Source organism: Aedes aegypti, chromosome 1 (assembly GCF_002204515.2).
Source record: "Aedes aegypti strain LVP_AGWG chromosome 1, AaegL5.0 Primary Assembly, whole genome shotgun sequence".
NCBI lineage: Eukaryota > Metazoa > Arthropoda > Insecta > Diptera > Culicidae > Aedes > Aedes aegypti.
The window spans coordinates 4,350,741-5,410,359 of record NC_035107.1 but is presented as its reverse complement, the minus strand read 5'-3'; the positions used below and the strand labels follow the sequence as shown (position 1 = coordinate 5,410,359).

At 38.2% G+C, this 1,059,619-nt stretch overlaps 2 protein-coding genes across 6 annotated transcripts; one reads left to right on the top strand and one right to left on the bottom strand.

Annotated features, from left to right (window-relative positions):
* Positions 1-166,784: 166,784 nt before the first annotated feature.
* LOC5572036 (forkhead box protein P1-B) lies at positions 166,785-186,815 on the top strand. 5 transcript variants are annotated; one of them, XM_021838798.1, is made up of 6 exons: positions 166,797-166,827; positions 166,986-167,820; positions 167,880-167,956; positions 168,017-168,118; positions 168,614-168,948; positions 186,217-186,459. In XM_021838798.1, the coding sequence occupies exons 2-6, from the start codon at positions 167,385-167,387 to the stop codon at positions 186,311-186,313; spliced, it is 1,047 nt and encodes a 348-aa protein (XP_021694490.1). In that variant the 5' UTR covers positions 166,797-166,827; positions 166,986-167,384; the 3' UTR covers positions 186,314-186,459. The 5 variants fall into 5 exon arrangements, with proteins under 5 accessions (XP_021694492.1, XP_021694489.1, XP_021694493.1 ...); XM_021838799.1 differs by having other exon boundaries at positions 166,797-166,835; XM_021838800.1 differs by having other exon boundaries at positions 166,785-167,808.
* A 236,994-nt stretch (positions 186,816-423,809) lies between these two features.
* On the bottom strand, positions 423,810-940,113 carry LOC5572379. Its single transcript, XM_021838796.1, has 9 exons — positions 938,664-940,113; positions 556,043-556,152; positions 555,269-555,364; positions 539,875-540,010; positions 539,659-539,792; positions 538,800-539,052; positions 491,643-491,991; positions 457,867-458,084; positions 423,810-424,274 (listed from the first exon to the last, which is right to left on the bottom strand). The coding sequence occupies exons 1-9, from the start codon at positions 938,722-938,724 to the stop codon at positions 424,063-424,065; spliced, it is 1,569 nt and encodes a 522-aa protein (XP_021694488.1). The 5' UTR covers positions 938,725-940,113; the 3' UTR covers positions 423,810-424,062.
* Between the last annotated feature and the right edge of the window lie 119,506 nt (positions 940,114-1,059,619).

Genomic DNA, 1,059,619 nt, shown 5'->3' with positions numbered 1-1,059,619 from the left:
CAATTTCATCGTGGACACCCTTTAATAGTTGACAACCACTAAGCCTAGGACTCCTACACGCTAAGATCAGTCTACCCAAATATGGGTACAGTTTACCCATAATCGCCGAAAAGTACACACACTCATTTTATGGGTAAAGTGGGGCTTACCCATTAATAGGTAAACTGCCATTACTTATATATGGGTATTCGAGCGCAGAATATTTTTTTTTGAAAAAAACGTAAATATGAGTAATTTAATTTTATTTAATCTTTCATTATTATTTAGAATTGAATTTAAAATTGTGATTGACATTACAATTTAAATTGTATGAATAAATAAAATTTGATGAGATCGAGTAATAACATTTTAAAATGACCCCTGCCCCCACTCTGTACCATTTTCCCAATGGAATTGAGAGCTTCCAGAATTGCAATTTATCTGTTGAGACGTACGAACGATGACGTCTTCGGACAGCATCTTTTGATCAATGTTGAAACTGGGAACAAAAAAAGTTAAAATTGCTGCACCATGATTGGCAAAAATTCTCAATTTTTCATCCAAATATGGGTAACCGAAACTACCCATATTTGGGTAAATCAACTAAGCTAATAATATGAGTAAAGTTTACTAATTTTTATTGGTTTTATACGTTTTATATGTGAAACCCATAAATTAGTAAATTAATTACCAATTTATCGGTAATCTAATTTTAGCGTGTAGTCTCAGGTCGCACATCCAACGGGCTAGTAGGCATGGCAAACCATCGACGCCGCACTCTTCTAGTAATGTCAATGCAGAACATCATGTCCTTAGTGTAGCTTCCGTTTGTTTGATACAACTCTAAACTCCTCAATTGGCGATCCTGCCAGGTTTTGTTGCAATTAATTGGCGTGTTTCTGAACATCAATAATCATTGGTAAAGCAATAGGAAATTCCCACTAGATTTGGCTGGCCCTGCGTCTGAAGAGTTGAAACATTAAAAAAAGCCTGGCGAAAAAGAAGTGGTGTACGAGCAAAGAAGAAAAAAAAATGTAACGTAAATTTTTTGAAGACTGAATATTTGATACGATGTTCTCTTGAGATGTTTACCTAAGCATTAGGTTTTATTCTAACCAAAGTATGAATATGTTGTTTTATCAAAACAATACAGAAACTCAAGGAAACACTTCACAAGTTTAGTATCATAACGTCGTAAACGATACCAATTCACCGGCTTTCTCTTTCGCTAATCACTTCTCCAGATGAATGCTTTCGACAGTTATTCTTTTTAGGACGAAGTAGGCTGGCTTTGGAATTCATGTCCGGTTCGCGTTGTGCGGGTGAAAAAAATCGAAGTGCGTCAATCAGTGCTAGCAATGAGATCATGATCATGTCCGGTTCGCATAGTACCCGCACTATAGGTGCATGTTCTTCTTCTACTTCTTGGCATTAACGTCCTCACTGGGACAGAGCCTGCTTCTCAGCTTAGTGTTCTTATGAGCACTTCCACAGTTATCAACTGAGAGCTTTCTTTACCAAAGTTGACATTTTCGAATTCGTATATCGTGTGGCAGATACGATTATACTATATGCCCAGGGAAGTCCAGGAAATTTTCATTACGAAAAGATCCTGGACTGACCGGGAATCTAACCCAGACACCTTCAGCATGGCTTTGCTTTGTAGCCGCTCGACTAAGGAAGGCCCCTATAGGTGCATGTATTCATTTCAAATAATATTTTTATCGTTCATCAAAACAAATCCTTCCTATAATCAACTCTCAATGTTTTCTTATGAAAGTGCAAAGGACTCCTCGGCCTTCATAAAGCAAGTAACACGTCAACACTTTTTTTCCCATCCTCAAATTGACCTGCATTCGGTGCGCTATTGTTTGTTAAAATACCAGTATTTAAACACTGACGATCTACTGATTTTGAGTTGCGTTTGTTGTTTTCTTGTGTGAGCAAGAATGGAGTAGCCACTACGGTTAATCATGCTCATGCTCATTTAATGCTGCAAATACAACATGGCTACCAAAATGAATGACTGGCTACTGAGTCTTAAGTAGGACTTCACACCGTCCATTCTTCAAACAAAACGTTCAAAACAATCAACGATCAACTGATGGAACATACAATTCATAGTTGCTATTCCATGATGAATTAGGATAGTGATATTGCACAGATTCAGATGGAGCTTCAGTATTAGCGTTTAACAATCTTCAATGTGCAAAGAATTTCCGGTGTTCTATACAGTTATCTTGAAAATTGGAATGTTTTGTTAGATTGGATTGGAGGTACTCAACTGTTAAGATACCACTGCGGTAAGCGATTGGTTAGGTCAGTTTATTCTATTCTAGCGATAGATACAACTGATAATGATTGCTTCGCTATAGTGACTTTCAGCCGCAGGCTGGTTCGTTTCTTAAAAGTGATTATGTTTGATGTCATTATCAAGGATTACGTAGAAAGATAGAGAAAGAGAGTTATTAGGAAGAATCTTAAAAATATGAGAAAGGAACGCACAGTGCGTTGCTCCATAGACAAAAATAAAATGTCAACTTATTTTTTTCGGCGATAATAAGCATCCAGAAGTGTTGATAGATAGCATCTACTATATTAGCAAGTACTGGTGAACTACTACAACCAGCGTCAAAAGTGACAGTTGTCGAATAGCTAACATCTGAATTTGAATCTGAAACCAATCTATTCAACCAAAATCTAGAGGAGAACTGAAGGTTGGTAAAGTATTTTTGATGGGATAATTTTGACTTTGAATCTGGGGCATCAGTACGTTGAATTGGCTATGAAATCAATCTTATGAAATACTGACATGTAATTTTGGTGATCGGTTCCACGGAGAAGAAAAGAAGTTCCACCGAGTTCCACCTTAAATGATGCACAGATATGTACTCTAAGAAGCCTGAAAGATAAAGCTGCAACTTTCTGCAATTATTCGAGATTTTTGTGGATTTTCTACCTATTAGTATATCATATACTTATTCCTTAACCAGTACAAGTATGAAAATTGGTTGTTTGGTTTAAAAAAAAAACTTGTGATGCTATGTGGTCTCCGTCCAACCAGACATAACACCAAAGCAGTTTTATGTTTAATATAAATAAAATATTTTAAATGTAGTTCCCATGTTGATATACGAATTTCATATTAAAAAAAAATAATAAAATGGGATTTTTATGCATAAAGGTGTATAAGCCTTTTTTGCAGCAACGCGTGAAAAGACATATGAATTTCTGAACAACTGAAGTGCAACCTGCAAGGTTATTAGTGGAAAACAATGAATTTGAAGATTCCGACAGTTTTGCGATTATGCATATATCATATGTTATTTATGAGAATTGCAAATCTTTTAATAAAGAAAAACTTTCTCTTCCACACCCAGGTGCTCAAATGGCTCGATCAAGATTCCTTAGAGGGAGGTTCAGCAATCTAAGCAGTCAGTGGGTGCGTGGTGATGTCAGCTGAGGGGTACAGATTGAACTACCTTCCTTTTAGATACCTTGGACTTGATATTCCGGTTTTGAGTTTTTTCCGGCATCTCTTTACATTATATGGAACGACCCTTACTTACTCGAACCCCTAAAAGCCCAAATCCGGCTCTAGGTACACTGCAATAACTGCATATTTAACCCACCGTCGGTCGCCCTAGTGTACTAAGTACACGCACTTTGCGAAAAGTAAAAAAAACACGTTGAAAATCCCTTCAAATTGATCCGGGTGTTGGTCCTATTCCAAGATCTACTCTTCTTCTTGCTTGTAGAGAAGAAATTTTTCGAAAAAATCAACGCAAAGTATTCGAAAACATCGTGTTTTTAACCTAAGCAATTTTGATTGTATATCCAAAGCTAGGCAAGATAGAATATGGATGTGTTTGGCAAATTTCTTCAGTCCAATGGTACCAATTGGTCAGTTGACAAAAAACACTTTGGAAACATTCTCATCTTCCTGTGGCCATCGGATTGTGCCCCGGGGGATCCGATGTAGTGGACATTTCGCAATGCAACATCTCGAACACAAATATCTCAGGATCTGGAGATGGTATCTTCGGCAAAGTTGTTCAGTAGGTCAAGGGCCAACATGTGATAGGCTGCTTGTTTCGAAATTCTGCCACCAGATGGTGCTAGTGAGCATTTAATTTTTCAAACACCGATATCTCAAGATCCTGATTACCTAGGAAGATGATGTCTTCGACAAAGTTGTTTAGTAGGTCAAGGACTAACATCTGATAAGCTACGTAGCTACGTAAACTGCCACAAGATGGCGCTAGTGAGCATGCAATATTTTAATCACGAATATCTCAGGATCCAGATTTTTTAAAAAGATGGTGTTTTCGGCAAAGTTGTTCAGTAGTTCAAGGGCTACCATGTGATGATCTTCTTGATTCGAAATTCTTTCAATAGATGGCGCTAGTAAGCATGTTATTTTTCGAACACAGATATCTCAGGATCCTGGTTATCTATAAAGTTGACGTCTTCGACAAAAGTGTTGAATAGGTTAAGGTCTAGCATGTAATAAGCCACCCAACTTAAAATTCTACAAACAGATGGCGTATTTTGATCGCGAATATCTCAGGATAACGATATTTTAGCAAGATGGTGTTTTTGGCAAAGATGTGTAGTAGATTAAAAAGTAAACATGTAATGCGCCGTTTGATTCGGATTTCTTTCACAAAACGACGCTAAGGATGCTATTTTTCGAACGCAGATATTTTTGGATCCTGATCGCTTAGAAAAATGATCATGAGATATTTTCATTGCTAAGAAATATTACCCCTTCCGGCAAGGTTGTTAAGATGAAAGCCTAAATGCAAGGAACCTCAAGTTTTAAAATTCTTTCAACTGGTGGCGCTAGTGAGCATGCATATTTTGATTGCTAATATCTGAGAATCCCGATTACATCCAAATATAAACTTCTCGGCTCAAAAGTTCAGTAAGTCAAGTAAAAACTTGTGATGGGCCACACTTGTTTGGGAATTCTTACACTAGATGGTGCTACTGAGTATGCTATATTTTCAACACAAATATCTAGGATCGTGATTGCTTAATCATGAAAATGACGTCTTCAACTAAGTTGTTTATTCTGTCCAAGACTGAAGCATGTAATAAACATGTAATGAACCGTTTGATTCGAAAACGGTGCTCTTCAGCATGAAAATCTCATCAGAATGTACTTCAGATTTTCGAGTACAATCAAATTTCCAGTCGATATTCAAAAGATCATCGACTCATGGAACAGATTTCTTTAGACAGCTGATAAAAGGGAGCATTATAGTAATTATGTTTTTTGTTTTAAGTATGGTTTCATGAGTCGATATCGAACTATGGAACATCGGCTAGGTGTCCGGCCATTTGGCTGAACGCCGTTTGGCCGAATGCCGTTCGGTCGAATGGGTCGTTTGGCCAAATGCCGTTTGGCCAAATGCCGTTTGGCCGAATTACGAACAAAAAAATATCAAATTATTGTTAGGTGTTACCCAATAATTAATCAGCTAATTAATTGACTTTAATGATGTGATGGGACGTCATGTTTGTCACTATATTAGTGCTCCGATAGCATAATAAAATTGACCCGTTAATTTAGGACTAAGTTGTGAACTCCACTCATTGCATCAAGACTCAAAGCTCATGATTGTTTTATCTGGGACTACCAACGGTATGATAAGGTTCCAGTTTTAAATGATTTCATTATAAGTTTTTCCATTTTTTAAGCATAGGCTATTCTTTCGAGTTATACTGGTTTCGTTACTATTGGCAATAATTCAGCTTATATTTTAATTGGGAATTTAACCTTCTTTAAATCATCGGCAGTTCTTTGTTGATATACTAATATAAAAATTGTTTGCATCGCACTTGCTTAAATTTTCATTAGAGATTTTTCCTTCTTTTGATCATACAGTATGGCCCATAAAAAATGAGAAAATTGTTTGAACGGGAATATAGCATCCACAAGCGATATTTTCATTGTTTATGATAGTGAATGTAATTTCTGATTATTGTAGTATATTTTGACACAACTTCACTATCCAGGACAATTTTTGTCATATTTTTCTTACTGTCCTAAATAATGTAATAGAGCAAATAAATTCAAAGGTTTTGTCCGCCCAAAGCTAGAAACAGCGTCTGATTGTCTTATACTCTGGTGATAAACTTTCTACCTTCAAAAATCACACTTTATTGTTGAAAATTATAGTTTGTTTGGTATCAGAGGATTGAGGAGTTCTTAGAGAACGTGTTTTTCATGATCACAATAACATATTTTGCCAGCGTCTTAGTTTTGCAGGCATTTGCGTCATATAGGTTTGATTTGCCTTTATTTTTTGTTAAGGTTAAATAAAAAATAAATACTGAGGCCTATAAAAGATTTTTGACGATGAAATTTGTTCGTTCGGTTAGAGACAACTTATATCAAAACATAAAACTATACAAGTAATGAATAATATTTATGTTTCATTCACATTTTCTATGTAAAAACTACCATAACACATGATATGACGATTTTCGCATTTTTTTATGGGCCATACTGTAGGCTGTTCTTTCTGTTTCTCCTCCAATATTAGGATTGCAACGTGTGCACAGAGCTCTGCACCGTTGCTTGCGTATAGCAGTAAACCGATTGACTCGGTGAACAATTACGTGGAAAAAGCTCTCAGTTTCTCCGTTGTGAATAGAAGAAGCCAAAATTTGAGGTTATGTTACCGTTTGTAACAATAAGACTGTTAGTTTGTAAGTTTTTGTTTTTCCTTTTATTATTATTTGCTTGACATCCGTTTTCAAATTTAAATTAAACAGAATGCCTTACACATACCCCTAGATTTAGTACACTTTATTACCACAGTACACTACACGAAAACCTGCAGGAAGAAATAGGACTGTTAGAGTTCAGTGGAAGAGAGAGAAAAAACGGAGAGTTAGTAAGACATATTGAACGATAGAGGGAGCCGTAGGCGCTAAGGAAATTACTCGGTCTACTTTTGAAGAGGACCTCAGCCAAAGCAGTCGTTAAACAAGATTAAAGTTTATTAAAGGAAAAAAGTTTTAAGTGAAGCCTATATGAAGAAGTTTAAGGACAGTGGAGAAGTTCTTGAAAAAAGGAAGATATACGAATCAGGTATGCCAAGCCCGTGATCCAACAAATAGTAGGTTAGGTCTATAGATGAGTGTTTCTTGTGTTTTGGACCCGCGAAGTGCAGCCTGGAGTTCCGTTACGTATTCTTGGTCGTACGGACACCTTTTCAGCGTGGAAGCCAGTGACGAACCACGGAAGCGATCCAGACGTGCATGGGATCAAACCCATCCCCCCTCAGAACAGGTCCAGCAACCTAGAGTACCCTAGTACAACGAAGAGCCAACACGTTGTCCTTTGACTCCAGAACTGTTCGATATGCTTCAAGTTTTCCAGCAGAGACCGGCCGGTATACAAGAATAGCAGGTATAACACACCACACTCACCCACACAGCACTGTAAAGTTTAGGGAATAAAAGTTGAAATTGTACCTCATTAGTTTATTCAGTTACACCCCCTCCCATATCCGAGGTCTGATTAGCCAAGTAGGTCCACTCCAGCCGATCTTGAGACCGTAGAAGTGCTCCAGGTCGAGCTAGCCGTAAAAGAGGTCCTTGACGCACCCAACCTCAAAAGGCAGGCCGTTGCTTAGCCAAGCTTGCCGAGGTCTTTGTCCTGGCAACCCACGTGTTGCCCAACCTAGCAGTAACAGTTACTAGAATTATGAAATAATTTGCTTGATACGATTCGAGGGATCAAAGCAATCCAGTCCTGCCGTTATATGTTTAGGTTAAGTTAGGTTAAGTATAATCAAAGCGTTTTTTTTGTCTTATAAGCAGGTGAAATCAACTCATCTGTAAAAAATCTGAACTGCTACGGTAAATGAAATGTAATATGTTGTTAACAAAATGTTAATAAAATCTTAAATTTGTTTTACCAAATTAGGATGATAGTGTTGTCTTATAACACAGAACACCTAGATATAAGAAATGAATGTAATGTTTAGAATGATACTAATAAAGAATTAAAAAAAAATAAATCCAGTCCTGCAGCAGGACAAATAAGTCGTGAACAGTTTTAGTTACTGTCAAAAGCTGACTGCAAACTTGTGCTGGCAGCTATTACCGCTAGCAGAAAAGTGAATATTTGCTTACATTTAGGATGTTCTTTTTTCAGCACTGACTGTTTGTTGAACTAACATCAAAGAGCCAATTATGTGTATATCAATGATGATTAACCTTCTTTAAAAATAAGTTGAATGAGTTCTTTGAAATTCAGCTTCGAAACTCACTACAATAACATGCTAACTGTAATTCACTATTATTTCCTATTTCGGCCAAACGGCATTCGGCTAAATGGCATTCAGCCAAATGACCCGGAACCATCGACTAATGCAGGTTTGACTATATTTAAAAATATGGCGATCAAAATCATTGCCGCGAAAACGTGTAAGCCCAATGCTAAAATGACTTTGTTTGGCCGATGGGCCAACAGGTGGCGGTAGTGTGTAAACGTCAAACACGAATGAAAACGACGAGAGCGCTGCACCCTGCAGTTGGTCGCATATATACAAATCGGTCGTTAAAAAAATGATCGATGGACACCGATGAGAGTGTGACGGCTTTTTGTCTGTGCTGAAATCAAAGAACTGTCAATGGTGGTTGCAATAGGCCTTTTCACGAGACGTCTCAAATCAGCTGATTCGGAAGGTCTTTGACAATTCTTCTATGCAAATGCCGAACGTGTCGGTGGTTCTAAAAGGTAAACAATAATACAAAATAACGATCAAATAATGATGATGGTGTAATTGGTTTTCTAGAAAACATCTATTCTATGAATTCAACTTCATTTTCTGATAAAATTGTCAATAGCATACTGTAGTAGCATGTAGTATTTTTCTGCTTTCAAATAGTATATTTCAAGCACATTGATTGGCGAATAATAGCCTTAAAACTGGTGCTAGACTTAGTACACGCGGCTTTTCATTTTCACTTCCATTTGACATTCGCTCTTCACCCTTGGTAATCATCGGTCCTCCACCGATAGAAACGAATGCATCATAGACCCGTCCCATGAAAAAGCCTATCTAATATCTAATGAGCCTATGCATGCTATAAATCGTTTGACTTTTACTTTGCGCGCTGTTTTCAAGTTGCCCGTGAGAGCGAGAGGGAGCGAGACAGCACCAGTAAAAGTCAAAAGTACAAAAGAATTTACATACGTACAGAGGCTCATAGTGGTTTCTGCGCTCGTGTACATACACGTTACATGCCACCAACACTACTTAAAAACTGCTGGTGGAAAATATAAACAAAGATCAGCTGTTCCCAGCAAAATCAAATGGTAGTATTTTCAACCAGCAAATTTGCGCATGTGTTCGTGACACCGCTCGGCGAGAGCTCAATGGGCTGAAAGCTGTTACACAAAAACGAAGATGGATGTGTGTTAGTGCAAAGTGATATGAGAAACTCGGTCTCTCATAGCGACTCACGGGATGGCGCGCATACTACAACATTGTTCGAATCACCTCGAATGTGATAGTCATTGCCTGTGTTGTTTACAAATCAATTCAAAGTGCTTTTTGTGCTAGTATAACCGTATTATAATATTAGCACATAGAGCACTTTGAATTTATTTATAAACAACCAGGGAGTGAAATTATCGGTCACGGCGATAATCATAAGCCTATCGATCAAGCTGATTTTCCGGAGGAAAAAGACGTGCCATAATATCAAACCCGACCAGTACTGCGAGAGTGTGCTCTCACGATATGTGCAGCAACGAATTTAGATTATCACCAGCAACGAGAAGTTTGCGTCCTACTTTTCTACTAAATATATTTTCTAATTTTCTAATCTACTAGTTATATTTTTCAATTTGAATCTAGAATTTGAAGTAGAATGAACCCTATATGTTTAATTTTATTTTGTGCTTATCTATTAATTTACTGGTAGCGAAATAACAAAACGTGTACTGTTGAGCCAAAATGATCAGTATCATAAGATGCTCAGAAAATTGAATGCTCACTGGCGCAGGGTTACATAATTCAAAATATAATTGCCAATATAATGTGAGCACTTTCCTTACCTAATAAATTTAATGAAGACGTCAAGTTTTGAAATAATCGGGAACTTGAGATTCCGTATTTGAAAAAAAACCAGGAGCTTTTTCTCTAACCTGATGGAAGAATTTGCAGACCATTGCATTTTGAATTGAAAGTGGAAGAATTTTGAGTAGGTATATTTTACACTTAACACGTTGGTCCGTGATTTACAGAACAACTTCATCAAAGACACCATCTTTGTAATCTAATTTTATTTTCCTAACCAGGATCCTGAAATACTTGCATTCGAAAATTTCGTTTTGTGGAAGAAATCCGAATCAAACTGCATATCACATGTTTAGTCCTTAATCTACTAAGGTACCGCGGGGCAAGTGGGAACGAAAAAAACGATAGTTCAAACAAATTGTTCAATCAAATTTTCAAATGTCAATATTTTTCAAATCCAACAACACAATCACGTTTTGGCAACATATTTGCTGGTGTGTGCATGAAACTAATCGAATAATTTCGAAATTGTGAAAACCTTGGAAGAAAGTTTTAGAATGAGCCAATGGACGAAGTTACCTCGCTAAGCGGGGCAAGTGGGACACATCCAGTTTTATGCGTCAATCCACATCAGTAAGTCAACCATTACAATAATAGGATTGATAATTCATAGGTTTTAAATTTTCTTCTTCTTTCTGGCGTTACGTCCCCACTGGGACAGAGCCTGCTTCTCAGCTTAGTGTTCTTATGAGCACTTCCACAGTTATTAACTGAGAGCTTACTATGCCAATGACCATTTTTGCATGCGTATTTCGTGTGGCAGGTACGAAGATACTCTATGCCCTGGGAAGTCGAGAAAATTTCCAACCCGAAAAGATCCTCGACCGGTGGGATTCGAACCCACGACCCTCAGCTTGGTCTTGCTGAATAGCTGCGCGTTTACCGCTACGGCTATCTGGGCCCCCAAGGTTTTAAATTTTAAGTACATATTTGATGTACATAAGGGATCAACTATAAAATACGTTACGTTTTAGGAAGAAACCCTTTATTTAATAGTATGTCACCTCACATTTAATATTAACTGAAAATTCCTCAATAAAAGCGTAAAAGGTATTAAACATGTTCAAAATATATCATTTATAAGTTGTTAATTAAAATGTAGCACATAAACAAACAATAATTGACGAAATTATAAATATGTTTTGTTATTATTTATATGCATGGCAGAAAACCACCTTATGGGGTGGAATTGTTTTCTCTCTCTACTTAATTTGGTAGAAATAACAAATAAAGTTCAAATAAAACAGAAAAGTAATCGTTCTCATGATGCATTTCAAATTTCAGCTGTGTGTTTGTTCAATTATGAAGTCGTATTTCAAAAATAAAAAATAAATTTAAAAATAAAGAATAATAACTTTTTTCTTCTCCCTCCTATGCAATTACGTAATTTGAGGTTGATCTTTTTTGATAAAAATCATTTGTTTGAATGTTTTAGTGCTACTCTCTAGGAGAATGTATGAAACGTGTACGAAAAGTTTTGATTCTGGTTTTTGTTTTGATAGGTCCCACTTACCCCAGGTACTAATATATTCTGGGGTAAGATACACCATCGAAAATTTCATATGAAATGAAAACAAAATACTGGTTTATCGTTAGCAGCTTGTAATAATACTGAAAATTGTAGCATACTGATGGAAATTCGATTTAAAACACATTTATTTTTTGCGAGTCAATGCAAGACGTGGAACGTGTCACAATTTGTCATGCAAGTTGAAAATGGCGCTGAACTGACAACTGTTACATGAACCACATGGTAATAAAAATAACAATATGTTTAGTACTAAATACATTCCTCGTCATTGTATCTTCAACTTTCTAGAAGAATACCCCCATGAAAAACTTTTCCTAGTTGAGCTATGACGAAACGCCCCACTTACCCCGTATTCTCACTTGCCCCGCGGTACCTTACACATCTTTGCCGAAAACACCATCTTGCTAAAATATCGTTATCCTGAGATATTCGCGATCAAAATACGCCATCTGTTTGTAGAATTTTAAGTTGGGTGGCTTATTACATGCTAGACCTTAACCTATTCAACACTTTTGTCGAAGACGTCAACTTTATAGATAACCAGGATCCTGAGATATCTGTGTTCGAAAAATAACATGCTTACTAGCGCCATCTATTGAAAGAATTTCGAATCAAGAAGATCATCACATGGTAGCCCTTGAACTACTGAACAACTTTGCCGAAAACACCATCTTTTTAAAAAATCTGGATCCTGAGATATTCGTGATTAAAATATTGCATGCTCACTAGCGCCATCTTGTGGCAGTTTACGTAGCTACGTAGCTTATCAGATGTTAGTCCTTGACCTACTAAACAACTTTGTCGAAGACATCATCTTCCTAGGTAATCAGGATCTTGAGATATCGGTGTTTGAAAAATTAAATGCTCACTAGTACCATCTGGTGGCAGAATTTCGAAACAAGCAGCCTATCACATGTTGGCCCTTGACCTACTGAACAACTTTGCCGAAGATACCATCTTGCTAAAAAATCTAGATCCTGAGATATTTGTGTTCGAGATGTTGCATTGCGAAATGTCCACTACATCGGTTCCCCCGGGGCACAATCCGATGGCCACAGGAAGATGAGAATGTTTCCAAAGTGTTTTTTGTCAACTGACCAATTGGTACCATTGGACTGAAGAAATTTGCCGAACACATCCATATTCTATCTTGCCTAGCTTTGGATGTACAATTAAAATTGCTCCGCGTGTACTCAGTACACGATGCGACCGCTGGTGTAACTTTTTTTTGAGCGACTGACGGAAGGTTAACAAGCCAATTTAGTATGGTTCCATGAGTCGATACCGAGTAATGGAACATTGACTAATGGAGGGTTGGCTGTATTCAAAAGCTCTGACCACTCTATAGTAGACTAACAGGATCGTTTTCATATTTCAGAGCCATTGTACAATTTTTTACTATAAAAATATTTCTGAACATTTTCTAAGTTGTTCTGGTTGCAATTGAGAGGACTAGTAAAAAGGGATGTAAGTGATAAAATTGTACTTTTAGGAAAAACTGATGAACATCAACTTAAACTTTAGGAATGCAACTAGAAAAAAAAAAAACAAAATTTTCATAATTGTTTCAAATTTATTTAACATTTCCTAAACATTTGATAACAAAGAGCTGAATGTTCAACATTTTCGGATTAGTTTTCTAGATACTATAATGTTGATTCCTATCCTTCTTGCCATCTCTTTATTCACGATTCACTACGAAACAATACCATTTAATCAATCTAATCCCCAGGAAAATATTTTCTAACTTGTTGATAGAAACCGATCACTGTTGCCTCCAACTTCTTTCGACATTTCCGTGTTCCTAGAGTAGCTAATCCTCTCGACTTTTTCTGCTACTGCATGCACTTCCATCTAGCGCTACAGCAGAAGCAAACTCATTTTTTCCGAAATAGGGAAACCAATTTCACCTTTGCTGGTGGCTGCTATAGTGATATCAACGGGAAATTAATTTCAACCCACCGTCCAAATCCTCTTAAATGACACCGGACCTTTCAGCAGTCAGTCTACCCGAAAGAACTTACAATAATAATCCTATTTGATATTTTTTAATCTTCCCATCGAACGGTAACCCTCGGGGGAAATGAATGACGATAGGCGAGAGCGCGCGCGCCCTACTTTACCGCTCATGAAGTAGGGTCCTTTCCTGAACTTCGAACAATGCACCATTGAATGTCATCAAAATGGAACGCTCTCGACTCCGAATAAAAGTTTTTCACACGCTACGAGCATTACATTAGTGCAATTTAACTTCCAAACACCTTTTGGAACAATACAAGACGTGATTATCCCGGTACCGTAAAACGGGATAAGCTTGATAGTTTGTTTTTTGGAAGAAAATCTATCAATTTCCCAAGAACAACAATTTTGGGCCTTAAAAAAAGTTTCTCAGAGCTGTTTTATTTTGCTATTAGTTATTTTACAATTGTCTTGGTAAAGAGACTATTAACCCCCAGAGATTTAGATTCATTTCAATAACAACCATTTAATTAACTTATTATAACATATGTTTATCCAAAGATATTACTTCCACTGTTCAACAGAAATTACATTGTTTTGTATTTCGATATCGAGTAAGAGAACCACAATAAAAGTTGGTTTTCATGGCTACCTCGATTGCCCCTTGAATCGCATTTGCACTGTGTTCTATAACTCGATACCTCCGTAACTCGTTGGTCCCTTCAATATTGAGGTTATGAAGAGTTGACTGTTCTCTCAAGTTTTGTATTCGTTTTCTGAACTGATTAACCGAAATTTTGTTATTTCGTTTAGTAAGTTGTGAGTCCTGCACCATCAAAGTTACCTACATTTTCCAAACATACTCCGTTTTACGGTACCTTCGGACTCGGCGCCGAAAACGTCCCGAGCCGGAGTAATCTCCATCGTCGATAATCAATTTGTTGATGTGGCTTCTAATGAAGGACACACTCGGCGCGTGCTTCAGACGACAACAATGCAATAATAGAGTGGCGCACCGAATCGGACGAGAAACTGCACTAACGAGACACTTCCGGCCTTTCTCGGTGCTTCTTCTCGGCGGATTGCTTCCCGACCGGTGGCTGGCTGGCGGATGGATTGGAGAGGAAGCGATTTGTCGGGAAATCGGAAACAATGATGAAATAAGAACACACGCGTACGGGTTTTGTTGTGAAGTTTTCTATAATAGAGATTGCGCTTTGTTGATTGTTTTCCGATAGAATAGAAGATGGGTGAGCATTTTTTGTTTGTAACACATTTATTTGATGTTGGACTTTTCTGTTCTGATTTGATACAGAATAGTATTCTCTTTTTATTGTATCTTACACTGTTTGAACGAGTTTCATCTTCATTGTCCTGATAAATTAACAATCGTGGTCTGGTTGGTGTTGTTTGATGATTGTGTGATCGTTTTGTCATTTGAAGAAGACTTCAACATCTTTTTTCTTCAGCAGGCATCAAAATAGACGATCATGGTATTCCGCAAAATTGTAAAGAAACCTTGAAGACCGTCTTTAGCTGCCACAAATGGTACATATTTCTGTTGTTAGATGGCAACACTGTTCTATTAGCTTCAAAACAATCGACCACAACAAGATAGTAAACTTGATTGTTGATGGAGTAGATACCCAAGTAACCACAAGCATTATAACATTGCACGTATTCTACTGCATATCAACACCATTGATGCAACATTGCTTTTATTTAACAAATTTCAAGAGCTGTCAAGCAATAAAGCATTAATACATTACAAATGTATCAATGCACTAACATCACTTTATAAATTGTACTGCTGCATTAATATGACTTTATAAATTGCTTCATTGCTTTATCGTCCTTTTTGCATTAATTTAACTGTAAAAGTGCCCTTTTCCACTTTTAAACTACTTTAATGGTAGGCTTACGGCAATGCAGCTGCATTATATATGCAATTATATAATGCTCCATGGTTACTTGGGAGAAGCTACTAATCAAAGTCGTGTGAAGTACAAAAAAACTTATTTGCTAGCTGACAACACTGGTCAGTTTCGCATGGTCACTCATGGTCACGCATGGTTGGCTAAGGAAGGTTTGGTTTTAAATATGAATAAGTGAGCAAAACTTGACTGCTTTCAATTTATCTACTGTGGTTTACCAAGCCAATTTCAAACGCTTACTCACACCGAAATCATGACCGATTTGAGCTCGATAGACTTCATTTAAAAACATGGATCTTAGTCTTCGATTTGACGATAGGTATTTGATTCTAAACATGTTGGATGTATGTATGTAAGTAATAGCCACCATCCTAGCTTGAATCTTGCTTTGCATGCGGTTCAACTTAACAGTACAGTCTATTTTCCTCATCAATCTAATTCAACATACCATTGTATGAAGGGCCAAAACGGGATGCAGCGGACCCGTAAACAGAGGCACTTACGCGAAACCCGCGGGAAATAGAGAATCTCCTTCCAACAATATGATCCAACAGAAAACATAAAGAAATTATTAATAGCTACTACCGAAAAGCTAAACATTACAGATACTTTGCAATTGAATTAAATGGACAAATTGATGTGAAGTTTTGCGAAAAAGTTACACGTCTTCTCGGTGAGAATTGAACTCACGACTTCCTGATCACTAGTTAGGGCGCGTTTCCCCTACGCTACGAGAGGACTCATGGACGCAGAAGTTAACCTGAATTCGATTTCAGCTCAATAATCACGTGGTCCTTTTTCGCAAAGTGCACCTCTTTCGGAAGAATTAGATGCCCATCCGAACACAACGCTTTCTATATATATATATATATATATATATATATATATATATATATATGAGTTTTGTGATACAAATTTGATGTTTTGTTTTCGAAAAACAAGATTGTGTGACAAGCTTTTGAATAGGGCCTATAGAGAAATAATGATTTTTATTACATATAATGCGTATAGGCCAATTATGCGATTAACGTTGTTTAACGGCTCCATCCCATTACCCGGAATGCCATTACCCCGAACGCCACCACCCCGAACGCCACTACCCCGAATGGGTCACTACCCCGAATGCCATTACCTCGAATGAGCCATTACCCCGAAAAGTATGAGATACAATGCAGTATCTTGTTTGCGTGCAAAAATGGTGACTATACTGTTATAGAGGATTGACAATACTGGTAATCAATGCTAATTTTCCTTCTTTCATGTGTCAGCTATTCCTTCGAAATATATTGTTGGCAACCATATTCTTTTTTTTCTTTCTGGACAGTGCCTGTTTCTTAGCTCAGTGGGCACTTCCGCAGTTCAAGGGTTCATCACAAATTTCATAACCAAAAAAAAACATGCCATTTTTGACGTGTAACATTCCGATGACAACCACCACAACCCCCTTCAGTGTTATGGAATTTGTAATTGGGCTTTCAGTAAAACAAGCTTTCAATTGACTGAGAGCTTTCCTTGTCAATTAACCACTTTTGTAAATGTGCCTCTAAGCCCAAGTATGTCAAGGAACTTTTCAATGCAGGATCGGAGGAATTCGAACTCATACCCTTAATATGGTCTTGCTGAACAGCTGCGTGCTCGCCGGTATTTGGAATTCTTGGTGGTGTTAATATTTCAATTTTGTTTTCAACAAAGATTTTCCTTTCTTATGAATACAGATTGTGCGATAGCATCACGTTGTTGCAGAGATTATTCACGTCATAGCTGCAAGTATTTCACCATAAATTAGCCCTTCTTTCTTAAATAGGCTGTTCTTCTAAATTTTTGTTGGATAAGCTACGCACTAATGTTTTCATATGGAACCGCTATTTTTTAAGGCGGGTTATCCTCAAGGCATTCATTGAAGTCAATCCTGCTAATTCTAATCAGAAATTTCTTCCTTCTTTTATCTTCTTGCAAAAAAAAGCCACCAGGTCTCTTATGGAACTGCTCATCATCAACTGCTTTCTGCCATCATTATTTATTCATTGTATTGAATCAAACCCAACTATTTTTGTGGTTATCTTATTAACATTCAACTGAATTATCCCACAAACTAACGAAACTATTTGCTGTAACGGTGATTTTTCTAACAAGTGTAGGGGCTCCTGGGGTAATATGCACTGCCGGGGCAATACGCACCTTGCCAATTTCTCTGGAATAAACGAGTTTTGAGAGAAAAACACTATGCGGATTGATGAAACGTAGCAAATTGTAGATACCCTGAGAATTTGATGCATTTTGAAAAACTTAACAGGGAGATAGAACAATAAATTCGAAAAGCACGATTCTGATGTAACTTTCCCGATCATTTCACTTGTTGTTTTGAAAGCGTTGAATTGAGAAATATTACAATCTTTCATCATAAAACAGATGATTAGAGACTGGGTAAGTTGTTGATGACATTATTTGTCGAAATAACACAACGATTTTTATATTCCATAGCATTTTCTGTTAAGCACCCGGTTGGGGCAACATGCACTCCATTGGTCGGGGCAGAACGATCCATTCCTAAATTAACTACAATCATAAAAGTTAGGTCATTTGAAGTCTTTACTAACGTATTTATGCACAATTGTATCATCTTGTAGACGAAAATCTTCAAAAACTCGTGTTTTTACGATAAATTAAATTACGTTTAAAACATGATGGTGCATCTTGCCTCATTGTTATGGTGCATCATGCCCCTTTGTTTAGGTGCGTCTTGCCTCAATGTTGTGGTGCGTTCTGCCCCAAAAAGCGGTGCATCGTGCCCCGCATCAATCTTAATTCACGCAAAAGTAGTGTTTGAAAAAAGTTAAAATTTTCCAACAATCTAATGAAATTATAATAAAAATTCGCTCAACACCATGTAGGATGAACCCAGACTAACTAGATTCCTGTATTAAAACACTAATTACATGTTGTTTAGTGTTCATTTCGGCACATTCTCCTTAAGTGGTGCATATTACCCCAGGAACCCCTATTAGCGTTTTTTATGCCATCGCGGAACGATTGTCTTTTAGGTTGGTCTGGAAACGGGTCCCCAGACAACCAGAAATCGCATGAAAGTACACGTTACAACTCGTTTATCCATACTAATTACATCAAACTCGCTAAACACCGTGGATAAACTCGTCAGATTGATGAGTTTCCTCGCATAAAACACTTCTTTTCTGAGTTCATTTGTACATTTTGCTTCGTCCCGTACACACGTACAAAGTAAATCGGATCAATCCGTAGCAGCTGTCAAATCATCATTTGTTATCATAAGTTAAGTCGCATAATATTGCAGGTTAGTTCGGTAGAATATTTATACACTCGTATTGTATGTTATTATTCATCACATAATATATGCACGCATATCGCCTCCACTTTTGTACGTAGAAGGCCATTTCGCAACATCTTATAAGTGAAATTTTGCACATATAGAGCCTCCAGGTTATTTCGTTATACGTACATTTTGGTTGTCTGGGTCCATAGAACAACGCTTGCAGCGATCAAGGTAAGGATGATCTTCTATTGCCAGTGCTAGTAGTCGACATCTAAAAAAAAATTGAGTGAATGAAGTGGGTAGCAGCGTCCAAAACAAATCTTCACTACATCCATATTTTGTAGATATTAATGCTATCCTTTTCATAGTAAATTCACCCTTCTTTTTTAAATAGGCTGTTCTTCAGAGCATTGCAGTGTAGCTATGTTTATCTCATAAAAATTAGAGGACAAACTCAAACAAAACGTACTATGTAAGTACGTTAAAGTAGTTTTATAAAAATCTAGCTCCTTTTTGTCTCCTAATATTTGAAAAATTCATTGTTAAGCCAAACTTGTTTAACACTTATAAGGAATCGTACAATTTTATCCCCACCTTCTAATTAGAGTTAGTCTCAACATGTTATGCATTCGGGGTAATGGCGTTCGGGGTAATGGCGTTCGGGGTAGTGGCGTTCGGGGTAGTGTCATAGAGTCTGTTAAACGTTGCGAATAGCATTATAAACATTACAACATACATATCAATGATGATATAAATTATTTTGCGATATTCAATTATCCTCTGAGATAATCTAAAGTTGTTATTATAGCCTGAACCAACTTGGGACAAATAAGCATTGAATTTTTAAATTTTAGATAACAAATCGAATATTTTTCAGTTTGGTTCTCACATTTACCAGAAGTTAGGAACGCATTTTTATTTCATTTTATTTTTCTAAGATAGTTTTTTGAGTAAGTTGTCGATCAGTTCTTCACGGAAGTTAACGGAAGTTAACCGTCCCCTTCGGCACTCCATAGACTTTAGCGGCTTCTCTTAATGTACATTATTTTCGACATTACACCATTAATCGCGAGATTGAGGTTATACTCCGGATAAATCGGCAGCCGATGCGTAATTTCAATCATGATGTAAACAAACAAACGATGATGGCAATGATGCCATAGTGAAGATAGTGAAATTCGAAAAAATAATCAGAATACAGCAAGGGATGCAATTAATTATACTTTACTGAATCGCGTTTTTCACCATTGCAACAGACACCATTATAGGATTTTTTTATAATAATTATTGAACAGATATTTAAAGCAATAAACAATACTATATTGTGTAACGCAATATTCCCTTTCAATATAGGTGGTTGGTACGAAAATAAAAAATCTGGCAAAACTGTTGATAAAACCAAGCCTTCCATGTTATGCTAGAGTTTAACAAAGGGAAATTGTACGTGAAACGAAAGTGCAATTGAAAATGATTTTTGTAATTCCGTTGCAAATCAATCAACTTTTCATTGAGATCAACATAACGGCCTACTTTTCCTACCAAAAGAAACAGTGCTGAAAAGTGCTACTTTTCAGCACTCTTATCGGTGCTGAAAAGTAGCACTTTTCAGTACTGTTTTGGTAGGTGTCAACCGAATAACCCAGTCTCTTCATGCCATGCATATTCTGCGCGGCGTGTGAGTCGAGACGACTTGTTCTCACCTAGAGTGGCGTGAGGCGACTAATGTTAATCAAATGTAAGCGTGTTGACACCTCACCAACTCGTCTTGCACAGAATAAGCACAATTGCATCTGATTCTGTCGTATAGCGAGGTAGTAATTCTCGACTCGTGGGAAGTGACTTTCCATTTGGTTTACACGGCGAGTCACTTCACTAGAGTCTACATCCGTTGTGCGATCCGGTGACATTCATGGGTACTACTGCATCACAGCCTACGTGATTGAAAAATACCAAATTGAAACTACGCATGGCTGTATGCCATGTGGGTTCTCTTGAAATGTTTCTTTGTGCTTTTAGAGTTCATCCAGTTGAACCGGCATTTTTCGGAATAGCAAAAAATGTTGTATGCAACTCGTTGCAAAACTCGATTTTTTCAGCACTCGTTGTATTTATCCAACTCGGCGAGCCTCGTTGGATAAATGTACAACTCGTGCTGAAAAAATCATCATTTTGCAACTTGTTGCATTAATAACTATTATGTAATTTATAGGTACGAGTAAATTGTACGGATGTTTAGAAAATAACTAAAGTAGACTTCTACTGATATCGTGAATAGGTGCTTAACCCAATATACGTAGTATGTTTTACCACACAGCTTATTTTATAGCAGCCCCTGCTTAAGTTATTTTTTAAGATAATTAAAATTTTCGTTCCACCTATCGATAAAAATTTTCAAAAAATATTTTGTTTCAGAAATTAATGTGCTAATTAAATTTATTGTGTTCAATAGTACAGCTAACTTACAAAATAGTCTGTACAATTTATTGAAACTGTTTGAAAATGGTTCAATTTCCTGTTTTAACATGGTTTTTACAGATCGTTCAACATTTGGGTAGCGTTCAACAATTAGCGAACTGCCCTATATCTTGTTTTTCAATGTTTTTTTTTTTCTTAAAAGCTCTAACTTTGACATATTGTATCAATTAAACTAAAAAAGATCTTGCTCTGATATGTCAAGAATATCTTAATAGAAGTACAAGAAAAATCTATCAGAACATTTTTTTTTCTATTATAGGCCACCTGGTCGCCCTTAGTGCACTTCACAGGTATAACCAAAGTATTACTGATCTGATTTAGGATAGCAACATTAATGCTAAGAAAACATTCAGTAGACATTATTTAATTATCGGGCTTCCCAAATGTTGGTAGCGAACAACACTGTTGAATTTGATTCCAAAGTATCGTATCTACTGCAATGTTGAAAATAATCAAAATTAACAGAATCAACATATGTGTTTCATTCAACTTCGAGCTAAAATTATTTACGCAGTGTGTGTTACCTGTTAAAGAAAAGATGTCAAACTATAATGCAGAATAACTAAACGTAGAAAATACCACAAGGCGGATTAAAAAAAAACGAAAATATTAGAAGACAGTAAAGCTACGAGGCCGAAAATACTATAATGGAGAGAATCTAAAAGACAGAATCTAACCAGAAAGCGGAAAATATCCGAAAGCAGAAAACACCTAAAGGAGGAAAGTACCGAATAGCAGAGTTGGCCTCGAGACAAAAAACCGGAAGCCAGACAATCAATCGGTGGTATGCTGGAGATTTGAATTTTATTAGGATAAAATGGGTTATATAATGGAGCTACAAAAAAGTTAGTAATCCACCCAGCCCTACTTACGCCCCGACTGAAATGCTCTATGCCCCCTGAAAAGTATCGCCAACTACCCTGTAACACAATATTGTTCCTTTAACACTCCCCTGGTCACAGTTGCGTTTCTTCTGAACTTCATAAGCTATATTTATAAGATTATTACTGAATTTTTAATTTTGATTTGATAAACAGTTCAATTTTAGTCATAATTGGTCGGCTCTATTGTTTTTCAATGAGTATCATATTCATCCGAAAGAATTGTGCTTCGCCAAAGATTACCTCGTTACTGAGTTGATTTAGAATTCAGGTAGTTTGAAAAGTTTGAATTTTCTCCCAGTTTGTCGGGTCTTTTGTAAAGTACCAAAAATTCTTATTATTTTACGAAGGATTAGTATATTGTATTTATGTAATTTCAGTGTAGATATGCCCAATAGAGTTACGAAAATTTAAACTTCGAATGGCGTGTGCATAACTAAATTTCTTCCAAACCGCTTCAAATTTTGGTAGAATGATTTTCATCACAATTGACACCGTTTGAGTATTGGGGAGCAAAAACTTCAAAATTTGCATCAATCTAGCCCAAACAGCTTTTCACTTAATGTCTTCAATTGTTTATGTCATGAAAAATTGACATATTCTGATTAATTATCATTTAAGACTATCAATTTCAATCCAGCTCAATCCAGCTTTTTACGAATACTAATGGCTGCCGCAAGCAGACTCGTTTTTCGGTAGGGATTAAGGCTCAAGAATCCATCATTCAATCATCAGCAATCATCAAAAATTAAAAACCAGTTTTTTCGTTCAAATCTAAATAAATCTTCATAAAAATCTATCATTGCATTATAGATAGCCAGTGCAATGCAATGATAGATTTTCTTGAACATTGCTTCAAATTTGAGCGAAAAAACTGGGTTTGAAAATTTGCAAAACGATGATGGTTATTTTCCTCTTAAACGATATGACGTTTGGCTGGGGTCCGTCAAATATACACGGAGAAAACAGAATACCTATATTTGAGTATTTTTTACTTATTTCTGAGTTGTTTTTCTCACCCCATTTCATTTGCTCTTTCTATTGTCGAGCACTCGACACTGAAGAAGTCTGTAAGTCGCAGACGAAATAGGCCTATCTGTCAAGATAAGTAACACATATTAGAGTTTAAAGGTATTTGCTCACCTCAGTGATTTTAGTATTTTATTTTTTTTTTTGCAAAAAGTGAAGTGTTAAAGTTCATTTGTAGTTTGTAGTACTCTAATAATCCCTCCCAAAGTTTAATATAAAAAAGTGTAAAGAGCAAAGTGCAAAACAATTCCAAACCGAACCTTGCGTTAACTCAAATTTGAGTTAGTGGCATTGTACTGAAAGTTGAGTGATCTGATCTGGTAGGTATTTTTTTCATGCCTTCAAATTCAAATTTTCTAATGTTTTCCGTTGGTTTAAGCCCAAAAAACTTTTTTTTAGATTTTGTCACATCCTTTGGCTTAAACTCAAATTTTGGGTGTATTTTGTTTTCCGTGTCCCTTACGAAATGTCAGATAGGAACAACCCCAGTGGCCGAACTAAAACCCCTGTGGTGTTTTTGTCGACTAAGCGAACGTCAAACATGATCAAAAGTGTCAAGGTTCATTTATGGACCAAATTTTTAAATTAAAGTTTAAACATGATATAGCCATTATTTGAGCGGTTACAGTAACATGCTTTTTCGTGTTATTAAATAAAAACAAGATTTCATTAAAAATTTTAGGACCCAATTGAGTGTAATGAACTCACTTTTGAATACTTAATTTTCTCCGTGTACATCGACACAAGTCAAACGTCAAATCTGATCCCTACCAGAAAGCCATTAGTGCTTTTAAAAACTTGATCAAGAGAGAGTTGTTGATAAAATCAACTGACAATTAACACCATGAGCTTTCGTGACGTTCTCATGAACGTTCTAATAATCAGGCAACATATTCACCTAAACATGGTCTGGTTCACAGTATATATTTGTTTGTTCTCGAGTTCACGACAGCTGTTATTTGAGAACGGCACTTCTAGCCTGTGATTCTTTACGTGGGACTTTCCTTTTGTCCATGGAAAGTTTTCTAAATGAGGAAGTACTTTTGGTGGATATGAAAATGATTTCGATCTGTTTTGTATTGTAAAGCCAAGCATGCTGTTTCGCTCAAGAAAAGTAAAGAGATTCCTTGACTGAATGGGTCAAGAAATTTCCTACAGAGAGCCCCATTTGAAATGACATTACAATTTGATTACAACTCATTACTTCCTTAAGGCTGGTATGCTACTGACAAGAAAAAGAATCGCCTATCTCGATGCGTGGAACATTTCTTCCCAAAAATGGTCCAGAAAATCGCATTTTTCTGATCGCAGTACACAGTTGACTCCATGAATCGATTACTGAAGTTCCCATCGATTCATAGAGCAGAAATGCTTTGGAAAGTTGATTGAGAGGACCATCATAGTAAACATGAAATGGAATTTTTCTGAAGCTGCTTCGAATAATTCACTACATTCCCTCCGGGAGTTTGTCCAGAGTTCTTCAGAAAATTTCGCAAAAGTTTCTCCGGAGTTTCTTTCCAACTGTGGGAATTTTAATTTTCTCCAGGAATTTCTTCGGTGTTCGTCAAGCAATTACTCCGGTGTTTCTCTAGAAACGCTTCCGGACTTCCTCCAATAACACATCCGGAGTTTCTCCAGAAACGCCTCCTAAGTTTTTCCATGAATTGCTTCGTAGTTACTCCAGGATTTCCTTTGGAGATTTTCTAGGGTTTTGTCCAAAATTCCTACAGGAATTCCTTTAAAGTTCCTTCGGAGCTTCACCGGTGATTCCTCCTGAGTTGCTCCAGAAATTCCTTTAGAGTTCTTTCAGCAATTCTTTTGGATTTTATCCAGCATATGCTTCGAAGTTTCTTCAAAGCTTCAGGAAGAACTCCGGAGAAATTTCTGAAGGAACGCCAGAAGAATTGTGACCTACAGAGGAATTCATGGGGGAAACCCGGAAATTTCTTGAGGAATACCCGAAAGAACTACTCAACAATTCCAAAGGAGTTAAGAAGGAAATCCAAAGTATTTCCCGGTGCAACTTTGTAGGAACTTCGTAGGATATACTGGATTTCATCCAGCAATTGCTGAAAGAACTCCTAAAGAATTTCTGGAACAACTCAGGAGAAATGAACGGTGAAGAACCGAAGGAATACCAAGAGAACTTTTAAGAAATTCCTGTAGGAAGTCTGGAGAAAATCCAACAGAATCTCCAAAAGAAAATCCTAAAAAAACTATGGAGGAACTCCGGATGTGTTTCTGGAGGAATTCTGGAGGCGTTTCTAGAGAAACTCCGGGGTAATTGCTTGACGAACTCAAGAGATATTCCTGGAGAAACTAAGAAAGAAATTCGAAGGAATTCCTGGTGGAGCTCTAAAAGAATTCCCGGAGGAATTCTTGGAGAATATCTCCAAAGGAAATCCCCGCATTATTTCTTGGAGGGAATTCTCGGAAAAGTTCTTGGAAGAAATACTCGGGGGCATTCCTGAAGGAAATCTTCTAAGAAATTCCTGGAAAAAATCTTCGGAAAAAATCCTGTTGCAAATTTCTCAAGAACTACCTGGAGAAGATTTCGAGAAAAACTCTATGAAAAAAATCCCCGAAATAATTTCTGAAGAAAATCCCCGGAGAAATTTCTTTATGATTTTTTTGGGTGAAATACCCAGAGGAAATTCTGGACAAAATCCCCTGAGGGATTGCTATTGGAAATCCCCTTGGTAATTCTTAGAGCAAATCGCCAGAGAACTTTCTGGAGGAAATGCTCAGGGGAATTCCTGGACCAAACTCCGGAAGTGCTTATGGAGGAAATTTCCGAAGCAATTCCTGGAGGAAAGCACAAAATAATTTCTGGACAAAATCCCCGTAGGAATTGTTATTAGAAGTCCCTTGGGAAATTCCTGGAGAAAATTCTCAACAGAGATCTTGACGAATATCCCCGATGGAATTTCTATTTGATATTCTCGGAAAAGATCCTGGAGTAAATCCCCAGAGGGATTCTATAAAACAATCTCCGGAGGATTTTTTTTAAGAATTGGAGATGCTATTGGAGATCTCCTGAAGATTTTTTGAAGAAAATCCCCGGAGGAGTTCTTGGGGGACGAAATTCCCAGAAGAATTCCTGGAGGATATCCCAGGAGAAGTTTCGAGAAGAAAAAATTCTCTAAAAAATCCCAGGAACAATTTTTGAAGAAAATCCTCAGAGAAATTTCTCAATACATTTCTGAACGAAATCCCCAGAGAAAATCCTGGATGAAATCTGCGGAGGAATTGCTATTGGAAATTCCCTGAGGAATTCCTGGAGTAAATCCCATGAGGAATTACTATTGTAAATCCCCTGAGAAATTCCTGGCGAAAATTCTCAGAGGAGTTTTTGGGGATATTGCCAGAGTAATCCTTGAAATCCCCGGAGGAATTCCTGAAGAAAATCTTCGGAGAAATTCCTAGTTGAAATCCCAAGAGAAATTCCTTATTCAAATCCCAAGAGAAATTCCTAAAGGAAATCTCCGGAAAAATTCTCTGAAAAAAATCTGCGACAGATTTTTTGAAGAAAATCCTGGACGAAATCCCCGGAGGAATTGCTATAGAAATCCCCTGTTGAATTCCTGGAAAAAATCTCCAAGAAGGTCTAGAAATACCCCCAAAGAAACCTTGAAATTCTCGGAGAAATTCCTGGAGAAAACTCCCGGAGGAGGTTCTGGGGAAATTGCCGAAGGAATCCTCGAAACCCCTGGAGAAATTCTAGAAAAAAAATCCTGGAGAGAATTCTCGAATGAATTCCTGGTTTAAATCCTAAGAGAAATTCTCGGAGGAAATCTCCGGAAAAATTCTCTGAAACAAATCCCGAAAGTATTTCTGAAGAAAATCATCCTAGATAAAATCCTGAACAAAATCACCTTGAAAAATTCTTCGGAGGTATATCTGGAGAAAATCTTTCTGGACGAAACTACCGGAAAAAATTGTGTATCAAATCATCGAAGAAATTTCTTGAGAAAATCCCAAGAGGAATTTCTGGACGAAATCCACAGATAAATTTCTGAAGAAATTATATACCCGACGGGATACCTGGAGCGAGTCCCCGGAGAAATTCTTGCAGCAAATCCCCGGATGAATGCCTGAAAGACTGCACGTCACTTTGTTTTGCAGACTAGCAACGGTTGGATCGGTTGGATAGCGTTGTCAAATATACAAACGCATTTTTAACCGACAGGGTGGGTTGCTGTTCCCCATACGTGTTAAGCAACGACCGGTGCAATGTCGCGTTATGATGGTCGTTAGCAATTTGTGTTTATTCACGCTGCGGTGGGCATCGTCTCAGGCAACGTCGTATGATAAGCAAGCTTTGAGAAATGTGAATTTAGAAATCCAAAAGCAATACTGTCAGTTATTGGTCTAATCTTGAATCGAAACGACTGGTTGCATTGCTACCCACTAGGCCACTTTATAATGCTATGAAGATATGCTATGAGGCCACTTTATAATGACATGAAGACATTTCATTTGCCTTTTTTCCTTTTCCGTTGAACTACCTATTTATGTTTTGTTCACGAAGAAAGAATCATTCCAACCCGTTGAACCGTACTCAAGCCAACTCGTGACAATAAACACCATTTCATTTTTATTTGAATGGAAAATATACGAAAAGCTCTGAACGTACGCCAAATAAAAGCTTTCAATCCATATTATATATGAACAATAGAGCAGAAACCTTATTTCTGCAATGAAAATCACGTTGGGCAATATAGGCCACCGGAATCTAGGACAGGACGTGACAGCGCAACTAAAACTGCCCCGTTGATTTTCACTCAATAACCTTGACGATACGAAAGCCAGTATCCTTTCAAACAAACCTTGTGAACAATTGCAAATGTCAAGGCTCATAGTTTGGTTGTTTCTGGCATGTTCCATTCATCCAAAGCAAGAGAGGATACTAGTTTATTAAAAAAAAAAATAGGTTTATATCAAAACCAGCGATATTTTTCGGAAAAAAATGTCACTATTTCCATTATACTGCTTTAAATTATTTTTTTAAATTTTTCTTAGCATTGTAGGAGCACATGGGGTAAACTTAACATCGAATGTGAATAGATTTGAAACAAAAAGATTTTATGAAAATATTCCAAAATTTTGATAAAAACTCTACTTTATGAACTAGCAACACTGCCAGGCTAGCAACAAAGTGCCCAATTGCAATTCAACTCAACGATGTGAAAGTAGGCCTTTGCCAAAACGACCAATCAGAAGTGGTCTTTTTGACAGGCAATTGGTTCCGTTTTTGTACTTTGACCTGACACGTCTTTTCTTAGACCAGAATCAGTTTCAGCCACATTTTTAACTTTGGTTCTTTAATTGACTAATCACATAGAATTCTCATGGGAGTGGTCAAATAAGGAATACACTGGCCAAATTAGGTACCGTTTTGCCTCAAATTCCGAACACCCGGTTTTTGTATGGCGACTTGGTTGAAATGTTTCGCTGAAATATGTCACCAAATAACAAGGAAATGGCAGTCAATTGCAATTCAATTTGAACGTCTCCAATATAATTTATACCGCAGGAGTAGTGATGATTCTCTAGTTTGAGACCAATAGAACAAGCTCAGATTAATTTATTTGCCTAATTATTCATTTGAATACGATTTATTCGTGCTGTTCGGAATTTGAATCAGGGTGTTCGGAATATGAGACAGAACGAACACAATGTTCGGCATTTTAGTCAAAATGTTGTTCCATACTTTTACGTTAAAACAATACTATAACTAATAAAATCAACATAATTATTGGTACACCCAACAGGTAACAGGTAGACTTTGCGATGAAATTAAAATTTACACAAATATCAGCTAATTATGCCAATCAGGTGCATTTGAAGTCCCTGTTGGTCTTAAGTGTTCGGAACATGAGTCAAAACGGTATATGGAAGTTAAAATTTCAAGAGTTGTTTTTCTTTTATTTTTTGTACCATTTGTTACGAATAAATGAAAAGAGCTCTAACACGTGAAAATTGTTCTGCGCAGTGAATCAATTGTCAACCAACACGCAGAAACAAAGACATTGTCCTCTCCTACTCTTGTGGCAACAATTTAAATCACCTCTTGAACAGGATATGACAATGATCGCTCATTGTGTGCTCAGCGATTTTCTAGGCTTTGTATTGCAATTTTCTAGAACTATCTCCGTGTTGGTAAACTTTGCTACATTATCGAACAGCATCCATAAAACAAATTTGATTTTATGTGTAAAATAACTGATAAATCACGAATTGAAAAGGTTGCAACAAGCTTGCCACCTGTGATTGTCATAAAAAAATTTCGTGCGATTGTATCCCAATCCACAAAATTTGGGACAAACAGTTGTGAGCGCGCTTGCTTGGCTGTTTGTTTTTCGTCTGTTTTGATGAAAACTGAAAGGAGAAGAGATATTCATGAGTTTGTTTGTTTGTAGCTTCATTTGGGATCATAGCCCTGTAAATATCTACAAAATTCCCAAACAAAATCAGCAGAAAAGGGAATTATTTCTTCAGCAACATCCTTCATTAAGGTTTAAATAATGAGTTTTCACTATGGAATTATAAGTTTGTACTGAAAATTCAAGTACTAACGTGTTTGGAACATTTTCTCAAATTTCTCCATATAAATCTACATCGTCTTTGGGTCACCTTTAAATCACCACCTAGAAAGCAGAACATTTCACAGAACACTATTTTTATGGCAAGGATAGTAAGGAAGATATGGGAGCTTGGATTTTCAAACTTTTTTGAATTTTGAACCGCCCTAATCAGCCCTGCACTAACACTATATCATCGATTTATAGCGCTATGCCTTTCTACCATAGACAAAACTAAAAACAAATGCAAAGGGATGCAAGACCGCCTAAAATTTCACTTTTTCTACTTCTTGGCATTACGTCTTTACTGGGACATTGCCTGCTTCGCAGCTTCCACAGTTATTCATTGAGAGGTTTCTTTGCCAAAGGTGTCATTCGCATTCAATTTTGAATCGCCCTAAGGGCTCATAAGTCGATCAATAGTTCTAAACTAGCATTATATGCACATTTTGGTGAAATATATGACTGCGCGTGCTTATTGGATACATTGGTATAATACAACACTTCAAATTCCAGTCGTAGTATCTAATGAATGCATATATTACCAAATACGCGTTGCAAACAGTTTGAGAGCATTCCAATGCTTTGAAGTTAGGCGCCTGTGATTATATCAATCCACAAATTCAAACAACGCCAACCAATTCCACTTAGTTGTGCACATTGAGTGCTCTTTCTTATTTCATTCTTGATTAAACAATTGGAAAATTTTTAGTCACAGTTACAATTATACAGTCAACGATTCACTTCGACTTCATTACTAAGAACCGATCAAATATAGGATTCTTATACCTACGCTCTATGATAGTGTACGCCTATTACTTAGACAACTAGAAAACTGTCGCTGCTTCCGCGAAACCTCGCTCGTCTAGGTCGGCTTCGGTAGTATCTTAGGTCCCAGGCCGGCCACTGCTAGGCTTCCGAACGCGGCCAACGGATGCGGGTGATGACCTAGCGGTGGCAGTACGAGTGCTGGACCTTCCGGCATCGAAGTTGGCGTATGTAGATGCCTGCTTTTCTTCTCTGGGGGTTCTTGCAGGCTGGATGAAGAGTTGGCGTCGTCCGGTTTTAGGAGGGATTCTACGTCGAATTGTCGCTTCCGGGAGAAACTCTCCATGGCGCCTTTGATGATTGCATGCTGCTGTTCCATGGTGGTCGGGTAGTTGCAAGCTGCCGCTGCAGCCACAGCCGCTCGGCTTAGGGGTTCAGTCGCCGTTGGCATGTATGCGGCAGGGTTCATGATGGGTGAAGCAGGAATCGCCGGGAAGAACTGCCTTGGAGAGCTGTTATCGAAGATGTCGTCGTCCGAAGTGAGGCCCATGTGGCGACGGACCTTGCGTTGAGCTTTTCTCCGTCGGAAGTCCCCTTTCATGAAGTCATCCACGTTTGCCGGATGGACGGCCCAGTAGTGACCTTTGCCGTGAGCCGAACGTCCAGCTTTGATGAAACAATCGTTCAGAGATAGATTGTGTCGGATTGAGTTTCGCCATCCTGGACCGCGGCTGCGGAAGTAACTGTAGTTGTCCAGAATGTGCTGATAAATGTCGGATAGCACGAGTTTCTTCTCCGGCGAGGTGAGGATCGCTATCGCAATCAGTCCAATATAGCTGTATTGTGGCTTTGGCGCTGAAGAAAGTTTGCTGGCGTCGGCTAGCAGAGCACTGGGTCCAACATCTGCTGGGTTATTCACATACACTGAGGGTTTAAAGAACCTTGAGAGCGTTCTCGGATCCGTCACTATATTCCCATAGTTGAAAAACTGATTTGTTCGAAAACGCTCCACCATAGCATAGTTATACAGCTGTAAGCTGTATTGATCAAATTGCACTAAATCAGCACAGTTCAACATCGTTCTGAATCTTCTGTTTTCCTCCACTGTCACGGTTTACTTTGGTAATCTTCAAATTAAAAATCAAGCTTCTCCACAGTCACGCTGATAGTCGAGAACGCGCGGATCACAGCAGGCTTGAATACCGACGCGCGCGTGCTTCTACAGTTGAGTAATTAAAAAAACTCTTTTGGCTTCTTCGCACCGAACGATTCTGTGATTCAGCAGCAAACACACACAGCAAAAGCGAGTGATCGAGCATCGGCCAAGCGCGCACTTCTGGTCGGGAGAAATTCAAACAGCTACTGACTGCAGAAGACCGAGTTGTAAGCCCGTCTACTCGCAGTAAACATGCCAAACAACGGTCAGAAAACCCCCGCGTCTGCGGGGGGTAAAAGATTTATATAAATATTTGCGCAAACAAGCCGTGCACCAATCGGAGCTCGTCGACTGGCAGTAGGCCACTCCCCCTCGGACGAAAACACGATGCACCGATTGGACGAGGCAGCCAATCAACGCAACGGCGGAACGCCGAAGACCAAAGTAGAGAGAATGGAGTAAGAAGAGGACGATGGTGGAGAGGAATTTGGTGATTGGGACAAGGGAAGGCAGTCAAACAACGAGCATGATTTATGTTTTGCGATCTGTACTCTCTGCTTGTTTTGTGTTTATATACACAACAAGCAAGCTTCCAAGTCAAGCAAGCGAACAACTAGTAGGCGAGGGATGAAGCAGGCTGGCAGCAGACAAGCACAAACAACAACCGAAGTCGACTGCTATGATGCTGCGTGGTTCGAATTTGAGTTTTTTTTTTCTGCGTTTCCTTCGGATCGATTGTGGGGTTGGGAAGCACCGGGGAAAAGTGGCCTGCTGAAGTGGGTATAGCAGCATAAGCGACAGTGAATAGCATTCGAGAAGAGCGATGTGATGTGGGGTGCCAAAACGTGATAAATTATTTTAAAACACCTCAACCCCGGTGCGATGGTGGCGGCAGTGATGGCAGACTTGTTTCGTTGTGACGTTTTTGGTGAGCTGAAATGGCATATTAACACTGATATAAATTTAGTGATTGTTAGTACAGGGAGCGCTCCTTTAATCAATATGTACCTAAAGGTTCATCGAAGACATTCAATTTTCGAGAAATTGATAGGAAGAAATCGATCGCAATAGTCCGGAACAAACCGAGTGAGATGAATGAGATTGATTTCAAATTTCTAGTTTGATTTTTACCATCTTGAAACGAAAATTTTAACAGCCCCTCTTCTACTTTTTGGAATTACGTCCCAACTGAGAGGAAGTAAAGTTCTCAAGTAAAGTAAATCATTTAAAGATTCCTACCATGTTGTTTTATCAAGATTGCTCGTAAGATTCTAAACAGTTCTTCTTCTACTTTTTGGAATTACGTCCCAACTGAGAGAGAGAGTAAGCTTCTCAAGTAAAGTGTTCTTATGAGCACTTCCACAGTTTATTAACTTAGAGCTTTCTTTGACAATGACTATATTTTTTGCATGTGTATATCATGTGGTATGAACGAAAATACTCTATGTAGTGAGAAGTTGAGAGATTTTCCTTTACAACAAGATCCTCGAGCGATGAGATTCGAACCCACGACTCTCAGCTTGGTTTTGCTGAATAGCTGCGCGTTTACCGCTACAGCTATCTGGCATTACGTCTTCGTTAGGACAGAGCCTGCTTATCCACCTTGTATTCTTAGTGCATTTCCACAGTTAACTAAGTACTTTCTATGCTGAAGTTGTAATTTTTATTATTCAAGTGGCATGTACGATGATACTATATGCCCAGGAAAGTCAAGGAAATTTAAAATATGAAAATATTCCGACCGACCGATAATTTAGCCGTGGACTACGCTAAGAGAGGTCCAGTATTCCGGGGAATGTCCTAGGTGAATTTCTGGTGAGCTCAAAACTGGATTACTGAAAAATTCCTTGCCGAGTTATTATAGAATCTTTGACGAATGCGTTCTGAGAACATTCTGCATTTTTGGTCAAATCCGATCACAGTTTTCCAACAAAAATCCGTTTCGAGCAGACTCGAGTTGAAAACACAAGACTTGTAACGTTGAACGGTCCTAGCGTATTCGGAAACGTATATAAAAGTGATGCCTGGATGAAAGTCAACTGGGATCATATGGGAGATCAAGAAAATGGTACTGTCAGCACAGTTTGGAAAACCGCGAACTCGTTTGATACTCTTGAAGTGTACAAAATACAAAGAACACAGTTTTTGACGTATTTTTCAACTTTTTCCTTCATTTTCGGAAACTAATGATGCATTCTCAATTGATCCAAGGTCTTCGTAATACCCAGATGACAAAACTTCTCATAAACATTGCGTACAATGTGACTTTCCATTTCCGCAGAAACATAAAATAAGAACTTCTAATTCGGAGTTGTACGGTATACCAATCCATCGTCCAAGGAAAAATCCTCCACAACACCATGCTCAAGCTCTTCTCTTAAAAAGATAATTATTTTATCACGTCCTTGCGCCAACTGTAACTGAAAGTCGATATCATCTGGACAAATCCCGGAAACAATTGGATTTGCATCCATGTGATTCATTAATTTACCACTGCTGTGCTGAATGGTAAAATAGTTATTTTCAAGCTCCAAAGCCCACCTGGCGATCTTAGCATTAATGCTTTTCTTGTTCAATGCGATAGCAAGAGAATTACAATCAGTAATGTTTCCTTTATGAAACTGTGATAAAGGGATTCGGCAGCTGTTGTCCGTTTTGAAAAATAAACAATCGGGTGCAATTTCCATCATGTTGTGTTTGTATTGTCGCACCGCCACCAAACCGGATCGCGCCAGTGAGGCTCACGACGCGCCTCAACTCGCGCGATTTTGAAATCAGTTTTTTAGTGTGGCGCTGCATTCTTACGATTTTTATGAACACAGCGCACTATTCACATATTAGCTGCGACGCACGGGGCCCAAGAAATCAATAATTATAAATAAATGTTGGTCTTGATTTCTACCGGATACATAATATTAGAATTCCTCCAAAGCCTTCAGAACTAGCATCGTAATGAAGGGGTTCCTGGGGTAATATGCACTGCCGGGGCAATACGCACTTCGTCAATTTCTCTGAAATAAATTAGTTTTGAGTGAAAAAAATTATGCAGATTGATGAAACGTTGCAAATTGTTGACACCCTGAGAATTTGATTCATTTTGAATAACTTAACAGGGAAATAGAACAATTTATTCGAAAAGTACGATTCTGATGTAACTTTCCCGATCATTTCATTTGTAGTTTTGAAAGTGATGAAATTAGATTTTTACAACCTTCAACCATAAAACAGATGATTAGAGACTAGGTTGATTGTTGATGAGATGATTTGGCGAAATAATACAACTATTTCTATTTTCCATAACATTTTCTGTTAACCTCACAGCTGGGGCAACATGCACTTCATTGATCGGGGCAGAACGATCCACTCCAAAATAAACAAAAATCATTAATTTTAGGTTATTTGAAGCATTTACCAACGTATTTATGCACATTGTATCATCTTCTAGGCGAAAATCATCAAAAACTCCTAGTTTTTCGATAAATAAAATTTTGTTTAAAACACGAAGGTGCATCTTGCCTCATTGTTGTGGTGCATCATGCCCCTTTGTTTAGGTGCGTCTTGCCTCAATGTTGTGGTGCGTCATTCCCCAAAGAGCGGTGCATCATGTCCCGCATCAATAATAATTCACGCAAAAATAGTGTTTGGAAAAAGTTAAATTTTAAAGCAATCTAATGTAATTATGATGAAGATTCGCTCAACACCATGTAAGGTGAACCCAAACCAACTCGATTCGTGTATTAAAACACTACATTCATGATGTTTAGTGTTCATTTCGGCACATTTTCCTTAAGTGGTGCATATTACCCCAGGAACCCCTAGTCCAGTTTCACGCGATGGGTTGTAAAGTGCCAGGACAGGAGCCGATACTAGTTTTCCACGTAATGCAATGGACGAACTCAAACTTGGAACCTGTTTTTATCAAACTATGTAGTGGCAATGAAATAGAAGAACATGATGAAACGTAACTCCGGAAATATGAAAATTGATTACGACACTTACTCACTTCTTTAGCATCAGACGGAAACGGCACAGGATTGAATTAATGCATATTCGTCGCTTACTTGATTTTTTCTTCCTCGAAACAATCGGAAACGAATATCGAGAATCACTGGGTCGAATCACACCAGCAGCCAACAATTCGTCAACAATCTTATCCACTTCAATTCTGTCAGTATAGGAAAGACCTGAGAGAGACTCGCGAAGAGGAAAAATATCAACGTCATATGCAGCCCAGATTCCCCTCTCACGAAACGTCAAATGCAGCCCACCGTTTTTATGGCTGAAAAAGTGAGAAGTATTGTGTTCAAAGTAAACTGTTATTAAAAATCTCAGTCGGCGGAGCAGTTTTTTCCAAAGTTGCTGATAAATCTAAGCAGAAGATTAATTATTTCTAATGTCTGCTACATTAGCTGGCATGAAATTTTACTCAAACGGCTATTTATGATTCGATGTGATGCAAATTCAATCATTTTTTGCTGAGAGGTTCATGTGAAGATTTGAACAGCATGCGCATAATTGGTATAAACACAAAGTGGAATAAGAAAAAAACTCAGCAATCACAGAAAAAGAAGACCGTCTTCGCGAGTCTCGTCTCAGGGAAAGACCCACGATAAAAAGAAACAAGGTATTATATTCCGAAAAATGACATTTGGTACACAGAAAAAAATCCGTTCTCGTATCCGTAAACAGCAGACGTGAACTCGCCAACAAGCAAACATACACCGTGAACTAGATCATGTTTATGGGTAAACATGATGGTCAGGGCTTGAATCTTGAGAAAATTGAGAGAATCTCTCACGTATCGCTCTCTCAGGGCTGGTAGCAAGAATTGGTACCGAAAAAAGTTATTTTAGTGACCAAATTTAAGGAATAAGTGACTAAAAAGTGACTTTCTATTCTCGAAAAAGTGACTAAAAGTGACTTGGAAAGCAAGCCGTAATCAATTTTATTTCAATTCTAGTATACTATTTTACGATCAATATCAATTATGATAGAGATTATTCCATATGATCTTCATCAGGTAGTAGGTCTAGTTGAGTACCACATTTGGACATTTTTATTGTGCTTCCAAATTTACAAGATATCGCCTAGAATTTTTTCAAACAGGGTAGTTTTTATTTACGTAAATAATCCTTTTTAGTAAATTTTCAATATTTTCAAAATGTTGTGTCTTTTATATTACCAAAGTATTTTATATTGTAAATTTTAATAAGAATTTGGAACATTTGTAAAATTAATTTTTTTTTCATTTCACATTTCCATTTAAACTCCAGCTTTTCTACCTAATAAGGTCAATATTTTTATGCATTAATCGATATTTCAAGTAAAATATGATGACAGAAGATCCAATTTGATTGGACTACTGCTTAAACCGCGTCCTTTTAACGCCGACTAAGGAAGAAATTTTCCATCAGTAAGTTTAATGGAAGGTATTCACATTCTAAGACTTCCTCGTAAAATTACGACAAGTAACTTTTCGTTTTGCCGTAAATTCAGGAGTTTGTTTTGTGATTTTTACGAACTTTTTATGTAATTTTTCTAATAATCGTTTATATACCTTCATGTATTCAATCTGTTTATTTTTAAGAAAAACCACGAACGAAAAAAAACTTAAACTTAAAAAAAATTTCATATTTTTTTTGTGAAAATTTTTGAAAAATCCACGAGTAATTTCTAAAAATAATTCTAGTGTAATTTCTGATGAAACTTGTGTGAGTTATAATGATGAATACCTACGAGGATCACTGAAAAATCTCTCGAATTCTTGATGAATATATTTCTTGATAAATTGCTATGATAATTAAAGCATATTAATCCATCAATATTTGGTGCAATAACTGTAATAATTGCTGTAGTATTAACTAGTGTGGAACCTTGAATGAAATTTTACAGAATCTATGCAGGTCTGGAAACTGTATTTGAAAAAATAGCAGTGGAGTGTTTGAGCCGCAGTAATAATATTTTGAAGAAATGCTGGAGAAATTTCTAGAGGAATCTAATGAGGAATCCCAGATGCAATTCATCGAGCAATTCTTGGAAAAGATTTTGTCCAATAATACCTTAAGTAAGTTTTGAGAAATTCCGGAGAGTAATTATGGACGAATTTTTGAGAGAATCCTTATAAAAATGCCTGGATTAAATGAAAAAGGCGTAGGAATTATTGTAGGGTTTCTTGTAAAAATATCGATTTTTTTTCGAAAACTCTATAATAAACCTTTGGGGAAAAACTTCTGTAGGGCATGCGGGAAGAATCCTAGAAGTAGCGATTGAAGAAATCTGTGAAAGAATCAGTGATCTGGAGGAAATACTGAGATTTTGCTACAGAGTAATCTCTGTGAAAATTACTGGAGGTAGTAGCGTAGGAATGCTCTAAAATTTCTAGTATAAAATTGAGAAGAAATTCTTCTGAGCTTCTAATAAAAAATTGCTGGTGGCATTCCTGGTGGAGTTTTTGAGAGTATTCCAGAAGGAATCTCTGGATAAATAGTTACGTAAGAGTCTCTGAAGGTTTCTCTGGAGCCCCTAGAATATTGCACCAGAATTCATTGCAAGCAGATTAACCATCTGTTTCCGACGACTTTAATCGACAGTTTCTTTATGAAAAAGCGTTTGTATAAAAAGTAATTCAAAAAACAATATTTCAGAAGGTCTATTTTTTCAAAATCAGTTCAAAATTTGTTGATTGTTTTACAATAGTAAACTGATTGCTTACCAATAGTTTTACTATTCAAAAAGTTAGTTGACTTTTGGATTAATCTGATAAGTATAAAATCATAATCTACTGTTAACTCTCCCTTACTCGATATTGCGTATCTCGATATCGAGTTAGAGAACCACAGTTAAAGTTGGTTCTACTGCGAAGGTCCCTCGTATCGCATTTGCTCTGGTTTTGTGTTCCATAATTCGATACCTCCCTTATCCGATGGCCCCTTCAATATCGAATTATGGAGAGTTGACTGTAGAAACTAATACATAGTATTCCTCTGGTTCGGTTTGCCTCCAGTTCGTAAAAAATAATTGAGCTCTGGAACTACCATGGGAAAAAGAGGGTTATGGCATAAAAGTGACTTTAGATACCATATTTATTATTATGTCTTTAGAGACATTAACTAAAAATAAACACTTTTTAGAGATATGCATTGATATAGTATCCAAGCCTTTCAAAAAGATCTGCTTACCTGAAAATATACTATTTTTACTAGCTTTAATCTTTTCCTACAAATATTATTTATTTCATACGCTCATTAAAGATACCCAACTAGCACTGGGAATCGTATTTGCCTTTCCCATTTTAGCAATCCTAAGTCCTACTTCCTTATTTAAACAAGTTATTCGGAATATTGTAAATAACTTAAAGTAAATTGACTGAATACCTCAAGTTGTACATTTTTTTTGATTGAAGAAATGTTGTGTTACAAAAAGGACATATTCTGCCATAATAATTATTGTTTCGAGGTTTTTTTTCCTGCGTATAGCCGAAATCCTCTGATAATTTCAGTTTTTTTCAAGGTTGAATAAAATTCCCTGGTAATTCCAATTTTCAGGAATTTTCAGGTAGTAGACACTTAGCCTAAATTAAGAAGGCCGATTCAAAATTTTCTCCCGAAAAATTAGCTTAAAATAGTTGAAAAAAGTGACTTTTTGACGAAAAAAGTGACTTTAGTTGAAATGGCTTCAAAAAAGAGACTTTAAAGTGACTGGCCTCAAAAAAGTGACCAAGTAACTAAAAAGTGACTCGCTACCAGCCTTGCTCTCTGTAACTATCATAACATGCTGCACATTATGAGAGACTGTTTATCGTATACTGCTACAACTTTGATCAGATTGGGGGGATAGCAGTAAATGATAAAACCCCTCTAAACATGCTCCGAACCTGGGGGACACTATTGCTATTGGAAGTTCGTGGATTGTTTATCGTGCCAGTAAAGAAAAACACCTATCCCCAACGGTAAACAAGCGAGAAAAATGGATTTTATCATCGCTCTCTCTTTGGGGCTCTCGCTCGCTGCTTCCATTTATCAGACTTGTTACACCTTGCGATACAATGACGATCGTGGACCGCAACAGATGGGATGTTTTTCTTTGCTTGCTTTGATCGTGCTTCATACTCAAATGAGAGCGAATTCTGCAATGCCTGATGATGGTAGCGAATGGTGTATTTTTGACAGTTCACGTTTTCCAGAACTCTTTTTTGAGCGTGTAGTGACGTCATTCCTATCGCAATCTCGAACGAGTACAAGGGAAGTTGTTTACACGTGGGAATAGCCTGTAAGTTGTAAGTTGAATACGGTTTTGTGTGGAGTGCAGCGGATAATTGAATTGATTGTTTCCATAGAACGAAGTGTGATGGCAAAAATGAAGTCTCTGAGCCAGCGGGAGTACAGACAAGTATTTGAGATCGGTAAAAGTATGGCAAAATACGAATATCTATCATACCCGAAGCTTGATTTTATTGCATAACTAATGCATGATTTGATGCCTACTGCAGGCCTTTCTTTCGAACCAGCAAACCCATGGTGGTGCATTTTGCCATGGTATGTGGTGATTTCGTGGAGTGAGAACATGCCCATGGCGTGCAAAGCAGCGGGGTTGCCGGCATGGCGCCGGTGGTCTAAGTTCCCCAAAGCTGTCCGGACAGATCAGAGCCTGCAGACGGCGAGGGATACACGCCCACACTTCAACAGAACCCTAGGATAAGTGAGCTTTAGGCTAAGTCAACAATAAAAATGTAAGTACACAACTCATTTGATCATTCCATTTTTTTTGTGAGACCAGAACTTTTATCTTGGTTTGGGGTGGCTCGAATAAGTTAGCGTTGATTCCGCTTTATTGAACCTGGTGCTTTCTGCGGGTCAAGTACGTGGGTCGGGGGACCAGTGCTCGCAGAAGCCATTCTAAGTTATTACATTTTTGTCTCTAGTCTCATGCGCCCTCTGCGGAGTGGTGACAAATATTTATTCGACCATGTATTGAAAAGTATGATACCGAAGGCTTTTAAAAATTCACAACCTAACAAAACAGGATGAGTCATAAAGTAATCCGGAATAACATAAAACTTCAACAACTGAATTGATCAGACTTTCCGTATTAAAAAGGAAAGAAAATTATTTGCTTGATGCACTTTTCGGTCAGACAAAAAAGCAACACTTACTAAGTTCAACTCTAAGAGAGCTGCCTTCAGTTCCTTACTGGATTTGTTCCCTGACAAAAGTCATCTACAAGTGCCTGTCCTTGTTACGTGGCGCTGCCGTGGGGCATTTCTGTTGTGTTGTGTTCGTTGGAATCACACCGGAAGCTTGATCTTGTTTCAATTACACCAGCTCCTTGGCTGGATGGATAGAGTGCCGCAATATCAGCGGAGCGGTCACGAACGAACACTTCGACGCTAATTTGGACTGTTCGTGCTTCGTCAATGTCAGCACGTGAAGAAATCTCCTGCATCTTGAGGATATAACCCATCGTCATCATTCATGTCTTGCAGCTGGAGAATGTGATTTTCCTAAGCTGGTCAACAATATCTGCCACTGCGAATGTGTGGCCACAACTTCCTTAGAAACTCTCGCGGAATTCGGCGTACATATGTTGTCGATCGGTCCCCACGCAAAAACCTTTCAGCCTGCGTACCTGACTCCATCAATCTGCGGATACATTTTAGCCAAAACTCGGCATCTCCTCTCATTTAATCACAAGCACGTTCAATGTCTTTAGCCATCATTGTACGAATCAGTACCAGCAAACAATGGTACGAGGCACCTTACATCCTGGAAATTCGGTGGTCGTGTATACAGTAATCCGTTTCCAGCCAGCTCTCGCCGCAGATCAGCAATTTGCTTTTTCCGGATCTCCTCGTTCAATATTTCCTCTTCTGTCGAATAGAGGCCGCTTCTGGAACATCAACTTCGTGTTCCTGAAGCCACTTTAGGAGCTCTTCTTTGTTCATTCATCGTTCCGCCACTTTCAGATAAACTTCCTCCATCCAGCTTCTGAAGTTGTGGGGGTTGCGTCCAAATAAAAGTGGAAGTGACAGTTGGCGAGCTGGTTAGCTGGCGGGTTTGTGTACTCTGTTCTTCAATCTACCGTTTCCATGAAATTGTTTGGGGATTGTTTACTGTTAGTAACAGGCAGTGTTAAGACCTTTCCGTATGAATTCCTCGAATAGATACCACATTATTGAATTGAACATCCCAATCAATTATTTACGTTTGTGTGACCAACTATATAGCAGTTATTGATACACCATTTGCTTATTGTAACCAACACTAGATAGTGAACAAGACCAATTGCGTTCTACTAAAAGTAGATATGAATCTCTTTGTTGTATGAAATCCCATTGTACAAGAAGCACATATAAAGTCCAAGTGACAATAAGTAACAGTTAGTACAAAATACAGTCCAGTAGACAGTTAGTCCAGAAATCATCTATTATGTGAGTGATACTCAAACCAGTTGTGCTGTTGGTCAGCGTTCAAATGGTACCAATACCATCCTATTACTTCTGTTAATACCATAAAGTTCAAGTGTACAAGTCGAAATCCACCAATATACAATGAATTGCAACAAAACGTGTTCTAGAGACTTCTGGTAGAAGAAACCATCCGTTCAGTGTACCTAAGCCAGACCAATTCCCCCATGAATTGAGCTTTTGGCGTTAACAGGCAGTTTAGTAAAAATTTTCTGGCGCGACCATGGGCCTTCTTTTCGCGGCTTGAACTTCAACCAAAGCAAAGTCGCCAACTGTCACTTGTTGTTTTCAAATTGGCGGAATGAAAAAGCTGGCAGATTGGATTACCTCCCTTCTACATACCTTGATCTGACGTTTGAGCGGTGCTGTGTTGTTTACGTGACCATGGCAACGAGTGAATTCGGCACCGCTCAAACGTCAAATTAGTGAACTCTTGCTTCCGTCTATTTTGACTTTTGAGCGGTGCCATATTCACTAGTTACCATGGTCACGTAAATAACACGGCACCGCTCAAACGTCAACGAGTGAACTCCTCACGCCTGATATATAGAGAGCCATTTAGCATTATCTAATGCCTTAGCATTAGAAGGCATGAAAAAATGACAGCATTGTGGATATCTTAGAAAACTAGAACAATTTTGCCGAAATCATACTAACCAAAACTCGATTTATGTTTCAAACTCAACATGAACGTGCTGCTGGTGAATCCAGAGTACTATTCACATTGGCCGGCTTCAACGCTTCCATCAAACCCCGGAATGTGTACAAAACTGTCATTATCACCACCGTATAGTTTAATATTTTGAAGGAACCATTGCAATTAAAAAATGATAACACACTCTTAGATTTTTTTCACGAGCTCGGCTGTGCGAATCTCGATCTCCCGATTTTAACCGAAACACAGCAAACAAATTATCCGGTTGCTTAGCAACGAAGCACGATTTAATGATACTCGGCTTTTATTTCCTGAGATCCCAGGAAATTAGTTTGCTGACTACTCGGCTGTGCGGTTCTCGGTTAAAATTAGCCGAGATTCGGCATTCTAAATTAAGTGTGCACTAATTTTAGCAAAAAGAAAAGTGCTTTCGAATCTTTAGTAAACTTGGCAACAAATGTGTCAAGGTTTGCGAAAACACAGTAAGCAAATCCCAAGTAATTGGATTTAGTTGGAAAAGTCCCCGGATAACGAGTCTCATGTGCTATTATCTTGGATTTGTACATTGAAATCAACTGCATTAACAATATTTCAGTTGTTCAGCATTTACTTATACTGTGATGATAATGTGTTGAGTAATGCCTCCAGAATTTCCTGTTGCTATCAGCGGCGTTTCGATAACTTTTGCAATAAGATTCAGATGCGTTTACCTCTCAAATCAAGATACCGTCGTTGGGGGTGACAATGGGTCAAAAAGGCATATGTACGATTTGTTTATTGAATAAATATCGCAATTTAGCTCCAATAAACTTCAAATTTGATGTGTATGCACTTTGATGGTACATTAACAACAACAAATTATTAAATAATATTTATTCACAGCGGCACTACAAATGAATGAAAAATGACCCAATCTCACCCCATAGAGGGGGTGTCATTGGGTCACTATTATTGAAATAACTTATTTTTGAGAATATGATTGCAAAACCATTCACACCTGAAAAATATTGATGAAATACGATGCAAACAAGACGAAAAGATATCTAAGATGTTTCACAAGTATGATAAACCCACTTAAAAGAACGATTATACCAAAAATTTGAAGAGCTATGAGAAAATATATGAGACCCAACATTTATCGTCAAGTTTACATAAATTTAAACAAGAAAGTTCCCCTCAAATTATCTTCAAATTCTCATCCCCATCCCCATTATCCAATATATCTCAGGTAGATTTTGATTTCATAGTACCGGTATTTCAGCGATCCAACTCATTCGTACTTTCGTGACATGTTTCTGTAATATGAAAACACTAATAAAAAATTAAATTTATAAAAATAAAAGATAAATTTTACGATGTTGCTGCGCACGAATCACAGTTGCTGGTTTGAGAAGTTGTCAAAATTCGTTGCATTGTTATTCAATTCACGGGATCCTCAAGTAGACTTGTTTGATGTTTCAGAGATGCTGTATTTAGAAAGAATAAACACATCTTAATGAAGAATGAGAACACCCGGAACCGTAAAATGTCAAAAAAGTAGTCTTGCAATTTAATTTACTATCGTTCTTGCTTGACCCAATCTCACCCCCATTTTCAATGTTTCAATGTACCGAAAAAAATAAAATTTTTGTGGGAAAATCAATTAGATTCCGGAAAATACTCGTGAAGTGTAATGAAAAGTCTTTCAACCTTCTACTAACACAACGATAGAGGTTAAAGTACATGCGTTATACTTTTCACAGGAGAAATTTAATGCTGTAAATTTTATCTAGTTTCAACATACAAGTTTATTGATATAGTAAACAAAAATTACTAATTCTAAAAATGTATATTGTGATTATTTATGTTTATTAATATGTTCCCCAACATATGAATAATTATTTCTAGCGATATCAGCGTTATTAGCTGATATATTACATAAATCATAATCTGGTGGGGAATCGACTGTATGGTTGTAATCAATTATGTTTTTCGGCTACGCAGTCTTAATTTTTACACAATTCCCGTGTCGAAACGTCGGGCAAATAAATAAGCCGTTGTAAAAATTAAGACTGCGTAGCCGAAAAACATAATTGATAAATCATAATTTTCTCACCCCCTAGACCCATTGTCACCCCCATCGACGGTATCTCATTTTATTTTTTTTTTAAATTGGTCCAGAGAAGCAGAATTACCTTAGGAATCGAGCCCTGAGCTTAGATTTGATGGACAATTTTTTTCATAATAATGCTCTGTCGGAGCACCGTGATATTGCGAGTATGGGCAGTACACCTTCCCGCATGAACTGGCGTAGATGCAAGGGTATATCTGGGATACAGTGGGCCAGTTTTAATTGCAACATCAATTCCTGTCATTAGAGTTTTCAATCCCGGGAACATTTCCCGGGAAATGAGATTTCCCGGGATTCCCGTTTCCCGGGAAATAATTTCCTGCTTCCCGGGATTCCCGTTTTTCCTGGGATTTCTGTATTTCCCGGGTATTTCTATTAAAAAAGGATTGACCATTCAATTTCAAACCAAAACTATCGTTTAATTTACTTTTCATATCATACTAACCAATGACCTTACTAGATCACTAGTTATACTTCGATATTGATTTGTTGTTTTTTTCGTAATCAAATAGTTGTTGATAAAATGGATAGCTCTTTGACGATATCTTTTTTTTTCAAGAGGGATCATCCATGAATTGAGTACGCTCATAAAGTTTTCATGGATTTAACCGTTACTTTTTCCATCATTAGACTCTAGTTGGTTTTTATTCTAGTGCTTGAAAGGTTTGATTTAATGTTGGTGCAGGTCGAACTCGATTATCTGTTGTATCGATTTTTTTTTCTCTTCGGATAATTGAATCTTCCTAATAATCAAATTACTAAAAGAAAAATTAAAATCTGCAATAAAAGAACCTTAATATTATCTATAATAAAATCATTGTTCTATTTATATAATGCAGTGGCATAGTCAGAAATTATTTCTAGGAGCATTAGGAGTCTTGGGAAGACATTATTTTGACCGGCACACAAAAAACCTCTTTTTCAAACCCTTTCTTTTACCTACATCCAAAGCTGCAAAACCATTTTATTGTATATTGCAATACCAAATTATATCAAACTTATGCATAAAATCTCAAAAACAAGAATATCAAAGAACAAACTCCGGATAATCGAGTCAAAAATTACGGATAATCGAATCCGTCCTGTACATTTCATTTGAACTTCATACGGTTTGTCAAGAATAATCTCCACATGGACTCAATATCATAATTTGTGTGGTTCTGAAACCTAGCGTACACAACGAAATCAATAGATTTTTTTGAAAAACATAAATAAATTACTTACAAAAAGAGAATCTAGGTACCATACAAGTTTACTGGTACAAAAATATATAACAAAAATACGAATAATTAAAAAAAATCATCAAATTTGCTCTATTTCCACGTTTCTGAAAATTTCCCGGGATTTCCCGGGAAATGGCAAATTTCCCGTTTCCCGGGAAATCAAATCCCGGGAAATTTGAAAACTCTACCTGCCATTTCCACTTATTGGTCTGCATTCTGACGTGGCAGGCGCCATGAACTAATCTACGATGACGTCACGCTGCAACTTCCAGCGGGAAGAAAACCTTTTTCTGAGGGCCGTGTTTACAAAAAATGAACTCGTTGTGCATTCACCCACTTCGTGTTCATCCGGTGAACATTCATTGTCCGGATGTTGGTCCGGATGTCATTTAATGTAAACATTGCCCGCATTCAGTGCAGAAAAGAAAAAGAAAGTCGAGGATAAAAGAAGGTGGATAAGTTCATTGTTGCTTTGCCATTGTTCCTTGTGTAAGTACAGCAGATATGGTGATACTGGCCGCCAATCAAGATCCAGCTCAAATATGACGAGGTTTTATCGCTTAACATAGTTTCCCAAACTGTGGAACACGACCTCCAGGGGGTCGTGAGATGGTATCTATTTAATTTTGCTGAGATTGTCTGAATCTGAAACATCTGAATGATAATTTTCAGAAAATATTGTATTGAAAAATGGTCAACAATTGAACCAACAGCTGTAAACGTGTCGGTGTCTTTTTTTTTAAAGCCATTTGTTCGAAACTAATCGCATTTATCATATTCAAAATTCTTTGCGATATGATAAATTATTTTACGTCAACGCTGATGTATATGAAACTTAAATGTATAAAAAACATAAATTTATGTGTTATCATTTCAATGAATGTTATAAAAAAGTTGGATGTTAAGTCTGACTAACCCTGTTTTGTTATAATTTCAAATAAGTAAAATTTACCTAATTATTGACTGATGAGCCTATGTTTGTCAATTTCTTACAAATGCTGTGGTATTACATTGAGAGTTCATTATTTCTCAGTTTGGAAAGCTAGGCATTTTCACTCTTTTCGTAGCAAAATATTCTTTGCTCCAGGTTTGAATCGTGGTGATTTTTATGTAAAGTTGATTGGGTCACAAGGAATATGCCTGATCGCTAGGTGGGTCGTGTACCCGAAAAGTTTGGGAACCTATTAAGCTATCCAAGGGCGTCAAGATTGTTGGCTTCGCCGATGACGTTGTCCTCATTAGTAGTGTGTGAGAAGCTGGAAGATGTAGAAATGCTAGTGAAATAAGTTGGGACACTTCAACACAAGTACAAGATGGAGGAGTCACCAGGCTATCGACATGATGGAGACACCATCTTCTATGGTGACAGAGTGCTCGATTGGCTTGTCAGATAGATCGGGCCCGGGACATCCTGTCTACTGCAAATCGCTGCAGTTGATATAGGGCATGTCCATTGCCTGGGAGTTACAACCAATAATAGTCCACCTGATAGTCCTGAATGCCAAGGTTACCATTGGGGTCATGTCATAGAAACAGTTACTGAAACACCTGAACAAGATGGTAGACGGTTGACTAAATTTTAACGACCATGTCCATTATGCATTCGAGAGGGCGACGAAGGTAATGAATGCGATATCTTTTTCCAAACATTGAAGATCCGAGCAGCAATGAGATGCGTCTTCTGACTAGCGTATTAACATCGATACAAAGATACGGTGCCTCATCCTGCGTTGCGTTCTGGCTCATTTCGTTGTGGGTGGGTGGCAAACGTGTACCTACTGGGCCATTTCGTTGGAGACGGCATACGTTATCGCTGGAATGATCCCGATGTGCATTATACTGGCAGATGCTATCGAGTATCAGCAAAGAGGAAATTGGTGGAAATCGGTTCCCTAAAGAGATGCTAGACCCAAGCTCATTCCGAATATATCAGCCTGCGATGAAGGTGGAGCATGGTGAAACGAAGTTCCACCTGACATAGTTTCGAGTCTCAGTGAGCAACGCCTGGGATCGAGTCGTCAGGGGTTCAATGAATCCGAAGTCAATCTTCAACAAAAATCGTTCGATCGATCTCGGCACTAAATTTACCCTGAAATCCCTTCTTGACATTTGCTCGGATAATATTAATTCGGAAGATCTTCCATTGCTGTCGGAAACTATTCAGAGCAAAGACAGGTCTTTAAACGCTACCAGCTAATTTGAAAAAAATTGGGCATGGCGTACCCTTGGTACCTCGCGTACCTGAAGGAATAAAATAGACCTCTTTGAGTGGTCCTTAGCCTCCTATTCAGCAACTCCTATCCCCACCTCCTCGTGGTACTGGCCGGAGTGCGCGTAACCTTAGGGAAGATCGGGTAACCAACCCCGGTAAGAGCTTTGGTCGTATGCTGACGTATTGCCTCTGCAAACCTGGAGCGTCTGTATTCCATAATAGGAGCGGCTGTTGAATCTGTTTTCTATGTCAGGAGCAGCTGAACATCGTCCGGGTGCCAGAGAAGGACTCTAAGCCAAACTGTGCACTATGGTCCTCCGAACCTATAGGGGGGAATGGTCCAATGGAAACCTAGGAGGTTGGTGTTAAGCTATGCAAGCTAGCCGTAAAATAATCAAGCGACGAATAATCAACGAGAAAATACGAACCGGGACAGTTGTCGAAGACCACAGCGGCGAAAAGAGGCTAGCGGTTGGGAGTACGTGGAATTGCAAATTTCTCAACTTCATCGGGAGCACATGCATACTCGCCGATATGCTGAACCAAGGATTCAACATCGTAGCGTTGCAAAAGGTGTGTTGGAAGGCATCAACCAGAGCTGCGGAAATACGCACACACAAGCTGAGAACAGCTTTTATAGGGGTGGGCGATATGCAGAGGCGCGTGCTGGTGACCGACCAATGAGAGAAAGTGCAAGTTGTGGATCATGCCGGTTCTTCAACTTCAGCATAATAAATGAGCACAGCCCTCACTCGGAAAGCATTGATGATGATAAACACGCTTTTAACGCGCAGCCTGAACACAAGTATGATATTTGCATAAGCCACGACGTCTAGATCATCATAGAAGATCTGAACGCTCTGGTTGGGATGGGAAGGTGTTTATACAGCGTATTGGAAAGTTCAGCGCTCAAAGGCTGATGGATAAAAATAGCCTTCGACTGATTGATTTCACCGCCTCCAAGAATATGTTTATTTGTATCACAGCAAATGTACTATGTAAAGAATGCTCATAAGACCGGTAGTCCTCCAATGGCATGAAATGTAGTCCATGAAGATCGTGGGTCGCAGCCGAGAATTAAAAGAGGTGGTCATGAATCAAATGAAAAGGCGAAATATTGTTGGGAGGTTTATCAAAATAATTTATGTAACGATCTTATGAAAAATTTGATATATTTCGTTTGATTTAAAATTTTTGTTTGATGAATGTTGACAAGACATACAAATAACGTATTCTGCCAGCACTGCTGCCCTCCAGAACAAAGGAAGCCCAACCGCAAAGCTGGGCTCATGATGAAACATAGGACTGGCTGTCGATCCAGAATCGTGAGGAAATATACATATTTGCTGGCTGTTATAGAGCACCAAATCTTGGTGCATTGTGAGTACACACAGCCAGCATAAAAGCATCCATCCGTTTCATGGCTCACTACGTTTTCAGCGCTCTCCACCACCTCTCGAATGATTCCGGTGAAATGCTACCTCTGCACTCAAATTCCGATCGCTTCTGTTGTACGGTTTTTGTTGTTGTTGTTGTGATGTTGTGTCGATGTTGGCCGGGGCAGATGAGAGAAGTTATGATAGCGTTTAAAAGCAATCTCTTTCCTGCTACTGCTCGGTTGTTTCCTCTTTCGGGGCTTTGTCGTCGTTCCGTTGCGTCCCCTTTGTTCTTCCGTTCGTCCGCCTGTCCGTCCGTATGTTTCGCCTCAACACAAGAGGAACATAATATAACAACTTCCGAGCAGCAGTTCGCAGTTCCCCGATTTGGTTCGTGCGCTCGAAAGACTCCCTTGAGGAATTAATGGGAATAAAACGACATAATTAAATCATACAACCGAAGCGAAAAGCACACAATATTCAGAGGGATGTAAAAATCATAAACTGTCGAGGAGGGACGGCGACGATGATGACGACAGAGACGACAACCAGGGGACAAAAGGAATTTTTGATGTTACATTTTCCGGGACGTTGGAAAATTGTTGCAGGAAATCCGAGCTCTGTTGCTCGGTGAGGTTCAGCAAAAAATGAAACGGCACCGTGAAAGAAAATTTTCATGATTGAGTTAATAATACATTCAACGGACGACGGCGCTGTATATCGTTTAGGCAAATGCTTTTGTTCAACACCGAGTGGAGCCAACGTTTTTACTGATTGGGTTTGTGCCGGAAAAAATCGACGAGGAAGAGGTGAAAATGACTTTTGAAATTTGTAAAAAGCATCAAAGTAGGCTTGTTTATTTTTCTTTGAACTTTGCGCTTATTGGCGATGACTACTGCGATTAAGTTCCATGTCATTTGTAGTCTTTCAAGATCTACGGCAGTTTTCGTGGATTTCATCGATAAAATCTAAATCCACGGAAATCGATTTTTTGCTACGTAAATCTACGGATTTTCTTAGCATTAGCATTACGCAATTCGCATAAAATTCGTAGGTGGTACAGTCTTAGACCGTTGTATGAGGGTTGCCTCCTTCCCGTCCGTTACCAAAGTCAAAGATTTGGGACTAACCTTTGTTTCTTAGACAAGATTGACGCATCCTCCAAAAGTCGAGAGCTGTATTGGCCACGTCCTTGCGAATGCTAAGCAATGGGAAGGAATGATTAATTGAACACCTACTTAAGAAAGATGCAGAGAACTCTACGACCTTTCATAGGTGTTATAGTTAGGTGTTGTAGTTCATAGTTCAATTGACCATCCAAATAAAACATGTCTACACACGGGTTTGTGTAAACGATCCTGATGGCATGGATCCCATTCGCAAAACACATGACTTCCGCAAATCCTAAAAGTAGTATGTATGCTATACAAACAATAGGTTGTTATTTTGAAACAAACTTATAGAATCCAGGATTTACTCTTACCGTCGCGAATGGCCTTCCCTTGATCCGGTAATTAGGTTAAAGTGACGTTATTGACTGAAGCACTGAAGCAGGATTTACTGCAGGGATCACACCTGAATTGATTACTCACACCATCCAGAGAATTCTTAAACAAAACTTACAGAAAGCGCTCCAAAAGTTTATCAAGGCTCCAGGAATTACTTCAGGGATCACACCTAAATTTATCACACACATTATCTAGAAAATCTTACAGAGAATCTTCCACAGATATCTCCATGTCTTGCTAAAAATATTTATTAATGTATTATTCCTCTACATTTCAAAGTTGTGAATATATCAACTCTTACCTTTGAAATCACCATTGAACAGTTTTTTTTTTAATTCTGTATCAGCACCATTCCAATCAATGCATTCATTTCTCATATAAACTACTGAACAATGGTTTTCTCTGTTCTCATTGATTTTAAACCTATCATGTCTTCAGACAAGTTCTTCGTAATTGAATTTTTCTTAGAAAAAAAGTTTAATAGGGTGGTCTTAATTTAGATTTTAATTTTGAACTAAACATTTTTGTTTTAGGAAATTTGTGCTGTATTCTTCAGCAAACTTCTAGTAAATGTTATTATGAACAACTAGCCGAAGAAACTTCTAATCGAACTCTTCATTTGAGCTTCGCAAATTGATTCTAAAAGATTTAATTTAGGGTGAACTCAAAAAAAGCAGTTTTTTGGTTGCCTTTTTAATTTTGAGTTTCACTTAAATGTGGTCTCCAGAACAGATGTAGAGGAAGTTAAGTTTCATATATTTGCTAAACAGTTTAAGTTTGTAATTCTTGTAAACTATGGGAAACAGCACATCATCCTCTGTTTGGTTCAGGAAAGTTATTGATCGCGTATGATTGAACCCAGAATGTTAAAAACACTACTTGAAACCATATATGGTTAACCTTCTGCAATTAAGTTGTAGGTTTTAACTAGATCTACAGTTCTCCAATATTCCACTTTTAATCTAGCAGTAACATACAGGAATTTGGTCAATTTTTTCTATCAAGATGTTCTTGAATGTTTTTTTTTTTTCAGAAATAGGTTTTCATAAAGTGCTGCAAATCATGATGCGAGAAGTGAGAGATTCTTTAAATTTTCTCAGTAAAAAGTCCCTGTCTAGCTTATTCTTCCTAGCATTAGCATTAGCATTAAGCATTTCGCACAAATTCGTAGGTGGTACAGTCCTAGACCATTGTATGAATTTGCCTCCTTCCCGTCCGTTACCAAAGTGAGAAGTTTGGGACTAACCTCTAACTCTTAGACAAGATTGACGCATCCTCCAATAGTCGAGAGCTGTCCTGGTCTCGTCCTTGCGCAAGCTGGGGAATGGGAAAGGATGATTGATTGAACACCTACTTAAGAAAGATGCAGAGAACTCTACGACCTATCATAGGTGTTACGGGATGTTGTGGAATGTTGATGGAAAGGGTAGTGTTATATTATAATATTTATAATATTTACGCATTGTTATCATGCGCTGCTGATCAGAACAAACTTTCTAAATTCCTTTTTCGAAACTACTCTGCAATCCGTCGCTCCACTAGCAATGAACACTGACAAACTTTCTGACTTCTGCCATCACAAAATACTCGTTCTTCGCTTTTCACTTTTTCGAAAGATTCGAATTGTTCCACTAGCTATAACTTTGATTCCTTCGTCAAAATGACCCTTTTTTCACGGGGAACTGCCTGGTGTCATAATCAGCTTCTGTATTGACTACTTCACTAAATCATTTGTGCAAAATACGTAACACGATACAGCATGTTTCGGAGTACTTCTTAAAACTTTGTTTTTGGAATTTTTAGATGAAAAAACACTTTACACTTCCACACAGCATTTCATTGCACGAAGCCCTTGAAACCACACTAATCACAAACAAACAAAAAATCCGGGTGACGTAGTGCCGGGGAAACTACTGCAAATCACGTGAAAATCTAGCCAGAACAACACAAAATTAATATTTGCAAAACTAAAACAAGTGGCGTAGCGCCATCAGCCGATTCTATTTTTCGCCACGGAGCCGAAGCAAACGTGACAGAAAATGCAAAACGCAACCGCCCGCGCGCACGGCATGCTGTGATCTCCCTGTCTAGCTTATTCTTCCTAGCTTCCAAAAACATTTCTTGAATATCTCATTGCAATGAATGTTTTTCTTGGACTGATTAAGGCAATACAGGCATATGTAATATTGATTAGAATCTATAAAGAAATTCTTGTGAATAATTAGTTTGAATTATTGTACAAAACTGGTATCCATCACATCTTTTACAAAACTTCTTCAAATAAATTCTACAAGAAACTTCGGCGGAATTCCTGTTAATAAAATTCTAGAACAATTCCTTGAAAAAATGTTAAGTAATTTTTTGGACGTAAACCTGGAGAAGTTTATTGAGAAATCCTCAGAGTTATTACCAAAAGAAATCGAACAAGCATATAGAATACAATCCAGGATCAAATCCTAAATTGCTTTCTTAAGATATTCTGAGAAAATTTCCGGGAGGAATCCTTGAACAAATCTCTTAGTCTTTTATAGAACTCATTTGAAGATTTCTAGAAGAATACTTAGAGAAATTGCCTGGCAATTTCTCAAGTAATCCCGGAATAAATTCCTGGATAAGTCGTTACGTGGTAGTTGGGATCCTCAACATATTATTTTACGAAATCAACTCCAAGAAAAGTGTCTCAATTTCTCTAAAATATTCATCGAAACCCCGGAAAGCCAGTTTGCTCCGGTGGTGCATATTAACCCAGATATCCTTACTCATAGCTTTTAAAATAAATGTTTGTGCTGTAGAGATTATTACGGTTGTTAAGAAAATTTTCCGGTTTGCGGTAGCCGCAGAGTTCTACCGCAGCTGCCAAAGTTCTACCGCAGGCTTCGAAATCATTCTATCATTTAAGCAAACAATTCAATCATAGTATGCTTGAAAGAGAAAACGCTATGAAAAATAGCAACAAACAACGATCATCAAGACGGTATCCAAGGTATCACTGAAGCCTACTGATGATTCACCAGTGCAAATCAGTGATGTGACAGCTGCGGTAGCTTTTCGTTGCACCGTAAAACGGAAAGTTTTCCCTAAAATTGCAATACTTTGCGGCTAGTCCATAGGCTAACAGATTCCTCTTGGGAAAGCTTCAGGATTACTCCTCCAGAAATTATTATAAATATTCCTCAATGCGATTCTCCCATGAAATCGATTTGAAAATCTTCAAATGATTTCTCAAGCTATGCTACAATGAATTCCTCTAGAATTTGCTCCAGGAAATCGTTCACCAGCTCAACAATGGGATCACTCTGCAAGTTCTCCCGGAAATTCGAACAGGATTTCCTAGAAAGATTCTTTCAGGAATACTTCCGATGGTTTCTTCAGTTATTGCTATCTCTGAGTAATAACTGGTGAAATATTTCTACAGGGAGAAAGGTTTATTCTAGAGTATTCGTGGAAAAAAGTTTCCGAAAAATCATAGAACAATTCGTGGAAAAGCTCAGAAGTAATAACACTTTGTGTAATTTTTGAAGTTACTCCTTGTTTGGGAGCTGGTCCTTACCTTCCTTCCGAGTGGACTATATTTTTAAGCAATTCCTTGGGTGGCTCAAGTGGACGTCCAGCGATTATTGGGCGGCCAGCTGACCGATTCCTGATGGGGTTTCTCAGGGTTTTATCCACTCAACACATCAAATTAACACCTTCACAATTATTATTATTATTTGTCTTTATTAAAGAGGCTTTCAACCTGGCGGCCGGTTCACCTCAAGAAATATTAAAATCTAATTTTGTTCAGCTACATTTTCATATACAATCGTACAATCCAGATACTCTTAAGAATCTAAGTAGTTTTTCTTCTTCATCCCGGTCGTTGCATAAAATATCCCTTATTGTTGTAGGCAAGTTTGTACAAGTTCTCTCTTCTTCATATTGGACGCAGTTTAGAAGGATGTGCTCCACTGTAAGAGCCTGTCCACAAGGTACACATCTTGGTTGCTCAACCTTTGAAAGAAAATGTGCATGTGTTAAACGAGTGTGCCCTACTCTTAGGCGGGAGATAACCCGTTGTTCGCGCCAACTATATCGGTCTGTCCATTTATCTGGTTCACCCTTGATTTTTCATAAGAAAACATTACGCGTGTTTCTCCATCGAATTGTCCATGCTGCTTGCACTCCAGCTGCTATCGTATTCTTCACGTCCAGAGCTGGCACCTCTGTCATAAAAAACAACGCCGTTCTTCCATCTGCTGCCAAACGATCAGCTTCTTCGTTTCCGCGTATACCACAGTGGCCTGGGACCCAACACAAAGTGGTAGTATCAGGGACTGAACTCTCAATACGTTGCACCCATGGATGTGTCGATCTACCACTTTCCAATGCCGCTAAAACGCTAGCCGAGTCAGTGAAAATGACCGTGGGCCTGTTGGAAATCATGGATATGGCGCACAATATAGCTGCAGCTTCTGCTGAAAAAACGGAGCAAGAATCTGGTAATCTAGCCGCACGTGCTGTTGTACCGTAGACCCCAATACCGACTTGTCCATTTGCTCGAGATCCATCAGTGTAAATGCTAATGTGGTTTTTGTATTTATCACTAATTAAGGCATTAAAGCAGGACAACACTTTGCTTTTCGGGTCATGAGCCCTTACATGGTTTTTCATCGTCCAGTCTATTTTGGGTCCAGCATGGTCCCAACGCCTATCTCCCACCCGATGGATCTCAGCTACCGGAGGGAAATCCATGTTGGCATATTTTTGGAGGAGGTTCATAGCCTCCATTAGGAGGAAGACTTCCTCTCTCTCTCCATATGTCTTCTCAAGAAACTTATTAGCTCTGTTTGAGACAATTTTCGTGATAAGTAGGTCGAAAGGAAGCGCCCCGGCTTCCGCATATGTTGCAACAGTTGGTGAACTTGGGAGTAAGCCTGAGCAAAATCTAATACAACGATTGTAAACTGGTCCTAACTTATCAATTAAACTCATTGCTGACCTACATGTTATTTCTATTCCATAAACCAAACGACTAACAATGGTTGCGTTCATCACTCGTAAAATAGTGCCTCTGTTACAGTTTTGATGCCTTCCGCTTATTGCACGAATGATTCTCATCCATCCTTCTGACGCTTTCTTTACATTTTCAAAATGCAAAGCAAAGTTCACCTGCCTATCAATGTGTACCCCTAATACTCGAATGCTCTTCCTATACGGAACAGGGACGGAATCAACAGTTACTGGTGATTTCCATGGATGGTGCCTCTGATTGCAGCAGTGAGTAATCGCACATTTTTCCAAAGACATATTGAAGCCATTGTTGTTGGACCACTGTGCAACAGCACGAACCGCTGCTTGGATTTTCTTCCGCAATGTCTTAGGTTGTTTGCCCACAGTCACCAATAAAATATCATCTGCGTATACAAAAATGAAGATATTTTCTGGTAGTCGCTCAAAAACGCTGTTCATAGAAACAAGAAACAGGGTTACAGCCAAAACTGATCCCTGAGGAACGCCGGTTTCTTCATGTTTTGATTGAGATCGATGATTCCCAACAGATACTTGGAATGTTCGGTTTGAAAGAAATTCCTTGATGAATCTCACCATATTGCCGGTTATACCCCAATCGATTAATGTTTTCAGCACTCCTGGATTCCAAACCCTGTTATAAGCTTTCGCTAGATCCAATGTAGCTATGTCCACATGCAAGTTTCTGCTGAGCGCGTCATGCAGCACTTGACCTAAATTGGCCAAATATATTCCGGCTCCTTTACCTCGTTGAAAGGCATATTGACGTTCATCTAATAGATTCTTTTCCCGTAAAATTGTCGATAATCGCCTGTTTATCATTCTCTCCATCACTTTTCCAATACAGCTTGTTAAAGAAATGGGTCTATAATCATCAGGTTCCATTGACTTCGAGCCCTTTTTTGGAATAGCGGTGACGAGACTTCTTCGCCATCCATCTGGGTAGTTACCGGTAGTCCAGACAACGTTGTATGCATCCAACAGTGCGAGTTTGGCTCTGAATGGTAATCTTCTGATCATTGGATACCCCACTTCATCAGGACCAGACGATTTTCCAGTACCAGTATCCAATGCAGAAAACAATTCTTCCGTTGAAAACGGTTGGTTATAGTCGACAATTCCTTGGTCATCAGGAATGATAATGTCACTCAGCGCTTTTTTTGCCGTCCCGTTTAAATTTTTGAATTGGGAGCTATATAAATCTTCTGATGAGATTTTTTGAAAATAGTCAGCCAGAGAGTTGGAAACCGTATCAGGATCTGTACTAACTGTATCGCCATGACGGATGGACATACCCGCTATGCGCTTCTTACCACTCAGCGAATTTATTCTTCGCCACATATCCGCTGAACTTTGGGAGCTGCTGATGCCATCGATAAAACTCTCCCATGATTCCTTTTTTGCATTTTTTACGATGGATCTACATTCACTACGCCTCAGGTTCAACTCTTCCTTAGCGTTTTCTTTATCGGGATGATCAACAGCCAATCTTTTGAATGCTCTAAGAGCTTTTCTTCTTTTTTTGACCGCTATTCTGGTTTCCTCATTCCACCAGAACGTAGCTTTTTTCCCTGGAGCACTACTAGTTTGAGGAATGCTCGATGAAGCTGCCGAAAATATTATATCAGTAATTTCATCAATGGTGTACGATTTATCCGGACTAATGGCTGCCAGGATTCTCTGCTCGTACGTTTCCCAATCCGCAGCATCATATTTCCATCTCCGACGGCGTGAAATATTTGTTGGATTTTCCATCGTAGCTTACTAAGCGCAGAAATACTGACCATAGTAACATCAATTGCGGACGTTTGGTTACCTCTCATGAAAGTTGAAGTTCCATCATTCATTATAATCCAGTTTTTCTCCTCACAGATTTTTAAGATTATTTCGCCTCTTTTGTCAGTTTTGTGTGATCCCCATGCATAATGGTGACTATTCATATCACCCATAATAAGAACAGGTTCTTCTAGTTGTTCAAAAAGATCGTTCAACTGTTGTTCTAAATTGGTCACACCTGAAGGAATGTATATGGAAGCCACAGTTAAACGGAAAGGTACTTCAATTATGGCTGCAGACACAATCAACGCAGAGTTAATCTTCACGGATGTACTCGGTACAGATTGATGAATTGCTAACGCAACATTCGCATACGGTGTTGGTCCGTTTTTCGTGCACCAGCGATAACTCCCACGTAATATTTGATTGAGATTCCTTGCTTTACAGTTGTGAATTTCCTGCAGAGCAAGAACCGCAGGTGGATCCTTGTTGATTAGAGTTTCGAGATCAGGAAGATTGTTGTAAAGTCCGTTGATGTTCCATTGAATAGCAACCCTCTGGTATCGACGGGTGCCATTCGATAAAGACACGCGGCCGCTGGAACTCGACGACGACGATGAATCACGCTGATGGTTAGTTGCCACATTATTTGCGACAGTTGTCATATGGTTGACCTCTGGAATTAGTGATACGGAACAGGAACCACTCGAACCCTCAAAATTATTTTTACTTGCCTGAGGTGGTGGGCAAGCCACATCGACCACCTCGCGGAGATAATCAGGAAGACCTGAGACGTTCCGCACAGGGGTCGACATGGAATGCCTTGCTCCAGTTGAGCAATCGTTGAGCATGCGTCCGCTGAATAAAGGTGTCCCAGAAGGTAACGACACATTGATGTTGGTGCCGCTACATGCTGAAAGCGTGGAGAAGGGTCGACAGGGATTGTGTGGACAAATGTTTATGCTTGTTGAACTTGCCTGTAATGATAGGCAAGCCACATCAACCACCTCGCGGAGATAATCAGGAGAGCCTGAGACGTTCCGCACAGGGGTCGACATGGAATGCCTTGCTTCACCGAAGCTGTTGGTACGCTGAATGTTTCCGTTGAAATTGATGTAGTTTTCGTTTGATCTGACATTTTCAGAAGTTTGATCCTGCTGATTTTGTTGAAAATTTCCGATCTCAAAGTCCGTTGTGTTGCTGGGGTCAAAATCCATAATCTCGATGGAGTCTCGTTGAAGAAATAATGTGCTCAAGTCCGGGTTCATAGCAGGTTCTTAATAACTGGAAAATTGTTGTTTTTGGTCGGTAGATATCATTTGTTCGGTTTTTTGTCCTTTTGCCGTAGTTCGACACCATTCCTCCTATTACTTCTGCTACGATTCCGGTCAGGGCTGCTGCAATCGATCACTTTACTGATGTCTTTTTGCTTCTTATTTTCTTTCGATGTGTTTCCTAAATCTTTCCTCGATTGTCGCGTGTTATGTTGATGCTCATGGGTTTCGTTAAATGTGGTTGATTCAGTCGTCGTGGAGGCCTTCGTGTTTTGTACTGATGTGATCATCTTCTCATCAGACTTCTTTCGTTTGCTGCTGGTAGATGGCAGCATATGTTCGTCTGTTGCTTGCTTCTGAAGTTGTTTCTTCACACTTTCCAGTTCGGCTTTGACAGCATCAAGTTGTTCACGTAGGGCCTGAATGATTTGGTCTTTTTCAGAGCATTGTTCAATAAGACGTTGCTGCACGACACTAGCATATGTTCGCTGTTCCTTTTGAGCTTTGAATATTTTGCGAGCTTCACCGAGGCTGATATTCTGATCTACACGGTATCGCATTATCTTATCTTCCTCAACATAGATCGGGCTTGTTTTCGAAAATGCAGAATGACAACCCTGACAATTTTTGCAGTGAGCGTCGTTAGAACAGGGGATATCGTCAACCATCTCGTGAATTTGAGAACAATGCAGGCAAATCTTATCGTTTGAGCATGCTTTCTTCGTATGTCCAAAGCAACCACAATTGTAGCAAAGCATTGGTGTCGGATAATACTTCCTTGTTGGTACCTTTAGTAATCCGAAAAACACATCCTCTGGCAATTTGGTTCCATGGAAGGTCAGAACTAGCAAAGGAGTGTTCTGTCTCCCTCTACCAACCTGTTTGGTGATTCTTCTTACGCCTTTAACGCCCTGCGAGCTGAGAAATTCCAGAATTGTCTGCTCGTCCAAATCTATCGTGTCTGGCTCGAATACTATTCCCTGAATAGTATTCATGGTTGGATGTGGAAAGACTTCAACTTTGGTACCATCACACAACGTGTCCAGATGTTGAATTTTTTGGTACGTGGTGTGAGAATTTGTACGCAACAGGTAGCGGAGTCCACGAGCCTCTCGGATTGATTGCATTGCACGAGCTGCTTCTACTCCGATAACGGCTTCAATCGATTTGCCAACGATGAAAGCATGAGGTAAACGTGTTCCATTTCTGTTGATCTCGGTGATGGTAGTGGCAGAATCAACATCACTTTCATTCCGTTTTACTTGCATCACGAGTACCAAGGTTTGACCCATTTCGTCGTTTCTTAACATCCAGTTTGGCTGGTTTCCTCCAAGTAGTGCCAAATTTGGGGGCTCTTCCACCACCCCCCAAGGTGGGGGGTGTGCTGCCACCGCCATTAAGCTGACCCACTCAGATTGTCTTTGACCAAACACTCAGAGCAAATATTTCACGAACGTAGCACAGATTGAAAGGTACCTTTACGGTCACTCACTGCAGCTACGTTTGTTCGGGTAGATGTGGCGAACAAAAGCAATACAAATTTCACTGTGTATACGGCCCACTTCTCACGGGGCAAAAGTTGTGTTATTCCTTATATCACGCCGCGAAACGAGTAGATTTTATAATCTACGTTAACCGTAACGATCTGTTAACTAGCTGAATCAATTTACCGAATTAAATGTTCAATATAACGCTCAAAATCGGTCGAAATCGAACAGCGATGTAGGTTTCTGTATTTGTATGCAGGTAACCCGATCAAAACTGACCTTCACAATTTATTAAGTCCATTACACATTATTTCACATTAACACTACATTTATTGATGACACTACATTTATTAAACTAATTATTGAACATATATTGGAATTTGGTTTTGGATTATTTCTCGGCTCCGTCCGAGCCATATGCCGACGTATTTTGTACAATTTTATAGTTGGGTGACGAAGTCATTCGTTGTACATTCTCGTTGTCTTCGGGTGCAACATTTCATAAAATAGTCAACGATTGGATATGCTACACCAGAGGTTCTTCAACGGGAATCGCAATCGTTGTGATACTCGAACACTCCTTGAAAAATACTCCACAAATTACCACAGAAATTGCCCCATAAACTTTTCCAGCAATCACTCCATATAGTTAGTTTTGCAACAAGTTGCAAAATGATGATTTTTTCAGCACGAGTAATATATTTGATAGCTGAAAAAATCGAGTTTTGCTACGAGTTGCATACTAGTTATTTAAGCAACAAGTTGCAAAATGATGATTTTTTCAGCACGAGTCGTACATTTATCCAACGAGGCTTGCCGCAATATTATTCGTTGCTCTTCTATGGCGAAATACAATACTTTTATAAATCATTAGAAATCAACTTCTGAGCAAGAAAGTATTATGAACTTTGTAGATGAATATAGTTCAAAACATGAAATTTGAATTTTGTGGCAAAATAAGCAAGCAAGTTGCCATACAAGCTAATAAACTTGTATGCAAGTTGGCTGAAATCGTCAAATTCTGTATTTTCATCCGATAATGGGTCGTATGAATAAGTTGGTCAAAAGCTTTTCCTTTACTCAAATTCACCTATCAATTCATTTTCTTGAGCATTTACTCAAGTTTATATGATGAATATTTTCTCAAGTTAAAATGCCCAGAGACTTTACTTCACTCAAACCGGGTTTAGCATGAGCAATTGCTCGGTTTCAATCGTATGACCTAATATCTGAAAAACTAGACGTGCTATGATGTTTTCGAAAACGGTGCGTGCTTGAAGCAAAATTAAGTAGATAGCGGTATTTTGGTGCTTGAGACAGAAAGGTGTTCCTTATTGAATGATTACACTGAGGAATCGACGTAGGTTCTAAAAATAGAAGTGTTTTTTTTTAAGAACTTGTGAAACATTGGTGCAAAAATATTGAGAAACAAAAAAGTTGAAGCGATTTTAATATTTTTTTATGGTGAAAAATTGAAGCTGCTGGTAGAGGGATTAACATGACATTTGAGCGGTTCCACACCGTTTCGCAAACCCGATTATTTTTGTATTTTTTGAATCGCCTGAAAATTTGCATACAGATTCTTTATGACCAAAAATGCCATTATGCACTTTCAGACCGCCACACAGTGCGTTGCTCCATAGACAAAAATCAAATTTCAAGTTATTTTGTCCGGCGATAATAAGTATCCATTAGTGTTCATAGATACCATCTACTATTGAAACAAGCATTTCTATGCTATACAAAGCATTAAATCCACTACAACAAGCATCGAAAGTGACAGTTGTCGGCATAGCAGAAGAAATCAATTATGTCGCATGTTTTCAGCATTCCTTTCAATTAACCAGGAGAGTTTTGAAAACAATCTATTCAATCAAAATCTCAAAGAGAACATGGCTAAACGTTGGTAAAGTATATTTGATGTGATTTTAATTTTAACTTTGAATAAAAGAAATCGGCACGTTAAGTTGGCTATGAAATCAAACTTTTGAAATACTAACATGTAACTTTGATTATCGATTCAAAAAAAGTTCCGCCGAGTTCCACGCTAAATCACGCACAGACATGTTTCTCAGAGTGTCCTCTGAGAGGTCTGAAAAATTCAGCTGCAACTCCCTGCAACTCTTCGAGATTTTTGACTAATTTTAGGTATACTCCTTAATCAGCACAAGTATGAAAATGAGTTGTTTATGATAAAAATCCGAAAAATTTGTAACGCTATGTGGTTTCGGCTCAACCAGACATTACACCAGAGCAAGTTTATGCTTAAAATAATTTATTGGAAGTGTAATTCCCAAGATTTTAGTCAAATTTCATATTAAAAACTGAAAAATTAAAGAAAATGCGATTTTTTTTGCTTCAAGCCGTATAAGTCACTTTTGCAGCTACGAGTGAGAAGAGACATATTTGCAAATAACTTCTTACATCATTATGAGCAACAAAAGTACAAAATGCAAAGATTTTCTTGGAAAACAATGAAATTGGCGCTTGGGACAGGTTTGCGATTATGTGTATAGTATATGTCATTTATGCAAATTGTAGCTCATTTGACCAGAAACTGCTTTCCCTTCCATACCAAGGTGCTCAAATGTGTTGATCTTCCAGTTTTTATTTTTGTCCCACATCTCCATACATTCAACGCATTGTGCGCCATTTTGAACCTTGCCTTATTTTTGAGAGGGGCGTATCGGAAAATGCATAGCAAATCTTTAAAAAACTGTAACTCGAAAACGGTTTGTCCGACTGATTTGAGATCTTCTACAAAGTTGTAGGTATTGCTTAGGACTATATGGAGAAAAATATGCACGGTTAAAAAAAGTTAGAGATTATTTTTTATTTCTAAAACAAAATTTTAAAATCGATTTTCTCCAGAAACACAACTTATGTGATTTATTGCACAATGTTTCAAAATGGAAGAATTATGGACAAAAAAGATATGATTTTTTAAAAAATTACAGATTTTGAAAAAAATTGAAATAGAGGAAAACAATAATTTTTTATGTGATTATTTGAAAGAACAGAAAAATTGCAATCGAAAAGTACTTACGTAAATTTTTTCTAGGTTGCATCAATTTCGAGATGTACTCATATTTATATAAAATTTTCAAATAAAATAAGAAAAATAGGCCCTTTTCAAGCATATTTCGTGTTTCTCCATTCCAGAAAAAAAAAATAATTTGATTGAACGAATCGTAGCTAAATCGTTTATCGTTTGATCAAAACATTTATGCTTAAGTATTGAAAAAAGAGTGCGCGGTAAAAAATATAAACGATATTTTCAAATGAAAATTTCCAGTTAATAGTTCTTAAAAACCGCAACATTGATGTTTTTAATTTTTGGATATATTTTGCGGTTGTTGTAGGTTTTGTTTAGGACTATTTGGAAAAAATATGCACGGTCATAAAGAATCTGTATGCAAATTTTCAGGCGATTAAAAAAAATACAAAAATTAAATTAAAAAAAAAATCTTCATGTTCGGTGGAATTGCTCATTTGTGAACACATTTAATTTTTGTTATGCATTACTAATTCTAATTTCTCCCTGAATTGTGGCATTGTTGTACGCTTTGTAGTGGTATTTAAGTTCACTTAAAATACTTTTGTAAAAATTCTATATAAGTGCAGATTTTTTTTTAAAAGCACGGTGTATGGTAGCCTGATACTAAATCAATCAGTGTCTTAACTAAAAAATGAAAAAAATCAAAATATCATCGATAGAATATTTAAAAAAATATTTTCCGATCATGAAAATATTACGCAAATACTAAACTCTCACGAGCAAAAAATCCAATGTACATTGGATTTTATAATTTTTTGGTTCAGACATACCGTGTGCATTTTCTAAAAGTATCAATGTTTTGTGTTTCGATCAGTGAACTTTTGCCTATAGTTGGTTTAAGACAATCAATTTTTAAAACTGTTATAACTAAAAATGAGTAAAGTTTGACACAAGTTAGCTCAGGAAAACTTTAGTGAATATGTTGAAGTTTCACTGTGATATTTATTTTTTCTTAAACGGTTAGTTTTTCTGGAAATATTGATTATTCAAACTTTTGCATCACCTTACTCTTGTTTGTATTGCGGAATGCATCGAACGATGATCTCTGATGGCGCATTTCAGATAAGTTACACTTATAAGAAAACCACCCATGAACATTAACCTTGTTTTGGGGCATTTAATTATAACAAAAAAGGTACTGTTCCAATTTTACTGCCTTCGGAAGGTTTTTTTTTTGTGAAATGCATAGCAAATAATTATAACCTCACCTATTTTAGATCTACTTGAAGCTTGTCATCCATTTGTAATGGTTTGAAAGTGAAGCTTACAACTATTGATGTCTTATGTGTTTAGTCCTTAGTAATTGTTTGAAAGTGATCCATAATTGTGGTAAAACAGTATCTGGTTTATATTATAGATCCTTTATAGCAACTGTTACCTGCTAGCTAAGGGTTAAGGAATCTTAGGGTCGCTTATCGGCTTGCTCTCCCAACCGTACAAAGATGAGAGGCACTCACTGTGAGCAGCAACGGCTGAACACTTACCTACTGGTCTTGCACGTGTCGAATGAACAGAATAAAACAACAATGTTGTACACCTAGAGATACTCAAAATTGCGGAGAATAATTATTTGCTTGGGGAAATTCCAAAAGCGGAAACTGATTGGTTCCTTTTTGAACTTAAAAAGCGGAAATACGAAATGAGATGGTGGAAACAACAATCGCCAGGGCTTTGCATTTTGAAATTATGCAACTAAGGCAAATTCAATCTACATTACAATTTATTGTGACGTCAAGGGTACTTGCGTGTCTGGGCATATCGACTATAGATCGTTGCACGCCTGATCTAACCTCGAAACTCCATATAAAAAAAATGTCAATAATTCCAGCAGTAAATGTCAACTCCATATAAAAAAATATAAACAATTCCAGCAGTGAGTGTCAAAGAACAGGACAGTCAATTGAGCGTGATGAAAGAGGGACAGAGAAGGAGAATTTTTCGTGACGTCACCATGCACTCTTCTATTGGTGGCTTCTACGGTGGGTCCTCGGCGGTGGGGGTTGCTTCTGATGCGGGTCGGGGCGCTATTGGGGCACGCCAGTCTACACGGCCCAAGTTGATGGTAGGCCGACCGTTGACTTGAATTCGGTAATTGTTTGGTGGCGACGACAACCGGTAGATGGCGAAGATGGGCGTCCGGTATCGACAGCAGGGGTTCACAGGGCCAAAACTATCCGGCGACGTACCAGTTTTCCAAAATGGCGGTTCTTGACGAGGGACGGATCAGCGGGTAGGCAGTGAGGGGGCTTCGGGGCGGCGGTGGCGAGGGTAGTCGGTAATAACGGCTTCGACCTCTCGGGGGCCAACAGCGATGGCGATTCGGCTGTGACCGGCCTGGATACACTCCGGAACGAGGCCACTTCCACTCACTCGAACTCCTTTTGGCTTTCGAACGTCCACTTGCCTAATAAAAAGGTTGAAGAAACAGAAAAAGGCCCGCTTTGTGGACCTGCGCACCAAATTAATTCCCATTGACGTCAAACTATTGAACTTTGTCACATTAGACACTTTTGTATACACAATTACCTTTTTCTTGTAGATTTAAGCTTATTAACAATGCTTCGTTGTTCTTCAACTAACTTTTTTTGCTATCTATAATGGTTTTAAATTTGCATGACTATTAACAATTAAGCATATTATTTTTACATAATTTCACAACTAACCGTAATAATACAAAACAACACTCTTTATACTAACAGCTACTAATAATTGTCTTTTTAACACTCCATGCATTCATTATCTTTTAACAATAGCTTTTAACAATTTCTTTCACTGCATGCTTCTAACAACACTGACTTTATTGTTCTACAATGGCCGCCTATTAACAAAGAGACAAAACACACTGATTAAAACTGCTTCCACCATAAATAATTACTTTTTAACCTTCTAAATACTAATCACGACGCGCACTTGTTTCACTTTAGGAATTTTTCAGGCAACAGGAAAGAACAAGGCCTTTTATTTAATTCTGGCATCTCTGATGGAACCTAATACCATCAAAAATAATAAAAAACGATTTTTGACAGCTATGCTCGCTACATTGCTGCTTACCCCATTTTCGACACTTCTACTCCACCTATGGGCAAGTAACTCACTCAGGGCGGGATTAACCATTAACCCTGAGCGTGTCGTTTACACCGCTCAAAAGCACTCACTCGATCGAGGTACTAGTTGAGAGTGGTGTAGAGCTCTAACACACATCAAGCCACTGAGTGCAGCCCCTGTCCCATGTAATAGTATTAGTGGGAGATCTACTTTTGGAAAGGGCGTAATGTTAATCAAGGGAGAAGGGAATATCCACTTGTGGTGGAGCCAACAAGTAATAATTGTAACCACTGGTTACACAACCGCTAGTATACAGTATTTGATATCAAGTTGCCCATTACCGAAATAACACTCAATCTAAGTTAACGAACCGTTTTGTTCCCATAACAGTTGATTTTAACAATCTGTGGAAGCCTATGAATGCTGAAGACATCTCACGGAAATCGAAAACGACTTATTTTGATAGCTGTGATACACCAAATCAACTTTTGTCAAAAAGATATTTATTTTTCGGTTGAATGTTATGCTTAACAATACAAATGATGGGAGACAATTAGTACGATAAGGCAAACATATGTATGTGTTACCCGAGGCCTTCCTTAGCCGAGTGGTCAGAGTCCGCGGCTACAAAGCAAAGCCATACCGAAAGTGTCTGGGTTCGATACCCGGTCGGTCCAGGTTCTTTTCGTAATGGAAATTTCCTTGACTTCCCTAGGCATAGAGTATCATCGTACCTGCCACACGATATACGAATGCGCAAATGGCAACTTTGGCATAGAAAGCTCTCAGTTAATAACTGTGGAAGTGCTCATAAGAACACTAAGCTGAGAAGTAAGCTCTATCCCAGTAAGGACGTTAATGCCAAGAAGAAGAAGAAGATGTATGTGTTGATCAGAGTTACACAATATCAGACATAGAGTAAAGTTCGAGTGGGGCAAGAGTTTCTTTTTAAGATTTCTAGCTCAAAGAAAATCAAAACTTATAAATGTCATGGTGGTTCGAATGCTATTCAAGTAAGAGACTTTCACTCCAAATATCATAAAAATCGATTGAGATTTGGAAAAGTTATGGCTATTTGTTGTTTTACGACTTAAATATTATAATATTTGGTCAAACTTTCGTTGCATGGAACCAAATGAAGATAAAATATTTTTGAATATTTTATGTAAGGGCGTTTCTAGGCCTATCATAAGGATGCTTTGACGTGTATTAGTTTTTCCATAAATAGTTGGAATCATTTTTTAGCCCATAGCGGGGCAAAAGTTCGAATCTGCGGGGCAAAAGTTCGACCCATGTATAAACCCACGGAAAATTTTTCAAATTTCCTGAAATCTACATATTATCTTCAAATTTAGCGAAATTTGCCTGATCGTGTGAAAAATGTCACAAAAATTTTACATTTTCACTTATTTTTGCGAAAAACTGCTGTTTTTTGGGTGTATTACAATTAACCCTGTTTTGGGCATTTTTTTATATGAAAATTTAGTGTGTATTTTTCGGCAAACATAAGTTTACGGCTGGTATAAAATATGCCTGGCATAAAAGTATTGATATTTTGTATTTTAGCCAAAGAACTTTTGCCCCACACTAGATTCGAACTTTTGCCCCACCGGTGGGGCAAAAGTTCGTTTAAGACAATCAATTTTGAAACTGTTATAACTAAAAATAGGTAAATATTTTGACACAAGTTTGTTAAGCAAAGTTATAGCCAACATGTTGAAGGTTCGCTGTATGGTATTTGTTTTGTTTCATGTGCTTTTATTTTCCTGGAAACTTTGATTATACCATATATATATATATATATATATATATATATATATATATATATATATATATATATATATATATATATATATATATATATATATATATATATAAATATATATATCACTTTGATCTGACAACCAACAGCAGTGATACGACATCGCACTCTATATCATAATCACTGCAACATTAGTGATCACGTGGCCATTATCCACGCTATCAATATTTTTTGATGACCAATTCTCAGTTTCAATCCCTCTGCAGCACTATCAAGAATATCGTACTGATAAATTGCCATTTGATTTGCTTAATTTAAGGATAAACTTAACTCATCAGTGATATTCATAGTCTATCGCCGTCAATGCATTGGTGATGGAGTAGACAGCATGATGTTGATGTGATATAGAATGATCCAAATTGTATCGCAGTCGGCCTGTACAAAAAAACAAATTTCAAGCGTTGATAGTTACAGCAAGCGACTCTGCAACGTATAGGGAAAAGCACTAATTTTCGACCTACAAGAACTCTGTGCCAATTTTCGGATTTTCATACAAAGTAGGCCAAAATCGTATAAATGGGTCGAAAATTAGTGTTGGGTCGAAAATTGGTCCCCTTCCCCTAGCAAGATTTTCTATTATAAACGCCAAAGTGATCCATAGCCATCCATGAGCGGGAATAGTAATCCGAAGGATTCCGCTGTTTGGTTTGAAAGTTGACCGAAAAAGTTACCCTAATATGATAATTTGAATTGCTGATTCTTGGACCCTACCATTCTTTATAATAATTCTATAATCACGTACAATTACCACCAAATGTATGGAATCGCTTTATCGAGTATTGCAACACCGTCCGAGAAATTTCAAATAACTACAACAACAACTTTTGCTTATCATGATTTTAATCTTTTTGTGGGGTTGCAATACTAACAAAGAGTTTGACAATATTTGGTGAAGCGATTGCATACTTCAGGTGGATTGTATGAGCTAAACCTACTGAATCGATGCTGTGAAAATCTTGCATTGCTGATCACTTGTGAGCAGACAGTACAAATACTATGACCATCAATCAATTTTTTGAAATGTGTCACCTTTAGATGCAACGTAGACCTTTTCCAGTAGCCGTCCAGCAATGCATCCGTTACCGTCGTCGTCGTCGTCAGTTTCAAATATTTACAGTGTTTGTACACATCGCAACGTATATCGTCGTAATTGACAGACACTTGACTGAGTCTCTCAACATCCAGGAAACATACCCCTGGAAAGGGCTCCCTCCGAAGAACGGAACAAACAAATTATTACCACATAAATCAATAACCCGTTTTTTCTTCGATCTCAGTCAGTCAGTCTTCGTACTAGAGTCGATTTCAAGAGGGACATATTCCTCCCAACCTGTGTATGCCTACTTACATATGCATGCTGCCATCTGGACTCAACGGAACCTATCCTAAGGAGCAGATCACGCGTGACATGTTTATTTATTGACCAGTAAGTGGCTAAGTCCAAGTTGTTCCTTCAGCTGACCGCCACGGTGCTCTTACCGTCGTTTTAAAAAAAAAATCCATGGTTTACATTGCTTTTCCTCTGCATCGATTTTGAAAATAAGTTAGATGAAATTTTGATTTACGCCCTTTGAAAGCGTAATCGTTAAAATCATAGATTATTAGTACATAGACGTTGTACTTTAATACCCGATTTATGATACAGTCATCTCTCCCTTACTCGATATTGAAGGGACCATAGAGTTGGGGAGGTATCGAGTTACAGAACACAAAAGCAGTGCAACTGCGTTCCAAGGGACCATCGAGTTAGCCATGGAAACCAACTTTTACTATAATTCCCTAACTCGATATCGAGATACGGAATATCGAGTAAGGGAGAGTTAACTGTAGTTATTTTGTTGATAATGTCCGTAAATGAAGCACCCCGTGTCCCACTTACTACGTGCCCGCTCGAACCGATAGAGAGAGGGATCGGTTGGTCACTTGGATCGCATTGTGATCGAACTCGAACTTCAAATGCCCCACAGAGCCTACTACGACGACGACGGGATTCGAATCGAATCGATGCGTTGTTGTTTCTGTCAGAGAATCCATATTTGGGAGTTGATGTAAATATTTTCTAAACACTTGATCGATTCGAGCTGGATTCCGATCGGCCAGCAGAGGAGGCCTTGGTGGTGGTCCGCTGATCATTGAGCCTTCCAAATAGAGGCATGGGCTTGGGTATGGGTGGGTACTTGTGGTCGCATCCGCTGATCGAAGTCTCGATCGATGGGTGGTCGATCGTCGAACAAAAATCAACAAAACACCACAGCCTTCGCCGTATGAATGGGATGGAAAAAAATGTATGCTAAGTGTAGCTGGCAGAGGTAGGGCCCGTACACACAATATAAATCTACAATCCAATAGTCGATTGCCAGCGTGGTCTGGAGAGGGTCTTACCTTCGTATTCCTTTCGATCTTCGAGGGGAGAGGCCTCGAGAAGAGTGGGAACGAAGGTATTCTTACGAATCTGTGCCGATTGGAGTCCGTTCATTCACAATTGTGTTTCATTCATCGGGTAATCGACAGAAGTTACACTGCAAATTTGCCGCATGGTTTTTGATTATTTTTTATGAACGTCAATTCTACCTAACTCGATATTCCGATATTCCGTGTCTCGATATCAAGTTAGAGAACCATTATAAAAGTTGGTTTTCATGGCTAACTCGATGGTTCCTTGGATCGCAGTTGCACTGGTTTTGTGTTCTGTAACTCAATACCTCCTTAACTCGATGGTCCCTTCAATATCGAGTTATGGAGCATTGACTGTATATACTGTTTTCATAAACCTTCTCTAAAGTCTTGGACTTTATAACGGAATTTGATACAGTCGAAGCTCGTTATAACGACAACTTTTATAACGACAAAAGATCTCTATAGCGACATTTTTCAGTCCCATGAAAAATATTTCAATGTTATATCTATTCACTATAACGACTTTTCCCTATTGCGACGGTCCCTTGCAATATCGTTATAACACGCTTCGACTGTAATTTCAACTGAAAACTGTAGGTTTTTGTCTAAGGCATGCATTTCAGCTACATTTTGACTTCTGTTTGAAATCAAATATTTAGATTTAAGACTTTATCCTGCAGCTGATGATGAAATCTGTAGTTATTCTCTGAAAAATCCCTGAAGGAAATACAGAAGGAGTTTCGGGGGGACACCCCAGAAGATTTTTGTGGAGAAATTTTCAAAAAGCATTTTTGATAAAATTCTGAAGGATAACTTTTAGAAACTATTACAGAAAAACGTAAGTGAATCCCCAGAAGAATCCCTAGAATAAGTCGAGCAAAAGTTTTGTTAAAATCCATGCGTAATATTTTTTTTTTTCAATTCGTTAAACAAATTTTGGAGAGATTGTATGAGCAACTCTTTTTTAGAATCCTCCACAAAATTGTAAAAGGAATCGCTGGATGAAGTCTCGGATAAGTCCCTATAATAATTTCTGGAAGAATCTTTGGAAAAATACCTGACATAACCCGACCAGAACCACATAACATAATTATAACAAATTCCTATCAACAGCGGTTAAAAATAACAGAAGTTGATAAAATGTTGCTATCAAGATTGCTTTATTCTCAACTGGTAATATTTTTAGTTACACATTTATTGCAACATTTGTTATATTTTTGACATCGCATTTATAAGTTTGTTGCATAAAACATCCGATGTCATGAACAGTAACATAGTTTGCAATAATTTTGTTATTTTGTAACATCTATGCAACACGTTCTGTAATAATGTTGATACAATTGTAACAGGGTTTGTTTTATTTTAGTTTATTTTGGTGCAAATTTTGTTGGAATTTTTGTTATTTCAACTACGGTACATATTTTATAACAACTGGTGATAAAAAAAAATCATATCAGGGGAACACATTCTGTTATAATTTTGTTTATTCCGTCTGGTCGGGAATTTATGGAAATATTTATGGTACAACTTGTAGAAGAATAAACGAAGACACACCAATGATAACAAACTTGATGTTCTTTCAGATAGATTCCGGAAAGAACTTTTTAAGAGTATCCCTGTTGGGATCTCCTCGTAATGAATTTGATGGACTTAGCAAGTTAAATTTTCTGGACTTATGCATGGAGACACTCTGAAGAAAAATCCGGAAGAATTCCAGCAGTTGTTCTAGTACGAAAACCCTTATAGATTTCTTGGAAGAACTCGTGAAAGAATTTTATAAGCAATTCCTAAGGGATTGTATCAATGAGTTCCTGGAGAAATCTTTAAAAGAATCTTGAAGGAATAATTGGAATAACCTATGGAAGGATTCTAAAATAAATCCCTATGCTGGAGAAGTTCCTAGAAATAAATTTGGTCTGATTTTCTGCCGTAGTCAACTTCATCTCTAGATAGTTCCTCAAGAACTTCCTGAACGAATGGCGAAGTTCGAGAATTTACTTTTAGAAAATTTCTGATGGAAATCCTTCAGTATTCTCTAAAGAAGGAGGACCCTTTTGAGGTGTTTAAGGTTGCATTGCTGCGGTAAACTCTGAGAAATTTTCAGGTACAAGTTTTTCAAGGATTTTTTCGTAAAGATAAATCTTGTGAAAGTTTTTTTTTCTGAAAACCCTGCAGCACAAATGTAAAGAATTTTTTGAAGAACTCTTCCTTGCCCTTATTTCCGGGAATGTTTCTGAAGAAATCCCCGGGGATTCCGAGTATTTTTTGAATCCAATCTCTTGAGAAATAACGTGAAGGAATTTTCAAGGAAACTTTGAAAAAATCGCTGGATGCATTCCCGGAATAGCTCCTGAAGCGATCCCCTGAATAATCTCAAGAAGTTAATCCAGAATGATTTCAGGAGGAAAATGTGATGAAATCTCTGAAAGAGTTTCAGTAAGAGGATCTGGAGATTTGACATAGATAATAATAATAATAATAAAACAATAATACGGACATCTTTGCACTAAATATTTGAGAAAAACCTGGAGGAAAACATCAAGAAATTCTTGAACCAATCTTTTGAAGGATTTTTGGAAGAGACGCTCGAGGAATTCTCAGAAGAATTTCGGAAGAGTATCGTTGAGGTCCCTTTGGACCTATTACCGAAAAAGTCAATAGAAAATTTAATGCAGGATTATAACAGGAATAAATGAATGAATTATAATGTTTTCGTTAGAATTTTTGTAGTTACTCTTCTAGTAACTTCAGGAGAAAAAAAATCATGTGGCTTTGATAGAGGAATACTATGAAAAGCATGAGTAGTAATTACCTTGGAATTACTTGCCAACTCTTTACAATTTTGTGGAGAAGATCCAAGAGAAGCTCCTACTGCAGCCATTCCATGAAAAACCGATCTAGTGGGTCACCGAATTCCGTGAAAATTGTTTTTTGTTCCTTATCCGATATAAGGATACACGTGATTTGGGATTTTTTGATAAGGGTGACCATTTCCGAAATAGAGTGACCAGACAAATCGTGAATTCGCAAAATTTTTCATAACTTTCGAACCACTTGACCGATTTTTAATTTTCTTGGACGAGATGAAAGCAAAAGATTTCGACTTTTCAAGAAAAATATAAAATTCCACAAAAATTGGTTTTTACATGGTAACATCCAAAGATTCTGCTTTTTTGTGTTTTGAAGGCCTTGGGACCAAAGGGGCTATTGATTGATTGATTTGACTTTATTAACGAGATTTTTAGCCCTGGGCTAGTTCATCTCGGGACCAAAGGGGCTATTGCTGTTCTCATTTTTTTCGAAAGTTCAGAAAATTTTACGTTTTATTTAAAAAAAAAAAAACAAACTTTTGAACAGCTCAACCGTTTTCCAATCTATTTTTTCATGGAATGAAGGATTAAGATTTCAGATTTTTTTTAGAAAAATATATAAAACTCTGAAAACCATGAAAATATATAAAAAATTCTAGTTTTTTAGGAGATTTTTATTTTTTTTTTTTCATTTAAAAAGCAATTTTTTTCAGAGTTTTATATTTTTTTCTGAAAGGTCGAAATTTTAATCTTTCATTCCATAAAAAAATATTGAAAATCGATTGAGCTCTTCAAAAGTTATTATTTCTTTAAAAATAAAAAATCTTATGTCCTGCAGTGTGTGCCGATAAAAAATGACTGATGTTTTATTAAAAAAAAATCTCGAAAACTAAAAATATACATCGCTGAAAATGTGACAGTAAACGTACAACTTTCTGAACTTTCAAGAAAAAATGAGAACAGCAATAGCCCATTAGGTCCCGAGGCCTTCAAAACACGAAAAAACGGATTTTTTTTAAATTTTTTAGGTAAAAAAAAATTGTGAAATTTTATATTTTTTTTCTTGAGAATTCAAAATCTTTAGCTTTCATTTCGTCCAAGAAAATTGAAAATCGGTCAAGCAGTTCAGAAGTTTTAACTTCTTAAAAATAAAATTTTTGCAAATACGCGATTATTTTGGTCACCCTATTTCAAAAATGGTCACCCTAATCAAAAAATCCAAAAACACATGTATCCTGATTTCGAAATAGCGGTTTTTCAGGGAATTGCTGAGTGTAATTTGTTCATGATGGTTAGAGAAATTCCTTGTCGAACTGCTGCAGTAATCTTTTCAGAAATCTCCGAATGATTATGTGGAGCAATCTGTCAATTTTGCAACAAATCTGTGAGGTTATCGAATTTATGGACTCTGGAGAAATATTTTCAGCAATCATTGAAAAAAATGTTCTAGAAAACACGGGGATAGACCTATGTCTATAGAAATTTTTGTTCGAGGACTTCCTGGAGTAACTCCTGAAGAAACTCCTGTACTGATTTCTGTTGAAAATATTGATAAACTTCTTAGAAGCATTTCTAATAATGGGATCCTAATACCTTGAGAAATTTCTGAAGAATGTCCTACTGACTGTATGACGGAATATGTGGAGGAAACTTTGTATCGAAAATATCCAGAAGGAACTCTTAGAGGAAGTGCTGGAGAATACCTTAGGACGGACAGGACTGACGGATAGAACTGACGAATAGGACTGACGAACACGGTAGATAGGATAGAACTGACGGATAGGACAGGACTGACGGATATCTAGGACAAGACTGAGGGATATGAAGGACTGACTTATAGGACAGGACTAACGGATAGGACAGGACTGACGGATAGAACAGGACTGATGGATATGACAGGACTGACCCCAGAAAACCAGAAGTCGCATAACAGTTAACGAAAAAAGTCGTTTATTCATACAAATTGCATCACTCTCGCACTACATTGTGGATGCAATCGTTTGATCGGTGAATTTCATCGAATAAAACGCTCTTTTATGAGTTCAAATGTTTATTTCGTTTCGTCCCGTATACTCGTACGAGGAAAGTCGGATAAATCCGTAGCAGCTTATTTGTTATCATAAATTATGTTGCATAAATGCACAGATGAATACGCAATAAAATCTGCACATTCGAATTACATGCTATTTTTTATCATATTAAATATAAACATCTTGAACGTGAAACTTTGCACATATAAGTATAACGCAAAAGTTGAATTCGTTATACGTACATTCTGGTTGACTGATACAGACAAGACAGACGAACTGGACCGACGGATATGAGAGGACTGATGGAAAGGTATGACAGGACTGACGGTTAGGACAGGACTGACGTATTGGACAGGACTAACGCTTAGGACAGGACTGACAGACAAAACAGACGGACAGGACTGACAGACAAGACAGACGGGCAGGACTGACAGATATGACAGGACTGAGGAAAGGTAAGACAGGACTGAAGAATAGGATAGAACAGGACTGACGGATATGGAAGGACTAACGGGTAAGACAGGACTAACGGGTAAGACAGGACTGACGAATTGTACAGAACTGACGGATAGGGCAGGATTGACGGATAGGGCAGGATTGACGGATAGGGCAGGATTGACGGATAGGTAGAACAGGACTGACGGAAAGTTAGGGAAGGACTGAAGGATAGAACAGGACTGACAGATATCTAGAACAGGTCTGACGGATATGAAGGACTGACGGACAGGACTGACAGGACGGACAGGATGGACAGGACGGACAGGACGGACAGGACGGACAAGACGGACAGGACGGACAGGACGGACAGGACGGACAGGACGGACAGGACGGACAGGACGGACAGGACGGACAGGACGGACAGGACGGACAGGACGGACAGGACGGACAGGACGGACAGGACGGACAGGACGGACAGGACGGACAGGACGGACAGGACGGACAGGACGGACAGGACGGACAGGACGGACAGGACGGACAGGACGGACAGGACGGACAGGACGGACAGGACGGACAGGACGGACAGGACGGACAGGACGGACAGGACGGACAGGACGGATAGGACGGACAGGACGGACAGGACGGACAGGACGGACAGGACGGACAGGACGGACAGGACGGACAGGACGGACAGGACGGACAGGACGGACAGGACGGACAGGACGGACAGGACGGACAGGACGGACAGGACGGACAGGACGGACAGGACGGACAGGACGGGACAGGACGGACAGGACGGACAGGACGGACAGGACGGACAGGACGGACAGGACGGACAGGACGGACAGGACGGACAGGACGGACAGGACGGAACAGGACGGACAGGACGGACAGGACGGACAGGACGGACAGGACGGACAGGACGGACAGACGGACAGGACGGACAGGACGGACAGGACGGACAGGACGGACAGGACGGACAGACGGACAGGACGGACAGGACGGACAGGACGGACAGGACGGACAGGACGGACAGGACGGACAGGACGGACAGGACGGACAGGACGGACAGGACGGACAGGACGGACAGGACGGACAGGACGGACAGGACGGACAGGACGGACAGGACGGACAGGACGGACAGGATGGACAGGACGGACAGGACGGACAGGATGGACAGGTGGACGGATAGGACAGACAGGTGGACGGATAGGACAGACAGGAGGATGGATAGAATGGACAGGAGGACGGTTAGGACGAATAGGAGGATGGATATTGCGGACAGGAGGGCGGATAGAATGAACAGGTGGACGAATAGGATGAACAGGAGGACGGATATGACGTAAAGGATGACGGATACACTAGACAGGAGGATGGAAAAGACGGAAAGGGGGACGAATAGGACGGATAGGATGGACAGGAGAACAGGTAGGACGAACATGAGTGCGGATAGGACGGACAGGAGGACGGATAGGACGGACGGATAAGACAGACAGGATGGACAGTGTGTGGAGTGTGTAGGTTGATGAGCAACATGGCATTAGTGTGTTTAGAGTCTTGTCCCTCAACGTGGTAACGTACTGTAACAACACGCGTCAACCAATCAGGCAATACTTCTGTCACAGTTTCGACCAGTACATGGTTGGCCATGACTCTTTCTCTTTCTGATGCTGACCGTCGGAGGCATAGGTCGTGTTGCGAGCCGCTGGTGGATTCTCACCCACAAGTTGACATCGAACCTCGCACATACAGGAGGACGCACAGGAGAATGGATAGAACGGACAGGATAACTGATATGGAAGACAGAAGGATGGATAGGACGGACAGGAGGACGAATATAATGGAAAGGAGGACGGAATGATTAGGGGCCCAGATAGCCGTAGCGGTAAACGCGCAGCTATTCAGCAAGACCAAGCTGAGGGTCGTGGGTTCGAATCCCACCAATCGAGGATTTTTTCGGGTTGGAAATTTTCTCGACTTCCCAGGGCATAGAGTATCTTCGTACCTGCCACACGATATACACATGCAAAAATGGTCAATCGGCAAAGAAAACTCTCAGTTAATAACTGTGGAAGTGCTCTTAAGAACACTAAGCTGAGATGCAGGCTCTGTCCCAGTGGGGACGTTACGCCAGAAAGAAGAAGAAGAGGACGGAATGATGGAAATGAGGACAGATAGGACGGACAGCAGGATGAACAGGAAGATGGATATGACGGATCAGAGGAAGGATAGGACAGTATAGAAGACGAATAGGACGAACAGGAGGACGGATAGGACGGATAGGAGGCCGGATAGGATGGACAGGAGAACGGATAGGACGAACAGGAGGACTAATAGGAGAGACGGAAAGGAGGAAAGATAGGACGGAAAGAAAGCTATCCGTCTTCGGACACGACAGGAGGACGGAGAGATCGATAGGAACACGGATAGGACGGACAAGAGGACTAATCAGATGGGCAGGATGGACCGGTTCAGAATAGAGATTCGCAATTTAGAGATTCGAAATTCAGATTCAGATTTATTGATTCAGAATCTGAGAATCAGTTTCAGAAATTCAGAGACGCAGATTTAGACATTCAGATTCAGAGATTTAGTTTACGACATTCCGATTCAGAGACTGCGATTTATAGATGCAGATTAAATGATTCAGATTTAAAGATGCAGTTTCAGATATTCAGAGATTCAGATTTAGATTCAGAGATTCAGAGAATCAGATTCAAAGATTCAGAGATTCAGAGATTATGATTCAAGGATTCAGAGATTCAGATTCAGTAATTCAGATGCAGAAATTGAGATACAGAGATTTAAATTCAGAAATTCAGAATCAGAGATTCAGATTCAGAGATTCAGTTTCATAGATTATGATTCAAAGATTCAGAGATGCAGATTCAGAGATTCATATTCAGAGATTTAGCTTAAGACATTCCGATTTAGAGATTCAGATTCAGATTTAAAGATTCAAAGATTCAGATTCAGAGATTTAGATTCAAAGATACAGATTAAGAGATTCAGGTTCTGAAATTCAGGTTCTGAAATTCAGGTTCTGAAATTCAGATTCTGAGATTCAGATTCTGAGATTCAGATTCGGAGATTCAGATTCAGTTATTCAGTTTCAAAGATACTGTGGGCTTCGTAGCCGTGCGGTTAGTGTCATCGAGGCATTTAGCCGCATCGTGCTACGGAGTGTGGGTTCGATTCCCGCCTCATTCTGAAAAACTTTTCGAAAGAAATGTTTTCCGACTGTGCCACTGGGCGTTGCATGCTAGTCCGTTGTCTAGTGTGGTGCTTCCTTCAAAGGGCAAATAGCCCACTGGAAGCATTAACGTGTAGTGTCTTTAAAAAAAAAAAATTCACATTCAGAGATTTAGATTCTGAGTTTCAGATACAGAGATTCAGATTCAGAGACTCATATTCAGATTCAGAGACTCATATTCAGATTCAGAGATTTAGATTCAGAAATTCAAATTCAGGGATTCAAATTCAAAGATTCATATTCAGTGATTCAGATACTCAGACTCAGATTCAGAGACTCAGATTCAGAGACTCAGATTCAGAGACTCAGATGCAGAAATTCAGATTTAGTAATTCTGATTCAGAGATTCAGATTCAGATTCGGAGATTCAGATTCAGAGATTCAGATTCAGAGACTCAGATTTAGAGATTCATATCCAGCGGTTCAGAAGCAGAGGTTCAAATACAGAGATTCAGATGAGTGATTCAGATTCAGAGAATCAGATTAAGAGATTCAGGTTCCGAAATTCAGTTTCTAAGTTTCATATTCCGAGATTCTGATTCAACGATTCAGTTTCAAAGATTCACATTCAGAGATTCAGATTCTGAGTTTCAGATACAGAGATTCAGATTCAGACACTCATATTCAAATTTAGAGATTCAAATTCAAAGATTCATATTCAGTGATATAGATTCAAAGATTCTGATTTAGAGATTTAGGTTCTGGGTTTCAGATACAGAGATTAAGATTCAGAGACTCATACTCAGATTCAGAGATTCAAATTTAGAGACTCAGATTCATAGACTCAGATGCAGAAATTCAGATTTAGAAATTATGATTCAGAGATTCAGAATCTGAGATTCAGATTTAGAGATTTTGATTCAGGGATTAAAATTCATGATTCAAATTTAAAGATTCATATTTAGCGATTTAGAATCAGAGATACCAATTCAGATATTCAGAGATTGAGATTGAGATTGAGATTGAGATTGAGATTGAGATTGAGATTGAGATTGAGATTCAGAGATTCTGATTCAGAGATTTAGATTCAGAGATTTAAATCAGAGATTCAAATTCAGTGATTCAGATTCAGAGATTCAGATTTAGAGATTCAGATGCAGAAATTCTGATTCAGAGATTAAGATTCAGAGACTCAGATTCAGAGACTCAGATTCAGAGACTCAGATGCAGAAATTCAGATTTAGTAATTCTGATTCAGAGATTGAGATTCGGAGATTCAGATTCAGAGACTCAGATTTAGAGATTCATATCCAGCGGTTCAGAAGCAGAGGTTCAAATACAGAGATTCAGATGAGTGATTCAGATTCAGGGAATCAGATTAAGAGATTCAGGTTCTGAAATTCAGTTTCTGAGTTTCAGATTCCGAGATTCTGATTCAGCGATTCAGTTTCAAAGATTCACATTCAGAGATTTAGATTCTGAGTTTCAGATACAGAGATTCAGATTCAGACACTCATATTCAAATTCAGAGATTCAAATTAAAAGAATCATATTCAGTGATATAGATTCAAAGATTCAGATTTAGAGATTTAGGTTCTGGGTTTCAGAGACAGAGATTAAGATTCAGAGACTCAGATTCAGATTTAGAGGCACAGAATCAGAGAGAAATTATGATTCAGAGATTCAGATTTAGAGATTTTGATTCAGAGATTAAAATTCAATGATTCAAATTTAGAGATTCATATTCAGCGATTTAGAATCAGAGATTCCAATTCAGAGATTGAGATTGAGATTGAGATTGAGATTGAGATTGAGATTGAGATTGAGATTGAGATTGAGATTGAGATTGAGATTGAGATTGAGATTGAGATTGAGATTGAGATTGAGATTGAGATTGAGATTGAGATTGAGATTGAGATTGAGATTGAGATTGAGATTGAGATTGAGATTGAGATTGAGATTGAGATTGAGATTGAGATTGAGATTGAGATTGAGATTGAGATTGAGATTGAGATTGAGATTGAGATTGAGATTGAGATTGAGATTGAGATTGAGATTGAGATTGAGATTGAGATTGAGATTGAGATTGAGATTGAGATTGAGATTGAGATTGAGATTGAGATTGAGATTGAGATTGAGATTGAGATTGAGATTGAGATTGAGATTGAGATTGAGATTGAGATTGAGATTGAGATTGAGATTGAGATTGAGATTGAGATTGAGATTGAGATTGAGATTGAGATTGAGATTGAGATTGAGATTGAGATTGAGATTGAGATTGAGATTGAGATTGAGATTGAGATTGAGATTGAGATTGAGATTGAGATTGAGATTGAGATTGAGATTGAGATTGAGATTGAGATTGAGATTGAGATTGAGATTGAGATTGAGATTGAGATTGAGATTGAGATTGAGATTGAGATTGAGATTGAGATTGAGATTAAGATTGAGATGAATTGAGATTGAGTGAGATTGAGATTGAATTGAGATGTGATTGAGATTGAGATTGAGAAGCGTTAGCATTTGGTCGAAGTTTCTATGAACAGTTGTCCGATAAGCTTATTTGTCGCTACACATATTTAGTCAAAATCTTCTAGAGCGTTGTAGCGAGAAGACCTCTCTCAAATGTATCAGCTACCACAGACCCACCGAAGCCCTGGGTCGTCTCGTCAGCTTTCCGTAAATAGTGGGTATTGAAAAGATTGCCTCTGGTCGGGGCGTGTGGAGTGCATTTAATTGAAAGGAAGCGAGCGGAAAACAATCAGAAAACCGCTCGACCACTCGTTCATTTGCGTTCATTCGGTTTTAGGCCCCTCCAATAACTGGAAGTGGGTCCGACGGCGCGGGTAAAAATAAACATTATGCTAATAAACCTTTTTCAACGGATCCATCATCCGCCACCGCGAGCCGCATCGCAGTAGGCTAGACTCGGCACTTTTAATATGAATGAAGCGAAGAAGAATCATCGAAATAGTTCAGCTCGAAATAAAACGATCGCTGAACAAAAAAAAAGTAAAATAGTTGTATTGATTCCAATTTCTTATTTCTCATGCAAATGATGTTTGAAACTTGCTCAACGAAGGAGGCTCTTTGAGTTTGTGTGCGAGGGCGCGTGAGCGATTCGGTTTTGGCCACAATCAGGAAAATATTTACATTAATCTGTAAAACAATAAATAACTCTCGCGTAGAAGTGTGTTATGAATGGATATATTTACAAACATTTTTCAAGAGGAAAGAAGTAGGACGGTGTGTGGAGGCTGTTGGATTTCAGGTGGTAAAGTAGATCTAGTTGGAGGGAGAACGAGAATGTGAGCGGCCAGTAGTGGCGGGTTTGAAACACTTTAGCCATCGATTTCAAGAGGAAACGGCGGATAACTCCGCTGGGAAAGACGATGTGCCAGCAAAGTGAAGTCAAAGTAGAAATATAATTATCTTGATCTTTTATTCATATGCATGGAGGCAAAAGCGATGATCGAATTGAATGCATAAAGAAACCAAACATGCCGTTGAACAAATTCAGTAGCTTGATAGGGGGAGCAGGATGGCTGCTTTGATTTAATTTACTGGCACCCCATCGCAGCAAGCGAAACCGAAACCGGAGGCAATCGAAGTGTGAAGTGTTGCAGTGAGCGGGGTGCGTGTTAGTACTAGTAGGCTTGGAGCTATCCCCAACACTAAATTTAACGTCGAGGAGGATACTCAAGGTCATGGGTGTAGCCAGGAATTACATAAGAGAGGGGCGAACGACCTCAAAGACGATATTAATCAGTTTCACAGAAAATGACACTTTTGGACACCTTTGAAATTTGTGTGCGTGGTTTTCACTAAACTTTTGCATGTAAATTCTTTTTATTCTAAACAGTGGGCAAAGTGGAGTCCAAAATGTGACTCAATTCAATTTCTCGACAAAGAAACAGTTTCAAACTACAGTTATGGACGGAGTCTGAAGATTTACCTGTCGTTTTTTCGGTCACCCAAGGGGAAACCGCGCCACCCAACCTTTGCACCCCTCTGACTACGCTCATGTTCAAGGTGTGTCGTTCAAGTGCGTCATTTGTGCTGCTCGTTTGCGTGTATGCGTTTGTTATGCTGTGAGATCCAAGTAGGCAGGGCACATGCCATCAGCCAAGTCAGTCTGGTGCTGTAATGCAGCAAGCGGCCCCTGGTTGCGATGGTGATGACGATGACGCCGGACGATGATGGGGCAGAAAACGGCGGAGTCGATCCGACGCCGGAGATAAGCCGGAGTTGCCGTTGCCGTTTGCTCGTCGGTGGATTCGATTGATTGTGGCTAATGTAAATGGGATTGTTTCCCGGGGGAGATCCAATTTGTCAGGTGTTACGGGCTGGTTTAGAGATGTCTCGATGTCTGTGAGTCGACCTCACGCTCACCTGAGGGGATAGTAGGGTGGGACGGCGAAGGTTGCGACGTTGATGAGTGCTTTGCAAATTGACTTTTAACTGTGCGGTGACTTGAAAGCGAATGTCAATATTTGAAGTTTGTCTAGCTGATACTGTTTTGAAGCTGGTTTAAGCGATATTTCTAGTTCAAATAGGGTCTTTAATTCCTATTTTCGTACCTATTGCATGAGATTACTCTTGAAATACATGTTTACTCAATTTATAATTGTTTTTTATTGGTTGAGGTGCAAAAAACATACCCTGTTTTATAATTGTTGCCACACTCCTAGATTAGAACTCATTCTACTTCTTCTTCTTGGCATAACGTCATCACTGGGACAGAGCCTGGTTCTCAGCTTCTTATGAGCACTTCCACAGTTATTAACTCAAAGCTTTATTTACCAAAGTTACCATTTTCCCGTTCGTATATCGTTTGGCAGGTACGATAATACTCTATGTCCAGGGAAGTCAAGGAATTTTCCTTCACGAAAAGATCCTGGACCGACCGGGAATCGAACCAAGACACCTTTAGCATGGCTTTGCTTGGTAGCCGTGAACTCTATCCATTCGGCTAAGGAAGTGTCCAGTGAGCAGTATTGGCTAACGGAAGATTGGTGGGGAAATTTCGGGGAATTACAACTTAAAACAGTCAAATTAACTTCAAAGATAAAGAACACGCTTGGTTTTATTAGACTCAAGTTTGAAGACTGAATGCAGGGCTGCCAGTCATAGCAAAGGGATGGAACAAAGGTAAATGATTAGCAAGGTGAACTTATGATGACGTCAACACTCCTCCTTAATCTTTACCCGACGTTCCACGAAATTCATCTTCGGTCAATCCCATTTTCGTCGACAGCTTTCGGTTTATAATCGTTCCCAGCGGCTTCGTTAAAGCGTCGGCGATCATCTCCTCCGAACAAAGGTATTGCAATGTTATCTCTCCTTTCTCACAAAGATTGCGCACGAACATCTCCTTCGTCTCGATGTGCTTTGAGCGTTTACCGACCCGCTCAGATCGTACAAAGGCGATGCACGATTGATTGTCTTCGTGCAACACCTTTGGCTCCTTCTGCTCGAATCCTAGATCCGCAAGTAGTCTTCGTAGCCACAACACCTCCTGCGTTGCTTCGCTAAGCGCGACATACTCCGATTCCATTGACGAGAGTGCCACGATGCTCTGCTGCTTGCTTCTCCAAGCCACCGCAGTGCCACCCACGGTGAATACGAATCCAGATGTTGACTTCCTGGTTTTATGGTCCCCAGACCAATCTGCGTCGGAGTAACCCATCAGCGTTGGTGCAGATCCACTGAATTGCAATTTCCAGTTAAGGGTTCCACGCTGATATCTGACGACACGTTTCGCGGCCGTCCAGTCTGCCTCCGTCGGTTGGGAAACTTTCCGAGCAAGGATCGAAGTAGCAACAGCTATATCAGGTCGCGCATTCACGGAGATGTACAGTAAGGCGCCCACCAAACTTCTGTAGTTCACGTTGTCCGGGAGTAGCTGACTGTCCAAGTCGCCCCGAGCATAAGCTTCATCCATAGGTGTACGAGAAGTGTTGGCATCATCCAAGCCGAACTGTTCAGCAACGCGCTGAATGTACCCCGACAGACACACTCCGTAATTTCCGGCAACACGGTCGATCTCCAGGCCAAGGAAGTACTTCAACTTTCCTAATCCGGTCGTCTCAAAATGCTCGCTGATCTCTTCGTGAACTCGATCTATCTCCCCTTCATCGTCGCATCCGATGACAACATCATCGACGTAGAGCACGATGTAGACACTTTTACCTTCGACGTTACGAACATACAAGCATGGATCTGCCGAGCTAGCCGTGAACCCCATGTCATTCAAGACTTCGTTCATTCGCTGGTTCCAACAGCGTGCGGATTGTCGCAGCCCATATATGCTTTTGAGCAGACGACAAACCAATGCTTCTTTGCCCGGTTCAGCAAACCCCGGGGGCTGCCTCATGTAGACCTCTTCGCCGAGACTCCCGTTGAGGTAGGCAGTCTTTATATCTACATGCTTCAGAACCATCTTCTTGTAGCTCGCCACCGCCAGTAGCGTCCGGAAAGTGGCTTGAGTCACGACCGGTGCATTAACCTCCTCAAAGTCGACTCCTGGTTTTTGATTGCACCCCTGCGCGACTAATCGTGCTTTATACTTCATCGGCTCACCGCTGGCATTCCGTTTGATTTTATAAACCCAACGGCTGCCAACCACTTTCTTCCCTGTGGTGTACAGAGTCTGCGAGATTTGGATAAAACGTATTTTCTCGTACATTTCTGAAAAGGTAAAAATGATAGTCTTGTTTGTTTCAGTGTTTTCAAATGTTACACTGAGGCAAAAAAACTTAATAGTTTCTTAAGGAATAATTATGATTTGGCGCCACAACGATTATTGTTGAAATTTGTAAGTTTGACTTATGGTTTTGGTGAAGAATTTCAGTAATGAATTTCATAAGTCAAACAAAGAAATTCGGTAATAAACGCAATGATAATAATACAAATCGAACTATCAATCGATAATGTGGTTCGCCTTTTATTTCAGGCGTGCACAAAAATTTACATGTTTTGATAACAAGTGATCTGTTTTCGATTAACTTGTAGCCAACATCGAAAGCGGAGTAGTTCTTCTAGCGATTGCTATGATAAATATTTCAAGTAATTGTTGTTAAAGAATTCAAAGCTCTCACTTATGAAACTCATGATCCCATTTTCGAAATGTTTAAGCGTGCAATGAAACCATAATTTGGCTGTTTCATAAGTCTTGATTTATGGAAAACCTAAGTATTTTTGCCTCAGTGTAATAGCTCATGATGAGCTTTGCATCTGGCAAATGCTTTTCGATATGAATCGACGTAGCCTTCGTTTGTATTGGTAAAAATGAGAATGAGCTGCGCGTTCAGTCAAACGCTGTACCTGTATGCATAGCCGTGAATGATAAAGTGAGAGAAAATGAAAGATGTTCGAGAGATGAGTGAGAATGAAACAGCGCTGATGGTTGGTGCGGGATGAGTATGTATGGGTGTCTTTTTCGAAGCTGTTCTGAGGTTGAATAATGTTCGGCTGGATGTTCAGTTTGTTAACGGATTTTGCGACGAACGCACGCGAAAAAAAAATCTCCCGAAATTGAGCCGGCGAGTATCGGTTACCACATTCCCCTCCGGTAGCTTGACGATCTCCCAAGTCTTCAGTTCACGATGCGATGCTAATTCTTCTTCCATCGCCGTCCTCCATTGATCCTTCTGCGCACACGATACCGCATCCTTATAGGTCTTCGGTTCGTTCTCCTCCTGAATGCGCACTGCGTTAATTTCTTCGATCAGGCGAACTGGTGCTTTCCCCTTGGTGCTTCGCTGCAAACGTCGCTGGAACTCCTCGTCCCGAAAGCCTTCGAAGTCTGATTCCTCCGTTCCATCCGCCGTATCAAAGTTCCCTTCGGTGTCTGAAGAATCCGCTTCATCTTCCATAGTAGATACTGATTCATCATCAGGAACCTCGTCCTCCAATGTCGGAATCGGAGACCGATCTATCTCCACCAAATACTTCGCCGGAAATGCACCGGAGCCTTCTTTTGCCAAACTGGTTTTCGGATGTCGCGATACTGCAACCGAGACTGGAACAACTTCACGAATATCTTCCTCCTTCGAGAACTCCTCGACGAACTCCGCATCTCTGCTTATTGTCACAGCATCCATGTCCGGATCAAGGAACCGGTACGCCTTTCTTCCGTCCGCATAACCAACAAAAATCATCCGGATACTCTTCTGGTCAAGCTTCTTCCTCTTTTCTTTCGGTACGTGGACATAGGCAGCAGATCCGAAAATACGCAAATGTTTGTAATCCGGCAGCTTTCCGCTCCAAAGCTCGAACGGCGTTTTACCAGTAGCGGAACAAGGAAGCCGGTTGAGTAGGTAGTTGGCGGTGTTAATGGCCTCACCCCAATACCTCTTGTCCATGTCAGCGTCACGTAGTAGACAACGGGTCATTTCGATCAACGACCGGTTCATTCGCTCAGCTTTGCCGTTTTGCTGCGGGCTGTACGGCGCGGTCTGCTGCAGCAAAATGCCCTCCTTCCGCAAAAACGATTTGAACGATTCGCTTAAATACTCTCCGCCGCCATCGGTCCGAAGGATTTTGGGCGTCTTCCCGAACTGCGTTTGTGCCAACTGGACAAATTCTCGGATCTTCTCTTCGGCTTGCGATTTGCGCTCTAGAAGGTAAATTACGCAATATCTACTGAAGTCGTCAATCAACGTCAAAACATAGCGGTTTCCGCTCGGAGTGACGACTTCCATTTGACCACAAAAGTCGGAATGTATTAAATCAAGAACCGCTTTCGACTTCGTGTCTGATTTAGGGAAAGGTAAACGAGAAAGCGAACGGATTCCACAGTCGGTCATGTCCAGTCCAGTACCGAGTCCATCTCGAACAATCTTGGTTACAGCAGTTTGCTTTCATCTGCTGTCGCGAACGGTTGCAACAGAACTTGTCTCTACTGGTTACTGTTAAAAGTCCAAAAGTGTGCCTAGAAATAGTTGAAATTAAGAACACGGTGAGGTTTGCTTTCCCACCGGGATCTGCGCGGCCGTCGTATGAAGAAATTGCCAGATTTGTCAAAGCATTGGATGTTAGTATCATCGAAATGGATACGCTGTACAGACGAGCGGAAAACCATAGTGTTTACTTGAAATTCAAGAACCAGAAAGCGTTCAAGCAAGCGTTGGAGAACAATGTACATCCACTTCGCTTTGAATATGCGAATGGGATGACAGTGGTGGTGCAAGCATCAGATGCGGAAGGCAATTATCAATACGTGCGAGTGTGTGGACTACCACCGGAGCTGCCCGATAAGGAAATATCGCTGGTGCTGGGGAAGTTCGGAGAAGTTAAACGTGTGATTCGAGAGAAGTTTCCTGTGGGCCTTGGATTGGACGTATACAACGGTGTTCGTGGTGCATATATGGACGTCAAATCTGAAATACCACCAGCGCTTTACTTCCTTAATTGGAGAGGTAATATTTTTTATCACGGAAACAAGGAAAAGTGTTTCATTTGTGCCGAAATGGGACACCAGATGAGCGAATGTCCCAAGAAAAAGGCTCAACGTCGGAATGGTGTTTCGGAAATGAAAGAATCATGCACCTATGCTTGTGTAGTGAAGGAAAATTCAACTATTGAAGTTGAAAAAGTAACGGAACTTTTGGAGATAGAGGTTTTAGAGGAGGAAAACATAGAAGCGGAAAAAGTATTTTCGGAAATTTAGGAAAGAGAGGATGAATCGAAATCTAAGGTCAAACCAGTGCCAATAAGATTTTGGAGGTCCAATGGAAAGACATACACGCAGTATGCAGGGGTTGCGCAGATTACAGTGGAAGATGAAACGGAACCGCAAAAGAAACGGAACTTGGAAGCCAAGGCGTCAAGGAGCATTTTGCCATCGAAGGAGAAAAGACAGCGAAACTCACCCCGACTATCTTCTCTCGGTTCGAAATCCGATGTATCAGATTAGTTTATATAGTTTATATGAAATTGTAATTGTTTTTATAGTTTAAATGAAATTGTACAACAACAATACAATTTAAATGACCATTAGCTCCGTAAAGTGTCAAACACGATTGAGCTCAATAAATAAACAATTAGAAATCTTGGTTACATCCTCCGGGTGCCGATGCCCCAGCCGGCGATGCCAGATGTGCTGACATCCAGCCCGATGATTCGTCTCCGCCAACAACGATTGTTCATTTTCACGCTTCAAGTGATACAAATTTCCATCACGGACACCGACAACGATAACACTTCCGTTCTTCATGATACGGCACTCACTTTCGCTGAACGTTACATCGTATCCCTCGTCAGCGATTTTGCTCACCGAAAGCAAATTGTTCTTCAAATCCGGCACGAGCAGAACGTTTTTCAGTTTTAGATTCACGGGGTCACCACTACCATCACACGCGTCATCACGACAGTCACCGACGCCTTTTGATTGCACTTTGTTCCCATCAGCCAAACAAATTGTTTGCTTCCGCGAACCGTTCACTGACATCAGCTTCGAAACGTCACCAGTCATATGGGAGGTGCACCCCGAATCTAGGTACCAATGTTCATCTTCTTTCTTCGACCGAACACTGAAACACACTTCTTCATTTTCTTCTTGCACTTTGTTTACTTTCTGCTTCGAGCTGCCCGAACCACGGCCGGCACCATCGCGGCCGTCGCCTTTTCGCTGCTGATCCTGGATCCACTTGCGGCAATCTCGCTTGAAGTGCCCCTCCTTGCCGCAGTAATGGCACTTTTGTTTTGGTTTTGTGCCAGTCTGCAAGGCACGATGATGCTGTTCTGCACTGCTGCTGCTATGAGATTCACCCCCGCACCGTCTCCTCCACTCGTCCAAGAGTCGCCCTCGTACGAAATCCAACGAAAGTTCTTCTTCCGGACGAGACTCGAGCGACATGATGAGGGAGTTATACGATTCTGGAAGGCTCGAGAGAATGATCGACACCAGCCAGTGGTCTGTCTTCGTTTCTCCTATTCCAGCGAGACGATTGTGAAGTAGGGTTATCTCCGAAAGATGGTCGGTCATACTGCCTCGCTCCGGCATCCGAAGCGAAATCAACTTCCGCATCAAGAAAACTTTTCCACGCATAGACTTCCTTTCGTGGTGTGCCTGTAGGGCATCCCACATCTCTTTCGCGGTGGCTTTCCCCATGACGTGGAATAGTTGCGTATCTTCCACAGCTAGTCCGATGACGGACTGCGCAACTCCGTCTTTGGAAATCCAATCATTCGTCGGTTCGGCCGGTTTCTCGCCTTTCACAATATCGGACAGGCCCTTTTCGCCGAGAATCAGGTTGATCTTGAATTTCCACAGGGGCCAGTTATGATCCCCCAGCTTCTCGATCGCAACCTTCTCCGCCATTTTGTTTTCGCGACGACACACGCGAACTTCCGACCGATTTTCAGCGCCGGCAAACTTTCGACGAAAACGTTCCGATTTACTCGCGAACCGCACTAATTTCCCAAAACCTATTGGCTAACGGAAGATTGGTGGGGAAATTTCTGGGAATTACAACTTAAAACAGTCAAATTAACTTCAAAGATAAAGAACACGCTTGGTTTTATTAGACTCAAGTTGTTTGAAGACTGACTGCAGGGCTGCCAGCCATAGCAAAGGGATGGAACAAAGGTAAATGATTAGCAAGGTGAACTTATGATGACGTCAACAAGCAGACCTGAGCTGCAAATAACCAAACAGAAAGGCCCAATTTCGTAAATTTCCTGCTCGTTCCAAAGAAGTGATATATACTTCTGGTATAAAATGATAAAAAATCCAACGTCTTTTTGATGGCTACAATTGCTAAAAACGCTTCAGAGCGCTGAATTGAAAAAGTTAGTTGATTTACTGCAGAGAGAACTATTAACTGCTATCTGGTAAGGAGGTGTATTCACATATGTATTTTAATTGCCAAGCTGTCGTCTGGTTTATTTTCCTGATAATAGATACTCTATTTCTACCGATTAAAAAAAATGGCGGCATAAAGCCTACTTATTTAAAAACTCAATCTAGTTTATGTTACCGTTCAATATGTGCTTTGTAAAACCATTATTCCAATAATTATCTTTAAAATTGATCTATTTCCAAACTAGTTTCTCCCACGTACAAAAAATCACCTTCGGCGGCAAAACTTCAATCAAATCTCCACACATTAGTGGCAATTTAACAGCACAAATAGACCGCGTGAAATCTCGCAAAAAAATCGATTCCAAATAGGGAAAAAAATCGGAAAACGACTGCTCTGAAACCGTTCGAATTTCTTTTATTCATTATCATCAGAGAGAAACATTCGCTCAAAACAGAAAACTCACTTCTAATTGAGGGAATTATCGAATAAAACCATTCCGATTGTATAACATGCAAATCCCATACAATCGCCTCCCCCGCCTTCCCCAGTCGAATATCATTGGCCAGAACGCGATAGTCCAGCCGACAGAAATAAAAGCAGTGCGCTATTTTATATTTTTTTTTCTCCCTACACTTTGCCCGCGTCTATTTCAGTTGCGGGCGATTTTAATCGAACGGCCGATCATTTTGGTATCGATTTGCGGGCGGCTTTTTCTGTGTTGTTCGTATGTTTTTCCTGCGTGTGCGCCTGCTTTGGTACACATGAAGCGCCGCATCACCTCCGCGCAATAGTACAGTAGCAGGCCGCGCGAGCCGCTCTTTAATAAGGCGGCATCGTTTCCCTGGCTGCCTCGATCGTTCGTCATTCCGTCAGCATGCGGAGACTAGCACAGGTTAAATCCAGTCAAAGCCTACTATTTTCCACCGTTTTATTTTGTTTTAGATACACATACAGTGCATGCGCTAGTAAGTGAGCAATTTTCACAATTACAACTGAAGTACAACAAAACAGTTAAATTGATGGAATTAACTGTAATTCAACGGCCTCGCTCTGTGCATAAAAGCTAGATCTAGTCTTCGCGACCAAAAAATTTGGCAAATTTTACCCAAAGAAGAGCAAAACAGTGGCAATGGATAATTTTATGTGTTATTTCAGAATCAATTTCCATTTTGCTTCGATGCAAGATGAAACGGTTCGCTTTGGAAAACAAATAATAGAGCACAAATTCAACGAGAATGGGTTAGATTTAGAAGCTTGGAGAAATAGACTTTTGTGCCGACGTATTTTTAATCCACGTTGGCGTGAGATCATTTTTGCAACTGAGCGATTTTTTGTAGTAACCACTGCCTATATTCCTCGAGAAAAATACTGGAATATATTTATAGGAGGCGTTGAAAATGTTCCTGTGAAAAAACCGTGAATCACCTCATGAAAGAATCTCTAGACGAATTCTCCCAGGAATCCGGATAAATTTTAAAGGTATCGTAGGAGGAATTTCTTGAAGAACATTCAATTAAAATCCTGGAGTTAGAAGAATATTTGTAGGTATAAATCCCTGGAAGAATCTTTAAAGAATGTTTGATAGAATGCTTCGAAAATTTTATTTTACATCTTTCAAAAATACCACCTATTTTTTTAGCTGAGTTATTTATCGACGTGAAAATTCAAAATCAGCGGTGCGATTCTGATCGGTGTAACGAAAAATAAATCGGTGGCGGCAGGGAGGGAGGCACCGATACTACACACGAAATATGACACAACACTTTTCCAAATTGCAAGATAACTCCCGCTCACCAACGACAATCAAGGCAGGCTTGGGGAAAATCGCTAGTTTTCTTTTATTGTGTACCTTCGATCTTTCTGGACAAACATGGAAAAAGGCCATAGTTTTATGTGCATTCAATTTTAATGATGATTGGAAAACAGTAAAAAGATGCGTGTTTCATTACTTTACATTCGATCAAATTAAAAGGTACTATCGTGGCATTGCTTTTGGGTGTTGCAGGAATTGATTTTCAACCGACTGTTGTCAACTTTGTTGGAATGCAAAAAATTGTTTTGATCAATTACGCGCTTCTATCAAGTTTGTTCAATCTTCAAGATCTGGGCTCACAGTGACGGTTCGTGACAGCAGAATCTCGGCTCACTATGACGTACATAAATTTTGTATCGGTTTCTCCCTCCCAGGGTGGCGGTAGCGTAGTGTAACGGCGAACAGGTCTATGTAAAAAGTTACATTGTGCAATGTAAATCCGTGATATTTACATAGTAGGAAAGATAATTAAATAGAGCAATACAAACTAATAAAAGAATGACCCTGTTAATGCTCAAAGACGTTGAAATACAGTAAATTGATCCGGTTTCTGCTTCCACCAAACTGCCACTAACCTATCATTTCCCAGTTTATTAGGATGCATCCGAAAAAGAAGTTTACTCAACAAACTAAAAACCAACACTCAAATCGGCAAAATAAAAAAAAACTCATTCCAATTCAACTCTATCAACTGGTTTCGATCGATCGGCCTCACCTCTCAGATCCAGCGCACAACGTCGGCAATAATGAATAAGAAATAAAAACGGCTCCAAACTATTAATTATTGACTCCCGGCCGACAAAGTAGCACCACACGGCCATACCGCAAAGTGTCGGAAAACACCAAATAGAGAGAGATAATTGTTTTAAATATTCATTGAATTCGAGCCGTTTTCGGCTGCTCTCCTTTCGCCGTCGTCCATCCATCGATCCATCACCGGTCAACAGTGAAGAGGTGCATAGCTGTAAGTGTGCCCGCTCGTGGTTGTATGTGTGTATTACACCGCTTTCCGGAAAGGCAGGCTTCGCGTAGTTGCGCGCCCAGTAATCGCTGCACGTAACCGCGCGGCGTGGTACAAATCTACACAGCGTCCGGTTTTTGCATCGTAGCAATCCATCGGCTACGGAGGAAGACGAACCAAAATGCAAAGAGCGATCAAAGTAACCGACGGCCCCGGCAGCGCAAACCACTTTTGCCAGATCGGTAGCAGCAAACACAACATAACAAACAGGCGCTAAAAGCGATTCAGACTAATTGATCGATCTGTGATTCTTTTTCGGTTGTTCCGTTATTGTTTTTTGTTGCAGGCTTTTGAATGGCAAAACTTTGGCGATATTTTAAATGCAGACAAACAGACTTAAGCAAAGTATGCACTTTAACAGAAAAGTAATAGCCTATCTAGATGCGTAGGAAATTTCTTGCAAGAAATGCTCAAGAAAAGCATTTTTCTTTGATCGCAGTATGCAGTTGAAAGGAAATGTCAATTCAAATGGAGCTCACTATAGGAAATTTCTTGAGCATTTCTTGGGCAGAAATTTTTACTTTTCTTGGGCGGAACAGTATACTTAGCTTTAACACAGACGAATCAATTCAAGTCACCCACAGTTCAAATACTTTAAGTTGAAAACATCACAATCAAAACCCAAGTAACCAAATAGCACTTTAATTCACCCTGCGTGTCAATATAGTGCTATATTACAGCTGTTAGTCCCAATATCAGCCGTATGATAGCCCTAAAAGGTCAAAAAGGCGAATGAGCGGGCTAGTGGTTACTTGGGACTTACTTCCAGCACAGCCTTCCATACCGATACACCTGGAGATCGCCACAGCGGACAGAATCACAAATCGTCCACGTGTTGATTGATGGATGGCACATCTCCGACATTATCAACGTCATGACTAATCGTGGCGCTAACATCGACTCTGACCACTATCTGGTGATGGTGAAACTGCGCCCAAAAACTATCCGCCGTTAACAACGTACGGTACCGACGGCCCGGCTTATGCAACCGGATGTCGCAACTGCTTACGCGCAGCACCTCGAGGCTGCATTACCGGAAGAAGGTGAGCTGGAGAAAGCCCCTTTTGAGGACTGCTGGAGAACAGTGAAAGCAGCCATCAACAATGCAACTGAGAGCAACGTCGAGTACGAGGGCTGGAATCGACGGAACGATTGCTTCGACGAGGATTGCAGGCATATTCTGGAGGAGAATAAAGGGCTATTCTCATTGCGCCGTGCCGGGCCGGGGCCGAGACTTGTCCGGGGCCCGACCGGGTTATGTTTTGAATATCTTTAATGTGTTTTATATGTGAGCGTTCACACCAAAGCCACCGTGACGGGCCCGGGGTCAAACCGGGGTGTTACCGAGCTGTCAAAAAATATCGTCGGCAACGATATTTGGGACTCTCCGGTGGATGCACGGCTGGCAGCATATTATTTGCTATGTGTGTGTAGTTGTGAGTTCTCTGTGCATTACCAATATGAAGAGAGGTGACAGATTTGTTTTCATTTATGTTATTTATCAACGTTTGTGAAAAAGGATGAAACGCACCGGAGAAGGGTTTTGCATTTTTTTGCGATAACTTTGTTTCTTAACTTAACGACCCTACTGGGATAGAGCCTGCGGCGAGTATAGTATTCCGTAAGCACGAGTGCGCAAATTTGATTAAATTCAACCAAGTCGAAGTTTTTTCAGTTCCATTTGAGATCATAAACAACAGTGCAAAATTTGTGTGCAATCAGTTTTAGCTACGGTGTTGGTATTGTGGTTGAAATTTGGATTTGCAAACATTTTAGATCATTTTTAGAAATCAAGTTCCTTGCGGTATGCGACCATCGGATCATATTAGGATGCTACACATTACTCTAACAATTCCGTAGAGAATTGTCTCCAGAATTATTAGGAAACGACCTAAGATTCTCCAGGTGCTTCCAGAGGGGGATTCCAGAGGGATTCTTCCAGAAGTTACTTAATGGATTCCACCTGAGGTTCTTCGTGAATTTCATCCAGAAGTTTATCCAGGGATTTTTCAAGGAATTTTCCAGGGATTTGTAAAGGAACTCTTCCATGAATTCCTTCAGAGATTCCTTCAAGAGTTCCTTCAGGAATTCATCCAGGTGTTTCTTCAGGAATTCCTCAAAGAGTTTCTTCAGGAATTTCTCCAGAAGTTCTTTTAGGAATTCTTGCTGAGTACTTACATAAATTCCTCCAGGAGTTCCTTCAGGAAGTGCTACATGAGTTCCTTTAGGAATTCCTTCAGGAGTTCTTTCAGGAATTTTTCCAGAAGTTTCTTCGGGAATTCCTCCAGGAGTATCTTCAAGAACCCCTCAAATAGCTCCTTCAGAAATTTCTCAGGAAATCCTCCGGAGTTTCCTTCAAGAATTCTACCAGGATGTCCTTCAGGAATAACTCCAGGAAATCTTTCAGGAAATCTTGGGATTTAACTCAGGAATTTATACAGGGGTTTCTCCAGGGTTTCCTTCAGGAATTCCCCTAGAAATTTTTCCAACAGTTCCTTCAGAATTTCTCCAAGAGTTCCTCTAGGAAACCCTTAAGGAATTGCTCCAGTTTCTAAGGGATTCCTCCAGAAATTCTTTAGGATTTCCTCCAAAAGTTATTTCAGGAATTTCTCTAGGAGTTTCTTCAGGAATTCCTCCAGGAGTATCTAAAGGAGTTCCTTCAGAAAAATTCTCCGAGTTTCTTCAGGGATTCCTCTAACAGTTCCTTCAGAAATTACTTCCGAAGATCTTCCAGGATTTCCTCCAAGGTTTATTTCAATAATTCCTCAAGGGGTTCCTTCAAGAATAATACCAAGAGTTCGTTCAAGAATTACTCCAGCAGTATCTCCAGGAATTTCTCAAGGTGTTCTTTCAGTAATACCTCGAGTGATTTCTTCAGGAGTTCCTTTAGAATTTTCTACATGAATTCTTCCAGGAGTTCCTTCAATAATTCCTCACGGAGTATCTCTAGGAATTCATTCAGGAGTTCCGCCAAGCATTCCTGTAAAAGTTTCTCCTGAGATTAGTCCAAGAGTTTCTCCTGGTATTCATCCAAAAATTCCTCCAGGCGTATACTTCCAGGATATGCTCCAGGAAATCCTTCAGGAATTCCTTCAGGAATTTTTCCAAGAATTCCTTCAGAAATAGCCTCCAGAAGTTCCTTCAAGACTTTCACGAGGAGTATTCCCAGGTGTTCCTTCAGGAATTCCTCCATAAGATCTCTCAGGAAATTCTCCAGGGTTTTCTTCCTCCAGAAGATCCTTCAGGAATTCCTTCATGATTTCCTTCAAGAATTGTTTTAGGACTTCGTTCTGGAATTACTACAGAAAATTTTTCAAGAAATCTTCGAGGACAAACTTCAGGAATACCTCCAGATATTCCATCAGAAGTTCCTTCATGAGGGAATTCCTTCCAGGGCTTAGTTATTCTCAAGAGTTCCTTTAGGAAATCCATGTGTTTATTAAGAAATCCTCCAGGAATTCTACAGGATATTTTTCAGGAGTTCTTTCAATAATTCCCCCAGGAGTTTCTTCACGGATTCCTTTAGGAGTTTATTCAGGAAATCCCTCCAGGAGTATCTTCAGATATTCCTTTAAGAGTTCATTCAGAAATTTCTCCAGGAGATCTTTCAGGAATTTTGTTACGAGTTCCTTCAAAAATTCCTCCAGGAATATCTTCAGGAATTCCTTCAGGAGCTCCTTCAGTAATACCTCCACGAGTTCCTCGAGGGGTTCCTTCAGGAATTCTACCAAAAGATCCTTCAGAAATCTCTCCAGGAGAATTTCCAGGAAGTCACTCAAGATTTCCTCCAGTAATACCTCCAGGATTCCCTCCAGGAATTCCTCTAGGAGTTTCTCCTGGGCTTACTCCAGGAGGTCCTCCAGGAATTCCTCCAAATATTCCTTCAGGAGTTTCTTCAGAAATTTCTCCAGGAATTCTTCCAGGAATTCTTCCAGGGGTTCCTTCAGGAATTCTACCCTCCAGATGTTCTTTCAGGACTTCCATCAGGAGTTCCTCCTGGAATACCTCCACGACTTTCTCCAGGGACTTCTTCAGAAGTTCGTTCAGAAATTCCTCCAGGAATTCTTCTGGACTTCCTCCAGGAGTTCTTCAGGAATTACTCCAGAAGATGCTCCACGAGTTCCTTTAGCAATTCCTCCAGGAATTTCTCAGTAATACCTCAAAGAGTTCCAAAAATAGAATTTCCTTCAGGAATTCTTCCAAGAGTTCTCTCAGAAATTCCTCCAGGAGTATCTCCAGGAAATTCTGTAGGAGTTGCTTCAGTTATGGCTCAAGGAATTTCTTCAAAAGTTCCTACAGGATTTTTTCCGGGCGTTCCTTCAGAAATTCCTCCAGGAGTATCTCGAAAAATTTGTCCAGGAGTTCCTTCAGTAATACCTTCAGGAATTCTTTCAGGAATAGGAGTTAAGAGTTCCATCAAGAATTTTTCCAGGAATTTGTTCAGGAATTCCTCTAGGAGATTCTTTAGAAATTCATCCAGGAGTTCATGCAGGTATTCCTTCAACTATTACTCTAAATATTCCTCCAGGAGTTACTACAGGAATTCCTCCAGGTCCATTTTCAGGAATTCCTCCAGCAGTAGCTTCAGGAATTTCTCCAAAGGTTCCTTCAGGAATTTCTCCAGGAGTTTCTCTATGAATTGCTCCAGAAGTTCCTTCAAGGAGAATCTCCAATAATGTGTCCAGGAATTCTTTCAATGATACTTTCAGGATTTTTCCTGGAGTCTTTCTCTAAGAGGTCTTCCAGGAATTTTTCCAGGAGTTCGTTCAGGAATTCGTCTAGGAGTTTCTTCAGGAATATTCGCAGGTTTATTTTCAGAAATTCCTCCAGGAGTTCCTCCAAGAGCTCCTCCATGGATTCCTCCAGGAGTCGCTCCAGGAGTTCCGCCTTTAGTTTTTCCAGGATTTCCTGTAGTTCTGAAAGAATACCTGGAAGCAATAAACTTCTGGTAGAATCCCTGAAGAGAGAATTCTCGGAGGAATCCCCAGAGAAATTTTCAGATGTATCTCTGCAGAAATACCTCAAAAGAATCTCCGTTTTTTTTTTTAATTTTGAAAATTTAAAAAAAAAATCCCTGTTGAATTTTCTCGATGAATTTCTAGAGGGATGCTCAGAGAATTTCCTATACGGATTTCTGTAGGAATTACTTATGCATATATTATTGATTACCATTATTATTGATTACCATTATTAATTCCTGAAAGATTAATTCAAGAATTTTAATAATAATTTTTAACAAAACTTAAAATTAAGTCAGTGTTCCACATTTTTTGTCAAAATATTTCTTCCAAAATAATCTGAGATTTTGACAAGAAATTCTTCTGAGTTTCAGGGGATTCCACACGAACTTGTTCAAATATTCCGCCAAGTATTCTATTTGATTTGTGTCTTGTACCACCACAAGAAATAACTTCGCAAATTAATTTCACCTGATATTTTTCAATACATAACCTTTAAATTATTACAAAGATTCTTCCATAACTGCATTATTTTTTTTCAGAATTGATCCATCTAAAAATTACACCATACAAACATTCATAAATTATTTTAAATATCCCTCCACAAATTCATCCACTACAGCCTCTAAATCAAACATGACTACAAACTAATAATCTCTTGGCTTGTATCTAAAATTACTGCAAGGATTTAAAACAAAATCAGGAATGATTTTAAAGTTTTTCTCTAAATTTATCCAACAATTTTCTAAGGTTCCTTGTTAAACTCAGGCATCAAATATGCATATGGCATCTTCAGGAATGCTGTATGAAATATCATCATGAACCACTATTGTATGATGATAATAATCATACTATAATGCAAAAATTTATCCAGATATTTCTCTTCGCAATTTCCATAAGAATTGTTCCAGAGTAGTGTGTGGTCTTTCGATTCCATAGCATGCTCTTGCAGGGCGAGCGATGGAATCAAGACCAATTGTTTTCGGTCCGCGTGGCGCGAGTGCGAAAAGAGATTCGCGTTTGTAGTGTGTGGTCTTCCGATTCCATGGCATGGAGTTGTGTTTGATCTTCCGACCTTGACGCTTGCTCATGCGGGGGCCGGCGATGAGGGCAGGATCAAACATGTCGCGCGTCGATCGAGTAAAGTGAAAAAGTGCCGCTTTCGATTAGTTCTTTTTGATCTTCCGACGTTGACGCTTGCTCCTGGGCAGTGCGTCAAGAAAGCCCGAGCAGTCGTCAGTTGTTTTCCCTCACGGGTTGCACGCCTATTTTCTCTGAGTGCTTTTATATAGCCTATTAAACGAGTGAAGTTCAAAGAGGATTGTTGCTGCTCAAGGATGACGGATCAATTGGTGAGCTCGTTTTATGCTACTGTTTCTAATCTATAAAATTTGTATGATTGCACCCTTAATCGTTACAACGGTGAGACGTAAATATGATTTTTCAAAAAAATATGAATGGTTCGTCACTGTGAGTGTCGACATGAACTCTGATTCATAAATTATTTATGTCTAAATTTTTTTTTTATTCAAAACACTTTCTTCTTTTTACCTTTATTTTTGTAATTAAAAAAAAAACTTTGAATGGTTCGACACTTCAAGTGTAGACTTCCAAAAGGTTCACTTTATTCAACAAACTTTGAAATGTTCGTCACATCAAGTGTCGGCATATTTTTTCTCTACATAGATGTTGTTCATATCAAATGAAAATATTATATTTACATATAAGCATGTTTATATCTCACAAATAATTATTTATCATGGTCTAATCGCTTATCAAAGTGAATCCTGTGACCCAACGATCCTTCCCATTAACAAACATCCCTCCCAGTAACCTTTGTGGAGATGCAGAGGCAAACACGGTCTCCAAATAGCAAAGGTTACACACTAACATTCCTTCCCTCAATCCCACCTGACTGCAAGGACGTGGCCGGCGCCGTTATTGACCATGTATAAATAGAGGCACTGAATTATGCACACTGAAGAAGATTATGGCCAATCCCAGCCGAACTTCTAGTTGATTCTTTGTGCATTTTCACTGACTTCGGTCAATCACGGAATAGCAACCATTGATATGTGTAGTCAGTCTAAGCTAAGCTAAGCTAAGCAATTTCCATAAGAATTGTTCCAAAATTCCTTCAGGAGTTCATTCAAAATATTAGAAAGATTCCAATAAGTACTCCAGGAATACTACCAAATTTCTTCGAGTAAAAAAGTTTTTTTTTAAGATATGCCTCCCAATATTCCTACCAGCATTGAATATAATTTTCTAAAGATAATTACTTCAGAAATTACTAAAAATATTTCATTAGTAGTTTCTGAGTTTTTTTTTTCAATAATTACTCAATATTTTGAAGAATTATTAGAGGAATCTTAAGAACAATATATTGTATTTTTGTTTTATTATAAACATGGATTGAAGAAGAACTTATCGAAGTAATCTTTTATTTGCTTCAGTAGTATTTATTTATTAATTTTGAGAAGTATGATTTTATATGATTTTTTGATGGACCTCTAGAGAATTTTATGACTGTGTCATTTGTGGTATTGTAGAGTATCATAGAGGGCTAACTAGAGGGACATCAAATTGATCCAGAAACACCTACTAACCTCGGCATAAATCGCTACCAACTTGTGGTTTTGTTTTCGTACGAAATTTGTTATTAATTTTTAGGTCAACCTCCACAACCACACTGTGGTCGAATAATTACGTATTTTATGCCAAATTGCAGTACATTGCCAAAAATCTAACAAGAATATCAGAGAAAAGTCTTATTCAAATCCTGCAGTAATCCTAATCTCTGAATTTCTACAGTAACATTCATTTTAAAACTGAATCATCAATCTCAATCTGCAAAAACAGAACCATTTGACAGTTTCATCGTAGTGTGCGTGCAATCTCGCATCAAGAAAACCCGGTAAGCACGGTTGCAGTGTGAACTGAGCGAAAAAGCCCCGTCGCGAAATGCAAACTTCCCGGACCCGGCCCCGGCCCGGCACGGCGCAATGAGAATAGCCCTTAATGCAGCGCTTGCGCCCATGCTGCAGCAAGGGACCCGACAGAACGTGGAACGTTATAGACGGAAGCGGCAACAGCAGTCCCGCTTCTATCGGGAGAAAAAACGTCGCCTGGGCGAGACGAAGTGCGAGGAGATGGAACAGCTATGCTGATGATATATAAGAAACTCAACGAATCCCGCAACGGCTTTGTGCCGCGAGCCGATATGTGCAGGGATAACGATCAGGGCATTTTGACGGACGAGCGCGAGGTGATCGAAAGATGGAAGCAACACTTCGACGAACACCTGAATGGCGCTGAGAGCACATTCAATGAAGGATGGGACAACGGAAACCAACCAGCCCCCACTTTGAGGGAGGTTAAACACACCATTCACCAGCTCGAGAACAATTAAACTGCTGGTAAGGAGGTATCGGAGCTGAACTCATAAAAATGGGCCCGGAGCGGCTGGCCATTTGTCTGCATCGGCTGATAGGCACAATCTGGGAAACAGATCAGCTACTGGAGGAGTGGAAGGAAGGGATAATATGCCCCATCTAAAAGAAATGCGACAACTTAGATTGTGAGAACCACCGATCGATCGCCGTTTTTGATGCGGCCTACAAAGTATTATCGCAGATCATCTTCCGTCGTCTGTTACCTGTAGTAAACGAGTTCATGGGAAGTTATCAAGCCGGCTTCGTTGACGGCCGATCGACAGATCGACAACAGACCAGATCTTTATTGTACGGCAAATCCTCCAAAAATGTCGTGAATACTAGGTCCCAGCTTTTCATCTATTTCAAGGCGGCATACGATAGTATCGACCGCGTAGAGCTATGGAAAATCATGGACGAGAACAGCTTTTCCGGAAAGCTCACGAGACTGATAAGAGCGACGATGCAAAATTGTGTGAAGGTTTCAGGCGAACATTCCAGTTCGTTTGGATCCCGCCGGGGACTACGACAAGGTGATGGACTTTCGTGCCTGTTGTTCAATATTGCGCTAGAAAGTGTTATGCGGAGAGCCGGGCTCAACAGCGGAGGTACGATTTTCACGAGATCCATTCAATTTGTTTGCTTCGCGATATGGACATTGTCGGCCGAACATTTGAAAAGGTGGCAGACCTGTACACCCGCTTGAAACGCGAGGCAGCAAAAGTTGGACTGGTGGTGAATGCGGCCAAGACAAAGTACATGTTAGTTGGTGAGGCCGAGGGCGACAGGGCTCGCCTAGGTAGTAGGGTTACGATAGACGGGGATACGTTCGAGGTGGTCGACGAGTTCGTCTACCTTGGATCCTTGCTGACGGCTAACAATAACGTTAACCGTGAAATACGGAGGCGCATCATCAGTGGAAGTCGGGCCTACTATGGCCTCCAGAAGAAGCTGCGGTCAAAAAAGATTCACGCCCGCACCAAATGTACCATGTACAAAACGCTCATAAGGCCGGTAGTTCTCTACGGGCATGAAACGTGGACGATGCTCAAGGAGGACCTGCAAGCACTTGGAGTCTTCGAACGTCGGGTGCTTAGGACGATCTTCGGCGGTGTGCAGGAGAACGGTGTGTGGCGGCTAAGGATGAAACACGAGCTCGCCCAACTCTACGGCGAACCCAGTATCCAGAAGGTGGCCAAAGCTGGAAGAATACGATGTTGCAGGAATGAAGGACAGCAACCCTGCAAAGATGGTGTTCGCTTCGGATCCGGTTGGTACAAGAAGGCGTGGAGCGCAGCAGGCTAGGTGGGCGGATCAAGTGCGTATCGATTTGGCGCAGAACCGAGGATGGAGAGATGCGGCCACGAACCGAGTATTGTGGCGTGAAATTGTTGATTTAGTGTTATCTGTTGAAGCGATTCTCGGAGAATTCCTGGTTATTTATAGAGGGTTTTCAAGGATTTCCCATGTACCTAAAGGGGTTTTCAGAAGTTGTTTATTGCAAAGGTTCACTGACGAATGAGATATTTAGAGAATATTCTGACGGCTTTGAACTACTTGATGGTAAGGGATTAAGGATCTTTACTCTGATTGTCTATGTCTATCTGCCTCACCACCCGAAAAACTTCTCTAAAATCCCTTAAATTGTTTTTCTTCTTTTTGTTTTCTTTTCGAAACCAACGGTAACAATATCGTAGCTATGATGATAAGATTATGAGACGTGAGAGAATAACATGGGTAGGCCGTTTCGCATAATTGACGTTTGGTATAAAGAAAATTATATGCCTTTTTTAAAATGCTACCTGTTCTTTATATTTTACGCTAGCTATAAAACTGCGAGGGGTGAATTGACTTTGACATTTCTTGCCTACCGATTGTATGGCAATGTCTTAGTAGACCATGCTTTTTAATCGTTCAACAATTCAATAATGTCAAAAATTTTCACTGGATTGCAGAACAGCTGTGTTTTTTTATATTGCACTAATTATCTACTTTTACAAACTTCATTCTTCTCATTTTAGGAATAGACACGAGGAAAACTTTTTTGACCTAATTATTAGAGATAAATAATTTAAATACAGATGTACATATTGGTTCAAATGCTCTCAAATCGTATTAGTGATCAGCAAACATGGCCGTTATACATTTCAGAACCTTCCGTAAAATTTATGGTGAAAGGGTGTTTATTAAAACATATATGCAAGCAAGATTTATTGAAGAGAGGTCAGCAATCTAAGCAGTCAGTAGATGCGAAGTGAGTTCAGCTGCAGGGGAAGTGTACAGGGTGATTACTAATTCCTGTCAGTAAAGTAAATGATCGTAGATAAAAGATGTATGTATGAATTTTAGTTTCCAGTGTACATCCTGGTTTGTACATCTATAAAGATTTGTTTGCCAAAGTAAAGATTAAATCTTTTTTTATTTACCTTACTTTTTAGTCATATGTGTTGCTTTAAAGGCATTACACCTGGCACGCACGTTTTCCACAGATATGTACTTTTGACTAAACTCCGCTGAAAAATTTGCCTGATTGAAACAGCATGTTAATACCATCTTTAAGACTTGCTAGGGAATAGCATAAGACTGATAATGGACAATTTTAACGACAAAAATATGTCTCTTTTGGTTGAAATATATACATCTGAATAACGTGCGCGTTAACTGTAACGCTTCTGGAACAACGCATGTGGCTGGAAATTAAGGTAAAAAAAATAAATATGTTATCTATGTATAGTGAAGGCAAATGTTATAGATGTTCAGAACTGGATATGCACTTGTAATAAAAATTCATACAATCATCTTTTTTCTATGATTACTTATTTTACTGACAGGAAATAGTAATCACCCTTTAAGTGACAGCTGGCGACTTGTTTTCTATGGAATTATTAGGTTTTGCTTACTGCTAGTAACAGCAGTTGGAAGAAAACTTTCTCGCGCATCCATGGGCTTTTTTGTCGCGGCTTGAACTTCAACCAAAAAAAAAAAGTCGCCAGCTGTCACATGTTGTTTCGAAATGGTGGAATGAAGAATCTGGCAGGCCCTTCTAGATACCTTACATGCAAGTTTTCAAGCATTTGTGGTCTGAAATGTTGGAATATTGACCTTCGTCAAGTTCTGTGTCGTCATGCTGTTACATTGCGCTAACCTACCGTGTAATTAGTTTGCTTAAATTGTAAGTCTATCATTAATGGGGGACAATCTTTTCATTGGATCCCGATAAAATGACTCAGGAGGTGTGGTAAAAATTGTACCCAAATGTGGTTCTTCGTATCCAAAAATGATCTGAATGGTTATAATTCGGCTGTTTGTTAAGCGAGAATATCCCCTGAACTATGTAAATTAAATCAAGGGTTATCTAAGGTCAGTCTCAAACAAAATCATTAGTATTCAATCCTTGAAGCTATTTGTTTGGCTGGACTGGTACAGTTCCTGACTCTCATTCACATAGTTCAGTTTTTAAAATAGGTCATTATCGAAGTTTCAGGAAACAGTCCCTTTGGTGGCTGTTTACTATTTATCTAAAATGGCAAAAAACAGAAGGTTCTACTTAAATAAATTACTTAAATACAGAAAATCAGGAAATATTTTTTTTCTTCATATTTATATTACCTCAATCAAGGATCCTTTTATGATGTTCATTTGCATCACGACATAAAAAATTAACAAGGCAGGCTCTTCACTGATGTAAACATCAAGTTTGGTTGTAAACATGTGACGTCACTCCTATCGTACCATATACCATCCGGACCACTAGATCAATTTTTTCGAAAATTTGTTCGAGGTGGATAGGAATGACGTCCTCAAGTAGCTGTCAGTTTTCGGAATATATCACCTTCTTAATTTAGTACACCGTGATTTGCATCAACATGACAAATTTTCAACAGAGCTAAGTTTAGGTAAGAAACGTTAAAAAGGGGTGATTCAAAGTTTATAGCAAGCTAGCGTAAAAAGCAGGATATGAAACGTCCCTTATGCCTTTATGCGAAACGGCTTTATGCGATATGGGTCATCTCCAATGAGGCTATCAACTATGATTACTAGTGAAATGATTTTCAAATTTAAATGTTCAAAGCGTGATATGATACTGATTTGATATGGTGATATAGTGGCCATTGATTGGGGCAATAATATGCTGCAGATCTCTTGTTCCTTTGTTAGCATTTAAGCTCTTGATCTTCTTGGAGCCATTGGATTTTCATAATAATCCATTGGAAACTCCTGAAATCTTTTATGTACCCCTTAGAATTCCAAAACATCTTTGGGTACCGCTTGCCGGTGTGACTGTTACGAAAAGTGAGTAAAAGTGCGAAGTTTACGAAGCCATCGAAAAAACTGAAACGCCTGGTTAATTTCTCTAGTGAAAAAAGTGTAGCTGTCATATTTTCTGTGTTCGAATAGTTTATTTCTTCTGATATATTGAAGTTTTGGCCGAAATGCCTTATTTTTCTGACAATGATGAACTAGTGACTTGTGAAAGTGATGTCAATCGATTTTCCTTTTGAGTGACGATCTCCTGTTGTTGTAAATCAAAGAGCTGAAGGCAGCTGGAAGCAAGATTTGGAAGCAGTGAATCTCTATTTACGAGAGTTGAAACAAGTGTCCTCCTAAATTTGGTGAAATAGTTCTATATAAGTACTTTTTAAAGTTTTCCATTTGTCTTGATTCTAACACATTGTCGGCACATATTTAACGATACATTCAAAAGTTTCATGTTTTCAAAACTAACCGGGCCAAAATGGAACGATCTTTTTTATAGAGCATTATTACAAATATATTATATTAACAATATGAGTCACTCTCATATATTTCTGGCGATCCCCTTTTCTGTGATTTTAGCGCCACACAAGGCAAACGTGGCAACTAATACACTCTAAACATTCGAGCTCATCAAAGTGACACTTCATATCATATCCAGCGTAACATATGAAAAGTATAGAGCTTAAATCTGAATGAACTTTTGCAAATTTTCAAAATAATTTGTACATATACTATAGAAGACCATTCTGTATTATTAACAAAATTATTTGCTGGAATGGAGATTTTGAAAAGGGACAAATAAATAGTCAAATTAAGTACTACGTAATTTATAAACCGTGCTTCATGAGAGTTTATAAATGAAGGCGTAAGTATTATGATCGAATCCTTTGCATTGAATTCACTGCGGAAGGTTGCTGAATCATTTGCCGTTATCAAAAAGGTCGACAACATTATGAGTCGATTTTAGACAACTTTGTAAGTTTTCCAGCTTTTAGGCTGATTTATGTGGCTAATTTACTGCAGAAATCTGTTTTTAGGTGTTGAAGTATACGGAACAACTAAGATTTTTAAATTTCGTTATTAAACTTTTTTTTTTAATGATTTTGAAAAGTATTATATCTGGCAATATATGACAAACAGCGAATTTTGTATGGAGGCCAGTGTTGGTATACTCACACTCAATTTTGATGTACAACCACTTGCTCGTGCTCATGCCGTCAAAAATGAATTGGGAATCAATCATATCAAATTGATTTTATTACTAACGCTCTTTATGCGAAGTATGCTTTCATTGAAATGTGTGCGCATCGTTGATGATTGTTATTAATTCATCTCATGATGTTTAATTAATATCAGTATCATCATATTCATGCAAGTAAGCGCATATAGTGATACTTTTTCGAATCACTATCCGCTTTGTAGACTGATTTTCATTGCTTTGAAATTACGAGTTTGAAGTCCAACATGGCTATGGACCTATGGACGGTTTCAGTATTTGACGTTTTAGGGATGCCGTGTTATTTATGAGACCATGGAAACCAGTGAATTCAGCACCGCTTAAACGTCAAATTAGTGAACTCGTGCATCGGTCCATTGAAGAAGTCGGGCTACTTGGCTTTAAATCAAGTGAAGTATGCCACCGTTGAAATTTGCACGCGTCTAAATATATCGGAGTAATGATGCACTGTCATGTTAAAAATGTATCAATATACCGTAAATTCGGGTGAAATTGATCAATAGGGTGAAATTGATCACCGTGTCACACGATTTTATTTCCCTCTTAAAGAGCACAGAAATCATTACAACCTACAGTAAATGAACATTGTTTGTCTTAACTATTGTCGAATTGCATGTTGTGAAGTTTTTTGTGTTAAGGAATGTTTATTTCTATGAAAATAATAGAAAATTCCATAATCGTGTTCTGTGTGGTATTGGCAGACATCAATAAACTTATAGTTTTAAACAAAGATTTGGACATGCTGTCAACCTGAAAATTTGTAAGGATGCTTGAAATATATCCTCAAAACGAAATTTATCATCAAAATTCATACCAATTTGTTAATTTTGTTGTAATAATTGAATTTGTTATAGATATCAGAAGATTCCTTTGGAAATTGCCTACATTTAGGCGTTTTCTGCGGTAATGTTGAAAATTAATTGTTTATTATTTCCATAAATTTTGCATTGTTAAGAATTTGGCAAGCATATTTGTATTCAGGAAGCCCAAATCAAAAAAGTAAAGTTGATTTTAAAACTAACAATAATTGTTTTGACAGGTGATCAATTTCACCCCGAAATGGAATTCCTTGATTTTTTTATTTCAGAGACGATTTTCAGCACTAAAATAACAACTGTATGAAAATTTGAGTATATAAGCCAATGAGGCTTACCGTCGTACTTGTTTTTCTGCATTAAGTTGTTTGGAATTAGCAACATCATAGAAAATAGACATGGAAAACAGTGAAAAGTGATCAATTTCACCCGAAATTACGGTACATTTTTTACATTTACGGGACGAGCAAGAATAGCTAAGATTACGACAATTATCGGTAGTTATTCAACAGTTATGTCCTAATTGAAAAACATAAAGCACCTTACTCTTCACGTTATCATAAGTTGAATCAATCTTTTATTTCCGTTTATGATTTTGGTTGTGCACGGTGTTTTTACGGTAATTTTTCAAATATTAAGCTCGAACTCTGCAAATCTAAAATCAAAACAATGAGAAATGTCACCGAGGGACGTAAAACCAGTGTACACGATCAAAAGGAATTAACCAAAGCATGGTTTAGTCACCTTTTTCATCAACAGATGGTGCTGTTGGAAATACTAAACGGGTCGCCAAATTTGTGTATGGGATAAGTGGAAGTGAACCATATTGTTAATATAATATAATATACCATTAATCGTGAATTTGCGTTGCGTTGCGTGGTAACGGAGTATTTCGTAGATTGCATACTGAAAATATTATTAATCGTGAATTTAATAAAAAAGTCATCCTACGACATTAATTTTGAATAATTTTTAGAAATTGTATGTAATGAATGGCAACATTTACAAATTTTGGAAAACATTTCGATTTTGACACGGTGCCAAAACTGAATATTGCTCAAACCAAACGGGATGGTTTCAAAATCAAAAGGGCAGTGTTTCAATATAAATTTAACTGCTAAGGCTGAAGTTTGTTCTTGTCAGAGCATAATAATTGTGGTTCATTCTTCATGGCAAACTTCAATTTTGTGTTTTTTTGTCTATTTTTACCGCTGTAAATATCTTCGTCCGCTACCAACTATTGATCATGGCTCCAGAGAGTTCTCAAGGAGATAATTCTTAGATTTATTCCGGACAACATTCAGGGATTCTCAAGCAGCGATGTTAAATTTTCAACAGAAAACGTGTGTTGTGTCAACTTTTAAATCTTGCTCGATTTCGAAATAAAATATCCATGAATAAACTTGTAGAAGAATTGGCGGATGTTTGCAGCCCTGTCATCGTAAAATTTGAGCTTCTTAGTCGTCCCTTTTTGAGAGAGGCGTTGCTATAGCCCAGAGGGCGCTTCTATTCCCAGGCGTTAATGATGTCGGCTCATAAGATATATCACAAATATTTTAATATATAGGAATCAACCGTGATGGAGGTTATGTTGCTATGGGTTTTCGACTTTTAGTTTATATAGATCATAAACGGAAATCCAAAAACCCATGGCAACATTTTAATATATAAAAATTGCAAATATCACAAATACTTTAATATACATTCCTAACGAACGAAAACCAAAATGCATTTGCACGTATTTAGTTTGTGTTCCATTTCTATTGAAATATGGAACAAAGAGATCAAGTACATGGACTTAAAAATTATTTAGTTGAAAAGTTTGCTGATGTAAAAACTGAATGTTCTTTTGTCCTAGTATCAATTGAATCTACCTTAACAATACCTACTATATATGCTATGTGACTATTTCCTAGAGTCATACTATTACAATGTACCATTCAAATAGAAATCATAATTCATAAAATAAACTTAGTCTTGTGGAACCTATCACTAAGTGTAAAAGGAATCATCTAGTGCCAATCTAAAAGCCACATAGAACCGTTTTTGTGTCTCTCTCAAGTTTAAAATTTTTTAAGATTGTTTGTGTTTCAGGGAATATATGAGAAGAAGATACGAGAAGAAACACATAGAATTTATCAAAAACTGAGTAAACCTAAATGCTTCTCCTCTAGTTTTATAAAATTTAGGCAAAATACGACGCAAACTGTAGTTCTAATTATATATGCCGATGGTAACCGCGTTTCAGCGGTTATTACTCAACCATAACTCGGAACAATTTTAACGAAATATTATGCGTATTCTCAGTCATGCCAGACCAGAAAAAAATGTAGACTTGACTAGAATGCGAATAAAAGTTTTAAAGTTAACCATAAATAAATCAATACCTGAGATTCGATGTTTCGAATGTTTGATTATGTTTGTACGTAAAGTAATATATGAAGCATACTTAGAGAAATATATGATATTTTTTCTTTAAAAAAATAAATCAAATAATTAAGTTTACTAAGATTTTCTTTACCACGAAAGTTCAACTCAATGGACGCAGTGGTTCTACGCCCCAACAAACAAAAACAAGACTTTCTTGAGTTTTCCAAGAGCAGAACATCTAGAAAATTTGAACTATTTTTTTACATAAAGAAGAAGTGTTCGATATTCAGCTAAATATATGGCTTGAATTACAAATAAAATATCGCTGTTGTTGTGATAACAATATGGAAAAAAAGTCAACAATTTCTCTGGTTTTCAATATTTTTTTTTTCGACGTTTTCATATTTTGCAATGGTTTTACCTTTTGTACCGTTTTGCATCGAATTGCCGGACGCTTCGAAAGCCGGACACCTTGAACATTTTCTTATTTTTTGCCATGTTTAAGAAAGTGTAACTGTAATGTTAACACTCAGTTCGATTCTTTGATTTTAAATGTTTATTGTGAATGTCAGCGTATCGCAGTAGGCTTTAAAACCATAAAAACAAAAATAAAAATAAACTGCGCGTGAAATCGTCAGTTGATTTTCTGCCTGATAAACAATTTCTTAAGGTTGGCGCTCGGATATGTGCTCGAAGTTTTCATAGTCAACATACGTTTCTGTGTTGTTAAACGTGACTAACAGGAGGAAAAAAGTGTGTTTTTGTTGCCAGCTAGTGAAATTTACCGGTATTTATATGAACATTTCTTTATTAATGGTTAAATTGAAGTGTCCGGATTACGAAGCATGATTTCCAGCTGCTTCAAAAGCCGGACATCCGAGAATGTGAATTAAAATGTGCCTCTATTTAAATCATAATGATTAAAATGGACAATTTATGATTGTAAAAGTTATTTAGAGAATATTCGGTAAAAAAACTAAATTGTTACCTTCCGTTTCGGAAAAATAATTTGAAAAGAATGTGTCTCGTTAAGTTCCAGATGTCGCACGTCACTGAATCTCATGCGGCGATAGAAGAGATTTGTGTGATTTGTCTTTGTTTTTCACATCAGTGTTGACTGTTTAATAGTCAATACTGAAAGCTGATGATATAACCTTGAATAAAGTGCTAAAAATTCAATTCGAATGAAATACTTACAAAATCTTTGAGTTTTTAAATTAAATAAGAGTGATTTGATTAACGCACTACCGTGTCACGAATCGTTTCGACTTTTATCTTGATGATAATTGCAAATATTCTAGTTAAAATAACGAATATAATATGGAAATAATGTTTTTTATTACACATGTCTTGTTTTCAAATCCGGACATGTGAATCAAAAAACCGGACATTCTTGAATCAATTTCCGGACATCCGTGTTTAAGCCAGCTTAATTCAAATAAAATTAAGAAAATTCAATTTAAATGTGGCTATTCTATCATATTTTTTGTTTTTAAATACAGGGAAGCACATAATAATGTTTTTAAAAATGAATAATCAAGATTATTCTGTATTACTTATTATTATTCGGTTACTCATATCTTTTGGTTGTAGTCGCGAGCAAATAATCTGCAACAATCGTCATCATAAAGTCGACTTTTCCACTACAATTTAATTTCATACACGATCATCCACTTTTTCTTGCATTTATTGCAGTTTTCGGTGCATTTTTATTACAAAATAGATGTTCACTCAAGCAAACTACAAGTTAAACGTATAGCGTTCAGATATCAAATCCATGGTTCACAAATCCGGACACTCACTTATCGCACGAAAAAATGTCCATTTACACTTGTTTTCACAGTTTTAAAGTGTTCCAATCATTTATCTAACATATTTAAACACAAACTATGGTTTGCAACAATTCGCATACAATGTCATTGAAATAAATTATCGTTAACTTGATCGCTCTTTGTTTCGCTGAATGACTTGAACTACGAAAACTGCACTACGATATAATGGCGTCAAACTGATATTTGATTTTTATTTTTATTAATTATATGACAATGGCTACTAGATCAAATTGCAGTTAAATCATGTGCAATGTTATAAAGCTCAGATGTGAATCATTAAAACCACATAATTATTCAAATTCACATTGTATTCAGTAGAAGTTACCAGAGTGTCCGGATATTGGTACCGTTCGGATTTTGATTCACCACAGTAGTGAGATTTTCCTCAAACATTGTATTTTTCTTAGCACAGCAACAAAAATTGAACTATGTACTGTGTGGAAATATTTTATAGCTTCAAGATATACAAGAATTTGCTTATGAAATTCATGTTTGAAGTTGCACTGCCTCTCAGGTGTCCGGATTTTGAAGCAAAACGGTAGTTTTACGATAGATATATTAGTGAATCTAGGAATTTCCAAGTATCAATTACAGATGGTTTTCAAACCTATTTCATGAAATTTAAAAACACAAAAATGCTGCTCGTGGTGCATACTTGATTATGAAATTTATCACTATCACATAAAAATTATTGGTCCAGAAAAAAAAACAAGGGTATTAACTGACTGTCATAAGAACATATAAGTTGAAGATTCTTTCATTTTTAAACTATACCATATTTCATCAAACTTCGAGAGTGGTCTTGGGCTTCTTAATGATCACGTGCTTTTATCGAAGGATTTCTCGAGATAATTTAACCAACATTTTCTTTAACAATACCGAATACTAGGGATCAAACGCATACAGCCATAGTAATATCCATTGAATTAAGGGATCCCGTTTCACAACTCAGGGTAGTGATCGGACAGTCATCTGGTACGCACACTGAGAACTATTCTTGCACCTTCATGAACTGCATCACTTCTCGAAGAGACAAACCATTCGGAAAAATTCCATTCGAGGAAAAGGGTTATTCTGGAAACTGTAATTCGTGGAAAGGACATTCGAAGAAAAGTGGCACAATCGTTTGATAAATAGTAAAGACGAAGTATAGATATTATAAACAACATATAAAACGGAAAGAACCAAACACTACTCTTCACTTGATATACATTAGTTAAGGTCACAAAGCAAACAAAATTTAAATGGTTTCCTACAGGGCGTTAAGTTGCAGCTTATCTACGTGAAACAAGGTTTAATCACTTCAGGGCGTTGATACAGATTAAAAAAAAATGATTGATTTTTACGGGGCGTTACTATTCAATTCATTAATGTAGACTAAGGTTAAATTACTGCAGGATATTGATAGAGCTTGGAATTTTCATTTAATTTTATACAGGGCGTTGAGATGTACCTGATCATCATAGAATAAGTCAGTCACTCCAGTAAAATTACTGCAGGGCGTTGATACTGCTAAGAAATTTCAATTGATTTTCAATAGGGCGTAAATATGCTCCAGATCTCACAAAGATCAATATGGAATTCAGTCAAATCACTTCAGACCTTTGATATATCTTGATCGATTGATGTTATACAAAGCGTTAAGATGTTTCTGAACTACGTGAGAGAAGGCCTAATTACTCCAGGGCGTTGCTAAAGCTTGGAATTTATAATTTATGTCCTACAGGGTGTTGAGATATACCTGATCTACATAGAATGAGGTCAAAATACTCCAGGGCGTTGATACAGCTTGGAATTTTCAATGGAAACAGAGCATTAAGTTGCACCTGATCTACGTAAGACAACAAGGTCAAAATACAAGGAAAATAGATATCGAACAGAGCGTTAACATAAAGTTGATTTACAGGACACGAGTCCAAATTACTTCAGGACGATGATACAGCATGGCATTTTCAATTGATGTCCTACAGGACGTTAATATGCATCTTATCTAAGATCTACGTGAGACTCCAGGGCATCAATACAGATTGGAATGTTCAATCGATACAGGGTATTGAGGTGCACCTGATCTACGTAAGACAAGGTCAAATTAGAGGAGGGCGTTTATACATTTTGACAATTGTCCCACAGGGCGTTAAAATGCAACTTATTTACATGGAACAAGGTCAAATCACTCCAGGGCGATATTAAATCTTGGAATATTCGATTGATGTCCTACAGGGCTTGAAGATGCACTTAGTCTACGAAAAATGAGGTCAAATTTTCCCAGGGCACTGATAAAGCTTAAATTTTCAATTGTTGTCCTAGGGCATTGAGATGTATTTGATCGATATGTGATAATTTCAAATCACTCCAGGGTGTTGATAGAGCTTAGAGTTTCTATTGATATCATACAGGGCGTCAAGATGCACTTGATTTACATGGGATGAAGTCAAATTAATCCAGGGCGTTTATGCAGCTTGAAATTTTTAAATAATGTCCTACAGGATCGTAAAATGCAGCTGATCTATATGAGACACGTTTAAATTACTCTAGGGCGTCAATACATATTGGAGTTTTCAATCGATGCAGGGCATTGAGGTGCACCACATCTACGTAAGACAAGGTAAAATTAGTCAAGGGCATTTATACATCTTAACATTTGTCCCTTAGGGCGTTAAGATGCAACTGATTTACATGGCATGTGTCCAAATTACTCTAGGGCGTTGATAATGCTCGGACCATTCAAGTGATGTGGTGCGTAAAGATGCACTTGGTCTACATAAGGTGAGGTCAAGTTACTCCAAAGCGTTGAAAAAGCTTGAAATTTTAATTGATATCATACAGGGCGTTAGGATGTTACGGCTCTATCCAGCTTTTTACGCTCGCCATAAAAACAATATGCTATAATATATTTGACGGAAGTTGACTATCACCACTGAACTGAAACTTCGAATTATGTCCTCAGCATGCCTTGACGAACAGTCAATTTTTTATTGTTTTCTTTCTGTCAATCAAATGAAAATTTTGTTTTGATTTGCGGAAATAGTCATAATGGTTACATTTAAAAATGAAGAACTATTTTTTTTTTATTTTAGGCTTAAACAAGTTAGTCGACCATACATCACAACAACCTGAAGGAGAAATGTTTAAAAAACCCGGCTTAGCATTTTGAATTGCGCAAGACCAAGGCTTACAAATTTGCCAAAAACAGTCAAATTGATCAAATATATCCTTATTAAATCATACGATGAAGTCTCACAGAATCGTGTTATAAGTTTGTCAGATTTACATAATCCTGGAAACAATTTACGCAGCATGTTGTCGGGCCGTAATTCTTACAAAGCTCAAGGCATGGTTTTCACATATTTCTGGGTGATATTATGATAAAATCCTTAAAAACACCATTGATAGACCTATTCATTATTTCGAAAATGTCTAGAAACTCCCCAGTCAACCAATACTTTAATTTAACATGTCGAAATGAACTTCTGGTCAGAATTTCAGACAATTTGGAGTAAATTTAGGTGTGCTTCAAATCAATTTTGTGTTTTTGGGCTATTTTCAAGCTTTAAAAAATCATAACTACCGAAAGGAACACCAAACCTTTTTGGAAATACCTCTACACAGTAGTTTATCGAATTCTACGAACTTTTGTCGAACACGGTTTTAGGATTGGAGCAAGTTTTAACATAGTTTGGTTGAGGTTTGTGTCTCGAGGTTCTTGAAAATCTCTATTTTCGGGGAGTGTTTTCTCTGGAAAGCATACTTTTATGAAAACTTCAGATTTTAATTTTTTAGACATGATGACTATGCACATCTTAAAGTCAATACCGTTTAAAGTTACCATTTATCTTATGAAAATAAATTGTAAAAAAAAGATTATTATGAAGCACATTTGTAAATCCGCTGTTAGTGAGCCGAATGCACCACCGTCAGCTTCGAAGAACATAAAAATTGAACACGTTAGCACTGCCTTTTCTCAGTCAATGATGATGATTGTTTTCAAATCGTTCTAAATGGTCAGTGAAATGCGATCAAAACAATCATCAATTGAAAAGAAAAAGCATTGCTAACTTGTTCAATTCATTCATTCGTCGGTACATGTGTCACGCACGATTTAACTTTCATCAGGTTGCGATGCTGTGCTCGATCTTCGGGCATTTTTTGTAATTGATTGCTTCAAGCAACATGTATGGTCAATGAATTCATAGGTTTATTATGTTTGATTCCCGTTGACTAGGGCTTGAAGGAATAATGTCAATGTGTGTTTTCTAGACCATATATATTGCGAAAGCTGTGATTTCTGGGTACTGTGGCGAACAAATCTGGATCAAACAATGTTAAAACTCAATTTAATCTTATTAGCATCTTCGACAAACTCTAACAGAATAAAATTAGCTTTCAAATTGTGGTAATAGCAAGTGGTTTTAATATTCCACATGCCAGTTATGATTTTTCAAACCTTGAAATAAGCCCAAAAACACATTTTTAACTTGAAGCATACTGTAATCTTTATCAAATGAGCTGAAAATTTGACCAGACGATGTTCTTAGCATGAGAAATCAGAATACTACTTGACCGGAAGATTTACAGAGATTTTTTCAAATATGAACAGGTCTAACCATTAGGCATCATGACAGGATTATAGTTTGGAAATTTGGATAAGGTTCTGAGGAAACGCCTAGCATTTTTATTTCAGCAAACGATTCTCAGTTAACCAGTAAAGCTTCCTAATTGTTACTTAATTTTGAAAAAGATCCTTAACAGTATTTTTACAAAATTCGGAACTATATTTCAACAAGGTATTTGGCGAAATCCTTTTAATATGAGGTGAGATTCTCACGCAATATTTTATAGATTTCTTACAGAATACTGAAGAGGATAATTTCAAAATCCTGGACATCGTCCTCACAGATTTCATGACAAAAGTTTTTTTAGAGCTAGAGTCTGGCGTAATAGTGAGCACGATTTTAACTCTGGACAATATTATCACAAAATCCTGGGAGATGTTCTCACAAAATATTGTGTAAATTTTACAGTAGCAGAGATCTCCATTTTCAAGGTAAATTTCATTCCATTTTCCAGACATCAATTCTTTTAATGATTTTCATTCGATTTACGGAAGTGTTGTACAGCTATACATGGTTCCAATGATATGGCCAAGCTGCAGGTATTGCGTACTTGCTCTGAATAAAACCTAAAAAAAGAAAGGGAATGATTATTAAAGCATTATTTATGAAAATCGAAATTAAATTTTAGTTTGAGTGACAGAGAAGCAATGAAAATTATTTCAGTGAGTGATGGGTTACTAAGGATTTATTTTCGAGTTTCAGTTCAGTGGCGGTTGTAAGCTCCTGTCAAATTTTTTATACCATGGCGAGTGTAAAAAGCTGGATATGGGACAAGTTACTCCAGGGCGTTGATACTGCTTGGAGTTTTCGATTTTGATATATGTGGAATAAGGTCAAATTATCCTGAGGCGTTGATAATGCCTGGAATTTCCATTCGATGTGGTGAAATTACTCTAGGGCGTTGATACAGCTCGTAAATTTCGATTGATTTTCTACAGGGCGATGATATACTCATGATGTATATATAAAATTTTATGCAAATAGGTTTAAATTACTCCAGGGCGTTGGTAGGTACAGGTTGAAAATTTCGATTGATATCTTATAGGGCGTTAGATTGTTGTTGATTTCATACATTATATTTTATGGCTTCGGGCGAAAAATTCTAAAAAAAATCTGAGAAAAGCTTCTTAGTCGTCGACTAAGCGCGACTAAGCAGGACGACAGGGTTGGATGTTTGGAGGATATTTTAAACAATTTTGGAAGAATCATTTTAAGAACTACTAAATGATCTTTTGAAGAAATTTTCTCATGAAATTGGAGGAAAAAGCCCAACATATATTTTAATGAAAAGGTGTCCGGCCATTTGGCCGAATGCCATTGAAAACTGTCGAATGTATTCATAAAGATATGTTTATGAAATCATTTGAAAGATTTCAATGCAAATCCTGATAAAATAATGAAAACGAGATTGTTTTTCATATGAGTCCTGGGAGGAATTTCGGTAGAAACTTCTGTAAGAATGTTCACAGTTATTCTTAGAGAAGTTTTGATAAGAAGAAAATTCTACGGTAATCCATCTCAAGAATAGGCCGTCAGTGATATTTTGACGGATAGGGAAGACTGGGAAGACCTTTTTTTAATGCGTCTATAACACTGTACGTACAAAAACGTAGGAACACTTTAGGAACATAACTATGCAAGAATTTCCAAAATCCGATAGTCCCTTCTCCTACTATTTTGTGACATACAAACACCATTCCATTTTTATTTATATAGATAAATAAATTTGTTTAAGATTCAAAAAAAAAGTGGGATCATGTGTTCCCTCCGATAGTCAAGTCCACCCAGTCTCTTCTGCGAATGTAAAAAGCGTCAATTGGTAAATAATGCGGTAAGCTTTTTACGTATTGCATAATCTTCAACACTGTTCAATATCAGTTGAATAAGGGCAATCTTAACACGACAAAGTGAATAGGCATTCTTAAAATCATATAGGAGAAGGTTGCCTCTTATAATTAGTAGTGAATCACTTCTAATATTAGTCTTTAGATTTAAGTTAATTTTGAAACCATGGCAAAACCATAAATGTTACCTGTACAGGGTAATAATTGCCTATACAACAAGTTGCAGAATTATTTTTACAGCACAAGTTGTACATTTATTCATCGAGGCTTGCCAAATTGGATAACTATGACGAGTGCTGTCAAAAACAAGTTCTGCAATGAGTTGCGTACAATTTGTTCTGCAATTTCGTGAAAGGCCACCTCAGGGTGGAAATCTTATCTACATGCGTTCACCATTATTTTGCAAACATGTTGTGTAGTTTCTCATTACACAACTCAAAGCAGTAGCGTAATTAAAAGACAACGCAATGTTTTTGGTCTTTACGCAATTTAAGCGTTATAACTCTTACGATACTGCATAATTTAGTGCAAGAAAGCATACCGTTTCATGACAGACTGGCGTGATAAAAAACAACCTACAATGATGAAAAATTGCAAAAAAAAAAAGCATACTTTGATGTCTTCTAAAGTTCACCAACAACCAAGTACCACATTCTGAGCTTGACCTATTTCAATGGGTAAAACAACACTTTCAGAAAATTTCTTAGAGTAGTGCATATCAGTGCATACCTTTTTTTCACGGCAAGTCTAGTTGGATAAATTTACTCGTGCTGTAAAAATCATCATTCTTCACTTTGTTGCGTACCTTATAAAAGTAATTTAAGCTGTCCCATCATCACAAGATTTCTCACACAATTCTCATCAAGAAAGTAACAACAATTTACGATTTCAATCAACATCAGTGTCATTTATAAATTCCCACTAATATTCCTAGAAGCCATTCCCCGAAAAGCAACCACATCAATCTTTTTTAATTTTCCTCGAAAAAAACATCAACCTGGAAACCGGAGTACCCCACAAAAGCACACTTTCCTACAAAGGCACACAATAGCAAAAACATATTCCTTCGTTCCGGTTTCCTCACTTTACAGCGTAACGCGGATGCTTTTATTTTTGTTTTCTGGGTGCTCTATTTTGCCAGAGGAGGGAAACTACCAGCAATTTGCGCGTCATTTATATCTCGTTTTGTATCAAATTTCAACCGAAAAACGTTTTTTCCTTTCCTCCTCGCCTGCTGCTTTCGTTCCTACGAGCGCGCTATTACGGAACATGGCATGCTGAGTTTTTATTTTCCAGCATGCTACTGCTTTGCGACACGCCTCCTTTTTCTTTCCAACGGTGCATTATGTGCTGTGCTTTGAGCACTTATGGCTCCCCCTACTACCGTGTTGTTGCCATGTTGTGTGTGCGTGTGTGAGAGAGAGCATTTTTCTTTCTCGCGTTCGTTTTTGGGTAAAGTTCCACCATTCTTATCCCCAGCCGCCTGCGACTGCGATGCTATCTCGCACTCAAGAGAGTTGATGCAATCACTATAAAACAACATGGAAACCCAATGCATAAAGCGCTGCTATGGGATCGTTCAAATATTACGTAACGCAAGAGGGGGAGGGAGGGGGTCTCACATATTGTTACGGTCCATACAAAAATTTAAAATTTTCCATACAAAAGCTGTTACGTGGGGGAGGGAGGGGGTCGAAAATTGTCAAATTTTGCGTTACGTAATATTTGAATGAACCCTATACGGTAGCCTACCGGCACACGCAATGTTCAAAGGAGGTTATCATGCAACTTTTGTGCACCTTAGGTTTTCATTCATTTGAAGGTGCTCTTGGTCATAAGAAACAAGGTAGTAAAAATCGCTAAAAATTCTACAATGGACCAAATCAAGCTGTGAATCAATGGTTCTTGGACAAACAGCTCCTGATTTTCATAGCAAAAAAATATTAGATAGCAAAACAATCGTAAAAAATCCCCTAGTGTGATTATAGGGGACTGTCTACTAAGGAAACACCCACCCAACATGAAAATTGCAAAACAACCCCCCTTGAACATAGCGTGATGGCAGAGAAACGTGAAACGTATGCTTTCGGCTTCGCTCTGTTTGAGCAGCTGACAGTTTTTTTTTGTCCAGGGCAGAAGGAGGGTGGCATATTACCGAGAAAAAAAAGAAGTGTGTATTCCGACAAAGCAAATATTTGCCCAGCAGCGGTAGCAACAACTTCGAGGAGACCTCTCGGAGTGCTTTGCGTGACACGAGGAGAAAAACCGGAGTCCAGATTGGGAATCTCCTGCAGTTGTAGGTATGTGTTTTCGGTTGTATACAAGTTGTTGATGTTTCGGAATCGCTGTTTTCGCTGAAGTAGAGGGTGTCCCTTTCGCACTTGGTATGATGTTCACGGTTTGGAGACATGGAATACAAAAACATCATGTTTCTGAATTTGATCCCACTTTTGTGGTGGAGGGTTTTTAATTTTCAGTTTGAAAATGTTTTTCTTGTATAAATTATTTGCTGTCTAGTTAGCATATGCTTGGCTTGCTAAACGAATATTTTGTATGGTTTCAAATTTCCATTTTATCTATTCAGTTGTCAGTTTGAATGGCAAATTTGCTAGGTACAGAGGGGAAAATCAAAGATAGAAAGATTAGGCATTAGCTCACAAGCTCTCAGTAAATTTAAAGTTTATTCAAAAATCTCATAACGCCAAAATAGTAGTTTACGGAACAAGTTGCATAATTATGATTTTTACAGCACGAGTCGTAAATTTATCCTACAAGGCTTGTCGAGTGGGATAATTACGACGAGTGCTGTAAAAATCGAGTTCTGCAACGAGTTACGTACAACATTTTTTGCAGTTTCGTAGAAGACCACTTGAGGGTATCAGAAATGCATTCACCATTATTTTACAATTTCTGGAAAATAAAAAAACAGTTGCGTAATGAATTATTACAGCACTAATTTCAATTGCGTAATGACTATTCCGGCACTGGATACTTCAGTGCTGGAAAGTAGGCCGTATCTGTCATGATGAAAACAGCCTATTACAATGAGAAATTGCAAAAATGGCTATTTTCGATACCCACCCACCCCCTCGTAAAGTTTTGATATGAATATTGTACAAATTTTGCATTAGCCGTAGCATCACGAGAACAAACACCCACTCACCCCTTCAACGTTATGAAGTTAGTGAATATACCCTTAGCTTGATTATAGTTTAATTTCCTGAAGATCGTTTGGTCGTATAAACATTTTAAACACGGTTCTTTTGATAAGTGTAATAATCTTGTCTAACTGTGAGGTCTTCTGAAACTTGTAATAAGCATGATTTTTACTAATGCCAAGACATTCAACATGACGTTTTTAATTTCTTGACAATCTAAGAGGGTGTATATAAATTTATCCTCATCTCAATTATTTTCCCGATAAGGAAGAATGAAATGAATAAAGCGAAGCAGAACAAAAATGACATATTTTCTTGAGATTCTTATACTAGCTGTTAATTCGGCTTGTCTTATTAGAAAGGCTAAATTATTATAATGTTAAAGTCAATCTAAAAAAATTATAGGTGCTCTAGAATCCAATGTACAAAAATTTTTTATACGTTCAACAGGATGTTATTTATTTATTTAGTTATTTTAACAAGAATTTGGAAGAGGGAAAAACCCTTTTGAGTGATTTCTTTCTTGTAATGAAATGCTTCTCAAAAGGGCGCAAAACCTCTTCATCTTTTCGAAAAACGTTATAAAATAAGTAAAACTAATATAAAAGGCTCGACCGGAAACGATCCATAACAGAGCCAAAATGTTGAAGGGAAACATCGATGAACGAAAGCCGAGGGACAATATGTTTCTTGAACTCTGAAAAGAAAATTTGAAAGGCAGTATCAAACAGTAAATCGAATTTCATTTAAAAATCCAAAAATAATTTTCATCATAACAAGAGATTTACTACCAAGAATATCTCGAACCGATGTAGGTACAGAATGATTTAATTTTTGAAAATTATCAATAATTTTTTTTCCTGGGCAAAACATAATTCTGACAATGAAAAACAATGTGATCGATATCTTGATAAGATGCACCACAATCACATAAATTAGAATCTACAATATTAATACGATATAAATGACTGTTGGACATGAGTCTTGAAAAAAGATAAATAAAATTTCTACCAACAGATAGATGTTTAAACCAAGGTTTTCTATCTACTTTTGGACATATGGAATGACACCAACGACCTTTATCACTAGAATTCCAATCAATTTGCCAAAAGTTGATGGAATTTCTTTTTAATTTAGTAAAATATTCTGAATAAAATATGTCACGTTTGAAAATAATGCCACTAGATGCACCTAATTTAGCTAAGGAATCAGCTTGTTCATTACCAAATATTTGACAATGAGCTGGAACCCAGACAAATTTAATGATAAATCCTTGAGACTGCAAATCATATACTAATTTGCGTAACAATAAAATTAAATGATGTGATTTAGAATTGAAACTAACGGATTTAATAGCATTCAAACAGCTCAAGCTATCTGTACATATAACATAAATGTTTGGAGAACATTCCCTAATTAAATTACATGTAAAATATAAAGCACATAATTCAGCAACAAAAATAGAACAAGGTGATTGCAATTTAAAAAAATGTGTATTATTAACATGGTAAACACCAAACCCAGAATTATTATTAGTGAAAGATCCACCTGTATAAAATATACATTGAGGATCGAACCCATCAAATTTCCGCTCAAATAATAATTTAGCAAATCGCAAAGACTCATTAATTGGAATTTGTTTTAATTCTATTTGTAAAGATATATCAACTAACGGATGAAAAGAATGAACGTTTTTATCACAATTATAAAAACAATTGGAATGAAATGGAACAATATTTTTTGTAGAACAATAATCAAATGCGTTTATCATTTTACAAGTTGGATCAATTTCTTGTAAATCTTTTAATGTATTAATTATTTGATGTTTATTATTAAAGCATTAAACTTGGAATTTACAATTTAATTCATTAAAACGAATCTTGAGAGGAACAACACCCTCTAAAACTTCAACAGATTTAGTATGAGTAGAATTCATTAACTTTAAACAAATCCTCAAACAACGAAGGGGACGGACCTGGTGTAGTGGTTAGAACACTCGCCTCTCACGCCGAGGACCTGGGATCGAATCCCATCCCCCGACATAGTCACTTATGACGTAAAAAGTTATTGTGACGACTTCCTTCGGAAGGGAAGTAAAGCCATTGGTCCCGAGATGAACTAGCCCAGGGCTAAAAATCTCGTTAATAAAAGTCAAACCAAAACCATCAAACAACGAATTTGAATTTTTTCAAGTTTTGAAAAATTTGTTTGACTAGCGCAGCCAAAAGTAAAACATCCATACTCCAAAACTGAGCGTATTGTAGTCTTGTAAAGTGTTATCATATCAGAAGGATGGGCACCCCACCAAGTGCCCGTAATGATGCGAAGAAAATTGATTCTTTTTGAACAAACTTTCTGAACATATTTGATATGTGAATTCCAGTTTAACTTAGAATCAAACCAAATACCAAGATATTTATAATCATCTACTTGTTCAATTTCAAAACCATTAAGGTATAAATTTACACTTATGGTGGAATATTTGCGTGAAAATATAATAAACTTAGTTTTTGGAACTAAAAAAGTGAAACCATTATTGAAAGCCCATAATCCAATATTATCCAAACAAATTTGCATATAATGTCGAATGATTTCTCTATTTTTACCACTAACGGAAATGACCTTATCATCGGCAAATTGATAAAAATAACATCCATTTGGAATTATTGTTGATATGTCACAAGTGAATAAATTATATAAAAAAGGGCTTAAGCAAGAACCTTGAGGTAGACCAAAATAACTATAACGGACCATTTTAGAAGATCCATTGTGATAAAAATGCATTATTTTGAATGAAAATAAATTGTAGAGAAAATTGGATAAAATGTGAGGAATTTTATAATCATTCATTTTTTGAAAAAGTAAATCAATAAGTACGGAGTCATATGCCCCGGATACATCCAAAAAAGTGGAAATAACATCCTGTATCCTGTTGAAACATAATTGAACTTAGGATGCTAAAAGTGCTGTGCAATCACGGGTTCCACAACCTTTTCTGAAACCAAATTGAGAAGTGGAAAAAATTTCATTCTTTTCTGCCCATAATTCAAGGCGATTTAAAATCATTCTTTCCATAAGTTTTCGAAGACAAGACAATGAACTAATTGGTCTACGACTATCAGCCAGAGAGGGATCTTTACCAGGCTTTAATATACTAACTACTTTGATTGCACGCCATTCTAATGGAAATATATTTTGTGAAAGAAAACAATTATATATGGAAAGTAAATGAACTTTTCCTTCATATGGCAAACTTTTAAGAACAATAAATTTAACATTATCAATACCCGGAGCAGTATTGTTAGTAATAGATAAAGCTAAATTAAACTCATCTATTGAAAATGGAGAACAAAGCTCAGGAAAAAAAATTGATGGCCTGTTTGTTTTTAAAATTTATATTATGAGGAACAAAATCAGGACAAATTTTAGATGCAAATTGATTAATCCAACTATCTGAATATTCCAATATATTTGTAGTAGAATTATCATAATTTCTTAAATTTTTTGCAACAGTCCACAAGGTTGATAATGAAGTTTCTCTATCAAGATTTTCAATGAAATGTTTCCAATAATTCCTTTTCTTAAATTTAGTAATACGAGTAAACATAGCTTCTTCTCTACAGTATAACAAATAATTTTCTCTAGTGCAAGAGCGACGAAATTTTTTAAAAGCATTCGATTTGGTTTTCAAAGCAATAGAACAATCTTCATCCCACCAAAATGGAGGACGCCTATTTTTTTGAATTTTAGAAACTGACTGTTTTTTCTGTGACTTTTGTAAACACTTTACTAAAATTTTAATGAATTGATTATAATTTTCAATTGGTGAACAAAGGTCTTTTAAATGTATCAATGAAGTGGACATCAAATCAGAAAATTTCATCCAGTCAACATTTTTTGAATAATCATGAATATGGGAATTATCTACATTTGTACTACATGTTGAACTAGCAACTTTAATCAAGATAGGAAGATGATCGCTTCCATTTGGATCATTTATTGTTTTCCAAGATGATATGAAAGCTAAATTACTAGAACATAAAGATAAATCTATACATGAATTTTGTAAAGGAGGCACAGCAATTCTTGTAAATGAACCATCATTAAGAATATTCAAATTGCATTCATCAATAAGATCCATAATTAACAAACCACGACCATCAACTTTATCACTTCCCCAAGAATAATTGTGGGCATTAAAATCACCCAATATAAAAAATGGAAAAGGAACATTATCAATAATCATTTTCACTTCAGATATTGAGAAAGACGAATTTGGAGGAGCATATAAACAAATAATACAAAAATTAGAATCATTTTGTTTAACGGAAATTATAATATGTTCAAGTTGTATGTTTAATGATAAATTCAAATACTTAAACTCGATGCCACTTCTAATACCAATCAGAACCCCTCCAAATGGAATATCCCTATCTTTCCGAATAATGTTGAATGATGGAAAACATAAAACTTTCGATTCAGTCAACCATGTTTCATTTAAACAAAAAACATCAATGCTGTTATTTGCAATCAGAGCTTTTAATCTATCTACTTTAGGAATTATGCTTCTGCAATTCCATTGTAAAATATTCAGAGGACTTTTATTATTATTAGCCATTACGAAGAAAATAATGAAGCAATGATTGGTCCAAATGAATTCAATCTATCAAGTATTGTAACCAAAAATGGTAAAATCATCTTTATTATTTTCTTCCAAATATCACTAAAACCTAGCAGTTCTACTAATTCTTCCAAAATACCTAACATTGAATTGTTGTCTTGAACATTTTTGTTTTCATCAGAAGCATTGCTATTTGCATTAAAATCATTATTTGGTGGGTCAGACACGTTGAAATCCTGGGATAGTACTAGAAGTAGAAGGAATCAAACAAGGAAAATTTTTGTCAAATGATTTTACTTTAGAATTATTACTTTCTAGAGGTTGACTAGATGATTTGAGAATTCTTTTTCTTTTAGGAGGTGGCTTGTAAACAAAATTATCTGAATTCAATGAATTATCCGGTTCATCATCTGGTAAAGACTCATAAACATTAGGAGTTGAAATGTCTTTTGAATTCTTCAAAATCTCTGAATATGAAAATTGATTTCTATTTTTAAGTTTTTGATTATGTTTTGATTGATTACTAATATATACAGGACAATCCTTCAAGGCAATATGTTTCTGATTACAATAAACACAACATTCTGAATGTTTTTTACAATCAGATGATAAATGGGATTGTGCACATTTCGAACATTTAGGTTTATTTGAGCAAAATTGTACAGTGTGTCCGAAAAGAAGACATCGTTCACAGTGCATCAATTTAGGATAATAAAGCCTAACTCGAAAAATAACTCCTTCAACCTCTACAAAGTCTGGAATTACTGATCCAGCAAAAGTAATCTTAATGCAATTGGAGTGAACATATTGAGCTTCTTTGTCATTTAAAAAAAGTTTAGATAATCTGTGGCAATCTAAAACGTTAACAGCCGGAATAGCCTTATTTTTAAATATTCCAATGCCATGATTAATAATGTCATTACATTCTAAAGATTCATCGTATAAAACACCACTGATTTCACAAAAATCACATGGTGCGTATACACGATAAGATCCCGCAAAAAGCTGAGATTCCAAAAGGGAGTTGGCGTCATCACGAGAACCAAAAACAACTCGTAACTTGTCAAGAGAAACCTTTTTGATTTCTTTGACAGACGAGTATTTTTCATAAACCTTAGACGAAATTCATACAACATTAATAGGTTTATCTCTTTTGCGAAAAAATACTATAAAAGGGCCAGAAAATGATGGAGGGTAAATTTTAATGCGCAATGGCTTTGTAACAGAAGACGGTCCTGGTGGAGGATCATCTTCTTTTGAGCCAGAACCTTTATCATCCACATCCATAGCCGTGGTAGAAAAAATCCAATGAAGAAAATGAACTAAACTAAACTAATAAACTGTAACAAAAATGATACTTAGCGGAGTTTTGAAAAAATAAATTGATCCGGGAAAGCTTAAACTTCAAAATGCCAAACAAGTCCTTTGAAATTGTTTCTCCACTTGCACGCAAAAAGCTTGAAACTTCGAATGGGTCCGAAACCAAAAAATCCTTCTTGAAAAATATCTTCTCCCAGGAAGTCTTCTTCAATCGCTCCACAAAGGATATCTTCTTCTTCCGCGCCACACAGGATAACTTCTTCTACGCGCCACACAGGAAATCTTCACCAATCGCACCACACAGGAATCCCAGTAGAAGGAAACTTGAAAATTTTCCCACCTGAAAAGGGAAAAAATGTCAGCCGATGCAAAACAACCTCTTACCAGTTCAAGGCCTACTACACCAATGAACAGGATGTTATATTGTGTGGAGGTTTCAGGCGAACACTTTAGTTCGTTTGGATCCCGCCGGGGACTTCGACAAGGTGATGGACTCTCGTGCCTGTTGTTCAATATTACGCTATTGGTGTTATGGGGAGAGCCGGGCTTAACAGCCGGGGAACAATTTTTACGAGATCTAGTCAATTTGTTTGCTCCGCGGATGATATGGACATTGTCGGCCGAACATTTGAAATGGTTACAGACCTGTACACCCGCCTGGAATGCGAGGCAGCAAAAGTTGGACTGGTGGTGAATGCGACCAAGACAAAGTACATGCTAGCTGGTGGGGCCGAGCGCGACAGGCCTCGCCTAGGAAGCAGCATCATCAGTGGAAGTCGGGCCTACTATGGCCTCCAGAAGAAGCTGCGGTCAAAAAAGATTCACGCCCGCACCAAATGTACCATGCACAAAGAGCTCATACGGCCGGTAGTTTTCTACGGGCATGAAACGTGGACGATGCTCAAGGAGGACTTACAAGCACTTGAAGTCTTTGAACGTCGGGTGCTTAGGACGATCTTTGGCGGTGTGCAGGAGAACGGCGTGTGGCGGCGAAGGATGAATCACGAGCTCGCCCAACTCTACGGCGAACCCAGTATCCAGAAGGTGGCCAAAGCTGGAAGGATACGATGGGCAGGGCATGTTGCAAGAATGCCGGACAGCAACCCTGCAAAGATGGTATTCGCTTCGGATCAGGGTGGTACAAGAAGGCGTGGAGCGCAGCGAGCTAGGTGGGCGGATCAAGTGCATATCGATTTGGCGAGCGTGGGGCAGAACCGACGATGAAGAGACGCGGCCACGAACCGAGTATTTGGCGTAAATTTGTTGATTCATCGTTATCTGTTTAAATGTTAACTAAATAAATGAATGAAGGATGTTATATCATTGTTCATGCTTTGCATGAGAAAAATGACCTAGCTTACAATTGTGGCAACAAGATAACACCTTCAGTTGAAAAAAAAATCCAGAATTTCATAATGTGAATATGATACAGTAAACTCACTTACTGTTCAGTCACCAAATAAAAGAAACAGCAATAATTGGCTTGTTTAGGGGTATCCTGTTTTTTACATATTCTGATTCTACGTTAAATACTGAGCCAGAATCCAAAGTTTCATAATTTTCCGTGCCCTGGAACTATTTTTAAAACAAGTTTGAATTTAGTATGGAAATCGCGTTTGAATCACCCCTCGGAAAGTTTTACTTCGGGACGAGCTGTCATTATGTAAATTGAAATGTTATTGAGTCGACGGAATGAAATCTTTTTTAATCATTTACTATATCAAAATGCAGATATTAAAGCTGTCAATTTGTTCGATATAATAATGGCAAAAAGCGAAGCGGAAACTTTGAAGTTCGTCTTGTACTGTGTTGCACTTATTAAATTTCTAATGTAGAATACTGTGCGTTGTGTGTTAGGGTTTTTTTTATTCTTTATAAGTATTATTTCAAACATTTAATTCATTTCAAAAAATCTCCATCAAATCTGTGCTCACCAGTCGTTTTCTTTAGCTAAGCTGCATGACTGGGCAAAATTTAAAAAAAAATATCACAGGGCCCGTTTTGGAGTTACCGTAAAACGCGGTAGCTTTGATAGTTTTTTGGAAGAAAACTTGAATATTTATGCATGCTGTTTCAAATAATTATAATTTATATTTTTAAAACAAGTACTGGCATCCTTGCTATTGATTGCAGTTGACAGATTGCCATAAGATTTATTTTGAATGGATATATAATTTTTCACATAATCGAAAGTTGGTTTTCTGTTTTGGGGTAACTTTGATATTGGAGCATAATTCAAACAAAATTGAATGAATAACGAACATTTGTAGGGCATTGCATACCTCTAGGCGTTTAACGCTATATGGAAATTTCTGACTTAGATTTCAAAAATGGTCCCAATTTGTGAAAATGCTTTTCGCTAAGAGATTTGAGACCGTATTCAAGTTCTATGATAACCAGGCTGTCAAAGATAAATGGCCAACTATTCAAAACTACATCAAATAGTGATCGTAGAACAGATTGTTTGTAAGCGTTTCGAAAATGCTAAAATTGTGTCAATTTTCAATATTCGTATAAAAATCCTCAAATGTTCTTGATTCAAATGAAAACCGCTCTTACATGAAGTGTCATACTTATATTCTTTAGTTTTGCATTTGTTTTGCGCAATTGATTAACAGAAGTTATGATATTTCGTTTAGTATGTGGTGGGTTGCGCACTACCAAAGTTACCCGCATTATCAAAGATACCCCGTTTTACGGTAATTAAAATTGGAAGTTACGCAGAAGCCACTCTATTTTACCATATCTTATATATCTTTATTTTTTAACTATACCCCTTAACTCTGAATTCCATTTCCTAGAGTACCATAAGCCTGAAGACCATCACCTCGAGCTCCAGTTCCTAGAATGGCACTACTTCGAATTCCATTCCCGTGATAATGGTAACGTCATTCAAGGTAATCATATATTCGGGGCAATATCATTCAACCACATTCAGCGTAATAGTGCGTCAGGGTGATGAGACTCGAGTTAATGACATTCGGGGAAATAAAATTCATTTTTACGGGGTAGAATCTTCTCAGGAGAGTTTCAATTTGAATACTGATTTGTAAGAAAGAAATGTAAAATTAAGCTCCGATTTAAAAATTCAATGAATTCAAATAATAACGGAAAGATTTAGATTCTTAGATATATATTCAGGACTTTTACGTGTTTGCGTGATTGAAAAAAAAACGAGAAACCCACAAGTAAAATGATTAATTTATGAAAAATCTCAATGTAGTAATGTATGTGACAAATGATCACAAAAGTATTGATAGTGGTCTAGAGTAACATAGTTTAACCAATAGTTCATCACTCAGCAAATGAGATTTCAGTTCCGAGGCAGTACAAAATTAGCTAGTTGGACTTGATCTATAACAATATTTCATGAAAAATAATAATAATACAAAATTGTCTCCGTAATACCTTATAGCGCTTGAGCCTAAGGAAAAGCAGTTATTTACGAAAGACTTTGGCGGCATGTTAATAAAATTTGTCATTGAAAACATTTGAACATGCTTAACGGTATTAACATGCCAAATTAATATTTATAAAATTAATGTAAAAACCTTAAAAAGGGCGAAACTACTAGAGTGGTTCAAAAAATCGAGTGGTTCTCCACACCGCTCATTCGATTCTAGATCAAATTCTGAGTGTCCTCCCAAAATTTGAACTCATTTGGATGAAAACGGAGACTGCATAAGTCCTTTAAAGTTTATATGGGAATTACAATGGGAAAAGCAACCAATTCATTCAATCAGTCATAGTGTTTGCCGATGTGCTCTTGGAGATTAGAACTACGTTGATACTGTGAGATACAATAATCAGCTACAACTTTGCCGAAGACCGTTTTTACATCGGACGCCCCAGTAATTAGTTATTGATTTTTGAATGAGTTGTAAAACTTTGGCTATAATTATTGGGCTGCTCTGCAGGCATCACTGGATATATGCAGTAAAACATAGTAGCCATGATTTGTGCGTGCTATCTTTCGTGCCAGGTGCAGCAATGTTGCCTGTTCAGAAGTTAAATGAGCACTGCTGAAGAATTTGTGATTGGATATAAATCAATAATCAATTACTGAGGCGACCGATTTTACTAACTACAAATTTCGTCTATTTTCTCATTCAGAACTAAGCCAAGAGGTTACAATCAACTAAACAAATCAACTTTGAATCAAATTTTGATGGCATATTTTTTTCTGATGATCACGGCCAATAAAAACACATCCAAATATATCAGATTTCCTTGGAATTTGAGAAATAATACAATCAAAAAGGCGTTACCTCAAAACGGGCCCTACGGTTATTTTAAATTTTGCCCAGACATACAGTAATTCGGGGTGTAGTTGATCAGCGGGGAGAAGTTGATCATTCCCGTACCCACATGTATAGACTGTTATAAGAGCTATGCCACGATTTCAATTATTACAATATCTGAGTTGTGGCATTACCTGATAGCCACTCTTGATTCTCATAAATTCGGTTTGGCATTCAAGGTAATTATTTCATGGAAAAACAGATTTTTTAGGAAATGTTTCATGAACTGTTGAAGGGTTCTTCTCCAAACAATCGACTTTTTCCACGGCTATATAAAGCTACAGTTTTAATGAACTGTTTCATACATTCCAGATATGTTTTGTGTACCCAGTTTCGAATTTGTATTGAGGATACAAACTCTTATTTTATAGAAAAAAATGATCTTTTTGCTAGAGGGTTGCTAAATTCAAAGAAAATTGCCTACCTTTAGGCGTTTAATGTGATGTAATCTGTAATTCACAACTTTCAAGTAAAAAATTACTCGATTTATCAATAAGTTGTAAGATTTTTAAGTCTTGATTCAGATTCAGAGACCCCAAATTTAGTGAATAGCATACTTCTTTATATTAGGAAGCCTAATGTTGCCTAAGTGTTGTGTTATACTGTTTGGTGGCATGACGTTTGTGTAGACGACTGCGAATCACATAGCAAAAAGCATACTTTTTTTGGCACCTAAAATCACTAAAGACCGATGTATCGCTAGTTAAAAACGTCGCGAATGATTATCCAGTTGTTGTGCACCATTTACATTACAACTTGAACAAAAATCGCTGGATTAATTATTTTCATCCAAGTGGAACCACCGAAGATCGTACATACACCATTTTTCGAGCAGTCAACGTGCTGTGATATAGTTTGCCGCCCGTTATCTGTGAGGCGACCATGATGTCCGAGGAAGATTTGAGCACTATGAGACTTCGTAGCAACTCTGTGTCGCAACAACGGAACACCACGGCTTCTGATATGAGTGTTGCTGATTTAGCAAAGCTAGTCAAATCTCAGTTTGTATCGTATCAGCGAACTACGAAGGAAGACATACTGAAAATGGGAGATCAACTTTCGTCGCAGATCTCTCAACTACGCTCTGATCTCACTTCAGACATGCAAAAGTTACGGGAGGATACCAACAAAACTGTCGGTGAGCTTGTGTCGTCTGTTGAGCGTACGAAAGCTGAAGCCACTCACGCTGTAGATCGATCAATGAAGCGAAATGATCTCATCATTAGCGGAGTCCCGTACACGTCTGGAGAAAATCTACGCAGCTACATCGATACTTGGTGTCGTTCTCTGGGATACCTCGAAAACGGAATACCACTAGTAGATATAAGGCGGTTATCATAACCGGGAGCAAACGCTGGATCTGCACCCATTATTTTGCTCCAATTTGCATTCAACGCTCAGAGAAATGAATTTTTCTCTCGCTATCTGCGGACTAGGAATATCACTCTGTCGCAAATCGGATTTCCAGTCAACAAAAGAGTATACATTAATGAGAACCTTACTCCCGTCGCAAGAGAGATTCGCTCAAAGGCTCTTCAACTCAAGAAAACTGGAAAAATTCGTGCAGTCTATTCGAGGGATGGCAATGTATATGTTAAGCCAATTGACGGAGGACCTGAGAGAGTGATAACAACCATGAATGATATCGAGCTGTTACTGCAATGATGTACCCTTCCCCTAATGTTATTCTTCTCCCATCACTCTTTTCCTTGTAAGTCCGTGTCTCCTCCACCTGAAAGTCAATGTACTGTACACATACCTGTCCTCTTAAGCTTTTCTTTCTTCCTTCCAATCCGATCCTCAAGTCATTCCGTCTGTTCCTTCCTAAAAGTCAATTTACGAACAACTGTACCCGCTGGATGACACACTACAAGGAGACTGGGACATACATGGATACCAATGGAAATCTGTAGCGACGTTTGTGTTAATTATGCTATAAATCTACAGCAGTGATGCTAGTTTTTTAGTTTTGTGGTTTTTGATTTGATTCTGTATTTTGGTTTTGCTTTTTGGTATTGTGAAAAAAAAAAATGTGGATAATGTATGTTGCGAATATTATGATTGTGCTCAAAATCTTCTTTCTTCTTCAGTTTGCTATCCTTGTTCTTGATAATGGATAACCTAACCCCTAACGACACCTTCACGAATTTGTGTACCCCTGGAGTAGTAATGAAATCCGCGTTGTATCCCGGAAAGCTTTCAATTTGTTCTCTAAATAGTCAGAGTACATGTGCTCGTAGACTTTCAAAGCTTGATGAACTGCGAAGAATAGCTGCCATATCAAATGTTGATGTTATATGTGTTTGCGAATCGTGGCTCAATGAGAGAATTGATGATAAAGTAATCATGCTTGATGGCTATCAAGTAATCAGATGTGATAGAATTGGCCGCCTGGGAGGAGGCGTGATGATGTACGTTAAAAATGGATTAAGATACAATGTGATAGAGAAAACAAACTGTGATAATATTGCCAATACTGAATTTATTCTAGTGGAACTTATTCTAGTCAATTTTAAACTACTTCTAGGATCTTTTTACAACCCCCCAAATGTTGATTGTTCGCTAGTGTTAGATAATTTATTGTCAAAATATGGTACATTTTACAACCAAATTCATTTTTTAGGCGATTTTAATACAAATATGCTACAGAAAGCTATGAATTTACGAGAAGTGCTTGTTGCTCATCAGCTCCATATCGTTGGTAGCGAACCAACTTTTTCCATGGTAGAGGTTCATCGCAATTAGATCTACATCTTTCAAATAATTTATCAGATGTTTTAAGGTTTAATCAAATTGAAGCTCCAGTTTTCTCAAACCATGATATTATTTTTGCATCTTTGGACTTTAATACAATTCATGTAGACAATAATGTTATCAACTACCGTGATTATAGCAGAATAAATGCTGAGCAACTAGGACACGATATTGAATCTATCAATTGGGTTGATTTCTATCGTATTGACAGCTCTGAAATTTTAAATGAGACGCTCAATAACCATATGCAGCTCTTACTTGATAAACATGTCCCATTAAAAACTGTGCGGTTGCGTAAAAAATACAATCCTTGGTTCAACGACGTTATTAGTAGAGCAATAGTTGATCGTGACTTAGCATTTAAGCTTTGGAAGTCTACTAATAATGTTGAACATCATGTTATGTTTAAACGATTACGTAATAAGGTTAACTCACTTATTCACAAAGCTAAGAAACTTTATTATGGAGATCAGTTAAATTCAAATTTATCATCTACGGAGCTGTGGAAAAGGTTAAAATTGATGAATGTTTGTAAAACTGTGCCTGTTAGTGTCACCAACTATAGTGCTGACGAGATCAACGAATGCTTCTCAAAAAACTTTTCATCACCTAATGAAACTTTTCAATATACCAGTAGTTCATCTTGGGGTTCGTTCCATTTCAATGCAATTAGTAATGTTGATGTTATAAATGCACTGTATGAAGTTAAATCCAATGCTATTGGTCTCGACAATATTCCACTGAAATTTATAAAAAATTATATCTCCTATGATTGTAAACCAAATTGTCCACTTATTCAATGCTATAATTAAAACATGTTATTTTCCATCAGCATGGAAAGAAGCTAAAATTATTCCTGTGAAGAAGAAGTCCACATTAAATACTGTTGAAAATTTACGCCCTATAAGTATACTTTGTGCACTTTCTAAAGTTTTTGAAAAAAATATCAAAAATCAACTTTGCAGCTATATTAATGATAATAATCTACTTTCGTGCTTTCAATCTGGTTACCGAACTAAACATAGCACAAAAACAGCCATGCTTAAGGGGATTATTTTAGACAACGGCAAACCTGTTTTACTTATTCTGCTCGATTTTTCGAAGGCCTTCGACAGTGTTTCACACAATATTATGTGTAGAAAGCTTCAGTCAAATTATGGCTTTTCGCTTAATGCTGTTAATCTCATTAAATCATACCTACATAATAGATTCCAAACAGTGTTTAATAATGGCGAATTCTCTAGTTTGTTGCATGTGGCTTCAGGTGTACCTCAAGGGTCTATCTTAGGACCAATATTATTCTCTTTGTACATTAATGACCTTTCTTCAATCGTAAAGCATTGTTGTATACACATTTTTGCAGATGATGTACAAATATATATTGAACATTCTGAGGCAGCTGGTTGGAAAATCAATGAAGATCTCAACGCAATATTCAAATGGGCCACTAAGAATAAACTCATGTTGAATCCAAACAAATCCAACGCTATGTTTATCAACACTGGAAATTTCAATTCTGTGAAACCGGAAATCAAGCTCAACAATGTTGTTCTTAACTATGTTGAATGTGCTATGAGCCTTGGTTTCAACATTCAATCAAACTTTGAATGGGATACTTTTGTTATGTATCAGTGTGGTAAAATATATGCTAAATTACGAAATCTTCAGTTAACTGCAGCATTCCTGAATACGGATATTAAACTTAAGCTCTTCAAGAGTTTAGTTTTGCCTCACTTCGTTACATGTGATCTATGGCTTATGCAATCTTCGTCTCGTACTGTTCAAAAAATGCGTGTAGCTCTCAATTCATGCGTAAGATTTGTCTATGGATTGAATAGACTTTCACATGTATCTCATTTACAGGTTAACCTGCTTGGATGCTCTTTTGACAATTTTTCCAAATTAAGATGTTGTCATTTCATTTTTAATCTTGTCAACTATAAAACTCCAGGTTATTTATACGACAAATTGTCTGCTTTTCGAGGAAGTCGATCAAGAAAATTTGCAATTCAACGTCATCGCACTGCCAAGCATGGTGGAACTTTTTTCGTGAGAGGTGTTGCCTTCTGGAATTCACTCCCTAATGATCTCACTATTATTCAATCTAGAGGACTGGCAAGCTTTAGAAGGAAGATTTTTGAGCATTTTAATCGTAGTAGTAATTAGTTTTTAATTGTCTGTTTATACTTAAATATCCAATTCAATCCAGTTTCAAATCAAACTAAACGATAATTCCACCATGATAAATCATGTAACATAAAAGATGTGTGTCTTAAGTTACGAATTTCAATAAATAATAATAATAATAATAATAATATCGCAGTAATTGATCATCTACACCCCGGAATCAAAAACACTACTTTTTGATCTCCAAAAATTGTTTTTGTTATTACGATAACAATTCTTCAAAATTTCGTTTGTATAATTCGTTAAACATTCAACCAATACAGGTTTTAAAAATATTTGGACGATAATACATGCATCCCACTAGGAATTATAGCACAGAATCGCTCAAAAGTGATCAACTTCCCCCCAGTTTACGGTATAGAAAATGACTGATGAGCACAGATTTGATAAAGATTTTTTTCTGATGAACTCATCTCGACAATAGAAAATCGCAGCTTTTTTTGCATAAAGTTGATAATTTAATTCAACTTTTGTTCCAATGTTTAGATATTTTATGTAATTTTGTATCGCTATGGTTTATGCAACAAGTAGCCGAATGATAATTTTTATAGCACGAAGAGTACATTGATTACAACGAGTGCTGTCAAAATCGAGCTATCCAACGAGTTGCGTAAAAAAATATTTGCGATTTCGTAAGAGGTCATTTGAAGGTACCAGAAATCGTATCGATATGTGTTCACCATTACTTTACAATTTCTGAAAATTGTTGTGTAATGATTATTTTTGCAATTTTTATCGTAATAGGCTGTTTTCGTCATGCCTAAGGACTGTTCATTTTATAAAGTGGACACCTTGTGCATGCTGTATCTTTCTTATTAATCAATGAAATTTCAATCGGTTTTTTGCACATCGTTCGACTAGTATTGTACAATGTTGTGATAAAAAAAATTCTCCAAAATAATTAAATTTCACACGAATATGGAACAACGATTAGATCGGTCGATTTTTTGAGGTTATCAAAATCAATGATTGTAAGAAATTGGCTGGAAAATTCGATAATTTATATTTTCTATTTTCAAAAAAGGCTTGTTCTTCGAAAGCATCATCAATCAGAAGCCTGATGGAAAAAATCAAGTTTTTTTTTGGAGCAACAATTTTACAGATATAATAAAATCAATTTTCCCGTATATTTTTAAAGAAATTTTTTTAAAATTTGATGGGAATTGATATGAGTAGAATTTTTTGTGTAAAAGTACGTCCTGACGGAAGTCCTAATATAGTATTAATATGAAAAATAACTTACGCCTTCATAGAGTTACTTAGTAAGTCTCCACGTCACATTCAAAGCACAACAGAAACACAATTGTTTTATTCTTAGAAGACACATCATAGTACATTGACAATTATCAAAATTGGCAACACTGCTGTAATAAAATCGATTTTATTTTCCACATATTATATTCATAATATGTTATTCTGAGATTACCAATTGAAAAATTCGGAGAAAACTGTTTACAATTTGCTGTAGATCGATAAATATGCGTACATGATTTTAAAAGTATGAGACTTTTTATTAAAACTACCATAAACAGTAAAATTTATACTTAAGACTGTGGTTTAATCTCAAGATTTAGCTTTCGTTTATACTAATATAGTTTCTTTAGTAATCCAAACTAGTTTTGAACACGCTTTTTACTTTTCTCTTTTGCTGGGAGTGAAAGGATGGTGTATCAGCAAATTTGGCCATAAATGGGTAAATCACTAAAGTTACCTAATGTCATAGAATAGTGGAATATAATTGATATTTTTAAAGCTTTACCATTAGTAGAATAGTAAAGGATACAAACATACAATTTGTTCATAAAAATAAGGATTTTTGTTTTGCGAAAAATAATGTTAAACTTTGACGCACAGCTTTTTTTAAGAGTTTTTGGAAAAACTATTTAGCTCGTCAACCAAAAGCATTTTCAAAGATTTTATATTTTCATAGCATTTTAGAATAATAGGTCAACGATACACAGAAACCCGATTACGATTTTATCAATAAATAAAAAAGATAAAGCATAAACAAAGTGTCCACTTTATAAAATGAACAGTCCTTATAAGTCATGAAACGGCCTTTTCTGAACTGAATTAAATATTGTCGTAATAGTAATTACGGAACCGAAATAATTTGCGTTATGGCTATTGCATAACGTGTTTCGATTACGCAATTTTTTGAGATGCTACCTATCAAGTGGTCTTCTACAAAATTACAAAAAATATATTGTACGCAACTCGTTGCAGAACTCATTTTTTTACGGCACTCATCGTAACACATTTTTTGCTATTTCGTAGAAGACCACTTGAGGGTATCAGAAATAACACCGGAATGCATCAAGTAAAGCCATGCTGAAGGTGTCTGGGTTCGATTCCCAGTCAGTCCAGGATCTTTTTGTAATGGAATTTTCCTTGAATCCTTGAGCATAGAGTATCATCGTACCTGCCACACGATATACGAATGCAAAAATGGCAACTTTGGCAGAGAAAGCTCTCAGTTAATAACTGTGGAAGTGCTTATTTTCAACATTAAGCTGAAAAGCGGTGTTTGTCCCAGTAAGGAGGTAATGCGAAGAAGAAGAGGAAGGATAAAGCTTAGCAAAACTAATTGTGTATTGCTGCTTAACTGAAAATTTCAATTAATTTCTTTGTTATCTCAATTGAATCGATCAGCACCCAATTGACACAGTATCAAATTCAACCACTTGATGGAAACTGGATCATAATGTTACCTCCTCAAAGTAACCGAATTCCTATGCTAGCGATTATCAATTGCCATCACACAATGTGAACCCAATTTGGTTTCCTTTGAAAGGTGTCGGGTGGCAGGGCAATTCATCCAACCCAGAAGTGGGTGCTCGACCGCAAATCGATAAAAATCAACACTTTCACAAGGCGACACTCGAAATTCTTTGTGTTCTGTTCTGTTTGTGAAGCAAAACCCAGTAGTGGCCCAGAAGCGGTTCAGTCGGCTGGTACCACTCTCAGGCTCACAATCTCAGCAGGCTGCATCTGCAGAGTGGTTTCACCTAGAGTAAAAACTGGCGAGAGTAAAAGTTGGTTCTTATGGCGTATTCAATGGATCGCATTAGCACTGGTTTTATGTTCCACAACTCTGGTCCATTCAATATCGAGTTATGAAGAATGGACTGTATAGGAGAACTTACGTATTTTTGGCCGTTAACACACGCGTGTTCACTTCGTTATTTGTCACTAAGAATATTGATACCTAACCTATAAATTTTTAGTTTAAAAAAAACTATCCATGACGAAGAGAAAAAAACATCCGAAAATGCGTTCCGGCCGGCCGGCCGTTAGTGTTCTTATGACAGTTTCTACAGTTATTAACTGAGAGCTTTCTTTACCATGGGCATTTTTTACATATTCATATCGTGTGTTGAGCACGAAGATATTCTACGCCCTGAAAAGTCGAGAAATTTCAATTATGAAAAGATTCTTGAGCGGTGGGAACACACGACATAGACATAGGACATAGAAAATTAATATGTTACTCTTCACAATAACATTATGAAATATCATTAGGAAGGTATCGAGTTATAGAACACAAAACCAGTCCAAATGCGACCCAAGGAACCATCGAGGTAGCCGTGAAAATAATTTTTTTGTATGGTTCTCTGAGAGAACCATGCTAATCCTATGAAAAAATCCAATGAATTGGCTTCAATCTTTGGATTTGAAGCACAAAAGTGTTAAGGAAGCCGGGAGAATATTACCACTCGCATAAAACAACTCTGCTTTTTAATGCATTGGCCGCCTCTGAACCACTGTGCTGCGCCACCAATTTCTTCACATAAAACTTGTGTCCCATTGTTTGTTCTCTGTACGCCATTCGAACCAGTCCTCGAAATGGTGTTATGTTGCTCTTTGGTTTTCCATTCTCTTCACCACCATCCGAGCGCGAGTGAACACAAATTGACATCTAATTGGTGTGTCACACGGCTCGGCTTGGGCTCGGCATCCATGTGGGTCTCGGGTCGCCTCGCCATCATCGGGGTGCTACGTGATAAATGTGCATTGTGCGCGATGTTACCAAAGCGACGACGATGGCGACCTCGAGAGAGGGTGACTTGGATTGCAAAAATTATACCATCAGGTACATAATAGCCTAAACCTACACTCAATCTTTTATTTTCCGTTTCGCTTGCCTTGGTGGTGGAGGTGATGTTGATGATGATGAATTAGGTTGATGTTTCTCTATTATTGCATTGTATGACATAATGACAAGCGAAAATAAACACATTGCAAGTTTTTTTTGTATGGTGGTTGTTGAGAGGAAAACTTGAGTGGTTTTTAATAAGTAGCTTCCCATGCTGGGTTGCTAATGAATCGCCTGTTTGATGGAGTAATTTGAAGGTTCTTGAGGTTTAACGTATTTCTTGCAAAAAGTATGAATACTTAGCTTATGTTTTTTTTTATCTTGTCAAATGTCATCCAAATAAATAAATGTTATAAACATAAATTTTCATAATACAAAAAGATGAATCAACATAAATATGATTTGTGAAGTCTACATAACTCAATATTGAAGGGAACATCGAGTTACGGAGGTACCGAGTTACAGAACACAAAATCAGTGCGAATGCGTTTCAACGGATCATCGAGGTAGTCATGAAAACTTACTTTTACTTTGGTTCTTTCTCTTAACATACAGTCAACTCTCCCTTACTCAATATTTCTTATCTCGGAGAGTTGACTGTATGTTAAGAGAATCCTGTTTTACAAAATACCTACGATTTCGTTTTCTGATCGTAATTTCCATGATCATTTATGTAATCAACGATCACATAAGTTCGATTTAAAAACTTGTTTATGTCTAGATACAACTTGAAGAACTCAAAGATTAATCTCATAAACTTCTAGCGGTAATGATGTCATACATCTTCTAAATGGATTCTAAAAGATGTGCTTAAAAATAGAAAATTCCTGAATCATCATCTGGCTTTTTTAATAATAAAAGCAAATGAAGGGAGCAAATCGATTATTTGGAGGTGGAAGAATGTCAAAGCAAGGTCCTTGGCCATGAAAATATCCACGAGAAGTTATCAAATAACTCGTCCACCAGAATTATTAGAAAAATCAATGCCTTGCTCGATAAATGGTTTCACAAAACATAGTAATGGATTTGACTAACAAATCTCGCATTTAGTATCATAAAGACGTGACTGCAATGAATAATTTCTCTTCATCAATTTTCTTTTAACTAGTAACTTGGCAGAGCGACTGTTTTCGACTGCTATTTCTGATTCGGTATAAAGTACTCATCGTTTTGCATCATGTTGCATCGTACAATGTTACGCAAATCTTCTGAATTTCGTGTACTTCTTCAAAGATTAAATCGACGAAGAGAAATTAATCACTGCAGAGACGCCTGTATGATACCAAACGCAAGAAATATATGCTGTTTAACTTTCTCAATACTTTAAGAAAAAGTTACACAAGCATCAAGGGCCATAAACTGCCAATGATTACTAGCCTTATTGATGGTGCTCCAAGTACACTGATTCAGAAATATCAAAAAATTTTAGAAGAAATGATAATGCTTAGGCGCCACAATGATTACTGTAGAAACTTTTAGGTTTAACTTATGATTTTGGTGATCAATTTTGTTACTACTATCCCTAAGTCATTCAATGAATTTCATTCACCAACGTTATGAAAATTTCGTAACTTCATCAATCGACAATTTTAATATGTGTCTGTTTAACAACTACCGAAAAGCTAAACATTACAATTACATTATTAAAAAACAATGCGCTCTCGGGCTAGGCATTGGATATATATAGAAAGCGTTGTGTTTGGATGGGCATCTAATTCTTCCGAAAGAGGTGCACTTTGCGAAAAAGGACCACGTGATTATTGAGCTGAAATCGAATTCAGGTTACCTTCTGAGTTCATGAGTCCTCTCACGGCGTAGTGGTAACGAGCCCCAACTAGAGATCGGGGAGTCGTGAGTTTGATTCTCACTGAGAAGACGTGTAACTTTTTCGCAAATCTTCACATCAATTTGTCCATCTAATCCAATTGCAAATTATATGTAATGTTTAGCTTTTCGGTAGTTGTTAAACTTCCACTCGGCTGGTTAGCCTTAAAACCACGATTCATAATTAAAAACAAGTATGTGTCTGTTATTTCTCAAAAGTTATAAAACTGACATGTTCAAATAAACATGTGATCGAAAATAGATGAGCTTGTACCCAACATCGAAAATGGAGCAATTGTATTACTGATTGGTATAGAAATTATTTCTAGTAATAAAACTTAAGTAATTTATTGATCTCATTTATGAACCTTATGATCCCATAATTAACATGGTTAACTGTTATTTGAAACAATAATTTCACTGGTTTATAATTGATTTATGAAAAGTATTTTTGGCGCAGTGTACTACAATAAATACATCCCAAATTTTAATCCAGTAACTCCTCCTTTCATTCTGTATAGTTTCCTCACGTGATATAGTAGAAATTCATCCGAGGATCTGTGCTCACCAGTCGTTTTCTATAGCTATGCAGCATGTCTGGGCAAAATTTCAAAAAAAAAAACGTAGGGCCCGTTTTGAAGTTACGCCCTTTTGTTTGTGTAAGTCCAAACATTCAAAGGAAATCTGGGCTATTTATACGGATTTTCATTGACCGTGATCATCAAATGAAATATACAATCAATATTTTATTCAAAATCTGTTTATTTGGTTATTTGTAACTCAAGAGTGGAGTTTGGAAAGAAATTATCGGCGAAACTTTGAGTTACGCCCTTTTGGAAGTGTAACAATTAAAACACTAATTTTAAATAGAATAATTATGCATTCTAATACAGTTAAGCATGTTCAAATGTTTTCAATTACACATTGCACTTGCATACTGGTTGCGTTTTTCACAAATAACTGATTTTTCATTGGCTCAAGCGCTATAAGGCATTACGGAGCCAACTTCATCATGTATCCAAATTAGTTTTTGTAGCACAATATTCTGAATAGTATGGTGAGTCCATGTACTCACGATTCAAATGCAACATGCAACTCATTGGTACCAAAATGTAAGTATACGTCAAAGAATATTTTCAAGGTTGAGTTTGCTATTATATGGCTGGTACGCTGATCATAAGTACTGTGCAAAAGGATAAGACAAGAAACGGTCAAGGAATAATTTTGCTACCGTAATTGCTTGAGCTGTACGCTACTGAGAAGTAGGGCTGATTTCATTACATCGGTGACGCCTGCTGTACACATCAAATAGAGCTGTCACTTTTCCGTACGGAAAATATGCCGCTCATTTAGTCCTCAAGTAAAAGTGGCATTTTGCTCATACTGGATCAGCTGTCAGTTTTTTTTTTGGTAAAAAAGAGAAATTTTACTTGAGCGCTTTACGTTTCAGGTGCATACCACGCAATGATTGTACCCCGTTTGGCATAAAGTCGTTTGGCATAAGGTCGTTTGGCATAAAGCCGTTTGGCATAAAGTCATTTGGCATAATGGTCGTTTGGCATAATGGTCATTTGGCATAATGGCCGTTTGGCATAATAATTGACTTAGAATGAATATCGGCATTTTTGAATCTTTTACCAAGACCAACACCACCGAGCCCATAGCAAAATGTTTTGGAAGGCTCTCAACAAGCGTGGTGTTCATTCAGAGATTTTCCAAGCAATGAATGTCAAAAATTGTTGTGACACTAGAGAGCATAATTAAATAACATAGAGTATCCTTGAACTTGTTGCGATCTACATATTTGAAAATAGTAAACTGGCGAAAAAAAGTTCACAGTTATTAATAAATGGAACGCTCATAGAATATTTCGCTGCAGATCAAGCTCTGTTCCAGTTTAGACGTTACACTTGATAAAAGAAGTAAAGCATATTAGCCAAATATTAAAAGCTCAAATCTAAAGATCTATTATTGCAGCATAATGCAAAAATAGCCTATATACGAGAATAGACTATTTTTCGTTTAAATGCTTGAAGCTCTAATGCAAAAAAATCTTCTCCCAGCATAACTTATATGAACAACACATTTAAAAAATATATAAATTTGTGGCAAAACTTTTGAACGATTGAACGTAAATTTTAATTATGGAAGTGTACATCAAAACCACCGACTGTTATCGAAAAAAGGGAAAATTTGTGATTGAAATAATATTTTTCCAGCATATCCCTAAAGAATATTTTGAACATTGGCAGGTTCAAAAGTAATTATCATTCTAAGAGCATGTCTTGCAAGAATTGATAAAATAGTAAAATATAAAAATGGTTAACATTTAGCTTCACTAAATAATAAAATTTAAAACAGTATAAATATAAAGGACAGCCCATTTTTAAAAGAAGGCAAAATTTATGATTGATCCAATAGAAGATTGAACGCCAACAAATATTGTATAATAATAATACGAAAAGACATAAAAAATTGTGTTCAGAATCATCAAACTGATTGTGCTACTTTTTCCCGAATTTCGTTTCTCTGAATGTCGGTTCCCCGAATGCCAGTTCTTTGAATGACCATTTTCTTCGAATGCAAATTCCTCGAATGACCGGTTTCCCCGAAAAGTCGTGCAGTTTAAACAGGTGCTATAATACTCTTCAGTGGCTGTATAGTGAACGAGAAAGAACGAAAAGCAATCAAAAGAAGGATATATTCTGTCATTCTCGGCTATACATATATTGACAAAAAATCTGAGGACGGTAAAACTCAAAAGAACCGCCAACTAATTAAAGAGGGGTGCATATTAGAGGGCCAGTTCGTTAACAACCCTGAAATGTATGAAGTTACGACAATGATGAGTAACAAAAAGTTTTCGGGAAAGTGGGCTAATCAGGGAACGGTATATTCGGGGAACTGACATTTGGGGAAACAACATTCGGGGAAAAGTAACACAACCCATCGAAGTAACTGCAGTAATCGATTTCTCTTTTCGCTGATAACTTGAGCAGATCAATGTTATCGATTGCCGCCCTTTTGTCAGTTGGAAACAACACATATCTAAAGAATAAAGCTCCAAAGAACAGCCTATGTATGAAGAAAGGTGAAATTTATTTAAATTTTTAGTCAACACTTCTCATACCTGTAATTAAGGTAACATCATATTTAGAAAAATGTATAGAATGTTTGAAAGAAGGGTAAATTTGTGCTAATCAGAAATCAGAAAGATTGAATAGAAACGTAAAAACGATGTCATCCTAAAAAAAATCTGGGTTTCAGACTCAATATGCCAAACGACTATTATGCCAAACGACTTTATGCCAAATAATCATTATGCCAAACGACTTTATGCCAAACGGCTTTATGCCAAACGACTTTATGCCAAATGACCTACCACCCCACGCAATAGGTAGCAATCCTTCATATTGGTTAAGTTTTTCAGTGTAAGTGGTGTATGGAAAAAATAAATTAATTAACGACGTAGAAAGCAAAGATTCAAAACAAAACAAAATAATGCAAAGTGTAGACCATCCATAATAATTTTGTTTGAATGTTCAATTGAACAAAATTGCAGCACTCTTACAGCTCAATTGTAAAATGTTTTTCGTCAGCATGGAAAAATTTGTGTAGCTCTCAAAGTACGGTTTTTTCCGTCTGCCTTCATTAGTGGTTGTGGCAGCTGGCGAGCTTTAACTTCACAGGCAAAATTTGTGACCGAATAAAATTAAAGTTTACAGAGAAATCTTCAGTTTGCATAGGATTCAAATCAAGTTATGTTAGGCAGACCATCAGGCAACTAACAGGGCCACAAAAAAATAACGATTTTTCAATAAACAAAACTTGAAATTACACAAAATCTATGAACATCCCTGTATTGACCATAATTCAAATAATTTATTCGGTTCGTAGAATGACATTGCCCTGAATTCCATTATCACGAAACAATGTCATTCAAGGAGACTATATATTCGGTGCAACAACAACACGAAAAATATTGGTGCGTACAGAATTATGTAATTCAGACTAATGTTTGCGAGGAAATTAAATTTGAGGGTATAGGGTAGAATATTCTCAAGAGAGTTTTGATGAGAGTATTGACATTTAAGGAAGACATGTAAAACTAAGCTCTGTAAGTGTTATGACTCAATAAAACCGAATTTAAACGAATATTTCTTACTCCTCTTAAGCGTGTTCCATGAAGTTTAAGTTCTGGACAGTACAAAGTTTGCAGGAACATTCGAGAGAGCAGCTAGTTGGGCTGTAACTATATTGTTGAATAATAATAATAATAATAATAAAACAAAATTGGCTCTGTAAGGCCTTATTGCGCTTGAGCCTATGGAAAATCAGTTGATCGTGGAAAATTTTTGCGACTTGTAAGGGCAATATGTCATTGAAAACATTTGAATATTGTTAACTGTATTAGAATGCACAATTATTCTTTTTAAAATTAGTGTTTTAATGGTTACACTTCCAAACGGAAGTAACTCAAAATTTCGCCGATATTCTCATTCCAAACTCCACTCTTGAGTTACAAATAAACAGATTTTGAATAAACTATTGATTGTACATTTCATTTGATGGTCACGGCCAGTGAAAACACTTATAAATAGCTCAAATTTCCTTTGAATTTTTGGACTTATACAATCAAAAGGGCATAACTTCAAAACGGGCCCTACGATTTTTTTGAAATTTTGCCCAGACATGCACAATAGCTATAGAAAACGATTGGTGAGCACAGATTTTATGGAGATTTTTTTCTGATAATAACGGTCAGGGGAGCACCGTGGTATTTCATTCAGGGATTCTTCCACCTCAAGAAAATCATCCAGGAATTCGTAGAATGATTTCTTCAGTTATACTAACAGAGATTCTTTCAGGGACTACTCCTAAATTTCTTTCAGGGATGGCAGTAGGCGTTCTTCCAGAGATTCCGCCAGAAATTCTTTTATGGATTTTTAAATAGACTAAGTTTTTCATAGTTGCACGCGACAAGTGCAGTATAGAGATAAACTCTCCATGACTCGATATCGAAAACCGTATTTGAACTGATATTGTGTTCAATAACTCGATTCATTTCTCAGCACACATTTAATGTAACTGCGGCTTAAAGGACTTCTAGGGTAGCCGTGAGAACTAACTTCTACTATCGTTCGATAACTCCATATCGAAATACAGAATATTGAGTTATGAAGAGTTGATAATCTGCATTTGCACCGATATTTCAAGTTCTCCAGGGACTCCATAGAATAAAGAAGGCTTTAGAATCTACATGCGTAAGTTTAAATTATGACAGAGCTTTTTCGTTCTCAGCACTTCAGTAGTTGTATTTTGTACAACGCGGCTGCAAAATCTTCCCTTGCCAGACACAGCATCAGTGTGATGCTTCTGACGACGGTCAATCACGCGTGGAACGTTAGGTTAACATAGATAAAACGAGTATTGTGTTAATTTGTACGAAAGATAAAAATTCCCCAAGGACTTTATGGAATATAATATACAATATATTTATAGGATGTTGTGTACATTGATTGTTTTGAATTATGGCGTATGCTACATCAAAGTTTATTAAAAGTTTATTTTGTGTCGTTTGTATGAATATAACATATTGTGTGAATGTCTGTTAGGATTTCAGTACATGTTGTATACTGCCCATAAAAGTACATATTTTCGAATTGGATGATGAATGATGATGATGATGACTATGGATGATAATGAAAAGAACCTGCAAACGATATTTTGAATTAATGTATTTTTTAGAATATATTAGCAATATACGATTGCAGGAAGCCGTCATAAGCATTTAGTATAAATATTGTCATTTTTTTTCAGGCATGTTGGAACAATCTGTTTCGAGTTAATGTCTCTGCTTACGGGTCCGACACACCCCATTTTGGCTCTTCATACAATGGTATGTTGAATTCAGATTGATAATGAAAATTGACTGCACTGTTAAGTGGAACTGCATGCAGAGCAAGACTCAAGCTAGGGTGATGGCTACCTACATGCATACACGTTAAATGAACCCAGGCATTTGTCGGTTATAACAATACAAATTTTCAAACATTTTTAAAAAATACAAAAAAGTTTAAAGCCTAAATAAAATTTCCTTATATGCGTGTTATGAGCTAAGGTCTAAGCCAAAAAAAAAAAATCATTTTGATTTCTAAGCTACGAAAGAATATACAAAATTCCAAAGTGCAGCCCGTCTCAAGATGGGGTTGGGTATTAGAGGGTTAACTTTTTGTTAAAATCTAACATTTCAATAGTTATTTTCTCCTCGCATGGTTAAGTTTATCTCGATCGACCCACTTGAATTTTGACAGACGAATTGAATTTAAGAACAAAGTTAAAAGATGGATAGTTATTCTCAAATTTTCGGAGGGTCAATAAATATCGATTTGGATTTTAGTTTATTTTGCATTGTAAATACTTTATTTTGTATATGAATTTTGACCAATTGTTTTTGAAAATGTTGTGAAAAAATATAATGCTGCTGCAGTCACATATTGAAAAATAAATGCATACCAGTCCAAAAGGGAACTTTCAAACCCCCACAGCAAATTTGAAACGTGAATTATGTTCATTGGCAATTTAGCCTTAATGAATTGCCAACTGATAAAAATTATTGGGTGTCATCGGGCAAACTTCGATATGGCGGTCGTAATTTTCCATTTGATCAAAACATATTAGTCTTTCGACTTAAAACATAGTAACAGTGGTTTTCATGGTTAACTCGATAGTTCTTTGGATTGTAGTTGCACTGGCTATTCAGATTTTTACGCTAGCATGCCATCAATTTTGAATCACCCCTTCTGACATTTCTTACGTACACTATAATTTGTTTGTAGTTCGATCGAAGCAAGCTCCGTGGAAATGTAAATTTGTGTTGTTGACGTTGCAATGTCAGTTTTTTTTTTAATTTGTTTCCAGGACCTTGAAATATCGAATATGTTTCAAAGTTTTCTAGTGTTTTGCTATTTTTTTAGATAAATGAGGAGCAGTGGACGGTAGCAAATCGATGCCAATAGTAGCCACAAGCTGAAGTGACTTTATGCAGGAATGATTCCGATTTTCGTTTGAAAATGCGCTGTAACCGTCGAACAACAACGGGGGGTAATTTGACTTTGACATTACTTGCCTTCAGATTTTTGGTCTTAGTAGGCAATCATTTTATATTGTTGATTGAAATGTCAATAATTTTCACTGGATTTGTTTTGCAGCTGCGTGTTTTTTTTTGTATTACAATATCAACCCCATTATTCATAAAACTGTATTCTTTTCATTTTAGGCATCAGTCGATTACAATTAGAATAATGGAAAGCGTTAATGGGCCAAGCTTATGGAGATAAACTATCCAGCTTTTTACGCTAGCTATAAAACAACAGGGGGTGATTCAATTTTGACATGTCTTGTTCACAGGTTTTATAGTTAAGTCATAGTAGGCACTGAATTTCATTTGTTGATTGAACTGTCAATAATTTTTAGCACATTTGGTATTCATTTCGTAGTATTCGTATTATTTTACATTTACAAAATTTATTTCATAACCTTTTCATAATTTCATAATTTCATAACATAATTCTAGGTGTTCGAATTGAAGTAAATACGCATTAACAAATAATGGATTGAATAAGCATTTGTTTTGGAAATCCGTGGAATAAAAATAAACTGTTTATGTGTTACCTGAGACGAGACTCGCGAAGACGGTCTTCTTTTTCTGTGATTGCTGAGTTTTTTTTCTTATTCAACTTTGTGCATACCAATTATGCGCATGCGCATACCAATTATGCGCATGCTGTTCAAATTCTCACATGAACCTCTCAGCAAAAAATGATTAAGTTTGCATCACATAGAATCATAAATAGCCATATGAGTGAAATTTCATGCCAGCAAACGTAGCAGACATTAGAAATAATTAATCTTCTGCTTAGATTTATCAGCAACTTTGGAAAAAACTGCTCCGCCGACTGAGGTTTTTAATAACAGTTTACTTTGAACACAATACTTTTAACTTTTTCAGCCATAAAAACGGTGGGCTGCATTTGACGTTTCGTGAGAGGGGAATCTGGGCTGCATATGACGTTGATATTTTTCCTCTTCGCGAGTCTCTCTCAGTGTGTTACCGATGAGCATCGATTTATATTCAAACCTTTGTTTTCAAAATCGTTGCTTCAAACCAAGCTAACGGAGGAGATTCCCTGAAAATTGTTGACAAGGAAGCGTTAAAAGAATATTTGCTGGCTGATCTTACTTTTAGTCAATGTGTGTGTGTGTGTGTGTGTTTGTACAATCCACCTCCCACTGACCGGCAGTGCTTTTATGGAAGAAATTTGTTTGCAGCTATTTATTGACACACATTTATGTCTTTATAGATGCAGACAATTTTAGCCCTGGAGATGAAAGGTGATAGCTCTACTGCAATTCCAACGACCCATTTCAAGAATGGCTGTTCATACACACACATTCTGAGGTCATTTTCATCACAGCAAGCCCCGCATGAAAACACCCAGATATCAAATGGATATCTAAAATGAGTTCACACTTCCCGAATCGAAAATTAGATTTTCGACCCTGGCACGTATCTAGTGGTTTCAAAAGTTGTATAGTTCAGAACGATCTCACCAGTTTTTATTGTAGTTAATTCCATCGCCATTTTATGTTCACCTCACTATGAACACGATTAACAGCTGACTTTTTTGCTCGTCCTGTAGGAGCGAGGAACACACTTCCTGACAGTCGATCGTGACACGCTGACAAACGTAATATATTCTAAGGCTTATATGTTTTGACTATATCCACTATCATCATTTCACAAAGCTATTTCTCTTTTCACATTTTTCGATAGGTGGCATAGCACCCCCATCCGTTTCCATATTTCACCAGCCGAATCTTAAATCGCGAAAACGAAACAAAACGTGACAGCGAATTCAAAACGCAGCCGCCCGCGCGCACAGCTTGCTGCGATCTCTGATCTTACTTTTAGTCAATGTGCACCAAATTATGGATGTATTTATTGAACAAATGGCTGATTTAACATTATCCACCGGATGGAAAACAGCTAGTTGACGCTCTATTTGACACTCATCATTCGCCTGAAGGGTAAGTGTAGCTTACTCTGCAGTCTTATACAATTCCAAAGCCAATCAAACGTTTGAAAAAAAAAAAAAAAAAAAAACAATTATCAACCCCTGTGGAGCTCTTACAGGTCGGACTCGATTATCCGGGGACTCGATTATCCGGGATTCGATTATCCGGAATTTGTTTGTTGATAATCTTGTTTTTCAATTTTTATGCTTTAGTCTGAGATAATTTGGTATTGCAATAAACAAAATGAATGGTTTTGCAGATTTTAACGTATTCACGAAAAGGGGTTTTTGAAAAAGTGGATTTTTGTGTATGCTGGTCAAAACAATTTTTTTCTTGTAAGGGCCCCTACTGTTCCTAGAAAAAAATTCTGGCTACGCCACCGCATTATATAAATAAAACAACGAAAAAAGATAATATTTAGGTTTTTTTATTGAAGATTTCAATTTTCTTTCTTAGTGATTCGATTATCCGGAGGATTCGATTATTCGGAGTGAAAAAAAAAAATCGACACTCCGGATAATCGAGTCCAACCTGTACTTAGGTTTTGCACCAATTGGAAGTGATCATCAAAATATTGCCGAAAAAATGCCAGGAGAACTTAGAGGTCGCAATGATGATCTCCATAGATTATTTTCACGAACATAGATCTAAATAAAATTACCCAAAGCTTTTACGGACAGAATGGTGTTGTACTAGACCGATAGCAACCGTTCACATTTTTAGTAGGATTATGAATTTGAAAATCACAATTTGATATAATTATTTTCTGCAACAAGCATGATTGCTAAGCGGTGTTTGACGTGCTACCTCCAAGTGGTAGTTTTATGTTCATTAAAAAAAAAACATCGCAGATTTTTGCTACTGTTATTATCCATGAGCTACTGTTTGAAGCAAATTTGTTCACTTCAAAAGATAGAATGAGTATTAAAAAGGTGAGAAACCATATTGTAATTTTGATTTCCTGTGAACCTAAAGTGAAAAGTTTTGACACAACTTTGTCAACATTATTTATTTTTTCAGCACACAGCTTCCTTTGATTGAACTATAAAAAATTATAGTGTGAGCAAGGAATGTCAAAGGGGGTGATTCAAAATTTATGGCAAGCTAGCGTAAAAAGTTGGATAGTTCAATCGTTCAATTTTTCATCATTGCCTTCAATATATTGAGAACCACAGACAACAAACATAACGAAACCCTGGCGGGCTCGGCCGTAAGATTTTTGAAACCTTCCTTAAAACTTTACGGAGACAGGAAACAAATTTAAAACATGAATTGAATGCACATCATGAAACAATTGATCTTCTTCAAAGACTATGTCGTTAATCAACAACAAAATATATGGTATTGAATTACTTCTATCATTACCGACTATGGGGCTGACCGGAGAATTAGCTTTTTCAATCCTAGTTTAGCATTTGTGAAGGAAGTTCATATGTTGGAACCGTTTCAGTTGCAGTTTGAGATGTTTTATCAAGTGAAATTATGGCTTGAACTCTACAAATGTACAAATTTGTTCAAATGAAACCATTTGGTTTTCATGACTTGAACAATCGTCGTATGTTACACTCTTTCATGTAGTTTAGTTAGTAATATATCATTCACAGAGCTGAAAATGTTCTCCAAGTCCATGCGTCGGAACTACGTCGAGCAGGTACGCTATGTAGCACACCAGATCCGCTCTCCAGCGGATCAGGCGCCAATCTCTTTGATGAAGAAAGTCCTCTGATGACTGCTTGCGACAAACCTAAAATGACAAATCATTAGTATTAAACATAAAATTAGAAAACAGTGAAAAGATTTCCATATCCTGCAACAAAGACAATTCTCTCAAGACAAGTCAAAAGGGGGTGATTCAAAGTTTATAGCGAGCTAGCGTATACAGCTGGATTCCTCAAAATGTGCAGTGTTTAATCGCCCCTATTCGTATTTTTAGAACTGCATTGAATAGTTTTGTGAAGGCGAATTTACTACAGTTGGGGTGGATTTACGCTCGTTGGGGGTCCGCTACATGGAATGACTCGACTTTGATGTCTAAGTACCGTCGCATTGAAGTCTCCATATAAAAAACAAATGTTTATGTTTATGTGCGTTTCGTGACGATTTGCACTCCAGATACGTTAGTATGGAGCATTTTCATCAGCTGTCAGTCGTTCCAACTAACGGGTCGGATTCGCTAGATGGAAGGCAGTCCAGTTCCAACCAGCGAACCCCCGCTGTATTAATATTTGGAAAGCATTTGACATAGGGGTTCGCTGCATAACCCTTAGAAAAAAAAACATCCTAAGAACTAATTAATGTAATGTTTTTTCCAACTTTTTTGTAAACTGTTGTAATCATAGACAAATTAAAATTACAATTTCAACATTCTAGAGAAAAATTATCAACAACTTGATTTCATTTCTATATAAACAAGCGTCCATCCAGAATATTCAACCCTAATCAAATAGTCCACAAAACAGTCGCTTGTGGTGAAGCGGAGAATAGCAGGTGTCACGGGGAATGTGTCTATTGATTTTTTGTTAGAAATTCACTGTCCAATGTTTTGTAACGTATGTCAGCCTATCAATAAAAAACGATTGCAAATTTGCTACATTGACATTTATGCAATGTGCCGGGAAAAATGACGAGATAGGTATTCATTCATCTAGGGATTTTCCATGCAGCATCAAAAATTTCTCATACTCCGACTGGCATCAGTTAATTAAAACAATGATTCCTACAATACGATACCTAAAATAACATAAGAAAATATATAATGAAATGCAGTTATTTGGATAACAAAAATAAAAGAGAATTTGGATACTAAGAAATTCTTTATAAACGTGAAATGTTTTGACAAATGAATCAACAAACGAAACCCATTACCTACTGAGATCAAACCATGAAAACTGAAGGCAATAAATGTCAAATTCAATTCACCCCTCGTTGTTTTATAGCTAGCGTAAAAAGCTGGATATGCTCGATGTTTTCTTGACTTGATTGTCCTTTCGATATCGAGTTATGGAGAAGTGACTGTACAAGTCTATGGAGCTCTGCATAGAAACCAGTCGCACTCTTTCATGGAATTAGTAAACAACAAGGCCAGCAAACGTCAAAATCCCATACAAAATCAAAACATTGCAGAGACCCTTAACACATCTTTAATGAGTACCTTAAAAAATAATGCCCTGTCTTGATGCATGAGGAATATTTGTATCCAGCTTTTTACGCTCGCCATAAAATATGCTATAAAATATAGCATATTGTCAATATGCTATAAAATATTTGACGGAAGCTGACTATCACCACTGAACTGAAACTTCGAATTATGTCCTCAGCATGCCTTGACGAATTTTTTATTGTTTTCTTTCTGTCAATCAAATGAAAATTTTGTTTGGATTCACGGAAATAGTCATAATGGTTACATTTAATAATGAAGAACAATTTATTTTATTTTAGGCTTAAACAAGTTAGTCGACCATACCTCACAACAACCTGAAGGAGAAATGTTCAAAGGACTCGGCTTAGCATTTTGAATTGCGAAAGACCAAGGCTTACAAATTTGCCAAAAACAGTCATATAGATCAAACATATCCTTACTAAATCATACAATGAAGTCTCACAGAATCGTGTTTGAAGTTTGTCAGATTTACATAATCCTGGAAACAATTTACGCAGCATGTCGTCGGGCCGTAGTTCTTACAAAGTTCAAGGCATGGTTTTCACATATTTCTGGGTGGGATTATGATAAAATCCTAAAAAACATCATTAGGCATCAGACAGGATTATAGTTTGGAAATTTGGATAAGGTTCTGAGGAAACGCCTAGCAAGTTTATTACAGCAAATGATTCTCAGTTAACCAGTAAAGCTTCCTAATTGTTACTTAATTTTGAAAAAGATCCTTATCAGTATTTTTACAAAGTTCGGAACTATATTTTAACAAGATATTAGGCGAAATCCTTATAATATGAGGTGAGATTCTCACGCAATGTTTTGTAGATTTCTTACAGAATACTGAAAAGGATAATTTCAAAATCCTGGACATCATACTCACAGATTTCATGACAAAAGTTTTTTTTAGAGCAAGAGTATGGCGTAATAGTGAGCACGATTTTAACTATGGGTAATATTATCACAAAATCCTGGGAGATGTTCTCACAAAACATTGTGTCGATTGCACAGTAGCAGAGATCCCCATTTTTAAGGTAAATTGCATTCCATTTTCCAGACATCAATTCTTTGAATGATTTTCATTCGATTTACGGAAGTGTTGTACAGCACAATATTGTTTCAATGATATGGCCAAGCTGCAGGTATTGCGGACTTGCTTGAAATAAAACCTAAAACAAGAAAGGGAATGATTATTACAGCAGTATTTATGAAAATCGAAATTAAATTTTAGTTTGAGTGACAGAGAAGCTATGAAAATTATTTCAGTGAGTGATGGGTTACTAAGGATTTATTTTCGAGTTTCAGTTCAGTGGCGGTTGTAAGCTCCTGTCAAATTTTTTATAGCATGGCGAGCGTAAAATGCTGGATATGAGTCGAGAAAATCCTTTTTTCTTTATTCACAGTAGGCTTTTAACAAGATATTTCATTTCTTATGACGCCTGCAGTCAAAACTTGCGTGTATTTTTATATGGCAGAGAGGCATAAGGATAGGTTTGCTATAATGACGAAAGAATGCAAGCGTAGGGAAACGGTTTATTTCTGTCCGTCTCGGGTTCTAGCAAATGCTATGAAATGTGATAGATCAACTGTGATTTATTAAAAGTGGTAGATAGAAGCAAATGAAAGATACAACTACAAAGTACGAGGAAAGGGACGGGCCTTGGATTGAACTCACGACCTTCTGCTTATGAAGCAGAAACGGAAGCCATTAGACCACCAACCCCGTCAAAATTTGTTATAAATCGGTGGTAAAATAAATATAACATACAATTTAAGTAGTGGCCCCAATTGAAGCTGTTATTTGAAATATTTTTACACAATAAACATAATTGTTTCAAAAGTATTAAAAACTGATACTTGATGGAAGTTCAAAATCGTGGTCTGAAAAATGATAATACGACGCATTTTGTTTTACAAAATTGTAGCAACACATTTTTAATTAAAGTACTTTTTTATAAAGACATCTATGCAAGGTGACTTGCAATACTTGATTTCCAAGCAATTTTGAGTTTGATAAAAGTGGAAAACTTTAGTGTTAAGTCTATTTTACAGTCAAAAGAGTAATAATTGACTCGTTGAAACTATTGTTCAGTCAAAATATTGAACCTTTTTGATATAACGCCTCAGTTTCCCGTACAATAATTTCTCAATTATTTCCTTACAAATAAGTAATCGAAATGCTCCTGTGCTGGTATGAATGCTTTAAATACACAATTAACAATATTTAACAAGTGCGAGTAATAAAAAATAGCAACATTTTGTTGGCAAAAACTAAATTAGCATTGAGTGTTGCAAGTCACTCCGCACAAGGACTTTTGAAAAATTTCTTCTTTTTTATGATTTTTGATATGATAAAATAATTCGATTCAAACTTCTGTCATCTCATTATGTAGGCGGGTCGGCCATTGATAGTTCAAAAAGGAATTTAGATTTTTAGATGACGTTTAGATCATGGTTTCGTCTGGTTGAACTTAAAAAGTGTTGCAAGTCACCCCGTTTGACGGTATCTAACTTAATACTAGAATTGTTTTTCACTTACGGGAAGATGGGACATTTTAAAAGGAAAAAACTTTGCCGAAGACATTAGAACCCTGATTGCACGCGTTTTGAAGTTGTTCAATATTTACTGCGGGTAAGAATGCGATTTTTTGGGGAATATCATGCAAATGTGAGCCATCTTTTACATGAGAACGTTTCGCATAATACATTTGACCTAATGGACGTTTAACATGATGTATAACAGATGACTGTGTTATTATTCCAACAGTCAGTTCTTGTACAAAAATATAAAGCTAAAACCTGTCCATCAAATTATAAACTTAGCCTTACTTAACAATAATGATAATTGAAATACAATGCGCCATTATAATTTCTCCGAATTATGGGAACATATAATGTATATTGGACCACTTTTGTATTCATGCAAAAAAAACACCTAGAAAGTCACATTTTTGTCCTCAGTAAATCTAGAATAACTCTAAAACGCGAAAAATAAAGGGTATGATTTCTTCGGCAAAGTTTTTCCTTATAAAATTTTTCATCTTTTCGTAAGGGAAAAAGTTCGAATGGGGCAAGAGTATATTTTAAAGATTTCTAGCTCAATTCAAAACAAATGTTATAATTGTCATGGTCGTTCAAATTCTCTTTAAGTAAGAGACTTTCACTCTAAATACCATAGAAATCGCTTGAGATTCGGAAAAGTTATAGCTTTTGTTATAGGGTAAATGATGGCTTCGTCACCCTGAGGGTATTTTCAGCAGCACTAACTTATCGTCCTTGTTTAATTTTATCTACGGAACAAGAGTTACCATCAATGTACTCAATATATTCCTTGAACTATAATCTTCCATGTTAACCTCATCTTTCATAAAAATATGATGTAACATGGGTTTTATCCATGGGGCAGGACACTAGGTCCAGTATTAAAATATTAATATTAATTATTGATATTGAGAAAATTATCAAGTATGCATGGAGTTATGCTGTTTGCCTGTTGCCGGAGTTGCCAAGGCAAATTGATTATTTATGTGAAAAAACAAGTTGTGTTTATCGTCAGATCGTATGATCAAAATATATAAGAAATCCGTCCGGTGCAACATAAACCACACTGTTTGATGCCAACATCCATCTGGTAGTCTGGCTAGAAGGAGACTGGCACCTTGTACGATGCATCACATTCAGTGAAGCTCCATTGTCATCAATGCCCCACACCTTTCCGTAACTCGATTCCGATGCAATTTGTCTCCTATGGTATGTCATATCGGCAAGACATACAATCCTCGATCCCTAGCCTCTTGTTTATAAACCCCCACCATTGACTTAAATTCAATATACTTCTGTCAGATGTATTTAGGAAAATCGTAGGTAACTCGATGATATCATAAAAATAATATATATTAATCCGTATTAACGGATATTAATATCAATATTAATGAGTGTCTTACCCCATGGTTTTATCATTGAATGAAATAAATGCTTACGAAATTATCGTCATTCGTGAGCTGCCGAATAAAACAACACAAGAACAGCTTAACCCGTATAGACCTGAGTGAAAGCAAAAATTCTGAAACCCTCACCGCTCAGCGAATTTTTAATGGATTCAAATGATTTTCTATCAGTATACTGGCATACATATCTAGTTTCTAGAAGTGGACAGAGGAATGTGGCCGGAGTTATTCTGGTGGATCACAGGGTCAGGTCGGGTGAGAAGGGTACTGTGCGTTTGTGCCCCTGAAAGTAGGCAAATTCCAAGTCATAAATAATTTCCGGAATCGGCTATAATATGGCCACTACATGACGGAATTTTAAGAAAATTGCATCAGTGTAAACCTTTTGAGAAACGATTAAATTGGATAACAATGAGTTTTGCATTAGATTAATCCTACACAAGATTCGGGTCCCGGGACGCCTCAAACTTATGATAAAGTGGCCAATTTGTATCTGAACATCTGTGTCAAGCTTATGGGAACGCATTTTTGTGCATAGTTATGTTTGATTTCTACTTTTCAAGAGTTGAAACGGTTAAGAATCCAACAAATTTACAGCCGGTTCTTCCGGGCATTACGTCTGAATGGCCAAATCAGGTATATATTTAACGGTGCAAAACTCTTCATTTATAATGTTGAATATCAAATCTTAATGATTTATGCAAATTAAAATGATTCTCATTGCCAATAAATAAAGGTTACTTGGCATGTCCCAAAAAAAAAAGCCCTTTTTTACCCGACTTGACCCAGTGACCCACCGGAATAACTCCGGCCACAGGAATATTTCCAAGTTCCTCTGGCCACTTCCAGAAAATAGATATGTGGGCCAGTGAACTGACAAAAAATCATTTGAATCCGTTAAGAATTCGCTGAGCGGTGAGGGTTTCAGTATTTTGGCTTTAACTTTATTTAACTCACCACTTTGAAAGGTCCAATTCTTCGCTCCAATACCAATTTGTCACAAAAGCTACGCACCGATCACTCATGCACTATTAAACTTTTGACTTGTCTTGAAGCACTCAAAAATACTGAATTTTTATGCTTTAAATCACAAAATAAAATTAATGCACTTTGCTTTCCTCGGCAATCACTTTTTATTACGGGAATAGGTTGCCAGAAAACCATATCTAATTGCGGTGTACTTTTTATTCACAACTAGTGGTCCCGGCAAACTTCGTCTTGCCATCAAGTAGGCTGTTGGAATACGCTATGAATCGTCCCATACAAAATGACAGTTCCATTCACGCTCGTTTTTCCGACTTTCCCGGTGAAAATCCTGTGATTTTTATACACACAAACACGTCGGAACCCTTGATAAACGAAATGAAGTTATAATCATTCAAATCCGTTGACCCGTTCTCAAGCCATTTCGTGACATACAAACACCATTCCATTTATATTTATATAGATTTAAATTCATTGAAAAAATCGAACACAATTAATTAATGCATTGGAATAAGGCAACAAAGCATGCATTGGTAATAATTGGGCCTTTCAATACTCTCCTTATCTGAAGATTGTAGCGCATAAACTTTAATATACTGACAAACATTTGAAACATACGTCTTTCAATAGGTAAACAATTTTGGCAACACTCCTGTTGTTCTACAGGCAATCAGAGGATGATGCTGTTGTGTCAAGTCATATGTGCATTGATTTGCAAAGGGCCTATTTTGATTTTTTCATACACTGAGAATAATATGAACGTAAAAAAAATGTTCAAATAGGGTAAGTGTTCCCTTAGTTGTGGGTGTTCCTATAGTTGCGGTAATGTCGTTTTCACTTATTTTATTACATTAGTCACAGAACCGAAACTGCCAATCGACGTATTGGCTTGTTGATACACGGAATAGTTAAAAAGAGCGTCCAAATTGCTTTAAAACTGATGAAATATCACTAAAATTGCTAAAACTTTTCTTGCTTGTACCAATAGTTGCGGTAAAGTGTTCCTATAGTGGAGGATCCCATATGAAAACCACGGATACCGCAACTATAGGAACACAAATTAAAAATATACCGCAACTAAAGGAACAGTGTACCAATAGTGGAGCTATTATTTTTCACTGACATGCCGTGGATTACTACGATGAAATCATTTTTTTTCATTAAGTCAATGGTCGTTACTTCCCGTTACAACATTAACATGTGCATTAAATGCGCTACTTGAATTAAGGCGATTATATGAAGTTCAATCGTGCTTAGTACCTCCACTATTGGTGCATCTACCCTAGCCTGTAGAATTTTCAATTTCGCGTTACCGTTTTTTTTTTTTTGACGCATATACACTAGGGTGCGGCTTATTTTCCAAAAGTTCTCAAAACCAAAAATTCGTGTGCTCTTGTGAATTTAAATCATATTAGAAGAGAAACCGCAAAGTTTGAGCCAAAAATATTAAGATTTAGGGTCAATGTACCAATAGCCGCATAGCTAACAACAAAAAATCGTATAAAATCGAAAAATAACGCTAGCGTCATTATTTTTACATCATCTGAAAGCTTTTTATCTTGGTTTTGCGGGATAAATATGAAAACTACGAAAACTCAAATGTATGTATTTATTATTGCGTGTGCCACTATAGGAATACATGTGCCTATAGTAGCACTATTTCTAATTCCTGTTCCTATAGTAGCACTAGCATCACGGCGTTGGCAAAATACTTATCAAAATCGTATTTTTACAAAACTTTTATATTTTTCCTACACAGTGTGGATTAAAAGCTTTCGTTTGATGTAAAAAAGTTGTTATTTCATCAAGTATTTTGTATAATAAAAAATAGTTTCTCTCAGTAGTGCTACTATAGGAACAATAGGTTTACTATAGGCGCAAGGGAGCTCAAATTTTAAGCAAAACTAAATATTTCGATCATTTTTTGAACAAAATCAAGCTGTGTATCAATGGTACTTCATGTCAAAAAATATTTTGAAAAGATTTATAGCTAAACGGCCGTAAAAAGCCACTAGTGCGACTATAGGGGACTGTCCACTAAGGGAACACCGACCCTATATATTTATTTATTTACCGTCTTTGAGCACAGGTCACACAGACTGAAAACTTAATATTATGTACTTTACTTAAATTCTATCTCTTATCCTATTAACAATTTAGGGGTGGCGCATGCGTCTTGAAGGTGAATTTTCAAGTTATAAGAACTGGCCTTCAGTGAAGTCACCATAACTTCGATTATTTCTCACCAATTTTAACACTTTTAGCATAATTATTTTCAAAATTAAATTAATGAAAACTTTGTTGAACATCAAATTTGTCTTATATCGGAACAAATCTTTGTTAAAAGTAGTTTTCTCGGAATTTTTCTTCATTTTACTGGAAAAATTCATATTTGTTTTACCATAACTTCATGAATACTAAACCTGTTTAAAATATTTGTATGTACATGTTTTTGAGCAAAACATAGTTGTTTTCATACTCTTCATACAACATATGTTTCGAAAAAATGGGTTTGGCTTAGTTTTGTAACAAACAAATCGAATTTCATTAGATTATTTATGTTGTTTTCGCCAAAAATTACATTTTTCTATAAAACTTGTGTTTATAAAGCAATTTGTTTTATCTACCAGTTGAATAGTGCATATATTTTTTTAACATGAGCAAAAATACAATTGTTTTAAAATTATTTTAAAATTGTTGACAAGTTCTTTTCAAAGGTTTATCAAATGAGGAAAACCAGTTTCAGCTTTAAAAATATTGTTTAACTGACAAAAAACTGACGTTTTTCGTTAAGAAATCGAATGTGGAATGAAAAGTATGAAATTAATTAGGTATACAAAAAGATTTGGAACCGGTTGAGTATTCATGAAGTTATGGTCAAACAAAAATATTTTATTAGTAAAATGAGGAAACATTTGGAGTAAACTACTTTTTATTGAAACTAGTTTTGATTTTGCACAAATTAGATATTCTACAAAGTTTTCATAAATCTAGTTTTTAAAATAATGGTGCTGAAAGTTTCAAAATTGGTTAAAAATTAGACTTCACTGAAGGCCATTTTTTGATAATTTGAAAATTTACCTTCAAGACGCTTGCCCCCCCTCTAAATCTTAATATTTTTGGCTCAAACTTTGAGGTTTCTCTTCTAATATGATTCGAATTCATAAGAGTACAAGAATTTTTGGTTTTGAGAGGTTTTGAAAAATAAGCCGCACCCTAATAGACAGTAGTGTGAGTAGCGAATAGGGGCATGCATGTAACCCATTCAAACACAACTCTGAAATTCAAGTAATCCGATAATCGTGTTCCGTGGATTTTTCTTGCAGAGCAGAATATTATGAATCAATTGACCATGACGTCACGCTGCAACTTCTAGGCTGGATTCGCACTTGCTGCAAGACCATGACATGGTAATTTTTACAGCCGAAATGCTGCCTTAGTGAGATTGAATACAAAAAATATTCGATAAAATAAATGAAAACGAAATTAGGCAGCGTCCATTTATGACATAACGTTAAAATGTACAATTTTTGACCATTCCCCCCTCCGCAACGGTCTTTGCATGAAAAAAATAAATTTTGTGTTTGAGTGTAGTCCCCCTTCCCCTAGAGCGTTACGTAATTTGTGGACGGTGCCTTAGTCTGCATAAATTTAGTGGCGTTGTGTATTCAATTTGACTCTTTGCTATTCTATTTATAACTGCCATTCTGTTCTCAGTGTAGTCTGTATATTTTCTGCGTTGGCCCTTTCAACAAGTAGAACATAATGAGTGACGTTCAATTTCAGGATTTGTCAACAAATACGAAATGTTACCAATACATAAACTAGTTTTTCGCAGTTTTGGATTGCCGAAGTGAACATTTTTGTTGCCGACAATAGTAATTGCATTGCCGATAAAAGAACAAGTGACTTTGGTGAGGAAAAATAGAAGATTAAGAGAATAAAATAGTGTTTTGTGTATAATAATTATCAAATCAAGAGTGCTCAAGTGTAGTTAAGGTGTCTGCTGCTAATTTTTGTGCTCTATTGTTGCATAATATTACCCTCTTAAAAGTTCAGCTGGTTAGGTTGCTGACAAAACGAAAGTTCCACTAGCTGTTTGTTGTGTTTTTGGCATTCAAATTGTTATTTTCGGACGAACTTTTGTTGGTTGGAACAAAATAAAAATAAAATCTTTTTCGATATTCAATGTAAGGCCCGTTCTAGTCCTATCATAAGGATTATATTGACCCATAGTAGAGCAAAAGTTCGACCCAAATATTATCTTACGAAAATAATTGCAAATTGCATATTATCTACATATAACCTTTAGTTTTCGTGAAATATGCCTAATTGTGCGAAAAAATCACCGAAATGTAATGTTTTTACTAAGTTTCACGAAAAAAATATTTTTTTTGGTGTGTTACAAAAAATCCTAGCTTGGGCAATTTTCAGATGCCAATTTAGTATGTATTTTCCTTCAAACATAAGTTTAAGGCTGGTATATAGTATGCCTGTCATAAAAGTATCAAAATTTTGTGATTCAGCCAGCGAGCTTTTGCCCCACACTGGATATGAGCTCGAGCCAGTGGGGAAAAACTTCGTTTAAGACAAGCAGTTTTGGAACTGTTATTACTAAATATGGTAAATTTTTCGACAAAAGTTTGTTCACCAAAATTGAAGCCAATTTGTTCATGTGAAGGTTCACTATGTGGTATTTATTTCTTTACATCGGCTATTTGTTTTTCTAAAAATGTTGGTTATTCCACTAAGGTCAAACTTTTACTCCACTTTATTTTACAAAAAAAAAATCTGTTGAGCAATGCACTACTTGAGCATCTACATAGGGGAACTTACGTATTCTCGGCAGTCTAAGCCGATACCGCGCTTCTTTTGTAATATTCTCGGACATCAGCAGACAAATTCCATGTTTGTCTGTTTACATTTATGCGTTGCTCAATCCTCTATCGGTTCACACAGACTTGTCAAAATGCTTTTGGAAACGTTTTTACAACGCTGCGAACATCTCTTGTCAATGTGACTATTGTCGGCAGGCTCATTCTGTTCGGCAACTTTCCCATAAGAACTGCTGGTGAATCACTTCGGCAGCTCCAAAACAGTCGCATTTTGAGGCGTGTTCATTTGAATCGATGACATCTCTGGCGGTATTGTTTGTTCATTCTCGGAAATCTCGTCAGTGGGAAGCGGACAGAACAAAGAATAATCTGAATGGTTTCAATTACGTGGTTTGGTAGAATAATACTGTGAATTTGGCGTTTGAAATTTGGTTGCCGATAATAGTCGAATGGTGCCAAAGCCGTAAGTCTCCCTAGTTCTTTTTGTTATGGAGATTTTCCTCAATGATATTTTCAGATATACTTTTTCCAAGTTCAGAAGCTTGGATAATCCATGCCGAAGTTAATCGATAATGTCTCTATAAGCATTGCTTCGCTGTTTATTAGGTATCAGATGGATTACATTGGATACCTTGAAAGGCATTTGATTATATTATTTTCAACTCAAAGCAATAAAGGTTCAGTATCAATAATATAATCCTAAATTCCTCCAATACAATACCGGTGGCGCCATCTCTCCAGTTTCTCGCATCGAAAGCTTCGCCCAGCAACTCAGCAAAGCTCACACAACGACGGTCCATGGCAACCATTAGTCAGCAAACTGCACCCCTTAATGCAAGAGCGCTTGCTGCGATGCGATTCCTGTTTAATAGCAGCCAGACGCGTGACTTGCGCAGAATGCACGTGGCCGCTGAAATGACGAGATTTCTTCACTATCATCATTCTTTTCAGAAGCTGCAAGGATTTCGTGTCGATTGGATGCATTTTTGTGTTTGTCTGTGATTATCAAATTGTGAAATTGGCTTTCAAAAGTGATTTTCTGTGCTAATTGGTGCTAGAAAAGTGATATTTTGTTGGCGTTTGTGAAAAGATCGTAGTTTTGTAATGGTTTTGCGAGGAATATTAAGAATTTGTGTCTTTATTTTCAGACGGGACCATCCCAGACACGCCATGATGCACTTCCGATTTGATTCAACATGGATGCACCCATTTTTCTCTGTCGAGTTTTTGCTTTCTTCTCGTTTCAGTCAATTTAAAAACGCAGTTTTGGAGAACTACTTTTATAAAATGGTTCAGATGCAAGCCTTTATAAAAATAATTGATTATTAGGCACATTTTGAGGAAAATTTCTTTGTACTAACATATCATTTTTTATAATTAATACAGAAGACACCACCCCAAAATCGGTGGTCCATCCACTGTTCGGAGGAGGCGCGTGCCGTTGGCCAGGTTGCGAGAGGATATTCGACGATTTCGACGAATTCTACAACCACCTTCAGTCGGATCACATCAATGGAGATTACTCGGCTGCGCAGGCCCGCATTCAGATGGAGGTGGTGTGTCAGTTGCACCTGCAGCTGCAGAAGGAGCGCGATCGTCTGCAGGCGATGATTCTGCATCTGAACAAGAAGAACGAGATGGCAGCGCGAATTCCGATGGCCGGTGCCAGTCCTTTTGTTCCGCAGATTCCACCCCCGCCGCCTCCGTACGATCTGATCGCAGGGCTGCGCTTTCCTCCGGCCGGCCCTGTCACGGATGGGTCCATGGTTGAAGCGGCTCTTCAGCTGACTAACAAACAACAGCAGGCGTTGCACCATCATCATCAGCAACAGCAACAGCAACAACAACATCAGCAGCAACAGCAAGCTGGGCGTTCTGCGAAGGGGTCGATTCGGGCAAAGTACTTCGGTTCTCCGCAGGATACGGATGCTGGAGGTTACAAGGAGGTTCACTTTCCCGATGTGCAGGACGGTGAGTGTGTTGGTGTGTTGATGTCTGATGGAATGTGTTTTGCTTACTTAAAGCTCCGTTTGCGATTACAGATGTTCAGAAGAATCGCGAGTTCTATCGCAGTCACGATGTTCGTCCACCGTTTACCTACGCATCTTTGATAAGACAGGTACTTCTTCACAATTTATCAGAATATTCGAGAGTATTAATATAATTTAACGTGTTTCAGTCGATAATCGAGTCACCAGAGAAACAGCTGACACTGAACGAAATTTACAACTGGTTTCAGAATACATTCTGCTACTTCCGACGAAATGCAGCGACATGGAAGGTAATTGGTAACTCATCGAAAGTTCTCACAGTTTTGCTTTCGAAGGAGAACCTAATTTTATATTGCGGCTTAGACTATTTCACATCTCGCATAACCCGCTGAATTCGGGTCCCCTCAATTTTCTGGTTCGGTGTCCCGCTAGACCTTTTAATGAAAAAATAATCATCGAAAGTAGAAGTACATGTCTCGATTACTGAGGTTATTCTGTACCTCTGGATCATCTCGAGAAATCTAAATTATTAAAATGTCTTGTTCAAAAACATTAAATCATTATTTCTTGGGATTCCTCCCAAGACCCAAAGGTGCAGAATAATCTCAGGAATCTTGCCATGTGCTTAGTTTTCAGGAGCTATTTGTTTTATAACAACGATCTAGTGGGGTACCGTACCTGGGAGAGGGAGAGGGACTCGGGTACAGCTCCCATTTCCGACCAAGCAATCAAAGTAACCGTTCCGATCGCCTTTCCTTCCGGATCAACTGAACCGAACCCCGAAGAACGCCGTCCGCCACAATCTGTCGCTGCACAAGTGCTTCATGCGGGTCGAGAACATCAAGGGCGCCGTTTGGACCGTAAACGAGGCAGAGTTTTGCAAGCGCCGCCCGCAGAAGCTCGGAATAATGCAGTTTAAATTTCAGAACTCGTCTGGAATGCCACAGCAGATGCAGCCGGGCGGCGGTGGCGGAAAGAAGAAACAGCTGACCCTGGGCGGGGTTGTCGGCCCCCCGCAGGCTGCCCCTCCCCTGGCGTCGGCTGTGGTGGCGTCGGCTGCCGCCGCTTCGGCATTGGCACTGAAGCATCCTCCGCCGCCGGTCGGGTTCTATTACAAACGGTTCGTAGTAGGCGGTGCCACGTGTTGCCAATGCGGCAATGTGTGGTTTGATTTCTTTCTTAGATTTTTCTCTACTTTTGAACTCGTTTGCCTCTCACTTTGTGTAGCGTGTTTTGACTACTCCACTCGACTAAAAGTTCGTCACTTTTGGTATATTTTTAAAGTATTTGATTACTTTTGACAATCTTCTGGATGGAATAACCACTGACTGCTAATAGATTTTGATTTTGAAGATAATAGTAATATCGAACGTTGAACACAATTTTAACAAATCAAAAGTTGACTTTTGAAAGCAACCTTTCTTCAAAACTGAAACTATCTAATCAGTGCAGTGGTTATCCTTTCACTTTTTCTCTTTTCAGACAAGCATAAAAGCTAAACCTCGAGCAAAACTTCACGCAAACCACCCCTTCCAAGTGGAGTATGATGCTTCCCGCATCGTGTATATTTGTTCGAAACTCGTCCACAACGTGTCGGTGGATGGTTCGCGTCTTTGCTGGTGGTGTTAGCTTTCATGTTGTAGTAGCACAGCTTTGTATCACCCTGCAAAATGGTGTAATGAAGGGGAAAAAGCAAAAGAATGCAAAGCTTGCTACGATTTTCACCCCATGCAACACAGCATCGGCCTTGATTACTGTATGTTGTGTGACGAAAGGCCACTACTTGCATATCTGACGAAGGATATGCAGCAAGCCTTGATCTATCGGTGCGTGTGTTGCATGGTTATCTTTTACTTCTAGAAAACCACTAATTGAGCTTTTAAACTTCACTTCACTTTTGCAAGAGTGAAGTGAAGTGTTGAAGTTCGATTAGTCTCGGTGAATAAGAGTTGAACAAACCACTCTAACGATTATTTCAGCTGAATTAACTTGGAGTGGTTTTCTTGAATATTCTTTAATAATCCCTCCATAAATTTAATATGTGTGGTATCTTTTACTTGACAATTTACATTCATATTTTCTTCACACAGCTTATTCGATTCATAGTAAAATTCTGAGAGTTTTTCCAAAGTTTAAACTTTTCGAGCTTAACACCGAGACTATACAAGCCTCAGAAGCTTCAATAGAAAAAAATATTATTCATGGGGTGCTTTGCAAATGGGTCTCTGAAGATTAGAATTGTCTTGGTTATTTTTAATAAGTTTATCAACTACTTTTTATCCTGTATATTTATGCATCCTTATTGATTTTTAATTACCATGCCCACACAGTTACGGATCACCCACAGTGACGGATCACTTTGGCGTTCAACATTGGATAACTCGCTCAAAACATAAGCGTTGCCGTAAAACATATTTTTTATATGTTATACTATTTGTCTTCTACCATTTGTAATGTTAACCACAACATTCAACCGCTAAATAACGGTGTTTTTGACAAATGTTTAGTTGGTATCACACATCTACCATTATATGGTCGTTTTCTGTAAGAAGTGCCGTCAGCATTCATAAGCTCCCACAGATGGTAAAATTCAAATGTTATAGCATAAAACTTGCTCGTTCGCTTCGATTTAGTATGAATTCATCTATGGAAAACATTTTCTTTGATTGTTGATTCTAAATACCGAAAATTAGCACTTCTAACTAGTGATCCATAATATGAACCAGGAAATGATTTTTTACCACGGTTATGGATCACTTCCAAAGAATGTAGATTTCTGCCATTTTAAGCATTGGATTCAGCATTTTCAGACAATAGCACTAAGGATAAAACTAATGGAACATCAATGTTTGTAAATTTCATTTTTTTGCAGACAAAAATGGGTGGAAACTTGGTGTGGAGCGAAAACGGTAAATGTATCAGTTACAACAATGCAGTATCACAAAAAAATGGCATTTTACCCTTGTTTCCAGCTCTACCACTGCTGTTTTTTGCAGTAATATGTGACACATTGTTAACTTTCGCCAAACCATGCAATTCAGATGCATTGAGTTGAAAATCTCTTGATTTTGCCCACTGATCCGTAATATGTCACAATTTGATCCATAATATGAAAATTGATCCATAATATGCTTTTCAGAAACCGATACAATTTTTATTTTTTATGCAATCCTATGTGAATATTACACTCAAAACAGTTTACTAACCGAAGTTCCAATTTGAAACGATTCAATCCGTACTTTTTAATTACAATTTTACGTTTTCCATGTCGTTTTATTGAATTTTATAGGTTGGACTCCACACTATTTGATCCATAACTGTGGGGTCATGGTATATTTACAATTTTCGAAAGAGCCTAGCATCATAATATGAAACACTTGTGCAATAGTCGTTAAAGCTTAGAAAAAAAAATGTAACTGGGGTAATCAATATCATTTGGACCCCCAGGGCCACTTTCCTACAAACTTCCTAATTTGAATCGATAGACCAACTGAATTTTAACTTATAAGGTAGGACTGTTTAACTCTAGTATTAACAGTTTGTACAAAGTAAACGTCTTTATTTTGACTGAAATTAAATTTATTAATACGGTTCATCCATGCAACCGTCACAAAATGATACACACAAAAATGCGAACAAAAACTTTTTTAAATTCCTAGACTAATAGACTAATAGACGTATTTTTTCCATTGTTAATCGATTGTTTAGATTATGCGCAAGCATATTAACAAAAACTGTCTCAGATTTGGTCTCCAATCAAATATAAATGTCGGAGGTCCAAAATATATTTTTCGAAGGTCCAAAATGTATTGGTGTGTCCAAAATAATAAAAAATAGTGCTTCAAAATTACATTATTTTTGTCGTATTCAAACATGACCAAATGAGTATTTGTTTTTTGAAGATTTTCTCTACATAAGTCGAAGAATATGGTTTAGTTACGCTGTGTAATTAATTATTTGGGACAAAAAAATATTTACACAGGATAATCAAGTCAATGAACATGCAAAAATGTAGAGAACAGCTCTCACTGTGAAAGAAAAATATATGTATGTCATATGTAGTCCAAAATATTTCGAAAATAGTTCAGTATGAAGCCCCCTTTTTTTTATCCTCAATACATTTTGGACCCTCAAAGTATATATTTTGGATCTCCGGAATTTTCATTTGAAGTCTCTGTTGGTTTAATATGCTCGCGCATAGTCTTATCTATCGATTAATAATGGAAAACAGAAAAAGAAAGAATTTTCTCTTTGAAGTCCAAAAATTTGAAAATAGTATTTGGTTATACAGGTCGGACTCGATTATCCGGAGACTCGATTATCCGGGGACTCGATTATCCGGGATTCGATTATCCGGAATTTTAGACTCGATTATCCGGAATTTGATTTTTGATGTTCTTGTTTTTCAATTGTTATGCATAAATCTGAGATAATTTGGTATTGCAATATACAATATGAATGGTTTTTCAGTTTTGAACGTATTTAACAAAAGGGGGTTTGAAAAAGTGTTTTTTTTTTGTGGGTATGCTGGCCAAAATTTTTTTTTTCTTGTAATGACCCCTACTGTTCCTAGAAATAATTTCTGGCTACACCACCGCATCATATGAATAAAACAACAATAAAAGATAATATTTAAGTTCTTTTATCGAAGATTTCAATTTTTTTCTTAGTGATTCGATTATCCGGAGGATTCGATTATCCGGAGTGAAAAAAAAAATCGATACTCCGGATAATCGAGTCCGACCTGTATTTGTGAAATTTCTGAAGGCTTCAAATTCTGCGTAAATCGAATTGTTACAGTTTTACGGATGAACCGATTGAATTAAATTAATCTTAGGCATAAAAAAGTAATTTTCTATGTTTAAACGTTAAATGAAACTGTGAAACAGTCCTATCTTTCCAAACGACTTGCGAATTGAGTTGATCTTTGGATTTTAACGGGGAAATTTGTTGGAAAATAGCCTAGTGGGTCCAAAGTATATTGGTTATCCTACGACCGTTACCTTATGTTTGGTATCTGATAAATATAACAAAAAGTATGAGCATGAAACTAGCCCTCTCTGGAATATGGACAACAAGAATAGTCGATTGCACGAATTATTTGATGTATTGACTGTTTTTCCTAAACAAACTTTGTAGGGCTTGTGCAGTTTCAGATTACATTCAAATGAGCTTAAATTTTTAGATAATACGATGATTCTGAACAAGAAATGAATAACCGGGACGGAATTAAAGCTACATCTCAAACTTTCAAGATCACAAATTCGGAAAATTGTATCGGTCATATTTTTAATACAGAGAACTTTTTGATTATCTAGATTTGTTCTTTTGAAAATTGAGATATGGTTGCGGTTCTATTCTATTCTGTACAAGTTGAAATTCATTATCATGTGTTCATTTTACCGTCACCATTTAGAAAATTTATTATAATCAGGCCTTGGAAAATTTAACGATCATTGACCCACGAGCCATAATTTTATCCCATTTCTTCGCCTGCATTTATGCAACACGCATGGCATTTATCGTACGTGGAAGATAACGAGCCATGAACGAAAACAAGACAGATACACACCACCCACTGTTTGGCGCCGATCACTGTGTGTCAAACAGTGCTGTTAAATGTCAAAATTTTTGAAAATTGTGAAATATAGCATCAGAAAATATTGCCAACCGATAGTAGTTCGGAAAAAGTCACCGGGAAAAACATTTTCCGATGACTTTTTCCACGGGGAAGGATGATATTAGCAATATTCAATTGTCAAAGTCACGTGATATTCGTGACATTTAACAACTCTGGTGTCAACACTTGTGACATTCGCTGACCCACTCTCATTCTGATCAAGAAACAGAGGCGAATATTTTTTATTTTCTGTGCTTTGTTTGCAATCAAAGGGGTGTTCAATGGTCCAATAGATTATAATTAGGTTGTTAATGGGTGCATTACCAGAAAATTTGAAAGTTATTACCAATTTTATACAAAACATAATCACCCGAATGGCTCAATACTGTTGCAATCTGTGAGAGTTGCTGCTCTTGAACGCTCTCGTGCCACATACCAAACGAGAGAGTAAATGTTTACATTAATAGGGCTCTCCGAAGGCGATGTGCCACGAACTGTTATGGTTCACGAACTGTTACACTCTCCGAATGTGGTTCGATCGGCTTTTTCTTCTTCTTCTTGGCATAACGTCCTCACTGAGACAGAGCCTGCTTCTCAGCTTAGTGTTAATATGAGCACTCCCACAGTTATTAACTGAGAGCTTTCTTTGCCAAACTTGCCATTTTCGCATTCCTATATCGTGTGGCAGGTACGATGATACTCTATGCCCAGGGAAGTCAAGGAAATTTACATTACGAAAAGATCTTGGACCGACCGGGAATCGAACCCAGACACCTTCAGCATGGCTTTGCTTTGTAGCCGCGGACTCTAACCGCTCGGCTAAGGAAGGTCCCTATTCGATCGCCTTATTCGGATCAAAATCCAAACACCGATTATAATAGTTCTTGTGACAAGTTTATGATCATTTTTACACTTTATGTTGAAAAGATAATTACTATACAGTAGATTATTCATTGTAAGGCAAACATTTGGCAAACTTTGAATGTACACGAGGTCCTGACAATTAAAAATAAACAGAAATTACCGCAAATGTTGGTACTGGGATACAAATATTGACCCCTAAGCAGGCATCATCAATGTTTTACCACACAAAAACATTTAAACTGCCATACCTTGTTGTTTTAAGATATTTTCGCTCCTTTTCTCTGAATTTCTCATAAAAAACTTCTATTTTAAGGACCCCTGCCAGTTTTGAACATTGGTCATCTTGTTCAGAAGATATTCTAAAAGTCCTTGGCGACCGACACGTAGCCATAACCCAAGTAAATATCTTTGTTTACAGACTTTTTCTTATGTTTGGGCACTCGCTTTTCAAGTCATTAGTTTGATGAGAGTCTGTTGTCAAAATCTGAATCAAATTGGTGAAACAGCTTTCGAATAATAGGCATTTATGTATTTGTGTTTTATCTAGCTGTATCTGAAAGATCTTCAGAAACATCGTGTAATTTTGTTTTTTTTTTTAGAAAACTCAAACTCCTTAAAACCTGACATTGTTTTGCCCATATTTTTTTTTAAATTTATTAGAAACAAAATGGAGATTTATATATAAATGTCGGTCCCCGAGGAATTTCGGAGTATCTTAAAACCTAGTAGTAAATGATAAATATCGACACAGATTTCAAAAATTAAAGAGTTTTTTTTTTGTTATCTTCAACTTTGTTAGGTGGTTAATCCACACCGCAGTTGTCGCATCGACTAATGGGCGTATATGCCCCCGTGATTATAATTTTGATCACAATTTGCTCTAAATGGTACGCCTGATTTTCTGTGATTGATTTGTTTTATTGCTGAGCAGAAAAAGGCTCAAGAAAGGTGTTATTGAGAAGAGCGCATTAATTTAAAATAAAGTGACCAGGCATCCTGGATTGTGCGGAATTCATACCTGATCGGAAAAAAAAACATGATTCTAGTCTCACTTCTCTCAGATTCATGTAGGATTATTTTACGAATTATTAATCAGAACTCTCACAGAAATCTATTTAGCATCAACACTGAAAATTTTTAAAGATTTTTGATTGAATATTTTATTGAATTGTTTCCCGCATTAGAAGAAAACTCAGCGCCACTCATTTGATGCTATAAGAAAATGGTCTTTCCATGTTCATTACGACAAATAATTTTAAAATAGATATATGACCACTGAAGTGTTAAAGAATAAAAATAATTGGGAAAACTTAGAAACTTTTGAAAATTATAAAAACAATGGACGTAAACAAACATTTTCAGTGACAATTCACTCGTTCTTCCCCAGCGACCTCTATGACGGTGGCGCATTATATTTGCCTATTCTCGTAAAGGAGTAAACGGTGCTTAACGAGTTTGAAATTACTGTTGAAAAATGTAGAATTGATTAGAGACAGTCTATGAAACCAGGTCAATTCTGTATACATTAATTGAAGGTATTTTTTTTTTGATTTAATTTTTCTTCATATTAGTTTTGGTCATGGTCATACTAATACTCAGTAAAGCCTTTTTCATCCAATCAATCCATTTTTTTTCAATCAAGCTATCTGACCAGTTGGAATTGGAAAGGAACATGAAATGAACATCTAATTTTGTTAGCTTCTGAGACCTCCAGATCCTCTCGTAGGTATCACAGCGAGTTGGAAGTTGTTAATTGGCATTAGTATATGTACTATTTTTGGTAAGAGGGATTGGCATTTAGACGGCTATAGACCTTTTTTCATATTAGCATCAAATGTATGAAGACTCAACATTGTATAGATTTTCAGCTTAGACCGTCTTATGGGTGATTTGAAACTGATTTTTGACACGATATAAGTTCGGTATTTCGCAAAATTCCGTTTGAAATCGAAAAATTTCGACGATTTTCGACCCATCACTGCGAATGACCAATTACCCCAAGTCTCCACAACCATGTGTTTGGAAACCATTATTTGATTTTACCAACTCACGAGAGGACATAATTCTTTTCACAGCTTAATTTCATAACAGTACTTAATCATTTATCTTCTGAAAAGGGCAATCAGCATGGGCGTAGCTAAAGGGGAGCAGGGGAGCGCCGTTGCTCCCCCTCGCTAAGTGAAAAAAAAAAATATCAAAATTTACAGGTTCTATACAAGGGATCCAATTTTGTTTTAAGTTTTCAAAGATTGTAGCTCCATGGTATAACTCTTTAAGAATTTAAGGAATTCGCAATAAAAAAAGCCCTTCCCTTCGAAAATTTAGCTTGAAATCATTCAAGTGATTTCGTTGAGAAGCCACAAAGAAATCTCCATTACTATCAAGCATTCTGCCAATATTCTTTTCAGTAGAGCTATAAGTACCGTGAAACGGGGTATCTTTGATACTGCGGGTTACTTTGATAGTGCGTTACCCACCACATACTAAACGAAATATCATAATTTCTGTTAATCGGTTAAGCAAAACGAATGCAAAACTTAAGAATGTTAGTATGACACTTCATGTAAGAGCTGTTTTCATTTAAATCGTGAACATTTGGGTCTTTATATACGACTCTTAAAACTTGATACGATTTTAGAATTTTCGAAACGCTTACGTACAATCTGTTCGACGATCAATATTTGATTTAGTTTTGAATAGCTGGTAACTTATCTTTGACAGTCTATTTATCATAGAACTTTAATATGGTCTCAAATCTTTTAACGAAAAGCATTTTCACAAACTGGGACCATTTTTGTGATCTAAGTCAGAAATTTTCATATAACGTTAAACGTTACAGAGTTCAATCAATTTTGTTCGATTTATACACCATTATCAAAGTAATTCCAAAATAGAAAACCGACATTAGATTGTATGAACAATTATATATCCATTCAAAATAAAGCTTTTGGCAATATTTCAACTGCAATCAATAGCTAGGTGAGACGGGGTTGGTGGTCTGATGGCTACCGCTTCTGCTTCATATGCAGAAGGTCATGGGTTCAATCCCAGGCCCGTCCCTTTCCTCGTACTTTGTAGTTGTATATCTCTCACTTGCTTCTATCTTCCATTCTAAATATATCACACTCAAACTATTCGTTCATAGCAAACGCTAGAACCAGAGACGGACAAGAAATCGTTTCCCTAACGCTTCCTACTTCCACGCGCTCGCCTTTCCTACGCCTGATACATAGGCAGTCTGCTAACCACAAAAGCAAACCTCTCTGCCATGCCTTTCCCCCAATCCAAAACACTCCCGCATGAACTGACGTGGATGCAGTGGAATATACGGTCTACGTGGGAGTCAGTTCAATGCATCATCAATTCCTCCCCCTTCCCCTCATTGGTCTGCATTCTGACGTGGCAGGTGCCATTGTTGCCTAAAAATAGAAGATCACCAGCATTTATACACTGAGGATGTCTGTTAGTCCCAAGCAGTCATTCGGTTGGTTCCTTGTGTAAGTGCAGCTGATCAGGCGATACTGGAGTGCATCCACGGGCGGCCAATCAAGCTCAAGCTCAGCTCAACTGCAATCAATAGCTAGGATACTTGTTTTAAAAATATAAATTATAATTCTTTGAAATAGCATGTATAAATATTCAAGTTTTCTTCGAAAAAACATTCAAAGTTACTCCGTTTTACGGTATCACAAAACTAGGTATCGTTGATAATGCGGGTAACTTTGATAGTAGCGGACTCAAAACATACTAAACGAAACGTAATTTATGTTAATCAGTTAAGCAAAACAGCTTGACACCCCAGTTATAGTAGAACATAAATCCGGTGTCAAATCTCTTAGCAGAAATCATTTTTACAAATTGAAGTTAGAAATTTCCATTTAATGTAAAACTCCTAGAGGTATGCAAAGCCCTATTAACTCTTAGTAATTTATTCGGTTTTGTTCAAAATATACTTTTTATAATTCCTTAAACGTTCGATATATGTTGAATTTAATGTCGAAAAGTGAATATCAATCGAAATATTTTCAGAAATATGATTTTATACAAATTCATACAGACTCATAATGGTGTTTACCATGCAAATTTGAACAAGATATTTTACCAATTCAATTTTTTGAGCTTAAGCCTTGAACAACTCCGTAAATTGGAATCCCTTCAATGACTTCTGTCTTGGAAAATTTCTGCAGAAAACTGTAATGAAATGAAAACTGTGGCTCGCCAGAGATAACCTTGAAAAATATATTAATTTTTCCCCTGGGTTTTTCAAGTTTTCTGAGCAATTTCAGCAGAAATTCTTTCTGACTCGCTGTTGAGTTTATTAAGGGTTTTCTTATTTTAAAAGTTGTTCCTATTCGGATGCAGTCAAGAGAACCATCTAAAAAGTTCTACAGCTGCTAATGAAGGAATTTCTCTAAAGGTTTTTCACGATTACACCAAAAGTTGTACCAAGAGTTTCATCTCACATTTTTTCTTGAAAGTCTACTGCAGAACCCTAAAAAGTATCCTTAAGAAATTTTTTAATGGGGCTTTAGAAATTTATTTTGTTTTGATTTATTGAAGTTTTGATTAAAAGTTTTTCTCTTTTTTATAACTGATCCAGTAATTTTTGGAGAAGCTTCTTTTCTGGTATTATTCGAAGAGTTTTGTGTTGAGTTTTGTGGCGTTTGGATGTCTTCTAGCATGAATTTCCGTAAAACTTTTCTGATAAAATCCTCAGGAATCGACTCCAATGAAACATTAATGCAGTGAAATAGCCTGAGATATCCTTATATAAATTAGGATACATATTCTTGAAAAATGTTACATTGATTCCTAAAAAAGCACCTCGGCAGGGATACTGTCAATCAATTCCTTGATATATTCCGGGCACGATTCCTCAAGAAACTCTTAAGTGGAATTCTGTGTGAAATCTTTAGAAAATTCCAGTCTTTGCTTATTTTCTTGAAAAAGCTCAAATATATTCCATCAATACCTCTGATGGAATACTTACATGATTTTTTACCTAGAACTTACTGAAATTCCTTGAATGAATTTTTATGAGATGCCTCCAGTAATTTTTCAACATTTACTGGATGATACGTTGAAAGTATCTCTCTTGAAGTTTTTTAAAGTTGATTTCGGGGTTCTTCAGCCGTCAACCAAATGTTTTGACTTGTTTGAATTAACAACAAATCCGTTACCTTGTCAAGAAATTTAGTTAACTCGCCTGTTAAGCTACACTTCACCTACTGTAATAGAAAGTTGAGGATATTATTTGCATTCAAAAGTTTAATGTAATCAAAAAATGCACAAGGAGTCAAAATCTGACGAAAAACGCTCAAAGCCGTAGCTTGTATCATCCTGATGGAAATCCTAACACAACGCTTTCTATTATATCCAATGCCTAGCCCGAGAGCGCATTATTTTTTAGGTATTGAAATAGCACACTACACTAGCTAACAACTGTGCTGGCTGAGGTTTCTATATGGGCATCTAATTCTTCCGAAAGAGGTGCACTTTGCGAAAAAGCACCACGTGATTATTGAGCTGAAATCGAATTCAGGTTAACTTCTGCGTTCATTCTGCGTCCTCTCATGGCGTAGGGGTAACGCGCCCTAACTAGAGATCAGGGAGTCGTGAGTTCGATTCTCACTGAGATGACGTGTAACTTTTTCGCAAATCTTCTCATCAATTTGTCCATCTAATCCAATTGCAAATTATATGTAATGTTTAGCTTTTCGGTAGTTGTTAAACTTCCACTCGGCCGGTTAGCCGTAAACCACGATTCATAATTAAAAACAAGTAATCATAATATATTTTCAACTCAGACAACCAATATGTACGCATAACGAAATCACCTGGAGGCTCCCTTTCCCTTCAATGATTTCTGTCTTGAATTTTTTTTTCAGAAAACTGTGATGAAATTGAAACTGTGAATCGCCAGAGATAACCTTGAGAAATCTTCAAAGAAATCATCTGGATTTTTTTCCAGGAATTCTAGTTATTTTTCTCCTAGATTTTCCAAGAGTTTTCTGTACAATTTTACTTAACATTTTTTCAAGAATTCTTTATAGAACTAGGGACATAGAACAACAATTTAATAAGCTAATGATAATTTTGAAGTGTAGCATATCAGGATGACTCATCAATTCTCATGTTCAGTACCATAAGCTGGGTGTGGAAAAATCTTGAAATTCACTCTACAGTAGCCAGTGAAACTCACGCCCATCGCTGCTGTAGGCAAAAAGCCTTGAAAATAGCAAAACACCCGTTGCTAAGGGTAACCCAGAATTACTGTAGAAAAATGTTCCGCATTTAGAGCCTTCAATGACACTCATGATTTTGACAATTCGTGCACCCAACATAGGCTACTTGATGAGATTCACGTTTTTGAACTACTGTACTGGGAGAGCCACGTGATTTTCGCGAAAATTCAAGCCTACTACTATTACCATTCCCAGCACTGATCATAAGAGCGTAACTGCAGTGATCGATTTCTCTTCATCGATTTTCTCTTTGTCTGATTACTGGGCCGGATGACTATTTTAAACTGCTTTTTTCGATTCAGTAGAAAGCACTCATCATCCTTCTTCATGTGGCATCGCAAAATGTGACGAAAACGGGTTGATTTTTATGTACTAACCTTAAGAGAAAATCGACGAAGAGAAATCGATCAATGCAGATACGCCTGTAGCGCGAGAATTGCTTCATGCAAAAAATCTTAGAGAAATTCCAGAATTCTTTCAGCAATTTTTCCGAAAATCTTTGAAGAATTTCACCGAGGATGTCTTTAACTTTTAAGTAATAATTTATCAAAAATACTATCAGGATTTTTGAACGATTCTTCTTGAATTACTTAAGTTATTCTTTCAGGAATGACTCTAAAGGTATAAACTTCTCCAAAAATTCTATCGGGCTCAATGTTGAGCTTCTTAAGGATTTTCTCTTTGTTGGCGACGCCGCCCCTCATTTGGCAACCTTGCCGTCTAAAAACGGCAGCCTATTAGACAGAATGTATAGAGAAGGATAGAGAAATATACGATGCATTCAGGAGTACCATCTTATAAGTTCTACAGCTGCTAATGTAGGATTTTTTTTTCCAAGAGTTTCATCAAACAATTTTTCTTTGAATTCTACTCCAGAATCCTGAAAATTTTTTTAGATGGTCCCTTCTATATAGAGCTATGGAAAGTTGACTGCATAATTCAAATTTTCAAAAGAAGGTTATATTCTTACGAATGATAATGACTATAGTAAAAAAGTTATATGAAGGCAAATGATAAAGGGATTGCCGATGCTAGCGCCTAACCTGAGAAGCTGAAACCCATTCTTACCGAGAACATTCTCTGAATCATGGTCATTCGGGGTTGTGGAGTTTCGATTATTGATAGAAATGGAATCACCCTCCACGCGATGCACGCACAACTTACCCAGGCAAGTGCCAGTTCACAAGTGCAGAATGTATGCAAGTGTGCAAGTGACAGTTGCTCTTCACACAGGAAACCGACTGCTGTGATCAATTCTATTGCCATACTTCAACGCAATGGATTCTATATCACACATTCTCCCTCTGCTCCAAAGAAATTGCATTTAAATTTCGAAAAAAAGAAATAGTGAATTTTCACACTTTGTGAAGAAAAATTCAGTTATTTTGTTCATCAAATCTTTAAACTTTGTTTAAATTCTAGTTCTTTTTTAACCCACCAATCATCTCATCAATCCATATACCAATTATACCATATCTCGGCTAGTCTTACATACCATTTAGAGGATTGGCGCAAGATCATTGTTATCAAATTTTCTTTTCTTATAGACAAATTAACGCTAGTACATGAGTGATTTTTTTTTCAGGATTTCAATTCATACCTCGAATGCCAAATAAAAGTCTCGATTAATACATATTGTCTGGACGTTGCTTCTTTGCAAACACCAAGCTTAACTATTCAATTTGGCGTTTGAGCGGAGCAAAATAAAGGAATATGAAAATCATATTTCATCAGCAGATGTAACTAAGTTTTCCAGGAACGAAGCAAAACATTCTTGAATTTTTGCTGAATCGCCAGCAGACATTCTCGGGTTTATTCTAGCGACTACAATATGCTCCAAACTTCTTATTTCAAATTTGTCCGAAGAAACGTTACAAAGTTATCAAAACCAACTTTGACAGCGGACAGTGCCGTCTCTATAGAGCTTAGTGACACTTCGAACACAGCGTGCACATTGCCGGGGATCATCTTTCCCAAAGCTAATCAACACGCTGGAACATTCCGGCAGCGGACATTGCCGGGGATCACCTTTCCCCATGGCAAACAACACGCAGGAACCCTCCGGCAGCGGACATTGCCAGGGACCATTTTTCCCCACAAGAAAACAACACGCTGTAAACTTTCCGGCAGCGGACATTGCCGGGGATCATCTCCCCTAATGGCAAACAACACGCTGGAACATTCCGGCAGCGGACATTGCCGGGGATCACCTTTCCCAAAAGCAAGCAACACGCTGGAACCTTCCAGCAGCGGACATTGCCAGGGACCATGTTTCCCCATGACAAACAACACGCTGTAAACTTCCCGGCAGCGGACATTGCCGGGAACCATCTTTCCCACGGCAAACAACACGCTGGAACATTTCGGCAGCGAACATTGCCGAGGATCATTTTCCCCATGGTAAACAACGCGGTGTAAGCTTTTCGGCAGCGGACATAGCTGGGACTTTCCTTTCTCCACGGTAAACAACACGCTGTAAGTTTTTCGATCTGACATATGCTCAAGGCAAAACAACAAGATTGATCTTAATTTTATCCATTTTATCCACTTCGCACACTACCGTAAACTTTCGGTCACTTCAGGAACTTTTTATTGCGCATTTATGTCACACTTTTTTTCGCACAAGCAGAAAACAAATCTCATAAGGAGAACCGGAAATTACATTCTGTTCTTCTATTTTTCTTCTATTTTCACTATCTTCACTCTTGCAACGCTGAAGGGTGATTCCTCCTATTAGAAACATATAGAAATACCAGGTATCTTTCTGTAAATTAGCAGAAAACTGGTAGGATCGCCAATGTGGAGTTTCGATTATTGATAGAAAAGGAATCACCCTCCACGCGATGCACGCACAACCTACCCATGCAAGTGCCAGTTCACAAGTGCAGAATTAATGCAAGTGTGCAAGTGACAGTTGCTCTTCACACAGGAAACCGACTGCTGAGTGTGATCAATTCTATTGCCATACTTCAACGCAATGGATTCTATATCTCACAGGGGTTAATGGGTTGTTGTTGGTAAAGGAATTCGGGGAAATTGAATTCGAGGTTTTGTTTAAGAGCCTCATGAAACTATCGCAAGTCAATAAATATTGCAGTTTTGCATGTTTCTTCAACAAAACGGGAATTTAATGACATTTTTTGCTTATTTTTTTCTATTGACTCGAATAATCCTGGTATTATGGGAGCTTAGGACTAGAAATGCCCAATAAATGTAATGGCTTAAATGAATTTGCTATTGAAGAACTAAGCTCATGGCCTGTACAGCTTATCACCCATATTTTTGTTTACGTATCCAAATTTCGATCGAATTCCATTCGTTCGAATCCATTACCCACTCGATTTTGCTGGCGTGAACGAGAATGTATAACTTTGCATAATGTGATTGAAGGTTTGAAAAATCCTTCAATACTAATTCTGAGAAAAAAGCAATATAACAATTTATGTTTCCCTTTATATTTCTGGAAAAGGCTTATTTTGAAAAAAATATATTGAAGCATGTAAGAAAAAGCAAGAAATGTTAAACATTTGGCAAAACCAGAAACTCTATTGACATAAAGCTTAAATTTTGCACTATAGAACTCAAAGGAATGTGCAATCAAAATTTCAGCAAAATACGGGGTGGTCGATCACACGTTCTCATTTGTCTAGGTCATATCGTGTAGACTTGCACATATTTGAGACGTTATGAAAGCCTATTTTGATTTACATTTTTTATTCTTCGTCATATTCTAAAAATCTTTCAAAGGTTTTGTACCATTAAGATAAAATGAGAATGTTCAAGCACTTAAAAGTTTGTATCAGCAATAGAATTCAACCGGTCATCGCTCTTTTATCATGTATCGTTTAAAACTTCCACATACTGTTACCAGCAACAACTTTGTCGGAAACAGCTCGCATCGGACGTTCGGTGCTTAGTTATTGCAAAAAATAATCTTCAGCTATGCTTAATTATCTTCTGAATGTAAACTAATGCATATGCATATGGATAAATATAGCATACACAAATCTTGGCTGATATGTGTCACTGCACATATTCAGTGATTTGCAGCTAAATTACCATAGCAGAATATTACTAAGACAAGCAATAACTTATAACCCAAACATTCGATTTGAAAACGGTCTCCGTCCAAGTTTTTGCTGATAAATCTATTGAACTAAGAATGCATGGTAAAAAAAAAACTATGACCGATTGAATAAATTACTTGGTTTCTCCATAGTAATTCGAATACAAATTTTCAAGAGGTTATCCAGACTCAGTTTTCATCCAAATGAGCTTAAATTTCAAAATCTTGGATGCTACCCTAAATCGAATTTATAATTTGAAGTTTAAACGATTTTTCTCCGAATTTAGTACTATACCGTTTAATTCCACTAGAGTTTGGATACAAACTCTAGTGGAATTAAATGTTATAGTACTAAATTCGGTTTTTTCATCTACTCATAGGTATTCTACTAAACAGCTCGAAGATTTATTATCGATTTTTCTCGCTTAACTAATGATAACGCTCTGAAAGCCATTGGTAACGCGTGTGTAGTACGTTGTTCCTGAGCAAATGAAAACATCCAATCCGTTGATAGAGAATGTTATTCGTTTCACCATAGCGTTGGTTAATAAAGTTTAAATCTATTTGTATATTTGGAAACGAAGTGTCACACACGTAATTACCCATGGGTTTGAGGGCGTCATCCTAAATTATGCGTGAAAGGTTTCATTCGAGAAGTATTATCTTATTATCTTATATTAACTTATTTGCAAACTAATTGCTGATTGCTATTTCGTGTCAAACACTTCAGACTTGCACTGAAATTACGTAATATGAGCTATCTTGATATCAACCGTCATAACTCTTATATCTAGCGAAACTAGATGCATGGTTTCTGGTATCAAGACAGTTTATATTACGTGACATCAGCTTCAGGCTGAACGTATACTACGTTCAAATCAAAGCTTATTTAGCGTAAAATAGGCTCTCTGGATATCAAAACCATACATCTAGTTTTCACTGGAAATCACAAGTATGACACTTTACTTCAAGTTAGCCTTTTTCATGTTATTATTATTATTATTGTTATTATTTATTATAGAGGATTTAACTAGTGTTATTCGCCTCTGCCTTTATTATATTACTAGTGGTCCCGGCAAACTTCGTCTTGCCATCAAGTAGGCTGTTGAAAAACGCTTTTGATCGTCCCATATAAAATGGCTGTTTCATTCGCGCTCGTTTTTTGAACTTTCCCGGTGAATATCCTGGGATTTTTATGCACACAAACACGTCGGAACCCTTGACGAACAAAACTGAGAAAGAATAATTCAAATCCGTTGACCCGTTCGTAAGCCATTTCGTGACATACAAACACCATTCCACTTTTATTTATATAGATATCAGCTCTGGACACATTTGATAAAAACTATCATACTTGTTATTTCTAATGAAAACTAAATTCATGAAATCTGATATCAAGAGGGGCAAGTCTAAACTTTTACTTTGTTTCTGAATTCCGATTTTGAATCAACTCATTTGGACACTATCAATTTTCCGACGATTTTGCATTGAGCTTCAGTGCATATAATGTATATCATTGCTATTAAATTCTGGCTCCAATCTAGCAAATCAGAGTCTCCCCCTCTAGCAACCCCCGTAATGCCCCTCTTTCAGAACGCTATCCGGACGAATTTGTCGCTGCACAAATGCTTCGTCCGGTACGAGGACGACTTCGGCTCGTTCTGGATGGTGGACGACAACGAGTTCCTGAAGCGACGGCACCTGTCGCGGGGCAGGCCTCGCAAGTACGACATCACGATGGCCCTGGATTCGGCCACGGGGAATCCCGGCGCAGCGGACGGCGGTAATCCTGAGGGGCCACAGATGCCGGCAAGATCGGGAAGTACGCCGCCTCCTTTGATGGGCCCAGGTGCGCTTTGCTATGACGACGTTGTCGGTTCGAGTGGCGGCGCTGGCAGCCTGTTGCGATCGCCGAAGAAAGAGTTCGTCGGCAGACGGTAATTGATTGCTTTGACTGATGGTTTTTTATTTGGGCTGACTAGAATGGGTTATGAAGAAATTTTTTAGAAGGGGACGTTGGTTACAATGGTTATATTTCAAAATGAGCGTCATGGTGCATATTGTTATTCGATTTCTCGCATTTAACAGGTTTCACATTCAAATTGTTCTTTCACAGGTTAGTGGTCAACGTAAACAACATTTTTCCTTTCAGGTTCAAAAAATTGCTTGAAATAAACAGTCATAACTCGATATGTCACCCATCTTTTAAATAGTCGAGTAGAGAACATCCTCTTTGATTCAATAAAACCGCACCCTTTAAAGCGAAGAAAACCGCTAAAACCAAACCCATTTACTCGAACACCTTGAAAATGATCGTTCCCTGAGAAGGAAACGTGCCAGAAATTTAATCCTCGTTCAAATAGCTCGCAATTCCGAACCGTCCCGCACTCATCAATATTCAAATTGACCACTGAGCGAGCGCCACGACGACTGGTGCTGATGCTAGATGCTACTACCACTACTACTGATCAATGGAAGAAGATGCTTCTTCCCGAAGCTGTGCAAGGAAACCAGTCCCGAAAATGCAAAATCATTCCATTTTCCTTTCGTTGCGTTGCCAGAGGAAATCCAATTTTCCTCATCCTTGCCACGGTTCTATTCATCGTTCATTCACTGGACGTCCCTATGCTTTTAACAGGCTTAAGTGTAAATTTATCAACAGGAGGATGTGATGCGATGTGTATCGTTCATAATGTCCGGAAATCTATACTTAAATACAAATTTTAAGAGCAGTTCAAGTGGATATCAAATAGAGTTTAGTATTTTTTATCTTTTTAGTAGTATCATTTAAACATTACATTCATATAGATATATAACTTAGCATTCTGTGTTTGAAAAATTTCAATCGCTGTAGCAGTTCAGAATTTTTACAGGTGAAATGAATTTACCTGCTTATTAGATAAAAAATCTTTATCTAAATGTATCATAGTAATAGAAAATTTTCACCGATTTTTCATAAAATTATGAATAATTTTATTTGACATTTCTTCATCTAGGTGTTTTGCTCACTATCGTTCTAATTTGGCAAAACTTTATTAGGCTTTTATTACCATTTTGTTAACAAAATATCATTTTTCATTTGCCGTATCAGTTTAGAATTTTTACAGGTGAGTTATAAGAGAGAAAAAATGTTTCCAATTAACATAACCTAACTTATCCTAAATATGTAACGCGCAACGGTTCCTTTTCTGCGACTCATCCCTACATTAAACGGAGACACCGACCCGCAAATCGATTTTCGCCATCCAAATACCCTCCAGTCAAGCTGAACCGAAGCTAATCGATGCCCTTTCACGCCCTTTTACCCCTTCCCTACTCTTTATTATTTTTCGGGACCAAATCGCACTCCCTTAACGTGCAGAATCACTTTATCTGATTGCTCTCTGCTGCCTCCTGTCCTGGTGCCAAAAGTCCATCGCAGTTGGCTGGCTGGTGGGAAACACTATTTGAGTGGAAAAAAGTTTTTAACTCCTAGCGACGACCACAGTTCACTTGTTGACTGAGCTTCACCTTCATCCTTCTCCACCTAGAGGACGATCCCTCGCCATGTGTTTTAGCGTTGGGCATTGGCATGGGCGTTGCCAGAGAGGGCTACTGAATTTTTTGACAAACATTCAATATTAAAGATAAGGCATCAAATTTCTTAAGAGTATTAGTTGTATCAAAAATTGATTTTGTTTTGGCTTCGCTGCCAATTTCAAATCTTGCGCCATAATTTATTTTTCAATCAATTGAGGCTCAAGAATCCACCATAAAGTCAACATTCATTTATTTAGATAACATCTAAACAGAGCCCGTAGAGGACTACCCTCCTCCCGTCCGTAACGCTTTTCGAATGAAAAATTACAAATTTTTGTATGAACCGTAACGCTTTAGTTTACCCCCAACCCCCTAGAACGTTACGTCATTTGCGGACGGCGTCTTATGAGCGTTTTGTACTTGGTACAATTGGTGAGGGCGTGAATCTTTTTTGACCGCAGCTTCTTGTGGAGGCCATAGTAGGCCCGACTTCCACTGATGATGCACCTCCGTATTTCACGGCTAACGTTATTATCAGCCTTCAGCAAGGATCCAAGGTAGACGAGCTCGTCGACTGCCTCGAAAGTATTCCCGTCTATCGTAACACTGCTATCTAGCTATCTAGGCTAGCCCTGTTGCGCTCGGCCCTACCAGCTAGCATGTACTTTGTCTTGGACGCATTCACCACCAGTCCAACTTCTGCTGCCTCGCGTTTCAGGCGGGTGTACAGGTCTGCCACCTTTTCAAATGTTCGGCCGACAATGTCCATATCATCCGCGAAGCAAACAAATTGACTGGATCTCGTAAAAATCGTACCCCGGCTGTTGAGCCTGGCTGTCCGCATAACACCTTCTAGCGCAATATTGAACAACAGGCACGAAAGTCCATCACCTTGTCATAGTCCCCGGCGGGAACCGAACGAACTGGAATGTTCGCCAGAAACCTTCACACAATTTATACACCCTTCATCGTCGCTCTTATCAGTCTCGTGAGCTTCCGAGTTCTGTTTGATCTTCCGACCTTGACGCTTGCTTCTGCGGGAGCGGGTGACGAGGGCAGGATCAAACATGTCGCGCGTCGGTCGAGTGAAGTGAAAAAGTTCCGCGATCGGTTAGTTCTGTTTGATCTTCGACCTTGACGATTGCTCCTTGGCAGTGCGTCAAGAAAGCCCGAGCAGTCGTCAGTTGTTTTCCCTCTCGGGTCGTGCGCCTATTTTCTCTGAGTGCTTTTATATAGCCGAGCAAACGAGAGCTGAATGTGGATTGTTGCTGCTCAGTCAAGGATGACGGATCAATTGGTGAGCTCGTTCCATGCTACTATTTCTTATCTATAAAATATGTATGACTGCACATTTAATCGATACAACGGTAGGACGTAAATATGATTTTTCAACAAATTATGAATGTTTCGTCACTGTGAGTGTCGACATAAACTCTAATTCATGAATTACACAGCGTAACAAAAATGACATTTTTGCGTGTCTCAAGGATCAAATTATGTGTCTCTAGTAGATTTGGGGTTGCTGAATCTGGTGCTATTCTCAGAAATGTTCCAGCACGTCACAATTTTTAGCTACAGGTCACCAAAGTTGTATAAAACACTGGTTTTATTAATGTTTACATGAAATTTAAAGTACAATTTATCATACTTTTTTGTAATATAATCCACCAAATATGCAAAATAGAATTTGAACTTTCATTTCAGACATAAATTGATTGAAATTGCGCGATTAAATTTCGATTAAACCGATTTTTTCAACATGCTTGCAGTCTCCATACAAAATTCTTCGTTTCTTCTATATGGCAAAATACAACAATTATCTAAACCATCAAAAAATAACTTTTCCGTATCGAAAGTAATACAAGCTTTGATGATAAGTATTGTTATACATATAAAGTTTGAATTCTGTGGCAAATTAAGCCAATATTTTACCTTACAAGCTGGCAAACTTGCATGCAAGTTGACTGAAATAGTCATTTTTTGCATTTTCAACAGTCAATATCTCAAAAACTAGACGTGCTATGATATTTCTGAAAACGGCAATGGATTCAGCAACCCTTAATTAAGTGAATAGCGGTATTTTGGTGCTGGAGACAAAAACGTGTTCCGCAGTGTTATTTATGTTTAACATTTTTTTGTTTTCAAAACACCCCTTTCTTTTTATCTTTATTTTTGTAATTATAAAAAAACTTTGAATGGTTCGACACTACAAGTGTAGACTTGCGAAGGGTCACTTTATTCAACAAACTTTGGATGGTTCGCCACTGTAAGTGTCGGCATAAGAATAAGAGTGTTCTATGATGTTCCAGCCAATCGAGTTTTTGTTTCTTTTCAAATAAGTAAAATATAATAACACATGCTTTCGTTCTGACAGCTGTAGGAATGTTATATTTAGACATTTGTTCAACAAACTTTGAATGGTTCGTCACCTCAAGTGTCGTCATAATTTTCCTTTACATAGAAATTGTTCATATCAAATGAAAATATTATATTTTCATAAAAGCATATTTATATTTTACAAAAAACTATTTATCATGGTCTAATCACTTATCAAAGTGAATCCTTTGACCCAACGATCCTCCCCATTAACAAACATCCTTCCCAGTAACCTTTGTGGAGATGCAGAGGCAAACACGGTCTCCAAATAGCAAAGGTTACATACTAACATTCCTTCCCCCAATCCCACCTGACTGCAAGGACGTGGCCGGCGCCGTTATTGACCCTGTATAAATAGAGGCACTGAATTATGCACACTGAAGAAGATTATGGCCAATCCCAGCCGAACTTCTAGTTGATTCTTTGTGCATTTTCACTGACTTCGGTCAATCACGGAATAGCAACCATTGATATGTGTAGTCAGTCTAAGCTAAGCTAAGCTAAGCTAGCTCTTATCAGTCTCGTGAGCTTCCCCGGAAAGCTGCTCTTGTCTATGATTTTTCAAAGCTCTACGCAGTCGATACTATCGTATGCCGCCTTGAAATTGATGAAAAGGTGATGCGTTGGGACCTTGTATTCACGACATTTTTGGAGGATTTGCCGTTCAGTAAAGATCTGGTCCGTTGTCGATCGGCCGTAAACGAAGCCGGCTTGATAACTTCCCACGAACTCGTTTGCTACAGGTGATAGACGACAGAAAATGATCTGGGATAATTCTTTGTAGACCGCATTTTGAATAGTGATCGCTCTAAATTCTCACAATCTAACTTGTCGCCTTTCTTGTAGATGGGGCATGTTACCCCTTCCTTCCATTCCTTCGGTAGCTGTTCTGTTTCCCAGATTGAACCTATCAGCCGGTGCAGACAAGTGGCCAGCCTCTCTGGGCCCATCTTTATGAGTACAGCTCCGATACCATCCCTGCACATCTCGGCTCGCGGCACGAAGCCGTTGCGGGATGCGTTGAGCTTCTGATAGAACTTGCGTGTTTCTTGAGACTGGCACAGCTGTTCCATCTCCTCGCACTCTGTCTTCTCCAGGCGGCGTTTTTTCTTCAAAAAGAGGTGGGATAACGCTCCACGTTCTGCCGGGTCCCTTGCTGCAGCATGACCGCCCGCGCTGCATTCTTCTCCTCCAGATTCTGCCTATATTCATCATCGAACGAATAGTTTCGCCGACTCAATCCCACGTACCCGACGTTGCTCTCAGTTGCATTGTTGATGGCTGCCTTCACTTCTCTCCAGCAGTCCTCAAGAGGGGCTTCATCCAGCACACCCTCTTCCGGTAATGCCGCCTCGAGGTGCTGCGCGTATGCCGCTACGACATCTGGTTGCTTGAGCCGCTCTTGGTCATACCGGGGCGGTCGTCGGTACCGTACGTTGTTAACGACGGAGAGTTTTGGGCGCAGTTTGATCATCACCAGATAGTGGTCAGAGTCGATGTTAGCGCCACGATAGGTCCTGACGTCGATAATGTTGGAGAACTGCTGTCCATCAATCAGAACGTGGTCGATTTGTGATTCTGTCTACTGTGGTAATCTCCAGGTGTATCGGTATGGAAGACTGTGCTGGAAGTAGCACATTCACTCATTGATCAGCCACCACCCGATCACTGGCAAAGCTACTCGAGCGGATCGTCAACCGACGATTAATCACCGAACTAGAGACAAGTGGACGGCTTGACAAGCGCCAGCATGCTTTTCGTGCAGGGCGTGGCACCGATACATACTTTGCGGAGTTGAAGCGAACGCTTCCGAATATCGACGAGCATTGTCTTGTTGCATCTCTAGATCTGTCGAAAGCATATGACACGACTTGGAGGCACGGGATACTGAGAACACTGAAGGCTTGGCGAATACGGGGTCGCATGTTTAATATGCTGAGGAGCTTCCTCTCGGAACGCACGTTTCAGGTGGCTGTTGGCGGGCACCTATCCCGCAAACATCAGCTGGAAAATGGTGTACCTCAGGGCTCCGTTCTATCTGTGACACTGTTTCTTGTCGCAATGCAGCCGATTTTCCGGCTGATACCGAGAGGAGTAGAAATACTCTTATACGCCGGCGATATCCTTCTTGTAGTTCGAGGAGCAAAGAACGAAACACTGCTCCGGAAACTGCAGGCCGCTGTGAAGGTTGTCGATAAATGGGCAAAGAGCGTGGGTTTTTCAATATCAGCAACAAAGTCGCATATATTCTATTGCAGCCCAAATGCGCGCCGGGAGCCGTCAAACGATGTTACCATAGATCGGATACCCATCCCAAAGACTAACCGTCTGAGGATCTTGGGTATTACGCTAGATCGAACGCTCACTTTCAAGCCACACTGCCAGGCTGTAAAAAAATCGTGCGAATCTAGGCTGCGAATCCTGCAGATGATAGGAGCCAAACTTCCACGTGGTAATCGAACAACGCTACTGCAAGTCGGTTCGGCCCTAGTCACCGCTAAGCTTACCTACGGTATTGGACTAGTGAGCCGAGAAGGACCGCCAACGCTGCAGATCCTCGCGCCGGCCTATAATAAAATGATACGTTACGCTTCTGGAGCGTTTGTGACCAGTCCGATGATTTCGGTCATGGCCGAAGCGGGTACTTTACCCTTCGAGTTTCTGGCAGTCCAATCGACAGCACGAACGGCCATTCGAATACATGGGAAACATAAAGACAATACCAGTCTCCCGCTGATTCTGCGAACTTCGAACCGTCTTGCCGAATTAACTGGCATGGCACTCCCGGCTATCGGCCAACTCGTGAGAATGAGTGATCGTGCATGGCACGCACGAAAGCCAACAATCATTTGGGATGTCAAGAGAAGTGTGCGAGCTGGTGACCCACCGGAAAGAGTCCGCCCAGTAGTACAGCAGCTATTATCTGCCCGTTTCCAACAATCCACCGTGGTATACACCGATGGGTCCAAATGTGAGGATACTGTAGGAGCCGCTTTCTATGCATCAGGTTTTGCAGGCACATACGGCCTACCAGAAGAATGTAGTATCTTTTCTGCAGAGGCATTTGCCATCAAAATGGCGATTTCGATACCGAACGTGAAACGAGAAATCGTAATACTTACGGATTCTGCGAGCTGTCTGCAAGCGTTAGAAAAAGGAACATCGAAGCACCCGTGGATCCAAGAAGTGGAAAGTATAGCGAGGTCCAAGCCGGTCCGATTCTGTTGGATCCCTGGGCATGCAGGGATCAACGGAAATACTGAAGCCGATAGACTAGCCAACGAGGCCAGAAGACAACCGGCCATGGATATCCCCCTTCCAGGAGAAGATGCTCTGAGATCGGTAAAAAAAGCCGTACGTCACTGTTGGCAAAACCAATGGTATGGAAAAAGGGATGCGAAGCTTCGTGAAATCAAACACGACACCTTCAGATGGAGAGACAGAGACAACGCGGCAGAGCAGCGTGCTTTAACGCGGTTGAGAATAGGGCACACGAGACTAACGCACTCCTTCCTGCTGAAAAGAGAATTGCCGCCCACGTGCGAATGCTGTGGAACGGCTGTAGACATGATTCTGGAATGCCGAAAATATGAAACTGAGCGTAGAACGCACGGAATCAATACAATGAGTCTACGAGATGCACTGGCAAACGAGAACAATAGCGAAACAAAATTATTAAAATTTCTAAACGATACTCAATTACTAAAAATGATCTAGAATATAACAATAGGAAAAATTTTAGAATGGTAGAAAGCGGAGAAGAGGAATGAAACAGAAATTGTTACTAAATTAGGTTATACAATAATTTAATTCGACACGAATGCACCGAATGTGTAAAGTGTCGGTAATAAACAAACAAATAACCACCCGATCACGCGCCTCTGCATATCACCCATCACTATAAAAGTTGTTCCCAGCTCGTGTGTGTTGCCGCAGCTCTGGTAGATGGTATGGTCACCACCTTGGCCTTAACCCCGGCCATAAGATTCTGCACAACCTGTGAATCAACCGTTTTTTGCATGTTAACCCATACTTTCTTCAGTTCCTCGACTGTCTTCACTACCTTAGGTCGTTTAAGAAGGTGCTGCTTCATAATCGCCCAGTACTTCTCGATGGGGCGGAGCTCCGGAGTGTTGGGAGGGTTGAACATTTTCGGCACGAAATTGACCTTATTGTCCGCATACCACTTCAGCACGTCCTTGGAGTAGTGGCATGAGGCCAAATCCGGCCAGAAGATTGTTGGGACGTTGTGGGCCTTCAGGAGAGGAAGCAACCGCTTCTGGAGGCACTCTTTCATGTACACCTGTCCGTTCATCGTGTCCTGGGTCACTAAAGGTGCACTCCGCTTCCCGCACGTGCGGATGGCTTGCCAAACCAGGAATTTCTTCGCAAATTTGGACATCTTCTGAGTGCGGACATGCTCCGGAACGCTGAACTTATCCTTGGCCGTGAAAAACAGGTTGCCGGGGATCTGTTTGAAGTCGGCCTTCACATATGGTTCGTCTTCCATGATGCAGCATTCAACTTTCGTCAGCATGTTGAGCTACAACTTCCTGGCACGGGTTTTGGCAGACTTGTTCTGCTTCTCGTCGCGCTTAGGGGCCTTTTATACCTTGAACATTTGAAGCCCAGCCTTAGTGTTGGCCTTCTGGACAAAACTTCGGCTTAGGTGCAGGTTCTTAGCCACATCCCGAACGGAGGCGTTCGGGTTTCGGTTGAAGGCCCCAACTACGCGGTTGCGATTTTTGGTGTTGTACGGAATACTTTTTCCTTCACTTCTGGACTTCCGATCGGTGTTCAAGTGTTCCTCGAACCGCTTAATCACTCGCGACACCGTGGAATTCGCGATTCCCAACGTTTTAGCGATGGAACGATGCGATAGATCCTTGTTCTCGTGATAAAGCGCAAGATTTTATCACGCACGAGCTGTTCTTTCGACTCCATTTCCGCGAGTTTTGATCACAGGACTTTAAAATTTGCAGGATGTAAATAATGCACTATGAACTAAATCCACCCCAATTTTCATTAAATTCTACCCAACGGTTAAAACGTTAGAGTAATTTCATGGTATGGCAATTTCACTGTGGACACCCTTTAGTCGGGTTTGAACCTACGACATCCTGCTAGGAAAGCAGACGCGATAGCCATTAGACTACCTGCCTCGTGCTTAATTAAACCGTAAAGGCCTGAGTGAAAGGTCTCGGGAATGTTTCTGTGGCCGAAGTTATTCCGGTGGGTCACTGGGTCAGGTCGGGTGAAAAGGGTGCGGTGCTTGTGTGCCCCTGGAGGTAGGCAAATGCTTTGTCACAGATAATTACTGGAATCGATTATCATGTTGCCACTGTATCTAAGAATTTTAAGAAAAACGCATCAGTGTGAACCTTTCGAGTAACGATAAAGTGGGATAAAAATAATTGGAATCCGTTGAGTATAATGTGAGTGGTGAAGGTTTTAATATTTTTTCTTTCGCTCAGGCCTACACGGGTTTAAAACTAAATTTAGAAGAATACATAGTAAAAAATATGCTTACTCTTTCAACAACTAAAAAGATTTCGAAATTGCGGATCGCAGCAAGCCGTGTGTGCGAGCGGTTGCGTTTTGAATTTTGTGCTTCGTTTACATCATTCCGTTTTTTTTCAAATCGGGTGGTGAAAAATTGGATTCAGCGGATGGTGTTGTTCTGTGGAAACATAATTATTAATATAAATATTATCATTATCAAAGAGACTTACAACTCACATAGTGGCTGGTTCGTCTTTGAACCTGAGGAAATATTCCGTTAGCACACAACGCAATCAAAAAGATTTCAAAATTTCATCAAAAGATTCCAGGATGCGTATTATTGAAAAAAGGCTGGTTATTCACACTCAAAACTCAAAGAGAGATTTGCGAAAAGAATTACTCTAGTGATTTCTTAGGAAATCATTTTATATTTTTTCCAAGATTCAAGATGAAACTTCTGAAACATTCATAGGAAGGTATACGTGTAGAATTCTCTAATGGAGTTTCCTTTATGCATCTGAGGAAACTACTCCTAATACTTTGGACTGGTTCGTCATGCTAATTTTAGAGGAATCATTGAAAAAAGTATTTTTGCACGGGAGGAAGTGTCTTAATTACTAGATTTGTTACCAATGTTGATTCTCAAAACTGAAACCAGAAATTTTGAAGGTTTCAAAATGTATCTTTTGATTAACGATTGGATAAATCCGTGAACGATTTTAATTTAAAACCGCCCGAAAGTTTACTTAGCAAAGGGATCTGATAAGGAATTTTTGAAGCTATTCAAGACAAAACTCCAGAAGAATAATCAGAAATAATGTAGAAGGAAGTATCATGGAGCTCAAGACAAATGTTATCGGAGGATATTTTCTAGTTTCTGGAGGGATGTCTTGAAGAATCTATGTATAAATCTTTACAGGAATCTCGTCTTAAAATTTTGAGAAATTTTTGCTATGAGTTCTTCGATGAACTCTTTGCAGGATGCCTGAAGAATTGCTGGAGTTATTAATGGATGAACCGCATGAATGTTGAATTTGAGTTCCTTTAACCACTCATAAAAAGTTAAGACTTTTGCCAATCCATTGAAAACCTTTAACTGAACCCGATGCTAAATCGAAAAAAAAAAAATATTTAAATTACATTTTGTAATAGAATGAGCAAAACATTAGAAAATCCAAAGCAAGTCCCGAGATGAAGCCTAGAGTTAAAAACATCGTTAATAAAGATAAAAAAATAAATTTATAATAATAGTAATAAACAACATTACAAGAATTGAAAAAGTTTCGAAAATTGTATTTTTAGCGAAATTGGAAGGTAGTGTCTAAAGTTTTGTCTGTCGAATCTTCTGAAACCAAGCAGTAACATGCACTCGTATGCTAGAAGTGTTGATGCGTATTATGAGCCCAATAGGTTTCGGGAAACCACCCATAACCAAGAGAACAATTCTGCTGAAAACACATCAAGTCACCCTACCCGAGTAAAGTCGGATCACATGAGGATAACACATTTATTACATGTTTCATTATCGCTGTTATCATTTTGATGTATTATTAGCAATGACAACAGAGTGATAACAATTTGTGTTATGAACGTATCTACAACAGGCATTGTGATAACAGGTTGATAACAAAAAATGATATCACGTAGCTTGCTTTTTGATGAAGTTGGTTTTAATCTAAGGGGTGCGAACTTGAACATTTTGGTCTTTCAATTTGAACACAACTTTTTCCATCAGTGCTAACCGTTGCTTGTTTGCTTGCTTTCGTAGGAAACCGTTTTCAATGTGCATGCACCCTTAACATACTTCAAACAAAACTACTGCAGATTGATGCTGGTAATAAGTTCAATAAATCGACTGAATCAGATAGTTTCTGACCGTACTTTAGTAACAAATATACTTTTCCAGACTTTTGATAAACTTATGCATAAAAAAGACCAAGTATAACGTCTTTTCAAAAGAAAAAAGCTCTTGTGTCACATAAAATGTATAACACTTTTTAGCGTGACTAAGTAGTGACCGCACACTCCTAGGCATACTCGGATCATTTTCATGATAGCTATTTCAAGAACCAAAGACGGATAAGAAACCGTTTTCTTACGCTTCCATTCTTTTATCATTATAGCGCGCCTTTACTTACACCTGACGCCTGATACATAGGCCGCCTGCTAACCGAAAGCAGGCCTATATGCCATAAAATTGCTTCTCGGCATGAACTGACGTAGATGCAGGGGTATATCCGATCTACTGTGGGCCTGTTTTACATGCACCATTAACCCCTCCCACTTCCCCTTATTGATCAGCATGTTGATGTGGCTGGCGCGGTTGTGCTACTTTTCCCCGAATGTCGGTTCACCGAATGTCGTTTCCCCGAACGCCAGTTCCCCGAATGCCATTTCCCCGAACATCCCGTTCCCCCGAATAACCCACTTCCCCGAAAAGTTTTTGGAACTCATAATTGTCATATATTTATACATTTCAGGGTGGTGAACGTACTGGTCATCTAATATGCAGCCTTCTTTATTTGGTTGGCGGTTCTTACGAGTTTTACCGTCCTCAGCATTTTTGGCAACATGTGTATAACCCCGAAAATGATCAAATACCTCCTTCTTTTGATTGCTTATCGTTCTTTCTATACACCACCTAGCCACTGAAAACTATTCCATCACCTATTTGAACTGCTCCACTTTTCGGGGAAATGGGTCATTCGGGGAAATGGCATTCGGGGAAACGGGTCATTCGGGGAACTGGCATTCGGAGAACCGACATTCGGGGAAAAGTAACACAATCGGCTGGCGCCATTGTTGCCTAAAAATATAAGATCACCAGCACTTATACACTATGGGTGTCTGTTAGTCCCAAGTTGGCAACCATCCTTGTTTATGGGTCAATTTCTTCACCTTCGCTTAAGCCGTAAACCACATTTACCCATACCATTAAACCAGGTTTAAGGCCTAAGCGGTGATGAAGAAACTGCTTATGAGTGCAGCTGATCTAAGCGATTCTGGAGTAGCAAACACGGGCGGCAAATCAAGCTTAAGCATGCTCAAGACATACTTCACGTTTCTCAAAATTGTTTTGTGATTTTGTGACCAAATTGCTTTAAGGTGAAGATGAATCGAAGCCAATCAGGTAAAAATTTGAAGTCCGTACGTGGACGCAGTGGTCCCCCAAGGACCCTAAAAGTATTAGGTGTAGTTGACCCCCGTGATCCAAATCGAGCTCGCTGCTCTAGTGCACGCAACATGAGCACGAAAAGCCACTAGTAACAAATTGATAATCGGCATAGAATTTTTAGTAAAATAATACTAAAATAATAATAATAATTTTTACTCTGGATATCTCCATAACACTGCACGCTGACATAAAAGTCATCATTGCAAAGGGATCGTTCAAATATTACGTAACGCAACAGGAAGAGAGAGAGAGAGAGGGTCTTCCGTAGTGTTTCGGTCCATACAAAATTTTAAAATTTTTCGTACAAAGGTTGTTATGTGGGGGAGGGAGGAGGTCTAAAATTGGAACAGTTTGCGTTACGTAATTTTTGAATAATCTCAAAGAAAACAAACTTCTATGCTAATTGTCAACGCACGCAGGAAAATTTGTTACTGGTGTGGGTGTCTTTTCATACTCATGCTGCGTGCACTAGAGCAGCGAGCTCGATTTTGCGCACGGGGTCATCTACACCTAATATCTTTAGGGCCGTTGGGGGACCACTTAGCGTCCACGTTACTTACTTTACTTTTGCTGGCTCTACGTCCTTCAAGACATGACCTGCGCCACAATGTTACGCCAACTAACTCGGTCCATGGCTGCTATCCTCCAATTTCTCGATCGCCCCACACTTCCAAGATCCTGCTCAACTTGGTCAAACCACCTAGCTCGTTGCGCTCCCCTTCGTCTTGTACCGGCCGGATTTGAGGTGAACACCATTTTTGCGGGATTGTTGTCCGGCATTCTCACAACGTGTCCCGCCCATCATACCCTTCCAGCTTTGGCGACTTTCTGGATACTGGGTTCACCATAGAGTTGCGCAAGCTCGTGGTTCATTCTTCTCCTCCATACGCCGTTCTCACATACTCCGCCGAAGATCGTCCTAAGCACACGTCGTTCAAAAACTCCTAGCGCTTGCAGGTCCTCTTCGAGCATTGTCCACGTCTCATGCCCGTAGAGGACTACCGGTCTTATCAGCGTCGTGTACATGGTACACTTCGTACGGAAGTGAAGTTTACCAGACCGCAAGGTCTTGTGGAGTCCATAGTAAGCACGACTTCCGGCAATGATACGTCTTCGAATTTCTCTGCTGCAGTTGTTATCCGACGTTATCAATGATCCGAGGTAGACAAATTCGTCCACCACCTCGAACTCATCCCCGTCGATCATCACACGTCTTCCAATGCGAGCTCTATCGCGCTCGGTTCCTCCAGCCAGCAGATATTTCGTCTTTGACGTATTTACCTTCAATCCAACCCGATCTTCTTCACGTTTCAGTCTGGTATACTGTTCAGAAACCACCTGGAACGTTCTTCCGACAATGTCCACGTCGTCAGCAAAGCAGATGAACTGGCTGGATTTATTGAAGATCGTGCCCCGCATGTTGAAGCCCGCCCGTTTCATAACACCTTCTAGCGCAATATTGAACAGGAGGCAGGAAAGACCATCGCCTTGTCGAAGTCTTTTGCGTGTTTCAAACGGGACCGATAATGCACCCGATTTCTTCACACAGGACTGTACACTATCCATCGTTGCTTTGATCAGTCTAGTCAGTTTCCCGGGAGAACCATTCTCGGCCATAATCTTCGATAGCTCTTCGCGGTCGATGGTATCATAGTCCGCTTTGAAATCGATGAATAGGTGGTGCGTAGGGACTTGATATTCGCGACATTTTTGGAGGATCTGCCGCAGCATAAAGATTTGGTCTGTCGTCGATCGCTCATCCGCCGTACTGATGAAGCCATTCCTCCTGTCTTGATCTTCCTCCTCTGCGCCGTTTAGGTGTTCATCGCAGTGCTGCTTCCACCTTTCAATCTCCTCACGTTCGTCCGTCAAGATACCTCCATCCTTATCCCGGCACATTTCGGCTCGCGGCACAAAGCCTTTGCGGGATGCAATTAGTTTTTTGTAGACTTTCGTGTTTCTTGAGAACGATACAGCTGCTCCATCTCTTCGCACTCCAACTCTTCCAGGCGGCGCTTTTTATCCCGGAATAGATGGGTTTGCTGTCTTCGCTTCTGTTTGTATCGTTCCACGTTTTGACGGGTGCCTTGCTGCAGCATCATCACCCGCGCTGCATTCTTCTCGTCCAAAACCGTCTGGCACTCCTCGTCGAACCAACCGTTCCGTCGATTTGCTTCCACGAACCCAATGGCACTCCAGCAGTCCTCTAGAGGGGCTTCGGTGAGCTCTCCCTCTTCCGGCAACGCTGCTTCAAGGCTTTGCGCGTAATCAGTTGCGACTTCGGGTAGCTTGAGTCGTTCCAGGTTGTACCGTGGCGGGCGTCGGTACCGAATGTTGTTCACAACGGAGAGTCGTTGGCGCACTCTAACCGTCACTAGGTAGTGGTCCGAATCGATGTTTGCGCCGCGATAGGTTCTGACATCGATAATGTCCGAGAAGTGTCTTCCATCAATCAAAACGTGGTCGATTTGCGATACGGGAGGCTGTGCTGGAAGTAGGTACTACGTATGGCCATGTTTTTGGAGGCGGCGAAATCAATCAGTCTAAGGCCGTTTTCGTTCGTAAGCTGGTGAGCGCTGAACTTCTCTATAATCGGTCTAAATTCCACCTCCTGGCCAACCTGAGCGATGAGATCTCTGATAACGATTTTGACATCATGGCTTGGGCAGCCGTCGTATTCACGTTCCAGCTGCGCGTAGAAAGCGTCCTTATCGTCATCGTCATTTGCTAGGTGAGGGCTGTGCACGTTGATTATGCTGATATTGAAGAGAGGGCCTTTGATCCTCAACTTTCACATTCTGTTGTCGATTGGCCACCACCCAATCACGCGCCTCTGCATTTCGCCCAGCACGATAAAAGCTGTGCCCAGCTCATGTCTGTTGCCGCAGCTCTGGTAGATGGTATAACCATCCCTATACGTATGTACCGTCGACCATTTCCAGCAAACCCCCTGCAGTGCTACGATGTCGAACTTGCGGACCCTCAATAATTCGGAAAGAATGCGGGTACTTACCAAGAAATTGAGAGACTTACAGTTCCATGATCAGAGTTTCCAATCGTTAGTCCGTTTTTGATGCCTGGGTCTATGCCGATTGTTCCGGTACGAATTTACGTTGTATGCTTCCTATACTGATGATTTTTACGGCTGGCTTGTAAGGCCTACACCAACCCCCTGTCTCGCCGGAGGATCATCGTGCACAGCACTGTTTAGAGTCCCACGCCGGCACTAGGACGCTGATCAGCCGCTCCTAACATGGAGAACAGACGCTCTGATAAGCTACACCCTCAGAAGAGAGGAGCCCCCCTTCCCTGTCAGCATACGACCAAGGTCCCACCAGGGTTGGTTACCCGATCTTCCCTACGGTTACTCGTACCCCAGGCGGTACCACGGGGAGGTAGGGGTAGGAGTTACTGGACAAGAGGCTAGGGACCACAAATGGGGTCTATTTTATACCTGCACGTACGCGAAGTACCAAAGGTACGCATTGTCCAGTCATATACAACCTTTAGCGTCCACGTACGGACTTCAAATTTTTACCTATTTTTTCTTACCAAAACGAGCATTACAATGATGAACTTATAACATTTCACATTTTCGAAAAATAAGGGACGGCCTAATGTTCGTTTCTCCAGATTTATGCTCTCGAAAATTTGAGGTTTGGCTTCGATTGCAGCTTGATGCTTGAACTCAGTTGTGACGATTGTTAATACAATTTTGTTATTCCACTAACAAATTTGTGTATATATACATTTTTTTTTGCTACTCGTTCAGCCAAGATGATAACAAATTCAGTTATCATATTTGATTTGAGCAAGTGACAAGATTTCTTCTCATTTTGTTATCAATTTATGCTGGGATATTTAGATATAAATTGGAGAATAATGCCATGAATTGTTTGACAAGCACCCCCTCTGTTGAATATCCTGACTGCGTCCATGTGTTTAAGTAGATTTCACCGTTTACGAACGGACGAAAAAATGGAGGAATTAGTGTGGTGCAGCACTGAAACGGTTAGGCTGGGGGGTGGAAATTTGCTGGAAACCGCCCGTGTCAGCTCGGTTGACCTGTTGCTGATTTGTATCTGCATAATTAATGGAGCTTGAAGTTCTCTATGTCTCCCACTCGCCTTTCTCTGTGTGTATCTCTCCAACTTGGGTTCTTCGGTGTGGATGTGTCCGACATTCTTTTGTGCGGAGAGGATTTGTTGTGTGCATAAATGAAAAATGGCCAGCAGCAGGCAGCGGTGGGGAGAATTGAAGACAAACAGATTTTGACACGGGGAAAAAAAGTTGGGCCGTCTGGCTGGAGCTTCGTCAAATCAAAATTTCCAAAGACATATTCAAAGTTCGCTGAATCCGACTGACTAACTGTATGGTGAATGGTTGAAGAGATTTTCGGTCTTCCGGTGAAAGAGAGCTTTCGGAATGATTAATGTTCTTCCATTTAGGTTGCGGCTAGCCGTGATTCTTTCGTGCTTTTTGTGATTCAAGTAACGAGTGAGACGAACGAGGCGATTTAAAATTTAGGTATTTTGTTTTGATGAGGGATCTCTACAGTCATAAAATACAGTTTTGGGATTCTTTAACAACCAATGCTCCTTTGCTAGGTTAGATCTGTTGCCCATCTATTGTGAGCATTTTACTTGGTAGGCTGTGATTAAAGCTGTAGAGACGAATCTCTTACAATAGAAATTAAAGGCTATCAACTTTGAACGATTGCGTTACGAGAGGAGAGAACTGATCAATTGTTGCATCACGTGATTTGTTTATCACGCCTTAGTACTTAAGGTTTCGAGATCTTCAAAAGGTGCTCTCATTTTTCTAGGATAAGCTTCCGAACCTCTAACTAACAACTTATTAAGAACTACTGGTCCCGCAAACTTCGTCTTGCCATCAAGTAGGCTGTTGTAAAACGTAATGTAATCCCCCATACAAAATGACACATTAGTCTTCTCTCATTTTCCCAATTATTCCGGAGACTTTCCCAAACTTTTTCCTTGCACTATCACGTCGCGTCTCTAGTCAAGTGCAAGTGAGAAAACTTACGTCAATCCGTTCATTTGTTTTCATGCCATTTCGTAACATACAAACACCACCCAACTTTTATCTTCATAGATTTCTGGTTAAGATGCTTCTGTTCTTCATGATAATAAGCTTTCTATCTAAGAAAGGAACAGATGAATATGAATAAGAAGCTATTGATCATTATTTGTTTGATTTGATTTGTAGCTTTGAATAATATGATTTTTTTTGCGATTGCGATGGTAAATTTTCTGACCCTTCTAAGCAAGAATTTATGGAGATGCTTTCAAAATTCTCAGGCATAAGCTTTCGTGCTCAAGAATCTCAGGGTGATGCATTCAAACTTCTCAGGGTAAAGATTTCGAACTTCTGAGGGTGAAGCTTTTTAAGTTTTTTTAAGAAAAGCTTTCGAGTGTCTCAGGGCAAAACTTCTGAACTTTTCAAGGTGAAGCTTCCAATCTTTTCTGGATTAACCCGTTAACGCCCAAAGTATCTCACAATTGGAATTCAGCTCCGTTTTTGTTATTCATAGTCGTATTCCCATAAATTAAACCTTAATTCACCAAAAAATTTCAAGTCTGTGGTGGGGATCCAAAAAAATTCTTGAAAGTGTGTCGTCCATATCTAGCTGTTCTATAAGTTTATTTTCGAGATTAATCAAATATATTTTCATGCAGTTCGACCCATTACAATGTAAACAAGTTGGAAAAAAACTGCTGGTGAGGGGTAATTCGTAAATTACGTCACGTACAGAAGAGGAAGGAGGGGGTTACAATGAAACGTGACTACCCGTATAAAAATTGGAATCCATACAAAAAGTGTGAAACAGAGGAAAATTGAGGAGGATGAATATGGCAAAACTTTGCGTGGCGTAATTTATGGACGTACCTTGATAAAGAAATTGCACCATAAAGAATAAAAATTTCAGAGGCGAAAGGTTCATGCCAGAACTAAATCATTTAGTGACTTTAATTCAATTTCTGCTCTACCACGTAAGAAAGATACAGACATACATACATTTCCATACATGTACATGTACAATTATGCACACTTAAACCATTTATACCAAACACAAAATAAAATCTTACATCAAATATTTTGATTTAGAAAAAAACCTACATATGTTTCAGATTTATATAAATTATATAAATCTTGCCAGCTGATAATGGAAACATAACTATCAAAATATTTTTTCTGGGTCAAGTTATTAGTATACAATGTGACTTGGATCTGACAGTGATTGAAATATATATTTGGCAATATCAGAGTTTCGTTAGTGCTGATCAAAAGTTAGTTCTGTAGTCCAATGACAGTCAAATATTGGACTCCAACTATTACATGCTTTACAGATGTGAATAGTTGAAGCTAACATTATTCGGCTATAACGTTGAAGTTACTGCATCACTGATGCATATATTCACATATTTACCGATAGAACCGAATCAACGCGGTCCAAGATTTTTGACATTAGAGCTGGCCAGAATACCTGGGTAGCATACTGAAGCGTGCCCGCTCAAATGTCACAATTCTTGGTCTTAGTGAGTTCAGCAAGGAAGGCTCTTTACTGCTACCTCAACGCGTCGCTGGTTCTAAAAAGTAAACAACCATACAAAACTACGATCAAACAATGGTGAAGGCGTAATCAATTTTCTCGAAAACATTCATTTTGGGAATAAGGTAGTATTTTCTGATTAAATTGGCAACAACGCACTGCAGTACTGCCCATAACTGCATACTTGTAACATTCGACAAAAGTAGGCATTGAGTAAATGGGATACCAAGTTTGCATTTTACTGCAGTATGGGAGGAAACTTAACTTTCAAAAAATAATTAAGAATTCAAAAGAGCTTATTTGAGGCTAAAATTTTGTACAACTCATATCGCATATTGAGTGAATAGTCAGAAAATAATTCTGATAGAAATTTCGTTGCTACTACATTATGAGGCTCATGTATAATCTCAATGTGACTGTTATGCGGTTACAATTGCCAATGTGACAAAACAACTTGGTATTTTTTTTCGAATTTTTTAGAACAAACTAACAGATTTTAATAAGCTGATCGAAAGTATTTATCATTTGATGACTCTCCATGGTATTAACTCCATTTTGTCAAAAATGTCGAATGTGACTGTTATGCAGTTATGGGCAGAGTAGCGCGTAGTAAATAACTGCTTGTAAACAATATCTTTCAAGCGCATTTATTACCTTTAATTTTGCGAAAAATAATTTTTACTTTTCCACGTTTAAGTCATACTCTCATTTGACAGCCGCCCTTCACCCTTGGAGTTCAGTTCATGGATGGATAAGTCAATTTATCGTTTTTTTTCGTTCATTACTCCCTTCAAAAGATCAAAAGATCTAAATGGAGTCAAGGTTCATCTAAAAACGTAAGGAGCATTGCATCCAAAATAAGCGATTGTTGCTCGGATCGATAGTAAGTATCCATTGTTTTGATCTAGGCTGACCAATTTCTTATTGGTTGTTTCCTTGATGTTTCGCACATAATAACAATACCCAGCTAATATGTTTTTTAGCGAAAATATCTCCTTTTATGTCGAAGATACCAATTTCGAGAGTTCGATTTTTTTCAGTCTCATCGCTGGACTGATATAAAAAAATAAAATATTTGACCACTAGCGCCACCTTGTGAGTGTTTTCCGAACTAATATGGTTTTAGGCGAATAGGATTCATTTAATTGTTCAACACTGTCCATGACATAAACTTTGTATCTAATCACTTGACTGAGATATTAGCAAATAAAATCTTTGCCCACTAGCGCCATCTTGTGAGTGTTATAAGGTTTTATGTGACTAAGTATCATTTAGTTGTTCAATATTGTCGAAGACAACAATTTTGTATCTCATAACAAAACTTAGATGCAAGCAAATACAATATTTGCCCACTAGCGCAATCCAGTGAATGTTTTCCGAACTAATAAGTTTTCAGGCGAATAGATTTCATTCAGTTGAACACATTTGTCGAAGACACCAATGTTGTATCTCATCACTGAACTGAGATATAAACAATCAAAATGTTCGACCATTAGCGCCATCTTTTGAGTGTTTTTCGAACAAATAAGGTTTTAGACGAATAGTTCTCATTTAGTTGATCAACTTTATCGAAGACACCATTTTTGTATCTCATAACTGAACTAAGATATAAGCAAATAAAGTTTTGGCTCACTAGCGCCATCTTGGGAGTGTTTTCCGAATTTATAAGGTTCTATGCGAATAGGTATTATTTAGTTGTTCAACATTGTCAAAGACAACAATTTTGTATCTCATAACTGGACTAAGATATAAACAAATAAAATTTTGGCTCACTAGCGCCATCTTGGGAGTGTTTTCCGAATTTATAAGGTTCTATGCGAATAGGTATTATTTAGTTGTTCAACATTGTCGAAGACACCAATTTTGTATCTCATCGCTGGACTGAGATATAAACGAAGCAAATATTTGTACGCTGAAAAAGTTGTTTCATATGTTGCTTATAAATGCGACATTTGTTGGCGTCTGTGCGCCACCTGGTGAGTTAATTCTGAATTAAAATAGTTACCAAGTGGAATTCAGCAGTTCTGTGATCAACTTTGCAGAAGACAGTTTTCTCCTAAACCTCTTTATTCTAAAGATATTTGCACTACAAGTACTGTCCTATTTATAGGACGCTGGGCGTTCGGGGCTTCTGTCCTATTTTTAGGACGCTGGGCGGATATGGGTTAAGCTTAAGAGCTTTTCAGGGCAATGCTTTCAAGCTTCTCATGGCAAAGCTTTCGAGCTTTTCCATGATAAACATTGAAGTATTTCAGGGAGAAGCTTTGGAGCTTCGCAGAGTTCCCAGGGTGAAGTTTCTGAGTTTCACATGGCGAAACTTTCGAACATCAGCTTTTACGCTTCTCATTGCTGTAGAGCTACTCAGTGCGAAGCTTTAAGCTTCTATGGGTGAAGCATTCGAGCTGTTCAGGGCGATGCTTCGCAGTGCGAAACTTTCGAGTTTATTAAGGAAAAACATTATAGCTTTTCAGGGAAAAGTATTCGTTGTTCATGGAGAAGCATTTAAGCTTCTACGGGAAAAGCTTTCGTGTTTCTTAGGGCAAGACTTTCGAACATTCAAAAGCGAAGATTTCTAGTTTTTGTGGTCGGTGTTTTCGAGTTTCTCAGGGTGAATATATCGAGCTTCTCAGAGTGAAGCTTTCGGACATCTCAGTCGCGCTACTCAGAGCTTCTCAGGGAGAAACTTTCAAGCAAAGTATTAAGCCTCTCAATGTGAAGCTTTTCAAGATTCTCAGGGTGAAGCTTTTAAACTTATTAGGGTGAAGCTCTCGATCTTATCAGGACAAAATTATTCAAGCTTCTCAGGGTAAAATTTTGTAAAGACAATTTACACCGTCTTCAACCATAGGCTTCACAGACTGAACATAACTAACATTAGACAACGGACAAACGGAACGACCAGTGGACCAATGAAGAATTTTTCGTTTGACGAAAACTTTTCTCCGACTGGGGCGGGAATCGAACCCACACTCCGTAGCACAATACGTCAAAACGACTGACGCCGCTAACCGCACGACTACTGAGAAACTTTCGGGTTTCTCAGGTAGAAGCTTTAGAGCTCCTCATGACATAACTGTCGAGCTACTCAGCTCAGATTTTCATGTTGAAGCTGTCGACCTTCTAAGGGCTTTCAAGCTACTTAAAACTTTTTAAAGTGAAGTTTTTGAGCTTATCAGGGCGAAGCTTTCGAGCTTCTCAGGACGAAACTTTTGAACTTCTTTTTAAGCTTCTCAAGGAGAAGCTTTAGAACTGCTCAGGGAGAAGCTTATGTGCTTCTAAAGGCTTTCAGATTCACAGGGTGAAGCTGGGGCCTCTCTTAGCCGAGTGGTTAGAGTCCACGTCTACAAACAAAGCCATGCTGAAGGTGTCTGGGTTCGATTCCCGATCGGTCCAGGATCTTTCCGTAATGGAAAATTCCTTGACTTCCCTGGGCATAGAGTATCATCGTATCTGCCACACGATATACGAATGCGAAAATGACAATTTAGGCAAAGAAAGCTCTCAGTTAATAACTGTGGAAGTGCTCATAAGAACACTAAGCTGTGTAGCCGGCTCTGTCCCAGTGGGACGTTAATGCCAAGAAGAAGAAGGGTGAAGCTGTCGAGCTGTCAGGGCAAAGTTTTCAGGCTCCTCAGACTTTCTCAGGGCAAAGCTTTCGAGCTTTTCATGGAGAAGCTTTCGTGCATCTCAGGAAGAAGTTTTGGAGCTTCTCAGGACAATTTACCAAGCTTCTAAAGCGGACCTTTTGAGCTTCTCAGGATAAAGTTTGTCAAGCTTCTTACGAAGAAGCTTTGGAGCTTCTCAGGATGAAGCTTTTAAACTTCTTAAAAGGAAGCTTCCGAGCTTCTCAGGGAGAAGCTTTAGAACGTTCATGCTTCTCAAGGTAAAGCTTTCGTGCTCCTCAGGGATCCAATCTTCTCAAGGAGAAGTTTTCGAGCTTTTTAGGGAGCATTCAAAGGATAAGCTTCTGAACTTCATTGGAAGAAGGTATCGAGCTTTTCAGGGAGAATATTTTAAACTTCTCAGGAAGAAGGTTTAGAGCTTTTCGGAGAAAAGCTTTCGTACTTTTCACGGAGAAGCATTCGAGCTTTTAAGGAAGAAGCTTTTTAATAATTCACGGCAAAGCTTTTGAGCTTCTCAGTATTAATCTTCTCAAGCTTCTCGGGAAAAAGCTTTCGAACTTTTCAGGAAGATGCTTTCATGCTTCTCAAGGAAAAATTGACGAGCTCCTCAGGGTGAAGCTTTAAAGATTCTCAGAGCTTTTCAAAAAGTAGCTTCTGGGCTTCTCAGTGTAAAGCTGTTTAGCTTCTCAGGAAGATGCCTTGTAGCTTATCATGGAGAGGCTTTCAAGCTTCTTTGGGAGAAATTTTAATGCTTCTCAAGGTAGAGCTTTCAAGATTCTCAGCTAGAAGCTGTCAAGCTTCTCAGGGAGAAGCTTTTGAGCTTTTAAGGGAGCATTCAAGCCTTTTAGGAAGCAGTATTTGTGCTCCTCTTGGCTTGAGCTTCAGATGGCGAAGCTTACGAGTTTGTTTGGGCGGAGCTTTCGAGCTTCACAGGGCGAAGCTTTTTAGATTCTCGGGGCGATGCTTTCGAGCCACTCAGGGCGAAGTTTCAAGTTTCTTAAAGCGAAGCTTCCGAGCTTCATGTGAAGCTTTTAAGCTCTCAGGACAAAGCTTTCCAGCTTTTCAGGGCAAAGCTTTCAAGTTTCTCAGGGCGAAGCTTTCGAGCTTCTCAGGACAATTTACCAAGATTCATACAAAGAAGCTTTTGAACTTAGCAGAATGAAGCTTTAGAACTTCTTAAAAAGAAGCTTCCGAGCTTCTCAGGGAGAAGCTTTAGGGCGATCATGCTTCTCAGAGGAAAGTTTTCATTCTTCTCAAGGCACGTTATGCTTTCGAGCTACTCAGCGATAAGCTATCGAGCATCTCAGGGCGACGCCTCCAATCTTCTCTAGAAGAAGTATTCGAGCTTTTCAGGGAGCATTCAAAGGAGAATCTTTCGAACTTCATTGGGAGAAGGTATCGAGCTGCTCAGGGAGAATATTTTAAACTTTTCAGGAAGAAGGTTTTTAGCTTCCGTACTTCTTACGGAGAAGCATTCGTGCTTTTTAAGAAGATGCTTTCGAGCTTTTCAGAGAAATGCTTTCGAGCTTCTCAGTAGTAAGCTTTTCAAGCTTCTCAGGGGAGAAGCTTTCGTACTTTTCAGGGAGAAGCTTTCGTGCTACTCAAGGAAAAACTGTCGAGCTTCTCAAGGCGAAGCTTTTAAGATTCTCAGAGCTTTTCAAAAAGAAGCTTTTGGGCTTCTCAGTGTAGAGCATTTTAGCTTCTCAAGGAGATGCTTTGGAGCTTCTCATAAAGAGGCTTTCAAGCTTCTCGATGAGAAATTTACGTGCTTTTAGAGGCGAAATTGACGAGCTTCTCGAAGTAGAGCTTTCAAGATTCTCAGCTTGAAGCTGCCGAGCTTTCTAGCTTTTTAGGATGCATTCAAGCTTTTAAGGAGGAAGCATGGCAAAACATTCGAGCTTCACATGGTGAAGTTTTCGAGTTTCCTTGGTTGAAGCTTTCGAGCTTCTCAGGGCGAAGCTTTTCAGATTCTCAGGACAAAGCTTTCGAGCTTTTCTGGGCGAAACCTTCAAGCCACCCAGAGCAAAGTTTCAAGCTTCTTAGAGCGAAGCTTCTGAGCTTTCCAAGCCGATGCTTTTCATCTCTCAGGGCGAAGCTTTTGAGTTTCTCAGGGTAAAGCTTTTCAAGCTTTTCATAGAGAAAATTGGGAGCTTCTCAGTGAGAAGCTTCCGTACTTCTCAAGACAAAGCTGTCAAGCTACTCAGGGTGAAATTTTTAAGATTCTCAGTGCGAAGCGGTCGAGCTTCTCAGGGCGAAGTTTTTAGACTTCTCAGAGCATTTCGCGGATAAGTTTTCGAGCATCTCAGGGCCAAGTTTTCGAGCTTCTGAGGGCGAAACTTCCGAGCTTCTCTTAGCGATGCTTTCGAGTTTCTCAGGGCGAAACTTTTGAGTTTCTCAGAGCAAAGCATTCGAGCTTCTCAGAGCAAACTATCAGCAAACTATCAGCAACTCAGGATAAAGCTATCCGAGCTTCTAACGGAGAAGCTTTGAAGCTTCTTAGGGTGAAGCTTTCGAGCTTCTCGGAGAGAAGTTTTCATGCTTCTCAGAGCAAAGCGTGCATGCTTCTCAAGGCGAAGCTGTATAACTACTCAGGGATAAGTTATCGAGCATTGCATAGCGGAGCTTCCAAGCTTCTCGGGGTGAGGCTTTCGAGCTTCACAGAGGAACTTTTCAGCGAGAAGCTTTCAACTTCTTAGGGAGAAGCTTTCGAAATTCATTTGGAGAAGGTTTGAAGCTTCTCGGGGATACAATATCATGCTTCTCAGGAAAAAGTTTTCGAGCTTCTGGGGAAAAGCTTCTAACGGAGAATCTTTCGAGTTTCTAAGGAAGAATTTTTCGAGCTTTTAAGCAAAAATGTTTCGAGTTTTTTACGAAGAACCTTCGAGCTTTTCAGGAAGAATGTCTCGAGCTTTCTATGAAGGAGCTGTCGAACTTTTTAGGAAGTAGCTTCCAAGCTTTTCAGAGATAAGTTTCCGAGCTTCTCGAGCAGAAGCTTTCGAATTTTAGAGCAATTTACATTTTTTACTACTGGAAAAAGCTTTTTAAGTTCCAAGGAAGAAGCTGATATCAAAAGTTTTCAGGCTTCTATGAACTTCTGAGATTCTGAGGTACGAACATTCTAGTTTCTCAGAAAGTAGCATTTAGGATTATTAGGGAAAAGTTTTTGAACTTCTGAGTGAAAAACATTAAAAATTCTAAGCTAGAAGTACTTGAGCTTCTCTAAAAGCTTTCGAGCAACTTGGGAAGCCTTCGAACTACAAGAAAAACTTTCTTATGGGGAGAAGCTTTTTATGAACTGGAGTCTTCCCTTTTTCAGTTATTTCCATGCCACGTTATTTCCAGTTATTTCCATGCCACGTAATCCACGTAATTTCTTCAAAAAGACGTAACTCAAATTTCTAAAGTTTCTATTTAATGGTAATGGAGTAACATCGTATTTGAAAAGAACGTTTCGAGTTTCTAATTTATAAGGGAAGTTTTCTGAAGTTTCTAGGAGCGGAACTTCTGAAAGAAACTTTTGCTTAACTTATAACTTAACTTAACTTTGCATCCAAATGGAAATCTTTCAAGCGTTTGATAGAGAACTTCTGACCGATTAACTCTCTAGCTTCCGAGTGAGTAAACTTTGGTGGAGAAAATATTCTTTACCTGACCATGAAGTTTGCTTGCTTTTAAGGGAGAAGCTTCCGTGTTATTTAAATTTTTGTTGCACCAGAGGCTTTCAAATTTCTGAAAGAATTGTTTAAACTTTTTATGAAAGAGCCTCTACGCTTTCTAGGATTTATGCATTTCCAGCTGGCTTTTACATTGGAAAACGTTTAAAATATTCACGAATTTTATCATTGAAATTTAGGATTATTGTCAAGTTCTTGCAGGAACTACGGATTTTACTGATGGGATTTTGAGGACTCATTTTGAATGCACAGAAAAAAAAATATTTCAATTGAACAAATCAACAAAAATTCAAATGAAGTTTAAATTAGAATAAAATATGAATAACTACCTTTATGAGGATCTTTCGTAATTTAGGAAATGTCTACGCTATAAATCAACAAAAACAAACATCTTTCGCATATTTAAAACATATAGATTATTATGTTCTCATCATCTCGGTTACCTTTGAGAAACATGTAAGCTTTAGTTTCCGTTTACTGTTGCATTTCAATTCACTATCAAATACTCATGGCCATCCTCGACGGGGACAGCTGAAAATCTAGTCAGAGCTAGTCACACCGTTTACCACTTTAAATCCTCATCGAAAATCCACTTCAGCTGATGACAGTAGTAGCACTCTCGACCCTCTGCGCCGCACACAACTACTGTTCTGAACGATAATACATTCTTCATGAGACATTCCATGCATGCCATTTTCAACCGACGACGACAACGTCCACGGCCGCCCACATAGTCCCCGAACTGTCGCAGTAAACCGGTGACGGTGCATAGGAAAGACGTCTTCGTGCTCGTTTCTCCGCATAGAACTATGTAGTGCTGGATCACTTTTTCGAGAACCTTCTCCATAGGGACCCGAGCCAAAGGACAAAAAGATGTAGAACGATATTTTAAATTAACTTAAAATGCAATACCAACTCAAATCTCACTTATCCGGAGAATGGGACTGGGAGGTCGCATGTGTTCTTCGAAAGCGACGACAACGATCAGAAGCAAGTTTCGGGAAAGGAGGAAAAAAGCCCAAATGGAGATAGCTAAGCAACAATTTGTGTCGACCAACCCGTTTTCGCTCCTGCACCATCCGCTAAGACTCACATACACACACTTTGGGACCGGAGCTTTGCGAGGAGCAACATGTCGATAGACAAATGAGTTTAGACCCTTTTGTTTGCTCGTCTTCGTGTTCGTAGCTCATCTTCAACCACCCTCCCTCCACCATCTAAGCAGGCCACCCAGGATAGTTCTCCGCACAAGTGTGCCATGTCAACGCAGAACGCAACGAAGTGGAGCGAAAGTCAAGGCATGCCTCGACGAGAGTGCGGGAGATTGTTTTGCATAGGTCCTCAGTTTTTTCTGCTCCTCCTCAAACTGGCCTCAGCATCACCGGCTCATCCAGCTGCTGCTGCTCTTTGCTCATACGGAATGCGAAGTTTGTTTCTCTTCCATTTGTCAGCACTTTTTCGGAGGAGAGGTTAAAATGTAGGTATAATGAAATGTAAATTTTTCTTCCGTCAGTTGGGGAAATATATGGGCAGCCTTCAGTCAAGGGATCAAGATGGGAAGGGAGTAAAAGTTTCCTGTTGCCCTCGGGGAGGGTTCCGATGCTCAGTAAGTGGCAGCAAAGGACGATCCGGAGGAACTTGATTGCTCGGTTTTCGTTTGTTTGGTATTTTATGTATGTTTTGCTTGGGACGGTGGATGAATCTCGTCAACTTTTTCACCAGAGCAACAATAAAATTACGTTCGGTGCAAATGCTTGGAGGGAAAAATGACTGGATTTCACAATGCAAAGATAGAGGTGATGAAAGAGACAGGTATGTTTTATTTGAGAACCACTTCACACACATTGTGAAATTTATTGGCATTATTAGAATTCTCAGACATGGGACAACGATTACTGCTTTATAGTTAAGACATTTTGAAAGCGTTTATTGCTAGTCGTTTCTAGGATATTTGGTCTATCCACCCATTTTGGAAAGCTTCTCGCCGAAACTTTGGAAGCTTTTCTCAGAAGATTTACGAGCTACTCACAAAAGCTTTGGGATCTTCTCTCAAAAGCCTTGTCAGCTACTCTCAGAAACTTTGTGAGCTTCTTTCATATGCTCTGGAAGCTTCTTTCAGAAGCTCAGGATGTTTCTCTCAGAAGCTTTGAAGACTTCTCTCAGATGCTCTGGAAGCTTTTTTCAGAAGCTCTGTAGACTTCTTTCAGACGCTTCGAAAACTTTTCTCAAAAGCTTTGGTAGCTTCTCTCAGAAGCTTGCGAAGCTTATCTCAAAAGCTAATGAAGGTTCTCTCAGAAGCTTTGGGAGCTTATAGCAGATGTTTTGGGAGGTTCTCTCAGAAGCTTTGGGAGTTTCTCTCAGAAGCTTTGGAGACTTCTCTCCGATGCTCTGGAAGCTATTTTCAGAAGCTCTGTTGGCTTCTATCAACAGTTTTGGAAACTTTTCATAAAAGCTTTGGTAGCTTCTCTCGAAAGCTTGGGAAGCTTAACTCAAAAGCTAATGAAGGTTCTCTCAGAAGCTTTGGGAGTTTATCTCAGAAGCTTCTAGAGCTAATCTCAGAAGCTTTGGAGACTTCTCTCAGATACTCTGGAAGCTATTTTCAGAAACTCTGTATGATTCTTTCAGAAGTTTTGGAAACTTTTCTCAAAAGCTTCGGTAGCTTCTCAGAAGCTAAAAAAGGTTCTCTCAGAAGCTTTGGAAGCTTATAGCAGATGTTTTGGGAGGTTCTCTTAGAAGCTTTGGAAGTTTCTCTCAGAAGCTTCTAGAGATAATCTCAGAAGCTTTGGGAGATTTTCTCAGAAGCTTATAGAGCTAATCTCAGAAGCTTTTTAAGCTCATCTAAGATGACTAGAAAGCTTTGCTCGGAGGCTTGGGAAGCTTCTCTCAGAAGCTTGGCAAGCATCCCTCAGAAGCTTGAGAAGCTTCTCTCAGAAGCTTTGAAGACTTCTCTCAGATGCTCTGGAAGCTTTTTTCAGAAGCTCTGTAGACTTCTTTCAGACGCTTCGAAAACTTTTCTCAAAAGCTTTGGTAGCTTCTCTCAGAAGCTTGCGAAGCTTATCTCAAAAGCTAATGAAGGTTCTCTCAGATGCTTTGGGAGCTTATAGCAGATGTTTTGGGAGGTTCTCTCAGAAGCTTTGGGAGTTTCTCTCAGAAGCTTTGGAGACTTCTCTCCGATGCTCTGGAAGCTATTTTCAGAAGCTCTGTTGGCTTCTTTTAACAGTTTTGGAAACTTTTCACAAAAGCTTTGGTAGCTTCTCTCAGAAGCTAAAAAAGGTTCTCTCAGAAGCTTTGGAAACCTATAGCAGATGTTTTGGGAGGTTCTCTTAGAAGCTTTGGAAGTTTCTCTCAGAAGCTTTTAGAGATAATCTCAGAAGCTTTGGGAGATTTTCTCAGAAGCTTATAGAGCTAATCTCAGAAGCTTTTTAAGCTCATCTAAGATGCTTGGAAAGCTTTACTCGGTAGCTTGGGAAGCTTCTCTCAGAAGCTTGGGAAGCTTCTCTCAGAAGCTTGGGAAGCTTCTCTCAGAAGCTTGGGAAGCTTCTCTCAGAAGCTTGGGAAGCTTCTCTCAGAAGCTTGGGAAGCTTCTCTCAGAAGCTTGGTAAGCATCTCTCAGAAGCTTGAGAAGCTTCTCTCAGAAGCTTTGAAGATGCTCTGGAAGCTTTTTTCAGAAGCTCTGTAGACTTCTTTCAGACGATTCGAAAACTTTTCTCAAAAGCTTTGGTAGCTTCTCTCAGAAGCTTGCGAAGCTTATCTCAAAAGCTAATGAAGGTTCTCTCAGATGCTTTGGGAGCTTATAGCAGATGTTTTGGGAGGTTCTCTCAGAAGCTTTGGGAGTTTCTCTCAGAAGCTTTGGAGACTTCTCTCCGATGCTCTGGAAGCTATTTTCAGAAGCTCTGTTGGCTTCTTTTAACAGTTTTGGAAACTTTTCACAAAAGCTTTGGTAGCTTCTCTCAGAAGCTAAAAAAGGTTCTCTCAGAAGCTTTGTAAACCTATAGCAGATGTTTTGGGAGGTTCTCTTAGAAGCTTTGGAAGTTTCTCTCAGAAGCTTTTAGAGATAATCTCAGAAGCTTTGGGAGATTTTCTCAGAAGCTTATAGAGCTAATCTCAGAAGCTTTTTAAGCTCATCTAAGATGCTTGGAAAGCTTTACTCGGTAGCTTGGGAAGCTTCTCTCAGAAGCTTGGGAAGCTTCTCTCAGAAGCTTGGGAAGCTTCTCTCAGAAGCTTGGGAAGCTTCTCTCAGAAGCTTGGTAAGCATCTCTCAGAAGCTTGAGAAGCTTCTCTCAGAAGCTTTGAAGACTTCTCTCAGATGCTCTGGAAGCTTTTTTCAGAAGCTCTGTAGACTTCTTTCAGACGCTTCGAAAACTTTTCTCAAAAGCTTTGGTAGCTTCTCTCAGAAGCTTGCGAAGCTTATCTCAAAAGCTAATGAAGGTTCTCTCAGATGCTTTGGGAGCTTATAGCAGATGTTTTGGGAGGTTCTCTCAGAAGCTTTGGGAGTTTCTCTCAGAAGCTTTGGAGACTTCTCTCCGATGCTCTGGAAGCTATTTTCAGAAGCTCTGTTGGCTTCTTTTAACAGTTTTGGAAACTTTTCACAAAAGCTTTGGTAGCTTCTCTCAGAAGCTAAAAAAGGTTCTCTCAGAAGCTTTGGAAACCTATAGCAGATGTTTTGGGAGGTTCTCTTAGAAGCTTTGGAAGTTTCTCTCAGAAGCTTTTAGAGATAATCTCAGAAGCTTTGGGAGATTTTCTCAGAAGCTTATAGAGCTAATCTCAGAAGCTTTTTAAGCTCATCTAAGATGCTTGGAAAGCTTTACTCGGTAGCTTGGGAAGCTTCTCTCAGAAGCTTGAGAAGCTTCTCTCAGAAGCTTTGAAGACTTCTCTCAGATGCTCTGGAAGCTTTTTTCAGAAGCTCTGTAGACTTCTTTCAGACGCTTCGAAAACTTTTCTCAAAAGCTTTGGTAGCTTCTCTCAGAAGCTTGCGAAGCTTATCTCAAAAGCTAATGAAGGTTCTCTCAGATGCTTTGGGAGCTTATAGCAGATGTTTTGGGAGGTTCTCTCAGAAGCTTTGGGAGTTTCTCTCAGAAGCTTTGGAGATTTTCTCTCCGATGCTCTGGAAGCTATTTTCAGAAGCTCTGTTGGCTTCTTTAAACAGTTTTGGAAACTTTTCACAAAAGCTTTGGTAGCTTCTCTCAGAAGCTAAAAAAGGTTCTCTCAGAAGCTTTGGAAACCTATAGCAGATGTTTTGGGAGGTTCTCTTAGAAGCTTTGGAAGTTTCTATCAGAAGCTTTTAGAGATAATCTCAGAAGCTTTGGGAGATTTTCTCAGAAGCTTATAGAGCTAATCTCAGAAGCTTTTTAAGCTCATCTAAGATGCTTGGAAAGCTTTACTCGGTAGCTTGGGAAGCTTCTCTCAGAAGCTTGAGAAGCTTCTCTCAGAAGCTTTGAAGACTTCTCTCAGATGCTCTGGAAGCTTTTTTCAGAAGCTCTGTAGACTTCTTTCAGACGCTTCGAAAACTTTTCTCAAAAGCTTTGGTAGCTTCTCTCAGAAGCTTGCGAAGCTTATCTCAAAAGCTAATGAAGGTTCTCTCAGATGCTTTGGGAGCTTATAGCAGATGTTTTGGGAGGTTCTCTCAGAAGCTTTGGGAGTTTCTCTCAGAAGCTTTGGAGATTTTCTCTCCGATGCTCTGGAAGCTATTTTCAGAAGCTCTGTTGGCTTCTTTAAACAGTTTTGGAAACTTTTCACAAAAGCTTTGGTAGCTTCTCTCAGAAGCTAAAAAAGGTTCTCTCAGAAGCTTTGGAAACCTATAGCAGATGTTTTGGGAGGTTCTCTTAGAAGCTTTGGAAGTTTCTATCAGAAGCTTTTAGAGATAATCTCAGAAGCTTTGGGAGATTTTCTCAGAAGCTTATAGAGCTAATCTCAGAAGCTTTTTAAGCTCATCTAAGATGCTTGGAAAGCTTTACTCGGTAGCTTGGGAAGCTTCTCTCGGAAGCTTGGAAAACTTCTCTCAGAAGCTTGGAAAACTTCTCTCAGAAGCTTGGGAAGCTTCTCTCAGAAGCTTGGGAAGCTTCTTTCAGAAGCTTGGGAAGCTTCTTTCAGAAGCTTGGGAAGCTTCTCTCAGAAGCTTGGCAAGCATCTCTCAGAAGCTTGAGAAGCTTCTCTCAGAAGCTTTGAAGACTTCTCTCAGATGCTCTGGAAGCTTTTTTCAGAAGCTCTGAAGTATCTAAGAGAAGTTCTGTATGCTTCATTCAGAAGCTTCGGAAACTTTTCTCAAAACTTTGGTAGCTTCTCTCAAAAGCTAGGGAGCGTGTCTAAGAAGCTAATGAAGGTTCTCTCAGAAACTTTGGGAGCTTCTCCTAGAAGCTTTGGGAGATTCTCTCAGAAGGGTTCTGTCTTGTTAGGCCGAATGGGTCGTTAGGTCGAAAGGGTCATTAGGCCGAAAATAGCCAATAGTTATAGTTATAAATAACTTCCATCAGAAGCTTGGAAAGCTTTACTCGGAAGCTTGGGAAGCTTCACTCAGAAGCTTGGAAAGCTTCTCTCAGAAGCTTGAGAAGTTTCTATTAGAAGCTTGAGAAGCTTCTCTCAGAAACTTGGGAAGCATCTCTCAGAGGCTTTGGTAGCTTCTCTCAGAAGCTTTGAAGACTTCTCTCAGATGCTCTTGAACCTTCTAAGAGAAGCTCTGTATGCTTCACTCAGAAGCTTTGGATACTTTTCTCAAAAGCTTTGGTAACATCTCTCAGAAGCTTTGGTAATATCTCTCAGAAGCTTGGTAAGCTTCTCTCAGAAGCTAAAGAAGGTTCTCTCAGAAGCTTTGGGAGTTTATAGCAGATGTTTTGGGAGCTTTCCTCAGAAGCTTTCGATGTTTCTCCAAGAAGCTTTTAGAGCTAATCTTTGGGAGCTTTTCTCAGATGCTCTTTAGGCTTCTCTAAGAAGCTTTTTAAGCTCCTCGCAGAAGCTCGGGAAGCATCACTTGGAAGCTTGTTAGCTTCTCTCAGAAGCTTGGGAAGCTTCTGTCGGAGGCTTTGGAAGCTTCTCTCAGAAGCTAAAAGTGGTTTTCTTAGAAGCATTAGAAACAACTCACAGTAGCGTGGGGAGCATCTTTCAGAAGTTTGGGAAATTTGTCGCAGAAGCGTGGTAAGCTTTTCACACTCACAGAAGCTGTGAGATCTTCTATAATAAGCTCTTGGAGGTTCTCTCAGAAGCTCTGGAAGCTTCTCTCAAAAACTCAGGAAGTTTCTCTTAGAAGCTTCGGTATCTTCTTTCAAAAGCGAGAGAAGCTTCTCTCAGAAGCATGGGAAGCTTCTCTTAAAAGTTTGGGAAACTTTTCTCAGCAGATCTACCCACAGAAACATTGGAAGTTTTTTTTTATCAGAATCGTTAGAAACTGATCACATATGCTCAGGAAGCTTCTCTCAGAAGCTTGGGGAGTTTCTTTCAGAAGCTTGGGAAGCTTCTCTCAGAAGCTTTGGAAGCTACTCTTAACAGTTTGGGAAACTTTTCTCAGAAGCATTGGAAGCTTCTTTAAAGACCTTTAAAGGTTCTTCTAAAAGTTTCGGAATCTTTTCTCAGCAGCTTTCAAGCTTCTCAGAACTAAGCTTTTGAGCTTCTCAGGACAAAGCTTTCATGTTTCTGAGGGCGAACCTTTCGAGCTTCTCATGGCGAATCTTCCGAGCAACTCATGACGAAATATTCGAGTTTCTTAGGGCAAAGCTTTCGAGCTTTCGAGATTTTTTCAGGGCAAAGCTTTCAGGCTTCTTAGAGCGAAACTTTTAACTTCGCATGTTTATCATTTTGAGATTTTCAAAGAGAATCTTTCGAGCTACTCAGGAAAAAGATTTTGAGCTTCTTAGGGAGCAGTTTTGGTTTATACAAGGTGAAGCATTCTAGCTTCTTAGAACGAAGTTTTCGCGCTTCTCAGGACAAAGTTTCATGCTTCTCAGGACGAAGACTCAGAGCTTCTCAGGGCAGAGCTTTTGAGCTTCACATGGCTTCTGAGCTTTTTGGCTTCTCAGAGCGATGCTTTCGAGTTTCCCAGAAAGATGCTTTCGAGTTTCTCAGAGCGATGCTTTCGAGCTTCTCAGGGCGAAGCTTTCAAGCTTCTCAGGTAAAGCTTTTAAAGCTGCTCAGGCCAAAGCCTTGCAAGCTTCTCAAGGAGAAGCTTTTCAAGCTTCTTACGAAGAACCTTTAAAGCTTTTTAGGCAGAAGCTTTCGAACTTCTCAGGGGAAGCTTTCCTGCTTCTCAAGGCGAATCTGTCGAGCTACTCAGGGCAAAATTTTCAAGCTTCTCAGAGCTTTTCAAGGAGAAGCTTTCGAGCAACTCAGTACGAAGATTTTGAGCTTCTCAAGGAGTAGCTTTGGTCTACTTAAGGTAAATCTTTCGAGCTTCTCGGGATGAAGCTATCGAGCTTCTCAGGAAAAAGCTTTCAAGTTTCTCAAGGGGGAGCTTTTGAGCTTTCTAGAAAAAAAAGCTTTCTAGTTTTTCAGGAAGATGCATTTAAAATTTTCAGGAAAAAGGTTGGAGCCTTGTAAGCTCCTTATGGTGAAGATTTTGAGCTCCTCATGGTAAAGCTTTCGAGCTTTTCAGGGCGAAACTTTCGAGCTACTAGGGCGAAGCTTTCGAGCTTCTCAAGATGAAGCTTTCGTGCTTCTCATGGCAAAGGTTTAGAGCTTCGCAGAGTGAAACTTTTCAAGCTTTTGAGGTCGATGCTTTTCAAGTGAAGCTATTTAAGCTTCTCAGGGTCAAGCTTTTCAAGCTTCTCAGGGCGAAGCAATTCAAGGTTTTTAGAGTGAAGTTTAACAATCTTCTCAGGCCGAAGGTTTTCAAGCTTCTCAGGCAGAAGCTTGTCTAGTTTATGTAACTTCTCATGAAGAAGCTTTAGAGTTTTGTAAGGAAAAGCTTTCGAACATCCCAGGGAAAGCTCAGGCGAATCTGTCGAGCTACTCTGGGCAAAATATTCAAGCTTCTCAGAGCTTTTCAAGGAGAAGCTTTCGAGCTACTCAGTACGAAGTAGCTTCTCTAGGAGTAGCTTTGGTCTACTCAAGGTGAATCTTTCGAGGTTTTTCAAGCTTCTCATGATGAAGTTTTTTAAGCTTCTCAGGGTGAAGCTTTTAAGCTTCTCAGGGTAAAGCTTTCGAACTTCTCAGGAAGAAGCTTTCGTGCTTTTAAAGGCGATGCTGTCGAGCTTCTCAGAGTGAAGCTTCCAATCTTCTCAAGGTGAAACAACCAAACAGCTAACTAAACACGACGAAATTGGTCGGGATTGCTAATATTTGATAGTTCATTATCGAGGTACTATAAACATGTTCGAAAATATGAGACAGTAACTATTTTCTCTCAAGCATTTACTTCAAGTTCTCAAAAATAGGAGCTGATTAACCAAGTGAGAGTTCGATTGACGTATAAATTAGACGATCAAGTAGAAATAGGAAAGATTTCGGATCATTGACTGCCACTGATCATCTTGTTTTCCTCATTTTATTTTTCTTTCTTTTGTATCCAATATAGTACATTAAGTAAGCTGAAAATTTATTTTTTTTGTTGTCTCCGGATGTTCACAATTTCCGGTTGTTCAGTTTAATGTCTTTAGTTTTTTTTTTCTTGTTTTTCTTTATTACAGTACAACACATCTGACGATTTGCGAACGCCCCTTCTTCCGCGTTGTTGATTTACTTTAGTTAGTTTATCATTGTTTCTCAATTGTCACTGGATTACACACAGTTCTTTGCATTAGCCGCGTAACGTTAAGTGTTTTTATTCTTATTTTGTTTCGCAAGTTTCCCAATCTTTCGCTCGCTTTCGGCGCCTGAATTCGTACACTTTATAAATATATATAATTTGATATAAATAATTCTGGTAGTTTTATCCAAATAGTCACCTCTTTTCCAACCGTGGTGGCACCGAACCACACTGTGCCATCAACTGGGTGCTTTTGCGCTCTTTAATATTAAAATTTTGCTCTCATCTTGAATTTCTCTCTCTTTCTTTAAACTGTATATAGTTTCATTTTTTTTTGTTATTTTCTACCGTTTTGCTTCTTATTTCTCGTACGCGTTTTTTCTCTCTTTTGTTTTTTTATTTTGTTTCAATGTATATTTTTATATAATAAGTTTCTTCTGTCTTTATCAATAATCCATAATACATTGTTACTTATTTACGTTTCTTTTAATAATTATAATAGACAGCATAGCATAGGAAGACGTTAATACCTGCATTAGACATGATGTACAAAATTATATTTTCTCACAAAGAGAGATTCCGATTGTATTCTGCAAAAACGTGTTTTGTCATATCATTAGTGTGTAGGTTTGCGTGTTTGTGTGTGTTTGACGTTCCCTTTAATCAGCCTGCTTCGGTTCCGAAGGTGAAGTTCCTGAAAACCACAACTTATCAACGCTTGCTAGATTGTTTCGTCTTTCTGTTTGTTGTCAGGTGAAAGGGTGAGTGGGGGTGAGAGTGGGTGCTTTCGAGTATGAATTAGTGTAATCAAATTGTGATTCTCGTACGGCTTGATGGGATCTGATGGGGTTCTGCTCGTTTTGCGTTCCGTTGCAGCAAACCTGCTCTTGATGTTGAGGTGAGCTGCTGCTGAATGATGGTTGTCTACGTACGTGACCAGGAGCGATGCGGCGATGGGTTGTGTGGGAGTTAGAAGCTTGTTTGAATTTATGATTATTCATTCCGGGGACGTTCTGTTGTCTACGTCTACGAAAAAGGGATACCAAAAGCCTTATCCCGGGAGAGGTTACCCAGTGGGAAAGGCTGCATTTGCACAACAGAGCGGACTACAGTGGTCGACATTCGTTTAGCTATGCTCATTTTTCTTTCTAAAATTTTTCTGAAAATTCCAAGAGAATAATTATAGTGAAATTTTTTTTGAAGAAACTAAAAAAAACTCTACTGATTTCAGATTTACGATCGAAATGGTTAGGGAACCATTGAGTTATCCAGGTGTTGAGTGGTGTTGAGTTGTCATGAAATCCAACTTTTACTCTGGTTCTCTAGCTCGATATCGAGATACCGAATATCAAGTAAGGAAGAGTTGACTGTAGTATTATTCACGAATACAAATTGCCACAGTAAAACTAATATCTTGGTTATTCTCACACTTTATAGAAACTCGGCCAAACGAATGTCGACCACTGTAGCGGTCTTCGGCTACACAAATGTCGGCCATGGGTGATGGTTGAAACCGAAGAAAATATGATGATTATGATAAGGAGCAACATGACTAGCAACGAAAGTAGTTGCCAGCTATATGGCTTCGAGAGCGACGCTGAATGTGAGCGTAATTTTAAAGTCTATAAAATTCAGTACATCAGATTGCACATTCCTGGGCGGAATAATAATAAGGATGGAGAGACTCAGCCCCAACCATGGAGCCATGGGTTGTGCGCTTCGCTTTTACTAGCACTTTGGAGCCCATATAAATCATTGTACAGTGCCGCCAGGGGCTAAGCCGGGGCTTCCAATTCCGGCAAATTTTCACCAAAGTTTACATTATCTTCCACTCTTTAAATAGTTCAAGGCAGAATACCCGGAACGTTCCACACTTTGGCAAGGACGCAACCCGTGGGCTGTAACCATGGAAATGCCAACCACGCGCCGCTTGTAAACGGAGCACGCCTTTGCCTACTTTGGTGCTGCTGCTTGCTGCTGTCAGTTAGTTACTCCTTTTACCAGTGAACATGACGATGATGATGCACCCAAAGCATGCTTCGATTCGAACAGCCAGCCGGAGTGTCGGTCCTTGCTTGGCGTTTTACGAGTCAGGGAAATTATTATGACAGCGTACTTCACTCCACCAGAGCAACTACTGGGTACTGTACTGTCGGGATATCTAGAGGACGGGAGCGAATATGGAATTGCAATCCACTTCTACGGTTCGCAAAACGGTGGCATTGGTTTGCATAGTAATGGTACACCACCGATGATGATGATGATGATGATGATGACGATCATTTATAACGATGTTTGGTTAGTAAATATTGACGGAGATGTTTTCAATTTGATTACAATTTTAATTGAATTGAAACAAAATGGCGACAGCTTTTGGTGTTCGAGAGCTCGAGATAATTGGTGTAATGATAATCATTTAGAAATATGAAAAGTTCATCAAACCGAATGGTACTCGGATGAAGCTTCCGTTTTCTGACATCGAAAGCAACAAATTAAGAACTTAAGCATAAGCATAAGCATTGATGACCTACAGTTCGTAGTTGCTACTCCGTGATAGCCCGAAATAATCATAATTATACGGGTAACTAACAGATGCAGCTAGGAATTAGCATTCCATCTTCAATGTACAGTTTCTGGAACTCCAAACTTAGTAATGTCAATAAGGGCGCCGGCCACGTCCGGATAGTCTTCGAGGAAGGGAAGGAATGTTAGTGTGTTCAATTTCAAACGTGATCAAAAAACAAACATGTTGGTGATGCTTGGAAAAGCAAAATTCAAGCTGAATCCCTTGAGGAGTTTCCGTAGAAATTAACGTAACCACCGGAGGAATGCGCATTAAATATATCGCGAAATTTTCAAAGGAGTTCCTGGCAAAGTTCATTCATCCTGAAATTTCAGGCAGACTTAGGAATTATTGACGTTTTGTATATTGGAACTCCTGGTGGAACTTATCGTTTCCGGTAAGGGTATGCGATATAAGTATTTTCAATGGCGATACGAAACGAAACGATATGCGGAATTTTCAAAAATGTTCGTAGCGAAACGAAACGAATAGTTGAAATATTCCGTAAGATCCGATACGAAATTCAAATCACCACGGAATATTTCGAAACGAAACGAAATTTTTCTGAATATTTCGCGAATTTTTTTTGTGTAGTAGTAATTTTGGTATACAAACACGTAGCGTTATCATGAAAGGAGGGTCTTTTTATAGCCCATCGGGATTTACATAATTTTAATTATATTACGTGCTATATTACAACTAAGGAGTAGTTTCAAACATTTTAAACAATCACAAAAATGTTGAGTTAAGCCCACAAGCGATTTATTTTTTAGATATACCTTACAATGTAATTAAAAACCATATAGTGGTGATGTTATGTCACTAACTTCTACGAAACATGAAATAATGCACCGAAAAACTAAACTTTACATAGATTTTGCAATTGGATTAAATGGACAAATTAATGTAAAATTAGCGAAAAATTATACGTCTTCTCAGTGAGAATCGAACTCACGACTCCCTGTTCATTAGATAGGGTGCATTACTCCTACATCACGAGAGGACTCATGGACGCATAATTTAACCTGAATTCGATTTCAGCTTAATAATCACGTGGTCCTCTTTCGCAAAGCACACCTCTTTCGGAAGAATTAGAAGCCCATCCAAGAGTCCTCTCATGATGTAGAGATAACGCGCCCTATCCAGAGAACAGTCATGGGTTCGATTCTCACCGAGAAGACGTGAAACTTTTTCTCAAGTTTCACATCAATTTGTTCTTTTAATCCAGTTGCCAAATATGTGTTATATTTAGTGTTTTGGTAGTTGTTAAACTTCCACTTGGCTGGTTAGCCAATAAACCACGAATAATATTAATTAATTAAATACAAGTGTGAAATAATGGTTTTCGTTTTTAAGCATATTGAACACATGTACTTATGCTTTGTGCATTGAGCAGGGCCGGAATAACAAATGAGGGGGCCCGGGGACCACAGTCTTTGGGGGAGCTTTTTCTCAGACTCCTTTTTAGATAGGTACTATGTGACTTAAAAATAATATGCCTTATTATTTATTATGGATAAGAGTCAGTTTCGAACTACTTTAAAACCCTGATAAATATAACTTGATTTTAGAAAACTTTTAGCGACGAGATACCATTGAATAATACAATTTTGAATTAAGTAGCAAACCGTGTAATAAATTTGAAAAAAAAAAAATTATTTTATAAATTTGTGTGCAGAATTCATATGTTCTCCGCGTTTAGTTCAATTTTTGTACATATTGTGTGTACGTCGAACGAAACATACTAACAGTTTTTAATTTTGTCAAGAGTGAAAAGCCAATCCATTATCAACAAGAAACTACAGTTGACCAACCAGCGATATTTCTTTCACTAAGTACTGGACAGTGAAGTGCGGCTTCATAAGTGCGAAAATGCGAATAAATGTGCGGGATTGCATCGAATCATATTAATATCTTCAGAGCACTTATTCTTTAAACGCACTTTCATTAGCGTTTCCGCACTTGTAAAAACTTCTGCGATAGTCCAGTGGTAAAACAAATGCGCAATACTATCACCAACAACATTGATTCATTGACTATCTTCTAAGCTGATTCCGTAGTTCAACCCCACTACCGACAGTCAATTTTTTTGTGCTAGAAAGATGAAGAAAAAATTGCTGTAGTATTTGCTGAAGTATTAAATTAAATTAGAATTTGAGGAATCCATGAATTATAATTGAAAGAACTGCAAGAGTAATAAATTTCAAAAGATATTGCTGGCGGAACTTAACCCGTATAGGCCTGAGTGAAAGCAAAAATACTAAAACCCTAACCGCTCAGCGAATACTAAACGGATTCAAATAATATTTTTTCAGTATACTGGCTCACATATTTAGTTTCTAAAAGTAGCCAGAGGAGCTCGGGAATATTCCTGTGGCCAGAGTTATTCTAGTAGGTCACTGGGTCAAGTCGGGTTAAAAAGGGCGATTTTTTGGGACATGCCAAGTTAGCTTTATTTATTTGTAATGGCACTCATTTTAATTTGCATAAATCATTAAGATCTGATAATCAACATCTCAACTGAAGAGTTTTTCAACGTTTAGATGGTACCAGGTGTGGCTACTCGGACTCAATGCCCGGAAGAACCGGCTATAGATTTGTTGGATATCAAACCGTTTCAATTATCTTGAAGTAGAGATCAAACATAGTAGTTCACTGAAATACGTTCCCATAATCTTGAAACGATTGTGCGATATTTGCCAGAAAACCATTCGCCAGAAAACTATTCGCCAGAATGACATTCGCCAGAACGTACCATATTCCAGAAAACCATTTGCCAGAAAATACTCAAAAAGTACAGGGTCTCTTGGACACAACCTACCGTTGACTTAGTGAGCCAGCTTCCAATATCCATATTCTAATTGTTGGACTAGGTACATATAATAAAAATATCGATTTCTCGAGCATTCAACGATCAATAGCAATATTTCAAGTTTTATGAATATGAATTGAAAAAGCAACACTTAATACTGGGGGACCGTGGAACTAGAAAGAAAAAAAATATACAGTAGAATAACGATTGCATTCATTAAAAGCTGCTTCACTATGTATGAAAAATACTGCTTACTGATGTAAAGAATGGATATTTAACATGACGGATTGTAAAGTAAGTTTTTTTTAAATATATGTTGTCCCTGTAAAATGGTATTATGGTTTAAAAGGCTTCACAAGCGGTTCGCCCTTCTTTTCAGCATAAGCTGTTCTTCAAAGTTTTGTTGCTTCTTTTCAATATACGTTGCAACTATCATTCTACAGATGTTATAGCATGAGATTATGCTATTTTATAATTATTAAATTCCATCTTTCTGTTTTTTTTTCAGTTTCAATTAAATGTTTTTTTTTAAGATTATCAAGTTTCACAGGGAATTATGGTTTGGAATATTTCACAAGTGGTGCTCCCTTCTTTTCATCATAAGCTGTTCTTAAAAGTTTTGTTGCTTCTTAAGAGCTAGTTTATTGGATATTTACAAGATTTCGATATACGTTGCAACTATTTGTGCCGTCCGTTCGATGAAGTAATGAATGCCTCCATTCGCGAACCAAAGTTACAATTACTATAACAACTTTCAGGAGCTTTTAGACAAGTAAGACAGTTGTAAAATCAAGAAGAACGTCCTTTATATGGGGAATGAAGAATTCTTATTTGCCAAAAAAAACATGTCAGGTAGCGGTAAGCAAATACTCTTTTTTGAATACTTTTTCATGTACTGATATTTAGGTGACCATTATTAATAAAAACCTTTTGGTCTATTTTTACCCGAATGTTGTTCCCACGAATATCATTTCCCCGAGCGCCAGATACCCGAATGACAATTTTTCCTGCAATCCATTCTCCCGAACATGGGAAGAAATCTGAATCCAAAAACAAGATTATGACTCATGTTGTCATGATTCCAGTGTGTTTTTATCTTATGAAAATACACCATGATTTGGACTCATGATATCATGAGTCAGATTGCCGTAACGCAACACACGCGTTATGCTTTTTGTTGCTGATTGCACGAAATCATGATTCAAATGCCAAAAATGCTGAGTCGCACATCCGTTTATGATCGACGAAATAAAAAAAAATAAAAATAAAAAAATTGCATGCACTGAGATTTGAGCCAAGAACCTTTCGATTGAAAGGCACGTACTCTACCACTGAACCACTTTGTTATCTTGAATTATGGGTGATCGATACGAATGAGTTGAAGCAAAGCAAACCGGTTTGTGTTTTCACCCTGGATGTTACACTAATGAAGAATCATGATTATGATTCCAGGAACCATGATTTGTGATCCTGATATTATGACCTAACCAATTAAAGAATTTCATGATTTGTAAATCATGATTTGGGGATCAGATTTTTATATGTGAATGACCCAAAATTTGTATGGATCGTGGTATTATGATAGAACCACCCACTTTTACTCCCTCTTGAACGACCACGTGGTTCATGGACGGCCCCAAAATAGATGCAGTTCAAAATGGATAAGAAACAATCTTCAGAGACAGAGTGGTGAACTAGAAAGAATGATAAAGAAAACAAGAAAAAATGCTGAGGTCGGAGAAACTTTAAAGAACCGCTGATCAAAAAAGAAGGGTGCATTTAATATGAACCGTTCATCAGCCTGAAATAATCAATAAGTTCTGATAACTATGAGTGCCAAAAAATTTTCGAGGAACCTATTTCCTTGAGAAAACGGGGTATTCAGGGAAGTGGTTTTCAGGGAGACGACATTCGGGGTTATCGATATTCGGGACAAAGTAGCACAACCCCAATAAACTGTCCATTGAAAAGCAAAAACTATCTGGTAGTTGTACGAGAAATTCTGTACAATACAATATTCTGATAAAGAACAGCTCGCGGTGACAGGAAATGAAATTTTCTTAAAACTATGTAAAACAGCTTAGAATATTGTATCAAAACCTCATAGCCAAAAAATCTCGCAAGAGATGTAGAATAACAGTGTTATATTGTCTTCGCTCTGTGCACTAGCAGAAATTTTAAAATGAGAAGAACGAGATAGTTACCGTACTATTTGTTCAATTTAGTGCTTTTGAACATGTGAAAAGTGACACAAGTCGAATATTGTGACGGCAATCCTTGGATTCCGAGATATTTCATGATCAAAATCGACAAGAAAAATAATTCTGGGGAATGGTACATTCTGGCAAATGGTTTTCTGGTAAATGGTACATTCTGGCGAATGGTTTTCTGGCAGATGTCATTCTGGCGAATAGTTTTCTGGCGAATGGTTTTCTGGCAAATATCGCACAATCCTTGAAACAGATGATTAGATACAAATTGGCCACTTTATCATAAATTTGAGGCGCCCGGGGACCTGAAAATGATTATTTGAAGGATAAGCAAATGCAGGACATATGGTTATCAAATTCAGTAGTTTCTCAAAAGTTTAACGCGGATGCCTTTCACTTAAAACTGCTCGATATAGTGGCAACTTTATGAACGATTCCGGAAATTATCTGTGACTTGAAATTTGCCTACCTACAGGGGCACAAAACCACGGCACCCTTTTCACCCGACCTGACCCAGTGACCCACCGGAATAACTCCGGCCACAGGAACATTTCCGAAATCCTCTGGCCACTTTTAGAAACTAAATATGTGAGCCAGTATACTGACAAAATATTATTTGAATCCGTTTAGTATTCGCTGAGCGATGAGGGTTTTAGTATTGTATCTTTCAATCAGAAAAATTTTTTTTAGATTAATTCATCTGGAAATAACTAAAGGTAATTTTCGTGAGAAAATATTGGATAAATGAGCGTATTTTAAAATCTGTGAAGCAATTGCCTTGAGTTGGACGATTTCTGCGAGAATTGAGTTTTTGGTGAGTTTTGAGATTATGTAATTTCAAGATTCTTAGTTTAAAACTGACTTTAAAAAAAGATTAGCAATAAAATTTTAACCTTAAAAGTATTTTGAAAAGTATGAAAAAAGTTCTGAACCTGGAAAACAAAGCATTAGAGTGAAAAGTTCATCCATGTTCGTTCAGACAATCCGTCTTTCAATGAGCGAAATTTTATGTTTACCTTATTTAATGATTTCTCGCAAAAAACATAGCGTTGTACTTTTCCATTTCGAAATACCCTAGATACCTCAACAAATTTTGATCTTAATTCAAAATCATCATTAAATGCAAAATAATAAATGCGTGATTTTTTTTATTATAAATTGTGATTTTTCCTTAAAACAATCATGAAAATCAACTGAAACTATAGAACTTTGAAACTTTGATGTCGGTACCCAATTTTGTAAAGATTAACTAAATGCCTTGCGGAATTTAGCTTCCGATACTAATATTAAACAATCCGTTAAAATGCTTTTTGTATTTGGCCTAAATTAAATAGAGGAGGAGGCATGAATAAACCTAGCTTGATTTTTTAATACAAAATAATGTAAGCATCTTCCTCGTTTAAAATGAAAATGAATCGAAGGCATACCTCAAAAAATCAAGAGCACATATCTAAAGAAACAGGCAGTGGTTTGTCGTACAATGCTGTTATCGATTTATACCACGGATTTGGTTAGGCGTGAATATATCATGGATCGCATTACAAATCAAAGGTGACTCCCAGATCCTTATCCCAATATCCTTTCCAAGACAACTGTGAAGATGCAGAAGATTTTTCGGTCTGAAGTAACAACGGTTGTCTAACTAACAATACTTCCCTTCCCCGATGGCCGTAAGGACGTGGCCGGCGTCGTTATTGACTTTAAAATTTGAGCTCTCGATTTGTGCACTTTGAGAATGGCTAACTAATCCCAAGCCCCATTCATTCAATCTCTGTGCAACTTCCATTGTTCTGATCAATCACGGAGTAGCAACTATGAATTGTACGGTCATCTGTACTCATGCTCATGCTCAACATTGAGGACTCTTGACCCGCGATAATAATGCTAAAAGGTTTTTTTTTTCAATTTCTGTGGGCAATATACTATATTTAATTAGAAGCGTGTGCTATGCCATTTTTGTTCGAAACAAAACTTGAAATTCCGCGAAATTCCGTTTCATTCCGTTTGTTTTCAATTTTCCGCGAAAATATTTTGACATTTTGGCGAAACGAAACGAAATCGTAAAATAAAAATTTCGCCTGTATGAGTTCCGTGGAATTCCGCGGAATTTCGTTTCGAAGCCTGTTTGACGGAATCATTCGGTATTTCGCATACCCTTAGTTTCCGGATGAACTTTGACCTAGGAATTCTTGATGGAACCCCCGAAAACATTTTTTAAGGAACTTCTGGGAACGAAAGCCTCAAAAAATTTTAGAGTATCTCCTAGAGAAATTTATGGAAGAACTCCCGGGGAGATTCTGGAAAATTCCTAGAAGTATTCCTGTAGAAACACCTAGCGGAATACCAGCATGAACTTCGGTAGAATTCTTGGTGGAGCTGCCTGTGGGATTATTGGAACAACTCACAGAGAAATTCCTGATGGAAGTATGGTGGAATTCCTGGAGGAACTCCAGTTTTATTTTGGAAGGAACTTCTTAGGAATTTCCGGTGGAGCTCCTAAGGAATTTCGAAGGAGTAGCTGAATGAACTCCAAAGAAATTCCCGGAAGAATTTCGAGGCATTCGCAGCGGAGCTCCAAAAAAATTCCAGGCGGAGTTCTGAACGAAATCCCAGGAGGTATTGCTATTGGAATTCCCCTGAGGAATTCATGGATCAAATACCCGGAGGAGCTCTTGGGTGATATTTTCGAATAAATCTTTGAAATTCCCGGAGGAAATCAGCGGAGGAATTTCTAGAGGGAATCCTGGAGAAAGTCACCGGAGTAGTTCTTGAGGATATCTCTGGAGAAATCTCCGGTAGGATTCCTGGACTTGATCCCCGGAGGAATTGCTATTGGAATTCCCCTGAGGATTCGTTGAAATATCCGGAGGAATCCTTGGAGGAAATCTCCGGAGAAATTCCTAGTGTACATCCCCAGTGAAATTCCTGGAGAAAAACTCCGGATGAATTCTCTGAAAACATCCCTGAAGGAATTTCTGAAGAATATCCCCGGAGGAATTTGTCAGTGAAATTCCCGAAGGAAACCCCCGGAAGAATTTCTGGATGATATCTGGACGTTTCTTGGAGAGAATCGCCGAAAGTTTTCTGGGGGAAATCCCTGGAGGAATTATTGGGAAAAATCCTCAAAGGTATTCCTGGAGGAAACCCTCGAAGAAGTTCTTGGGGCAAAAACCCGGAGATTTTCAAGGAAAAAATCGTAGAAAATGCTATTGAAAATCCACTGATGAGCTATGGGGCTATAAACCCGAAGGAATCCCTAGATGCTATCTCTTGAGGAAGTCCCTGGAGAATATCCCCGGATGCAAATCCCCAGAAAAAAAAAAATGGAGGAAATCTCGGGATAAATCCTCTGCAAGAATCTCAGAAGCAATTTTTAGAATTGATTTCCGGAGAAATTTATTAATGAAATGCTGAACAAAATCCCCGAAGGAATTTATATTGGAAATCCCCTGAAGAATTCCTGGAAAACATCCCCGGAGCAGATCTTGGTGGAAATCCCCGGAGGGAATCTTGGTAGGAATTTCTGGAAAAAAATCTCCGGAGAAATTCCTGGAGAAAATGCCCGCATAAATTCTCCTAAAAATTCCCTAAGGAATTCCTAGAAAAATTTCATAATGAAATCCACAGAGAAGAACTTTAAACAAAATCCTGGAGAAACTCCGGAGGAATTACCGTCTAGAGTAATCCACAAAAAAACTCTTGAAATTTTTTTTGAGGAACTCTGAAGGATTTCCCGGAAGAAATGTAGAGAATTTTCTGAAGTAACTTCAGGATAGTTCGTAGTGAAACTCCGGAGGATTTTCAAAGAACTACTAGAGGTACTCGGAATAATTCCTGTAGAATTCCGAAAAAATATCTAGGAGAAAATCCGAAGAAATTCCCGATGGAGCTCCAAAAAAATTCCCGGATGAAATTTGAAGCAACTCCCGCAGGAACTTCAGAGAAATTCAATGAAGAACTCCGAAAAAATTCCATGAGGAACTCTGAAGAAATTTATGGAGGGTCTCCAAAGGAGGAGGAACTGAGGAATAATTTTAAGAGAAACTCCGAAGAAATTCCTAAAGGAACTATGGAGGAAATCCCGGAGGAACTCTGGAGAATACCCTGGAGGATCTCCAAAGGAAAACCTGAAGGAGCTCCAAGAAATGTAAGGAGGAAATCCGATAAATTTCTGAAGGAACACTGAATGAATTCTATGAGAATCCATGTGAAAACCCGTAGGAGTTCTCGGTAAAGCTCCAAAGGAATTCCCGTAGTATATTGAATTCTCGGACAAACTTTGAAGAAATTCCAGATGAACCTCCGAAGGAATTTCCGGCAAATATTCTAAAAAAAATCTTGAGGACTCTGAAGGAATTCCTAGAGAAACTGCGAAGTAAATTCTGAAGGAACTACGAAGAAATTCTGAAAACATTTCCGGTGGTGCAAATCCCCAGGATACCCTGGGGATAATTCTCGGCGGAATTCCTGGACGTGATCTCAGCAGGAAAATCTGGAGGAAATATCCGGGGGAATCCTTGGAGGAAATCGCCGGAAGAATTACTGGACGAAATCCCCGGAAAAAATCTCCGGAGGAATTTCTTTTTCTAGAGGAGTTCTTGGGAGAAGTCTCCCGTGGCATTCCAGGAGGAAATCTCCTTATTAATTCCTGGAGGAAATTATCGGATTAATGCCTGGAGGAAATTTCCTAGAAATGCCTGGTGAAAATACTTAGAGAATCCGTAGATAAATTTGTGGAGAAAATCCCCGAAGGAATTTCTTTTCAAAATCTTCAGAGGAAATCCTGGACGAAACCCCCGGAAGAATTTCTATACAAAATACCCAGAGGAATTCTTGGACGAAATCCACGGAGCAATTACTATTTGAATTCTCCTGAGGAGTTTCTGGAAAAAATCGCCAGAGGAGTCTTTAGGGATCCCCGGAGGAATCCCTGGAGGAAATCCCCGAAGAAATTCCTGAAAGAAATCTTCCGACACATTGTCAGAAAAAATTCCTAAAAGAGATTCTGGATAAAACCCCCGGAGGAAAACAAGGGAATTTCCTAATTAAATCCCCGGAGGAATTCCTGGAGTTAATCTATGAAAGAATTCCTGAAAGGAATTCTCGGAGGAATTCCTGGAGGAAATCCCTAGGGGGTTAATTTCTGGAGGAATTCTTGGAAGAAATCTCCGGAGAAACGCTTTGAAGAAAATATTCTTGACGAAATCCTCGGAGGAAGTCCTAAACAAAATCCCAGGATGTATAAATTGCTGGAGGAAATCTTTGAAAAAAGATCTAAACTAAATCCCCGGAGGAATTTTTGAAGAAAATCTACAAAGGTTTTCTGGGGGTGAAATACCTGGACGAATGCTGGGAAAAAATCTCCGGATGAATCTCTGGAGAAAATCCCCGAAAAAATTCCTGGAGGAAATTCCCAGAGGAGTTCATGAGGGAAAACCCCGTAGAAATTCATGGAATAAATCTTCAGAGACAGAGGTAATCTTGGACGAAGTTCTAGGAGAAAATGCTATTGAAAATCCACTGAGGGGTTCTAGCTGGATATCTCCGAAGGAATTCCTGGAGGAGATTCCCTGAGGAAGTCTCTGGAGGAAATTCTCTTAAGAATTCCTGTAAGAATTCCCCGGAGGAATTCCTGGAGGAAATCTCCGGAGAAATATTTCTCATTGTTTTTTTCTCAAGATTTCAAGGATTAGGTAGCCGGATCCTATTCTTGGAATTTTTGATTCACATCGGCAGTGGGGTTTTTTGAAAGCTTCTAAGCTCATATACGGCCACAATTGTCTTAAACGCGATGCATAGCATTGAAGTGCTTCTTATGGGAAAGTTTCAGACAATTCGGCCGAGAAAAACCCCCATGCCAAAGTGAATTATGGAAGTGCCCAAGTAGCTCTGTACCCTACTGGGATAATTTTTGCATGAAATGCATGAAATTCATTAAAAAAAAAAAAATCAAGCTAGCTCTTTTTATATTTGGAATTACATGAATGACTTAACTATATTTCATTTTAAAATCTCAGGGATGGAATTAGAGCAGGAATTTCATTGAAAGAAATCTGTGCCAATTTCGGACTTTCATACAAAGCCAAAATTGTATGAATGGGTCGAAAATTGGTGCTCTTCCCCTAATTGTTATAATCCGGGTAGAATTTCATAGAAAACTCCATAATTTGCTGGAAAAATTTGTTGGAAATTAGAAGAATTCCAGACAAACAAATCTTAAGAAACTTCTATAAGAATTCATGGAGATATCGCCAGTGGTATCTCTGGACGGATTTGTGAACTTGCCTTTATTTCACTGGAAATTCTCGGTGCAGTGCTAGTCAAATTTTAATACGGTATACCTTTTTTATTCTGAAAAATCTTTGGAAGTAATCCTTAACATTCCATAGTGGAATTATGGATAGTATTCCAGGACGGAATGCCCAAAGAATTGTTTTAAGAATCTCTAGTGAAATGTTCAAAGTAATGACTAGTGGAACTCTAGAATGAATAATTGAAGATTATATTTCAACTTTTAGAAAAACTCATGTTTCTGAAAAAAAAATCTTGTTTAGATTCTGAAATAGTTATTTTTTAGAGAAATCTTTGGAATATGAATTATTATTTTGGTGAACTACAAGAAATCTCCAAGAACTGTTCCATAGTCAAATTATTCTGTTAAAATGCATGTTGAAGAGATTGTTAAAAAAAAATAAGACACTTCTAATTAGCACTCTTGTTTATTGTTGCATTGCCCAAGATGTGTGTATTTTAATCAGCAATAAACTTCATGGAACAAAATTTCAATTTCAAAGCACTTTTTATTGCACCTTTACTTCTGGTTGTTCAGGATTTCTCCAGGACTTCCCATGTGCATATCAGCTATGTACTCTAGGATTCGTTCCCAAGCATCTCGTTCCCAAATTCTCTGTATTCCATTGAGCTATTTATCCGAGTATTTTGGTAAGAATTTCTAGCAAGATGATACTTCCATGATATTTTATAAAATCGATAAAGAAATGATGTACAAATTCTTAAAAAAAAAGAAACTTTTAAGAATTTCTCCAGACAGTTTTTAGTGCTTGCAAAAAGATTGCTGCGGGTTTTTCACTAGGATTGTTTCAATTAGTTCCAGTCCAAAGTATCTAGAATACTCCACAGACTCCTTTGAAACATTCCTAAGAGTATTCCTAAACAAATCTGAAATAATGTCATTGAAATTTATTAAGGATATTTTTACAGATATTGTTTGAAATATTATCAAACAATTGTTGAAGGAATTCTGAAGAAGTTTCCGGAGAAATCAGTAGAAAAAATCTTGACAGAGATTCCGAAAGTCTCTGGGATAATTTCAGAAGCAAAGATTGTAGCAATCTCAGGAAAAATCATATAAAAATCTGTATATTTTTTATTAATTCGTAAAATAAATACACGAGAATCACTGAAACAGATTTATGAAAAAAAAAACATTGTAGGAATCCCTGAATACCTTTGATGAATCTCTGGAGTAATATTTAAATGCATTACTAGAATGTTTTGCCAAATCTCTGTAAGAGTTTATAGAAGAAACTCTGGAAGAGTCCTTGACAGAATTCTCAGATCAATACTTAAATACTTAAATAATCAATGGAATATTTTCAATGGAATTCGGAGAGGGATAGCTGAAGATGGAGTAAGGCGTGCAAAAATCTTATAGAGGCGTTTCTGTATTTTCCAACTCACATGTTTTTTTTTTAAATCTAGGAATTGTAAAAATGCCAATAATTTAAAATTGTCCTCCAAATGTCTTCACAAATTCTGAAAAGTCTTCCAAAAATCTTCTGTCTTTCAAACGATTCAGGAGAAATCTTGCTTCAAAATTTATTTTCAGGGAATTTGGATCATACTTGATAAAATGTCTATTTCAACTTTAGTTGACTTTCGGTTTGATATCGGTACACTTGTTTTCCGAAATTCTTGGATGTACCTTCTTCTTCAAATATGGGAGAATTCCCTTCGAGCATTTGGTGATTTTTAAAGCATGTCCTATAGTTTGGAAGTTTCCTCCCTATGAAGAATTTGTGAAAATGGTATAAAAAACAGAAGAATTTGCAATTATGAATTCAAAAGGCCTCTTTTCTATGCTTTATACCTTTGGACCGAATGCCGTTAGGCCGAAAAGTTTGTTAATCTGAAAATAGCCGATAGTTCCAATGCATCGTAATGCGCATTATTTTTTTGATCGAATGCATTTTCTAGAAGCTGTCGAAATAATTTTAAGGTCAATGGGGTTCCTTTTTGTTAGATCAGCATAGTTTGCATTACCTACAGGTCCACAATATCCGCTGTGAAATATAACTAAAAAGAACAGGCTTTGTTTAAAAGAAGGGAAATCACTGTAGAATGTGATAAATTGTCACTTGTAATTTCGGCCTAAAAACCCTTTCGGCCTAACGGCATTCGGTCTAAAGGTTTTTGTCCTAACGACATTCAGCCTAACGGTATACGGGTTAATGACCTGCTCCCATATTTCACATCAGATAGTGTGGGCTTCAAATTTCTTCAGTGTTACGTCTGTTTGTCTGTGGTTGTCCTTTGTATATATATTCAACAATAGATATTGTGGGATTCAAGGTATACATAACTTTTACCAAACGCTTAATAACCCATTCGGCCATACTACCCATCTGAACTACTTTCGGCCAAACATCCTTCTTGGCCTTACGATATTCGGCCTAATGGCTTTTGGTTTGACGACATTCGACCTAACGGGATAAAACCCATCCTGTGAAGAAATTTGAGTGATTTTCTTGAAAAATCGCTTTAAAATACCGAGTGTTCGGAATATGAGTCGGAGTTTAAAACGAAACGGAACATGTATTCGATGTATTGGATGAAATTATCGATATCATTGCTATGTTGGATATGAAATTTTAATGTGAAATATCGATTTTGCGATGCTTTGGATATAAATCCTTACATAGATCATACGTTTCGAGAGTCTTAAGATGCATACATTGGGATTTTTTTTTATTTCCGTACGGGTTTGGGCCGAAAGGTCTCAGATTTTCATGAAACTTTTTCCACAGGCAGGGCTCATCAATATATGAAAAAAAAAAAATGAGAAACATTCAGGATCGCCTATTTTCCTGGAAAACTCAGTTGGAATTTTTTTGTTTTCCACTGACACTACTTACTTTGAAAAATCATTACTCATGAACGAAGCATCATAGAAACAATTTTTTTTATGAAAATGAAAGCAAATTGTCAAAAATATTGACTGGAAAAAGTTTTCCACAAAATTTTCCACCGTTGAGAAAATTCGTAAAGAAAAGCCGGAAAAACTATGCTTCAACTCGTGGAAAATTTTCAAAAAAATATTTTTGAGAAGATAATTTTATAAGCTTTAAACGCTGAAATTTTTGAAATGTACTTTTTGTTCGTTTTTGAGTTATGGAAAATTTTGGTAAAAATGTGCAAATGTGCCATTTTGAGCCTTTTCTTTGAAAAATCATAACTCAAGAAAGAAGCATCGTAGAAACAAAGTTTTTTTTTTATGAAAATGAAAGTAAATTTTCTTAGGAATAAAAAAAAATATTATCTGGAAACAGTTTTCCACAAAATTTTCCACCGTTGAGAAAATTCGTAAAGAAAAGCCGGAAAAACTATGTTCCAATTAGTGGAAAACTTTCAAAAATATATTTTTGAGAAGGTAATTTCATAAGCTTTTATCGCTGAAATTTTTGAAATGTACTTTTTTTTGGCCAATTTTGTAGAAAATGACCATATAAGCCTTTTCTTTGAAAACCCATATTTCAATCGAAGCATCGGAAAAACAAAGATTTCTTATCAATGCAATTTCAAATTTTCTAAAACATCTGAAAAAAAGATATGGGATTGGTTTTAATGTTATACTTCGTAATGGATGATATTTTTCATGAAAAATTACACCGCTAAGAAAAACTGAAAAAAAAACTGTTTCTGCCTCAATTTTTCATTACACTGAAAAGGGATTCTTTTTTTTTATGGAACAAATAAGATTATTATTCTTTTTTTTATTTTTGCTAAGGGGCGCGCCTTTACTGAGATGTAAGTCTCTATGAAGGGTGTACCTATCAATGCCACAATGGACCGAATCGACAATTTAGCCGGAAAAAAGTGTTTTCTCTGTTCTCGTCGAATTTAAGAAAAAAGTTAAATAGGGTGGCCTTTATTTAAGTTAAAATTTTGACTCAAACTTTTTTTTTTGATGAAATTTGTGGCTGCATTTTTCTGCAAACTTCTAGAAAATGTTATTTTGAACATCTTTGTCGAAGACACTTTTCATCTAACTCTTCATTCGAGCTAAGTAAATTGATTTTGAAAGTTTTAGCATAGAGTGGACCCAAAAAATCAGTTATTTTGGTCTAACTTTTTTATTTTCAGTGTTACGTGAATGTGGTCTTGAGTAGAGTCGCAGAGGAAGTAAAGATACACATTTTTGCTGAACATCGCAAGTTTGTAGTACTTGTGATTTTGAAGTTATAAGCAAATTTAAGTGAAAAACTATGAAATCTTTAGATGCCCATTACTCATAGAGTTGGTTCAATAACATTTTTCTTTTAGTGGCATTCGAAAGGCCATACAAAAGGCAACTTTTGCTGCAAAAACTGTGAGAACGTAATTTTTGTAAATTGAGAAAATTCACTTCAAAAATACACTTAAAAACTCGAAATTTACTTATAACTCACAAGATTTTTAAGTTAACGGCGTGCTGTCTTCAACAAAGTTGTAGAATTTAACTAGATCTACAACTTTTCCATAAACTACAAATGAGTATAACGTTAGAGATGCGGCCAAATCAAAACATAATAAATGACAGGTGTTTAACTCAATTGATGAATGCATGATTTAAATGCAATTCTGCACGAAATTCTTACATATAATGTATCATTGTATAGGCAACGTGTTCAGAAAATGCAAGATCATCATATAATATTTGTATTGAAAATTTGTATTTTCTGTGAGAAAAACATGTATGTATTAAGAGATGTATTTGTTTCAGTGGGTGTTGATTATGGATGTAAACCTGTAAACATAAATTTTAGGTTTGTTTCGACAGCACTGCTGATGAAGACTTTCTGCTGCTAAAAATAGCTTACTGTTTTAACTGTGTAGGACATCGCTTGGTCATTTCGATCATAGCAATCGCCTGCTAGTCTCGCAGTATCACCCAAAAAAAAACATGAGAACATTGATAACATGACCAATGAAATGAAAACATAAACATTTATAGTGCTCCCTAATGAACGACACCAGTAGGTATGATGACAGCGTTTGGCCCAAGTGGATTTTCCGCCCTTCGCTTCAAATCGTTAATTTCACGTTTCATCGACCTTCACCGGACAGGGATTCATCGAAAACAGAACGCTCCCGGAGCCGTGTAATTACGTACGTACCTTCCTATCGCTTTATCCTCACCTGCACGAAAATCCCATGATGGAACCAGGTATTAGTTTTGTTGGTCGTCTCACGCTTAAGATGCCATTTGAATGGTTGGTACAAGTAGGGGTGGGCGTTTTTGTTAATGTAAACGTGTTACTTGGATGATGATTATGCAGTGTTGTCACACGGTTACTTTGTTTGTATCGAATTGTCTCCGTTGATTGATTACTCATTTGGTTTGGTATGACAGTTACGAAGTGATGTATTTTTTTTTGTAGAAAAATATAAATTTATATTCATGTCATATTCATGTTTGTTTTTCTTTATCATAGTGTTTCAACAGGCGAGCGTGACTGTTTCCAGCGTGTATTTTTCTCTCAATTTCACGTTCACTCTCCCACACATACACGTTTTATTCTACTGAATTCAGTCCTTGTGATGAAGCCTAACACAATTTGCAAGAGCAGCCGCAGCCATGCTTACTAAAGGACATTTTCGCACAAGACTCCATTGTTCGTTCCGGAGGAGGAGGACTACATGGTAGCAGCTTTTCGTTGACAATCAGCAGATTGGGCTTGTTTTCTCGGATTTCACCTCAATCTAAATTCTAATGGACTCTGGCCCGATTTCGGAGAAACAAAAAAAAAATCAACCAGCCACCCGAGCAGGAAATGATAACTAAATGAAAACTAATTTTGATGTTGTAATATCATAGTATATGATAACTTGGTATGATAATATTCTGATCAAGTTAACAACAATTAAAACAAAATATGAGATTGAAATTTTTTACCAAAATCATAAAAACAAGTTATTTATTAGTTACTAGTGGTCCCGGCAAACTTCGTCTTGCCATCAAGTAGGCTGTTGAAAAACGCTATGGATGGTCTCATACAAAATGACAGTTCCGTTCAACCTCGTTTTTTCGACTTTCCCGGTGATTATCCTGGGGTTTTCATACACACAAACACGTCGGAACACTTGACGAACAAAACGGAACAATAATCATTCAAATCGGTTGACCCGTTCAGAAGTCATTTCGTGACATACAAACACCACTCCATTTTTATTTATATAGATTTGTTATATTGTAACACATTTAAAAATGAAACAATACAAAGTAATCATTGTAATGTTTAAATAAAAAAAAAAACAAAACAAATTCACAATGGTGATATTTGTTATGAACTCTATATGATTGAATCTATTCCAAGATATATCAAGATTTAGTTTTACAATATTCAATTTCGCCATCCCTTGGTGCTAAAAAAGATATACAAGTTTGACAGATTGCTTTAAGATTCACTTTAAGTGTCTTGAAAATTTTTGGCAGCTACAAAGAACATGAAAGTCATGGTTTCAAATAAGATTTTGAAATCAGCCTCTCCTCGGGTAACCGAACATATTCGGAGCACACGCGTCGGTGTCGCTCCGAACCATGTCCGGTCTAATTCGTCCCGATGAATTATTCATTTCCGGGGAAGTCGAATCGGCCATGCGGGCCAATCGCTAAGCCATCCGTGTCGTCGATTCGCCATCAATTCGGAAATCACGTTCTGGCATCCATCGCTTCGGATCGCCGGTCGCATCGCATCGCAGTAGGTCATGCCTTATTCAACAGTGTGTAAGCGGCAAACGAGCGTGTGCGTGCGTCAATCGAAGTAGTGCAGGCTTTTTCAAATTCTAGAAGTTGTACGGCGACGGCATCGCAACCGAACGTGAACGGCTATATTTGTGAATCATTAACACTAAATACACCGGAGAGAGAGGACGACGACGACGACGACCGGCGCGCGGACAATTATCTTGATGGAGAGGTAAGGTGGTAGACACTGTAGGTGTCACCCGTAATTGCAACTATCACTTTGGAGCAAGAACTGCTGCAGAGAAGGGCTTATTCAGACACAAAAAGCGAGTTTCACAGCGAGGTTAGGAGACGTGATGGTGTCTGTATGTGTGAATTCCTAGTTCCCAGCGGGAGGTGAATAATTAATGGCCGAGCTGCGACACGACCGAAGAGTGAGTGTTGCATAGTGTACTTAGACGTACTCGTGGGACCTCACGGCTTGGAAACGGAAAGGGTGGTCAGTAAATGGGCTTTTTACCCGACGTTAATAGGTTTCGAAACAGTTGTTTCATAGAATCGATTTTATTTGGAATGTGAATCGTTTTACGATGCATTAGCATAGCGGAAAAACTTGTCAAGATGGAACAATTGCATTACAAATGGTTGATAGGCTTGTAGATTGCCGGTAATGAATTTGTCATGTTATTCCTCCATCATCGTAACGTCATTTTGTATATTGCAGTAAACACTCCCTTACTCGATATTTCTTTCAGGGACACTGGGATTACAATGCACAATGGTCCAGATAGCAAGTTTAGGCGGACATGGACTTTTCGACGTCATTTTGTGGTTTTAGAGTATATGTTGCTTCCCAGAAGTGTCTCGAAATTAGTTGTACTACAATTCGTACGAAAGGGATTTTTTCTCTGCACTAATCGCTATAGTGTCCTACACGCCAACTTTTTTATGTTAATAGATAGCAAGTTGGTATGTTCAGCAAAGTTGTAGCATATTTTAATACAAAAAACTTTGTAGAACAAAATTTTTCTCTATCTCTTATACTTTCTGAGATAATTGACTTTATATATGAAAAAAATGAAGAAAATCATTTTTTCACTCATAAGCCATTTATTTACAAATTTTAGCAGCCTACTATGTTCTACAAAGTTTTTGGTACTGCTATATTCCACAATTTTGGTGAATATACCACAGTTGTGTTTCGTACTTTTCAGCGCTTTTTTCAAGAACTCCTTACTAGTTTTCATTGACTTCGTCCTGGGATTCCCCAAGAGAAATATTCTCAGACTTTTTGATCTCATCAGAAAATTTCTCGAAGAATCTCTATCGAACCGCTCAAAAAATCGGATTCCTAATAATATTCCACAAAAATTTTATGAGCACTTTAAAAAAAAATTATTGGAAAATGTTATTCAAGATTGCTCAGAGAAGCTTTCCGCAATAAATCTGTATTTTTTTTACAGATAGTTATGATTTATCTAAAATCAAGGTGCAGTATCTCGCATTCCTTTAAAAGTCTCATGAAAATTTTTATTTGTTATTTATTTTTTCAAAAATTCCTAACTAAGCAATACTTCCAAAAACTTTTCCGTGAAAATAATCAAAAATCCACGAGTAATTTGTTCAGAGATTTCTTAGAGAATTAATCTCGTAGATTTATCTGAAAAAAAAAATACCAAAGATTCATCTAAGCATTTTCTTTTTGACGTTAACTACGTCTTACGGCAATATACTGGGTGTCAATTGAAAATCTAAAATTTTGACCGTCACGAAATTATGTAAGATTTTGAACGCTAATAACTCAATCATTTATCGATAGATTTTCAATATTTTCCCACCAATCGGTCGGAAATGTATACAAAAATTTCCTCGAATGGAGAAAACTATTGGTTATCGACAATAAACTATTGAAAATTGGAAAAATGTCAACCCCTTTCTTACGCAACCAATCAGGTGCAAGCAGTTTTCCACGCTTCTTTTGCGTTCCGCTTCGCACTATAAATGCAGACCGATTCCTGCTTCTTCGCTCATTCTTCTTTTTGCCGTCAGACTTTGAACATGGCTGGCGAGCAAGTCTCGAGTACCTTTCGCATTCTCAGCTCAGTTTCCAATGGGACGCGAATGGAACAACAACACGCCGCCGCGACTGAAGCCGGTTGTTGAAGCGCCCATCGTCATCGCCACCGCAAACCGAGGATCGGGCGAGGAGGATTTCTACTAATGCGCCGTCAGCTCCTCGCTACCAGAGGCACAAAACAAATGCAAATCCAGCGTCTGGATTGTGAAATCGCTTAAGATTTCTTCATGGACTCGCGTTACGTAATATTTGAACGCATGTTTTCCAATTTCCATTGTGATGCACCATCATTGCCAAAGCCAAGATAAAAATTTGCCTAATATCACAAGATGCAAATTCTTCTTCTTCACAGCAGCAAAAATAATCTTGTTTCATAATGTCTATGGTAAATTCTAGAAGGGGAGGAGCCTAAGTATATATTCTGGGGGTATAAAAGATACAGACATCATCTGTTTGCCATCATTTTCATTTGAAGCGCGCGAGATGACGAAACCAGAAGGTGTCGCTACGAAGAAACGCGTGACCTTCGATCGTAGAAATCTTTCAATGATCAAGAAGAAGGCACGCCAACGCAGAAGGAGGAAATACTTGCAAACGAAGTTTGTAGGTATCAACAGGACGGTATTCCAACGCGGTAGTAACATCCTCGTTACAATCACGTACGGAAGAGTCTAACAAGACGTGATAATAAAACGGCCCTTTTCAGGGCCAATATTACGATTAAAGAGTTGTTTCTCTAAAATTCTGGACATTACTTCGTCTGAATATAAACAGCTTCGTTTGAAAATGATACCTAATTGTAATCAGCGACCTTCATCAAGCCACAACAAGAAAATCGGCCCTTTTCAGGGCCACCAAGTGTTTACTATAGAGTTGTTTTGAGTAATATTTCTTGTTAAATATATAACAATTACCACTTTTAACGATTTTTGGTAAAATCAAAAATCGGTCCCAGTACTCAAGCTAAAGTATGAGCAGAAACGTTAATATGCGTATGTTTCGTACGCTCATGCTTTCCAGATGTTGGGTGAACTCAGGGCACAATTCTTGCTTTTGGATTAATTCCAGGTAGTAATGCATTCCCAAACACAGACATCAAAACAACATACCAAGCAGTCGAAAGATTCCGAACTTATCTCTCATACCGTGTGTATATTGAGTAGTAATTATTGTGGAAGACGAACCGAGCACGCAAGAGGTCATCGACTTGTTGGAGATAGTTAGAGCCATCGAGCACAGTAAATCCGCTTGCTGCTTGATGAGCTTAAACGTTCGAAGCCTCTTGGTGCATGCATCCGATATAGCAGCTGATCCCATCATGAAGATGGCTGATATCATGGCCTTGTCCGAAACTGGCAGCCCCTCAGAGGTAAAAGGATTTACCTGCGCCGCCAAGGCCAAGCGTTATTACGCTAGAGCTGCCAACTCTCAAAACAACTCTGCGTCTACCTTGGCCTTACCGCACACGATCCGGCAAGTTTGTACCAGTCATGATGTGGAGCTGGGTCGTTCAGACCATTATGGGATATCTGCGCTGTAGAGATAACTATAATGGGCCAGCGAACGATTCTGTTTTGCGTGTTTATTGCGCCAAATACCACAACGAAGCAAAAGAAGTTCTTCATGACGCGGAATTTATTCGAGTATCAGAAGGAGAACAGACCAATGATCCTGACAGGAGATTTAAACATCGATCTAACCAACCAGGAAAATATCGAGTTTGTGGATTTCATGGAGAAGTACCTGAAACTCAGACAAGCTTCGGATCCCTCTAAGCCAACCAGCGCCAACTCAGCGATTCTTATGTCGACATGACTTTCACGCGCAACATTCGGGGGGAAAACAAGAGTTATTATTCTTGTTTCTTCTTTCATCGAACGGTTATTTCGGTTCTACAGTGTTAATCAAACAAACGACCCTTTTCAGGGCCACCGAATTTTTCAAAAAGAGTTATTATTATTTATTGATAAATTGCATTAAACAAAGAAACAAAACAACAAACATATATATTCTCTACATTCACAAACCATTACATTCTGAATTATAACTTAAGGAAGGTTGCAAATATGACATTTGACTATAATACAAATGCAGCAAATTACATGGCGTAGTTAACGTAATGCGGTCGTGTCTTGTACACAACCCCCACTGATTTTTTTCTTAAAACCGCACTAACGATTCTTTTGGGATTTCATTAGAAGAAATTTTTCATCAAATTCACTAAGTAATTGCAATTCATTCATAAACTTCTAAAAAAATCTCCAGAAGTTCCATCAAGTATTCTTTCAGGTTCTCGAAATAATTCATTTTTTTGCGAATATAAATCTCAGGACTCTTCCATAAAAAAAACATATAAAAATTTAAACACTCTCCATTTTTTGGTTCAAAAACTACTCCTGGAATAACTAAATATTTTTAAGGGATTGCTTTATGAATTCCTCTATGAAGCACTCCACATCAGATTTCTAAAGAAACGAAAGGTTTGAAATAACTTTGTTGGTAAGTTTTGAAATAATTGCAGCTGAAATATAATTCGGAAAAAATCATTCAATTCCTGCCGTAAAATTTAAGAATTTCTGAAACATGTTAACAATGTACCTCACAGAAAAGTTTAAGTGGTTCTTATAGGAATTTACTACATAAACTCGTGTTCTTTTTCGACGTCTTTAATAATAGAAAATGATCCGTGTTAAAACGTATGGAATTTTTACTGAAAGTATTTGTAACTAGAATTTTATATTATATTTAGTATGAACTCTAAAGATTCATGATACTATGGTGAACATATTGATGTAGAAACAATTTTTTTCTTCCTCTATAATTTCCAAAAAAACTATTTTGAAGGTTTTATTATCTATTTTTTAGTACTGTAGAAGTTCAATGCGAAAATGTGAGATTCTTATTTAAATCTTAGTGGAAACTTTTGCATTACTTTTAAAATTTGTTGAGGAATTCCTAATGGATTTTCAGGGATCAGAAACCATACGCATAAAAGTTCTGTAATTTTTCAAAACCTGTTTAATTTACCTTTTTTAGATTCTTTAAAACGTTGTTTTATGGAGTATGAACAGTCGAACAATAGGTGGGCAATGGTACAATGAAAGATAGTTTGTAATATTTTTTCTTCAGGTAAATTACAGGATAGTAAAAAGTTCTATAATGAATTAACAAATAAAACAAAATTCTAAAGGTCCATCAAAATCTTCTTTAGAAATTATCCTTAAAAGCTATCCTTCCTTGATTTCTGGTTTTCTAGAATTCTGCCAGAAAGCCTTTAGAAATTCAGCTTTCTTATCGCATAAAAAATCAAACCAAGAACCAATTTCTAAAGAAGTGGTTTAAGGAAAATCAATAAAAATTTGTTTATGAATATCTTCATTAACTTTCCACTTCCCAGTTATTTTGCTACAGACTCTTCTACTGCTATGCTAATTTCGGAAGCAAAATTTTCCTGGGGATTTTCAACAAATTTCCTCAAAATGTTCGAGGGCAAGACAATTTTTTTCCAATTCTTGAATTATCCGGGGATTTGAACCAACATTTCTGAAAAAGAGAACAAAGAAGACATTTTGACGCAATATGTGCAATATTTTGGAAATATTTCTTAAGAACTTTTGATGAAATTTGCGGAAGAATTTGTAATAAAAATTTTGGGAAAACTATTTCAAGCAATTCAAAGAAGAATTTGTAATAGAACTTTCAGTGAAATATCTATGAATTAGATTTGACAGAATTAATGATTTGTTAAGGAAATTGCGAGCGAAACTGAATTTTTGAAAGATTAAGTATTATTTTTAAGGTAAATCCGGGAACATTTTCCGAAATCAATTTGATAATAAAAAGTAGACATAGGAGTGGATGTATACCAGGATGAATGCTTTGAAAGTATGAACAAATCCCACAATATTGACTAATTTCGAAAAGATTTGCAAAAGTTCTGAAGCCACCCTTAAATATTCCTTGAGGTGTTTGATTATACTTAAATTTTATAAGGTACACCGGGGCAAGTTGAAATGGCTGGTGTAAGATCAAATGGAAAGGTATCATAGTGAAATGGTAGTATGATAAGAAACATTAACATAAAAACATTAAGTTAATAAATGGTCGAAACGCTTAGGGTAGAAAAATCTGCCGATATTTATTGGCATCATATTCAAAACTTGGCATTTCATATTACCTCACCCGTTTCAACTTGCCTCGGTGTACCTTAATGCATATCGAAAAGCTTTTTGAAAAATTGTGCTACAAATGTATTGAATATTAATCAAATAATTTTTGAAATAATAATCTTTCTTGAAAAAATATAATTCAAGCAATAAATTTATTCATGCAAAACTACTTAAAAATTTGAATCAAAATTAAAAAAAGCTATGGTCGATTTTGTTACTTTTTTTTTCACGTCATGTTTAATTTCTACCATTCATTTCAAGAAAACTTGGCCATGCCGAAATTCCTTGAAAGTAAAGCCTTATTTTTCGACAAGAATTCCCGCTCTGTATAGCCTGAGAAATTCCTATAGTAACTTTGTCTATTTTTTTCAATTATTTTTATCGGACATTATACGAGTTGAAGTTAATGTATGGATTTATTTAGTGGATTCTCATAAGGGTAATCATCATCACCACACACCTCGAGCAGGGTATCCTCCAAAAACATGAGAAATCAGAATGCGGTGCTGCTCTATGCTGAAACAGAATTATTTGGATTATTCAAAAAAAAAAAAAAAAACGAGTTTTTGGAATCAAACTTCCATTTTTTTATACCACGGTATTTTTTACAATGGATATGTCGAAAAATTGCGCTTACCACATACAACAAGAAGCTAGTTCTAACAGTAACCAATCGATCGACAGCCGGACAGATGAGCTCGCGTTTATCGCGAGATTCACCATAGTCAGAACCACCACGCTGATGCTGTATATGACAAGCGAGGTTTTCTCGCTATAGTGTTCTACAGCATAAAATAATGTAACTACTGACGAAATTTGTTTGTCTATAACAAGAGTCTTGTAGATTGGATTCCGAAGATTTTGCTGCATGTTAAATTGTTTGTTTGTTTTTTTATTTTTTAAATTATATTATCATCAAAAATTCTGGTGGGGGGGAGTGGCTGGATGGTTCTGGAGGGCCCACCTGGAGAAGGGATCTATCATCATGCCGAGCCTGATGAAGATGAGCTCTTCAACATCATTGCTGAATGGAAGCGATACCGCCCAATGAAGAACGACGTGCCGCAGTGCGTCAACTGCCTCGCGTTTGGTCACGGAACGAGGAAGCGCCACATGAATCCCCGATGTGGCAAATGTGCCGGTGCGCACGCAACGACGACATGCCAGCCGAAGGAGGAGGATATCGAACCGAAGTGCGCCAACTGCGGTTCCAACCACGAGGGCAGCAGCCGTAATTGCCCCAAACGAGTGGAGTTCCTGGCGATACGCCAGCAAGTAGGAGGGGGGGAAGAAGGGGGCTTTGAAGGAGGGGAAGTCGCAATCGCTTTGCGCCACACTATCAACTGTCGCCTGCTGCCGAGCCTGCAGCTCAAACTCATCGAAGCCGTAGGAGTAGAAATGCAAACTACTAATGGCCCGATCACCATCATCGCTGCATACTACCCAACGCAAGCAAACCACAACGATGGGTCGGCAACGGCTCTACGCAAGATAACACCAAGCTAACTCGACGGCGTGGGCGGTACATCATCGCTGGCGACCTCTACGCGAAGTCGTCATCCTGCTGCAAGAATTAGAGAAAGGTGATTTTAACATCTTGGACCCGGATGCTCCCGCCCATTTGAACATATCCGGGGCCCATGCCATCATCGACCTGTTCATCACCAACGTGGTACACATCTCTCAGGTCTATCAGGAACTCAGTTCGGACCTTGGCGGTAACCTGTCAGGTGTGCAACAATGTACCAATCGTATTTAAGCTTACTAAAGATTTGATCCAACTTCGTACCAGCGAACTGGGCTGAATCATCGTTCTGGCAATCAGCTAAAGTCCCCATCAAGAAACCTGGCAAAGATCCTTCCTTGTCCAAAAACTCTCAGCGTTATCAAAGCTTTTCGAAAAGGCAGTTTATCGCCGACCTTTTGCTTCTGTTGAGCAAAACAACATCCTGCTCGAGGAACAGTTTGGATTCCGACGCGGTCGATCAACCGTGCACAAACTGTCCCGAGTCATCACCATCCTCAGACGGATCAAGTCCTTGTTCAAAATCTTTGCCATGGCTCTGCTTACTTACTTGGCTTTACATCAATTCTCTTGATAAAGCCTCGCCAACAATATTACGCCAATTCACTCGGTTCATGGTCGCTTCTCTCCATCCTCGACTGTGACCCACACTCTCTAGGTCCTGGTGCACCTGGTCAATCCACCTAGCTCGCTGCGCCCCACGCCTTCTTGTTCCGATCGGATACGTAGCGAACACCATCTTTACGGGGTTGTTGTCCGGCATTCTTGCAACATGCCCTGCCCAGCGCATCCTTCCAGCTTTAGCTACCTTCACGATACTGGGTTCGCAGTAGAGTTGAGTGAGCTCGCGGTTCATCCTTCGCCGCCACACGCCGTTCTCCTGCACGCCGCCGAAGATCGTCCTTAGCACTCGGCGTTCGAAAACCCCAAGAGCTTGCAAGTCCTCCTCGAGCATAGTCCACGCCTCATGCCCATAGAGGACTAGCGGTTTTATGAGCGTTTTGTACATCGTGCATTTGGTGCGGGGGTGAATCTTTCTTGACCGCAGTTTCTCCTGGAGCCCATAGTAGGCACGACTTCCGCTGATGATGCGCCTTCGTATTTCCCGACTATCATTGTCGTTAGCCGTCAACAAGGATCCGAGTTAGACGAACTCGTCCGCCACCTCGAAGGTATCCCCGTCTATCGTAAAACTGCTTCCTAGGCGGGCCCTGTTGCGCTCAGTTCCGCCAACCAGCATGTACTTTTTTTTCGACGCATTCACCATTAGCCCAACTCTTGTTGCTTCACGTTTCAGGCGGGTGAACAAATCTGAAACCGTTTCAAATTTTCTCCCAATAACACCCATGTCGTCCGCGAAGCAAACAAATTGTCCGGATCTCGTGAAAATCGTGCCTCGACTGTTAAGTCCGGCTCTCCGCATGACACCTTCAAGCGCAATATCGAACATCAGGTATGAAAGTCCGTCACCCTGTCGTAGTCCCTGCCGAGACTCGAACGAACTGGAGTGTTCGCCCGAGATCTTCACGCAGTTTTGCACACCGTCCATCGTTGCTCTGATCAATCTTGTGAGCTTCCCGGGAAAGCTGTTCTTGTCCAAGATTTTCCATAGCTCTACGCGGTCGATACTATCGTATGCCGCCTTGAAATCGATGAACAAATGGTGCGTAGGGACCTGTTATTCACGGCATTTCTGGAGGATTTGCCGCACGGAAAAGATTTGGTCCGTTGTCGAGCGGCCGTCGATGAAACCTGATAGACGACGGAAGAGAATCTGAAATAGCACTTTGTAGGCGGCGTTTAGGATGGTGATTGCACGATAATTTTCACACTCCAGTTTGTCGCCCTTTTTGTAGATAGGGCATATAACGCCTTGCTACCACTCCCTCGGTAGCTGTTCCGTTTCCCAGATTCTGACTATCAGCCGATGCAGACAAGCGGCCAACCTGTCCGGGCCCATCTTGATGAGTTTGACTCCGATACCATGCTTGCCAGCGGCCTTGTTGTTCTTGAGGTGTTGAGTGGCATCCTTAACTTCCCCCATCGTGGGAGCTGGTTGGTTTCCGCTATCCGCTGTGCTGACGTAGCCATCGCCTTCGTTGTCCTGACCTTCTGTGCCTGTGTTCTCTGCGCCATTCAGATGTTCATCGTAGTGCTGCTTCCACCTTTCAATCACCTCGCGTCCTTCCATCAAGATGCTCCCATCCTTATTCCGGCACATCTCAGCTCGCGGCACGAAGCCTTTGCGGGATGTGTTGAGCTTCTGATAGAACTTCCGCGTTTCTTGAGAACGGTACAGCAACTCCATCTCTTGGCATTCCACCTCTTCCAGGCGGCGCTTTTTGTCCCGGAATAGGCGGGTTTGCTGTTTCCGCTTTAGTCTGTATCGTTCCACGTTTTGCCGCGTACCATGCTGCAGCATTGCAGCCCGCGCTGCATTATTCTCCTCTAAAACCTCCTGGTACTGCTCATAGAACCAATCGTTTCTTGAGCTCCGTTCCACATATCCGACAATGCTTTCGGCAGCATCGTTAATGGCTGCTTTGACTGTCCTCCAGCAGTCCTCAAGAGGGCCCCTATCGAGCTCGCCCTCATCCGGCAACGCTGCCTCAAGATGCTGCGCGTACGCATTGGCGACATCCGGTTGTTTCAGCCGCTCGAGATTGTACCGGGGCGGGCATCGGTACCGTACATCATTGATGACGGATAGTTTTGGGCGCAGTTTCACCATCACCAGGTAGTGGTCGGAGTCAATGTTAGCGCCACGATAGGTTCTGACGTCGGTTATGTCGGAGAAGTGTCGTCCATCGATCAAATAGTATACGCATAATCGCAAAACTGTCCCAAGCGCCAATTCCATTATTTTCCAAGAAAAACCTTGTAATTTGTACTATTATTGCTAATAATTATGTAAGCAATTATTTGTAAACATGTATCTTCTTACTCGTAGCTGTAAAAGTGATTTATACGCCTTTATGCAAAAATAAAATCGCATTCTTCTAAATTTTTCAGTTTTAAAATTAATTTGTAATAAAACCTTGGAAACTTCATTTAAAATATATTATTTTAAGCATAAACTTGCTATGGTGTGATGTCTGGTTCAGCTGTGACCACATAGCGTTGCAAGATCTTCGGATTTTTTTTTTATCAGAAACAACTCATTTTCATACTTCTGCTAGTTAAGGAGTATACCTAAAAATAGCCAAAAATCTCGAAGAGTTGCCGGGAGTTGCAGCTGTATCTTCCAGACCTCTTAGTGAATTCTCTAGGAAACATGGCTGTACGTGATTTAGGGTGGAGCTTGGCGGAACTCTTTTTGAATCGATAATCAAAGTTATATGTCAGTATTTCATAAGCTGACATTTATTCATAACAAAAATAAATGCAATTTTTTTTTTAATTCGGCGAAATTATTGATTGAAGAGAAGTTTGATGAAGAGAAATCGGTAATATTAGTAAGAAGCAACAATATCGAATTTGGCAAAATTAAAAATTTAAGAAAAGTAGGTATACTATGATCTGTCAAACCTGAGTACCGAGAGACCAAACTCGGACTTATAAATGGTACTTATTTCTAACACTACTACGCCTTTGATTCGACGGCCTCACTTGCCTTTGATCAGTTAAAGGTGGTAGCGGCAAATTGATATGCGACTACGGCTACGCTCAAAATCATGTATGTCAACGAAAAGCTGATTTTACTTACGCACACATATTAGTCCTATTGTGAAACATCAAACATCTAACAGCCAGGTGAGAGACATCCCTGCTTCGATCGAACTCACACACACACATTCAGATATCCGCTCGATCATAATCGCACGCACACAGACAAACGATATCGATCGATCCACGTGAATCGTTGACGAATCGATTTCATCGAACAATTTCGCCAACAATTCCCCCTTCTGATAACCGCCTAACACATAGACCCATGTATTGCTTACTAAATGATATGTATGTGCATCGTGGTGCAGTAATTATCGCGTTTTTTTTTTCATATATTTGTGCTTTACACTAAATTTAACATTCTTTTTTAAACAGTGTACATTCGTTTGCTTTGGAAGATTCGGTTTACGTTCAGTGCTGAGTGCATTTTGTTGTGCTTGAGTTGGTTTGTGTTTTTTTTTGTTGTTGATTGGTTCGCAATGATAACGAAGGGTGAAACCAAAGTTTTTGTTTTACACTTACTGGCATTCTCGCATTTACAACCGTTCGAAAAACTGGCAACGCTGGAAACTGTCACCGACGCTCGCCGCTCGTGAGTTAGTGTGTTTTTTGTTTGACTTTTATTTTTAATATAACCTAACTTTCTCGTTCATTCGTTTATCTAATATCTAGAGTTGTGTTCTCATCAGTAGTTTTGGTTGATTTTTTTTTGTAGTTTTTACACGTTTCAAATAGGTCATTCACGTTTAAATATGAAACATTGAGATTCGCACGATCTAGAGCGTTTCGGTGCACCGTACTTCTCTTTTTGTTTTCGCATTCTGTGGTACGGTGCACTTTCGTGTAAGTGAGAGAAGATTTTTTTTTCCTGTGTTTTGCTCTATTTACAGAAGAACAGAGTACTTGTCTAAAAACAGCCATGGCTTGCTGGGATTCTTTTTGCGCATTTGATGGTTTCATGTCAAATTTACTTCCGGCTATTTGTTGCTGTTGTTCGTCGCGGTAGAATGGTTTTAATTTGTTGCGCTGCTTGCAGTATTGTTAGTTTATGATTTGTTGAACGACATTTAAAGCTTTTTTTATTTTATCATATCAAGTTTTCTAGGTTTCTGATTTGTTTATTTTTTCTTCTGTGCTTGTTTGTTACTTTTTCCCACTATTTTTCCAACGTCATAAGACTTACTTAACTGTCTAAGATTTGTTTAAATGCTTGCACATCTCTGATTTTGAAACACTGAAAACTTTCCTGTTTTTTGTTTGCTTTATTTTACTTGTCGGCGGTTCTAGAATAATATCTGTTTGTTCCGTAAAGTTGCGATTGATTTATGTTCTGTTTCGGTAGCGATTAGGAGTGACTGTAATTGACTAGCTTAGAAAAGAAATCTTTCCCTCTAGCACGATGTCATTCGAAAAGCTTCTCTCAGCGGTAGTTAAGTTGCTCTTTCACAAATTACTGCGAAACATTTGGAGAGTCTAGTCACATCCGAAGCCGCTTTCCACGACTTCTCGGGAAGCACGCTTAGCCCATTAAATTCTATTTGGCCTAACAATCTATCTTACATGGACGTTCCCACACGTTCCTCAGACCCAAACGTAAAAAAGCAAACAGATAAAAGCTTCTTCTGGTTCATCACGTTCGCTGAAATTAAATTCCACTCCATGCCGTCATCGCTTGGTTCAAGGTAAATTTAAGCTAACATAAAACGGCATTTTTTCTGCAAAGTGCCTTCTTTCTCAGAAATTTTCCTGCCCCAAATGGATGAACACAGACGTGTGAAATATCACATTCCACTCGTCTGCAGTTCAACATTGACAAAGTAGGCGCTGCTTGGAAACGCCAATTAGGCAATGACGGACGAAAAATTTGTATCTTAAATGTTCAATGTCTACTTTGATTTTCTAAAAAGCAACGTCAAACAAACAACAGAAGTCAAATTTCCAGTGAGTTTCATCCAACAAACTTAATCTAACGAGTCAACTTTTCCTTAATCCAACAAACAGTACCCTTCAGTACATCCTTTCCAATCCATCGTAAGCGTAACATTTTTCTATTTAACCACTGTACACGTTTTTGACAAGCTTTTAGAGAAGCAACGAACTAGTCCATGTTTTCCAACATTTCATCAAACATCTCGATCAATTTGTAGTAAATATCTGACCATTTTTATCGCTTCAACCTCGAGTTCAACAACTAAAATATTCACTTTACCATCCAGTCTAGTATCTTAATCGACATCAAATCATAACCCCCACTAATCTAACAAGTGTGACGCGACGCAATCACGTTCGTTCAAAGTCCGTTTCCGGTTTGGCTTTGACATTGACACACTCACACACGCACACACAAAGTTTCTGTTCTATTTGTTTCCACATTGATCTAAGCCATGTTTGTTTCCGCAGCCTACTACTACCGAGAATGACGGTAACGCGAGTTTACTGCTTCGGTTTTGTTTGAGTTATTTGCTATGATGACAGTTGTATTGTTTCGTTTATAGATTTACTGGTAGTACCGTTTCACAATCTTTCGTTTTGACTTGGTTGATTGTAGTTTTAAATCGTTTTCTTGTAGTTGTATGAGTGATAGCGTGCCACAGTGTTCGGTGTCAATGGTTCACATAATACAATGATGACATAAAGATTCGTTTTGTTTCCTTGTCGAGGAAGAGGAAAATAAGTCCATGAGGTAAAACATAGTCGCCATATTGAGTTTTAGCTTGAACAGTGGTCTGCCGATTTCGCTTTTTTAAGTAAAAGCCGAGTCCAAGACATTTGGTTTCTTTTCTGTTCACAATCCAGATAGTGTACCCTAAATTTGTGTCACTTAAAATTACTTACATTCTCTCACACGTAACGATTTTGGCTCTGTACAAATGGGTAGATGCGAAGGTGTGCTCTCTGGTGGCGAAGCTCCGAGAAGATGCTGCCGGTTGATCTGGAACGAAAAACAAAGAAAGATTATTATAATTTCCATATTGCATATTTAAGTGCATTTAAGGTGAAAATGCATAGACTCCAAACCTAGAATTTTCGACAGCACAAATCTAGAGAGCCAAACGACCGTTTGTGCTGTAAATTTGATCGATTAGTCACTCCCTGGATATGACCAACCGATCATATCTTAATCAGAAATGGTTAAAAGCTCATCTAACCATCTTTGATTAACTTTATTCAATTTTGTCGTTCTTTATTACGCCACCAAGAATAAAAATATATAGGTCATATTGAAAGATCATTCACAATGAAGACGAAGACATCTGTCAAAATGTACAAATTATTGTTAACCCTCTCATACCCAAATTGTTATTTTCGATCTAAATATCATTTTTCGTTATCTAAAATCGCAAATCTATGAATTTTGGTTTTTGATTTTTATAATTTTTATTTTTGAACATCCCTATTCTTTATCATTTTTTCTTGAAGCCTCTTCTAGTTACTAATTTTTGGCAATAATAAAAATTAATGTTTTTACGGTATTTTTAAAATAATAAATTTTAAATATTTTTATGGAAATATTTTTTTCCGTGTAATTAACGGAAAAACAGGTTTGGAATTATTTTAATACCAGCAAGCTCTTCTTCTGCTATAGGTTGATAGTAGAAAAATATAAAAGGTCCGATTTTTTATATTATACGTTAAATAAACCCCAGACATTTGAAGGTTATATAAGAATACAATTTTTCAAACAATTTTCAAAAATACAAAAAAGTTTCAAATGTCATAAAAACTTTTCTTATATGCGTGTTATGAAACAAGGTTTAAGCCAAAAATAAAATCATTTTGATTTCCGAGCTACGAAAAAATACACAAAATTCCAAAGTGTACCCCGTCTAAAGGCGGGGTTGGGTATTAGAGGGTTAAATCTTAAAATTAAACGTAAATTTATAAGACTTTACATGTAAAAATACATGTTGAGTATAATGACACCAATATAGTTGTTCGGTAATCCAATCTGCGTGGATTTTGGGGCTCAAGAATCCATCAGCAATCATTGAAAATGAAAAACAAAAACAGTTTTTTCGTTCAAATTTAAAGAAATCCTCATAAAATTCTATCATTGCCATCTACATATCAAGTGCAATGCAATGATAAATTTTCTCAAGCATTGCTTAAATTTTGATAAAAGAAAACTGGTTTTGAAAATTTGTATAACGATGATGTCTTAAATCAAATACCTCATTGCACCTGGCAATGATGGAAAAAGTATGAATGAAATCACGAAAAAATCCACGTGCTCAGGTGGGGTTTGAATGCATGAGATGAATGGATATGACTTATGAAGAAGATCTGCGCGAGCTGTTGGGATTTTCGTAACCGTTTGAGTTATTGGGTGGTTCAGTGGCTCAGTAGCTTAGTTGTTAAAGCACTTGTCTAGCATAACAGAGTCGTTGGTTCAATTCCCATCTCAGAAAGTGGATTTGTTCATAATATCACTCATAATTTGTCCATCTTTACCCCACATCTTTCGTGTAAAAGTCAGTCCAATTAGACTGAATGTATTTGTACTTCGTTTGGAATTAGGATTAGTAAATTCTATTCAAGAGTTTGGAAAATATTAAAAGAAAAACTATTTGAAAAAAAGGGAAAAAAAATTTTAAATGTGAATATTTGGAAGCAGGCATGCTTCTGCAAATTTTAGGTGAAATGCAAACTTTGTAGAATACTTATCGTAAATGTTTTGTTTTCAAAATATCTTAGTATCAAAATTTGGACTTTTTTATCAGAACTTTGACGCTTTTGCATAGAATTTAATGATTTATTCATAGATCTATTTCGAAGTTTTTTCTAAAACGCAGTTAAAATTTCAGAACAATTGGTTTGCTAAAAGCAGAGGTCTCCAAATTTTAACATTTTGTATGAAAATCAGCCTTTGCGAACTTTATTCTTGCCAGTAATGTAATACAAGTGTTCGGAACAAGTTTCAGAATGATGATTTTTACAGCACGAGTCGTAAATTAAGATATTCAGTTATTTTTCACTCCACACAAATAATATGAAAGTCAAAAAACGAGCCACTCTTCTACGAATTCTAATATATTTCCCATTGGACGGTAAAAAATCACCTAAAAATACTATTGGAAAGCTTGAAAATAGTTGAGTTTTTCAATGTATATAGCTCACAACCCACTCTGGTTTTTGGAATCCCAAAACGTGCTGAATTTTGTATAAAAGGGCCCCCTCTATGAGATCTGACTCGGGCCCCCCGAAGACCAAATCCGGCACTGGGTGGCAGTAATAATTAAAACCGACAGGTTTGCATGAATAATGAACAGAGACTGAGGAGAAAATGTATGGACCGATGCACGAGTTCACTGTCTGACGTTTGAGCGGTGCCGTGTTATTTACGTAATCATGGCAACGAGTGAATTCGGCACCGCTCAAACGTCAAATTAGTGAACTCGTGCATTGATCCCATGGACCAATGCCCGAGTTCATTAGTTTGACGTTTAAGCGGTGCCAAATTCACTCGTTGCCATGGTCACGCAAATAACACGTCATCGCTCAAACGTCAAAGAGTGAACACGTGCATAGATCCGTTTCTGATATTATGACATGATTTGTTTGACTAATGTAAATATATGCCAGGTTACTTCGTTGCACGTGATTGGAACCAACGCAAAACACTCCTCCTCAACGAAGTCAACGGATAACGATCGGCATCCCGATGTCGTTTCAACGGCTTCGTCATCAGATCGGCTTCTATCCGGTCGCTCAAGAGATAACGTAGGCCGATGATTCCTTGCTCCTAAAGATCACGGGTCAAGGCGCGTTTAGTATCGATATGCTTGGACCTTTTCTGCAAACGATCGGATTCGACCATCAGGATTGGTTGACCTCCCACACAACGATTGGAGAACTCAGCTTCTGTAGAAGAAAGCGCATCGCAGGTTTGATTGCGAGTGCCCCAACTTATAAGATTACTACCAAACTTGATAAAGAACCCGGAATTGGATTTCCGGTCTCCTTTGTCTCCGTGCATGTATGAAAGCATCCATGAAACATTCAAAATCTTCATTTTTGGAACCCAGATTGAGACATAACTGCTTCGTCGGTTGGAGGTACCTCAGTACCCGCTTCGCCCCGGTCAAGTCACGGTTGATTGGCTTCTATACCTTTCTGACGAGTATGGAAATGCAAAAGCAGATGACCATTTTCTTCTCTCCTCTACAGACAGGGTTTGGATGACGAAGAATTGAATCCCATTTTCTTAAAGGTGTCGTCTATCTTCCGGTTCAAGACACGTACTGACTGCTTCAGCACGTAGATGCTGCGTTTCAACTGGCAAACTTTTTCATCCGTCTTCACACCTGGAGGCAGTTGCATTTAGACTTCTTCCTTCAGATCGGCGCATAGGGAAATGTCTTGATGTCTAAGTGTTGCATTTCCATGTCTTCTCAACTGGCGATGGTCAGAAGCGTACGAAGGTTGGTTTGCCGAGCTATAGGCGCAAACACCTCGTAGTAGACCGTACCATATGGTTGAGTAAACCTTGTGTGACCAACCTGGCCTTGTATTCGCTTTCGTCCAGCTTCTCCATGTACGTCCTGTTGCATCCAACGGTCTCCTTTCCAGGTGGCAGGAATACCAACTCCCATATTTGGTGTCCTTCATCGCTTTCTGTCATTCTTCCTTTTCCGGACACTGGATTAATTCGGTGTAGCTCGTGGAATCACTGATCAAACCAGTTACTTGCCAGTTTTTAGTGATTCAATTTTCACACTGGCCTCGTCATCGCTATCGATGAACTCTTCATTTGACTCACCAGCAGCCATATCATACCCTTCGCCGTCGTCGTATTTATTTTGATCGTGAACGATAATACCGTCCGACGGTGCTCACTACGGTGGGCTTGAGTGTCGATTGGTACTCGACGGTATTCTCCTCCTGAGTGCTTTCGGTGGGCTGTGCTGGTTCGCCTCCGACAAACCCTAGGACATAGGGTTACCATTCGTCCTGATTTAGCAGGACATGTCCTGATTTTAAGATTCTTTTGAGGCTTCCTGATTTATTTCTCATAAGTTTTGTTCTACTTTTTCATATTTGGCGAATAGGTACCAAAACAGTAATTATGATCATATTACATCTAGGGTCGATGTACCAATAGCCGCATAGTTAAGAACAAATATTCGTATAAAATCGAAAAATAACGCTAGTGTCATCATTTTTACATCATCTGAAAGCTTTTCATCTTGATTTTGTGGGAAAAATATGAAAACTACGAAAACTCATATATTTCTATTTATTATTACTTGTGCCACTTTTACAAAACTTTCATATTTTTCCTGCAAAGTGTGGATCAAAAGCTTTCGTTTGGTATAAAAAGTTATTAATTCATCAATTATTTTGTATAATAAAAAATATTTTCTCTTAGTAGTGCTACTATAGGAAAAATAGGTTTACTATGGACCGATGCACGAGTTCATTATGTGACGTTTGAGCGGTGCCGTGTTATTTACGTGACCATGGCAACGAGTGAATTCGGCACCGCTCAAACGTCAAATTAGTGAACTCGTGCATTGGTCCATAGGCGCAAGGGAGCTCAAATTTTAAGCAAAACTAATTATTTCATTTTATTTTTAACAGACACCAAGTAGATTTCATCGATAAATTGCTGGCGAGATTGTCCAGATCCTGGACTAAATTGGTACAAAAATTATTTAGAGATCCTCTGTAGATTCTAAAAGGATTTCTGTTCGTAGCTTCCTGATGAAATGCTTGATGTTAATTTGAGCGACAGTTTTGTAAATAGGATCCCTACTGTGGTTTTTTGGCAGACTTTAAACAATTACCTTGAAAAAATACTTGTTAGGTACCTAGCAATATCAAAAGTCAAAACACACGAGTCTCTTTGAAATAGTAATAGATTATTGTATTAGCAAAAGACTAGTTATATATAAAAAAGATCGTAGAATACAAGTTCTCAACATTAAAAATTGAAAAAAAAAAATATAATAGTAATCGCTGCTGTCCGGAATATGAGTCATTTTCAAAAGTTGAGACGAAATTAAATTTTCACATGAAAATCTCAAAATAACCTGATTTTGAATCAACTGGAGATGGTAACCCTGCTAGGACAGGACGTGACAGCTCAACTAAGACTGCCCCGTTGTTTTTCAGTCGATAACATTGACGATACAGAAGCCAATACTGCCAGTATTTTTTGGGAGCAGATCTTGTAAACAAATTCAAATATCAAGGCTCATAATTTGGTTGTTTCTCGCACGCTTCATTCATTTAGTGCAATAGAGGATGCTATCTTTTCAAAGCTTAGGTATATATTCAAAACCGACTATATTTTTAGAGAAAATTGAAATAATTTCAATTGTTTTGCTCTTAATTACGTATTTTTCATATATTCTAGTTATTGTATGAGCACATGCGATACACTAACATCGAATCTAAATAGATTTGAAGCAAAAAGATTTGATGGAAAACTTCCAAACTTTTGATGAAAACTCTAATTCATGAACTAGCAACACGGCCAGGCTAGCAACAAAGTGCTCTGTTGTAATGCTCGATGTGAAAATAGGCCTTTGCTAAAACGACCAATGAGAAGTGGTCTTTTTTGACAGGCAATTGGTTTTGTTTTTGTACTTTAACCTGGCACGTCTTGTCTCAGGACTAACCTCGCATTTCGATTGATGTACAGTATGCAAAAAAAGTTTATCCACCCCCAATCGGATACTAAGATTTAAGTGTGTATTACAGAGTTTTAGTGTGTATTCTGCAACTTTCTCGAATGTAAACATTGTGTCTAGCATCCATTTTGTGCTCTTGAAGTTTTCGTGCTCAAAATTTCAGTTTCGTGTTAAAATTGGAGGTTTTTTGTTGCGAAATGCCCAAAAAAGCACAAATTTTGATCAGCATCCGAAATTTGATTATTGAACATCACAAAACTGGCAAAAACTACCGTGATATTGCCGGAATTGTGCAGCTCCACAAAGATACGGTTGCTAGGATTATGCAGATGTACAAAAAGCGTGGTTCTATCTTACCAGCTAAGTCAATCAGCTCCGAAAATTGCGAAAATTGAAAGCGAGTTTTCTATTCAGCTGACATCACAATCCGTACGAAATCGTCTTCATAAGAAAGGTCTTAAGGGCAGAGTAGCACTTAAGAAGCCATGGTTGTCCGCAAAAAATATCAAAAAAAAGATTGAATTGGGACCACATTTCATGGACCAGTGATGACTGGAATGAGGTGATTTGGTCAGATCAGACGATAGTAATGCTATTTGGATCTGATGGTATCACAAGAAAATGGCGAAGAACCGGTGAAAGTTTGAAAAAGGAGTGTTTGCGGCCTACAGTCAAGCATGGCGGTGGTGAGTTACTTTACCAACATTGATTTTTCAACCAGCTGAGAATGACTTTGATTTTTTTCTGCAGGTAGAGTCATGGTGTGGGGACCTATGGCTACATCCAGCGTTGGAGAACTTGAGTTTATCGATGAAATTATGACCAAGGAGGTTTACTTGGACATTTTGAAGCGAAAACTACCAGCGTCTGCCCAAAAGCTTAAGTTAAGGCACAGATATACGTTCCAGCAAGACGGAGATCCGAAACATACCTCAAAGCTGGTTTCGCAGTGGTTCGAGGAAAAGCGTATTAAGATTATGGAGTGGCCAGCACAATCTCCTGACCTTAATCCGATAGAACATCTCTGGTCAATCTTGAAAAATAAGGTCCAGGAGCAAAAACCAACAAGCATTCAGCAATTGCGGCAGGTAATCTCAAGTGAATGGGACAAAATCACCCCGGAAACAACTGCTAACCTTGTTGAGTCAATGCCCCGGCGATGCCGAGCAGTTATTGAAGCCAAAGGTGGTCACACAAAGTACTAAAACTATGTGTGTCAGAGGGGTGGATAAACTTTTTTTGCGTCATTTTTTAACTTATTTTTAACATCAGCTCTCAAATGCAAGAGAACTTGTTTTTTTTTACATCGAACTCGCATGAATTGAACTTGTTTTTACCTAAATAATAAGAAACTGAACAACAAATAGCCATGTTCTAATTTCTTAGTGGGATTTTTGGAAAAAATCTAATTTTCCACTGGGGGTGGATAAACTTTTTTTGCATACTGTAGATCTTCCGCGTTGCTTTATGCAAGAACCTGTATTCGCTTGGGGAAAAGCGAACAGGTGCTTTTACTCTTACAGCAGCATTTGCAGATTTATTTTGCTCCACATTTGCGAATATGTAATATCATATATCCGTAGTTATGTTTTGTTTACTTGTCTCTCTTCCTCTCGCGTACCAACATACTCACTGACAGCTATGCTGCGCCTAGGGGGTACGCAGCCAGCTACGCCGTCGTCGCAGGGTTGTGAGCGGCGGTGCGAACATACCCCTTCCCGTAACTCTGGTCCTTGGGCCGCACTGGATTTACTGCTGCATCGCCAGCTTTGTCACCGGCCTTACCCTTCGCTGTCTTGATCATGGCTTGCCAGATTAAACCATCCGCTCCCGGGTAGACCTCGGTCACGATGCCACGGATCCAGCTCTTGCGCACGGCTTCGTCAGCGATATACATCAGATCACCACATGCTAATGGCGGCGACTCCGGGTGCCATTTGGTCCTTTAGTTGATCGTCGGCAGATATTCGGCTACCCAGCGCGTCCAGAGTTGATCCGCAAGAAATTGGGACCGCTTGTAGCGATCCCGAAGTGCCTCGCCTTCGCTGGTTTGTGAAACGCCTTGTTTCACCTCGATTGTACCGACACCATGAACAATGTGGTTCGGCGTCAACGCAACTTCCGCTCCTGAAATTAATCAGGTCTTCGGCCTACGCGATTGTCGTCAGCAACATTTCGTCGGTTATCGTCCGATCAGGGCTGGCACCAACTCGCACAATGCGCGCAAAGAGCAGAAATTAACCACTGCACAAAGAGGAGACAGACGCGCGCAAAGTGTAACAACACGAACACAATGAGGGCACGCAGTCGGAAAGAGAGTGTAAGCGATTACGCAAAGAGTGATGCTGACGGAGTGTGTTGGCAAAACATGCTCAAAGTGTACACAATTTGGCTCTTTTTGCTTTATCCTAACAGGGTATTTTTAAAACGAGACCAACGAATAGATGACGGATATCGATGACCGAAGTTGTTTTGGAATCCAAGATGTCGACTTCCGGTTTCCGAAAATTCCTTCAAACCCATGCAATATGGGTATTTTTTGGAACGGGGCCGTCGGGTAGATGACGGAAATCGATGTCCAATTCTATTTTGGAATTCAAGATGGCGACTTCCGGTTTGTGAAAAGCCCTTCAAACCGGATTTCGCCATCATTGATTTCAAAATGCTGTCAGACATCAATTTCCGTCATCTACTCGTCGGTCCCGTTCCAAAAATACCCATATTGTAAAGGTTTGAAGTGATTTTCGCTAACCGGAAGTCGCCATCTTGGAATCCAAAATGACATCAGACATCGATTTCCGTTACCTACTCGTCGACCCCGTTCCAAAAATACCCATATTGCATGGGTTTGAAGTGATTTTTACAAACCGGAAGTCGCCATCTTGGATTCCAAAACTACATCGGACATCGATTTCCGTCATCTACTCGTCGGTCCCGTTCCAACAATTCTCCCATATATTCCAATAGAAGCTCCAATAGAAGCATTCAGTAGGTACTCAATGAGCCACACAAAGAGTTTGTGTTCACCATTTTCCATCCACACTTTGTGTCGAAGGATGCATTGCAGCGAGAGCAGAAACACAAAGAGGCCTCAAAGAGGTAAGAACCAGTGAGAAAGTGTAGCTGTCGCACTGCACTCAAATTCATGATCAACACAAAGTGCACGCGTCTCGCTCACGGCGTGAATCTGCTGCACGATCACCTTGCTTGCAGCGTGGAAGTTCGTGCCGTTGTCGGAGAGAACTCTAGCGGTTTTCCTTTACGTTACGTGAATCGCCGTATTACCCTCAGACACGCTTGAGTCGTCAGGCTGTGAGCGAACTCAAAGTGAACAGCCCTTGTCGTCATGCACGTGATGTGGCAGATGTAGCGTTTCTCCGTTGGACGGCCTGTCATCGGTCCACATTAGTCCACGCCGGTATGGCTGAACTTTGTTAGGTTTGACGTGACACGCGACTCTGGAAGTGGAGCTATCCTGGGGTTCCTCGGGCGACACTTCTGCACCTTACATCAGAGACGCAGATCTTCCCAATTTTCTTAATCGCCGTTCTCAAGTTCGCGATGCTGAACCGCTGCTAGATCTCGTTTACGGAAGTTTCCACGTTCTCGTGGGCTAAGCGCTAGTGGTAGTACTTAGTCACAGGAGCTGCTTCAGTAGAATTATCGGGAAGCGTAGCTCAAATGGTTGCGACGATCCTCGCGCTGCTCTGCCTTCCATCCACAACACTCCATCGCAGTCCAGAAATGAACTCAACCTGTACAGGCTGCAGGACTTCTCCAGCTGGTGACGATGCTGCGTTGGGAGCTGTTGCTTTTTTTTGCGTTCTAATCTCGTCTTCGAAATGGACGGATTGAGCCGAACTCTAGAGGAACGCCTCCGCTTATCGGTACTCCTCGCGCTTCAGTGGTTCTACTGTCGAGCAAACTTTTCTCTTCACCACCTCCTTCACGAGAACACACGCCTCTCACGCCGAGGACCTGGGATCGAATCCCATCCCCGAGATAGTCACTAAAAATTTCAGTAGTGACGACTTCCTTCGGAAGGGAAGTAAAGCCGTTGGTCCCGAGATGAACTAGCCCAGGGCTAAAAATCTCGTTAATAAAGATAGAAAAAAAACCTCCTTCACTCTCGCCGTGCTTGTAACGGCCTCGATCTCCACAACCTCTCGCTTCCTCCTGCAGTTCGATACAAACCAGTAGGCGCATGCTATCATCCGTACTAGGATCATCTACTTCGAGTTCCTCAGCGGATCCACTGTCGGTTCGGTCACGGAAATATCGTGGAACTGCAGACTCGCGCGAACTTTTTCGGGGACATTCGCTGTTATGTTCTCTTGCTCCGGCCAATTGTGCCTATCACTCATCGACAACATCACCAAGTCATTTCAATTCAATCGCGGCATCTGTAGAGGTCCACAATGTGTGGTACTAAATGAACATTGTCATAGATCTTGTTTCCCAACCCTGTTATGATGGCTGACAATCAAAAGCCTGTTGAAAGAACTCCGAGAATGTAGCATCGGATCGGACATCAAACGATCTAGTAGGCATGGCACAACTTCGACGCCTCACTCCTATAGTAACGTCAGAATGGAATGCAAGGTTCTTCGTTGGGCTCCCGCTTGCCAACAACGATTCAGTGCTCCACAAACAATAACGATATACTAAATATCGTCATAGGTTGTATCATCAGCCGTACCACATAATGTGAAAACAGTGTCTAGTGGTCAGATTGAAGTTTGCCAAGTCGAGTTTGCTAAGTGTAAATATGTCCAAAACGTTCAAGATTGGGCATTCGGTGCGTGGAAAGCAGCGCACCATTAAAATTCTTTTTTGCTATATAACCATACATTTTCTATTAAGAGGGATTCCACGGAGGCATGCAAGTCGATTCTGATCGACCATTTCAAAAATATCTGAAACTTTGCACAGTTTTTCAGTTCCATCTAAATCGTCATTTTCCGATATCAAATCTTCAAGTTGAGTCACGACTAACTTTTCAAAAGGGTGTATGTGAAAATGGTTCAAAAATATTCAAAAAGCTGCACAGCAAAAACGGTTCGTTCGATTGTTAGACAACTAAAGAAACAAAGTTAGACAACTAAATAAAGATTCCAAAAAAAATACACACAGTAAAAAAATGTTTTTTTTGCATTAAAAAACATCATTTTTATCACAAAAACACAAATATCTCAAAACCCTATCGGAATACCAACGTAATTTTTTGAGGGAAAACGGTCCATTATATTAGCTATCTACCATAAAAATTTGGTGATGGTAAGCCAATAAACAAAAAAGTTATGACATTTCAAATATTTCACAAATTTGACACTTAGTGAAATTTTTTTTTTTTCATTGTAAATTTTTTTTAGGACCGCAGTTTGTTGCTGAATTTTTTGTTAATGGTACCACATGAGGTTAACAAGTTGTTTTCATGATATTTTATTTAATTATTAATAACTATTATAGCATCTATTAGAAAGTTAGACGCGATCCAGTGTTGTGATCTAAAGTCTTGATAGTGTCATATTTTTTATTGTACGTAACTGAAGAAAAATTCTCTCAATAGTGTTGAAAGCTTGTGATAAAAGAAACCTATAAGAAATCTAAAATTGAAGACAAAAGCTACAAAAAAAGTTTTCTATACAGGTATACGACTAGTTTACCTGCAAAAAGTTTACCTCGTAGAGAACAAGGCGGGTCTATACCTAGGTGATCTAGTATACGTAAAGCAGGTCGGTTTTCTCGGCGCTGGGTTTCTCCACAAAGTTAAAATCTGATTACACCTGGGTATAGACCCGCCTTGGTAGAGAATAGACTTTGTTAATCATATTTGGGAGAAAGCGAGTAACTTCAACAACATCAAAAACATGATAGGTACATACCATGAACATACTCACGAAAAAGCTAAAAATATACTACCACTATGGTTATAAAAGATTTAATTGTAAAATTTTTCTTCAGTCAAGCAAACGACACCAAACTAGTCAGTAAAAACTTAAAAGTGATTTTGTTTATTAAAATCTAACGAGCAACATGAGTAGTCGCTTTCTCAACTGTTGCAGGCCGTTTGCAGAAAAAAAAGTGTTCGAAAGAGCTACGAAATCTCACCGAAAGCACCATAGATAAACTGAAAGCGGCTGGTTATGCTCCAATGTCTACATTGAATACAAATTTACGCAAACGGGCAATCTGTACATCATCGGTGGATCAGGTTGCAGGAAGTTCTAAAACAACAACAACTGAGGAATTACTAGATGCACCGACAACAACTGAGGAGTTACCAGAAGTACCAAGTGCAGATAGTCTTGCCACGGTACCATCAGCGACATCTGTTTCAACAAATCTATCAGAAGATGAGTGTATCCAGAAGGTCAACATCGAACGCTTCAACGAAGGGATAGCTGGAATAAAAGTGACTCCTATTAAATGGACGAAGATGGGTTACGTCAATTATCCCGAGAAAAAATACCGTGAAATCAACGAAGCTGTACGAAGAAACCTCTTCAAATTAGGACCTGAGGATGTGGAAAATACAGACTACGATGAGGTAATTATGAATATGAAGGAAAGGTTCTCGAATCTAGCCACGACAAGGAAAGAAAAATTATTGATTTTGTCGATGCTGCCAAGCTCGTGGTCTATTCAAGACGCCATTGATGAGTTCAAAACCAATAGAAATACAGCAAAAGAGGCAAAACAATTCAAAAATAACTGTCTTGCAACCAAAAATGCTAAGTCGAGTACTTCATTAACAGATGAGACATAAGAAAAAATAATTCAATATTTTGAAGACGATGAAGTAAGTAGAGCTATGCCTGGCCAAAAAGATTATGTATCTGTAAAAAAAGATGGAAAGTGTCAAGCAATCCAAAAACGATTAATGATGACTACTTTGAAAGAAGCGTATACACGCTTCAAGGAAATTAACGAAAATATTAAGGTAGGTTTTTCCTCATTTGCAAGCCTTCGTCCAAGGCAATGCAAGCTTCTATCCAATTCAGGAACACATAATGTTTGTGTGTGCACAACACACGAAAATATTAACCTAATCTTACATAGTTTGAAAAGAATCAATTTATCAAAGGATATTAAAATGTTAACTGGTAGTCCTTTGTGTGAAAATACAACATCGAATTGCTATCTACGATCTTGTTCGGATTGTCCAGATTCTTCATCATTGGAAAATACTTTATTCGCTGAGTTTGAAGAAAATTATATTGATCAGTTATCATTTGAGCAATGGGTGACCACGGATAGGTGTGACCTAGAAACTATTGTAAAACCTGTAGATGAGTTTGTGTCATTTTTTTGCTTGAAATTAGAAAGTTTAATTCCTCACGACATTATTAAAACAGAGCAATCCCGCTTTTTAAAAAATACAAAAAATACATTACAAGATGGTGAATTTTTAGTCATTTGTGATTTTTCTGAAAACTATAGCTTTGTATTGCAAGATGAAGTGCAGTCCCATCACTGGAACGTACAACAAGCTACAATTCATCCATTCGTTATTTATTTCAATGGAAGTACGCAAATTGAACATTTTAGTTTTATTGTAATTTCCGAAGATTTAAGACACGACTCAGTATCTGTAAATTTGTTCATTGCCAAAATGATTAACTTTTTACGCGTTGATAAGGATAAAGAAATCAGAAAGATATATTTCATGTCTGATGGAGCAGCATCGCAGTACAAAAACCGTAAGAATTTTTCGAGCCTATGTCAATTTAAATCAAAGTACGGAATTGATGCAGAATGGCATTTCTTTGCTACGTCACATGGCAAAGGTCCTTGTGATGCTATTGGAGGAACCATAAAGCGCATGGCCACAAGAGCAAGTTTAGCCAAAGAACGTGAGCATCCAATTAAAACTGCAAAAGAACTATTTGATTGGGCGAATCGCAGAAAAGAAGAAGATTTAACAAAATTATCATTTTGTTTTACTACTACTGAAGAGTACGAATTAACGGCATCAGAGCTCAGCGAGCAATATAATAACGCGAAAACGATCCAAGGAACCCAAAAATTTTACTGTTTCATTCCATTGTCAGAAAATAAAATTAAAGCAAAACTATACTCGAACTGTACTGATAATGATGCAAAAGTGTTCGATATTGTAAAAAAATTGAATAACAATAAATAAATAAATAAATAAGTATTAATAAAATGTTTTCATGATCTCATAACGCATACCCAAACCAAAACTTTTAAAGTTTATATATAACATTTAGAAACTCATCGATCATACTCTAAAAAAAATATCCTGGTAAAAAAAAAATTATTTTCGTGTAATGTGTTAATTCATTTTAATTTATACATATATACATATACATATAATATTTATACATATACATAATATTTATACATATAATATACATAATACTAATGAATACATGAAAACGACTTGTTTAATTCACGCAAGGCCCTTAACAATAAAATCAGCAACAAACTGCGGTTCCCGTAATAATTTACACCGAAAAAAAAATTTTTTTTCTAATAAATGTGAAAATTGTGACATGTTTGAAATGTCATAACTTTTTTGTTTATTGGCTTACCATCACCAAATTTTTATGGTAGATAGCTAATATAATGGACCGTTCTCTCTCAAAAAATTGGTATTCCGATAGGGTTTTGAGATATTTGAGTTTTGTGTCAAAAATTATGTTTTTTAATGCAAAAAAAAAATTTTTTTACTGTGTGTATTTTTTTTGGAATCTTTATTTAGTTGTCTAACTTTGTTTCTTTAGTTGTCTAACAATCGAACGAACCGTTTTGCTGTGCAGCTTTTTGAATATTTTTGAACCATTTTCACATACACCCTTTTGAAAAGTTAGTCGTGACTCAACTTGAAGATTTGATATCGGAAAATGACGATTTAGATGGAACTGGAAAACTGTGCAAAGTTTCAGCTCAATAGAAAAAAATGAATTAAAAAATTTTCCAAATTTTGGTGCTGTTGCTTGGAATTACTCTTAAGCGCAATAAAAATCAATTGTGAAGTCGTATTTTTATAATATTAGAGCAAGATGTTTTGTAGTTTTACTGATACAGTATTTCAAAGTTTGATTTAGTAGTATTATTTACTTCACACAGATCGAAAACTTATTAAAAAACTTTTTTGGAAAAGTAAAATAAACTAAAAACTTGTACATTAGTTCGGGTAAATGTTGAGACTACACTGAAAAAGAGATATTCGATTTTTCATTAAAACTTTGCATATCCCATTTTGTTAATCCCACGTTTCTCCAGGATAAAATGCTATGAAATATAAACTAAAGGATATAACATGCTAACGGCCTTGTTGTTGAGCTATAATATGCTTTTTGACTTGTTGGTTCACTTTCATTTGTTGACAGTGTGGTAGCTAGAGTTGGTAGATTAAGATTCGGATTTGTTTTAAATATAAACTATGTTATTTGTCATGATTTACGTATGCATCGATAAGTGGTGCTTGTAAATTTTTGAGAGTGTCTGTGTTATGCCAGTGATAACCTTATATTTACTATATTCAGTTCAGAGTGTTTGACTGACAGCCGAATGGGTCGAACGGAATGATGCCTGTAACGGGATAGCAAAGAATCAGTTTTGTGAAGATTTTTGTAGCGAACTGATGTGCCGGTTTGATTCCGGTGTTTTGTTTTTAAACTGTTTGGCCGATGTTGGAATCGGCCGAAAGCAAATTAATATAATGATCGGATACTAGAAATACCTAACGGGTAAAGAATTACAGCCATTTAATAGTGGTGCAATTTGATTCCATGCTTTATGTTCAAAAATCTCCTCTACTTGTGAACGTATGAAGTAAAACATCGAAAACATTACGGAATTATTGACTTCCCGATGTTTTTGCGGGAGAATCCCCAGTAGGCTCCCTGCTGGAACGGTAGTGGAGTAGGCTGAAGGATTGATTTGATGATGATGATGATGATGATGATGATGATGATCCATCCTACTCCGACAGAGAGTTCCCCGACGTAGGAAGATCCCCCGAAACCGACCGGGAGCCATTTAGCTCTCCGACATTTGTGCGCGGCTCGGGCAGTATACGACCGGGCTACGAAACCCGACCTGAGTTGTCGCCGCGCGCATTTGCTTGTTCCTCCCTCCACTTCCGCTGAAGCAATGACATTATTTTCGTCACCGCCATGTTCACCGCGTTCCACATCACCTCATCGCTACACACTCTATCCACTACGTTGTCTACGGTTACGTCAGCACCACAGACCGCTGTCATTTCGCTACGTTCCGCAGCAAAACGTGGACACTCGAAAATGACGTGTTCCAGCGACTCCTCTACGACTGGGCACTCAGCGCAGAGCGGCGACTCTGCGTGGCCAAACCTGTGCAGATATTTCTTGAAGCAGCCGTGACCTGACAAGAACTGCGTCAAGTGGAAGTTGACTTCCCCATGAGATCTGCTCAACCATTTCGCCAGATTTGGATTAAGGCGATAATTCCACCTTCCCTTCTCAGTGGTATTTCACTCGCGTTGCCATTTCACCATCGTGTCGGCTCGGGCAATCTTCCGGGCTCCTCTAGTACTAGTAGCTTCGTAGCACTCCTTATCCTCTTCCAAAACGTAGCCGGCAATCACGCATACTGCCTCCGAAGATATGGTTCGGTAGGCACTCGCTACCCGCATGGCCATCAGGCCATACGTGCTGCTAAGCTTGACTCGGTTCCTCTTCGTCTTCATTGCGGTTCCCCACGCTGGGCTAGCGTACCTCAGGATCGACGAAGCCACGCTAGACAATAGCCTCCGCTTACTGCTGCAAATGAGTTATTCGGCATGATCCTGGACAGCGCCGTGACTGCCCTTGCTGCTTTCTCGCACGCGTAATCGACATGGCAGTTGAAGTTCAGCCGATCGTCGATCATTACGCCGAGGTGTTTTAGCTCCCGCTTTGAGGCTATGGTGTGTTCTCCCACTGTAATCTCAGCCTTCTGCACCACTTTTCGGTTACTAATAAGCAACAGCTCCGTTTTTTGGTGGGCTATCACCAGTTTCTTCTCGTACATCCAGTTTTCGACTGCGTCCACTGCTTCTGTAGCGAGAACCTCCACCCTTTCCAGTGAGTCACCAATGACCACAAGCGTGATGTCGTCTGCAAATCCAACGATTTTGACGCCTGTTGGCAGCCTAAGCGTCAGCACTCCGTCGTACATAGCATTCCACAACGTTGGACCCAGGATAGAGCCCTGTGGAACTCCCGCATTTACTGACCTCGTTATCTGTCTTTCGCTAGTGCTGTAGCTCAAGACCCGGTTTTCGAAGTAGCTTCCTAGTATCTTGCACAGATAATCCGGAACCTTCATTTTATGTAACGCCACAGCAATGGCTTCCCAGCTTGCACTGTTAAAGGCGTTTCTCACTTCTATCGTCACGACAGCACAGTAACGGTAACCTCTTCGTTTTTTTGTCCTTGCTTTGTCGGCTGTGGCAATCACTGTTTTGATGGCATCTACCGTTGGCCTTCCTTTCCGGAATCCAAACTGCCACTCCGATAGTCCACGCTCTCCCTCAGTGAACGCCATCAGTCTATTGAGGATGATCCTCTCCAACAGCTTTCCGAGTGTGTCGAGCAAACATATCGGCCGAAACGAGCCTGGTTCACCGGGGGGGCTTACCCGGTTTCGGTAGCAAAACCAGTTTTTGCCTTTTCCACTGTGCTGGGAAATGTCCCTCATCTAAGCAGATCTGGAGTGATGTCCGGAACATATCTGGGTTGGTCGTGATAGCTGCTTTCAACGCTACGTTGGGGATACCTAGCAGCTACACACGTACACATCGTTACACCTTTGCAATAACGAAGCCTTCGTCCGCCTGGAACACTATTTCCTGGATAGGATACCTCCCCATCGTCCAGATTGCCGCTGTCTTCGCCTTATCAGCGATCCAGTTACCGTTTCCAGCTGGTACTCGATACGGCTCGGCAAGGATAGCTACGTCGCACTTCGATTCCGATACGGTCTTCCACAGCAGCTGTTGCGCTGTGTCACAGTGGTTGCGGTTTAGCTGAGTTACCTCCACTGCAGTTTAGAATTTCTCGCTCGCTTGAAGGCCGGACACTTAGGGCCTCCCGTCGCGTGTCTGTTGCGACTTTTGTCCTTGCAGATCAGGCACCTTTGCTTATTGTTGCAATCCTGCGCCTCGTGACTTTCGTCGCCACACCATCTACAGATCTTACTTCTGTCTGGTCCTTCGCAGTTCCGTGCCAGGTGGCCGTATTCCAGGCACCTGTAGCATCCGTTCGGTCTCTGGGAGATCTTCAGTGGACATACTGAACAACCGACCCGAATTTTCCCGACTTCCAGCGCTTTGTTGGGAGCTTTATCGACGCCGCATGTGTTCCAAGCGGTGCTCTTCTTAGCCGTACTGTCATCTGTACCGTTTCCAGATCGCACTGCTCCTTTATGGCGATCCTCACTTCCTCTTCCGTGGTGATCCAATCCAGATCCCGCAATTGGAGTGTCACTTCAGGGCACATGGCTTTCACCTGCACCTTTTCGCCCATGACTCTCTCGGTTAGCTCTTTGTATGTCGAGCTTTTGTTCACCGAGTCTTTTTTTAGCTCGATGAGCATGTCTCCCGTCTGGGTGCGTCTGATCTTCTGAACGTCGGCACCAAACTCCTTAAGTTGAGGGTCCGTCCTCATGGCCCGCAAGACTTCAGCATAAGTGTCCTCGCTAGTTTTGACGACAACAGCTTCGCATTTTGCCTTCTTCTTGATTGGCCTTTGCTTTCTGGCACTCTCCTGTTTGCCTCTCTTCTGATGATGATGATGATGATGGTTATGATGATGATGATGATGATGATGATGATGATGATGATGATGATGATGATGATGATGATGATGATGATCATCGGTTGGGAAGCCATACAGCAGATACTTCTCTAGCTAAATTTATGGAGATAATAATAATTTAAAATTTGAAACAGAACCTACAAAATCCTGCTCTTATTTCTATTAATTTGATTGCCTTCAAAGAATCCCTGCTTCAATGTCGTTGACCTTGGTCCAAGAATTCAATCATCACGGCCCATGAACTCCAATCGACATTCTGCTAGCGGAAGTGTGCCATTTGGCATCCATGTTTGCCGCGTCTGGCAAATGAATGGGTAACATTAATTAAAGCCGCTGCCGCCATGGACTGTGGTGGTGATTGTGGAGACACAATCTTTTCCAACCAAAACGTGCTCATCCGCAACCCCCTAGGTCTTTGCGTCATCTTTTGTGCACTGGTGTCAGATTCAGTGGCACATTTTGTACCAGAACCAAGTAGGCCATGTGCGTCAGGAAGCCTCGAACGCACGCTTGATGCTGAATCTGACGTTCATTTGCCTCCTCCGTGTTTGTCCATAGGCATAGCCAAGGATGGGTAGAGGGGGCTATCCCCCTGACCGATGAGAAAAAAACAAATAGGGGACGGACCTGGTGTAGTGGTTAGAAGCACGCCTCTCGCGCCGAGAACCTGGGATCGAATCCCATCCCCGACATAGTCACTTATTACTTAAAAGTTATAGTGACGACTTCCTTCAGAAGAGAAGTAAGGCCGTTGGTCCGCGATGAACTAGCCCAGGGCTAAAAATCTCGTTTATAGAGATATATATAAAAAAACAAAGAAAAATCAACTGAGTTGCTACAAAGATAAATATATTGTTTGAATTTTTCAAAAATAGTATTCAGTATTCAGCATATTCATTTAGCATTGCGTCATAAACTTTATATGACTAAAAAGTTAGAAACAATTTTAAAGAATTCTTCAGAAAAACCTCAAACTGATTCGCAATAGTCCTGGCTACGTTTATATATTTGTCTGTCATTTTTTACGATGTTGGCGTTCGGTGGAGCGTGGGAGCAGTTTGTTAGGGCGGTGAATTTAATTATACCGATGATGATGATGATGATGAAAGCCAGTCAACCCGGAGTCTGGCTCAGCAACCAAACAAGGAACTGCTGGCCTAATTTTCGCCTGGGATCTATGTGCGTATGTCTGTGTGTGGATTAGGCTTCTGATGAAATGTGTTCGCATGAGAGAGGCGGATGCTGATGTCATTTGCAAGGACTAATGAAAAAGGAAGGTTAAATTTGTTTTAATTTCTATTTAATTTCCTGGGTTGTTGTGCGTTCTTCTCCTGGTATTCATCGTTGGGGGTTTTCTAAAACTTTAAATTTACCCTTGAGACAGACTTTTAAAATGGACACAACAAATCAACAAACCCTCTGAGAACCCCTTTGACAAAGATTGGCGACCAATAGCAATTTCGGTTTGGCCGTCTGATTCGAAAAAAGGAACAAATTTACTGCTTTTGAATTTATGGTGTGCCCAAACACAAACAAAGTACACTCCCATCGAAAAGCAATCGAAGCAAGCTTGAACTTTGCTGTGACACGTGTCCATTTTTCAAATCAAAATCGAAGCACCCAACCGGTAAATCTTGATTTCGTTTATATCGCATAGCAACCCGACTCGCGCCGCACTCTGTCCGGACTGTCAATTTTGCTAATGGGCTTGAGGACTGGCGACTCAACGTGCACTACGGTTTAGCATGCTACGGAAAGTCCCATCATGACAAATTTGATTCCAGGGTTTTGATTATCCCGAGTCGAAAGTCGAAATCGATTTGGAGCCACGGTCAATGCCAATCATTTTTCATTTTCTTCCAATCGACAGTTGCTTTAACGATATGAAAAATAAACAAAATTCAGGCGACAGAGTGTCTTGTACCGAAAATTGACAGTGCAGTGGTTCCCAAGTGGAAAGGGTGTGACGTCCATATCAACGATTAACGTAAAGTGACAATGTTCGAAATGCCAACGTAAGCATCAGTTTGACTTCACTTTTCATTGCTGTACTCAAAAGGCTGCTTTATGATAATGTATGATACAAAACTGCATTAAAATCTGATAAATTTTGTGAAATATCTCTGAATCGCTCGAAAACCCCTGCCATACACTGAACATACACTTCCAGACAGCCAATTCTAAGAGAAATGTTTTTCCCTCTCCATCCCGTTGTCACCATCACTCTTTTTCCGCTCAGGTGGCCTTCTTCGATCCTTGGCATTGGGGTATTTTTTAACATGTTTGTCACGAAATCATCCTTTCTCCAGCTAGATACGGCTCCCGAAGGAGATGACTTTTACATTCCCTTGTCGTCTTTCGACTAAAAGCTACCATGTTTCCAGCATGTCTGGAATCAACCATGCCATCGCGCCGGTGTGCGTGCGTATCATTTTCTCCGGGAAAACGGATTATCTGGGTAATGTTAGGAGGACCGACCCTCTCTCTCTCTCTTGACTCGTTCCTGCTTCTTTCTTGGAATCATCGACCCGGCTTGTCTGAAGATACGTGACTATAACGGAACATTATCCGAGTAGGCGAGTCAAGGTGTGACTGTGACCGAAGAAGAAGTGGACAACGGTCACAAAAGAAGTGACCGATCCGACGAGCGAGGAGAATAAAAGAATCATGTTACCGTTGAGTCCAGGATGCACATTCCAGCGACCCGGGAAAATGGACACCCGGGCGAGGGTCCAGGCAGTGGCCAGAGGCAGCGAAGACCAGATGATTGATTGTGGTATCGCTCGACGGTCGACGGTCGTTGAATCAGCCCAAGGATGGCAAATAAAAACAAGTATATGTATCCTTTTATCTTTCACTTGTTGATGGTATACGTTATTTCGTTTTTTTTTGTGAGGGGTTGCCACAGTGTACTGTTTTGAGAAAAAAAACGAACGCAATTCCCTTTCTAGTAAAAGATCGGTAAGTGTGCATTTTTCCCAATTTCCTCTATTTTTGCGGAGAACTAGAAAATTTTGAATTATAGGGGGAGACGGGGTAAGAGTAAGCTATTTAATTCATTTGTCTTAATCAAGAATCATGGAATTGCACTTCGATCCAAATGAATAAGGGATGGAATTGTTGCTTCAACAGACCGATAATACCTCTGCATCTCCACAACCACCACGGAAAGGATATTGATTAGTGAGGGAGGAACAAGATATGGGAGCCACCTTTGGTTGGTATTGCGATCCATGTATTGGGAGGAAAAATACGACTCTAACTTTAAACTAGTTTAGCTTTTTTTGTCTCGTGGTATAAGATTAAACAAACTACCTCGACATTTATGATGGTTATTTATGAAAATGGCAAAAAAAAGAAAGGTATGTGAATATTGAAATTAGGACCCTTTCACAAATTTTCTAACGCTAGGAGGTGGGTGGTGCTACTGTCCATTATTCAAAAAGCGCTTGTCCATTTTTTGAGTTATAGAATTTGGTAATGAACCGTTATATGAAACAGGAATTAGGGTTTATGTTGTAATTTGTAGTGTCAAACCATCCATGGTTAGCCCTCTCAGAACCATCCAGGAATAAATTAATAAATCATTTGTTTAATTTTGCTTAAATTTTTTAAAGTAAAATCGCATGAATGAACTTATTGCTTAAACTGCATGTTTCCGAGAAAACTTATAATGTTTAAAATCTTAAGAAATTTCACATATATTTGGCTTATTTCAAATATATTTGTAGTAACATGTTTGAAGCCACTCTTCGATATTCATTAAAGAATTATAGTATTGTGTCGCCAGCAGTAAATTGAAGTTCGGAAGTCCAGACTTCCGACTTCCCAACTTACTTCCGAAGTTTTTTGACATTTGAATTTGGCAGCTACCTTATGATGAGAATGAACTTGTTTTGGCTAGCAGATGAAAAATCGTTGCGTTGGGTCTTACTCACCACTTACTTTATTGACCACCAGATCGGGAAAGAGGGTTTACATAGATCTTCAACGACTTATATACTATGTGTACCGGAAACGATCTTCTCTACATAATCGACAAGATAATTTATCACTATCAAGTTGCTCTAGATAAGAACGAGGGGTTTGTTCTACACTATTTATCATCTCCCTTCTTTAATTAAATAATTTCATTATTTCTACGATACTTCAATCACAATTCAATATCTAAAAAAATCTGGTTTACGTTTTGTTCTAACACTTCGTCTAAGTTTGAACGGTCTCTCAAAACTAATTAATGACGTACTAAATTTTCTTCTACGTTTTGATCCACTTCTTGTGGTTTTCGGAAATATGTAATTATCTTTGACAATTCTCTTTTTAAGTTGATTTTGGCTAGCTAGTTTAACTGCACCACTAATATCTATGTAATAAGTACTAGGACTATTGATTCCAACAATTTTAGCTTCCATCCAATTCCTATCCGTTTTGAACTGATTTTTATACCAGACAAGGTCATCAATTTTAAATTTTTCCCTAACAGTTTCTGTACTACTGACATTTTTAGACGCTTTCTTGTGAAAATCCTTATTTTTCTTTACAATGCGTTTCTCTACAACTTCATCAGAAAAACTTACTTTATCATCGAATGTTACTTTCTTTTGTTTAACGATCTTTAATTTCGTGTCAAGTTCAGTTTTTGGTACAAATTTAAAAATCATATCATTGGGACTACAACCTAAGACTTGACTGTAGCTATTTCTATTACTCACGAGAAAAATTCTAATCAACTCGTTTAAGTTTTTGTGCATATAGTTTTGATCATTCAGGAGCTTTCTAAGTGATGTCCTAGCAGTCTGAGCCGCTCGTTCAGCCTGTCCGTTTGATTCCGGACTATAACTAGGACTTTTGATCAACTTTATTCCTAACCATTTTGCCCAACTCTTCAACATCCCGCTTCCAAAAGGTGGTCCATTATCTGAGACAATTGTATCACAATACCCAAAAATCGAAAAAAATGAATCCAAAACATTAATCACCGACTGAGCATCTGTGTTCTTCATGACCTTAACATCCATCCACTTTGAGTACGAGTCTACTATCACCAACAATGGTTTTCCGGCTATATGACAGAAATCCACATGAAGTCTTTCAAACGGTCTGTTCACTGAAGGCCACTGCGTTAATTCTTTGGTAACAGCTCTACCAGTCACACTACACGCTCTACAACCCTTTACGAATCTTTCGATGTCTGTGTCCATACCTCGCCAGTAAACGTACCTGCGTGCCATTTGCTTCATCCGGACTATGCCCAAATGACAGCCATGCAACAGCTCGAGAATACGCTCTCGGCAAGACAAGGGAACCATCACTCTCTCACAGAACATCAGACATTCACCTTCCGTAGACAGGGAACTCACTCTCTCGTTGTAATATTTCAAATCGTCCGTTACCGCGTGGTCTTCCCAACCGTGACTCACACATTTGTACAACTTCCGAAAGAACTGATCCTTCTGCGTTTCTTTCCCAATCAAGTCCAAATTTATCGGGATTTCTTCTCTCACGTTATTCACTAGGACATCCGAATCTACCCCTGTTTCTCCTTCAATCGGCAATCTTGACAAAGCATCGGCCTCAGGAATTTTCTTTCCCTTTCTATATACAATATCAAAGTCAAAAATCGAGATCGCATACGCATACTTCTGAAGTCTGGCCGTAGCCAGCGGCGGTATACCTTTCTTTTGATTGAAAATCGTCACCAACGGCTTATTGTCCGTCACCACCGTAATTTTCTTCCCAAAGATGTACTTCGCAATCTTAGTCAACGCAGACACTATAGCCAAAGCTTCTCGGTGTAAATTAGGATAGTTCTTCTCCGCGTTAGACAAAGTACTCGAAACGTAAAATACCGGTCTTTCTACCTCACCGATCTTGTGGCATAGTACCGCCCCTACACCAACGGCACTTGAATCACATATCACCACGATCGGAAGCTTAGGATCGTATAGCTGTAACACTCTGTTATCTAACAACATTTTCTTGGACTCCTGGAAAACTTTATCGCACTGTTCCGACCACCGAAATTTAACGTTTTTCTTTATCAGCTCATAGAGAGGTGCTAATCGTATCGACAGATTAGGCACGAACTTCGAATAATAATTCACCATTCCCAGGTATGATTTGAGCTGAGCGGCGTCCTTCGGTGTAGGCACTTTAGCTATCGCTTTCACTTTTTCCTCACAAGGGCTTAATCCGTTCTCCGAGATTTCATGTCCTAAATAGGCTACTTTCTCCACCAAAAACTCACATTTTAACACAGATTAACCTTCACTTTATACCGTTGCAATCGATCAAACACCTCAAGCACTTTTTGCTTCAGACCCTCAATTGTATCACTTCCTACTAGAATGTCGTCAAGATAGCACTGAATCCCTTCCAAGTCCTTCAACATTTCGTACATAACTCTTTGGAAAATGCTTGCTGCACTCGTTATACCGAACGGTAGACGCAAATATTCGAATAGTCCCTTATGAGTGTTAATCGTCAAGTATTTACGCGATTCTTCAGACACCCTCACTTGCATGTATGCGCCAGACAAATCTATTTTCGCATAATAGCGATAACCACTGAGATTGGCGAAAATATCACTTATGTTGGGGAGCGGATAATGTTCTGTATTAATGACCTTATTGATCGTAACCTTGCAATCAACGCATAGCCTAATGTTACCATCACTTTTCGGGACTATCACTATCGGAGAAGCCCAATCGCTCCTCTTCACCGGCTTGATAATATTCTCTCGCACTAGCCGATCTAACTCGTCACTCACCTTCTCTTTTAAAGCGTATGGTACCTCATCGGCCCTATAGAAAATCGGACGCGCATCGTCCCTCAAGTGTATCTCAGCCATGAAACCCTCGATTGGTTCATCCAGATTCTTCGTAATAATTCCACTGTATCTAGATCTAATCTGCGATAGCAATATTGCGCGTTCTCTATCTAATCCCCGGTTCTCATAACCCCTAAGCGAGTTCACAAACCGATCTCTCCAGCCGGGATACAAAACGTCCAGCCAATTTCGTCCTAACAATGGCACAAAACTTTTGTTGCTTTGCCTTTTCACTATCACCGCACTCAACAAGTGAATACTCTCATCATTAGGCTTTTGTACTTCAACTTGAAGCTCTCCCATTATCACCAATTTATCCCCAGTCATTACTACCAATTGGACCTCAGATTTTCTTAGCGGATGTTGGGCAAAATGTTTCCTATAATCTCTGTCTGACATAATCGTATAAGTTGCTCCTGAATCTACCTCAAAACTAATGCACTTACCATATACCCAGACAACCAAAATGTACGCATAATGAATCCACCTGGAGGCTTTGTATGTGCAAAATTTCACTTATAAGATGTCGCGAAAAGGCCTTCTACGTACAAAAGTGGAGGCGATATGCGTGCATATATTATGTGATGATTAATAACATGCAATGCGAGTGTATACATTTTCACCCGAACTAACCTGTTATCTTATGCGACTAAACTTATGATAACAAATGTTGATTTGACAGCTGCTACGGATTGATTCGACTTACTTTGTACGAGTGTACGGGACGAAACAAAATGTACAAAAGAACTCGGAAAAAAGTGTTTTATGCGAGGAAACTCATCAATTTGACGAGTTAATCCACTGTGTTTTGCGGGTTTGATGTAATTAGTATGATTAAACGAGTTATAACGTAAACTTTCATGCGATTTCTGGTTGTCTGGGTAGTCAAAGATCGTGATAAAGCGCTTCCGATGCCACGTGGTTGATGGCGCGTGGCCTGCTACCATCCGAACATGTGCTCGAACCGTCGTCGTCCGTAGCACTCGCCGCAGAATTCACTCTTTCCGTTGGGAATCGACAAAACCTCGCTATGTGTCCCAACTTGGAACAGTTGTTACACCTCACATCAGATCTCTTCTTCCGTGGTCCCACGTTTGACCACGAATTTCGGCGACCGTAACTAGTTGAACTCCGACGGCCTCTGGAACCATTCCGCTCAAGACTTCTTCCTCGGTCTCTTCTAGCATAGTTTCCAGCATTGATATTCACCCGATTCACAGCACCATTCATCACTTTCATTTTCGTCATGTCTTCTTCAATTTGTTCTAGCACTTTTGCCTTAGCCACTGCATGCTCAAAAGTCGAATTATCGTCACTGTTCATCAATTCACCCTGAATCTTGGTATTTGAGATACCGGCGATGAATTTGTCACGCAACGCTTTGTCCAAAAAGTTCCCGAACTCACAATGCTTAGACAACGCTTGAAGTTCCACTGCGAAATCTGCCACCTTCTCAAATTCTTGCTGGTTCCGCTTAAAAAAATTTACCGACTGAGCAATTCGATTACGTTTCGGGCTAAAATACGTTTTTAACTTTGTCACTACCACTTCGTACGTTACATCCTTGTGCGTTTTCGGGTACAATAACTGGTTCAACTTTCTCAGCGCGGGGAGGCCAATATAGTGGACGATCAGTTTTCTTTTGAAGGCATCATCCGTAATACCGTTGAGCTCGAAAAAATTCTAGGCCCGCTCCATGTAGTCGTCAAAATCCGCGCTTGGCACAAAATTATCCAAAGATCCAATCAATTTCGCACCAACACTCACGTTTTCTTCACTCATCTTCTTCTTACTACTTTCATCTAGCATATTTGCACGTTTTCTAACCTCACGACACCACGTGATTTACACTCGTCGCCACTGAAAAATCGTTGCGTTGGGTCTTACTCACCACTTACTTTATTGACCACCAGATCGGGAAAGAGGGTTTACATAGATCTTCAACGACTTATATACTATGTGTACCGGAAACGATCTTCTCTACATAATCGACAAGATAATTTATCACTATCAAGTTGCTCTAGATAAGAACGAGGGGTTTGTTCTACACTATTTATCAGCAGAAAAGGGTAGTAAAGTCCGATATAGTGCGCCGACAACATGCTTACGAATAAAATGGAATCCGTAAGAAAAAACAGCGAAATCAGGTGTTTGAGAAACTCAGTGGTGGAAGGCCATTCCCTCGGCTGGTGGACATTAACCGCCGTGAACCAGTCCTATTCCATGAAGTGGCAAGGCAAAAGTTCCACAGGATATTTTTCACACTCATTAGTGTGTCATCCTGCACAATATTTTTGTTTTGATTTGCTAGGTGCAGTGTTGCGAGATGATATGATTTGAACAGAAAGTATTTATCGGAAGTAAGCAAAGTTGCCAGTTTGCCAGCGACCTCCCGACAATTTTTGTCTAAATGCACAATATTATCAATTTCCTCAAGGTATTGCAATTTTGGGGAAAACTTTCCATTTTACGGTTCAACGAAAAGCTACCGCAGCTGTCATATCACTGGTTTGCACCTGGGAGGGAGAAACCAATACAAAATTTCTGTACGTCATAGTGAGCCGACATTCCGCTGTCACGAACTGTCACTGTGAGCCCAGATCTCAAACATTGGACTAACATGAAAAAAACGCGTAACTGATTAAAACACATTTTCGCAATTCTTCAAAAGTGATAAAAATCGAATGCAAATCAATTCATGCACATAACGCAAGTAATGTCACGTGAGCACCATTTAATCTGATTGAACATAAAGCATTGAAAAACGCATCGTTCTACTTTTTCCAATGAAAATTAATATTTAGTGCATAGAAAACTGTGGCCCTTTTTTCATGTTTGTCAGGAAAGATCGAAGGTACACAACAAAAGGAAACTACCGATTTTCTCGAAGTCTGCCTTGATTGTTGTTGGCAAGCTGGAGTTATCTTGCAGTTCAAAATAACGTTGTCTTATATTTTGTGTGTAGTATCGGTGCCTCCCTCCCAGAATTGCACTGGTAAATCATCAGTAGGCTTCAATGATACCTTGGATACCGTCTTGATGAGTGTTGTTTGTTGCAACTTTTCATAGCGTTTTCTCTTTCAAGCATATTGTCTGTTTCATTCGCAACAAAACGCGCCGTCAACTTTCGAACAGACTGATAAAATCGCCGCCAGAAAACTAATCAAAGGAGGTGGTTTGCTTTTGTGTTGGCAAACCTGGCGAAACGTCAAATACCAGAAAATAAATCAAAGGAGGTGATTTGCCATTGTGTTGGTAAGACTGGTGAAACGTCAACTTCACAGCGGTTGCTTGGCTGGCGACGATTTTGGCGACGGTTTCATCAGCGACGATTACAGATCTCATTTTCATCCATCTGGTGTCAACTACAGACATGGTAAAATCAAGCGCATTTCTGATCCGTTGAACATTGTCACTCAAGGTGAACATGAATCAAAGCCAAACCTCAAATTTTCAGGAGCACAAATCTGGATAACCAAACATCCGTTTAAACTGAAAACTTAATCGATCGCTCACTAGCTGGTGGTGATCTATCGATTAAGTTTTCAGTCTAAACGAATGTTTGGTTATCCAGATTTGTGCTCTTGAAAATTAAATGTTTGTCTTCGATTCATTTTTAACTTTAAGTTACTCCATGAAATGGTAGTTTTAATCGCACAATTTGTTTGCGTGTAATGTGTGTAAAAATACACAGCCAGTAATAGAAACAAATAAAGCAACATGCCGCGATTTTTAAATTTTAACGAGTTTAATATTGCGTTGTTAGTGATAATGCAGTTCACTAACACAATTTATCGTTTTAGAGATTCTGCAAGACGTTCCTGTGGGATCCTGAGAATGTGTGATTGGTTATTGAGAATGCTGTGCGAAATCTGGTGATTCTTAATAAACTCTTACAGTTTCTAGGGTATCCTGTCAATTCCTATCGGGATTTTGTAGATTTCTGGCAAAATTTTTGGCATTTTTAAAGGCTTTCAAGTGAAATTTGGATAGTATTAGTGGTAGCCTGGGAATAATATACTTTTGGAAATTTTCATAGAAGACTTAAAATTTTTTAAATTTTTAAGATGTCCAATCCTATCGGAATAATAAGCGTGCTCCTGAAAATGATAGGTGGGATCCAGTGAATTCCTAGCAATATGCTTCAGAATCCTTATATTTCCGTAGGTTTTTAACACATATTGAGCACAACTTCTGAAACACAACTAGGCTCATTTTAAATACAAATGATCATAAGCTTATTTGCGTATTCTACGAAATAACGAGCATTCATGGATCATATTGTAGTTGTTTTTGCTGGCCCTTTTGACTGCAGTCAAGTATTCGTTAAGATATTTTACTTTGTCAGATAGCTAAATTATAGAAGCCATTCTTAACCCACCGTTTTTTTTTTTCAAATTTTACGCTTGGGGCTTAAATTGAAACTTATTTTTACATCAAAAAACATTGTAACAGTTTTGTAACATCCAGAGCATGTTTTTTTTACAAATTCGTGAAGAATACAGTAATATATTACATTATTTTTTTGCATCCTTATACAGTTTCAAGGAAGTATCCAGTTGTTGAATAAAGGCCACTTGATGTGGCTACCACATCAGCAAGTATGATTGAACTGAAGTGGAAGCATCCCCAGTAGGCTCCCTGACGAAAGAGCAGTGGAGTAGGCTGGAGGATTGTTTTTTGAACGACTCTCCGATGATTTTACGGAAGAGAAAGCATCCCCAGTAGGCTTCCTGGCAGAATAACAGCGGAGTAGGCTGGCGGATTGGTTTTGGATCAACTTCCCGATGATTTTACGGGAAATATAGCGTCCCCAGTAGGCTCCCTAACAGAAGTACAGAGAAGTAGGCTGGAGGATACTGTTTGAGGAGTTGAAAAATGAAACTTCCGATTTTGGCAAGGTACCGTTTTTGGCAACTGAAAATTTCGACTTTGTTGCCAAAAAGGGTGGCTTCAGAACGTTTGCTACAAATCTATTTAAAATTAATCAAATAATTTTGTGAGACTTGTTCAAATTTTCAATGTGAGTTCCTCGTGAAAGACAACAATTTCTTCAAAGTGTATATATATTTTTGTTTTCGACAAATGGATTCTGGAAAATGCTCCTAGATTCAACTAAAAAATTCTTAACCTTTCAAAGGTTCAAAGATTTCTCTCGCATCTCCACCAGAGAATCTTTGTTTCTGTTATATCTTATACTGAGATATTTCGCTGCAAGTTCTACTAGAAATTCCTTCAAATAGTTTTCTGGAAATATTTATTACGATTTTTTTTTGTGAAATTTATCCAAAAACTTTAAGAATTATCAGAAATATATCACAAATTGCGTCAGGAATTCTCTTTTTTTTCTCTCTAAAAACTCTGCTTCAAATCCAAGGTGTTTTTGCAGTAGTTTTGAAATGTCTCTTGCCTTAGAATTTTCAGGGGTAAATTGTTGAAAAATCCCAGGTATACTTTTGCTTTCGAAATAACATTGCAGTAAAGGAAATTGTAGAAAAACATTTAGAAAAATCACAGGGATGGGGAAGGGATTTTCAGTCCTGGGCTAGTTAGTCTCGGGACCAACGGCCTAACTTCCCTTCCGAAGGGGTTTTTAGAAGTTCTTCATTGAATTTTTGAGTTTTTTCGACAGGAATTGAATCATGTATTACTGAATTCAATTTAAGATAATTTATCGAACATATTTACTAAAAAATTGTTCTAAAATTAAAAATTACAGAATAATTGATGCATTTTTTGAAGAAGTTTTTTGAGAAGTTCTAGAATGAATTCAAAAATTCTCTAGTGAGTTCACTAAAAATAAACAAAAGAATAGCTTCAGCTGTTCCAAGAAAAAAAAATCTGTGGGAAAATATTTCGATGAATCTCTGGTGAATTTTTCGGGAGAATCCTCTGTTGACACCCTAGGGGAAACAAAAATATTCTCTGAAGAAATCCCGAAACAAAGTGCTTGGTAAATTTTTGAGTATTTTCGTGGAAGAGATTTTAAGAGAACATTTTTCCAATTGAATCCTATTAAACTGCTTATGGAAACTTTGTGGAATATTGAGAGGAATCCTTAGAGCAACGGTCTTCAGATCGTGCTCCTCGGAGTACTTCGGGGAGTATAGCATTGCCAAGTGCTTCATGGAACTTCTAAATTTCTACCAGTGCTCTGCAATATATCAATATCTGCTTTAAAATAGACTTTAAATGATTAAAAATACATAGTTGACCATCACTTTGAATTTTCAAGGGAAAAAAAACAACTTCAGGAAAAACCCCAATGGCAAAGTTCAAAAGGATCATTGCTTGGTGGTCTTGAAAACAATTTTAGAGAGACTGCTGAGACAAATTGTTAGGAAAATAATTGGAAAATTGGAATCAATATATAATAACTACGTGGAAAAAAGTTTAAAAGAATTTCTAAAGCATTCTCGCGCGGAATTCTTCAAAAGATTTTTTAAGCAATTTGATTGAGATTCTTCGAAAATTGAATAATTCTGGGAATGATTTTCCGTGGGAATTGCAAAAGGAATTGATTGAAAACTTGTAAACAAGTTCTTTGAAAAAGTACGGAAATAATTCATGAAGAAAACCCGTAATTCTCAGAGGAATCCCTTAAAAGTACATGATTGAATACCTGAAATGTTCATGGAAGAATCACAACGATATTCCTCGTGAGTTCTTTGGAAAAAAAGGTTAAAGCTTATGAAATTACCTTCTCAAAAATATATTTTTGAAAGTTTTCCACTAATTGGAACATAGTTTTTTCGGCTTTTTTTTACGAATTTTCTCAACGGTGGAAAATTTTGTGGAAAACTGTTTCCAGTTAATATTTTTTTTTATTTCTGAGAAAATTTACTTTCATTTTCATAAAAAAAAATTTTTGTTTCTACGATGCTTCGTTCTTGAGTTATGATTTTTCAAAGAAAATAGTGTCAGAGGGCAAAAAAAAATCCAACTGTGTTTTCCGGGAAAATAGGCGACCCTGAATTTTTCTCAATTTTTTTTATTCATATATTGATGAGCCCTGCCTGTGGAAAAAGTTTCATGAAAATCTGAGACCTTTCGGCCCAAACCCGTACGGAAATAAAAAAAATCCCCTGGTGTAATTTGCAGTATTCAGGTAATTTTGATGTTTAGAGGATAGTGGGAAATACTAGACACTTTATAGCAAAAACACTAATTGATTATTTGGTCTTATTTTGAAGACAAGTCGTTTTTATAACTTTTTTTTGTTTTGCCGAAAATAGAATCCCGAATGTATGATTTTATCACCAATAAAGGGAAAATTGTGCAAAATGTGTAATGAGTAACGACAAAGGGGGGTGGCACCACTCGATTCCGCGTATTTTTTGCTTAAGGCAAAGTAGGCCATCATTTAAATTTATCCGCGTAGTTTCCAATTGATAAAAATCAGTTGATTTTTAACTGACATCTAACAAAGCATCAACATACTTTTTGCTTGGTGAATACTTTTTTAACTACGAGGACTAATGTTTATTACATTAAAATTGCGAGCTAAAATCCCAACATTGGCTGCAAAACCGAATGACGGGCTACTTAGCTTTAAGGTTGCATATGTTTCATAAGCTGTTCGATCAATGTTGAATTGCGTTCGTTTTTTCTCCCAAAAAAGTACACTGTGTCCGGGGTCTATGGTTTATGAGGCACTCGACCCGGGGATGGATCTCGTATCGTCCACTTGACTTCGGTTCGCTCCGAGGGTTTGTTTTTCTCTCCGTTCGTGATGCCCTTGAGAGTGAGGGGGGGATCATGTGGAACAAGAGATTGCCAATAAATAGCCGCATCTGTCGGCACTTGAGAGAGTACAGTAGGGCTGCGGAATCGTAAAAATTGATATTTGGCCCCCCTCTTGTTGGTAGTAAAACATTTCGGCAGTTGGATTTGTGGCGGGGCGATGGCTACTGCGATTGCTGGTTTCTAGGCATTTATAATGCAAACCGTTGGGAGCGCTGCTGCATTCAAATCCAAGTAGGCTCGCCAGGCAGCTGAGAAATAGTTTTGCGGTGAATGCAGAATGCCAGGAACAATGAATAGAATAGTATTTAAATTCACGTGAATGATTATATAATGGGAGCGCACAAAGCATAGAATTACATTGTACATTATTAGCATGCTTGGGCGATTGCTTCAATTTGAAGGAACAACTGCTCGTCGAAAATTGTGCAAATTATGTATGCAACATTCACCCGTGGGGATTCCGGAATGTTAACAGCATATTATTGGTGGAAGCATAGCTTTATACATGAATACAAATTGTATGCGAGTCAAAAAACCAATCTAATTTTCTACAAATACTGTTATTTCATCTATTGGACGGAAAAATCATCATTGATAAAATCCACGTAAATAAAGATTTCAGTGTTGTACAAATACATTCTATATTTTTGAGTTTCTATTGTATGTGTAACGCATTTAATCTCAATTCCAAGGAGTTCTTTAGTGTTCTTAAACATAAGTATTGAAACTTTAAGGTGAAACATCTCAGAATCCAAAGATGGCCGGCACAATGGCCGACTTGTGCCCCTACTCACGTTTTTAAAGGCACTTAACTGGAGAAATAGTTGGCAAACGTTTCTGGTCTTCTTATTTTAAGCTTTCTGCCTGTACACAAAGCCAAAATAAAAAGTGCAATGTTGTTGGATGCTTCCTTCGCAAGATTTGTGCCTTTTAAGTTTGAGTGCAATCTTAGAAGTTGATCCCAAACTGTTTCACCTTAACAAAACCTTGGACTTGCTGCGCAAATCCTCATGTATCATTTTAACACAGAGACAGAGGGATAAAAAACCCTTCATCTCAGTCCACAATCCCAATCGAATCGATATGCAGTATTTTTCCCGGAACAATTATGATTGTGTCGAATCGAAATTGTTTCACCGGAACCACCGATGAATCAAAACTCATCGAAACTGCCCCCGGCCCGGCCCGGCCCGGCACAAACAAATCCGCATTTTTACGTGGGCTCTCGAAATGCAAAAATTCTCAACACCACAGTAATGCCACCATTGTATGTCAAACCATGAGGGGGTCACATATGGCGCAATTTCCCAGCTGTTGCTGCGGCTACCGCCTGCTTGGATCTGGTCGGGATGGAATTGGATTTTTTTTCCGGGGCTACTGCGATCCGATTCTACTGGACTGCAAGATAAACTATCAGCGTAGGGCGAATCAAAATTTCATGAGAAGCTTTCATGTAATAGTTGTTGTTGTTTGTTGTTGTGGGTTCGGATTGATCGAGTTGAAATGGATTTTTTTTTGCGTTTCCAGTTAGCCGTTGTAGAAAAATAGAGATTGCCGAAGGCCCCCCACAACATGCAATTTCGAACGAGGGAGCAGTTCAGGGATGAATGATGATTGGTCAATTTTATTTCGGCGCTTTTCGTCGTTATTGTGATTGTTGTTCGAATGGTGTTGTTGGTTGTTTGAGTTATCTTAATTCACAATGCTGTTTCTACTACCTTTGCTGTACTAGCATAGTTTTTTTTTTTGCATACTACGTTTGTCTTCAAAGTGCTCTTATTAAGGCAAATTCCAAAACGCGGATTTGCCAAAGGATACTATTAATACCACGAAAGTGAGGCTCTATACGATATGGTGCAACAGAAATCAAGGAAGCGCATTTGCTTCCATTTTTGCGTCATTAAAAGTTAAATCGTAGCATTTACAGTCAATCAAAAGTTTGCTTCCGAAATCTCTTCGAACTTTGGTGCAGCAAGCCATGAAAATAACTGTCGCATTTAATCGGTTTCAAAACGGTTTCTCCTTCGACTTCACCCAGGGAGACAGAGCCTACTGCGAACGGCGCATATCTACCGGGAAATGAAGAAACCGATGGGAGAATTTCGCTGTTAGAGTGGAGTTTTTTTTTCTCTCTGCTGGTCCCGGAATAGCCGTAGCGGTAAACGCGCAGCTATTCAGCAAGACCAAGCTGAGGGTCGTGGGTTCGAATCCCATCGGTCGAGGATCTTTTCGGGTTGGAAATTTTCTCGACTCCCCAGGGCATAGAGTATCATCGTACCTGCCACACGATATACGCATGCAAAAATGGTCATTGGCATAGTAAGCTCTCAGTTAATAACTGTGGAAGTGCTCATAAGAACACTAAGCTGAGAAGCAGGCTCTGTCCCAGTGGGGACGTAACGCCAGAAAGAAGAAGAAGAAGAAGATGGTCCCGGAAAAGCGACCGTTCGAGGAGTGGTCGATGAATAAATGATTGCCCCTCGATAAAAGCGGATTATGCTTGTACGACAAGCTGCGATATAATTGCAGACCCCGCTTTGGTGCACTCTTTATCCGGATTATCGGAACGGGCGATGAACAGAGTCCGGGCGTAATTGGTTGTGACAATGTACATTGTTCGTAAGGAGCCATAATTGATTAACGTGTTTTCCGAGTTTGCTCGCTAATTACTCAATGCGAAGGCCTCCATTCCACTTTCCCCTGGGGAGATGTAAAATTGCAAAAATGTTTTCGACTTACGGCCAACCTAGATTGCGGTGGGATTCTTGAGGAACAGCCATTTATAAATCTGTATAAACGAAAATTGCGATAACGAATTGGGTCGACAGGATTTCCATAGAACTCCAAATTCATAGCAAATTCTCTGATTGAGAGTGATTGGCAACGCCAGATGATTAAATTGAATATTAATTTGTGCTTCGCAGCCAGGAAAGTCATTAACCTGTTCCAGCTTTCAACGAAAGCCGCCATTCGGAGGAAAATCAGAAACCAAAGCCAAGCTCATTTTCTTCTCAGAGGAAGTGTTTCCTTTCGGAACCCCCGTCGAAGCAAATCAAATGCACAGTGGGAGAGAATGGACCCGAAACGGCACCTTATCCATATTCCATGGAACACTATCGAAGAATCGAATTCGTCTGTTTCATTCAGCGGAATCGTGTGATAATGTCCATTTCGCCCTATTTTGCACTAAAAATACTATTTGCAAGGATAAAGAACAAATGAAACTGTATATATTCTTCCTGGTGAAGAATATTCTGAGTAATACGATGTAGCATACTATAAGCAGGTCCATCCCACTCGGGCTCAGATTGGGTACCACTTCTAGTACTGCATTTGGTCCCTCGGTACTGGAAAAGGTACCCAAGTTTGACAGATCGCAGTACACTTTTCACTACATAATTCCGTACCGTTTTACAATAAAATGAACCGTGTTTTACTCGTCCCGGCAAACTTTGTCTTGCCATCAAGTAGGCTGTTGAAAGATGCCATGAAATGTCCCGTACAAAATGGCAGTTCCGTTCACCTCCTGTTTTCTCGACTTTCCCGTGAAATATCCTGTACTTTTCGTATACACAAACACGTCGGAATCCTCTGGGAACATAAATATGCAAGAAGTTCCAAAATCCGATAGCCCGTTCTCAAGGCATTTCATGACATACAAACACCATTCCATTCTTATTTATATAGATATGCAATGTTCATTTTGTCAATGCCTACTTTCAACACTTCAGTAGTCGCGCTGTTGTATTTTGTACAACAGTGATGAAAAAACCTCGCTTATCGTTCACAGCTTCAGTGTGGTGACTTAAAGGTTAATAGCTGGGAACGGACTTGTGATTCATGGTAAAGAGAACTAAATAAATTATCGGTTTGACATTGATTGTTGAAAATATCTACTTGTTCATCATGTAAATGGTGGCTATTTGAAAGATTTCTCTCCAACGTTATAAAAGTATATTCATGGAAAAATATCAAAAAGTGCATGTAAATAGTCGAACTTTCATGAGCCGATTTTGAAAATTCCATCGACTGATCATAGTGACCATTTTTTTGTTGTTTCAGAATGGTTCTGTGAGCCAATATCATGTCTAGGAAAATCGGCTCATGGAGGGTTCTAGCCCGATAGACCGATTGTCATTTGGCCGAAGACCATTAGGCTGAATTCCGTTTAACCTAAAGGGTAACTAAAGCAGAATGAATTTAAGATCTAATGGGTGGTTAGCTGTTAGGTCAGCATATGTTGCATTACCTAGAAGCTCACAATATCCGCTGTGAAATGAAGCTAAAAAGATCAGCTTTTGAGAAGGAAAAACATTGATAATTGTATTAGTCATTTGTAGTAAATATTTATCATCTCAAATTGGCAAATGATATATTGGCCTGTACGCAAAAAGCCTGTAAAATAGCAAAATACTCGTTGCTAAGGGAAACCCATGCGCGAGTTTTCTATGTTACCTTGTTTACATTTTACATCCGCGTTGATTCGCATTTTTACCTGTGTTAAAACGGTCTAATCGTCTGGTGTCACCAATCTGTTCGCTGTTTACTGGCTTATGTACATCAACGTATTGGATTATTGATTGTGAATAGTGATAAAACTGAGAAATCACCAATATCCAACATCACATCTGTAGTGCACTGTTTTCAACTCCGTTTGCTGACTGTCTCCTTGGATCACTTTTCTGGCTACCGTAGTTTTGTGCTACATGGGAAACAACACCGCGCTCAATTTCAATTTGAATCGTTTGAGTTTTTCTTGCGAAATGGCAAATGATATGGCTATTGCTCGTAATCAGGCTTGCGAACACTGCGGCATGCCGGTAATATCGGAAAGCGATCACATTGCTTGCATGGGATTTTGTGACCAGGTCACCCATATAAAATGTGCCAAGCTGAACGATCAATTTTTTAAGTATATCCAAGAACGAAGCAATGTGTTTTGGACGTGCAAGCAGTGCGCGCATTTGATGAATCTAGCGCGTTTTAAGACAGTCATGTCTCCAATTGGCAGTGCCCTTTCCACTATCACGGAGAGTCATGGCGAGAAGATAACTGAAATAAAACGGGCCATTTTGGACAATGGGAAGAAGATGGAATTGCTCTCTAGGAAAGTTACAGCATCCATACCTCTAAGCTCAAGGAGTGCTGAAGGTCAGCCCGCACAGAAACGACGTCGGGAAGAAAATGTCAAGGAATCCAAACCTCTTGTCGGTGGTACTAAGACTTCAATAGCAAATGATGTTCTGACGGTTCCCCCGCCAAAGGAGTTGTTTTGGCTTTATCTCTCTAGAATCCATCCGAGCGTCAAACCTGAAGCAGTGATGAAACTTGCTAAAGACAACCTGCAGTGCGATGACCCGATTCATGTGGTCTCGCTGATTAAGAAGAATGCCGATCTCTCTTCATTGAACTTTATCTCATTCAAAATCGGATTGGATGTGAAATATCGTGACGTCGCTCTCGATCCAGCCACTTGGCCGCACGGAATTCTGTTCAGAGAGTTTGAGGGTGGCAATACAAAAAACTATTGGGCGCCGCCAGACATTCGCACATCCAGCTCAACCCCGTACATCCAAGTTACACCAGTGCTTCCAGTATCCAGTCAATCGTCAAACTTTCTGTCGCCAACGTCGGATATGGGGACGATACCAATCGCTTCCTCGTAGAATCGCCGTCAACAACTCATAAAAACTTAAACATCAACCGCCGCACCAATTTCACCTCTACGCAATCGCCATCACCAGGACGCACGAAACAAGGTACCTTGGAAGCCCCTAACCCGTCTAACACAGTCGAGCCCCGATGCCAGCATCATCACAGCCGTCCTGGTCCTGTTGTTGAGACTGAGGAAGGGGGCTTCCATCGTGCCTTAAAAGGCAAGTATTCCAATGTAGCTAGATTTTCGCACTCTGAGCCGTCTTCCGATTCTAGAATAGTTCCTGCAAAGCATGACTGCTTCATTTCGTCACAACACGCAACTGAACAAAGCCAAATCAGTGCCCACTTCTCGGCATACGTATCTACTCTGTCATCACACTCATCAGGACGCAAGAACCAATGCTCTATGGAAGCCCCTAACCCGCTTAACACAGTCGAGCCCCACCGCCAGCGTCATCACAGCCGTCCTGATCCTGTTGTTAAGACTGGGGAAGGGGTCTTCCACTGGGCCTTTGTAGGCAAGTACTCGAATGTTGTGAACACTGCATGCTCTGATTCAACATCCGCTTCTAGTATCGACGTCCGGCCGTTCGTTTGCGGCCATTACACAGCCGATCCAAACTACATCGCTGCATATCCTCTGGAATGCGTTTCACCAGGACGCACAAACCGACGCTCAATGGAAGCCCCTAACCCGTCCAACTCAGTCGAGCCCCGCCGCCAGCATCAACTCAGCCGTCCTGGTCCTGTTGTTGAGACTGAGGAAAGGGGCTTCCACCGCGCTCCTTTTGGCAAGTATCGTAGTGTTAGCTTCACATCACAAACTGAAACCACTTCTGCTCTCAGCAACGATCCCTCGCATTCGAATAACATCGAAACGCAGAGTCATCCCGGCCCTGTGTTTGGGGATATGGAGGGGATATACCAGTCTATAACCTCAGGCTACTCCAGTGACGAAAATTATGCCCGAAATTCTACATCACAACCGTGGCGCATCGTGGAAAGCATTTTGGAAGCCCCCGGCTCTTCTGCCTCAGTCGTGCCTACTCCAGCCCTCGCTCATCACAGTCGCCTCGGTCCTGATGGCAATTGTAGTCCGGGGGTCTTCCAACCTGCTTTGGCAGGCAAGTACATTCACGATTTGGCCCATACCTCGCCTGATTCCGCTTCAAATTTCAGCAGCATGGCCGGATCCACCAACACTTCGCCTCTTACATCCCGGGTGAGCAGCCAACAAGACATTATCGTATACTATCAGAACGCCGGTGGTATTAAGAGCGATGTGGACGAGTTTTGCGTTGCTGTTTCGGATAACGTTTACGACATCATTGTAATCACGGAGACGTGGTTGGACTCCCGCACTCTATCTCGTCAGGTATTTGGTAATGATTATGAGGTATTTCGCTGCGATCGCAATACCAATAACAGCCGTAAAGCAAAAGGTGGAGGCGTGTTAGTTGCGGTAAGATCTACATTCCAAGCTAGAGAGCTCGAGAATGAAGCTTGGAGGAGCTTAGAGCAGGTGTGGACGTCGATAAAGCTAGGTGATCGTACGTTATTTCTGTGCGCCTTGTACATTCCGCCTGATCGTGTACGCGAGCCCTTGTCGAAACTCATTGTCAGTCAGTTCTTTCTGTTATTGAAATGGCTAATGCAACCGATGAACTCATCGTGATCGGTGACTTCAACCTACCTGGCATATCATGGAAAACGTCACATAGCGGCTTTCTTTTTCCGGATGTGGATCACTCGGTTATACATGCCAACGCCTCGTTTCTCCTGGATAATTACAGTTCAGCTACTCTCTCTCAAATCAACCACGTCACCAATCAAAATCAACGCAGTTTAGACCTCTGCTTTGTGAGTGCTCAGGATACAGCCCCGTTTTTATGTGAAGCTCCTTCTCCTCTAGTAAAAACAGCTCTTCATCATCCTCCTCTGCAGCTTTCCATCAAAACTACGCTGTTACATGACTTTAATATATCGCCCGCTGCAGTGTCATACGATTTTCGCAAAGCTGACCACCGTAACATCGCCAACTTGCTCTCCAGTTTCAATTGGGACGACATTCTCGGCAATTCTGATACCGATACAGCTGCACAGACTTTTTCTAACGTTTTGAATTACGTCATTGACCGACACGTCCCTAAAAAGTCTCATCATCCTCCATCTCGTTCCCCTTGGCAAACGAATGAACTGCGTCGTCTGAAATCGAGAAAAAGAGCAGCCCTTAGGAAGTACACGAAGCATCTTACAACATCTCTTCGTCGTAGCTATGTCCAAATCAATCACGAATATAAACGAGTGGCGAAGCGATGTTTTCTGCAGTATCAGCAAGGAATACAGAGAAAACTTAAAGCATGTCCTAAGCAATTTTGGAAATTCGTGAACGAACAACGTCGTGAAGCTGGCCTGCCGTCCTCCATGATGCTCAATGGCAACGTAGCTTCTACCCCGAATGACATTTGTCAACATTTTGCACGAAAATTTGCTAGCGTCTTTACCGAAGATAGTTTGACAGAGGACGATATTCAGCTCGCCGCCAATAGTGTTCCTCTTTTCAGTGAAAACATGGACGCTATCGATATTGACAGAAACGCGATTGCTAGAGCATGCTCAAAGCTAAAAAAATCCTTCAATCCTGGGCCCGATGGTATTCCTTCTGCGTCCCTTAAAGAGCATTTAGACAGTTTGCTGACTCCATTGCTCCTTGTTTTTCAGCGGTCAGTGACCGTCGGTATCTTCCCGTCATGTTGGAAGCTAGCGTATATGTTTCCTGTTCACAAAAAAGGGAATAAGCGGGACTGCAACAATTATCGCGGGATTACCTCATTAAGTGCTATCGCCAAACTGTTCGAGCTGATAATCATGGAGCCCCTGTTTTCGCACTGTAAGCCGTACATTAGTACCGATCAGCATGGTTTCTTGACTGGCCGATCCACGGCTACTAACTTCTTATGCCTAACATCGTATATCACGAACAGCATGGCTGAACGTGCGCAAACAGACGTTATTTATACGGATTTGACAGCTGCTTTCGACAAATTAAATCACCGCATAGCCATTGCAAAGCTAGATAGGCTGGGAATCAACGGCAGCCTCTTACAATGGCTTCAATCGTACCTGACCGGTCGTCATCTGTTCGTCGATTTGGGAGACTGCCAGTCACCTACTTTTGCTGTCTCATCTGGAATCCCTCAGGGAAGTCACCTGGGGCCTCTGTTATTCCTGATTTACTTCAACGATGTTAACCTGGTGATCAAAGGACCACGGCTTTCTTACGCAGATGACTTGAAGCTCTTTCTTCGAATCCGCTCAACTGATGACTGCAGATTTCTTCAACTTCAGCTGAACGCTTTTTTTGACTGGTGCCATTTAAACCAGATGGATGTTAACCCTTTAAAATGCTCGGTGATATCGTTCTCACGCAAAAAAGAGACAATTGTCCATAAGTATGCCTTATTTGGTCAAGACATAGAGCGCGTTAACCAAATAAAGGACCTGGGGATATCCAACTCTCCTTTAAGCAGCACATCTCGTTCGTCGTTGACAAAGCTTCCAACATTCTAGGACTTATCTTTAGAATTTCTAAACATTTCTCGGATATCTACTGTCTTAAATCGCTCTATTGCTCCCTGTCTCGTTCCGTCTTAGAGTACTGCTCGGTAGTTTGGACGCCTCACTACAACAATGGAGTTGAGAGAGTTGAATCCGTTCAAAGGATATTTTTGAGATTTGCACTACGAAGACTTCCGTGGTCGGATCCCTATCGGCTGCCGAGCTATGAAAGCCGTTGCCAACTTATTCGTCTGCAACCCCTGTCCGTCCGCAGAGATACAGCTAGAGCTTTGTTTATTGCCGATATTATGCAAGGACACATAGATTGCCCTGCCCTGTTGGAGCAAGTCAACATAAATGTGCAGCCCCGAGCCCTTCGGAATAACGTGACGCTGAGATTACCTGTTCAACGAACTAATTATAGCATGTTTGGCGCTATTTACGGTCTGCAGAGGCTTTTTAATAGAGTTGCGGCTCTCTTTGATTTCAACTTGTCTCGCCAACTACATCGACGAAGATTCAGTTTATTTTTTGATAGATCGTAAGAATGACAATTTTTAATATGTTTAGTTTAAAGATGACATCATTGGGGCTTTGAAGCCTGTTGGTGGTACACGTGGTACGGCTGGTGACTTCTGGCCTAACGATATTCGACCTTACAGTGTTCGGCCTAACGGAATTCAGCCTAACGACCTGCTCCCGACCATCATAGTCACCAAGAAATTTTGTTTTACTATTGTTCCATGAGTCGATATTATGTCTTCGGAAATCGGCTCATGGAAATTTCACTGTATCTGAAATTGAAATCATCATGTATTTACTGTGAATTTTGATGAACAAATAAAATTTCAATTTTGATATGGGAGTATCAATATATAACAAGTTTTGAAGTCAGATTTTGATTTAGATAATAATTATCAAAAACTGTTGTCGGAAAGTTATCAAAAATAAAATTTTATATAATTTTGAGTGGATTTTGAAATCACATTCTGCTTGGATAGAGGGAACTACATCTTTAAATATTTCATAAGGAGTGATATCAAAAATACTTGCTTGGTTTGAATTTTATTCCTGGAGTACATCAAACCTATGGTCGTGTACAAATGATCGAAGAGAATCACAAATTGATAGGAATTCACTCAAAATTCATTATCAATATTACAGTTAGGGATTTGGCCATCAAAACCTCAAGATAGCACAAAATAAACATATTCAGGAACTTCCAAGAATAATCCCAGGAAAAAAATAGAAATTACTTCAAAAAGTTTTTTTTCGTAGCTCTACTATATATGCTCTGAAGAGTTCCCCTTAAATTATTTTGAGGGTTTCTAATATATTTTTACAAAAAAATATGGCAAGAAAATTTTCGAAAGATATACGAAACACTCTTCTTAATTATTCCAAAGTTTTTTCCAACAATTTCTCCAAATTCGAAATTTTCAGTAATCACAACTTTCCTCTTGAGAATGATTCAAGAATAATGCAAAGGATTTTACAGTAACCATTTCAATAAACTATCCAAGAACTCGTCCCAAACCTAGAGTCAAACTTGCATAAGTCGATGTTCCATGAATCGATATGGACTCATGGAACCATACTAATATAAAAAATTCATGGTTACTATGATGGTTCCCGTATATAGATTTCTATGTCAATTCTATTCCATAACTCGATATTTCCATGCGTCGATGGTCTCTTCATAGGAGAAGGGACGGTAAAATGAACTCCTTAAGGATATCATTTTGTTTCTGATAGAAAAACGAGGAATTTGAATAGCTCTATCACACAACATCAATATTTAGGATGTTATCTATAGCCAGGGCCGGATTTACAAAAGTGGGGGCCAGAGTCTTGTGGGGGCCCTTTTCCAAAAAAACTTGTTTGATAAAATTAAATGAATGAAAATTGCTTGTATGTTTTATTTTTTTTTTGAAATGTTATTTGAATGTTAGTTTCCAGAAGTTAGAATCTAACTGCTTTGAATTCTTCATAAATATAACTTGAGATCAGAATACTTAAGGTGAAGATGAATCGAAGCCAAACCTCAAATTTTCAAGAGCACAAATCTGGAGAACCGATTACTCATTGGAGCTGAAAACTTAATCGATTGGTCGCCAACTAGCTGGTCAATCGATCAAGTTTTCAGCTTAAACGGATGTTCGGTTCTTCATCCAGGTTTGTGCTCTTGAAAATTTGAGGTTTGGCTTCGATTCATCTTCACCTTAGGAGTTATGAGTTGCTATCGTCCATTTTACGAAACGACAACACTGATGATATTGCTGTTACTTTCATACGTTACGACACCGCCTTCTGTCAAAATTTCTTTCATAAAATAAGTGATCAGCTGTTCAAAAACTTCTCGTAAAATGGACTATTGAAGAAAAAATTATAAAACTCAAAAAAAAATTAATTCGATACTATGTTTTAATTTTGTTGGATCTCTTAACTATTCGATGGATTTGATTTTTGCAATTCGGGAAATAGGTTCACTGAATATCGTAGTGATCTAATATAAATATGAGAGTTCAATAAGATTTCGAGATGTATGCATATTTCTCTAAGATTCAAAATAATGGGACAGGTATATTCCAAGAGGATGAGACACCTTTTTTTTGACCCACATCGTTTTTGAGTTATTAATATTGTGTTTTATTATTTCGGTTTGAGTTTGTTTTGTGTGAATCCCGACTGTTATTTTAAAATCATATTAAATATATTTGAATCTTTGATTCAGAAAAAGTTTGTACGGTTATGTCCTTTGTCAGCCTCATGCTGCATTTAGGGTTGATAAAATCAGGAAAAAAATTGGATAGGTTTGAAGTTTAATTTTAACTTAAGGACTTAGTTTTATGATTTTGTTAATATAAACATTGTTCTTTTACTTCCATTTTCTTTGTACCGCAATCCAAGGTAACATTGATCAGTTCCTTGAATAATTATTAAAAATTCAAAATTTCAAAACTTCGGTTTCTAGGTGATTGTATAGACGTGGCCTGGGAGGGAGAAACCAATACAAAATTTCTGTGCGTCATAGTGAGCCGAGATTCCGCTGTCACGAACTGTCACTGTGAGCCCAGATCTCAAACATTGGAATAACATGGAAAAAGCGCGTAACTGTTTAAAACACATTTTCACATTTCATCAAAAGTGATAGAAATTGGAATGAAAATAAATTCATGCACATAATTCAAGTAATGTCACGTGAGCACCTTTCAACGTTTCAACTGATTGAATATAAAGCATTGAAAACGCATCGTTATACTTTTTCCAATGAAAATTAATATTTAGTGCATAGAAAACTGTGGCCCTTGTTCCATGTTTATCAGGAAAGATCGAAAGTACACAACAAAAGAAAACTAGTGGTTTTCCCCAAGCCTGCCTTGATTGTTGTTGGCAAGCTGGAGTTATCTTGCAGTTCAAACAAACGTTGTTCTATATTTCGTGTGTAGTATCGGTGCCTCCCTCCCAGGACGTGGCCAAGGTCATAATTCACTTTATGTACTAAATATTGCCAGTATAGACGTGTTTACTCGGATAAAAATAAATATAAATTTTAGGCAGACAAAATCGGGTCAAAAAGGGTGCCAAAAATCGGGGGTAGATAAAAATGTGGGTAGACAAAATCGGGAACTGACAAAATCGGGTCATTACTGTACATCTAAATAGATTTGTAATTCAGACGACTCTCCATATCTGGATATCGGAGATACTATTGAGATAGGGAAAGATCGAAACATGGAACATATTTTTAAAGAATACTAGATTTAAAAAACGCCTTATAGTCAGGAAAATAGACAAATTAATAAACAGGCAGATGTCGTGCTCCCAAACTATTTTGAATCAAGAAAATTTGATCTAGTAACCTTTGATAAGGGGCATGTTGACACACGGAGTGAAAACTGGGAACGAAAAACCAACAAGAGCACATAATTTTTTTATGGGACGTTTCATGGCGTTTTAGGATAGCCTACTTGATGACAAAACGAAGTTTGCCGGGACCACTAGTGCAATAATAAATATTTAGTCGTAATTTGTGGGGGCCCCTAAAATGTGGGGGCCCGGGGGCCATGGCCCCCTTGGACCCCCCGTTAATGCGGCGCTGTCTATAGCTGCGACACGAATTCAGACTAAAAAAGTTAAATTTTCACATATTTTTATCCCTAGCAAAAATCAATGCAAATGATCATTTTACCTGCACTATGTGGGTAAAATGAACATCATGCAAAAAACGTGAGCTTATAAAATATTTTTGAAAATTTTCATTGCATATCCGAAAACATATCCATTAAGGATTGTAACCCATTCAAAAAGAAATCTAAAATTATTAAATTCGACTTCATATCATAACGATATTCACCTTACTGAAAAACCTCAATACCTCCGAGCTAAAAGTTACGGCAGTTCTAATTTTCAATCGTGGTTTTCTAAAATCTTAGTTTTCATTTATATTTTTACTCCAATTGACGTTTGTATTAAACCGAACACTACGATGCATGCTCTTAATCGTCTGTGCGTCATAAAAATTCATTGAAATTTATTTTTTCTCGGTAAAAGACAAGATGTTCATTTTACCACTCCTGTTATTTTTTCTACCGCTTCCCCTATGTCAACTCATGAAGGTTTGACTGTAATGCCATGTTTGCTTATCTCAGATAACCTTCAGTAATTTTGCAATATATTTGTAATGAAAATACATCCTGGAAAATCTTCTTCCATGAGCTCAACCAATAGTTTTTTGATGAAATTTCTGCTGAATTTTCCATTTCATGCTTCAGCAACCAGTTCCTGGAATTTTGAAGTAACTGTGATAACTATTAGCTAACTTACTGTGATAATAATAAGGTTGATTTCAAATGGAATTCCTCGTTTATGTTCAATTTTTTATGTATATTTAATTTTAGACTTGAGTAAGATTTTTACACTCTTTTGCCTACATTTCAGCATGAGCTGCACTTTATCACCTCAATCAAGATACAATTCTATTTGTTCTGATCATGGATAGCATCTATATGAGAACAATAATATTGTTCGTTTAGTTGAGGAATATATTATTGTGCACATCTTCAACGAGGAAAAATAAATACTCACACATCAGTTTATATGGCACTTTCATAGAAGCACGCACCTTGCATTCAAAGTACAATCCAACATAATGCGTTATATGTGCGTTACTTGTTGGTTTTGTTAGCTACGACGCCATCCAATATATGGCAAACATGGTGGGAGAATATTTTGGTGGGACAAAATTATTTAGGTGTGAGTCTATTGGAGGGCAAAATCCTCAATAATATCGCATACAATGATGCAAAATGATCAGTGTTGCCAGCAACACTAGCATTTCTTATATACTATTTTTTTATGGATTCATCATGATTTTGCACAGACATGTCATCTTGAACTATAAGCATAAGCATTGATGACCGTACAATTCGTAATTGCCATACCGTGATTGATCAGAATAATAATCGAAGTTGTACAAGGAACCAAGAGATGAAGCTTGGCTGTAGCTTTCCATTTTCAATGTACACTTTCAAGAACTCTAAACATCAAAATATTAAAGGCGCCGGTCACGTCCTTACGGTCATTGGAGAAGGGAAGGAATGGTAGTGTGACATCCATTGTTAATAAAGACCGGGATCACCTCTGCATCTCCATGGTTGTCACGGGAAGGAGTTTGAACCTTAGTAAATAGTGCGATTCATGCAACATTGTTTCTAAAAATTTCCTATCAGTACCCAAAGGTAACGTGACATTACGGTAAGTCGACTCTTTTAGCGTCGAACCTTTCAATTTTTATTTAAATAAGGTATAATGAAAGATATTTGGTTCAATGCCAATATACAGGAGTCTATGTCGACACTACAGCGACGAACTATTCATATTTTGTTAAATCAATTCGTTTTAGTAACATGCCCACCGTTGTCATGATAAAAATACGTTTCATAATATGTTGTACATTCAAAATAAAAGCATAAAACGAGCTCACCAAATTGATAATCTGACTGATTTGTAAGCTACTTTAGCCAGCATGCTCTTTTCACAAAAGCAAAATATCACTCCGGCGACATGAAATCCTAGTAAAAGTAAACTTCGACAACGGCACAAAAAAAACTATTTTTCTGATGAGCGTCAATCTAGACAGACATGTATCTAGAATAGACAGTTCTAGGATGTGGTTCAAGCTCAAAACTTGATCGATTAGTCACCACCAGCGAGTGAAAAGCCCTGTACAATAGCCCTCAATCACTCAGCTTTTCGCCGTCTGGCTCTCCAGACCTGCGCTCCTAAAAATTCGAGGTTACAGTAGAATCCCGTAGAACAAGAACTGTAGGGGAATGTATGTACAGGTATTTCAATGAACAGAAATCAATTTTATTAGGTCAAAGCCATCTCCAGTTGCCATACACTGTTTCCAAAAGTTGTAAAGTACTAATAGTACGTTGAACTGTTGGTATTTATTTTGATTTTCGTTTTTCCAAATTTTCGTTAGATTTTTTTAGAAAATAGCCAAAAAACACAAATTCGACTTGAGGCACCTCCTAATCTTCTCCAAATTGGATGAAAATTTGGCTGGTAGTTTGTTTTAGTATTGCAATTAGGACTAGGGGGTGACTGGGTGAATCCCAGAAATTTCGATTTTTATGATATGGTCCAATAGGCATTATGGTAGGTCATTTGGCATAAAGTCGTTTGGCATAAAGCCGTTTGGCATGAAGTCGTTTTTCATAATGAGTCTGAAACCAAGAATTTCTCAATTTTTCGTTTTTACATTTCTTTTGAATCTTTCTGATGACATCAGGCTTGTTTTGGAGTCAATTGATACAAAATGACATTTTATATAACAATCATTCGCTCTTGAATAAATTTAAGCATATTGGGAAAGTTATTGCCAATAGTATTTTATTTTTTATCCAGAAATTATCCCTTTTTCAAATATTTTTTTTTAGTTTTGCTATTGGAACACATTTTTGCACTGAAAGTTTTTATATATTTAGCACAAATTTACCCTTCTTTAAGTTGTTTTTTGTTCTAAATATGATGTAACCATAATTATAGGTGTGAAAACTGTTGATTCAAATTTCAATAAATTTTTCCTTCTTTTATGCATAGGCTGTTCTTTGGAGCTATATTTTTAAAGTATTTTTTTTGTTTCAAATTGACAAAAGGGCGGCAATCGATAACATTGATTTGCTACTTTTCCCCGAATGTCGTTTCCCCGAACACCAGTTCCCCGAACGACAGTTCCCCGAATATCCCGTTTCCCCGACTAGCCCACTTCCCCGAAAAGTTTTTAGCACTCATAATTGTATTTATACTTTATACATTTCAGGGTGGTGAATTAATTGACCATCTAATATTCACCCTTCTTTATTTAATTGGCGGTTCTTTCCAGTTTTACCGTCCTCAGCATTTTTGCCAACATGCGTACAGCCGAGAATGACAGGATACTTCCTTCTTTTGACTGTTCATAGTTCTTTCTCGTCACTTTTCGGGGAAACCAGTCATTTGGCGAATGGCTTTCGGGGAAAAGTAGCACAATCATTTCGATGATTCTGAACGCTCTTTTTTATGTCTTTTCGTTTTATTATGATGCAATAATTTTTAGCGTCCATTCTTCTATTGGTTTAATTATAAATTTTGCCTTCTTTTTAAAATAGGCTGTTCTTCATATTTATACTGTTTAAAATTTTATTATTCAGTAAAGCTAAATGTTACCCATTTTTATATGTTGCTGTTTTATCAATTATTGCCAGATGAGCGGTTCCATTTGAATTCGAATGTCGGTTTACTTTTGTATTTTTTGATTTGGATGAAATTTTGCACATGCTTTCTTTATGCCCAAAAATGCCTCTTTGCATCATCGGCTCGCCATTTTGACTCTAGCCTTACTTTTGAGAAGGGCCTAAGAATAAAATCCTTAATAATTTTCAAAAAATTATAACTTAGAAACGGTTTGTCCGATCAGTTTGGTGCCTTCCGCAAAGTTTAAGGTTATTGTTGGGACTATCTGGAAAAAAATATACACTGTAAAAAAAAATGTTGTAAATTTTTATATAGCGAAAGTAAAGCTTAAAAATCAATTTTCTCAAATATCGTATTTATAATTTTTTTTTATATGTTAAAGTAGACTAAAAATGAAGTTTTTTGCACAGTGGGTCAAGATGGAGAAATCATGGACAAAAAAGTTATGATATAAAAAAAAGGTGAATTTGTTGAAAATGGTCATAATAAACTTTTCAAATGTCTCGGTAGCAATCAGCAAAATTTTCTCATATACCTTTTTTGTTGAAAATTTTGCGTACTTTCATAAAATCGGGTCGAAAAGCATTCAAAAAGTTTATTTAGACCATATTGAAAAATCATTTTTTTTTTTAAATCATAACTTTTTTGTCCATGATATCTCCATCTTGACCCACTGTGCAAAAGACTTCATTTTTGTCTTCTTTAATATATAAAAAAATAAAAAAAAAATCAGGAATACGATTTTTGAGAAAATTGATTTTTAAGCTTTATTTTCGATAAAAAAATTACAACATTATTTTTTGCAGTGTATATTTTTTCCAGATAGCCCCAACAATAACCTAAAACTTTGCGGAAGACTCCAAACTGATCGGACAAACCGTTTCTAAGTTATATTATAATGACCGAAAATTGAAAATTATATCATAATTTTGTATTAAAATCGCTGTATCTTTAAAACGGTAAAAGTTAGCCTGATTTTTCCGTGTACCTTTTTTGTTGTAAATTTTGCATACTTTCATAAAATCGAGTTGAAAAATATTTAAAAAGTTTGTTATGACCATTTCCAAAAATTCACCTATTTTCAAAAAATCATAACTTTTTTGTCCATGATTTCTCCATCTTGACCCACTGTGCAAAAGACTTCATTTTTTGTCTACTTTAACATATAAAAAAATAAAAAAAATCAAAAATACAATTTTTGAGAAAATTGATTTTCAAGCTTTATTTTCGATATATAAAAAATTACAACATTTTTTTTACAGTGTATATTTTTTTCAGATAGCCCCAACAATAACCTAAAACTTTGTGCAAGGCACCAAACTGATCGGACAAACCGTTTCTAAGTTATAATTTTTTGAAAATTATTAGGGATTTTTTTTCTTAGGCCCTTCTCAAAAGTAAGGCTAGAGTCAAAATGGCGAGCCGATGATGCAAAAAGACATTTTTGGGCTTAAAGAAAGCATGTGCAAAATTTCATCCAAATCAAAAAATATAAAAATGAAATTTGGGGAAAAAAGTCGTCATTTTCTGTGGAACCGCTCAGATGTGTTGTTAGAATGATAATTACTTTAGAACCTGCCAATATTCAACATATACTTTTTGGGGCAAACGCGTGACTTCCTTCCGAGATATGCTGGAAAAATATTATTTCAGTCACAAATTTTCCCTTCTCTAGATAAAAGACGATATTTTTGATGTATACTTCCAAAATTAGGATTTATATTGAACCGTTGAAAAGTTTTGCCACAAATATTTTCTTTTAGAGATGTGTTGTTTATTTGAGCTATGCTGTGAAAGATTTTGCAAAAAAAATCCAATCTTTTATCAAGTAATTTTCATCGAGTGTTACGTCCAAACTGAGGCAGAGCTTGAACTGCAGCAAAATATTCTATGAGCGTTCCCTTGATGAATAACTGCGAACTTTCTTTGTCAATTTACTGTTTTCAAATATGTATATCGCAACAAGCTCAAAGATACTCTATGTTCTGAGATGTAGGGATTCGTCACGAGTTTTATTTAGTAATGCTCTCTAATGTCACAACAATTTTTGAAATTTTTAGCTTGGAAAATCTCTGAACGAACACCACGCTTGTTTAGAACCTACCAATTTTTTTTTTGCTATGGGCTCGGTGGTGTTGATCTCGGTAAAAGCTAAAAAATGCCGATATTTATTTTAAGTCAATCATTATGCCAAACGGCCATTATGCCAAACGACCATTATGCCAAACGACCTTATGCCAAACGGCTTTATGGCAAACGACCTTATGCCAAACGACTTTATGCCAAACGGGGTACAATCGTTGTTCTTTGAGGCCCATCGTCAGCAGATACCAAGTTTGGGTGGCAATTTTTGCTAAGTTATTGCGATTTCATATGATGCTTTCTGGATTGATTTATGATCTGTCAGTTTATACAACTTAACGCGATTCTGTGTTGCAATATTTACGACATGTTTTGCTGTCAACACAAATTGTCCTATGTGAATCGTATCGGGGATTTATATACAACTCTTGTCATTGATGACGCTTAATCTGGCATGTTGTACGATTCTGATTTTGGACGTACGAATAAGGTGTAATTATACACATACGTGTAGTTCAATTGACGCGATGTAAAATTTCATTTTTTGCTGTTTATGTCGTTTCGAAGAACCTTAAACAAAAAAACACATTTTTAAGAAAAACTGGACATTCTAAATTATTGAAACATTATATGAGGTGAGTTCTATCCTATTATCCGAATTATTTTACACCATGAAATATAAGCACGGCAAAGAATGCGCTTCGGAAGCCCAAGCAAACGGTTCCTTTGTTTTCACCGCCTGAATGTTTTTTTTTTCGGTTTTCGCGTTCTGCTGGGTAACGATGGAATATTAATTAGTGAGCTCGTTTCATGCTTCTATTTCAAATGAGTTGTACATATAAATAAACTCAGTTGAGCTCGGCTAATTTCCATTCCTTTACCGAGATCCGCACAGCCGAACGGTCAGCAACTGAATTTTAACCGATATGTCAAATCAAATTTGTTTATAGTTGTAAATTTGGGTGCCGCTGACATCATACGTAACTTTTGCTTAGATGTCTTTAAATCAACTTCAACCGAGATTTGCACAGCTGAAATCGGCATTCTGATTTAAGTGTGCAGATCTTTTTGCGACGACGGTTTTGATGTTACGGTTCTACAATTTTCCAAATAACATTGATTAATTCATCACAACAAGTGTCAACATATTCTAGTTCATATTTTACATAAAAAATTAAAACAAACTTCCCTATTTTTTTGTTTTTGTTATTTAAAAAAAAAAATTAAATATTTGATAAAAGAGTTTTATTACGGTAATAATTTGATGTTTTCTTTATTTGAAAAGTCAAAATCAACGGAATTCTAAATCCCTAATTTAGTACTGATGAAGAACTATTTATTAAAACTATATGATGTAACTTATGAATCATTCCTCCTAATAGAAGCCTCTTTTTGCGATAGTCATGTAGATGTAGAGGTATACTCGGTATCTGGTTAAAACGAACGTGGGCTACGTGCGGTTAGCGGCGTTAGTCGTATAGGCGTCATTTGCTACGAAGCGTGGGTTCGATTCCCGCTCCAGTCAATGGAAAATTTTTCGTCAAACGAAAAATTCATCACTGGCCTACTGGGTGTTCCGTGTTGTCCGTTGCCTAATGTTCGTGATTGTTCAGTCTGTGTAACCTTTGGCTGAAGATGGTGCAAACTGTCATTTTTGTCTTTTAATCGCATCACTTACCAAAATGAATCTAGATTTTGTAGCTTCTGAATCTTTCCCACTAACAAAAACGTCTTACCGTGAAAACAATGATGATGCATAGGTATACTCGGTCTCTAGTAACAATGGATGCATCACTAACATTCCTTCCCTTCCACGATGACCGTGAGGACGTAACCTGAGCCGTTATTGACTCTGTAATGTTAAGAATTTTCGAAATTGTACACTTAAGATAGTAAGTTACTCCCATGCTCCGTCTCTGGGTTCCGGTCAATCACGGAGTAACAACTACCAATTGTACCCCCATCTATGCTCACTAGGAAATGTATACATAGCAAAGATTAACAGCAGCCGACGTATTTTTTGGCTATGTACCAATAATCGGACCTAAATGACTTCGGTTACATCCATTTCACAAAAACATTCCAAACATAATCGTCATATCATCGACGAAAATGCCAAAAAAAGTAATTAAAAGTTACAGCCTTCCACTCGATTTCGATGAATGAAACTGTTATCATTCGATTCCTTTACTTATTTTTCCATGGAATGTGGAGTTTCAGAGAATTGCTTTCGGCCGCATGAATTAGGCACAGTTTTAGGCCCACTTTTCCCACTGTGCAACGCTTGACGACGGACGAAGTGATGACGGGTGACTTATGCCCAGCGATCGCAGTAGGCGCCAGCCACCCGTCCGAGTGAGTGGGCGCCCAAGTGGGGTAATTGATGCCGATTATCGTCACTTTCCATCCGGAAATGGCTGCGTGATGATGAGGGCGACCTGAACCAAATCAAATCCAAACCATCGAACCGGAATGTGTCACGCACGCATGCAGCAAATGGGGAAAAACAAACCGTTTTTTTATTTTGTATCGCTGAGGCTACCGCCAGGTGGATCTATAATTAGTGCGTGTTTAATTGAAATTAAATTTGCATGCAAACACATGTGCAACGGTATAATACGTGTTGGGTAAGATGGGGTAAAAGTGCGAGCTTCGTGGAATAATCAATACTGTCAACTATCTCTTACTCGATACTCCGTATCTCGATATCGAGTTGGAGAAGTATAGTAAAAGTTGGTACCTACCTTCCTAAACTCGATGGCCCCTTCAATATCGAGATATGAAGAGTTGGCTGTATAATAACGAGATAAAATATAGCTTGAACTATTACTCCTCTGTGGTAATTTTTAGAACATTTATCCAAAAACTGGTATACCTCAAGATCACCTTATGATAGGCCTACAACCACCGTTACATAGAAAGTTGAATAAGATTTCATGCAAAAGCCAAAACTTTTCCAAACCTCAATGGATTTCTATAATATTTGAAATGAACGTTTCTTACTTTAAAATCATTCGAACCACAATGGCACTTATAACATTTGTTTTGAAGTGAGCTATAAATCCTAAAAAGAAACTTTTTCCCCTCTTTACTCTATGGCTCTGACTAAGGGGTCGTTTGTTTATCGCTTCCCCCTCCCCACGACGGTTATCCATCCAGCGGGAAAAGCCCGATGATGGCAGATTATTATCAGCTTGTTATGCTAATGTTTGTGTGAGGGAGTGTCGTCGACTAGTGTTCCAGAAGTAGGCTGTGATTTTTGCTCCTCTTGCTCGTAGAGAGCCGGAAGAAGGATGGGCGGAAACCGAAGCGGAGCAGCCGTTGGATGTTTCAATCAAATATGCTAATTGATGGTCTGTCTAATGTTTCATAATTAAATAAGCGTTTTTTGAACGGATGGACGAGATAAACGAGCGCGATGGATTTTAGGTAATGGCAACTATCGGCGTGTGAAAGTGTGATAGAGGGGAGGACCGTTTACAAGATGAATTTGGGATCGATTGCAGTGGTTTGACGATGGCATTCCTGGAGCTAGTTAGCATTGCAAAATGTGTTTCTATGGGGTAATTGATATACCTGGTTTCGATGCCGACATTGTTTTTGTAATTTTTTTTTACTGATGCTTACGGTGTACATTTATTGCGACAAGCATTTTGGATCGCAATACACCGAATCCACATTTTATGGACCCTTCCTCTATAGTCTATACGATGCCACTATGTTCGATATTTTATAGACAATGCTTTGTTCGAATGGAAAATCAAATGATCAAAAGAATTTTTTTCTGAAAAAATTCTGATGAATATTTCATGTCGAAATTTTGAGATTTTTGTCGTTTTTATATGGAAAATTTGCAGTGCAAAAACAATATAAAAATAGGAAATTAGTTAAGGCTAAATGTTTGGACCAATGTGTTAAGTTTTTTTGCGAGAACCCCTACGAATTTCCAAGAAACATGCTGAATCATTAACTAGTGGACTTACATTACTTTAAAAGTAGTGCTGTGAGTTTACTCTTGACTCGGTCACTTCAGGATTTTTTTCAAAAATGTCTCAACAAGATATTTTGCTCTACTATGACACAAAAAATTCGGTCAGTACTCACCGATAATATCAAAAGTTTTGTTAGAAATTAAATCTAGTTTGTTTTTCTTAATTCACGAATTCAAAATAATAACGATAAAAACGCCAAAAAAATCATACTTTAGATACTAAAAGATCCTATTTGACATTTCGAAAGGAACACGGAAAAAATTTATCAACCAAAAGTTGAGTTTAAACTGCGAAAGGTACGTGCTCCGGTGGGGTTGAAACCCACGAATCCCTATTCGCTAGATGGGCGCCATCTTTTTAAGTGGTCAGGATCCTGAGCTATCCGGAAAACAAAAATTCTATGCTCACTTGCGCTGCCTGTTGGCAAAATTTCGAATCTCATGACTTTTATAATGATAGCCCTTGAGCTACAGAATAACTTTGCCGAAGACGCCATCTTTCTAAGTGGCCAGGATCCTGAGCTATCTGGCAAACAAATAATCTATGCTCGCTAGCACCGCCTGGTGGCCAAGTCTCGAATCTCTTGGCTAGAATAATGATAGTCCTTGAGCTACCGAACAACTTTGCCGAAGACGCCATCTTAGAAGGCCAGGATCCTGAGATATCCGCAAAACAATAGTTGCATGCACACTTGTACTGCCTGGTGGCGCAATTTCACTTAAGCAATGTTGCCAGCTACGAAAAAAAAATTGAATCCTTCATGAAAAACTGGATTACAGTTGAAGAGTATTGCTATGTTGCTAAGCATTATATTTTTCTGTTCCGCTCAAGTTTGATGGTTTTGGTCTTTACTTTATTCTTCTTAAACAGTGTTGCCAGCCACATGAAAATTTGTGATTCGGCCGACTGTATGGCACGCAACACTTCCTTCAACTTTGGTGATCACTCGGTATCGTTATCTTTGAATTTTTTTTTGTATTTGCATATCACACCCCCATAAAATTGGCTCTTTTGATATCAATCGAGCAGTGTTGCCATCTATTACCAAAATATGAAAACTTGAACGGCTATTTTGGAAAGTTCTCAACCCATGCTTCAAAATTGCCGAAAATGTCGAATCAGTATTTCCGCATCTAGACGTTGCATTTTTCAAAAACATAATTATAACCCTGATTTTTTTACGTATAACTAAAATTTGAGTTTGAACCAAGGCTCCAGAGATTACTACGCGACTCGATAGGCTCATAGGTTTTGACCTTCAGGAATTCTTCCAGGAGATGCATTCAGAGCTTTCTTCAAAAGTACCGTGTTGTCTCCAATTCCGAACAGACTCATGTTCCGAACACTCGGCTTTTGTACGACGGTTTGGTTGAAATATTTTACTGAAATATGTAATATTTTCCCTGAAAATGGCAGCCACTTGCAACTCGGTTTCAAAGTCTTATAAGGTTTTTAATACCTTGGGAGTTGTTATGATTCTTTCATTCGAGGAAAGTGAAATCAGCTCAGATACATATAAAGATATTCGAAAATTGAATAAAGATGTTCAGAATGGTGTCCGGCCATTTGGCCGAACGCCGTTTGGCCGAATGCCGTTTGGCCGAACGCCATTTGGCCGAATTCCATTTAGCCAAACGGGTCGTTTGGCCGAATAACAAAAAAAAAACAAATTGCTACAACGCTGATGTGTAGGATTCATAAATGTGGCCCAATAACTAATTTAATTGTTGATTCGTATGATGTGGCGGTACGATAATGATAAAATTGAACCATCTATTCGGAACGAAGTTGTGGACTACACACATCGTGCAAGACTCTAAGCTGATGGTTGATTCGTGTCTGGGTGTGCTAAGGTTTCAAGTGTCTAATGATTTCATCATATTTTTATCCTTCTGCCAAACATAGGCTTTTCTTTCGAGTGATACTGGTTTCATTCATATCGGCAATAATTTTGCTTATATATTCATTAAGAAATTTACTTTCTTCAAGTCATCGGCAGTTCTTAGTAGTTAGACTGATAAAACGAATGTTTGCATTACACGTGCTTACATTTTCATAAGAGATTTTTCCTTCTTTTGATCACACAGCGCAACAAAAATGACATTTTCGCGTATCTCAAGAATCAAATTATATGTCTCTAGTAGATTTGGGGTTGCTGAATCTGATGCCGTTTTGAGAAATTTTCCAGCACGTCTCAATTTTTAGCTACAGGTCGCCAAAGTTGTATAAAACTTTGGTTTTATTGATGTTTACCTAAAATTTGAAGTATATTTTATCAAACTTGTTTGTGATCTTATTCACCAAGCATGTAAAAAAGGACTTAAACTTTCGTTTTAGATATATATTGGTTGAAATTTCACGATTAAATTTAGATTAAACCGATTTTTTCAACATGCTTGCAGTCTCCATACAAAATTCTTCGTTACTCTTATATGGCAAAATACAATACTTCTCTAAACCATCAAAATATAACTTTTCCGCATGAAAAGTATTATGAACATTGATGATAAGTATTGTTATACACATAAATATTGAATTCTGTGGCAAATTAAGCAAATAAATTTCCTTACAAGCTGGCAAACTTGCATGCAAGTTGGCTGAAATAGTCAATTTTGCATTTTCAACACCTAATATCTCAAAAACTAGACGTGCTATGATAATTCTGTAAACGGAAATGAATTCAGCAACTCTTAATTAAGAAAATAGAGGTTTTTTGATGCTGGAGACAAAAACGTGTTCCGCAGTGTCATTGGCTATTCTTTTAGAAGTGAAGTATTTTTCATAGTCATTGGAATTTAGACTTGTTCATAAAGAGTCTTTTACAAAATATATTTTTTAGCACAACGATTAACTTATCTCCCCACTTTCTCCTCCTAGATTCAGATTGCAACGTGTGAACTGAACTCTGCACCGTTGCTTGTGTAAAGCAGTAAACCGAGCGACTCATTAAACACTTTACGTCGAAGAAGCTCACTGGTTCTCCGTTGTTAAAAAAGAAACAAAGACATGTGGTTGCTACAACTATGAAATATTTTACTTAGTACGATCCGAGAGATCAAAGCAACCCGCTCCAGCAGAATCGCGATTGAGTTGTAAACCGTTTTAGTTACTGTCAGAGGCCAGCAAGACTACAAACGCGATGCGAAAACCTCCGCTGGCAGCTCTTACCCCTACGAGAGAAGTGAATAATTGCTTACATTTAGGACGTTCTACTTTCAGCATTGACTGTTTCTTGAATTAACACTAAAGAGCTAATTATTTGTACATCAACGATGATTTATCTTTCTCTAAGAATAAGCAGAATAATTTCTTTGAAATTCATTACAAATGCATACCAACTATAGTTCACTATTGTTTTCAATTTCGGCCAAACGGCATTCGGCTAAATGGCTTTCGCCCAAATGACTCTTTCGGCCAAATGGCGTTCGGCCAAACAGCATTCGGCCAAATGACCCTTTCGGAAAATTGGCTTTTGGCCAAACGGCATTCGGCCAAATGACCCGGAACCGTTCAGAATACGAGAAAAAAAGCACACAGTGTTCAGCATTTGAATCATAATGTTGTTCCATACTTTTAAGTGAAAACGATACTAAATAAATTTGAATATTCATTTTTATCAGCACATCCAACAGCTAGCAGTTAAGTTTTTTACAGAAATTAAAATGTTCACGAATATTAGCTGATTCACGGCTATCCAATGCAACTGAAGCCACTGTTGGTCCTAAGTGTTCGGAATATGAGTCAAAACGGTACGTACAAAGGGTTCCGGGTCATTTGGCCGAATACCATTTGGCCGAATGCCGTTTTGCCGAACGCCATTTGGCCGAAAGGGTCATTTGGCCGAACGCCATTTGGCCGAATGCCGTTTGGCCGAAATTGAAAATAAAAGTGAACTACAGTTAGCATGGATTTATTATGAATTTCAAAGAACTTATTCAGCTTATTCATAAAAATAGGAAATATAATTATTGATATACATAAGCTTTTTAGTGTTAGTTGAAGAAACAGTCAGAGCTGAAAGACGAACATCCTAAATGTAAGCAGCTGTTCAATGCTATGCTAGTGGTAATAGCCACCAGCAGATGTTTTGGCATCGCGTTTGTAGTTAACTTTTGACAGTAACTGAAACAGTTTAAAACTATTCGTCTTCTGCTGGATCGACTTGCTTCGATCCCTCGAATCGTACTAAGCAATATATGTCATAGTTCTGACATCAACAAGTCTTGGCTTCTTCTTTTCACAACGGAGAAACAGTGTACTTCTTTGACGTAAGTGTTTACCGAGTCGTTTATTGCTATATTCAAGAAACGGTGCAGTGTTCAGTTCCCAAGTTGTAATTTCAATCTTGGAGTAAAATGACATCTCATCTACACTCTTAAAAATAATGAAAATCACTCCGGACGTAATTCACATTATGACTAAATGGCACATTATGTAAGTGATGAAATGACGTAAAAATGGGTTCTGAAAGATGTATTGAAAGAAAAATGTAATTTTGAAAACGATGCCGCTATGATTGACATTTCCCTAATCAGACACCATCGTATTTAACCTTCCAGTCGTCGCGCGGTTTGCCACCGTCAAAACCACCACGTTGCTGTTGTGAACGAAAAGCGAGGTTTTTTCAACAGTGTTGTACAAAGTACAACAGCGCGACGACTGAAGCGTTAAAATGAGACACAAATTCACGTTATTTGGCTCGCTTCTTTTATGTGCATCCAAAAAACGTGAAATCGCATTTTTTTCGGAGTGTGTTAGTTAAAACCCTTGAGCTAAAAAAATATGTTTTGAAAAGAACGTATTTTAAACTTAATTAAATTAATTATGAAAAATATTTCCTTGAATTATTTCTTGAAAGAACAGCCTATGAACAAAAGAAGGATAAATCTCTTATGAAAATTAAAATAAGTGCAATGCATATAATAATTTATTTCAGCAGTACATTAACAAAGAATTGCCGATGATTTAAAGAAGGAAAAATTCCCAATTAAAAAATAAGGACAATCATTGCCGATAGTAATGGAACCAGTATAACTAGAAAGAATAGCTCATGTTTAAAAGAAGGAAATATTTTTGATGAAATCATTAAAAACACTTGAAACCTTATTACACCATTGGTAATCCATTGGCGAATCAATCATCACCTCAGAGTCTTAACGTGAAGTGTGGAGTTCACAACTTCGTTCTGAATAAAAGGGTCGATATTATCATTCTCTTAGTGACAAACATGACGTCCCGTCACATCATAAACAAATTAATTAGCTTATCAGTTATTGGGTCTTACTTATGAATCCTACACATCAGCGTTGTAGCAATTTGATTTTTTGTTCATGATTCGGCCAAACGGCATTCGGCCAAATGACCCTTTCGGCCAAATTACATTCGGCCAAATGGCGTTCGGCCAAACGGCATTCGGCCAAACGGCGTTCGACCAAATGGCCGGACACCCGTACAAAGACTTCTCCAGATTGCTCTAGCAATTTTCCCAGGAATTACTCCTGAAATTCCATAAACGATTTCTTACGATATGCTACGAGGAATAATACGAGATTTCGTCGATGGCAATTTTTCAGAAATACTTCCAGGGATTTTTCCTCAAAATTTCCAATGATTTTTTCCAAGAATTTCACAATAAATTCTCCCGAGGATTCCTCATATACTGCTCCTAAAATAATGATTCCTGTCAAAGATTCCTGAAACAAAACTACGAAGTAAATTCTACTGGCATAGTTCAAGTTAAAAATGTTTGTAGAGTTTAAGATCACAAAACGCTACAGTGATTATTCCTGTAGCTCCTCGATGAGATCTTCTCGATGTTTTCCAGGGGTTTCCTCTGGCAAAGTTTGGTTAGGTAATTTTCCAATTATCTCTTTTTTAAAGGTATTCCCTCCAACTAAATCTGAAAACTTTCCTCAGTATCTTCTTGGACAAATTTCTAGAGAAGTTGTGTACCAATTCTGCGTGAGTTGGTTGGGAAAATTTTCTGAGGGAATCACCGGAAAAAATCTGTGGGTATCATTAGAAAAATATCAGGTTGAGCTTTCCAAGGTACCTCGAATAAAAATTTTGGAGGAATTCTTTGGGAAGCGTATGAAGGAATCGTGCTATGTACTCCTGAAGAAAACTTTGAATTGACAATTGAAGCAAACTTTAAGCAAACATCTGAATTACATTCGGAATGAAATTTCTGAAGAAAATAATTAAATCCCACTGAAAAGTATGAAAAAAAAGCTTTGAGAGTTGTCTGATCGAACTACTTGAGGAATTCTTCTCGAAATGTGGTTCCTGTTCAGTTTCATTTTGGTTTCATTTTTCCATCATAAGGTTTCGGTTCTTATTTTCAAACACTTAGCCGCTATCAGCCCTGATGTGGTTGCTTCGGTATTTTGCTCTGCGTTAATAGACATTTTGATTACCAAATACAAATTAATAACGACTTCAATATAAAAACACAAGGTCCAGTTTTATTCAAATCCAAATATTAAATTAATAAAATAATAAAAAAAAAATATTAAATATATTTTGAATTGCCCTCGAATTTGACTCCCCACCGGGCTCCAAAACCCCTAGCTACGCCACTGGTGCCCAGTGGCAACAATGGAAATAGAGCCCTATAATTTAAAAAAATATTGATTTTATTAACCCGTATAGGCCTGAGTGAAAGAAAAATTACTAAAATTCTCACTGCTCAGCGAGTACTTAACGGATTTCAATTATTTTTTGTCAGTATACTGTTACACATATCTAGTTTATAAAAGTGGTCATAGGATCTCGGGAATGTTCCTGTGGCCGGAGTTATTGCATCGGATCACTGGGTCAGGTCGGGTGACAAGGGTTCTGTGCTTCTGTGCCCCTGGAAGTAGGCAAATTTCAAGTCACAGATAATTTCCAGAATCGGCTATAATGTGGCCACTATATCAATAAGTTTTGAGAAAAACACATCAACGTAAACCTTCTGATAATCGATTAAATTGAATAATTTTGTCAACTGCATTTTATTGATCCTACAAATGGTCATTTCCGGGTGCCCAGGATACTTCAAATTTAGGATAAAATGCACAATTTGTATCTCAACATCTGTGACAAGCAAATGGGAACGCATTTTAGTAAACTAATATGTTCGATCAATACTTTTAGAGATTTGAAACAGTTTAGTACCTAACAAATCTAGAGCCGGTTCTTCAGGGCATTAAGTACGAATGGCCACATCCAGAACATTCTAAACGATGCAATGCTCTTCATTTATAATGTAGAATATGAGATCTTAATGATTTATGCAAATTAAAATTATTGCCATTGGAAATAAATTAAGATAACTTAGCATGTCACAAAAAAAGCCTTTTTCTACCCGACTTGACCCAGTGACCCACCACAATAACTCCGGCTACAGGAGTTTTCCCGAGTTCCTCCGACCACTTCTAGAAACTACATATGTGGGCCAGTAAACTGACAAAAAAATATTTGAATCCGTTAAGTATTTGCTAAGTGGTAAGAGTTTTAGTATTTTTGATTTCACTCAGGCCTATACGGGTTAAAGAACACGATACAGCGTGTTTGCTACTACTTTGGCAAATTTTCCAGCTCAAATGAAAAGTATATCATATTTAATGTTTAATTAAAAAATGGATCCAAATTTGAACGTCTTCATTTAAGTCATATGTTTGACGTTCACGTGGTTGACAAAAACACCACAGAGGTTCAATTTTTCAACACTGGGGTGGGTTGTTCCTATCTGGCATTTCTGAAGCGACACGGAAAATAAAATATAACCAAAATTTGAATTTAAGCCAACGTGTGTGACAAAATCTCAAAAATCGAAAAAAAATATTGGGCGAACGAAAAACATTTAAAAAATGAGTAAACATGTGCTTTTGGCCCAAAAATAAGCGTTTGATACTAAAATTGGAACATGATCATGCTTATGAAAATGTTGACAGAGGAATGCCGTTGATGCCGTTTCAGTTTTAAGTCATTTGCAGATTTCACGTAAGGCATGAATTTTTATTTTGAAAAATTATAACTTTTGAAGATCGCTGTTTACGACGGCCAAAACCTCTAGTACTATGGATATGTATCCTAGAGGTTTGGTGTCTTCGACAAAGTATTTTGAAATAATTTGTACCACATTTTGACATATTCAGGTTTGATCTAGATAAGTGAAAACTGATCTAGATCAGTTTAATTTCTTGATAGGAGCGTCCTAGCAAAAATCGACGGGGTTGGTGGTCTGATGGCTACCGCTTCTGCTTCATATGCAGAAGGTCATGGGTTCAATCCCAGGCCCGTTCCTTTCCTCGTACTTTGTAGTTGTATATCTCTCACTTGCTTCTATCTTCCATTCTAAATATATCACACTCAAACTATTCGTTCATAGCAAACGCTAGAACCAGAGACGGACAAGAAACCGTTCCCCTAACGCTTCCTACTTCCACGCGCACGCCTTTCTTACGCCTGATACATAGGCAGTCTGCTAACCACAAAAGCAAACCTCTCTGCCATGCCTTTCCCCCAATCCATAAACTCCCGCATGAACTGACGTGGATGCAGTGGAATATACGGTCTACGTGGGAGTCAGTTCAATGCATCATCAATTCCTCCCCCTTCCCCTCATTGGTCTGCATTCGGACGTGGCAGGTGCCATTGTTGCCTAAAAATAGAAGATCACCAGCACTTATACACTGAGGATGCCTGTTAGTCCCAAGCAGTCATTCGGTTGGTTCCTTGTGTAAGTGCAGCTGATCTGGCGATACTGGAGTGCATCCACGGGCGGCCAATCAAGCTCAAGCTCAAGCAAGGAGCGTCCTAGCAAAAATCTTTTTTCTGCAAAGTTGTTCATTGAGGCATTTTTGACATTTCTTCCGAATACACTTACACTCTATTACTGACGTGGGTGGCGCTGTATGACACTTTGGTAAACATAGTAAAAAAAACGATTTTGATCATTTTTTCATATAACAAGAAATAGAAAATAATCTTTTGTCATCAAGTCTTAGAAGCTTAAATATAACAAAGTAAATTCACATCATTTACTAGCAGTCTTCAAAAAATCTCACTCCAGGAGCTGCTGAGATTCAAAATCACCAGAGCAGGATTTACTCCACGCGCATTTTTTGATCAAATCCAGGCATGCAATGAATCAGGCCACGTGTTTACGAGGATTGAATCCCAGGATTCAATCCTTGATTGATTTTTTGTTGGCGAAAATATCTAGTCGGCATTGATATTACCGTCAGTTTCAATTGAAAATTTCTGCCCGACAAAACACTTGGAATGTGAAAGACGTTAACATAAACAGTTGGTTCTAGTGAACTATATCTGGAATATGACCTGCAGACTACCGTTAATATAGGTTTGCCTTCTGATCTGCACCAATGCAACGCAACTCTCATGTAGACAGAACTCCTTGCTTCCAAACAGAGAGTATACATAAGATTGTATTAGTCTGTTAGGTTGGTAAAGTATGTCAAGCAGTAGTAAAGTTGTGACGGACAAATCCTGGACTTAACAATTTTTACCGATTTTGGTGTTGACCGCCACTAGGGCCAATTTTCAGATATGTGATTCTATTTAAACGTTTCTAATGACCGATGTAATTTCATTGCCTTCCTTCTACACCTATGAAATATCTAACTTTCACATTCAAGTCGAGGAGGACTTTATAATCATTCGATTGATTGCCCATGAGCTCAATGACAGAGATTCAATCCTGGGATTGAATTCGTGCACAAATCGCGCATGCTGAGATTTGAAAAATCAGGATTCAAAACGATTCCGCTCATTGAGATGAATTCAAAGCATGCTTGTTTGAATTTTGGAGCAGAAGGATGCTCTTAGAAGACTGTTTACTAACAAAACTTTCAGATTTCATAATATTTTTATTAAAAACAGTCTAAAATAGTGTTTTACAAAATCCAGGATAACTCATGAACCGGCAGACGACGGCAGCTAATTTTTTGTATACGATTAGTCAAGAACATATTTTTTTTCCTTTTTTTATTGAGGGACTTTCTACCGTAGGCAGGTTCATCCCCAGTCTGATAAGCAGGACGAGTCAGAACGACTCACCAACATAAGTTTTATTGTCGTGAAGAAAACAAAGTGGGGCCGAGTGAGGCTTTTTTACTGGAATAATATTGGGATAAAAAAAAAACAGTTGTATCAGAATGTGATTTATAATGGGATATATTTCATTTAATATCTAGAGAATAATCTGATATAAAAAAAGAACTATATGAACTTCTGGAAATTCAGACGTATTTCATTTATTTGCTCGTATAAAATGGCTTTAATTAAACACAATACTATTGCTTTGAAAAATATAAATTTATGAAAAGTTTACCAAATATAAACATTTTTTAACATATTTTCATCAAATTTTCAAACCGCCACAACAAAAAAGCCCCACTCAGCCCCACTTTTCTTTCTTCGCGACAATAGCACTTATGTTCTTGACTAGTTGTACACAAAAAATTAGCTGCCGCCATCTGCTGGTTCATGAGTTCCTGGATTTTGTTAAACACTATTTTTAGACTGTTTTGACTAAAAATATAATTATATCTAAAATAAAGCTGGTAATTACATCATTTACTTTGTTATATTTAAGCTTCTAAGACTTGATAACACATTTTTTTTTAATATTTTATACGAAAAAGTGGTTGAAATCGATTTTTTGACTGTTTTTACTAAATTATCATACATCGCCACCCACGTCAGTGAAAGAGTGTAGGTGTCTTCGGAAGAAATGTCAAAAATGCCTCATTGAACAACTTTGCAAAAGGAAGTTTTTTGCTAGGACGCTCCTATCAGTTTTCACTCATCTAGATCAAACCTGAATGTGTCAAAATGTAGTACAAATTATTCCAAAATACTTTGTCGGAGACATCAAACCTCTAGGACAGTGTTGATAGACTCACACTCAAAATCTCAATCAATACGCTCTCCCGTGAGAGCAAACTCATTAGAGATCTGCTTCGCAAATCTCACGCTTGAAATTTCGATACAAAATCAACTCAATCAACTCAAACCGTAAAAAATGATTCAGTCGCAAAACCCGGCAAAAACTCGTGAAATTCGAATGTCGTAAGAAATTATTGCCGTGTGTGAGTAAACTGTGGAAATACGAGACAATGAATTAAGAAGGTGAGCCAACTCATCAATGATTTTTTGACTGCTGAGTTGCATGATTGACAACTCACACATGAAAAATCTCAAGCGTGAGTTGTGAGAAATTGAGTTTTTCACAACACTGCTCTAGGATACATATCCAGAGTACATGGCGTAGGGGTAACGCGCCTTAACTAGAGATCAGGGAGTCGTGAGTTCGATTATTACTGAGAAGACGTGTATCTTTTTCGCAAAACTTCATAACAATTTGTCCATTTAATTCAATTGCAAACTTCACGCAGCGAACTGGACTATCAATTTTCATACATTTTGCCTTTCGGTGGAACGATTATTGCAATGCGAGCGCTTTATGTATCGTTCTAGCATCACTCCACATCAAGGCGTCGATAGGCGCGTGGCATACGCACGGGCCTGTCGATCGCAAGCTTCTTGGTGTGATTCCAGGTTGCCGCATAAACATTTTTTGTTTTCAAATTTTGGTTTCCTAAGGCAAATTTATGAATTTCAACCCGATTCCTTGTGGCGAATTTTCATAAGGGGTTCTTATGTATTTCAAGAGTCCATTTGCCTGAGTGTATATGTAATGTTTAGCTTTTCGGTAGTTGTCAGAATTTTACGTTTACTGTCAAATTTTCAGCGATGTATGTTTTTTAGTTTTTGAGATAAAATTTTGGAAATAAAAAATCAGTCATTTTTCATCGGCACACACTGTAGGTCCCAGTGCATAAGAGTTTTTATTTAAAAAAAATCATAACTTTTGAACAGCTCAACCGATTTCCATTCTTTCATTTGAAATGAAAGCTTAAGATTTTAACTTTCAAAAAAAAAAAAAAAAAAACAAATATAAAACTTGAGCTTGAGCTTGAGCTTGATTGGCCGCCCGTGGATGCACTCCAGTATTGCCAGATCAGCTGCACTTACACAAGGAACCAACCGAATGACTGCTTGGGACTAACAGGCATCCTCAGTGTATAAGTGCTGGTGATCTTCTAGTTTTAGGCAACAATGGCACCTGCCACGTCAGAATGCAGACCAATGAGGGGAAGGGGGAGGAATTGATGATGCATTGAACTGGCTCCCACGTAGACCGTATATTCCACTGCATCCACGCCAGTTCATGCGGGAGTGTATGGATTGGGGGAAAGGCATGGCAGAGAGGTTTGCTTTTGTGGTTAGCAGACTGCCTATGTATCAGGCGTAAGAAAGGCGAGCGCGTGGAAGTAGGAAGCGTTAGGGAAACGGTTTCTTGTCCGTCTCTGGTTCTAGCGTTTGCTATGAACGAATAGTTTGAGTGTGATATAATTAGAATGGAAGATAGAAGCAAGTGAGAGATATACAACTACAAAGTACGAGGAAAGGGACGGGCCTGGGATTGAACCCATGACCTTCTGCATATGAAGCAGAAGCGGTTGCCATCAGACCACCAACCCCGTCATCAAAAAAAAAAAAAAAAGAACAAATATAAAACTCTGAAAAAATTGTTTTACATTGAAAAACATAAAAAAAAAAGTTTTTTAAGAAATTTTTACATTACATATCTCATGTAAAAAAAAATTGCCGATGAAAAATGACTGATTTTTTATTTTCAAAAACATAAATCTCCAAAACTTAGAAACATGGGTCGCTGAAAATTTGTCGGTTAACGTAAAACTCTGTACTTCCAAGAAAAAATGAGAACAGCAATAGTCCCTTTTGTGCCGAGGCCTTCAAAACACGAAAAAAAGGATTATTTTTATTTATTTTTCGTATAAAAAAACATTTTTTTGGAGTTTCATATTTTTCTTAAAAGTCAAAATCTTTAGTTCCATTAAAGAAAATTGAAAATCGGTCAAGCGTTTCAAAAGTTATTTTTCTTTTTTTTAAATAATAATTTTACAAAATCGAGATTTTTTGTTGGTCACTTTATTTTGGAAATGGTCACTTCAATCAAAAAATCCAAAAGCACGTGTATCTTTATTTCGGATAAGGAACAAAATAGCAAATTTTCACGGAATTCGGTGACCCACTAGATCGGTTTTTCATGGAATGGCTGCAAACAGAACTCAATTTTCGCAGGTACCTGTGACCAGTCGATTTACTCCGTTCACTGCTTGTTTGACATTGGGTCCATAAAGGGTAAATTATACGGAAAAACTTTAAGAGGTAAAACCACAAAAATATAACATAGCTAGTAGGGAAATATAAGACTTTAAGATATGAAATACTATGCAAACTTATTCTACAATTAAATAAATAAAAACCAAGATGAAACTAGAACTTATCAAAAGCTAGATAGACGGATGGCATAACGTTTAAATTGAATAAACACCTAGGCATTATATACAGTAGGTAACACTATACATAATGTCAGCACTGGTTGACAGTGTGAACGATGCTGAACAGTGTTGGCCAAATTTATCCGTTTGGGAGGTTCCGGGTGGATTACACCTATACAGTCTCAAAGGAACGCCTTAGAATGGGCGGTCGAAGGTTTCAGAGCCAGAAATTGTAAACCATTCGTTCACTTAGTTCGAGAACGCGAAGCCAATCAGAAGTGTCCGAAAAGGATTATAGAAAACCCAATATCAGTGAAAAGTGACCAAGAATCTCAACCGTAGAACCGGTTGTAGAGGTGTTGTAATCCCGGTGTTCTGTCACCATTCCGGATTACCACTTCAAGGCCGGACACCTTGAGTACCGGGAGGTGCCACACGACACCACGAAGACGGTTGTGTAAGCCGAAGCGAGAAGCCTGCTGTATCGAACACGGACTAGTTCAACCCAAGGCCGACGACGTGTGCAAGCCCTTTTGGAAGAGGGTTCCGAGCCGGAAGCCTGAGAATGACCCCTGGTTCCGAGATATCCCTGAAGCGATCCGGAATCCGAAGGCACGTACCATCCAAGGCCGCATGAGGGAGGACAGAAGTCCGGACTGACCGACGATCCGTCAACCGGAGTGCAGCGTACGGGCCTCAACGAGACTACACCCACACACACACCCACACCACGTGAGTACTCTGTACCTGGTAGGTTATAGCTAGGGAATTAGGTGGTTAGGGCCGATAGGGCAATTATCCCAATAAACATGCCATCACATTAATTCCTGTGGTATTCCCTCTTATCCGCGTCTCCTCAACGGCAAGGAATTGAGCCGACCCTGAGTGTTCCTGAAGGTGCATGCGAGCTAGCGGGCCGTGTAAAAAGGCTGTTACATAACTTTTTCTGTGAGTCTAAGAAAGAGAGGCACCATTCATGTACTGAAAATGTTTCAACGAAAAGTTTTGATTCGAACTTTTTTACAAAAGGGGACACACGGAAACGTGGATCTAGTTAAACCTGATTTGGTTCAACGCATAACCCCAGGTGAGGTCGCCATAAGATACTGTCGAATGCTCAGTAGTTGTGACACGAATTTTTAACGGCTTTTTCAGCTTCCCACACAGGTAAGTTCTTTAGGTAAGTTCTTCTCACACAATTAAGAAATGTCCGTTTAGGTTAACTAATTCACTAATTTATTGTTATCTACTCGCACTACTCTAATTCAACTTTATTACTTAATTCTACTATTTACAGTTCATAATTGGGTAATTCACACTAATTCAAATGATAATTCAATAACTTGAGCACTAGATGTCCAAATTTAGGAGTTACAATCCACTCGTCGAAACTGATTTACACTCCACCTGTCGGTTCGATCGATGACACAGAAAAAGAGAATTACATACGCTATGGAGGTCCCTTTTATACTTGTCAGTTGACGGAAGAAGGAACAAGCGGAAATCCGAAAACGTCAAAAAACGCAAGCTGTCTCTCTGTCGTCGAATCGGTAATCGTGGGAACGAGGGAATGACCGCTGGATATCGATGATCTGCGCTGACTCATAGGTGTCGCTTCTCGCATATGCGAACATCCTGGCCCCTTCGAGGATCAGATTCTGACAGTTGCGTCGATGTTCAACGTGATGATGTTATTCTCTGCTCGATGGTTGATTATCTCGATGTTATGGGCGATGGGTGAAAACGTCAATTGATATTGCTCGACGAATGAATTGCGAAAACTGGAATCAAAACATAAGACCCGGTAGCGGGTTCAAGGGCGGCATAACTAATAGGACAGGTTCTTACCTTGTCCTTTTGGTTAAAAGGACCTTGTATTTCTTTATTTTTAGGTGTTCTATGCTGGAAACATTGAAGAGATGCCAAGGCGGATGATATTCTGTGGACCGGTTTACTGGTTGTTTTCATCGGATGCTGGAACTGGAAGAATGCGGTCGCTTGTATTCTCCTGTTGATGTTTTTATTGTGACGACACGAGTGATGCCATCGGTTCCTGGATGCAAATCCACTACCCGTGCTGTAGGCCAATGCAGCGGTGGTGCGTTCTCCTCCTTCAATACGACGAGCTGGCCCCGTTGGATATTTACGGGATGGTTGATCCATTTGGTCCGAGACTGAAGCGTACATAAGTACTCGGTGTGCCACCTCTGCCAAATATGTTGAAGTAGCTTCTGGATTTGCTGATAATTGCTCAGTCGATTCATTGGACTAGTGGTGACATTTACGTCAGGAACAGCCTTCAAGGACGAACCTGTCAAGAAGTGTCCTGGACTGAGAGGCTCGAAGTCGGAAGGGTCGTCACTTAGCGGAACGATCGGCCTGGAGTTCAGGTAACATTCGATCTGGGTGAGAAGTGTTTGCATATCTTCTATGCACAATGTTTGAGTCCCCAGAGCTCGAACAAAGTGTTTTTGGGCAGATTGGATTGCGGCTTCCCATAGTCCTCCAAAATGAGAGGCCTTAGGAGGATTAAAGCGCCAACGTATGCCATTTGACGCACATTCTTCGATGATTGCTTGCTGATGCTGATTACTTTGGATTATTTGTCGAAGTTCGTTTGCAGCACCAATGAAGTTTCTGCCATTGTCGCTGAAAATTTCCGCGCACAACCCTCGGCGAGCGACGAAACGTCGTAGAGCCTGAATGAATTTGGCAGTGCTCAGGTCTCTAACCAACTCGAGATGTACAGCTTTCGTTGTGAAGCAAACGAAAACTGCTACATAAGCCTTACCGGGTGCTGCTCGACGATGCATTGGTTTGAGGGAAATGGGACCCCAATAATCGATCCCAGTTATTGTGAATGGACGAGTCGCTGTTACTCTTTCGACTGGGAGTTCGGCCATAAACTGCTGGACGAGTTTGGGTCGGGCTCTTACGCAGACTACACAGTGTTGGGTGATCTTTCTAGCCAAACTTCTGGCTCCGGTAATCCAATACTTCAGACGAAGAATGTTGAGCAGCAATTGAGGTGCGGCATGTAAATGGGTTTCATGTAGAGAGCGAATGAGGAGTGTGGAGATTGAGTGGGTGGATGGCAGAAGAATTTGGTGCTTAGTGTCGAAGGGTTGTTGTGTTTGCTTTAGCCTTCCACCAATGCGAATCAGTTGATCGGTTGAAAGGAAAGGATGAAACCAACGAATGCGTGATTTAGACGAGACAGGCATAGATTGCTGCAGCTGTTTCCATTCAGCGGCGAATGTTTGTTGTTGAACTAGGCGGATTAGTGTCGTTTCTGCTCCTGTCATTTCTTCGCTGGTAATGATTGTTGTGCTTGGCCTTGAATTGCGCTGACAGTGTAGGATGAAACGGCGACAGTAGGCAGTAATTCGCAACATTTTGTTGTAGCTGGAGTATTTGCTGACGAACAAATCAATGAATGATGGTTCTGCGGTAGCCGTTATTGCTGTTGTGGGTGGTTTTCGTGCTTCTGGGATGCTGTTGTACTCGGAGTCGTTCATAGGTTGCTGGAGAGGCCAAAATTCCTTGTCAAGTGACAACCATGGTGGACCCTTCCACCAGAGATCGTTGTTGAGGAGATTTTCTGCAGGCAGTCCTCGAGAAATATGGTCAGCTGGGTTTTGGTATCCCGAAACATGGTTCCAAAGGCAATTTTGGGTAGATAATTGTATTTTGGAAACGCGGTTTGCCACGAAGGTGGTCCATGCTGATGGTGTAGAGCTGAGCCAGCAAATGACTATGGTTGAGTCCACCCAGAAATAAGTTTCAGTAGTGATTTTCAGGGAAGCTGCTACCTTTTCGTACAGTTCAGCTGCGAGTAGAGCTCCACAGAGCTCGAGTCGTGGGATGCTTTGTTGCTTCAGGGGGGCGATTTTTGACTTTGCAGTCAGCAGAGCAGTTTTAGTTTCCCCAACGCTATTGCATGACCTTATATAGCAACAGGCTCCATATGCATTTTCCGATGCATCGGAGAAAAAGTGGAGTTGGATTGAAATAGGATTAGAACAGAGGATGCAACGTTCGATACGTAAATCGTTCAAAAGTGGTAGCTCAGAGGTGTAGGTTACCCAACGTTCCTTGTAGGATGGAGGAAGCTCTTGATCCCAACCCCATATGTGCCCTTCGTTGGATTTTAGTGTCCACAAGGCTTGCATAAATAGCTTGGCCGATGTAATGACGGGTCCTACTAGACCAAGGGGGTCAAATAGGCGAGCAATTCGGGAGAGAGCAATGCGTTTTGTTAGTGGGGTGTCGTTGATCGGAGGTAGGCCAATTTTGTAGCGAAGATTATCGGTTGCTGGTTCCCAGTGAAGACCAAGACTTTTGATGCATTGATCTCGATCTAAGTCCACTGAAGTTTTGAGAGCTTTATTGTCCAAGGGTACGTCTTCTAAGACAGCATCGACGTTAGAAGCCCACTTTCGTAGTTCGAAACCCCCAGCAGAGAGTAAGGAATCCAGTTGCCTTCGGAGTGCGATGGTTTCCTCTACGGTGTTTCCTCCAGAGAACAAATCGTCCACGTAGAAGTCCATGCGTAGTACTTCAGCGGCTTCCGGGAATCGGTCTTGCTCGTCTTCGGAGAGTGGGTGTAGTACCCTTGTAGCCAGAAAAGGTGCACTTGCTGTTCCATAGGTGACGGTCTTTAATTCGTAGGTACTCATTGGCGCGTCCGACGATGGTCGCCAAACGATTCGCTGCAGTGGTGCATCTTTTTCGTCAACTCGGATCTGACGGAACATTTGCTTGATATCGGCGATCAGCATTATGGGGTGAGTTCTGGATCGCATGATTATGGACCGAAGGTCTTCTTGAACAATAGGTCCGACCATTAGGGCGTCGTTTAGGGACGATCCTTCGGGAGTACGACAGGATGCGTCGAAGACCACACGCACCTTGGTGGTCGTGCTGTCTTCACGGATGACTGCGTGATGCGGCAAATGATAGCAACGAGACGGGGGATTTTCGTAGTCGTGTACTTGCTGCATGTGCCCCAATTCTTCATATTCTCGCATGAATTCTCGATATTGGGTACCTAGCTCTGGGTTGCGTGATAGGCGATTTTCCACGAGGTGGAAACGGCGAAGAGCAGAACGGCGATTGTCACCGAGGTTCATTAGAGCATCTTGTTTCAAGGGAAGTCGTACAATGTAGCGGCCTTCTGGCGAGCGAGAAACCGTGCGACGGAAGTGAGCTTCACAAGCAGCTTCTTCGACGGAGTAGTGATTTTTATCGTTGTCTTCTTCGATGGACCAGAACTTCTCCATTAGACGATGGAGATCAGCGGTTGTGGCTACGTTAGCAGTGACAGATGTTCTCGGTTCACAATTCGACGTGCCCCCAGATACGACCCAACCTAGAACGGAATTGACTAGGTTTGGCAGAGACTCTCCGAGTTGAATTCGACCAGAAACCTTGAAGAGGTCGAAAAAGATTTCTGCTCCCAATACAAGTTGGAAAGGTCTTGTATCGTAAAATGACGGATCAGCAAGCTGGATTCCGTCGGGAATTTCCCAGGATGAGACGTCTATCGATGTTGATGGTAGGTTAACAGTGACCTTTGGAAGTACCAAGAATTCAACGGCCGTAGAATATCCGCTGACTCGAGAGCGGATGGTGGATTGAAGCTTGTGACGAGCGTATGTTGAGGACTGTCCGATACCAGTGATCGGAACCTGAATCTTGGTGCGTTTAGCCTTTATTTGTTGAGCTAGCGATTCAACCATGAAGCAGCATTCGCTGCCGGAGTCTAGGAGCGCCCTAGCAAAGTGTTCGGTTCCATTGTCATCGATCAGTGTGACCACGGCTGTGGCCAGTAGAACACTTTTCCGTTTCTGGCCGGAAGAAGCGCAGCTTACGGGTTCTAAGACGGCAGAAGCGGAGTTTCTTGGTGGATCTTCTACGATTGGGGCAGAAGTAGGTTTCGGTGGGGCAGATTCCACAGTTCTGGAGTTCGCAGAAGCTGGATGGGTTTCCCCGGGACAGAGTTGAGTATGGTGGTGACTTCTGCACGACAGGTGCTTGACGAGGGGCATTCACGAGCTTGATGACCTTTCCGGAGACAGTTGCGGCATAATTGGTGACGTCGAAAATCCTTCTCTTTGTCTTCAAGGGTCATTTTTGAAAAGACAACGCACTGGTACAAGGGATGATGGTCGGAGCAGACGAGTCACTTGCGATAGTTGGGCTGACTGGCCCCATGGCTGGCGACTGAACGAGAAACTGACTTCTTTGGGGCACCTTGGGACAAAACTTCGGTTGACTTGTTGATTGTTTGTAGAACGTTGACTCTGCGCTGGATGAACGTTGTTAGGTCGTTGAAGCTCACGTTGTCCTTCGATGTTGCATACTCCTCCCAATCACGTCTGGTTGTCGGGTCAAGCCTGCTGCTCAGCATTTTGATCAGGAGTATGCCCCAGAACTCGGTCTTCTCTCCTAGCTGTTTAAGGACTCGGACATTCGCTTCGAATTTTTCAACTAGAGAGTGTAACTCCGACGCAGATTCCCTTTTAAGTGAAGGGAACTCGAAAAGCGAGTCTACGTAAGACTGCTTCAAAATAGCAGGGTTTTGGTAGTGATCTACCAGTAAGTTCCACGCCACCTGGTAATTGTTGGCACTGATAGCAATGGTTTGGATCAGCTTGAGGGCATCTCCGGAAAGGGAAGACCGCAAATAATAGAATTTTTGGATGCTCGAAAGTTCATGTGACGAGTGGACGAGCGAGACGAATAAATCATGGAAGTTTAGCCATCCATCAAGATGGCCGGAGAATACGGGCAGCTTTACGTCGGGTAGACGTACTGACGATGTTGGAGGGACTTGTGCGGTAGTTCGAGAAGCAGACGGTGAGTCTGGGACAGCAGATTTATTAATGGAAAGTAGGAAACCCTTTACGTGGAAAAAGCTGGACTCAAAGTCTGAGCGGACCTTCAGATATTGGTCCAGGCTCTCTTCGTCCAGCGTTTCGAGTTCGACTTGAGTGGTGTTCACGTCCTTCCAGAGGGCTACTAGGTGCTCCAGACGAACCGAGACTTGGTGAGCATCCCGGTCTTCCTGGTATTCTTCCACGAATGACTTGATGAGGTTGAATGAAGTCAACAAGCTCTTTAGGCGCGTCTTAAGGCCTTTGATGCGTCACTTCGTTGACATCGTGGGAAGATGACGAAGATGACCAGGAAATGAAAGGATCTGGAAGGCGGAAGACCGCGCAGCTCAAACGAGAAGGGATAGAAGGTGTTGGAAAGATAATTACCTTTTCAAGGCAATTCGAATGCCTTGTATTGAAGATTGTTCCAGACGGCTAACCTCTTCGGCACGTGGCGGCGAATACCTGGCGGGTTCGGCGTAGATTCCGGGCTGGCGGACTAGCGGAGTTCACGCTATCCGGTTCGAAGGACCAATGTCGAATGCTCAGTAGTTGTGACACGAATTTTTAACGGCTTTTTCAGCTTCCCACACAGGTTAGTTCTTTAGGTAAGTTCTTCTCACACAATTAAGAAATGTCCGTTTAGGTTAACTAATTCACTAATTTATTGTTATCTACTCGCACTACTCTAATTCAACTTTATTACTTAATTCTACTATTTACAGTTCATAATTGGGTAATTCACACTAATTCAAATGATAATTCAATAACTTGAGCACTAGATGTCCAAATTTAGGAGTTACAATCCACTCGTCGAAACTGATTTACACTCCACCTGTCGGTTCGATCGATGACACAGAAAAAGAGAATTACATACGCTATGGAGGTCCCTTTTATACTTGTCAGTTGACGGAAGAAGGAACAAGCGGAAATCCGAAAACGTCAAAAAACGCAAGCTGTCTCTCTGTCGTCGAATCGGTAATCGTTGAACGAGGGAATGACCGCTGGATATCGATGATCTGCGCTGACTCATAGGTGTCGCTTCTCGCATATGCGAACAGATACTTTTCTTTTGAATTTACTTGAATTTGGTTTGATTCAACGCAAAATGGTGTTCATTCAACACAAGCTTGAAAATAATGCATTTATCCAAATTAGGCTTATTGGGCCAAACTACTCCATTGGGTGCTCTATCTATTTTTGACAACATTGGTGTGGAAGAAAGAGAATACCGAGATACTAAGGGTTGAGATAGGGTAGATGTATTAATCTTCGCCCCCTCCCTAGTTTTCGCCCCCCTGGTAGAACATTAGCTTGTTCTAGATTGTAATAAAATAAAAATGTTTTACTTTTTAACTTATATAAAAGATTGGAATAAAATATACTTAGTTTCCAAATGTTACTAATTAAAGTAATCTTCTAAACCGCCAAATAATCACATATAAAAATGTGGAAAAAATGATACGCTATTTTTTGCGTTCATTGAGAAAAGCGTCTATTTTAAAAGGCAAGGAAAACATATTAAGATAACTATTTCATCTTTAAAAAATGAATAGTTCTGATAAGACATGCATCAGCAAGAGACACGAATAGATTTTTTCAACTATTTCAGCAATTATAACCAGTTTTAAACTATTTTTTCAGGGTGGCGAAAACTAAAGCACGTTTTCGTACGATTCTAATCTTCGCCCCTGGCGAAACTACCTGTAACGTTCTTTCAGTGGTGCGTGCATTAATTTTCGCCCCTCCTCGAAATTGTTCGAAAAACAAAACAAACTCATTGATTTATTAACTGTTTACAGGAGGTCACAGGAAGTTTAAAGGATTTTCTAAATGTACCGAATAGTTCCTTCTTCTTGGTATTACGTTTCACTGGGACAGAGCCTGTTCTTAGCTATATATTCTCAGCAGTATTCCTATGAGCACTTGCACAGTTATTAGCTGAGAGGTTTCTTTGCATAAGCTGCCATTTTCGTATTCTTTTATTCTGTGGTAAGCACAAAAACACTTTATGCCTAACGAAGTCAATATTATTCCCGTTAATAATAGATCTTCGACCGACCAGGAATTGAACTCAGACACCTTCAGCATGGCTTTACTTTGTAGACGCGGACGTTACCACTAGAATTAGGTGGGATTAAGAACTTCATCAACGTTTTTCAACCGACTACTAAAATCTGTTTAGTTTACCATAATCTGGTAAAAATCCTGTGCAGTAAATGTGACCATTTCCATAGTAGCATTAACTACAAAGCATTTAAATCCGTGACACCTACCGTACAGCACAGTGTGGTTCAAATCAAGTTTATTTCTAGTCATAAATATTGCAATTCTGGTTAAATAAATAAATTTTCTTGTGTATTGATGTTGACTACACTTCAAAAAAGTTAACAGATTTATGTAGTCTTGAAAATTGTTGGTGTAGTTCTTAGTTTTACCATGCATTCAGTAGTTTCTACAATAAAATTCATTTCAGTGTATGATATTTGTTGCTCATCATTATACTGATAGTCTGTGACGAAGAACAAATTGAACTTATTATTGTCAATCAAATAACCCACCATATTCAGCAAGAATGGAATAGAAACGAAATATGATCAACCGATTTTTAATATTAAATATTATTTTTACCACTACATGAGTTAATGGGTTTACCGCAGTACTTTTTTTTCCGCATTCAGTTTTTGGCACTGCTAACATTATTGAAAACGCTGAATATGATAAATTTCTCCCGAAATAACGGTACTTGATATAATTATTTAAAAAATATTGGAGAACTTTAATGTATGACATATCGGGGTTGATTCCGATATTCTGACATTGGATTATTTCATGTTGGGAAATTTCTCGACTTCCTGGGAATAATAACATATATCCAGGCTTCCGAATTCTCACTCACTCTCACGATAATGGATTTATCCCTCACAGCAATTTTCTGCGATTAGCTGCCTTGCGATTTTATCCGTCCACAAAACAAAGCGAAAATAGATAATTGCACATTTCCGCAGCTGTGAGAAGTTTGTTTTCTCTTTCTCCGATCCATGGAGAACTTTTCCTGTATCCATCGCCACAAGCAGCAGTTGCTTTTATGCACCAAATTAACCACTCCTTTCGTCAAGTTGGGGTGGTAGCATGGTTAGCGTGCACGCATCGCGGTTGTTTTAGCAATGTACTAGGTTCGAATCCCGTCGCCGGCACTAGTTTTTATTTATCCACATAGTGATAATTCTCGGGAGCAGTTGGTGAGCGAAAATATGATGGAGTGAAAAATAAATTATCCCCGGAGTGGAGTGGTTTTCGGTTATCCACCATCGTAGCTCCAGGGAAAATTAGTGTGAGCGATAAAAGATGTTCACGTGAGGAAGCGAAAAAAGCATTCTCCTTACGTGAGAAAAATCGTAGATTTCGCATCATTGATACGAAAATTCAGAACCCTGCATATATCACATAAATGCTACAAGAGCATAAATAATTACTTTGCAATAAATAAAAACAATACATAGTGGAAATCAGGACCTTCCATAGCCTTCGTTAGTAGGCGGCTACAAAGCAAATCCATGCTGAAGGTGTCTGAGTTCGATTACCTATCGGTTCAGGATATTTTTGTAATGGAATTTTTATTTGAGTTCCTTGTCCATGAGGTGTCATCGTGCCTGCCACACGGTACGACTGTAGAAATGGCAACTTATGTAAAGAAACCATTTAGTTATGAACTAAGTACTCTTTGAAAATTAAGCTGAGAATCAGGCTCTGTCCTAGTGTGGACGTAATGCCAAAAAGAAAAAGACATAGTGGAAATAGGCAGGATAAGTACCAGTGAAGATGAAAAGTGAGAAGATAATAAGTACCTGTACTTCAATTAATGGGGGCGAAGATTAGAGCATGGGTGGGGCGAAGATTGAATTTAGGGGGACGAAAATTGAAGCACACCATCAATCCAAAAATTATACTTTTTTCAATAGTAAAACTTTGTTTTGGATTACTTTGCAGTTTGATCATCCTAAAATAATAGATGAATAGTTGAATAAACCCAATAACATTATTTGATATTGATTAATAGAGTCAGAAATTTATTATTCCTGCGATTACATGGTTTAGGGGGGCGAAATCTAGTGCTTCTACCCTAATAATCGATATTCTTAATTTTAGGTATAGTTAGCTCAAAAATTAGGTGAAATGTTTTTTTCCGTGCATATTAAAATATGATTGTTGCGATGAAAAAAGGTGTTGTTTCAAACCAATCCATATCGGACAGTTAAGGATTTATGGGCAGTGTTGGCTCTGGGTAATTTTGATTGCACAGTTGTTATCATAGGCTACAATTTATTTTCCTCTGACCTGCTGTGATCTCGACGTTCGAGTGTGCTTACATTTCCACTACGGTTGGTTTATTAACATTGCTATGGAAACCGTTTAGCGTATCCTCTCGACATCCAAGTTGCGCTCGGACCGGAGCAAATTGATCCGATGAAGAGTGCTCGGGCGGAGAGCAACAGATTGTTTCCGAAATAGTTGAGTTTGTTTTGAGGTTCATTGTTTCGAAATATTTCCACCCGAAAAATACTTGAGCGATGAACGGCACGGGTATTTAGCTAAGGATTCCGGCGGAGATGGAAGGATGCTGCGGAAGCGAACAGTTTTAATGTGTTATATTTGTCTTCTCCGTATGGGATTGGGTGTGTCGTTTTTTTACTTGGGAAGTTACGCCCTATAATATCGACCGGAGAAGAAGACGGGTAGGTGACATCGTAGGTGGCGTTCAAGTTGATAAAGTGCCTCAACGATGTGCACAGCAAATAGAGTACTGTCAACTTTCTACGGGAGGCGAACGGTTTCCGAGACATAGTACGGCAAAAGTTTATCTGTTTGCTGATGCAAGGCAAGTTTGTTTGTGTCAGAAGCATTTTAGGTGGCAACACACTCACATGCAGTCATAAATCTAATGGAATTCATATGCTGAATTCTGTGGCGGAAGGAGAGCAAGACAAACAAGAAACGCCAATTTGAATATTCGTACTGTGGATAACTTCTATTCTGCATTCATTCATGATGAAAATAGTAATCTAATCACAGAATGCAATTCTCATAGAATTAATTCAACGAATCAACGTTTACATTCAGCACTGATTATGTATAAATGGTTCACTTAATAGACCAGATTGCTTTACAACCATAGTTGGCCACAATTAAATTGAATGTCTTGCCATCGAAGCAGGCGCCGAAATCTTAGTATCCAAACTGAAACAGCCCACTCAGTTTGCCGCTCACGTAAACTGAAAAACCATTAGCAAAACTATGGCCTGCTCCCTATCGAGTACAAACGGTAGCCAGAACTGTTTGTAAAAACCAAACCACCCTCCATTTGAGAGCCTCGTGCAAACAATGCACCATAGATTCGTAATTAAAAACTACCGATTTCCTCTGCACAGTTCTCCTCGAACCATTTCCCAACTCCCGCCCCATAGGAGTAAGTACATTAAATGCAATGACACACATAAACCTTTTTGGTGGGAGAAAGCGCCCTCGCTCGGTGGGTTGGCGGAAACGCTAAAAGCAACAAGCAGCAACCACCCATGGGAAAATTGCCGTCATTTACAATCCGGTTTTGTGACAACAGGTTGCGGTAGCGGTAGAGCAGTGTGGTCGCCCAGCAAACTGTTGGAAAATGACTCAAAAATTAAAGGAAAAAAAAGAGCTCCAATATGGGAAATACGACAGTAAGTGGTTGCATGTCGAGGCGTTGAAAAAGCACTATGTTGGTGCCTCCTATAAACATACAACTTATCACAATCATAAAAATCGGAAGCAGATCGGAGAAGAAGAAGAAGAAGGTTGAGGAAAGTGGTCCATTTGCAGCGAGCACGTCAACACGAGCGAAGTGGGAAAAATTTAAAATGTCACCCTGGTTCCTTCAGGACCATCCACTATTCAAAAACCGCCACGCAAAAATGTGAGCGAAATTGAACTGCGCGATCAATCCTGTAACGGTTTGGTAGGGGCAGTAGGCGCTGCGCGTGACGTGTCAAAAGAGAGTCGAATGAAAAATGTAACGTTTCGTGGCATGCTGCGACCGCGACCGCCACCACGAGACCTGCTATGTTCCGGGTGAAAAGTCGGAGTGAAAATAATATGGGGCGCCCTTTTTTTTCCACTTGATTGATTGATGTTGAAAGGTGCCGTTTTGTAGTTATTTTGCACGGAGCCAACAGGTCCCACAATTTACCACGCTCCTCTACGTTTAAAAAAAAAAACAAGGGACGAGAGGTCGAGGTGATGTTTAATAATGTGATTTTGTGGACCTACGTGAAACTGTTCGCTCAAAAAGTGAAACCTAATTGGCACTGAGTGATTTGAGGTTGACGTCACTCAACGGAGGCACTTCCAATGTGCGTTTATTGATTTATGGTTCAATTATCGATGGGATTGTTTCCAATTAAATAATTCGACGCCAGTCGACGTTTACTCTTAGGTTGTGGTTCACACTGTTGACATAAATATGGTTTAAATTATTTATGATTCTGAATCAAATGCTATTTCGACAGAATATGCAGTTTGTGAGCAGCTGCTACCATTAAAATATGTCGTTTCGTGCACTTTTTGGATGACATCCAATTCGTTAATTTTAGCATTATGATTCGTTTGATGAAGTTTTTTAAAGCGTAGTATTTTTTATTATTTTTCGTAATTAGTGTCATTATGAAATTCACTTCTCATATTAAAGTATTATGTGCTCATCATAATTTGGTAAAACAAGACAGAAAACGCTTTAAAAGATATTCAATATTTGAAATCATGTCATATACCAATAATAATTTAATTTGATATTTGTTACAATATTTCGTTTTCGAAGTTCTATGTACACCTCCGCTAATTTGAACGGTACCTCATGCAAACCATCGGGGTTCATTTTTAATTTGAACATCTAGTCACCATAGAATCGTGTTTCTGGTAACCTCTTTCGCTGTTTTGTTTTGATTTTGTGTTCCGTTTCACAGCGTTCCATTTCAATTTACTCCGTTCCATGAGCTAAATGACGTTTGAACCATTTTTAATCTGAACGACGTGCAAATTAGCGGGGTACAAATTAAAAAGTGTTCAGATTAAATATGGTCAAACCAACGGGGGTACCCGGTAATTGTACTATACCAGTGTTTCCCAACCGGTGCACAGTGGATTTTTTTTTGCAAAAAATGTCTTTAAATTCAATATTTCTGGATGCCGCTGGAATGAAATCGATCTTTTTAACGCAAAAGAAAGATTTTTTCAAGGGCAAAACTATAGGGAGGTGAGTATTCACTGCATGTTATTTTTTCGTGTGGCCATTTTACCCTATTTTCAATGGAAATGATATATTCATAAATCAACATTTCTGGTTTCTGCTGGAATAAAATCGAACTTTTTACCGCAAAAGAAAGATTTGTTCAGGAACAAAACGATAATGGGGTATGCTTTTACAGTACAGTATTTTTTTCGTACGGTTTTGATCTATTAAAGGTCATTTTACCCTATTTTAATGGAAACGATTTAAACATAAATCAATATCTCTGGTACCCAGTGGGATAGAATCGATCTTATTACCGCAAAAAGAACTATTATTTCATAAGCAATACGGTAGTGAGGTGAGTATTCACGGTACGTAATTTGTTTGTTCGGTTCAGACCAATGGAAAGTTGTTTTACCCTATTATTTATTGGAAATAGATGTTAATTCTCTTGACTTCACTGAGATTATTTCATAATCAAATTAATGGTGGGTTGAATATTCACGGCACACGATTTGCATGAGTTTGTTCGACTGATGGTCATATTACTCTGTTTTAATGGTTTCTATGGTTCAATCGCCGCGAACTTGATTCTCCATTGGTTCATCGATTGGTTTTCGGCGAGAAATAAACACAAATTTTATTTGCCAGACTGTTCGGACGTTTCGGTCGATTTACTGGCTTTCGACCATCTTCTGCGGACTCTAAAATATATTTTTAAATTAAAATATATTTTAGAGTCCGCAGAAGATGGTCGAAAGCCAGTAAATCGACCGAAACGTTCGGACAGTCTGGCAAATAAAATTTGTGATTATTTCTCGCCGAAAACCAATCGATGAACCAATGGAGAATTACTCTGTTTTGTTAGAACTGATTTTGATTTTTCATATAAATGAGATTTTTATAAATATTATATTTGGTTCCGCTGAGATACAAACGAATTTTTTACCTCAAAATTAATCAAGCTTCACGAGTAAATTGGGTGAGTAATTAGGGCGCGCGATTTTTCTTACCGATTTAATTATTTGATGGTCATTATACCCATTCTCGACAATATTTTAAAGTTGCAATTACTAGATTCTTCAAGTTTATAATCGATTTTCCACTTATGAGTAGGTCTAGGTCGAATTTTAAGGTGCTAGATTATTTTTATTCTGGCCGAGTTGAACACTTGCGAAACGATAACGATAATAATCAGAAAAGTTGATATGATTGTTGTATCTTTTAATTCCATTCTGATTACAGATTTACCAGTTGTCTTCTTCAGCGTTAGTTACTCGCATTCAATAAAAAATCATTACACCTTTCTACTTTAAGTATTAACAACGACCAAGTACCGATTAGATAAGACTTTCTAGAATGTTTGACCATAACAAAAAATCAGACCATAAGCCATAAACAACTAATTATATTTATATTTGGGTATTTCTTTTCTAACAAATACATGGTAAAATTATCTTTAATAGGACAAACCTATGCAGAAAAAAAAACAACGTACCGCAAGTACTCGCTCCATCATCAATTAACTCATGATTTTTTTTGTTTCTTTCGAGGTACAAAGATCGTTTGTATCTCAGCGGAATCAAAAAAAAAGTTTGATAAATATATCGTTTCTATACAAATAGAATAAAAAAAAATACAATCTTTAATTGGCAAAAATCGTACGCAAAAATCACGTTTCGCACCTTCTCATCTCAATATTGTTTTGTTATTGAGAACAAATTTCGTTTGAGGCAAAAATATCGGTTCTATCTCTGAGCGGTTCCATTTGAATTCGAATGTCGGTTTACTTTTGTATTTTTTGATTTGGCTGAAATTTGGCATATGCTTTCTTTATACCCAAAAATGCCTATTTGCATCATCGGTTCGCCATTTTTACCCTAGCGTTACTTTGGAGAAGGGCCTAAGAAAAAAAGCCTTAACAATTTTCAAAAAATTAAAACTCAGAAACTATTTGTCTGATCGGTTTGGTGTCTTCCGCAAAGTTTTAGGTTATTGTTGGAACTATCTGAAAAAAAATATACACAGTAAAAAAAATTGTAATTTTTTTTATTTCGAAAATAAAGCTTAAAAATCCATTTTCACAAAAATCGTTTTCTTGATTTTTTTTTATTTTTTATATTTTTAAGTAGACAAAAAATAGAGTCTTTTGCACAGTGGGTCAAGATGGATAAATCATGGACTAAAAAGTTATGATTTTTTGAAAAAAGGTGAATTTTTGAAAATAATCATAATAAACTTTTTAAATATTTTTCAACTCGATTTTATGAAAGTACGCAAAATTTACAACAAAAAAGGTATACGGAAAAATCAGGCTAACTTTTACCGTTTTAGAGATACAGCGATTTTAATACAAAATTATGATATAATTTTCAATTTTCGGTCATTATAATATAACTTAGAAACGGTTTGTCCGATCAGTTTGGTGTCTTCCGCAAAGTTTTAGGTTATTGTTGGGACTATCTGAAAAAAAAATACATTATAAAAAAAAGTTTGTAATTTTTTATATATCGAAAATAAAGCTTAAAATCAATTTTCTCATAAATCGTATTTTTGATTTTTTTATTTTTTTATATGTTGAAGTAGACAAAAAATGAAGTCTTTTGCACAGTGGGTCAAGATTGAGAAATCATGGACAAAAAAGTTATGATTTTTTTGAAAATTGATTTGTAAGCTTTATTTTCGATATATAAAAAAAAACAACATATTTTTTTACAGTGTATTTTTTTCCAGATAGTCCCAACAATAACCTCAAACTTTGCGGAAGACTCCAAACTGATCGGACAAATAGTTTCTGAGTTTTATTATAATGACCGAAAATGGAAAATTAAATCATAATTTTGTATTAAAATCGCTGTATCTTTAAAACGGTTAAAGTTAGCCTGATTTTTCCGTATACCTTTTTTGTTGTAAATTTTGCGTTCTTTCATAAAATCGAGTTTAAAAATATTTAAAAAGTTTATTATGACCATTTTCAAAAATTCACCTTATTTAAAAAAATCATAAATTTTTTGTCCATGATTTCTCCATCTTGACCCACTGTGCAAAAGACTTCATTTTTTATCTACTTAAACATTTAAAAAAATAAAAAAAATCAAAAATACGATTTTTGAGAAAATTGATTTTTAAACTTTATTTTCGATATATAAAAAATTACAACATTATTTTACAGTGTATATTTTTTCCAGATAGTCCCAACAATAACCTAAAACTTTGCGGAAGGCACCAAACTGATCGGATAAACCATTTCTAAGTTATATTTTTTTTGAAAATTATTAAGGAATTTTTTCTTAGGCCCTTCTTAAAAGTAAGGCTAGAGTCAAAATGGCGAGCCGATGATGCAAAAAGGCATTTTTGGGCATAAAGAAATCATGTGCAAAATTTCATCCAAATCAAAAAATATAAAAATGAAATTTGGGAAAAAAGTCGTCATTATCTGTGGAACCGCTCCTCTGCAAAATTCAATATTGATCAAGAAGTATATAATTTCTAACAAAAATCATAGTAATATGATAATCGGTCGGACATAAGGGTATGCGATATGGATTTTTTCCATGCCGATACGAAACGAAACGATACGCGGAATATCTTGCGCTGATAATGACGAAACGAAACGAAATTTAAAAATGTTTCGTGAAACTCGATACGAAATCAAATATCTCACGGAATTTTTCGAAACGAAACGAAATTTTTGAATTTGTTTCGCGGAATACACGTTTAATTTTTTTTTTCTTGTCAAAAGCTGGAAATTTGACAATAGGCATAAAAAACGTCTTTTTAAATCCTCTACCGTATGGAAACCTTAGTGTTGCTCAGCGGAATCCTTACATGTTTTGGTAAGACTCTTTTCTGTTTGTTTGAAATCTTCTTAATAAGTTTATAAGGTTTCATTTCAACATATCTGACATTCTCACAAGGCAATGAGAGGGTTTAATTTAAATGTTACAACTAAGAAGTGAGTCGAAAAGCAGTAACAAACATTTAAAACAATCTCAAAAATATTGAGAGGAGCCCAAAATTAATTTGATTTTTAGAAATGCCTTACAATTTTTTTAATCATGTGGATGTGATGTCATGCTAATAAACATCATAAAACATGGAATAATGATATTCATATATTTTGCTGTACTTTAAGATTTGTGGCTTACATGAATGTGATTGGGGACACAAGTCGATAAGTGATCATGAAAACACTAAACTGAGAAGCAGCCTCTGTCCCAGTTGGAACATAACGCCAGAAAGAAGAATAAAAATAAGTAGAACAGAGGAATCACTGGAATATTTGGTTTAATGTTAACTGAAGTATTGAATTAAATTAAATTTTAAAGAATCCATCAACACATACCCAAGAAATCAATCAAGATAAATTTAAAAGAACTGCAAAACTAATTAACTCCAAGAGATATTGCGGCAGCAACTTAACCAGGATTGCCTGTTGGGGTTAATTTAGAATTTCCTAATCATTTTTTTGGAAAAGCCTTGCATAAACTGTGAATTAATTCTTGGAGGGATAAAATCTGGATGAATGCAAACTTTTAGAGTAAACCTTGCAGAAAATACTGAAGGTATTATTTTGTAGAGCAAACACTGGAGAAATGATCCTATTCCAAAATCTGTGAAGGAATTTCTGGACGATTCTGAAGGAATTAAGGATTGTTGATATTATCTCATTTTCAGATTCTTTGTTTATAACTGACTACAAAATCACATTTTCACTAAATTTTGAGCCTAGAGAGTATTTTTAAAAATATTTGAAAATTTTGAAAAAAAAGTTTTGAACCTGGACTGGACTACATAGCATAGCGGAACCGCAAATAAGACTGACAAGTTCACCCATGTTCGTTCAGACAAAATCCGTCTTTCAATGAGCTAAATTTAATGTTTGGCTCATTTTTTTTTCTCGAGATTTCGATGTGCGAAAATCGAAAAAAAAATGTAGCGCTTTTCCATTGTGAAATACCCTAGGTACCCCACCAAACTTGAATCTATATCCGGAACCAATTTTGATGGTACATGCTTTGCATGAATCAAATTTATAACTGATTTGTGATTTTTTCTAAAATAAATCATCAAAATCGATCAAAAGATGGCGAAAATAGAGAATTTTGAAACTTGATGTCGGCGTTGAAAAGGTTAAGACCTTTGCCTTGCAGCATTTGGCTTCTAATACTTGTTATGATATATTATCAATATTCACATTTTTTTAATTGGGGGTCGTGAGGAAATTATGTTACATTCTAAGAGGAGAGAGGAGTTGGTGGTGTGGTACAGCGTGAATAAACCTAGATTCATTTTTCGATATAAAATAATGTATGCATCTTCCTTGTTTAAGGTGAATATAAATCGAAGGCATACCTCAGAATTTCAAGAGCACAAATCTAACGAACCCGACAGCGGTTCAAGTTGATCACTCGATCGATTGGCCATCGAGTAACCAATCGATAGAGTTTTCAGCTTGAATGGACGTCTGGTTCTTTAGATTTGTGCTCTTGAAGATTTGAGGTGTGGCGCGAATTTTTACGGTGACAGCGACAAACAATCGCTGCGATTTCGCTGCTACATGTCATTTACTCATTTACTCATTGATGCGTGCTATTAGTTTTCTCTATTCTCTAGTATTTCTCTATTCTCCTGCTGTTCTTATGCACAGTGTTGTTCAGACTCATTTCCCCGAAAATAACATTTTCCGAACTGCGAAGCCACGAACTACTACAGCCATGCTCTATCCTCCTAAGATAGAAAAGCAGATAGTTAAGCTTGAGTACTGCACACAAAATCGATCAATTTTGATCCCGGAGAGCCACAATTCAAGTTTCGGTGAAATGAAATGAGTGAGTGAGTGAGTGCGAATCATTTCACCGAAACTTGAATTGCGGCCCACCGAGATCGAAATTGTCGGATCCCATGTGCAACACTCAAGCCCTACCACCTCCCCCTCCATCTCAGGAATACAACGCACAGTTATAACAGTTCATGGCTTCACAATTCGAATTTCGGGGAAATGAGTCTGGTCAACACTGCTTATGCAAAGTTAAAAGTGACGTCATAGCGGGAAAGCAAGAGAGAGAACAAATGCACGTATCAATAATCTGCACCACCTGAGCAAATATAGAACATCAGGGACTCACGCTCCGCAGCTTTTTTGACATTTGTGTACAAACAGTTTTTGCGATATATTAACGGATTTGCTCAAAAGGACACGCGATGTTCCCCGAAGGAAACCGTGGTTTTGCTCTCTTCATTCTTATGGAAGATAACATTGTGGTAGTTCATCAAACGCAGTTGTTCCTTTCCTGGGCTATTCGCAGCTTTGATTCATATCTGTCATCTGTGGAGCATTGTAACCCATACCGTAAATTCGGGTGAAATTGATCAGTAGGGTGAAATTGATCACTGTGTCACACGATTTTATTTCCCTCTAATAGAGCACAGAAATCAATGCAGCCTATGTAAATGAACGTTGTTTGTCTTAACTATGGTCGAATTACATGTTGTGAAGCTTTTTGTGTTAAGGAATATTTATTTCTATGAAAATAATTGAAAATTACATATTCGTGTTCTGTGTGGTATTAGCAGACATCAATAAACTTATAGTTTTAAACAAGGACTTGGACATGGTGTCAACCTGAAAATTTGTAAGGATGCTTGAAATATATCCCCAAAACGAATTTTATCATCAAAATTCGTACCAATTTATTCATTTTCTTGTAATAATTGATTTTTTTTATTGATATCAGAAGATTCCTTCAGAAATTGCCTACATTTAGGCGTTTTCTGCGGTATTGTTGAAAATTAATTGTTAATTATTTCCATAAATTATGCATTGTTAAGAATTTGGCAAGCATATTTGGATTCAGGAGGCTCAAATTAAATAATTAAAGTTGTTTTCAAAACTAACAATAATGGTTTTGACAGGTAATCAATTTCACCCCGAAATGGAATTCCTTGATTTTTTATTTTAGAGACGATTTTCAGCACTAAAATCACAACTGTATGAAAATTTGAGTTTATAAATCAATGAGGCTCACTGTCGTACTTGTTTTCCTGCATTAAGTTGTTTGGAATTGGGAACATCATAGAAAACAGACATGGAAAACAGTGAAAAGTGATCAATTTCTCCCGAAATTACGGTACCGTAAAACGGGGTAACTTTGATAGTTTTTTCGAAGAAAACTTGAATATTTATGCATGCTGTTTCAAAGAATTATAATTTATATTTTTAAAACAAGTACTGGCATCCTACCTATCGATTGCTGTTGAAAGATTACCAAAAGATTTATTTTGAATGGATATATAATTTTTCATATAATCGAAAGTCGGTTTTCTGTTTTGGGGTAACTTTGATAATGGAGAATGCATCGAACAAAATTGAATGAATTACGAACATTTGTAGGGCATTGCATACCTATAGGCGTTTAACGTTATATGGAAATTTCTGACTTAGATTACAAAAATGGTCCCAGTTTGTGAAAATGCTTTTCGCTAAGAGATTTGAGACCGTATTCAAGTTCTATGATAACTAGGCTGCCAAATATAAGTGGCCAACTATTCAAAAGTACGTCAAACAGTGATCGTAGAACAGATTGTTTGTAAGCGTTTCAAAAATGCTAAAATTGTGTCAATTTTTAATATTCGTGTAAAAAGCCTCAAATGGTCTCGAATCAAATGAAAACAGCTTTTATATGGAGTGTCATACAAATATTCTTCAGTTTTGCATTCGTTTTGCTTAACCGATTAACAGAATTTATGATATTTCGTTTAGCTTGTGGTGGGTTACGCACTATCAAAGTTACCCGCATTATCAAAGATACCCCGTTTAACGGTACCGTAAACCGGGGTATCATTGATCAGCGGGGTAACATTGATCGGGATGACTCATCTCGTAAAAAGTTCGTATCATCATTGATTGATGGAATATTTCCAAATCACGAATGGTGCTTCCCTTTCTTATATTCATGAGCTAATGTAAGTGAGGATTTTTGCGAAAATTGCGTTTACATTATGCGTGAATTTGCCATCTTTTCGAAACAATGATTTCAATGGGTAAGGATGACACTATCGAAGATTCATGTCTCATATAAGTTCTGCAAACGATATGAGCAAGGAAAATGCGGTTCTTACTAAAAATGGCATCACCGAAAACGATTCCGTTGTCAAAACTTTCATAAGTGTGCTCAAGTTGGCAACATTAACGAATTACTGTAAAGAACATAGAAATCCCTTAGGAAATTGCCTACCTTTAGGCGTATTCCGTGGTTCGAGTTGTTTTTAATTTTAAAATAACTCAAAAAATAAATGACTTGTAAGCGTTTGACCTTCATATTCGGCTTCAGGGGACATGATTTAAGTATGTAACGATATTTTCAATATTACCGAACGTTGTTTCCATAGGTGATCAATGTTACCCCATATCAGCCATATCAAAAAATCATTTAAAACATTTTTTTAAACATGCTTAAATCTTTCAAAAAACAAAATGCAGTGTATAGTCACGAGCTATGGGTGGTAGTACTTGTTTTAAACATATAAGATTTGCAACATTTGCATTTTCAAACGAAATATTTAAGAAATATTCAAAAAAATGATCAATGTTACCCCGGATTACGGTACCGTAATCCGGGGTAACATTGATCATTTTTTTGAATATTTCTTAAACATTTGATTTGAGAATGCATGTGTTGCGAATTTTATATTTTTAGAACAAGTACTGCCACCCATTGTTCGTGTTTATGTACTGTATTTTGTTTTCTGAAAGTTTAAAGCATGTTTAAAAAAATGTTTTAAGTGAGTTTTTGATTTAGCTGATATGGGGTAACATTGATCACACCATAAAAACATCGTTCGGTAATATTGAAAATATCATTACTTACTAAAATCATGGTCCCTGAAGCCGAATATGAAGGTCAAACTCTTATAAGTCATTTACTTTTTGAGTTATTTTAAAGTTAAAAACACCTTGAATTGTGGAATACGCCTAAATGTATGCAATTTCCTAAGGAAATTCTTCACGCTTTATAATAATTTGTGAATTATGTTTTATTGGACATATTTATGAAAATTTTGACAACGGAGTCGTTTTCGGCGATGTCATTTTTAGTAACAACCGCATATCTCTTGCTCATATCGTTTACAGAACTCATGTGAGACATGGTTCTTTTATGGTGTCATCCATAATCATGAAAATCATTGTTTACAAAAGTTGAATAATTTACGCATGAACACAACTTTATTTTCGCAAAAACCTTATTGTTTATGAGCTCATGATTAGAAGAAAGAGAATCGCCATTCATGCATTGAAAATATTTCATCAACAAATGTTGATTCGAGCTTTTTACGAAGAGGGTCATTGCGATCAATTTTACCCCGCTGATCAATGTTACCCCGGATTACGGTACCACAGTTATGAATCTAAGATAAGACGATTCCTGAAGAAACGCCAAAACGTATGCTTTCACTAGCACACCATTCGTTTGCTTCGCAGATAATTTGTTGTTATAGTGTTCTGATCCATGATATGAGTCGATTTGATCCATAATACGGACCCATTTTTGACTGTAGCTAGGAGACTCTTTGCCTTTTTTTGTTCGAAATTAAACTCAAATTTCGCGAAATTCCGTTTTATTCCGTTTGTTTTCAATTTTCCGTGGAAATATTTTAACAATTTGGCGAAACGAAACGAAATCGCAAAATACAAATTTCGCCTGTGCGAATTCCGTGGAATTCCGCGGAATTTCGTTTCGTACCGTATTTGACGGTATCATTCGGTATTTCGCATACCCTTAGTCGGACAAACTCGTGCAAAAAACTCATTTGCTGTGAATACTTATCCAACCATCAAATTTAATATGAAATAAACTTTCTTCAAAGGCGAACAGATCGTTTCTATTTGAGTGGAGTCTATGGATATAAATTTATAGACATCTAATTCCCATCAAATATAGGGTAAAATGACCTTTAATAGGTCAAAACCGTACGAAAAAATAACGTGCAGTGGAGAATTACCTCACTATATCACTGCCCATGAAAAAATCTTTCTTTTACGGTAAAAATAGCGATTTTATTCTAGCGGGATCCAGAGATATTGATTTAAGAATATATCATTTCCATAAAAAATTGGGTTAGTGGACTTTTAATTGGTCAAAACGATTTTTAATTGGTCAAAATCGTACGAAAAAATAACGTGCAGTGAACACTTACCTCACTATCGATTTGCCCATGAAAAAATCTTTCTTTTACGGTAAAAAGGTCGATTTTGTTCTAGCGGCATCGAAAGATATTGAATTGGACATTTTTTTTTGGCAAAAAAGTCCACTGTGCGGTGGTCCACGGTCGTTAAAAACTTATCAGGGGGGCTGCGAAGCCGTTCCAAATAGGTGATTTTTTACAGTTTAGTTTAGCCTATGATCTATCCCATTCAAAAGATACAGATGATTTAAAATTGTGCTTATTGAAAACTTTAACATTAGTGTTTTCTCGAAGCATACATATAAAATTCTTGACATACTTATGATTTTCCTTAATAGATTTCTAGCGAGATTTTTGGAAACATCCTTAGGAGTTCTTGATGCACAGTCAATGGAATTTGTGAATTTCATAATACTTCAAGTATTTTGCTCCCTAAAATTAACTGGATTTCTGGTTGATTACTTGTGAGAATTTTAACATAAGGCTGTAGTAGACACTCTTCTAAGGGTTTTGAGAAGATTATTGACAGTTATCTGACAAGCTTCTCTGACAGTTCTAGGAGTTTTTTTTCATGAATCATAGTTGACTATGAAGTCAATTAGCAAGTGTCTATAAATATTCGCAGAAGGCGTTAAAATTGGCACTTACTTCTACACCCCAACCTCTTTTTACGACCGTTATCGGGGGATCGTAAAAATAATCGGTCGTAAAAAAAATCAGGGTTATAATCATTTTTCTGAAAAATGAAACGTCTATATGTGGAAATACTGATTCGAGATATTCAGCAAAATTGAAGCATGGGTTGAGAGCATCCCAAAATGGTCGTTCAAGTTTTCATATTTTGGTAATAGATGGCAACACTGTTCGATTGTTATCAAAGGAGCCATTTTTATGGGGGTGTGATCTGCAAATACCAAAACATTTTAAAGATAACGATACCGAATGTTCTCCAAAGTTGAAGGAAGCGTTGCGTGAGTCGACCGAATCACAAATGTTCATGTGGCTGGCAACACTGTTCAAGAAGAATAAAGAAAAGATCAAAACCATGAAACTTGAGCGGAATAGAATAATAGAGAGCTTAGCAACAGAGCAACACTTCTTCTTTTCCATGAAGGGTTCAAAATTTTGTCGTAGCTGGCAACACTGCTTGAGTGAAATTGCGCCACCAGGCAGTACAAGTGTCATGCACCTTTTGTTTTGCGAATATCTCTAGATCCTGACCACTTAGAAAGATGGCGTCTTCGGCAAAGTTGTTCAGTAGCTCAAGCGCTATCATTATTCTAGTCAAGAGATACAAGGTTTTTCCACCAGGCATCGCTAAAGAGCACGATGTTTTTTGTTTTCCGGATAGCTCAGGATCCTGACCACATAGACATGAGCAAATTTGAGCTTTGTTGAGTTTACCGAAGACGCCATCTTTCTAAGTGGTCAGGGTCCTGAGATAACCGCAAAACAAAAGTTTCATGCTCACTAGCACCGCCTGGTGGCAATATTTTGAATCTCATGGCTTTTATAATGATAGCGCTTGAGCTAATGAACAATTTTGCCCAAGGCGCAATCTTTCTAAGTGGTCAGGATCCTGAGATATCCGCAAAACAAAATTTCGATGCTCACTAGCGCCACCTAGTGGCAGAATTCCACAATTCAATGACCACCATATGTTAGCCCTTGAACTACTGAACAATTTTGCATGATGTTCAGCTCTCTATTTTGAATACTTTCTAAGATATTGATCATTTATAAAAACGGTCGTTGCCATTTTCGCATTCGTGTGTCAGGTGCGATGATACTCTATGTCCAGGGAAGTCAAGGAAATTACCATAACAAAAAGATCCTGGACCGTCCGGAAATCGAACTCAGATATTTTTTAATCCCTTCTGTTGATACATATTTGTGAAAGATGGTTCGGTAAATCTTTACGTAAAATTATGATCATTTTCCGGTGAATGTCCAGTTATACAACGTCAATCTACTATCGATGAATCTGGTTCTATATTTCATCTTGCAAGAACATAACTTCTTCTCAATATCAATGGAATGGACACAGTTCTATTGATGTATCGTTCCCGTGAAAACGAACGCTTTGAAGTCGAGTCGCTTGTAGCTACGTCAAAGAACGAAGATCAATCAATTGGCAAATATAGCTTCTGACATTTCTTCTGGTCGATTCAATTGGCAATTTTGTTACAGTTTCTGCCTTCAATAACGATACCAACTGAAGGCGATGCCCACCAATCATCCACAGTTTTGCTATCGCTATTGTTACCCAGCACTGGAATTGCTCTTCTAGGTTAATACAGGGAAAAATAATTGCTCATTAAATGCTGTTGTAAAAATATCGCAGCATGCTTGGACGGAAATAGCCCCGAGGCACCGCAATGAAGCTAGTTTTCCAATCGACGCATGGACTGCTAGATGTAACACAAAGTTGCTTTGTCATTCATCCGTGACACGCCTCAAGCCATGATTCGTGATACAACTTTATGAAATCCCGTTTTATCGCCAATAAAACCCGTCGATTGCAAAACATACATATGCCAATATAATGATGTGGTCATATTCCCCAGCGAAGGGCGAAGGATCCCATTAAACCCCAAGATGGCGAAAACGACCACAAAACGACGGCTTTATTGCGCCACAAAAGTATCGTTATTGCGCGGATCTTAATTGAAAATTTTTCAGCAATCTGAACACACGCACCCTCTCGGAGGAATCCACCCCTCCCAAAAAAACTCCTATCTGGTTTAATCCTCCGCCATCGTACTCTCTTCGGGACAAAAAGTTTGCACAAAAGACGACCTAATTACCGCCACCCTTTTCGCCATTGTTGCCGAAAGCCAACCGAGCGAAGCAATGCCAACTTGGATGTTCCCGGTCCGAGCCTAGGAGCCTCTAGAAGCAATGGCGCTGGGGCCTAATTCAATTTTGTGGGATTTGATGAACGTCGAGAAATGGAATGTTTCTAGAATGAGTGGGAAAGAGTTGTGGCTTACTTTTCTGATGAAGTAAAAACTCAGGAATTTTGCTGTTTTATGCTTGTTGGAAACTCTTATTGGCAGCACAAAGCGGTGAGTCTTCATTGAAGTAAAAGTGACTTTGAAATTTCCTGAACAAAACACAACCGAATCTTTTCACGGAGTAAGAATAATTGTGCATCCATACATATTTTCAATTCGAATTTCTGTTAATTATATTTATAACTCATTCAACCACATCTATGTTTGGTTCATCTATTTTTTATAGTGGATTCTACTTTACACAATATTTGAATATGTCATAGATGTGATTGACCAAATATTAGAACGCAATCAAAACAACGGTATTGGTTGTGAAACTTTTTCCCGAGTGTCGGCTCCCCGAACGTTAGTTGATATCTCATGAATGGTTAGTATACGCGAAACATCGAAACTTGTGCTAAGCCACGCGAGCATCTTGGTTGCATAGATCAAACAACTAAGGACTGTTCATTTTATAAAGTGGACACTTTGTTTATGCTATATCTTTATTTATTGATAAAATCGTAATCGGTTTTCTGTGTATCGTTGACCTATTATTCTAAAATGCTATGAAAATATAAAATCTTTGAAAATGCTTTTGGTTGAAGAGCTAAATAGTTTTTCCAAAAACTCTTAAAAAAAGCTGTCCGTCAAAGTTTAACATTATTTTTCGCAAAACAAAAATCCTTATTTTTATGAACAAATTGTATGTTTGTATCCTTTGCTATTCTACTAAAGGTAAAGCTTTAAAAATATCAATTATATTCCACCATTCTATGACATTAGGTAACTTTAGTGATTTACCCATTTATGGCCAAATTTGCTGATACACCATCCTTTCACTCCCAGCAAAAGAGAAAAGTAAAAAGCGTGTTCAAAACTAGTTTGGATTACTAAAGAAACTATATTAGTATAAACGAAAGCTAAATCGTGAGATTAAACTACAGTCTTAAGTATAAATTTTACTGTTTATGGTAGTTTTACTAAAAAGTCTCACTTTTAAAATCATGTACGCATATTTATCGATCTACAGCAAATTGTAAACAGTTTTCTCCGAATTTTTCAAGTGCTAATCTCAGAATAACATATTATGAAAATAATATGTGGAAAATAAAATCGATTTTATTACAGCAGTGTTGCCAATTTTGATGATTGTCAATGTACTTTGATAGGTCTTCTAAGAATAATGTGGTTCTGTTGTGCTTTGAATGTGACGTGGGGACTTACTAAGTAACTCTATGAAGGCGTAAGTTATTTTTCATATTAATACTATATTAGGACATCCGTCAGGACGTACTTTTACACAAACAATTCTACTCATATCATTTCCCATCAAATTTAAAAAAAAAATTCTTTAAAAGTATACGGGAAAATTGATTTTATTATATCTGTAAAATTGTTGCTCCAAAAATAACTTGATTTTTTCCATCAGGCTTCTGATTGATGATGCTTTCGAAGAACAAGCCTTTTTTTTTAAATAGAAAATATAAATTACCGAATTTTCCAGCCAGTTTCTTACAATCATTGATTTTGATGACCTCAAAAAATCGACCGATCTAATCGTTGTTCCATATTCTTGTGAAATTTAATTATTTTGGAGAATTTTTATTGTCACAACATTGTACCGTTTTGCATCGAATTCCCGGATGCTTCGAAAGCCGGACACTCAGTACAATTTCAGCTATTTTAACATGCATATGCATTTTAATTTTAAATAATTATATACGAATCGATGCCTAACTTTAAGTTCTACATGGTGTTATAATTCTCATCATAGTAACCTGATAAAATGATTGTTAAACTCTTAAAAAACAAACTCGTGTCATATTGAGCGTAAGTTTTCCCGCTGGTTAGGTCGAAGCCTTAGATTTGCACCTAAAACAAATCTTATCATTTCAGAGTATTGAAGTTAACTAAAGTAATATTGAGCAAAACCGAACATTATTCATGTTTATAGTGATACAAACATCACTATAAACAAGAATAATGTTTGGTTTTGCTCAATATTACTTCCTGAACAGTGAAAAGTGATAACAACTGCACAAGCTTCCAGTATTTGTCAAAAATACCTGGTGTCCGGGTTTTGAAGCATGAAAATCTACCGTTTCAAAAACCGGACACCCCATGATTCAAACATTCCATTCATAGTGATTGTTGAAGGAAGATGAAAAAATCATTATAAGAGTGTTAATGAGTGATTTAAAGAGGCTGAAAGTTTCAAAAATCTAGGAAAAGTGATGGACTGTGAGTGAGCAAGTGTTTAATTCAACACAAATGGATGTTTTAGTCCTGCACTACATTTAGTGATGGTGTTGGAAATATTTTATTCATTTTTTTTTTCAAATAGGAAGTAGTTGGTTGGAATGATTTTATTAACGAGATTTTTAGCCCTAGGCTAGTTCATCTCGGGACCAACGGCTTTACTTCCCTTCCGAAGGAAGTCGTCACTATAACTTTTTACGTCATAAGTGACTATGTCGGGGATGGGATTCGATCCCAGTTCCTCGGCGTGAGAGGCGAGTGTTCTAACCACTACACCAGGTCCGTCCCCTAAATAGGAAGTAAACAAATCCATGCTGAGCAGAAACAGGTAAGGAATTAATAGTTTTAAAAAGTGATATTCAGCAGTATATCCTCGTCCAGTGGGGGGAACAGAATATTGCTTCAACTTCTGGAATTCGATTCGCGTCTCAGTTCTACTAATTTTATTGAAAACAGGAGATGCAAACCTTTTCATAAATTTGAATGCTTACTGCATATAAGTAGTATTTATTTTACTATAATTTACTATAATAAAGTTGAGCTTCAATCGCATTTCATTCATTTTTGAGCATTAACTAATTAGATAAAATTTACTTTATCATATGCTCTAAGTAGGTTCACATCTAAGAGTGGACTGTTCCTTGTTGTCTGAAGTTGATAAATTGGATTTTACAGCAGTTATTTTATATTTTTTATAGTTTTTTTATATTTGCATCATAGCTTTATGTTGTTTGTAGAACGTGTTAAAATTTTTTTTACGCAAATATTTATTACCTAAATTCTCCTAATTTATTGACAATTTCATAGTGTCCGGATTTCGAAGCAAAAGTGTCCAGGATTGGAAGCATGCATTATTCAGTGTCCGGATTTCAAAGCAAGACATCCCACACGTTTAGTGTACTTTAAGTGGTTTATATCATATTACTCGTTATTTTTAATTGAATATTGCTTTCAAAAGACAGCTGTTTACATACTTCAACCAAAAAATTCATCCCATAATATGAAATTCCTTGAAAAATATTGAGTTGAAGCTGTCTAGGTGCTTAGGTGTCCAGATTTCGAATCAAAACGGTACAATACTAGTCGAACGATGTGCAAAAAACCAATTGAAATTTTATTGATTAATAAGAAAGATACAGCATACACAAGATGTCCACTTTATAAAATGAACAGTCCTTATGATCTATTGTGTTTTCAGTTCAACGCCTCCTTTACATTTGACTTTTCTAACGTTGACGAATAAGATTTAAAACCAAAGAGGCTCCACCTAATGTGTGCTATCAAAATTTAAAATCAACGGTTGTTAACATTTATCCAATAACGCCTTTGAGTTCAGGCCTCCATATCTACATGCGTTCGTTCGAACGTTTATAAACAAGATTCATACTCAGACTCAAACAAATATATTATATCAAGTCTGGAGTCTAACGGCTTTCTCTGTTTAGCCTAGGTCTAACATACATTACAAGGTAAATCATAAATGAACAAGAATTGCACTCATACATTTATGGTAAACCAAGTTTAACGTTTTCCAGTAATCAATAAGCTCCTTTGAGTGAAGGCCTTCAGATCTACAAGCGTAACTTGTAACGTTTCTGATATTTATACATTAGGTTGACAGGCTCGCTAAAATATGTCTCACAGATTTGAAATCAAACGTTGTTTACGGTTAACCAAAATCTTCTGTGAGTGAAGGCCTTCGTATATACAGACGTAACCAGAGATCTTTCTAAAGTTTATGAATAAGGTTCAAACTCAAAGAGACCCTAACAAACATATTCTATGAAGTTTGGAGTGCAACAGATTTATAAGATCATCCAAGACCTCCGTTAAGCTTAAGTCTTAAGGCATGAGTTCATTAATTTGACGTTTGAGCGGTGCCGAATTTATTCGTTACCATAGTCGTGTAAATAACACGGCGCCGCTCAAACGTCAAATAGTGAACTCGTGCATCGGTCCATACACGGTAAAAAGAAGCAAGGTATTATACTCCGAAAAATGACATTTGGCAGTGACGTCATTCCTATCGCAAACTCGAACGAGTGCAAAAGAGAGCAAGGCTTGCTCTCTTTTACTATCCTGTGAGCCTCATGCTTGACGATAGGAATGACGACACATGTTTTGATTGGGCAAGAAAACACTCTCACAGCTAGCGAGTTTTGATGGAAATCGTGTTTCCAAGTATGTGTGAGCAGAGGCTGTTCTTCGCCATGCGAAGCCTAGAGCAATGATATAAGCATTAGACTGATGCAAATTTTGAAGTTTTTGCTCCCCTATGCTTAAACGATGTCAATTATGATGAAAACGATCCTCCCAAAATTTGAAGAGATTCGGAAGAAATTTGGCTGTGCACACGCTATTTGAAGTTTGTATGGAAATTACTATGGAAAATGCAAACCTTTTGTGTTCAGTTTTCTAACTGCTCGTCATAATAATCTATGGATAAGTGAACACACTCATCTCATGTGAAACCTTCCCAGCTACAACTTTGCCGAAGACCACATTTCGATTGGACTTAAGGATAATTTGTTATTATTGATAACAAAGTCTGAATCATGCTGAGATGATCATTCACTTACTTTCAGAGCAACACTGCTTTTGCTGTAGAACATAGTAGCCTGGATTACTTTGATCTATTCTTCCCGCCAGGAGCACCACTGTTGCCTGCTGAACAGTTGGTGAAGCATGCTACATGCAAACCAACTTTATAATGATGAATAACAATTTATCCTGACGTGCAATCAAAAAGTGGTCTTCGGCAAAGTTGTAGCTGGGAGCAGTCTTGGGAACTGTGACCACAATTCATCACAGTTCATCGATTCTGCCATTCCACCAAAACACAAAGCAGCAGCAGCATCAATACCATCAGGCGTTGCGCTGCCAACGGTTCACATACTGCTTGACTGTTTTTGTCTCTCCACTATGACCATTTTCGGGCAGCCATTCCAAGCTGAATGATTGAAAAAAGTGTTAAATCATTCAATCGCTAATATTTCGCTTGTGTTTTCAACTAATTGAAATCTATTAGCTCTAACAGAAAGACAATAATCATTCCGTTACGATACATATAAACAAGTTCAATTTCATACTGCCTTTATCGAGCAAAAATGCAAAACCCCGAAAACCGCAAAAATCGTGTCACCACTGTGCTCGAGTCATTTCGCATTCGGGGTTGAAAAACGTTAGGAAGAAGAAGATTACATTTTTGAAGAGCCGTGACATTTTTTTGTTTTGAACCGTCATGGTTTCCTTTGGATGTTGATGGTCGTGTAGAAAGATGTAAATGTAGAGGCGGTAAATGTTTGCTCCAGTACTTTTCTCATCCCTGGCTGGGAGGATTTCACATTAGAAGAATTCGTTCACTTTTCCATAAAATTTTATGACGAAGAGATAGAGGGCTGAACACTAAAGATTGGCGTTTTCCATAGTAATATCCATATAAACTTCAAATAGCGTGTGCACAGTCAAATTACTTCCGAATCACTTCAAAATTTGGGAGGATGATATTTTCCATAAATAAAAACGTTTAAGCATAGGGGAGCTAAAATCTCAAAATTTGCATCACTCTAATAAGCATACTCGAGCTACTGGAAAACTGTGTACAGCAGTTCTCGCCAAGCAAGTGGGACGCACAGCGGTGTGAGTGAATTATCGCCAGCGGCTGAAAATTGAGAAGGTTGTCTCGCCATGCAAGCTGTGAGTGTGAACGGAGATGTCGCATCCAGTGTTGATATCTCAAATCTCAATCAATACGCTCTCCCGTGAGAGCAAACTCATTAGAGATCTGTTTCGCAAATCTCACGCTTGAGATTTTGATGCAATATCACTCAATCAACTCAAACTGTAAAAAATGATTCAGTCACAAAACCCGTCAAAAACTCGTGAAACCCGAATGTTGTTGTTTACGTTAGAAAGGATTACTATAATTTTGCCAGACTAACAAGAAATTATTGCCGTGTGTGAGTAAACTGTGGAAACACGAGACAATTGGTGATATGAATAAAAAACATTGCACTTTACTACATGTAGCATCCACTCAAAAACAAAATCCACAAAGTTTACTACACTTTTGGTATGAATAAAAAACTTTTCGAACATGTAGTACTTACTACTTTCGAACATGAGCGGTGACTGAAGCTGCACGTTAAGAAATTTCCATTCAGAATGCAGAGTGATTCTGCACGTAAAGAACAATCTATTCAGAGTGTTAAGTGTTAATACAATCACGCATATGAAGGAAATGCATGGAATCTAATCGATTAAGCGATAATTTGCACACAATCATGAAGGTGCTGTAATTTGACAATATTTGTAGTGTAATTTTGCGATTAGTCTGGTATTCTCTTTATGTCTACGATTTTATGATGATGGTACATCAAAGAATTTTCTGGGTGGTTTTCGGTCTTCGCCAACGCCAATTTTTAATTTTTTTTTTGATATTAGCTTAACATCTATGAGGAGAACTTGAGATTACAGCTATCAAATTAGGAACCACATATTTTCTAGCAACAGTACTGAGATTCTGGTGAGATTGCGGTAGAATTTTGATGCTCCCCGTTTGTGTTCTTAACAGCATGTTGAATTTCGGAAGTTCTAAGTGTTTCTGTGATATTCTCGTTATTTTGGTGGGGTTTCTGATAGTATCCTTGGAATTTCTAGAACTTAGAATGTAGAGATTTTAATGGGAATTGTAGTGATTCCATTGGTAGTCGTTAGAATTCAATGAGGATCTCCCCTAAAACACCTGGGTTACCTTTGAAATAATTAAAATTCTTATCGATTTCACAAAAAATCCCATTGAAATCTTGAAAATATTTACCGACATTCAAAAGGTTCATATTAAAGCTTTGCTTTGAAATTCCAACGGAACAGGAAAACAGACATCCCTATCGGAATCCCAAAGTTCCTACAGGAATTCCGGAATTCCAAAGGAAATCTGAGAATCTGAGATGTCAGTCACGTAAAATTCAGAATTACATTATAAGTATATGAATTCCTACCAACATCCTAAAATTCCTAGAAAATAACATAATTATCGTAATGTCAGAATTCACACGGATATTACAAATTGCTACTGCCGGTAATCATACCGGAATCTCAGCATTGGCGAAGCGAATGTTTTCGTAACCTCAAAATTCCTAAGCAAAACTCAAAATACCTTCCCGTTACTGTTATACCTTCGTATGTTACCGTTTTCCCATCATTTTTACTCAAAAGTAAATCATTCCATTCAATTCCGCAATCTCAAAGCATGTGTAGCAACCTCTGAAGCTAACTACCAGTAGCTTTGTAGTAAATGCTACCTTTATTCATAGCAATGCATTGTTTGTAGTATGTTCGAAAGGTGTAGAAAAGAAAATGACACAAACATGTTCCACTCGTGTTCCACATATAGCGTTTACTACCGAGAATTTAGTAAACTCAACTTTACTACATTTTATTCATACGGCCCAATGAGTCAATAAGGTGAGCCAACTCATCCATAATATTTTTGCCTACTGATCAACAACTCACGCATGAAAAATCCCAAGGGTGAGTTATGAGAAATTGAGTTTTTCACAACACTGGTCGCATCGAGTGATTTGCACAACGATGTGCCTGCCCCAGCGACAAAATTGAATTGTGGTCACTCCACACACTCCACAAGAAAACACAACTGAGAAAGTGAGAAGCTGATCTCATCGTGTGAGCAGCAATCGAATATAAAAACAACTGAATGTCGGAGTCCGAGACGCCGAGTTGTGGTTCCAAAAGAGTGCTTTGCCGGTTGACATCGATGAGAATCAGGTTCCTACGATTCCCAGCAAAAAATCATGAAGCAAGCAGCAGAAGAAAGAAAAGTTAAGGCTCCCCCAAATCGCCGCGATCGAACTGTGCATGCAGCAAAACATCAGCGAAATCACCGCTATTTTTTGTCATTTTCGCCGTAAAGAAATTGCTTTCATTTAGGGGAGCCTTTATGGAGCAGAAAGTGGAATTATCGATCGATCGGCGTAGTGCGCTGATCGCAAATCAACGAAAATGTGCAGCAGGAAGATATTAACATTCATCTTCTCCGGTTGCATTTGAATACGTAGCGTAGGTGTTCAGATGAAAATGAGAAAATATTTTCCGAAATGTCCGTGATCATTCCAAAGGAGAATCGTGAAGATCAACATCTGAAATAAGTGAAGTTTGAAAGAATGCACGACCAGTTGTACGTGGTGTTGCAAACGAAGGTAGCAGGGCTTGGTGAGTCAGATTCAAAACCGTCTAGAACTGTGGCGCAAGTTGTTGTGGTTCAATGGGAATCCTTCTGCAATCAAAATTTTACATCTGAGGAAGTCACTGGATGGTGATGCAAAAGATAAAATTGATTAGGAGGTCATCAATAGTAACGACTACAGCCCAGACATACGGAAGCTCCAAGCGGCCATGGATACAAGATCGAGGGATTGATCGAGCTAACTATCCTTAAAGTTTTGTATAAAAGGTGGGATAGGGCAGTGGGCTTAGGATCAGGAGACTTACCAGTGTTAAGTGACTTCATGGATTTCCTTAAAGAACGCGGACTAGTCACTCTCAGCACCAAGGGCCTCAACAGGCAGCAGGCCAGTCCAAGCAACGGCCAACCTTCAGTTAGCGCTGACGATTATTTTGCGCTTATGTACATACGAGGTGGTTCTTTCGGTGATCGACCCTAAGATGTACTGTCAGGTCTGAATGTGCCCGGAAGACTGTCGCTTCAAAAGGATTTTGTAGTGGAACTCCGATGGAGAAAAACGATCGATTTCTCTTCGTCGATTTATCTTTGGATTAGTACACGAAGTTCTATCGATTTTTGTAACATTTCACGATGTAGCATGACATAGGACGATGAGTTCTTTCTACTGATTCGAAAATAGCAGTAAAAAGCAGTCGCCCGATCAATAATTATCTAAAAAGAAAATCGATGGAGAGAAATCGATCATTGCAGGTACGCCCTTATGATACTGAACGCGAGATATGGTGTTGCAGTGCGCATCGTACCTTCGTGCTGTGCGTACACGAATTCTCTCTGCTCTTGGAAGTTTTCTTAAAAACTACCTAAAGCAACAAAACAGTACTTTTCAGTGCTACAAAAACAGTACTTTTCAGTGCTAAAATTAAAAACGGTACTTTTCAGTGCTACTAAAACAGTACTTTTCAGTACTATTTTTTCTACTATTGATCCCTTTACGATCCTTGTTTGGACCCGTGCCTTCGATTTTTCGTTGGACCCGTTGGCGAAAGCTAGCGGTGGTAATCCTTCTTGGACACCGTCTTGGGAAAAAACCTTTCGAAGGTCACGTCTTCTTTCGTTTATTAATTAAACATGGTATCAACAACAAACAAAAGGAAGGGTGAATCTCTGAATTCACTACTTCCTTCCAAAAAAGTGGGTTTTAAAACTGTCACTACACGTGGCAAGAATGGAAGAAAGGACGTTTCTCCGGAATGCGAACTTTCTTCCAAGGGTGAAATGAATAATTGTATCGAAATGAGCAATCAGTTCGATGCTCTTGACAAATTTTCCGAACACCAAATCGAAGCAGCCTCTAGCCCAGGCTCTTTGATTCAAGTGAGGAAGCAAAGAGTGCCGCCTATCGTGGTCAGTTGTTCCGAATTTGCGGGATTTAGGCAGGAAATCTTGAACTCCATTAGGGGAATCAAGGTTTCCTTCCAAATCGCAAAGAAAGGAGACTGTCGCGTTTTGCCGGAAACTATTAAAGATCGTGAACTTCTTCTCAGACATCTTGAAGAGAAGAAGCACAAATTTTTTACTTATGACGACAAAACTGAACGTTTGTTCAAAGTTGTCTTGAAAGGTCTCTCAAGTGACTATAAATCACCTGAAGAGATCAAAAATGGAATAAATGATTTACTTGGATTTTCCCCAGTCCAAGTAATCATTATGAAAAAGAGAACCCAATCTGGCATTGTTCGGAAAGGGCTTTCTCAAGAATTTTATTTAGTTCACTTTAACAAAAAAGAACTAAATAATATTAAAGCTTTAGAAAAAGCAAAACTTTTGTTTGATGTCAGTGTGACATGGGAACATTTCCAGAAACCTGGATGAAATTACCAGAACCCCACTCAGTGCCGTCGGTGCCAAAAGTGGGGTCATGGTACAAAAAATTGTCGCATGGATGCTAAATGCATGATTTGCGGAGGTTCTTCTCACGCCAAAGACGTCTGTCCAGTGAAGGAAGATACCACCAAATTCATATGTTGTAATTGCGGGGCTAACCATAAGTCCAATTTTTGGAATTGTCCTTCACGCAAAAGGGTCATTGAGGCTCGTGCCAGGCAGATGAAAGATAATATCCGTTACTATAACGGTCGTTTCCGGAATTTGCCTGGTAGAGTATCGAACAATGCTCATTTTTCAGTTAACGATCGCTTGATCATGAATCATACCCATCAGGAAGATCATAATCATGCTCATTCACAAACTAATTTTAATCCGTCGGGTAGCCGTTCGAATCTTTTAATTTTGAATGCATCTACCCACGGTAAATCCTTTGCCGATATCGTAGCAGGAAATTTGAACTCCTCCCCTGTTCGATCCATGGGTACCCATTCTACTTGTTTCAAATCAAATGGAAAAAACCCTACCGCCACAGGTAACTCCGCTTCTTCGTCTACCGGAAATTCCAATGGGAAATCACATGACATGTCTGCCTCTGATTTTAATTTTCTAACTGAACAATTGAATCTAATGATTGATGCAATGTTCAAAGCCACCACTATGACTGAAGCAGTCCAAGTAGGTGTAAAATTTACAAATCAAATTGTCATTGGATTACGTTTTTCTAATGGATCCAAATAATAATTTAAATATTTTAAATTGGAATGCTCGTTCTCTGAATGGTAAAGAGGACGAGCTGTTTAATTTTCTTACGGTTAATAACGTGCATATAGCAGTTATTACCGAAACGTATTTAAAACCTGGATCTACGTTCAAAAGAGATCCTAACTTTTTTGTTTATCGTAATGATCGACTTGATGGGGCATGTGAGGGAGTTGCAATCATCATTCATAGGCGTATAAAACATCAACTGTTTTCATCATTTGAAACTAAAGTTTTTGAAACTTTGGGTGTTTCTGTTGAAACACAGTTTGGTAAATATACTTTCATAGCTGCCTATTTGCCTTTTCAATGCTCTGGGCAGCAAGTTAATTTGCTCCAAACTGACTTGCGAAAATTGACTCGCAATAAGTCAAAATTTTTTGTCATTGGTGACTTTAATGCCAAACATCGGTCATGGAATAATTCTCAAAGTAATTCCAACGGTAGAATTTTATTTGATGAGTGCTCTTCAGGATATTTCTCAATTCAATACCCTGATAGCCCCACATGTTTTTCCTCTTCTAGAAATTCATCTACGATTGATTTGGTCTTAACCGACTCTAGTCATCTTTGTAACCAACTGATTACTCATGCTGAATTTGATTCTGATCATGTCCCTGTTACATTTCAAATATCCCAAGAAGTGATTCTCAATCCTATCAGCTCCACTTTCAATTATTTACGGGCCGACTGGAATACATATGAAACGTATGTTAACTCTAATCTTGATGTTAACATTTCTTTAGAAACTAAAATTGATATTGACAATGCTCTTGAAACTTGAACAAATTCCATTGTTGAAGCCCGGAGCATTGCAATTCCAAAATGTGAAGTAAAATTTGAATCCGTGATTATAGACGATAATCTTAAACTTTTGATCCGTCTTAAAAACGTGAGGAGAAGGCAATTTCAACGCACTCGTGATCCTGCTGTGAAAATTATATGGCAGGATTTGCAGAAAGAAATAAAGAAACGTTTTGCACAATTGAGAAACAAACATTTTGGAAATAAGATTTCTCAATTGGACCCTGGCTCTAAGCCCTTTTGGAAATTATCTAAAATCTTGAAAAGACCTCAGAAGCCAAAACCGGCATTGAAAGAGGAAAACAAATTATTACTGACTAATTGCGAAAAAGCTCAAAAACTTGCTATGCAGTTTGAAAGTGCGCACAATTTTAATTTAGGACTTACTAGTCCAATTGAAAATGAAGTTACTCAGGACTTCGAAAATATTCTCAATCAAGAGAACGTTTTCGAAAATGCCTGGGAGACTGATTTGGAAGAAGTGAGAACTATTATTAAAAAATTCAAAAATATGAAAGCTGCTGGCAATGATGGAATTTTCTACATCCTCATCAAGAAACTTCCAAAAAGTAGCTTATCATTCTTAGTTGATATATTTAACAAATGTTTTCAATTAGCATATTTTCCTGACAAATGGAAAAATGCTAAGGTTGTCCCAATTTTAAAACCAGACAAAAATCCTGCAGAAGCTTCTAGCTATCGTCCAATCAGTTTGCTTTCCTCCATCAGTAAACTTTTTGAAAAGGTTATTTTGAACAGAATGATGGCCCACATCAACGAAAATTCAATTTTTGCCAATGAACAGTTCGGATTCCGCCATGGACATTCGACCACTCATCAACTTTTACGTGTAACAAATTTGATCCGTTCCAACAAATCTGAAGGCTATTCTACTGGTCTTGCTCTTCTAGACATAGAAAAAGCATTCGACAGTGTTTGGCATGAAGGTTTGATTGTAAAATTAAAAAACTTTAATTTTCCAACATACATTGTTAGAATAATTCAAAGTTATCTGTCAAATCGTACACTTCAGGTTAATTATCAGAACTCCAGATCTGAAAGACTTCCTGTAAGAGCTGGTGTTCCCCAAGGCAGCATTTTGGGACCAATATTATACAATATTTTCACATCTGACTTACCTGAGTTACCTCAGGGATGTCAAAAATCTTTGTTTGCGGATGACACAGGCCTCTCCGCCAAAGGACGAAGCCTGCGTGTCATCTGTAGTCAATTGCAAAAAAGTTTGGATATTTTTTCTTCATACTTGCAAAAATGGAAGATTTCTCCTAATGCTTCCAAAACTCAACTTATAATATTCCCACATTAACCAAAAGCTTTTTATTTGAAACCTTCAAGTAGACATGTTGTCACGATGAAAGGGGTTCCAATAAATTGGTCAGATGAAGTTAAGTATCTAGGGCTCATGCTAGATAAGAATTTAACTTTCAAAAATCACATTCAGGGCATTCAAGCCAAATGTAACAAATATGTAAAATGTCTCTATCCCCTTATTAATAGAAAATCAAACCTTTGTCTTAAGGACAAGCTTTTGATTTTCAAACAAATTTTCAGACCAGCCATGTTGTATGCTGTACCAATATGGACTAGCTGTTGCAATACCAGGAAGAAACCTCTGCAGAGAATTTAAAATAAAATTTTGAAAATGATTCTTAGGCTTCCTCCCTGGTTTAGTACCAATGAGTTACATAGAATATCCAATGTTGAAACATTGGAACAAATGTCAAATAAAATAATTAATAATTTCAGGCAAAAATCGGTACAATCTTCTATTGCCACGATTAATGCGTTATATATTTAGGTTAAGTTAGGTGAAGTATATTCAGAACGTTTTTTTTCTCTTATAATGGGGCGATCCATTAATTACGTAAGACAATTTTCAGGGTTTTTCAACACCCCCTCCCCCCTTCTTTCTGGCGTTACGTCCCCACTGGGACAGAGCCTGCTTCTCAGCTTAGTGTTCTAATGAGCACTTCCACAGTTATTAACTGAGAGCTTACTATGCCAATGACCATTTTTGCATGTGTATTTCGTGTGGCAGGTACGAAGATACTCTATGCCCTGGGAAGTCGAGAAAATTTCCAACCCGGAAAGATCCTCGACTGGTGGGATTCGAACCCACGACCCTCAGCTTGGTCGTGCTAAATAACTGCGCGTTTACCGCTACGGTTATCTACCCCCTCCCCCCATTGTAAGATTTTTTTGTATGAAAATGAAAAATAAAATGTATGGCGCGTAAGAAATCCCAACACACCGCCCCCCCTCCCCCCATAAACCCTTACATAATTAATGGACAGCCCCTAAGCAGGTGAAATCAACTCACCTGTAAAAAATCTGAACTGCTTCGGCATATGAAATATAATTTGTTGTTAACAAAATGTTAATATTGCTGTTCGCATTTGAGATGCAAATCTTGGCTAAACGTCCTCCAAACGCAGTAACACAAAACAATCAAAGGACACCTAGCAACGGTTATATAAATCACCGCCGACCTAGCAAGAAAAATCTATCCTTGACATCGCATTTCTTGTGAAAAATCTTACCGCGTTTGGTGTTTCCGCATTTGATATTTGCATTTCAAACGCACACAGCAATAAATATTAGATTTGTGTTACCAAATTAGGATAATAGTGTCTAATAACACAGAACACCTAGATATAAGAAATAATGAATGTAATTTTTGGAATGATACTAATAAAGAAATTAAAAAAAAAGATATTATCATCGCTTTCTTTGGGGCTCTTATTCGCTGCTCTTATTTATCAAACTTGCGATACATTACTGATCATGGACTGCTATGAGCCAATGCACGCGTTCACTCGTTGACGTTTGAGCGGTGCCGTGTTATTTACGTAACCCAGGGAAACCGCTCAAACGATAAATTAGTGAGCTCGTGCATCGGACCATGAACCAATGCTCGAGTTTGTTAATTTGATGTTTGAGCGGTGCTGAATTCACTCGTTGCAATGGTCACGTAAATAACACGGCACCGCTCAAACGTCAAATAGTGAACGCGTGCATCGGTCCATACCTACGTCGACCAAAATTTTCAATCAAAGTGTCATTAGAATCGTAAACTTATATTCTTTGAAGAAACGCTACGAAATTTTGGCGGAAAAATCTGAAAAGTATTCAAAATCAATGAAACAGTCAGTCAAGTCATCGTGCAAAAGTTTGGGTTCACCCATCAGAATGGTGTATCGTGCAAAAGTTTGGGTTCACCTAAACTGACTTAAATCTGTGAAACCTCAAACCAATCATGTACACGCCATTATTTGCGCTAAATAAAGCTTTAAACTATTAAAATCGGTTGAAAAATGGCAGAGATATTGACAAAAATGATGTGCGTGCGGCTCAGGTGAACCCAAATTTTTGCACGATTTGCATCATACTGAGGGGTGAACTCAAACTGTTGCACGATGACTTGACTGACTGTTTCATTGATTTTGAATACTTTCCAGATTTTTCCGCCAAATTTCGTGGGGTCTCTTCAAAGAACATAAGATTACGATTCTAATGACACTTTGATTTAAAATTTTGGTCGACCCAATGCTGAGGAAATTCAATATGATTTTTAAGTGTGTTTTTTGAAAAATGTCACAACTTTAAGTAAAAAAATAGTATACAAAATTCAAAAAATGTTTTTTGAAAAATACATACGAAGTAAGAATAGCTATTTGCCTTTCGAATGCGGCTTAAAGAGTTTCAATTGGACGTGTAATCACAGAGATATGGACAGAACACTTTTGTATGTTTTTGAGGGGGTGAACCCAAACTTTTGCACGGGAGTGTAGATGGGAAGTTTTTCTTCGATTGCTTTGATCGTGCTTCTAAATTAAATGGGAACGAATTCTGTAATGCCTGGACACAGAAACGATTATGAATGGATACCGGTTCACTAAGCCAATCGTTTGTCCATAGGTAGTGAGCGCATAAGTTGTGATGAATTAGTAGAAAGTAGTGCCATTTGACGTGTCAGAATGCAGGTCAATTAGGGGATAAATTATGATACATACGCTACAGAGTGTAAATGCAACTACGTGTGCTAGAGTTAATGAAGATTACATAGGTGTCTGTTGAAGAGGCCGTTGACGACATGCCTCTAATTACTGGGTTACCTTTGAATTAAGCCTACCCGTAGACTAGCAATTATGCTTTCTATTCATACATCTAGAATCATTTGCAATGAGTGTACATTGAGCAGATGATTTAAAATCTCAACTACAAAGTTGGGAGTAGTGAATTGGCGAATGGTTGAAATTAAGACCTTCTGCGGATAAATCAGAAACGGCATCACATTACAGCGTTAATGAGCTTGATATGGAAAATAGTGTCCACCATAAAAAGATAGTTTCAAATAATTTGTGTAGGGGAACATGGTCCAAGACGCACTGATGGGGTAAAATGGCTCACCTCATTAAATCATTCCCAGAACGTTTCAATTTGAACTCTTTGCCAAACGATGATAAAATATGTTTACCCAAGAGTTGCTGCCACAACCCTTGGACGTAAACTCATAGATTTTTCCTTAAAATTCAACATTTTTCCCTTTTTCGCCTAAATATTAAGGTTTTCCGATGATTTCATTAGGGAATAACAGCACAGAGCAAACTCATGGAGAAACATGGTTGCTAACTACTAGTTCTCCATACTAAATGGCATTCTACCCAATCCATTTGGTCATTTTGAACCACCCCCATTTTTCAACCAACATTTCTACACGATTTAAACCCGTTTAACAACTCAAATTTGGGAAATGTTTTCATGATGATGGCTAGCAAATATTGTGAAGTTACTATTACGACTTCGAATGGCGTTAAAATGTGGATCTTATTAGGATAAAACGACGCGAATCCTTAAAGTGGCATTTTGGACCATATGACCCTTCACTTTAAATTGTAAAAATTTCTTACTAACTAGCTTATCTTTCAGTTCAACGAAACAAATCAAAACTCCCTACGCCGTAATCTTGTTCCACGAAAAATAATCTTCAAAATTCGCCTACTTTCCAAATCCTATCCATATCAGGGTTTGGGACTACTCTTGAATTGTGATTGAAAGTTTTTGTCCGTACCGAGAAGAGCTCAGATCCGAAGTTCATTGGAAAACTAATTATTTTCTTGCTCGGCGTGGCAAATTTCAACCGCCTACTCGGATGCTCCGATGCCAACACGTGTTCTGATTTTCATGAACCCGAAAAACACGCACTCCTCATGACAGCTTAAACGAAGTGAAGTGAAGCGCCACCGCTATGGATGAAAAGGTGGGATGGATGTCGGTAGGTGCCTCTATCGCTGATGTAGAACTGATTGTGATGATTTTGTGATAAAACGCTCCGGCAGTCTGTGTCACCGCCATCGGTTCTAAGCGAAATGGAAAAATATCATCCCCGCACCTTTCGGTTCGGTTTTCCGTGGGAACGTCATCGACATACATACGGGATAAGGTACGAATGATTGAGTGCGTGTGTACCTTTTCGTGACAGATTTTTGACAATGTGTTTTCGGTGGGGAAATGCTCGTTTCCACGTCAACGCTCAGCAGCAACCCAAGCCAACCAAACAGCGCTCGCATGCTTCGATTGGGAAATCAAGAGGTGACACAGGTGCTCCGAAGGGACTTGAAATGTACAGAGAGAGAGAGACAGAGAGTGCTCTTGACGCTTCACTGGTGGGTAAACATTGATTAATCTTGCCAACCGAGAGTTTCTCCTCCTATCGAGTGGATGGATGAATGCTGTGGGTGTCGATTTGATTCGATGTCAGATCAGATAATAACTTGTCTGATTCTCGTCCTGGCGATGTCGGTGGCGATGGTAACCGAGATCTGATAATCGAAAGCGACCTTTTTCGGTTTTCCAGCAGCAATCTAATTAGCATTTTCAGGTGGATAGCAGACAATGCAATGGCTTGGAGAGCGCAGATAATCGCTTTCTGATCGTCTACCGAGGGGTGGTAGAAAGCTATTTAGTCTCTTGTAATCGAATTTGAAAAGTGTGACTCTGTGAGTGAATTGGTTCCCATGACGGTTGAGAGACGAGTCCGCAAACATGTCAGTTCGCAATGGACCGCAATTCGATCCATCGTGTCCATCGATTCGAATGAGCTTATCGTACCATCGGGAGCTGGAATACTCCTAAAGCCCTCAGTACACTCTTTGCCAAGTGTGCAAATTTTTCCACACGCATAAACTAACACTTCAATATCCACTTGACACTTCAGATGTTTTGTCATTGTTGAGACCGATGTTTGCATGTTGGTTTATGCGTACGGAAAAATTTGCACACTTGACAAACAGTGTACTGAGGGCTTAAGGGTGTATAGCCATGGGATAAACCAATGGCGTAGCCAGAATATTGATCATGAGGAATGTTACGAACGACCTCAAAGGCATTTTTTATCGATTTCACACAAAATGTCATAAATAAATTGTTGAATTGAAGTAAGCAACGAATTAATGATACCCCAATAAATCATTCCCTGTTCTAATCTGTTCACAATCAGACGTGTCTTTATTAACACACCGAGGACGAAGCCTCAAAATCAGTTGGAACGCTAAATTCAACCCACTATATCTCGGCTGTCCTAAGCCCGATTTACAAAATTTTGGCACCTACAGAAATGTATGGGCTTCTAGATTCATGTCAGATTTTTGAAATATTTTTGGGAACTACTGTTTGATTTGTATTACTTAAAACACCGGAGCAAGTCCTAAAAAAATTTCTAACCGGCGGTAATTTGTAGATAACTTAGAATTTATTGCGATAACTTATAGATTTTTTTATGGTATGATAATCGTTTTAGTGAAATCTAACAATTGGCATTGAATTTTTGATTGTTAGGCGTTCAAAGAACTACAATATATTCACAAAACTGCGTAGAATACAGAAAAAAATACATTTTCAATTATAACTTGAAATTTATCGCGATGACCCAAACATTTTATGATCTTAATATATACTCATATTTAAGGCCATCAAATTTGCAGAACACTGATAATAAATTTCTGTTGGAAAAACTACAATATTTTCACAAAATAGTAAAAAAATACAGGAAAATACAGGTTTTCTACAGTAATTTCATGTTTATCGCAATGAATCATCAGTTTTATAATTTTAAACTCTTTGTGTGTGCATGAAAAACAAATTTCCTGAGCATCGTTGATTGCTGTTTGTTCAAAGAACTACAATATATTCACAAATCTGCGTAAAATACAGAAAAAAAAATACATTTTCAACTATAACTTGAAATTTATCGCGATGACCCAAACATTTTATGATCTTAGAATATACTCATATTTAAGGCCATCAAATTTGCAGAACACCGATAATAAAGTTCTGTTGAAAAAACTACAATATTTTCACAAAATAGTGAAAAATACAGGAAAATACAGGTTTTCTACAGTAATTTCATATTTATCGCAATGACTCATCAGTTTTTTTAATTTTAAACTCTTTGTGTGTTCATGAAAAACAAATTTCCTGAGCATCGTTGATTGCTGTTTGTTCAAAGAACTACAATATATTCACAAATCTGCGTAAAATACAGAAAAAAAAATACATTTTCAACTATAACTTGAAATTTATCGCGATGACCCAAACATTTTATGTTCTTGAAATATACTCATATTTAAGGCCATCAGATTTGCAGAACACTGATAATAAATTTCTGTTGGAAAAAGTACAATATTTTCACAAAATAGTAAAAAAATACAGGAAAATACAGGTTTTCTACAGTAATTTCATGTTTATCGCAATGAGTCATCAGTTTTATAATTTTAAACTCTTTGTTAGTTCATGAGAATCAAATTTTCTGAACATCATTGATCGCTGTTTGTTCAAAGAACTACAATATATTCACAAAATCTTGTATAATACAGACATATCTTAAATTTCTGCTGCAATGTATTGATTGCCTCTAGATCAATTAGAAGATTTGAAGTATTTTAGTTATGAAAATAAATATATTTACAGAACATTTTTGATGTTTTTCAAAGAACTACAACAATTTCACAAAACTTTGAATAATACAGGGAAATAACGATCCTAACAACAGTTTGAAATTCATTGCAATGATACATGTATTTTGTGATTTTAAAATATTGTCATATATAGGGTTAGAAAGTTTTCACAATATAATCGATGAAATTTTATTAAAAGAACTACAATATTTTCACAAATTACCATGTAATACAAAAATATTCTGTTGCTACCGAAGTTTGAAAATTTTATCAACTATATAATTTTCTAAATCGTTGTGTATTTTCAATAAAAATAAATGTGCTCAAAATTATTAGAAGCTGTTTGTTTGTTTGTTCCTTTGGAATATTGTAAAACTTTCTAATTATGAAAACATAGCCCAATTACTGAACTGTAGCGGAAATAAATCCGAGGTACATTCAGTTTGCATAATCTGCTGATTTAGAAATAGCGTGATATATTCTAGCAATATTAACAACTTTCAAATGAAGTCGTCTGACTTTATTTTTATGTGATAAAATTATTCTTTATATTAAAAACACAAGACGCCTTGAGCGGCTATTGGATCAGTAGGTATTTTTTTATGTTTCAATAATCGATCATTCAAAAATTATTATGTATACTAATTCTTTTTGCTGAAGTAGGTATAATTTGACCATAAAAAATAGCAGGCTAAATAACGAAATTCTAATTATGTAATGCTTTTTATCCAGTATGTTCGTCACGAAATCTGTTTACCGTGAGCGGAACAGGAACACTTAGATGCAGTAACAGTTTAAATTAAATATGTTTTATGAATGTTTTTAAATAATTTCTGTATTAACGCTTATCATCTTCACGGATAAAAATCTGATCCATACACCATGATTTACAAATCATGAAATTCATAAATTAGTTAGGTCATAATATCAGGATCACAAATCATGGTTCCTGGAGTCATAATCATGATTCCTCATAAGCGTAACATCCAGTGTGAAAACACTAAGCTGCGCACTTTGCTTCATCTCATTCGTATCGATCACTCTAAATTCAAGATGACGAAGTGGTTAAGTGGTAGAGTACGTGGCTCACGATCGGAAGGTTCTTGGCTCGAATCTCAAAGTATGCTATTTTTAACTTTTTTTTATTTTGTCGATCATAAACGGATGCACGACTCAGCATTTTTGGCATTTGAATCATGATTCCGAGCAATCAGCTACAAAAACCTAACGCGTGTGTTGCGTTACGGCAATCTGACTCATGATATCATGAGTCCAAATCATGGTGTATTTTCATAAGACGAAAACACGCTGGAATCATGATATCATGAGTCATAATCTTGTTTTTGGATTCTGATTTCTACCCGTGTATACTCGGAGCTACATTGTAACATGAAAAAAGTATTGATCGACTCAATAGTTATTTTAAAATGAACCTTAGAACACCTTACTTCCCTTAAATAAGGGGAATATGGTGCACAGATGGTACTCTATTTCTTTTCCCTGCGAAATAGGAAAACTACGGTGATAGTGAACAGTACGATGTGGTTAAACATTAAAATATCTGTAAGTTTTCCATAGCAATAGGTAAACGAAAGTTTTTTATTGCATTCAACATTCTATTGTGATTGTAGTTCTTTTAAGAATAAAATGATAGTATTTTGAAGCAGATTTTTTAAGATGTGTCATGTTCAAATATTATTAAAGCAAAGCTGGTTGAATCGATTCTTACTGTTTAACTTACTACATGGTAGTTTAAAATATATGCTATTAGTACAAAATAAAAATGGATCTGAAAAAGTGACATGAAAATGGGTTTTCAATTAAGCCCTAGCTGGGACAGTGATTAGGGTAACTGCATATTTGAAATATTTACCTTTATATTTTTATTCTTAATTCTTATTATAGGTTATTAGATAGATGGCATCAAACATGTTCTTGTTTTTTTATGAGAAAGTTTTGAACCATAAAATATAGGTCATTGCGTGAAATTATTAAATTACAAAAAAGTTCTTAGTTTTGAATAAATTATTTAATGAAAATATGTTAGTTCTTTGAACTTACACGTACCAGTTTTCATTTATATTCTTTTCTCGTGAACATGAAAATGGTTTGAATTAATAAAATCAATGCGTCATCGCAATGAATATCAAACTACACTAGATATGAGAAAATTTATAAATTGTAAAATTCATGGGTAATAGCGATTATTTTAAACTATTGCTGAAACTTTTTTTTCTGCCATATGCTACGCAGTTCAATTTATATGTTGTAATTCGTTAAATATACAAATTACAATGAAAAATGTTTGGTAATATAAATTCGAACTTCATTGTTAGTCTTTTTTTAACACCGTCATTCATGTAAGTAAAATATCATTAATTGCGTTATTATAAGTAAATTAAAAAATGATGTCATTGCGACAATAATGGATTAGCTACAATTTGTAGTTGTAAGTCTCAAATATGAGAATAGTTTAAAACCACAAAATCTATGGGTCGTTGCGGTGAATATGAAGTAAGATTGTTGAAGGTATTTTTCTGTATTATTTACAGTTTTTTGAGAATGGTTTAATGCTTTGGAGAAACTATAAAATTTGCTCAGTTAATTTATGGTTTATAATATGAAAAAATATAATAAAATCATTAAAATGATAACTCCTTGCCTCAATTATTATATTGCAACGGAAATCTGATATACTTCTGTTCTTCTTCTTCTTCTTTTTGGCGTTACGTCCCAACTGGGACAAAGCCTGCTTCTCAGCTTAGTGTTCTTATGAGCACTTCCACAGTTATTAACTGAGAGCTTTCTATGCCAATTGACCATTTTTGCATGTGTATATCGTGTGGCAGGTACGAAGATACTCTATGCCCTGGGATGTCGAAAAAATTTCCAACCCAAAAAGATCCTCGACCGGTGGGATTCGAACCCACGACCCTCAGCTTGGTCTTGCTGAATAGCTGCGCGTTTACCGCTACGGCTATCTGGGCCATTTCTGTTATAATACATAATAATACATAGATATGATTTGTGCAAATATTATAAATAAATAGAAATTGTTATATAGGAGAAGGTTTCGACCGTGATTGTTTTAAATTATTTTTTTTTTTGAGTCGCATGACCAATACAGCCATAAAACAAAAATAATTTGAAATTGTTATATTACCAATTTTGTAAACTGTTTGTCGTGCTTTGAATAAAGAAATAATAACTGCTCTATTTTTTAAATTTATTACGTTGAGAATATTTCAAATCGTAAACACAACTATTATGAAAACGCAACCATAGTCAGAAACTGTTCTGTATTATTCGTGATTTTGTGAAAATATTGTTAGTTCTTAGAGCAAATAGCCATTATAATTGTTGAGAAAGTTTGTTTTGTTTTCAAAACTTAATAACGGTTTCGAATAATAAAATCAATTAGTCATCTTGAATAATATGAAACAAGAAAAGAAATAGTATATTCTTGTATTACATGGTATTTTGTGAAAATATTGAAGTTTTCTAACGAAATTTCATCGGTTAATTTATACAAGCTCACCAACTCTAAATGAAAACATTTTATTTAACATTTTCAAATCATAAACTCCATGGAACATTGTGGTCAATTTCAGGTTTTTATTACGATCTAACTTTTCTGGTATTTTCCACAGTTTTGTGTAAATGTTTTAGTTCTTCAGAAATCACTTAAAATGTTCTGTAGACATATTTACTTTTATATATAATTATGCTCCAAACCCTTAAAATTATATGATCTGGAGGCAATCAGTTATTTGCATTTGGCTGACAAAACGTCGAAAGGTGGGAATTGGAAGAGAACGAAATGATCTTGGAAGAATTATTCTCTTCCGAAAGAATAAATAATTCGATATTTTTTTCTTTTCGATGTGTTATTCCTTTCGACGTTTTGACATTCAATGTTTCAACAATGTGTTCTATCAATTTATATATGAATCTGAAAAATTCTAAACCGTGGAGATTATAAGAAAATGCAGCAATTTTGACATTTCAGGAGAAATTTTAAATGTTTCTGTATTGTACATGATTTTCGAGCAAACTTATTTTTATTGAAAATTTACAACAATTTAGAAAATTATACAGATGATAAAATGTTCAAACTTCGGTAGCAACAGAATATTTTTGTATTATACGGTAATTTGTGAAAATATTGTAGTTCTTTCAATAAAATTTAATCGATTATGTTGTGCAAACTTGACAACCCTAAATATGAGAATGTTTTAAAATCAAAAAACGCATGGATCATTGCAAAAAAAAATCAAACTGCTGTTAAGATCGTATTTTTCCTGTATTATTCACAGTTTTGCGAAAATGTTGTCGTTCTTTGAAAAACATAAAAAATGTTTTAAAATATGTTTATTTTTATATTTCATAATTGAAGTATTGTCTTTAAATTGATAAGATCTAGAGACAACCAATAAATTGTAGAAGAAATTTCAGAATTTAATACAGAAAATTACAATACAAGATTTTGTGAAAACATTGTAGTTCTTTGAACAAACAGCGATCAACGATGTTCAGAAAATTTGTTTCTCAGTGTTCTGCAAATTTGATGGCCTTAAATATGATTATATTTTAAGATCATAAAACGTTTGGGTCATAGCGATATATCTCAAGTTATAGTTGAAAACGTATTTTTTCCTGTATTCTACTCAGTTTTGTGAATATATTGTAGTTCTTTGAACAAACAGCGATCAACGATGTTCAGGAAACTTGTTTCTCATGAACAAACAAAGAGTTTAAAATTATAAAACTGACGACTCATTGCGATAAATATGAAATTACTGTACTTTTCACTATTTTGTGAAGCTTACCCAACAGAAATTCATTATCAGTGTTCTGCAAATTTGATGGCCTTAAATATGAGTATATTTTAAGATCATAAAACGTTTGGGTCATCGCGATAAATTTCAAGTTATAATTGAAAATGTATTTTTTTCTGTATTCTACGCAGTTTTGTGAATATATTGTAGTTCTTTGAACAAACAGCGATCAACGATTTTCAGGAAATTTGTTTCTCATGAACACACAAAGAGTTTAAAATTATAAAACTTATAAGTCATTGCGATAAACATGAAATTACTGTAGAAAACCTGTATTTTCCTGTATTTTTCACTATTTTGTGAAAATATTGTAGTTTTTCCAACAGAAATATATTATCAGTGTTCTGCAAATTTGATGACCTTAAATATGAGTATATTTTAAGATCATAAAATGTTTGGGTTGTCGCGATAAATTTCAAGTTATAATTGAAAATGTATTTTTTCTGTATTCTACGCAGTTTTGTGAATATATTGTAGTTCTTTGAACGGCTAACAATCAAAAATTCAATGCCAATTGTTAGATTACAATAATACGATCATCATCCAATAAACAAATCTATAGGTTATCGCGATAAATTCTAAGTTATCTACAAATTACCGCCGGTTAGAAATTTTTTTAGGACTTGCTCCGGTGTTTTAAGTACTACAAATCAAACAGTAGTTCCCAAAAATATTTCAAAAATCTGACATGAATCTAGAAGCCCATACATTTCTGTAGGTGCCAAAATTTTGTAAATCGGGCTTAGGACAGCCGAGATATAGTGGGTTGAATTTAGCGTTCCAACTGATTTTGAGGCTTCGTCGTCCGTGTAAGTGACGAATATCTTAGGCGGACAAGTGTTAACAGGTTATGGGTCACATGTTGCTAGTTATGGACAAAAACGTAATTGTCGCTATGCTAAATCCCAGGGAAGGTAGTTCTAGTATTTACCGGATGGATCTCATGGTGACAGACACAGAACAGTCCAATGATTCAAACGCAGCTTTTTCTTGCCCATTATGGAGAGATTTTATAAAAATTTAATATTCTTACGCTGGATTAGTTCCTTTATGAATAAACTGTATTAAAATGGTTGGTATAAAATGAAGACCTAGTATAAATACCTGAGAAGAAACTTTTTAACCAACTACTGAATTGTTTTCCGGTGAAACTTGTTAAAAAATGAGAAAAAAAATTCATGGATAATAGTTAGACGAAAATCTTAGTACAATCATCGGTGGTCTTGTTAAAAATCCCTTTAGGACGTTCCAACAGGAATTGTTATAAAAATTGATTGACGTAATGCCTCAAAAAATGCGAATAGATACGCATGGAGAAGTATTCAAGAGATATCCCTTCAGAAAACCTCATCAACTTTCTGCAGAGAAGTGAAAAATAATTAAAAAAAAAAAAAATAGGACGGCTTCCATAGCATATTTCTGAAAGAAACTCTGTTGCAATTCGTGGTTTACTATAAGAAAAAATACTTGATAAAATTTTTTGGGAAAGTGTTTGGTCTAGTTCATAGTTTCCAGGCAAAATGCTTGAAATCATCAAAAATCTTAGTGAAGTGTAGAACGTTTGGCCGCCGGCAGAAAATTCCAGCCGCAGAAGAGGAAAAAGTGAGAATCGCGAGGCTCGAGAGTGAGAATTATTTGGCAATCATCGTTGAGCGGAACAGAAAATGGCTACGGTAATTATACCTTATGTTAATTTGAGGTGGAGAAAAATATTTGACAGTTTTATTGAGTGAATTGTTTCAAGTTTTGACCTGAGCCAAAGGGAAGATATTCCAGTCTGGCCAGGAAAAATCTCAGACATAGAGAAAGAATGTCTGTCTGAGTAAAGACTAGAAACAAAGAGAATTCGGAAAATTCTAGTCTGTTCTGGAAAAATCCTGACACATATGGATTAAAGGCAATCCAGTCTATCCAGGTAGACAAAGGGAAATCAATTTCCAGCCTGTCTCCGAATTGAAAAGATTGCAGGGAACAATGGTTCCTGTCCAATAAATTAGTGAAGACGTAGTGAATTGTATCAAGACCGTCTGAAAAAAAAAAATCAACGCTGTTGTTGATGTCGCTTTGGACCATTGCTATGCAACGGTTGAGTCTAATGAATGCAAATGAAAAGTTGATCCAATTCACGAAGAAAATAAATAACTGTCAAATAGAAGATTATTTTGAATAATTTTATAAATTATAATTGGAATCATATTATTCCACAGTTCAATTTTACAATTACCCCGTTTGTTGAGAATGATGTTGGTCCTACAAGCTCACGCTAGGATCTATGGAAAGATCAGTTCTGCGCATATCTTGCGTTGAAAAACGTAACGGATCATGAGGAAATGTACAAGGCTCTTATGTGTTTTGGAGGTCCGGATGTACGGAAAATTGCTCAAAATGTGCCATCTGTGGTCAGCAATGTTATGGACAATCCTTCCCGCATCGTGATGGAGGTTTTAGACAATTATTATGCGCCTCGTATGTCTTTACGGTATGAGCGATTCAAATTCAGACAGATGATGTTCAATCCAGATGAGAAGATAGATCAATTCGTCATTCGGTTGAGGTCACAGGCCGCCTTTGCAATTTTGATGGCCAGCTCGATCAAATGTTGATGGACCAGACAATTGTAGCTACACAAAATGACGATAAACTGAGAGCAAAATATCTCGAAGCTGATGTTTGCCTTGATGATATGCTGAAAGTTGGTCGAACACATGAGTCAGTAAGAGCACAGGTAATGTTAAACTACTTGAAAATTAGTTTAATGTGTCCCATGTAATATATATATATATATATATATATATATATATATATATATATATATATATATATATATATATATATATATATATATATATATATATATATATATATATATATATATATATATATATATATATATATATATATATATATATATATATATGTAATTTCACCAATTAGAAAATAAAATAAAATAGTTTCGTGGCAAGTCAATCGAGATTGATGATTTTAACACCATGTAGAGCATTGACAAAAATGCAGATAAACCTAGTCGGATTTGCTTTAGGTGTCTTGGTAATCATTTCTCTTGAGATCCAGGATGTCCAGCCCGTTCATCACGTTGCAACAATTGTAAATCTAAAGGACACTTTGCCCGGTGTTGTGATCGTTTCCGTAAATTCGAAAGTCAACAATCAAGATTCAAGAGATCGATGAAGCAAGAAACTGGGAGGACGAACGGAAAGTCTCGATTCGATAGAAAACCTAAATTCATTCGCGAAGTTGATGATGTGACCAAGACTGTGGAGATCCGAGAAATTTTTCATCTGGAAGGCAAACGGTCAGTTCAAGCAACAGTAGGAGGTGTCAATATCAGGTTCATCATAGATACAGGTGCTGATGAAGATGTACTAAGCGAAATGGATTGGAGACGTTTGAAGCAAGTTGGGTTTGAAGCTTTCGGTATTCGCAAAGGAAGTGATAAGATTTCATGCGTATGGTTCAAACAAAGCCCTAGTTGTACTAGGTGAAGTTGTTGTGAAAATCGCAATCGAAGATCAGTCCTGCTTCACTACGCTTTACGTTATCCAAGATGGTAAATGTTCCTTACTATCGGGAAACACTGCTGAAAAGCTTGGTGTGGTAAAATTCCTCAGATCGTTGTCTGATGATACTCTGCCTGCAATTAAAGGTGAGTAAAAATTGTGTTTCAAATTTATATTACCAATGGAAAATTATTGAAATAAATATTAAAAAACATAGATATGTGCGCATCGATCAAAATCGATAAAAGTATTCCTCCTGTTCAACAATCTTATCGTCGGATCCCTATTCCTTTAGAAGAATTAATACTTTTGAAGCTTAAAGAACTAGAAAAACAGAGCGTGTTCGAGATGCGTCAGAATGGGTATCTCCAATGATTGTAAAACGGAAAAGTTCGACTGAAGTGAGAATCATAATAGATCTTCGAGAAGCTAGTAAAGCTATAATAAGAGAGATTCATCCTCTTCCAACATTGGAGCAAATGGCTTGCCAACTGCGAGGAAGCAAGGTATTTTCAAAATTCGACATTAAGCAAGCATTCCACCAACTCATGTTGCGTGAAGATTGCCGTTACATCACCACATTCATCTCTCCTTTGGGTCTTATGAGATATAAGCGATTGGTTTTTGGTTTATCAGCGGCACCTGAACTTTTTCAAAAGTGTATGGAGACAATATTTGGAGAATTCCCATGGGTAATTGTGTTTATTGATGATATTTTGATCCATGCTCCCGATATAGCAACATTGAAGGTATTTAAACATAAGAATATTATGTTTAAATGTTAGATTTTGATAATTTGATTTTACAGATTCGAACTGATATTGTAAAACGTCGACTAATCGAAAGGAATATAATGTTAAATGATTCCAAAACAGTAGAATGTGTCGCTCAAACTGATTTTCTTGGAATTAACTTAACATCGAATGGTGTTCGAATTTCACAAGAGAAATTACACGCTATCAGAGAATTTCGGGAACCGCAGTCTAGGTTTATTAACATTCGTAAGCCGTCACATTCCAAATTTGTCAACTATTGCCAATCCGCTAGTAACTCTTACGAAGAAAACACACAATATTCAATTGGACGGCAGCACACCAGAAAGCGTTTGAACTACTAAAAACTAGTTTACTAAAAGAAGAGATCTTGGCTTATTTCGATCCTGAGTAAGAAACATTCGTAGTTGCTGATGCCAGCCCAGTCGGCTTAGGTGCAGTTCTGTTTCAGAAAACAAGATCGGGAGAATACAACATAGTTAGTTACGCTTCAAAAACACTTTCAGATGTAGAAAAACAATACGCCCAAACGGAACGTGAAGCTTTAGCTTTAGTATGGGCACCAGAGAAGTTCCATTTTTACCTATATGGGAAGTTTTTCTGGCTCATAACAGACCACAAACCACTTGTAACGATATTTGGAGACCGATCGAAACCTTGTGCTAGGATTGACAGATGGAAGTTAAGATTGATGTCTTATGACTACAAAGTCATTTATAGACCTGGAAAATCCAACATTGCAGATCCATTATCTAGAATGTGTCAAAATCAGACCTTATGCCCAAATAGCTACGATGAGGAAAGTGAGAGAGTTGTAAGGTTGATTTCGTCTGATGTTTCTCCTGTAGCAATTCCAGTTATTGAAATAATCGAAGCCACTAAAAAAGATTTAGACTTACTGGAATTGATTAAATGGTTGCCTTACCCACACAAACGCTGTCCGAAGAGATTAGCTGGATACAGATTAGTTGCAAATGATCTATCAACAGACGGGCAGATAATATTGAAGAATCAGAAAATTGTCATACCCAGAAGCCTTCAGAAGAAAATTCTACAATTGGCCCATGAACCACATCTTGGTATTGATGCAATGAAGCGGCGATTGAGAGAGAAAGTTTGGTGGGTGCGTATCGATACGATGGTGGATAGTTTTGTTAAGGAATGTCATGGATGTTTGCTTGTTTCGCAACCATCGGTGGAACCTATGACTCGTATTGAAATGCCATCCAAACCATGGAGGAAAATTGCCATAAATTTTATGGAAGTATTGAATGGCATTCATCTTTTGGTTGCAGTAGACTACCATTCAAGGTTTCCGGAGATTGAAATCATGACTTCTACAAATCTGACGATATTCAGATTACGCACCATCTTTTCAAGATACGGATTCCCAGAAGAAATTGTGTGCGATAATGGTTCACCATTTCAGTCAGAAGAGTTTAAGGATTATTGCACATCAAATGATATTCGTATTAACCATTCAATTCCTTATGCACCATTTTAGACTGGTCTAGTAGAACGACAGAACAGGATCTTATTGAAAACTATACGGATTAGTGTAGCTATGGGAAGAGATTGGAAAAATGATCTATCCAGCTTTTTACGCTAGCTATAAAACTGCGGAGGGTGATTCGATTTTGACATTTCTTGTCTTCAGATTTTATTAATAGGTCTTAGTTGGCAGTGACTTTAGATTGTTGATCGAACTGTCAAAAATTTTCATTGTTTTTATTATCGGCCAACATGTTTGTGTTCTGAAAATTCCATCTGCATATAATTATCAGTAATTTAATTTTATTTTTCTATTTTAGGCACCGTAGGACCACAAACATATGTATGGGAAGAGTTAATAAACCTAACCAATAGAAATTTCTGCTGTTATGCATTTTCGATAACGACCAGAATTTATAATCCATGCAAATTTGCTGTCAAAACGAGGGGGTACACGATGTTAATTTAATTTACATCGACAAGTTCTACGCCATTAATGACCAACGTCATGCTTAGATATTGGTTCAACCAAATGTGCGGTTGAAAAAAAAACTAGTCATCAGTTTCATTCTCTCGACGTTCTTATGCGATATCAGACATGATGTCAAGACAGTGATTGCATTAGAACGCAAGCGAACGAAAGAAAGGACTAGTTTCCTTCAACCTCACCTCTGGACTCGACCACATCGTGTTTAACCATTCTCATCTGCGGCTTGTTGGGACATGGGCTTGTTGAAATACAACGTCCAACACGTTTTGGGGGTAGGTTAAAGATTTTATTATGTTCTGTCGATACGACTTAGTGAGGGTACCCGAATAAAGAAAAAAAACATAAAACTAATAATGTCTGGAACTGCCAAAGTGGTTTCTCGGGCCGTTTTTTCTAAAAGGTCTTCTAAATTTTCAGTTCATTTAAAAACTGATTTACGTAGTTCTTCCGCTAAATGGAGAATATTTGATCGGCGAAAAAATCTTTATAATACGTTTTTTAACTCCAATGATACTGATGGTAACGACACTTTTTCTCCAACATCAATTCGAACCATTAGCTTGGATGCTTATGTTTGCCAACGTGAAAAATTTTGAGCATTAGAATAAAATAAAATAATTCAATGTTTATCGAAATCTATTTCCTAAAATCAAGACTGCAATCAAGGTATCTAGAAGGGAGGTAGTCCAATGTGTCAGATTTCCCATTCCGCCATTTTGAAATGCCAAGTGAAAGCTGGCGAGTTTGTTTTGGTTGTTTGGATATCAGATGCATGGCGTGACATAATATGTATAGAATGTTTCTTTTACACCCATATCTGTGTGGTATACGCGGCAAAGTATCTGAATTTACTTCACTGTGTAATGCACTGATAGTAGAATGACTTAACTTACGAGATAAAGTTACAATAATACAACCGTCATCGTCAGACGGTGACACCGTGGCGCATCCTCTCTTTCATCGTAGACCATCGGCGGTGGCTCTCACCCGCTGCACTATTCGAGATTTCCACATTTACATGCATTACATGCAATTGTAAACCAATTTTTCTAGTAATCTGCTTTTCTTCGACACAAAACACCGGAATACTACATTAAAGACGAAAATTTTATTCGCGACAAAATGCTGGGGAAAATTTTCACTTCACTGTGTTTATGTTTGTTGGAGTAAACATTGCCTAACAACCCCATAGAAACGGTTGAGTACACAAACTCGCCAGCTAGCCAACTTGCCAGCTGTCACTTCCGCCTTCCCTGCAGCTCACCACACCGCGCACCCACTGACTGCTAAGATCGGTAAACCTGTCATTATAATAATCTTGACTGCAACTTTTCTTTGACAACATGAAAAAAGTCAACTTCCAGAAGCCTACTTAGATTCAACCATGAACAATTATAGTGTACGCAAGACATGTCAGAAAGGGGTGGTTCAAAGTTTATAGCAAGCCAGCGTAAAAAGCTGGATACAGTTTTCTTTTGGCTTACCGAAACACTCCCCACTCCACTACTGGAAAATCACCAGCGGTCCTAATGTTTGGTAGAACGTTGAAGGACAAATTACCTGAAGCGCTGAATACAAAAGAAGGTGAGAAAGGTGTGGTAACCAGTTTTGACCAAATCAAAAAGGATTAAGGAAAACAATATGGCGATTTAAAAAGGAAAGCTAAATACTCGGAAATTGGCTTACGGTTAAGGATCTCAAAACCGGAGCAGAAAGGGACAGACATGTTAACCATGCTAAACGAATTACATCAAGCAGCCCTTTTCAGAACTCTGAAACAGCTTCTACTGAAGATCTATTCGATCCGAATCAAAACAAAGCTTCTAGTAATCCTTAGCATCGTGAAGAAGATGGCCGTAATGATACCAGCAGAATCAGAGGCGCGTCCACGTTCAAAATCATGGGTAGGACATACGTTAGCAAATATTTTGTGCACTGTGAAACAAAAAAAAAATAACTCAGAACTGGAAGTTGAAAATTACTATATTATATTTTGAGGGGCTCAAACGCAAAGGGTATAAGTGACATTATGAACGGTTTTGGGTTGAGTTAAGAAAATTCTACTGTTTGCAAGCGTTCTAACGATATTTTCAGATGAGTTTTTCGCTAAACAGAAGAAACAATATAATTCTTAGGAGACTGACTTGATTTTGAAAGCTTTTCGTTTTTGCAAGGCTGGTAGTGACTGAGTGCGTTAAAAATAGGAAGTTGAAGACCTCTTGACGGAAAATAAGAGATCATAAAAGAACCAAAAAGAGGCCGAGAAGGAACCAAACAGTAACCGAAAAAAAAAAAACAAAACAAAAACTAATAGAAGCCAGTAGATAAGAGTTTAATTCTTCAAAGCATCAGAGCAGGCATTTGTTTAAGATCTAATACTTTTTTTTTTGAGAATTCTTCGTGACATTACAACAAGTATTACTGTAGAAATTCATCAAAATTTGTTTCAGATGTTTTCCCAAATATTCAGATTTTACTCTGGAAACTAATAAAGTAGTTCATTTAGTGATTATTTTCCAAGGAATATCTCCTCGAATTGTTGTAGGAAATTTATCCAAGAATTTTATTTAGGATAACTCAATAATATAACATGGATTTTTTCAAGGAGAACCATAGAAATGTAAATTCTTCAAGGATTATTTCAGGAACCATCTGAATTCCTCCAAATTTTTTGAAGAAGGACCTAACTCCTCCAAGATTTTATAGATTTCCCTGGGACATCCTCCAACATTCAAGAAACACACAAGACATTTCTAGGGATTTCCGTTAATTTTTTTTTTCAGGGTTTATACAAATCTTCAAATAAGCATTTCAACAAGAGATTCCAGCTAAAATTTCTACAGAAATTCCTCCAGTAATTTTCCAGATTTTCTCAAGGAATGTATCCAGGGAAATGCATAGGATTTTTTTTCTGGAAAATAAATCCGATGAAACTTGGGTAAGCTGCAAAGTTTCCTTTAATGGACTAGGTTTTCTGAAATAACTCCTGGGCTCTTGAGTTTTAGAAAGTTTTCCTAGATAATTTGAGAAGATAATCGAAAAAAATCAATCGAATCTCGGGATAGCATTTCTCAGGATCTTTCAAAGAAATTTCTAGAAAAACATTGGACATGGGATTTTTTGAGAAAATTTTTGATACATGCTTGGCAAAACTTGCTGTTCGAATAAATTTCCGATTTCTGAGAGAAAACGTAGATGAATTCTTGAAAGAATCCACAAAATGATTTCTTGCACGGTTTCTGTGTAAAAAGCCCTTGATATTTTATTTTCAAATACTCTGGACTAAACCTTTATGAATTTTCTTGATAGAAATTCTGTAGATATCTTGGGGACGATCTTCTAGAGTGACAATTGGATAATTCGGTTGAAGGATTAGTGAACAATATCTGGAGGAAATTCTAGGATAGTTTCGCAAAAAAAAAAAAATAATACCTTAGAAAGTTACTGGAGGTAAGAGCTTTGAAGTTCTCATGGATTTTCTGGATCCAATTCTAGAGATATTTTTCTAAGCATCCTTTGAAAAATCACTGGGAGAATCAGTAGCAAAATTTCAAAAAGTATTTCTTGATAGATCCCTGTAAGAGACCCTGATAGTATATGTACCTGATAAAATCACTATGACAATTCCTGATGCTTTTCTTCGGGGAATCTGAGACGAAATTCCTGTTGAAATTGATTATAATCTCCGAATGTTTTTGGAGCCTGTACAATTTAACATCAGGATTCAATGCATGCAGAATAAGGAAACAGAGACTTTACAGACCATTTTGGTTAAAATAGATACTTTAGAAACCTTCCATTGAAAAATAGAGACTTTTTCGTGCCTTGCATTAAAATAGATACCAACTGTCTACAATAAAACCTAACTTTCGTTATCATCCATTAAAAAAACATTTTTTCATATTGTTTATATTTATATCCTTTTTAATACAACTTTATTAAACAAATGCCACAAAACTAGATCAAAAGCTTGCCTTTACAACCACTGAGGTTGTTCTAATGTCTTCATCTATTTCTAGATAACAAATGGATAAACAGCAAAAATTCTATGAGTTAGTGTAGTTTCTTTTTTCTATGCACTGAAAACACCCTGGGTAATCGCAAAAGTTTTCTGGACAAACTTAATATGCTTGTAAAATTAGATGATAAATGATTTAATTTATTTTTCAAGCATTCCACTGATCTAGTTTTTTTTTGTAAATCTTGGGTAGGACAATCCTTCGACTGTCCTTCCCAGGTATTTTCGTGCGTAGTTCATGTCCTTCCTGTCCTACCCACTTCCCGCGCCACTGAGCAGAATAACTAAGAAACCAAGACGAGAACGACGAATGCCTGAGTATTTGAAAGAATATAATATTAATGAAATTGACTATTAAGCACTTTTATATTGAATGTTATTGAAATAAATAAAAATTATATTAAGTTAAGGAGGGGTGTAGTAGGCCGAGAAACATGTATCAATCATAGGAGGCACGTAAGATATATGTTATAATAAATGTCACTTTAGATCCAGAGCTCTAAGAAGTAACAAGTGTTTTATTGACTTCTACATCGTTGTCTGTCATTGTGACGTTGCAAAGTCTGCTCGTTTTCGGACTGTCAACTGATGTCAGTGTTGCCGTGTAGTCAGTTTCTTCAACATTCCCCACCCCGTATTGCTGGCAGACTTCTGCATCTGTACCGCTCTTCATCACCTCGATCACGACTAATCTAGTAACCGACCTCTGCAGCAGTAATCCATTGGCAGCCTGAATATCGCCCGGTTACCAGCTGTTCTGTAACCCTGAGTCTACTACCATCATCAGATCTCCAGGCTGCAGAGGTTTCGTATCCATCAACCACTTGGACCGGCAGTTGACAGATACTCCTACTCGAGCTTCTGGAAGTGGTGACATCTTGGGGATTCTTGGGCCTGCCTCATAGACAGTACACCTAGAACACTGCTTAGCAATATGTCGAACAATGATTCGAAAACTGGTGGTGTGAAATTTTTGGCGTATTTCATCGATCACGGTCGGGACATTTCCATGTGCGATCCGTCGATGGTACGAAGAGACGAGCAACCCTGCGAAGACCTCCAGGAGAGAGTCCTTTGCGAAGGCCTAAGCTGTCCGATTCATTTTTCGCGCGCTCGGAGTGTTTTATTTTTTTCAGTTTGCACTTCATTTGCGCGCCATCCGAGTTATTTCATATTCTTGCTTACACGTGTTGACGGTGTGCAATCGCAGTCGAGGATGGATAACCAATTGGTGAGCTCGTTTCATTCTTGTAATAACACATTTGTATCATAAATGTAATTTTTTATTGATTTGTTGAACATACCATGAATGGTTCGTGACTTTAAGTGTTGACATAAGCGCTTATTCATGTTTTATAAAATTTCGAGATTTAAACCTTTGAATAGTTTGATGTTTAAGATATCGACGCATTGATAGATAACTTTTTAAACAACGGTTACATGAATCACATCACTTACCAAGGTGAATCCTGATCATGTAGCTTTGAAACCCTCCCACTAATAAAACTCCTTCCCGTGGCAACCATGAAGATGCAGAGGTATACTCGGTCCTTAGTAACAATGGATGTCACACTAACATTCCTTCCCCCGTGGCCTGCGCCGTTATTGACATAATTATTTCAGAGTGCTCGAAAATGTACATTGAAGATGGTATGCTACTCCCAAGCTACATCTGTTGGTTCCCTGTACAATTTCGATGATTCTTGTCAATCACGGAGTAGCAACTACGAATTGTATGAATGCTCATGCTCATGCTCATGCTCATATTTAATTTGGACCTCCAGGAGAATTATTAGAAACAAATATTGAGAACCTACTTTTAAGATTATTTCAAGATTTCACAGGATATGTCTGAACCAGCAGATTATTCAAATCGAATGATCGACATCGGATTTTTTGTAGTTAGAGATCAGTTTTTGGACTTTGTTTGCATAATGAAAAAAAAAGTATTAAAATGTGTATCGATGTTTTTTTTTCATTCGAGTAAAGCTTTTTTTATGAAATACATCGAAAAAACAGAATATTCTTTGTATTTATCTGCCTTGATCGCTCATTACTTTAGTACGGACCATCCGAATTTTACCGGATCCTTTGATATGGTTAGTTTTAACGCAACAAATGTTTATGAACACATGGTAATGGTGTAATAGTGATATTTTTGAAGTTATTGGTTTTTAAATTACAAAATTACTGGCAATTCTTAAAAAAATGTTGCGAAAACACTGAATAAGCTGTTGATGACACTCTTAACAAATTCGATATTAAAAATTTATGGAGTAGTTCTTGGAGAAACTCCTGGAAAAATCTCAAGAGAAATATTTGGAGAAATAAGTCCTCTTCTGGCTACGTCCACACGATGGGCCCTGATTGGTATACAACGAAGCAGATTAAACTGTTGCATGCTTTCAATCTATCAGATTCGAAAACTGCAACGATTGGTGCTTTCAATTGCTAAGAGCAAAACGATATTCTACATTCGGAGCCAACCCCGAATCGCCATGAATACAGAGTCTGATGTCATGGCTAACTGAGTTGCAAAGAAGTTCCGCCGCACACGATTCTGAGTAAAAGAAGTTCATTTACTTGTCAGAGCACGGTTCAGCTGGAATCAAGCTCAATGCTTCATTTTCCATCCATTTCACGCTCCATTAGGCGAAAAGACCAGCAGCCAGCCATCTGCCAAACAAATAGTCGCAACCATGGGACTGTCCACACAAACAGAACTTTAATCAATTCTCTAACTTTTCCTCTGCAGAGCAAAAACAGCCCTCGACAGGAGCAGGCAAAAAGCACATTCAAAGATATGAAACAAATATTATTCCTCGCAATTCATCCTTTTTCCGAGGAACGGCAAGAGTGGGATAACTAGTTTCTCGTGTGCTTCGACGCCTCCGTCCTGGGCCGGATCTGGACTCCCAATCGGACGGAGTACGGAGAAGGATATTAGGCTGCCATCTTCGCCTTCTCGAACGTACAAACAAAATCCATTACGCAGTGTAAATGGAGTTCAGTTCCCGGGAGAAATAAGAATGAAAACCTTCTTCTAATGAACTTTTCATCTTTTTGCTCAACCCCTTTCGGGACCCCTGCATCTGATGTGTCTTTCCAGGGCCAAAGAGACTGGTGGTGCGAATGAGGCCTTTAGCCCGAGTTGACTTCTGGTGCACCATCATCTTTCGTCGCAGCAGCAGCAGGCGATGACTAGGGATAGGTCAACCGCAGTGATGGCAGCTGTTGCCACGTGGGACGTGACGTTGTTCAACAATGACACGTTGCCATTAAGGGTATGTGATATTTCGGATGATTCCTAACTCAATGTATCTAGATATAAGAAATGAGTGTAATGTTTGAAATTATACAAATAAAGGAATAAAAAAGACGAATGATGTTGGAAAATATACTTCCGGAACAAAATCAAAATCGTTTCGTTCCGAAAAGCTTCACGTCATATTGGATTTTGTACCAAGCTTTGGAAAACTGCATAACGCATACGCTTAGTTCAGCCATGTTGAAGTGGAAGATAGAAAAGTTTACAAAAAAAAGCTCAACACATAATTCGATCAGGGGCTGAGGGCATGTTTTAGTCGCCGAATGCTAATTGAAATAAGCTTATCAAACCATCTCTCCATCGAATTCCATCAAGTTGCACATTTCATGTTCGCTGTCTATCGGACGCTGATAAGATCATTTCCACAGATTGAAGCTGAAAATGGAACATTCCCCCGCCTACTACCACCTACCCACTTCAGCAGGTGGCAAGCACTTGTCCTTCGTCATTCTTGCAGGAACAATGGAAATCCCCGCCTTTCGCTCACAATTCCAAACCGGGAGCTTAGGTTCGGAAAAGGGAAAAAAGAACCACCGCTGTATGGAATGACAATGACGACAACGACGACGACGAGTGCAAATATTGAATCTGGTTCGCCTTTTTCCCACCGTTCCGTCAACATCGTCGTTGTCATTCGGTTTTCCTATGGATGGAGTATCGTCCTAAGAGCGCGATGTTGAGCGATGTTGGCCTTACCGCTGCCGCTTGACGTTATCTCCTACGCGAACGTCATTTGATTGTCAATGGTGACACGGTGTTCCGCGCGGAGTGAGTTTTTCTTCGTCGTTGTTTCGCTCGGTTTTTGTCAAGCTTCGCCTAATGACATTGGAGGAGGTAAGGGGTTTGGTTTAGAAGAAGCAGGCGTTGCGAAATTGAACTAAAGGTTTTACACGTGCATGACAATCACAGAGATTGTAGAATTTATTATCATTTGTAGGTGTGGATCAATCCAAGGAAGCGATGGAGAAAATCTCCAAACTTCTTGTTCTCATTGGTTTACCATTAGAAATCAAGTTTCTTTTAAAAATTCATTGACACACTTTGAACAGCATGTATGTATTTGCTATTTGTGTCTTATTCAAATTTTAAAGTTTGTTTGGAATGCCTTTTTGAAGAAGAGATAGCTTTCCATCAGATTATTGCTATGTCAATGGATGATATAGAAAGCTTTCCATAAACCCCTTGAGAATTTTTAAAATCTTATTTCTTTCGCTACACTGTGGCCGACCATAATTTTCAACGACCCTACTCTAAAAATGCAGTACGGTGTGGCTTATTTGCCAAAGTGTTTCTCAGTCGAAGTTATCTCTGTTGCATGATGTTTCAACATTATTTCATGTTCATTGTTCCTTGCTATATTTCCCATTCTATAATAGGAGTCCTTCCAACCCATTCAAATGGTCATTTGGGATTTTAGTAGTCAGTCAACGTAATCTTTCCAAGGGCGAAAAATCATAATTTTTAAAGAGATTTCGTCAAATATCGTCTGAAATAGTAAATATATCGCAATTTGAAGATTTTATTTCGTACCTATATGGATTATGAAATCATCAAAGAATCTGAAAAGCATATTCAAATTATTTAGAATTCAATGAATTCGGTTTTACTGCACTTACGCTCTTTGCGTGGTTCCGGGTCATTTTGTCGAAAGGGTCATTTGGCCGAATGCCATTTGGCCGAATGCCGTTTGGCCGAAATTTAAAATTTCAAAGCTGAATTTCATTTTCACAGTTTATTCTTTAAGAAGGATAAATCATCATTGATATACAGCTCTTTAGTGTTTGTTCAAGGAACAGTCAATGCTGAAAGAAGAACACCCTAAATGTAAGCAATTATTCACTTCTCTGCTAGCGGTAATAGCTGGTAGCGTAGATTTTCGCATTGCGTTTGAAGTCTGAATTTGACAGTTAATAAAACGGTTTACGACTTATTCGTCTTTCTGTAGCATCGATTTCAATTATTCTGATAGTACTTAGGAAATTGATTAGTTTGTAGCAACGAGTTTTGTTTCATCTTTATACAATGGAGAAACAGTGAGCTTCTTTATCGTAAGTGTGCATCGAGCCGTTCTGTTTAATTTATAATAAAACTATTAATGAACGCATTATAAGCCATAATTCCGATAACTATGAAAAATATTCATATATGAAAGAACACCCTATGATCAAAAAGAGGAAAAAAATCCTTATAAAAATTTAGTTCAGTGTAATGCAAATAATTATGATATCAGTATTACTATAAAGAACTGCCGATGATTTAAAGAAGGTAAAACTCCTAATTAAAATATAAGCTAAATTGTTGCCAATTGTAATTAAACCAGTACAAGTTGAAAGAATAGTCTATGTTCAAAAGAAGGAAAAATTTGTTATGAAATTATCAAAAACATTTCAAACCCTAGCACAACGTTGGTAGCAAAGCGACGAACCAACCATGAGCACAGAGTCTTGATGCGAGTTCACAACTTTGTCCTGAATAAGCGAATAGTTTTAAATCAGGGCTGCCCAACGTACGGCCCGCGGGCCGCATCCGGCCCGCGACCTCCTTTTGTGCGGCCCGCGGAGGGTTCGAAGATTCTTTTCATATTTGGCCCGATGACTATTTTATCAACCCGAAGTTAGAAGATACCAAGACTTATTAATTTTCAATTTGGTTTCATCCTAATTTTTTCACTTGGTTGTAATTTAAATTTATTTTTTAATCATCTTAAGATTCAATTTTATGTATGATTAAATTCTAAATCTCAAATTCTGAATGTTTCAACAATGTTCTACCATGCCTTCCATCGAAATTAAAAAAATGCATTTTTTTTTTTTCATTATATCTACAAAGTTCTTGACATTGATTAAGACTATTTACAAATACTTACAGTAAATACATGTATTGTTTGAATTGACAATCGAACAGTTTTTTGTTATTCCAGCGTTTAACACTTATTTGCTGTTTTAAATCTGCTATACAACCAGTTGAATGTTTTTTGATACAATACGTTAATGTTTCTATGACTAACCACAGAGCTGCTTTGAATTTACAATTTTTAGGTTTTATACCAAACTGCACTAAATCTATCGCGTCTTCTACATTTATTTTAAATTTTGATTTCATTACACCATTTAACCAGCTCCATACTTTTTCAGATCCCGAACAATTTTTGATCCTATGCTCAACAGAGTCGATTCTTCCGCAAGAATCGCAAGTTGGAGAATCAATCCCTCTCACTCTGTGCCTATATAGTTTAGATTTGCATGGAATTATGTCCCGAAACACGAAAAATAAAATCGACTTGGACTCACTGCATACAAAGTTTTGGTTAACATTTTCATACAAGGTTTCCCATTGCAAATGGGGCTGTTTATCGTGCTGTTTAATTTTTATATTTTTTTCTGTAATTAAGTCATCGTAAATTTGTTTGCTTGTTTTTAAATTCCGCTCTTCAAATTTAACTGCAAGTTTAATCCACTCTCTCGTGTTTCGATTCAATTTGTTATTCATTATTTGCTCCATCATAAATTTATCAGTAGTGGCTTGTTTTCCGGATAATAGTAAGTTCTTAATAAAAAGTGCTTTGGCTTTCGATTCCACACATGTAAGCGAGAGACCGCCCTTAAGAGCAGGAGCATATAATTCATTCCGCTCCACTTTATAAAAATATCCTTTCCACAAAAAATCCCCACATTTTTTCCTCAACACCGCAATATGCTTATTTTCCGGTGGTATGATTTGTGCAACGTACCACAATTTTGACAGAATATAGGTATTTAAAATCCATATTTTTTGAACAACATTCAGTCTTCTTTTATACTGCAGTGATAAGCAGTAATTGATATTCCTAATTAATTCATTGTAGTTTGAATCGATCATTTTTTTATAATCTTCATCAAATGTCAGTCCAAGTATCCTAATGTCTCTCGCTTCACTTATAAGCTGAGGACCAAGAGAACAATTGTTCAGTCTCAAATAGTGTGATTTACTGAAATTTATTTTAATTTTTGAATATATACTAAAGTAATTTATCAGTTCCAATGCAATGCTGAATTCTTCGTCATTTCTAATGAAAATATTCAGATCATCTGCATAAGGAATGACTCTTACGAAAACATCATCAATAAGTACACCTTTAATATGTTTGTCAATCATCCTCAACAAAGGCTCAATATACAGCGAAAATAGTGCCATGCTTAATGGACATCCTTGTCTTACAGAACATTATTTGGAAACGAATTTGTCAAAAATCCATTGAACAGAACTATGGAGCTTGCGTTCTTATATAACTTTTGCAGACACTCAATAAATCTATTCGGGATCTCAAAAGTTTTCAGAATATCCCAAAGATATTGATGATCAACTCGATCGAAGGCCTTTTCCAGATCTACGGACAATATAATACCCTTGAATTTCCTAGATTTGTTTGCTTTAATAATAATGTTTCTCAATAACGACAAGTTATTTATACAAGAACTATTTTCAATACTTGCTGTCTGCCCTGGGCCTAGTAGTTTCTCCATTATTGGTTTTAAACGGTTGCATAATAATTTTTTAAAAATTTTATAGTCACTATTGAGCATACTGATTAGCCTTTTATTGCCTAGATCGAAGTTATCTCCTTTTTTGGAATCAAAGCGATAATTCCGGAGGAAAATAGTCCAGGAGGATATTCTCCATCAACAAAGTAAGAATTGTATAATGTCTGCATATCATCTTTAAGTAGATCAAAAAACGTTGAATAAAATTCATAATTGATACCATCCGGACCAGGTGAACTGTTCTTGGATGCTTCTTTGATTGCATGTTCAATTTCAATCATTTCAATCGGTTTAATCAAACGCTGTTTATCGTTTTCGTCTACCCGCCTGTCAAGATATTCTAGGGTATTTCCACAGCCATTTCGCACATTATCATCGATCTTAAATTTTTCATAAAAATAATTAAAAATTTCTTCTTTTAGCCGCGATGGATTCGAGGTGACTCCATCATCCAATTTCAATTTCAACAATTTTGAGTCTGAAGATTTGTTTATGAATGATGTAACATGGAAAAAAGACAACTTTTCGTCCGAGTGCAAAGAATTCGCTTTACTTCTGAACCTGTTCAAACGACTCTGTTCCAGGTTCATCAGTTTAGACTTTGCCAATTTCAATTCTTCTGAAACATCTATGTTTAAAGCTTGATATTTTACTGCATCATTGAAGCATTTGTAGTAAAAACTTTTTTCACGAGATAGTTGCTGGTTCATCTTAAACGATTCACCCTTGAAAAAATTGTTAATCCCTCTTTTCAAATCATTATTCCACCAAAAGCTGATGTTTTGAAACGAATTTCTGGTTTTCAACTGGGCATAATAAGATTTATTTTTTTCTTTTATAACTTCATCCGCAAATAGGCTAGAATTTATCTTCCAGTACCCTCTACCATAAAAATTCATTTGTTCACTGTTGATTATTTCCACCGTCACAACTACACTGTGGTGGTCGGAAAATGGAACTGTAAGTATTTCAACTTTTCTTACGCGTTCTACGAAATTTTTCGTACCGTACAATCTGTCAAGCCTGGATTTCGAATCACCTCTCAGAAAGGTAAAAACGCGATGCGAATTTTTTGAAAGTTCAACATCTAAAAGATCGAGTTCACCAACCAACTTTTTCAGTCCGTTACAAATGTTTTTCACTGCGCCCGTAGAGTCCTTTTTATCAATTATACAATTGAAATCCGAGAACGACGTTCTCTTTGAATTCGCCCAAGTGCACTAAAATTTCATCAGTGAACAAATTATCTCTTTCTAGCTTGTACTTCGAACCGGAATGCGCGTAGACGTTGATGAAATTTACACCGTCAATTACAAGTGATGTGATTCGACCGTTAGTGTTCATTACAAGATTTGTGTAACTGATGTTGTTGCGTAACAAAATCCCAGTACCCTTACCATCTTCACTGATGTTTACCACAGCTGTGTGTGTTGGTACAAATGAAAAGTTTTCAAATGCCACCTCCTGCATGAATACTACATCAAGATCATTATTCCACACAAACTCCTTCAGTAGGTGTTGTTTCACTCGACAGCTAATACCGTTCAAGTTAATTGTAGCTATTTTTCGAATGTATGGCATGTTCACTCTACACTACGATACTCAGTAATAGAACGACTACAGTCTAAATAGAACTCCACCGAAAGCATCGAAACCAGGGCTATAAACAATTCACCCAAAAACGTCCAATATTTTCACACATACCGTCACTATTTTAGTCGTGTTATATTCCATCAGAAGCTTCCACGAGAGTTACCACGTGAGCGGCTTCTGCTGGTATTCGATGAATTCCCGGTGTGCTGCTTCTTTTTACGTCCACGTCCTTTACCTTTCCTTTCTCCACATCTGAACTATCGTTTTCGCTGGTGGTCGCCGATGGTCTTTTCACACCGTTCTCCTCCGTGTGTGCGCGTGATGTATCATCCGTCTCCATCGAACCAGCATTGTCTCCGTCGTTAGTGTGCGAATCTTGCACATCTATTTGAGCCGGCTTACCTGCACTTGGGTGCCTCGGAACTTGGAGCACCGTCATCGACGAAGATGGCCTGCTCTCATTTTCACTAGAACTAGTTGCTATTCGTAGATTTGCTGCCACCTGACTGTACATCCTGCTGTTGGCTGGACCAGAGACTCCTTTTTCCTTGATTTCCGCTAGCTTAGGACAGTTGGCCTTATTGTGTCCCTCCGCCTTGCAGAAGAAACATTTATTCTTCAATCCCTCGTAATAGCATCTTGCACGAAAGTGACCGATGTACAAATTCGCCGGAATTTCCTTTTCGATCTCAATGTGGACTCCTCTTACGCCACTGAACACCTGGTAGCCATAGTCTGCAGGATATCACTCACGCACGTGTTGCCGAATCCTTCCGAACTGTCCCAGGACTGCTGCGATATCTTTGTCCTCTGTTTCAGGGGGCAAATTGAAAATTCGGACATACTTAAACTGTCTGCTTGCCATTTCGAGTTGCACTCGGATCTTTTCCCCATCTGCATATTCGAACCAGTACTGTTCCTCCATTGTACTGCTGAACCGGTTAAAGCTGTTCTCGTCGATGAATTTTACGTAGAAACGCTGGCACAATTCTTGTAAAATTCTAGACATTCTGACCAAGATTTTTGTAAAATCTTGATCAGATAATTTTGAAACGGATTCTCACAATATCCAGCAGGATACTTAGTAGTAATTATCGGTTTTTTTTTATTTCTACAATTGACATTTACTTCATTCACTGATTTTGGCAGTTTATAAGAACTCTGTTTACTGATTTTTGTCAAACTTCATGCGAATATTTGTGCGTTCAAAAATGTGGCCTGCGACACAAATTTTTTTCTACGATTTGGCCCGCGGTTCAAAAAGGTTGAGCGGGCCTGTTTTAAATTATTCTCAAGTGACAAACATGACGTCCCGCCATAAACATCCCCAAATTAACTTGCAGGCCACACATCAGCGTTGGCCGGACACCCTTTGCGTACATCTAAACCTTCACCAAATGTCAGTTTGGTCTTAGTCTTTCGCAGGATGATATTTTGGGACCGATTGCACGGCGGAACAATTTTTTAGTCTCAAGTGCTAAATAGCGGTAGCTATTTACTTAATCTAAGGTTGCTGGATCCACTACCGTTTCCAAAAAAAAAACATTTATTATATCAAAATTAAGATATTGAGGCGCAAAAAAAATCGTATTCTACTAAGTAAAATGTGCTCAAACCACAAAAAACGTGAATTTTTCATCATTTAACAACCCAGTTTACTCCAACTTGTATGCAAGTTTACCAGTTTGAATGCTTAATTTGCCACATAATTCAAATTTTATGCATTAAACAATACTTATCAACAAAGTCCGTTGTACTTTTAATATTATAAAATTGTTTTCGAGAATTTTATAAAATATTGTAATGTGCCATATCAATGAAACAAAGAATTTTTTATGTGGACTGCAAACATGTTGAAAAATTCCATTTAATTTAAATTTCATCGTGCAATTCAAACAAATTTATATCGTAGTTAAAAATTGAAGTCTGTTATAGGTAATCACCATCTAGCCTATTATGAAATAGTTCAATACCATTGCATTTATCTCTCTTATTACCTATCTGTCTGATAGTGTAAGCGAAAGCATACCAATAGAGTCAATTTTCGTATTCCAATCGGGTCCTGAACGTATTATATAACCTGTACTGCCCATAAAAGCATAAATGTCCCATATTGATTTTCGAACCAACACCTTTTTTCATCGCAACATGTATAGTTTAATATATACTTTACTATGCATATCAAAATTTACATACTTTGTTTGGAAATGTTGCGGAAAAATATGAACTTGGTGCAGTCCCATATTGGAAAATAAAGGCATAACAGTCTCTATATGAACTTTCAATCCAAATAGCAACTGCAAAACGAGAATTGTGTTTAAGTTTTTATTTTTTACTGATCAATAAAAACAGTTAAGCGAAGTATGCACTTCAACAGAAAAGTAATCGCCTATCTCGATGCGAGGGAAATTTCTTGCAAGAAATGCTCAAGAAAAGCATTTTTCTTTGATCGCAGTACGCAGTTGAAAAGAAATGTCAATTCAAATGGAGCTCCATGTAGGAAATTTCTTGACCATTTCTTGGGCAGAAATTTTTACTTTTCTTGAGCGGAACAGCATACTTAGCTTTAGGCATAACTGTCCCATATTGAAAAAGTAGGCATTGAGAAAATAGCACTCAAAGTTTGAAGTTTGTTTTCTCATACAAATTTTCATAATTTTTTAGTACATTTCTGCACGCTATATTCATTTAACACCACCGCACAGATTTTTCATTTTGCCTTACAGTTATGCAAAATAAATAATCTGTGCGGTGGTGCTAAATGAATATAGCGTGCAGAAATGTACTTGAAAATTATGAAAATTTGTATGAGAAAACAAACTTCAAACTTTGAGCGCTATTTTCTCAATGCCTTTTTTTTCAATATGGGACAGTTATGCCTTTATGGGTAATGTATAGAATAGCCAGTCCAGTCGGTCAAAAAAAAATCGCCAAACGAAGAACACTGTTTCTTATCGCTAAATCAGATACCGAACCAATCTAGCTTTTATTTCGAATAAAGTCTTTTTGTGCATGCTTGATGGATCATATCACTAAATAGTTAGATAAATGTTATTTTTGTTACGCTGTGTTATCATATTCCACGTTTGATGTATTTCTGAAGACACTTTTGTTCTATCACAAAAGTGGCAGTGTAAAGAACTTTATACAAAAAAAAAATCTCCAAAAATATGTTACAATATTTTGTCATAAAGTTTTTAAGACTAAACTTGCACAAAGTAATTGGGAGCTATCCCAAGAGTCAATCCATTGATTAACATAGAGTATTTAAAGGTATGTCTCTAGCACTTCTTTAAGGATTTCTCAAGGGTGTTTAAAAAAAAACAGAAAATTTGAATTTCTTATGTTTTTTTCCTCATATTTTCTCGCAAGTGAGATGCTTCATCCACAACATTTTTTTTAGTTTGGCATATTATTTCTAACAGTTCCTGATCGGACTATTACAACAATGTTCGGTAGTCTCCTAACAAGGTTCACAGTGAACTGCGTAGACTCCTGATGATTATAATAGTATTTCTGTATTATCTGTGATGGATTTCAAACATTGGCAGAGGATATCTTATATTTTGAATTGATCCATTAATAGATATTTTAATGATTTCCATTTCAAGAAATTCATTTTTTGATAGGCCGTGAAATGTTCGTAAAACCATCAGAACCCCAGCTTCAAAAATGTTGGGATCACTGATTCAGTGATTTATCTGTAACTCATTCGGAGTATCCTACACGAATTTTGCAACAATTTTGTCGAAAATTTCTCCAGGTGTTCTGAACAGAACTCTGGTAATGCAACCAGGATTTCTCTACAAAATCTTTTAACCCCTCCTCTTGCAGCATCATTTTTTTAACAACAAGAAAATATTTAATTAGTGATAACTTTTATGTTTTTCACTATTCTTGCATCATGTTCCCAAAAATTTCTTCTGGTTTTAGAATCTGCAGATTTTGATCATTGCTAATCATGATCCGGAGATATTCTAAAATTCCTTGAGAAATCGATGCGTAACCAAAACCCACTTAAATATCTCAGGCTACAGATTTTTTCTCACGTTCAATTATTCGCTTGCAATACTTTGATAAAGAGTCTATTATAAAAAATGAAGCGATTTAGTGCAACCGTTTACGAAGAAGGCGCACTTATGTTTGTGATACCACTCTGGTCGTATTAGGTTGTTGAAAACTTCGCAAAACATCATATTGTAATTACGAGATTTATCGGAGACAATTCAACCGATTTGTATGATTTTTCGGAGAAGAAGCCTATTACCTGACATTTTATAGCCCATGTTATAGTTTTGTTTTTTTTTGATCAATTGACCAAAATTGAAATGGCGTCCAAAGCAATTTTGTATGGAGAATATAGGAAAATCGGAATTTCTTCAAAACAAGATAACCAATGATCAAGGCTGACGCAGACTCTGAAAATATCAGAGTTTTTTGTGAACTGGTGAACAAATTGTGCAAAAACATCGAGAAACGATATTTTTGTGAACTACCGAAACACCAAACATTACATATACATTGCAATTGGAATAAATGGACAAATTGATGTGAAATTTGCGAAAAAGTTACACGTCTTCTCGGTGAGAATCGACTCACGACTCCTTGTTCACTAGATAGGGCGCGTAACCCCTCATGAACGCAGAAGTTAACCTGACTTCGATTTCAACTCAATAATCACGTGGATCCCCATCCAAACACAACGCTTTCTATTCTCTCGTGGTGTAGGGGTAACGCGCCCTATCTAGTGAACACGAAGTCGTGAGTTCGATTCTCAACGAAAAGACGTGTAAATTCTTCGCAAATTGCACATCAATTTGTCCATTGAATCCAATTGCAAAGTATATGTAATGTTTATTTTTTCGGTGGTTGTTAAATTTCCACTCGGCTGGTAAGCCGTAAACCACGAATCATAATTAATTAAAACAAGCATTTTTTGTCGTAAAAAGTGAAGCTTCTGGTAGAGGATATGTCCAGGCAATTTTAAAGGGATTTCTAGGATTTTCCTTATCTATTTTTTGTTTATCTGCATTTATGGTTTCTTAAATCTTATAAGTTACGCGCAATACAGCATTTTTTCTTTATCTGATAGCTCTTCTTAAGTCGTGTCTCTCCCCTTAAGAAAGTAGGACAATGCAAGAATTTAAATCATACAAGAAGCACAGCAGAATTCGCTCGAAATTTTCTACTAGCAAATCTCCAACTTTGTGGGTCTTACAGCAAATCTACAAGGGACTGGCGGTTCGTTTTCGGGTCGCTGGAGAAGTTTTTTTAGTTGTTGCGTGTTTTGCTGTGCAGAGTGTTCTGCGAGGGTTCAAGCAATCCAGATCGTTTAGCGCCTGTATTCGAAGTAATTTAATATGTTCATCAGCATGCGTGTTTTGCGTTGACAAAATAAAATTGGTTCGTGGCTGTTCGGTCGAGGATAAATTGATAACTGGTGAGCTCGTTCAATGCTTTTTTTTATGAGTTAAATATGATAACACATATGGTTTTGTCTTTGTGTTTAAGTAGTACACTGTTAAAAATAATGAAGATTACACGTCATGCAAATTTAATTTATGCGATATAAACATGTAAATTTAGGTCTTAAATCATGTAAAAATGTGTTATATATCATGTAATCACAGAGTATCCTGATGGCATATTATTTAAATATCCATGATATTTCACACTTCAATTATGTGCATTATATATCTCAGAAATTTACACGTTTCGTTCGAACTGTGTAGTTCAACAAACTTTGAATGGTTCGCCACTCCAAATGTCAGCATTCATTTTTTATCGTTTGATTATTTTTCCATATTTACTAAAAACATTATGTTTACTAGCGTTCTAGACATAAACATTCTCGTAAATGATTATTTATCATGGTCAAATACTGTGACCCAACGAACACAGTTAACAAACATCCGTTCCAGTAGATATTGTAAAGATGCAGAGGTAAACACGGTGTTCAAATAACAAAGGTTATACACTAATATTCCTTCCCCAATACAAAGAGGCACACTGAAGAAGTGTTGCCACATATTTTTCCGTTCTCATTTGTGTTTTTGGCTCAAAAAAATCTTTTTCATCTTAGGTCAACTTGCAAAAATCTTGGCAAAAATCTGTGTTATACATGAGTTACGAAATTTAAACTTTTTAGATCAATAAGAACCTTTGCAAACATATTATGACTGTCAGCAATTTTTGATGCAAGCTTGTTCTACTGAATGTAAGTTAATGATGAATAGGGTGACGGTCGTATTTTGAACCACCTAAGGAAGTGATTTTTGTTTTTTTGTCCCAATTAATCAATTGCCCAGCGTAACCAAGTCGAAGAACATACCAAAATGTAGAGAAAAACTTCCTGTACGAGAGAAAAATGCCCATACGTTCATGTAGGATCCAAAAAACGTCGAAAACAATTGAATTGTGAAGCACTGATTTTCATTACTTTGGACACACCAATACATTTTGGACCCCGGTATTTTTTATCGTTTGGCGACAAAGTCCGCGACACTGGTTGTATAATATGCTTGCCCATAGTCTAATCAATCGATTGACAATGGAAAACCAAAGAAAGGTTACACTTTTAGTTCAGAAATTTGAAAAAAGTTTTTGTTTACGTTTGAATAATTTCGGACGGCTTCAATTTCTGTGTGTAACGGTTGTTGTATCGGTTGCATGGATGAACCGATTAAATTAAATTAATTTCAGATAAAATAAACACATTTTGGTCTTTCGATTTAAACTGGGAAATTTGCAGGAAAATGGCCCAGAGGGTCCAAAATTTATTGGTTACCCTAGTTGTTTTTTGAAAATAAAAATAATTAGGAATTTGTGAAAACATTGCAGATAAATGACATTTATTTCTTAATATCATTTAAAACAGTGCCCTAACGTCAAGTTATATCATATATCTTAAAAAAAATTTTCATCTAAAAAATCGGGGATCCCAGCCGAGCTTCAAGTTGATTTTTTGCGCATCTTCACTGATTTCAGGCAATCACGGAATAGCAACTAGATATATCTACACTGTTACTTCAAAAGGGCCCAACTGACATGAGCGACTTCTCTTCATCGATCCTCTCTATCGTTAATTATTTCGCTATATTAGATAAATCTGTAATGATTCTTCATCCTACAGCACGAAAATATGTTACGAAAAGGGAATCAGTTTTCTGCAATAACGCAAATAGAGCAACGATGAAGAGAAGTCGATGAATGCTGATAAGCCCTTATGAAAAACACGGTTGATAAGTGTAGTCAGTCTAAGCGAAGCTTACAGCGATTCTCTGAAGAACTACTCTTGGAATTTCTCTAAAACTTTCTCCATGACTATTTTCAGTAAGTTGTCCAGTAAAGCATTTTGTTTTAAATCCAGAAGTGCCTTCTAAAAATCCTTCGCGGGTACGACATCAGATTCTCCTGACATTGACTTTTGTGAATTCACAAAGGTTGTTACGTATGATTTCTTCAAAGATAATTACAACCTAAGTATCATTTGTTGGATTATTCCAAAAATTACTCTTAGGATTGTTTTGGTATATTTTGCGATTTCTGCAGATAGGGTTTTGTTCTTCTTCCTCGTATGCGCTACTGTTCGTTGCATCAAACTTTAAATGTTCCACTACGGCGGATATTCAAACTTACTTGCAACATAGATTCATTATCCAAGTCAAGCATAATTCTTCATTCCGACTTAACTGCAAAAATAAACAAATCGAGATTTGCTTTGCATGGGCTTGACAAACGCATAATCTACATATTGAGTCCAAAAAAGTAATCCTAAAACATTTTTTTGATTTTTTGAAATAAATTTCAATTCTGCCCTATGTGCACTTTACTCAGTGTTTTTAATTTGGCTACATACACCCTACCATTGCAAAGCGACTCAACTGTCAACATTTTTCATGCTAGCACATACACCGTACATATGCTCATAGCAAAGCGACCTATATGCAGAATCAAAACATAAAATTTTAATCAGCAGATACGTCATACTGTTTTCGAATTACTAAACATGTTGGAAATCGAGAGATTCGGATTTTCACAGCTGCAGTAAGCTGACGGGTCGGCAAACTGATGTGGAACATCATCAGTATTCGGTTTTAGACAAATTTCTCACCAAATTTTTCACAAGAACTGTTCTCCATTTACTTTTGTAACTCACAGCTCCGTCCGGTGCTCCTGTTAGTCGAGTTGAAATTGGAAACATTCAATATTCGTTGTAGTTGAACGTAGAAACTGACGAATAGAACAAACTTTATTATGTTTTATGAGAATTTGCAAACCGGTGTATGTGCAACTTCAAAACAATACTGGTGTATATGACGTGACGCATGTGATAAATGAACTGTCAAACCGACGCATCAAGCAAGGTGTATGTATCAAGCAAGGTATGATATCGACGAATCATCATGGTGTATGTGAGCAGCACAAAGCAAAAGGGTTTATTCGATAATTTCACCAGTTTTTCAATCTAATTCAAAACAAATCGGAATTGTTTAATAGTGGTTAGAAACGGTGTTCTTTTTTTCAACTTATAGAAGACACAGCAATAGAAAAAATGCAAAACATTTTAAACAGGATTTAAAATGCTTTACAATATATTGCATCGCATTTTTCTCGAATCCTTCCAAATGTTAGATACGCCGATTTGAAAAATTAGGCTTGAAGTGTAATTTTGTGAAAGCTGTTATGGTTTGTACACTTGTACACCAAAAATGCAATAAAACTACTGTATTTCGGTAAATAACTTCAGTTCAATTATCCACTTTGCACTTGTTCACCGAAATCGCATGGACGAACACGATTTGAGAAAAATGCTTAGCGATTGACTGAACCACACCACTTTCCAACACAAACTTCTTCCCGCCCCCGTGGGTGACTTACTTCGCCGGGCACTTATTTTCACTATGGAAAACCTTCGTACTTCTTCACTGAAGGATTACATTCCAATCACACGCCGTAAAACTTAAATAAATCACTAAATTTTACGAAATTTCCTCAACCGCCGCGTATAATTGAGAATGTAAACAAAGTTCAATCCGTCGTACTGAGAAAAAAAAAGCTCGTGCGCATCAATGTGTGGGCGACGCTCGATGTAAAAATACGGTTCCTTTGATTGTGTTGTTTTCGCTGTACTGTGAGCAAATGCCATAATTGTACGGTCAAAAGGAATTGTGTTCATATGTTTGGGCTGAATTTTGATGACGAGCAATGAATTTCAAAGGAAATTAGTATATTCCATCATGCTGAAGGAATGGAGGGAGATGCCCGTAGATCAATATATTCTAGTAAAACATTTTATTATAGCGTTGATATGTTGTGTTTTAACCACTGTGTGTATTGACACACAGTGAGCCGTAAGTTGTGAGACGAATCTGGAAACTGATTGCGACGGAGTTGAAAACGATACGACGGACTGAGAATACGGTAAGATGCATTTTCTTTGCATTATTTCCAAAAAGAGATCAAGATTTATCAAAATGTTATTGTACCATGCTAAAGCCGTTTTAAGAAAGAATTGTTTGGCATCGGTTTGTATCAGCATCATTCACTGCAATACTGGGAAAATTGCAGTTCTCACTGATCAATGCTTAATACGATGGATACTAGCACATCACCCTATTGCTATTTTTTTAGTTCTATTGAAACAATATAAATTACATTACATTTTACAGTTGCATTTTTATATTCTACTTTTTTACAATTTAACAAATATTCAGGAAAGAACTAAAATGTTTATTTAACATACATCTGTTTGACCACCTGATCTCTCTAATACTTTTCTGGAAAACATACAGATTATCACTATTTACAGGGTTTACTAGCCAACTTATACAATGTACTGCCAGCCAGAGTGCAGCATTTTGTCGTGGTTCGTTACTAATATTCCAAACTAGAATATCATCTATTCTTCTCTAATCGATTTTCATTCTTCATCTTAGTATGTGGGACACCCACTCTTTTATAGATTTTCCTCTGGCACATTCTACAATTTTATGTAAGTTGTTTTCTGGAACTCCACATATGTTACAGTTTGTATCTGTTAATCTTCCAATACCATACGCCAGAAGTTTTTCCTTATTAGGAAGCACATCGTTCAGAAGAAGATACACATTCGTGTTATCCTCGCTGCACAAGAAGTTTCTTGACAAATTATTCCAAATTATCATCCAATCAACTTCAGAGAACTGTATCTCACAGTTCACTTGTATATTCTATTGGCTTATAAAGAAATTATGGAGCAATTTTGTGGAATCATTCCATCTTTTTCCTTCACCCCGAATCGCAATTTCCAACCATTCTTTAACATTTCTCGTAAGTTGACCTTTGTTCGCATAGTTTAACAAGTATACTTCATCTTCGCCGCTTTCGTCATTTTCTTCAATCACATTTCTGATGAACAAGGATTTACATTTTGAACTAAGGTCCACTAAGTTTATGCCACCTCTATAGAATGGTAAATAAAGCTGATCTCTTGCTATACGGAAAATAGAGTTTTTCCACAAAAATCTAACAACTATGCTTTTAATTTCAGCCAAGTGGCTATTACGCGGAGTAAAGACTTGTGCCACATACCAGAGTTTAGATAGTATAAAAGTATTGAGTATCCATGATCTCTGTATTAAATTAATATTCCTCGAATTATTGATCATTACGCGCTACTGAAGTTTTCGAATTAGCCGTGAGTAGTTTTGATCAATAATCGTTGACCAAGATCTACAGATTATTACCCCAAGAATTGTTACCTCGTCAACTTCTTTTATTAGTTGCGGGCCGAATTTCGCATTATTAAGCCTAAAACACATGATTTTGCTACGTTTATATTGATTTTTGCATACTTGGAGAAGGAAGAGGCGATTCCCATCAAATCGTCAAACTCCTTCTGGCTTCGGACAAAAACAGTAATGGCGTCTGCGTATGCTATCACCTTTAAGAGTTTCCTATAGACAAGAACACCGTTTGTACTAGCATGTATGCTCCTTATCAACGGCTCTGCATAGAGCACAAAAAGGACCATACTGAGTGGACATCCCTGCCTCACTGATGAACGTATTGGTATTTCTGGAGTGAAGAAACCATTGTGCACAACTTTAGATGATGCTGAACTATACAATTTTTTCAAGCAGTTGATTAATTAAGCCGGAAAATTGAACTTTTCTAAAATTTTCCAAAGATATTCATGATCTACATTGTCAAAAGCTTTTTGAAGGTCCAGGCTCACAAGTAATCCTTTGAACTTGTTTAATTCAACTGATCGCGTGATCAATCTCCTCAAATCTTTTATATTGTCTGTACACGAGCGGCCATTCGTTGCAGCACACTGCCCGTAACCAAGTAACTTATTAAGAATTGCCGCAATACGATTAGCAATGATCTTTGTAAATAACTTATAATCAGTGTTCAGCTGGATGAATTGTTGTGAAGATATTTAGCTAGCTGGCAAACGTTAATCTTCTCGCCTTCTATCAAGGAACAATCGTTGTTGCTACAACGTATACGTTCCAAACGTAAATTTTCAAGCTCCATGAGCTCTGACTTCACTCTACCTATTTCGTAACTCAAATTTTCTCCGTTTGCCTGTCGAGCTGACAAATTTTCTAATTTACAATACAAAGCACCTTTTTGGTTCCAAACGTTTTGATCAGCCTGCCAAGACTCAAGTTTGTAAAAACTTCGGAATTTCCACCACGAACTATGATCCATGTAAGACAAACGGCGTTTCAAATTTGCATATTCGATTTTTAAACGATCATACGTTTCAGTGGATGAAAGCATCAGAAAATCGATTTTCCAATAACTCCTTCCACGTGGCACTATATCTTGCTGTTAAACATCATACTTCAAAAATAGAGCATGATGGTCAGAAAAAGCGACTGCTATTGTTTTGACTTCACTTACGACATTAAAATATTCTTGTGGCCCATAAGCGCGATCAAGTCTGGAGGCACTGTCTCCCCTATAGAACGTGTATTTGTCACAATTCAAAGATTGTGCAATATCTTTGAACTTGAAGGAATCAACCAGATGCTGGAGTCTGCCGGGTTAATGATACAGTTAAAATCGCCTATTATTATAGAAAACCTGATATTAGTTTTGCTCAAATGCACTGCCATCTGGTTTCTGAAAAGTTCATCTCTCTATTTCTTTTTATTTGAACCAGAATGAGCATATACATTCACAAAATTGACTCCACGGACTACTAATGATAATATTCTTTCTGATGGGTCGAATATCGGAGACGAATAATTAAAGTTTTTCCTAATCAACACACCTGTACCTTTTTTATCTGAACTAATGTTCAACAGTGCATTATGAGAAAACAAAAAAGTGAAATTCTCATACACTACCTCTTGTAAAAAGACCACATCTATATCGTAGTTATAAACGAAATCCCAAAGAAGTGACTTTTGAATTTCATTGTTACTGCTGTTCAAGTTGATAGTTCAAGGGGGGTCCGTAGCCTTGAGGTTACGCTTTCGCTTCATAAGCGGAAGGTCATGGATTCAATTCCCAGCCCCTCCAAAAAATAACCCGTCCAGCCACCAGAAGACGCCACACGGAGGACCGTGCTTAGGAGGGGAGCACATCCATCCTCCGTCAGTTTCAGATGGTGACTGAGACAAACTGACCCACTTCGCAGGCAGCTAGCCTCAAACGACTCAGGAACACGGCAAAACGAACCACCGCGAGAGCAATGGACTATGGCTTATGGAAATCGATTGGACCAACAGCAGAGCACTCTCCTACCTGCTCGGTGTGAGAGCAAAAGAGCAGAAGAGAGTGAAAGCAGATGTAAATATAGATTAGTTAAAAATAGAACTGTATCGGTAAGGAAGATACAGATACACTGATTCCGGCACAGTAGTGGCCACGAGCACAAAGTGCCTTAAAAAAAAAAAAAAAAAAAAAAAAAAAAAAAAAAAAAAAAAAAAAAAAAAAAAAAAAAAAAGTTGATAGTTGCTACACTAATCTTGAAATTCATTCTTAGAAAAGCAAGACACTCCCCCTATTATCTACTCCTTTGATTTTTTTGTTTTTGTCCTGAGTTTTGTTGCTGTTATCTGTTTTTCCAGCAAGCTGTTTACGCTTGGAACTTTGAAAGCGGTCAATTCAGCTGGCTGCTGAACAAAACGGGGACTTTCGATTATTCCAGATGACTCCGATGTGGCATCCGAGTCTCTTTCATCATATCCTCGCTTCCTAACTGAGTCGTGCTGATCAACGGCATCCATGGCCGTCTCGTCCACGTCAGCTGCCGATTAAATTATTGTTGCCGATTTCGATAAAAGTACCATGCAACCAAAAAAATTAGTGAGTAAATGTTATTATTTTACTTTGTTCTTGGTAATTTTTTAAAACTTGATGACAAGATATTTTATAACCATTTAAATCGTGTTTTTTAGTATTTCTAATAAAGAGCCATACAACATCGCCATCTACGTCAGTGAAAGGGAATAAGTGTCTTACAAATGTCAAAAATGCAGCAATTTTGCCAAAAAAAGTTTTTTTTACAGAACGCTCCTTTCAAAAGGTAAAATTCATCTAGACTAGTTACAACTTCTCTCGATCAAAGCCGAAGGGTCTTAATATAATAAATTCAAAATACTTTGTTGAAGACACTAAAATTCAAGGAAACAAATACAGAACACTAGAGGTTTTGGCCGTCGAAAACAGCGATCTGCCTCAATGTGCGACGCATGAGATTTTTTGAGACATTTGCATAAAATAATAACAATATGTATAGTACCTGCGAACCTCAACAAATATTTAATTCAAAACTTTCGTCACAGAAAAAAAAGAAAATATTGTTTGCTAAACATAGTTTTTATTTTATTTTTGCGAGATAACCAACCTTGGATGTAGGTTAAAGTAGAGAATAATCAATTTTCGGAGAATTAATTATGCAATTTCAATTTGCGCCATCCTTGCCAATCATTGGAATGATATCCAATGCTCGAAGAAAATAATACTCTTCAATATGTCGATACTCTGACTGGAAAATGTATGATTTCGGAGGTTAAAACGCATAAAATCTGCATAAAAGGTTGAAATTTACTTTCAAAATCGTATCAACTCCAAGCAAATCTCGAAATCCAAGTATTCGTTACAACCATGCATTAATCACTATAGAATTTTCAATTGAACCCTCCCACTCACCACACTAGGACAAGGGACCACAAGAAAGTAACAGCCGTTTAAACAATTTGGCGAAATCACAAAATTTGTAGTATACTTTCCATGTAATTTGATAATTTTAAAGCCCTTAGTTGCACAAAAAAATTTCAAAACATTGATATCTCTACTATTTATAGCGATATTATTTAATTTTTTACCCATGATAGGTTACGCTGACTGACAACTATAATTCCAAATGACTATTTCAATGGATGGAGAGGACTCTAGCATGCAAAAAAGAGCAAAGAAGAAAGAACACAGAACAATATGAAGAGGTGGTGTGTTGATAAGGTAGAGGGTGTTGCTGATCATATTAAACTAAACTGAGGGAACGTAAAAATATTTCACTTTAACTTGTGGGTCTTGAATATGTGGAAATTGAAATCAAAACTTTCAAATCTATACGAACAAGTCATGCACAACAGTTTTTCTGCCAGAAGATTCTTTTATAGTTCTGAGAGATGTTTTATCCTCATTCTTCCAAATATTTTTGCATTATTTCTGTATTTTGTTTTTAATAAATCACCTGCCATCTACATCATATTAATTTCGATAGAAAGACTTCGAAAAGACCGTATAAGTGTATGAATCAATTCTATTTTCGAGCAATAATTTTAAACATTTCCTCTACGAATGCTTTTATAGAAATAAATTGCGTTTTGGCTTGATTTTAATTGAAACTTCTATATTTTCAATAAAACTCCGACCATAGATCATATTATGCAACAAAAGCAGAAGTCAATATCGGGAATCAAAATATAATTTAGTTCAAAACCTACTACCTTCAACTTGATGGTATTACAGCGTTATAAATAACACAGCCTAACAAAAATGACATTTTTGCGTATCTCAAGGATCAAATTATGTGTCTCTAGTAGATTTGGGGTTGGTGAATCTGGTGTCATTCTCAGAAATGTTCCAGCACGTCAGAAATTTTAGCTACTGGTCGCCAAAGTTGTATAAAACACTGGTTTTATTCATGTTTACATTAAATTTAAAGTACAATTTATCACATTTTTTGTAATCTAATCCACCAAACATGCAAAATAGAACTTGAACTTTCATTTGAGACAAAATTTGATTGAAATTGCGCGATTAAATTTCGATTAAACCGATTTTTTCAACATACTTGCAGTCTCCATACAAAATTCTTCGTTTCTTCTATATGGCAAAATACAAAAAAATCTCTAAACCATCAAAAAATAACTTTTCCGCATCGAAAGTATTACAAACTTTGATGATAGGTATTGTTGTACACATAAAGTTTGAATTTTGTGGCAAATTAAGCCAATATATTACCTTACAAGCTGGCAAACTTGCATGCAAGTTGGCTGAAATAGTCATTTTTTGGATTTTCAACAGTTAATATCTCAAAAACTAGACGTGCTATGATATTTCTGAAAACGGCAATGGATTCAGCAACCCTTATCTAAGTGAATAGCGGTATTTTGGTGCTGGAGACAAAAACGTGTTCCGCAGTGTAATGAATGCTAAAGGTTGGGGATTGAATCCAGAGAAATTGAGAGAATCTCTTACAATGGTCAGTAATGATCATGTTTTGCAGCACCTCATGGAAGCCTGTTTATCGTATACTGCTACAGCTCTGATAAGATCTGGGGGATAACAGTGCATGATAAAACCAAGCTAAACAAACTCCAAACCAGGGGGACACTGTTGCTATTAGATGGTCAGGGATTGTTTATTATGCCAGTAGAGTGAAACACAAGCGAGATAAATGGCGCTCCCTCTTTGAGGCTTTCGTTTCTTTGTTCTTGTATATCAAACTTTTTACCACTTGCAATACATTGCTGATCATGGACCGCCACATGTGCGATATTTTTCTTCGCTTGCTTTGATCGTGCTTCAAAATCTATTGAGAATTAATTCTTCAATGCCTGCTAAAGGTACACAGTTAAAAATAATGAAGATTACACGTCATGTAAACTTAATTTATGCCATGTAAACATGACGTCATGTAAATTTAATTCTGAAATCATGTAAAAATGTGTTATATGTCATGTAATCACTGAGGATCCTGCTGGATTACATGACATATGATTGAAGTTTACATGACATATCATGTAAATATCCATGATATTCCACGCTCCAATTATGTGCATTATATGTCTCAGAAATTTACACGTTTCGTTCGAACTGTGTACAGAATAGAAACATTCCGGACCATAGAAGAGATAGCCTTATATTTCATTCTTTATTCGCTATTTATAAAATAATAATCAACTTTTCTTGGAACTTTTGAGGAGTTTGTGTCGGTATTATTTGAAATTGTTCAAGATATTATATATTTCTGACGAAACTTATAGAACAATGAGTTTTGGTTTAGCTGGCATCTTTGTGTTATTCACAGGTTGAACTATCAATTCTCATCCATCTACGAATTTATCTTCAGTCATTGATTGTTATCCTATGATAGAAGATCGAAGATACAAGTGATCTAACCGATACTGGTGTACCAAAAATTGGCGTTCGATCAAGCTCAATTTCATGAACCAATGATTTCACTAAAATGTCAGAATTTTACCATGTCTTTGAAGGCGATAAGCATCAGAAATGCTGCGTGCTTACATATACGTATAATTAACCTCACTTGGTCAATTCTACCTCATTTTAACGGTCAAAGTACTTCTATGAGTCGATGTTTCATGACTCGGTACAAGAATTAATTTCTAGGTTACTTCGATAACTGTTCAAAAGACTTGCCAAAGGATCTCTGTGTCTCAACTTCAACACCGACTCACAATTATTCTACTGTATTCCACCTCACTATATATATATTAATTAAATCTCTCATAAATTAAGTGCCCATGCACTGCTCTCCATTGCACCATCCCAGTATTTAAATGCAAAACAGTTTCCCGGCATCCGTCGGCTGCCTTCTCCGCAATGTGGCGTCGATTCCGATGTCAAACGATATCCCACAAGAGCGCTAGCTGTACAAACTGTGCATCGAGTCTTCACCAGTCAGTCGGTACCTATGGGTTCGATGCTTTTGCATGTGCTCTACACTCCAAAAAGGCAGCGGCGTAAATTTTAATCACCAACTATTAATATAAATTGGATTCATGAATATATATTATTAACTACGATCGCCGCCACCGCACACACAGACAGACACCCGACGACACAAATTTACACACTTCCTGTTGCAGTGGACAACCCATGCGGAAGCTTGAGGGAGGGATGAGGTCTTAAAAGCGCCGCCCAACACGCACGCTTCAGTAATACTCGGGGCGGTGGTGTAGTTTTGCGGTCACCGAAGAGACCATGAGGTCGTAGCAGCAGGCCATTGGTAACCCTCCATAAACCGATTTCCCCGCCAAGTAGTGAGTGCAATTCCACACACACTTATGCAAAATCATGGCATACTGCTGTGGCCTGCGTGGAGAGAGGTCGCAGCGGCGGTTTCCATCCAGTGATGTGTGCATAATTCCACGCGGACGGCACTATGGGTCAGAAATCGAAATTTTGCGATAAAAGTAATAACAAATACAAGCAGGGATGCCAGGTGATTTTTTCTAATGTCTTCAAATTGCATGAAAAAATGTCTTTCAATGTCTTCCACTCAAAACTTTTCAATTATCATGGTAAGGCCCAAGTAAAAATGGAGCAAATGTCAAAACTGAAAAAAAAAAACAGTTTTCTGCTTCATAATTCTCAATTCTAAAAATAAATACACACAGCTGTTTTACTTTCAAACTAAAACTGCTGTGTGTTATTATTATTTGTTGATTTTAACGATGAAAACTGCTTTTTCAGTTGTGACATTTGCTTCATTTTTAGTTAAGTCTGGTAAGTCAGAAAATTAGGCTCTCCTTTGTTTGAGGAAATTGCTTCAAAGAAATCCTCCACAGCTAATTTCTCTAGCATATTGCTTTAAAACCATACTTGTCAGGCAATAGCTGACCTGTGCATGGTAGTTTTCAACCAGATTTTGATTTCAATAGGAAGTCCCTTTGGTTATGAATAATTTTTCTTGAGAATTCATTAGGGGTTCAACCAGAAACTCGTCTAAGAGTCCCTGCACAGATTGCTACATGAACCCCTAAAAATATATCTACATTTATTTATTCATGAATTGTATCTTAAACAATATCGAAGGATTCTTCCAAGATAATATGAATGTATTCCTCTAAGCATTGTAAAAAGGATAAATTGAATGAACAATTCAATTAACAAAATTTCAAGCAGAATACTTCTTTACGAGTTCCTTCAGAAATTTTTATGATATTTCAAGCCAATCATCGAGAAACTTTTTGTGCTTCGTCCAAGAATTTCTTCGAATGTTTAATGAGGAATTTCTGCAACAATTTATTCCGGAATTTCACACAGAATTTCTGCAAGAATTCCTCCAGAATGGCTTTTTCAGACACTTTAGCACATTTCCCAATCGGTTTTGCAATAAGTAGTTCATGTGAATTTTTATCGCGATCTTCAAATTTTCGTGACAAGTTTTCAAACAAGTTACCCCAGAACTCCTTGAGACATTCTTTAGAAATTATCTGCACTTGTAACTTCAGGGATTCCTCCCTGAATTTCCTGCCTTAGATTCTACAAAGGAATGTATTCGCTAGAGATTTCTCAGAAGATTCCTGATGAAATGCACAAAATGTCCACAGGTAATACATGAAATATCTCTAAATTCATTTATTTTTTTTGCACTTCAATCGACACGTTGTTGAAAAAACCTCGCTTTTTCCGGAAGAACTACCAATAAATTTCAGGTGGAGCTCCACATGAATTACGGAAGAATTGCTGGAGAAACTCTGGAGAAATTCCTAGGTCAATTGTGGAGGAATTTACTAAGAAACTGTGGAGTATTTCTGGAGGAACTCTGGTGTAAGTCCCGAAGGAAGACTGAAGGAATATTCAGAGAAACTCCAGAGGAATTCCTAAAGGTACCCCGGAAGAATTTATTAAGTAACTACGAAGAAATTACTGGAGGAATTTTCGAAAGTAAAGAATCCGTAAGGATTTCAACTAGAACTCTGAAGGAATTCTAAGAGAAACTCGTAAGAAATTCTTAGACGAACTTTGGAGAATTTCTTGAAGAAAGTCTGGAGGATATCCCGAGGAAATCTAGGAGAATACTCAGAGTAACTCCAGAAGGATTCCTAGTGGAACTCTGGAGGATTTCCGAGGAATTACTGGTGGATTCATTGAGAACTTTGAGAAAGTTCATGGAGGAACTAAGGCAAAAATCCGAAGGTATTCCCGGTGGAGCTCCAAAGGAATTTTCGGAGGAGCTCCCAGTGGAGCTTGAAAAGTATTTACGATTGAGCCGTCCAGAAATTCCTCGGGAGATTTTTTCCAAGAGTTCTCCCGAAGATTTTCCCCCAAGAACCCCTCCGGGATTTTCTCCAGGAATTTTTCATGTGATTTCCAATAGCAATTCCTCCGTGGATTTTGTGCAGGATTTGCACCAGGAATTCCTCAGAGGATTTCGGAAAGCGATTTCTGCGGGGATTTGGTCCAGGATTTCCCCATGGGATTTCGCCTTGAAATGTATTACGGAATTCCTTTGAGGATTTTCTCCAAAAATTTCAGGAGATTTCCTCCAGAAATTTCTCTAAGGATTCAAACAAGGAATTTCTCCGATTATTTTCCCCAGGAATTCCTCCGGGGTTTCCTTCGGGGTATTCAAAGATGCCTCCGGCGATATCCCTAGGAACTCATCCGGAAATTTTCTCCAGAATTTTCACAGGGGATTTTCAATAGCTATTACTCTAGGGATTTTATCAAGAAATTCTTCCGGGGATTTTCTTCAAGAACTTCTCTGGGGATTTCCTCTAGAAGCATTTCCGAGGATTTCCTCTCCATACTCCTTCTTGGATTTTCTCCTGAAATTTTTCTGGGGATTTCGTCTAGAAATTATTTTTAAAGGGAATTCGTCAAGGAATTTCTCTAAGAACTTCTTCCGTTACTTCTCTGACAATTTGCTCCAGGTATTCCTCCGGAGATTTTATCCAGAAAATTCCCAGTAGATTTTTCTAAAGAATTCTCCCGGTGATTTCCTCCAAGAAGTTTTTTTTCGAAGCAACTTCAGAAGAACTCCTAGAGGAGCTCTGAAGCGTTTCCGAGAAATCATAGAGAAACAACCATGTGTCGATGTTCCATTATTTGATATCGACACATGGAATCATACAAAAACTCATAATTTTATGGTTACTATGATGGTCCCCTCATACAACTTTCCAACGCATTTCTGTTCCATGACTCGGTATTTCCATGAGTCGGTGGTCCTTTCAGATATCGATTCAGGTAGGTTTGACTGTACTCGACTCTGAAATCTTCCTGGAGATATAAAAAAAATCCAGGACGAACTATGCAGGAGAATTTTCCGGTGGAGCTCCAAAAGAAATCGCGGAGAAATTCTAGGGAAAAATCTCCGGAGAAATTACTGATGGAAATCCTCGAAAGAATTCCTGTGGCAAATCCTCGGATAAAAATCTGATGGAAATATCCGGAAAATTTTCTGGAGGAATACCTGAAGTAAATCCCCGGAAGAATTGCTTTTGAGAATCCCCTGAGGAATTCCTGGAGAAAATTCACGGAATGAATGTTGAGGGATATCCCCGAAGCAATCCTCAAAATCCCCAGAGGAATCTTTGGATCAAATCTTCAAAAAACTTCTTGGAGGAAATTTTTTGAAAAATTCTTTGGAAAAATCGCCGAAACAATTTCTGGAGAAAATCCACGGAATGAATCATCCAGTGATTTATACTTAGAGGAAACCCTGAACGAAATCTCCGAAGAAATTCCTAGTGCAAATCCTCAGAAATATTCCTGAAAGAAATCTTCGGACAAATTCTCTGAAAAAAGTCTCCAAAGGAATTTCTAAAGACAATCCTCGCAGGAACATCTTAATGAACATCTACACGAAATCCCCAGAGGACTTCCTGGACGTAATCCACTGAGGTAATCCACGGAGCAGTCCTTGGAAAGATCATCTGAGGAATGGGAATCCCCAAGAGAATTCCCAGACTGAACCTCCGGAAAAAATCCTAATGCAAATCCCCAGAGAACTTTCTGGACAAAATCCTAAAATGGATTCCTGGAGGTAATCCCCGTAGGAAATTCTGGACGATATCCATGAAGAAAAATTTCTGAAGGAAACACATACCCGGAGAGATTCCTTGAGAAAATCCTGGTGCAAATCTCCGGAGATATTCCTGCAACAAACTTCGGGTTGAATGCCTGAAAGAAATCCCCTGAGGAGTTCCTGTTGGAAATTCTTTTGGGCAAATCGGAGGAACTTCACCAAAAATGAACCAGACAGTTAGCCTGTTCCAAAAAATGAACCAAAAAACTGGTATAAAATGAAATTGGACCAATTTTTAAAACACCGGTGCAAGCTCCAATTTATAACATGGTTCAAAAATTTGGATCACCGGTGAAGCTGCCCTAGGGTAGCTCAATGGGTATGTTGAAGGAATTCTGGAGGAGTTTCAGAAGAAACCAGTGAAACAAATCTTGACAGATATCCCAAAGATCCTGGGATGATTTCAGAAGCAACAATTGTAGCAATCTTGGAAAAAATCATATAAGAATCTGTTTACTTTTTTATGAATACGTAAAAAAAATACGTGAGAAACACTGCAACAGTTTTTAAAAAGCCCTTGTAGGAATCCCTGAATAACTTTGATGATTCTATGAAATAATACTCAAATACATTACTAGAGTTTCTTGATAAATATCTGCAAGAGTTCCTAGAAGAAACTCTGGAAGAATCCTTGTCAGAATGGATCATTAAAATAACCAAAACGGCCGGAAAGCATACATAGCGCCATCGTAGCCTTGTGTATTTGACAGGACAGCAATGCTGTCACAATGATAAATCCCATATACAGTGACGCCTTTGTTTTGATGCGGTGAGCACTGGCAAAAACTACCTTTAATGATCCATTCTCAGATCAATATCTGAAGTAATCCTTGGAGAATTTTCAACGGAATTCGGAGAGGGATCGCTATAGTTTGATTTAAACGTGCAAAACATTGTTAAAAGGGTTTCTATAATTTCCAACTCACATGTTTTTTTCTCAAATCTAGGAGTTTTAAAATTGTCTTCCAAATGTCTTCACAAATTCTGGAAAGTCTTCCAAAATCTTCCGTCTTCCAAATGTCTTCCACATTAATCAAATGTCTTCCAATGGAAGACATGTCTTCCAACCTGGCATCCCTGAATAAATTAAATAAAACGATTTATCTTATGTCAATTTCTTATCTATGATTCTATGATTATATGATTATATAATGCGCTATTCGAATAAATTGTATATTTGAGTTCGTTTTAGTATAGAGTTGACTTTTATTTATTATGAATATGCTTGTAATTTGGTCGATAAATTAGGATTCTGGACCATAGTAGGCCGTGCACAGAGCCAGTAGTAGTAGGCTATGATGATGTGATGGTTCCTGTATTTTACTGTATGGACCTTGCAGGCGCTGACCAGCGAACCGGGATTGCGAATGAAAAGCGTAAAGTGTCTGAAATTGGAATGGAGTTTCACACCTCTGGAATCTAACGTATTCATGAGATTTATGTACATGACTAGAGGGTGGAGGAGTTGGTTGATGTAACGAACGAGGAATATGCGTTGTTCACCGGCCAGTATTGTTGTAATAATTGCAAGTTCCAGCACGCGCGCTTGTATGCAGAAAGTTTACTATTTTTGCGGTTCAATGGTTTGTTTCGCGAGAAGACTGGAGCAAATAATTGTTTACGGTGGTCATGCGATGCAATGAATGTTTTTTTTTTTTCTGATTCAGCGAAACATATGGAACCGGATTGAGCGGATTCAAACAACCTGTCTCACAAAGGCATTGCAGAGTTCGTTCTCAATTAATTTTGATGCAAGATCAAAGCAAGCGAAGAAAAACATCGCAAATCTATGAGTCCATGATCGGCAATTTTTTCGAAAGTTGTAATAGAGCTTGATCAGAGTAACTTAACTGAAGAATTCGGTTTCTTAAAAATCCAAGTTTTTCGAGGATGTCCGAAGACAGGAGATAGAAGATAGATTTTGGGTTGCAAAATGGTGAGTCGACAACTAGGAAGGAGCGACCAACATAGCTCTGGTCCTGGGGTAATATTACACTCAGAATAGCTTACAAACTGAAGTTACAATTTGAACGATACATTTCGTGGTTTTATATTGAAATTGTATGATTTCTATGTTCTTTTATAGAATTTAATAGCGGGGATTCAACACTAATTTATTCATAACTGTGGGGTCATGATCAATGGACAAATTGGAGTGATATTAAGAAACAGTTACTATTTTTTTTTTTGGTAAGAATCGAACTCATGACTCCAAATTCGCTAATAGTGCGCGTTACCGCAGGGTTTTAAAATTCTCCAAAATATTCATCCACAAGAGCAAAAACTTCCTTCGTTCGAAATCCAAGATAGCGCTCCACTCACTCTTCGGAATAGTTTAGAAGTAACTTCTCCCAAATAAACGACACCGTTCGCTAGTAAATGATGATGCTGTTTAAACTTCAAAAGTACTCATCCCGAGCTCCTAAACAAGTACTGCATAATGACTATAAAACTTTCACCAAGCTCCAAAAACAGCATGTTGAGACAACTATGACGACACCATTGCGTCTCATCATCGACAATGTGTTGCTCTGCTCTCTTATTCAACATGGCCTGCTGTGGTGAACATTCCGAACAAAGTGCCAAACGATGTAATGGCACTACACATTAAACTAATTTCGTTGGACTGGAGTGCCGAGCGACAATGGCGTGGGAAAGACACTCACCATAACCAGAGGATGAATTAATAATATTGGCCACCAAAAAAAAAACACAAACCAAATTTCAACAACAAAATCCGAGAAACACAGTGAAAAATATTTTAACGATTATGTTTTCTCGGTCCGCCCAGATGAACGATAAACAAACAGCGAACCGGCGAGCTTGTTTGCTTTTGGGTACGCGGTTTATGCCTCTCTGTGTTTGCTCTGTGGAGCTTATCTGAAATGAATCCGACAAATAGAGTTGAAAAGCACGCTGAATTCGGCGAATCGAGAAAAAAGAACCGTGCCAGAAACAGTGTCTTTTTCAGCTTTCCACGTAGCAAATCAAAGCAATCCTCGCTTGAGCCGCTGGGCTCTCACTTGCACATGAGCGCCTTTCCTGTTGCACGCAGTCAATGCTGGAAATGAAATTTCACACCACTTGGGATTCGGTTGGTGCGCTTTCCCTTATTCTACATTCATCGTTTGCCTTTTTTCCCGCTCTTGTTAAGAATAAACGGCTTTCAACAGCTCGCTTGTTGCTTCGGCGACGGGCTTCGCCTACTATTTTTAGACTCGCTTTTGCTTCTGGAGCACGACAATCCGGCTTACTTTGCTGCCAAAAAATAGCCATTTCAATTAGCAGAGCATGGCGCTTACATGGAAAAGCTCCGATGGCAAATCTCACTAAGGGCATGCGATGTGCATTTTCTCGTGTTGATATCATACGAAACGTTACACAGAATTTGTAACACTGATGGAAGCGAAATGAAACGAAATATGGAAAATTTCCGATTAATGATCCAAAATATCGCATACCCTCAAATTCCACGAAGCTTTTCCCAACCACCCGCGCCCAAATCCCTAAAATGGGATCAATGACAGATGACAATGACGCTGGTGTCGCTCGAGACATTTTTGACTCGCTGACGTTCGACGAAAACCCATTTCTATTCAACGAAAAGACACACTTACCTTCCTCGTGCGCGCCCCGATCCGCAGTTGGCTTTGGCTGACTGACTTTTCGTGTCCCGCTGGAATCACCTCCTGGCGGCGGATGCGCCCTCTTCTGTACTTCCATTCCATCCCCCCTCGTCTCGTCTAATAGCTGCACGCAGGGCACGATTTTTGTTCGATTGATTCGGAGAAGGTGATTTCGGCTCGCGGCGGGGCGAGGTGAGATCTACGCTAGCGACGAGGGCAGAAACCACGCTGCTGCCGATCTCCGGTGGTACAGTAACAGCAGGGCAACGAAGCCACACTGCAGGGCCAACAGGTTCCGACAGAGGCCGGAACTCGTCTGGAAGTTGGACGTCTGCACGGCGTCGGATTTGGCGTGCGCTAGCGATCCGGTTGAGGGTTCCGGAGACGTTAGGTCGTTCTGCTCGATGTCGACTGTGGAGGGAGAGAGACAGAAAGTAGAAGAGGTGATGAATTCAAGGTGTACACTGTTGATTACATCTAGCTAAATTTTGACCATCTCGGTTGACCTTGAAAGATGAGTGCAATAATTAGACGATGGAGCTTTAATATATGATTATCTAAAATAATTCGATGATATGCGCCTTAAACAAAATTATCTATGAGAAGGCAGCCTACGCACAGAAATCAAAGGAGGCTGCTATGGAACGATGCACGAGTTCACTAATCTGACGTTTGAGCGGTGCCGAATTCACTGGTTTCCATGGTTTCCGCATAAAAAACACAGCATCGCTAAAACGTAAAATAGTGAACCCGTGCATAGGTCCGAAATATGGAGTAAAGTTTTCTACGAACTACAAGATAACTCCCAGCTTATGAACGACACTCAAGACAGACTTGATGAAAATCGCTAGTTTTCTTTTGTTGTGTACCTTCGGTCGTTCTGGACAATCAAGGATAACGAGCCATAGTTTTAATTTTCATTGAAAAAGGAAAAAGATACGTATTTCAATACCTTATATTCAATCAGAACATATGGAGCTCTCGTGACATTTCTTTTGAATATGCATGATTTGATTCTATTTCGATTTTTGTCGCCTTTGATGAAATGCAAATATATATTTTGATCAGCGCTTCTATCATGTTTGTCCATTGTTTAAGATCCCAGCTCACAGTGACAGTTCGTGACAGCAGCATCTCGGCTTACCTTGACGTACACAAATTTCGTATCGATTTCTCCCTCCCAGGGAATAACTATTTAGAAAGGTTCTCTAAAATTCGTCTTGCTTCTCATTAGGTCATTTTATGACGCTTTGAAGGCTGCCATACATAATAAAAGTTTTATTTCTCCTAGGTTTTATATACATTTCCCGTGACATTGTGTACACGAAGCCGTCGGAACCATCGACAAACAAAACGAAGAAAGCATCGTTCAAAGCCGGTGACCCGTTCTCAAACCAACTCATGACACACAAACACCATTCCATTATTATTTATATTGAAAATATTGTCCTTCTACGCCTACTTGTCCCATGTTCTATGTAAACCTGATGGACCGCGGGACAAATGTGTGTATGCATGTATATTAGACTGATGCAAATTTTGAAATGTTTGCTCCCCTATGCTTAAACGATGTCAATTATGGTAAATAGCATTCTCCCAAAGTTTGAAGTGATTCGGAAGAAATTTGACTGTGCACACGCCATTTGAAGTTTATATGGAGATTACTATGGAAAACGCCAATCTTTTGTGTTCAGCCCTCTAACACGTCATCATAATATTTTATGGAAAAGTGAACACACTCATCTTATGTGAAAACTTCCCAGCTACAACTTTGCCAAAGACCACTTTTTGATTGGACCTCACGATAAATTGTTATTCTTCATTATAAAGCTGGTTTGCATGTAGCATGCCTCACCAACTGTTCGGCAGGCAACAGCGGTGCTCCTGGCGGGAAGCATAGATCAAAGTAATCCAGGCTACTATGTTCTACAGCAAAAAAGCAGTGTTGCTCTGAAAGTAATTGAATGATCATCTCAGCACGATTTGGACTTTGTTATCAATAATAACAAATAATCCTTGCGTCCCATCGGAATGTGGTCTTCGGCAAAGTTGTAGCTGGGAAGCTTTCACAAAAGATGAGTGTGCTCACTTTTACCTAAAATATTATGATGACGTATTAGAGGGCTGAACACAATAGATTGGCGTTTTCCATAGAAATCTCCATATAAATTTCAAATAGCGTGTGCACAACCAAATTTCTTCCGAATCACTTCAAATGTTGGAAGGATCATTTTCATCATAATTGACATCGTTTAAGCATAGGGGAGCAAAAACTTCAAAATTTGCATCAGTCTTATGTATAAGGTACCGTGGGGTAAGTGGATACAGAAAAATCAATAGTCAACTTCATTGTTATGTACAGCTAACGTTAATAATGTAATTCAAACTTTTTCCTGTGCATGACAAATGAGGGACTATTATACTTCAAATCGTCAATTATTTTGATTTTTCTGATTGTTATCTATTGAGCATGAGGGACTTGAATATTTGCCCCAAATGATCCACTTGCCCCACCATGGTGGGGTAAGTGGATCACCTATAAAAAAAACTCTATTCTCAAAGCAAATGTGATGTTATCATGCAGAGGCGCGTCCACGTTCGCAACCATGGGTAGGACAAACGTTGGCAAATATGTTTGCATAGTGAAGCAAAGAAAAATGTTAACCTGAACTGGAAATTGAAACATACATTTTGGTCGGCTTTGAGTTGACTTGAGGAAATTGTACTGTTTCCCAGCGTTCTAACGATATTATCATGCGATTTTTTCGCTCAACAAAAAAAAAACACGTAAATCTTAGAAGACTGCCTCGTTTTTTTTTTCAAACAAAACCTAATGAGAGCTATAAAATAAGAGTTTAAGGTGATTAGAAAACGAAGCCACAACTCAAATTTTAAAGAGCACAAGACTTGAGAACCAAACAGCGCTCCGCGTTGAAAATTTATCCCATTAGTCACCACCAGCATGCAAGTAATTTGATTAATTTTCAACGTGAGCTGTTGTCAGATTCTCCAGTCTTGTGCACTTGAAAATTTAAATTTAGGCTTCGTTAAATAATCACCTTAATTCTTCATAGTATGTATGCTTTTCTCATTATTCTCCCTAAAAATTTCATCAGAAATTTATTCAGGTATTTGCCCAAACATTCAGATATTGCGCATTTCTTTCACCACTGGACTATCGCAGAAGTTTTTAGAAGTGCGGGAACGCTAATAAAAGTGCGCGATTGCATCAAATCGAGTCAGTGTCTTCAGCGCGGTTATTCATCGCAGTCCAAAGAATAAGTGCTCTGAAGATACCAACATGATTCGATGCAATCTCGCACTTTTATTCACATTTTCGCACTTATGAAGCCGCACTTCGCAGTCCAGTAGTGAAAGAAATACACAATATTACTTCGGAAATGTTTAAACAAATTTATTTGGTGATTGTTTTCCAATGAATTTTTCCACGAATTTTCCTATGGAATTTCTACAAGAATTTTATGGAAGATACCTTTATGGAAATTCTTCGAAGATTATTTCAGAATTCATCTGAATTTCTCCAAAATTTATTTGACATATTTTTAAAGAAAGTCCTTACTCCTCCAAGATTTTATTCACCGATTTCCCTGGGACATCCCGGTCAAAACATCTTCTAAATTCCAATCAATAGCTTCACCAGAAAATTCTAGGGATTTCCTTTAAAATTGTTTTTCAGGATGTGTAAAGATTTCAACTAGAAATTTCTATAAAGATACCTTCAGCATTTGCTCCAGAGGTTCCATCTAAGATTTGTAAACAAATTTATCCAGTTTTTTCTTGAGAATTTCTAGGGGAATGCCTGGGATTTTTTTTTCTGAAAAATAAATCCGTGTGGTATTTTTAAAGTAAATCTAGAGTAACCTCTGGTAAAACTGGGGTATGTTTAAAAGTCACCTTCAATGAACAATGTTATCTGAAAAACCTTCTGGGCTTTTGAGGAAGTTGAAGAAGATTTCCTGAATATTTTTTTAAGATAATCGGAAAAAAATTGAATATCGGAATAGTATTCCTCAGAGTTTTCTAAAGAAATTTCTCGAAAAACAGACAAAATCTCTATAGAAATATATGTAGGAATAATCGAAAGAAATATTGGGATATTTGCTGTAGTAGGAAAATTTAAACAAACTTTTGAAGATTGCATTGAAATTTTATGAGAAACTTTTTAATAAATGCTTGGTAAAATTGGTTGTTTTAAGGACACGCCAAGGAATATCCGATTACTGAGAGAAAACGTGGATGATTTTTTATAGAAATCTACATGAACAGACGAAGGAGTTCTTGCAAAGTTCATTGATAAAAAATCCTTGAGCTATTATTTTCAAACACTCTGGACTAAACTTATTATTGTCCTCGAAAGAAATTCTGTAGAAATCTTTGGAAGATCTCCTGGAGTCAGTGTTGCAAAAAACTCAATTTCTCATAACTCACGCTTGAGATTTTTCATGCGTGAGTTGTCAATCAAGTAACTCAGCAGTTGAAAAATCATGGATGAGTTGGCTCATCTTTTTGACTCATTGTCTCTTATTTCCACTGTTTGTGGCAATAATTTGTTGTTAGTTTGGTAACATTACAGTAACCCTTTCTAACGTAAACAACAACATTCGGGTTCCACGAGTTGACGGGTTTTGCGTCTGAATCATTTTTTACGGTTTGAGTTGATTGCGTGATTTTGCATCAAAATTTCAAGCGTGAGATTTGCGAAGCAGATCTCTAATGAGTTTGCTCTCGCGGGAGAGCGTATTGATTGAGATTTGAGTGTGAGTCTATCAACACTGTCTGGAGTAACAACTGGCGAATTCGGTTGAAGGAAATATCTGGTCTTGAGGAAATTCTAGAACAGTTTTGAAAAAAAAAATCGTAGTGAGGCCCGAGGAAATTACTGCAGATAGTAGCTTTGGAATTCTTATGGATTTCCTGGATCAAATTCTAGAGAAATTCTTTTTTGCATCGTTTGAAAAATCGCTTGACGAATTTCTGGAACAATCGATAGAGAAATTTCTAGAAATATTTCTCTAGAGATCCCTGTAGGAAACCCTGAAAGTATACTAAATAAAATCACTATGATAATTCCTACTGCTTATCTTCGGGTTTCTTGGTGCCTGTACAATTTTGAATCAGGATTCAATACAAGCAGAATAAGGAAGAAGAGACTTTAGAAACCTTTTTGGATTGAATAGATACTTTAGAGATCTTCATTTAAAAAATATAGACTTTTTAGAAATTTTCAATAAAACAGAGACCAAATCTCTAAAAAGAAACCTTATTCCAGTGCTGCCTTTGGCATTACTGATTGAATCAACTTTTGTTATCATTCATTAAAAAATATGAATATCCTTTATGTTTATATCTAACCCAACTTTATTTCATAAAATTATAAAATAAAAAATAGGCCAAATTGCTTGCCTAAAGATGTTTGAACAATGTTTTATCTTGCAGAAACTCCATTAAATACCTTATCGTATCTAACGACGTTGATTGAGTTTCATGTATAATGAACAGATAAAAAAAAAATAGTTTAACCTTCCAGTCGTCACGCGGTTCGCCACCGTCAGGACCACCACGCTGCTGTTGTGAGCGAAAAGCAAGCTTTTTTCACCAGTGTTGTTCAAACTACAACAGCGTGACTACTGAAGTGTTAAGCTATTTTTCAATCTTTCTGCTAAACTTGTTTTATATTAATCGTGGGTAGTACAACCCTTTGACTGTCCTACCCAGGTATTATCGTGCGTAGGACATGTCCTACCTGTCCTACCCACTTCCCGCGCCAATGTTATCATGTATAGTATGAATAATATTACTGTCATTCTTGTTATAAGTGCTATGCTATATATTTTGATAGCTTTAAAATAAAAAAAATATTTATTTTATCAAAATATTATGAAAAATATTTGAACATTAGTTTACTCTTATTCGAACAAAAACAAACACTGTAACTAGAATATTTTGGAGAAAATTCATCCGAGTTATACAAAAGAATTGATGATTTATTCCTAACAATGTTTTCGAAAGACACTCGTAGTTAAAAAATATTAATTACATTTACTTTTGTTTAACATACTGAAATCTTTTTATTCTATTTATGGAACAATTTATATCATTTGTCTAGAACAATCGATATGGTTAAAAAACGTACGATAATATGCTTTCAGGTGGAGAATTTGTATGTTTTGCTCTTTTGCATTTCAGCTTAGAAAAACCAAGAAAAATTTTGTTTGAATTTTTCAATTTTCATTTTTTTTTGTACTAGAAAGACTGTAAACACTTTTAGGTGGATTAATTGAAATTTCCTCAGGTCAATTTGGAAAACTCAAGCTAGGAATGAAAAATTTAAAAGGAAAACAACACTTGATGACACTAAAGCTTATTCAAATCCGCGTAGGTAGTCTGCCAATATTTGATAACAATAATTGATCCACTTACCCCATCCCATTAAAAAGTGCGGGTAAGTGTACCATGACCAATATATCTGTATTTATTTACAAAAAATACATTTTTTTTTTTTTCATTGTGATTCAAATAATGGGTATTTTTCACTCTTGACCTCTTATGTGAACATGGGTAATAAAACCCCATTATTTTAAGAGCGATGCTGCAGATTGAGGTTATGGCAAAGGTATTGAATTGAAAAGTTCTGTATAATGATGAAAAGCAAAAGAGACTTAATAAAACACAACGTATATTTATTCCATAGTTTAACAAACAAATTCTACATGTTTGTGATCATTTCGGTGAACATCTAGCAGACAAACCAGGCACTACGGGAATTGCTGCAGTCGGCAGTGAAATCAGCTGCAGTAGTCCAAAACTCTGCATTCAGAAAAACGATTAATAATGGATCCACTTACCGGAAAGTATCCACTGATATTTACGTGTCGGAAAATTGTACGTGCAATATTTTCTTCCATAATTAATATCGAATAAATAAAAACAACATGAGTTTTTCAAATCACCGAGCGGTAAACAAACTAAGTTGGAAAATGGCGCTATTGACTATCATGTGCACTATTTACCCATTTATACAGCCAATAAGGATACTTCATAATGAGGTTAATATACTCTTTTTTATGTCACTAAAAAGTACCCTTTTTCTGACATTTCCATACTGTTCATAAAAATGGGTAGAAGAAACCCATTTAATGGGTACTTTCAAGTTAGCGTGTGATTTGCTTTGTTTGGCTACGGTAGTGTGAATCTCATGACTTTTGACAGCTCTGGTCAGGTACAAGGTTTCTAGAAGGGAGGTAGTCACATTTCTCTTCCAGCCGTTTTAAAATAAGAATCATTCTTCTTGACAAGGTTCGTTCATCAGGCGCATAAAGACTGGAACGCGCAAAAATTGGTCGACAAAAGAATCGTGCCTTTCAGTCAAAATTCATAACATAATAATCTTTTTTTCTTATTGGTAGTTCGTTAATTATTAAGGGTTGCCAAATTTGAACTGCCGTGCCTTCAGGTTAACCCCTTCCATCGAAATTTGCACCGTGGTTTCATTGACCTTTTTCGCCGCCGAACGCAAGTTTGATTTAAACTGCTGCTGGTTTTCCATGGATTAATTATTTGTTTTGAATTTCCATGTCACCAAGGACCAATACCGCTTCTATTGATTGTGGTAGCTAGACTTGGTGATAAATGTTGATTGTTTTATATGAGCATGCATGTTGCATTTTAGCGTGCATGTTTGATTTCAGCGTGCATGCGTTAATTGAATTTTATCGTGTATGTTTTATTTAAGCGTGATAGAATTGACAACTGACGGATTTCACGCCAAATCGACACGCGATTGGCAGCACCCCTTCAGAATTCAATGAAACTTTCTGGATGTCAAAAGTATGTGAAACTAAGATACTTTGCGTACTTTGTTTTTTCAAAATCGATCTAGACTAACATTTGGAACGGGTCAAAGTTTTTTTTTTTTTTTTTATAAACCCGTATAACTCGAAAACGGTAAGACCTACAAAAAAGTGTTGTATGACTGTCGTGAAATTTCCTGAAGTTGGAGAAAAAAATATTGAAAAAAATAAAAACACGTTTTCTACACAAAAAAAAAAATATTCAAAACTTTAAAGTCAATTTAAAAAAAGGCCATTTCAGATTTCGATCGTCCTTAAGCAAAAAGTTTCGTAATTAAACTTACTAAAAGTCGTCCATACATTGCAAACTGGGCATATTTTAGAGAAAAAAGTTTCTCTAACTTCGAATTTTTTAAGTCCAAAACTGAATTTTTTTTTTCAAAGATTTTGTTTTAAACTGTCAAATATGATCGTATTTTCAAGTGATAAATGAGTTTGAATCAGAAAATAAATTGTATTTTTTATTGAGAATAGTTAAAAAACGGATTTATACAGTGATTATGTTTTATAAATGAAAGCAATCAATGGACTTCGCCTCTGCCTATGAGGAAATCAACTCCGTCTAACAATCCGACGGATTTTTATGGTTCGAAAGGTATCACAACAGTATTGCAAACTTTGAAAAGTAACAGCCTTATCCATATCCCATTAAATTCTCTTCTAGAAAAAGTGTTGTGAAAAAAAACTTACTAAACGTACCTGCCTTAAACGCCAGATGAATAAGAAATAATGAATATGTTTGTATTGTTATCTACCTAAAAAAAAGTTGATAAGCTCATAACTCATGATTTTATTTGCAAAGAACAGTCTTCTTTTCTACGAAACAAAAAAGACAAAAAAGCGTCAAGGACGAACGTTAAATACTGGTAATAGGATCCTAAAGCCCTGTCTCATATTTATTACCAAACGCTTAAGTTTAGGGCAGAAACACATGTTTACTCAATTTTGAAATGATTTTCATTGGTTTAAGTACAAAAAACATTTTTTTATGATTTTTGAGATTTTGTCACACCCCTTGGTTTAAACTCGAATTTTGGGTATATTTTGTTTTCCGTGTCCTTTCCAAAATGTCAGATAGGAACAACCCCAGTGTTAAAACTATATGCCCTGTGGCATTTTTGTCGAAAAAGTGAATGTCAAACAAGATCACAAGTGTCAAGGTTGATATTTGGAACCATTTTTAAAATTGAAGTTAAAAAATGATATAACCGTTATTTGAGCGGGAAAACTTGCTAAAGTAGTTGCAAGAACATGCTCTTTCGTATTATTGAATAAAAACGAGAATTCATTAAACATTTTAGGACCCAATTTGCAATGTATGGACGACTTTTAGTAAATTTAATCTCGAAACTTTTTGCTTAAGAATGATCAAAATCTGAAGTGACCGTTTTCTTAAATCGACTTTAAAGTTTTGAATATATTTTTTTTTCAGTGTAGAAAATGTGTTTTTATTTTTACAGTCCTCCATACAACACTTTTTAGTAGGTCTTACCGTTTTCAAGTTATACGGGTTTATAAAAAAAGTAAAACAAAACTTTGACCATTTCCAAATGTTAGTCTAGATCGATTTTGAAAAAACAAAGTATGTAAAGTATCTTAATTTCACATAGTCTTCACACCCAGAAAGTTTCATTGAATTCTGAAGGGGTGCTGCCAATCCCTTTGTCGAGTTGGCGTGAAATCCGTCAACTGGAAAGCTCAGAAAAAAAAAATAACGCGCAAAAGACATTGCATGCGTGTCTCGTAATCGAGACCTCAGTTTAGTGAAGGATTTTGTGTCGTACGGTTGTGCTGATTCGGAACCAGCATTTTTCGGTTCGACCGATGGCGGAATCGGCTTCGATCCGATTTTAAATTTAAATACAATTCACGTTTTGCAGTTGCTATTTAGGTTGAAAGTTCATATAGAAACTGTAATACCTTTATTATTCAACATAGGCTGCATCAACTGCATATTTTTCCACATCATTTTCAAACAAAATGTGTTAATTTATTTATGCGTAATGGAGTATATCATGAATGTTGCAATTATATAAGGTGTTGGTTCGAAAATCCATATGGGATAGTTATGCTTTTATAGACGGACAGATTAGAGGCGTAACATTTTCGGCAGATATTTCCTTATCTCTTGAACAGTTCCAACGAAGTCAAATCAAAAGAAGTTGTTCTGTTAATGTCAACTGAACTGAGTAAAACTGAGTAATTGTAATTGTATGGAAGGATTGCATGAGTTAAAAGCCACCTCTCTCACCCCTCGGATTGCTGGCTTGAGGTGCAGCCATTGGCGTAGCTAGGATTTTTTTCTGGAGGGGGCCTAGGCGGGGAGCAAATTCTCAAAGAATCACTATCGAATTTCTTAAACAATCTTTTGAAGAATCCCGCCAGAAAATGCATTTGCAATTCATTGAATCATTTCTCCTTGAAGGTCCTTCACGTACTTATCACATATAAATTCCAATTGTTAGTTTAAAATATCCTCCTGTGTTCATTAATAATTTGTTCAGGATATTCAGAAATGAATGAGGATTTCTCCAAAAAAGTAGCATAAACAATTCTAGGAGTTTCATCAATCATGTCTTCAAGATCACCAAGCAAGGAATCATTCACAAATTCTTCAGAGAGTTCGCCAGTTTTTCCTACATTGCTTTTGAAGTTCTTCCTAAAGTTTCTCTACAGGATTGTTTGAAAAAATCGCCGCACAATTAATCCAGACTTCCTGCAGAAAAAATTGATTGACTCTTCCAGATGTGACTGTAAGGATTCCTCGTATAGTCCACAAGAATTTCATAAGCAATTAAAAACAATTTATTTGAAAAAAAAAAGTTATTCATGATTTCTCAGAAAAGTTCTCCGCAGATCTTTGTTTTTTTTAGATTCCTTCAAAATCGCCTACTTTCAAAACTCAAAAATGCCTAACTAAGAAATGATTAAAGTATTTTAACATTTATATAAAGTTCCTAGTGGAATACGTTAAACTGTTCTTTCAAAAACTCTTCCGCGAAAATTTGTTCAGAGATTTTTTAAAGAATTGTATTTTTGTTTCTCTAAGATTTTTCCGAAAAATTTACCAGAAATTCGTCTAAGTATTTTTTAGAGATTTTTTTTTTCGTTAAACCGCACTAACCACTACTTTGGAAATTTTTTGAAGAATTTTTTCCCCAGATTTAGAAATATTATGCAATTCATTCTTGAACCTCTCAGAGATTGTCTTCAGTAGTTCCATCAAGTATTCTTTCAGGTTCTAAAAATAACTCCAATATTTTGCGAATGGTAATCTCAGGATTCTTCCATAAATAATATACCGTTTTGATTCATATTCCGAACACTTAAGGCCAGCCGCGACTACAAATGAATCTGATAAGCATAAATTGAGTGATATTTGTGAACATTTTAATTCCTTCACAAAGTCTAACTGTTAGCTATTGGCTTGGCTGATAAAATTGTTTATTGAAACTTATTTAGCATTGTTTTTACGTAATAGTTTGGAAAAACATTTTGATTCAAATGTCGAACACTGTGTTCATTCTGTCTCATATTCCGAACAACTTGCTTCAAATTCCGAACAGCACGAATAAATCATATTCAAATGAATAATTTCGCAAATAAATTCATCAGAGCTAGGTCTACTGGTCTCCAAATAGAGAATCATAACTACTCCCGAAGTATAAAATAGATTGGTAGACGTTAAAATTGAATTGCAATTGACTGCTATTTGCTGGCAATTTGGTGACATATTTCAGCGAAATATTCATCCAAATCGCCATACAAAAACCGAGTGTTCGGAATATGAGTCTGTTCGGAATTTGAGACAAAATGGTATAACAAAATTTATCAACTATCCATTTTGTGGTACAAAAAACAACTCCAGGAATAGCTCAATATTTTTTTCACAAATTCTTCTACGAATCACTCCATACCAGATTTTTAAAGAAACACATACAAAAGAAACAAAAGAAAGATTGAACAAACTTGCTCGATTTTTTTTGAATAATTGGGGCTTAAATATAATTTGGAAAAATCTACAAAATTCCTATTGTAAAATTTAAGAAATAAATCAAAGAATTCGTGAAACTTGTTGAGAATGTACCTCACAGAAAAGCTTAAGTGGTCTTGTAAGATTTACTTCATAAATTTTTGTTCTTTTTTTCTTCGTATATTATAATAGAAAATGATTGGTGTTAAAATGGATGGAATTTTCACTGTTAGTTTTATAACTAAAATCTTAGATAATGTTTTGTATCAACTCCGAAGTTTCATGATACTATGGTGAATATATTTGTGGGCTTCGTAGTCGGGCGGTTAGTGAATGTTTTCCGACTGTGCCATTGGGCGTTGCATGCTAGTCCGTTGTCTAGTGTGGTGCTTCCTTCAAAGGGCAAATAGCCCACTGGAAGCCCCAAGTAACCAGTAAGCACGATAATGCGGCACGGTAACAGCATTATATGCGCATATAGGGTAATCATTTGATGCATGTCAGTTTTATATACGCATATAATGCTATTATAATGCCAGAAAAGGCAAAAAAGCGTGCCATTATAGTGCCAAGATATAACCGTGCTTCTCTGCACCCCTAATGCTGATATAAGACCACGTGAGAAACGTCAGTTGTTTTCGCCAGGTTTTTAGGGCGAATATTTTGCGCTTTCGCGTACGCAGCCAGAGAGCTTTCGCGTATGCGGCCAAGCAACTGGTACACGAGGTAAATAAATGAATGAATGAAAACGGAAACCTCTAATAGTATGCAAAAAATGTAATAAAATGATACAGATAGTACTTCTCCGTATCAGAAGTATTCGTTTAGGTAGTTTTCATCCTTTTGAGGACTTGCAATTGCCACATTTTGATCCTCGTTTTATGATGATGAAATTCCTCATTTTGCGTCTCGAACCTGCGACACCCGTATTGTTGAGTTGTTATCCTGCTCCTTTGCTCCTACGGCCACATAAGATGAATAGTATTGGAAAGAAAAGTGACCAATTTAAACCATCACTTTTCCCCGTCATAAAACCTGCAATTGCAGTAGTGAGAAGATTTATGTTTGACTCCCTCTTACCACTACATACAAACACAAAGCACGTGGTATATCTGTCAAAACACTGGATGGCATTTAAACAAGCCCTGTATTCGAATATAAAGCCAATATAGTGCTTATTAAATGCCTGTATGCATCAGGCTTAGAAGCATTAATGATGCTGTAATAGGGTTTCTATGCAGCGGAAGTGCTGTTATAAGGTGTGTAAGCATTTGTGGTGCAATTATAATGCATGTACGCATCAATGATGCTGATTAAGGGCTTATTATTAGTGCTTATGGCTACTTGGGGCATAAACGTGTAGTGTCTTTTTTTAAAATATATTGATGTAGAACTCATTCTTGCTACCTTTAGAAATTCCAAAAACACTTTTTTGAAGGGTCTATTATCGATTATTTTATAGTACTGTAGAAGTTTAACGCGAAAATATCGCCTGCAACTTTTAAGAACATTACCGAAGATGTTTTGTGGTAAAATTCGTAATATAAGATTTTAATAAATTAAAATCTTAGTTGACACTTTTGCATTACACTGATTTTTTTTATTTTTGATGAATTCCTGATGGACTTTTGAGAATCTGGAACCATACGTAAAAGAATTCTTCTATTTTTCAAAACTCCTATATTTTACCTTTCTTTAGATTCTTTTATATATTGATTTTGTGAGTATGGAAAGATTTTTGTACAAAGTTCCTCGAAGCGACATGCGAAGAAAAGACAAGCAATCAAATGTTGAAGCAGGTAGAACAATAGATGGGCAATAGTACAATGAAAGATAATTTTTAATCTTTTCGATAGAGGTAAATTACAGGATCGTTATAACCTGTCTAATGAATTGACCTTTTAAATTAATTTCACCAGATAGTCCATCAGAATCATCTTTAGAAATTATCCTTGAAATATATCCTTCCTTGAATTCTGGTTTTCAAGAATTCAGCCAGAAAACCTTTAGAAATTCCGCCCTCGTATCGTGTCAAATTCAAACCAAGAGTTTGGATTCAGGATTTGGATGAAGATCAATATAAATTTATTTGTGAATATCCTTATAAATCTTTTACGCCTTCTCAGTTATATTGCTACATGTATCTTTACAGATTCATTTACCGCTATGATAATTTCGGAAGCAAAAGTTTTTCCGGGGGTTTTCAACAAATTTCCTCTGAAAATTCGAAGGCAAGTGACATTTCAATAATACTATTTTTCCCAATTTTGGAATAATTCGTGGAATTGAAGCAAAATTTCTAGAAATAAAAGACAGATGAATTTTGGACGCAATTTGTGAAGTATTTTGGAAATATTTCTTAAGGACTTTCGATGAACGTTGCGGAAGAATTTGTGATAATATTTTTGGGAAAACTATCTATAGAAATCCCCAAAAGAATTTCCAATAGAACTTTCAGTGAAGGAGGTTAAGTTTAAGGAGCGATTGCGAAGAAAAACTGAACTCTTCATAATCTTTCAAAAGTAAAATTGTGTAGATAAATCCGGGAACATTTAGCAAATTACGAAGTAGTCATAGAAGGAATCAATGTCCACCAGGAGGAATTCGCTTTGAAAGAATGAACAAGTCCCACAATATTATTTGACTAATTTCCAAGAGGTTTCCAAAAATTCTAAAGTCACTCTTCAATATTTCTTGAGGAATTTGATTGTATAAAATTTTATAAAGAATATCGAAAAGTTAAAAAAAATGCAAAAAAAAAATATTTATGCGAAAAAACTTAAAAAAAAAATCATAGTCAAAGAATGGTTGTATTGCTGAATCTTTTAGCATTTTTCACACCAGGTTAAATTTTTACCATTCATTTGAAGAAAACTTGACCACTTGCCCGAAACTCCTTTAAAAGTTAAGCATTATTTTTCAACAAGAATTCCCGCTAATTATCGTCTGAGAAATTCGTTTCGTAATTTTGTCTAATTTTTCAACTAAATTTTTCGGTTGTGTAAAAGTTTAAGTAAATGTGTGGATTTTTTTAGTGAAATTCTCATTGGAGAGGTCATCATTACCGTAAACCAGGGTATTCTCAAAAGCTTGAAAAATTAGAAGGAAGTAAATATGCTGCTTTATGCTGAAACAGCATTATTTGAATTATTAAAAAAAACCTATTTTGTGAATTCAATATGCAGGATATTGACGCTTTTTTATACCTCGGTATTGTTTTGCAACGGAAATGTCGAAAAATTGCGCTTATCGCATACAACAGGAAGCTAGTTACCGTTAAGTCACCAGTCACCGTGCGGCCTCCATTCACCGTGCACATATACAAATTCTTACAGAATATTCATACAATTTTCACAAACTATTCTTTTGTCAGAAAAATAAGATAAAACTGATGAAATGAAGTAGTTTTTGTCACAAAGCATTTTGAAAAACCTAGTTTATGCAGTCAAAATCATGTGAATTCTGTTTGATAATGAGATTTTTCAATACTCTTAGTAGAAACACCAAAAATTCACATTTTTCGTTTTAACGTTAGATTATGAAATTTTTCAAAATTTCAACAAGTTATCACTGTGGATACTATTAGTAAGATGTATTTCATCGTATGAGCAATGAGATTTTATGCAAATTAGAATGTTTTATTGTGTCTCAGTGGAAACCCAAATGCACGGTGAATGGACCCATTTCAGTATATATGGTTCCTATTACCGTGCATTAGTGTAAAAGGCTTGAAATTATTCGATAATATTAGATTTATTGTTATGTCGTGATTTAACTACTTCATATTTAGTGTTTGAGTGAATATGGAATGATTTGGACAATACAGTCAAACCTCTTTTAACGATTTTAGTGAAAAAATAAATATTTTGCCGAGTTTTAAACTTTTTACGTTTTTATTGTAAATGAAGATTTGAATACACTTAAAAATGACTACGCACACTACTAGCAACATAGTTGCTTCATCAACAACGTTTCTTCAAGATACGAAATAAAATCATAACGAAAATTATACGCACGGTGAATGGTGCACTAGTGTGCACGGTAAATGGTGACATATAACGGTACGAGACGACCTTAACATGAAAGTTGCAAACATAATTTTTGAGTAATTTTTTGTTATGTATCACTAGTTTTAGATTTTTCCCTGAATTACGATATAATTGCACGCTACGTTGTGGTATTCTAGTACGCTACAAATTATTTGGAAAAGTTATAGATTTTTTGAAGTGCAAATTTTTCTTAAATGCACGGTGAATGGTAGCTTGACGGTATAACAGTAACCAGTCGATCGACGGTCGAATGGTTCTGCTTTCGGTTGTCGCGTGATTCACTGAAAACAGCGTGGCGATGCTGTGTTAGATAAGCGGAACTCCTTGGAGAGGCAATTCTAACAATTGTAACCAGAACAAAGCAACCAAACTGAAAGCATTTCATTCCCATGCGTCATCAAGAGCCATTCTCGACAAACAGTTGTCAAGCGGGTTCAAAGCCCCTCCAGCTGTAAAGTGCTCAGCTTTTCTTCCATACCACTCGGGAATGTCATTCGGTTTGACTTAGGTACGCTCTCCAAACGGCAAAACCTGCAACCCAGCTTATTGCACGCAGCAACCCAGTGGAATTCCCATGGTGATGGTTGCACTTTTTTTAATAAATTCATTTCATCGTCAGCCGCCAAGCCACAGCCAGAAGTTGTACTCGCGTAGTGGAAAACTGTCGTTAAGCGACAGACTTATGGTTACAAATGGGTAAAAGAAGCATACAAAACCTGGGACAGCCAGAGACTGCGGCGAATGCCAACCGAAATGAACGAACAAACGCAACTCCATCTAACAGCAGTAACCGTAGAGACAGGAAAAAAAAAGTGTCACATAAAAGTCCCAAGCAGGCGACGACAACGACTGGGAAACAATTCCGAACGAGGGGTACGACAGCAGAAGTGGTCCCTCGGATGCAACTGACAGCGTCATACCTATACAGATTCATTTAGCCACGACAACTGGCCTGGCGGCAGGTGTGGGAGTGGTTTTGGAGCCGAGTAGAACAAAAAACAAAAGGAAATTCCTCTCCGACAAAGCACTGACAGAATGGTTGATGAAGGGAGCCATGTTCTGCAGCAGTTCGATGTAACGCTCCGACGTGATGTGCCTTCGTGTGCCTTCTGGGTGCCTTTCGCTAGAAATGATGATCTACGGTGGTGGACCTTAATTGCTTTTAGCGTAATGAGAAAGACATTTTGTTCTAAAGTTCCTTTTTTTGAGCTGCGTCTGCTATTCTCATTTTACTTGCCCCGAGTGGAGTTAAAATGCGGAGAAAATTAGGATACTTTTTCAGCGCTGGTAAGGAGAATCCTCTTGTGCCAAGTGGATGCGCGCGTAAGGCCTGCTGCTTGAAGCTGAACAAGAGTAGTAAAGAGCTGACAAAGCGTAATTGAGAAGCTTTCTGTTGACTTGTCAAGTTCTCGGGAAAACGGCAAAGCCAACTTTATTAACTGAAAGCCGCTTCGTTCGGTTGTCGTTTGCTGAGGTAACAATAAATATTGCCTCTCGCCGTCGGGAAGCCAATGACAGTAGGCGGTGCTTCCGCGGTGAGGTCGATCGTTATTGTTTATCTGGAAAGTTTAGCACCACGTTGCCAAATCGAAGCACGTCATGATTTGAGAGTACACAACAGCACACTCTGCTCTACTCTGAAACCTAGGCACGAACGAAAGTCACAAAAGTTTCCCCGAAAAATGCTACTTTTGGTGGTGAGTAAATAATGATTCACCATTTTTCTCCCTGGATCTGTTTTCGGTCATTGTTTATTCATCAGTCCATCGATTAAATCCTTGCTCCATTACCGTTGACCTTTGAAGAGCAAGAAAAAAAAAACGACTCCACGCCGTCAAGCCGTTAATCACTTGAGTGTGAAGTCCCTCTTGTCCTCCTCTTGTCGTCAACCATTTCCCAATTGGTGCCCCACAAGCTATAGGCAATGTCCTGCTTGCAACATTGATGGAGTGCTGTTCAATATATTTTCTCCCCATTTCGCTAAGAGAAAATTATGTTAAATTTTCAATTACTCGTCCACTTGAATGAAAACAAGCGACATGCCGGGGAGAAACGATGGCGAGAAATATTGAGCGTAATTAGTCAAGTTTACGTGTCAGCGTCCGGGTTGAGGGAACTGATGGTACGGCTGTGATGAATGGCATCAACAAGGTGGAAAATGAAGTGGGACGATCTCCGGTTCATTGGAGCAACGAATGTTTTTGCTCAATGTACATGTATTGTTTGCTTTTTCGTTGGAAGTATGTGATGCGAAGTTTTTTTTACAAAACCGATATAAAATTATGAGCGTGGCACAGCGTAGGAAGGCACATTTCGAACATTTTTGCACCATTTTTTTACGACAGGGAAAAGAAGCATAACAAAAGACGTAGTTCATGAAAATCAATCTAGTAAATTTTTTTTTCGTTTCCAACTTTTCATCTGTGATCACTTTGGTAAGCTACTTTTTGCAATTTCTAATCGTAATAGGCTGTATTTCATCACGCCAATCTGTCATGAAACGGCCTACCTTCCTGCACTGAGGTATGGGTCACTGCACAATAATCTTCCTCTCTTTCATTCTTACAAAAAATATGTAAACAACCAGGCCAGCAAACGTCAAAATCGCATACAAAATCAAAACAGTGCAGAGACCTATGCAGTGCGGGAATAGTCATTACGTAACTGAAACCAGTGCTGTAATGATTTATTACGCAACGCTTTCTCATTACGCAACTGTTATGAGTTGCGTAATGAATCATAACACAACTAATTTTCAGAAATTGTAAAGCAATGGTGAATGCATTGCTATACAATTTCTGATACCCTGGGTAAGCCTCGTAGGATAAATTTACGACTCGTGCTGTAAAAATCATCATTCTGCAACTTGTTCCGTAAACTACTATTTTCTGTGCCTAATCTATTATAAAATGAGAGAGGTAAAGAATTGATTATCGAAGCAGGCTATGCTTCGAAATTGAGAATTTGGGCTGTAAACTGTTCCCCATTTTAATGCTCCTGGTTTGTTGGTAAAAATATATCTACAGAGATTGCTAGAGCGATTTTGCCGGAAGTTCCTGTCGAAATGCCTCCAGCGATTTCACCAAAAAGGTCTCCATCAAACTAAAGGATTCATCAGGAAACATTTCCAGGAATTATTTCTCCTTCAGAGACTCTTCCGAAAATTCTTCAAGCAATTTTTCCTTATATTGCTTCAAAAATTCTTCCCGGGAAACCCAAGGTTACTCTATGGCAGATTCTGAAGGCTAAGTAGCCCGTCATTCGTTTTGGCAACAATGATGACTTTTCAGCTTGCCATTCAAAGTGATAAAACTCAGCCTTGATAGTTTATATTGACTTGAAAAAGTTTCACTGTACGCGCCAACATGCATAATGTATGCTGATACTTTTTCAGGTGTGTCAGTGCAAAACCAACTGATTTTCTTTGATATGAAATCGTTAGATGAATTAGCAACAATCATCAACAACGCGTACAAATTTCAATGACGGCCTACTTCGTCTTACAGGATTACTTCAGAAATTTCCCTAATAACTTCTCGAGAAATCCCTCAAGTAGTGCTTTCGATAATATTCTAGGTATTTTTTTTAGATTTTTTCCAGAGATCGTTCCAGGAAATCTTTCGGAGACTCCACCGAAAATTTGTCGGAGGATTCCACAAATAATAACTTTATGAATTATGGGGCCCAGATAGTCGTAGCGGTAAACGCGCAGCTATTCAACAAGACCAAGCTGAGGGTCGTGGGTTCGAATCCCACCGGTCGAGGATCTTTTCGGGTTGGAAATTTTCTCGACTTCCCAGGGCATAGAGTATCTTCGTACCTGCCACACGATATACGCATGCAAAAATGGTCATTGGCACAGTAAGCTCTCAGTTAATAACTTTGGAAGTGCTCATAAGAACACTAATTTGAAAAGCAGGCTCTGTCCCAGTGTGGACGTTAATGCCAAGAAGAGAGAGAGGAATACCTATAAAGATTCCTTAAGAGTTTCCTTCAGGAATTTTCCCAGGAAATTCACTACTTGAAATTGAAATTCACTAAACGAAATAGAGTTCCTCGTGAGTTTCCTTCAGGAATACTTTCAGGAAATTCACTACATGAATTATTCTTATGATTTTTCCAGGTGATCCTTCAGTTATCCCATTTGAAATTTCTTCAGAGATTCGTTCTGGGCCTCCGAAAGAATTCCTCTATAAATTCCTACAGAGATTCACCCGAGAATTCCTATAGGTATTTCATCAAATAGAATAAAAAGTCCTCCATGTTTCCACCAAGATTTTAATTAGGCGGATTCAGGAAACTCCTTTCCAACCGGTCCGCCTGTAGAGCATGACGCGCAGAGTAATGGAGTAGCACACAGTAGCATCTTTCGAAAAAGGCCGATTCTGGAGGCGGTCATGCCACAGTAAGGAACCCGGCAGAACGTGGAACGTTATAGATGGAAAGGGCAACAGCAGATCCACCTCTTTCGTGAGAAAAAACTCCGCCTGGAGAAGACGGAGTGCGAGGAGATTTCACAGCTGTGCCGGTTTCAAGAAACCCTACTAGTTCTATCAGAACCTTAATGAATCCCGCAACGTCTTCTTGCCGCGAGCCAAGATGTTCTTCAAGGATAAAGATGGGAGCATTTTGACGGACGAGCATGATGTAATCGAAAGGTGGAAGCAGCACTTGGACAATCGGAGCTGAAGTCATAAGAATGGGACCGAAGAGGCTGGCAATTTGTCTGCACCGGCTGATAGGCACAATCTGGAAAACAAAACAGCTACCAGAGGAGTGGAAGGAATAGGTAATATGCCCCATCTACAAGAAAGGCGACAAGTTAGATTGTAAGAACTTACGAGCGATCACCATTCTAAATGCGGCCTACAAAGTATTATCCCAGATCATCTTCCGTCGTTTGTCACCCGTAATAAACGAGTTCGTGGGAAGTTATCAAGCCGGCTTCGTTGACGGCCGATCGTCAACGGACCATATCTTTACTGTACAGCAAATCCTCCAGGTCCCAACGCATCACCTTTTCATCGATTTCAAGGCGGCATACGACAGTATCGACCGCGTAGAGCTATGGAAAATGGGCGAGAACAGCTTTCCCGGGAAGCTCACGAGACTGATAAGAGCGACGATGGAAGGTGTGCAAAATTGAGTGTAGGTTTCAGGCGAACACTCCAGTTTGTTTGGATCCCACCGGGGACTACGACAAGGTGATGGACTTTCATGCCTGTTGTTCAATATTGCGCTAAAAGGTGTTATGCGGAGAGCCGGGCTTAACAGCCGGAGTACGATTTTAACGAGATCCAGTCAATTTGTTTGCTTCGCGGATGATATGGACATCGTCGGCCGAACATTTGAAAAGGTGGCAGACCTGTACACCCGCCTGAAACGTGAGGCAGCAAAAGTCAGACTGGTGGTAAATGCGACCAAGACAAAGTACATGCTAGCTGGTGGGGCCGAGCGCGACAGGGCTCGCCTAGGTAGCAGTGTTACGATAGACGGGGATACGTTCGAGGTGGTCGACGAGTTCGTCTACCTTGGATCCTTGCTGACGACTGACAATAACGTTAGCCGTGAAATGCGGAGGCGCATCATCAGTGGAAGTCGGGCCTACCATGGCCTCCACAAGAAACTGCGGTCTAAAAAGATTCACGCCCGCACCAAATGTACCATGTACAAAACGCTCATAAGGCCGGTAGTCCTCTACGGGCATGAAACGTGGACGATGCTCGAGGAGGCCCTGCAAGCACTTGGAGTCTTTGAACGTCGGGTGCTTAGGACGATCTTCGGCGGTGTGCAGGAGAACGGTGTGTGGCGGCGCAGGATGAACCATGAGCTCGCCCAACTCTACGGCGAACCCAGTATCCAGAAGGTGGACAAAGCTGGAAGGATACGATGGGCAGGGCATGTTGCAAGAATGAAGGACAGCAACCCTGCGAAGATGGTGTTCGCCTCGGATCCGGTACAAGGAGGCGTGGAGCGCAGTGAGCTAGGTAGGCGGATCAAGTGCGTATCGATTTGGCGAGCGCGGGGCAGAACCGAGGATGGAGAGATGCGGCCACGATCTGAGTGTTGTGGCGTGTAATTGTTGATTCAGTGTTATCTGTCTAGATGTTAACTAAATAAATGAATGAAGAGTCCCTGTCAACGCATACCAAGCTGGTTTTCGAGAAGGCCGATCAAAGACGGATCAAATATATACTCTGCGACAAATCGTAGATAAATTTCGGGAGTACAACTTGCTGACTCATCATCTGTTTGTAGATTTCAAAGCAGCATATGATTCAGTGAAGGGAAACGAGTTGAGGCAAATTATGTCCGAACATGGCTTTCTGGCGAAGCTAATTAAACTGATTCGTACAACGCTTGAAAAGCCGAAATCATGTGTGCGGTTGATGAACGAGATTTTGTCATCGCTTGTAACCTTAGTTGGATTGAAACAGAGTGACGCTCTTTCTAACTTGTTGTTGAACGTAGCGCTGGAAAGTGCTATCAGGAAAGCCGATGTAAAGAGAAGCGGAACCATTATCAGACGTTCTCATATGTTCCTTGGATTTGCGGACGCTATCGACATCATCGGGATTGACCGTCGGGCTGTGGATGATGCATATGTCCCTTCAAGAGGATGGACAGCCGAAGACCACATTTTGATTGGACGTCAGAATAAATTGCTATTCAGAATCATAAATTGGGTTTGCATTTTGCATGCATAACCAACTTCTCGGCAGGCAACAGTGGTGCTCCAGGCGGGAAGAATAGATCAAAGTAATCCAGGCTACTATGTTCTACAGCAAAAAAGCAGTGTTGCTCTGAAAGTAATTGGATGATCATCTCAGCATGATTTAGACTTTACGTCCTATCAAAATGTGGTTTTTGAAAAAGTTGTAGCTGGGAAGATTTTACATGAGAAGAATTTTTTTTCTGTATAATATTATGACGAGCAGTTAGAAGACAGAACACAAAAAAAATGCTTTTTCCATAGTAATTTCCTTATAAACTTCAAATGGCGTTTGCACAACCAAATCCAAATCACCCAAAATTTTGGAGGAATTATTTTGATCATAATTCATACTGTTTAAGCATAGGCGAGCAAAAACTTCAAAACCTGCATCAGTCTAATGACAACCCTTTTAGCTTCTGTGTAGAAAAATGTAACCAGATTTAAATAAACAAATCTGTTGTTAACAAAACCTAAACGACAAAAGCTTTTCTTACAATATATGTTTATCTACTTGTTTACGAGTTGTTTTCATTTACATATCTTCGTCTTATTTCGAAAAACGAGAGTCCAATGTAGAAGTTCTATACGTATTTAATTATAACTTTACAATGTAACACTGTGAGCTAGTATTTAAGCATTCATATGTCATCGACATCCAGTGTTGTGAAAAAATCTTTTTCTCACAACTCACGCTTGAGATTTTTCATGCGTGAGTTGTCAATCATGCAACTCAGCAGTCAAAAAAATCATGGATGAGTTGGTTCTCCTTTTTAACTCATTGTCTCGTATTTCCACAGTTTACTCACAGCCCTGTCGTCCTGCTTAGTCGCGCTTAGTCAACGACTAAGAAGCTTTTTCTGAGATTTTTTCTCAACGCTCTGCACGACTTCAATTGAAAATTCAAGCTGTATCATCGACCAGAAGTAATTTGACTTTGCCTAATGTAGGTGCAACCTAACGCCCTGTAGGGCATCAATCGAAATTGTCGACTTGTATCAACGCACTGACATAATACGACCTTGTCTTACATAAATCAGCTGCATGTAAACGCCCTGTATGGCATCATTTGATAATTCCAAGCTGTATAAACACCCTGAGGTAGTCTGACCTAGTACTGTATAGATCAGTTGCGTCTTAACGCCCTGTAGAAAATCAATTGTAAGCTTCAAGCTTAGTCAACACCCTGGAATAACTTGACCTTATTCCATGTAGATCAGGTGCACCTTAACGCCCTGTAAAACGTGAATTGCAAATTACAAGCTTTATCAACACCCTAGATTATTTTGACCTTATTCCATGCAGATCACCTGAAGCGTCTTTACGCTTTGGAGAGAATCTATCGAAATTTCCTAGCTGTATCAATGTCTAACGCCCTGGCGTTTTTTTACTTTATCCTATGTAGATCAAGTGCATCTCAACGTCCTGTGAAACAATTGAAAAATCCGAGCATTATCAACGCCCAGGAGTATTTTGACATTATTTCACGTAGATAAGATGCATCTCAACGCCCTGTATGACATTAACCGATCCAGCTGTATAAACCAGAGTGTCGTGTTTCTCATGTATACCCAAATGAGCTAGTGTGCCATGCGATGTTTCATATCGCAGCTCACAGATTATGTGAGACACGAGATGCGGATACGTACAAAATATATCTTAGTGAGCGAGTCTCATGAAACATCTCGTGAGGCTCGTCACATGCGCTTACTAGGAGTACTTTTATGCAGTTATGTTTGCCTAGTACAATAGCCCCACGGAAGCATACGGCTCCGGTCTATGCCTATGATTCTTCGGGGGCCAGTACAAGTTTTTCAATTCGAATGCTATAACCTCATCCGCGTTGAACGGTGTCAGTCCTTTCAAACTGCCTACGGGCAGTTTAATCGATGGTTTGATACCTTTTCCTTGCTTCTGAAACTTTCGCCTGCGAGGCTCAAATGCACTGTCACATTGAGATTTTCTCATGAGACGGCGCATGAGCCAGTGCAGATGTGATCGTTTGAGCTAGTACATTGCTACACGAGATCTGAAAAAATGTGTCTCACCATAGCACGTGCTCAAGCGCGCGATTATTTTTGCGGGCTCATGGCAAGCTGATCTCAAGCTCTTGATATGAAGCGCGTATACATGATGTCTGGTATACTATAAACACCCTGGGGTATTTTGACTATATTTCGCATATAACTATGCGAGACCTGGAGCATCTCCGAGCTGTATCATCACCGTTGAGTAATTTGACTTTATTCTATGTAGGTCAAGTGTACAGGGCATATATAGGGCATAAAATGAAAATTACAAGTTTTTCAACGCCCTGGAGTAATCTGACAATATTCCACGAAGATCAGTAACATCTTAACGCTCTGTATAACATAAATTAATCAAGCTGTATCGATGCCCTTAAGTAAAATGAGTTTATTCCACACATATCTTTGTGAGAGCTGGAGCATCTTCACACCCTATAGAAAATCAATCAAAATTTCCAAGCTGTATCAACGCCCTGGATTATGTTGAGCTTATGTTATATAGATCAAGTCCATCTCAACGCCCTGGATATCAATTGAAAACTCTAAGCTTTATCAACGCACTGTAGTATTTTGATTTTTTTCCCGTAGATCAGATGTATCTCAATGCCCTATATGACATCAATCCATCAAGCTGCATGAACATCCTGGAGTAATTTGAGTTTATCTCACATAGATCTTTGTGAGATGTGGAGTATCCTTACGCCCTGTAGAAAATTCATCGTAATTTCCTAGCTGTATTAACACCATGTAGTATTTTGACTTTATCGGATGTAGATCAAGTGCATATTAACATCCCTGTAGGACATCAGTTGAAAAAAAAGCTTCATCAACGTCATGGAGTAATCTGATATAATCTGATCAGATTCATCCTAACGCCCTGTAAAGCATCAATTGTTCCAGCTGTATCAACGCCCTGCAGTAATTTGCCCTTATTCCACATAGATTTTTGCAATCTGGATTATCTTCGAACTGTATAATCGCACTAAAGTAATTTGACTTATTCTATGTAGATTAAGTGCATCTTAACGCCCTGTGAGACATGAATTGAAAATTCCAAACATTATCAACGCCCTGGAGTAATTCGACCTTGTTTCATGTAGATCAGGTGCATCTCATCGCTCTGGTTGTAATCAGTTGCAAATTCTAAGCGGTATCTACGCCCTGGAGAATTTGACCGTATCATACGTAGATCAGCTGCATCTTAACACTTTGTATGATATCAAACGAACTGGTCGAGTTTTATCCTCTTCGTGAAGTAATTTGATCTTGTTTCATGTATACATCATCTTAATGCAATGTAGAACGCCCTTGACCTTAGTCCACATAGATCAGGACGTTTTGTTGGACATCAATCGACATTTTTGAACTGTATAAACACCCTGGAGTATCTTAACGCCCTGTAGAAATCAATAGAAATTTCCAACCCGTACACCCTCTTGTCACCAATAAATTCTGATATTCTGGTATCTCTCTGGTATTAATTACTTTTTCGACGTGGAAATGTTGAAATTATTACGATATCTCTAGCATTAGTGGAACAATATCGATCAAATAATCTCTTGAAGTTTGATGAGATATATGAAAATTTAAACCTGGAAAAAAACTTCAAAACATAATATACATACAGTCATCTTTCCCTTACTCGATATTGAAGGGACCATCGAGTTAGGGAAGTATCGAGTTACAGAACACAAAAGCAGTGCAACTGCGTTCCAAGGGACCATCGAGTTAGCCATGAAAACCAACTTTTACTATGGTTCTCTAACTCGATATCGAGATACGGAATATCGAGTAAGGGAGAGTTAACTGTAGTAAACAGTTTACGGCGGTTGGTGCAGTTTACCCCGATTATATGTTCTAAAACAGTTAGTTAATATCCTTATTCGTTTTGGGCCAATGATCTATCTATATAAATAAAAATGGAATGGTGTTTGTATGTCACGAAATGGCTTGAGAACGGTTTATTGGATTTTGAAAATTCTTCCATATATATGATCCTTGAGTGTTTCGACGTGTTTACGTATATGAAAAGAATAGGATATTCAACGGGAAAGTCGAAAAACAGGGAGCGAACGGAGCTGACTGTCATTTTGTTCGGGACGTTTCATGGCGTTTTTCAATAGCCTACTGATGGCAAGACAAAGTTTGCGGAACCGCTAGTTTGTAAATAAAAGTGACAAAAGTTCTTTATCAAGCATGCTTCAAAACCAGCATGTTTGAAATGAGTTTGAACAGCCACCTGTACAAAAATTGTCAATTCTCAAACCCACTAAAAGATCCAACGCAAAACAACTATACAAAATCATAGGGAAATATATATAAATCCAAAGCAATTGTCAACTGTTTTGCACTTTTAAATCACTTCAAGAGCGACAATTGATTTTAAAATGAAGCGATATATTTGACTGAAGTTTGAAAACCTCTCCCAAAAAAACGTTTAAATTTTCTAGATGTCATGTTTAAAGAAACTTCAAATTGTTTTTGTGAACAAAAGTTTCCGTTTATTTTTTTAATCATATCAAGTCTGCTTCATACTTTACTTCACGTTCAAACACAATCAAATATTCTATAAATTAAATCTTAAAAATCTCTATAAATATGTATTAGTATGTTCTACTTTATAACTTGCCTTTGCACCCTATTTTGTAAAAAAAAAGAAAAGTTGCGTCGGTTATGGTTGAGAAACCTGACCGCCATCAGCACATATCGTTACAATTTTTGTTTTAGTTCGCTAGAATAGGCCAAAATTAGAGGAGATGCGTTTTGGTTAATTCATATCAATGACTTAGATAAAATGAAAAGAGTTTTATTGACATCAAGCTTAAATAGTTATATGCATAGGTAGAACGACAATTATAAGATAAATACATATCTTTCTATACACTCACGCGGTGATTGTTGAGTAACTCAAGTCGTTAACGGACATTTTAGGTAGATAACAATACAAACATTATTTCTTATTCATCTGGCTTGTAACGCAGGTACGTTTAGTAGTATTTTCTAGAAGAAAATTTAATGGGGTATGGATCAGGTTGTTCCTTTTCAATGTTTGCAATCTTTCGAACCATAAAAATCCGTCGGATTGTTAGACGGAGTTGATTTTCTCATAGGCAGAGGCGAAATCCATAGATTGCCTTCATTTAAAAAACATAATCACTGCATAATTCCGTTTTTAACTATTCTCAATAAAAAATACAATTTATTTCTGATTCAAACTCATTTATCACTTGAGAACACGATCATATTTGACGGTTTAGAACAAAATCTTTGAAAAATAAATTCAGCTTTGGACTTGAAAAATTCGTTGTTAGAAAAACTTTTTTCCCTTAGATATGCCCAATTTGCAAAGTATAAACGACTTTTAGTCGTATTTTGCTTAAGGATGATCAAAATCTGAAATGGCCATTGTTTTTAAATCGACTCTTAAGTTTTGAATCATATTTTTGTTCAGTGTAGAAAATGTGTTTTTATTTTTTCAATGGTTTTTCCAAAACGTCAGGAAATTTCACGACAGCCCCCCCATACAACACTTTTTTGTAGGTCTTACCGTTTTCGAGTTATACGGGTTTATAAAAAAAGTAAAAAAAAACTTTGACCCTTTCCAAATGTTAGTCTAGATCGATTTTGAAAAAAAAACAAAATATGTAATGTATCTTAGTTTCACATAGTCTTCACACCCAGAAAGTTTCATTGAATTCTGAAGGGGTGCTGCCAATCCCTTTGTCGAGTTAGCGTGAAATCCGTCCAATGTAGAATCCTCGTACGCTAGATAGCTAGCTAAGCATTTTGTAGGGAAGGTAGTTTTTGTATAAAGTTAAGGTATTTCTTCAATTGTCTTTCTTCTCAGATATCCCCCGAAACACAAAGCAAACTTAGTGGCATCGCATGTAGGAATATGTAGCTTTCAAATGAAATAGTATTGGTGGCCATTTTAAATTTGGCCGCCAAATTTATCATGAAAAACATGTTTTCACCAAAAGTGCATCGCTCGTTTTGAATTCTGAGGTCACCATCAAAAAGCTAGCTAAGAAAAAAACTGCTATTTTTTCGTGGATAGATCACCTCTAGTTTAGTTGATTTGCTAAATTTCTGCTCTCAGAGTGGCACAGAACCGGAAAAAACGGGAAAAGCGGGAAAAAAGACGGGAATTCGATTCCACCGGGAAAAAGACTGGAAAACCGCCCAGTCAACATTTTGGTTGGTATAACTTTTGTTATACATCATTCTATATGAATTAATTCAATCGTATAGAATGCACGAAAAGGCTATAAACCTACCAAAGTGGAGGCTATATGCGTACTTGGCACGACTTTTTCGGAGTTTTTGCGATCAGATATACGATGCCACAAAATTTGGATGAAAATAAAAAAAAAGTTTCCAACGAGTCACGAACGCGGGACCTCTGTACCAGGAATCAGGTACCTAACCACTGTACCACCAAGGGTTGTATATCGAACGGGTGATTATTTGCCAATATTAATACATGTTTCATGTGCAGCGACACATACTTTGTTGTTCTTTGAAGCCCATCGTCAGCAGATGCCAAATGTGGATGGCAATTTTTGCCAAGTTATTGCGATTTCATACGATGCTTTCTGGATTGATATATGATCTGTCAGTTTAAATAACATAACGCGATTCTATGTTGCACTATTTACGACATGTTTTGTTGTCAACACAGATTGTCGTTTATTAATCGTATTGGGGATTTATATACAACTTGTATTGACATTGATAACGCTTAATATGGCATCTTGTGTGATTCTGATTTTGGACGCATGAATATGTGATTTTGGATGCACATTCTTATACGATACGTGGTTCACTGGGCGAGAATTGGAGATGGTAACCGGGAAAATTGTTTTGAAAGAACATTTTCGAGCTATAAACCGACAAACCAGAAATTGTGGAAAATCGTTATGTTAGAATATGTTGTAATTCAGCATTCGTGAATTTGAGCGAGTAATTTGGAATGCTTTGATTTTTTCTGCTTTAATACACTATGTATTTGAAAAATGTTTCAACACCGCTAGCCGTGTTTCGAAATAATGTTTTAATCTTTTCACTATTATCATGAATAACATTTTTTGAACTTTTCCCAAACTGTTTTGACTCAATGTTTTGAGTCAAAATTAAATAAATTAATTTAGAAGATTTTGGCACTTAAACGTATTGGAAAAATACCTTGAGTTACTGAACATAGTTTGGGGGGTTTGACCGAAGACCATGATCTATATAAATCTTAAAATTTTTGTGTGAACAAATAACCACGAATGGGAGAGACCCCCCTGGTATCCCAGAAAAAATGACCACGTGGTTAATGGACAGTCCCTTAGAGTATGTCTCTAAAAAAATGACTAAGTGTTGAATAAATATGGTGCTTCTACATATGCGGCTTTGTTTCATGTTTACCTCAAAGTTATTTGCTTTAGAAGTCCCTTCATTTCCATGAAAAAAATTGAGAGATTTAAATTGAGTTAAAGTATTATTAGCAAAATAAAGAACCGGGAAAAAAGCTGGAATTTCAATTTGTTAATTTGGTGCCCATCCTGTGCTTTTTATCTGATCAAAAAGTCATATAAAAAATAAGGTTTCCGCAAAAAATGAGTTCCCTTTCATCAGGAGTTGCCGTCCTGTTCCAGTACCCAGACAACCAGAAGTCGCAAAACAGTGTACGTGCAAAGTCGTTTATTTACACAAGTTTCATCACACCCGCACTACATGGTGGATGATATCGTTTGATCGATGAGTTTCCTCGCATAAAACGCTGTTTTCTGAGTTCATATGTACGTTTTGTTTCGTCCCGTATACAACTACAAAGTAAGTCGGACCAATCCGTAGCAGCTTTCAAATCAACATTGTTATCATAAATTAAGTCGCATAAGAGCACAGACTGAATCGCAATAAAATTTACACACTCGCATTGCATGTTGTTTTTCATCATATAAAATGTGCACATATATCGCCTCCATTTTGTACGTATAAGGCCTTTTCGCAACATCTTATACGTGAAACTTTGCGTATATAAGCATCGCATAACGCAAAAGGTGATTTCGTTATACGTACATTGTGGTTGTCTGGGTAGTAGATAAACCAATGGAAGTAGTCTTGAAAATAGACATATTAAAATGAAGAAAAGTTCTAGAGTAACTGTTACGAGGGAAAATTACTGATACACGCGTACCAATTGTAGCTTAAGCGATTTCATTTACAACATAGTAGTTTTGTTGCAGAATGATGATTTTTACAGAACGAATCGTATATTTACCCAACGAAGCTTGCCGAGTTGATTAACCCCTCTACCGGCAGCTCCATTTTTTACCATTAAAAAAATATTCAAAATGCGTTAACTTATTTGTTTCTCTATATTTTTGCAGTTTAAGAATATGTGTCGATATTAATAATTGGTCATCTAGATCCGGAGATATTCCAAAATTCCTTGAGGGACCGACGCTTGGCCATAACCCACTTGAATATCTCAGGCAACAGAATTTTTATCGTATTCGAATGTTTACTCCACGGAATGATACGTTAACATAGAGTAATGAGCATTTATGTTTTTGGTACCGCGCTGGACAAATACAGATCTTGAAAACTCTAAAAAACCTCATTTCGTAATTTTCAGATTTCTCGAAGAATGCTGAACAGATTTGTATGATTTTTTCAGGGTAGCTCCTTATTTCCTGTCATTGTATAGTACACATTTTATTTTTTTGATAAATTGACCAAAAACAAAATGGCCGCCAAAGACATTTTATATGAAGAATGTCGGTCCCCCAAGGAACATCGGAATATTTTCAAAACTAGATCAGCAATGATTAATATCGACACGGATTCTTAAACTAGAAGAGTTTTTTGAGATCTTTTGAAAAAATGATGCAAAAATATCGAGGAACAAAAAAGTTATCGCGATTTGAATATTTTTTAGCGGTAAAAAATGAAGCTGCCGGTAGAGGGGTTAATTTCGACGATTATTGTAATAAAGAATTCTATATCGAGTTGTGTACAATATTTTTTGCAATTTGGTAGAAAACCACTAGAGGATGTCAGATATCATTCTGGGACGTATTTACCATATTTTTTTTTGCAATTTTTAAGAATTGTCTTCCGAAGCACCACCTCGCTTGTCCTGCTCTTAGTTCAATTCACAACGCGTTGTAGTTGCATGTTATTTTTTGAACTTCTTTAATCAGATAATGTGTACCAAATTCTATTCATTATGAAACTAAAATATTTATTCTAATTTGAGCACCTTCTCTACAACATTGACATGTAAAGAACGCGTACATCTCTTAGTACAAATTGTGAGAAATTCACAGACCAATTTTTTGTAAACAAAGCAATGTTGTTACATATTGGCTTTTGTGTGTTTGGATACATATTTAGGTATTTGGTATTAAAATTTTTGTTATGAAACACCCTCATTAACGCCTGAAAGTTGAAGCGCCCTCTGGGCTATAGCAGCGTCCCCTCAAATGGAGACGACTAAGAAGCTCAAAATTTACGACGACAGGGCTGGTTTACTCACACACGGCAATTATTTCTTGTTAGTCTGGTAAAATTATGTTAATCCTTTCTAACGTAAACAACAACATTCGGGTTTCCCGAATTTATGTCGGGTTTTACGACTGAATCATTTTTGATTGAGTTGATTTTGCATCAAAATCTCAAACGTGAGATTTGCGAAGCAGATCTCTAATGAGTTTGCTCTCACGGGAGAGCGTATTGATTGAGATTTTGAGTGTGAGTCTATCAACACTGTCCACATCGCTAATAAATTCACTTTAAACTTATCGTTTTCCGGTAAATCCCCATGACAACCATAACTACTGCTTCCATGCCATTTCGGACAACTACCATACACTTTCAACAACTTTTGCGCTCCCCGCCTGCTGCGGCATTATTTCATATCTTGAAAGTTACAGCCACTATTGTTTTTTTTTACTTCTGCGCTCAAAGCAACGCACCAACCGAAGCAACTCAAACTGAAGAAACAGGAAAATCACTGCTCAGGAGGCAATCCTTTCGCTGCTTCAGTACGCTGCCGGTTGTCGGGGGAAACCACTCTCGGTGAAGCGTAAAAGAATAAAAGAAAATTATTAAACACATAGAAAATGGAGGGCTTTGGTGGTGGTCGCACCGCCCTTCACGGAAAGGAAACTACAACTTTTTCAGCGCATTTTTAGTGCTGCTGCGTTTCTTTCAAAATGCCAGGTTGCTTGGATCCGAGGAATGAAAAAACGTTAGGAGGCTGTTCGGCTGCGGTAGGTTGTCCGATGGAAGTAAACGAGCCAGAAAAGAATATTTTATAGAAGCATGATGATGCAATGCTCCTTTCGTTCTCGAGGTGGTTTCCTGTTCAAGAAGTGGGGAGGGTTGCAGGAGGAGGAGACTAAGTCCGGCGGAAGGCGGGACAGAAATAAAAGATATTTTCCTTTAGAAAAATGTGCCTTTCCACCGCCAGTTGGGGCCATCGTTCTAGATCTAGAAGGTCTGATTTTTTACTCTGTAGCTTTCTGCAAAGGGGTCGCCAACTGGTATCGAGATGATGATGACGATGGCCACGATGTTGGGACAAAGGCAGCACTCCGGTTAAAAGGAATGGAAACGATGGCCATAAAAGCGATAATAATGATGATGATGATGGTGGTTCTACCATTGTGAACATTGGCGTAGAATTAGAGGGGACCAGGAGGCTATCACCCACCCCTTTTTCAGACATTCTCATGATATTGAGTGTTTAGTAACAAAAAAGAACATTCTGGCGTCATCATAATTTTACAAATTTTTAAAAACAGTTTTTTTTTTTGCTTAAAGTTTAAGCAATGTTTACGAAAATCTATCACTGTGTTGCACTTGCTATCTGTTATGCGATGAAAGATGTTTACGCGGATTTTTTTAATTATGAATGAAAAAAACTATTTTTGATTGATTGCTGATTATCAAATAATGGATTTTTGAGTCTTAAGGCTAAGTAGCCCGTCTTTTGTTTTGGCAACAATAATGACTTTTCAGCTTGCATTTCAAAGTGTAAGTCTATATTGACTTGAAAAAGGATCACTGTACGCGCTAACATGCATAAAGTATGCTGATACTTTTTTAGGTGTGTCAGTGCAAAACCAACTGATTTTCTTTGATTCGAAATAGTGAGATGAATTAGCAACAACCATCAACGACGCGAGCAAACTTCAATGACGGCCTACTTCGCCTTAACCCACCTCCAGAAAAAAATCCTACCTACACCAATGATTGCTGCGTTGAGAAATATGCGATCTGAAGATTTCGAACGCCTACGCACAGCAAAGTAGGCTGTGATTTGTGCCCTAGCAACGAACAACTATCTAATTTATGTTTCGATCCCAGATACTCACGCTTGATAAGTGACGTCTTGTAGTCGGCGTACTGTTCACCGGGTTCCACGCGGGCCGGAATCGTCGCCAGGCAGGTGATCTCTATCCGGCCAACGTTGTTGGTGAGGGCTTCCGTAATTCGAATCGCCAGCTGACTGTAGCTGGCCGATATCCGGTGCATCTTCCTCTCGGCGGTGGCGTCATTCACGTGCCGTCGATTTTTGTGCTCGTAAACGTTGCTGTGTGGGAGAAACGAGAAGGAGAGAGATGTCGAAATGTCAATTAGAACCGTTCCTTTCTGAACCCGGTTGTGGAGAAAGGTTCCCAAGTTTTAATCGAATTAGGTCAATCAAGGGACGTGCATACGTGAGCGATTAGATTCTCGAAGGGTGAGACGTTTCCTTGTTACTTTGGCTGGAATGGAAGGGTCTACCCACTCGATTTTTCGAACGAGAAAAGTTGGAATGATTTCTGGTTCTATAGAAACGTGTTGACGTGGGTTCGATTCCAAAGTTCTAGTTAAGATTCAGTTGCCGCAATTTATTACAATAAAAATCAGCTATTCAAAATGTGGTTTTCAACAAATCTTGACATGCGTCCTACCCAACAAGCCAAATCGCAGCATGCCGGGCGACCCCACTCCAACCCAACAAGCTGTTACCCGGCTGCTACGATTGTTTTACCCGTTCGAAAACTTTCCACTATTTGGAGCAACTTTTTTGACTGAGAAAAATAAAACTAAAATAATTTCCGTCGTGACTCTTGGAGTCGATATTTGACAGCAAAAGGGAGGGAGGACGTGAAAACTTTTCAAATGATCGTTTTGTGTCGAATCGTCCCTCCCTTAGAACAAGGGCACAAGCGTATGCTTAAGGTGGCCCATTGTTATATGAAAAATAAAACTGTGAAAATCTTAAGTTACATCATTGACGTCTTTGGTTACACCACCCAAAATTGTTCATATAAACCCTTGGAAGCTATTGTGAAAACTTTAGCGGAATCCGCTAACTCGAACGAGCTTGAAGTATGTATGGAGAAAATTGACCAAATACCCTTACATTGAAAAACGTTCTTCAAATTTTCATTTTGCAAAACAAGACTTCGTTCATATCACTCAAGATATCTCACCATTTTTATTCACAATATAAAATATTTGTGCTCGAGGCAATCTCGAGATACAGCGACTTTATAAAATGGTCATGAATTTATATGTTCATTTCATAAATTGCACGGAACCATCTCGTCAAACGCTTCAAAGCTCCAAAAATTCGTTTTTTGTTTTTACGAAGCATTCGAGCATAGTTCTTCATTATTCGTTCTCATTTCGAAATACCATTTTGTCTGAAATTCTGAACATGACTTATATTCCAAAAAGTGGTAATTTCAATGAAGTATTGAAATTTTCACAGCTTTTAAATGCGATGACTTGACTCATGAAAGAACTGGATCATCTTGTCAAGAAAAAATCGAATGTTCAGAATATTAGTGACGTTCGGCATTTGAGACAAAACGGTAAATGAATTGTTTTGTTGTAGAAAAAGGAACAATTTTGACAATAAATCTACGAGCTTTTAATGGAAAACCTTCAAATAAATAATAGCCCGAATTAAGTACCATACCATTCAATTTCACTAGATTTTGTATCCTTTGACAGCACGTCTTTTGACCTCATCTGTAAGGCCGCCTTCAGTGTCATGTAACTAGACTCGACTTCAAGTTCAAGTGCGATGAAATTTTTCCATTAGCGACTTGAAGATTTTCCAGCATAAAAAAAGTTTGTGGACCATCAATTTGAACACTTTTATAAGTACACCTTTAAGTTATTAACCCATTAACGCCCAAATTATAAGATAATTCAAAAACCGTCTTTTTCATGAACAAAAAAAATTTGCAGTACACAGTGGATAATCTGCATATAATATATTGAATCATTAGAAAGACTTGAATATTTTCGCAAATGTTTGTGCATCAAATAAAATTACAAAACGGGTGCAGGTCGTTAGGCCGAAAGCCATTAGGCCCAATGCCGTTAGGCCGAAAGGATCGTTAGGTCGAAATAACATTTGATCATTTACTACGTTTTCAAATTGGCTAACACATTCATCAGTGATTTTTCCTTCTTTTATTCAAAGGCTGTTCTTTCTAGTTATATATCTTAGCGGATATTGTAGGCTTATAGTTAATGCAAATTATCCTGATATATCGACCATTTCAATAGGATATTCACAAGAATTCCAAATTTCCAGTACAGTTCCCACTGTATTTTCAACCGATGAGCTCACCATTTCCGCAGTATTTCCACAACGTTTGCACAGTATTTCAGTATAACTCTCACAGGATTCCTAAAGGCAGCTGTACTGAAAGCCCAGGATCCTACGATTCCCATTTAACCTTTCTCTCTGGAATACCAGCAGTCAAACTGAAATCCTAAAATCCACAATAGAAATCTAGCATTTATACTGTCATCCCAGGATTCACACTGGAATCCAAGGAAACTCAAAATCCTCGCTGGTAACCCAATTATTATAAGGATCCATAGTGAAATCCCAGGATCTACACTAAAATACTGGAAACCCAAAGTTCACTCTAGAATCACAGGTATAACACTGGACTCCCAATATCCACACTGGAAATCCAGAATCCGCATTAACATACCGAAATCCAAACCGGAATCCCAGGTAGTTACAGAAATCCCAGGATCGACACTGGAATCTCAGCATCTGCGCAAAATTCACACTGGTTTACCAATATCCGCATTGATATATCAGGTTGTAAATTGGAAATTCAAAATTTCCAGTGAAATCTCAGGTTCCATACTGGAATCCCAAGATCCACACAATCACGCTACGATCCACACTACAGTCCCGGGATGCAATACAACAAACCCCAATGGAATCCCAATATTCACATTAGAACCCAAGGATCCACAATAAAGTATCACAATCCACATTGGAACCCTAAGATCTAAACTAAAACACTAGGGTTCACATTGCAATCCTAGGATTCACACTGGATTTACAATATTTACGCCGGAAAACCTAAATCCACGCTGGAAACCCTGAATCCACACTAAAATAACAAAATCCACAAAAAAAAAACCAGAATACATATATTAATCCCAGCATCCACCCTGGGATCACACTCCAGTCCCAGAATCTACTCTGGAAACTCAGCATCAATATTGAAATCCCAGGACTGGAATTCCAGGATCCACAAAGGAATCCCAGGATGCCCATTGGCATTGCCCAATGGTATCCTATGATCTGCGCTACAAACTTATAATCCACATTGGAATACCAAGATTCGTACTGTAACACAAGGATCCGCTGATACCTTAGCATCCATACTGAAATACCAGATTCCGCATTGATTCCGTAAGATCCATACTGAAACTCTAGGAGCCACACCTGAATCTTAGTATCCACACCAAAATTCCTAAACTGAAAAAATCCACACTGACATCACTGCATCTACACTGGAATCTCAAGATCAATACTGAAATCACCACTAGAATATCAGGATCCACACTGGAACCCCAACACCCTAACTGGAATCGCAGCATCCACACTAGAGTTCCAGAATCCACTGGAAACTAAGAACCCATACTGATATCCCAAGATCCACACTTCAATTCCAAAATTTACACTGTAACCAAAAGATCCACACTGAAATACCAAAATCCAGGCAGGAATACTAGGATCCACATTTTAATCAAAAGATTCACACTGGATTCTCAGGATCTACACGAGGATCTCGATATCCACACTGGAATCTCAATACTTACACTGGAATACCAAGATCCACACTGTCACCCAATGATCCACATTGCTGTCTCAGGATTCACTCTGAAATCCTTTGGTCTACTCTACAATCCTAGGATTCACAATGGAATACCTGAATCCACACTGTAGTTCTGGATTCACCACTGGTGTCCAAAGATTCACATTGAAATCCACACTCACGATCTACACTACAATCCCAGGATCTTCATTAAAAATATACGATCCATACTATAATCCCTGCATCCACATTGTAATCAAAAGATCCACACTGAAATACCAGCATCCACACTAGAATCCTAGGATCTCCATTTGAATCCCAAGTTCCGCACTGAAATTCGGCGATCCACATCACAATCCCAGGATTCACACTAAATCCCTACAGTCTACACTACAGTTCCAAGATTCACCAAGGAATCAAAAGATCCATACCACACTAAAATACTCAGATCTACACTGCAATGCTAGGATCCACATAGGATACCCCATCTATTTATATGTATGTATGTATGTGGATAGCCACCATCCTAGCTTGAGTCTTGCTCTGCATGCGGCTCCACTGGATAGCAAAGTCAACTTTCATTATTAATTTGAATTCAAAATACCGTTGTATAAAGGGCCAAAAGGGGGTGTAGCGGACCCGTAAGCAGCGACACTTACGCGAAACCCACGGAAAAAAGAGAATCTCGTTGAAACAACACAATCTAACAAATATAATAAAGAAATTTTCAAAGCTTGTCCAGCTTACCACGAGATGGGTTGTTATAAAAAGGGCGCGTCAAATCCATTGCCACTGTCGGAAATATGCTCCCATGTACAAGGATGTTACAGCGCATTTTCCTAGAGTCCGGCTGGCACTCTTGTCTTTGTATTTTACCCTCCCAGTGCCTGAACAAATTATGAAATTGTATTTTTTATATTTAATTGGAAATTGAGTATAATGTTTATTGAGTTGTAACAAATCCCCACTGTAGTTAATTTCCTGCAAAATATACGAAAATGAACTACTGGTACTGCTTAAATAATTAAATCATGTATTTGTTGTAAACTAAAATAGCATAATGTAAAAGAGCAGCAAAAAAGGCATGATATTTTCTAAGGATTCTTAGTTTATAGAATGGTTATAAAGAATCTAGAATTGATTATTTATCCTACTTTTCTTGGCAAGGACTGCTGTAGAATATAAACAACATTATGACTATCAAGGGGAGAATTTTAATCTTGTGAACATATTTTCAGAAGTCGAACTTTCGGGTTCAGTTTTACCAAATCTTTGAACATTTCCGTCTGCCTGGAGGAACCTTCTATCATAAAGAAATCATTTTTTGGATCACCCTGAACAAGGACACTTCTATCCTACATTGAACATTATGGATCTCATATTTTTGAAACGATGATTCTATTGCGACGCAGCTTGAACAGGCCTAACCTGTGAACAGGTCTAGTCGCGAGTGTAGCCCAACATCACAGAACAGATAGCTATCCTAGAACAATAAGTAATTTTCGCCTAGAGTACAAGAAAATGTGAAGATGAGTAGGCGAATTGTTTACCCTATGGAAATTTACAGTGCAAGATATTGACGTTAGTCTCGTCTAAAATGATCTATTCCGCTCGTATAATGTGTTTGACGTTATGTCAGCACCATTGATTTGCCAGCACAGTAAACCTTGCAGCCTTGGAGTGCACCTAAATAAAAAAAAATGCCAACAAAAGCCCGACACGTTTTGAATTGTAAACAATTAACGTCCTTTTGGGTTCAAACTATCTTTTGCGATGTGTAATAAAAATGGTGTGATAACTGGTAACATCCTTTACGACCGACTGGAGTTTTCGAACTGCAACAAAAATTATCAACCTCCTCCGCTCCCTTGCCATTGCCCTTGCCTTGAATTTGCCATTAAACTTATATCGAAAAAATAAACGCTGATTTCATTCATGTGCACCTCTTCCTCCATTGTTTAAAGAAATAAATAGATCAGAAAGTTTATCTACATGTCGAGGGGCACAGTTTTTGTTTGACTAGTTTGATTTTTCCAACAAAAACGCATGCACGCAACGACTCGTTCAAAACGATCGCAGTAAAGCTTTCATGAAGGATGTCGTTGAAATTATTCAATATTCTATTTCACTGTATCGAGTTTTGTTTATTGTTTTCCAACAAAGGATTGCTATGATGTAAGTGAAGCATGAAAACAGCTGCCGGTCTGATGTGCAAATTGTTAGACGAGTGCAAGGTTGATTAAATTGTCGCGGTGTTGTGTTATCTAATTTCATTAAATTAAATGCAGGCAATTCTAATTTTCTCCGGCACCATAAAAAGGTTTGTCTCTGAATCCTCAGACACAGCGCCCGACATGACACGCTGTATAGCGCACCATGAGTTCATGAGTTGAAAAATATCAATATTTTTTCCGGTACAAAAATGTTTTGTATTACACTAAAATGTATCAGCAATTCTCAGAACAATAAGTTTCTTCCATTTTGGATTAAAACCCCTACCGAAATGTTGTTCTACGAATGGTTTCAAATTTGAATCCAACTGGTACGATTTTTTAAGTAAATTATTATGCAATATAGGGTTGTTTGCACACTTCAAAAATTTCGGTTCAAAAGATGACATTAATGAGGCAAATGACTAAATAAAGGTTTTAACTGAAATATGATCTATAATTGTATCAAAATTAAGAGAAAAAAACTTCGCCTGGAGTAACTGCAATTACCTAGTTCAGAAAACGAGCATGCTGTAGGATTCTCAAACGTCAAAATGTGTCCGAAGCTAAATAACTTTCAAATAAAGAAATGACATGAGAAAAGTTTTGTAAATTTATGTACACTTGTACAAGTTACTACACTACACTACAAATAACCAAATAGCACTTTTATTCGTCCTGCTTGCTAATTTATATCTGTCATGTCTTATTTTACCGTATGCGGGAACTAAACAAATGTGTGTAAAACATTGTAAATTTCCCGCTAAGTAAAATTCAAGCTATGTCTGAACTGCGATTAAAATTTCATGTTAATTGGAGCACTAGAAGCCGAGGTCTAGATCTCCAAACTAGAAATTTTACGAACATTTAAGTATTTAAATTCATTTAAATACACCTTTGTAGGATCTGGTTTATAAAACGAGGGAGAGAATGCAAAACCATTCGTTAACCATAAATTCAATGACTGGAGATTACCTTTTTTGCAACAACCTTGGAGTACAAATCTGACAAAACTCGAAACCTTATTCAAACAGACTCAAGTAAAAAAAGTATACAGCTTTACTTTATCGATTCTACGTGTTTCACTGGCGAAATTCTACACGTTTCGCTTTAAACAATCTCGATTTTTCACTTTTAGAACCTTTAATTTCCGGATTTACAAAACGACGAAAGTAAGATTTTCAACCTTCGCAACCTAACCACTACTTTCGCCGCTCCGCTGTATGGAGAGACAAAGTGACTTAATCACGAATCAAAACAAAACACTACTTGAGTCGATTTTACACTGGTAGAAAAACGTCGCAAGTAACTGAATAAAACGGCTTATCATTTTGTCATAAAAAATTTGTGGGAAATAATAGGAACTCCCTAGTTTTTGAACACAAGCTCATTGTGTGCAAAATTTAAGCAATGTACACGGCGAAAAAATGTCAAGAAGGTTATTCATTTTAAAACAGTTTTAAAAGACAGGTTGTGATTCTTCTGAATTAATTTTCTCAAATCCATATGGAAGTTACTTACGTCGATTTGAAAAAGTAATCGAGAAAAGATTTAGACGGGGCTTCTTGTCCAATTCTGCACATTTTTCGAAAAATTTACAGTATAAAAAGCTTGCCCGCCGCCATCAGGTGCGCTAGTGTTCGCGTTAATTTTGGCAGCTGTTTTTGTTGTCATCTTTCCTATCTGTTCTGTGCCAACCAGGGATGCCAGATTGGAAGAAATGTCTTCCATTGGAAGACATTTGAGTACTGAGGAAGACATTTGAACGACGGAAGATTTTTGGAAGACTTTTCAGAATTTATGAAGACATTTGCAAGACAATTTGAAATTATTGGCATTTTTACAATTCCTAGATTAAAAAAAAAACATATGAGTTGGAAATTACAGAAACGCTTCTATAAGATTTTTGCACGTCTTACTCAATCTTTAGCTATCCCTCTCCGAATTCCGCTGAAAATACTCCATTGATTTCTTCAGATATTTATCTTATAATTCTGTCAAAGATTCTTCCAGAGTTCCTTCTATGAACTATTGCAGAGATTCGTCATTTAAATATAATTCAAGAAATTCATCAAAGGTATTCAGGGATTCTTACAAGGATTTTTTTTTCTAAAATCTATTTCAGTGATTCTCGTGTATCTTTTTCATACCAATTCCAAAAATATACGGTTTTTCATATGATTTTTTCCTCAGATTGCTACGATCGTTGCTTCTGAAGTTTTCCCGGGGACTTTTGGAATATCTGTCAAGATTTTTTCCACTGGTTGCTCTGAAATCTCCTCCAGAATTCTTTCAACAATTGTTTGACAATATTTCAAACAATATCTGCAAAAACATCCTTAATAAATATCCATGATATTATTTCATATTTGTTTAAGAATACTCTTAGGTATGTTTCAAAGGAATCTGTGGATGAATCTAATTTAAGCAATCCTAGTGAAAATCCCGCAGAAATCTTTTTTGCAAATTCTTAAACCAATCAGGAGGAATTTTTAAAAATTTCTTTTTTAAAGAATTTGCAAATCAATTTTATATCGATTTCTTAATACATCATGAAAGTATCATTTTGTTAAAAATCCTTACCAAAACTCTCGGATAAATTTCCCAATGGAATATAGAGAATGTTTTTTGGGAGATGCTAGGGAACGAATCATAATAATTATTTTATTTTATTTATTTATTTTTATTTAGTTTTTTACAGAGGAAAAAAATGCTCAAATACTGGTTATGTATTTTGTATTTGTCTTGAAACATTCCATGAATTTTATTAGTTACCTCAGATATTTTCGGAAGAAAGATGTCCTTAGAAAAATGTCTGGTGAAATTCTGTGAGAATCTTTGACGATTTTTATAGAACTATTGGATCATTCTATTCCTGAAAAAAAAAAAAAATCCTGGAGATAGAAAAATAACTGAAATTTCAATTAAATTCCTGATCTGATTCCAATTAAACTCCTTTAAAATCCGTAGAAGAATTGTTGGGAAAAAAATATAAAATAACGATAAGTCATTCATGTGAATATAAAAAGAGCTAGCTTGATTTTTTTTTTGATGATTTTCATGCATTTCAAATAAAGCAAAACTTATTCAAATAATCCTTTAAATCTTGAGAAAAAACACAATGAATATCAAGAAGTATTGAAATCTTCAAAAATCTGAAGAAATTCTTAGAGTGAATTACTCTAGGAATTAGCACAAGAAACAGTGGATATATTTTGTTAGGCATTGAAAGATGCGAAAAAAAAACTTAGAGAATTATCGGAGATTTTTTATGTATTATCTGTGGACAAATTGCTCAATGCTTTTCATTAGGAACCTCCAGAGAAATCTGTAGCGAATACCTACAATCCTTTTTTTTCAAATTTTCAACTGGGCATGGCAAGTAGGTGACTAAGGATTTTCTGAACATTTATTTAGCTGTTGTCATTTTATTCATACGAATTTGGATGTTCGAAAAGGAAATGCTCAAATGCTCAGTTTTATAATACCAACTTGAGTAAATGCTCAGGAAAATGATCTGACAGATGAATTTCAGTAAAGTAAAAGCTTTTGCTCAGTTTATTCATACGACCAAATCTATATAAATAAAAATGGAATGGTGTTTGTATGTCAGGAAATGGCATCCGAACGGGTCAATTATATTTAGAAGTGTTTAGGAGCATGAAATTCCAGGATATTCACCGGGAAAGTCTGAAAAACGAGCGTGAACGGAACTGTCATTTTGTATGGGACGATTCATAGCGTTTTTGAACAGCCTACTTGATAGCAAGACGAAGTTTGCCGGGACCATTTGCAAAAAATAAAAACATAAAGCAGTTTTAGTTTCGAAATAAAACAGCTGTGAGTTTTATTTTTTTTTTCAGAATTGGGGATTTTGAAGCAGAAAATTGATTTTTCAGTTGGTTCCAAATTTTTGGACCAAGTTAAAAACTGGAGCTTGCACCGGTATACAAATAATGTTCCAATTTTATTTTATACCAGTTTTCTGGTTTATTTTTTGGAACAGTTTAACTGCCTGATCCATTATAAATCGGAATTGGACTATGATTTGAGCTGTTCAAAAACTGGTTTGACCAAGGGTTTGACACATGTTTGTTCACCAATTCGGATTTTTCTCACTGAAATAATCACCATCTTTAGTCCCTACTCATTTGATTTAAGTGAAAACAGGAACAAATATTCCATCGCTGCTGTTTTTTAAACAATATTTATTCCTCTTCCAACAATTCCTCTGGCAAGTCCTTCGGGGAATCCTCCAGGAATTCATACAATGACACCTTCAGAAATCATCAGCTTATTTTTCCGGTGAAACCTTTAGGTGTTGCTGCAGGAATTCCTACATGGATTCCACCACGAATTTTTACATAAATACAGCTGAAGATTCCTCAACAGAAATCTCAAGGATTTTTTTTTTAGGAATTTAATCAAAGCTCCTCCGATGTGTAAAACAGGACTTCCAACAGAAATTCCTCCAAGAATTTCTACCAGGAATTCCTCCTTGGATGTCCTCCGGGGATTTCCTCCAGGAATTCCTCAGGGTGTTTTTAAGAGAATATTTCCGGGCATATACTCCAAGAATTTCTCCGTAGATTTGCGCCAAAAATTCCTTCGGGTATTTCCTCTAAAAATACTTCCGGATTTTTAATAACGAGATTTCCTCCGGAGATTTCTACCAAGAACTCCTCCAGGGCTTTTCTCCAGGAATTTCACTGGGGATTTCCAATAGCAATTCTTCTGGGGATTTCTTCCTGGAATTCATTAATAAATTCCTTCGAAGATTATCTCCTAAATAGGGAGTCGATGCCGGTTATGGACCCTTTGCGTATTATGGACCCCCTACAGAAAAACATATAATTAGCACTCAAAGTAACCTTATTCCAATGAAAATCCACCGGGGGAACTTCAATTGCATTGTTAGTCAGCAGTTTCAGGCAAAATATTTGGATTGAGGCGCATAAATACAGATATTTGAACAGTTTTGTAAATGAAACCGCACAAGAGGGTCCATAATACGCATTTCCAGGTGGGTCCATAATAGGCACGTCGGCAGCGAGCCGGATTACATGGGAATCAAATGGAGGGTCCATAATACGCAACGTCAAATTTGTAAACAATCCTATTATGGACCCCGGGAGGGTCAAGTCCGTCTCCTGGGTCATAGTTACTCCGGAAATTATTCGGTAAGTTCGACCAGGAGTTTTAATATGCAAAACGCCCAGAATTCCTAAGTCCTCCAGAAATTTTAGGGTGAAGGAACTCTGCCAGGAACTCCTTTGTGAATTTCGCGATATATTTAATGCGGTGATTCTTACGTGAATTTCTACAGAAATTCCTACAAGGATTCAGCTTGAATTTCGCTTTTTCCAAGCATCACCAATATGTTTGTTTTTGTGATCACGTTTGAAATTGATCGATGAAAAACATCGGTGCATGCGCGTGTGGCTTGGTTTATTTTTACTGGTCTCATCAATTTTGACATTTTTGGAATACATTTGGCCCAAAAAATGGACCACCGGTGAAGTTGCCCTTAAGTTGCCATGATAATTGAAACATTTAAAGTGGAAGACATTGGAAGACATTTTTCCGTGCAATGGAAGACATTGGAAAAAATCACCTGGCATGCCTGGTGCCAACATGGTAGTGCGTGTGAGTATGTATGTGGTGGTAAGTGAAGAGAGTTGCGTAGCATAAATGAACAAATAATAGATGATTAGATCGGTAGATATATAAGGAATCTTTCACTATGGCAAATTAATAGTTTGATTAGTCGTAAAATGTATTGTATTCCAGTATATTAATGCGGAAATTAGTAGAAACTGTCGTGAGAATAGTTGCGGATAGCCCGAAGATTGGTTGATTTAGTGTAGTAAATTTGGTTACCTGATGACCTGAAAATCAATTAGGTCCCAGATTAGCGTTCCCGTTGGCTGCGATTGAATTACACCTGCAACATAAGTAGGGTAACTGCACCAGTATTTATCCGACCAAATTACCAAATCTACTAAACTTGAAAGTCGTTGCTGGAAAACAAACAGCTTCTTCGAATATTTTGGTTTCCCTTCGGGAACAAATTCTATTCATAAAATTTGAACGAAATCCGTGCATTTAGGAATAATATATATATTTTTTCTGGTGGAGGTCCTTCCACCGCAGGGAAAATCGAATTTCAGTTTCCCCGGGTATACCTCTTTTTACTAAACGAAAAGACTTCCGGTTAGGTTTAGTCCTTTATCTATCGATAGAAGAATCCTCAAATCCCTTACGAAAGAACAGGGGACGCTATGGTAAAAAATGTGATTAGTTTTTCCATATACTTGGTCTATTTCCGCCATACAAACTTCAACCTCGTGTTCCAAGTAACATTTTTATTTTTTTTTATCTACTACAAGCTGATCCCAACCTTGTAGTTTACCGTTCTACATAGATAAGAGCCATTATAATATAATACATTATAATATTTTATGGTCTGAACATGATCAATAATCGGTATTGAAATGCGAAAAACATTTTAAATATCTTATAAAACTAGTCTCAATGGCTTATGATTAAATACATGGCATTTATAAAATTGACTATAGTTTTTTTTTTTTAATTATTTAACCTTAGTAAGGGCTTTAGATCTCTTTCGACCCATTTCAAAATTCAAATGAATGTAAATAATCCAGCAACTTAAAATTTTTTGATAATTATTTTTTTTTTGTGTGAACAATTTTATTTTTTTGGAAACAAAAGCTTTGAATGACCCCTAGGAGGGCTTCCATGAAGAAAATACGTAGGGGGAGGTAGAGGGTCTTGAATAATGTTACGATTCATACCTTAGTTTAGTGACTAGTGAAGAGCGTTCTCTAAGAACTCCTCCATCCACTGATACCAAACAAACTAATATTTTCAAAAATAAAGTGTGATTTTCGAAGGCAGAAAATTTATCATCAAAGTTTACGACAATCAGTCGTTGTTTCTTAATTTGAGCGGACAAAACCTTCAAACTTCTTTACTTTATTACATTATTTAGAACAGTGCGAAAAATATGACAAAAATTGTCCTAGAGAGCGAAGTTATGTCAGAATATACTGTGCAGTAATCAGAAATTACATTAATTTACAAAAACAACGAAAATAATGCTTGTGGATGCTGAATTCACGATCCGACAATTTTCGCATTTTTTTAATGGGCCATACTGTATTTATGTCTCAAACCCAAATAAATGGTATCCAATCCTTTATGATCAGTAATGTTTGAATGTAGTTGACAAAAGAATGAATGGATGGTTATTCTGGTCCTTTGGTGCAACGGAATGCGTCGGATCAATCTTCATGATTTTGTTTACCTGTGACTCTACTAGTTCAAACAAGCAGCTATTCAGCAGAACCAAACTGAGGGTCGTAGGTTCAAATCCCACAGGTCGAGGATCTTTTCATGCTTAACTTACCATGGCATAAAGTTTCTTTGTACCTGTCACACGATATAGCCATGCAAAAATGGCCAATCGGCAAAAAAATCTCTCAGTTAACAACAGTGGCAGTGCTCATAAGAGCATTAGCTGAGAAGCATGCTTTTTTCCTGTTGGGACGTAACGCCAGAAAGAAGAAGATGGCCTTGCGGTTGGCTGAGAAACAAAAAAATCCCGATGAAAATGACAAATTTGTATTCTGGCTCTACCCTATTTGGCATAAATCTATTTGGCATAATGCCGTTTGGCATAATGCCATTTGGCCTAATGTCCAATTGGCATAATAGCCATTTGGCATAATTTATAAAAGAAAGCAAATTTATTAGCTTTTTTCTGATACTTAAAAATGTTGATCCATATGTTAGTGCTTGTAATTAAAATAATGTTTGTCTAACACAAGTAAAGTTTACTGAAGAATGGGACAAATATTGATCATGATTTTTCTGTACAAAAAGTGATGTAAAGCACAAGGAAAAACTTTAAGAAATACATGTGGCTTTTTTAAAGTATATTACGGGTTACATCTTACTTTGAGAATATCGTTGGAGATTTGCCATCGGAGTTCAACGATTGGTGTTAATACAGCTGTCCCTTAATGTGGGTGGTTTATTACCCAGACAACCAGAATGTACGCATAACGAAATCACCTTTTGCGTTATGCGATGTTTATATGCGCAAAGTTTCACGTATAAGATGTTGCGAAAAGGCCTTATACGTACAAAAGTGGAGGCGATATACGTGCATATTTTATATGATGAAAAATAACATGCAATGCGAGTGTGTAAATTTTATTGTAAACTAGTCTGTACTCTTATGCGACTTAATTTGTGGTAACAATGTTGATTTGACAGCTGCTACGGATTGATCCGACTTGTTTTGTACGAGTATACGAAACGAAACGAAATGTACGTATGAACTCATAAAATAGCGTTTTATGCGAGGAAACTCATCGGTCGAACGATATCATCCACCATGTAGTGCGGGTGTGATAAAATTTGTGTAACTAAACGACTTTTTTTCGTTAACTGTTATGCGACTTCTGGTTGTCTGGGTTATTGCGTAGATGGAGATCAGTTGTATGTAAGATTATGATTCCAATACAGCATCATAACATTCCTGTTTTTCCTTGTGCTTTACCTAAGTTTTTTTGTACAGAAGAATCATGATTAATATTTGTCCCATTCTTCAGTAAACTTTACTTGTGTTAGACAAACATTATTTTTATTTTAAGCACTAACATATGGTTCAACAATTTTAAGTGTCAGAAAAAAAAGCTAATAAATTTGCTATCTTTTATAAATTATGCCAAATGGCTGTTATGCCAAATGACTATTATGCCAAATAAACATTATGCCAAATGGCTTTATGCCAAATAGGGTAGAGCCAGAATACAAATTTGTCATTTTCATCGTGATTTATTGTTTCTCAGCCAACCGCAAGGCCGTCTTCTTCTTTCTGGCGTTACGTCTCAACAGGAAAAAAGAATGCTTCTCAGCTAATGCTCTTATGAGTACTGCCACTGTTGTTAACTGAGAGATTTTTTTGCCGATTGACATTGACATCATAACATGAAGTATAACTTATCAAAAAGCATATACAATATGTAATGCTGAATGATTTCTAAGCGTTATCGAGTATTAAAACCATCAAACTTTCAAATGATGGGTGAAGATTTTGATTTTGCAACATGAGTAATTCAAAATAAATAGAAATATATGGACTTCATTATAATAATCATAATAAGAAATGTAAAACCCTCAATTGAAATCACACAACCCATAGAGAGACGTCTTAGGCGGTTTCCACAACTGAGATGTGCCATTGAAACCTTCATAGATATCTTTGAGAGATGCTAAATAAAACGAGCCTCAAAAGTGGGATCGTTTGAACAACAAATATTGATCATTTCGTGCGAAATGTTTCTTTTACAAAGTCCGGAGTTTGCAGCTGTCTGGAATTTGAATCAGAACCCAAGGCAAATCGATGTAAATGATCATCAATCTTGGCGTGCTTATAAATTACTCCGCTGCAAACTCAAAAGAACAGCTTATGTTAGAAAGAAGGTCAAATTTCTTATGCTGAATTATTAATCGTGTACCAACTAATTTTTGTAGCAATTAAAACATCTCTCTTGGAATTTTCCTTCTTTCGAACATTGGCTGTACTTCACACCTCATTTATGTTCCCTCAAGGATAGAGAAAACATAAATTTTAACACATTGATTTTTCCATAATAGATTTTTCCTCACTTTTTAACGTTGATTTTCCAGAGCGTGCTTTCTCTCTGGCGTCAAATTGTATACTTTTCTTACTACTTTCTTTGTTGAAGCGATTAGAATAAGTTGGGCTTACTCTACGAGTGGTGTGAGGTGAGAATTTTTGATCTCGTGTAGTGAGAAGACAATACACCACTCGAGTGAGGTGGGTCCCAATTTGATTTGCACGGCGAATCACTTAATACGAGTCGAGTATTGTCACCTCGCTATAGGAGACCGACATCTCTCACCTCACCCATCTCATAGAATAATCCCAAGTGAATACTCATAGAACAACTCGCAGTGGTCGCAGTGGCATCATGTCCCCACAAAGGAAAAAACTACCACGACTTGGAAAGCGCAAGTCGGTACACGGACGTGATTTCGTCAAGTTATGCCAAATGGCCGTTATGCCAAATGGCCGTTATGCCAAATGGACTTATGCCAAAAGGATTATGTCAAAAGGCATTACGCCAAATGGGATAGAACCTGTATTCTCTCTTGTATTGTGTTTTTTCGGTGAATTTCCAGTGATTTTATCCTGACAAGCACGTTCGAGTTCTTGAAGAAAAAAATGGTGCAATAATTCTCCAAGTCCATCTACTCGTTCTCAAGCCGATTCGTGGCATCCAAACGCCATTCCTTTTCTATTATACACATAATGATATAAGACAATCTCAAGCAGATTACATTCAATTAATACTCATAAACAGTTTGCAATTTTGGATAACTTATGTTTTACTTAGTACAGTCAACTCAATATTGATATTGAAAGGACAATCGATTTAGGGAGGTATCGAGTAGCAGAACACAGAACCAGTGCAACCAGTGCAATTCTAAGGACCACCAAAGTGGCCATGAAAATCAACTTTTACTATGGCTCTCTAACTCGATATCGAGATACGAGATATCGAGCAAGAAAGAGTTGACTGTACTTTCGAAGAAATTTTGTGATTGTCTTGATTAGACAAAAAAAATGATATTTAGAGATGAGTTTTGACAGATACACACTTAATTCAGAATGCCGAATCTCGGCAAATTTTAACCGAGATCCGCACAGCCGAGTAGTCGGCAAACAAATTTCCTGGGATCTCAGCAAATAAAAGCCGAGTATCAGTAAATCGTGCTTCGTTGCTATGCAACCGGGCAATTTGTTAGCTGAGTCTCGGTTAAAATCGGGAAGCCAAGATTCGCACAGCCGAGCTCGTGAAAAAAAATCTAAGTGTGTACTACATAGCTCCTTCAGAATAAATCTATTAATCAAATTGTTTTCTGGGAAATAAGTTTTAACGGAAGCATTTCTGGGTATCTGCAAGGTTAATGCTGCTTGAACTGTACAACCTTCATTAAATCTGTTCTGATTAATTACATCTCTAATAAAACCATAATAAACAATACGTTAGACCAGAAAGCATTTGAAATTGTTAATACTTGGGCTAATTCTTTGCCAAAGTTGCCAATTTGACATTCGTACATCGTGTGGCAAGTACGATGATACTTTATGCCCAAGGAAGTCAAGGAAATTTGCATAATGAAAAGATCCTGTGCCGACCGGGAATCGAACCCAGACACCTTCAGCATGGCTTTTCTCTGTAGCCCTGAACTCTAACCACTGGTCAAAGAAGGCCCTGGGCTTCTGCGAGTTGAAATGAACAAATAAGGAAAGAACAAGTTATGATTTTTGAAGTTCAGTCATTATGGTCCACCCTAGCATGCCTGCACAGAAGTCTTCATCGTTCGTCCGCTGTTTGCTGGGAAAGGGATAAAACTTGGTTATTTGTTTTCGCCAAAATCGATGGAAGAAAAATGGATTGCCGGCAACAGCCGAAAAGCGCTCCACTTATTGCCACAAGCGAACTTATTTTCCACTTGTGTGTCATTCTGTGAGACTGTTACAAGGATTACCCCTCGGTCCGCGTGCACTCTCTCTCTCTGCTTCCAACAAAGTCGATAAATAGCTTGCCTACTATGTTGAGACGTTCGCTCGTTTCAGGGTCCTACTATCGTACCCGGATGAAAAATTCGACATGGCAGGCGATCAAAGTTGGCCAAAGACACACGCGACGAGTTAATCAACACGTAATTTGCGTCGGAATTTATTGCGAAAATGGATGGTTGTCTACACATATGCACACGTAGCGTGAATTTGGAACGAGGGTCGAGCCTAAATTTGTGCCTACATTTTCTGTACTACAACTAAGAGATCACGCACGATGCCTAAAGGGAGAGGGAAAAAAAAGACGCTGGAAGGAGGCAAGTTTTATTGCTCCATTTTGAGAACGCTTTTGGAGAATTGATAGCAAGCCGGGACCCAGGAGTGCTTGCCGGGAACAGCGCACCGTTAACGGTGAATAATGGCGTCCTTTAAGTGGGGTGGAGGGAATTAGACGGAAAATAAATTGCGAAATAACTGGGATGGGTCGAGTCTTTGCGAATGGGCGTCAGGAATAGGGATAAGCCCCGGGTATATCGTCCAATATAACTTATTCACATTTAAATCCATATCTGAATCCAAATCAAATAAAGAAGGTGTACCAATTTTGACCATTCAAAAACTGTTGAATCGTTTCATTGATCGAAAATCAAGATGTAATTGATATCGTGCTACATAAACATTTAGACTGGAAAATAGAAATCAATTTGAATTTCACGTATAATATATTAGAGAATCACTAAGGCCATAACTGGTACGCACACCCTACTAAATTAAATCTTAAGTAGGTCCTTCTTCTTTTTCTTCTTGGCATAACGTGTTTACTGGGACAAAGCCTGCTTCTCAGCAATGCAGTGTTCAATGAGCACTTCCACAATTATTAACTGAGAGCTTTCTTTGCCATAGATGCCATTTTCGCATTCGCATATCGTGTGGCAGGTACGATGATACTCTACGCCCATAGAAGTCAAACAATTTCCATTACGAAAAGACCTTGGACCGACCGGGAATCGAAACCAGACACCTTCAGCATGGCTTTGCTTTGTAGCCGCGGACTCTAACCACTCGGCTAAGGAAGGCCCCTAGTAGGTCCTATCGAGTTTAAATCGAACTCGCTAGGCATGTCGCATTTGAACTCTCATTGAAAGCTTAAAGATTTGATTTCAAATCCAAATCTACAAATGCTACGTCACGTTTAGTTGACAAAACAGCTACATCGAACCAAATTTCAGCTTTTTCAACTGAAACAACATTTCCTTATGCAACGTTCCATGAACAGCGTGCCTTATTTATCATCCATTACCGCAATAATGTGCAAAATAATACTCCCCGGGTTTCAATTGCAAAAACAATCCCCAAACTCACTAATTGTCGTTCGATCACACAGTAAGCCGGGTGTCGCCGCCACTGACTGACTGTGTTGCCCAGACCTACTTTGATGACGCCGACCAACGAACGAGAGACGCATCGAATCGATCCTTTCCCTCCGCATGTAATTCCATTATCTACTCGTTAAAACCAAACAGTCCCATTTCCAGTTCCCCATCGGGCCCCTGGAGCTGATAGTTGCTTGCAAACTACGCCATGATGTAAGGGACCTGTCGGGCAGTATGTATGTCATCAACGCCCTGTCAGCCGGGATGACATTATTGAATCCAGTCAGTGTGTGTTGGTTGGTGTCTGATGCATCGTCCGTTACTTGCAGTTGCACCTACGTAAGGATGCTTTTGCCGGTCATCTATACACGTACACTGCCGCGCAAAAGTTTGGGTAGTCCTCCCAAAAACCTACGAAAGTGTTTTGTCTTTATTTGTGTGAATACACATTCAATTGAAATTTTCTATAGCTCACTCGGCAAGGAGTTATTCTTAACTCGAAGATATATTGAGATTTTGTTTTATATAAATTTGTTTTCTATTATTTTCAATTGACATTTTTACAGAAAAAAAGTGTTAGCATTGAATTAACCAATATTTTTAACCAGAACGGCATTTGAACCGTAATGTTATAATCTTTGAAGAGCTCTTGCATATTTTTAAAGAAAAATCTGAAAACTATTCATAATTATCAAATTAGTTATTCAAGTCATCGTGCAAAAGTTTGTGTTCATCCTTCGGTTTGGTGTTTCATGCAAAAATATTGTGTTCAGTGTAATTTTTTAAAAAGTGTCACCACTTGAAGTAAAAATTAAGTATTCAAAATTCAAAAATTTTCTTATTAAAATACTTACAAAGTAAGAATAACTTTCAAATGAGCCATAGAGAGTTCCAATTACACGTGTATGTTTTTAGAATGCGAACCCAAACTTTTGCACGGTACTGCACGAGGGGACAAGCTTGTTATCCGTTTTCTCAACTGCTGCAGTTGAGTTCCAGTGAAGTTGCAATTCCTCCTCCGCTCCAGTAGGTAGGTGGCAGAGAAGGAGAATAATGTCTGGATGGAACTGGTGCTGCCATTGCAACAGAGCACATAAATACACATCTTGTTGTTCTTGACAGGGCCGAGGCGTTTTGTGTGTGGAGGTGGCCAAGGACTGAATGGTGTGTGGGCGGGACAACTCCCTGACGACACGCCTGCTTGTTTCCGTTGTTCGGTGCGAAGAAGACGAAGACGACGTGGTTTTGCCGGTATGTCACCAAAGGAAATTATCAGTTATGGATTTGCGGTTTGATTGCTATCGCAAATAGTTGGGATTGTGTGTAATCAAATGTTGTGATGGGCAATGTCATTAGACTGTCTTACCCTTTATCAGTCGGTGTTTCATACAGGTTTGCATTATGTCAAGATTTATCTACATTTAACAGATTTTCGCGAATATTTGAAAAATAAAAACAGAAGAAGCATTCTGCCAAAATAACACAGATTTATACAGATATTCCTCTGTAATTTTCATTTCTATCTAAAACTAGTGGTCCAGGCAAACTTCGTCTTGCCATCAAGTAGGCTGTTTAAAAACGTCATTTAATCCCCCATACAAAATGACACATTAGTCTTCTCCCGTTTTCCTAATCATTCCGAAGACTTTCCCAAACTTTTTCCTCGCACAATCACATCGCGTCCCTTGTCGAGGGCTACAATTAAAAACATACGTCAATCCGTTCATCCGTTCTCAAGTTATTTCGTGACATACAAACACCACTTTGTATATCGATCGATATTTATATCGATTTTTGGGATACAAATTAAGAATACAGATACTAAACTGAAGTATACAAAAATCCTGATAATTCAAAAACAAAAAATATATAAATTTAAGTATCGCAACCCTGGTTCCATGATGTAATATCGACTCATGAAGACATTTCCAGGCTACAAAGACATGGGGTAAGTCATGATTTTGCTTTGAAGGATGAGTGGTTGGTTTACTTTGTGTTCAAAGCAATTGCGGTTATAAATGATTGCAAAGATTTTAAGCTTGAGAATCACCTTCATTTTTTTTTTGAATTCTCTACAGAGCTTTCTACTTGGTATTACAATAGCGACTTCATATTGGTGAGTTTTGACAGCAGTAGTAGAAGTCTTCCATTATTGCTGATATGAAATAAAAATATTATGAGTCCTCATCACTATATTATAAAGCATAGCAAGGCATAGCACAGACTGACATTGCAATGGTTGCTATACTCTGTGATTTATTGGAACTAACAATTTTCGCTTGCTCCCAAAGTGCACAAACTTGAAACTAGCTTTAAATATTTGTTTCGGTAGAAGATTAAAAAAAGTATGTTGACATTAGCAATGTCGAATCATTCTAAGTTATTTGCAGCCATGACAAAACAAGAAAGGCATGTGTATAATAAAATTATATGAAACATAAACCGACATAAACCCTTGTCGACTCTCAGTGAATTATAGCACAGCGATAACAACGGTTTATTTACGTCCGCGTGCCGGGAGTTTACTTCGACTATTCGATAGTTATAAAGCGTATTAAATTCCTTATTACATCGGAATACTAGCGTTAGTATAGTGTGTAGCAGCTACATGCTTCAGTTGCTCAATTAACGGTGATTCATACTAGCTTTCAAGTGAAAACTTTTTGCTAACAAGCAAAGCGAGCCGTCATCACAAGCGTCGCAACGAACTAGCACGGATCCCGTTCGATTTGGTGTATTTGGCTTGCACACTGTAGTGACCGGCCATTTCTTTCCACAAAACTCACAACACACGGATTGTACTAAAACACGTTTTAATCCTTCAAACCAAACCAACAAATTCAGTCTCGAAATTTGAAATTTTCCTAACAGCCTACTTCGATTCAAAAGCCCTTTACTTCGCCTTCCGCTCATTCAAATCTGTTCTATGTTTCTATCTTTTTCTATTATATTTCCCTTTGCCCTTCTCATAATCCCTACACACACCACTGCCGAGCATTGAGTAGCAGTTTCAAATACCGCTTCGGCCATGGCCGAGGCTAGTCAAGGGCCCCATTTGGGGGGGCTCTTTGATAACCCTCCAGACAGTACAATAGGCACACTAGTTCCTAGTTGGCTACTGAGCAATGACGAGATAGGATACCAGATCGTACTCGTAATGCAAGTTCGCCGTGAACTAGATTCAGGAGAAAAGGAAATCAACCACCGTCTTCCCAGCCCGATTGTGATTGGATTGTCAGTAGAGCAAGTGATTGGTGCTGAAAAAGCTAGAGAAATTGTCGCTTCTAAAGAAGGTAGAGGTACGAAATACCTTCTTCGCACGAACTCTCGCCTAACTGCCGAAAAGCTTGTAACCATCAAAAATCTGGTAGATGGGACACTTGTGGAAGTCGTTCCCCACTCAACCCTCAATTCAGTCGAAGGTGTGGTCTACGAGCCGGATTCAATAAACGATGACGAAGAAAAGATTCTAGACTACTTGAAGTGTCAGAGGATAACTAAGGTTCGACGCATTCGGAAACGGGTCAATGGAACTCTTCGTAACACTCCATTGCTTTTATTGTCACTGAAAGGCGCTGTACTCCCCCAGTTCATATACTTCGGATTACTACGAGTTCCAATTCGTACGTATTATCTATCGCCTCTTCTGTGTTATAATTGTGGAATCAATGGACACCCTAAAAAGGCCTGTAAAGAAGCATCAATCTGCCTACACTGTTCACAAAAAGTACATATTTCCGATGGGGAACAGTGTCAAAACCCTGCGTTTTGTTTGCATTGTAAGGCAAATCATCCAATCCACTCGCGCGAATGTCCGAAGTATCAACAAGAAGCGAAAATCATCAAGCACAAAACCGACAACAGAATCTCTTTCAGTGAAGCCCGCCGTGAGCTGCGCGATAGATGTGGCGATACGTACGCCAGTGCATTACAACAACGGTTGAATCAAGTTGAATCCGAAAAGGACACGATTATTGCCAACCTTAGAAAAGAACTCGAAGCCGCCAAAGCAGAATTAAAAACTCTGAAAGAAACCTCACTGTCAAACCACACTAACGGCGAAATTGAGATTCAAAATGTGGTGCAGAGCAGCATCCCGACGGTAAAGGGAGTTGATATGGCTACAAAAGACACTAACAGCCAAATGCCGTCGTCATCCGATTCTGGTACCATGACTGGAACTCGGACAAGCGTAAATGCAACTACCGGAAGGAAATCTCGGAAAGACAAACTATCAATGTCACCTCCAAAAGAATCTTCGCACAGCACGAACAATAGATTGCTTCACAATACGGAACTGCGAAACCGAAGCCGAAGTGACAAGCGTATCAATACCTCCCCTCCGGATCGGAACCGTGAAAAACGAAGGCATCTAGATTGCAATGATGGCCGCTAGTAACTCTCCCTCGTACGCCCCTGAAAATACCGACCCTGCAATGAATCCGGACCCTGATATGGACAACGTACTAGCAAAACTCCAAACTGAGCAAGACGACCCTCGCATACAAATGGACTACGATTATGAACTTCTCCTCAACAACACGCAACGAGAAAAAATAATAGCAAATGTAAAACGGCGATTTGAGGGAGGCGAATGTGTAGTACCCCCCTCACTTCCAAGCACGGAAGCGTGTCTAGGCAAGGAGGCAATCCGGGACGTCTCTCTCCAACCCGTTGACTGCCGATCTCCTAGCTCGGTCGCAAGTATACATCATCAATCATGTCGACCACCACTTCCGAAAGAAACACTTTGGAATTCTGAAGCATACGACCGGCTGTGCCATTTTCGAGCGCTGCCCTCTAATAGCAACGCAGAAGGATACTTCATCATTGATCGCACCACCGGTATCTTCAACCAAGATTCGCCAAGCGCGAGGCCTGCCACGTCGACCCTGACCAGGGATGTTCCGGTTTTGTCCGAAGAGCCTCTGGCGGCAGTCGGCGTGGCCCCTTCATCATCTCCGGCAAGTATTCAAACTTTTATATCTCAAAACCAGCAGTCAAACTCCATTGGTCTTTCCAACAACCTAGGGCTACAAGCGGCTACAATTCATCAAGACGAAGATTCAAAAAACGATGAGGACTCTCTCAGCAACTCGACCTTCGGTGACGCAAGCAGAAAGATGTTTTTTCTCCAATGGAATATTCGCGGCCTTTGGTCCAATCATCCCGAATTGTTCCACCTAATCTCGCAGAATCGTCCAATCGCAATTGGATTACAAGAAATGATGTCTAAAGATCCTAGCAACACCCTCCAGACGCAGTACACATGGAACCTTGCTAATCGTCATTACAGTCAAGGCGCTGGTGCAGCTGGTTTAGGAATCTTGAATGAGGTTCCACATCACTTCATGGTGGTAGACACTCCAATCCCGGTCTCCGCCGCACGACTGCATAGTCCATTCAACACTACCGTGGTATCCGTATACGCTCCTCCAAATTGCCCGGATGTGGACATCGTAGAAACTTTAGAACACATCAAAAACAATCTAGAACCGCCATTTCTCATTGGTGGCGATTTCAACGCAGCCCATGAAGCATGGGGCAGCACCAAATCAACGCGAAAAGGTATGCTCCTTCTTACGTGATTCGTAGACAATGACCTGATAGTACTCAATAATGGAGAGCCAACGTTTATCAGCTCATCCCATGGCAGCACATCTTGCATAGATCTAACCGTAGCCTCTAAAAGTTTAGCGAGAAATCTATATTGGTCGATATCTCATGACACACACGGTAGTGATCATTTCCCGATCCGTGTCCATTCTGAAGAAAGCATAACCTGTACAAAACTCCGGAAACGTTGGCTATACAAAAACGCCAACTGGCCACATTACGAAGAAAACGTTGAAAATTTTCTGCGTAACGAGCCCAACTTGGATCTTTCAATTGAAGGAGTAACTGAAATGATCCTTAGCTCCGCTAAATCAAGCATTCCACGAACAACAGGCCAACCACCCAAAAGAGCAGAGCTATGGTGGACAGATTCAGTGAAACTTGCTGTAAAAGCACGGCGAAAAGCACTAAGAAAACTGCTATGTGGAAAAAGAAGATCAACGGTTAAAGGACTCTCGATTGATGACAAGTACGAGCAGGATCCAGCAATCATTGCCGAAAACTTTGCTGATTACTTCGAAAAAACTTCAACGGGCGATAGTCACGAGGAAGTACTGGAATCAGAAAGCAGGCGTGTACCATTGGTTTACCCAGAGAATAGTCCATTGGACAGTGACTTCAGTTACCAAGAGCTTCTACGAGCAATCGATGGGACCAGAGGATTTTCAACAGGTAACGATAACGTTGGTTATCCCATGATTCGCCATCTACCCATCTCCGAAAAAGTGGCAATGCTACGAAGCTTCAACCGCGTCTGGGCTGAAGGCAAGTTTCCTTCTCTATGGAGAGAAGGAATTGTTGTACCAATCCCCAAACCTGGTGTTCAACCGAATTCTGTAGAGAATTATCGTCCAATCACTCTACTGAGTTGCATTGGAAAGATATACGAGCGCATGGTGAATCATCGTCTGACAACTTTCCTCGAAAAAAGCAAGTTTCTCCATCCGGGACAGCATGCGTTCCGAGCCGGCAGAGGAACCTCGTCATATTTTGCTGAGTTGAACGAAATCATCCAAGAGGCCAAACGAACAGAAACTCATCTTGAAATCGCTCTATTGGACATCCGGAAGGCATATGACCAAGCCTGGAGACCACATATACTCAACCAACACGATCGTGTTCACGTCGGTAATCGGATGAGAGCTTGAATTGAAGAATACCTAAATGATAGGCGCTTCCAAGTTCAGTACAGCGGATCTTTTTCATCTAAAAAAACATTGAAAAGCGGAGTGCCGCAAGGATCAGTCCTAGCAGTGACTTTGTTTCTCCGGGCCGTGAACACGGTGTTTGAAGTAGTTCCCAAAGACGTTCGGATCTTGGTGTACGCCGATGACATTTTGTTAGTAGCAGCATCCAAGCAACTGTCCACCGTACGACGAAAACTTCTGACTGCAGTTGCTGCAGTTAACGACTGGGCTAAAAAAGTCAAATTCCGTCTATCAGCTTCTAAGTCTTGCGTCCTACACGTATGTCAGAGAAAAAGACACAAAAAAGCGCGGGTAAGATCAGCAATTGTGATCGATGGCGAAGCAATCCCAGAAGTAAAAACTGCGCACGTTCTAGGGGTATGGATAAACCGGAAAGGTAATTTTTCCACTCATAGTGCCAAGACAAAAGAAGCACTTCACAGTCGGATCAACTTCATCAGAGCTTTGGCGCCGAAAGCAAATCGATCAACCTTGTGGAAAATCTGCAATGCAATTTGTTTGTCAAAAATGTTGTACGGTATCGAACTTTTCGGAACAGAACTAACCAGTTCTCTGCAGCCTATCTTCAACCAACTGTTAAGAACATCATCGGGGGCACTCAAATCTTCTCCGACCTATTGTCTTGCTGTTGAAGCTGGGGAACTGCCACTAGAGCTACGGGTCATCGAAATACTAATCCGTAAGTACTGGTGACTGGTGGAAAAAAACGATAACGGCTATCCTCATCTCCGCAATGCGGTTGATACTGCGCTCCGCGAAACTACAGGAGGTGTTATTCCTGATATTATTAAGCTTCAACGTGTTGGCCGCCGTCCATGGAACTGCCTTCAGGTAAAAGTAGACTGGTCCATTAAAAACATCTTCAAGAAAGGCAACAATACCAGTATAGCAAAATACGATCACATCAGAAGAAAAATAATACTAAGTAATAATATTCAAATCGTGCTAAACAATAACAAGAAAAACGAAATCAAACTATTGAAATTTGTTAATGTAAACTAGATCAAATGTAAACTAGATCAAATCTCATGAATGTAAACTAGATCTAATCTAAATTAAAACAGAGTTGAATGAACCTATGCAGGTTAAAACCTCTTAAATAAAAAAAAATGTCGACTCCTGTAGTGACGTAATGCATCCAAAAATTGTTTGAAAATTACATAAACGTAACGTTGCCACGATAAAAATGTGTTAGCATAAGCATGAAAAGAGCTCACTAGTTGGTAATCCTTCCTCGACTGAATGCAAATATCACTAAAAAACGCAAACCGGACACGATTGATCATAATTCCGTCGCACAAGAACATGAAACGAAATCAATAGACGACACACTCTGTAAATCCTCATATGCAAAGTAAAGTTCAAAAACCGATTGAATTATATTTCTCGCGAAGATAACAGATTCAGTGACCTGCGTCGGAAGATTTGATTGGTGGAGAAAGAGGTCCAGCAATAAATCTAGAAATTCTGTACATATCCTACAAAAAGTACTTCGAAAGATTTCTCCATGAGTTCTTCAAGAACAGGGTTCCATATCGAGATTCCCTGCAAATAAACTCTTCAGATATTTCTCCAGCAGCTTAAAACTCTTCTGAGAACTAAATTTTCGTGGTATTTTATTAAAGGGTTTGCTGTTGAAAGCACACGAAATTATTTCAATTAAGCCAGGAACACTACAGAAACACACACCCAGGAACAATACACGAAACACTAATTTTATTGTCAAAGGTATGTAACAATAGCTTCAGCTTCAGCGAACAGCAATTGGCAAACTATTGATTAGATTTTGAAAACTTGTTGGGTCATAGTCTGCAAAATAATGTTATTTTGAGCAGGTAACCCGAGTTCAACCCAAAGTTCTTCAAAAATGGCTATTAATCATCATATACTTTACTTTACTTTACTTTTGCTGGCTCTACGTCCTTCAAGACATGACCTGCGCCACAATGTTACGCCAACTAATTCGGTCCATGGCAGCTAACCTCCAATTCCTCGATCGTCCCACACTTGCAAGATCCTGCTCCACTTGGTCAAACCATCTAGCTCGTTGCGCTCCCCTTCGTCTTGTACCGGCCGGATTTGAGTTGAACACCATTTTTGCGGGATTGTTGTCCGGCATTCTCACAACGTGTCCCGCCCATCGTACCCTTCCAGCTTTGGCGATTTTCTGGATACTGGGTTCACCGTAGAGTTGCGCAAGCTCGTGGTTCATTCTTCTCCTCCATACGCCATTCTCACATTCTCCGCCGAAGATCGTCCTAAGCACACGTCGTTCAAAAACTCCTAGCGCTTGCAGGTCCTCTTCGAGCATTGTCCACGTAGAGGACTACCGGTCTTATCAGCGTCTTGTACATGCTACGCTTAGTACGGAAGTGAAGTTTACCAGACCGCAAGGTCTTGTGGTGTCCATAGTAAGCACGACTTCCAGCAATGATACGTCTTCGAACTTCTCTGCTGCAGTTGTTATCCGACGTTATCAATGATCCGAGGTAGACAAATTCGTCCACCACCTTGAGCTCATCCCCGTCGATCATCACGCGTCTGCCTATGCGAGCTCTATCACGCTCGGTTCCTCCAGCCAGCAGATATTTCGTCTTCGACGTATTTACCTTCAATCCAACCCGATCTGCTTCACGTTTCAGCTTGGTATACTGTTCAGCAACCACCTGGAACGTTCTTCCGACAATGTTCACGTCGTCAGCGAAACAAATGAACTGGCTGGATTTATTGAAGATCGTGCCCCGCATGTTGAAGCCCGCCCATTTCATGACACCTTCTAGCGCAATATTGAACAGGAGGCAGGAAAGACCATCGCCTTGTCGAAGTCCTTTGCGTGTTTCAAACGGGTCCGATAATACACCCGATATCTTCACACAGCACTGTACACTATCCATCGTTGCTTTGATCAGTCTAGTCAGTTTCAAGGGAAAACCATTCTCGTCCATAATCTTCCATAACTCTTCGCGGTCGATGATATCATAGGCCGCTTTGAAATCGATGAATAGGTGATGCGTAGGGACTTGATATTCGCGACACTTTTGGACGATCTGCCGCAACATAAAGATTTGGTCTGTCGTCGATCGCCCGTCCACAAATCCGGCTTGATAACTTCCCACAAATCTGCTTGCCAGTGGCGATAGACGGCGGATAATGATTTGGGAAAGCACTTTATAGGCTGCATTAAGAATGGTGACCGCTCGATAGTTCTCACATTCTAACTTATCACCCTTTTTGTATATTAGGTATATTATTCCCTCCTTCCACTCCTCCAGTAGCTGTTCTGTATCCCAGATCCTGGCTATCAATCGGTGCAGACAAGTGGCCAACCTGTCCGGGCCCATTTTAATAAGTTCCGCTCCAATACCATCCTTACCAGCTGCTTTGTTGTTCTTTAGCTGTTTGATAGCATCCTTAACTTCACCTATTGTGGCAGTTGGCACGTCTCCCTCATCCGCCGTACTGATGAAGTCATTCCTCCTGCTGTCTTGATCTTCCTCCTCTGCACCGTTTAGGTGTTCATCGTAGTGCTGCTTCCACCTTTCAATCACCTCACGTTCGTCCGTCAAGATACCTCCATCCTTATCCCGGCACATTTCGGCTCGCGGCACAAAGCCTTTGCGGGATGCATTTAGTTTCTTGTAGAACTTTCGTGTTTCTTGAGAACGATACAGCTGCTCCATCTCTTCGCACTCCAACTCTTCCAGGCGGCGCTTTTTATCCCGGAATAGATGGGTTTGCTGTCCTCGCTTCTGTTTGTATCGTTCCACGTTTTGACGGGTGCCTTGCTGCAGCATCATCGCCCGCGCTGCATTATTCTCGTCCAAAACCGTCTGACACTCCTCGTCGAACCAACCGTTCCGTCGATTTGCTTCCACGAACCCAATGGCACCTTCCGCTGCGTTGTTTATGGCTGCTTTAAGACTACTCCAGCAGCCCTCTAGAGGGGCTTCGGTGAGCTCTCCCTCTTCCGGCAACGCTGCTTCAAGGATTTGCGCGTAATCAGTTGCGACTTCGGGTAGCTTGAGTCGTTCCAGATTGTACCGTGGCGGGCGTCGGTACCGAATGTTGTTCACAACGGAGAGTCGTTGGCGCACTTTAGCCGTCACTAGGTAGTGGTTCGAATCGATGTTTGCGCCGCGATAAGTTCTGACGTCGGTAATGATCGAGAAGTGTCTTCCATCAATCAAAACGTGGTCGATTTGCGATTCAGTTTGTTGGGGTGATCTCCAGGTGTACCGATACGGGAGGCTGTGCTGGAAGTAGGTACTACGTATGGGAATAATCGACGTTGCACAAGGACTCAAGAGATTTAGCTTGGGAGTAGCTTTCCATCTTCAATGTACACTTTCGAGAACTCAAAATATTAAAAAGACAATAACTGCACCGGCCACGTCCTCACTTTCATCGGGGAAGGGAAGGACGACATCCATTGTTACTAGAGACCGAGATCACCTCTGCATCTCCATGGTTGTTATGGGAAGAAGTTAGTGGGGAGGGATCATAGCTACATGATCAGGATTCGCCTTGGTAAGTGATGGGATCCATGCAACATCAGTTCAAAAAATCACCTATCAGTACTCTTGTCAGTACTCTAAAGACAACATGAACATACGGTAAGTCGAAACTATTAGCGTCGAACCATTCAAACGTTATTTTATAACGATAAAAATCAGGTAAAAGTAAAGGTTGGGGCTTTTGAAGTTAATGTAAAAAAGTCTATGTCGACACTAACAGTGACGAACTATTTTTTATTTTGTTAAACTCATTCATTTAAGTAACATTCCGACCGTTGTCATGATAAACACACGTTTTATGATATATGTAAGTACCAAACGCTTAAGCTTAGGCCAGAAACACATTTTTAATAAATTTTCATGTGGTTTAAGTTCAAACAACTTTTTTTTTCCTGTTTTTGAATTTTTTTCACACCTTTGTGTTTTTGTTTTTCGTGTCCCTTGCGAAATGTAAGATAGAAACAACTCCAGTGTTAAAATGTAGTATTTAAGAAAAAAATCAGTGAACTTTGAAGAGGAATTCATGAAAGCATTTTTCAAATGATTCAGTTGAAAAGACTTGATGAAACACGAAGTATTTAATAAGAGAAGATTGTGAAAAAATGCTGTTTTTTAGGAATTTGTGATAAAACTAAAGAAAAACATTTGGAAGGATATGCAACTTATCTTTGATAGATTAGTTTGCAAATCCATCGTCCATAATTATTCCTTATAATTGATTTGGGCAGACTCAAGACCGGTTTCAAATTTTTGAGGTTAACAACATAACACTTACTACGATGATGTCGTACAAAAGATTACAGATTTTTGAAGAATTTCAAGGCGTTAAACTACAACAGTTCCATAATGTCAATTTAATAAACAATTCCATATGTGAGGTATACATTGCATTCCATTTACGGATGCAATTGAATGATATGGCTCCCCGGAGACTTTTCATGCGGCTCGCCGTGTCTGATCCCCTTAAATTGTTAATTAATTTTAATCCTCGCACGTATAATTACACATGCAATCCTCAGTAATATTTACTCAATCAATTAGTCAAAACCTCCACGAGCAAACACCTCTGAAAGCCATAATTATCCGTGTATAATTCCCTCGGTGTATGTGTGCGTTTGTGGCCCATTCAGAATGTCAGTCTCTTCACCGTTCGCACCACAGGAACCACACTAGAGAAACTGAACTGACAGGAAGCGACGTCGCGGATAGAGAAGACGCTTACAGGGGATGCCATCACCCAGTCACCCATTCATATATAGATGGAACGCGTTCTGGATGTGTCATTTGGTAATAAATAATAGGAAATGTAATAGTCCTTCAAGCTGGCTTCCTTACCCCGAGTCGTCTCTTCTGAACATTGAACCGGATCACGATATGGCTCTTCTCTGCCATTCCAGGCAACATACCTACATATGAACAAACGGTGCGTACTTTTGCTCTATGGATCGAAGCAACCCATGCAGAGAAAGAAACGTCACTTTTCATCTGCTGTTGTGGCTCTGTTTGGCATGGCCTGCTGGGGAATGCAATTGGGAACATCCGATGAAGACGTCCCAGGAGATTTGAGGTGTTAGATCCCTCAGTTCTGTAACGTACTCAGTGGATGACCTTCTCAGATCCATCCTCATGGTTTGTACTGCTGCCCTGCCACGACGAGGTAAAGCGACCAGTAGAGTGTCTTCCGAGGGCCTTGAAAAGGCATATGATTGATACTTATTGTTGTTAGCTGCTATCTGCAGATGCAATCCTCCACACAAAAGACGTTTCCACTGGTTGCTTCTTCAAGGGCTGCTGCGATACAAATGAGGGCGACGCCTGCTTCTGAACAGTCAGTCAGTGTTGTTACGACATGAAATGGGCATCCAAGGGGCAAGGGGTTGCTCATTTAAACAAGAAATCGGAAACACTGCATGTGACCAAGATGGATGTCATGGCACTGTCATTCGGAGAGCAATTATTAGACAAACCGGATCATCCACTTGAGGAACAATCGTACGACCTTACTCGACAGAGAAAATGCCTGTTTTTGCATCTGACGTCATTCAAAAATAGTTCAAATCGATCGCCACAGCTTGCTGAGAGAGAAATCCGCAATGATGATGCTGTTTTTCAGTGCGGAAAGAAACAACATTTTTCAAATCTCGCAAAGCAAATCAGAACAATGGTGACTCAGCGAACAGTAAGTAATTACACAAAATGCTGATTCAAATGGAATTTTCTATGGAACCAGAACCGGAAACAGGAGTGCTACAGTGCTCCGTAAAAACTATACTATTACACCACAGCAAAAAGGAAACGCGAAAAGTGGATTTCTTCAAATTTGCGGTGGAGATTGTACCGGATCCGTGTGCTCTATCTAACAGCGTATACAATGTTGCTTCTTTTTACAGTTGCCGATGATAGCTACATTTTGTGGTGAAGAGCTCACAACTTTGCTGTTAGCTTGAACAACAAACTTAACGTTGAGGAGCATCCTGTACTCGGATTTGGCAGCAGCAAATCTCGAAGGAAATTTACGTTATATTGAAGCTTTACCACAGTTAGGTCCAATGAAAAATTGTATGCCATGTCTATTTCAGTTGTCTGTCTGTGAATATGTCTGTGGATTTGCATTTAGATTGTTCTATCTATTTGTCTTTGAATTTGTGTATTTTCTACTAAATTTTTCCCTAGATTTATCTACAAATTTATCTGTGGATATGTTTGAACTGCGTTAATTTGTCTGTGGATTTATCTCTGGGGTTATCCGTAGATTCGTCTGTGTTTTTATCTGTGAATTTTCTCAAGATTTGTCGCATTTGTTCATATGTTTATCTTTTATTCTATGCATTTGTTAAAGGATCACTCTACAGATTTGAAATTGCAATTGTTCGTGTATGTGTCTATTGATTCGAATGTAGATTCAAGTTTAAATTGAAATCACAATTACGTGATTGATTTAATGCTAAAAAGCCAGTCTTTAGTTTTGGCAGCCACGTTGACTATCAAGCTTACAATTTCTAAGTAATAAAACTCAGCACTCACAGTTTATATTGAATAGAAAAAGTGCATTGGGTTTAAACTGAATTGCAAAAATTATGATGATACTTTTTCAGCTACATCAATGCAAAAGCAATTAGTTTCCATTAATTCTAAATCATGAGATGAATTATCAACAATCATCAACGGTGCCTACAATTTTCAATGATGGCCTACTTCGCCTTAAAAGATTATTCGTGTTTTCATTGTTTGTGCAAAATATTCTCTCTTATGAAGAATGTTGACTAAGTCAACATCTTTTCACTGTCGGTCGTTGATCGCTGCAAGACAAAGTTGTTTCTCCATCGGTCCAAAATGCAAGCAGATTCACTTAGTGTGAATAAAATATGTAACGCAATAATTAATTCCATTAGTGTTTTCTTGATGAGGAACCTTTCCCGGAATTACTTAATCCCCGCCAAATCCAGTGCACTTACCGATGTTTCCTATAGCCACTGTCGTAGTGTTGCTGCTGCTGCTGCTGTTGCTTATTGTCGTAGAACAAATTTGTATGATAGTCGCCCTTGTGCCAGGAAGTCTTTTTATCACTCTCCTCGTCCTCGTTCGCCTCGTCTCCCATCCGATGGCCGTCTATGTTGAACACCCCGATGCCTCCGCTGCGTTCCCTCTCCCGATGGTGCGTCGTCCTCATCCCATTGTAGAACCCATCCAAACTGTTGTATCCGGTGTTGGGCTGAATCTGGAAGTTGCCCAAGCCGCCATTGTCTTTGTACGGTGAGTAGCCATTAAAATTGCCATTTGCCAGCGATGCCTTCCGCTCGACCTCTGCGAAGAAAAAAAAAAAGCAAACACAACAATCAGAGCAGGCCGTGCACAAATAAAAACCAACATTTCATGACATCCTACGCACGACGACGACGGCCAGGAGATTTATTTGCCCGGGTGAAACAAAAGCAGGCGGCGGCCGACTTAATCCAATGACAGTCCATAAACTCGTAAAACTCGGCATTTAATGTTGAAATTTCCATCGGAAATGCTCTCAGCAGAGCCATCAAAATTAAAATTTATGTACCCACTCGCTCCGGTTGGCTTCGCTTCGGCTGGGCTGCTCCCCTAATATGACATCCGAAATAAAAAATGATTCAGTGCCACGACACCCCTCCCCCCTAAACCACACTGGTTCCGTTTGTTCTACAAAGTGGTCATAAATAACCTCAAACATCCTTCCAAAAAAAAAGAGGTTTTAAACTGTCACTAAACATGGCAAACATGGAATAAAGGACGTTTCTCCAGAATGTGCGCCTTCTTCCAAGGGTGAAATGGTTGATGTTGATAATTTCATCAATATGAGCAACCAGTTCGATGCTCAACATACATTTTCGAACATCAAATCAAAGCAGCCTCTAGTACAGGCTCTTTTTCATTCAAGTGAGGAAACAAAGAAGGCCGCTTATCGTGGTCAGTTGTTCCGAATTTGGGGGATTTATGCAGGAGAGTGTTTTGCCGGAAACTCCTAAAGGTCGCGAACTTTTTCTCAAACATCTTGAAGAGAAGAAGCACAATGGTTCTTACTAATGACGACAAAACTTAGCGTTCGTTCAAGGTCGTACTGAAAAGTCTCTCAAGTGACCTTAAGTCACCAGAAGAGATAAAAAATGGGATAAATGATTAACTTGGATTTTCCCCAGTTCAAGTAATCATTATGAAAAAGAGAAACCAATCTGGCATTCTTCGCGAAAGGCTTTCTAAAGAATATTATTTAGTTCGCTTGAACAAGCGTTATATAAATAACATTTAAGCTCCAGAAAAAGCATGACTTTTGTTCGGTGTCTGCGTGACATGGAAACGTTCCCAAAAACTTGGAGTAAATCTCCAGAATCCCACTCAGTGCTATCGGTGACAAAAGTGGGATCATCGTACCAAACATAGCCGCATGGATGCCAAACTTATGATTTTCGGAGGTTCATCTCACGTTAAGGACGTCTGTCCGGTGGAGGAAGATACACGAAAATTTGTATGCGCAAAATACGGGGGCAACCATAAGTCTAACTTTTGGGATTGCCCTTCACGCAAACGAATCGTTGAGGCTCATAGACGGAAAAGTTTTACTTAGCCGGAAATCTCCAGCCAGAATTTTCAACAATGCCCAACAAGTCTCCTAGTGATTTTCTTACTGAACAATAGAATCAAATGATTGATGCGATGTTCGAAACTGATAGTTCGTGTTGAGTTTCTGCTCAGAACAGATGTAGTGCATTTATTTATGTATCACAGTGGAACACGGTTTTGTCTCAAGCACCAAAATACCACTATTTACTAAATTAAGGGTTGCTGAGTCCATTGCCGTTTTCAGAAATATCGTGGCACGTCTAGTTTTTGAGATATTGACTGTAAAAAAATGCAAAATTTGACTGTTGCAGCCAACTTGCATGTAAGTTTGTCATCTTGTACGGCAATATATTTGCTCAATTTGTAACAGTATTCAAACTTCATGTATAAAACAATAAATATCAACAAAGTTCATAATATTTTCGATGGTAAAACGTTATTTTTTGGTGGTTTAGAAAAGTATTGTATTATGCCATATAAGAAAAACGAAGAAGTTTATATGAAGACTGCAAGCATGTTGAAATAAATAGATTTAAACTGAATTTTATCGTGAAATTTCAACTGATTTGTATATAAATTGAAAGTTCAGGACCTATTTATTATGTTTGGTAGATTATATCACAAAAAAGCTTGATTAATCATACTATAAATTTCATATAAACATCAATAAAACCAGTGTTTTCACAACTTTGGTGACCTGTAGCCAAAAATTGTGACGTGCTGGAACATTTCTGTGAACGGCATCAGATTCAGCGACCCAAAATCAACTAGAGACACATAATTTGATCCTTGAGACACGCAAAAGTGGCATTTTTGTTACGCTGTGTATTTATTGTCGTCAATCATGTTTGTAGACCGTTACAGAGAGTTTCTTATGCTCTAGTTTCACTAATACATCTAAAGATAATGTGCGGAAGTATTATTTTAGCTTCGCTTTGGACCAAGTTAAGGCAATTAAATCGTAGTTTCGAGTGCTAACAATAATATGCTGAAGTTGTTTTTGTGCCTTTGGTTTGTTTTTCAAAAGGAGTTCTTGTATCAATAGGGCAGAAGGGAAGCTAAAATGGCTGGACTCAAGGTTATTTTTTTGCGAGTACGGTTCGAACGTGGAAGTGTGGAGAAGGACTTATTGGAACCATGGATTTCGTGATCGACAAATATCGGAGCTGCAAGCTAACATTGCTGCTAACTCAGTGGTTCGGTAAGTTAGGCTTTTTAACCTGCCACCAGAAGCTGAGGACAAGGAAATTTGGACTGTTATGTCGAAGTTCGGGAACATCCAGCTTTTGGTCCCGGACACAAACGGAGCTGAAACTGGCTATCAAATTTGGGATTCAGTTCACCAATAGAAATCAAGGAAGGCGAGGCAATACCTGCAACTGTCAACGTTCGGAACACAATCGATTGAGGAGGAAGGTTGCTCATTGAAACGAGGCAGAGATGGTGTACAACGAAGCGTAGAGACCGACGATAGTTCCGAAGAAGTTGATAGTATAAAAAAATTGGGAGTCGTTTTTTAGAAAACATGGGGTGCTATGGTCAATGCTTATTATGATAGGTTGATAACAAATTTTAAAGCTGTTTTGAAAATGTATAATGTTCGTCAGCCCAATTTGACAGAAAGAAGTTAGTTTTATTTTTTTTTCGTATTATTAAAATTATGGTATGTAGCGCAGATAATTTCATTATCAAACAAACAACTAGCACAAATAAAATCATTTGGACGAGTTTTATTTTCAAACTAAATAGAAATCAGCTTTACGTGCATTATTGAGAAGGTGGACTTCGTTTCAAAGTACGGGCTTAGTAATTCGCATTTCTGAATGATCTCATACCGAACAAAAATAAACTAAAGGCACACAACATCTGGCACATAAGCGAGACATTTTGTGACCAATGCGGTTTATCTGAAACCAAATGCCCCAAAGCCAAAATGATCTTGAACTGGTGCTCGAATGTAGTAAGACAAAAAGTAAAAATCATCGTAGCAGTTGAAAGCTGCTCTTTGGCTGACAGCTAAAGCGATCGAATTCAATTTGAGGATTCATGAACCAAATTTATTCATGTTCAAGTAAAAAATTCGAGAGTTGAGATTGAATAACAGAAATGTTTTCAACGCGGAATTTTTCAAATATTTGTTGATGATACTATGGTCGTAGTAGTAAGTAGAATAATAAACATGCCATATACAGGTCGGACTCGATTATCCGGAGACTCGATTATCCGGGGACTCGATTATCCGGGATTCGATTATCCGGAATTTTAGACTCGATTATCCGGAATTTGTTTTTTGGTGTTCTTGTTTTTCAATTTTTATGCATAAATCTGAGATAATTTGGTATTGCAATATTCAATATGAATGGTTTTGCAGTTTAGAAAGTATTTAAGAAAGGGGGGGGGGGGGTTTGAAAAAGTGGTTTTGTGTGTATGCTACTCAAAATTTTTGTTTTTCTTGTAGAGACCACTACTGTTCCTAGAAAAAATTTCTGGCTACGCCACCGCATCATATAAATAAAATAACAAAAAGAGATAATATTAAAGTTCTTTTATCAAAGATAACATTTTTTTCTTAGTGATTCGATTATCCGGAGGATTTGATTATCCGGAGTGAAAAAAAAATCGATACTCCGGATAATCGAGTCCGACCTGTATTGGATGGCGTCGTGGCTAACAAAATCATCACGTAACGCACATGTAATACACACTGTTGGATTGTGTATTGAATGCAAGGTGTGTGTATTTGTTTAACTGCCATTTAAATCCAGGTGTTAATATTTATTTTCCCACGTTGAAAATTTGCACGATAATCTATGCGTTAACAAAACGAACAATATTTTTCACATATTTCGTATTAGAATGCTCGTTCTTTGGATGGTGAAGAGGAAGAGCTGTTTGAATGTAATCCGTCAGCCTTGCGAGTTTCCCGGAAATAAGTAAAAATGGCTTATGCGCCACTCCCGAGGAAGACCATTTACCCGAGATTGAAAAGTTGTCCGACCGAAATGAAACCCTTCAGGGGAGGGTTTTGGTTTTTCCCAAATTAATAGGTGGGAAACAAGCTGGCTGATCGGCCGTGATGGTTATCATCACGGGAAAACAAGACTCCGATACCTCGAACGAATATTCGTTCGATTAAAGAGCTGTCCCTTGGTTGAATTCGGAGTCAACCTCTCCAGTAACTAGGGTAGGTGTACCAGTTATGTACATAATGGTTCTTTATTTCGCCATATGAGATAATTTGATTATTTTTAAATATTTAATTATTTTATATGTTTAAGTAGTTTGACATCAAATATGTCTTGATGTTAAAACATTCAAAAATATTCATAATGAGAAAGTTTTCGAGAAAACACATATGGCCAAATAGGGAACCACTATAGCCATAATTGGTACATTTTCCCTATCTGAAAAAAAAAAACGATAACGAAAAACTAGAGTTTGCAATCCCGGGAACATTTCCCGGGAAATGAGATTTCCCGGGATTCCCGTTTCCCGGGAAATGATTTCCTGTTTCCCGGGTTCCCGTATTTCCCGGGATTTCCGTATTTCCCGGGTAGTTCTATTAAAAAAGAATTGACCATATATTTTCAAACAAAAACTATCACACAATTTACTTTCCATGTCATTCTAACTAATGACATCACTGGATCACTAGTTATATTTCGATGTTGATTTGTGGTATTTTGTTATCAGATACTTGTTGACAAAATGGATATATGTGTGACGATATGTTTTTCCAAAAAAAGATTATATGCTATACAAAATAAAGGATTTTTCGACGGGTCTTCCATGAATTGAGTACGCTCATCAAGTTTTCATGGATGTAATCGTCACAAGTTTATTGTAAGACTCTAGTTGTTTGGTATTGTAGTGCTTGAAAGGATTGTTTCAATCTTGGTACCGTAACCCGAGGAGGAACAAATAACTCCCCAATAACTTATGCATACCATTTTTTGGTATCATACCAAAATTAGGCATTGTTCAGTTGTCAATACCTCAATTTTGGTATTATAATGGTATTGAAAAAAATCTTTGAAACAATTAAAATTACATCATTGACGTATTAAACAGCTATTGAGGTCTGCTGGAAGCATTGAACTACAATTGAAAATTTTCATTTTCATATGAAAATCCATCAAGTATTATTGAGGTATTACAATACCTGATCTAGTTATCAGTTTGGTGTTCGTAGAATATGCTTGAGGTATTTTACCTCTTATGCAGGGCTCATTCATACCTCATTCAGGTTGTAAGTATTGGAAATTATCTGGTATGGAATACCTCAATTTGGTATTCAGTAGTTATTTTCTTCTGCTCGGGAATCCAGGGGCAAATTGATCACTGGGGCGAATTTGGTCAGGTCGGTACCAAAAAACATTGCCTCCCAAGAATGCTTAAGATTTCGCTGGCATCACAGACATTCCATGTTTTCTAGTTTAGAGATTTCTAATGATGATTTTGTTTTATTAGGATCCGTTTTTATAGAAATATTCACAGTTTTTGAAGGTGTAAGCAATACAGTTGGAAATGTCGGTGCTAAACAATCCACTGGTGCTATGCCTACATGTTACCTTTGAGTGTTTAAAATGTTGTGTAAGCTTAGGTATGAGCTACTGAACTTATAATTGAAATGGAACAGAATAGCAAATGTAGTAGTTTTCTCATAAAACGAAAAATGTGCTTATTTCAAGGTAAATTGCCTACATTTAGGCGTATTAGGCAGATTTTCAAAGCTTAATTTTGCAATAAACTGATCAAATACTCGAGTAGTAAGAATTTTAACATTATTTTCAGATTCAAGAGACCCACATTTTGTAGATAGGTATTTTTTTTTTTTTGATAATACAAGTATTTTTATGATATGTTACATATTATTTAATGAAAAATCGATTGCATAAACTGATAAAGATCAATGGAGTACTGATTTTGTCGAAATTTATTTAAATTCAGACGGAAAAGTTGAAAAAAGTGATCAATTTGGATTACGGTACATATTATTTGAACTTCATACGATTTGTCAAGTATAACCTGCATATGAACTTTTGCAAAATGTTATAATTTTCCTTGTTCTGAAGCCTGGCGTTAAAAACAATGTCAACAGATTTTTTTGAGAAACATGAATAAATTAATCCCAAAAAAGAGAAAGAACCATACAAGTTTACTGGTATGAACAAAATCCCAGGAAAATTGAAATCTCTACGAAAAACTACCCGAAACGTGCAAATCCCTCCATATTTACCTTTCTAGATTTCTCCCACGAAAAAGCTGTTCAAACAAACTGCAGTGTACTCATTTATTCAAACGAATCTACTCCTTCCTCTCTATTTCATACTATATTAAATCCATTTTTTAACTTCTACTTTATCGACTATTCATATTTACAAGCTTATTTTATAGGCCCAGCTCTACTACTTCATTCCTTCTGCTCTCTAGCTACAATCTATCTCTCCCCCAGCAACACACATGTTATAATTGTGTATTATCAACTGATATATGACCAAAATTAGTCATATAATAGTTGATAATACACAATTATAACATGTGTGTTGCTCGGGTCTTCTCTTTTGCCGACATTACTTGCTCATTGGGATGCTTGACGGGGTACAGCCGTCACATTGCACAGTGGTCCAGGAATCAGTTTTACGCGGAAAGATGCATTTTGAGCTTCAGAATGAAACATTAGACAAAAACGGTCTTCTACAAAGTTGTTTGTATTAGTTAAGCCCTTTGTTTGGTGTTATTGAAAATTAGGGTGGACCACATTTTCATAGAAATTGTGTAAATAACTTTCTTATTTGTAGAAATTATATTATACATGCTTCAGCAAAGTTATAGACCATTCAATTTCAAGCAACTTTGCCAAAAAAGTTTTTTTGTATCTCTTAAATTGACCGATTTAGAGCTTTTTTTCTGCAGTGACATAGGGTGGTCCGAACAAAACTGGTTTTCTGGCTCTAGAGTTTTCAATTCAAATTTCTCATCAAAGTAGTCTATGAAACACTTTTAGAGCTTTAAAAAATGCGTAATTTGGTGAGTGAAGGAACTCGCTATCTCCTTCCGTTTAGGAGTATTGTTGTTTTTCTCTTAAAAACATGCCTACTTTGATTGTGAATATCTCTGATTGAGGCAAACATAAAACATATCTTTTGACGGCATTCAAAAGACAAAATAAAATTGTATATTATATCAAAAAATTACAGATGTGTTATTTTTGAAACTCTAACAAAATGCCTTAAAAATCAAAGGATTTTAAGCAGAAAAACTTTAATAACTTTTGAACTAAAATAGATATCATCAATATTTTTGCATCAAAATTTGCGTTTTGTTAAGTTCTTAAAGTCGTTCATAGACGACTTTGACGAGAAATCTGAAATAAGAAAGATAGGGCTCTTAAACTATTTTGAAGATTTGCATAGAATGTATTTCTTTATTATTTTGCATTTTGAGCATGAAAATGAAATTTTAGACAAAAATGACCTTCTACAAAATTGTTTCTAATAATGTAAGCTTTCACACTGGGTCATTTGAAATTAGGGTGGTCCACAATATCACACATATCATATAATCAACTTTTTTATTTGCAAAAAATACTGGTATATGCTCTTAGGCAAAGCGGTAGAGCTTGAAATTTTGATCAACTTTGCCAAAAAAAGTTTTTCTGTAGCTCAAAAATTGGACAAACTAGAGCATTTTTTCCTAATCATCGCAGGGTGGTCCAATAAAAATAAGTTTTTCAACTCTAGTTTTTTTAATATTAGTTTCTCGTCAAAGTCGTCTATGAACGACTTTTAGAACTTAACAAAACGCAAATTTTCATGCAAAAATATTGTTGATATCTATTTTAGTTCAAAAGTTATTAAAGTTTTTGTGATAAAAAATGTTTGATTTTCAAGACGATTTATTAGAGTTACAAAAATAACACATCTGTAATTTTTTGATATAATATACAATTTTCTTTTGTCTTTTGAATGCCGTCAAAAGATAATTTTTATGTTCGCCCCAATCAGAGATATTCACAATCAAAGTAGGCATGTTTTTGAGAGAAAAACAACAATAACTCCTAAACGGAAGGAGATAGCAAGTTTCTTCACTCACCAAATTACGCATTTTTTAAAGCTCTAAAAGTGTTTCATAGATTACTTTGATGAGAAATTTGAATTGAAAACTCTAGAGCCAGAAAACCAGTTTTTTCGGACCACCCTATGTCAATGCAGGTAAAAAGCTCTAAATCGGTCAATTTAAGAGATACAAAAAACTTTTTTTGGCAAAGTTGCTTGAAATTGAATGGTCTATAACTTTGCTGAAGCATGTATAATATAATTTCAACAAATAAGAAAGTTAGTTACACAATTTCTATGAAAATGTGGTCCACCCTAATTTTCAATAACACCAAACAAAGGGATTAACTAATACAAACAACTTTGTAGAAGACCGTTTTTATCTAATGTTTCATTCTAAAGCTCAAAATGCATCTTTCCGCGTAAAACTGATTCCTGGACCACAGTGCATTAGTGGTCGTCACCAACAAGGGTTCAGTTGATAGCGAGCGCGTAATCGGAGCCGTCACTCTGTTGTAATCACGCATGAATTTCTGGTAAAAACCAGAAAGGCTGATTAACCTTCGGATGTCCTTGACTGATTTGGGGCGAGCGTTGTACAGTATTGGCTGAATCCTGGAACAATCGATGGACACGTCCACTCTGTCAGCAGGTACCCTAAATACATTACCTGCATCCTACAAAATCTAGATTTCTAACGAATTTATTACCTTTGCCCTCTTGCCACTATCTCTAGGAGTCGAAGATGTTCCTTCAGAGTTTCCGTGGCGATCATGATGTCGTCTTAATAAACAAGGACGAAGGGCTAAAGATCAAAGCAAATGACTTTGTTCATCAAACGACATATATTGAAGGGTGCGTTGGCCGAACGGACCCACATTGAACCGGAACAGCTCCGTTCGACGTTCGAAATGCGGTGTAATTCCGGCTTTCCTCCTTTGAAGAGATTTGGAAATAGGCATCTTTTGAATCTATAATGGAGCTATATTTTGCGTGGCCCAGCCTGTGGAAGATGTCCTGCATGTTCTGCATCGAATAAGCGTCCTTAACGGTCATCGCATTTATCCTTCGGGAGTCCAGGCAAACCCGAATCTTATCGTTTGACTTCCTTACTAGGACCAGCGGATTATTCGACTCACTGTAACATTCTTCAATCACGCCGAGCATTCGAACAACAGTTTTCCAAAGGTATATTTCGCTGCAAAAACCGAATGATTTTGTGTGTTTCATAAGCGTACTATGAAGTAAAGGTATTGAACTTGTTATTAGACTCCACAAAACGTATATCCGTATCCGTCTGAGATATCTTTGCGGAAAAGCGTCGAGAGTGAATTTCAGCTACTAAAGGGTCCACTACTAGCATTGAAACCCTAGCATTCGTCCGCGTCATCGATGGCTCCCGGTCCGACAACATTTTCGTCACAATTTCGAGCATCCTCTTCAAGTGGTTCATACGTTCATGCATCTCACTCTGTTGCCCACTCGATTTTGCTGTGCTGTTCGGAATCGGATTGCCTGGAGTTATCATTTCCAACAGTTAATAACATTCATACACCATTTTTTACTTAAGCTTATTTGAAACCTGGATCCAAACTTTTTGATTTTCTGTAATGATCGACTGGATGGAGCATGTGGTGCAGCTTTTCAAGCTTTGGGTGTTTTAGTTGAAATACACTTCCATAGCAACTTATTTGCCTTTTCAATGGACCAATGCACGTGTTCACTAATTTGACATTTGAGCGATGCCGTGTTATTTACGTGACCATGGCAACGAGTGAATTCGGCACCGCTCAAACGTCAAATTAGTGAACCCGTGCATTGGTCCATGCACTGGGAAGCAAGTTCATTTCAATATACATGAAACATATATTTTCTCTAATCTTGATGTTAACATTTCTTTACAAACAAAACTTGATATTGACAATGCTCTTGAAACTTTACCAAATTCCATTGTTGAAGCCAGGAGCATTGCAATTCCAAAATGAGAAGTTAAATTTGAATCCGTGATTATAGACGATGATCTTAAGGTGATTATAAAACGAAGCCAAACTTTGAATTTTCAAGTGCACAAGACGAGAGTATCTGACAACAGATCGCATAGAAAACGAATCAACTTGCTTGCTTCCTGGTGGTGACCAACGGGATAGATTTTTAACGCGAAGCGCTGTTAGGTTCTCAAGTCTTGTGCTCTTAAAAATTTGAGGTGTGGCTTCGTTCTATAATCACCTTAAACTCTTGATCCATCTTAAAAACGTGAGGAGAAGGCAATTTCAACGCAATCACGATCCTGCTATGAAAATTATATGGCAGGACTTATAAGGACTAAGGAACGTTTTTCTCAATTAAGAAGCAAAAATTTTGAAAATAAAATTTCTCAATTGGACCCTGAGTCTAAGCTCTCTTGGAAAGTATCTAAAATTTTGAAAAAAAAAAACCTCAGAAGCCAATACCGGCATTGAAAGAGGAAAACAAATTATTACTAACTAATTGCGAAAAAGCACAACTTGCTATGCAGTTTGAAAGCGCGCACAATCCGGCAGAAGCTTCTAGCTATCGTCCAATCAGTTTGCTTTCCTTCAATTTTTGCCAATGAACACTTCGGATTCCGCCATGGACATACGACCACTCATCAACTTTTACGTGCCATTCCTTGCTGTGCGCTTGAACAAGCCAGTTCAGTTTTTGGCAGTCGGTAGTTTTTTGGGTTTTTCTTCCACCGCCCGTGTGGTTTTTACCAGTGCAGTATTGTACCGTACTGCTTTAAACCGCGCATCGTGAAGGAAGCGAACCAGATTGACAAGGGTCAACTGGTATCGTGCCACAATAAAACATTGTCACCTTCATCCCCCGGTGATTGGTTCCCCCGTATAAATCAGCAGTGAGAACGGCGATACGTTTTTTCTCCCTACCTACAGTGTAGAAGACCAGCTGCTGTGCGGTTATCGAACGGGAACGGATAAGTATCTATTGTATACATCTATAGAATTGCTTTCGCATCTCCGAACAAATAGCGTTGAGTTCAAGGTTGTTTTTCGCTTCACTTCTGTCTCTCTCCCGGTGCAAGTTTTGCTCGTATAGGGGAGGCGTGTACAAAATAGCCCACTAATTGGTTAAGTTTTTTTTCTCGTTTTTTTTTTTTTATTAGTATTTAGTATTTTTGTTTTTGCCCGTACAGGGGAAGTGTGTACAAAATACTCCACTGATAGGTTATTTTTTTTTCTGCATATATATATATTTTTTTTTTTGTTTTTTTTTTCTTATTTGGTTGTGGTTGATTTTTATCCCGCATGGACGAATCGGATGGAGGCGATACGCCTCCTAAAGATCTCGTTGCTCGAACGCGGTTTTATCAACCGTCTTCGGCTGGGCCTTGGGTTGTCTATTTCCGGCGCAAAAACAAGATTTTGAATGTGCTCTCGATTTCTAGAGAGCTGACGCGTAAATATCCTGGGACCGTTATTCACCAAGTGAAGCAATCCAAGCTGCGTGTAACTGCACCTAGTTACAAAGCAGCGAATGAGATTGCTCAGCATGAGGCTTTTACTGTGGAATATTATGTGTATATTTTGGCCAGAGAGGTTGAGGTGGAAGGGAAAATTATCGACGCGAGTCTGACCTGTGAAGACATTAAGACAGGCAAAGGCGTTTTTGAGAACCGGTCCATTCCTGATGTGGCTATACTGGATTGTAAACAATTACAATCAGCTTCCATGGAAGGAAATAAGAAAGTGTTTTCACCGTCAGCCTCGTTTCGAGTGACTTTCCCTGGTTCCGTCCTCCCAAAATTTGTTTGCATCGATAGTGTTTTTTACCCAGTGCGTCTTTACGTGCCGAAGGTATTCAGTTGTACCAACTGCAAGCAGCTTGGTCATAGTGCTAGCTTTTGCGACAACAAGCCCCGTTGTGGCAAATGCAACCAAGCTCACTTGGAAGATGATTGCACACAGGAAGCTGAAAAATGCAGCTACTGTCGTGAGGATCTTCATGACTTGCAGAAATGCCCGGCATACAAAAGGCGCATTCGAAATGAGAGTCGCTCCATTGTGAAGCGCTCCAAGAAGACGTATGCGGAAATGGTGAAAGCTTTAAATCCGCCTGCAAAAGAGTCTTCATCAGCCATCCCAGTTGGTAACTCTTTTCAAGAGTTGTCTTCCGATGAAGCGAACGACGACGAAACCGATGGGGGAGATTCTTCGGAGGTACACGCACCCGGAAAAAGGAAGTCTCCATCTTCTCCGGGACTGCGCCGTAAGGTATTGAAATCTTCCCTCAGAAGTTTGCCTAATTCCAAAGGAGGTGGGGCAAATTTGAAAATCCCGAAGAAACAGGTCTTTGATGCTTCCGTTCCATGTTGCAGCAAAGATCTGCCGCCCCCGCCTCCACAGATAAAATACACTTCGAAAAGAAGCTCTAGACAAGAAAGCAAAAGAAATGCTACTGAAGTCCCTCGCTCTTCCTCGAAAACCCCCCGGGCTAAGCGAGGACTGATAACTTTTACGGCCCTTGTGGATCGCATATGTAATGCTCTCGGAGTTTCAGACTCATTCAGAGGCATACTCGACCTTTTTCTCCCCGCTATAGAAGAATATCTCAGGGAATTGACTATCTCGTGGCCCCTCCTTGCTTCGATCATATCTTTCGATGGCTAATTCATCAAGTGAGGTACAAGATATGATCACTGTGCTACAGTGGAACTGTCATAGTCTAAAACCTAAATTAGACACATTTAAATTTTTGCTTCACAATTCCGATTGTGATATATTTGCACTCTGTGAAACATGGCTTTCTTCTGAAGATGATCTTAACTTCTACGATTTTAACATTATACGCCAGGATCGAGATGATAATTACGGGGGTGTGCTTTTAGGGATCAAAAAGTGCCATTCATTCTACAAAATCCCCATCCCGACTCATCCAGGCATAGAAATCGTTGCTTGCCAAATAAACGTAAAGGGTAAAGATCTTTGCGTAGCTTCTGTTTATATTCCTCCTAGAGTTTCAATAAACCGCCGTCATCTTTGGAATGCAGTCTCCATGCTTTCATCTCCAGTTTTAATACTGGGTGATATGAACTCACATGGTACTGGATGGGGCGAATCTTATGACGATTATAGAGCGGCTATTTTCTATGACTTATGCGACGATTTCAACTTGAACATTTTGAACACAGGTGAAGTGACACGTATTTCATCCGACGGCAAAGAAAGCCGTCTTGACCTGTCTTTGGGATCAAGTTCACTATCATTCGATTGCATGTGGAAGGTGATCGATGACCCCCATGGTAGTGATCACTTGCCCATAATAACTTCTATCAGAAATAATTTTGAAAGGTCAGAACAGTCAATTCAGGTTCCTTTTGACCTCACTAGGAATATCGATTGGCAAAAATTTGCATCAGCGGTAACTTTTGGTATCGAATCATTCAACTCTCTCCCACCGTTGGATGAGTATCGATTCCTAACAGAATTGATTTATAAAAGTGCATTAGAATCCCAAAAGCAACGAGTTCCAAGTGCATCCTTCAAAAGACGACCAGCCACACCTGGTTGGGATGATGAATGCACTCAGTTGTATCGTGAAAAATCTAATGCCTTTAAAGCTTTTCGTAGATATGGTACCTCAGAACTTTATTTAGAGTACTCGAAGCTCGAAAAAAGACTGAAGAATCTTATTAAAGCGAAGAAGCGCAGCTATTGGCGACGTTTCATCGATGGCCTCTCACGAGAAACTTCAATGACGACGCTTTGGAGAGTGGCTCGCAACATGCGAAACCGCTCATCCTCAAATGAGAGTGACGAATACTCCAATCGTTGGATATTCAACTTCGCAAAAAAGGTCTGTCCAGACTCAGTTCCAGCTCAACCGCCATTCTGGGAAACCCAGAGAGACGATGCGTTGGACAGACCATTCACTATGCTGGAATTTTCTATGGCTCTTCTTTCATCAAACAACTCCTCTCCGGGACGCGATATGATTAAGTTCAATCTTCTTAAAAATCTCCCTGATATCGCTAAAAGACGGTTGCTTGACCTGTTCAACTCATTCATGGAGCACAACATTGTTCCACCTGAATGGAGACAGGTCAAAGTAATAGCTATTCAAAAGCCTGGGAAACCAGCGTCTGATCATAATTCGTACCGCCCGATCGCTATGTTATCATGTTTGAGGAAATTGTTAGAAAAAATGATCCTATCCCGACTCGATCACTGGGTCGAATCAAACAACATGCTTTCCAGTACACAATTTGGCTTTCGCAAGGGCAAAGGAACAAACGATTGTCTAGCGTTGCTTTCATCAGATATGCAACTAGCCTTTGCAGACAAGGAGCAATTGGCTTCGGTTTTCTTGGACATTAAGGGCGCTTTTGATTCAGTTTCCATAGAAATATTGTCAGAAAGTCTGCACAATAGTGGACTACCTGGAATGTTGAATAATTTCTTGTACAATTTGTTGTCAGAAAAACACATGAGCTTCACTCTCGGTCAACTGACAACTTCCAGAATTAGCTATATGGGTCTTCCCCAAGGCTCATGTCTAAGTCCCTTGCTTTATAATTTTTATGTTAAAGATATTGACAACTGTTTGGAAGAACCATGCACGCTTAGACAACTTGCAGATGATGCTGTGGTCTCTATGAAGGGCCCACGAGCAGAAATTCTGCAAAGACCATTGCAAAATTCCCTTGATAATCTATCCACTTGGGCTAGAAGCTTAGGGATCGAGTTTGCTCCGCAAAAAACTCAACTGGTTGTATTTTCTAGGAAGCGGAATCCTGCCCAACTAAAGCTTAAGCTTTTGGGAACAGACATCGACCAGTCTTTGACTTCAAAATACCTTGGGGTCTGGTTTGATTCAAAAGGCACTTGGAGAACTCATATTAGGCATTTAACGGAAAAATGCCAACAAAGGATCAATTTTCTACGAACAATTACCGGAACATGGTGGGGTGCTCACCCGGAAGACCTCATAAAACTCTATAAAACAACTATTTTATCTGTTCTAGAGTATGGCTCTTTCTGTTTTCTCTCAGCAGCAAACTGCCACCTGATTAAATTGGAACGAATTCAATATCGTTGTTTGCGTATCGCCTTAGGGTGTATGCACTCAACACATAATGCGAGCCTAGAGGTTCTGGCAGGGGTTTTACCGCTACAGCACCGATTCTGGGAGCTCTCGCTAAGAATACTGATTAAGTGTGGAGTGAGCAACACACTCGTTATCGAAAATTTCGAAGAATTGCTCAAACTGAATGCTCAGTCAAAATTCATGAGAGTTTATCTCTACTACATGTCATCTGACATTAGCCTTCCATGTTATAACCCCCCACGTGTACGCTTCACCAATGACAGTTCCTCTGTTGAATTTGATCTGTCCATGAAACAAGCTATTCATGGAATTCCAGATCAACTTCGATGTATTACTATCCCACGTATTTTTAACGCAAAGTACCAGAATGTCGATTCCTACAGGAGATATTTCACTGACGGGTCCCGTATAAATGGATCTACTGGCTTCGGTGTCTTCAATGAAAACTCTTCCGCCTTCCGAAAACTTCAGGAACCTTGCACGGTTTATGTTGCTGAGCTGGCAGCAATCAACTTCGCTTTGGGGATGATCTCAAACATGCCCGCAGACCACTTCTTCATCTTCTCGGATAGCCTCAGTTCTATTGAGGCACTCCGATCGATGAAACCTGTAAAGCATGCATCTTACTTTCTTACAAAAATAAGAGAGCAGATGTGTGCACTGGTCGAAAGATCATATAAGATTACCTTTGTATGGGTCCCCTCACATTGCCTAATTTATGGCAATGAGAAGGCGGACTCTCTCGCAAAGGTGGGCGCTGAGGAAGGTGAGATTTATGATAGACGAATTTCACACGATGAATTTTTTCATTTAGTACGTCAAAGTTCTCTTCACGGTTGGCAAAGCGATTGGCTAAATGGTTAACTGGGACGGTGGTTACATTCCATAATTCCTAGAGTTTCCTTGCGAGCCTGGTGGAAAGGTTTGGACGTAAGTCGAGATTTCATTCGCGTGATGTCAAGACTTATGTCCAACCATTACTCGCTAGATGCACATCTACACAGGATTAACCTCGCGCTGAGCAATATTTGTAATAGGTGTGGTTCCGGTTATGACGACATCGATCACGTAGTTTGGCAGTGCCCGGATATGGACGCCTCCAGAGCGCAACTTTTGGATACCCTTGCGGCCCGAGGTAGACAACCCTATGTTCCAGTTAGAGATGTGTTGGGCACCCGCGATTTCATTTATATGGTCGCAATTTACGATTTCCTTCGCTTGTCTTGTATAAAAGTTTAATTCTCTTGTGTTCTCTTCTCCAGTGTTTTGTTTTTTTTTTTTTTTTCTTCTGTGTTGTCCCTTTTGTGTTGGATTGAGGATCCTGGCCATCCGGCAGACGAATACCGGCAAGAAATTGGTACCAACGCCATGACACGATAATAGAGCTACCACGCTATACCTCCCGGATGAGCTGCAGAGAACCCTAAACCCAATCCTTACCATGTCCTTCCCTTTCAAAATTGTGACCATTAACCTCGAGTTGCCACGAGTACCCTGGCTCCATCCCATACTAACTTTGGCAATGAAAAAGTAAACAAATTGTAAATAGTACATAAATGAACTTCGGCTCCGTAAAGCGTTACACGCATTTAAGCCCCAAATAAACGAACTAGTTAAAAAAAAAAACTTTTACGTGTAACAAATTTGATCCGTTCCAACAAATTGAAGACTATTCTACTGGTCTTGCTGTTCTAGACATAGAAAAAGCATTCGACAGTGTTTGGCATGAAGGTTTGATTGTAAAATTAAAGAACTTCAATTTTCCAACATACATTGTTAGAATAATTCAAAGTTATCTGTCAAATCGTACACTTCAGGTTAATTATCAGAACTCCAGATCTGAAAGACTTCATGTAAGAGCTGGTGTTTCCCAAGGCAGCATTAATATTATACAATATTTTCACATCTGACTTACCTGAGTTACCTCAGGGATGTCAAAGGACACAGGCCACTCCGCCAAAGGATTGCAAAACAAGTTATTATTTTTTCTTCATACTTGCAAAAATGGAAGATTTCTCCTAATGCTTCCAAAACTCAACTAATAATATTCCCACATAAACCAAGAGCTCTTTATTTGAAACCTTCAAGTAGACATGTTGTCACGATGAGAGGGGTTCCAATAAATTGGTCAGATGAAATTAAGTATTTAGGGCTCATGCTAGACAAGAATTTAACTTTCAAAAATCACATTGAGGGCATTCAAGCCAAATGAGCTACATAGAATATCCAAGGTATATATCATAGCAGGACAAGGTAGTGAAAATCTAGGCAACTCATTTTCCGCTTTTGGCCAATAGGCGGTACAACTGTGCTGCCCCCTAAAATCCAGCTTGAATGGCGAACGTCGCTTCCATCGCAATTGAAGCGACAGAGCCTAACTTAACGACTTCATCACACGTTAATTCGGTGTTCTGAGTAAGAGTCCGGGAGGTTCAGGTTGACTTACTTCTCTCGGTTTTTTTTTTGTCCCCTCACCCTCACTCCAATTCCATAAAACACATACACATCACACATGACAGCACCGCCGTAGGTTCAACACACATTCCGGTGACTTCCGTCGTCGCCCGTGTTCCGGTTCACTAGGCCCGAAGCCATCAGGAAGCAGCGGTGTGTAATCACCGTCGAGTTCTTTGCTTTTTTTTTCTGCTGCGCTCTCTCTTCCCTCGTAGAAAAAGAAGCCGGTCCTCCTCAAACCACCTGTGTGATGTAAATGAGATGTATTGTGCTCTGCAAGATAAATCCACGTAATGCGATTATCTGAAAATGCCGATACACGGTCGCAGTAGTAATGAAAATCATTAAATGTTTTAGATTTAACAAATTTGAAACATTTGTGTGCTTGAACGTCGAAAAAATCCAAGCCTACTTGAATTTTGACGTTGCGTTTGAATTGCGCGCATATCTTCTGCGCGTTACCGCCGCCGCTGGATGTGGATTTAATATAAGCGCCGCAATAAATAAATGCAAAAATGTGTACCCTTTCTGTTGGTTTTAGTCGCCGCCGCCCCGTTGCAGAAGTCAGTCGGTGGCTTTCGTTCCCGGGTCTTTGGTTTGTTGCTCTCGGGAGCAACTAGTAGTGATGGTGGGTTCATTTTATTTTGCGATGAAGAAGCTTAGTCTTATTTTGGTTTCTTTTTAGGTGAGTAGCTTGCCAAAAGATCATGGCGGTGGGCTGTTGAACCCGAATGGTTTGTGGTAGGATAATGAAATGAAAGCGGAACAAGTCACAATAAGGCAGGATTTAGTTGATAAAAGGGATGGAATCGAGAAGTCAATGGCTTCGTGGTGTGGGAAGTTTCATCTGGAACGAGGTAGGCCATGAAAAGAATATAACTCTATGGACCGATGCACGAGTTCACTAATTTGACGTTTGAGCGGTGCCGAATCCACTTGTTGCCATGGTCACATAAATATCACGGCACCGCTCAAACGTCAACGAGTGAACGCGTGCATTGATCCATAATGGATCATTTATGTTCGATGCAATTCGAAGGAGGCGCACACGGAGACGGAATTCAACTCAATTTTGGGTTGTTTCAACGCAATTCCGTAGTTGAGCCCAATAACTCAATTTTGGCTAAATTTCCAAGGTCCCCACTAGGTAGTTTGGCTTTAATTCCATTAGAAAAATAAACTCAATTTTGGGTTGATTTAACGCAAAATTGAGTTCTTTCGACCCAAACATATGAAAAGTTGCATTTACCCAAATTTGGCTTATTGGGCCAAAGTACCCCCATTGGGTAGATGCAGCTCTCTCTATTTTTGACAACATTCGTGTGGGAGAAAGAGAAAACCGAGAGATTTTGGGTTGAAACTATAATCGATATACTTAATTTTGGGTAAAGTTAACTCAAAAATTAGGTAAAAATATTTCTCCGTGCATGGTTTGCTTTATGAAAATGTCAATTTTTGGAAACTAATCTTAGCGTTAAGCGTTTATGGGCAGTAATAAAAGCATGACCAGAAGTTTCTTAGTGAGTCCTTTAGAGTTTCCATTTATACATAATCCTTCAGGGATTCCATCTGGAAATATTCCAGATTCTTACAGAAGTTTTTCAGTGATCTATCCAGAATCTTTTACAGAAATAACGCCAGATATTCCTAAAGAAGTTGCTATAAGAAATTCCCACAGAAATTTAACTAAGAGAGAAAATTCTCCAGAGATTTTTTCAGAGATAACTTGAGAAATTGCTTAAGAAATTCCTTCAGAGATTAACATAAGATCATCATCTTCATGAATGACTACACAGCTTCCTTCTGGGTTGTTTTTTTTTAAGGTGAAGATGAGTCGAAGCCAAATCTCAATTTTCCATGAGCACAAATCTGGAGAACCAAACATCCGTTTAAGCTGAAAACTTAATCGTTTGGTCAATAGCTGGTGGTCACCAATCGATTAGGTTTTCAGCTTACACGGGTTTTCGGCTCTCCAGATTTGTGCTCTTGAAAATTTGAAGTTTGGCTTCGTTTCATCTTCACCTTAATAGAATTCTAAAAGGTATTCCTGTAGAGGTCAGGAATTACAACTGCTCTGTTTAAGGTGGTTTTACTGACTGTCATTGCCTACTCTGAGTCATAGTATGTGCCTACCTTGATCAAATACATTAATATCATTCACTACAACTTCGGGCATCCTGACAAAACCGATGTCCTCATCGATACTTCCATCGTCTGGTACGTCATTACACATCCATTTCCGCATATTGTTCGGAGAGCAAATTGAATTGAAAGGAATACTCGAAACTTGAAACCCGTCTATATCAGTTATCACAAATCGATCATTTGGCAGAACTTTTTTTATTTGATAAGGTCCTTTAAATTTTGCATCTAATTTATGTGACTCATTTGCTTTCAAAACAACGAAATCCCCTTCTTTGTAATCAGTGCATTTGATTCTCTTTTTATCTGTCATCTTTTTGTTATATTCTTGAGTTTCTTTATTTTTAATTGACCTTTTCTACGAATTTCTTGCATAGTTTCTTTTCCTAAATCAAACTGTTTACTTCTTACAAAAGACTCTATGTTATAATTTTCATTTTCTATAGAATTTTGTTGTATTCCAAATAACAAAATACTTGGATAATTATTTTTACATCTATTGAACGTATTATTGAAAACATATTCTATAAGAGTTTTGTCCCATTTTTGCTGAGATTCGTCACATAATTTGGCAAGCATTGGAGTTAATGTTTTATTTAATCGTTCCACTTGACCATTTGATTCAGGTGTTCGTACTGCTACCTTCACATGATTTATGCAATGAACATTAACAAATGTTTCAAATTTACTACTTGTAAAACATGAACCTCGGTCAGTTATAATTCGTAAAGGTCTACTATAATAATTCATATAATCACTTAAATGTTTTATCACTTAATCTACACTACTAGATTTGGTTGAATATAATTTGGTAAATTTAGTAAAAGTTGTAGTAATTTAGTAGTTATAGTTGATGTAACTAGAACATATTTTTGTCGATTTGATGAAGGAATTTGAATTGGACTGTAATGATCAATATGAATAGTATTAAAAGGTTGATTTCCTTTTTAAATTAATTTCAGAAAACCATGTTTTTTCTCACATGGATTATAAAATATACACGTAAAACAATTTTGAATATATATTTTTACTATTTCCCTCATACTACTGAACCAAAAATATTTTTTAATTTCATGGATTGTTTTTTCAATTCCAATGTGACCACAGTTATCATGATGTAATCTGATAACATTGTAAATCATTAATTTTGGAACAACTAATAAGTTTTTCTCTCTATCTTTCCTAAACAGTACACCATTTATTAGCAAAAAATTTGGAAAATTGGATCGTTCTAGTAAGTTTTTAATGTTCATGATTTTACTATCTTGCTCTTGGACTAAAATTATATAACTTTCTATTTCTGATTCATTGAGAACATTAATTGTATCAACATCTGATAATTGTTTATCAACAAATTTGTTGGACATATTTTGGCGACTAAGAGCATCAACATGTTTCATTTTAGTTTCATCCCTATATTCCAGATCAAAATTATAATTTTCTAATAACAACGCCCACCGACTTATTTTAGGATTCAGCTCTTTTTTGGACAATGTTTGCACTAAGGCATTGCAATCAGTAAACACTTTGAATTTAATACCTGCCAAATATACATGAAAACGTTTCAACGCATGAACTACTGCTAACGTTTCTAGTTCAAAACTATGTAATTTCGATTCATAATTGTCGGTTATTTTACTAAAATAACAAACAGGATGGAAATTATCATCACCTTGTTTCTGAAGTAAAATTGCTCCAAAACCATAAGAACTAGCATCACAATGCAGTTGTGTTTCAGCAGATGGATCATAAATCGCTAAAATAGGAGCTGTAATTAATTTTTGTTTAAGCTTTTCGAATGATTCCGAATGTTCTTTACTAAAAAGGAATTTGGAATCTTTCTTCAAAAGATTGTAGAGAGGACGCGCAATTGAAGCAACATTGTGTACAAACTTCCGAAAGTAACTTGTGAGTCCTAAAAATTTTTGAACATCTTTCAAACAATATGTGTATTATTGAGTTTTCTATCTGTTTTGTTCAATGTGTATCCTAAATAATCGATTTCTTCAAACATAAATTTGCATTTTTCCAGATTCATTTCAAGTAAATTTTTGCTTAATGTTTCGAAAACCTGTTGTAAACTTTCTAAATGTTCATCGAATGTTTCACTTGCAATCAATATGTCATCCAAATAAACTACCGTAAATTCGGGTGAAATTGATCAGTAGGGTGAAATTGATCACTGTATCACACGATTTTATTTCCCTCTAATAGAGCACAGAAATCAATGCAGCTTACGTAAATGAACGTTGTTTGTCTCAACTATTGTCGAATTGCATGTTGTGGAGCTTTTTGTGTTAAGGAATGTTTATTTCTATGAAAATAATAGAAAATTCCATAATCGTGTTCTGTGTGGTATTGACAGACATCAATAAACTTATAGTTTTAAACAAGGATTTGGACATGGTGTCAGCTTGAGTATTTGTAAGGATGCTTGAAATATACCCCCAAAACGAATTTTATCATCAAAATTCGTACCAATTTGTTCATATTGTTGTAATAATTGAATGTTTTATAGATATCAGAAGATTCCTTCGGAAATTGCCTACATTTAGGCGATTTCTGCGGTATTGTTGAAAATTAATTGTTTATTATTTCCATAAATTTTGCATTGTTAAGAATTTTGCAAGCAGATTTGAATTCAGGAGCCCCAAATTAACCCATTAACGCCCGAATTATTTCACATTTGTAGTAATCACCTGATTGTTTCTGGAGTATCGCATTATGATAAGAGAATACTTAAACCGTCATTTAAATGGAAATCTACGGTCACATTTTGTCACAGTACACAGTGGGTCACATGTACGCAAAATATTGAAAAAAAAAATAAAATACTTGATTATTTTTGCAAATGTTTGAAGGTGGTATGGTGCATTAAACAGTGACAAGATATTATGACAAACATAATGTAAACGGTAAGAACATGATACCATAAATATAAATAACAAAACAAGGCTTATTTGAAAACTACACCACAGAATGATGCTGAATGTGACACGCGTACGAAACTCACACACGATCACATACACGTACATGCACAACACATACTCGTTTGCACATACAAACATAGCCGCAGTAGTCGCATTCTCCTCTTTTATTTTACGCCAGGCTCGTTTGTATCAAATGGTTACGGGGTACACACTTATACAAATTTCCACGAAAATGACATTTTTTTGTCGTAATAAAAACCACTAAGGATTTAGCAGGATTCCCAAAAATTATATATTGTTTCTACAGAAATCTTGAAGGCTTCGCACAGAATTCCAACAGGATTCCCTCAGGATTCTCGAAGAATATCACAAAATCCTCATTGGAATTTTTCCAGGATGCTCATGAAAAAACACACTGAATTCTCATAATGTTGACAATTCCCGCAGTATTTCTGCACAATACCCGAATAATTCTTACAATTGACTCTTACCAATAAGACCAATCTAAATCCCAAAGTATTTCTACGTGATTCTCTCAGGAATACTAACCCCAAGTAGCACACATGTCATAATTGAGTCCAATTAACTATTGTATGACCAAATCTAGTCATATATCAGTTGAAATGCCTTAATTACAACATGTGTGTTACTCGAGACTGTTTTCCATATAACTATAAGATAAGATTTTAATAGGGCCATCACAAGAATCTCAGCATTCTCGTTAGATTCTTAATGTATTTTAAAACTTTTTGCTCACTATTTTCGCATTTTTTTTTACAAAATTTGCACAGACTTTCACAATAACTCCAACAGGATTCCTTCGGTATATCCTTGGGTTACCATTTAACAATTCCCACTGGAATGCCAGAATCCTCACTGGAATACAAGCATCTACACTAGAATCCCAAAAACCGCACTATAAATCCATGATCTATGCTGGAATCCAAGGATCCACACTGGAATTCAAGAACCCACACTGGAAACTCAAACTCTTCACTGGTATCCATCAATGAAACCCTAGGATCCACATCTGAAATCCATACTGGAATATCCCAGGATCCGCATTGAATTTCAAAGATCTACACTGGAAATGCAGTCTTCACTGGTGTTCAAATATCTACAATGATATCCTAAAATCCACACTGAAATCCCAGCATTCACATTAGAAACCAAGGACCCATGTTCCAATCCTACGGTTCACACTAAAATCGCAAGATCAATACTAGAGTATCAAGATACTGAAACCCCAAGGTCCCTACTGAAATCTCGGGTTTCACATTAGATTTACACGACCCATGTTACAATCCCAGGATCTAAACTGGAATTCTAGGATTCAATTCCAGGAATTTCAATATCCACAATGGAATACCAAGATTCGGAACAACAGTCCCAAGATATACACAAAAGTACAACAAACCTAGTGGAATTCTAATATCCACATTAGAAACCAGGGATCCACAATGCAGCAACACAGTCTACACTAGAATCCTATGATCCACACTGAAACACTTGGAATCAGAATGGAACACCAGGATTCACATTGTAATTCCAGGATCCACACTGGATTCCAAGAATCAACACTAAATTCCTAAAATCCACACTGGGTTTCGCAAAATCCACACTGGATTCCCAGAATCCACACTGAAACCCTACGATCCACACTATAACTCCAGGATTCATACTGGAATCCCAGGATTCTGCACTGGAAACCCTGGATCCACATTGGCATCCCATGATATATGTATTCTGAAATTTCAGAATTTACTCTGGAATCCCGGAATCCACACTGACTTCCTGCACAGGAACCATTCTATAATTGTTCAGGAATCTCTGATTTGCAAACCACGCTTATGGTAGTATAAGACGAGCGTGGTGATGCCGACAAGGGCTGGTGACAAAACAGAAATGTTTGATGCTGATAGCGCAACCTAGTGGAAGAAATATGAATTTAAAAACCTGTCATTAGACTGCCCATAATGTCTTTCACAACTTTGCCAAAGATACTAACCATCCATTTTGTCAAAAAAAAATAACTGTATTCTGAAATGTAACTGATTTCAAAATAGATCACTGGGCGTTAATGGGTTAAATAAGTAAAGTTGTTTCCAAAACTAACAATAATTGTTTTGACAGGTGATCAATTTCACCCCGAAATGGAATACCTTGATTTTTTTATTTTAGAGACGATTTTCAGCACCAAAATCACAACTGCATGAATATTTGAGTATATAAACCAATGAGGCTCACCGTCGTACTTGTTTCCCTGTATTAAATTGTTTGGTATTGGCAACATCATAGAAAACAGACATGGAAAACAGTGAAAAGTGATCAATTTCACCCGAAATTACGGTACTATTTTTCCTTTTTCAATCAAATGTTTGGAAATTTTATTGATATACCTCTGGAAAATTGCAGGAGCATTACACAAAACCACAAGGGACCCTCAAATATTCGTATTGGCCAGAAGGAGTTACAAATGTTGTGAATTTAGTTGAAGCCGATGCCAATTTTATTTGATGAAATCCAGATTTAAGGCCTTATTTTATAAGTCGAGTCGAGCAAAATGACTCGACTGAAGTCACTGTCGACCAAAAAATATGCTCGACAGGGCTCTGTCACTCGAGATATTCGACAGTTGTCACTGTATGTGACGGATTTACTATGGGAGTCGACGAATGACATCTGAAATATGGATGCTTGCTTTGATCGACAGTGATTACAGGCGAGTCACATGAATCTGCTCGATTTACATAATAGACCCCTTAAGGTCCAAAATTGTGGGCTTCGTGGCCGTGCGGTTAGTGTCGTCAGGCAATGAGCGTATCGTGTCATGGGGTGTGGGTTCGATTCCCACTGCAGCCATTGAAACTTTTCGTGAGGAATGTTTCTCGGCTGTACCATTGGAGCATGCTTGTCCGTTGTCTAGTGTTAAGTTACAGTCTGTGCAGCTAAATGGCTGAAGACGGTGTCCGTGTCTTTTTTAAAATTGAGCAATTCCACCGAACATGACGAATTTTTTTTTTAAATTTAATTTTTGTATTATTTGAATCACCTGAAAATTTGCATACAGATTCTTTATGACCAAAAATGCTATTTTGCACCTTCAGACCGCCATTTTGAACCTCGCCTTATTTTTGAGAAGGGCGTATCGGAAAATGCACAGCAAATCTTTAAAAAACTGTAACTCGAAAACGGTTTGTCCGATCGATTTGAGATCTTCTACAAAGTTGTAGGTATTGCTAAGGACTATATGGAGAAAAATATGCACGGTAAAAAAAAGTTACAGATTATTTTTGATTTCAAAAACAAAATTTTAAAATCGATTTTTTCCAGAAACGCAATTTCGATTTTTTTTTATTTTTGGATATGTTTTAGGGGACAACTTATGTGATTTATTGCACAATGTTTCAAAATGGAGGAATTATGGACAAAAAAGTTATGATTTTTAAAAAAATTACAGATTTTGAAAAAAAAATCGAAATAGAGGAAAACAATAATTTTTCATGTGATTATTTGTAAGTACAGAAAAATTGCAATCGAAAAGTACTTAAGTAAACTTTTTCTAGGTTGCATCAATTTCGAGATATACTCATATTTATATAAAATTTTCAAATAAAAAAAGAAAAATAGGCCCTTTTCAAGCATATTTCGTGTTTCTCCATTCCAGAAAAAAAATATTTTGATTGAGCGAATCATAGCTAAATCGTTAATCGTTTGATCAAAACATTTATGCTTAAATATTGAAAAAATAGTGCACGGTAAAAAATATAAACGATAATTTCAAATGAAAATTTGAAGTTCATTGTTCTTAAAAACCGCAAAATTGTAAAAACATCAATTTTTGGATATGTTTTGCAGCATATTGTTTGTAATTTCTTGCACAATGCCTCAAAACGGAAAATTTTTGGATAAAAAATAAATTATTTAAAAAAAATAAATAAAATGAATTTATGTAAAACGATATTTTTGGTGCGTTTTTTGAGTACAGAAAAATAACTATGTATTTTTAAATACCGTCAAACGGGACTACTTTTGATTCCGGGGGCTACTTTGAACACCCACGTTTTAGATTTATTTGCAGCATAAATATTATTCTGAGCCATTTTGTGTCTGCAGCACTTTTATTAACCAAAATATGCTCTACAATCAGGACTACTTTATTTTTGGAACATCATCAACAATAACAGGATAAACAAGAAAATATATCAAAGAATTCCGAACACATATTCACAAGGCACAAAACATTTGGTATGTAAACATTGTTTGAATTTTTCACATAGCGTGGAAAGTTGTTGGGAACATCACAAAACTATCAAATCGTCATGTTCTATAGAAATTTGTGATTATTTTGTGTTCAAAATAATTGTTTTACACAAATAATTGATCAAAAGTCTTAATTTCACGACTTTTATTTTATTTTAAAGTGTTGATTTGTATATTTGACAACACAAAAAAAGGTAACCCAAGTATTCAGAAAAGTTAATAGCATTAAAACACATATATTTTAATACGTATAAATAGTAAACTCACGACATATTCCTTAAAAAAAAAACAAATCGGTCATATTTTACATAAGTGCTCAACACAAAGCAATTCCACCCTACATCTGCTAAACATAAACTACTCTCAATCGCTACCTCAAAACTATTGAAAACCAACATACGTTTAACAAAAATGAAATTTATAATTGTTTAAGAAGAATTATCCTTGTACTTCATGCATTTCACTTCAAATAAAAATTACTTTAAGTTACAGGAATCGGAGAGATTCTTCTACATATCATTCATATATCATTAAAAAACAGAACGAATGGTAATTATTGTTAATCAGACCTTAAAAATCGTCGTAGTCCTTGGTAGTTACAGCATTTCTTTATATTCACTTAAACAATCAAGCACTCGTAGCTAACAGTTTCATTTAACAGTAAGTAAACTTGAAGTTTCATACTGGAAATCAAAAACTATGAATAGCATGTTCTGCTGGAAAGTGTTATATTGGTACGTGTATTTTTTCGTGCTTTCTAATGTTCTTAGTTATGTTTATCAACGAAAAACGCCTAAGAACATCATGATAGACGATAATCTACAGAACCAGTTGAAATTTTATGCGAAAACAACCGTTTGATTGTCAAATCGTATTGCTTTTTGAAAGTGTACAAAGTAGCCCCTTTTTTGTTTTGAAGGACACATATTTTTCACTATTCAAGCATTTTTTTTATTTCTTGATGGGTTTGCTTTATATTTTGCGCATTTGTTACATACATATACAACTTAAATATATGCAAAAACTATCGAAATCTATCCATAATTCTTAGAGCTAAAAATACCCAAAGTTGAGGTGTGTGAAAATAATGTCAAAAGAAGCCCCGTTTGACGGTATGAAAAATTTCTTTCGAAAAATACTCAAGTAAAATTTAGCTGAGATGCATCACTTCTGAAATATACACGGTAAATCTAAACGTGGCATTAAAAATGTGATTCTATCACAACGGTGTACCTTTGGTCCCAAGGGCTAAGCCCGGCTAATGGATAAAGCCCTCTCATCGCGGCAAAATCGTACAACCATGGAGAAGGAGTTTGTATTTTTTTTTTGTTCTTTTTTTATATATATATACCGCAATTTTATTTCTTAATTATATCAACTACTTTCTTGTTATCTTCTCAGCTCTAAAATTGTCTAACTTCAATTTGTGTTTCAGAGTTAGGGATAAACGAGTGATATTTCTGAGTGCCTTGAACTGTTTTTGCATTTGAAAATAGTTGGTTAAGTTCTTGTGCAATGATATCATATTCCTCAGTAGTTGAACAACAAAAGAAGATTTGTGTCAACTGCTCTTCTTTCCGATTTTGAGCCCAATCATATAGTTCCTTAGCATTTTTTATCGGATGTTCAAGTTCTTTGGCAAGACTGGCTCTGGTAGCCATACGTTTTAGTGTCCCTCCTATGGCATCGCATGGCCCTTTTCCATGTGATGTTGCAAAAAAATGCCATTCAACTTCTATATCATATTTGATTTGAAATTGCCAAAGAGTTGAAAAGTTCTTCCTATTTTTATACTGTGATGCAGCTCCGTCAGACATAAAATATATCTTGTTGACAGTTGATTTGTGATCCAATCGCAAAAAATCTATCATTTTAGATATGAATAAGTTGACAGATACAGAATCGTGGCGCAAATCTTCTGAAATTACAACAAAACTTAAACGATTGACTTTGCCATCTTGACGATAATATATTACAAACGGATGCAAAGTAGCTTGTTGAGCATTCCAATGATGGCTTTGAACTTCATCTTAAAGAATAAATGTGTAGTTTTCCGAAAAATCACAAATTACCACAAATTCACCTTCTATCAAATTGTTTTTAGTGTTATTTAAAAATGAGGCTTGCTCTTTTTTGATGAAATCATGAGGTATTAGTTTCTCCAATTTACGAGTAAAATATGATACAAATTCATCAGGCTGCTTTAAAAAAGTTTCAATATCACACCTGTCGGTTGTGACCCACTGTTCAAATTGTAATTCGTCAATGCCATTCTCTTCGATTTCTGATAACAAGCTTCGTTCAAAGGTAGTAGAATCTGAACATTTTTCACAACAACGTGAGGTTCAATCTACTGTTTTCGTTTCACATAAGAAACTATCAGTAAAAAAATTTAAATCATGCAGTAAATTATATTTTTTTAAACTATGGATTATCAAATTAACATTTTCGTGAATAGTACATACGTACTGTTCCTTTTAATTCTACTATTGTATCCTTCGACAGATACGCGTATTTCAACATCAACTGTAAAGCCGTCTTCAGTGTTGTGTACTTGATTTGACTTGGTTTGTGTTGTTGAAATCAAAATAAAATTTTCCGGAATGGAGAAACACGAAATATGTTTGAAAAAGGCCTATTTTTCTTTTTTTTATTTGAAAATTTTATATAAGCATGAGTATATCTCGAAATTGATGCAACCTAGAAAAAACTTACATAAGCACTCTTCCAATGCATTTTCTGTACTATCAAATAAACACATAAAAAAAATATTGTTTTCCTTTATTTCGATTTTTTTTTAATTTCTAATATTTTATAAAATTATAACTTTTTTGTCCAAAATTCTTCCATTATGAAACATTGTGCAATAAATCACATTAGTTATCCCCTAAAACATGTCCACAAATAATAGAAATCACAGATGCATTTTCATAGAAAATCGATTTTAATTTTTTTTATTAAAAAAATCTGTCATTATTTTTTACCGTGCATATTTTTTCCCAAATAGTCCTAAACAATACCTACAACAACCACAAAATATATCCAAAAATTAAAAACATCAATTTTGCGGTTTTTAAGAACTATTAGCTTCACATTTTCATTTGAAAACATCGTTTATATTTTTTACCGTGCACTATTTTTTCAATGTTTAAGCATAAATGTTTTGATCAAACGATAAACGATTTAGCTATGATTCGCTCAATTAAAATAATTTTTTTCTGGAATGGAGAAACACGAAATATGCTTGAAAAGGGCCTATTTTTCTCTTTCTATTTGAAAATTTTATATAAATATGAGTATATCTCGAAATTGATGCAACCTAGAAAAAATTTACTTAAGTACTTTTCGATTGCAATTTTTCTGTACTTTCAAATAATCACATGAAAAATTATTGTTTTCCTCTATTTCGATTTTTTTTCAAAGTCTGTAATTTTTAAAAAAATCATAACTTTTTTGTCCATAATTCCTCCATTTTGAAACATTGTGCAATAAATCACATAAGTTGTCCCCTAAAACATATCCAAAAATAAAAAAAATCAAAACTGCGTTTCTGGAGAAAATCGATTTTAAAATTTTGTTTTTGAAATAAATAATAATCAGTAATTTTTTTTAACCGTGCATATTTTTCTCCATATAGTCCTAAGCAATACCTACAACTTTGTAGAAGATCTCAAATCGATCGGACAAACCGTTTTCGAGTTACAGTTTTTTAAAGATTTGCCATGCATTTTCCGATACGCCCTTCTCAAAAATAAGGCGAGGTTCAAAATGGAGGTCTGAAAGTGCATAACGGCATTTTTGGTCATAAAGAATCTGTATGCAAATTTTCAAGCGATTCAAAAAATACAAAAATAATCGGATTGCGAAACGGCGTGGAACCGCTCAATTGTAAAGTATGTTTTGTTTCTTAACCTGTCGAATATGTCTTCAATAACAGGTAAAGGATAATTGTCGCGAACTGTGTCTTTATTTAATTTTCTAAAATCCACGCACATTCTTATCTGGTTGTTTTTCTTTGGAATCAACACAATTGGGCTGGCAAATGATGAATTACTTTCCTTTATTATTCAAGCTTCCAAAAGTTCTTAAATTTTAAGTTCAACTTTTTGTTTTTGATCAAAAAATAATCGACGAGGTTCAAAATGAAATGATTCGCCTTTCTTCAAAACTATTTCCATTTCATATTTAGTTTCAGGAATTGAGGGTTTCTTATAACATGAATAATTTGTTTTGAAAATTTCTAAAAATTGTGCCAACTGATCGTTTGTTATATAACCTATGTTTTCCTTTTTTAATTCGGAAACATTAGTATTGATATTAAAAATATTTACCATTTTAGTGCTAGTTTTAGGTCTCGAGCTTCTATCAATATTTGAATAAAGTCGAATATTTTGATTAATGATAGTCCGGATTCTTGAATGCATAATAACGTCCCGTCCAATGATAGCATCGTGAGAACCAAGCACAAAATTAATTATGAAAGAAATGTTTTGAATATGAACAATATTAATGCTTTCACCTAACGTCTTTAGCCTTTTTCCATCTATACCCCGGTAACGTTTAGGTTCATTGGTTTTTGTTATGTTTTATTTTTCCACTAATCCCCGGCGTATATGTGAAATAGGGCTACCTGTATCAAATAAAGGTTTTAAAGTGTAATCAAAATTAGAAAGCTTGAATTCTACCAGTCCGTCATATCCTTCCTCTGTAACTTTGTCTTCTAGATGATGGTCGTTCAAAACTGCATTGATAATAGGTCTTTATATTGCTTGTTGTTTCTTAGCTCCTTCATTTGATTTCCATAATGACGATGTTGGCTTCGACTGCTTTTGATCTAACGCCTTCTTGCAATTCACAGCTAGATGCCCAGGTTGATTGCAGGAATAACACACGGTTGGTTTTAGAAAACTCTTCTGCTCCTCCATTTTGACCATCCGGAATGCTTGATTGATTTCGGTCACCGTTTGAAAATTTTGAATTCTTGCATGATTTTTCAAATTGTGATCAGAAATTCCTTCAACAATATACTCCACTAATTCTTTTTCTCCTAGGTTAAGCTTGGCATCCTTCGACTGGCAGTAATCTGCGAACGGCTCTCGTCCAAACCATCTGATTCGTTCCAAACGTTTTCGTAGCTCAAATCCGTTGACAGCTGATCCATACATTTGACGTAGATCGTCCAGAGCCTCTTCATATGTTTTCAGCATAAAATCAGTTCTAGTGTGAAGACAATCTCTTGCGTTACCTTTCAACTGTTTGATTACTACAAGCTTCATGATTTCACAGTTTATTCCAAGAGCGCGCTTCGTGTTTTCCACTATAGCGATAAAAAGATTGATGTCTTCATCGCTATGTCCCGCAAAAAACGGCCGAAAAGCAGCCACTTCTTCAAAACGAAAATTGTTATTTGAGACCATAAATTCAGGACCCAGACGATTCCTCTGTTCTTGACAAACGCAATTACTGACCGCTTGACGATTGTGAACGTGATTCTCCTGGCGCAAATTTGCAGACAATCCATCACCGCGTCCACCACTTGAACATTCTTGACCAGTTTGTGAAGAAAAAGTTGTAGCGTTCATGGTGCCTTCTGCAACGATTCCTACAAATTCTCTTGCATCTACCTCAGGCAGTATACGGTCAGCCTTAGTTCTCCGGTGTTCAGAACGCTCCAATTCATCCGAAGTCTTCTGACTGCGCAGCAATATCCCACTTCTGATATGTAGAGGTCAGGAATTACAACTGCTCTGTTTAAGGTGGTTTTACAGAATGATCATTTATTAGCTTTACTGACTGTCATTGCCTACTTTGAGTCATTGTCTGTGCCTACCTTGATCAAATACATTAATATCATTCACTACAATTCCTTCACAAGCTTTTTTAACGCATCATTCAGGAATAGTTTAGTAAACTGAAATAAGCTAAGAGCTACTGTTCAGCAAAATTTTTCATAGGGGTTGCTTTAGAAATTCTTCCAGATATTTCTCCAGGAATATCTCCATGATTTTTTTTTTCAGGTAAAAAGCCATAAATTACTTCGAGCATGATTTTTTCGGGTTTTTCTACACAATTTTTTCCAGCGATTACTCCGAAAATATTCCAGATATTTCTCCTGGAATTACACTGAAGAAACGTCCGGTATTTCCGCTTGGATTTCTTCCAACGATTCCTCCAGGTATACCACCGTCCCGAATTCCTCCGGGAATTCATCCAGAAATTGCAGAGTCTTTCAAAAATTTCTTCCAGAAACTCTTCGCCGCAAATTTGCAACAATTTCTGCAGGAGTTTCTTCAGGTATTTCTCCGGGAGCTTCTTTTGAAATTCTTCAGAAGATTTATTAAAAATTACTTCAGAAATTCTTACAGTTATTCCTCATGAATTATTTTAATATAGAATCCGTCAGGTTTTTGTTCAGAGTTGTGTTTGATCTTTCGACCTTAACGTTTGCTCCTGCGGGGGCCGGCGATAAGGGCATGATCAAACATGTCGCGCGTCGGTCGAGTGAAAGTGAAAAAGTGGCGTGATCGATAAGTTCTTTTTGATCTTTCGACGTTGACGCTTGCTCCTGGGCAAAGCGTCAAGAAAGTCCGAGCAGTCGTCAGTTGTTTTCCCTCTCGGGTCGCGCGCCCATTTTCTCTGTGTGTTTTTATATAGCCGAGCAAACGAGTGAAGCTGAAAGTGGATTGTTGCTGCTCAAGGATGACGGATCAATTGGTGAGCTCGTTTCATGCTACTATTTCTAATCTATAAAATATGTATGATTGCACCTTTGATCGTTACAACGGTGAGACGTAAATATGATTTTTCAACAAACTATGAAAGGTTCGTCACTGTGAGTGTCGACATAAACTCTGATTCATAAATTATTTACGTCCAATTTTTTTTTTCTCAAAACACCTTTTTCCTTTTACTTTTATTTTTGTAATTAAAAAAAAACTTTGAATGGTTCGACACTACGAGTGTAGACTTGCGAAAGGTTCACTTTATTCAACAAACTTTGAAAGGTTCGTCACCTCAAGTGTCGGCATAATTTTTCTCTACATAGATATTGTTCACACCAAATGAAAATATTATATATACATATAAGCATATTTATAGCTCACAAATAATTATTTATCATGGTCTAATCGCTTATCAAAGTGAATCCTGTGACCCAACGATCCTCCCCATTAACAAACATCCTTCCCAGTAACCTTTGTGGAGATGCAGAGGCAAACACGGTCTCCAAATAGCAAAGGTTACACACTAACATTCCTTCCCCCAATCCCACCTGACTGCAAGGACGTGGCCGGCGCCGTTATTGACCATGTATAAATAGAGGCACTGAATTATGCACACTGAAGAAGATTATGGCCAATCCCAGCCGATCTTCTAGTTGATTCTTTGTGCATTTTCACTGAACTCGATCAATCACGGAATAGCAACCATTGATATGTGTAGTCAGTCTAAGCTAAGCTAAGCTAAACTAAGCTAGCCGTCAGGTTTTTGTTCATAAATTCCTCCTGATTTTGTTAATGCATTCAACTACACATTTCTCCAACCATTCATTTAGTGATTACTGAATGGTTTCAGCAAGGAAAACTTTAATCAATTTTTCCATAGAATCCAGATATTCCTTCAAAAGTATTTGCAAATTTTTGATAAAGATTTTTGTAGAGGTATTTCTCCAGAAACATCATAATAAACTCACTAAGAGAATCACCCAAGTATACCACCGCCAGGAATTCCTCAAGAGATGTATCAAATAATTTCAAAGTTTTTCAGAGATTCCTTCCAGAGACCAGAATTCTTGCAATGATTTCCTAAGGATTTCTCGTGGTTCTCTTACAGTGATATTTCCAAGAGTTCCTACAGAGATTCTTCCAGAATTTTTCCTCCAAATTCCTTCAATGAATCATCCAGAAATTCTCCAGTGGTTTATAAGACATTCCTCCTTAAATTACTTTGTGAACTTTTCTCTATTTTTCTCAAATAAACTTGTTTAAAAATTCCTTCACGAGTTTCTCTAGGTATTTCGGAATTCTTCCAAAGTTTCCATTAGGAATTTCCCATAAAAATATTTTTCGGGAGATTTCTGTGAGAATCCATCGTGCAATTGTAGTAGGAATACCAAGATGAATTGCTAAAGCAAGGCGTGGATGATTAAAGGTAGGCATTCTTTATGGAATCCCTTCCAATATTTCTGGAGGGATCTCATGGAGGAAGTTTCATGAAGATCATCATAATAAATCCCGGTAAATATTTCCGGAGAAGTTTCCGAAAGAACTTTTAGAGAAATCGCATGTCGATTTCATGGAGGATTTTCTAAAGGGAGAAGGAATCTCTAGAAGAATCGTAGGAAGAAACCCTGAAGGAACCCCTACAATAATTCCAGGAGGAATTCCTCAAAAAATCCCAAGAGAAATTATTAAAGAAAATCCTGCAGGAATTCGTAAAGAAATTTTTGGAGGTGTGACGAATTGCTGAAGGACTGTTGTTCAATTTTCTGAAGTTATTTCTGGAGTTATCTCAAAAAGAATTTATTAAGAAATCCCTATATCTTTAAAGAAATTTCTGAAAGAACTTCCGCAGGAATTTTTAGGAGAACCTTGGAAGTTATTCTGAAAGGATAATTGAAGAATTTTCTAAATGAAACCCTGGACTAATTTCTGAAAGAATATCTAGATTGAATCTGCTCTTCAGCGGTTCCTAAAATAAACCCTAGAGCATTTTTTGGAGAAATTCCTGTAGTTGTTTCTGATAAAAGTGGAGTTTCTTAAACAACCCTAGAGAATTTTCAAGGGAAATTTTTGAAGGTATCCCTATGGAAATATCTGTAAAAAATTCTGAAGTAATCACCGGGTGAAATCCTGCAAGAATGTATTGAAGAACCCCTGCAGACAGGTTTGGAGGAAGCCCAGGAATTATTTCTGAATAAATTTCATATGAAATTTCTCAGAGATTCCCTGAAGAATTTTTTGACAGGATTCCTGCAAAAAATCTGGAAGAAACCTTCTAGACACGTTTTGAGGATTGTGCTACTTTTCCCTGAATATCGGGTCCCCGAACGCCAGTTCCCCCAACGCCAGTTCCCCGAATGGTTCGTTTCTCCGATGGCCATTTCCCCGAATGACCCGTTTCCCTGAAAAGTGTAGCAGTTCAAATAGGTGCTATAATAGACTGAAAGCTTCACCAAATGGTGAATTATAAAGAACGATAACCAATCAAAAGAAGGAGGTATTTAGTGATTGTCGACTATACACATGTAGTCAAAAATGTTGATAACGGTAAAACTCGTAAGAACCGTTAATCAAGTAAAGAAGGGTGCATATCAGATGACCAGTATGTTCACCCCCTGAAATGTATGAAGTTATGACACTTTTATGAACTTTTCGGAGAAGTGGGCTATCCGGGGAAACGGGATATTCGGGGAACTGGCATTCGGGAAACTGGCATTCGGGGAACTGGAAAAAGTAGTACAACCGTTTTGAGGAATCCCTGGGGGAATAGCTGGGAGAAATTCTTGAATAATTAATTCGAATGTTTCGAAAGAAATCTGAAGAAATGCTTGAAAAACTTCTGAAATATCCAGAGGATCGGCTTTAAGATTCCCTGAAGTGATCTCCGAGGATATCATATTGGAATTTATGAAAAAAAAAATCCAAAGGAACCTTGAAGAATTTTTGAAAACTCCTTCTTGGAGTTTCTGGAAGTTGGTCCAGACGAATGTCTGAAAATCTCTGAGATTTTCCGGAGAATTTCGAGGAATATCTAGAGAAATATCTGTCGGTATTCCTGGAGGTGTTTCTGAGAGAATATTTTCAGAATTCCTGAAGTCTTTTTTCGAAGGAATGTTTAAAGAAAAACTTGGAAAAATTTCAAGAGATGTTCCTGATTGAAACAGGATAGGACAATTTCTGGAAGATTTCATAAAGAAGTTTCTAGAAGATTTTATAAATAAATTACTAGGGAAAGTTTTAAAGAACTACTTGGATGAATTCCTGGAGTAATTTCTGGAGGAATGAAACATATAAATTCAATTTGCGCAGCTCAAAGCTAAAAATGATAATTGTTTATTAGACTTCTTTTCAGAAAACTGTACCGTAGTTCATACATTTGGTTTCGCCTATCGGTTCAGAACCCTACCAGATAAAGCAATTTCCTGAAAAGAAGCTCAATAAACAATTATCTGTTTTAGCTTGAGCTGCGCAAATTGAAACGCTGCTGCGAGAATTCTTTTACCAATCAACCAACATCCTCGAAGATTTGAGCTTAAGATTCAAAAGGACCGCAATCAAAATTTAGATAGGAAAACTTATTTATCTACATTATGATGTGTTGCCATAAATTTAAGAAATTATGATCCCTGCATTTCTACTGTTTTAGAATATTCGGGAAAATGGATACAAGAGTTTGCTTCAAAAATTTGTCCTGATTTCGTCCCACGTTCCATTAAATTTAAAAATAGTCCATTAAATTATTTTCCTGATCTTTGTTGTCCGTTTTCATTAGTCAAATTCAATTTAACATTATCAATTTCAAAAAATACTGCTCCAGGTATTGATAACATAAAATTTATTGTAATGAAAAATTTACCTGATGATGGGAAAACCCATTTACTTTCAATATATAATGCTTTCTTATATCAAAATATTATTCCTACTGAATGGCGATTTATTAAACAACTACCGAAAAGCTAAACATTACATATAATTTGCAATTGGGTTAGATGGACAAATTGATGTGAAGATTTGCGAAAAAGTTACACGTCTTCTCAGTGAGAATCGAACTCACGACTCCCGGGCGCGTTAACCACTACGCCATGAGAGGACTCATGAACGCAGAAGTTAACCTGAATTCGATTTCAGCTCAATAATCACGTGGTCCTTTTTCGCAAAGTGCACCTCTTTCGGAAGAATTAGATGCCCATCCAAACACAACGCTTTCTATATATATCCAATGCCTATCCCGAGAGCGCATTGTTTTTCAGGTATAGGAACAGCACACTACACTAGCCAGCAACTGCGCTGGCTGAGGTTTCTATTGTGTGGGCTTCCAATGGGTCGCGACGTTCTCAAACGACCGGTTACGGAACATCGTTTCACACTTTTCAACCTTTGATTGACTTTTCTCTGTTCCATGAACTGAAACAAATTCCAAACAATCTTTATTCTTCTTTTGCCAATATTTTATTTATGTGTAAATTTGGTAGAATTACTTCTGCGCAATTTTATTTCACAAATGGATCCTTATTTCAAGGTATCGCGGGTTTTGGAGTATACAATGAATTTTTGGCTCTTTTTTTTTCAAACTTAAATCTCCTTGCTCCATATTCATTGCAGAATTAATTGCTTTATACTTTGCTTGTAATTTGATAAAGGATTGTCCACCAAATGTTTACATTGTATGTTCTGATAGCCTAAGTTGTCTTCGTGCTTTGAGTACCATCTCTTTCAATTTCAAAACTCATCATGTTTTATTAATGATGAAAAAAATATTATTTTATTTGCATAGTCGAGGATTTATTATTAAATTTGTGTGGATCCCTGCTCATGGTAGAATATACGGTATTCATTGGCTAAACTTGGTGTTGTTCGGGGTATAACTTATGATCGTGATATTTTTCCTTCTGAGCATTATCCAAAACTGAAAATGCATTCCCTTGATAGTTGGCAAACTTGTTGGAACTCCAGTGATAAAGGAAGATGGTATCATTCAATTTGTCCAAAAGTCAGTCATTTTCCTTGGTCTAGAAATATACCAGGAACCAGAAACTTTATTTGTTCATTTTCGCGCTTGATTTCTAATAATTATATTTGTAACAATCATTTATATCGTATTAGTATTATGGATTCAAATCTATGTGAATGTGGTGAATCTTATGAAGATATTGATCATATAGTACTTCAATGTTCCAGGTTCATTTTACCGAGGAATAAATTATTTAATAGTATAATCAATTATGGCCATCCAATTCCTGTATCTATTCGGGATATACTGGCTACAAGATGTTATCATATACTTAAACTCTTATTTAGTTTTTTGAATGAAATCTCATGTATTGTTTGATACTCGTGTTTTGTGTGTGTGTGTGTTTTTTTTCTATTTTTATTTGCAGATGTGAAGATGGATTCTGTTTTGGAAGACCCCCTCCCTCATCCTGGTTTGGAAATCACTTCTTTCTTCAGATAGCTTGGATTCATGTTGCAGTTTTTGGCTCTGCTATGGTATATCTTTGCCGTATGAGCCTTTAGTTATAAAATTTCTTTTTATTTTGTAACGTTATATGAAAAGTGTGTGGTATTGAATCTGCAGTATTACAACCCTATGCTTACAGTGGCGTTCTGATTACTCTAAGTGGCATCCTAGTAGCCAAAGAATGTGAAGTTGATACCCGATTATTAATCAGGCAATCAAGTAGGCATAGCGAACAAACCAACACCTCACTCTTCTAGTAACGTCAACCTTCGGTAGCGCTCCCGTTTGCCCACATCTATTGTGAACCACACATTTGGCGAATCCTGCCAGTTATTTTGTTACGGTAACAAATTCGAGTGTTTCCAAGGAACCATATTTATCACCCATGAGCAAACGGGAGCGTCCACTTTTTTTTGTGATGCTGCGTTCAAAGGAGAAATCGTATCGAGAAAAGATAAGTGAGTGATGTTTTAAAGAAAAAAAAAAAGTGAAAGTGGGTGTCAGTGAAGTTGTTTTATGATGTGTGATTGAGGATCATTGGCAGTTACGTGAATATTGATAGTCAATAATTTAACCCTGGGTAGGCAATGGCCGACGAATCGAAATGTGGATGCTGGTTTTCGTAAGTAAAAAAAAAATGTCCTTCCCTATTTTGTGTTACAAATCTGAGTGAAACTATGATCTGTTGATTTTTTTAACGAAATATGACATTTTAATGTTTTGTTATTGTGTTTCAAAGTAAAACGCCAAGAATTATGCATTTCACGGAAATCCTTTACTTCATGATATCATCAATCACCACGATGACCCACCTTATGATGAACTTTTTCTAAAAATTCCGAAAGATTAATACGGAAATTTGGAAATTATGTCAAACACGCAACAGGTAGCCGTGCGTGCAAGCAGCCTACTTGGATAAGTTTATTTTTAAAACACGGTATGATCATCGTCGAAAAAAAATTTAAAAGCACGGTTGAAAACAAGTAGATAATATTAATTATGAACAGTAATTTAGATCGACCATTTTAACTTTTTCTCATAATTGAAGGAATTAAAGAAATGCTAATATAAATTTCTGATAGAAAAGTCGAGTTTAGAAGAAACAAAATTTGCTCTTAATACTCCGATATATATTTTCATCATCTGGATTAGTTTGACTGCTGGCATAGTTGGTTTTTGCTTTACTACATAGATTATCGACAGTTGAATAGACAATAATCACTTATTGCGTGAGTAGCTTTGTTTTAATTTCACTTCACATTGAGATTCTGGATATTTTTTTTCTGAATAGTGAACAGTGAGATTATGTCCATCTGCTTACGTCGAGCCATTTAGTTTATTCAAATGTTAACACATTCTAAACTAGTTACACAATGCTCTGGTCATTTGAATAAATTATTTAACAGATACTAGCAAATATATAACCAGCTACATAGCAAGCTTTTCGGTTCAACTTGATGGAGCAGAATAAACCATCTTGAAACCTGTTGTAGGTGAAACAGCTGTCTCTAGGTTATATTGTTTTGTATTATGCTTAGTTACTACAAATATTTCAAGTATTCATAATATCGATTGGAGAGAATACTAGATGTGATTAAATTTCATCTAGAAAAAAAAAATAAATTAGGTGCACATAGTTACAACTCCTACAAAAGTACATCTCCCAAAAGCATGGATGAAGTTTTTGAATAAATCATAATAAAATATTTATGATAATAAGTGGCCGCATTGTTCAAGTAAAAAAAAAAAAATAATATTAATAGGGCTCTGCACTGTTTTGATTGTGTATGGGATTTTGACGTTTACTGGCCTTAACTGGTAAACAACTTACACATTTTATGTAAGAGTGAAAGAGAGAGGAAGATTTTTGTGCAGTGACCCATACATTCAAAAGGTGATTGTTTGGTGATGATAAATCGTGTGTTAAACATTGTATGTTGAAAAAAAAATAATGCAGATAGCATTTACATTACATTTGATTGTTTGAATAATGTTAGTGTTTGGATTTTGATCCGAATAAGCTAATCGAACAATATTCAGAGAGTGTAACAGTTCGTGAACCATATCCATCGAGGTAGCTATGGAAGCCAACTCTTAATATGATTCCTTAATTCGATATCGAGATACGATATATCAAGTTCAGGAAAATTGACTAAAAAGTAAATATGTAAATATATTTGAACCCACATGATATGCAAAAACAGCAGATAGAGAAAAAACAAGTTCTAAAATTATCGCCGCGGAAACTTGTTTCTAGAAAATATGTTTTTCAAATTTTAACGGCGACTGCTAAACGCAATTTTTTTCCTAGCAAGTGTTATTGATAATGCATGCGCGTTATGAGCAATGGTGGTGAACACTTGCTACCACGACTGGTGGTCGCAAATTTATTCCTTACAAGTGTTATTGATGTTGCTAACACGACTGGTGGTCGCAAATTTATTCTGAGCAAGCGTTACTGATGTTGCTAGCGCGACTGGTGGTCGTATATTGGTTATAAGCAATGGTGGTGTACACTTGCTACCGCGACTGGTGGTCGTAAATAAGTTCTTAGCAAGTGTGATTGATGATACTAGCACGACTGGTGGTCGGAAATTTGTTGCTGGCATGTGTTATTGATGTTGCTAGCGCGACTGGTGGTCACAAAGCAAGCGTTGCTGATGTTGCTAGCACGACTGGTAATCGTATATTTGTTATAATCAATGGTGGTATACACTTTCTACCGCGACTGGTGGTCGCAAATTCGTTCCTTGTAAGTGTTATTGATGATAGTAGCGCGACTGGTGGTCGCAAATTTGTTATAAGCAAAGGCGGTGTACATGTGCTACCGCGACTGGTGGTCGCACATTTATTCTTATCATGTGTTATTGATGTTGCTACAGCGACTGGTAGTCGCAAATATGTTTCTAACAAAAGTGATGTTCACATTCGTGCGAGACTGGTGGTCTAAAATGTACTCATAGAATAAAGGATGTAAGCCAAATAATGTGTAAAAACTTAAATTGATGATCAAATAGAACTAGATATGTTATACCAAAACAAGTAACAAAAGTCAAACAAGTCTTTGAGTGATTATTTCCGTAAATGTATGGCGGATTGTATGTCTAGCAAGATGAAAGTCAAACGCTGATGCTACTCTGTTGAACACGAATTGCAGTCCATTAGTAACAACATTTTTTCCAAAAATACTTCGTCTTAGATACAGTCGTAGCATATAATTAGCCTGCCGGTTCTAATGAGTGGAACGACATTCAAACGATTTAATAACTTCAACGCCGTTCTGATTGCGTGGGTAGAGATACTTGAGGCAGAATACATAAAAGAAGTCCTTAGCGATGTAGAGGATATATCCTTAAGGTGACACGGGAGACCGTGTCCCTATCTTTCGTCTCGCTCTAACAATTATCAACAAAACTTTGTGGAAGTAAATCTCGAGTTTTAGTGAAGCTGAAAATTTATTGGGTTGTGTACTACATATATAGAATCAAAGTGATACATTTTTCGCATCGATATATAGAGTGGTTCTTGGGATTTACCTCTTGTAATGGATAGGCTGATTATGATGACGTCCCGTGCGGCCTTAATTCCTAGAAGCTTTCGCGATGACGTAGTACAAATGATTGTTGAATGCTAGTTGGGCATCCAGAATGATACCCAAATCCTTCACGTCATCAACCCGTAGAAGTATTTTTCCAAACAACTGGTAGTGTGAATAGACATGTTCTTCTATCAGAGCACCATGCATTCGAAACTACACCATCCAACAAAGGCACCAAATTAATTTGCAAAGTCATAACATCACGAATAGAACGGATACGGAGATATATATATATATATATATATATATATATATATATATATATATATATATATATATATATATATATATATATATATATATATATATATATATATATATATATATATATATATATATATATATATATATATATATATATATATATATATATATATATATATATATATATATATATATATATACATATATATATATATATATACATACATATATATATATATTTATCGTCGGCATAGGTTAGTCATGGACCTTCAATTACATAGTTCGGATACAGAAATATTCTAGTCAGAATGGTTCCTGACTAACAGTCCTTCGACTTTGAGGTCTCGATTTGAAGACACTGAGAATATTTAGCTAATTTCATTTCTACTCATCTCATGATTATCTCACCGATTGAAACAAAGTAGTCAACAATTGTTACTCAGTTATTTATCTTATGATAATTAAAAGTATGTTCCATCAACAGGTAAAGATAAACTGTTTTGATTCCTATCCTTGGAATAACCGATAATACTTCACCCCTATGTGAAATTTTCAGAATGTTAAGAAGGATTTCTCGTAATCGAATGATATGGCTTAGGAATCAATCATCATAATATATAAAAAAGTTTATTTTCGTTCAAATGTAAAAACAAATCTTCATGAAAACCATTTACTGCATTTCAGTTAGCAAGTAAGTAGTTAAGTATTTCAAGTAGCGATTTAAAGAACAGAACTTCAAATTTTGAAAAAAAAAAAAGAAAACAACATACTGGTTTAGAAAATCCGTAAAACGATTAAAAATTTCTTGTTTTTGCATTTTAAATCCTGAGAAGAGGGAAGATGTGTGGTATTGAATCTGCAGTATTACAACCCTATGCTTACAGTGGCGTTCTGATTACTCTAAGTGGCATCCTAGTAGCCAAAGAATGTGAAGTTGACACCCGATTATTAATCAGGCAATCAAGTAGGCATAGCGAACAAACCAACACCTCACTCTTCCAGTAACGTCAAAGCAAAGCGTCAACCTTCGGTAGCGCTCCCGTTTGCCCACATCTATTGTGAACCACACAAAAAGATGAAGAGGTTTTGTGCCTCTTTGAGAAAGATTTCGAAAGGAAATCACTCAAAGGGGTTTTTCCCTGTTCCAAATTTTTTGTAAATAAATAAATGAATAAATGAAGCTACATTCATTTGGAACAGGTGGCCTCAACATAGCTACCACTAATGCTACTTTGCTTTATTTGTGTGACCTAAATATGCACTTCATAGCCTATTTCAGAGTGGGCCAACTAGTCACGTTCTAATCTACAAGAGGTTTTGGGGGATGCGATGAAGGTAGAAGTACCTTGGGCGTTTATTTATAGCGCCCTGGAAATAATTCGTAAAACTAATATTGTTACTTGGGTAATGAGCATTAAGGCGAAGTATGCCGTCATTGAAATTTGTACTCGTTGTGGATAATTGTTGCTAATTCGTTATTTGATCTTCATTTAATAATAATGTGGTTGGTCCAAACCAACCTTAGAGTAAAGTGGGGCAAAAGTTCGAGTGGGGCAAGAGTTTCTTTTAAAGATTTCTAGCTCAAATCAAATCAAAACTTAGAAATGTCATGGTGGTTTGAATGCTATTCAAGTAAGAGACTTTCACTCCAAATATCATAAAAATCGAATGAGATTTGGAAAAGTTATGGCTATTTGTTGTTTTTCGACGTAAATATTGTAATATTTGGTCAAACTTTCGATGCATGGAACCAAATGAAGATCAAATATTTATCAATATTTTATGTGAAGGCGTTTCTAGGCCTATCATAAGGATGCTTTGACGTGTATTAGTTTTTCCATAAATAGTTGGAATCAATTTTTGGCCCATAGCGGGGCAAAAGTTCGAATCTGCGGGGCAAAAGTTCGACCCATGTATAAACCCACGGAAAATTTTTCAAATTTCCTGAAATCTACATATTATCTTCAAATTTAGCGAAATTTGCCTGATCGTGCGAAAAATGTCACAAAAATTTTACATTTTCACTTAGTTTTGCGAAAAACTGCTATTTTTTGGTATATAACAATTAACTCTGTTTTGGGCATTTTTTGATGAATATTTAGTGTGTATTTTTCGGCAAACATAAGTTTACGGCTGGTATAAAGTATGCCTGGCATAAATGTATTGATATTTTGTGTTTTAGTCAACGAACTTTTGCCCCACACTAGATTCGAACTTTTGCCCCACCGGTGGGGCAAAAGTTCGTTTAAGACGATCAATTTTGAAACTGGTATAACTAAAAATGGGTAAATATTTTGACACAAGTTTGTTCAGCAAAGTTTTAGCCAATATGTTGAAGGTTCGCTGTATGGTATTTGTTTTATTTCATCGTCTATTATTTTCTTGGAAACTTTGATTATACCACTAAGGTCGAACTTTTGCCCCACCTTACTCTACAGTATATGTGTCCGAAATGCACCAAAGCCGTTTTACCATACAAAATGGTCAACTTCAGAGAGCTATATCTCCGTCGTTTCTCAACCGATTCTTCTCATTTTTTTTTTCTGTGACGAACTACAAATTACCTCAATTTTTGATAACTATTGAAAGAATTGTGATAAATCTATTGGTCTATTGGTATTGGTTCACTTCATGAACAAATGCGATGAAGACACTTAGATGCTACGACGCGTAATTTTTCTACTACATCACTTTGTGTCTTCATTTTTTATGTCAAAGTTCAACCTATCTGTATTTTTTGAATCAATATTTTTTCACACAATTTTCACAATAGTTTTCGAAAATTGTAGTTCGTCACAGAAAAAATGAAAAGAATCGGTTGAGAAACGGCGTGGATAAAGTTATCTGAAGTTGACCATTTTAAATGGGATATCAGCTTTGATGCATTTTATATGTCCGATACTGTAGCTGAAAAAGTATCAGCAAACATTCTGCATTTAAGTTTATAGTGTGATACTTTCCCGAGTTTATATAAAAAATGATGACTGAGTTTTTTACTTTCAAATTGCTAATTCATCATGGATGATGAAACGAATGATGGGCTACTTAGCTTTAATTTAAATTTAATTAGCGATTCTTTGTCAAGAATAAATCCGTTAATTAAAACTTACAGCATTTTCAAATCGAAGGAGGTGCATGATTGTCTGTTTCCCTTTATGCATAAAAGATCGAAATAATTGTCAATCAACTATATTGCATTCGCAGTCTATAACCTTTTACGTATGACGTGGATTAAGTTTGCAATGATCATCAAAACCAACTTAAAATGCAATCAAATGGCGACCGTAAAACGGTCATATTAAATGTCCATTTTCATTAGCCTTTACCGCGTGACTGTATCGGTTCGGCATGGCACACTACGTTTCACACTTTGTTACGCGTGTGTCGCCAAGCAGCGTCACACCACCGAAAGTGATTCTTTGGTGATTATTCTGCACACACCCATGCAAACATACACCCGCTTGGCACCCACAACAGACACATAAACTTGGGGCCTCCCCAACCATCTCAACCGAGTGAACCAGAAACCCACGCGCTATGAGTATGAGGACCGTACCGCCCACCCACTTACTGCCCACTTGCAATATCATCTAGTGTAAATGTTTTAATTACCCTTCGCCACCGCCTTCAGCTCCTTGAGGGAGTGCGACGTCGTGCCACCGGTTGTGGACCCACCGCTGCCGCTGCTGGCGGATGTTCCGGCAATCACCTTGCCATGGTAGAGCGCACTCTGCGACGTGACAAGCGACGGCATCGTCAGTTGCTGTTTGTCGAGCTGCTGCGACGGCGGCTGTTGCAGTTGCTGCTTCGAGCGGTGGCCACCCTTTGGCGTGTGATGGAGCTGCCGGACATATTTGTCTTCCACCTGAGACGCGTGAAAAGCCATTATGCACCGGGGGAGGAAAACGAAACGAGACGAGAGGGACAGTCATTAACATTTGAGTTACGCGACGAAGGATAATGGCGAAAAAAAAAATCCAAGCAAACTGTTTGCGGTGCGAGTCAGTCTAGCGTCTAATGTCATGGTTTACTGAGGGTGGTGAACGCGTTCGTCAGCGCTTTGTCACCGGAGCTGCTTCGATGCCAGAGGTTCCCAGTTTCTGACGTTAGTCAGAGTACATGCACACTGGAACCTCAATTTACAAACTTGATAGGGTGTTCGTTAATTCAATCTTCCAATATTTCATTTATTATTTTGTTAAACTTCGGGAAAAAAGTTCCTTAAATTAAATTCACGTCAAAACAGACTTCGTAACTAAGGTTTTAGTGTAACAACGTATCTCGCAGAAGTGGGGAACCTCCGTATCATTAAAAGGTCAACATTGTCGGGATATCTTGGGTTCCGTTTCGTCGTCGTCGATAGTTTGTGTGAGTTTGTATGAGTGGGCGGAAAGGGAAGCAACGCAAACAAACCGAAACTATCGAAAATTATGTGCGGGGCAAGATAGCATGCAGAGCCGAGCAGACCGACCTGTTTTCCATTAATTAGCCACGTTATGTGCGGGGCGGGTTTGGCTCGCGAGGTTGTACAGTTGGCCACTAGCATGTCGCCGTAGTACAGCTGCTTTTTGGCGAACTCGATCGATGGCGGTCCCTTCTGGGGCACTGTTTGGGGGAAAGGAGAGAAAATTGATACCGAATCAGATGATGGTTGGCCCATTAATGAAAATGAGTTGAATATACTTACGCATGACGTGCATCGGTTCGTCATTGGACGCCTTCGTGAAGATTGGAGTGTCGGTGGACACCTCGCAGTAGTAGGAACCAGACGCTTCGTAGTCGACGTTTTTCAACGTTAGCGTCGAAGGATTCACCTTCTTCCACTGCAAATGTTGAGGAAATTAATTAGTTAAGGAAATTATAGTTAAACGATACAGTTCTTGAGTGAGTGCTCGTTTGTTTTATGAGCAATTCAGATTCAGTCTCTTTTTGGGATACAAATCCCTGTTCTGACGAAATGTACGATAAAATAGTTTTATGGTATTGTAAATATAAATATAAGACAGAATTGTAAACATTCCAATAATTTAATTTCGCGCTATCAGTTGAGATGTTATGGAGTATATTTTTCAAATACAAAATGATCAATATAGTTTATTCTATTGTTTATAATTGTTGAAGAATTCGACCCTAATACTTAATAATAAGAGCTTAAATAATAAAGAATTGGGAATGCGTGTAGGAAAAGTGACTATTGTTTCGTTCCTACATGCTTCCCACCAGTGATGGCATTTCATCAGTGTGTAGCACTAGTGTGTAAGTGAATCAGTCTCACTGAGGAGCATCCAGTCGCTCCACATGCGAGAGAAAACATACACTCACTGTGGTGAACCACGCATTCAAGAGCGCGCGAGTTCGAGTGTGGTGAGAGCAAAGAGAAATCAGAAACTCACCACACTGTTGAAATGAATTGCGCGCGCTCTAGATCTTTCACTACGGCGAACTCATCAGTGTTATCCACGCCAGTGCGGCACTGCAGAGCAGGGAAATTAAATTCCCTGCTAGGCACGAACAATATTTCGCGTTAATGAAGTACAGAAACTGCAACGTGTAACCTGTTTTGTTCCCACACAAGCAAGCTGCAAACCAAAAGGAGAGTTTCTTCGCTCAATGTTGGCTTACGATAGAATCAGAAATTGCAGCTGCATGAGTATAGTTTATTATTATTACATTAAATATCTCTTTGAACGCATCCTTAGCATAGGGTCTCATTCGACATGTTGGGATCTGCTTTTAAAATTCGGTATGAGAGATAACAAACATGAAAGAACAAATTATGCTCCATAGGATGCATGAAGGCATAGAAATAATAGAGATAACGGCGCATTTTAGGAGTCATCCATAAAATACACTAGTAAGCACCGCGGCCTTCCTCTTCATTCTTATAGGAGTTAATATTGAGGTGCCTAATCAAACTCAACTTGTTCTTTCCTGAAACATTTGCAGATTAAAGATTAGGGCAAATGTGCGATTTTGGGAACTTCACTACATATACCGTCGACGGGGTGACAATGATCTGAGGGGCGAGAATGGCTCAAAGCATAATTTAATATTACTCAGCATATATTTGAAAAACCGATGAACAATTTTAATGGTGTATTGTTTACAGATGCCAAAAGTTACCATAACAAATTGAGATCTCTGGGACACGCAGTTAATTTTAAACAAATTTTCGAAAAAAAATGAACATAACGCCATTTAACATTGTTCATAGAGAAGCAAACTTTTTGAACAGTTATCACTATTTTAAAATTGTATGATGAATTGTCTATAATGTATATAGCCTTCATAGTTGTGCAAAAAGCGGGAACATTATAAACCATTTGTTTTTATCGAATAAGCGATCACTCTATTGAAGTCTCAGTTTTTATGACGATTTTCTGAGAGATTTTGGCAGAATTGTTGAAGAAATTCTAGAGAAACATTTGATAAAAATTTCTGCGCGATGAAACATTTTTCAATCATCTTCAGTTTCTTTTGAAAGCTTTGGTAGTTTTTCGTGTCACTTCCGTACAATGAAAAATAAACTTAAAAAATTCACATCATTTTTCCTGTTGATTCATTTGTTATTAAGAATTAGTTGAGCGAATGAAAACAACCTCACTGGTTGTAAAGCAAACATTTATTTTTGTCAAATTTGTTTATCAAAATTGATTTAAAAAGTTTATAAAAGATAAAGTTGGTATTGACTAAAAAAGTTTGAAAATTGGCATTACTTCAATAGATACTTTTTCACTCATTCTCCAGTTGTTGCTCTAGGAGATCTTCCAAAGATTTCTACAGAATTTCTTCACAAAGGATTATTCCAGAGTTAAAAAGAATAGCTTTTCTAACAAACTCTGCAGGAAATCCTCCGTTTGTCCATTTGGATTTCTTCAAGAATTCATCTATATTTTCTCCCAGAAATCCCACATTTTCTTGAGATTTCTTCGAACAAATTTTTTTTTTTCTAGGAACTTTTCGAGCATTTCATCCATCTCCTGCAGTTATTCCAAACATTTTTCAAAAAGTTTCTCTAAAAATCCCATGCAATCTTCAAGAGTTTATTTAAGTTTCCGCACCAGTTAATACTACACACTTACACTTGCACACAACATACACAAGTTTTATCAGAGTAACTTTAAATTTTCCTTAAAAATGCCTCGCTGATGTATTTTTTAGAAAAAAAAATCCTTGGCGTTTACTTGAGGCATTCCTGGAAGAATTCCTGAAAAACTTTCAAGACTTACTTGACAAATTCTCAATAAACCACTGGAGGAATGTATGTATAAGTCTTGGAAGGAATTTCTGGAGTAATTGCCAAAGGTATTTTTAGAGAAATACCTAGTTGAACTCTTATATTAATCCTAAAAGACAATTTTATGGGAAATCCCCAGAAGTTTGTGGAGAAGTTATTGATTGAATATCAGAAGACGTTTTGACCGGGAATTTTGTAGGATGTCCCAGAGAAATTGATGGATGAATCTCTGGATGAAATCTTGGAACAGTTAGGATTCTCTTAAAAAATATCTCAAAGAATTTTTTGAGAAATTCAGATGATTTCTGAAAATGTTTTTGGAGAAATTTTATTTCTGTGGTCCTTCTTGGGAAAATCCAAGTATAAATCTTGTGGAAATCTAAACAAAATTCTTTGAGAAATACCTTAGGAAAATTATCGGAGAAATTCCGCGGAAAAAAATCTCTAAATGAACTCCTTCAAAAATTTCCGGAGTTATAACTAAACACGAATACTTGAATAAATTTTGTGATGAATTTTTAGAGAAAATTATGTAAAACACATCCATTAATAATTATCGTAACGTCACGAGGAATTCTCAAAAAAATCTTTGATCTAAGAGAAATGTCTGCTCTGATGCTATGAAGAATTATACTCTTATCTCCTGGCTCCTATTATGTTGCGTTTGATTTTCTTGGATCCTATTTGGTATCATTTCAGCCTCGTTTTTGCTCCGTTTAAGGCTCTTTTGTATGCATTCACTCGCTACTAGCCCTGTAAAGACGAAAAGTCTTCAAAGAATTATGTTATTTTTCTGTTGAGCGGAAAAATCACATGAAAATATCGTTTGAACGCTTGGAAACAGTAGATTTCCTCAACTCATCTAAAAATCGACAAAAATGTCCCTTACTTCCCTTTGCGTTTGCGCCCTCAAATTGAAAGTTATTTCTAGGATTCCATGGGATTAAATGTTATCTTAGCTCCACTGTGCTCAAAATATTTTCCAACATTTGTCCTACCCATGGTCGCGCCTCTGGTACAATGCATGTGGAAAAGCTCGCTTAAACAGCATAGACGCGATGGAGCGACAACCTACTGCGCGACAACCGGAAGGATAACATATAACATTGACTAATTCGCATTTTCCCCAAAATTCCTTGCGGTGAATTATAAGACACCGCAATGTTATCTCCCATGAAGATTTACTTATAAAGGAGCAAAACCGCGATTGTTTCATTTCTTAGGAGACGCAAATATCTAAACTTCCGGTGCCACGCGCTGCCGTAAAAACTGCATCACTAAAGAGAGAGACTCTATCGACGTACAACACGTTAGGGGGTGTTTTAGATAATGTACGCATGTGCATGTTTCTCTATTATAACATCCATTTAATATCTCATCATTCCAACGACGTTTTAAAATCATCACAACTGTGAACACTCCAGTGCAAAATGTAGAGCTCGCTCTGCAGTGCTCACCTTGGTGCTCACTGTGGTGAACAAAATACGCTCACCGTAGAGAATCGACGGTGCTCTTTAAATTACACCCTAGTGCATGAGCCTCTGTACGTGCCATAAATTCTTTTGTTCTTATGACTTTTACTGTGCGCCGTGTGTTGGCGCTGTCTCGCTCTTTCTTCTGGGCAACTTGAAAACAGGGCGCACAGTAAAAGTCAAACGTTTTATAGCATGCATAGGCTCATGCTAGTATTGAGTGATACAAGTGATAATCTCTTCTCCCTTAGTCAGCGCGCTCACCATATCAGCGGTGGTGAATATTAAACTGTGAGTGTGCTCTCACTCTGAAAGCAATACGCACCGCTCTCCCTCACACTGAGGAAAATGCCATCACTGCTTCCCACTCACTTTTCTTGATACTTGATGAGCTACAATTCGCTCCCATAAATCTGCGCCGAATAGATGAGTCTTCTCCATTGGGCTCGGTCCTGAGCCAATCGCTTCCAGTCGCAATGAATGTAACGTGCCCTTAAATCCTCCTCAACTCTAAAAAGCCATCTTCTGCGTGACCTATGACGAAGTCGGCGGCCTCCTCCGGATTCTCTGTTGAATATTATCTTTGCTTGTCGTTCGTCTGCCGTGTTTTATGAGCTTGACAATATTCACTTATTTATGTACTTGGTAGGGGAATTAGGGGCATAATGGACACGTTAAGCAAATGTTCGTTTTAAGACCATTAAATGGCAATATTTTTAATTTACCCCCGGCTAGTTTTCAAGTTTGATGTTAGTACGACGTGCCACATTCATTCATAGTGATAAAAATCATATCATATGTCAGAAAAGCGAGATAGAAAATTGGGTCGAAAACAAGGCTGGTGAAAAGGTATCGGGGCGAAATGAACACCTGCATGAAATTTAGTTATTCCAATATATTTAATGACTGTCAATCATTCCGATATGCAAAAGGGCTCTCCCTCAATCATAATAGCTAAAAAGAACCTTTCTGGGTTTGTTACTTTGCTCAAAAATAAGATTCTTCCACGGTCTTGCTTATATGCCAATTTGAAACTGAGAAAAATTTTAAGTCAAATTTTGAAGAACAATTGAAGCAAAAAATAAACTTTTATACCGTCAAACATTTCAAATGCATTACAGATTTCATGCAGTGAATGAACTTTTGATGAAATATGCGTATTATCAGATATTGAGAGGGTGTCCATTTCGCCCCGTATGTTCATTATGCCCCTAATCCCCCTACTATGTAATATTTTTTTTGCGACGCCTGCTGACGCCATTTTCTTGTTTACCGCCAAGTATTGTTCGCAGCTGAGAGAGACTCGCGAAGAGGAAAAATATCAACGTCATATGCAGCCCAGATTCCGCTGTCACGAAATGTCAAATGCAGCCCACCGTTTTTATGGCTGCAAAATTGAAAAGTACTGTATTCAAAATAAACTGTTATTAAAAACCTCAGTTTTTTCCAAAGTTACTGATTAATCACAACACAACACAAGGTTAGTTATTTCTAATGTCTGCTACGTTTGCAGCTCACTGCTGACTCAAAAGGCTATTTATGATTCGGTGTGATGCAAACGCAATAATTGTTTGCTGAGTCCATGTGAGGGTTTGAACGTCTTGCGCATAATTGGCATACACACAAAGTGGAATAAGAAAAAACTCAGCACTCGCAGAAAAAGAAGACCGTCTTCGCGAGTCTCGTCTCAGGTTCGCAGTACTTCACTTTCAAACACCCTGAAAGCTCTCCGGTCGATTTCCTTCAATGTCAGTGTCTTGTATAACGCTAGTTTTGTTTTCGTTTACCGGCTACGGGACTTCAGCTGGTTACAGAGGCCGCAGAAAACCCGACTCGCAGCAGCAATACGCTTTTACACCTCGCGGTGTAACATCATTCTTGCTCGTCACTAGTGTTCCAAGATGCACAAATTTTTCCAGTACTTCAAACTTTTCACCGCCTAGCACCATTTTGCTAGCACTAACACGTCCGAACTTACGATGACCACCAGCTACCATATACTTCGTTTTTGTGGTGTTGATCGTGAGTTCGAACCTCGCTGTCTCCCTCTTGAAAGGCGAGAGTCCCCAGTCCGCAAAGCCAAGGAGCATAAGAGAACGTGTGCCGCTTCTCTGCACATCGGCTCTCCTGATAGCACCTTCGAACGCAATGTTAAACAGCAAGTTATGCAGCCCACAGATGCTCAGACGAATTGACCAATATTTACTCTACCTCCCAGGTTGGTGCTCGTATTGGTGCTATGTTTGACCGTGTGTGATGCTGCTTGATGAACCAATTTGACAGTTTGTGTAACATGTTTGACGGTTGACGAATCGGTCAGCCAAAATCAAACGAGTTTGATTTTACTCAAACCGCTGGTGGGCGGAGTCAAGTGTTTGACGAACTGGTCGTACTGTCTGTAGGGCAGTTGTACGAACACCGGCGTCAGCTAGTCAAATTGTAGCTATGGTGCCTCATCAACTATCGATGTGCATGGGTGGTAATTCACAGTGCGTAAATTTATGCAGCGTTGTCGCCGAGGGCATGTCAAGAATGCACGTTTGAGTTGATTCCGTATATTCCACCAACGATTTCTTACGAATATAATCCCTCGTCGAACGATTTCGTTTGAAAATCTATCAGATTTTTTTTTCAAGATGTATAACCAGAACTACTACAAGAATTTAAACTTACAGTATTTCCTTCCTCCTCAGGGATCCCACCTCCAGAGATTTCGTCAGGAATTCCTACACGGATTCATTGATGATTGTTTGGGGTTTTGAAATGAATTCTTCCGAAGATTTCACAGAGCATTTCACAAGGAATTACTCTAGGGATTCAACCAGGAATTTCGCTAGATATTGCGGCAGGAAATCTCTTATGATTTCCCATAGGAAATTTTTCAACGCTCCCACCACGAGTTCATCAAGATATTAGATGGGAAAACAGTTCTTCCGGGATGGTATCACACTCACATCTCAATCAATAAGCTCTCCCGCGAGAGTAAACTCATTAGAGATCTGTTTCGTAAATCTCACGTTTGATTTCATGCAAAATCACTCAATCACACTCAAGCCGTCAAAAATGATTCAGTTATACAACCCGTCAATAACTCGTGAAAACTGAATGTTGTTGTTTACTTTACAAAGGATTATTATAATTCTACCATAATAACGAGGAGTCATGGCTTTGCGAGAAAAAAGCATTAAAAATACGAGGTAATGAATCAAACTGATGAGACAACTTATCCATGATTTTTTGACTGCTGAGTTGCGTGGTCGACAAACTCACGCATGAAAAATATCAGGAGTGAGTTATGAGAATTTGAGTTTTTCACAACACTAATTTTGACTAAGGATTCCACCACAAATTCTTCCATCGCAATTTTACGGGAATTCCTTCTACGGTATTTTCTCTACGGATTCTACCAGGAATTCTTCCAGAGTTTCAAGCAAGAAATCTCCCTGGGAATCTTTCAAGAAATCCGCCAGTAATTCCTCAAGAGATCCTGCCAGTGTTTTTTACAGGGCGACCTGGAATTTCTCCAGTTATTTTTGTTAGGAATTCCACTAGAAGTATTTCCAGTTATTCTCTCTGGGATTCGGCAAGGAATTCTCCCAGGAATGTGACCAGAAGTTTCTCTAAGGATTTCGCCAAAAAGTCCTTCAGGGAAACAACCTGGAATTTATGCAATAGTTTCCCCAGGTATTCCGAAAAGTGAAATTCCACCTATGATTTGACCACGAATTTTCCCAGGGGTTCCCTAAAATTTCTTCTACGAACTTGCACTGAAATTTCTCCAGATTTTTCGCTAATAATAACCTCAGGGATTTCATCTGGAAATCCGTCATCAATTGCACCAGCAATTTAACTGGGAATTAAACAAGGATTCTTCAGACATTCTACCAGTATTTTCCATGGATTTTACCAAGAAATCTTCCAGATATTCTATCAGAATTATTTATTAAAATTCCGGCATGAATTTCACCAGGGATTGAAAATTTCTTCCGGCAATTTAACCAGGAACTTATCCAAAGATTCCAACAAAATTTCCACAAAAAAACTTTTACGGATTTCACCAAAATTTCCTCTGGGGATATTTGAAGAATTTCATGGTAGTATTTACCCAGGATTTCTTTTAGAAGTTCCGATAATATTTCCCCTCAACTCTGTTATATAAATGTTTGGTGGAATCTCCTGTAGAATTCCTTGAAAAAATTCTGAAAAAATCATGGTCGAACTCTGGTCGGAAATCTTGATGAAATCTCCTCAAGAAATCCCTAGAGAAAATATTTTGGAGGAGCTTTGGTTGAATCGTCATTCTTGTTAGAATGGCTGCAGCATTTCCTGGTGTAATCTCTGGAAAATGTTTTGATGAAATGATTGTCGGAATTCCTGATGGAATCTCTGTTGGAATTCCACTTGTAGTCTTTGGGCAATCATGAGAAAAATTGCTGGTCAGATCCCTGGCTTACTTCATACTCGAAACCCTGGAGGAATTATCGATTGAATCCCTGGAGGGATCCCTGGTTAAGTCCTTGATGATTTTCTTGTTGGAATCCCTAGGTGTATTTCATGTTAAAACTCTTATGTAACTCATGATAGAATCAATAAGGAAAATCCCTGAGCGTTTTTTCGAGAATATTGTGATGGAATTCGAATCACATGAAAAATACTGGTAAAATCCCAGGAGTAAAAACTGGTGGAATTCCTTCAATAATTCTTGGTTCAATCTCTGAAATAATTCCTGGAAGAAATTTCAAGTGGAATTCCTCTGGTAGAATCCCTGAATGAATTTCCTGTGGCGATCGTGGAAGAAAACCTGGAAAAATCCTGGAAGTCTTCCCTGTCAAATCTCTGTAGGACTTCTAAGTGGTTTCCTTCAAGGAAATATTAGTGTAACATCTGAAGGATTGTACCCCGTTTGGCATAAAGTCGTTTGGCATAAAGCCGTTTGGCAGAAAGTTGTTTGGCATAATGGTCGTTTGGCATAATGGCCTTTTGGCATAATGGTCGTTTGGCATAATGATTGAGTAAGAATGAATATCGGCATTCTCGAAGCTTTCATCGAGATCAGCACTACTAAGCCCATAGCAAAAAGAACACAAAGTATCGTTGAGTTTTTGCAATACACATATTTGAAAATAGTAAATTTCCAAAGAAAGTTCGCATTAATTAATAAAGGGAACGCACATATTTTGCTGCAGATCAAGCTCTGTCCCAGTTTGTACGTAAAACTTGATGAAAATTACTTGATAGAAGAAGGAAAAATTTATTTGCAAAATATTAGAAGCTCTTATCCAAAGATCTATTATTGCAGCATAATGCAAAAATAGCCTATATACAAGAGCAGATTGTTTTTCGTTTAAAATGTTTAAGGCTCTAACACTGAATCTTCTCACAACATAACTCAAATGAACAACACATTTTTGAAAGACTTTTGAACGATTCAATATAAATTTTAATTTTGAAAGTGTACATCAAAAACGCTGTCTATTATCGATAGGAGGGAGAATTTGTGATTGAAATAATATTTTTCCAGCATATGTTGAAAAGAGATCTTGTGTTTGCAAAAAAATATGTTGAATATTTACAGGTTTTAAAGTAATTATTATTCTAACAGCACATCTTGTCAGAATTGCGAAATATATAAATGGTAAACATTTAGCTTGACTAAATAATATAATTTAAAATAGTATATATATAAAGAACAGCCTATTTTAAGAAGAAGGCAAAATTTATGATTAAATCAATAGAAGATTGGACGCCAAAAACTATTGCGGCATAGTAAAACGAAAAGACATCAAAAATTGCGTTCAGAATCATAGCTCTTGCCCTATTTTTCCCCGAATGTCGTTTTTCTGAATGTCGGTTCCTCGACCATTATGCCAAACGACTTTATGCCAAACGGCTTTATGCCAAACGGCTTTATGCTAAACGACTTTATGCCAAATGACCTACCACCATCTGAAGGAACTCCTGATGAATTAGTTCATAATTCCTGAGAGTATTCTAACTGGAATCTATGGCGGAACTTCAGTGAAATCACTAAAACAATGGTAGAATTCTTCGTGGAAACTCTGGTGGAAACGCTGAAAAGACGTTCATGCCCCTTGCAGATGCCCAAAAATGTATCCACCTGACACCTGAGGATATAGAGCAATATCTAGAATGCTGGGAAAGGTGTACTGCTATAAGTCAAACTTGGGTACCAATTGTACTTCCGTAATTTGCACAATATGACGTAAGCGTCAAAATGTATGATTAGTTTTTTTGTCTTTCTTTTGTATGAATTAAGAAATTTCATGGAAAAAGTAACAAAATTTGTAGTACAAATGATAATAGACTTAAAAGAATAATGAAAACAGAGTGACGTGAACGCAATTTCCACTACCGTGGATACTCACGGAATCCCTGAAAGATTTTTTTTGTGGAATTGCTAGTTGAATCCATGTTCTTGGCAAAGCTTTAAAAGAAATGTTCATCATTGGCCATTCGGGGAATCTTTGAAGGAATTCTTGGAGGAAGTTTTGAAGTAATCCCTGCAAAATTGGTGTCAAAACTCCTAGTTGTATGTCTGGATAAACTCCTGAAGAATCTCTGGCAGAATTCCAGTATGAATTCAACCATAGAAAGCATCCCTGGAAGAAGCTCTATGGAAATCTCTGGTAAAGCTTCATACAAAATGGTGGAGTTATAAGCGGTGGAATATCTAGAGAGATTCCTGTAGAAATTCCGGTAGAAATCCTGGCAGAATTTGTGAAAAATTTAATGAAAAAAATCCTGAAGCAATTTCTAAAGAAATATATAAATGGGTCACTAAAGAAAATCCTGCTAAAAACTCTCAAGAAATTCCTGATGGAATACTTGGAAGGATCCCCGTTAAAAAACTAACACAAATTTCTAGTTTAATCCCTGGGGAAATTCCTGAAGGAACCTTTAGAAAAAAAAAATCTTGAATGAATTGCTGGAGAAACTCCTGGTGGAATTACTTATGGAGCCTCTGGATGAAACTCACACAAAATCCTTGGATAATTTCTTACACACATACCTGCATGAATTCCTGGATGAAACATTTGGAAGCATTCCTGAAAGAATTTCTGAATAAAATTTTGAAGCAATCTTTTAAATCCCTGGAGAAACTTTAATGGAAATTGTGGAGGAATTCGCAATGAAACATCCGTGATTCCCTAATAAATACTGGGATAAACACTTGACAGAATTTCTGGCAAATGTGGTTGAGAAAAGCATGACGATATTTCTGAAAGAATACCTGAGTAAATAAGTAAATCACTTTTAAAAATCCTGGTTTAGTCTCTGCAGTAGTCCCTGGAAAAATTTCTGAAGAATGTTTTAGGGAACTCCCGAAGATGTTTATTTAAATCCCTGATGAAATAAAAGAAACACTATCAAAAGTAATTCATGTAAAATTCCCTGTAGAAATTCTTTTAGGGATTTCTGGAAGAATCTCTGAAAGTATCCCTGGAGGAAACCTTATAGAAATATCATTGTAAAAATCCGGAAAGGAATTGAAAGTGTATGCCTGATGGAAGTTCATGAGAAATTTCAAATTTTCCAAGGATTTTTTGATGAATTTTGCACTGATAACATTTTTAATTAGTTAATCTTGATTCTTCAGAAATATTTTCTCGACTCTAGAACGTGGCATCATTTATTCATATTTTTTTGACTAATTTTCTAATGCGATTAATATCGGGCGCATTTTCTATCTTTTTTGCATTCACGGGAACAACAGTCAATCAAAATATCAACGGTCGAAAGTATTCTCCATCCCGGTCACATTAATGTTGTTTCAACGAGATTTTACAGTTCGTCAAGCGGTCGTACGAAACATAAATTGGTTTGACTATCTTGGGGTGGAGTCAATGTTGGTCAAACAGACTGAGCGTCTGTGGGCTGCATTAGAAAGAGCATCATCCTGTTTCAATCCGTATAAGGTTACAAACGACAACGAAAACTCGTCCACCACCCATACACATGATTTCAATCCATCAAGTGTTGCACGAATCAGTCTAATCAGTTTCTCTGGTGAGCATAATTTGCCACAACACGTTGATGATGATGAGTTTGCAAGTTGTACATGTTTGTCCAGAAATGATTCTTTCAGAACACTTACATAGGTTCCAGAGTGTTATCAGTGGGGTTTACAAGAAGCTGAATTGGGTTTATCAGTTTTCGTTGGATTTCCCTGAGGATTTTTATTAGATTTTCAATAAATTTTGCTGGGTTTTTTGAAGGGCATTGGAAGGTCTCAGTTATCTATGTTTACAGAAGATTTCTTGAAATCTAGAGTAAAACGCAGCTTGAAGAACTGGAACTTTTTTACAAACGTCTTTATTGGATGACGGTTAAGATTGGAATGAATTAATTGACTTACAGTTTATGAGTCTATGGTAGCTGTGATGTGAATTCAGCAGTCAGTGAGTGCTAGATTTCTAACACCCCCTCTCAATCGATGACCCCGATCTTGCTCCTGCGGGATTGGAACCGGGTGACATCTAACGCCTTCGTGAAAAGGTCTGCTTGCTGCTCGGTGGTGCTGATCGGTTCGATCTTGATGGTCCCGGCAGCCACATGGTCCTTGATAAAGTGGTGTTTGATATCCACGTGCTTGATGCGCTTCGATTCAGCATTCTTGGCCAGCCCTATGCAGCCACGGTTGTCTTCGTATATTGGTACAGAGTCCGTCAGCTTCTTGCAGTTGAGGTCTTCTAAAATTCCGGATAACCAGATAGTTTCCGATACGGCTGCACTCAGTGCGACGTATTCGGCCTCGCTTGACGATATGGAGACCGTTGGCTGCTTCCGACTAGCCCAGGATACCGTCGAGCCGTAGAATTTGAACAGGAAACCTGTTACCGACTTCCGATCTTCCGCATCGGATGCCCAGTTGGCGTCCACGTATCTGACGAGTGGTCTGCTGTCCTCGTTTCTATTGTAGTGTAGTCCCAGGGTAGCCGTTCCTTTGAGGTATCTGACAACTCGTTGGTGATTGCTGGAACCTTCCCAAGTAGCTGACCGGGTAGCACAAATCCGGGCGTACACCCAGCATTTGATACATCAGGCTGCCCAGCAACTCCCGGTATGGCTGGGAAGTGCGACATCCTTCACGATACAGCTGCAATCCTTTCTCCATCGGATTTTTGGCAGGGTTACATTCAGTCATACCAAACATCTCCAAGATCTTCGTGACAGCTGTTTCTTGGGTCAACTTCAGGTCACCATGCTCCGGATTGTAAGCAAGCCGCATCCCCCAGAAAAACCTTGCTTCGCCGCAATCGGTCATTTCGAACTCATCGGAAAGACGGCGCTTCAGCTTCTCAATTGTTGGAATGTTCCGCCCGTCTATCAGGAGGTCGTCGACGTACAGCACTAAGAAAATTTCATCGCCTTCAGTGTTGCACACGTAGAGACAGTAGTCACGGTGGGATCTGCTGAATTCCAGCTTCAGAAGCGCTGAGTTGAACCTTTCGCTCCAGCAACGTGGTGCTTGCTTCAACCCGTACAACGACCTCTGCAGCTTGCACACGCTGCCAGGCTTCGCCTTCACGCCTTCGGGTACTTCCATGAACAAATCTTCCTTCCGCATACCGTGGAGGAACGCTGTATTGACGTCCATCTGGTGCACCTTGAAACCATGATGAATCGCAACGGCCAGCACCACACGCACGGTAGACAGCTTAGCCACTGGTGCGAACGTGTCCTCGAAATCGATTCCAGGACGTTGAAGGAAACCCTTGACCACCAGTCGCGCCTTATGCCGAACCGATCGTCCAGCCTCATCCTCCTTGAGTCGGAATACCCATTTTGTTTTGAGTAGCTTCACGCCGACGGGGCACGCCACCGTCTTCCAGACATCGTTGGCCAGAGCTCGTCCTGCACTGCCTGGTTCCAGAGGGCACGATCCTCACGGGTACGGATTTCATCGTATGTTTCGGGAACGTCTGAAGGGGAGGGAGGACCAACAGCACCAGCTCTAAATCCAGTAAGATAATCAAGGAACTTACCCGGAAAATGACGCTCCCGTTCGCTGCGCCTCTCGGATTGCTCGCCTCTAGGGCCGGAGTGTTATCAGTGGTTTACAAGAAGCTGAATTGGGTACAACAGCGCGACAGCCCGAAGGTTAATAACTGTGGAAGTGCACTTAGAACACTACGACGAGTAGTCGGCTGTGTTCTAGAGGGGACCGTCAATGCCAAGAATAAGAAGATGACTTTAAGCCACTGTTTCTACAGCAGAATAATGTAAATATAGTGAAAACAATTGAGCAATCAGCAGGAATTAGTTAAAAATAGCTTCAAGACTATATACCCAGACAACCAAAATGTACGCATAACGAAATCACCTGGAGGCTTTGTATGTGCAAAATTTCACTTATAAGATGTCGCGAAAAGGCCTTCTACGTGCAAAAGTGGAGGCGATATGCATGCATATATTATGTGATAAATAATAACAAACAATGCGAGTGTATAAATATTCAACCGAATTAACCTGTGATCTTGTGCGACTTAACTTATGATAATAAATGATGATTTGACAGCTGCTACGGATTGATTCGACTTACTTTGTACGTGTGTACGGGACGAAACAAAATGTACAAATTAACTCAGAAAAGAAGTGTTTTATGCGAGGAAACTCATCAATCTGACGAGTTTATCCATGGTGTTTTGCGAGTTTGATGTAATTAGTATGAATAAACGAGTTATAACGTGAACTTTCATGCGATATCTGGTTGTCTGGGTATTAGATTTTGAACGCTCTTACAAGCCCTGAGATACATCGAAAAAGACGTTAACGCTTCTTATACAGTTCTGGGGGCCCTTTGCAAACTACTTGCTTGGAAATCATAGAGATTTCTGGAAATCCGTAGGAGATGATGGTTCCTTAGTAGTATTCGAAAAGTGGACTCCTGTGCTTATCATCACCTTTAACGTTAATAACCATGGTTTATGACAGAATCAACATTTCTCTGTTGATAATAAATCCAATCAATTTTTAGGCCATTCAACCCCGTGGTGTTCTCGCTAAAGACTTTCATGATTTGTCCGATTACCCTCCGTAAAAAAAAACGAAGAAGCATAAAGGTGGTTAGATCCAGAACGGGTAGTCCGGTCACGGCCATGGAAATCCTTAAACCAGAGCCAATTCCAATGCCAACTGTGATTTACGAGGGGCGAAGGCAACGCCACGGCTACCCAACGAATAACGACGACGAGTGCACTGACCACGTCATCAATCGCGGCGTGGGGTTCATTCAAATGCAGTAAGCAAAATCATCGAAGCAACCCATTGCCCGCCCATCCAAAAACGAGCACCCACTCAGAGTACACAGTAAAAAAATAACAAGGAAAAACTCCGGAAGTCATACTCACATCTATCTCGGCGCCCGCAATCGAAAAGTTCCGGTACGGTGGACTCCGACCCTTGATGTACTCGAATATTTTATTGCCACTTTTCAGGAACGTTACCTTCACACAGGGAAATTCGTGGATGTTGTTATTGGTGTTGTTGTTGAACCCCAGAATGGTTTGTTCCGAAACCATTGAACGAAACGTGAGGTCGTTCCGGATGATATGAGAATAGAAGAAGAAAAAAGATGGGGAAAACAATGAGCAGATGGAGAAAGTTTGATTTCATTGCTCAATGCTGAGCATTTCCAGCACAAAACGCAAATCGTGTGGCTATAATATCAAAATCCTACTAAATTTCCTTCACAACGTTTTATAAAAAGCCTATCAAAGGAAGGGATTTTTATAATTTGAAACTCTAAAAACATAGCATAGTCAAGACTGACTGATCATGTCTATGGTTGCTACTCTGTGATTGATCGGAACTGGTAAGAATTGCAATTCGTGTCAAATTAATAAGGGATGGGACTTTTGGCTTATTTTAGCTGCTCTCATATTATTGATCAATAACGGCGCCGGCCAAGTCCTTACAGTCAGTTGGGATGGGAAGGAATGTTAGTGTGTAACGATTGTTGTTTAAAGATACCGAGAATACCTCTGCATCTCCACAATCACCAAGGGAAGGGCGTTGATAGTAGTCAGTTTGAAAATACCATTTCTATTTGCGTTTCGAGCTGGAAACGCTCGCTTCAACAATGGGGTGGTAATTTTGGCGCGGGATTTTGCCCGGGAGCTTACCTTGTAGAGGATATCTGGAGCGGCGTCATTCTCACAGTACAGTGCCACTTCGCTGCCCCGTTCGACGTATTTTTTCACCGAAAGCTGCACGTTCACCACTGATTGTCCGTCTGTGGAAAAAAAAACAGAAAGAAAAGGAAAAACAACAGATTATTGATTGGTTTCAAGGTTAGAGCGATTCAACGTCGATGAAACGGAACACTTGACAGGATGACCTAAGTTTAAATAAATAATCATCGTTTATGAAGTTCAAAAGCTACGGTAACTCGATGCGGTTCAGTGATACGAATCAAATTAACCATCGCCAAGAGAAGGGGCCAAGAATGTCATCACAATGCCACAGTGGGAAAGAACAGAATTAAAAACTGCTTGGTACACCAATTGGTAGATATTTTATCAAGTGCAGATTAACGGGAAAATGTCCATTTCTCCTTGAATTTTTACCTTTTCATGCTTGTAGATCTGGAGACTATCTTCCATAAAACTTCGTAAATCGAGGTTACGCTAAATATAGGGTAAAATATGACAAAACAGACCACTCTTTCAAAAAATCCTAAAAGGTATACATCCGAGTCCAATTACATGTCCAGTTTTGCACACTGTGCAAAGCCAGTTACAAAAGTACACGTGGAGTCAATCATTAAATCATCAATCATTTTGTCATCAAGAATGGCCGTTGTCGTCGTTTTCCCCAATCATTTGCATATCATCCTTGCATCATTTTCTTTCCCACCTCCACGCACATTCGCGCACAAGGTAGGCGAGCAACTCGTTTCCCGTCGAAACGAGCATCGAAAATTTAATTTTAATGATATCTTCCACTTCCAGGAAAGGAGGATATTTTCGTTCCCAATCGTTTTCCATTTTTCTCTTTCATTCCCCTCCGGATTGACACATCCTGTTCCGGGAATGAATTTGTCGATCTTTCTTCGGAAATTATCGACCAATAGAAGAGAGAGAGAGCGAAAAAAAAGTTGACTTTGCTTCGAGTTTGCCATTGCGGCGGGACTTCTTCGAAGTTTGATTGGAACTGACACTTTGGTTGACCACGTGAAAAAAGCACTTAACGTTCAACGGCGAACTGACAGATGGGGCAAGAAAAACAAGAAAACCACGCGCGTTTATCTAGTTGGCCATGAAACGAAATGACGAGATGGCGGTAAATGGAGTGACGTACGGCTTTCGAAGAGTCGTCGACGGTAATCAGTTTTGCTCCAGTTGATTACGATTGACAGCCGTGCTAATCGAAGTAATAGCCGAATTTGATTATGGACTCGCGTTAGTCATGTGAAGTTTGATACGATTTGTTCACACCATGTTCTAACGTTGCCAATGAAGGAAATTTACCGACCAAAAATGACAATCATTGAATGTTTAACCCCTCTACCGGCAGCTTCATTTTTTCCCGCAAAATTCAAATTCAAATCGTTATAACTTTTTTGTTTTTCAATATTTTTGCACCATTTTTTCACAAGCTCTCAAAAAACTCTTCTAGTTTCAGGATCTGTGTCGATATTGATCATTGGTCATCTGGTTTTGAAGATATTCCAAAGTTCCTTGGGGGACCGACCCGTAACTAGAACCCCCCGTTAATTTCTCAGGCTACAGAAATTTAATCGTATTCGGATATTCACTCTTCGGAACAATACATTAATGAGAGTATGTTGTGAAAAAATGAAGGAATTTGGTGCATCCGTCTTTAAGTAATGACCATTTAGGTTTCTGGAACCACGCTGGCCAAATAAAGATCTTAAAAACTTAAAAAAACATCATATCGTAATCGTAATCTTCAAATATCTCCAAGAATACTGAACCGATATGTATGATTTTTTCAGAGAAGCTCCTTATTACCTGGCAATTTTTAGCTCATATTTTATTTTTTATTTTTTTTGATAAATTGATCAAAAACAAAATGGCCGCCAAAGACATTTTATATGGAAAATGTCGGTCCCCCAAGGAACATCGGAATATCTTTAAAACCTAAGGGTATGCGAAATACCGAATGATTCCGTCAAACAGGCTTCGAAACGAAATTCCGCGGAATTCCACGGAACTCATACAGGCGAAATTTTTATTTTACGGTTTCGTTTCGTTTCGCCAAAATGTCAAAATATTTTCGCGGAAAATTGAAAACAAACGGAATGAAACGGAATTTCGCGGAATTTCAAGTTTTGTTTCGAACAAAAATGGCATAGCACACGCTTCTAATTAAATATAGTATATTGCCCACAGAAATTGAAAAAAAAAACCTTTTAGCATTATTATCGCGGGTCAAGAGTCCTCAATGTTGAGCATGAGCATGAGTACAGATGACCGTACAATTCATAGTTGCTACTCCGTGATTGATCAGAACAATGGAAGTTGCACAGAGATTGAATGAATGGGGCTTGGGATTAGTTAGCCATTCTCAAAGTGCACAAATCGAGAGCTCAAATTTTAAAGTCAATAACGACGCCGGCCACGTCCTTACGGCCATCGGGGAAGGGAAGTATTGTTAGTTAGACAACCGTTGTTACTTCAGACCGAAAAATCTTCTGCATCTTCACAGTTGTCTTGGAAAGGATATTGGGATAAGGATCTGGGAGTCACCTTTGATTTGTAATGCGATCCATGATATATTCACGCCTAACCAAATCCGTGGTATAAATCGATAACAGCATTGTACGACAAACCACTGCCTGTTTCTTTAGATATGTGCTCTTGATTTTTTGAGGTATGCCTTCGATTCATTTTAATTTTAAACGAGGAAGATGCTTACATTATTTTGTATTAAAAAATCAAGCTAGGTTTATTCATGCCTCCTCCTCTATTTAATTTAGGCCAAATACAAAAAGCATTTTAACGGATTGTTTAATATTAGTATCGGAAGCTAAATTCCGCAAGGCATTTAGTTAATCTTTACAAAATTGGGTACCGACATCAAAGTTTCAAAGTTCTATAGTTTCAGTTGATTTTCATGATTGTTTTAAGGAAAAATCACAATTTATAATAAAAAAAATCACGCATTTATTATTTTGCATTTAATGATGATTTTGAATTAAGATCAAAATTTGTTGAGGTATCTAGGGTATTTCGAAATGGAAAAGTACAACGCTATGTTTTTTGCGAGAAATCATTAAATAAGGTAAACATAAAATTTCGCTCATTGAAAGACGGATTGTCTGAACGAACATGGATGAACTTTTCACTCTAATGCTTTGTTTTCCAGGTTCAGAACTTTTTTCATACTTTTCAAAATACTTTTAAGGTTAAAATTTTATTGCTAATCTTTTTTTAAAGTCAGTTTTAAACTAAGAATCTTGAAATTACATAAACTCACCAAAAACTCAATTCTCGCAGAAATCGTCCAACTCAAGGCAATTGCTTCACAGATTTTAAAATACGCTCATTTATCCAATATTTTCTCACGAAAATTACCTTTAGTTATTTCCAGATGAATTAATCTAAAAAAAATTTTTCTGATTGAAAGATACAATACTAAAACCCTCATCGCTCAGCGAATACTAAACGGATTCAAATAATATTTTGTCAGTATACTGGCTCACATATTTAGTTTCTAAAAGTGGCCAGAGGATTTCGGAAATGTTCCTGTGGCCGGAGTTATTCCGGTGGGTCACTGGGTCAGGTCGGGTGAAAAGGGTGCCGTGGTTTTGTGCCCCTGTAGGTAGGCAAATTTCAAGTCACAGATAATTTCCGGAATCGTTCATAAAGTTGCCACTATATCGAGCAGTTTTAAGTGAAAGGCATCCGCGTTAAACTTTTGAGAAACTACTGAATTTGATAACCATATGTCCTGCATTTGCTTATCCTTCAAATAATCATTTTCAGGTCCCCGGGCGCCTCAAATTTATGATAAAGTGGCCAATTTGTATCTAATCATCTGTTTCAAGGATTGTGCGATATTTGCCAGAAAACCATTCGCCAGAAAACTATTCGCCAGAATGACATCTGCCAGAAAACCATTCGCCAGAATGTACCATTTACCAGAAAACCATTTGCCAGAATGTACCATTCCCCAGAATTATTTTTCTTGTCGATTTTGATCATGAAATATCTCGGAATCCAAGGATTGCCGTCACAATATTCGACTTGTGTCACTTTTCACATGTTCAAAAGCACTAAATTGAACAAATAGTACGGTAACTATCTCGTTCTTCTCATTTTAAAATTTCTGCTAGTGCACAGAGCGAAGACAATATAACACTGTTATTCTACATCTCTTGCGAGATTTTTTGGCTATGAGGTTTTGATACAATATTCTAAGCTGTTTTACATAGTTTTAAGAAAATTTCATTTCCTGTCACCGCGAGCTGTTCTTTATCAGAATATTGTATTGTACAGAATTTCTCGTACAACTACCAGATAGTTTTTGCTTTTCAATGGACAGTTTATTGGGGTTGTGCTACTTTGTCCCGAATATCGATAACCCCGAATGTCGTCTCCCTGAAAACCACTTCCCTGAATACCCCGTTTTCTCAAGGAAATAGGTTCCTCGAAAATTTTTTGGCACTCATAGTTATCAGAACTTATTGATTATTTCAGGCTGATGAACGGTTCATATGAAATGCACCCTTCTTTTTTGATCAGCGGTTCTTTAAAGTTTCTCCGACCTCAGCATTTTTTCTTGTTTTCTTTATCATTCTTTCTAGTTCACCACTCTGTCTCTGAAGATTGTTTCTTATCCATTTTGAACTGCATCTATTTTGGGGCCGTCCATGAACCACGTGGTCGTTCAAGAGGGAGTAAAAGTGGGTGGTTCTATCATAATACCACGATCCATACAAATTTTGGGTCATTCACATATAAAAATCTGATCCCCAAATCATGATTTACAAATCATGAAATTCTTTAATTGGTTAGGTCATAATATCAGGATCACAAATCATGGTTCCTGGAATCATAATCATGATTCTTCATTAGTGTAACATCCAGGGTGAAAACACAAACCGGTTTGCTTTGCTTCAACTCATTCGTATCGATCACCCATAATTCAAGATAACAAAGTGGTTCAGTGGTAGAGTACGTGCCTTTCAATCGAAAGGTTCTTGGCTCAAATCTCAGTGCATGCAATTTTTTTATTTTTATTTTTTTTTATTTCGTCGATCATAAACGGATGTGCGACTCAGCATTTTTGGCATTTGAATCATGATTTCGTGCAATCAGCAACAAAAAGCATAACGCGTGTGTTGCGTTACGGCAATCTGACTCATGATATCATGAGTCCAAATCATGGTGTATTTTCATAAGATAAAAACACACTGGAATCATGACAACATGAGTCATAATCTTGTTTTTGGATTCAGATTTCTTCCCATGTTCGGGAGAATGGATTGCAGGAAAAATTGTCATTCGGGTATCTGGCGCTCGGGGAAATGATATTCGTGGGAACAACATTCGGGTAAAAATAGACCAAAAGGTTTTTATTAATAATGGTCACCTAAATATCAGTACATGAAAAAGTATTCAAAAAAGAGTATTTGCTTACCGCTACCTGACATGTTTTTTTTGGCAAATAAGAATTCTTCATTCCCCATATAAAGGACGTTCTTCTTGATTTTACAACTGTCTTACTTGTCTAAAAGCTCCTGAAAGTTGTTATAGTAATTGTAACTTTGGTTCGCGAATGGAGGCATTCATTACTTCATCGAACGGACGGCACAAATAGTTGCAACGTATATCGAAATCTTGTAAATATCCAATAAACTAGCTCTTAAGAAGCAACAAAACTTTTAAGAACAGCTTATGATGAAAAGAAGGGAGCACCACTTGTGAAATATTCCAAACCATAATTCCCTGTGAAACTTGATAATCTTAAAAAAAAAACATTTAATTGAAACTGAAAAAAAAACAGAAAGATGGAATTTAATAATTATAAAATAGCATAATCTCATGCTATAACATCTGTAGAATGATAGTTGCAACGTATATTGAAAAGAAGCAACAAAACTTTGAAGAACAGCTTATGCTGAAAAGAAGGGCGAACCGCTTGTGAAGCCTTTTAAACCATAATACCATTTTACAGGGACAACATATATTTAAAAAAAACTTACTTTACAATCCGTCATGTTAAATATCCATTCTTTACATCAGTAAGCAGTATTTTTCATACATAGTGAAGCAGCTTTTAATGAATGCAATCGTTATTCTACTGTATATTTTTTTTCTTTCTAGTTCCACGGTCCCCCAGTATTAAGTGTTGCTTTTTCAATTCATATTCATAAAACTTGAAATATTGCTATTGATCGTTGAATGCTCGAGAAATCGATATTTTTATTATATGTACCTAGTCCAACAATTAGAATATGGATATTGGAAGCTGGCTCACTAAGTCAACGGTAGGTTGTGTCCAAGAGACCCTGTACTTTTTGAGTATTTTCTGGCAAATGGTTTTCTGGAATATGGTACGTTCTGGCGAATGTCATTCTGGCGAATAGTTTTCTGGCGAATGGTTTTCTGGCAAATATCGCACAATCGTTTCAAGATTATGGGAACGTATTTCAGTGAACTACTATGTTTGATCTCTACTTCAAGATAATTGAAACGGTTTGATATCCAACAAATCTATAGCCGGTTCTTCCGGGCATTGAGTCCGAGTAGCCACACCTGGTACCATCTAAACGTTGAAAAACTCTTCAGTTGAGATGTTGATTATCAGATCTTAATGATTTATGCAAATTAAAATGAGTGCCATTACAAATAAATAAAGCTAACTTGGCATGTCCCAAAAAATCGCCCTTTTTAACCCGACTTGACCCAGTGACCTACTAGAATAACTCTGGCCACAGGAATATTCCCGAGCTCCTCTGGCTACTTTTAGAAACTAAATATGTGAGCCAGTATACTGAAAAAATATTATTTGAATCCGTTTAGTATTCGCTGAGCGGTTAGGGTTTTAGTATTTTTGCTTTCACTCAGGCCTATACGGGTTAAGTTCCGCCAGCAATATCTTTTGAAATTTATTACTCTTGCAGTTCTTTCAATTATAATTCATGGATTCCTCAAATTCTAATTTAATTTAATACTTCAGCAAATACTACAGCAATTTTTTCTTCATCTTTCTAGCACAAAAAAATTGACTGTCGGTAGTGGGGTTGAACTACGGAATCAGCTTAGAAGATAGTCAATGAATCAATGTTGTTGGTGATAGTATTGCGCATTTGTTTTACCACTGGACTATCGCAGAAGTTTTTACAAGTGCGGAAACGCTAATGAAAGTGCGTTTAAAGAATAAGTGCTCTGAAGATATTAATATGATTCGATGCAATCCCGCACATTTATTCGCATTTTCGCACTTATGAAGCCGCACTTCACTGTCCAGTACTTAACTACGCTGGTTGGTCAACTGTAGTTTCTTGTTGATAATGGATTGGCTTTTCACTCTTGACAAAATTAAAAACTGTTAGTATGTTTCGTTCGACGTACACACAATATGTACAAAAATTGAACTAAACGCGGAGAACATATGAATTCTGCACACAAATTTATAAAATAATTTTTTTTTTTTTCAAATTTATTACACGGTTTGCTACTTAATTCAAAATTGTATTATTCAATGGTATCTCGTCGCTAAAAGTTTTCTAAAATCAAGTTATATTTATCAGGGTTTTAAAGTAGTTCGAAACTGACTCTTATCCATAATAAATAATAAGGCATATTATTTTTAAGTCACATAGTACCTATCTAAAAAGGAGTCTGAGAAAAAGCTCCCCCAAAGACTGTGGTCCCCGGGCCCCCTCATTTGTTATTCCGGCCCTGCTCAATGCACAAAGCATAAGTACATGTGTTCAATATGCTTAAAAACGAAAACCATTATTTCACACTTGTATTTAATTAATTAGGCTGATACAAATATTAATTTTCTTTTATGTCTCCCCCCCCTTCAAAAATCCGAAAATTTTGAAGGGGAGAAAAAAAAGATTCCTCAGTTTTTGACATCAGTTAGGTTTTTTCAATTTTGAAAGTTAAAAACAACTAAAATAATTAACCAGAGGACGTTTGATAAAAGTTTAACAATTATCGTTTAAAATAAAAATTCGAAAAAATAACTTTTTTTTTCCTTCTTATTATTTTGTTCCTTATTTATTTTTATCCCCCCCCTCGTACCTTCCAAGTGGTCTCGGACATAAAAGAAATTTAATATTTGTATCAGCCTTATTATTCGTGGTTTATTGGCTAACCAGCCAAGTGGAAGTTTAACAACTACCAAAACACTAAATATAACACATATTTGGCAACTGGATTAAAAGAACAAATTGATGTGAAACTTGAGAAAAAGTTTCACGTCTTCTCGGTGAGAATCGAACCCATGACTGTTCTCTGGATAGGGCGCGTTATCTCTACATCATGAGAGGACTCTTGGATGGGCTTCTAATTCTTCCGAAAGAGGTGTGCTTTGCGAAAGAGGACCACGTGATTATTAAGCTGAAATCGAATTCAGGTTAAATTATGCGTCCATGAGTCCTCTCGTGATGTAGGAGTAATGCACCCTATCTAATGAACAGGGAGTCGTGAGTTCGATTCTCACTGAGAAGACGTATAATTTTTCGCTAATTTTACATTAATTTGTCCATTTAATCCAATTGCAAAATCTATGTAAAGTTTAGTTTTTCGGTGCATTATTTCATGTTTCGTAGAAGTTAGTGACATAACATCACCACTATATGGTTTTTAATTACATTGTAAGGTATATCTAAAAAATAAATCGCTTGTGGGCTTAACTCAACATTTTTGTGATTGTTTAAAATGTTTGAAACTACTCCTTAGTTGTAATATAGCACGTAATATAATTAAAATTATGTAAATCCCGATGGGCTATAAAAAGACCCTCCTTTCATGATAACGCTACGTGTTTGTATACCAAAATTACTACTACACAAAAAAAATTCGCGAAATATTCAGAAAAATTTCGTTTCGTTTCGAAATATTCCGTGGTGATTTGAATTTCGTATCGGATCTTACGGAATATTTCAACTATTCGTTTCGTTTCGCTACGAACATTTTTGAAAATTCCGCATATCGTTTCGTTTCGTATCGCCATTGAAAATACTTATATCGCATACCCTTATTAAAACCAGATCACCAATAATGAATATCGACACGGATTCCTAAACTAGAAGAGTTGTTTGAGTACTTGTGAAAAAATGGTGCAAAAATATTGAAAAACAAAAAAGGAATAACGATTTGAATTTGAATTTTGCGTTAAAAAATGAAGCTGCCGGTAGAGGGGTTAATATGGCCATCAATTTCGTACACGGCATAATAATTAACAAGGCAGGCTCTTTACTGATGTAAATATTGAATTTGATTGTAAACATGTGACGTCACTCCTATCGTACCATAACCATCCGAATCACTAGATCATTTTTATCAAAAATTTGTTCGAGATGGATAGAAATGATGTCGTCAAGTAGCTGTCACTTTTCGGAATATATCGCCTTCTCAATATAGTACACCGTGCTGGTTATAGAGTGCCTGTAAACAAGAATGACGTCATGTTCCAATTTTGACAGGTCTCCGGATCAATTGAACTTGGATTTATATGGAAATGACAGTTCACCCCAGTGTAACCGTTTGGTTACAAATTGTTGATTTTTGTTTTTATTATTTATGCTAAATGTCGGACTTTTCACGTTCTTGTGCAACTACAGTAGACTATCACAGTAGTGATAGGGTCCTGTACCGCTTAAATGTCATCGCCGCTACCAATAAGGAATCATGTCCGAAGGATGTTATGGAGCGAGATGGCATAAGTTAAAATATGGAATGTGGGAATTCTTTAAAAGGACAGCCAAATGGGCAATTTCGGCCTCTTTTAGTATCAGGCGTCCGTGAGCTGTGAACAAGTGTTTCGTGAGTGCAGTGAAAATTGAAAATGATTTCGATCAGGAGATATTATCAGAAATCCTACGAAGGATTCCATCAGGAGTTCCTTAAGTAGTCCTTCTAGGGATTTCATTGAAAGTTCCTCTAGGGATTCCATTGACAGTTCTTCTGGGGATTTCCTCAGAAGTTCTTCTAGGGTCTTTTTCAGAATATCCTTCAAAATTCCATCTAGAATTCCTCCAGGGATTCCATCAGGATTTTTTTTAGAAATTCCACCTGGAACTCCTCCAGAGATTCCATCAGTAGTTCCTCTAGGAATCAGAAATTGTTCTAGAGACTTCAACACGAGTTCGCCCAGGAATTCTATCAGGAGCACTTCTAAAGATTCCATCAGGAGTCACACAAAGAATTTCATCCGAAGTTCCTTCAAGGTTTCCATCAGGAATCCCTCTGGGGATCCAATCGGAAGTTCCTCTAGGAATTTCATTAAGAGTTTTCCTGGAGGTTTCATCAAAAGTTCTTCTAGGGATTCCAGCAGAATATATTTCAGCGAGTCGATCTGGAATTCTTCCAGAGATTCTATCAGGAGTTTCTTCAGGGATTGCTACTGGAACTCCTCTAAAGATTCCACCAGGAGTTCCCCTAGCCATTTCATCAGAAGTCTCTCCAGAGATTCCACCAGGAGTACCTTCAGAGATCCCAGAGTACCTTCAGGAGTTCCTTCAGAGATTTCATCAGGAATTACTCCTGGAGATTGAATCATGAGTTCCTCCAGGAATTATTTGAAGAATTCGTCAAGGAATTCCATCAGGATTTCTTCTAGGGATGTTGAAAAGAGTTTCTCTAGAGATTTTATCAGAAGTTCCTTAAGAGATTCCACCTGGAACTCCTCCAGGGAATACAGCAGTAGTTCTTCTAGGGATTACATAAGAAGTCATACTAGAGATTTCATTTAGCAGTTCCTTTAGAGAATCCACCTGGAATTCCTCCAGGGATTCTAACAAAGGTTTCTCTAAGCATTTTACCAGGAGCTTCCCAAAGTCTTCTAACAGGAGTTCTTTTTGGAATTTCAACATGAGTTCCTCCAGGGATTACATCAAGAGTTCCTATTAGGATTTAATTAGGAATTCTTTGGGGACTCCATTGAGAGTTACTTCACAGATTCAATTAGGATCTCCTCCAGAGATTACTTTAGAAGTTTTTTCTGGGAATTCCATCGGGAGATCCTTCAGAGATTTCATCTGGAATTCGTCCAGGGGATTCTATCAGAAGTTCATCCAGGAATTATATCAGGAGTCTGTTGAGGAATCAGGAGTTCCTCCAGGAATTATTCAAAGAGTTCGTCAATGTACTCCATCAGGATTTCTTCTAGGGATATCATAAGGTGTTTTTTTTTAGGGATTCTATTATGAGTTCCTTCAAAAATCTTATCAGGAATTCCTTAAGGGATTTATTTAGAAGTTCCTTGAGAGATTCCATCTGGAATTTTTCTATGGAATCCTATGATGATTACTTCTAGGGATTCCATCTAGAATTCCTCCAGGAATTATATCAGGAGTTCGTCTAGGAATTCCATCAGGATTGTATAATATATCCTTCGATTATAAGGAGTTTCTCTAGAAATTCTATCAGGAGTCCCATCAAGAATTCATTAGGAGTTCCCATAGGCATTCCATCAGGAGTTCTTCCAGAGATTTTATCTGGGATTTGATCAGGAGGTCCTTCAGATATTTCACCTGGAATTCCTACAGGTTTTCTTTTACAAGTTCCTCTAGGGATTCCATCAGGAGTCCCTTCGTAGATTGTTTCTCTAGAGATTATATCAAGATTTTTTCTTGGGATTTCATAAGGAGTTACGTTAGACATATCATAAGGAATCCTTCCAGGGATTTAATCAGGAGCTCCTATAGGGATCTGGTCAGCAGGACCTTCAGAGATTCCATTTGGAGATCCTTCAAGAATTACAATAGAAGTTCCTCTAGGGATTACAGCAGATGTTCTTTTAGGGCTTCCATCAGGAGTTTCTCCAGTGTGTCCATTAGGAGTACACTCAGAGATTCTACCTGGCATTCCTACAGAAATTGTATAAAGAGTTTCCCTAGAGATTCCATCAGGAATTCCTCCAGGGATTACATCAAAGCTCTTCGAAGGATTCTACCAGTTTCTCTAGGGATTTCATCAGGATTTCTTCCATGGATACCATTGAGAATACTTCTGAGATTTTATTATGAACACTTTCTGGGATCCCATCGAAAGTTCTGTCAGAGATTTTATCAAGAATTCTTCGGAAGGTTCCTTCAAGAATTCCCCAAGGGTTATTCTGAATTCCATCAGGCTATTCACTATGAATTCCTCCAGAAATTTATTGAGGGATTCTATCAAAAAAAAAAAAAATCAGTAGTATCTCTTAGGAATACTTCAAAAGATTCCTCCAGGAATTCTTCGAAGGAGTCCTCCCGAAATTCCTTAATGAATTCTCCCCATATTTTGTCAAGGGATTTCTCTCGGAATTTTTAAAGGATTCCTCTCGGAATTCCTCCTGGAATATTTTCGATGATTCTCGGGGGTTATCAATAACTCCTCCAGGGATTTTACCAGAAATTTCTAATTTTGATTTAACCACCGGAATTCCTTCAGAGATTCTAAGGAAATAATCCTGGAATTCTTCAAGGGATTGCTCCCGGAAAATCAGGAGTTCCTCTTGAGATTCAAAAAAAAAAATCCTTCAGGGATTCCACCAAGAATTCCATCAGAAATTCAATCAGAAATTCCTTCAAAAAATCTTCAAAGATTTCCTCTAAGGATTCCAATTAAAAATCAGCCGCACAAATCATCTCGGGATTCCTTTAAGGATTTCCCCAGAGGATTTTCCATGGATTTCATCTCAAATTCGCCCAGGTCATTCTCCAGGATTTCTATCAGGAAAACCTTCAAAGATTTCGACTGAAATCCTACGGTTCTACTAGCAGTTCTTCCAGAAACTGCATCAATATTTTATCCGGTGATTTTATCGGGAATTCAAGAATTCCTCCAGAGGTCTTTCCAAAACATTGTGGAAAAAAAGCTCTAAGGATCCCGCCAAATCTTATCTAAAGATCCCATATGGAATTTCCAATTTCCAATTTACTATAAAGATTCAACGACTTCACCAGTTTTTCTCTAATTATTTCTCCAGTGATTTTCGAGAGAGGAGTTTATTAAGAAATTTTACCAGAAGTTCTTCCAGAGTCAACATCAAAGTATCGCCAGAATTTTCAACAGAAAAATATTTCAGAGTTGTTGTTTTTTTTTAAGGCACTCTGTGCTCGTGGCCACTACTGTGCCGGAATCAGTTGATCTGTAGCTTCTTCTTTACCGATACAGATCTATTTTCAACTTATCTATATTTACATCTTACTTTCATTCTCTCCTACTCTTTTACTCTCACACCGAGCAGGTAGGAGAGAGCTCTGCTGTAAGTGAGACTAGCTGCCTGCGAAGAGGGTCAGTTTGTCTCAGTCACCATCTGATACTGACGGAGGATGGATGTGCTCCCCAAAGCACGGTCCTCCGTGAGGCGTCTTCTGGTGGCTGGACGGGTTTTTTTTTGTGGAGGGGCTGGGAATCGAACCCATGACCTTCCGCTTATGAAGCGGAAGCGTAACCTCAAGGCTACAGACCCCCCTATATCAGAGTTGTATTGTATTGTAATCCATTTGACACAGTACAACGAATTTAGGCAGAGCGGATCCCTGAACCCATCAGACACCTTCAGCATAAAGCCAAGTTGTCTATTTGCTCTGGAGATGACATCGTCATAGTGGTAATTAAGAGTTAGTTCCTCTTCTAGAACGACACCTAGGTCACGAACTCGTTACACATGCTCAAGTGTCGTCCCTGAAAGCTTATACAGAAATTTGATTGAGTTTCGCTTTCTACCGTACGAGGTGACCTGACGACTGGTTCCGGGTGGTAAAATCAGTGATGCATCATTGATGAACAAAGAGAACAACAATGGTCCAAGGTTGATGCCTTGTGGTACTCCAGATATATTCGTAAACGATGCTGATTCGCATGAGCCTATCTTTACACAGAGCGATTGATCCGTAAGATTATAATCGAACCAATTACTAAAACCGATGGAAACTCCGCATTTTCTAAGTTTCTGGAGAAATATTCGGTGATCGACATGGTCAAATGCCAATTTTGCTAGAAGTCCTTGGAGGAACCACCAAAGAAATCACATGAGAAATTTCCTGAGGATTCCCTGGAGAAATCCCTAAACACATCTCTGGTAGAACTTTTAAAGCAAACCCTGAAGGACTTTCTAAAGGATCGTCTAAGATTGATGGATTCCTTTGAAAGTATCCTGCAAGAAGTACTGGAAGGAGCTCCTGAAATTTATTTAGGAATCTTTGGAGGAATTTTTGGTGGATTCCTATAGTAATTCCTGAAGCAATCTCAGGACAAATGCCTCATAGGGTCTCACATTAGGGATACTGTGAAGAACCTATCATGAAAACACTGGAGGAATTTGTAAAAGAAATAATTGAAGATTCCAAAAAGAATCCTTACCCTAGGGGAACCTCACAAAAACTGCGATTGGAACCTCTAAAAGAATTCCTGGTAGAATCCCGAGAGGAAGTTTTGGAGATTTTTTTGCAGTTTTCCTGAGTAACCCCTAAAGGATTCCTGGTGAAATCCTTGAAGAAAATCTCGCTGGAATCCCTGGAGGGACTCCTTGATGCATCCTTGGAGAAATTCTGGATAAAATCATTGTAGGAATTCCTAAAGTAATTCTCTTCCGGTATTTCTGTACGAATTTTCGAAGGGATTTCTAGAGAAAGTCGTGATGCAATCCAAGGAAGTTTGTTTGGATTAATCGTTGAAGAAATCCAGAAAATCTTCTGGAGCAATCTGTGAAGGAATTCCAAGGGAAATCACTAGAAAAATCTGTGGAAGATTTTTGATGAGGAATTCCTGGTGGAATTTCTGACGCAATCTTTGTAGTAATTTCTTGAAGGGATTCCTTGAGTCATTCTTTTCGGAATTTGTAGAATAAATCCTACTGGAATTGCAGGGAAATCATCTGTTCAGGAATTCCTGAAGCTTCGTTGGAGGAAGTTTTGGTGGAATTCTTGAAGGAAGCATTGGAAGAAATCCCTTGGAGAGTTTTTGGATGAATCTCCGGAGGAATCTGTAGATGAAATACTGGAAAGGATCGCTGAAGAAAACCTTGGTGGAATTTTTGATGGAACTCTTGGTAGAGTTGAAGCAGGAATCCAAGGAAGAATCTCTGAAAAAAAGACTTGAAATTCCTGGAGGCATTTCTGGTGATGAATTTCTTGAAGAATCCCTGAAAAAAATCTGAAAGAATTCGTGACGTGATTGCTGGAGTAATGCGTGATGGAATCCATGGAACTAACTTCTAGAGGGATTGTTCGAAGAAATTGTTATAGCCATCTCCGAAGGAATTCACGGAGGAAGCCTTGGAATACGCCCTGAAGAATTACTGAAGAAATCACTTGAGGAATTTTTTGGGTTGATTTTTGAAGGAATCAGTGGAGAAAATCCTGAATAATTTGAAGAGGAACCTTTGGAAGAATCTCTGGAAGGATGCCTTGATGAATTCCTGAAGGTATTTTCCCGAAAGAGTTCCTGATAGAATCTGTGGATAAATTTTTAGAGGCATTACCACCCCCCGAAAAAATAACAAACACATATCCACTACACTTACCGAGATTATAAAAAACCATGCGAAGAAATTGTCAACAAAATCATAAAACTTATCGTTATAAGCCCGATTCTCAATAAGGCCAATAATCGCATTTTTCCGAATCATTTATTGGCCCCCTACTTAGAAACGGCCAATGATCGGATCTCTGTCCATCTTGATCTTAGCATGGTGAGAGGTCATTGACTCTCTCTTGCTCATTCGTTGAAAACCGAAAGGGCCTAGCCTTGGGCCAAGGCTATGAAAAAAGGTCAATGCCTGGTCGAAAATCGACAATGGGCCAAGCATTTAAAGTCATCATTTTTGCCACATTTTTTTATAGTTTTTAGAATTCAATAGATTATGAACTCGTAGTAATAGATAATCGTCACTCAACGAGCAAGAAATCACATTGATTGATTTGAATACTGAGAAATAGGAATTGAAAATGTGGTGAGCCATTATCACCAAGAATTTTCTCAAAATCAACGATCTGAGGATTGGCCCTTTTGAATTGTTTGATTAACTTAGGGTGGAGTTAATATTTTCAAACCGTCTGAGCGTCTGTGGGCTGCATTAGATAATCTCAAGAGGGGTATTGAGGTTTACAGAAGTTTTCAGTTGATACTTTTCCTAAAAGCATGGATAACATTTGACGGCCAGGAGGGTCACGTATATGAATAGTTTGGGAACCTCTGGGTCTAAAGCAATTTCAAAGAGTGACCATGGGTTCTCAATGTGTTCACATGAATTTCAAAATAGTTTTCATCAGTTCTTATTGATTCCCAAGAGTCTGTCAAGGTGATTCCAAAAAAATCTGAGAGATTTAAGTGGTTTCCTTTAGCTTCCTTTATGTATACCATAATTTTCCAAATGGTATAAATTCGTAGGAAAACCGTACGAAACTCCATTAAGCATGCTTGAATCCTCTAAGACCCTCTTGGAAGCATCTTTAAACGCGTTTCGAAGCACCAATAAACCAATAAAGAATCCTTAAAAAATATCTTGGAAATACTGAGGAAACCTTTTGGTAATATTCAACGGTTCGACCTTATTTTAATTTATTTGGTTTGATTTCATCGGCATATCTGTCTTTTGCTCAAAGAGAGATTGCACTCTCTCTGCTAAATGTTTCAGGAAGTTTTTTGATGGCTCACAACACCCACAAGATTCGACGAACCTTCGTAACAGCTTATCCTGCAATTTGGAAACTTTCACAATGACCTTTAGCCTACTGCGACCAAAGCAGAACAAATAATTCATATATGTGGATGCATCTGCAGCATCAAAACCTCTCTAAAATCAAAGCAATCCCCATGGACTGTCAAGCTCATCTGCGAAACTTTCCCTTCGCCGAAACCACCGACCAGGAAAAGTTTTAGGCGCTCCAATAAAGGATAGCCCCAAAACAACAACTTTTTGAACTAGATGCCTCACATACGCCCATACAAAAACGGGGTCGCATTTATGGGGGTGTGCAGGGGGCCTCCAAAAATCACGAAAAAATAGCTATACAGTCAACTCTCCCTAACTCGATATTTCATACTTCGATACCGTGCTGGAGAGCCTCTCTCTTTTACTCTCTCATGAAATTTGTGAACAATAAGGCCAGTAAAAGTCCAAATCCCATACAAAATCAAAACAGTGCAGAGGCCTATGGACCAATGCACGAGTTCACGAATTTGACGTTTGAGCGGTGCCGTGTTATTTCTGTGGCCATGGCAACGAGTGAATTTAGTACCGCTTAAACGTCAAATTCGTGAACTCGTGCATTGGTTCATGGTGAAAATTGATTTTCATGGCTACCCCGATGGCTCCTTGAATCGCATTTGCACTGATTTTGATTTCTATAACTCGATACTTCCCTTACTCAATGGTCCCTTCAGTATAAAGTTATGAAGAGTTGACTGTTATTAATCTTTCAAAAACATGAAACCAATTCAGAGTTATTATCGATAATTATATAAATAGGGTTATGGAGTCGACTATTTACGGTGTTATAGTAGTTTGAACCTGACTTGAACTTAGAATCAAACCTAGCACAAAAATCAAAATAATTATTAAAGAAATCGTTTTTAATCAGTTCTATCTATAGGGTAAAAAAAGATTCCCGGGAAAATGAGCCTCACAAGGCTTTGGCCCCCGGGCCTCACATTTGCAAAATTCGGCCCCGTACAAACACATTGCACATCTGGGCCCCGTCAGCCGAGTTTTGGTCGCTCGATCAAATTCCATCCAGGCAGGAAATTCCCCTTAGCAGTGTAATTTAACCCCCCCTTTTCGCATCGAATTTGAGCTGAAAAGTTCACGAGCCCCATCAAGAATCATTAGGAGCAGGAGCAGGAGCGTGAAAATGGCCCCCGAAAACCCGGTGCTTCGACAGGAGGAGTTTCGGTACTTTATTACCTTCACGTGTTCATGTGATGATGCAGAAGGCTGCATATATGAGCACGAGTACATTAGAGAGGGGTATAATTTCAAAAAGTTGGCTCAAAATTTGCACGTAACTTGATAGTGTACTCCACATAAAGCTGTGGAGGTGAAGTTTTCGGAATCGATTCCGGGGCGGGAAAAGAGAAAGTTTCGTGTGAAATTTTCCGTGAAGTCAGTCGGTGAACGGGGACACCGGGGAATCGCTTCATCTATCGCTATCGGTGACAATTGACTTTGGTGGCAGAAATCGAATCTCGAATGGTCCATTAATGGGAGGGGCTTTGTGACGATTTCCAATATTGCAGAGTGGGCGAAGGCGGACCAGTTATCGATTCTAGTTAAATGATTATGCTTCGAAATGCTTCCAAAATGCTCAGAGAAATACGTTGCTGACAACAATCTCAAGCCTCTTATTTTCATTTAAATTAATAATTTTGTAAAGATTCGTTTGATAAAGAAATAGAATTAATCAGGAACATACGACAATGTGTACGCTTGGCCGATCAGAAAAGCATAAAAAACACAGTCTTAACAGTTGAAACTTTTATCAACGTTTGTTTTATTGAGATATGCTCATGAAATGTATTCTGCAAACGTTTTATCATAGTGTCATAGTAGGGAGATGTGCTAGTATCCATCGTATTAAGCTTTGATCAGTGAGAATCCGCAATTTTTCCAGCATTGCAGTGAATGTTGTTGACACAAACCGATGCCAAACAATTCTTTCCCATAACGGCTTTCGCATTGTACAAGAAAATTTTGATAAATCTTGATAGTCTTTTTGGAAATGATGCAATTAAATTGCATCTTGCCGTATTCTCAATTCGTCGTCATTTCTGTCGCAATCATTTTTTAGATTTGTCTCACAGCTTACGGCTCACTCTGATATAGCGAGTGGTCATAATACAACACATTAACGCTTTTATAAAATGTTTTGCTAGAATATATAGATCAACGGGCATCTTCCTCCATTCCTTCAGCATGATGAAATATATTAATTAGCTAGAAAATTCATTGTTCGCCATCAAAATTCAGCTCAAATATGTAAACACATTTCCTCTCGACCGAACAATTATGACATTTGCTCACAGTGCAACGAAAACAACACAATCAAAGGAACCGTTTTTTTTAAGTTGAGCGTCGCACACACACTGATGCGCACAAGCTTGCTTTTTTCCAACCCCCCCGCGAAGTGACAGATAACGCAATTTTCACGTACCTACTTTCAACGTAAACAATGGGGTCATCCACCGCTGCCGGCACAATTTTTCACTATGGCAGATCGGAATTTTGTTTCGTTGTTGACGGGTGCAAAACAACGAATGGAATGAAATGAAATAAGGGCGAGTCTGATATTTTCGTCTGCCAATGGAAATAAATTTAATAAAATCACCAAGTTTAAGCACCAAATGAACTTAAGAGCGTACCAATTCGTTCGGTGAAAAGATGAAATGACGTGTTAGTGCTTTGTTTTGCGGAAAAGTAATCTATAAGAAATTACTTACAATACAGCCTAACTGATTTGTGGATCGCTTTTATGCCCTCAAAAGAAAGCGCTGGCCGTAACATAAAATAAAATAAAATATTGTGGGCCTCGTGGCCGTGCGGTTAGTGTCGTTAGGCATACAAGCGCATCGTGTCATTGGGTGTGGGTTCGATTTCCGCTTCAGCCATTGAAACTTTTCGTCAGGAATATTTCTCAACTGTGCCACTGGAGCATCCTTATCCATTGTCTAGTCTTAAGTTACATTCCGTGCAGCTAAATGGCTGAAGACGGTGTCCTTATCTTTTTATTTGAGATCGAATTAAGTCGAAAAGTGATATTTTTTTTATTTGCAGTTTTTTCTATGCGGATTAGAACACTTTTTCTCATACTCACCACCAGAGGTCTAAGTTTCAATCAAATAAGCCTATGAACTATTACACGATAACGTCACGCTACAACTTTCAGCGTGAAGAAAACCTTTACTGCGGGCGATGTATACAGAAAAATAAACGATTTCGTTGCACATTCATCCACGCATTGTTCATCCGGTGAACATTCGTGTTGGCGTGGATGTCATTTTATGTAAACATATTTAGATCGGAAAACAAGAAAAGAAGACCGTGGATAAGTCCATTGGATGAACTATCCAGCTTTTAAGAAGCGGTAATGGCCGCCAAAAGTTAGCTTACTTTCTGGTAGGGATCCAACATATTGACGTTTGGCTTTGGTGGACTTGTCCACCGGTGTGATAAATTCCGGGTCACGTAGATGCTTCCCACGTGTTTCGGTCAAGTGTCAAAATTCTTGGACTGAGTAAATTTAGTGCACCGGTGGATAAGTCCATATCAAGCGACCCAAGTCAAACGTCAGATCACTAGATCCCTTTTTGTGACAGTGGGCCAATTTTTGGTGATATTAGCGTTCGTACAATTCATTCAATAAGCTTGTCTGATTGAAACTTAGACATCTGGTGGTGAGTATAGGAAAAAAAGTGTTCAAATCCGCAAAAAAAAATGTACTGCGAGTGGATATGATCTCAGATTGATTTCAAGCTTATTGACTGTTTAACGATAAACTTGCGACGATCGACGCGCCACCATATTTCATATAACGGAGTGTATTAGAACTAACTTGGAGGTGATGATTTGGAGGTTATTTGGCAATTTGGAGGTTAAAATTCCCTCCTAACAACTAATAACTACAGTCAATTTCCCATAAATTAATGATTATCGTAAATATCTAAGGGATGATTCAAATATTAGGTAACGAAGAAATTTGCCAATTTAAACCCCCTCCCTCCCTGAAGTTATATATGGAAAATTTCAATTTATTATATGGACCGAAACACTACAAAATATCCCTTATCTCCCTTTGTTGTGTTACGTAATATTTTAACGATACCTAACAAATTTGTCTTGCTTTGAATTGTCAAGTGGTCAAAAAATAATTTCGTAAACAAAGGAACGGTTACTATAAGCAACTTACAGCATGCGGACCACATCACACCACTATTCAAAACTCGCTCGTGGGCCATACAAAATCTGCCCGATGACCGTACAACTCCTTTTAGAGAATCGCTATTTGATGATCACTCGTTTATAATGATGTTACAAATGCCAAATAAAAAATGTAAAACTTTTTTTATGTCCATCAAGCATAATTCTAGTTTACGCCCTATTTTAAGCACACTCCATGATTTCATTGAGTTTGACAGTACCACGGACCAACATTTTTCGGTACATTGACGTTGTACTGCAGCTGTCATGATGCTCCTGGGTTGCTTTTTTCAGTACGACGGATTGAACTTTGTTTACATTCTCAATTTTACGCGGTCGTTGAGGGAATTTCATAAAATTTCGTGAATTACAGAACTTTCACGGCGTGTGGTTAGAATGAAATCCTTCAGTAAAGAAATACGAAAGTTTTCCATAGTGAAAATAAGTGCCCGGCGAAGTAAGTCACACAGAGGTGCGGAAAGAAACTTGTATCATAAAGTGGTGTGACTGGTGTCGATCGCTAAGTATTTCTCTTTCGTCCATGCGATTTCGGTGAAAAAGTGCAAAGTGGATAATTGAACTGAAGTTATTTATCGAAAAATAGTAGTTTCATTGCATTTTTTGTGTACAAGCAGGTCCGTCCCACTTGGGCTCAGATTGGGTACCACTTCTAGTACTGCATTTGGTCCCTCGGTAGTGCAAAAAGTACCCAAGTTTGACAGATCGTAGTACACTTTTCACGGCATTCTAGATTACCTTATGAGCCATAAAATTTTGGGCAACGGCAAGGGATATGGAGGTCTTTATTTTGTCGTTGGTACAAGTGTACGAACCATAACAGCCTTCACAAAATTATACTTGGAAAATGAATCTATCTTGCAGGTTAGTTTGAAAATCCACAGTAGTGGAATATTTTAAGTTTGATACGACGAATAATAGTGCTTACAACGAAGTAGAACGAAATCCTAGTTCACGGAGGTGTGCGGACTGCTGAACCAGTTTCGAAACGTCGAATGTGCTATGCGGCTGCTTCAAGCTTTCGACGGAGTGCACACTAAAGGTTAGCCGTTTTCATTGTAAATTCCATATAAACTTCAAATGGCGTGTGCACAACCAAATTTCTTCCATATCACTTCAAATGGGAGCATGATTTTTATTATAATTGATACCGTTTAAGCATAGGGGAGCAAAAATTCAAAATTAGCATCAGTCTAGTGACCAATTTGTATCTGTGCCAAGCTTATAGGTACGCATTCTAGTGCACAATTATGTTTGATTTCTACTTCTCAAAAATTGAAACGGTTTAGTATCCATCAAATCTGTAATCGGTTCTTCAGGGCATAACGTCCAAATGGCCTCATCCATTACATTAAAAACGGTGCAAAACTCTTCATTTATAATGTTAAATATCAGATCTTAATGGTTTATGAAAATTCAAATGATTGTCATTGAAAATAAATAAAGGTAACTTGGCATAGGGGCCTTCTTTAGCCAAGTGGTTAGAGTCCGCGGCTACTAAGCAAAGCCATGCTGAAGGTGTCTGGGTTCGATTCCCGGTCAGTCCAGGACCTTTTCGTAATGGACATTTCCTTGACTTCCCTGGGCATAGAGTATCAACGTACCTGCCACACGATATAAAAAAAAATTGTTAAAAAATACTGTGTTTATTTATTAGCGCTACTCTTTTTACTGATATGATTTGGGACCCCTCCCTCCCCCTCGTTACACATCGTCACAAGTTCGTAAAGACCCTCCTCCCCCCTAAAATGCCACGTCATTTATGGACGACCCCCAAGGGTAAACCACTGGCAGACTGTGCAGAGTGCAAGAGCGGAAAACGTCAAGAGCGTAATAGAAGTGCAGATGCGTTTCGAGGGGATGAATGAGTGTCAAAAATAATCATTTTAGGTGTTATTTAATTCGTGAATGAACCCTTTGTAAGGCATCCCGCATCCAAAGCCTCCCCTCCATCAAACGCTCGGGAGTAAAAGAGGTATTTTGATCCCACCCTGGAAGCTGCCAGGGCTTTAGACCAGCAGCTTGAAGCTTAGGCGGTCTCCGTCTAGAACCGATCATTGCTCTCAGGATTATAAAGCGTTTCACTAATATTGAGCTCAACGGCTGTCGCAGGTTATCCAAAAACTCCTTGGAGTACAGGTCTTCAGATCTTCAAAAATAATCAGTGATTTTTCAGAGGATGACGAACAAGGTTGATACTTATACGGGCCTATTTAGTGGTACTGTACCATGATTTGAGCTAAAAGATTATTTAAGGTTACCCAAAAACTATTTGAAGCACAGTTCCTCAGATCTACTAGCGCAAAGAATCTTGCAAATAAGAAAAATATTCACGTAAGTTAATTTAGTTAGGTTCTAAGGACTGTTCATTCTATAAAGTGGACACCTTGTGCATGCTGTATCTTTTTAATTAATCAATGCAATTTCAATCGGTTTTCTGTACATCGTTTTACTAGTATTGTACAATGTTGTAATAATAAAATATTCTCCAAAATAATTTAATTGCACACGAATATGGAACAACGTTTAGAACGGTCGATTTTTTGAGATTATCGAAATCAATGATTGTTAGAAATTGGCTGGGAAATTCGCCAATATATATATATATTTTTTTTCCGAAAAAGGCTTATTCTTCAAAAGCAACATTTGTCAGAAGCCTGATGGAGAAAATTAATTTATTTTTGATTCAACAATTTTACAGATATAATAAAATCATTTTCCCCGATATTTTTGGATACAAAATTTTAAATTTGAGGGGCACTGATATGAGTGGATTTTTTTTTTGGTTTAAGTTACGTCCTGACGGAAGTGTTGATATAGTATTAATATTAAAAATAGCTTACGCTTTCATAGAGTTACTTAATTAGTCTCCACATCACTTTTAAAGCACAATCGAAAAATAATTATTTTTAGAAGACCTTTCAAAGCATTAAAATTAGCAACACTGCTGTTATAATATTTATTTTATTTTCTACATATTATTTTCATAATACGTTATTCTGAGACTATCAATTGAAATATTCGAAAAAAAAACTTTACAATTTGCTGTAGATCGATAAATATGCGTAAATTATTTTAAAAGTATGAGACTTTTTAGTAAAAGTACCATAAAGAGTAAAAATTGTATTTAAGACTGCGGTTCAAACTCACGATTTAGCTCTCGTTTATACAAATAAAGTTTCCTCAGTAATCTAAACTAGTTTTGAACACGCTTTTTACTTTTCCCTTTTGCTGGGAGTGAAAGGATGGTGTATCAATAAATTTGGGCATAAACAGATAAGTCACCAGTGTTACCTGATGTCAGTGAATGGTGCAATATAATTTATTTTTTTAAGCTACACCTTCAGTAGAATAGTAAAGAATACAAACATACAATTTGTTCATAAAAATAAGGATTTTTGTTTTGCGAAAAATAATGTAAAACTTTGACAATCAGCTTTTCTTAAGAGTTTTTGGAAAAAAAACTATTTGGCTCTTGTGTGACTTCCTTCGGAAGGGAAGTAAAGCCGTTGGTCCCGAGATGAACTAGCCCAGGGCTAAAAATCTCGTTAATAAAGATAAAAAAAAAAAAAAATATTTGGCTCTTCAACCAAAAGCATTTTCTAAGATCTTATATTTTCAAAGCATTGTAGAATAAAAGTTGAACGATGCACATAAAACCAATTACTATTTTATCAATAAATAAAAAAGATATAGCATTAACATAGTGTCCACTTTATAAAATGAACAGACCTTAACAAGTTTTGAGTTCAATTTTTTTTTTTTCAAGCTATCCTAAGGCTCCTTTGAGCACTTCATTTGCTTCATAATTTCATTTGTATTACCACTGAAAAGACATATGCCTTTTCAGTTTAGATTCAGATTTCAGATTTAATGTTTAGATTAACAAATTAGATTAAAGGATAAAGCTATTATTTTTTAAGTTTTTCTGCCCAGAATCCACATGAATCTGTTTGATTCACAAAATAGACCTCATAGATTATCGTGTGAAATTTTCCGTAAAGTTGGCCAGTAAACGGGGATATGAAAACCGCTTTATCAATCGTTGACAATCGACTTAAGTGTCAGAAATCGAATCTCGTATGGCCCCTTTTTATGGAGGGCTTTGTGGCCATTTCCAATCATTGTAAGGACCTGAGCCAGACGTGGAGTCTGTATCGATAATCAATAAATGTCCGGATGTAGAAAAAATGATGCCCATTATTCAGGCTCTAATCCTCTAATCCGAGTCATTTATCTCACGACTGATTCTGCTGCCGATGTGGAAGGGCACTCAATAGCAGTAGCAGAAAACCGATCCGGAATCGGATGATTCCCCAGCCTTTAATAAGAGGAAAACTCGCCTGTTTGCCTGCGGCTGAAAGGCCACAACCGCAACCGTAATTGATCTGGATTGGATAAATCATTAAATCCCGAACCAAGAAATAAACCGCATCTGAAATCCCAACAAATAACGTTCTCCGATCAACATGTGGTAAGGGTAGGAAGGTTTCCGTGCGGTCTTTATGACACTGACTGGACGGAGCCGCCTGCTTGGATCGTTCCATTCCGGAGGTCGGACGAAAGGGATTTCAACTTTTTACCCTGCCTCCTAGATTTTCTTTTTTTATCGACGAGTCGAGTGTGTACGCTTGAGCACTTTTTTGTCTATTGGATGTTATTACGAGGCGCCTTCTGGGATAAACTTTGAAGAAACATGCGGTTATGGATGGATGGCTCAGCAGCCTGCTGGGATCAGCAAAAGAAGGAGAAAGTTGGGGCTCCAAGAGTCACTCATTTTTTCCTTTCTTCCCTTGTCACATCTGGAGGGCGAGCAGATTTTTGGTATGTTTTGTGCTTTGAACTTTTTTGTTCTCAGAAGCAAAAAAAAAAGTCTCAGTCATGCATACATGAGGCGTTTGAAGAAGTTGGGATCCTACCGCCCTGCGGGCAAAGACTACAGCCAACTTTATGCATCACCTTGTGCGACATCGGCAGAAGTTTCTCCAGACTTTGGTTTTAATGGCTCAAGTCATTTCAAGTTATCCAACGACTTATTTTTAGCTCATCGAAAAAGACAAACTGCGTCGGTCCCCCCGACCGATTGAGTGAAAGTGACATCGAACTCATCACAAAAGCGAAACGCAATTCGATGGAAATGGCCGCCGAAATTCCACCGCAAACGAAGCTTCTTCCGCCGAACAGACTCAATCAACTTCCGCAACAGTAATGAAAGATGACTGATTACGTCCCATTTCTACGCCGGGAGAAACACATTTCGGAAGTTCGTGAGTTGTCTGTCAATCTTGTTGGTGGCGCCGGGATGAACAGAGTAGCGAGACACAATTCACCTGCGTGTCGTTGTCGCATAGGTATATCAGCTTCATCAGCACCTTTTTATGACGAAGATAAAAGTATTTTCCCCTATTTATCTTTCCCGGGGTCGTCCTGTCACGCACGATATATTCTCCGAAAGGGAAATTGAACCTTGATCTTGATACCAACGCATTCACACTCACGCTGTTTCCATATCGAATGGTGAACTTTTGGGGAGGTGGGGGGTGGGCATTTTAGACCAACAAATCTACTCCCGGTCATGGGCTTACTGGAAAGCAGGAATGAGCCGACAAGCAACAGTTCGCCCATCTAAAAATAAACCAAAACCGTAATCCTTTCCGGGCTGGTACCGCCACCGCCCACACTCTTCGGCAAAAGGAAGCCATGAAAAATGTCATTTCTATCGATTTGGCTTTGGTCCAAGTAGGCTCCATGAAATTGGCGAAGTGATTTGTACGATTTGAAACCCGAAAATTTGTCTCAGCAAGCAGTGAATCGTATGGTTGAAGCATTATTTTAGAAAGAAAATGCAAATAGTAATACTTTACGAAAATGGTAATAGTTTTGAACTTATGCTAAATGCATCGAAATACGTATATTTTTCAAGTGAGGGTTCGTGATTGAGTTCTCATCATGTTTTAATGCTTGTGCAAAGAGAATGGAACTTTCAAATGGTGTCCACATCCTGGTAGAACCGATCTTCAAATTTTAAAGTTAATTTGCAGTTGTGCTGAAGCTTTTGCTGCATTCAGACGTGTTCACGCTGAGCACCCGTAATCGTTTATCGGTTATCGTTTTGTCTTGATGGTACCTTTGTATGCGTTGTTCGGTAGCAACGATGGTAGTTAGCCTTCGTCAAAATTCTTTCAAGATAGATCTTCGAAACTTCGAAACTGCTTTGAATCTTCGAAACTGGGCTTCAAATCTACAGGCGTCATCAGTGATTCCTCGAATGTTCATGAACAAGCAGACTCAAATAAACATATTCTAGCGAATCTCAATCCTCACGGCTGGTTATCCAAGAACTCCAATGATTACAGGACATCGGATCAACAAACGAAACCAGTGACCAGAATCAGTTTCTTGGATAATGTTTACACTCATGCTGACAAATACAGTTATGTTACTTCCGAGTCTTGACATCACATTCAGAATATCCTTGAGTTCTTTTGAGTAAAGACGTTCAGATCTACAAGTGTAACTAGTGATCTGCAGTCAACTCTTCCTAACTCGATATTGTAGGGACCATCGAGCTGGGGAGGTATAGAGTTACAGTTACAAAACACAAAGCCAGTGCAAATATCATCGAAGGGACCATCGAGGTAGCTATGAAAAACCACTTTTACTATGGTTCTCTAACTCGATATCGAGATACGGAATATTGAGTTAGGGAGAGTTGACTGTATTAACGTGAAACAAATTGGAACAAACTCAAACGCCTTTGACCTCTTTTGAAGGAAGCATCCAACAATGGTGCAAATAGATCAGAAACGTTGAAAAAATGCTTATGAAGATCAGGAATGTTCTGCTTCTTCAGTATTGTGCCTTTAAAAACGTGAATGGATGCATCAGTCGGCTCAAGGGATGGTCATCTTTGGATTCTGAGACGTTTATACCCAAACAGATCCAAGGAAATATTTTCAATACATGATAGAATTCAACGACTAATTTAAAAATGGTTTTAAAAATAATTCCTGGTTTAATAAATTCTCCAAAACACATGAATGATTGATCAAATTACAAGTTAAATTTGACTAAAGATGACTAAAAATTTATTTCCAAAATAGTTATCTTTGAAAACAAATCTAACAATATATTTCAAAATATTTTGTTACACTTCATCGAAATACAATATCTGTTTTGTTCTAAATGTGTAAACGTCATAAGAAAAATTACATTTTATTTCCACGAAAAACAAGAATGTTCATCAAATGATCCGAAAGTGTTATAAACCATTCAAATCGATTAAAAAAAACAGTCAATTTGAACTAAAGTAAAAATAGCCTTTCCTTTAAAATGAAATTACGATTTATGAACATCAGCGAAATACCCAGAATATTTCTCTGGAAAGCGTTTTGTATTTTTTCCTAGATGATATCTTGAAGAAACCTGGGCTGATAGCGGGCGCCTTAAAAATAAGAACTTTGGAGACTTTGTGCCTGAAAAAAAAAAACAAATATGAATACAGAAAGAAACCAAACAGGAATCACAGTTCGATTTCTTAAATAAGTAGACATTTTTGCTGCCCATAAACGCATGTCAGTCCCATGTTTGCTGGATTTCCTATTCCCATGAGACAATTATGTGTTTATGGGCAGTTTACAACATGACTTCTAAGACTTTTTAAGGATTCTTTGTGACATTACAAGTATTGCTGCTCGTTGCACTATAGATTCCTTTCACATATTACTAAGGAAATTTTTCCAGGAGTTTGTTTTTACGAATTTTTACGCAATCCTTCCAAGAAATTTGTTCAAAATACCGTCGAATATCAATTTGAAAATTTTTCAAGAAAATTCACAGAAATCAGTTCGGAGATTCCACCAAGAATCCCTCCAAAGATCATTTCAAACATTTTTCAAGTTCTTAAAAAAATACTTCATTGATTTCCCTATGACTTTCTCCATCATTCCCGGAGCATATCCAAGATTTAAAAATTTAAAAATTAGCTGGTATGGAACCTTGAATCATATATCATGTATCAGACAAAGTATGCGTCGTATCCTTTCGGTGTCTTCAGCGCGTCTGGTCCTTGTCAGGCAATGAACAAATGCGCTGAAGACACCAAGATGCTACGACGCGTAGTTTTTCTGCTACACCACTTTGTGTCTTGGTGCATTTTTTATGTCAAAATTTCCACCTATCTGTAACTTTTAAACCAATAGTTTAAACACAACTTTTTTAATAGTTATCAAAAATTAAGGTAATTTGTAGTTCGTCACAGAAAAACTGAAAGGAATCGTTTGAGAAACGGCGGAGATATAGCTATCTGAAATTGACCATTTTGTATGGGAAAACGGCTTTGGTGCATTTTATATGTCCGATACTGTAGATAGCGGCGCAGCAGAAAATTTTTAATCGAAAAGATTTTATGACTTCCACATATAACTGCTTTAAAATACTTGTTGGTAATTATGATTCCTGGTTTACGGCTAACCAGCCCACACTGGGACAGAATTGAAAAAACGCGGAAACAACCTGTAGTTCTTCGGAATTAAGAGATAGACGTTTGGTGTCTTCAGCGAAAATGATCATTTCAATGAGGCCGATGTTTCGAGATAAAGTCATATTTTTTAGTGTTATTCGCATAAATGACTGAAATGCCATTTCGGTCAAATGGCAGTTTAGGTGTATGGTTTCTTCGGCAAAGTTGATCATTATTTGATGCTGAAAATAATTGCTGAAGACGTCAAATTTCCAAGGCCTACTATTTTTGAAATATAGGCATGTATTTAAAAAATGTGCTAAAACCGAAATATTTGAGTTTTGCTTGCAATTTTACAATTAAAATTCCATATATTGCCTGTGTCGTTAATTAACATAAAGCAGGTTTGGTGAAAATTTGATGGTAAAAATATAATTTTGTTCGATTTTTTAAGTAAAATTTTCAAAAAACAGGGATATTGCGTATAGGCCATTCTTGCGATCGGGCAAGTTCGGGCAGGTGTTTTCATCGCCATCCACTTACGAAAGGTCAGAGCTTTCATGTCTAATTTTTCCAAGGATATGATATTTAATATATTTTTTCTATGTGATCTGAAAGTATGCTAAGCTTATAAAAAGGTTCAAAATTATTTTACACTAGTGGTCCCGGCAAACCTCGTCTTGCCATCAAGTAGGCTGTTGAAGAATGTCATGGGAGCTCCCATACAAAATAACATATTACTACTCTCCCGTTTTACCAAATTTCCCGAAAACTTCCCTAAACTTTTTCGTCGCACGAACACGTCGGAACCCTTCAAGAAGACAACAGTGAAAGAATTGTGCAAATAGGTTGTCCCGTTCTCGAGCCATTTCGTGACATACAAACACTACTCCATTTTTATTTATATATAAGATGACGATGTAATAGTTTAACAATATAAACAAAAGATCAACATAGTCATAATTATTCTTGCGATTTATTGGTACTCAAATGCACTTAACTATTTGCTTTTTACATAGCTTGTATATTTGCTATTCGCAAAAACGCCCTAAGCGCCAGACTTATTATGTCAAACCATTTCGGTCGAATGGAGATGTAGGTATATGGTTCCTTCGGCAAAGTCGATCGTTATTTCAAGCTGAAAACAATTGCTAATACCAAAGCCTGCTCTTCTTAAAAACTGAAAAATGGTCGATAAATTGTGTTAAAAACCAATATATACATAAGTTTTGTGTTGTTTTTTTCAGTTCAAATACCATTTATCGCCTATGATCTTGCCATTCATTGGTATTAGGCAGAGATTGTAAAAAACAAAAAAGAATTAAGAAAATCCAATAAATCTAACAGTGATATTGTCTATTCTTGCAGCAATCAAACAAAAATTTTTTTTACCATTAAATTCTTATCATCTCTGCCAATGTCCGATCGCAAGAATGGCCTATACGCAATATCCCCGTTTTTTGGAAATTTTACTTAAAAAATCGAACAAAATTTTATTTTTACCATTAAATTTTCACCAGACCTGCTTTATGTTAATTAACGACATAGTCATAGCCGATATATGGAATTTTAATTGAAAAATTGCAAGCAAAACTCAAATATTTCGGTTTTAGCACATTTTTTAAATAAATGTCTATATTTCAAAAAAAGTAGGCCTTGGAAATTTGACGTCTTCAGCAATTATTTTCAGCATCAAATAATGATCAACTTTGCCGAAGAAACCATACACCTAAACTGCCATTGGACCAAAATGGCATTTCAGTCATTTATGTGAATAACACTAAAAAATATGACTTTATCTCGAAACATCGGCCTCATTGAAAGGATCATTTTCGCTGAAGATACCAAACGTCTATCTCTTAATTCAAAAGAACTACAGGTTGTTTCCGCGTTTTTTCAATTCTGCCCCAGTGTGCAGCCGAGTGGAAGTTTGACAACTACCGAAAAAAAAAATTAAACAAATATCAACTACCGAAAAGCTAAACATTACATATACTTTGCAATTGAATTAAATGGACAAATTGATGTGAAGTTTTGCGAAAAACTAACACGTCTTCTCGGTGAGAATCGAACTCACGACTTCCTGATCTCTAGTTAGGGCGCGTTACCCTTACGCCACGAGAGGACTCATGGACGCAGAAGTTAACCTGAATTAGATTTCAGCTCAATAATCACGTGGTCCTTTTTCGCAAAGTGCTCCTCTTTCGGAAGAATTAGATGCCCAGCCAAGCACTACGATCTCTATATATATCCAAAGCCAAGCCTGCAATAGCAGTGAGTTTAATAAAAACAAAATTATCTGCGAGTTATTACTACAATAAGCTGATAAATAACAAAACTCTCTAGCCTGTTTCGAAAACAAACTGAAGGGATTGTGTTTATAGTTTGTCAAATATTTTTCTTTTTGGCGGTATTCGAAATATCAAAATTCTTAAAGTTGCCTCAGCATTTTGCAAAATTTGGCGACCTTCAGAGCATACGAATTCTTTGTTTTTTTTTTTCTTAGAGATTACGGAGAAGAAAAATCTGCTATTTAAGTATTTAGCTGCCAATGGAAGCATTTTGGCCCCTTTGAGAATTTTTAGATTTTGTTGGGTTGGATAATGAATATTAATTTTATGTTAATCATAAATCGTGAAAATAGGGTGTTATTCAAAAACTTTTGGGAAACATTAAATCCATCGGATTACAAAGTCATCAAAAAACAAATTTGTCTTTCGCTTGAATGAATAGCATCACGCTAATTTATTGAAATATTTTCTAATTCGTTTTACTGTGCTAAATAATAAAACAAACTTGAATTCTTCTACACGATTTTTTTTTAAATCAATGATATCTTCCAAAAAAATATTTAAGAACTTGCAAAACCCAGTGGCGTAGCTAGGGTTTTTGGGGCCCGGTGCGGAGATCTATTAAGGGGCCCCCAAAATTAAAGTGAACGCCGTCTGAATGTGTGGCGCTAATGTCAAAATGACTCTTGAAATAAACGATGAACAAATAACTGTTGTAGAATTATGACTGATCAAACTTAGTTTAATGATTTTTGTCATTGTTTTGTTTAAATGAAGTCTACTTTTTTTTCTAAATTTTTGTTCAGAAATTCCTTAGTTTACCGAAAATTAGCGAGAAGGCTTCCAATGAATTGCCATGGAAATGGACATTTCCTAATATATTTTGTTTTTGAGGAGGGATTAATTTTGAATTTCTTGATAAAAGAAATGCCTGAAAAATCTAGAAATTTGCCCAAAGTTTGCTTCAAATGAAATTCAAACCAAATTATTTCTTCAGACGTTTATTTTTCAATTTTTACGAACTTCCTAAGGATTCCGTTTAAGATACCTTCAAAAATTAAATGCAGACTTTTCTAAGAATAATCATAGAAGTTACCTTAGAGATCCCATGTTTTTTGTTACAAAGATTCTATCAGAAATTTTTCAAGAAAATCATAAGTACTACAAGATTGTACCCAATGATTTTACCACTGTTTTCTTAAAACTTCCACCAAGGTCCTGTTTACAACAGCTTTAAGATTTCAACTAGTGTTTTCTCCATGGATTTTTCTAGAATTTCCTTCAAAATTATTGTTTAGATTTCATCCGGAGCTTTCCATCAGGAATTACTCCAGATATTGTTCATAAGATTCCTTCAGGAATCATCCTAGAAGTTCTAGATAAATTTCCCCAATCATTTTCCAAAAAAACATCTCCAGAAAAAAGGCCAAGGATTTTTTTTCAGAAATTATTAGTGAACCAATAACTTGGGAAATATTTCAGAATGAAATCCCAAAGTAATATCTGATGGAACTTGATCAAGTTTGAAAGTAACATTTGATGAACTCCCAAAAAGTTCTCTGAAAGTACTCCAGGGTCCTTGAGGAAGTCTTGAAGGATTTCATGGATAAATAGCATAGATGATAGGAATTACTAGTAGAAGCATTAACCTAAGAATGCTAATGTCGCTACTGTTCGTGTTACCTACATCTAGTTTGCCACGCGCTGACAGCTTGAGTACCGGTCCTCAAAGTGTCAAATAAATTTTAAAACCATCCACAACAACATGGCAGCGATCAAACAATGAAAAGATACAGTTAAAGGTGATAATAAGCTAATTCAGTTTTGAGAGAACAGCGCCATTAGCGTTCTACTACTAATATTTCTATTGAATTACTTGATTATTTACTGTAGTATTAGTTGGTGTGGAATCTCAGATGAACTTTTATAGAAACCATGAAGATTTTACTTGCAAAAATACACGATAGATTGTTTGAAAGAACTGCAGGAGTAATTTCGCACGAAATGTTTGTAACTCACGGCTCATCACCGGCAGCTACAGTCAGCTTAGGGAGGGTTCACAGAAGGTGACCCTTCCAGCGGCTAACGAGACTCTGTATAATCCCTCATCTCAAGGGTCGGCACGCTTATCCTATACTGTTTCGCGGATTCAGGAAAACGCTTGGATTTCCGTTTCATACTCCTGTTTATTATTCTTCTTCTTCTTCTTCTTCTTCTCTCACTTTCTCTTTATCTCTCCTTTAATCTTTTCTTGCTATCTACCTTCACTCTACTTCACCCACTTTCTTAAGACTAGCCTGACCTTATCATTTTTTTTCTCCTTTACGGCCCCTCTGTCGATGTCCTCGCTGATCCTGCTCGATCCGTGTCTTCCTGCCGCCATTCTTGGACCACGCATGAGCGCCTGAAATGACTCCTTGACTTGACTCCTGGTCTTCGGCCTAGTATAGCTATTGGCCGGGACATCATTTGCCCATTTGGTTCTGTGGTATAACTACGGGGTTCTGTGTCCCTAACACACCACACTAACTTGTCCACCTTTCTTAGGTGGAATCACTTGGGCATATGATCGATTTCAGTCTTTGGACTGTTGAGGATCCACTCATAATCCATGGCCTCCATTTGCTACCAATTTATGCTACCAATATTGTATGCCGCACACGCCATCTGGTTGTCAATGATGGCAGATATTTGGCTGGCTACGTGGTTATCGGGTGACCAAACAAGAGGGAAACACACAAACACTTTCCTGAATTATAAACATTCAAATGACACTAAAACTACACCAACCGCGACAAAACCTCGATAACCTGCTGAGGGGGTACTACGAACCGTTACATGTTGGAGAAATCTTTAGATAAATTCCTGAAGAAGCTTCATGAAGAATTCCAGGTCCAATTTAAAAGAGATATTCCTGGAAGAGTATTCACTTTCCAGTCGTCGCACGGTTTGCCACCGTCAGAACTACCAAGCTGCTGTTGTGAACGAAAAGCGAGGTTTTTCAATAGTGTTGTACAAAATACAACAGCACGACGACTGAAGTGTTAAATATATTTCCTCGGATAATCCCTACAAGAATTTTAGGAGCAATTCATAAGTTAAATGTGAATGAATACTTGAAGGAATCCATATAAAAATTCCTGGAATGATAACTGGAGAAACTGGCATAGTAATTCTGGTTGATTTTCCTGGGAAAATCCTCAAATGAATTTCTTCAAGCTGTAGATTTTTTTCTTCAAAGAACTCCTGTAGGAAACTTTGGAAGATTTCCTAAAGTTACAACTGGGGAATTCAAAATAATCAAGAAAAGTGTTTTACTGCTCATGGATTTCCTGGAGCAAATTACGAAAAAAAATTCACTATCTACAGTCGCCTCTCCACATCTCGATATCGAAGGGACCATCGAGATAGGGAGAGATCGAGACGAAGAACAAATTTTTAATGAATACTAGATTGAAAAACACTCCGTTACCAAGAAAATAATAAACAATCATACGTCATTGCACGTTCCTAATTTGTTTTGAATCCCAAAAATTGGGTCTAGTAATCTTTGATATTGGTCATATCGACATACAGAGAGAAAATTGGGAACGAAAATTTAACAGCAACACATCGAGATACGGGGATATCGAGATAAGGAAGATATCGAGATGTAGAGAGAGAAATTGTATGCAGACTGAAGGGACCTAAGAAATCATCGACATACGGAGAGATATCGAGATATAGAACATCGAGATGTGGAGAGTTGACTGTATTTCTTAAAACAACGCTGGAAGATATTAAAAAAAAAAAATGGTGCTGAAATCAATTAAAAAATTCTGAAGGAGATTCCCGAAGTACACCTAAAAAGATTTTTATAGAAATCACTAGAAGAATTCCAAAAATTTTTCCTCGAGAAATCTGAAAATAAATTCCTGAAGAATCTGTGAATATATCGCGTTATAGTCCCTCAAAATCTCCCTGGAGCCTTTTAAAGCAGGATTGAGAAAAAAAGTGACTTTAGAGACCATTTTGGTTAAAATAGACTTTTAAGACATCCCGTTAAAAATGGAGACCTAAGCAATTGCTTTAAAATAGAGACTAATTATCTTAAAATAGATCTGCAACCAGTCTCGGATAATATAATTGAAATGAAAATCGGGTTGTTTAAAAACATAGTCAGATACGATTATGGGCCCGCATATTTACGTAGATTCGGCTGAATTACAAAATTAAACCGATTTATCGAGAATGAATTTTTGAATAGATATTAAGGCTACTCTAAAGACTATATCATTGATCATGAGGCCCCTACACATTGCCGATCAAGGTCACCTTCAAACTGAATTTTTATATGCTTGTCAACGGGTTAGTTTTCTAGAAATCAAATTCATAATATTAAATGAAATTCACACCAGCATTTGGGGGCCCCTATGAACATGGGGCCCAGTGCGGACCGCACCTACCGCACCCCCCTAGCTACGCTACTGGCAAAACCCCCCCTAGAAGTAAATCCTGGTTGCGCTACTGCTACTGCTTCAAAATAATTCCTCTGAGAATAGTCAAAATTCCATGAGAATGAAAGATTTCTTCTTGGTTGAATCAAATACCGTAATCCGGGGTAACATTGATAATTTTTTTTAATATTTCTTAAATATTTCGTTTGAAAATGCAAATGTAGCAAATTTTATATTTTTAAAACAAGTACTACCACTCATAGCTCGTGACTATGTACTGTATTTTGTTTTTTGAAAGGCCTAAGCATGTTTAAAAAAATGTTTTAGATGAATTTTTGATTTAGCTGATATGGGGTAACATTGATCACCTATGTAAACAATGTTCGGTAATATTGGAAATGTCGTTGCTTACTTAAATCATTACCCCCGAAACCGAATATGAAGGCCAATCGCTTACGAGTCATTTACTTTTTAAGTAATTTTAAAATTAATAACACAACGAATCACGGAATACGCCTAAAAGTAGGCAATTTCCTAAGGGAATTCTATATTCTTAACAGTAATTCGTTAATGTTGCCTAATTGAGCATACTTATGAAAGTTTTGACAACGGAATCGTTTTCGGCGATGCCATTTTTAGTAAGAACCACATTTTCCTTGCTCGTATCGTTTGCAGAACTTATGTGAGACGTGAATGTTCGGTAGCGTCATCCTTACCCATTGAAAACATTGTTTCGAAAAGTTGACAAATTTACGCATAAGGTAAACGCAATTTGCGCAAAAATCTTCACTTTCATTAGCTTATAATAGAATATAAGAAAGAGAAGCACCATTCATGATTTGAAAATGTTCCTTCAATAAAGGGCGATACGAACTTTCTACGAGATGGGTCATTCCGCTCAATGTTACCCCGCTGATCAATGATACCCCGGATTACGGTACCCTGATAATTCCAATTTTTCTAGGTTTTTTTTTCCGGTAGTACCCTGATAGATCTATACTCAAATGAGTTCTCTTTCTCAAGAATGTAGGCCAGAAAATTCCACAAACTGAAAAAATCTCAAAGTTGTATGTTACAAATATTCAAAAAAACAGAAATTATTACATTACATTACTCGCAAAAATACAGTTTTTAAGAAAAATTCGGTCTGCACAGGAAGCATTCGAACATCATAGAAAATTGAACATCCAAAGAAAAAAAATACATCATTTAACGTGAACACGATTTTTTGGAAGAGTTTAAAGTGATTTCCGAAGAGCTAAATAAGGTTCATAATATTTTGGGAGATTTTGCAGAGTTTTCCTAGTAGATTTGGGAGGTATCCAAAGACTTACAAATAGTTATCAGGGTCTTGTTCATTTCCTAAAGACATTCTCAGAAGTTACCACCCACCTCATAATTTTGGTTTATTTGAGCCGTAATGCATTTATATCCAGCGTTTTACGCTGGCTATTAAACTGCGAAGGGTGATTCGATTTTGACATGCATTGCCAACACATTTTATAGCATGATCAGGCGTTGCAGAATTCGCTCTCATTTGAGAATGAAGCACGATCAAAGCAAGCAAAGAAAAACATCCCATCTGTTGCGGTCCACGATCGTCATTGTATCGCAAGGTGTAACAAGTCTGATAAATGGAAGCAGCGAGCGAGAGCCCCAACGAGAGAGCAATGATAAAATCCATTTTTCTCGCTTGTTTACCGTTGGGGATAGGTGTTTTTCTTTACTGGCACGATAAACAATCCACGAACTTCCAATAACAACAGTGTCCCCCCGGCTTGGAGCATGTTTAGAGGGGTTTTATCATGCACTACTATCCCCCCAATCTGATCAAACTTGTAGCAGTATACGATAAACAGTCTCTCATAATGTGCAGCATGTTATGATAGTTACAGAGAGCGATACGTGAGAGATTCTCTCAATTTTCTCAGGATTCAATCCCTGAGCATGATCTTAGTAGGCAATTTTTTTAAATTGTTGATTGAGTAGTCAATAATTTTCACTCTATTTGTTTTAAAGTTTAACTTTTTGTATTTCTAATAAACTAAATTGAAAAATAATCATTTGCTTCTAGTAACTTTATTCCTTCTATACCATTTAAGTCACCAGGCACTCTTCAAGAAGAAACATTCAGTACTATTTACTTTCCACTCCGTTTTTTGCTCAATTATTTGGAACGAAGTCTAGACAGTTCCGGTCGAGTTATGTTTTCTTTGAAAGCGCACAAATATCACGTGAACGTGAAAATAATATCTAGCCAATGCTCCAACGAACGAAGGCCATTCCTGGAAGCAGGAAGGTATGAAGGGGCCTAATTCATGGTACGTCCCAATAAACGCATCAACGTAAAATTTAGAGCACAACAGTTCTAAGAAATGGCAGTCCGTAATAGTTACGGGTGCACCAAATGCTGTCTTCAGCGAAGTATACACCTCAACAGAAAAGTAATCGCCTATCTCGACGCGATTTCTGGCAAAAATGGTCAAGAAAAGCATTTTTCTTTGATCGCAGTACGCAGTTGAAAAGAAATGTCATTTCAAATGGAGCTCACTGTAGAATATTTCTTGACCATTTTTTCCGTAGAAATTTTCACTTTTCTTGAGCGGAACAGCATACTTAGCTTTATTCAGTAAAAATATTTCCCAATCTTTGTACATAGGCACTAAATTCGTTCAATGTTGTGGAACAACCAAAAACAACCATTTCGGTATAATTTTCTAAACTCCATTGGTAGCTCATACGCAATGTTCATATCAACAGCAATCATTTTACAGACACAATTGAAGACAATTCTTCTCACATGCTGCCACCAATCCTAAAATAAAAGAACCATTAATGTATAATAGTAAAATAGGAAGAATTTCGGTTTTCTCTCAAACCCAGTAAATAACTAAATGTAAATGTTTGATGTTACCTTGCCAACATAAAATGAAACATTACTCGCAAAGCTTGTTACGACCCAGCCATAAAAATTATAGTGTGGACAAGAAATGTCAGAAAGAGGTGAACCAAAGTTGATGGCAAGCAAACTATATAACAACCTGAGAGGGTGAAACCAGAGTTGCTCGATGTCACTATCAATGCATAAAATTTGCTGATTTGTACAGGCCGACTGCGATACAAATCGGATCATTCCATACCACATCAACATCATGCTGTCTACTCCATCACCAGTGCATTGATGGTGATAGACTATGGATATCACTGATGGGTTAAGTTTAGCTTTATATTAAGCAGATAAAATGGCAATTTATCAGTACGATATTTTCGACAGTATTGCAGATAGATTGAAACTATGTGTTGGTCACTGAAAAACATTGATAGCATGGATAATGACCACGTGATCACTCATTCTGCAGTGATTTTGATCTAGAGTGCGATGTCACATCACTGCTGCTGGTTGTCAAATCAAAGTGATATTGATAGCTCGCAAGTGATATTGATAGTTTTAGACCATCAGCCATCAGCTGATATGATTGATATTAAGCAACTCTGGGTGAAACCAATACAAAATTTCTGTGCGTCATAGTGAGCCGGGATTCCGCTGTCACGAACTGTCACTGTGAGCCCAGATCTCAAACATTGGACTAACATGGAAAAAGCGCGTAACTGATTAAAACACATTTTCGCATTTCATCAAAAGTGACAAAAATCGAATGAAAATCAATTCATGCACACTGTCACGTGAGCACCTTTCAATCGGATTGAATATAAAGCATAGAAAAACGCATCTTTTTACTTTTTCCAATAAAAATGAATATTTAGTGCATAAAAAACTGTGGCCCTTTTTCCATGTTTGTCAGGAAAAATCGAAAGTACACAACAAAAGAAATCTAGCGATTTTCCCCAAGCCTGCCTTGATTGTTGTTGGCAAGCTGGAGTTATCTTGCAGTTCAAACAAACATTGTTCTATATTTCGTGTGTAGTATCGGTACCTCCCTCCCAGATAACAACCATCCACGACCTTTTTTTATTACGTTTTGTTCTTGGCGAAAATTTCCTCCCCGTATGCGCTATAAAAAAATAGTAGTGTATACACGAAATGTGAAATGGGGGTGATTCAAACATTATAGGAAATTTGCGTGAACGGCTTATTACCGGTACATAAAAAGCTGTTTAGGAGTGATTCCTTAAGCTAAGTATGCTCTTTGCTCAAGAAAAGTAAAGAAATTCCTTGACTGAAAGGGTCAAGAAATTTCCTACAGGGAGCCCCCTTTGAAGTGACATTTCTTCTCAACTGCGTACTGCGATCAGAAAAAAAGTGATTTTCTTGACCATTTCTTGGGAGAAATTTTTCACGCATCGAGATAGGCGATTCCTTTTCTTGTCAGTAGCAAACCGGCCTTTAGTCTTTAATTGAATTTTAGTACAATTTCAATGATCAACTCTTATAGATTGGGTTGGTGATCTAATGGCTACCATTTCTGATTCATAAGCAGAAGGTCATAGGTTCAACCCCAAGTCCGTCCCTTTAATCGTACTTTGTAGTTGTATCATTCACTTGCATCTATTTCCCTTACTAAATCTATCACACTCAAACTTTTCGTTCATAGCAATCGCTAGAGACGGACAACAAATCGCATCCCTATAATTTCATTCTTCCATAACTATAGCACGCCTTCCTTACACCTGATCAGTGTGGTAAACATTCAACACTTTGTGCGACGTTCGTTTCATTCCCATGGTCAGCAGTTATTTCATTTTTCTGCATTCAAGCGCCACCGTCATTTCTCACACACAGTACAAATTGTGCACTGGGAACCTCTATGAACCACATCGCAATTCTCCACAAAACTCCTAAAAATTTTTTGAAAAAAAAAAACCTAAGATCCTTTGGAAGCCTCGGCATCTTGTTAATAAGCTGTTGGCTATCAGCTATCATTAAAGAGTTGAAAGCTAAGCAAAGGTCCTACATTTACTGTCACACAGGAACTCATAGTAACCTTTAAAGCAGGGTTTCCAAACCGGTGACCACACGGTCGTCACTTCACAAGGGGTCAACAAGGCCATTTAGCAGTAGGTGGCGTTTTTATTGATTGATGAGCAAATGTGAGGAATGTAACTACGCTAACGCTAGGACAGGACGTGACAACTAAGACTGCCCCATAGTTTTTCAGTCAATAACCTTGACGATACCACCGCCAGTGCTACCAGTATCCTTCTTCTTCTTGGCATTAACGTCCTCACTTGGACAGATCCTGCATCTTAGCTTAGTGTTCTTATGAGCACTTCCACAGTTATTAACTGAGAGCTTTCTATGCCAACATTGCCATTTTCGCTCTCGTATATCGTGTGGCAGGTACGATTATACTCTATGCCCAGGGAAGTCATGGAAATTTCCATCACGCGGCTTTGCTTTATAGCCGCGGACGCTAACCACTCGGCTAAGGAAGGCTAGGAAGAGGTTGAACAGGTTTATTTTTTATGTTCATATTCGAATATTTTATCCAACAATCATTTGATCAACAAAAATCGACGTATACCAATCTAATTATAATATTGTGGAGCTTCAAAAATTTCCCAGAATCAATTACGAAACCAAATAAAGCGGGAGCTCATACTGCCAACCTCCTGGTACAGCCAAATGTCATTAATTAGCAGCGGCGACATTTCTTGTAATCGCTATAAATAAACCTTTCAGACCGACAGACATGGGATGGCAGCCGAGAGCTGCACGGGGTTCCGGTCTGTATGGTGCGGCCGATAGCATCACGCCTCGCCGAACGGAAAGGATCCGTTGTCCGTCCGCTGTCAGCTGCCTAATCTTCCGTCAGCCCCGTCCCCTACATGTGAGACGAACGTTAACCCATATCCGCCCAGCGTCCTAAAAATAGGACAGAAGCCCCGAACGCCCAGCGTCCTATAAATAGGACAGTACTTGTAGTGCAAATATCTTGAAAATAAAGAGGTTTAGGAGAAAACTGTCTTCTACAAAGTTGATCACAGGACTGCTGACTTCCACTTGGTAACTATTTTAATTCAGAATTAACTCACCAGGTGGCGCACAGACGCCAACAAATGTCGCATTTATAAGCAACATATGAAACAACTTTCCAGCGTACAAATATTTGCTTCGTTTATATCTCAGTCCAGCGATGAGATACAAAATTGGTGTCTTCGACAAAGTTGAACAACTAAATAATATCTATTCGCATAGAACCTTATAAATTCGGAAAACACTCCCAAGATGGCGCTAGTGAGCCAAAGCTTTATTTGCTTATATCTTAGCCCGGTTATGAGATACAATAATGGTGTCTTCGGCAATGTTGAACAACTAAATAATACCTATTCGCATAGAACCTTATAAATTCGGAAAACACTCCCAAGATGGCGCTAGTGAGCCAAAGCTTTATTTGCTTATATCTTAGCCCGGTTATGAGATACAATAATGGTGTCTTCGACAATGTTGAACAACTAAATAATACCTATTCGCATAGAACCTTATAAATTCGGAAAACACTCCCAAGATGGCGCTAGTGAGCCAAAAGTTTATTTGCTTATATCTTAGCCCAGTTATGAGATATAAAAATGGTGTCTTCGACAAAGTTGAACAACTTAATAATACCTATTCGCATAGAACCTTACAAATTCGGAAAACACTCCCAAGATGGCGCTAGTGAGCCAAAACTTTATTTGCTTATATCTTAGCCCAGTTATGAGATACAAAAATGGTGTCTTCGACAAAGTTGAACAACTAAATAATACCTATTCACATAGAACCTTATAAATTCGGAAAACACTCCCAAGATGGCGCTAGTGAGCCAAAACTTTATTTGCTTATATCTTAGCCCAGTTATGAGATACAAAAATGGTTTCTTCGACAATGTTGAACAACTAAATAATACCTACTCGCATAGAACCTTATAAATTCGGAAAACACTCCCAAGATGGCGCTAGTGAGCCAAAACTTTATTTGCTTATATCTTAGTTCAGTTATGAGATACAAAAATGGTGTCTTCGATAAAGTTGATCAACTAAATGAGAACTATTCGCCTAAAACCTTATTTGTTCGGAAAACACTCAAAAGATGGCGCTAATGGTCGAACATTTTGATTGTTTATATCTCAGTTCAGTGATGAGATACAACATTGGTGTCTTCGACAAATGTGTTCAACTGAATGAGATCTATTCGCCCGAAAACTTATTAGTTCGGAAAACATTCACTGGATTGCGCTAGTGGGCAAATATTTTATTTGCTTGCATCTAAGTTTTGTTATGAGATACAAAATTGTTGTCTTCGACAATGTTGAACAACTAAATGATACTTAGTCACATAAAACCTTATAACACTCACAAGATGGCGCTAGTGGGCAAAGATTTTATTTGCTAATATCTCAGTCAAGTGATTAGATACAAAGTTTATGTCATGGACAATGTTGAACAATTAAATGAATCCTATTCACCTAAAACCATATTAGTTCGGAAAACACTCACAAGGTGGCGCTAGTGGTCAAATATTTTATTTTTTATATCAGTCCAGCGATGAGACTGAAAAAAATCGAACTCTCGAAATTGGTATCTTCGACATAAAAGGAGATATTTTCGCAAAAAAAAAAACATATTAGCTGGGTATTGTTATTATATGCGAAACATCAAGGAAACAACCAATAAGAAATTGGTCAGCCTAGATAAAAACAATGGATACTTACTATCGATCCGAGCAACAATCGCTTATTTCGGATGCAATGCTCCTTACGTTTTTAGATGAACCTTGACACCATTTAGATCTTTTGATCTTTTGAAGGGAGTATTGAACGAATAAAACGACAAATTGACTTATCCATCCATGAACTGAACTCCAAGGGTGAAGGGCGGCTGTCAAATGAGAGTAAAATTGAATAGCCGCCAACCTAAGTCCAGAACCAGTTTTATGACTTAAACGTGGAAAAGTAAAAATTATTTTTCGCAAAATTACAGGTAATAAATGCGCTTGAAAGATATTGTTTACAAGCAGTTATTTACTACGCGCTACTGCATTGCGTTGTTGCCAATTTAATCAGAAAATTCTACTTAATTCCCAAAATGAATGTTTTCGAGAAAATTGATTACGCCTTCACCATTGTTTGATCGTAGTTTTGTATGGTTGTTTACTTTTTAGAACCAGCGACGCGTTGAGGTAGCAGTAAAGAGCCTTCCTTGCTGACTCACTAAGACCAAGAACTGTGACATTTGAGCGGGCACGCTTCAGTATGCTCCCCAGGTATTCTGGCCAGCTCTAGTGTCAAAAATCTTGGACCGCGTGGATTCGGTTCTATCGGTAAATACGTGAATATATGTTGGCTTCAAGTATTCACATCTGTAAAGCATGTAATAGTTGGAGTCCAATATTTGACTGTCATTGGACTGAAGAACTAACTTTTGATCAGCACTAACGAAATTCTGATATTGCCAAATATATATTTCAATCACTGTCAGATCCGAGTCACATTGTATACTAATAACTTGACCCAGAAAAAAATATTTTGATAGTTATGTTTCCATTATCAGCTGGCAAGTTTTATATAATCTTTTTAAAGACTATTCTGAAACATCTGTAGGTTTTTTTTATAAATCAAAATATTTGATGTAAGATTTTATTTTGTTTTTGGTATAAATGGTTTAAGTGTGCATAATTGTACATGTACATGTATGGAAATGTATGTATGTCTGTATCTTTCTTACGTGGTAGAGCAGAAATTGAATTGAAGTCACTAAATGATTTAGTTCTGGCATGAACCTTTCGCCTCTGAAATTTTTATTCTTTATGGTGCAATTTCTTTATCAAGGTACGTCCATAAATTACGCCACGCAATGCTTTGCCATATTCATCCTCCTCAATTTTCCTCTGTTTCCCACTTTTTGTATGGATTCCAATTTTTATACGGGTAGTCACGTTTCATTGTAACCCCCTCCTTCCTCTTCTGTACGTGACGTAATTTATGAATTACCCCTCACCAGCAGTTTTTTTCCAACTTGTTTACATTGTAATGGGTCGAACTGCATGAAAATATATTTGATTAATCTCGAAAATAAACTTATAGAACAACTAGATATGGACGACACACTTTCCAGAATTTTTTTGGATCCCCACCATAGACTTGAATTTTTTTGGTGAATTAAGGTTTAATTTATGGGAATACGACTATGAATAACAAAAACGGAGCTGAATTCCAATTGTGAGATACCTTGGGCGTTAACGGGTTAAAGCCGGGGATTCGGATTAAAAACGGTTGACAGCTTTGCGTGTGCGTTTCACTGGCATCGTCGTAGCAACCCGTTGCGTTGCGTTGCCTTGGTTGGAAACCATACCGGGCGCCATGGATACCAAATGGAAAGGACTACGTCGTCGTCGCCTACTTGGGGGAACCTCCTCGTCTGCCGCGATATGAGTGATATGATGATAACATACATAGTCTCTCTCATCCCGTGAGCAGGTCAACCAGGGAAGCGCAATAATTAATAATTAAACCAAATGGGTCGTCCTCAAGTGGCAATTTTCGTGGCAATTAGTTTGGAAAATTGGCTTTTGGTACTACCTACCGGCTGTACCATTACTGCTGACCGAGCGGAGGAGTCCGATTCCACCCTGTGACGTCATTTTTTGGTAATAACAGTGAAGCGTTCCGGGGGATGAAGCTCTGATAAAATATTTAAACCACGGTTAATGGATTCTTATTACTGAGAGGACACTCTTAGGTAGGGTAACCATATTTGTTCTTGACGAAAAGAGTACAATATTCAAACTTCGATAAAGAGTGCTGTGTAACGAGATTAAACATGTATGGTCTAAGCATCTTCATTAGCCGAGTGGTAAGAGTCCGCGGCTACAAAGCAAAGCCATGTTGAAGGTGTCTGAGTTCGATTCCCGGTCGGCCCAGGATCTTTTTGTAATAGAAACTTCCTTGACCCTGGTCATAGAGTATCATCGTACCTGCCACAAGATATACGAAAACTAAAATGACAACTTAGGCAAAGAAAGCTCTAAGTTAATAACTGTGGAAGTGCCCATTTAAAACTAAGATGCGAAGCAAGCTTTGTCCCAGTGAGGACGAAATTTCAAGAAGATGAATAAGATGGTAACACTACTCGCAGCCTCAGTCTGACACTACCAGCTACCGAGTTTTGTGAATTCCATTAACGATGTGTGCTTACATCGGGGTAGCAGGTGCGATGCATTATCTGAGGACGCAGGTCACGTATCCAAGCAAGCCTGGATGATAAAACTTGCGTTCGCTGTGTCACTTCCATCCCCGGAGAAATCCAATGAAAAACAATCAAAGCAGGCTGCTGTTTTTTACTACTCCAGGCTTTCCCTGGTAGGACAGGTCAGGTACGGCAATTATTGTCAGCTGTCTTACAGGCGAAACCAATTAACGACATTTAATTAGATAATTAACGCGCTATTAAGCGCTGCAAAAGTTCTGTCTCAAAAAAAAAAAAAAAAAAAAAAAAACAAGGAAGTAAATGCTGTGCGAAGAAAAACACCAAGCTTTAAAAACTTTACTTTCAGTGCAGAACATGTTTACTCATAAAAGATTAAGTTATCATCCGATGCCTTCTACGATCCTATAGCTTATTTAAACGTTTTTCTCCAAACATCAGCAAGTCAGGCTGTTGACAGCCGAAAAGTCAACACATTGCGAATTTATCCCGAAAGCGAAAACATGTTGCACAAGTATTTACCCACCCTTCGGCGTATACCTACTTCTCACTTTCCTACACTAGACAAAATCACCTCCCCACTTGGTGTAGGTTCTGAAAACTGAAACCTCATTACGTAAATTAGGTTTACTTTTCAAACTCGCATCAAAACACCGCCCCTCCTCTCGCCATTCTTGTAAGGTTGCTAGATTGGCTTCGACGGCGACGTGGCGCCGAATAAAATGGAGCGAATGCATTTGACAGGTGCCTGAGGGAGATCGATGGGTTGCTTGGATGCCCTTTAGGTGCGGGAATGCACAGGAACTTTAAACCTAGACAAGTTTGTTATTTGACGATTTTTAATTGGCAACATTTTGACTAGATTTAAATCGGTAGGAATTAAAAATGCTAATAACGGAGAGCTAATTGAAATTTCAACTGCATGTTCACAGTTCGATTTCGCAATGACTTATTATGTATTCCCATTGATTGTATTGATTGGCATCATGTCCTAAAAAGATTCTTGCGTTTCATATCGATTTTCAGAGATCACTTAGGGAATTTCTGAAGATTTCGAATGGTTTTCAAATGCTATCAGAAGTTCTAAAGGAGGGTTGCTCTCTTGAAAACGGAGTTTTAGTGATTCTTTAAGTTTGGAAAAGCTTTCGAGCAGTTCTCAAGGTCTTCAAGGGTTTCCCGGAGATTTCTGCATTTTGTAGGGATTTTCAGCATATCCACGGGTTTTCAAATATCTTTAAATGGTTTATTTTAATCAAAGATAATAAATCTTCGAGCTGTTCTGTGAAAAACCGAATTCAGTACTTTGATTTTACTAGAGCTTGTATCCCTTGACAGATACGCATTTATCGACCTCGAGTGTAAGACCATCTTAAGTGTCGTGTACTAGACTCAAAAAAATGAGTTAAGCTGCAGCCTCCGCAGTGATATGTCAGTTAATTTTATGATTTTAGGACAGGTTTATTTCACCGAAATCCATTCACCATTAGATAGACTAGACATTCCCCGCGCCAACCTTATTTGCATAACAAAACGACACGCACATCAAATACATTACAAGTCTCGATATGTGAGCGCAACAGCAACCAACCATCCAAGACACCGGAGAAAATTTCCACGGTACAAAGGCGGCCTACTGCGGCTGTGTGCGTTCGCCATTGTTCGTTCGCTATCATGCCGATACATATCGTCGTTTGGTGGCGTTTGCCCTAGCGCTAGGCCCGGAATCCGGATCCGCATTGTCAAACGGTAAGTGTCATTGCGCTCCAAATGAAGCCATTACCGTTGACGGTGGAAATATCTTCCGTCTCTGACGAGGCTGTCGTTGGTGCCGTCGCTGCCGCTTACACCACCGCACAGTGGTACCGAATGTAGGCAAAAAATTATGAGTATGTGAAGCAATTTTGAGCAAAGAATATTAATATATTGGACAGTACCAAATCTGTTATGTCTTCTTCAACTTATAGATTTAACTTTTCAATATAAACCTACTGAACAATTGAAAACGACCTATCTCATTAACGTAAATATTGATAATTTCTCGTTCGAAGATTCAATACTATATTGAATAATTCTATTTCGATTATATTCATTTATTTACTAGTGTGGTACTCTGATTGACACTTAACCCGTATCCGACCGGGTTAAGAAAAAAAAATTCAAAAAATTCTCGTGAAGCTATTTTTTATCCGATTTGCAAACTTCTTTCACTATATGAAATCCAAACTCTTCTATTTTTCTATGCTAGGGAAAATGGTCCAAAATTTTGCCTGTGGCCGGTGTTATTCCGGTGTCCTCCTGGGTCAAGTCGGGTGAAAAAATGATCAACTTCCTTTCCTGAACAGTTTTATAATACTTAACTGTCATTTAACTACTCAAGTTTTGTAGGAACAGTCAATCGTGCAACATGAAAGATATTCAAGTGATTTAAGGAGTCACTTTCATGGAAGTTTCCTTGAAAAAACTGAAATATGCCTTCCGGAAGATCCGGAACATCCGGTAAAGTGGTCAAATCGTTAAAAATGACTTGGAAAGCCGCGGTTTTTTTTTCAATCTCACTAGTTTTCAGCATACATGGACACAAATAATGCTTTGAGTGCATAAGACCCTGTATGGCCATTGGGGGCTCACTGGAAGATCCGGAACATCCGTAAAAGTGTTCAAATCGTTAAAAATGACTTGGAAAGCCGCGTTTTTTTTCAATCTCACTTGTTTTCAACATACATGGACATAAACAATGCTTCGAGTGCATAAGACTCTGTATGGCCATTGGGGGGCTCACCGGAAGATCCGGAACATCCGGTAAAGTGGTCAAATCGTTAAAAATGACTTGAAAAGCCGCGGTTTTTTTTCAATCTCACTAGTTTTCAGCATACATGGACACAAACGATGTTTTGAGTGCATAAGACCCTGTATGGCCATTGGGGGGCTCACCGGAAGATCCGCAACATCCGTAAAAGTGGTCAAATCGTTGAAATTGACTTGGAAAGCCTCGGTTTTTTTCATTCTCACTAGCTTTCAACATACATAGTTAACCCCCAAGTGGCCATAGCTGATCATAAAGCGTTCGAAATATTAGTTTCGTCTTGGAATGTAGAAAACTAGTGTAATAAAAAACAACGAGAATTTTCGAGACATCTTCTATAATAAGGCCAGTTTTACGGATGTTCCGGATCGTTCGGGGGACCAATCAGTAGCCAACTAGAGCCACATGGTGGCCTAAATACTGAAAACAATAAATTTTCAAAAAATTGTAGTGTTGTAGGGTAAGTCACGTTAATTGTCCACTTTTCCGGATATTTCGGATCTTCCGATGAGCCCCCCCAATGGCCATACTGGGTTTTTGCACTCTTATGCACTCAAAGCATTGGTTATGTCCATGTATGTTAAAAACTAGTGAAATTGAAAAAAAAACGCGGCTTTCCAAGTCATTTTTAACGATTTTATCACATTTACGGATGTTCCGGATCTTCCGGTGAGCCCCCCAATGGCCATACAGGGTCTTATGCACTCAAAGCGTCGTTTATGTCCATGTATGTTGAAAACTAACGACATTGAAAAAAAAACGCGGCTTTCCAAGTCATTTTTAACGATTTGACCACTTTACCGGATGTTCCGGATCTTCCGGTGAGCCCCCCAATGGCCAAACAGGGTCTTATGCACTCAAAGCGTCGTTTATGTCCATGTATGTTGAAAACTAGCAACATTGAAAAAAAAAAACGCGGCTTTCCAAGTCATTTTTAACGATTTGACCACTTTACCGGATGATCCGGATCTTCCGGTGAGCCCCCAATGGCCATACAGGGTCTTATGCACTCAAAGCATCGTTTATGTCCATGTATGTTGAAAACTAACGACATTGAAAAAAAAACGCGGCTTTCCAAGTCATTTTTAACTATTTGACCACTTTACTGCCCATAACTGCATAACAGTCACATTCGACATTTTTGACAAATTGGAGTTAAAACCATGGATAGTCATCAAATGATAAATACTTTCGATCAACTTACTGAAATCTGTGAGATTGTTCTAGAAAATTCGAAAAAAATACCAAGTTGTTTTGTCACATTGGTAATAATAACCGCATAACAGTCACACTGAGATTATAAATGAGCCTTGTAATGTAATAGCAATGAAATTTCTATCACAATTATTTTCTGACTATTCACCTAGTATGGGATATCAGTTGTACAAAATATCAGCCTCAAATAAGCAATTTTGAGTTCCTGGTAATTTTGGGAAATATTAGTTTTCTCCCATACTGCCATAAAATGCACACTTTATGTTCCATTTACTCAATGCCTACTTTTGTCGAATGTTACAAATATGCAGTTATGGGCAGTTTACCGGATGTTCCGGATCTTCCGGTGAGCCCCCAATGGCCATACAGGGTCTTATGCACTCAAAGCATCGTTTATGTCCATGTATGCTGGAAACTAGTGAGATTGAAAAAACCGAGGCTTTCCAAGTCCTTTTTAACGATTTGACCACTTTACCGGATGTTCCGGATCTTCCGGTGAGCCCCCAATGGCCATACAGGGTCTTATGCACTCAAAGCGTCGTTTATGTCCATGTATGTTGAAAACTAACGACATTGAAAAAAAAAAAACGCGGCTTTCTAAGTCATTTTTAACGATTTGACCAGGTCCGTCACACTCGGGCTCAGATTGGGTACCACTTCTAGTACTGCATTTGGTCCCTCGGTAGTGCAAAAGGTACCCAAGTTTGACAGATTGCAGTACACTTTTCACGGCATTCTAGATTACCTTATAAGCCATAAAATTTTGGGCGACTCCAAGGGACATGGAGGTCTTTAATTTGTCTTTGATTTGACCACTTTACCGGATGTTCCGGATCTTCCGGTGAGCCCCCCCAATGGCCATACAGGGTCTTATGCACTCAAAGCGTCGTTTATGTCCATGTATGTTGAAAACTAACGACATTGAAAAAAAAAAACGCGGCTTTCTAAGTCATTTTTAACGATTTGACCACTTTACCGGATGTTCCGGATCTTCCGGTGAGCCCCCAATGGCCATACAGGGTCTTATGCACTCAAAGCATCGTTTATGTCCATGTATGCTGGAAACTAGTGAGATTGAAAAAAACCGAGGATTTCTAAGTCATTTTTAACGATTTGACCACTTTACCGGATGTTCCGGATCTTCCAGTGAGCCCCCAATGGCCATACAGGGTCTTATGCACTCAAAGCATCGTTTATGTCCATGTATGTTGAAAACTAGTGAGATTGAAAAAAAACCGCGGCTTTCCAAGTCATTTTTAACGATTTGACCACTTTTACGGATGTTCCGGATCTTCCGGTGAGCCCCCCAATGGCCATACAGGGTCTTATGCACTCAAAGCGTCGTTTATGTCCATGTATGTTGAAAACTAACGACATTGAAAAAAAACGCGGCTTTCCAAGTCATTTTTAACGATTTGACCACTTTACCGGATGTTCCGGATCTTCCGGTGAGCCCCCAATGGCCATACAGGGTCTTATGCACTCAAAGCATCGTTTATGTCCATGTATGTTGAAAACTAACGACATTGAAAAAAAAAACGCGGCTTTCTAAGTCATTTTTAACGATTTGACCACTTTACCGGATGTTCCGGATCTTCCGGTGAGCCCCCCCAATGGCCATACAGGGTCTTATGCACTCAAAGCGTCGTTTATGTCCATGTATGTTGAAAACTAACGACATTGAAAAAAAAAAACGCGGCTTTCTAAGTCATTTTTAACGATTTGACCACTTTACCGGATGTTCCGGATCTTCCGGTGAGCCCCCCAATGGCCATACAGGGTCTTATGCACTCAAAGCGTCGTTTATGTCCATGTATGTTGAAAACTAACGACATTGAAAAAAAACGCGGCTTTCCAAGTCATTTTTAACGATTTGACCACTTTACCGGATGTTCCGGATCTTCCGGTGAGCCCCCAATGGCCATACAGGGTCTTATGCACTCAAAGCATCGTTTATGTCCATGTATGCTGGAAACTAGTGAGATTGAAAAAAACCGAGGATTTCTAAGTCATTTTTAACGATTTGACCACTTTACCGGATGTTCCGGATCTTCCGGTGAGCCCCCCAATGGCCATACAGGGTCTTATGCACTCAAAGCGTCGTTTATGTCCATGTATGTTGAAAACTACTTCTTCTTCTTTCTGGCGTTACGTCCCTACTGGGACAGAGCCTGCTTCTCAGCTTAGTGTTCTTATGAGCACTTCCACAGTTATTAACTGAGAGCTTACTATGCCAATGACCATTTTTGCATGCGTATATCGTGTGGCAGGTACGAAGATACTCTATGCCCTGGGAAGTCGAGAAAATTTCCAACCCGAAAAGATCCTCGACCGGTGGGACTCGAACCCACGACCCTCAGCTTGGTCTTGCTGAATAGCTGCGCGTTTACCGCTACGGCTATCTGGGCCTGTTAAAAACTAACGACATTGAAAAAAAAAAAACGCGGCTTTCTAAGTCATTTTTAACGATTTGACCACTTTACCGGATGTTCCGGATCTTCCGGTGAGCCCCCCAATGGCCATACAGGGTCTTATGCACTCAAAGCGTCGTTTATGTCCATGTATGTTGAAAACTAACGACATTGAAAAAAAACGCGGCTTTCCAAGTCATTTTTAACGATTTGACCACTTTACCGGATGTTCCGGATCTTCCGGTGAGCCCCCCAATGGCCATACAGGGTCTTATGCACTCAAAGCGTCGTTTATGTCCATGTATGTTGAAAACTAACGACATTGAAAAAAAAAACGCGGCTTTCTAAGTCATTTTTAACGATTTGACCACTTTACCGGATGTTCCGGATCTTCCGGTGAGCCCCCCAATGGCCATACAGGGTCTTATGCACTCAAAGCGTCGTTTATGTCCATGTATGTTGAAAACTAACGACATTGAAAAAAAAAACGCGGCTTTCTAAGTCATTTTTAACGATTTGACCACTTTACCGGATGTTCCGGATCTTCCGGTGAGCCCCCCAATGGCCATACAGGGTCTTATGCACTCAAAGCGTCGTTTATGTCCATGTATGTTGAAAACTAACGACATTGAAAAAAAACGCGGCTTTCCAAGTCATTTTTAACGATTTGACCACTTTACCGGATGTTCCGGATCTTCCGGTGAGCCCCCCAATGGCCATACAGGGTCTTATGCACTCAAAGCGTCGTTTATGTCCATGTATGTTGAAAACTAACGACATTGAAAAAAAAAACGCGGCTTTCTAAGTCATTTTTAACGATTTGACCACTTTACCGGATGTTCCGGATCTTCCGGTGAGCCCCCCAATGGCCATACAGGGTCTTATGCACTCAAAGCGTCGTTTATGTCCATGTATGTTGAAAACTAACGACATTGAAAAAAAAAACGCGGCTTTCTAAGTCATTTTTAACGATTTGACCACTTTACCGGATGTTCCGGATCTTCCGGTGAGCCCCCCAATGGCCATACAGGGTCTTATGCACTCAAAGCGTCGTTTATGTCCATGTATGTTGAAAACTAACGACATTGAAAAAAAAAACGCGGCTTTCTAAGTCATTTTTAACGATTTGACCACTTTACCGGATGTTCCGGATCTTCCGGTGAGCCCCCCAATGGCCATACAGGGTCTTATGCACTCAAAGCGTCGTTTATGTCCATGTATGTTGAAAACTAACGACATTGAAAAAAAAAACGCGGCTTTCTAAGTCATTTTTAACGATTTGACCACTTTACCGGATGTTCCGGATCTTCCGGTGAGCCCCCAATGGCCATACAGGGTCTTATGCACTCAAAGCATCGTTTATGTCCATGTATGCTGGAAACTAGTGAGATTGAAAAAAACCGAGGATTTCTAAGTCATTTTTAACGATTTGACCACTTTACCGGATGTTCCGGATCTTCCAGTGAGCCCCCAATGGCCATACAGGGTCTTATGCACTCAAAGCATCGTTAATGTCCATGTATGTTGAAAACTAGTGAGATTGAAAAAAAACCGCGGCTTTCCAAGTCATTTTTAACGATTTGACCACTTTTACGGATGTTCCGGATCTTCCGGAAGGCATATTATAGTTTTTCAAGGAAACTTGCATGAAAGTGACTCCTTAAATCACTTGAATATCTTTCATGTTGCACGATTGACTGTTCCTACAAAACTTAAGTAGTTAAATGACAGTTTAGTATTATAAAACTGTTCAGGAAAGGAAGTTGATCATTTTTTCACCCGACTTGACCCAGGAGGACACCGGAATAACTCCGGCCACAGGCAAAATTTTGGACCACTTTCTCCAGCATAGAAAAATAGAAGAGTTTGGATTTCATATAGTGAAAGAAGTTTGCAAATCGGATAGAAAATAGCTTCACGAGAATTTTTTGAATTTTTTTTCTTAACCCGGTCGGATACGGGTTAATGCAGTCTATTGAATCGCCCATAACATTTTGAATCTAAAAAAAACAAAAACTTGTAAAAATGGTTGAATTCAAAATTCATTGGCAGATTAGCCAGGTAACGAGTCTCAGTTAGTACCTTTGGGTTTGGCCCTCTGATCTATCATGGTTTCAATTAAGCCCCTCCACTTTGAACGATTTCCAGTTGGGCCCTTTACCAATTTGTTAATTAAATTGATTATTGAAGTATCTACAGTTAACATAATTCTTGAACAAAATCATACGATTATATAACCGCAATATCTTGGAAAAAATAAAGGAAAAATGTACCAAAGAGCCAATCTGATTCTGCCGTGAATTTTCAGTAAGGCCATTCTGGGCACTTCTGGGCCGAATTGCTTGAAACTTTGCAATACGAAGCACTTTAAAAAGACGCGTATTGTGGACAAATATGAGCTCAGTAGCTTTCAAAAAACTCCACTGCCGAAGTTTTTAAGTCTGCTTTCATTTTGAGTTTGAAATTTTATCCTTGCTCATCGTTTCAACAATTTCCAGTCAAGATGCAAATTGTGACCGCTCACTCTAGGTCACAATAAAATATTTGGTGAAAAGGCCAGTTAGAGGTTTAGTCCCAATATATTGTTATTTATGTAATGTGCCGTTTTTAAACAATTAAATGTCTAAGTGTGAAATAAATATCTGTCTTCACTTTTATTAGTGTTTGAGTGATGTTTAGCTCGCAATTAGTAGTGTTTTGGTTGATGTCTTCCACAAAACTATTTATTTTGTTTGTTACCTTACTCCGGCCGTAGATTAGATTTTTATTTATTTATTTTATTTATTTGTTTATTTATTTATTTATTTATTTATTTATTTATTTATTGATTTATTCATTTATTTATTTATTTATTTATTTATTTGTTTATTTATCTAGTTATTTATTTATTTACTCATTTATCCTTTTTTATGAGATTTTTTTGATTGAATACTTAGATTATTAGTTACATAATTTATTTATTTACTCAGATTGTTTATTTACACCAAATTTATTTATTTATTTATTTAGAATATTATTTACATATTACTAGATCTATTATAAACAAGTATTATGGTTTTTGAATTTTGTTAAGGCAAAGCAGGCAGCCAATTTTGTTGGAGTAGGTGTGTAATTTAGTATAGGGCATCAATCAAACTCCTTTTAGTGTGTTAGTCTTCGCCGACCGACTGTCATCGTTCGTCCTTCTTCGTGTCCACGTTTGTCATCGTCATCATCGTCTAGACTCTAGACCGTGACCGTGAGTTATGCAATATGATCATGGACTATAAATAGGCTACTCCAACTAGGGTGGAGTCTCTTGTTTTATTTTACCGTCCGGAGGAGTGAAGTTAGTGTGTCGGTTCGCGGGATAGAACGCTACATTAGCTATCCATAGTAATTCCGTGTAAGATAACCGTTACGCTGAAACGTTGTTAAAACTTACAAACTATTTAAAATTAGTAAAAACGTATATATCACAGCTTAGTTACCTTAAATTAAAAATACGTTAAATTGCTAATACGGGCTATTGTTGAGTAAAACCATCTAAGACTAGAAAATTAAGTGCACCATTTAGTGAAAAACGTTAATTCTAGTCGCGTTAGTCTTACTTTGGCAAAACCGTTTTTAGTAATTAAATCAAGCGAGCTGGTGGTTTGAACAATAGAACTGCAAAAATTAAAAGTGGTGAGCGGACAGAATAAGAAAAGGTATTGTGCTAAGACTGCGTCTGTCCTGCTCAAAGTGTGGTGCAAGCTCGCTTGATTAAACCACTCAAAAGTTGCGCGCGAGATTTAGTACCACTCCACGGGCATGGAACAATGGCCTTCGCTATAATGGCCCATACGACACACGAACTGTGGTTCCCTTGTCAAGTGTGGGGACAGTGAAAGAAAGTAAAGAAAAAACCATGGGAGAAGAAAAGTGAAGAGAGAGTAGAAGCAGAAAAGCTCACAAAAATGAAAAACAATAAATTATAAATTGAAATTTAAACACCCTGTTTCACAAGTTTTGAATTAAATATTTATGGCCACTAAACCCTAACTACATCTTCTTAGTTAATCTTTAGAGAAAAATCTTGTTTTCTGCCATTTTGTATTGTATTTGTCCGCCTTGCCACCAAATATTCACGACAAGAGTGTGAAAAAGTGTGTTGTTAACCCCTGTTTCACTGAATTTCCCTGTAGCAGGGGTTCCCACCACGCTTTCTATAAGTATCAAAATGTATAAACAGATCATTTTTTTTACAAAATTTTTGCCGAAGAAAAAATTTCAAAACGAAAACTACTATTATTTTGAGCGATTTTACCTGGTACTGCACTTTTCAATCAATATTTTAGGTTAGGTACCTAAAAGCTCTTAAGTTTTAAGTTTCTACAAAAGAGGGAAGGGAATTATGACTATACCAAGTGTTGAGGAGCTTCCTTCGCCCAAGCCCCAACATCGAAGTCGGAGGTAATTTGCCCAAGTCCTCACCTAACGTCTTGAATTTATCTGGTTGGAATCTATTCGGTATTGAACACGTACAACACATAGTTCCGTAGAACACTACACGATTTAATTACATTTATTCACATATATTTACAGTTTAATTACAGTCCACAATTACATAAAATAAACTGGGATACATGGGTCCTCCTTGACCGCATGGGCTGAGTTACAGTAAAGCTATGGAAGATCTGTATCTGAGTTGAGTCCCTCTTAACCTACGCTATTCCTTTTTATGAATTGATAGAGAATAAGTGTTTCCTAGGATTCCTCATTTCTAACACATAGAGTAGGAAATGCTAGTCCTAAACACCTAGTATAAATATATATTGTGTGCATAGTGTGGTAGCTAGAGCTGCAAGAACATGCTCTTTCGTATTATTAAATAAAAACAAGAATTCATTAAACATTTTAGGACCCTATTTGCACTGTACCTAAATAGAACACTTCACTAAACAAAGTATTTGCATGCAACACCCAGTGGCATGGTCGAAAAAATACTGAAGACTAAAAATGTTCCAGGATGGAGCAGAAATCTAGCGCTCACTCTATAACACAATGCGTTTAGTGCCCGACGAGGCTGCGAAGTTTCTCTAAAAGAGCTTAGAAATGGCAGATTCTATATACAGAAAGTTGCGCAAAGCGGCTTCTTTGAATGATTGTTCTTCTTCGTCTTCGAAAACAGTCCCTATTTGTGTTGCTGGTCTGCTCGATATGTAGACGGTTTGACAGTTCGATAGGTAGATTTGGTTTCACTTTTCGCGCAACTCTTCATTTATGTTCTCTGAGAAATTACAAAATTTTATTGTTGTTTACCATTTCATATAATTATCACTAAAAGGATCAATGGCTCCAAAACTATTTCCAAATAAAAGAATCATTCGAACTTTTCAAACATTTTACCAGTGTAATCAAACAAGTTTTGGAAATATTATCATGAAAAATCCCATATTCACTTTAATACGTTGTTATCAAGATTCTCCTACCAGTTTTTTTTTTTGAGATTAGACATTTTGGTGATGTTCAGTAACACACAAAAAAGATCCCCTAACTTTTACAATGCAGTTTTACTTCACGGAACAAGCCAAAATTATATTGGAATATATCACGCCATGAATCGAATGAGTTTTGTAAGTTGGAAAAAATAGAAAATATAATTCCTTAACACCCCACTTATTTGCAATAAGAGACTTTTTCCATAAAAAATAGTAAAAGTCGAAATCTAGATAAAATTTTCAAAAGTTTTTGTCTGCTTTGTGATCTCAATTAAATATACTTATGTTCTAAGTTACTCACATATTTTTCTAAATAGTGCTTCATAGTTCTGTAGTTGAATGTATTTTGCCTAAAAAATTCGAAGAAAAATGTTTTGAATCGTTTCCAATATCTAGACTCCACAATGCTTCATTTTAAATGACATCCCCTATCACATAATGCAGCTCACAATCCTCCAAACAAATCAAGCATTTCAGATGACTGATATATCGATTTTTGACATTTTTGTGACTTGACCGGCCGAATCGGCCGAAAGTTGTGCGGCACCAAATTTCGGATACTACACATAGGATGGATTTCTTCAAGTCGAGTCTAGTGCACGACACTGAAGTTCCCCCAATTTATTATATTCAAGTTTCATTAATATGACTCTTACCTTTTTACACTATTTTATGTTTTTTTTTTTATGTAGGCTAATCATATCTAATTCGTTCATCGTGCGCCAGTGTCGGGCTCGGAACTTCCACTACCAATTAAATCCAGCTTCGCCCACGAGCCATTTCCCCCGGAACTGCCTCTTGGCGTTACTTTATAGGGGAGGCTATTATGCTAACCAGCACTGCTTCTTGCTTCATTCTCACGTGCATCTTGTGCACCAGTACTTCCCTTGCTCTTTTCATACTGCGGTTGGGACTAGCGCCACGCCAGAGCCAAGCTTCTACAGCCACTTCTGTGATTGCTACGCTTCGTTGCTCTGCTACAACGCGTTTGGGCTCTGGCTGTGCTACTTTTGCGTCTGCTGCTAATCCACTGATTCTCGAGCTCTCCAGGATGGACCAGTTGGATGCTAAGGTCGATCCAACGATTCCGGTCGGAGGATGACTTCGGGTTCACTGGTGCCCCGACGACTCAAGCCGGTGACTCGCTACGGACTTCTCAGAATAGTCCCCGACGGTGGATTCGACGAAGATTTCACCAACAGCGGAAGATCTCCCGAACCGATGCTATCCAGGTGGATGCCCAGGTCGGTCCTCCTGCGATTCCGGCGCACGAAAACTTCCGGCTCACAGGCGCTCCGACAACCATTTGCTGGTGCTGTTTCGCGATATACTTAACTAGTCCCTGGTAGAGGATCTAGGTTCGCAAGTGTCCCGTCCTGGGAGGGAGAAACCAATACAAAATTTATGTAAATTTATGCCCAGATTCTGCTTCAAGTCTGCCTTGATTGTCGTTGACAAGCTAGAGTTATCTTGCAGTTTGAAAACACTTTGTGTTCTATTTCGTGTGTAGTATCAGTGCCTCCCTCTTAGTTCCCGGATACTCAGTCCGATAGTACGTGAAGCTCAAACTACTCGGCCTAGTCCCCGACGGAGGATCTGGCCTACTCCAATCGTGGCCCGACGCCCTCTGGTCGATCAGCCTTTGCTGAATCAAAACTCCAGGAGTTTTCCAAGCGTAACCAGCAGGCAAGTTTACTATTTTGGCTCTCCTGAAATCCCCTTGGACACTTATTCTGAACCACGTAAGCTGGTATAAAATAGTGGGTAGGGATCATGAAGAAACTTAAACGATAAGGTGGGGAGTGTACCCCTTGGTATTCAAACCTACTTTTCCCGAAACTGATAAGCTGTTGTAAAAAGGGTGCATGAGTGTTACATTTCTTCTGAACCGCATCACCAGGTACAGAAAAAGAAACAAACGACGGTTTTTCAAGAAGCTAGGACTACACTCAAACGGAAGATAAAGCTTCATATATCTAATTGCTACAAGGAGCTGTCTCGAGATGCATACACCAATATGTGGGGTGATGTGTATCGAGTCATCATAACAAAAATCAAAGGCCATTCGACGCCAGCTGAGATATACCCAGAGAAGCTGAAGAGTCCAAGGGGTTTTAGGAGAGCCAAAATAGTGTTTCAAAGTCGTTCTAGGTATTTTCCAAAGGGAAAAGGGGCATGCAGGGTTCCCGTAGGGGAGTATGCGGAACTGGGGTTAAATACACACTTCTATGTGAGCCTTTAACATCAGCACCTTAATGTATTTTAGCTCCTTCCAAATCGCTCTCGAATTAATCATGACCACCTCTTCCCCCTAGATATAATTATGCCCCCTTCTCACAGGGATGATCCGAAGAAGTGTAACATTGAATCTTAAATTGAATAGAGGGAGCTGGTAAAATCTTATTTCAGAGTCAATTACGTATGAACGGTTTACGTGTCAAGTTTCGTTAATAAAAAAATTGAATACAAACTATGGGAGTTCAAGGCGATTCTCGGTGAAAGTTTCAAAAGTTTTGTTGTTTATCGACCTGAAAAATGAACAAGAAAAAAAAAATACACAAAATTGCAACAAAACCAGCAAAAAACTATTTTAGAGTTTTTCACGATTCTCGCCAGGGACACTCTTAAAAATATAAACAGGGAAGCATTTTAATACAATTTATATAATATCAGGTGAAAAACAGCGTCTCAAGGCACGTTGTTTGTTCAAATCGAGGGTGGCACATATTACACCTAGTTCCCCTTCACACTTTTCTGTAAGCCTTTTACTTCCTCCTTCTTATTATATTCTAGTTCCCTCTAAAATCGATCAAAAGAGAGAGGTTTCAGACACCATTACACCAAATAGAGCTCATAGGAAGTGTTAAAGTATCCTACGGGGTCTTAGGAGGATAGGGACAAAATTGCGTTCCAGAATCGATTACGATACTTTTCAGGGGGAGTGGGAGAATCCCGAGCCAAGTCAGATAACTGGATGATATCAAAATGATAACAACTTTCATTATCACTGTTATCATTTTGATATTCTGTTATCAGAGATAACTGAAAGATAACAAAATTTGTTATCATTATATCCATGACAGACAGTTTTGATAAAGGTTTATAACAAAATATGTTATCACACATCTTTCCCATTAAACTGTAACCTCAATTTACGAACTAGATCGGGGGTGCGAAAATTGAGTCAGTTCGAGGTTTTGCCGTTTAGAGTCTACTGTAATTTATTAATTAACGGAGATCAATTTATCATTTCTATGGAGAAGAATGTCTCCCAATACTGGACCCTAGAAGATTTTTATATTTTTAAGAAGCGTTTGTATTATCAGATCCAAGTTTTGGTAACTAAGTGAGTACAACAGGTGTCCATACAACCATCCAAAAACATCCTGGAATATATACCTGCAATGTACTGGCATATTCAGCGATCCTTTGACGTTTTTTGATATGGCACAGGCCCTTATTTATTTAAAGTAGTAAAATGAGTATTTTTATAATTTGTGCCGATGTCCTAGGTCCTCCAAGGACTCTATTGAATATAGGCCTTGGGATCTCCGACCGTAATAAGAGATTAGAGGTTAGTTTACAAATACTCTACAGGCCCCTAACAATTCCTGTGAGTAAACAGTGTATTGTATTAATTTGTGTGGATATCCTAGGTCCTCCAAGAACTAAATCAAAAATAGGTCTTACGATCTACAAGCGTCACCAATTATCAATAGATGCTTTTTTGATATGGCACAGGCCCTTATATATATGTAGCAGTAAAATGAGTATGTATTGTTATAAATTGTACCGATATCCTAGGTCCTCCAAAGACCTCATTGAATATAGGCCTTTGAATCTAAAAAACGTGATCAATGGTCTATAGGCAGTTTTTTTTTTAATATGGCACAGTCTCTTAACCATTAATTTATATTTTATAGACTTGTACGGATGTTTTTGGTCCTCCAAAGACTCCATTGAATAAAGGCCTTGGGATCTACGGCCATAATAACTGATTAGTGATTAGATAGTTTTCAAATACTCCAAAGGCCCCTACCATTCCTGAGGGTAAACAGTGTATTGTATGAATTTGTGCGGAAGTTCTTTGTCCTCTAAGATCTCTATCGAATATGGGCATAAGGCTATACAAGCGTAATCAATCATCAATAGATAGTTCTTCAATATTGCAAAGGTCTCTGACTATCCATATTAGCTGACTATCCAGAAATGCTGTATTGAGTTGTGTCGATGTTTTTGTACTTCCAAAGACCCCCTAGTTGTACATTAATGATACTTATTTAAAGCATAAAATCTAAAATCATAAGGCTAAGTAGCCCGTCATTCGTTTTGGTAGCCATGTTGATTTTGAAGATTGCAATTCCTAAGTGATAAAACTCAATAATCTTAAGTAATATTGATTCATAAAAGTATCACTACTTGCGCTTACATACAGAAAGTATGCTAATACATTTTCAGCAATGTCAATGCAAAACCTATTGATTTTCATTAAGGCGAAGTAGGTCGTCATTGAAATTTGTACGTGTCGTTGATGATTGTTGCTAAATCAATTCACAATTTTTAGTTAAAGAAAATCGGTTGGTATTGCACTGACGCAAACTTAAAAAGTACCAGCATACTTTCTGTGCGTCAGCGCATTTAGTGATATTTTTCCGCATCAATATCAACTATGCGAACTGAGTTTTAATTTGCAATCGTGAGACGGATTGGACACAATCATTGATGCCCAATACAAGTTTCAATGATGGCCTACTTCGCCTAAATATTAGCGAAAGGATCAATGTACTGGTCTGGTCTTTGTTAACACTTCAGTCGTCGCGCTGTTGTATTTTGTACAACACTGTTGAAAAAACCTCGCTTTCCGTGCACAATAGTAGCGTGGTGGTTCTGACGGTGGCAAACCGCGCGATGACTGGAAGGTTAATCAAGTGACATCAATTAAATTTGCGAAAGAACAGACTTCGTTAATTGAGGTTTTGGTGAATTGAATTAAAACATGGTGTTAGACATCGATTTTCGTGGCCGTTCCGAAAATACTCATAATGCATGAGTTTCCAACGATTTTTTCAAACCAGTGGTTGCCATCTTGGATTCTAAAATGGCGTAGGACATCGATTTTCGTCATCCCCTCGTCGTGCCTGTTTCAAAACTACCCATATTGAATGGGTTTCCAATGGTTTTCCCCAAACGGAAGTCAATCCATTACATAATTTCCCACATAATTGTTTAAACTCAGATTACGCACTGCATAAAAAAGTGACGTGAATTGAGTTTACTTCGTGAAAAAAGTGACTTAAATTGAAAGTGCGTAAAAAAAGATTTCGTAAATGGAGGTTTTAGTGTATATATTTTTAAAGCGTGTGTTAGTAAACACAGTTAACTTTTCGTCATAGAATATTTTGTAAAATTATTTGTAGCTTAAGTTAAATCCAAAACACTTATCTCTCAAAATTTGTTCGAGGTTTACAACCATAAAATTCATAAAAATATGATGATGCAAATTGAGTTATCATCTTGAACTCAAACAAACAAATTTAAGTTATCATTTTTGTTATGTAGACTGTTTATTCAGCCAAGATGATCAGTTATCAAATGATGAACAAGATTTTTTATCATTTTGCTATTCTACTTTGCTCGGGATTTCAACAGGAGCTTACTTGAGATTAGGGTGATTTTACACTTTTCTGTAACACTCCCCATTCAACATTATATTAAATTCCACGGAGGTTTCAGACACTCCTTCAGCAGAATTTGATAACAAAATGATAAGAAATTTTGTTACATGGTTATCATCATTTGATAACTGAATTTGTTATCATCTTGGCTGAATTAACAGCCACCATAACAAAAATGAAAACTCAAATTTGTTCGTCGAATAACAAAGTAACAATAAATTCGGTTATCACTTAGTTCAAGTTGATAACTGTGAGGTTCCACCGAATGATCCGCATTGGTTGTCCGATGGACCTCGGAGCTTACGCGATGCACGTCTTACCTGATCAACCGTGTGTAGTGGAAAGAGGACGTCTCTCTTTCGTCTCTACTCACGATGCCGGGAACAGTGTTGGCAAGCGCCTTTATATATCTGACAGCTTACCGAGGGATCAATACAAGGGTTACAGCATAGTATTTAATTATTCCAAAACGGCGCATCCCACAATAACTAAATGTATATCATTCTTGTTTTGTTAGATATCTGTTTCAATATTTTTTTTTATACTTGTTACAATAAAAATGAACATTTGAATGCTCAATTAATTTAATTAAAAAAATAAAATAAAAAATCAAATTTCATTCAAAAATCGGTATGTTTCTTCTTCAACTTCAAAGACCAGTAAAAACATTTTTGACGTGCTAGAACACTTCTGATGGCGGCAATGGATTTCATATACCCATTTTTTGGAGACATATAATTTTATTTTTCGACCTTCTTGTTTTGACTCTCATTCATTAAGATTTATTTGATTCACAGAACACTGTTGTCATCCAATGACAGATATAAGAATCATTGATTGCAACACCCCTAGCGTATGACGGCTCACCATAGCAGCATGTATAAACTTGAAACTATTGAGAACCTGGCTGATGAAGGTGAATGGTTTTCATAAATATCACCATGGTCATCATGTAAAGAACAAATGAACAATGCTGTATCGTGTCAGCACCGAAGAGGCAGCCCCTCTAGTACGATGTAGGTAGCACAACCCTGGTTAGGTGGCCTATCGAAGACTCTTCACCAACCAAGAAAGATCGAAAAAGGCACAACGAGTCAGATCTTGGAACGTGAGCATTTTGAATGATCTTGCGCGTGTTGGGCTTCTGGCTCGTGAACTGCGGAATATCGGCGTGAACTTGGCAGCCATGATGGCTGGCTGAAACCGTAAATTCCGAGCTGTGGATACCATCGATATACAGAGAGTGCCCAAAACATGATGTAAAGAAGTCATCGGCGATGCAGATCGGGAGAGAAGGTTCTTCCAACCCGTCATAAGAACGGAAAGCCTTCATTCTGTTACCAATGATAATGGGCGGCGGCTAAGGTTATGTTACTACTAAAGGTATGACAATTAGCAGTACCTGCTTTGCACTCAAGACCACAACGACGAGGGAAGTGATTGACACTGGTCAACAACAAATACGAAACGACTGCTTCGATGAAGAGTGCCAGAGAGTGACAGACATGAAGAATGTCGCCAGAAGCGGAATGCTTGTGGCTTGTACCCGACAAAACGGAGAGCGGTACAGGGCTCGAAGAAAAGCGAATCCACCGCAGAAAGCAAAGGCAGCACAAAGAAAGTGTTGCAGCTGAAGCTCAGGTTAGCATGAACCGGAACGATATGCGGAGATTTCATGCAACGGTAAATGGCGCGCGGCAGAATACCGCCATGTGCAATAAAGGGAATTTGCTGACCGATAAAACGACGGTGACTGCCAGGTCTGAAGAGCTCTTTCAGCAATAGTTGAACGGTGGAAATGGATATGTAGCGAGAAACAGGACATTGATGATAACGATCAAGCTGTTGAGCCACCGACCATAGGAGAGGTAAAAAGGCTATAGCTGTAGAATTGTAAGGCTGCTGGCAAGGACGAGATCCCGGTCGAGCTTCTCAAGCACGGAAGTGAGCAGCTTTATCAGTCGATCCACCGAGTGCTTCTGAAGGTATGGGAGAACGAAGAATTTCCCACTGGCTGGTTGGATGGACTCATACGCCCAATCTACAAGAAAGGACACACGCTAGAGTGTGCCAATTGCAGAGGAATTACTGTATTTAATTCGGCATACACAATTCTGTCGCGCATCCTGTTTAACCGACTGAGACCACTCGAGGAGTCCTTCGTCGGCGAATACCAAGTAGGTATTTGCGGCAGAATAACTTGCAAACTCACCATCTGTTTATTCATTTCAAGGCGGCGTACGACTCATTGAAAAGAAATGGCAAATAATGTCTGAACATGGTGGATGGTTCAAAATCAAGTGTTCGTATAGCAGACAAGGTGTCGACCTCGTTCGTGACGTTGGACGGGTTGAAGCAGCGAGACGCACTTTCGAATTTACTATTCAGCTTTGCACTCGATGATGGTGTTATTAGGAGATCTTGCGTACAGAGAAACGGCATCATCATCACACGGTTACACATGCTATTTGGCTTTGCGGAAGGTGTCGATCTTATTGGAATCGATTGCAGGAGAAGGAGACAGTGAGGATAGGCCGTTATGCGTGTTAAGGCGAACGAATACGGACTACATAGCCAGCTAAGGTCCTACAGCTTGCAAACAGAAAAAAAAATTAGCTCTGCATAAAATATTTATTTATCCGGTGGTTCTCTACGGGCACGAAGCGTGGACGTTGAAAGGAGCAGACCGGATGCGAATATTATCAAGCGTGTGAAATACGAAAGACTTCAGTGGGCTTAGTGCGAATGTAGAAAAAAAAAGAATTGCGAAAATATTATTCAGCTGGGAACCAGGTAGCCGGTGAATTCGTGGAAGACCACGTATACGCTGTCTGTACGCAGTGGAAGAGGACCGGGTGACCTTAAAAGTTCGGGGCAACTAAAAAAGTATCACTCAAGACCGACGAAGATGAAGCTCTGCAATACGCTCGGTAATGCCGTAACGCTACGCTTTAGCCACCAAGGTAGCTGTAGTAACCGAAACCCAGCTGATCGGCCAAACTTGATCCAAACCGACAAATGAACACACTATTGCAAACACCGTCCGATCGCTACAAAAGTTGTCACAAAACTGAACGAGTTGTTTTCAAAACTGGCTTCTTTCCCAAAGTTCTCATTACGCCGGTTTCGCCTAATCCACTTTTCGTTCTTTTTCGCTCGTTGTTTGACATCTCTTGTATACGCTTAACATAAAAAAATATAAAATCGTCAGATTGATGAGTTTCTTCGCATAAAACACTTGTTTTTCCTAATGATAGCGGAACGGCAACGGAAAGCGGAATCGGTTCGCCAGCATGAACTACAACAAGTTTATCGACTCAGTATTGGTTCAATTTAATTCGTTGTCAGCTCAGTCGATATGGTGTGATTCATGCTGGCGAACCGGTTTAGCATTCCGTTGCCGTTCCGCGCTATCATTGCGTTTGGGCCTGTACACACGTACAAAGAAAGTCGAATCAATACGTAGCAGCTGTCAAATCAACATTTGTTTTCATAGGATAAGTCGCATAAGATCACAGGTTAGTTCAGTAGAAAATTTATACTCTCGCATTGTATGCTATTATTCATCACATAATTGTAGTATCCGGACCTGCTCAAGTAATCACTTTCGGCCGATTCCGCCAATCGGTCGAATAAACATGAGCTGGGTTTGAACCAGCACAACCATCCGCTACAAAATCGTTCATAAAACTAACTTCTCGAGTTCTCGACCACGCGATGACGCTTAAATCGTTTTTTTGCGCTCATTCTCTTTTGAACTGTCAATCAAAAGCACGCTCAAAAGATTCCTGTCAAATATATTGTACACTGACAACAAATCGTATACACTGAAATAAATACATGAAATAATATTTTTCTTAACATATCAGCTCTAGCTACCACAATAATATATGCACGTATATCGCCTCCACTTTTGTACATAAAAGGCCTTTTCTTATAAGAGAAATTTTGCACATACAAAGCCGCACATTTTGGTTGTCTGGTAAAGAACGGTCGGATGAAAGAGGTCAAGGTGTAACACATCCTTTTCTATGTGTGAAGAAATCCTAATATTTGGTCCAAACTTTATTGATTCGACAATTTCTGATGGCATTTTTCATTTAATCTTGTATGAGATCATTTATGACCATATCGTAGAACAAATGGAACCACCGTGAACCGCGTCGTATAACAATTTCCACTGATTGCTCGCTGCCAGCTACCTACCTACTAGGGAATGGCATTTTCCCACAACAGACAAGAAGAAAGCTGCTCGACAGATCGTCGTCATAGTCGTCGTCGTGGCTTGTTATAAAGCCAACGCCTCAGTGCGCTGAGTGCGATTACAACGACCCGGGTACCGCACCCACATTACGGCACGGTATTCGATAAGAAACAATTTCCCGGGCAGAAAAACGACCCTTTCGCAGATTCCGCGAAGTTCGGCAGGTGGATAAGCTGGAACGCTCCACGCTCCCACGGTTTGATTCGTAATGATATTTCGTTTGGGTTGTTCAAATGTAATTTGTCTATACAACAAAGGATACACGTTACGCGTGATGGCTGTTCTAAATTTGCGCGACATAGGAGGCGGATTTGATGGGTTCGTCGTCAACAGGCCTGCTTTGTTTCGCATACTACGCGCGACAAGTGCGGAATGGGAAACATCAAACAGAGATGTCTCCCCCTATCAAGATATCGGAAATGGAAATTGGTGTCTGTATTTATGTGAATACGCAGTAATCAATGATTTCCGGGTAACAAATCGGAAGCGTCGTGCGATGGAGATAATTGACGATTGATGGCTTGGGTGGGGAGCAACATTTGTCGGATTTTAGGAATTTTCGGGGACTGTAGAGGGGAGGACGAACCCAAAGACATTATTCCTCAATTTACACAAATAACAGTTTTTACCTGTTTTTTTTTCAATCTTTCGAATGAAAATTAACATTATGAAAGGGTAGCGTGGGGCAACACCTGCCCTGATCCCTCTGGCTACGCTTATTGAGAACATCTGTCACGCCTGAGGCCATCTGTTTTTACCAGGAGTACATATTTTTCCTTTTCTCATGTGGCTTCTGTTTCTGATACACTTTCCAATCGAGCCCGATTCTGGTAAACTGATAAGATTTTGCTGAAAGCTTTCAAGTAATTGAATGTACGGATGCCTATCCACTTTCGAAACCGGAAAACGAGAATTGTTGGTTGGTCTTGCATCTGACAGTTGCCTGGGGTTACACAAAAGTGGACGAACACAGCTTGCTTAGATTGGTGGTTTGCACGGACTACTCGAGCCGTATTTATTTGCCCACAATCATGATTTCCGGGGAATACAAACCCAATTATTTATCGATTCCGTGAGATAACGCTGTTAATCCAGAGCGCAATGCTGAGGGAAAGATGGTTCTCGAATAATTAAATTGTTTCTCGATTCCCAAGACCGCGCTGTAATCTTGATGTTTGTTGTAGAACAAGACCTAACTTGGGATGTTCCTCCGGATCCGTCATCTTCCACTGGAGCTATTTCCCCTCACTCGCAAAATACCATCGAACATTAATTAACTCTGCGGAGTACGATGCTTGGGTCCGAACACTGATGCGGACCTTTCGCCGTTTCCCTTAGGGAAAAGTTTAAATCACTTCCACCCGCGCCACCTGCCTCCGCCCCCAGAATGGTCCGAAAACTTCTGATTTTGACTTTTCCCTCAAAGCGCGGACATTCCCATCCCCATCTTCGAGTCGACGTTGTCGTCGGTCTTAATATAGCAAACCAGTCAGTAATGGCCACCAGCAAGATGAGGGGAACGAAATAAATTGTCAAAGTTTAATCACACTTCAACCAAGCAAGCCATGATATTAGCTGCCTGGCCTGCCTCGATCTAAATGCTGGAAGTTCATTCAAGCCGAAAGCAAACAAGAATGTCAGATGCAAAGATGTGTCTTCATTTTGGAGACATCCAACTCACGATTTCGACTGAGTTTCAATTCGATTTCGATTTCGATTCGATTTCGATTCGATTTTCGATTCGATTTCGATTCGATTTCGATTCGATTTCGATTCGATTTCGATTCGATTTCGATTCGATTTCGATTCGATTTCGATTCGATTTCGATTCGATTTCGATTCGATTTCGATTCGATTTCGATTCGATTTCGATTCGATTTCGATTCGATTTCGATTCGATTTCGATTCGATTTCGATTCGATTTCGATTCGATTTCGATTCGATTTCGATTCGATTTCGATTCGATTTCGATTCGATTTCGATTCGATTTCGATTCGATTTCGATTCGATTTCGATTCGATTTCGATTCGATTTCGATTCGATTTCGATTCGATTTCGATTCGATTTCGATTCGATTTCGATTCGATTTCGATTCGATTTCGATTCGATTTCGATTCGATTTCGATTCGATTTCGATTCGATTTCGATTCGATTTCGATTCGATTTCGATTCGATTTCGATTCGATTTCGATTCGATTTCGATTCGATTTCGATTCGATTTCGATTCGATTTCGATTCGATTTCGATTCGATTTCGATTCGATTTCGATTCGATTTCGATTCGATTTCGATTCGATTTCGATTCGATTTCGATTCGATTTCGATTCGATTTCGATTCGATTTCGATTCGATTTCGATTCGATTTCGATTCGATTTCGATTCGATTTCGATTCGATTTCGATTCGATTTCGATTCGATTTCGATTCGATTTCGATTCGATTTCGATTCGATTTCGATTCGATTTCGATTCGATTTCGATTCGATTTCGATTCGATTTCGATTCGATTTCGATTCGATTTCGATTCGATTTCGATTCGATTTCGATTCGATTTCGATTCGATTTCGATTCGATTTCGATTCGATTTCGATTCGATTTCGATTCGATTCGATTTCGATTCGATTTCGATTCGATTTCGATTCGATTTCGATTCGATTTCGATTCGATTTCGATTCGATTTCGATTCGATTTCGATTCGATTTCGATTCGATTTCGATTCGATTTCGATTCGATTTCGATTCGATTTCGATTCGATTTCGATTCGATTTCGATTCGATTTCGATTCGATTTCGATTCGATTTCGATTCGATTTCGATTCGATTTCGATTCGATTTCGATTCGATTTCGATTCGATTTCGATTCGATTTCGATTCGATTTCGATTCGATTTCGATTCGATTTCGATTCGATTTCGATTCGATTTCGATTCGATTTCGATTCGATTTCGATTCGATTTCGATTCGATTCGATTCGATTTCGATTCGATTTCGATTCGATTTCGATTCGATTTCGATTCGATTTCGATTCGATTTCGATTCGATTTCGATTCGATTTCGATTCGATTTCGATTCGATTTCGATTCGATTTCGATTCGATTTCGATTCGATTTCGATTCGATTTCGATTCGATTCGATTCGATTTCGATTCGATTTCGATTCGATTTCGATTCGATTTCGATTCGATTTCGATTCGATTTCGATTCGATTTCGATTCGATTTCGATTCGATTTCGATTCGATTTCGATTCGATTTCGATTCGATTTCGATTCGATTTCGATTCGATTTCGATTCGATTTCGATTCGATTTCGATTCGATTTCGATTCGATTTCGATTCGATTTCGATTCGATTTCGATTCGATTTCGATTCGATTTCGATTCGATTTCGATTCGATTTCGATTCGATTTCGATCGATTTCGATTCGATTTCGATTCGATTTCGATTCGATTTCGATTCGATTTCGATTCGATTTCGATTCGATTTCGATTCGATTTCGATTCGATTTCGATTCGATTTCGATTCGATTTCGATTCGATTTCGATTCGATTTCGATTCGATTTCGATTCGATTTCGATTCGATTTCGATTCGATTCGATTCGATTCGATTTCGATTCGATTTCGATTCGATTTCGATTCGATTTCGATTCGATTTCGATTCGATTTCGATTCGATTTCGATTCGATTTCGATTCGATTTCGATTCGATTTCGATTCGATTTCGATTCGATTTCGATTCGATTTCGATTCGATTTCGATTCGATTTCGATTCGATTTCGATTCGATTTCGATTCGATTTCGATTCGATTTCGATTCGATTTCGATTCGATTTCGATTCGATTTCGATTCGATTTCGATTCGATTTCGATTCGATTTCGATTCGATTTCGATTCGATTTCGATTCGATTTCGATTCGATTTCGATTCGATTTCGATTCGATTTCGATTCGATTTCGATTCGATTTCGATTCGATTTCGATTCGATTTCGATTCGATTCGATTCGATTTCGATTCGATTTCGATTCGATTTCGATTCGATTTCGATTCGATTTCGATTCGATTTCGATTCGATTTCGATTCGATTTCGATTCGATTTCGATTCGATTTCGATTCGATTTCGATTCGATTTCGATTCGATTTCGATTCGATTTCGATTCGATTTCGATTCGATTTCGATTCGATTTCGATTTCGATTCGATTTCGATTCGATTTCGATTCGATTTCGATTCGATTTCGATTCGATTTCGATTCGATTTCGATTCGATTTCGATTCGATTTCGATTTCGATTTCGATTCGATTTCGATTCGATTTCGATTCGATTTCGATTCGATTTCGATTCGATTTCGATTCGATTTCGATTCGATTTCGATTCGATTTCGATTCGATTTCGATTCGATTTCGATTCGATTTCGATTCGATTTCGATTCGATTTCGATTCGATTTCGATTCGATTTCGATTCGATTCGATTCGATTTCGATTTCGATTCGATTTCGATTCGATTTCGATTCGATTTCGATTCGATTTCGATTCGATTTCGATTCGATTTCGATTCGATTTCGATTCGATTTCGATTCGATTTCGATTCGATTTCGATTCGATTTCGATTCGATTTCGATTCGATTTCGATTCGATTTCGATTCGATTTCGATTCGATTTCGATTCGATTTCGATTCGATTTCGATTCGATTTCGATTCGATTTCGATTCGATTTCGATTCGATTTCGATTCGATTTCGATCGATTCGATTTCGATTCGATTTCGATTCGATTTCGATTCGATTTCGATTCGATTTCGATTCGATTTCGATTCGATTTCGATTCGATTTCGATTCGATTTCGATTCGATTTCGATTCGATTTCGATTCGATTTCGATTCGATTTCGATTCGATTTCGATTCGATTTCGATTCGATTTCGATTCGATTTCGATTCGATTTCGATTCGATTTCGATTCGATTTCGATTCGATTTCGATTCGATTTCGATTCGATTTCGATTCGATTTCGATTCGATTTCGATTCGATTTCGATTCGATTTCGATTCGATTTCGATTCGATTTCGATTCGATTCGATTTCGATTCGATTTCGATTCGATTTCGATTCGATTTCGATTCGATTTCGATTCGATTTCGATTCGATTTCGATTCGATTTCGATTCGATTTCGATTCGATTTCGATTCGATTTCGATTCGATTTCGATTCGATTTCGATTCGATTTCGATTCGATTTCGATTCGATTTCGATTCGATTTCGATTCGATTTCGATTCGATTTCGATTCGATTTCGATTCGATTTCGATTCGATTTCGATTCGATTTCGATTCGATTTCGATTCGATTTCGATTCGATTTCGATTCGATTTCGATTCGATTTCGATTCGATTTCGATTCGATTTCGATTCGATTCGATTCGATTTCGATTCGATTTCGATTCGATTTCGATTCGATTTCGATTCGATTTCGATTCGATTTCGATTCGATTTCGATTCGATTTCGATTCGATTTCGATTCGATTTCGATTCGATTTCGATTCGATTTCGATTCGATTTCGATTCGATTTCGATTCGATTTCGATTCGATTTCGATTCGATTTCGATTCGATTTCGATTCGATTTCGATTCGATTTCGATTCGATTTCGATTCGATTTCGATTTCGATTCGATTTCGATTCGATTTCGATTCGATTTCGATTCGATTTCGATTCGATTTCGATTCGATTTCGATTCGATTTCGATTCGATTTCGATTCGATTTCGATTCGATTTCGATTCGATTTCGATTCGATTTCGATTCGATTTCGATTCGATTTCGATTCGATTTCGATTCGATTTCGATTCGATTTCGATTCGATTTCGATTCGATTTCGATTCGATTTCGATTCGATTTCGATTCGATTTCGATTCGATTTCGATTCGATTTCGATTCGATTTCGATTCGATTTCGATTCGATTTCGATTCGATTTCGATTCGATTTCGATTCGATTTCGATTCGATTTCGATTCGATTTCGATTCGATTTCGATTCGATTTCGATTCGATTTCGATTCGATTTCGATTCGATTTCGATTCGATTTCGATTCGATTTCGATTCGATTTCGATTCGATTTCGATTCGATTTCGATTCGATTTCGATTCGATTTCGATTCGATTTCGATTCGATTTCGATTCGATTTCGATTCGATTTCGATTCGATTTCGATTCGATTTCGATTCGATTTCGATTCGATTTCGATTCGATTTCGATTCGATTTCGATTCGATTTCGATTCGATTTCGATTCGATTTCGATTCGATTTCGATTCGATTTCGATTCGATTTCGATTCGATTTCGATTCGATTTCGATTCGATTTCGATTCGATTTCGATTCGATTTCGATTCGATTTCGATTCGATTTCGATTCGATTTCGATTCGATTTCGATTCGATTTCGATTCGATTTCGATTCGATTTCGATTCGATTTCGATTCGATTTCGATTCGATTTCGATTCGATTTCGATTCGATTCGATTCGATTTCGATTCGATTTCGATTCGATTTCGATTCGATTTCGATTCGATTTCGATTCGATTTCGATTCGATTTCGATTCGATTTCGATTCGATTTCGATTCGATTTCGATTCGATTTCGATTCGATTTCGATTCGATTTCGATTCGATTTCGATTCGATTTCGATTCGATTTCGATTCGATTTCGATTCGATTTCGATTCGATTTCGATTCGATTTCGATTCGATTTCGATTCGATTTCGATTCGATTTCGATTCGATTTCGATTCGATTTCGATTCGATTTCGATTCGATTTCGATTCGATTTCGATTCGATTTCGATTCGATTTCGATTCGATTTCGATTCGATTTCGATTCGATTTCGATTCGATTTCGATTCGATTTCGATTCGATTTCGATTCGATTTCGATTCGATTCGATTCGATTTCGATTCGATTTCGATTCGATTTCGATTCGATTCGATTTCGATTCGATTTCGATTCGATTTCGATTCGATTTCGATTCGATTTCGATTCGATTTCGATTCGATTTCGATTCGATTTCGATTCGATTTCGATTCGATTTCGATTCGATTTCGATTCGATTTCGATTCGATTTCGATTCGATTTCGATTTTCGATTCGATTTCGATTCGATTTCGATTCGATTTCGATTCGATTTCGATCGATTCGATTTCGATTCGATTTCGATTCGATTTCGATTCGATTTCGATCGATTTCGATTCGATTTCGATTCGATTTCGATTCGATTTTCGATTCGATTTCGATTCGATTTCGATTCGATTTCGATTCGATTCGATTCGATTTCGATTCGATTTCGATTCGATTTCGATTCGATTTCGATTCGATTTCGATTCGATTTCGATTCGATTTCGATTCGATTTCGATTCGATTTCGATTCGATTTCGATTCGATTTCGATTCGATTTCGATTCGATTTCGATTCGATTTCGATTCGATTTCGATTCGATTTCGATTCGATTTCGATTCGATTTCGATTCGATTTCGATTCGATTCGATTTCGATTCGATTTCGATTCGATTTCGATTCGATTTCGATTCGATTTCGATTCGATTTCGATTCGATTTCGATTCGATTCGATTTTCGATTCGATTTCGATTCGATTTCGATTCGATTTCGATTCGATTTCGATTCGATTTCGATTCGATTCGATTTCGATTCGATTTCGATTCGATTTCGATTCGATTTCGATTCGATTTCGATTCGATTTCGATTCGATTTCGATTCGATTTCGATTCGATTTCGATTCGATTTCGATTCGATTTCGATTCGATTTCGATTCGATTTCGATTCGATTTCGATTCGATTTCGATTCGATTTCGATTCGATTTCGATTCGATTTCGATTCGATTTCGATTCGATTTCGATTCGATTTCGATTCGATTTCGATTCGATTTCGATTCGATTTCGATTCGATTTCGATTCGATTTCGATTCGATCTCGACTGTAAGAAGTTTAATCTCAGCAAGCGCCCGCTCTGATTGGCTCAGAACGCAAAGTTTCAATCAAGGTCGGAAATTTTACCAAAAAAGAACCGTTTCCTTGATCCGATTGTGTAGTTTGTTCATTTCAAAAAAAAAAAAATCGCAATGTAAACATCCCCCTTTCACATACCTTACATTCAGAACCCGAAGCGAGTCGGAAAAATCCTTTGCTTCACTTGCTGCCATTACCACAATCCAATCACAGCCTGCTGGTGTTGGCGGAGTCGGATTGCTGCTTTGTGAAGACTTCATCCGACAACCTCAGGAAAAGCTCAAACGAAGCAAAATTTTTCCCGTTGTTCCAGGATTTTCAACCGAACGAGCAAACAAAGCTGCTGTAAAATCAGTGGCAGGTGCGCGCGGCATGTCGGGAGGATTAATCTCGAACACAAACAGAGTACCCTGTTTTGCAATTTTCTTTGATTTTGAACCGCGCCGGAGCGTACCAACATTCTCAATCCCATGGCATACTTTGTTGCGGCAGAGAATTTGAAACGAAACAAGTGTGAAACGGAAAAGCCTACTCAGCCTTCTTCGTTCGAGTGGAGAAGAAAGTGATCGAAGACTCTTTTCCAGAGAAGGATGGTGGTTTTTCACACCGACACAGGACTTTACAAATTCAAATCAGATCTCGGAACAAGTTTATTGAATCAACAGATCTTTGCAATCGAGATAGGAAATCTCCTGCAGGATATATAACACTCATCGACACGGAACCGCCCGCACTCCTCGTAAAAATCAACCGAGGACAAATCCGGAACTTGGCAAACGAAAGCGTAAAAACTGATAGACCCATACGTATTCCGGGTCACGTACGGCCGGAATTGGTTTCGGAATGACATCTGTGCGGAACGTATTGTTTTTTTTTTCTCATCCACGCACTTCAGTTGGTTCCCTCGGACATAAATTGGACAAGTTCCTCTGATTCTGATCGAATGTCTGGGCCTTTGGGCCGTGGCAGTAACGCTCGGAAACTTATGCGCATATGCCGCTTCAATTACTGTCTTAGCTTTAGCTGCGACGTGGGCCAGCAGACGTGACATTTTCGCCCTAAACAACGCCTGAAAGTAGCGATAAGCAGTCATAGCAGAATAAGGCCACTGTTTGTTACGTCCTTGTTCTTCACGTTTGCCTGCAGCAGGCAATCCGGGAGCAGTCGTAATCCCACAATCAATGTTTGCTTGGATCCCAAGTCAAATACACTTACGGCATATCGCAGTCAGTTCATCAAGGGCGAAAAAAGACGAACGAACGGATCGGATCAAGAGACACGGTTATGCTTTTATGGGAAAATCAAACACTCGATAATTTGATGAACAGCAGCTGTGCATCATCATCATCGTCATTATCAGGTGCCCGCCTAGAGGGGGATAATATTTGGATAAACTTTTGCTGCACAGTTAAAAATAATGAAGATTACACGTCATGTAAACTTCATTTATGCGATGTAAACATGACGTCATGTAAATTTCAGTTTGAAATCATGTAAAAATGTGTTATATGTCATGTAACCACTCAGGATCCTGCTAGATTACATGACATATAATTAAAGTTTACATGACATATCATGTAAATATCCATGGTATTCCACGCTCCAATTATGTGCATTATATGTCTCAGAAATTTACACGTTTCGTTCGAACTGTGTGGATTGGTTTGGCAATGTTTATGCGAAAGGGAAATGAACCCATTGCCACTGAATGCCGGGACCACAAACAAACGGACGAGCGCTGAACAAAATTCTATGTGAAAATGTCGGTCCTTTCGAACTGGTATTAGGAATAATTCGATCACATTTTTAATCACGTGGTCCCAATAATATTAATTTACTTTTCCGATGAGCGTATCGGGACACTAATACACTTAAATCCAAATTGCAGATGCAATCTCGGAAATTTGATCTTTATAAAAGTGGCACGCAATACAAATACTACCTTACGGGTCTAGCCGCTAATCCACATGTTAAACATTATACTTAAACGACCTCCACTAAAGATTCACATAGCAAAACTTTTCAAAAAAAAAAAAAAACACTTTCCGGGTAGCATAGCACCATCAGCCTTTTCATAGTTCCATTGGCCGAATTGAGAAAATCGCGGAACCAAAACAAAACGTGGAATGATTTCAAACACACGGTCACTCCCGCACACAGCTTGCTGCGATTCTCCACAGCTAACTCGGCTTCATTTGCTCCGAAAACATTCGTGGTCTCGTGCCGATTCGAGTTGACTTTCGAGCAACCTATATTTCTCCTTCATTGCGTGAATTTCTGCCAGGTTCTTCAGCTGTCGATTTACTCTCTCGGATCTCGCCGAACTGTCAGTGTTCGAAGAATGCCTGGAGGATTCCGAGAGAAACCTCTGGAGTCCGAGAAGAACCTGTGGAAGATTCCGAGAGGACCTTTGGAGGATTCCGAGAGGAATTTCTGAAGGATTCCGAGAGGAACCTCTGGACGATTTCGAGAGGAGCCTCTGGACGAATCCAAGAGGAACCTCTGGACGATTCCAAGAGAAACCTCGGGAGGATTCTGAGAGAAACCTCTGAATTATCTTGAGTGGGACTTCTGGAGGATTACGAGAGGAATATTTGAAAGGAATCTTCGGAATGTTTTGAGGATTCTACGGAGGTTTTAGAGTAAAATTTCGGGAAAATTCTAAGTGAAATCTTCGAAAGATTTTGAGTGAAATTTCTGAAAGATACCGAGTGGAATCTCGAGAATATTTTCAGTGGCATCTCCAGGAAGATTTCCAGTGGCATCTCTAGAAGCTTTCAAGACGACTCTACGAATGATTCCAAGACAAATCTTTAGAGGATTCCAAGATAAATCTCTACAAGATTCTGAAAAGAATCTCCGAAAGTAATCTCCACAAGAATTCGGAGAGGAATCTCCACAAGATTCCGAGAGATATCTCCGCAAGATTCCGAAAGGAACCTTCACAAGATTCCGAGAGGAATCTCCACAAGATTTTGATAGGAATCTCCACAAAATTCCAAGAGGAATCTGCAAAAGACTCCGAGAGAAATCTCCACAAGATTCCGAGAGGAATCTCCACAAGATTTCGAGTGAAATCTCCACAAGATTTCGAGAGAAATCTCCACAAGATTCCGAGAGAAATCTCCGCAAGATCCCGAGAGAAATCTCCACAAGATTCCGAGAGGAATCTTCACAAGATTTCGAGAAGAATCGCCACAAGATTCCGAGAGTAATCTCCACAAGATTCCGAGAGGAATCTCAACAAGATTTCGAGAGAAATTTCCACAAGATTCCGAGAGAAATCTTCACAAGATTCTAAGAGCAATCTGCACAAGATTCCGAGAGAAATCTCCACAAGATTTCGAGAAGAATCTCCACAATAATCCGAGAGGAATCTCCACAAGATTCCGAGAGGAATCTTCACAAGATTCCGAGAAGATTCTCCACAAGATTCCGAGAGGAATCTCCACAAAATTCCGAGAGGATTCTCTACGAGATTCCGAGAGGATCCTTGACGAGATTTCGAGAGGATCCTTGACGAGATTCCGAGAGGAATCTCCACAATATTCTGATAGGAATCTGCACAAGATTCCGATTGGAATCTCCACATGATTCAGTGTGAAATCTCCACAAGATTCCGAGTGGAATTTTCACAAGATTCCGAGTGGAATCTCCACATAATTCCGAGAGGAATCTCCACAAGATTCCGAGAGAAATCTCCACAAGATTCCGAGAGGAATCACCACAAGGTTCCGAGAGGCATCTCCACAAGATTCCGAGAGACATCTCCACAAGGTTCCATAACGAATTGCGATTGCTAGATAAATATCCAAAAGATTGCCTGATCAATCTCTGGAGAGGAATCTTTGGAGAATTCCGAGAGGGATTTCTTTGTGATTCTGAGTGTCTTTAGTGATTTAAGAAAGGAATCTCTGAATGATTTCGTCAGAAATCTCTGAAAGATTTTGAGAGGGGTCCCTTTATAATTCCGAGAGATATTTCTGTATGTATAGTGGAATCTCAACAGCACTACAAGAGCATTCTGAGTGGAATCTCCTGGAAAAATTATTTCGAGAGGAATTTCTGTAGAATCATTGCGCTATGAATGTGTGGAAAATTCCGACAGAGTCCTTAAAAGCTTCCGAAGGAAATTCCTGGAAAATCTAACATTCGATGAATCTCAAGAGAATTAAAAGATAAATCATTAGAAGGTTCTAAGAGTAGTCGTTAGGGGTCTTCCAAAAACCACTTAGCTCTATAGACAATAAGGAATATTTTCAGAATCCTAAAAAAAAAAAACAAAAAAAAAAAAAGGTTATTAGAAGCCACTATTAGGTTGTCATTATTTTGAACAATATTTGATGGTAAGGTGATTTAAAAATCTACTAAATTCATCAAGTAAACAACAAAAATGTCCATTTGTGACACAGATTCTCCATCAATTATTTCCATGCTGTGGATCTCACGCTCCAAACAAGCTGACATGTCAAAATGGGATCGTTGCGTCATTCTATAACGCAGTTTTATATAAAACCAATGATAAGCTTACTGTTATGGTGACCAATTGCAAGATGAAGTTGCATCATAAAAACATGATTTCTAGAACAGTTGGTATTGTTTTCTTGTGATCGAATTGCGCCTATACGACGATTGCTCAAGGAATTGCTCGATCGATCGACCCCCACTGATGGTGATGTAGTCGAGGCTGTTGTAACCATCAGGGAAGCGAGCCCTTATCGGTCTTACTTGTTATGATGAAAATGTTATTGATCGGACCGATGGTAAGCGGTAAACATCGCGCCATGTTTGTTGTTGCCATGGCAACCAATTGGCTTGTTTAGGGGTATCCTGTTTTTTACATAGTCTGATTCTACGTTAAAAACTGAGCTATAATCCAAAGTTTCATAATTTTCCGTGCCCTGGAACTATTTTTAAAACACGTTTGAACTTAGTATGGAAATAGCGTTTGAATCACCCCTCGGCAAATTTTACTTCGGGACGAGCTGTCATTATGTAAAATGAAATGTCATTCAGTCGACGGAATTAAATCGTTTTAAATCATTTACTAGATCAATATTAAGGAATTGAATCGCAATAAAATCGTGTTACACTTAGAAAAATGCGCTCTTTCGATACGGTTACAAAATAACGTGATTTTTTCATCACTAAACAACCCAATTGACGAAAGGATCATCACGACCGGAGTCGTACGTTGACATGGGAACTCCATCTACGGAGGGTCCACGGCAAGGGGTTGATCACTCCTGATGCATTTAAATAATTTCAAACATTGAAATGCATTTAAATGCACACTCAACAAATTTTAATTCATGGCTTGCTCAAACAGTTTAACTGTTGCCTGTTTTGAAGTGTCAAACTCGTTTCACAAAAATAGATTCAAAGAGGGACTGAAACTTTCCTAGGACTCATGAAGTTTCTGGAATCGGCACTTGGCTCATACTAAAGAGCATCAAATCTCTCACTGGACAGTAAAGTTAGTAAGGCATCGTAAAGACGGCATTTTGGCGTGTTCAACGAAAATGCAAACCTGTCTACAATAGCTTTAGTTGTTTGTCGAAGCTGTTGATTCATTGGCAGCAGGAGCAGTCTGCAAGGAAGGAGTTCGAAATCACCTGTATTGCGATTTTTTATCAAGCTTGTGAATCATGAATGTGTGATTACAATCTCATGAAATAAATGACTCCTAGACGAACACTCGATCTCTCTTATTTTAATCCAGTACCGTTGTATCCCGCCAATCTAATGATTCTAGGAACGATGTGACCCGTTTGTAGTCCTTTCAACAACTGGGGAACATTTTCCCTCATAGTAATTGAAACGGCGTACAATGGAGTACCGGTAGGGTAATTCGTCTGTGGTTGAACGGCTAGAAATCTGGCTTACCTATTAGTTCTAATCCCATATGCCATGGGTACACCATTTACAACCCCGTAGATGAAGTATTCCTACTTCAAAGAATGACTGTAAACGAGTTCTCTGAAATTAATAGATTAATCAACCTCAAGAGTTTACCTCTCAGAACCTGTTCCAAACCCAAACCAAAGCTGAATAGAATTCAACAATTTATTTGGACAAATAATTTGTGAAAAAAAATTCATTTCAATTTGATGCAGATTTACAAGTGCCATCAGTAATGAGACTAGTAAAGCTGTGCATTTCTCGGGGAGGAGGTTCCAATGAATCCTGATTCCAAATGGCACTGCGTCTACGGGGAAGTGCGACAATATATGCTTGTTAAGCCATCATCTTCTTTTCCATTATGTTTACTGATCACTGAGCTGCATCAGTCAGGCTTCTAATACGAAATTAATACATTTTCAGAACGTCAGTTGAATAACCTAAAATGAATAAGGTTTGTGATTAGTAGTAGAACATCTAAGAAAGTAAATTTTTGTTAGGAAGAGTGAAACCACCAGATAAACAGTTTCAAATTTTTCAAAACAAACAATGTCTCGTTGCTATAGCTCAAAAAACTGGAAAACTTCAAAGCTAAGTTGATGTGAATGACTAAAAAATGCATTTGATGCAAATCGATGTGCATTTGATGTACATTGAGCAAGTGATCCACCCCTTGGTCCACGGTGTACTAAATTAAGAAGGTGATATATTCCGAAAACTGACAGCTACTTGACGACGTCATTCCTATCCACCTCGAACAAATTTTCGAAAAAAATGATCTAGTGGTCCGGAAGGTATATGGTACGATAAGAGTGACGTCACATGTTTACAACTAAACTTGATGTTTACATCAGTGAAAAGCCTGCCTTGTAAATTGTTTATGCCGTGCGGAGGGTCAAAGTAACAGCCAGCGCCTACTGATTGCTTATTATTAACGATTGTGGCTGTTGTTGTTGTTGTAGATGTTAGAAATCCGGTTGATAAGAACGGTCGCAACTTGTTTGTTTGAGTTTGTTATTGGAAAGATTTCGAAAACATATTTACTCGAAACGAGTTAGGGATTAAGGTGAAGATGAATCAAAGCCAAACGACAAATTTTCAAAGGCACAAATCTGGACAACTGTACATCGGTTTTAGCTGAAAATTTGATCGATTAGTCACCACAAGCTAATCCTGAAGTGGTTTGTCGGTGTACAGTTAACAAAGTGTCAACTGTTCGTTCGAGAATCTTTCTGCGCAGTTTGCACACCTCAAAGGACCTCCAGTTAGGAGCTACGCAAAGGTGATGAAGCTCATTAGAATCAACAACTTGGATTTTATTGAAGTAGTAACCAGTGATCCAAGTAAGGAAGGATTCTGGCAAGCCGTAGAGCCATTATAAGGGCAACCAGTTGATCCGGAGACGACTAAACAAGCATATATAGCCTGGGCATAGAGAAGAACAGCGAGGGAAGTATGGGAAAAGCTCCAGAAGGCGTTCCAGAATAACGAACTGATTCGACGGTTCGGATTGCTGGACAAGTTGACGTCGGCAAAATTGGAGGAAATCGGTTCCGTTGAAGATTACGTCGACGAGCTGGTAACCACATCGCAAAACATTAGCGAAATTGGATTAGAAGTAAACGAGCAGTGGTTAGCATCGATCTTGTTGAAGGGTTTGCCAGAGTATAACGGCCGCATAATAATGAGAATGAAAGCTTCGGGCATCGAGGTAACGGCTGACCTTGAGAAGGCGAAAATACTACAAGATGTGAAGTGGTCGTCGAAAAGTTCCGGAGCGGAGGACGCCTTGTACACCAAGCAGAGCTCCAAATCAAGACACGTTAAAACTGACAAGAAAACCGGAACATGCTTTCACTGCAAGAAACCTGGACAATTTGCTGCACATTGTTCGTAAAGAAGCAGTCAACGAAAATTCGCAATGATGGCTTTGGGCAGAGGAAAAGAAGAAGATTGGTACTCTTCCTCGGCTGCAAGTAGCCATATGACCTGTGCTATGCTGAGTTTGAATTATAAATAGTAGGCTTTGATTCTCAATGAAACGAAAGGGCAGAATAAATTGTGACTCTGGAAGTGTAAGACGTGTTTGGTGAAATTGTATGTTAATGTGAATAATCCGAAACATAAGTTAGTACAGAATCATTACTTTTCATTAATTCTGTATTTGGAATACCACATCTGGCGACGAGCTTGTGAAACGTACCCTCTGCATTTAGTAGGTAAGAAAAAATAAATTGTGAATTTGTTTATCGGCATATCGGTCATTTTGCTCGAAGTAAGAGGGAGCATGGAGAAGAAAGCAATGAATACTAGATGGATAGGTACCGTAAGGGAACGGCGAGAGAAATTGGATTAGATGTTGAAGAGGGCATACCATATTAAACAGTATTACTTGAAACGTCACTTCCTTGTGGCTAACGTCCCCTATGGGAACGGCTTGGGTGTGTTTTGAGAATGACACTACCAAGACAGCCAAAAGGAAGGAGGTTTCAAGCGCCCTAATACTGTTTGGCGATCAAGCAGGTTCTATCGATCTTCGAGCAAAATGACCGATATGCCGATAAACAAATTCACAATAAAATTATCACGGTCGATATCTTTGTATGTAGAAAAAATAAATAAAAATAAAATACCTACTTACAACAAACATCCACGTGTGTCTTTTGCAAGGTGAGCGCACGTGGGGCAGGCAAAAGCCGTTGCAAAACGCAAAAAAAAAGTGATCATTTCCGCTGCCATAGAGCAGGGTCAGGCACCGAGCCGCTTCGAGAAAACAAGGCGTGTAGCCGCTGCGTTTGGGCAGAAAAAAGGCGAGAAGCCGCTACCGGGAGTAGAAATAGGCATTAGCCGCTACAAATTTGCAGAAATTATAAAAAAAAAAAAACGAACCCTAGGGCTTGTTGTACAGTCGCTATGGTAACGAGGTCAAATTGAAAATTTCAAATATTTTTAGCTAACGTTCCAGCGCCTACTGTTCGCGTAAGATGGAAAATTGGAACATCAATCCATTTAAATTCAATCACCTTCCAGACACGCAAATTCGAAAGGAATGGTTGCGTTGGAAGAGAAATTTCGAAGTAATCATTGCAGCAAGTGAAGAGAAAAATGCAACCAAATTGAAGAATATACTACTAGCGAAGAGTGGGCTGGAACTACAGGACTTGTTTTACTCGATTGATGGCGCGGACGTGGAAGAAGATGCTGAAAAGGAGATTGACCCATTCAAAACGGCTATTGGTAAACTGGATGAACATTTTACACCAAAACAACACGATTCGTATGAAAGGAGCGAATTTTGTAAAATGGTTCCAGCAATAACATCTGATGGAACACGTGAGCCTTTGACGAAGTTTTTAATGAGGTGCAACGAACAAGCGAAGAAATGTGACTTCGGTAAAACAGAAGCGGAAAGTCGGGAGTTGCGCGTAATCGATAAAATCATCTACCACGCTCTGGTTGAATTGAGGGAAAAACTACTGCATGAGGAAACACTCACACTCGCACAAGTATCCCGAATGGTGAATTCTTTCGAATCAATCAAACAGCAAGTTCAAGCAATTGCTGGCAACGGTATTGGCGAGGCACCGGTATCTCAACCATCAGATCAGGACAAAGTTAACCGCATATTTGGAAGTGGTAAACCAACAAGTGGTGCTTGTTACCGATGTGGACAAAAAACCCATTACGGAAACGACCAGCAATGCCCAGCTCGGAATAAGCAATGCGAAAAATGTCGTAAGTTTGGTCATTTTGCTCGAGTATGCCGCTCGATGCCGAAACGTAAGTATGATGATCATATTCCATACTCCGCTCGTAAGAAGGCAAAAACCGATAATGTGCGAGCGATAAAGTGTTCAGAAAACGAAAACAGCCCAAGCTTCATTTGCAACATTGGAGACGGCGACGAATTTCTATGGGTTGACGTCGGGGGTGTTCTGATCAAAATGTTGATTGATTCTGGCACCAATCAGAATATTATCGATGATTGTACCTGGCGAAACATGCTTATCCAAGGGGTCAGATGTTGGAAGCCAATCCATGTGCCGAACGTGGTTCTACGAACATACGGCCGAAATGCGACGCCTTTGGATGTAGCACATGTTCTTGAGACGACATTTACGATTGGGAATGGAAATAACCAGCGACAGGAAACAGCTATTTTCTATGTCATCGATGGAGGTTCCCAGCCATTACTGGGAAAAGATACAGCAAAGCGTCTTGGGGTATTAAAAATTGGTTTCCAGGAGCCGAACATGTCAGTGAACGCCATTGTCCCGGCTGGAAAAAGACCTTTTCCAAAGATGAGGAACGTACAGCTGAGTATTGCGATCAATAAAAATGTTACTCCAATAGCCCAACGAGTCAGACGTCCGCCAATTGCGCTTCTCAGCCGGATTGAAGAGAAGCTGAATCAATTACTGATGGCGGATATCATCGAACCTATATCGGGAGCAGCACCATGGGTTTCGCCATTGGTAACCATTGTCAAGGACAACGGAGATCTTCGTCTGTGTGTGGATATGCGACGTGCGAATCAGGCTATCTTAAGAGAACATCATATGATGCCGACATTTGAAAGCTTCCTCCCACGTTTGAAGTCCGCCAAATACTTCAGTCGTCTGGACATCAAAGATGCATTTCATCAGGTAAGACAGTAGCCTGAAAATATAATTTTTTATTAAATTGTCTATTTTTTCTAAACATGCATTATCGAAATATAGATTGAATTAGATGAATCAAGTCGGTATATTACGACCTTTATTTGCCATAAAGGTCTGTATAGATACAAAAGGCTGATGTTTGGCCTTTCTTGTGCTCCAGAAATGTTTCAAAAAACAATGGAACAAATCTTAGCCGGATGTGAAAACGTTATTGATTATATCGACGACATTTTCATCTTCGGAGAAACCGAGGAAGAACATAATACTGCTTTGGCTAAAGTTCTCTCTGTGCTGAAAGAAAACAATATCATGTTGAATCAGGATAAATGCATCTTCAAGGCACAACAACTTGATTTCCTTGGACATGTTATCTCAGCTAATGGAGTACGACCAACTGAACAGAAAATTCAAGCGTTACAAAAATTCCGTGAACCTCGCACTTCGGACGAAGTAAGAAGTTTTCTTAGATTAGTAACTTACGTTGGGAAATTTATTCCTGATATGGCAACAATTACCGCGCCGTTACGAGAATTAATCTGTGGTGCTAACCCATTCAAATGGACAGATGAACATCAAAGAAGTTTTGAAAAATTGAAACAATTGATTTCGAATGCAAACACTCTTGCCTTTTTCAATAATTCTCTCCGCACCAGGGTTGTACCCGATGCCTCCCCAGTCGCATTGGGTGCGGTTCTGCTACAATTTGCAGATAATACTGACAATTGCCCCCGTATAATCAGTTATGCCAGCAAGAGTTTAACTACTACTGAAAAACGTTATTGCCAAACTGAGAAAGAGGCACTAGCATTGGTATGGGCAGTCGAAAAATTCTCTGAATATTTGATTGGCAGAGAGTTTGAATTGGAAACTGACCATAAACCACTTGAAGTGATTTTCAGCCCATCATCAACACCCTGTGCCAGAATCGAACGCTGGGTCTTGCGATTACAATCGTTTAGATTTACAGTAAAATATCGTAAAGGAAGCGGAAACATAGCAGATTCTTTGTCCAGATTAGTTTGTTCGGACAACGCAAATGATTTCGAGAAGGATAGTCATTTCATGGTTTTGGCGATACAAGAATCTGTGGCAGTAGACATTTGTGAAATCGAGGAAGCATCGCGTGATGATCCAGAAATTGCTGCCGTGAAAGAGTGCCTTCGAGGAGGGCAATGGAAAAATCCTCTGACAAAACCGTATGAACCTTTTCAAAATGAATTAGGATTTATCGGTGACACCATGATCCGGGGCAACAAATTAGTGGTTCCAAAGAAACTACGCGAACAAATGCTGCAACTTGCACACAAAGGTCATCCAGGAGAATCCGTGATGAAGCGAATACTGCGAGATAGGGCGTGGTGGCCTTCTATGGATCGAGAAACGAAGGAGCATTGTACATCATGCGAAGGTTGTCAATTGGTAAGTTTTCCAAGTCGACCAGAGCCAATGAATAGAAGAGAGCTGCCTACCAAGCCGTGGATTGATGTTGCCATTGATTTTATGGGTCCTCTTCCTTCTGGTGAGTATCTACTAGTAGTTATAGATTACTTTAGTAGATACAAGGAAGTTGAAATAATGAATCGCATAACTGCCTCTGAAACTGTTGAGCGACTTGGCAAGATTTTTACACGTCTCGGTTATCCTAGAACCATTACACTTGACAATGCCAAGCAGTTTATTGGCAAAGAATTCGAGAATTATTGTAAGATCCATGGAATTACTCTTAACCATACTGCCCCGTACTGGCCGCAGGAAAATGGTTTAGTTGAACGACAAAACCGGTCGCTATTGAAACGATTGCAAATCAGTCACGGCCTTGGCAGAGATTGGAAAAGGGATCTGAAAGATTATCTAATAATGTACTACACAACACCACACTCCACAACGGGGAAAACACCAACAGAATTGTGTTACGGAAGAACAATCAGATCCAAATTACCAGCAATCCAGGACATAGAATCAATTCCACCTGCATCCGACTTCCGTGACCAAGATTTTTTGAGCAAACAGAAAGGAAAAGAACGTGAAGATATTCGACGTCATGCGAAACATTCCGATATTGACGAAGGGGATACGGTACTGATGAAGAACCTTATGCCCAAAAATAAACTTTCAACAGTTTTCAACAAAACAAAGTATACAGTAGTGGATCGTTCAGGTCCCAGAGCAACCGTTGAAGATACAGATACCGGAGCGATGTATGAAAGAAACGTCGCGCATCTTAAAAAGATCAATGATGATACTAGAGTTGCGACAGAACAGCGTTGCGATGAAACTATGGTCGATGATAGATCTATCAATGAAGAGGACAACTTTGCTGGATTTCCTATTGAGGATGAAGAAGTGCCAAACCATGGTTTCATTGGTGATGGCGAACGTCAACGCAGAGGACGGAAAGTTCCTGAGAAATACAAAGATTTTGTAATGTAAATAGTTTAATAATTCGTATAAAAAGGGAGATGTGCTATGCTGAGTTTGAATTATAAATAGTAGGTTTTGATTCTCAATGAAACGAAAGGGCAGAATAAATTGTGACTCTGGAAGTGTAAGACGTGTTTGGTGAAATTGTATGTTAATGTGAATAATCCGAAACATAAGTTAGTACAGAATCATTACTTTTCATTAATTCTGTATTTGGAATACCACATGACCTGAAGCGAGGAAGGTTTCAAGAAGCATGAGACTGTGGTAAACTCGACAGATACAGCAAATAATCAGTCCATCAAGTCAATCACCAGAGGGTTTGTCCAGCTGGATCTCGAAGAAGAAAGCATCGAAGTACTGGACATGCTGCTTGTTCCTGATCTGGCCACAAACTTCTTATCAATCAGCCAAATTTGCAAGAGAAGATTGAAAGCAGGGTTGGAAGAAAATCTGAAATTCATTCTACAGTAGCCAAACGAAGCCAATCGCAGTCAGCGAAGCTAGTTAAACTCACGCTTATCGCTGCTGTAGGCAAAGAGCCTTGAAAATTGCAAAACACCCGTTGCTAAGAGCAACCCAAAATTACAGTAGAAAAATGTTCTATTTCCCTCTGCATTTCCCGCATTTAGAGCCTTCAATGACACTAACGATTTAGTAAACTCATGCACCCAACATAGGCTACTTGATGAGATTCACGTTTTTGAACTACTGTACTGGGAAAGCCACGTGGTTTTCGCGAAATTCAAGCCTACTAGTATTACCATTCCCAGCACTGATTTTTTTTTTTTATAAACACGTTTATTGGAACTATTTGATTACATTCATGAACTTTCTACACAAAAACACAGTTAAGAATAAAATCAAATGCCTCTACTGATAGTTGGTCATTGGCATCTAAAACATACTTTACATAACTAATACATATTTTTAGAGCCTGGTATCGGCATGTTCTGTCCATGTTCTTCAATTCGGGAAATCTCAAGCTAGTGAAAGTCATCCTCCTTCCTACGGTTGTCTCCAACTTAGATTGAAGATGATTCCAAAGAGCACTGGTTTTCGGGCAGCTGGAAAATTTGTGCTCTAGATCCTCCTCTGTATTTGGGCACAGCTGGCAGAATGGGTTTGCGACTCGGTTTTGTCGATGGAGTAGCTTTGCATGTGGAATCTTCCCATTCACAAGGAGATAGTACATTGATTGTTCTATCGATGTTAGTCCTTTGATCCTGATGTTTTGCCAAACAACAATTCCCTCAACAAAATTTTCAGGTACATTTCCTTGCAACGCCTCGTTAATTATCAAATTGAGCAGTGGATGAATAATTTCGAAAGCCTTCAGGTAGAATTCTTTTGGAATTCCATCGCTTCCTGGTGACTTTCGAGATGCACTTGACTTAATTGCAAAGAATAGTTCAGTCGTTGTTATCTCATGACGGATTTCTCGCCAACTCGACAAAGGGATTGGCAGCACCCCTTCAGAATTCACTGAAACTTTCTGGGTGTGAAGACTATGTGAAACTAAGATACTTTACATACTTTGTTTTTTTCAAAATCGATCTAGACTAACATTTGGAAAGGGTCAAAGTTTTTTTTTTACTTTTTTTATAAACCCGTATAACTCGAAAACTGTAAGACCTACAAAAAAGTGTTGTATGGGGGACTGTCGTGAAATTTCCTGACGTTGTAGAGAAAAATATTGAAAAAATAAAAACACATTTTCTACACTAAAAAATAAAATATTCAAAACTTTAAAGTCGATTTAAAAAAAACGGCAATTTCAGATTTTGATCGTCCTTAAGCAAAAAGTTTCGTTATTAAATTTACTAAAAGTCGTCCATACATTGCAAATTGGGCATATTTTAGGGAAAAAAGTTTTTCTAACATCGAATTTTTTAAGTCCCAAAGTTTTTTTATTTTACTTATTTTTATAAACTCGTATAACTCGAAAACGGTAAGACCTACAAAAAAGTGTTGCATGGGGGACTGTCGTGAAATTTCCTGAAGTTTTAGAAAAAAAATATTGAAAGAATAAAAAAAACATTTTCTACACTGAAAAAAGAATGATTCAAAACTTTAAAGTCGATTTAAAAAAACGGCCATTTCAGATTTTGATCATCCTTAAGCAAAAAGTTTCGTAATTAAATTTACTAAAAGTCGTCCAAACATTGCAAATTGGGCATATCTAAGGGAAAAAAGTTTTTCTAACAACGAATTTTTCAAGTCCAAAACTGATTTTTTTTTTCAAAAATTTTGTTCTAAACCGTCAAATATGATCGTGCTTTCAAGTGACAAATGAGTTTGAATCAGAAATAAATTGTATTTTTTATTGAGAATAGTTAAAAAACGGAATTATGCAGTGATTATGTTTTTTAAATGAAGGCAATCTATGGATTTCGCCTCTGCCTATGAGAAAATCAACTCCGTCTAACAATCCGACGGATTTTTATGGTTCGAAAGATTGCAAACATTGAAAAGGAACAACCTGATCCATACCCCATTAAATTTTCTTCTAGAAAATACTACTAAACGTACCTGCGTTACAAGCCAGATGAATAAGAAATAATGTTTGTATTGTTATCTACCTAAAATGTCCGTTAACGACCTGAGTTGCTCAACAATCACCACGTGAGTGTATAGAAAGATAGGTATTTAACTAATAATTGTCGTTCTACTTATGCTTATAACTATTTAAGCTTGATGCCAATAAAACTCTTTTCATTTTATCTAAGTCATTTGTGAAAAGAAGATAAAGATGGATCAACAAAATTTATCGCGCATTAAAATTTCGAGATGTAGCTCCGGTATAAACAATTCCAAGTGCAGTTGCGAAACTTGTCACCAACAATGATCGAACACATACGTGCTATGGGATATAGTCATCAGCTTGATGAAACTATGTATATTTGTGAGTCATGTCGCTTAGTGATCAGGCTCCACAGAAGTCCGCCTAAGAAAAAACGACGTTCGGGTGGAGGCGAAATGAATCAAAATCCACAACCACCAACAAGCGGTCAGGCCTCCAATGAAATGCTAGGTAAGATACATTTACTTTGCAGCACATTAAACGACAATGATTGTTTACATAGAACCCATATCAATATATTAATTCGACATTATTGTATATTTCAGAAGCAGTCCCGTCCTGTTCATCTTTGCCATCCGTCCCATCAGCGGATGAATTACTAGGCCCCTACAACGTGGAAAAATTCAACAGTATTATTGAAACTTTGAATTTATCCCCAATCTCGTCGAGAAACATGAGGAGCTTGGACTATCGAATTAAAAAGTCAGTGGAGATCACCAAAGCTGTACGTCATGACATACTAGGCATGGATGCAATGGACGTCGACAAGGTGGAGGCATTCGAGGAAATCATCAATCAGTTGAAAGAAAAATCCAACTCACCTGGTATTGACAGAAATGACCAGTTGAAAATATTATCGGTTCGTCCTAAGTCGGGGACGATCAACAAAATTGTCGAGGAGTTCGAGGCACCAATTTACATGGTAAGACAAGTGAAACAACTTGTGAATGAACAGGGCATTCTATGTACCACAAGGGCTCGAAGTGGGCATGGAATTAGTGAAACAGATAAACAGGTTGTTATTGATTTCTTTGATAGTGATGATATTAGTAGGCCTATGCCAGGAGCCAATGACTTCGTTTCTGAGTACCGAAATGGTAGTAAAGAACAAGTTCAAGAGCGTCTATTGATGATGTCTCTTAAAAAGGCGTACATGGTTTTTGAAGAAAGATGCCAAAATGTAGAAATTGGTTTTACTTTGTTTACTATGTTGAGGCCTAAACATTGTAGGCTTCTCGATAGCACAGGAATTCACAATGTATGTGTGTGCACATACCACGAAAATGTTAAATTAATGCTTAACAGTTTAGGAATTGTCTCTCAGGCAGAAATTTGTGAAAAACTGTTATGCGATGTTTTAGTAAGAACGACTGATTGTTTTTTTCGAGAATGTGAAAAGTGTAATTCCAAAGAAAATATTACAGGAGAACTAATCTCGTTTTTAGAGGAAAGCGACAAAGAAGATGTAGTTTTTCAGCAATGGCTCACCACCGATCGCTGTAATTTAGAAACTATAATAAAGCCTGTTGAAGAATTTGTTACGTATTTCGTGGAGAAAGTTGATAAGCTAATAACTCATGATTTTATTTGCAAAGAACAGTCTTCTTTTCTACGAAACAAAAAAAAAACTCCTTAAAACAAGGTGAAATACTGTTAATTAGCGACTTTTCTGAAAATTATAGTTTTATCATACAAAACGCTGCTCAAGGATATCACTGGAATAATTCCCAAGCATCGATACACCCATTCGAGATTTACCATAAAAAAGATAATAAATTGGAAAACGTTAGTTTTATTATAATATCAGAAGTGTTGACCCATGATACAGTAGCAGTTCAGCTATTTATTTCAAAATTGATAAATTTTGTTAAACAAAACATAAATTTCACAAAAGTTATTTTTACGTCAGATTGAGCTGCAGCTTATCATAAAAACAAAAAAAAATTTGCCAGCTTATGTAATTTCAAGAAAATACATGGATTGGAAGCAGAGTGGGACCTTTTTGCCACATCCCACGGCAAAGGCCCCTGTGACGCTATTGGTGGCACTTTCAAGCGAATGGAAAAAAGAGCAAGTCTTGCAAAATACTATGGAAACACAATAGCAACTCCGCGAGAACTATTCGACTGGGCAGTGAAACAAACTGATACATGTATCACCAAATTAAATTTCTGTTATATATCTAATGAACAGTATGTTAAAATGTCAGAGGAATTGATGGAATTGTTTGATAAGGTTAAAACTGCCCCTGGTACCCAAAAATATCATTGTTCTATGCCTATTAGTGATACACAAATTGCAGCCAAACGGTATACCAATTCAGAGGATGAACCAAAAATATTCAATTTATTCAGTAAAGCCCAAAAATAATGTAAATATTCATGTGCAGATACTACGTTTTAGGATATATAGCAATAATAAAAATAAAAACAAACCACGACTTTTTTCGTAAGCATAATATTGACCCTTTCCAGACACCTGTAAAGATTGGCTTTGACCAAATAAGAAATAAAATATTATTGTGATATCTTTCCAACCATTAAAAACCTATCGGATTGTTAGACGGAGTTCATTTTCTCATAAGCGGTTTGGTGCGAGATCAATTGTATTTAATTAAAATAAAACTCTGTATAATTCCGTTTTATTTCTTTTAACTACTCCCAATAAAACAAATATAATCTATTTTGTGATTAAAACTCGTTTATCACTTCAAAATATGAGCATACTAGACTATTTAAAGCGAAATAGAAAAAAAAAAATTTGGACCTAAAATATTTGTTGTTAGAAAAACTTTTTTCCCTAAAATATGCCTAATTTGCAATGTATGGACGACTTTTAGTAAATTTAATTACGAAACTTTTTGCTTAAGGATGATCAAAATCTGATATGGCCGTTTTTTTTTTTTTAATCGACTTTAAAGTTTTGAATCATTGTTTTTTCGGTGTAGAAAATGTTTTTTATTTTTTCAATATTTTTTTTCAAAAACTTCAGGAAATTTCACGACAGTCCCCCATACAACACTTTTTTGTAGGTGTTACCGTTTTCGAGTTATACGGGTTTATAAAAAAAGTAAAAAAAAACTTTGACCCTTTTCAAATGTTGGTCTAGATCGATTTTGAAAATACAAAATATGCAAAGTATCTTAGTTTCACATACTTTTGACATCCAGAAAGTTTCATTGAATTCTGAAGGGGTGTTGCCAATCGCGTGTCGAGTTGGCGTGAAATCCGTCCATACGTACACCCCAGGTCTATCGACACGTTGATGATGAATGGTGGTGAAAGGATGGATAAAGGGCTATTCTCATTGCGCCGTGCCGGGGCCGGAGCCGGGAAGTTTGCATTTCGCGACGGGGCTTTTTCGCTCAGTTCACACTGCGACCGTGCTTACCGGACATGTACCGGGTTTTCATGATGCGAGATTGCACGCACACTAGGACGAAACTGTCAAATGATTCTGTTTTCACAGATTTTGATTTCTGATTACGTTACTGTGGAAATTCAGAGATAAATGAATAACTGCAGTTTTTTCTCTTATTCTGATTGATTTTTGGCAATTGCAGTACATTGCCAAAAATTTATCAAGAATACGAGAAAAAACCAGAAGTTGATTCTCTCTCAAGATTCCAGTAATTCCTTGGTGAAATACTGAAAGAACTCCTAGTAATATGCCTGGAAGAACTCCTGGAGGAATCCATGTAGGAACTCTTCGAGGTGTCCCTGGTGAAATATATTTTGAGGAATACATGGAGGAACTCCAGGAGGAATCCCTTAAGGAACTCCAGGATTCCCCATGAAGGGAATTTCTCATTAAGGCTGAATCCCTGATGGGAACTCTTGGAGAAATAACTGAAGGAATTTCTGGGGAATCCCTGAATGATCTTCTGAAGGTATTCCTGATGAAACTCCTGGGAAATTTCCTCAATGAACTGCTGGAGGAAATCCTAAAGGAGTTCTTGGAGGAATTGCTGAAGGAAATCCTGGAAGGAACTCCTGAAGTAACTCCTGGTGGAACTCTTGAAGAAACTCCTGGAAAAATTCCTGGAAGAACTTCTAGAAGAATTCCTGAAGATACTCCAAGAAAAATTCTACAGAAACTTCTGCAGGAATTCCTGAAGAAATTTTTGGAGAAATTCTTGAAGGAATAACTGAAGGAATTCTCGAAGGAATTTCTTGAGGACTTTCTGAAGGAACTATTGGAGAAGCTCTATGAGGATTTCCTAAAGGAACTCTTGAAGGAATTGCTGCAGCAATTCCTGGAGAAATCGCTGAAGAAAATCCTGGTGGAATTCTTGAAGAAACTCCTGAAGAATTTCCTGAAGGAACTCCTGGAGGAATTCCTGAAGAAACTCCTGGAAAAAAATCCTCAAGGAACTCCTGGAAAATTTCTGAAGAAATTCCTGGAAGAATTTCCGAACGAACTCCTGGAGGAATTTCCGAAAGAACTCCTGGAGGAATTCTTGAAGTAACTCCTGGAGGAATTCCCGAATGAACTCCTGGAGGAATTTCCGTAGGAACTCCTTGAGGAATTTTTGAAGAAACTCCTGGAGGAATGTCTGAAGAAACTCCTGGAAAATATCTGAAGAAACTCCTGTTAGAATTCCTGAAGAAATTCCTGACGAAACTTTTGGAAAAAATTTTCAAGGAACTCCTGGAGAAATTTCTAAAAAAAAAACCTCATGGATTTCCTGATGGAACTCCTGGAGGAATTCCATGGAGAATTACTTAAGAAACTTTTGGAGGAATTGCTGAAGAAACTCCTGGAGGAATTTCTGAAGAAACTCCTGCAAGAATTCCTGATGAAACTCCTGACGAAAGCCTTGGAGAAATTCTTGAAGAAACTCCTGCAAGAATTCCTGAAGAAACTCCTGACGAAACCCTTGGAGGAATTCCTGAAGAAACTTCTGACGAAAACCTTGGAAAAAATCTTGAATAAACTCCTCCAAAAATTCCTTGAGGAGCTCCAGGAAGAATTTTTGATGGATCTCCTGGAGGAGTTCCCGTAAAAATTTCTGTAGAAATTCCTGATGGATCTCCTGAAGGAATTCCTGATGGAACTCCTGTAGAGATTCCATGGGGAATTACTAAAGGACATTTTGAAGGATTCCATGGATGAATTCTTGAATGAACTCCTGCAGGAAATCCTAAAGGAGTTCTTGGAGCAATTGCTGAAGGAAATCCTGGAAGGAACTTCTGAGGGAATTCCAGGTGGAACTCTTGAAGAAACTCCTGGAAAAAATCGTCAAGAAACATCTAGGGGAATTTCTGATGGAACTCTTGGAGGAATTCTTGAAGGAAGTCCTGGAAAATTTCGTGGAGGAAGGAACTTCTGGAGGAATTCCTAAGGGAATCACTGATGAAATTCCTGAAGGAATTTCTGGAGGACTTCCAGAAGGAACTCCTGACAGAGAAAATCCTGACAGAACTCTTGAAGGAATTCCTGAAGAAACTTCTGGAAAAAATCCTCAAGAAACTCCTGCAGGAATTTCTGAAGAAACCCCGGGTGGAATTCCTGAAGAAACTCCTGGAGGAGTTTCTAAAGAAACTCCTGCAAGAATTCCTGAAGAAACTCCTGACGAAACCCTTCGTGAAATTCCTGAAAAAACTCCAGGAAAAATTCCTTAAGGAGCTCCAGGAGGAATTTTTGATAGATCTCTTGGAGGAATTCCAGTAAGAACTTCTGTAGGAATTTCTGATGGAACTCCTGTAGGAACGCCATGGGGATTTACTAAAGGAACTTTAGAAGGAATCCCTTGAAACATTCCTGAAAGATTTTCTGGAGGACTTCCTGAAGGAACTTCTGGAGAAATTCCTGAAAGAACTCCTAGAGGAATTCATGAAGGAACTCCTGGAATAATTTCTCTAGAAACTCCTGGAGAATTTCCTGCAAGAATTCTATGAGGAATTACTATTGGAACTTCTGAAGGAATTGCTGAAGGGACTCCTGGAGGAATTGCTGAAGGAAATCCTGGAGAAATTCCTGAAGATACTCCTAGAGAAATTCCTGATGGAATTCTTGGAGGAATACTTCAAAGAACTCCTGGAGGACTTCCTGTAGGAATTCCTGGATAAATTCTTCAACAATACTGAAGGAACTTCTGGAGGAACTCCTGAAGAAGCTCTTGGAGGAATCCCTTAATATTCCCCCAGGAATTCCTGCAAGTGCTCCACCATGGATGCCTCCAGGAGTTTTTCCAGGGATATTTCCAGGTGTTCCCCCCAGCACTTCTCAAGAGATTCCTCTCTAGAGATTCCTAAAGAGTTATTTCTGGTATTTCGTCGGGGATTCGAGGAACTATTGGAGAAATCCCTGGAGGAACTCGTAGAGGAACTTGTGGTAGATTTCCTGGAGGAACTCCTAGAAGAATCTATGGCGGGATCCTGGAGGAATTACTATTTGAATTCCTGGAGTAATCTCTGAAGGATCTTATCGAGATATCGCTGAAGGAGCTTCTGGTGAAATTCCTGAAGGAACTCCTGGAAGAATTCATGAAGGTACTCTAGGAGGAATTCCTAAAGGATCCTGGAGGAATTCCTGAACGAACTCCTGGATGATTTCCTGAAGAAGAAAGGAATTCCTCTAGGAATTTCGGAATTGCTGAAGAGGAGTTTCTCCAAGAGTTCATTTAGGATTCCTCCAGGAGTTTTTGATTTCAGCAATTCCTCCTGGAGTCTGGGAGTTCTGAAATTCTTCCAGGAGTTTCTTCAGGGTTTCTTCCAAGAGTACCGTCAGGAAGTCCTCCAGAATATCCTTCCTTCCGGGTATTCCTCCAGGAGTTTCTTCAGAAATTCCTCCAGGAGTTCAAGTCAAGAATTCCTCAAGGAGTTTTTCAGGAAATCCTCCAGGAACTTTTTGGAATTCTTCCAGGAGTTCCTTAAGAATTCCCCCCAGAAGATCTTTCAGCAATTCCTCTGGGAAATCCTTAAGAAATTTGCCCAGAACATCCTCCAGGAATCCCTCCAGCAGCTCTTTCAACAATTCCTCCAGGAGCTCATTTAGGAAATCCTCCAGTAGCTACTTCAAGAATTTCTCCAGGAGATTTTTTTTAGGAATTCCTCTAAGAGTTGCTTCAGAATCGCCTCCAAGAGATCCTTCAAAAATTCCTCTAGGAAAAATTTCGTTAAGAACACGTGGAAGAATTGCTGAAAGAACTCCTGGAGGAATTCCATCAGGAGGAGGAATTTCTGCAGGGATTCTTCCAAGAGTTTATTCAGGAATTTCTTCAGGTATTCCTCTAGGAGTTTCTGCAGGAATTCCTCCAGGAGTTTCTTCAAGAATTCCTTCTGGAGTTCCTTCAGGAAATTCTCCAGGAGTTCTTTCAGCACTTCCTCTAGAAGTTTCTTCAGAAATTTCCCCAAAATATTCTTCAAGAATTTCTCTAGGAAGAATCTCTTAGAGAACACGTGGAGGAATTCCTGAAGGAAATTCTGGAGGAATTCTTTCAGTAATTTCTTTAGGAGATCTTTCAGGAATTCCTCCAAAAGCTCTTTGAGGGGTTCATCCAAAAATGCCTTTCCGGAATCCAAAAATGCCTGGAGGAATTCCTCCAGGAGCTTTTTAAGGAATTCTTCCTGGAGTTCCTTCAGGGATTCTTCCAAGAGTTCCTTCGAGAATTCCTCCACGAGTTTGTACAGCATTTCTCCCCGGAGTTCCTTCAGAAATTCCTCTAAAAGTTCCGTCAGGAATTTCTCCAGGAGTTTCTTCATGAAAAATCCTCCAGGAGTTCCTTTTGAAATTCTTTCAGAAGTTCCAAAAAAATCCTTCAGAAATTCTTTCAGCAATTACTTCAGGAAATCCTTCAGGAATTTCTCCAGGAGATCTTTCAGGAATTCCTCCAGGAGTTCAGTCATGAGTTTCTTTTAAATTCTTTTAGGAACTCGTGCAGTAGTTTTTTAGGCGATTCCTCCAGGGGTTCCTTCAGGAATATCTCCAGGAGATCCTTCAGGAATTCCGCCAGGAAGAATCTTTGAAGAAACACATGTAGGAATTCCTGAAAGAGCTCCTAGAGGAATTCTTGCCTGAATTTTTACAGGAGATCCTTCAGCAATTCCTGCAGGAATTCGTTCAAGAATTCCTTCAGGAATTTGTCTATGAGATTTATCAGAAATTCTTCTAGGAAGAATCTCTGAAGGAACTCCTGGAGGAATTAATCTAGGAATTTCTCAAGGAGATCCTTCAGGAATTCCTCCAAAAGTTTCCTCAGGAAGTTCAACAGGAGTTCTAGGATTTCCTTAAGGAATTCTTGCAGGAGTATCTTCAGGAATTCCTCTAAATATTTCTCAAGAAAAAGCTGAAGGAACTCCCGTATGAATACTTGAAGGAATGCTTTCAGTGAATCGATCAGCTTCATAAAGAAATTCCTGGAGAAATTTTCGGATTCCTGGAGGAATTATTATAATAATCCTTGGAGGTGAATTTGTGATGTTCTTGAAGGTTTTTTCATGGCAACCTTTGCAGGAAATACTGAATAATTGAGGGAATCCCTGGCAAAAATCCTGGAAAGAATTTTGAAAAAGTTATTTAAGAACCTGAGAAGTATTTAAAAAACTGTATGAATGAAATGATTAAGGAAGCCTAGGATCCTAATTACTGAAGCAAATTTCATAGAGATGGAAGATCTTTGGATGAATTTGTGTAATAAATTCTAAACAAAAGGGACTATTAATTATTAACGTAAAACAATTTCGATTGTTCTTCAGTTCCCACCTGTTGTATAGCTCTTACGTAATAAATGGATAACTCAGTTTGATTTCTAAATATGTTCCAAACATTGTCTATATAAAAATCCATTCAAGTTTCAATCTCAATGCGCGCAAATTTTCGTACAGTCTTGCAAAGTTGGTAGTGACCCCAAATGGATCTGAAAAAACATTGATCTGGTTGTATACATTTGAATTTGCGCCTCTTCATATTACCCGCCCTAGTGCTTATGTAACACTATACTGTAAAGCAGTCTCTGTCCCAGTCAAATATTATTTCAAACTGTTTACCTCAATGTCTTAATCAATTCAAGAATATTTGCAAACATCATCATAGACAACAAAAAGTCCAACGAAATTCAAACCATTTTCAGAACTGATGACCCCGCCGCTGGTTTCAAAACTTTCCTTTCATTCGCATTTTCAACAAATTTTCGACATCATTGCTCAAATTGGTGGATTGCATTCAATTAATTGATAATTATTCACCAGGGAATTGTTCCGAGAATTCCCAGATAATTTATCACTAATCAATCACCACCAAAACAACCTCCGAAACCATACTTCTCGGGTGCGTTTCATTTTTTCCACTAACGATGACAACATAAATAAAAACAAATATGACACCTTTGCTTCATATTGGTATTGCACAGCGAAATCACAACTACACACATGAGAAAGAATTGGCTGCCAGCCGTGCAGCCACCGGAGAGCCTCAAATATCGTTGCCGACGATATATTTTGACAGCCCGGTTACTTCCCGGTTTGAACCCGGGCACGGCACTATAGCTTTGGTGTGAACGTTCACATATAATACACAAGAAAGTAATTCAAAACATAACCCGGTCGGACCCCGGATGAGTCCCGGCCCCGGCCCGGCACGGCGCAATGAGAATAGCCCTTTAAGTGATCAAAAAGCGACAATCGTTTAATTTTTCATTTGGTAAAAATTATGAATTTATAGTCCACTTCGCTGCATGTACATTACGAGCTTGTTGCCACCATATTCTGTTGAATTCAACGAATTGTCCATTTAGAATTACATTTTGAATGCTATCCGAAAACCGTAAACCAACAACGACATAACGACCACGACAACATTTCCACTTCGTCCGCTTGCAATAATGTTTTCAATTAGATGTCAAATAAACAAAAAAGACTCGAAGTCACATACTGAAAAACCGCCGTCGGACACCATTACTATGTTCTCAACTATCGTAGGACGACTATTGTAGGAGTAGTCCTAGGTTTGCCTTCATCTGAACGTGACCCGTACATAATCTGCGTCCAGGCAAACATGTGTCAACAAGAATGTAAATATTACTGGAAATGAACGCAATACCAACCTTCTCTTCCGTCCGGCACTCGTATTTGACTAATTTTGCTTTCACAGTGCAGAGGACAGAGAGCGAGAGTGACCGAAACACGACCAACATCGGCCTTCCTGGTCCCGGTCTGTGGGACCGAAAACACCTGTTTCCACGTTGTTGCTCAATTCCATTCCGAGTCCTGCTGCTGCTGCTGCTGCTGATATACATATAGTTCCATCGAATGGACACAATTATGCACCCCGAAGCGGCGAGGTGAAGTGGACGAAACCCGGGCCAGGATTTTACTAAAACCATAATGTTATTTCCAGCGTTGACCGAACACAGGCAACCAGCAGGCCATGACCAGACCTTGTGTGACTTCTCCTGGGAAAGGGACCGCATCGAAGCAGGCTGCGGGCGTGTGTCGTAAATTATTCAGAATAATTTTGTACACATCGAAAATATTGATTTCTTATCTGGCCGGGGCTTTGTCCGAGTGGTCCCGAAGGCGGAGGTGGTGAAAAGCTCCCAAACCAACAAGATGTTTCCCGTCGTCAGCGGATTAGTTCAGGTTGCCCTGCGGTGGATGAAGCGTGCACTGATGCGATTTCACACGGTTGTATGGTAATCGGAACAGATGTTTTCTCAACGCCTACTGTCAACGGGAATCGGATGTGACGGAAGCATTGGTGAGGAAACGATCGGTCCTCAGAATGAGTGAAGAGTTGAAGTTCCTTATTATTAGACATGTCGCATGGTACATTATGATCAAATATTCATCACTTTCTGTGGAAAGCAGTTATTGACTGGCTCAACTGTCTGCATATACTTTCCACTGTATTGGGAGATGTCACGTGATCTTGAAAGGCTTTGTCTACTAGAAAACGTTTTTGCAAATTCTGCTATGCATATGGAAGCAGTTGTAGGCAGAAAGGCATCTTAGACAGGCTAATTTATGTCACTGCACAGTGGTCCAGGAATCAGTTTTACGCGGAAAGATGCATTTTGAGCTTTAGAATGAAACATTAGACAAAAACGGTCTTCTACAAAGTTGTTTGTATTAGTTGAGCCCTTTGTTTGGTGTTATTGAAAATTAGGGTGGACCACATTTTCATAGAAATTGTGTAATTAACTTTATTATTTGTAGAAATTATATTATACATGCTTCAGCAAAGTTGTAGACCATTCAATTTCAAGCAACTTTGTCAAAAAAAGTTTTCTTGTATCTCTTAAATTGACCGATTTAGAGCTTATTTCCTGCAGTGACATAGGGTGGTCCGAACAAAACTGGTTTTCTGACTCTAGAGTTTTCAATTCAAATTTCTCATCAAAGTAGTCTATGAAACACTTTTAGAGCTTTAAAAAATGCGTAATTTGGTGAGTGAAGAAACTCGCTATCTTCTTCCGTTTGGGAGTTATTGTTGTTTTTCTCTCAAAAACATGCCTACTTTGATTGTGAATTTCTCTGATTGGGGCAAACATAAAAAATATCTTTTGACGACATTCAAAAGACAAAATAAAATTGTATATTATATCAAAAAATTACAGATGTGTTATTTTTGTAACTCTAATAAAATGTCTTGAAAAACAAAGGATTTTGAGCAGAAAAACTTTAATAACTTTTGAACTAAAATAGATATCATCAATATTTTTGCATGAAAATTTGCGTTTTGTTAAGTTCTTAAAGTCGTTTATTGACCGCTTTGACGAGAAATCTGAAATAAGAAAGATAGGGCTCTAAAACTATTTTTAAGATTTTCATAGTATGTATTACTTTATTATTTTGCATTTTGAGCATGAACATGAATTTTTAGACAAAAATGATATTCTACAAAATTGTTTCTTAAAATGTAAGCTTTCATACTGTGTCATTTGAAACTAGGGTGGTCCACAATATCACACATATCATATAATCATCTTTTTTATTTGCAAAAATACTGGTATATGCTCTTAAACAAAGCGGTAGAACTTGAAATTTTGATCAACTTTGCCAAAAAAAGTTTTTTTGTAGCTCAAAATTTGACCAATCTAGAGCATTTTTTCCTAATCATCGCAGGGTGGTCCAACAAAAATAAGTTTTTTAACTCTAGTTTTTTTAATATTATTTTCTCGTCAAAGTCGTCTATGAACGACTTTTAGAACTTAACAAAACGCAAATTTTCATGCAAAAAGATTGTTTATATCTATTTTAGTTCAAAAGTTATTAAAGTTTTTGTGATAAAAAATGTTTGACTTTCAAGACGTTTTATTAGAGTTACAAAAATAACACATCTGTAATTTTTTGATATAATATACAATTTTATTTTGTCTTTTGAACGCCGTAAAAAGATATTTTTTATGTTTGCCCCAATCAGAGAAATTCACAATCAAAGTAGGCATGTTTTTGAGAGAAAAACAACAATAACTCCTAAACGGAAGGAGATAGCGAGTTTCTTCACTCACCAAATTACGCATTTTTCAAAGCTCTAAAAGTGTTTCATAGACTACTTTGATGAGAAACTTGAATTGAAAACTCTAGAGTCAGAAAACCAGTTTTGTTCGGACCACCCTATGTCACCGTAGGAAAAAAGCTCTAAATCGGTTAATTTAAGAGATACAAAAAAACTTTTTTTGGCAAAGTTGCTTGAAATTGAATGGTCTACAACTTTGCTGAAGCATGTATAATATAATTTCTACAAATAAGAAAGTTAGTTTAATCATTTCTATGAAAATGTGGTCCACCCTATTTTTCAATTAAACCAAACAAAGGGCTCAACTAATACAAACAACTTTGTAGAAGACCGTTTTTGTCTAATGTTTCATTCTGAAGCTCGAAATGCATCTTTCCGCGTAAAACTGATTCCTGGACCATAGTGCACTGTCATGAAATGGGCACCTTCAACAGCAACGGCACTTAACCTTCACCCAATAATGGTCTACAACTCAACACGCGACCCGGATTAATGTTTAATGAGGAAAACTAAGCCGTCGAATGTGTTTATGTGACTCAATACTGAGGTGGAAAGTAAACCTAAATGTGAATGAAGCTAGGTACAATGATGTTACGCAAATAGAATGTGGTACTTAATTGGTGGTATATACCTAGCTACGATTTCAATTGCGGCAGACAGTGATTTGTATGTGATCGATTATGTTCCAAAATGCTTCCAACACGCAACTGAAAATGACGAATGTTTATGCTGTTTCATGGTAGAGCCTGACCTTTTATATCGAACATTATAGGTGTAAAAAGGTTTAAGGCCCAAACGCAATGATAGCGGAACGGCAACGGAAAGGAAGATTCACGCGGGCGAACCGGTTCCGTTTTCCGTTGCCGTTCCGCTATCATTGCGTTTGGGCCTTTAAGGTCGAACAATGCCCTTGAACAATGCAAGGAATGAATCAAAATACGGTTCAAACATATTCACCCAAAAAAATCAAAAGCAAGTTTTTATTTCAAATTTTGACTTAAAATTTGTACGCGCCATCGATGATTGTGGCATATTTATCTCACTTCAAGCCTGGGGCAATTCCCACTCCATTTTGAATGGCACCATCTGGAGCGACGATGCCCAAGAGGAGCACTTCAGTATCCTAGGCCCGGACAGTCCAACCCGGCTGACATGGTCTGGGGCCATGCGACGCTGAATTTGTTCATCACGAACGTGAATAATATCACGCAACTGATGGCATTAGGAGCTCGATTCCAGCAGACAGTCAACACCAGCGTCGACTACAGGACGTTCCCTGAGACCACTGAAGACATCGATCGGCAGCTACAATCGATTGAGGAAGCGGTCTCTCTAGCTAGGGAGCAACACGTACCTTCAATCCGTCAGGTGAGTAACACCCTAACGATATATACAGTGGGATTCCGTTTTTGGCAAGTCGAAATTTTCAGTTGCCAAAAACGGAACCGTGCCAAAATCGAAACCAATATTTTAAATTTTATTTTTCATCAATTGGATTTGAAAACATCATTGAAATATTATTACATCATCCTTATGGCCCATATGGCATCGAGACTTCGGAACGGTTCACTTCGAAGCAGTTCGTAGGATTGTATTACGAATCCATAGCCCCGTAATGGTTATTCTGGCAAACGTTCTACATACTTTTTATCCCACAACGCGTTCAATGATTTTTAGAAGCTTTTTATATTCTTTTTGTATGGGTGGGCCATTTAAATCAATAATCGCATAAGTGACCTTTATTCAAAACTGGGCATTTTATTAAAACTGTGGAATAATACGAAAAAAATAAAATTTATTACAGCATTCTTACAAAGACGTTATTACAAAACAAAAACGCTGGGTGTTACACAACAACATGAGATTTTTTTTAAAATTTATTAACATTGGAAGCCCACACAATAGAAACCTCAGCCAGCGCAGTTGCTGGCTAGTGTAGTGTGCTGTTCCTATACCTGAAAAACAATGCGCTCTCGGGATAGGCATTGGATATATATAGAAAGCGTTGTGTTTGGATGGGCATCTAATTCTTCCGAAAGAGGTGCACTTTGCGAAAAAGGACCACGTGATTATTGAGCTGAAATCGAATTCAGGTTAACTTCTGCGTTCATGAGTCCTCTCATGGCGTAGTGGTCACGCGCCCCAACTAGAGATCGGGGAGTCGTAAGTTCGATTCTCACTGAGAAGACGTGTAACTTTTTCGCAAATCTTCACATCAATTTGTCCATCTAATCCAATTGCAAATTATATGCAATGTTTAGCTTTTCGGTAGTTGATGAAAAATCAGTTTAACTTCTAGGATTCAGCATAATATTTGACCATATTTTAGTAGGTTAAAATTTGCTCCTTTAGTTAATGTTTCTGATAAAGTAAAGCATTTCATAATAAATGATTGAATGCAGTCAAAAATAGCAAACATAAGCAACTACATCTCATGATCGACGAGTCGTAACTGTGTAGAATACACAAAAAAACTTCTTATAATTTTTAGTTGAAATGAGTTTCAATTGAGCTTGATATGTGTTTTACGCCCAGTTTCCAGAAAAGTTTTTAGTGTTCATAATTGTCACTATTTGTTGCATTTTAATGTGGTGGACAAACCGGTCATCGGATATACACGCTTTTATATTTGATTGGTGATTCTTTCGAGTTTTACTGTCCTCAGCATTTTTGGCGATATGTGTTTAGTCTAGAACGATCAAATATCTCCTTCTTTTGATTGTTTATCGGTCTGTCTAGTTCAGCACCCTGTCACTAAAAACTATTCTTGTACCTCTGTGAACTGCATCACTTTTAGGGGAAACGGGTCTTTCGGGGAAATGACATTAGGAGAAAAGTAGCACAATCATGTTGTACACCTACCTTATAAAATCAACGGAAATCTACAGTATCCTGCAATGAAACCTCAAGAGCCTGATAGAAATCTTTAGTTGCTCGTATGGAATCTACAGAAAAACGCTAGGAATCTGAAGCATATTTCTTGGAATTCCCTGGATCTCGCTAAGGTTATTGATAGGAATTAACATCTTGGGACTCCGCTGCGACATTGCTGAAAACTCTCAAGCCACCGATGAAAATTTTCAAAAGTTTATTATTATTAGGCTACTCCTTGTACTCCTCACATTCATTTGGAAACCTTTTAAAAATCCCCAAGATTTCCCCAGAAATACTCACAATACTACTAGAAATTCACATTACCTGCTATGAATTTACAGGATACTCTTGAAATCTTAAGAGTTTATTGTGAATCATCTGATTTTGGACATAATCCCCAATGACCAGTTACACATTCTCAGGATCGCACAAGGAACCCTCAGTGTCCGTTAGGAATATGCAAATATTCTCAAGATCCCGTTAAAACTTCTGAGAAGTCCTCTAAGAACCAAGAATCCCCTAAGCATTCTCCAGACAACTCATAGACCCAGCTCTTTATAAAAATTTTAATTATGTTGAAACCCATAACCTTGATTAAAAATCTTGTATAGAATTCCGGATCGTAAATTAATAAATCTAACGTCTTAAAAAATCTTGAACAAAGAGAGAACGTAGCTCTGAATAGTTGACGCAGAAAAATCATGTGCTTAGTTCAAACAAGCTGTTCAAATTCTGGATTTTTTTTTTAGTTTATCACCTTCTGGCAGACTCAAGTGGGCTGGTCACTCATTATGAATGCCAAAAAAAGAGATTGGTCTTTAATTAAGATAATGGTGGAGAATAATGGCCTCATGGAACGTCATTGAGAATGCATTACCAATTACCATCTCGAAGTCAATAAGCGCGTACTGGAGCTCTTAGTAGTTGAAGATTTGGGGGAATATCCGCGAAAATGGAGCTCTGGAATGTAATGGGTAGTTGACCTGCTATTCAAATATCTGAAGCAACAGATATGATAATATTTACAAACAAATATACATTTTAATGGTATTCAAAAATGTTGCCAAAAACGGATCCATTTTGTTGCCAAAATCGGGGGTTGCCAAAAATGGAGCATGCCAAAAAAACGGAATCCCACTGTTTAATTACCAAAGATTTGAATAGTTTACGAAATAACTCCCGAAGGCAGTACCAACGCACTAGTCTACCGTCGTAAAAAAAAGGGAATGCAATCGCATGACTAAAATAATCAAGCCCAGAGTGGTGGACCTCAACAACAACAATTTCTTTAATAAGATCTGCGCTCTTCCATATTGTGCCAAGCCGTTCTGGAAGCTCACAAAGATCTTGAAAACCAGACCTAGGCCCATTCTGCCGTTGATCCCATCAGACGACAGTGGCTCTGTGGATTGCTTAGTAACCCCTGAAGGCTGCTGAGATAGGCCGGCATTTCGTCAGCTTGCAATATCTTAGACAAAATATAGTAAGTCCCCAGTAGCCGAGCATACAGCATGCTTACATCAGACAATACATACCGTAATTTCGGGTGAAATTGATCATTTTTCACGTTTTTTCTAGTCTGTTTTCTATAATGTTAATAAACCAAAACAACTAAATGCAGGAAAACAAGCACGAAGCTGAGCCTCATCGACTCATGTATCGAAATTTTATAACAAACGTCATTTTATGTTAACAAAAAATATCTGAAATAAAAAATCAGGGGTTCTCATTTCGGGGTGAAATTGATCACTTGTCAATGCCATTATTGTTAGTTTTCAAAACAACTCTACATGATAAATTTGAGCTCCCTGAATCCGAATATGCTTGTCAAATTCTTAACAATGCAATATTTATATAAATAACGAATAGTTAAATTTCAAGAATTACGCGGAAAACGCCTAAATGGATTGTACCCCGTTTGGCATAAAGTCGTTTGGCATAATGGCCGTTTGGCATAAATATTGACTTGAAATAAATATCGGCATTTTTTAAGCTTTTACCGAGATCAACACCACCGAGCCCACAGCAAAAAAAATTGGTAGGTTCTAAACAAGCGTCGTTCAGAGATTATCCGAGCTATGAATTTCAAAAAATGTTGTGACATTCGTGACGGGTCTCTACATCTCAGAACATAGAGTACCCTTGAGCTTGTTGCGATATACATATTTGAAAACAGTAAATTGGCAAGGACAGTTCGCAGTTGTTCATCAAGGGAACGCTCATAGAATGTTTCGCTGCATATCAAGCTTTGTCCCAGTTTGGACGTAACACTCGCTGAAAATTACTTGATAAAGGAATGATTTTTTTTTTTGCAAACTATCAAAAGCTCTAATCAAAAGATCTATTAATGCGGCTTAATGCAAAAATAGCTTTTATACGAGAGCAGATTATTTTTCGTTCAAAATGTTTCAGACTCTAACGCAGAAATAAATCTTTTCACAGCACAGCTCAAATGAACAACACATCTTTAAAAGCAAATATTTGTGGCAAAACTTTTCAACGGTTCAATATCCCTTTCGGGACGAACCAGCACAATTGTGCTGTTCGGCACCCATGACATTGAATGATTCTTTTAGCCAATAAATCATTATTTTACTAAACTTTTTTGAATTCGATTATTGAATTATTATTGATACTTGTAATCAAGCACAAAAGCTTTTGTTTACATCGTGTTTAGAAAACACCAGCTCAGGGTAAACAAAATGTAAACAAACATCGTAAGAATTGAAAAAGTTTTATCTGTCGCAACTTTTCAACTATTCGTTTTTTCTAGGTATGCACAGATACGAATCGAGAGTGAAAGAGTCATTGTTTGAAATGGTGAAGACCTGAGAGAGACTCGCGAAGAGGAAAAATATCAACGTCATATGCAGCCCAGATTCCCCTCTCACGAAACGTCAAATGCAGCCCACCGTTTTTATGGCTGAAAAAGTGAAAAGTATTGTGTTCAAAGTAAACTGTTATTAAAAACCTCAGGCAGCGGAGCAGTTTTTTCCAAAGTTGCTGATAAATCTTAGCAGAAGATTAATTATTTCTAATGTCTGCTATGTTTTCTGGCATGAAATTTCACTCAAACGGCTATTTATGATTCGATGTGATGCAAACTCAATCATTTTTTGCTGAGAGGTTCATGTGAGGATTTGAACAGCTTGCGCATAATTGGTATAAACACAAAGTGGAAGAAGAAAAAAACTCAGCAATCACAGAAAAAGAAGACCGTCTTCGCGAGTCTCGTCTCAGGTGAAGACCAAATGAGAATTGATTCACACAGCAAAGATTTCTGGAGGGACAAAGTGGGACCAGCACAATTGTGCTGGTGCCGGCACTTACCCGGTCGATGTTCGTTGTGGACTACCAATTTTCATTTTCAGTATTTTGATCAAGTTAAGCGGCTGAATCTGGTTCCAATGTCCACAACAGTGCATAGTATTGCATTAAAACATGAATGAGTGATTAAATACGAATCATAAAAAATATGTACCGTACAAAAACTATGTAACAGAAACTCATAGCTTTGGTTTCAAACTTTTTTTTATAAGTCCATACCTGAAATAGATTGGAAATCACATTTAGTGTCTTAAATCTCCTATATTCTTAAACATTGAGAAACAGTAAAATGTTTGGGGAACGTTCAAAAATTACGTCAATCATTTAGGGGAATGGAGGTGCACGAAAGTGTGATAGTGCACGTACTAGGGGCTTGAAAAAAAAACGTGATAGTGAGCATAGGAAGGATTTAAATAGACTTAAAAACAATGGACGTAATATTTGAATGTCCCCTTGTTTTGATAATCTGTCAATATCATGTTGAAACGATAATCCATTTTGGTGTTCTACAATGCATGCATGTTCAATATCTGCTGTAATATTTATGAAGTTAGACAACTGGAGCTAAAAACCTTTACTTACTATTTGCTTCTGAACTACAGAGTCTTTAAAATGGCATACTATTGATGTATGCAGCCCATGCTGGAATTACTCGCAAAAATGTTGTTTATGATGTCGATGAACGAAATGCGTTTTAAACTGGGAAACTTTAAACTTTTGCAGTACTTTAAAATACTCAACTAAACTACTAAGGGATGGTACACAAATTATGTCACGCTAAATTTCGACTTTTTTGAAAAACGCAAAACGCGGGATACCCCGTCAGACCTAGTTGCCAATCGAACATTATTTGTATAAGATGTGTATTCTACACTCATTTCTAGCCTAAGTCATAATCTAAATGCTCTATTCAGTCAAAGAATTAAATTCGACGCTGTAATCTCATGTTGAAAATTGGACGTTTGGACACCTTAGGGTAATATGAGCACCGAGGCAGGGCGTATACTACCGGATTTTATTCCAGATGTCAAGAGTACACCCGAGAAAAATACAAAGACATACAAGGACAGCCATTTAAATGGTTGCGGCTATACTTTCCATCGATTGTAGAATGTCTGAGAAATCTGTAATAATCATGTACCAGATTTCGAAAATCATGCCGCAACCCGTTCAATTTGAATGATGCTCATTTTACCCCCACTGCATGTTCATATTACCCCCATTACATGTTCATTTAACCCCCAAATATACATACGTTCATATTACCCCCGGTGCAAGTTTATTTTACCTACATGTTTGAAACATTGACGCTATGGAGAGAAATTTTCAATATTATAATAATGTTGATAAAATTCTATTTCCCTCACATTATTTTTCAATTCGTTACATGTCATTAGGGGCCTTCCTCAGCCGAGTGGTTAGAGTCCGCGGCTACAAAGCAAAGCCATGCTGAAGGTGTCTGGGTTCGATTCCCGGTCGGTCCAGGATTTTTTCGTAATGGAAATTTCCTTGACTTCCCTGGGCATATACACACTCAATCTGTTCGGTAAAAATAACTGGGTTTTGGAACTACCGAAAAAGTCAGTTAACTTAAAATAAATGTCAGAAATCGAAAAACAGAGATTTTTTACTGAAATTTTGCAGAGAGCTTTCTTTTTATATCATATATCCATAAAACATAAAACATGGTGAAATTTGCTTTTCAATTATGCGTGGCGACAGTTTTCATTTTTCTGACTTTTTCGGTAGTTCCAAAACCCAGTAAAATTTTACCGACCCCAGTAATTTAATCTAAGTGTGTAGTATCATCGTGCCTGCCACACGATATACGAATGCGAAAATGGCAACTTTGGCAAAGAAAGCTCTCAGTTAATAACTGTGGAAGTGGTCATAAGAACACTAAGCTGAGTAGCCGGCTCTGTCCCAGTGGGGACGTTAATGCCAAGAAGACATGACATAAACATCCTTCTTCAATTTCGAGCAACTTAAAACGAATCTGACAGCTTCATAAGTAAGAAAACACGAAAATTGCTTATGGTGTTCATTTTACCCCCAATTCGCCTATCGCTTCGTTTCTTTTACCTTAAAAAATATATTTTACAAATCTTGAATTTTGAGACTGATATATTAAAAATTAAAATCTGGACTTCATTGCCGTGCAAAGTAACTAGCTGTATCGATCAAAGAAGTGTAGGTTCAATTCCCGCTACAGTATTTTTTTTCGTCATGAACGTATTACGACTGTGTCATTTGGCGTTGCTTACTAGTCTGTTGATTCGTGTGATGCTTCTTTCAAAAATCATAATCGTACATAATGCTTTCCAGGAAACTTTGCACGGTAGGGTTGACAGCTGAAAGTGCCCATGCAATCGAAACGGAAGGGAAAACAAAACTTACGAGTATGGCCAGAGATTTACATTTTCATTTGTACTCTAATGAGCACACCGTTTGCGAAACTTTAAAAACTCATGGCAAACCAAAAAGCCTGCTGATCGCATCTGTCTTATGGATTTTCAGTGATTTATTTTCAAATTTGATAGTTTCCAAATATTTAAATACATTCGAAACAAAATTTGATTGTTTTCTGTAATTTTTCAAAAAGCTGGAATATATGTAACAATTTCAAAAAGCAAATTCATGCTTTAGTATGGTTAAGGTGATTATAAAATGAAGCCAAACTGTGAATTTTCAAGTGCACTAGACTGGAATATCTGACAAGAGTTCGCTTTGAAAATCAATTCAACTGCTTGCTTGCTGGTGGTGACCAATGGGATAAATTTTCAGCGTGGAGCGCTGTTTGGTTCTCTAGTCTTGCGCTCTTGAAATTTTGAGGCGTGGCTTCGTTCTATGATCACCTTAATGACCTGAATTTGACAATACCCTGTAATATGTAAGTTATCTGTCTAAGTTTTTTTCTAACTATAATATTATAATATAATGACGTAAATTCAATAATTTTAAGCAAAATACTCTATGTAAAAATAAAACAAAGTAAATTTGATATTATGGGCCAGATAGCCATAACGGTAAACGTGCAAATACTCAGCAAGACCATGCTGAGGGTCGTACGTTAGAGTCCAGCTGGTCCAAAATCTTTTCGTAAAGGAAATTTTCTCGACTTCCCTGAGCGTAGAGTATGATCGTACCTGTCACACGATATTCACATGCAAAATTGGTAGATTGAAAAAGAGAGCTGTCAGTTAATAACTGTGGAAGTGCTCATGCGAAGTTGAGAAGCAGGCTTGTGTTACGTCAGAAAGAAGAAAAATAAATTTGATGGTAATTATTTGCGCTTAAAAATGCGTCATTCTTGTTTATTAACGTCCAAGCTGTCGAGCACATATTACGTAAATTTACATGAATTTTTAGGGAAGCTTCTTACGCAGACTGAATGTTTTGATGTTTCCATTTAAATTCTAGGAATAAAATGAATGATTCCAGTAATTGAAAATTTATCAGTTCCATGTTACCAACCTTTACAAAAAAAATCGTTTAAGTATCATTTGAAGGAGGACTATGTGATTTCAAAAGTGATAGTGTATATGTTAGGTAAAGTGAGCGAAAGAGGTAGGAGGTGGTCTCTAAAAAATTAACTCTACAAACTCTAGTGGAGTGAAATGGTACAGTGCTGAATTCGGTTTTAATTTATTTATAGGTATTCCACTAAAGTATTCGAAGGTTTATTATTTTTTTCAATTTTGATTTTTATTCCATAAATTATTTTCGAGAAAAAAATCTTATATAATTTTTGAGGATATAAAAAAACATAGCAAAACCAAGATGGTTTGGTTGAGACAATTAATTTTCAAGTTATTCACACATGTATGTTTACCCATTTTTCTATGACGTAGACTAGTTCTTGAATTAAAGCGATAAACGTCATCGTCACCTACTGCTTTGAATCTTAGAGATACAGTCGACTCTCCACATCTCGATGTTCTACATCTCGATATATCTCTTTATGTCGATGATTTTCTCGGTCCCTTCATTCTGCATATAAATTTGCTCTCCATATCTCGATATCCTCCTTATCTCGATATCTCCATATCTCGATGTAGTTTTGTTGACTTTTCGTTCCCGATTTTCTCTCCGTATGTCGATAAGCACTTTATCAAAGGATACTAGACCAAATTTTCGTGATTGAAAAACATCAACGAGCATGAAATGACGTCTGCTTGTTTATTATTATTCCTATTTTAGAGACGAACCAGCCTACGGCAAATCATCTATTCCTATTTTCCTAACAACGGATCGGTTTTCAATCTAGTATTCATTAAAAATATGTTCTATGTCTCGATCTCTCCCTATCTCGATGGTCCCTTCGACATCGAGATGTGGAGAGGCAACTGTAATATGAAGTGTTTTTATCCCTCGTACATTGTTTTTGATCCTATTATAAAAAAAAATCATTAATTAAAATATACATATATTTTTTTTTATTTTAAAGTATTTAAAACAAATATATTTCTGAATTTTTGGGTCACCCTATCTCACGAAAGAGCACCCAAATGACGAAATAAAAAAAATACGGGACCAAAATTTTTCAAAAAGGCATGACTGGAACAATTTTTTAAAAATACAAAAATAAATATTTTTTTTTCGAACATCGACCGCCTTGGGGACGGACCAGCACAATTGTGCTGGTCTGAATTTGACCCTTAAAAAGTCGTGGATTGTTAGAATAGCCAAAATAAAGAAAGTTTTGTTCTACGAGATGATGAGTTTATAAGGTAAATTTTGAAATAATCACTCAAATGTGGTCCGTCCCGAAAGGGATATAAAAAAGTCATCAAAAACACCGTCTATTATCGAGAAAAGGGAAAATTTGTGATTGAAATAATATATTTTCCAGCATATCTCGTAAGGAGATCACGCGTTTGCCCCAAAAAAAAGTATATATTAAATATTGGCAGGTTCTGAAATAATTATAATTCTAACAACACATCTGGCAAGAATTGATAATAAAAATGGTTCACAATTAGCTTTACTAAATAATAAAATTTATAACAGTATTAACATAAAGAACAGCCTATTTTTAAAAGAAGGCAAAAATAACAATTAAACCAATACAAGAATTGACGCCAACAATTATTGCGGCAATGACGGGTTCCCCCGAAAAGTGGTGACGAGAAAGAACGATAAACAGTCAAAAGAAGGAAGTATTCTGTCATTCTCGTCTATACACATGTTGGCAAAAATGCTGAAGACGGTAAAACTCGAAAGAACCGCCAATTAAATAAAGAAGGGTGCATATTAGATGGTCAGTTCGTTCACCCCCCTGAAATGTATATAGTAACGACAATTATGGGTGCTAAAAATTTTCCGGGGGAGTGGGCTAGTCGAGGAAACGGGATATTCGGGAAATGGCATATGGGGAAACGACATTCGGGGAAAAGGAGCACAACCCATCAAAGTAACTGCAGTAATCGATTTCTCTTTTCGCTGATAATTTGAGCAGATCAATGTTATCGATTGCCGCCCTTTTGTCAGTTCTATACAAAAATACTTAAAAAATATAGCTCCAAAGAACAGCCTATGCATAAAAGAAGGAAAAATTTATTGAAATTTAAATTCAACAGTTTTCATACCTATAATAATGGTTACAGCATATTTAGGAAAAGAAATAGAACAATTAATAGAAGGGTAAATTTGTGCTAAATATATAAAAATCTTCAGTGCAAAAATTTGTTCCAATAGCGAAACTCAAAAGAAGAATTAATATATAAAAGAAGGGTAATTTCTGGATAAATAATAAAATACTATTAAAAATAACTTTCCTAATGTGCTTAAATTTATTTAAGAGCGAATTATTGTTGGATAGAGTGCCATTTTGTATCAATTGACTTCAAAACAAGCCTTGTGTCATCAGAAAGATTGAATAGAAACGTAAAAACGAAAATTGAGAAATTCTTGGTTTCAGACTCATTATGCCAAACGACTTTTATGCCAAACGACCATTATGCCAAACAACCATTATGCCAAACGACTTTATGCCAAATGACCATTATGCCAAACGACTTTATGCCAAACGGCTTTATGCCAAACGACTTTATACCAAATGACCTACCACCGCCTAAATGTATGCAATTTCCTAAGGAATTCAATGATATCTAACAGAAATTGAATTATTTCAACCATTTGAGCTAATTGGTACGAGTTTTGGTAATGAAATCTGGTTTGGGGATATATCTCAAGCATCCTCACAAACTTTCAGGTTTATACCATGCTCAAATCCTTGCTTAGAAATAGAAGTTCATAGGTGTTTGTCAATACTTCACCGTGCATGATTTTGAAATTTTACATTATTTTCATAGTAATAAACATTCTCTAACGCAAAAAACTTCACAACACACAATTCGACAATAGTTACGACAAACAACGTTCACTTACTGCAGCTTACATTGATATTTGTGCTCCATTACGAATAAATAAAATCGTGTGATACGATGATCAATTTCACCCTTCTGATCAATTACACCCGATTTTACGGTACTTCTCGGAGGAGTTGGTGATAACAGCTGACGAACTGTCGGCTTTTATTCAAAACTAGTTGGCCCGGCAAGCTTCGTCTTGCCATCAAGTAGGCTGTTCAGAAACGCTATGGATCGTCCCATACAAAATGACAGTTCCGTTCACGTTCGTTTTTCCGACTTTCCCGGTGAATATCCTGGGATTTTTATACACACAAACACGTCGGAACACTTGACGAACAAAACGGAAAAATAATCATTCAAATCGGTTGACCCGTTCGGAAGCCATTTCGTGACATACGAACACCACTCCATTTTTATTTATATAGATTCCAAGAATATGAAGGCCCCAGGTTTCGACAAAAGTTTGAACTTGAAACTCAAACAAATGAGTCACCACTTTTTTGAACGTCTGGCACTAATTTTCAATCAGTGCTTTCGACTCAGCTACTTGCCTTCGTTGTGGAAGTCAGCTTAAGTCATTCCCATCAATAAACCTGGGAAAGATCCTCCCTCGCCAAAAAATTTACCTTCGGCTACTATCAGCTACAGACCAAACCAACATCTCATTCGAGGAAAAGTTTGGGGGCCAGGGGGGTCCGGGGGGCCAGGGGGGTCCGGGGGGGCCTGGCCCCCTCCTGAATCGTCCAGCCCCCCCCCCCCCCCGGAATTTATGATGATAATAAAAAAAAACAATTTAACATGAAGCAAAATCTTCCTAATCAATGTACATGACTCTTGTTATTGACAAAAATTTCTACAGTAGTTACGTTATTTCATGTTGTACAAAACCATAGTTAGAAAACCTCGCTTGTCTGATACATCATCAGCGGGGTGATTCTGATTTCGGTTAATCGCGTGACAACCGAAAGCTTAACTAATGTGCCTTTGGCTTAACCGTCCGACTGTCGATCGTTAGAACTAGCTTCTTGTTGTATGCGATAAGCGCAATTTTTCGACATCTCTATTCCAAAAAATTCCGTGGTACAGAAAAGCGGATGTTTGATTCCAAAAAATTGTTTTTTTTTTTCTGAATAATCCAAATATTGCAGTTTCAGTATAAAGCAACATATTCACTGCTTTTTAATGTCTCATGTTTTTGTAGGATATCCTGCTGGAAGTGTGTGGTGATGATGATTTCCCTTATGGGAATTCACTAGAAAAATCCATACATTAACTTCAACTCGTATAATTTCGTATAAAAAATATTAAAAAATAGACAAAATTACTGAACGAATATCTCAGACAATACAAATCTGGAATTTTTGTCGAAAAATAAGGCTTAACTTTCAAGGAATTTCGGTATGGCCAAGTTTTTTTTCAAATGTTGGCAGAAATTTAACCTAGTGTGAAAAAAATGTTACAAAATCGACTCTAGTGTTTTATTCCAGCTCTCTTTAGTTTTAATTCATTTTTTCGCATGAATAAATTTATTGTATTAACTATGTTTTTCAAAGAGAACCTATTAGGGTAATTCGCTAATTGTTGAACGCTACCCAAATATTGAACGATCTGTAGAAACCATTTTAAAACAGCAAATTAAACCATTTTCAAACAGTTTCAATAAATTATACATTTTATTTTGTAAGTTATCTGTACTATTGGACACAATTAATTTAATAAGCACATTAATTTCTCAAATGAAATATTTATTGAATTTTTTTATCGATAGGTGAAACGAAAATTTCAATTTACTTAGAAAAAAAACTTAAGCTGGGACTGCTATGAAATAAGCTGTGTAGTAAAACATACTACGTATATTGGGTTAAGCACCTATTCACGATATCAGTCAAAGTCTACTTTAGTTATTTTCTTAACATCCGTACAATTTACTCGTACCTATCAATTACATAAAAACATTTTCATTTGCTCTTTCGTTTCACGTACATTTCCCATCTGTTGAACACTAGCATAACATGACAATCTTGGTTTCATCAACAGTATTGCCAGATTTTTTTTTATTTTCGTAGCTAACACCTTTATTGAAATGGAATGTTGCATTACACAATATAGTATTGTTTATTGCTTTGAATATCTGTTGAATAATTATTATTAAAAAAAATCCTTTAATGGTGTCTGTTGCAATGATGAAAAACGCAATTCAGTAAAGTATAATTAATTGCATCCCTGGCTATATCCTGAATCTTTTGCGAATTTCACTATCTTCACTATGGCATCAATGCCATCACCGTTTGTTTGTTTACATTATGATTGAAATTATTTTATTAACTCGCGATGATATTATCTCGCGATTGATGCTGTAATGTCGAAGGTAATGTACATTAGGAGAAGCCGCTAAAGTCTATGGAGTGCCGAAGAGGACGATTCACTTGCGTCGCAGCCCAGAGTGTTCAGGGAAAGCGCTTCGCGGAGCTTACCCTGTCCTCACAACCGACGAGGAGCGCGAACTTGAAAGTTGTATGAATGCGGAAGTAAAGATTTTTAGTTTTATCAAATTTCTCAAGGAATAATTGAGGGTGGCTTCAGTACTTTTGCAAATCTTTTGGAAATTAGTCAAATAATTTAGCAGGACTTGTAAATACTTTACAGCGAATTCCTCCTCGAATCCATTCCTTCTAAGTCTACTTTTTATTAAAAAATTGATTCCGGAAAATGTTCCCGGATTTACCTTAAAAATATCACATAATCTATCAAAAGTTAAGTTTTCCCCCGTAATTTCTCCAACTTCATTTATTCTGTCAAATCTAATACAGAGATATTTCGCTGAAAGTTCTATTGGAAATTCTTCGGTGAATTTTAGTGAAAAAAGTTTTCCCAAATTCTTCCGCGAAGTTCATCAAAAACCCTAAAGAAATACTTCCAAAATACTTCACAAATTGCGTCATAAATTTTGCTATATTTTTTCCTAGAAATTTTGTTTCTAATCCCCGGATTGTTCAAGAATTGGAAAGAAAATTGTTTTTGAAATGACTCTTGCCTTCGAATCTTCCGAGGAAGTTTGTTAAAAACACCCAAGAAAACTTTAGCTTGCGAAATTAGCACAGAGGTAATGGAATTTGTAAAGAAACGTGTGGCAAAATAGCTGGGAAGCGAAAAAGATTTATTAAGATATGCATGAAGAAATTTGTATTGATCTTCCTTAAAACACTTTATTAGAAATAATTTTACCATTAATTGAAAGAATCCATATTTTTGGTTTGAATTTTTGTGTGATATGAGGATGGAATTTCTTGAGGATTTCTAGAAGCATTCTAGAAAATCAGCAGTCATGGAAGGATAGATTTCAAGGAAATTTCTGAAGAGGATTCTGGGGGACCTTCTTGAGAAATTTGTTTTATTTGTTAATTCATAAAAGAGGTTTTCATTATAACATTGCCCATCTATTGTTCTACCTGCTTCAACATTTTGTTGTTTCTCCTTCCTTCGTATGACGCTTTGAGGAACTTCGCAGAAAAATATTTTGATGCTCCAAAAATCAAAATTTTAAAGAATCTTAAAATAAGTAAATTATACTAGTTTTGAAAAATTGCAGATTTCTTATACGCATAATTCCTGATTCCTGAAAGTCCATCAGAAATTCCTCAAGTAATGCAAAAGTATTCACTAAGATGTAGATACTTCCAAATCTTACATTTCGCGTTAAACTTCTAGACTACTACAAAAAAGTTGATAGACCCTTCAAATAAATTTGCTTGGAATTTCTAGAGGTACAAAAAATGAGTTTCACATTAATATGTTCACCATACCATCCTGCAACTTCGGAGTTCATACAAAATATTTTCTAAGATTTAAGTTACAAATACTTTCAGTAAAAATTGCAATCGGTTCAACACCAATCACTATTACGAAAGACGTAGAAAAAGGAACAAGAATTGTAGTAAATTCTATAACAACCACTTAAACTTTTCTGTGAGGTACATTTCCAACAAGTTTCAGAAATTCTGGAGTTTATTTCTTGATATTTACTACAGGAGCTGTAATAATTCAAAATTTTACCTACACAGTTCTTTCAAACCTTTTTTGTATGTGTTTATTTAGAAATCTGGTATGGAGCGATGCGTTGAGGATTTCTAGAGCAATCCCTAAAAAATATTGAGATATTCCTAGAGTAGTTTTTAAACCAAAAAATGGAGATTGGATAAATTTTTAAATATTATTTATGATAGAATCCTGATATTACCTACCATTCGCAAAAAATAGAGTTATTTCTAAAACCTGGAACTTCGGGATTATTTTTTTTGCGAAGTTCAAGAATGATTTGTAAAACCTTAGTAAATCTGGTGAAAATGTTCTTAAAAAAAAATCCAAAACAATCGTTAGAGTGGTTTGAAGTAAAAAACTCTGGAAAATGATTAATCTTTGTTATTTTTTTCGTAAGAATCTTAGAGAAACAATAATATAATTCTTTAAAAATCTCTGAACAAATAACTCAGGAAATTTTTGAGTTCGCGGAAGAGTTTTTGAAAGAACAGTTGAAAGTTTTCTACTAGGAACTTTGTAGGAATAGTAGAATTATTTAAATATTTCTCAGTTATTTATTTTCGAAATAATAAAAACATTTTTTTTTTTTTTTGAGAGAAAGTGAAGCAATGCGAAATGTTGCTCCTTGATTTAAGATAAATCTAAAAAATAATTATCTGTGAAAATATACAAATGGATTTACGGAGAACTTCTCTGAGAAATCATGAATAATATTTTCCCAATTGAATAATTTTTAATTGCTCATGAAATTTTTGAGGAAAATTACGAAGAACCCATAAAGTAACACCTGGAAGAATCATTTTTTGCATAAAGTCCGGGTAATTTATGCTGCAATTTTTTTCAAACAATCCTGTAGAGAGACTTAAGAAATAACTTCAAAAGCACAGTTGGAAAAACTTTTGGTGAACTCTCTGAAGAATTTGTGGAATGAATCTTTGCTTGGTGATTTTGAAGACATTTTTTGTGAGACTCCTAGAATTTTTCGTACTATTTTTTGGAGAAATCTTTAGGCATTCCTAAAAATCGTTATCAAACCAATAAGGAACAAAGCAGGATACTTTAAGCTAACAATTGGAATTTATATGTAATAAGTACCAAGAGTACCTTCCAGGACAAATGATTAAAAGAATTTCTAATCTCTAATGTATTCTTCGGCGGAATTTTTCACGTGATTGTTTAAGCAATTCGATAGAGGTTCTTAGAGAATTTTTCTGGTGAAATCAGAAAGTCTGCGAATGATTTTCCATGGGAATCCCAGGATGGACTCAATGAAAACTGGCAAAGGAGTTCTTGAAGAAAACACTGAAAAGTACGAACATAATTCATGTAGAAACTCCCGTAGAAATTCTTAGAGGAATCTCCTCAAAGCACATGCCTGAAAACCTGAAAAGATCAAGGAAGAAACACAAAGGACATTCCTTGTGAGTTTTTTTTTTTGCTAGAAATCTTGAAAAATTTTTGACTGGAATTTACAAATATCACAGATGTGCCGCGAAATGGGGCAAAATAACATATAAATGAAATAAAACTACAAAATTTTTGAAAATCGTGATTATTGCGACCGACATTACTTCTGTAAAACAAATATTTGCTAGGCCCCCCCTAGGCCCCCTCCAGAAATAAATCCTCGCTACGCCAATGACAACCTCAGGCGGAACAAGTCTGTCTCCAAATCCTCTGCCATGGCGTTACACGATGTCGAAAAGACGTGGTCTTCAAATGCAGCGGTTCAATCTTCCCAGCTACCTCAACAAAATCATCAATAATTGCCTATCATACAGGACATTCAGCGATTCTCTGAACGGGAAAAACTCCGATACATATCAAATACCGGTAGGTGCTCCACAAGGTAAATCATTCGAGTACGGCGTACCTATCTGAGGGAGCTACGCCAAATCACACCATCTGAAACTTCAAAGTGTCCAGAACAAGTTCATGCGGATGTAAACGAACGTCTCACAGAGAACACGAACATCTGAGGTCCACCGAACGCTTTGGTGAAACTATCGAAACGTTCAGGGCTCGTTGCCGCCTGTCAGACCAACAGGTCATACGGGACTTAAGTCCCTAAGCTTTGGTTATCTAATTGTAGTTCAAGTTGTAGTATTCTTATACTACGGTTATCAAATTCTTTCAAACAAATAGAGCTTCAAACGCCAAAATCAATCATCAGGAGTAGAATTCAATATAAAAAAAAACTACCTCAAATACGAGAATACGGAAAAACCTTAGCTGAAGTTTCAATACGGCAAACCACTTAAAATCTTAAACTAATTGTAACTAAAAATAATCTAAATAAAATGGAATTAAACAACAACAACCGCGATCGTTGATCAGTTCTTATTGTACGACTGTACTGAATGGAATAAAAGTGGAAGTTAGGAGATTTTTTTTATTATACCCAGCCGATCATCCAAACTCGTCGGCAGCAGCGAATTTCCACCGTCTGATCCAAAAGTGATCAATTCCGTCCGGAGCTTTACCTCGCTGAGATCATAATGGTACAATCTTCCGATCCGGTTTTTGCATGTCGTTGTTCCTGCGAATGCATCGTCCATCCATCCTCGGAAACTGTGCCTGCTGATTCCATTGCCTTCATGGACGCCGATTGTTGTAAATGATTGTTAAAATGGATGGAAGCAATAATATGGATTAAACCAATAATTGGCAAAATGGTTTCTAAGGAAGATCAATACGAAAGGTGGAAGCAGCACTTCGACGAGCACCTGAATGGTGCTGAGAGCACAGGCAATGAAGGACGGGACAACAGAGGAAATGCCTTCGGTAGTACTGCGGAGGATGGAAACCAACCAGCCCCCACTTTGAGGGAGGTTAAGGATGCCATTCACCAGTTCAAGAACAACAAAGCTGCTGGTAAGGATGGTATCGGAGCTGAACTCATAAAGATGGGTCTGGAAAGGCTGGATATTTGTCTGCACCGGATGAAAGGCACAATCTGGGAAACAGAACAGCTACCGGAGGAGTGGAAGGAAGGATTGATATGCCTCATCTACAAGAAAGGCGACAAATTAGATTGTGAGAACTTTCGAGCGATCACCATTCTAAATGCGGCCTACAAAGTGTTATCCCAGATCATCTTCCGGCGTCTGTCACTTGTAGTAAACGAGTTCGTGAGAAGTTATCAAGCCGGCTTCGTTAACGACCGATCGACAACGGACCAGATCTTTACTGTACGACAAATCCTCCAAAAATGTCGTGAATACCAGGTCCCAACGCATCACCTTTTCATCGATTTCAAGGCGACATACGATAGTATCGACCGCGTAGAGCTATGGAAAATCATGGACGAGAACAGCTTTCCCGGGAAGCTCACGAGACTGATAAGAGCGACGATGGAAGGTGTGCAAAATTGTGTGAAGGTTTCAGGCGAACACTCCAGTTCGTTTGGATCCCACCGGGGACTACGACAAGGTGATGGATTTTCGTGCCTGTTGTTCAATATTGCGCCAGAAGGTGTTATGCGGAGAGCCGGGCTTAACAGCCGGGGTACGATTTTTACGAGATCCAGTCAATTTGTTTGATTCGTGGATGATGAGGACATTATCAACCGAGCATTTGAAAAGGTGGCAGACCTGTACACCCGCCTGAAACGTGAGGCAGCGAATGTTGGACTGGTGGTGAATGCGGCCAAGACAAAGTACATGCTAGCTGGTGGGGCCGAGCGCGACAGGGCTCGCCTAGGTAGCAGTGATACAATAGACGGGGATACGTTCGAGGTGGTTGACAAGTTCGTCTACCTTCGGCTGACAATAACGTTAGCCGTGAAATACGGAGGTGCATCATTAGTGGAAGTCGGGCCTACTATGGCCTCCACAAGAAGCTGCGGTCAAAGAAGATCCACACCCACACCAAATGTAGGATGTACAAAACGCTCATAAGGCCGGTGGTCCTCTATGGACATGAAACGTGGACGATGCTCAAGGAGGACCTGCAAGCACTTGGAGTCTTCGAACGTCGGGTGCTTAGGACGATCTTTAGTGGCGCGCAAGGAAACGGTGCGTGGCGGCGAAGGATGAACCACGAGCTTGCCCAACTCTACGGCGAACCTAGTATCCAGAAGGTGGCCAAAGTTGGAAGGAATCGTATTCAGGGCAGGGTATGTTGCAAGAATGCCGGATAGCAATCCTGCAAAGATGGTGTTCGCTTCGGATCCGGTTGGTACAAGAAGGCGTGGAGCACAGCGAGCTAGGTGAGCGGATCAAGTGCGTATCGATTTGGCGAGCATGGGGCAGAATCGAGGATGAAGATATGCGGCCACGAACCGAGTATTGTGTATGGCGAGAAATTGTTGATTCAGTATTATCTGCTTTGATGCTGTGTGCGATTGAAATGCAAATACCAAATGCGGTAAGATTTTCAACAAGGAAGGCGAAGTCAGGATCGTTTTTCTTTGCTAGGTTGGCGGTGATATGGATCATGGTTGCTAAGTGTCCTTTGATTAGTTTGTGTTACCGCATTTGGAATGCATTCGAGCCAGATTTGCACGTCAAACGCAAACAGCAATAACTAAATAAATGAATCAGTGCTGGGAATGGTAATAGTAGTAGGCTTGAATTTTCGCGAAAATCACCTGGCTCTCCCAGTATAGTAGTTCAAAAACGTAAATCTCATCAAGTAGCCTATTTTGGGTGCAAGAATTTTTTAAATCACGAGTGTCATTGAAAGCTCTTAAGGGGACACGGGAGACCGTGTAATTTTTCCTATCTTTCGTCTCACTCTAACAATAATCATCAAAACTTTGTGGAAGCAAATCTCGAGTTTTAGTGAACCGATGAAGCTGAAAATTTATCGGGTTGTGCCAAGGGGTGGATCACTTCTTATGCATCTGTTATTTCGAGAAAATTTGATGCATTTCGATGCATTTAAATGTCCACGTCCAGCAGATTTGTTCATGGCTTGCTAAAACGTTTGGCTGTTGTCTTTGTCGAAGTGTCAAACTTGGCATTCCACAAACTTGAGCAGAGCTGTTATATCATCATATCTTACGGATTTATGGCATTTGAGAATCGACTTCGAATACTTGGATAACGTAGATTCTAATCTCTTCGAGGACAAATTAGACTGAGAAAATATTTAAAGGAACGAACGAACGTTTGCGTTGATAAATTAGGTAATTTTATTATTGTTAAAATAATTCTTACTATTCTTCTTGATACAATTGATGCTTAATTTCAGACTCCTCAGCCATGTTGTCCCGGTTTGTCTTTCTTTCGAGATAACTATGTATTCTACATTCGAAACTGGATAAGGTGAATTCATCCAGCAAGAGGAAGCGAAAAGTAGTTACGGATTGCGTGCTCAAGGCGGAGTGGAAGCAAATCTATCTGGAATAGTGCATTGATATTTTAACTACTTATCCACAGAGGAACATAGTTCACTTGGTCCTAGAATGTATGTCATTCGTGTAAAAAAAGAACACCATTAGTAACAAGGATTCTCATTTTTACATCGAATGATCAATTCTGATAGTTAAATTTAAGTTTGTCCAAGAAACGTACGTAACAAGCTCAAGACATGGTTCGGTCTGTAGAGAATCATATGAACCTGCATCCAATAGAATTGATAGAGTTGTACGCCTGAAGAAGTCAATGTATATGCGAATTAGATTCTGTATTAATATACAAAAAGTTTGCGTTCTTCCACCTTACCCTAGTGGATTACAGATTCTGGCGAAAAAAAGTATTCCGCTTTATGAACTGGAGAAATAGCCATTGAAGAAAATAAAACGTCATTATATAGTCAAAAACATTCTTTTTTTTTTGCTTTTTTTTTTCAATCACTAATATGAGTTCAAGAATTCGATCTGACTAACCATATTAATAAAGGCGAGCTCAGTGAGGTAAATCAGGTTCACTTTTAACAAGGAAGAGTCACTTCACAGAAGGAAATATAACTACTCATGCTTGCTAGTAGTTCCGTTCTTTATGCACACAGGACAAGGCTAATGATACAGTATGCTAAACACATGGTTTATAAAATCCGATGGGAATACTTGCTCTGCTCGATAACCTGAAATAAATCACGATTAGCAATTTGTAAGGAATATACCACGGTTTAAAATATTCAATATGCCGTGAGGAAGAACAACGAAATTCAAAACATTCACAACAAACAAATACGCGTTGCCATAGAACAATGAATTGGTAATGTGTCGTTGTTAACGGCAAAGCTAAGTTGATGCGAATGTTGAAAAAAATGCATTTGATGCAAATAAATGTACATCTGATGTGCACCGAACAAGTGATCCACCCCTTGGGTTGTGCACTACATATATAGAATCATACTGATACATTTTTGCATCGATATATGGAGTTGTTCTTGGGATTTGCTTCTTGAAATGGATAGGGTGATTATGATGACGTCCCGTGCGGCCTTAATGCGGGAAATGCAGCGGGAAATAGAACATTTTTCTACAGTAATTCTGGGTTGCCCTTAGCAACAGGTGTTTTGCTATTTTCAAGGTTTTTTGCCTACAGCAGCGATGGGCGTGAGTTTCACTGGCTTCGATGACTGTGATTGGCTTTGCTTGGCTACTGTAGAGTGAATTTCAAGATTTTTCCCAACCCTGAAATGAATGTAAACTTCAAAACGTCAAAACAGTGTTGATAGACTCACAATCAAATCTCAATCAATACGCTCTCCCGTGAGAGCAAACTCATTAGAGATCTGCTTCGCCAATCTCACGCTTGAGATTTTGATGCAAAATCACTCAATCAACTCAAACCGTAAAAAAATGATTCAGTCGCAAAACCCGTCAAAAACTCGTGGAACCCGAATGTTGTTCTTTACGTTAGAAAGGTTCACAATAATTTTACCAGACTAACAAGAAATTATTGCCGTGTGTGAGTAAACTGTGGAAATACGAGACAATGAGTCAAAAAGGTGAGCCAACTCATCCTTGATTTTTTGACTGCTGAGTTGCGTGATTGACAACTCACGCATGAAAAATTTCAAGCGTGAGTTATGAGAAATTGAGTTTTTCACAACACTGCGTTAAAACCTCATAACAGCAATTTCCTTAGGCGGGAATTGCCTACATGATCATTAATTAACTGTGAAATACTAAAAGTTTTAACAAACATTTATAACGGCACACTTCACAGCTTACAGTTAGACTTTGTGAAGAAATGTGAATTTACACAAATATCAGCTAATTTATGCTTATCAGATGCATTTGAAGTCACTGTCCGCCTTAAGTTTTCGGAATATGAGTCAGAACGGTACATTGATTCAAAAGATTTGGTTCATGTTAAATTGTTGATTTTCTTTTTATTTTATTTTTTTCATTATTAGCATTAGCATTTAGCAATAGGCATTTCGTGGGTGGTACAGTCCTAGAGCATTGTATGAGGGTTGTCTCCTTCCCGTCCGTTACCAAAGTCAGATTTTTTTTTTAATTTTTGTTCAAATTCAATTGGCAACTTAGTGTGAGTCTCATTAAAATTATCAACATAAAACGTATCTCGCAAACAACTCGTGAGCGGAACAAACTCGATCGACTGGAATGTCAAACTAAGAGCATGTTTTCTAACCCATTATCTGTAATTTACGTAATTAATGATTGCCATTTAACCATTTGCCAATGCTTCTCAAAAACCCCATTAAGTTCCCTGTATTCAAAACCGGAGAAGACTCCCATCCTGTACATCTTTCGCCCACAAGGAATCCATCTCCCCGAGCAACAGTCCAAATAAATCGCACCGATTCGCGTCTCGAGTACCGTTCTATTAATTTAAACGGCACTACCGCTCCATCGTAAAATTGGCTCCCTTTCCTTCTCGGGGCAAAGAGATATTAATAAATAAAACTTCTTTCCGCCATCCGGTGCTACGTTGAGAAATTTTCACTTCCCGTCGTTTGAAACTTCTCGCTGTACTACAAAATCGCACTTTTCACTCATCGTGACGTGCATTTGCTTTAATAACATCTTCCCTCGTTGTGGGCTCCTTTCTAGGAGGGAAAAGCGCGCGCGACATTCGCACATTTCGGCACAGGAACCATAAGCGAAGAGTAATGATGCTCAATTTTCCGCTATTGTGAATTATTTATGACTTCCATATTGGCGACGGGTGCCACAAGGTAGTAGTGTAGAGGTCGTAGTTGGCTGTGCGATGGGAACGAACCGAGCAAGCCATGCCCCTTGTTCGGAAGCTGTGGGGAACACAACCACTAGGGGGCAAACCGTGAAAAAAAAAACGAAAAGGAAATTCGAGGTCGTATGTGAGGGGTTTGCACAAAAGTTATAATCAAATATTACGTAAGGGAACATCGGAGTCGGCATAAAAGGGACCGCCTGATGTTTGCCGCTTCTGGCCAACACACGGATGATATTTTCCTTCGGCTTCCGGGCCTTTCCAGTTATTCCACTCCGTTTCCGGAGCCGGCGCATTTTTCGTGTATTGAAAATTATCAGGGCGGAATGAAAGATAATAAGATTTCCATACATTTGCGGTGGTTTTCCGGAGCGGGAAAGACCAGCCACTGTGAAATCATCCTAGAGGGCTTGCACATATGTGTGCGATGGTGTTGCCTGGGAACGAATGGGTGGCCTTCTTGGATCTGGTTTTGATGTTTTTACCAAGATTTTGTTATCTTTGAACAATCGTAGCAAGCTGAGAAGCGATAAGAATCGAGTAAAAAACTCGAAAGGTCACAGATGACAAGCACGTTTTCTTACCGTTCATGGTCGACTTGTTCCGGTCATTGGAACACAATTTTACTTACTCTGACATTGCACGTATTCAACTTACCTGGAAGAAAAAGGAAAAATGGGAGAAAATTTAGAAGTTTTCTTTCACTGGAATTGTGATGCAATGTAATACACTTGGCATAGCTGTAGCAAGGATTTCCATGAGGAGACAGTGATCGACCTTGAAGCTTCTATCTTCTATTTCTATCTTCTATCTCCTCTTTCTTTTTTTTTACTATATTTTTTCTGTCAGACAAGAGGGGGTATATGCCTCCTCTTGTTATACCCATTATCCTTGATGTACACTCGGGTCAACATACGATTTGCCTGTCACCCCCCCTCCAATAGCATCCAGCAAAAATTGAATTCAAATACACAATTCATTCCATCGACTGACTTTGACAGGAAATTACTTTACCAGTAGAATCATTTTACACCGAAAAAACCGTCCCTGTCCCTGTCAGTTAATCCTCGACTATGGGAAAAGCACGACCCGAAAAGCTCGTGTCCTCGAGCACATTTTCGCAACAGCACCTCCGTCACAAAACTTGTACCTGAATCACCTTTTCCAAACAATTTGGCCACTCCTCGGAGATGTGGTGGTCTGTTGTGGAAGTTTTCTTCCCATTCTCCCATTCATTTTGAAGCGGCCATCGAATCTGGTGACATCATCTAACTTTTTTTTTATCTATGTCTTCTCTGTTGCTTCAATTTGGTTCAATCACAGGAACCCATGACGAGACGAGAAGCTCACTGTCAAACCACATCACCATCATCATCAGCATCATGCCTACTTGGATGGCTGCCTTGAGTGTTGCTTCGGAAGGTTAGCCGGAAGACCTTGGATCCACGTCGTCTAATTCCCCAAAATCCATCATACAAATAATGCGCCCGTGGGCACCCGGAATCTCATCGGCGCTATAGAACCGCAAACCGCACTGGGGAGTGGAACCATCCATTTGGGGGGCGGAACACAACTTTTCCCTCCCATCAGGTAACCAAATAAGTGTACCCAACCAAACCTTAGCCCCTTGAACCGGGGGCCACCCGCCTAGGATGTCAACCCTGCACTATGGGTTAGACATCTAAATTTCGCGACAAAATTCCAAGCACTTTCATAACATAGTGCATCTTTTTCGAGGTCGTTTTTAAACAGAAAACCGACTTTCGATTATTTGTATGGAAAATTATACATCCTTCCAAAATAAATCTTTTGGCAATCTATCAACTGTAATCGATAGCTAGGATACCAGTACTTGTTTTAAAAATGTAAATTATAATTCTTTAAAACAGCATGCAAAATAAAACTATCAAAATTGCCCTGTTTTACGGTGCCCATAAATTTCCAAAGAACTCTCTTATAAAATTTCTCCATAATTTCAAATAATATCTTTTCTTTTTCCGTAGGGTTTTTTCGAGATACACTGTTTTTTTCAATTACTTAATTCTTTAAAATTCTTTAATATATTTATTGAATAACCTTTCCTTCTTTTTGGCCAATCGACATGGTAAAGACGATAAAGAAGATAAAGATTAGAAATTTCCTGACTTCCGAAAATTAGCATATCTGAGCTAAAAGAAATTTTCACCGGCCTTAAGAAGCGGCATTTTTTTAACCGATTTTTTTTAGCTGTAAATGATATGATATAAACCCCAAGAGAAGGGAACTGTATAAAACCCAGGAAGAATTCCTGTAGAGATTTCTTGTAGACTTCCTGAACAAATACAATAACTTGGGAAATTCCCGAAGAATTGCCTAGACGAGGTAATGTGGGAATTTCAAAAGTAGTTCTTGAAGAAAACTTTAAGGGCACTTGAGCGGTTCCACGCCGTTTCGCAAACCCGATTATTTTTGTATATTTTGAATCGCCTGAAAATTTGCAAACAGATTCTTTATGACCAAAAATGCCATTATGCACTTTCAGACCGCCATTTTGAACCTCGCCTTATTTTTGAGAAGGGCGTATCGGAAAATGCATGGCAAATCTTTAAAAAACTGTAACTCGAAAACGGTTTGTCCGATCGATTTGAGATCTTCTTCAAAGTTGTAGGTATTGCTTAGGAATATATGGAGAAAAATATGCACGGTTAAAAAAAATTACTGATTATTATTTATTTCAAAAACAAAATTTTAAAATCGATTTTCTCCAGAAACGCAGTTTTGATTTTTTTTTATTTTTGGATATGTATTAGGGGACAACTTATGTGATTTATTGCACAATGTTTCAAAATGGAAGAATTATGGACAAAAAAGTTATGATTTTTCAAAAAATTACAGATTTTGAAAAAAAAAATCGAAATAGTGGAAAACAATATTTTTTTTATGTGATTATTTGAAAGTACAGAAAAATTGCAATCGAAAAGTACTTAAGTAAATTTTTTCAAGGTTGCATCAATTTCGAGATATACTAATATTTATATAAAATTTTCAAATAAAAAAAGAATAATAGGCCCTTTTCAAGCATATTTCGTGTTTTTCCATTCCAGAAAAAAATATTTTGATTGAGCAAATCGTAACTAAATTGTTTATCGTTTGATCAAAACATTTATGCTTAAGTATTGAAAAAAGAGTGCATGATAAAAAATATAAACGATATTTTCAAATGAAAATTTGTAGCTAATAGTTCTTAAAAACCGCAACATTGATGTTTTTAATTTTTGAATATATTTTGCGGTTGTTGTAGGTATTGTTTAGGACTATTTGGAAAAAAATATGCACGGTAAAATATAATGACAGATTTTTTTAATACAAAAAAAATAAAATCGATTTTCTATGAAAATGTATCTGTGATTTTTATTATTTTTGGACATGTTTGAGGGGACAACTTATGTGATTTATTGCACAATGTTTCATAATGGAAGAATTATGGACAAAAAAGTTATAATTTTATAAAATTTAACAAATTTTGAAATAAATCGAAATAAAGGAAAACAATATTTTTAATGTCAAGTTTTATCACTGTAGCAATCATCATTGAAAAAAATGTGGTACAAAAACTTCGCGGTGTGAAGTACCTATGTAGTATATAAGGTAAGTCTGAAACCGTGAGAGCATTAGTGTTGTATCAACAGTAATTGTTCAGTGATTGTAGGTCATCACATGGAAAAGGGCCATGCGATGCCATAGGAGGGACACTAAAACGTATGGTTACCAGAGCCAGTCTTGCCAAAGAACGTGAACATCCGATAAAAAATGCTAAGGAACTATATGATTGGGCTCAAAATCGGAAAGAAGAGCAGCTTACACAAATCTTCTTTTGTTATTCAACTACTGAGGAATATGATATCATTGCACAAGAACTTAACCAACTATTTTCAAGTGCAAAAACAGTTCAAGGCACTCAGAAATATACCGTGTATATCTCGGAAGTGATGCATCTCAGCTAAATTTTACTTGAGTATTCTTCGATAGAAATTTTTCATATATAAAAATATTAAGTTATTTTTCTGTAGTCAAAAAACGCACCAAAAATATCGTTTTACATAAATTTGTTTTATTTATTTTTTCAAATAATTTATTTTTTATCCAAAAATTTTCCATTTTGAGGCATTGTGCAAGAAATCGCAAACAATATGCTGCAAAACATATCCAAAAATTGAAAACATCAATTTTGCGGTTTTTAAGAACAATGAACTTCAAATTTTCATTTGAAAATTTTGTTTATATTTTTTTACCGTGCATACTTTTTTAAATACTTTAGTATATAGGTTTTGATCAAACAATAAACAACTCAGATACGATTCACTCAATCAAAATAAAATATTTCTGGAATGGAGAAACACGAAATATGTTTGAAAAGGGCCTATTTTACTTTTTTTATTTGAAAATTTTGTATAAATATGAGTATATCTCGAAATTGATGCAACCTAGAAAAAAATTACTTAGGTACTTTTCGATTGCAATTTTTCTGTACTTTCAAATAATCACATAAAAAAAATATTGTTTTCCTCTATTTCGATTTTGTTTTAAATCTGTCATTTTTTAAAAATTCATAACTTTTTTGTCCATAATTCTTCCATTTTGAAACATTGTGCAATAAATCACATAAGTTGTCCCCTAAAACATATCCAAAAATAAAAAAAATCAAAACTGCGTTTCTGGAGAAAATCGATTTTAAAATTTTGTTTTTGAAATCAAAAATAATCTGTAACTTTTTTTTACCGTGCCTATTTTTCTCCATATATTCCTAAGCAATACCTAAAACTTTGAAGAAAATCTCAAATCGATCGGACAAACCGTTTTCGAGTTACAGTTTTCTAAAGATTTGCTATGCATTTTCCGATACGCCCTTCTCAAAAATAAGGCGAGGTTCAAAATGGCGGTCTGAAGGTGCATAATGGCATTTTTGGTCATAAAGAATCTGTATGCAAATTTTCAGGCGATTCAAAATATACAAAAATTAAATTTAAAAAAAAATTCGTCATGTTCGGTGGAATTGCTCACTTTTGAAGAAATCTCAGAAACTTTTGAAGGATTATAATTGTTAAAGCTAGAAAACTTCGTGGCAGAATCTTTTAAGTGTAGCATTGGATGGGGGATCGAATTCTAAACGTTAATTTAAGAACAATAGCCGAGACTGTGAAAAGTAAAAAGATATAAAATATATCCTGATGGATTGTCTGAAGGAAACTGGACGGATTTCTGGAGAAGTCCTTGGAAGAACACATGGGAATTTTTCTGAAGGAATCTACAGTTTGTGAAGGAATGTTTAAAGTAAATCCTGATACAATCTTTTTAAAACTAGTGGTCCCGGCAAACTTCGTTTTGCTATCAAGCAGGCTGTGGAAAAACGCTATGGATCGTCCCATACAAAATTACAGTTTCGTTCAACCTCGTTTATCCGACTTTTCCGGTGAATATTCTAGGATTTTTATACACACAAACACGTCGGAACCCTTGACGAACAAAACGTAGAAAGAATCATTCAAATCTGTTGACCCGCTCGTAAGCCATTTCGTGACATACAAACACCATTCCATTTTTATTTATATAGATTACCCGGGAAAAATCATTTGAATAATAAATGTAGGAATCCCAGAAGGGAATTCAGATAGGCATGCTGAAGGGATCCTTGGAAGTATAACAGAAGTAATTCGTGAAAATTCGAGATAAATTTCTGAAAAAAAAAACCGCAGAAGATACCCAGGAGCAGTATCTGGAGGGGGTAAATTACTGAAAAAATCTAAACAGAAAAAAAATGTAGAAAACTTTGCAAGAATTTTTGGTGAAATTTCTGAAGAAATCACTTGCTGCATTCCAGGAGGACTACCTGGTGCAATTCCTGTTGGAATACTCAAAAGAATCCATGGAAAAAATCAAATTGGAATCCCTGGTGGAACTCCTGTGGAAACAAGCTAAGAATAAAAAAATGACGGAATTATTGAAGTAATGCCAAGTAAAATTACTGGGCCAATCCTTGGCAGAATTACTGAAGGAAACCTTGGCGATTTTCCCGGAAAATACCTGAATGAATCCCTGGTAGATTTTTTTCAACAATTATGTGAATTATTGTAGGGATTGTACCCCGTTTAGCATAAAGTCGTTTGGCCTAAGGTCGTTTGGCATAAAGCCGTTTGGCATAATGGTCATTTGGCATAATGGCCGTTTGGCATAATGATTGACTTAAAATAAATATCGGCTTTCACCGAGTTCAAAACCACCGAGCCCATAGCAAAAAAAAAGGTAGGTTCTAAACATGCGTGGTGTTCGTTCAGAGATTTTCCAAGCTAAGAATTCCAAAAATTGTTGTGAGATTAGAGAGCATTACTAAATTAAATTCTTGACGGGTCTCTACATCTCACAACATAGAGTATCTTTGAGCTTGTTGCGATATACATATTTGAAAACAGTAAATTGGCAAAGGAAGTTCGCAGTTATTCATCAAGGGAACGCTCATAGAATATTTCGCTGCAGATCAAGCTCTGTTCCAGTTTTCACGTAACACTGGATGAAAATTACTTGATAATTTTTTTTTGCAAAATATCTAAAGCTCTAATTCAAAGATCCATCAATGCAACTTAATGCAAAAATTGCCTATATTCGAGAGCAGATTATTTTTCGTTTAAAATGTTTAAGGCTCTAACACAACAAACATTTTTTCACAGCATAGCTCAATTGAACAACACATCTTTAAAAGAAAATATTTGTGGCAAAACTTTTCAATGGTTCAATATAGATTCTAATTTTGGAAGTGTACATCAAAAACATCGTCAACTATCGAGAGAAGGGAAAAATTGTGATTGAAATAATATTTTTTTCAGCATATCTCGGAAGGAGATCACGCGTTTCTTTAAAAAAAAAAGTATATGTTGAATATTGGCAGGTTCTAAAGTAATTATCGTTCTAACAACACATCTGCCAAGAATTGATAAAACAGCAAAATATAAAATTGGTTAAATGTTAACCTTTAGCTTTACTAAATAATAAAATTGAAAACTGTATATATGTAACGAACAGCCTATTTTTAAAAGAAGGCTAAATTAATAATTTAACCAATAGAAGAATGGAAGCCAAAAATTATTGCGGCATAATAAAACGAAAAGACGTAAATAAGTGCGTTCAGAATCATCGAAGTAATTGTGCTACTTTTCCCCAAATGCCTTTTTCCCGAATGACTGGTGTTAAGAATAAGCAAAAATTATGAACCACCCTAATGTAAAACAGTATCTATTGTCTCTCTTATCACCTATCCATCTGATAGCGTGAGCGAAACCATACCAATAGGATCTCTCTCGTGTCCTCCATCTGGTCCTGAGCGTATTGTATAACTAGTATAGAATAGCCAGTCCAGTCAGTCGAATAAAAACCGTCAAACGAAGAACAGTGTTTCTCATCGCTAACCAAACCCTAATTCTCATATCCGATACCGAGCCAATCTAGTTCACATTTCGTACATAGTAAAGTGGTCCTTCGAGCCGGATCGATTGGCCTCGGTATATTCGTAGTTTTCGGTTCGCGTCAGTGCTAAGTGCTTGTCATGAAAAAGGCAGACCGTGAGTTCACGGATTCGGTTTCACGGTAGAAGAAGTTTCGCGTCGGTCTTTCTGTGACATTATCGGTGGTGATCGTACGGTGCCGTTCGTGCGCGCCGTGAACGATAAGTGAGCAAAGTGATCGTGTTTAGTGTCGAATACGAACGTTCTTGATACAAACGGAACGCCAAAAGAAATCGTGCAAAAGTGATAACCGCTTCGATCGGAAAATAGAAGATCAAATAGTGCACCAAGTGAGTGTGGCGCTAACACGTGGTGTAAGTCGACCGCGTGCTCGGGTCCGCACAATAGCATCGAAGATAATAGCCGTAGCAACAAAGGCCGATCCCCGCCCTCGGTCGCCGCGCCTTCCGCCGATTGAAGAGGTAAGCGAGTAGAAGCATGCGACTAACCCTTTTCGCAAATTGAATACCATCGTATCAGACAGAGCAGAAAGAATTAGACCATTTTTTAGAGATTTGAGTGCAGTGGCTGATGATTTGCGAACCATATTAACACGAGGTGGTGGTTAAATATTTCTCGTGAGCAAATAAAAGCTGTTGGTGGTTTGAGAACTACATATTCCGACAACTATCTGCGACAAAGATTGCGATATTTCTGTACAATTTTGAGCGCTTTCTTTTGTTCTTTTTAAGTGGAACAATGGCTCCTGACTTGCGAGCATTGACAAAGCAAGAACGTTTTTGCGTCGATACGTTGAACAACGTGGCTAAATTTATTGATGGCTATGATGAAGCGCGGGATAGGGGTCGAATCGCGGGTTGGATGGATCGTTTGGAGGGAATTTTCGAGAACTTTTTGAAAATTCGGCTGGAAATAGACTTGCTGCAGGATGAAGATTCACCTACAGCGGATGAGGCAGATAAAATCAGTCGAGCCTCACGTGATCAATTCGAGAAGATCTACGTGCAGGTGAAGGGTTTCCTCGTCAATGCGGAACGAAATGCGAAAGCGATACCATCCACCAGTGCGGGCGAAGGTTTCAGTGGTTCGATTCCCAATCGCACGAACCAAATGGCTCGGATTAAGCTTCCTGAAGTCAAGCTTCCGTCTTTCGATGGCTCAGTCACAGAGTGGCTGACCTTTAGAGACACGTTCAAGAGTCTCATTGATTCTAATCCGAATCTTTCTGACGTGGACAAATTTTCCTATCTTGTCGCATCACTGACCAAGGAAGCTAAGCGGGTGGTCGAATCTATCGACATCACAGATGCCAACTATGCTGTCGCTTGGCAGTCTTTGACAAAGCGTTTCGATAACAAAAAGTTAGTGGTGAAAACATACTTAGATTCGATTTTTTCCGTGGAACCTTTGAAGCGGGAATGTTATGAATCCCTCTCTCGTCTTATCGACGACTTCGAACGTAACCTCCAGATGATTGAGAAGATGAATATCGACACCAAGGGTTGGAGTGTCTTACTTGCTCACATCGTGTGTTCTCGACTCGACACAGCAACGCTGAAACAATGGGAGAATCATCACAAATCGTCAGACGTTCCCAAATATGAGCAGCTGATTGATTTTCTTCGTTCCCATTGCATGGTGCTTCAGTCAATCGCGCCTGGGAAACCGCGCGCCTCTGATCCTCCCCGATCTGATCCAACTAGAGTGCAGAAGTTCAAGGTCAGCAGCGTGCACGCAATAGTCAGTTCTTCCTCGAAACCATGCTGTTTTTGTAGCCAGTCTGCCCACTCTCCGTTCAAATGCGATGCGTTCCGCAAGCTTTCCGTGTCTGAACGATACGATTTGGTGAAGAAAAAGTCTCTCTGCATAAATTGCCTGTCCGCTGATCATCAAGTGCGAAACTGTTCATCTGGTGCCTGCCGTGTCTGTAGTCAAAAGCATCACACGATGCTCCACCAACAAGCTCCCAATCGCAATCCTCCCCAACCACAGGTTTCCAAACCGAATCCAAGCCAACCCACCACAAATCAGACTCAATCTCAGATCGCTCCAACTATATCTTCAAACGCAAATCAGACTTCCTCGCAATCAACCCTCGCTGCCGATCCTACGCCTTCCACAAGTTCACTCAGCCATTGCTCTACCTCCTTGGTTGCCAAAGTTCGCCGAATCCTATCAACCGTGTTGCTGCAGACGGCGCTCGTGAAGGTCATCGATTCTGCGAAGAACATCATCTGGGCTAGAGCTTTGCTTGATCCTGCATCGCAGCTGAACATCATCTCCGAAAGTTTGGCTCAACGATTGCAGGTGCAGAAGGTCAAGGAAAATCACAGCGTCGGTGGTATTGGACAATCCTCTACCACTTCCACCCATTTCATCGTGGTCCACATCCAGTCTCATTGTTGCAGTTACCGTACTCCATTGAAGTTTCACGTGTTAACGGCTGTCACACGGGAACTTCCTTCGAGCAACATTGACGTTGCTGATTGGAATTGGCCTACGGACGTTATACTGGCTGATCCCAAATTCCACCAACCCGCACCTGTAGACATGATTATTGGAGTGGTTGCTTACTATGATTTGCTTCTCGATGGACTCATCCGTCTTGGCCCCGGCAGACCGGTGCTGCAAAATACCTTGCTCGATTGGGTTGTTTCCGGTAGGGTCGGAAATAGTCGACCAGATCCAGAAAGTGTTAGCGTCGTCCACGTTTGCAGTACGCTGAGTCTCGATGAACAGCTGTCCAGATTTTGGGAACTGGAATCTTGTCAGTCCTCCAGCACCATGTCGGTAGAAGAATCGACTTGCGAGGCTCACTTCGTAGCTACCACCACGAGAACTGACTCCGGTCGGTTCGTAGTCGAACTTCCAAAGAAATTGTCCGTCCTATCGCTGATGGGAGATTCATATGAAATTGCAAAACGCCGCTTCCTCTCCGTTGAACGCCGTTTGCAAGCAAAATCCCAACTGAAGGCTGCTTACTCCGCTTTCATCGAGGAGTACCAATCGTTAGGGCATATGAAGGAAGTAATAGATGTCAGTCAACCCACACCATGTCGCCCATATTATTTGCCACATCATTGCATAGAGCGTCCCGATAGCGTCACCACCAAACTTCGCGTGGTTTTCGACGCGTCCTGCGTCACGGACACCAGCATTTCTTTGAACAACGCCCTAATGGTGGGTCCAGGGGTGCAAGGCGACCTATTCTCGCTGATTCTGCGATGGCGAACTCATCGGTACGTTATTATTGCGGACATTGAAAAAATGTATCGCCAGATACATCCCTCGGATCAATGTCTTCAACGAATTCTTTGGAGAGAAGATCCATCAGAGCCAATCCGCATTTTTGAGCTCTCGACGGTGACTTATGGCACCTCCTCGGCGCCATACCTAGCCACCCGATGTCTGCAAGAACTGTCCAAACTGGGTCGCCCTTCCTACCCCTTTGCTGCGGAAGTCGTTGGAGAAGACTTCTATATGGACGATCTTATGACTGGAAGCAACGACATCGAATCTGGCAAGCAGTTATGTACACAACTTCAGCAGCTGCTGGATTCTGCTGGGTTTCCGCTACGCAAATGGTCGTCCAACTCCCCGGAGATGCTTTCCCATATTTCCGAAACACTGCGAAATGAACGGACCGTTTTGGGACTCGATCCCGGTGCTTCTATCAAAACGCTTGGTCTGAAATGGGAACCAGCATCCGATAGTTTTGGTTTCCACGTTCCAAAATGGAAACAGGACATCTGTGTATCCAAGCGGCAGGTTGTTTCAAATTCTTCAAGCCTGTTTGATCCTCTAGGCTTCATAGGACCGGTGATAGTAGTTGCCAAAATGTTCGTACAGGAACACTGGCGAAGCAAACGTTCCTGGGACGAGCCTCTTGAAGACGAACTCCAACAAAACTGGCTGCAGTTTCGATGCGAACTTGCAGTTATCGAGACGATCAACGCTCCTCGTTGGGTTGTTCCAAGCATCGATCCGACTGTCATCGAATTACACGGTTTTTGTGATGCATCCGAGAAAGCATATGGGACCTGCATCTACATCCGTGCCGTGTCCCCCAGCGGAGAAATATCCGTTCGCTTATTAACCTCTAAATCGAAGCTAGCACCTCTCGGAAACAGCAAAAAACAAAAAAAGATCTGTCTGCCTCGGCTGGAGCTTTCTTCGGCGTTATTACTCAGCCACCTGTTTCAGAAGGTCCAAGAAGCACTGAAACTCCAAATGAACTGCTTTTTCTGGACCGATTCGATGATAGTACTCCAGTGGATCTCATCAACTCCATCTCGCTGGAAAACCTTTGTGGGGAATAGGGTGTCAGAAATACAACATCTGACGGAATGTGGGCTTCGGGCGCACGTGCCCGGAGTTGAAAATCCGGCGGACATCATCTCCCGCGGAATGCTGCCGGCGGAACTCAAGGATTGTGCTGCATGGTGGAATGGTCCACCGTGGCTCAGTCAACCAAACAGATTCTGGCCTCCTCTAGTCCGCCCAACATTGGAAGACTTCGCTGTAGACGAATTAGAGGAAAAAGTTGTAGCTCTACCGATCCAAGCCCAGACGCCCAACCCCATCTTTAGTCTGCGTTCGTCGTATACTGGATTAGTTTCTCTGACGGCGGATATTTTGAGGTTTTCCCACAACTGCAAACAACGGAGTCCATCTAATCGGCGAACCGGTTTTCTCCTGGCCGCCGAGTATAAGGAAGCTCTCAGTGTTCTAGTTCGTGTATCCCAGCAAGAGTCGTTGAAGGAAGATATTCAAGCCATAGCCGCTAATGGAGAGGTTAAACCTAACTCGAAATTAAAAACCCTTGCACCGATTCTGGAGGATGGAATCCTGAAGGTCGGGGGTCGTCTACGCAACGCATCAGTCCCCGAAACACGCAAACACCCAATGATCTTGTCTTCACACCATCCTTTCACAAAGATGGTGGTTGTCTAATATCATCAGAAGCTTCTTCACGCTGGCCCGCAACTAATGATCGCCAACTTGCGGGAACAGTTTTGGATTGAATTGGAGTTAGATTGGATTTGGATTTTAATTGGATTGGATTTGGATTAAATTTGGATTTGAATTGGATTTGGAATAGTTTTGGGATTGAATTGGATTTGAATTGGAGTTGGATTGGATTTGGATTAAATTTGGATTTGGAACAGTTTTGGCCTCTAAGAGTACGCAACTTGGCGCGCAAGGTGGTGCAAGATTGCATTAGATGCTACCGCTGCAAACCCACGGTCCAGGAGCAACTAATGGGGGATCTCCCCACCGAACGGGTGACTCCCACCTACCCGTTTCTGAAAACCGGCGTTGATCTTTGCGGACCATTATTCTACCGCCATTATGGTCGTAAGTCCCCTCCGATAAAATGCTACGTCGCCATTTTCGTGTGTCTAGTCACCAAGGCGGTACATATCGAATTGGTGGCGGATCTAACAACGGACGCCTTCATCTCGGCCCTGAAACGGTTAATTGCCCGACGCTCCAAACCGGCCGTTATCGAATGCGACAACGCGAAAAACTTTCAAGGCGCATCCCGCGCGTTGGCCGAGCTTCTAACGCAATTCAAATCGCAGCAGCATCAACATTCCGTCAGTTCCTTTTGTGTAGCAGAAGGAATTGGTTTCAAGTTTATACCGCCCCTCTCGCCAAACTTCGGAGGCCTCTGGGAGGCCGCCGTTAAGTCGTTTAAGAAGCACCTAAAAGCGACCATCGGAACTACAGTTCTCTTCAAGGACGATCTTGAAACCCTGCTCGTCCAGATTTAGAGTTGTCTGAACTCCAGGCCTCTCACGCAGCTGACCACTGATCCCGAGGACCTGGAGGTACTTACACCGGGTCATTTTTTGGTCCACCGTCCTTTGGTTGCTACCGCCGAACCTTCGTATGAACAAGTGCCCCAGAACCGACTTAGTCGCTATCAGTTGACGCAAGAATTTGTTCGACGAATTTGGAAGCGCTGGAGTACGGATTATTTGTCCGGACTGCACCCGCGCACCAAATGGACCCGCCAGCGCGACAATATTTCTGTTGGCACCCTAGTACTCGTGAAGGATGAAAAATTACCACCCCTCCGGTCGCCTCGGTCGTGTGACACGACTCTACCATGGTGACGACGGGAACGTCCGCGTCGTCTCAGTGAAGACAAAAGACGGAGAATTCAACCGTTCAATAAGCAAGGTCTGCGTTCTTCCTGTTCAACAGTCAGCAACCGCTGAAGATGATGAAGCTCTCGCCAACATGTAACGTTACTCAATCCCAACAGCGTTTAGGCGTTTCTTTTTTGTCTGTACCGTGCGTTTGTTAAACGTAAACTAATGCTTTCTGTCGTTTCATGCTGCGCAACTGTGCCCCTTCGTTGAGATTCACCGCTCGGCTGTGTGGTCATCCGATCACACTGGACGTTGTTGTCGAATCCAGACAACGACATCGATGAACTGGCCTCCACGTCCCGTAGTCAACCGTGTGAAAACTTCCGGTGCAACAAATTATGTTCGAAGGTTCAACGAAGTCGAAAATCAATCGATCGACCAGCCAGAATATCAAAACCAGTGAATTAGTTTAAAGTAGTAGAGTTGACCGCCCCGTTCAAATTTGAATTTGTTGTAGATAAGAAGTATTGAAAACCATATACTTTTCAACGGAGGCCGGCTATGTTAAGAATAAGCAAAAATTATGAACCACCCTAATGTAAAACAGTATCTATTGTCTCTCTTATCACCTATCCATCTGATAGCGTGAGCGAAACCATACCAATAGGATCTCTCTCGTGTCCTCCATCTGGTCCTGAGCGTATTGTATAACTAGTATAGAATAGCCAGTCCAGTCAGTCGAATAAAAACCGTCAAACGAAGAACAGTGTTTCTCATCGCTAACCAAACCCTAATTCTCATATCCGATACCGAGCCAATCTAGTTCACATTTCGTACAACTGGTTTCCCCGAAAAGTGGTGACGAGAAAGAACGATAAACAGTCAAAAGAAGGAAGTATTCTGTCATTCTCGGCTATACACATGTTGGCAAAAATGCTGAGGACGGTAAAACTCCAAAGAACCGCCAATTAAATAAAGAAGGGTGCATATTAGATGGTCAGTTCGTTCACCACCATGAAATGTATAAAGTTACGACAATTATGAGTGCTAAAAACCTTTCGGGGAAGTGGGCTAGACGGGGAAACGAGATATTCGGGGAACTAGCATTCGGGAAACTGGCGTTCGAGGAAACGACACTCGGGAAAAAGTAGCACAACCCATCGAAGTAACTGCAGTAATCGATTTTTCTTTTCACTGATAATTTGAGCAGATCAATGTTAACGATTGCCGCCCCTTTGTCAGTTGGAAACAAAAAAATACTTTAAAATATAGCTCCAAAGAACAGTCTATGCATGAAAGAAAGAGAAATTTGATGAAATTTAAAATCAACAGTTTTCATGCCTATAATTATGGTTACATCATATTTAGAAAACAAAATATAACAATTCAAAGAAGAGTAAATTTGTGCTTAATATATAAACATCTTCAGTGCAAAAATTTGTTCCAATAGCGAAACTGAAAAGAAAAAAATAATATTTGAAAGAAAGGTAATTTCTGGATAAATAATAAAATACTATTGGCAATAACTTTCATAATATGCTTAAATTCATTCAAGAGCGAATGATTGTTGAATAAAGTGTCATTTTATATCAATTGACTCCAAAACAAGCCTGGTGTCATCAGAAAGATTCAATAGAAACGTAAAAACGAAAAATTGAGAAATTCTTGGATTCAGACTCATTATGCCAAACGACTATTATGCCAAACGACCATTATGCCAAACGACCATTATGCCAAACGACTTTATGCCAAACGGCTTTATGCCAAACGTTTTTATGCCAAATGACCTACCACCATTGTAGGAATCCTTGAGTTACTTCCTGGGAGAATGTCTTGCGGCATTACTAAATAAATCTTTGGCAGTTTTCCTGGAAGAATTCCTGAACGAATTACTGGCGGAATTCTAGAGGAATTTTCGTCGATACTCCTGGAGGAATTACTGACAAAACTCCTTAAGGAATTAAAGGCAGGAATAATGGAGATATTTCTGGTGGAGTTTCTGAATGAACCCTAGGTGCAATTTCTGGAAGGATCCATGATAAAATTGAAGGAAAAAATTCTGTTGCAGTTCCTGAGGTTATTGGTGCGATTACAGAAGTTTTCACTGGTGGGTTTGGCCAAAGACCACGGTTCATACAATTTTCAATGGAATTCTATGACGAGATTAAAGTGGAATTCCCTAAAGAATATCTGATAAAATCCTTGGAGAAATTTTTGAAGGAAACCCTTGAAGAACTCCTGAAAAAATGCAGTGAGAAATTTTAAGGAAGACCGTTCTTTGAAGGAATCATTGAAGTAATTTGAGTGTTTACTGAAGGAATCCTTGGCGGAATTACTGGGGAAACTCTACGAGAAATTCCAGAGGTAATCTTCGGAAAAGTCTCCGGAGATAGTGCTGGAGGAATTTCTGGAAAATGTCTGAATTTATTTCTTGGTGCAATCGTTGAAGAAATTTTTGAAAGAAATACTGTAATCTATGTAGAAGTTCTCGAAAATATGTCTTATTCCTTGTCAAAATGATCTTAGAGAAATTCCTTGAGAAATGCATTAAGAAGCTTATGGAGAAATTCCTGAGGGAATCCTTGGAAAAACAAACCAGAGAATTCTCGGAGGAAGCCTGGAAAAGTCTCTGGGGAAAATCCTTGAAGAAATTTCTGGAAAATGTCAAGATGGATTCTATGTTACAGTACTTTTGCAGGAGTTTTCGAAAAAATCTCTTTATTATTTATCAACGAAATTTCCTTGGAGCAGTTTTTTTGACAAATTCCTGAAGGAGTTAAACGAATTCTTTGGAGGAATCCCTGAAAATAAAAATGCTGGAAACCTGAGGTTTACCCTTTTTCGAAAATATCCGAAATGTTTTATGGCGTAGGAATTCTCTGATGGATTTACTGCATTCTTCGGATGAGTTTTCGAAAAAATCATTGAATCATTTCCTGTTGAAATGTTCCTAGAGAAATTCGTTGAGAACTCCCTGAAGGAGCTTCTGGAGTAATTCCTGAGAAAATCCTAGGACGAACTCCTAGAAAAATTACAAAAAAAAATTCTAGAGATATCCCTTGAGGAACTCTGAAGGAATGCCATGGATAATTCTCGGATGAATCTCTGGACGAATCATTGAAGAAATTTCTAGAAATTGAATTCAGATATCTGTCCAGGTGGAATGAATTACTAAAATGCCTGCATTATTTCTGTAGGGGTTTCTGAATAAAATCTAAGGAGAAACTCCTTTGAGAATTCTTTGAAGAAATCTTTGGAAGCATTACTGGAGATTTCTTTAGAATAATTTCTTGGAAATATCTGAAATATTTCTTGGAGAAAACTTTTCTGGAATTCTTGGAGAAAGAACTACAATCCCTGAATAAGTTTTCGAAAATATCTCTGAATTATTACCTGAAGAAAAATTAGTAGAGAAATTCGTTCAGAAATCGCTGAAGGAGCTCTCGGAGGAAATTCTAAGGGAATCCCAGGACAAATTCCTAGAGAAATATCCTAATGAGAAATTCTTTAGAGCAATTTTAAAATAGGAAAATTGCAAATGGAATTCTTGGATGAATCTTTGGAGGAATTCTTGGAGAAATCCCTGGAGGAGTCTTTGCAAGAACCTGTTGGGAAATTTCTGGAAAATATCCTATTTATGTCTAGGTCTAAGTGAAATCTTTGGAGGAATAACTGAAATCCTTGGAGGAGTTTTCGAAACAATCTGAGAATTATTTCGTGGTGAAATTTCCCTTGAAAAATCCCTGAAGAATTTTCATGAAGAATACTGTGGAGGTTTCTCTGGAGATATTTGCATGAGAAATAGCTGGACGAAGCCTTGGTGAATCCCTAGAGAAATCTCCATTGGAATTTTAGAAAGGTTCCCTAGATGTATATTTTGTAAAAATTTAAGAGTATTCACTGGAGGAATTCCGGGTTGGTTATATTTGAATTTTTTTTTGGTGAATTCTGTGAAGAAAGCTTTAAAGGAATTACTGGAATACCCGGAGAAGTTCTCGAATATATCTCCTATTGCCTGGCAAAATGATGTTAGAAAATTTCCTCGAAATATCTTTGAAGATTTTTTGAGAAATTCCTGAGGGAATCCCTGAAAAAAATTCCAGAAGAAATGCCTAGATGATTCTCTTTAAAAATTACTGGACAAATTGAAGGAGTAAATCTTGGAAAAATCTCTGGAGGAATCGCTGTTGAAATTCTATAGGAATTATAGGGGGAGTTCTCAAAAGAATCCTTGAAGAAATTTCGGGACTTGACTTATGTCAAGGTGAAATCTTTTAAGAAATTGGTGAAATCACTGGATGAGTTTTCGAAAAAATCTGTAAATTATTATGCATAGAAATTTGCCTAGAGCAATCGCTGCATAATAACGAGACACCTTCAGCGGAATTAACTGTTGTTCCTTAAGAAATTCTGTATGAGAATCCCTTGAGAAATTGTAGGACTCCTTGAAGGAACCCTGGAGAAGTCCCTCTGGACTTTCCTGGAAGAATCTCTGAAGAAGTCAGTGGAAGAATTCGGGGAGGAGTCTCTGAAGAAATTTCTGGAAAGTATCTGAATTATGTTAAGGTGAATTTTTTGAAAGAATTACTGAAATCCTTGGAGGAGTTTTTGTTAGAACCGCTGAATTATTTGGTGGCGAAATTTCCCTAGAGAAATTCCTTGGGAAGCCTCTGAAGGATTTTTTAGAGGAATTATTGGAGAAATTGCAGAAAGAATCCTACAGGAATCCTTGGTTGAACCATGGAGGAATCTCTATGGGAATCCGCGGAAGAGTTTCTGGTCGAATATGTGGAGACATTTCTGGAGAAGTCTATGTATGTATTCTTGGAGAAATATGTGAAAAATATCCTAATTATTTGTTGGTGAAATCTTTTAAGGAATCTTTAAACTGGAGTGACTAAAAAAGTTTTCAAATTATTTTTGAATTATTTACCGGTAATATGGCCCTTGAGAAAATCTTTGAAAATCGTTTTAAAGAAACTTCTGAAGAAATTTCTGAGGAAATCGATGGACAAAACTCTCATGAAGAATCCCTTGTGGAGTTATTTGTAGAAAGAATTCCTGGAGAAATCCCTGGTGGAACTCTGAAGCAATTGCAGGTGGAGTTCTCGGAGAAGAATCCGTAGATAAATTTCTGGAATTATGTCTCGATGAAATTATTGAAGGAACTATTGAAGTCCTTGGAGTAGTTTTTGAAAAAAACAAACTTTGATTTATTCTGTGATGGAATTTTCCAACACAAATTCCTTGAAAAATGGTCGTAAAGAAATCCTTTAAGGGATTTCTGAATAAAAAAAATGAGGCATTCTTTGGCGGAATCCGGCAGGAGTCCTTTGAGATCTCTCGTAGGAATCTCTCGAGGAATCGGTGGAAGAACCTGTTGCAATTCGGCTGATCGAGCCATAAACTTTGCATATGCCGGTTCCTCCCTGCGGATACTACAATGGCACAGTTGGTAAGTGTATTGTGCGCTCCCAAGAAAGAAGAGGGGGACTGTGGAGTGAGAATAGAGGAAAGAGGAGTGAAGAAATAGGAATGAAAGATAAATGTGGAATGAAACAATCATAACTTTATATTAATGAGGAATGAGGAGTGAAGTATGAAGAGTGAGAAGTAAGGAATGATGAATGATGAGTAAGGAATGAGGAATGAGAAATGAGGAGTAAGAAGTGAGGAATGAGAAATGAGATGTGAGGAGTGAGAATTGAGGAAAGAGGAGTGAAGAATGAGGAATGAGAAATGAGAGATGATGAATTTAAAGTAAGGCATGAGGAATGAAGAGTGAAGATTGAGCAGTAAGAAGTAAGGAGTAAGAAATAAGAAATGTGAGATGAGGAATGTTTCAAATGTTTCGGTAGCAATTAGCAAAATTTTCTCATATACCTTTTTTGTTGAAAATTTTGGGTACTTTCATAAAATCGAGTTGAAAAATATTTAAAAAGTTTATTATGACCATTTTCAATAATTCACCTATTTTCAAAAAATCATAACTTTTTTGTCCATGATTTCTCCATCTTGACCCACTGTGCAAAAGTTTTCATTTTTTGTCAACTTTAACATATAAAAAAATTAAAAAAATCATAAATACGATTTTTGAGAAAATTGATTTTTAAGCTTTATTTTCGATATATAAAAAATAACAACATTTTTTTACAGTGTATATTTTTTCCAGATAGTCCCAACAATAACCTAAAACTTTGCGGGAGGCACCAAGCTGATCGGACAAACCGTTTCTAAGTTATAATTTTTTGAAAATTATTAAGGATTTTTTTCTTAGGCCCTTCTCAAAAGTAAGGCTAGAGTCAAAATGGCGAGCCGATGATGCAAAAAGGCATTTTTGGGCATAAAGAAAGCATGTGCAAAATTTCATCCAAATAAAAAAATATAAAAATGAAATTTGGGAAAAAAGCCGTCATTTTCTGTGGAACCGCTCATGAGGAAGATGGAGTGAAGAAAGAAGAATGATGTATGAAGAGTGAGAGGTGAGAAATGAGGAGTGAGGAATAAAGAGTGAAAAATGAGGAATGAGGAGTAATAAATAAGGAATGAAAGATGAGGAATGAGGAGTGAGGAGTAAAAAATTAAGAATGAAGAGTGAGGTGTGAAGAGTGAGGAATGAGGAATGGGGAATAGGAATAAAGAATTAGGAGTAAGAAGCGAGTAATGAAGAATGATGATGTGGAAGATGATGATGATGATGTTGAAACAAAATGTTCTAACATTTTTGGTAAATATGTATGTTATCTATAGCACGAAAGAACTCAAGGAAAGCAAGAGATCAATGAGAGGTAAGGTACAGTGGGGGAAGTGTATCAGTGGGGTAAGTGGATCATTCGTCAATATTAAGCATAAATACTTGAATATGTTTAATGTTTTCGCACCATTGCTTCGTTTTACGTTATATTCTTACGCCCACACTGATACTATTGCAAAACTGGTACTACACGTACACCAACACAAGCAAACATGTTTGCTGCAAAAATTAATTAATTTGAAAATTGTTTTCCATAAATCAAAAATCCACTGTATCTCTGTCTAAAGTCGAATACTATTAGTTTTTTCGACACGTGGTGAGCATTTCAGCTCTGATTGAATGAATCACAATGAAAAATATGTGATTTTTATAAATAAATACAGATATCTTGTACATGGTACACTTACCCCTACTTTTTAATGGGGTGGGGTAAGTGGATTAAGTATAATTATTATTTATTGGCAGACTGCTTACGATAATTTTAATAAATTTCAGTATCCGCAAATGCTGTTTTCCCTAAACTTCATTCATTCCTAGCTTAAATTTGTCAAATTGAACAAAGAAAATTTGAATTAATCCACCTAAAAGTTTATTTTAACGTTTCTGGTATAAAAGAGTAATAATTTTAAAATTTACACGAAACTTTTCGTGGTTTATCTAAGCTAGGTTGTAGAAGAGCAAAATATACAAATTTTCCACTCGAAAGCATATAATCGTACCTTATTTGAGCATATAAATTGTTCTAGACAGATGATACAAATATATTCATAAATAGAATAAAAGGATTTCAGTGTGTTATTCAAAAGTAAATGTAGCTAATATTTTTAAACTACGAGTGTTTTTACAAAACATCATTAGGAATTATCTTACAATACTTCTATATAACTTATGTGTATAAATGTATGAATTTTCTTCAAATTATTCTAGATCCTATTTTTTGTTCGAATAAGTGTGAACTAATGTATACAATGTGTATATACATATATTTTGGTTTAATAAAGATAATTTTTAATTTCAAAGTATTAAAATGTAACATTACTAGCACTAATAATAAGAACGCGAGTTATAGCATTCGTACTATACATAATTACACCACATTTGTTCTGAGAATAGATGTTTTTTATTGGTGATCCACTTACCCCACCATGGTGGGGCAAGTGGATCATTTGGCGCAAATTTTCAAGTCCCTCATGCTCAATACATAACAATCAGAAAAATCGAAATAAATGACGATTTGAAGAATATTAGTCCCTCATTTGTTATCCACAGAAAAAAGTTTGAATTACATTATTCATGTCAGCTGTACATAACAATGAAGTTGACTATTGATTTTTCTGTATCCACTTACCCCACGGTACCTTAATATTTATTATTATAAGAGTAGATCAGGATGAGAATGTAGGGATTGAGAGGGGTACTAGAGAAGATATAAAGTAAGTAGAAGGGCGTATAGCTCGAGTCTGGGAGGGAGGTACCGATATTACATACGAAATATGACACAAAGTTGCAGTCGAATTGCAAGAAAACTCCAGCTTGCCAACGACAATCAAGGCAAACTTGATGAAAAGCGCTAGTTTTCTTTTGTTGTGTTCCTTCGATCGTTCTGAACAAACATGGAAAAACGGCCAAAGTTTTCTATGCATTTAATTTTCGTTTTTATTGGAAAAAGTAAAATAATGCGTATTTGAACACTTTTTATTCAATCAGGATAAAAGGTGCTATTGTGACATTACTTTTGGATAAGCATGAATAGCTTTTCCATCGATTTTTTGTCAAATTTTAATAAAATGCAAAAATACGTTTTAATCAATTATGCGCGTTTATCATGTTTGTCCATTGTTGAAGATCTGGGCTCACAGTGACAGCTCGTGACAGCACAATCTCGGCTCACCTTGACGTACATAAATTTCGTATTGGTTTCTCCCTCCCAGGTTCGAGTAACAAGGAAAACCTAAACAAACAGGAAGAGACGAATGACACATCACTCTTGTAAAGTTTTTCAAGCGTTACAATTTGGTAGATCCCTCCGGATACTACAAATACTAAAGAAAATCTTTCAGAGAATCTTCCAAAAATCCCTGCGAGATTCTTCCGAACAACCCTTCTCGGATTCTTACAAAACTCTCTCGGAAACTCCTCTTAGTTTCTTTCGGAAATCCTTCTGAAATGGTTATAGTTATCTCTCTGATCGCACTGTGATTCTTCTGAAAATATTCCTGGGAATTTCTCTTAGATTATCCCGCTAATTTCTCTTGGATTTTTATGGAAATATTCCGGGTTTTTACCGTAATATTTCCCAGGGATTCTGCCGAAAATGTTTCTATAATCGCCTCCCAGAGAAATGGAATTCTTTAAAAGATCTGGGATTCTTCTGAATATCTTTTGAAGATTTTCCCAGAAGTCGTTTGGGATTCCTTGCAAAATTTTTTCTGGATTTCTTTGGGAAATCCAACCAACATTAATTACATCAAACCATCTAAAATTTTTCAGAAAACAATCAGTAATTCTTCCGTGTATGTCCCTGGAACTTTTTTGGATATCCCTCTTAGATTCTCTCAGGATTATTCCGATTCTTCTGGTATTCTCTCGGAAATCCATCAGAAACTATAGTTATAAATCTATAATTGCACTGTCAGATAATTCGCTCAAATTCTTGGGATTCTTCCGGAAATGCTGTCCGAAAATTCTTCCAGACATCTCTCGAGGATTTATTTAACAATCCTTTTTATGGAAATCCATCCGAAATTCTTCAAAACTTTTCTCAGAAATTCTTCTGATAACTCTTCAAATAATTGTTCGGAAAGTCTCCTGGCCCTTGTCTAGAAATCCTTCTTCAATTTAGCAGAAATCTGCTTGAGTTTTTCCAGAAATATTTCAGGGAAAATTTCGAATATCTGTTTGGAATTCTGATACAATCTCTTCGGGAAATGTTCTTGATTTTTTTTTTGTGATTTATCAGTTAATTCTCTCGAAAATTTTCTAGGATTCTTGGTGGAATCTTCAGACAATCCCTCTTGAGTTCTGTTTTCGCACATAAGAGCGTCTGTAGGTTTGGATCACTGCCGAGTGGTACTTCTTCGTACGAAAACACATTCGAGAATTCATGGGTAACTGTAATTTATTAACTGACTGAAACGACGGATATTTGCTACACAAACTGAACTGAACAAAAACTGTATTCGCACAAACAATTACTTAATTTGGGTTAACCTGGAATGATAATGATAATAATTGGTTCTAAATACGCGCGCGTTCTTACTGTGAGTCTATTGTACGGAAAATACATACATTTTTAGATGAACAAACATTGCAGTACACGCTAACTTTGAAGTACCCATTAAATGGGTTCCAAATACCCATTTTTATGGCCAGTTGTCAGAAAAAGGGTATTTTTTAAATGTCACAAAAAGGGTACTTATTCCCCATAAATAATACGCGGGATGGTTTGAAGGCTAGCACCTCCATTTTGAAATTGCTTGTGCAATCATATTTTCTCAAGTGATTTTAAAATCTACTTTCGATGCAAGAACAATTCGTAAAAGCTAGTAACGCTGCTGGAAATCATATCTAAGAAATATCTTTGAAGGTAAGTAGTTTCTGATATGATATTTGTTTACTTAGAGGACTGTTATTTTCTTCGTATTTATTCTACAGAACCGGAGCCGATATCCAATGAGCAAAGTTGGAAAACCGAGGAAAAGCATCGGCCGTATCGGATCCTACAAATTAAAAACTCAAAAAAATAATTATTTGTGATGATGTGTGAACATAAGAAATCTATCTATATAAATAAAAATGGAGTGGTGTTTGTATGTCACGAAATGGCTTACGAACGGGTCAACGTATTTGAATGATAATTTCTCCGTTCTGTTCCTCAAGGGTTCCAACGTGTTTGTATGTATAAATATCCCAGCGTATTCACCGGAAAAAGAGAAAACGAGAGTGAACGGAGCTGTCACTTTGTATGGAAGGATCCATTGCGTTTTTCAACAGCCTACTTGATGGCAAGACGAAGTTTGCCGGGACCATTAGTAAGATAATAAATAAGTTATCCATTCATATTGTACTGAGATTTGTTTTTCGACTTGATTTTCCAATGTCTCAATTCTTAACCTGAATCCTGAGCGAAATCGGCAGATACATGAGGCATTTTTACCCATTTTTTCAAAATTAACCAGGAGTAAAAAATACCCATGTTTTGAAGCTCGTGTCTAATACTCTTTAATGGGTAAGTCGACCTTACTCATTAAATGAGTTAAGCCACTTTAGTTGGAAATGGGTACGAAAGTACCCATTAATGGGTACTTCAGAGTTAGCGTGTAACTAAATCATCATTGGCGTAGCTAGGATTTTTCTGGAGGGGGCCTAGGGGAGGTCTAGCAAAAATTTGTCTTACAGAAGTAATGTTGGTCACAACCAGTGCTGGGAATGGTAATAGAAGTAGGCTTGGATTTCGCGAAAATCACGTGGCTTTACCAGTACAGTAGTTCAAAAACGTGATTCTCATAGAGTAGCCTATGTTGGGTGCATGAATTTTCCAAATCGTTAGTGTAATTGAAGGCTCTAAATGCAGTAATTTTGGGTTGCCCTTAGCAACGGGTGTTTTGCAATTTTCAAGGCTCTTTGCCTACAGCAGCGATAGGCGTGAGTTTCACTGGCTTCGCTGACTGCGATTGGCTTTGTTTGGCTACTGTAGAATGTATTTCAGATTTTTTCCCAATCCTGGTCACAATAATCGAGATTTTCACAAATCTCGTAGTTTTAACAGTATTGATTTTATTTATTTGTTATTTTGTCTCATTTCCGGACACATCAGTGATATTTGAAAATTTCAACTTTCGCTACGGAAAAGATGCACTCTTTTTGTAATCCAGTCGAAAATCTTTCAAGAATTCTAGCAAAAAATACTCACAAAGATTTGTGATTCTTCCACTATTTCTTCAAGAACTCCCTTACCAGTTTTCACGTATTAGGTACGTCCTGGGATTTCCACGGAAAACTATTCCCATACTGTCTGATCTCACCAGAAAATGCTGTCAAAGAATGCTTTAGAACTTCTTTTAACCATTTCTCCTGGAAGGTCCTCTACGTACTTATTACGTATAAAATCCAATTGTAAGTTTAAAACATCCTCCAATTTTTCATTAATAAGTTGTTTATGATTTTCAGGAAAAACTGAGGATTTCTCCAAAAAGAAGTACAAAAAATTCTAAGAGTCTCACCGAAAATGTTTTCCAGATCATCAAGCCAAAATTCATCCCACGGATTCTTAACAGAGTATTCCAACACTTTTCCAACTTTGCTTTTAAAGTTCTTCCTAAAGTTTTTATACAGGATTGTTTGAAAAAATCGCAGCAAAAATTATCCAGATTTTCTGCAAAAAAAAAATGGTTCTTTTAGATGTTACTCTAAGGATTTCTCGTAATTTTCCACAAGAATTGCATAAGCAATTAAAAAGAACTCAATTGGGAAAATGTTGTTAATTATTTTTCAAATAAATTCTCCGCAGATTTATCTGCATTTCTTCACAGATAATTATGTTTTAGATTTTTCTAAAATCAAACAGCGGGATGCTTCAAAACTTCCTTGAAAATATTTGTTGCTAGTTTTCAAAAATGCTTATCTAAGAGATGATTAAAGGATTCTAAAATTCCTATAAAGTTCCCAGCAGAATACGTTCTACTTTTCTTTCAAAAACTCTTCCGCAAAAATACTTAATTATTTCCCGAGTCATTTGTTCAGGGATTTCCTGAGGAATTATATTATTGTTTCCCTGATTTATCTTAGTACTTTTCAGAGTTTTTTTTTTGTTTTTCTTGAACCGCACTCAAGATTCTTTTAAGAATTTTTTGAAGAAATTTCTCATCAGATTTACTTGGATTTTGCTATTTATTCTTGAACTTGTTAAAAAAATTGTCCAGAAATTCCATCAAGTATTTTTTCAGGTTCTTGAAATAACTCCATTTTTTCCGAATGGTAATCTCAGGATTCTTCCGAACATAACATTTGAAAATTTGTCCACCGTCCATTTTTAGGTCAAAAACTACTCCAGGAATATTTCAATATTTTTAAAGATTGCTTTACAAATTCCTCTACGAATCACTTCATATCAGATTTCTAGAGAAACACATACAAAAAAGATTGAAGAACTTTTTTGGTAATTATATGAATAATTGGATATTTACTATAATTGGGAAAAATCCCTAAATCCCTGTCGTAAAATGTAAAAATTAAACCGTAGAATTTCTGCAACATGTTAATAATGTACCTCACAGAAAAGCTTAAATTGTCTTATTAATTACTAAAATGCTTGTTGTTCGTTTTTCATAGTAGAAAACGATTGGCGTTAAAACAAGTGGAATTTTTACTGAAAAACATTGTAACTAAAAGCATAGATATTTTTTTTGTATGAACTCCGAAGTTTTATTATACTACTAGCTTACCCGACGTGGCTAGCCACGTTCCAACGAAATTTTAATGCGAAAAGCTGCGTATAATCTTTCAAATCGCTTGATACTGATGACCGAAAAATCGCGTAAATTTATGCTCTGGCCGTACTCCATCGAGCACAGCGTTGCCAACCTTCCAGATTTGTCTGGAATATTCCAGATTTTTGAGTCCCCATTTGACAATAATCTGGAAGATCCAGATAAAATGTGCAATGTATTTGTAAGGTTTTGTAAATAATTTGTAAAGTTCTTCATGCACGACATAGGAATCCAGACAAATTTTCAAAATCTTCCAAATTTTTGAAACATTGACTTGGCATCCCTGATCGAGCACATGGCCTCATTACTGTTGTAGTGTTCTGATCTAAAATTATACAGCCTTATATGATGTTGTAGAGTTCCTTCTGTTGAAAAAGATTTCAAACGTTCCAGAAGATTCTACAAATTAGAGAATAGAATCTTATCAAAAATTCTAACATATTCTCCTGAATACCTGATATCAGGGCCTTCCTTGGCCGAGTGGTGAGAGCCCGCGGTTACAAAGCAAAGTCATGCTAAAAGTGTCTGGGTTAGAATCCCGGTCGGTCCAGAATCTTTTCGTAAAGGAAATTTCCTTGACTTCCCTGGGCGGAGTCTTATCGTACCTGCCACACGATATACGAATGCGAAAATGGCAACTTTTACAAAGAAAGCTCTCAGTTAATAACTGTGGAAATACTCATTAGAACACTACGCTGAGAAGCAGGCTCTGTCCCAGTGAGAACGTAAATGTCAAGAAGAAGAAGAAGCTGATGTCATTGTCATTTTTCAAAATCTCAGTTGTGGTGAAACGACCATCCACTCAGGGATATATCGGGTCATGTTTTGGAAAGCTGTTTTAAGAGATGATCATAATAAGCATAAAATTTTGTGTTAAATATACATCCATGAGTTGAAATCGAGTCATTGAACATCGACTCATTTCACTGTAAATCAATCAAACTCGAATATTTGGCGCACATTCATCTCATTCATGTTTGTCTTGCTTTTACATATGTCGAACTCGTTTTTGAACATGAGTTGGAACTGAAGAAACCCGTTACACATTCGACCGAATTACAATTTGCTTGATAGTGAAGGGTTCGAGAATATTCTACGAATTGGAATGAACGATGTTCCAGAAAACTACAGAATATTCTGTCAAAGAGCTATTGTAGTGCTACACAGTTTGTAATTGTAATGTTCTAATATTAATATTGACCGTTGTAGTGCTTTTATATTACTATTGTAGTGCTCAACGAAACTTTTCAATGAAATATTTCAAAGCGTTACTGACAGACAGACAACTATGGGATTTTATATATATGATGATGATGATTCATGTGTATATTGTTTTTCCACATGTCAAACTCGTGTTTAAAAGTTGGAACTGTTGAAACCCCTTCTGAATCACATATATAATTCCAAGCCAATCCAAGCTCTTGCTTAAAGGAGGTTAATTTACGATTTGATCACCGAACAACACGTTTAATCGAAGGGACACAAAAGTGAGAACGATTCAAGAAAAATCGATCGTTTCAACCAACACATCATGTATGTAATATCGACACATTCTGAAAAACTGCACTTATGTTGATTTCTTTCGCTTTGCAATATGAGCTTTTCAATGCAACATGAAATTTTTGAAAAATAAACATATATTTATGATAGCACAAAATTGATTTCGCAGCATCAGTGAAAATTACACATAGATATATTAATCCAAAAGAGCTCAATTTTGTTTAACTTTTTTCAAAAGAGGAGTTCCCAAAAATGAAAACAACAACTTTGAAAAATTCTAGAACATTCTTCGAATGAAGATGAAATGTGTTCCATGAAGCTCTAGAATATTCTGTCAAATAACTGTTGTAGTGCTCTACAATTTGAAATTGTAATGTTCTATCAATCAACTTAACTGTTGTAGTGTTCTAAAATTGCTGTTGTAGCGCTCAGTGAAACTTTTCGATGAAACATTTCAAAGCGTTACTGACAGACAGACAACTCTGGGATTTTATATATATGATGGTGAACATATTAAACTAGAAAAAAAAAACATTTTTCCTACCTTTAGAAATTTTAAACAAATTTTTTTGAATGCTCTTTTATCAATTATTTCTCAGCACTGTAGAAGTTTGACGCGAAAATATTGCCGGTATTTTTTAGTAATATTACCGTAGATGTGTTGTGGTAAAATTCGTAATGTAAGATTTGAATAAATTAAAATCTTAAGGAAAATGTTTGCATTAGCTTGAAAATTTGTTGAAGAATTTTGGATTTTCAAAAATCAGGAACCATACGTAAAGAAAATCGGTAGCTTTTTAAATCTCCGGTAATTTACCTTTTCTAAGATTCTTTGATATGTTGCTTTTTGGAGTATGAAAAATGTTTCGTACGAAGTTCTTCAAAGCGTCATGCGAAGGAACGAGAACCAACAAAATGTTGAAGCAGGTAGACTAAAAGATGTGCAACAGCACAATAAAAAATAATTTATAATCTATTGGATTCAAAACCTGTTTAATGAATTAACGAATAAAACATATTTCTCAAGAATTTCCATCAGACTCTTCTTTAGAGATTATCCTAGAAATCTATCCTTTCTGGACTTCTGGATTTCTAGAAGTCTGCCAGAGAGCCTCTAAGAATTGCGCTCTCGTATTGCGTCCAAGAATATAAATTTTGACAATTATTGGTAAAAATTTTTCTGAAGAAGTGTTTTAAGGAACATCAATACATTTTTTTATGAATATTACAATAAATCCTTTCCCTCTTTCCAGTTATTCAGCTTCATGTTTCTCCACAGATTCCTTTACCGCCATGCTAATTTCGGAAGCAAAAGTTTTACTGGGGTTTTGGACAAATTTCCTCTGAATAGAATGAAAAACATAGAAGAATTTTTGACGTAATTTGTGAAGTATTTTGGAAAAAATTCTCAATGATTTTTGATGAACTTCGCGGAAGAATTTGTAATAAAATATATGGGAAAACTATTTGAAAAAAAATCACAGCAGAATTTCTAGTAGTATTTTTAGCGAAATATCTCAATATTGGGTTTGACAAAATTAATGTTTTTTTGGAGAAATTGCGAGGGAAAACTGAACTATTGAAAGATAGAGTAACATGTTTAGGTAAATCCGGAAACATATTTCGGAATCAATTTTCTAACAAAAAAAATAGACATAGAAGGAATGGATGCCCATTAGGAGGAATTGTCTTTGAAAGTGTGAACAAGTCCCACATAAAATATTATTCAACAAATTTCCAAGAGAATTGCAAAACTTCTAAAGCCACCCTTCAGCATTCCTTGAGGAATTTGATTGTATTGCAATTCTATAAAACATATCGAAAAGTTATAAAAAATGGCTACAAATCTGTTGGAAATTATTAAAATGACAAATGAAATAATAACTTTTCTTGGAAAAATATAGTTTAAGAGAATTTATTGCTGGAATAAAACACTATGGTCGATTTTGTTACTTTTTCTCACTCCAGGCTAAATTTCTGCCATTCTGCCCCTATGTATTGTCTATGAAATTTCTTTAGTATTTTTTTTTTCTATTTTTTCAATTATTTTTTGGACATAATACGAGTTGAAGTAAATATATGGGTTTCTTTAGTGAATTCTCATAAGGAAAATTATCATCACCGGATACCTGAAGCAGGGTATCCTCAAAAACAGAAAAGAGTAATCAGGATGCAGGGAATATGCTGTTTTATGCTGAAAAATTTATCAGAATAAAACGAATTTTTTTAATCAAATTTTCAGGATACTGACGCTTTTTTGTATCACGGTATTTTTTGCAACGGAAATGTCGAAAAATTGCACTTATCGCATACAACAAGAATCTAGTTCTAACAGTAACCAATCGATCGACAGCCGGACAGTTAAGCTTTCGGTTGTCGCGCGATTCACCGAAGTTAGAACCACCACGCTGATGTTGTGTAAGACAAGCGATGTTTCCTCTAAAATAACGTAACTACTGAAAAGATTTTTTCAATAATAAGAGTCATTGACATTGATTCCAAAGATTTTGCTTCATGTTAAATCGTTTTTTTTTTAATTTGTATTTTTATTATCATCAAAAATTCTGGGGGGGGGGGGGGCCTGAATGATTCTGGATTTTGGTGCTCAAAATGCTGAACATAACAAGAAATGATGACAAATATTTTTTTGGGAGGTGCTAGGTCTTCCAAACTGCTCTTGAGTTCATAACTTGAAGTCTATGCTTGTAATAACAACCTTGTTCATCATACAAGGTGATGAACTGTAATCTACCAAATATTCTGAACTTTCTGAGTGTTCAGCAAATATTATCAGACCATTTCGAATGTTCTAGATTGTCTAACTTGTCGGGATGTTCAGTACATAAGATCTACAACGCGATGATTCCGAAACATGGTGCATTCGACAAAGTTTCCAGTCATAATTAGCGACATCTTTTGGGAAGCATCTATAAATTATGTCACGTAAAAATATACTATTTTCAACCCCCCTGCTTTTCATTTTTTGTTTGAGAACAATTTGTGAAAACGTCAGTAGAGTCTAAATGCGTAAACGAGTAGAAACACGTTTTGAATATATGTGTTTGTCGACGAATCTTCTTCTTTTTTCTTGGCATATCGTTCCCACTGGGAGGAAGCTGGCTTCTCAGCTTAGTGTTAGTTTAGCACTTCCATATTTATTACCTGAGATCTTTCTCAGCTAATGACCTTTTTGCATGGATATATCGTGTAGCAGGCATGCGCCCATACTCTGTGCCCAAGGAAGTCAAGACTCTTTCCTTTACGAAAAGATCCGGTAATCGTCATACAAATCTCGAGCTCTACTTCTTTTTTGCAATCGTGCAACACGACTATTCGTGTAGAGGCGTCACTACTGTACTGTCACAGACAAACAGACGTAACACTCTTGAGAAGCTCATGGTACATGCGTTTAACGATGAATTTGAATTTCATTTGACTGACGCGATCGTTCCACCAGAGGCGCTAGTGTTCGACCGCTTTGACTTTTGATAGTTTACACGTTGCTGAATGATGCGAACAAAACTTTCAGGCAATTCGTGTAGTAGTGTGCGTGTTAGGCAAACGTCAACTAAAAATCCATCATGGCAGACAGTGCTTCGCACGGTTCTTGCAACAGATGGCAGTGTGGACTATAAGACTATCCATGAGGACACTTCGCGATTGGGTTGGCAGCTCAAAGTGCAAGCACAGTGAACACTAAACTTACCAAAATTTCGTTAAGCGTCATCAGTGCTTACCAATCTCTTTTGTTCCCCAAGCGATGATTGTCAAAAATTCTTGGTAAACAAAAAAATTTAGCTGATCACAGCTGTCTCATGGATTGCCTTATTGTCAGTTAAGCACTTGGTATACTCTTTGCCATGACATGAAAAAGCATGTGAAGCAGCGTTTTTCTTGACATAATAGGTATGTATTACCAAGTACGAACATCAATTGTATTTACAAAAGGCATTTTAAGCTATTTTTATACTTATTATTCTATTTGTCAGACTTCTGCATGTTCAGGATGTTCTAGGTTGCCAAGTAGGACATTAAAGCATACACCTAAAATTTTTCCCTGACAGGGAAGTATATTTGCAAGGACTTTTCCGAAGACAGTAAATTTTATACATTGGTTCTTTTTCTACAGCCATTCTCCGACTGCGTTCATAAATGACCGTGCCGGCCCCAAAGGGAAAACTTTGATCATTTTAGCGAGAAAAGTTACTGGAACAAGGGTAGACCTGAAGTTCTGAACTCCAGGGTAAATTGGAGGGCCTGGAATATCACCAACGTTCCTTGAAATAGCCAATTGGTCTGTGAGAAGGTTCAGTGAACATGGTAGATTATATAACTGCACTCAGTTAAGAAGGAAATATTACTGGAAAAATAGTAGACCTGAAGTTCTGAAGTTTTGGGGAAATTTTGAAGGATCTGCAATACCTCAATCGTTCCTTGAAACAGCATATTGATCCACGAGAAGGTTCAGTCAACATAGTAGATTATATAACTTCACTCAGTTTAGAAAGAAAAATTACTGGAACAAGGGAAGACCTGTAGTTCTGAACTCCAGGGTAATTTGGAGGGCCTGGAATACTCCAAACGTTCCTTGAAATATCTGATTGATTCGTGAGAAAGCTCAGTGATCATTAAATAACTTCATCGTTTAGTAAGAAAAATTACTAGAACAATTGTAGATCTGAATTTATGAACTCCGGGGTAATCTGGGTGGCTCGAAATACCCCAAACGTTCCTTGAAACAGCTAATTGATCCGTGAGAAAACTCAGTGAACATGTTAGATTTTATAACTTCACTCAGTTTAGCGAGATAAATTACTTGAACAAGTGCAGACCTGAAGTTCTGAACTCCAGGGTAATTTGGAGGGCCTGGAATATCCCAAACGTTCCTTGAAAGAGCTTATTGATCCATGAGATGGTTTAGTGAGCATGTTAGATTATATAACTTCACTCAGTTTAGTGAGATAAATTACTCAAACAAATGTAAACCTGAAGTTACGAACACTAGGGTAATTTGGAGGGCCTAGAATACCCCAAACGTTCCTTGAATTAGCCTATTGATCCGTGACAAGGTTCAGTAAACTTGGTAAGTTATATATCTTTATTCAATTTAGCAAGAAACAATACTGGAATAAGTGTAGACCTGAAGTTCTGAACTCCAGGGTAATTTGGAGCACCTATAATATCCCAAACGTTCCTTGAAACAGCCTATTGATGCATGAGAAGGTTTAGTGAACAGGAAAGATTTTATAAATTCACTCAGTTTAGCGAGATAAATTTCTGGAATAAGTGTAGCCCTGAAGTTCTGAACTCCAGAGTAATTTGGAGGGCTCGGAATACTCCAAACGTTCTTTAAAACATCCTATTGATACGTGCGAAAGTTCAGTGAATATGGTAGATTATATAACTTCACCCAGTTTAGCAAGAAATACTACTGGAATAAATGTAGACATGAAATTCAGATTTCCAAGGTAATTTGGAGGGCCTGGAATACCTCAAACGTTTCTTGAAGTAGCCTTTTGATCCGCGACAAGGTTCAGTAAACATTGTAGATTATATAACTTCACTCAGTTTAGCGAGAATAACTACTGGAACAAGTGTAGACCTGAAGTTCTGAACTCCAGGGTAATTTGGAGGGCCTGGAATATCCCAAACGTTCCTTGAAATAGCTCTTGAGATTCTCAGAGGTTGTTAGATTTGGAAATTTATTGTTTTTAACCCAAACAATTACTGTTACGGTTGTAGATTTCAAAGAGTGTGCTTCAGGACAGTTTGGACGTCCTAGAACATCCAAGGACATAGCAAAGCAAGTGAAATAGTGTTTTTGTTGAAAGAGTAATTCTGTATTATCTAGTCTGAACATCATTCATGTTCACAAACAGCATTTCACGCTTCGTATGTACTTATAGTTCAATTTTCCAAACTTCAGGATGTTCAGGATGTTCTAGGTTGTCAATTAGGTCATAAAGGCATATACTTCATATTTTTCTCTGATAAAAGAGTATATTTGGGACAACTTTGCCGAAGACAGTATATATATTTGTTCATTGGTTCTTTTTTTACAGCCTTTTTTGTACTGCGGTCATATATGACCGCGCCGGCCCCAAAGGGTTAAATCGAATGAGCGAAAATACGATAACTCCCTCATAATCACACATGTTCTCAATAATGAGATAGTCAACTCTATAACTCATTTTTATTAAAAACAGATTTTCAAACTTTTCTCACCAAATTCTGATTTCTGTCCCACAGTATCCCTGGAGCAACATTTCCGAAAATACACCCCCCTCATTCAAGCTTCTGAATGAATGGGAGGAAGCTCCGGCAGAGGACGCAAACTTGATTGAAACGACATAATCCTTTCAACGGAGAATCACAACCCCCGCGCGCACAGCTCCTCCTCGTAATCCACCCCGTTGACGACGTGTCCGAGAGAGGTAATCACAAGTTTACGACTTATGTAACATGTTTCTTACGGCGTCATCCGGGGACCTGATGCTGCTGCTGCTGCTGCTGCCATTTTCCTCAATGAAAAGGCGGCAAAAAGAAGCAAGACGGAGACCGAAAATATCAAGGAGCCAAAAACGACATTACCGGTGCCGGTAACGGAATGCATCGGGGAGCAACAGCATCATCCCCCGGACCAGCAAAAGCTCTGGACAATTTCAGTCCAGGCTGCTTTGATGGATACATCGACATGTATGTCGTTATTGCGCCGCACCCGCAGAATGGCGTGTTCCGTCCCCGTCAGGTCGATGTCAGAGATGAAGTCGGAGACCAGAATCGTACTTGTGAAGACTCGCAGGAAGTTCGCTAACCAGAGCCTACTTGTCAGCTAAGTGTTCTCATGAACACTTCCACAGTTATTAACTGAGAGCTTTCGTTGCCAAATTTCCATTACAAAATGATCCAGGACTAACCGGGAATCGAACCCAGAGACCTTCAGCATGGCTTTGCATTGTAGCCGTGGACTCTAACCACTCGACTAAGGAAGCCCTCTTCGGTTGCAAATCCTTAAAACTTGGTGATGGCCCTGGAATACACTCTGGATAACCGAATCTACGATATCAATCATTCAGCAAGCTCCTCAAATAACATTAGCGTAAATTAAACAAAACCAACTCCCAAAATTAATCAGCGGTTTGAAAGGCAATAGAAATCTTTAGAACAAATATCGTCGAAAAGGGTCATGAAAAAGAAAGATTTATGGGAAAACAAAATAAGGCTCAAAATTTCGCACCCAACGCGCCCAACAATGGAAGAATTGGAATTACCCTTTCTAATTCCATTGTCCTTCCTTTTCGCTATACAAACGTCTTAAACTTTGTCCCGGTGCTGACCTTACCGTGCTCGATAGGACCCTGTCCTTTTCCATGAAGAAGAAACCCAACAACGTTCACGTTCATTCATCCGTTTCTACAAGTGGACCGTGGGCGGAAGTTTTATTTTTGGCTTCTTGCTTCGTACTGCAAGTGCTTCTTGATGCACGACCATCTTTTCCGACAATCCCATCCAGCGAACTTTTTCCTTGAACCTAAACCCTTTTTTCTAAGCCCTTCGTAAGGATGCATGAGGCCTTAGCGGCGGAATCGGATAGAGCGATAATACCATCAGGTGAAATGTGATTTCTGGGAAGCTAGGGCGACGAGCTTCTTCCGCGAAGGCAACATTGAACGCACTGCATCGGCAGCTCAGCCAAGTTGAATCAGTATCAGCGACAAAGATCTTTGCAATCTTCTATTGCCCCTATTAATGCGTTATATATTTAGGTTAAGTTAAATGAAAGCGTTTTTTCTCTTTTAAGTACGTCAAATTCGCTCATCTGTAAAAATTAGGAACTGCTACGGCAAACGAAACGAAATATGTTGTTAGCAAATTGTTAATGAAAGCTTAATTTAGTTCTATCAAATTACACCACAACCTCTTTTTACGATCGTTATCGGGGTTGTAAAAAGAATCGGTCGTAAAAAATCAGGGTTATAATTATGTTTTTGAAAAATGCAACGTCTAGATGTGGAAGTACTGATCCGAGATATTTGGCAATATTGAAGCATGGATTGAGAACTTTCCTAAATTTTCATTCAAGTTTTCATATTCTGATAATAGATGGCGAAATTGCTAGATTGTTATCAGAAGAACCAATTATACGGGGGTGTTATCTGCATATATCCATACATTTTAAAGATAACGATACCGAATATTCACCAAAATTGAAGGAAGTTTTGCATGCCTACAGTCGGACGAAGCACAAATGGGCTGGCAACACTGTTAAACAATAATTAAGAATAGTAAAAAACCCTACAAGTTGAGCGGGATAGAGAAATAGAATGCAAATCCAGTCTTACATGAAGGCTTAAAAATTTTGCGTAGCTTGCAACACTGCTCAAGTAAAATTCCGCCACCAGGTAGTGTTAGTAAGCATGAAATATTTGTTTTACGAATATCTCAGGATCCCGACCACTTAGAAATATGCTGTTTTCGGTAAAGTTTTTCAGTAGCTCAAGGACTAATTATAACTAGGAGATTTGATATTTTGTCAGCATGTGGCACTTGTGAGCACGAATTTTTGTTTTGCGATTATCTTAGGATCTTGACCAGTTATAAAGATGGCCTTATCGCCAGAAGGCACAAGCAGGCTTGATAATTGTCCTCAACATCATCAGAGTTCGGTCTTGTCCTCTATGACCGGACAGTAAAAATGTTAACCTAATAGTTGGGATTAAATTCATAATTGTTTTTTTTTCATAAATTTAGGATATAAAAACGAACAGCAACATAAAAGGAGCATAAACATCGAAATTTTCGGTCCTTGGAGGCCTTAAGGTGAAGATGAATCGAAGCCAAACTTCAGATTTTCAAGAGCACAATTCTAAAGAATCGGCCACCCGTTTGAGCTGAAAACTTAATCGATTGGTCACCACCAGCCAGTGACCAATCGATTAATTTTTCAGCTTAAACGTATGTTTGGTTCTCCAGATTTGTGCTCTGAAAATTTGAGGTCTGGCTTCGATTCATCTTCACCTTAAAATGTGCTGTAAACATGATGTTTTTAAGGCAAAACATGAGCATACGAGAAGCAGCCACAAGGTATGATGTACAGTCGTCTCTCCGTAACTCGATACAGAAGAGACCAGCAAGTTAGGAAGATATCGAGTTACAGAACACTAAATGAGTGCAAATGTAATTCAAGGGACCATCGAGATAGCCATGAACACCAAATTTTGCTATGGTTCTCTAACTGGATATCGCGATATGGAACATCGAGTAAAGGAGAGTTGACTGTACCCAAGAGCACACTTCCAAACCGCATAAAAACCTTCGAGCTGGCAAAGAAATGGTAATGAACTACAAACGCGGTCAATTCCCGAAGACATTCTCACCTGAATACGAGCCACCGCTAGCGCAATCTAGAGTTATATGGCGCTGATCAAAATGGAGTTTATGGAACTGAGCAATAATCTCTCTAATATGCTTCATACACTGTACATCATGCAAAAATTGAACCCACAAGGTATGTGCTGACATGCAAAGCACCCATTGGCATTTCTGTGGATTTGGTGTAAACTTTGATTTGGTGCTGATCATGGTGTCCGAGCATAGATGACATAGTGTCCGGCCATAGAGGACACATTTCAGTGTATACGATTTGTGTACTGGTTTATTTTTTTTCTCATGTTATTTTTTATTTAATTTGAATCTCATTTAGAATTCATAATTCTCTAATAGGCATCAGGACCACAGTTTTCCAAATGAGTATTTCACGGCTAAATCGAATGTTTTTGTGTGTTTTAAAGCGCACTATGAAGTAAAGACATGGAACTTGTTGAAATGCTGAACAAAACGTATATCCATCTAAGATATCATTGCAAAAAAGCGTCGAGAATGAATTTAAGCTACTAATGGACCCTACAAGCACTAAAAGCCTATATGATGTGATTTGAAATTAAAATTAATGGAATTCAATGCATGTAGACAACTCATGCTGTCATGCATGCTGATAACGATTAATGCCGTCGAATTTTCTTTCAAATAAAACATTAGCTAAACGAGCATGTCAGGCGCAGTGATTTCATATCATGGTCAAGGACATCTGTTCGACCTGTGGACAAAATTATCCACCAGCAAAACGAAGATGCTAGAAAGCAAAGAAATCAGCAATTGGATGGGTATGCTGTGATGGCTGCTCCAAATGATTTCACGGAGTTTGCGCTCGCATCGGAAATGCACTCTTGGCAGAGGCTAGCAACTTTTTTTTTCTGCGAGGAGTGTGTAATCAAGGGAAGTCTGATTTGGAAGGAAGCCTGGGAAAGTGGGAAATCTAAGTGGTCAGATCGCACGCTCACCCCTGCAATCATCGTCGTCTTTAGTTCTGTCAACGCAAACGAAGACGTGCCATGACGCTACTTTGAGAAGCACAAAACAACGAAGCTAAACTAAAAGCTGGATTTTCTATGGAATACCGCTTTAAGCTAAGTATGCTGTTTCGCTCAAGAAGAGAAAATAAATAGCTTGACTGAATGGGTTAAGAAATTTCCTACACAGAGCCCCTTTAAAATAACATTTCTGTTCAACTACGTACTGTGATCAGAGAAATGTAATTTTCTGGATCACTTTTTGGAATTCCACGCATCAAGAGGGCCTTTACCGCGAACGAAGTGCTCTCTATCCAAACATCCATAATTTGTAATCTTGCTCTTCGGATGAAAACCAAACGCCAACTATCATACATGTACGTCAAAAATGATCAAGTTTCATTCAAGCTTCCAGGTCATATGCGTTGCACTCCCATAAAAGATACGCCTCATTTTCTTTCACTGGTCGGATCTGAACCTGTTGGAAAAGAATCCTCTGTGTTTTTCGATGTCGAATCCTCGGGTTTCGCTTCCCTCAACAATAACATTTTTCGGGGTTAGAGCGCCACATAGATGTCATGAAAATCATGTTAGATCAGACTTCTTATCATTTCTTTGGACTGTCAGAAACCAAGCTGAAAGGTTCTGCTCCCCTAGGACCAATTCATAATCCCGGTTTCGACTTTATACGACATTCATTGCCAGCCGGGCGTGGTAGTGGTGCAAAAACGTGTAGAGGTATTGGGCTATACATTCGTAAGGTAATCATGGCCACATCCATTCTCAAGTCTATCTTTGAACCCCGTCTACCCATCGCCGATCGAGTCGAATACCTAGCTGTACAAGCAAAAATAAGCAACCTGAACATCTGCATAGTTGTCCTCTACAACGCAACAGCCTGTAATCAACAATTTTCGCAGTGCTACAGGACTTACAGGACGAAATAGATCGTCTCTTTGTGATAGGCGATATAAATATTAATTTTGCGGCCACGCAATCTAGTCCGAACTATGAGGCACTCAACCGAGTAAACCACATCTTCGGCTTGACACTGCTTCCCACGTCATCCACTCGGATCACCGAACCCAGTGCAACGACTATTGATCTTATGATCACTAGCTCTCCGGAAACGATTATCATCAGCAAACTCTCTTGTGACAGCACTATTTCCGACCACTAAGTAATTTTCCTCATCGCAAACGTTAAAGTACCTAAACCTACGCCACACTGAATCAAAATACGTAACCTACGACGCATCGATTCGCTTCGGCTACAAGCTGATTTCGTAAGCAGAGATATGATCAAGTTCTATCAGTGTGAGGACATCGAGGCACAGTGCTTCATCCCTTGGACAAAAGTCAAAAAATCAATTTTCATATTTGAAAGAATCAAGTGGGCCATGATGTTGACATATATTTTGAGCGTGTAATACAGATACTAGAAAGTCCGTGCGCTTATCAAAATAAACCAAAACACCAGGTGTTGACAAGTTGTTTCATCGTTATATATTTTTTTTGTTTTTGTGTTAATCCAATCCCTTTTTAATTCGCTTCATTCCCATACTAATCACATTTTCAAAGTGAAAGTCGTTAAGGATCGTGTTGAAACAAGTAAGTAAAAGTCATACCGTGTAATTTTCTGTGATATATTTTAAAAATTGTTAAAAAGGTGCTTCTGAACAATAAGCTCTTTATTACAGAAGAAAATTAAAACTCCTATCTTCTTCAAACCCAAACAAAAAAGTACCTCGTAGTACCTTTCTGAAATCCACGTTAAAATAAAATTTGAAGTATTTTTCAAATTCTGAAAGTGATTCCAGCTGCATATGTTTGCCGATTGTATGTCATTTTATGATTTTTAAGTTATGCTGCCACAATCATCAATAAAGATTGTTTCAAACAATGGTATTCTGCCAATCCACGTATTCGAAAAAATCATGTTGTGGATTTCATGTACGGTTGTTATAGCACTGATTCTTTCTCCCAGATATTTTAAAACAAGGTAAATACGTTTAGCAAATTTTATTGCTGCAAAATACACCAAAAATGGGGTAAATATAGAAGATCATACGATATTTTTGTGAAGCAAAACTCCGACTGATTAGCAAAGCCAGTTTTGCTTCCGCGCCAACAGAAAATTGGCGATGCAGATTTTTGCTATTCGGCTGTAAAGGCTGGCATGGGAAGGCCGTTCCATGAATGTTCAAGAAAAACCTATATATATATTTTATCAACAATAATGAACCTGAAGAGCTCGCGTTCGTAGCCTATGTATCAAATTGTTTCTAATAATCATCAAACAGAAACCCACGACATTTCAACTATGATTCGATTGATTTGTTTTTGGATGATTAATTGTTGGTAAATGAATTGTATTGCTAATAAAAATAATTTTTGTATATCCTTTTTTATTGGGTTTGATTTAAGTCGTTGGAATAATCCGTGCTCTAATATGTTTATAAAAATTTGGTTATTGAGACACTTTTACATTTACGCATACCACATGCATCGTTTATGCAAACGACTCAAGTACGTTTTCATGCGTTTTTATTTTAAACATTTATTTCTATGGTGTCAAATGTAAAACGTGACGTATAGCCACTTATGCCATTACTGTTGTAATATGTGTCATTCATGCTAATAATGAGATTTTTTGTGTATTACGGCTTTCTCCTCAACTTCGTAGGGCAAAACCACATTAAACATCCAGTTCTGACTTTTGTCCCCAAGTGCCATACGTTCGAAGCACTGTGCGACGTTAAGACGGAAATACTAACAACGGAACTACGTACGCTCCTCGACAATCATGCATCAGAGAAAACCCAATACAAATTATACCTGTATTACAAATTTTATATAATCTATAATTATGATTTTTATGTGTTAAAAAAACGCACAGTGGTCTAGGATGATTTTTACGACCAATTTTGCGGATCTTCCAAAGGAAGTTGTAGTGATCCATGGGCAGTTCCGATAGGATGATTTTATAAATTGATAATTTTTATGAATATTGCGGATTTTCAAGTGACCCAGGTTGTTTACCATTGAAGCCAAGCAGTTCCCAACATGTGTGAGGCTATCTTTTCACTGACCGCCACCTTTCTGACAAGATTTGGGTCACTTCTTAAAACCAGACCAAAAATCAGAGCTATCTGATTAGCTTTGTGAAAAAAAAGAAAAAAGAAACATATTTACCTCTCACAAAAACGTGGAACGTTTCAGAAGAATTGCGCCAACGCTTAAATCTGGTACAACTATTTCCTTTCAATGAAAGCTCAAACAATCGGTTGAATAATTGAGGAATTGAATTTTATGAGTTAAATGTATTCACAGTTTCGCCTAATAATCTGATTTAATTACTCTTCTGTGCGGCAGAATTCCTTGATATTCAGATCACTATTTTGAGACCATAAAGGTCGTTAACAATTTTTCTAAAACATAATCCTCAAAATACTACATGGCTACGTTGAAATTTTATTGGCACAATATCTGCTTTAATTACACCCCTGTTCCGCAAAATTCTGTATCCTTCAGACCACCATTAGTGAATCATAAACACCTGCACACGCTATGTCTGAACCAGCAGATTATAAAAATTGAATGTGCATCGGATGTTTTCATCATCTTCAAAAAAGATCAAAGGGAAGGTTAAAAAAATCAACCCAAAAATAAGTGCAATAACCCAACTGTTTAGTAGCTCTACATATTTTTCGTCCCATCCTTCTACAAATTTCTGAAACAATATTCTTAAACTAATTGATTGAATCTATTTAATAATTGTACCCATTTTCAGATCTATTAACTCCACTGTGTTATTGAATTTTGGCTAGTTCCGACAACCATAAACTTATGTTTGTCGTCTTTGCCGAAAGCATACTTTTAAAAGTACATCGTTGAAAGGTTTACATAATTTTATTTTACAATCAAGTTCAATCATTCTAACATGTGTCAAAATTCAAGATGATTCCCGCCTCCATCCGAAGGCACTGCACCGGAAACATTCTTAAAAAATCACAGAAACATCTAAATATTGTTGCAAAGAATTTAGTCAAATATATATGGTGACCCCAAGCGCCATCTACGCTTTTACTAAGCACGACATTTTCAAAGGTTTAACATTAAATTAATTTTAACCAGTGTCGGATCAAATTACTCCACTGTGAGGCAGAATATCGAATGTATTAATCAAATAACAATAATAGACATACATTTTTTCCGAATCCGAAAGCAACATTACCGATTTTGTCAATAAAAATAAAAAATGCGTTTTGCGTAACGCGACACCATTTGCAGAACCCTGTTGGAAGATAAACGTAACGCGGCGCTTATAAAATGAAATCAATGATTTCTGCAATTATTCAATATTTCCTTTCAGTTTGAAGTCACACTCTGGTTCTTATCAATACATAGAAGGATTGCCTAGAACAAACCCGGATAGTAAAAATTATAGCAGAGCAGATATGGGCGATTATAGAGTGATATTAAAAAAGATCATTTCAGCGAAGGTGTCGCGTTACGAAATGCAACTGCTTTTAGTTACCATATACACAGTGTTATGTTTCAAAATGAATGTCACAACATCAAGAACATTTAATATGCAAGATATAAAAGCTGTTTAATCACATGGTCACAAGGCATATTTCCGAGAACAGGCCTAATTTGATAATGAAAGTCGGTTCCTCATGGTGTCGCGTTACGCTGGAATGTGTCAACTGTGCAAAGTGGTCAAAATGGGAGACAATGCTTCCAGCGCACGAACTCTCCTGGATGGTACCCCACAAGTACCGTGCATCAGCTCCCTGCTCTTCAGCTTATATGTGAACAGTCTACCTTCGGTCTTGATGTGCCACTACCAACTCTACGTGACGATCAGAAAATCTATATCACTGGTCCAACGGAGTTTCTCCATCTACTAATTCAAGCAATCAACAGAGACCTTCATGCGATTGAACGATGGGCAGCAGGAAATGGTCTGCACCCCAATCCCAAAAAGACTCAAGTGATAATATTTAGCAGAGAAGAACTTCCACCGAACGCTGATGTCATATTCTGTGGTGAAGCAATTCAATGATCAGATGTGGTAACCTAGGTTCCAATTGGACAACAAATTCAGTTGATCACAACCAAGGATGGAAAAAAATCAGCTCTAACGACAAATAACACGGTATATGAATGATCCTAGAGGGCCGTCGCTCTTACAGCAACATGATTTCAACACCTCACCACGCACGCTAATCATAGATATATCGAGCATCCGATGAACAGTTTGTCCTATGACAAAGGGTTTGTCGGATATTGTAACAAGTTGCGGTCAATGCGAATCAATTTAAAATTCAAGGATAAACTTTCTCACATACCATACACGATTGACTTTCAGATTAAAAACGACAAGCTAGGAGACAAATCGAGCACAGTTAAAAATAATGAAGATTACACGTCATGTAAACTTCATCCATGTGATGTAAACATGACGTCGTGTAAATTTAATTCTGGAATCATGTGAATATGTGTTATATGTCACGTAATCACACAGGATCCTGCTGGATTACATTATATATAACTGAAGTTTACATGACATATCATGTAAAAATTCATGATATACCACGCTCCAATTATGTGCATTATATGTCTCAGAAATTTACACGTTTCGTTCGAACTGTGCAATCAGAAAAATCCTTTAAAATTAAGACTTTGATTCGCGAACAATTGCTCGTCCACTCACAGGCCGAGCGATTCATTTTTCGCGGAGCGGAGTTTGTTGTAATGGCTTGACGGATTGTGCTACTTTTTCCCGAATGTCGTTTCACCGAATGTCGGTTCCCCGAATGCCAGTTCCCCGAATGACCCGTTTCCCTGAATGCCATTTCCCCGAATGACCCGTTTCCCCGAAAAGTGGAGCAGTTCAAATAGGCGCTATAATAGTTTTCAGTGGCAGGATAGTGAATTAGAAAGAACGATAAGCAATCAAAAAAAGGAGGTATTTGGTAATTCTCGGCAATAAACATGTTGCCAAAAATGTTGAGGACGGTAAACTCATAAGAACCAATCAAATAAAGAAGGGTGCATATCAGATGACCAGTATGTTCACCACCCTGAAATGTATAGAGATATGAGAATTATGAGTTCCTAAAACTTTTCGGGGAAGTGGGTTATTCGGGGAAACGGGATATTCGAGGAACTGGCATTCGGGGAACTAGCGTTCGGGGAAACGACATTCGGGGAACCAACATTCGGGGAAAAGTAGCAGAACCGGCTTGACGACTGAGGGTTTATCGTTGTTGCTATGATCGCATGATAAAGAACAACCACGATGCATCATTTGTTTTGTCATGATCACTAGAACACCATACTTGGTCACAACAGGTAAACGCAATTACGTCTAAAGTATTCATTACATTAAGAGTCATGAAACGTTGCTGAAACCTGTGCCCACGCAAAAAAAAAATTGATCCAAGCGATTGTGATACCGATTCTCATCTATGGTTATGTAGTAGACTATGGGAGAAAAATAAAGTTGTATAATTCCATGGGGCACCCACCAGGATTATTCTTTAGGGTTAGAGGAAGACTTCCTGAAAGTTTCAGCTCATTTGGTCGTTCCATGAGCTGGCGCAATTGAATTGAAGTTAATATGGGATTTTCAGCTCCAACATATAGGAAACAGCACATCATCTCCTGTTTGAGTCAGGAAAATTGTTGATCGCGTTCAATTGAACCCAGAATGTCAAAAACACTACTTGATACTATAGCAAACAATATTGTAGAAGGTTGTATGATGATTAAAATTGATAGAGTTGGTGTTTTAACTATCTGAAGTAGATTTGCAATATTGCATAGTATTCCTTCAACTTAGCTGGGTGGTAGCCACCAAGCGCATCATAGCCACCTATGACGCTGGGCGAGCTTCGGCACAAGGTGCATGCACATGTGTGATTGTACGGGAGTGCTGATCTAAGCCTAACTTTCATCAACTGAAAATGAGCTTAAATCCAGATACTACCTTCGGCAACAATGTTCATTAGCGTATCAACCAGTGAATTTGTCATTCTGGGCTCAATTGAACGCGATTAACTAGTGTACGAGACGAAACAGTTACATAGGATCAATTTTCAATATATTTGAGACGAATATTCCATACAAACTTTGAATTGAATGCGCCAGCTGGGGGAGCAACCAAATGAGTTGAAATTTTGAGAAAGCTTTTTTCTTACCCTAAGGCACATATCTAGGGGGTGCCCCGTTGAATTTTACAACTTTTTTGTTTAAGGGCCAGTCTATTATGTAGTATTCTACCCTGGACTTACAAACTTGCATAAAAGAACAGGGACTCGACGCAAGCCTTCAGAAACGCCACAATCTTCGTAACTCCACGGTATTCTTCAATCGCTAGAAAGAGTATACAGCCAAACCTCTTTTTGCGCTCACTTTTTTTACGCTCTCTCTCTTTTTACGCTCCAAATTCCAACTTACGTTCCCTCTTTTTACGCTCCAAAAATTCCATTTACGCTCCTGCCTTATAACGACCCACGAGAACCAATTTAGTAGCGTATTTTTGGAACGGGACCGAAGAGTAGATGCCGGAAATCAATGTCTGACGCCATTTTGAATCCAAGATGGCGACTTCCGGTTTGTGAAAATTCTAAAACTGTTTTTCTTGATTTGAACAAAAGTTTATATAAACAGCAAGCTATCGTACACAATAGATAACAATAAATAAATACAAATATCGTACGATACGCACTCAACACACGCATGGCCATCAGTCTGAACGTACTGTTCAGCTGGGAACGGTTTCTTTTCGTCTGCAGTGCTGTCACTTACACGGGGGCAAGCGTATCTACATATCGATATAGACACGTTGCCAGTAGTCGCTTCTTGCTTCTGTTGATCGCTGAATCGCTGAAATGATCCGGGTTAGAACGGATCTCTCACATGCATAATCGACATGGCTGTTGAAGCTTAGGTGTCTGACTTCCCGCTTCGAGTCGATGGTACACTGTCCAACCGAAATTCTCGCATTCTGTACTGCCTTTCGGTTGCTTATTATCACTACTTCGGTTTTGTGATGGGCTAACACAAGCTTCTTCCCTTGCATCCATTCTTGCCTCAGTAGCAAGTATTTCTACGTCCTCTTGTGATTCGTCGATGACTACAAGCACCACTTCATCCGCAAAGCCGCAGATTTTCACACCCCGGGGGAAGCACAGCTCCAGCACTCCGTCATACATAGCGTTCCAGAGGGTCGGGCCGAGAATAGAACCCCGCCGTGATTGTTGTGCACCTTTTCCCAGCATCTGTTTCGTAGATCAGTGTACGATTCTGAAAGTAGCTCCTCAAAATCTTACAAAGATACTCGGGGATCTCCAATCTGTGTAGCGGTTCGGCGAACGCAGCCCAACTGGCACTGTTGAAGGCGTTTTTCTTGTCTAGAGTGATCACTCCGCAGTACCGAAATCCTCTCCTCTTTTGCTACCGCGCCGTCTCCGTAGCTATCATGACCATTCGGATGGCATCAACGGTGGATCTCCCTTTTCAAAAGCCGAACATACAGCACAATCCGTTTTCTCCCTCCGTGTATTTTGTAAGCCTGATTAGGATTACTCGCTCCAGCACTTTTCCAACTGTATCCAGCTGGCATATCGATCTATATGCTGAAGGATCTCCAGAAGGCTTGCTTGGTTTCGGCAGCAGCACCAGCTTTTGTCGCTTCTAAATGTCGGGGAAGTTACTCTCCTCGATTCGGGTTTTCTTGGGTTGCTGTTTCCAGAGCTACGTTTGAGAAACCGACTGGCCCTGGAGCCTTCCTGATTTTTAAGGCTTTCGCCGACGCGCTAAGCTCATCGTTCGTTACCTGGGATTCCGTACATCCGGCCATCTCGTCGGATCGTGCTGCGGGAATAGCGCTTCACTGATAGTCTTCATCTTTTCCGGACACCTATCGTGTGGTACAGATGGACCCCTTAGCTTCGCCATTGCAACTATGAAAGCATCTTGCACGTAGATCGTCGAGTTCCATCAGTAGAATGGGTGGCGACCATGTCTCGGTTTACCCTCCCTCGGCATGCTCGTGCTAATGCCGCTGTCAACTCATTCGCATTAAAGTGCTGAGCTTGCGCTTGCAACCTCAACGCCTCGACGAACACCTCCTTATCAAACTGCGACGTTTTCCACCTCCACTCCTTTGATTGAGTCACACGCGCTTCAAACTGCCGTGCACTACCATTATTGTACCGAATCGCTTGGTGGTCTTTGTGGGTATACTCCTCACTCACTCGCCAATTCAAACTTCCTGAAAGCCCAGTTATTAATCGTCAATAATTGACTCACGGCCATCCCGACGGTATGTACTGCTAGTACTGTCGTTGGCAACATCTTCGTGTAGCCTTGCTATGGCCTCCAGTAAAATGCTTCCGTCTTGAGTTGGTGAAGCGACTGTCCCATTATATGGCTCACGCGTTGAAATCGCCAGCTATGACGACTGGTCTACGATCTGTGAGCACTTCTGTCAGCTTGTCCAGCATCTCGTTGAACTAGTCAATAGACCATCGCATAGCAGCTACAGAAGATGATTCCTTTGATTTTGACTATAACAAAGCCTTCATCTGTACGATGTACCACTTCTTGGAAAGGAAATCTTCTCACCATCCATATCTCCACTGATTTTGCGTTGTTCCCATCGCTGGACGGAACACGGTATAGATTCGTTATGATAGCCACATCGCACTTGTACTCAGTCATTGATTGCCACAGCAAGAGTTGTGCTGTGTCAAAGTGGTTGAGGTTAATTTGCATTACCTCCACTGTGGTTAAAGAGCAGTCGCCTTTATGAAGGCCGGGCATCGCAGGTTTCCTGTGACGTGGATGTTATTCTCCTCGTTAGCGCAGTTCAAACATTTTGGAAGCTTCCAGCAGGCTTGCGCCTTGTGGCCTTCTTCTCCGCATAAATTACCTCTGTCAGGCCCCTTCCAGAATCTAGCAAGATGACCGTACGTGGCACCTATGCCATGCTTCTAGTTTCTGAGAGACACTCAGTGAACATACCGACTAGCCTACTTTTATCTTCTATGTTTTAGTGCCTTGATGGCAGCTTCAATTGGAAGCCTTATTGATGCTATTAGCATTTCAGATGGCCCCTTCCTTATGCGGATCAGCATCTTCCGCTAGCTCGCACTGCTCCTTCATGGCAACCCTTACATCTTCGTCCGTAGAGATTGCATCCAAGTTCTTGCATTCTAGGACCGCCTCCGAGCACTCGGCTCTCACTTGTATCGTATTACCCATGGCTCTGGGTTTGTCCGCCTTGCACGGATAACCTTCTTCGTACGGGTCTTCGCTTGCTTTGACTATAAGCGCCTCGCCTCTCTTTGGGCTCTTGACGATTTCCCATGGGGTATTGTTGCCCTCCTTGGTGATTGCTGCGTTCGCTGGGCCTGTCTCGTTGACGGGAGCATCCTTATGTTTCTTAGAACCACCCATCTCCTGTTGATGCTCTTGGCCTTTTCGGCGTGAAGGGCACGTTTTCCGTCTTCTGGGGTTTGTCCCTCTTTGCGTTGGTTTTCCTCACAAAAGTTATTGGCATTGCCGTTAGTAGAGTCGACACATGCCTTATTTCTAAGACAGTTTTGGCCGCCGGATGCCCATTCCTTGACAGCTAGTCCAAGGGTTCCTTGGATCTTCAGCATTCAGGTCTTGATGTCTTTGTGAACATAGATTCTTTAATCGACGAACTCGTGCAACTCGTCCACCAGTTCCTTAGCTGCTACAACTCTCGGTAGCTTTGGTACTTTCGAACATGCACTGACCTGAGCCTGTTGTGACTGCTGAACTGCAAAACTGCTACGATGAATGAAATTTTATGTGTCGATAAAGTTTAATTCAGTTTAACATAAATAGGATGATAGTGTTCCCTAACACAGAACAGCTAGATATACGAATTGAATGTAATATTGAAATAGGAAAAAAATCCACGGCTTGCTACGATGCGTTTTGCGCGTAACAGGAGAAACATTTCAAGTAAATATTTCATAGAACATTCGATGGTTTTCGCCCAAAATAAATTACCAGAACCTTAAAACTGGAAGCATCTTAATTAAACAGATTTATCTGGATGAAGTTTCTCCAAAAACACCACACCCGGAAAAAGTTTGAAGCCAGGAGAACAATAACGCTATAACTTCATTTGTGCTCAGCGTGTGTGGCTCACTCGTCATTCTGACACCGTCAAAATTCCGCCTGGAAACAAAACAGACACTCATAGAGAGAGAGATAAGATAAGCTCCGCCGGATGTGTGGTTTTAGCAAGGAACGTGAGCTCCGTTGATTCAATTTGCGGAAGTGGCCCGACCCGACCCCAGAAGCACAAGTTTATGCTAATTATCACCTACATAAACTTGCACATTTCTTATTAAAACTACTAAAAAGGGTGGAAGTGGAAGGTGAGGCGGATACTGAGAAATATGGCGTTCGTTGTTTCATATTCAGAGCGCGTGAGCGGTTCCGGACTACCAAGAATCCAATTTCAACGGTAGGGAGTGCCCTGTTGGGTAAAGTTTCAAATTTCTTAGTGAGATACAGTAAATTTTCCATAACTCGAAATTATAGGGACCATCGAGTTGGTGAGGTATTGAGTTAGAACACTAAACCAGTTTAAATGCGAATCAAGGGTCCATCGTTGTAGCCATGAAAACCAACTTTTACTATGGTTCTCTAAATCGATCGAGATAAAAAATATCGAGTAAGGGAGAGTTGACTGTAGCTCAGTAAAACCTCGCTTTCAGAACAAAATGAATGACACACGTGTAATGTCCAAGCTGTCACTGTCAATTTTTATGTAATTCATTACAACCACCATTTATCCCGTCAAGGCTAAGTTTACGATGAACTCCATGACAACCACGAAGACAGGTCAACTGGGGAAGAGTAACGACTTTTCAATTTACCTGTCAGCTGTCTTTAATGTATGCAAACACGAACCGTTAAATCAACCGAACCGAACCAATCCTCCGCCTACTAGGTTCGGTGAAACTAGACTAGGTCACTTGACATATTTCCCCCCATTAGTGGGACAAATTCCCCAAAGGGAGGCGAGAAACTCGCTATTGGAAAATCGATACACATCCTTTCAGTCCCAGTTGCACCAAGTCGGGATGTTTTGAATCGTTATCTTCCGCAACATATCAACTGCTGTCAAGGAGTTGCTCTTCCCGAGTTCCGATCCAATCCCTCTTAGTCTATCCTCGCCGAGACTGACGTGAATGAAAACAAAAACAAGTCATCTTCTGGCATTTGTTTGTGTTTCTGTGAATGTGTGTGTGTGTTCTACGAGAGTGGAAATTGAAAAACAAACCGCACCCCGCCGTCTTGGATTTGCTGCACAAAGAGAGTCTCAAGAAAAGATGAGAGTTTTTCCGCCTGCTTCGTTTTGCTCGGCCGACCACTTAACCCAGTAGGCCCAGCATGGTAGAAGAGCACGTAGCCACCATCGTCAAGTGCAAACATACGTACAGTGTATACCTATGAGGCAGGACCACACTATGGAACAGGAGGAAAGCAAAGAGCTTATCATAAATTAAAAATTGTTTCAGATTGACAGTGTTGCTCGCTGCATCTAGCTACGGGAGCATATTTTGGGACGGAGGTGAAGCAAGGGTTCAGGATAAAAATCGTGGGCCGTACTTTTCAGACATGCTTATGCCTAAAGCCCTAAAGGTTTTTTTTTTTTCTATTTATTTGAACACGAAGAATTCGCATACAGTTTCCAATTGAAAGGGATTTTTGATCGTATTTTTTTTTTCGTAGAGTTCAAAAACTTCTCTCTGAAGATCGGAGATTTCACCCTGAAGCTTGGAAATACATTCCCCAGCAGCTCGAATTTATTTACACAGAAGTTAAAACAATTTTCTCCAAAAAAGCTCTTTAAAGCTATAGGATGAAAGGATAAAGATTTTAAGTGTGTTTTAAAGGACAAAGTTTGAAAAACCTTTTTTTTCCTTTTATGGCGTTACGTCCCCACTGGGCCCAGTTTAGTGTTCTTATGAGCACTTGTACAGTTATTAACTGAGAGCTTACTATGCCAATGACCGTTTTTGTATGCGTATATCGTGTGGTAGGTACGAAGATACTCCACGCCCTAGGAAGTCGAGAAAATTTCCAATCTCTCTCTCTCTCTCTCTCTCTCTCTCTCTCTCTCTCTCTCTCTCTCTCTCTCTCTCTCTCTCTCTCTCTCTCTCTCTCTCTCTCTCTCTCTCTCTCTCTCTCTCTCTCTCTCTCTCTCTCTCTCTCTCTCTCTCTCTCTCTCTCTCTCTCTCTCTCTCTCTCTCTCTCTCTCTCTCTCTCTCTCTCTCTCTCTCTCTCTCTCTCTCTCTCTCTCTCTCTCTCTCTCTCTCTCTCTCTCTCTCTCTCTCTCTCTCTCTCTCTCTCTCTCTCTCTCTCTCTCTCTCTCTCTCTCTCTCTCTCTCTCTTTTTCGCATAAGCAAGATAGCTGCTTTATCGTGAGCACAATAGTGTCTTGCTCAGAAGCTCGAAGGCTAAGGACGGATTACATGACAAACCGATCAGTCACAGAACTCGACCATCTTTGATTTGGACTACATTTTGCACATGTTTTTGTTAATGTTCTATGAAGAAGTTGTAGTGAAAAGTTTGGACTATAAGAAAAAATACACACTGAAAAATGTTTTTGTTTATTTTCATAGAAAAAATTACACAAAATCCCCATTTTTAATATTTTTAAAATTTTCACCATAGAATCTTGATAGTAAACAGATGTTCGAGACAAAGTTTCAAGATGGAGTACAGTAGGGTGGGGCTTATTTCCCATTTTAGTGAACTCGGAAATATTTTGGTATGCTTTACATCTTGTTTTTGGTGATTTTAAAATCACCTCAAAATTGCGATATCTCTACTCCTTTAGATAATATTTGACGAAATATATTTTATGCATGTGATTTTTGGCCCTTGAATAGGTTACAATGACTGATTACTATGAACCCGAATAAGAATAGCTGGAGAGGATTCCTATGCTTGTAGAATGGAACAAAGAGCAAAGAAGAATGATAGAAAGAACAAAGAACACAGAAGAAAGTAAGGTGGGTGGGTTAAACAAGGGGGAGGGTGTAACTGATGATATTATATTAGAATCAACTATGGAGACGTGAAAATATCTCGGTTGGATGTATGAGATGTGATTATATGCAAGTTTAACACTCATTTAGTATTTTAAAACGTCCGTTTGATATAACTCCAGCAATTGCTTTTATAATCTGAAAGAAATTACAGAGGAGCCCAAATCCATACAGGCTCAAAACCCGTACACTTCATACAAATAGAAGGAGTTTTATATGAAGTGGAAGGGTTTAGATTCATTTCTTAGGTGTTCGGATTTTGATCCCACACGATATATCCTTATTAGGTAAATCCATAAACGATTTTTGCTTTCCAGCAATAACACTTCTTGTTAGAATTTCCACAGGAATTTCTGGATTATGATGCCATTTCAGCAATTAATTGCGTTTGGGGTTCCAATACTTCACTTTCACCACAACACCTTCAACATAACTTCGGACAAACGAAAATGCAGATGAAGTTCAATACATCGTTCTACATCTGTATTTGAAATCGATGTGTATAAACAACAGCAGAAGGAAAAAAATCGGTAGTCAAAATTCAAATTGGTGCACGAGCTTCTATAGGGTGCAAGAGATAAAGCACTTCAGGTTGAAAACCTCTCAAATAAAACCAAAATTAAGTCGTCACAGTTCTGAAACATATTTTTTAGGACAGAGCTACATGAAGGAATTTTCACAGGTTGTCCTATGAATATATAAATAATTATATAAATTAGTTATGAATTTAATAGATACTGCGTGAGGCTGAATTTTCAGGATGTAAATTTTGGAACGGTCCCTTTCGATACATTGCTATCATCATTCAGGAAAAAAAACAACCAAACGATTATTGAACTAAAGCAGTAAAGTAACGTGCATTTATCTATATCTACCAGGAGAATCATGATGAAATTTCGCATGAAATTAAGGACATTTTAGCCGTTATTGAATTTTTTTTCCATAAAGTCCAATAAAGTTGCAATAAGTTCCAATAAAATCGTATACAATGGGTCGAAAAAAAAATTGGTGCTCTTCCCCTACTTGAAGAAAAATTGCTCGAAATATTTCTGAAGTAGGTAATATTAAATAGAAGTCATGGGGTCGGACCTGGTGTAGTGGTTAGAACACACACCTTTCACGCTGTGGATCTGGGATCAAATCCCATCCCTGAGAAAAAATATGAAAAAAATGAAGTCAATAAATATAATCATCGTTTTCTAGATTCCCACCCTCCCACCTGTTTAACCCACCCCACCTTACATTCTTCTGTGTTCTTTATTCTTTCTCTTATTCTTCTTTGCTCTTTGTTCCATTCTACTAGCATAGGAATTCTCCCCTTATGCTTATTCGGGTTCATATTAATCAGCCAGCGTAACCTATTCAAGGGCCAAAAATCGCATGCATAAAATATATTTCGTCAAATATCATCTTAAGGAGTGGAGATATCGCAATTTTGAGGTGATTTTTTGCCCTTAAGGGTCCTAAAATCACCAAAATAAGCTGTAAAGCATATCAAAATTTTTCAGAGTTCACAAAAATGGTAAAACTGCGCTTACGCCCTTTGCGCCACCTCTAAACCTTCACCAAAAATTCTCATTTTTTCCCAAGATGTTATTTTGGGACCGATGATCATTTTCCACTTTATAAATCCTGACTACGGAAGATTTTTGGAAATAAGCCCCACCCTAATGATACAGTAAGTATTTTGAAACGATTCTGAGCCATAATGATTTCATGAATAATTACTCTCGAAGTAGCCATTTTCGAATTATATCATGTTTGATGCAAAAAATATTGTTTAAATATTAAAATAGGCCATTTTCATAAGTTATTAGCGTTTCTCCATTCATAATAATACGTTTTCAAGAGTAAAGACCATATTTCTTTCCACTTTTTTATTTTCCTTGATGAAGAATCGCGAACAATTAATGAAAATGGCCTATTTTAATGTTTAAATAATAATTTTTGCATTAAAGTCGATATAATTCGAAAATGACTACTTCTAGAGAAATTATTTATATAGTCATGATGGCTAAGAATCATTTGAAGATACTTACTGTATCATCAGAACGTATTTATTTTGACAAAAAAAATCAAAATTTTGAAAATCGACTAAAATTTGTTCTTAGAAAAACTTTTTAATTAAAAATTTCTCCATCATGAAACTTTGTCCCAAACATCTGTTTACTATCAAGATTCTATGATGAAAATTTAAAAAATATTAAAAATGAAGTTTTTGTGTAATTTAAAATTTAAGTTTTATTTATGATTTTTCTATGAAAATAAATAAAATATTTTTTCAGTATATATTTTTTTCTTATAGCCCAAATGGTTCACTACAGCTTCTTCAAAGAACATTTTTCTCAAAAACCAACAGTTTCGGAGCAAATTTTTTTCAAATAAGTTGCATGCAAAAATTTATAGGCCATTTTCAAAAGTTACGCTTGAGTCAAAATGATCAATTTTCTTATGGAAAACACTTATTTTACCATACCAAAAACATGTGCAAAATTTAATCCAAATCGAAGACTATCGAGCACGATTTTCATTTTTTTCGACTCATTCTGGATGGAATTCGTCTACTCTCTCAGAAGCTCGGCAGCTTCTCTCTCTCAAAAGCTCAAATGGTTCTCTTTCAGAGCTTGAAAGCCACTCACTTGAAAATTTGGAAGCTCTTCTCACAAAAACTTGAAAGCTGGTCACTCAAAAGTTCAGAAGCTGTTCAACCAAAGGCTCGAAACCCTTTTCTCACTGAAGCGTGAAAGCTTTTTCTTAAAAGCGTGAATGGATCCTGCATGCAAGCTCAAAAATTTCTGAATTCGAAGCTCGCATGCTACTCTCTTAGAAGATGGAATGCATCTCTCTTAGAAGATCAACAACTTCTGCGTAGTTCCTCCAGATTTCAAAAAAGTCTCGTTAAGTAGCTGAAGAGCTTTTCCTAAGAAACTGTACCTCGAAAGCTTATCTATTAGAAGAAGATAAAATATGTATTTCTTTGAAACTCAACAGCTCTCTTCTTTAGGAAGACTTAAAGCTTCTCCCTCCGAAAATCGAAAGCTTCTCTACGAGTTCCGAGAGCGTCTAATGCAGCTCAAAGACGCTCAGACGGTTTGACCAATATTGACTCTGCCCCCAAGGTTTTGTTTAACCGTGTGTGATGCTGCTTGACGAACCAATTTGACAGTTCGGATTCTACCAGGAACTCCTCCAGATATTCAAGCAAAAATTCTTCCTGGGAATCCTTAAAGAAATCTATCAGAAATTCCACAAGGGATTCTACCAGTATTTTCTACAGAGCAACCTGGAATTTCGTCAGAATTTTTAACTAAGAATTCCCACAAGGAGTTCCTCTAGGAATTGCATGATGTCCGGCCATTTTGCCGAACGCCATTTGGCCGAATGCCGTTTGGCTGAAATACGAACAAAAAAAATCAAATTACTACAACACTTATGTGTAACATTCTTGGGTGTTGCCAAATAATTGATCAGCTAATTAATTGACACTAATGATGTGACGGGACGACATGTTTGTCACCATATAAGAGCTCCAAGAGGATGGTAAAACTAACCCCTTTATTTTTAACTTCACTCATTGCATCAAGACTTTAAGCATATATTTTAATTGGGAATTTTACCTTTTTTAAATCATCGGCAGTTCTTTGTAGTTATACTGATTTAAAAATTGTTTGCATAGCACTTGCTTAAATTTTCATAAGAGATTTTCCTTCTTTTGATCAAAGGCTATTATTTCTGTTTCTCCTCCAATATTAGGACTGCAACGTGTGAACTGAGCTCTGCACCATTGCTTGCGTATAGCAGTAAACCGATTGACTCGGTGAACAATTACGTGGAAAAAGCTTATAGTTTCTTCGCTATGAAAATAAGAAGCCAAAATTTACGGTTACTAGAGTTATGAAATAATTTACATAATACGATTCGAGGGATCGAAGCAATCCAGTCCTGCAGCAGGACTAATAATTCGTGAACCGTTTTAGTTACTGTCAAAAGCTGACTGCAAACACAATGCAAAAACTTTTGCTGGCAGCTATTACCGCTAGCATAGAAGTGAATATTTGCTTACATTAAGGATATTCTTCTTTCTCTACTGACTATTTGTTGAACTAACATCAAAGAGTCATTATGTGTATATCAATGATGTTTAACCTTTTTTAAAAAATAAGCTGAATAAGTTCTTTAAAATTCAGCTTCGAAACTCACTGCAATAATATGCTAACTATAATTCACTATTATTTCCTATTTCGGCCAAACGGCATTCGGCCAAATGACCCTTTCGGCCAGATGGCGTTCGGCCAAACGGCATTCGGCCAAACGGCATTCGGCCAAACGGCATTCGGCCAAATGACCCGGAACCGAATTGCATCAAGATTTCTTCCTCTTATTACACCAGGGTTTCCACTAGAGATTCCAACAAGGTTTCCACCAGAAGTATTTTCATTGATTTTCTCTGGGATTTGGCAAGGAATTCTCCCAGCAATGTGACCAGAAGTTTCTTTAAGGATTGAATTAAGGGAAACAACTTGGAATTTTGCCAAGAATTTCACCCAGGAATTCCGAAAAGTATTTCATTAGATTTGTTATCAAAGATTACTTCAAAAATTCCATCAACAATTTCACCACGAATCTCTCCAGGAGTTCCTTTCATATTTCTTGTACGAACTTCTACCGAAATTTCTCCAGATTTTGCACGAAGAATAATTTCAGGGATTTTATTTGTAAATACTTCAATGATTCCACCAGAAATTATACAAGGGATTCCACTAGGAATTTCAGACATTCAACCAGTATTTTTAAGGAATTTCACCACGGAATCATCCAGACATTTCATCAGGAATTTTTACTAGAATTCAAGCATGAATTTGATCTGGGTTGAAAAACTTCCTCTGGCGATTTCACCAGGAAGTTTCCCAAAGATTCCACCAGAATTTCCCAAAAAAAATCCACAAATCTGTTATTTAAATGCTTGGTGGAATCACTGAAGGAATTCCCTGTGGAATTCCTGGAAAAAATCACTCCAAAATTCTGGAAGAATAAACTCATTGACTAATTAATTAATTAACTAATTCCTGGAAGAGTTCCAAAGAAAATACTAGGAGTATCCCTGAAACAGATTTTTGTGAAGCTTCTGGTAGAATTGATAATAGGAAATTTAAAATAAAAAATCTGGAGAAATATTTGTTGGAATGGCTGAAATATTTCTAATGGAATCTATGTTGGAAAGTATTTCATGTTAAAACTACGAAGAATCTTTGCCGGAATTTCTGAATGGATACCTGAAAAAAATGTTTTGGGGTGTCCCTGGAGGAATATTTTAATTAATCCATTGACGAATTTCTGTAGGTAATAGCAATCCTTGGAGAAAATCCTGAAAAGTTCATAGAGAAATTTCCGGAAGAATTCCAGATGGAATTTTAAAAGGGATCTCTTAACAAATATCTGGAGGAGTATACTGGAGGTATTTCTGGAAGAGTCTCTGTAGAAATTCATTGATGATTTTTTGGAGGAATCTTCAGTAATATCGTTGGAGAATTTTTTGAAGAATTTCTGAAGGAACTTTACATTATTGCTTGGGGAGGAACTTCTGAAAACTAATAAGAGAGATGTTACGGAAAATATTCTGTGAAGAATTTTGGAGGTGTCAAGAACGAATCTCTTAAAGGAGCACCTGAATTTTTTTTCATGAATTCCATGAAGAATTCCTATAGAGATTCGAGATTCCTCTGGAGAATTTCTCCAGGAATTACACCTACACTTTCTCCAGAAATTCCACAAAAAATATTCATCTAAGGATTTTACTAGAACTTCCATGGAATTCTCTCACTCATTTCATCAGGCATTCTACCAGGAATTTGTACAGGGACTGTACTAAGTATTCTTGCAAGGATTCCATAAGATTTTTGTCAAGAATTAGTCCAGATAGCCGTAGCGGTTAACACGCAGCTATTCAGCAAGACCAAGCTGGAGTCGTGGGTTCGAATACAATCGGTCTTCAGAGGATCTTTTGGGTTGAAAGTTTTCTAAAATCCCAGAGCACAGAGTATCATCGTACTTGTCACACGATATACAAATGCAAAATGGCAAATCGACAAAGAAAGCTCTCAGTTAATAACTGTGGAAGTGCTCATAAGAACACTAAGCTGAGAAGTAGGCTCTGTCCCAGTTGAGAAATAACGCCAGAAAAATTAAGAAGAAGAAGAAGAAGAAGAAGAAAAAGAAGAAGAAGAAGAAGAAGAAGAAGAAGAAGAAGAAGAAGAAGAAGAAGAAGAAGAAGAAGAAGAAGAAGAAGAGGAGAAATGAATATCAACTAGATACCATGAAAGAATTTCATCAAGAATTTCTACAAGGCATCCACCAGGAGTTTTTTTTTAGAATTTTTTTTCGGGGAACACACTATGCTCTTCTCTAGGGATCTCATCAGGAATTCCTGTAGGGATAGGCATTACCTCATGGTCATGGATTCCAAAAGGATGTTTTCCAAGCATTCCACATTAAACAGGTTTCCAGCAGAAATTCTTCCTTGAACTCCTACAGAGAATCCATGTATAACTCCTGTAGAGATTTCGTCTTGATTTCCAGAGATGAACCAGCCTCTGGCTGAAAATCTCTCTAATAAAGATAAAATAAAAAATATCATCTTGATTTCTACCAGAATATGCTCATAGACCTTTCCCAAGGATTCCTCGAGAATTTTGTTCAGTAATTCCTTCAAAAATTTTTACATGGACTTCTTCCAATGATTCTTTCAAAATTTTGGTTTTATTTATCAGTTTTGGTTTGATTTATTTTTGTGTGATTGCTAGACCAATTCCTGGTGGAATCGCTTGTAATGAAATTCCTAGTTGCTGCTAGAATCTAAGGAGAAATTTCAGGTAGGCTTTCTGGAGAATTCCTGGTAGAATTTCCCAGATACCTTTGGGGAAGTTCTTAAAGGAAATTTCGGAAGAATTCCTAGAAGTATACCAGAAGGAATTCTTGGCAAAGCTCTAAAAGAAATGTTCACCATTTGCCGGTAATATCACAAGGGGAATTTTAAAAAGGGTTTCTCGGAGGAATTTTTGGTATGTTTGGATAAAATCCTGAAGAATTTCTGGAAAAATTCCTAAAATAATGGCTTGAAGAACCCTTGGAAGCATTTCTGGAAAAATCCATAAAGAGCTTGTTGAAGGAATCTCTATAAAAATTGCTGGTAAAGTTTCATACAAAATGGTGGGGTAATTAGCGATGGGGTATCTGGAGAGATTCCTCTAGAAATTCTGGGAGAAACTTCTGGGAGAATTTCTGGAAAATTTCGTGGAAAAAATCCTGAAGGAATTTCTAAAATAAATATATGAAAATGTTCTTGATGAAAACTCTCAAGGATTCCTGATGGAATACTTGGAGGTATCCCCGAAAAAATCTAACACAAATTTCTTGTTTAATCCATGGAGAAATGCCTGGAGGAATGTTTAGAAGAATTATTGAAGGTACCGCTGGAGATACTTCTGGTGGAATTGCTCATGGAATCTCTGGATGAATCCTATATAAAATCCTTGGTAGATTTCTTACACATATACCTGCAGGAATGCCTGGATGAATCATTGGAAGCATTCCTGGAAGAATTCCTGAATAAAGCTTTGAAGGAATCCTTCAAATCCCTGGAGGAACGTCAATGGAAATAGTGGAGGAATTTACGATGAACTATCCGGGGAATTTTTTTTTTATAAATACCAGGGTAAACATTTCTGAGAATTGCCTCGAAATGTGGTTGAGAAAAGCATGATAAAATTTATGAAAAAATACCACAGCAAATTAGTGAATCCCCAGAGAAAAAAACCTGGTTTAACCTCTGAAGATTTTTTTGGGAATCCCTGATGAAACTTAAAGAACACTATCGATAAGAATTCATGTGGAATTTCCTGTAGAAATTTTTGTAGGGACTTCTGGAAGAACCTCTGAGAGTATTCCTGGTGATATTACTGGAGAATACCTTGTAGAAATATCGTTGAAGAAATTCGGAAACGAATTACAGGTATAAACCTGGTGGAATTTCATGAGAAAAATTTTCGAAAGATTTCTTGATGGAATCCATCAAGAAGCTAGGAAAACATCCTAGTAAAATTTATAATGGAATATCTGGAAAAATGTTTGAAGATTTACTGGAAACATTCCTTGAAAAATTTGTGACAAATTACCTGGATTAACACTTAATCATAAGTTTTGGATTAATGCCTAGATGAATTGTAGGAAGAATTTCCGTAAAATTCTTTGAAAAAATTATTGAAGGATTTCCTGGATGAATGCCGGTAAAATTCTGAATCAAACTAGAAGCTCAAAAGCGCTTTCCTAAACTCAAAAGCAACTCGAAATAGCTTCTCTGTCAGATGCGCGAAAGCAACTGCTTTAAAGGATCGAATAAATGTCCTTCTGGATCTCGAAAGCTTCTCCTTGAAAGATTATCCTGAACAGACTCGAGAGATTCGAAATTTGTAAAAACGCAAGCTTGTTGCTTGCTACAACTGGCAAAACTCGAAAACTCCTTTCAGAAGATCGATAGCTTTCGCTTCAGAAGCTCTTAAAGCTCTTAAAAGCTTTTGCAGAAGTTCTCTCAGAAACCCAAAAAAAAAACTTTTTCCTTAGATTGAAGAAGTTTCTCTACGGAACCTAAAGAAACTAATTCCATGAGTTCCAAGAAATTTCTTCCGGAGACTCAGAAAAGGATTTCCTGGAAGCTTGATGGAAGTTTCTCCGGAATCTTGGTAATGTTGCTATTAAGCTTGAAAACGTCTCCTAGAAGCTCAAAGGAGATTTTCTAAGAAACTTCTTTCTAGCAGCTCGAAGAAGTTTCTTCAAGAAACTCAAATAAGTTTCTCTTAAAAAGCTTCTCCCAGAAACTCAAGAAAGCTCCTCCCAGAAGCTCGAAGAAGCTTCTCTCAGAAGCTCTAAAAATGCTTCTGCCAGCAACTTGAAGAAGCTTCTCCCAGAAGCTCGACGAATGTTCTCCCAGAAGGTCGAAGAAGCTTCTTTCAGAAGCTCAAAGAAGCTTCTCCCAGAAATTCGAAGAAGCTTCTCCCAGGAACTTAAAGAAGCTTTTTCAAAAATCTTGAAGAACTTTTCCCAGAAACTCGAAGAAGCTTCTCCCAGAAGCTCGAAGAAGTTTCTTCCAGAAGCTCTAAAAAGCTACTTCCAGCTTTTTCCAGCTTTCTTCCAGAACCTCGAATAAGCTTTTCCTGAAACTTAAAGAAGCTTCTCCCAGAAACTCGTAGTAACATCTCTTAGAAGCTCGAAGCAGCTTCTCCCAGAAGCTTGAAGAAGCTTCTCCCAGAAGCTCGAAAAAAGGTTCTCCCGTAAGCTCGAAGGTGCTTCTCTCAGAAACCCGACGAAGCTTCTCTCAAAAGCTCGAAGCAGCTACTTCCAGAAGCTCGAAGAAGCTACTTCCAGCTTTCTTCCAGAACCTCGAATAAGCTTTTCCTGAAACTTTAAGAAGCTTTTTCCAGAAGATCGAAGAAGCTTTTTCCAGAAGCTCGAAAAAGCTTCTGCCAGAAGCTCGAAAAAGCTTCTGCCAGAAGCTCGAAGAAGCTTCTCCCAGAGGCTCGAAGAAATTTTTTCCAAAAGCTCTTAAAAGCATTTCACAGAAGCTCGAAGAAGCTTCTGCAAGAAGCTTGAAAAAGTTTCTGACAGTTGCTCGAAGAAATTTCTTCTCGATGCTAAGAAGCTTCTCCTAGAAGCTCGAAGATGCTTCTTCCAGAAGCTTGAAGAAGCTTCTCCCAGAAACTCGTAGTAGCATCTCCTAGAAGCTCGAAGCAGCTTCTCCCAGAAGCTTGAAGAAGCTTCTCCCAGAAGCTCGAAAAAAGGTTCTCCCGTAAGCTCGAAGAAGTTTCTGCCTGAAGCTCGAAGAAGCTTCTCCCAGAAGCTCAAAACAGTTTCTACCAGAAGCTCTAAAAAGCTTCTGCCAGGAACTCGAAAAAGCTTCTCCCAGAAGAAGCTTCGCTCAGAAGCTCGAAGAAGTTTCTGCCAGAAGCTCGAAGAAGCTTCTCCAAGAAGCTTGAAGAAGTTTGTTCGAGCTCGAAGAAGCTTCCCCAAGATGCTCAAAGAACCTTCTCCAAGAAACTTCAAGAAACTTCTCCCAGAAGATCGAAAAAGCTTCTCCCAGAAGCTTGAAAAAGCTTCTCCCAGAAGCTCGAAAAAGCTTCTACCAGAAGATTGAAGAAGCTTCTCCCAGAAACTCTAAGAAGCTTCTCTCAGAAGCTCGAAAAAGCGTTTCCAAGAAGCTCGAAGAAGCTTCTCAGCAACTCGAGGAATCTTTTTCAAAAATCTCGAAGACGCTCCTAGTAGCTTCTCTCAGAAGCTCAAAGAAACCACTCCCAGATGCTCGACAAAGCTTCTCCCAGAAGCTCGAAGAAGCTTCCCCCAAAAACTTGAAGAAGCTTGTTTCAAAATTTCGAGGAAGCTTCTTCCTCTTGGACTTAGAGGATATTTCCAGAAACTTGAAGAAGCTTTTTCAAGCTTCTCTCAGATGCTTCTTCAAGCTTCACCTATAAGCTCAAAGAAGCTTCACTCACAAGCTCGAAAAAGCTTCTCCTAGATGCACGAAAAAGAAGAAGCTTCTCTCAGAAGCTCCAAAATTTTTTTCTCAGAAGCTCCAAAAAGCTTCTCTCAGAGGCTCCAAGATGCTTCTCCCAGAACCCAGAACTTATTCTAGAACCTAAAAGAAGCTTCTCCTAGAAGCTCTTTGAAGCTTCTCCCAAAAGTTTGAAGAAGCTTCTCCAAAAAGCTCGAAGAAGCTTCTCCTAGAAGCTTGAAGAAGCTTCTCCTAGAAGCTCAAAGAAGCTTCTCCCAGAAGTTCAAAGTACCTTTGAAAAGTTTCTCTCAGAAGCCCTCAGAAGCTTCTCCCAAAAGCTTCTCCCAAAAGCTTCACACAGAAACTCTGAAAACCTCTCTCACAAGCTCAAAGAAGCTCCTTTGAGAAGGTCGACGAAGAATCTCTCAGAAGCTCCAAAAAGTTTCTCTCAGAAGCTCCAAAAAGCTTCTCCCAGTACTTTAAGAAGCTTCTCTCCCAGAAGCTCAGAGAAGCTTCTCTCCCAGAAGCTCAGAGAAACTTCTCTCCCAGAAACTCAGAGAAGCTTTTTTCAGAAGCTCGAAGAAGCTTCTCCCAGAAGCTCAAAACAGTTTCTACCAGAAGCTCTAAAAAGCTTCTCCTAGAAACTCGAAGAATCGTTGTCAAAAATCTCGAAGATGCTTCTCTCAGAAACTCAGAAAAATTGCTCTTAGAAGCTCGAAGAAGTTTCCTCCAGAAGCTCGAAGAAGCTTCTTCCAGAATTTCTAAGAAGCTTCTTCCAGAAGCTCGAAGAAGCTTCTCCTATAAGCTTAATGAAGCTTCTACCAGAAGCTCCAAGAAGCTTCTCTCAGAAACTCGAAGAAGCTTCTCCTAGAAGCACGAACAAAATTCTTCTAGAAGCTCAGAAAAGTTGCTCTCCGAAGCTCGAAAAGCTTCTACCAGAGCTGCAATGAAGCTACTTCCAGAAACTCGTAGTAGCATCTCCTAGAAGCTCGAAGAATCTTCTCCCAGAAGCTCGAAGATGCTTCTGCCAGAAGCTCGAAGATGCTTCTGCCAGAAGCTCGAAGATGCTTCTGCCAGAAGCTCGAAAAAAGGTTCTCCCGTAAACTCGATGAAGCTTCTCCCGTAAGCTCGAAGATGCTTCTCTCAGAAATCCGAAGAAGCATCTCTCAGAAGCTCGAAGAAGCTACTTCCAGCTTTTTCCAGCTTTCTTTCAGAACCTCGTATAAGATTTCCCTGAAACTTTAAGAAGCCTCTTCCAGATGCTCGAAGAAGCTTTTCCCAGAAGCTCTAAAAAGCATTTCCCAGAAGCTCGAAGAAGCTTCTGCAAGAAGCTTGGAAAAGTTTCTGACAGATGCTCGAAGAAACTTCTTCTCGGAGCTCTAAGAAGGTTTTCCTAGAAGCTCGAAAAAGTTTCTGCCAAAAGCTCGAAGAAGCTTCTCCCAGAAGCTTGAAGAAGCTTTTCCCGAAGCACGAAAAAGCTTCTCCCAAAAGCTCGAAGAAGTTTCTGCCAGAAGCTCGAAGAAGCTTCTCCAAGAAGCTTTAAGAAGTTTGTTCGAGCTCGAAGAAGCTTCCCCCAGATGCTCAAAGAACCTTCTCCAAGAAACTCTAAAAAGCTTTTCCCAGAAGCTCGAAGAAGCTTCTCCCAGAAGCTTGGAAATGCTTCTCCCAGAAGCTCGAAGAAGCTCCTACCAGAAGATTGAAGAAGCTGCTCCCAAAAACTCTAAGAAGCTTCTCCCAGAAGCTAGAAAAAGCTTTTACAAGAAGCTCGAAGAAGCTTCTCCTAGAAACTCGAAGAATCTTTTTCAAAAATCTCGAAGACACTCCTAGTAGCTTCTCTCAGAAGCTCAAAGAAACCACTCCCAGATGCTCGACAAAGCTTCTCCCAGAAGCTCGAAGAAGCTTCCCCCAAAAACTTGAAGAAGCTTGTTTCAGAATTTCGAGGCAGCTTCTTCCTCTTGGATCTTAGAGGATATTTCCAGAAGCTTGAAGAAGCTTCTTCAAGCTTCTCTCAGATGCTTCTTCAAGCTTCTCCTATAAGCTCAAAGAAGCTTCTCTCAGATGCTTGAAAAAGCTTCTCCTAGAAGCACGAAAAAGAAGAAGCTTCTCTCAGAAGCTACAAAAAGTTTCTCTCAGAAGCTCCAAAAAGCTTCTCTCAGAGGCTCCAAGATGCTTCTCCCAGAAGCTCCGAGAAGCTTTTCTCAGAAGTTCCAGGAAACTTCTCCCAGAACCCAGAACTTCTTCTAGAACCTCAAAAACGCTTCTCCTAGAAGCTCTTTGAAGCTTCTCCCAAAAGTTTAAAGAAGCTACTCCAAAAAGCTTGAAGAAGCTTCTCCCAGAAGTTCAAAGTACCTTTAAAAAGTTTTTCTCAGAAGCTCGAAAAAAATTCTCACAGCAGCTCGAAGAAGCTTCTCCCAAAAGCTTCTGACAGAAACTCTGAAAACCTCTCTCACAAGCTCAAAGAAGCTCCTTTGAGAAAATCGACGAAGCTTCTCTCAGAAGCTCCAAAAAGTTTCTCTCAGAAGCTCCAAAAAGCTTCTCCCAGTAGTTTAAGAAGCTTCTCTCCCAGAAGCTCAGAGAAGCTTCTCTTCCAGAAGCTCAGAGAAGCTTCTCTCCAAGATATTCAGAGAAGCTTTTTTCAGAAGCTCGAAGAAGCTTCTCCCAGAAGCTCAAAACAGTTTCTACCAGAAGCTCTTAAAAGCTTCTCCTAGAAACTCGAAGAATCGTTGTCAAAAATCTCGAAGATGCTTCTCTCAGAAGCTCAGAAAAGTTGCTCTTAAAAGCTCGATAAAGTTTCCTCCAGAAGCTCGAAGAAGCTTCTTTCAGAATTTCGAAGAAGCTTCTTCTAGAAGCTCGAAGAAGCTTCTTCCAGAAGATCCAAGAAGATACTCCCAGAAGCTAGAAGAAGCTTCTCCTATAAGCTTAATGAAGCTTCTCCCAGAAGCTCGAAAAAGCTTCTCCTAGAAGCACGAAAAAGATTCTTCCAGAAGATCAGAAAAGTTGCTCTCCGAAGCCCGAAAAGCTTCTATCAGAGCTGCAATGAAGCTGCTTCCAGAAGCTCGCAGAAGCTTCTCAGACAAGTTCGAAGAAGTAAAAAAATACTCGCAGAAGCTCGAAGAAGTTTCTTGATGATGCTTCCTACAGGCATGCTTCAAGAGGCATCTCCCAGAAGTTCGAAAAAGCTCTTTCTCAGAAGCTCAAAGAAGTTTTTCTCAAAACCTCAGAAAACCCTCCCACACCTGAAACCGCCTCTGATCGCACTTGTTTCTGCTCACCGAGAAAGGAAAACTGCAAAAACGAAATCAAGAAGAAAAAACAGTGCCCCCAGCTTCGTACCATCTTCACTCTTTCCCCCGCAAGCCACGGCACAAAATCTGCTCGAACAGATAAGAAGAACGATCAAGGCCAGGCCAGTGTCTGTTGTGTGGTCTTCATCGTCGTGGGCGTGCGGCTTACAAAGCATTCTGCTCCGTTCCATTTCGTTCCGATCCTCCGGCCGACGACGGTGGTCATGACGGGAGAGCGTTTAAAAGCCTTGCTGTGTATGCGGCACTTGTTTATGAATATAAATTGCTTTTTTATGGAAAATTCAGTTTCAAAGATTTTTCCCCTTCGGATAAAAGTGGTGCTAAGCATGAGCGAAGTCCTCTCCCGTTTGGTATTGCCGGCTCATCAAGCTTTCATCATCGTTAACGGTGGCATATCATTGTTGCAGCCGCCCCCTCCCCGCCTTCACAGTAGGCCATGGTGAAGCCACAAGAGTGCATCGAAAGGTGATGTGAAAAAAAAATCCGCGATTGCTGCGATTGATTTGTCACTCTGCATAAAGCCAAAGTGCCTCATATCCGGCGCGCAGCGGAAGAATCCACTCCCAGTCCGGGTTGTGAGCAAAGGCTTCTCGAGCACCTGTCGGTCGGAAATTGTTTCGCAAATTGCCGTGTGGAAAAGTGCCTAGTAGAGTAGCTTCCACGGCGGTTCCAGGTTGCAGAGTGTTGCGAAATCGGTTAAACTTCAATTATGCATTATCGATTTCTCTTTTGCGCGGATTGGACCGTCGCACAGTGGTTCGAGGGCGGCCAAAAATTTCAATGATGTTGTATGCTGTACCAGTATAGACCAGCTGTTGTAACCAGGAAGAAAGTTCTCCAGAGGATTCTAAATAAAATTTTGAAAATGATTCTGAAGCTCCCTTCCTGGTATAGTGCTAATGAATTACATAGAGTACACAGTTGTGATGTTTTTCTTCGGTTGCTTCGATCTTGTTTCGGAATCAAATGAGAACGAATTCTGCAATGCCAGAAACTGATAAAATTGATGTTTGGCCGACATTTGTTCCAGATCGAGCCAATATGCTTCAGTGTGGGTCGCGAAATCGTGCAACATTCGATCGCCTCGCGGGGAAACATGTAATAAAGTCAGAGTCGAATGTTTGCGAAAAAATATCGGAATCTCGCAAAAAAAACACACTGGAAGGATTTTATTTTTAACCGCTGTTGCAACTGCCAAAATGTATACATTTTGATTGCAATGTTTCGGCGAATATTGCGGCCACGACATTGGACTCTCACCGGGATTTTGTACCCTGCCCACATGTTTCTCGATTTTTTTTAACAACCTCACGTGCTCGTGTTTACCCGACGCCTTTTATCGCTTCGCCTGCGTTCCACGGTTCATACTTTTGGCCATATGCTCTTAGCAGGCGGGGAATAAGGGTTTGTTTTTCGACACGCAGCCTGCTACTTGATGATATTTTTATGGCGAAATTAATTTCTCGTTTTGCGGGTGGTTTTTGATTATATGTAACTGAAGTAGGATTACCTTTTTGGGATACAAAGATGAGTTTTATAAATAGAGCAGTAAAAAATTAACCCCAAAGCACAACTGAACGCCCTTTTGAATATGAGGGTTTTTCTTCCGAAATTTTAAAACCTATGGGTTTTCTGAGTTTCAAATGAAGGCTTCTTCCATCTTCAGGGAGAAGTTTTACTTAGTTTCAAGAAGAAACTATCAGTTTTTCGGGAAGCTTTCCAGCGATTTAGGCAACACCTTCTCAAGCTTATCAGAAATGCTTTTCTTCCGATAGATGGCTTAGAGCTTCTGACGAAGGATCTTTAGAGCTTTCCCGGAAAAAGCTTTCGAACTCCAATGAGAAAAATTTCTTAGAGAAAAGTTTCCTTTTTGTAAACAAAGCTTTGGAGCTTTTTGAAACTGCTTTTAAGGAAGACAATTTTAGTCTTCTGAAGGAGAATCTTTCGAACTTCAGAAAACGAAGTTGTCTAGCTCCTGATCACGAAGCTTTCAATATTTTGAGATAATAGCTTTTAAGCAAAAAGCTTTCGAACATTTGAGAAATAAGCTTTCAGGCCTCTGGAGAAAGTACTTTCGAGTTTATGGGACGATGAGGGGACCTTTAAGATTCTAAGAGAAGTACTCTCCAAAACTTGATTCAGCTGAGAAGAGGCTGTATAAACAGCATTGTAGCTGAATAAGCTGTCAATGTTACTTGGGAGTTTCCCGAGATTCAGAGGGAGACGATTTCCCGAGGATAACAAACTTCTTACAAAGCAGCTTCCAAGGGAGAATTCTTCGATTTACAGAAGATGACGTTTACGGTCTTTCAAAGAAGAAAAATTTCGAACGTCTGGGAGTTTCTGGGAATTAATCTGGGAATTCAAGCTTAAAGAATGAAAAGATTCATAAACTCAAAGGAAGAAGCTTTTATGATACTGAGAAGCTCATGTGTCTGACATAAAAGCTTTGAAGGTTGTGAAAGAGAAGCATTCAATCTCCTGGGAAATAAACTTCTGAGCTTCTGAGGAAGGAGTTTTCGAGTTTCGAAGAAGAAGCTTGTAAGCATTTGAGGAAGAAGTTTTGAAACTACTGAGGAAGAAGATTTTGAGTTTCTGCAGAAGAACATTTCTAACTCCTATGGAAGCAGCTTATGAGATTCTGAGGAAAAATATTTTAATGGAGAGCTTTTAAACGTGTGAAAAGTCTCCAAAATTCTGAATAGTTATCCAGTAACTCTGGAGGAAGTAATGCGCTTAAAAAAATCGGTCATGTTTCTTCAGGAGAAACTTCAATGCTTCTTTGGAGGGTGCTCTTAGCATCTGAGCGAAATGATTGCAAAATTCTAAGTATCCAGTTTTCGAGCTTTTGAGGAAGGAGCATTCAAGAGTTAAATACAAAAGCTTGTCAGCTTCTGAGTACAAAAACACTCAAGCTTGAGAGGGAGTAGTATTTGAAAATCGTGGAGGGAAGCTTTCGAGCAGCTGAGCTCTTAGGCTGCAATACAAAATGTTTTAAATCTTCAGAGTTGTAAGCTTTTGAGCATCAGAAGGAGAAGCTTTCAAGCTGCTGGGGAACATTATAAGCTTCTGAGTGATAAGCCTTTATGAAACTTTCGAGAAAAGAGAGCCTATTAACGAGAAGCTCTTGAGCATAAGGAGTGTATCGAAAAGTAGTCGCAAACTTTCAAAACAGTCTCAAAAATAATAGGTTGAACCTACAAACAATTTTTTGATCAGAAATGCTTTACAATATATTTAAAAATGATGTTGTGGTGATATTGTTTCAATAAAGTGGCATTTTGCATGATAATTTTGCAAATTATTAACAGATGTCGATGAAAATCTTGCACACCTCTGAAAAAATTGATATGTTAATAAATGTGTAAAATTTTTAGAAAAATATATTTTTGTTTATGCTAATATATTCTGTGCCATAACTCTCATGACATAGTGTAAAAAATATTTTGAAAAATTCATTAACAAGCATTTGAGAGCAAATACAAAAATCGAAAAAAGTCGATTTTTAAGGACCTCGTTTTTTGATTTTTTTTTCTACACGTTAATGGTAATATCGAACGATTGTAATGAATAAAAAATTGTTTTTTTGATTGGAAAAGTTTCTTTGCATATTTATGAAGTAATGTAAGCAAAACATGTTATTCTATATTATTGCCGCTGTATATGACAGAGCTTCAAAGGTTGATTAAGCAAAAGTGACTTTCTAAAACCGACCTTGTTCCAATAATTGAGCTTTTTTAAAGCAATAATTTAATTTTTTGAATTTCTTTTTACATGCTGTGTGAAGTAAACATATTTTCCGATAGAATAAGCTTTTCATCCTATTTTGTTTGATATACATTTTGTTCAATACAAATCATCGAATCTTCAGAAGACACTTTAAAAATGTAATTTTGTGCAAGATTTTATTTTCCATGCTTTATAAACCTTGTTGTATTTATATTAAGACTACATATTATTCAATATTTTTTTAGCTGCTTCAATATTTGATGATATGATGAAGATTTGCGTGAAAAAAGCTTTTAAAAAGATGAACTACGCTCTGAGATATACCGTTTTGAATGTTTGCGACTACTTTTCGATACACTCCTTATGGGAGAAGATTTCGAGCTTCCTTATATGAAGCTTTGAGCTTCTAAGAGAGAAGCTTTCAAACCTTTGAAAAAGCAGCTTTGAGCTTCTAAAAGAGAAGCTTTTAAGCTTGTAAGAGAAAAGCTTCTTAGCTTCTACGAGAGAATCTTTTAAGATTCTAAGCTGGTAAGCTTTTTAGAGTGATGCTTTTAAGCTTCTATGAGAAAAGCTTCTTAATTTCTGAGAAAAAGCATATAAGCTTCTAAGCTTCTCTTTAAAGCTTCTAAGAGAAAAGTTTTTAAGCTGCTAGAAGAGAAGCTTTGAAACTACTATGAGAGAAGATTTTAAGTTTTCAAGAGATAAACTTTTTAGCTACTAAGAGAAAAGCTTTTCAGCCTCTAAGTGAGAAGCTTTTAAGCTTATAAGATAGAAATTTTTAAGCTTTTGTGAGAGAGAAGCTTTAAAACTTCTGCGAGAGAGAAGCTTTGAAGTTGTTTTGAGAGAATCTTTAAAGATTTTTTGAGAGAAGCTTTAAGGTTTTTTTGAGAGAAGCTTTAAAACTTCTGAGAGAGAAGCATTCAAGGTTTTAAAAGATAAGCTATCAAGCTTATAAGAGAGAAAAGCTTTAGAACATCTGAGAAATAAGATTTCGAAATTCTGGAGAAGATGCTCTTGAGTTTCTGAGGCGTAAGCTCTAAGATTCTAAGATAAATACTCGTCCAAGCTTGTGAAAATAACACCTTCCAGAGCTTCCGACGGGAAGCTTTTCCAGAACTACTAGGAAAGAAGCTTTCAATCTTGTAAGTAAAAAGTTTATGACGGAGCAACTTTTGCATTACTGAAGGTAAAGCTTTCGAAATTTTAAAGAAAAAGCTATCGAACTCGGAGAAGTTTCTGAGCGATGGGTTTTCGAGCTCTCTGAAAGAAAATATTTACTGTTTCAGAGGACGAATTTTTTAAACTTCTGAGATAAAAGCTATCGTGATTCTGAAATAGAAGGTTATGTAAGAGAGTTGAAGGCTTCTCTGAATTGAAGGCTCCTGAGTAAGATACTTTAAAGATGCTGAGGGGGTAACCTTCCCGAACTTCTGAGGGAGAAGCTTTCTCGAGCTTCTGGGAAAGGAGCTAACATAGTTGTAAGGAAGAAGCTTCTGTGTAAAAACCGTTTGGTCTACTGGAAAAGTACCTTAAAGACCCATGAAGAAGTTTTGAAATTTTTGGAAGAAAAGCTATCGTTTTTCAGAGCGGTGAGCTTTCGAGCTTTCTCAATGAGAAGTTTGCAGATTCAGAGAAAGAAGCTTTTAAGCTCTGAGTGACAAGCTTTTAAGAAGCTTTCGAGAAGAGAGAGAATATTTCAACTCTAAGAGAGAAGCTTTACGGCTTGTAGGAGAGAAGGTTTAAAGTTTCTAAGAAAAAAGCCTTTAAGCATTCAAAGGAGAAGCTTTTAAGCCCCTGTAAAAGAAGCTCTTAAGTTCCTAAGAAAGAAGCTTTTAAGTTTCTATGATATAAGCTCTTAAGCCTCTATGAGGGAAGCTTTCAAGCTTCTAAGAGAGAAGCTTTAAAGCTTCTAAGAGAGAAGCTTTCAAGCTTCTAAGAGAGAAGCTTTCAAGCTTCTAAGAGAGAAGCTTTCAAGCTGCTAAGAGAGAAGCTTTCAAGCTTCTAAGAGAGAAGCTTTCAAGCTTCTAAGAAAGAAGCTTTCAAGTTTCTAAGAGAGAAGCTTTCAAGCTGCTAAGAGAGAAGCTTTCAAGCTTATAAGAGAGAAGCTTTCAAGCTTATAAGAGAGAAGCTTTCAAGCTTCTAAGAGAGAAGCTTTCAAGCTTCTAAGAGAGAAGCTTTCAAGCTTCTAAGAGAGAAGCTTTCAAGCTTCTAAGAGAGAAGTTTTCAAGCTTCTAAGAGAGAATCTTTCAAGCTTCTAAGAGAGAAGCTTTCAAGCTTCTAAGAGAGAAGCTTTTAAACTTCCAGGAAAGAAGCTTTTAATCTTCCAAGAGTGAAACTTTTAAGCTTCCAAGAGAGACGCTTTAAAGCTTCCAAGAGAGAAGCTTTTAAGTTTTTAAGAGAGACGATTTTGAGCTTCCAAGAGAGAAGCTTTTGAGCATCCAAGAGAGAAGCTTTCAAGCTTCTTAGAGAAATGATTTCAAGCTTCTAAGAGAGAAGTTTTCAAGCTTCTAAGTGAGAAGCTTTCAAGCTTCTAGGAGTGAAGCTTTAAAGCTTCTAAGAGAGAAGCTTTCAAGCTTCTAAGAGAGAAGCTTTCAAGCTTCTAAGAGAGAAGTTTTCAAGCTTCTAAGAGAGAATCTTTCAAGCTTCTAAGAGAGAAGCTTTCAAGCTTCTAAGAGAGAAGCTTTCAAGCTTCTAAGAGAGAAGCTTTTAAACTTCCAGGAAAGAAGCTTTTAATCTTCCAAGAGTGAAACTTTTAAGCTTCCAAGAGTGAAACTTTTAAGCTTCCAAGAGAGACGCTTTTAAGCTTCCAAGAGAGAAGCTTTTAAGTTTTTAAGAGAGAAGATTTTGAGCTTCCAAGAGAGAAGCTTTTGAGCATCCAAGAGAGAAGCTTTTAAGCTTCTTAGAGAAATGATTTCAAGCTTCTAAGAGAGAAGTTTTCAAGCTTCTATGTGAGAAGCTTTCAAGCTTCTAAGAGTGAAGCTTTAAAGCTTCTAAGAGAGAAGCTTTCAAGCTTCTAAGAGTGAAGCTTTCAAGCTTCTAAGAGAGAAGTTTTCAAGCTTCTAAGAGAGAAGCTTTCAAGCTTCTAAGAGAGAAGCTTTCAAGCTGCTAAGAGAGAAGCTTTAAAGCTTCTAAGAGAGAAGCTTTCAAGCCTCTAAGAGAGAAGCTTACAAGCTGTTTAGAGAGAACTTTAAGCTTCTAATATGGAAGCTTCCAGAAGTAGATTTTCTGTACTTTGTAGGACAAATATGCAGCCATTCCATGAAAAACTGATCTAGTGGTTCACCGAATTGCATGAAAATTTGCTAATTTGTTCCTTATCCGAAATAAGGATACACGTGTTATTAGATTTTTTGATAAGGGTGGCAATTTCCGAAGTAGGGTGACTAGAAAAATCGCAATTCTGCAAAACAAAATTTAAAAATTATAACTTTTGAACCGTTTGACCGATCAAAAAGATTTTGCCTTTTCAGAAAATATATTAAATTTCACACAAATTGTTTTTTTTTACAAGAAAAAAATCAATAATTTCCGTTATTTCGTGTTTTGAAGGCCTCGAGACCAAAGAGGCTGTTGGTGTTCTCATTTTTTCTTGAAAGTTTAGAAAACTTTACGTTTACTGTCAAATTTTCAGCGATGTATGTCTTTAAGTTTTTGAGATATATATTTTTGAAAATAAAAAATCAGTCATTTTTCATCGGCACACACTGTAGGTCTCTGCGCATTAGATTTTGAATTTAAAAAAAATCATAACTTTTCTTAAGATTTTAACTTTTGAGACAAAATTGAAAAATCTGAAAAAAAAAATCTACAAGCAAAAATAAAAAAAATCTTGTTTTTTGTTTTAGAAATTTTCATATAGCTTAGCTTAGCTTAGCTTAGACTGACTACACATATCAATGGTTGCTATTCCGTGATTGACCAAAGTCAGTGAAAATGCACAAAGAATCAACTAGAAGTTCGGCTGGGATTGGCCATAATCTTCTTCAGAGTGCATAATTCAGTGCCTCTATTTATACAGGGTCAATAACGGCGCCGGCCACGTCCTTGCAGTCAGGTGGGATTGGGGGAAGAAATGTAAGTGCTATTTGCTATTTGGAGACCGTGTTTGCCTCTGCATCTCCACAAAGGTTACTGGGAGGGATGTTTGTTTATGGGAAGGATCGTTGGGTCAAAGGATTCACTTTGATAAGTGATTAGACCATGATAAATAGCTTTTTGTCAAATATAAATATGCTTTTATGAAAATATAATATTTTCATTTGATATGAACAATTTCTATGTAAAGGAAAATTATGCCGACACTTGAGGTGACGAACCATTCAAAGTTTGTTGAACAAATATCTAAATGTAACATTCCTACAGCTGTCAGGACGAAAGCATGTGTTATTATATTTTACTTATTTGAAAAGAAACAAAAAGTCGATTGGCTGGAACATCATAGAACACTCTTATTCTTATGCCGACACTTACAGTGGCGAACCATCCAAAGTTTGTTGAATAAAGTGAACCTTTCGCAAGTCTACACTTGTAGTGTCGAACCATTCAAAGTTTTTTTTATAGTTACAAAAATAAAGATAAAAAGAAGGGGTGTTTTGAAAAAAAAAATGTTAAACATAAATAATTCATGAATTAGAGTTTATGTCGACAATCACAGTGACGAACCATTCATAGTTTGTTGAAAAATCATATTTACGTCCTACCGTTGTATCGATTAAATGTGCAGTCATACATATTTTATAGATTAGAAATAGTAGCATGGAATGATCCGTCATCCTTGACTGAGCAGCAACAATCCACATTCAGCTTAACTCGTTTGCTCGGCTATATAAAAGCACTCAGAGAAAATAGGCGCACGATCCGAGAGGGAAAACAATTGACGACTGCTCGGGCTTTCTTGACCCACTGCCAAGGAGCAATCGTCAAGGTCGAAGATCAAACAGAACTAACCGATCGCGGCACTTTTTCACTTTATTCGACCGACGCGCGACATGTTTGATCATGCCCTCGTCACCTGCTCCCGCAGAAGCAAGCGTCAATGTCGGAAGATCAAACAGAACTCCTCTTGGTAAGAAACTATCATGTATCGAAGCGAAATTTTCGTAAACTTCTGGAAGTAACTTTTCAAACATTCTAAAAGAAGCTTTTCTGAAATTTGGAGATCAAAAATGTTACATGCTTCTGTGAGAAGTTTTTCCGAGATACCGGGAGAAAATTTTCTGAACTCATAAAATAATGTTAAGCTTTCTAATGATCAACAGAAAAGTTTTTATATTCTTATGAGACGAATAAGATTTTCATTTTTTTAAGCTTATGAAAAACTTCTTCGAACTTCTTGAAGAAATTTTTGCAGCTTCTGGTAGATGCTTCCTTCAATATTTTGTGATGCTTCTAATGTTTTAGTAGAAAAAAATTTAAGCTTTTAAGCTTCTTAAAGAGAAGCTTTTATGCTTCCAAAAGAGATCTTTGACTTTCTAAAATGGAAGCTTTAAGCTTCTAAGAGAGCAGCTTTCAGCTTCTAAAAGAAAAGCTTTTTAACTTCTAAGAGAGAAGATTTTAAGCTTCTAAGAGAGAAATAAAAGTTTCTTCCAAGAGAGAACTTTTTAAAAGGGAAACTTTTAAGCTTCTGAAAAAGAAGCTTTTAAGCTTTCAATAGAGAAACTTTCAAGTTTCTGGGAGAAAAAACTTTGAAGCTTGTAAGAGACAAGCTTTCCTGCTTCCAAAAGAGAAGCTTTGATCTTATTACAGAGATGCTTTGAGTTTCTAAAAGAAAAGTTCCGGGCTTCAAAGAGAGAAGCTTTTGAACTTCTTAGAGAGAAGATTTCTGGCTTCTAAGAGAGAAACTTGTCTGCTTCTGAGAGAGAAGCTTTTAAGCTGTCAAGAGAGAAGCTTTTCATCCTTCAAAACAGAAACTTTTCAAGCTTTTAAGAGAGAAGCTTTTAATATCTTTCTTTAAAGCTTCTGAGAGAGAAACTTTCAAGCTTCTGAGAAAGAAGCTTTAAAGCTTAAAAGAGGAATTTTAAAGCTTCTAAGAGAGAAGTTTTTAAGCCATCACAAGAGAAATTTTTAAGCTTTAAAGAGAGAAGCTCTTTAGCTCCCGGGAGAGAAGCTTCGAAGCTTCCAAGAGAGAAGCTTTTAAGCTTCCAAGAGAAAATCTTTTAAGTTCCGGGCTTCAAAGAGAGACGCTTTTGAACTTCTAAGAGAGAAGATTTTTGGCTTCTAAGAGAAACTTGTATGCTTCTGAGAGAGAAGCTTTAAAGCTGTCAAGAGAGAAGCTTTTCATCCTTTAAAACGGAAACTTTTCAAGCTTTTTAGAGAGAAGCTTTAAATATCTTTCTTTAAAGCTTCTAAGAGTGAAACTTTCAAGCTTCTGAGAAAGAAACTTTAAAGCTTAAAAGAGGAATTTTAAAGCTTCTAAGAGAGAAGTTTTTAAACCTTCACAAGAGAAATGTTTAAGCTTTAAAAAGAGAAGCTCTTTAGCTCCCGAGAGAGAAGCTTCTAAGCTTCCAAGAGAGAAGCTTTTAAGCTTCCAAGAGAAAATCTTTTAAGTTCCGGGCTTCAAAGAGAGAATCTTCGGAACTTCTAAGAGAGAAGATTTTTGGCTTCTAAGAGAAACTTGTATGCTTCGGAGAGAGAAGCTTTTAAGCTGTCAAGAGAGAAGCTTTTTATCCTTTAAAACAGAAGCTTTTCAAGCTTTTAAGAAAGAAACCTTCAAGCTTCTAAGAGAGAAGCTTTTTAGCCTTCAAGAGACAAGCTTTCAAGCTCTTAAGAGAAAACCTTGAAAGCTTCTAAGAGATAAGCTTTAAATATCTTTCTTTAAAGCTTCTAAGAGAGAAACTTTCAAGCTTTTGAAAAAGAAGCTTTAAAGCTTAAAAGAGGAATTTTAAAGCTTCTAAGAGAGAAGTTTTAAGCCTTCCGAGATAGAAGCTTCTAAGCTTCCAAGAGAAAAGCTTTTAAGCTTCCAAGAGAAAATCTTTTAAGCATCCAAAAAGGAAGCTTTCAAGCTTTCAAGAGAAGCTTTTAAGCTTCCAAAAGATGAGATTTCATACTTCCGAAATGGAAGCTTTTAAGCTTTTAAGAGAGTAGCTTATAAGCTTCTAGGAGGAAGCTCTAAATCTGCTGAGAGAGAAGCTTTTAAGCTTCTAGGAGAGAAGTTTTTGAGCTTCCTTGAGATCAGTTTTGAAGTTTCTAGGAGAGAAGCTCTTAGGCTTCTGAGGAAGCAGTTTTTGAGTTCTTAGAGGCCGTTTAAACCTATGAGAGCGAAACTGTCTTGCTATTCGAGAAGATTTGGAGCTTTCCAGTGGCAGCTTCCAAGCTCTTGAGTGAGAAACTGTTGAGCTGAACTTCTGGGAAAACCTTTTCAAAGTTTCAAGGAGCAGATTTTCTGAAGTTTGGACGTCAAAGATTCAACTAGCTTCTCAGAGAGAAAATTTTCTGAACTCATAAAATAATGTGGAGCTTTTCTATGATTAACAGAAAAGTTTTTCTATGCTTATGATACGAATGAGATTTTAAAGTCCTTAAGCTTATGAAAAAGTTTCTTTAAACTTCTGGAAGAAACTTTTACAAGCTTTTGGTAGATGCTTCTTAAAAGATTTTGTGAGAAACTGCTTTGCCCTTCTATAAGTATAATTTTCCAAACTGCTATGAGAAGCTACTTCAAGCTTTCAAGTTAAGGTTTCCCGAGCTTATAGGAGATTTTTTGAGCTAATGAGAGAAACAGTACCATGTACCATGAGTGAAGTTTCCTCAAATTTCTGTTATAAGGGACGAAAGATTTTCCAAAGCTTTTGAAAGTAGCTTTACCGATAATATAATAAAGGCTTGTCTGAGTTCCTGATTGAAGATTTTCTGAGCATCATCAAAAAGCTTTCTCAAATTCTGAGAAAAGCTTTTCCGAGCTTTTGCGTGAAGTTTTTGCAAGCATCTGTGATGTCTGGGTGAAGCTTTACTGAGATTCTTATGGAAGCTGTTTCTAGTTTCACGGAGAAGGTCTCCAATTTTCAGCAAAAAATTCTCCTGAGGTTACAAAAAACCCTTTTGTAGGTTTCTTAGATGAGCTTTTTGAGCTTCTGGAAGACATTTTTTCATGTTCCTTTTAGAAGGTTTTCCGAGAAATTTGTTCCGATTTTTAATATTCTGGAAGAGCTGATTTTAAGAATTTATGACAAGTACTTGCTAGCTTCTGGAATAATATGGAGTTAGAAGTGTTTGGTCCGTTTATTGTTTCTAACCCCTGTAGGGTCAGCAATAGAATCGAGATAAACTTGTTTGACGTGAGCTGAGGTCCTCAAGTAATATAGTGAAATCGCTTAGGCATGATACTATTGATTGCATCACCAATCTGGTGACTGTAAGATCCTTACTCTATCCCACTAGCCTATATCTTTTCCATGACAACTGTGGAGATTCAGAGGTATACTAAGTCTCTAGTAAGAATTGTCGTGTAACTTATATATCTTAAAATCTTCATTCTTTGAAACTCTATGCAACGGTGTAGTAATTACAAACTTAACAATTATCTACATATATTTTCTTAAGCGAATGATTTCGAGTTTCTGTAACTTTTTGAGAAAGAAACTTTCAACCTTCTGGAAAAGAATCTTCCGAGAAATAATTTCGAATTTTTGAACTTCCTACAAAATCAATCAGGCATCTTCGGAGGATGCTCTTGAGCTTCTGTAGAAAAAACTTTCTCGAGGTGATGTTGAGGAAGGATGGAAAACTCCTGAGAAAGAAGCTCTTGTGCTTCTGGAGGACAGTTTTCAAATTTTTGACGGTGTGAAAATTAAACTCCTAAAGAAGCTATCCAGTTTATGAGCTTCTAATTATAAAGCTTTCGAGCTTCTGGGAGAGAAGTTTTCGTACATCTGAGAGAGAACCTTTTGAGCTTCTGTAGGAAAAGCTTTCAGGTTTCGGAGAGAGAAGCATACGAGTTTTTACATCTTGCAAAGCTTCTGAGGGAGAAGTTTTTTTATGCCTCTGAGCAACAATTCTTGTTTTCGAACCTCTGAGCTTTTAATCTTCTGAGAAAGAAGAAGTTTTCAATTTGCAAAAACAGAGACTCCTAAGAGAGTATCATAAGAGCTGCTGAGAAAAAGGTTTTCAAGTATCTGTTATTTCTCAGAAGATATCGTGCTTCTAAGGAAAACAAACGCTTTCGAGCATCTGAGAGAGATTTTTATGTGCTTCTGAGGGTGGGCTTCTTCCTCCGAAGAGAAAGCTTGACAGTTTTTAAGAAAATTTGAAATCTTGGAGGTTCTTAAAAATAAGCTTTAGAGCTTCTGAGAAGGAAGATAAAATTTCTTCTGGGAAAGAAATGTTTGGGTTTCTGTCGAGAAAACTTTCGAGTTTCTGGAAGATTCTTCCTAGAATGTGGGTCCAATCTGAATTAAAGATCGAACGATAGGCAGATTTCTACTTGGTAGAAATTACTGTTGTGTTGTGAGTTGTGATTATCATTGTATTTCAAAAGAATATCGTTTAAAAAATTGCAGTTAATTTCTGAAAATATGTCTTCCCTCCTTCTCTTAAACTAGAAATAGTATTACTTATTTCGCATTCCATCTGATTAACTCAGCTGGGGAAAAAATAATATACTCACTGTCTACACTCGTTATTCTCCCGATCATGAGAAACTAAATACACTCAAACCCAAAAACAGAGTTTCTCCGAATCGATTTACCATTTGGAGACCGCTCGTGGCAAGGTCCCGCAGAAATTCGTCAGATCCATCCCATCAAAACAAAAAGCAAAATAGCATCCCATAAAACAAAACAACCCCGTGTATAAATATCGACCACTCTGGACAGCTTCCCACTTTGCATCGCTCCGGAAGTTGTTGTGCGACTCATGCTACTCTGATCTCCCCACTGTACTAGGCGCCAGAAGCCCATTCCGCCGAAAAGGCAGTGATTTTCCACTCAACTGAACATGGTTTCCCATTTCTGAACTGCGGCCGCACAAACAGCCGACGCCAGGCCTCGAGCGTAAAACCTAGCAAGGACTCAAAACAGATTGCGTCCGGTTCTGGCAATGAAAACGCGCGAGCAACAGTAGGCTGTGTGTGTATGATGCGCGAGAGTGGTGGGACCTTAAAATGAAAATTGTTTATCATTCTACCGAACGAACAACGTAGGCCGTGGAAAGCTTTTCACCTCGGTCGATTGCTTGGACCTGAAACGGCCATCCCACTCCCACGCACACACATACACACAAACCAACGCGTAAAACGTTTGTAGGGAAATAAAATTTCCAATATTGCCTCGCCATCCTCGCCTCGTCACGTGTGGATCGCATTCCTGCGTTGATTGCGGCGATTTCCACGGGAGTTCGAGCGGAACCCAGCCGAAAATTCAGTTCATCCTGTGGCTGAGGATGCCCACCAGAATGGCAACCTCGGCGAATGCGTGGGCGCTGTGCTTGTGTGGAGATGATGGTGATTCAATGCGCCAAATTCCATTTGTACGATTTTTTATGCAGATGGAATGGCTGTCGACGTTCTAGGTTGACCCATGACCGAGTCAATCTTTGGAAATGGTTAGCCTATTTCAGCATGGGAGGTTGAACCCTCCCAGTTGCCGGATGAAAATGGGTAAATTGCTCAAAACAAGCGTTGATGTTTTGGAAAAGTCATAAAGAAGTTTGTTATCCATTTTGGAAAGCCAATCAAATCCCATCCACTTTTTCGTGCTTTTCTAGAGACAGATCGGTCGTTTGCCGTAGAGAACCATACACTCACGCAATTTCACTCGTAGCAGGCTGTACCAGAGTAAGAATTTTACAGCGGAGTAAAATCTGTGTAAACACAATCATATTGATGCGTTGAAGAGCACACGGCCTACTCAGTTTGTGTCGGCTTTTACTTCATGAAGGGTTCTTCCGCCGGAGGATCATTTCGAGAGGTCATAATGCAGCATAATGTGCTTCGACTTGATGATTTATAATTTACGATGTTTTTCGATGTGCTCCGATGAGATCCGGTGCTTGAGTGCGGAGAGTTTTGTTAAGCAACATGGACCGACTTTGGTGCTGTCCTGGGAGGGAGGCACTGTAGAGAAATCTTGTAGAGAAATCTCCTTTTTGGTTGTCATCATCCTCGATAATTAAAATGGCAAACGAACCTCTCGGTTTGAGGGTCAAGACAGAATTGATTTATTCAGTTATCCAAAATTATTCTGACACTTATTTAGTTCGGAGACACTTGAAAGCTCTTATGTATTGTTATGTATTTGATCACCAATCAGTGATCGACACCGAAAAAGAGAATGCTCAGAGAGAGAGATACGGAGAAGGCTAATTGCGCCAAACCGAATTGCGCTTGACGACCACACGCTGTTTGCGTGTTCAGAATGTAATATGATCCCAGCCTATTTTTTTGCCGGGTCAGGCTTTAAGTCATCGAACTGCTTTATGGGCTCATATTCGTTTGCCGCATAAATCAGTTCGATGGCATTGTAAAACGTTTGCTATTTTCTTTGTGGGGTGCCACTAGAGTGGTCCCTTAAAATTTGGAAATGGGATTTGCTAACATGTGGGATGCACATGCCACACCATCCCCCTAACGGAAAGTGATTGGTTGTAGATGATTTCAAGTGTCTCTCACAAAATTGGATGTATAATTTTTCATTTCCTCTTTTTATCGAGTCCTCTCTATTTTATAAAATTGTAACTTTTCGCTATTTGTTTGGATGTATCAATGTATGTTGTATTCATGTCTATATGTATGTATGTTTTCTATGAATCCTTCCCTTCCCCCTTTGGAAAAGCTTCAGCATATATTTTTTTTATAATTTTAGTAACCTAGATTTATGTACCTCAACTGTTTTCTTATCTTTTTGTATGGTTGCGTTTGAATCGGTTAGCTTTATTATTTTATAAGGTCCTGAATGTACCTGATCTAATTTGTAGTTGTTTTCGGATTTTAAGAATACTAAATCTCCTATATTTATTGGTGTAGTTTTAATGTTTTCGTTCATTCGATTTGTCCTTAGTGTTTTACTTTTTACTATTTTCTGCAAAACTTTTGAATGAGCAATCTGTAATCTATATCTTAGTTCGTGATTGTATGAATCATGGTTATAAAGTGGATCAATTTTTTGGGTTGCCAAAAATTGTATGTCATTGCACTTTCTTCCAAAAATGAGCTCAAAGGGTGTGTATTCATGGTCTGCACTCGGTGTAGTATTATATGAAAAACAGTAATGTGGTATCCATTCATCCCAATCTGATTTGGATTCATTAGAGAAAATCCGTAGGTATTCGTTTAAACACCTATGGTTTCTTTCTAATGCTCCTATCGTCTGTGGATGATATGCGGTAGAACATGTATGGTTTATATTTAGTAGCTTACATATTTCGTCAAACACTCCTTTATACTCCGTTCCTTGATCGGTTTTTATACTTTTCATGGGTCCGAAGTTTAAAATGCAATGTTGGACAACTGCTTTCGCTATTGTGTATGAAGATTTATCTGGTATCGGAACGATTATTACGAATTTAGTAAAATCACACTGCATAGTTACAGCGTAACGATTTCCATTCTCAGTAAGTGAAAATGGTCCGACAGTGTCTATCGACAGAACATCGAAAGGTTTGACTGGTGTTGATGTAATTACTAATTTAGATTTAATTGAAGGAAAATTTTTATTAAGCTTACATTCTACGCAAGATTTGACGTAGTTTGATATGGTTTCTTTCATATTCTGCCACGTGTACATGGATTTCACTTTTCGGTATAACCGGTTAATACCTAGGTGTCCTCCTGTGGGCGAGTTATGAAACTTGTTTAGTACATTATTTACCTGTTCTTGACTTGTCAAAAGCCTAGGTTTTTCGAATAATAATATGGTCGTATTCCTTAGAATATCATTACCGATTTGTTTAAATTTTTGAATGTCAATGTATTTGAATATAAGATCGTTTGTTGCGATCGCTAGCATGTATGAATTGTTTCTTTTATTTGTTATTTTTGGGGCCCCCTTTTCAATTTCCTTCATTATTGTTTGTATTGTTACTATTTTATTTATATTGTCGTTATTACTTTGGATCTTCAGCCCGAAGGCCGTTCCCTTAGTATAATTTTTATTAAAAATTACTATATCTAGTGAATTATCGATATTATGTACAAAACTTAATTTCGGCAGAACAAAAGCTTCCTCATTACTAACTGTTTCGTACACAAAAAGTTGATCAGGCTTTTGTGACTGAACGTTAGGATGTGTAACGCTGTTTTGCCTTTTATGTATGGATCGTGTTACTACATACATCTGTTTGAGAGATTCAGTACAAATTTGAATTCTCGAAAGGGCATCTGATACCACGTTAGACCTTCCTTTTATATATTCCACTTCGAAGTCAAATTCCTCCAAATCCAGTCGCATTCGGGTGAGTTTGGAAGAAGGTTCCTTCATTGAGAATAGGTAAACAAGAGGCCTATGGTCCGTTCTTATTTAAAACTTACGACCGTAAAGGTATGGTCGAAAATGTTGAACCGCCCAATGGATTGCGGTCAACTCCTGTTCGATTGTAGATTTGTTGGATTCGCCTTTTGTAAAAGCTTTACTGGCGAATGAAATAGGTAGTTCAACACCATCATGTAGCTGAGCAAGAACTGCTCCACAGGCTACATTTGAGGCGTCTGTAGTTAAAATAAATTCTTTTCTAAAGTCGGGAAATTTTAGGATATTTGGAGATAGTAAAGACCGTTTAAGGGAGTCAAATGCTTGTTGACAAGCATCACTCCACTGAAATGGTACGTTTTTTCTTAGAAGTACATTGAGCGGGTTTGTAATAAGAGCAAAGTTTGGTATAAAACGACGATAATAATTACAAAAAGCAACGAATCGACGAGTTTCGTCTGTATTCGTTGGTACAGGAAAATTCTTAATGACTGTGTATTTATTTTTGTCAGGTTGTATTCCGCTTGCGGATATATGATGGCCTAAATAGGTAACATCTGCTTTAAAAAAATTGCACTTGTGAGGGTTAAGTTTGAGGTTGTATTTCCTCAAACGTTGAAAAACTTCTTTAAGATTGGCAATATGGTGATTTATTGAGCACCCGATGACAATGATGTCATCGATATATAGGAATGCAGTTTCGGGAGGAAGACCGCTTAATGCAATCGTCATCATCCTTTGAAAGCTATTCGGGCTAATATTCAGCCCGAATGGCAATCGGTTAAATTCATAGTGCCCTGAATTCGATGAGAAAGCTGTATATTTTTTGCTTTCTTCACTTAACGGGATTTGATGAAATCCAGATTTAAGGTCGAGCGTCGAAAAATACTTCGCTCGTCCTAGTTGGTCTAAGATTTCATCTATCCTTGGCAATGGAAATTTATCTGGGCTTATTTTTTTATTTAATTGGCGAAAATCCACTACTAGGCGCCAAGTTTTATCGCCCGTAGCGGACTTTTTCGGTACTAGAAGTATTGGGTTATTGTACGGGGAAACTGAGTTTTGAATTATTTTATTTTTCAGCATGTTTCGGACTTGAATTTCCATCTCATGCTTTTGTGCTTCCGGAATCCTGTAATTTTTAATATACGTGGGACTCGGATCATTTAGATGTATCGTTTGCTTGTAAAAATTATTTTCTGTCAGTTCGTCGTCGGTCAATGCGAAAACATCACTGAACTCTTCAAAAAGATTTTCGAGCTTGCCTTTGAGTTTTGTATCAGTTACGTTCAATTTCAATTCATTTAATAGTGCTTGCTTCCTGTGAGTATTGTTTGCTGATTTATTTATATTAAATACTTCGTAATTTGAGATTGGTACTAGTTTTGGTATAAAATCATTTGGAATTTGCACCGTTTCATCTAAAGTGTTCATGATTTTAACATAAGGGTAATTTGTGCTAATTATGCCATTAGCACAGAAAACTCCATGTTGAATTTCCTGTGCTATGGTAACGCTATCCTCAATATTGCCAAACTGCAGTCGTTTTAATACTTCGCATCGTGGTGGAATAAAGTATTTACCTCTCAGGTGATTGGTTATAGGAATTTCGAGGGTGTTTTCTGAAGTTCTGATTGACAATATCCAGGTATTATAATCAATATTGCATTTCCAACCTGCAAGGAAATCTCTACCGAGAATTCCATCGGTAGGAATTGGGAAATTTTCGTCCACGATGTGGACATTTTGGGCTAAATTTTGGTTATAAATTTTGATTTGCACTAAAGTGTCTCCTAGAGTGGATGTTGTTCCATTCCCTATACCGATTACGTTGCATTTGTTCGTTGGTCGATAAATTTGGCTTGGTTTAACTTTGTTTGATTTTAAGACTGATATATCAGATCCACTGTCCACCATGAAGATGCACGGTGTTTCTGATGCATCAATATTAAGACATACGAAATTCGAGGCAGCTACATTTATTGCGTATGCTGCCCGAACGTTACCCCTAAAGGGTGTTGCTGTATTGATTGTACCCCTAAAGGGCGTTGTGGCTGCTGATAGTTCACGGGCGATACTAAAGGGGGTATTTGCTGCTGAAAACTTGGCAGTTGTTGTTGATATCCCTCATTTGCACTTTGGGCAATAAACATTCCATGATTTGATAAAGGAAATCCACGATTTGGAAATGAATTTCCACGACTTGACCAACCTCCTCTTTGATGTGGATATCGCTGATATCCTCTGCTTTGACGGAAACTTCCGCGATTGTGACCAAAATTTCCATGGTTGTACTGATGGAAATTTCCACTAGAGTGTCCATCCCGGGACATCCCGGGACAAAAAATCCCGGGATTTGACAAATTTCGGGATTTCCCGTTTCCCGGGATTTTATTTCTGATATCCCGGGAATCCTGGGATTTCCAAAATGTGCGTAGAATTTGATGAAAACCACTAAATTTCAATGAAAAACAATGTCATTTTTCCTCACTATCAACCTTATTTGATAAAGTTGAAAAGCATAGTGAAAAAGAGACTAAACGAGTAATTTGTTTCATGAAAAGATCCATTTACCAAGTAAGAAACACATATTTTTATATTTATGTTGTCTAGTTATAAAGTTTTAATGCTTTTCTTTTCAACATTAGCCACTTTTATAAGCCTATGCTGAGATAACAAATTTGAAAGTACACCTAAACTGCCGCAAATCGCAAATCGGTACCATCTGTAAAAAGTAGGCATGGAGAAAATGGACTGAGAAGTTTTCAATCCCGTTTTCCATGCAAATATTCAAAAAATTCCAGGAGATTGAAACATGTTTCGATTTCAATGAAACTTTCATAATTTGCTTTTCACCCCATTAACTTTCCAAGAAAAATATAAAGATGACCAAATAACGATTCATTTTTGTGTTACACGATGCGAAAATCTGCTGTGGAACTGATATGCGTTAACTTTTCATTATGGGACAATTCGACTTGGTGTTCTTTCCTAATTTTACTGAACAAAAAGTGATTTCTCGTTAGTCTAGCTGAAAGATCATTACAAGATAAAATGAAAACTGATATCAACTCAATTTTGACCAAAATGTAGATACCACTGACTTGCGATTCACTGCTGTAAATTTCAGCCATTAATTTTTAGTAATTAACTTTTAGCATGATCTTTGATCGTTTCTTTTGTTCTTAAGTTTTTTGTGGCTTCTCAAATGTTTTAAGCAAATTGCTTTAATATTAGGACTTAAGTTTTTATCATACTTCCATTCATAAGTGTTATAGAGAATTTGAAAAAAAAATCCATAACAAACCCGTAATTAGTCAAATTAGGTTTTGATTTTTATCAGGTTTCTTCGCCAGAATATCTGAAATGTGATTTTCTATAATTAACATATTATTTTACATTATCTGTTTATTTCATTGAAAAAACATTGTTTTTTTTTTTAAATTTGAACTTACATTTTCAACCAATTAAACCAAACCATACAACCAAAATGCTAGTTTTATTGAGAAATTGATAAATCGCGGGATCCCGGGATTTCCCGGGACAAGCATAGATTTTTGTCCCGAATCCCGGGACGAGCAAAATGGCCGGGAAATGGACACTCTAATTTCCACTGTTGTGCTGTTGACATCTGCCGCGATTATTTTGCGTTTGGTGGGCTCGAGCACGACCTCGAGCTCCATCTCTTGATGTCCACATTATTCGAGTGATATTTTGACTTGTTTCTCCAGTAATTGGGCTGGATTGTGCATTTTCTTGCAATTTCTGAATTGCATCATTAATATTGGTAAAGTTACCTGCTTTAAGAACAATGCGTGCTTCATTGTTCTTAGTGCCCCTGATGAGAGCATCTACGCCATGTTTTGTGGCCATTTTCTGCGCTATAGCTTCAGGTATGTTGTCACCCAAATACACCGATTTTAGCTGCGCGATAATTTTGTCGACTTGTTCACAAAAGTCAGTCACGTTGTCCGTTTGTTTAATTGCAGCGAGTTTAGCTATGAGGTTTTCTGCTGTTATTTTTGACATGCAGTGATTTTTAACAGCGTCTAGAGTTTCGTTAAGGGTTTGATTTTCATTCACGGCCTGACGAGCTTTGCCGGTTAAACGAGTTCTTACGAACCGCACCACCGTGGCTTCGGCAGCATTTTTCTGGGCAGGGGTTGCCCCCGCAAATGTTTCCTCTATGTTTGAGTGAAACAACCTCACTGCGTCCAGAAAAGTTGTTAAATGTTCTGATGTGCCGTCGTAAATTTGCACTAGGGCTGTGCCCAATTTCAGATCGACTTTAGGAGTCGCCATTGTCGTGATATTTATGACTCCTGATTTCGCGTCGTTTACTTTTATTTTCCGTTTTATTATTTCGGTTATTTCAAAATATGCTTGTCTTGAAGATTTAATCAGAAAGTTTAAATTTGTTAACGATATTTCCTCTTCGAACTCTATAAGTCTTTGTTCAACATCGGCATAGAGTTCATGAGCATATTTAAATTTTGCTTGAAGAGTTTCGGTTCTATAATTCGTATTTATGGACTTTTTTAGATTATTGGCAAGTCTAATCAACTGACCAACATCCTCTTCAAGCTGTATCATTAATATTTTGCTAATCTTATATCTATAAACATTAAAAGTAAAAACAAATCCTTTACTTATCTTACAACCATTCCACCCGTTTAGCGGAGGCGCACTCCTCGACGCTGAATTCTGGTTCGATTGCTGTTCCTTGCGGCGGAGGCGCACTCCTCTACGCTCGCTTTTAATGATGATTCACTTTTCTGCTGCTATTCGCTGCTACTGTTGCCGGCCTCAGGCAAGGGTCTCGCGTTCATTCATCATGTTAGATTCGGCTACTTTCTTTATTATGGGCTACTGCCCCACTGTTTATCTCTTAGAGGCGAGATAGATGCCTGAAAAAAAAACTGACCGTTTTTCGAGTTCGACACTGTTTGTACTTTTTTTTTTTTAAACCTCACTTAGTTTATTTAAAGCCGACACACTCTTCGCAGCTTTTAAAGCTTGCTTCCGTGAATGTTCCTTATACATGCGGTAAAACATGATTAGTAGTTGTAGTACTACTAGTATTAGAATAATGTTCAGTTTAATATCGTTTTTCTGGTGTAAACTTTCGTGTACTTCTAATCTATTGAGTACTTGGACCTGTGGGTCACCTTTATTTTCCGTGTTCTTGGACTCCGTAGTGCCCATGTTGCTGATTCACTCAAACTACACTGTTCTAACGCTCCTTGTCCGTTTTATTTCACTTCAGTTAGTTCGTTAATATGGCAAATTGTGCCTTTTCCATTCCTTTAGCCCACTCGGTGATTACTTGCTGCATTAATGCCACTGTTGCGCACATCAAAATTAATGCTAGCATTATAATTAAGATCGATGTCACCGTCATGGTGCAAAATCTTCACTTCAAAATCTTCACAACTGTTTTTCACACTTTTTTACTTTGGTAGCCTGTCACTTTGGTAGCCATGTAGAGAAATCTCCTTTTTGGTTGTCATCATCCTCGATAATTAAAATGGCAAACGAACCTCTCGGTTTGAGGGTCAAGACAGAATTGATTTATTCAGTTATCCAAAATTATTCTGACACTTATTTAGTTCGGAGACACTTGAAAGCTCTTATGTATTGTTATGTATTTGATCACCAATCAGTGATCGACACCGAAAAAGAGAATGCTCAGAGAGAGAGATACGGAGAAGGCTAATTGCGCCAAACCGAATTGCGCTTGACGACCACACGCTGTTTGCGTGTTCAGAATGTAATATGATCCCAGCCTATTTTTTTGCCGGGTCAGGCTTTAAGTCATCGAACTGCTTTATGGGCTCATATTCGTTTGCCGCATAAATCAGTTCGATGGCATTGTAAAACGTTTGCTATTTTCTTTGTGGGGTGCCACTAGAGTGGTCCCTTAAAATTTGGAAATGGGATTTGCTAACATGTGGGATGCACATGCCACAGCACCGATACTACACATGAAATATGACACAAAGATATTTCGAACTGCAAGAAAACTCCAGCTTGCCAACGACAATCAAGGCAAACTTGATGAAAATTGGTAGTTTTCTTTTGTTGTGCTCCCTCGATCGTTCTGGACAAACATGGAAAAAGGGCCAAAGTTTTCTATGCATTTCATTTTCGTTTTTATTGAAAAAAGTAAAATGATGTGTATTTGAATACTTTATATTCAATCAGAATAGAAGGTGCTATTGTGACATTACTTTTGAATAAGCATGAATAGCTTTTCAATTGATTTTTTGTCACATTTGATAAAATGCAAAAATGTGTTTTAATAGATTACGCGCTTTTATCATGTTTGTTCATTTGTCCAGTTCGTAACAGCAGAATCTCGGCTTACCTCGACGTACCGTTTTGTCTCAAATTCCGAACAGACTCATATTCCGAACACTCGGTTTTTGTATGGCGATGTGGCTGAAATATTTCGCTTACAAGGAAATGGCAGCCAATTGCAATTCAATTTAAACGTCTTCCAATCTATTTTATACCTCTGGAGTAGTGATGATTCTCTAGTTTGAGACCAGTAGAAGTAGTTCAGATGAATTTATTTGCGAAATTATTCATTTGAATACGATTTATTCGTGCTGTTCGGAATTTGAATCAAGGTGTTCGGAATATGAGACAGAATGAACACAGTGTTCGGCATTTGAATCCAAATGGTGCTCCACACCAGGGTTGTTAACGTTAATCAACGATTAACGCCGTTAACGTTGATTTTGTCACGGATCAACGTTAACGCCGTTGCGTTGATTTTTGTGGCTGTTAGCGTCAACGATAACGATATGCGTTGAATCAACGTCAACGGACATCGCTTACCAAATCGTTGATCACGCAGTTCACGTAGCTGCATGAAAATTTTTCTTTTCATCGATAAATAGATCGTTTCCATGCTGATTCCGTTTCCAAGGAGAGCCAAAAGGAAAACAATATGTGACCAGCTCTAAAACAAAGTTTTTTCAGTCATCATTCTGATTGCACCAGTCGTGTTGTTTGGGCATAAGTACCTACATTTCGATTTATTTTATCGGAGTCCTTCAAATAATCTGTGCCTGACGCCAATTGCCAACAATCCATGAAAATCCCTGCTAAGGATTGCAAACGGAAGCCTCCACTCAGCACGCCAACCACCACTTCCGGATTGCAGTTGTTCCAAGCCCTTCGCCGACTCGTTGGATTCCATGCGAAACTATTACCATATTTCAACCATTCTGGAGAACACGGTGATCATGAAGCAAGTTTTCCAGTCTCAAATCTATTAGAACAGCGACGAAGAACGTCTTCACTGATGCAAGGTTGGCAAGGATCTTTATAAGAGACACTCCTTCGAGGCCTGTTAGTATTCATCCTGGAGGTGCTTTTTAATGAAATGCCGAAAGCTAAGCCTTAATCAAGAGTGTTCTTTTCTGAAAATAAACATTATACCTTATTTGGTAATTTTAACTTTCTTCCTTGTTTTCTTCTTTGTCTCTTGGGTCGTAAACTCCCCTTGGGCGAACCGACACCGACAATTCTCACCTCACGCCAGTCGTAGAATAACTCCAAATGGCAAGTAATGGCTATGGACCAATGCATGAGTTCACTAATTTGACGTTTGAGCGGTGCCGAATTCACTGGTTTCCATGGTATAAATATAAAATAATTTAAAGACATCCCTGGTAACATTTGTTGACATCACACTCAAAACTTCGCGTTCAATCTTTCACCATCCGTGTCAACTTGCTCCAGTGGTAATGATAATTTTAGGACTTTTCAAATCCTTCCCCAAACGAGGAACTTTATATTCTATCAATATTGAGTATCAAACATTTCCAGTCATTAACGCAAGAAACAACGCAAGTCGTTGACGTTAAATCAACGGAAATCGTTAACGTTAACGTTAATCAACGGCTCAGAAAAAAATAACGGAAAATTCGATAATCGTTACAATTAACGTTAACGAATTAACGAAACGGCGTTTATCGTTGATTAACGTTAACAACCCTGCTCCACACTTTAACGTAAAAACAATACTAAGGGGTCTATTTCATAAGTCGAGTCGATCAAAATGACTCGACTGGACTCACTGTCAACCGAAAAATTCGCTCGACTCAGCTCTGTCACTCGAGTTTTTCGACAGTGGTCACTCTATGTGACTGGATTACTATGGGAGTCGACGGGTGACATCTGAAATATGCATGCTTGCTTTGATCGACAATGACTACAGATGAGTCACATGGAATCGCTCGATTTACAAAATAGACCCCTAAATAAGCTAAAATAAACAATTTTTTCGGCACACCCAACAGCTAACAGTTAGACTTAGAGAATTAATTGAAAATTTCACAAATATCAGCTAATATATGCCTATCAGATGCATTTGCAGTCACTGTTGGTCTCAAGTGTTCGGAATATGAGTCAAAATGGCACATAAATTTCATATCGGTTTCTCCCTCCCAGGTGCTGTCTATTTGAAAGTGATCTTAGTCAAAAAACATGGACGGTAATTTTTTTTACGAGATCTGATTGTATGTTGTTGCTATTCTCCACGCTGTACCAAAAGAAACATTAAAGGTTGGAAAGCATTATACTATATGAAATATTCCTACCCAGATAGTGTGTGATGACTTCTGCGGAAACTTGATCTTTGAAAATTATAGGATGGATTTTTGCGGCAAATTTAAGCAATTGTGCCTAGAATGTCGGATGTGATGTGACAAACAACTGGAACTGATCGTTTGCATTATCTGTAAGTTGTGCGCCGGAAGTTTAGCAAAGACTTCCGCGGAGAATATATTGGCAAGCCACACAAGTCCTCCCAGTAAATTGTAGGATTTATAATTTAACAATCAATCTTATACATACATATTATATATAGCGCACTGATTGATGCAGGAGAAATTTATTATATTCTTGGCCAAGAGTTCTTACTCTTGCCCAAGACCGTGTTCTTAGAGATAAGTGCGAGATGTTCATAAAACTGTAAACCTTGCATTCAATGTACAATCCAACATAATGCGTTACGTGTGCGTTACTTGTTGGTTTTGTTAGCTACGACGCCATCCAATATATGGCAAACATGGTGGGAGAATATTTTGGTGTGACAAAATTATTTAGGTGTGAGTCTATTGGAGGGCAAAATCCTCAATATATTGCCAAAATTTCAATCGCATGAGGAGTGCATCGAAAATGAACGAAATTTATAAAAGAATAGTAACTTCAGCCTTCTCGGTTGTTTTGGGTACTGAAACTAGTTGGAATGAAAAAAAATAAAAGTGAAGAAGTTTTTGGTAACGCTTTTAATGTATTTAGAGATGATCGCGATCTGGTCCTTACCCAAAGAATGTCTGGTGGGGGAGTTCTCATTGCAATATCTTCGAAATTCAATTCAGAATTAATTGTTTCATCAAAACATAAAGAGTTTGAACATGTGTGGGTGAAAGCACATATCGCCGGTGAAACACATATATTTGCTTCTGTGTATTTTCCGCCAGACCATGCTTGCAAATCATCATATGAAATTTTCTTTCAAACCGCAGAAGAAATTTTGTCGCAGTTATCTCCAGAATTCAAAGTGCATATCTATGGCGATTTTAATCAGCGTAATGCTGATTTTATTCGTGATTCCGAAAACGAAAATGTTCTGCTGCCGGTTGTTGGTGAAAACGAATCATTACAACTTATTTTTGAAAGAGCTGCATTTTTAGGTTTAAATCAAATCAATCATGTGAAAAACCGACAAAACTGTTATTTGGACTTCTTATTCTCAAACATAATGGAAGATTTTTGTGTGAACGAATCTCTTCCTCCTCTATGAAAAAATGAAGCGTTTCATACAGCTATCGAGTACTCAATCTTTGTTCATAATCATCATTATTCCGACTACTATGACTTTGAGAATTTCTTTGATTATAAAAACGCCAGTTATAACGGAATCAAACAGAAATTGAATAGAATAGATTGGCAATCCGTTTTGAAAAATCAAGAAGATTTAGATTATGAAGTTACGGGTTTTTATTCAATTTTGTCGGAAATCATTCAGATGGAAGTTCCACTCTTGCGGAGACGTTGTAGGAATGGGTCAAAAAATCCTGTCTGGATTAATAAGCAAATAAAAAATTTGAAAAGTCGTAAGCAAAAGGCTCATAAAATTTACAGACAACAAAACACTCAAGAAAGTTTAGAAAATTATTTGTATATTGTCAACCAACTTAATCAAGGAATATCTACTTCACTAGAAGAGTACAACATAAAAATTGAAAATGATTTAAAATCTTGCCTTAGGAATTTCTTCAATTATGTTAAAACTAAGATGAAGTCTAACAACTTTCCATCTAAAATGACATTGGATAATAAAGTAGCAGATAATCAAAATGACATTTGCAATCTCTTTGCTGATTTTTTCCAAGAGACTTATACAAACATCTCGGATAATGACCGTGATTTTGAACACTTTTCAAGTTTTCTTGATTTTACAACCGATGTCGGCGTTAGTCAAATACAGGTACAAGATATTTTAACAGGACTGAAGAATTTAGATTCCACCAAAGGATCAGGACCTGACGGAATCCCACCTGCTTTACTGAAAAACTTAGCCAATGAATTTACAACACCATTATTTTGGCTGTTCAACATGTCACTTGGGCAGATTTCCAAAAGAATGGAAATGGTCATTTCTTATACCCATTTACAAGTCTGGTAAAAAATCTGATATTCGAAATTATCGTGGAATTGCTATTATTTCATCCATTCCAAAACTATTTGAATCAATCATTAATAAAAAAGTATTTAGCCAAATAAAACATAGAATAACGAATGTACAACATGGTTTCTTTAAAGATCGTTCTACTACAACGAACCTTTTGGAATTTGTTAATTACACTTTAAATGCAATGGATAGAGGTAACCACGTCGAATCACTTTACACCGACTTTAGTAAAGCATTTGACAGATTAGATATTCCTATGTTGATTTTCAAGCTAAATAAAATGGGAATTGCAATGAAACTCCTCAACTATTTAACAGATCGCCAACAAATAGTAAGATTTGAGGGAAAACTATCTAAACCTGTTCATGTTACATCAGGAGTTCCCCAAGGTTCACATTTAGGCCCATTGTTATTCATATTGTTTGATAATGATATTTCATATGTGATAAAACCTGTTAAAATTCTTATTTATGCTGACGATATGAAACTTTTTATGGAAATCAATAGCAAAAAAGAGAGCGACATTTATCTGAATGAAATAAGTATATTTGATAAATGGTGTAGTAAAAGCTTACTTAAATTAAACGTAATACACCACAGATTACTATATTTTTAGAAAATCAAGACGTTCAAAGGTGCGATAAGATTAGAGATTTAGGTGTTATATTAGATTCCAAACTTACATTTACTGACCATGATAATACTATTGTCCATAAAGCAATCAATATGTTAAGCTTTATTAAGCGTTTTAGCTACAATTTTCGGGATCCATATACAAGGTTTTAGTACATTGCTTATGTAAGATCAGTTTTAAAATATTGTAGTATTGTGTGGTCCCCACATATGAAAACACATGAGGATAGAATCGAATCAGTACAGAAGCAATTTCTTTAATATGCCTTACGCAAATTAGGCTGGACAACGTTTCCACTGCCATCATACGAGGCTCGATGCATGCTTATTGACATCCAAACTTTAAAGGAGCGAATTAGCCATGATTTCATTTGTCAATGATATAGTATCGCATCGTATTGATTCCACCAATCTCTTATCTAGTTTGAATTTCTACACGCCCGCTAGACAGTTGAGGAATCGGAACTTGTTCGCATCAAACAATCATCGAACTAATTATGCCAAATTCGGCCCAATAAATCAAATGATGTCTCTTTATAACCAGCATTACACAGAAATTGATTTGACCATGTCGCGAACGAAGCTTAGGCAATATTTTAATTCCCTTAGATATAATACAACATAGTATTAAGCAAACATGTAGTCTACAATTGATTGACGAAATAAATAAATATAAGTGTCAGTTTAACTACAGTGAGGACCCGATTTTGTCAGCCCCTCGATGATTTTTAGGCTGACAAAATGGGGAACCTGACAAAATCGGGTCACTTTATTTTGTTCCTGTTTTTCAAATTTTGACGTGTTACATGGTTACATGGACTTTTAAGAGGGCGATGGACATGGGCGTAGCCAGTTTTTTTTTATCAGGGGCTCCCCCCTCCCTTATATTGGTAATATCGATTTTTAAGGCTGTGAACCGTTTCACCAGTTCGTTTAACTTTTAGTTAAAATTTGACATTTCGATAGTTATTTTCCCCTCAAATAATTAAATTGAACATCGCAGTCGACCCATTTAAGCTTTGACAGTCGAGTAGTTATTCCAGAACGAAGTTGACAGATGGTTAGTTATTCTCAAATTCACGGGAGCAAAAAATAACTTTCGAACTGTCAAGTTTAACCATGCTCCAGAGCAGGGTTATTTCTAACCGTAGGGGAAATAACTATCGAGCTGTCAAATTTTAACTAAAAGTTAAACGAACTGGTGAAACGGTTCACAGCCTAACACTGAATAAAAGGCATTGCCATTGCCCCCTCTGGCTACGCCCATGCGTTCATGACATCAAACATCATCATCAATTTTAATGTAAACGTGGTAAAACATGACGATAACATTTTTTTGACAAATTTAAAATAAACTGACAAAATCGGGTTAAAAAACTGACAAAATCGGGGGCAGACAAAATCGGGGGCTGACAAAATCGGGTCAGTACTGTATTTGTAGTTTTCTAAAAAAAAATTAAGAACTAGAAAAAAAGCGATTTTTCTATCTAGTCGATATGGGACAACATTGAATACCCATGTTAACTACAAAAACGGGGTTGATGTTCTCATGGCTACCGTGCTTCTGCTTATGAAGCAAGTCATGGGCCTGGGATATGCCAGTCCCTTTCATCGTACTGTGTAGTTTATTTGTTCTACATCTTTGACAAAATAAGTCACACAGACTGCTTAAAGATCCTTAATCCTATTTTTAAAAACTAGTCTACTAACGTTAAAATCAAAGTCGTCATACACATCATTGATTAATCTGCAACATCTGTGGCTGGAGGAACCGAGCGCGATAGAGCTCGCATTGGCAGACGCGTGATGATCGACGGGGATGAGTTCGAGGTGGTGGACGAATTTGTCTACCTTGGATCATTGATAACGTCGGATAACAACTGCAGCAGAGAAATTCGAAGACGTATCATTGCCGGAAGTCGTGCTTACTACGGACTCCACAAGACCTTGCGGTCTGGTAAACTTCACTTCCGTACTAATGTACAAGACGCTAATAACCGGTAGTCCTCTACGGGCATGAGACGTGGACAATGCTCGAAGAGGACCTGCAAGCGCTAGGTGTTTTTGAACGACGTGTGCTTAAGAGGATCTTCAGCGGAGTATGTGAGAACGGCGTATGGAGGAGAAGAATGAACCACGAACTTGCGCAACTCTAGGGCGAACCCAGTACAGTGTACCCCCGTTAATTTAACGATACCTCATGCAAACCATCGGGGTTCATTTTTAATTTGAACATCTAGTCACCCTAGAACCGTGTTTCTGGTTACCTGTTTTACTGTTTTGTTTTGATTCTGCGCTCCGTTCCACAGCGTTCCATTTCACTTCACTACGTTCCATGAGCTAAATGACGTTTGAGCCACTTTTAATCTGAACGATGTGCAAATTAGCGGGGTACAAATTAAAAAGTGTTCAGATTAAATGTGGTCAAACCAACGGGGGTACCCGGTATCCAGAAAGTCGCCAAAGCTGGAAGGGTACGATGGGTGGGACACGTTGTGAGAATGCCGGACAACAATCCCGCAAAAATGGTGTTCACCTTAAATCCGGCCGGTACAAGACGAAGGTTAGGTAGTTTGACCAAGTGGAGCAGGATCTTGGAAGTGTGGGGCGATCGAGAAACTGGAGGTTAGTAGCCATGGACCGAGTTATTGGCGTAACATTGTGGCGCAGGTCATGTCTTGAAGGACGTAGAGCCAGCAAAAGTAAAGTAAGTATGGTTAAAAACTTGCAGCAAGCCAGAATCGAACCGAGGATCTTGCGATTGTCAAGCGCGAACGCTTACCGCTCGGCTATCAATGCGGTTGGTTTGAGAGGGACCTAAACGCAAATAAAAAGTCTTCTTGATAGCTCAATCGTGATTGGAATAGTAAATTTGAAAACTTGTTAATGGTTCTCATTACTTCAACGCTTGTTTCAGTGTGGGGTTGCTCTAACTGCAGTGCGAGCGGTGACTACTAGATGACGCCACTGGTGCGGATCGATGACTGGATTATTCGAGGTACGGTGCTGCCATCTGGGAAAAGTTTGCACGATGCGTGAAGCGTCGAAAATTTTACCCGGCAAGATATAGGAAGCGAAATTTCAAATGCTCATATACAATTAACTAGAAAAGTTATTTAACATATTTTCAGTACATGTTGATGTACTTTTGATGGGCTACATGATAGGCATATAATATTGAGTTTTATATATTTTTCTCAATATGCTGCTGATTCTATAGTTTATCAATAGTTTAGCCCCGTACACTTAACAGAATTTGATTCAAAAGTGTTTTGAATTTTTTTAGAGGCATTTGAAAATTCACTTCCTATGCTTTGCCATGTAAAAAAAAAATCGGAGTTTCACGCATAGGGTCAACTATGGTAAATACCTTCGTAGACGCAAATGACGTTGACACACTGCGCACAATTCGAGATCGATTGTTTTCTATAAATCTTCAATACATACAAGCGCACACAAGTTGTGGTACAGCAAGCATTGTTTATCTTCACGCAAACGAGAATGACGGCGATGAGGAAATATGTCTACGACGATAATGATGATTTGAGTCATGGCGAAGCTTTGGCGGGTTTTTCGGATAACGCAATGAGAAGGCGAGCAGAAACAAACGTCTTATATTGGCTTGGAATGCTACAGGTGAGTTAATTCGTGTCATATCGGAATCGGAGGGCGGCAACAGGCAAATTATTAATCTGACGATCGGCAGTTTTTGTTTATATCGGTGATCAGTCACTACACAGAATTGCGACAGTAGTGCAGGTGGAGAGCTGCGAGGTGGGAGATTGTTTACATAGGACGATGGCGGAGGTGGCTTTCTCTGACCACACTCAAGCCAGCTCGGAAAAAATAAGATTTTCACTAATCCTACGAGACTAAACAGTGCAAACAACTTGTGTGACGGATGGCTTGGGCACTTGTGTACAAAATGATGCGGGACAGAGCAATTTAGGTAGCACAGAACGACAAAATTTGATAATAAATAGATGCGACGACAGAGAGCACAGTTTTCACAGAGAAGCAGAGTTGCCCGAATATGATGCCAGAATAGTTGCCTCTTTCACTTGCTTCTATCTACCACTCTCAATCTATCACACTTAAACAACTCATCCATAGTAATCGCTAGAACCAAAGATAGACCAGAAACCGTTTCCCTATGCTTCCATTCTTCCATCATTATAGCAGGCCCCTCTACCATAAAAATACCTTATGCCTATACCTTCCCGCATAAATTGACGTAGATCCAGGGGTATACCCGGTCTACTGTGGGCCAGTTCTAAATGCATTATCAATTCCTCCATTTTCCCCTCATGAAGACCCACATTCTTAAAAGGCTTTTACCATTGTTGTCTAAAATGGAATATCACCAGCAAGTATACAATGAGGGTGTCTGATAGTCCCAAACAAGCATCTGCATCTGGCAACACGGGAGCAGCAACCACGGGCGTCCAGCTTAAGCTCAAATCTCGAAACAGACAAATTCCGAGTCTTTAATTATCTGCAAGTTAAAATAAATCCAACTTCAGAAACTATTGTCAGTAAGAAGGTCTTTTTACCTCGAGTTCTTGAATATCCATAAAATATTAGCATAAGCCAAAAAAGAAGATGCTACTAAGGTTCAGATTGGTAGATCTTACTCTATAACGCCCACGAATACGTTATTCACCCGCGTTATGGTATAATTACTTTAAAAATTTATAACATTTTATACTTCATAAATTCATAGCTCATAATAAGAATAAACATAGACCAGCTTCATACAAGAACATTTAGCATTCAAATTGAATGTATATAATAATGATTCGTCGAGTTTTCAAGAATACCTATGACTTAATGAAAACCTAATTTATTACTATACACCATTTAATTCTACTAGAGATTGTATCCTTTGACACATACCCGTAGTTCGACCTCAAATGTCTCCAGTGTCGTGTGCTAGACTCAACTTGCTCGAAAAGTCGAGTCTAGTACACGACACTGAAGACGGCCTTACTATTGAGGTCGAAATACGCGTATCTGACAAGGAAGACGAACTCTAGTAGGATTATATGATATAGTATTGAAATCGGTTTTCATTTGTTTAAAGATATATATTTCTCAAAAGCCAAATGCCCATTACTCAAAATTTCCACGTTTGAAATTACGTGAAATGTTTTACCAACATTAGATTCCTAGAGAAAGACGTGGTCCAATGTTATTGTAATGTTAACACATATGCTTCTTCTTCTGATTGTCTCCATAGCCAGGAATTTAGAAATAATTAAGTCCTTGAAAGCTGGTTGTTGCTGTGACCTTTCTCGATCCCAGCAGGCACTAAACGAACACGTGTCGGTCTATGGTATAAATAGTATATGGAAATGGAATAACCACATCCACTCTCTTCGTTTAACAAAGGTAAAGAAGACGTCTCGGCTCCCTGCCATCACCCGAAATTCCAATTCCGAAAGAAAAGGAATCTCAACTCATGACTCAACAGAATTCCTTGACATCGTAATCCAAAGAAAACATAAACTTGAATTAAAAACGGAGGGAAAAGTTACCCAACCGAACGCGTTTTTTTTTTCATTAATTATGATTTATGTCTCCATGGTTGACGACCAGGAAGAGCTACCGCTACCGAAAGAGGAGTGCGCAAAAGTCCAAAAGTCAAAAACGGACAAAACTTCTCCTGGTCGTCGGGGCTGTAGGCCTGATGCCTGTTGATGACAACACGGTTCCCAACTTCCCACAAAACCAAGTGTTGCGCCATCTAGGCGGCTTTGGGCCAACCGGAATAACGCGATTAATTTTTACGATAGTAGGCCGGTCGGTATGGCGAAGCAACCCAAAGGCGACTCATCGCGGTGGGGGTTAAAACGCAAAGCTGCGGTATAAATAAAATTAAGGCTTTCTTAATTTACATTTTAATGGGGGGCGGGGGAGGGCAAATTTTACTCGCTCTATCGGAATCAGGTGGTCCCAGAGCCGGAAGCAGACGTTGGAAGGGCGGGGAAGAAGTTGAAAGTCTCCGGTATAATGAGTCACGTGGGTGCGTTTCGTTGCATATCATTAGGCACGTTGCCGTGACGAGTTTATTATCTTGGGTCCTCCGATGAAGATCTTCCAGTACGCCCTCCAGTGCTTCAGGAAAAGTGTCAATGGAAGTACGCAAACAGTGTGGTAATTATGGATTGAAAATTAGCTCCTGTCAAGTGCTTTGAAGTTGCTGGATCACAGAAGGCGTTTGCGATGCGCTTCAGCTGACATCAAAGCCTTGAAAATGAGATCACAAGTATCATGGCCAGCTGAGCGGTGAAAGTCAATTAAATCGTTCCGGTCTGGGTGCTAGAATAGCAGATAATAAACCCTGAAGGATCGCAATCGAGAATACATTAACCATCCTTCAGCGGAAACCCCTCGCAAAGCGTTTCGTCGAACTTCGAGTACGAGTAAGATGTGGGGCGGCAAAAAATGAACCGAAAGCCACCCCATAAATCATAATAACGCCATTATTATTCAATTAATCGTACCCATTCGGCGGCGAATGGGAAATAAATTCAAGCATGAAGCGAGTTCCTCCGGAAAGCAACAGTTTCCTTTCCACAGTTAGTGCACTGCTTCGATCATATAAAACAAAACAACCCCGTTAGACGAAATGGGGAACTGCTTTCACTCGTTTGGTTCGGTTGATGGTACTTTTATGTCATCTCGAATATGTACGGGAGTCGTTTCCGTCAACGCCATTGCTTCGTATAAATATGTTAAGCTATAGAACATGGAATGAAATAGAAACATTGAAGCGCTCATATTTTGTCGGGTGGCGTGGAGACACATCTTCTTTATATTTGCATGGCATGCTTCGCGCAATATACCAATGACTGCCAAAATATGTAACTTATGCCTGTTAGGAAGATCTAAGGAGACTGTGAACATATTTTGTTTTAATTTGCAATGAATGATAAGAAGCATTTGCTAGTTGTTTTTTTTTCAAAGAACCCAGTTTAACAAAATGCATTTTTTTGATACAACATGGGAGCCCAAATATCCGTACCCATGTAAACTTAACATAGCTCTGTAATTCGCAGCCTTTTGAGGCAGCTACTCGTTCTGAATTTCAGCTCGCGGATCACTGAAAGTGATAGAAATGGAAGTTTATGAAAGTCTTCCACAGATCTCAATAGAAATCAACATACATCCTCAACATGCACACCCAAATGTCACGTCTGTAATACACCAGAACTCTGCTGGAGTCTACATTTTTTTTTTCCAAGAGTCCGATAAAGACCTTCTAAAACAAATCTTGCTTACCAAACAAATTCTAGCAGATGAAAAGAATCCAACAAGAAGTTACGCCAACAATTTGTCAGTTTTTCCCAGTAATACGATGAAGATTTCTTGGGGAAACGTTACAAACGATTTCCACAATACTTGAAATATGTTTTGGGTGTCTCCAAGAGTTAAACTAGAATCCGTGAAGTTCTCATCAAGAAATTTTCCTGAGATAGGTTAGGTACTTACAAAGCATCACCCCCGATCAACAAGTCTTCCAATTTCCTTATAGATCTCAGATAGAGATCGGTATGGAAAATCAAATACTGGTTGCCCGAGATTACATCGAGCTGCTTTGTATATTTTGAGAAACTTGCAAATGAACGATCATGGGAATAATGTTGTTAAAATACCACCACTTTCTTAAAATTCCTAAATGAAATCTCTTTTCATGTTTGATAGTCTCTTTTTTGTAATTTTTTTCGTTTTTAATTCCAGATTGATGAATTTATCGACAACCTCACTTTGGAATTGGCATTCTACGTGATGATTCATGTAGTGGCGATTTCGGTTATGTAATGGACCCATTCCGGATGAACCTTTAGATTTAAATTTCTTTTTTATAACGTTTTAAGAAAAATAAAGAGGTTTTGTGCCTTTGTAAGAAGATTTTTATTAAAAATCACTCAAAGGGACTTTGTTCTCTTTCAAAATTATTAGTTAAAAATAAAAAAATAATATATAATAAAAATACCACCACAAACTCTTCAAAGCCTCGTAAGACGAATAATCGCAGAAATCTTTGAAGGTTTTGTACTACCGATAGAGGTGTGCTCCGTTTTTATCAACACGATCGGCAATTTTCAGATGACAAAAACGAAATAATCTTCTTGGAAAAAAAAAAAATTTTACAAATTAGAAAAAAAAGTACACATTTTCATCATGGACATGTACAGTATAGATGTTTAGGAGCTGTGATGAATTTTAAGATTGTTTATTTGTAAAGGCTCATAATAGAATTTTATTGCAGACTCCATTCTGTCATGTCTACCTATCTCAAGTGATATTCCTTATGACTCTGGTACCTTTTACTTGATCGTACCTACGGGATTTCTGAGCTATAAATACTGGCTGCCGTAAGCGCAGAGGAAGAGACTTCCCGGACTGTGGACAGATTAACATATTATTTTATTCTTTATTTGCAAGATATAAAACATTCAACAAATAGAATTCTGTGGCAAATCGTTGACAGTTTTGGTTTTTTGGTATATAAATGTAATATGGAATATCTTCTTCTTCTTGGCATTAACGTCCCCACTGGGACAGAGCCGGTTTCTCAGCTTAGTTCTTATGAGCACTTCCACAGTTATTAACTGAGAGCTTTCTTTGTCAAAGTTGCCATTTTTGCATTCGTATATCGTGTGGCAGGCACGATAATACTCTATGCCAAGGAAAGTCAAGGAAAATTATATTACGAAGAGATCCTGGACCGACCGGGAATCGAACTCTGACACCATCAGCATGGCTTTGCTTTGTATCCGCGGACTCTAACCACTCGGCTAACCAACTTCCTTCTCATCCTTCTTCCTCTTTATGACATTACATCACAACTAAAAAAAAACTATATCTCATATTGGTGTTAATATCAACGCTTCCACAGTTATCTACTGAGAGTTTTCTTAAGCAATATATTTTTTTTCTTTTTTCTCGGCTGGCCGGAATTTAATCCGCCACTCAACAGAAAATAGGATAAACGAAAAAACGTATTTTTGAACTAAAAATAATGAACGAAAAAACAATTTTTGTTCAGGGAATTCAATAGGTTCATCAAAACACAAAAGTGTACGTCCTCCACAGCACAAAGAGCTCTCTTTTATTAATACTCTACAGGATAACTAGTTTCAGTTGGTCTCCAAGTGAAAATGGGGTGGCCAGTTCCGAATTTGGGCTTTGAAGGGGGGGGGTCAGATCTCATGAAGGGGGCCCCTTTATACAAAATTCAGCACGTTTGGGATTCCACAAACTAACGCATTGAGTTTTGAACGAGATGATCGGTCCGAACATATGACGGGCTCAAATTAAAAGTAGTGTAAGTGACATTTTCGTTTGTTAGCTATATACATTGAAAAATTTGACTGTTTTTAAGCTTTCCAATAATGTTTCGATGTGATTTCTGCGTCCACAGGGAAAAATATAATAATTCGTAGGAGTGGCTTCTATATAATTCGTATGGAGTTAAAAATTGCCGCATTCTCTGAAATAAATAAATAAATAAAGTATTTACAGTAGGGGAAAAGCACGAATTTTCAGCCCATTCATTCGATTTTGGCCTACTTTGAATGAATGTCCAAAATTTGGCACAGATTTCTTGAAGGTCGAAAATTAGTGCTTTTCCCCTACTAGCAAAAATAAAGTGCATAAGGCCGATTGACCTGAAATTTGAACTGTATGTTGGAAATACAGTCAACTCTCCCTAACTCGATATTGAAGGAATCATCGAGTTACAGAACACAAACCCAGTGAAACTGCGATCTAAGTGACCATCGAGTTAGCCATGAAAACCAACTTTTACTATGGCTCTCTAACTCATTATCGAGATACGGAATATCGAGTAAAGGGGAGTTAATTGTAGCTTCAAATTTGTAAATAAATTATCAAATTCTATGAAAATATGTCTAAATACTTAAACTCCACGTATTTTGACAAAAATGTCAAAAACTTGATAGATATTTTGCAAACGGAAAACATGCCTTTTGCTAAATGTTCACATTTGAGCGGTTCCATTTGAATTCGAATGTCGGTTTACTTTTGTATTTTTTGATTGGGCTGAAATTTGGCATATGTTTTCTTTATACCTGAAAATGCCTATTTGCATCATCGGTTCGCCATTTTTACCCTAGCGTTACTTTTGAGAAGGGCCTAAGAAAAAAAGCCTTAACAATTTTCAAAAAATTAAAACTCAGAAACTATTTGTCTGATCGGTTTGGTGTCTTCCGCAAAAATTTAGGTTATTGTTGGAACTATCTGGAAAAAAAAAATACACAGTAAAAAAAAATTTGTAATTTTTTTTATTTCGAAAATAAAGCTTAAAAATCCATTTTCACAAAAATCGTTTTCTTGATTTTTTTTATTTATTTATATTTTAAAGTAGACAAAAAATGGAGTCTTTTGCACAGTGGGTCAAGATGGAGAAATCATGGACAAAAAAGTTATGATTTTTTGAAAAAAGGTGAATTTTTGAAAATGGTCATAACAAACCTTTTAAATATTTTTCAACTCTATTTTATGAAAGTACACAAAATTTACAACAAAAAAGGTACACTGAAAAATCAGGCTAACTTTTACCGTTTTAAAGATACAGCGAATTTAATACAAAATTATGATTTAATTTTCAATTTTCGGTCATTATAATATAACATAGAAACGGTTTGACCGATCAGTTTTGTGTCTTCCGCAAAGTTTAAGGTTATTTTTGGGACTATCTGGAAAAAATATACACTGTAAAAAAAATGTTGTAATTTTTTATGTATCGAAAATACAGCTTAAAAATCAATTTTCTCAAAAATCGTATTCCTGATTTTTTTTATTTTTTTATATGTTGAAGTAGACAAAAAATGAAGTATTTTGCACAGTGGGTCAAGATGGAGAAATCATGGACAAAAAAGTTATGATTTTTTAAAAAAGGTGAATTTGTTGAAAATGGTCGTAATAAACTTTTCAAATGTTTGGGTAGCAATTAGCATAATTTTCTCATATACTTTTTTTTGAAAATTTTGCGTACTTTCATTAAATCGGGTCGAAAAGCATTCAAAAATTTATTTAGACCATATTGAAAAATCAACCTTTTTTAAAAAATCATAACTTTTTTGTCCATGATTTCTCCATCTTGACCCATTGTGCAAAAGACTTCATTTTTTGTCTACTTTAACATATAAAAACAAAAAAATCAGGAATACGATTTTTGAGAAAATTGATTTTTCAGCTTTATTTTCGATAAATCAAAAATTACAACATTCTTTTTACAGTGTATATTTTTTTCCAGATAGTCCCAACAATAACCAAAAACTTTGCGGAAGACTCCAAACTGATCGGACAAACCGTTTCTTAGTTATATTATAATGACCGAAAATTGAAAATTATATCATAATTTTGTATTAAAATCGCTGTATCTTAAAACGGTAAAAGTTAGCCTGATTTTTCCGTATACCTTTTTTGTTGTAAATTTTGCGTACTTTCATTAAATCGAGTTTAAAAATATTTAAAAAGTTTATTATGACCATTTTCAAAAATTCACCTTTTTTAAAAAAAATCATAACTTTTTTGTCCATGATTTCTCCATCTTGACCTACTGTGCAAAAGACTTCATTTTTTGTCTACTTTAACATATAAAAAATAAAAATAAATCAAACATACGATTTTTGAGAAAATTGATTTTTACGCTTTGTTTTCGATATATAAAAAATTACAACATTTTTTTTACAGTGTATTTTTTTTTTCCAGATAGTCCCAACAATAACCTAAAACTTTGCGGAAGGCACCAAAATGATCGGATAAATCGTTTCTAAGTTATAATTTTTTGAAAATTATTAAGGATTTTTTTCTTAGGCCCTTCTCAAAAGTAAGGCTAGAGTCAAAATGGCAAGCCGATGATGCAAAAAGGCATTTTTGGGCATAAAGAAAGCATGTGCAAAATTTCATCCAAATCAAAAAATATAAAAATGAAATTTGGGAAGAAATTTTCTGTGGAACCGCTCATTTCAGAAATATTCCAACTTGAAAATTTTGTCATTTTTCTCTAAATAATGTATTTTATTAGCTTCAAAACTATTGAACAAAATTTTATTAATTTTCTATAAATCAAATTTCAAGTTATTAATGAGACGTAGTTCACGTTAGAAGCTGTTATACAATTCCCAAAACTTGATCATTTTTGTATGAAAATCAAACTTCATGTACTTTATTCATGGCTGTATTGTATATTCAATTAATTATATTCAAATTATAATCTAAGTCTTTACTGAATTCAAAGGAAACTTCATCAACTACGGCATATAAAAAGCATTTAAAAATAAGAATTTTCTCTTACGCTTCAAATTTTTGATAGAATGGCAAATATGTTTAAATTTAAGGTTCTGTTAGAAACCTGATAAACTCATTGAATTGAACAGTGCTTTACAAGTTTAGCCGTACAGTCGAAGCTCGTTATAACGACAACTTTTATAGCGACAAAAGTTCTCTATAGCGACATTTTTCGGTCTCTTGAAAAATATTTTGATGTTATAACGATTCTCTATAGTGACATTTCTCTATTACGACGGTCCCTTGCGATGTCGTTATAACAAGCTTCGACTGTATTTACAAAAGCTTCGCGTTTTTGAGTCTCTCGAGCAGTTAAATTTCTCGACATCGCAAGGATAGAGTGCCTTGGTGCATGCAAATGCAAAAAAGGTCAATTAGTAGGGAAAACTCTTAATTTAGCATCTTTGAAAGTGATCCAAGAACACTTTTCTGAATGATAGACTCGGTTTAGTTGGCATGTAACGTCCAGTGAAAAAAAACATAAAAAAGGTTATTTATCCGGGGATATCTTCAAAAAATTCTCTGGCAATATGTACAGATGAGGAACCTCTGAGAACGAAAAGATCAGGTAGGCCTAATCCTTGTTCAGGGTCCTTGTGAATAGTTCTATGAATTCCTTGAGGAGTATCAACAAGAGATTGCTTCATGTTTTTTTTTCATCAGGGGTTCCTTTCGAAATATCTTCATTAATTCTTTCTTGAATCTCTATGAATTCTGCCAGAAAATTCTTAGGGATTGGTGCAAAGACACCTACACGATAATGTTAACAGTGGGCAATGCCATGATATTCGTTTCATGTTTTCTCAGAGAACTATTATCCGGTTTGCCTCAAGAAATCTTTCCAGAAAGGTTCCATGAGTTCTAGCTGTAAATGTTTGAGAAATTCTATTAAAAATGTTGTCATAGTTTCCATGTATATTTGTAATGATTTAACCAGGGAATTCTCTAGGGAACAGACATTGCAGAATTTGTTCTCATTTGATTGCACATTTGATTTGACAAGCACGATCAAAGCAAGCGACGAAAACATCTTTTCTGTATCGGTCTGTGATCGGCAATGTTTCGAAAGTTGTAACAAGTTTGATAAATAACATCAGTGCCTCAAAGAGAAAACGATGATAAAACCGATTTCTCTCGATTCTTTACCATTGGCGTTTTTTTTTACTGACATGATCAAAAATTTTCGAACATACGATAGCAGGATGCACTTCGTTAGACCAAATGCCGTTAGGCCGAAAACCATCCGACCGAATGCCGTTAGGCCGAAAGGGTCGTTAGGCCGAAATAACATTTGATCATTTACTACTTTTTCAAATGACTAACACAACAATCAGTATGTTTTTCCTTCTTTAAATCAAAGGCTGTTCTTTCTAGTTATATATCACAGGGGATATTATGGGTTTCTAGGTCATGCAAATTATTCTGATCTAACAACTGACAATCCAACTGACCTTAAAATTCATTCGGCGGCTTCTAGGTAATTAAAATTAGTCTGACCTGTCCCTGTTCCTTACGGTTCAGTAGAAATGTCGGTCATTCGGCCTAATGGAATAGAAGCCGATAGCAATACTGCCCCCAGGTTTGGAGCTTGCTTATATGGCTTTTATTATGCTTTCATTGATGTTCGACAGCCTTTGCCGTCAAGCGAACGTACGAAAGAAAAATGTCAATTGAATGCAGCTGACCACGATGGCATCACCAGAAAAAATGTCGGTTATGTTTATCTCTATCATTTTTCGTGATAAGAGCTGCTTTCACTGATTGTGTGCCACTTTCGACATAAGAAGCAAGATTGAACCATTCTAGTTGTTTATGATCGAACATTTCTAAAATTCATACAAAAATTATGATACATGAAAATGTTATAGTGTCAGACGACATTCATTCCACGGTTATTATTTTTCTCAAAGTTTATTATACCGCTCGTGCTGTGTGCGTGAGGTGGCAGTAGCGGATGAGTGATGAGAAATCAACTTAATGTTGACCCTAGAAGCAATTACATCTAGAACTCTCAAGATATTTTTCTAAGATTTCATCTAGGAATTTCTCAAATACCGTTTTGATTCATATTACGGACACTTAAGGCCTCAGTGAAGTATAAACCAGCTAGGACCATACAAAATAAATCATTCTGTATGATTTTTTAGCGTTATCGAGCGTCGGAAGCCCTTAACTTTCGGATGGTGGGTAAAGAATACGCGTCCGCAACTTGAATAATTTTAAATAAATCAAAACGTGTGGCCTTTTCATGATTCTTATTCCGGACGCTCCCTCACTTTTGTTTCATATTCGCTTTGATTCGAATTACGGACAGCTCATGATAATCATTAATGGAACAGTCAAATCATCAATTGAAATCGTTCAACCACTTAAGAAACGTCTAAGGTAGTTGGGCATTATAAATTTGCAATGATACCTATGGAAAAAAACTAATAAAACGAGCCTCGAAAATGTGAACTTTTGGATGGCGAAAATTGAAACATTTCGTGTGAAATGTTTCCCACACAAACGAGAGTGTCCGGAATTTGAAGCTGTCCGTAATATGAATCAAAACGGTAATTGCTCCAAGAATTCCTCTGGGGAATCCTACAAAAATTTATTTCAGAAATTCCTTCAGAGATTGCTTGAAAGATTTCTTCAGGGAATATGTATTACGATTCTTTCAAAAACTTCTGATGAGATTTCTTGGAGGAATAACTGGAAGATTAAATTAACCGGATCCCCATTCCCACCCCCTTAAAAGGCCGCGTGGTTAATGAACGACCCACAAGGGAAATGTCTAGAGGACAACACCACCGGAAGAGTTCCCAAGAAATGTAGAGAGAATGATCTGTTTACCGTACGTTACGAAAGATGTTGACTTGTAAGAAGCTCGTGGACTTACAAGAAGATCTTAAAAAAAAAAAAACATTAGAGGCTGGAAAACCTCGATCCAGTAAGACCCAGATATGTTTCGCAACATACTGTTTCAAATGTGTATCAATTAAAGCATCTTCCCAGAATCCTTTTAAACGTCCAACGAATAGCATCCACTGTCAATGTCATTTTACGGAATCCGCACTGCCTTTTCGGCAATCCGATCTCGCCTTTCGTGTTTGTCGTCAGCCTGCCAATGATGACCTTCTCCATAGGTTCTCCTAGTGAATTTCTCGGTTTTGGCAGCAACACCTGCTTCTGCACCTTCCATCAATCTAAGAAGCAACCTTCCGCTAGACACTTATGCAACGCTGTCCTTAATATATCGGGGAACTCCAAGATTGCTGTCTTTATCGCTACGTTAGGGATACAATATGAACCGGGAGCTTTGTTCAGCTTCAATCGCAACCGTTATCAGCTCGGCATCTGAAACTAAGGGTATTGTAACAGCTACACTCGAAGATTCCATTAATTCTGACGATCACGAAACTCTCGTATGAGCGTTCGACTACTTCTTGGATGGGAAATCAACCCATTACTTGGACTGTCGTCGTCTCTTGTTGGTTCCGTTGTCGACTGACGTTGTCGACAATGATTGAGGTTCGCCTGTGTTATCTTTATCATCATTACTGACCTACCTTCGTCTTCTGATGGGCGTATTCCATCCTCCACTTTACACAGCATGCACCTGGGTCTCTTCAGACAGTCCCTGCCAACGTGACCTTTCTCACCACATTTCCTGCAGTGTTCGGACCTGTCCGGGCCTTTGCGCTATATAGCCCGGTGATCAATGCATTTGAAGCATCTCTCCATCGAATCCATCGAATCCCAAAGAATCAGTTTCAGCGGGCAGACCGACCATCCCACCTTTACCTTACCAGCATCGACAAGGTTTTTGGCTGCTGCGACTGGTAATTCGCTATTTGCATACTCCCGTACGCTTTCCTCAACCGGATAGGCTGCGGAGCTTCTTCCAGGTTGTATTGATAAGGGTCTCACACTTGCCTCGTTGCCCAACGACTTTGCGACGAGCTCCTGGCTGGCCGGACTCTTGATCAACGAATCTTTTTTGAGTTCGAACATCATGTCTCTTTTCTGGGTGCGCCTGATCACGTTCTAATCCAGCTCCTTCAGCTCTGGATCCTAGCTCACTCTCCTAAGAATCGCTACGTAGATTGCCTTGTCTCAATGGCAAGAGTATCGCCCGTCGTTTTTCGTTCTTCTTCATTTCTTTTCTTATTTTACGTGCTGCATTCTTCTCCTTCTGGCTTGTTACTTCTCTGCTTTTTGGTATCTTCTTGTTCTTCTGGTGTATCACTTGTTATTTTCTCCGAACAGCTGGTTGGATTGCTCCCAGGCGTCTCCTGTTCTCGTTCTCGTGACCAGCTGCTTGATCGAGAGGTGGATATTGTTTTTGGTCGTTGACCTTCCTCTTCACTTCCGACAACTCCTACTTCTCTTGCTGTCGGTCGTCTTGAACATTGCATACGAGTTTTTAAGCGTACACGAAGGCCTGCCAAGGTTTCATCAAGATTGAGGCATTCTCCTCATAGTCCTATTAACCATTGAAAGTAGGTGTCACCCTTCCTTAGAGTACACTGCCAGCTTACGACTGTTAGTCGACGTTAGTCCGATCCTCCTGCGCTGTGACCAGTATACCATAATCACGATTTCACTGGCATCCATCCTGACATTGGCGCGGGAAGTGGGTAGGACAGGTAGGACGTGTACTACGCACAAAAACATTTGGGTAGGACAGTCAAAGGATTGCCCTACCCACGATTAAAAAAAAAAAAAGGAAATTATCAGAAAGCTTGAAAAATAAATTAAACTATACTGAATATCTGTTCATCATACATAAAAGATCGTGTGGAAAACTATCGAGAATATCTATGGAAAACTAAATGCAAGAATTGTTACAAACAATTTCTTTAAAAATTAGAAAAACAGATGGAGCATTCTTCTTCTGTGGCATACCAATGAATTAGTGGATGGTTTTTTAAAATAATCTATGGCCAACTCTGTAAATGTGCTGGGACAAATTGTCATGAGCGTTTCTGGAAGTAGTTCTTGAGATGTTTCTGGAACTTTCATAGTAATCTCTGTAAGAATGTTTTATGAAGTAATGGAATAAGTTAAAATATCATAAAATTAGCAGATTATGACGAAGTTCTGTAAGTTGTGTTGTCGGATTTTTGAAAAAGTTCCAGTAAAAAATGTGAAGGAGTTTCTGCGCGATGGAACATTTTTCGAGAACCTTCTCTTCAGTTTTTTTTTTAAAAACTTTTGCTATTAGGGTCACTTACACAAATTAACAAAATTGTGGCTATCCATCAATTTGTTATTTAATAAATTAGAATAACTTCACTGGTTGTAACGAAAAGCAGTTTGGTCTATTTTTGTCAATTTGCTGAACAAAATAGATTTAAAAATGATATAAACATAAAGGATATTCATATATTTGAATATGAATGAAAACACAAGTTGATCCAATAAATGATCCTAAAGACAGGGCTGATAAAAGATTTCTTTTTAGAGACTTGGTCCCTATTTTAATTCATGTTCCTGAAAAGTCTTTATTTCTAATGAGCGGTCTCTTAAGTCTCTATTTTAACCAAAATGATCTCTAAAATCTCTCTTTTCCTAATTCTGCTTGTATTGAATCTTGATGCAAAATTGCACAGGCTCCAGAAAAACCTTCAAAGATTATAACGGATCCAACAGGCTCTTGAAGATTCCCCGAGGAAGCTTCAGGAATTATCATAGTGATTTGATTTAGTTTTTTCGTGGTCTGCTACAAAGATCTCTCCAGAAATTTTTCTAGAGGTTTCGCTACCAATTCTCCCAGAAATTCTTCTAAAGATTTTTCAAAGCATGCTCCAAAGAACTTCTCCTGAATTTTCTCCAGGAAATCTTCAGATCTCCAAAGCTACTACCACCAGTGATTTCCTTAGGCATTACCTTTTCCAAAACTATCCTAGAACGTTCACCAGATACTTTTTTATGAATCCTTCAACTGAATTCTCCAGTTGTTACTCTAGAAGATCTTTCTAAGATTCGTACAGAATTTCTCCTGAGCAAATCCTCAAAGGATTATTTCAGAGTTTTTGAAAATAAAAAATGGCCAAGGGGTTTTTAGCAGGTCAAACCTTAGAAGATTCACGATTTCTCCCAAAAATCTGAAAATTACTAAGGGGTTCTTTAAAAAAATCATTTTTTTTCTAAGAATTTCTCCAGCATTTTATCGAAATATTACTCATGCTGTTTTTTTTTTTTTTTCATTAAGAGTTTCTCCAAAAATTTCCATGAAATCTTCAATAATTAATAAAAGTTTTCCCACCTGCTAATACAACAACCATTTCCCCAGTAATTCATCCGAGCATTCCTACACAAACTTCTATAGAGATTTCGTCCAATGTTTTTCGAGAAATCCCTGTAGAAAACCTTGCAAAATACTATCCCGAGATTCGATGATTTTCTAGAAATTTTCTTGTCAAATTATCTGGAAAATCTTCTAAACTTTCCTCAAAAGTCCAAGCGTTATTTCAGAGATCATTGTTCATTAGGAGTGACTTTAAAAAAATTCACTAGTTTATATGAGGTTCTTCAGGATTTTCTTTAGAAGTGCCTAGCGGATTTATTTTTACGGATAATTTTCTTGCCATTTCCCTAGAGACTTTCCTAGAAAAAAAAGCTTTCAAGACTTACTTGAGGAAATCTCGAAATATTGTAGGAGGAATTTTTGCAGAAATGTTAGAACAAATCTCTGGAGCAACTACTGAGGGTATTTAAGAGAAAGCTCTAGTTGAAATCATAAATAAATTCTTAAAGACAGTTTCAAAGATGTAACTGATTGAATTTTGGAAGATGTGTTGGCCGGAAATCTTAAATGAATTAATCACTGGATAAAATCTTAGAACTTTCTTGAAAATGTTCAAAGAGATTTTTTAGAGGTATTCTAATGACTCCTGAAACAATCTTCGTAGTAATTCCATTTATGTAGTTCTCTGTGGCTAAATTTAGACTGAATTCTTGAGGAATGACAAACATATTTTTTGGAAAAATTCCCTTGTTAAAAATCATTTAATTACTTAAGAAATTTCCAGAGTAATATCTGAATAAATTTCATCATATTGAAAATCATGTAATCTTAGATTTTGAAATGTTCGCTCTGATGCTTTTTTATAAATTTTTCAGTAATTACATACTATACAAATTGTATGAGAGTCTTAAAGGAAACATGTCAGTCTGCTAAGAATTATGTTATATCTTCTGTTGAGCGGAAAAGTCTCCTGAAAATAACATTAGAACGCTTGGAAACAGTACAATTTTCTCAACTTAAGGTGAAGATGAATCGAAACCAATGTTCAAATTTTCAAGAGCACTGGAGATCTGGAGAACCAAACATCCGTTTGAGCTGAAAACATAATCGATTGGTCACCACCAGCTAGTGATCAATTGTCAAGTTTTCAGCTTAAACGGATGTTTGGTTCTTCAGATCTCTGCTCTTGAAAATTTGAAGTTTGGGTTCGATTCATCTTCACCTTAAGTTGAGAAATGTGAATCTAAACATTATATAAATAAGAATAATATGCTAAAAAATAATCAGTTTAAAAGTTTTCAACCAAATTATGTTTAGAACTTTACAGTTATGTTTTTTTTTTGTTTCTTTATTAAGGTGAATTTTAGCACATTAACATATGGCTAGTTCTTCACCCGTTTACAGTAATGTTCAACACGCAGAGAATTGACAGCTATTCAAAATAATAAATATTTTTGTTGTTTTCAATAAGTGTTTTCGATTTGTTGTAATAAAAAAAACATTGTTGAAACAACAATAAATTTTATCAGAACAATCCAGCTTTTTACGCTAGCTATAAAACAACGGGGGGTGATTTGACTTTGACATTTCTTGGCTATCAATTTTATAGTTTAGTCTTAGTAGGCGGTAATTGAAGATTGTTGATTGGAATGTCGATAGTTTTCACTGGATTTGTTTTGCTGCTGCGGTTTTTCTGTGCATATTGCAATGCCTACTCCAATTCACACAAAACTATATTGAATGAAAATGATCATAACTCATAAACGAATGCATATAATCACTTAATTATTTCACCAAAATACGCGTTTCAACTAGTTCTAAATCTTTGTAAAGGACGTAATTTTGATAGAATTTAAAATAAAAAAGATATGGGCAAAATATCAATTTTTCATGGACTACCCTACCCTACATCATTGAAAACTCCATAGGAAGCTTTCAGTAGGGAGGCTACAGTAGACTTACAAAATTAGCGTCTTGGGCAATGTTGTTCAAAATTAAACAAAGATCAGCTTCATAGAAGCGTTAAATTGCAATGCATAAAAGTTGCAAAACTATTTCCGTATTTTGTTGGACCACCCTAACGTCACTTAATGTCAAAATGTAGTCCTCATCATATGTAACATTTTTGCCTAAGTGTTCTAAAAAATCATCTTCATAATCAAAATATTTTTTTTTTCATCTTATTTTGCGGTCTGGCCCAATGTGGCATTGTATTGAAATGAACCAAAGATAACATATATCCAGAGTGGCAACGAAGGGAATGAAAAGAACTATTTATGGTACAACTTTAGAATGAGATTTACACCACTCGTATTCGAGATAATTTAGTCAATGTATTAGATATCTATGTTGTTATGCTAGAATTATATTCTTTAGGTGAATGAATAGAAGGATTTTCGAAAGCAAAAGCTTTTTCACGTTACGAAACAGGAAGTTTTTTGATAGGAAATAATATTTTCGAAACGATCACATTCTATGGTTATGAAACATGAATATTAAATAGTATGGCAAAAAAAATTACATTTTATGAAACAATAAATATGTTTTATCTTCAGACATTGCTTTCCAACGTTGTCGACCGTTCCCCGATCTTAATGTCTGTAATCTTCGCTGCAACTGGTCTACTGATCGAATCATATGTTTTTTGTTTACTCTTGGTACAGTCACCCCACAGTTATGGATCAACTAAGGGTCATTTTTCAGAACAAAATATGATTAAACAACATGGTGGCGCTTTACAAACCAAAATTACCTTCCTGACACTGCAGAATATAGTCGTTTTTGAGAATACACGTCAAAATTTGCGGTTATTTACCAAAAAGTGTCGATTTAAATTGAAATTCCAAAGAATATCCACCCCACAGATGTGGATCAGTGGAAGAGAAGGATCCGTATTATGGATCAAATCGACTTATATTATGGATCAAAACACTATAACAGCAATTTAACTGCGAGGAAAATGAATGGTGTGTTGGTGAAAGCATACGTTTTGGCGTTTCTTTCGGAATCGTCTTATCTTTGATTCATAACTGTGGTATAGGTTTCAATGCCCCACAGTTATGAATCAACGCTTCTGGGAATACGATTGACATTTTATTTCCTACAGACGGGAATAATATATTTAAGCATATTTGAATTGATTGCGATGCTGTACAGATTAATGGTTCACGTAGGTAAAATGTGTTCAGCGAAATTGCACCTGTATTTGATGAGATATTTCCGTTTTAATCCAACTCTGATCCATATCTGTGTGCTATCCATAACTGTGGGGTGACTGTAATGACAGTTCGATGTCTTCTATACTAGATATACCACTTGCCAGCAGCTGGAAGTGGGTACAACTTTTCAACTCGCTTTCCCTTCGGAGTTCCACATATGTTATGTGACACAACCCTTAGCTGGCGGTCTTTGTCGTCGTTTGACCCGTGGAAGCATGACGAATTGTGAGGACCAGGGCTATGTTGGATGCTCCTTCCAAGTTTTAAGCGCATAACCACATAACCGAAGCGGTGATGATTGCTAACCGAGAAGCCGTTGAAACGAGACAAAACCCACGGTAAATGACCACATCATAGCTGAAAGTGAAGAAACACTTGGAAGTTTTAATCGACAAACTTTAATAACCACGATAAAGCAGGTCAGCGTTGAATTATGTTGAAAAAAATTACAATCAGTTCTAGTAAAAGAAGACTATTAATAAGCGTTTTCACAGCGGCATTTGCGGCTGGAATTAGGACGAAGCCAAATCTGGCACGACTAAACAGCACATAGGCTGATGTCTACGAGAGCATCAGGAACATCACGGATAATATCTACGAAAGTGGTGCACGATATAGCAGGGATAATCCCACTCGGAATATTACTTAAGAAAGATATTGCGATTGCTACAGGCAGAGACACAGTAGTCATTAGGAAGGTAGCGACAATCTGGAGTGGATATATTGAGGAAATTCCTACAAACAACTAAGAGGATGGAGAGAAAGCATAAATAAGTCAACTTCAACATGGCATACAAGAAACTAGATCAAGGGTGTTTCAGGAAGAAGTATCTCCATTGGTGGATTATGATTTTTTCATCACTGTAAAGGAGATGGTTTAAAGGCAAGTACGAATCGGGCAACATTCGGAGTTGGCTAAATCGACCGTCAAGAACCTGATCGAATAGAATGGGAGTAACGTAGAATCGGTAATAAGCCATCAGGAATCAGTAACGGGCAACCGTGAACCGAAAGTCATCCTCCAACTGGAACTGCAGGGTTGATCTCGACACTTGACCAATCAGCAACGTGGAACCGAAAACTGATAATGTCACCCAAAATGTTCTACTGATGACCAACTGACCCATATACTCTGAACGAATATTTGCCAACCAGTTTCCACATAAGGATTATTGAATTCTCACCCTAACCTTACCCAATCCGACCGTTCAATTGTTTCACCACAGTGAGCAAAACTTGCACACTCGACCTGACTACGTTTTACGCTGATAAGACACATCGAGTTGCCTTCGCCTCTGCTGCTCACCATGACGACGACGACGCCACCGACTACCAGCTATGGTATCCCTTGATTCCACCAGCCACCGACAACAACGTAGCAACCGTTGAATTTTGCTATCCCGTTCACGTTCCCTTTTTTAGTCAGTGTGGTGGCGGCGAAACGGTGCGGGTTTGGACGGGTGTGTAATTGAATTTGTACAAAACCCTGATGAAACATTGCAGCTGGATGAGGGAGGGTGATAGCGTTTCGACGGCCGTAAAAAGCTTGCCAAAGAATCAGCCAAATAAGATTACAAAACTTTGCACTGCAGCAACGGCAGCATCAGCAGCAGCAGCAATTGCACTCTTGTGCTCAGCGCAGCTCAGTTCTTCATCCGTTGCAACGGGGATAAGTTCTCTTTCAAAAATTGTATTTCACTGTTGTACCAGAAACAAAAATTCATTGGCGAAAGTTGGTTCGCCGTTTTTTCTTCTACCGTCTAAGTTGCACATAAAAAAATGGAGAAAAAAGTCTTGTGCATCGAAGCAACCCGGGGAAAACTGTTGCTTCGCGTCGCCAGCTTCGTCATGTCAACGGAGCTGCTGCACTCAAGGAGCTCGAACAGCTTCTTTCTTATAGAGCGCAGCGTAGTTGGCTAATTACATTCGCCTCGACTGCGAGAGGAGAAGCACGGAACGGAAATTGTTTTTCTTTCTGCGAGCTAAATTTTAAATTACCTGATAATTTTTCTTCCATTAATATGCTGCTTATTGAAACACCGAAGATCGTTTTCTTAGTTTTTCAATGTTGAACTCGTGAGAGGTGAACCAAAAGCTATGTTTACACTCTACAGCTTGTCCATATTGCCACAGCATTCAAAATGGCTGGCCTTAAAATTTATTCGAAGATCAATAGCTTGTTATTAAGACTAAGTTTTGATTTTCTGTTAATAAGCGGATAGCCCTAAATACTTAGCATTATCTGACCAATTGATCAGAATCCCTCTAATCATGACAATATGTTTACTTGAAGGTTTCAAATAAAGAGCTTTTGGTGTATATGGGAATATTATAAGTTAAGGTTTAGAAGCATTGGGAGAAATCTTCTATTTTTGCAAGTATGAAACAAACATATCCAAACTTTTTTCCTTTGTCAGGAAAATATGCTAACTGAACACATTTGTTAAATACATCAACCAAAAATGATAAGCTACTTTCTGTAAGTTTTTTGACGAGGATGTAAAAATTTCCATCATCGCCAGAAGCTTTCATATTTTTGAATGTTTTAATAATAGCTCTCACTTCTTCAGAATCGGACTCCCAGGAATTTTCGAAAACGTTCTCCTGATTAGGAATTCTTCTGAAATCCTGAGTAACTTGATTTTCAATTGGACTAGTAAGTCGTAAATTGAAATTGTGCGCGCTTTCAAACTGCATATCAAGTTTTCAAGTTATTCGCAATTAGTTAGTTATAATTTGTTTTCCTCTTTCGATGCCGGAATTGGCTTCCGAGGGTTTTAAATATTTAAATAATTATCAAATGGTTAAGAACAAGGGTTCAATTGAGACATTGCTGTATGATGAAGTTCCTATAGGAGTTCTTCTGGAAGATCCAATAGAAGTTCCTTCAGAAGATCCTATAAGAGTAGTTGTGGAAGTTTTTCAGGAAGTAGTAGGAGCCCCTCTAGGAGTTTCTGTAAGAGTTTCTATGGAAGTTCCTGTAGGACTTCCTCCGGAAGTTCACGAATGAATTCCATTAGAAGTTCCGAAAGATCTTCCGGAGTTCTTCTTACTGGAAAATCCTGTAAGAGTCCGTTCGGAAGTTCCTGAAGAAATTACTCAAGAAGTTACTGAAAAAGTTCGTCCGAAAGTTCTGTTTGAGTTCATCTGTAAGTTACAGTAGGACGTCCTCCGGAAGTTCATGTGGGAGTTCCCATAGAAGTTCCTCCGGAAGTTCCCGTAGGAGTTCCTTTCGCAGTTCCAGTAGGAGTTCATGCGGAAATTTCTGTAGGAGTTACTCGGTAGTTTCTCCAAAGGTTCCAGAAAGATCTTTTGGATGTTCTCGTATGAGTTTCTCCGGAAGTGCCTCAGGGAGTTTCACTGATATTTCCTCCGGAAGTTACTGTAAAAGTTTCTACAGAAATTCATCTAAAAGTTCTTCAAAAGGATTTCTCCCAAAAAATTCTCTAGGATTTTCCGGAAGATCGACTAGGAGTACTTCTTATAGTTCTTCTAGAAGTAGCGGTAATGTGTATTGTTTAGTTTATTGAGTTTATTATTTAGTTAGTTATCTATGGCTTCTTCGGAAAGTTCCACTTATTTATTTTAACTAAAATTTAGAGAGAGGGAAAAAATCCCTAAGGATTGAACCAAAACAGAGCCAAAATAAGGAAATTACACTTGAAATTCTCCCGGAAAGTTTTCTTTTTAAAGTTATTAAGTTATTTCGGAAGTTCCTTTTATTTTTTTGTAGAAGTTCCTTTCAAAGTTTATGTTGGAATTCCTTCACAAGTTCCTTCAGAAACTCCTTAAGGATTCAGATTCTCCTATGGAAATTCCTTCAGAAGCTTCCCTAGTACTTTTCATGGCAGTTCCGCTAGGAAACTCTCCTGAAGTTCTTGTAGAAGTTCCTTTGGATATCCCTTTGAGTTCCGCAACGAATTCATCTGGAAGTTATCCTGAGAGTTGCTTTAGAAATTCACCAAAGAGTTTGTACAGAAGTATTCCAAATACTGACATTTTTCCGGAAGTTTCTTTAAGATTTCTTCTGAAGTTGCTTCTTTGGAAGTTGCTCTAGGATTTCATTTGAAAAATCCTCTAGGAATTCCTCTGAAGTAACTTGTGATTTCTTTTGGAATTACTAGAAGATGTTCTCAGGTGAATCTTTGTTCGAAATTCCGGAGGAAATCTGAATGAATTTATGAGGGAATTCTGGAATGAATTTAAATGGATCTTCCTGGCGGAATTCCTTAAAAAAAAATTCCTTCAGGATGTCCCTACTCGTTTCTGAAAATAAACCTAAATTCTTGGATGCATTTTGGGGATAATTCACTGATCATCTTATGGGGTAATTTTTTACAAGAAATCTTTATTACAAATCATTAGGAAATGCGGAAGGGATTCCCAGGGAAGTTTCTAGAAAAATAATCCAGTAGATGCACTACGGAAATTACTAAAAGAGTTCCTTATAAAATCCCCGATGAAAGTTTCGAAAGAATTCCTAGATAAGTTTGCGAGGAATACTTGGAATACTTCTCGGAGCAATATTTAAAGATTTGCAGAATGAGTGCTTAAAGAAATGCATAGAAAAATTACCGGAGTGGTTCCACGAAGCATTTCCGTCGTAATTCCTGGAAGAATTTCCGAAGGGCTTTGCCAAAGAACTCGTGCAGTACTATACTAATCACGGAGGAATTACAGATGATTAGAAAGCTTGGAGTAGTTTCTAGAGAAATTCCGGGATGAACTCCTGAAGAAATTCACGGACTGGTTCCTAGAGAAATTTCCGGGGTGAATTTTTTGAGAAGTATATAGAAGACATTTGGAGGGGTTACAGAAAGAATTCCCGTCATTGTTTCCTGAGAAATTTTCAGAAGATTTTAGGGAACAGTCACTGGTGTAATTCGTGGTGTCGGATTGATATTTAAATGGATTCCTTTAAGATTTCCGGAAGAATCCCTGAAGGAACTTCAATCACTGGTGTAAATCGTAGATAAATTCGCATATTCGAGCAATTTGTATCATGATATATAAAATATGACGTTCAATAGGTGATATTGGAGCTGTCAAAAATGTATAGAAATATCACGTTCCAGAAACATGGCATTAACTAAATATCATCCCAATTAACAAGGATTGCTTAACAATTGCTTAATTCAGCTTAACTGCTGTTTGTACAGCCTCTTTCCAGCTGAATTAACTGTTGTTATACAACTCCGTAGTTGCTTAACATATTAGAGCGGTTCCACGCCGTTTCACAAACCCAATTATTTTTGTATTTTTTGAATCGCCTGAAAATTTGCATACAGATTATTTTTGACCAAAAATGCCATTATGCACTTTCAGACCGCCATTTTGAACCTCGCCTTATTTTTGAGAAGGGCGTATCGGAAAATGCATGGAAAATCTTAAAAAAAACTGTAACTCGAAAACGGTTTGTCCGATCGATTTGAGATCTTCTACAAAGTTGTAAGTATTGCTTAGGACTATATGGAGAAAAATATGCACGGTAAAAAAAGTTACAGATTATTTTTTATTCCAAAAAACAAAATTTTAAAATCGATTTTCTCCAGAAAGGCAGTTTTGATTTGTTTTTTATTTTTGGATATGTTTTAGTGGACAACTTATGTGATTTATTGCACAATGTTTCAAAATGGAAGAATTATGGACAAAACAGTTATGATTTTTTAAAAAATTACAGATTTTGAAAAAAAAATCGAAATAGAGAAAAACACTTTTTTTTTTGTGATTATTTGAAAGTACAGAAAAATTGCAATCGAAAAGTACTTGAGGAAATTTTTTCTAGGTTGCATCAATTTCGAGATATACTCATATTTATATAAAATTTTCATATGAAAAAAGAAAAATAGGCCCTTTTCAAGCATATTTCGTGTTTCTCCATTCCAGAAAAAAAAATTTTGATTGAGCGAATCGTAGCTAAATCGTTTATCGTTTGATCAAAACATTTATGCTTAAGTATTGAAAAAAGAGTGCACGGTAAAACATATAAACGATATTTTCAAATGAAAATTTGTAGCTAATAGTTCTTAAAAACCGCAACATTGATGTTTTTAATTTTTGGATATATTTTGTGGTTGTTGTAGGTATTGTTTAGGGCTATTTGGCACTCAGAAATATCACTCGTTTATCCCTATCTGTGAAACACATATTGAAGTTAGACATTTTCGAGCTGTGACGATAACAAGAAAGTAGTTGATATAATTAAGAAATAAAATTGCAGTATATATATATATAAAAAAAAAACAAAAAAAAGCAAAAAAAAAAAACAAACTTTTTCTCCATGGTTGTACGATCTTGCCGCGATGAGAGGGCTTAGTCCTGGGGACCAAAGGTACACCGTTGTGATAGAATCACATTTTTAATGCCACGTTTAGATTTACCGTGTATATCTCGGAAGTGAAGCATCTCAGCTAAATTTTACTTGAGTATTTTTCGATAGAAATTTTTTATATTTAAAAATATATAGTTATTTTTCTGTACTCAAAAAAACGCACCAAAATATCGTTTTACATAAATTCGTTTTATTTTTTTTTAAATTATTTATTCTTTATCCAAAAATTTTCCGTTTTTAGGCATTGTGCTAGAAATAACAAACAATATGCTGCAAAACATATCCAACAATTAAAAGCATCAATTTTGCGGTTTTAAAGAACAATGAATTTCAAATTTTCATTTGAAAATTTCGTTTATATTTTTTTTACCGTGCATACTTTTTTCAATACTTTAGTATATAGGTTTTGATCGAACAATAAACCATTCAGCTACGATTCACTCAATCAAAATAAAATATTTCTGGAATGGAGAAACACGAAATATGTTTGAAAAGGGCCTATTTTACTTTTTTTATTTGAAAATTTTATATAAATGAGTATATCTCGAAATTGATGCAACCTAGAAAAAAATTACCTAGGTGCTTTTCGATTGCAATTTTTCTGTACTTTCAAATAATCACATAAAAAAAAATATTGTTTTCCTCTACACGATCAGCGATCACGTTTTTATAAACACGATCAGCGATTTTCAGTTGACAAAAACGGAACCGTGACAAAAACGGAAAAATTTTCTTAGACAAAATATTTTACAAATTTGAAATGAAAATTGCAGTTTTGTCAGGATAATACACATTTTCATCATATTAATGCACAGTATTGACGTTTAAGAGCTGTGATGACCATTTTGATTGTTTATTATTATAGGCTCGTAATGAAAGTTGATTGCAGATTCCTATCAATCAATATGATTTTGATATAAATTATTAATAGTATCAGTTTTCTTAGTTAGAATTTCAATAAAAGTAATATAGAATATTGAAACGATAATCACATAAATGTCCTATGCATCACAAGGTTCACCATATTTGTAAAAATAACTACAAAGAAGTAAGGCAAGCTGATATTTTTTTAAAGAAAAATTAAATAAGAAACAACTTATTTTTCTACTGTTCATCCTCATCCTTCTTCTTCTTCTTCTTTATGGCATTACATCCCAACTGAGAAAGAGCCTTCTTCTCATCTTAGTGTTCTTATATACACTGCCGCAACTATTAACTGAGAGCTTTTTTTGCCAAGGTACCGTAATTCGGGGTGTAGTTGATCAGTGGGGAGAAGTTGATCATTCCCGTACCCTCATGCATAAACTGTCAAGAGAGCTATGATTCGATTTCAAATATCACAATTTATGTGATGTCGCTCTACCTGATAGCTGCGCTCGATGTTCCTAAATTCGGTTTGACATTCAAGATAATTATACCATGGAAAACAGAATTTTTAGGAATTGTTTTATGAACTGTATAAAGACACCATTCGAATAAACTGTTTATTACATTCCAGATATGTTCAGTGAACCCAGTTTTTAATTAGCATTGAGGATTAAAATCAATTTTCAGAGAAAAACCATGTTCTTTTAGTGAGCGAGTTACTAATTTCGAAGAAAATTGCATATCTTTAGGCGTTTAATGTGATGTATTCTGCAATTAACAACATTTAATTCTAAATTTGACCGATTTATCAAAAATATTTGATTTTTCGAGTTTTGATTCGGATTTCGTGAACTCAAATTTAGTGAATAACATATCTCTTTAATTTATGAAACCTATCGCAGTAACTGATTAACATCACCCCGGAATCAAGAACTCCAATTCTGAAACATGTTTCTGTTATTACGATAAGAATTTGTCAAAATATGTATAATTCGATACACATCCATTCAGTACAGGTTTAAACAATATTTGGATGATAATACATGCATCCTACTTGGAATTATAGAACAGAATCTCTCAAAAGTGATCAACTTCACCCCATTTTACGGTACATTTTTTTGCATTTTTGGTCACAACCGATTGATGATCAAATGTGGAGTTAAGTTGCGAAAGTTTTGCAATTGAAATGAATACTTACACAGAAAGAAAAATCCATGTAAATTTCAGCGTAAAATCATGCACATGAAGGGAATGCCAGAAATGTCGCAAATTTACACGTCACATTGTGTAAAATTACAATAACATTATGTAAGTTTCCGCTAGACATCGTATAATCTAGCATGGACTCCAACTGATTTCGCGACAATTGGCATAAATTTACATGATGTTGGTGTAATTTTACACGATATGTCATGTAAATTTGCGACAAATCTGGCATCCCTTTTATATGCATTATTTCACGCTGAAATTTACATGGATTTTTTTTTTCTGTGTACGGTTTCCTGAGCTTTGAATTGCCAAATTTAACATTAAAATGATTGTGGTGATCTTTCTTTTAAAGTTATTACTACCAACTTCGACAAGGATGCACTAATCACCAATCTAGAACAGCACCACCATCGCCTTTTAGCTTTAAGGCCCAAACGCAATGATAGCGGAACGGCAACGGAAAGCGAAACCAGTTCGCCAGCATGTACTGTAGCATGCATGTCGACCCAGACTTGGTTCACTTTCGTTCGTTGACAGCTCAGTTGAGATGGTGTGATTCATGGTGGTGAACTGGTTCCGCTTTCCGTTGCCGTTCCGCTATCATTGCGTTTAGAACTGTACGTAAGATCACAAATAGACTGGCAATAAGGCAATCCATGAGACAGCTGCGATCAACTTGTTTTTTTTGTTTACCACGAATCATAATTAATCAAAAACAAGAATTCTACAAATTGCTAAGTTTTGCTGGACTTCTTCCCCTACCCCTTGGAACAGAATTTAATCAATTACTGTTTGCTATAATTTGTGCAATGCTATCGAGTTTGAGAGATAGAAGATAATGTACAAACTATGACAAGGTCGACAGTCTTATTAAGAATAAAATAAACTTGATCATACCTCTTGCCGTTGTACACAACATTGAGTTCATTCACAAGTGCATCCCTTATCAAAAAGAGCTGAACATGTATGGGATCGTCCATTAATCATGTAAGCGGTAATGGGGGGAGGCGGGGTATTTGAGGTATCTTAAGTGCCATACAAATTATTTTTTATTTTCATACAAACATTCATACCATAGGGGGAGTATATATGTCTATCAAATTTACATAGAAAATTCTTTTAACCCATATTACATAACAAAAAGGAGAGGTCAATGCAACTCTTTTAAGTACGTTGTTGCTAGGACGTGGCCAGAGCAACTCTCGATTGTTGAAAGATGGGCCTATCTTATTCAACAGAACATGCTACGTTTGAAAACTCAAATTGAATAATTGCATAAGAAGAAGTCAAACCTTATTAAATCGTATATGACTTGACATCTACCATGTGTCGTAGATGCTCAATATTAACAAAATGGCGAAAATTCAACTCTGTGGCTATTAAAAAGCATTTTTATTGCTTCGAAATAAGTATTTTGCTTATATTCGAAACATTTTAACAATTAAAAAAAAAAAAACAATTTTTTTGGGTTGATAAAAACGGAATAATTTGTTGACGAAATCGAAACGTGATAAAAACGGAACATACCTGTATTGCAATTTTTTTTTTCAAAATCTGTAACTATTAAAAAATTGTAACTTTTTTGTCCATAATTCTTCTATTTTGAAACATTGTGCAATAAATCACATAAGTTGTCCCCTAAAACATATCCAAAAATAAAAAAAAAAATCAAAACTGCGTTTCTGGAGAAAATCGATTTTAAAATTTTGTTTTTTGAAATAAAAAATAATCTGTAACTTTTTTTACCGTGCATATTTTTCTCCTTATACTGCCCATAACTGCAAAACAGTCACATTCGACATTTTTGACAAAATGGAGTTAATACCGGGGAGAGTCATCAAATGGCAAATACTTTCGATCAACTTACTGAAATCTGTGAGATTGTTCTAGAAAATTCGAAAAAAATACCAAGTTGTTTTGTCACATTGGCAATTGTAACCGCATAACAGTCACATTGCGATTGTACATGAGCCTCATAATGCAGTAGCAACGAAATTTCTATCAGAATTTTTTTCTGACTATGCACCTTATATGCGATATGAGTTGTACAAAATTTCAGCCTCAAATAAGCACTTTTGAATTCTTAGTGATTTTTTGAAATATTAGTTTCCTCCCATACTGCGATAAAATGCAAACTTGGTATCCCATTTACTCAATGCCTACTTTTGTCGAATGTTACAAATATGCAGTTATGGGCAGTATAGCCCTTAGCAATACCTACAACTTTGTAGAAGATCTCAAATCGATCGGACAAACCGTTTTCGAGTTACAGCTTTTTAAAGATTTGCTATTCATTTTCCGATACGCCCCTTTTCAAAAATAAGGCGAGGTTCAAAATGACGGTCTGAAGGTGCAAAATGGCATTTTTGGTCATAAAGAATCTGTATGCAAATCTTCAGGCGATTCAAAAAATACAAAAAATAAATCTATAAAAAAAAATCGTCATGTTCGGTGGAATTGCTCATTACAGTCAATTATCCTTAACTCGATATCGAAGGGACTATCGAGTTAGGTAGGTATCGAGTTACAGAACACAAAACAAACACAACTGCGATCCAAGGGATCATCGAGGTAGCCATGTAAACCAACTTTTTCTATGGTCTCTGCGAAAAATTTCTGAAATAAATTTTGGACAAATTACTGTAAGAATATTTTTGCAATTTCTCATCATAATAGGCTGTTTATCATCACGCCAAACTGTCATGAAACGGCCTACTTTCCTGCACTGAAGTATGCAGAGCGGGAATAGTCATTACGCAACTGAAACTAGCGCTGTAATGATTCATTACGCAACGCTTTCTCATTATGCAACTGGTTTAAGTTGCGTAATGAATCATTACACACCAATTTTTCAGAAATTGTAAAATAATGGTGAATGCATTCCGATATAATTTCTGATACCCTCAAGTGGTCTTCTACGGAATTGCAAAAAAAAGTTGTACGTAACTCGTCGCAGAACTCGCAACCCGGTCAACCAGTCAGTGATTTTCGATAGCGATCGATATAGATTCGTTTTGAACCGTTAGCGATCACCATCGTTGGTCAAAGATCTATAAAGAATTATGAAGACTGGTTGGTCGGGAAGCTTCGTAGGACAAATTTAGGACTCGTGCTGTAAAAATCAGCATTCTGCAACTTGTTCCGTAAACTACTATTGTACAATTTCTACAAAGGATCGTGCATTGCGCGGGTAGCGTAATTAAAGCTTAATTATTTAATATTTACCACGTGTGCCACATACAAAATGGAAAAAGGGTACTGACCTTCTCAAAGAATTGTGCTGATTTTCGTAAAATGTTCAATTTGAAGAAGGAAGTTTGGCTTGCTAAGATTATCTGGAAAACGAAGTATAAACCGGGACTATTATAAGCGAGCAGATAAAATTTCGGCTTCAGTTGGACTTTTCCCTGCTCAGGAATTTTCCTCTCGATGATTAATGAAGCAACCTAGCTTTCGGAAAGTTTCTATCCCATTCCGTAGAGAAAAAATAAAGAAGATGTTTAACCATAATTAATCATCCTCGAACGCGTCTTAATTAGTTTTGCTATTTTTGTCCAGCAGGGAACGAAGCGAGTCACGCGTCAGTCATTCATTGAAATTAAGGAAACTAGTGTGGCAGATTCTAATCTTCCTCTCACTTCCCGGACGCGGAAAACTGTCGTAATAATTAATGCGATGTTTCGTGCTTTGGCACGGACTAAGCACTACTTGAAAGCGTTTTACTAATGATCCTCTTCATGTGCCGGTAGTTTGCTTCGGAGCAGTGTCACGCTTTTCGATCTCTTTCCACCTAATTTAATCAAAATTTTATGCGAAAAAATGCCAATCATGAATGATGCCAGAAAAAAATCAATCGTCGTGATGACACGATTCAACAAAAGTCAAACCCCCCATCCAAGTAGGCGAGCGGAACAAAGATGCACTGACAGAACAGCAACGTATCATAATCACATAACGAAACAGAGTCATTTTTGTCAGTAGGACTCGTGCTCCTCCCGCATGTCGCCATCGAAAAATGACAGAGAACTGAAGTCAGCTTGTCATTCAGCGTGCTCGCCCACTGCTTTTTCCAGACTGCATTCCGCTTTTACTCAAACTAAGAATTGCACGGTGCTCCTAGACCGTTATTATCAGAAACAAACATCAAATCTGTGCTTATCAATCGTTTTCTATGGCTAAGCTGCATGTCTGGGCAAAATTTCAAAGAGATGACTGTACTCCCTTTTGGAAATGTACGTCAACAAATTCAAGGAAAGTCAGAGATATTCCATCGGTTTTCAATTTACCGTGATTATCAAAAGAAATATTCCACCAAAATTTGGATCACCCTTAATTTTTTAAGTAAATTGTAATATCTGTGCCAAGCTTTGAAGAAGAAGTTATCTCCTTCATAGATCTACATAAAAGTTACAAAGAACTAAACAAACCAATATTAAACCAAGTTTAATAGGTAGATTTCCTCTAACAATAACGGTAAATGGAAAACCGTAAACGGTGTGAAGAGCACCGTGATCCTCAGAAGTTTTCCACAAAAGCCAACGCGAAAAACTGGCACAGCAAGCAAGCAGGCCACGAAAGGTAGCAGCTGTTGCCGGTTTATTCGGTCGTCGTTCGTTGCCGTGGGGACGCGAGCTTTCACAGAGCCTGTTTTGTTCTGTTCTTGTGTTCTTGCTCATGTCCTGGAAGTCAGCTTGCTGCGATGAGTTTCAGAGTTTGTCTGCTGGAGATATGAGTTGTCGCTTGTTGCTGATGCTGTCGCGCCACCGCCATGGTCTGACAAGGCACCAATAGTGCCACCAGCCAGCCACTCCCGACAAGTTGCTCCGAGTGTTTGTTCCTTTAGCCTTAGCCGATGACGACGACAGAGACAAACAGTGAATTATTTCGGATATTGCAGAGCTGGGAGCGTGACCAAAGTGTAATTTCGTTCTGTGGAACAATGCGAGGGAAGTGCAAACGAAATGTGCTTTATTAGGTTTTTGCGGAAAAGAATGCCTTGACAGGATATCACTGGATTATATTATGAGTTTTTGTAAGGTAATTGACGGAAGTGTGATATGGCTTCATGATCGAAGAAGCGACAAGGCAGTTGTAAATGATTTCGTCTTCTTCTTGACATTACGTCCCCACTGAAACAGAGCCGGCTTCTCAGCTTAGTATTCTTATGAGCACTTCCAAAGTTATTGAATAGGAGCTTTCTTTGCCAAAGTTGCCATTTTTGCATTCTTATATCGTGTGGCAGGCACGATGATACTCTATGCCCAGGGTAGTCGAAAAAACTTTCATAACGAAAAGATCCTGGACTAACCAGGAATCGAACCCAGACACCTTCAGCATGGCTTTGTATGTAAATGAGTTCTTCAATATAGGATGAATAGAAATGACCTTAATCAATTGTATTTTATAATCAACTAGAGCTGTCACTTGGAAAACTTTGTTGAGCCTACTGTGATGATTTTTTGACCAATAACCAAATGTATGTGAAGCCGAAAATTTCACAACTACAGTCAATCTCGGTATCAAGGCAGAGAACTATAGTAAAAATTGGCTTTCATGGTTACCTCTATGGTCTCTTGAATTGCATTTACACTGGTTTTGTGTTCTATAATTCGATACCTTTTTAACTCGATGGTCCCTTCAATATCGAGTTGTGGAAAATTTACTGTGCCATAATTCCCGCGTAATTCATCATGTTTTTACCAGAGATGCATTTTGAACAGATCATGAGCTTGGCTCTTGAACAGAATACAGTTTGCGACGTATTCAGCGTGCTGACTCATTTGTGTGTGATAGTTGTGACTCCAATTATGGAACTTCATATCAAATGATATGTAACTGTCCAGATTTTGCTCAAATGCGATTCAAATTACTTGGTAAACACTTATTAAGTGAAACTAAATTCAGAAGACTGAATCTTCAGGACATCCTGATATTCTAAACCCGCTGTGGTAATGAGCTATAGGCTCTCTTTACGCTCATGCGTTTTGCAGTGCTCTTTTCAAGGCGCTGTTTGAACCCATTGTGGTACGGAGCTACATGCTCTCATTTCGCTTATGCGATCTTCCCTCTTCAAGGGACTCCACTCCTATCTGCTCCCATCTCTCCCTTCCCTTTCCTCTCCCATCGGGTAGATGATGAAATAGGCTCAAATATGGCGATGGCACAAATCTCCCAACTGGTGGGGAACGTGTCTTTGGAGTCGGCCTTCTGATACCTGATACCTAGATTCAAAATAATACGCGTTACAGTCAAGCATGCTGGATTTTCATTAAGTTGATCACGTGTTTCCATGTTTATGTGATTTCTGCAAATCATGTAATGAACTACAGCCAACGTAAATTTTGCTCATGCTCACGCGTTCAATGGATAAGAACATGAACTTCAACAGATCATGAGCAAAAACGTCTCTAGTTTGTACTCCATAACCATCCTTGCGTGAACACTTATCATACGAAATTGACTCGGGAAGATTCGAATAGACAAGTTTGTAACGTTCCGCTCTGTTCCTGTAAAGCCAACGGCGCCTTTCAAGAAAGGACCGTTAACTCTGTTCAAATATCCCGGCATAAGAGCACTACAAAAAAAAACACCATCCTAAACTAACTGCCGACTGAGTTTGGTGAAGTCAAACCTGCACTCAAAGTACCTTATTAATAGACTCCACAAGTATTCGATAATATAGACAATAAGAAAGCAAAATAGAATTTGAAAGGTTCCACAAAAGCCTGAATCCAAAATTTTATTTAGGTTCAATTCTAGTTTATGAGTCAAGGCAAACCCTAACTGGTCTTTCAACGGCTTTTCAGTGCCAACTAGTGTCAAAAGATATTTTTAAATGCATGGCACAATCCCTTAAATTGGTCGTATATTAGAATATAACGCTATGATGCAGGGATTGTAAACCCTGTGTTTATAAGCAGCATGCAATGACTGTCAATGCTTATAAACGGCATGGTGACTAGAGCAAAAGAGACTCGAAACAGAACAATGCAATGACTGAACCGTACACTGCTGGAAACACTAATAGTATCGGTTCTATCCTGGGAGGGAGGCACCGATACTACACACGAAATATAGAACAATGTTTGTTTGAACTGCAAGATAACTCCAGCTTGCCAACAACAATCAAGGCAGGCTTGGGGAAAATCGCTAATTTTCTTTTGTTGTGTACTTTCGATTTTTCCTGACAAACATGGAAAAAGGGCCACAGTTTTCTATGCCCTGAATATTCATTTTCATTGAAAAAAGTAAAACGATGGGTTTTTCAATGCTTTATATTCAATCCGATTGAAAGGTGCTCACGTGACATTACTTGCATTGTGTGCATGAATTGATTTTCATTCGATTTTTGTCACTTTTGATGATATGCGAAAATGTGTTTTAATCAGTTACGCGCTTTTTCCATGTTAGTCCAATGTTTGAGATCTGGGCTCACAGTGACAGTTCGTGACAGCGGAATCCCGGCTCACTATGACGTACAGAAATTTTGTATTGGTTTCTCCCTCCCAGGTTCTATCCAGCTTTTTACGCTAGCTTGCTATAATCTTTGAATCACCCCTGTCTGACATTTCTTACGTACACTAAATTTTTTATAGCTAGGTTGAAGTAAGCTTTGCGGGTCATGATGATTTTTATGTTGAAAAGGTAACGTTTTATTTTCGTTTTGTTGTCAGCTGAGTTTGAAAAAAATTCAATTGAAATTTGCTATTTTCTTTACCTAATAATGATTACTTTCTTTTAGGTTTGGCGAAAGCAGGCAGGTGAAAGCTTATCAGCGAGAAATTGGTTTTAGTTGGAACTGAACAATGAGTACCTAATGATAATGCTAATATTGCGATTAAACTACCGATGGATTGAAGGCAATGGTACCGACATTATTGTGAAATATTTTTTACCGAGATTTTCCCTGTTATACACCATTATTGAACGAAGTTGTGTACATAATATTTTTTTTATAAAACAAAACAGCTCAAGGTGCGGAATAATACCCCGCCTTTGCTTCCTACATTCTAACATAAAAAAAAACTACGGTAAGCCCAAATCGGAAATACTAATTTGAAGTTTTACCGTGACATAGAACGATTTTAAAATATTTCAGACCATTTCTACCCTGCATACTTTAGACAAAATAATGGTGTTCACAATATTATCCTTTCAATTTTCAGTAGTACCTAGCTCTTTCCACTTGTAGATTCAAAGGTCCTTCGATGTCAGGTACCTACAACGAAATGGATGATGAATGCGTTTGGAAGTCTTCCGAAAGATTATTTCATTAGACTTCCATTTCAGTCAGTTTTTAGGAGATTCCAATTTTGAGATCAATTCAATTGATAAATTTGCTGGCATTAACATCATCCTCGATTTCTTCTGCTACAATCCGTTTCTGTTTCAAATACGTTTCTGGGCTAACTGAATAGTTGAAATCCGTTAAGTGTTCGCTGATCGGTGAGGATTTTAGTATTTTGTCTTTCACTCAGGCCAAAACGGGTTAGCAAACAATATCCACTCATAAATAGACTGCAGCTTACCTGACTAACTTTTCCTTCAAATTTTAGTTAATTTTTACTTTTAGTCTTACTCCATACGAACTTTTTAAATTAAGCTTAAAACAAATTATTTGAATTAACTGAAAGAGATGTATGGTTTCTGGACAAAAGGCCGGAAGACAAAAGGTCGAAAGGACAGAAGGTCGAAAGTGGCTCATTCTGATGTATATGAGCCTACTTTTCATCAAGGAGATGAAGAATATAATGGCCTACTTTTCCTACCAGAATAAGCAGTGCTGAAAATTTCAACTTTTCAGTACTGATAAGGGTGCAGAAAAGTGCTACATTTCAGCACCATTATTTTGGGTCGTTCACTATTGAATAAGTCTTATCACACGTCCCTTCTCTAATTTCTCCGGATTATTCAGAAATAATTTCAACTTGTTTTTGATTAAACATCCGTTGGGCGATCCAAATTCGACTCAGGAGTGCTATTCTGATTAAGAAACGGATTGCTTAGCGGGCTCAGAAGATGTAGTAAAGTTAATAAGTAACTCACAAAAAAAAAACAACTGTGAGTAAAATATGACAGAAAATTGCATGTGAATTCGACGCCTTACCTGTTCCGAATATAGTTCAAATGTGATTCCGATGGAAGAGTGAAAATTTGTGACAGTTCTGTGTGAACAATATCATAGCCTACTTGTTTGAAATTATGAGTTGATACAAAGTGCACGTGGATGTTTGTCCCAGGCAAACATTTGTTTCTATAAATGATCAAACTAGAATGGCATTATTCGTAATTGCAAAAAATGTTGTATGCAACAATGTTGTATTGCAAAACTCAATTTTTAGAGCACTCGTCGTATTTATTCAAGTCGGCAAACCTCATTGAATAAATTGACTACTCGTGCTGAAATAATGGCCATTTTACAAATAACTACCGTAGAACGGGGTAGAGTTGTGTTTGAACCTTCGACCTTGACGCTTGCTCCTGCGGGGGCGGGCGATGAGGGCAGGATCAAACATGTCGCGCATCGGTCGAGTAAAGTGAAAAAATGCCGCCTTCGATTAGTTCTTTTTGATCTTTCGACGTTGACGCTTGCTTCTGGACAGTGCGTCAAGAAAGTCCGAGCAGCCCGAGCAGGGTCGCGCGTCTATTTTCTCTGAGTGCTTTTATATAGCCGAGCAAACGAGTAAAGCTGAAAGTGGATTGTTGCTGCTTGTTCCGTACGGAACGAGTGTCCCAAATCACTACATATTTTCATCCGAAATACAGTCCATTCCGACCCGACCGGAGTTGGCCACGGGTTAACGCGCCAACACTGCTCAAGAATGACGGATCGATTGGTGAGCTCGTTTCATGCTACTATTTCTAATCTATAAAATATGTATGACTGCACCTTTAATCGTTACAACGTTGAGACGTGAATATGATTTTTCTACAAACTATGAAAATTTCGTCACTGTGAGTGTTAGCGTTAGCGTTAGCGTTAGCGTAGCTACGGTATACTTCGTAGATTGGATACTAGCAACATTCATGTTTTTCATTTTGATAATCTCATCTAGATTGCTTTCAGGAGCAGGGCTAGGGAGTGAACCTTGATCCAATCCTTAACAAGAATACCAAAACCATGAATATCGCTATTCCCGGCCACGCCCATCTTTACCGTAACTTGGGAAAAGGAGAGGAAATGTTAATGTAGCATTTACTTACTGAGAGGCCACCGACTCAGCGACGCCCTCATAAATGCTACGGAGTAGGAGGTTGGGAAAGGTATTAGGTCAGGATTCGCCTGAAAAGCTGGCGATAGACGCAGAGCATTTGATGTTTAATTGTTTTAAATTTAATCTTTTGAATGCCGGCAAGCAAAAGAGAGAAACAAAGCTTTATTTACTATATGAACAATATTGTATCCCGTGAAAAACAAAAAATAATGATCGCGCGTTCGACGGAAGTGACATTCTGCTCAGAAAAAACAGAACCGATCCCTCCAAGGTCATCGGATTGATACACACAAATAAAAAAAAATCTATCTAATTCACACGAAACGAGTGGCTGTCCACAATGCATAAACAAAGCAATAAAAAAAATCGTATTGGTATTTTGCGACAAAAACTACTGATTGATCATTGATTCCGTCTCCCGTCCCCGTCGGAGCAAGCAACAGAATCAAATAAAAAACATTACAACACACTTCGCGATGCTTTTTCGTAACGGTACAACGCAACAACAAAAAAAAAAACGACCACGATTGATCCCGATTCCGGCTCTCGTCTTCCCGTAAAAGCAAGCAACATAATTAAATGACACTACCCACCGCCGAATTTGTCCTAACCGTCCAGCCAAAACGCGTAAACTGAATTCAAATGAATTTCGAGTATTAAAATGCATTCCGTAATCGAAAAACACGAAAAAATGATCCGCGGAACTTTTTCCATGATATAATGGAACAAACTCACCGAATTGCCTGCAACATGCAGATATAGATTCGCATTCGCAGATGTGGAATCCCGTCATCCGAATCTTATAGGCCGTTGGTTACAGCACGGAAGGCACAATCTCACATGTTTTACATTTTTCACCACTAATCATTATCACTAAAATGAGTATAAAAGCTAAATTTCTTCACTGGTTGATGAAACTAAGAAATGAAAAATTTGACGGGAATCTGAAAAGTTCGTCACTGTGAGTGTCGACATAAACTCTGAATCATAAATTATTTATGTCTATTTTTTTTTAAAACACCTTTTTCTTTTACCTTTATTTTTGTAATTAAAAAAAACTTTGAATGGTTCGACACTACGAGTGTAGACTCGCGAAAGGTTCACTTTATTCAACAAACTTTGAAAGGTTCGTCACGTCAAGTGTCGGCATAATTTTTCTCTACATAGATATTGTTCATATCAAATGAAAATATTATATTTACATATAAGCATGTTTATATCTCACCAATAATTATTTATCATAGTCTAATCGCTTATCAAAGTGAATCCTGTGACCCAACGATCCTTCCCATTAACAAACATCCCTCCCAGAAACCTTTGTGGAGATGCAGAGGCAAAAACACGGTCTCCAAATAGCAAAGGATACACACTAACATTCTTTCCCTCTATCCCACCTGACTGCAAGGACGTAGCCGGCGCCGTTATTGACCATGTATAAATAGAGACACTGAATAATGCACATTGAAGAAGATTATGGCCAATCCCAGCCGATCTTCTAGTTGATTCTTTGTGCATTTTCACTGACTTCGGTCAATCACGGAATAGCAACCATCGATATGTGTAGTCAGTCTAAGCTAAGCTAAGCTAAGCTTAGCTAAGCGAATATTTATGCATGCTGTTTCAAAGAATTATGATTTATATTTTTAAACCAATTTTGTTTGATTATACTCCATTATCAAAGTAACCCCAAAACAGAAAACAGACTTTTGGTTATATGAAAAATTATATATCCATTCAAAATAAATTCTTATTTTCAAATATAAATTATAATTCTTTGAAATAGCATGCATAACTATTTAAATTTTTTTCGAAAAAACTATTACAGTTACTCCGTTATACGGCGCTACAGATTACGGTGAAATCCCAACAGCTGAACAGTTTGGTCAAATAAATTAACCGAGTACGAAAGATTGAGGAAAAAATGAACAGATTCCGATTAAAAGACATTGCTGTATGTAGCTAGAATAATCCCAGGAGTTTCGCTCAGAATCCGTAAAACATTTCTTCTAGAAATTCAAAAGGGATATTTTGTATATAATGTGTTAAGGTATATCGTTTCATCTTCTAGAAACAATACAAGAACGAATACCTCCGAAAGTTTTTTCAAAAACTTTTCCAGAATTTTGTTTAAGAGTCCTCCAATAATAACCTGAAATCGTACTGTACCTGAATTTTTACCCCTTCTTTCATGAGTTCTCCTCGAAAAACACAATAAAGCCTGAAAGTTTTTAGAATTTGACCCGGACAAGAATTTGACAAAGAAATTCTTTCAAAAACAAAAGCACTTACTTCACGGATTGCAAGCTAATAGGAACCTCACAAAGATCCTTTCAAAAATTACTTCAAGGATTTCCTCAGACAGATACAAAAGATTCTCGAAACGATACGTTAAAAACAAAACTACACTAACAGAAATTTGAGTTGAAATTGACGGGTGCTTAGGACCATCTTTGGCGGTGTGCAGGAGAACGATGTGTGGCGGCGGAGAATGAACCACGAGCTCGCTAGGCTCTCGGCGAACCCATTAAATAGCACTTGGTCCAGTCAGATGAAACAACGTTTCGGTTTATAGTTTTGAACATCTGTAGGGTTCGAATTAAATCAACATGGCCAACTCAAACACGAAGTTCATATGGATTCTGAATGTTTTGACTGCAATTTTAGACTGTAGGACATTTTTCATAGATGTCCGATTTGTTAACCAAAACTTCGAATTGGATTCTTCTTCGCCTTTTTCTTGGCATCACGTCCCCACTATGGAAAAAAATTGAGAAATGTTCCAAACACGCTAGTACTGTAATGTAAGCACAAACTTATCATCCCATAGCAAAAACTCATTCTTCAAGCTCTAATGAAGGATGTTGCTAAAGATACAAATCCCTTTTGAGCTAATTTTGGTTACGATTTTTGAAGATGTTTGCAGGGCTATAACGCCATATTATGGTAAATTATAGCAAACAAACTCAAGAATATCTCTTCTGCTATCCGTCGGATTGAATTTCTCTCGTCAGCAAATATCTTTATTATGGTTTGAAGAATGAGTTTTTACTATGGGATAATAAGTTTGTACTTACATTACAGTACTGGCGTGTTTGGAACATATCTCAAAATTTCTTCATAGTAATTTCCATATAAATCTACATTGTCTTTGGTCCACCTTTAAATCACCACCTAGAAAGCTGAAAATTTCAAAAAACACTATTTTTTTTAGTAAGGGTGGTGAGGAACATATGGGAGATTAGATTCTCGAACATTTTTAAATTTTGAACCGCCCTATGGCCTCTGGTAGTCGTGATGGTAGGTCACAACCAATGAATTGGAATTGTATCAAACTTACAAATTGTGCAACAAGTTGGAACCTTATTTAATGGAGTAATTTACTTTGTATCCCCTCTGTATGCAAATGATGATAACTCAACAGTCAACAATCCCGCCTCCCAATAAAACATAACAATCTCCCTGTTCAAACCCCTCGTTTGCAACAAATCTAAATCACGTGCCGCGTATAATGACAGCAATTTTGCATGTTTACGAGCGTAATTCGTAGTAAACCGTCACTATCGGAGGCGATTAATCTCGGCGGCCACGCACTCACGCTTCTGGGCTGGAAGTTTGCCACTACGACCTACTACATACTGTCGATTCAACAAGCCTCATATTTTTGCCACATTGTAAAAGTCAACAACGTGATTTTTCAATCGTCTGACAAAAACCGTTTCCTCCGAGTGAATATGTGCGAGTCGAGACGAGTGGTCGCTTTTTACGACCCCTTTGGTTCAACGTGTAACGACATTGAAAGCAACGGCACCCAAAACGGAAGCTCCCCAGGAGGAAAATTAATTGAAAGGCTTAGCGTCGTGCCGTGACCGGGCCTGGTCACGGATTTATCGCCGGTCGGAAAGTCGACAATCGTCATCGTAAACGCCGCCGGTTCATTCGTTTGTCGTGCGCTAATTTGGGTGCGATAAAACGTCTCCATGGCTACGGGTGCGATAGGCGCCTACTTGAACGTAGGAATGTTCGGATATTTCAGAAATATATTGGCATGTAGACATTTTAGAATTCGACATTTTTGTGTCAATATTTCTGATTCAATGTATCACCAGTATTGTTAATTCCAATTGTTATCAAAATTTTGATACACATATTCAAAGACACACAGACAAACAGGCATTTTAACTAGAACAACTATGAATTTAAAACGTAGTCATAATTTCTAAAACTAATAGTGTTCTTTGATTTCCTTGAGTGCTCATCGTTACAAATATCGATATTTCGCTATATCGGAACGTCCCTACTTGAACAATTTCGTTTTGAAACGCTGCATCGTCATGCGTTCGAATGGGCTAATTTCCGCTCAAGGGAAGGTAATTAGGAAGTTATTACGTGGGAAAATTAAAGCCAAAGCCATCTATTTAGCCTGGAAATAAAACAAGCCAGCAATAAGGTTTCTTAGACGGATACCCATTTATCTGAAATTGAATCGGAAACAATGCGAACAGAGCTCTCGTTACACATAGTCGTCGACGGTAGGAAAAAGTGACTTCTGTCAGCTCGGGCAATCCAACTTAATCCCCAGCGGGCAGCAGAGGAACAATCCAGAAAAGAACACTCAAGTTCACCTAACTGGAAGTAAAGTACGACCAACAGATTCGATAAAGAAGTTATAGGTCGGGGTATGAGCCTTCCGGTCCGGTCGGTTCGCTATGGGTCGCAAATCGAAAATTTGCGGCAAAATTTCAAGCAGTTTCAGAATGCTCATAAATCAACCTAAAAGTAATATTAACCCGTATAGGCCTGGGTGAAAGCAAAAATTCTAAAACCCTCACCGCTCAGCGAATTCTTAATGGATTCAAATGATTTTTTGTCAGTATACTGGCACATATATCTAGTTTCTAGAAGTGGACAGAAGTACGCGGAAATATTCCTGTGGTCAAAGTTATTCCGGTGGATCACTGGGTCAGGTCGGGTGAGAAGTATGTGCCCCTTGAGGTAGGCTAATTTCAAGTCACAGATTTTTTTCTGGAATCGGTTATAATGTGGCCACTACATGACGGAATTTTAAGAAAATTGCATCAGTGTAAACCTTTTGAGAAACGATTGAATTGGATAACTATGAGTATTGCATTTGATTTATCCTACCAAAGACCGTTTTTGGGTCCTGAAACGCCTCAAACTTACGATAAAGTGACCAATTTATATCTGAACATTTGTGACAAGCTTATGGAAATGCAATTTAGTGCACAGTTATGTTTGATTTCTTCTTTTTGAGAATTGAAATGAATTAGTATCCAATAAATCTATAGCCGGTTCTTCCAGGCATTACGTCCGAATGACCACATCCGGTATATTTTAAACGGTGCAAAACTCTTCATTCATAATGTTGAATGTCAATTCTTAATGATTTATGCAAATTAAAATGATTGTCATTGCAAATAAATAAAGGTAACTTTGCATGTCCCAAAAAATAGCCCTTTTTTACCCGACTTGACCCAGTGACCCACCGGAATAACTCCAGCCACAGGAATATTTCCGAGTTCCTCTGGCCACTTCTAGAAACTAGATATGTGGGCCAGTGAACTGACAAAAAATCATTTGAATCCGTTAAGAATTCTCTGAGCGGTGAGGGTTTCAGTATTTTTGATTCCACTCAGGCCTATACGGGTTAACTCAATTATACAGTCACCAGACATTGTGGATTTCGTTCTCATTTGATTGGGAAGCAAGATTGAAGCAAGCGAAGAATTTATTTATTTCTTCATTTTATCTTTATAAGAGAGGATTTCAGCAAGAGGCGGGTTCATCTCTGTCGCAAGTGAGAAAAAACATCACACTTGTATCGGTTCATGTTCAGCAAAATTTCGCAACTTGTATCAAGACTTGATGAATAACGACAGCAACCGAGAGCCCCAAAAAGATAGCGATGGTAAAACTCATTTCTCTCGCTTATTTACCATTAGGGGTTGGATTTTCATTTTGCTAACAATCCAAAAACATCCGATAGCAATACTGTCCCTCAGGCTTGGAGATTGTTTGGATGGGTTTTATCATGCACTGTTATCCCGCTGATCTAATCAGAGCTGTAGCAGAAGAGGATAAGCCGACTCTCATGATGTGCTGTGGAGCATGATTGTTACAGAAAGCGATAAGTGAAAGGTACTCTCAATTTTCTCAAAACTCAATCCATAACAGTCATGTACGTGTGACCTTTATTTTTGTATATCACCGTGGTTCCAGTTAACAAGATGTGAAGTAGATATTTTTGGAATGACTATAGAATATAGAGGCCAAAAATGATGATTTGAAAATCCACGATGGCGGCCCGAAAATTAAGATGGCGTATGTTTCTTGATGGTTTAGCCCCTAAAGCCATGCAATATGGATATTTTTGATATGAGGAAGCAGTCTAGAGGCCAAAAATGGTGATATGAAAATCCAAGATGGTGACTGTGTATTGACAGTTTAGCCTCTGAAGCCATCTTGGAGATCTTGGGCTTTCAAATTACCATTGGTTTTAGGGGCTAAACCTACAAGAAATAGTCGCCATCTTAAATTTCGGGCCGCCATCTTGAAAATCCAACATCCAATCATCAATTTTGGCCTCTAGAGTTCTTCCACAAACCAAAAATACCCATATTCCATGTTTTTAGAGGTCATACCATCAAGAAACAGTCACCATTTAAAATTAGCAATTCATCACATTTTGACACTGGCCCCTTCTTATCTGGTATAACGGCATCACTTGTTCACAATTAATGAATTTTCACATGAAAAAGTGTTCGAAGTGTTATATTTTACGCAATGATTTTTAATAAACCAGTATCGAAACTCGTACACTCCAAATACCGGTTGAAGTTTTGGTTTCGTTTACCGTGTGAAATCTTACCCGAAACCGGAATGCACCGCTCGTTAACATGTGTTACGATTTGGCGAATCACACCAGCTCATACGCCTACCCTACGTCTGCTTCCGAAAATACGTAGATCCGAGATTTCGTAGATCGAAGTAATAGCAAAATAATTTTTTTTTAATTTTAATTTAAGTCTCGATTACTTTTTCAAATCGACGTAAGTAACTTTCACACGAATTGAAGTAGAAAAATAAATAGCAATTTAAACCTTATTTATAAATTTGTTTTCTAATATATCAACATTTCCAAATATTTTCTCCACCTTTAAAACTTCAAACGCAAGTAGCACGCGTCAAAAAGTTCTGATTTTCTATAATTTTTCCACAAAAACTTAACGACTAAGTCACTTTATCTCTCCATAAAACAGAGCGATGAAGTATCGATTAAGTTGCGAAAGTTGGAAATCTAAGTAGGAAAAGTGAGTACCTTTTGTAATTCCTAAAATTAAACGTTATAGAAGCAAAAATCGAGTTGGTTCATGGTAGAAGGTGTAGAACTTCGTCTACGAAACACGAAAGATCGATAAACTAAGTTTGTTTACTCTTCTGACTTATTGCTGTTTGTGTTCGTTTTTAAGATATAGTCAATTTCTGCATCTTGAGTCTACGCATAGGGTTGTCCATAAACGAAATGTAGACCGGTGTTTTCGAAATTTCAAACAGACTACCCAGCCTTATTCTCATACACTTAATTTGGCACTGTATGAAACATTAACAATTGTGATCAAATGTGATTTCTAAACCACCCGAACATACTTTTCTGAATGGGCCCTCGTTAACAACTGATTGTTTGTGAATAATTCCATGGTAATGAAACCAAATCCAAACAAAAATCGACCGATTGCTTCTGCCTTACACTGCACTGTGTTTTATTTTCTCGATTTCAAGCGCTTTTTGAATAGCGCCCATACCGTTGATTTTAGCGATATAGTTCCCAGACAACCAAAAATCGCATGGAAATTCACGTTACAACTCGTTTATTCATACTAATTACATCAAACCCGCAAAACACCGTGGATAAACTCGTCAGTTTGATGAGTTTCCTCGCATAAAACACTTCTTTTCTGAGTTCATTTATACATTCTGTTTCGTCTCGTACACTCGTACAAAGTAAGTCGCATCAATCCGTAGCAGCTGTCAAATCAACAGTTGTTATCATAAGTTAAGTCGCATAAGATCACAGGTTGATTCGGTAGAATATTTAAACACTCGCATTGTATGTTATTATTCATCACATAATATATGCACGCATATCGCCTCCACTTTTGTACGTAGAAGGCCTTTTCGCGACATCTTATAAGTGAAATTTTGCACATATAAAGCCTCCAGGTGATTTCGTTATGCGTACATTTTGGTTGTCTGGGTTTGTTCGGAGAAGTTTCCTGGTACCGTAAAATGGGGTGAAGTTGATCACTTTTGAGCGATTCTGTTCTGTAATCCCTTGTAGGATGCATGTATTTTTATCCAAATATTTTTAAAACCTGTACTCGTTGGATGTTTATCGAATTATACAAATGAAAACTTACGAAATGTTAACATAATAACAAAAACATTTTTTAGAAATCAAAAAGTGCAATTTTGATTCCGGGGTGAAGTTGATCAATTACTCAGACAGGTTTCCTAAAACAAAAATATATGTTATTTACTAAATTCGGGGTCACTGATTCTGAATCAAGTCTTAGAAATCTTACAACTTGTTGATAAATCGGTCTATTTTAGAAATGAATGTTGTTAATTACAGAATACACCACATCAAACGCCTAAAGGTATGCAATTATCCTCGAAATGGGCAACACGTTTACAAAAAGTACATTTTTTTCCTTAAAAATTTATTTTTATCATCAATGCAAATTTGAAACTGGGCTCACAGAGCATATCTGGAATGTACAAAACTGTTCATTTGAATTGTGTCCTTATTATCCTTATTGATATCCTTATATAGCCTTGGCAAAAGTCGAATGTTTGTAGTAGAACCCTTCAACAGTTTTTCGAACATTTCCTAAAAAAATGTTTTTGCATGCTATTATTATCTTGAATTGCGAACCGAATTTAGAAACAATTATCAGGAAATGCGATATCACAGAAATTGTGACAATTGAAAACGGATCATAGCCTTCTTGGCTCTTTATACATGTGGGTACGGGAATGATCAACTTCTCCCCGCTGATCAACTACACCCCGAATTACGGTATATTAAAGCACAACTTTTGACGAAAAAAGTATTGGGATCAATCCACCTAGCAGTGATATAGAAAAACTATTTTTTCAAAACACTTAGATAGACATATGGTGCCTTCGGCAAAGTTGTAGAATTGACAATTTGAAACAACTTTGTCGAAGACACGATTTTTCTATCTCTTATACTTTTTGAGATATATGCCGTTGTATGTGAATGGCCCCTAAGTATCATACTTATTATCATAACATTTTTCCAAGATTTTTAACATTTTTTGAGTTTTCTACAAAGTTAACATTTTTCATGTCTTCTACAAAGTTGTTCAACATCTTAAAACGCGAACTTTTGAACAGCAAAAATTGAAACATTTCGCGTGAAATGTTTCCCATACAAAGTAGAGTGTCCGGAATTCGAAGCTGTCCGTAATATGAATCAAAACGGTATTTTAAAAGCTTCATTTTCATATAAAAATATTTGCTATCTATCCATCTTTTTTGCAGGGGGGGTAGCTGCCTTCAGCAAAGTTGAAAATAATGATAAAGGATTTTGTATTTCTTCAGACACCACTTTTATACTCTTCTCATGAGAAATCCTTTCAGCTACAACTGTGCCGAAGACCACATTTCGATTGGACGTCAGGATAAATTGCTACTCGTAATCATAAAGTGGGTTTACATGTGGCATGCGGCACCAACTGCTCGGCAGGCAACAGTGGTGCTCCTGGTGGGCGGTGCACGAGTTCATGAATTTGACGTTTGAGCGGTGCCGAATTCACTTGTTGCCATGGTCACATAAATAATACGGCACCGCTAAAAAGTCATTGAGTGAACTCGTGCATTGGTCCATGGGGCTCTGCACTATTTTGATTTTGCAAAAGATTTTGACGTTTACTGGCCTTGTTGTTTAATAATTTCACGAAGGAGGGAAAGAGATAGACAGATTTTTGTGCAGAGCCCCATAATAGATCAAAATAATCCAGGCTACTATGTTCTACTGAAAAAAGCAGTGTTGCTCTGAAAGTAACTAATTGAATGATCATCTCAGCATGATTTTGAATTTGTTATCTCTATGCCCAATCAAAATTCAATATAAATTTATTTTGTTTTTCTACTTTTAATTGATGCACAAGAAACTTCTCGGTCAGATTTTGCAAGTTTTTAATAAAACCATTTACATTTTCCTCTTTGTTGATAATTTCACAACGAGGAGAAATAATCCAAAACAATACATAACTTCGTCAACGTTATTTTCATCTAAACGATTGGCAACAAAATCTAATATCTTTAATTTACAATCCTCCCAGGACCTCAAGTAACAATCATCTGTACTGTTTGGACAAATAATTTGTCAAAAATGTGTTAAGTTTCTTATCTGTAGTATGAACTTCAAAGCAATTACAGTCGACTCTCCACAACTCGATGTTCTATAACTCGATATACTGATTTTTCGAGCATTTCGAAAAAAGTTTCCTTATAATAGTTTGAAAAATATTATCAACACAATAAAATTGTTTTCTTACAGAAGTGATTATAAATGTACTGGAAAAACAGAAATTTGTTCTTTCGATTTAGTGATTTTTTCGTGCCGGTATATCCTATTACTCGATAATTCTATAAGTCGATGGTCCCTTGAATATCGAGTTATGGAGAGTCGACTGTAGTTTTTTTCAATGCATCAACCATGAATTTCATATTCTCATGTATCATGCAAACACATACATTCATGGCCGATGAACCCTTTGTATAAATACATTGTTTTGGTTAGAGTTTCCAGAAAGATGTTAATGAGACAGATTCCTGTCCACTCTTACAGGATTCCAAATATTGTTTATATAAAGTATCCAAAGGGTAAAGCAAAAGGCGTTTTATGAAATTTTGTAGTATTGAACTTTGTCCATTTCAGCAGCTTCGGTAATAACGAGTAATATACAGCTGACAACACTTGCAATTTCTCACTGCTCTTTGTTAGTTTTTTGGTAAACTTATGATTCTCAAGCCATTTCAACGCTTTAAACCAGAATTGGTAAATACCTAATTGCCATATTGTCTACCCATTGATTTAACTGTCAATTTTGTAGTTACCTAACAGGTAGCTGGAAAAATGCCTACATTATGATTGAAGAAACCTTGTATGTATAAATTTGTAAACAGCTCATCTGTGCAATATTTGATCATGTTTTAGGAATGAGCGTATCTAAAAAATGTTTAGGATTGGTCTTATTGATCGCTCTTTTCAAATATACTTTATTTGTTAGCTGGAATTGCTAATCGGGTTCTCATTATTTATTTTCCTTAACGGTGAAAAATGTCCTGGGAAACTTATTCCATTTCAAAAAATCTCAAAGTTTTGAGAAAAATTGATTGCTATTTGACAAAAAATATGTTTCTGTGACGCTTTTATCTTCAGTTATGATTTTCGAACGAAAATACTTGTACGAGAAATCTGGGCATTTTTCACAAAACTATGACCAAACACAAGAATCAAAAAGTAGTACATCTTAAAAATTTCAGTGTTTGAAATATATAAAATTCTGTTCTCTAAAATATTTCTTTGAAAATCTTACGCGAGTTGGATCATAGTTTTCCCGGCTTTTCTTAACGAATTTTCTCAACGGTGGAAAATTTTGTGGAAAACTTTTTCCAGTTAACATTTTTTTCTATTCCTTAGAAAAATTGCTTTCATTTTCATATAAAAAAAATTGTTGCTACGATGCTTCTTTCTTGAGCTATGATTTTTCAAAGAGAAGGCTCAAAATGGCACATTTGCACATTTTTCACAAAATTGGCCATAACTCAAAAACAAAAATAAAGAAAATATCATTTCAAAAATTTCAGCGATTAAAGCTTATGAAATTACTTTCTCAAAAATATTTTTTTGAAAATTTTCTACGAGTTGGAGCATAGTTTTTCCGGCATGAAGAGACTGAAACACTGGGTTATTCGGTTGACGCCTACTGAAACGCCTACTAAAATGGTAAAAATCTATATTGGGCTGTGTTTGATGAAGTACATACAACTTACGTGACAGTACCGAATAGCGCCCAATACCGAACAAAGTTGAAAAAATGAGAAATTATGGTCCAATTAAGACGGTGTATTAGAAGAAAAAATGCTTTTTATAAAGAATAATATTTGCGTAGAATAACACATTCATGAAAAATGCGTGCTTTTTTGAAAAATTAGAAATGTTTGAAAGTCGATATAAAATTGACGTATCGCCTTAAATTTGAGTTTAATTAGTAGTATATATTTTATTTGTTATGGCTATATCCGTCATGCGACCCAAAGGCAAATGGAGTTTACAGAAGATTTTTTCACAAATGATGAAATGAATAGGTGGATAGGCGTCGCAAGGGAGCGACAAGATTGAAATTAATTTTGTGGTGCAAATTGTGCAAGCCATAGGGGAACCATCGAAGCGTCCTGTATTCTACCTAGCTTCTCTACTGGAGTAGAGAGTATATTTAATCTAAAGGTGGACAAACCACAATTTTGTTCCCCAGTTTCAAACAGCTTAATTGGTTGTATGATATTATTGTAATTTTTGCACCAGTGTATCAAAATACATACCTTTTTCATGGATTCCGTCGATCATGGTATCAAACATGCAAAAATAAGAAAAATGAACTCTCAGAACAACATCGGAAATTGTGTTATTTATCATCATATATGAAATAAGTTATTGATGGACATCTTATAAACTAAGATAAACTCAAATTATTCTTGTAAATGTTGCAAATTCGCCAAATTAGCTATGAAATACTATTCCTGTAGGCAAATTCCAGCGCGTATTTTCTTCGAAGAAAAGAAAATTCTCTTGCTGGTGGATTATGGAAGAAAATTTCTTCTCTTCAAAGAAAATGTGCGCCGGAATTCACCTACTGGAGTACCTAAAAACATTCGATGATGTACGAATTTACAGAATTCGACCCATTTCCAGATAAATTTGGTACCAGAATACATCACGAAAATGTAGGGTCAAAACTCATATATATACAGGGTGTTTGCTTCCATGTTTTTAATAACTTGAGGGTCGATAGGTCTTCATGAGATATGAAAAAGTGCCCATGGAACATAGGGTCGCAAATCACTGCTAAGTGAGTTATTCACGATTTTAAGATTTTCAACTTGGTCATCTTCCTCTAACCTCATATCTAATTAACTATGCGTCATACATTTAATCTCAGCGCATGAATCGAAAGCTTATGATCTAATCTATCTTAGTTTCTAGGACGTGAATTTTGTAGAAAATGATTCAAAGGCTCAAATTACGAAAAGTTTGCAAAAAGTGACGGAAAAATCAGCATTTTTCGACGTATTTTCATGAATTTATATATATATATATATATATATATATATATATATATATATACGTTACACGTGGAACTCCCTGGTAACACGCAAGCTACAACATCGACGCCCAACAACGTGGACGACGACGCTCACCGAGGAAGACGCCGGCGGCAGGCCAACATGCCACATCGATCAACCGCCGCGATCGATGAACCACAGAAGTGATGACACAAACAGAACCAGCATAGCAACAGCCAGGAAGACCAGCGACTCGACCCCAGACGTCCAGCAACGTGGACGCCGATGCCGATGCGATGGATTTATGCTGATTAATTAAATTGTAATCAATAAAAGGGACAGTGAGGGAAATTCAGGTTCAGTTCGTATTGTAACAGTGTAGAGTAACGATTAATTGAATAAATGTTTTTTTTTATCTGAATGTCAACGAACATTCCATTACTGGCGCAGTCTAAAAGTCGAGTAGTGAAACAAAGTGTAAGGTGTTTTTGAAGCGGATATTCAAATATCACAAACCACGGAGTTTCCAAAGGAGGATCAACTCTAAATCTAACGGCGGATACTTGGAAGTCCAGCAGCAGCTGTTTCAGAGCGGATATCTGGAATTTGCGACTACCAGGAGAATTGACCCCGCTACTCGGAACCTTCTCCCATCGGACTCAGACACAAGCGACGCGAACTCCAGGATGCAGTTACTGATCCTGTAAGTAAAACCTTTTCTTAAATCTTAAAGTGATAGAAAGAAATCATATTCAAATAACCAGTGCTAGTGTGTGAAGTTGAATAAGTTCAAGAGGGCATATCTTGTATTTTTTGTTCATTTCCAAGCGCTAGTAACGTTAAAGTGCAACCCGAGAAGAAACATATCTTGTTCGCGGTCGAAACCTCATAATTAAACCAAAGTGAACTCACTCCGGCAACGTAAAAGCCACACGACGAGAAAATCAAGTGCAACTACTACCGTTCCTAACGGTACCGCAAACGCGAAAAATAAACGCGACACCCGGTTTCAATTAAACCGAGGCATCATGACTTCTCCAGTCACAGCAGAAATTACTAAAGACCAGCTGATTGCTCAAATTACAGCACTCACTGAGAATCAGAATAACTTAATTCAAACAATTGCGTCATTAGAACGTAGAGCAAAAGATCCATTCCTCAATTTTGTTACACCAGATCCAATTAAAAATATCCCCAATTTTAACGGGAATCGCAAAGAAACATTAGCATGGATCGAGGATACGCAACAAACGTTGGATTTATTTGAAGATTACGAGGACGAACCCACTTACAAGCAAATTATGCGAGTGGTTCGTTCAAAAATAATTGGTGAAGCAAGAGAGGTATTGATTGCTTCAGGTAATCCTAAAGAATGGGAGGATATTAAAGAAGTACTGCTAAACTCTTTCGGTGACAAAAGAGATATTACTTCGCATATTCAGTCCCTATTTTACATCAAACAAGGAAAACTACCACTCATTGAATATTATCACAAAGTAAAATCAATAGACACGGCAATTAAATCGTCAGCTGCCCAGCTAGATGATTATAAAAGATCTATGGAGGCAGTCAACAAATTGATCAGTCTAATGTCTTTAACGAGATACATAGACGGGCTCAACGGAGAGCAAATTTCAATGTATGTTCGCAGCTACAGGCCCAAAACTTTGGAAGAGGCCCACGACATAACGACGCAGCATTTGAATGCCACGTTCCGACAAAAAATGGAGAATAGACAGTTCCCCAGTTTGTCAAAATTACCAGAAATTAAACCACAGAACAACACCTCTCACACAAAATTCAATCAACAAAATTCTAATAATAAGTTTAACGGTTCAGGAAAATTTAGACATAATAAACCTAACCATGATGATGACGTATCAATGAGAACCGCTAAATCCAGGCTGGATCAGGTAAACCAGCACGAAGCAAACCACAAGCAAAATGAGGAGGAATACGATCCCCCATCGCATTCGGACGAGTCAGTCAGGAAAGCAGACGACTCTACTTTGGATTCGGATGACGACAGTTACTTTGTGGATGATGAACTAAATTTTCAGGTGGTCGATGCACCCGAAATAAATCGATGAATAATAATTTTGTGCCGTATCTAGTAATTCATACAACTAAAGGCAACTTGAAATTTCTAGTGGACACAGGTGCCAATAAAAATTACATTTCGCCTAACCACGTCAATGAAGAAAACTGCAAATCTGAAACAGGCATTCATGTTTCAAATATCAGAGGGAAACATAAAATCGAGAAATCAGCCTCTTTCGATGTATTTCAAATTAAAAAGAAGGTCAAATTTTACATTTTTCAGTTTCATGATTTTTTTGATGGGTTGATTGGTTATGAAACGTTGAGAGATCTCAATGCACAGCTGAATATTGGAAAAAACACGCTTAAAATTGGTAGAAAGACATTCAAATTAGAAAAGAAATTTTCTCAAAATCACAAAATTAACCTCACTGAACAAGAATATCAATTTCTTGATCTACCGGTAAAGAGAAATGGAAGCTTCCTCGTCGAAGAAGAAACAAAATTTGAACATTTTTCGATTCTTCCTGGTTTATATGAGGGCAGAAACGGAACAGCCATGATGTCCATCAGAAATCATAGTCCGCAAACAACTCTACAAATTAACTGTAACGAAATCGAAATTGGCACCGATTGCTTCCGATTGAAAGAAGTACCAAAAGTTACACAAATGGCACAAGATTCAGAATTCCATTTTAGAGACGAACACCTGAACGATGAGGAGAAAAGAGCGCTCAAAACGGTTATTGATGCCAATAAAAAAGTACTCTACTCCGACTCGAAAAAACTAACCTTCACCCACAAGATCAAACACAATATCAGAACCTCAGACAATATTCCGATACATACAAAATCTTACAAGTACCCCCAAATCTTTGAAACGGAAGTTCAGCAACAGGTCAAAAAGATGCTTAATGACGGGATAATAAAAGAATCTATTTCGCCATACACCTCTCCCATATGGGTCGTCCCCAAAAAGAGCGATGCCTCTGGGAAGAAAAAGTTTCGATTAGTTATCGATTATCGAAAGCTAAACGAAAAAACTATAAGCGATAAATATCCCATCCCTGAAATAACTGATATTCTCGATAAACTTGGAAAAACATGCTATTTTTCTACGATCGATTTGGTATCTGGATTTCACCAAATCCAACTCGCCGACGAAGATACGGAAAAAAACAGCATTCTCAGTTAGTTCGGGAAAGTATGAATTCACACGAATGCCATTCGGGCTGAAAAATGCACCCGCAACTTTTCAGCGCGTAATGGACTGTATCTTAAGAGAGTTTTTGGGAAAATGCTGCCTCGTCTATATGGACGATATTATCGTTTTTTCAAGCTCACTCGAAGAACATAAAAAAGACCTCATGAAAATACTGAATAGACTAAAAGAAGCCAACCTAAAAATACAGTTGGATAAGTGTGAGTTCTTCAGAAAAGAAGTACAATATCTTGGACACACCGTTTCCGAAGAGGGTGTCAAACCAAATACAGACAAAATTGAAATTATAAAAAAATGGCCCATCCCAAAAAACGAAAAGGAAATCCGCCAATTTCTCGGAACCTTAGGGTACTATCGCCGTTTCATCAAAGATTTTGCGAAATTGGTGAAACCTTTAACCGGGCTACTCCGCAAAGAAGCAGATTTCAACATCACTCCCGAAATAGCGAAATGCTTCGAAAAATGTAAAACACTCCTTACGGTAGATCCCATACTCATCTTTCCCGATTTCTCAAAAGAGTTTATTCTGACTACTGATGCCAGCGACTATGCCATTGGTGCAGTTCTCTCGCAGGGACCAGTAGGCAAAGATCGCCCAATAGCGTACGCCTCCAGAACACTTAACAGCACTGAAGAAAATTATTCCACGTTAGAAAAAGAATTCCTGGCAATTGTCTGGGCCGTTAAACATTTTCGTCCATATCTTTATGGGAGGAAATTCAAGCTTTTCACGGACCACCAACCACTTACCTATTCTATGTCTGATGCCAATAAAAGGGTTGTTAGAGGAAAGGTTGCTTTAGAAGAATTCGACTATGAGCTCATCTACAAACCCGGAAGCCAAAACACAGTAGCAGACGCACTTTCAAGAATAAAACCGGATCAACTTAACGCCAATGAACAGACAGAAGCTGAAGAACGATCATCGGAAAGCGACAGCGATTTAGAAACAGTCCACTCTGCAGATACAAGCGACGATTTCTTTATTTGGTGCACTGAAAGACCTATTAATTGGTTCAAAACTCAATTGATTTTTAAATTATGCCAAATCGACTCAATAGCTTACGAGGAGATATTTCCAAAATATCACCGGTTTACATTTATGAAGCCTAATTTTACGGAAACAGACATCGTAGAAATATTTAAAGGATATCTTAATCCCCGAGGCATTTCTTGTTTAAAAATACCAATTCCCTTGGTACAACTGGTACAAGAAACATATCGGAAACATTTCTCTAATAACAAATTCAAAGTTTTCGTTTCAGAGAAAATATTGGAAGACGTCAGACTAGAGGAACAGAAAGATGCTATCATAAGAGACACTCACGAAGCAGCACACCGAGGGATAAAAGAAAACAAAATGCAAATTTCACAAAATTATTTCTTTCCAGAAATCGAACGAAAATTAAAAATGCTCATAAGCTCCTGTCACATTTGTAAGAAAAGCAAATATGACAGGAAACCCCCAAAATTAATCCAGAAATCAATTTTCGGCTCTAAACAATTTGAACGGGTACACATTGACATTTTTTTCATGGAAGGTCAAAAGTGGTTAACAATCGTAGACTCATTTTCTAAATTTGCAAATACCATTCCACTACAGACTAGAACTATCGTCGATTTGAAACACGCTTTTTCGGAACACATCAGACACTTTGGTAGACCACAAACGATAGTTTGCGATCAAGAACCCGGGTTCAAATCAATCGATTTTGTCGGATTTCTTAACGAACTAGGCATTGAAATTCATTTTGCTAGCAATTCAGCCTCTAATGGAATAGTGGAGAGATTCCACTCAACTTTGATTGAGCTTTACAGGACTCTTAAATCAAAATATAAAGAACTCCCCATTAACGACCGAATTAACATCATTACAGACATTTATAACAATACATTTCACTCTGTAACAAAACGAAAACCGCGCGAATTAATATTTAATACATTAAACATTACTGACGCCGCGGATCTAATCGAACAATCCAATAAAATCCATACCGCAGTTAAACTGGAACTAGATAAACGTAAGCAAATTTACGAACAAAAACACGAAAACCGTGAACAACCTACGGCAATTAATCCAAACGAATCCAAATACATAAAAATATCTCAAAGGTTAACTAAAGACAAAGATGTTTATAAAATAACTACAGTCCAAGAAGACAACCATTTAACTTTCAAAGATACGAACGGAGTCAAAGTTCATAAAAATCGCATTAAAAATTAATTAAATACTTAAATGCAAATTTGCAGGTAAAACTTAAAATAATAAACCACTACATTTTCTTCTCTTGCAGACTAATCCTCATCAAAGCAATAAATACCACTATTTATAAGGAAATACCTAACAGTAACGGACTGGTTGCATTTAAGTTGAAATCCACAAGAATCAAGATCGGATACAACAGGATGATACATAAAGCGAACCTTAACTCAATAGAAAACAGTATAGGAAACATAGAAAAAATTACAAGGTCATTTAAAACTATCGAACACTTAGAGCAAACACTTTTAGATAAAACGAAAATAGCTAAAGATAAACTCAATAGTCTCATCCCCCATAGGGCCAAAAGAGGTCTAATTAACGCATTAGGTACAGCTATCAAATTTGTTGCAGGAAACCCCGATAATGACGATCTTGAGATCTTACAACAAAGCTTAGGAGTATTGCAAACTCAGGAGAATAAACTTGTAAACAATCAAGGAAGACAAATTCAAATAAACGAACTTTTCCAGAACAAGCTCAATAACATTACTAATTCAATCAGGAAAATTAGCTCAAAAATATCAAGCGAACACAATACAGTTCAAGGAATGAGATCAGGATTAGAATTCGTAAACCTCATTTGGAACATAGACAGAATTATCCACATACTAGAAGACATAGAAGAACAAATAGATTTCTCAAGAGTAGGATTAGTGAACAAAAATATTCTCTCATTAGAAGAAAAACAATTAATAGCAGATAGGCTCAGGAAACAAAACTTAAATTTGAAATTTTTAGATGAGATTTTTCAGTATACTTCAGCAAGCATCGCCATCAACAACGACGAAGCAGTTCTACTTGTGAAAACCCCGATTTTGGATCGAAGGACGTTCGACTTACTGGAAATCCATACTTTGAAAATCAACAACACACGTATCGACACATACGTCAACCTGGTCGCGAAACATGGCAGCACGATATATTATCAACCAACAAGGTGCGACATCTGTGACAATACTAATCTAATCGAAGATGACTGCATCTATAACATACTGAACCATCAAACACCCACATGCCCGATGACGAAAGCCAGACAAGTAACCCAAGTCAAGGAAGTCACGCAGGGAATCATCCTACTCGACACCAACGAAAATATAGAAGTGAAGGATTCTTGCGGAAACTCGAGGTTGGTAAGCGAAGCTACAATAGTTGAAGTTCAAAATTGCACCGTCAAAATACGCAATTACACATTCCACGGACAACCCGACATAACACATCAAGAAGAGTATCTTATTCCAATATACAGTAAACCTCTCCAGGCAGGAAACTTCACAAATCTAGATGATGAAAACCCCATGCTACAGTTTCAAAACCTTGAAAAACTAAAGGAGGTCCAATTATCTCTGAGCCATCTACGGCATGGAGTAACATTTGGAGGGGCCACCTTCGTGGCGATAACATTCCTTTGTCTCTTTTTCGTTTATCTCTACAAGCAAATCAGGCCAACGGTGGACAAGAAAGCAGTCGAATTCCTGCCGGAACTCCTTACAGCTACAAGAGTGGACGATAAGACAGACAACGAAAGCATCTCGTCAATTAACACCAGCCATGAGAAGACAGATCGAATTACCAAACCAACGCTGAGGATCGAGCTGCCAGAACATCAAACGAGGACGCTTGAAACTCAGGGGGGAGACGTTACACGTGGAACTCCCTGGTAACACGCAAGCTACAACATCGACGCCCAACAACGTGGACGACGACGCTCACCGAGGAAGACGCCGGCGGCAGGCCAACATGCCACATCGATCAACCGCCGCGATCGATGAACCACAGAAGTGATGACACAAACAGAACCAGCATAGCAACAGCCAGGAAGACCAGCGACTCGACCCCAGACGTCCAGCAACGTGGACGCCGATGCCGATGCGATGGATTTATGCTGATTAATTAAATTGTAATCAATAAAAGGGACAGTGAGGGAAATTCAGGTTCAGTTCGTATTGTAACAGTGTAGAGTAACGATTAATTGAATAAATGTTTTTTTTTATCTGAATGTCAACGAACATTCCATTACTTATATATATATATATATATATATATATATATATATATATAATGCCATAAAGTGCAGTGAAATTCTATAATAAATCGTTGCTATATAATCACACATATTCCCAATAATGAATAATTTATCTCAGATCATTTACAAAAAAGGTTCTATAGGCTTTCGTCGCTAGTTTTTTATTTCCAGCCCATAGTGCGCTTGCCAACCGACCCGATCAGTACCTACTGCGTATTGCGGTGCCATTCCCATCGGCCCGGACTGATCTAGGGTTTTCGGGAATTAAGTGAAACAGCAACGATAAAGATGGGAAATCGTTTCCAGGCCGCCCCCCTCAGGGGAATCCAATAAAGTATAATAGAATGGGAGTAAGTTATTCTTCCGTCTGGCGCCGGGCAGGGGATTCGAACAGGTGCATCTCAATAATGGGAAAAGAATGTCTGACTCTGGCATGATATTTTTCCTGCGGAAAAAGAATGATAACGCACTTCGGAACATTAATTATTAATGGCTTTGGGAAGTGAAATCAAATGCCAAGATGAATATTTGAAAATATTTGTATCTCATTGGTTGGTTATGAAATGGAAATATTTCTTCCCGGGAATTCGAAGCAAATGTATAGAAAACATTTTCTGGAGTACCGACCGACACATGCAAGAAGGAGGAGGCATCGGTTTCTTGGAAGACGACATCAATAATGCTGCACCAGTCAGTTTTCAATCGATATGTTCCCATCGTATAGTGGAGAGAATAAAAGGAGTAGCTACAGCAGCTATTATTATCAGCTGAGGCCTGAGATTGAAACGCAATGAATGGAAATAGTTGGTTGATTACGTGACGACATGCTTGTGGAAAACTATGTGTAGTGACCAGCCTTTTCACATAGCCGGTTTTACACATTTCCCGATCAATCTTTCTTTCGATTTTGTAACGAGTTAGTCTAAAATTAACACATTTCTTCCATCATTATAAAAGCACGTTTATTCTTCCCAAAATACATCAACAAACTGATCTCTATTTTTCTTTCGTCAAGCTGTGCCTACTACGATCTCGATTGATTTCATTTTGAGTACTAGCTAAACAGTTCTTTAGCTCACGGACCTATCTTGGTTTTACTATACTCTGTTTCCAGCCTCTCATAATCCCTACATTCACCCCTTCCTCTACTCTTAGTGAGTAAATGTTATTTAAAATTATGTTACTTAATATAAGATTTTGTAGATTCATAATTTGAAATTACTTGAGAGTGATAAAAAAGCTTCCTTCTTCTAGGTCACCAATTCAATGTTTGATTGTGATTCTTCCGTTATCTGTTGAAATACTGTTAACTTGAGTCTTGTTAGGATCCTGAAAAGACAAAAGTAAATTTAGTATTGCCCAAACAGCTCTATAAAACTCTTTTAGTAGTGGTAGTTTCCTGTATCCACCACGGTTGAAGATGTCAAGAACTGCGTTTTTTTAACGTTTGATTGTTTCTTCTCTGGATCTCTACTTCTCCTGGGAAAAAATCAAGGATATTATCATTTGGTTTACGTTGCATTGAATTAAATTATAAACGTTTTAACATAACGTCAAAGTGAAAATGAAAAATCAATGTCTTCTAAAATTTAAATAGCACAAAACGCTTTACACATTTTAATTCTTTGTTATTGATAATAATGTTCTCAAAATGCTAATTTGGAAAGAGTTTTTTTCAGATTCATGACATCGAAGTGAGCATAAGTGATGGAAATTACCTTATACTTTAACGGCAGAAAATGCTTGTAATATTCTTATACTATTTAATTGGCTATATATGTTTTCAAATGTTACTTTGAAAAGAAATTTTCAGGTTCATAACGTAAAAGTGAACATCAAAAAATCAAATCTTCCAAAATTTCTACAGCACAAAACGCTATACACAATAAAATTATATATTATTAGTTATCTGAACATAAGAGATTCAAATGTTTCAAAATTTCAACAGCACAAAATGCTGTACTGTTTCATATTCTATGTTACTCAATCAATGTTTCTTAAATATCTATTTCAGTTTTCTAGACTCATAACAGCTTCTAAAATTTCAAAGTGGTCATGAGAGCCTAGTCATTTTGTAGTAGCTATATTCGCTCATTAAAGCCTATCCTTTAAGGTAACTCACCCTATTTCAGATACCTTCTTACAATGCCTGCATTTTCAGCTACCCTTTAGGAGACTTGCTTTATCTCAACTATCCTCTCGAAATGTTCATTTTGTGAGACTCGCTCTGTTTATTTATTTAATCTTTTAATTGCTTTTCATAGCCAAACCCGCTTTTGCCAGGGGACTCACTTTTTATCATTTCTGGAAACTCGTTCTGAGCTAAAACAGTTTTTCTTTAAGGACACTCTTTTTGTGCAGCTTTCCTCATATAAGACTCGCTTTGTGTCAACTACTACTCTAGTCCACTTACCCATTTTTAACATACCCTCAAGTCCCAGTGGAGGTAGTGCAAATCAACCTCAACCACTGTGATACGGCACAACATCTTCTGCGGCAATCTGTTGCGGAACATAGATGCGATGTTGCGATAATTTCGGAGCCATACCAAATTCCACCCGGAGATGGAAACTGGATATCAGACGGAACCAAAACTGCAGCGATATGGACAGTGGGAAAATACCCCATTCAAGAAGTGGTGCACTGCGCAGATGAAGGATTCGTTATAGCCAAAATCAACGGTGTCTTCATCTGTAGTTGTTATGCACCTCCACGATGGACGATCGAACAGTTCAACCGGATGTTGGACAAACTGACGGAAGAGCTAACCGACCGAAGACCAGTGGTAGTAGCTGGAGACTTCAATGCTTGGGCGGTCGAATGGGGCAGCCGCTTCACGAACCCAAGGGGGAGCAGCCTTCTGGAGGCCCTAGCTAAGTTGAACGTCGATCTCGCCAACGACGGTACCACCACCACCTACCGTAAGGATGGTCGAGAGTCTATCATCGATGTCACTTTCTGCAGCCCAGGAATGATACGTGATATGAACTGGAGAGTATGCGAGGATTACACCCACAGCGACCACCAAGCGATTCGGTACCGCTTTGGGCACTGTTTGCAGATGGAATCGAGTGGAGCCCAGATATACGAGCGGAGGTGGAAAACAGAGATTTTTAACAAGGACGTGTTCGTGGAAGCGATGAGGCGTGAGAATAACTTAGTAAACCTAAGCGCAGAGGAGTTGACTGCAGCCCTATCGCGGGCGTGCGATGCAACTATGCCGAGGATGGGGAAACCTAGAAACTGTCGACGACCAGCCTACTGGTGGAATTCGACGATCGGTGACCTACGCGCACATTGCTTCCAAGCTAGGAGGAGGATGCAGAGGGCTAGCAACAACGTCGAAAGAGAAGAAAGAAGATTGCCCTATAGGGCGGCAAGGGCCGCACTCAACAAGGCAATCAAGCTCAGCAAGAAAGCGTGCCTGGAAGAGCTCTACCGCAATGCCAACGAAAACCCGTGGGGGAATGCCTACAAAGTGGCCATGGCAAAGATGAAAGGTCCAGCAATACCACCCGACAGATGTCCGGAGAAAATGAAGGTTATTATCGAAACTCTTTTTCCGACGCACGAGCCTACGGTCTGGCCACCTACACCGTACGATGAACAGGATGTACACGACGAAGAGACCCGTGTAACGAACGAGGAACTGGTCGTGGTATCGAAAGCCTTACCAGTGAAGAAGGCACCGGGTCCGGACGGGATTCCAAACTTGGCCCTTAAAACGGCAATCCAGGAGAATCCAGACATGTTCAGGACTACACTGCAAAAATGTATGGAGGACGGAAACTTTCCCGACATTTGGAAGCGACAAAAGCTGGTGCTGCTACCAAAGCCAGGTAAGCCGCCCGGCGATCCTTCTGCATATAGGCCGATATGCTTGTTGGATACTGTCGGAAAACTGTTGGAGAGAGTGATTCTTAACAGGCTTACGAAGTATACGGAGAACGAGAACGGTCTATCGAACATGCAGTATGGATTCCGGAAAGGTAGATCTACGATAGATGCCATCCGAATGGTAGTGGAAACCATGGAGACGGTACAGAAGCAGCAGAGGAGAGGGAACCGATATTGTGCGGTTGTCACTCTTGACGTTAAAAACGCTTTCAACAGCGCCAGCTGGGTAGCAATTGCCGACTCGTTGCACAGGTTGAGGGTGCCTAAGTATCTATGTCAGATTCTGAAAAGCTATTTTCAGAACCGGACACTGATATATGAAACAGATGCCGGGATCAGAAATCTGTTGGTTACGGCGGGCGTTCCACAGGGATCCATCTTGGGTCCCACCCTTTGGAATGTCATGTACGATGAAGTGCTGAAGCTGAACCTGCCCAGAGGAGTCAAGATTGTCGGTTTTGCGGACGATGTAGTGCTTGTAGTGATCGGCGAATCACGGGAAGAGGTGGAGGTACTGGCAACGGAGGCGATAGATGCCGTGGAAAATTGGATGCGAGAGAAGAAGCTAGCGTTGGCCCATCAAAAGACTGAATTGGTTATGATCAGTAACCGGAAGGCAGTACAAAATGTGAGCATCATGGTCGGTGAGTGCATCATAAACTCGAAGCGAGAAGTGAAACACCTGGGCGTGATGTTGGACGACCGTTTGAATTTCAACAGTCACGTCGACTACGTCTGCAATAAGGCGACAAAGGTGATATCGGCCTTATCCCGAATTATGCCTAACAATTCTGCGATTACCAGTAGCAAGAGGAGGCTACTGGCGAGCGTGTCAACGTCGATCATCCGGTATGCAGCTCCAGCGTGGTCGGCGGCACTGAAGACAGGACGAAATCGTGCCCAGTTGAACCGTACGTTTAGGCTGATGGCAATGCGTGTAGCGAGTGCGTATCGAACGATATCATCGCACGCCGTGCACGTAATAGCCGGAATGATTCCTATCTGCCTTCTACTGGAGGAGGATAGCGAGTGCTACAGGGATCGAGCCACAGGGAGAGGCCGGAACAGAGCGAGAGCCAACACGCTTAGTAAATGGCAGCAGCAATGGAACAACGCAGAGAAGGGCAGGTGGACTTACCGACTGATTCCAAACGTGTCGATATGGACCACTAGAGCGCACGGCGAGATTAATTTTCAACTGACGCAATTCCTGTCTGGTCATGGCTGCTTTAAGCAGTACTTGCACAGGTTCGGCCACGCAAGGTCACCGTTGTGCCCTGAATGCCGAGACATAGAAGAAACACCAGAGCACGTAGTCTTTACTTGCCCACGGTTTGCACAGCAGCGAAGCGAAATGACTGCCATCGTCGGAGACGACGTGAACGTGGAAAATATCGTCCTAAAGATGTGTAGTAATGAAGATAAGTGGAACGCGGTGAACCGATCTGTTGTTCAGATTATGTCAACACTACAGCGGACATGGCGAGAGGAGCAGCGTCAGATGACGTAGGCAGCCCTGCCGAACGAAGAAGGGCGCCGGACTGTTTTCGACACTCTAAAAGAGCGGACGAAGGGAAAATGATACTGCTCGGTTCCGGGAGATATTCCTTTGCCGGGGAACTCTCCGCCGGAGTAGGCTAGATCCACCGCCGGGGACTAGCTGAGTAGACGCGACGTAGCACCGGTCCCGGGTCGTAGGAGCACCAGTGAACCGGAAGTTAGCCTCCACCGGAATCGCTGGACTGACTCCGGCACCCTACCGGTCGGCCCGTAAAAAATTAAAGAGCAGCAGTAGCAGCATCAGAAGAAGAATCGGTATCGGAAGAACTTCCATCGCCGGGGAATTCTTCGTCGGTGTAGGCTAGGTTCACCGCCGGGGACTAGTTGAGTAGACGTGTCATAGCGACGGTTGAGGGTCGTCGGGGCACCAGTGAACCGGAAGCTAGGCTCCACCGGAATCGCTGGACTGACTTCGGCACCCCTCCGGTCGGCTCGTATCGTAGAAGTAGAAGAATCGGTATCGGGAGAAATTCCACCGCCGGGGAACTCTCCGTCGGTGTAGATTAGGTCCACCGTCGGGGACTGGTCGAGTAGAATACGTCGGAACGCTGGTATTGAATAGTCGGGGCGCCTACGAACCGGAAGTTATGCTCAACCGGAATCGTTGGACCAACCTCGGCATCTTACCAGCTGAACTATGGAAAGGAGATAGTCGCCGTAACCGTACGAGTGCGGGCTTTGTATGAGCTCAGAGTGGTGCACAAACTGGAGCCGAAGGGCTCAGAATGTTGCATGTAGGTACTAACAAATTGACGGGTCGCCAAAGGGCGAAAATAGGTATTAACAAATTACTAACGAGTGGAGCCGAAGGGCTCAGCATGAGGCACGTCGTTGAACGGTTTTAAAACTGCTAACAGGAGTCGAAGGGCTCAGGAGCCAAAGGGCTCAGGAGCCGAAGGGCTCAGGAGCCGAAGGGCTCAGCATGTAGAATAACAAATTGAAGTGGTGCGCTCAGCACGTTGTCCTCCCCTTCGAAGTAATACCGGAAGGTAGTTCCGGAGGGTGATGGTGATGGTACTAAACCTAGGAGAGTGTTTTTAGTGGGGAAGGCACTAAGTGGATCCCACACCGCGCCAAAAATTACACTGGCATGAGCATGAACAAATACAGGCCAGTCTATGAAGATTTTTAAACTCCTAGTTGCATGAAAAAAAAAAAAAAAAAAAAACATACCCTCTCAGGGGACTCGATATTTTTTGTAGCTTACCCTCTCAGGGGACTTACTTTTTTGTTAGCTACCCTCTCGGGGGACTCGCTTTTTTTAGCTTTGTAGCGTACCCTCTCAGGGGGCTCGATATTTTTGTAGCTTACCGTCTCAGGGGACTCACTTTTCTTGCTTTGTAGCGTACCCTCTCAGGGGACTCGATATTTTTTTGTAGCTTACCCTCTCAGGGGACTCACTTTTTTGTTAGCTACCCTCTCGGGAGACTCGCTTTTCTAGGCTCGATATTTTTGTAGCTTACCCTCTCAGGGAACTCACTTTTTTGTCAGCTACCCTCTCAGGGGACTCGCTTTTCTAGCTTTGTAACATACCCTCTCAGGGGACTCGATATTATCGTATGTTACCCTCTCAGGGGACTCGATATATTTTGTAGCTTACCCTCTCAGGGGACTTACTTTTTTGTCAGCTACCCTCTCAGGGGACTCACTTTTCTAGCATTGTAACATACCCTCTCAGGGGACTCATTTTTTTGTTAGCTACCCTCTCGAGGGACTCGCTTTTCTAGCTTTGTAGCGTACCCTCTCAGGGGACTCAATATTTTTGTAGCTTACCCTCTCAGGGGACTTACTTTTTTGTCAGCTACCCTCTCAGGGGACTCGTTTTTCTAGCTTTGTAACATACCCTCTCAGGGGACTCGATATTATCGTATGTTACCCTCTCAGGGGACTCGATATATTTTGTAGCTTACCCTCTCAGGGGACTTACTTTTTTGTCAGATACCCTCTCAGGGGACTCACTTTTCAAGCATTGTAACATACCCTCTCAGGGGACTCAATATTTTTGTAGCTTACCCTCTCAGGGGACTCACTATTTTGTTAGCTACCCTCTCGGGGGACTCGCTTTTCTTGCTTTGTAGCGTACCCTCTCAGGGGGCTCGATATTTTTGTAGCTTACCCTCTCAGGGGACTCACTTTTTTGTTAGCTATCCTCTCAGATGACTCGCTTTTCTAGCTGTGTAACATACCCTCTCAGGGGACTCAATATTTTTGTAGCTTACCCTCTCAGGGGACTCGATATTTTCGTAGCTTATTTTCTAAGGGGACTCACTTTTTTTTGTTAGCTATCCTATCGGGGGACTCGCTTTCCTAGCTTTGTAGCTTACCCTTTCAAGAGACTCGATATTTTTTTAGCATACCCTCTCAGGGGATTCACTTTTTTTTAGCAAACCTTTCGGGGATTCGTTTTTCTAGCTACCCTCCCAAGGGACTCGTTTGCTGTTAGCACCCCTCTCAGGAGATACGATATTTGTGTGGCTTATCCTCTCAGGGGACTTGCTTTCTGTTAGCTACCCTCTCGGGGACATTTCATAGCATACCCTTTCAGGGGATACGTTTTAGTTCAGGGAATTCTTTCATAACAGCTATTCTGTTCTCGATTACAAATTTATTTATCATGATTATATCTTTAGTACTATTTTCTAAAAAAATCCAAATCACTCAAACTTCACAGCATTGAATATACATTGATTTTTATTCCTTTTAACCCATAATGTTTAGTTTTGTATTCTATTTTCTCTATCTATTGCAATTTGAATTTAAAAAGCACATAACGCTGTAAACGTTCTAAATCTATGAGATAAGGACTCTTTTCTCTCGGTATTATTTTGGAAAGAATTTTGCTTTTTATCCTTTCCTCATTCCGTTGTTCTGGCAATATATGAAAGAAAGTACTAGTCTTCCAATCTCATAACCTTTAAATGAGTATAAGAGATCGAATTCTTCTAAAGTTTCAATTTCACAAATCGCAATCTAATGATATATTTTTCTGATTATCTATTTTTTAAAATGCTACTTCGGAAAGAAGGATACTCGCTCTTCATTAGATATTATTTTCAGAGTGCTCGCTATTTTAATCTACTTACTTTTGAGTTTCGTTTTGCGTTAGCTAATCTCTCGGTGTTCTCGCTTTTTACAGTGATTATTTCAGAAAACTTACGCTGTCGTATATACCTTATCAGGGATTCGCAATCTTTCTGTTATGTTTTCACAAGTCTCGCTTTTCCCCCTTATCTGTCAGTCTTTACCTAAATTACCCTCTCATAGTATTAACTTTGTGTTAGGTACTCTTCATGTAGCTTATACTCTCAATAAGATTTATGTGAATTATCCTCTCAAAAGATACACTTTGTTTATTTATTTAGTCCTTTAATTGCCTTTCGTAACTCCTCTCTCAAAACATTCGCGTTTTGTCAGTTACCCTCTCAGGGGATTCACTTTTTATCGTTCACCTTCTCAAAAAAACTCGCTTTGAGCCAAAACAGTTATTCTTTGAGGACACTCACTTTGTGTAGCTTTCCTCTCATGAGACTCACTTTGTGTCAATTACCCTCTCAGGAAACTCCCATTTTTGTAGAGACTACCCTCTCAGAGGAATCGCTTTTCTAGCTCACTCGCTCTTTTGTTACCTACTTTCTCAGGCAATACGATATATGTGAAGCCTACCCAAAGGACTCGTTATAATTCAGCTACCCTCTTATTAGACTGCTTCAGAAGAGTCATTCTACTCTCATCTACTAACTAATTTGTTATATTCATTTTTATTAGCATTGACAATATATTAATTTCTATTTCTTTTAAATACTAAAACGTTTTAGATTCGTATTTTTTCTTTATTTAATTTTCATGCTATCTATTTTCCAGGCTGTCAATGTAAGTATAAGTGATCGAAATCTTCTATAATTGCAAAAGTACAAAAAACTTTACAAGTTCTAATTCTGTATTAATGGTGCTCTATTTTCTCAGAAGGATACTTAGGAATATTTATCTTAGGTTCTACCAATGAGAAAAGAGTATTACTGTCTATATATGTTACGAAAATACTACTGTGGAAAAGTTTAACACGCTAATAACTTTGAAGTGTATATTGGAGATCAAAATCTACTTGAATTTCAATTGTATAAAGCACTTTTCACATTGTTATCTAAATTTCTTGATTTTATATTTTTCAAAATGTTACTTCAGAAGAAAAGGGGCTCGCTCTTTTGTTAGATATTCTCTCAGAGTATTCGCTGTTTTGGCCTACTTACTTAGGAGACTCACTCTGTGCCAGCTACTCTCTCATGGTTTTTCACAGTGATTATTTCAGAAAACATGCTCTGTTGTACCTACTATTTCAAGAATTCAAATTATTTCTGTTACCTTATTGCAAATCTCGCATTTTCCACTTCACTTCCAGGAGACTCATTTTATCTCAATTACCCTCTCATGGTATTCACTTTGTGTTTGCTATTCTTTATGTAACTTATATACTCTTTCAAATTTGTGTGAATTATGCTCTCAAGAGACACGCCTCATTTATTTATTAAATCTTTTAAGTACCGTTCATAGTCATTCTCGCAGAAAAAATATTTTGTCCGTTACCCTCTCTGAGGAATTGCTTTGGTCAGATACCTTCTCAGAAGCAAATGCACCATGTAGTGACCAGCCTTTTCACATAGCCGGTTTTACACATTTCCCGATCAATCTTTCTTTCGATTTTCTAACGAGTTAGACTAAAATTAACACATTTCTTCCATCATTATAAAAGCACGTTTATTCTTCCCAAAATACATCAACAAACTGATCTCTACTTTTCTTTCGTCAAGCTGTGCCTACTACGATCTCGATTGATTTCATTTTGAGTACTAGCTAAACAGTTCTTTAGCTCACGGACCTATCTTGGTTTTACTATACTCTGTTTCCAGCCTCTCATAATCCCTACACTATGTACTGTCAAATTTGGGGACGTACTTGAAAAAAAAAAACACTGTAATTGATATACTCAGAGCCTGGAAATTTATTTGACGGTACATTGAAATCTTTTTATACGTGACAAATTGGGAACACGTAAATGAAGACATCACGTGTATTGGATTTTTGTTACTCTTCATTTAAGTCGAGCCTGCGAAATTCAGTTTATATGATTTATTTTTAATTAAATCATATATTTATCAAACTAGTTACAACTTGCTACACATTGCCGATCATGGACCGCTACAATTTCTACGCTTGCTTTGATCGTGATTCAAAATCAAATGAGAGCGAATTCTGCAATGCTTGCACACATAAAAACTAGATTTACGTAAATGGAACTTACGTTAAAATAGGTTTCAGTGTTCTAAATTGAAAGATCCCGAGCGACTTCATCCTTCATTTTTCAGTTTTCGGAATATATCACCTTCTCAATATTGTACACCGTGGTCAATGCGCTTATGCTATCGTTGGACAATAGTTTCCAAACCATGCCTACTGTGATGATTGATTCAATCTAAACACCTTTCTTTCTCACGGGACGGCTCCCGGTCCCTTTTTTGTCACCTCAGAAACACAATCAAAAGACAGCCGACGATGGGGCAAGCCTGCTTAGATCGGTGTCGGTGAATATCTCTGTCCTGTCGTTTCCTTCCGCTTTCTTGGAATATTCAGAACTGCGGGTGGAAAGACGCAACCCAGCCACACAGGACAAGAATGCTTCGAGCATCATTATGGTTGTCCTTGTTGTTGTCATCACCACGGGGAATGGGGACAAACTTGTTCTGACGAATGTTGGGTTGGGGTTTTTAGGGGACGGAATATCTACGAATGTTCGTATTCGTATTGGCACCAGGGACGACGCTGGCAAGGGGGAATCTTGGAATCGAAGCATAGCAAAAGAATAGTCCCAGACAATGGTGATAAACATCGCATGTCTCTGGCGGGCAAACGAAACCGGTCGTCGCCTGTCCTAGTTGTCGGATAAAGGAACCGTCGTCGTCCGTGGTAAAACGTTCGTTTCTCCCGGTTCTTGGAAAATTGGAAATTGTGTTGGGCACCAGCTGGCATTCTAGTGGTTTGCAAACAATTTTCAATAGCGAAGTCGAGGGTTGTCCTTTTGTTACAACATTATGCTTGCTTGCATTGGTTTCTCAGCAACAGAGGGAACTGAATCTTTCAATGGTTGCTGAGATTGGGAGAATATTCACTGCTCATTGGTTTGCTTTCTTTTGCTGCCTCAAAATGCAACAAGCAAAATTAAATCGGCTGCTATCCGCCTTCTCTCTGTCTCAGCATTATCCCGTAATCCTAGATTTTGTGTGCATGTGGTGTGTTCGTCTGAGTTTGCCACATGAGCTCGAGGAAACGCACTCCGGGCTCGAATATCATCCCCATTTGCCACCGAGAAATCCAGCTTATGGTTGTTGTTATATCCTTTAATCCTAATTGCCCTCCGTGCTCTGGTACAACGCTTCTCAATGGCTGTTTCCCCGACAACGGAAACGGTGCCTTCTGCGATGAGTTCATAGCCGTAGAACACACTCTCAAATGGCAACTAAATAATGCTAATAATTTTACCAAACAGCTCACTGGGACAGGTGGAGAGACTCTGCCTATGAGTTAGTAGCTTCCAGTCCAGGGGAAAACACTCGCTCGCTGTTCATGGTCCGAAGGGTCATGGAATTTCGCGAATGCGCCTCCACTTTTATTTATAGCCGTTATTTATGATGCCTTAATACGCCGCGAATGGCAGTCGCACGTGTCTGCCCTCCAGAGCTTCACCACGTACCTGAGGTCGAAGCAAATAAATTTAAATCTCACACCCGCTTTTCGTGCGAATTAAGCCGCCGCCCCCCTTTCAACCATCGAAACAACAGTCGAACAGTTACTGTGTAGCAGCTAACGCTTAAAACGAATGTCTATTTTCCAAACCGGGCTGTTGAAACAGTAGTAGGCCAAGTCTCGGTGCCTCCACATTCTCACCGCGTTTGCTACGATTGGATTACCAGACGGGAACGAAACTTCTTCGTTATTCTAGAAGACGGGGAGGCGAATATAAACTCCGGTGTGCCATTAGATACCCTCCAGCAACCCTCCATATCTCCTCTAACAACGCACGAAAGGCAGTCGATTTCAACTGAGAAAACAGTTAGAAGAAATTAAAAATCCTCCCACAGTGAGTGGAAAAAGTATTACTGAGTAGGGTAGGTGCACCAATTATGAATGCAATATGCCAAACGTATGGGTAGAAACAGAAACGCTTTGAAATCGTGAGCATGACTTGTTGATGTCAATTGCTAGTTAGAAGCCTTGCAATCGAACCCAGACACCTTCAGCATGGCTTTGCTTTGTAGCCGTGGACTCTAACCACTCGGCTAGCCGTTATATTCTAGTGGCACAAAGAAATATATTTATTTTTCGTCATCACTAATGCCACAATTGTTACATCTCCCCTAGGTGATACAAAAACGGGGGAAAAAGCCACCACCAGAGCCACGTTCGCTGTGGTGGGTGCTTTATAATTCATTGTGGAGATTGAACCGTACTTACCGGTCCTCTGGCGGCACCGTTTGAAATTTAATCTAGCATTTACAAAATCGCACACATTTCACGCCGAACGGTTGTTTAATCTTCTTTCGCATGTAATCACAGACACGGACATCAACGCAAAATGGAGGGTTAGCCGGCGCCCCATTATAGAAGAACGAAGAGCTGAAGCAAAAATTTTGGAGCACTCGGAGTCGAGTAGGCGTTGATTTTGCCGGCCAGGTGGATCTCGGTTGAGGTTTAGTCAACAGAGATGCTCCTCTCTTTGATTTAGAACGAACGGGAAATCCGATCGTAGTGGACCGTGCGAACTTTTGCAGAGCAACAATTTGAAATTTGGGATGATTGGACAGCAGGTGGCATGCTTTGATGTTGCTGCTGGGAATCGGAAACGTGGTGGCACGGAACTTTTTGTAGTGGGAACAGCCGTGGTTACGACTGAATTCAGACATTCTCTTTTTTTCTGGCGTTACGTTCCCACTGGGACAGAGCCTGCTTCTCAGCTAAGTGTTCTTAAGAGCACTGCCACAGTTATTATCAAAGAGCTTTCGCTTCTAATTTATCATTTGTGCATGGTATATCGTGTGGCAGGTACGAAGATACTCTATGCCCATTCTTCAATTCCATATCCAAATACACGAACTTTCCTCTCCACACTACCCATAGGGTCTTGTACAACACTTGTTTATGAGTGGAAGTCCATTTTTTTATATTTCCGCCAATTTCACTTCCTTAGGATGCTTCCGAAGTGTCTGTTTCATGATGGCCCAGTACTTTTCAATTGGCCGCAGTTCCGGTGCGTTTGGGGGGTTCACGGTGTGCTGAAACACACATATTATCAAATTTGCATGAACCTCCGATATTTTTCACTAAGAGTTAGCCTTGGTAGTCAAAAAATCTTGCGGCATATTAAAAAATCTTTCATCGGCAAAAAATTGAAAAGAGTCGATTTTTGCATTTTTGCTTCTTCCTTATATAAGGGTTTATGCGAGAACATTAGAGTTACACTAATTTTAATGATTTTTTAACGGTTAATGACCAATTTGACATACATTGAACACGAATAAATTATCAGATGTTTCAAATTGAGCATCATTTCTCACGTACACTCATACAATATGACCAGCCCATGGTGGTATGCCACATTTTATAAAATAAAAATCACTATTCTTTTCTGGATAGCTAGCCATTCATGCGAACGCTATGTATTCTTTATTCTGGAAAAATATTCCAACTTGGACAGAGACTGTGAGCTTATGCAAGTTTTTTCTATTAGGAGCCTACATTGTTTCCATACCTAAGAAGTTGATCATAATAGCTGAATCAAATCAGTACTTGTATATTGACGTATGCGGCAGAGTTTTCCAATTAGAATAGGAAATCCGATGCATGGATACACGTAGCAAATCGATCCAACGTGATCCCGCACTTTTATTTACGACTTCGAACGCATGGAGGGGATAGTTTGCAAAACAGACATAAAAAATCAATAACTTTTAAAGTCAACTCTCCCTTACTTGATATTTCGTATCACGATATCGAGTTTGAGAACCATACTGAAAGTTAGATTTTATGGGTATTCCCTTAATTAATGACCCTTTTAATATCGAGGTTAGGATAATTGAATGTGGCATGAAGACATAAATTTAAGTATTTAGTTTTAGATAGGTGAATGGAACTAAGGATACGAGCGGCTGCAAGATTTCAAAACAATTCTGTATAAAAACTTCACAAATATCGCATTATATTGTTACACTTACATGCAATTTAAGGCTTTTAGAGATTTTTGGTTTTGAAATTATAATTTTGCTGCATAAAACCCTTACATGTTCTGTATATGTGAAGATATTTTACAATATTTGTATAAGCTCTTGTTTTGAATTACCGTATTGAAGACATACCGTATAGAGCTCTGCGTAAATATATTCCTCTATTTTTTACTCTTTCAAAATAATTGTGAATAACAAGGCTAGTAGGAGTGAAACTGCCATACAAATTCCAAACAGAGCTATATATTTGTATATCTGTTTATTTTTATGACTGTATGTAATTGCTTAATTTTATTGACATTTCTACTATCTTAAGAAAGCTTCATGTTTAATAATATTTTCTAATTATTCCAATTATTCAGTAGAATTGGGAACATGAATTAGATCAAGCCTACCCAAAATCGAGCACTCGACACTGAAAAAGTCCGTAAGTCGCAGACAAAATAGGCCTATCTGTCGAGATAAGAAACATATTAGAGTTTAAAGTTATTTGCACGCCTTACTAGTAGTTTTTAGTATTTCATTTTTTCTTTTACAAAAGTGAAGTGAAGTGTAAGAGTTCAATTAATAGATTTTCTGCCCAACCTTTTCGATTCTTTTTCGACATGATCGTATTATATCTGGTTATATAAATTTTAAATAAACTCTTTGCTAGCGATGCAGGCAAAAATCAATCCGGCCCGCGGGCCGCACGAATTTCTCGACTTTCTGCATCACTAGCGTAGAGTTTGATATGATGTCGATTTTTTATACATGGATTAATTAGATATAATACCAAGTGTTTGTACACATCAGTGTTTGTCCCTACGCCTATATTTATTTGTATGTATGGTATTAGCCAAATAAACCGTACGCCTTTCGTTTCATTCTTTCAAGTATCTCAAAACCACAACGATTAAAGGAGCCTGCCCGTGCACGAACACCAAACTTTCATTAAAAGTAGTGATTTCTATGGTCGGACTATTATTGCGAACGCATCAACCATTTATGTCTAAAATGAACCAAGAAGGTTAGGCAGGCCTAAATTAGATTGATGAGTAGTGTGTTTCCTTCAAATTTATAAGGTTATGTCAATAAGTGAAGTCGTTTTAAAACGGCATACTACCATGGGCTGGTCATATTGCGTGAGTACAGGTAGAAATGATGCTCAATTTGGAACACCTGATATTCATTAGTGTTCAAGATGGGGCCAAGATAGCCGTAGCGGTAAACGAGCAGCTATTCAGCAAGACCAAGCTGAGGGTCGTGGGTTCGAATCCCACCGGTCGAGGATCTTTTCGGGTTGGAAATTTTCTCGACTTCCCAGAGCATAAAGTATCATCGTACCTGCCACACGATATACGCATGCAAAAATGGTCATTGGCATAGTAAGCATCTCAGTTAATAACTGTGGAAGTGCTCATAAAGAACACTAAGCTGAGAAAGCAGGCTCTGTCCCAGTGGGGACGTAACGCCAGAAAGAAGAAGAAGCAGTAGTGTTCAAGATATTTCAGAATGGTCTTTAACCGTTAAAAATTCATCAAAATTATTGTAACTCTAATATTCTCCTATGAACCCTTATATGGGGAAAGGGCAAAAGTACAAAAATCGACTTTTTTCAATTTTTTGCCGATGAAAGATTTTTTAATATGGCGCAAGCTATTTTTGACTACCAAGGCTAACTTTTAGTGAAAAAAAAATCGGAGGTTCATGCAAGTTCGATAATATGTGTATTTCAGCACACCGTGGGGTTTAGATGCTTTGGCATGAAATTGACCTACTTAGCCTTGTACCACTCCACAACCTCTTTCAAGGAATCACACGAGTCCATATCAGGCCAGAAAACCGTAGGACCATCGTGTGACCTCAGAAGAGGAAGCAGACGCTTTTGGAGGCATTAATTTAGGTACACCTATCCATTGACCGTTCCAGCTGTCACGACTGGGGTGCTCCGCTTTCCACATGAGCAAACTTTGTCATCTTCTGCTTTCTAATGTCCTCAGGGGAATCAAAATTATGATGGGCAGTGAAAACCTAGATTTTTTATTGACAAATATGCATGAAAATTTCTGTGTAAGTGAGTCAATTTCACCATTATGGAAAAATGAAGCGTTTCACACGGCAATAGAATATTCTATGTTTATGTATGCATATTTATCATACTCCTCACGAATATGTGTATGAGAATATTTTCGATTATAGTAGAGCCAATTATACTAATATTAGACTGAAATTAGATAACGCAAATTGGCAATCTGGTTTGAGAAATCAAAATAATATTGAATGTGCAATAAAAATCTTTTACAATTTATTGTGGGAAACCATTAGGGAGGAAGTACCTGTTAAAAAGAGACGAAGGAATCACAACTCAAAAAATCCAATTTGGTTCAACAAGCAAATCATAAATTTGAAAAATCTAAAACAAAAAGCTCACAAAGTTTACAGAAGATATAAAAAACCAGACGATTGAGAAAAATATTTGGTTATTTGCGACCAACTCAATTTGACCATTTCTACAGCACTTACCGAGTACAACATAAAAACTGAAAATGAAATAATGTCATGTCCAAAGATTTTTTTCAATTACGTTAAAACTAAACTCAAATCGTGCAATTTTCCATCAACAATGACTTTGGATGAAAAAGTAGGAAATAATTCTGAAGATATTTACAATCTTTTCGCAACATTTTTTCAAGAAAATTATTCAACATTTTCGGAAAACGATCGAGATTTTTCTTACTTTTCACATTTTGCTGACTTTCCGAGTGATGTTGGCGTTAATTCTATAAATGTTCTGGACATTTTGTTTGGTCTTAAAAATTTGGACGCAACTAAAGGATCAGGGCCAGATGAAATTCCGCCGTGATTCATAACAAACTTAGCGACTGAACTCACAACTCCATTATTTTGGTTATTCAATATGTCTCTTCAAACTGACCAATTTCCAAAGGTATGGAAAAAATCATTCCTCATACCAATATTTAAATCATGTAAGAAATCGGACATTCGAAATTATCGCGGTATTGCTATTATGTCATGTATTCCAAAACTTTTCGAGTCAATTGTAAACAAAAATATGTGTGCCCAAATAAAAACTCGTATAACAAACGCTCAACACGGCTTTTTCAAAGGTCGTGCGACCACTACGAACCTTCTGGAATTTGTAAGTTACTCACTGAGTGCAATGGATAAAGGTTACTTCGTAGAAGCTTTTACACTGACTTTAGTAAAGCATTTGATAAACTGGACATTCCAATGTTGACTCTCAAGCTTGAAAAAATGGGAATCGAAATGAGTATCCTTACGTGGATCAAGTCCTATTTAATCGACCGTCAGCAAATAGTAAAATTCAATGGGAAAAGATCAAATCCAATACATGTTACATCTGGAGTACCTCAAGGCTCACACTTAGGCCCTCCTCTTTTATGTTTATATATTAATGACATTTCTTATATTCTAAACAAACTGAGGGTCCTTATATATGCCGACGTCATGAAGCTATTTTTAAAAATAAAGAATGATGACGATCATAATGAGATACAAATTTTCTACACGTTGTGCTGCAAAAGTTTATTGGAATTGAATATAAAAAAATAGAACCTCATAAGTTATAGCAGAAAACGAATCACACCAAATGTGTCTATTGTTTTAGGAAACGAACATGTAAAACAATGTGATAAAATAAGAGACTTAGGAGTTATCTTAGACGCAAAACTATCATTTGTAGATCACTTTAATGCAATAATTCATAGAGCAGGATATATGCTCAATTTCATAAAACGATTTGGCCAACACTTTTGTGATCCTTACACATTAAAAATACTTTTTGTTGCATATCCCTTTCGGGACGAACCAGCACAATTGTGCTGTTCGGCACCCATGACTTTGGATGATTGTTTGAGTCAATGAATCATTGTTTTACTAAACTTTTTTGATTTCAATTATCATTGATACTTGTAATTAAGCATAACAACTTTTGTTTACATCATGTTTAGAAAACACCAGCGCAGGGTATACAAAATGTAAACAAACACCGTAAAAATTGAAAAAGTTTTATCTGTCGCAACTTTTCAACTATTCGTTTTTTCTAGGTATGCACGGGTACGAATCGAAAGTGGAAGAGTCATTCTTTGAAATGGCGAAGACCAAATGTGAATTGATTCACACAGCAAAGATTTCTGGAGGGACAAAGTGGGACCAGCAAAATTGTGCTGGTGCCGGCCCCCTTACCCGTTCGATGTTCGTTGGAGACTACCAATTTTCATTTTCAGTATTTTGATCAATTTAAGTGGCTGAATCTGTTTCTAATGTCCACAACAGTGCATAATATTGCATTGAAACATGAATGAGTGATTACATACGAATCATAAAAATGATGTACCGTACAAAAACTATGTAACAGAAACTCATGGCTTTGATTTAAAACCTTTAATCTTTTTAAACATCGTTCATATTTGAAATAGATTGGGAATCACATTTTATGTTTTAAATCTCCTATAGCAAAGTTTATGAAGAAGTGAAATTTTTAGGGAATGTTCAAAAATTACTTTTTGAAAAAAATTGATTGTTTTATGTAATTAATTTTCAAATTGATCATTTATGGGAGTGGGGATGAACGGCAGTGTGACAGTGCATATACTAGCGGCTTGTGAAAAAGCGTGATAGTGAGCATGGGGTGGATTAAGATAGACTTAAAAACAATGAACGTAATTTTTGAATCTCCCCTTGCTCTACAATGCATGCTACTTGAAATTCTGCTATAATTTTTATAAAGTTGAACAGCTGGAGCAGTTGGAGCTGAAAGCCTTTATTTACTATTTGCTTCTGAACTGCAGGATCTTTTAAATGGTACACTATTGATGTATCCAGCCCATGTTGGTATTACTCGCAAAAATGTTGTTTATAATGTTGATGTACGAAATGCGTTTTAAGCTGGGAAACTTTAAACTTTTTCCGTACTTTGAAAAACTTTACCAAACTGTTAAGCAATGTATGAAGTTCTTTAGTCTAGATTAGCCGATCATAAAAAAAATCGTTTCGTTTCTTTTACCTTAAAAAATATACTATCCAAATCTTGAATTTTGAGACCTAATTTTATATATTAAAAATTAAAATCTGGACTTCATTGCCGTGCGTATAGTGTTGCAAAATAACTAGCTGCATTGATCAAAGAAATGTGGGTTCAATTTCCACTTCAGCCCGGGTGTTTTTTTTTTTTCGTCAGGAACGATGATCTGTTGATTTCTGTGATTCTGCCTTCTAAGGTCATAATCGTATGCACTCAGAAATGACGAAATTTTAATTTCATTCATTTGAGAACTTAACAAGATTTTTTCATTGCAAATTCTGCAACATATGCATTTTATGCCTTAATCTCAGATTTATTTCTACTATATTGGTTTAAGCAACAAAATGGATATTTTTTAGATTGGCAGTCAAATTGAGAATCAAGTCGGTTCGCCATTATAGAAAGTTCTCCGCAGTAAAGAAAGTGTGTTAAATAAATTTGAAACGTTTATATGGTTGAAAAGCACCGAGAAATAACAAGCATAAGTGGAAAGAAAGTTAATCCAATTATTTTCCAGTAAAATCCCTTATCAGTAAAACTGCATATTTTCCAGAAATCTCGTTGTCAGGAAGTTCGGAGCAGATTTAAACACTTTCCAATCGCTGCTGCGCTGAACCGTCACACCCTTTGCGAGACATGAAAGCACCACAAACCCTAGCGTTGCCACCAGTTTGATGGAGAACTTACCGAGATTTTGCTTCTAAATTTTTCCGTCGACCAAATTCTTCAAAAAGGGCTGCTGGCTGCCAGTTCAAACAAAATTATGTGAAAATCCTTATTTGTTGTGGTATTTATTAAATTTATATGTACTGAATAAATAAAACTACGTTTTGACCTATGATTGGCTCAAGGTAATGAGCTTATATTTAAAATTTGGCATTTATAATTTCTATTATTATCAATCTAAGCACCTCGAAAATTATCTAAAAATTTATAAAATGGCGTCTAAATATGTACTCGAATGGCGGACAAATCTACGATTAAGATAAAAATTAACTAAAAAATAGAGATTGCTAAACTAAAATTCATAAAGTTGACTCTGTCTTCTTGCTTATTACATTTTTTATGCATCAACCCAGGCAAACCTGACTTCTCTTATTTCTGACATGCTATCCAGGAATAGGCGTATTCATAAGACGTTCCAAATCAGCTGATCGGGGAGCTCTTTGCCAGTTCTTCTATGGAAATGACAGCCTCGTGTTAGCACCGGTCCTCCACCGATGTAAACGAGTGCATAGACGGACCTGTCACATGAAAAGGCCTATACTTTCCACGGTAGGATTGACAGCTAAAAGTGTCCATGCAACCGAAACGAAAGGGTAAACAAAACTTACGAATGTGGTCAGAGCTTGTTGTGAGGATTGTTTTATTGGAAGTATTGTCAGTGTCTTTATTTTAAAATCTGATAGTTTTCGAAAAATAAAGTTTGATTGACATATGTAACTTTTCAAATAGCTAGCATCATGCTTTAATTTGGTTGATGACCTAATTTTGACAATCCTTTTTAAGGGGTCGTCCATTAATTAGGTAAGGGTATATGGGGGGGGGGGTTTGAGATTTCTTACGCGCCATGCAAATTATTTTCAATTTTCATACAAAAAATCTTACCATGGGGGAGGGGGGGTCTAAAAACTTCCAAAATTGTCTTACGTTATTGATGGATCGCCCCTTAAACGGGTTCAAAATTCCCTGTCATATGTATCCGTCAAAGTTCTTGCAGTCCTACACACTACAAAAAACTAATATTACAGTGATGTAAATTTCAGTTTAAGCAAAATACTCGATGTAAAAAATAAAATAAATTAAATTTGATACTGAGGGCCAGCCTTAACGGTAAACGCGCAGTTCAGTTCCATGTTACCAACCTTTACAAAGACATTGAAAAAGAACTATGTGATTTTAAGAGTGGTAGTGTAGTTGAATACAGGTAAAGTGAGTGAAAGAGGTTGGAGGGGGTCTCTAAATAAATAGCTTAATTTTCGAGTCTAGTACACGACTCTTATAACGGCCTTATAGTGGAGGTCGAATTACGCGTATCTGTCAAAGGATACAAATTCTAGTAGAATGAAAAGGTATAGTATTATATTCGGTTTTCATTTATTTATAAGTATTCCACTAAACAATTCGAAAGATCAGAATTAATTTTCAATTTTAATTTTTGTTCTATAAATTATTTTTGAGAAAAATTGATTGAGTTTGATTGAAACCATTTAAGTAGATGAAAACCCGAATTTAGTACTTAACCATTTAATTCCACTAGAGATGACATATACGTACTATACGGTTTTTCATCTACTTATAGATATCCCACTAAACAGCTCGAAGGTTTATTATGAGACAATTTGTTTTCAAGTCATTCACACATGTACGGTTACCCATTTTTATATGACGTAGACCAGTTCTTTAATTATGGCGATAAACGTCATCGTCTATTGCTGTGAATTTTAGAGGGAATATGATGTCTATTTATCTCTCGTGCATTGTTTCCGTTCCAGTTATAAAAAATGTATGTTAATTAATGTATATTATTTTTTTATATTTTAAAGTACAAACAAAAAATTTGAATTTTTGGATCACCCTATCTCACGAAAGAGCACCCTAATGACGAAATAAAAAAAATACAAGTCCAATATTTTTCAAAAAGGCATGACCTGAACAATTTTCCAAAATAATATTTAAAAAAAAAATTTTTTCGAACATCGACCGCCTTGGGGACGGACCAGTACAATTGTGCTGGTCTGAATTTGAGCCTAAAAAGTTCATGAATTGATAGAATAGCCATAATAAAGAAAATTTTGTTCTACGAGATGATCAGTTTATAAGGTGAATTATTTCAAATAGGGGGAGATCCCCCAGTGCCGGACAGCACCCAATACCGGACAAAGTCGAAACATTGAGAAATCATAGTCTAATCAAGATGGTGCATTAGTAGAAAAGAAAGCTATTATGTAGACTAATGTTTGCGTAGAATAACACATCCTTAAAATATGCATGCCTTTTTAAAAAAGTAGAAAAGTTTGAAAATCTTTAACAAATTGACGTATCCTCTTAATTTTGAGCCTATTTAGTAATTATTTTGAATATGAACAAAATACTTTGGATCACGCAAGCATGATCGAACATAATCCTAATTTGATAGTTTGAATGTATTTTGTACCATAGTTGAACTGAATATGGACAAATTACAATTACGTTAAGCAACTCCTGTCCCTCAGTTTCGGACAGCCTGATTTGTTATATGATTGTAATTATTGCGTCAGTGTCTCAACATACTTTCATTTTTCATGGGTTCCGTCGGTTATGGTATCAAACATGCAATAAAATTAAGAAGAATGAACATTCAGAACAACATCGTAAAATGTGCTATTTTTCATCATATATGGAAGAGATTTTTGATAGGCATCTTGCAAACTAAGAAAGAGTCAAATTATTCTTGTAAATGTTGCAAATGCATTGAATTGGTAATTATCAACTATTCCTATAGTGTACACATTCAATGATGTTCAAATTTGCAGAATTCGAGGCATTTCCAGATCGTGTCCGATATTGGGTGTCACCTTTCAAGATCCATCAATTTGGTACTAAAATACATCATAAAAATGCATGGTCCGTCCCGAAAGGGATATGTAAGATCAATATTAGAATATTGTAGTATTCTTTGGTCACCTTACACAAAAAAAACATGAAGAACGTATAGAATCGATAAAAAAGAAGTTTTTATTATACGCACTACGTAATTTAGGCTGGTTACTACTTCCTCTACCATCATATGAATCACGATGCATGCTTATCAATATGAAATCACTGAAAGTGCGTCGTGATTATGCTATGATTTCTTTTGTTAACGATATTGTTTCACAGCGCATTGATTCTGCTGATATACTTTCAAAACTGAATTTTTATACTCCTACTCGTCACTAGCGTAATCGTTACTTGTTCACTAGAGTGATGCAAATTTCGAAATTCTTGCTCCCCTATGCTTATATGATTTAAATTATGGTAAAAAGCATCCTCCCAAAATTTTAAATGATTTGAAAGAAATTTGACTGTGCACACGCCATTTGAAGTTTATATGGAGATTACTATGAAAATCGCCAACCTTTTGTGTTCAGCCCTCTATCTCTTTGCTATAATATTTTATGGAAAAGTGAACACACTCTTCTCATGTGAAATTCTTCCAGCTACAACTTTGCTGAAGACCACATTTTGATTGGACGTCAGGAAAAATGGTTATTCATCATCATAAAGTGAGTTTGCCTTCAGTAAGCTTCACCAACTATTCAGCAGGCAACAGTGGTGCTCCTGGCGGGAAGAATAGATCAAAGTAACCAAGGCTACTATGTTCTACAGCAAAAAAGCAGTGTTGCTCTGAAAGTAATTGACTGATCATCTCAGCATGGTTTAGACTTTGGAATCAAGAATAACAAATTATCCTTACGTCCCAACAAAATGTGGTCTTCGGCAAAGTTGTAGCTGGGAAGATTTTACATGGGAAGAGTGTGTTCGCTTTTTCATATATTATTATGACGAGCAGATAGAGAACTAAACACAAAAGGTTTGGCTTTTCTATAGTAATTTCCATATAAACTACGAATGGCGTGCGCACAACCAAATTTCTTCCAAGTCACTTCAAATTTTGGGAGAATGATTTTCATCATAATTGACACCGTTTAAGCATAGGGGAGCAAAAACTTCAAAATTTGCATCAGTCTAATGGACATGCTTTTGCTACTCAGTAGCGTAGCTAGGGAGGTGCGGTGGCAGCGGTCCACACCGGGCCCCGAGTTCATGGGGGCCTTCAAATCGTGGTAAGAGTTTCATTTAATATTATGAAATTGATTTCTAGAAAACTAACACGTAAGCAAGCAGATAAACACGCAGTTTGAAGGTGACCTTGATTGTCAATGTGTAGGGGCCCCATGATCAATGGTATTGATGATTATAGAAACCTAAATAGCTATTCCAAATTTATTCTCAATAACTCGGTTTAATTTTGTAATTCACACGGATCTACCTAAATGCGCGGGGCCCATAATCGTATCTGAAACTGGATTGAAGGTATGTTACAGACTATATCCTTAAACAAGCCGTTTTTCATTCCAATTGCCTACATAAATCAGTTATCATCTTCAGGACATGGTTTGAATACAATCAAGGCTAGTAGCAGATTTCGTTTTTGGAGGCTTAGTCTCTATTTTTATGCGAATCTTTTTTCGTTTATTCTGCTTGCAGTAAATCCTGCTTTTAAGGTTTCAGAGAGCCTTCAAAGGCTACCCAGGTAGCCAATAGCCCGCTAATTCGCTTTTTTGGTCTTATAGGGCTATTATATAGTGCTGTATGGTTACTTTGCTATTAAGCGATTTTTTTCACAGGTTCTCTAGGAATTTATTTTCATAATCCTCGAGGACAAACTTCAGAAATGTTTCTAGTGATTTCTTCAAAGATCTATTCATGTTTCTTTTTGGATCTTCTTCAGAATTATTTTTATTGATTCCAACACCGATTCTCCCAAAACATATTCCAGGAATGGTTTGAGGATTTGTTTTCGTAATTTGCTCCAAGAAATTTATGAGCATTACAAAGCTTTTCTTAACTATTTTGATTTCCCTAGTTGTAACTATAGGAGATCTTCCAAAGTTTCCTTCAGAGGTTCTTTTGAGAAAAACAAATCAGTCTACCATTCTTCAATAAATTCATTTGAGGATTGTTCCAAGAAGATCTTCGAGAATTCCTACGCCAGTTTGTCCAGTTTGCTATTCAGATTTGTCTATATGGATTCCTAAGGATTCAGCCTCATTTACCCTAGGAATTGTTCCAAAGATTACTTCAGGGATTATCCGAGGAAATATATATAATACTCTTCCTCTTCAAATTAAATAGGAATTTCTCATAAAGTTCCTTCAGAAATGACTCTAAAGATTTCTCCAACATTTTATGTGAAAAAAATCCTGTAGTTCTTTCAAACACTTTCTTGTGTATTTTTCAAGTAAAATTTTCATGGATTCTTCATAAGGTCATCTGAGCTTCCACACCAGCTAATATTACAATAAATAATCTAGTAATTGCAATCATCTAATAAAATAACAAAAATCTACGGAATCCCTTATGACTTCCTCAAGAATCTCATTATGGATTACTTCCTAACTTAATCAAGTTTCATCATATGTTTCTTTAGGATTTACGTCTAAAACATCTCCCGGATTTCGACAAATTTTACCAATAATTTCTAAAAACGAATCCTTGATCTTTTTCTGGAGATATCCCTGGTAAAATGAGTGGGGAAATTCTTTGAAGACATGTTCGGGAAATTTCTTCAAGAACCTGTAGAATTGTTTCCGAAGGAATCCTAAGATTCTGGAGTAATTTTTGAAGGAATTCACTGGTAAAAATCTGAACGAATTTTAACAGGAATTCTAAAAATTTTTTGAGGAAGTACTTTTTGAAATCTTAAAGATGTTGTAAACAAAATCTTGATGGGAATTTTTAGAGCACGATGGATACATTCCTGGAGTACATATGATTTGCTTGACAAATTTCTGAAAGGATCTTTAAGAAATTCATGCTGAAATATCTGAGGTAACTTCTATGGTTATCATTAGAAAAAATCTTAAGGTATCTTGGACGGAATCCTTAGGAAGTTCTTGAAAATCACAGAATGAACTCCTAAATAGTTCATTTTGTAATTTATTTGAAGCAAACTTTGGGCAAATTTATTGATTTTAAAGCATTTCTTCCATCAATAATTTCAGAATCAACTCAAAAACACGAAATTTGGAAAATGCCAAATTTTTCTAGAATTATTTCTTTCCAGAGCCACTTTGCCAGCCAAAATTTCCACTTCCATGGCAATTCAGTGGAAGCCCTCTCGATTATTTTCAGTAAACTAAGTAATGTATCTGTGAACTAGAATCAAGAAAAGAAGAACTGTAGGCTCATTACTTCACATTTTTACCATTAAACGACTACAACAACATTATCAACTTGAAAAAACCGAATTTAGTACTATACCATTTAATTCCACTAGAGTTTGTATCCTTTGACTGATACGCGTATTTCGACCTCAACTGTAAGGCCGTCTTCAGTGTCGTGTACTAGACTCGACTTCCTAGTACACGAGTCTAGTACACGACACTGAAGACGGTCTTACAGTTGAGGTCGAAATACGCGTATCTGTCAAAGGATACAAACTCTAGTGGAATTAAATGGTATAGTACTTAATTCGGTTTTTTCATCTACTTATAGTTATTCTACTAAACAGCTCGAAGATTTATTATCATTATCAACTTATCAACATAAATTCCACCACTTTAATCATATTTCTACAAAAGATATTTGGTCATCGTTTATTTCAACAATCGATTTCGCATTAGCGCCTTACGTTTAGATGGCGTTCACTTTTATTTTGAGGGCCCCCAAATGGAACTCCGCACTGGGCCTCAAAAACCCTTGCTACGCCACTGTTGCTGCTTCAACAAGTATGAGAACGAACTCAAACCATAGACATAATAATAAAACTGAAACTTATGAAATAATTGATACTTGCATTAAGGCAGGATTAGATCTGTTAGATTTATGGACCAAATGCATGAAGTTTTCTCAGTTCTTCAGACTTTTCTTGAATTTCAACATATATTTTCGAATCACGAACTCAATAGTAATAAACATTTGATGGTAGAGATTTTTTTGACAAATTTTACTAATTATTTTTTTTACAAAAATGAAGCAATAACTTCATGAAAATTTCGTTTATATCGGCCATTAAATAACTGAGATCTATGATGGCCCGTTATACGATACTTATATAGGCAAAGATTCCAAATAAGAGGACTGATGTATGACTTAATTTATGTTTGCAAAGTTGGATTGACAGCTATAACGGATTGATCCGACAAACTTTCTACATGTATACGGAACGAAACAAGATGTACTGATAAACTCAGAAAATAACGTTTTATGCAGAGGAACTCGTCAATCATACTACCGTTTTGATTCATATTACGGACACTTAAGGACTCAGGGAAATATAACCCAGCATAGAGCATACAAAATAAATCATTCTGTATGATTCCTTAGCGCTATCGAGCGTCGGAAGCCCTTTACTTTCGAACGGTGGGTGAAGAATACGCTTCCGCAACTTCAATAATTTTAAATAAATCAAAATGTGTGGCCTTTTCATGATTCTTATTCCGGACGCTTCCGCACTTTTGCCTCATATTCCGGACACTTTGAATCGAATTCCGGACAGCTCATGATAATCATTAATGGAACAGTCAAATCATCAATCGAAATCGTTAAACCACCAAAGAGCCATCTAAGGTAGTTGGGCATTATAAATTTTCAAAGATATTTATGGAAAAAGTTTACCTAAACGAGCCTTGAAATTGAGAACTTTTGAACAGCAAAAATTGAAACATTTCGCGTGAAGTGTTTCCCATACAAATTAGAGTGTCCGGAATTTGAAGCTGTCCGTAATATGAATCAAAACGGTATTTCATTCGCCGTATTTTGCGGATTTTACGGAATTCGCACATGTAAACGACCTTTCACGTTAATTCTTATGCAACTTTCGATTGCCTGGGTAATGCTTATGCTATGTTTTTCTGCTCGGGACACGAAAACAAGGAAAAGCCAGCGTAAAGCCGAAGAGAGTGGCCAAAGTCAAATATAACAAGCCGATGAGAGATTATCCCTGCGATCGATGTTGAAATTAGTGTTTGCTTGCCACTTTTCCTCCTTTCTTCCAATTTTCGTTCCAATGGAGACACGCAGTTTGCTTCCTTTGGGGCTGGAAAATTTCTGCTTCGGGTTGGAATGGCAGAAAACGCGGAAAAAATAAGCAGTGGCTTCACCAGAACAGAACAGCACGCCGCCCGATGATGTATTAGTCGATAATTGCCGACAGCTGTTGTACGCTCGAAAGGGAGGTTATGTATTCGCGTGTAAATTATTCCCAGTGGCAGTTGGAGGAAGCACATGATTGATCACACTGTAAATAGGCGGAAATGTCGCTGGTAATGGGAACAAATGAGTGGGTACGAAAGGTTTTCATCAATCAGTTTAGGTTTGAGTGCAGATTACACGGCGGAAGACCAGATTATTTTCTTTTTTGACGTTGGATAACGTCTTACGGCAACATATGGGGGTACAATTCAGAAAAACGAAAAATTGAGCATGTAACGAAAAATGGTCAGGTTTTGACCGCTAATAACTCAGTCATTTATCGATAGATTTTCAATATTTATCCATGAATCGATTGGAAATTTATCTACGCGTCGATTCAAATGGAGGACACTATTGATTATTAGCAACAAACTATTGAAATATCGTAAAACGTTGACCCCTTTCTTATCTAACCAATCACGTTCAAGCACATTTTTCGGTTCCGCTTCCCACTATAAAAGCGCACCGCACCCTGCTTCTTCCTTCAGTCTTCTTTTTGCGGTCGGACTGTGAACACGGTCGGGTGAGTCATTTTCGCTTTGCGTTTGCACTCGCTTCACAGTTCAATTTGTGTCGTCGGAAGAGGAAGACGCTAGATTGATTTGCGACGGCGATGCCGATGGCTTGGGCGCTTCTCCGAGCGGCGAACTACTGCCGCTTAGAGAAGCGCCCAAGACATCGTCATCGCCGCCGAAAATTTATCCGCGCTTGCAGATTTCGACTCGTAATAAATTCAGTTTCGGTGGTCAAGAAGCAAGCCCGCTAGGAACGAAATACCGCAGTTGCTGATCCGAGGAGCTGCTGCTAATCGAGCGTCGGATTGGTGAAATCGCACAAGATGTCTAGAATGAGCTTCGTTTCCAGATTCCGACTTATGCCCGGTGATCCACAACCCGCTGGTCTTGTGTGCCATCCACGTCACGAAACATTCGTCTGGTTCACGAAACATTCAAGCTGGTTCGTCGTATAAGCAAATCGGCGCTTTTCAGGGCCATCAAAAGTATTGAAAAGAGTTAAAAGAATAATATTTCCGACCTTATTACATCTTATATTTCTCAATCAATCTCACAGCTTCATACAAAATTTAATTTGTCATGAATAATTAATAGCACGACAATTTGATACTGTTTTCGCGGACGTAGCTGCAGTGCCGTCGGGGTGAGTGTTCAACATTTCACAACGGTTGTAAAATAGAGTGGCATTTCCAACAGCTTCTTAGACTTGCCATATATTATGGTAACATATGTAACAAAATTGCGACATATTTAGAATGCTTCTGAAAAGAAATTCTCATATTGTTCATATTGTTATTGTTTCATCATTTTGGCATCCATGGATCAGAAATTTTCCTTCATACTAAAGATAACTATTGATTATTAATAGCTAACCATTGAATATTAGAAATCATTCTACGAATCGACTCCAACAATTAAAACTATTAATTTTCATGAATAAACTTTTGAAAAATTGATATATATCAAGGCATGTCTTATTTTCCATAGAAAAGCACATTTTTCTTGTGTATTCCTAGCACAGACATCATTGCTCGATATCTTAGCCACTTTCGTCATGCAAAGGGACACGCCCCTTTCGATCTTCTTCTTACTCCTCTTTATTCTATCGTGTTCAGTCGAAGCCAACCAAGCTTCAATGAGCCCCGCGCACATCAGTCAATCGTCGACCAGCAATTGGAGAAGAACTCCTATCGGAATAAATTTTACACATTCGTCGCTGCCGCTGCTTCTGCCTTTGTTTATTCCCAATCCAAGCTAAATGCTGCGGGTTCCGTGAAATCGCTCATCATGGCCATGGGCATCCAGATAGACCATCAAATTCGTGGAGCACGCGTCTAGAAACCTTGAAAATTGCCGTCGAAGGAGTGAGAAAACCAACGAAAACAAGGAAGCACAAAATTACCGACCGCATTTCGATTTAATCGTCTTCGGTAATCTTTTGGTGTGTTTCTGTCTAACAATAGATTGACAACCCAGTTCGATCGATGGTGACTAGCCCCAACCGTCCTTTTCAGGACGACCATTTCATTTTGAAAGAGTTGTGAGAATTTTCCACCGTGAAGAGCGACATTACTGGTGATTGGATGTGACTGATTCAGATTTTTCGGGAACCTAGATAAAACTTTGTTTGCCATTTATCTCCGTTGAAAACTTATCATTCGAAATTACAACTGATTACTAAATAAATTAATTAATCAATTGTGGCCCTGCAAAGGGTTGTTGTTAGAAATTGTGCTTCAATGTAATTTAAGCGCGTTCGCCACGGATACGACGAGCCAGCTGGATGTACTTTGGCATGATGGAGACACGCTTGGCGTGGATCGCGTACAGGTTGGTATCCTCAAACAAACCGACCAGTTAGGCCACGCTCGCTTCCTGCAGGGCCATGACGGTCGCGCTGTGGAATCGCAGATCGGTCTTAAGGTGACACGGGAGACCGTATTATTTTCCCTATCTTTTGTCTCACTCTAACAATTATCATCATAACTTTGCAAAAGCAAATCTCTAGTTTTAGTGAACCGATTAAACTGAAAATTTAATGGGTTGTGCACTACATATATATAATGGGATACATTTTTCGCATCGATATATTGAGTGGTACTTGAGATTAACTTTTCAAATGGAGAGGGTGATTAAAACACCGTCCCGTGCGGCCTTAATCAAGAAGTCCTGATCGATTTCACCGCCAACAACAACGATTGCTGTGGCGCACAAGATTCGCAAACTGTGCACCTGTTATGATGTAGAGCTGGGCTTGTCAGATGATTATGGTGATATTTGCGCTGCCGATATCATTATAATGAATTGTTGGGCACTACTGGTTTGCCTCTACATTTCTCCGGATACCACAATGAAGCAGAAGAAGTTCTTCATGGCGTGGAACTTCTTTGAGAATCAAAAGGAGATCATGCCAATCATCGTGACAGGTAACTTCAACATCGATTTGAGCAAAGAGGAGTACACAGAGTTAGCAGACTTCATGGACAAGAACCTCAACCTCAAACTGGCTTCGGAATCCACTAAAGCAACCAATCTTAGTGGATCATGAATGGACCTAATGTTCAACCGGTATATTTTTTGGAGAGCAAAAGTTACCGCTCATGCTTCTTCTTCTATCGACCGGTTCTATCGGTGTTGAAGTGTTAACCGAACCAACCAAATAATAACACTCAATATCCATAATAGATCAGAATTGACATGCAAAAAATAGTTTGAAAATTGATTAGATTTTTAGATTTATAGGTAAATCTTTTATAAGTTCGTGACGGTCCTAAATCAGGAAATAGAAGAAGCTAACGTTATCCAACGTCAACTTGGCGGTCGTATCTCGGAAACAACCTCTTACTTTTTCCACCATTTTTTCAGAGTTGGTGTGACGCCATATTGACCCATAACTGCGAATAAGGCCTTCACATTTTAGTTAACGCCTACTATTAGCAGCAATCTTCGATGCATCGACCCGAATCATTGAACCCATTAGCACAGCTTGACCGAATTGCCCTGTTCGCTCTTTAACCTTTTTTCGAAGAACATAATGGGGGTGGTTCTGGGGGGTTGATTATCGGAAAATTCGATTCAGGTTCGATAATGACCTTTCTCCTCCCACACAACACAGAATGTTACGAAGCCAACTATCAGACTACTAGCTCATCTAAACGATGCCATAAAGTCGTTTCCGAAGCAGAATGTCAGCATATTAGTATTCAACTGGCCGAGTGCGAACTTAAAATCGAGCGTTAATAATCTCGTATGACTCGGCAATTATGCTAATGCCCATCGCCCGTCGTCCGTCGGGAATGTTGTCGGCGAGGAGCAACAGTGCTGCTAACAATAGCCGTCCATTAACGGTCGTCGATTGGATTTTCGGTCTCCTGTAGTAGCATGCCATGATTGTAGTATGCTCGACTTCGACGACGACTCCGGGTGGTCAGCAGAAGATTCGTGGCTGCTTTTCATGGCCTACTTGTAGTGTAGCTATTGCCGTTGTTGCACAATGAACTCGAGCGCATCATCAAGTGAGTGTGCAATTCAAGTGCTGTTTGTTCAACGAGTTGAACGTTTTCCTACACCACCTCCATCGTCAAGTCGGTTGGTTCTCCTGTGAATGAAGATCAAAACAATAGTGGGTGGCGTGGTGCGCTGAGGGAAAAACGGAAAAATTCCTGCTCCTGGTGGTGTGCAACGCATTCGTCGTCGTCGACATGCGGAAATGGCCCGACTTGAAGGAGCACACACACCCATACAAAGAATGAGTCGAGGTATTGTACGGTGGCATTTCACAAAGATTATAATGAAGTTTATTTGTCTGTTTGAAGAGCTCTCGGAGCTCAAATTGGATTGGATACGGTTCGTTTCACTCCCAGTCCTGTATGTGTGGGGATGGGGGATTTCTTTCCGTCACTTTGGGGACGGTGATGGGTCAAGGGTATCGGTTCCGGCCTGGGAGGATCAACGAAATACAGCCGGGAGGTGTAAAAATGGAACACCAAAAGCAGATGGAGTGGATTTTTTCCAAGCCCTTTTAGGCTTCGTCGTGAGGCGCCTCAAGGGCTTTCGAGGAAGGTTCACTTTGTTTGAGAAGGTGCCGGAGGAGTGTCGAAAAAATGGAAGAATTTTCCTTTTGGGTTGTTTGTTTGAAGAAATTGCAGTGGAATTCGCTTTTAAGTTGCTTTCAAGTTCAACAACATTTCGCTCGTCATTAAAGTTTGATGATGTTTACACAGAACTTAAATTAAAGGATTCATTATTAAAGCAAAGGAAAAGGCTTTGCAAATGTCTTTTAATAAAACATTTGTAACCGAGTGTTACAGGATTTTTAGAATTTTAATGTGTGCTTTATATGTTTTGATACTGTTACATTTCTTTGGTTAGTAGGTGTTGGGTTAGTAGGGTTATTTAAATGTAAATTGATAAAAATTGTATGTTGATTAGTAGGGTTAGTCATTTCAAATTCAAAAATTGTTAAAGCATTACAAAGTAGAGTGGGTACAAGTGGGAGACATATTGCATAACTGAGTGGGTACAACAACATACATATTCGGCGGGCGTAGAATATCATACAAAAGGGGTGGTAACAATGCACGTCTCATAATAGGAGAGATTGTAAGGATTGAGGCGCAAAATTAATTCGCCATCTCTCACTTAAGTTCTGGCGTTCGTGTGCTTCGGATCGTAAAATTGAAAATTAAAAGTGTCCTTACGTTGTAAGTCAAGTGAGTGGTGAAGTGAAATGGGTGATATTAGGTGTTCAATCAGGTAGGACTGCACTCCTCAATGCCTGTATAACTTTCTCCCTAACACTACTTACGCTAGACTAGAATATGACTAGTAAAGCAATTTTCTAAATCCCATCCCCGTTGCCTTCACAGGACCTTGTGTGGTACCTTAAGGTACTTCGCCATTTTGTATTCCAACGAAAGTTGGGGAAGCACACGATTCGGCATAGTGGTCCTTAGTTGGCCACTACGCCTAACCGTAAAAGATTACCACCGCTCTGGTCTTGCGAGGCCATAATCACCAAGGAGCGATTCCTCGGGCCCAAAGGTGCTCTAACCGTAAAGGAGGACCTCTCTCGGCAGAGTCAATCCGGCCTTGTCCTGGGCTCTGTCGATGCTTGCCAAAGAGAGAAGACGCCAGAGAGACCAGTAGATCGCACCATTTCATCAAGTCGATCTACTCACTGATCCACCAGCCAATTTTCCGACCACCACCACCACCATCACCCTGCTGGGAAATCCGCCGGAGGTCCAGTCAACCGGCCCGCAGAAACATCGTCGGCGAGCGCTCGTCCATCGGCATCGAGACATCAGCATCACCAACAGTACCGGTACGTGTCCCAAACCCTTCTACACCCACTCTACACCCACAGTTGTAATAAATTTCCAATAAATTCAACCCACACCCCATTTGCAATAGATTATCAATAAATACCATTAGTTTCCTCAAATTACACTTTTTCCAAAATCCCAAGTAAGGTGACAGTATCTGCACGTTGGTCGTGAAGCCCCTCCGATTGCCCGGTAGTAAGCCGACCTTGAGACCCAGCTCGAGGGGTCCCTTGCTACTGAGAGTTTACCGCGAGCTTTGCTAGGGTATAACTTGGCGCCCAACGTGGGGTCATTGCGCACTAACAAAAGACCACAATGTTTCAATCCGGATTGATATACGACACATTTTGATAAACCTTCTCTCTTTCTCTTTTACAGACACACGACAATTTATCAGCGAAGACACAAACCGTGCTTGCTGAGAACGACAACGACTACGATGGACTATGCCATAAAACTATTACCGACGACGACAATGATACTGACGATCACGACGACGGGGACAACTAAGTGCACTTATTAATCTTCAATAGCTTAACACGATGAACAAGACTCAGACGACGATTCATGACTCTTCACTTTGGTAATACGATGACCTATGGATTTGGACTAACACAAAGGATAATTGGAAAACGACGTCTAACAACTGGATCACAATGTTCATTTGGTTCTAAGTTCTACGCTTATTGATGAACACAAGCTGGATCGTGACCCAGGACGAAATACTGCTGATGATATGGCTCGACGAAGACCTAGGATGAACGACGATGATCAACAATCAGCTAAAAGTACAATTTTTCTATTCGCTACTACGTAACTAACGTCCTTCTAGTAGTTAGAATGGTGTATGCAACTCATACATAATTATTTATTTTAGGGGAGGCTTGCCCACTATTCATTACCGGGTCGAAGATCGTTGGCGGAGAATACTCCGAGACTCCGGCCTGCTTCGTCCGCTACCTCATACGAGCTACTACCCCGCTTCGCGATAATGATGCAAGGGGTATACAGAGGCCCATATTTGGCATTATAATGCTCTACAGCTGACGACTGCCGGAAGTTACGCTTGAACACCTTCTGGCCAACTCGGTAAGCTGGAGCAAATTTCTTATGCCGTAAGTTATAAACCTTTCTACTCTTTTCATCAGTTTTCTGCAGATTCTCCTTGACTTTTTCTAATAATTTTCCTCCTACTTCTTTCCGGTATTCTTCTCTAGCCTCTACCGACAGTTCACCTTCATCTCTCTCACGCCTATGTTCTTCCCCCTTTACAACCTTCTCATGTCCATAGAGGATCCTGTAAGGCGTAAATCCGGTAGAAGCGTGGACAGTCGTGTTCATCATCTCTTCGATGTCTCCGACCCTGGTATCCCAAACCCGTTGATCGGTTTGCATATAGGTCCGCAAACACGCGTTAATGGTTCTATTGGCTCGCTCTACTGGATTAGCTTGGCTGTGGTGCCTCGCATTAGGCCAGTGACGGATCCCTCTCTCTGCCAATAGATATTGGAACTCCTTTCCGGTAAAGGTCGTGGCATTATCACTAATGACCACTTCCGGTGTTCCATATCGCCGAATCCAGATGTCTTCCACGATCTTACAAACTGCCTTGGCCTCAATCCTCTTCACAGGAACCAGAATAACCCATTTAGAAAAAAGGTCCATTAGGACTAACAAATGGCAGTTTCCGTTCTTGCTTCGAGGAAGGCTCTGGATAAAATCCAATGCTAGAATCTGGAATGGCCTATCCGTGAGTTTTTGCTTTCCCATTTCCGGTGCTGAAGCAGCATTACCGGGTTTGCACTGCTTACACGTAACACACGCTTGTACATGTCGTTTTGTATCTATTGCCATTTTTGGCCAATAGTACCTGGTTTTGACTCGATGCAGAGTCTTTTCAAATCCAGGATGCAGAACGTCATCGTGTTCCTGTCGAAGTACCGACTCTCTCAATCCCTCTGGTAAGCATAGCTTCCATTCGAATCGATAGTCAAGGACATCTGACGCTGCAGATACGAATTTGAACAGCTTCTTATCTTCGATCTTGAAGTCTGCGAAACTCTGCGGATCCTGTTCGACTTTTCGAAACTGCTTCGCATACCATCCATTGTCCTGGGTAATGTCCAGCACTTCTACGGATCTGGACAGTGCATCGGCAACAATATTTTCTGAGCCCTTTCGGTGTTGAACCACCATATCATACTGATGAAGAAGAATACTCCAACGGCTCAACTTTGATGACGGCTTCCATTTCGTGTTCATAATGAACGAAAGAGCCGAAGAATCTGTGATGAGGGTGAATCTGGTTCCTTCCACGTAAGGTCGGAACCGTTCAATCGATTCTAACGCTGCCAGACCTTCTTTTTCTGCAGCTTTCCAAGCCCTCTGTGGCGTGGTGAGCTTTCGTGAGTAGTATGCAACAACGTGTTCCGTCCCTTCGATTTCTTGTGTCAGAATGCCAGCAATCGCCAAATCGCTGGCGTCGGTCTGGATTTTGAACGGCAAATCGAATCGGGGGTTATCCAGAACCGGTGCAGTTATTAGTTTTTCCTTCAGAACGTTAAATGCTGCTTCTGCCTCAGCATTCCAGGTCACGATCTTCGGCTTACCCTTCAAGAGATCAGTCAGTGGAGTGGTCAAATCGCTGAAGCAGTCAATAAATCTGCGATAATAATTGACCATCCCCAAAAACCTCCTGAGTGATCGTACCGAAGACGGTCTCTCAAAGTTGACGATCGCTTCTACTTTCTCTGGATTGGGTCGAACTCCTTCTTTTGAGAGAATAAATCCGAGGTAGGGCAATTCTGCAACGCAAAATTTGGATTTATCCAAGTTAATCGACAAATTTGCCGCATTTAGTCGCCTTGCTACCTCTTCCAGAGTCCGCAAATGTTCTTCAAATGAGTTACTGGCAATGACAATGTCATCCAGGTATACAAAAACATTGGGTTCTAGTTCTCCGTACCCCAAAACCTGGTCCATCAACCTCGATAACGTCGCAGGGCTGTTAACCAGTCCGAAAGGTAGCCGGGTAAATTGGAAAAGTCCACGCCCAAAAACCCTGAAAGCAGTATACTTCCTAGAGTCCTTGTCCAACGGAATTTGCCAAAAAGCTTTGGACAAATCTATAGTTGACAAGTACTTCGATGAACCCAATCTGCCCAAGATTCTATCCTGGTGCGGTAGTGGGTATGCATCGCGTCGGGTCCTCTCGTTCAACTTTCTTGCATCTAGGCACATTCGTACTTTGATCTTCTGCTGTCCATCTTCCCCTTCGGTCTTTTTCATCACCGGCACGATCAATAACGCCCAATCGCTGCTAGATCGTTCTACCACTCCAGATGCTATCCACTTGTCCAATTCCTCGTTAACGTTTCGTTGAACCTCTGGGGACCAAGGGTATGAGTTCAATCGTACTGGAGACGCATTTTGAAAATTTTCCTCAAATTCAATTTTATGACTAATTAATGATGTAGTCTCCAACGGCCCTCCTTCTACAAACGCTTTAAACTGTTGCTTGACCTCTTCCAGTCGATCATTCTGCTTTGGAGACAACCTGCAATCTTCTTCTTTTTGCTCTCGTTCGGCTTCGGCAATTTCTTGGTCATCCAAGGAATTCTGAACTGTAGGTTGTATATTGAACAACTTCCAGAAGTTCATTCCCAGAATGAGCCGCCTCTTCATTGAAGGAGCTACCAGAGTAGTGAGAATCCGCGTTTCGCCTTCAAAAGTTACTGGAAGGTTCACGTAACCTTTCACTTCCAACCGATTTCCTCCCGCTGTCGTAACCTTCGTCGTCGTGTTGGACAGCTTCAACTTCAGCTTCCTAATCAAATTCTCGCTACCTGTTCCTAGGATTGATACCTGTGCTCCACGGTCCAACAAACCTATCAACCGTAGACCCAAAATATTTACTCCAGCAAATGGTCGATTGTCTCCTTCTATAGCCACGAGCAATTCGCTGACATCCGAACAATCTGAAACGAATACTGTTGGAGGTTTTCTAAGCGGGACTCGACGACCTCCTACGCCGAACCCTTCGCGTTTTTTGCACAAAATGGGCAATTATCCCTTCTGAAATTAGGAAAACCGCAAACGGTACAAAAAACTTCCTTCGGTGCCAAACATACTGCATAGTAGTGAAACTTTCCTCTACAATTGAAGCATGTTGTCCTATCTGGAACCTTGTAACCTGCGACTCGCTTCTCTAATGCACCTCTACTAGAGTCTGGCTGATCTTCCCTATATTCTCCCTCGTTTCGAACTGACGGTTGCTTTGGTCCGGAAGTGTCAGGTTTATCCTGAGGACGTTTCCAATTCGACTGATTCGGCTCTCTGGTCTGTGGTGATGGCCTCCAGGGTTTTCCCCCAGACTGGTTTCTAGACTGGAACGATTTAGCTGAAACTTCGTGCACTTGAGCAGGTTTCTGCGTCGATTCCTGGTCCCTACCTCTATACATCCACATGTTGACTGAATCCAGCTTCCTGCCCCATTGTCTAAGGGCCTTCAAGGTCCGAACTCCTTTGACAACCAGCACGTTCTTGTAATCCGACCGAAGATTTCTGAAGATGATGTCGAATTTCCTCTCTTCCGACGGTGGGACGGCCATGTAGCGGAAGATTTCAACTACAGCGTTGTAATAATCCTGGAACTTCTCCGAGCGTTTTTGTCTGCGTTGTGCAGCCTGTTGCTCATAATGGAAGTCCATGTCCGGAGGCTGAAACTCAAGTTTCAATTCTGCAATCAGCTCACTCCAGTTACGAAAATCGCAGTTACGTTTTCCTTCCATGTACCATGTCCTGGCATCACCAGCAAACAGATGAATGGCCTCGTTGAACAGCATTCGTTTACTCAGTCCCTCCGCTTCTGCCATAAACTCTACTTCTTCAATAAACTTGTTCAGCTTCTTCCCATCATCCTTCCCATCATAGCGCATCCGCCAGTCTGCTACTGACCGAGGCCTTCGCCTGAGACCTCGGGAGCTTCCCGAGTCTTCCTCCAAACTACTATCTTCTTCCGTCTCGCTATCTTTCTTGCCTTTCTTTACTGCATGCCTTTCCTTTTTCTTACCTTTCAAATGTCTTCCTAAGTCAGCTACGTTAAAGTCTTTTTCGTCTGACGCGATTGACCCAGCGGATTGTCTGTCCATTTCTCTCCTAAGATTGTTAAATTTAGTTTCCATAAAATTATCTATGTGATCTAACAGCTTTTTCAACATTTCTTCGGAATGTACTTTCTTTTTCGGTTCTTTAATCTTCTTTAACTTTGGCTCATCCACTTTTGCTTTCCTAACAGTTGACTTCTTCTTACGCATTTTCTTTTTCCGTGTGTCTTCCTCCGTACTTTTATTTGAACAATCTGTCTCCCTCCAATCTGAGTCGTCGCAATCTGTACCCTCGCGCTCTGAGTCATCTTCATCTTCTTCGTGCATACTAAGTCTCATTAAATCTCGATCTACTGCTTCAACTACATTCGTTTCTACAACACGATTTTCAATCCGGACCGGAATCAACAGACTTAAAATCTCCTCCACTAAGCTATTCACATCAACCTTTTCTTTCAATCTATCTAATCGGTAATACAAGTGAATTAACCTGGTTTGAACCGCGGACATATCGAATTTCTTTGTGTTGCTATGCTCAAGCTTATCGCGAATCTTCACCAGCTTTTCTTCTATCTGCATCATCTCTCTCTTACAACTTTCTTCTGAATCTATTACTTTAATTGTAAAATCATTAATTTCGCGTTGTTCTTTCAGCTTGTGCCGCAATTTACGCTTTTTTATGTCACGCGATTCGCCACTAGAGTATTCCACTCCACGAATTATGAGTTCATGCTCCAATTCGTCATCAAGCAAATGGTCGGTGTTCATCGAACGGTATTGCAGAAGTAAGGATTCGAAATTCATTTTGTTAATTATTAAGAAGAAAATTCAATATTACTAACACTAGATACGAGTTCAAACAAATCAAAGATAGAATAAAAATAAAATATTTACAAAAATTCACTAACAACTTATACTAGTAATTCAAATGAAAATAAAAGTAGTAGATTTTCTTTTTCTTTTTGTGTTTTAGTGTTCAATTCAGGACCTTTTATTCAATTCAGTTACTAAACTAGTCAAAACGTGTTATTTGTCGAAGTTTTCTGTTAGAAATTTTAACTATTTTCACTGGCGCATAAACATTTACGCTCTTTTCCGACTCACCAACTGGCCACTGTCTTTCAATTCGTAAAAAGGATCTAATTTATTTCGAGCGGTGTTGCAAAGTGCACGGATCCTACGCAAAGCATAAATTTGCGTACTCTCCTGCCGCCTGTTAAAAAATCTCAAGATTTTTAAATTCTATACGATCCTCCGATTACCTTTCGTGTGTTGTAGTTGGGCGCCCATTTGGTCAAGAAAATTGTTTGAGAATAGTTTATCCGAAATTATTCCTTATGTGAGAGATTTAGATTTCAGCTCAATGTGAATGTTTTTCAACTTCTATCCGCCCCTTGCATTCATAATTGACACCAATGGATACACAATTATCGAAAAGGGATCAATGGTGGAATCGGTCCTTGTTTGGAACCGTGCCTTAGATTCTTCATTGGACTCGATAGCGAAAGCTAGCGGTGGTAATTATTTTTGGACACCGTTTTGAGAAAAACCTCTTAGAAGGTCTCGTCTTCTCTCGTTTATTTACTAAGACGATGCCCACTAGACTGATGCAAATTTTGAAGTTTTTGCCCCCCTATGCTTAAACGGTGTCAATTATGATGAAAATCATTCTCCCAAAATTTTAAGTGATTTGGAAGAGATTTTGTGCACACCATTTGAAGTTTATATGGAAATTACTAAGGAAAAGTCAAACCTTTTGTGTTCAGTCCTCTATCTGCTCGCCATAATAATATATGAAAAAGCAAACACACTTTTCCCATGTAAAATCTTCCCAGCTACAACTTTGCCGAAGACCACATTTTGTTGGGACGTAAGGATAATTTGTTATTCTTGATTCCAAAGTCTAGACCATGCTGAGATGATCATTCAATTACTTTCAGAGCAACACTGCTTTTTTACTGTAGAACATAGTAGTCTGGACTACTTTGATCTATTCTTTCCGCCAGGAGCACCATTGTTGCCTGCCGAATAGTTGGTGAAGCTTACTGAAGGCAAACCCACTTTATGATGATGAATAACAATTTTTCTTGACGTCCAATCAAAATGTGATCATCGGCAAAGTTGTAGCTGGAAGAATTTCACATGAGGAGAGTGTGTTTTTCCATAAATGTTTATGACAAAGAGATAGAGCGCTGAACACAAAAGGTTGGCGTTTTCCATAGTAATATCCATATAAACTTCAAATGGCTTGTGCACAGTCAAATTTCTTCCAAATCATTTCAAATTTTGGGAGGATGTTTTTTACCATAATTTGAATCGTTTAAGCATAGGGGAGCAAAAATTTTGAAATTTGCATCACTCTAATGCCCACCGCAGCGTGAATAAACACAAATTGCTAACGACCATCATAACGCGACATCGCACCGGTCGTTGCCTGAGACAAGACTCGCGAAGACGGTCTTCTTTTTCTGTGATTGCTGAGTTTTTTCTTATTCCACTCTGTGTTTCCAACAATCATGCGCAATCCGTTCAAACTCTCACATGAACATCTCAGCAAAGAAATGATACGTTTGCATCACACCGAAGCATAAATTGCCTTCTGAGTGAAATTTCATACCGGCAAACGTAGCAGACATACTAAATAACTAGTTTTGTGTTAAGGTTTATCAGCATCTATGGAAAAACTGCTCCTGCTGACTGAGGTTTTCAATATTAGTTTATTTTGAATACAATACTTTTCACTTTTTCAGCCATAAAAACGACTGGCTGCATTTGACGTTTCGTGACGGCGGAATCTGGGCTGCATATGACGTTGATATTTTTCCTCTTCGCGAGTCTCTCTCAGGTCGTTGCTAAACACGTATGGGAAACAGCAACCTACCCTGTCGGTTAACAGTGCGTTTGTATATTTGGCAACGCTATCCAACCGTTCCGAACGTTGCTATTCTTCAAAACAAAGTGACGTTCGTTTTGCAAGATGCGCATTTTTTGTTATGAGGATAATTTTTTAATATATTTAAACCTGTTAATATTTAGTATTGTGTATCCGGTAGATATCAAGACCAACATTTATTTAAAACTATTGTTTTCTCGGAAGCTTCAGATAAACTTCATCTTCTAACTAGAGTAACTCCAAAAAGGAAATCTAAAGGAATTCCGGAGGGATGTAAAGTAACGAATTCCTGGAGAAATCCAGAGGAAAGGTGGATGTGGAGCTGTGAATCAATACAAGGATAAACTTGTGAGAATTTCCCGGAGGAACTTTTAAGGATGTATTGGAGAAACTCTGCAGGATATCTAGGGGAATTCTCGGAATAACTCCAGAAAGATTCCTAATGGAGCTTCGGAGGATTTCCTAGGAATTACTGGAGCATTCCTGGAGAAACTCCGATTAAATTATTGGAGGAACTATCTCGAAAATCCAAATGAAATCCCAAAGAAATTTTCGGAGGAGTTCCCAGTGTAGCTCGAAATGAATTGCCGGTAGAGCCGCCCAGAAATTACATCGGGACATTCTTTTCAAGAATTTCCCCGAAGATTTCTCCAACGAACTCCTCCGGTATTTTCTTCAGGAATTTTTCATGGGATTTCCAATATCATTTCCCATTCCTCTTCATCCAGGATTTTTTCTGAGGATTTCGTCCAGAATTCATAAAGAAATTATTATTTGGATTTTCTCCAGAAATTATTTCGGGGATTTGTTCAGAGAATTTAAACCAGCTGTGGATTTGCAGCAGGATTTTTTCCAGAAATGTCCTCCAGTAATTCCTCCGGGGATTTCAAGGAATCCTCCAGGGATATCCCCAACATTTACTCAGGGATTTTCTTCAGGAATTCCTCAGGGGATATTTTTCAGGCATTCATCTGGGGATTTGCTGCAAGAATTTCTCCGGGGACTCGCTCCAGGTATCCCGTCGGGTATATATTTCCTTCAGAAATTTATCCTTGGATTCCGTCCAGAAATTCCTCTTGGGATTTTCTTAAGAAATTTCTTTGATGATTTGAGACACGATTTTTTCCGGGGGTTTCGTCCAGGAATTCCGCCGGTGATTTTCTCCAGATATATCTCCGGAGATTTTTCCAAGAGCTCCGATGATTTGGTTCAGGATTTTTGCTAGGATGATTTTCTTCAGAAATAGTTTCGGGGATTTTTTCAGAGAATTCTCTCCTGGATTTTCTTCTAGAATTCCTCCAGGGGTTTCCAGAATTCCTTCGGTGATTTCCCCAGGAACCCCTCCCGAGTTTTCTCCAGGAATTTTCCAGGGGATTTTCAATAGCCATTACTCTGTGGATTTCATCCAGCAATTTTTCGGGGAATTTAGTCTAGAAATTCTTTCGGAGATTTTCACCAGAAATTGCTCCGGGTATTTCCACAAGAACCTCCGAGAATTTCCTCCAGAAATTCTTCTGGGGATTTCGTCCAGGAATTTCAACGGTGATTTTCGCCAGAAATTCCTTCGAAGATTTTTTCATAGAATTTCTCTGGAGATTTCCCCAAGAATTCCTCAGGGAATTCACTCCAGGAATTTCTCCGAGAATTTCAAGGATTCTCTCTGGGGGTATTCCTAGACCTCCTTGGAGATTTTTTCCAGGAATTCAACAGGGGATTTCTATAGCAATTGTTCCAGGGATCTCGTCCAGGATTTTCTTCAAAAAATCTGTCGGGGATTTTTTTTTTCAGAGAAGTTTTGGGAGATTTCCTTTGGTTTGAATTAGGAATTTTTCTTGGGATTTCAACTCCAAGAATTTCTCCGAGAATATCAAATAGCAATTCCTTCGGGGATGTTCGTCAAGACCTCTATTGAGAATTTTCTCCAGGAATTCCCCAAGGGACTTCTAATAACAATTCCTACGGAGATTTCGTCCAAAAATTCTTTTGTGTTTTCCTCCAGGAATTGCTTCGGGAATTTCCTCCAGAAGCACCTTCGGAGATTGGCCCAGGAATGCCCCTGAGCATTTCCTCCAGAAACTTCCCTGGCGATTTGCTCTAGGAATTACCAAGGGGATTTCCAATAGCAATACCTCACGGGATTTCGTCCAGAAATTCCTCTGGGTATTTCACCCAAAAAAATCAAAGAGAAATTTCTGCGGAGATTCTCTTCAAAAATTCTTGCTGGGATTTTTTTCAGAGAATTTTATGGAAATTTTCTCCAGGTAGTTCCTGGGAAATTTGCAACAGGATTTTTTCCGAAAATTTGTTCCAGGAATTTCTTAGAGGATTTTCTTCAGACATGCCCCCGGGGATTTCTTCCAAGAACTTTTCCGAGAATTCCCTCCAAGAAATAATCCGGGGATTTCCTTCGCAGATATTCTCCAAGAATTCCTCCGGGAATTCTTTTGGAGCAGGAATTCCTTTGAATTTCCTTCTTAGTTTCTTCAGGAGCTCGTCAAGCAATTACCCCGGAGTTTCTCTAGAAACGCCTCAAGAGTTCCTCCAGAAACACATCCGGAGTTCCTCCATAGTTTTTCTACGATTTTCTTTTGGAGATTCTGTAGGATTTTGTCCAGAGTTCCTACAGGAATTCCTTTAAAGTTCTCTGGGTTCCTCCTGAGCTACTTTGGAGTACTTTGGATTTCCTTCTTAGCTCCTTTGAAATTGTTGCGTAGTTCTTTCTGGTATTCCTCAAGGAATTTTCCGGGTTTCCCCCATGAATTCCTCTGTAAGTGCTCGAACAATTCTTCCGGCGTTCCTTCAGAAATTTCTCCAGAGTTCTTCCTGAAGCTTTGAAGAAACTTCGAAGCATATGCTGGATAGAATCCAAAAGAATCGCTAAAAGAACTCCAGAGGAATTTCTGGAGCAACTCAAGAGGAATCACCGGTGAAGCTCCGAAGGAACTCTAAAGCAATTCCTGAAGGAATTTTGGACAAAACCCTAGAAAATCTCCAAAGAAAATCCTGGAGTAACTACGAAGCAATTCCTGGAGAAACTCTGGATGTGCTACTGGAGGAAGTCCGGAAGCGTTTCTAGAGAAACACCGGAGTGATTGCTTGACGAACTCCGAAGAAATTCCTGGAGAAACTAAGAAGAAAGTTCAAATTCCCACAGTTGGAAGGAAACTCCGGAGGAACTTTCTAGAAATCCAAATGAATCGCTGGATGAATTTTTGGAAGAAATCTAGGATAACTGCCGGTGGGATCCGGAGGACGTTCCGAGGAATTGCTGGATGATATCCAGAAGAATTGCCGATGGAAATCCGGAATAATTTTTAGAGGAATTCTCAGAAGAAGTCTAGAGAAATTCCCGGAGATACTTTTGAGAAATTTTCTGAGGAACTCTGGACAAACTCCCGGAGAGAATGTAGTGAATTATTCGAAGCAACTTCATAAGAATTCCATTTCATGTTTACTATGATGGTCCTCTCAATCAACTTTCCAAAGCATTTCTGTTCTATGAGTCAATGGGAACTTCAGTAATCGATTCACGGAGGTTTGCCTGTACTTGAGGAACTCTGGAAAATTCAAGAGATATTTCTAAAAAAAAATCTGGACGAATTATGGAGAAAATCCGAAGGAATTCCCGGTGGAGCTCCAAAAAAAATCCCGGAAGAGTTCTTGAAAAACAAATCTCGGAGGATTTTTTGGTGGAACTCCAAGGAGAAAATCCTCGGCTCCGGGGGGGAAATCTTAAGAGGAGTTCTTGGGACATCCCTGGAGGATTTTTTGAAAAAATCGCCGGATGAATATCTGAAGAAAATTCCGGTGGAATTCCTGGTGGAGCCAGATCCTATTCTTGGCACATTTGATTCATTTCGGCAGAGGGGTTTTTGTAAGCTACATAGCTTATATTTGGTCAAAATATGCATCGTACTGAGGCGCTTCTGATTGCAAAGTTTCAGACGATTCGGCCGAGAAGAACCCCCTATGCCAAAGTGGTTCTGCACCCTACTTTTTGTCTAAATGTCCACACAATGCGGAACAAATACTTCACGTTATGTCGTGCAAACACTGTAGCTGTCAATAATGATAAACAAGATGCAAGAATAGCAACTACCGGTGCGGAAACAGGGTCGTACTCTACCAACCTTGGTATCAACGATCGGTGCAGAAACGAAAGAATAGCTAAAATAGAACCGCTTTACGTATTCATTTTATGCACGCATCTGTGAACGCACTGGTGGGCATCGTCTAAATATGGTTGCAACTACGAACAAAAGGAAGGGTGAATCTCTGAATTCAAAACTTCCTTCCAAAAAAGTGGGGCTTAAAACTGTCACTAAACGTGGCAAGAAAGGACGTTTCTAAAGAATGCGCGCTTTCTTCCAAGGGTGAAATGGTTAATGTTGATAATTGCATCAAAATGAGTAGTCAGTTCGATGCTCTAGACAAATTTTTCGAACACCAAATCGAAGCAGCCTCTAGCCCAGGCTCTTTGATTCAAGTGAGGAACCAATGAGTGCCGCCTATCGTGATCAATTGTTCCGAATTTGGGGGATTTAGGCAGGAAATCTTGAACCCCATTAGGGGAATCAAAATCTCCTTCCAAATCGCAAAGAAAGGAGACTGTCGCGTTTTGCCGGAAAGTCTTAAAGATCGCGAACTTCTTCTCAAACATATTGAAGAGAAGAAGCACAATTTTTTTTACTTATGACGACAAAACTGAACGTTTGTTCAAAGTCGTCTTGAAAGGTCTCTCAAATGACTATAAGTCACCTGAAGAGATCAAAAATGGAATTAACGATTTACTTGGATTTTCCCCAGTCCAAGTAATTGTTATGGAAAAGAGAACCCAATCTGGCGTTGTTCGGAAAGGGCTTTCTCAAGAATATTATTCAGTTCACTTTAACAAAAAAGAACTAAATAATTTTGAAGCTTTAGAAAAAGCAAAGCTTTTGTTCGATGTCCGTGTGACATGGAAACATTTCCAGAAACCTAGAGGAAATTACCAGAACCCCACTCAGTGCCGTCGGTGCCAAAAGTGGGGTCATGGTACGAAAAATTGCCGCATGGATTCTAAATGCATGATTTGCGGAGGTTCTTCTCACGCCAAAAACGTCTGTCCAGTGAAGAGAGATATCGATAAGTTCAAAAGCACAAATTGCGGGGGCAGTCATTTCCTCAAAATCGGGTATCGAAACCAAACAGCAACAAACTAAGGCGAAGTAGGCTTTACTTTGTTTTTATTCGTTTTTCCTCGTCTGCCTACTTGGTCTTGCGTTCGGCCATCATCAGGACGGCGATGATGGTGGATCGTTGTGGCACGTACCGAGCAAATTTGTTCATTTCCGAAATACACTCACAGGCCCCGGGATTCGAGCGCTCCTCGAAATGGCAGCGAGGAGATTTTAAGTGGCCACGTTCTTATTTTACGAGACCAAGACGTGACACTTGATGGATCGGGCCAAGTGAAATAGAATGGCTGGATAGGAAGATATTTCCTCCGAGACGGAAAATAGATTACGTTTCAGTGCATGAAATGAATTGGTTTATGGTTCGTCAAAAATATGATACAAAACCAAGCACAAAAGCACATAAAAATCGAATTTCCCGTTCGAAAATAATAGCATAACGGAACGATTCGTATCATACAAAAGACACAAGTGTTTTCTCATGCTCTATGGACCAACAGGTTCACAAGATGTCATCCTCTTATCCGATTTTCATTCCACTCCTTCCCACGATAGTCACAGTATGCTACGGCTGAAAAGCAAGATTGCTACGTTTTTGATGGAATGTCAGCTTGCTCGGCGTCTCAGTAGGCGTCTGCGGGTGTTGGAAGGAGTTAGGGAGTAAAATAAATATTTTACTGGTGTTCCATTCGTTTTGCTTTGGTAGGACAAATAAAATTTTCGGAAAAGTCAACGACTGCTGTGTAGACAAATTCCTTGAACCAGTATTGTAACTGGTCCAAATCTCCGTACCATCCGAGATGAAGAAGTGCTGGTTTGGCTGATGATTACTTAAGCTTCCTGAAAATGTGTACCGACATTTATTTACTGCGAGGGAGTTTGAATAAAAAGATAAATTCCATCTCCACTCGGTGATTTCCTAGGAAGTAGATAAAAGCGACTTCTGGCACCGGCCATCTGAAAAGAGCCACCACTGGCAAGTACTCCCATTATTCAACATCAAGTCCGAAACGAGTCCGAAAATTGCAGTGAGACTTACTGCACCGGAAACTGATCCAGCTAATGAAATTTCCCACAGAGCCACGTTCCAGCACTAATCTCGGTTCATGCTCTCGGTCCGGTAGCACACGCCATGAGCGGGGCAGCTAGTTGAAAATAATTGATTTAATCAAATTTGGCCCCACAATGCTACCTTTAATTTCCACTTGAAATAGGTACCAATTATGGCCTCCTCCCTGTTGACCGATCGTCGCACGCTATGTCCAATGGGGATTATATTGCAACTTTCATTTACCTTAGATTTTCTTTCACAGGAAGAAACAATATATTCCAGCTTGGATGTTTTTAGAAATCGTCTTTTGAAGTTTTTTTTTTGTTACCCATATCTATTTTTGAGATCTATCTATAAAAATAAAAATGTAATGGTATACAAACGTCACGAAACGGCCTGAGAACGAGTCAACGGATTTACTTGATTCTACTACTGTTGTATTCGTCAAGGGTTCCGACGTGTTTGTGTGCGGAAAAAGTTTAGATTAGTCTTCGAAATAGCTTAGCTTAGCTTAGCTTAGCTTAGCTTAGACTGACTACACATATCAATGGTTGCTATTCCGTGATTGACCGAAGTCAGTGAAAATGCACAAAGAATCAACTAGAAGTTCGGCTGGGATTGGCCATAATCTTCTTCAGTGTGCATAATTCAGTGCCTCTATTTATACAAGGTCAATAACGGCGCCGGCCACGTCCTTGCGGTCAGGTGGGATTGAGGGAAGGAATGCTAGTGTGTAACCTTTGCTATTTGGAGACCGTGTTTGTCTCTGCATCTCCACAAAGGTTACTGAGAGGGATGTTTGTTAATGGGGAGGATCGTTGGGTCACAGGATTCACTTTGATAAGTGATTAGACCATGATAAATAGTTATTTGTCAAATATAAATATGCTTTTATGAATATATAATATTTTCATTTGATATTTGATGTTTCTATGTAGAGGAAAATTATGCCGACACTTGAGGTGACGAACCATTCAAAGTTTGATGAACAAATACCTAAATGTAACATACCTACAGCTGTCAGGACGAAAGCATGTGTTATTATATTTTACTTATTTGAAAAGAAACAAAAACTCGATTGTCTGGAACATCATAGAACACTCTTATTCTTATGCCGACACTTACAGTGGCGAACCATCCAAAGTTTGTTGAATAAAGTGAACCTTTCGCAAGTCTACACTTGTAGTGTCGAACCATTCAAAGTTTTTTTTAATTACAAAAATAAAGATAAAAAGAAATGAGTGTTTTGAAAACAAAAAAAATGTTTAACATAAATACTTCATGAATAAGAGTTTATGTCGACACTCACAGTGACGAACCATTCATAGTTTGTTGAAAAATCATATTTACGTCCTACCGTTGTATCGATTAAATGTGCATTCATACATATTTTATAGATTAGAAATAGTAGCATGAAACGAGTTCACCAATTGATCCGTCATCCTTGACTGAGCAGCAACAATCCACTTTCAGCTTAACTCGTTTGCTCGGCTGTATAAAAGCACTCAGAGAAAATAGGTGCACGACTCGAGAGGGAAAACAGCTGACGACTGCTCGGGCTTTCTTGACGCACTGCCAAGGTCGAAGATCAAACAGAACTCAGTTTAAGATTAGTCTTCGAAATAGTTGAAAAAAAAAAACGGGTGAAAACTAATCTGTCAATTTGTGTGGGAGCTTTTATAGCGCCTTTCGGAGGCCTATTTGATGGCGAACGTTGTCGAAGACCGCAAAGCAATCCGACACAAATATCCCTTGTGGTTCTCCCACGAACTGTTCAACCAGATTTCTCTGAGATTTCACACGGGGATTTCATCATTATTTTTGGTCCGTTCTTTTTCAATGTTTTTTTTTTCGAGCACTACTTTACTTTAATTGCTCAATGAAATCTTTTAAAGAATTCTGCCAGAGTATGCTTAGAGAAATGTTTCCAAGAAAGTCCAACATACAAACGTGATAATATAAATTCCAATTTTAACATAATAACATCCAGTTGTTCATTCATAATGTGTTAAAATTTTTCTGGACTGAAGATTTCTCCATGGAATAGTACAAGAAATTCTAGGAGTCTCACTAAATATTCACTATTTTTTTGTCGCCGTCTCCAAATTATAATAAATTTCACAGACTGTTTCGGATGCTAAAACTTTGAGCCAATTCTTAAAGACATAATTCGACACGTTCAAATTAAACAAAGTACTCACACAGTTGAACAAACTAACACATCTAGTCAGCAGATCGTCTTCAAAATTTATTAGATAGTTCACCAACAGTTTTCCAACATTGCCTTTGAGGTTCTTTTTTTAAAATATCTCTTCAGGTTTCTTCAACAAATCTTTCAGAAAATTTTCTGAAAACCCTTTAATGATCGCTTGAAAAAAACATAGTCTAAATTATACATATGACTTCCTGCAGAAACAATAAATGGTTCCTCCAGATGTTAATCTACAGTGTTCTCCACAGATCTATCTCATTTTTTTTTCACAGAAAATCGTCTACGTATTTCTTAAGATTTCTTTAAAGATAAGTTTGATGTAGCTTCTCACTTTTCTTCAAAACTCTCTTGAAAATAATATATCTATTTATTTGTTTAATTCAACTGACTACATAAAGCCTTATTGAATATCTATATCTAATAAAAAAAACTCTTCATCATACAATATCACAGACAAATTTTCATTCTTTTTCGAAAATTGTATCGCATATCTTTCTATACAACAAAATCACAAATTAGACAAAAAAATCAGAATACAAAACAGAAATTACATCAACAAAAAAAACATCAAATTTTACATTATTACATCGCATATTTTCACATCAAAACAAACTAATCAAGCTCATATCGGTTTCCAGGTCTCTTTATTATCTTGACTAGTGGTCCCGGCAAACTTCGTCTTGCCATCAAGTAGGCTGTTGAAAAATGCCCTGCAGTACCCCATACAATATGACAGTTTAGTTTTATCCAGTTTCTCCGATTTTTACGGCGCTTTTCCTAAGCTTTTCTCACGCACGAACACGTCGCATCCCCTATCGAATCCAACAGTGAAAGCATCAGGTGGGACGCGTTCTCTAGCCATTTCGTGACATACAAACACCATTCCATTTTTATTTATACAGATCTATATAAATAAAAATGGAATGGTGTTTGTATGTCACGAAATGGCTTACGAACGGATAAACGGATTTTAATGATTCTTTCTCAGTTTTGTTCGTCAGGGGTTCCGACGTGTTTGTGTGTTTAAAAATCCCAGGATATTCACCGGGAAAGTTGAAAAAACGAGCACGAACGAAACTGTCATTATGTATGGTACGATCAAAAGCGTTTTTCAACAGCCTACTTGATGGCAAGACGAAGTTTGCCGGGACCACTAGTATTATATAGAAGGATATAGAAGGATCCAGTGCACGAGATTTCTACTTTTTGTTTAACATAAGCTAACATGACGCATAATCCAATGCTCTTTGCGATTTCCAATTAGATGTTAGTTTTATTATATCTATGCGCCCGGGTTCAGGAGTACCAAGAGACCGAACAACCATTTCATAAACGTCCCGCTCTGTAACGCTCACATCAATGTTAGACAGGAACAGAGAGAAGTCATCAGTAGTGGTACATCCCGATCGCCGAAGATTCTCAATAGTGCTCACTTTAGCCGCATTCGTTACATTTGCGTCCGTTCCATCCGATGGTGCGAGTGATGAGATCGGAGTAGAGTGAAGCGATGTAATATGACGGATTTCACGCCAACTCGGCAGCACCCCTCCAGAATTCAATGAAACTTTCTGGGTGTGAAGACAATGTTTAATCGATCTAGACTAACATTTGGAAAGGGTCAAAGTTTTTTTTTACTTATTTTATAAACCCGTATAACTCAAAAACGGTAAGACCTACAAAAAAGTGTTGTATGGGGGACTGTCGTGAAATTTCCTGAAGTTTTAGAAAAAAAAATATTGAAAAAATAAAAAAAACATTTTCTACACTGGAGAAATAAAATGATTCAAAACTTTAAAGTCGATTTAAAAAACTGGCCATTTCAGATTTTGATCATCCTTAAGCAAAAAGTTTAGTAAATAAATTTACTAAAAGTCGTCCATACATTGCAAATTGGGCATATTTTAGGGAAAAAAGTTTTTCTAACATCGATTTTTTTAAGTCCAAAATGAATTTTTTATTATATTTTTATTTTGCTTTAAATAGTCTAGTATGAACATATTTTCAAGTGATAAATGAGTTTTAATCACAAAATAGATTATATTTGTTTTCTTGGGAGTAGTTCAGAGAAATAAAACGGAATTATACAGGAATTAATTAAATACAATTGATCTCGCACCAATCCGCTTATGGGAAAATCAACTCCGTCTAACAATCCGACGGATTTTTATGGTTTGAAAGATATCACAACAATATTGCAAACATTAAGCTGAAGATAAATCGAAGCCAAACCTCAAATTTTCAAGAGCACAAATGTTAGTCTAGATCGATTTAAAAAAAAAAACAAAGTATGTGAAGTATCTTAGTTTCACATAGTTTTCACACCCGTTTCGACCCCCTTGGTCGATTTGGCGTGAAATCCGTCTAATATAACTCGAACAGGCATTTGGTGCAATTTTGTACAAAGTGTGCAAGATATCCTCCACCGAAGTTTTCAGCTCCTTAACTTCTACTTCAATCGATTTCGCGACAACTAATTCTTTACAACAGGTCGATCCGGATTTGTCTCTCATTATTTGGAATTTGCGTAAACAAGCATTACACATCCAAAGCATCTTTGCTCAAGTTATAGAAAAAGCAGGCGCACTCTCCTTCACACACAGTGAAAAGATTGGTGTATACGTCGATTCCTCGAGTACATTTCGTGCATAATTTATCTTCCGCCATTGTCGCCAGGTATCACAGAAATTGATTGTCCGACATTTCCCCGAAAACCATTTCCCCGAATGATTTTTCCCCGAAGAATTTTCTCCCGAAAACCATTTCCCTGAATGCACTGTTTCCCCGAAAGCTTTCTGCAAACACATTTTTAATTATTTTTTCAACTATCAGAGTAATAGACTGAATTCAGTTAGTCAGGTAATCGCTTCAAACTAATGATTCTCTTATGAATGATTTGAATGGAGAAACGACAGACGAGATATTTGGATTGGAAATCGATGACAGTTTTCATTGGAAGCCCTGCTTTTAAAATATGTTAAACATTAAGTTTAGTATTAAAATTCAAGGTGCAGGTCGTTAGGCCAAATTCTGTTAGGCCGAATGTCTTTAGGCATAAGGCCATTAGGCCGAATGCCGTTAGGCCGAAAAGGGTTGTTTGGGTAACATTTGATCTTTTTATTTTATTTTATAAGGCTAACACATTCATCAGTGTTTTTTTCCTTCTTTCAATCAAAGGCTGTTTTTTCCTAGTTATATTTCACAGCAGATATTGTGGGCTTTTAGGTAATGCAAATTATACTGATCGAAAACTAATAATTCATTAGACCTTACAATTCATTCGAAGGCTTCTAGGTAACGCAAATTAGCCTGACCAATCCCTGTTAGTTATCCATTCGACCTTATAGTTCATTAGAACTATCGGTCATTTTCGGCCTAGCGACCGTTACGTCCTAACGGCATTCGGCCTAACGGCATTCGGCCTAATGACATTCGCCCTAACGGGATAGAACCAAAATTTAATGATGCTAATAATAGCAATAAACATGTAGAAAATGTAGAAAGTGGGTTTTGGAAGATTATCCAAGTGATGAGCAATTCTGATGCCTTATGTCGTTTTTCCGGACATAATTTATCTTAATGACATCTGGCTGAACGGGCATCGACAAAATTATTGAATAAAGTTGTACTGATTAAAAACTTTGTGCAGGATTCAAAGGCGTGACCCAAAAGGGACATCTTGATCTTCACTGCTGAGTCGATAAGTTTATTCGGGACGCATCTGACAGATTAGTGCATCGTTTCGAGGCTATTTTTCGTTCATTGCTTCCGCATTAGTAGTTTGTGTCCCATAAAGCATAGGCAAATGTTCTATGTTTTTTCTGTATCAATAAATTGATACCATAAAAGCTGCTTGTTTTATATTTCGTAAATATCCCTTCTTTAAACATAGGTTGTTCTACTTTATTTAACTGCTCTAATAATCATTCTTTTAGGAACATAAATCACTGCGACCAATATTTGATCTATTGTAGTATTTCTCGTGTCCTTTGTTTAGTGCATGTTGTATTACATTGTCACTATCGAGGTTCACTGGTAGATCTTTACCCCATAACGCATTTTAGATCTAGGCTTTTCTTTTTTCAATCGTAGGCAGTTTTTTGAAGCTTTGCTGTGTTAATATTGTTCTGCTTACCGCTTCTCCTCATTTCAATAGGATTTTTTTCTTTTTAAATTAGAAGGAAATTCTTCATTGATAAATATCAATAAAAAATGACAGAGCTACTGAAACTTTAAGCAAATTTTGTTCTGGACATTATATGCTATTTCTCCACATTTTATTTTAAATGCAAATATTACGGATTCCAATGTTTTGAACCAACATTTTCAATGCTTCCGATCAACCCTTGATAAAGATTTTGCATTGAATAGGCATGTTTTTTTCTATTTAAGTAGTGATTATTAGCATTTTAGGTATTCATTATAAACATGCTCACTTTATTTGGTGTTTTCGGCTATTAGTTTTAGATCATTTTCGAAAAATGTGCTTCTAATGAAGACATTTATCTTTAAACTGATTTATTGTCAGAAAATTAATATAGAAGCATAATGTTGAAAGTTTCTAAAAGGAAAAATCGATGTCTAGTTATGTAAAGCAAGATATAATAGATTCTTTAATTAGCCTACCGTACTAAAGCTTGGCTTATTGTAGTTACAGTCCTTTATGGCACGCTAACTGTTTGTAAGAATAATCGTTTGACTAAATGAATACATGGCAAAGTAACATTTAACTTTTCAAAATATTTCGAAACAATTTAAAAGAACAGCCTATCATTAAAAGAAGGGAACATTCAAATTGAAATATTATCAGCTAATTGCCAATAATTATTGATACAGTTTAAATAAAATAATAGCCCCTAATTCTAAGAAGGCATAACTCAGCCAAATGTCCATTCGCCCAAATGTCCATAAGCCAAACAGCCATAGGCTAATCATACTGCTTACAATGAAACTGCCTATCACGAGCTTGCACACATCATTTTGAACACCAGTTACTTCAGACACATGGATTTTATAAGTATGTAGCTAACATTAAGATTTTTTTCGGGGAAATGGTACATTTGGAAAAAAAGTTTTCGGGGAAGTGGTTCATTCGGGAAAACATCATTCGGAGAAATTGCATTCGTGGAAATAGTTTTCGGGGAAATGTCGGACAATCGCAGAAATTCACTTGTTCAATGCCAAATTTCACAGTTATTTGGGCGTTCGTAGACACGACAGGTGCAAATAAGGTGTAACAGGAAATAACTATCGTCGAATGTTAGTACATTGATCACGTTTCACAACATCTGTACAAAGGAATTTTCAGATCAAAAGCAGAGCAGCAACCAACAATTCCGCACACCACGACAAAATATCTCCAAAAATCTGTACCAAAGAAAATTAACAAAAAAAAGTCGATTATAAAGTTTATTAAACGTATTCCACAATTGTTCTTTCAATAATTCTTCCCGGAAAATACTTGAAAATTTACCGAAAAAAAATATTTAGGGACTTCTTTAAAGAATTATATTTTTTCATGGGACGAAGCCCAGCAAACGTCGGAAGGAACATAGAGTCCTTCATCCATCCCGCTCGGATCTTGAGGGAACGCGAGCAACTCAGCTCTGCCAATGCAGTGCAGTCCATTGCCGTCCGGTACACAATTTGTGATGTATTTTTAGAATATTTTTGAAGGACTTGCAATGAACTTTGCGAAAGAGATTGTCGGACATATCCCCGAAAACCATTTCCCTGAATGACGTTTTCCCGAATGTACCATTTCCCCGAAAAAATCATAATCTTATTGACATACTGAAAGCTATTCATCATCCTGCTGCCGAAAAGCTTTTAAAGTGCTAGTTGATGTAAAATTAGAAGAAAATTGATTTATTTGTTATAAAATCCATGTGTTTAAAGTAACCGATGTTCAAAATAATGTGCCACGTGATATTCTTATGAAAAAAAAAAACGAGCGCAAAATAAGCGGTTTCATTGGTAGTGGCAGCTTTGGCGTATAGATTTTTGGCTTCTGGACATTTGTTCGAATGAACATTTGGCTAAGTTTTGCCTTCATAAAATAATAGGCAATTCTTTATATTTATACTGTTCCAACATTTAGTGGCACTTCAATTTGAACTTTCCATTCTTTCAATAAGAGGCTGTTATTTCACATTGTTTCGTGTTATTACGAAAAGATACCTTATTCGGCCAAACGTCCTCATGCCATATGCAAGCTTGATAGTAACTCCTCCGCGATGCGGATGAGGCGATTTTACCGTTTTTCTGAGTAGCAAAAAATGAACTCAAAATTTTCAACACAGGTCCTTAAGCGATTCGAGTGAGAGTGCAAAAAAAAGCGAGGATTTATTTAGGTACTCTTTTGTTGCAATGCTCACCTTTACTCACACTTCAAAAGAACTCTTGAATGTGCCGCTCGAACAAGACAATCCTCCGGGAGTTGTGAGAGCATTCCACAGTGGATACGAGTAACTGACACTGAAGAAGACTGCAAGTGGTAGTCGAAATACGCGTATCTGTCAAAGATAAGCATTTAGGAGCGGAATTAAAAGGTACACGGTACTCCATCTACTTTTAAGTGTCTCTATTTGAGATTCTGCTCAGAGGATTCGAACATTAATTAAAGAGATTTGTTCATGTCTAGAATATTTTTTCAAAACCTACCTTTAACATTTTATGAAGTTTTATAACGATTCTTAGTATGACAAAATTTGAATTTGAAACTTACTTTTCTTTTAAGATATTCTTAAAAGCAGACCTGCCAGTAAAAACTGGCATTACAATCCAAATCCATATCTCATCTTTCGTTTCTAAATTCAAAAATTTCATAAAAGAATCATTCATTTGAAGCGATTATCAAACTTGCAGAATATATCTTTTACACCGATAATAAAAAATATATAAAAATTGTCTTCTGAAAAAGCTTTCGGGGAAAAAGTTCATTCGGGGAAATGGTTTTCGGGGAAATGTCGGATAATCACGAAAGAATTTGTTATTAACTATTGGAGAAATCTACTTGAAGGAATTTCTAGTAGAACTGTCTGCAAAACATCTCAGTATAAGATTTGACAGAATCAATGAGTTTTAAGAGAAACTGCGAGGGATAACTTTGAACTTTTGGATGTTTAAGTATTATTTCAGCGGAATTCAGTAAAAGTGTCTGAGTTCGATTCCCAGTCGGTCCAGGATCTTTTCGTAATGAAAATTTACTGGAATTCCCTGGGCATAAAGTATAATCGTACCTGCCACACGATATACAAATGCAGAAATGGCAACTTTGGCAAAGAAAGCTCTCAGTTAATAACTGTGGAAGTGCTCATAGGAACACTACGCTGAGTTGCCAGCTCTGTCCCAGTGGGGGACGTTAATGTCAAGAAGAAGAAAAAGATGTGATGACAATCGTAGTATATAGTATTTATAAAACCTCTAGAAAGCGCATGTGTTAATTCTACTAGCTGGTAGTTAAAAATGCAGGATTTTGCAGAATGAATGGTAGTATTCTCACCCAACTTGATACAGAATTTTGATAATAATAATTTTTATACCCACTAGTCGGATTTCGGGCAGAATTCTTTTATATTTCTGAATGGTCTTCTCACGTAAAAGCAGGCTAATTTTTCATAATCTCAACGAAAATTTGGATTCAATTCGGAGTTTATTTTGTACAGAATTTTCTAAATGGAAACGAAAACATGAAATAGGGTATTGACTACAACAACAGATTTTTTTGTTTCTCCAAAATGTTACGAACCGACCGCTAACCGTTTAATTTTACCAAAAAAAAATGTTTGCTCATAAATAACCTTGAAAATTAGTACAGAACTCTAAAATTTCATGGTTCAATGAGAGGTGACAGAATTTGATATTTAATTCTATTCTCTATGGAATTTTAACTGAAGCTTTATTTTCTTGAAAATCTTCTTTTGATCTCTTTGAGTATTTCATAAATATAAAATTTCCACGCAAAGTTTACACAATTTTTTGAACTACTTTGAAAAAAAGGTCGGTGTTCAGACAGACTGAACCAAGTGTTTTAATGGTTTCAGAAAAGCGTACTCCAGACATTTGAAATATCAAAATATTCGCACTATTTGCTGTTGTAATGGAACTCTTCTATTTTGTGATACATCTGTATTAAAATAGCATCCGAAAAACAAGAATTGCTGGAGTCTTTAACGTAGCTTTAGAATGCCAAAATATCATCTAGTCCGGTTTGTCTGAACAGCGACCAAATATTCTTAAAATTATTATGTAGTTCAAGACAAAAAATCGAAATTCTTGATTATTAAAGGAGTTTTTCAAGAAATTCATAAAATGTATTCTGCAATTGCTTAGCTTTTTTTAAATAAACAAAAAAAAACGATTAATATAACCAAGAGTAACTGTAAATTTATGTTGAAAGATTGGATAAATGTATTTAAAACCTATGCAAAAATAACAATTATCCCTTTCAGAGTATCAATTTCACTAACCAGGGGTTTGGGCAGTAAATAAAAAGTTTCTTTGAATTCAGCTTTAGCCATTGTGACAGAATGCTCGATGAGTATTAGTACCTGCTCGCGAGCTTCAAATTAAACCAGCTGCGGCTGGTATGAGTGCTGTCTAAATCACCGTCTCAGTCTATCCTCATCTTTTAACTAGTGTACTTCGTTACAGCTTCCTTCGGGGCTTCGTGGGTGATGTGAAAACTCTTAGTCGTTACAGCAATTTCATTAGTTATTTATTCAAAACACTTTCAGTTATTTGAATCTTCAAATCTTCCGACAGTTTTTCTTTGACAGCAATTTGAAACATGTTGTATAACTTCTTGCAAAAGCCTCTCCAATAATTCAAATAACAATAGTTTAAGTAATAATAATAACTTATAAGTATTAATTGATTTTTATCGTAAAACTTTTTGAGTATTCCCACGAACAATTGTGAAGAAAGTCGCCGTAAACTCAAAAAAAATCCTTTAAGTTTTCTGAAATGTTTTACATTGACTTGCACAATGCAAAATAAAATGAATAAGAGGCGTTCAAATGGCATCAAAGTTACTTAGAAACGATTAAATATGATTTACGCAAAATTGATCTCTTCTGGGCCAACAGACAATAATTGCAATTTATATACCTGCTAAAAATTTATTCTGTGAAAATTTCATTCTTTTTTGACAAACCGGGTACTTTGATATTGTAAATCATTTCTGTTTATAATAAAATGTAGGACTAAGTAGACAAAACTCAGAATAGGAGCAGTTAGGGTGTGTAAAATTGCACAAATGGTGTATTGATAGAGGAGAGCTTGATTTTTTGCGAGTCGTACTCAATTCTGTGTAGCTTTGTTTTAGCTTGTATAGTATTTTCTGTTTTTTTCTCAATTAACAAGTAAACATAAAAAAAGAAAACTTTTTCTGGACTGGGCACTAGCTTTCGTTTTTTGGTACGGCTGCACCGAACGGTCAGTCATTTGACAGCTGTCAGAATTCAAATTATTGACAAAAGACCACGAGGGGAACGGAGGAGGGTTCAGAAAATCAAAATAAATTACCACGTGGTTTACAAACAGTCTCTTTACACACTGACGATACACTATAGGTTCAACACATGAGGCGTGTAATTTCAACATATGCTAAGAAACTCAAGGGTGGTACTGGCGGCTCTTCATTGCTACCCCAACGTGTAGCTGGTTCTAAAATGTAAACAACCATACAAAACTACGACCAAACAATGGTGAAGGCGTAATCAATTTTCGCGAAATCGTCTTTTTTATGAATTGAGATTAAATCACCAGCAGCGCACTGCAGTAACACGTCGTATATAACTGCTTGTAAACAATACTCTGCAAGCGCATTAACTAGCTGAAGTTTTGCGAATTAATATTTTTACTTTTCCGCGTTAAGTCTTAAAACTGTTTCTGGACTTGGTGGTTGGCTTTTCAATTTTACTCCCAGTTGACAGCCGTCCTCCACCCTTGTAAGAAACCTGCTCCTAAGATGATTTATTTTTCTATGTTGCAAAGTACATGACACATAAAGAAGCTCCGTAAGACTAAGCATCTCTATGCATCGTGAAGTTTGAGAAAAACAAGCAGAAATCAAACAAAATCAATTTTCAGCATGTGTGAAAATAAAACACATAGTATGTTGGCCCAAAAGGGTCCAATTTTGTGTAATTTTCGCTTTTTTGCAAAGCTTCGCAATATTTGTGATAATGAAACATAAATCAGTACAAAAACTGATTTTCTAGCATGTGTGGAAATTACACATACATTTGTTGGTCCTGCAGAGCTCTATTTTGGGTAACTTTTTTTACGAGAGCATGAAAATAGCATAATAACCCTCATTGAACATAGCGTGCGTCGCCTAACACGGGTTCCTGTTTACCACCGTTCGGTGTTTTTCCTTTGTGCCCCTGCATGTATGTTACCATCGAGCCGTTTCCGCCCGAACGGAGCACTTGACTCGTTCGCTCTTATTAGTTCCAAGTGACGGACCAGAACCGGCCCGGTCGGTGCCGACTTCAAGTGGAATCCTCCGCTTCACCGTCCGTCACTTTTGATTCCGTCGCCTACTGTGTTCGCCCGCTTTTTCTCCTCATCCCCCCGCACCACGCTCTCGCTTTGAAGGTCATTTTGCAATTTTTCACTTCCTGGTTCTTCTTGTTGGTAGTGGGAACGGGGTGGGAAATTATCGCTGGGAGGAAGCCGTTTGTACCGAGGCGGTGCAAGGTAGACGTTTTCATTATTCAGCTGTTTCCTGTTCCTCGCCCGCGCTACCGGCCTCTACCCCCGGGCGGACGGGGAGGCATTTATTTGTCCGGATAATGTGTTTCAGTCGAGATCGCAAACAGCTGCTCACCGGATAAATGATTATTATTCGTCAGAATGGCTCCATATCAGTCACATTTTCACAATTTGGATTGGGTGGGTGGAGTTGGGGTTTGGTTGGGGCTACGAGGAACACTAATGAAAAAGGTAAATCTCTAGCGTGGATGAAGAATGATGGCATTATTGTAGGATTACGTGGAAATTTCGGACGGTTTGTTTGGTTGTTGTGAGTCGGAATAGTCGGGTAATTTGATTTGCCAAGGATTAGGAACGTTCCTTTCAAGGATTGAGATCCATCATTCATGTCCAAATTCCTTTAAGGTAAACAAATAGCCATTTTATACTTGCAAGCGAAGCGTAACCGTTAAGCGATATGTGTAATTTATACATTCAGTTCCACAAATCAATTTTCCTTCTTCTTTTTCTTGGAATTACGTTCTCACTGGAACAGAGCCTGATTCTCAGCTTAGTGTTCTTATGAGCACTTCCACAGTTATTAACTGAGAGCTTTCTTTGCCAAAGTTGCCTTTGTCGCATTCTTATATCGTGTGTCAGGTACGACGATACTTTATGCCTGGTAAATTCAAGGCATGGATCATGGACCGACCGAGAATCGAACCCAGACGCCTTTAGCATGGCTTTGCTTTGTAGCCGCGAACTCTAACCAATCGGCTAAGTCAGGCCCTCCAGCCTCGATTCTACATTTGGGTATGTTTCCCTATGAAGATGATTTATTCAACCATAAAGGAACCCTGTCAAGCCGATCGTGAAATTTAGCTGTTTTTTAATGTTTTGAATCACATTAAGTGTTTCACATCGTATTAGTAATACACTCAAAACTATTCAACATTTTAAAGTAATTAAATCGGAGCAATTTTATTGAACTTTGTCCAGCTCAGTCTTAAAAGTAACTAAGTTAGTTACAGTTTTACTGTTAAACTGAGCTCAGCTAAAATTAATCTGTATAGTGCTGAAGCACCCTGTTTTGTACAAATCATAGTGATGTGTTGTTACTTTTTCCTGATTTTGTTAAATTTTATAATACCAATTACAGTTTTATACGGCGCACAGATCTACATTTGACGCCAATTAATTAGTTTTATTTTTTATCTTTTAGACTCGATTTTTTATCCTGGGCTAGTACATCTCGGGACCGTTGTCTGGTCATTAGGCCGAATGACGTTAGGCCAAAATATGTTCAGGCCGAAACCTTCAAAACTCAACTAGAGCAGAAAATTGTTTTCAGCATCTTGGATAATAATCTAGAAGAATTTTGTTTTATTTTAGAAAACATTCATTTGAATAAAGGGGATCCGCAATGGACCGATGCACGAGTTCACGAATTTGACGTTTGAGCGGTGCCGTATTCACTAGTTGCCATGGTTACATAAATAACACGGCACCGCTCAAACGTCAACTAGTGAACTCGTGCATTGGTCCATTGCTCCAGATAAGATATTCTCTTCAATGCAACTAAGTACGAAGAACGAAACACTGAAAAGCAAGCGTGAGCCTGTTCTTACTCATTATGGTATTTCAGCGTTAATGCTTTCATCGGAGATTCTCCTTTTTCTGTTGATATTTGAAGGGATTTCGATTCACACTGTTGTTACAATTATTGTTTTTATACCTGGCGTCATGTGACACAGTGACTGCTTCTACTTTTAATAAGTCTGCTTTTTCGAGTTTTGCTTTCATATTTCATCTTAGAAATTTTAGTTGCACATTATATTATATTATATTAATATTTTTTCCTTCTTTTGGGCATTAGCTATTCTTTAGAGCCTACGATCTCATGTGAGATTTTATCTTTTTATAAACATTAGTTGTTCTTTCGAGTAATGTTGCTTCAATGAATAGTTAGTGTGATTTTAAATGAATTTTCTTTTATACATATGCTGTTCTTTCGGATAATACCCTCACATTGGTTATTGACATTGCTTAGGCTATAAAATTGGAATTATATTCTTTATTCAGCAAAGCTTTATCTTAAATACTTCCCTCATTACAATATAATTGTGAAAAAATGATATTGAATTATCAATTATGAAAGCAGATGTCTACTATCAGTTGTAAACACTTTGGTCTAAAGAACGTTAGGCCGAAGTTCGTTTTTGAATGACCCAAAACCTTCGAGACCAACGGCTTTACTCCCTTACGAAAAAAAAGTCGTCACTATTAATGCTGTCATATGTCAAAATTTTGAAAAAAATAATAAAACGCGTATTGCCTATTGCACGGTGACGTAATCAGAAAATCGCTCTCTTTCGCTCATTTTGAGAAATCTGAAAACAACGGTACCAGTACCTGTCAACTTTGACAGGTAATGGCACCGTTGTTTTCAAGTTTTGTTAAACAGAGAAAGAGATAATTTCGTGGAATGAACTTTAGCGCTCTCCTATGTGAAATACCGCATCAGCAAGTATTGCCAACCGATGGCAATTCGGAAAAGGGGAAACATTTTCCGATAACTTTTTTTTCACCGGAAACGATGATATTAATGTAATATCCAATTGGGTCCTAAAATGTTTAATGAATTCTTGTTTTTATTTAATAATACGAAAAAGCATGCTCTTGCTACTACTTTAGCATTTTTTCTAACTCAAATAACGGCTATAACATTTTTAAACTTCAATTTTAAAAATGATTCCAAATATGAACCTTGACACTTGTGATCATGTTTGACATTCACAGTTTCGACAAAAATGCCACAGGGCATATAGTTTTAACACTGGGGTTGTTCCTATCTGACATTTCAGCAGGGACATGGAACACAAAATATACCCAAATTTTGAGTTTAAACCAAAGGGTGGGACAAAATCTCAAAAATCATAAAAAAAATATTTTTTGGACCTAAACAAATGAAAATCATTTAAAAATTGAGTAAACATGTGTTTTTGCCCTAAACTTAAGCGTTTGATACTAAAATTGGGACAGGGCTTTAGGACCCAATTGTCAGAGTCACGTGATCAATGACATTTTACAGCCCTGGCAGTGTTGTTAGCAATCACGGTAGTCGACACGTTTCCATTGACATTCCTTCAGAATTGACAACACGAGCGATCAAACGAACGTACGAAAAAAAAATAAGAGCTGCTATAATTTTATGCGTGTCACATTGAACATAACAAGCAATATTAAACTATTCTTGTTGTTATGATCGGACATTTTTGAAAACTTTGTAAAATAAATGACTTATGAAAATGTCATCGTGTCAAACAACATTCATTCCACAGTTTATGTGTTCCTTGATTTTCATTCTAGCGCTTGTGTTGTGTGGTAGAGGAGACGGTAGCAGATGAGTGTAGAGGAATTATATGAATGCTGACCATGGGAGAGAAACCAACGTCACGAAAAATATCGAATGTTTAGTATATATTTTCAAGTTATAAGTGACTACCTCGGGGATGGGATACAATCTTAGCTTCTCAGCGTGAGAGGTGTGTTTTAAGTACTACTCCAGATCTGTCCGTCAAAAAATAGTAATCATGTGTACCTTCCAATGCACATTGCTTCCAAAGCCATTACTAGGAAAACAAAAATGTTTGCGCCTAAGCCATCAGTTTTAGATATATGGTGTCATCGGGGAAGCATATTTTTTAGACATTTTCTTAGTGATTTGCAGTTAGAGTGGCCCACATAATTCTGAAGATCAGTATATAAACTTTTTTGCTGACGTATTTAGGCCTATACAATATTCTACAATCTTTAACCCTCCAATACCCAAATTTTTATTTTCGATCTAAATATCATTTTCAGTTATCTGAAATCGTTTTAAACACGTTTTGGGCAATGATTTATTTTTATTCGCAAATCTATGAATTTTGGTTTTTGATTTTTATAATTTTTATTTTTGAACATACATATCCTTTTTCATTTTTTCTTGAAGCCTCTTCTAGTTACTGATTTTAGGCAATAAAAAAAATCAAGTTTTTACAATACTTTTTAAAATATAATTTTTTTATTTTTTTTCTGCACTTTTTTTTATTTTCCGTGAAATTAACGGAAAAACAGTTTTGAAATTATTTTAATACCACCAAGCTCTTCTTTTGTGATAGGTTGATCGTAGAAAAATATAAAAGGTACGATTTTTTATATCACACGTTAAATGAACCTCAGGCATTTGTAGATTATATAAGAATACAATTTTTCAAAAAACTTTCAAAAATACAAAAAAGTTTCAAAAGTAATTAAAAACTTTTCTTATATGCGTGTTATGAGTCAAGGTTTATGCCAAAAATAAAATCATTTTGATTTCCGAGCTACGAAAAATTACACAAAATTCTAAAGTGTACCCCGTCTAAAGGCGGGGTTGGGTATTAGAGGGTTAAGAACAATCGAGCAACTCTGACAAAGAATTCAAATTATTATGCCATAAGAGAGTTGTTTCTTTTTTCTAACAAATAAGTTAGTGTGTTCCTGAAAATTCATTTTTTTCTGGATAACTTTTTACACAATAATTTATAGAAATAAAAACTTTGTTCAGAGCACCTTTAGAGCGTCAGAGCTTATTTTTTGTCGAAGAAACTACTGTTCTATCTCTTTTAGTTGCAGTGTTATAATAGATTTTCTTTGATTTTTTTTTTTGTTTTCAGATGTTAATATCTCTGTAAAGCGCAAACGGATTGTTCTCAGCAAAAATGTGCACAATTGAAAGTTCTAAAAGTGTTCGGTACAAAGAATTCATAAAAAATCAACGATTTAGGACATATTCACCATAAACCCAAATTTATACACTAAAGAAAGCAAAACATATTTTTGTTAGAGCTACCGAAATACATGTATGTAAGGTCATTAAAAATCAAATAAACATGTATTGATATTAGATCGATCACAGTAAGGGGAATGTCAGGAGTTGAGAGATAGAAAATGATTTGCTGAAGCAGTTTTAAAGAGATCAAGGTTCACCTTTTGGTCCAGTTACCTTAGGCATTTGAGACTTATGTCTGAAAAATATGTCCTTCCCTAAGATCTGAAACTGACGGTTTAAGCGCAAACAGTTTTTTTTTCTAGATATGGGTTTGGGTGCAATGTGCAAAGTTTTAAAGTCAAATCCTCTGTAATTTCGGTTTAGCTTTTAAAAATTGGTGAAAGTACTGTTAGATTGGCAAATTAATTTTCGAAAAATTGTTTTTAATTTTGAACAAGTTAATCTTTCTTCCAAAGGAATAACCCTGAGAAAAAAATTCGTAGTAAAGCTCTAGAGCAGCGTACGCAAAATTTTCAATCACATTCGAAAAAAAGCAATAGAGTAGGCACGCCAACAAACAATTTTGTTTAGTGTAGAGGATTGTGCTATAATTTTTGCTGTTTTAACTACTAATCATCCAAAATTATAACAAATTTTGTTAGAAAAAAAAACGCGCCAACTGAGTAACAAAATCTGTTACATTTCTGTAGTAATCCATTAGTCGGGCTACCCTGTATGAAATGTGGTGCTTCAATACTAGTTAAAATATATATATATGAAATTATTCGACGCACAACCCAATAGAAAGGTTCACATGTTACCTAAGGAAGATGAATGAAATATTGTAAATGAATTTTTACTATCCGCCAAGCCTTCAAGTTAGTAAGCGTTTTACCGAACAGCTTTGTAATATAATGCTACAAGATTTTTGTTCATTTAAATGTCCAATAGACAAAAAAGCAAGAGCAATTGTTTAAGTTGACGATTGTGCCCAATTTAAATAATCTATTAGGGTAGGTGTACCAGTTATGGACATAGTGGTTCCCTATTTCGCCATACGTGATTACTTTAACGTCTTCCAATTTTGATTTATTTTTAAGTTGTAGTAGTTAGATTTAAGATAAAATTTTGAAATAAAAACATTAAAAAGGAATTAGAATGTGAAAGTTATCAAAATTTCACATATGGCCAAATAGGGAAACACTATGGCCATAACTGTTACACTTTCCCTAGTTATATATATTATAGTAGTTGTTGAAAATGTTAATAGCTAACTTAGAGGGACACTGCTTGTTGCAAATAACCCAATATTCTGGATGACTTAAGATAAGCACAATTTGCGTCTCTCTCATCTCACGAGAACTATGTTTCGGTTAATTTAATCCATATCGTATTCTACAGGGTGTGATCAAGACACCTGACTGCTTTTATTTTTTTAAACTTTCGAACTGTTTTTCAGATAGCTTTGAAGTCGAAAAGTATTGCGTACTACTCCGTTTCGACAATTAAACCGAAAATATTTTTGTGAAAATAAATCATCATATTTGACGAATTTATTCAATAATTTAATTCATTTATCAAAATACGGGTCCCAAATAATTCTAAAACTTTTCAAAGGTGTTACAAGATGTAAGTAGAAAGTGTAACAAAAAAGTAATGGGATAATAATCTTTTTTTTATGGACCACCCTGTTCTGAATCAATGAAAACGCCATATCAAGCGCTACAATAGACTAAAAAGTTGGTGTCTCGGACAAAGTTGTTGAAAATTGAACAAAGAATAACTTGAAAGAACGCTTCAAATTGCATACTTGCAAAGCAAACAAGCTGAAGAAATATACGCCCTTATATTTTGGGACAACCCTAATTTCACATAGAGTGAAAATTTAGTCCTTTTAATGGGCTCTGCACTGTTATGATTTTGTATGGGACCTACGTACTGACCTCATTTATTAATTACATGACAGAGTGAAAAAAATAGAATGATTTTTGTTCAGAGTCGTATGTAACAGTTTTTCATTAGACACTTACAGTATTGGACAAAACATTTACAACTTTTTCTATTTTCCATACAAAATTATCAAGTTTGGTAGGCTAGATCTCAGTTATATATAGACAGATTTCAATCAAATTCTTACAGTACGTCAGACGTGACTTGAATTCTAACACATATTTTTGTGTGATTTTTCCAATCATGATTTCAACTGCAATAAAGATTTGCTTAAAGTGAAATGTTTGATGAAAAATTATAAAAGCTTTATCTAAAACTAGTAGAGCCCTACTGCAAACTTGTTCATATTGTCTAAATCCAAAACTTCAACATTTTTCCAATCACGTCAATTATAAAAAAATGTCAAAAAAAATCCCTTTAATCAAACCGTTAGGCTGATACAAATATTAATTTTCTTTTATGTCACCCCCCCCCCCCTTCAAAAATCCGAAAATTTCTAAGGGGAGAAAAAAAAAGATTCATCATTTTTTTGATATCAGTTAGGTTTTTTTTTAATTTTTAGAGTAAAAACCAGGTAAAATAATGATCAAGATGACGATTGGAAAAAGTTTAACAACTATCGTTAAAAATAAAAATACGAATAAATAACTTTTTTTTTCATGTTTAATTGTTTGTTCCTTATTTATTTTTATCCCTCCCCCTCGTACCTTCCAAGTGGTCTCGGACATAAAAGAAAATTCATATTTGTATCAGCCTTATTGCTTTCAAACTTGTGTTTGAAAAAGTAGCTCAAAGATATATGCTGAAATTCAAGTTACAGTGGGATTCCTTTTTTGGTATGCTCCATATTAGGCATCCCCCTTTTTTGGCAACAAAATGCATCCGTTTTTGGCATTTTTTTTTTCAGTAAATACCAACGTATTTGATGGTTTAATCATTTGAAGAGCAAATCAGCCTCACGCCAACCACATTCTAGAGCTCCACCTTAGTCGAAATTATCTCAAACTCCACCAATCACTGGGGCTCCCGTACGCGCTTATTTACTTCGGAATGGTCATGCGTTCACAGTGTTTCATGAAGTCATTGATCTCTATAGGTATCTCAACAGGAGTTCCAAAATTTTTCCTCAGGTATTCATGTTGTATAACCAGCCCACTTGAGTCTTCCGGTAGGTGATACCACTTAAAAAATCATTTCTCCTCTGAACTGAAACAACTCAGTTGAACAAAGTACAATCACTGACAGAAGAGCAACAAAAATCTATGACTCGCAGAAAGTTTCAACCAAAAGTTTCGCTACATTACAGACTTTTAAGCGATAAAAAGTATGTGGAACGTCTGTCACAATCAACATTTCAGATTTATAGATACACAGCCTATTTCTACCCTTCGAAGTGTACCGTTTCGAAGTTTGGCTATCTTATGAGTCCATAGGGTTGATCTATCTATAAAAACAATTATCTATCTATAAAAACAATTATTGAAAAAAGGGTTCCGCTTTCGGAAACTGAAAATTTTGACGTTGCTGCCAAAAACGGAATCCTGCTGTGTTTCTGACGTGCTGAGAAAATTGCAATAAAATCGGTCTCTGAACAACCGATATCTAATCTACCAAATGTGTTCATTATGATTGGAAAAACGTTTTGTCCGATACTGTAAGTACGAACATATAATCTGCGTAACTAGAAAGATTTTTTTTTTGCAATTCCTCATCGTAATAGACTGTTTTTCAGCACACAGTCATGGAACGGCCTACTTTCTTACACTGAATTAGTGCAGGTGTCGTAATAGTAATCATGGAACTGAAATCTGTTACAGAATTACTACTACGCAACGCTTTTATATTACGAAACTGTTTTGATTTGCGTAATGAATCATTACAAAACAATTTTTAGAAATTGCAAAATAATGGTTAATACCACACGATACGATTTGTGATACCTTTAAGTCTTCTGTGAAAGTTATTCGAGCAACAAGTTGCAAAACATTGATTTGAAAAAATCGAGTTTTGCAACGAGTTGCATACAATATTTTTTGCTGTTACAAAAAATGCCGTTTTATTGAAAATTTTCTAACTGCACAATCATATTTCAAGATTATTCACATGGAAGACACATCAATTCAGTAGTTTTCGATCCGGTAAGCTGTGACATAGCAGTCTGGTCTTGAGTTTGACAGTCACAAATTTTTACACTTCAAACAATATTATTGGTATATTGATCTGTATTCCATGACGGACCAGGTATGAAACCACATGCAATTTTCGACTCATTTAAATTATTCATCGTGTGCCAAACTGCCTGCGCGCCGTGAAGGAGCGCGAAGTTAGGTTCCGGGAATTTTGGGATTTATTCTACAGCAAACCTGACCTGATTCTAAATCATAATGGCTCACCGGGCTCACATAAGTCGGATATGGATTGCCCAATAGTTGCAGAAGCAGAAGCAGGATCAAAAATAGTCATTGAGATATCCAGCGCAATTGAATAAATGGCGTATGAAGAGACTCAGATACTCAATTTATGACTCCCTAAACGGCGGTGTGACATTTCGCATAAAGACGTTTCGCATTAGGATGGTCATTTGGCATAATTAGAATTATATGCTTTCTTTGAAAGGCTACCTGTTCTTCTATTAAACTGCTTTATGCGAAACGGCCATTGTGCCAAATGTCTTTATGCGAAATGGGTCACCCACCCCCTAAACAGAACTGAAAAGTCCTACTTAGCAGTACCAAAAAGAATGCTTATGATTATAATTGTTGTTCATTTCCTTGATATAAAGTAGGCATATATGCAACGTAATATTAAAATATATATATTTTTTTTGAATTTCTCATCGTAATAGGCTGTTTTTCATCACGCCACTCTGCCATAAAACGCCCTTCTTTCCTGCCCTGAATAAGGCAGATTTTTTTTTTCTGTTCGGAACATAAACCACTGCGACCAATATTTGATCTATTGTAGTATATCCCGTGTCCTTTGTGTAGTGCATGTCGTGTTACTTTGTCACTATCTAGAAGTGATAAAGTATTCGTTTTTTTTTTTACAGTTGTCATTCCTAACTTGATCACAGGAAAAGATTCTAATTGAAAGGTTCCGCTTTTTAAACCCTTCGAAGGGTGTGGTGGGTACACTCTCCGCAGGCGCGCCCCTTTATCAGTCAAAATCGGATCCCTTGATAAAGTCGGAAAGTGACACCGATATTGTCCATGCATCAGAATCCTAGTCCTTGCTTCTTCAAACTAGAGAACAATAAATAAAAGATTAGAAAACAACTTGTTGATTTCGACTCATTTTTATCCTTGTCTCAAGGTCATTCTCGGCTACTGGAAAACCGAGACTTGTCACTTTTAACAAGGTTTAAAATGTAACAAGGACTAATAGTGTTCCTTTGATTACTATAGCATCCTGTTCTCTTCGTTTGAAGCAGTCAGGACTAGGGTTCATTGGTAGATCTTTACCCCATAACGCACCACGAAAAGGTGATCTACCCGCGTTATGGGTAATAAGGCAGATTGGTAATAGTCATTATCTAGCTGAAATCGAGTGCGTTATAACTATTATGGAATGCTTTTTCATTATACAATGTTTTGAGTTGCGTAAGGGATCACTACCCAATTATTTAAAAAAAACTGCAAAATGATGGTGCATGCATCTAAACACATCATGCAAAAAAAAAATGTAGTACGCTACTCGTTGCAGAACTCGATTTTTACAGCATTCATCGTAATTCTCCAACTCGGCAAGCCTCGTTGGATAAATGTACGACTTGTACTGTAAAACTCATCATTCTGTAACTTGTTGCGTACTAGTGTGGTGACACAACAAATTGCAGAATGACAACATTTTTTTTCCAATTTCGTAGAAGACCACTTGAGGATATCAGATATCGTATCGGAAAGCAGTCACCATTATTTTACAATTTCTGAAGAAATGTTGTGTAATGATTCATGGCGCAACTGAACACAGTTGCGTTATTAGAAAGCGCTGCGTAATAGATCATTACAGCACTACACACTGGTGCAGGAAGCTAATTTAGGCGGACAAGAGGTTTTCGTATAGATTTATTGATTTTAAAGCAATAGTTTCTTCTGAGAACATGTTCAAAATTTTCAGTACTACAAAATATACGGATCAATTTTTTTACGGTTATCGCTAGAATGACGTATACGCCAACTTTTTTATTTTAACGAATCGTAAGTTGGTATGTTCAGCAAAGCTGTAACAAATGATCATAGAAACAAGATGTTTTCCGGCATGCCGCATTGCAAAAGAAAAACATGAAAAGTGGAATCCATCAGAAGTTTCTGAGAAAATCATGCCACAGAATTTAAGGGACTGTAAATTTTGTAGATGTATTTTATATGGCTTATGATGTTTTCCAACCCGCTGATCTTGCTTAGGAATAAATTAAATATTGGTAGAAGAAAAGACGATGAATTTCTTGTAGAAGCTTCCTTTCTACATAAATTCACGTGTTTCCTTTGGTTTGATGTGCTTCGGTAGCCATGACTTTTGTGAGTTGAACATATATGAATATTCAATAAACATGAATTTATCTCATAGTCTATCAGTAAAATCGATTTTAAGCGAGGTAGAAAAATATCATCATCTCTAAATTTTGCTCACAAGGTACTTGAAAGACTGCACAATCATTTGGTGGAAAGATATATTTTTTGAAGTGCTCAAAGTTAAGATACAAGGCATACAAAATAGCTAATTTAAAGATGAAAAACTCAAATAACATGAAAACCGTAAGAAATACAACTTTGGTATGTTCAGCAAAGTTGTAGCAAATGATAAGTATAAAAACTTTGTAAAACATAATAGGCCGATAAAAATAAAAATAAAACACTTATAAGCAAAAAACGATTTTATATTCAAAAAACTTAATTATCTCGGCTCTTAAGCAAAACCGAGAAAAAGTTTGTTCGGCAAAGTTGTTTCTAAACCATCTTTCGATTCGTTAAAATTAAAAAGTTGGCGCATACGTGACTCTTGCCACCATCTAAAAAAAATTGCATTTTAATCCGTACATTTTGTAGTACTGAAAATTCTGAACATATTCTCAGAAGAAATTATGGCTCTAAAATCAATAAATCTAGGCGAAATTAGCTTCCTGGACCAGTGTGCACTGGTTTCAGTTGCGTAATGACTATAACCGCATAATTCAGTGTAGGAAAGTAGGCCGTTTCTTGACAGATTGAAGGGATAAAAAACAGCCTATCACGATGAGCAATTGCAAAAACTATTATTTTGCAATTTCTCATCGTTTTTCATCACGCCAATCTGTCACGAAACGGCCTACTTTTCTGCACTAAGGTATACAGTGCTTTAATGATTCATTACGCAACGCTTTCTAATTACGCAACTGTTTTGAGTTGCATAATGAATCATTACACAATAATTTTTCAGAAATTGTAAAATGATGGTTAATGCATTTCGATATAGTTTCTTATACCCTCAAGTGGTCTTCTACGAAATTGCAAAAAAATGTTGTACGTAACTCGTTGCAGAACTCGAATCATTATTCCGCAACTTGTTCCGTAAGCTGCTATTTCCTTATTTTGATCTGACCAAATGGCTACTATATCACATTTAAATAATCCAGGCCAATTCAAACTTCGGGTCATCGCTCGATTGACCACCGCCAGAAGCGCGACGCCGAGCGAGCGAGGTTATTCCATCTGTGTTGTACACAGTACTTCAAGTGAATAACTGTGAGTGCTTTCATAGAACTAAGCTGATAAACATTCTCTATCCTATTTGGCACGTAACATCGGAAAAAAGGAGATTATTTCCTCCGACAGCTGAAAAGCAATCCCTGCAAATCGAATTAAATTTCTCCAATTTTACGATGGAAAGTCACCATTTGTTCTACCTTCACCCCTTCATGCAGCTACCACGAATGCGAGGAAAGAATATCACTGAAATATTTGAAACAGCACTTCCCTGTGGTACCAAGAAACAGTGAGAGAGTTCACAAAAAAAATGGATACGACATAAAAAAATGATCTTTGCAAGCTGCCTCCAATCGATGCTGTCGTTGTCGTCCTCGGAAAAGCACCATGTAAAGGAGCCAGCTCTGCGACGGAGCAAGATGGAATTTAATATCATTGGCAGATTTTGATGTACAATATAAAACATGGATGGCGATGTCGGTGACTCCCTTTTTCTGCTGAAGGGAATATGAATAATGTCGCCTTATGGTAGCAGTCTGACGACCCAAATGTGTTTCCACTTTAAATCGCTTCAATATTCGAATCGGTTCCATTTTGATGACTCCAGTTGGCAGGGCATATGAAGAATTCTTCCGGCAACGCAATCACACCGGATTTCTAAGACGGCCATCCATCATTTTGGAGATAATAAAACGTCGCAACACTGCTTCTTGATAAAATGTTACCTGGAAATATACGACCAGGTTTTACTTTCCATTAATCAGCTGCTACGCTTGCCAAAGAATGGCTATCAATTTCCTCACAGCTACTTATTCACACTTTTATCCGAGACGAAAATGATGGTCGAAAAGATACGCTTCCTCAACACCCGCCTACGCAATCGGGTGTCTACCGCAGATCCATCAAATTTTGCGAGCAACAGGTTGTAATACCCTCTCCTCTACCCAGACCGCGGCCGAACCTTACATTTCCACGCGAACACATCCATCAATCTTCCGCTCTGGTGGGCAGCAAAGGTTTCAGCACGGTTCATCGCTTAGCCGACTTTCGTCAGGTGACATCATCAAAGCATGTCAGGGAAAATTGTTTCCATCGGCCCGGCAAGTGCAAAAGAATCCCCTCCCAAGATGGCCATGCGTATCAATTAATGTCATCCCCCTGCTCTCGTTGCTTGGTAACGCTCCAACCGCTCCGATTCCGATGTGCGTGCGAGGGAAAAGTGTTGACGTGCTGGCTTCCTGACACTAGATAGTTCTCGGTGAGATGTGTCATCAAGTTGCGTACCGGTAAGAGGTCGTGTGGAAGCTGTTGCTTCTTGACCACACGCCAAATAGAGCCATTCTTGGCAAAACCCTAGTAGGCGACGAACGGTGCGAATTGAGCAGAAGATGACTGATTGAAGATCTAAGCAGGCCTTGCGTGACATTGTTGGTTAACAGCTCCTTTCGTTGTGGTTGTCGAAGCGTGACATTTCATCAATTTCGGGATGGTGAGATGGATGGGGGATATGGTTGCATATGTGACTAATAATTTTGGGTCATGTCATTTGATGAAACAGAAATATGAGTAAAACACACCATTTAAGTCGAGTGTGCTACTTTTCCCCGAATGTCGTTCCCTCGTATGTCGATTCCCCGAAAGTCAGTTCCTCGAATGCCATTTTCCTGAATGACTCGTATCCCCGAAAATGGTGCAGCTCAAATAGGTGCTATGATAGTCTTCAGAGGCAGGATGGTGAGCTAGAAAGAACGATAAGCAATCAAAAGATGGAGGTATTTAGCCATTTTCGGCTATACATATGCTGCCAAAAATGCTGAAGACATAAAAACTCGAAAGAAATGCCAATCAAATAAAGAAGGATGCACATCACATGACCAATTTGTTCACCACCCTTAAATGTATAAATTTGTGATGATTATTAGCGCGAAGAACTTTTCGAGGAAGTGGGCTATTTGGAGAAACAGGATATTCGGGAAACTGACATTCGGGGAAAAGTAGCACAACCCTTCAATTAGTGTCAAAATCAAAGTGAGATTTGTACTACAAGGGTAATAGAAACATTTTTGTGAAAAATATGTCTTATCCGTCTTCTGAGGTTTAAATTAATCACCCATAACAAAGATCTAACACTACCAGACAATAAGAAGTTGCCCAAAAATTTAAGTAAAAAGTCGTTTCCTTGTGAAAATTACATCACACCCGAATAACAGGGTAATTTAAATCGTTTAATTGGCGAGTTTAATCGCGTAAAACGTTGTTTTCTGAATTCATCAGTCCATTTTGCTACGTTCCGTATACACCTATAATGTACAACAAATCATTCCATAGCAGCTGTCAAATTAACTCTGTAATCATAAATTAATTAGCTTAAGATTACACATTGATTTGCATTAATATCAATACACTCGCGTTGTATGATATAATTTCATCATGAAAAATATGCACATATATCGACTCCACTTTTGTACGTATAAGGCCTTTTGACAACATTTTATACGGAATCTTTGCACATATAAGCATCGCATAATGTTAAAAGTGATAAGTACCCGAATCTACGCTAGTTTATGCGGGAAGGTATAGGGCTAAGGTAATGTTATGACACAGAGGCTTGCTTGTGGTTATCAGACTGCCTATGCATCAGGCGTAAGGAAAGTCATGCTATAAGGTTTAGGGACAAAACGTCGAAACCCAAAACGTCGAACGGGAGAATACGTCGAAGAGACAAGACGTCAAATGCTTTTATATTTCTACCGAGGGTTTTTCGATAACAAGCGTTGCCAAGGAAAAAAATGTTGCGATGCGGACAGCGCTGGAAACAACATAAAATAACAATTTTCATGACAGCAACCATGGTACAAATTCCCAGAAAAATGTCAAACAACCATCCATTTCTGACGAAAAAAGAAGTAGTGCAGCACTTGAAACAAATTGGAATTGAAGCCAGGCTTTTTTTTCTGAAACTCTAAAACCGGGCGAAGCACGCTGAATGATAGGCATAAAAACAACATTGCACAGTGGTCCAGGAATCAGTTTTACGCGGAAAGATGCGTTTTGAGCTTTAGAATGAAACATTTAGACAAAAACGGTCTTCTACAAAGTTGTTTGTATTAGTAAGGTTCTCCGTTTGATGTTATTGAAAATAAGGGTGGACCACATTTTCATAGAAATGGTGTAGCTAACTTTCTTATTTGTAGAAATTATATTACACATGCTTCAGCAAAGTTGTAGACCATTTAATTTCAAGCAACTTTGCCAAAAAAGTTTTTTTGTATATCTTAAATTGACCGATTCAAAGCTATTTTCCTACGGTGACATAGGGTGATCCGAACAAAACTGGTTTTCTAGCTCTAGAGTTTTCAATTCGAATTTCTCATCAATAACGTCTATAAAACACTTTTAGAGATTTGAAAAATGCGTAATTTGGTGAGTGAAGAATCTCGCTATCTCCTTCCGTTTGGGAGATATTGTTATTTTTCTCTCAAAAACATACCTATTTTAATTGAAAATGTCTCTGATTGGGGCAAATATAAAAAATATCTTTTGACGGCATTCAATAGACAAAGTAAAATTATATATTATATTAAAAAAATACAGATGTGTTACTTTTGTAACTCTAATAAAATGTTTTGAAATACAAATATTTTTTATCACAAAAACTTCAATAACTTTTGAACTAAAATAGATATCAACAATCTTTTTGCGTAAAAAATTGTGTTTTGTTGAGGTCTAGAAGTCGTTCATAGACGACTCTAACGAGAAACTAATAATAAAAAAAAACTAGAGTTGAAAAACTTATTTTTGTTGGACCACCCTGCGCTGACAAGGAAAAAATACTCTAGATTGGTCAAATTTTGAGCTACAGAAAAACTTTTTTTGGCAAAGTCGATTAAAATTTTAAGTTTTACTGCTTTGCCAAAGAGTATATACCAGTATTTTTGCAAATAAAAAAGCTGATTATATGATTTGTGTGTTATTGTGGACCACCCTAGTTTTAATTGACACAGTATGAAAGCTTACATTTTAAAAAACAATTTTGTAGAAGATCATTTTTGTCTCAAATTTTATTTTCATGCTCAAAATAAAAATAATAAAGAAATACATACTATGAAAATCTTCAAAATAGTTTTAGAGCCCTATCTTTCTTATTTCAGATTTTCCGTCAAAGCGATCTATGAACGACTTTATGAACTTAACAAAACGCGAATTTGCATGCAAAAATACTGAAACTAAAATAGATATAGTTCAAAAGTTATTGAACTTATTGTGATAAAAAATATTTGTTTTTCAAGACATTTTATTAGAGTTACAAAAATAACACATGTGTAATTTTTTGATAGAATATACAATATTATTTTGTCTATTAAATGCCGTCAAAAGATATTTTTATGTTTGCCCCAATCAGAGATATTCACAATCAAAGCAGGCATGTTTTTGAGAGAAAAACAACAATATCTCCCAAACGGAAGGTGATAGCGAGATTCTTCACTCACCAAATTACGCAGCTCTAAAAGTGTTACATAGACGACATTGATGAGAAATTTGAATTGAAAACTCTAGAGCCAGAAAACCAGTTTTGTTCGGACCACCCTATGTCACCGTAGGAAAATAGCTCTAAATCGGTCAATTTAATAGTTAAAAAAACTTTTTTGGCAAAGTTGCTTAAAATTGAATGATCTACAACTTTGCTCAAGCATGTATAATATAATTTCTACAAATAGGAAAGTTAGTTACACAATTTCTATGAAAATGTGGTAACCCTAAACAAAGGGCTTAACTAAAACAAACAACTTTGTAGAAGACCGTTTTCGTCTAATGTTTCATTCTAAAGCTCAAAATGCATCTTTCCGCGTAAAACTGATTCCTGGGCCACTGTGCAGTGTGTACATCAATTTTGCGCAAACCGTTCAAGCTCTCACATGACCATCTCAGCAAAAAAAAATTGCGTTTGCATCACACCGAAGCATAAACGGCATTATGAGTGAAATTTCATGTCAGCTAAAGTAGCAGACATTATAAATATCTAGTCTTGTGTTTAGATTTACCAGCATCTTTGGAAAAACTGCTCCGCTGACTAAGGTTTCTAATAATATTTTATTTTGAATACAATACTTTTCACTTTTTCAGCCTTAGAAACGATGGGCTGCATTTGACGTTTCATGACAGCGGAATCTGGGCTGCATATGAGGTTATTATTTTTCCTCTTCGCAAGTCTCTCTCATGCATTTACTACGCATCAATGTTTTTATTTTGTTCAATGCGACGAAAAATAGATCAAATATACTTTTATTTCAACAAATAGCCAAAACATTTCTATGATTTTAACCTTAATAAGGACCTTGGGTCTTTTTCGACCCATTTCAAAATTCAAATCAATGTAACTTTTGATTGAAACAAGCTAACTTTCTGACAATTATTTTTTGTGGGAAATTTTGTTTTTGCGGAAACAAAAGTTTTGAATGACCCCATAAAAAAAGTTACAAATTGTGTCTTAGGGTAGTTTTCGACCCCGCTTGCAAAAATCAGTGTGTTGACTGAATTTAGTTCTGTTGAGCTTAAATGTAGGGCACACATGTCTAATTCCAAAAACCCTCCCGGAAATCCGGATTTATTCACAGTGGCCACCGGGAACCTGCTACATCTGAAAAAAGTCCCTTTAGAGACCCTTACTTTGACGACCTGTAGTTTCGTTACTAAAAAAGTAATCTAAACAGTCCTCATATTGTTGAATAAGTATTCGGTTGATGGATATTTTGGCATTTTTTTTTACTGTAATAAGGAACCAATTATCGGCGAAAATTTCCTGAAAAATTCGGTCCAGTATGGCCCATGCGGAACCGGTTCCTGCAGTCCCGGGAGGTGGCCAATCTGGACAATTCGATGAAATTACTCAGATTTGAACCCCCCAAAACCAAATGAATTGTATCCAGATCTTTACGATTTTTTATGTTTGGATGTATTTTGCCAAAAGAATGAATGCATGGTTATTCTGGTTCTTTTGGAGCACCGGAATGGCCACCGGGAAACCCGTAATATTGGACAGCAAAGTTTTAGCATCAAAAGTAGGCATGTGACGGCTCAATCTTCATTATTTTGAATCCCTGTGACTTTGCTAGTTCAATTATTGATGAATGACAACTTTGGTTCTTCTGGCCCACTAAAATAACCCAGGAATGGCCACTGGAAATACCCGTTTTGTGGGACATTTCGGTTTTTGTACCAAAACTAGGCATGCGACGGCTCATTCTTCATGAATCTGGATACCTGTGACTCTTCTAGTTCAGTTTTAGATGAATGACCACTCTGGCTCATTGTTACTACAAAATAACCCAGAAATGACCACCGGAGATACTCGTATTGTGAGACATTTCAGATTTTGTGTCAAAACCTGGCGTGCGACGGCTCATTCTTCTTGATTTTGGAGCCTAGTTTTGGTACAAAAACTAAAAACAAATAAGTGACAGAAATTTCAGTCAACCTTTTCAATGGTTTCTCGTCAAATATTGTGAAAAGCACTATAATTCATGTATAATATAAATATACGTTGTATAATTCAAATAATGTTTTATATGGCCAGTTACGCGCTACAACAAATCAACACTGCAAGGCTGCTTCATCAAGAGAAAATATAAATTAAATAAGTAAAACAAGAAATATGCTTCATGACAACATGTTTGCCGAATGCTTTTTGGGTTTTACCAAACTATCGTTTTCATTAAGAGAAGTGAAAAAAGTGCGCGGTCTGTTAGTAGTGTTTGGTTTTTCGACCTTGACTGCTTGCTGCTTCGGAGGCGGGCGATGAGGGCATGATAAAACATGTCGCGCGTCGAACGTGTAAAGTGAAAAAGTGCCGCATTCGACAAGTTCTTTTTGATCTTGACGCTTGCTCCTGGGCAGTGCGTCAAGAAAGCCCGAGAAATCTCATCGGTTGTTTTCCCTCTCGGGTCGCGCGCCTACTTTCTCTGAGTGCTTTTATATAGCCGAGCAAACAAGTGAAGCTGAAAGTGGATTGTTGCTGCTCAGTCAAGGATGACGGATCAATCGGTGAGCTCCTTTCATGCTACTATTTCTAATCTATAAAATATGTATGACTGCACATTTAATCGTTACAACGGTTGGACGTAGATATGATTTTTCAACAAACTATGAATGGTTCGTCATCTCAAGTGTCGGAATAATTTTCCTCTTTATAGAAATTGTATACATCAAATTAAAATATTATATTTACATATAAGCATGTTTATATTTCACAAATAATTATTTATCATGGTATAATCGCTTTTCAAAGTGAATCCTGCGACCCAACGATCCTCTCCATTAACAAACATCCGTCCCAGTAACCTTTGTGGAGATGCAGAGGCAAACACGTTCTCCAAATAGCAAAGGTTACACACTAACATTCCTTCCCTCAATCCCACCTGACTGCAAGAACGTAGCCGGCGCCGTTATTGACCGTCTTTAAATAAAGGTACCGTAAAACGGGGTAACTTTGATAGTTTTTTCGATGAAAACTTGAATATTTATTCATGCTGTTTCATAGAATTATAATTTATATTTTTAAAACAAGTACTGGCATCCTACATATCGATTGCTGTTGATAGATTGCCAAAAAATTTAATTTGAATGGATATATAAGTTTTCATATAATCGAAAGTCGGTTTTCTGTTTTGGGGTAAATTTGATAATGGAGTATGCATCGAACAAAATTGAATGAATTACGAACATTTGTAGGGCATTGCATACCTATAGGCGTTTAACTTTATAGGGAAATTTCTAACTTAGATTATAAAAATGGTCTCAGTTTGTGAAAATGCTTTTCGCTAAGAGATTTGAGACCGTATTCAAGTTCTGTAATAACTAGGCTGCCAAATATAAGAGGCCAACTATTCAAAAGTACATCAAATAGTGATCGTACAACAGATTGTTTGTAAGCGTTTCAAAAATGCTGAAATTGTGTCAATTTTTAATATTCGTGTAAAAAGCCTCAAATGGTCTCGATTCAAATGAAAACAGCTCTTATATGGAGTGTCATACTAATATTCTTCAGTTTTGCATTCGTTTTGCTTAACCGATTTACAGAAATTATGATATTTCGTTTAGTATGTGGTGGGTTACGCACTATCAAAGTTACCCGCATTATCAAAGATACCCCGTTTTACGGTACTGAATTATGCACACTGAAGAAGATTATGATTCTTTGTGCATTTTCACTGACTTCGGTCAATCACGGAATAGCAAACATTGATATTGTTGTGTTCTGATTCTCAACAACTTGTTTTGATCAGTGTAGCTTTGCCATAAATTAAATTTACCACTACAATCCGAATTTAATAATGATGGAATGATAACGCCCTGTAACGGATATGGTAATCATATAAAAGATAAAAGAAACCATCGGAGAACTCTCTTTTGGTTATCAACTATCAACGTATTAGCTCGTGTTTAAATTATTACTCTGAAGGAAAGTCATCTCTAAAGGATTCATCTCCGTTTCACTTCGCTGATCTATTTCGTCCTTGGATTGTCCCCCGGCTGGATATCACAAGTTGACGACGAGGCAACCGGACATCAATACACCGTAGCCGTAAGTAAATGCTGTCAGTTGTGAGGTAGCTCAGTTGAATTGTAGACGGCTTGATGAACGGTGCGAAACGCGTGCAATCGGCAAAACCTCCTTTTAATCGGCGATAGGTGAGCGTCCGGACGGAAAGTTCACAGAAGTAATTTTTTTGTTCTCAAAAGAAAATTCGATCGTGGTTCTTTTCGGGTATAACAATGTAAGTTAATTTACAAATCTACCTTCAGAGAAGAAATAAGCAGTAATCATAGAGTTTTTTGACCTAATTTTCTGGGTTGGTGTTGGTGGTGAAATGCTGTTTAAGATCATATTACAATCGACCATTTTGTTTTTGAGCGTCAGTTGATTGTTCTATAGATAATAAATGATCTTATTGGTTTGGAAGATCTTTTGTAGTGGTGAATTATATGCTATGACGTGCAGTTGAAGATATTTTTGATCAGTTTTATTAAGAGTGCCTCCTTTTACATATTCATCTAGTTGAGCTGGTTTGGATATAAAAGCATCAGTGAGCATCCATCCAGCTACGGAGGGCACTCAACCCCACGCAAATTCAGTAGTGAAAATACGACATCAGGATCGGTCTTTGTGTTTGTAGCGCCAAGGAGGTTTCAACGTAGTTGAGTTTACCAGCTTTGGTTGACCCAGCATCTTTTCGAACGAGATAACCAGAAGGATCGTTCAACCAGTATCAACATCAAGGCCATTGACCTCAGTTGGTTCATCGACTGGTTGGAACACATGTGAGTGAGCAGTAAATTGGTGAGTCAATTTTACATCTCAACGGATTCTTACTGAGATTTTGTTTTCATGATCTTCATTATTCTTGGCCACTGAAACTATTATTGAAAAACGACAAACGCCTATAATTTGGCTTATTGCTAACGTCTTTCACCACTTGTGTAATTTACTCCATTTTGGGGTCCTTATTGGTGCCTTTTGTTAGTATTCTTTTATTTGAATTTTAGATTGTTATTCTTTCTAACAATGGCGTTCAATGGATTGACTACTATGATTGAGCCATACAGAAAAGGCTCTTCCTTTTGTGATTGGGTAGATCGGCTTGCCTATTGCTTTCAAGCCAACGCAGTTTCCGACGAAATGAAAAAAAGCTCATTTGATTACATTGGGGGGAACAGTTTTGTATTCTGAACTTAAATTATTATATCCTAATGGGGCTTTAGATACCGCTGTGTATGCGAACATTGTAACCAAATTGAAAGCCAGGCTTGACAAAATTGAACCTGATGTGATACAGCGTGTCAATTTTATTCCCGAATTAGGTAAGCTGGTGAAACTTTGGAAGATTTGGTTTTAGCCCTGAAGCTTCAGGCTGAGTTTTGCGGCTTCGGTGATTTCAAAAATATGGCAATAAGAGATCGCATCGTAGCTGGCGTTAATGACAAAGCCCTCCAACAAAGGCTTCTAAACGGAGAAAAGCTGACGTTGGAGACGGCTGAGAAAATTATAACGACATGGCAAATTGCCGAAACTAACGCTAAAGCTTTGGGAAGTCGGGAAAACAGTTGGGATAAAATAGCCTTTTTGAAAATGGCAGGTGCCAATGCTGTTGGAACTTCTATGAGGAAACTTGCTAGAACATATGAGCTGGCATGGCAAGGTGAAAATTCCAGAGGTTCTGTAAAGAATCGTTTAGGATACAGACAATGGCCAGTGCGTCAAGGGGTTCACCAAAGACAATCAACTGATTGGGGTAAATCGAGGTCATTAAACACAGACGAATGGCGGAATCCAGAACATAAAAGACTATCGCGCTTTGCCAACTTCACATGTGACTACTGTGGTATTAAGGGTCATATTAAAAAACGATGCTTTAAATCGGGTCCTAAAGCCCTGTCCCAATTTTAGTGCCAAACGCTTAAGTTTAGGCCAAAAACACATGTTTACTCAATTTTCTAATGCTTTCCGTTGGTTTAAGCCCAAAAAACATTTTTTTAGATTTTGTCACATCCTTTGGCTTAAACTCAAATTTTGGGTGTATTTTGTTTTCCGTGTCCCTTACGAAATGTCAGATAGGAACAACCCCAGTGGTCGAACTAAAACCCCTGTGGTGTTTTTGTCGACTGAGCGAACGTCAAACATGATCAAAAGTGTCAAGGTTCATTTATGGACCAAATTTTTAAATTAAAGTTTAAACATGATATAGCCATTATTTGAGCGGTAAAAATTGCTAAAGTAGATACAGTAACATTCTTTTTCGTGTTATTAAATAAAAACAAGATTTCATTAAAAATTTTAGGACCCAATTGAAGAACTGGAAGAGAGATGCTGTGAACATGGTGGAGGATCAGCAAGCTCCGGCAGTGGATGAGATTTGCATGACATGATCAATAGGATGACCACCAAGGACTCGGATACCGAAGACGACGACATGGACGTAGGTGAGAGCGAGAATGACGAATTTGAATGCATGAATATTACTTCTATTAACAAAATCAATAACCCTTGTTTGTTGGAGCTGACTATTTATGGCAAATTACTTAGTATGGAAATCGATTGTGGGTCGGTGGTGACTCTAATAAATAAACGACAATACTTTTCATTGTTTGACAATCCTTTGCAGAAGTGCAATAACAATTTGGCTGTTGTTAATGGGTCCAAACTAGACGTGCTTGGTGAAGCGAAAGTTTTTGTCAGTTTTCAAGGAAAGGAAGCAATTTTTAAACTTTTAGTGCTAGATTGTTGCAATAATTTTATTCCATTATTGGGTCGACCTTGGCTGGACGTTTTGTTCCCTAACTGGCGGATTTTTTTTCTAATCAAGTTGTGATCAATAACATAATTATTGACAATAATGAGGTGTTGATTAGTGGCTTGAAACAACAGTTTTCTAAAGTTTTTGTTAAGGATTTTTCGACACCTATTCTAGGCTTTCAAGCTGATCTAGTGATAAAAACGGAACAACCAATTTTTAAAAAAGCCTACGATGTACCATACAGATTAAAAGACAAGGTTGATGATTACTTGGATAGCTTAGCTTAGCTTAGCTTAGACTGACAACACATATCAATGGTTGCTATTCCGTGATTGACCGAAGTCAGTGAAAATGCACAAAGAATCAACTAGAAGTTTGGCTGGGATTGGCCATAATCTTCTTCAATGTGCATAATTCAGTGCCTCTATTTATACAGGGTCAATAACGGCGCCGGCCACGTCCTTGCAGTCAGGTGGGAATGGGGGAAGGAATGTTAGTGTGTAACCTTTGCTATTTGGAGACCGTGTTTGCCTCTGCATCTCCACAAAGGTTACTGGGAGGGATGTTTGTTAATGGGAAGGATCGTTGGGTCACAGGATTCACTTTGATAAGCGATTAGACCATGATAAACAATGATTTGTGAGATATATACATGCTTATATGTAAATATAATATTTTCATTTGGTACGAACAATTTCTATGTAGAGAAAAATTATGCCGACACTTGAGGTGACGAACCTTTCAAAGTTTGTTTAATAAAGTGAACCTTTCGCAAGTCTACACTCGTAGTGTCGAACCATTCAAAGTTTTTTTTTTTTTAATTACAAAAATAAAAGTAAAAGGAAAAAGGTGTTTCGAGAAAAAAAATTGGACGTAAATAATTTATGAATCAGAGTTTATGTCGACACTCACAGTGACGAACCTTCCATAGTTTGTTTTAAAATCATATTTACGTCTCACCGTTGTAACGATTAAAGGTGCAATCATACATATTTTATAGATTAGAAATAGTAGCATGAAACGAGATCACCAATTGATCCGTTATCCTTGAGCAGCAACAATCCACTTTCAGCTTCACTAGTTTGCTCGGCTACATAAAAGCACTCAGAGAAAATAGGCGCGCGACCCGAGAGGGAAAACATTTGACGACTGCTCAGGCTTTCTTGACGCATTGCCCAGTGGCAAGCGTCAACGTCGAAAGATCAAAATGAACTTATCGAACGCGGCACTTTTTCACTTTCACTCGACCGACGCACGACATGTTTGATCCTGCCCTCATCGCCGGCCCCCGGTTATCGTGGTAATTTAAAAGAACAACCAAATAAGACTTGTAATAGATTGCAAAGTTTCAATAAATAAGATGATAATAGCGAATACTTACCCTTTACCAACTGCACAAGATTTGTTTGCAAAACTAGCAGGATGTAAACTGTTTTGCGCTCTTGACCTTGAAGGTGCATACACTCAATAGGAATTGACAAATCGTTCCAAGAAATTTATGCTCATTAATACAACAAGAGGTTTATATAGGGTAAGTGTACCAGTTATGGCCATAGTTGTTCCCTATTTGGCCATATGTGAAATTTTGATAACTTTCTCAATTTAAATCTTTTTGAATGTTTTAACATCAAGATATATCTTAAATCTAACTACCACAACACACAAAAAAAATCAACATTTGAAGACATTAAAATTATTAAGTATGGCGAAATAGGGAACCACTTTGTACACCTACCCTACTTACAATCGCTTCATCAAGCGCTGCCATATTTCAGCAAATAATGGATCAAATATTACATGGTATTGACGGGGTTTACGTTTATCTAGATGACGTACTGATTGCGGGAAAAAAACTTTGAAGACTGTCTTTCTAAAATGCGAATAGTTTTAGCGAAGTTGTCAAAGGCAAATATTAAAGTAAATTTAGACAAATGCAGATTTTTTTGTTAAAGAGTTGGACTATCTTGGTCATGTTATTAGCGAAGAAGGTTTAAAACCATGTCCCGACAAGATTTCTACAATAAAAAACGCAAACGTGCCAAGAAATGTAAGTGAATTGAAATCTTTTTTGGGTTTGATTAATTATTACCAAAAGTTCATTCCTTACCTCTCTACAAAGCTGTTTCATTTGTATAATCTATTGAAGAAGGATGTAAAATTTGTTTGGAATAGCAATTGCAGTAAAGCGTTTGAGGATTCTAAAAATGCACTTTTGGCAACCGATCTACTTGAATTTTATGACCCAAATAAACCACTTGTTATAGTCTCTGATGCATCAGGGTATGGACTAGGGGGTATCAATGCCTATGTAAAAGATGGAACAGAAAAGCCAATTAGTGTTACCTCGTTTTCTCTTGATAAATGTCAAACATCTTACCCCATTTTACATCTGGAAGCTCTTGCATTTGTCTGTACTATTAAAAATTTCACAAATACCTCTATGGGAAAAAGTTTTTCGTTTTTATAGATCATATCCCATTGGTAGGAATATTTGGTAAAAAGGGACGAAATTCAATATTTGTCACAAGAATACAATGATATGTTTTGGAGCTGTCCATATACGACTTTGAGATCCGCTATAGGCCTTCGTCTAAAATGGGAAACGCAGATTTTTGCTCCCGTTTTCCTTTGCCTCAGTCAATACCAAATGAATTAAATACGGATTTTGTAAAGAGTTTAAACTTCAGTAAAAACTGGAGGAGCTGGACCATGAAAAAAATGCAAATGCAACCAAAAATGATGAATTTATGTGTAAAGTTATTTCTTTCGTGAAACATGGTTGGCCTGATAGATTAAACAAACATTTCACTAACGTTTTTGCGAATCAACATGAATTGGAGATAGTAGATGAATGTTTATTGTATCAGGATCGCGTGGTCATCCCAGCGGTATTACAACCGCATGTTCTGAATCTTTTACATGGTAACCACGCAGGAGTTGTAAAAATGAAAAGGTTAGCAAGGCAGTCCGTTTATTGGTTTGGCATAAACTCGCAGATAGAGGAATTTGTGAAAAAATGTGATGTGTGTAACAGTATGGTAACCATTTCAAAACAGAAAATTGATTCGGAATGGATTCCTACAACAAGGCCTTTCAGCAGAGTTCATGTAGATTTTTTCCATTTTTCAAGCCACACGTTTCTATTGATTGTTGACAGTTACTCTAAGTGGGTGTAAGTAGAATGGATGAAAACTGGCACTGAGTGTGGAAAAGTCCTCAAATAATTAGTTGCATTGTTGGCCAGGTTTGGTCTTCCGGATGTGTTAGTTTCAAACGGAGGTCCTCCATTCAATTCTTTTGCTTTCACATTTTTCTTGGAAAACCAAGGGATTAAGGTGCTAAAAAGCCCTCCATACCATCCAGCAAGCAACGTTCAGGCGGAGCGGTTTGTGAGAACGGTGAAGGACGTTTTGAAAAAGTTCTTAGTAGAACCTGAGCATTGCGAACTTGAATTGGAGAACCAGATTAACTTATTTTTAATCAATTATAGGAATAATTCATTGACGGCTGATGGGCATTTCCCATCCGAAGGAGTGTTTGCTCATCCACTTAAAACATTGATCGACTTGCTGAATCCAAAAAAAAAACATTATAGGAAGTTTTTACTAAAACCAGCTAAAACCTCTAATGAGGATAATCTACTGGAGGTCGTTTCCAGGACGAAACGAAAAAATCCTCTAGATGATCTGATGGAGGGTGACGTGATCTGGTATCAGAATCATAAACCCAATCACCCAGCAAAATGGTTGAAAGCAACTTACCTAAAGCAAATCTCTCAAAACTTATTCCAGGTTCTAATTGGAAACGTTGTGGTCACGGTACACAGAGAACAGAATAGGACCTCAGGAGGTTCAGACAGAGAGATGCGTTCAAACGTGGTGTTAATGAAGCAGAGGACGATAACCGATGGGCCAGGCAATTGCGTTTCCGAGAGATTAAGTGATGATGTGAATAAAAACCGTAGTGATAAATATTACTAAGAAGAAAAGTTTTCTGGTAAAAGGAAAAACCTGCCGACTGGGTGGATGAACCACCTCGGCGATCTAAAAGAAACCGGAAAGAAAAGCGAGATGATGCATTTGTATATATTAAGTAAATGTAGCTTTCAATAAGTTCTCAAGGAATATATTCCTATCATGTCTAAAAGCTTTGACATAAATAACATTTACCACTGCAATCTGAATTTATTAATGATGGAATGATAACGCCCTGTAACGGATATGGTAATCATATAAAAGATTAAAGAAACCAACGGAGAACTCTCTTTTGGTTATCAACATATTAGCTCGTGTTTAAAATATTACTCTGAAGGAAAGTCATCTCTAAAGGATTCATCTCCGTTTCACTTCGCTGATCTATTTCGTCCCTGGATTGTCCCCCGGCTGGATATCACAGATATGTGTAGTCAGTCTAAGCTAAGCTAATCTAAGCTTTACCAAACTATTGTTTTCATTCATATTACGGACACTTAAGGCCTCAGTGAAATATAACTTATCAAAAATCACATTAAATAAATAAGTCAATCACTAAGTTTTACGAACAGTTGGAAAATATTTTGATTCTGCAACATGAACGATTTCAAATAAATAGAAATGATTCTTATTCCGGACGATTCCTCAATTTTGTTCCATATTCCGAACACTTTGATTTGAATTCCGGACAGCTCAAGTAAATTATAAACAGAAGATTCAAGTCATCAATTGAAATCGTCAAACCATTCAAGAGACATCTAAGGCAGTTGAGCATTATGAATTTGCATAAGAAAAAAGCTTCTTAGCCTTGAAAGTAGGAACTTTTGAACAGCAGATATTAAAACATTTCATTTGAAATATTTTCCTTACCAAGTAGAGTGATCGGAATTTGAAGCTGTCCGTTAAATGAATCAGATCGGTATAAATTTTATTTTGAGGTGAAACATCTCAGAATCCAAAAATGGCTGACTTGAGTCCCTACTCGCGTTTTCAAAGGCACTTATTTCAAGAAATAGTGAGTCAGCGAAACTGATCTTCTTATTTTAAGCTTTCTGTTAGTGCACAAGGCTAGAATGAAAAGGGCAACGCTGTCTATTGCCTTTTTTGTGAAACTTGTATCTTCTAAGGTTCAATACAGAATTGAAGATGGATTTTGAGATGTTTCACCTTAAGTATATGTAGTAATAATAACAAAAATAAAAGAAAGGAATGGGGTAGCTTGTTATGCTACGTATTTTTCAAGGGAGGTATTAATTGTAGTGATGAAATTCTACCAGGAGTAAGGGAGTATGTAAAATCAGTTGAAAAAAATTTGGGGTGGGTAATGTCTATTACATTACCGCGGGGTTGACGTAGAACTACGATGATTAATAATTTGATTTGTCATGTGTATGAGTTTGTAAGTGTACTAGTTTTGTGTTGTTATTGATCGGATGAAGTTTTCAGAAGTTAACTCTTTTTGGACTCATTTTGGTAGTCCTAAACAAAACCATTTGGCGTTCTGTGGTTCCGAGAACCAGTGTTATGTGTTCCAGGAATAATGCCAGATGATTGAATTTGTTTGTTTGGTCGTTGCTTCCTTGTGTTGCTTGGTTGGGTGATCGGTTTCTGGCTCCAGCTGTAGTTCGCCAAACTCCTCCAGTAGATTAGATGTTTGATAGCTCGGGTGCTTCGATTGTTAGAATCGATAGAATCGGTCCAGTGCTTTGGTATGTAGCAATATCCATTGCATGAGCATTTAGTAGTTGACGCAGTTTGTCTCAAAGCGTCACTAATCGATGATTGCCTAAGCGCTGCAGCTCATTCCTTAAGTCAACCCTCTTGGGAGAATTGCTGCCTTTGGCGTGATGGAACTTGAAAAAATTGGTAGCGTTTGTCAAAAATAGTCCTTGCAGTGAAGTAACCCGCGACAAACCAACATACACCAATTGCTGATCCTGGCTTTTGTCATAGTCGTACACGACCTCGGGGAAAGTTCCACCTTGCGACTTATGAACAGTAAAAGCACAGGCACTAACCATCGGGAACTGAATGCGTTTGCATTTGATTATGCCGCACAGTTTGAAAGTTAAATAAAAATTCTCTATATTTTGAACTCTTATAACTGTTTGCTGGTTTAACGAAATTCCTTGAATGGCACCTCAATTGAAAGACAAGACATCAAAGGGTCATGTCGTTTACTTACTGAATCCCACATACCTGTCCAAATAGTTTAATTACTGTTTTAAAAGAGAACGTTGATTCAAGCAAATTTATAAATAGGGGTGCTAGAGAAAATTTGACGTCATTTGCTTTCCATTCTCCGCTTGGATCGCATCTCAGCAGGCAAAAGATCGTCTGGCTCTGACCGGGCGTGCTTCTCAGGCACAGACATCGATAGCGAAGGACCTCTCCGTTTGTCTTGCTTCGCTCAAATCAAACTGTCGAGCGAGCGAGAGAAGATGCCGTCCGAAGCCAAAGCCATCAGCGCTGCCACCGCCAAGAAAAAGAAGAAGAAGAGGAAGCAGTCCACAGGAAAATTTGCGGTCGAACTGTGAACACGGTTGGGCAAGTCATTCTCGCTTTGTGCTTCACCGCTTGTTTGCGTTCACCCAGCCAGATTTAAAAGAGAAATATTTCCGACTTTATATATGACTTCTAATATTCCTAAATCAATTTCACAGCTTCATACAAAATTTCATTTGTCATGAATAATTTATGACTAAACATTTTGAGACTGTAATCGCGGACGCTGCTGCAGTGCCGTCGGGGTGAGTGCTCAACATTCCACAACAATCGTAAAATAGAGTGGCTTTTCCAACAGCGTCTTTGATTTTCCATGTTTTATGGGAAGACTTTGATTAGCAAAATTATCACATGTAACAAAATTGCGACATATTAAGAATGCATTTGAAAAGATATTCTCATTGAACAATTGTAATAATTTTGGATCAGAAATTTACCTTCATAATAAAGAAAACTATTGATTATCAATAGCTCGTATTGAATATTTAGTGATGTCAATCCTTCCAGCAATTCATGTTCGACCAATTTCTCACGCATTAGCATTCTCCGCAATTTTCAAGTAATTCCAAGCCCAACACATTATTGGCACATACCCATTTCCCAGATTGGTCGATCGGAAAGCGAAGAGCACAAAAGGGTAGAGCATCATCTTCTATTCTGAGGTTATAAAACATGCTTCCTTCTGGTTTGTGAAATCGCTCAAGATTTCTAGGTTGACCGATCCCCGCTTCTAGATTTCGACTCGTGGTCACAGCATCCAAGCTCAATCGGCCCTTTTCAGGGCCAACATACGTTCATAGAAGGGTTTATTGGATGATATTTACTGATTTATCTATAATGATCTAAATATCGCGGTATACTACAATTTGGTTCACATAATTTACCCCACAAAATAACATGAATTTGAGAATTTACCGCTGCAGCGCCGTCGGACCGTAATAACATCATACTACTCAGCATTGTATGATATTTCTAACAGCATCGTTGATTTATCATATAATAGGGGAACACTTCCTAAATTCTCGAGTATGGAAATTGGAAAATGTATTAAAATTGCGACAGATTTTAAATACTGTTCAATAAACTGTTTCCTGACCAATTGTAATGAGCAACTATTGATCTGATTTTTTTCTACATGTTAGTCTATTGCAAATGTCATAGTATATAAATCAGAACACATTGAACATTGATCAGAAATAATTAAAATTTGCACGAAACCAAAACATGCGTGATTTTAATTTATTGTAAGCTACTAAAATAATGTTGATATTTTTACTGTCCATACGAACGCGCATGTGAATTTTCCATGATATGTAAATCACTAACCAAGACATCAACTTCATGTATCTTATCCTAGATTGGTCAATCAGAAGAAGGCGAAGAATACGGAAGAAAGGAGCATCGTCTGCAATTCAAGTTATGTAAAACATACTATCTTCGACAGATTCGGTTCATTTAAGGGACGAATGACCTTCGGATTAAAATCCCTCTGTAACAACAACAGGATTCGGTTCATTTCATTTACACTTTCGAGCTAGTAAGAACTTCTCGTGATAAACACAGTATAGCTAGTAATATTTCTTAATGTGCTTACCACATACTTGCTATAATATCTTAATTCATCTCGTAGCATCATACAATATCTGATTTATCACGAATAATCGACAATACGACAATTTGAGGATGGTCCGAGAACGCAATAGACAACATGTAGAAAAATCAATTCAGATCAATTGTTGCTCATTACAATTGGTCAAGAAACAGTTTATTGAACAGTATATAAAATCGGTCGCAATTTTAATACATTTCCCAATTTCCATACTCGAGAAATTTGGAAGCGGGGGCCATGACTGGTCCTGGCTGGAAATATTCGTGGGGAGAAACTCGACCCTTTGCTGCAGGAATTTCATTATCAACTCTTTGGCAAAGCATAAATTTTCCGAGGAAAGTTCTGCTAAAAGTGAACTTTTTCAAAACAACTCTTTTTGATTGGAACATTTATCAACAACTCTTTGTCAAGTAAAATCATCCTAAATAACTCTTTGCTCCATCGCCAAACCAAACCATTTCATTGAATTCATCAAGTACAAGAATATGAATGGTAAGGAGAGGCAGATGGTGTGTATTTCGCTGGCGTTAGTTTCCAACAGGTCGCCGGTTGGCGCTGACTACTAATCCGTCCACTGAATGTTTTTCAGTTGTTGCTTTCGCTTCGTTGCTCTCTGGTTCCGTTCGTTACTCGCACACTGCTGTGGCTTTCACGCGCTCTTCTTTGCTGCTCCGTTGCTTGATCCGTTCGTTATGCCGTTCGATTTGTGAATGAGCTGGGAGCAGAACAACAAGCGGTTTTATTTGCTCGAGCTCCGTTCACCGATGGCGAGTGGTGGGGCTCTCCCTTGATTGTTTCGTCACTCCGTTCGCTACTCGCATGCAATTGGTTATTGCTTTCGCACTATTTTCGTTGATGGTGTGATTCTTCGCTGAGTAAAAAAACTGCAACTCTTTTGATTTTTCATGCAAAATGACCAACTTTGATAAACTATATCTCAGTTATTTATGGACCGATTTGAATGAAATTTTCACAGAATATCAGACATAACTTAAATTTTAACATATATTTTTGAGTGATTTTTCCAATCACACGTTGAAAAGCAGTAACGGTTTGACTTAAGTGAATTTTTTGACGTTTTTTTTATAATTGACATAACTAAACATATTGAAGGAAAAGCTTCATGGTATCTTCAGCAAAGTTGTAGATTTTTGACGAGATGAATAAGTTTGCTGAAGACAGTTTTTGTGTAAGGCTATCAGATTTTAAGATAAAAAGTTTTGAATTTTTCGTCGAAAATTACAGTTTAGTCAAACCGTTATTACCTATAAACTTGTGATTGGAAAAATTATTCAAAAATATATGTTAAAATTCAAGTTACATCTGATGTTCTGTGAATGCAAAAATGGAAACTTTGGCAAAGAAAGCTCTCAGTTAATAACTGTGGAAGTGTCATAAGAACACTAAGCTGAGAAGCAGGCTCTGTCCCAGTGAGGACGTTAATGCCAAAAAGAAGAAGAATAAGAAGATGTGGATAAGTTCTCAGTTTATTCGACAAACCAGCTAAATATTTCATGGGTGCACCACAGCAACAGGGTAGCGGATCACAGTGATTTAGTTGAAATCTGGAAACGTAGCTCAATCTTGAAATCTTGAGCGATTTCACAAACCAGATTCTGGATTAACAGCTCAGCAGGCTTCTAGCAGCGAGGTACTTCTCGCTAAGCAAGTTCGGAGGAGCTCTTACCAGCTCGAAAGCGGAAATGGAATGAAACTGACTCCCTCGAAGGCAGCATGTTTTATAACCTTGGAATAGCAGATGATGCTCCTCCCTTTTGTGCTATTCGTTTTCTGATCGACCAACCCGGAAAAGGGTATGTGCTAATAATGTGTTGGGCTTGAAATTACTTGAAAATTGTGGAGAATACTAATACGTGAGAAATTGGTCGAACATGAATTGTTGGAATGATTGGCATTCCCTAAATATTCAATACGAGCTATTGATAATCAATAGTTTTCTTTATTATGACGGTAAATTTCTGATCCATGGGTGCCAAAATTATTGCAATTGTTCAATGAGAATGTCTTATCAAAAGCATTCTTAATATGTCGCAATTTTGTTACATGGGATAATTTTCCTAATCAAAGTGTTCCCATAAAATATGGAACATAAAAGGCGCTGTTGGAAAAGCCACTCTGTATTACAATCGTTGTGAAATGTTGAGCACTCACCCCGACGGCATTGCAGCAGCGTCCGCGAGTACAATCTCAAATGGTTGAGTCATAAATCATTCATGACAAATCAAATTTTGTATGAAGCTGTGAAATTGATTTAGGAATATTAGAAGTTATAAATAAAGTCGGAAATATTTCTCTTTTAACTCTTTTCCACAAATTTGATGGCTCTGAAAAGAACCGATGGCTTTGTTAGCTTCGATGTTGTTACGGATAAATAACACTGCTCGGACCAGCAAAACTCAGGGGGCTTCTGGTATTTGCTCCTATCGGGATTGCTTCTTGACCACCAATGATGATTTCATCACGAGTCGAAATTTTGATGCGCGGGTCAACAGCTCCTCGGCCGATAATTTGCGGCGGCGATGACGATGGCTGGGTGAACGCAAACAAGCGGTGAACCACAAAGCGAGAATGACTCGCCCGACCGTGTTCACAGCTCGACCGCAAATTCACCTGTGGACTGCTTACTCTTCTTCTTCTAGGCGGCGGCAGCGGTGATGGCTTTAGCTTCGGACGGCATCTTCTCTCGCTCGCTCGACAGTTTGATTTGAGCGAAGCAAGGCAAACGGGGGGGCCCTCGCTATCGATGTCTGTGCCTGAGAAGCACGCCCGGTCAGAGCAAGCCGATCTGTCGCCTGCTGAGATGCGAGCCAATCGGAGAGTGAAAAGCAAATGACGTCAAATTTTCTCTAGCCACCCCTATTTATAGATTTGCTTGAAATCAATGTTCACTTTTAAAACAATTATTAAACTATTTGAACAGGTATTTGGGATTCAGTAAGTAAACGACATGAAGCTTTGATGTCTTATCTTTCGATTGAGGTGCTAATCAAGAAATTTCGTTAAGCCAGCGAAAAGTTATAAACGTTTAAAATATTTCATGCCAGCGTAACGCTCTTGGTTTTGAAATTCCAATTTCACTCCTGTATAGAGAAGAAAGACGTACTTCTACGTCAAAAATGCTACGCCATTTATGGACGCTCCCGCTAAAAAAACACTGAATTTTAAAAGGAGTAAGAATAAAAAATCTGAAATCGAATCCAAAAATATATATCTAAGGAGTATTTCGGAATCTTATTTATGATCGAGTTTGGAAGGAATTATACTTTTGAACTCCATAATATATTAGAGACAGATGTCTTGAAATATCCGTTACGTACTGTTTATGAAATCTTCGAACAATTTTGGGTAAAACTTTCGGTAGGAGCATGATACATTTCACTTCGCAAATTTTGTTTTTCCGTCAGCATGGAGATGCAAAGCCCCAACTTTCTACTCCTGTCTGGCGACGTTCATGAGTATCTTAAAACATTTCGAATCATTTATTCAAACCTTTGTTTATGTGAAAAAATCGAAACCATTCAAATCTGTCGACATTCAGATTTTCCCACCAAACTATTCTAATCACCTGCTCTCGGTTTTTCAACATCCCCATCACGGCAATTGCAATTGACAATTCCGTTCACATTCCGCCAAAAATGAAATTCTTTCCTCCGAAAAAAAAAAACAGAATCGTAATCAAATTTCGCACGACATGGTGCTGAATAGCAATCGTGGCTGCTTGATGGCCCTCCATCAACAAAGCAGAGTAAAAATCCCGCCGACTGTCGGGGAAAAAACAACAGACACGAAAATTACGACATGTACTCACTTGTTTGCGCGTTGATGATTGCGATGAGCAGCAGCAGGAATGTTATCCAAATTTTATCCATTTTTTTCCCGGTGAGATTTCGAGCTTTCAGTTACTACTGGAACGAGGGGGAGGGGGTCGGATGGGGTGCTTTCGAGTAGATCCAAGTGTGCCGGGATTGGGTGGGGTGTGCGTCAAAAGTCGGTTGCTATGCGCGGGGTGCCGATGATGACAAGGAGTGCCCAAGACGGATTCTCCAAGAATGGGATATAATGATACCGAGGGAAAACAGAAGGAAAATCGAAACACTCGTTCTTCTTGGCTGGGCGGCGTAAGTTGCACGCGAGTTTTCCCTTTTTCTTAGCAGATCTTAGTAGTCGGGGGAATGGGGTATGGTTTGTGCGCGTTTCGACTATTAATGGTCGATAGGTTGGGTGGCCTGCTTCGATGGTTTCTTCCACCTGCTGTCGCCGTTGCCTTCTTGGATTATGCTATTTACGGGTTGCTTTGCTCGGGACAATTAAGCTGGGTTCGGGTTGTTGCTGTTTTGTTACTTTCTTCTGTTTCTTCTTCTACACATGGAACTTTTCCTCGGTGATTGAAGCTAATGACGGCCAAAGGGGGTTCCAGACCCGTGTGTGTGAAACTACACTTTTGTATGGGCGGGGATGGCAGTTAGGGATGGGGAGGGATATAGCACTTTTCTTCTAGCACCGGAAACACTTTTTCCATTTCTCTTCAGTTGATTCAGCTGGTACGGCACATTTCCGTTGAACTGTTAGCACCTTCTCCACTCGCCAAGCACTTTCTTGATTTATGTGCTCACTTTCACTCACTTTTTTCCTTAGCACTGCCGATGCTCAGCCTCGAATATCTCAAATATTTACTTTGTATGTCACACTCTTTCTTGTGCACTTTTTCGACGACTGGAACCGAACCCTAAAGGAGCCTTTTATCTTCCACCGCTGGGAAGGAGCGAAATTTATTCTGCCAGCGTTTCACACTTTTTTCATCATCCTTCATTAATAATCCGAGCCGTAAATTTCCACCGCCTCCCAGGATCAGGAATTTGTGCCACTACTTCACTTCACTCGCTCACTTGCCCAACCTCATAGGTGTGAAGCACTTGAAAAACACTCAGCATGCGGGTCATCCAGCAATTTCGCCGTGGTTGAGAGGGTCGATGGAGAAAAAAATCACTAGAAAATATTAGAGCAGACTAGTCGCGAAATCCCGGTTTTCCCGAGTGCGCGCGTGGGAGAGAAAACTGCAATTAGCTGAATCTCCTGCACCAATGAAAAACTATCACACCATCGCCCTTTCACTTGCAGCAACGCCAGCTGTAGCTCCCGTTAGCTATTGTACTCGGAAAGGGGGTACAATCTTCACACCTGACACAATCACTTCCTGGTTTCCCTCTCACGGAAGGTACCGTAAATTCGGGTGAAATTGATCAGTAGGGTGAAATTGATCACCGTGTCACTCAATTTTATTTCTGCCTAATGGAGCACAAATATCAATTTTACCTGCAGTGAATGAACGTTGTTTGTTGTAACTATTGTTGAATTGTGTGTTGTTAAGTTTTTTGCGTTAAAAAGTGTTTATTTCTATGAAAATAATGTAAAATTCCAAAATCATGTGCGGTGCAATATTGACAAACATTTATAAACTTCTAGTTCTAAACAATGATATGAACATGGTATAAACTTGAAAGTTTGTGAGAATGCTTGAGATATATCCCCAAACCAGATTTCATTACCAAAACTCGTACCAATTTGGTCATTTGGTGAAAATAATTGAATTTCTGTTAGATATCAAGAAATTCCCTAGGAAATTGCATACATTTAGGCGTTTTTTGCCTAATTCTTGAAATTTAACTATTCATTATTTCTATAATTATTGTATTGTAAAGAATCAAGCAAGCATATTCGGATTCAAGGACCTCAAATTTATTAAATAGAGTTGGTTTGAAAACTAACAATAATCGCATTGACAAGTGATCAATTTCACCCCGAAATGAGATTTCCCGATTTTTTATTTTAGAGATATTTCTTAGCACTAAAATGAGATTTATAAGAAAATGTCGGTACATGAGTCAATGAGACTCACCTTCGTACTTGTTTTCCTGCATTCAATTGTTTGGCATTGTCAACAATATAGGAAACGGACAAGAAAAACCGTGAAAAATGATCAATTTCACCCGAAATTACGGTAGCTCCCTTCCTTCTAATCCCCCGTTTCCCAAAACTGTGCGATCCACGGGTTCAGAATATAGGCCAGACTGCTATCTAAGGGAAGGCCAAGGGAACAGGGAGGTCTCAAGCGGGGAGGAGACCACCACAACTGACACACACACGTCTTCTTCCACTATCCGAAATTGCTCTTCATCTGCAACCCCTAGCCTTCTTTTCTGCTGCTAGCTTCCTGCGGGTGGCGCAGAGCCTTGACGGTAACTTCCCTAGGATTCTCCTGGAGGAACTTTTGCTCACGCTGCTTCTTTGCACGGTTTCGCCCTGACTGAGGAGCACTGGCCGGACGAGCTACTGGTCAACCCGGAGTTCTCGTCGTCGCAGTTCGTCTTTACCGAGAACCCACCGAAGCAAGAAGCTGTTGCTCTCCGGTTCTCTCCGCTGCGCTCCGTTCTTCCGAGCTCCGGTATCAAAACATGGCAGCAGGTGGGTGGTTGGGTGATTAGTAGGCGGTTGGAAAACAACAACAAACGTAGCATGCCGAGAGAATTTGGCCGCAGGCGGAAGCAACAGACGGTCTCAGCTTTCGAAACGGGGAAGAGAGCGAGAGTGAGAGCCTGGATCCTAGCGCAAGCCGAAGCAAAGGTTCATTTGGTGTAAACCGGGCTTAAACTGGGACCCGCTCGGATCAGCTGACGACGACGACGACGATGTCAGTTCAGTGGAAAGCTCAACAGATTGACAGTTGTGTGTGTGCGTGGCTGTGTGGGTGAGCTTGTGGGTGGTCATGGAAGCAACAGCCTACTGAGATGGGTTTCGAATGATTATAACGACAGAGGTGGCACTGAAAATGGTGCTGGATAGCGATTGGTTCGTGAAATGTTCAAGTGGAATGGAAAAACACTCAGGTTATAATCGCAAAAGTTAAATTATAAGGTGAGAGTAGTAATACGGTTGTTAAAAAAAATTTCCGTTTTGCGGTAGTCGCCGAGTTCTACCGCAGCTGTCAAAGTTCTACCGCAGGCTTCGAAATCATTTTATCATTGAAGCAAACAATTCAATCATAGTATGCTTGAAAGGGAAAGCGCTATGAAAAACACCTGAGAGAGAGGAGACAGCTGGCTTAGATTGCGAGCTCCCAAAAGTCAAGGGAACCTGTCATCAACTGTCACTGGAAAACCGCACATTCGAAGGGCAGAGCGTGAAAAACCGTCAAAACTAGGCCAAACTAAAACTGTATGTGATTGAAAATGCATGTTGTTTTCCTTTGCTCTCGCATATAAAATCGTTGATTATTTAAATATTGTCGATTTGACTCAAATTGCTATTGATTTTTTTCAATTTCGTGATCCTTTTTGATAAGAAATGAGATGCGAAAATTGTTTTTACCCAGTTTGTGCTCTCCGAACCATTGTGCACAACCCAAACATGAGAAGAAAAATCAAAGAAGCCAAGAAAACATGCCAGTTGTCAGTGAGCTGTCTCCTCTCTCTCAGAAAAACACTAACAAACAACAATCATCAAGACGGTATCCAAGGTATCATTGAAGCCTACTGATGATTTACCAGTGCAAATCAGTGATGTGACAGCTGCGGTAGCTTTCCGTTGAACCTTAAAACCGAAAGTTTTCTCTGAAATTGCAATATATGAACAGTTAAATATCTTGTTTTAAAGACGATAATTCGCTTTTTAAGCATTTTCCTCGAAAGCCGATAGATAGAAAGTTGTAGCACATGTAAATAGACATGACACTGACTAAATTTACATTACTCACCCATTTGACGATCTATTTAAAATCACTTCGTAACAATACTCGCTACTAGAGAAGCGAAACCAGATCATAATGGTGTAAAATAGGCGATTGAGTTTTATGGAATTTGTCAAAATGTTACATCTGTTTTTCTGTCCTGCACAAAGCACTCAATGACTCTTCTAAATACCTCTCAAGTATCTTGGTGAAATCAACTAAATCTCATTTGAAGATTCATTAAAAACATGTCTAAAGATTCAACAAATTGTCTAAAAATTAGAAAGAATCTCGTCTAGAGATTTGACAGAATTTCGTCTAGACTTTGGTGGAATATTGTCTGAATATTTGACAGACCTTAGGGCCTTTTGAAGGTGTCTGGGTTCAATTCCCGGTCGGTCCAGGATCTTTTCGAAATGAAAATGTCCATGAACGAATGCGAAAATAGCAACATTGGCAACGAAATTTCTCAGCACTGTGGAAGTTCTCATAAGAACACTAAGCTGGGAAGCCGGCTCTGTCCCAGTGGGAAAAAGAAGTAGAAGATTTGACTGAAATTCGTCTAGAGATTCAACAGAAATTCGACAGCATCCAATCTACAGAGTCCACAGAATCTCGTCAAAAAATCGAAAAAATATCGTCTAGAGATTCGACTAAATCTCGTCTAAAGGTTCGTCAGTATCTCGTCCAGAGATTCAAAAGAATTTCGTCTAGAGGTACGACAAAATCACGACAGAATTTCACCTAGAGATGGGACAGAATCTCGTCCAGAAATTAAACAGAATCTCGTCCAGATATTCTACAGAATTTGAAAATTCGTTTAGATTCGTTTAGAAATTTGACTGAATCTCGTCTACAAATTCGACTGATTCTCGTCTAGAAATTTAACTGAATCTCAATTTCGCTAAGAAATTCGTCTGAACTTTGTATATAGATATGACTGAGACTTGTCCAGAAATTCGGCTTAATGTCGTCTAGCGATTCAAATGAATCTCGTCTAGAGATTCTACTAAATCTCGACTAGAGACTCTACTGAATCTCGTCTAGAGATTCTACAAGAACCTCGTTTAGAGAATCGGTAGAAACTCGTATAGAGATCCGAGAGAATCTCGTCTAGAGATTCGATAGGAACTCGTCTAAAGATTCGATAGAATCTCGTGTAGAGTTTCGAAAGAATCTCATCTGGAGATTCAAAAGAAGCACGTCTAAAGATGCTGATGGGTAACGGGCAACTCAGAAGGCGGGCAGGATCCTTTGATTCGTTTGCGCAGGTGGAACTATTCGGGGCCAACGGGCTTGATGTCACTCGCGGGAATTAAACGGAGCAACTTGCGACTAATTACGAGCAATTATCGGCGTAATTAACAGTAGAAAACTGAGAATTTTCGGGAGAGCAACAAGATGTGGATACACGTGCGTTTGCAGTTAACAATATTCTGTATTCAATGGGAAGCATGACAAACAATCGAGAGGCAATTCGTACAATAGATCGCACGGTAGTGGTCGGCCGGCTGGTGAAGATGAAAAGTGGGTTTCATTTGGAACAGTTTACAAAATAAGGTAACTAAATTACTTTAACACTCATCATTACCGGCCACCTTTGAAAATCTATTTTCAAATTATTTAATGTAATTCACGAATTCATGTTGAGTTACTACTAATACTTAGCTGGTTGTTCCATTGCGCACTCCAAGGGGCAGATCTTTGAAACCGCTCGCTTCAGAGTCCCGGAAGCTGTACGGAGTGTAGCTACACGCGCCACACCATCAGGGCCAGGATGTGTATCGATGATACGGGCGAGCGGCCAGCGTGCAGGTGCGAGGGATTCATCCTTCAGAATGACGATGTCGCCAACATTCATAGGGTAACGCTTCTGATTGGCAGAATACTGCTGGTTCAGTTCCTTCAAATACTCGTTCCTCCACCTGTACCAGAAATTTTGTGAGTACTTCTGGAGCTTTTCGTACTGGTTGAGTCTGTTGAGGGGTATCGTTCGAATGTCGGCTTCAGGGAGTGGGCGAATCATGTTCCGCACAAGAAAATGTGCAGGAGTAAGAGCTCCCAGATCGTTTGGATCACTGGAAAGCGGTTGCAACGGTCGGGAATTCATACAGCCTTCAATTTTGACCAACACTGTCGTCAATTCCTCAAACGTTAACAGTGATGATCCGAGTTGACGAACCAGGTGGATTTTTGCCACCTTTACAGCGGCCTCCCATAGGCCACCAAAGTTGGGGGCTCGTGGAGGGATCAGATGCCACTGGATGCGGTCTTCGGCAAGATGCTTGTTGATTTTGTCGCTGTCGGATCCTGGCTGTAACATTTGGTACACCTTGTGTAGAGCATTCTTTGCTCCGATGAAATTTGTACCGTTGTCGGAGTACAGATGTTGCGGCTTGTTCCTTCTCCATACAAAACGGTCGAGAGCCATCAGGAAGGCGGACGTACCCAAGTCGCCGACAAGTTCGAGATGAACGGCTTTTGTGCTTAGGCATACAAAAACGCAAATGTAACTTTTTCGAGCTGCAGCTTTGCGGTGAACGGGTTTCAGCAAAATGGGACCGCAGTAATCGACCCCAGTGCAGGCAAATGCTTCGTTTGCGGTAACTCTGGCAATAGGCAGCTGTCCGATCGGTTGTTGAATAGGCTGTGGATTCGCTCTACTGCATTCGTAACAGCTCCGAATAGCACTCCGAACAGCCTTGCGACCATTCAATGGCCAAAATTCATCACGGACAACGGAAAGGGTCATCATTATGCCACCATGGATAAGCTTGCGATGAAAATGTTTCAGCAGCAGTCGGGTGAACGGATGAAAACCTGGGAGGACGATTTGGTGCTTTACATCGTAGGGAGTGTCAGCCAGCTGCAACCGGCCACCAACACGGATTACTCCCTCGGCATCTAGAAACGGGCTCAATAAACGAAGAGAAGATTTGCTTGATACCATGAATCCTTTCTTCAAACGCTGAATTTCATCGGGGAATGCTTCTGCTTGGACGAGCTTCACCAAGGCAGTCTTAGAACTTTGCAATTCGGCAACGGAGAGCACGCTTGCGGAATTCCGTTGGTTTTTGAAACGGTAATTGTGAAGAAAACGAAGACAGAATCCAACTACGTTCAGTAACGTTTGATACGAAGAAAATCGCTCAAACAACGGATCGGGATGAATAAGCTGAGTAGTTAGAATCACATTCTTTTTAACTCCAATTCCTCAATGCTAAATTTGCTGTCTGGGACGGTTTGCGCCAGACGGGGCCGTATTTCCACAAGGTACTGCTTATGAGCTCTTCGACAACTACCCCACGAGATATCATATCTGCGGGATTTTCCTTTCCTGAAACATGCTGCCATTGAGATCCCACGGTTGTAGCTTGAATTTCAGCAATCCGATTTGCTACAAAAGTCTTCCACGTTCGCGGGGGTGCCTTCATCCATTGGAGGACAAATGTCCAATCGGACCAGAAGAAACTTCCGCTGAATTCCATGTCTAGCGAGCCAACAATTTTTTCGTAAAGACGAGAAGCGAGGAGAGCTGCGCACAGCTCAAGGCGCGGTATACTGAGTGGTTTTAGGGGAGCCACTTTTGATTTCGAAGCCAGAAGAGTCACTTGCACATGTCCATCAGTGGCGACGGAGCGAACATATATACATGCGCCATATGCGACTTCGAACGCATCCGCAAAACAATGTAGCTCCGGAGAGTAAAATCCAGAAGCGAAGGCAAATCTTTCAATGCGAAATTTGGAGAGGCCGGGCAGTTGTTCACAAAACTGTCTCCATTTGTGCTGAAGATCAGGGGAGACTTCGTCGTCCCAATCCAGCGCCAGGAGCCAAAGGTTCTGCATAAGCATTTTCACCTGAACGACGACGGGAGCAATTAGACCGAGAGGGTCGTAAAGTTGAGCGATCGTGGAGAGGATGTTTCGTTTGGTTGGCGGTGCTTCCTTTATTACGACAGAAACGTCGAAGCGAAAAACGTCTGACTCGGGTTCCCAACGTATCCCGAGGGTCTTAATGCTTTCTTCGGGATCAAATTTCAGAGACGACTGAGTCCCGAGCAGCTCGGGCGGTAGACCAGCTAAAACTGGAAGCGAATTGGAGCACCACTTACGGAAGCGGAATCCGCCTTTCTGCAGCAAAGCCTCCAGCTCTTTGCGGAGCTCGATGGCTTCTTCGATGCTGTTGTGGCCGGAGATAAGATCATCCACGTAGACGTTCTTTTTTATGGCCGTACTTGCTTTGGGGAATGAGCTACCTTCATCTTCGACGAGTTGCAGCAGTGTCCGAGTGGCGAGGAAGGACGATGGGGCGAGGCCGTAAGAGACAGTGGCTAGCTCAAACGCTTGAATGGGTTGTGAGGCGTCGAAACGCCATAAAATCCTCTGGAGTGGACGATCTGATGGGTTCATTGAAACTTGGCGAAACATTTTCTCGATGTCCGCCACCAGCGCAATCGGGAACTTTCGGAATCGGAGAACGAGACTGAGTAGTTCGTCCTGCACTACTGGTCCAACGAGCAAGGAATCGTTGAGGGAAAAACCGGAACTCGTTCTAGCAGACCCATCAAACACCACTCTCACTTTTGTTGTGGAGCTGGACTCCTTGATGACGGGATGGTGTGCGACTGAATCTCGTCTAGAGATTCGACTGAATCTCGTCTAGAGATTCGACTGAATCTCGTCTAGAGATTCGACTGAATCTCGATTAGAAATTCGACAGAATCTCGTATAGAAATTCGACTGAATCTCGTCTAGAGACTTGACTGAATCTCGTCTAGAAATTCGACAAAATCTCGTCTAGAGATTCGACTGAATCTTGTCTAGAGATTCGACAGAATCTTATCTTGACATGCGACTATATCTCGTCTAGCGAATCGACAGAATCTTGTCAAGGAATTTGTCTGAATCTTGTCGAAAAATTTGTCTAAATTTCGTCTAGTCATTCGACAAAATCTCGTCAAGATAATCGATTGAATCTCGCTCAAAAATTTGTCAGGATATCGTCTACAGATTCGACTCAATCTCGTCTAGAAGTTCGAACGAATCTTATTCAGAGATTCGGCTGAACCTTGTCTGGAGATCCGAAAGAATCTCGTGTCTAGAGACACGGTAAAATCTCGTCTGAAGATTCGATAGAATCTCGTGTGATATTCGAAAGAATCTCGTTTAGAGACATGGTAGACAATCGCCAGAATCTCGTCTAGAGATTCAACAGAAGCTTGTCTAGAGATTTGACAGAATCTCGTCTAAAGATTCGAGAGAATCTCGTCTAGAGATTCTACAGAATCTTGTCTTGAAATCAGACATAATCTCGTCTAGAGATTCGAAAAAATCTCGCCTAGAGATTCGACATAATTTAGTCTAGACCAAAATCTGCAAATTTCTAGACAAGATTCTTTCGAATTTCTAGACGAGATTCAGTCGAATCTCGAAACGAGATTCAGTCGAATCTCATGATGAGATTCAGTCGATTCTCCAGACGAGATGCAGTCGAATTTCTAGACGAGATTCTGTCAAATCTCTAGACGAGATTCTTTCGAATTCTAGACAAAAATCTGTCGAATCTAGATAGAATACACGCTTTCGAATTTCTGAACTGGATTCTTTCGAATCTCTAGACTAAAGAATCTCGTCTAAAGATTTGACAGAATCTCGTCTGGAGATCCATCAGAATCTCGTCTAGAGATTCGGCACCATCTTGTCTAGAGATCCGACTGAATCTCGTCTAGAGATTCAAAATAATTCCGTCCAGGAATTCAACATAATCACGTCTAAAGACTCGACAGAATCTCGTCTAGAGATTCGACAGAATCTCGTCCAGCGATTCAAAAGAATCTCGACTAGTGATTCGACAGAATCTCGTCTAAAGTTTCGAAAGAATCTCGACTAGATATTCGACAGAATCTCGACTAGAGATTCGACAGAATCTCGTCTTGAGATTCGACAAAATCTCGTCTTGAGATTCGACAGAATCTTGTCCAGAGTTTCGACAAAATCTAGTCTGGAGATTCGTCAGAATCTTGACTTGAGATTCGACAGAATCTTGTCTTGAGATTCAACAGAATCTCGTCTTGAGATTCGACAGAATCTCGTCTTGAGATTCGACAGAATCTCGTCCAGCGATTCAAAAGAATCTCGTCTAGAGATTCGACAGAATCTCGTCTAAAGTTTCGAAAGAATCTCGACTAGATATTCGACAGAATCTCGACTAGAGATTCGACAGAATCTCGTCTTGAGATTCGACAAAATCTCGTCTTGAGATTCGACAGAATCTTGTCCAGAGTTTCGACAAAATCTAGTCTGGAGATTCGTCAGAATCTTGACTTGAGATTCGACAGAATCTTGTCTTGAGATTCAACAGAATCTCGTCTTGAGATTCGACAGAATCTCGTCTTGAGATTCGACAGAATCTCGTCTTGAGATTCGACAGAATCTCGTGTTCAGATTTGACAGAATCTCGTCTTGAGATTTGACAGAATCTCGTCTCGTCAAGAGATTCGATAGAATCTCGTCTAGATATTCGCTAGAATCTCGTTTAGAGATTTGACAGAATCTCGTCTAGAGATTCGACATAATCTCGACTAGAGATTCGACAGAATCTCGACTAGAGATTCGACAGAATCTCGTCTTGAGATTCGACAGAATCTCGTCTTGAGATTCGACAGAATCTCGTCTAGAGATTCGACAGAATCTCGTTTAGAGATGCGACAGAATCTCGTCCAGCGATTGGAAAGAATCTCGACCAGAGATTCGACAGAATCTCGACTAGAGATTTGACAGAATCTCGACTAGAGATTCGACGGAATCTCGTCTTGAGATTTAACAAAATTTCGTCTAGAGTTTCGACAGAATCTCGTCTAAAGATTCGACAGAATCTCGTCTAGAGATTCTAAAGAATCTCGACTAGAGATTCGACAGAATCTCGACTAGAGATTTGACAGAATCTCGACTTGAGATTCGATAGAATCTCGACTTGAGATTCGATAGAATCTCGACTAGAGATTCGACAGAATCTCGACTAGAGATTCGACAGAATCTCGTCTTGAGATTCGACAGAATCTCGTCTTGAGATTCGACAGAATCTCGTCTTGAGATTCGACAGAATCTCGTCTTGAGATTTGACTGAATCTCGTCTTGAGATTTGACAGAATCTCGTCTGAAGATTCAATAGAATCTCGTCTAGAGAATCGATAGAATCTCGTCTAGAGATTCGCTAGGATCTCGTCTAGAGATTCGCTAGGATCTCGTCTCGAGATTCGCTAGAATCTCGTCTAGAAATTCGCTAGAATCTCGTTTAGAGATTCGACAAAATCTTGACTAGAGATTCGACAGAATCTCGTCTTGAGATTCGACAGAATCTCGTCTTGAGATTCGACAGAATCTCGTCTAGTGATTCGACAGAACCTCGTATAGAAACTCGACAGAATCTCGTCTAGAGATTCAACGAAATCTCGACTAGAGATTTGACAGAATCTCGACTAGAGATTCGTCAGAATCTCGACTAGAGATTCGACAGAATCTCGTTTAGAGATTTGACAGAATCTCATCTAGAGATTCGACAGAATCTCGTCTAGAGATATGACATAATCTCGTCTAGATATTCAACTGAATCTCGTCTATAGATTCAACAGTATCTCGTCTAGAGATGTGTCATAATCTCGTCTAGAGATTCGACTAAATCTCGTCTAGAGATTCGACTGAATCTCGTCAAGAGATTCGACTGAATCTCGTCTAGAGATTCGACTGAATCTCGTCTAGAGATTCGACTGAATCTCGTTTAGAGATTCGACTGAATCTCGACTAGAGATTCGACTGAATCTCATGTAGAGATTCGACTGAATCTCGTCTAGAGATTCGACTGAATCTCGTCTAGAGATTCGACTGAATCTCATCTAGAGATTCGACTGAATCTAGTCTAGTGATTCGACTGAATCTCGTCTAGAGATTCGACTGAATCTCGTCTAGAGATTCGACTGAATCTCGTCTAGAGATTCGACTGAATCTCGTCTATAGATTCGACAGAATCTCGTCTAGAGATTCGACAGAATCTCGTTCAGAGATTTGATAGAATCTCGTCTAGAGATGTGACATATACTCGTCTAGAGATTCGACTGAATCTCGTCTAGAGATTTGACAGAATCTTGTCTAGAGATCCGACAGAATGGACTCTATGACACTACCCCGAACGCCACTACCCCGAATGCCACTACCCCGAACGCCATTACCCCGAAAGCCATTACCACGAATGGGTCATTACCCCGAATGCCACTACCCCGAATGGGTCACTACCCCGAACGCCATTACCCCGAATGCATAACATTTTGAGACTTATTCAAGTTAGAGAGTGGGGAGATAATTGTACAATTCCTTATTAGTATTTGACGAGCTTGGCTCAACAATGTTTTTTTCAAATATTAGAAGACAAAATGCAGCTAATTCTTCAACAAATAGTTACTTACTTAGTTTTGTTTGGATTTATCCTCTAATTTTGGTGTGAATCACATAAGCACATTGCAATGCTCTGAAAAACAGCCTATTTTGAAAAGAAGGGTGAATTTATTATGAAAACTATAGCTATAATGGGCACAAAATTGGGATGCAGTAAATCTCTTATTGGACGTCGATACCCACTTCCTTTACTCATTTTTGTAGGTGTCGGGCTACTAGCATCAAGATCTTCTTAAAGATTTTGTATCGTAAACGATGGTAATGGACGATCACCCTGAGATAGTCGCTGCAAGTGTTGTTCTATGGGACCCGCTTAAAGACCAATCTGATAGCAAGGAAACGTTAACACACTTGTACATGTCGGAAAAACGGCAGCATCTGATTGCCGCTACAGTAAAAACTTTCGTTGATTTGTGGGATCATTAAATTGAATTTCGATGAGATAACTACAAAAAAATATTTTTTTTTTTTCATTTTTTTTGATTCAAGACAATGAAGAAATGGTGATGGCAGAAAAGTGGTGAGCAAATCCAAAATAGACCTGTCTGTTTGAATACAAGAAGGAAAAAGTTAATGCCTTTAGGACATATTCCTTTTAAAAAAGCTGTTCTCTATGGAAATATTAGTGACTAGCTTATCCAACGAAAACTTGAAAGAACAGCCTATTTAAGAAAGAAGGGCAAATTTCTGGTGAAATGTTTTCAGCTATGACGTAAATGATCACTGTAACAACGTGATGCTATGGCATAACCTATATTCATAAGAAAGGAAAATAAGGACTGTTCATTTAAGAAAGTGGACACCTAAATATTAGCATTTTGGTGTAAAAATTCCATAAAAACAAATAAAATTTTGTTTCAGTGTGGTCTCAAGTGTTTATTTTGACAGCAGACAAAAGTTGACAAAAAAAAATTATAAATTTTAAACGATGGGTCGAATTGACATGGCGACTCTCAATTTTTTTCTGCACAAATGGTGTACAGAAAAACTGCCGTTCCGAGATTTGGCTTAAATCGCGAAGTGTCCAAATTGAATTTTTTCAACGCTGTGGCCAAAACAGATATTCCTGACGACGTACGATACATCCCAACAGAAAAATTTGGGAAAAATGATTTGGTATGGCAAGCAATTTGCTCCTGCGGTATAAAAGTACTACATGTTTCACGACGGGTTCAATCAACGGCGAAAATTACAGAACTGAATGCATTAAAAAATGGCTTCTGCCCATCTACTGAAAGCATACCATGCCTCCATTGTTTTTGCCAGACCTAGCATAGGCTCACTATGCTTCAGCTACTTTGGAGATGCTCAAGAAGGAATAAGTCGAATTTGTAGAGAAATGATCGAATCCATCAAATTGCTCAGAACTACGCCTCATTGAAACATATTGGGCAATAATCAAACGGCATCTTAAGAAGGATGGAAGAGAAGCAAGCTCCATCGATTTTTTCAAGAAAATGTGGTCAGCAGTTCGAAAAGTTCCGAAAAAAGTTGGGCAGAATTTTATGGGAGAAAAGTAAAGTAAGAGCATTCTCCACCAATGCTCAATAAATGTTCAAATTTATGTGAATTTGATCGAAATTACGTTGATTTCCATGTATTTTAGGTAAACTCATGAATTTGTTCGAAAATAAACAGTTTACTGTTAAAAACACGTGTCCACTTTCTTAAATGAACAGTCCTTAATTGTTTAAAATCAAAATTGAAATATGAACACCACCGAGAAGGCCAAATACCGGTGATCTCTCAGCTGTTCAGCAGAACCATTTTGAGGATTATGGGTTCGAAATCCTCTGGTATCGGATCTTATGCATTGAACATTTTATTGACGTCCATGAGCATACAGGCACATGTACAACAATGATAAATTGACAAGGAAAGCTCTCAGTCAATAAATGGCTTATTTTATTAAAAGCCCATTCACAAATTTCGTAACGCTGAAGGGGACAAAAAATATTGTGGGTTGTTGTCCTCAAAATGTTACAGCCCATACACAAGATGTAGAATTTTAATACCAAAAATAGTACGAGGGTGTGGGTAGGTGTCAAAAATGGCTATTTTTGGAGTTATGAAATTTATGAAAAACCCTTGAACTGCGAGAGTGCCAACTGAGCTGATAAACAGGTACTGTCTCAGAAAGAATGAGAAGAAGATAGTTGCCAACAAGATATTTCGAAAGAATAGCTGACATATAAAAAAAGGGGAAATATATGACGAATTTTACGCGCCATTAATTATCAATTTTCATTCGAGACGTATTTTTGCCCGCAAAACAAGATACTACACTGTATCTCATACCATTCGGGGTAATGGCTCATTCGGGGTAGTGGCGTTCGGGGTAGTGGCGTTCGGGGTAACGCCGTTCGGGGTAATGGGATGGAGCCGACAGAATGTCGTCTAGAGATTCAACAGAATGTCGTCTAGAGATTCGATAGAATCTCGTCTAGAGATTCTACTGTATCTTATGTAGAGATTTAATTGAGATCTACAGATTCGACGAAATATCATTTAGAGATTTGAGAGAATTTCATTTGAAGAATCGACCGAATTTCATCTAGAGATTCGACCGAATCTCGTCTAGATATTTAACCGATTCTCGTCTAGAGATTCGACCGAATTTCGTCTAGCACCGTTTATAGCAGTTTCCTGATTAAGCAAAAGAACCCGAACATCATGTACCCGCATCCAACCGTCTAAATTGGATCAGTAGATCTAATTCCCTCACCATCGCCAAACATTTCACCTCAATTTGCAAAACGATTCATCTTCTTGCCATGCGAGCAAGTACCTACCGACGCACGCACTCAAACTGAAAAGAAGGTCGAATTGCTCATTTCCAACCATCAGCCTGTTCTCGACTCCACTCCGGCTCCCCTTCATCCTCCGAACCGATGTGGAGCATGATGCTGAATAATCTATTGTTCTCATGCAATCATTTAGATATGTGCAACGGTAGCATTTCCTTCGAATTCCCTCACCCACCTGATGACGGTACACGTATGAGATGGGGGGATAGGGGTGAAAAATGCACCCATAAAGCAAAATGAGGAAAAGAAGAATGAAAAACAAGATAAAATTGTACTACAGTCAGTTCTATTTAACGCGATATTGGAAATACCATAGAGTTAGAGTGATATCGAGTTATAAAATACAAACTTAATAGAATTGCGTTCCAATGGATCATCGAGGTAGCCATGAAAACCAACTTATATAATGGTTCTCTAACTCGATATCAAGATACGAAATATCAAGTTAAAAATAGTTTCTTTTAATAAGATTTTTAATCATTATCATTTCAAACGGATCAATCAGCTCTTAGTTTCTTATATTTTTCCCAAGCCTACTTGGAAACTTCGAAATTAGTTCAAAAGTAATTTGAAACATATGAGACATACCGTCCAAATCATCCATTAATAAAGCTGATTCAATAAAGCTATTATTTAATTTTAGAATGTGTCATTACTTAGTTTCAAAGCTGCGGAAATTGCCAAGAAGAGCAGTTCCCCAACCCTCCCCTACCACTAAACGAACAAAACACCTGGGCTCGAGAGTCCTCCTTGTGCAAACATCCACTTCTATTCGACTCAAATCGAGTGTTCCTTTTTGCATTGTGCAGCCGAGAAGAGAAGAGTGCGCAGGCTGTGCAGTAGGAAAGGTGACGGCATAGTCTATCGTTTTCAATTTCCGGATTGATTGCACCCGGTTCGACACCTTCTATTGAAGCCCTATACCTGCCACCCCTCCCCGCATTGCTTCGATTCGAATTGAGGTTCTTCTTCTTGTTCTCTGAATCGATCAGCCTTCAAGTGGGGGCACTCCAGGGATCAAAGCAAGCCGCCGCAGCTCAGCTCCGGTGCTTAATTTTTAATTGAGTCGAATTTAATTGATGGCTTTTAATTCGATAAATTTCACCGAACCGTTTAACTTCAACAACGACTCCTTGAGAGGAAGTGTTGAAATTTGAAGTCTTTCAACCAATTTCGGTTAGCGCTGTCACTATCACAGCAACTCGGTCGGCGCCTGCTGCGGGTTCTGTGCCAACGCGGAATCGAGAACCCATTACGCTCCTATACAAGGCGCTATCAAAGGAGGCGGAAAAAATTGCGATCCTTTCGGCTTTGGTGCCAGAATGGCGCGCACCGGAAAATAATTAAAAACAGAAGGAAAAGTTGTTTTCACAGGCAATTTCGCCGGCGTTGCTTCGCGTGCTGCTCCGTGGGGAATCGCATTTTTGCGCTAAAATTGTTCGATGACAACTAATCCGATTACTTCCGCTCGAATGAGATGATTGTAGCACACGGTTGGTAGAAAGGAACCATGTGGGCTGGTTTGGAATTTCATTGTATGGAGCATCGTTTATCAAGAAGTTGTTTCAAGTTTTCCATGGAAAGTCTCATCTAGCCTGTTTAGATGGGAATATGGCTCAGATTCTGATATGCGATTGGTGGGGTTTATTTGGAAGTTGTCTTTCTAGAAACGTTTATATTGTGCTTTTAGTGAATCATCCAACTAAATATCATACAGTCAACTCTCCATAAGTAGATATATAAGAGATCATTGAGTAAAGGAAGTATCTGGGAGAAGCTTTCTCAGATTTTAGTTCTAGAAAGTTTTCACAGTTTCAGGAAGAAGCTATCTGAGCTTCCGAGAGAAATTTTTTTTAGCTTCTGAGAGAAGCTTTATCCGTTTATAAGATAAGCTCTCTCAGCTTCTCTGAGAAGCTTTCTCAGCTTCTGAAAGAATCTTTCTCAGCTTATGAGAAAAAACATTCTCAGCATCGGAAAGAAGTTTTCACAGCTTCTGAGAGAAAACTTCTAAGATTCTGAAAGAAGCTTTTTCAGCTTCTGAGAGAAGTTTTCTTAGCTTCTAAAAGAATCTTTCTCAGCTTATAAGAAAAACATTCTCAGCTTCGGAATGAAGCTTTCTCAGCTTCTGAGAGAATATTTCTCAGCTTCCTGGTGAAACTTTCTCAGCTTCTGTGAGAAGCTTTCTCATTTTTTGGGAGAAAGATTCTGAGCTTCTAAGAGTAAGTTTCCCAGCTTCTGAGAGAAGCTTCTGTAACATGATTTCTCAGCTTCTGAGAGAAGCTGTCTCATATTCAACTTCTAATCTAAACTTTCTCAGCTTCTGGGAGAAGCATTCGCTTCTGAGAGAGGTTTTCTCAGCTTTTAGGACAAGCTTTCTTAGCTTTCGAAAGAAGCTTTCTTAGCTTATGAGAGAAACTTTCTCAGCTTCTTGTAGAAGTTTTCTCAACTTCTGAGAGAAGCTTTCTGAGTTTTTGAAAAAAAAACTTTCTCAAGCTTCTGGGTGAAACTTTCTCCTAGCTACATAGAGAAGACTTCTCAGCTTCTAGAAGAAGCTTTTTCAGCTTCTGGCAGAAGCTTTCTCTGCTTCGGGAAATGCTTTCTCAGCTTGTGTGAGGAGCTTTCTTAGCTTCCGAGAGAAGTTTTCTTACCTTCTGAAAGAAACTTTCTCAGTTTCTATGAGAAGCTTTCCAATCTGTTGGGAGATTTTTCTCAAACTCTAGTAGAAGCTTTCGCAGCTTAAGCTTCCTCAGTTTCTTCGAGAAGCTTTCTAAGTTTCTAAGAGAAGCTTTCTCCGCTTCTGGTAGAAGCTTTCTAAGCTTCTGGCAGAAGCTTTCTCAGCATCATGCAGAAGCTTTCTCAGCTTCCAAGTGAAACTATCTTAACTTTTGTAGTGGATGAAATTGTGAAATACCTGAGATAGTGTATAAATGTTGAAAGGAGTAAATTAGTTGGATGAACTATGAAAATAAAGTAAGAATGTAAATATCAGGTGAAAATGATCGACAAACTCTAAATTCTCTAAAGCCCAACCCCGCCCTTAAACGAGGTAACTTTTAGAATGTTGTGTATTTTTTCTTAGCACGGGAATCAATATGTTATTATATTTTAATCCTTGAAACATAACATGCATATTACGAAAGTTTTATACGACTTTTGAAACATTTTAAGAAAATTGTATGATTTTAAAACCTACAAATCACAAAAATTGTACATTTAAAAAATATAAAACCACATCCAACATATCTCAGAAGAAGAGCCTAGAATACTTGAAATAATTTCAAAACGATTTTTCAGTTAGTAACACTGAAATAAAATATGTTCCAGAATTTTTATATTTTCATAAGTGCTACAAAAACTAAAATTTTTATTATTGTCAAAAATCGATACTCAGAAGAGGCTTCAAGAATTAATAGAAAATTATAAGGATGCTCCAAAATAAAAATTAAGAATATCAAGAACCAACATTCAAAAATTTGCGAATAAAAATAAATCATTGTCCAAAAACGTGGGTATTAGAGGGTTAAATCAATTTGCGAAGCAGTTTCTTGTGGTAATCTGGGTAATTCAACACGTAATTAATATAGAATACTTCAACAATATCGTGTGGATTACCCAGAATAATTTTAGAGGTGTACCTAGAGGAATGTTTTGTCAAAATTTATGATTATCTTGCGAAAAATATTTTGAACAAAATTTTAGACCAAAGAAATCTTTTAAAATTTTTATAATTTTCTATGAACTATCATTAAATTTTTAAAAAAATTCGTTCGGGAATTTTTAATGGAACTTAATTTAGCGATTCCTCAACTAAATGCTATAGAAAGTGTTCCTCTAGGAGTCCATCGAGAAATTTCTACAAGAGTTTTCCCTAATTATTTTTTTGGTGGATTCCTCCGGGAATTACTTCAGGAATTCCTTCAAAGATTGCTACAGAAATTTCTTCAAAGATTCCTATGAGGATTCCTTTAAGGATTTCAACGAGAATTAGTATATGAAAATTCCTCCGGGAGTTCGAGCAATTCCTGCAGGGACTCATCCAGAAATTTCTCTGGGGATTTCTCTGGGAACTCCTCCTAGGCTTCATCTGAGAATTCCTACTGGGATTACTCCGAATAATCCTTCATAGATTGCTCCAAGAATTCGTGGAATATCTCCTATATAGATTCTTCTAGGAAGCCGTTCAGGGATTCTTTCAGCCGTCCCTTCAGCACTTCTTCCACGAGTCTCTTCAGGGGTTTCTCCAAGAGTGAGCCCCTTCAGGGTTTCCTACTGGGATTCTTTCAGAATTTTTTCCAGGATTTTCTTCGAGACTTCCTTCAGGAATTCCTTAAGGATTTCCTTCAGGAATTTCTTATATCATTGAGAAACTCTCCAGAATGTTTTTCAGGAAATCCTTCAGGGATTCCTACGAGAAATGAGTCGGTGATACCGCCAGGAATGTCTCCAGGAATGAATTTATCTTGCAATTTAAGGATTTCCTAGAAGTACTCATCCCGGAATCACTCCAAGGATTCATTCAGGATATCCATCAGAGATTTCCTCCTCCATGATGCCTGTTGGCATTTGCTCCAAGGATTTTTCCAGAAACACCTAAGGAGATATTGTCAGTATTTTTTCCAGGATCACTTCCAGGAATAGCTCCTAAAAGTTCTCCAGGAATTGTACCAGGAATTTTTGCAGTAATTCAGTGGTTCCGTCAGGAAATCTTGTTGGAATCCATTGAAAGATTGCTTCAGGATATTCTCCAGGGATTTAGTCCAGAGATTTCTCCACGATAAAAAAATTAAGAAACTCTTCCAAGCATTTGTCCACGAATTCATACGGAAATTCTTCCAGGGATTACTCCAGAGATTTTTCAAGAAATTATATCCAGGAGTTTTTAGCCCAATCTCTCCCAGGAATTCCATCATGAATTCTTCCAAGGATTCCTCCAGAAGTTCCTACGGGAATTCCACTTGAGGTTTTTCATTAATTCATTTAGGAGTTTTCCACATTTCCTTCTGGAGATGCCTCCAATTATTATTCTTGGGATTCTTACTTAAATTTCTCCTGAAATTTCGCCAGATTTTACTCCGGGAGTGCTTAAGCTTTCTTTAGGCAGTCCTTCAGGATTTATTCTAAGGATTTCATCAAGAAATTCATCCTTAGAGAAATTCCTATAGAAATATCTGGAGGATTTCTCGGAGAGCTACTTGGAGAAATTCTTGGAGGAGTTTTCTGAAAAAATAACTTGCGGAATGCCTGGATAAAACCCTCCAACGACGGAAAGGATTCCTATAAGACTTCAAGGCTTCCTACAGGAGTTTCATCAGGGATTTTCTAGTTGAAATTTTGAAGGGATTTGTCAAGAGGTTCCCGATGGAACACCTAGAGGAACTACTACGGTATATTTTCCAGAGGTTCGGAGGAACATCTCCAGCTCAAGAAATTCCTCAAAGATTGATCCTTCTAGAGAAATTTTTCCAGTGATTACCGCAGGGATTTTGCCAGATTTTTTTTTTCACTATTATTTTTAAGATTTCATTTAAGGGAAATTTTCATGAAATCTTCCAAGGACTCTTGCATGACATTCACAACGCAATCCTCTACGGGTTTTTCAGTAATGTATCTAGGAAATTTTGTGGAGGAATTCCTGAAAGATCTTCTAAAGGGATTCCGGAAGGAATTCATGAAGGAATTCCTAAAAGAGCTCTTAAGGGAACTCTTGGAGAATCTCCTGAGAGAAATCATGAAGGAACTCTTAAACGAACTCCTGGAGAAATTCCTAAAGGAGCTCCTGGATGAATTTCAGAAGCAACTCCCGAACGGACTGCAGGAACGCCAGAAGGAACTCTTGAAAGAACTTATGAAATAATTCCTGACTGATCTCCTAGAGGAAATCCTCCGAAGAACTCCTAAAATAATTCCTTAAAGAAATTCTGGAGGAATTCATGAAGGTACACTTCAGGAACGAATTCCTGAAGCAACTCCTGAAGGAATTTCTGAAGAAACTCCTGGAGATATTCCTAAAGGAACCCCTAGAGGATTTCCTAAAGAAACTCCTGAGGGAACCCCTAAAGAAACTCCTGAACGAACACCTGGAGGAATTCCTGAAGGAACTCTTGGAAGAACTCTTGAGGAAACTCCTGGAGGAGCTTCCTAACAAACTTCTGGAGGAACTGCTGTGGGAATTACTGAAGGAACTCCTGGAGGATTTTCATAAGGAACTCCTGAACAGACTCATTAAGAAATTAGAGAAGGAACTCCTGGAAGAATTCCTGAACGAATTTTTGGAGGAATTCCTGAAAAAATTCCTGGAGAAACGCCTGAAGGAACTCCTAAAGGAACTTCTCCTGTAGAAATTTTTGAACATACTCCTCAATAAATTTATGAAGGAAACCCTGGAGTATTTCCAATTTATGAAGGAACTCTCGGAGGAATTTCCGAAGAAGCTCCTGAACTGACTCCTGTCGGAATTCTTGAAGATACTCCTGAAGGAATTTCGAGAGGAAGTCCTGGACGAAGTTCCTGACGAAATTCCTGGAGGAATTCCTAAAATAATTCCTAGAGTGATTCCTAATGAAACTTCTGGAGTAACTTCTGAAGGAAGTCCTTGAGAAATTTTTGAACATACTCCTAAAAAAATCCTAAAGGAACTCTTGAACGGACTTCTGTTGGAATTCTTGAAGATATTTCTGAAGGAACTCCCGAAACGGACCCCTGGAGGAATTCTTGAAGATACTTCTGAAGGAATTCTTAAAGGCATTCCTGAAAGAACTCCTAAAAGGACTCTTGGAGGAACTCCTTGAGGAATTCCTGAAGGAACTCTTCAACTATTTCCTGAAGGAACTCCTGAAGTATTTCCTGAAGGAACTCCTAAATGAATTCCTGTAGGAACTCTTGAAGGAAGTCCCTTTACTCCTAAAGGAATTGTTGAAGGAACATTCCCACAAGAACTCCTGGAGGAATAAATGATGAAGTTGATCAGCTTCTGGAAGAAGCTTTCTCAGTTTATATCAGAAACTTTCTCACCTTCTGGGAGAAGTTTTCGCAACTTTCAGGAAGAGCTTTCGCAGCTATTGGAAGAATTTTTGCAGCTGCTAGGAGAAGCTTCGCAGAGAAATTCTCTGAGAAAAGCTTCCTCAGATTTTGGGAGAAGTTTTTTCAGCTTCTGGGAGAAGATTTCTCAGCTTCTGGGAGAAGCTTTCTTTACTTCTGAGAAAAGCTTTCTCATTCTGAGAGAAGCTTTCTAATCTTCTGAGAGAAGCTTTCTCATCTTCTGGGAGAAGCTTTGTCAGCTTTTGAAAGGAAGAAGCATTCTCAGCTTCTGGGAGAAGCTTTTTCAATTTCTGAGATAAGCTTTCCCAGCCTTTGGGAAAAGTTTTCTCATTCTGAGAGAAACTTCCTCAACTTCTGGGAGAAGCTTTCTCATTTTTTGGGAGAAGCTTTCTCATTTTTTGAGCTTCTGGGAGAAGCTTTCTCAGCTTCTGGGAGAAGCTTTCTCTGCTTCTGGGAGAAGCTTTCTTAGCTTTTGGGAGAAGCTTTCTCAGTTTCTGAGAAAAACTTTTTCTCAGCTGGGAGAAGCTTTCTCAGCTTCTAAGAGAAGTTTTCTCAGCTTCTGAGAGAAGTTTACGAAACTTATAGGAAAACCATTCTCAGCTTCTGGCGAAAGCTTTTTTAGCTTCTGGGATAAGCTTTCTCAGCTTCTGGAAGATGATTTGTCAGCTAATAGGTAAAGGTTTCTCAGCTACTAGGTTAATCTTTCTCAGCTTTCTCCTTCTCAGCTAAAGCTTTCTCAACTTATGGGAGCAGCTTTCCTAGCTTCTGGAATAGCTTTCTCAGCTTCTGTAAAAAGGTTTCTGAGTTTCAGGGAGCAGTTTTCTCAGATTTTGAGGAAGCTTCTCAAGCAGCACAGTTTGTTTCAACTCAAGAATAAAATTATCTCTTGAAACTAATCAGAGTTGTCAATTGTTGAAAATATGATTTACAATTACACTGAACAGCAACGCAAAAAGCACAAGAGGTGAAGTCTGTTTGCAACATATTTAAAAAATATCGAAATTGCTTATTTGTTACAAAATACTTAAAAGAAAAAAAATGGAAACAAAAATATGAACGAGAATCGAACTTCCGACCTCAAGATCACCAACCTTAACCTCTAGTCACTACTCCACAAGCTCTTCGAACATTTGCTTCGCCAATGCACTATAAAAGCAACCACATGGCCCATTAATTAAAGCTTGTTGCTTATAACTTGACAGCACCCTTCGGAATACTAATTCATTACCGGCGAAATTAGGCCACGCCTGAAATAATCTGAACTTTTCGCAAAAACTTCCGCGCAACACATGAGAAACACCTTTTAAACAATCAAACTGTTGCTAGACCAAATTTTTGTTATTAGATGATACGTAAGGTGCAACTCAACCATATTGCAACTCGATTCAAACAAACAAACTTCTAGCTGTCATACACGTAGTTTAGTGCAACTTGGTCGCAACTGGGATGAATCTTCTTGAGTTGTGGGTATGGAAACGAAAATTGAATGCAAGTTGCGGATGCTTTAAATGAAAGTAATTTGAAACATAACATTAAAACCGGCATTTTGGGAGAAGTTTCAAGAGTTTATTTGAAAAGTTGCTGGAAACGTCTTGACAAATTTGACTTCATTGATATTTGCAAAGGACATTTGCAGCAAATCTTGTCGTTCCAAAAATGTTGAACGTCAAACAAGAAGTGAAATGCATGTTCATTGGAACGGAAATGAATCTTTATGAGCCTTGATATTGATATGCAACCAAACTAGAACCATGTCAGTTACAGATGCTTTTATTGATACGCGATTGAAACCATTTTTGAAAAGCATCTCTTTGGAAGATGTTTCGTGTGCTATTTGGGTTTCTCATCTTTTGGGAGAAGCATTCTAAGCTTCTGAGAGATGATTTCTCAGCTTCTAGGAGAAGCTGTCTCAACTTCAACTTCTGAGCGAAACTTTTTCAGCTTCTGGGAAAAGCATTCTCGGCTTCTGTGACAAGCTTTCTCTGTTTCTGAAAGAAGCTTTCTTAGATTCTGGAAGTCGCTTCTGGGAGAAGTTTTTTTAACCATTTAGGAGCTTTCTCAGCTTCTGGCAGAAGCTTTCTCAGCTTCTGAATAAAGCTATCTCAGCTTTTGAGAAAAGCTCTCTCAGCTACTGAGAGAAGTTTCCTCAGCTTTCTGAAAGAAGATTTCTCAGCTACTGGGAGAAGCTTTCTCAGCTTCTGATGGCTTCTGATAGAAGTTTTCTAAGCTTCTGGGAGAAGCTTTTTCAACTTCTGGGAATATCTTTCAGCTTCAGAGAGAAGCTTTCTCAGCTTCTGAGAGAAGCTTGCTCAGCTTCTGAGAGAAGCTTTGTCAGCTTTTTTGAGAAGATGTGAGAAGCTTACTCAGTTTCTGGAAGAAGCTTTCTGGAAGAAGCTTCTGGGAGAATCTTCTAGGAGAAGATTTCTCAGCTTCTGGGAGAAGCTTTGTCAGATTCTAGTGAAAGCTTTCGCAGCTTCTGGAAGAAGATTACTCAGCTTTTAAGAAAAGCTTTTTCAGCTTCTGGAAAAAGCTTTCATGCTTCTGGAAGAAGCTTTCTCATCTTCTGGGAAAAGCTATCTCAGATTCTAGTGAAAGCTTTCTCAGCTTTCTGAAGCTGTCTCAGCTTTCCGAAGCTTTCTGAGCTTCTAAAAGAAGCTTTCTTAGTTTCTTGGAACAGTTTTCCCAGCTTCTGGAAAAAATCACTCAGAAAAGCTTTCTAAGCTTCTGGAAAAAGCTTTTTAGCTTCTGGGAGAAGATGCAAGTTCTGCGGAAGTTCAAGCAATCACTGCAAAGATTCATCCAAAAATTCCTTTGAGCATTCCTCCGAGAACACTTTCCAGGATTCCTCTGGGAATTCCTATTGGGATTTCTCCGAATATTTCTTCAGGGATTACTCTGAAAATTCCTCTAGGGATTCCTGGAAAACCTCCAAGGAATACCTTTATGGATTCTTCTAGGAAGCTTTTGAGGGATTCTTAAAAAAAAAAATCCTTCAGGAATTCTCTCAGCAGTCCCTTCAGCACTTTTTCCACGAGTCTCACCGGGGATTTCTCCAGGAGTGAGTTCCTTCAGGGATTCCTCCATAGATACCTTCAAACCGTTTTCCAGGAATTGCTTCGGAACTTCCTCCAGCAATCCCTTCAGGATTCCCATCAAGAATTCCCTAATGATATGTTTTGGGAAATTCTCTAGAATATTCTTCAGGAAATCCTCCACGGATTCCTACAAGAAATGCGTCGGTGATACCACCAGGTATGTTTCCAGTGACTCCTTTAGAGATTCGCCATATAATTCCTTCAAAGATTCCTTCCAGAATTCCACTTGAAATTTCAGGATTTCCTAAAAGCAGGCATGCATTTCCTCCAAAGATTTTTCCAGAAACACCTAAACGATTTTTTCAGTAATTTTTCCAGGATCTCTTCCAGAAATATCTCCTGAAAGTTCTCCAGAAATTATTCTAGTGATTTTTGCAGTTATTCAGTGATTCCTTTAGGTAATCTTATTGGAATCCCTTAAAAGATTACTTCCAGAAAATTCCTTCTGAAGGAGGTCCTGGAGCAATTCCTGAAGATACTTTTGGAGGAATTTATGAAGGAATACTTGGGGGAATTTCTGAAGAAATTCCTTTACGATCTTCTTTTGAAATTCTTGAAGACACTCCTGAAGGAATTCCTAAAGAAGCTCCTAAACGGACTCCTGAAGAACTTTATTAAGATACTTCTGAAGGAAATCCTGAAGGAATTCCTGAATGAACTCCTAAGGAATTGCTGAAAAACTCCTGAAGGAATTCTTGATTGAGCTCCTGGATGAATTCCTGGAGGAATTCCTGAAGAAACTTCTGGAGGAACTCCTAAAATAATTCCTGGAGCGATTCCTGAAGGATCTCCTGCAGAAATTTTTGAACATACTCCTTAAGGAATTCCTGATAGAACACCTGAACGGACTCCTTGAGGAATTCTCGAAGATACTCCTGAAGGAATTCCTGAAGGAACTCTTGGAGGAATTCATACAGGAACTTCTGGAGAAACTCCTCCTATTATAATTCCTGAAGCGCTTTTTGAAGGAACTCCTGAAGGTTTTTTTGGAGGAATTCCTAAAGGAACTTCTGGGGTAATTTCTGAAGAAGATCCTGGAGAAAGTTTTTACCAAACTCCGAAGGGACTTCCTGAAGGAACTCCTGAACGGATTTCTGTTAGAATTGTTAAACTTACTTCTGAACGAACTCCTGGAAGAATTCTTTAAGATACTCCTGATGGAACTCCTGAAGGAACTCCTGGAGGAATTTCTGAAGTTACTTTTAATGAAACTTCTGGAGTTATTTTTGAAGGAACTTTTAAAGGAACTCCTGCACGAACTCCTAAGAGAACTCCTGGAGCAACTTCTGGTAAAACTCCTCCTAAAATAATTCCTGGAACGATTCCTGAAGGAACTCCTGGAGCAATGCCTTAAGGTTAGACTTGGAGGAATTTCTGAAGGAACTTCAGGAGTAATTTCTGAAGGAACTCCTGGAAAAATTTTTGACCGTATTCCTAGGAATTCCTGAAGTAACAGCTGAACGGATTTCTGTTGGAATTATTGAACTTACTTCTGTAGGAATTCCAGAAGAAACTTCTGAGCGGACTCCTGGAAGAATTCATGAAGATACTCCTGAAGGACTCCTGAAGGAACTCCTGGAGGAATTCCTGAAGGAACTGCTGTGAGAACCCTTGGAGGAACTTCCGAAAGAGCACCTGAAAGAATTTTTGAAGGAACTCCGGGAGAATTTCCTGAAGGAACACCTGAAGAAGCTCCTGGGGGAATCATTGAAGAACTCCTGAAGAAACTCATGAAGGCATTCTTTGAAAAATTCCTGAAGGAACTCCTGGATCAATTCCAGAAGGTTTTTTTGGAGTAATTCCCGAAGAAACTTCTGGATTAATTTCTTAAAGAACTCCTGGAAAAGTTTTTGGCCGTACTCCTAAAGGAATTCCTGAAGAAACTCTTTAACGGATTTCTGTTGGAATTGTTAAACTTACTTATGTAGGCATTCCTGAAAGATCTTCTGAACGGACTTCTGAAAGAATTCATGAAGATACTCCTGATGGAACTCCTGGAGGAATTCCTGAAGGAACTCCTGGAGTATTTCCTGAAGGAACTCCTTCCTACAGGAACATTGAAGGAATTCATTAAAGAACTCCTAAAGGGATTGTTGAAGGAGCTCGTGGAGGAATTCGTGAAGGAACTCATGGGGAATCTCTGAAGAATTCCTAGAGTAATTCAGAGTAATTATCCTAAATTAATCCTTGAACGAATTCCTGAAGGAATTCTCAATAGAACTCCTGGAGGAATTGTTGAAGGAGCTCCTCAGCTTCAGGGAGAGGCTTTCTCAGTTTCTTTCAGTAGCTTTCTAAGCTTCTGAGAGAAGCTTTCTCAGCTTCTTAAAAAACCTTTATCAACTTCTGGGATAAGCTTTCTCAGCTTCTGGAAGAAGTTTCCTCAGCTTCTGGGAAAAGCATTCTCAGCCTCTGGGATAACCTTTCTCAGCGTCTAGGAAAAGCTTTTTCAACTTCTGAGAGAAGCTTTCTCAACTTCCGGAATTAGCTTCTTTGCTTCTGAGAGAAGTTTCCTCAGCTTCTGGGAAAAGCATTCATAGCTTCTTGGATAAGCCTTCTCGGCTTCTAGGAGAAGCTTTCTCAGCTTCTGAGCGAAGCTTACTCAGCTTCTAAATGAAGCTTCACATTTTCTTGGAGAAGTTTTTCAACTTCTGAGAGAAGCTTTCTCAGCTTCTGGAATAAGCTTTCTTTGCTTCTGGAAAAAGCTTTTTCAGCTCCTAGGAGAAGCTTTCCCAATTTCTGAATGGAGGTTCTCTGTTTCTGGGAGAAGCTTTTTCAATTTCTGAGAGAAGCTTTCTCAGCTTCTGAGTTAAGCTTTCTTAGCTTCTGGGAAAAGCTTCATCTGCTCTTGTGAAAGGCTGTCTCAGCTTTTGGATGAAGCTTTCTCGACTTCTGAATGAAGCTTCTCAGCTTCTAAGAGAAGCCTTCTTAACTTCAGGGTGAATCTTTCTCAGCTTCTAGGAGAAGCTTTCTCAGCTTCTGGAATAAGCTTTCTTAGATTCTGGGAGAAGTTTTCTCGGCTTCTGGAAAAAACATTCTCAGCTTCTGGGAAAAGCTTTCTTAGCTTCTAGGAGAAGCTTTCTCAGGTTCTGAATGAAGGTTCTAAGTTTCTGGGAGAAGCTTTTTCTATTTTTGAGAGAAGCTTTCTCAGCTTCTGGGATAAGCTCTCTTATTTTCTGGGAGAAGCTTTCTTAGCTTCATCAGTTTTTTTGGAGAAGCTTTACCAGCTTCTGGCAGAAGCATTCCCTGCTTCTGGCAATAGCTTCAGGCAGAAGCTTACTCAGCTTCTCCCAGTAGCTTCCTCAGCTGCTAGGAGAAGCTTTCTTGTGTCTGAGAGAAGCTTTCTCGGCTTTTGAGAAAAGCTATCTCATCTTCTGGATGAAGCTTTTTCAGCTTCTAGGAGTAGATTTCTCAGCTTTTGGGATAATCTTCCTTTGCTTCTGGGAAACGCTTCCTCAGCTTTTGGCAGTAGCTTTCTCAGCTTCTGTCAGGAGCTTTCTGAGAGAATCTTTCTCAGCTTTTGAGAAAAGCTTTATCAGCTTCTGAGAGAAATTTTATCAGCTTCTGAGAGAAGCTTTTTCAGCTTTTTCTACTTCTAAAGAGAAAGATTCTTTGCTTCTAGGAGTGCCTTTTGGTGCAAGAAACTAAGCAAAGTTTTCCGAATACATATGGTACTAGCCAGATGCACAAAATCTCCACATATGTGGAAGATTTTACATGTTTTTTGTGATTCTTAAAGATGCAGACAATGTCTAAAAACTGTAGGGATTATGAGAGGTTAGAAGCAGAGTATAGTTAAAACAAAATATATTCGTGAACCAACGAACTCTTTAACTAGTACTGAAAATGAAATCAATTCAGATCATAGTAGGCATAGCTTTACGAAAAAAAAAGAGGAATCAGTTTGTTGATGTGTTTTGGGAAGAATAAACGTGCTTTAATAATGATGAAGAAAGTGTTAATTATTTAGCCTAACTCGATTGAAATTCTAAGTGAAGCGTGATCGGTAAAGTGTCTGAATTCGGCTACTTAAAAAGGTCTAGTCACTACATGGCGCATCTGCTCCCAGAGGTGAGAGAAATAACGTGTGAAAAGCTGAGGACCTGTTAGGAAATGTCCGTTTTTCGATTTTTCTTGTTAATTTGTGGGGATTTGAAAATGAAATGGATCCTGAAAGTATCCGTTACAATGAATAGTTTTCAGTGTGGTGATCGTGTGGGTAATGTATATACCCAATGAAGAAAGTAACGCGTGCTTTGAAAAGATTGAAAAGACTCCGAGGATTTTTTTTTCACGAGCATGCACCTGAGTGACGAAAAACCGAATGCTTGTAACCGTTTATTATATCCTGTTTGTCTGAGGTAGGTGTTGTAAAAAAAACTTCGATAATGTGTGCGCTTAAATAATTAGTGAAGATAATGAGGATTTTATACAAAATGGACCAATGCAAGCGTTCACTCTTTGAAGTTTTAGCGGTGCCGCGTGACCATGGCAACCACTGAATATGGCGACACTAAAACGCCAAATTAGTGAACACGTGCATTTATTCATACTGCAAGTATCATGGTCTACTATGTTAATAAAAAAGGTACAAATGTTTGATTCCTGACACTAGTTGACCAAAACAACCCAATAATGATTGGACAAATAACTGCCGCTCTCTTAATTACCAACTGTATTCTGTCAATGCGAGCAGCGTTATGAGCTTTTTGAAACGTTTATATGGTTTGCAACTTTGGAGTTGTGAGAGTTTTAGGAAGCATAATTTAATCATAAAAGATATATTTAAAAATATGAATATATTTGAAAGTTATTAAAATATTCTTAAACGTTGTAGGTGTACATAAAGAAACGGTTATTAAATGGTTATATAACGCGTTTGAATCAATGTTTTCTAGAAAAGACAAAGATCAATTTTGTGTGCAGTAATATAGTATTAATCTACGCAGGTTTATTTGAAATCGTCAATCAACTCTAGGACATTTGCATTTACGAAGGCTGCGACGTGTTTTTGTTTCAACTCTCTGGTGAAAACCATTCGAAAAAGGGTGAAAAAACAATTCTCAAAGTATTTTGGCATGGCCTACTGCTTGACTTTTAAACCATAGACAAATACCGTTTTCCGGGACAACTAGTATTGAAATAAAAATGCATAATCAATACATCCTTCGAAAGGAAAGTAGAGACAATGTAATTTATCTATACGGGATGCATTTGAACCTGAAGTAAGCGGACTGTTACGTGACTTACAAGTATTTGAATTGCTATTGGCTGATGCAATTAAGATATGATTTTCGGTTTCAAATATGATATTTCTTGAATTGAGATGGTTTAGATATGGCTTGAAAGAAATAAAAATATATGCATATTCGATGCTAATTTTGATTACTTTTTATAATGTTTTCTATACCCACTTGAGTATGAGTGCATGTATTAATATCTGGGTAATAAGAAATAAGAATGTAACCAATATATAAGTTTAAAGTTGTAAGTAGCATACATAGAGAGTCCCCTAGGGTAGTAGAAATTAGATGAGCCCCCTCTGAGGGTAAAATAAATGGAAAATAGTCTAATGAGAAGGTGGTCAACACAAACCAAGAACCCTGAAGGGGTAAGCTATAAGAGCGTGTACCCAATAGGGTAACTCACTGAAAGCGAGACACCTGAGAGGACAAGTTACACTAGAAAAACGAAATCCATTGAGAGGATAAGCTACGAAACAAAAGCTCCCAGAAAGAATAAGCTACAAAGAAGAAGCAAATCCCCTGAGAGGGTAAGCTAACAAGCGAGTTCCTCGAGAGGGCTGTTTTTGTTCAAAGCGGGTTTCCTGAGAAGGAATCTGATAAAAGTAAGTCCCCTGAGAGGGTAACTGGCAAAATAGATTTTTTGGAGGGTTACTATGAAAAGCATAAATATATAAATAAATATAGCGATAATAAAAGAATAAATATATAAATAAATATAGCGTGTATTTTGAGAGAATAGTTAACACAAACTTTAAAGAGACTATAAACTACATAAAATATAGCTAACACTATTTGTATATAACACTGCGGAACACGTTTTTGTCTCAAGCACCAAAATACCGATATTCACTCAATTAAGGGTTGTTGAATCCATTGCCGTTTCCAGAAATATCATAGCACGTCTAGTTTTTGAGATATTGGCTGTTGAAAATGCAAAAAATGACTATTTTAGCCAACTTGCATGCAAGTTTTCCAGCTTGTATGGCAATTTATTTGCTAAATTTGCCATAGAATTAAAACTTTATCTTTATAACAATACTTATCGGCAAACTTTATAATACTTTCGATGCGGAAAAATTATTTTTTGATGGTTTTAAAAAGTATTGTATTTTCCCATATAAGAGAAACGAAGAAATTTATATGGAGACAGAAAACATGTCGAAAAAATCGGTTTAATTTCAATTTAATCGCGCAATTTCAACCAAATTTATTCCAAAATGAAAGTTCAAGTGCAAAATAGCATGCTCAGTGGATTTGATCACAAAAATTTACGATAAATTATACTTTAAATTTCATATTAACATCAATTAAATCAATGTTTTATACAACTTTGGCGACCTGTAGCTAAAAATTGTGACGTGCTGGAACATTTCTGAAAATGGCATCAGATTCAGCAACCTCAAATCTACTCGAGACACATATTTCGATCCTTGAGACACGCAAAAATGTCATTTTTGTTACGCAGTGTAATGAGAAGGTAATTAAGATAAACTGAGTATCCTGAAAGGGAAGTGGAGAAAAGCGAGACTTGTAAAAAGGTAACATAAATAATGCGAATACCCGAATTGTTAGGTGCCAAAGTGAGTTTTCTGACATAGTCACTGTTAAAGCGAGAGCCCTGAGGGAATAGTTATCACAAAACAATTCTTCGAAGTAAGTAAACCTAAACAGCGGGTACTCTGAGAAAATATCTTACAGAAAGCGAGTTTCTATTTTTCCGAAGTAGCATGTAAAAAAATAGATAATCAGAAAAATATGATTAGAATGTATAAAGCGATTTAAGCTATTGAAATTTTAGAATATTTTGATCTATTACACTCAATTTAAAGTTATGAGCATGGGCCACTTTTTCCACAGTAGTATTTTCGTAACATATATAGCCATATATAATTTGCTTTGTCAGGTTAAGTCTGAGTGAAGTTAAAAAATTTCAAAAAAGGTTATAAATGAATTGAATATGATAAATAAAAAGTAGTTTGACTGTTCCGAAAAAGTCAACTTAAAGAATAGCTAAGTTGAAACGAGTCCTCTGAGAGAGTATGCTACTGGTGTGCGGGTTCCTCGTGAGGAAATCTAACAGAGTGCGAGTTATTTGTGAGGATAAACTATAAAAAAGCTATTCTCCTGAGAGGGTAAGCTACAAAACAAATATCAAGTCCCCTGAGAGGGTAAGTTACAACAGAGCAAGTGAACTAGAAAAGCGAATCCCCTGAGAGGGTTGCTAATAGAAAACGAGTTCCATGAGAGGGTAGCTAACAGAAAAAGAGTCCCCTGACAGGTAAACGACAAAAATGCAAGTCTATAAAAATATCAAGTTCTCTGAGAGAGTAAATAACAAAAGAGAAAGAAAGCAAAAAAGTGAGTTCCCTGAGAGGGTGGTTAACAAAAAGAGAGATTCCTGAGAGGGCAAACGACAGAAAAAGCAAGTACCCTGAGAGGGTAAGCTACGAAAATATCAAGTCCCTTGAGAGGGTAAGTTACAAAAGACCAAGTTAGTTACAAAAGCGAGTCCCCTGAGAGGGTAGCTAATGGAAAATTAGTACCCTGAGAGGGTAAACGATAGAAAAACAAGTCCCCTGAGAGGGTAAGCTACGAAAATATCAAGTCCCCTGAGAGGGTAAGTTGCAAAAGAGCAAGTTAGTTAGAAAAGCGAGTCCCCTGACAGGGTAGCTAACAGAAAATTAGTCCCCTGAGAGGGTAAACGACAAAAAAGGCAAGTCCCCTGAGAGGGTAAGTTATAAAAGAGCAAGTTAGTTAGAAAAGCGAGTCGCCTGAGAGGGTAGCTAACAGAAAGTGAGTCCCCTGAGAGGGTAAACGACAGAAAAACAAGTCCCCTGAGAGAGTAAGCCAAGAAAATTTCAAGTCCACTGAGAGGGTAAGGTACAAAAGAGCAAAAGAGCTAGACAAGCAAGTCCCCTGAGAGGGTAGCTAACATAAAGTGAGTCTCCTGAAAGGGGAACATACAGAAAAAACAAGTCCCCTGAGAGGGTAAGCTACGAAAATATCAAGTCCCCTGAGAGGGTAAGTTACAAAAGAGCAAGAGAGCTAGAAAAGCAAGTCTCCTGAGAGGGTAGCTAACAGAAAGTGAGTTCCCTGAGAGGGTAAACGACAGAAAAACAAGTCTCCTGAGAGGAAATACGAAAATATCAAGTCCCCTGAGAGGATAAGATACAAAAGAGCAAGTTAGTTAGAAAAGCGAGTCGCCTGAGAGGGTAGCTAACAGAAAGTGAGTCCCATGAGAGGGTAAACGACAGGAAAACCTAAATAAGCGGACTGTTACGTGACTAACAAGTATTTGAATTGCTGTTTGCTGATAAAATTAAGAAATCTTGAATTGAGATAATGTGAGTTTATCGAATGGGAAGTGAAAAAAGGGAGACTTGTGAAAAGATAACATAAATAATGCGAATACCTGAATTGATAGGTGACAAAGTGAGTTTTCAATAAAAAAACACACTGTAAAACAAACTAGAACCCTGAGATAACACGCTCCATTACAGAGAGCTAACACGAAATAAGTCTCCAAAATAGGCCAAAACAGTAAGTACTCTGAGAGAATATCTTACAGAAAGCGAGTCTTTTTTTCCCAAGTAGTAAAAATGTGATGAGAATCTATAAAGCGACTTGTGTATATGAAACTTTAAAGGACTTATACTCAATTCAAAGTAATGAGCTAGAAGGACTATTATTTGCGTTACATTTACTGCCATTAACACAGAATGAGAAAAGGATAAAGAGCTTAAAAAACTCTTTTATATGTAGTACGCTAAGAAAATAGAGCACCAGTTACAAAAAAAAATAGGAAGTGTCAAGCATTTTCTGATTTTTAAATATTGGAAGATTTCGATCAGTTATGCTCACGTTGACGTTATGAGCCCGGAAATAGATAGAGAAATAGAATACGAAGCTATCACGTTTTTATTGTCAAAAAAAACTAAAACAATGTATACAAATTGCTTACATTAACATTTTTTAAATTTGCTGTGCCCATTTAAGTTTGAAAGAATTCGATTTTTTTAGAAAAATAAAAGTAATAATAAATAAATATAATAAATAAGTTCATAATTGAGATCAGAATAACTGTTCTGACCGAGTCTCTTAAGAGGGTAGCTGAATTGAAGCGAATAAAAGCTAAAATAATGCAAGTTCCCCGAGAGGGTAACTTTTGAGAACATAGATATGGTAACATAAAATTCGAATCTGTAAAACGTTTTGTACTGTTGAAAATTTGGAACATTTCGATCTCTTATGCTCACCTTCACGTTATAAGCCTGGAAAACTTTTTCCGAAGTAATATTTTGAAATCACAGATAGACAATTAAAAAGAGTTAAAATGCTGATGCAGTTTTGGAAAATTTCAATCTCTTATGATCACTGTTACGTAATGAGTCTAAAAAAAAATTACGAAGTAGCATTTTGAGAACAAAGATAACCAATTACACAGAATAAGAATGCGTAAAGCATTTTGTGCTGTTGAAATTATAGAACATCTTTTTTTCCTATGATCACATTTACATTGTGAGCCTGGAAATGTCTTTCATTATACTTTAATTATTGAAAATAGGTATCTTTTTAACGAATTGGAAAGTTTAACACGTATTGTGTTGTTGAAGTTTTAGAATATTTCGATCTTATATACTCACTTTGAGTCTGGAAAGCTCTTTTCAAAGTTACATTTCAAAAGCATAGATACTCAGTAATATGAAATTAAAATGTGTAAAGCGTTTTTGTTATTGAAATTTTAGATGACTTCTATTTCTAATGCTCATATCATTTTGGCATTAAGGAATATTGTGGGAGTTAAAAATGTTTGGAATGTTATTCAAGGCAACGCAAACTAACTAATTATAACTTTTTCTAGGAGAAGTAGGTATCCGGAGAAGAAACAATTTGAATCAAACGTTGAAAAAAGGCAGTTACTGATATATTCAATTGTGGTGGATACAGGAAACGAAAACTAATCAAAAAGAATCATAAAGCTGTTTGGGCAATACTAATTTTACTTTTGTCTTTTCAGGGTCATATCAAGATTTAAGTTAACAGTTTTATAACAGATAGCGGAATCGTAATGATGAAACATGGAATTGGTGACCAACCAGAAAGAAGCAAGTAATTGCATATTATGAAGAAAAAATCTTATATCGTGCAACATCATTTTAAATAACATTTAGTACAAAGAGTAGAGGAAGGGGTGAATGTAGGGATTATGAGAGGCTAGAAGCAGAGTATAGTTAAAACAAAATATGTTCGTGAACCAACGAACTGTTTAACTAGTACTGAAAATTAAATCAATTCAGATCATAGTAGGCATAGCTTTACGAAAAAAAAGAGGAATCAGTTTGTTGATGTGCTTTAGGAAGAATAAACGTGCTTTAATAATGATGAAGAATGTGTTAATTATTTAGTCTAACTCGATTGAAATTCTAAGGGAAGCGTGATTGGGAAAGTGTCTGAATTCGGCTACTTAAAAAGGTCTAGTCACTACAAAAACCAGTCGTGCATTCTTCGGTTCAAGGCCTTGCAAAGCCACACTTTATCTAGACACCGATAAAATTAATAAAACTTAACCACTCTCTGCAACAGCAGGCTGCCACTTTTCAGCGACTGCCTTCTGTAAGGAAAGCCCTTTCTCTAGTTGTTCGTTACCCCAATCTCCAAAACCCAGCGAAGTTTGCTTTTTTGCCAAAGTCGACAAACTTTCAATCGCAGTAGGTCCATCCCCGGTGCTAAAGACTGGCTTCGATTATGATGCTGTGAACGATCATTCACAGCCAGCCAGCTAGGTCCAACCGAACCAAACGTCATGCGCAGATGGCAATACACTGTGCCTTTGACTTTTACGTTCGCCTACTCCGACGCCTACTAGCTACACTCGTTCTGCACAACACCAAGCAATTCAACTTCCACCGTAGGTACGCGTTCCGCAGTCTGACTGGAATTTATACGTTCCAATTCGCAACGGGCTCTCGGATGAAATAATACCTACGCATCCCAACGACCGGGTAAAGATCCGGAGGACCATTTAGGAAACACTGACTGGGGGGCGAACAACAAGAGCTTACATTCGCACGCACTTCATTTCATTTCGGTTGAATGGGTTCGCTGCTGCTGGGTTGGTAGGCGTTCTGATGAGTGGTGCTCTGAAAGAGCCCCTCAGAAACAGTACTGTCGAAATGGCAGCGGCAAAAGCATGGTCGTATCCTGGGAGGGAGAAACCAATACAAAATTTCTGTACGTCATAGTGAGCCGAGATTCCGCTGTCACGAACTGTCACTGTGAGCCCAGATCTCAAACATTGGACTAACATGAAAAAAGCGCGTAACTTATTAAAACACATTTTCGTATTTTTTCAAAAGTGTAAAAAATCGAATGAAAATCATTTCATGCACATAACGCAAGTAATGTCACGTGAGCACCATTTAATCTGATTGAACATAAAGCATTGAAAAACGCACCGTTCTACTTTATACAATGAAAATGAATATTTAGTGCATAGAAAACTGTGGCCCTTTTTTCATGTTTGTCAGGAAAGATCAAAGGTGCACAACAAATCGAAACTACCGATTTTCTCGAAGCCTGCCTTGATTGTTGTTGGCAAGCTGGAATTATCTTGCAGTTCAAAATAACGTTGTCTTATATTTCGTGTGTAGTATCGGTGCCTCCCTCCCAGGTCGTATCCAAGGTAGGGGGCAGTTATCCGCCTTGCATTTTGTCGACTGAAAATAAATTTATAATAAACTGATTTGCTGGTTATGAACTTCACTACAATTTTCCAAGGATCTTGGCAGCACAGCTACCATAATTTGTTTAAAATTCAATCAATAAGGGTGAACAAGGACATATCAATATAAATAAATATATATATTTTGAATTTCTTTCGAAAATGCTCAGATATTATTCTATGTATTTAAACAGGAATTTAGGATGTTTCCAAAAACTTCAATTGAAACTTTATGAATTTTCCCAGTAAGTTTTGCAAAGAATTCTTCAAAACACATTGAAAACTTTTCAAGGACTGCTCCAAACGTTTCCCTTTAAGGTCGTTCGCCTCCCCCCTGATGGAAACCCTGGCATCGCTCATGGGCAAAGCAGTGGGCGATGGATCGTTTTGTTTTATTCGCGAAAACATCGCGAAGCCGTGGAAAGGCTTTGTGTTTCATCGGAGAATATGGAAGCCGTTGAAAATTTAATAAGTTGACGCAAATTTTCCAACTGCCGACAGCTTTTGCTGGCTGTCTGTTTATTTTGGGAAAGGTTAGGGTTTCCGGTGCAATTTCTTTTCTTCGGCGTCTATTTAATTGTGTTTCTGCACTCAGGCGGAAAAGGCCTACTACGAATTGATTCTACAAATAGATTAAAGAAATAGGAAACATTAATTATTATCACTTTCTAGTTACTTGACGTGAGTGTTTCAACTTGTTTCAAATTATACAAATTAGCTCCGACCGTAGACGTCATTCTCCGTTAACGCATTCTAATTTCTGCTCCGAAACGCAAACCACCAATCGTCACAAATTGTTCCGTGTCTACAGAACGTAAAATAAACATTCCTTTCAGGGTTGCGTGCGCTCACTCTGGCAGTCCTTTCCCCTTCTTGGATCCGGAATAATTTGGAAAACGACGGGACACGCCACTCGGCAACTCAATGTACCCTCCAACTTGCGAGCGCCATTCAAGTTTATTAAATTTAACAAATTTTCACCGGAAATTACGCGCTCATCTGCGATTTAGCGGCACCCGCCACAGCCTGCTGCCATTCAACGGGGCGCCGTGCTGTGCCTCATCCGAGTTGGCGGCAATTTTTGCAATCCACGCAACAGTCACCGGCGTAAGTAAACAAAGAAGGCGTCGATTTTTTTTTTTCGCAAAAAAGGGAATTTTTGTATAAACAATAACGCGCTCGGCAGACAGCAATTTGGCGCTGCGACGCTTCCTTCATTGTCATTCCAGAAGGTCGTTGAATGGCGTGACGATGAGGACGTCGACTCAGTTGGCATGTAGGATCAGCCGTGGACCCAACAGTACAAGGGAATCCCGTTCTGTTGGCGATGAAGTATGCAAAGCTACGAGATTTGTATTCTTAGCAGTGAAGGGCTTTAGAATATAGGAGTTGGGGTGCCTAAAGCGACGCCGAAGAGAAAATATATTTTTTTTACATTTGGAGAGCTCCACATGTACTGCGAATACCTCAAAAGAAAACTTTAATTAATTATAACGAATGAAAAATATCGAAATTGACGAAATCAGAGCATCAGAGAATCTCGTCTAGAGATTTTGCAGAATCGCGTCTGGAGATTCTACTGAATCTCGTCTAGAGATTCGACTAAAGCTCGATTGAAGATTTGACAAAATCTCGTCTAGAGATTCTACAAAATTGTATATAAAGATAAGTCTGAATCTCGTTTGAAGATTCGACAAAATCTCGTCTAGAGATACGACAGTATCTTGACTAGAGATTCGACAGAATCTCGTCCAGATAGTCGATAGAATCTCGTCTAAAGATTCGGAAGGATCTTGTCTAGAGATACAATAGAATCTCGTTTAGAGATTCCACAGGATTTCATTTGAGTATAAGTGTGAAACTCATTTAAAGATAAGTCTGAATCTCGTCAAGAAATTCGATAGGATCTCGTCTGGAGATTCGATAGAATCTCGTCTGGAGAATCGACAAAATCTCGTCTTGAGATTTGATAGAATCTCGTTTAGAGATTCGATAAATACTTGTATAGAGAATCTACATAAACTCGTAAATATTGAGATTCAACAGAATCTCGTCTGGAGTTTTGACTGAATCTCGTCTAGAGATTCAAAAAAAATTCATCTATAACAAAGTCTGAATATCGGTAAAAGATTCGATAGAATTTCGTGAAGATTTTCAATAGGATCTCGCCTGGAGAGACGATTGAATCTTGTATAGAGATTCGATAGAATCTTCTCTAGAGATTCGATAGAATTTTGTCTAAAGCTTCGACAGAATCTGGTCAAGAGATTCGACTGAATCTCGTCTGGAGATTCGATAGAATCTCGTCTAGAGATTCGACAGAATCTTGTCTAAAGATTCGACAGAATGTCGTATAAAGATTTGGAAGAATCTCGTTTAGAGATTTGACAGAATCTTGTCTAGAGATCCGACAGAATCTCGTCTATAAATTCAACTGAATCTCATCTAAATATAAGTGTGAATGTCGTTTAAAGAAAAGTCTGAATCTCTTTAAAAAATTCAATATAATCTCATCTGGAGATAATAACTCTACTCAAGATTCGATAGAATCTTGTCTAGAAATTCGACAGAATCTTGACATTCGACTGAATCTCGTCTAAAGATTCTTAAGAACCTTGTTTAAAGATTCGAAAGAATCTCATCTAGAAATTCAACAGATGAATGAGTCTGAATCTCCTCAAGGAATTCGATAGAATCTCGTCTGGAGGTTTGATAGAATCGCGTCTAGAGATTTGATAGAATCTTGTATAGAGATTTGACAGAATCCCATCTGGAGATTCGACTGCATCTCATCTAGACCTTCGACAGATTCTCGTCTAGAGATTCGAAAGAACCCTGTTAAAGGATTCGAAAGGATCTCGTCTGGAAATTCGACAGAATCTCGTCTACAGATTCATCTGAATCTCATCTAAAGATAAGTCTGAATCTCGACAAAACATTCGATAAAATCTCGTCTGGAGATTCGATAGAATCACGTCTGGAGGTTTGATAGAACCTCGTCTCGAGATTCGATAGAATCTTGTATAGAGATTTGACAGAATCTCGTCTGTAGATTCGACTGAATCTAGTTTGGAGATTTGGCTGGATCTCGTCTGGAGATTTGACAGAATCTCGTCTAGAGATTCAATAAAATTTCGTCGAAAAGTAAGTCTGGATCTCATCAAAATATTTGATAGAATTTCGTCAATAAATTCAATAGAATCTCGTCTGGAGATTCGATTGAATCTCGTTCAGAGATTCGATAGAATCTTGTCTGGAGAATCGATAGAATCTGGACTAGAGATTCGACAGAATCTCGTCTAGAGATAAGATAGAATCTCGATTTAAGATTTGACTGAATCTCGTCTTGAGATTTGTCTGTAACTCGTCAAGAGATCCGTCAGAATCTCTCGTCTAGAGATTCAATAAAATTTCGTCGAAAAATAAGTCTGGATCTCGTCAAGAGATTTGATAAAATTTCGTCTAGAGATTCGATAGAATCTCGTCTGGAGATTCGATAGAATATTGTCTAGAGATTCGATAGAATCTTGTCTAGAGATTCGATAGAATCTCGTCCAGCAAATCGGCAGAATCTCGTCCAGAGATTCGACAAAATCTCGTCCAGAGATTCGACAAAATCTCGTTTGTAGAAACGATAGAATCTCGTCTAGAGATTCGACAGAATCTGGTCTAGAGATTCGACAGAATCTCTTCTGGAGATTTGATAGAATCTCGTCTTAAAATTTGACTGAATCTCGTCTAAAGATCTGGAAGAATCTCGTCTAGAGATTCGACAGATAAGTCTGAATTTCTTTAATATAATATAATCCCAATATAATCTCATCTGGAGATTCAATAGAATCTCGTCTGGAGGTAAGATAGAATCTAGACTAAAAATTTGACTGATTCTCATCAAGATATTCGACTGAATCTTGTCTAGAGATGTGACAGAATCTCGTCTAGAGATTCGACAGGATCTAGAAATTTGACAGAATCTCGTCTAAAGATTCGAAAGAATCTCATCTTGAAATTAGTCAGAATCTTGTCTACAAATTCATATAAATCTTATCTGAAGGTAAGTCTCAATCTCGTCAAGAAGTTCGATAAAATCTTGTCTGGAGATTCGAAAGAATTCGTCTGGAGTATCGATAGAATCTCGATAAGAGAATCTACATAATCTCGTATAGAGATTCAACAGAATCTCGTCTATACATCCGATAGAATCTCGTCTAGAGATTTGAAAGAATCTCGTCAGGAGATTCGACTGAATTTGTTCCTGAATATCGTCCGGAGATTCGACTGAAGCTCGTTTGGAGATTTGACTGAATCTCGTCTACAGATTCAATCAAATTTCGTCGAAAAATATGTCTGAATCTTGTCAAAAGATTCGATAGAATTTCGTCAAGAAATGCAATAGAATCTCGTCTGGAGATTCGATTAAATCTCGTCAAGAGATTCGATAGAATCTCGTCAAGAGATTCGATGGAATCTTGTCTAGAGATCTGACAGAATCTCGTCTAGAGATTCGACTGAATCTCGATTAAAGATGTGACTGAATCTTGTAACTGTTTGGCTACAAAACTATTATATTTTGGTTTTAAATAAATTTGTTTGTCGGACCCTTCACATTCCTTGAGCCAAATCAGAAGGAAATAACCACAGGAGTGATAGGGCCCTATATCGCTGTAAACGTCTTTGTCCGCTACCATTTGATAACCATGGCGGAACGATGGGCATAAGAAGCGAGATAGTATGTGGAAAGGTAAAATAAGACGGAATGTTCCCACAACGGAAAACTCAGCAGCCATTGTTCAAATATGGCAGCTATTTTCATCAGGCGTCCGTGTGCTAAAGACGTGGTAAGCGAGTTGCTATATCAACATGTCTGCCAATACGAATGACGGGCTACTAAGCCTCGAAATAATAGTACAGGTCATCGGATATTCGTAACTATCGGTTAGATGAAGTGCACCGTAGACAATTCAGTTAATAGGGTCCTAAAGCCCTGTCCCTGATTTAGTACCAAATGCTCAAATTCATGCCAGAAACACATATATACTTAATTTTTAAATATTTTTCGTTGGTTTAAATCCAAAAAACAATTTTTTACTAACTACCGAAAAGCTAAACATTACATATAATTTGCAATTGGATTAGATGGACAAATTGATGTGAAGATTTGCGAAAAAGTTACACGTCTTCTCAGTGAGAATCGAACTCACGACTCCCCGATCTCTAGTTGGGGCGCGTTAACCACTACGCCATGAGAGGACTCATGAACGCAGAAGTTAACCTGAATTCGATTTCAGCTCAATAATCACGTGGTCCTCTTTCGCAAAGTGCACCTCTTTCGGAAGAATTAGATGCCCATCCAAACACAACGCTTTCTATATATATCCAATGCCTAGCCCGAGAGCGCATTGTTTTTTAGATATAGGAATAGCACACTACACTAGCCAGCAACTGCGCTGGCTGAGGTTTCTATTGTGTGGGCTTCCAATGGGTCGCGACGTTCTCAAACGACCGGTTACGGAACATGAGTCCGTTGCTCGTGTAACTTTTTCGCAAATCTTCACATCAATTTGTCCATCTAATCCAATTGCAAATTATATGTAATGTTTAGCTTTTCGGTAGTTGTTAAACTTCCACTCGGCTGGTTGGCCGTAAACCACGATTCATAATTAAAACAAGTATTTATCGAGCAACGGACTCATGTTCCGTAACCGGTCGTTTGAGAACGTCGCGACCCATTGGAAGCCCACACAATAGAAACCTCAGCCAGCGCAGTTGCTGGCTAGTGTAGTGTGCTATTCCTATATCTAAAAAACAATGCGCTCTCGGGCTAGGCATTGGATATATATAGAAAGCGTTGTGTTTGGATGGGCATCTAATTCTTCCGAAAGAGGTGCACTTTGCGAAAGAGGACCACGTGATTATTGAGCTGAAATCGAATTCAGGTTAACTTCTGCGTTCATGAGTCCTCTCATGGCGTAGTGGTTAACGCGCCCCAACTAGAGATCGGGGAGTCGTGAGTTCGATTCTCACTGAGAAGACGTGTAACTTTTTCGCAAATCTTCACATCAATTTGTCCATCTAATCCAATTGCAAATTATATGTAATGTTTAGCTTTTCGGTAGTTGTTAAACTTCCACTCGGCTGGTTGGCCGTAAACCACGATTCATAATTAAAACAAGAATTTTTTACTGTTTTTGAGATTTTGTCACACCCATTGGTTGGAACTCAAATTCTGGATGTATTTCGTTTTCCGTGTCATTTGGTATAATGGCCGTTTGGTATAATGATTGACTTAGAATGAATATCGGCATTTACCGAGATCAACACTGCCGAGCCTATAGCAAACTGTTTGGGTAGGTTCTCAACAAGCGTGGTGTTCGATCAGAGATTTTGCATGCAATAAATATCAAAAAATTGTTGTGACATTAGAGAGCATAGCTAAATAAAACTCGTGACGGGTATGGTAGAAGATCTTTTCGGAATGGTTTTAGCCAAACGCCATTTGGCCGAACGTTTTTGGCTGAATGCCGTTTGGCCAAAATTGAAAACAATAGTTAACTATAGTTAGTATGCATTTGTAATAAATTTCAAAGCTGGATTTCAAAGAACTAATTCAGCTTATTCTTGAAGAAGGATAAATATTTATTGATTTATAAATAATTAGCTCTTTAGTCATTGCTGAGAGAAGAATTTCCTAAATGTGATCAAGTTTTCACTTCTCTGCTTGCGGTAATAGCTGCCAGCATTGCGTTTGTAGTCAGCTTTTGACAGTAATTAAAACGGTTCAAGACAAATTCTTTCTTCTGCAGGATTGGTTTGCTTCGTTCCCTCGAATGGTACTAAGGATATTATTCCGTAATTCTAGCATGTGTTGGCTTCTTCGTTCTGAAGAAATAATTAAAAAAACACTCGAAACCTTAGCACACCGTTGATAACCCACAGACAAATCAACCATAAGTTTAGGGTCTTGACGTGATATGAGGAGCTCACAACTTCGTCCTAAATTAACGTGTCGATTTTATCATTTCTTACAGATAAACATGAGATCGCGTCCCGTCACATGAGCTAAATCATCAAATTAATTAGCTGATCAGTTACTGTGCCACACTTATGAATCCTACACATCAATGTTCTAGTAATTATTTTTGTGTTCGTAATTCGGCCGAACGATCCATTCGGCCAAATGGCGTTTGGTCAAACGGCATTCTGTTAAACGACATTCGGCCAAATGGCCGGAAACCTTCGGAATAATAATTTTCTCTACATCCCAGAACACAGAGTGTCCTTGAACTTGTTGCGATACACATATCTGAAAATAGTAAATTGGCACAGAAAGTTTGCGTTTATTAATAAAAGGAACGCTCATGGAATATTTCGCTACAGATCAAGCTCTGTCCCATTTTGGACGTAACACTTGGCAAAAATGGCTTGATAACAGAATGGAAAATTTATATGCAAAATATTAAAAAACTCTAATCCAAAGATCTATTATTGCAGCATAATGCAAAAATAGCCTATATATGAGAGAGGATTATTTTTCGTTTAAAATGTTTAAGGCTCTATGGCAAAAGAAATCTTCCCACAGCAGATTAAAAAAAAACAACACATTTTATAAGAAAATATTTGTAGCAAAACTTTTAAACGACTTAATAAAAATTTAATTTTGGAAGAACATTATTATAGAAAGAAGAATTTGTGATATAAATAATATGTTTTTACAGCATATCTCGAAAGGAGATCATGTGTTCGTATATGTTGAATATTGGCATGTTCAAGGTCTTGCAAGAATTTATAAAACAGCAATATATAAAAACGGTTAACATTTAGCTTTACTAAATATTAAAATTTAAAAATGGTATAAATATAACGAACAGCCTATTTTTAAAAGAAGGCAAAATTTATGATTAAACCTATAGAGGATTGGACGCGACATAATAAAACAAAATGAGAGCAAAAATTGCGTTCAGTATTATCGAACTGGTTGTGCTACTTTTCCCCAAATGTCGTTTCACTGAATGTCGGTTTCCCGAATGACCCTTGTACAACGTGCAACCGGCATTGAATTTGCATTTTGTGATTTTATTTTTACCATGTTTGCATTCCTTTTGATCCACTGTGCGGTCATTGAATTCAACACTAATACACACGCACAGTCCTTATGTAACCACCAAGTACAGAAAATAAAGTTAGTTCTTTGTAAGAAGCCAATCACTCCGGGCGTTTTTATGACTTTTCCCCGTCCGAGTTCTCGAGTGTTCCGCCGCGAGTTGAACCGAGTTGTGAATTGTAGTGTCCGCTGAAATATCGAAGGCCGGTTTGCGAATCCGCAGTTTGTGATTCGGGGTCGGGAAAATTGCTACATTTTACAACCCTTTTCCCCGAACAACCGGTTTCCCCGAAAAGTGGTGCAGTTTGAATAGGTGCTATAATAGTGTTCAGTGACTGTATAGTGAACGAGAAAGAACGATAAGAATGGGGCTCTGTCTCTCTCTTTTTCTCCTTCATGAAATTTGTAAACAACAAGGCCAGTAAACGTCAAAATCACTTGCAAAATTAAAACAGTGCAGAGCCCCATTTCAATGACGGCCTACTTCACCTTAAACATTTTAGAAACCGCGCTAGTTTCCCGATGATGGTTAACGTACGCCTAGAGAGTTAGTGGTGAGCAATGAACTGCAATGATTGTAATGTGTAATCATTGTTCAACAGAACTTGAAAACAACAGTGACACATGATAGATGTCAACTTTGACAGGTACTAGCACTGTTGTTTTCAGATTTCTTAAAGGAGAGCACGGTGTCTTTTTCATGTAACTTTATAGCAAAAATATCGGCATGTCTCATATTTGGACCAATGAAAGACAAGACCTTCCTTTTTCATTTGCTGCTAAAATAAAAATAATCCATCGGGGGGTCTAGAGCAATTTTTTTTTTAATTTTGTTGTTTGTGATATCATTTTAAATGCACCATAAATTAATAAATTTTGGTGAGGTGAACTGTTGAAACGGATTTAAATGAGATGAAAATGTCGCAAAAATCTAGTGTCAATATCTTAAAGATTATATTCTAGACAGCTCTAGACCTAAAAATGTACAAGCCGAGGCCGAAATTTAAATTTTCGAGTTGCCTCTCTTTTGCTTTCATACATTGTTGAAATTAGCATTCCTTTTAATACTAAGTATGTCAAACAACCTGTTTTCAATTTTTATTCGTAACCAGTGAATCAAATTGTCATCAAAGGAGGCGAAAAACAAACAACAAGGCTAGTCGCTCACAACCTGTTTATTCATACTTTTACGGATTGGGATACAATCAGAAGCAAAATTGTCATGACAATCACATGACACAACATTGTTGTAACCTTTTCAACTCGCGATTAATCAGTTGTTTCAAACACAAAACCAAATTTGTTTTATGCATGCTGTTCGATAGTGTGCCAATGTTTACCAACACAGAGAAACTTCTCGAAAATTTCAATTCGAAGCCCAGAAAATCGCTGCGCACGTGGTGATCGATCTTTGTCATATTCTTCTCAAGTGATGATAAACTGATCTTGCGGAATAAAACTGTTGCAACAAGAATAGGAGATGACAATGTCTTAGTTGCTGGGTGTTGGGTGACAATTTATTCACTGTTCGTAACTCAAGAGCAATATTCATCTTTTGACTTTGTTTAGGAAATAAGTCAAAAGACAAAAGGAAGACAAAACAAATGGTCGAAAATGCAAAAGGTCAAAAGGACTAAAGGTTTCAAGTGATTTGCATTATGGGAAATCAAATAATTTTTGAAAGAAGATTTTTGACCTTTTATCCCCTCTTAATTCCTGCTCGATCTTTTGCCCTTCGACCTTATGTCATAGATTTTAGAAAATTGACAAGTTCACATTTGTGCCAATGACAGACGCAATATAATATTTTATAAATCCAATATTCCAACCCAATTGCAATAGCAACGCAATGTTGACACTATTGTCCATGTGTTTGTAGTGAGAATTGACAGAACTTTGCTTTTGTTTGCGATGGTAAAACAATCAGAATTGCTGACAAATATTCTCAGATTAGCCATTCTAGGGCTGAAAATCTATTAAATGAAGATAAGAATATGTATAATAATGCTGACGAATATACACTTGCTTGTAAAACTGATGGTAGAAAAAGGGAAAATGAATTCATACAAACATCGATAGGTTTCATTCATAAAAATCTACGTGTGGAAGACTCATCGTGTGGTCGTAATATTTTGTTTAGAGATCTCAATAAGTGCTGTAATGTTCAGTTTTAGCATTGTTTTATTAGAGTTGTACGGAATTCTATAGTAATTCATAAAACAAATACATTCAATCAGCTTTGAAAATGTTACTCAGTTACTTTATGATTTTGCATAACAACAAAATCATACGAAGCTTTAACAAAAATATCAGGGGAATCATATAAGTCTCCGATTACTCCAAAATAGGAGCCAAAAACGGTGATCCTTAGTGCATACAGATTTGCTTACTATTAATATCCAGCGATCTCAAGTGCTATGTTCCGTATAGCTTTGTTGTGTTCAAAACTTCAAAAAGCGCCAGCTCGAACGACTTTTGATGCTAATCTTCCATCAAAAGACGTTCGAGTTGCCACTATCATTGAATTAGAAGAGTCACAGGGATTCAAAATCATGAAGTTTGAGCCGTCGCATGCCTAGTTTTGGTGCTAAAACTTAGTGGTCCCATATTACGGGTTTTCCGGTGGTCATTTCGGTACCCAAAAGAACCAGAATAACCATCAATTCATTCTTTTGGCAAAATACATTCAAATATAATAAATCTTCATGAGTTGGACACAAGTGATTTGGTTTTTTGGCATCAATCCGAGTAATTTCATCGAATTGTTCAGATTGGGTATCTTCCGGATCTTCAGGAACCGGTTCTGCATGGACCATACTGGACCGAGTTTTTTAAGGGATGTGCACCGGTTATTGGTTCCTTATTACAGAGTAATTTTATGACAAAATTACTCTAAAAGGCACGGTAAATGGCTGGGCATGGCGTACCATTGGTACCTCGCGTACCTGCAGGAATAAAATAGACCCCTTTGTGTGGTCCTTAGCCTCTTGCCCAGCAACTCCTATCCCTACCTCCTCGCGGTACTGGCCGGGGTACGAGTAACCTTGGGGAAGATCGGGTAACCAACCCCCGGTGGGAACTTTGGTCGTATGCTGACAGGGAAGGGGGGGTTTGCTTTTGTTTTTGCTTCTGCAAACCTTGAGCGTCTGTACTCCATGTTAGGAGCGGCTCACAACAGCGTCTGTTCCCCATGTCAGGGGCGGCTGATCATCGTCCGAGTGCCAGAGAAGGACTCTAAGCTAAACTGCGCACTATGGCCCTCCGAACATTTAGGGGGAATGGTCCTCCGGAAATCTAGGGGGTTGGTGTCAGGCCCTGCAAGCCAGCCGTAAAAATACACCAGCACAGGAACGTCAACGAGAGAATACGGACCGGAACAATCGGCAAAGACCACAGCGACGAAAATGGACTAGCGATTGGAAACTCGGTACGTGGAACTGCAAATCTCTCAACTTCATCGGAAGCACACGCATACTCTCCGATGTACTGAAGATCCGCGGTTTCGACATCGTAGCGCTGCAGGAGGTGTGCTGGACAGGTTCGATGGTGCGAACTTTTAGAGGTAATCATACCATCTACCAGAGCTGCGGCAACACACGTGAGCTGGGAACAGCTTTTATAGTGATGGGTGATATGCAAAGGCGTGTGATCGGGTGGTGGCCGATCAACGAAAGAATGTGCAAGTTGAGGCTCAAAGGCCGGTTCTTCAACTTCAGCATCATAAACGTGCATAGCCCTCACTCCGGAAGCCCTGATGATGACAAGGACGCATTTTACGCGCAGCTCGAACGCGAGTACGACCGCTGCCCAAGCCACGACGTCAAGATCATCATAGGAGACTTAAACGCTCAGGTTGGCCAGGAGGAGGAGTTCAGACCGACGATTGGAAAGTTCAGCGCCCACCGGCTGACGAACGAGAACGGCCTACGACTGATAGATTTTGCAGCCTCCATGAACATGGCCATTCGCAGCACCTACTTCCAGCACAGCCTCCCGTATCGATACACCTGGAGATCACCACTGTAGACGGAATCACAAATCGACCACGTTTTGATCGATGGACGGCACTTCTCCGATATTACCGACGTCAGAACCTATCGTGGCGCTAACATTGACTCCGACCACTACCTGGTGATGGTGAAACTGCGCCAAAAACTATCCGTCATTAACAATGTACGGTATCGACGCCCGCCTCGGTATAACCTAGCGCGACTGGCCCAACCGAACGTCGCTGCCGCATACGCGCAGCATCTCGAGGTAACGTTGCCGGAAGAGGGCGAGCTTGACGAAGCCCCTCTTGAGGACTGTTGGAGCAACATAAAAGCAGCCATCAACAACGCAGCCGAGAGCATCGTCGGGTACGTGGAAAGAAGGACATGTGACGATTGGTTCGACGAAGAATGCAGGCAGGTTTTGGAGGAGAAAGATGCAGCGCGGGCTGCAATGCTGCAGCAAGGAACGCGACAAAACGTGGAGCGATATAAAAGAAAACGAAAGCAGCAAACCCGCCTATTCCGGGACAAAAAGCGCCGCCTGGAAGAAGCGGAATGTGAAGAAATGGAACAGCTGCATCGTTCACAAGAAACGCGAAAGTTCTACGAGAAGCTTAACGCATCCCGAAAAGGCTTCGTGCCGCGAGCCGAAATGTGTAGGGATAAGGACGGAAGCATCTTGACGGACGGACGTGAGGTGATTGAAAGGTGGAAGCAGCACTACGATGAACACCTGAATGGCACGGAGAACACAGGCGCCGAGGGTCACGACAGCGGAGGAAGTGGCTACGTCAGCACGGTGGATGAAGGAAACCAACCTGCCCCCACATTGAGGGAAGTTAAGGATGCCATCAACCAGCTCAAGAATAACAAGGCCGCTGGTAAGGATGGTATTGGAGCTGAACTCATCAAAATGGGCCCGGAGAGGTTAGCAGCCTGTCTGCACCGGCTGATCGTCAGAATCTGGGAAACGGAACAGCTGCCGGAGGAGTGGAAGCAAGGGGTCATATGCCCCATCTACAAGAAGGGCGACAAACTGGAATGTGAAAACTATCGTGCGATCACTATCCTGAATGCCGCCTACAAAGTGCTATCCCAGATTATCTTCCGTCGTCTATCACCAATAACAAATGAGTTTGTGGGAAGTTATCAAGCTGGTTTCATCAACGGCCGCTCGACAACGGACCAAATCTTCACTGTACGGCAAATCCTCCAGAAATGCCGTGAATACCAAGTCCCAACGCATCACTTGTTCATCGATTTCAAAGCGGCTTATGATAGCATCGACCGCGAAGAGCTATGGAAAATCATGGACGAGTACAGCTTTCCCGGGAAGCTCACAAGACTAATAAGAGCAACGATGGACGGTGTGCAGAATAGCGTGAAGATTTCGGGCGAACATTCCAGTTCGTTCGAATCCCGCCGGGGACTTCGACAGGGTGATGGACTTTCGTGCCTGCTGTTCAACATTGCGCTAGAAGGTGTCATGCGGAGAGCCGGGTTCAATAACCGAGGTACGATTTTCACAAGATCCAGCCAATTTGTTTGCTTCGCGGATGATATGGATATTGTCGGCAGAACATTTGGAACGGTGGCAGACGTGTACACCCGCCTGAAACGTGAAGCGACAAAAGTCGGCCTGGTGGTGAATGCGTCAAAAACAAAGTACATGCTGATAGGCGGAACCGAGCGCGACAGGGCCCGCCTGGGAAGCAGTGTTACGATAGACGGGGATACTTTTGAGGTGGTTGATGAGTTCGTCTACTTCGGATCCTTGTTAACGGCTGATAACAACGTTAGTCGTGAAATACGGAGACGCATCATCAGTGGATCATGGGGCCCAGATAGCCGTAGCGGTAAACGCGCAGCTATTCAGCAAGACCAAGCTGAGGGTCGTGGGTTCGAATCCCACCGGTCGAGGATCTTTTCGGGTTGGAAATTTTCTCGACTTCCCAGGGCATAGAGTATCATCGTACCTGCCACACGATATTACGCATGCAAAAATGGTCATTGGCATGGTAAGCTCTCAGTTAATAACTGTGGAAGTGCTCATAAGAACACTAAGCTGAGAAGCAGGCTCTGTCCCAGTAGGGACGTAACGCCAGAAAGAAGAAGAAGATCATCAGTGGAAGTCGCGCCTACTATGGGCTCCAGAAGAAGCTGCGGTCGATAAAGATTCACCCTCGCACCAAATGTACCATGTACAAAACGCTTATAAGACCGGTAGTCCTCTATGGACATGAAGCATGGACCATGCTGGAAGAGGACCTGCAAGCACTTGGAGTGTTCGAACGAAGGGTGCTTAGGACGATCTTTGGCGGAGTACAGGAAAACGGTGTGTGGCGGCGGAGAATGAACCACGAGCTCGCTAGGCTCTACGGCGAACCCAGTATCCAGAAGGTTGCGAAAGCCGGAAGGGTGCGCTGGGCAGGACATGTTGCAAGACTACCGGATAACAATCCTGCAAAGATGGTGTTCGCGTCGAATCCGGTTGGCACAAGAAGGCGAGGAGCACAGCGAGCGAGGTGGCTTGATCAGGTGCAACAAGATCTGGAGAACGTGGGCCAAAATCGAAGTTGGAGAGACACAGCCATGGACCGAGTAAATTGGCGTAACATCGTTAACGAGGTTTTATCAAATTAATTGATGTAACACCATCTAAATAAATAAATTTATGACAAAATATCCATCAACGGAATAGTAATTACATACACAAAACTGCGATGGAAACTTACTTTTCGGCTGTTCCGGGTTTCCGGAACCGGGTATATGATTTGAGAATCTAAATGATTTGAGAATCTCTATTTACAGTCCACGTAAATACCTATTCAACAATATGAGGACGGTTCAGATTACTTGTTTAGTTACAAAACTACAGTTTGTCAAAGTAAGGGTATCCAAAGGGACTTTTTTTCAGATGTAGCAGGTTCCCGGGGGCTACAGTGACGCAATTCCGGATCTCCGGGAGGGTTTCTGAAACTAGACGTGTGTGCCCTTAATTTAAGCCCAACAAAACTTAATTCGGTCAACACACTGATTTTTTTGAGCTGTTTGAATTTTTGGGTCGAAAACGGCCCTAAGTCACAATTTGTAAATTTTATTTTAAGGAAGCTCCCTATTCTCCCATTCAAAACTTTTGTTTCCGCAAAAAAAAAACATGTTCCCACAAAAAAAAAACCTAATTGTCAGAAAACGTCAAATTGATAGGTTATTTTAAGCAAAAGTTACAATTATTTGAATTTTGAAATGGGTCCAAAACGACCCAAGGTCCTTACTAAGGTTAAGTTATATCCCAAACTCCTTAAAAAAAATGAAAAAAAAAATATTGTTCTAGACCCCCCGACCGATTATTTTTGTTTTGGTCGCAAATAAAAGAGGAAAACCATGGCTTTCTTGTGTCAAAATTTTGTAACAGTTCGAATTTTGGTGTTGGAACCGATCCTGGATTTCGAATAACTGGCTTCACTTAAGCGCCAAGCAAGCCGACGAAGTTGATGTTGGCTCGATTCGCCAGCTCACTCGAGGCCAATTGAGTTTGGGGAAATTTGTCCAGTAATTGGCTGCTGGTGACAATTCCCGGGAGTCGTGGGGGTTCTCCCTGGCCCGTAGGTGCACTGGCGTATCACTGGCCGGACGATGAGGCCTATAGCATACAAACCGCCAAGCTTCTGGATCCGCTAAAAGAATCCGGAGCGTTAGAATCCTCTGGCGACCTACTGTCCGGTTCTAGACCCGGCAGAAACACCTTCGCGTGAAGGATTTAAGTTCCTTCACGAAAGAAAAAGACAAAAACCACACACATGTCCATTAAAATCACGTTCACCAGAAACTTCGACATTTGCCAGCACACCACAAGAAAATTTTCTTCCAGTCTTACCTGGGCCTCGAGCAGCCACTTCTTAAATTTGTTAATAATCACATAATAAGTCACAGATTCTAACGAAAGACTATAACAAAAAATTGCAACATTAAACCACGTTCTACAAACAACTAGTACAAACAACTCACAATGGAAATTCGTGTTTCCATACACATGGGCCTATTAGCTATTCCACTGAATTCTCCTATATTTCTCCGATAACTGTAAGTAGTTTTAAAACATTCTATATGGTTGAACGATTTTCTAACAATCTATACAAAACTTCCACTGCTTAGGGACAACGTCCTCTTGGTAAGTCGTTCAACTCGGAAAAGAGCTATTGATTGGCGTTTCTTTTTCTTTTATAATTCTTACGCAATTATTTTAAATAAAAGATTGGTCAAATTTCTCTCATCTACTCATCAGACCACTTGAGGCGCTACCGATGCATAAGGGATAATTCAATCTTATTGCTTACAACTATAAAACGATTTCACTCAACTTTTCGAGACGAAAAGTGAACCAATCGAAAATGAAGAAAACGGTTACAACTATGTAACAACGTTACAATTTCAGACATGCCGAATTTTTTGTTTTGAAATTGCTCTACGAAACACACCGTGGAGAGAAGGAGATCGATTCCACCGAGTCTAGTACACGACACTGAAGACTTACAGTTGAGATCGAAATACTCGTATCTTTCAAAGGATACAAACTCTAGTGGAATTCAATGATATAGTACATAATTTAGTTTTTCATTTACCTATTCCGTAAAACTTGTGGTTGTCCGGCCCATTTGGTGGAAGCTCGCTTGATTTGTGCCCACCAAGAGAAGATCCCTGCGTCGCACTGTGTTTTATTTTCTCGATTTCATGCGCTTTTTGAATAGCGCCCAAACCGTTGATTTTAGCGATAAAGTTTGTTCGGAGAAGTTTCTTGGTTTATTAAAGCGCAACTTTTGACGAAAAAAGTTTTGTAATAAATCCACCTAGCAGTGAGATAGAAAAACTATTTTTTCAAAACATTTAGATAGACATATGGTGTCTATCTAATTTTTTTTTTCATGTCTTCTACAATGTTGCTGAACATCTTAGAACGCGTGTTTTTACTGAACATCGCACCTCTCTATCTCTTAAGGAAAAATCATTATCAGTCGAGTTCGTTTTAATAAAACTTATTTGTATGATAGTAAAAACCCATGCAAAGATGCTTATAGACAAAAGTTTTTATCAACTGCCAAAAGGGAAGATATGGTACTTTCATGATTTGTAAGAGTTGTCTGCGCCATTTTGCGCCGAAGCCAGTTATAGAGGCCTAAACTACCCCTTAAAATAAGAGTAATTCATGAATAACTTTGTTATTTCAAAAGATAGGGTGATGATATGTTCAGCAAAAACACGGGTTTTTTCATGACAAAAAACTTTGTAGAAAACACAAAAAAATGTTAAAAATCTTGGAAAAAAGTTATGATAAAACATATGATTTTTAGGGGCCATTCACATACAACGGCATATATCTCAAAAAGTATAAGAGATAGAAAAATTGTGTCTTCGACAAAGTTGTTTCAAATTGCCAATTCTACAACTTTGCCGAAGACACCATATGTCTATCAATATGTTTTAAAAAAATAGTTTTTCTATCTCACTGCTGGGTGGATTGATCACAAAACTTTTTTGGTCAAAAGTTGCGCTTTAATATACCAAGAAACTTCTCCGAACAATCTATATCGCTAAAATCAACGGTTTGGGCGCTATTCAAAAAGCGCATGAAATCGAGAAAATAATACACAGTGGAACGGCTGTAACAGCTGTAGAGTTTATAAATGCAAGCCACAGTTTCCTCCAATGGCTCCCTTGCCCTCTGCTCGTCTCACACCGTATGTCCGAGCCTTCACCTTTACGGGGCTGAACTACTTCGGCCCGATTAATGTTCGCTTTGAACGGGGTAGCGCTAAAGAGTTGTGTTTGATCTTTCGACCTTGACGCTTGCTCCTGAGGGGGCGGGTGACGAGGGCAGGATCAAACATGTCGAGCGTAGGTCGAGTAGTGAAATGAAAATGCGCCGTAGATCGTTATAAGTGCTTGATCTATTGATCGAGTCGCTTGTTCTTGCGTGGGCGAGTGATGAACACTTGTTCGGTACTGACATGCAGAGGTATACTCGGTCTCTAGTAACAACGGTTGTATAACTTACATTCCTTCCCTTCCCTGATGACCGTAAGGACGTGGCCGGCGCCGTTATTGACTTTTAAAATTTGAGCTCTCGATTTGTGCACATTGAAGAATGGTTTGTTCTGGTCAATCACGGAGTAGCAACTACGAATTGTACGGTCATCTATGCTCATGATCAATCTGGTCCAAACATTCGACAGAATCTGGTCAAAATATTCGACTGAATTTCATCTGAAGATTCTACTGAATCTCGTCTGAAGATTCTACAGAATCTCGTCTGTAGATTCTACAGAATCTCGTCTGGAGATTCGACAGAAGCTCGTCTGGAGATTTGGCTGAATCTCGTCTAAAGATTTCTTCTAAAGATAAATCTGAATCTCATCAAGGGATTCGTCAAGAATCTCGCCTAATGATTCGACAAATCCTCGTCTAGAGATTCATTTGAAGCTAATCAAAAGATAAGTCTGAATCTCTTAAAGAAATTCGATAGAATCTCGTCTGAAAATTCCAGAATTATGACTAGAGAATCAACAGAATCTCGTTTAGAGATTCAACAGAATGTCGTCTGGAGTTTCGGCAGAATCTGGTCAAAACATTCGACAGATTCTGATCAATATATTCGACTGAATCTCGTCTGAAGATTCTACTGAATCTCGTCTGGAGATTCAACTGAATCTCGTCTAGAGATTCAACTTAATCTCGTCTAGAGATTCAACTGAATCTCGTCTAGAGATTCAACCGAATCTCGTGTAGAGATTCAACTAAATCTCGTCTAGAGATTCAACTGAATCTTGTCAAGAGATTCAACTAAATTTCGTCTGGAGATCTATCTAAATCTCGTCTAGAGATTCAACTGAATCTCGTCTAGGGGTTCAACTGAATCTTGTCTAGAGATTCATCTGAATCTCGTCTAGAGATTGAACTGAATTTCGTGTAGAGATTGGACTGAATCTTGTCTAGAGATTCAACTCAATCTCGTCTAGAGATTCATCTGAATCTCGTCTAGAGATTAAACTGAATCTCGTCTATAGATTCAACTGAATCTCGTCTAGAGATTCATCTAAATCTCGTCTAGAGATTCATCTCAATCTCGTCTAGAGATTCAACTGAATCCCGTTTAGAGATTCAACTGAATCCCGTTTAGAGATTCAACTGAATCTTGGCTAGAGATTCAACTGAATCTCGTCTAGAGATTCATCTCAATCTCGTCTAGAGATTCATCTCAATCTCGTCTAGAGATTCAACTGAATCCCGTTTAGAGATTCAACTGAATCCCGTTTAGAGATTCAACTGAATCCCGTTTAGAGATTCAACTGAATCTTGTCTAGAGATTCAACTAAATCTCGCCTATAAATTTAACTAAATCTCGTCAAGAGATTCAACTGAACATCGTCTAGAGATTCATCTCAATCTTGTATAGAGATTCATCTCAATCTCGTCTAAAGATTTAACTGAATCTCGTCTAGAGATTCAACTGAATCTCGTCTAGAGATTCAACTGAATCTCGTGTAGAGATTCAACTGAATCCCGTCTAGAGGTTCAACTGAATCTCGTCTAGAGATTCAACTGCGTCGCGTCTAGAGTTTCAACTGAATCTCGTCTAGAGATTCAACTGAATCCCGTCTAGAGATTCAACTGAATCTTGTCAAGAAAATCAACTGAATCTCGTCTATAAATTTAACTGAATCTCGTCTAGAGATACAACTGAACCTTGTCTAAAGATTCAACTTAATCTCGTCTAAAGATTCATCTGAATCTCTTCTAGAAATTTAACTGAATATCGTCTAGAGATTAAACTGAATATCGTCTAGAGATTTAACTGAATCTCATCCATAGATTCAACTGAATCTCGTCTAGAGATTCATCTCAATTTTGTCTAGAGATTCATCTCAATCTCGTCTAGAGATTCAACTGAATCTCGTCTAGAGATTCAACTGAATCTCGTCAAGAGTTTCAACTGAATCTCGTCTAGAGATTCAACTGAATCCCGTCTAGAAATTCAACTGAATCTTGTCTAGAGATTCAACTGAATCTCGTCTATAAATTTATCTGAATCTCGTCTAGAAATTCAACTGAATCTCGTCTAGAGATTCAACTGAATCTCATCTAGAGATTCAACTGAATCTCGTCTTGAGATTCAACTGAATCTCGTCTAGAGATTCAACTGAATCTCGTCTAGAGATTCAACTGAATCTCGTCTAGAGATTCAACTGAATCTCGTCTAGAGATTCAACTGAATCTCGACTAGAAATTCGACAGAATCTCGACTAGAGATTCGACCGAATCCCGTATAGAGATTCAACAAAGTCTAGTGTAGAGATTTGACAGATTGTCGTTTAATCTATAGATTTGACTGAATCCCGTCTGGAGATTGGACTGAAACTTGTCTAGAGATTCAACGGAATCTTGTCAAGAGATTCAACTGAATCTCGTCTATAAATTCAACTGAATCTCGTCTAGAGGTTCAACTGAATCTCGTCTAGAGATTCAACTGAATCCCGTCTAGAGATTCAACTGAATCTTGTCAAGAAAATCAACTGAATCTCGTCTATAAATTTAACTGAATCTCGTCTAGAGATACAACTGAACCTTGTCTAAAGATTCAACTTAATCTCGTCTAAAGATTCATCTGAATCTCTTCTAGAAATTTAACTGAATATCGTCTAGAGATTAAACTGAATATCGTCTAGAGATTAAACTGAATATCGTCTAGAGATTTAACTGAATCTCATCCATAGATTCAACTGAATCTCGTCTAGAGATTTATCTCAATCTCGTCTAGAGATTCAACTGAATCCCGTTTAGAGATTCAACTGAATCCCGTTTAGAGATTCAACTGAATCCCGTTTAGAGATTCAACTGAATCTTGTCTAGAGATTCAACTAAATCTCGCCTATAAATTTAACTAAATCTCGTCAAGAGATTCAACTGAACATCGTCTAGAGATTCATCTCAATCTTGTCTAGAGATTCATCTCAATCTCGTCTAAAGATTTAACTGAATCTCGTCTAGAGATTCAACTGAATCTCGTCTAGAGATTCAACTGAATCTCGTGTAGAGATTCAACTGAATCCCGTCTAGAGGTTCAACTGAATCTCGTCTAGAGATTCAACTGCGTCGCGTCTAGAGTTTCAACTGAATCTCGTCTAGAGATTCAACTGAATCCCGTCTAGAGATTCAACTGAATCTTGTCAAGAAAATCAACTGAATCTCGTCTATAAATTTAACTGAATCTCGTCTAGAGATACAACTGAACCTTGTCTAAAGATTCAACTTAATCTCGTCTAAAGATTCATCTGAATCTCTTCTAGAAATTTAACTGAATATCGTCTAGAGATTAAACTGAATATCGTCTAGAGATTTAACTGAATCTCATCCATAGATTCAACTGAATCTCGTCTAGAGATTCATCTCAATTTTGTCTAGAGATTCATCTCAATCTCGTCTAGAGATTCAACTGAATCTCGTCTAGAGATTCAACTGAATCTCGTCAAGAGTTTCAACTGAATCTCGTCTAGAGATTCAACTGAATCCCGTCTAGAAATTCAACTGAATCTTGTCTAGAGATTCAACTGAATCTCGTCTATAAATTTATCTGAATCTCGTCTAGAAATTCAACTGAATCTCGTCTAGAGATTCAACTGAATCTCATCTAGAGATTCAACTGAATCTCGTCTTGAGATTCAACTGAATCTCGTCTAGAGATTCAACTGAATCTCGTCTAGAGATTCAACTGAATCTCGTCTAGAGATTCAACTGAATCTCGTCTAGAGATTCAACTGAATCTCGACTAGAAATTCGACAGAATCTCGACTAGAGATTCGACCGAATCCCGTATAGAGATTCAACAAAGTCTAGTGTAGAGATTTGACAGATTGTCGTTTAATCTATAGATTTGACTGAATCCCGTCTGGAGATTGGACTGAAACTTGTCTAGAGATTCAACGGAATCTTGTCAAGAGATTCAACTGAATCTCGTCTATAAATTCAACTGAATATCGTCTAGAGGTTCAACTGAATCTCGTCTAGAGATTCAACTGAATCCCGTCTAGAGATTCAACTGAATCTTGTCAAGAAAATCAACTGAATCTCGTCTATAAATTTAACTGAATCTCGTCTAGAGATACAACTGAACCTTGTCTAAAGATTCAACTTAATCTCGTCTAAAGATTCATCTGAATCTCTTCTAGAAATTTAACTGAATATCGTCTAGAGATTAAACTGAATATCGTCTAGAGATTAAACTGAATATCGTCTAGAGATTTAACTGAATCTCATCCATAGATTCAACTGAATCTCGTCTAGAGATTTATCTCAATCTCGTCTAGAGATTCAACTGAATCCCGTTTAGAGATTCAACTGAATCCCGTTTAGAGATTCAACTGAATCCCGTTTAGAGATTCAACTGAATCTTGTCTAGAGATTCAACTAAATCTCGCCTATAAATTTAACTAAATCTCGTCAAGAGATTCAACTGAACATCGTCTAGAGATTCATCTCAATCTTGTCTAGAGATTCATCTCAATCTCGTCTAAAGATTTAACTGAATCTCGTCTAGAGATTCAACTGAATCTCGTCTAGAGATTCAACTGAATCTCGTGTAGAGATTCAACTGAATCCCGTCTAGAGGTTCAACTGAATCTCGTCTAGAGATTCAACTGCGTCGCGTCTAGAGTTTCAACTGAATCTCGTCTAGAGATTCAACTGAATCCCGTCTAGAGATTCAACTGAATCTTGTCAAGAAAATCAACTGAATCTCGTCTATAAATTTAACTGAATCTCGTCTAGAGATACAACTGAACCTTGTCTAAAGATTCAACTTAATCTCGTCTAAAGATTCATCTGAATCTCTTCTAGAAATTTAACTGAATATCGTCTAGAGATTAAACTGAATATCGTCTAGAGATTTAACTGAATCTCATCCATAGATTCAACTGAATCTCGTCTAGAGATTCATCTCAATTTTGTCTAGAGATTCATCTCAATCTCGTCTAGAGATTCAACTGAATCTCGTCTAGAGATTCAACTGAATCTCGTCAAGAGTTTCAACTGAATCTCGTCTAGAGATTCAACTGAATCCCGTCTAGAAATTCAACTGAATCTTGTCTAGAGATTCAACTGAATCTCGTCTATAAATTTATCTGAATCTCGTCTAGAAATTCAACTGAATCTCGTCTAGAGATTCAACTGAATCTCATCTAGAGATTCAACTGAATCTCGTCTTGAGATTCAACTGAATCTCGTCTAGAGATTCAACTGAATCTCGTCTAGAGATTCAACTGAATCTCGTCTAGAGATTCAACTGAATCTCGTCTAGAGATTCAACTGAATCTCGTCTAGAGATTCAACTGAATCTCGACTAGAAATTCGACAGAATCTCGACTAGAGATTCGACCGAATCCCGTATAGAGATTCAACAAAGTCTAGTGTAGAGATTTGACAGATTGTCGTTTAATCTATAGATTTGACTGAATCCCGTCTGGAGATTGGACTGAAACTTGTCTAGAGATTCAACGGAATCTTGTCAAGAGATTCAACTGAATCTCGTCTATAAATTCAACTGAATCTCGTCTAGAGGTTTAACTGAATCTCGTCTAGAGATTCAACTGAATCTCGTCTAGAGATTCACCTGAATCTCGTCTAGAGATTCATCTCAATCTCGTCTAGAGATTCAACTGAATCTTGTCTAGAGATTCAACTGAATCTCGTCTAGAGATTCAACTGAATCTCGTCTAGAGATTCAACTGAATCTCGTGTAGAATTTAACTGAATCTCGTCTAAAGATACAACTGAATCTCGTCTAGAGATTCAACTTAATCTCGTCTACAGATTCAACTGAATCTCGTCTAGAGATTCAACTAAATCTCGACTAGAGATTCAACCGAATCTCGACTAGAGATTCAACTGAATCTCGTCTAGAGATTCAACTAAATCCCGTCTAGAGATTCAACTGAATCTCATCTAGAGATTCAACTGAATCTCGTCTTGAGATTCAACTGAATCTCGTCTAGAGATTCAACTCAATCTCGTCTAGGGATTCAACTCAATCTCGTCTAGAGATTCAACTGAATCTCGTCTAGAGATTCAATTGAATCTCGTCTAGAGATTCAAATGAATCGCGTCTAGAGATTCAACTGAATCTCGTCTAGAGATTCAACTGAATCTCGTGTAGAATTTAACTGAATCTCGTCTAAAGATACAACTGAATCTCGTCTAGAGATTCAACTTAATCTCGTCTACAGATTCAACTGAATCTCGTCTAGAGATTCAACTAAATCTCGACTAGAGATTCAACCGAATCTCGACTAGAGATTCAACTGAATCTCGTCTAGAGATTCAACTAAATCCCGTCTAGAGATTCAACTGAATCTCATCTAGAGATTCAACTGAATCTCGTCTTGAGATTCAACTGAATCTCGTCTAGAGATTCAACTCAATCTCGTCTAGGGATTCAACTCAATCTCGTCTAGAGATTCAACTGAATCTCGTCTAGAGATTCAATTGAATCTCGTCTAGAGATTCAAATGAATCGCGTCTAGAGATTCAACTGAATCTCGTCTAGAGATTCATCTCAATCTCGTCTAGAGATTCAACTGAATCTCGTCTAGAGATTCAACTGAATCTCGTCTAGAGATTCAACTGAATCTCGTCTAGAGATTCATCTCAATCTCGTCTAGAGATTCAACTGAATCTCGTCTAGAGATTCAACTGAATCTCGTCTAGAGATTCAACTGAATCTCGTCTAGAGATTCAACTGAATCTCGTGTAGAATTTAACTGAATCTCGTCTAAAGATACAACTGAATCTCGTCTAGAGATTCAACTTAATCTCGTCTACAGATTCAACTGAATCTCGTCTAGAGATTCAACTAAATCTCGACTAGAGATTCAACCGAATCTCGACTAGAGATTCAACTGAATCTCGTCTAGAGATTCAACTGAATCTCGTCTAGAGATTCAACTGAATCTCGTGTAGAATTTAACTGAATCTCGTCTAAAGATACAACTGAATCTCGTCTAGAGATTCAACTTAATCTCGTCTACAGATTCAACTGAATCTCGTCTAGAGATTCAACTAAATCTCGACTAGAGATTCAACTGAATCTCATCTAGAGATTCAACTGAATCTCGTCTTGAGATTCAACTGAATCTCGTCTAGAGATTCAACTCAATCTCGTCTAGGGATTCAACTCAATCTCGTCTAGAGATTCAACTGAATCTCGTCTAGAGATTCAATTGAATCTCGTCTAGAGATTCAAATGAATCGCGTCTAGAGATTCAACTGAATCTCGTCTAGAGATTCAACTGAATCTTGTCAAGAGATTCAACTGAATCTCGTCTAGAGATTCAACTGAATCTCGTCTAGAGATTCAACTGAATCTCGTCTAGAGATTCAACTGAATCTCGTCTAGAGATTCAACTGAATCTTGTCCATAGATTCAACTGAATCTTGTCTAGAGATTCAACTGAATCTTGTCTAGAGATTCAACTGAATCTCGTCTATAAATTTATCTGAATCTCGTCTAGAAATTCAACTGAATCCCGTCTAGAGATTCAACTGAATCTCATCTAGAGATTCAACTGAATCTCGTCTTGAGATTCAACTGAATCTCGTCTAGAGAATCAACTCAATCTCGTCTAGGGATTCAACTCAATCTCGTCTAGAGATTCAACTGTATCTCGACTAGAAATTCAACAGAATCTCGATTAGAGATTCGACCGAATCCCGTATAGAGATTCAACAAAGTCTAGTGTAGAGATTTGACAGATTGTCGTTTAATCTATAGATTTGACTGAATCCCGTCTGGAGATTGGACTGTAACTTGTCTAGAGATTCAAAGGAATCTTGTCAAGAGATTCAACTGAATCTCGTCTATAAATTTAACTGAATCTCGTCTAGAGATTTACCTGAATCTCGTCTAGAGATTCAACTGAATCTCGTCTAGAGATTCAACTGAATCTCGTTTAGAGATTCAACTGAATCTTGTGTAGAATTTAACTGAATCTCGTCTAAAGATACAACTGAATCTCGTCTAGAGATTCAACTGAATCTCGACTAGAGATTCAACTGAATCCCGTCTAGAAATTCAACTGAATCTTGTCTAGAGATTCAACTGAATCTCGTCTATAAATTTATCTGAATCTCGTCTAGAAATTCAACTGAATCTCGTCTAGAGATTCAACTGAATCTCATCTAGAGATTCAACTGAATCTCGTCTTGAGATTCAACTGAATCTCGTCTAGAGATTCAACTGAATCTCGTCTAGAGATTCAACTGAATCTCGTCTAGAGATTCAACTGAATCTCGTCTAGAGATTCAACTGAATCTCGACTAGAAATTCGACAGAATCTCGACTAGAGATTCGACCGAATCCCGTATAGAGATTCAACAAAGTCTAGTGTAGAGATTTGACAGATTGTCGTTTAATCTATAGATTTGACTGAATCCCGTCTGGAGATTGGACTGAAACTTGTCTAGAGATTCAACGGAATCTTGTCAAGAGATTCAACTGAATCTCGTCTATAAATTCAACTGAATCTCGTCTAGAGGTTTAACTGAATCTCGTCTAGAGATTCAACTGAATCTCGTCTAGAGATTCACCTGAATCTCGTCTAGAGATTCATCTCAATCTCGTCTAGAGATTCAACTGAATCTTGTCTAGAGATTCAACTGAATCTCGTCTAGAGATTCAACTGAATCTCGTCTAGAGATTCAACTGAATCTCGTGTAGAATTTAACTGAATCTCGTCTAAAGATACAACTGAATCTCGTCTAGAGATTCAACTTAATCTCGTCTACAGATTCAACTGAATCTCGTCTAGAGATTCAACTAAATCTCGACTAGAGATTCAACCGAATCTCGACTAGAGATTCAACTGAATCTCGTCTAGAGATTCAACTGAATCTCGTCTAGAGATTCAACTGAATCTCGTGTAGAATTTAACTGAATCTCGTCTAAAGATACAACTGAATCTCGTCTAGAGATTCAACTTAATCTCGTCTACAGATTCAACTGAATCTCGTCTAGAGATTCAACTAAATCTCGACTAGAGATTCAACTGAATCTCATCTAGAGATTCAACTGAATCTCGTCTTGAGATTCAACTGAATCTCGTCTAGAGATTCAACTCAATCTCGTCTAGGGATTCAACTCAATCTCGTCTAGAGATTCAACTGAATCTCGTCTAGAGATTCAATTGAATCTCGTCTAGAGATTCAAATGAATCGCGTCTAGAGATTCAACTGAATCTCGTCTAGAGATTCAACTGAATCTTGTCAAGAGATTCAACTGAATCTCGTCTAGAGATTCAACTGAATCTCGTCTAGAGATTCAACTGAATCTCGTCTAGAGATTCAACTGAATCTCGTCTAGAGATTCAACTGAATCTTGTCCATAGATTCAACTGAATCTTGTCTAGAGATTCAACTGAATCTTGTCTAGAGATTCAACTGAATCTCGTCTATAAATTTATCTGAATCTCGTCTAGAAATTCAACTGAATCCCGTCTAGAGATTCAACTGAATCTCATCTAGAGATTCAACTGAATCTCGTCTTGAGATTCAACTGAATCTCGTCTAGAGAATCAACTCAATCTCGTCTAGGGATTCAACTCAATCTCGTCTAGAGATTCAACTGTATCTCGACTAGAAATTCAACAGAATCTCGATTAGAGATTCGACCGAATCCCGTATAGAGATTCAACAAAGTCTAGTGTAGAGATTTGACAGATTGTCGTTTAATCTATAGATTTGACTGAATCCCGTCTGGAGATTGGACTGTAACTTGTCTAGAGATTCAAAGGAATCTTGTCAAGAGATTCAACTGAATCTCGTCTATAAATTTAACTGAATCTCGTCTAGAGATTTACCTGAATCTCGTCTAGAGATTCAACTGAATCTCGTCTAGAGATTCAACTGAATCTCGTTTAGAGATTCAACTGAATCTTGTGTAGAATTTAACTGAATCTCGTCTAAAGATACAACTGAATCTCGTCTAGAGATTCAACTGAATCTCGACTAGAGATTCAACTGAATCTCGACTAGAGATTCAACTGAATCTCGACTAGAGATTCAACTGAATCTCGACTAGAGATTCAACTGAATCTCGACTAGAGATTCAACTGAATCTCGACTAGAGATTCAACTGAATCTCGACTAGAGATTCAACTTAATCTCGTCTAGAGATTCAACTGAATCTCGTCTACAGATTCAACTGAATCTCGTCTAGAGATTCAACTAAATCTCGACTAGAGATACAACTGAATCTCGACTAGAGATACAACTGAATCTCGACTAGAGATACAACTGAATCTCGACTAGAGATTCAACTGAATCTCGTTTAGAGATTCAACTGAATCTTGTGTAGAATTTATCTGAATCTCGTCTAAAGATACAACTGAATCTCGTCTAGAGATTCAACTGAATCTCGTCTAGAGATTTAACTGAATCTCGTTTAGAGATTCAACTGAATCTTGTGTAGAATTTAACTGAATCTCGTCTAAAGATACAACTGAATCTCGTCTAGAGATTCAACTGAATCTCGTCTAGAGATTCAACTGAATCTCGACTAGAGATTCAACTGAATCTCGACTAGAGATTCAACTGAATCTCGACTAGAGATTCAACTGAATCTCGACTAGAGATTCAACTGAATCTCGACTAGAGATTCAACTGAATCTCGACTAGAGATTCAACTTAATCTCGTCTAGAGATTCAACTGAATCTCGTCTAGAGATTCAACTGAATCTCGTCTAGAGATTCAACTGAATCTCGTCTACAGATTCAACTGAATCTCGTCTAGAGATTCAACTAAATTTCGACTAGAGATACAACTGAATCTCGACTAGAGATACAACTGAATCTCGACTAGAGATACAACTGAATCTCGTCTAGAGATTCAACTGAATCTCGTCTAGAGATTTAACTGAATCTCGTTTAGAGATTCAACTGAATCTCGTGTAGAATTTAACTGAATCTCGTCTACAGATTCAACTGAATCTCGTCTAGAGATTCAACTAAATCTCGACTAGAGATACAACTGAATCTCGACTAGAGATACAACTGAATCTCGTCTAGAGATTCAACTGAATCTTGTCTAGAGATTTAACTGAATCTCGTTTAGAGATTCAACTGAATCTTGTGTAGAATTTAACTGAATCTCGTCTAAAGATACAACTGAATCTCGTCTAGAGATTCAACTGAATCTCGACTAGAGATTCAACTGAATCTCGACTAGAGATTCAACTGAATCTCGACTAGAGATTCAACTGAATCTCGACTAGAGATTCAACTGAATCTCGACTAGAGATTCAACTGAATCTCGACTAGAGATACAACTGAATCTCGACTAGAGATTTAACTGAATCTCGTTTAGAGATTCAACTGAATCTCGTGTAGAATTTAACTGAATCTCGTCTACAGATTCAACTGAATCTCGTCTAGAGATTCAACTAAATCTCGACTAGAGATACAACTGAATCTCGACTAGAGATACAACTGAATCTCGTCTAGAGATTCAACTGAATCTCGTCTAGAGATTTAACTGAATCTCGTTTAGAGATTCAACTGAATCTCGTGTAGAATTTAACTGAATCTCGTCTACAGATTCAACTGAATCTCGTCTAGAGATTCAACTAAATCTCGACTAGAGATACAACTGAATCTCGACTAGAGATACAACTGAATCTCGTCTAGAGATTCAACTGAATCTCGTCTAGAGATTTAACTGAATCTCGACTAGAGATTCAACTGAATCTTGTGTAGAATTTAACTGAATCTCGTCTAAAGATACAACTGAATCTCGTCTAGAGATTCAACTGAATCTCGACTAGAGATTCAACTGAATCTCGACTAGAGATTCAACTGAATCTCGACTAGAGATTCAACTGAATCTCGTCTAGAGATTTAACTGAATCTCGTTTAGAGATTCAACTGAATCTCGTGTAGAATTTAACTGAATCTCGTCTACAGATTCAACTGAATCTCGTCTAGAGATTCAACTAAATCTCGACTAGAGATACAACTGAATCTCGACTAGAGATACAACTGAATCTCGTCTAGAGATTCAACTGAATCTTGTGTAGAATTTAACTGAATCTCGTCTAAATATACAACTGAATCTCGTCTAGAGATTCAACTGAATCTCGACTAGAGATTCAACTGAATCTCGACTAGAGATTCAACTGAATCTCGACTAGAGATTCAACTGAATCTCGTCTAGAGATTTAACTGAATCTCGTTTAGAGATTCAACTGAATCTCGTGTAGAATTTAACTGAATCTCGTCTACAGATTCAACTGAATCTCGTCTAGAGATTCAACTAAATCTCGACTAGAGATACAACTGAATCTCGACTAGAGATACAACTGAATCTCGTCTAGAGATTCAACTGAATCTCGTCTAGAGATTTAACTGAATCTCGTTTAGAGATTCAACTGAATCTTGTGTAGAATTTAACTGAATCTCGTCTAAAGATACAACTGAATCTCGTCTAGAGATTCAACTTAATCTCGTCTAGAGATTCAACTAAATCTCGTCTAGAGATTCAACTGAATCTCGTCTAGAGATTCAACTGAATCTCGTCTAGAGATTCAACTAAATCTCGACTAGAGATACAACTGAATCTCGACTAGAGATACAACTGAATCTCGACTAGAGATACAACTGAATCTCGACTAGAGATACAACTGAATCTCGTCTAGAGATTCAACTGAATCACGACTAGAGATTCAACTGAATCTCGACTAGAGATTCAACTGAATCTCGTCTAGAGATTCAACTGAATCTCGTCTAGAGATTTAACTGAATCTCGGTTAGAGATTCAACTTAATCTTGTGTAGATTTTAACTGAATCTCGTCTAAAGATACAACTGAATCTCGTCTAGAGATTCAACTTAATCTCGTCTAGAGATTCAACTGAATCTCGTCTAGAGATTCAACTGAATCTCGTCTAGAGATTCAACTGAATCTCGTCTAGAGATTCAACTAAATCTCGACTAGAGATACAACTGAATCTCGACTAGAGATACAACTGAATCTCGACTAGAGATACAACTGAATCTCGACTAGAGATACAACTGAATCTCGTCTAGAGATTCAACTGAATCTCGACTAGAGATTCAACTGAATCTCGACTAGAGATTCAACTGAATCTCGTCTAGAGATTCAACTGAATCTCGTCTAGAGATTTAACTGAATCTCGGTTAGAGATTCAACTTAATCTTGTGTAGAATTTAACTGAATCTCGTCTAAAGATACAACTGAATCTCGTCTAGAGATTCAACTTAATCTCGTCTAGAGATTCAACTGAATCTCGTCTAGAGATTCAACTGAATCTCGTCTAGAGATTCAACTGAATCTCGTCTAGAGATTCAACTAAATCTCGACTAGAGATACAACTGAATCTCGACTAGAGATACAACTGAATCTCGACTAGAGATACAACTGAATCTCGACTAGAGATACAACTGAATCTCGACTAGAGATACAACTGAATCTCGTCTAGAGATTCAACTGAATCTCGACTAGAGATTCAACTGAATCTCGTCTAGAGATTCAACTGAATCTCGTCTAGAGATTTAACTGAATCTCGGTTAGAGATTCAACTTAATCTTGTGTAGAATTTAACTGAATCTCGTCTAAAGATACAACTGAATCTCGTCTAGAGATTCAACTTAATCTCGTCTAGAGATTCAACTGAATCTCGTCTAGAGATACAACTGAATCTCGACTAGAGATACAACTGAATCTCGACTAGAAATACAACTGAATCTCGTCTAGAGATTCAACTGAATCTCGACTAGAGATTCAACTGAATCTCGACTAGAGATTCAACTGAATCTCGACTAGAGATTCAACTGAATCTCGACTAGAGATTTAACTGAATCTCGTTTAGAGATTCAACTGAATCTTGTGTAGAATTTAACTGAATCTCGTCTAAAGATACAACTGAATCTCGTCTAGAGATTCAACTTAATCTCGTCTAGAGATTCAACTTAATCTCGTCTAGAGATTCAACTGAATCTCGTCTAGAGATTCAACTGAATCTCGTCTAGAGATTCAACTGAATCTTGTCAAGAGATTCAACTGAATCTCGTCTAGAGATTCAACTAAATCTCGTCTAGAGATTCAACTGAATCTTGTCCATAGATTCAACTGAATCTTGTCTAGAGATTCAACTGAATCTTGTCTAGAGATTCAACTGAATCTCGTCTATAAATTTATCTGAATCTCGTCTAGAAATTCAACTGAATCCCGTCTAGAGATTCAACTGAATCTCATCTAGAGATTCAACTGAATCTCGTCTTGAGATTCAACTGAATCTCGTCTAGAGATTCAACTCAATCTCGTCTAGGGATTCAACTCAATCTCGTCTAGAGATTCAACTGAATCTCGTCTAGAGATTCAATTGAATCTCGTCTAGAGATTCAAATGAATCGCGTCTAGAGATTCAACTGAATCTCGTCTAGAGATTCAACTGAATCTTGTCAAGAGATTCAACTGAATCTCGTCTAGAGATTCAACTGAATCTCATCTAGAGATTCAACTGAATCTCGTCTTGAGATTCAACTGAATCTCGTCTAGAGAATCAACTCAATCTCGTCTAGGGATTCAACTCAATCTCGTCTAGAGATTCAACTGTATCTCGACTAGAAATTCAACAGAATCTCGATTAGAGATTCGACCGAATCCCGTATAGAGATTCAACAAAGTCTAGTGTAGAGATTTGACAGATTGTCGTTTAATCTATAGATTTGACTGAATCCCGTCTGGAGATTGGACTGTAACTTGTCTAGAGATTCAAAGGAATCTTGTCAAGAGATTCAACTGAATCTCGTCTATAAATTTAACTGAATCTCGTCTAGAGATTTACCTGAATCTCGTCTAGAGATTCAACTGAATCTCGTCTAGAGATTCAACTGAATCTCGTTTAGAGATTCAACTGAATCTTGTGTAGAATTTAACTGAATCTCGTCTAAAGATACAACTGAATCTCGTCTAGAGATTCAACTGAATCTCGACTAGAGATTCAACTGAATCTCGACTAGAGATTCAACTTAATCTCGTCTAGAGATTCAACTGAATCTCGTCTACAGATTCAACTGAATCTCGTCTAGAGATTCAACTAAATCTCGACTAGAGATACAACTGAATCTCGACTAGAGATACAACTGAATCTCGACTAGAGATACAACTGAATCTCGTCTAGAGATTCAACTGAATCTCGTTTAGAGATTCAACTGAATCTTGTGTAGAATTTAACTGAATCTCGTCTAAAGATACAACTGAATCTCGTCTAGAGATTCAACTGAATCTCGTCTAGAGATTTAACTGAATCTCGTTTAGAGATTCAACTGAATCTTGTGTAGAATTTAACTGAATCTCGTCTAAAGATACAACTGAATCTCGTCTAGAGATTCAACTGAATCTCGTCTAGAGATTCAACTGAATCTCGACTAGAGATTCAACTGAATCTCGACTAGAGATTCAACTGAATCTCGACTAGAGATTCAACTGAATCTCGACTAGAGATTCAACTGAATCTCGACTAGAGATTCAACTGAATCTCGACTAGAGATTCAACTGAATCTCGACTAGAGATTCAACTTAATCTCGTCTAGAGATTCAACTGAATCTCGTCTAGAGATTCAACTGAATCTCGTCTAGAGATTCAACTGAATCTCGTCTACAGATTCAACTGAATCTCGTCTAGAGATTCAACTAAATCTCGACTAGAGATACAACTGAATCTCGACTAGAGATACAACTGAATCTCGACTAGAGATACAACTGAATCTCGTCTAGAGATTCAACTGAATCTCGTCTAGAGATTTAACTGAATCTCGTTTAGAGATTCAACTGAATCTCGTGTAGAATTTAACTGAATCTCGTCTACAGATTCAACTGAATCTCGTCTAGAGATTCAACTAAATCTCGACTAGAGATACAACTGAATCTCGACTAGAGATACAACTGAATCTCGTCTAGAGATTCAACTGAATCTCGTCTAGAGATTTAACTGAATCTCGACTAGAGATTCAACTGAATCTTGTGTAGAATTTAACTGAATCTCGTCTAAAGATACAACTGAATCTCGTCTAGAGATTCAACTGAATCTCGACTAGAGATTCAACTGAATCTCGACTAGAGATTCAACTGAATCTCGACTAGAGATTCAACTGAATCTCGTCTAGAGATTTAACTGAATCTCGTTTAGAGATTCAACTGAATCTCGTGTAGAATTTAACTGAATCTCGTCTACAGATTCAACTGAATCTCGTCTAGAGATTCAACTAAATCTCGACTAGAGATACAACTGAATCTCGACTAGAGATACAACTGAATCTCGTCTAGAGATTCAACTGAATCTCGTCTAGAGATTTAACTGAATCTCGACTAGAGATTCAACTGAATCTTGTGTAGAATTTAACTGAATCTCGTCTAAAGATACAACTGAATCTCGTCTAGAGATTCAACTGAATCTCGACTAGAGATTCAACTGAATCTCGACTAGAGATTCAACTGAATCTCGACTAGAGATTCAACTGAATCTCGTCTAGAGATTTAACTGAATCTCGTTTAGAGATTCAACTGAATCTCGTGTAGAATTTAACTGAATCTCGTCTACAGATTCAACTGAATCTCGTCTAGAGATTCAACTAAATCTCGACTAGAGATACAACTGAATCTCGACTAGAGATACAACTGAATCTCGTCTAGAGATTCAACTGAATCTCGTCTAGAGATTTAACTGAATCTCGTTTAGAGATTCAACTGAATCTTGTGTAGAATTTAACTGAATCTCGTCTAAAGATACAACTGAATCTCGTCTAGAGATTCAACTTAATCTCGTCTAGAGATTCAACTGAATCTCGTCTAGAGATTCAACTGAATCTCGTCTAGAGATTCAACTGAATCTCGTCTAGAGATTCAACTGAATCTCGTCTAGAGATTCAACTAAATCTCGACTAGAGATACAACTGAATCTCGACTAGAGATACAACTGAATCTCGACTAGAGATACAACTGAATCTCGACTAGAAATACAACTGAATCTCGTCTAGAGATTCAACTGAATCTCGACTAGAGATTCAACTGAATCTCGACTAGAGATTTAACTGAATCTCGTTTAGAGATTCAACTGAATCTTGTGTAGAATTTAACTGAATCTCGTCTAAAGATACAACTGAATCTCGTCTAGAGATTCAACTTAATCTCGTCTAGAGATTCAACTGAATCTCGTCTAGAGATTCAACTGAATCTCGTCTAGAGATTCAACTGAATCTCGTCTAGAGATTCAACTAAATCTCGACTAGAGATACAACTGAATCTCGACTAGAGATACAACTGAATCTCGACTAGAGATACAACTGAATCTCGTCTAGAGATTCAACTGAATCTCGACTAGAGATTCAACTGAATCTCGACTAGAGATTCAACTGAATCTCGTCTAGAGATTTAACTGAATCTCGTTTAGAGATTCAACTGAATCTCGTGTAGAATTTAACTGAATCTCGTCTACAGATTCAACTGAATCTCGTCTAGAGATTCAACTAAATCTCGACTAGAGATACAACTGAATCTCGACTAGAGATACAACTGAATCTCGTCTAGAGATTCAACTGAATCTCGTCTAGAGATTTAACTGAATCTCGGTTAGAGATTCAACTTAATCTTGTGTAGAATTTAACTGAATCTCGTCTAAAGATACAACTGAATCTCGTCTAGAGATTCAACTTAATCTCGTCTAGAGATTCAACTGAATCTCGTCTAGAGATTCAACTGAATCTCGTCTAGAGATTCAACTGAATCTCGTCTAGAGATTCAACTAAATCTCGACTAGAGATACAACTGAATCTCGACTAGAGATACAACTGAATCTCGACTAGAGATACAACTGAATCTCGACTAGAAATACAACTGAATCTCGTCTAGAGATTCAACTGAATCTCGACTAGAGATTCAACTGAATCTCGACTAGAGATTCAACTGAATCTCGACTAGAGATTCAACTGAATCTCGACTAGAGATTTAACTGAATCTCGTTTAGAGATTCAACTGAATCTTGTGTAGAATTTAACTGAATCTCGTCTAAAGATACAACTGAATCTCGTCTAGAGATTCAACTTAATCTCGTCTAGAGATTCAACTGAATCTCGTCTAGAGATTCAACTGAATCTCGTCTAGAGATTCAACTGAATCTCGTCTAGAGATTCAACTAAATCTCGACTAGAGATACAACTGAATCTCGACTAGAGATACAACTGAATCTCGACTAGAGATACAACTGAATCTCGTCTAGAGATTCAACTGAATCTCGACTAGAGATTCAACTGAATCTCGACTAGAGATTCAACTGAATCTCGACTAGAGATTCAACTGAATCTCGACTAGAGATACAACTGAATCTCGACTAGAGATACAACTGAATCTCGACTAGAGATACAACTGAATCTCGACTAGAGATACAACTGAATCTCGTCTAGAGATTCAACTGAATCTCGACTAGAGATTCAACTGAATCTCGACTAGAGATTCAACTGAATCTCGACTAGAGATTCAACTGAATCTCGACTAGAGATTCAACTGAATCTCGACTAGAGATTCAACTGAATCTCGACTAGAGATTCAACTGAATCTCGACTAGAGATTCAACTGAATCTCGACTAGAGATACAACTGAATCTCGACTAGAGATACAACTGAATCTCGACTAGAGATTCAACTGAATCTCGTCTAGAGATTCAACTGAATCTTGTGTAGAGATTCAACTGAATCTCGTCTAGAGATTCAACTGAATCTCGACTAGAGATTCAACCGAATCTCGACTAGAGATTCAACCGAATCTCGACTAGAGATTCAACCGAATCTCGACTAGAGATTCAACCGAATCTCGACTAGAGATTCAACAGAATCTCGTTTAGAGATTCGACAGAATGTCGTCTAGAGGATCGATAGAATTCTTTCTAAAGACTCGACTGAATCTCTTCTGGAGATTTGACTGAATATCTTTCTAAAGATAAGTCTGAATCTCGTCAAAAGATTCCATAAACACTTCAACAACAGCTGCTATCTCGGTAATAATTTGATGATTCTAGGTAAAACTTTTGTCGAGATCTCTATAAACGTTTACCGAATCACGGTAATGTTCGCCGAGATCTCGGATAATTGCTGAAATCTCGAAAAAAAAATAGGTATAGAGATTCGGCATTAAACATAACCAAATCCTCAGCTGTTGGGTTAACGACCAAAAGTTTTACTGAGGTCGGTGAAATAATTCCTACACACTTAAATTATTTCACCGAGACCTCGTCATGAGAGTGATTCCAAGCAACAGCACCAAAATTTGGTGAATTTTTTAATTCATTTTTTTCTATTGAGCTGAAACTTTGCACAGTTTTCCAGTTCCATCTAAATCGTCATTTTCCGATATCAAATCTTCAAGTTGAGTCACGACTAACTTTTCAAAAGGGTGTATGTGAAAATGGTTCAAAAATATTCAAAAAGCTGCACAGCAAAAACGGTTCGTTCGATTGTTAGACAACTAAAGAAACAAAGTTAGACAACTAAATAAAGATTCCAAAAAAAATACACACAGTAAAAAAAAAATTTTTTTGCATTAAAAAACATCATTTTTGTCACAAAAACTCAAATATCTCAAAACCCTATCGGAATACCAACGTAATTTTTTGAGGGAAAACGGTCCATTATATTAACTATCTACCATAAAAATTTGGTGATGGTAAGCCAATAAACAAAAAAGTTATGACATTTCAAACATGTCACAATTTTCACATTTAGTAGAAAAAATTTTTTTTTTTTTTCGGTGTAAATTATTACGGGAACCGCAGTTTGTTGCTGATTTTATTGTTAAGGGCCTTGCGTGAATTAAACAAGTCGTTTTCATGTATTCATTAGTATTATGTATATTATATGTATAAATATTATGTATATGTATAAATATTATATGTATATGTATATATGTATAAATTAAAATGAATTAACAGATTACACGAAAATAATTTTTTTTTTACCAGGATATTTTTTTTTAGAGTATAATCGATGAGTTTCTAAATGTTATATATAAACTTTAAAAGTTTTGGATTTGGGTATGCGTTATGAGATCATGAAAACATTTTATTAATACTTATTTATTTATTTATTGTTATTCAATTTTTTTACAATATCGAACACTTTTGCATCATTATCAGTACAGTTCGAGTATAGTTTTGCTTTAATTTTATTTTCTGACAATGGAATGAAACAGTGAAATTTTTGGGTTCCTTGGATCGTTTTCGCGTTATTATATTGCTCGCTGAGCTCTGATGCCGTTAATTCGTACTCTTCAGTAGTAGTAAAACAATATGATAATTTTGTTAAATCTTCTTCTTTTCTGCGATTCGCCCAATCAAATAGTTCTTTTGCAGTTTTAATTGGATGCTCACGTTCTTTGGCTAAACTTGCTCTTGTGGCCATGCGCTTTATGGTTCCTCCAATAGCATCACAAGGACCTTTGCCATGTGACGTAGCAAAGAAATGCCATTCTGCATCAGTTCCGTACTTTGATATAAATTGACATAGGCTCGATAAATTCTTACGGTTTTTGTACTGCGATGCTGCTCCATCAGACATGAAATATATCTTTCTGATTTCTTTATCCTTATCAACGCGAAAAAAGTTAATCATTTTGGCAATGAACAAATTTACAGATACTGAGTCGTGTCTTAAATCTTCGGAAATTACAATAAAACTAAAATGTTCAATTTGCGTACTTCCATTGAAATAAATAACGAATGGATGAATTGTAGCTTGTTGTACGTTCCAGTGATGGGACTGCACTTCATCTTGCAATACAAAGCTATAGTTTTCAGAAAAATCACAAATGACTAAAAATTCACCATCTTGTAATGTATTTTTCGTATTTTTTAAAAAGCGGGATTGCTCTGTTTTAATAAAGCCGCGAGGAATTAAACTTTCTAATTTCAAGCAAAAAAATGACACATTTCCAATAGATGCTATAATAGTTATGAATAATTCAATAAAATATCATGAAAACAACTTGTTAACCTCATGTGGTACCCTTAACAAAAAATTCAGCAACAAACTGCGGTCCTAAAAAAAATTAACAATGAAAAAAAATTTTTTTTTTCACTAAGTGTCAAATTTGTGAAATATTTGAAATGTCATAACTTTTTTGTTTATTGGCTTACCACCACCAAATTTTTATGGTAGATAGCTAATATAATGGACCGTTTTCCCTCAAAAAATTACGTTGGTATTCCGATAGGGTTTTGAGATATTTGAGTTTTTGTGACAAAAATGATGTTTTTTAATGCAAAAAAAATTTTTTTTTTACTGTGTGTATATTTTTTGGAATCTTTATTTAGTTGTCTAACTTTGTTTCTTTAGTTGTCTAACAATCGAACGAACCGTTTTTGCTGTGCAGCTTTTTGAATATTTTTGAACCATTTTCACATACACCCTTTTGAAAAGTTAGTCGTGACTCAACTTGAAGATTTGATATCGGAAAATGACGATTTAGATGGAACTGAAAAACTGTGCAAAGTTTCAGATATTTTTGAAATGGTCGATCAGAATCGACTTGCATGCCTCCGTGGAATCCCTCATGAGATTTGATAGAGTTTTAGATTCGATAGAATCTCGTCTAGAAATTCAATAAAATCTCGTCTAGAGATACGAAAGAATCTCCACGTCTAGAAAGTCGACTGAATCTCGCCTAAAGATTCGACTGAATCTTGCCTATATATTCGATTGAATTTCGTCTACAGATTCAACTGAATCGCATGGAGAGACGACTTATCTCGTCTAGTTATTTGACTGAATCACGTCTAATGATTTGACTGAATCTCTTTTAGAAATTCTACTGAATCTTATCTAGAGGATCAACTGAATCATCCCAGACAACCAAAATGTACGTATAACGAAATCACCTGGAGGCTTTGTATGTGCAAAATTTCACCTATAAGATGTCGCAAAAAGGCCTTCTATGTACAAAAGTGGAAGCGATATACATGCATATATTATGTGATAAATAATAGCATACAATGCGAGTGTATAAATTTTCTACCGAACTAACCTGTGATCTTATGCGACTTAACTTATAATAACAAATGTTGATTTGGCAGCTGCTACGGATTGATTCGACTTACTTTGTACGGGTGTGTGGGACGAAACAAAATGTATAAATGAACTCAGAAAAAAGCGTTTTATGCGAGGAAACTCATCAATTTGATGATTTTATCCACAGTATTTTGCGAATTTGATGTAATTTGTATGAATTATCGAGTTATTACGTGAACTTTGATGCAACTTCTGGTTGTCTGAGTTATCAAAAGATCAGAGAATCAGAAAATCAGATATTGATATTGATTGAGAGTGAAATTGTTCATTTTTATGGGATTAACAGTGTGATTGAGTTTGAGACTCTTTCGTTTGTAATTCTTTGGTTACTCATTAGAAATTGCATTCCTTTTGACATCAAATCTGGCATCACAAGCAGCAAGTAAATTTGCAAACGACTACAAATGAAAAACTATTGGATCTGCCTTTCCGGTTGGCTGATAGTTCAAAAGTCTTCCTAGCTTCCGGCCATTGTATTCCTTTTGCGTTTCTCGCAGCATCCGCATTACACGGTGGAGTTTTAATCCAGTTTGCTCATGATCTTTTCTGCACCACAAACATCTTCTGCACGAGCTACGGATTACTTCGGCTGTTAAATATGCCATACAACACAAAAGCTCTGGCGCACGCCCCCCCTCGTAAAGTTGTAACGACATTGAAGTAGTAATGGGTTACCGTCGTCGTCGTCGTCGTCGTCGTCGAAAATAGGCGAACCGTACTCACTCGTTGTTGGTTATTGTGACTTTGTTGAACTTTCTCCGGGAGGAACCAAACGCCCACGCGCCCCAGTAAACATTGAACCGAGCATCGACCAACGCGAACCCGGGGATAATCTCGGAGATAAAACAATTTGTTTATTCTTTTTTATTTAGTAGAGCTTTTCTAGAACAACAGCAGTTTTCACAGCGACCAGTCTCACTTTTTTCCCCATCATTATGAGGTTGGCTTGTTGGGTTCAATTCAGGACGGGTTGTTTCGTTGGCAGATAATCCGTTGTTTTGTTCAGCACGACAAATGTAGGAGGATTGTGTCCGCTTAGTTTGTTGCGATTTCCGAGGAAAATAATAATTAAATTAATGGAGAGACCGCTTGCGGCACTTTGGAGAATGTTGATGTAGTTTAATAGAGAGTGAAAATAACGGAAAACGCATTCATGTTTCATTCAGTGGCAATTTATTTGATTCTTCAGGGGTAAAATGACCAGTGAACTTGAAACGTAATAAAACCAACGATTTTTGTTCTTTTTGTCTTCAATGAAAGGCACGAGTCTCTACAAATACAACCAGAAATTTGAAAATGTGTGGTATTAACGACCCCTTCAGAGTCCATTCTGAGATTTCTATGGAAATCTTTTAGGATACCCTTGTTGAAACACGTGTGGAGAGCTGGGAATATTACTGTGTTCATTGTCAAACTGTAGTCGTCTTCAAAAATTAAAATTTGATCGTCCTCTTGAAATCAACAGTGCAATCAATAAATAACTGCAACCAGATTGAACAAGCACGAAACAATCATCAATCAACTTTTCAATTACCTTCTTCATGTATCTCCTTCAGCCACAAATTGCTCTCAACCGAGACCATTCACGCCGGTGCGGACAATGCTCCCACAGATTGCACTTCAAGCGGCTCCCGAATCGGTAGAACCTTTAGTCCGCAAAACGTGCCATCCCCACGAAGCACAATATTTTTCCCTGAAAGCCATCCTTCCGGCATTGTCCGACTCCCAAACCCACATACACACACACACACGCGCGTCGAAAGAAGACAAAACACGTGTACACACGATCACCGCCGTCTGAGCCATACCAGAGAAGGACCCCCATCAAAGCAACCCATCCATCCCGGGAAGCAAACAAAAGATGATGCCATGCATTGCATACCGACCTACCGACCGGCACAGCCTGCTCTTGTCATCATAGGAGCAGTCTACGACAATGGCGCGAGACTTTGAAAGAATAGGGTCATCGCCGTCCTGTTGCCGTCGTCGTCGTCGTAACACTTACAAGCACAGATTGCTATGCCCAGAAAGGTTACATAAACTTGAGCCTCAAATGATCCCCCTTTCCATTTTACGAAGATTCAGCTTCATGGCACAGGGCATGAGTGTAGCCAGGCTTTTCATCAGGGGGTGCTGGTGAAGGCATGCGACCACTAGATTTTATTCAGTTCCTCCAAAAAATCTGATATCTGAATATAAGATCTTTATCTTGGAATGTCTCACGAATTCCTCAGGGGTTTTATAAAGAGTTACTAGAAGTATTTCTTGACATAAATTCTTCCAGATTTAATGTACGGATACTTCCAGGATTTTTTAAGTCATTGGTACTTCGCACTTTTCAAGAAATCATGGCATAAATTCTTTCATTTATTGCATCAATAACCTAAGGCAAGAGTTCGAAAGTATTGTTTTATGAGAGTTCTACTAATAACATTGATTTTGATTTTGCTGGCTCTTCGTCCTTCAAGACATGACCTGCGCCACAATGTTACGCCAACTAACACGGTCCATGGCTGCTAACCTCCAATTCCTCGATCGCCCCACACTTCCAAGATCCTGCTCCACTTGGTCAAACCACCTAGCTCGTTGCGCTCCCCTTCGTCTTGTACCGGCCGGATTTGAGTTGAACACCATTTTTGCGGGATTGTTGTCCGGCATTCTCACAACGTGCCCCACCCATCGTACCCTTCCAGCTTTGGCGACTTTCGTGATACTGGGTTCACCGTAGAGTTGCGCAAGCTCGTGGTTCATCCTTCTCCTCCATACGCCGTTCTCACATACTCCGCCGAAGATCGTCCTAAGCACACGTCGTTCAAAAACTCCTAGCGCTTGCAGGTCCTTTTCGAGCATTGTCCACGTCTCATGCCCATAGAGGACTACCGGTCTTATTAGCGTCTTGTACATGGTACACTTAGTACGGAAGTGAAGTTTACCAGACCGCAAGGTCTTGTGGAGTCCATAATAAGCACGACTTCCGGCAATGAAACGTCTTCGAATTTCTCTGCTGCAGTTATTATCCGACGTTATCAATAATCCGAGGTAGACAAATTCGTCCACCACCTCGAACTCATCCCCGTCGATCGTCACGCGTCTGCCTATGCGAGCTCTATCGCGCTCGGTTCCTCCAGCCAGCAGATATTTCGTCTTCGACGTATTTACCTTCAATCCAACCCGATCTGCTTCACGTTTCAGCCTGGTATACTGTTCAGCAACCACCTGGAACGTTCTTCCGACAATGTCCACGTCGTCAGCGAAACAAATGAACTGGCTGGATTTATTGAAGATCGTGCCCCGCATGTTGAAGCCCGCCCGTTTCATATCACCTTCTAGCGCAATATTGAACAGGAAGCAGGAAAGACCATCGCCTTGTCGAAGTCCTTTGCGTGTTTCAAACGGGTCCGATAATGCACCCGATATCTTCGCACAGCACTGTACACTATCCATCGTTGCTTTGATCAGTCTAGTCAGTTTCCCGGGAAAACCATTCTCGTCCATAATCTTCCATAGCTCTTCGCGGTCGATGGTATAGGTATAGGCCGCTTTGAAATCGATGAATAGGTGGTGCGTAGGGACTTGATATTGGCGACACTTTTGGAGGATCTGCCGCAACATAAAGATTTGGTCTGTCGTCGATCAGCCGTCCACAAAACCGGCTTGATAACTTCCCACAAATCTGCTTGCCAGTGGCGATAGACGGCGGATGATGATCTGAGAAAGCACTTTATAGGCTGCATTAAGAATGCACTATGGGCCAGGGACGCAATCTGGCGGGACAAAATTAATAACTCAGTAACGAAGCGTTTCCAGTATTTGGTGTCTTCGGCAAAGTTTTTTGTAACAACGAGGACCATCTACTGACATAAACGGATAGTTCGTAAATCGTCCGCATAGGTGGCACCACAATCTAACTTTTTACTGTGACGTTCTAGAGACTTGGCATGTTCGGCAAAGTTGTTCATTTTGATAACATAAACAACTCTCTCGAAGACGTCAAAATTCCACAGCCTACTGTTTTCGAGTTATTAGCAAAATTAGAAAAAAATAGTGAAAAAACCATTTTTTTTCACCGAATTTGACATTTTTTTTAAGAATCATGTCATATAATATTTTTTGCTGATAACTATATAACAAACGCAAGCTCTGGTGGAAAAATTTAAATAATACGACGCACAAAAATTAAGAAATTATGAAAAAACTTGAAAAATAGAGCAATTTTTTAATATTTATATCTCCAAAAGCGAAAAAAATCGCAAACTCAAATTTTCAGGCAACATAGAGCAAAACTTGATGAAACGGATGTCAAAATTCCAGAGAGGTATATTTTGATGTTTTTGAGATATTTCATTTTTTACGATGATTATATTACTTCAATACAGTTAGTTTCCACGAGGAATCTGAAGGGACGATCGACTTTAAGAAATAACGAGTCGTGGAACAAAAACTTTCGAAAAAAAAACCATCATAGTAGCCATGAAATTCAGTTTAAAAGCAGTTTCTTGAGTTGATAGCGAGTAAAATAGATGAAAGTGTAGATTAAAACTGGGTACATAATTTTTTTCTTCAATAATTCAAATGGTATGGTATGCCATGATAAACTTGATCATGTATCAGTTAATTGTTGTCGTCATGGTTCGAGGTGAGTAATTTATTTTGTGTATGTGTTACTTTTAACACGGAAAATCAAGTTCAAAAGCATATTCATGTCGAAATCTCTAAATACTAAAATTTCAGAGCGCACGTCTCTTGTCCGGAGCTTGTATATTTGTTTCAAAGCGGAAAGAGCGTTGATCCTTGGATGTTTTGAAACAGAGGATACAGATCAAAGGTATCAATTTGGAGATTCCTTCGATTTTGAGAACTGTTAGGTAACCTTAAATATGTGTTTAATCAACGGATTTGCTTAAATTTTGAGCTGAAGGAAAATTGTAACAATTAATTCGAGATGAAATCCAAAGCCAGCTTGTACTGTGAGCATAAATAATAATTTCATGAAATAATCTCAAAAACACCGTATATCCGTTTCATCAAGTATTGCTCTATGTTGCCTGAAAATTTGAGCTTGCGTTTTTTTGCGCTTTTGGAGATATTAAGGTTCAAAAATTGCTCTATTTTTCAAGTTTTTTCACGATTTCATAAGTTTTATGCGTCGTATTATTAAATTTTTTTCCACCAGAGCTTGCGTTTGTTATATATTTATCAGCAAAAAATATTATATGACATGATTCTTAGGAAAAGTGTCAAATTCGGTGAAAAAAATCGTTTTTTTCACTAATTTTCTCTAATTTTGCCAATAACTCGAAAACAGTAGGCTGTGGGATTTTGACGTCTTCGAGAGAGTTGTTTATTTTATCAAAATGAACAACTTTGCCGAACATGCCAAGTCTCTAGAACGTCACAGTAAAAAGTTAGATTGTGGCGCCACCTATGCGGACGATTTACGAACTAAGCGTTTATGTCAGTAGATGGTCCTTGTTGTTACAAAAAACTTTGCCGAAGACACCAAATACCGGAAACGCTTCGTTACTGAGTTATTAATTTTGTCCCGCCAGATTGCGTCCCTGGCCCATAGTGGAATGGTGATCGCTCGATAGTTCTCACATTCTAATTTGTCACCCTTTTTGTATATTGGGTATATTATTCCCTCCTTCCACTCCTCCGGTAGCTGTTCTGTATCCCAGATCCTGGCTATCAATCGGTGCAGACAAGTGGCCAACTTGTCTGGGCCCATTTTAATAAGTTCCGCTCCAATACCATCCTTTCCAGCTGCTTTGTTGTTCTTGAGCTGTTTGTTAGCATCCTTAACTTCACCTATTGTGGGAGTTGGCACGTCTCCTTCATCCACCGTACTGATGAAGCCATTCCTCCTGCTGTCTTGATCTTCCTCCTTTGCGCCGTTTAGGTGTTCATCGTAGTGCTGCTTCCACCTTTCAATCACCTCACGTTCGTCCGTCAAGATACCTCCATCCTTATCCCAGCACATTTTGACTCGCGGCACAAAGCCTTTGCGGGATCATTTAGTTTCTTGTAGAACTTTCGTGTTTCTTGAGAACGATACAGCTGCTCCATCTCTTCGCACTCCAACTCTTCCAGGCGGCGCTTTTTATCCCGGAATAGATGGGTTTGCTGTCTTCGCTTCTGTTTGTATCGTTCCACGTTTTGACGGGTGCCTTGCTGCAGCATCATCGCCCGCGCTGCATTCTTCTCGTCCAAAACCGTCCGACACTCCTCGTCGAACCAACCGTTCCGTCGATTTGCTTCCACGAACCCAATGGCACCTTCCGCTGCGTTGTTTATGGCTGCTTTGAGACTACTCCAGCAGTCCTCAAGAGGGGCTTCGCTCTCCCTGTTCCAGCAACGCTGCTTCAAGGCTTTGCGCGTAATCAGTTGTGACTTCGGGTAGCTTGAGTCGTTCCAGATTGTACCGTGGCGGGCGTCGGTACCGAATGTTGTTCACAACGGAGAGTCGTTGGCGCGCTTTAACCGTCATTAGGTAGTGGTCCGAATCGATGTTTGCGCCGCGATAAGTTCTGACGTCGATAATGTCCGAGAAGTGTCTTCCATCAATCAAAACGTGGTCGATTTGCGATTCAGTCTGTTGGGGTGATCTCCAGGTGTACCGATACGGGAGGCTGTGCTGGAAGTAGGTACTACGTATGGCCATGTTTTTGGAGGCGGCGAAATCAATCAGTCTAAGGCCGTTTTCGTTCGTAAGCTGGTGAGCGCTGAACTTCCCTATAATCGGTCTAAATTCCTCCTCCTGGCCAATCTGAGCGTTGAGATCTCCGATAACGATTTTGACATCATGGCTTGGGCAGCCGTTGTATTCACGTTCCAGCTGCGCGTAGAAAGCGTCCTTATCGTCATCGTCACTTGCTAGGTGAGGGCTGTGCACGTTGATTATGCTGATATTGAAGAAACGGCCTTTGATCCTCAACTTGCAAATTCTGTTGTCGATTGGCCACCACCCAATCACGCGCCTCTGCATTTCGCCCATCACGATAAAAGCTGTGCCCAGCTCATGTCTGATGCCGCAGCTCTGGTAGATGGAATAACCATCCCTATACGTATGTACCGTCGACCTTTCCAGCAAACCTTGCGGACCCTCAATAATTCGGAAAGAATGCGGGTACTTCGCAAGAAATTGAGAGACTTACAGTTCCATGATCCGAGTTTCCAATCGTTAGTCCGTTTTCGATGCCTGGGTCTATGCCGATTGTTCCGGTCCGAATTTACATTGTATGCTTCCTGTACTGATGATTTCTACGGCTGGCTTGTAAGGCCTGCACCAACCCCCTGTCTCGCCGGAGGATCATCGTGCACAGCACTGCTTAGAGTCCCACGCTGGCACTAGGACGATGATCAGCCGCCCCTAACATGGAGAACAGACGCTCTGATAAGCTACACCCTCAGAAGAGAGGAGCCCCCCTTCCCTGTCAGCATACGACCAAGGTCCCACCAGGGTTGGTTACCCGATCTTCCCTACGGTTACTCGTACCCCAGGCGGCACCACGGGGAGGTAGGGATAAGAGTTACTGGACAAGAGGCTAAGGACCACAAATGGGGTCTATTTTATACCTGCAGGTACGCGAAGTACCAATGGTACGCATTGTCCAGTCATTTACCACCCAAATACTAATAACATATTTAAGAATATTTAGCGAAACATTTCTTCAAACATTTTCTCTTGGATTCTTTTTAGAGCAATACTTGCAAATATTGAAAGGAATGTTGTTTTTATAGTAAAGCTAGAAACTTTCACCTACCCCGACTATATGAGATGTTAATTGTGTTAAGGCTCTGTGGTTCTCACTCATCGGTCTATTACGGATGCACGTCTCGAGTGTGGTACAGGGAAAAATAAAAAAGGAAAACAACTCTGTGCCACGCCACCTTTATTTGGCTTTGGTTACAAGTCCGATGTCCCTCTGGAACTTCTCTATGGAATTACTTCTGGGGGCTGAGGGCTTGTTGATGTCTCTACGCCATTTCGTCACCTCTGGCTGTATTTGCTCCGGCTGCGATTTGTCTCTGCTCCGTCACTTACATTTTGGGGATGGTTGCACGCCTGGGCCATGTGAAACTTTTTATGATAGACGCTCCTGTGCTAGTTGGTTCTCTGGACTTGCGCTGCTCGTCATGCTCTTCGGGCGGACTGGTTGGATGCCGAGGTCGTTCCTGTGATTCCGGTGGAGGGAAACTTACGGTTCACAGGTGCCCCGACGGTCATTTGCCGGTGCAACTGCGCGATCTACTTCGTTAGTCCCCGACAGTGGACTTAACCTATTCCAAAGCTGGCCGGGCAGATGCCGAGGTCGATTCTGCGATTCCGGAGATGAGAAGCTTCCGGTACACAGGCGCCCCGACGATTATTTGCCGGTGCTGTTTCTCAGTGCCGATCTTCTCAGCTAGCCCCCGACGGAGGATCTAGCCTACTCCGATCGCGGCCTGACGCCCTCTGGTCTTCTCACCGTTTCTGTTGCAGTGATGACATGATATGCATTATCGATCTGTTCATCGCGTGTCACGTACTTACGAATTGACACATTTTCTGCACGATGTTATCGGGGTTTAAATCTCCGTCGCTGCTTCCGAGCATTTTGTTCCGCACTTCCGCGTATCTTGGGCACTCAAAAACAAAATGTTGCGGTGTCTCCTTGATGTTTCGGCATTCTGGGCAGTGCGTCGACTCTGCGTGTCCGAATCTATGAAAGTACTTTCTAAAACATCCATGACCTGATAAGAACTGTATCAGGTAGAAGTTCACCGCTCCATGCTCTCTACTCATCCACGTCGTCAGGTTTGGGATGAGCCGGTGGATCCATCTTCCGCACAGTCCCACTCGTGTTGCCACCTCGCCATAGATCCGACTCTGGCGATCTTCCTTACGCTTCTGACGTTTCTTCGATGGTAGCAATCGATATCCTCCGCCAAAGTGATGCAAATGTGGAATAATACCGGCTATAACGCATACATCATCTGATGATATCGTTCTATACGCACTCGCGACCCGCACTGCCATCAGCCGAAACACTCTGTTCAGCTTTTCGCGGTTCCGCTTTGTTTCTAGTGCCTTGTCCCAAGCTGGAACTCCGTATCGACGACGAGACGTTAGCTTGCAGACGCCTCGTACTGCTGCTTGGACCGCCTAAGTTTGGCATGATTCTCCCTATTGCGTTCGCATGCGTGGCTGTTGAAATTCAGCCGATCGTCGATCATTACTCCCAGGTGCTTTAACACGCGCTTAGGTGCAATCACATACTTTCCGACGTTGACCTCCATCTACTAAACCGCCTTGCAGTTGCTGACTAGTATTATCCCTTTATCGTGGTGAGTTTTCTGAAGTTTGAACAACGTTCGTTATTCCATATAAACCAGGGGCTTTCTTCACCGCTTATACAAGTTATACGTTATTAAACACTTGGCAATACTCGGCGATTGCTTCTGAGTCCTTACCGTATGGCGTTGGTGGCCAGGACGTTGGATCGTACTTGGGAAAGAGACCCTCCACAATCATCTTCAGCTTGTCTGGGCACATCTCAGCTGGCGTAGAAGGACCCTTGATCTATACCATAATAAATCCATTACGCATTACCCCACGGGACAGGTGTCTGTATCTCTGCACAGCGCTTTGTAGCAATTAGCTTGATCTCCCGATTGAGTGCCGTTCAGCTTCCCGAAAAGCCGTCCTTCGCTCCCCTCTCTCCATTTCCGTCCCTGCTCTTTAAGCCCGCCTGCTGGCTCGCGAGCAGCGCGAAGATGGTCGCCGTCTGTTCCTCGGCATAATTGCGTCACAAGCCGTTACCATACTTATTGTTAGCTTGGTGGCGTCGATATCCTCGTTATCGCCGTCTTGACGAAGTGCCGCAACGAATAGTTCCTTGTTAAAGGCTTTCGTCTTCAACTTCCGCTAGCTAGTTATTCTTCCCATTGGTGCCGCAGGGTTCCTATGACCGAAGCGATAACGAATCGCTTGATGGGAACTCTTCAGTTCATATTCGCCGACAATGCATAACTGTAAAACGTAACGTCGGGGATGGAAAAAATAGTAAACAAGAGCCAGAACACAAGAACACGCATTTCTAGAAGGTTTTGTCAGAGGATTTCTCAAGACATTATGCATAGAGGTTTTTTTTTTTTGAAAACTCGTCCAGAGAATACAGTAACTCATTGAATGATTTTTTCTAAAATTTCACCAGGAAATATGTAAAATATTTTCCAGAAATTCTTCCAATGGCACCTCCAGAGACTCCTCTAAGAATTCTACCATAGATTCCTAGAAATTTTTACGAGATTCTCGAAGGGACTTCTCCAAGATTCCACCAGGGATTCCTCCTGCTATTTCTCCAAAGAATGCTTCTTTTTTCCAGAAGCTGCTTTAAGGATTTCTTCACGGCTTTTTCTCAAGGAATTTGTATTGGAAAACCCACCCACAAAATAATTCAGAGATATTTTTCAAAAACTGTTCGAAGGATTTTAGTAGATATTTTCTAGAAATTTCTCTACGGACTCCTCCAGGGATCTCTCCTACTGGAAATTCTTCAGAGTTCCACAAGGAATTCTTGCAGAAATTCCTGCTACTAAGAATTCCACTAGGGATTTCTCATGAGAATCCTACTGAAGGTATTAGTCCATTGATCCCCTCAGGAATTTCTACAGAAGTTTCAGCAAGAATATATCAAGGACTTTAGCTAGAGACATTTTGCCAGGAAATAATTTTGAGATATTTTTTAAATCTATATTACTCCAGGAAGGATACAAGAATACATGCAGGGACTTCTAAAGAAATCTCTCTACAGATTTAACCAGGAATTCTTCCAAGGACTCCCACAGAGATTCCTCCAGGGTTCTACTAAGGATTCCTTCAGGAATTTACCTTGGCATAATTCAGATACTTTCCAGAAATTTCTCCAAGGATTCCTGCAAGGACTGCTTTCCGAATTCCTCCACAGATTTCTCCAGAGGTTCTTCCAAGAAATCCCAAAGAGACTTTCTTGGAAGAAAAAAGTTCCTTTGGGATTCCATTTTGGAGTCCTGAAATTTCTTGTGGGATTCCTCCACAGATGCAGGAATTCGTCTAGAAACTCCTTCAGCAAATTTTCAAGGAATTGCTCAAGGCACATTTCACTACTTGGTAATTTAGATATTCTTTTCGAAACCTCTCCAGGGATTCGAGGAATTCCCTCTCCAAGGATTCTTTGGAAAATTCCACCTAGAATTCCTCTAGAATTTCACCGACGATTTCTTCAGGAATTCTTCCAAGATTTACCTACTCCTTAAATTTGTTCAGGGAATCCTAAAGAGAATTTTTCCAGTGATTCTCTCAGGAATTTCTCCAAAATCCATTTCAAAGATATCTCGAGGAATTTATCCAAGATCATTTTGTCAGGAAGTATTTTCGAGAACTTCTCCAGCCATTCCAGTAATTCCTATCTTCAAAGAGTTCACAAAAATTTACACGTTTCGTTCGAACTGTGTGGGGTTCTTTCAGAAATTCAACTAGCAATTCCTTCAGGAATTCCACCGGTGGTTTCCCCAGGAATTTCGTCAAAATTTTCTCCACAAATTCCGTAAGTGATTTCTTCAGGAATTCCTCCAGTAAAACTGCCAGAAATTTATCCAAGTATCCTGTTGGCGAACACATAGTTGCCAGCGCGCACCTTCAATACTGCAACCTTGGCCCACACGCACACCGTGAAGCTACACCGGGGGTCAGGTAATGTAACGCTGTCAACCGGTGAGTAGAAGAACAACCAAAACAGAAGTGAGCGCATATGAAGTTGGATCGATATTTGTTATATAATTAAAGTGAATTAATAGATTAGAAAGTATCCGGAAATTGAAGAATCTACTATCAATATTAGTTGCTACTACAAGGTAAAATTCGTATTACTCTAAATATACTTAAAATTAATTGCATTCGATCTATAGCCTATCCGACTGATTTGACAGTCATTGAGATATTTCTAACCTAAAGTTTGAACCTGCATTACAGTAAGACCGGTAAGGCTGAATTTCAATAAGTTTCTTACGATGAATTACTAATTTGTACCTAATTACCCAGTTTCCCAAACCATTACTACGACTAAGACAAAGACAGACGAAACGACTAGCTAGGGGACTAAACGTAAGTAACGAATTCAAGACATAAGACTTTATTAAGACACACGGCATAATCATTCAAACATGTTCACTGCTAAATCTGTATATAAGACTAAAACGAATCATATGTACTATTTGTCAAACAGGATAATTATAATCTACCGCTGAACTACACCAAGTCGTATTTCCTTACGGTGATTATAATCACGGAATTAACCCCTAAAGTACCCTGTTGGTTCTAAATCCAACAATTTATAATTATCGTTTATATTACGGAAATGTCGAGTCGCGAACAGCACGGTTCCGGGAAAATTGTCAAGGTGCAAAAAAAAGGAAAAAGCTCAAAATCACAAGTTGATGATGTGGTTAACAGTGATGATGTGTCGATAGTGGTCACGGGAGTTCCGGAGGATAGATCAATAGCGGATCGTACAATAGCTGGTCGGACATGTAAATCCTGCAGAGGTCCAGATAACGACGAGATGGTTCAGTGCGACAATTGCGATAAGTGGCACCACTTCGGTTGTGTTGGAGTATCAGAAGAAGTAGCAGATCATAGTTGGAGCTGTCCAAAGTGCGTTTCGGCAAAGTGGGCCCAACGATCTAGATCGACTTCCAGCAAACAACTTCAACCATCGGATGGCGCCAAGGACGGCATGGACACACGTGGATCGCAGATGTTGAAAGGACCGAGGGAGAAAGATCAGTTAAGTTCCACAGGAGATGTTGTCGATAATCCAATCATTGGGTTAGAGGAGAACGATCCAACGGATACGAAGAGCAAGAAACGACAACAAGCCAGCAATCAGACCGTAGCCAGTAGCGTAGCGTCCAGTAATGTATCAACGTCATCACGCAAGTCCTCGCGAACACTTCTGAAGCTCCAAATGCAGAAACTGGAAGAAGAACAAAGGTTGGCTAAAGTATTTTTGGACAGAAAGTATGCCATACTGGAGGAAGCAGCCAGCGAGAGGAGTTCTAGATCGAGTTCCAGGGCGAGCTCCAAAAATAGTTGCAGCATGAGCAGGGTGTGCAAATGGGTGAATGGCGATAATACTCGGCGAAAAGAAGAAGATGTGCTGAGTCATCAAGACTTGTTCGATCCAGATCGACACTCCACGCAGAGACCAAGTATGTTGGCTAGCTTGAATCATCAGTTTCAAGATCAAATGACAATTGGCAGAACCTTTTCTATGAGAGCAATGTCCAGTGGCGCTGCAGCACCAGTGGTAGGATTGTGCAATTCACAACGTTCAGCTGCCGATAGAATTGTGAATCCTTCGTTGCGTGACCGGCCGTGTGGCTATCACCAATACGCCCCAACATCTAACGCGGTGGGAAACCATCACTACTCCGATCGTACTCAGTTGCGTCAGCCACAGTCTAGAAGAGAAACCCGATGTGAAGAAGACCTAGAAGATCCTTGGACTCTCACAAAGAAGCAGTTGGCAGCGCGTCAAGCTATATCGAAAGACCTACCAAACTTCTCAGGGAATCCTGAAGAATGGCCCATATTTCTCTCTTCGTACACTAACACAACAGCCATGTGTGGGTTTACGGATGCAGAAAATGCGGTTCGACTACAAAAGAGCCTGACTGGAAAGGCGTATGCAGCTGTAAAGAGTCGGTTGATGCATCCTTCCAACGTGAGCGGTGTTATCGAGACACTTCGCATGAGGTTCGGCCAACCGGAAGCGATAGTTCATTCGCTTATTGCAAAGATTACAGCTCTTCCCTCTTTGAGAGAAGATAAGCTCGAGACAATAATGGACTTCGCTGTGGAAGTTCAAAACTTCTGTGCTATCGTAGATGCGTGTGAGCTGGAAGAACACATGTACAATGTGTCTTTGCTGCATCAGCTCGTTTGTAGACTGCCACCATCCATTAAGCTGGATTGGGCCAGGTATCGTCATACGCTTCCGAGAGTAAATTTGTCTACTTTCGGAAACTGGATCTACTCCCTGGCAGAAGCTGCCAGTACCGTCACAATCCCTGGAATTCCAGAATCAAAATCAACGCGAATCGAGCCGCGCACGGCTAAAAAAAATGCTGGGTTTCTTAATGCACATTTGGAGCCAACTGAAGCGGAACTGAATGTACAGTTTGAGCCCGCTCGAAAGAATATGGTGGAATGTCCGATCTGCAAGTCCAGCTGTAACGAAATTGAGAAATGTAAACAGTTTTTGGAATTGCCTAGAGATTCACGATGGGCAGTAGTGCGTGATTTTGATCTGTGTCGACGTTGTCTGGGGAAACACAATGGTGGATGCAGGGCAAAAGCCTGCGGCATAGATGGTTGTACACGGAAGCATCATGAGCTCCTTCATAACGAGAATCAAAGCAAGAAAGCGGTTCCAACGAACGACATAAGCCAGCGAGAAGAGCAAGGGACGAGCTCGGCTCGGCATGAGTGCAACAACCATTCTAACTCCAATAATTCGCTGTTTCGCTACCTTCCGGTTATACTCCATGGTAAGAGTGGGTACGTGCAGACGTTTGCCTTTTTAGACGAAGGTTCTAAGTTGACACTAATGGACCAAGAGCTCGCAGACGAGTTAGATTTGGATGGTGTGGAAAGTCCCCTTTACCTTCGATGGACTGGCGGCACCGAGCGATGCGAGACAGATTCCCGTGTTATCAGTCTTTCAATCGCAGGCACGTACGACGGAGCGAAGAAGTACAATCTTGATGAGGTGCGAACAGTAAAGGAGCTACAGCTACCACAGCAGTCTCTGGATGTTAAGAAGATGAAGGAACAGTATCCGTATTTGCGAAAATTGCCGATTGAGTCTTACGACGGTGCACAACCACGAATTTTGATTGGATTGAAGCATGCCCACGTTAGCATTGTACTACAGTGTCGTGAAGGAAAGCTCGATCAACCCATAGCCATAAAAACACGATTGGGCTGGACTGTATGCGGTGGAGGTGCGGATGAAAACGCGCCAAACATGGTGCATTACTCATTTCACATAGGATCACGTAACGATCATTCGGATGAAGATTTGCATCAGGCTATGAAAGAATATTTTACCCTCGATAGTCTTGGCGTGGTGAAATCGAGTGTAGCTCTATTATCTACAGAAGATCAACGAAGCTGCAAGATGCTGGAATCACTGACCAATTTCAATGGCGAGCGCTACGAGACGGGTTTGCTTTGGCGCTACGATGACATCCGCCTGCCAGATAGTCGGTCGATGGCGCTTCGCCGATTCCGCTTACTGGAAAAGCGTATGACCAAGGATCCAGATCTAGCTAAAGCCTTGAATCAAAAGATTGCGGAGTACCTTGCGAAAGGTTACATTCGGGAGCTAACCAAAGAAGAAGAAGATCGACCTGTTTCACGTGCATGGTATTTACCTGTGTTTCCGGTATTCAATCCCAATAAACCGGGAAAAATCCGAATCGTATGGGATGCAGCCGCCACGATTTTCGGAGTTTCGTTGAACAGTGTACTGTTAAAGGGTCCTGACCAAATTGGCTCTCTTTTCGGCATACTCTTGCAATTCCGGGAACATCAGATTGGACTTACAGGCGATATACGCGAAATGTTCCACCAAATACAGATTGTGGAACAAGACCGGGCATGTCAGCGCTTCTTTTGGAACAATGACTCTGGAGAGACCGTCGTTTTTGAAATGTCTGTTATGACATTTGGTGCGTGTTGCTCGCCTAGCACGGCACAATTTGTCAAGAATTTGAACGCAGAACGTTTTATTGGGAAGTTTCCACAAGCAGTGGATGCTATCTTAAAACGTCACTACGTGGACGACATGTTGGTGAGCGTAAAGACGGAAGAAGAGGCAGTTCGTATAGCGCAGCAAGTAAAACACATCCATTCCCAAGGCGGATTCGAGATCCGCAACTGGATAAGCAACTCTCCAGCGGTCCTGCTGGCATTAGGAGAGGAGGATGCGAAAATAAAGAATCTTGATCTGTCAGCTGAGATGGCAACTGAGAAAGTCCTAGGACTTTGGTGGTGTACTGAAAAGGACACGTTCACATATAGAGTAGGCTGGACCCGCTACGACGAAGCGCTTTTAACAGGCCAAAGGCGACCGACAAAGCGGGAGGTACTGAAAGTACTTATGTCGATTTTTGACCCGCTAGGCCTCATTGCCCACCTTCTCATCTACCTGAAGGTTTTACTACAAGAAATTTGGCGTTCTGGAACCCAATGGGATGAGGAGATCAACGATACTTTGTTTTTGAAGTGGCAAACCTGGCTACGAGTGCTTCCTGAAGTTGAAAGTGTACAGATACCTCGGTGCTACTACCCTGAAAATATTTCCAACTGCAAAGTCGAATTACACACGTTTGTCGATGCCAGTGAAACCGGTTTTGCAGCCGTATCGTATCTAAGATTTTCTAACGGCAATGAAGTAAGAAGTATTCTCGTCACAGCGAAAACCAGAGTGGCCCCCCTAAAATTTCAATCAATTCCAAGGCTGGAGTTACAGGCTGCGGTTCTCGGTGCAAGACTCGCACAAACGATCACTGAATCTCTTTCCATTCAAGCACATCGACGCTGTTTTTGGACTGATTCTCGAGATGTTTTATGTTGGATCAACTCGGACCACCGTCGGTTCACACAATTTGTGGCGCATCGAGTTAGCGAACTCCTCGACACAACAGAAACATCAGAATGGCGTTGGGTACCAACGAAACAGAACGTGGCGGACGAAGCCACGAAGTGGCAGGGTCGTCCAGACCTCGCTGCAAACAGCAGATGGTTTAATGGCCCCGAATTCCTCCGAAGAGATGAACTCGACTGGCCACAACAAAGCCAAATCTTCAAGACAACACTCGAAGAAATACGTCCTCATTTGTTGGCACACATCTCAACGGAGTCGCCGGCATTGCGTTTGGTTGAATACTCGAGCTGGAAACGAGTGGTCAGCGTAATTGGATATCTACGCCGTTTTGTGGAAAATTGTCGACGTAAATTGCAACATCATCGTATTCTTACAGGCTCCTTGCTCATGGAAGAAATACGCGCAGCCGAAGACTTCCTTTTTCGCCAAGCTCAACAGGATACGTTCGCTGAAGAGATTGCTACATTGATCCAAGGCCGACAGATTCCCCGAAGCAGCTCACTTTTTAAGTCAACTCCGTTTGTTGACGAAAAAGGAATCTTGCGCGTGCGAGGTCGTACTACCGGCTGTGCCTTCATTACGGAGGAAACGAAGAATCCCATCATCCTGCCCCGAAACCACCACATAACAACACTACTTATTAGTCACTACCACGACAAATACCACCATTTGAATCAAGAAACCGTCGTTAATGAGCTTCGACAGAAATTTTCGATTCCACGGCTACGCGTTTCCTGCTCCAAGGTGAGAAGGAATTGTCAGCGATGCAAGAACGATCAAGCAAGGCCGAGCTTTCCGATTATGGCCGATCTACCCGATGCAAGATTAGCTGCCTACTCTAGACCTTTCACTCACGTAGGGATCGATTATTTTGGACCGATGGAGATCGCAATAGGTCGCAGAGTGGAGAAGCGGTGGGGAATGCTAGCTACCTGTATGACTACCCGAGCAGTGCACATCGAGATAGCGCACACTCTGAGCACAGATTCTTGTGTGATGGCCATCCGCAACATGATTGCTCGTCGAGGAATACCTCGTTACATATACTGTGATAGAGGGACCAATTTTGTTGGTACAAGTAAAGAGTTGAGCCGTGTTGAAGAGGAGCTCAACGTTGAGGTCATGATGAAAGAGTTCACAAGTTCTGAGACTGTCTGGTCTTTTAACCCACCATTGTCACCACATATGGGTGGATGTTGGGAGCGGCTGATCCGCAGTGTGAAGAACAGTTTAAAGTCCTTGAAACTGCCACGACGGCCTACAGATGAGGTTCTACGTAACGCGTTGATCGAAATCGAAAATACCTTGAACTCAAGACCATTGACACACGTTTCCATAGAAGACACTGCCGCTCCAGCTCTTACGCCCAACCATATTCTGCTGGGAACTTCCAATGGAACAAAACCGTTGTCTACAATGGACGACAGTGCTGCCGCCGTACGACAATGCTGGCGTACGTCTCAGGTTATCGCTAATCAATTTTGGAAACGATGGATTGCTGAGTATCTACCAGAGATAACAAGGAGAACAAAATGGTACAATTCCAGCGGTCAGCCGGTGAAGATCGGCGACATAGTCGTCATCGTAGACTCGACATTTCCCCGCAACTGTTGGCCTAAAGGCAGGGTGATTGCGACTCGCCCTGGTCGAGATGGAGAGGTAAGGTCAGCGACAGTGAGGACCATGACTGGTGTCTACGAGAGGCCAGTGATCAAGCTGGCCGTATTGGACGTTAGGCGCGAAAAGGAGTAGTCGACCGGATGGTCGGCGTACCCGGGGGGAGTGTTGGCGAACACATAGTTGCCAGCGCGCACCTTCAATACTGCAACCTTGGCCCACACGCACACCGTGAAGCTACACCGGGGGTCAGGTAATGTAACGCTGTCAACCGGTGAGTAGAAGAACAACCAAAACAGAAGTGAGCGCATATGAAGTTGGATCGATATTTGTTATATAATTAAAGTGAATTAATAGATTAGAAAGTATCCGGAAATTGAAGAATCTACTATCAATATTAGTTGCTACTACAAGGTAAAATTCGTATTACTCTAAATATACTTAAAATTAATTGCATTCGATCTATAGCCTATCCGACTGATTTGACAGTCATTGAGATATTTCTAACCTAAAGTTTGAACCTGCATTACAGTAAGACCGGTAAGGCTGAATTTCAATAAGTTTCTTACGATGAATTACTAATTTGTACCTAATTACCCAGTTTCCCAAACCATTACTACGACTAAGACAAAGACAGACGAAACGACTAGCTAGGGGACTAAACGTAAGTAACGAATTCAAGACATAAGACTTTATTAAGACACACGGCATAATCATTCAAACATGTTCACTGCTAAATCTGTATATAAGACTAAAACGAATCATATGTACTATTTGTCAAACAGGATAATTATAATCTACCGCTGAACTACACCAAGTCGTATTTCCTTACGGTGATTATAATCACGGAATTAACCCCTAAAGTACCCTGTTGGTTCTAAATCCAACATATCCCATAAAATATTCTTCCAGGAAGTCACTCCAGGGCCCCTACAGTTCCCCAGAAATTCTACTAGGTCTTCCTCTAAAACATTCCACCAAGGATTCCATAAGATATTTTCCAGGATATTTGCATAGCTTTCCTTCAGTAATTTTGCCAAAGATTGGACAAGTAATTTGACCTGGGAATGCTTCAGGAATTCCGTCAGTGATTTTTTTTATTTCTTCCCTAGTTTGCTCAGGAGTTCCAACAGGGATTCCAAATGAAATTTTTTCATTGGATTCTTTTGAGAGTTCATTGCTCGTTTCTATTCCAGGCATTGCTCTAAGAATAGTAGAAATACAGCCAGTAATTTCTTCAGAAATTTCACCAAAAATGCTTCCAAGGGTTTCTACAAAAATTTTCTGTATAGATTTCTCCAGTAATTTACTCCTTCAGATACTGCTCATAGAAATCTTCTATGATCTTTTTCCGCAATTTGTCTTTGGGTGATCCAGTATTTTTCACAGGAACTTATCAACGAATTTCTTTAGTTATACTTCCATTGAACGTCTATTCGAATTCCCTATATTAATTCTTCAAGAGCTTTCTCCATATTCAATGGATTTTGTTAGGATTTACTCTCAACATTCATCCATGAATTCCTCCCGAAAATGATTCATGTGTTCTTCCAAGGACTTCTCAAGTTTTTCCTCTGAATATTCCTCCCGGGATTATTTCAGGAATCCAACCAGTTTAATCATCAATAACCGTTTAGAACCAGATTCCTTACCAGATGTTACACTTACACTCTGCCACGAAATCTTCAAGCTGTAACTACTATAATCCTTCAGAAGTATCTTCCAGATTTCTCCAAAAGCTACTTTTGAAACTCCCACATTAATTCCTCTAGGCAATTCTTCGGGAATTTCCCATGTTATTGTATTTGAACAGGGAGGAAATCTTCCAAATTTCTACGGGAATTCCTCCTGAACTTCATACCTGCTCTTGGGATTTCTTTAGAAAATCCGTCAAAAATCGCTCCTGGGATTCTTTTAAGAAATCCTCTAGTGATTTCTCTGGGCATAACTTTATGATTTCTTCCAGGTATTCTTCTTTCATGGTAGATTTTCTCCATTATGAATATACGGTCAACCCTCCATATTGAAGTCATACAACAATAATACTATGGGAAGCCGTTTGAGGGGCCCATCATAGTAACCACGAAATTAGATTTTTAAAAAGGGGGGGACGGAGCTGGTGTAGGGGTTAGAACACACGCCTCTCACGCCGAGGACCTGGGATCGAATCCCATCCCCGAGATAGTCACTAAAATTTTCAGTGACGACTTCCTTCGGAAGGTAAATAAAGCCGTTGGTCCCGAGATAAACTAGCCCAGGGCTAAAAATCTCGTTAACAAAGAGAGAATTTTTTTTTTTTATGGAACATCAACTCATGGAGGTTTAACTGTAGAATTTTCCAGGGCTTCCTTCCAGTATTTCTCCACAAATCACTACTTGGTTTCGATAATGTTTTGCAATATGTTTGAAGGATTATTTCAAGGATTTTTTCTAGTTATATTAACAACGTATTCAGAGAGACTACCCAGGAAACTCTTCCACAAATTTGTACATATTTTCTTTATTGAAATATCATTTGGAAATCTGTCATAAATTGCTCCAAAAATACATTTGAGATTGCTTCTCAGGAAGGAATGCCTAGAGGAATTATGAGAGAGATTTTTGGATGATTCCTTGCAGTGATTCTGGAGATAAACACTGGAGCGATCAGTGCAAGAATGCATGGATGTTTTCTTATACAACTCCTACAGTTCGTAGTTGCTAGTCCGTGATTGACCAGAACAATCGAAGTTGCACAGGGAGTTTATGAATGGGGCTTGGGATTAGCTTACCATTCTTCAATGTGCACAAATCGAGTGCTCAAATATTAAAAATCAATAACGGCACCGGCCACGTCCTCACGGTCATCGGGGAAGGGAAGGAATATTAGTAAGACAACCGTTGTTACTAGAGTCCGAGTATACCTCTGCATCTCCACAGTTGTCATGTAAAGGATATTGGGTTAGTGGGATAAGGTAAAGACCTAGGAGTCACCAATAATTGGTCATGCGATCCATCAATTCATTTAAGTAACATACTCACCGTTGTCATAAAAATAATACGCTAATATAATAATATATTGTACATTTAAAAAAAAGCATAGAACGAGCTCACCTAATTGATCATCATCCTTGAATGAGCAGCTTTAAGATACTATTAGCATATTCATTTCACAAGAGCAAAATATCACTCCGGCGACGCGAAAACTTGAACTCGATTGCACTCAGTACGCGTGCAAACTGAAACTTCGGCAACGACGCAAAAATAAATGGTTTTCTGCGTGGGCTTAAACGAATCACTGACCAAAATCGCGTGCGAAATCAGACGACTTATTTCAGCTATAGACACTTTTTTCGAAAACTACACCAGCCGTTTCACCAGCCGAATTTAATAATTTGCGATAAAAACGTGACAGATCAATTTTCAACACAACCGTTCGCACGCGCTGCCTACTGCGATCATATAATAGGGCACCGCTCAAACGTCAAATAATGAACTCGTGCATTGGTCAATCGCAGTAATAAATAGATCATTTTTACACTTTTTGATGTCAAGGTGTTTTTATTTAGGTGGTCATGCTCTGCATGCAAACTACATATTGTACAGATTCCTCAAGATTCAAGCTGTCAAATTGATTATTGCAATGTTTGTTAAAATTTTAAATGCGCTGCTGTGCGTAACAGGTCCATTAGCAGTCGTCTTCCGGTAAAATTATTGTAATAAGTACACTAGTAAAGGATGGGCTTCATCTACAACGAGGTTTTCTTATAGGACGCAACATTTCACGCCAAAAACCTGATATTCGATACTTTTGAAATGTCTATCGATTGTTCATACTTCTCAAAGATCTAATATGCGCAACATCTGTTTTCGTGGATATTTAAGATATGTAATCATATTTACGTGTAAAAGAAGCCTCAATCCCTTGAAAATTCAGTGTTGCCTGGTTTGAGCGCATTATTCCGATTTACCCTATATCTGTCTGTCCCTCTATTCTACTATCCTTCTATCTGTAATGCTTGCCACAGAAGAGGGCTTCCATACAAGATTGTAAGGAGTGGTTTCAGTGTAGTTAATCTGGATTGTTAGAGGAGGAACGGCATGGGAAGTGAAGGAGAACAAGAAGAAAAAGTCAAATAAAAATGATGAAGAAGATAAAAGACACCAATTTAAAAAAATAGTGCCTTTGTATGCCACAGCGTTCACATATCAATTCGTATAATATAAGAGTTGTATAATATAAGAGTAAGGGCCCAGATAGCCGTAGCGGTAAACGCGCAGCTATTCAGCATGACCATGCTGAGGGTTAGAGCAGGTCATAAGTAAAGCCACGAATGCTCTCTGGGTGAGTAAGAAAACATTTGGTAAAAAATGGGACACCATCAAAAGCCTTAGAGGCAGTTCTTTATAAGCTTCCATTACATCAATACGTGCAAATGGAAGCTGTAAGGAGTGCGCTAAGGCTGCGAAGATCTACCATTTTTCTAGAAGGCAATCTTTCTAGGCATCTTAGTATACTGAAAGATTTTCGTATTGATAAAACAGCACAGATGATCGAAGACTGGATGGAAAAAATCCTGAACCTAGATAAACCATATGAAGTGATTAATACGAATCGCCAAATATGGGAATCAGGAGGGCCTATTATTTCACCAGGATCGATTATTTTTTACACAGATGGTTCCAAAATGAATGATAGCGCCGGAGCTGGTATTATAGCTGTGGAAGTGCTCATAAGAACACTAATCTGAGAAGCAGGCTTTGTCCCAGTTGGGACGTAACGCCAGAAAGAAGAAAAAGAGTCGTGATCTTTCTGGCTATCAACCTGTCTGTCCCTCTATACTATTATCCCTTTATCTGTAATGCAGAACTCACATACAAGTTGTAGGCGATAAATAATGAATACAATGTTGTCTTTGCCTCTTCGTATAGTAATAACTGATAAATTTGTTGGCAATATTTTTGGTAGAAACTTTATGAGTTGCCTAAAAGATTTTCAATAGATTTCTCGCAAGATCTATCTTGGACTGTTATCAAAACTTTCAAATAATTTCTGGAAAGTTGTTTTTAATCAGCCTTAATTATAACGCACTTATAAAGACAAAAGCTCGACACAATTTTTGAAAAATTTCAAAATATTTTTCTATCAGCCAGAGGAAGGTAATGCATTCCTCTGGCTACGCTCATGGTCCAGATGGAGTCCAAAACGGGTAACGAAATATTTTTCCAACACTCCTTCGCCGATATCGGTTTCTCCAAGAGGGCCCCGACATCAGCGAAGAAAACGAGACTTGAGAAGACGAAGCTTTGCGAGAAGTGTTTGTGTCGGTCTTCGGGGAATAACCATCAACAGGAAGGAAATTCGCGCACTTGGGTTGCTTGGGTTCACCGTGGCTTCCTCTCTCCGTTGGTTGGATGGATGGGTCGACTTTTTCCCCCAGGGAGGTGTCATCATTGTGTGTTGTGCGGTGAAATATGCTTCAAGGCGTGGTTCACACACATTCCCGGAATCGAAGCGCGGTGTCTTCAGCGGCAGCAAAAGCTCCACTTACCAACTGCTCATCTTTTGACTTCTTTTGAGGTTGGATTTTCTCTAAAATGTGCCGTAAATGGGAACAAGGCGAGCCGAGGACCATTTCTCATAAAAAGCGAACGCCGGTTAATGGTTTTGTGCCATGCAAAGATGACTGCGAAGAGAGCAGAGTTCGATGCAGCTACCATCCCAGGAATTCAATTAAGCAACTTACACCAGCAAAATTAATAATGTCCTCCTGCTTTTGTTTGCTGGGAGAAAGCTGCTACTGCAGCTCGTCTATCGCTTCCATCAGTCGGTTTTGTAGTTCCGGGCGTTTCGAGGAAAAAAGTCGACTATGGAAAAGGAAAGCCCTGGTCAAGCACCACCAGGATGGGGCTGTCGAACCATACTATACTGTGACTTACGCGCCCATTACCAGGATGAGGGCAAGCTGTGATACGAGGGTTACTGATAACGACTAGCGTTGGGCGATTTTGAATCGATGTTCCGAAAATCGATGTGTTCGTTCCGATTTATCCATAGTTTTTGAAATTTTGGGTGTTTCTATTGAAACACAGTTTGGTAATAGTAGTTTACGGAACAAGTTACAGAATGATGATTTTTACAGCACGAGTCGTAGATTTATCCTACGAGGCTTGCCGAGTAGGATAATTGTGACGAGTGCTGTAAAAATCGAGTTCTGCAACGAGTTACGTACAACTTTTTTTGCAATTTCCTAGAACACCACTTGAGGGTATCAGAAATTATATCGGAATGCATTCGTCATTATTTTACAATTTCTGAAAAATTGTTGTGTAACGGTTCATTATGCAACTCAAAACAGTTACGTAATGAGAAAGCGTTGCGTAATGAATCATTACAGCACTAGTTTCAGTTGCGTAATGACTATTCCCGCACTGCATACTTCAGTGCAGGAAAGTAGGCCGTTACATTACAGATTGACGTGATGAAACACAGCCTATTACGATGAGAAATTGCAAAAACGGTACTTTTTGCAATTTCTCATTGTAATAGGCTGTTTTCTGTTGATCTAAGCAACCGGAAGTCCATGTCCATGATCAAAGCACCCATAGAGGAAGTGACGTCTTCTTTTTCTTCTTCATTCCTATTCCAACTACTAACCAATAAACACGTATTATAAAACCAAACCGCTGCGCCTAATCAATAGGTTATAGGCCCAGATACGTTATTCGAGTTTGAGGAAGATTTGCGAACCAAGGTAATGGAGGACGAGAAGAAGTGGATTTTCGACGGAAGGAATTATGACCAGTGGGCGTACCGGATGCGTGTGTTGCTGGAGGAGAAAGGCCTTGTGAAGTGCATCGAGGAAACCATTAACGAGGAAGATTACGCTGAACTCCATGAGGACTCTATGGAAGTCAAGACGAGGAAGAAGCAACAACTCGAGGAAAAATGGAAGCTCGATCGGAAGTGCAAGAGCCTGATCGTCCACCGCGTCTCCGATAGCCACTTGGAATACGTTATGGGAAGGAAAACTGCGAAAGAGTGCTGGGATAGCATCCAAGGAACTTTCCAACGTCGAGGTCTTGCCAACCGGCTGTACTACCGTCGTAGACTTGGTTCGCTGAGGTTGAAGAGCGGTGCGAGTATGCAGAATCATTTGCTGGAGTTCGACAAGCTACTGCGAGGACTGAAGATGACCGGTGCCAAGGTTGAAGAAGATGATGCGATTACCCAACTTCTTCTTACCCTGCCAGAACAATACGATGGGCTGTGTACGGCGCTGGAAACAATGTCATTCGATAAGTTGTCCATGGAGTTTGTCAAGAACCGTTTGTTGGAAGAAGAAGCGAAGCGTTTCGTGAAGAACGATTGTCTCGATGAAGACGGAAATACCGAATCGGCGTTTGCTGGAAAAAGGTTCTCGTTCAAGTGCTACAACTGTGGAAAGTTAGGGCACAAGCGCTCGGACTGTCGAGTTAAGATGACGGAAGACAACGGTAGAAAGTATTCAGAAGCTAGCGGAAACTCACGAAACTTGACGAAATACAACGGACCACGTAGAGGTAAAGCGAACGTGCACTGTGCTACGGATATTGCGTTTGTGGCGACCTGTGAAACGGAGCTGGCCGCAGCAGTCACACAGAAGACCGACAATTCGTTCCAGTGGTTTCTGGATTCAGGAGCATCGGACCACATGGTGAGAGATAGAAGTTATTTCGAGGAGCTACATCGTTTGCCAAGGGAGATTTCGATTGCTGTTGCGAAGAGTGGCCAATCGCTGACCGCCAAATATGCTGGAACTATCCGGACCTGTACCGAGGTGGAAGGAAGAATAATATCATCCATTGTTGAAGAAGTGCTGTATGTCCCTGGGTTACACCTAAATCTATTCTCCATCAGTCGTCTTGAAGATAAAGGTATGTCAATCACTTTTGCGGGCGGGAAAGTGAAGATAGTCAAAGATGGTCAAACTGTTGCAACGGGACGGAAATGTGGAAGGCTCTACCAATTAGACGTTTTATTGAAGAAGGAAGCTGAGGCGTTATTGACGAAAGATGATGAAGCTGGTCTGTGGCATCGACGATATGGTCATCTTGGAGAAGCGAATTTGCAAAAGCTGTGGAAAAACGGAATGGTGAGTACGAAAGCTACGTTACTGGAATGTGTGAAGCAAAACCCGTGCGAAGTATGTCTGAGCGGAAAACAAACCCGACAACCGTTTGGAGTTGCAGAAGGACAACGTTCGACTAGGGTACTGGAGCTGGTACATAGTGACGTCAGTGGACCGTTCACGCCTGGAACGTACGATAGCAAGAGATTCTTTGTAACATTCATTGATGACTTCAGCCATTTTACTGTTGTGTACCTGCTGAAATCAAAAGATGAAGTTTTAGAATGCTTTGAAGAATATAACGCAAAGGTAGCAGCTTATTTTGGTGTGAAGATTGCAAAAATTCGATGCGACAATGGAGGAGAATGTGGTAACCGGCCGAATACATTTTTTTTTTTGAAATTATTTTTACACTTTTTCAAACGCGTCTGTACGACACAAAAAAAGCGATTGCTATTTAATTTTTGAGTAGAAGATCAAGATCTGTGATCTGGAAAGATCACTGAATTAGGTAGAATGAATATCGACGTGGACGACTTCATGCGACGGTCATCTACGCGGTACAACTTCCAGTACATCAACGTTAGCAATTTGGATCGAATAATTCGCAATGTTCAGCGAAATTCCGATACGAAGGCTGAACCGAAATCCGTCAGTGAGATTAAGCATAGGCCACAACAACAGAACGGCACGGCTCGATTGCTTTCCGAAGACGAGATCAACGAAATTCTTCGGGTGGCAGAGGAGGATCTACGGGATAAAGATCTCGGCCCGGTGGAATTGAGGGTAGATGAGGATCTAAAGACTTTTGAGGCGGAGCAAGATGATCATGACAGTGATCAGACCGTGACTTCCTTTTCATCACGCTGTTCATCCGTTTCGTCCATCATGGTGTCGTCGTCCAAGGAATTAGGAAGTCGTCAATCCGACGATGCTGCAGATATTGAGGATAATCTACGCTTCGAGGATGACGACTTTACGTTGAACGGATTTGCGCTGAGCATAAGGGTTCGATCCCCTGTCAAGCCAGCTTCAGCAATCATTAAAACCTATGAACAGGAATGCGAAGAGCCTGTGAACCAAGTGCAACCGGTTCTGGACTTTGCCGCCATCGAACGGAGCAGTAGAAACTCAAAAAAAAGCAAGCAATCGTTTGGACAGAAGATACCCTCCTCGGAACGGATACGACCTCCATCAAGAAAATCGCTTGTGGAAGAGTTCGACACATTCATCAAGATTACCGAGCTGCAGAAGAAAATCTGTTTGCTGATTGATGACATACGGCATTGTTTGGGGAAGGTTGACGAGCCTGAAGATGACCTAGAACTTAGGAAACGAGAGAAGCGGACGGCGGAGTTTCTCATAAGATTTCAGCGCAATTACTTGTACCAGATCAATCGCCTCGAAGAGGACGTTTGTGTGATATCCAAGAGCTCTTCGGAGTTTGCTCAGAAGGTTTACCAACTGTATAGATTGATCTATCAAGGGTTGAAGTTCTATCTGAAGAACATGAAGTACTTTGTGATAAGTGTGAGTCCTGAAAAGCTTTGGGCATTAGTGAAACAGATCATGAGCTCGACAAAACTGTGTGTTCAAAAGGAAATCTTCGACGAGGATGATCTGATAGTGGAGGAAATCTACGAAAAGTGCCTTAATTTAAGAAGAAGTTTGAAAGACGAAGCCAACAAATTGAAGAGTAAATCCAAAAAAGATAGATCGTCGAAAGTTCCTGCAATGAAACCTTCCACGGCTTCTACTCATGTTACCAAACTCTCCATGTACGGATCAACAAATGTTGCCCCCAAACGGCGTCCTCCTCAACGGAAAAATGCCTCTCATCCCAGCAAAAAATCCGTGAATGTCAAGCAGAGTTCCCCAAAACCCACAAAAGACGTTCCCAAGAAGACTCCATCCGCGTCAACAATCGTCGAGCGTTTCGATCCCTATGCCGTAGAGAAGGAATATCGTTGGAATATACAGCTCCGTATACACCTCAACAGAATGGAGTGGCGGAGCGAATGAATAGGACCCTCTTGGATAAAGCTCGTTCAATGATATTTGATGCTGGATTACCGAAAAGTTTGTGGGGAGAAGCTGTCCTAACGGCTGCATATTTGTCAAATCGTAGTCCAACCAGTGCGCTGGAAATTTTGAAGACACCCTACGAAGTTTGGTACAACAAGAAACCCGATATCGACAATTTGAGAGTGTTTGGTGCAGTTGCACACACCCATGTGCCGAAGCAATGCAGAGGAAAGTTTGATCCAAGGTCTGAGAGGAACTACATGGTTGGCTATGCAACGAACGGCTACAGAATCTTTGATCCCCGGAAGAAGAAAATATTTGTGAGCAGAGATGTTGTGTGTGATGAGAATAGCAGGAAACCTCCGATACGTTCAAGAGATTTCAATGATGAACTGGAAGAAGAAGAACCGCAAACCGATAATGAACCCGTGATAGATGATCAAAATGAAGCTAAAGTACAAGATGAAAATCGAATACGACAAATACAGAATAACGATGAAAATGAACAGAATGTTATAGAAGCTGCAGGTGTCGAACAAGCTGGAAATGTTGAAGATGTTGTATCTGATCCGAGACGGAAGAGAGTACATGCTGTTGATGAATCGTTCAGTGATCAACCAGTATCGAAGCGATTGACGAATCCTCCTGTCTGGATGAATGACTACCACGTGTCCTATAGCAGTGTTGAAACTCCGATGGCCTATGCGTTGAATGCAGAAGCTTTTGTTGAAGAAATACCGAATAACATTGCTGAGCTGAAAAAGAGAGATGATTGGGACCGATGGAAGGAAGCGATTGAAAGCGAGTTGCAGAGTTTAAAGAAAAACGGAACTTGGACTTTGCATCCGAAGCCAAAAGAGAAAAACATCGTGGATTGTAAATGGGTATTCCGGATCAAACGTGATGACAACGGCAACATTGAAAGGTATAAAGCGCGGCTTGTTGCCAAAGGATATTCGCAGAAGAAGAATTATGATTATACAGAGATATACGCACCAGTGGCACGAATAACAACGTTCCGGATTATGCTGAGTATAGCGAATCAATTCAAGTACACCATACATCAAATGGACGTAAAAACGGCGTTTCTGAATGGAAATTTGAAGGAAGTAATTTACATGTACCAGCCAGAGGGATTCGAGGAAGGAGATCGGAACATGGTGTGCCGTTTGCAAAAATCGCTTTATGGACTCAAGCAAGCACCACGAAGCTGGAATGAGGCGTTCAATTCGTTTGTTTTGAGCTTGGGATTCGAACGATCCAACTACGACTGCTGTTTATATTGGAAGCGTACTGGAGGAGTGGTCGTATACTTGTTGCTGTATGTAGATGATATTTTGCTGATGACAAACAACCTTGAAGAAATTCAACTTATCAAGAATCAACTTTCCGAAAGATTTGAAATGACAGATATGGGAGAAGTTAAGCAGTTCCTCGGAATCAAAGTTGAACGATATGAGAATCAAATCAAGATTAGTCAGCCCAAATACATTGATGGAATGCTGAAACGTTTCGGAATGGAAGAATGTCGACCAACATCAACCCCAATGGAACCAAAGCCGCAGTTTGAACATGAAGAAAACATAGAACTGACCAAGCAGCCTTACAAGGAGTTGATAGGATGCTTATCATACTTGATGCTAGCAACCGGAAGTCCATGTCCATGATCAAAGCACCCATAGAGGAAGTAATGTCTTCTTTTTCTTCTTCATTCCTATTCCAACTACTAACCAATAAACACGTATTATAAAACCAAACCGCTGCGCCTAATCAATATTTTCATCATGCCAATCTGTCATGAAACGGCCTACTTTCCTGCACTGAAGTATGCTGTGCGGGAATAGTCATTACGCAACTGAAACCAGAGCTGTAATGATTCATTACGCAACGCTTTCTCATTACGCAACCGTTTTGAGTTGCGTAATGAATCATTACACAACAATTTTACAGAAATTGTAAAATGATGATGAATGCATTCCGATATAATTTCTGATACTCTCGAGTGGTCTTCTACGAGATTGCAAAAAATGTTGTACGTAACTCGTTGCAGAACTCGATTTTTACAGCACTCGTCGTAATTATCCTACTCGGCAAGCCTCGTAGGATAAATTTACGACTCGTGCTGTATCATCATTTTGCAACTTGTTCCGTAAACTACTATTCATAGCTGCCTATTTGCCTTTATAATGCACTAGGCTGCAAGTTAGTTTGCTTCAAACTAACTTGCGGAAAATGACTTACTTTTTTGCCATTGGTGACTCGACAAGCTTCATTGGAAAAATCCTCATTCTGCAACTTGTTGCGTAAAACTACTATTACAATATGGACAGTATTGCACTCCCTACTCACACACCATCGCCTACTGCGTTGCTTTCGATTCTTCTGGCGTCGTTGTCAAGGAGGTCAAGGAGAAGATATGGATGGAGGTATACCTACCGACCACCTCCCGACCATCGCATCGTCATCGTCGGGTGCGCTTCATAGAATTCGCGTGTCTTTTCAAAGATTTATGAAAGGCTATAAATTAAACTCGCTCACACATAACGCCAACACTCACTCACCCATACACACACACAGCGCCGGCCGGTGGGGCAGCTCGCCCGCTGTCCGGTCCTGTCCTGTCCGGTTTGCTCCAGTTTTGGCGAAGATTAATTGCCCAGGATCAGGAAGCGCTCCGCAGCACACGAAGCGAAACCCGCCAAACGGACGCTCCTTGCGAAACCGAGCGGATGGAAGGAATGCACTTTAAGTGAATCGATAAAAATTAATGAAGAAAAGGTACATTGGGTGGAAAGTTAGTAATTACTGGTCGCAAACGTGCCATTCGGGAAGACATTTCCCGCTTCCGCAGATGGAAATTTCTCGAGATGGAGGGAGTTTCCGAAGGGCATCATATTGAATTCTCGAGAAATGAAAAACTTACTCCGAGAAAGACAAATTTTTCTCAGAAACAGATAACAGTTGAAGCCAAAGTTCATTTTGTTTCATTATTTCCGGTTTTGTTCCTGCAACCGTTGATCTTCTGGCTTTATTAAGAAAAAGAAACTGTCACACTCTACCGCGTGTCGTATTTGAGGAAATAAATAGAAAAGACTTTGTCGATAGCAACAAAAATTGTATCAATCAAGTAGGCCGCGAAACTTAACGCAGGTGATAGATACACTTCAACTAAAAAATGATCAGCATTCCGAGAATTTGGATCACTTTTGCGAAAAATAACTTGATTTGCAACGCCCCGTTTTCGATATTATCTTCCAAAACGGAACTAACTGCACACAAACTTAAGTTCCTCGACAAAAGATACAGTGCAGAAGTTTTTCTTTTGCCCTCGTCGTCTAAAGTAGAGACAAATAGACGCAGAGAGTGCTGAGTCAAGTGCGCCTAGTTGTGGTGCTCAAAAACTGTAGAAATGCTTTGCTTTAATTATTTTATTAGTAGGGTCAATGTACCGATACCAATAGCCGCATAGCTAAGAACAAATATTCGTATAAAGTCGAGAAATAACGCTAGCGTCAAATTTTTACATCATCTGAAAGCTTTTTATCTTGGTTTTGTGGAAAAAATATGAAAACTACGAAAACTCATATGTTTGAATTTATTAACGCTTGTGCCACTATAGGAATACATGTGCCAATAGTAGCACTATTTCTGATTTCTGTTCCTATAATAGCACTAGCATCACGGCGTTGGCAAAATACTAATCTAAACCGTATTTTTATAAAGCTTCTATATTTTTCCTACAAAGTTTGGATCAAAAGCTTTCGTTTGGTGTAAAAAAAGTTCTTAATTCATCAATTATTCCGTATAATAAAAAATAGTTTCTCTCAGAAGTGCTACTATAGGAACAGTAAGTTTACTATAGGCGCAAGAGAGCTCAAATTTTAAACAAAGCTTATTATTTCGATTCTCTTTTGAACAAAATTAAGCTGTGTACTTAGATAAATAGCTCCTGATCTTCATGTCAAAAAATATTTTGAAAAGACTTATAGCAAAATGGCCGTAAAAATCCACTAGTGCGACTATAGGGGACTGTCCACTAAGGGAACACTGACCCTATCATTTCGAACATTACTTTCATTTCTTATATTCAGGTGTTCAGTGTTAGGCGACATAATATCCTAATTTGGTAAAACTTAATTAAGCTTTTATAAACATTTTGTTAACAACCTATTGCATGTCATTTGTCGTAGCACTTCAGATTTTTTTACAGGCGAGTTGATTTCACCTGCTTATAAAAAAACGTTTCCAAACTTAACCTTAACATAAAACACATTTATCGTTGCAATAGAAGATGTCAGTGTCAATGTCTGAGGACGTTGGCTGGGTCCTGTGTGGAAAGTGTAATTTTTCTTGCACTGCTGTTGACCATGGAGTTTTCAATAGTGATTGGCGTTGCCCACAGTGTGTCCCAAGTGTTCACTCCGAGAAAAATCTAAACTAAATAGTTCAAATGTCACACCTAATCGCTATTTGGCTGGTTGGGCCTAGTAATCGTATACCTGCCGGTAAAACGGACTTAGTATAATTCAATTTTATTAGGGGCATTGTATAGCGTGTTAGTAAATGCATTTGGATTATTGTTTTTCCGTAGAATAATATTGGATATTTCTTCGGATACGATTTTACTACTAAAAATACAGACATATAAGCTTTGCCTCTATTAAAAATCAATCAAATTAACACAGATCACATTTTTTTTACAACAGGAGTAGGCGGGACAATATGGTCATACAGGGCAGCCAGTAGGACGGTCGTAAATTTTTGAACATTAAATTTCGCCAATCATTCACATTGCTCTTATGCATATCGATGTGCTTGATTACAGGCCTGGTAGTGAATCAAGGTTTTAAAAATAGGATTTTTCGCTTGAAAAAAAAAACCAACTTTTATCAAAAGAAAAACAGGGAACCTAAATAGGGACCATAACAGTATAAGTTGTTATAAGATTTTTTCAAAATATTTGACCAGACATATTTCTATGGATATTTATTTCTTCAATTACGACAAGTATTACTCATGACATTTCGACATTTATTATTTGGATCAAAACTGATAGCAACTGAATACCTTTAAAATATGAACTTTTGGGACCTTATGCTAAAAAAAGAGACCGAACTGGAGCAAAAAACACATCCAAGATCTTAGAAAACACTAACATTCCAAAAAGGAATCATCAGATTGAAGTTTTTATTATTATTTTTTTAAATCTATCTGGATATGAGATGAAACAGCCTGGACTGAAAATTTCAATAAATCCAGCCAAACATATTTCTATGAATAATTTTTATTTATTTTTTTAGATTTACAAGTATTACTGTATGTGCTTTTTCAAGAATTTCAAGATTGGAATTAGGAATTTCTCCAGAATTGTTGTTTAGTTTTTTTTTTAACATTTCAACTAAGCACTTCTCTAATGATTTCTTCAGCAATAATGACTCCAGAGATTCCTACTTCGACTTCTTCACAAAGACCAGCTAAATTTCTTACAGAAATTTTCCAAACTTTTTGGATGGAAATTCTTAAAGAATTTGCTCAATTTTTACTGGGATGTCTGCATGAAATTTTCAAGGATTTTTCAAGACATTATTGAATAAATCCCTGGAAAAGCCTGGAAAGTATTGCTAAAACAAATCCTACAGTCATCTCTGATAGAAAATTCCTGATGGACAACATTTGTAGAACCTCAAATGATGAAGAATTTTAAATATATTTTTCTTGAAAACATACATGGAATAACTTTGAGGATTTTTATGTAAAAACCATTAACGAATTTCTTCGATAACTCAAAAACATAAACCCTTGAAGTGTTTTTTTTTTCTGAGAACTCTTGTAGAAATCTTAATTAAATCTGCTTTAGTGGAAACATCTCTAAAGGAAATCATATACTTGCATTTTGGAAAATATTTGAGTAATCACGGTGTAAATTCCTGGTTAGGTTTATTGAATCAAAGAGAAAAAGAATAGTCACTTCAGTGGCCATTTTGATTTAAAAATGAGACTTAAGAAACCTATTATAAAAATAGAATTTTTCAGAGAATTGCATTGGAATAAAGACCAAGTCTATAAAAAAAACTTGCAATCAGAACTGCTGTATGCTTTTTTAAGATTATTTCTTCAAGAATTGATTAAACTAATTAAGGAATTCGCTCAAAGTTTAATACTACTGAGATTTCTTTAGGAAAACATGTATTCTTTGTTTTGACGATACTTCTGAATTTCGTTCAAGATACTTTTACGAATTCAACCTAGATTTTTTCAGTTTAACTCCAGAAATAACCTATACTAATGGTAATTTCACAATTTTTTCAAGAAAATCCAAAAGTTTTACAAGAGTTTATGAAGTAATTTTTCTAACAATTTTGCCAGTATTTAGTTCAAGATTTCCGTTCAGGACATCTTACTGATAAATCGACTGTATGGTTATTTTGGAAAATTTCACTGGCTTTTAAGTCTAGTTTGGCAATTTAAAACAATTTCTTTTTCCAACGTTATGGTTCTAATTGGACCTTTTTCAAGGACTCGAAATTTTATGTTGTTTTTCGTCTATATGTTTGTTTGAACAATTAGTTGTCATTGATATTATCGAGTCTCCACGGTTTTATTACTACCCGGATAACAATATTTTTTAAGAATCGAAGTTCGGTCTACCGTCTACGCACCAGTGTGAAATTCCGAAGAAAATTACAAAAAAAAAATGCAAAAAAGTTCCGAAGGAAACTCCGAAAGAAATTTCAAAGAAAATTCCGAAGAAAAGGAAACTTCGAAGGAAATTTCGAAGTATATTCAGAAGAGAATTACAAAGGAAACTCCGAAGGAAACTTCAAAGGAAACTCCAAAGGAAATTTCGATGAAAATTCCGAAGTAAATTCCAAATGAAACTCCAAAGGAAAATTCGAAGGAAATTTCAAAGGAAATTCCGAAGAAAATTATATAAGACTTCCAAAGGAAATTCCGAAGGAAACTCCACAGGAAATTCCAGAAGAAAATTACAGACGAAATGTAATTCCAAAATAAATTCTAACTGAAATTTCGAAGGAAGCTCCAAAGGTAATTCCAAAGGAAATTTCGAAGGAAACTGCTAAGCAAAATCCAAATGAAATTCCGAAGAAACTTCTCGAAGGATTTTTTCGAAGAAACTTACCGGAAAAATTCCCACACGAACTTCCCAAAGGAACTTCCTGATACAACTTCCCGAAGGAAATTCCAAAAAAAAAATTGAATCTCCGAAATAAATTCCAAAGCAAATTCCGATAAAGTTCCACAAAAAATGAAATTCTTAATGCAACTCCAAAGCAAGCACCAAAGGTAACTCCAAAAGAAAATTCCAAAAACAATTCCCAAGAAAACTCAAAAGAAAATTACAGAGGAAATTCCAAAGAAACTTCTGAAGAAAATTCCAAGCTTCAAAACTAATTCCAAGCTCCGAAGGAAATTCAAAATATGATTTTTCAATTCAAAGAAAATTACGAATGCAATTCCAATAGAAGCTCCAAAAGAATTCCAAATGAAACTCTGAAGGAAATTCCACAAGAAATTCCGAATGTAATTCTAAACGAAATTCCAAAGGTAATTCCAAAAGATACTCCAAAGGTTATTCCATAAGAAACTCTTAAGGAAATTCCGAAAAAAAATCCAAAAGGATTACCAAAAAATATCAAAAGGAGATTCCAAAGAAACTTCTCGAAGGAATTTCCCAAAACAATTTCCCGAGGTGAATTCCACGAGAAATTCCCAATGGAAGCTCCAAAAGAAATTCCAAATGAAACTCTAAAGGAAATTTCGAAGGAAATTCCAAGATAAATTCCGAAGAAAATTCCAAAAATTCCAAATGAAGTTCCGAAGGAAACTCCACAGGAAATTTCTAAGCAAATTACAAAAATTACAAACGAAATTCCGAAGGAAACTCCACAGGAAATTCCAAAAAAAATAACAGAGGAAATTTCAAAGAAAATTCTAAAGACAATTCCAAGGTCTTAAAGAAATTCCCAAGGAAATTCCGAATGTAATTCCAAGTTAAATTCTAAAGGACATTCAGAGTAAAATTCCGAAGAAAGTTTCTTTTTTTCAGAACACGAACAAGAGAATTTTTTTGAGTAATCCCTGTGGAAACTCCTAGTTAGGTATTTCGAATCACAACTTACTGCAAGCAGAACGTAAATAGTGACTTTAGAGATCGAAAAGCCAAAAAAGAGTTTTTAGAAACCGTCCATTAAAATAGGGAGTTTTTAGCGACTTGCATTTAAAAGAGACCTAGTCTTTAAAAAGAGACCTGCTATCAGCCCTGATTTCTGGAGAAGTCCCAAAAGTTGTAAGAGTGTAATCCACGGATCCAGATGCCTCTCTGTCCCCAGATGGATCTGCCGCCATCAAAATGACCGCTTCAAATCCAAGCCGTATTTCCACCTCACGTGAACTGGGAATCTTGTCGATTGGAGCACTTTCATTGAAATTATTCTCGTTGCTACCGTCAATGGCTCCGCGTCTCTATTTCGATGACCTTTCTATCGCCAGATCTCGTCATAGGTGCCATGGGTCCAATCAGATTCCCATCAGATTCACCTCGACACCTCGAGATTCCCATCGAGATACACCTGCCATTCGGATCATTCTCCACTGTTTCGGCAATACAAATGAATGTTCCACTGATTTTCTGCCGGATCATAATCAAATGAACTTCCTGCCTTCAATCTCGCTGAAGATTGTATCTTGGTGCTTGGAATAGGTGTTCCGGTGTTGGTGCCTCCGGTAGCGCCTACAACAGAAAAAAAAACAAATCCCTGAAATCCATATCTCTTGCAAAGTCAATACTGCGGGTGGAAATAATGAAGAATTACTTACCTTTCCTTTACGCAAATCACTTAGGATCCAAGGACATGGTTTTATCGGATTTTTAGCATGAACCACAAAGATTTCCGGTCACAAATAATATATAGGATAACTCGGTGTAATACGCCCCAACGGGGCAATACGCCCCTTTTCATTTTCACGGGATTGAGGCTTGTTTCACATGTCAATATCTTAAATATTCGCGAAAAAAAAAGAAGTTGCGCATATATGTTCTTTGAAAAGTATAAACATTCAATAGAAATTCTAAAAATATCGAAAATCAGGTTTTTGGTTTAAAATTTTGCTTTTGATAAGTAAGCCTCGACGGAGATGAACCAGCCAAGGACTGAAAATCTCCCATATAAAGATAAATAATAATAATAAGTGAGCCTCAGGGTGAATGAAGCCCATTCTTTACTACTGTATTTAACACAAAAACCGGAAGACGACTGCTAATGGACCCTTTTAAGATTAGCAGGTGGTGGAATTCTCCTTGGAAACATTACTACAACGCTGTTGACCTTTTTTCTATGAAAGGGGCATATTGCCCGGGTTGTTTTGAAACGTAAACATTGGGACCGTTTACAAAAAACATCTTGTACACTTTTTTGAAGCAACCTGGAAAGAGAAAGTTGCGTGCAGAGCATGGCCAACTAAATAGCAATAGAAAACTTTAGAAGTGATGCATTTGCTACTGCGATAGAACAGTTTTTCCTTAAGGGGGGGGCGTATTACACCTTTTGACCTTAATTTCATCGCGACAAAACTGACAGCGCGAAATAAACAGTTATGGCAGAATCCCGGGTGAAGTTATACACTGGTCAAATTAGTCATGCATCAAACATGCATAGTTTAATTAGTTATGTTGAGAATGTATAACTTCAAAACAAGACTAAGTGCAAACTTAACGAATGCCAAAATATATTAGCACTTGTACTATCGATGTTTTCATTATATTTTGAGTGTTCAGAAGCTTAAAGTTCCTAATTCGACTGACAAGAAGAGGAGTAAAAAGTCCAACTTGCAGGGCTCATTCATACCTCATTCAGGTTGTAAGTATTGGAAATTATCTGGTATGGAATACCAACCGGAGTATTCCGTACCAGATACTTTCCAATACTTACAACCTGAATGAGGTATGAATGAGCTCTGCATAAGAGGTAAAATACCTCAAATAAAACTTTTTGCATATTTTATAAATACCAAGCTGATAACTAGATCAGGTATTGTAATACCTGAATAATACTTGATGGATTTTCATATAAAAGTGGTTTTTTTTTCAATAGTAGTTCAATACCTCCAGCAGTCCTCAATAGCTATCGAATACCAAAATTAAGTATTTTTAATTGTTTTAAACATTTTTTCAAATACAATTATAATACCAAAATGAGGTATTGGCAACTGAACAATACCTAATTATGGTATGATACCAATATATGGTAGGCATAAGTTATTGCGAGTTATTCTTTCCTCCTCGGATCGAGTAGCCAAGGAAAAGGCCTGCGCGAAGCAGATGGTGGCGCGGAATAAGTTGCTCGCTCAGCAGAAGACGTGGAAGGAAGAGCAGCTGAAACAAGAACGGGAAATGCGTGAGCTGGAGCTCCAGGTTCAACGCGAGATGGAGGAGCAGCTGTTACAGCACAAGCAGGAGATATTAGATGCTCAACAAGCTGCGGAGAGGGATTTTTTGCAGAAGCGGGATGCAATCCGGAAGCAGTTCGCTAGCAGGTCAACGCGTTGAAGGACCAAGATGGTGCTGTTGGTATATCTTCGACAGACAATTCGAAGCAGAAAGTATACGAGTGGTTGGACGAGCAGAAGGAAATTGCCAAAATGCAGTCGGCCGTCGATTTTCGTGGCGCGTATCCGAAGGGTCGAAACTCTAGATGTAGCCAAATTGGCGGAAATCGGAGCGAGCTGTCGGCCGAATCACGAGAGAGCAGCTGGCCGCTCGGAAACTGGCGTCGCTGCACCTTCCGAAGTTTCGTGGAGAAGCGAATGTTTGGCCGCTTTTCATCAGCAGCTTCGAACACACCACACGAATTTGGGAATCTGAAGTGGCTGCAGGACTGCCTGCAAGAAGACGCACTCAAGGCAATCAAAAGCCGTTTAGTTCTGCTTTATTCAGTTGTTGTTGTTGTTGTTTGATTGTCATTCGTCCCTTCCTTCATTTATTCTGTTTCGTATGTTATTCAGGACCTTCGAAGCTTGTTTGGGAAGCAGCTGTTGAAAATGCTGCTGACGAAGGTGGGGAGCGCTCCTGCACCGAGAGCTGATCGACTGGAGACGTTCATAAATGTTGGTGTCGCAGTGAAGCAACTGTGCGACTATTTGAAAGCCGAACGATTGAACGACCACCTGAATAACCCGATGCTGGTGCAGGAGTTAGTCGACAAGCTGCGCCAAGCTACAAGCTGGATTGGGTCCGGCACAAGCGGGGCAGAGTAGACAGTCCGCTAAGGATGTTCACAAGACCGAGTGCGGCCTGGGAAGGAGAACAATCGGAAGAAGGAGTTCGTCCATGTTCACGAGTCCGAGCCGAAGCGAAGCGAAGTTACTCGCAGAGAGGTGGCCAGCCGGCCTTGCTGGTTTTGCACACAGACCGATCATCTGATTCTGAACTGAGAAGAATTCTGCCTTAACAAGCACAATGCAACTCGATGACCTTCCAAAATCCAGTGTGTGATGTGGGTTTGTCAGGGAGCTCATCATTCTCTGCTGCACCGGGTAGAAGAATCAGTGCAGCTGCAGTTGCTCTACGTCGGCAAGCGACAGTACGATACCGTCACATTCCTTCACGAAGGATCGTTGATGACTTTAGTGGATGATGTGGTCGCAAAACGGTTGAAAGCAGAAGGGACACTAGAGCCGTTGATCGTCATGTGGACCGGAAACATAAACCGATTTTAGAACCAGTCTCGAAGTGTGGAAATGATGATGTCGGTGAAAGGTTCGAGGGAGAAGTTTCCCCTATCCAACACGCGAACGGTGTCTGAGTTGCAGCTTCCGGAGCAGAATGTTCGGTAGGCAGAAGTGGTGCAGCGATACAATCTTCATTTGTTCGCGCCGTTGGAGACACGTGTCGGGTAACCGAACGAACCAATCGCTGTACGATCGAATATGGGCAGGACGACCTACAGTTCCGAGAAGCGAAAGCCCGCGGTGCAGACGTATTTTCATCTACACTTCATCGCACCGGTGAGCAACCATGACCTGGTGCGACACCAGAACAGCATCACAACGTGTTCATCGTTTGCCATTCCAGAACCGGCTTAGGAGAAGCAGGCTCGAGAAATCCTTGAGACGACGACAAAGCGGGTTGGCGATCGTTTTGAAACGAGATTGCTATGGCGCCAAGACGAGAGAAGATTTCCCGACATCTACCCAATGGCCGTTCAATGGATGAAAGCCCTCGACCGTAAAACGGAACGCAGTCCAGCGCTGAAGGAGAACGTGTGTCGGCAGATTGAAGAGTACCAGAAAAGGGTATGCACACAAAGCAACCAACACCGAGTTCACGAAGACGCCACAAGCAGCTGTGTGGTGTCTACCGCTGAATGTTTTGATTAATTCACGGAAACCGGGCAAGGTACGCCTGGTCTGGGACGCTGCAGCGTCGGTGAATGGAATCTCCCTGAATTCGAAGGAGCTCAAGGGTTATGCTAATGCCCCTCCCACGGGTAATTTGCCATTTTCGAGAGCGTCCGGTCGCCTTTGTTGGGGACATACAGGAAATGTACCAACAAATCCGCATCAGTACAGAGCATAAGCAGGCACAACAGCGACGATACTTTGCAGGTGGACGTTATGGACGTAGCGACTTTCGGTTTCACGTGCTCGCCCAGTTCGTGAGGAGCAGTTTTCGGATCGGCACCCGGTGGCTACGGTAGCAGTCGTCAAGCGGCATTTTGTCGACGACTACTACGATAGCGTGGCCGCAGCGGTTCAGCGAGCGAATCAGAGAGATCCAAGACTGGCAGACTGGCGATTGGTGCCGACGAAGTTGAACGTGGCAGACCAGCTGATGAAGTGGGGTAAGAACCCGAAAATAGACCCGAACAGCGCGTGGATGCGAGGACAGCAGTTCCTGTACGAGAGCGGCGAGGAATGGCCGAAGAAGAGTTTGCCACCGGCAAACACAACAGAGGAGTTACGAGTTCATCTCATGCTGCCCGATGTGAAGCTTTCAGCGGTACCAGTAGACGCGAACCTCGAAGCGGAATCGAACGATGGCGTGTGTTAGCCGATTCGTTTCGAATTGCAGGCGAAAAATGGAGAGACTGCCTATTGAGACACTGCGAGCTACGGGAAGCCAGCTGAAGGTGCGGATAGCAAACATGGAAGCGTCAGTTCACCTGCAGCTGAAGCAAGAGGAGTATGAGAAGGTGGAGCGCTGCTTGCTGAGGATCGATGACCATGGCCTGATTGGAAATGAGGCCCGGGTGGAGCGATCAGAGTTTCTACCGTTTGACTTGCGGTTAATTCTTCCAGATGACCACCGGATCATGAGGCTAATAGTCTAGCATTACCACGAGAGAAGTGGCCACGGATATTGTATCCCCCATGTAGACATGGGTGCAGTGGTGACATCCTGCATGTGGTGCAAGGTACATTGTTGTCGTTCTGAAGCTCCGAGGATGGCTCCGCTTCCAGTGCAGCAATCAACGCCGTATTTCAGTGCGTTCAGCTACGTCAGCGTAGATTATCTGGGACCATATGATGTGACAGTAGGACGTAGGATGGAAAAGAGGTGACATGCTCGGTACATTTGGAGATGGCGCTCGGGCTGACAACACAGTCGTGTTTGATGGCGATACACCGGATCATCGGCCGTCTAGGCTAACCAATCGAGTTCTTCTCGGACAATGGGACGAATCAGCAAGGAGCCAGCGAGGAAGTAGTGAAGGCTGCACAGGGCATCAGAGATTACTGTGCAGACCTATTAGCGAACGCGAGAACGAAGTGGACGTTCAACCCTTCGGCCGCACCGCACATGGGAGGCGTCTGGGAGCGTTTGGTCCGCTCAATAAAGGAGGCTCTCGACGATGGAAGACTGTTCACCGACTGTTCAACGAGATCCAGAGGTGACCTTGCGGGATGCGTTCCAACGTTCGCAACAGTTGGCTAGCGTGATGTGGGAACGGTGGATAAAAGAGTATGTGCCTTAGTTGAAACAGAGGCGGCAAAATAAGACCATTTCGCGCAGGAGATTTGGTGTACGTAGTCGAGGGTGTCAACCGGAAGTGCTGGGTCCGTGGAGTAGTGGAGGAAGCCATCAAGTCTGGAGACGGAATGGTCCGTCAAGCGTGTGTGCATACCAGCACCGGAAGGTACAAGCGAGCGACAGTGGAGCTGGCCAGAATGGAGATAGAGGATAGAAACCCTGTGCTGGATGTGGCTTCCAGGACAGCGTTACCAGTTGGAGAATGTTCTGGCAGCACTGCCGTGTCGGTGAGGCGTGAAAAGTGAGACATTGACAGCGACATGTAAGAAAGGTAGAGGAGGGGAGTTGACAGATGTCGTAGAACTATCGTAGAAGTAAATGTAAATAAAAACGAATAAGAGTTAGAAATTAGAAAAGGTGAAAACATAGTTGAGTGGAGAGACCACTAGGCGGACAGATAAAGGACGGAAGACGTTGAACATAAACGACAGCCGGTTTATCGCTAATAGTACAACCGGAAAACTGAATTTGTGCGAAGGACGCAGCATTGTTCGAAAAAGGTAGCCTTATTGCGAAGGCAAACTAAAATTGTAAGTGGGACCATTTATCATAAATGTCACATCCTAATTCTGTGTAAATACTCACATTGAAAATTTATATGAAATTGCAGTTAGATCTGCCTAAAATAAAACGGACTGATTTGCAAAATTTGTTATAGCTGACTAGATCCGAACAGGATATTTGAAACAAAGACATAATAAAGACCTCCATGTCTGTTCACGCCCAATTTCAGTCAGAAACGATAAGTCCGGATTAAATTAGCTGTACTGTTATGTAACCGTAACGCATTCAAACTCAAGTGATATGCACTCATGTACTCTCAACACTTCCAGTAGTTTAACCGCCAAATTCGACTACAATGCACAATTATCTAACAGTGATAGGTGACTGACCGCATTATAATTGCCTTTAGAAAGAGTTTTAGAACAATTAGCCAGTATGCATTAGA

Excerpts from the sequence above, each read along its gene's own strand:
- LOC5572036 (XM_021838797.1), top strand. The coding sequence starts at position 167,385 with ATGGAGGTGGTGTGTCAGTTGCACCTGCAGCTGCAGAAGGAGCGCGAT. Across the intron at positions 167,821-167,879 it reads GCAGGACGGTGAGTGTGTTG|ATGTTCAGAAGAATCGCGAG; the intron begins GTGTGTTGATGT and ends TTGCGATTACAG. Across the intron at positions 168,119-168,613 it reads GAAATGCAGCGACATGGAAG|AACGCCGTCCGCCACAATCT; the intron begins GTAATTGGTAAC and ends CGAACCCCGAAG.
- LOC5572379 (XM_021838796.1), bottom strand. The coding sequence starts at position 938,724 with ATGGATAAAATTTGGATAACATTCCTGCTGCTGCTCATCGCAATCATC. Across the intron at positions 555,365-556,042 it reads CTCCAGATATCCTCTACAAG|GTAACGTTCCTGAAAAGTGG; the intron begins GTAAGCTCCCGG and ends CCCTGTGTGAAG. Across the intron at positions 540,011-555,268 it reads TTGCGGGCGCCGAGATAGAT|TGGAAGAAGGTGAATCCTTC; the intron begins GTGAGTATGACT and ends CAACATTTGCAG.